This window comes from Scyliorhinus canicula, chromosome 18 (genome assembly GCF_902713615.1).
Source record: "Scyliorhinus canicula chromosome 18, sScyCan1.1, whole genome shotgun sequence".
Classification (NCBI taxonomy): Eukaryota; Metazoa; Chordata; class Chondrichthyes; order Carcharhiniformes; family Scyliorhinidae; genus Scyliorhinus; species Scyliorhinus canicula.
In genome coordinates, this window is record NC_052163.1 from 91,253,124 (window position 1) to 92,406,556 (window position 1,153,433).

General features: G+C 47.5%; 1 protein-coding gene across 3 annotated transcripts; it reads right to left on the minus strand.

Annotated features, from left to right (window-relative positions):
- Positions 1 to 94,357: 94,357 nt before the first annotated feature.
- sema6bb (sema domain, transmembrane domain (TM), and cytoplasmic domain, (semaphorin) 6Bb) lies at positions 94,358 to 802,703 on the minus strand. Of its 3 annotated transcripts, XM_038777178.1 has the most exons (18): positions 802,189 to 802,703; positions 619,895 to 619,984; positions 446,779 to 446,913; positions 435,642 to 435,759; positions 398,688 to 398,748; positions 322,827 to 322,889; positions 303,106 to 303,207; positions 239,473 to 239,563; positions 236,873 to 236,992; positions 235,085 to 235,173; positions 231,502 to 231,719; positions 175,494 to 175,625; positions 171,660 to 171,809; positions 140,707 to 140,886; positions 132,860 to 133,000; positions 117,467 to 117,544; positions 112,687 to 112,745; positions 94,358 to 98,908 (listed from the first exon to the last, which is right to left on the minus strand). In XM_038777178.1, exons 3-18 carry the CDS (start codon positions 446,876 to 446,878, stop codon positions 97,899 to 97,901), a joined length of 2,712 nt encoding a protein of 903 aa, XP_038633106.1. In that variant the 5' UTR covers positions 446,879 to 446,913; positions 619,895 to 619,984; positions 802,189 to 802,703; the 3' UTR covers positions 94,358 to 97,898. The 3 variants fall into 3 exon arrangements, with proteins under 3 accessions (XP_038633106.1, XP_038633108.1, XP_038633107.1); XM_038777180.1 differs by lacking the exons at positions 619,895 to 619,984; positions 802,189 to 802,703 and adding an exon at positions 530,884 to 531,312; XM_038777179.1 differs by lacking the exons at positions 619,895 to 619,984; positions 802,189 to 802,703 and adding an exon at positions 474,189 to 474,284.
- Between the last annotated feature and the right edge of the window lie 350,730 nt (positions 802,704 to 1,153,433).

Consider the following 1,153,433-nt stretch of genomic DNA (forward strand, 5'->3'; position numbering starts at 1 on the left):
CCAAGTCGGTCGCTGCTGTGCCGCGCAGCGACCGGGGATCTCCTCCTCCGGGCCTTTCTGGGCCCTTCCAGCGCACCGCGTCAATCTCCTCCCCCTGCCCCCGGGCCCCTGCAGCCCGGCCTGCGCGCCTCTCTGCCCCCGCTCTCAGCCGCTCCGATCGGCCCGCCGGCACTGCTAACCCCGCCCCCAGCAACCACGAGAGCCCTGTGGGCTCCGCCATCTTGGGCCCCGGACGCCACATGCGGGTCCTGGGCGCCGCCATCTTGGGGCCCCGACTCCACGTGCGGGTCCTGGGCGCCGCCATCTTGGGGCCCCGACTCCACGTGCGGGTCCTGGGCGCTGCCATCTTGGGGCCCCGACTCCACGTGCGGGTCCTGGGCGCCGCCATCCTGGACTGGCACACAGGGTCCTGCCAGCACCCACTCGGCCGACGACGACGACTATGGATCTTCTCCATGGCTCGCGGCCATTCAGCTCGACCAGTCACATCCACGCACGCTCGCCAAGACGACGATGCAAATCCACCTCAACAGGCAAGAGACGGACTGCCTGCTGGACTCCGGGAGCACGGAAAGCTTCGTACACCCTGACACGGTAAGACGCTGCGCACTCCCTGTCCACCCTGTAAAACACAAAATCGGGTTAGCTTCCGGTTCGCACTCCGTCCACATCACCGGGTGCTGCATCGCGGACCTCACGGTCCAGGGGAAGGTTTATAAAAATTATAAACTCCTTGTCCTTCCTGACCTTTGGGCACCGGCACTCCTAGGACTGGACTTTCTGTGCAACCTGCAAAGCTTGACCTTCCAATTCGGCGGCCCTATTCCCCCCCTTACTGTCTGCAGCCTCGCGTCCCTCAAAGTGGACCCCCCTCCTTGTTTGCTAATCTCACCCCCGATTGCAAACCTGTCGCGACCCGGAGCAGACGGTACAGCACCCAGGACCGGACCTTCTTCAGGTCCGCGGTCCATAGGTTGCTGAAGGAAGGGGTCATCGAGGCCAGCAACAGTCCCTGGTGAGCCCAAGTGCTGGTGGTCCGGACGGGGGAGAAAAACCGGATGGTCATCGACTACAGCCAGACCATCAACCGGTTTATGCAACTGGACGCGTATCCTCTCCCCCGTATTTCCGCCATGGTAAACGAGATTGCGAAATACAAAGTCTTCTCCACTGTGAACATTAAGTCCGCTTACCATCAGCTTCCCATCCGCGCGAGTGACCGCAAATACACCGCGTTTGAGGCAGATGGGCGCCTCTACCACTTCCTCAGGGTTCCATTCGGTGTCACAAATGGGGTCTCGGTCTTCCAACGGGAGATGGACCGAATGGTCGACAAGTACGGATTACGGGCTACCTTCCCGTATCTCAATAATGTCACCATCTGCGGCCACGACCAGCAGGACCGTGACACTAACCTCCGAAAATTCCGCCAAACCGCAAAACTCCTTAACCTAACTTACAATAAGGATAAGTGCGTGTTTAGCACCGACCGTCTAGCCATCCTCGGCTACGTAGTGCGTAACGGAGTGATAGGCCCCGACCCCGAACGCATGCGCCCCCTGATGGAACTCCCTCTCCCCAATACCCTCAAATCCCTTAAACGCTGCCTGGGTTTCTTCGCTTACTACGCCCAATGGGTTCCCAAGTACGCTGACAAGGCCCGTCCCCTCATTCAGTCCACGGCCTTCCCGCCATCGACAGAGGCCTGCCAGGCCCTTAGCCGCATCAAAGCGGACATCACAAAGGCCTCGATGCGCGCCATCGACGAGTCCCTCCCCTTCCAGGTCGAGAATTGTGGCGCTAACAATTATACTCAAAGCCGAGAGACTAGTACAATAGAGGCTTTATTGCTGTACGATGTTGTCCCTCCATCTGCAACAGTAGACTAAGGGTCTGAGCAGCTCTCATACATTTTACATAAGCTCCCTGTGGGCGGAGCTAGCCGGCAGGGGCTGACCGGAGGAACCTGTATTACAGGTACAGGCATACATCCCCCTACTGCAGTACACATAACTACAGTGGTTATCTCACCACATTCACCCCCTGTAAAAAATGAGTCCGGCGGGGGTGACATGTAACTCTAATACAAAGGATGCTATTTACAAGAGGGTCCAACAAGGAAAATCAAGAGTCCATCCCGTTAGCAGGTTACAGGTTGAGCCGAATCGGTGGTCGAACGTTCCGCTGTGATTGGCGTAGCTGTGGTGGTGATGTCGGCACAGGCGGTGATGGCAACGATGGTGCAGGTGTTGGCGGTGTTGGTGCTGGCTGCTGGCGGGATGACTCCGAGAGAAAGCCGAAATCTTCCGTGTCCTCCAGGGTGGGCAGGGGGATGAGGGATGGACCTGATGGGGACGAATAGGGGGGCGCTGGGGTTGGCGCAGGAAGGGGTGTGGGCATGGGATCGGCACCTGAGGGAGCCAGGTCCCGGAGCGAGACTGTGTCCTGGCGGCCGTCGGGGAACTCCACGTAGGCATACTGAGGATTGGCGTGGAGAAGGCGTACTTTGTCCACCAGGGGTTCCGCCTTGTGGTGCCGTACATGCCTACGGAGAAGGACTGGGCCCGGAGTCGTGAGCCAAGTCGGGAGCGACACTCTGGATGTGGACTTCCTAGGGAAGGCAAAAACACGTTCATGGGGTGTACTGTTAGTTGCGGTGCACAGTAGCGACCGAATGGAATGAAGCGCGTCAGGGAGGACCTGCTGCCAGCGAGCGGCTGGGAGGTTCCTGGACCGTAGGGCCAGCTGGACGGCCCTCCATACCGTCCCGTTCTCCCTCTCTACCTGCCCGTTTCCCCGGGGGTTGTAGCTGGTCGTCCTGCTGGAGGCGATACCCCTGCTGAGCAGGAATTGACGCAGCTCATCGCTCATGAATGAGGATCCCCTGTCACTGTGGATATAGTCGGGGAAACCGAACAGGGCGAAAATGGAATCCAGGGCCTTGATGACGGTGGCAGACGTCATATCCGGGCATGGGATGGCAAAGGGGAACCTAGAAAATTCATCGACCACTCTAAGGATGTAGGTGTTGCGGTCGGTGGAGGGAAAGGGCCCTTTGAAATCCACGCTGAGGCGTTCAAAGGGGCGGGATGCTTTCACCAGGCACGCGCGATCTGGCCGGTAGATGTGCGGCTTGCACTCCGCACAGATCTGGCAGTCTCTGGTGACTGTCCGTACTTCCTCGACGGAGTAGGGCGGATTGCAGGCTTTGATCAAATGGTACAAGCGAGTGACCCCCGGATGGCAAAGGCTGTCGTGCAAGGCACGGAGCTGGTTCACTTGTGCACTGACACATGTACCTCCGGAGAGGGCGTCTGGGGGCTCGTTGAGCTTGCCGGGGCGATACACGATCTCGTAGTTAAAGGTGGAGAGCTCGATTCTCCACCGCAAGATTTTGTCATTCTTGATCTTGCCCCGCTGCGTGTTGTTGAACATGAAGGCTACCGACCGTTGGTCAGTGAGGAGAGTGAATCTCCTGCCGGCCAGGTAATGCCTCCAGTGCCGCACCGCTTCAACGATTGCCTGGGCCTCCTTTTCGACAGAGGAATGCCGAATTTCGGAGGCGTGGAGGGTGCGTGAAAAGAATGCCACGGGTCTGCCGGCCTGATTCAGCGTGGCGGCAAGGGCGACATCTGAAGCGTCGCTCTCTACTTGGAAAGGCAGAGTCTCGTCTACGTCGTGCATCCCCACCCTGGCTATGTCAGATCGAATGCGGGCAAAGGCCTGTTGTGCCTCGGCCGAGAGGGGAAAATGTGTGGACTGGATAAGTGGCCGGGCCTTGTCTGCATATTGCGGGACCCACTGGGCGTAATAAGAGAAAAACCCAAGGCAGCGTTTGAGGGCCTTGGGGCAGTGGGGGATTGGGAGCTCCATGAGGGGGCGCATGCGGTCGGGATCGGGCCCCAGTAGTCCGTTTTGGACTACGTAACCAAGGATGGCTAAGCGGTCTGTGTGGAACACGCATTTCTCCTTGTTGTACGTGAGATTAAGGAGAGATGCGGTGTGGAGGAATTTATAAAGGTTGGCATCATGGTCCTGCTGGTCATGGCCTCAGATGGTGACATTGTCGAGGTACGGGAAGGTGGCCTGCAATCCGTACCGGTCAACCATTCGGTCCATTTCTCGCTGAAAGACCGAGACCCCATTCGTGACGCCGAAGGGAACCCTCAGAAATTGGTACAGACGACCGTCTTCCTCGAAGGCAGTGTAGGGACGGTCCGATTTACGGATGGGGAGCTGGTGGTAGGCGGATTTCAGGTCAATAGTAGAGAAGACCCGGTACTGTGCAATCTGATTGACCATCTCAGAAATGCGGGGGAGGGGGTACGCGTCGAGCTGCGTGTACCGGTTGATGGTCTGGCTGTAGTCCACGACCATCCTGTGCTTCTCCCCGGTCTTAACCACTACCACCTGGGCTCTCCAAGGGGTTTGCTGGCCTCGATGATACCCTCCCGAAGCAGCCGCTGGACCATGGACCTGATGAAGGCCTTGTCCTGGGTGCTGTACCGTCTGCTCCTGGTGGCGACGGGCTTGCAATCCACAGTCAGATTGGCAAAGAGGGAGGGAGGTTCGACCTTGAGGGTCGCGAGGCCGCAAACGGTGAGGGGAGGTAGGGGTCCACCGAATTTGAGGGTGAGGCTCTGGAGATTGCACTGGAAATCCAGGCCTAGTAAGAGTGAAGTGCAGAGGTCGGGGAGAATGTACAGACGGAAACGGTCGAATTCCACGCCCTGTACAGTGAGTTTAACCAGGCAGAAACCCCGGATCGGGACAGAGTGGGAACCGGAGGCAAGTGAGATCTGCCGGTCGGCGGGATGGACCGCAAGGGAATAGCGCCTTACCGTGTCCGGGTGGACGAAGCTCTCGGTGCTCCCGGAGTCGATGAGGCAGGAGGTCACATGGCCGTTGACCAGCACCGATGTGGAAGAGGGTGCCAGGTTTCGAGGACGGGACTGGTCGAGCGTAACGGAGGCGAGCAGTGGTTGGTCGGCGGTTGAGTCAGATGAGTCCGACGAGGAGCGGTAGCGACCCGTGTCCCGTGATGGCGGCCCCTGGAGACGAGATGGCGGCATCCGCAGTACCTGTGGGTAAAATGGCGGCGTCCATGGAGCGCACGTTATGGGGTCGGAACAAAATGACGGCGCCCATGGAACGCACATGGCTGTGGTGGATGAAGATGGCGGCGCCCATGGGGCGCACGTGGCGGGGGCGGCAAAAGATGGCGGCGCCCACTGATCGCACGTGGGGTCGGGGGAAGCGGACGGCGGGGCCCATTGAGGGAGCGGCTGAGGCGTGGGGACCGGCGGCGCGATAGCGGCGACCGTCCGGGACTGACACACCGCTGCAAAGTGGCCTTTCTTGCCACAAGCTTTGCAGGTCGCTGTGCGGGCCGGGCAGCGTTGGCGAGGGTGCTTCTGTTGGCCGCAGAAGTAACAGTGGGGACCCCCAGGGGGTGCGGTGCGGCGGGCAGCGCAGGCATAGTGCGCGGGGGCGGCTGCTGGGGGGGCCGTTTGCGGGGTCCACGAGGGGTAGGACGGATGGGCCTGGGGAGCCGTTTGCGGGGTCCACGAGGGGTAGGACGGGTGGGCCGAGTGGCTAGCGGAGTAAGTTTGCGCACTACGGGAGGCGGCCGTCATGGAGAGCGCCAGGGCCTTTGCGGCCACGAGGTCGGGGGCGACCCCTTCCAGCAGTCGTTGCCGGATGGGGTCCGAAGTAATGCCTGTAACGAAGGCATCGCGCATGAGTAAATCAGAATGTTCCGTGGCTGTGAGGGCCCGGCAGTCACAGTCTCGTACCAGAGGTATAAGGGCCCTCCAGAAGTCCTCAATCGACTCACTCGGCTGCTGGACGAGAGTAGAAAGTTGATGCCTCGCAAACAGGGTGTTCGCCGATGGTGCATAGTTCTCCTTGAGCAGTTCCATAGCTGCGGTGTAGTCGGTCGCATCTCGGATGAGCGGAAAGACGCTGGAGCTAAGTCTGGAGTACAGGAGTTGCTTTTTCTGAGCCTCCGTCGGGGGAGGGTCCGCTAAAGAGATGTAGGCCTCGAAGACTGCCAGCCAGTGATCAAAGTCTTTTCTGGCGTGAGGCGAATGCGGATCCAGCTGCAGACGGTCAGGCTTGATTCTGATGTCCATGGTGACTGGGAAATCGTACAGCAATAAATTGTGGCGCTAACAATTATACTCAAAGCCGAGAGACTAGTACAATAGAGGCTTTATTGCTGTACGATGTTGTCCCTCCATCTGCAACAGTAGACTAAGGGTCTGAGCAGCTCTCATACATTTATACATAAGCTCCCTGTGGGCGGAGCTAGCCGGCAGGGGCTGACCGGAGGAACCTGTATTACAGGTACAGGCATACATCCCCCTACTGCAGTACACATAACTACAGTGGTTATCTCACCACAAGAGTGACGCATCAGAAGTAGCTCTGGCGGCCACCCTGAACCAAGCGGGCAGACCCGTGGCCTTCTTCTCCAGAACCCTCCAGGCTTCTGAACTCCGCCACGCCTCAGTGGAAAAGGAGGCACAGGCCATAGTCGAAGCGGTGCGACATTGGAGGCACTATTTGGCCGGCAGGAAGTTTACCCTCCTCACAGTCCAACGGTCAGTAACCTTCATGTTTGATAATGCACAGAGGGGCAAGATCAAGAACGACAAGATCTTGCGGTGGCGGATCGAGTTGTCCACGTACAACTACGATATCTTGTATCGTCCTGGGAAACTCAATGAGCCTCCTGATGCCCTGTCCCACGGTACGTGCGCCAGCGCGCAGATAGACCGCCTCCGCTCCCTCCACGCGGACCTCTGCCATCCAGGGGTGACCAGTTTCTATCATTTCATAAAGACCCGCAACCTTCCCTACTCCATCGAGGAAGTCAGGACAGTAACCCATGACTGCCACATCTGCGCAGAGTGCAAACCGCACTTCTACCGCCCCGAGCACGCGCATCTGATCAAAGCATCCCACCCCTTCGAACGTCTCAGCATAGACTTCAAGGGGCCCCTTCCCTCTAGCAGCCGCAACATTTACTTCCTGACGGTGATCGATGAATACTCCCGCTTCCCCTTCGCCATTCCCTGCCCCGACATGACTACATCGACCGTCATTAAGGCCCTCCTCTCCATCTTCTCCCTGTTCGGCTACCCCGCGTACATACACAGCGATCGGGGGTCCTCTTTTATGAGCGACGAGCTGCATCAATTCCTGCTCAGCAGGGGCATTGCCTCTAGCAGGACGACCAGCTATAACCCCCGGGGTAACGGACGGGTCGAGCGGGAGAATGGTACCATCTGGAAGACCATACTACTGGCCCTCCGGTCCAGAGATCTCCCTATTTCCCGATGGCAAAAGGTTATCCCCGATGCCCTACATTCTATCCGCTCCCTCCTCTGTCCCACAACTAATCAGACACCTCATGAACGTCTTCTTGTTTTCCCCAGGAAGTCATCCTCCGGATCCCCTCTCCAGACGTGGCTGGCTGCCCCCGGACCCATCTTGCTCCGGAAGCATGTGCGGGTGCACAAGTCCGACCCATTGGTGGAACAAGTCCAGTTACTCTACGTTAACCCACAGTATGCGTACGTGGAGTACCCCGACGGTCGACAGGACACGGTCTCCCTCCGGGACCTGGCACCCGCCGGCGTGCGGCCCTCCCCCCCTGTCCCTTTTCCCCCAGTGCCCCACCCAGGCCACCCCTCCCCCATCCATGGTGTCTCCCCCACCAGCCCGGGGTACGGAGACAGTTCAAGGACCATCGCTCCCGGAGTCCAGGACATTAGCTGAACAACCACCATCGGCTGAACCAACGTCACCAACTCCACTGCGGCGGTCTGCCAGGACGTCACGGGCAACAAAAAGGCTAATCGAGTCCATTTAACTTCAACACCACCATGGACCTTGTATGGACACTATGTACTGTTGCTAAATGTCTGGGCCAGTGGGAAGCCAAGGATACATTTTTTTTCCTTCATGCTCCCCAAGGGGTGAATGTGGTGGTATGATTAGCATAGCTGCCTGCTATTGGTGCAGAACACTGGCTTATCATTGGCCCTGGTCGGTCATGTGCCTCTCGACCGGTTGGTTGAGACCAGTCATGTGAAGACTCCCCGATTGGTCGAGAGGCTGAGTTAACCCCGCCTCCAAGGCGTTGTATAAATACCCAGTACTCCCGGCGTCCTTCTGGCTCTCCTTCTATTGTAATCGACCGCAGGGCTAACGTCTAGTAGATTAAAGCCATACTTTTGTTCAGCAACTCGTCTCGCGTTCAATTGATGGTACATCAGTGCCACCCAAACATTTTGGCACTGCCAGCCTTGGCGTGACACATGGGCACCCTTGAATTGGCAGGGTGGCAACTAGGTGGCACTTCCAGGGTGACAAGCTGGCAGTGCCACAGTGCCCAGATGGAACCACCCTGCCTAGAGCCCGAGCATCAGGGGGCTCCCCATCTCATGGAAGACCCCCAAATGCTGTTACGGCTGGTCCCTATTTGTGGAAACCAGTGCATAATGATGCTACGACAGGGTCTCTGCTGTTCGATCCTGCACCTTTGGTATCTCCGGCGCAGACATATTCAAGTGAGCTTAACTGCTCACATGAATATGCAAATCTGGATCATGCTCGTTAAGGGGCGGAACAAGCACCGTAAATCTTGCGAAAAGCCTCCCACAAAATTTACCGGCCTCTTTGCATCCAGAGTCAGATGAAACGAGGCCAGCAGATTGCGCCCACAATATTTTGGCCTCAACTACTTCTACAAGTTTACCACTCAGTGGTTCTGTGGAAGCTCCCACGTTCGATTCCCTGTTTGTGGCAAGTCAGCTGATTTTGTGTTGGGTTGTGGCGGACATGGCACAATTGGCCACAGAACCTTTTGGGGTGAGATGAGAAAGGCCTGTCTCAGTTTCCGCTCCTCTTTACCATTTTGAGACTTTTGCCTTAAACTGAAGGTTGGGCAGGACTGCGTTGCTGTCCATAAAATTCTGCCCACATTTGCCATTTGTATTTCACGGCTGGAGAATGGGGATCAATATTTCCCCTACTGTGGACTTCAGGAGAGCCAGAAGGCCATTGTCAGGAGTCCCAGTCTATTTTGAGGGCTGGGCTTAATTAGCATTCGGTCCACATTCTGTAATGGGTCACATCCCTGAGTCTCTGGATTAGTAGTCCAGTGACAAAACCGCTACACCACCATCTCCCCATGGGTGGCCTCAAAATCGCCTGCATGTTTGGCGCGGTGCCGGTAGCGGGCCGCTGTACGTGGCGGGGTCACCGATTCTTTGGCCTGGATGGGCCGAGCGGCTGCACGGAAAAAGCAGAGATCCGCCGGCGCTGTCCACACCTGGTCGCTGCCAACGGGAACTCTGCGCGAAGGGCCGGGGGCGGCAAGTGGGGGGGGGGGGGGGGGGGGGGGGGGGGAGGGGTGCATCGTTCCCGGGGGTGGGGGGGGGGGCTCCGATGGGGTCTGGCCCGCTATCGGGGCCTTCCGATCGGCGGGCCAGCCTCTCCCCCCACTATGCCTACTTTGTTGTGCGTCCGGCCCCAGAACCCCCACGCCATGTTGCGTTTGTGCTGGAGCGTTCAGTAAGGCCAACGCGCATGCGTTGGTAGGTGCGTCGCCACTGCGCATCCGCCGGTTGGCGCCGCCCCCAGTGCACGCCAGGAGGTAAGGCTGGAGCGGTGTGAACCTCTCCAGCGCCGTGCTGGCCCCCTGTGGGGCCAGAATCCCTACTGCCGGTCCCCATTTTGCGCCGTCGTGAAACACAACGGCGTTCAGGACGGCGCAGACACTCTGTCCCGCGATCGGAGAATCGCGCCCCTTATCTTCGCTCTTTTGTGTGAGATGTCAGATGACGGCCAAAGATGTAAGACAAGACAGCATACCCAGGACATGAATGTTTGCAGGTGGAACGAAGAATCTGCAGTCAGACATTGGGTGAGACATTAGCTGAATTAAACATAAGGTCCTGAGGGGACTTGACAGGGTGGATGAAGAAATGCTGGGGAGTCTCGAACTATGGGAGTATGGTGGGGATTAGCCTCTCTCAGGACAGGGTCATAGGTGGGAACGTTGTAGCTGTAAGTGAAATTTATGATTGCTGAACAGAACCCTTCTCCAAGACAATTCAATAAAGTGATTGCAAGTTATCAGGGGAAATGTTTCCCTTTGGTCACTCTGTTCGAGCCACACATTTAAAATTCTGGTGTCATGAACTTGAGTGTAGAGGATCTCGGAGTGTGGAAGAGTATTTCCCTGCAGTGCCATAGGCATTTTGCTCCATTGGAAAGAGACGATTGGTTATATAGCTTGATGGGCATTTCTCCGCATCAAGCAGTGGCAGTGAGGAGGCGGGTCCCATGTTTTACCTCAGAGAGAGTGGGAATGAACCTGCTCTGTTGGTGTCATTCTGAACCTCACACTAGCCATTGAGACAACTGTGGTGAAGGGACCAGACATCAAGTGATACTTCTGCAAGCTGAGAGCAAGAAGGGACGTCAGGGAGAACCATTCATTCAAAGGGCCATGGGGTTACCAAATGATTGATTGATTGATATTTATTGTCACATGTACCAAAGTACAGTGAAAAGTATTTTTCTGTGGCCAAGGGAACGTACACAGTACGTATAAAATAGACAAAAGAATAATCAACAGAGTACATTGACAGTGGTGCATCGACAAATAGTGATTGTTACAGTGCGGAACAAGGGCCAAACAAAAGCAGCGCAGGGCCCATGAATAGTGTTCTTACAGGGAACAGATCAGCCCCGATGCCGGCGCACGATTCTCCGAGGTGTTGAGGAGTCTAGTAACTGTGGGGAAGAAGCTGTTCCTATGTCTGGATGTGCAAGTCTTCAGACTTCTGTATCTTCTGCCTGATGGAAGGGTCTGGAAGAAGGCAAAGTCTGGGTAGGAGGGGTCTCTGATAATGCTGTCTGCCTTCCTGAGGCAGCGGGAGATGTATACAGAATCAATGGGAGGATGGCAAGCTTGTGTGATGTGTTGGGTTGAGTTCACCACGCTCTGTAGTTTCTTGCAATCTTGGGCCGAGCAGTTGCCATACCAGGCTGTGATGCAGCCGGATAGGATGTGGCACATTGTGAGAGTCGATGCAGACATGCCAAATTTCTTTAGCTTCCGTAGGAAGCAGAGATGTTGTTGGAATAGTCAGTTGGACGGTGTAAATGGATTTTGGAAATAATTGTGTTGTGAGAGAAGAAGGCACAAAACAAAGAGGCTAGATCCAGAAGCTGAGAGTAAGTTTCTGCAGCAGTTTTTGCCACTTGCAGATAACAGTGGTGTACTGTGTCATCTATATTGAGATGAGCAGCTTTTGCTGGTGTGTATCATCCATGTTGAAGACTGTGCCAGTGAAACTTGGGTTGACTGTGTGCTGCTGCCAACTGGGGATCAGACTACCTCATAGAAGGAGAGGAGTTGAAATGCCTTGTGAGGAAGACATTGTTTGAAGGACTTTGTGACTCACTGTGATTTTTTAAATCTTATTGGATTGCTGATCCAATTTGTAAGATCTGTTTTAGTTGGAGCTGCCCTTTAATGTGCAATTTATAATTTCAATTTGGCCCCAATTTCTCTGTTAATTCATGTTAAACACATGTTAATGTTATATGCTAGAGTATAAGATAGATGGCATTTAGGGCGTGATTCTCCGAGCCCAGAGCCGAGTCAGAGAATCGCTGCAACTGCGCCATGCCGCCCCGATGCCGGCGCGCGATTCTCCGAGGTGCAGAGAATCGGCGCCATTTGCGCCAGTGCATTTGGCACGGTGCCGGTCGCAGGCTGCTATCCGCGGCCGGGCTGCCGATTCTCTGGCCCGGATGGGCCAAGCGGCCGCGCGGAAATGGCAGAGTCCCGCCGGCGCCGTTCACCCCTGGTCGCTGCCGGCGGGAACTCTGTGCGAAGGGTCGGGGAGCGGCCTGTGGGGCAGGGAAAAGCGCTCCTTCACTGAGGGGGGCCTCCGATGGGGTCTGGCCCGCGATCGGGGCACACCGCTCGGCGGGCCGTCCTCTCCCCCGGGCCTTCTTTGTTCCACTTCCGGCCCCAGAACCCCCGCTCATGCTGCGTCGGGGCCGGTGCGTTCCGCGAGTGTACCGCGCATGGGTCGGTTGGCGCTTCGCCACTGTGCATGCGCGGGTTGGCGCCGCCCCCAGTCCGCGCCAGGATGTAAGGCTGGAGCAGTGTGAACCACTCCAGCGCCATGCTGGCCCCCTGTGGAGGCCAGAATCGGTTGTCCCCGTGCCCGTTTCGCGCCGTTGTGAAACGCGACGGCGTTCACAACGCACAAACGCTTTGTCTCCATTTTGGAGAATCGCGCCCTTAGTCTTCACATTGTTGACTCTTGTATAATAAAAGTTCTTCTTCTATTTTAAACTGTGGATAATTGTGGCTTTATTATTTTAGCAAATAACTGGGATTTTGAGTTTTGTCTACTTTAAAACACTTTTCGGTCTCTACTGAGGTCGTAACCATCTGCAGAAAGATGGGATGGAAGGAAATGTTGAATAGTAGCAAGTTAAAGTAAAATAACCTTTTTGGGAGAATGGTCTTTTCCCATTCTTTAACTTCCCTCGAGTAATTGGCCAGTGGTATTACTAGTGAACAGGCAAATTACGATATAGAAAATGCACTTAAAAAGCTATGAACTGCAAATACTGAACTGACCCTGTAGCTATGGATTTGGTATTGCAGGTTAAAGCCTACAAGTTGTGCACACCGTCCAGTACTTAAAGTTACTTATTGTGCTTCTCAAAAGGTGTATTTAAGCAGGAGCTAGGCCAGTAATTTACAGGAGAAAGGATTAGACACAAAGGAGGCTCGTATGAAGCATACCACAGCAGGACTGACGGCCTGTTTCTGTGCTGTAACCTATGTGCAATAAATGACTGGCTGAAAAAGGCTGATCATCCTCGAGCTGTGAGGTGCACACTTTAAACGTCTGATGTTATTAATTTTCCTCAGACTAACTAAAGCACAACTAACAAAATTTGGAAATGTTCTGAAAGTGTTGTTAGATGCTCCGTGGAGAATGGTGCGACAGACGGTCAGACATAGGCAAACTCCTACAGCATTAGGTTTCCCTGGTACTGTCGGGGCTGGATAAACAGATGGTGACGCATAACATAAAGTTTCACAGGCGCAGTGTCAGCAAGCACATTTTTTGCAGATGTTACTGTTTAATATGTGTTGACACATTCCCGCTTAATGGATTCCTCATGTTGCTATTGGTTTTTCTAACTTGCCAGGACTCATTAAAGCAATGACTGTAATCAAATTTTAGTCAATTAAACATGAGATATTCTTTGGGTGCCAGTGGAGGGATTTTGGCAGTCATTCAAATGGGAACTTGGAAAACCCGGACTTAAAGGAATAATACCTACAAGTGCCCATTTTCAGATTGAATATCTTGAAGCATAAAAGAGATATGCTCAACAACAACAATATGCATTTATATAGCACCTGCAATGTAATAAATAATGTTCCAAAGTGCTGGGCAGGAGCAATGGTGGACAAAATGTACCCAATCTTGTGCACCTAGTGGGGAGCCACAGTTGAAGGGAGAGCAGAATGAGAATCAGGGTTACGGCTTGATGCACCATCGATTGCACGCGAGGCGAGTGATTTACCAATGTCAGGCTTTAATTAACTAGAACACAGCCTGGCGATCGTCTACAGTGGAAAGGAACGATCGTCAGGCTTCTGAGCATTTATACCTCGTTGATAGAGGCGTGGTTAACTCAGCCTCTCGGCCAATCGGTCGAGAGGCACATGACCGACCAGGGCCAATGGTAAGCCGACGTTCTGGCCCAATGGCAGACGAGTATGCAGATCATATCATCACACGGCTCTTTATCCTTACTCAGCTTCATGTTTTCTCTGAACGTGGCTCCTTATTGGGAGCACAAAACTGTGGATTTGTCATGTCTTCACAACATCGTACACTTATTGCAGACCTGTTTTTAAAACCACGCTTCCGTTATTTCACTTTGAAGCAATTCATCGTAAGAGATCTGGAAACAGTGAGATGAGTTGCTTGCATAAATATACATCTTTCCTTCATCGTCCTGTCATACTTTGCAGCCCATCCACCTTTTCCTGCCTTTCCTTCCAGTGGTTAGCAGTGCTGCCTCGGGGGCCGCACGGTGGCGCAATGGATAGCACTGCTGCCTCACGGCGCCGAGGCCCCAGGTTCGATCCTGGCTCTGGGTCACTGTCTGTGTGGAGTTTGCACATTATTCCCTGTGTTTGCGTGGGTTTCACCCCCACAATCAAAATATGTGCACGGTAGATGGATTGGCCATGCTAAATTGCCCCTTAATTGGAAACAATGAAGTGGGTACTCTAAATTTAAAAAAAAAAGCACTGCTGCCTCACAACGCCAGGGACCGGGTTCAGTTCTGGCCCTAGGATCACTGTCTGTGTGCTGTTTGTACGTCCTCCCAGTGTCTGCATGGATTTCCTCCAGGTGCTCCGGTATCCTCCCAAAGTTCAAAGATAGAACATAGAACATAGAACATAGAACAGTACAGCACAGAACAGGCCCTTCGGCCCTCGATGTTGTGCCGAGCAATGATCACCCTACTCAATCCCACGTATCCACCCTATACCCATAACCCAACCCCCCTCTTAACCTTACTTTTTTTTTAGGACACTACGGGCAATTTAGCATGGCCAATCCACCTAACCCGCACATCTTTGGACTGTGGGAGGAAACCGGAGCACCCGGAGGAAACCCACGCACACACGGGGAGGGTGTGCAGACTCCGCACAGACAGTGACCCAGCCGGGAATCGAACCTGGGACCCTGTAGCTGTGAAGCATTTATGCTAACCACCATGCTACCGAGCTGCCCATGTGCAGGTTCAGTGGATTAGCCATGCTAAATTGCCCCTTAGTGTCCAGGGATGTGCAGGTTAGGTTAGAGTGGGGTGGATGGGGGAAGTGGACATGGGTAGAGTGCTCTTTTGAAGGGTCGATGCAGACTCAATGGGTCAAATGGCCTCCTTCTGCACTGTAGGGAGTCTATGATTCCTGTTGTCCTCTGAGTGGGATCCAGCCCTGTGGTCACTGATAGCCCTTCAATAAGATGCAGAAGGAGCCCTTTGTGAATGATTTAGCCGAGATAGTGAGCATCAGCAGGTCATTCGATTGTGGGGCATCACCACCTTACTTGAATCTCAGGGCAACAGAAGTCCAGAATTCTCTCTCTCAAGACACTGTTGAGGCAGGGTGCCAACTGAAAGTTTCAAAACTGAGATTGATTGTTTTTTGTCAGGCAAGGATGTTAAGGGTCACAGAACTAAGGCAGGTAGATGAAGTTACGATACAGGCCAGCCATGATCTAATTGAATGGGGAGCAGACTGAATGGGTTGAATGGCCTAAATACACTCTTAACTGGATAATGTTAAGAAATGGGAGCCCAGGAGTAAAGAACAGGCCGGAAACCAAACAAACTAACCAAGGATGGCTCAGTACCATATCAGATGGTACACATCCTGTGCTTTATACCTCGGTGATATTATTACATAAGAACATAAGAACTAGGAGCAGGAGTAGGCCTTCTGGCCCCTCAAGCCTGCTCCGCCATTCAATGAGATCATGGCTGATCTTTTGTGGACTCAGTTCCACTTTCCAGCCCGAACACCATAACCCTTAATCCCTTTATTCTTCAAAAAACTATCTATCTTTATCTTAAAAACATTTAATGAAGGAGCCTCAACTGCTTCACTGGGCAAGGAATTCCATAGATTCACAACCCTTTGGGTGAAGAAGTTCCTCCTAAACTCAGTCCTAAATCTACTTCCCCTTATTTTGAGGCGATGCCCCCTAGTTCTGCTTTCACTCACCAGTGGAAACAACCTGCCCGCATCTATCCTATCTATTCCCTTCATAATTTTATATCTTTTTATAAGATCCCCCCTCATCCTTCTAAATTCCAACGAGTACAGTCCCAGTCTACTCAACCTCTCCTCATAACCCAACCCCTTCAGCTCTGGGATTAACCTAGTGAATCTCCTCTGCACACCCTCCAATGCCAGTACGTCCTTTCTCAAGTAAGGAGACCAAAACTGAACACAATACTCCAGGTGTGGCCTCACTAACGCCTTATACAATTGCAGCATAGCCTCCCTAGTCTTAAACTCCATCCCTCTAGCAATGAAGGACAAAATTCCATTTGCCTTCTTAATCACCTGTTGCTCCTGGAAACCAACTCTTTGCGACTCATGCACTAGAAAACACAGGTCTCTCTGCACAGTGGCATGCTTTAATATTTTATCATTTAAATAATAATCCTGTTTGCTGTTATTCCTACCAAAATGGATAACCTCCAATTTGTCAACATTGTATTCCATCTGCCAGACCCTAGGCCATTCACTTAACCTATCCAAATCCCTCTGCAGACTTCCGGTATCCTCTGCACTTCTTACTTTACCACTCATCTTAGTGTCGTCTGCAAACTTGGACACATTGCCCTTGGTCCCCAACTCCAAATCATCTATGTAAATTGTGAACAATTGTGGGCCCAACACGGATCCCTGAGGGACACCACTAGCTACTGATTGCCAACCAGATAAACTCCCATTAATCCCCACTGTTTGCTTTCTATTAATTAACAAATCCTCTATCCATGCTACTACTTTACCCTTAATGTCATGCATCTTTATCTTATGCAGCAACCTTTTGTGCGGCACCTTGTCAAAGGCTTTCTGGAAATCCAGATATACCACATCCATTGACAATTTCCATCCAGATGCCTCATTATGTTTTCCTTGATGATAGATTCCAGCATCTTCCCTACTACCGAAGTTAAGCTCACTGGCCTATAATTACTTGCTTTCTGCCTACCTCCTTTTTTAAACAGTGGTGTCACGTTTGCTAATTTCCAATACGCCAGGACCACCCCAGAGTCTAGTGACTTTTGGTAAATTGTCACTAGTGCATTTGCAATTTCCCTAGCCATCTCTATTATCACTCAGGGAAGCATTCCATCAGGGCCAGGAGACTTGTCTACCTTTAGCCCATGAGCTTGCCCATCACTACCTCCTTAGTGATAACAGTCATCTCAAGGTCCCCACCTGTCATAGCCTCATTTCTATCAGTCACTGGCATGTTATTTGTGTCTTCCACTGTGAAGACCGACCCAAAAAATCTGTTCAGTTCCTCAGCCATTTCCTCATCTCCCATTATGAAATTTCCCTTCTCATCCTCTAAAGGACCAATACTTACCTTAGCCACACTTTTTTGTTTTATATATTTGTGGAAACTTTTACTATCTGTGTTTATATTCTGAGCAAGTTTACTCTCATAATCTATCTTACTCTTCTTTGTAGCTTTATTAGTAGCTTTCTGTTACCCCCTAAAGATTTCTCAGTCCTCTAGTCTCCCACTAATCTTTGCCACTTTGTTTGCTTTTTCCTTCAATTTGATACTCTCTCTTATTTCTTTAGATATCCACGGTTGATTTTCCCTCTTTCTACCGTCCTTCCTTTTTGTTGATATAAACCTTTGCTGAGCACTGTGAAAAATAGCTTGGAAGGTTCTCCACTGTTCCTCAACTGTTTGACCGTAAAGTCTTTGCTCCCAGTCTACCTTAGCTAGTTCTTCTCTCATCCCATTGTAATCTCCTTTGTTTAAACACAAAACACTAGTGTTTGATTTTACCTTCTCACCCTCCATTTGTATTTTAAATTCCACCATATTGTGATCACTCCTTCCAAGAGGATCCCTAACTATGAGATCATTAATCAATCCTGTCTCATTACACAGGACAAGATCTAGGACCGCTTGTTCCCTCGTAGGTTCCATTACATACTGTTCTAGGAAACTATCGCGGATACATTCTATAAACTCCTCCTCAAGGTTGCCTTGACCGACCTGGTTAAACAAATCGACATGTAGATTAAAATCCCCCATGATAACTGCTGTACCATTTCTACATGCATCAGTTATTTCTTTGTTTATTGCCTGCCCCACCATAATGTTACTATTTGGTGGCCTATAGACTACTCCTATCAGTGACTTTTCGCCTTACTATTCCTGATTTCCACCCAAATGGATTCAACCTTATCCTGCAAAGCACCGATGTCATCCCTTACTATTGCCTGGATGTCATCCTTAAATAACAGAGCTACACCACCTCCCTTACCATCCACTCTGTCCTTCTGAATAGTTTGATACCCTCAGATATTTAACTCCCAGTCTTGACCATCCTTTAACCATGTTTCAGTAATGGCCACTAAATCATAGTCATTCACGATGATTTGCGCCATCAACTCATTTACCTTATTCCGAATACTACGAGCATTCAGGTAAAGTACATTTATGTTGGCTTTTATACCTCTGTTTTGAATCTTAACACCTTGATCAGTAATCTTTCCTATGTTATTTTTCCTCTTACCTTTTCTCCTCATTTTCTTTGTCGTTGAACCCATATCTTCATGTACCAACCTGCCGCGTCGCTTTCCATTTATGTTTTTACTTCCTGTTTTATTCCTTTTAGTATTACTGGGCCTATTCACTGAGCTCCCCTCAGTCACTGTACCTTGTACTGTCCCCCTTTTTGATTTTTGTTTCTGTCCCTGTTTTACTACCTTCTGACTTCCTGCATCGGTTCCCATCCCCCGCCACATTAGTTTATTAGTTATTGAAACATATAAGATCCTGAGGGACTTGATAGGGTGGATGCTGAGAAGGATGGTTGTCGGGAGTCTAGAACTAGGGGACACAATTTAAAAATTAGGGGACACCAATTTAAAACTAAGATGAGGAGAAATCAGGGCCGGGATTCTCCCCTACCTGGCGGGGTGGGGGGTCCCGGCATAGCGGAGTGGCACCAACCACTCCGGCATCGGGCCTCCCCCAAGGTGCGGAATTCTCCGCACCTTTAGGGGCTAAGCCCGTGCCGGCGTGGTTCCCGCTCCATCGATGGCCCCAAAACTGGCGCCAACGGCCTTTGGCACCCGCCGCCCGGCGTCAGGGCTTGACGAAAGGCCTTCGCCGGTCCGTGCATGCGCCGGTGGTGACGTCAGCTGCCGCTGACGTCACCACCGGCGGATGCGCGGTAGGGGGGTCTCTTCAACCTCTGCCATGGTGGAGGCTGTGGCGGCGGCAGAAGAAAAAGAGTGCCCCCACGGCACTGGCCCGCCCGCCCATCGGTGGGCCCTGATCGCGGGCCAGGCCACCGTGGGGGCACCCTCCGGGGTCCGATTGCCCCGCGCCCCCCCCCAGGGGCCCGCTCGCGCCGTCAATCCCGCCGGCACCAGAGGTGGTTTAAACCACGTCGGCAGGATTGGCCTGTCAGCGTCAGGACTTTGGCCCATCGCGGGCCGGAGAATCGCCCCAGGGGGCACGCCGATCGGCGGGGCGTGATTCCCGCTCCGGACGATTCCCGGGTGGCGGAGAATTCCGGCCGCGGTGGGGGCGGGATTTACGCCGGCCCCGGGCGATTCCCCGACCCTGCGGGGGGGTCGGAGAATTCCGCCCCAGTTCTCTCAGAGAGTCGTTAGTCTGTGGAATTCTCTTTCCCAGCGGATGGTGGAGGCTGGGTCATTGAATTTATATTAGGCTGAATTAGGTGGATTTATGATTGACAAGGGGATTTCAGGATTATAGCAGGCACCATCAGTTGAGGCCATAATCAGATCAGCCAAAACTTCTCGAATGGTGGATCACGCTAGAGGGGCCGAATGGCCCACTCCTAATTCTTATGGTCCTGCCTGTTAATGAAGGCATGTGAGGTGCTCAGTGTTCTCATGTTCTGTGTACGGTTGAATGCTGATTATTTTCTCTGTACTCCATGCCCGGGTGGCACATGGGTGAAGTATTTTGAATGTAAAGTAATTTCCCACGCCGCGTTTGAGTTTGGGAGACAAACATGATTGATCCCTGCTCAAGCAATGACGAGGACTTGGGAATAATGCGTGGCAGATTCCAGAGGAAGGCATTGTCTCTGATGAGCTCTTTGCTCCGAATATACCAACTTCCATACATTCTTTATGCACTCTCTCTTCTCTCCGTATAAAAATCAGGACTCAGTGGGCAGGATTTTCCTGTGGGCTTTGGAACCCCAAATTTAAGGATCAAATGGGTGTCCTCACCCCGCACTTAATGGGAGCCAGACCGGGTGATCTATTCTGGAAGGTGCCTGCTAATTGGCTGCATCCATACTCATCATTCTACTAAGGACAACAGGTGTGCTCCCGATGGGCTGCCACCTCTCGAACCTCGGCAGCCGCTCAGAGAGGTGGGCAGCCAGGAGAAAGTGAGAGTGTTTCAAAATGGAGGTAGCCACAGACGTACAAGTTTGAAGTGAAAATATGAAGGCTCAAGCAGGTAGCATCCTTGGAGTGGAGGGGAAACTCCTCCATCATCTGCACTTGGGCTGTGGTTGCAGCCTTTGCTAGTGGTGATTTCACTTTGGAATTGGAGCCCGAGGCCCCCATGACCTCCGACCTGGCACAGGGAGGCCACCTCCATGAAGATGCCGACCTCCACACACTGTGGTAAAATGCCAGTGAGCCCTCTGAATCCCCTCTTTCGGGCCCTCAAGTTGGTAAATTGGTTGCCAGTGTACCCTGGAAAAGCTCCTCTGTAGCTGGAAGGCCAAGGGAAGCCACCTCCATGTGGCTCCCTCCTATTTTCCCCAACTACTTCGCCCCGCCCCATTAAGCTGGGGTCAGGGAAATTCTGATCATCTTGTCATCCCTACTCCAACTCTCCCACAGAACTGTGGATCTCCCCTGCTCACTTGGTCTTCCCTCTCTTAGACAATCTGCTGGAGGAAGCTTAGAATGACTGAACCAATATTTGCTCATTTACTTGCTGGCGTTTTGCACAGTGTGCCTCGGCCCTTTACCAAGGGCCTGGGAGCATAATCTGATTTGGTGCCATGGTATAAAACATGCGATAATGAATTGGCAGTCCATTTTGCAAGTCTTCCAATTTGTATTTCCATCGACTTCAGTTGTGTAAAGTCAAAATTACCCTGCCACTGACCGCCCCCCCCCCCTCATCCTCCACCCCAATATAATGTCTTTATTAATCATCACAAATAAAGTGGGCAGTTTTGTGCACGATATGAACAGTGTGCTACCAGAGGAAATTAAAATCCCATTGGAGGTACATCTGCCCAAAGGTGGAGGTGGTATTTTGTTTTGAAAGCTGTTCACCCTGTTATGTTTAAGACGAGTAGAATTGAAAATACTGCAATGCACAAAATGTATTTGGGAAGTACAGCTTTCTTCTGTTTATAATCATAAGACAGTTTCAAGTAGCTTTGTGTGTGACATTTACCTTGGTAAGATTCGAATATATATAGGGAGGTGAACAATTAGCAGATTAACATTTACAGTAATGAGAACTGGGACCACAGATGCAGCAGAGAATACTTGAAAACAGAGCAGATCCTTGTGTAAATCAATAGGACAAATCTGAGCTTTCAAATTAACCAAATGGTTATGCTTGAGCCAAACGCAGAATAAAATACATACAGCATGTTCAACACAAGACTGCTGATTTTGTTTCAATCATCGAACTTTTTTTTTTTTTATAAATGTTTTTATTCAGTTTTCATATTTTATATTGAACAAATTACAAATTGTTAGGAGAAAAAAAACAACAAACAAACACGCAAAAATTAACATACATATTTACAGGTAAGCATCTTCGTAGTAGTAACTGCGCCCGCCCCCCCCCCCCCCCCCCCCAACATGTTTATTTAGTTTGGTTTTGGGCCTTAGCTAGCCATCGAACCCCCGTACCGAACCTGTAGCCCCTCCCGCTACCTTCCCCCGACTATTCTTCCTCTTGTACATTGGCCACAAATAGGTCCCGGAACAGTTGCATGAATGGCTCCCACGTTCTGTGGAAGCCGTCGTCCGACCCTCGGATGGCAAATTTGATTTTCTCCATTTGGAGAGATTCCGAGAGGTCGGACAGCCAATCCGCAGCTCTGGGCGGTGCTGCTGACCGCCAGCCAAACAGGATTCTACGGCGGGCGATCAGGGAGGCAAAGGCAAGGGCGTCCGCCCTCCTCCCCAGGAATAGATCTGGCTGTTCTGAAACCCCGAAGACCGCCACTATCGGGCATGGCTCCACCCTCACTCCCACCACTTTGGACATAACCTCGAAGAAGGCTGTCCAGTACTCCACGAGTCTGGGGCAAGACCAGAACATGTGGGCGTGGTTGGCCGGGCCTCTTTGGCACCGTTCACATCTGTCTTCCACCTCCGGGAAGAACCTACTCATACGGGTTCTTGTTAAGTGGGCTCTATGTACCACTTTTAGTTGCGTCAGGCTGAGCCTTGCGCACGTGGAGGTGGAGTTGACCCTATGCAGTGCTTCGCTCCAGAGTCCCCACCCTATCTCCATCCCCAGGTCGTCCTCCCATTTCCTTCTTGTTGCGTCCAGTACGGTGTCGTCCCTATCTACCAGTCGGTCATACATGTCACTACAGTTCCCTTTCTCTAGGATACTTGCGTCCAGTAGGTCTTCCAGTAGTGTCTGTCGTGGCGGTTGTGGGTACGTCCTTGTCTCCTTTCGTAGGAAGTTTTTGAGCTGCAGGTACCGTAGCTCGTTCCCCCCAGCTAGCTGAAACTTCTCTGTCAGTTCGTCCAGTGTTGCGATCCTGTCGTCCGTGTATAGGTCCCTGACTGTCAGTGTCCCCCCGTCCTGCCTCCACCTTTTGAAGGTGGCGTCAGTCAGTGCTGGTGTGAACCTATGGTTGTTGCAGATGGGAGCCCTGTTCGACATTTTGGTCAGGCCAAGTTGCTGCCGCAGTTGGTTCCAGGATTGGAGGGTGGCTGTCACCACTGGGCTGCTGGAGTGTTTTTTGGGTGGGGATGGGAGTGCTGCCGTGGCGAGGGCCCGGAGGGAGGTTCCCATGCAGGAGGCCTCCTCCGCACGCACCCACTCAGCCTCTGGCTCCTGGATCCATCCCCTTACTCGCTCGGCTGTTGCTGCCCAGTGGTAGAATTGTAGATTCGGGAGGGCTAGCCCTCCCCTGGTTTTTGTTTTTTGTAAGACCTTCTTTGGGATCCTAGCATTTTTACCCCCCCATACGAACGCCATGATGAGTTTGTCCAGCGCTTTGAAAAAGGCCTTGGGGATGTAGATCGGAATGGATCTAAACAGGAAGAGGAACCTGGGCAGTACGTTCATTTTGATCGTCTGAACTCTCCCCGCGAGGGAGAGCGGGAGTGTGTTCCATCTTTGCAGGTCCTTTTTAACTTCCTCCGTCAGGCTGGTGAGGTTCCATTTGTGGATCCCTTTCCAGTCATGGGCTATTTGGATCCCCAGGTAGCGGAATTTATGTCGGGCTTGATTGAACGGCAGCCCCTTTAGTGCTGCCCCCCCCCCCCCCTTGCGGGTGTACTGGGAAGATCTCACTTTTGCTCATGTTGAGTTTGTAGCCCGAGAAGGCTCCAAACTCTTTCAGGAGCGCGATGATTCCGTCCATGCTGCTTTGTGGGTCCGAGATATAGAGGAGCAGATCATCCGCATAGAGTGAGACTCTGTGCTCTCTACCTCCCCTTCGGATCCCCCTCCAATTTTTTGCTGCCCTGAGCGCGATTGCTAGCGGTTCAATTGCTAGTGCGAACAGCAGCGGGGACAGTGGGCATCCTTGTCTGGTGCCCCTGTGCAGCTGGAAGTATTGGGAGTTGGTATTGTTGGTCTGTACACTCGCCATGGGTGCGTTGTACAGGAGCTTTACCCAAGCGGTGAACCCTGTTCCAAGCCCGAACCGCTCCAGTACCTCTATGAGGTATTTCCACTCGACTCTGTCGAAGGCCTTTTCTGCGTCCAGGGAGACGATCACCTCTTGTGTTCTCTCCCCGGAGGGGGTCATTATCACGTTCAGCAGGCGCCTGATGTTCGCGGTAAGCTGTCTACCTTTGACAAAGCCCGTCTGGTCCTCTGTGACCACCTCAGGTACACAGTCTTCTAGCCTCTTGGCTAGGATTTTGGCCAGTATTTTGGCGTCTGCATTCAGCAGAGATATGGGTCTGTATGACCCACATTCCGTTGGGTCTTTGCCTTTCTTAGGTATCAGCGAGATTGAGGCCTGTGCTAACGTGGGTGGCAATGTGCCCCTAGCTAGCGAGTCTGTGAACATCTCCCGCAGGTGCGGGGCCAGCGCTGTCGCAAATTTTTTGTAGAAGTCCGCCGGGAATCCGTCCGGTCCCGGCGCCTTCCCCGCCTGCATGGAGCTAATGCTGTCCATGATCTCTCCCAGTGCTAGTGGTGCTTCCAGATCCCGTTTTCTGCCCTCTCCCACAACTGGTATGTCCAGTCCGTCAAGAAACCGGTTCATCCCAGCCTTCCCCGTTGGGGGCTCTGAGGTGTACAGCTCTTGGTAGAAGGCCTTGAAGGTTTTGTTAATCCTCTCTGGTTCTGTTTCCAACGTGCCTCTGGTATCTCTGATTTGCGCAATTTCTCTGCTGGCTGCCTGCTTTCTCAGCTGGTGGGCCAACAGGCGGCTGGCTTTGTCTCCGTGTTCGTATAGGGCCCCGCGTGCCTGGCGGAGTTGGTGTACTGCTTTCCTGGTGGAGAGCAGGTCAAAGTTCCTTTGTAATTCTTTCCTCTCCGCCAGGAGTTCTACGGTCGGGGCCTCGGAGTATTTATGGTCTACCTCCAGTATGGAGTCGACCAGCTTCTGCCTAGCCACCCTTTCCTCCCTATCTCTTTGCGCTTTGTAGGCTATGATTTCCCCTCTTAGTACGGCCTTAAGCGCTTCCCAGAACGTGGAGGGTGAGACCTCCCCGTTTTGGTTGATCTCAGTGTACTCCGCTATGGCCCGCGCTATCCTTTCGCTGAAGGCCTTGTCAGCTAGTAAGGCACCGTCCAACCTCCATTTGGGGCGCTGGGCCCTTCCCGTCTCTAGCCGCACATCCATGTAGTGTGGGGCGTGGTCTGATATCACAATTGCGGAGTATTCCACCTTGTCTATCTCTGGAAGCACCGTTTTCCCCACCACAAAGAAGTCAATTCTGGTGTACACGTTGTGTACTGGGGAGAAGAAAGAGAATTCTTTCTCCCCCGGGTGGGCGAATCTCCAGGGGTCTACTGCTCCCATCTGCTCCATATAGTGACTGAGTTCCCTTGCCATGTTTGAGGTTTTCCCCGTTCTGGGGTTTGATCTGTCCGTCGTTGGGTCCTGTACACAGTTGAAGTCCCCCCCCATGATTAGTCGGTGCGTCGCTATGTCCGGGATTTCTGCCATGGTCTTTTGGATGAAGCTCGTGTCGTCCCAGTTGGGCGCATACACGTTAACTAGGACTACCGGCGCCCCATCCAGGGCCCCGCTGACCATGACATACCGTCCCCCTGGGTCCGTAACCGTCTTTGTCGCCCTAAACATTGTCCTCTTGCCAATCAGGATCGCCACCCCCCTGGCCCTTGCCCCATAACAGGAATGATAGGTTTGTCCCACCCAGCCCTTTCTTACCCGCAGTTGGTCCTGCTCCCTCAAGTGCGTCTCTTGGAGGAAGACTATGTCGGCCCTCATGTTTCTAAGGTGGGTGAGGACTCTAGATCTCTTCACTGGGCCATTAAGTCCCCTTACGTTCCAGGTGACTATTCTGGTGGGGGGCTTCTGCCCCCTTGCTCCTGTGGGGTTAACCATATTTGTCCGGTGGACGCGCCCCTGCCCTCTGGGGTTTCCCTTTGTTAGGGGGCCGTCCAGGATGTCCACTATCACTGCTCTCCCCATGCGGTCGGGTCCCTGCGCTCCGGGGTTCCCCCTTGTCCCGGGGACACCCGCCATGGCCGTCCACTGTGTGTCCGCCACGCGGGTAGCCCCCTGCACTCCGGGGGGCCCCTTCACCCACAGACCGTACTGGGTGGGTGTTTGCAGCAGTTCCCTGTTTCGAGCCCTTGTCTGTGGCACTTTGTGGCCCTATTCCCTTTCTGGCCTCTTTTGTCCCTTCGTCCCTGCATTTCCCCTCCCTGGTCTCTCGCCCCCCGAGTGCCCCCCCCCCCCCGCTCTATCCCTTTCGGGGATACCCCTGTGTACCCCTCCATTGCCCCTCTCTCCCCCATTCCTGTCCCCATTTGCTCTCCCACCTTTGATGGGTGATCCCCCCCCTCCCCTGCCTGGCGCCTTCCCCCCTGTTGGGGGTGCGCTGCGGCCCTGCTCTGTTGCGCGCCCCCTTCGCTAGCTTTCCTGCTAGCACGGTGGCTCCCCGCTCGGAGGTTGCTGTCCCCCTTCCCCTCTCCCCTCTCCAGTACTCCCGTTCCCTCGTGCCGGGGCCTGGCCTCCCACCTGGAGCGGGCCCTTGGGCATTGGGTTGTTTTTCCTGGGTGCTCCTGCCAGGGGGGAGGGGGCTGGCTTTGCCTCGCCCCTCCCCACCCCCCCGTCGGCATGACGTATCTCCTTGCCATGGGCCCCTCGTCCCTACTTCCCATGGCGTTTTTCCAGCCCGTGCTCCTCAACGAATCTATTCGCCTCGGCAGGGGCTGTAAAGAAATATTCCTTGTGTTGGTATGTGACCCAGAGTTTTGCTGGGTACAGCATACCAAAACGTACTTTGTTCTTATAGAGAGCTGCTTTCGCTCTGTTGAACTCCGCCCGTCTCTTAGCTATGTCCGCTCCAAAATCCTCGTAGATTCTGATGGCGTGCCCGTCCCAATTGCAGGCTCTATTCTCCTTGGCCCAGCGCAGGATTGTCTCCCTATCCCGGTACCGGTGCAGTCTGGCTATAACTGCTCTCGGTTTTTCCCCTTCCTTGGGCTTCGGGCGCAGTGACCGATGAGCTCTGTCCATTTCCGGTGGGGTGGGAAAAGTTTCCCGCCCCACCAAGGAGCCCAGCATCGCAGCCACGAATGTTGTGGGATTTCTACCCTCTATCCCCTCTGGCAGGCCCACTATCTTAATGTTTTGCCTTCTCGAGTTGATCTCCTGGTCGTCTACCCTGCCCTTCAGGCTCCCCTGTGTTGCACTCAGTTTCGCCATTTCCCTCTCCAGGGACATGACCCGGTCGCACACGTCAGTCGCTGCCTTCTCCAGCTCTTTAATGGTTGCCCCGTGGGCTTCCAGTATCTTCCCTTGGGCATCCACTTTCTCCTCCATTCTGGTCAGAGCCTGCTGCACCCCTGACATGGCCCTGGTCATTGCTGCCTGTGCTGCGGCCTCTGTGTCTGCTTTTAACTCTGCCTTGATTGCCTGCAGCTGCTCCCTCACCACCTCTGCAATGGCTTCCTTCCAATTCACGCCCCCCTCTAACCCCAGGGGAGAGGTTGCCCGCCCGTCCAGCCCTTTTGGATGCGGCGATACATTCTTCCCGCTGCTTCGCGTGTTGACTCGTTCGCCCAAGCTGGTTTGCCCTTTGCCCCGTCCACCTCCGGTGCCCCCTTTCTCTTGGGTCCCTTCTGGCATTTTTTTCTCCCCCTTCCCCTTCATCGTTTCTTCTCTCCTTGTTCTTCTTTTCCCCCTTTTCCGCACCCTATTTTAATTTTATTTATATATATATAAAAATATATGTATATATTTTTTTTTTAAATGAAAAATTTATTTCCCCCCTTCTTTCCTTTACCCCTTTATTTCACCCCTTTTCTCTTTACCAGTTTTCTTTTGGGTTTTTATTTTAAAAAAAAGAACAGAAATATAAGTCTCTTTTTTCTTTTGTTTTCTCTCTCCACTCGCCCAGGAGAGAGAGAGAGAGTCCCCCTTTGTCCTTGCCACGTGGTGGTCACTGCAGTTGGGGGGAGGGGGAGGGGCGAGTGGGGCTGCTGGTTGGGGGGTTGGGGGGGGGGGGTTTGTGTCCCCGCTGCTGGTTGGGGGGGGGGGGGGGGGGTTGGTGTCCTCGCTGCTGGTTGGGGGGGGGGGGGGGGGGTTGGTGTCCTCGCTGCTGGTTGGGGGGGGGGGGGAGTTGGTGTCCCCGCTGCTGATTGGGGGGGGAAGGTGGTGTCCCGCTGCTGGTTTGGGGGGGGGAAGAGGGCCCGCCGCTACCGCACCGTTCCCGGCCCGCGTGGGGGGGGGGGGGGGGAGAGAGGGGTTGGACCTGCCGCTGCTGGGCCTCCCTGTCGCCGTCGCTCCTCGCCTCCGCCTTCCGCCGCCGCCCGCTCCTCCTCAGCTGCCGCCCGCTCCTCCTCCGCTTCTCCTCCGCTTCTCCTCCGCTGCCGCCCGCCGCTGCCGCCCGCCGCTGCCGCCCGCCGCTCCTCCGTTGTCGCCCGCTCCTCCGCCGTTGCCGCCCGCTCCTCCTCCGCCGTTGCCGCCCGCTCCTCCTCCGCCGTCCGGCCTGTCGGGGGGGTTCCTTCCTGGCGCTTGCGGGAGCCCCTCTCCCTGCGACCTCCTCGCTCGCCGCCCGGAAGTCGCTCCAATCATCGAACTTACACAAAAATATTAGTCTTCCAGTTATTTGCTGGATAGCTGTCATGTCCATCGGCGAAAGGTGGAATTGGAATAAATAAAGGTGGCACAGGTGGCACAGTGCTTAGCACTGCTGCCTCACAACGCCATGGACCCGGGTGCAATTCTGGCCTTGGGTGACTGTCTGTGTAGAGTTTGCACATTCTCTCTGCATCTGCGTGGGTTTCTTCTGGATGCTCCAGTTTCTATCTACAGTCCAAAAATGTGCTGGTTAGCTGCATTAGCCGTTCTAAAATTGTCTCTTCATGTCCAAGATGTGCAGGTTAACTGAGGTTATGGGGAAAAAGCAGGGGAGTGGGCCTAGGTGGGGTGTTCCTTCAGAGGGTTGGTTCCAACCCGATGGGCCAAACGGCCTCCTCCTGCACTGAAGGGGTTCTATGGCACATTTTCGAGTGCCACATGTTAAGTATTCATTCTGCTGAAGTAAAATGTCCCAAGCATTGGCTGCCTGACTGTACCTCACCCAGGTACCCACCTTCATGAATGGGTTAAGGTAGTGCGTCATCTGTAGACTATCTGACTTGGAGCATCTTTAAAGGCTACCTTGGCTCTATGTTACAAAGGAGACTACACTTGTGGTATGTCATTGCTTGTAAAGGACTTCGGGATTCACAGAAGTTGTGAGAGGCGCTTAATTATGCAAATCTTCCATGTTTCTCAGTTTTCCCGTTGCCCAATATGCAGGTCCAATCATTTTCGAGTAGGGGATACCGGACAGTGATCAGGAGTAGGAACTCGGGTTGAATTTCCAGGACCCTAATTATCCCAATTGTTGCCTGGCAGAAATGAACTAACTCTGCACAGGGAGAAGATTGATAGTGGAACCTTTTGTCCCAGTACACAGTGTATCTACCCATTGAGTTACCAAGGAAACCATGACCCATGTCAGTTTAGTTAGTTGGTAAAGCTTTGCCTTGGGAGTGAGAAAGTGGACAGCTCTTCTGAACTGAGGAAATGCTTCATTTTTGGAAGTTCTGCCCTTTGGGTGAAATCAGAGCTCATTGTGTGTTCCAATAGGTTAAGTGCACAGGAACATAGGAACAAGAGTCAACCATTGAGCCCCATAAACCTATTCCACTATTCAGTGAAATCATGGCTAGTCTGTGACTCAACTTTGCCACCTTTGCCATATATCCCTTAATAAAGATCTATCAATCTCAGATTCAAAATTAGCTATTGATCTCGCATTAATTACCATTTACGGAAGAGAATTCTACCACCCATGCATAGAACTCCACTCGCGAAGATCTGCCTCACAGTTTTAGACTGTATCCCATAAACGTACCATCCCCAACTGTGGAATTGCTTCTCTTTATCTGCTCTAGCCCCTTAATATCTTGAAATCTGTGATCAAATCGTCTCTTAACTTTCTAAATAAAATCCTAGATGGTGGAATTTCTCCTTGTAATTTAAACCTCAGAGTCCAGGTTAATGACCCATTTGAAGAAGAGCAGAACATCTCCCCGTGCCTTAATCAAAAACACTTTACCTGGTTATATATCCAGCTATTCTTTGTGAGACCGTCCTGTATATAAGTTGCCAAGGTTGGCCACATAACAACTGAGACTTGACGCTAAATTCATTGTATTCGGTGTGCTTTGGAGTACTTTTCAGAAACAATTGGTCAAGTTTTCTTACCTTCTTTCTTTCGTTCTTTCATTCCTTCTCTCTTGTAATGGGGCACCCAAAAGTCCACGCTGTACTTTGTGATAAAACCAGTGTCTTGATTAATAAGGGGCTTTTTTGATTAATAAGGGAATCAGGGGTTATGGGGCAAAGGTAGGAGAATGGGGCTGAGGATCATATCAGCCATGATCGAATGGCAGAGCAGAATCGATGGGCCGAATGACCTAACTCTGCTCCTATATCTTATAGTCTTACGGTCTTGAACAAAATTACAATAATTTTATTGTTCTACTCTATATGCTTCATTTTATACAATCCCGAATGCCCCTGGCCTTTCATACGGCTTTATCTATCTGGATTTATATTCCAAATAAGTAATTGAACCCCAACGTCCTTTTGAACCTCCAAACGCTGCAGCATCTTTCCGTAAAATGGAAATTAATGATCCTTGTTTTTGCTTCCAGATTGTGTCGACTCACACTTACACACTTGCCCACAATAAATTGCAACTATGTTCTGTTGACTTTGACAAAGAGTCATTTAGCTTTGGAATTTTAGCTCCCTTTTCTCTGCACAGATGCTGTCAGACTGAGCATGTCCAGTGTTTGCTGTTTTTGTTTCAGATTCCAGCAACCATAGTAATTTGCTTTTATCTTCTGTTGCCTCAGTCCGCTTACTTTTTTGCGTACTCCTGAGGACCTTTATAACCCTCCTCACGTTTACCATGCACCCTAGGTCTGGGGTAGAACCGGGTCCAAGAGGGCAGCATGGTGGCGCAGTGGTTACCACTGCTGTCTCACAGCGCCGAGGTCCCGGGTTCGATCCTGGCTCTGGGTCACTGTTTGTGTGGAGTTTGCACATTCCCGTCGTGTTTGCGTGTGTTTTGCCCCCACAGCCCAAATATGTGCAGGGTAGGTGGATTGGTTATGCTGAATTGCCCCTTAATTGGAAAAAAAATGAATTTGTACTCTAAATTTACAAAAAGAAAACTTCAGAACTGGGTCCAAGACTATCTTTGGACTCATGCTCGACACTATGGAGATAATGCGCTTGAGTAATTAGGTTGGAAAATGGAGAGGACTTGGTCCAGGGGCCTTAGCTAAGTAATTGGGGTCAGCTGCTTTCACTGGTCACACTACCACACGGAGCACACCTGAGTAGAAAGAAGAATTTTGTGGGGTCCGCCTGACGGTCAGCAGCTCTTTTGTAAGATTAGGTGGGGAAGAAGAGGAAGGGGATGGTTGTGATGCCTGTCGAGTTGGAGATGCATCCTTTTGGCTCCATAGGAAGGGTTTCAGGAAGGCATTCTTCTGTTGCCCATTGCTGAGAGTGATGAAGAATCCTGACAACAGGCCCAGTCATTGGAAACTCATTTTGAAAGGGTGTCCTTCAAGCGGTGCTAAGAGGTATTGGTGCTCACTAAGTATTCTTTGCCGCTGAGCCAAAAGTTCCCGATTGAAATCCTACTCCAGGGACTTATTCACCATGAAAAGAGTGGTCGTGTTGCGGCTCAACAGGTTGATAATCTTTCCAATTCTTCCCCAGAGGGGGTAAAAATTTTTGTGTGATGATATGAAGCAAATAAACTGGCATTAGGTCCCTTATTAACATGTTCAAGGAGTTCAGTGCTTGCTTTAAGGCATCCATCTGAAAATTCCCATTTTGACTGATTAGTCGGCTAGTTTTATTTTGCTTCCTTGAATGATGTGTTCAAGTAAGTGTGCCATCTTTAGACTTTCCAACAGAAAGTTGGTTGTGCAGGTGTAGAGCATCTGAAGGTAGAAGCATGGAGTTGCTCGCCCTGGAGTTGGAGTTGAACCCAAACGTTTTGCATCCAGAGGCACAAGCACCACATATGGAGCCCACAAGACCTCCAGCTGAAGGACCCCTTTTCGAAATGAGCACCTGAAGGTCACTAATGGCAATATAACTTGGGTGTGCTGAACCCTTATTACTGTGAGTAGTCAGTGCTTTCAGTGACCTGTTGTGTATCTGTACTCTTCAAAGCTTCAATTTCCACAAAACCTCTGACGTTACGGCCTGATGTAAGTGGTGTTTCGACTATTCCAACAGGTGTGATTATGAATTAGAAAAGAAAGTCAGTTTAGTGACATTGTCGTCTTGTTCGAATTGATCTGCTTGAGCAGCTGTATCAGATTTCTTTTACTGAAATGTGACATTTAGAAATCAATTAAGCTAGGAAAATTAATGATCTTACTTTGATAAAGGAACAACTGCACCATCCTTCACATCTCTTCTTGATGCACATTCTACGATTAATGATCCAAAGGCAACAAATCTCACATGGGCTGTGTTCACATTGCCGGTGTATTGCCCCTTGATACAACAGTGCTTCACATTCACTTGTTGAGGGCTGTAAAAATACTACAATCCAATGAAAATGTTTCCGTCTATATAGAGAATTTTTGCAAATTCTATTTAAGTCTGAGTTGAGCTCCTGCTCCCATATACCCATCCATCACCAAGAATGCCTACTTCCACCTGTATAAAATTGCTCAACCCATTTGCTACTCAAACCCTCATTTATGCCTCCTTCATGTCAGCAAAACTAAGAGCTGGTCATTGACTTCAGGAAGCAAACTACTGTACACACCCCTGTCTGCATCAACGGGACTTAGGTGGAGATGATTGACAGCTTCAAATTCCTAGGTGTGCACATCACCAACAATCTCTCCTGGTCCAGCCATGTCGACGCTATGACCAAGAAAGTGCAACAGCGCCTATACTTCCTCAGGAAACTAAGGGAATTCGGCATGTCCGCATTGACTCTTACCAATTTTTACAGATGCACCATAGAAAGCATCCTATCTGGCTGAATCACAGCCTATGACAACTCCTCAGCCCAAGACCGTAAGAAACTACAGAGTCTGAACACAGCCCAGTCCATCACACAAACCCGCCTCCCATCCATTGAATTTGTCTGCACCTCCTGCTGCCTTGGGAAAGTGGGCAGCATAATCATAGACCCCTACCACCCGGGTTATTCACTCTTACAACTTCTTCCATCGGGCAGGAGATACAAATGTCTGAGAACATATACTAACAGGTTCAAAAACAGCTTCTTTCCTGTTGTTACCAGACTTCTGAATGACTCTTTTATGGACTGATTTGATCTGTTCACATATCTTCTCTACTGAGTAGTACTGCACTCCTGTATGCTTCATCCAATGCCTGTGTCTATGTATTTACATTGTGTATTTATGTATGTCTTATGTTTTTTATGTACAGAATGATCTGTCTGGACTTTACGGAGAGCAATACTTTTCACTGTACCTCGGTACATGTGACAATAAAACATATTCAATCCAAATCCAAGTATTCTTCTATACTCAACTAGTCTAAAGCTCTCCTTACTGGCTTTCCTTCACCCTCTGTAAACTTGAGGTCATCCAATGATCTGCTGCACATCAAGCTCTGTTCACCTATTACCCTTGTGTTTGTCAACGCACATTGGCTCCAGGTGTGGCAATGCCTCAATTTAAAAACGCTCAACCTTGTGTTTGAATCGTTCCATGGCCTTGCTTGTCCTTATTTCTGTGACCCCCCCTCAGGCCCCACAGCTCTACGGGATCTCTGTGCGCATCCAATTCAGACTTGAAATGGATCCCTGATGTTCATCCCTCCACCATCCGTTGCCGTGCCTCCTAAGCTGTGGAAATCCCACCCTAAACCTTTGCAGATTTCTCTCCAATAAGTTGCTCCTTTAAACTTTACTCTTTAATACATCCTGTCCTAATACCTCCTAACATGGCTTATTATCTGATAAGGTGGTAATGAGGAGGTGACATTGGATGAATTGTTCTTGCAGAGAGCCAGCACAGACATGATGAACTAAATGATCCCCTCTTGTGCTGGGTAACCATTCTGTGATTCGACGTCCCTTGGGAAATATTGCTATGTTGAAGGTGCTATAAAATGCAAGTTGTTTTTGATACATTTGCACAATGGTGTAGATGATGACATTCCACAACTGCTATTATGTGGACGCATGTGTCACAATTCTGTGCTGTCAACATCCTATCATGAGTGACAATTGGAAAGAATGGGGTATCGGAGGCAGATACCTTTCACATTAGCTTTGGAAATCTCTTCATTTCCCACTCAGCCCATCTACTCCTGCTTGGGCCTACCCTTTTAGTTGCTGCAGTGTCAAGTTCATGATTTCAGTTTGATCCAAATATGAGGACTGGAATTCCCCAGCCATTCCCTGGCAGCGGGATTCTCAATGGGAATTCCCAATTACAGCAGCAGTACCAGAGAATCCTGCTGCCAGCGAATGGCACGCTGCCTCCCGCTGCCGGGAAACGAATGGCTGGGAGCTTGGAGAATCCAGCCCGAGGTTTATGAGATTGTTATGTTTTGTGACTGTGCCTTTAATTTAGGGTAAAATGAAGGGGGTCATGTGACCTCTTCTGAAGTCTGGGTGATATGGCTGTTACAGATTAAAGGGAAGCCTGTCTTGTTTTACTCATAAAAATGTTTAAGGTGTTCTTACTTGCTGACAATGGCAGTAGCATCTGTGTTTACTGCTAGTTTCCAAAGCCCCAGGAAGCCAATAAGAATGTAAGGTTATAAAAAGCTCTGCTTTAAATTGTTCATTTACTTGATAAAAGAGAGTCCTGGGGCGCGATTTTCCGCTCCCCACGCCGGGTGGGAGAATTGTGGGAGGGCCCCCCGACTAATTTCATGACCCCCTGGCGCCCCCCACGATTCTCCCACCCCCCGCTCGGAAGAATCGCCGCTCACCGTTTTTCACGGCGACCGGCGATTCTCCGACCCGGATGGGCCGAGCGGCCTGCCATTCGCGACCGTTTCACGACGGCGGCAACCACACCTGGTCGCTGCCGTCGTGAAATCGCCGTGAGATGCCCGTTTTGGGGCTGGTAGGGGGCCTGGTGGGGAATGAGCACCACGACTGTGCTCGGGAGGGGACAGGCCCGCGATCGGTGCCCACCGATTGTCGGGCCGGCGTCTCAATCGGACGCATTATTTACCCTCCGCTGCCCCGCAAGATCAAGCCGCCACGTCTTGCGGGGCGGCTGAGGGGAAAGACAGCCACCGCGCATGCGCGGGTTCGAGCTGTCAGCCGTCGTGACGTCAGCCGCGCATACGCGGGTTGGAGCCGGCCAACCTGCGCATGCGCGGCTGACGTCACATAGGCGTCGCCGTCGCGTCACTCTCGGCGCGCCGCCTGGCGGCCGAGAGTTACGGAGCGCCGCTCCTAGCCCTGCCAGGAGGGGAGAATAGGGGGTGAGGAGCAGCCTCCGAGGCCGTCATGAAACTCGGCCGAGTTCACGACGGCCCTCCCAATTTTTCCCGGGAGCGGAGAATTTCACCCCTGGTCTCAGGTAGCTAATCGGCATTACTACATAGATACAAAGCCCATGTGATTCAGGGAGATGGCTGTGAGAGGGAAAGGGTTTCTAAGACCTCCATGAAACTCATAGACACAGGCAGTCTGCCAAGGTCGGGGAGATAGAAAGCAGCTAGCTGCACGCTAAAATACCTATTGTTCATCATGCAGGAATGGAGGTGAGAGTTTGCATTTGGTTTAGAAAGACAGATTTATGGGGATTTGAAATGAGGCTGGAAGATTCACTTTGTTTCATGAGAGGAAGAAATGGCAGGAAAAACCATCTGTGAAAGACAGGCCTGGGTTAAAAGATACCAGGATTGGAAAGGAAAGGAATGAAAGTAAACACTTATGAGCGAAGAATCATTTTGGGCAGAGTCCAGGAAATTAAACGACTACTTAAGCGACAGTGTAAAGTATACTTGTGAAGTGGGTTTCTCAGTTGTGTCAGAAATAAAAGGGGCAAGTTCTGTTCTGTTGTTTGAAGAATGCATTGCCTACAAAAGTAGTGTTTAGTGAACATTGTTCTTGGTCTATTTGTTACAGCAAAAATCTTAAAACTGAAAACTTGTCCTCTCATGTTTTCAGCTATGAACTGGAAATTCAAAGTTATTTTCTTAACGAGATTGGTTTCTACTGGGTTCAAACAAGTTGTACAGGAGAGCAAGGCAGGTCTAAAGAGAATGAGATGAATTAACATTTGTATAGTGTCTTTCACTTCCTCAGCATATACCACATTGCTTCACACCCAATTATTTTTTGCAGTGCAGATAAGTGAGGCCCTTATTCAATCAGAAGTTGTTTATGTGTATCCAGGGTTCAAATGTGAGGAAAGAAAGGAAAGATTGGGCTACAGTACTACATACGTAATATAAAACATATTCCTAAAACTGAGGATTCCCATTGTTAAACAATTGAGCTTTAAGTTGTTTTCTTTTAGCTCAACATTACATCTGTAAATGAAGCTATAATTGCTGAGGTGAACAAATGTTGCACCTACTGTGCAGTGACATTCAGCAAGACTATCTGGTTAGTGAGGCCTGAAGGAAGTAGCTGTTAAATTTGCTATAGTCATCTGTTTTGGCTGAGAAGATGAGGCGAGATCTAGTCAATGTGTCCTCATTCAGCACTAATGTCACTTGCTGTAGTCATCTGTTTTGGCTGAGAAGATGAGGCGAGATCTAGTCAATGTGTCCTCATTCAGCACTAATGTCACTCAGTGATCCTATAGCAGCAGGCATGCTCATTGCTGTCCAAGATGATATATATGAATGGAACACTCTCTATGTAATACCTCTGTCAAGAACTGATAAAATTTATTGGGCTGGATTCTCCGATTTTGAGGCTAAGTACTGACGCCAGCGTGGGAACTGTGGCATTTTACGACTCCAAAATCGACGCCGAAACCTCACTGATCCTGGGACTGGTGGGTAAAACTCCTGTCTCGCATGACAAAATCGGTTGGAGAATGGCCGAAACTGTGGCCGTGCATGTGCACGGCGACAACCTGCAGCGGACGCGCCCTAAAACATGGCACCGGCTGTGCGCAGACCCGAACTGCCAAATAGTGCCCACCTGGCCACCCCCTTGTTACGCCCAACCAGACCCACTAGCCCTGTGGGTGCCCCCCCCTCAGCCAGCAGCATGGCCCCCGGCTGACTGTGGTGGCACTGGACACAATCCACAGTCGCCACACCTGGTTCCCGACTGCTCAGACCAGACGCCAACTGCACGGTCGGGAACTCGGCCTATTGGGGGCGGAGCATCAGGAGAGGGCCTTCAGGTGACAAGCCAGTGACGTTCCAATGGCGTGCGGCGCGGGCGCAGTGATGGCATTTCGGAGGGGATGGCGAATATAAAACCAGCGTCAAATTGGCACTGCCCCCGATTTGGAGGTCAGAAGGGATTCTCCACCTGATTGCCGATTACAATGTCAGCACAGGGCAACGGAGAATGTTGCCCATTGTTCTCTGTGTCTCTCTACTTTTCCTCTTTCAAGATGTTTGCTAATATCTTCAATATTGGGTCATCCGTCCCATCATCTCGGTGCGTGGCTTGGTTTAATTTTGTTTGGAAAGTGTTTTGATGTGTGGTAGGGGTTCAGACAGGATTTTTGCCGATTGTCTAGGCTTGCAAAAGCATGCTGCTTTGAGTCCATAATAACTTCATAGAATCATAGAATCCCTACAGTGTAGAATGAGACCATTCACTCCATTGAGTCTGCACCGACCCTCTGAAAGAACACCCCACCTCGGCCCAATCCCCTGCCCAATCCCCATAACCCCACCGAACCTTTGGATACTAAGGGGAAATTTAGCACTGCAAATCCACCTAACCTGTACATCTTAGGACTGTGGGAAGAATCCATTGCACCTGGAGGAAACCCCACAGACACGAGGAGAATGCAAGCTCCACACAGACATTCACCCAAGGCTGGAATCGAACCTGGGTTCCTGGCGCGGTGTGGCAGCAGTGCTAACCACTGTGCCACCATGCCGCTTAAAGAGAGTATTTACAAATCTGGGCCTCCACAAAGGGTTAGAGTTTCTCTCTCTTCCAGATCTCTCTTATGGCTCAGTGACACGACCTGACCTGATCATTACATTAACATAATGGATGCTTGTGATGTTAACCCTTTACTCGATGTTCCCCTCCCCCCCCAAAACATTATTGTTAGCTTATTTACACCTACGGGATGGATTCTCTACCGCAGGTAGCGGGGTTCCTGATCCGGCGGAGAATCCCACCTTGGGCTAAAATCGGGATCAGGTTTCCTAAATTTCTAAAAAAAAAATAATGTCTCAGCGAAACACTCCAGTTACAACTATTAGAAGTTTATTGGGTCCTTTTGTATGTCTTCTAGATGTTGCCATGAGGTACTCTCAATTACGACGCGATAGCGAGGTCAGTAATCAAAGGCTTTAATATACAGAGAACAGGACTGCATTCGAGAGAAGTGTGCTCGCAATATGGAGCCTTATCCTATATACTGTTTCCTGGGGGCGTAGCCAGAGGCGGAGTCCCCCAGGGTTCCAAGCCTCTTAAAGGGGCAAGGTATTAAAGGTAAATCGATCATCACATGCCAATTACAGGATTTGCAAGTCTTCCTAAACTACCCACAGTGTAGGAGAGCCAGTTGGCTGCCATAGTGATTCTTGACTTTGTAATTTCCTCAATTCTTGCAAGCAAATTTTTTTAAAGGAACAAAGAAAATAGGAGCAGGAGTTGTTCGTTTGGCCCTTTGAATCTGCTCCGCTATTTCATAGTTGATTGTCCATCTCAAGACCATACTCCAGCACTCTCCCCATGCTCCTTGACACTTTCAGAGTCTAGAAATCTATCTATTTCCTTCTTAAATATATTCAGGGCCTTGGCCTTGACAGCCTTCTGTGGTAGAGAATTGGACAGGTTCACCATCCTCTGAGTGAAGAGGTTTCTCCTCATCTCAGTCCTAAATGTCCTCGACCGTGTCTTGAGAGAAAGACATGTCAGGAGGATATGATTTTCTTGACCATTGATCAAGTGGGTTTTATTTGTAGTACAATGGAGTATGTTTGACTAAGGGCCACATTCTCTGGTGCCCCAGCCATGTGTTTCTCGGCGGCATGTTGTTTGCTGGCCACGGGATTCTCTCTTCCTGCCGGTAGTCAGTGGGATTTCCTCTGGAAGCCACTCCACGCCCCCGGGAAACCCGCGGGTGGGGTGTGCTGCCGGCGGGAACAGACAATCCTAACAGCCGGAGAATTCTGGCCTAAATCTTATATAGGGTTAACTGTAATAATCTGTGATGACATTGAAGCGAATGACTATACTCATGGGATCAAAGTCTCTGGGACAGTCTAAAGTGAAAGTAAAAGGAAAGCAAAAATGGTCAGAAGCTTGTTGGAGATTGTTCACTGTGAACTGTGAATACGTCACGTTTACAGCTAGTGGTCTTCGGGAATCAGTAATAATAATAATAATCGCTTATTGTCACGAGTAGGCTTCAATGAAGTTACTGTGAACAGCCCCTAGTCGCCACATTCCGGCACTTGTTCGGGGAAGCTGGAACGGGAATTGAACCTGCGCTGCTGGTCTTGTTCTGCATTACAAGCCAGCTGTCTTAGCCCACTGTGCTAAACCAGTAAAACTACTGCAACCCAACAACATAATAGTAGTACTGGCTTTTGATAGGACTCCTGTGTTAGTGACCTTGTCCTACCATATGATGCACAGTACAGACTGCAGATCATATTTATCATATTATTTCATGTGATGTCAATATGGAGAATGAGAAAAGAGCTGCTGCCACTACTCTACTAGCTGACCTCGATCATTTATTTATTACCAAACTTTTTCCCTTCTTTCAGCAACAATGTATGTTTCTAAAGGGTTTATAACAAACTGCAGCAGTCTCAGAGTAGACAGCGAGCTGGCAGGGCAATAAAAAGGGTCAGGGGAGGGCATAAGGTGATCCAAAGGTTGAGTCTTGGAAGGTATTTGTAAAGCAGGGAGACAAGTCTGAAGGCAGAAGTACTGATGGACAGGATGAGGCATGGGAGACGGCTGAAGAGAGAGGCTGCCCATGATGGAGCACAGGGAACATGGATGAGATGTAGACTGGGTATTGGAGGAAGCAAGGGTACTGTCAGGATAGAGGAGACAACAGAGGCTAAGAAAGAGTGAGGTTATGGAAGGATTTGAAGGTAAGGACAAGAATCCTAACATTGATTCTTTGGGGCAGCAGAAGTGACAATAAACAGGCAGTAGTAATACAGGAGCTAGCTGCCCTTTAGTTGGTACTTTGCTCAATTGTGCTAGATTCTCCATCGGCAGGATTCACCACTTTGCTGGCAGTGCATTTAACCCCACGGATTTCCTGACAACTTGGGGGTGCCCACAATGGGAAAGCCCATTGGCTGGCTGCTGGGATGGAGGATCCCACTGCTGGCAGAGGCACGCCGCACCAGAAAATGGGTGTGGCAGGGCGGAGAATTCCGTCCCATAGTGAAAGTATGCTCATGCAGAGGTCAAAATGGCCGACTTGGGGGTAATGCCTCCCATTGAATAACCTGCTGATGCTCAGGTATCTGAGCTTGCGCATCAAAGAGGTACCAGATAACTGTTGGCGTCAATGTAACTGTGCGCAGCAAGACTCTGAGCCTTTCGAAGAAGAAAGGACAATTGGCAATTTAAGCTGCACCTACACTTTTTCTGATAACCTGCGGTTCTTTCCAGATTTGTTGATGATACTCGGAGGTAGCAATCTTCCACCCTGACTCTGCAGGTTCCAGTCTCACTCCAGAGAGTTGGAGCATTTCAAGGGTGAGCCTATTTAAAAGTGGACTCTGAACCTGTCCTTACCTGATGTCCACACACACACAGCCTTAAACAAGGATCATTGAGTTTGCGAATCATGATTTTAATTTTATCTCCCCAAAACCAGATGCCAGTTGGGATGTTTCAGCTACTCATCTGGCTGAGGTCAGCCAAGACAAGATGGATCTCAGACCAAACATATTATTGATGCTGGAACTAGGTTCAAAATTAACCTGAGGAGCAGCAATTAAATTCTATAAGATTGCCTGCTCTATTGCTGCTCTCATTTCAGCTAAACATGTTGATATTTACTGATCACTTTGATTGCAATTGGCATCTTACCCAATAAGTGGCTGCATTGCCTCTCTGAACAGTTTCAACTGCTGAATAAATGCACAATTAGATAATGTAATTGGCGACAGAACAAATATCCCACCATTAGGGAGGAGAGGAAATTGGCCAGCCTTCCGAGCTATGATGGTCCCTTAAATGACCATGCTGGAAAGTATGCTCATGCAGAGGTCAAAATAGCCAACTTGGGGGTAATGCCTCCCATTGAATAACCTGCTGATGCTCAGTTTTCTGAGCTTGCGCATCAAAGAGACACCAGACAGCTGTTGGCGTCAATGGAACTGTGCGCAGCAAGACTCTGAGCCTTTCGAAGAAGAAGGGACAATTGGCACTTTTTCTGATAACCTGCGGTTCTTTTCAGATTTGTTGATGATACTCGGAGGTAGCAATCTTCCACCCTGACCCTGCAGGTTCCAGTCTCACTCCAGAGAGTCGGAGCAGTAAATCTAGGCCGACACCTCAGTGCCGAACTGTTGCAGTATGTGATCACACCCTCGGAGGTTGATGTAAAATACCTCCAGCACTATTTGAAGAGGAGCCAGGTAAGGTCCCTGGTGCCCTGACCAATAATTATCTCATATCCAAACCTGCAACGGATGATAAATATTCATGACCTATTTTATCATTTGAATAGACTAGAGATGATGAAGTATCTTTTATCTGGGTTAATGAATCACAGACAGGGTTTTGCCAATTATATGGAATGATTATAGAATGACCTGGTCGTAACTTTGTTGCTGTTTGTGGGAAATTTCTCTGCAAAATGTTTCTAACATTAAAACAGTGATTACACTTCAAAAGTACTTAATTAGTTTTTTATTTGCCTATTTCCATAATTTAGCAAAGAAAAGATGCCTGTAAAATTGCTGGCCGATTTGTGTCATAGTAATATATAAATGCTGTGCTGTTGCTATCTTGTCCTTAATCTCCATATAATTTTAATGGAGTTATATTTGCATGTTTATTTCCCATTAAACTTGCCACAGAATGTTAAATTAACAGCATAAGTACCTTTTTCGTGTGGTCATAATTGTTCATTGTTGTGTTACCAATTTTGCCCAGAAGGTGAACAATTAAAAGTGTGAAATCTAATTTCTACATGTAGTGAATTGTTGGAGTTTTTTTAAATTCCAAATTTGAATTTGTTTCTTCCTGCTCATTTCTTTCCCTTAAATCTTTCTTTCCCTCTTTATTTCTTTCCCTATGCCTGATTTGAATGGGATCATATTCCCTCTCATTAAATTCTCTCTCAATTTATCTTGCTACAGGGAAAAAGAGCCTGGCTCTCCGCGCCTCTTATTTTAGAAAACACTGGGGCAGTTAGCAATGTTTCATTATTACGGAGAATTATCAGAATGGGCCTTCTATGAACATGATTGAAAATAGCAGAGAAAACAAGAATGCCTCTTTTAAATCATTTATGAATTGCTGGCAAGACCAGCATTCATTGCCCATCTCTAATTGGTCCGGAAGAGATGCTGGCAATCTAGGTTCTTGAACCATTGGAGTCCATATGGTGTAGGTACTCCTACACTGCTGTTAGGTAGGCAGATCCAGAATTTTGTTCTAGTGGAACAAGGAACGGTGCGATATTTCCAAATCAGGATGAGGTGTGATTCGGAAAGGTTAGTGTTCCCATGCACCTGCTGAACTTGTCATTCTAGGTGATAGGAGTTTAAAAAAATATTTTTTGGGATGTAGGTGTCACTGGCTAGGCCAGCATTTTTTGCCCACCCCTATTTGCCCTTGAACTGAGTGGCTTCCTAGGCCATTTCAGAGAGGGCAATTAAAAGTCAACTGCATCGCTGTGTGGGCCTAGAGTGACATGTAGGCCAGACCAGGCAAGGATGGCAGATTTCCTTCCCGGAAGAATGTGAGTGATTCAGGTGAGGTTTTTATGACAATTGGCAATGGTTTCATGGTCATCATTAGACTTTTAATTCCAGAATTTTATTGAATTCAAATTTTACCAACTGCCATGGTGGAGTTCAAACCCGGGACCCCAGAGCATCACCCTGAGTCTCTGGATTACTAGTCCAGTGACAATAACACTGTGCCAATGCCTCCCCTTGCGTGTTTGGGAGATGTTATCAAAGAAGCCTTAGTTAGTTGCAGCAGTGGATCTTATAGTTGGTGCATGCTGTAGCCACACTATGCCAATGGTGGAAGGAGTGTAATGTTTAAGATAGTGGAATGGGTGTCAATCAAATGATCTGTTTTGATCTGGATTGGGTTGAGCTTATTGGGTGTTTCCTCTTGTGGACAAACAGACAGTATACCTTCATTATTCTGAATTGTGCCTTGTGGAGAGGTGGCCAATTAAAATTGGGACAATTGCACAGGAAGGCTTACTCTTAAAGGGCAGTAGCTGCTGTTTTGCAGGTAGCCAAGGTACGGGCAGAAAAGCGGCAAAAATAGCAAAATGAATTACCAGATAATCTTTTCTTTGTGCTGTTATTTGAAGGGATTCACTGGAATACCAGGAGAGTTCCCATAGTATCGTCAGATCTGTAAAATGTTGTTGAGCAAGCAGATGGCCTTGTTTTAGCAACTCATCCAAAAGGCCTGCAATGCAGGACTCCCTTGGTACTGTGTTAAAATGTCAGCCTAGATTAAAGTTTTCAGCTTCAGACAAACACAGGAAATGGCGCACTCTCTTCAAAGCACGCAAACCACCTGTTCATGGAATTCGACATGCCTGATCATATGTCAGCACCTGTCACAGAACTTCCGAACACCAATCGTCTCTTGTGTTTCAACATTTAACCACTTTCCTGAAAAAGCAATTTCAATGAAAACTGCCCTTGAGACCGACTTTGGTGAAGTTACAGAATTTATTCAATTGACATCTCAATCCACTCTAACTTGGCTCTCCCAGGTCTTCTTAATAATACAACTTTGAAAACACTTAACGCCATTTTGCAGCCTCGAGTTCGCCGTGAGTGCAAACAGCTTTGTGGGCGCAAAACCTTGTGAGATTAAGAACACGAGAATCTCGTCGGCAAGATCATGTTTTCTGAGCCTCCCCACCTTCACCGGTGATGTAACGAGGTTCCTGCCCAGAAAGGTCGGCAACCTCATTTCAATGCATTTTAATGTAAATAGCCGGCTTCCCTGCCAGGGAGACATTAGAATATTAATTTTTCGGACTGCACGTAAGTGATGTGCACTAACGAGATTGATTCCTTCCATATTTAACGGTGAGATGGCGCTGCATTGTCCTTTTGGGAGAACATTTATCAATGCCAGGCTATGCGTGAGACCTGGTGGTGGCAACGAAAGCCATAATGAATTGAATGGTGTAAGATGGTGCGTGGCCAGCCCCACAGCGGAAATTACCCTCATTTCCAGTCCCACCACTGAACTTCAGCTCCAGAATGGAACATTCTGGCCATTGAATGACAGGGGGGGGGGGGGGGGGGGAGATGGCAAGCCATAGAAAATAAAAAAAACTGCAATCTATAAAATCGAAATGAAGACCGAAAACATGTATACCAAGTAAATAAAAAGATAAGCTATAAAATTAAAATTTAATTTTGGAAGGTAATGGAGATATCAAACTCAAGGCACATTTGATAGAATAAATATTAGATAGAATAGTTCAATCCTCACAATAGCTTTTGGCAGAGTGCTTGACAGTACTCATATCCATGATTTTGATAATACCAAATTTTAACACTTTTATACAATATCAGAGTTATAGAACTGTGCTGACCATCTCCAAGACCAGTGATTCATATTCACCCAAATCAATTGCACTAATTTTCTTCTTCAAATTCCTTCCCCTGGAAATATTTATGCTGACATATGGATTTATTTTGCCAGCTCTTCAGTACATTTCTCATGTGAGCAAACTTCAAACAATACAGTTGTCATGGACAGAATGTTATTGCTCTCCCAACTGTCCATGTTCAGCAGGTTTTGTTTGGAAAGAAGTGTGCCTTTTCTTACTCCACTTGATTCCGGATCCCAATTCAATAATTCAGCAGCAGACTTTTGTGAGTTTAAACATTCAGATGGTTATTTATTCTTGCACTTACCCCAAATCAACACAACATCAGGCACACTTGGTTTCACATACACAAAGATCAGACACAGATAATAGTCTCTGGTTTATGCTCTCCAGCATCCAATGTGGCAGGCCTGTCATTTCTTGGATGTTTTTGATACTTTAAAGCTGAAAGGAAGGTCTTGTAAAGCAAAACGTTCACAGCAGTTCTGAAGTTTCTAGTAGGTGGATCTCTGGCAAGTTGGTTCTCAGGTGAACTTTAACTGGAACAGGTAAAGTAAGCTGGCTGCCTGATGCCTGACAGATTTATTCACTACTGGCTGAACTGATGGTTTGATGGCTTTGGTGAAATTCACTGCAAACTGTTCTTAGCTGATTTTTAAAAGCAGCAAAAATGTGGCTACCTTACCATGTAACGTTTCATAAGTTTATATCCATTTACAAATAACGGATGTTGTTTATGTTGACTCCACATCCAGTGTTGTGCATTAATACATTTGAGAGTTTAGACAGTCATCACAATACAATGAAATGTCAAGAGGGACCATTTACTTCCATAAGCCACCAACTGAGTTTCATTCTTCCCTTTTGTTCAGTGTAAAACATGGAGACAGATAGTCTGAAAATGTCACCATCTTTTTGTATTGGTCTACCCTTAAACAAAAAGATGTGTGAATTCTCTGGATGGCTTTCATTGTCTATATTTAATTAAGTATTTGATGGAGACTTGACAGTGACTATAGCCCAAATACAAAACATCACATTGGTTTTCATTGTTTGGATTGTATTGTTTTGGGCCAGCATTTATTGCTCATCCCTAATTGCCCTTGGACTGAGTGGCTTACTCGGACATTTCAGAGCCAACCACATTGCTGCGGATCTAAAGTCACATGTCAGCCAGATCAGTAACGGTGCCAGATTTCCTTCCCTAAAGGACAATAGTAAACCAGATGGGCTTTTATGACAATTGGCAATGTGGTCATCATGAGGCCTTTAATTCCAGATTTTCTTAGTGAATTCAAATTTCACCATTTGCTGTGGGTGGGATTTGAACCCAGGTCCCCAGAGCATTACCCTTGGTCTCTGGATTACTAGTCCAGTGACAATACCTCTTTGCCACTGCCTCCCCATAATCATAGAATTTACAGTGCAAAAGGAAGGAGGCCAATCAGCCATCGAGTCTACTCTGGCCCTTGGAAAGAGCAACCTACTGAAGCCTCCACCCTATCCCTGTAATCCAGCCTAACCTTTTTTTTTTGGACACTAAGGGCAATTTAGCATGGCCAAACCACCAAACCTGCACATCTTTGAACTGTGGGAGGAAACTGGAGCACCCGGAGGAAACTCACACAGACACGGCGAGAATGTGCAGACTCCACACAGACAATGACCCAAGCCGGGAATTGAACCTGCGACTCTGGAGCTGTGAAGCAACTCTGCTAACCACTGTGCTGCCCTACACTTGAAATTGCAAGAACAAAAATATCTCTAAAAAGTGGCATCTAGAAATGAAAATGTCAGTATTTCAGCCATTTGGCCAGAACTGCAAAACTACAGAGGTCTCCTTGTGGGGGTAAAGTAGAACGCAGCAGAGAGAGGGATCAACCTAGGTATTTGGATGAAGGATATCCTGAGTGATTGCTGATGAGCTAGAGGATATGTGAGGATGGCATAAGACAGATCAATGTGACATACCACTCTGACAACTAGTGGACCTGACACTAAATCTCACTCCAATTGTACTTTATAAAATGGAACTGGGATATAATCTCAACATATTCCCTTCACAAATACCTTGGCTTTATTAAACTCTGGAGGGAGAACAAAATCCTTCTCCAGCAAGAGAACTTGCATAGCACCTGTATCCCTTAAACTAGTCACGGGTTTGGCTACCCAGATCTCCTGGTAGGAGTAGCTACAAGCAGCAATAGCTGCAAATGGTTCATAATGTACAGGGCATACACAGTGTTAGAAGTTTTTCCCAGTAGAGTTAACTGGAGCTCAGACAAGGGCAGATTCTCTGACCCCCCCCCCCTCGGCGATTCTCCGGGCCTCGATGGGCCGAGCGGCCGTCCATTTTTGGCCAGTCCCACCGGCGTGAATCACTCCACTCAGGCATCGGCAGGACCTGGCAGGTGAGTATGCGTGTGCGGTCCTCGAGAGGGCGCGGGCAGGCTTGATCCGTGGGGGCACGTCTTTCTTCCATGCCAGGCCCCTTTAGGACTCCGCCATATTTCCCAGGGGGCCGGCGCGGAGAAGAGAACCCCCCGCGCATGCGCGAAAATATGGCAATATGGCAGCCGTTCTGCGCATGCGCGAACTCGCGGTGGCCCTTCAGCGCCAGCTGCAGTGGTGCCAACCCCTCCAGCGTCCACCTAGCACTTTCGGCGGCTGTTGACGCCGGAGTGATTGGCGCCGGTTTTCCTGCCGGCATGGGGACTTAGTCCGCAGAAGGGAGAATCCCGGCCTTAGACTTTCCAGCAAAAGTTCATGTCACTCCAGAGATTGAGCACAAAAGATTGAATATCCAACGGAGTACCGAAGGAGTGCTGCACTGTTAGAGGTGCTGACTTTCAGAAGGGAAAGCTAATCTGAGGCCCCGATGTAAAAAGTCCTGAGGTGCATTCAAAGAAGAACAGGAGAGTTCTCCCTGGTGCCCTTCCACCAAGATTATTAAAACAGAAAATCTGGTCGTTATCACAATGTACTTTATGGGACCTGGCTGCATGCAAATTGGCTGTCACATTTCCTGAGTATGAACAAGCATTCATCCATTATGGGTCAACTGAAAACTCCGTATCCAGTTCTTTAGGTGTTCCTGAGGATGAAGAGCGAGGAGGAGTGAAGCCATTTTAAAAATTAATTTACAGGATGTGGGCTACATTTGCCAGGCCAGCATTTATTACCCATACCTAATTACCCTTCAGAAGGTGGTGTTGAACTGCCTTCTTGAACTACTGAAATCCATAAGAGTTCCAGAATATTGATCCAGCGAAAGTGAAGGAACGGCGATATATTTCCAAGTCGGGACGGTGGGTGACTTGGAGGAAAACCTCCAGTTAGTTGGGTTCCCATGAATCTGCTGCCTTTGTTCTTCTAAATGGTAGTGGTTGTGGGCTTTGAAGGTGCTGTCTAAAGAACCTTGGTATATTCCTGCAAAGCATGTTGTATTTTTTTTTGACCAAGCTATTTAGGGAAGGAGAATTAAATAACTTCATCAGTTTTTTCTTCACTGGTACATGCATTACTTCAGCAATTATATTTCAACACTAATTCATTGGCTGGAAAATGCTTTAGGATGGTCTAAAAGATGCCCTGTAAATGCATTCTTTGTTCTATGAGATTTTGATTTCAGAAGGTCAAGACATGGGAACATTTCCCCCTCTATAGTCCAGGAGCACTGAGATCAAGTGTAGTTGTTGATACTCAATTAGGTGAGGTATTAAAGGCTATCACACAATACCAGCCCAAACGGAGAATTAAAATCCATTTCCACTGATGCAATCGACTGAGTTAGATAATGTGTATGTGGTGAGAGTCAATCACTCCCAGTCCTACTGGATATCTAACAATGGTGTAATCATTGGTCTACAATACACAGCTTTACTGCATAAACCAGACAACTTTCAAAATCATTGCAGAATTTCTGATGTGTTCCGTTGTGGAAATATTGGACTGCACGATGCCACAGTAATTATCATTGGCATCAATTGGAACCACAGCTGCACAGTGGTTAACATAGCTGCCTCACAGCACCAGGGATGGGCCGGGATTCTCCCCTACCCGGCGGGGCGGGGGGTCCCGGCGTACCGGAGTGGCGAGAACCACTCCGGCGTCGAGCCTCCCCAAAGGTACGGAATTTGGTCCCTCCAGCATCTGTTCCATGATCCTGTGAAAGATTTCAGAGGCTGAAACAATACCAAATGGCATGCGGTTGTAACAGTACCTTCCGGAAGGTGTGTTAAACGTGCAGAGCTTCCTGCTGGACTCGTCCAGTTGTATCTGCCAGAAGCCACGCGATGCATCTAGCTTCGTGAAGAATTTGGCGTGTGCCATCTCACTAGTTAGCTCCTTCGGGATCGGGTAGTGTTCCCACATTATGTTTCGGTTAAGATCCTTGGGATCTAGATATATGCGCAACTCTCCTGAGGGCTTCTTCACAGAGACCATCGAGCTGACCCAGTCAGTCGGTTCCGTCACTTTAGAGATTATACCCTGGTCTTGGAGCTCCTGCAGCTGCGCCTTTAAATGGTCCTTCAGAGGAGCCTGACAGCGGCGGGACTTCGGCCCATCGCGGGCAGGAGAATCGCCGCGGGGGGGCCCGCCGACCGGCGCGGGGGGCCCGCTGATCGGCGGGGCGCGATTCCCGGGTGGCGGAGAATTCTGGCCATGGTGGGGTGGGATTTACGAAGGCCCCGGGCGATTCCCCGACCCTGCGGGGGGTCGAAGAATTCCGCCCCAGGGTTCAATTCTGGCCTTGGGTGACTCTGTGGGGAGTTCGCACTTTTTCCCTGTGTTTGCGTGGGTTACCTCCTGGTGCTCCGGTTTCCTCCCACTGTGCAATGATGTGCAGGTTAGGTGGATTGGCCATGTTAAATTGCCTTTAGTGTCCAAGAATGTACAGGTTAGGTTACGGGGATAGGGCGGGGGTGTGGGCCTAGGTAGGGTGCCCTTTCAGAGGGTTGGTGCAGACTCGATGGGCTGATTGGCCTCCTTCTGCCCTGTAGGAATTCTATCTGAGGCGCTGCTGTCACTTTAAGAGCCAGACGTAGAACAGTTGTTGTGACAGATGTTGAATCCAAATGCTGCGCGTCAGCTATATTCTACCTGTTCAGCCAAAACTTATGGCTTTGTTCTCAAATGAAGCAAGGAAATAATTAATTGGCCTTCTCCAAATCACTCCTCTCAGCCTTCTGTGTTGCACCTGACTTTTTAGGTATCCTGAGCAATGGTTGCAAGCACCTGAATGATGTGCAAAGTAGTTTTAATAAAGCTGAATTGAATGTTCTTATATGGCTAATTAAGGGGCTGGTTTAGCTCACTCGGCTAAATCGCTGGCTTTTAAAGCAGACCAAGCAGGCCAGCAGCACGGTTCGATTCCCGTACCAGCCTCCCCGGATAGGTGCCGGAATGTGGCGACTAGGGGCTTTTCACAGTAACTTCATTGAAGCCTACTCGTGACAATAAGCGATTTTCATTTCAAGTGAGCTCTGGATTACGTCTGTTGAATAAAGGGAACAATAAATTGAACTTAGCCTTCAAAAAGATTCACCCTTTAGTTTTACAAATAATAGTCATATGGATAATTAACATATCTGATAAGTTTGTTAAGCCATTGGGTAAACATTGGGTTCCCCTTTCCTCTGATCACTTTGACTTCTTGATGGAGGACAATTCATTGGACAATATGTGCCCTTTGATCCCTCACTGAAATAATCATAATTCCTGCTTGAGCGTTAATAGTGCACATTGGTTGGGTATTTAAGCACAGTAAATATCTCACCAAGCTCAAACTCAATGTTCGTACATAACGGCCAAAAGAGAGTATAAATCAAAATTAAGTATCTGCAGGTGGGGAGAATTCTCTATACAATTACTTGTGTACACATAAAGAGACACTCATTCCATGACCAGTGGGCAATGTGGGGGCAGGCTGCATTATCATCATCCCCGAAATTACATTTTGGTTTAGTTAGTTACATTTCCTTTGACAATGGGAGTGATCTTCCGGCCTCATGACGCTCTCGCTCAACTGAAACGAGGCCGGTGAATAGCAGGAGAGGCCAAAAACGAGAACCGTGCCAGGCGCCAAGTAGTTTGCGATGCAACTGGCCCACTCTCATAGGCAAAATTGAGATCTTGCCGTAGCGTGGCGAGAAACCAATTATCACCACTTAAGCCCAATTTCCACACAATTAACGGGAGCCAATCCATATCCAACGGCCTCCGGTCGTTCAGCAGCTTCCCCAGCAAGTGTTCATGCTGGCGCCGATTGGTGCTCCTTTTGAAAAACGTAAACCTGGCGGAAGGGCTACTGTGGGGAGGTGAGGAGGTGAATAGCATCTTTGCTCATGGGCAAAAATCCCTGGGGTGCTGACCTTGCTTCCCAAGTGCTCAGCAGGGGTGGGGGACTCTTGGCTGGGGGTGGGGGACTCGGCTGGGGGTGGGGGAACCTCTGCAGGGGTGGCCGCCATAGGAGGGTGGGGGGGAAGTGCTGGGGGGAAACCGGAAGGAAACAGCTCACAGCACCACCATGTCAACCCTTGGATTGTTTACCTGTTCCGGGAGCAACCCTTGTCCCTGCCTGTCTGCCCTACTGACTACCCATAAACCCAACCGACTGCCGAGGCCTCTGGTCATGCGGCTGAAGGTTTTTGCTAATAGGGGATTGGTAATTGTGGTTAAGTGAGCACTTCACACATCCCAATTGGATTCCTGTGGGTGGGCGGGATATTTAGCACGTGGGATTCATTGCCCAGCACCCCATCATAACTTGATGCCTGGACACTGTGCTTGAACACTGCGGGACGTAACACCACACACGCAGCAGCCAACATCCGGACACCCAGGGAATGGGACACAGCCCAGGGGACATGTCCACAGCTGGAGGGTGGGTGAGTGCCACAAGAGGGGGAGATATCTAGAGAGATGGTCCAAGGGTTCGGAGGTCAGCCCGCACATTGCGGAAGAAAGTGACAGAGGCGTCATAATGGTTGTTCACAAATGTGTTCAATGTGTTTTACAAACCCCCTCTCTGCCGATGGTCCCACCCCTCCACCTCCTCCCCCGTGCCCTCTGTGATCCTCAACATGCTTGGCCCTCCTAGGTGTTTCCAGGTGTCCCCGCAGGATGCACATCTGAGGTGGAGGCAGCCAGCTGCTTACATCGTCCCGTGGCCTTCGATGACCCTGACGGGCATCCTTTGGGGCTCTAAGGCCAGAGGGTCCTGGCACTTGTCACCGGCACATGCAAAGCCGTGCTGCCCTGTCCCATGTGCTGACTTAAAGACGCGGCCTCATTAGAGGAGTGGACTTTGAGGAGCTGGTGGCTGTCGTGTTATTCACCCTGGGGTAACACGGACTGCAACAGGATGCAGATGCACTGTAAAGCATACACCAAACGTAGGCGTTGGTTCAATACGATTTATTGAACTTCTGTAACAATGCACACCGCTGGCTGTTCGTTGACACTCTACTACTCTAAGTGTACTAACTCTAACTTACTGGACCAGGCTTGCTCTGATCCACGTGTAGAAGGTGCTGACTGATATATACACCCTGACTGTCACTACAGTTTTCACCAGTGGAAAGAGGCGGAGTGCTGATGCCTCGTGTGCTTTATAGTTGGAAGCCCCCCTCTGGTGTTCTGTCTAGTGATTGGTTGTGTTCTGTCCTGTATGTTGATTGACTAACCTGGGTGTCTGTCACTGCCTGCTTTCACCTCTTGATGTGCATGGGTGCATATTATGACATCCTCCCTTTTAAAAAAATAAATAAAAAATTGTCGGTTGCTTAGAGCGTATATGACATATTTACAGATATAACTATTTACAGCAAATGGCGAGTGAATGATTATGTACCTGTAAGATGTCTAGCGTGCAGATACAGCACAATATGTACAAAGGAAACATTTATAAGTCCAATCTCTGGGGCTGGCGTCGCGGATCCTTGTCGACCGCCTGAGAGGTGGAGGTGGGGACGACGGCATCTTGCCAGGCGGGATTGCAGCCAGATTGGTGGCCTCGTAGAGTGAGGTGTCCGGAAAAGGCAAAACGACAGCTGGGAACGTGAGATCTGGTGGTGGGCAGGCAAGTTTGCATAGTGCCCTTCTGTTGCGCCTGACAATGGACCCATCAGCCATGTGAACTACGAATGACCTGGGAGCAACCTGTCAAATAACAATAGCTGCAGCTGACCAACCTCCACCAGGCAACCTGATGTGAACAGCATCTTCTGGAGAGATCACAGGCAAATCATAAGCATCGTATGTCAGCTTTTGCCGGTTTCTGAGTTGCTGCAACTTTTGCAGCACTGGGAGGTGATCCAGGTCAGGTAAATTAATGGCCAGAACAGTCGTCTGCAGGTCTCTATTCATTAGGAGTTGTGCCGGAGACATACCGGTGGACAGAGGGGTTGCCCTGTACACCAACAGCGCAAGGTTAAAGTCAGAAGCTCAGTCGCAGCCTTGTAGAGCAGTTGCTTCATGATATGGACCCCTTTTACGACCTTCCCGTTAGATTGTGGGTAATGCGGGCTCAAGGTAATGTGCTTGAACTGGTATAGCTTTGCGAAGTTGGACCATTCTTGGCTGTAGAAGCAGGGGCCATTGTCACTCCTGACCGTGTGCAGAATAACATGCCTGGCAAATGTCTCCTTCCAGGCCTTGATGACAGTCCTTGATGTGAGGTCAGACAGTTTCATCACTTCAGGGTAACTTGAGAAGTAGTCAATTATAAGCATGTAGTCACGCCCATTGGTGTGAAAAAGGTCGATTCCCACCTTGGACCACGGAGAGGTCACGATCTCGTGTTGCTGGAGTGTTCCCTTGGGCTGGAAACGCTGGCAAGTCGCACAATTGAGGACCATGTTGGATATGTCCTTGTTGATGCCAGGCCAATAGACAGCTTGCCGGGCCCTGCGCCTGCATTCCTCGATACCGAGGTGTCCCTTGTGGATCTGCTTGACCACTAGGCTCTGGAGGCTGCGAGGAATAACGATACGATCCAGCCTGAGGAAGATCCTCTCGACAACAGTTAGGTCATCCTTGACATTAAAGAACTGGGGGCATTGCCCTTTCTTCCAACCATTTGCAAGGTGATGTATGACCCGCTGCAGATGAGGGTCCTTGGCAGTCTCTTCTCGAATGTTGACGACTCGTTCGTCTGAGGCCGGGAGGTTGCTGGCACACAGTCGCACCTGTGCCTCAATTTGGTGGATGAAGTCGACCTGTTCACAGGGCGAGGTGATGACACGAGTCAGGGCATCCGCAATGATTAGCTCCTTGCCCGGTGTGTAAACCAATTCAAAATCAAAAACAGTGCGGTCAGCCCTGCTTGCACCTGCGCAGTGTGGTCTTTGGCCGCTTCGTTCTCCCGTCTGTGGTGCGCATGCGTGGGACCCGGGAAAAGCGCGCAAAATGACCGCCTTCATTAATGCTAAGGCACCGCATTCGGGCGATGCCCTGTACACTCTCTGCCTCGTGGGAGCAAGTTGGTCCTGTTGTGCCGATTGAAGGCGGGAGTAGCAACTTTGCGCCTGTTCATGCACTTACACGTCTCGTTGGCTACTGGAAGGGTCATGTTTTTATTTTTAGGAGCTGCTCCCGCAGGGCGTCGGAGTGGACCCCAAACACGATCTGATCCCTGATGAGGGAATCAGCGGTGTCACCGTAGTTGCAGGATTGCGCTAGAATGCGCAGATGAATTAGAAAGGATTGGAAAGGCTCATCCTTACCCTGAAGGCGGTGCTGGAAGACATAGCGCTCAAAGCTCCCGTTCGTTTCGACTTCACAGTGACTGTCGAATTTGGCTAACACGGTCTGGAACTTGGTCTTGTCCTCGCCATCGGCAAAAGTGAGCGAATTGAAGATTTGGATGGCCTGGCCCCCCCGCAGTCGATAGGAGCAGCACAATTTTTCTGCCATCGGACGCATCCTTGAAGCCCGAGGCCTCAATGTATAGACTGAATTTGTGCTTGAAGACCCGCCAGTTGGCACCGAGATTTCCGGAGATCAGGAGCTGTGTAGGGGCCTGGATCTTCTCCATGCTGCTGGAAGGCACTTGCTGGCCGTCACTGAATTATTCAAGGTAAATTACTTAGATGAAGTACACACCTGGTATCATGTTGTGTTATTCACTCTGGGGTAACACGGACTGCAACACGATGCAGATGAACTGTAAAGCGTACACAAACGTAGGCGTTGGTTCAATACGATTTATTGAACTTCTGTCACAATTCACACAGCTGCCTGTGGGTTGACACTCTACCAGTCTAAGTAAACTAACTCTAGCTATCTAGACCAGGCTAGCTCTGATCCACGTGTAGAAGGTGCTAACTGATATATACACCCTGACTGTCACTACAATTGTCACCAGTGGAAAGAGGCAGAGTGCTGATACCTCATGTGCTTTATAGTTGGAAGCCCCCCTCTGGTATCTGTCTAGTGATTGGTTGTGTTCTGTCCTGTATGTTGATTGGCTCACTTGGGTGTCTGTCACTGCCTGTTTTTACCTCTTGATGTGCATGGGTGCATATTATGACAGTGGCCACCGTTTGGACAGGTCCGGGTTGGAACCCAGCGCCCCCTCCTCTCGGTCGGTCCCATAGGGCCCTGCGGTTCACCTTGGGATGGAGGGGCAGCTGCCCCTGCATCATTTGGCACAGCCAGCTCTGACAGTTCCCCATGGTCTGCACCATCGTGTTGACGCCCTCGGCGATGCTCCTCAGTGACTGGGCCATGCTCTGCAGTGCCTTGTCAATGCCCACCTGCGACTGGGACAAGCTCCACAGCACCTTGACCATTCCCATTAGAGAGCGGGAAATTTCCCGCAGAACCTCATCAAGATCAACCTGGTACTGAGTTACATCCCCTAACGAGTCGAACATTCTGCTAAGGCCTTCAGCCATGGCCGTCATCGGGCAGCACGGTAGCACAAGTGGATGGGCTGCACGGTAGCACAAGAGGATAGCACTGTGGCTTCACAGCGCCAGGGTCCCAGTTCCGATTCCTCGCTGGGTCACTATCTGTGCGGATTCTGCATGTTCTCTCCGTGTGTGTGTGAATTGACTCCGGGTGCTCCGGTTTCCTCCCACAGTTCAAAGACGTGCAGGTTAGGTGGATTGGCCATGATAAATTTCCTTTAGTGACCAAAAGGGTTAGAAGGGGTTATTGGGTTACGGGGATAGGGTGGAAGTGAGGGCTTAAGTGGGATGGTGCAGACTCGATGGGCCGAATGGTCTTCTTCTGCACTCTATATTCTATGTTCCATGTTCTATGACTGCGCGGCACCTTGGATACCTTCACTAATGATGCTGACGCGTGCACCAGGCCCACGCATTGCCAGCGCCATATCCTGCACCCGAAGCCCCAAGGACATCTTCAAGTGGCTATGGATTTGCTGGATTGATGCTGACATCTCCCTCTGAATGTCCCGGCTGCCCCCTATCATCTCTATCAGCTCCGGGTAACTCTGTACCACAGGCTCAGCATCAGGCTGGGACCCAGCTGTGCCCTGGGATACTGCAGCCCTCTGACTGCTGTCTCATCTGGGGGTTCCTGCCTCCACCAGATGTGCATCAGCAGCTGTGTGGTGCTCACCAGATTGTGCCCCAAATGCCTGTCCACTAACATTTCCCACCGAGGTGTGTGTATCTGCGCTGCTGGAGGGTGGGGATGACACCTGTGCCACGACTATAACGGTTGCATCCTCGGCGCTCTCCTCCACCAAGATGTTCTCCTGGGAATCAGGAGAGGGGGCTGCCATGATATGCAGACACACACATAATGATATACAGACAAGCAGCTAATGGACACAGAGAACAGGACATGACCAATAAGCAGGCAGGACACTCAGGGGTGGGATCTGACTATAAAAGACACGAGGCACTCACAATCCGTCTCTTTCCACTGATGAACATCTAGAGAGTCAGTCAAGGGTGTTGTTACAATCTCACATCTCCACCACATGGCTAAGAGCTAGTCTGGTTCAGTCAGACAGAGCAACCACACTTAAGTTAGCAGAGGGTCGAACTCAGAGAACTGTGCTATTAGTTCAATAAACCTGATTGAACTAACTTTAAGGTCTGGAGTATATTTCTGATCTAAGCTGCATCCAGTTGCAGCCAGTGTTAGACCAGTGTGTACCTAACACAACAGGGGCTGCCCGGGGTGGGCTGGCACCGTCGATTGGAGGTCCTGCAAAAGAATGGAGATGTGGTCAGTGGGAGGGATGGGTCAGTCAGGAAGGCAATAGCAACTCACGTTTGACAGATCCTCTGTGTGGAGCTCAGTGGCTCCGCACCTCTGCAGCATCCGCCAGCCTCCACGTTGGTGACCGTTTGTGACCGCTCTGTCCTCGGACACACCAGTCACCTCAAAAGCTCGCAACTCGAAGGAGGTGAGGATTCTTACCTCCGGCATCCTTCCGCCAGCCTGGGCCCTCTCCCGGCGATTATGGGAGAGCTTTTCCTGAGAAGACACTGAGGGAACATCGTTAGCCTCAGCCGTGGTTCACTGTGGTGGGAGGGGGAGTGTGAAGGGAGCGTTGGGGGGAGGGTTTGAAGGGGGTGGGGGTGGAGGGAGGGTTGGGTTTGGATGGGGAGTGGGGGAGTGGATGTTCCCTTGGGTGGGGGGGGGGGGCATTGTTGTCTACTCACTCGGGCTGCCTGGTGTAGGTTGTTGACCTTTATCCGGCACTGGAGGCCAGTCCTCCTGGTCACACTCCCTGAGCTCACAGCTGCTGCCACCTCATCCCAGACAGCACCGCTGGCTGAGGTTGGCTGAACAAGTACTGTTTAAGTGCTGCTCGACCTTGTTAGCTGGTGAGCGGGGTCCTGACGAATCAGCTGGCAAGCCTTTATTTGTGGCTCGAAGCCCGTGAGGCCTATTAAGCAGACCAATTAACGTAAAATTGCATTGTTGGTCTCGCTGCCCCTCTACAGATCTTTGTATAATCTGCAAACTTAACAACAGTGCCTCTGTTCCTTCTTCCAGATCATTAATGTATATTATGAAACATTGTGGTCCCAGCACAGACCCCTGAGTAGTCTCCCAGGCCATCGGAGCCCCCAGGTGGTTGGGCTCTGGGCAGGGTGGACCTCTGGCACTCCTTTTATTTTTTAGAACGTTTTTTATTACAACAATGTATCATAGAATTTACAGTGCAGAAGGAGGCCACTCGGCATATCGAGTCTGCACCAGCTCTTGGAAAGAGCACCCTACCCGAGATCAACACCTCCACCCTATCCCCATAACCCAGTAACCCCACCCAGCACTAAGGGCAATTTTGGACACTAAGGGCAATTTATCATGGCCAATCCACCTAACCTGCACATCTTTGGACTGTGGGAGGAAACCGGAGCACCCGGAGGAAACCCACGCACACACGGGGAGGATGTGCAGACTCCGCACAGACAGTGACCCAAGCCGGAATCGAACCTGGGACCCTGCAGCTGTGAAGCGATTGTGCTATCCACAATGCCACCGTGCTGCCCCAAAAGCTGTATCAAAGCAGGTTACAGCAAATAAACACCTGAGGAAACATACTTCCCAACAATCATCCATACAGTCTGTACATATTTGTTGCCCCCCCCCTCCCTCCAATACCCGTCCACCCCTCCTCTGACGAATAGCTCCTCAAAAACGGTCACAAACATCCCCCACCTTTTCTCAAACCCCCCTGCTGAGCCCCTTAACTCATACTTTATCTTCTCCAATCGCAGGAAGTCGTACAGGTCACCCAATCATGCCGCTACCCCCCGGTGGCGATGCCGACCGCCACTCCAGCAAAATTTGCCGCCGTGCAATCAGAGAGGCGAAGGCCACAACATCGGCCTTCCTCCTCTCCATGAGCTCCGGCTTCTCTGAAACCCCAAATATAGCCACCAAAGGGTCTGGGTACACCTCCTCCGCCACTGTCCTGGCTAAGACCATGAACACTCCCGCCCAGAATCTCTCCAATTTTTCTCAACCCCAAAACAAGCGCGCATGATTTGCTGGCCACCGCCCACACCTCTCACACTCTCTGCTACCCCCTGAAAGAACCCACTCATTCTTGCCTGAGTCATATTCACCCTGTGCACCACCTTAAACTGTATCAGGCTCACCCTTGCACAAGAGGAGGTCCCGTTTACCCTTCACAGTGCCTCACTCCATACTCCCCAATTGATCTCCATTCCCAACTCCGCTTCGCATTTCTCCTTGATCTTCACCACCCGCTCACCTCCCTGCTCTCACAGCTACTTATATACATCCACAATCTTTCCCTCCCCTTCCACATCTGGAAGCAGCAGTCGCTCCAGTAGGGTGTATCCCGACAACCTAGGGAACCTCCTCCAGACCTTTTGTGCAAAGTCCCTAACCTGCAGATACTTGAACTCACTACCCTCGGCAGCTCTACCCTCTCCCTTAACTCCTCCAGTCTAGCAAACCCCTCCTCCAAATACAAATCCCTCACCTTGACCAGCCCCACTTTCCTCCACCTCCTATATACACTATCCATCACCCCCCCCCCCCCCCCCCCCCCCCCCCCCCCGGCTCAAACTCATGATTCTCGCACAGCGGCGTTAGCACCGACATCCATTCCACCCTAAAATGCCGCCTCAGCTGATTCCATATCTCACCTTGGACTGCACCACTGGGCTCCCTGAATACCTACTCAGAGTCATTGGTAATGCTGCCATGACCATAGCCCTCAAACTAGACCCCTTACAAGTTCCTCCTCCATCCTAACTCACTCTACCCTTTCTCCTTTGCAACCCGCCACACCTTGTCCACATTCGCTGACCAATAATAATGAAGCAGGTTTGGCCACGCCAACCCCCCCGCTGCCTCTGCCTCTGTAGCAGGGCCCTCCCCACCCTCGGCACATTCCCTGCCTATACAAAGTCCGAGAGGATCGTGTCCACTTTCCGAAAAAATGCCTTTGGTATTAAGATCGGGAGAGCCTGAAAGATAAACAAGAACCTCGGCAGAATATTCATTTTCACCACTTGGACCCTCCTCGCCAATGTTAAGTGCAGTATATTCCACCTCCTAAGATCCTCCCTGGCTCCTCCACCAGCTTTGTTAAGTTCCACTTATGGAGTCCCATCCATTCCCTCGCTACCTGAATCCCCAAATACCTAAACCTATCCCTCGCTACCATAAATGGCATGCCCCTAAATTAGCCTGCTGTGCCAACTCATTAACCGGGAATACCTTGCTTTTCCCTATATTCAGCTTGTACCTGAGAACCCTCCAATCCTCGTTAACAGGCCCATAATCCTTCCCATACTCTCCAACAATCCAAAACATACAGCAAGAGGACATTGGCATAGAGCGACACCCGATGCTCCCTCTGCCCTCGGGCAGCACGGTAGCATGGTGGTTAGCATAAATGCTTCACAGCTCCAGGGTCCCAGGTTCGGTTCCCGGCTGGGTCACTGTCTGTGCGGAGTCTGCACGTCCTCCCCGTGTGTGCGTGGGTTTCCTCCGGGTGCTCCGGTTTCCTCCCACAGTGCAAAGATGTGCGGGTTAGGTGGATTGGCCATGCTAAATTGCCCGTAGTGTCCTAATAGTGAGGCTAAGGGGGGGTGGGGGTTGTTGGGTTACGGGTATAGGGTGGATACGTGGATTTGAGTAGGGAGATCATTGCTCGGCACAACATCGAGGGCCGAAGGGCCTGTTCTGTGCTGTACTGTTCTATATGTTCTATATATTATGCCCCACCACTCTGCCGACCCCCTGAGAGCCATAGCCAATGCCTCTATGGCCAGCGCAAATGCAGCAGTGTGGTAGTCACCACTGATGTACATATTGTATATAGAGGATGTTGTTATAGGTGCTTTATGGTACGACAGGTACGGGGGTAGATCCCTGCCTGCTGGCTCCATACAGTAGGCAGAGTATAAATATATACTTTGGGCAGCATGGTAGCATGGTGGTTAGCATCAATGCTTCACAGTTCCAGGGTCCTAGGTTCGATTCCCGGCTTGGTCACTGTCCGTGTGGAGTCTGCACGTCCTCCCCGTGTGTGCGTGGGTTTCCTCCGGGTGCTCCGGTTTCCTCCCACAGTCCAAAGATGTGCGGGTTAGGTGGATTGGCCATGCTAAATTGCCCATAGTGTCCTAATAGTGAGGTTAAGGGGGGGGAGTTGTTGGGTTACGGGTAAAGGGTGGATACGTGGATTTGAGTAGGGTGATCATTGCTCGGCACAACATTGAGGGCCGAAGGGGCTGTTCTGTGCTGTACTGTTCTATATGTGCTCCCCGTACAGCAGCCATTTCGTCAGCTGCTGCAGGAGGCCACACATCTCAGTGTAATAAAGCCTCGATTACATCCTACTCTCGTCTTTGCGTAATTGATAGTGCATCAAGCGGCGACAGCGGGCACCCCTGCCTCATAACCCTGTGTAAGTCAAAGCTTTGTGAGCTCATATCATTTGTCCTCACCCTCTCTCTTGGCGCCGCATACTAAAACCGCACCCATGCCACAAATCTCAGCCCAAACCCAAACCTTCCCAAAACTTCAAACAAGTACCGCCACGGAACTCTGGCACTCCTGCTGACACCAGGCACCAATGCACTGCCTGCCTACCGGGGCACTATGAAGGTGCCAGTCTGGCAGTGCCAAGGTGCCCGGGTGCCAGGCTGCAGACGCCAAGATACACCTCACTATACGCGCCAAAAATGGGACTTTGTTTTTTGGGCATTATGTTGCACCCGATGTCCTAATTTGATAAATTTCCATTGAAGGTTATTATTTTAGTCGGGAATCCATTTAAGGAGTTGCTCATTAACCTAGTCGTTTATTTGATTTGTGATACTCATGTAGTTATACCTGGGAAATTATGAAAAGGATGGAAACTTTCCTTTTAAAAGTGGACGAACAACGGCCAGAATCTCATGCTGCCGCACTGATGTAATTTTTAGCCGGGATGGGGGGAACATGAAATTGAAGGAACAGGGTTCCCTCTGGGTTCCTGCCCTCCCCAACAATGCAGTGACTCTGCGCTGGGGCAGCCCTGGCCTTGGACTTGATGCACGATCGATTGCACAAAACACTTAGATTGGTACAACTGTGGCTTTATTACAGTCAGATGCGTGGCCTCCTACTGCAGCTGACGAAATGGCTGATCAGAAGGATGACACGCATATTTATAGGGCTCCTTGTGGGCGGAGCTAGCCGGCAGGGGCTACCAGCGAGCCTGTAGTGCAGGTCCTACCTTACATTCCCTAATACAGGTGCACACAGTGGTTCACCACAGGATTGGTCCATTGGCCATTTAAAGGCCATTTCCTAGGCTGGCTGGAGGATTTCCCTCACATGGAAGGGTGGGGGTTGGGCTGTGGGGGGGGGGGGGGGGGGGTGTTGCAGTGGGGTGAGTTTGTGGGAGGGTTGTTTTGGTGGGTGTGGTAAACACCACTAGTAACACATTGCATGTTTTATGGTACTGCCCATGTATTACAGGTACCATGGTAAATCCCAGCCTGCTGGTTCATCCCAGCAGGCGCCGTATAAAAGTGTATGCTCTCCTGCGCTGCCCCCATTCTGGTTCCAGCTACAGGAGACACATCTTGTGCAATAAAGCCTCGATTGTTTCACCATTCTCGTCTTGTGGCAATTGATGGTATTTCAGTGGGGGGAAGAGCACTTCCATCAAAAGCCTCATTCTCACTCAAGCATGTGGCTCGGCGCTCTTTTTGCCCCCGCAGTAGTAGTTTCCACATAATAGCCGGGAAGGATCCAGACAGGCAGCGAGGTGCCAGACATCAGAGTCTTCACCCCCGATGAGGAACAGGCCCTGGAGATCACGGGGTCACTGACAACGAGGTTGGCCTCCACCCCAGTGGTGAGGATCCACTGCCCCTACACCCAGATGACCTGTCTCAAGTGAGTTCTTCATGCCAGACAAAATTATTCTTCCCTCTCACTGACCACATATCCATTCTCTCGCAGGATCTCCATTTGATGTGGCTGGGCCATCCGGGGTTGACCCCCCCCCCCCCCCCCCCCCCTCCCTGTTCCCCCGTTGCCTTCAAGTGAACACCTCAGAGGAGAACTCCAAGGCTGCCACCATCTAGGCGTCACAGCTGTCATCCCCACCCTCTGCCAGTGCAGGACACATACCTCAACGGACGACATTAGTGGACAGGCTTCTGGGGAATAAAATGGTGAGCACCACACAGTTGCTGATGCATGTCAGATGGAGGCAGGAACATCTGACAGAGTTAGCAGGTCTGCTCGATCCCAGGACTCAGCTGGATCCCGGTCAGATGCCGAGTCACTGGAGAAGGTTACCCCGGAATGGATGCAGACGCCAGGACACAGCTTCAGGAGGGGATGGCAGCAACATGCCGATGAGTACACAGCTGATTGGAGGAGTTCCAGAGGCTATGGCACAGGAGATGGCGCTGGCAACGCGTGGCACCAAAGCCAACACTGCTAGGGTGGTGGCTGAGTCAGTGATGGCCATGGCCTCGGCAGCATGTCCCAATCGCTGGGGGATATGTCCCAGATGATGGTGGACATTGTCAGGGCACTGCAGAGTGTGGCCCAGTCACTGAGGAGCATCGCTGAGGGATGCCGGCGGGCGTGAAGAGGGGGAAAGACCGACAATCAGTTCAGGCTTCCACCCCGGGACCCGCAAATCCCCCAAGTCTCCCCCACCCTCATATCCCACCTTCTTTCAGGCTGCCATCCGGTGAGCCTCTTGTGCTGGAGTACCCCGCCTGACACACACACCCCCAGCCACAGCAAGGGCCCAGAGACAGGACAGGAGACCCCTGCTGGGAGCATTAGGGGAACCTTGCTCAGGTACCCTCCCCTGATTCACACACTTATCCTGTGGTGGCGGGTATATCGCCAGTGCTGAAACCCAGCTCTGGAGTGTTTCATTGTCGGCTGCTGCCTCTGTGGATGCCCAAATGGTTCAGGCAACGTGTCCAGGCCTTGATTGAAATGCTTGGCAATGAAGCTCGTTTGAGACATGGCACTTGTACCAACGAGAATGAAAGCTGTGAAGTACTCACATAAATAACAACGCTAATTTAAAAAAAAATTTAGAGTACCCAATTCATTTTTCCCGATTAAGGAGCAGTTTAGCGTGGCAAATCCGCTTAGCTTACATATTTTTGCGTTGTGGGGGCGAAACCCACGCAAACATGGGGAGAATGTTCAAACTCCACACGGACAGTGACCCAGAGTCGGGATCGAACCTGGGACCTCAGCGCTGTGAGGCCGCAGTGCTAACCCACTGCGCCACCATGCTGCCCTCATAACAATGCTAATTCCCTATTAGCATTCGCCTTCAGCTGTGCGGCCAGAGGCTGCTCACAGTCAGAGGGAGTTAAAGTGACCATCACCATATTATTATGAACAGGGCTCTGTCCTGGAGGTGTTTGGTGGGACAAACAGGCAGCAGCTGCAGTTGCCCCTGTTATGGGTACACATAATCTGGAGAGGTGGCCAGTAAGACCGACAGGCGCTGAACTCCTCACTCACCCCCCACCCCAGCCCAGGGGCGACTCCCGGCCAATGGTGTCCAGCCCCCTGACTAGGCTCATACCTTCCCCTCCTCCCAGCACTGGGAAGCAGCTCCGGTGTCCCTGGGCTGTATGCCTCATTTTGAAAATGGCTACTCACCACCTCTTCCGATCCCCACAGCAGCCATTGCACTAGCTTCCCGGTTTTAAATAGGTGTGTTAAGGGGCACCCGCGTTAATGAGATGGAGATTGCCCTCAATCGGTGATAATTAGTCCCTCGCCACATCCAGGCAGGATCCCAAACCCGCTAATGGTAGCGGGCCAGTTAGATCGCAAGCCGATTGGCGTCTGGAACGGATCCTGATTTTGGTCTCCCGCGATCAAACTGGTGCACACGGACCCGTGTCGGGCATAACGCGGCTGTTAAATCGCGCCCAGTCTTCCAGCAAGTGGGCAACTGAAAACAACCTGGACGCACCCAAGATCCAAACAGTGGCATATGATTGCAAGGTCGTTCATTCTACCCACTGCTTTAGAGGTGCGGAACGATGGTCTTACCATTGGCTTGTCAGGAATATTGTGTCTTTGAAAATAAAATCTAAGGCACTTAAGCACAGAGTCAAGCCACAAAGTAAGGACAATGTAACCGTATTTAAAGACATGGACAGGACACAGGAACTGGAACAGAAAGTAGCAATCGGAATCACTGACATCCTGGAGACTAATATTGGCATTGAAGATTCTGGAAAAAGTTAAAGGATGTGACTTACATCACAGCACCTGTGGGGCTGGGGTTCACTGACTGGAAACAACAAGACTGGTTTGACAATAATGGCCAAGGCAGAGGCAAGATTCTAGACAAAGGGCACAATGCCCATTGATCTTGTAAATCTGATGAAATCGCCAGCAGGGAATGCTAGCACAAACCAAATGCTGCAGGCCAAACTAAGAGATGAAAACCGATGATGGGAAAAAAGCAGCTTTGATAAAAATGACCTGAAGACTCTATATGGAGGTTTGAGATGAGTCTATGGCCCTTGAACCAAGGGCGTGACACTCATCCGCTCAGCAACTGGCAAACAAATATGCGTGAGATTTTCTCTCATTGGGCAGAGCCCTTCAGTGATCTCCTAAACCGACAATCCATTGTGTGCAATGATACCCACTGACTTACTTCCACAGCACCGCATTCGAGAAGAGCTTGCTCTCGATCCTTCTCAAGCGAAAGTCACAAAGGCCAGAAAGCGGCTTTCGATGAGTATGTTTCCAGGAACCGATGGCATCCCACTCGTCGTATTCAAGTATGAAGGACTCACATGGTTAGGAAACGCACTAGTCTTTTATGCTTAATCTAGAACCAGGACATTGGGCCTCTAGAATAACTTAGATGACTCCAACATGCAGCCCTGTGAATCTTTTTGTTTGTTTTTATTTACGCAATGTTATGAGGCCGAGATGGCTGGCGTCCAACAATCTCAATCACCTTCCTTTGTGCTCGGTATGACTCCAGGCTGAGGAAAGTTTTTTTTTTCCCCCAATCGTAATTGATTTCAATTTTGCTGGGGCTCCTTTGCGCCACTCTAATTCAAATGCTGCCTTCATGTCACTTCCACATCACCTCTCAAATTAATTTCTTCATGTTTGGACCAAGCCGGTAAAGATATCTTGAGTCAAATAATTTTGATAGAACCCAAACTGAGAATTTGTGAACAAATGATATTGGAGTTGGTGCCACTTCACAGCACTGCAGACAAAATCTTCCATCGCTTCATTAATCAGTTGAATGATTGGTCAATTGGATTTGTCCCACTTTTTGTGGCCAAGGAAAACCTGGGAAACTTTACATGTTGTCGGGAGTATGGTAGCATTGTGGCTGTACTGGAATTGTGGCCAGTTCTGGAGTACTGGTTTCAAACATCACAGCTGGCATGTTGGTGTCCTCAGCATTCATTTCATCCACTGTGCTTGGCCAATATTTGATATCACATGGAGTGAATTGAATTGGCATCTGTAATGGTGGGGAGTTAGGTGGGGTGTGTTGGCATGATGACCAAGGTGCGTTATCCACTCGGCACATCATCTAGCTGAAGATGCTTGCAAACCTTTGGGTTTTAGTCTTGCCTTTGCACTCACTTGTTGGATTGCACCATTATTGAGGGTGGGGGTGCTTAAGGAGACCCCACTTCCTGACAATTGGTTAACTGTTCACCAGTGGCAGGACTACACAGCTTTTATATCATCCATTGGTTGTGGGATTGACGTGGTGTTTCGCGTTGGATAAAATGGCGAGATAGTGACCTGTATTCACCCGCATTTAGTGAAAATAAACCAGCCCCCACATGAACCTCGCCATGCCTAACTCGCTCTCTGATTCGCCCAACTTGTGCCTCAGCTGCTCGCCGCTAACAAGGGGGAGTTGCTTTGAAAGGCTCCCTCAGCACTCACTCCCAGTCAAGACACGAGGATGGCAGTGCGGAGATCTGCTCCTCGTTTTGGGGATGCTGATCTGACCAGGTTTCTCGATGCCATGGATGATAGGCGGAAACGCACTGTTCCCCTGAAGGAGTCAGAGGACCTGCAGCAGGGTCATCAGTGCCACCTGGGAGGCAGTGGCAGCTGCAGTGAGTGTGGGCAGCATGACCAGGAGGATCGACGTCCAATGTAGGAAGAAGATGAACAACCTTCTGTGAGCTGCAAGGTTAAATATCCACCTCTTGGCCGGCATCAGTCCTGCCTGCCACCCTTCAACTTTGCAAACCGCAGCCTACCCTCCCCCCAGTCCACTGACGGAAACTTTTCACCCTCCCAACATCTTACCTCCAAGCTTGTTTCTCAGAAGCCCCTGTCACTCACCATCAAATCCCTTTCATGTCTAGGCGCGATGCCTACCTGACCCATCAAGAATGTGGCTCTCGCCACCCAAGAGAACACTTTGGAGGAGAGCTCTGAGGAGAAAACCAGCAATGTGTCACAGATATGCCACAGATGTGTCACCTTCCACCAGCGCAGGGACACACATCTTGGTGGGCAATATTAGTGGACATGCAACGGTTCCCACGCCGGTGACGACACTCAGTCTCAAAATCAGAGAATCCAGACCCATGTTCTCCCGCTGGAGCTAAATTACACCAGATTTATGATTCTCTTCTGGTCATAAAGTGGGATTCAATTCAGTTGTTCCCCGCCGTGCACATTTATGTGTGGCATGAAATACGAGCGATTCTGGGAATCCCGCTATCAGGCTGCCATCTTTAGCTGCTGCATAGTGAGGTCCCGCGGCCGACACTCTTTCCCCCCCCACCCACACTGCAAATTGACCCAGCCCCCTGCTGCAAATTGGCAACAACCCATCCCCCCCCCCCCCCCACATGACAACCCGCAGTCACTCCATGCCATTTCCTACCTCCTCTATTGAGCCACACATTTAGACCATTATTGGGCTGCCAGAGCATCTCGATTTGGCGTCAAACTGGCGCCTACCGCGATTTTGGTGTCAGAAGCTATTCTCCGAACTGCGATTCGTGATTTCGCCATCGGCAAGTGGAGAATCCTGTCCATAGTCTCCCAAATGGAGAATCCACCTCATGGTCTGCTCGGCAGATTACGGCAGAAATCCTTCAGAGAAACAGACTTCGAGGAGACTTAGACTCCTGCATTACAGGCTGTTGTTCACCCTGGAGTCCTGCATTTATGTTTGCAGGTTGAAGTTTAAACAGCACACTGAGTTACAGTCGAGAAATGTAACATTTAGACTTTCCAAAGGCCAGCAGCTTAGGTCATGTGATGTGCCTATTAGTGAGTAAGTTTCAGACTTAACCATGCCTTAGGTTAAAATCCATTGTTCACCCTAGGAGACAGGCGCTGGAATGTGGCGACTAGGGGCTTTTCACAGTAACTCCACTGAAGCCTACTTGTGACAATAAGCGATTATTATTATTATTAGATTGTGGCTATTTGTGCCTCTTCACGTATATTGTGTTTTGATGGCTCTCCCTTCGTTGTAAGACCAGGCTGGGGAGACAAATCACATTCTGGTCCCTGGTTTCATTGATTGTAATCTGTCTTCACCATGAGAGCTGTGAGATTCCACAAGAATGAGGTTTGAGCTTTTGACCTGCTAATACTTTTGGAAACTGGAGCCAACTTGTGAATCATATGACCTGTATCAGCCATCATTTTGTTCAGCAAAGACCACTTTCTACATCAGAAAACGGGTTTGATTTAAACAGTTTATGATCTCTTTAGGGATCTTTAGGGATATGGTATTTTGGAGAAATTATTGGCATAATCCCCGCAGAGTTCAATGAACAGACTCTCAACAGGGGAAACAATACTTTGGATAAAAGAGAACTTCTCATGGTGCACCGATACTGGCTCCAGTCTAACTCAAGAAGACTTAGACCGAGGAGAGCATTTAAAAGTTATTGATGCTAGCTTTGGTTTAATTTTGGCTTGCTTACAAAGCCTCAAGAAAGCAGAATAAACCACTACTTATAACCCTCACCTGGGAGAAATTGAATAGCTTCCTGATATCTTGGCCAACTCAAGGAGGCAGAGCATAAAGAGCGGAGTAGACTGATTAGCAAGCAGATAAAATTGTTGCCACTTCCTGCCACGGAAATCAGCTTCAATTGTCCATTTATTGACCCGGGACCATTGAACTGTTCTGAGGAGGCTGCCAATATCAGCATGCATCCCACTGCTTCCCCCATCTGTTTGTCCGATCCAGGACTAGTAAACTGCTCTCAGCTGTTACAGGTCATATATCTTCTCTTATTTATTTAGCTTGTGTGTTCTTAAAAACCGACCTCAAAATCACTTTACAAAGTTTTCACTGCCTATTTTGGGTAAACTATGTTTCCCAGACTGTAAATCTTCCTGGAGCATGGTAGATGTCAGTCAGCAGGACATCTTACAGCTTGTGTTTGATCTGCTGCCATGATACCTCATAGGGTCCGGAGTCCTTGTTCAAGACTCACAGGACCACTTTCTTCAAAGAATGCACCATTGGATATGTTTGCATCGTGGTTACTTTATTTTTCTAGTCATTCTGAAGCCTGGACTAATATAATGGAATTCAGAAGTGGCAAGTTTGAGAATTTGAATTCAATTAACTTGATTAATTCTGGAAGAAAATGCTGGAGTCAGTAATGGTGATGATGAAGTTATGACTTTTTTTCAAAAGCTAAATTAGCACTCATGTTTTTTAGGGAAGCAAAGGTAATGGCCCCGGGTCAGAGAATCGCCCGGGGCCGGCGTCAATCCCGCCCCCGCCATGTCTCAAATTCTCCGCCACCCGGGATTCGGCGGGGCGGGAATCGCACCGCACCGGTCGGTGGGCCCCCCGCGGTGATTCTCTGGCCCGTGATAGGCCGAAGTCCTGCCGCTGACAAGCCTCTCCCGCCGGCATGGATTAAACCACCTATCTGACCAGCGGGATGGGCGGGCGGCGGGGTCCTGGTTGGGGGGGGGGGGGGCGCGGGGCAATCTGACCCCGGGGGGTCCCCCCACAGTGGCCTGGCCCGCGATCGGGGCCAATGATCGGCGGGCGGGCCTGTGCTGTGGGGGCACTCTTTTTCTTCAATCTTTGCCATGGCCTTCACCATGGCGGAGGCGGAAGTGACCTCCTTGCCGGCGCATGCGCATGCGCCGGTATGACGTCAGCAGCTGCTGATGCTCCGGCGCATGCGCGGACTTACGCCGGCCAGCGAAGTCCTTTCGGCATGGCGCCAAAGGCCGTTCACGCCAGCCGGCAGAGCGGGAACCACTCCGGCGTGGGCCTAACCCCTCAATGTGAGGGCTTGTCCCCTAAACGTGCGGAGACTTCCACACCTTTGGGGTGGCCCGACGCTGGAGTGGTTCACGCCATTCCAACACGCCGGGACCTTCCGCCCCGCCAGGTAGGGGAGAATCCCGGCTGTGATTCCAGACCCAAAGCAGAGTGTTTGTCTCTTAATTGCTTTCTGAAATAGCCAGTGTCACGACACCCTGGGCGAGCGCACGGTCAATTCCAGCCCCACTTGACCTGGAGTCGCAATGCAGGTGAAATTAGATTTTCATTCAAATACAGGAGGTCCTTGGTTGAGCCTAATAAACTAGTCACCAGGTTTGTAACTTTAAAACATAAGCAACCTTTAATTATGTACAGTATTATAATTAAATGGACAGAAAATGTACCTGACTGACTTCCGGTGGCGGCCATGGAGTAAACGGTCGCGCATTCAGCAGCTCTCGCCCTTAGTGTTTTTTTTAATGGTGTTTAAGCCAAATTTTTCAGAAAGTTTCTCAACAAAAGTTGATCGAAGGGAGAGGAAAATGAGGTGATCCTCAATTTATGGAATCGTGTCCAAATAAGAGTCAAAAAAGGAGAAACCAAAAGATGAGGTCATTGAGCTCAATGGGAACGAGACAAAGCTCGTCCACGCCAGCTCACTGGTTGATAGAGCAATGAGTTGAGTGTGTTGTTCCTCGTATCTTAATAAAGCTCGTAGTCTCAAGTGTGGAGAAGATGCTTTATTGTGAGTTCGTTCAGTTTCCAGAGCTCGACCTAGAACTACCTTCCAGTGCTAACTACCAGCTTTGCTTGCTGTGTCCTGCTTACCAGCCCGCCTGCTGTGAAGAGTGCCTCCTCACTTCCTGTCCTGATGTATTTATATGGCTCTCCCGTGCTCCCTCTAGTGGTCGCTCAGTTGTGTTGCATCTGGTTAACTTGTGATCACCACATCCCCCTTTTTCTCTTAACATATTTTCTGAACATCGTTAAAGAAAATTGTATATCCTGTCCCAGTGTATTTATAGCTCTCCCGCTCGTGTTTGCTCTGTTGTTTTTGTATCTGGTCAATCTACGATCACCACATCCCCCTCTTTCTCATTACACAGTTTCTGTACATCATTAAGGAAAATTATACAAAACAGTAACTTATGATATGCGTATCTATACAAGTGATGATGCTATTGCCTTAGTTAACAAAGCCAATGTATTTATATGTCCAAACTTAATAAACACATTTATGAGTCCAAACTTGATGAATTTGTTCAGAGCTTTTTTTTTTCTTTTTGTTGTTGATGACGTGGTGATATTGATATTGCAAGTCCGCTGTGAATGTTGTTGGTGTTCCTTGTTATCTTAAGTACCCAATGCGTCATCCCGAGGTGTTTGCATGGTCACATCACTGATGTTGACTGGCATGGACTTTTTTTTGTGCTTGTGGTGTTGATTTATTGTCTCATCCGCCTTGGATGCTGGTGTGCTTGCTTGTTCTGGAGCAGACGTGAGTTTGTGCGATTCGTTGTCATCCCATGACATGTTTGTAGTCTTGTTATCGTTTTGCAGTGTGCTGTGGCATCGTCCATCATGTGCCAAGTAGTGCCATTGTGTACAAGTCGTTGTTTCATTGCTGTTGTTTCTGTCGTTCCTGTTTTTGTTGTTTCCGTTGCCGTACTTGTCGCTGTTTTTGTCGTTTCCGTCTTTGTTGTTGTCGCTATCTTTGCTCCTGACTTTGTTGTGTTTGTTGCCATTCTTGTTGTTTCTGCCTCTGTCGTTGTCGCTATCTTTGTGCCTGACGTTGTTGTTTGTCTTGTTGCGCGTCATGTTGCTTTTATTCTTGCTGTTGTCGTTCTCGTTTCTGCTGTGCTTCTTGCTATTGTTGTTTGTCTTGTCGCGCTTCATGTTGCTTTTCTTCTTGCTGTGTTTCTTTTGACTTTTGTTTTTCTTGTTATACTCTATGAGTGTCCCGAGTGGATAATTTGAGTAATTGAGCATTCCGTCTCGCGAGTGGTGCGAATGATCTGATGTTGCATCGGTGCAGGTGACATCAATCAGTTGTGGAGAATTGGATTCCGCATCTTTGCTTTCTTGGTGCTCGTCTTCTCGCGAGTGGTGCGAATGATCTGATGTTGCATCGGTGCAGGTGACATCAATCAGTTGTGGAGAATTGGATTCCGCATCTTTGCTTTCTTGGTGCTCGTCTTCCGGAGTCAAAGTCTTCTTGATTACATTTGACGCGGTGTCTGTGGACTCTCGGCGCTCCTCTTCTGGAGTCCAAATCTGCATGATTTCAGTTGACGTGGTTTCTCTAGACTCTTGGTGCTCCGCTTCTGGAGTTAAAATCTTCATGATTTCTGTTGATGTTATCTCACTGGACTCCAGGTGCTCCTCTTCTGGAGTCAAAATCTGCACGGTTTCTTTTTGTTTGATGTCTCTGGACTCCAGTTGCTCCTCTTCTGGAGTCAAAATCTGCATGTTTTCTTTTGGCGTTGTCTCTCTGGACTGTTGGGTGCCCCGACTCTGTGCTTCTGTACAGACAAGCTGAGAACTGTCAGTCTCACTGTGATCCTGTACGTCAAGTGCGAGCACCTTGTCACTGTTTTCGCTCTGTGCTTCGGTACAGACAAGCTGAGAACTGTCAGTCTCACTGTGATCCTGTACGTCGAGTGCGAGCACCTTGTCACTGTCTTCGCATGCAGTGGGCAGAGGTGCATTGTCTTCTTCTTGTTCCTGTGAGCGTGTTGGACTTTCATAGTCCGCTCTTTCTTCTTGGTCCTGGTGAGCGTGTTGGACTTTCATAGTCTGCTCTTTCTTCTTGTTCCTGTGAGCGTGTTGGACTTTCATAGTCTGCTTTTTCTTCTTGTTCCTGTGAGCGTGTTGGACTTTCATAGTCCGCTCTTTCTTCTTGTTCCTGTGAGCTTGGTAGACTTTCATAGTCTGCTTGCGGTTGCTCAGGTACAGCGGGTTTACCTTCATGGTCTTGTTCATGCTTGGTGTCCGCCCGGGAGTGTTTGCTTGCATCCCTGTTGGCGTCTTTCATCACCCGCACTGTGGAGCCTGTCATCGCTCGCTCCGTGGAGTCTTCCTGTGCTCTCTGTGTGGCGTCGTCTTCGTCTTGGGTATTGCTGTCATCCAATGTATCGACGAGCTGCCATGGCACCATGGTGTTGGATTCATCCACCATGAGTAGAGTCGTGTTGAGCTTTGCAACGGTGTCGCTGATGCTGTGATCAGCATGTCCAAATAACTCCTCCATGTCTGAGTAGTATTCTTTGAAACCCATTTCATCTTCGTTGGCTTCTTCTACCACGAGTTGATTCGTGTTGAACTTTGCGACCGTGTCGCTGATGCTGTGATAAGCATATCCGACTGACTCAGCTGTGTCTGAGTAGTATTCTCCGAAAACCAAATCATCCTGGTTGGATTCTTCTACCACGAGTTGATTCGTGTTGAACTTTGCGACCGTGTCGCTGATGCTGTGATAAGCATATCCGACTGACTCAGCCATGTCTGAGTAGTATTCTTTGAAAACCAAATCATCTTGGTTGGATTCATCTACCACGAGTTGGTTCGTGTTGTGCTTTGCGACCGTGTCGCTGATGCTGTGATAAGCATATCCGACTGACCCAGTCAGGTCTGAGAGGTAATCGTCGAAAAACAAATCATCTTTTGTTGTTTCGGAATTCTTTTTGTTCGCTTCACTGTGTGTGGTGAAGGCAGCTTTTTCCAAGGTTTTGTGCAAGTTGTTTTTCACTGTTGGTTTAAGTTCAGGCGTTTTTCTGTGTTCTGAGGCAAGAAAATTTGGTTTTACCACTTTAAGTGTCTTGTTTTCAATTTTCGGGCATTTCCCTTTTAAGTGGGCGTGGTCAGGATTCTCAGACGTCATGACGTCACGCGTAGGAACGACTTGCACATGCGCAAATCGGCTTTCTTTCCTTGTGCGGTTCGGTGTCCATTGCGCATGCGCGGCTTGCGCATGCGCATGACGGTCCGCGACAAAGACTTTTTTTAACTGCGCATGCGCGGCTTGCGCATGCGCATAACGATCGGCGCCGCGATCTTTTGTAAACTGCGCATGCGCGACTTCCGGTTCCGGCGCATGCGCAGACGCGATTTGTAGTTCTTTGTTTACCATAGACTGCAAAATGTGCCCCGACGCCATTTTATCGCGGATTTCAGCGTTTTTTCTTTCTAAAAGTTGTAAGTTACCTTTTCTTTCCGATCTGGACTGGATTTCAGCGTTTTGGCTTTGTGAAAAATTCCTGTTATTTCTTCTTTTTGATCTGTACTGTGCATTCGCGATTTCCTGATCTTTTTGTGATTTTTTAAGTTTTGCATCACTCAGTCTCTGTGCAGTTTGGACTCTGAGTATGTCTTGCTGTTCAAATTTCTCACAGTACTCTTCAAATTTGTTTAGTACCGTTTGTAAGCTGTTTCTGTCTTCACCTTTTGAGTATTTAAATCCATTATAAACTTTCATAGCTTCATTTCCTTCGATGAGAATTGCTATTTTAATTTCGTCTGAAGCTGCTGCTGCATCATATGCTATGATACCGAAATCGAACATTTGTTTAAACCTTTCCCAGACACTTCTTACTTTTCCAGTCGTGTCCAGGTGAAGTGGGTATCCAAGGCACATCCTCTCATCAGCAATGTCTTCCCAAGTCGAATGTCCAGTAGGAGATTTCCATGCCATTCTTGGTTGAGATTTCCATGCCATGTTTTTTTGTTTTCTGTATCTGCAGCTGAGTTGTCCTGTCATAAGCGTCTGAAATCACTCCTGGGTACCATGTGTTGTTCCTCGTATCTTAATAAAGCTCGTAGTCTCAAGTGTGGAGAAGATGCTTTATTGTGAGTTCGTTCAGTTTCCAGAGCTCGACCTAGAACTACCTTCCAGTGCTAACTACCAGCTTTGCTTGCTGTGTCCTGCTTACCAGCCCGCCTGCTGTGAAGAGTGTCTCCTCACTTCCTGTCCTGATGTATTTATATGGCTCTCCCGTGCTCCCTCTAGTGGTCGCTCAGTTGTGTTGCATCTGGTTAACTTGTGATCACCACATTGAGTATCTGGATGAGAAGTTCGCCTAGAAGTGCAAGGAGTGTACAGAAGATGTAACCCAGCTGATAGCCACGATTAAGGAGGTGGTTGACCGGGTGGAGGAGAAAATGACGACCCAGGGACAGGAGAAAGTTGCAGGAGCTGGCGACTAAACGAGAGGAGGAGTCCACGGCAAAGGCTTTGGAAATTAACTTAGTACAAGACAGCCAGAAATGACTGCTAGATAAAGTGGAAGACTTGGAGAACCGGTCTCGCAGGCAAAATATCAGAATCATCGGGCTGTCAGAGGGGAAGGAGGGATCATATGCGGGAGCGTATGTGGGGAAGATGTTGCAGGAGATGGTCGGGGCCGATGTGTTTGACAAGCCGCTGGAGGTGGACCGGGCATAGGGTGCTCGTATGTAAGCCCCAGGATCGTGAGCCCCCGAAGGCCATGGTCGTGAGGCTACATCGATTCCTCGACAAGGAGCGTATCATGAAGTGGGCCAGGCAGACAAAACGGTACATGTGGGAATAATCGGAGATCCGGGTGTACCAAGACTGGGGACCAGAACTCACAAAGAGGAGAGCAAGTTTCAAAAAAATTAAGTTTTTTGACTTTGTTTGTTAAGAATGTTTGCGAAAGACATTAAATTCAGCCTGTTATACTCAATGCCTCTTTGGGTGACCTATGAGAACCGGGAGCTGCATTTTAATTCTCCGGAAGAGGTGGCTACTTTCATGAAAGACAATAATCTGGCTTAAGGACTCTTAAATTCTAACTGTGGTGGGCTGAGTTTGAGGGAAGGGATGGAGTGGCAAGGAGGAGAGAAAAATGGTTCTGTGTTCTGCTTTGTCTTGTTTAAAATTTCAGTCTTTTAATTCTGTGAGTTAAGTTGCGATTTTCGGGAAGCAAAGGGTTTGGGTGTTTTATTTTTTTTTTTAAATGTTTTTCTCTCTTTTCTTTTCTCTCATCTTGTGCAATTTGATTTTGATTTATTCTCTGTAACAAAGATGGTTGATTCTTGCATGCATAATTTTGATTAAGCTGCTGAAAGCTTCTTCTATTCTGTTTGATTCTCTTTGAAGGTGATGGCATTGATTTTTAAAAAATAAATTTAGAATACCCAATTAATTTTTTCCAATTAAGGGGCAATTTAGCATGTTCAATCCACCTAACTTGCACATCTTTGGGTTGTGGGGGTGAAACCCATGCAAACATGGGGAGAATGTGCAAACTCCACACGGACAGTGACCCAGAGCCAGGATCGAACCTGGGACCTCGGCGCCATGAGGCTGCAGGGCTAACCCACTGCGCCACCGTGCTGCCCTTGATGTCACTGATAAGAATCGGTCAAAGGGGGAAGGGTAGAACCTGGAAATCTGGTGTAAGGACTTTTAAACTCAAACTGTGGTGGTCTGAGTTTGGGGGAAGGGACAGGATGGTGGGGAGGTGAGAAACATGGTTCTATGTTTTGCTATATCTTGTTTAAAATTTTGGTCTTTTAATTCTGTGAGTTAAGTTGCGATGTTCGGGAAGAAAAGGGTTTTGGTGTTTTATATATGTTTTTCTTTCCTCTCTTGTGTAATTTGATTTTGATTTATTGCTTTATGTACTGGATCACAGAGGAAAGAACTTTTAAAATGCGATGGGGTGTTTTAGTTTCTGCAAGAAGGATGGTTGATTCTTGCATGCATAATTTCACTTAAGCTGCTTGAAGCTTCTTCTTTTGTGTTGGATGCTGTTTAAAGGTGATGGGACTGATCAGAATTGGTTAAAGGGGGAGGGGTTTGCCTCATTGTCTGTGCGTTGGGGGATGGTATATATGCTTTTTGGGATTGTTGTTACTGTGTTGAGTACTTGTGTTATTGCTAGGTGTGATAGAATCTGGCAGTCAGCAGGCTTTTTGACCCCAGAGTGTGGAAGATACTGAGCTAGCTGGATAGCTGGTTCATGGGAGCAAAGTGGGGGGAGAACTGAGGAAAGACGAAGTGGGGGGGGGGGGGAGAGAGGGGTGCAGGAGGGGGGTACTGCTGATGGGTAAGGGACAGTTAGAAGACTGGAGATGGAGATCAGATGGCGGTCAACACCGAGGGACGGATCTAGCGAGGTGCGAAACACGGGCTAGGAGCTGGCCTAGGAAAGGTCATGGTTGTCCGGCAGGGGTGGGGGGCAAAAGCCTACCCCCCCCCGACCAGACTGGTAACATGGAATGTTCGTGGACTGAACGGGCCGGTTAAGAGAGCTTGTGTGTTTGCACACCTGAGACAGTTAAAAACAGACATGGCTATGTTACAGGGGACACACTTGAAGCTGGGAGAAAATTAGATTAAAGAAGGGATGGGTCTGGCAAGTGTTTCATTCAGGACTGGACTTTAAAACAAGGGGAGTGGCTATCCTGATGAATAAAAGGGTGACATTCGAGGTGGGGAGGATAGAGGTAGACCCGGGAGGCAGATTTATTATGGTTAGCAGGAAGCTAGAGGGAATGGCAGTGGTGCTGGTGAATATATATGCCCCAAACTGGGATGATGTCACGTTTATCAGGCAGGTGCTGGGGAAGATCCCAGACCTTGACTCGCACTGGCTGATCATGGGGGGTGACTTTAATACGGTCCTGGACCCGAGGTTGGACCGGTCGAGTGCTAGGTCGGGGAAGCTATCAGCAATGGCAAAGGAACTGCGGGGGTTCATGGAGCTCATGGGAGGGGTGGATCCGTGGAGATTTGAGAGACCAAGGAGCAGGGAATATTCATTCTACTCCCATGTACATAAGGCGTATTCCAAGATAGATTTTTTGAGCTAGATAAAACAGTTAGCAGGGGTTGAGGACACTGAGTACTCAGCACTTGTGGTTTCAGATCATGCACCACATTGGATAGACCTACGGGAAGACACTGGAATGTCCCAGCGCCCACAGTGGAGACTAGATACAGGGCTGTTAGCGGATGAGGAGATCTGTGAGCGAGTGAGAGAGGCCATTCGGGGGTACATAAAGATCAATGACACAGGAGAGACTGCAGCAAGGGTGGTCTGGGAGGCACTGAAAGCGGTCATTAGAGGGGAATCTTTTTCGATTCGAGCCCACAGGGATAAAACTGAACGGTCGGAGCTGGACAGGTTGGTAGGAGAAATCTTACAGGTGGACAGGAGATATTCGGAGTCTCCAAATGAGGAGTTCCTGAAGGAGCATCAGATACTTCAAATGGAGTTTGGGCTCCTTTCCACAGAAAAGGCAGAGGGTCAGCTGAGGAGGGTAAGAGGGGCAATATATGAACATAGGTAGAAAGCTGGCAGGATGCTGGCACATCAACTGAGGAAACAGGAGGCAGTGAGAGAAATAGGGAAAATAAAGGATTTGAGGGGGAAGACGGTGACGGACCCGGGGGTGGTGAATGAAGTGTTCTGGGAATTTCATAGCCAGCTATATGAGTTGGAACTCCTGGTTGGGAAGGCTAGAGTTCCTGAAGGTAAATGAGGAGCTGGTGGAGGCCCTGGGGGGCCCGATTGGGCTTGGGGAGGTGATACAGGGACTGGGGGTGATGCAATCGGGTAAAGCCCCGGAACTTGATGGGTTCCCAGTGGAATTTTATAAGAAGTTCTCTGGGTTACTGGGGCCGCTCCTGGTTAAGGCTTTCAACAAGTCCAAGGAGCTGGGAGTACTCCCCCCAACGTTATCACAGGCATCAATCCCTCTCATCCTGAAGCGTGACACGGATCTGGAGAGCTGTGGATCGTACAGGCCAATCTCCCTCTTGAATGTAGCTGCTAAATTATTGGCAAAGATCCTGGCCACTCGAATAGAGGATTGTGTCCCGGAGATTAATTGGAGAGGATCAGACGGGATTTGTAAAGGGCAGGCACCTGACATCCAACATTAGACGGCTTCTTAATATAATTATGATGCCAGCGGAGGGGCGCGAGGCTGAGGTGGTAGTTGCCATGGACGGGAGAAGACTTTCGACTGCGTGGAGTGGAATTATATATGGGATATTTTAGGCAGGGATTTGTGAAGTGGGTCCGGCTACTGTACCAGGCCCCGGTGGCAAATGTAAGAACTAACCGAGTTCGGTCAGAATACTTTAGTCTTTGTCGGGGGACAAGGCAGGGATGCCCGCTCTTCCCATTACCGTTTGCCATAGCCATAGAACGCTTAGCAATGGCTCTGAGAGCAGCGAATACCTGGAGGGGTATAGTGTGTGTGGGGGGGTTGAAAATGAAAATCGCTTATTGTCACGAGTAGGCTTCAATGAAGTTACTGTGAAAAGCCCCTAGTCACCACATTCAGATGCCTGTTCGGGGATGCTGGTATGGGAATTAGACAGCACCTTCCAAACGCACAACCAGTGCCATCTAGAAGGGCAAGAGTAGCAGACACCTGGGAACCCCACCACCTGGAAGTTTCTCTCCAAGTCACTCAGCACCCTGACTTGGAAACATATTGTCGTTCTTCACTATTGCTGGTTCAAAATCCTAGAACTCCCTCCCTAACAGGACAGTGGGTGTATCGACACCTGACGAAACTGCAGCGTTTCAAGAAGGCAACTCATCACCACCTTCTGAAGGGCAACTAGGGATGGGTATTAAATGCTGGCCTAACCAGTGATGCCCACATCCCATAAATGATTTTCTTAAATCACACAGTAGTAGCCGTATGTACCATCTACAAGCTGCACGCAGTTACTCGCCAAGGTTCCATAGACAGCACAATGGCATAGTGGTTAGCACTATGGCTTTACAGCATCAGGGTCCCAGGTTCGTTTTCTGCTTGGGTCACTGTGCGGAGTCTGCATGTTCTCCCCGTGTGTGCGTGGGTTTCCTCCGGGTGCTCCGGTTTCCTCCCACAGTCCAAAGATGTGCAGGTTAGGTGGATTGGCCATGCTAAACTGCCCTTAGAGTCCAAAATTGCCCTTAGTGTTGGGTGGGGTTACTGGGTTATGGGGTTATGGGGATAGGGTGGAGTTGTTGATCTTGCGTAGGGTGCTCTTTCCAAGAGCCGGTGCAGACTCGATGGGCTGAATGGCCTCCTTCTGCACTGTAAATTCTATGATTCTATGAACCGAGCACAGGGTCTCTCTCTATGCAGACGATTTGTTGCTTTATATCACGGACCAATGGGAGGGGCTGTCCAAAATCATGAGGAAAATTTGGGCAATTTTCAGGCTACAAGTTAAATAGGTGAAAAAGCGAGATGTTCGTGATTCAGGCACGGGGGCAAGAAAGGAGGCTGAAGGAGCTAACTTTTAAAGTGGTTGGGAAGAGTTTTAGGTATCTGGGGATTCAAGTGGCCATGGATTGGTGGCAGCTTCACAAGTTAAATTTGGGTAAAGCAGTGGATCAAATGAGAAGGGATTTCCGCAGATGGGACATGCTCCCACTGATGCTGGTGGGGAGGGTTCAGATGGTGAAGATGATTGTCCTTCCGAGACTGCTTTTCTTTTTTCAGTGTCTCCCGATTTTTGTCCCGAAAGCTTTTTTTTCTGAAGTATGAATGTGGCGATATCGAGGTTGATATGGGCGGGTAAAACACTGAGAGTAAAGAGGACACTCCTGGAATGGGCCCGTGGGGAAGGGGGATTGACCCTCCTGAGCTTTATTAACTAGTACTGGGCTGCCAACATATCAATGGTCAGGAAGTGGGTAGTAGGGGAGGGGTGGGTCTGGGTGTGGATGGAGGCAGCATCCTGCAAAGGTACGAGTCTGGAGGCTTTACTGACAGCGCCCCTGCCATTCTCGCCGGCTCGGTACTCCACAAGCCCTGTGGTGGTGGCAGCCCTGAGGGTCTGGGGGCAATGCAGACAACATGTGAGACTGGAGGGGGCGTCAGTGTGGTCACCGATCTGTGACAATCACTGGTTTGTACCGGAGGGGGCTCGATGGGGGCTTTAAGGTATGGCAGCGGGCAGGGATTGAGAGGTTTGGGGATCTATTCATCCAGGAGGGCTTTCCGTCCTTGGAGACATTAGAGGAGGAGTTTGATTTGCCGGGTGGGAACTTGTTTCTGTATTTTCAAGTGCGGGACTTTGTATGGAGGCAGGTTCTAAGCTTTCCTCGCCTCCCCCTGAGGGGACTACAGGATAAAGTGCTTTAAAAACAGGGGTTGGAGGTGGGAAGGTTTTGGACATATACAGGGAATTGTTAGAGTGGGAAGGGGCCCCTATCAGAGAGGTGAAGAGGAAGTGGGAAAAGGAGCTAGGTGGGAAGCTGGAAATTGAACTGTGGGAAAAAGCCTTGAAAAGGGTAAATGCATCCTTGTCCTGTGCTAGATTTAGCCTGATTCAGTTCAAGGTAGTCCACAGGGCCCACATGACGGTAGCTCGGATGAGTAGGTTCTTCGAGGAGGTGGAAGACAGATGTGGGCGGTGTGGGGGTAGCCCAGCCAACCATGTTCAGACGTTTTGGGCATGTCCGAAACTGAGGGAATTCGGGCAGGGATTTGCAGATGTTGTGTCGGAAGTCCTGGAAGGTAGGGTAACTCAGAGTCCAGAATGAGCAATATTTGGGATGTCGGAAGATCCGGGGGCAAAGGGGGGGGGGAGGGAGGCCGATATTCTGGCCTTCTCCTCCCTGGTGGCCCGGAGGCGGTTCTTGCTGAGATGGAGGGACTCAGAGCCCCCGAAATCAGGAGTGTGGGTCAGTGATATGGTAGAGTTTCTCAGTCTGGAAAAAAATCAAGTTCGCTCGAAGAGGGTCAGTACAGGGATTTTCCCGGAGTTGGCGGCCGTTCACCGATTTTTTTTTAACAGAAACTGAGCGTCAGCAGTAAGGGGGGAAAGGAAAAAAGGGCGGGGGGGGGGGGGGGGGGGGGGGGGGGAGGAAAATAGGAGGCATGGTAATGTTAAATAAGGACAGGGAATTTTTTTTCTTGTGATTTGTTAGAGCAGAATGACTTGCTGGGCCATTTCCAGGGGCTGTTATGAACCACATTACTGTGGGTCCGGAGTCACATTTATAGAGTTGCGAGAGCAGGAGAGACTGAATGATGGGCGCAAATCTCCCAGTCCCGTGCCGGGCCAGAGAATCGCCGCAACCGCGCCATGCCGCCCCGACGCCGGCATGCGATTCTCCGAGGTGCGGAAAACCGATGCCGGCGCATTTGGCGCGACGCCGGTTGCGGGCCGTGGTAGCGGCGGGGCCGCTGATTCTCCGGCCCAGGTGGGTCGTGAACAGTGGTCGGGTAGTCAGGATTTAGGTAATTGAGTGGGGGCATAGCTTGGGCGGCATGGTGGCACAATGGTTAGCACTGCTGCCTGTGGCACCGAGGACCCAGGTTCGATCCTGGGTCACTCTCCGTGTGGAGTTTGGACATTTTCCCCGTGTCTGTTTGGGTTTCACCCCACAACCCTAAGATGTGTAGGGTAGGTGGATTGGCCACGCTACATTGGCCCTTAATTAGAAAAAAATAATTGGGTACTCGAAATTTCTAAAAAACAATAAAAAAAATTTCAAGTTGGGGGGAGTTATGTCAAGGATAGTTGAGTGTTTAAGGAGTAGTCAGGTTGGAAGGAGTCAGGTCATGGTTGAGTGATCTTCAGTCCGAGGGGGTGCGGTTATGGGACCAGTGGGTCGGTACCGTACTCTGGTCGGAAGGAGTAGTTAGATTGGGAAGTAGCTAGATAGTCGGGTTGGGGGGTAGTCGGATCTGTTTATTTGTTTGAGGGTAGTCATGTGGTCCGATCATGGGGGGGGGGGGGGGGTAGTCGGGTGAACGGGGGTGTTCAGGTTTGCGGGGGAGGGGGGTAGTCAGGTCTGGTCAGGAGAGTAGTCCGGGGAGTCAGCGGTTGTGTTTTGAGTGCTGATTTGTAGGTGCCCAGGTGTTAAACTAATCTTACTAAATAACCTGGTAACTACTCACGTATGTACTGTGGAACTGTGCCAAGTCTCCGACTCTAGCTCAGGGTCGGAGAAATTTGGGGAGCCTCCCTGGAAGCAGCGGAAGTGTCTTTGCAATTTCCAGGCAATTCCCACTTAGTGTGTGACAGGACTGCCACTGGGTCTTCAGTCATATGCCCTGTCTCCAATGATCTGGAAACCGGAAGATTTGGCCCATTATGTGTAATCAATTAACAAAACTCATTTTTTGCAGCAACGTTCAGGCCTCAAAGATCTGTCCATTCCATCTGCCACTTCCAACAAGAGAGCAAAATCCACAGAAGCCCCACAGTGCAGAATGAGGCCACTCGTCCCATTGAGTCTACACTGACCCTCTGAAAGAGCATCCTACCTAGGACCACTCCCCCTGCCCTATCCCCATAGCCTCACGCATTGATCATGGTAAATCCATCTAACCTGCACATCTTTGGACTGTGGGAGGAAATCGGAGGAAACCCACGCAGACATGGGGAGAACATGCAAGCTCAACACAGCCGACCAAGGTTGGAATTGAACCCGGGTCCCTGGTGGTGTGAGGCAAAGGTGCCAACACCATTGTGCTGCCTGTGCAAGGATTTAAAGGGGGCTCATAGCTTTTACTGCATTCAGTCTGAGCTCTCGCCTGCCATTGCTGCCAGGGCCGGCTCAAGGCACCGGCAACTCGGGCAGTCGCCCGGGGCGCCATGTGCTAGGGGGCGCCAGAGACTCGGGTCCCGCGCATGCGCAGTTGGGCCGGTGCCAACCAGCGCATGCGCGGTGGCCCCCGCTCGGTCCGCTCCCCCCCCCCCCCCCCCCCCCCCCCTCAGTGCCCCCCGCACCCCCATGGGTCCGCCCCCCCCCGGGTCCGCCCCCCCTCGGGTCCGACCCCCCCGCTCCCCCCTTGGTCCCCCCCGCCCCCCCCCCCCCCCCCCCCCCCCGCCCCCCCCCCTCCCCCTCCCTCCCCCGCCCCCCCCTCCCTCGCCCCCCCCCCCTCCCTCGCCCCCCCTCCCTCCCTCGCACCCCCCCCCCCTCGCCCCCCCCCCCCCCCCCAAGGGCGCCGAAGTTCAGCTTGCCCGGGGCGCCAGCAACCCTAGGGCCGGCGCTGATTGCTGCATCAGAGTTCGCAATTTAAAAATCTCTTCATGAGAGCCTACCCATGGCGGTGGCGGGGGGGGGGGGGGGGGGGGGGGGCAGGGCAGTGGGGGTGTGGTTGTCATCACAGTTTGGGAATCCCTCCCCCACAGGATGGTAACTGGTGGGAGTATGCAATCACAGATTGGCAAGTTTATTAAGGATGTTACCATTATAATTGTTGTCACGGGAATTTATAAAGGAAAGGTGAGAGAGGTCTGTGTTCACATAGATACTTAAACCTATGTCAAAAATATGAATTAATCGCAGCACAGTGGTGCAGTTGTTAGCACTGCTGCCTCACGGCACCGGGAACCTGGTTTGAACCCGGCCCTGGGTCACAGTCCATATGGAGTTTGCACATTCTCCCCGTGTCTGCGTGGGTCTCGCCCACACAACCCAAAGACGTGCAGGGTAGGTGGATTGGCCATGCTACATTGCCCCTTAATTGGAAAAATAAATTAAAAATATATATATTAATTATATATGCTGCATATAAATATATCAAAAATGATGGGGAATACAATCTGGGGATTTGGATAACTTAAAATATATTAATGAATATATTAATTAGCCAATTATTCTAATTTTAACTTCAATGAATTAAAAAGAAAACTTTGACTTCACTGTCCATAGATCATTCCCTAAGTACAGAAGGAGGCCATTTGGCCCATCAAGTCTTCACCAGCCCTACGAAAGAGCATCCTATCTAGGCCCACACCCCCGCCCTATTCCTGTAACCTCACCTAACCTGCACATCTTTGGACACTAAGGGCAATTTAGCATGGCCAATCCTCCTAACCTGCATATCTTCGTACTGTGAGAGGAAACTGGAGCACCCGGTGGAAACCCACGCAGACACTGGGAGAATGTGCGAACTCCACAGTCACCCAAGGCTGGATTCAAACCCTGGCCTCTGGTGCTGTGAGTCAGCAGTGCTAACCACTGTGCTAACAGATCACAGACATTCACGATTCCAGCATCGTGCTAGATGCAAAGCAGATTAATTTCCATCTCTAATAAAGGTCATAGGTCTATGAACTGCATATGTATCTGACAGAAAGTGCACTTTAACCTTATGTCCTTCACTTTTGGGCCTGATTGCAAGGATGAAATCCAGTTGGATGAAAATGTGTATAAAAGTGAAAACCTGTAGACGCAAAGCTAAAGCAAGAATATACGTGTAAAATATATAAACGTATAAGCAGCTATCACATCATTGTTTACAAGAGTGAAACTGTTGAGTTAAAAAATGACAACTGAATAGTAATGACTAATTCTTAAAGGAAGTAAGTGTGACACAGAAAGTAGGAACTTTCTTATAGATTTATTTTAACATTAATTGATGTACCATGTGTTGTACAATGTCCAAGAATACAGACTCTTAAAATGCCTCAGGTGCTTTGGTGTTGCTGTATCTCTAAAGTCTCTCTTCTCTTTCATTTCTGTGCCTTCCCTTTCTTCTCTCAGCTTCTTCATTCCCCTTTATTAAGTCTTTTTGCTTTTTTCCCTGTCCACAATCATCCCTCGGGGTCCCATCTCCAAGTACTTAGCTTCAGGCTGCTGACAGTAAGGCGAGGAGCCAGATTAACAGGCTGTGTAAATCGATGAGGTACCTGCATGGACGCACATCCAGTTTGCACATAAAACGGTAATGAGAGCGTGTGGCCCAGTTTTTGAGTCAGGACTTGCAAGTTGGGGTAAGGGCTGTATGATGCGGTGCAAAAATCTCAGTCAAGAAAAGTTGCCAGACTTACAGCTCCAAGTCCAAGGCTTCCGGGAGAAGCTGTAAAAACTTCAATGGATATGTTAAATAACACAAAAAGCAATTTAATGGAAAAAGCCCAACAGCGCTATTGTGAGATCAGTCAGTATCTTAAAAATAATTTTGTTTAAAATTTTATTTTGAATATTTGAAATCTGTTACTGAGGAAAACAATTACAGTGGAATATTATTTTCCAACAAGCAGTCCGAGCCCAGTGAGCACATTTTGAAATCTTGGGTGCTGTAAAATTAGGGTTACCAACTGTTGTGTTTCAGACATGGAAACATACATCAAAAGTAGCAGCAGGAGGAGGCCATTCAGCCCTTCGAAGCTGCTCCGCCATTCATTACGAACATAGTTCAATACCCTGATTCCGCCTTCCCCCCCATGCCCCTTGATCGCTTTAGCCCCAAGAGCTATATCTAATTTCTTTTTGAAATTACACAGCGTTTTGACCTCAACTACTTTCTGCGGCAGTCAATTCCACAGATTCGCCAGTCTCTGAGTGAAGATTTTTCTCCTCACCTCAGTCCAAAAACATTCACCTCTTGTCCTCAAACCCGTAGTTCTGGATTAACCCACCATCGGAAATATTCTTTCATCACATCTCCTGCCCCCACGCTCCAGTCATTGGGTGCGGCCTGGTGACACAGTGGTTAGCAAGCCTGCCTCACGGCTCCAGAGACCCGGGTTTAATTCGACCTTGGGTGACTGTCTGTGTGGGGTTTGTGTGTTCTCCCCGTGTCTGCGTGAGTTTCCTCCAGGTGCTCAGGTTTCCTCCCACAGTCCAAAGATGTGCAGGTTAGGTGGATTGGCCATGCTAAATTGCCCCTCAGTGTGGAAAGGATAAGTGGGGTTACTGGGTGACCGGGATAGTGTCGGGGTGTGGGCCTAGGTACGGTGCTCTTTCAGATGGGCCAAATGGCCTCTTTCTGCACTGCAGGGATTCTAGGATTCTATTGGTCAGCCATGCTTATGTAGTTATATTGTATATCTTGTGTTGCCCTATTATATATTCTCATGTATTTTCTTGAATTTTGTTTAATTCCCTTTTGTTCCATGTACTGATCTGTTGAGCTGCTTGCAGAAAAATACTTTTCACTGTACCTCGGTACATGTGACAATAAACAAATCCAATCCAATCCTTGTGAAGCATTGCCTTGCTGCACCAATTGAAAAGCAAAAGGGCTCATTCGCAAATTGAGCGATGCTTGGCTGTCAACAGTTCTGCATCCAGTAAAGAGATATGTTCAAAGAAATCTCTTTTCAAACCTATTTTTTATTGGCCCAATGATTTCTCTCCAGGTTTGCATGTGGAGATTGAGCTTCAATTCCAAGAGATTCAGGTTAATCCTGGAGAGCTGGAAATCCTACATAAAATAGTAGCTTTGATATATCACATAGTGTGAAACTTCTAATGCTGAAAAATCCTAACATGGTGCAGGCATTTATCATGAATTTTCAATGGAATTTGTGCCCACCAACCAAATTGTAAAATATATATTTTATAGATAGAAAGGATTTTTGGGGGAGTTTTTAAAAACTTTAAAAAAATCATTATGCGATGGGATAAGTTATCTACACCAGGCTTTTCAGCTATGACTCAGCATCAAATATCAAGAAGACGTACCTGTGTGATATTTTTCTACTTAATTCCCATGACACCCATCCGAGATTGTCAATTTACTGCCAGTTTTATGATTCAAAATTAAAACAAACTGCAATGTGATTAACTATTGCATTTCGTAGAGTGACTTTCAGACAGAGGAAACTTTCATCACATGGGACTTGGAAGGATTTGACTTCGCGTCAGAGTGCTGGACCCATTCAGTCTTCCCCTGCTCTGTTTTTGCACATAACCTCAATCAGGAAAATAGAATCCTGCACCCATGATCTCACGCATCTTTTGCTATACATTCAGAAAGAATCTGAAGTACAACAGGTCAGTGGTCATTTTATAGGGTGGATAAAGTAACAAACATCCTGCATATATACTACACATCCTATATGTATTTATCAAAATAACAGGCTTCGATGGAGTCAAGTGTTCGTCTTTACTTATACAAAGCCTGAAACAAACTGGGAATTACATTGTTTTCTGTATTCCACCCCAGAGCATCATTGAGGGCAGTACCTAGGTGTTCTAACATCGCCTTGTTACCCTATATGCCCGTATTATCTTGAAACGTAGAATGGTGCACAAAATAACTGAAAGCTACAACATCAGATTTTTAAAATTATTATTATGTAGGACCTTTATAAGCATTTTAAATTCACATTTCAGAAAGAGAACACAATATTTAGAAAAAGCCAGTGCATATCTGTTTCCAGACTTCAAAAGAGACTGGGACAGCTTTGTTTCAAATAAATGGGATGTAACACATAGGTGGGCACGTTACATTAATTTGCAGATGAGTCACAGCCTAGTACCTATAATCCTGAACCATAGAGGTGTGCAGACAAATCTTCATGCATGCAAAGATCCATGTGCAGAGTATATAAAAGGGCAACTGGACACATGTGGTGTGTGCCACATTTGCCTGGTACATTTGTGTTGCCGTTTCCCTCAATATTCTAACCACGTGCCTTTTCAAAATTAATTAAACTCAAATAAAACACATAAAAAGAACGCCGTTAACCTGGTCATAACAGAGGGCTGTGCATTCCATTCTTGAAAGTATGCTTAAGAGATGCCTAGCACCATTGCAACTGAGGATGTCAGTTACTAGGAGTGTTGGCTACCAACTCGATGACTTTAATTACAGGGATTTACCTGATCTAATGGTTCATGGCAGTGAGAATTCCTGCTCATGACTTTGATCAATCCAGTAGGGTTGATTGTTCATAGATTATTCTGTCAGTGTGTGGTGATGATAATTGCGCTGCATTTAGCTGACTCAAACAATTAGGTATTTTTCCTTTAATGGCCTGAAATATCCATTCCAGTTTTAAACACATCAGCCCTTTCAGCACTGAAGTGCTTTAAGAGTAGTCGCAGTTTCTACCAAAGGCATTCAACAGAAATTGCAGCTGAGAACCAGGACGGAATTCAACTCAAGTTTGTTCATTTTGCACCTGAATAAAAGGCAGCCGGGAATTGAAAAGCAGAAGACTTCTCATTCGCCGTGTAATCCTGAGGCCTGCCTGATGCCATGTTCAGATAGACCTGTAAATCAGCCTACCTGCCTAAAAGAGAAGCCTAAGGACCTCAGGTCCATTTTGGACGCAAATTGAATTTTTATCTCATTTTTGGTCACTGATCACCTTAAGACACTGAATCATGCCGAGGTTTGCTTCCGCAGGCACAGATATTCCTTGAAATCTCACCCAAGAAGCCAGGGGGTCATATATAAGCACCTGCACAATGTGTTGTCAGGATATCCCACCATTGGAGCTGAACCTGATTACACTTTCCACGCATGCAGGTTCACTGCTGAGCCGTGAACAAAGAACAGGGACACGAGACAATGTTTTTTTTCCATTTCCTTGACAAGTGCACTGAGACCTACTCTGGCCTTCCAGCCACTGCTCAGGTGAAGATCAGTGAACTCGGCATAGCTAAGGGATCAGACCTTGGGACTTGGGTCAGTGTGACTCAGTCCCACATCAAATTGTGTGTTTACCCCCTACAAAGGGGAATATTTCTTAATTGACACTTTTCTCTGACTTTTTTCAGATTGGAGGTCTGTATCTTTGAATTTTTTTGATGAAAGACCATTACCATTATTTTTAAAGGGTTTAAATTCAGGCAAGAAAGGACTTTCTCGGCAATGTACATAATTCTGAAAATGCCATTCAAAAGATTTTTTTAAAATGTTCTTTCTCACCTGGAATTTGATTAGATTTCTTTATTCCTAAAAATATTCAAGTGCATTATTCTTTTCAGAATCTGGACAATTTAGAAGAATTTACATTATTAAGATTTGATGAATACTGATCTCATGAGGTAAGGGATGATTAATGTTGGGGTACAGTACACTTTCCAATTCTCTGCTACGTCTAAAAGTACTTGTTGGTCAAGTACAGCACAGTCAGATGCAGAGGCAACATTCTATAATAGCCGAACAACTTGCTTTTGTTTCAACCCCAGAAGCTGCATTCATTAAGCAAAGATGTGCGGGTTAGGTGGATTGGCCATGTTAAATTGCCCGTAGTGTCCTAAAAAGTAAGGTTGGGGGGGGGGGGGGGGGGGGGGGGGGTTGTTGGGTTACAGGTATAGGGTGGATATGTGGGTTAGAGTAGGGTGATCATTGCTCAGCACAACATGGAGGGCTGAAGGGCCTGTTCTGTGCTGTACTGTTCTATGTTCTATGATGTGACATTTTTCTGTTTCTTGCCCCTGCTGTCTTTTTTTTTTATTCGTTCAGGGTATGTGGGTGTCGGCAGCATTTATTGTCCGTCCCTAACTGCCCATGAACTGAGTGGTTTGCTAGGCCATTTCAGAGGACATTTAAGAGCCAATCACAATGCTGTGGATCTGGAGTCTCATGTAAGCCAGACCAGGTAAGGATGGCAGATTTCCTTCCCTAAAGGACATTAGGGTGTTTATGGCAATCGGCAAAGGTTTCATGGTCATGATTAGACTTCTAATTCCAGACTTTTATCAAACTCAAATTTCACCATCTGTTGTGGTGGGATTTGAACCTGAGATGCTGAGCATTACCTTGGATCTCTGAATTACAAGTCCAGTGACAATACCAGCCTGCTACCACCGTCTCTGAGTGAGATATGGAGATGGCAGCACAGGAAGAGGTCATCCCATTCATTGCGCCTTCATTCTGCAATGGAGGGATCTATTCAAATCCTATTTCCTCGCTTTTTCCACATTCTTTTGCAAGATTCTTCTTCAATTACTTATCTTATTTTCTTTTAAACATTGTGATCGATTTGGCTTCAGTAGACACTTGTAATGTGCTCCCTACTATTGGATTGCCAATTTAGTGTCAATTAGTTCTCAATTAGGAGGTGGCTTTGTGTTCTGGGTACCTGTCAACTAGAAACTAGGCTGACACTGTAGAATCCTGACAGTTAACAAAGAAGACATTTTTATTAGGCTGATCTTTCTGTGTTCTGCCTTGTGGTACATTTCGCCCAGATGCATTGCGATCTGTGTTTTCCAAAGTGGTACAAATTTGATCAACAACAGAAAATAAGAACATCAAATATCCAAATAATGTGCAATAATGATACTATCAGTGACTCACATGCAAGGGCTCTAATTCCTTAACTACACGTATCAGCATTTTCATATATATCATTTAGATTTTGTTTCTCAGTTTGTACATTGCACACAACGCAACCTTTTTATAGTTACCTCTTGTACACAATATAAGACGTGAATATACCAGGAGTAGAGACTCAGATACAAAGGAGGTACAGAGACTTTTTCATCATTAAGGAGTTTTTTTAGGGTTTTACTACAAGAGCAAAAAGTTAATTATATTGTGTTGTTCCAGTCCCTTTATAAAAAGAGGAAACAAACTGACACACAAACGTACTCACACAAACGCGCACACACAGAGCTTCCCATTAGAACTGGGAGTTTTTTTCTTCCTCCAAAGATTTCAATACCATCCATCTTCCACCAGTTGGAATATTCTGAGCTGAGGGCTTTTCGAAAACCACCAAGATTAACACTCCATGGTCAGAGGCAAGGAGGGGCATTTCAAAGGAAGTAGGCATTCTTCTTCCCCAAATTGCATCACCTTGCCTCTGAGTGACATTCCATCTAGTGGCTAGAGTAAGACACTCCCTCAACAAAAAACAAGTACTGTATCAGATTGCCCTCGGATTCACCTGTGACCTATGGCTACTAATGTCCCGCAAAAGCCCCAATATTTTTTGTGGGGGAGTATGTTTGTTATTTGTCTTGTTAGCCCACAAAATGTTCCAATTATGGGCTTTCCTTTCAAGCTAGCAGCATTTCCCATCTTTTGAAAGCTAAACTAGTTACCAATATTGGTGCCTTTCAGATTTTATTGGGTTTATTGGACATCAGACTGGATTCTCTCTCAACAGGTCTGATGTATAGCATGTGCAGACCAACCAACATGAAAAGTTGTACACTAGATCTAGGGTCCAATATGGTCTGTAACAGTTGCAATGTCCATCCGACTGGTGCCCAGGAAAACGGGTTTGGCAGCCTTAAGGCAAATTTTATTTATTCCCCTTTGCACATCATGCACTAACAATTGTAATTAAGCAAATGTGTTGAAGCAAGCTATGGTCAATGACAGAACTGAACTCCCAGTTATTTATTTGGAACCACCATGAATCTGTCTCAGATTGTTAATCTTTGTCAAGTGCGATGGAGATAAATGATGCACTATGTACAAGAAAAGGCTGGCCCCCAAAGTCTTGCATCTAGACTTAGAATCTAAACCCAGCACAGAAGCAGCAGCCACAATGTCCTGCTTGGCAGGCTTGGGCAGATTGTTCACTTTGGGTTGGGTATGTTTACATTCTATGCCCAAAGCTGAGCCCATGTCAAAAGATTTTTGCATAGACCCACACAAGGCATGCGCATCATGCAATGCAAGGAATGGGTAAACTGGCTAGGAAGCAACACACACTTTTGTACGATGGTTAATAACCAACTGCATCTGGGACCGGGCCTTGACATGGTTTAAGCATTCTTCAGTAGGCCCATCATAGTTCAAAACTAACTTCTTGGGAACTCAACAGTCAAATTAAATTTTGACCTAAGAAATAGTTACAAATAGATCTGATTATTTATTTGAGTTATGGTAAGGTGGGGAACTTATTCATGTTGCCGTAGAGTAAGTTCAAATAATTATTTTAAAGAATAATCAATATGGTTGCAGCTAGCTTTAATTCCCAAGCCTCAGTTGTTAGGCTCCAGGACATGTTTTTAGACCGAGATTAAGGCAGAAACACTGAGTCTGATGCAGACTTTTGCTACCAATGCAGGAAATTGTTGATTGAAATGGATGGGAAATAAATAAGCATCGATCAGGAAGAATGACATATCCTTCATAGAAATGCCTGCTGGCAATATACATATACATATATATGTTACCATTCTGATGATGGTACACCATTGCTTCTCATCCATTAGTGAGGATTTTACCCACGCACTAAATCAGCACCACTAACATAATGTCCTCTTTGTTCTAAGGCCGTTGGGTTGAAACACATTATAAACTGGACACTTATTCGTCAGCCATTTTGTGGGTATAATTGTTCTAGTTTCCCAGTAGAGAATTACCGCATTGCATGTTGCAGAAGTAACATTGGCCTCAAAATAAATAGCCTGAACCCCCTCGAGGCAGCAGGGCAGTGTTGTCACTGGAGGGATTGTTATTAATGTGCGAGAGGAAAAACTGCACTTTAGAGAATATACTTTAATATTGTGCCAATATGCATCTTGTGTGATTCTGTTAATTTGTCAGCTTGAACTGCTTCTGTCACTGCCTCTACCAGTGACTGACCTGTAACCACCAGCGCGTCACTCCAGTGGTGTACAGCTCAAAATGTTCCCTCCAGATACAACCCAAGTGCAAAAGGACAATTTTTATGGCTGGGTTTTTCACAGTTCGAGTGGGCGGAATCTGAACATTTCATGCGCCCATTGTTATGCTTTGCTGAATTTCAAGTGCCAACACTGAGGAGGAAATTAGTCGTAACTGTCCTTCCGTTGTTAGCGCTCTAACATTCCGAGATGCACCCGAACTAAAGCAATAGTTTATGTGCAGTCCATAAATACATGAATACTGAGAAACTCTTTCACAATCATTGCAAAATTCAACCGTCACACCATCATCAAAATTATCAGTGCCTCTAAAATTGTATCTTTTATCTAAAATTTTATAAAATGATATTTATCCATGAAAATTTGTGCTTGCAATCTTCTACAGTAATTATAACAGGACTCTTACTGCTGCTTTCCAGGAACCGTTGCTAATTAGGAATGGGTGGATATTGGATGGAATTAAAGGTCGCAAAACATTCTCTTCCCACATCCATCACTGAGTAGTTAACATTCCCTTTGATTTTTTTTTAAAAACATAATTTTTGGGCAAATTTCAACTAAACAAATTAATCTTGACAAGCAAAGCTTTCAATTTCTCCATTTCCTTTGATCTTAAGGGGCTGCAGCCACTAGGCTCAAACGTTAAACTTTGGAAGTTGAGCAAAGTTAGCTCCTATCAAATTTAGACAGTTTAGTTCATCAGACTCTTCTCTTGTTCAACGGCATTAGTCAGGGGAGGCAGTGGCGTGGGGGTATTGTCAGGAGACTAGTAATCCAGAGACCCTGGGTAATGCTCTGGGGACATGGGTTCGAATCTGACCAGGGCAGATGGTGACATTTGAAATCAATACAAATCTTGAATTAAAAGTTTAAAGATGACCATGAAACGATTGGCGGCACAGTGGTTAGCCCAGGGTCCCGGGTTCAATTCTGACCTCGGGTGACTGTGTGGAGTTTTCACTTTCGCCCCATGTCTGTGTGGGTTTTCTCTGGGTGCTCCAGTTTCCTCCCACATTCCAAAGATGTGTAGATTAGGTGGATTGGCCATGCTAAATTGCCCCTTAGTGTCCAAAGGTTAGGTCGGGTTACTAGGTTACGGGGATAGGATGGAGGCATGGGTTTAAATAGGGTGCTCTTTCCAAGAGCCAGTGCGGACCCGATGGGCTGAATGGCCTCCTTCTGCATGGTATATTCTATGATTCTATGAAGTAAATAATACTAAATATTCGGGATTGAACCTTGAAGTAGGAAGTCTTCATTTGAGGTGGGGAATAAGAACTGGCTAGGTTTAGTCACTAAAAGTGAAAGGAAGGATTGTCCAAAATACTTATCTGTTATCTGTCAAAAAAACATATAAAATATAAATATAGGGCTTGATTTTGTTTTTCTAAGTGTTGGATTTCTGTCTGAAAGTCATACAAAGTCAACAACACAGCACAGCAGCTGAGAGGCAAGTAAACTGGGCTTGTATCTGTGTTGTAAATTCTCTGTAATGTGAAATCAATATGAGTCAACTGTGCTGAGATTTAAAAAGTCAGCTTTCTAATTTTGTAACCTGTGATTTGATGACGAACAAAAACAAATTTGCTTGGAGCTTTTGTTTCTGCATTTAAAGATAGATGGGATTTGTTAATGAAACTTGGTCCGAATCATGAAATAAGGAGCATGTTTGACATCCGATAATGGAATTATCATCAGAATTGCAGCATAATAAATGGTTCCTCTGGTGCTTCTTTACATTCTGCTTAAGTCAATGTTTAATATTTGTGTTTAGTCATCCCTCGACTCAACACCTTTCACACTTTAGTGGATATGTGTTATTCTCATTAGGCTACATGAAAATACAATTTAGATTTGTGCGCCATTAGGTGGTATTATCCAAACTAAATTAACATTGTGGATAACATTTGTGATGTTATGTGATAGGGTATGAGCAAACCTCATACTCATTCTGATTACTTATTTTATAAAGAGTTTGATTCTCAGTCTGTTGTGCAGTAACTGCCCCAATTGCAGGGCTAGTAGTGTGCACTGTAGCTGGCTTCAGCACTTCAGGTGAAGATCTGTTAGTAATGGCTCCTGCTCACCAGTCACTGTTGCTAGCTAGTGTCTGTTTCTGGTTCAGAAAAAACCATGAGCTCATCTGTGGTGCTTCCATATCTTTTAATGGTCAAACTGCTTGGATTCAATTACCAATGCGGGAGGATTGCTCAAACCCATGACACTAAACTACCCTCAACAGAAAAGGAATTATGGATGAAATGCCTCCAATTGACATCTGGAGGAAAATCTCAGGGTGGCGGTCACCTTCCCAAGTCTCCCCTTTGGACAATTGAAATGGCCGGCTGAAAATCAGAGAGATTTGGGTTATTCATCAATCCTTTCTATTTATTGTTGACAAGGTACTATTATGATAGAAGGGGCAGAATTAAGAAGAAATATGAAACTGGGTGACACGGTGCCACAGTGGTTAGCACTGCTGCCTTCTCTGAGTGCAGTTTGCACGTTCTCCCCGTGTCTGCGTGGGTTTCTTGCAGGTGCTCTGGTTGACAGTCCAAAGATGTACAGTTAGGTAGATTGGCTATGCTAACTTGTCCTCTGTCCAAGGAGGTGCAGGTTACATTACAGGGTTACGGGGAGAGGATGGGGTGGGCGGGGGGTTGGACCCAGGTAGAGTGCTCTATCAAAGAGACGGTGCATGCTCAATGGGCCGAATGGTCTCCTGTACCATAGGGATACTGTCATTCTATGTTACCCTATTCGTATAATTTTAAAAGGCGTGCAGGGTTAGACAGCCCAGAGATGGGGGTGTATATCTGCACAATCCTTAAAGGTGGCAAGTCAGGTTGAGGAGGCTGATTAGTCAGGTTTCATGGCATTAGAAACGGAGACAGGGGTTTTTACACACCTGACCTGCTGGGAGGAGATCAGTCAGAAGGATGATGGGAACACACAAGTAGGGAATCCCCCAACAGTGAGGAGTTAAAATCCAAAAGTGTGTGTGTGATGCCACCAATCGGTTCCCCTCCAGGAACCCAGCATGATCAATAAGCTTGGCTCCCAGTCAGATGAGGAGCCATTTTGTGAAGACTAAAGGATCAACGGGGTCAACACACTAGTGGGTGATGGGGCCATTCTTGAGGTGGGGTGGGCAGAGGTCTTTGGTGTTAGGTGGGAGGTTTTGTGGAACCTGGGCTCATGGATGCGGTGTAGATGATCTGAGGCTCAGGGAAGGGAGAGGTAAAATCGGACGAGCTAAGAATGCAATCTGAGGCCTTGGAGAGTAGAGGGACATCGAAGCGACCCCTGAGGTGGAGGCTGAAGACCTGTGGGATGAATCGGAAACCCCAAATTAGTTCCTGCTCACCTTCCCACCTCAATTAGAGCCAGACGTGGGCAGGTTGGAGGTTGGTTTTGATTGGAAATCTGATTTTTAAAGTCTTTATTGCTCCCCCCCACCCCCACTGACCAATACTCACCTATTATTTTAGGTAGAATTCCTCCCACAGAATTAAAAAAGCAAGGACAATCTGCTAAATATGAACAAACATCGCAAAGTCCCATCTGTGGTATTATGGCCATTTCTGGGCACTACACTAAAAAAAGGTTGTGAAATCCTCGGAGAGGATGAAGAACAGATTTACTGGAATGGCATTGGCAAGGCGGAACTTCAAGGCTATAAAAAATCTTGAGAAACTAGGATTGTTCTGAGAGTTGAGAGGTTTAAAAGGAGATATGATCAAGGTGTCCAAAATCATGACGAGTTAACACAAGCAGAAACTATTCCCAGTGGATTGGTAACCAGAGGACACATTTAAGGTAAAAGTGTTTTTTTTTCAAATGCAGTGAGTGATGTTGAACTGGACTGCACTCCCTGAAAATGTGGCGGGAAGCAGATTCAACAGAAACTTCATAAGGGAATTAGATCTACACGTGAAAAGCAAAACATTGGGGGAAAAAAGGGGATGTGGAATTAACTGTAAAGTTCTTTCAAAGAGCTTGTATAGACATGATGGTCCGAATGTTCTCCTATTCTCATCATTCTATGACGTTGAACCCCTTGGGAAGCATATGTGCATGAAGGAATATGTTACCATTAACCTAATCTGCATAAATCTGAAATTAAGCCCAGTGTAGCTTGTCCAAACAATAGATCATGCTGAATTAATTTCAGCAGTGGTAAACGATAACAGTAAATTAACTTTATAAACTCGTATTATATATCTAATGATTTTCTGAAGTGCACAGTCAGTACATTGTGCTGTTGCAGTTTGTTTTATTAGATCACCAGTAATAAAAATCTTACTGTGAAAAATTGCAAGAAAAATTGCTAATTAAAATTCCTGGATAATTTTTCCCATCGTTATCACGGCTCCTGAAAAGTTAGCAGTAGAGAGAAATCCAGCAAGATTCCTCAGTCATTTTTCTCCCCTAAACTACTCTGTCCTTCTGAAGCTCATGTTTTGTTTTTGCAAAGGAAATGCATCCTTAATTTTGAGGACAGACCTTTGTTATTTAAGGAGTGCTGTTGTCTCCATGTTCAGTTTCCTTCAGTATTTAACTCTTGTTTTTAAATATTTGTCCCACATTCACAAAGGTTAATGAAGAGATAGGAAAGCACAAGGTGTCTCATTTTGCTAAAGGTGTCCTTTCAACACCTGACTTTTTTGGTGGTTTAAAGCCTGTGAGGTCAGGTTGCCCGGTGACTGATTGGACTGGTTGATGGAGGTGTACATGGTGTACAGGCACTGGGTCCTTTCTCTGCATTGCTGCCGAGCTTTCCCCTCTGCTGAAAGTCTGATTCCTCACATGTTGTGAGGGTATGGACGCATTTGCCTTCTCGTAATTCCACTGTGTGGAACATGTGGAGTCATCCCCCATATAGTCCTGTGGCATGATGGGCGTTGATGCACCCCTTCTTCTTTTGGGGCTGCTATGAGGAGATACTGAATATTCCACAAAAGCGTGGTTGCCTCCAGTGCCGCCCAGGGATGACCTATAGTGAGAACCCGGGTTCTCAAGTTGTTCTCTCATACTATGTGAAAGATAGTTGTCCACAATGTCTTTGCTATCGCTCATCAGCTCCTGATCCCGATGAAAGGAATGGCGGGAAGTTGGAATGACCCGCACGTTGCCAAGGTGATGGGACATTGCCTGGTGCGAGGAGTCAACAAGGATCATCGGTGATCCTGCGCATGGTTGATCTCTTAGACTTGCGTTTATCAGGTTCTGCTCCCACTCACAGCTTCTGATGCCTGCACTGCGCTTCTGCTGCAGTGGGGTCTGTTCCGGCGTTGGTAAAACAGTCGAGTCAAGATGGTGCTGGCTGGTTTTGATCAGGTTTTTCGACCAACCGTTCTGCATCAGTGGAGCAAGTAGGGTTTCCGGCTGCCCTCTGGACCGGCGCTCTACCATGCCACCCAGTTTGGTTACACTGACGACCGACTCGCTGTGAGAAAGGATGGTTTCCTTGTCTTTTCTTCGGGCTGTGTCCTTTTTGTCCCGATGGCCAATGAACCAACAGACGCTGAATCCGGAGATAACCGCTCCTATCACAAAGGCAGCGATGGCTGATATCACAAGGAGGTTGACGGAAACCAGACCATTGGGCTCTTCAACAAAACTTTCATGTATCAGGCCTATAATGGGAACAAAGTTATACAAATTGAGAAGCAGTAAACATTACACTTAATGGCCCACAAAGTTGGGCCGCAGTAACCATAATGCATTTTTGTCCTTCATTTATATTCAATTCTACAGTTTTCTGCTTCATCCCATAGTGCCAAGGCTAAATGCATCACAGATGTAACTAGCTCATTTTTCTTCAGCTATATCATGCTTACAACCCTGCTCTCACAAAGACACCTTCTCTATTACTGTGATTATTCCATTCCAGTTACAACACACCACTGTACGAATTTGCCCTCTGCACCATTCTATTGAAATCATCACCCACTTTATCCCAATCCATCCTCTCAGGGGATCTCAAAACTGTGGAACTTTCCACCTCCCCAATTTTCTCCTCCTTCATTAATCTGTCGGGTTTTTGAAATGCAATATTGGTGACTTTAAACTCTTATACAGGCACACTATAAAAATATGCCTTTCCGAATGTACCTGTTTCAATTTAAACTTTACCAGGTTCTTCTGGGACTGAAATTCTTCTCTGGGTCAGTACCAGCCTGTTTTGCTCAGTGCACTTAACTGCCTCAACACAGGGACAACTTTGCCTGGCTTTTTGCTTGTTTCAATGAAATTGGCGCACTCTTCAGTGTGATTTGGGAGTACAGAGGTTGGGGTGATCAGGGCAGAAGCAGAGGTTTCCTGAAGTCTCAACTTTCTTGTTGATAGCAAAGTTTGAAATGAAGCATCTGACATTGAGCTCTGCAGTAAAAATAATATCAGAAGAGATGTAAAATCATCTGCCTCTTTACAACGCTTGAGCAAGTCATGATCTACCTGACTGGCTTTAATTCTGAATTTCTGGGCAGGATTTTCCAGCCTCTCCCATTGGCAGGATCTTCCAGTCTCACCGATGTCAACCCTCGTAGTGGCTTCCTCAGTGTGGAGTGCGTGAGCCACGCAAAAGCCCATAGACCTCGGCGGGACTGGAAAATCCCACAGGCGACCAATGGCTCTCCTTCCTGGAGGTGTGGAGACAGCACAGCCATCTGCAGCTTCTAATGCTTGGATAGTATCCATTCCTGACAGATGAAGCAAGAGAGTTAGTATTGGCAGGTTCTCCCACTATAACGGATGTCACAGATGAGTACTCTGCCAGTGATGATATTCTCTGCCAGTGTTCAGGTCCATACACGTCCCAACAAGAGTGAGAACTCTGATTGATGGTTCACCTCCTTCGCCCTGTGATATGGACTGAAAAACCCGGAAGTGTAACTGACCAGTTTCAACTGTATATTATGACGATTGTTTAGCTGTGAGAATTATATATTAAGTCAAACTGGCCAGTGGTGAGTTTTCTAGCATGATCTTTGTGCCCCCCCCCCCCCCGATTGGCAGCATGTTTCACCACCCCTCCCTCCTCAAACATAGATTGCAAACATGGGTTCCGCACCCCTCCCCCCAACACATAGATCACCGATGTGATCCACCTCCTCCTGAATGTAGACCACAAGCATTGGGGCCCCTCCCAATGGGTTGCTCTATGTGCACCCCCTGGCAGTACTAACCAGGCTGTGCTAAACAAGGTACCTGGAGCAGTGGCCGGGAACAGCCCTGCCATGTTATAATGGTCTCTGAGTCACCCGGTGTTGTATCATGTTTGGTCTCCATTTGTGGAGACCAGTAACGACCCCTACCGGCGCCAGGTTACACCGGTGGGTGGGAAAGTAGCATGTTCCCTGAGGAATCTGCCGTAAGCTGATTGAATATTAAAATATATTTAAGTGAATGGTAATCAGGTTCATGCCCTCGCTGGGACGCGGAAATATTACAAACAGTTTTGCATCCGGCACAAATCCTTTTTCAGGCCTCTTTCGGAATTTTACTGACATACCGGGATTGACGCTGGGCGCAACACAGCTTGAAAATCTCCCCCCTTAGCTGCACCTACCCTTTCTATCCCTTTAAGTATTTTGTAGGTTTTAATGAGATTACCTCTCATTCTTCGAAACTCTAGTGAATACAGGTTCATTTTCTCCAATCTCTCTTCATAAGACAGTCCCACCATCGTGGGGACAAGTCGAGTGAACCTTTGTTGCATTCTCTCTATGACAATAATATTCTTCACAAGGTCAGAGGACCAAAACTGAACACAATGCTCCAGCTATGATCTAACCAATTACATCTGAAGCAAGTCTTCACTACTCCTGCACGCAAACCCTCTTGCAATAAAGGTTCAGATACCTCTAACCTTCTTCATTGCCTGCTGCACCAGCATATTAGCCTTCAGTGACTTATTGAGATCCAGATCCTTTTGGACACCTACACTTTCTAATAGAATCAGTACAGTGCAGAAGGAGGCTATTCGGCCATCGGGTCTGCACCGACTTTCTGAAAGAGCACCCTATCCAGGCCCACATCCCCATCCTATCCCGTAACACAAGAACCCCACCTAAACTTTTGGACACTATGGGGGGATTTAGCATGGCCAATCCACCTAACCTGCACATCTTTGGACTGTGGGAGGAAACCGGAGCACCCGGAGGAAACCCACACAGACACGGGGAGAAAGTACCATTTGCACACAGACAGTGACCCAAGGCTGGAATTGAACCCGGGTCCCTGGCACTGTGAGGCAGCAGTGCTAACCACTGCTAGTCTGATCCCTTACTACTTAATACATACTTTGTGCCCCTGCCCCACCAACCAAAATGGACATTTTTCCACATTTTATTTCATCTGCCATGTTCTTTCCCCACTCACTGGGCGGAATTCTCCGCCAGGCCCGACGCGTTGAGAAACCCGGAGAGGTTCACGACGGCGTTGGAGGCCGCTCCTGGCCCCCCCATTCTCCCCCCGTCGGGGGGCTAGGAGGGCAGTACCATGAATCTCGGCCGCCGGGCCTTGTCTCTGGCGTCAAGGCCTGGCGCGCCGAGAATGACGCGGCTGACGCGCCTTATGACATCACCCGCGCATGCGCGGTTGCCGTCTTCCCCCCGCTGCCCCGCAAGACGTGGCGGCTTGATCTTGTGGGGCGGCGGAGGGGAAAGAGTGCGTTCCTTTGAGACGCCGGCCCGACGATCGGTGGGCACCGATCGCGGGCCAGTCCCCACCCAAGCACAGTCGTGGTGCTCATTCTCCTCTCTGCCCCCCACAAGCCACAAAACAGCTGTCGGCGCCATGTTCACGCCGACAGCGAACAGGTGTGGTTGCCGCCGGCGTGAACCGGTCGGGAACAGCAGGCTACACGGCCCATCCGGGTCGGGGAATCGCGGGCCACCATGATTTGGGGTGGGTGGGAGAATTGTGGGGGGTGCCAGAGCGGCCCTCCCGCGATTCGCCCACCAGGCGTAGGGGCGGAGAAACGCGCCCACTAAGTCTGCCCAAATCCATTTGAAGCCGCTTTACACCTTTCTCACATCACGTATTCCCACCGAGCTATGTGTCATTCCCAAACTTGGAAATATTACATTTGGTCCCCACATCTAAATCATTGATATTTGTGTGAACAACTGGGACCTGAGTATAGATTCCTGCAGTAACCCATGAGTCACAGCCTGCCATTGTGACCCCTTTATACTTGTTCTCTGCCTGTTAACTAATCCTTAATCCATGCAAGTATATTACCTTCTATCCCATGTGCTTTAATTTTACTAACCAAACTGAAAATCCCAGTACGCTGCACACTCCGATTTTCCTTTATCAATTTTGTTAGCAACATCCTCAAAAAGTCCATCAGGTTCGCCAAACGTAATTCCCCATTTCTTAAATCCATGTTGACTGTCCTAAATCAGATCATCATTGCCCAAGTATCAATTAATCACATCCTTTATAATAGATTCCAGCATTTCCCCTACTACTTATTTAAGGTTATCAGGTCCGTGTTTCCTTGTTTCACTCTCCCTCCATTCTTAAATAGTGGAATGATATTTGCTATCTTCCAATCTACAGGAACCATTCTCGAATCTATAGAAACAATTCACAGGGACTCTTCATGATGGGTGATGATCACTCACAGAGCTGACAATGCAGTGAGTAACCAAACCCCAATAGTAAATGTAAAGGTAAAGTCGCCATAGTCCCAGATGACCATAGGCTGATTTCCCCTTTAAGAGAGAGAGCTGACTGGTGGTGATTTAACCTGAGGATCACCACACCTCAGGCAAGGGGCAAGGCTGAGAAGGCAGGGCCTTCATGAACCAATCAACCCAATAACAAACTCACGTATAGAGGGTATAAGAAAGGTGTAGTTTTCTTTGTTCTCCACAGTGTAGCTGGACATTGATCAACACATCAGGAGTTATATCTTTGCCTTACATGTCTGATCAGCGCTCAAGGTGTGAACAGAGACTAGAAGGGACTAGCTGGGCTGAGTGAGAGGAAAGCTTCCGAGTGTCATTCGAGGAACATTTTATTCTTCTGGACGGGTTAAAGCAGAGAGCTGGAGGGAAAGTGCTAGTTATGTTAAAGACAGAATTACTGGGTAATAGAGACCAGTTTTTCTGTAGGTTAAAGTAAAGAAATTGAAAGGAAAGGCTGGGGATTGTACGGACAATTAAGCTTGCGGATACAGATAACTGGATGTGAAAACTTGGGCTGGATTCTCCATTATTGGCACTAAGTCCCTGCCGATGACATTAAAACGGTAGAGTTTAATGCTAGAAAAACTGGCACAAAAGGACACGAATTCCCAGCTTTGCAGGGGGGCTAGCAGATCTTGCAGCTTTTGCTGCAGATACGGGTCCCCGCACTTCCAGGTCGGAGGCCGCGCATGCGCACAGGGTGCGGAGAATCCAGCCCCTTGTATCTCATAGTTTAGAGAAAGACAGGGAGCTGGATGAAAGAGACCAGTTGTCCTGTAGTTTAAAAAGTAAAACATGAACTGGATTGGGAGAATTCAGCTTCTGTGGGGATGCAGGAAATAAGTTTGTAATTTTTATTTTTCATTGATAAGATCTGCATGATGCTATTCACTATTCATGAGCTATCAGTGTGCTACTCATATCCTTGTGATTTTGAACCACATCTCAATAAAATTGGTACAATTTTCCAGCCCCATTATTTATTCAATTAAAGTCCTTTCATAATTCTTGTTACTACTTCAAATGTTACAGGCCAGAGGCAATGAGGCCAATTGTCGTAGGTCAGTTGATGCCTATCTGAATAAGCTGATTTAAGATTGACTGGGAATCAAACCTGGGCACATTTAAGCTTTACTAATTTGTACAAATGGCACTTTCGCCCACTGGGCCACAATCCATAATAACAATAATAATCTTTATTGTCACAATTAGGCTTACATTAACACTGCAAGATGTTACTGTGAAAGACCCCTAGTTGCCACATTCCAGTGCCTGTTCAGGTACAGAGAGGGAGAACTCAGAATATCCAATTCACCTAACAGCACGTCTTTCGGGATTTGTGAGAGGAAACCAGAACACCCGGAGGAAACCGACAGGGAAAATGTGCAGACTCCATACAGATGGTGACCCAACCTGGGGAATTTATCCCGGGACCCTGGAGCTGTGAAGCAACAGGGCTACCCACTGTGCTAACGTGCCACCCATTCAGGAGTTATTGAATTTTACTTTGAACTTCTTCTTCATCTGAGCAGGAGGACCACGGGACAGGGGTGATGGATGAGTGGAGTGAAACTAACAGTCGGGGTGTTTGACCCCCCGGGGGCTAGGAGTGGCGGCGCGTGAATTTTGCGCGCCGGGCCTTGACACTTGCGTCAAAGCAGCGCGGGCGGAATGACGTGGCCGGCGGCACCTAAGTGACGTCACCCGCACATCCGCAGGTTGGTCGGTGCCAACCCGCGCATGCTCGGTTGCCGTCTTCCCCTCCGCTGCCCCGCAAGACATGGCGGCTTGATCTTGCGGGGTGGTGGAGGGAAAAGAGTGCGTCTTAGAGAGACGCCGGCCCGACGATCGGTGGGCACCGATCGCAGGCCAGATACCTCCTGAGCACGCCCCTGGTGCTCGATCCTCCCTCTGCCCCCCCACAGGCCCCACATGCAGCTGTCGCGCGATATTCACGCCGGCAGCGACCAGGTGTGGTTGGCGCTAGTGTGAACTGGTCGGGTTCGGCAGGCCGCTCGGCCCATCCGGGCCGGAGAATCGCCGGTCGCCGTTAGAAACGGCGAGCGGCGATTCTCCGAGCGGCCTGTCGTGATTCACCCGGCCCTCCCGCGATTCTTCCACCTGGCTTGGGGGTCGGAGAATCGCACCCAAGGGTTTCACTGACCAGATTTTCCTGAATTTAAGAATTTTAATTTAGTGTATTTTTTCATGTGTGCCTCACTGTCAAGGCCAGCATATTTTACCCATGCCTCAGAATATTTCAGAGGGCAGTGAAAAGTCAACCACATTGCTGTGGGTCTGGAGACACGGCTATTTAAGGATGGCAGATTTCCTTTCCTAAAGGGCATTAGTGAACCAGATGGGCTTTTATGACAATTGATAATAGTCTCATTAATGGTGATGATGAAACTACTCTCCACTCTGGATTGTTGCTCTGTAGTTATTTAATAGCTGAGTGGCCCTGAATTCACTTGAGGTGGGCCTTCCGCTCCCTGACAACAGGATGTCCTGATCAGAGAGCTGTTGAATAAAGGGTTCACTCTAATAATAGTTACTGAGCATGTGCATAAGGGGCTACGCCACAGTGATGTCACCCACTGAGAGAAGATGACTAAGATACATCTCAGGCGATAGCTCCAACCATGTCTTGACCTTGTTTAACCTTTGTAAGTAGAATGTAAATAAATAAATGTATTTTGAACAAATGAGCATTGCTTCCAGCAAGGGGCACGATCTACAGGCCCCTTGCTGCGCCCAAAAGGCAGCGCGCTGCAGCGCAACGTAGCCGGTAATTTATGGGGGAACCGATGATTTCAGCAGCAGATGAGGTGAAGGAGGAATGGAATCAGTGGATGTTATGAAGTTGAAAATAGGCGGTCTTTGTTGTGGACTTGTCGCTGAAAGCTCCTCTTGGGATCCAATAAGACATCAAGGTTGCTAAAAGTCTGGTTCAGCCTCAATTTCCAGGAACAGGGAGTATGTTGTTGCCTCTGAAATGGAGTTGTGGCAGCAATTACAGCCTCGTTCTTCCCAGTATTTAGTTCAAGAAAATTTCTACTCATCCAGGACTGGATAGCAGATCAGCAGGGTGTTGTCAGTGTGCACGTCAAAACCGACACTGTCCTTTCAGATGACATCACTGAGAGGCAGGATGTAGGTGAGAAATAGGAAGGAGGTTCAAGGATAGATCCTGAGGGGATACTACAGTTAATGATGTGCGATGCAGGAAGTAAACTCTTGCAGTTGATTCACTGGCTACAATTTGATAGATAAGAATGGAACTAGCTGAGGTTTGTCCTATGCAACTGGGTATTGGCTAAAGAGGCAAGAGGCATCAGAGGAGGATGCTATGGTCACCATGTCAAAGGCTGGAAATAGATTGAGAAGGACAACGAGCAATTTTTTTACAAGTAACATTTGCCTTTATCTTAAAGGCCATTAGTTCCTTCTTCTATTCTCATAAGTCTATGTACCTCTTCTATAAATTACTTCATGGAATTATAGTGTTGTTCTATGAGGTGGATATTACTTAACAGGCTACTTGCATTGAAATTCTTCAGCCCTTCCATTAATCTGGCAAAAATATTGATCCTTTTTATTTTTGAAATTTCTAGAGTTATATTGATTTCATTTTTAAGCTAAGAACTGTTTAAGCCTAACTTTACATTAACTGGAGTTTAATTAGCTCTTTCCTCCTGGGTATAGGTGATTTATTTTAAAATTACTTTACTTCAAATAAAGTAGCAGGTACATGAACTAATGAGAAATGGAACCGGTTTATTTCCTATTCAATCTTGGATTACCGACTCATATTATAATAGGATCACTGGGTACAGCATTAGGCCATTCATCCCTTTGAATCTGTAGCATCAATCAGTTAGATCATCTTAACAGCATCTGCTGCTTTCATTCCAATTGTTTTAGAAGTTGGTAGGTCCTCCAGTGCTCACTTCTTATGTCCCATCCAGCCTCGTGGCCAGTCTTACCCTCTATGTCACCTCCTTAACTATTCACCATTGCCAACGTCAGGCACCATGTGGAATTCAACAACAAACTTCGAACAATCTAAAACAGCTCATATACACCTGATAATAACTGATTCATAAAATCCATTGAAAGCTTTTCACTTCTCTCAAATCATTAATTTCTTTTAAAATCGTACAAACTTCTATTCAGATCCCACATCAAACACAGTTAATCCGGTAATAGCTCTTTAAATTGTCAGTCAAACTGTGAACTCAGAACTCCCTGATGAGATAATCACAGATTTTGAAACTCAGCCAAGTATTCACAATGACATAATAAAATTGGAGAAATGTCAACAAACAACTCTATTGAAATTGCATGATCAGATGTGACGATTCTTTCTAACCTATAGCTATTAATGAAAGCAGTCCAGCACAGATTTTTTTTAAACGCCCACTGTTAGCTGCAGCCCGTTTCTTTAAAGTTTAAAGAGCGGGGCATTTAAAAAATAACTTCAGATCATGGCCGTCATTCCCATCTTATCTGCCCTTTGAGAGCATTAATCACCTACTCCATCAAGTCTTGAATCTCATACTGTGGTTTAAGGCGATTTGCAACAATGAAAATGGGGACTGTTTGAACTCAGCAGTGGGATCAAATGGCCCTTTTTAATATGGGTTTTCCACCTGTGTGCATCATTCCTTGCCACCTTTTCCCTACTGACAAAAATTCTGTCTGTCAGAAATGGGAGCATCCGGGCTCCGTTCCCCATTTTTAGAGATCTTTGGAGTTGGGAAGACTCCAATCTGGCTCTCGGTTCTAATGCAATGTTGTTGACGGGAAGTGCTATTTCTATTTCCCTCTGCACAGCTCCTGCCTGAATTCTGAATGGTTCCAGCATTTCCCCTTTTGTGTATATACATATATACCTGCTTCAAAATGAGGGATGAACATTGGAAATGGTTTTATTTCAAGGAAAGTTATTTAAATAAATTGAAAGCCAAGGATCAAAAGCAAGTCCCAATATTTATCACCAGTGACAGAATAGGATGACAAACACAAAGAAATCCAATTATTTTTAGCTACTATTTAAATTTTGTTTTGTATATATGTAACTTCTAAATGAATTGTCTTTGAATTGCACAACGCAGAAATCCATAAAAGTATATCAATATTCATTAAACTCTCCTTCGGCTTAATCCCCTGGGTTGGCATTAGTATTACACATACCTGTCATGCATCACTTATATTGCAGCAAGGTTTCTTCTAGTTTATACAAAAATTAGTCTGCTTCCATGGGAACATTCAATTCCAATGCTCAAAAAAGTTGTTTCATTCACATTGGATTCATTTAGCAGAAATTCATGAAAAAATATGTTTTCAGTGTATTATCTACGGTGTAATACATTTTTTTCTACAAAAGCATTTTATTTGGGTGAATTTTGTATTTGGCTGGAATGGCTTCGCCAGTGAGTGGAGCACTTGCTCCTGTCAGACAGCAGGGGCGAAATTCTCCGACCCCCAGCAGGGTCGGAGAATCGCCTGGGGCCGCCGAAAATCCCGCCCCCGCCGTGGCAGAGATTCTCCGCCACCCGGGAATTTGCGGGAGCGGGAATCATGCCCCGCCGATTGGCGTGACGTCCGCGCTGATCGGCGAGGCCCCTGCGCCGATTCTCTGGCCCGCGATGGGCCGAAGTCCCACCGCTGGGAGGCCTCTCCCGCAGCCGAGGTTTGAACCACCTCTGGTGGCGGCGGGTTCGGCGGCGCGACTGGGCCCCCGGGGTCCTGGGGGGCGATCGGACCCCGGGGGGTGCCCCCACGGTGGCCAGGCCCGCGATTGGGGCCCCCCGATCGGGGGGCGGGCCAGTGCCGTGGGGGCACTCTTTCTCCTCCGCCGCCGCCATGGCCACCGCCATGGCGGAAGCGGAAGAGAATCCCCCAGCGCGCAAGCGCCGTTGGTGCCGTCAGCGGCAGCTGCTGCTGATGTCACCACCGGCGCATGCGCGAACTGGCGAAGGCCTTTCGGCCAGCCCCGGCGCCGGGCGTCGGGCCTGAAAGGCCGCTGGTGCCGGTTTTACCGCCAGTCGGCGTGGTGCCAACCGCTCCGGAGCTGGCCTAGCCCCCAAAGGTGCGGAGAATTCTGCACCTTTGGGCAGGCCCGACACCGGAGTGGTTGGCGCCACTCCCCTATGCTGGGACCCCCGTCCCGCCGGGTAGGGGAGAATGCCGCCCCGGGCCCTGAACTTCAACAGGTCTATCCTGCCAATGCAAGAGCAATGGAGCGCCTTCCTCTACAACCCCCCACCTCCCCCCACGCCCCCCTCCCCAACTAACCAAGGCCCAGGTCAGAGAACCCCCCAAAAAACCTCTGGTTGGAGGCATTTGCATAGCTATGGCAAATGTATCTGCTTTTATGGGCACGTCAGAGAGTCATAGTGGTTTACAGCACAGAGAAGATCCTTCGACCCATCGCATCTGTGCCAGTCAAAAACAAGCACATAACTATTCTAATCCCATTTTCCAGCGCTTCACCCATAGCCTTCTGTGCCTTGGCATCAGAAATGCACATCTAAATACTTCTTAAATGTTATGAGGGTCTCTGCCTCCACCACCCTTTCAAGCAGTGAGTTCCAGACTCCCACCACCCTCTGTGTGAAAATGTTTTTCTTCTCATCCCCTCAAAACCTTCTGGCCCTTACTTTAAATCTATGCCCCTGGTCATTGATCCCTCCACCAAGTGGAAATGTTTCTTCCTGTCTACACCATCTGTGCCCCTCATTATTTTATCCATCTCAGTCATGTCTGTCCTCAGTCACCTCTGATCCAAGGAAAACAACCCCAGCCTATCCAATCTCTCTTCATAGCTAAAACCTTCCAGCCCAGGGAACATAATGGGAATTCTCCTCTACACACTTTCCAGTGCCATCACATCCCTCCGATAATGTGGATTCCAGAACTCCACACAATACTAGTTAGCTTTGGCCTAACTAGCATTTTATACAATTTCAGCATAACCATGCCTGAGTCACGGCTAATTAAAGGCAAGGGCACCATATGCCCTCTTAACCACTGTATCCACCTGCTCTGCCACCTTAAGGGACCAATGTATATGCACACCAAGGTCACTCTGATCCTCGGTGCTTCCCAGGGTCCTGCGTTTATCATGTATTCCCTTGACTTTTTTGTCTTGCCTACGTGCATCACATCTTATCTGGATTGAATTCCATTTGCACTGATCAACCCATCTGACAAACCCCTCTATATCCTCCTGTAATTCCAAATGGGGAAATGTTTATGAAATCAAAAGCACAAAGGGACTTAGGAGTCCTTGTTCACGATTCTCTGAAGGTTAATGTGCAGGTTCAGTCGGCAGTTAAAAAGGCAAATGCAATGTTAGCATTCATGTCAAGAGGGCTAGAGTACAAGACCAGGAATATACTTCTGAGGATGTATAAGGCTCTGGTCAGTATTGTAAGCAGTTCGGGCCCCGTATCTAAGGAAGGATGTGCTGGCCTTGGAATGGGTCCAGAGGAGGTTCACAAGAATGATCCCTGGAATGAAGAACTTGTCATTTAAGAAACGGTTGAGGACACTGGGTCTGTACTTGTTGCAGTTTAGAAGGATGAGGGGGGATCTTATTGAAACTTACAGGATACTGTGAGGCCTGGATAGAGCGGACGTGGAAAGGATGTTTCCACTTGTCGGAAAAACTAGAACCAGAGGACACCTCTCAGACTAAAGGGACGATCCTATAAAACAGAGATGAGGAGGAATTTCTTCAGCCAGAGGATGGTGAATCTGTGGAACTCTTTGCCGCAGAAGGCTGTGGAGGCCAAATCACTGAGTGTCTTTAAGACAGAGATAGATAGGTTCTTGTTTACTAAGGGGATCAGGGGTTATGGGAAGAAGGCAGGAGAATGGGGATGAGAAAATATCAGCCACGATTGAATGGTGGAGCAGACTCGATGGGCCAAGTGGCCTAATTCTGCTCCTATGTATTATGGTCTTAGGGTAATCTAAGGCTACCCTCCTCACTATTTACCACCCGACCAATTTTTGTATCACTCGCAAACTTACTGATCATTTATGTCTAAATTATCTACACAAATCACAAACAGCAAGGTCCCCAACACTGATCACTGCGGGACCCCACTGGACACAGGCTTCCAGTCAGAAAAACACCCCTCGACCATCACCCTCTGCTGCCTGCCACTCAGACAATTGTGGATCAAATTAGCCAAATGTCCTTGGATACCATGAGCTATTACCGTCGCTACCAGTCTCCCATGTGACACCTTATCAAAAGTCTTGCTGAAGTCCAAGTAGACTACGGGTGCAATCCAACGGCCATGCTGCACTGGAAAAGCAGCTCACCGCGGCACAGCGTGGCTGTAGAAAGCCGAGAGATCACGCTCCTGGGATCTACCCGGCTCCCAACGCCTCACGAGATTCAACACAATCTTGTGAGACGCTGCGATGTGAATCCTGCCTACAATGGGCGGGATCACCTTTTAGCAAATCTGCATATTAGAGCAAGATAGTAAGCCTCACTCTAATGTACAGATTTCCGAGGTACCTGAGGTTTTGGGATTCAACCCCTTAGCCTCAAAGACCTCGGGTGACAACCATTCTGCAATGGTTCCCACAAAAAGGACCACATGGAACGGCAGTCATGGGGGTCTCCCAGGAGATCGGAGGCCCCCAGCTGCATGCCTCTTGGGCAATGTGGTGCCCTGGCATTGCTGGTGCCACTTGGATACCCTGGAAATGCCAGCCTGGCAGTAAATGGTTGAGTTGGATTTGTCCTGGGCAATTTTCCACATTGCTGGGTGGATGCCAGTGTTATAGCTGTACTGGAATAGCCTGGTTAGGGGTGCAGCAAGATATGGAGCACAAGTCTTCAGTACTATTGCCGGAATAGTGTCATGGTCCATAGCCATAGTGTCTAGTATTTCCTCCCTTGCCTCACTCAAAGCCTGGGATATATTTCATCTGGCCCTAGAGATTTGTTTACTTTTAAGACTGCCAGACCACTTAGAACCTTCTTTCCGAATATGTTAAACTCTTTAATTTTATCACAGTCCTCCTTCCTGATTTCTATACCCACACCGTCCTTCCCATGAGTGAACACTGACACAAAGTATTCGTTTAGATCAGTAGGCCTCACCTTGAATATCCGATGAGATGACAGGGTGGCATTTTCTAGCGGTTGAGGTTAGCAAAATCCCTTGCTCGGGATTCCTCCCAGCTGGCGGCACGGTGGCACAGTGGTTAGCACTGCGGTGTCATAGCGGCAGGGACCTGGGTTCAATTCCGGCCTCCTGTGACTGTCTGTGTGGAGTTTGCACTTTCTCCCTGTGTCTGCGCGGGTTTCCTCCGGATGCTCCGGTTTCCTCCCACAGTCCAAAGGTGTGCAGGTTAGGTGGATTGGCCAGGATAAATTGCCCCACTGGATGGAGTTTCAGGAATTGATTGGGGGATTGGGCCCTAGGGTGGTCTTTTGAAGGGTCAGTGCAGACTCGATCGGCTGAATGGCCTCCTTCTGCATTGTAGGGATTCTATGATTCTATGAAGGCACCTGGGCCATTTTTAGCAATGCTTATGATTTCCCACTTTATTAGCTAACATAGTTCAGACTCGAGGGACTGCACCTGCTTGATGATGGTCCATGTGGCTCACTACCCACTGTAATTTCAGCGGTAATGCAATTAATTTCAAAGGTACGCCAATGTCCAGCACACACTCACCTTCACAGTCACCCAGGTGTGTTGTGTTTCCATGTTCGACATCCTGTTCAAATGGAATACTGCAGGGACAGCAAAGAAGAACATTTAACACATCAAACAGTTTATGCCCCTTTGTGTGACAATAATCCAATGCCTTCTCTACTGACATTTAAAAAGTTACTTCCAATTTAGGTTGAAAAAGATGAAGGGAAGCAACATGAAAGATTGCAATAATCCAGATGATAGTAAAATTTCTATAATATATTTTATTTTTGTGCTGCCAGCTCCTGAATTCGACTTAGTTCCCGGAACATCTTCTGGTACCTAGTCATGAGCCTGAGAGCTTGGTCAATTGTGGAGGAGGAATCAGAGCCAGCCTGATCCTGTCCTGATTCAATGGGCTGGATTCAACGGTTGCTGATGCCGAAATCACGTTCGGCGACAAGCTGGAGAATCCAAATTCCCGACAGAATCGGGGGCAGCGCTGCTTCCGCGATGCTCCACCCCCTTTAAAGCGGCGTACTTGCAGAGTATGCCGTGCCACGTATCCACAGCCTCAGGCCTTTGCCTGAGGCCTGCCCCCGCTGTTCCGCCCCTGACCAGCCGAGTTCCCGACGGCGTGGGACTGCGAACTCAGTCCAGCGCCACCAGGGTGGATGGGGTGGTATGAGTGGTCATTAAGTTGTGAAGCATCTCCAAGAGGCCATAGTGTGGGTAGGGAACATGAATGGGCATAATAACATAAGAACTAGGAGCAGAAAGCAGTTCAGCTGCTCGAGCCTGCTCCTCCATTCAATATGATCATGGCTGATCTCATCTCGGCCTCAACTCCACTTGCCCGCCAGTTCTCCATAACCCTTAAACCCATCACCAATTTAAAATCTGTCTATCTCTTCCTTAAATTCATAAAATGTCCTGGCATCCACCATACTCTAGGGTTGTGAATTCCACAGATTTACGACCTTTGAGAGAAGTAATTTCTTCTCTCGGTTTTAAATCTGCTATCTCTTATCCTAAAGTTATGACATCTCATTCTAGATTGCCTCACAAAGGAAGCATCGGCTCTATGTTTACTTTGTCAATACTTTTTATCATCTTATGTACCTCAATTAGATCTCCTCTAATTCTTCTAAACTCGAGAGAGTATAGGCCTAAATTGCTCAATCCCTCTTCATAAGACAGAACCCTCATCTCTGGAATCAACCTAGTGAACCTCCTCTGAACTGCCTGTAATGCAATGACATCCCTCCTCAAATAAGGGGACCAAAACTGTACACAGTGCTCCAGGTGTGGTCTCACCAATGCCTTGTACAGTTGCAGCAACACTTCCCTGCTTTTATACTCTATCCCTTTAGCTGGAACGGCTAAAATTCCATTTGCCTTCCTTATTACCTGCTGTACCTGCATGCTAGCTTTTGGCAATTCATGCGCCAGGACACCCAGATCCCTCTACACCGAAGCTTCATTGCAGAGGAAGGCATTTCCTAGCCTCCTGCAATTTTCATGGAATTGGGCCAGCTTCTCAAGGATAACTCCAAAAGGTCTTACTCATGCCACCCATGCCCCCTTCATGCCCACGATATTCCCAACCCACCCAGTGGATTGGACAAATGCTCATGTAACGCCTTTATTAAAAAAGGAAGGGAAGCAGAAATTAGGAAACTATAGACCAGTTAGTTTAAAATCTGTCATTGGGAAATTGTTAAAAATGATAAAGGAAGTGATAACGGGTCATTTGGAAAACCAAAACACACTGCATCAGGGTCAGCATGGTTTTATGAAGGGTAAATCATGTTTGACTAATTTGCTAGAGTTCATCGAAGATGTAACAAGCCAAGTGGATAATGGGGATCCTGTAGATGTAGCATATCTGGACTTCCGGAAGGCATTTGATAAGTTGCCACTGTAAAGGTTAAAACAAAGTTAGATCATATGGGGTTAGGGGTAATGTATTAGCTTGGATAGAAGACTGGCTGACGGACAGAAGGCAGAGAGTTGGGATAAATGGATCTTTTTCTGGTTGGCAAGATGTAACTAGTGGGTGCCACAAGCCAGTCCTCAGGTGCCCACTATTTACAATATATATATTTTAAAAAAAAATTTTTTTAATTGAAAAATGTTGAATTTATACAACAACAACGAACCATAATAAAATACCAAAAATAACAATAATATTAGCAATCATAAACATTCGCCCCACCTCCATGAACAACACAGCATTTTAACAACAACGCAAATTAACACAATATTAAGTTACATAATACTACAATAAGGAATACCGCCCCCCCCCCCCCCCCCCCCCCCCCCCCCTCCCCTGGTTGCTGCTGCTATTGACCAAGATACCTATCTTTGAGCCATTTACAATATATATCAATGACTTGGGTGCAGGGATAAAAGATACTGTAGCCAGATTTGCAGATGACACTAAAATAGGTGGGATAATAAGTTGCAATTAGGAAATAAGAAATTTACAAATGGATATAGGTAGGTGAGGTGAGTTGGCCAAAATCTGGCAGGTGGAGTCTAACGTTAATAAGTGTGAGGTTATCCATTTTGGTCGGAAAAATGGAAAGACAACTTACTATCGAAATGGAAAGAAGTGCTTTGTTTAACTTTTGGCAGAGAGAAAGTAAACCCTGATATCAAATAGGGTAAATTACCCAAGAGTAATCTAGAAGTGAGTATCAGTCCATTATAATCTCAGGCTAGAATTAATCACCAACTGCCAGCCAAGTTTGTACTCTGTACTCACAGGTCCTCAAGACTTTCTGGTAACAATTTAATGTGACAGAAACAGAAAATCCTGAACATTCTCAGCACGTCTGTGGAGAGAGAATGGAGCTAACGGTCCAAGTCTGAATCACTCCTTGTCAAAGCTTGAGAGAACTGGAAATAGGACGAGAGTGAAACTGTTGTCGGGGGAGGTGGGGGGGGGGGGGGCAGCGCAATGTGCAGTGGGGTTGGATAGAGGGCCAGTGAAAGGTGGAGATTGACAAGGATGTTGTGAACAAAAAGACAAAGGGAATGTAAATGATGGCGTTCATGGCTAAGAAGGATGCTGATAGTGACACGTTAGGCATCAGAATGTGTTAATGGCAGAACAAAGGTGAGCACTGTGGCAAAGGACAACTAGGAACAGGGAACAGTGGCCAAAGTAGGCTGGAGTGGGGGAGGGGTGCAATGGTGACAGAAAAATGGATCAATGGAAGTAATAAAATAAATTGATGGAAATAAAAATAGAGTGAAGGTGGAGGAGGGTATTGGCAGTCTGACGTTGTTCAACTCAATGTTAAGTCCGGAAAGCTGTACTGTGTCTAATTAGAATATGGGGTGCTGTTCCTCCAGTTTGTGTTGGGCTTCTCTGGAATATTGCAGCAGGCCAAGGACGGACATGTGGGCATGAGAGCTGGGCGGTGAGTTGAAATGGCAGCAACAGGAAGGTCTGGGTCCTGATTGGCTTGTAGACAGACAGAAGGTAGTTTGAAAAGCGGTCACCCAGTCTGCGTTTAGTCTCTCCATTGAAGAGTAGACCACATTGGGAGCAGTAAATGCAATTGACCAGATTGAAGGAGGTGCACATGAAACACTACCTCACTCGATAAGAATGTTTAGGTCCTTGAACGGTGAGCAGGGAGGAGGTCAAGGGGCAGGTGTTGCACCTTTTGCGATTGCTTGGGACGGTGCTGTGGGAAGAGGATGGGGTGTTGGGGGTGATGGAGGAGTGGACCAGGGTATCCCAGAGGGAATGGCCCCTGCAGAATGCTGATAGGGGATTAAGGGATAGATGTGTTTGGTGGTTGCAATTTTATGTAATTTGGAAGTGAGTTTGCAGTAAATGCATTCCTTTTCTGAGACATGTTATGCTTAAACTTTTCCTTTAAGAAGTGGATAAATTCCCGTTTTCAGCAGTCACAGAAACATATGAATTAGGTGCAGGAATAGACCATTCTGCTCCTTGAGCCTGCCTCCCTGTTCAATAAGATCATGGCTGACATGACTGTGGCCAAGAACTACTTTCCTACTTGGCCCCTATATACACTTTGACCCAGCCCCCTCCTTTGTTGATCATGAAGCTGCCTACCTCTGCCTTAAAAATATTCAATGACCTTGCGTCCACAGCTCTCTGGGAAAGAGTTTCAAAGACCCATGACCCTCTGAGAGAAAAAAAATCTCATGTTGGTTTTATCTGTGTACCTTCTTCACAGTAGAGGATATAATTGACAAACTCTCACTCCTGGGAGGTTATACCACTGGTGAGAAGCAGATTTTCAGGTGCCAGGCAAAAATTAGTCAGAAGCATTTTTAAATATTTAAACAATTAGAATTTAAATGGGGCTAGGGGGTGTGGTGGGTGAGGAGGAATTGTGATTTAAAGTTTAGCGTGTGCTTACTGATTGAAAAACATTTGTAACTTTAAATACATTATCACAACATAAAGCAGATGGCAAAATAACTGGCTTCCAGTTTGAAAGTCAGACTTCTAATACCCAGTTTTTGTTTTTGAAGTTTCCAATGAAGCCACTCAAAAGCTTGCTTTTCCAACCCAGAATTGGAAGGGTGAAAGCTCTACTTAAAATTAAGACTAAGATGGCACACGGGTGGGTTATGCATTCTGGGAAGATTTGTAAGTACGTCTTTTGTCTCCAGCAACATCATAATGTAAAATACCTTGTTGAGCAAAGTGATCAATAAATATTATCATAACAGTCCTGATTGATTAATTTGGAATGTGTATCTTCCAACAGCAAATTCTTCCCATTTTGAAATTGAGCTTAGCCCATAGGAATTAACTTGATTCTACCTGGTTCCTGGTTCCAAATACACACAGGCTCCGTCTCCAATCCAGCCACAATACGGATCACGAGTACCAATGCAGTTCCTTCAGAAACAATTTGAAAAATGCTATTGTTAGACAAAAGCAAAACACTTACATTTATATTGTACCTTGTATGACCTCTAGGCATCCTAAAGCTCTTTGCAGCTTGTGAAGTGTATTTTGTGGGTCAGTCACTATGGTAATCTCCTTTCTGTTTTCTTTGCTCGTGTGGTGATTAGCCCTTTAAGGGTAACACAGCTGAGTAAAGATGGCCTGGCCTGGGTGACCAACTGGACTCCGAGTGGGGAATCGCCCGAAAGAGAGGATTTCTCCTCGGCAGAGGTATGTGACAGCTGGCTGCGAATCTAACAGGATTAGACAGGATAGATTCAGAAAGAATGTTCCCCACGGCGGGCAAGTCCAGGACTAGGGGTCATAGTTTGAGGAGAAGGGGTAAAACCTTTCAGACTGAGGTGAGGAGAAATTCCTTCACCCAGAGAGTGGTGAATCTATAGAATTCACTACCACAAAAGATAGTTGAGGCCAAAACGTTGTGTGGTTTCAAGAAGGAATTAGAAATAGCTCCTGGGCTAAAAGGGGTCAAGGGATATGAGGGGAAGGAGGGATCATGGTATTGAACTTGATGATAAGCCATGATAATAATGAATGGCGGAGCAGGCTCGAAGGGATGAATGCCTTCCCCTTGCTTCTATTTTCTATGTATGCTGTTGTTCTCGAAGACCATTAACTAAATTCCCCTTTTGTTCACTAATGAAGTCCCTGAAAATGTATCATTACAGTTCGACAAAGTTTGTTTTCTCAGATATCACACCCCGCCCCCCCACCCCCTCGAAGGTGGTAAATTCTGCTGGGATATGATTGACTCAAGTAGCAGTCTTTATAGGTAATTTTTTAGGTATATTTATCTTTATTGGTATCTTCAAGGGTATCTTCACAGGAGACTAATTTCAAATCTTGGGCTGGATTCTCCAGCCTCCCAGCTGCGTTTTTCCCAGCGTGCCATTTGTTGGCGGCGGGATTCTCTGCTCCCACTGCTGTCAATGGGAATTTCCATTGAAGCCACCCCACCCCACCAGGAAACCTATTTGGGGGGGGGGGGGTGTGAGGGAGGGGGGGGGGGGGGTGAGGGAGGGGTGGGGGGAGCGGCTGGGTGCGCTGCCGGCGGGACCACAGAAGTCCAGCCCTCATTATTGTATCTTTTTTCCTATATCTGCATTTTAATCTTTGTATCTGTATTTAAGTTAATAGCCTTAGTTTGTCGCTGTAGTTTTGGAACAAACAAACCTTCTTGTTTGAGAATAAAGCTTGACGGCTAGGTTATTTTAAAATTGAATCACTCGCAAATTAACAAGTGGCTGCACACACAGACACACTTGCACAGGCTCAGACATAAACAGAAATATACACACTCAGACACTCACACATGCACAGACACAGACATGAACAGGCATACACACACTCATGCACAGATCATCAAAAATTCTTAGCACAGGACCACTTTGAGGAAATGCCTTTTATGTAGTTGTGACGAGTTCCATGCTGCACAGTACACAGTCAACGGGGAGCTAAGAAAGACCTCTAGACAAAGCACCGGAGATAATTAACCCCACCATTAGCTGCTAAAAGCTGGTTGGTTTTTGACAGTCATAGACCGAGACAATTTCGTTGCCAGTATTTATAATTGAAAAGGAGGATAACTTGCCGTAAGTCCTGAAAAAATTAATAGAAGATAGAGGACAGGGACGTAATACAATTAACGTAAGTACAGCATCAGGAACCAGTAAATGAATGGAACTAAAGAGTGACGCATCCCCAGAGCATGGTGGTTTCCATCCGAGGATGTTGAGGGAAGTATGGGAGAACATTGTAGATGCCCTAACTATAATCTTTCAGAGTTCTCCAGATCCAGGAGAGAATTTGTTTTTCAACCAATTGAAAAATTGCACAGGTCACTCCACTTTTTAAGAAGGATGAAAGGGGGAAACCAGGGAAATTGCTGGAGTCTATAGTTAGGATAGCATAACTGAATACCTTGAAATATTTTGGTTGATCAGTGAATGCCAGCATGGATTCATGAAGGTTATGCCTGACAAGAGGTGACTAAGGTAGTGGACAGGAGAATGTCTATCTAAGGATGTTATTTATATGGACTTCCAGAAGGTATTTGATAAAGTCCAACATAAGATGATGTTATCTAAGAGGGACACCCACGGAGATGAGGCCAAATTATTGACATGGTTAGGAAATTGTTTGAGTGGCAGGTGACAGATAATGGGTAAATACTCTAATTAGTAGGCTGTGACTGGTGGTGTACAACAGGGATCTGTGTTGGGTCCGCAATTATTCACATTCTTCTTTAATGACTTGGATGATGGCATAGAAAGTCATATATCCAAATTTACGGATGATACAATGTTAGACGGCACTGTAGACAGTCTAGATGATAGCATGAAATTGCAAGGAGATATTTGCAGACTAGCTGAATGGGCAACATTGTGGCAAATCATCAGGTCGGCATGGTGGCACAGTAGTTAGCACTGTTGCTTCACAGCTCCTGTGACCTTGGTTCAATTCCGGCCTCGGGTGTCTGTGTGGAGTCTGCACGTCCTCCTCCTGTCTGCATGGGTTTCCTCCTGGTGCTCCGGTTTCCTCCCACAGTCCAAAGATGTGCAGGTTAGGTGGATTGGTCATGCTAAATTGCCCCTTAGTATCCAAAAGGTTGGGTTACGGGAATAGGATGGAGGCATGGGTTTAGGTAGGGTGCTCTTTCCAAGGGCCAGTGCAGACTCAATGGGCCAAATAGCCTCCTTCTACACTGTAAATTCTATGATTCTATGATGGAATTCAATGTAAACAAGTGTGAGGTTATCAATTTTGGACCAAAAAAGGATAGAACAGTACTTTCTAAATGGTAAGAGGTTAAGTACAGTGGATGTCCAAAGAGACTTGGGGGTTCAGGTGCATAGATCTTCCAAATGCCATAAACAAGTGCAGAAAATAATCAACAAAGTTAATGGAATGCTAGCCTTTATAACTAGAGCATTGGAGGAAAAGGCACTGAAGTTATGCGACATCTATATAAAAATCCTCGCTAGACCCCACTTGAAGAACTGTGAGCAGTTCTGGGCACACCTTAGGAAGGATATATTGGCCTTGGAGGGAGGGCAACGTACTTTTACAAAAATGATACCTGGACTAGAGGGGTTAAGTTATGATGAGAGATTACACACATTAGGCCTGTTTTTGCTAGAATTTAGGAAGTTAAGGGGTGATCTAATTGAAGTATTCAAGATATTCACAGGGAGAGATCGGGTAGATAACAATAAACTATTCCCACTGGTTGGAGATTCTAAAACTAGGGGGCATAGTCTAAAATTTAGGGTCAGACCGTTCAGGAGAGATGTTAGGAAGCACTTCCCTCAGAGGTGGTAAGGGTTTAAAACTGTCTCCCACAAACAGCAGTTGAAGCTAGCACAGTTGTTCAGTTTAAATCTGAGATCGATAGATTTTTGATATCAAAGATATTAAGGAATATGGACCAAAGGCAGGTATATAGAGTTGCGCCACAGATCAGCCATAATCTCATTGAATGCTGGGACAGGTTCGAGGGGCTGAATGGTCTACCTCTATTCCTATGTTCCTATGATGATCAAATAATACCTCAGTGTAATGCTTCTGCTCCTTTTGTGGATTGTGTGTATGATATACGAAGCTCAGCAGGCTTTGATTGGGTTGTGGAGCAGTGAAGACAGTGGGACGTTACATGATGTTGCCTTAAGGATCAGGAAGCATTTATGTTGAACTATGTCACAGGAGTGAAAATGAGTAGGATAGAGTTCATTATTGAGTTGGCTTGTCGATCAACTGTGACAGAAAATTTAAGGCCGGCACAGAGTCATGGATAGATTGTACTGAGTCTGAGTAAGGAGATCAAATGGTGGGGTTGAGTCCATAACAGGGTAGATGTACAAGCTGCGGAAGCATTGGGTTCGACGGACCATGTAATTGTTTCTTGTTCTGTGTGTTCTGTGATCTTTCACGCCAATGATTACACGCCAATGATTACACGCCAATGATTATATATTTCACCCAGGTTCGTGGACGCTTATATGATATTGATTTATTCATTCCTTTGAATCAATCTTTACTTCTGGTTCTGAAAATTATAGTTCCACTCCACGATGTGCTCCTATGGCTGAGGCAATGGGGAACAGGCAAATGTTACCCCTGCTTCATTACGTGATTGAGAAGTCTGAGGCCTGAAGAAATTCCTGACTAATTCACTTACTGCTTTCGCAGCTTGACACATTGGCTAATGCTATAAAATAGTTTGTGGTTAATTGCTCAGCCAGTGCTCAAGCAGGCTGCCTACACTGAGCCGATATAGAGAAATTGACAGCTCCAGCCCAGCAATTTGCGGCTCAAGTCACAGCTACAGTTCCTGACGCTATTACTGTTTTCTTTTTGCTCAGTTTATAGGATACATACCATCTTGTGCCACCATAAAACAGTTCCCGGCAACCAATTTCGTAATGTCTCCCACAGGACTCGTCCTTAATTATGGATTCCAATATTAGGATTCCATTCGGTCCTCATACTGAAGAGGAGATCAGTTAAAAAAACTTGCAAAAAAACTCCAAGCCTCAGGTTGTCCAAAAGCTCTTTCAGCTTAAGTACTTTTGAAGTGTAGTCACCATTGTAATGTAGGAATTACAGCGACTAATGGGAACGCATGGGCAAGGTCCGACAAACTGCAGTGTGGTAAAGGCCAGCGCGTCAGCTTCAGGGATGTTGGTTGATGGGTAAATATTACCGAGGACACCAAAGAGCATTCCCCTGTTTTCCTTCAAAATAATGCCAAGTGGCGGCACAGTGGCCCAGCGGTCAGCACTGCTGCCTCACAGCGCCAGGGACCCGGGCTCGACTCCAGCCTTGGTTCACTGTCTGTGTGCAGTTTGCACTTTCTCCCCATGTCTGGTTGGGTTTCCACTGGGTGCTCCGGTTTCCTCCCACAGTCCAAAGATGTACAGGTTAGGTGCGGTTACGGGGATGGGTCAGGGGAGTGGGTCTAGGTAAGGTGCTCTGTTTGCCTTGTCCAATTTTTAAAACCAGTTGTAAACCCCACCACTGTGATGTTACGCCAGTTGGGGGAGGGGCATTCCTACGTGGGGCGATGTCATTGCGGAAAGGCCTGTCATCGCATTAAAATGTATTTAAATGGTGTTCCCATGATTGCATGGCAGGAACCTTGTTTCGTCACTGGTGAGGGGCAGGGACAATTGAGCGGGGAAATCCCACTCACATAATAGCCGTTTGTGTACTCCCCCCCCCCCCCCTCAATTCTCAGCTTTCTCTGCCATTCCTGCCTGTCGAAAATGGGGTGGCAAATCCCTGCCAATGGGTCACCCATTTATAATGCAGACAAGGTGAAATGTAGTTCACTCGGAGGGTTGAGTCTTTGAAATTTTCTTCCTGAAAAGGTGGTGGAAGCAGAGTCTTTAAATATTTTTAAGGCAGAGCTGGATTGATTCTTGGTGAGATACGGGGTGATAGTTTGTTGGGAGGGTAGGCGGGATGCAAATTTGAGGTTACCATCAGATCAACCACGATCTTATGAACTGGCAGAGTAGGCTCGAGGGGCTGAGTGGCCTACTCCTGCTCTTTGTTGTAAGTCAGGTTTTACTTTTCTAATGAGCTTTATTCTCAGTGCTGTCAGAATATGATTTAGACTCTGAACTTGGAGACGAAAGGCCAATGTTAGCAGCTTGTTCTAATACTTGGAAACTCCAACTCTTTCAAAAGTTTGGCATGTGGGCTGGATAAAGCACACTATTTCACAGTGGATGAAATTTAATTGCTATACTTTTAATTTCCACAGAACTGAAGAATTATTTCAGCAGTCTGGCAGGGAACCAACTTTGGGGACGATTTAAGGAGCAAAAAACAGAGTCCCGTTTTGAGCACGTATAGCGGTGCCTTTCTCGGCGCTGCAGCACCAAGAACGAACCCGCTATCAAAGAGGACTATGTTGTTTTTTTTTCTGGCCTCGGTCGGGAACGCCCTGCTGAGGCGGCACGTAAGCTCATCAGTGCAGGAAGAGATTGGGTGCCATTTTTAAATGCCGCCTAGATTTCTCTACCTCCTTCGGACACCCCACCACAGCCTCTGGACCCCACCCACACCCAATGTACTTCTTCGGGGGTCCTTGATCCCCTCCTCACCCCATTTCTTAAAGGCAGGACACTCCTGGGCCTGATCCCTGGCATGGGCAAACTGGCAGCTGGGCACTTTGGCGCTACCAGTCTAGCAGCCTGGCAGTGTCCCTACCAGCTGCGCAGTGCCAAGGTAACACCCTGATCAGAGCCGAAGTACCCAGGGCCTCTGATGGCTTGGGAGACAACCCCCCAAGTGCCATTGGGCCTGGTCCACGTTCACCCAGGCATTAGTTCCCGGGCTCGGGAGAATCGGGTGGAGACATATTTAAATGAGCCATATGTTAATCTGCATCTTGCCAAGGTGCAACTTTTCGCTAGATGTAGTTCGAAGCGTCTCAAATCTTACCCTCGTCCGGCGTGACTAGGCCATTCGATCGCGCCCTATGTTAAAGCTTCTACTTTTCAAATTATAATTCAATATTTATTAAATCTCTAGTAAACTGATCTCAAAGCTAAAGTACCTTTTCAGTTACTTGCATGGAGTCATGGAGGCCTACAGCACAGAAGGGGCCCTTAGGTCAATCATGTCTGTGTCGGTAAAAAACAACCACCTAATTATTCTAATCCCATTTTCCAGTACTTGGCCTGTAGCCTTGTATGCCTTGGTATTGCAAGTGCAAAATTCATTTCACTTCAAGTATCCTCCAAAACCTCCTCGAGGCAGTTTCAGTTTCAAACCAATTTTGATTTCAGCCAATTTTGCCTTCCCATTTCTTCCCTCCCAGTCTAAGTCTCACAGTGAAAAAGAGGCATGAGGAAAGTGTCAAGCTTTAATCGGCAGAGTAACAAAGCAGTGAATTCTAATATGGACCTGCTGTTCAGTACAGGCCCTTTCTCTCTGGTTTGAACAATGTGTTTGCTGCTATTATAATAATAATCTTTATCAGTGTCACAAGTGGGCTTGCAGTAACACTGCAATGAGGTTACTGTGAAAATCCTCTAGTCCCACACTACGGTGCCTATTTGGGTACACTGAAGGAGAATTCAGATTGTCCAAATTAGTTAATAAGCATGACTTTCAGGGCTTGTGGGAGGAAACGGTAGCACCCGGAGGAATCCCATGCAGGCACAGGGAGAACGTGCAGACTCCACACAGAGTTATGCAAGCCGGGAATTGAACCCGGATCCCTTGGGCTGTGAAGCAGTAGTGCTAACCACTGTGCTACGGTGCCATACAGTCTGGATTTGTGTTGGATTGTGCTGTGAAAGGAGGCAAAAATATTTTTTTGATGGCCTTGGAAATCATGAAAGTTCATTCAAAATTCCAATTCCAGCCTCATAATTATGGATTAGAACGATCTTTGCAACCACAGAATTCATCATGCAATGCACAGATTTAATTGGACTTGCTGGTCATCTTAGGTGATAGTTTAAGTTCCATTTTTTGGGATTCCTAAAAATAAGGCTCCCCGTCCCCAAGCAAATACACTCAGGTTTACTCATAGGAACATACGAATTAGGAGCAGGAGTAGGCCATTTGGCCATCGAGCCTGTTCTGCCATCCAATAAGATCATGATTGGTGTGATTGCGGCCTAAACTCCCCAGGCGGGATTTTCAGCTGCCCCAGCCACGGGATTCTCAGCTGCGCGCCATTCACTGGTAGTGGGAATCTCTACTCCCACCGCTTGTTAATGGGATTTCCTTTGCAGCACTCCCTATTTAGCTAGAACATCTTTCCTCAGATAAGGACACCAAAACCGCACACAATACTCCAGGTATAGCTTCACCAAAATCCTATACCATTGAAGCAACCCCAAACCGCTAGGAAACCCAGGGGAGGGGTTACGTTGCCGGCGGCAAAACTGAATCCCAACGACTGGAGATCTCCGGCCCACATTTCACCCACCCCACCATATCCCTTGTTAGTCAAGTGTCTATCGACTTCTGCCTTAAAAATAATCATTGACCCACCCTGCCTTCTCTGCTCTCTGGGGAAAGAGAATTCCAAAGATTCATGACCTTCTGAGAGAAAGCATTCCTCTCAACTCTATCTTTAAGCAAGATTCCGCTCAAAATTTCCACCTTTCTTTCCGGATCCTTATTTCACTCTGTTGTTTGGAAAGCACCAATATTTTGCTGGGATATGACTTCGATGCTACTAGGCTCCTTCCAGTCCACTATCCACTTACCCATTTTTTATCAGTGAACATAAGTTTGTGAATGCTACTAAGTTATCTGATTGAGGGGGTAATCACAGTCGAGTCTGATCCTGCCTTTTCCCAGGATCAGCGCAGATCTGAGCTTTTTCAACAAAGGATGAATTTGGAGCAGCATATACACAATGGTCCATCACAACATCACTGAGCTAAGGTTAAGCTTTTCAATGAAAGAGCTCTAAGTGGTTGCCCAATCTATACCCACTTCTCTCACGGCATTACAGATCTATAAAAAGGGCTGAATGGGCAGCAAGGTGGCACAGTGGGTTAGCCCTGCAGCCTCACGGCGCCAAGGTCCCAGGTTCGATCCCAGTTCTGGGTCACTGTCCATGTGGAGTTTGCACATTCTCTCTGTGTCTGCATGGGTTTCGCTCCCACAACACAAAGTTGTGCCGGCTAGGTGGATTGGCCACGCTAAATTGCCCCTTAATTGGAAAAAATGAATTGGGAACTCTACATTTATAAATAAAAAAGGGCTGAATAATATCTAACACCCCGTCACCGACCTGGAAATCACTTCGATGTGGAGCCAGCCGACTCCACCCATGAACATTAATGAGAACAGAATGGGTCTTTCGCCTCTCATTGTGGTAGAATTCCTGCCTTCTCCATCGATCCCTGCAGGGCCAGGAGGGCACCTGTGGCAGCTACTGGGGCTGCAGCTTAGAGAAGGGTTTACATAGAAACATACATAGAAAATAGAAGCAGGAGGAGGCCATTCGGCCCTACGAGCCTGCTCCACTACTCATTATGATCATGGCTGAGCATCAAATTCAATACGCTGATCCCTAAATCCCTTTACCCCAATAGCTATATCGAATTCCTTCTGGAAATCACAGAACGCTTTGGCCTCAACTACTTTTTGTGGCAGTGAATTCCACAGATTCCCCACTCTCTGGGTGAAGAAATGTCTCCTCATCTCAGTCCTATAAGCTTTACCCCTTATCCTCAAATTATGACCCCTGGTTCTGGACTTTCCCACCATCAGGAACATTCTTTCTGAATCTACCATGTCTAATCCTATTAGAATTTTATAATTTTCTATGAGATTCCCTCTCACTTTTCTAAGCTCCAATGAATTTAATCATAACCAGCTTAATCTCTCCTCAAAAGACAGTCTTGCCTTCCCAGGAAATAGCCTGGGAAACCTTCGCTGCACTCCCTCCATAGCAAGAACATCCTTCCTCAGATAAGGACATCAAAACTGCACACAATACTCCAGGTGTGGCCTCACCAATATCCTATACAATTGCAGTAAAACATCCCTCTTCCTATAATCAAATCCTCTTGCTATGAAGGCCAACATACTATTTGCCTTCTTTACTACCTGCTGTACCTGCACACTTACTTTCAGTGACTGATGCATGAGGACTCCAAGGTCTTGCTGAGTGTTCACACCTCTCAATTTGCACTCATTCATATAATAATCTGCCTTCCTATTTTTGCTACTGGAGCGGATAACCTCACATTAATCCACATTTTGCTGCACCTGCCATGCCTACTCACTCAGCCTGTCCAAATCATGCTGAAGCATCTCTGCATCTGCCTCACAGCTCACCCTCCCGCCAGGCAAATTTGGAGATAATGCGTTTTGTTCCCTCGTCCAAATCATTAATATATAATGTGAACAGTTTGGGTTCTAGAACAGATGCTTGTGGTACCCCACTAGTCACTGTCTGCCAATCGGAAAAAGACCCGTTTATTTGGGAGCATTATGGACAGCGGCGGAGGGGGGAGGGGTTGGTTTAAGGGAGAGAGCAGGTAGGAAGGAAGTTGGGGTTCAGTCGAGGGTGCGCTGCTACGCGAGCAGCAAAGGACAACTTCCCCTTCCTTCCCACTCATTAACAATTTGAGGTTAAAACTTGGACTTCCAGCTGCCCAAACATTATGGTGTGGGCAGCATATTATTAGGGTCAATTGGCTTGATAGCAAGTCTAACTGAGCCTGAGGGGGTTATTTTAATATGGTGGGTGGGCTGTTCATTTCAGCGTTCACCTTCCCGTATTAAGGGAGTGGGCAGGAAGGTGTTTGGATGGACTCCCACACCATTGTACCTGCCCCCACCTACCTCATTGGAAACACACCACCTGCGGCACCTAAAATTCAGCCAAGGATGGCAACCCCACTGTTGCATCCAATCATAATGAAACAGGAGAACAAAGAGGGAATAAACATAGAACATAGAACATTACAGCGCAGTACAGGCCCTTCGGCCCACGATGTTGCACCGTCCTGTGATACCCTTCTAAAGTAAGGGATTTAGGAGAAAATCATGGTGGGGAAACTGTATAATGTCAGGCAGTACCCAAGGCTCAGGATATTGCCAATGTTGATGATCCTGGTCCAAACTTCGATGTTAATTGGTGCCATCATTATGCTGCTATCTGAGATCCTTGGTCATCAAATTAAATGACCAAGCCAATAGATCAGGGAAAGCTTCATTAATCAGTGAGAGGTAATAATTAGTGAAGGATCACTGAATATATTTCACCCTCTAGGTGGGGAGTCCTGTGAGAAAATTAAGGGCGCGATCTGCCGTCCCAGTTACATCTGAAAAGCAGTGCAATGTGGCCAATAGATGCCGCGAGAACCCTCTTCAAGGATCTACCCAGCTAAGGATCTAAAGTAATCTCGCGAGACATCGCAAAGTGAATCCTGCGCATTGTGGGCGGGATCACTTTTTAGAAAATTTGCATATTGGAGTGAGACAGCTAGTCTCAATCTAGTAATCTCTTTCATGATCTACTGAGGCATAGGATCTAACCCCCTTACCACAGAAATCTCGAACAAGCGCTGTTCAATGCTGGTCTCCATAAGCGGGGATCAGACGGAACAGCACTCGTGAGGGTCTCTCAGGGGATAGGAGGCCCCCAGGCTTATGCCCTCAGGGCAGGGTGGCACTCTGGCACTGCTAGTGCCACCTGAGTACCTTGGCACTGCCAGCCTGTCACCCTGGCAGTGCCAAGCTGACATTTTTATCGTGATAGGGATCGGGTCCCGGGGTGCCCGACATTGGTGCACAGGGAGATCTGAGGACATCTTTATAGGTGTGTTAAGGCTTAGGGGAAGTCCAGGGGTCACGCCGGGGAGTTGAGAGATTGAGGCCCTATTTAGAAACGGCGTCCTGATCTGATCCTGCAGTGAGCGGTTCCCCGATGAGGCCCCCAATCTACACAATAGCTCCTAGCACCAGGAAATCCTCGGCTAATCACGCGTGCTATGGGTCTCTGTTCCCATTCGGGGAAATTGCACCCTATACATTTGAATTCCACTTTGTATGATAACTAAACCTTGGGGCGACACGGTGGCGCAGTGGTTAGCAATGCTGCCTCATGGTGCTGAGGACTTGGGTTCAATCCCGGCCCCGGGTCACTGTCTGTGTGGAGTTTGCACATTCTCCTCATGTATGTGTAGGCCTCACTCCCACAACCCAAAGATGTGCAGGGTAGGTGGATTGGCCACACCAAATTGCCCCGAAGACAAAAATGAATTGGACAATTTAAATTGATGAAAAAAAACAATTTAAAAAGAAGTAAGACAATTAAACTTTGCTATGAAATTCAGCAGCAATAACCTATTGCTAAAACAAGTTCAAACACCCCATTTTCAGTGGGCGGGAATGGTAGAAGGAGCAGAGAATCGAAGGGGGAGTCCCAGAACATTTTATTACCCTTGCTCGATTGTCCCCGCTCCCCACCAGTGATGTAACAGGTTCATTTGAATTAATTTACATATAATTAATGGACTCTGGTGCAAAGTCCCTCCACTACGAAGGTTTCCCCACCCCTGGCAGCGTGATGCATGTCACCTGGTTTCTTGACCTATTTTTGCAAACCGGGAACTGGTGAAGAGAACCTGCTGGGGGTGCACAGGTAATTACAGCCCTCAGGGGCAAGAGGGTCATGCTGGGCAGAGTCTTGGCAATGTTAGGGTGACTACTGTTGGGGAGGTTTGGCGTGGGGAGCGTTTGGGGGAGTGGTTTCGATGTCCCTTGGGGGAGGGCAGAATCTTATTTTAAAAATGGTTTCAGATCGGACACCCTTTTTTTCTGTCAGGAGCCCGTGTGACTTCATGGCACCCACCTGCAGTAATTTCTTTTGACAATATGTCACAAAATATGGTCGGAAAAGCCGGCAGTGCAGCTGGAGGGCGCCATCCTGCTATTCCTGCCTGAGCATTGTCAAAAAAAAGAGAAAATTGTGCCTTACAAAGTGGACTCCAAGTGGACCTTCATAACCTGGGCTTGCAGGTTTTTGGAATTGTGTCGGACCTGGTGATCAGAATCCTAAAAAGTGCTGAGGTGTCTTGATGAGTGAGATCTTTATTCTTAACAAATAGAAGCTAACACCAGATACCAAAGCCAGTTTAATACCAACTGAAATGAAAATTGCTTATTGTCACAAGTAGGCTTCAAATGAAGTTACTGTGAAAAGCCCCTAGTTGCCACATTCCGGCGCCTGTTCGGGGAGGCTGGTACATGAACTATGGGCGTGATCCAACCAAATTGGAAACGAGTCCGGTGATGAGCGAGTTTAGTCGGGTGTTTCCCTGTGCTAAAAGTGCCGAGAAAAACCATGCTATCTATCGTGTCTCTGATTCAATTCAGGGCCTCAGCGGGAAACGCCCTGCCGAGGCTGCACTTAGTCCTGTTTCCTGCGGTGAAGAACTCCGCTCTCCAGAACTCCTCAGTGCAGGAGGAGATCGGGAAACCATTTTTAAATGGCATCACAACTCTCTGATGTGACTCCCAAACCCACAACTCACCTATCAGGGGGTCCTCACCCCCCCTCCCCACCCCCACCCCACAACCCCTGCATTCCACCTCACATCTGCAGGCACCCCAGGGCCCAATTCCCAGCATGGAAAAAATACCAGGCAGGCAATCCCTGGCAGTGCCCCTTCCAGCTGGCAGTGTCATTTAGGCATGTTGGCAGTGCCAGATTGGCATGCAGGTGGCAGTGCCAGCTGGCAGTGGTGACATAAGCAATGCCAAGATGCCACACTGCCCATAGGGCAAGCACCTGGGGTCCTCAATTCCCTGAGACACCCCCACAAGTTCCGTTCAGTCTGTTCCCCGTCTGTGGGAACCAGCACTGAACAGCATTCGCCCGAGATCTCCTAGGCAAAGGGGTTAGGTCCCACGCCTCGGGTAGAACAAGGATGCGCATATTTAAGTGAGGCTAACTGTCTCACTCTAATATGCAGATTTACAAAATAGTGATAGGTGGGATTCAGATCGCGACATTTTGTGAGAGTGCATTAGATCCCACAAGGCATGACCCGGAAGAGGGGTCTCCTGGGGTCTACTGGCCATACTACGTCACCTTCGGACGCAATATGGCTAGTAGATCATGTCCTACATGTTCTGGTCACTGCTCATACGGTTTGTAAAGGAGGGGATTAATTCGTTGTCTTGGGTTTAGGAAAGGAGGTCAAAGCCACATTCTTTACAGCAGGAAGAAAACAGATCCAAAAAGAAGGACTACCTCTCCCTACGATCTGAGAAGTACAAGAAGCATTAACAGGGGATGAAAGTCTGAAGAGGCTAAGCAGTCAAAGTATCGATAAGATAAATCCGGTCCGAGTTTTTGCATTAGAACATAGAACATAGAACAGTACAGCACAGAACAGGCCCTTCGGCCCTCAATGTTGTGCCGAGCCATGATCACCCTACTCAACCCACGTATCCACCCTATACCCGTAACCCAACAACCCCCCCCCCCCCCCTTAACCTTACTTTTATTAGGACACTACGGGCAATTTAGCATGGCCAATCCACCTAACCCGCACATCTTTGGACTGTGGGAGGAAACCGGAGCACCCGGAGGAAACCCACGCACACACGGGGAGGATGTGCAGACTCCACACAGACAGTGACCCAGCCGGGAATCGAACCTGGGACCCTGGAGCTGTGAAGCACTTATGCTAACCACCATGCTACCCTGCATTCTTTGTTGTCCATAGCTGGATGAGGGACGTACGGCTGTGTTAATTACTGCCTACTGACAAAGTCATATTTTATCCAAAAATAAATCTTTCCACTTTGCCATAATTTCAGTCTTGCTGTCGACATATTTATTATGCCTGAAATTCCTTATACAGGTCTGTGGGAAAGGTTTCCTGGGATTTAGCTTGTGACCACTATCCGGTGACTTCTGTTGGGAAAGTGAGGATGTTTGAAAGGGGTAGGATCAGGCTTGTAGTCAAACTTGTCACTGTAAATAGCCCGATGAAAACACAATACCAATACTCATGAATGCTGTCTGAGAGGGGATCTACATCTCAGCTGTGTTTGCTGAAGCAGACAGCAAGATCACGCATTGATATCATGTTTTTTCACACTTTGGATGTCTCAAAATGCCTTCTGAAAAAATGAAATGAAATGAAAATCGCTTATTGTCACAAGTAGGCTTCAAATGAAGTTACTGTGAAAAGCCTCGAGTCGCCACATTCCGGTGCCGGTTCGGGGAGGTTGGTACGGGAATTGAACCGTGCTGCTGGCCTGCCTTGGTCTGCTTTCAAAGCCAGCGATTTAGCCCTGTGCTAAACCAGCACCTTTATGGTAAATTTGGTTTTTGGAAGTGCAGCCATTGTTGTTATGAAGGCATATACAGCAGCTAAATACTTCCATCAGTGCATTAAAAAAAAGCAAATAAGATGAACTAACAAGTCTTCAATTTTTTTACAGTATTGGTTGAGAGAGGAGTGTTGACTAGGACAAAAAAAAACAACTCTCTATTTCTCTTCAAGTAACACCGTGGGATCTTTTATCGTCACCGCAACAGGCACCTGGACCCACAGTTTAACATCTCATCCGATAGGTGTCGCCACTAACAGTGCAGCACTCCCTCAGCACTGCAAGGTATTGTCTAGGTTGCATATTCAAGTCTTCAATCGGGTTTGGAAGCAACTGAGGAAAAACATTGCAAATGTCATCCATAATTTTAATTCCAGCGCTTTGCACAGATGGATGGGTTGGACTCACTTCATGCAGGCAGCATGCTGCTGACAGTGGGCAAATGCCACACGTACGACACAAGAGGAAAATGCGACTAATAGCGTTCCGCTGATCTTATCAAGCTCCATTCCCACAATCCGCCTGTTCTCCTGTCCCTCGCTGTCGCAACTGGAATAAAGAGTAGGTTACCTGTTACTTTGAGTGATTCGGAAACTGCATTTTGTGACGGCATAATTAAAAAGAAGTAAATTGCACTTAAGCAATGCTGCACACATCTATCAGGACTTCAAAGTGGGTCACGCACAATATATTGCTTTTGATGTACAGGCAGGATGGCTACACAGAAGGTGGCACCAGTACACAACAAGGCCCTACAAAAGCAAATGGATGAGCAAGCATTTGATATATTTTTTGTTAATAATTATGGTAATTAATCTGTCAATAGTTACTAATATAACATAATCAGTTTGGTCTCTTTCTGACAATACTAATTCTTGTGGAATGTCACTTTAAAAGTGAGTCCAACACTTAACAACATGAGACTGCAGTTTAATCTGCATATTGACTATCTCCTGAAATACATTGCCCTTAATTTCCTCGTTTAAACCTTTATTTCAAAGCTTGCTGCACATCCAGACCGAAGAAGAGTAATTTGTGTTCCATCAATTCCTATCAACATCAATTTTAAATACCTGTATCGTTGGTCTTTTCTAATCTGCTGTACTCTAAGCAGAAAGACCTAGAATATTCTTACCTTCCTTCACAGTTCTTGGAAGAGAGCCCAGAACTTTTAGTTGCTCATTTTACACTTTTTCCCCAGATCATTGATAGTCTTAATTACAGAGACCAAAACTAGGCACAATATCCTCTGTACAGTGTGTGTGTCAGGCAGCTAATATTATGCGTGATTTCTTGACTATGATTTCAAGAATGTTATTCACCTCTTTAAATTACTGCTCACTGGTGCTGGAGTTTCATTTTTCTTCACAATTTGTCTCCACTTCTGAAGTGGAGATGCCAGCGTTGGACTGGGGTGAGCACAGTAAGAAGTGTTACAACACCCGGTTAAAGTCCAACAGATTTGTTTTGAATAACTAGCTTGCGGAGCACCGCTCCTTCCTCAGGTGAATGAAGAGGTGGGTTCCAGAAAAATATATATAGACAAAGTCAATGATGCAAAACAATACTTAGAATGCGAGCCTTTGTAGGTAATTAAGTCTTTACAGGTCCAGACAGAGCAACTGGAAAGAGGGATCATCACAGGTTAAAGAGGTGTGAATTGTCTCAAGCCAAGACATATGGTAGGATTTCGCAAGCTCAAGCCAGATGCTGGGTGGTGAATATAATGCGACATGAATCCAAGGTTCCGGTTGAGGCCGTACTCATGTGTGCCGAACTTGGGTAAGTTTCTGCTCCGCGATTCTGCGTTGTCGCGCGTCCTGAAGACCGCCTTGGAGAACACTTACCCGAAAATCAGAGGCTGAATGCCCTTGACTGCTCAAGTGTTCACCGACTGGAAAGGTACATTCCTGCCTGGCGATTGTCGTGCGATGTCCGTTCATCTGTTGTCGCAGCGTCTGTATGGTCTCGCCAATGTACCACGCCTTGGGACATCCTTTCCTGCAGAGTATGAGGTAGACAACGTTGGCCGAGTCACACGAGTATGTACCACGTACTGGTGGGTGGTGTTCTGGCGTGTAATGGTGGTACCCATGCCGATGATCTGGCACGTCTTGCAGAGATTGCCATGGCAGGGTTGTGTGGTGTCGTGATCGCTGTTCTGAAGACTGGATAGTTTGCTGCAAACAATGGTCTGTTTGAGGTTGCGCGGTTGTTAGAAGGCAAGTAGTGGGGGTGTGGTGATGACCTTGGCAAGATGCTCAACTTCATCAATGATGTGTTGAAGGCTACGAAGAAGATGTCGTAGTTTCTCCGCTCCGGGGAAGTACTGGACGACGAAGGGTACTCTGTCGGTTGTGTCCCGTGTTTGTCTTCTGAGGAGGTCGATGCGGTTTTTTGCTATGGCACATTGGAGCTGTCGAGCGCCATATCCTGTTCTTACGAGGGCATCTTTCGACGTCTGTAGATGTCTGTTATGCTCCTCCTCGTCTATCCTGTGTATACAGAGGGCTTGTCCATCGGGGATGGCTTCTTTACTGTGTTTAGGGTGGAAGCTGGAGAAGTGGAGCATCGTGAGCTTATCCGTGGGCTTGCGGTAAAGCGAAGTGCTGAGGTGACCGTCCTTGATGGAGATGAGTGTGTCCAAGAATGCAACCGATTCTGGAAAGAAGTCCATTGTGAGTCTGATGGTGGGATGGAACTTATTGATGTCATCGTGTAGTCGTTTCAATGATTCTTCGCCGTGGGTCCACTTCTGAAGGCACTGGGAAGGGGTTGAATTTGGGGGGGGGGGGGGCAGAGATGGAAAACAGGTAGTACTGCCTCCGTCACCTGTTGCATGTTCAGCTCGATGGATTTAAATGGAACTCAATGACGGGCGTGCTGAATGATGGTCAGCAAATGTGATTCCATTTGATGTGTGACTCCTTCCCTGTCTAGTTTCCATTGCCCGCTGACTCTTGTCAGGGTAGGGTTCAGGAATGTTGGACGTTATTTGGTATTTTGCAGAAGTGAAAATGTTTTTTGGCGTGAGCCTGTATATAGGGTGCTGGCAGGATATTTGACTGCGGAAAAGATTACTGTCTAAACTTACTCTCACGCAAACTTTTCTGCAGGGCCAAGGGTAGCCACCAGAAGCCAAATCCTTTTCCTGTTGCTAGCCCCAGGCACACTCAGGTTAATTTTTGCAGTCATAGCCTGCCTCAGATTAACAAACAACATAGAGCAGGGAGCAGAATTGATATCGCCCTGATTTTGTTATCAAACTGAGATGTATAATACTCGTTCAACCATTTAGAATGGAGCCGAAAGTAATTTCCCATGTGCTTGCAATCACTCATCGTTTGCAAACTCATGCAGTGCATTACAATGTGCAAGTGTGTAATCGTCCCAGTTTTTCCTGCGTGGTAACTGGTGATATTTCACATAATTTTGTATCATCTGCAAATTTAGCCGGCCTATTAATAAATACCTCTCAACTAGATCATCCATGAAGATTAGCTGGGATTTAGGATTGCTCCCAGAGGCATTCTGCAACTTAACTCTCTCCAACCAGAAGACGGTAAGTCCAATGTTTTTCTGTCCCACTTTCTAACTACTTTTCTATTCAATGTCCTATTTCACCTTTGGTTCCATAAGACCATAAGATGTAGGAGCAGAACTAGGACACTCGGCCCATTGAGTCAGCTTCCCCCATTTATTGAGATCATGGCTGATGTAATCCTCAACTCACTTTCCAACCTTATCCCCCCATAACCCTTGATTCCCTTGATGAAAAATCTGTCTACCTCAGGCTTGAACATACTTAATGGCCCAACCTATACAGCTGTCTGTGGTAAAGAATTCCATAGATTCAGTACCCTCTGAGGGATGAAATTCCTCCTCATCTCTGTCTGAAATTGGCAACCCGTTACTCTGAGATTGTACCCTCTGGTCCTAGACTCTCCCATAAGGGGAAACATCAGCATCTAACCTGTCAGGCCCCTGAGAATCCTTGCTGTCTAAACAAGGTCACCTTTTATTCTTCTAAACTCCAACCAATACAGGCGCAACCTGCTCAATCTTTCCTCATAAGAAAATCCCACCATACCCAGGATCAATGTCGTGAACCTTCTCTGGACTGCTTCCAATGTCAGTATACATACCTTTCCTTAGATAAGAAGACCAAAACTGTTCACAGTATTTCAGGTGGGAGCTAACTAGTGTCTTGTATCGTTTCAGCAGAACTTCCCTATTTTACACTCCATTCACTTTAAAATAAAGGCCAACATTCCATTTGCCTTCCCAATTGCCTGCTGAACTTGCATACTAGCTTTTGTGATTTATGCACGAGGATATCTCTGTGTGTTGTAGTTTTCTGCAGTCTTTCTCCATTTAAATAATACTCAGCTCCTTTATTTTTCCTACCAATGTGCATAACTTCACATTTTCCTACATTACGTTTCATTTGCCAAGTTTTTTCCCACTCACCTAATGTTTGTTTTAGAAAATATTTTATTGGCGCATTTATAATTTTCACAATTTAACATATTATCATTTCTAAAACAACCACAGGGGTCGATGCACAAAATATCCCCTAAAATAACAACAAACAATAGACCACGTACCCTACTTCTCCCACCCTATCCCCAATTACCCGTATACTAAATTCCCTGTCCATATTTAACATTTCCATGCCTCCTATTTTCCTCCCTCCCCCCTTTTTCCCTTTCTCCCCCTTCCTGCTGACATTCAGTTTTTGTTAAAGAAATCGGTGAACGGCCGCCAACTCCAGGCAAATCCCTGTATTGATCCTCTTCGAGCGAACTTGATTTTTTCCAGACTGAGAAACTCTACCATATCGCTGACCCACACCCCACGTACCTAACCTGCCAATATCCCTCTGTGGACTCTTATGTCATCCTCACTGCTTGCCTTCCCACCATACATTTTAGCTTTTAAGCAGCAATACTGTTGAACCATAGAACCATAGAAAGATGACAGTGCAGAAAGAGGCCAATCAGTTCATCATAGAATCATAGAATTTACAGTGCAGAAGGAAGTCATTTGGTCCATCGAATATGCACCGGCCCTTGGTAGGGCACCCCACTTAAGCCCGTGCCTCCACCCTATTCCTGTAACCCCGCCCAATCTTTTTGGACACTAAGGGCAATTTATCATGGCCAATCCACCTGACCCTTCACATCTTTGGACTGTGGGAGGAAACCGGAGCACCCGGAGGAAACCCATGCAGACACGGTGAGAGCGTGCAGACTCCGCACAGACAGTGAACCAAGCTGGGAATTGAACCTGGGACCCTGGAGCTATGAAGCAATTGTCCTAACCACTGTGCTACTGTGCTGCTCACTGTCTGCACTCGCCAAAAAAAGAAACTAGCCGCTCATTTTAATTCCGTTATCCAGTACCTGGTCTGTAGCCTTGCAGGTTATAGCATTTTAGGCGCAGATCCAGCTGCCTTGTAAATTAGTTGAACAATTCAGCCTCAACTAACAATTTAGGTAGTGAACCCCAGATATCGCCACCCCCAGGGTGCATAAGATTTTCCTCATGTTCCCTATAATCCTTCCACCAATCTTCTTAAATTACGATTTAAGCCCGAGGGATTGCCCCTTGGCTCAGAGAAAGAAGTCTTTCCTGTCTACCCCTCATAATTTTGCACTCCTCGATTAGGTCACCCCTCAGCCTCCTCCGTTCTAAATGAAACAACCCAAGCCCATCCAATCTCTCCTCATTGCTGCAATTTTCTCTGGACTGTTGCCACCTCTAATATTTTTGAGGAGTCCGATAAACAAAGGTTTTGATTTCCCATCACCAAGCGGCTTCAAACCATTTTTTGAAAAATGCCGACTTATATTTATACAGCGGGACGGTGTCAGCTTTGCCAACCCAGAAAGGAGTAGCGATGTGGAGGCGGGTCCTGCATGGGGAACATGTCTTGGGTGTAGGATAGAAGAAGGATCTGTGAGGAGTTCCTGCTATGATACAAAATGTAGATGATAGAGCTGCTGCATGTCCGGGACAGAGATGTTGATCAGTGGAGTCAGGTAAATACTAGCTAATATTTGTCCAACTGGTTGCTGGCTCCGGAAGAGATGGCCCAACGTGGGCTTTCGGCAAAAAAATGTTGAGATTACTGCTGCCTGTTCACGCTGCAATGAAGAAGCATGCTCGACTGCATCAAGGCTGAAAAAACATCACAGGATGCTACCATCAGCATCAGTTGCTCATGACACTCCATCAATCAGATTATCATAATGCTTCAGGGGATGACTGATCGCACATGCAGAACCTTTTTACTTCCAACTATCCTCTCTCCATCTTTCTCATAGAGTGCGATCATGCAATGGAACCTTTGCCATGATCCTCACAACCACACACTGTCACGGTAGACCACTGTGACTTTGAGTGAGCAACAGGGTAGCTTGTCCCCAAGGGGTAGCACAGTAGTTAACACTGTTGCTTCACAGCTCCAGGCTCCCAGGTTCGATTCCTGCCTTGGGTCACTGTCTGTGCGGAGTCTTCACATTCTCCCAGTATCTGTGTGGGTTTTCCCCGGGTGCTCCAGTTTCCTCCCGCAGTCCAAAGATGTGGAGATGCCGGCATTGGACTCGGTTGAGCACAGTAAGGAGTCTTGAAACACCAGGTTAAAGTCCAACAGGTTTGTTTCAAACACGAGCTTTCGGAGCGCAGCTCCTGCGCTCCGAAAGCTCGTGTTTGAAACAAACCTGTTGGACTTTAACCTGGTGTTGTAAGACTTCTTACTGAGCCCAAAGATGTGCAGGTTAGGTGGATTGGCCATGCTAAATTGCCCTTAGTGTCAAAAAAAAGGTTAGGTGGGGTTACTGGGATAGGGTGGAGGTGTGGGCTTAAGTAGGGTGCTCTTTCCAACGCCCGGTGCAGGCCTGATGGGCTGAATGGCCTCCTTCTGCAGTGTAAATTCTATGATAATTCGAAGAGCACACCATGCCAGCTGAGCGACAGGGCTAGATGCCAGCCACCCTACATTAGTGCAGCCCTTCCTCCCCCTCTCCAAGCCCCCAACTTCAGTGCATTGCTGAGCTAGAGAACATAGTTCATGCTTGTAAACAGACGTATGTTACATGTGAGACCAATCGAAGATGGCAGGTCCATGTTTTATTTTAAATCAGAATATCACAGAGGAGGTCAAGTGGAGATGTAGTGGGAGGAGCAGTGCCTGCTTCAGTGACCTGGACCTGTAGATCCTGGCTGGCCAGATCCAGAGACAGTGGAAAACATACCCAAGTGGCAGGAGGAACCCACCCATTGTGACCAAGCAGGCAAAGCCTCCACTGTGATTAGGGCAGGGGATCATGCAAGATCTTGAATACAATATAGGAGGATGTCCCATGGCCTGCTGTGCTCCGATAACGGAGAGTTGTTCGGCGGGAGAACACTGAGGTCCCTGTGATGGTTGCCACCTGAATCCTGCACCTATGGTGAGCGACCTGGCATATTCCTCCTATAACATGGAGGCTGGCATGTCCAAGGCGCTCTTATGGGAGCACACAGTATTGGATACTGTGATGCACTGACACATTCAAGCGCTACATCCCTGGTGGCACTATATATTAGGCAAACCTTAGTCTTCTGTGTTCTATTTGTTAACTCCAGGGAAATGGCCTCGACAAGTCTGGGAGGCCATAGGTGATTCAAAATGTTGGAGGAGGCAGCCAGGGATGTAGTGATGGGACCCATTCATCTTGTGGTCGGACATGGAGAAACACCTGTAGCAGGCACTAAAGGCGGTGGTAGAAGCACATGGGCCTGTTAGTTCACTGAGCAGAAGGGGGTTGATCAAGAAAAAAGACAAGGTAATTCTATGAACTGAAGTTGGATAATACCCTGTAAGTTGCAGGAAGCAAGGAAGGTAAGACGTGGCACCGTTTTGAGGTCTTGGGAAGGAGTGTGTTGGAATAGGAGACTGTGGAATGAATTAAATGCAATAAAGAATGGGGGACGGTGAAAGACAAAGGTGGTTTGTTTGTATCCAAGTGGAATGAGGGAGGAAGTTTCATTAGAATAATAATTGTTATACTATTGATCTATTACATGCATATAACACATAGTGATAAAAGAGAAGCTGCATTGAAGAGATAGAGAATAGAAGCTAAAATGCTGTCTCAACTTTCTGAATTGGGTTACAGATTTCTCCTTCCCTCTGATATTTACTCATCTCTTTGTGATTAATGACTGACATCTTCCTGAGTGTAGGAATTGAATAAAGTAATACTTACTTCTCTGGACTGTAGGCATCAAAATGTTCCAGAAATAGGCTCCGATTGACAAGGTTGGTACTTGCAGTTGGTCGAATAAGGAATTTGAGAATAATTCCAGTTTCGGAGCCGAGGAATACCACTGTGTAATTCTTAAAGGGACCAGCCTCTGTATCCACCACAACCTTGTTCAGTCGATCCCTAGGTAATGAAGAAAAACATCAGTTGAAATGTAGAGATGAAAAGTAAAAGATTTCCAGGAATGCCCAATAAAACAGACACCCTACTCATAGCTTAATTCTACCTGTAAAACACACAGATATTGTTCATAAAGTTACAGCATCAAATGTTGGCCATCGCCAGATGACGTAACATTCTCATCAACACTGCGTGGTATTTTACAGCATTTTCAACCAAATCTATTTTCTGCGAGAAATATCTTTCATCGTAATTTGCAAGCTTGCGTATTTATGTGTGTGTGTGTGTGTCTCTGTGTGCATGTGTGTGAATGAATGTATCTGTGTGTGTATGTATCTGTGTGTGTATGTGTATGAGTATTTGTGTGTGTTTGTATGTATCTGCGCATGTGTGTATATATATTTGTGGTTGTACCTGTATGTGTCCGTGTACTTGTGTATGTATATATGCGTGTATGTGTATCCATGTATTTATGTATCTGCATGTCAGTGTATGTAACTATATGTGCATATATATATCTGTGTATCTGTGTGTGTGTATGTGTGCTCGCAATTGTGTGTATATATACACACCTGTGTGTGCATCTGGATGTGTGTGCATCTGTGTATGTATGCTTGTGACTGTGTGTATGTGTCTGTGTGTGTATATATATATATATATATATATATATATATATGTGCGTGTGTGTGTGCTTGTGACTGTGTGTGTATATATACATCTGTGTGTATCTATATATGGAGGTCTGTGTGCTTGTGTATGTATGTGTATACATATCTGTGGGTGCATCAGTATGTGTGTCTGTGTATGTACGTGTACGAATGTGTTTGTGTGCCTGTGTATGTGTGTTTCTATTAATGTGTCAATATATCTGTGTGTGTGTGTGTATGTCTGTGTGTATGCACGATTTAAACAGACTTAGAAATTATTCAGTGCACTCAACACAGTGCCTTACCTTTGAATCCAAAGTTGCCTAACAACTAACTACTTACACCAGTTTTCTAGGAACATTTCATCCTTAATTAAGATGAGAACATAGAACAGTACAGCACAGGACAGGCCCTTCGGTCCTCGATGCTGTGCCGAACCTTGTCCGAAACCAAGATCAAGCTATCCCACTCCCTGTCATTCTGGTATGCTCCATGTGCCTATCCAATAACCGCTTGAAAGTTCCTAAAGTGTCCGACTCCACTATCACAGCAGGCAGTCAATTCCACATCCTAACCACTCTCTGAGTAAAGGAACTACCTTGGACATCCCTCCTATATCTCCCACCTTGAACCTTATCGTTAAGCCCCCTTGTAACAGCTTCATCCACCCAAGGAAATAGTCTCTGAACGTCCACTCTATCTATCCTCCTCATCATCTTATAAACCTTTATTAAGTCACCTCTCATCCTCCTCCGCTCCAAAGAGAAAAGTCCGAGCTCCCTCAACCTTTCCTCATAAGACCTATCCTCCAAACCAGGCAGCATCCTGGTAAATCTCCTTTACACCCTTTCCAATGCTTCCACATCCTTCCTATAGTGAGGTGACCAGAACTGCACACGATACTCCAAATGTGGTCTCACCAGGGTCACGTACAGTTGCAGCACAACCCCATGGCTCTTAAACTCAAGCCCCCTGTTGATAAACGCTAACACACTATAGGCCTTCTTCACGGCTCTATCCACTTGAGTGGCAACCTTCAGAGATCTGTGGACATGAACCCCAAGATCTCTCTGTTCCTCCACATTCCTCAGAACCCCGCCGTTGACCCTGTAATTCGCAATCAAATTTTTCCTACCAAAATGAATCACCTCGCACTTATCAAAGTTAAACTCCATCTGCCATTTTGTGGCCCAGCTCTGCATCCTATCAATGTCTCTTTGCAGCCTACAACATCCCTCCACCTCATCCACTACTCCACCAATCTTGGTGTCATCAGCAAAGTTACTGACCCATCCTTCAGCCCTCTCCTCCAAGTCATTGATAAAAATCACAAATAGCAGAGGACCCAGCACTGTTCCCTGTGGTACACTGCTGGTAACTGGTCTCCAGTCTGAAAACTTTCCATCCACCACCACCCTCTGTCTTCTATGTGATAGCCAGTTACTTATCCAATTGGCCAAATTTCTCTCTATCCAACATCTCCTTACTTTCTTCATGAGCTGACCATAGGGAACCTTATCAAACGCCTTACTGCAATCCGTGTATGCGACATCAACTGCTCTACCTTCATCTACACATTTAGTTACCTCCTCAAAGAATTCAATCAAATTTGTGAGGCAAGTCTTACCCTTCACAAATCCGTGTTGACTATCCCGGATTAAGCTGCATCTTTCCAAACGGTCATAAATCCTATCCTTCAGGACCTTTTCCATGAACTTACCGACCACCGAAGTAAGACTAACCAGCCTATAATTACCAGGGTCATTCCTATTCCCTTTCTTGAACAGAGGAAAACATTCACCACTCTCCAGTCCTCTGGCACTATCCCCGTGGACAGTGAGGACCCAATGATCAAAGCCAAAGGCTCTGAAATCTCATCCCTTGCCTCCCAAAGAATCCTAGGACATATCCCATCTGGCCCAGGGGACTTGTCGACCCTAAGGTTTTTCAAAATTGCTAATACATCCTTCCTCAGAACATCTACCTCCTCCAGCCTACCTGCCTGTATCACACTCTCATCCTCAGAAACATGGCCCCTCTCCTTGGTGAACACTGAAGAAAAGTATTCATTCAATGCCTCTCCTATCTCTTCTGACTCCATGCACAAGTTCACACTACTGTCTTTGACCAAACCTAACCTCACCCTTCTTTTATTTCTCACATAAGAGTAAAAAGCCTTAGGGTTTTCCTTGATCCGACCCACCAAGGACTTTTCATGCCCCCTCCTAGCTCTTCTAAGCACTTCTTTCAGCTCATTCCTTGCTACCTTGTAACCCTCAAGCGACCCAACGGACCTTGTTTTCTCATTCTTACATACGCTTCGTTTTTCCTCTTGACAAGACATTCAACCTCTTTTGTGAACCATGGTTCCCTCACACGCCAATTTCCTCCCTGCTTGACAGGGACATACCTATCAAGGACACACAGTATTTGTTCCTTGAACAAGCTGCACTTTTCATTTGTGCCTTTCCCTGACAGTTTCTGTTCCCATCTTATGCTCCTAATTCTTGCCTAATCGCATCATAATTACCTGTCCCCCAATTATAAACCTTGCCCTGCCGTATGGCCCTATCCCTCTCCATTGCAATAGTGAAAGACACCGAATTGGGGTCACTATCTCCAAAGTGCTCTCCCAGAAACAAATCTAAGACTTGGCATGGTTCATTATCCAGTACCAAATCCAATGTGGCCCCACCTCTTGTCGGCCTATCCACCTATTGTGTAAGGAAACCCTCCTGCACACACTGTACAAAAACTGCCCCATCCGAACTGTTCGACCTATAGAGGTTCCAATCAATATTTGGAAAGTTAAAGTCACCCATGACAACTACTCTGAGACCTCCACACCTATCCATAATCTGTTTTGCAATTTCTTCCTCCACATCTCTATTATTATTTGGGGGCCTATAGAAAACTCCGAACAACGTGACCGCTCCTTTCCTATTTCTAACTTCAGCCCATATTTCCTCAGTAGACAGATCCCCCTCGAACTGCCTTTCTGCAGCTGTTAAACTATCTTTGATTAACAACGCTACTCCTCCACCTCTTTTACCACCTTCCCTACTCTTGCAGAAACATCTATACCCCAGAACTTCCAACAACCATTCCTGTCCCTGTTCTACCCATGTCTCCGTAATGCCCACAACATCGTAGTCCCAAGTACCAATCCACGCTCCAAGTTCACCTAAATTATTCCAGATGCTCCTTGCATTGAAGTAGACACATTTCAACCCACCTTCCTGTCTGCCGGTACACTCCTGCGACCTTGATACCCTCCTCAGTACCTCACTACTCTCAACACTGACTTCTGGACTACTGCTCATTTTCCCATCCCCCTGACAAATTAGTTTAAACCCAACCCGAAGAGCCGTAGCAAATTTCCCTCCCATTATTGGTGCCCCTCTGGTTCAGGTGCAAACCATCCTGTCTGTACAGGCCCCACCTTCACCAGAATGTGCTCCAATTATCCATGTAACTGATACCCTCCCTCCTACACCATCCCTGCAGCCACGTGTTTATCTGCACTCTCTCCCTGTTCCTCAACTCGCTAACACGTGGCACCAGCAACAAACCAGCGATGGCAACATGGTTTGTCCTGGCTCTCAGCTTCCACCCTAGCTCCCTAAATTCCTGTTTTAAATCCCCGTCCCTTCTCTTACCTATGTCGTTGGTACCGATGTGTACCACGACTTGTGATTGTTCCCCCTCCCCTTTACTGATTCTGAAAACACGGTCCCAGACGTCACGGGACCCTGGCACCCGGGAGGCAACATACCATCCGTGAGTCTCTTTCGTTGCCACAGAACTGTCTATCTGTCCCGCTAACTATCGAGTTCCCAATAACTATTGCTCTCCTGCTCTTTCCCCTTCCCTTCTGAGCCACAGGGACGGACTCAGTGCTGAAGGTCCGTTCACCGTGACTTACTCCTGGTAGGTCGTCCCCCTCAACAGTATCCAAAGCGGTATACTTGTTACTGAGGAGAATGACCACAGAGGATCCCTGCACTGACTGCTTCCTCCTAGCCCCTCTCAGCGTCACCCATCTATCTTGATTCTTCGGAGTAACTACAACCCTGAAGCTACTATCTATGATCCGAAGTTCATCCAGCTCCAGCTCCAGTTCTCTAATGCGGTTTCTGAGGAGGTGGAGATGGGTGCACTTCCCACAAGTGAAATTAGCAGGGACACTGACGCCGTCCCTCACCTCAAACATTCTGCAGGAGCAACATTGCACTGCCTTCCCTGCCATCCCCCCTAGATAACTTGCGGATAAAAACAAGAAAAAGAAAGAAAGAAAGAGCTTTCCTGATATTCACTCAACCCCTTAGGTTAAAGGAGGTGGAAGGGTGGGGGACACTACAAGGATTACTCAGGTTTAGGAACCACCCAACTTAAATACAGGTAAAAATAAAACACTTAACCAGCAACTACTGCGCCCCACACGAGAACAGCAATCAGCTGTTATGGGCCTGTGCAAACAATTTAAATCTTTACTACTTACCCAGCAGTCACTCTGCCCTCACTCTGACTGGATTCAGCTAGAAACCCCAACAGTAAGTTTAAAAAAAAAATTTACTTCCCTTCTCAGCAAGCACTCACTCAGCAACCACTGCGCTCCGCAGAGGAACATTGTTTGGAAGTTACTTAGCTGCTTTATTTTCTCTTGGGCTAATTGTATTATTATAATGATGTAATCAGCAATCGCTCATAAGGGATTAGATAAACATGTTGTGGGTTCATTTATTAAGAGCAGGCACATGAAAAAAGTTATACATAGGCATAAACCTTGAAGACATCAGAGCTGTGTTCACTGTGCTGTGCTGCACTCTGTTCAAAGCAAAAGTGAAATTAAGACTGGATCATGTGACATTTCCCTTCAAGTGATGTCATTCTGATATCCCTTAAAGACACATAATACTAATTGCCTCTGGTCCCAACCCAGGAATATACCACTGGATCTGAATTCTGAGTACTCCAGCAGAAACCTGCACAAGGATCCACAGAACTTTCCAGGAGCACGTAGAGTTTTGAGCCCTTTCATGTCTTTATAAAATTGTCCGATCTGAGAAGATGGGAGGATCATTTCTGGCAAATGCAAATCTTCAGGTCAGCTTGATGTTACAAAACATTGTGCCTTGCAGTGCCTCTTGCACTGTGTGTGTTGCACTGCTTAGATGGGAAATGCTCCATTCAACATTATTACTGAGGACAAATGATGAATGGCCAAGACCCATCGGGCCAAGTGCAGGGTAGAAAGCAGTGGCAGGATCAGTCAGAGTCAGCATGGATTTATGAAGGGAAAATCATGCTTGACAAATCTGTTGGAATTCTTTGAAGAGGTAACCAGTACAGTCGACAAGGGGGAGCCAGTCGATGTGGTATATTTGGACTTTCAGAAGGTGTTTGACAAAATCCCACGTAAGAGATTATTGTGCAAAATTGAAGCGCATGGGATTGGGGGAAATGTATTGAGGTGGATAGAAAACTGGTTGGCAGTGAGGAAACAGAGAATAGGGATTAATAGGTCCTTTTCAAATTGACAGGCAGTAACTAGTGGGGTACCACATAGATCAGTGCTGGGACCCCAGCTATTCACAATATATATTAATGATTTGGATGAGGGAACAAAATGTAATATCTCAAAGTTTGCAGATTATATCAAATTAGTGGGAGGGTGAATTGTGACGAGGATGTAGGGATCCTACAGCAAGATATGGACAGATTGGGTGAGTGGGCAAACCAATGGCAGATGCAATATAATTTGGATAAGTGTGAGGTTATTCATTTTGGAAGCAAAAACAGGAAGGCAGATTACTACCTGAATGGTTGTAAATTGGGAGAGGGGAGTGTGCAGCAGGACCCGGTGTCCTTGTGCACCATTCGCTGAAGGTAAGCATGCAGGTGCAGCAGGCGGTAAAGAAGGCTAATGGTATGTTGGCCTTCATTGCAAGTGGTTTCGAGTATAGAAGCAGGGATGTGTTGCTGCAGTACAGTGCCTTAGTGAGGCCACACTTGGAGTATTGTGTGCAGTTTTCGTCTCCTTCTCTGAGAAAGGATGTTCTTGCTCTCGAGGGAGTGCAGCGAGAGCAGACTGATTCCAGGGATGGCGGGACTGTCGTATGAAGAGAGATTGACTAGGTTGGGATTGTTTTCACTGGAGTTCAGAAGAATGAGGGGGGTCTCACAGAGACTTATAAAATTCTAACAGGACGAGACACGGTAGATGCAGGGAAGATGCTACCAACGATAGGTGTGTCCAGAACCAGTGGTCACAGCCTGAGGATTCAGGGTAAACTATTTCGGAGAGAGATAAGGAGACGCTTCTTCACACAAAGAGTGGTGAGCCTGTGGAATTCATTACCACAGGAAGTAATTGATGCTAAAACTTTGAACATATTCAAGAGGTGGCTGGATATGGCACTTGGGGAGAATGCGATCAAAGGCTATGGGGAGAAAGCAGGATTAGGCTATTAAGTTGGATGATCAGCCACGATCGTGATGAATGGCAGAGCAGGCTCAAAGGGCCAAAAGGCCTCCACCTGCTCCTATCTTCTATGTATCTATGTATCAGCATGGTTAGAAAATGTAGCCGGAAAGTAATAATAATCTTTATTATTGTCACATTAACATTGCAATGAGTTACTGTGAAAATCCCCAGTCGCCACACTCCAGCGCCAGTTCAGGTACACAGGGGGAGAATTCAGAGTGCCCAATTCACCTAACAAGCGTGTCTTTCAGGACTTGCATGGAATTTACAGTGCAGAAGGAGGCCATTCGGCCCATCGAGTCTGCACCGGCTCCTGGAAAGAGCACCCTACCCAAGGTTAACACCTCCACCCTATCCCCATAACCCAGTAACCCCACCCTACACCAAGGGTAATTTCGGACACAAAGGGCAATTTTATCATGGCCAATCCACCTCACCTGCACATCTTTGGACTGTGGGAGGAAACCGGAGCACCCGGAGGAAACCCACGCACACACGGGGAGGATGTGCAGACTCCGCACAGACAGTGACCGAAACCAGAATCGGACCTGGGACCCTGGAGCTGTGAAGCGATTGTGCTATCCACAATGCTACCGTGCTGTGACTTGTGGGAGGAAACCGGAGTTCTGAGTTCCTGTGAAAAATGAGTTAGGTAGGAGGCGTTGGAATAAGTCTTGATCTCAAAACATGGAAGGAGGACGAATGTATAGGATTGTGTATCAGAGAACAAGAGAAATTTGAAGAAAAGTGTCTTTGTTTACCAATTTGGCAGAGCATTTGAGCAGAGCAGTGAATGAATCTCCCCGAAAATAGTCTAAAGATAGCAAATCTGAGATTGGGACAACATGACAAAATGGACATGCGTCTCTGAAGCACAAGTATGGATTTGTTTTAAATAAGGTGTCAGAAAGTAAAACTTTATTACTTTCCAGGAACTGTAATCAATTGGAAAGGCACGTGTTAGATATTTAATCCATTCTCCGGCATTTGTGCTTGAAGGTGCTGTTACCTGAAATGACACTAGGGGTCAGTATTACAATCCTATGATAGCTTATTCTTCTCTGACTTCGTGAATGTTACACCTAAAAAAAAGACAATGCTTTGCTTACCTGCCAAGTCCTCTTATTGGCCTGCTTAAGATTAGACAATTCACTGATATTGCTGTATTGATTACTGAGTGCGGTGTCTCTCAAGAACGCACTGTAACTGAGAATTACTTCACAACTTTGACTCTTGTGGAGTGTCACCCTGTTCCTGAAGGTCACCCACACCCTGCAAACCCAGGGCATAACACGCAACAACACCAACTTTCATTTTATGCCTGAAATATACAACCCCAATGTGCTTCAGAGATAGGCGTGCAGGAAGATGGAGCAGTTAGATGGTGGGACCTAATGTTTGGTTGGGGGTATGGCTTCTGAGGAGGGGAATATGGGCCTTTTAGTAAGACACAGAAGTGGAGGGGGGGGGTAACGTGAAGCAACGGAAGGAGTTAAAGATAAGGACGAGGATTTGAAACAATAACAGGCGATCTGAGGAACTACTGTCGGTCAGCAAGGGTTGGGTTGGTGGATGAACGTGATAGAGTGCAGCATAGGATACTACCAATTGACAGCGGATAAATTGGAGCTTATGGAGGGTTGAAGATTGGAAATCTGTAAGGAGAGCATCAGAGTAGCCATGCAGTGTTGAAGGCATGTGTAAATGTTTCCGCAGTGGAGTGGTGGAATGGATGTGGAACTGGTCTTTCTGATGGAACGATATGGAGTCTGTAGCTCAGTCCAGGATTGGACAGATTGCTGCAGTCACAAACAATGTGGTGCCGCCAGAGAGAGCGCCCAGGGAAAGAGGTGGAATCAACGCTGGCTTCAATATTACCAAAAGTTGAATTGGAGGAAGTTAAGACGCATTTAACGCTGGATGCCAGATAACAACTGTATAGAGGGGTTGGGTGATGTGATCAAGATGAAGAACTGGATATCATTGATGTTAATGTTGGCTCAATGTTGGCAGACATGTCAGTGAGGAAAAGGATGGGGAGCTAAGACTGGATTAAGTTTCAGGAGCGGGAGGAGAAGGTTTCACTGGAAAAGTTTTGCTACATTTGGTTAAATAGGAGAAGAACAAGGCAAAGGGCATCTCTGATAGGACTAGTTGTTCCACCTCAGGGATGTCGAGGAAAATGAGGATGGGTAAAACACATTAGTCCGAATCAATGGTGGGCACTGTTCATGGCTTTATTTCAGACAATTTTGCTGCTGTAAGAAGGATGGAGGCTTAACTGGATGGATTCTAGCAGGGAGTTAAGGAAAAGTTGGGAGTTGGGAGGAATTTCACGTGGTGGATAGGGTGAGTCCAGGTAATTTCTGACTCAGCCTGCCCGCCTCAGAGGTAAGTGTCCAAGGTTGGGAATCTTCATTATTGGGGTTGGGCACATAGTGCAGGTCTGGAAAAAGGTTTGAAGGCAGCCACAGGGGCTGGCGAATGTGGGCTGTTTAAATGGCCCACTTTGGTGCTGTGGGACTTTGTCCCAGTTAAAATATAAACAGAAAGGCCCTCACTCCCTTCTCCCCCCCCCCCCCCCCACCCCCCCTACACATGCTCCTCATGCCCCAGCAATGCCAAACTATGCTCTGTCCACCCATGGGCTGGTTTAGCACAGTGGGCTAAACAACTGGCTTGTAATGCAGAACAATGGCAGAAGAGCGGGTTCAATTCCCGTACCAGCCTCCCTGAACAGGCGCCGGAATGTGGCGACTAGGGGCTTTTCACAGTAACTTTGTTGACGCATACTTGTGACAATAAGCGATTATTATTATTATGACACCTCATATCCCCAATGCCAAGTTATGCCGTTCCTGATGACCCTCATGCCCTCACACCAAGCTATACCCCTCCACTCCCCCATGGCCACTCATGCTCTCTAAGTCAAGCTGTGGTACTTCTATGTCCGCTGACCCACTGCATACACTATAAAACTAATAAAACTTAAGGTGGACTTAAACTTAAACTCCAGAAAGCCTTTGACAAGGTGCCACACAAAAGGTTGCTGCATAAGATAAAGATGCATGGCATTAAGGGTAAAGTAGTAGCATGGATAGAGGATTGGTTAATTAATAGAAAGCAAAGAGTTGGGATAAATGGGTGTTTCTCTGGTTGGCAATCAGTAGCTAGTGGTGTCCCTCAGGGATCCGTGTTGGGCCCACAATTGTTCACAATTTACATTGATGATTTGGAGTTGGGGACCAAGGGCAATGTGTCCAAGTTTGCAGATGACACTAAGATGAGCGGTAAAGCGAAAAGTGCAGAGGATACTGGAAGTCTGCAGAGGGATTTGGATAGGTTAAGTGAATGGGCTCGGGTCTGGCAGATGGAATACAATGTTGACAAATGTGAGGTTATCCATTTTGGTAGGAATAACAGCAAACGGGATTATTATTTAAACGATAAAATATTAAAGCATGCCGCTGTTCAGAGAGACTTGGGTGTGCTAGTGCATGAGTCACAGAAGGTTGGTTTACAAGTGCAACAGGTGATTAAGAAGGCAAATGGAATTTTGTCCTTCATTGCTAGAGGGATGGAGTTTAAGACTAGGGAGGTTATGTTGCAATTGTATAAGGTGTTAGTGCGGCCACACCTGGAGTATTGTGTTCAGTTTTGGTCTCCTTACTTGAGAAAGGACGTACTGGCGCTGGAGGGTGTGCAGAGGAGATTCACTAGGTTAATCCCAGAGCTGAAGGGGTTGGATTATGAGGAGAGGTTGAGTAGACTGGGACTGTACTCGTTGGAATTTAGAAGGATGAGGGGGGATCTTATAGAAACATTTAAAATTATGAAGGGAATAGATAGGATAGATGCGGGCAGGTTGTTTCCACTGGCGGGTGACAGCAGAACTAGGGGGCATAGCCTCAAAATAAGGGGAAGTAGATTTAGGACTGAGTTTAGGAGGAACTTCTTCACCCAAAGGGTTGTGAATCTATGGAATTCCTTGCCCAGTGAAGCAGTTGAGGCTCCTTCATTACATGTTTTTAAGGTAAAGATAGATAGTTTTTTGAAGAATAAAGGGATTAAGGGTTATGGTGTTCGGGCCGGAAAGTGGAGCTGAGTCCACAAAAGATCAGCCATGATCTAATTGAATGGTGGAGCAGGCTCGAGGGGCCAGATGGCCTACTCCTGCTCCTAGTTCTTATGTTCTTATGTTCTTATGTGACAATAGGATGTGTAAAAAAATAATAAAAATCATTCATTCATAGCTTTCCACTTTGTTTCAAAAATGTTATTTCACGACAGGGCAATAAATGTGTCAATCATCCAAACCTTTCAAAGTTACAACGCCCATCACTTGATGGTCAGCATTTTGATGCATTCACGAGCAGTGAAATATAAGAAGAGGAGTGCACTGTACTGTGTGCAGTTTCGGTCTCCACATTTAAGGAGCGATATACTTACATCGGTACAGCAACGGTTCAAAAGGTCTGTCCCTCGGTTGAGGAGGTTGTCTATGAAGAGAGGCTGAGTAAATTAGGCCTCCATTCTCTGGGATTCAGAAGAATGAGAGGTGACCTCATTGAAACATACAAGATCCTGAAGCGGCTCAATTGGGTGGATGCCGAGAGCTTATTTTCACTGGTTGGGGAATCTTAAACGTGGGAGAGCAGTCTCTGATTAAGGAGACAATCGTTTAAGACTGCGATGAGGAGAAATTACTTCACTGAAAGGGTTGTGAATCTTTGTGATTCTCTACCCCAGAGGGTTATAGAATATCTACAGTGCAGAAGGAGGGCATTCGGCCCATCGAGTCTGCACCGACACTCCTGAAAAGAACCGCACTCAGGCCCACTCCCCCACCCTATCCCCGTAACCCCACCTAACCTTTGGACACTAAGGGGAACTTTAGCATGGCCAATTCATCTAACCTGCATATCATTGGAGTGTGGGAGAAACCAGGAGCACCCGAAGGAAACTGACGCCAATGCAGGGAGAATGTGCAAACTTCGCATAGACCAGTTGTTGATGTCCATCGTTGAATTAATTTAAAGCTGAGATAGATGTACTTTTGGCCTCTAAGGGAATTAAAGAATATGGAGAGTGGGAGGGAAAATGCAGAAGAAGCCCAAGATCAACCATGATTGTACTGAATGGCAGAGCAGCCTCGACAGTCTAATCCTGCTTCCATTTATTGTGTTCTTGCAAGTGGAAGTTGTGAAGAATACTAGACTCGATCCAGCAGAGGGCAGCAGAGCAGAGCTTCTGATTGGCTGTTCCAGGGACATTTGCATACGTGCAGTGCGGTCAGCGTAAGTTGAAGGTGCACCTGCATCAGTGACCCGAGGAGTTCGACGGAAGTCAAGCATCCAGCAGAGGGCAGCAGAGCAGAGCTTCTGATTGGCTGTTCCGGGGACATTTGCATACGTGCAGTGCGGTCAGCGTAAGTTGAAGGTGCACCAGCATCAGTGACCCGAGGAGTTCGACGGAAGTCAAGCATCCAGCAGAGGGCAGCAAAGCAGAGCTTCTGATTGGCTGTTCCGGGGACATTTGCATACGTGCAGTGCGGTCAGCGTAAGTTGAAGGTGCACCTGCATCAGTGACCCGAGGAGTTCGACGGAAGTCAAGCATCCAGCAGAGGGCAGCAGAGCAGAGCTTCCGATTGGCTGTTCCGGGGACATTTGCATACGTGCAGTGCGGTCAGCGTAAGTTGAAAGTGGTTTGTGAAGGGGCTGTTCTCGAGTGACAGCGCTGGGTGAGTATAAAAACTCACTTTAACCCGGGGATCGAGGTCCAGTTTCGGGAGCCGTTCAGAGGAGGAGGAGCAGTCTCTGGGTGAGTATAAAAACTCACTTTAACCCGGGGATCGAGGCCTAGTTTCGGGAGCCGTTCAGAGGAGGAGGAGCAATCTCTGGGTGAGTATAAAAACTCACTTTAACCCGGGGATCGAGGCCTAGTTTCGGGAGCCGTTCAGAGGAGGAGGAGCAGTCTCTGGGTGAGTATAAAAACTCACTTTAACCCGGGGATCGAGGCCTAGTTTCGGGAGCCGTTCAGAGGAGGAGGAGCAGTCTCTGGGTGAGTATAAAAACTCATTTTAACCCGGGGATCGAGGCCTAGTTTCGGGAGCCGTTCAGAGGAGGAGGAGCAGTCTCTGGGTGAGTATACAGACCTAACGGTAACTTCCTGTTTTCCACTTTTTTTTCAAAAGTGACATCAGAGGGAAGCTATGATCTGATTGGTTGATAACCAATCTGCCCCAAATTTAAAACTCGTAAACTTAAATTAAACAAATTAATTAATTAGAGATGGCTGGTCAGGTGATGTGCTTAAGCTGCTTGATGTGGGAGCTGGCAGATCCCATTGCGAGCTGCAGCGACCACATCTGCAGTAAGTGTTGGCTGCTCGAAGAACTCCGGCTCAGAGTTGATGAGCTGGAGTCTGAGCTTCACACACTGAGGCACATCCGGGAGGGGGAGGCTTACCTGAACACTTTGTTTCAGGAGGCAGTCACACCTGTCAGAGTAAATAGTTTAAATCCTGCCAGTGGCCAGGGACAGCAGGGTGTGACTGCAAGTCAGGCAGGTAAAGGGAACCAGCAGTCAGGAACTCAGGAGCCTCAGCCCTTGACCCTGTCCAACAGGTACGAGGCACTTGCTCCCTGTGTGGATGGCGAACAGGGCTGCAGGAAGGATGAGTCAGCTGACCAAGGCACCATGGTTCAGCAGGCCATTCAAGGGGAGGAAGTAAATAGGCAAGTTGTAGTTGTAGGGGATTCTATTATCAGAGGGATAGATAGTATCCTTTGTGAGCAGGATAGAGGGTCCCGCATGGTATGTTGCCTGCCCGGTGCTAGGGTGCGGGACATCTCTGACCGGCTTGAAAGGATATTGGAGAGGGAAAAAGAAGATCCAGTTGTTGTGGTCCATGTCGGTACCAACAACTTAGGCAAGTCTAGGAAAGAGGACCTGTTTAGAGATTATAAAGAGTTAGGATTCAAATTAAAAAACAGGTCCTCAAGGGTCATAATCTCCGGATTACTGCCCGAGCCACGTGCAAATTGGCATAGGGAGGCAAGAATAAGGGAAGTTAACACGTGGCTGAAAGAGTGGTGTAGGAAAGAGGGGTTCCTTTTCATGGGATACTGGCATCAGTTTTGGGACACGGGGGACCTATACCGTTGGGATGGTCTCCACCTGAACCGAGCTGGGACCAGTGTTCTGGCGAAAAGAGTAAATAGGGTGGACAATAGGACTTTAAACTAGAGATTGGGGGGGAAGGGAAAGTCAGGGAACCAAGAGGTGAAGGAATCAGTGGGAAGCGTAGCTGCTTAGGATTACAAAAAATCACGAAAAGACAGAGCTCAGGAGAGGTTACGATAGTCCCCATCTCACAAAATATGACAGTGTATGGAAAGGCTCAGTAAACCAAGGTCCACCACACTAAGAAAACAAAAAGGGACAGTCAATAGGGAATTAAAGGTGCTATATTTAAATGCCCGCAGTGTACGGAACAAGGTAGATGAGCTTGTGGCCCAGATTGTGACTGGCAGGTATGATGTGGTAGGCATCACAGAGACGTGGTTGCAGGGGGTTCAGGACTGGCAGTTAAACATCCAGGGATTTACAACCTATCGAAAAGACAGAGAGGTGGGTAGAGGGGGCGGGGTTGCCTTGTTAATTAGAAATGAAATTAAATCAATAGCACTAAACGACATAGGGTCAGACGATGTGGAGTCTGTGTGGGTAGAGTTGAGGAACCACAAAGGCAAAAAAAACCATAATGGGAGTTATGTACAGGCCTCCTGACAGTGGTCAGGACCAGGGGCACAAAATGCACCACGAAATAGAAAGGGCATGTCAGAAAGGCAAGGTCACAGTGATCATGGGGGACTTCAATATGCAGGTGGACTGGGTAAATAATGTTGCCAGTGGACCCAAAGAAAGGGAATTCATTGAATGTTTACAGGATGGCTTTTTGGAACAGCTTGTGATGGAGCCCACGAGGGAACAGGCTATTCTGGACTTAGTGTTATGTAATGAGCCAGAATTGATAAAAGATCTTAAAGTAAGGGAACACTTAGGAAGCAGTGATCATAATATGGTAGAATTCAGTCTGCAATTTGAAAGAAAGAAGGTAGAATCAGATGTAAAGGTTTTACAGTTAAATAAAGGTAATTACAGGCGCATGAGGGAGGAACTGACGAAAATCGACTGGAAGCAGAGCCTAGTGGGAAAGACAGTAGAACAGCAATGGCAGGAGTTTCTGGGAGTAATTGAGGACACAGTGCAGAGGTTCATCCCAAAGAAAAGAAAGGTTATCAGAGGGAGGATTAGGCAGCCATGGCTGACAAAGGAAGTCAGGGAATGCATCAAGGCAAAAGAGAGAGCCTATAATGTGGCAAAGAGTAGTGGGAAGTCAGAAGATTGGGAAGGCTACAAAAACAAACAGAGGATAACAAAGAGAGAAATAAGGAAGGAGAGGATCAAATATGAAGGTAGGCTAGCCAGTAACATTAGGAATGTTAGTAAAAGTTTCTTTAAATACATTAAAAACAAACGAGAGGCAAAAGTAGACATTGGGCCACTCCAAAATGACGCTGGTAATCTAATGATGGGAGACAAGGAAATAGCTGAGGAACTTAATAAGTACTTTGCGTCAGTCTTCACAGTAGAAGACATGAGTAATATCCCAACAATTCAGGAAAGTCAGGGGGCAGAGTTGAATATGGTTGCCATCACAAAGGAGAAGGTGCTAGAGAAACTAAAAGGTCTGAAAATTGATAAATCTCCGGGCCCAGATGGGCTACATCCTAGAGTTCTAAAGGAGATAGCTGAAGAAATAGTGGAGGCGTTAGTTATGATCTTTCAAAAGTCACTGGAATCAGGGAAAGTCCCAGAGGATTGGAAAATCGCTGTTGTAACCCCCCTGTTCAAGAAGGGAACAAGAAAAAAGATGGAAAATTATAGGCTAATTAGCCTAACCTCGGTTGTTGGCAAAATTCTAGAATCCATCGTTAATGATGAGATTTCTAAATTCTTGGAAGTGCAGGGTCGGATTAGGACAAGTCAGCATGGATTTAGTAAGGGGAGGTCGTGCCTGACAAACCTGTTAGAGTTCTTTGAAGAGATAACAAATAGGTTAGACCAAGGAGAGCCAATGGATGTTATCTATCTTGACTTCCAAAAGGCCTTTGACAAGGTGCCTCACGGGAGACTCCTGAGTAAAATAAGGGCCCATGGTATTCGAGGCAAGGTACTAACATGGATTGACGATTGGCTGTCAGACAGAAGGCAGAGAGTTGGGATAAAAGGTTCTTTTTCGGAATGGCAACCGGTGACGAGTGGTGTCCCGCAGGGTTCAGTGTTGGGGCCACAGCTGTTCTCTTTATATATTAACGATCTAGATGACGGGACTGGGGGCATTCTGGCCAAGTTTGCCGATGATACAAAGATAGGTGGAGGGGCAGGTAGTATTGAGGAGGTGGGGAGGCTGCAGAAAGATTTAGACAGTTTAGGAGAATGGTCCAAGAAGTGGCTGATGAAATTCAACGTGGGCAAGTGCGAGGTCTTGAACTTTGGAAAAAAGAATAGAGGCATGGACTATTTTCTAAAAGGTGACAAAATTCATAATGCTAAAGTGCAAAGGGACTTGGGAGTCCTAGTCCAGGATTCTCTAAAGGTAAACTTGCAGGTTGAGTCCGTAATTAAGAAAGCAAATGTAATGTTGTCATTTATCTCAAGAGGCTTGGAATATAAAAGCAGGGATGTACTTCTGAGGCTTTATAAAGCACTAGTTAGGCCCCATTTAGAATACTGTGAGCAATTTTGGGCCCCATACCTCAGGAAGGACATACTGGCACTGGAGCGGGTCCAGCGGAGATTCACACGGATGATCCCAGGAATGGTAGGCCTAACATACGATGAACGTCTGAGGATCGTGGGATTATATTCATTGGAGTTTAGGAGGTTGAGGGGAGATCTAATAGAAACGTACAAGATAATGAATGGCTTGGATAGGATGGACGTAGGGAAGTTGTTTCCATTAGCAGGGGAGACTAGGACGCGGGGGCACAGCCTTAGAATAAAAGGGAGTCACTTTAGAACAGAGATGAGGAGAAATTTCTTCAGCCAGAGAGTGGTAGGTCTGTGGAATTCATTGCCACAGAGGGCGGTGGAGGCCGGGACATTGAGTGTCTTTAAGACAGAAATTGATAAATTCTTGATTTCACGAGGAATTAAGGGCTATGGTGAGAGAGCGGGTAAATGGAGTCGAAATCAACCATGATTGAATGGTGGAGTGGACTCGATGGGCCGAATGGCCTTACTTCCACTCCTATGTCTTATGGTCTTATAGCACCACCTGTGACAGCCGTACAATGACGGGATCAACTTAATTCTTGTTCATTCTCGATATGTAGGCGTCGTTGGCATTTGTTGCCCTGCACAATTCAGTAGCTTTCTCAGAGGGCACATTAACGTGATCACGTAAGCATATGTATTTCGCTGAAGGACATTAGTGAGTCAGCTTTGCCAGTACAAGCATTCTATTTCCATATTTAAACTGAATTTAAAGTGCCGTGGTAGAATTTGAGCTTCCGTCCTCTGAATTATTAGTTCAGGTCTCCGGACTACAAGTCCAGTCCCATACTCCCTACATTATTGTACTTGTGTATATTAGGCAGACTGCAGAAAGAAACGTGAATGTCTCTTTTCCCTGTATTCAGTATATTTAAAGACATGAATGCTGCAGTGACTGGAAGCTACCTTACTATGGTGGTAGCACCGTACACAACATTAACACCAGTAAGATGGTGCCAAAACCTCTGTTGGATGAGATAGACACTCTTACAGGCCTATTTCCTCTCCTGCTGTGGGCAAACGTAAACCAGCTTCTATTTTTCAGTCTGCAGTCAGCTGGTCCTCCATGGCGACGAATACTTTTGCTTTGATAGCCTGCCTGGTAACTTGGAGCCATGACCGCATCTCAGAAACAACTGTGTTTCCCCGCTGCACTGTTTACAGGACAGATTATGGAGCACCAGCAGCTCAATACACTGAGGGACTCCTTCAATATAAAGGTTTCTGCAATATAAACATGGCATAAAACAAATAGGCTGGATGAGGGAGTTTACCAGGCCACATTCCTTATGATATTACAGAGATTTGGCAATGTGCTCAATTCTCCATAGTGCAATAAATGTTACGAGTACTTGAGCTACATTTTCACGTTTCTGCCAGGTGGACAAAAGCACCATCTCAATGCTCCCTATCAATCCACAACATCCATATGAAATACGAGCAGCGAGACTTTCAAGCATCACCCGTTGAACTATCTCCACACCGTGCTGATGTCTCAAATACAAATATGAATGTTAAAAAAACGGGGAGTGACTTACTGAACCACTAACGCACTCAGTGGAAGAAAGCTAATTCCTTTTGGGCTGTGCGGGCATTTCCACCTGGGCTTTACTTGGTTTCAGAAATCACTGGGGTCAATCTGGAGCGTGGCCTCTCACCAGCCCTCCACGTTGCTAACACGTGAATGTGCTAAAATTAACAGGAATGCAACCTCCACCACCACAGTAAGAGTAGGTATGGGGTCAAGATTCAACTGATATTGAAATCAAAGGAAAGTGGAATCATACAGGATCTGCAATGGGTGGCTGCTATGCTACAACAGCAACTTGAATTTATATAGCTCCTTTAACATCGTAACATATCCCAAGATGCTCCACAGGGGGGAATGGGACAGTTCAGCGCCGACGTTTCAGCGCCGCCGTTTCAGCGCCGCCGTTTCAGCGCCGCCGTTTCAGCGCCAGGACGTTTCAGCGCCAAATATTTCAGCGCCAAATATTTCAGCGCCAGGACGTTTCAGCGCTCATTCATTCAGAAATCATTCTTGAGTATGGTCACAGGTATGACACAGGTATACCAGCTTTTACACTTAGTTATTTGGTCGTTTCATCGTTCTAACTGTCTTTAGATTTTGTTGGAGTTTTATTATGATTACTGTTTAGATAAAGTTAGAGTTTTGTTAACAAGTTTTTATACTTACTTAGTTATTTGGTAAATTTCTTTTGGTAAATTTGGTAAGTTCCATATCTTTAAACCCATGGCTGAATCAGTGAAAAGCAAGCGAGGCAGAGAGAAGTTCTGTCATGAAGGTTTTATATATCGTTTTGACAAAGAAAGCAAGAAACAAAAGCAAGTTAAGTTTTGGCGATGCCATGAGGATGGTAGGTGCAAGGCCCGCATTCACACGTTAGAAAGAGAGGTGATCGAAAAGATCAACGAACATACTCATCCCCCATCTGCAGTTGCTATCGAAGTGGAAAAGGTCATAACTGATGCGAGAGACCGGGCTGAAAAGACTTGTGAGCCTCCAAGTACGATTATCAACAAGTGCATTGAAAAAATGTCCGTGGCAGGTATGGCACAGTTACCAAACAGGCAGGCAATGCGAAAAATTATTCGTAGAAAACGAGACGAAGTTAATCAGGTCCCCGATAATCCAAGATCGATTCAAGAGCTTCAGTTATCTCATCAATACATGATCTATAAACCCACCCCAGAAACCGAGGAAAATTTCTGTTTAAAGGATAGTGGTACGAACAACGAACGGATTATTATATTTGGGAGAGAGAGTTGGTTAGAACATATGGCAACTTCCACGACTTGGTATGCTGACGGAACATTTGCGGTAGCACCACACCTATTTTATCAAGTTTATATCATCATGGTTAGGAAAAATAACGGAGTTCACCCTGTATTGTACGCGCTTTTACAAAACAAACAGTATGCGACCTATATGATGTTGTTTGCGACGGTAAAAGAGATGATTACAAATGCAGGACCTGCCATTATCAATTGTGATTTTGAACGCGCTGCTTTTACTGCCATGAAAGACTCCTTCCCCAACATAGAAGTAAGAGGCTGCCTTTTTCATCTGTCTCAAAATATACTGAGGCAGATAACTGGTTTTGGTCTCATGCGTTTATATAAGAGCAATCCCGATTTTGCATTACATTCGAAAATGATAACTGCCCTATGTTTTGTGCCAGTTGCCGACCTTGACAGTCACGTGGATTCTTTAGCAGGTAATTTACCGGAGGAGTTAATTCCGGTTTTAAACTATTTCGAAGACAATTATATCGGCCGTCCTAATCGCCGAGGAGCAGGCAGACAAAGTCCTTTATTTCCTACCGAGATGTGGAATATGTATCAAAGAACATTAGATGGGGATGACAGAACAAATAACTATGCTGAGGCGGCCAACAGGAGATTGAAAACTGAACTGTTAATGTCACACCCAACTATCTGGAAGTTCATTGATGTCCTTAACCATGTTCAAAAGGGAAGAGGCGAGCACTTCGAGAAACTTTTAGCTGGCAATGAACCTCAATTAAAATTACTTAAATATAGAAAAGCTGATGAGAGGATATTGAAAATTGTTTCCGAATATGGCAGCTGGAATGAAATTGACTACATTCGTTCAATAGGGCACAATATAACAAACTAAATGCGTTTTTTCCAATGAATATCCAATGAATGTCCAATGAACTTTCCTTTTAATGATTGATTTTATGAACTTACAGATTTGTAAATTGTTTTAATGTACTGTTTCTGGATCTTTATAAGTGGATCTTTTACAATAAAAACATTTAGTTAACACTTGAGTTTTATTTCATTTTATGAACTTACAGATTTGTAAATTGCTTTGTGCCAAAGAAATTCTGCCATAACTATATGACAACATTGGAGAATTTTTTTTTTCTGGCGCTGAAAAGTCCTGGCGCTGAAACGGCGGCGCTGAAACGGCAGCGCTGAAACGGCTGTGCTGAAACGGCTGCGCTGAAACGGCGGCGCTGAAACGTACCGCACCCTCCACAGGGCATTATCAAACAACATTTGACACTGAGCCACATAAGGGTTCCTGTCCAGAAGCATGTTCAATCAAAGAGGCAGTTTTTAAGGAGAGGGAAGTCAAGAGGCAAAGAAGCTCAGGAAGGGACTTCCAGTGATAGAGCAACTGAAATCTCCCTAGTTCGTATTCCTGGAATAGGAACATTGGATCCCACTGCAAGGAAAAAGGACAGATTCCGACCAGATGGCTTCACAGTTAAACAAAATCCAACGCCAGCAGATAAGACCAATTAAAACGTGGATTCCAGTCATGTTCGAACGGCCAAAGATCCCAACTCTACATCACCCAGTGCCGTGAAGCATGGAAATAGTGTGAATCTGCAGCCAGCAAGATTCAAATGTAAATGCTGTGGGTCTTAAAACCCAGGTGTTGAAATAACTGCAGCTGTCGCTCACAATTTCTTTTTTACATTTGTTGTAGAAATGTAGAAAAAGGAAAAGATGTATTTATGGTAGCCAGTGTGAGACTTGACACTGATGACTAAGACGACTAAGATGTACATATTAGGGGGGTAAAGGGGAGAGCAGATGCAGGGAGTAATGGCACAAGCGATGGTCGGTATTGAATCTCAAGCTGAAACACCGATTTAGTCAGCAGTTAATGCACGCTTGGAAAGGAGTTTTAGTATGCTGTTTGGCTAATTGTCTTTGTGCACTATGTATTGCTATTAGCTTGCAACAGTCATTGGACCTCCAATAGCATCCTTTACTGATAAAGGCTCAAGATGGGAGCCATTTTACTTGGAACGTGCTGACAGGAGTGTTTAGCCAAAACCGAATGGATTTTGGTAACTTGCATGAGCCTGCTGCTGTAAGAAACAGCAGAGAATAAATAAAACTCCAGCCTGCAACTTTATACAGGAGACTGGCTGCTACGTGAATGGGAATGTCTTTGAATGTTCCAATACTGGCTCCTATGGAGATGAAGGGAGATTTGAACATCAATTGGAAATGCCTCTAGTTATAATGGCAGAACTATGAAATTGCCACACGGTTAAAAACACAAAACCAGAACAAATAAGAGTAGCAAATCTGTTATGAGTGCTGGGGAAAGAGCACTCCCAGCTGTATGGCACCTAGGTCTCATGGAGGAGCACAACTGCAAGTCTTGTGAAATATTGGAGGGTTGAAGACTGACTTTGAACCCTCTACTCATGTCACTTATGAATGCTATGTGTTCAATATCAGAGATCAGGAGGACGGAGAATATGGATCACTATGTCACATCCATGAAATTAAATGAATGAAATGAAATGAAAATCGCTTATTGTCACGAGTAGATTTCAATGAAGTTACTGTGAAAAGCCCCTAGTCGCCACATTCCGGCGCCTGTTCGGGGAGGCTGTTACAGGAATCGAACCGTGCTGCTGGCCTGCTTGGTCTGCTTTCAAAGCTAGCGATTTAGCCCAGTGTGCTAAACAGCCCCTGAATCCAGCTGAATCTTGAGAGTTCGGACAACTGAAGGTTGATCTTTTCGGAGATAAGATTAATTTATGCAAAAGAGATCCTGCCAGTGGAGACGCCTGCTGAGAGAAGAGAAACCTGCTCTTAAGGAAGCTATTGACATGTGCATAATCTCTGAAGTGGTTAATCATCAGCTGAAGGTTATTGATGGGAGAATTGCCGTCTGTTGAGAAGTTGTTCAGACAATAGAGAAAAGGAATAATTATTTCCAGAGAGGGCCAGCAGAGAGATCAAGGCCCGAAGTATTGGATGTAAATATTGTGGAAGACACCACACACGGGGAAGGCAGTGTTCGAACTGCAAGAAGCTAAATCACTCTCTATACAAGTATTTTGATGAAAATAACAAAAGCGAGCTGGTTGCTGGAGAGATTTTAGACGATGACTCTGAAGAATCACTATGCTGGCAATGATTCTGACAAATCACTCTACACCCTGGAGCAGGCCGGCACCCTCAAGTGCCAAGTAAAATAAATATGATTTGTGACTTTTGGAAATAATGGCTACAGAAGCAGTGCATCAAGTTAATGTGAAGTGTCAGGGTAGACATTGGTGCAACATGAAAACATCACGGGCTTCACACGCCCTGTGTGAAGTTGCTCAAGGTGGTGACCCGAAAATGGTAAAGTCAAGGCTAAACGATGGAACAATGCACACTCCAAGAGGACAGACTAAGCTGAGAGCCCAATGCGCGATGGAGAGAAAGAAAATTTTCAGTTCCAGATAATGAACACTTCAAAAAAAAAAACTCCCATCTCAGCTAAAACAAGTCAAAAGCTTGGACTGGCAACCCGTCCATGCACCAGAAGAGGTTTGCAGCATTTCACATGGCACAAAGCTATTGACTGCTGAACAAATCCAAAAAACGTACAAAGATATTTCCATGGGTGTTGGACAGCTACCTGATTGAACATCATCATGAAGTCGATGAGACTGTGAGATTAATTCCACATCTTCCAGGGGGGAGTTCCAACTGATCTCAAGTCCAGCCGGAACTTGAAAAGATGGGAGTAATCAAGGAAGGGACAACTCCTGCCACCTCTGTTAGCAGCATGGTTGCAGGGAAATAGAAAACTGCTGAGCCAAGAGTAGGCATAGATCCAAAGGACCTCATTAAAGCTTTGAAAAGTTCTCACTACTACATGCCTATCATTGAAGACATTTTGCCACCACTTTTCACAGCAATGCCTTCTTATACCACATGAGATGTGAAGGATGGATATTGGCAAGTGAAGCTGGATGAAAGTTTTCTGACTACGTTCTGGATGCCTTTTGGGAGATATAGATGGTTGCGCATGCCGTTGGGCATTTCTGCCACTCCGGATGAGTATCACCACAGGGTGCATGAGATAGTCAGTGACCTTCCAGGAATGGATGTAATCACCGGTGATCGGCTAATCTGTGATGTGGCGATATGATGGAAGAAACCATCGCAGACCATGATCAGTATTTAGTGTGACTGCCAGACAGCTCGCCAGGTGAATCTGAAGCTTATTAAGAAGATACTGCAACTGAAAATAACTGAAGTCGAATATATGGGTCATGAATTGTGGGGAAATGACTCACTCCTGATAAGCAGAGATGCAGCAACCAATGGATGTGAAGGCAATGTACCAATTTGTTGGATTTGTGAACTACCTAACAAAGTTCTTGCCCAATTTGTCATCAGTGTGCGAACCTCTATGCATGCTCACCACAAATACAATGGTATTAGGCACAGAACAAGAAGCATCTTTCTCGCACATCAAACAACTAGTAATGGCAATGCCAGTGCCGAGGTCCTGTGTAGTTAATGATGAAGCCAGCCTGCAGTGTGATGCCAGCCAAAGAGGACTAGCAGCAACCGTAATGCAGCAAGGACAACCATAACGTTAAGGCAAACTGAATGGGCAGGACCCCCCACTTCCCCACAAACTGTTTTACGCCGGTGGAAGCAGCCCACCATTGAGCAGCGGCAGGATCTTCCAGTCCCGCTGCTGTCAACAGGGTTTTCCATCGTTTGCACACTCTCCTGCCGGTGAATCCGGATCAGGGGTTACTGTTGATGGGACCAGAAGATCCCGTTGGCTGGAGCTGCCGGACAATCCCACTCAACGCCTCTACACACAGATTGAGAAAGACTGTCCGGCTATTGTCGTTTCTTGTGAGCATTTCAATCAGTACCTGTTTGGGAGAGACAAAGGGATGGTAGAGTCTGACCACAAGCCCCTTCAAACCTTCTTTTTCAAACCCCTTCTATCTGCTCTAAAGTGTCTGCAAAGGTAGTTATTTTGTTTGCAGAGATATCATTGGGAAGTGGAATACCAGCAAGGGAAGCAGATGAGAATTACCGACAAGCTATCGAGGGCTGCACACCCTTTGCCGATGTTTGTACAGAGTGTGCATTCTTCCAGATTCAACAAGAAGCAACGGCACGCCGTACTCTGGAAGTCATCAACCCAACAGAGACATTAAATCTGACTAAAAACATCTCACTCAGATCAAACAAACCACGTGACAAGATGCAACTTTCCAAGTGCTGCAGGAAGTACTGATGAAAGGATGGGCGGAAACCGCCAAGGGCACACCTATGTGCAATAATATAGTATTGGGCACACAGAGATGAAACTGTTGCCCATTATGGCATCTTGTACAAATGAGCTCGAGTCATTATCCCAATGGTGATTATTAAAGAGATGCTGAAGTACATCCATGCAAGCCATCAAGGAATTGAGTCTAGCCTGAGGAAGGCAAGAGACATTCTTTACTGGCCAAACATTAGCAATTAGGACAAGGGCTACATCATCCAGTGCAGTGATTGTAATTAATATCAAGCTAAGTAAGCTAAGGAGCGACTCATGACAGCCCAGACTGGAGTAGATCTCTTCAGTCTCTTTGGAACTGACGATCTGACTATAACACTATCACTGTTGACTAATATTTGGACTATTGGGAGTTAGACAAGCTGATGTAAATGACCAGCAGTGAGATTGTAGACTGCTTGAAAGAACACTTCAGTCATTATGACATTCCTGACATGTGACAAGTGACAATGGCTCTAAGATCACGTGTGAAGATTTCAGAAGTTTCATAAATGATTGGGGAATTAAACACTACACATCATCTCCACACTATCTCCAGTAAAATGGAAAGGCTGAGGCAGCAGGGAAAATTTCCAAACGGATCATCAAAAACTCAAGGTGATCCAGCATATTGATACAAAGCAATCTTAGAGTGGAGAAACACAGTTAACTAGAGGCACGGAAAGTTGTCCAGTTCAGTGACTAATGTCACAAAGCACCCAAACTATTCTTCCAATCGCTAAAAAACTACAGAAGCCAGACATAGTGACGGGAGTGAGTAACACAACAGAAAATTTGAATTTGATAAAGATGCCAAATCATTGCCAGATCTGAGGGTTGGAAAGTCGTTCAGAATGAAAACATTCAATGTTTTAACAAAAGGCAGCCCACTTGGCAGCATGCAACTTATGCAGAGGTGGTGTAACCTTGATTGTCCATGGTGGAAGAGAACGGTCAGGTCTATCGTCTAACCGCGGACATATACGTACATCATAACTGGTGAAGCTGCTCCTTCACAGCAGACAGCAGATGAGGAAGATGTCAATTCATCAACCAGACAATGGAATGAACATCAGCCTCAGAAGGTCAACAGTTCCCCAACAAAGGTCACAGATGAGCAGCAAAAATGATCATGGCAGCAACACTCTTCACAACATTCCCCGGAGAGAGAACTTCTCCTGAGGGATGAGCGGATACCAGACAAGAAAACAATAACAACCCGCATGTGTATCATTGGAAGACCTGAAATTGTGTGTGTTGTTTGTGTGGGTTTCGCCCTTACAACCCAAAGATGTGCAGGGTAGGTGGATTGGCCACGCTAAATTGCCCCTTAATTGGAAAAAATGAATTGGGTACTCTAAATTTATTTTTTAAAAATTGTGTGTGCAATGTGTGCGCAGGGACAGTTGAAAGTGGTACAGACTAGAAGGAACAAACTGTTTTCTATACATGAGTGATGGTTTTCATTGTAGGCCATGTATGTGCCTGACATACAACTGCAAATGTTGGTGTATGCAGATTGCTTTGTCTTTTTATGAAAAGGGGGATGTTGGGAAAAGTGCCTTTGTGCACTGTGGCTTGCCATGGGTTTCTATAGTCGTGAGACCTCTGATGTCGTCCTTTATGTGTAATTTCATCCACCACTTGGAACACTTGGAAGTAGGAATAGGCCCAGGAGGTTGTTAAGCAACTGATTGCCTCTCATATGACACACCTTCCACAAACATTAACTCCCTCCACTACTAACAAACAGTGGCAGTAATGTGTACCATCTACAAGATGCACTGCAGGAACTCACCAAGTAGCACCTTCCAAAGCCATGATCATTGCCATCTGGAAGCACAAGAGTGGCAGTCACATGGGAACACCACCATCTGGAAGATCCCCTTCAAGTCACTCACCATCCTGACTTGGAACTTTATCACTGTTCCTTCATAAGAACATAAGAACTAGGAGCAGGAGTAGGCCATCTGGCCCCTCGAGCCTGCTCCGCCATTCAATTAGATCATGGCTGATCTTTTGTGGACTCAGGTCCACTTTCCGGCCCGAACACCATAACCCTTAATCCCTTTATTCTTCAAAAAACTATCTATCTTTACCTTAAAAACATTTAATGAAGGAGCCTCAACTGCTTCACTGGGCAAGGAATTCCATAGGTTCACAACCCTTTGGGTGAAGAAGTTCCTCCTAAACTCAGTCCTAAATCTACTTCCCCTTATTTTGAGGCTATGTCCCCTAGTTCTGCTTTCACCCGCCAGTGGAAACAACCTGCCCGCATCTATCCTATCTATTCCTTTCATAATTTTAAATGTTTCTATAAGATCCCCCCTCATCCTTCTAAATTCCAATGAGTACAGTCCCAGTCTACTCAACCTCTCCTCATAATCCAACCCCTTCAGCTCTGGGATTAACCTAGTGAATCTCCTCTGCACACCCTCCAGCGCCAGTACGTCCTTTCTCAAGTAAGGAGACCAAAACTGAACACAATACTCCAGGTGTGGCCTCACTAACACCTTATACAATTGCAACATAACCTCCCTAGTCTTAAACTCCATCCCTCTAGCAATAAAGGACAAGATTCCATTTGCCTTCTTAATCACCTGTTGCACTTGTAAACCAACCTTCTGTGACTCATGCACTAGCACACCCAAGTCTCTCTGAACAGCGGCATGCTTTAATATTTTATCGTTTAAATAATAATCCCGTTTGCTGTTATTCCTACCAAAATGGATAACCTCACATTTGTCAACATTGCCGCTGTGTCAAAATCCTGGAACCCCCTCCCTATCAGCACTGTGGGTGCACCGACATCACACGGCTTCCAGCGGTTCAAGAAGGCAGCTCACCCCCACCTTGTCAAGGGCAATTAGGGATGGGCAACAAATGCTGACCTAGCCAGCATCACGTAAATGAATAACATAAATATTTGCTGCTAATGCTTATTAAAGAGGTTGCATGACACTTTGATGCTTAGCACTTGACCAGACACCCTCTTCTTAGAGTGAACAGCTGATTGGCAGCAAACTAGACTTAGGAGAGGATTTTCAGCGTTACTTAAAGGCATATCAGTTTTTAATGTTCACTTGCTTCTGGAGGTTTGAAAACTATCATTAAAACATATCAGGAGACTTTCTGGAACACTTTAAGATATCACCAACACCCCATCAACATATATTCTGGAATTTCCCTGAGGACTTTGCTTAAATAGAATGAGCACTGTGCTGCTCCTTATTGACACCTTACAGGAGTCACCAGGACAAAGGGAGTAATTGGTCATGGGCATTTCACAGAAGGAATGGCAGGAGGGGATGAGGCCAGACAGAGCAGTACCAGCTGCTGGATGAGGGAGTGTAAGGAGCAGGAGGAGGACTCATTCCCCTCTGCAGTTGCAGGACATTCCTTCTCCTCTATCCCTCTTCCACCAGGACCTCCATCGGAGAACCTGTGCTCCCTCTCATTTGAGCCTTGGGCCATCCTGAAACTTGCTGTCGTGTGTCAGCAAGCCCACTCCAGGCCTACATTTTTCCACTTTGTTTTTTTTTGATCCAGTCATTAGCATCATTTGCGGGATACAAATCCAATGGTTGGAATGTTGGGCCTCCCCGGAGAAAGGTATTAAGAGCCCGTTCCAGGCCTATCGACCAATTAGGAAGGGTGGTTGGGATGGCGTGGCCCTTTGTCAGAGGCACGGTTCCGAATTAAAGGGAACACATTGTGCTTCAGGAATTGGGTTTTTCAGGCAGCAGGAACAGCAGGAATGGGACAGCTGTTCCCTGGATCTCCCAGTATAGATTCACCTGAGGAAGCTGAGGGTCTGCACTGGAGTGAGCTCTCATAATGACAGAAGGCTGATGACATTTTCTTCAACCAAGAAGGCATGATTGGAAGTGGCTGGGGGGTCCCACGTCCTTCCAACTGCATCTGGGTGCCCATTCCTTCTTCCCTGCGGAGGGGCATATGGCTGCAGAGAAGGCAGCTGGTGCTACAGCTGCAGCATGTTGCAGTGGGAAGCCTCCTGCTCCTCACCCTCAGCTGAGGGGGCCAGTGGAATTGCATAAGTTGCTCTCTTTATGCTCTGAAAGATGACTGCAGGAGAGTGCAGATGAATGTGCGTTTACCGCCTCCCAGGCAGTGTGGACTCACCAGTGAAGCATTAATAACACTTTCTGGCGGAATCAATGCTTTGCAAGGCAGACTCTTATCCAGTCCATTTCTGTAGCTATTCAATGCAACTGATCAAAGACTGCAGCTTGTCAATTTCATTGAATCAGTCCCTCCCGCTGTGCTCTCACCTTCCCATTCACTGCCAAGTCCGATGGTGCCAGGAAGGAAGGATTTCACTGTGAAATGGCTTCCCATTGGCTGGGGAGAGCTGGAGGAGGTGGAATCATTTCGGAATATCTGTCCTGTGGCACTTTTGTCCTAATTTTCCTACCCTTCTCCCCCCCCCCACCTCTAAACTTGCCTCCACAAATTCACCCCGCCACCCCCTCCACCCCATCAGATTATCCATGGAATGATAATGGAGCGCACATACACAGCTCTGTAAGAATTGTGTCCTAGTAACACTTCAGTGTTAAACCTACAAGTGTTTGCATCTTAGTACCTGCAGGAAAGTTTAAATAATGGTAATCAATAATTAGGACTAAAATTGCATGCAAAAACCAGACTTTCAAACATTCGTTGCTACAGTACACATTTAGTAAGTGTTTGCAGCCTTCCACCATGCATTCTGCTGTGTATTCACGTTCAAAAGGTTCATTATGAAGTACTAAAACATGCTAAGATGACCTAAGCATTCATCAGATGCAGTTTTAAATCTGTGGCTGACATGAAGCAGTGTGAGGTGACCTCTGGGGAAGACTCTCACGTTGCTAATAATTCAGGAGTTAGATTGAGACCTGATAATGGGGTTGTGTGGCCACTTTGCCCATCCAAAACCAATACACATTGATGTAAAATTGCCCAAATTATCCTCCTTGACACTTCCGGATTTTTAGAGTCAGTGTTTTTACAGAACAGAAAGAGGCCCTTTGGCCCATCGTGTCTACGCTGGCCAAGCACCTATCAAGCACGGTGGCACAGTGGTTAGCACAGTTGCTGCCTCATAGCGCCAGAGACCCTGGTTCAATCCTGGCATCGGGTGACTGTCTGTACGGAGTCTGCACCTTCCCCTCGTGGTTGCGTGGGTTTCCTCCTGGTGCTCCGGTTTCCTCCCCCAGTCCAAAGATGTGCAGGTTAGGTGGATTGGCTATGCTAAATTTCCCCTTAGTGTCCAAATGATGTGCAGGTTGGATGGGGTTGTGGGGATGGGGCGGGGGAGTTGGCCTCAGTAGGGTGCTCTTTCCGAGGCTTGGTGCAGACTTGATGGGCCGAATGGCACTGTATGGATTCTATCTAATCTAATCCCATTTTCCAGAACTTGGCCAGAAGCCTGGCATGCTGTGGCATTTCAAGTGCTCACCTAAATACCTCTTAAAGTATTTAATTTAGTATTTAATTACTAAAATAAGTAATGAAAATAATTTCATTCCTGCATAAATCAGAAAGGGCGGAAGAGGAAAGGAGCACAGAGCGCGATCACAGCCTGAATTCAATACTCTTCTTGCCAGCGATTACAATGGATTGAAAATCTCTGATTATACAATGAAGGTAGAGGCATAGGGCTTCTCTTTTTAAATCATTCTGCTGCCTGTGTCTCTAAATTTCACCTGATGGTTGTCTTTATAATCCAAGGTCCGTGGTTCAGCGAGGGAACCGTGTCATCCATCAGTGGGTGAGTCTTCACAAAGTTCAGCATCTCGTCTGGAAACCCGTTGGAGGAGTTGTATTTTGTTCTGAGTCCCGCACAGCAGCCGGGTCTGTACATGTGAGAAACAAGAATTCAGTGAAAAGTGACATTGTCGGCAAATTCAGTCCATTGCACAAAATAAGCTATGTTGTTGGCCCACAGGTGTGTTGCCCATCTGTCAGGAAGATAACGTTTAACCATCCTGTGCCACAGTTAGGTTTGAGGCATCCAGGCGATCTCGTTCTGGGAGAACGGATGAATTTGACGACGAAAAAGAGCATCACAGACATGTGGCAACGTCCTAACCACCTAGAAAATACATTCATGTTGCTGCACACATTGGAACAGGGGACATCGCAAATCAACAGTGATCTGAAGATGCGCATCATAGTCATAGAGTCATCGGGTTTTACAGTGCCGAAAGAGACCCTTCGGCCCATCGTGTCTGCACCGGCATGGGAATAACATTGGAGGTCATATTTGTCTGGTTTGCTATTCATTTGCTATTCATTTGCTTTCTCCTGTTGGTTTTGTTAGTGGATAGGGTTAAAGGAATGCAGTGCAGAAATAAAGGGGGAGGAAGTTGATGTTTGAGCATTAAGGCAGGGAAAGCTCCAAGCAATTCCCGGTTGTCCTCCATCCAACATCTACATGAAAACCGGCAGGAGGTGAGTGGGAAATCCCCACCTCAGCGTCTGAAGTGCCGAACTGTTCCACTGCTTAACGCACATGCTAAAAAAAATGTTTCAATCACACCCTCACTGCCAAATTTCCTTTATTTTAATTGGCAGAACGAATTTCCTCCAATTTATTTCATCTTCTGGTCGTGCCAACTTTGCTTTTTGCCATCTGTCAGCAAAATCTCGACATGAAACAACATTTTATCCCAATTGCACTTTGGTATTTTTACTTATAATCCCATTAACCCATGGAGCACATCTTGCCTTTGATGTACAAATATGTCAGTTTTCACCGCTGTTAAGAAATTTGCAGCATTAATCCCTTCTTTTGGTTCAAATCTCTCTGCCTTCTGAAGCACTCGCCCTAACATCACCTTACCTCATCAGCAACACTTTTTTCCTTCAAAAGCCTCCCACAAAATCTTGGACCATGCCTCCTTTCTTCTCCACACATTATGCCAGTTGACACCTTGGCCCGGATTTTCATCCTGATCTGGGTATTGGGAGTCAGGTAATTCCCTGGTATCATGATCTTGCCTCCTGCCTGGCATTTGCTGCCCATACTGTTTTCATGGTGGTGTGGCAGGCCAGCATGGAAGCTGGCCCAAAGCAGGAATGGAGGTTGTTGGATGCTGAGGCAGGCAGGTTAGAAGGCTTACTCCATTATTCCTTTATTTTGGGTGGGCAGCATGGTAGCATTGTGGATAGCACAATCGCTTCACAGCTCCAGGGTCCCAGGTTCGATTCCGGCTTGGGTCACTGTCTGTGCGGAGTCTGCACATCCTCCCCGTGTGTGCGTGGGTTTCCTCCGGGTGCTCCGGTTTCCTCCCACAGTCCAAAGATGTGCAGGTTAGGTGGATTGGCCGCGATAAATTGCCCTTAGTGTCCAAAATTGCCCTTAGTGTTGGGTGGGGTTACTGGGTTATGGGGAAAAGGTGGAGGTGTTAACCTTGGGTAGGGTGCTCTTTCCAGGAGCCGGTGCAGACTCGATGGGCTGAATGGCCTCCTTCTGCACTGTAAATTCTATGTAAAAATTATCTGGGGTATTGGCACAGTTTTATAGTTGAGTGTTAGCTGGTCTTGCCGCTAATTCTCACTTCCCCTCCCCTGCCACCCCTCCCCAACAACTCCTCATGTCCCTCCACACCCTTTATGGCTCCTCATTTCCCCCATGTCTTCTCCAGTGCTCGCATGCCACCTTCATACTCCCATTCCTACTTATTTGGTATCCACTATGGAGAGTACACATGAGCCCTATAATAACAAGGAGTGTCTTTAAGATGTTCATAAAACAGTTAAGATAAACAAACAGCCATTCAAAAACTACTTTAACAAACTTTAATCTTCTTAGGTGCTCATAAAACCGGCAATTAAATACACAGCCATTGAAACTGCACTTGAAAAAAAATCCTCTTAAGTGCTCATAAAGCTGTCAAAATAAACAAATCACAATTCAAAAATCTCTTTAACAAACAAATCCATAGAAGCATAGATCCACTACACTGCAGAAGGAGGCCATTCAACCCATTGACCCTCTCAAGTGTACCCTACTTTGGCCCTCTCCCCGCCTTATCCCTGTAACCCCATAACCTCACCTAACCTACACACCTTTGGGCACTAAGGAGCAACTTAGCATGGCCAATCCATCTACTATGTACATCTTTGGACTGTGGAAGGAACTGGAACACCCGGAGGAAACCCACACGGACACAGGGTGGAAGTGCAAACCCCACACAGTCACCCAAGGCTGGAATTGAACCCTGGTCCCTGGTGCTGTGAGATGGCAGTGCTAACCACTGTGCCACTGTGCTGCCCTATTAACTGTCCACAAAACAGTCAATCAAAATTCCCCTTGACAGCTATATCGATAACTATTGCTGAGCTAACCAATTCATGGTGCTTGGAACTCAAGCAAGCATTCATAATCAGATTCTAAAGCAGTGTCAACAAAGCCTCTAGAGCTGAATACATCAAAGCTTTTAAAAGCTGCGGAACAATAGTTATCTGCTCCACTGATTCAAAAAGCTAAACTAATTGCAGGACTGCCAATCAAAGAAAAGTTTAAATCACAGGGGGAAACTGACACCTTGAAATCTTAATCTCAAAATTGTTGAATGCAGAAGAACACGAAGACCTTGGGCGTGATTCTCCGATACCGCGCGGCATCGGGAAAGCCGTCGTGAACGCGGCTGAGTTTCACGACGGCGTCGGAGGCCGCTCCTCTCCCCCTATTCTCCCCCCCCCCCGGGGGGCTAGAAGCAGCGTTTTGTGAATCTCAGCCGCCGGGCATGACGCTTGCATCAAAGTGGCGCGCTGAAAATGACGCGCCAACGGCACCTAAGTGACGTCAGCCGCGCATGCGCAGGTTGGCCGGCTCCAACCCGCGCATGCGCGGTTGCCGTCTTCCCCTCCCGTGCCCCGCAAGATGTGGCGGCTTGATCTTGCGGGGCGGCGGAGGGGAAAGAGTGGGCACCGATCGCAGTCCAGTCCCCTCCCGAGCACGGCCGTGGTGCTCGATCCCCTCTCCGCCCACCACAGGCCCCAAACTTACCTTTCGCGCTATGTTCATGCGACCAGGTGTGGTTGCCGCCGGCGTGAACAGGTCGGGAACGGCAGGCCGCTCGGCCCATCCGGGCCGGAGAATCGGCGGTCGGCAATTCCGCGACACGCCATTTTGTGAGGGGGGGGGGGGGGTGGGAGAATCACGGGGGGTGCCAGGGCGGCGTGTCGTGATTCGCCCGGCCCTCCCGCGATTCTCCCATCCGGCGTGGGGAGCGGAGAATCACTGCCAATTGTCATAAAAGCTCATCTGGTCTTTTAGGAAAGGAAAATCTACTGTCCTTCCCTGGTCTGGCCTACACATGACTTCAGACCCACAGCAATGTGGTTGACCCTCAAACGCCCACTGAAATTGTCCAGCAAGTCACTCAATTGTATCAATCTAATTGTGTTGAATTTTACTTTTGACAGCTCAACGCTCACGATAAATAGAAAGCATTTTATTTGCAGCAGTTTCATCTCACCTTCAGGTGGACTCATTTCATTTTTTAATGCATTGTGTGTTCTTGCCTTACCTTGGCTTTGGAACCAATTCCTCAGGAACTGGCGTCCATATAGACTCTGGAGATTTCTGCTCCTTGAAACGTCCGTCAAAAATGCTGGAAATCTGCTCCATGTCGAAGGCACAGATGGCAGATCCCGGAATGCTTCAATAAACAGGAAAAGAAAATGCCAAGTCAGTATCCTTGCTTAAAACCTTCTTCAATTATGTATCCAGAGGCTAAATTAGGAGGAGTTGTCCTAAAATAAACTCTAGCCCCTTTTCTTGGCCCTTTGAAAATTGAGTTGGGGTGACTAAAAATTATGAAGGGATTGTCTTATCCCTCACCCCTTAATTCCTGACAAGAAACTGAGTAAACACATGAGGGAGATAAGAATAGAACTTGATACTAATTTGGTTAAATGCAGATGGTTGGAGGGGGAGGCTTATGAAGAATAAACAATATCACAAACCAACTGGGCCAAATGGCTGATACTGAGCTTAATAACATAAGAAATAGGAGCAGGAGTAGACCATATGGCCCCTCGAACCTGCTCTGCCAACTGCCTGTTCCCCATACCCCTTTATTCCCCGAAAAATGAAAAACCTATCTATCTCAACCTTGAATATACTCAACAACGGAGCATCAAGAGGCTTCTGATTGAATCTCCTTGTCTCACTCCTAAATGATCTGCCCCTTATTCTGAGGTTGCGTTAGAGATTCCCAGTGTGTATCTAGTCTAGTCTCTTCACAACCTTGTGCACTTCGCTCACTCTTTTCATACTCCAGAAAGTTTAGAGGCTCAATTTCCTCCATTTCTCACGACAAATCGCCCCTTTTATCCCAGGAATCTATCTGGTGAACATTCGCTGTATGGTCTCGAAAGCAAGTATAGCTTTCCTTGGATATTGAGACTAAAATTGCACAAAGTACTCCAGGGGTTGTGTCACCAAAGACCTATACAATTGTCGCAAGGCTTCCTTATTCCTGTAACCCCCTTGCAATAAACGGCAACATGTTAGTTAGCTTCTAATTGCTTGCTGGATCTGAGCGCTAACATTCTGTGTTCCTTGCACAAGTACACCCAAGTCTCTTTGACCATCAACATTTAAAAGTTTTGCGCCTTTTCAAAAAAATTCTCCTTTTCCACTCTCACTGCCCAGATGAATAATTCACATATCCCCACATTAAACAACATCTGCCATCTTGTTGCCCACTCACATAACCTATATTCCTCCACATCCTCTTCATGTCCTCCTCACAGCTTACATGAAATTGAATAGATTTTACAGGTGGGGATTAGACCCTATGTAAAAGCCTGAAAAAACCTATTTGCTTTGCTCTATTTATATTTATTTCCGCTGCATTCAATTGAGCTGCTTCCTGATGCGAAAAGTTGAAAGTGTGGTTATCGTCTGATTCCCTTGATATCCTGGAAAGTGGAAGTTTATAACGAAGAATTCAAACTTCTATAAATCAAGAGACCAATGCGGTGGGTTGGGGTGGGGGAGAGAATAACATTCAAAAGCATTTATTTAGCTCGGATATTAAATATTTAACTTAGATCAAATCCAAATTAAGCCTTATTATGTAAACAGTGCTGTGGGAGCAGGCTGCGTATTGTGTTATATTGAGAGAAGTCCAATTTATAAAGATGGGAAACTCTTGGCACATCAGCGAAGCAACCTGACTCTCTTTAGAGCAGTTATAACGAAATCACAGCCTGTGTTGTGGACTCAAGCCAACAGCTAACTAGTGTAGCTCTGCCAGAAATGCCTTCACGTAGGGTTCTCAGCAGCCAACAAGGGAGGAATATTTATCTCATTCCCGTTGGCTGATTCTGAAACGTTAGAGATGTCGGATACTTTTATTTGGCTTTGTTCATGGATGTGCAAACACTGCGAATGCACCAGCTTTCCTATTAAATGCAAAAACCCAAGTTACCGTTCCACGCGCCTGGTTGGGGTCCACCATATGCTGGAGGGGGGTCAGCCATTCCCCTCCATGAAACCTGGCTGTGTATGGTTGTGGGCAGAGGCGGTGGGGGCGGTGGGGAGGGGGGTTGCGGCAGAGAACAGATGCATTGGGTTCATTATTATTTTGCAATTGCCCTCTCTCTCTTTGCTACAAGTTCACCAACATGTATTAAACTCTTCTCTGCACTTAAACCAACGTAAGGTGGCAATAAATGACGCAAAGCCACTGACAAGAGTTCCAGAAGTTCATTCTGAATGTACGTCCTTCAGATCAGCAACGTCTCGAATATTGAAATTGAGTAGCATCCGCTCACCTATAACCTGTCCATAGAAATTTGTTTCTAGAACATAGAACATAGAACATAGAACAGTACAGCACAGAACAGGCCCTTCAGCCCTCGATGTTGTGCCGAGCAATGATCACCCCACTCAAACCCACATATCCACCCTATACCCGTAACCCAACAATCCCCCCCTTAACCTTACATTTTAGGACACTACGGGCAATTTAGCATGGCCAATCCACCTACCAGAATCACGTGGCCCCTAAATTCATCGCAGCTTTGATCCAGACATAGATATCAAACTTAAATGCCAGAGGAAGGGTGCGAGTAGCTGTTCTTCATAGCAAGGCAGTATTTTGTTGATTCCAACATCAGTGACTTGTAAGCTAACTGCAGTTAATGAGAGTCAACAGAGAAACCCTCCAATGCCAACAATCATACCTGCTCCAGGAACACACTCGTTGTGGTAGGAGACCAAGCAGTGCAGGACGTTGATTTTGTTTTCCACATGTAGCCAAGGTGGCAAGGTCAAATATATTGCCTATCTTTTTAAAAAATAAATTTAGAGTACCCAATTCATTTTTTCCACTTAAGGGTCAATTTAGTGTGGCCAATCCACCTACCCTGCACATCTTTGGGTTGTGGGGGCAAAACCCACGCAAACACGGGGAGAACGTGCAAACTCCACACAGACAGTGATACGGGGCTGGGATCGAACCTGGGACCTCGGCGCCGTGAGGCAGCAATGCTGACCACTGTGCCACCATGCTGCCCCTTGTATTGCCTATTTTTTTTAAATATAAATTTAGATTACCCAATTATTTTTTCTATTAAGGGGCAATTTAGCGTGGCCAATCCACCTACTCTGCACATTTCTGGGTTGTGGGGGTGAAACCCACGCAGACACGGGGAGAATGTGCAAACTCCACACGGACAGTGACCCAGAGCCGGGATCGAACCTGGGACCTCAGCGCCGTGAGGCGGTTGTGCTAACCACTAGGCCACCGTGCTGCCCTGTATTGCCTATTTTAAGCTGACATGTGATTCCTGCTTTAAACAAAGTGGTTCTTGGATCAGTTCAGAAGGCATTAAGAATCACTTACTTGAATATTGCTGAAAGGAGAGACATGTTGCCAAAGTTATTCATCTTACAGTCATCAGGACAAACACAAGAATGCCAAATTTCAAACAATCGCAACAATTTGCACTGGGGGAGAAAAGGGTGCTGATTGGGTGATATGATGACTCAGATTAAATGAGGGTTGCCATGGAGAAGGCAACCAGCAGCTATAAGGTCCTCGAGCTCTCGGGTAATTTTTTGAAAAAGCTCGAGGTTTGCCTTTTGTTTACAGAGAATGGGTCCCTGCATATGAAAGTATGTCACCTTCCAGTAAGTGTACATGAGCTTCATTGGTAATCTTAAATTGATTGTCAGCATAAATATTAGTACACTCTGGATTATTTGAAAAGTGCTGTCCAATTGCTGAATCACATCGAACGGTAGACATTTTCATAGAATTTCATAGAGTTCACAGTGCAGAAGGAGGCCATTCAGCCCATTGAGTCTGCACTGGCCGTTGGAAAGAGTACCCAAGCCCACACCAGCACTCTATCCCCGTAACCCAGTAACCCCACCAATCTTTTTGGACACTAAGGGCAATTTAGCATGGCCAATCCACCTAACCTGCACATCTTTGGACTGTGGGAGGAAACCGGAGCACCTGGAGGAAACCCACGCAGACTAAGGGAGAAAGTTCAGACTCCGCACAGTGACCCAAGCCGGAATCGAACCTGGGACCCTGGAGCTGTAAAGCAACTGTGCTAACCACTATGCTACCATGCTACCCAATTTGGAGCTGCCCGTTTTGTGTTGGTTTCTGCAAGTGCGGTGTGGTCGAATACGGTCTGCCCTCGCTACCTGTTACAAATAACCAAAGGAACATTCTGGGTGGGATTCTCTGATCCTGAGGCTAACTGTTGACGCTGTCGTAAACGCTGTCGCATTTCTCAAAGGCATTAACATGGCCTCAGGAACAGCAATTCTGACCCCGACAGGGGGCCAGCAGGGCACTGGAGTGACCCACGCTGCTCCAGCTGCTGATCCCAGCATCAGATGGGTGGTGCGGGGTCCGTGCATGCGCGGTGGGACTGGCGCTAATGCGAGCATGCGCAGTGAGACCGGCGCAATTGCCACGCATGCGCAGTGGCTCCCTCTCTGCACCGGCTCTGACGCAACATGATGTAGGGCTATAGGGGCCGGCGCGGAACAAAAGAGGCCCCCAGCCCGAGAGGCCGGCCCGCCGATTGTTAGGCCTCGATCGCGGGCCAGGCCACAGTGGAGGCCCCCCCGGGGTCGGAACCCCCCCCCCCCCCACCCCCTACCAGGCCACCCGCAGATTCATCCACGCCGAAAGTCTCGCCGGTTAAGAGCAGTGTGGACGGCGCCGGCGGGACTCGACTTTTGTAGCGTGGCCACTTGTCCCATCCTGGACCGAGAATCGCTGGGGTGGCCCCGCAGAGCTGCCCCTGACCGGCAGTGCGCCGACCGCGCCAGAACCAATTCTCTTCTCTCTGGAGAATCGGCGGTTCGGCGTCGCGGCGGTGAGGCGCAATTCACACCAGTCGTGGCGATTCTACGGCCCCGCCCTCTGTTTTATGCGATCAGTCAATCATAGGGACATATGGGGCGAAATTCTCCCAAAGGGAGACAAAGTGCCGACGCCGGAGTGAAACCTGGAGTGTTTCACTCCGGTGTCGGAGGCCGCTCCTCGTCCCCTACTCTCCCACCCCTAGGGGGCTAGGATCGGCGCCGCGTCAATCTCAGGCTTAACCCCAGTTAGTCTGATGCTTGTGTCAAAGCGGCGTCGCCTGAATGACGCGGCCGGCGGCGCCTGAATGACGTCACCCACGCATGCGCAGGTTGGCCGGCGCCAACCCGCGCATGCACACTTGCCGTCTTCCCTTCCGCTGCCCCGCAAGACGTGAAGGATTGATCTTGCGGGGCAGCGGAGGGAAAAGAGTGCGTCTTTCAGAGATGCTGGCCTGACAATCGGTGGGCACCACCTGAGCACCCCCCTGGTGCTCGATTCACCCTCCGCCCCTCACAGGCCCCACACAAAGCGGTCGCGCGCTGTTCACGCCGGCAGCGACCAGGTGTGGTTGGCACCAGTGTGCACCGGTCAGGTTCGGCAGGCTACTCGGCCCATCCGGGCCGGAGAATCGTCGCTTGACCGGAGCAGCGATTTTCCGAGCAGCCTGTCGCAAAATGCGACACACCGTTTTTGGGGGGGTGGCAGAATCGCGTGCGGATGCCAGGGCGGCGTGCGTGAATCACCTGGCAATCCTGCGATTCTCCCACCCGGCGTGGGGTCGGAGAATCGCGCCCATGGCCTATGTACCTGACATTGCACTCGCACTGAAATTCACACATGATGTTACTCAATTGTGTAGCAGGCACAATGTCTTCCTGGAATTATGACTTCAACCTGTTAGTGGAAAATACCATTTGTATAGCCACTGCATGGTGATCAAACCTGTTGATCAAATTTTTGAACTACTTTGCTTTTTCCAGGGTCATTTGAGGGAGACCGGAGGTCTGAAATTGGCGGGCTTTGGCCCATTTGTGATTTGTGCGATGCACAGCAAACAGTGACTAGATCAGGACTGCATCGTTCGGGCAGCATGGTAGCATAGTGGTTAGCACTATGGCTTCACAGCGCCAGGGTCTCAGGTTCAATTCCCGGCTTGGGTCACTGTCTCTGCGGAGTCTGCACCTTCTCCCTGTGTCTGCGTGGGTTTCCTCTGGGTGCTCCGGTTCCCTCCCACAGGTCCTGAAAGACGTGCGTGTCAGGTGAATTGGACTTTCTAAATTCTCCGTCTGTGTACCCGAACAGGCACCGGAATGTGGTGACTCGGGACTTTTCACAGTAACTTCATTGCAGTGTTAATGTAAGCCTACTTGTGACAATAAAGATTATTATTATTGTCCTGCAGAATAGTTTTGGTGCAGCCAATATCGGTGTCATACTCTTGCACCTTTATTGTATTACCCAGGAGACTGAGAGTCTCCAGTTTCACTGTTGCTTTCTCCAAGGCAATGCCTCAGCCAATCAGAGTTGAGTTGTCAACATGACGTAGCTCCTTTTTCTCTTGTGGTATAAATTGTCGCGATCGTATGAAATTTGGCATTCTTCCATTTGTCCCGATGTGTGCAAGATGAAAAGTTGCAGTGACCTGTTTCTCTTTTCAGCAATATTTAAATTCTGCGCTACCAAATGACAGTCAAACACTTTGTGTTGGACTAAAGTCACCTGTGGGGTTGCAGATCCTCCCTCCTGAAGGACATTAAGTGGAGAAGTTAAGTTTTCCAAATAATTAATTTATTTTTGGAGCCATGACAAAAATAAATTGGTTTCTTGAAATCAACTTCAGAACTTGCCATATTAGATTTGAAGTTATTACCTCTAGGGTGCTCAACGTGGTGATGCAGGAACAGGAAAGGCTATTCAGACATTCCAAGTATGTCATTTATTTAGATCTTGGCTGAGCTGTATCTTAAGGTCTTTGCTCCGCATCCCTCATTGCCTCTAACTAATAAAATCTGCCGATTTCAGATTTGAAATTTTTAATGGACCCAGTGTCCATAGCCATAACTACTGCAAAACCATTGTCATCACATTGTCATTCCTTTGGGCAGTACCCCAGGCTGAACCATCTTCAATTGCTTTGTGCGTGGACCTCCCCGTATCATGAGGCACTTTCTGATATGTCATTTTTCCAAGATGGAGGAGCCACAGCTTACCCAGCCTTTCCTCACAACGCACCCCTCGAACACCAGAAGATCCACCATCGCCATTTCAGACTAATTGGGGTTAAGCAACGAATGCAAGCTTGCCAGCATCAAGTAAATGGTCATCAGAATAATATAGAGAGAGAGTCTGGCAGTTGCAATATATAGAACGCTTGGAGTTCCGCAGAGGAAAACATGGAGACAAATTGCTAGTGTTCAAGGGATGAGAAATGAGCAAAGACTTGATAAACTGTCATTCTTTAGTCTTGGAAAGCATTATCAGACAGGACTTATTGAAGTATGTAAAACAAAAAAACTTAAAGGATAAAGGAATAAATGGAGATCAATATGTTCATATGTAGGACCATAAGACGTAGGAGCAGAAGTAGGCCATTTGGCCCATCGAGCCTGCTCTGTTGCCCTGCTCTATGAGATCATGACTGATCTGATATATCTGAAATATGCCAAAGCCACAGGGCAAAGAGGGGTGTGAAGGGCAGACTTTATTCGGACAGATAATGGGAAAGAGTTATTTACATTGCAAGAAAAGTTGAAACCAACACATTGCATTCATTTTAGAAACAGTTAGATTCTGTAATGGAAAAATGGTAGAATTGATGTTCTGGATGGTAGTGTTTCATAGAATTTACAGTGCAGAAGGAGGCCATTCGGCTCATCGAGTCTGCACCGGCCCTTGGAAAGAGCACCCTACCCAAGGTCAACACTTCCACCCTATTCCCATAACCCAGTAACCCCACCCAACACTAAGGGCAATTTTGGACACTACGGGCAATTTATCATGGCCAATGCACCTAACTTGCACATCTTTGAACTGTGGGAGGAAACCGGAGGACCCGGAGGAAACCCACGCACACACGGGGAGGATGTGCAGACTCCACACAGACAGTGACCCAAGCCGGAATTGAACCTGGGACCCTGGAGCTGTGAAGCAATTGTACTATCCACAATGCTACCGTGCTGCCCCAATGTGTTAAGAGTAAACCAGGGCTAGCTACTGAGTGAAGGGCGAGTAAGTGATGCTCATTGAAGCCTGTATTTAAGAGGTGAGTCTTTCCCCATTAGGGGGTTGCTTCTGGACAGGAGAGAGTGGAGATGAATATTTTCCAGTCCTGCCTGCCGTGGGTATTGTTGTGGGTGGGGTGGAAAATTTGACGGACCATTTAAAAGTCTATTCGGGCTGGAATTTCCGGTCTTGAGTGAGTGCAACTGGAAAACCCCGTCCATAGTATCACAATAAAACAGTTGTGAATCATCAGAATGTCTTCTGCTGCCTAATTCGGTAATTGGATATTTTAATGGTCACAGAGGAGTCAGGTACGAGGGTATAATGAAAACAATTTGTTGAAGCAAACTATTGACAGGCCACAATCCAGATCCCGGCCCGGATCTCTCTACCTGGGCTCCTATCAGTGTCGGCTTTTATGTCCGTAATCAATTACCTCAGGGAGGGAACTCGTATTCTACAAGGCGTACGGGAAGGCTAATTGGTCCCTCTCGTTGGTCCCAAGAGGGTTCTAACATCACTTTCCGCCAAAGTCTGAAGACCCACCTGAGGAAGGTGTAGAAGGAGGGTGACTGCTCCTTGTCCGCTGCTGCGATTCCAGCGCCTGTGGAGTCGGAACAGGCAGACGTGTATTGTGCTAGGGAATACCACTTTCTTGCTGACTGCCTGGGGTGTATCACTAATGGAGGATGATTTCTGGCCTGCTCAATGTAGGAATGTAGGAAACCTCCAATGCCTGGGTCTCCAAATCTGAGTCAATGACCTCTCGCATCTCGCCTCCTTCAGAGGGGGCGACGTCCTGAAGCTTGCTTGGGTGCGGCTGATGTGTTTAGAAGCTGTTTCCTCCAGAGGGGTGTAGGGCAATGCTGTTTTCCTGCCCCTGAGATGGTCAAAATATTCCTTCATTGTTCGTTCTTGCGTCCACACCTGGTAAGAGACTGGCACTGTCCGCCACACCACCGACCCAGGAACCCACTTGGTGCCGCTGAAGTTCCAAACACGAACCGCATCACCTGGTCTGAACTGCCTGGTCTGTGCTCGCCTGTTTGGGCTATGCCCCGCTGTTCCTGATTCCGCCAATATCGGAAACATGAGGCTGAGGCAGGTCCTGAGATGTTGACACATTAAAAGTTCTGCTGGTGTTACGCCAGTTACGGCATGCGGTGTGGTGAGAGGGCAAAATAGAAATCCAGCCAGCCATATGCCCAGGGACTCCAAAGACTGTTTCTTCAGGCCCCTTGTAAAACTTTGCACTGTCCTTTCAGCCAGCCCATTGGAGGATGGGTGGTATGGGGCCGTGTGGATGTGTTGTACTCCACTGGCCTTCATGAAATCCCCGAACTCTTCGCTGGTAAAGGGGATACTGTTATCCATGACCAGCATCTCCGCAGTGCCATGAGTGCTAAAAGAGAGCCGGAGCTTCTCAATCGTCGCTCTCGATGTAGTGAAGGACATCTTGTGGACCTCCAGCCACTTGGAATGTGTATCTACTGAAGCAGGAACATGGGTTCCTGGAAAGTTCCGTCAAAATCGGGGTGAAGACAAACCCAAGGCTGGACCGACTATTCCCATGGACGTATTGACGTGGCAGGTGGGAGTTTCAGCTGCTCTTGGCACATAACGCCTGTTGAGCTACCTGTTCTAGTTTTCCATCCAGGCCTGGCCACCACACGTAGCTACATAGAACATAGAACAGTACAGCACAGTACAGGCCCTTCAGCCCACGATGTTGTGCGACCATTTATCCTAATCTAAGATCAACCTAACCTACAACCCTTCAATTTACTGCTGTCCATGTGCCTGTCTATGAGTCGCTTAAATGTCCCCAATGACTCTGACTCCACTACCTCTGCTGGCAGTGCATTCAACACACCCACCACTCTCTGTGTAAAGAACCTACCTCTGACATCTCACCTATACCTTCCTCCAATCACCTTAAAATTATGTCCCCTCGTGACAGCCATTTCCATCCTGGGGAAAAATCTCTGGCTATCCACTGTATCCATGCCTCTCATCACCTTGTACACCTCTATCAAGTCACCTCTCTGCCTTCTTCGCTCCAGTGAGAAAAGCCCTAGCTTCCTCACCCTTTCTCCATAAGGCATGCCCTCCAGTCCAGGCAGCATCCTGGTAAATCTTCTCTGTACCCTCTCCAAAGCATCCACGTCCTTCCTACAATGAGGTGTCCAGAACTGGATACAATATTCCAAGTGTGATCTAACTAGAGATTTATAAAGCTGTAGCAAAACCTTGCGGCTCTTAAACTCAATCCCCCTGTTAATGAAAGCCAACACACCATACGCCTTCTTAACAACCCTATCAGCCTGGGTGGCAACTTTGAGGGCTCTATGTACGTGGACCCCAAGATCCCTCTGTTCCTCCACACTTCCAAGAATCCTTGCTTTAACCCTGTGTTCAGCATTCAAATTTGTCCTTCCAAAATGAATCACTTCACATTTATTAAGGTTGAACTCCATGTGCCACTTCTCAACCCAGCTCTGCATCCTGTCAATGTCCTGTTATAACCTGCAACTACCCTCAACACTATCTACAACTCCACCAACCTTTGTGTCATCGGCCAACTTACTAACCCACCCTTCCACTTCCTCATCCAAGTCATTTATAAAAACCAAAGAGCAGAGGTCCCAGAACAGATCCTTGCGGGACACCGCTGGTCAATTGCCTCCAGGCAGAACACTTTCCATCCACTACCACTCGCTGTCTTCTTTCGACCAGCCAATTCTGTATCCAGCAGCCAAATTTCCCTGTATCTCATGCCCCCTAACTTTCTGAATGAGCCTACCATGGGGAACCTTATCAAATGTCTTACTGAAATCCATATGCACCACATCCACTGCCCAACCTTCATCAATGGTACTACTCCAGTGGAGAGTATGAACGCAAAGATCATTGCTAACGGTGCAGCAATCTTTTCCCTCGGTGCTCATAGTAACCCTGGCTATATCCCATCAGGCCCAGGGGACTTATCTATCCTGATGCGTTTTAAAATTTCCAGCACATCCTCCTTCTTAATATCAACCTGTTCAAGTCTATTAACCTGGTTCACACTGTTCTCATGGGCAACAAGGTCCCTCTCTCGAGTGAATACTGAAGCAAAGTATTCATTTCGGGCCTCCACCATCTCTTCAGGCACTAGGCACAAGTTCCCTCCACTGTCCCTGATCGGCCCTACTTTCACTCTGATCATCCTCTTATTTCTCACATAAGTGTAGAACGCCTTGGGGTTTTCCCTAATCCTTCCCACCAAGGTTTTTTCATGCCCCTTTCTCGCTCTCCTCAGTCCATTTTTGAGTTCCTTCCTGGCTACGTTGTAACCCTCGAGAGCCGAGTCAGATACTTACTTCCTCAACCTTACGTAAGCTTCCTTCTTTCTCTTGACTAGAAGCTCCACTCCTCTTGTCATCCAAGGCTCCTTCACCTTACCATTCCTTCCTCATCTCAGTGGGACAAAACAATGCAGCACTCACTGCAAGTGCTCCTGAAACAATCCCCTCATTACTGTTGTGCATTTCCCCAAGAACAATTGTTCCCACTTTATGCTCCTCAGCTCCTGTCTAATAGCAGTATAATTTCCCCTCCCCCAATTAAATACCTTCCCATACTGTGTGTTCCTATCCCTCTCCATGACTATGGTAAAGATCAAGGAATTGTGGTCATTGTCACCAAAATGCTCTCTCACCGAGACATCTGACAGCTGGCCTGGTTTGTTGCCGAGCACCAAGCCCAATATGGCCTCCCCCTAGTCGGCCTATCTACATATTGAGTCATGAATCCTTCCTGTACACACCTGACAAAATCTGCTCCGTCCAAACCATTTGCACTAAGGAGGTTCCAGTCAATATTAGGGAAGTTGAAGTCACCCATGACACCAACTCTGTTACTTCTGCACTTTTCCAAGATTTGCCGCCCAATCTGTTCCTCTATCTCTCTACTGCTATTGGGGGGGTCTATAGAAAACTCCCAATAAAGTGACTGCTCCTTTCTTGTTTCTGACTTCCATCCATACTGACTCAGTAGACAAACCCTCCTCAACTACCTCCTTTCTGCAGCTGTGGTGCACTCCCTAATTAACAGTACCACTCCCCCTCCCCTTTTATCTCCCCCCCCTATTCTTCTGAAAACATCGAAACCCCGGAACATCTAACAACTATTTCTGCCCCTGTGAAATCCATGTCTCCGTAATGGCCACAACATCATAGTTCCAAGTACTGATCCATGCTCTAAGTTCATCTCCCTTATTCCTGAAACTCTTTGCATTGAAACAGACACACTTTAACCCATTCCACTGAGTGCAACTTTGCGCTATCAACTGTCTATCCTTCCTCACAGACTTGCTGCATACTATTTCTGCCTGTTCAACAGCTACCCTATCCTCTGATCCATAGCTCTGGTTCCCACCCCTCTGCCAAACTAGTTTAAACCCTCCAGAAGAGCTCCAGCAAACCTCCCACCCAGGATATTGGTGCCCCTCCAGTTTAGGTGCAATCCGTCCTTCATGTACAGGTCCCACCTTCCCCGAAGATATCTCAATGATCCACACATCTGAAGCCTTCCCTCCTGCACCAATCCTGTAGCCACGTGTTCAGCTGCACTCACTCTCTGTTCCTTGCCTCACTTGCACGTGGCACCAGTAGCAATCCCGAGATCACTGCTCTGCCTGTCCTGCTCTTTAGCTTCCAACTTAACACCCTAATATCACTTTTTAGATCCTCATCCCTTTTCTTAGCTATGTCGTTGGTGCCTATGTGCACCACGACTTCTGGTTGCTCCCCCTCCCCCTTAAGATTCCTGTAAACTTGATCCGAGACATCCCTGGCCCTGGCACCCGGGAGGCAACATACCTTCTGGGTGTCTCGCACACGACCACAGAATCTCCTATCTATTCCCCTAACCATTGAGTCTCCTATCACTATTGCTTTTCTGTTCTCCCCCCCTTCCCTTCTGAGCCACAGAGCCAGACTCAGTGCCAGAGACCTGGTCGCTAGAGCCTTCCCTCGGTAGGTCATCCCCCCCCCCCCCCCCAACAGCATCCAAAACGGTATACTTGCTTTGAAGGGGAATGGCCATGAGGGATCCCTGCACTGTCTGCCCATTTGTTGTCTTTCCCCTGACTGTAACTCAGTTATTCTTGTCCTGTACCTTGGGTGTGGCTACCTCCCTGTAACTCTTCTCTATTACCCCCTCTGCCTCCCGGATGATCTGAAGTTCATCCAGCTCCAGCTCCAGTTCCCTAACACGGTCTCTGAGGAGCTGGAGTTGAGTGCACTTCCCGCAGGTATAGTCAGAGGGGACACTGGTGGCATCCCTCACCTCCCACATCTAACAGGAGGAGCATGCAACTGCCCTAGCCTCCATCCCCTCTTACCTTTCAGAATATAGCTGCCCTGTGGACCAACTGGAAATCCGCCCTCCGACTCTGCTCCCAGTCAGCTGCACTCTCTGTAAACTCCCGGCTCCCTTCACCATCTTTGAGGAAATGTAGGAAATGAAATGAAAGGAACCCCTTACTCCCTCCTCACCTAACTGCCTGAGTCACCAAACTCTCGCTATAGCACTTAAATGCACCCAAATTCAGCACTCCCTCAGTCACCAAACTCTCATTATAGCACTCAACTGCATCCAAATTCAGCACTCCCTCAGTCACCAAATTCTCACTATAGCACTCAAATGCATCCAAATTCAGCACTCCCTCAGTCACTAAACCCCCACTATAGCACTCAAATGCATCCAAATTCAGCACTCAGTGCAAACAAAGTCTGCACTGCAGCTGGCTCACCTTTATACTGTGATGCTAGCCTCTGAAAACGGGCCTAATCGAATTAACTAATTAAGAAACTCCAGCTGCAAGTAGCTACAAGTAGAACCTTTGTTTAAAGCTGATTGAAAATTCACCTTCTTCTCAACCAAACAGCAATTTTTAAGTTAATTAACTAACTAAAAGAAAGACTAGACTTTAGATAAACGTAAGAACATAAAAACATAAGAACATAAGAACTAGGAGCAGGAGTAGGCCATCTGGCCCCTCAAGCCTGCTCCGCCATTCAATTAGATAATGGCTGATCTTTTGTGGACTCAGCTCCACTTTCCGGCCCGAACACCATAACCCTTAATCGCTTTATTCTTCAAAAAACTATCTATCTTTACCTTAAAAACATGTAATGAAGGAGCCTCAACTGCTTCACTGGGCAAGGAATTCCATAGATTCACAACCCATTGGGTGAAGAAGTTCCTCCTAAACTCAGTCCTAAATCTACTTCCCCTTATTTTGAGGCTATGCCCCCTAGTTCTGCTGTCACCCGCCAGTGGAAACAACCTGCCCGCATCTGTCCTATCTATTCCCTTCATAATTTTAAATGTTTCTATAAGATCCCCCCTCATCCTTCTAAATTCCAACGAGTACAGTCCCAGTCTACTCAACCTCTCCTCATAATCCAACCCCTTCAGCTCTGGGATTAACCTAGTGAATCTCCTCTGCACACCCTCCAGCGCCAGTACGTCCTTTCTCAAGTAAGGAGACCAAAACTGAACACAATACTCCAGGTGTGGCCGTACTAACACCTTATACAATTGCAACATAACCTCCCTAGTCTTAAACTCCATCCCTCTAGCAATGAAGGACAAAATTCCATTTTCCTTCTTAATCACCTGTTGCACTTGTAAACCAACCTTCTGTGACTCATGCACTAGCACACCCAAGTCTCGCTGAACAGCGGCATGCTTTAATATTTTATCGTTTAAATAATAATCCCGTTTGCTGTTATTCCTACCAAAATGGATAACCTCACATTTGTCAACATTGTATTCCATCTGCCAGACTCTAGCCCATTCACTTAACCTATCCAAATCCCTCTGCAGACTTCCAGTATCCTCTGCACTTTTCGCTTTACCACTCATCTTAGTGTCATCTGCAAACTTAGACCCATTGCCCTTGGTCCCCAACTCCAAATCATCTATGTAAATTGTGAACAATTGTGGGCCCAACACGGATCCCTGAGGGACACCACTAGCTACTGATTGCCAACCAGAGAAACACCCATTTATCCTAACTCTTTGCTTTCTATTAATTAACCAATCCTCTATCCATGCTACTACTTTACCCTGAATGCCATGCATCTTTATCTTATGCAGCAACCTTTTGTGTGGCACCTTGTCAAAGGCTTTCTGGAAATCCAGATATACTACATGCATCGGCTCCCCGTTATCTACTGCACTGGTAATGTCCTCAAAAAATTCCACTAAATTAGTTAGGCATGACCTGCCCTTTACGATCCCATGCTGCGTCTGCCCAATGGGACAATTTCTATCCAGATGCCTCGCAATTTCTTCCTTGATGATAGATTCCAGCATCTTCCCTACTACCGAAGTTAAGCTCACTGGCCTATAATTTCCTGCTTTCTGCCTACCTCCTTTTTTAAACAGTGGCGTCACGTTTGCTAATTTCCAATCCACCGGGACCACCCCAGAGTCTAGTGAATTTCGGTAAATTATCACTAGTGCATCTGCAATTTCCCTAGCCATCTCTTTTAGCACTCTGGGATGCATTCCATCAGGGCCAGGAAACTTGTCTACCTTTAGCCCCATTAGCTTGCCCATCACTCCCTCCTTAGTGATAACAATCCTCTCAAGGTCCTCACCTGTCATAGCCTCATTTCTATCAGTCGCTGGCATGTTATTTGTGTCTTCCACTGTGAAGACCGACCCAAAAAACCTGTTCAGTTCCTCAGCCATTTCCTCATTTCCCATTATTAAAACTCCCTTCTCATCCTCTAAAGGACCAATATTTACCTTAGCCACTCTTTTTTGTCTTATATATTTGTAAAAACTTTTACTGTCTGTTTTTATATTCTGAGCAAGTTTACTCTCATACTCTATCTTACTCTTCTTTATAGCTTTTTTAGTAGCTTTATGTTGCCCCCTAAAGATTTCCCAGTCCTCTAATCTCCCAGCAATCTTTGCCACTTTATATGCTTTTTCCTTCAATTTGATACTCTCCCTTATTTCCTTAGATATCCACGGTCAATTTTCCCTCTTTCTTCCGTCCTTCCTTTTTGTTGGTATAAACCTTTGCTGAGCACTGTGAAAAATTGCTTGGAAGGTTCTCCACTGTTCCTCAACTGTTCCACCATAAAGTGTTAGCTCCCAGTCTACCGTAGCTAGTTCTTCTCTCATCCCCTTGTAATCTCCTTTGTTTAAACACAAAACACTAGTATTTGATTTTACTTTCTCACCCTCCATCTGTATTTTAAATTCCACCATATTGTGATCGCTCCTTCCGAGAGGATCCCTAACTATAAGATCATGAATCAATCCTGTCTCATTACACAGGACAAGATCTAGGACCGCTTGTTCCCTCGTAGGTTCCATTACATACTGTTCTAGGAAACTATCGCGGATACATTCTATAAACTCCTCCTCAAGGTTGCCTTGACTGACCTGGTTAAACCAATCGACATGTAGATTAAAATGAACCCTTAATATCCCTCAGTCACCAAACTCTCACTATAGCACTCAAATGCACCCAAATTCAGCACTCAGTGCAAACAAAGTCTGCACTGTAGCTGGATCCCTTTTATACTGTGACTCTAGCCTCTGAAAACTGGCCAGCATTTTATTTTATTTTTTGAGACATCCGGATGTCCGTTGTGTAGATTCCGTAGTATAGGGTCAGGCCCTAATGTGAGAACACACGAGGAACTTCTACAGAAGAATGTCTTCCTCAACACTGAGCCCCAACATCTTGGCTGCAAGTCAGTGGGCTGCTTTCACTGCTGATCTCCCAACAATACCACATGGCAGGCTTTTGACAATGAGGCATCCTATCACTGATTTGGGTAATGGTGACCAGCAACGAATGCATGAAAATCAGCGTGGTGAATATCAGTTCTGGGAGGAGATGGGGGATGTGTTGGCAGTGGGAGCCTGCATCCCTGGACAATTCTCGAACGTATATTTGTACACTACTAATAATAGGGCTCATCTTTGGTTCATGGTGGATGCTATCAGTGGAATTGCCTTGTATTCCTTAAAGAGTTCCAGTAACGGCTTGTGATCCATCACGACAGTGAAGTGACGTATGTATGCGTTCCGGTGGAACTTTTTCACATCGAACACTCCCGCCAAACCACCCTTTTCAATCTGAGTATAATTGTGCTCTGCTGCAACCAGTGTCCTGGATGCAAATGTGATTGGCCACTCTCAACCATCGTCCACACGGTGTGACAACACAGCACGAATGCAATATTGTGAGGCATTGCACCTGGCCAACAACAGTTTTGCGGGGTTGTAATGGCATCAACTGTCGTTTTAGTCGGGGGGCAAAAGCTTTCTCCTGAGGTGCACTCCGTGCCCACTCCTAGTACTTTTTCAGCAAAGCATTTGGGTGGGCGGGGGGAGGGGGGGGGGGGGGCGTGGGAGTGGCACCAGGGGAAGAATAAACTTCCAGTTATAATTTACGAGTCCTAAAAGGAGCACAGTTCAGTTGCATTTTCCGGATTGTGAGCTCGTCGAATCGCTCACACCTTCGCTTCTACGGGATGCAATCCATTCTGGTCCATCTAGTATCCCAATAGATAACTTCCTTGGCTTGGAAAACACACTCGTCCCTTGTGAGGCGTATGCCCATTTCAAAAAATTGGCAGAGGACCTCGACTAAGTTACTCAGATGCTCTTGTGGCTCTGGTGATCAAAATGGCGTCCAAATAGACCGCCACACGTGGCAGCCCTCACAGGGTATTCTCCATGACACGTTGAAAAGTGGCACAAGCTGATGACACTCCAAATGGCAGCCTTGTAGACCCATAAAGGCCCCCGTGTGTGTTAATAGTCACAATGTCTGGACTCTGGGTCCATCTCCAGCTACAGATGTGTGTGGCTCATGTTGAGCTTAGTAAACGAATGACCCCCAGCTAATTTTGCAAACAAATCTTCAATTTTGGCTTTGGGCACCTGTCCAAACAGAAGGCCTTATTCATGGTTAATTTATAGTTGCCGCACAGTCGAACAGTTTTGTCTGGCTTAAGTACGGAGACTGCTGGCACTGCCCAATCATAAAACCGTACCGGCCATATAATCCCGAGGCCCTCTAGTTGGCCGAATCCAGTCTTGTCTTTTGCCAGCAGTGCGTATGGGAGCAGCTGGGCCCGGAGGTATTTAAGTTGTGCTTCAGGGTCTACTTGTATTTTGCCCATGGCTCCTTTGATCTTATCAAGTCATTGAAAAACCTTTCAAGTCTGCTTTCCCAGCACCTCCAGTGCCCACCCAGAAGATTTGTTGCAGCCAATCACGACCCAGTAGGCTCAATCCGGGCCCTTCACTATAATCGATGGCAGCCGAATGGATTGCTCTCCAGAGAACATCGGGGTCATCGTTGTCCCTGCTGTGACGAGGGATTCCCCTGGATATGTCGCAAGTCTCACTGCTGTGTCCTGCAGACTCAACGTTTGCACCCTGGTCTTTATTTTCTCAAACGTTTGCCCCATGAAGACCGAAACTGTGGCTCCTATGTCCAAGTCCATCTCCAGGGGGTTCCCGTACACTTGAACGGTGATCTGAATGGACCCAACTCTTGGCGCTGCGATGCAGTTCACTTGCATGCAGTTTTCATCCTCATATTGGTCCATGTGGCAAGTCCAGGCTCTGGGCTGGCGTCTGCCTTGGGTAGGGTGGCGTGTCGGCTGGCTGCCCTGGGTTATTTTTCCCCTGTGGCTGCTCTGGCATGCAAGTGCCACAAGAGTCGCCCTCTACCGATTCGGGGAAGGGCTCCGGTTTTCAAGGCCCTGGACCCATGGACCTGGCCTCGACAGTGCTCGGGCCAGGGTGGAGTCCCACGAGGTGCCGTGCACCGGGATGGTGCGCATGCCATGCTGTTTACCTCCATCCTCGATGTCCCCTGGAGTTCCGGGGTTCCTTGTCCGCACTTTCCCATGAAAGCGAGATCTCCACGGCTTTTTTAAGGTCCACCAATGGCTGAGTCGTCAGTTGTTCACTCCACATACTAGTCGGTCCCGCAGCATCTCAGGAAGTGCTGGACCACAGTTGTAGAATTCAGCTAATGTTCATAAGTGTATGAAGAACTCAGAAATAGACTCCCCTGGGATCCTGTCAAACATATTTAAATGCTACTGCTCTACTATAACCTATGGCTTGGGGTCATAGTGGTTCAGCATCAATGTTACCAGGTCTTCAAATGTTGGGAGTCGGAGCTGTGGGGTACGTCAGACTTTTTTTAACCACAGATGGTCAGAAAGATCACCATCTGTCGCTCATCTCCGACTATAGCATTAGCCTTCAGAAATAGCACAGACACCCTGCATATTGCATCCAGTCATCCAGTCCTCCACGCTCACGTCGAACACATCGAATCTTCCAAAGAGTGTCACAATTCACGACACACAAACTATACACACACATACATGCACACATACTGTACACACGACACAATACACTACACAGACTAAACACACACATTGCACACACCAGCCACTACACACATACTACACAGACACACATGGCATACACCCTACAATACAAACACACTATACACCACACAGACTACACACACATACTCACTGCACAATCGACACAGGCAGATGCACACAACACACGCGCATACCAAACACACATGCTATACACACACAAACATGCAGGCTACATAGACTACACATGCAAATGCACTGCACACAGCATGCACAACACACACACACACACACACACGAACTACACACGCCCATACTACAAACAAACCACACACAGGCATGGATATACACACACATAAAATACAAACACTGTACCACACACAAACTACACATGCAGACTACACACAAAAAACATCACATACTACATACACACATGCACACATCTTGAATATATATTTCTGCTAACTTAATGTTGTGCTTTGCTTGAAAAAATAATGAATTAGCAAGCAGTGCAATTAAGGAATTTTAATGTTAAGGGGAAGATTTTTTTTGCAAGGCTTCAATTTAAATTCAGAGATAATTTGATTAAATAACTTTGAATAAAGATGAGTGCACAGTGCATATTAAACGAGCTTTGAGATGCGCCTGTCACAATTCAGATGTCTTATTTTGTCACCATATGTAAATTATTGTGTCACAGTAATAAAGAAAAGAAGAGGAGAGCCAGTCATTGCTACTTGTTTGTTCAGCAACAGAAAATATCCTTTAACTGACCTCACGATATACCTACTCCCAGCAATAAGACCTTGCAGACTCAAAATGGATGGGTCAGGTTACATACTGATCCTCTTTAGCAACAGAATGATATATGGTGTGTTAAATGGTATAATGCTCCTCTTCTTATAAAATAGCTTATCATCTGACTTACCATGAGAAACACCATGGATGATTTGCTAGTATAATGTGACACTTATATAATGCAGTCACATCAGTCATAGTCTGGCCACAGGACTCCGCAGAAAGCCAAAGAAAGAATGCACCTGCATGGTAGAAATGCTGACCTGCTCCACAGAACAACGATAATCGCATTTGTGAGCAACAGATTTGTTCAACTTAATTGTGTAGAGTTAATTATGATCACACGCACTATGAGTAATTACGCTGTGTAGTGTGTTACTGGCAAAAGATAGCTGGAAGTTCACAAATGTGACTCCCAGTAATGGGAAACATTAGCACGGTTCCTATTCCAAATACTATCCAGTGATCCCTGTTTGAAGTAGGGTTTTCAATCCCCTGGATTTTTCTGGAAACTCCAGAAAGGAGCAGGGTTTTAAGATTGGGAAAAAAGTATCCCTTTGACCAGCTGGATTGATTGGAGGTATGAGGTTGTGTGATGAAACCGTGAGGGATATATCCAGCCAGAGTAGGAAGGTGCGTGTAAGATGATCCTTGGTTGTGATGTCTTACATGGATTCAATGCCTTGGTTCACAAGTGAATAATAGCTTCTTGGACATGGTACTGGAAGTTGGTACTGGAAGCTGGTCAACCCATTTGGAATTGAATCCCAGCAGGAACTGGCACGTACAGGATATATAATTGGGGATGGTGGGCAAATACAATGAAACAATATGTTCTGAGCTGTCAGCTGTGATTCAGTGGGTAACACTTTTGCCCCTGAGTCAAACAGATTGGGGGTTCAAGTCCCGCTTCAATCCAGAGCTCGAACACATAAAATCCAGATTGACACCCCTGTGCATCCCTGAGGGAGTGCACTGTTGGAGCTGCACCCTTTTGGCTGAGATATTAAACCGAGACCCTTATCTTGCTGTTCGGCTGGGTGTAAAAGAGCCCATGGCACAGTTTCGAAGTAGAAAGGGGAAGTTAGCCCGAGGCCCTGGCCAATATTTATCCCTCATTCTACATGTTCTCCCTATGTCTGCGCGGGTTTCCTCCGGATGCTCCCGTTTCCTCCCACAAGTCCCGAAAGACGTGGACATTCTGAATTCTCCGTCTGTGTACCCGAATAGGCGCTGGAATGTAGCGACTAGGGGATTTTCACAGTAACTTCATTGCGGTCCTAATGTAAGCCTACTCGTGACAATAATAAAGATTAACAAATTAAAATTAAATCCAAACTCACACCAAAACAAATGATCTGGTCTTTCTCACATTGCTGTTTGCGGGAGCTTCCCATGTGCACGTTAGTTGCCGTGTTTCCTACATTGCAACAGTAAGTATGCTTCAAAAATAATTCATTGCCGGTAAAGCACTTTGAAACATCTGGTGGTCATGAAAGGCACTAGATAAATGTAAGTCTTATTTTCGTCTTGAAAATTGCAAATACACCTCCCTTTTTCTTGCTTTGTGATAGCCTCATTAAAGTCACAACAACTAAGCTGCCTGCTCGCCTGAAGTTCAAGAAAAAAAGAAGTTTGGCTGTGAGACTTTGTATTTTCTTTTAAAAATAATTTTAATGACTTTGTCTCTGCCTTAATCATAATGTAGTCTTGCAGAAAATAGTTGTTACAGCCGGGTGCTCATTACTTCTGGCTGATTCTGTACAGCCGGGCTGAAAGATGTAGCAGACAAGGTATAAAAAGAATCGCCTTGACAGTTAAGGGCATGCAGAGACTTAAATGAAACTTGGTGTCAAGGCTGATTAATTTCCCCCGTTGGTACACATCTTTCCTGTATCAAATCTGTTTCCCACTGTCGCACTAATTGAAATCCGTTAATTTTAATGACTTTGTCTCTCTCCACACCTTGCTGCCAATAAAACAAGTTTGACAGGTATATGTACTTGAACATATTACTATTGTAATAAAGAAAGATCAATTGAAGCCTCTATTACCTTGTTCAACAGCTAATAAGGTAGGAACACTGGGAGCTGCAGCAATTTGAAATGCTGTCATTGTGTTGATTGCAAGTTGGGGGTTCAGATGTAAAAACACTTAATTAATGCTCACATGAATAGACTGTATTCACAAGGTACAACTCCTCGCTGCAAAATATTTTGACCTGTTTGCCTTCTTTATATGCTGGCTAAAAATGCACCTAATTAGCATTTTATCATTTATTTTCTACACCTAATTTTCACCTATCAGGCTCATACTGAATTACAGGCCCATGGACATCACTTGACCTCCACCCTTCATGCAGGAAGCTCCCAGCTTGCTCACCAATCTTTGCTCAATTAGTGTAGCTGGAGCAGGACTGCTAAAATTGGCTACAGGCTGTGAATAACCTGCTAATAATGCTCACTATAAGAAGGAAGAAAGCAAGAAGGAACAAATGCAAGAAAGGGAGAAATAAGGGGCTGGATTCTCCCCTACCCGGCGTGACGGAGGGTCCCGGAGTAGGGGAGTGGCGCCACCCACTCAGGGGTCGGGCCTCCCCAAAGGTGGGGAATTCTCCCCACCTTTGGGGGCCAGCCCCGCGCCGGAGCGGTTGCCACCAGAAGACCGGCGCAAAAAACCGACGCCCCCGGCAGCAGGGCTGGCCGAAAGGCTTTCGCCGGTCCGCGCATGCTCCGGCAGTGACGTCAGCGGCAGCTGGCCGCTGACGTCACTGCCGGCGCATGCGCGATGTGGATTTCTCTTCCGCGGAAGAAACTAGTGCAGCCAGGGCACTGGCCCGGAGTCTGAGCGGGAGGCCCCGATCGCGGGCCAGGCCACTGTGGGGGCACCCCCTGGGATTCGATTGCCCCCTGCCCCCTCCCAGGACACCGGAGGCCTGCTCGCGCCACTGAGCCCGCCGTTCCAGAGGTGGTTTAAACCTCGGCGGCGGGAGAGGCCTCCCAGCGGCGGGACTTCGGCCCATCCGGGCCGGAGAATCGCCGCAGGGGCCTCGCCGATCGGAGTGGCGAGATTCCTGCCCCCGCCACTTCCCAGGTGGCGGAGAATCTCTGCCACGGCGGGGGCGGGATTTTAGGCGCCCCCAGGCGATTCTCCGACCCTGCTGGGGGTCGGAGAATTTCGCCCTTGGAAAGAATACATTTGCAGGAGGCCTCAGAGCTCTGCAGATCCAATCACTTACCACTGCAGTCATTGTTGTTATACGGACAAAAGCAGTGGTCAATTTGTGCCCAGCAAGTTCTCACAAACAGCAGCCAGCTGGCTGCAGAAGGCGACCAAGCTGTTGCAGTATGTCTGTTGTGTTATGCTGCTTCGGATAACACAGGCTGCGACTTGATGCAGTCTTAACTAAAGGATGCTCCAGACGCTGAAATGAGTACAACGTGTCTATTGAACTATTAACACAGTTCTCAAATGACTTTGACTCTCTGCTAATCTAACTGTAGTAACTCAGTCTAACTGTACCAGCTTGCTCTGAGCCACGTGCTGGGGTGTGATGCTGCTGATCAACCCTGTCTAACTCTCTAGATGTCTGTCTTTGGAAAGAGACAGGATGTAAGTGTCTCATCCCTATTATCGTGTTTATGTCATGCCCCCTTGTGATGATGGCACCTCTGAGTATCCTGACTGCCCATTGGTTGTGTTCTATTCTGAGTGTTCATTGGTTGCATGTTTGCATATAATGACATCTCCCCCTTTTTTTAGATATGATAAACATATGAATGTGTGTGTCGAATGTGACTGACTGAGGAATACAGAACAGAACAAACAAAACAAATGCTCATAAGTCCAGTCTCTGAGGCTTGCGGCTGATCCTCCTCGACCGCCGGAGCAGTGATGGAGGGGCTGACGGTGTCTTTTTAAAAAATAAATTTAGAGTACCCAATTATTTTTTTCCAATAAGGGGCAATTTAGCATGGCCAATTCACCTACCCTGCACACATTTTGTGTTGTGGGGGTGAAGCCCATGCAGACACGGGGAGAATGTGCAAACTCCTCACGGACAGTGACCCAGAGCCGGGATTTGAACCCGGGTCCTCAGCGCAGTAGGCAGCAATGCTAACCACTGTGCCACCGTGCTGCCCGGCTGACAGTGTCTTGACAGGTGAGTGGGAGGCACGACTGGTGGCCTCGTGGTTCGAGGTGTCTGGAGGTGGCAATTCGACATGTGGAAATGGAGGGGAAAGTGGTTGTGGGCAAGCAACTTTTCACAGTGCCCTTCAATTCCTTCGCACAATGGAGCCATCAGCCATAAGTATGACATAGGATCTGGGCGCAGCCTGTCGAACACGACAGCCGGAGCAGACCACCCACCATCCGGTATCTTGATCCTGACCGTGTCTGCCGGGGATAGCATGTCTAGATCAGTGGCATGTGCGTCACAGCCCTGCTTCTGGCTGTCGCAAAGCTGCTGCATCTTCTGCAGCACCAGGAGGTGATCAAGGTTGGGCAGGTGTATGGCTGGAATCATCGTCCGCAGGTCCCTGTTCATCAGCAGTTGAGCTGGCGACATGTCAGTGGACAAGGGAGTCACCCGGTACACAAGTAGTGCAAGATGTATGTCTGAAGTGGAGTCCGAGGCCTTGCGGATGAGCTGCTTAACGATGTGCACCCCTTTTTCAACTTTCCCATTGGACTGCGGATAGTGCGGACGGGAGATGACATGCCTGAAATTGTAGCTCTTGGCAAACATGGACCATTCTCGCCTGTGGAAGCACGGGCCATTGTCGCTCATGATGGTTTTCGGGCTGCCATGCCATGAGAATGTCTCTTTACACGCTTTGATGACAGTCCGTGAGGTGAGGTCTGGCAGCTTCAGCACCTCAGGATAGTTCGAAAAGTAATCGATGATTAAGATATAGTCGCGAACATTCGCGTGGAATAGGTCAATGCCAATCTTGAACCACAGAGAGGTCTCTAGGTCATGTGGTTGGAGCGTCTCCTTGCTCTGTGCTGTTTGGAACCTCTGACAGGTTTCGCAGTTCAGGACCATGTCTGTGACGTCCTGGTTGATGCCGGGCCAGTAGACAGCCTGCCGGGCCCTGTGTCTGCACTTTTCTATGTCCAGGTGTCCCTCAATAATCTGCCGCAGCACCATGCTCTGAGACGTAGCGGGATGACTATCCTGTTCAGCTTGAGCAGGATGCCATCGATCAGCATCAGGTTGTCCTTGACGTTGTAGAATTGAGAGCATTGCCCTTTCTGCCAGCCATTGCTGAGGTTGTGGATGACTCGCTGCAACAGGGGGTCTTTGGCCGTCTCTTCTTGGATGAGAACAATCTTCTCATCTGTTGCCGGGAGAGTGCTTGCACACAGTTGTATCTGCAATTCAATGTGCTGGATGATCTCCAGTGGTTCACTGAGTGAGTTGATGGAGTGGGACAATGCATCGACAATGATGAGCTCCTTGCCAGGTGTGTACATCAAATTGAAATCATACCTCTGCAAACGAGGCTTCATGCCGTTCAGGTCCTTTTGGATGATGTGGACCAGAGGCCTATGATCCGTCTCAACAGTAAATGTTGGCAAGCGTAGACATAATCATGAAATTTGAGGATGCCGGTGAGAAGACCCAAACACTCCTTCTCAATCTGTGCATATCTGGTCTCAGTGGGTGTCATTGCCCGTGACGCATATGCTACTGGTACCCAGGATGACGTGTCGTCTCTTTGAAGCAACACCGCCCCAATGCCATCCTGACTCACATCTGTGGATATCTTGTTCTCTCAGTCTGGGTCAAAGAATGCAAGGTCGGGTGCAGTGGTGAGCTTGGCTTTCAGCTCCAGCCATTCTGTTCGGTGCTCCGCCTTCTACCCAAAGGCGGTTGATTTATTTACCAGGTTGTGTAGGGCCGTGGTGTGTGTGGCCAAATTCGGGATGAACTTGCCAAGGAAATTGACCATTCCCAGGAAGCGCAGTACAGTAGTCCCCCTTTATAACGTGGGTGTTGGGGTCCAAGACAGCCACCCGCGTTGCATCCGAGCCGCGGATATCCACGATGGGGGTTTTAAATTTATTTTAAAATCTATGCATGCGCTTCCCATTGTGAGTCTACGGGGGGCCGGGGGAGAGGTCAGACCCCCGTAGACTCACAATGGGAAGTGCATGCATAGATTTTAAAATAAATTTAAAACCCCCATCGTGGATCTAATTAAAACAAGCACTGCTGCATTTTTAACAACTTAAAAGTTGGATTGGAGGGAGAGAGCAGCCGGCAGTGTCAATTTCAGCGGCTGGCTGATTGTTTCAGTGAGAGAGCAGCTTCCCTCTCCGGATCAAAGTGAGCCGGCCGCTGAAATTGACACTGCCGGCTGTTTGGAGGGAGAGAGCAGCCGGCAGTGTCAATTTCAGCGGCCGGCTCACTTTGATCCGGAGAGGGAAGCTGACAGTTGGGGTCCATAAGCCCCCCCGCCGTATATCGCGAACCGCGGTATTGCGGAGCGCGGTATAACGGGGGACTACTGTACTGCCTTCTTGTCCTCGGGGACTTTCATTGCCTCGATGGCTTTAATTCTGTCTGTGTCCGGGTGCACACTGTGTTGCGAAATCTGATCGCCCAGGAACTTCAGCGTGGATACCCCAAAACAGCACTTGGACCTGTTTAGCTTGAGGCCATATTCATGTATGCGTCGGAATACTTTCTTGAGTTGCGACACATGTTCCTCTGGGGTTGTGGACCAGATTATGATATCATTAACGTAGACAAGAACCCCTTCTATTCCTTCCATCATCTGTTTCAAGGTGCGATGGAAAATCTCTTGATGCCGAGATGATGCCAAATGGCATTCGGTTGTAGCAGAATCTGCCAAAAGGCATGTTGAAGGTGCAGAAACTTCTCCTGGATTCTTCAAGTTGGATTTGTCAAAATCCTTGGGATGCGTCCAATTTTGTGAAGAAACGTGCGTGTGCCATCTCACTCGTGATTTCTTCCCTCTTTGGGATGGGGTAATGTTCCCGCATAATGTATTTGTTTAAATCCTTGGGGTCAATGCAGATGCGTAGGTCACCCCGAAGGCTTCTTTATGCACACCCAGTCGAGCTGACCCAGTCGGTTGGTTCAGTGACCTTGGATATGATGCCTTTTTGTTGTAGACTCGTGAGCTCTGCCTTCAGGCGCTCTCTCAGTGGAGCAGGGACACGTCGTGGTGCGTGGACCACTGGCTTGGCATCAGGCCGCAGTAGAATCTTGTACTCATGTGGCAGCATGCCCATCCCGCTAAATGCATCTGGGTACTGGGTTAGGATGTCGTCGATGTCAGCCTGAAGATCCGAATGGGACGCCATCGTGGTGTAGACCCTTTGAATGAGGTTCAGTTATACGCACCTAGCAGGGACCCCCTGTCTGGTTTAACAATCTCGTGTTTCAGCTGGACACCTGCAGATGGCAGGACCCCAGTGCCTTGATTGCGTTTCTATTGTAGTCCAGGAGTTTGCAGGCAGCTGGAAGGATTGTAGGGGCTTCTTGATTCTCTTGAAGTCCAACTGCAAAGTCAGGTTGGCGGAGGCACCTGTGTCCAGTTTGAACTGGATGGGGCAGTGGTTGACCTTCATCACTGTATGCCATTCGTCCTCGGAATCCATGGCCAGGATTGATTGAATTTGCAATGTGTCCGGTGTGGCGTATTCGCACTTCATAATAATGCTCACTCGGTAAGAGTTGTCCGGGTATTCATCATCTGGATCCGTCGCACTGTCTGGATCAGAATCATGCATTCGGTGTTGCACACTTCTGATGCTCCGCTGTCGGAATTGGGAGCGCTGGTTCCAGTCTGGTGGTGCAGATCTGCACAGGGCTGCATAGTGGTTTGGTTTCCCACAGTTTAAACAGCGTTTGTCTCTTGCAGGGCAGCTTTTTAAGAAAATGGGCGGTGCCGCAGTTCGCACACGTCATGACGTCGGTGTCATGACGCTCAGTGCGTCGTTGCACATGCGCAGTGCGGTTCTTGGACGTCTGCACCTGCGCAGTGTGGTTTTCGGCCGCTTCGTGTTCCAGATTGCATTGCGCATGCGTCGGACCCCGGGAAGAGCGCACAAAATGGCCGCTTTCGTCAATGTGGAGGCGCTGCATCCAGGAGATGGCCTGAACACTCTCCACCTCATGGGAGGCTTGTTTTTCACTTTTTGCCGTTTTGTACAGTGAATGGCGATTTTTAGAGTGCTCATGCACAGTACACATTTCAATCGCGACTGGCAGGGTCATGTGCTTGATTTTAAACAATTGCTCTCGTAGAGGATCAAGCGGAGTCCAAAAATGATTTGGTCTCTGATCATGGAGTCAGTGATATCACCGAAGTTGGAGGATTGCGCTAGCAGTCTAAAGTTAGTTAGATAGGAGTTGAAGGATTTGTCTTTACCTTGCATCCTCTGCTTGAAGATTTTGCTGGTGTCCACCTCGCAGTGGCTGTCGAATTTGTCCAGGATTGTTTGGTACTTCGTTTTGTCCTGCCCTTTGGAAAAGTGAAAGGAGTTGAAGATCTGTATCGCATGGTCACCTGTAGTGGTGAGTAGAAGAGCTATGTTCCGAGCATCGGTCGCACCATTGAGGTTGGATGCTTCCACGTATAGTTGAAATTTCTGCTTGAATGATCGCCAGTTGGCACTGAGGAAGGAGCAGTGCTCCGAAAGCTAGTGTTTGAAACAAACATGTTGGACTTTAACCTGGTGTTGTAAGACTTTTACTGTGCTCACCCCAGTCCAACGCCGGCATCTCCACATCATCAGATAACACAGGCTGCTACTTGATGCAGTCTTAACTAAAGGATGCTCCTGAAATGAGTTCAATGTGTTTATTGAACTATTAACACGGTTCTCAAATGAGTTCGACTCTCTGCTAATCTAACTGCAGTAACTCAGTCTAACTGTACCAGCTTGCTCTGAGCCACGTGCTGGGGTGTGATGCAGCTGATCAACCCTGTCTAACTCTCTAGATGTCTGTCTGTGGAAAGAGGCAGGGTGTGAGTGCCTCATCCCTTTTATAGTGTTTATGTCATGCCCCATTGTGGTGATACCACCTCTGAGTGTCCTGACTGCCCACTGGTTGTGTCCTATTCTGAGTATTCATTGGTTGCATGTTTGCATATCATGACAATGTGTTCTTTAGATGTCTCAATTATGAGATCTTGAGTTTGTATGTTTAAACATGAACCATTTGATGTTAGTCTTTGATAGATTATTGATTTATTGATTCATGTTAGTCTTTGATAGATTATTGAATTATTGATTCATTGATCTATTCATGGTTTTAGGTGCTAATTGAATGCATAGCTAAAGAGTGAAATTAAAAATGCCTTGACTATGAGAATACAGTCATTGTTTTAGATAATCAATCAACTCTAGTCCAGTCTTGTCTGGAAATTTAGACATTGTTTCAGTGAATATTTCATATAATCATAGAATTTACAGTGCAGAAGGAGGCCGTTTGGCCCATTGAGTCTGCACCGGCTCTTGGAAAGAGCACCCCACTCGAGCCCACACCTCCAACCTATCACCGTAACCCCACTTAACCTTTTTGGACTCTAAGGGTAATTTAGCATGGCCAATCCACTTGACCTGCACATCTTTGGATTGTGAGAGGAAACCGGGGCACCCGGAGGAAGCCCACGCAGACACGGGGAGAACGTGCAGACTCCACACAGACAGTGACCCAAGCCGGGAATCGAACCTGGGACCCTGGAGCTGTGAAGCAACTGTGCTAACCACTATGCGGCCGTGCTGCCCACGAATTGACTGTTGTATTTCAGGGCATTTAGCAATACGAATGTATCAACCAATTAGTTACAGCAAGGTCTATGGCCAGTGGTGGCGTGAGAAACCTATTTTCATGAGACTGCGCACGTAGACACTGAACTACCTTTAATGGACACCAGTCAATCTTAAGTAATGGCCAATGTTTGATTAATAAATCATCCTCCAAGTAACAGACATCCATTTGAACCGTCCAAAATTGACCTGTGGGGCTTGTAGATAGAGCTAGATCTTGTTGCGTACAAGAATTTTGTCTTTACAGCTGTATTATGGGGAGGCAGTGGCATAGTGGCATTGTCACTGGACGAGGAATCCAGAGACCCAGAGTAATGCTCTCGGGCTCGGGTTCGAATCCCACCATGGCAGATGGTGAAATTTGAATTCAATAAAAATCTGAAATTACAAGCCTAAGGATGACCATGCTATCATTGCCAATTGTCGTAAAAGCCCATCTGGTTCACTAATACCCTTCAGTGCAGCATGGTAGCACAGTGGTTATCACAGATGCTTCACAACGCCAGGGTCCCAGGTTCGATTCCTGGCTTGGGTCACTGTCTGGGCGGAGTCTGCATGTCCTCCCTGTGTCTGCGTGGGTTTCCTCCGGGTGCTCTGGTTTCCTCCCACAGTTCAAAGATGTGCAGGTTAGGTGGATTGACCATGCTAAATTGCCCTTAGTGTCCAAAAAAGGTTAAGTTGGGTTACTGGGTTACGGGGATAGGGAGTAGGGTGCTCTTTCCGAGGGCCGGTGCAGACTAAGTGGGCCGGAATGGCCTCCTTCTGCACCGTAAATTCTATGATTCTATGAAATCTGCCACCCTTACCGGGTCTGCTCCAGGCCCACACAGCGATGTGGTTGACACTTAAATGCCCCCAACTGAAATGGTTTAGCAAGCGAGGGATGGGCCCCAAATGCTGGCCCAGCCAACGACACCCACATCCCAAGAGCGAATGAAACAAAAATCCATGGGACCCAGGACTCGCAAAAAACACTTGAATCCACATTCATATTGATTTGCATATATTGAATGATGACAATATGAACGTAGCTTGGATTCATCCATCAATGAACTCTATGAAATGCAAAATATTCAAATGGATGGAGTCAAAGATATAAGCACAAATAGAATTAAGTGGCCTCTTCTTTGTACTCTGAAATGCCAATGCTCACAAGTCACCAATGGTCCGCTTAATATATAGACTGAGGTTGTCAAATCCTTTCTGGGGCCTAATGGCAGGATGCTCCACGCACCCCCGCAGCGCGGTTTATGGTGAAGGAGGCGGTTCACCATTGGCTGGTTGTGGGACTGGGTTTCCCGCTGTTTGCACCCTCGCCTCTGGGGAACCCATATTGGGGCGGGGGAGGGACACCATTGGTGGAGCCGGATTATCCCCGGACAGAAGCTCTCACCCAATGAGTGGCTATGGCTGTGGTTGGGTTGCGGAGGGCCCAGTTGGCCAGGGGATAGCAGGCAGCGGCACTGACCATGGAGATGTTAGGATGGATAAATATGCTGAAATGTAGTTTGCTCAGCATTGGGGCTTAAGAAAGAGGAATTAAGAACTCTTCTCAGGTGAAAAATTGATTGCCACAATGATGGAGACCATGTGCGTTGAAAAAGAGAAGAATGAGGTGAATCAGGAAATAATTGCTTGGTAACTGCAAACTTGGGTTTTAAAGCTGGAGAGAAGTGAAGAAATAAAAGCACTCCTACCAGATACAAGAATATTAAATGATTCATATTAAATTAGTTGCAATATGGATGCGTTTAAAGGAAATATAGATGAACGCATGGGAAAAAAAGAAATAGCTGAGTACGGCGATAGGTTGAGATGAAGAGGGGGTTAGAGGGAGCTGTTTTAGGGCTTAAAAGCGAACATAGACCAGTTGAGCTGAATTTCTATTTCTGTGCTGCACAGAGATTCAATGTAACATATAAAGCTGTGATGTAGGAACGAGAATGGCAAAAGCCATTGACCTCACTTCCTCGTAACCTCCCTAACCTCAGTTGCTGTGCATAACTTAGGAGGTCAGCATATAATTGACAGAGAATAGACTTTAAAGGCCTATTTCCAGCAAGAAGTGCAGTGTCTGCAGATGAATGTATTCAGGGTCAGAGTGCCGTTACTTACCCAGCACAGAAATTGCTTACGGAGAGAAGACACAATTCAAATGACCTGCCAACATACTGGCCCTGTTAGCTCAAATGCTTCATCAACATGCGTGCCATCTAAAGTCCGTTGTGTATTAAATGGAAATATATTGGAAGCACCTGTAGTAATAGTTCTAGGGTCACCTCACATTCTTAGATATTACATGCAGGTTTTCTGAACTTCCAACAAATCTTTTATGTGGGGTCGGCAGGAATGTGGAGTTAAGGACAGAATTAGATGAGCCATGATCTTACTGAGTGGTGAAACAGGCTCCCGAAGGTCTCATTCTTCTCTTTTTCAATATATTCCTTACATTCCTTTGCTACCTTTAACCTCACTTTACTGGTTTCTCCAAAATGAGTAAAGGTTATGCTTTAGGAATCAAAATTGAAGAACTGTTGTACGATGAAAACACCCATTGCAGAGGCTGGTGCACTGAGTTACTGGGGGCCTTAGAAGAAGGTGCAGCAATGCTAGCTGTGGGACTCTGGACGGCCAATGACCTTGCAGCTCTGCCATGCCAACTGTGTGTGTGTGGATGCGGGTGGTGAAGATCAAGGAGAAATGGGAAGTGGAGTTGGGAAGGGAGATCAATTGGGGAGTATGGAGTGAGGCACTGCGTAGGGAAAACAATGGCCGGGATTCTCTGATCCCGTGCCGTGTCGTAGAATCGGCGGGGGGAGGGGGGCATGAGAATCGCGGCACGCCACTCCGATGCCAGGCCGCTGATTCTCCGGCGACTGGGGAATCGGCACCAATCGTGCCCGCGGGGTCACCACAGCGCCGGTTGGGGGCTGTTGAAAGTGCACCCACCCCGGCGATTCTCCGCGCTCGATGGGTTGAGTGCCCACCGAGTTCCACTGAGTCTCGCCAATGTGGGTTACGTATGGTCCTACTTGGTGGGACCTCGGAGTTCTGGCTGTGGGGGCCGTCCTGGTGGGGGGCCAGGGTCGGGGGAGAGATCCGACTCCGGGGCGGGGGGAGGGCCTCCACGGTGGCCAGGCCCGCGATCGGGGCCTACTGATCGGTGGGTGGGCTAATTCCGGGGGAGGCCTATGTTCCTCCCGCCGGGCCACTGTAGGGCTCTCGCCGGTTTTGACGCCAGAAGTATCTCTTCTTGTGCAAGGATAAGCCTGATACCCTTTAAGGTGGTGCACAGGTTGCATATGACTCGGGTGAGAATGAGTGGGTTCTTTCAGTGGGGTAGCAGGGGCTGGTTTAGCACACTGGGCTAAATAGCTGGCTTTTAAAGCAGACGAAGGCAGGCCAGCAGCATGGTTAAATTCCCGTACCAGCCTCCCCGAACAGGCGCCGGAATGTGGCGACTTGGGGCTTTTCACAGTAACTTCATTTGAAGCCTAGTTGTGACAATAAGCGATTTTCAGTTCATGCCATTTTGAAATGAAAATCGCTTATTGTCACGAGTAGGTTTCAAATGAAGTTACTGTGAAAAGCCCCTAGTCGCCACATTCCGGCGCCTGTTCGGGGAGGCTGTTACGGGAATCGAACCGTGCTGCTGGCTTGCCTTGGTCTGCTTTCAAAGCCAGCGATTAGCCCTGTGAGCTAAACAGCCCCATTTTCAGATGAGTGTGAGAGGTGCGGGCGGGGTCCAGCGAATCATGCGCACATGCTTTGAGGTTGAGAAAAGTTGGGAAGATTCTGGGCGGGAGTGTTCGCGGTCTTAGCCAGGATAGTGGAAGAGGAGGTGGACCCGGACCCTTTGGTGCCGATATTTGGGGTTTCAGAGAATCCGGAGCTCATGGAGAGGAAGAAGGCCGATGTTGTGGCCTTCGCTCTCTGATTGCATGGCAGAAAATATTACTGGACCGGGGGTAGCGACTTGGGTGGGTGACCTGTACGACTTCCTGCGGGTGGAGAAGATAAAGTATGAGTTAAGGGGCTCAGCAGGGGAGTTTGAGAAAAGGTGGGAGATGCTTGTGACCGTGTTTAAGGAGCTGTTCATCGCGGGGGTGGGGTGTGAAAAAGGGAAAAAATCTGTACAGACTGTATAGTTGATTGCTGGGAAGTATGTTTCCCGGGGTGTTTATTTGCTGTAACCTGTTTTGATAAGTTTGTAATAAAATGCATTTAAAAAAAAGAACATCAGCTACATTGCTTTTTTAAAATTTTGGTTTGACTCTAAGAGCCTGAAGGGAGGTCGTGACGGCTATGCTGCGGTTCTTGCTGGACTATCTTGAATTGTATTCCCTCTGGTTCCCATTAAGGTTTCTTTCCTTCTTGCCTGAGGACATTAACCATCGCCACCTGGCTATTTTACCTGACTGCCTGTTCTTCATACGTGAACAGTGATGTCCTTGTGGAATGCATTAAACTTGTGATATCACTCAACAACTATTGAATCACACTCTTCAGCAGGAATCAATGGACAGTGATTAAATACAGGACACTGGACTGATTTTTCTTTGTCTAACCCAGCGACATTGAGGCTATTTATCATATCTTTCCCAAGTAATGTCATTGCTGAGGGTGACATATTCAGCAATAACAGCTTGCATATATACAGCATCTATAATGTAGGCAACCACCCAAAAGTCCATCATAAGAGCACAGAAATTGACATCAAGCCAAAGAAGGAGCAATTTGGGGAGGTGAATAAAGGTTTAGTCAATGATTCTGGTCTTAAGGAGGGTTTTAACAGGAGAATTGAACACAGATTCAGGATCACATCAGGAATCATCTCCCACTTTCTGGCTTAAGAGATTCTGGTCTTAAGGAGGGTTTTAACAGGAGAATTGAACACAGATTCAGGATCACATCAGGAATCATCTCCCCCTTTCTGGCTTAAGAGGCAGATTATTGAAACTGTGTTCCAAACAAGAACTTTAATAGTGAGGTTTTCACATGACCTCATTATTCTTTGCATAGTAGTTTAACTCTCGTTGCCATATACAAGGCCAGCTGGTATTTAACTGATGGGCATAGGGGTCAGAATTAATTAATTGTTTCAGAATTAACGTTGACCTGAAATGTCAAATTTGTCTCTTTCTCTCTCTCCACAGTTGTTGACATTACATCTGAGTGTTTCTGGCATTCTTTTAGTTTGGCCACTCAGTTGCTTTTCCTTGGACCAAAAGGAATTTGCAGATAGAACATAGAAAAATACAGCACAGAACAGGCCCTTCGGCCCACGATGTTGTGCCGAACTTTTGTCCTAGATTAAGAACAAATTAATCTACACCCCATCATTCTACCGTAATCCATGTACCTATCCAATAGCCGCTTGAAGGTCCCTAATGTTTCCAACTCAACTACTTCCACAGGCAGTGCATTCCATGCCCCCACTACTCTCTGGGTAAAGAACCTACCTCTGACATCTCCCCTATATCTTCCACCATTCAACTTAAATTTATGTCCCCTTGTAATGGTTTGTTCCACCCGGGGAAAAAGTCTCTGACTGTCCACTCTATCTATTCCCCTGATCATCTTATAAACCTCTATCAAGTCACCCCTCACCCTTCTCCGTTCCAATCTGAAAAGGCCTAGCACCCTCAACCTTTCCTCGTACGACCTACTCTCCATTCCAGGCAACATCCTGGTAAATCTCCTTTGCACCTTTTCCAAAGCTTCCACATCCTTCGTAAAATGAGGCGACCAGAACTCCATACAGTACTTCAAATGTGGCCTTACCAAGCTTTTGTACGGCTGCATCCTCACCTCACGACTCTTAAATTCAATCCCTCTGCTAATGAATGATGAATTTCTGTAACTAATATTCATTTTATTGTTGTTATAGAATGAACAACAAGGTTGATTTGATCAGGAAGCTTGAATTAGTCTGTTCGTCAGGTATTTCACAAAACGTAGGGAGATTGAATGGCATCGCCGTGACCGATGTGGTGATGCAACGAGGCCGTTAAATCTTGTGAGATTTATGACGCTCAGAACACCTCGTGAGATCTCGCGATCTGGATCTCGCTTTTGCTCGCTCACTTGAATTTGACGGAGTCCTATTCTCCCGTGAACAAACACCCGTGCCTCGGAGACCTTGCCATGGTGCCGTTTAGAACCATAAGACATAGAAGCAGAAATAGGCCACTTGGCCCATTGATATTTTCTCATTCCCATTCTCCTGCCTTCACCCCATAACCCCTAATTAATCAAGAACCTATTTTTCTCTGTCTTAAAGACACTCAGTGATTTGGCCTCCATGCCCTTCTGTGGCAAAGGGTTCCACAGATTCACCACCCTCTGCCTGAAGAAATTCCTCCTCATCTCTGTTTTAATGGTCCCATTAGTCTGAGATTGTGTCCTCTGGTTCTAGATTTTCCTACAAGTGGAAACATTCTCTCCACGTCCACTCTATCCAGGCCTCGCAGTATCTTGTAAGTTTCAATAAGGTCCCCTCTCATCCGTCGAAACTCCAATGAATGCAGACCCAGAGTCTTCAAACGTTCCACATACAACAAGTTCTTCATTCCAGGGATCATCCTTGTGAATCTCCTCTGGACCCTTTCCAAGGCCAGCTCATCCTTCCTTAAATACGGGGCCCAAAACTGCTCACAATACTCCAAATGGGGTCTGACCAGAGCCTTATACAGCCTCAGAAGTACATCCCTGGTCTTGTATTCTAACCGGTCCACCTAAACGTGGACCAGGCATCTTGGGGTAACTCCCAGGCCATCGGAAGCCCCTTGTTGGTCGGGATCTGAGCAGGGTTGTACCCTGCACTTCCATTGGCACCATGGCACTGCCAGTGGGGCACCATGGCAGTGCCACCCAAGCACCCTGACAGTACCAACCTGGCATTGCCACTGCAATGATGAGCTGAGATCGAGTGTTCCCAACCAAGGCCAAAAAAATTGTCCCCGAGCCGAGGCAGACCCTGCTCTACACTCCCAAAACGGGACTCTTTTTTGGGCATTAATTCACACATGTAGTTTCTTTCTGGACCACACAATAGTGATTGGAAGTGTTAATTTATCACATGGGTGCATTATTTACAATACAAATAGCATTATTACAGTAGTATGAAAATTCACCCCATTATCTCACAAACTTTACATTGTATGGGCAAACGGTTTAAGAACATAGGACACAGAAAGAAAGGGCGGCCACTCAGCACCTCAAGGCTACCGACTCTCCCTCCAATTCCCATATCACTTGATTCGCTTAGTGTCCAAAAATCTATCAATAGCCATCTCGAATGTACTCAACAACTGAGCAAATACAGCCCTCTGGGAGTAGAGAATTCCAAAGATTCACAACCATATGAGTGAAGAAATGACTCCTCATCCCATTCCTAAATGGTCTATAGAATACCTACGGTGCAGAAGGAGGTCCTTAACCCTTCACATCCGCACTCAACCATCCTCAGCCAGGCCCACTCCCCCACCCTTTTCCCCGTGACCCCCTAACCTGCACCTCTTATCTGAAGACTTTGACGCCTAATTCACGGGAAGCCAACTCTCACATTTATCCAGTCAAACCCTCAAAGAGGTTTACCTGCTGAAGATGTTATTTTATTCAAGCAGCCTGCTGTACGCCCCTTAATTGGTTAAACAAACCGAGGGACAAACTATCAAGCTGGATAGAGACTTGTTTGGCAGACGGTGCTGAGACCAACAGCAAAATTGAGCAGGCTCGCACTTAGCTGGAGCCCTCTGTAAATTGACAGTTTGACACAAAGAGACTTAATCTGACAAATCCATCCGCTTCACAGTGCAGGAATGGAAACAGGCAGTCAATAATAACGAGGGACGATCAAACTCAGCAGTGGGCAAGGTTTTCTGATTTTGAAGTCCTGCAGCAGCGTGATGAACAAAGCCAGGCTGGCTTGAGGTCAAAGGAAACAGATACAAGGTGAGAGAGGATGATGATGATGATTTTGGTATCCTGTGCAGGCTGGTTTAGCATAGTGGCTAAACAGCTGGCTTGTAATGCATAACAATGCCAGCAGCACGGGTTTAATTCCCATACCGGCCTCCCCGAATAGTGCTGGAATGTGGCAACTAGGGGCTTTTCACAGTAACTTCATTGAAGCCTACTTTGGGCAGCACGGTAGCATGGTGGTTAGCATAAATGCTTCACAGCTCCAGGGTCCCAGGTTCGATTCCCGGCTGGGTCACTGTCTGTGCGGAGTCTGCACGTCCTCCCCGTGTGTGCGTGGGTTTCCTCCGGGTGCTCCGGTTTCCTCCCACAGTCCAAAGATGTGCGGGTTAGGTGGATTGGCTATGCTAAATTGCCCTTAGTGTCCTAAAAAAGAAGGTTAATTGGGGAGGGGTGGGGGGTTGTTGGGTTACTGGTATAGGGTGGATACGTTGACTTGAGTAGGGTGATCATTGCTCGGCACAACATCGAGGGCCGAAGGGCCTGTTCTGTGCTGTACTGTTCTATGTTCTATGTACTTGTGACAATAAGTGATTATTATCATCAACTGGGCAGTGGGTGATGTGTCCTCCTGGTTCGCCAAGCCAATAGCATCAGCTTGGGGCCAGATCTGTTTCCCTGCAAGTCGGACTGATGAGCTGTCCATACTGATGACTAAATTGGGTGGCTTCCCCATGAAATTGAAGCAGAAATTTATCACTGAAGGGATGGCTGGTGGGGGTCGGGAAAGTAATCTGGCAGTGGTGTCAGACATGGAGAATCAGGCCATTGATGAGAGATTTCTATCGCACCTGAAACAGTATTCATGCTCATCCTATTTCAACAACACTGGTTAAAAGCTTCTTGTAATTTCTCTTTTTCGCATTCTGTATTCCTTTAAGGGCCACTAGTTTAGTTGCTTTGTGTGCACTGGTACAGCAGCTACACTTGGATTAAGGTCCCAATCACATCATGAGACCATGATTCGAATATGTTTATGAGGTTCCCACCTGTTTCATGCGGCCCTAGACTGAAGCACAAAATTGCACTGAGTGAGCCTCAGGTGGCAAGTGTGGAGTGCTTTTCTTTTTGCCTTTTTGTCTTCGCCATTTGTGCTAAAAAATAAGTCCAGTAGTGAGATGAGAATTGCTCCTTACATTCGGGAGGTCAATGGGCTGGATTTTCCGTTACAGCGGCAAAGTGCCGGCGCCAGCAGACCATGTGTGATCTTTTACGACCAAAACAATTGGTGTGCAACCTTCACCGATTCCGGCACTGGTGAGGGGCTAGCACCAGCGCCGACTGAAATTCACGCCTCGAAAACAGCTGGAGAATAGCTGGGTCCCGTGACACGCATGCGCATGGCTGATGACCTGCAGCGGTCGCGCCGTACAACATGGCACCGGTTGTGCACAGACCCAACCCGCCATCCACGACCCCACAGCCCACCCCCTGGCCAACACCACCCGCCCTTCCAGCACTCTCAGAAGCCCCTCCGGCCAGCGACATGGATCCCGGCTGAGTGTGGCGGCGCTTGACACAGTCCGCAGCCGGCATGCCGGGTTAAGGAATGCTTGGACAACACCGCGCTGTCGGGAATTCGGCCCATCGGAGACAGAGCATCGCGGGTAGGCTGGTCAATGTAGGGCGTCATGATGATTGCCATTTCAGAGGGAGCGGAGCATGGTGGACCGGTGTCAAACCGGCGCCGGCCCGATTTCGGCGTCGGAGTCCATACTCCGCCCGATCGACGAACACGTTTCGGGGTTGGGCTACGGAGAATCCCGCCCGATGAGTCTTTGTTAAGTGAGAGAAGCAGTGTGAAGGGAAAATGAATTACACTATGTGAAACTGTGAACGTTTTGTTCATCTAACACCTCAGCCAGAATTTTACATTGCTTGGGCAAGCGAAATCACGGGAGAAAATGCTGGGCGTGTGTCCCGACCACACCGTACATTCGTGCAATATTTTGGTTGGCGGGCACACATGAGACGCAGCGCCCACTAACAATCAAGCAGAAAATTGAGCCCATTAAGGGACCTAACGAGTGCAATTTTATGTGCCCATCTACTTTTACATTTGGCGGGCAGGCTGACTGGCCAGGCGGCCTCTACGTTAGTGCTGCAACCTCGATCCAGGGCAGGATGAACCGTCCGGACTGATATAAAATTAAAACAGGGTCAGCAGACTGACCTTTGTGCTCACTGCTTGAATGAGCTGCTTGTAGAAACTCTTTGCATAGTTTGTCCATCGTAATTTTTTTTTTACAGTTCTGCAGCATCCTGATACAGCTCCGAAGCAGCTGTTCCCCTCAACGGGGCACAGTAGAAACACCACCCCGCCGTACCCTCTCTTTTCTCAGCCCTCTTCCCACCCTCCCTGGCAGCGCTGAGCCCTTTCCCAGCGTGCGTTTCACACCAGCTGCCCGTCAGTCGTCCAGTCAGGGTGAAATCATATTCCGGGGCCTGATCACACCGGAAGCGTGTTTCGTGCCGGCTTCAAGCCCCACCGCGTGCCCGATGGATGAAAATTTAGGCCATTACACATAGAACCATTTGTTGGTCCAAAGTCTGGATGTGGTCAGTGTGTTTATGTTGTCTTTTGCTGTAATGGGGATAGATCATACGGTGGCACATGAGTGATGACAGCAGCTGATGTACAGAGTAAGGACTCTTGGTTGATATTCCTGGGCTTTGCGATTGCTGTCGATGCTGGAAAGATCTCCATCTTGAGGGACACGAGGTCCACTTCGGGAAGGGACTCGTGTTGGCGAATCTCAAAACATAGCTAGCACTGTAAAACAACAAACTGTTACAACTCCTTCATATAGTTGCCTTCAATCACACCACTGTAAAGTAATTAAGAACCACCTTGGAAAAGACACTGACTGCACATTCAGAAGTAGCAGCAATAAAAACCGCAGACATAAATAACTACTGCTGGCCCACTTTTTGTTCTGAATGCAGTCAGGCAGGGCAAGGACGCAGTTCTCCACCTGCCAATATGAAAAGTCCATGGTCAGACTGAGAAATGTAGTGGGTTACTAGAGAGCAACTTGGGCTCTCCATGTTGACAGGGCTGTTATAATACTGAATAATGGCTGCATACTTTGGAAAGGAATAGTTGCGAGCTAAACTCAACCGCAAGTTGCAATATGGAGTATTAAAAATAACATGGATCTCTGGCAGATTTAGACATCAAGGTCTGTGTTGACATGCATATCTTTTTCTAGTATTACTGTACAAGCTGCGTAACTGAGATCTTCTTTCTTCCAGCCTTATAAATAATTTGCACGCTCAGTGATCTGCACACTGGGATTATTACCACAGCTGGGAGAATTACAACATATGTTGGCACTTCACAGTTTCAGGGCGAAGGAGCTCAAGGTAAATTCGAGAGCACAACCTGTAAATGGAGGAAAAAAGAATATGCGAATATGCGTTTTCTAGCGTAAAACTTCCCTGGTGCTTTCTGTGATTCCTTTCTTGTTTTTATTATTGCCAAACATGACAGTCACTTAAAACAAGGATCTGTGAAATGCAAATCAGCTGGATTAATGGATTACTTAATGATGATATTAGTCGAGGGAGGGATAAAAAGAAAACAGAATTGCCTTTATGTAGTGCTTTTTGGGACCACCGGTCCACCCAAAGTATTTTACAGCTAATTAATTAGTTTTTGAAAAGTGTAGTGACAATTTTATTTCTGGAAGCACCGCAGTCAACCCACATCCAGCAAGATTCCACTAACAGCAATGCAATAATGACCAGGTAATTTGTTTTTATTTTGTGTGATGTGGATTGAGGGATAAATACTGGCCACGGCACTGGGGAGAACCCCCTGCTCTTTTTCAGAACATTGTTCAAGGATCTCTTATATCCACCTGAGTAGGAAGTTGGGGCCCTTAGTTCAAGGTCTTATCTGAACGACAGCAGGCAGAATTCTGCCAAGCCCATGCTGGCAGGTTCGATGGTGGGAGAATATGGGAGAAATCGGTTTGACGCTGATGTGAGTTTACATCGGGAGCTTCCGCTGGTGGGCCACCGTGGCGGGTTGGAAAACCCACCAAAGGTCGGCGTGAACCTCATTTGCATCCTATTAATAGAATGCACGTGGAGGCCTGACCACCCGCTCCCATACCAGATTGTCTGCGATGCCAGTGTGAAACACATCCAGAACAATGTGGCGTGCAGATGTCTGTGTTCACCTGAACAAGGTCTGGGGCCTTCTCCAGAGTTCAGGATGGAGGCCACCCGCAACCCTGGACCCTGGAATGGTGGATGGGGGGAGCGTCAACAGGTGAACCTTTCAGTTTAGACGTCCTGGAGTCCATTTTCCAGTCTTCGAATGTCCCTGGAGATCCACTTTCATTCTCAGGAGATCCATCTCCTTGCCTTAGAGTGTTCTTGGAGATCCATCTTAATTTTCAGGAGGTCCACCTTCTTTCTTAAATAGGTCAGTGATGTTGGGCACCTTTTCAATATGGCACCTGGACATGAAGACAGACTACCTGCCAACCTGCCATCCAGGCCTGCCCTGCCATTGAACCCAGCATAAATCCCCCAGGTGCATAATTGATGAAGTCAGGCCTGGATGATTTGCCATGTTTTCCTGCTGGCCACAACAGTGGGAAACATTCCATGCTCCTGCCCTCACCATGGCACATAGTCCTCAGCATCTCCAAACTTCCAGAGTGTTAGTTAGCCTTACTATTTATGCTCAAACCCTGGAGTGGGATTAAAATTCAGAACCTTGTGACTCAAGAGGCACGAGTGCTATCGACTGAGCCACAGATGAAAGCTAGAAAGAGCCCCCTGACCTTCTTGCGACAGGATGGGAGATTATGTAAATGTTTTACACTGAGGGCTATAAAGCTGCGGATTGATAATAATCAAAGCAAAGAGCAAGTCTGATGGTATTTGAAGGAATAAAGGTAGGTGAGAACAGATTGGAGATAGGGGATCAAGATCACTTTTTTTTTTGCAGAGAATAAACAGCGTTGGGACGAATGACCTGTTTTCCTAGTGCAATTTCTATATAATTCTAAATAAATTCCATGCATATAAATAATAAATAATATATAGGGGCGGCACAGTGGCACATCGGTTTGCAGCTTAGGCAGCACCTGTGTAGAGAGAGAAACATAGATCTGGAATTTTGTCCCTGGGTCAGGTTTGCAGAGTTAGGAGATTTCAAGGCTCTGCGAGCCTGACTTTTAAAGATGGCCGCCCAGTGGTCGGATTTTCAGTCCAGGGGTGAGGTTGGGATGGGGGGGGGGGGGGGGAGAGGGAGGAAGAGAGTGGTGGGCTAAAATGGGGGTCAAGCCAACCAACCCCTGAACGAGTGCAGAGGCTGCCAGGTGTGGAGGTGGGCTGGATGGAAGGCCTACTTCTGTGCTCTGGCGCTCTTTAAATTTACAAAAATAATAATAAAACAAACAATAACCTTCCAGCTCACACCCATCAAACCTCCACGTATGCCCTCTGTCTCATACATGCCAACCTATGCCAACCCATTCCCCCCACTCACCTCCATGGTTCCCCACATTCCCTACGGCGACCCATGTACTTTTACCCACACCTCATTGTCCCATAAGGCATCTTGGTGCCCTTCTATCCATGCAGGAAAACCTCCCACTGGCTTTCCAGCGTCAAAAGCCTACCTGGCAACCTCAATGTAACATTTCCAAGTTTGCCGACGACACAAAACTTGGTGGGAATGTGAGTGGTGAGGAGGATGTTAAGTGGCTTCAAGGTGATTTAGACATGTTGAGTGAGCGGGCAAATACATGGCAGATGCAGTCCAATGTTGGTAAGAGTGAAGTTGTCCACTTTGGTAGAAAAAAAATAGAACGGCAGAATGTTATTTAAATGGCGACAGATTTGGAAATGTTAATGTACAAATGGATCTGGGGGGTCCATGAAAGCAAGCATGAAGGTGCAGCAAGCAGTTAAAAAGACAAATGGTATGTTGTCCTTCGTACAACAATTTGAGTACAGGAGCAAGAATGTTTTATTGCAGCTGTACAATGCCTTGGTGCGACCGCACCTGGAACATTGGTTTCCTTATCTAAGACAAGACGAAATGAAATGAAATGAAAATCGCTTATTGTCACAAGTAGACTTCAAATGAAGTTACTGTGAAAAGCCCCTAGTCGCCACATTCCGGCGCCTATTCGGGGAGGCTGTTACGGGAATCGAACTGTGCTGCTGGCCTCCTTGGTCTACTTTCAAAGCCAGCGATTTAGCCCTGTGCTAAACAGCCTTGGAGCGAGTGCAGTGAAGGGTCACCAGACTGATTCCAGGGATGGCAGGATTGTCATAAGAGTAGAGATTGGGTCGACTGGGCCCATATTCACTGGAGCTTAGCAGAATGAGAGGGGATCTCACTGAAACGTATAAACCTCTGACAGGGCTGTACAGACTGGATGCAGGGATGTTGTTTCCTCTGGCTGGGAGGGGTGGGTGGGATCTAGAACAAGGGGTCACAGTTTTAGGATCCGTGTTCGGTAGTTTAGGGCTAGGATGTGGAGAAACTTTGTCACTCAGAGGCGAGTGAACCTGTGACATTTCCTACCACAGAAGGCCGTGGAGCCCAAGTCACTGAATATACAAAAGAAGGGGACAGATAGATTTCTAGGCTTTAAAGGCATCAAATGATATGGAGCGAGCACGGGGGTATGGAGTTGAGATAGAGGATCAGCCATGATCATATTGAATGGCAGAGCAGGTTCAAAGGATCGAAGTCATACTCCTGATTTTGTTTTCTATGTTTCGATGTTAGCTGGATGGCTGGTCATTAATTGACTAATTCAGGGAAAATCATTGCAATTAATGGATTGCTACACATTGTGGGGTCACGACCTCCACTTCGAGTTCCCACCCCAAAATCCTGCCCATGGAGTAACAAATCTTTCATTGGTCAAAGGTGAAAAGTACACTTCAAGTGGATAGTGAACCATAATCTAATGGAGGGGGAGACCAATAAATAACTTTTTTTTTTAAAATCAATACTTGAAATCATAAAGTGGAAGTTACAAGGTATCATTAAAATCTTTTAACAATATATTCTTCTTCCTTCTGCTAAGAACACATTCAAAAGTGGAACGTAGATATTTGTGTATAGTTTGACAGACATGATGGGCCGAAGGGCCTCCTTTTGTGCTTTAAAGTTCAATGACTCTATAATGGAAGACATGTCAGGAATAGCGTCAGTTTTCAGTTGGTACAGGGAAATGGGGTCAAACACATTTTTGTCGATAGGATCTCAAAGTGTGTGCGCGATTTGGGTGGTACAATGGGATAGGAAAAGGTCATTATGCCCAACAGTAAATTCTTTATTTCAATCCCACTAATCTGCCCGTTAATAAAACACTACAAACCCTTCACTCTGTTAAACTTCACACAACCATCTCAGAGATGTATTTGAAAGCCACGTGGTCTCATCATGTAGGTAAGTCATTCAGGGGCAAAAAGGCATTCTCTCCCTTTATTAATAGAAGAATTCCCTGAGTTGCCTTCTGTATAGTTTTATGCTGTTGCTTTATTAACAATGCCTGGTAACATATTCCAAATCTCTCTTGTCAACCTTATTCCCTTTATTACTCCCAACTTCTAATATTAAGTCATGATATTTGAAACTTGAACAATTTGCTGGATTAACTTTGCCAAACATGAAAACTTAGTGCGAAAGGGGGGAACTTACTCCCAGTGTTTATACCAAAGGCCCTTTTGAGGTTTCAAAGATCCGTTCCATATAGCAGGCTGGAAATCAATATCATTCTGTTTTAATGAAATTCTACCTTGCTCTGAGTTAAGACATTTCATTGCAAGCCAAATTAATTTTATACTCCATGTGGTCAAAATCTCTGAAAGTCAGTACTCATCAAGCATGCACTGGCTGTAGAATTGCCATAGTCATTAGAATAAAATTGCCACAGTCATTAGAGAAACATTCTCAGAAGCCAGGACTATGTCTTTCTGCTGTCTCTCACCTGTGTATCAAGAAGACATTGAATCTTGCTGCAGATATTGTTTCCTCAGGCAACTACTACCAACAGTGGTAAAGTAAAGTCGCCATAGTCCCAGATGACCATAGGCTGCTTTCCCCTTTGAGGGGGAGAGCTAACAGGCGGTGATTTAACCTGAGGATCACCACACCCCAGGCGAGGGGCAAGTTTGAGAAAGTGGGGCCTTGATGAATAACCTCAGCCAGTACGGGAATTGAACCCGCTCTGTTGGCCTTGCTCTGCATCAAGAATCAGGGGCAGGATTCTCCTTTGGCCAATGCCGAAATCGGGAAAGGCGATTGGGCGGAAAATAGGTTCCGACGGCAATATTGCGGCAGGCTCCGATTTGACGCCAAATTGCAATTCTCCTCGACGGCGGCATCAATGCGTTCCGGTACGCACGTACAGTAAACACAGTTTGCATGTCATTAGCGGGCCCGACCCGTTATTCTCTGGGGCCTCCGCGATTCTCCGCCTCCGATGGGCTGAGTTCCCAACGGTGTGGTTCACTTGTGCCTTTAAAAAGTGTGAAACCGGCATCGTGGCTGCTGAAGGAGAGAGAGGGGGCACGGAAAGCGTCCAACATCGGCATAGTTTGCTGATAGTTGTGCTGCTGGTGGGAGGGGGGTGGGGAGGGGGGGGGGAGGGGTGCGGTTTCTGTCTTGGCCGCGGGGTACCTTGAAGAGGATCAACCAAGTACCTGCACCAACTGACCCAAAAAATCAACTTTGGAGGATTGCCCAGGGAACTAACAGATTTAATGTCTGGTCATGCCTGGAGTCCGGGGGGGGGGGGGGGGGGGGGTGGGGAGATGGAGTGGCAGAGAAGAAAGGATGAGAAAAAGGCAATTATTTTTCTCCGCTTTCGTAGGATTTGACAGAGTCTATTAAAATGGGCGGGGCTCTCCCTGGGCCTCAGGCAGCATATTCCAGCCAGTGAGGACAGTTTGGGAGAAGGCGGAACCAAAAAGGTTCCATCGGCAAAGGTGTTAGTCTCCTTGAAAAATGACAAGCAATATTTAAACAAATCATTTTTTTAGACAGAGATTGTAAGACCACTTTCAAAAAAATATATTCCCCTTAGACGCCCCTATCACTTGAAGGTATATAGCCAGATCATGTTAATTAAAACTGAACACCATTGTAAGTGGAGCTTGTTGAGCCTTATCACAATGTTAATTGTTTTCAATAAATGCATGACCATGGACAATTTTCATCAAGGATTTAATTTGCCCTTTGGGCTATTTTTCTAGAAGCAACAAATTAAATGTTTGCCGGACAATTGGCAAGCGTGAACCTTTAAAATAACACATCATTTTCCACTCATAAATGTAAAAATACTAATAGTTCCCAGGTTATGGAAGTTTAATCGCGGAGTCCCAATGGAACACATAATATGAGATCACTACATAGTGAAGGAGCTTTAGCCTTCACCCAACATGGAGTTGGAATGTCAATTTAATAATTCATCCATAGGATAGTATTTCCAAAAATGCATCACCAAGAATCAAAATTTTGGTGTGTTTTGGTCCATGATTCTAACCTTCTAAGAGTTACCAACCAAGGGAACATGCGACGTGGCTAGTTTTGGTGCTGGCTGGTTGCAGGTTGCCAATCAAAATGGCAGCCAAAAGAACTTTTCTCCTTGCACGCACATAAACAGGGACGTTTCGTGAAACATTTCCCATGCAAAAGGGTATGATTATATAGAATATATTACATATGGCTCCTGAAGTCAGTTAAACCAAAATATCTGAGAGGGGGTTAGATAAAAAGCTGAAGGAAACAAATATACTTAAAGCAGCAGATAAGTTGACCTCGTGTAGAAAATTCTGAAGTAGAGTTAGCAGTGAGACAATAATAATAATAGCTTATTGTCACAAGTGGGCTTCGATAGGACAGTGACCGAGAAGAATTCTTTCCACGCTTCTACAAATCTTCTTTCCCATATCTTAGCGGCTAACAAGGTACTACCTAGGCAAATACACGCTCAAATAGCTATGTGCGAGTTGTTCATTGGCCGTCTTTAACTAGTCATAGAAGAAGTCATAGATTCTCTACAGCGCAGAAAGAGGCCATTCAGCCCATTGAGTCTGCACTGAGCTGCTGAAACTGTACCCTATCTTGGTCCACTTCCCCACTCTATCCTCGTAACCTCATCGAACCTGCGCATCCCTGGACATTAAGTGGCAATTTGAGCACGGCCAATCCACCTAACCTACACATCTTTGAACCATGGGAGGAAACCGGAGCACCCGGAGTTCTTGTTTTTCTAAAGTTTGCTAACTTCTCGGGGCACATTTCAGAATAGCAGCAAGACTGCGTGTGGAGGACAAACAGGACAAAACCATTGTTGTTGTCTACCAGTCTTGCACCCATATTTACTAATATTTACTTTACAATCCTGAAAGGTAAATATAACCAAAAAGAAACACATGGCTATTCAACGTGACTCATGTTGTGTAAGGGGCCTGAAAAGGGAACATGCAGATGAGGCAGCACACAGCTGGGCAGCATGGTAGCATTGTGGATAGCACAATCGCTTCACAGCTCCAGGGTCCCAGGTTCGATTCCGGCTTGGGTCACTGTCTGTGTGGAGTCTGCACATCCTCCCCGTGTGTGTGTGGGTTTCCTCCGGGTGCTCCGGTTTCCTCCCACAGTCCAAAGATGTGCAGGTTAGGTGGATTGGCCAGGATAAATTGCCCTTAGTGTCCAAAATTGCCCTTAGTGTTGGGTGGGGTTACTGGGTTATGGGGATAGGGTGGAGGTGTTGACCTTGGGTAGGGTGCTCTTTCCAAGAGCCGGTGCAGACTCGATGGGCTGAATGGCCTCCTTCTGCGCTGTAAATTCTATGTAAAGTAAATAGCCCCGTTTTTGACAGTGGGGAGCTCCACTCGCTGGAACTCTCCAGTGTAATGAGGCCCACTCTCCGAGGGCCCGACCTCTCCTCTAGCCCAGTAGGGCCCCCTAGCCCGGGAGGGTCCCAGCACCCCCCGCCCCTCCCTCCCCGGCATCTATCTCGACATGCATGCAGGGCACCCCCCGCCCTGATGAAGCACAGAAAATGCTTGCTTGGCACCTTGGCAGTGCCAACTTGGCACCCTGGCATTGTCCCTGCCAGTTGGCATTACTGACACAGAATTGTGTAAAATGTACAGAAACTGACCATTTTGCCTAACTAGTCTGTGCTGGTGTTTATGCTTCACATGGGCCCATTCCATTTACCTCTTCTCAGCCAATCAGTATATCTTACCACGTCTTTTTCCCGTATGCACTCATCTATTTCTTTCTGAAAGCTGTTAAGCTATCTGTCTCCACCACTCCGTATGGCAGTGAGGTCCACGTTCTAACCACTCATGAGCAAAGAGATTTCTCCAATGGACTTATTAGGAATTGTCTTTTGTTTATGACCCTTTGTTCTGAATTCTCCTACAAGTGGAATTTAAAAAATCTATCCGCTGCTGAAATGACGGGACCTGTAGTGGTCAGAAATATGCTGATCTCTTCAGGGAAATTTGCTGCAGCCCTTTAACTAAGCCACGGCATTAACTCCTGTTTCCGAGTCACCCAACCAATCAAGGACGGTGGGTGGTGTTCATGGTGTGTTAATGACATTGTTAAGATGCATAGATGTAGGGCATTGTTTAATTAAGTACTTAGAGCACTTATAAAGTGAGACTCCATGATCAGTCAGCACCCGTGGGCTGGACTGCTTTCTCACCCAACAAAATGATGTGCTGTTTAATTTGGTAATGGTTCCTTTAATTATTTTTCTTCATTATAGTGCTTCTCACTTGGTTTATTGCCTAAATGGGCTTTTAAAAAAAAATTAGCTATTTGATTAATTGATCAACTCAAAGAGTATATAGTGAGCTGCCAGGGGCTGCCATCCTGCTTTAATTTGTTTATTTTTTTATGATGGTTTGTTTTTTTCAAAAGTATATAAAGTGAGATTTGGCCCCCAAAATGACATTTTAATTTAATAAGATTCCTTCAAATGTTTTTTTCCGTTAGTTTCAGTGCCCCTCAGGGGCTGTCGTTTGGTTGATTGGCTTTTTCTCAATGGGTTGATGTGTTAATTTGTTACATTTGTGTTACTCGTACTCAAATAAAGAGAGACTTTTGTGACTGGTGCGCATCGCAGGGGCTGGAATGTTACATCAGTTCTCACAATGTCATTTTTGATAGGTTTTCTTTGAATGTTTATCTTTCGTTACACTGTCCCTTCAAGAAACATCAATTTGTTTGATTACTTCATGTGTTAATTATTGGTATGCTCAAAAAGAGAGTCTGCGTCCCTTTAAAGAGCTATCACTTTAATGTAATTTATTAATTAGCTTTTCCTCTAGTTAATTAGTTTCAACCAAAGCAGTATAAAATGAGCCTTTGCGTTCCATGCTCCCACAAATTGTACCTGGATGAGGCCCCTTTTTGGATTTTTTGAAGGGGCTGTCCCTCTAGCTTTAGCCCAAGATCAGGAGCCTCGGCCTGAAATACAGCCAGTGTGGAGGGGAGCAGGCAGGGGGAAGGACCTCCTTGTCAACCTGGGTCTGGCCAAGGTGGCCATTAACAGGTTCAGGCAATGGGCGGTCGAGGGGGTTGTCCAGCCTGACTGTCTTCCTTGCTTCCGTGACAACGTTCAAGGCTGGGTGCCCCTAGAAAGTGAGCACACTGTGTCCGCTGCTTCGTATAAGGCCTTCCATGACTGGTGGGCACCACAGGGGATGTAGTACATCATTACCCCCCCTCCCAAAATGATATTTTGATTTGGTTCAAGTTTCCTGTAAACTCTTTAGTACCCATTTAAAGGGCTGTCACACGCATTTAATTGCTTAATTTGTTAATTAGCCTTCTTTATTTTCTTCAATCAAAAGAACATTATGTGAGAGAGTGGGCACGATTCGGCCAAAAGGGAACAAAGTCCCATAGCGAGCGTGTTTAGCCACGTGTTTCCTGGCGCTCACAGTGCCGAGAAATACTTGGCTACTCAACGTGACTTGCATTATATGAGGAGCCTGAACGGGGAACATGCAGCCAAGGCCACACATAGTTCTGTTTTATACAGTGGAGAGCTCTGCTCTCCAAACTCTCCTGTGTAGAGAGGGATTGGGTCATCATTTTTAAATGTGTCCCGGTCTCTGAGGCCCCCAAAGTGATCCCGGCAACCCCCCCCCCCCCCCCCCCCCCAAGTGATTCCGGCACCCCCCCCCCCCCCCCCCCCCCCAGACCTTGGTCCCAGCAGCCTCGCACAGTTCCCCCAGCCCAATCACACACACACACACACATGTACATATGCCAGCTGACAGTGCGAGGCTGGCACTGCCAGGGTTCCCAGTTGGCACAAGCAGTGCCAGGGCACCATCCTGCCCAAAGGGCATGCAGCTGAGGAGCTACGATCCCCAAGGAGACCCCCACAAGTGCCGTTCCACCTGGAATTGTGGAAACAAGTGCTGAATGGCACTTACCCAAGGTCTCTGAGGCAATGGGGATGCATCCCAAAGGATCAGGTACCTCGGGAATCTGAGACTAGCTGTCTCGCTCTAATGTAAAGATTTGCCAAAAAGCTATCTCACGAGACGTTACGAGCTGGGTAGATCCCGGGATCGGGGTCTCCCACCTTTTATCGGCCATGCTGCGCAGTGGTGAGCTGCTTTTCCAGCGCAGCATGGCCATTTGATCGCGCCCTCTGTGTTTCATGCTTACACAGGGTGCACACGTTTGCAGCCCACTTCTATTTTTTTTGAAGGTGCTGCACGGCAGCTCCAAGTTCTTGAATTTTGGCTACCTGTATGGAGGAGGGCTGGCAGGAAGGAGGACCTCTGTGTATATTGCTCTTGGGCTTGGTTAAGGCAGTGGCCGGTCAAATGACTTTTCCGGCCCAACTGATCTTCCGTGGCTACATTGGCGGCTGATTGCCAAGAGAGGGGGCACGAATGTCTACTGGTAAGCTTGAGGTCCATGACCAATGGGCACCGTGGCAGATAGGTGCATTATTAGCCCCCAAACTTACATTTTCGTTTGATTCAGAAGATTCCTTTATGATTCTGATTTTGCTACAATGCTCTTTAAGGGGCCATCAATCTGCTTAATTTGTTAATTAATTTATTTTTATCAGTATACACAAAAAAATATAAATAGATACAAAAGCCCTTTAAGGGGCAATCAATTTTTAAAATTGGTCTATTTGTTAATTTATCTATTTAAGTTCATGGGTGTGTTCAAGACTGTGGTGAGAGGTCAGCACTCGCCACTCTGAGATTCAGCTCTAATATATTCACCGGCCTCGTCCGCTCTTGCTCAAGCGCAATGAGGCCAGAGAATCGCGCCCATTGTTCTCATTTCCCCACCCAAGGTGCATTGCCTCACATTTATTTTTAAATGGAGTCCAGAAGCCTCGTTTGCACATTTCTAATGCCTTTTCATTGCATTTTACAATCTGCAGCTTTTACATGTCCCAACTGCATTTCCCCCCCCCCGCTCCCGCTTGGCATTGTCTGCCAGTTTTGATTCGGAGTTACTTGTTCCCAAGTCCAAATCATTCATATAAAAAGGAGCTGGTTTAGCTCACTGAGCTAAATCGCTGGCTTTTAAAAGCAGACCAAGCAGGCCAGCAGCACGGTTCGATTCCCGTACCAGCCTCCCCGGACAGGCGCCGGAATGTGGCGACTAGGCGCTTTTCACAGTAACTTCATTGAAGCCTACTCGTGACAATAAGCGATTTTCATTTCATTTTCATTTCATTTTAAACAATGAATAATGCTGAATCATGAACAATACTACTCCCAAAGACGATCCTTGCTGAATACCATTTTTTTCGCTACAAAGCTCCACTTTTCCTATTATCCGCACTTTGAGAAGAAACTGGATCACACAAAGCTGTCAACAAAATCAAAGATACTGACCCTGCATTCACTGCGGATTTAAACATGCAATTTATTCCCATTTTCAAATCGATTTTCAAAATGGACTGTTACAGAAATAAAAGACTTATTTTGACATATGAATGACTGGGGAACAATGTGCAGACCATGGTAGTCATTTTGCAGTCATTATTTCTTTGATTCAGTTCATTTAGTTTCATCTGTCGAGCATATTCATCGTTGACAGTCATTGATTTGACCTAGAGATGTTATATTTTTGCACAAACCCATTTTGAAAATTCCTTGTTTACAGGAATGAACATCTGATTTTAAACACGTAGCTTAATCTCGTTCATTTGTCGTTGACTGGCTCAGTAGGCAATACAACAGAGAATCAAAAAAAAACCAGTCCAAAATAACACCCAAACTACTTTAGTGAGATTAGCTGCCAGAACTGTGTTCTACCATGTACCATTCTCCAGCCATACCCAATTTCAGATGTTGTGTTGTTTTCTGGTTCCTTTTGTTAAAAGCAATAGGAAGGAAGAACTGGGTTGCATATCGAGTTGAACATAATCTTTCAGCTCGATGATCCGAGTTCAATTCCAGACTACACTTTTTTTTCTTCTTTCATGAGATGTAGGCATTGCTGGCAAGGCCATCATTCATTGCCCATCCTTAATTTCTCTCAAGAAGGTGGTCCTGAGACACTTCCTTGAACAGATGCAACAGATGTTCTTCATGTGGAAGTTCCAGGATTTTGATCCAGCGATGATGAAGGAATGGCGCTATATTTCCAAGTCAAGATGGTGTGTGGCTTGAAGGGAACTTTCGGATTGTGATGTTATTATGTGTCTGCTGCCCTTGTCCTTCTGGGTGGTAGAGGTCGCCAGACTGGACGGCGTTGTTGAAGAAACCTTGGTGAATTCCTGCAGTGATACACACTGCTGCCACTGTGAGCATCAGTGGTGGATAGGGTGTCAATCAAGTTGACTGCTTTGTCCTGGATAGTGCTGAGCTTCTTGAGTGATGTTGGAGCTGACCCAGGCAAGTGGAGGGTATTCCATCACATTCCTGACTTGTGCCTTGGAAATGGTGGGCAAGCTTTGGGGATTTAAGAGATGAGTCACTTGCTGCAGAATATCCAACCTTTAAATTTGGTTGAAATTTTCCAACCCCTTCCCACCGGTGGGATCTTTCGGTCCCGCCGATGGTGACCCTCCTCCTCCTATGGCACGCTCCCCAGCAGGGGAGAGTACGGAGCACACAAAGCCCCAGAGACATTGGCGGGACAGGAAGATCCCATTGCCAGCCACTGGCAGGCTGCCTCCATGGCTGGAAAATATGCTGCAGCGGATGTTGGAAGGAACCTCACCCCTTCTCTTTCAGCTGAAGGTTTTATGTGGCTGATCATTGAGGGGAGTGGGGTGGTTCCCCAGGATAGGGAAGTCAATGATGGAACGTCTTTGAATTGTTTGGGGAGGTGGTTACTCACTTACTCACTCTCTTATTGGAGATGGTCATTGCCTGGCACTTGTATCAAATACAATTGTTACTTTCCATTGATCAACCAAGTCTGAATGTTGTCCAGTCTGCCTGTGGGCAGGGATTAATGCAAGGAGCCTCTATCTGCTATCCGTGCAAATTAGGTTTGATGTTTCAATCCAGTTTTTAGTGGGGCAGACTTATAGAACAAAGCTGCTTTCATACTTGTCCAAGAAGGTCAGCAGTCACATGGAATGGCTGCATGTGGGAGACATCACACTAAGAGATAGAGGATGAGTCACCTATTAGAGTTTAATGGCTTTACATTGTATCTAACCTCTATCTGACCTGAGAGTGCTCAATATTGACAATGAAGTGGTGATTTAAACCTCAATTGTCCAGTGAAAGTAGCAGACTGACTTAACCACCCCATGTCCTACATCAATTCCACCCTCTATTCCAAGCAGCGGGCATTCATATCCTCCAAAAGTGATGGGGCCTGTCTTTAAATATGCAGATTGGGATTGGATTAGGTCACCAGGCTTCCCCTCAATTTTAACCATGGCCTTGTTAGTTTTCCTGCACAGGAAGCAGATCCGGGACTAGACAAACGTACTCTTCTGGGCTCCTTAAAGAAAAACTTATGCATGTGTTCAGTATCCCCTGTGTCCTCAAGTGAGACCCTCCCCAAATGGTGAAGGTGGTGGTTTAGTGGTAACATCACTGGACGTAATCCACAGGCCTAAGGCCCAGGGAACACAATTTCAAATCCCATCATGAGCAGCTGGCGGAATTTAAATTCAATTAATTTTTAAAAATGGAGTATAAAGCTAGTCTCAGTAATGTGACCATGAAATTATCATCACTGGTTGTAAAAACCCACCTGGTTCTCTAATGCCCTTTTAGGGAAAGAATTTTGACATCTATATCTTCTCTGGATTCATGTGATTATAGACCCACAGTGGTGTGGTTAATTCTTAACTGCCCATAGGATGATCTTTACCTCACAAACCTCTGGTTTATCAGCACATCACTTAATCCCCTCTCAAAGCACAGACACATATATTTCCCTTTAGATCCATTTTTACTGCTTCCTTCAATAGTCTCCCAGAGTAACCCGAATCTCTGAATCTATTACATTTCTGTCCCCCCCTCCTTATTTCACACCTACTAACTTGTACCAGGTGTCCTGTGCTATTTGAATCCGTTACACCACAGTGAACCATTTGCTTCAATCGCTTTTTACCTGCTTCGTTCGTAACCTTTAAAAAGTCTGATCGGTCACTCCAAAGTATCATGTTCAAAGAAAACAGACCCCTTAACCTTGCTCTTACAGCAATTCCTTATTCTCTCAATCACTTTATTTGTTCTTCTCTGTACCCCTTCAAGGGCAGTAATATATCTTCACAAAATTGTAACCACACTTTGAATTCCAGGTGAAGTCTGGTCAATGTTTTGTCTGTATAAATGGACGAGTTTTATTTAGGCAGAGTCAATGCTGCTTTTTCACCAGAGCTATTATCACTTATATAAATTATTTCGTAGTTTACTCGCAAAATCTGAAAGGGTGAAATGTGCATTTTGGTATGAGAAAATTCATTTACCTATTGGATGGGGTGGAGAAGATGGCCAGCACAATCGTGTGCCCGTTGATCCGAATGATGTCTGTAACCGCCTGAAGGACGTTGAAGTAGAAGTGGGAGTCACCTGGCACTGAGCAGTTCAAGCGTGCTTTCAGGAAGGATGTCCACTGCTTCTCAAGCACCCGCTGAGAACCACCCATGTCATTCTTACAGACGCGAGCAACCCTGGAGAGAACGACCTGCAAGTAGGAAAGAGAAACAATGGTGGACTTTTCATCTGCCAGTCAGATGTGCTCTTGAGGCGGTCACCTTCCAATTTTCCTCCTTCCTCTCCTGAAGGCTATGTTGGGTTACGGCCCCAAGAGGACCAGCCACCCCCCCTCCCCCACTCGCTCCCCCCTCAGCTAGTTTGTCAAAGTGGCAGTTTCTCAAGTGAGCCAAAATGGTGAGTGCCAGTGGTTATTTCACTGTGGAGGGCATCGCAGGTAACCCTGGCCTTGTCTTGATTTATGAAATATGAAATATGTTCAGGTGCATGAACTCCAGTTGATTTTCCATATATCTTTCCCTCCACCCCAGCATCTGGAATGCTGTGAACAGTTTTGGTCCACTTATTGAAGGAAATATATACTGGCTTTGGAGGCAGTCCAGCGAAGGTTCACTTGGTTGACCCTGGGTATGGAGAGATTTTCTGTTGAGGAGAGGTTGAGTAGGTTGGGCCCTGTACTCATTGGAGTTTAGAAGAATGAGAGGTGACCTGATTGAGACATATAGGATTTTCAGGGGGCTTGACAGGGTAGATGCTGAGAGGATGTTTCCTCTTGTGGGAGAGTCTAGGACCAGAGGTCACAATCTCAGAATTAAGAATTGCCAATTTAAGATAGCGATGAGGAGGAATTTCTTCTCTCAGAGGGTAGTGAATCTGTGGAATTCTTTACCGCAGAGGCTGGATCGTAAGTTTGTTCAAGGCTGAGATAAATGTTCAATCAGTAAAGGAATCAAGGGTTATGGGGATAAGGTGGGAAAGTGGAGGATTATATCAGACCAGCCATGATCTCATTGAATGGCGAAGCAGACAGGATGGGCTGGCTGCCCTACTTCTGCCCCAAGTCTTATGGTCACTACTGAGGCCAAATAGTACCCCAGCATTTTGGCTGAGAGCAGGTAATTCACCATGGACTGGGATCACCTTGTTTCCTGCACTGCATGCTGCATTTACCATCTGTGCAAGGCCATTTCCACACTTAATACAAGGTATGGTCAGTCCTTCTTCATATTCAACACTCGTGTCAACATCACTGAAAAGTGCAACAAACACAGAATATGTATATGTAGAGTACATAATGAATCTTGTGTCTGCAGTAAAAAAAATACATTTTTCAACAAATCACATGCTGAATAGAATTGAATTATACTTGGCAGTTGTGTGGATTAGAATCAGAATTCGGATCTAATGACAACCAACAAGAGCAACTGAAGTTGAAACGATTAATTTATTTAAACAACATCAGATCGAATATACGGTTGGGCCTGAGACAAGGAAATAAAGGGATATATATCATGTATAGATATATTTTATATAATTAAATAATTAAGTAGAATCATAGAATCCCTACAGTACAGAAGGAGGCCATTTGGCCCATTGTTTCTACACCACCCTTCGAAATAGCACCCTACCTATGCCCAATCCCCCACCTTGTCCCTGTCACCCCCCCCCCCCCCCCACCCTTTGGTCACTAAGGGGCAATTTAGCACAGCCAATCCGCCTAACCTACCCATCTTTGGACTGTGGGAGGAAACCGGGGCACCTAGAGAAAACCCACGCAGAAACTGGGAGAACGTGCAGACTCGCACAAGTAGTCACCGGAGGTTGGAATTGAAACCAGGTCCCATAGGATATGATGGCGTTTTTGCAACTGAGGGAGAGGAGATTAGATCTTTGCAGAAAACAAGCAATGTATGAATAGTGAAGATGCCATCAGATTAGATTAGCAGATTGATTGAATTTCAATTGTTTAAAAATTGCTACTTTCCCTGAAAGATACCTTGTCGAGGGTGTTGGCGCTCCCTTGTCATATGCATAAGTATGGACAGCAAGATAATGAGGATCACAGTTGAGTCTGACAACATGGTGAGAATCACAGTTGAATCCAACCTTATTGTCACTCAATGTCCAACATCTGTATTTCCAGGAGAAGGTTGCTGGATCGTGATCATGAGCAGGAACCCTGGAGGATATTCATCTCTCAAGCTGAGGGCTACAGAACCAGTGTGGTTCTCTCCTTCTTGCAGTTTTGCCGTAGATCACCAAAGTCAGTTTGCAGAATTCAATTGGAGCCGTTGCTGATCGGTTTGCTCAGCTACTCATCAGCTAAGGAGGGAACAGTAATTCTCCATGGATCATTCAGTGAAACAGTTGGAAGACCGGGGTTTTAAATGCCAACTGTCCTTTCTCAGCATGTTAAGCCACATCTTTCATGGTGTATTGACCAGCTGCTGCATGCTGTATTATGAACAAGATCTGCTCAATTCCTGCTGCAATGGCAGGACCATTTTCAGATTTGGAACCCAGCCCCTTGATGTGCTTTGAACAGCTGTCCCTTCAGCTGGCCATGGCTGCAACTCTTCAGTCTACCTGATCAAAGCCTTTGCAGCTCATCAGTTTCATTGAAGAAGATCTTCCCTCAGTACAATCACCCTGGTGACCTTGGCGAGTTGCTGATGGGTAAATAAGCAGCCTCCATTTTGGAAAATCCAGAGCTAGGTGCTAAATGACCACTAGAACAACCCCAACAACATCCACATTATTCACTCATCAGACCCATGGGGGTTTCCACTCTCCTTCAATTTTACTGCAGGGAAAGCCGGCAGAGAGAGGGATCACACTGGAATCCCGACCAAAGTTTTTAGAATTATCCCACCCCCACAAGCTCCAAATCCCACCTCCACCAGCCTGGTAAAATGGCGCCACCCCACCCTTCCCTTCAATGCTTCTGAGATCAACTAAACTCAATTAACTGAAGAGAGAGAGAGAGAGGATGATATAGAAAGTGAATTGGCAAATGCACACATGCAGCTGTGATTGAAAGATGCAAACTTCGTATAAGGCCAGAGATTCATGAACATTTCCCTGCACAGTCTTTCAGCAACATTTGTTGGCGATAAGCCAATGATCTGGATGATTGGAAATTTTAGTTGGAAGTGAAATGAGGGATACAAAGACCGATTTAGCGATAAATAATTATGGAGCATGGTGTCATAATTACTCCGGACATGGCAATATTAGTGGGAGGAAGTTCACAGTTTCAGCTTCTTGCCTTGGGAGAATCTAACAATGTTGACTGTACCTTGCAGAAATGGCTAAAGAAATTACAGTTAAAATGGTCTTTTCCTGTTTCGCAATTTCTTGTGTGCTTCACTTCACAATGGGCTGCGCTCAATCCTTGAATGGCAGGCAAAGGAGGAGAGGGGCAAAAGACCAGGGGGACCACTTAATTTCCCAGGGACAAAGCACTGTTGCCGATTTGATTTTTAAAAAAACTTTTACACAATTTTCACTTGGCATACTACTCTGCCAACACACCTACCCAAAGTTCCCAGTTACCTTTTCCAGGTAGTTAAATTCCATAGCGATTTCTCGGAAAAAGAAGAAAACATGCCGGCCATATTCTACAGCATGGATAAAGTATGGTTCTGGAAGAAAAGTAGATAGGTTTTAGTTACGCTTTCTCCCTTATCGCTGACATCAAGTACAACATTGTGCGAATTACTTATCAACCCATTACAGGAAAAAAATGTAATTGTAAATTGGTTGAACACCTTTCAATGTAATGAAAATTTTACAGCAATTGTATTGACTCAGTTTTCATTATAATTCACTTTAATCATCACAAATTGCACAAACATAATTAGGTGCAGTGAAGAGAAGCTACATTAATATACAACTTTGCATTAATTATTATGATGCAACATTGTTTTTTTTTAATATGCATTTTATATTAGTCTTCAAAGGAAAATGTAGATGTTGAAAAAAAAAGCCCTGAGGATCAGCAAAAAGGAAAGGATTTTTTCAAAGCAAAGTATAACGATCTTGATGAAATTACCACGGGAACCATTAACAGGTCAAAAGTTATCACATTTATTATCCAGTCACAGTTATTCAGAAAAGCTGCAGAGGAATTGGAACAAACCTGTGCACAAAATTTGTAAGTGATGAATGGAATTAGTGCAGGTCATCTACTTCCGAAATCAATTAATACGCAAGAGACATGAGTGGTTTGCATGATGCTTCTCCGGTATAAATGAGTATTTTCTCTTGTGAGAAAGTGAACCGTTGTAACAGCAAGCTTTGTAGCTATAGTGGTGACTGAAGCATACACATTTTTTTCCCCAGTACAGGGTCATCGGATGTGATTAGGTGTGCGGAAAGTTGATCCATTGAATAGATTTTGCTTCCCCAGCCCAGTCACGCTAAGCCCCACTCTAACACCTTGACTGATGATCTGACCTAATTCAGTGCAGTCTAGGGATTAAACCAAGGACCTTCCTCATCTGTATGGCTCAGTGTAACTTGTTATCTCTTCGGCCACTGGAGCAGTTCAGATTACCCCCAACACTGCAATATAAGTAGTGCATAATGTGCTAAGACATTAGGTTGATGGGAATTGCAATAAATATTTATTAAAAATTTATAATGATCCATTCCAATTCAGGAAAGTGATTCTACTGCAGGACCTATGCACAGTATTAATTGTATTTTTGGTCAAATACCATTATCAGTGATTATATACTGTTCCATATTCCCTGTGTCAGGGATAAAACAATCAACTCCATTGATCTCTTCAGCTCTCCTGGGCAATTTTATATTTGGGTTTATGTGTCCCACAGTTCTTCCTGACAATTTTTGCTAATTTCCTTTTTCACTGCCTTTGTTAATCTGTCCAGGACTGTTGATATCTGTGACGTTCATTAACTCCATTAATCTCATTCCGCTTTGGATTCAGGTTTAAATCTTGCATAGTAAATTTGAAGATGCACAGATAGTTGGAAACAATTACAAGGTGGGGATATAATTGAGAGCTCCTGAAAATGTTGTAAATACTTCAGTGCATCATATCTAAAATACGAGCTCTAATTATGGCCTTCCAGTCAATTATTTCATTTTCATCTCTCCCCCTTCTCTCCTGAAACCTCGGAGTCAGAGCGAGGACTATTTCTGCAGAGCAATCAGTCTCTATTATGTCATCTTAATGCTTTAATTTTTACAAATATCTGTTTTTTATTTAAATGTTGGCTGTAAGAGCCTATAATGAATCAAAGAGTTGCAATGTTACAAAATGATCTACATATTTTTCTTCTCTGTGCTACGCACTCTTGTGGGTAGATGACCTACCTTTGAACCATTTGGAGTCATGTTTCACTGTTCGGAGGGTTGGACTCTCACCCAAGCTCCGATAGATGACAGCGTCAATCGCTAGGAAATCAGTTACTGTCCCAGTAAAAAGCTTATTATCTGCAGCGTGAGAAAATCAATAACACTTTAGCTTTTTGATCAAAAAGCACCTTCGAGTTTGAACAAGAACATTTAGTGATCAATGATGCTGGATCAGACTAAAATGGGGTAATTTTCAACTTTGCCACGAGCAAAGAGGGCAGTGGATATCCTGCACATTGTAAACCTCGCCTAATTTCCATCCCATTGCCATGCATGTGTAGTGCCTGCACAGCGAAGGCATAGGCAATTATCAACCACTTATCAACCACAGCCATCAGCATTATCAACCACTTTTCTGCTTCCCTCATCATTTGTACCATCTTAAGTTTGAAGTCTTTTCCTAATTCAAATCTTTATTACCTTTATTGTGAACAATTTACTTGGAAACATGCCATCAATTCCCTTCATGTTCATAGAAACACATTTAGAGTGCCCCAGACTTTCTAACCTTTCCTGAAAGTTTGGATTCCTGATATGCAAAAAACATCTTTGCCCTTCCTAAATGGGAGGAATAAAGAGGGGGACAGACCAAAGAATAATTATACAGATTTGCCATGTTACCTCCAGATTTCATTATTCTAATGATCTTCTAGTTGTCTTCCCTCCTTCCATAAAATGCAGCTCATATGAAACTGTTCAGCCGATATCATGTCCTTCTGACATGTCTACAAGGGAAACTGCTCCTCTATCTATCTTTGACAATCGAAAATTCTCTTCCACGTGTTTTAAACACCTTTGTTGCATCACCCCTCCATAAATTTGTGAACCCTTCAGTCTGGTAACAGTTCCAGGTCTTTCCACCGCTCTAAGTTTGGCCTGATGAATATTCCACTCGCTTCAGTTCACCATTGGTAGTCATGCCTTCAGTCACCTCAATTTCCCAAACGCTTACTCTACATCTCCCTCACTTCCTGTAAGATCACCCTTAAAGTCACTTCTTTGGCCAAGCCTTTAGTCACTCCATGTAATATCTTCTTTGGCTCAGGTCTTAATTTTGATTTACCTGTGGGAAGCACCTTAGGATATTTCTCTATGTCAATCCCCTTTCAGCCATTACGCCCATGTATGTTGACCTACATCAACTCTCAGACCATCAATGCCTCAAATCATGTTTAAATTTTTCTCTCCCCATCTTACCCTTCCTTATCTCAGGAGCCTTTCCTGCCCTACAACTCTCTGAAAACTCTGCATTCTCCAATCCTGATCTCTTATACATCCCGAGTTCCTTTTGTCCCATCATTGTCGGCTTCATCTTCAACAACACAGTCTGGAATTCCCACCCTGAACCTCTCAGCACTTTATCTCTTGCTCTTTTTTAAAAACCTTCCTGAAAATCTATAATTGAATTAAGCATTAAGACTTCTGTCCCAACACCTCCTTATTGTAGCTCGATTTCAATTCTTGTCTGATTAGGCTGCTATGAAGCATAGGATCCATAAAATCTCTACAGTGCAGAAGGAAGCCATTCAGCCCATCAAGTCTGCACCGACCCACTGAAAGAGCACTCTGCCGAAGCCCTCACCCCATCTCCCTAACCCAGCGTATCGATAATGGCAATCCACCCGCCCTGCGCATCATTAGACTGGGGGAGGAAACCGGAGCACCCAGAGGAAACCCACACAGACACTAGGAGAATGTGCAAACACCACACAGACACTGAAGGCTGGAATCTAACACGGGTCCTTGGTGCTGTGAAGCAGCAGTGCTAACAAATGTGCTACCATGCAGGACAACAGGTTACACAATCTGTTATCATAGCTCCATCTGGTCTGTCAATTTATGCACACACTTTCTAGCTGAACACCAACCAAAAAAGTGCAACCAGCTTGGGTTTTGCCACTCCCTGGGTTCTGAGACCAAGGTTGGAAAAATGTCTTCCTGGATGCAGATCAGTAAAGGCTGCAGTTTAAACCTGGGACCTTGGACCTTAGGGGCAGCACGGTAGTGCAGTTGCTTCACAGCTCCAGACCCCAGGTTCAATTCCCTGCTTGGGTCACTGTCTGTGCGGAGTCTGCACGTTCTCCCTTAGTCTGTGTGGGTTTTCCCCGGGTGCTCTGGTTTCCTCCCACTGTCCAAAGATGTGCAGGTTAGTTGGATTGGCCGTGTTAAATTGCCCTTAGTGTCCTAAAAGGTTGGTGGGGTTACTGGGATAGGGTGGAGGCGTGGGCTTAAGTAGGGTGCTCTTTCCAAGGGCCGGTGCAGACTCGATAGGCCAAATGGCCTCCTGCACTGTAAATTCTAGGATTCTATGATTCTTTCTGGTCTCTTTGGTTCTGCTCTTCTTGGCAGTACATTTTCCAATTGATGTGTTTGGATGATCAGCCATTAACCAGCCACCAAAAGCCGAAGTAAAACTGAAATATAACTTTATATTCTACGTAATCTAGTCAAATTACAGTGCTTTTTTGAATTTTGAGTGGTTCAGATTTGAGTGGTTCAGAAATTAATTTGACATAATTGCAGATTTAGCTAATAGATGTTAATGTTTCAAGTCTTACCAGCAAAGAGTGCAACATTAGCTTGTTTAGGATCATAGGGACATCTCGCCATACCACTGATACTAGATCCGAGAGACTCAAGCGTATCCATCTGAAATAAATAAGGGCTATCAGCTTGTAAGCGAATGAGAAATGGATCACATTAGTGCTCAGCAAACTGGTCAGAGTTGAGCGCAATGACCATATTTCATTTGAAATTGAAAAGAAAGTCAATTACAGTGAAACTTTCTTATAATCAACTCATACTGCCTTTATAATGTGTTCATGCAATAAAGAAATCAATTCTAAGGTGGAAAATAAACAGCCGTAAATAAGTTATTGGTCTACCAGCCACTGCTGCATTATCAACAGATATAGGTTTGCAAGATTGTAGATGTAAGGACAGTGCACTGTTTGAAACATTCACTATAATTTAAGACTCAATCTCAATCTCCAATACTTTGATCATGAAACGATGTTCTTTTTGTAATGTCTTTTAGTTCAATTCAGTATTACTGTGAGGAGACTAAGATATAACATGGCATATTTTTGTTATAAAACCTGCAAAGCTGTCCTCATGGCTCATTCTAAAGTTTTAAAAACTGGACAAACAACTTTTAAAAATGGTTGAAGTTATGTCTGCCTGTGATCCTAGTGCAAAATGAATTACCAGGCAAGTACCAGGGAAACTCACACAATGGTAACTCGTTATTTCTGAAGAGACATCAACAATACATTGTGGGATGCCCAGACCAAATTCAAAGAGAGCGATACAAAGGTCATCTGCATTTCATAACCCAGGCTGGCCACCTGGAATTGCTCATCTTCTAGGACAAAGGGCATCACACCTTCTTTTAAATTCTTAATGGCTGAGACATTTAACCATCTTGAGGACCCAAGCGAGGGGTACAAATCCTTTGTCAAAGACAGTGTGGAGAGGTGGGAGTCATGTGACACAGATCTCTTGTGTAACCAGCTGCATTGCTCTGCTGTACTGAAAACTCAGTTTGCATTTTACAGAAAAAGGGTTCTGGCCAGATGAATACCTAGCCCCATCTGCACTATTTCTACTGGAACTTTTGTACCCTTGCATTCAAGACTGATTCATCTCCGCGCACCTTTCTCACTGTGTGAAGTCAACACCGTCAGAAAAGTGAAGTATACAGCATTGGTTTTCAACCTGCCAACCTCCTGAAGGAATGCCTCATTGGACTTTGCTTCTGGGCTCAGGACCCATTTTAGACAACATTTATTTTCTCTGTGATCTCTGCACCACAAATTGTTCTGTTCTCGATCCCTCTTTTACTGTATAAATACAAAGTTTTACTGTATAAATACAAAGTGAGCAATATTTTGATCTTTCTCCTGCATTTGCCTGTGTGCAACCAAACTAATCCTCTGAGTTCATCCTATATAAAGTTTGCTGTGGGGCTATTGCTAGAAATTGGATCACACCAAAATTGAGGGGTTGGAAAATGCGCTACGGCTTTTTAGGGGGCAGCAAATCAAAACACCTTTCTGTTTATGGACATATGGTGAGAGGATAAATTAATGCAGTTTAAATTAGCCCCCTCCATCCATAACAATTACATTAGTTATGTTAGTAAATATATGTGTATGTGCTAAAATTCTTGTATGTAGTGCGACCTTCTTTCAATATGTCATACTTTCCCCATATTCTCTAATATGTCCCAATTGTTACAAAATAGTAGATTCACTGTGAGAATCCATGGAATCCCGAGAGTGCAGAAGGAAGTCATTTGGCTAAACAAGTCTGTGCCAACCCTCTGAAAGAGTATTCTACCTAGCCGGCCCTATCCCTGTAACCGAGCACATGGATCAATGGCCTAACCTACACATCTTTGGACTGAAAGAGGAAATCAGAGCACCCGGAGGAAACCCACGCAGACACAGGGAGAACGTACAAACTCCACTCAGACACTCGAGGCCGGAATCGAATCCGGATCCCTGGAACTGTGAGGCAGCAGTGCTAACTGTTGTGTCACAGAAATGTAATGAAAAATCTGCTAGTCTGACAGAGGACTCTTGTCCGCTGGTTGGTTTGTGCCAATAGTTTGTGTTCGAACGTTGTTCTTTTCTAAAGTACTATCTTCTCTCTTTCTCTCATGAGAGTGCTGACCATTTCTGGGATATGGTTCAATGAATTTCGGCCATACTCCATGACAATGCACAAGTGGCCATACCTAATGCTCGCGCATACAGAGGAAGCATTGGGTTTAGTGATCCCCAAAATTCAGGAGGCAATGAGTAACATCTGCATTGCAGACTACTATGATCAACTGATCAAATTTTACAAACAGAAAGCGACTCACTTTCTGATTAAATTATTTGTGACCAACAGTAAACAATCCTCCATGCCAATGCCAAATTGGTTTGGATTGGTGCCACGTGCCATTGAGGCGAGAAATAGGAAGATTGAGCAGTTAAACATGTGGCTAAACAGTTGGTGTAGGAGTGAGGGTTTCCGTTATCCGGACCACTGGGAGCTCTTCCGGGGCAGGTGTGACCTGTATAAAAAGGACGGGTTGCATCTAAACTGGAGAGGCATAAATATCCCGGCCGCGAGGTTTGCTCGTGCCACATGGGAGGGTTTAAACTAGTATGGCAGGGGGGTGGGCACCGGAGCAATAGGTCAGAAGGTGAAAGCATTGAGGGAGAACTAGGGAATAGGGCCAGTTTGGCTCTGTGGCAGAGCAGACAGGGAGATGTTGCTGAACATAGCGGGTCTGGTGACCTGAAGTGCATATGTTTTAATGCAAGAAGTATTACGGGTAAGGCAGATGAACTTAGAGCTTGGATTAGTACTTGGAACTATGATGTTGTTGCCATTACAGAGACCTGGTTGAGGGAAGGACAGGATTGGCAGATAAACGTTCCAGGATTTGGATGTTTCAGGCAGGATAGAGGGGGATGTAAAAGGGGTGGCGGAGTTGCGCTACTGGTTCGGGAGAATATCACAGCTGTACTACGGGAGGACACCTCAGAGGGCAGCGAGGCTATATGGGTAGACGTCGGGAATAAGAAGGGTGCAGTCACAATGTTGGGGGTTTACTACAGGCCTCCCAACAGCCAGCGGGAGGTAGGGGGGCAGATAGGTAGACAGATTTTGGAAAAGAGTAAAAACAACAGGGTTGTTGTGATGGGAGACTTCAACTTCCCCAATATTGACTGGGACTCATTTAGTGCTAGGGGCTTAGACGGGGCAGAGTTTGTAAGGAGCATCCAGGAGGGCTTCTTAAAACAATATGTAGACAGTCCAACTAGGGAAGGGGCTGTACTGGACCTTGTATTGGGGAATGAGCCCGGCCAGGTGGTAGAAGTTTCAGTAGGGAAGCATTTCGGGAACAATGACCACAATTCAGTAAGTTTTAAAGTGCTGGTGGACAAGGATAAGAGTGGTCCTAGGGTGAATGTGCGAAATTGGGGGAAGGCTAATTATAACAATATTAGGCGGGAAATGAAGAACCTAGATTGGGGGCGGATGTTTGAGGGTAAATCAACATCTGACATGTGGGAGGCTTTCAAGTGTCAGGTGAAAGGAATTCAGGACCGGCATGTTCGTGTGTGGAAGAAGGATAACTACGGCAAATTTCAGGAACCTTGGATAACGAGAGATATTGTAGGCCCAGTCAAAAAGAAAAAGGAGGCATTTTTCAGGGCCAGAAAGCTGGGAACAGACAAAGCCTGTGTGGAATATAAGGAAAGTAGGAAAGAACTTAATCAAGGAGTCAGGGGGGCTAGAAAGGGTCACAAAAGTCATTGGCAAATAGGGTTAAGGCAGAGAGTAGCAATGGAAGGGTGCTTTTCTAATTGGAGGGCTGTGACTAGTGGTGTTCCGCAGGGATCAGTGCTGGGGCCTTTGCTGTTCGTAGTATTTATAAATGATTTGGAGGAAAATGTAACTGGTCTGATTAGTAAGTTTGCAGACAACACAAAGGTTGGTGGAATTGCGGATAGCGATGAGGACTGTCAGAGGATACGGCAGGATTTAGATCGTTTGGAGACTTGGGCGGAAAGATGGCAGATGGAGTTTAATCCGGAGAAATGTGAGGTAATGCATTTTGGAAGGTCTAATGCAGGTAGGGAATATACAGTGAATGGTAGAACACTCAAGAGTATTGAAAGTCAGAGAGATCTAGGTGTACAGGTCCACAGGTCACTAAAAGGGGCAACACAGGTGAAGAAGGTAGTCAAGAACGCATACGACATGCTTGCCTTCATTGGTCGGGGCATTGAGTATAAGAATTGGCAAGTCATGTTGCAGCTGTATAGAACCTTAGTTAGGCCACACTTGGAGTATAGTGTTCAATTCTGGTCGCCACACTGCCAGAAGGATGTGGAGGCTTTAGAGAGGGTACAGAAGAGATTTACCAGGATGTTGCCTGGTATGGAGGGCATTAGCTATGAGGAGCGGTTGAATAAACTCAGTTTGTTCTCACTAGAACGACGGAGGTTGAGGGGCGACATGATAGAGGTCTACAAAATTATGAGGGGCATAGACAGAGTGGATAGTCAGAGGCTTTTCCCCAGGGTAGGGGTCAATTACTACGGGGCATAGGTTTAAGGTGCGAGGGGCAATGTTTAGAATAGATGTACGAGGCACATTTTTTACACAGAGGGTAGTGGGTGCCTGGAACTCGCTGCCGGAGGAGGTGGTGGAAGCAGGTACGATAGTGACATTTAAGGGGCATCTTGACAAATACATGAATAGGATGGGAATAGAGGCATACGGACCCAGGAAGTGTGGAAGATTGTAGTGTAGTCGGACAGCATGGTCGGCACGAGCTTGGAGGCCAAAGGGCCTGTTCCTGTGCTGTACTTTTCTTTGTTCTTTGTTGAAATATGTCCATCTTAAAGCAGTCCAGCTTCCAAGCTCGAGCCGTGAAACACCACGCTACTCAACGGTGTTATGGGCCCGGGTTTAGAGAACTCCAAAGTGTATCATGGAGATCACCTGACCCACGACTTTTAATAGATTGTGGTATGGGGGTCACACGGCCCACTCTACAGGTGTGGTGCTGCAGAAATCTAAAAGTATTTTTTAAAGCAAAGCAATGTTTATCCTATGAACTCAGTTAACCTTTTTCAAACATACAGTGAACATCTTAGCAACCATCAATTCAAATACAACCCCCAAAGAATATAACACTCTGAGTAATCCTTAAACTTTCCTTTTAACATCAATAAGACAAAATTCCTTTTGACAGAAGCACATCAGGTTTAAATTCTCTACTGAGAGCAGTTATCACTCTGAATTCACAAAATGATCTAGAGATAGTCTTTAGATGGCAGAGTGATCAAAATTACACCTTCTTTGGCTGGCTGCAGCTCCAACACTAAAACAAAACTAAAGAACACAGACACACCCAAGCTTTTCCTCAAAGCGAAACTAAAAAACAGAGCCAGAGCTCAGCTCCACCCACATTCTGACATCACTGCAGCCACTTGAGCAGACAAGCATTCCTTAAAGTGACATTTCCATGACAATGGCACTTTGCTGTTTTCTTTCGGCCTCGGGGAGCTTCTATCTGTCAATGCCGCACTTGAGTTATTTCCTGCTGCCGAGCACAGCAGGAAAGGCTCCTCGCAGATTGGGGCGCCATTTTGTCTGGCTGCCCTGATCTCCCCCCACCCTACACCCCAAGCAACACCCTCTCCGTTTTTGAATCCCCCCTCTCCCGCCAACCTCGGGGAGGCCCACGGGAAAACTCCCTCACCACACTCTCTACCTGGTAAAGCCCCCCAGGGCCTGATCCCTAATCGTGCCAACCTGCCACCCGGGCACCCTGGCACTGCTAGCTTGGCATGCTGGCAGTGCCTCTGTCAGCCTAGAAGTGTCATCCTGACAGTGCCATGGTGCCAGGTTGGCAGCGCCAAGATGACCGGGTGTCAGAGGGAGCGCCAGGTTGCCATCCTGCCCTGTCCCTGACCAACTGGGGTCTCTAATGGGCTGGAAGAGAGCCAAGGTGCCATTATGATTGGCCCACGTTTGTGGAAACCAATACTAAAGGGTGCTCTGGCAAGTTCTCCCAGGCATGGCTTTAGATCCTGGGCACCAGGACAATCTTGCTTTGGGGCTCATTTCAATATGCTGATCTAGATCATGCCCAGTGAGGGCAGGATTCAGATCATGGCATCTCAAGAGATATTGTTAAATCTCACAAGGCGCTTTGAGCATCCTACATTTTGTGAGAGTCCTACCATGAGATTCAACAGCTTCGTTCTAACATTAAGTCGGGCAAGAAGAGGCTGCTCAATTATGCTCAGAGTCTTTGTTTCCATGGGTCACAACCTCCCCTTGAGGTTCCACCTCATCGGCAGAGCATCAGTACAAACAGGGAAGTCTGCCAGTGTCCAGCAAATCCTGAAAGTAATCTCAGAGACATTTGGATAGGCAATTGTTCGAAGAGCCACAAATGAATGGGAGATGGCCTGAAAACTGTCCACAGGTCATCATATAACCAATAGCTCTGACAGAGATGAACAAGAAAACAATCATCTGAAGGGTTCACTCAATAAATAGGGGCATTTTCAAATTTTCTTAATAAAGCGTTTGGTCAAAAAATTGCTATTTTATCCTTCAAAGGACATTTACAGGAGGTGCCAGCTACATGAATATCAATAATAGTCTGTATGAATAAAATATATTCTCGGCACACTATTTCTGTAACAGGCTGTCAAAATTCTGGTAACACTGAACATAGATTGCACACCAGAAAGAATCTATTTCCTTTGATCTCTTCACGCTTTCAACTATCAAAATGGAGCAGAGGCTTCTTATAACGATAGACTTTATTGAGAGATTAAAACTGGGCATAGTGAAGAATTACAGCAATTTTTGAAATTCCTGTCAGGAGGCCTGCTACTTGTTACAGCTGTATGCTTGCTGACCTGGGTGAAAAATTGAATTGACTTTTTAACAGCTACATTAATTTTTCCTGAAAACGTGAGGCCCAATATATACAGCACGGACAATGTGCATTCCACGAAGAAGCTTTGGATTATATTCAACCAAATGAGAATTCCTGCAACTCTCCGTTTCAGCAGAGAGAAGGGGCAGGTCGATAACTCCGTTGACAAAGCTGTACCATGGTGTTTTTAGATTATTGGCTTATTCCTCTTCTGTAAGTGCAGCTGATCTTTATCAGCAACAAATAACTCAGCAGTGTAGGTTGGACATAAATTTCATGTTGTCGCCTTCCCTCGACCCACCACCACACATTCCGAGGAAAAATGTACTCATTCTACCTTCCTGGGCTCCAGGAATTTGGGGGCTTTAGTGTTGGACAGCACCATGACTGAGTAGACGAGAAGGAGGGGCGAGTAATTCGGAGAAATAAAATCTTGAACAAGGTGGGTTGACTGGCGGCACGGTGATACAGTGGTTAGCACTGCTGCCTAACAATGCCAGGGACCTCGGTTCGATTGCAGCCTTGGTCTGTGTGGAGTTTGCACGTTCTCCCCGTGTGTGTGTGGGTTTCCTCCGGGTGCTCCGGCTTCCTCCCACAGTCCAAAGATGGGCAGGTTAGGTGAATTGGCAATGCTAAATTGTCCCTGAATGTCCAAAGATGTGCAGGTTAGGTTACGGGGATAGGGTGGTGTGGGCGGGGGAGTGGACCAGGGTAAAGTGCTCTTTCAGAGGGTCGGTGCAGACTCGATGGGCCAAATGGCCTCCTTCTGCACTGTAGGGATTCTATGAAGACTAGACTACAGGGTAAAAATTTTATTCAGCCGTAAATATCATGCTGCTTTTCAGAACCAGTTCATTTTTTTGTTAGGCCACCTTTGTTCACATATTCTTGGCAAACTCCCAACACTGTTGCCATTCTTTATCGACTGCCTGAGGGAAGGAAGTTGCAGTCCTGTTACAGTAGTCCAAAGACACAAGGCAACAATTGGGGCTGTAACATTGTATCTGACTGCAGTGCTGGTGCTTCTTCAGGATAATAAGCCCATAAAGACTCTTCTTCTATCTTGAACCCAGTAAAGACCACTCAGATCTTTGGGGCTTCAGCAAAGGAGGCCCGTGAAGGACCTAAATCCAGGTTTATGGAACAAGGTGGTCTTAGCAGTGAATGTGCTCCCTCAGCAATGCTTGCATGACTACCCAGTCCGAGAGGAAGTCCATAGGCTGTTACAGGGTGACCGATCAAGTGTCTCTTGTCACCACAATGTGTTTACTCGGTGCAGCTCTCACCACATTGATCACTACCTGCCACCTACCCCCTATGCACAAGAGATGGTACAATACCCTTCACACCCCTTCCCTTGTGTAAGTCATTCGTTATTCACAGCTACACATGTAGTGAAGCAGTCGAAGACTTACATAGAACATAGAACGATACAGCGAAGTGCAGGCCCTTCGGCCCACGATGTTGCACCGACATGGGAAGTCAAAAACTAAAGGCCATCTAACCTACACTATGCCATTATCATCCATATGCTTATCCAATAAACTTTTAAATGCCCTCAATGTTGGCGAGTTCACTACTGTTGCAGGTAGGGCATTCCACGGCCTCACCACTCTTTGCGTAAAAAACCTACCTCTGACATCTGTCCTATATCTATTACCCCTCAATTTATGGCTATGTCCCCTCGTGCTAGCCACCTCCATCCGCGGGAGAAGGCTCTCACTGACCACCCTATCTAACCCTCTGATCATTTTGTATGCCTCTATTAAGTCACCTCTTAACCTTCTTCTCTCTAACGAAAACAACCTCAAGTCCATCAGCCTTTCCTCATAAGATTTTCCCTCCATACCAGGCAACATCCTGGTAAATCTTCTCTGCACCCGTTCCAAAGCTTCCATGTCCTTCCTATAATGAGGCGACCAGAAATGTATGCAATACTCCAAATGCGGCCGTACCAGAGTTTTGTACAGCTGCAACATGACCTCATGGCTCCGGAACTCAATCCCTCTACCAATAAAGGCCAACACACCATAGGCCTTCTTCACAACCCTATCAACCTGGGTGGCAACTTTCAGGGATCTATGTACATGGACACCGAGATCCCTCTGCTCATCCACACTGCTAAGAATTTTACCATTAGCCAAATATTCCGCATTCCTGTTATTCTTTCCAAAGTGAATCACCTCACACTTCTCTACATTAAACTCCATTTGCCACCTCTCAGCCCAGCTCTGCAGCTTATCTATGTCCCTCTGTAACCTGCAACATCCTTCCACACTGTCTACAACTCCACCGACTTTAGTGTCGTCTGCAAATTTACTCTCCCAACCTTCTGTGCCCTCCTCTAGGTCATTTATAAAAATGACAAACAGCAACGGCCCCAGAACAGATCCTTGTGGTACGCCACTCGTAACTGAACTCCATTCTGAACATTTGCCATCAACCACCACCCTCTGTCTTCTTTCAGCTAGCCAATTTCTGATCCACATCTCTAAATCACCCTCAATCCCCAGCCTCCGTATTTTCTGCAATAGACGACCGTGGGGAACCTTATCAAACGCTTTACTGAAATCCATATACACCACATCAACTGCTCTACCCTCGTCTACCTGTTCAGTCACCTTCTCAAAGAACTCGATAAGGTTTGTGAGGCATGACCTACCCTTCACAAAACCATGCTGACTATCCCTAATCATATTATTCCTATCTAGATGATTATAAATCGTATCTCTTATAATCCTCTCCAAGACTTTACCCACAACAGACGTGAGGCTCACCGGCCTATAGTTACCGGGGTTATCTCTACTCCCCTTCTTGAACAAAGGGACCACATTTGCTATCCTCCAGTCCTCTGGCACTATTCCTGTAGCCAATGATGACATAAAAATCAAAGCCAAAGGCTCAGCAATCTCTTCCCTGGCTTCCCAGAGAATCCTAGGATAAATACCATCAGGCCCCGGGGACTTATCTATTTTCACCTTGTCCAGAATTGCTAACACTTCTTCCCTACGCACCTCAATGCCATCTATTCTAATAGCCTGGGTCTCAGCATTCTCCACCACAACATTGGGCGCGATTCTCCCAAAACGGGAGAAATCGTAAAGCTGCCGTAAAACCCGGGCGGGTTTTACGGCAGCGCGCCCCTTCCCGACCGGGGACCGATTCTGGTCCCCGGTCGGGGCTAGCAGCCCGACGCCGTAGGCTCCGGCAAGACGGGCTTAACGAAAATCGTTAAGCCCGCTTGCCGGAGTTAGCGCCGGCTGACGCGTCATATGACGTCAGCCGCGCATGCGCAGTTTGGAAGACTCCAACCCGCGCATGCGCGGGTGACGTCATCGCGTTTTTGCGCGAAACCCGCGCATGCGCGGGCCAGGTTGCCCCTCAGCCGCCCCGCGAATGGATACTGCGGGGCGGCGGAAGGACCAGTAGTGCGCGGGCATCGGGCCCGCTGCCCGCGATTGGTGCCCACCGATCGCGGGCCCATGGCACCCTTGGCACGGCCGTGGTACGGCCGTGCCAATCGGTGCCATGGTTATTAATAGCGGGTTTGTGACGCCGTTTTTACGAACGGCAAGACCAGGTGTGTTTGCCGTTCGTAAAAACGGCGGAAAGGGCTGGGACTTCGGCCCATCTAACAGCTGAGAATCGCTGCCGGCCGTAAAAAAACAGCGGCAGCGATTCGGGTCGGGACTTCGGCGGGGGGGGGGGGGGGGGGAGAGAATAGCAGGAGGGCGGCAAAAATGTCGGGAAGGCCCTCCCGCTATTCTCCCACCCGTCGTGGGGGGCGGAGAATTTCGCCCATTATCTTTTTCCTGAGTGAATACTGACGAAAAGTATTCATTTAGTATCCTCAGCCTCCACACACAACTTCCCACCACTGTCCTTGACTGGCGCTACTCTTACCCTAGTCATTCTTTTATTCCTGACATACCTATAGAAAGCTTTTGGGTTTTCCTTGACCCTACCTGCCAAAGACTTCTCATGTCCCCTCCTTGCTCGTCTTAGCTCTCTCTTTAGATCCTTCCTCGCTTCCCTGTAACTATCAAGCGCCCCAACTGAAACTTCACGCCTCATCTTCACATAGGCCTCCTTCTTCCTCTTAACAAGAGATTCCACTTCTTTGGTAAACCACGGTTCCCTCGCTCGACCTCTTCCTCCCTGCCTGACTGGTATGTACTTATCAAGAACATGCAATAGCTGTTCCTTGAACAAGCTCCACATATCCAGTGTGCCCAACCCTTGCAGCCTACTTCTCCAACCTACACATCCTAAGTCATGTCTAATGGCATCATAACTGCCCTTCCCCCAGCTATAACTCTTGCTCTGCGGGGTATACTTATCCCTTTCCATCACTAACGTAAAGGTCACCGAATTGTGGTCACTGTTTCCAAAGTGCTCACCTACCTCCAGATCTAACACCAGGCCTGGTTCATTACCCAAAACCAAATCCAATGTGGCCTCGTCTCTTGTTGGCCTGTCAACATATTGTGTCAGGAAACCCTCCTGCACACATTGTACAAAGAACGACCCATCTAATGTACTCGAACTATATCTTTTCCAGTCAATATTTGGAAAGTTAAAGTCTCCCATAACAACTACCCTGTTACTTTCGCTCTTTTCCAGAATCATCTTCGCCATTCTTTCCTCTACATCCCTAGAACTATTAGGTGGCCTATAGAAAACTCCCAACAGGGTGACCTCTCCTTTCCTGTTTCTAACCTCAGCCCATACTACCTTGGAAGAAGAGTCCCCATCTAGCATCCTTTCTGCCACCGTAATACTGTCCTTGACTAGCAGCGCCGCACCTCCCCCTCTTTTGCCCCCTTCTCTGAGCTTACTAAAACACCTAAACCCCGGAACCTGCAACAACCATTCCTGTCCCTGCTCTATCCATGTCTCTGAAATGGCCACAACATCGAAGTCCCAGGTACCAACCCATGCTGCCAGTTCCCCTACCTTATTTCGTATGCTCCTGGCATTGAAGCAGACACACTTCAATCCACCTACCTGAACACTGGCGCCCACCTGCAAAGTCAAATCTGTGCTCCTGACCTCTATACTCTCAATCTCCCATACCCCAAAACTACAATCCAGGTTCCCATGCCCCTGCTGAATTAGTTTAAACCCCCCCAAAGAGCACTAACAAATCTCCCCCCCAGGATATTGGTGCCCCTCAGGTTCAGATGTAGACCATCCTGTCTATAGAGGTCCCACCTTCCCCAGAAAGAGCCCCAGTTATCCAGAAATCTGAATCCCTCCCGCCTGCACCATCCCTGTAGCCACGTGTTTAATTGCTCTCTCTCTCCCTATTCCTCATCTCACTATCACGTGGCACGGGCAACAACCCAGAGATAACAACTCTGTTTGTTCTCGCTCTGAGCTTCCATCCTCGGTCCCTAAAGGCCTGCCTGACATCCTTGTCCCCTTTCCTACCTATGTCGTTAGTGCCAATGTGGACTACAACTTGGGGCTGCTCCCCCTCCCCCTTAAGGACCCGGAAAACACGATCTGAGACAACACGTACCCTTGCACCTGGGAGGCAACATACCAAACGTGAGTTTCTCGCGCTCCCACAAAATCTCCTATCTGTGCCCCTGACTATTGAGTCCACAATTACTAATGTTCTACTCCTTTCCCCCCTTCCCTTCTGTGCAACAGGGACAGACTCCGTGCCACTTACATGATAGGATTTTCATTCTCCAAGAACCTGTTCTCATCCTATGTTCTCTGTGTGGGCTGCCTTTCATAGAATGACACGCAGGGTGCCTTCATTCAGTCTCTCGACCTCAGCTAGTTGTAGAAATGAGCACCACGAAAAACTAAGGACTAACACTACAATCCCCCAGGGAGCCTGCTGCAGATCACTAGCCAGGTACCTCGTAATGTCAAGGAAGGGGACGTGAAGGGTATTGTGTACCTGCCACCCATAGGAAGCTAGGACTGAGATGTGACATACGGTAGGTGAGCCACTGTGGTCTTAAATAGAAACAAGGTTGCTCAATTCCATGTCAGTGAGATGTTTTGGTGACTAATGGCACTGGTATGGAATGATATGCGGTGAGGTGGGCGAGGGCTGTGAGAAAGCAGAATAAGTTGCAAAGAAACGTAGCGTGTCAGCAAGTGACTGATTTGATTTGCCAAAGGAAAACTATGTGGGAGACACTTTTGACCATTGGTTCTTAGATAGCTGAGGCCTCCATTATTGATTCTATCCCCTGCGATTTGGTAGCACCTAACTACCCTGGAGGAAAGTTTTGTTTTCTGACGCATCTGCCAAGGGTTGCGTGAAGTTGTCCCCGAGATCTTCAGACAGGGAAGTGTAAGTATTACCATGATAGAAGTCAAAGAAATATTAAGGGCAAGTGTCACAGCTATCACAGCTAAGTCCAATCCTCATTAAGTTATTGATACCACTTCTCCAGGGGTTTTCCAATCTTCTGCTGTAATGTCAGCAGACGATTGAGAGGAACTCTTGGGTTTCTGCTGACGTTCTGTCAAAATTACAGCAGCAGATCAGGAGAAGCCTATAAACATTTGTAGTATAGGTTTGTAGCATAGTATAGGCCTGGTATATACAGAGTTTATGTGGGACTGAGTACTGTACTGCCCACATTGATGTAAGAAGTCACATGGCCCAGAGTCAGGGTCAGTCGGTGGTTGACCGGACACATGTTAAGATCTCGACATGACGATAGCTCCTTGCTTGTATCTTTTATCCTACATATGTATACAGTTACAAATAGTTATTAAAGATTTACTGTTAACAAGTGGAAGACCGCCTTACAAAGCACCACAACAGAATTCTCCACCCTTGTATTACAAGAATGGATCAATATAGAAGGGGGAATGAAACATAGCTGATCTTTTCTGTCCTTAGCACAATCTGAATGAAGCCAGTTAGAGTGGTTCAACTTCCATACTGATCCCAATGCTTTGTAGAGCCAATGCCATGTTCCTTAGCTGTCCTGTTTGTTAGCAGTTTGCTGCATTTTAGCAGCACATTTTATTTGTTTTGTCACGCCTCCCTGGCTAAATATTTTGCTGAGAATCACAAAGTCCTTGGTCAAAGGCAGGGTGAGTGATTAGTGATTCTGGAATCAAACACAAACAGGTGGAAGGGGAAAGGCGCAGAAAAACCGTGCACGTATATTTTTGGCTGTGTTAATAGTATGTTATTGTGTGACTTTGCACAAACATTGATGGATAAAACTGATTGCGTACACTGTTGTGATGTTGCTAGAATATAATTCCATTATGTTTTCACTATACATGTTGATGTTTTGCTGGACGGTATACAACTGCTTTGCTTCTTCTTTTGCCAAAGTCTTCACATACCAAAAGAAAAGATTGATTTTTTTTTGCCTATCTCCAAAAAACATATGCTTGTCATGATTAAGAGTGTAATAATATATAATAAAAGTGAAATGAAATGAAAGGCAGCCATGAATAAGTGGCACAGTTAATACCAATGCATTCGGTGCTGTCACCTTCATGATTTCTTTTGTTAATAGACTGCCATCATATTTAATATGCTACTGGAATTTCTCAGCGATAAAGATATGAAAAACATATAACACCTACTTCAAACAAAATATTATTTTTAAAACGTTCTAATTTCCAGCTACCGACATTAACTTGTTTCAGGCTGATTCATAATATCTCACGCTAGAGGGGCTGGTTTAGCACAGTGGGCTAAACAGCTGGCTTGTAATGCAGAACAGGGTCAGCAGCGTGGGTTCAATTCCCATACCGGCCACCCCCAACAGGTGCCGGAATGTGGCGACTAGGGGCTTTTCACAGTAACTTAATTGAAGCCTACTTGTGACAACAAGCTATTATTATTATTATGAACTAATCTTCGGGCTTCTGTGCTGTGCTTCATAGTTATTCGAAATAACCCACTTTTGGTTAATTATTCTTTAAGAGCAAAACTGTTGGCTATTCTTTATGCACACGGGGTGGGGGCGATTGATGGCAGGATCAGGATTGGAGATCATTAGTACTCCATCCACTACACTCCCTCCAGCATGAGGGGAATGAGGACCTTCAGTCCCATGTTGTCTATTCTAGCTGTTGCTGTATGCATGTCTACTGATCAAATTGAACTGTGTATATGGCTTGTCGTTCCTAAACTCTCAACACACTATCCTGAAGGTTCTTTTTCTTCTTATCCTCACTGATGAAATCAGGGCGCATTACATTGCCTCGTATTCAAGCTCATTCATTCTGCTGATCTCAGTATAATGGACCACCTTATCTCTTTCCTTCCCCCTGTAATCTTAAAAGCATTTAAAACCTATGTTTGGCATCATCCAAGGAGGATTTCTTGATTTTGCTCATCTGCTCTCCTATTCTTTTCTGCAAAGCAGGACGATTTCTTCACTTCTGATTCAAAATAATTGCAAAATCTAACTGCTGAAAACATTTCCCGAGCGACATTCCAAATCAAAATTTTCCTGCATGAGGTGGGTGTTGTGTTTTGGGGTTAATTTATTGAGACAAGGCACGTGAGAATATTTGCACAGAGGCATAAATTTTGAAGCCCCCAGCACCAGAGCTGTGTGTGTTTTGCTGAAGCAAAAGTGAAACTAAAATGGATTGCATAACACACTTTCTTCCTAGTGATGTCATGTCCCTATCCTTTAAATGTATACCACAACAGTAGGTTGCCAATTAAAAAGCGCTATAGGTTAATTGAGAAACAAATTCTCCTCACCTCCCTTTAATCCTTTCCTCAATAAATTTAAATTTATGCCCCTTGATTACTGACTTCTCCACGAAGGGAAAATAATATTGATTTCAGTCGAAGTGGTAGGACACTCTTCCCTCGATCTTCCTCCTCTGGTCCATTTTCCATCTGAAGAAGCCCAATGAGCACTGCCCCCTCCCCTGCAACTCAATCCAACATATACCCCTTTTTCTGGGTACCGGCAGCTTACTCAGTGTCAGTCATCCAGCTACCTAGTCTGACCAATGGATACAAGACAGGTAATCCAAATGTCAGTGTGGTTACCACTTGCTTGTTCATCACCCTGCACAAGGTCAGCTTTTCTGTTTTATCTTTTCTTGGTCTTATCCATTTGAAGAAATAATTTCTCACTCAATCTAATAAACCCTTTAATCATCTTAAGCTCCTCAATGTGCAGCCTCACAGATCAGAGATGTTCATTGAAACATCACCATCAATTTGCATTTGTAGAACATTTTTAACATTGTAAAATATCATAGGATTAATATCAAACACCTCTTTTTTTTTTAAATAGTAGGGTTACATTAGCTACCCTCCAATCTGTAGGAACTGTTCCAGTGTTTATAGAATCTTGTAAGATAACCACCAATGCATCCATTATTTCTCGGGCCACTTCCTTCAGTACTCTGGGATGTAGTTTATCAGGCCCTGGGGATTTATCGGCCTTCAATCCCATCAATTTCCCCAACACCATTTCTCCAGCAATACTGATTTCCTTCAGTTCCTCCCTCTCACTAAACCCAGCGTTTCTGATATGGTTGGATGTCAGAACACTGTCAAATGGACTTTAACCCTGAAAAGTGTGAGGTGATGTATTTTGGGAGGACTAACAAGGCAAGGGAATATACAATAAATGGTAGGATCCTAGGAAGTACGGAAGGACCTTGGTGTGCATGTCCATAGATCCCCGAGGACACCAGCACAGTTAGATAAGGTGGTTAAGAAGGTGTATGGGAACTTGCCTTTATTGGCAGAGGCATAGAATACAAGAGCAGGGAAGTTACAAAAGAACTGTATAAAATGTTGGTTAGGCCACAGCTGGAGTACTGTGTGCAGTTCAGGTCACTGCTCTTTAGGATAGAAGTGATTGCACTGGAGAGTTTCACCGAGATGTTGCCTGAGCTGGGGTGTTTCAGCCATCAAGAATTGAGGAATTTGAGGAAAAACCATTTCACACAGAGGGTGGTTGGAATCTGAAACTCACTGCCTGAGAAGGTGGCAGAGGTGGGAACCCTCAAAACATTTAAGAAGTATTTCGATGAGCACTTGAAGCGCCATAGCAGACAAGGCTATGGGCCAAGTGCTGGAAAATCGGATTAGAATAGGTAGGTGCTTGACGGCCAGCATAGACATGATGGGCAGAAGGGCCTCTTTCCCTGCTGTAAAACCTCTTATGACTCTATGGTTCCCCAGAATTTAGTGCCTAGACAGCTGAAAGCCAATGGTGAAACATTTTGAACAGGGGATGTACAAGAGACTAGAACTGAAGGAACAGTGAATTCTCGGTGGGTTTTAGGACAAGAAGGTCACATAGATAGGTGGGGACAAGCGCATGCAGGGTTCTTAAAATATGATGAGAATTTTAAAATGGAGGCACTGTTTAAGGTGTAGATGAGGGGTGATGGGTGAACAGGATTTGTTACCAGTTAGGACATGGATAGCAGAATTTTGTATGAACTTGAGTTGATGGAGGGTGGAGGATAGGAAGCCGGCAGGAGTGTGTTGGGTAAATTAGGCTTAGATGGAAAAAAAGGCAGGCAATGTTAGGGAGGTAGAGACCTGTGGTCTTGGTGATGGAGCAGATATGTGATCAGAAGCTCCTTGAGGTCAAATATGACACTAAGTTTGCAAGTTATGTGGTTCAGCTTCAGACAGTCACGAGAGAGGCAGAAGGGATGAGTAACTAGGCAACAGAGTTTGTAGCACAGATTGCATACTATGGTTTCAGTCCTCCCAATATCTAATTGGAGGAATTTCTGCTTAGGCAGTGGTGGATGTGGACAAGCAGCATGTCCATTTGGAGACAGTGGAGTGATCCAGAGAAAGGTGGTAAGTGGAGCTAGGTTGAGGACATGTTTTCAGATGGTAGGTAGATAGGAGAAATATAGGAGAGTACCCAAGGATAGCTCCTTGGGGAATACCAGAGGTAACAGTTTATGAGTGAGGTTCAAAGTCTTTGCAGGTGATTTTCTAACAAGAGTTGTATTGCCCTTGATAATGCTATTCTGTTCAATGCTGCATTTCTACCTTCATGTAACCATTATAAGTGGTTGCCTTAAATGTTGTTTGACTGAGAGGCCTTCATTGGCCGGGGCATTGAGTATAAGAATTGGCAAGTCATGTTGCAGCTGCATAGAATCTTAGTTAGGCCACACTTGGAGTATAGTGTTCAATTCTGGTCGTCACACTACCAGAAGGATGTGGAAGCTTTAGTGAGGGTGCAGAAGAGATTTACCAGGATGCTGCCTGGTATGGAGGGCATTAGCTATGAGGAGCGGTTGAATAAACTTGGTTTGTTCTCACTGGAATGACGGAGGTTGAGGGGCCACCTGATAGAGGTCTACAAAATTATGAGGGGCATAGACAGACTGGATAGTCAGAGGCTTTTCCCCAGGGCAGAGGGGTCAATTACTAGGAGGCATAGGTTTAAGGTGCGAGGGGCAAGGTTTAGAGTAGATGTACGAGGCAAGTTTTTTTACACAGAGGGTAGTGGGTGCCTGGAACTCGCTGCCAGAGGAGGTGGTGGAAGCAGGAACGATAGTGACATTTAAGGGGCATCTTGACAAATACATGAATAGGATGGGAATAGAGGGATACGGACCCAGGAAGTGCAAAAGATTGTAATTTAGTCGGGCAGCATGGTCGGCACGGGCTTGGAGGGCCGAAGGGCCTGTTCCTGTGCTGTATTTTTTTTTGTTCTTTGTTTAATTTGCTCATTTGCCTTGAATTGGTACTCAAACAAGCTCCTATCATGCTAAATAAATGTTAATGTTGGGTATACATGTTGGTATGTGTTAAACTGGCTTTGACCAGCAGAAAGTTTGGAAGCTTGGTCAAAAATGTATGATCGCTTTGCTACTGCTAACACACCGGGGCTTTAAAATGACCCTGTGGGATGTGAATGCACAAATATTTAACATGCTTGATTGAATTTCCTCTTCCACTATTTTACTGCTGTTAGCGCATTTATTTGAAATGGGTTAATATAGCAGAGAGAAGAATTTTAGTCAAACACATTAACGGTCTATAAGTTGGTATCTCGCGATGTGATCCCAGGGCTCATATTACTGAACTGTAAATGTCCTTTAGTGTCTGTTAGATTTAATACACCGAGTATCTGTAGTCTCTTCGAGTTAGAAAAGAAGTGAAATGGTGAAAATTGAAGCTGATGGAGCGTGATCTCCTGAAGTCAAAGTTTCCATGCATGTTATGTGGATAGAACCACTAAGGACTTTAAAAAGAACCAAATGTGGTGCAGACCAAGGCACCTGCCAAAACTCTGGTAATAGAGATTGATAGCAATGCAATCGTCTCTATAATCTCAGAGAGGATATGAAAAAAAGATCTCCAGAGTTAGAGACACAGTCTGTTAAATGTGTACTTAAAATATGTACCTGTGGAACATTAGAGCTGATGGGGAAATCTCAGCGAATTGAAGGTCAATTCTTTTGCTTGGAATTGCTAACAGTAAAAGAGTAATGAACTTTCACTGTCTGAAAGAAACTGTCTGGAAAAGATTCAGTTATATCCCTGTTATATTGCATTCTTAATATTGCTGCGGTGTCTTTTCAGCATCAGTTTTAGATGTGAGCTAACGCTGCCAAGTTGCAAGAAGCCAGCTTGTATCTCAAGCATTTGAACATCTGAACATTGGTGCAAAGGAAACTTAGCTTGGTCCTGATGCCCATCATGATAGAACAGATGACTAATGTTATTAAGGCTTGGGTGTAAATGTTTGGAACATGACCAGTACCTGTGGAACTATAGATTGGCAATAAGTCAGGAGCAGAAGAGGGCATGGGAGAACGCTGGGGAAGGTGATAAAGAGCTGCCTGAAAAGCAAATGGGAATAATTATATGTTTTATTCAACACCTTGGGCGTGATGAAATGGCTTCATCGCGCCTGACTCGGTGGAACACCTCGCGAGATCGCGCAATCTGGATTTCGCCTTTGCTGGGCAAGATCCTAATTAACATATTTAAATGAACCATTATGCTAATTTAAATATGTCTGCGTCAGATTCTCCCGAGGCCCGGGATCGAAAACCCACGCCTGGGAGACTTTGTCGTGACATCGTTTGGTGAGAACGGCCGACCCACCACCACCGCCACCCCCCCTCCCACCATCTCAACACCTCAAAACCTGTACCTTCCCTTTCTTCTGCATTTCACCTGTTTTCAAAGTTCAGATGGAGTGACACCTAATGAATATTGTTAATGGTTGGTTGATTATGTTGCCAAAGGTACACCAGTGATGGGAATTATTTGATTAAGGACTGAGAGCACATATAAAGTAGTCAGCTGGGACACTGGGTTACTAATTAGGAGGCCAGAATCTGTAATGCTGCATCTTGTGAATAAATCTACTCCCAAGTACTCTCCTCTTCATTGGGAAGGCCAAATTCTGACTGGGTGATTGCTTCGCGGAACACCTTTGCTCAGTTTGCAAGCTTGACTCTGACCTTTCAGTTCCAATGACAACCTCATGCTCACATTTCTGTCCTCGGCCTGCTGCCATACTCCAGTGAAGCCCAACGCAATCTGGAGGAACAGCACCTCATCATCCGATGAGGCACTGTACAGCCTTCTTCACTGCACACCGAACTCAACAACTTCAGACCATGAACTCAGTCCTCCATTTTATTTTATTATCCCCCAAGTGCGAGTCTGTATCTTGCTCACATGTTTTTTGCTTTCAGGCAGAACTGACCTTTATTCTGTTGTTCACACTTTCTCTGGATCAATGATTTGTTCCACTGCTAGTACCATTACCAGTCCTTTTCCCTTTAGTCCCCTGACATCTTGGTCATTTATTCTCCCTTGTTCTCTAGCCTATCCCTGCCCTTTCCTTTTGCTCCACCTGATCCTCCATCCCCCCCTCCTTTTTCATAAAGTTTATCACATTTTACCTCTCTACGGTTCTGAAGAAGTGTTGTATTGGACTCGGAACATGAATTCTGTTTCTCTCTCCACGCATGTTGCCAGACCTGCTGAGCCTTTTGAGCACTTACTGTTTTTATATTATGTAAAATCCTATTTCATGCAAACGCTTGACAGACTTAGCATTAATTATTTTAAGGCGGGTGTAAAGTCCCATTCCTGTTGCATCACTGCACTCTATAAGCAGGTTGCATCTCGCTCAATGTACTTGTCACAATGTCATCTGGTGGAAAAATTGCAATCTAACCAGCTGGATTTCTTGGTGATACAACTCAAGTTCGGAGTAAGCTAATGAAATTCATTAGTTTTCTTCCAACAGCACTGAGCTTTCCTTTGAAATCATTGCGCTGACTGGCAGATTGGGAACAAGAACAGGGATGTGTCGAATTTCATGACAAGAAGAATTTGTTCCTACAAATCACAATTACTTTTAAATGAGTTGCAGATAGAAAAATGCATACCTGGCTATGATTACAAGGCTGTAATCTAATCAAAGGGTTCAGATGTAGTAATAAACTAGGAGATCAAAGATCAAGTGATTTACAATCGCCATCTCAATTTTGCAGCAAACACAGCTTTATTCCCTGGCACCTGCGATTATTTATAATGTGCATTGTTTCAATTTTATATGAGGATCTTTTTTTTTAATCATCGGGTTTTGAGCAGCCAGAGGTCGTCAGTGCAGGCAGGAGCAGTTGCTGTGCTTCATGCATGTGAGATAGGAGGTTTAAATTTGTCAGAAGAGGTCTCACCACCAGGACCTAGAGTGAGACTTGATCCCATGCCAGCGGGCAGTGGGATCTGGAGAGTGCACTTTGTCAGTGAATGGGCCAATTAACAGGTTGCTGTTGGGACTACTGGCCAATTGAGGATAGCGGTCTGCCACTCTGAGCTGCCAGTCCAATCAGAGGGGCAGACAGTTTTGGCAGCACCACTGCTAGCGATGGACACTGCTGAGACTGCAAAATGAGGGAGATGGCTCTTCCATGGTGAGGTGCCCTCAAAGACCAGTTAAGTTTCTTTTGGTAAGTCGGGGCCACACAGGCAGGCTGAATGATTGGGGCCATAGTCCAGTGGCGTACTTAGCCACGGAGTGGCCATTGCCACCAGAAGCCTCTTCCATAGTCCATAGAATGGCCATTAGGAGATGACCCTATTCCTGGAAACCCACTGGGATGATGCCAGGGTCTCCCCATGTCATAATAGGCCCTCCCAACACAGGGTAATTACTGGGGAGCCCATGAAATGGCCCTCAATTGGGCATTTATGTTGCTCAATTAGCCACCTACCAGGTGACTGTATCATTGAGGTTCCTCTCACTCGTAATATGACATGGAGGTGGGAAGACAGCAGGCTCCCCCTTCAATATTATCAACCCTCTCTGTCCTTCACCATCGCTCTCTCTTCAGGTAGCAAGAGGACTTTTGTGACCATGGAGTTCCATCGGATCGATCCATGATTATCCTTGTCAAAGTACTGCAGTGATTTTCTGTTGCTTTTTGCAGTATGACTGACCAGGAATCTCTCCCACTCTTGCCACCTGCCATCAGGCATAATAGGAGGATTTACAGGCTGCTAATCAATCTGTCAGGCCACTTTGTGAACACACCTTCCATGGTCATCCAGTCTTGAAGTCATGTAAAGGTCTGAAAAGTAAAGAACACCACCACAAGAAGAGAAATCTATCAAAAACTGCAGAGGTCACTGAAAAGTTCTAAGAACAAGAACCCGGATAGTTTCTATTCACCCTGCAGACCATTAGACCAAGGCCTAATATTTGCATAGTCCTCTCTCAGCTGAAATTGGCCACTCTGAACAGACTGTGCACTGAACCATGGGAACACTGGTTCAGTTCTATTGCAGGTGGTACAGTCAACAATGGTGTTAACAGAGCTGAAATTGGAATCCATTTTATTTTTGAAGATAGTGAAACATGATGACACAAATGATTCATGTATCTACTGGAACAATGTGGAGAGGACATTTCAAATGGTTGCAACTATTATCTTGCAACTTCATTTTAATGATCATTTAGTTTTTAAGGGTTAATGAGTTCTCATCGATGGCTTCTCCAATTTTTGCTGGCATTGAAGTTACAGCCAGCTATTAATACTATAACCTGACCTTGATGAATTACCTGACTCAACAATAAGTCGAAGAAACGTCTTTCACGGGTTTCATTTGTATAGAGTCAAATCTGTGGGGAATATTTTTTTTACCATGAGTATACTTTTGCTTTTCCACATTTTCCCTTCACCTTTTCCCTCTTCCACTCCGAAAGGTTCTTGCTGGGATTTGGTTCAATGGCCTGAGTTTTGCGCCTGTTGGGCGCGTGCACTCGGTGGGACCGATGTGAAATACGGTTGTGATCTAGCCACCAATTAATAGCTAATCAGAGTGAAATGCCCGCTCTGAAAGGTGAGCGCTGCCAGTAAGGCAGGGAGAGGGTGGGCTGACAGCTGTCTCCAGGAACTGCAGTATTGGTCCAATGACATTTGCACCTAAAACATGCTGCAAACCTCTCTGTATCATGCAGACCCATGCAGAGGGTGGCACGGTGGCAGTTGTTCGCACTGTTGCCTCACAGCGGCAGGGACCCGCGTTCAATTCCAGCCTGGAGTGACTGTGTGGAGTTTGCACTTTCTCCCCGTGTCTGCGTGGATTTCCTCTGGGTGCTCCAGTTTCCTCCCACAGTCCAAAGATGTGCACATTAGGTGCATTAGCAATGCTAAATTACCCATTATTGTCAAAGGATTAGGTTACAGGAATAGGGCAGGGGATTGGGCCTAGGTGCTCTTTCGGAGGTTGGTATAGATTCAATGGGCTGAATGGCCCCCTTCTGCACTGAAGGGATTCTATGAATCAAGCAAATGGCAGCATAACACATAATAACTCAACCCTTAAGCACGTTCTTTTATTTTATTTCAGCCCGGACATTTTATCCTGCCCTAGAATGGAGGAAAAATGTGAACGGCAGCTGGCCGCTTGGCCCAGGCGCCGGGCGTAAAAGCACACGGACCACGTAAAATTAGGGCCAATTGCATGCTTAATGGGCTTAATTGCCCTTTCAATTGTCAGCGGGTGCACTTCTAACTCATGCAGACCCACTGAATGAAATAACATGCGAGGGCGCCATGACACAAACCCGATGTCTTCTCGCACGAGTATGGGTCGGGTGCGCACCCACTCAAGCTCCATAAAATTCCAGCCAATGGGTTTTATGTGCCAAATGGAACATAAACAAATATCTGCTTGTCAGAATAGAGTGTATGTGATTGCAGCACGGTGGTGCAGCGGTTATCACTGGGACTGCGACGTTGAGGACCCGGGTTCGAATCCCGGTCCTGGGTCACTGTCCGTGTGGAGATTGCACGTTCTCCCAGTGTCTGCTTGGGTTTCACCCCCACAACCCAAAGATGCGCAGGGTAGGTGGATTGGCTAAATTGCCCCTTAATTGGAAAAAAATAATTGGGTACTCTAATTTATATTAAAAAAAAGAATAGTGTGTATGTGCATGGATGTCCCATCTGGCGAGTTAGGTTAAAATTACTGCCTAGGTGGCAACATGTTAGTCAGCATGAAGCATATTACAGACAACCCGATCGTTTACTTTCTCAGCACTCAAACGTGTGCATTTTCCAAAGGTTATCCAAGTTATAAATAAATAAATAACCTTTCTTGTCACAAGTAGGCTTACATTAACACTGCAATGAAGTTACTGTGAAAAGCCCCGAGTCACCACATTCTGGTGCCTGTTCGGGTACACAGAGGGAGAATTCAGAATTCTCAGCTGGTACAGGAATTGAACCAGCGCTGCTGGCCATTATCTGCATCACAAACCAGCTGTCTAGCCCACTGAGCTAAACCAGCCCATTGCACTAATAGAATATGTTGGTTCAAGACTTTCAAAAGCTAGTGGAGCTGCTTCTTTCAAACAACTCAAAGTTAGCAGCAGACAGGGAAGCAGACACATGTCTAGTACACTGTCTTCTTTCTGCTGATTAAGAATCACCTGTTTGTCACAATTACCAGCAGGGGACACTACATAGCCACCAGGAGCAAGGAGCATGGTTGAATTTATTCCTGTAAGAGAGATATAGTGGCTCATAATAGCATCCAATCTACTGCTCTAGTTCAAAAATTTCCCTGCCCAAGTGACTTGGTATCATGCCCATATGATGTATACATGCACTGAATCACCCAAAGACCTCATCTTGTGGCCTGAAGGGTAATTTTTAAATTAACTCTTTTAACGATCTGAAAATAAATGGCGCAAAATAATGTTTTCCAGAAAAATAAGTGTTTCTTCTTGTTTGAAACCAACGCTAGTATAAGCACAATACAGGTGCAGGCATTCACAAATCATCAATAAGACACTCAATGTTTGTTTGTGCTCCGAGCCATGGGCATTGCTGGCAAAGCTAGGAGTTGCTGTCCATCCCCAATTGTTCTGTGAGCGCAGTTAAGATTCAACCACATTGCTGTGGATCTGGAGTCACATGTCGACCAGACCAGGTAAGGATGACAAATTTATTTCCTTCAATGGGCCTTGGGGAACCAGATGGGTAATTTATGAGAATCGATGATAGTTTCATGGTTTTCAAGGTTCACATTACTCAGGTTAGCTTTCAAATATTTGCTTCAAATGAACGCCTGATCGTAGCCAAATTCTCTGATTGGACAATGTTCTATCAGCTGTTAGGCATTTATCCCAATACTGTGCAATTGCACATATGGAAATGCAATGTTGAATTATTAGTGAGTACTGACACTGATTAATGAAGCATATTATCATTCCTGTGAATTTCATTAATGGAGAACATGTTTGTGGGTTATAAGGCGCATCAGAATTTGTAATCCCTGGATTCGAACCACCTGTAGTAATTTGCTTGTGTGCTGGGTGATAATGACCGTGCAAATTAAATTGCGGTATAGTCGATTACTGACCTGGTGAGTTGACTGACCAGGATGATAGAGAGGGCTTTAAATTAATGAAGCGGACGGGTGGGGGTGGCGTGGGGGGGGGGGGGGGGGGGGGGGGGGTGGGGCGTAATACATGAAAGGGTAAATCCAAAAGCAGGAAGAGAAAAGTCAATGCTGGAGAGCAGGGCAGAGATTTGAGTGAAAATATGCAGAGTGGGTCAGGAAAGGACGGAAAGTGGAAAAAAGAGAATTTGTGAATAAGGTGACATTAGGGAAAAAGAGAAAATCGTTAAGCGTAAATGCACCATACCTATCTGCATGAAGTATTTGCAAGAAAATAGGTGAATTAAAAACACAAATTAGAAAGTTGGACAGAATTAATTGATCCAAGAGCAATTAATTGCATGGTTGCAGAATGATCAAAGTTTTCAACTGAATTTTCAGGGTACTTCATTTTTGGAAGATAGAGGCAAAATGGAAAAGGTGGAAGAATAGCCAGACCTCACGATAAAGAATGGAATAAGAAATGGAAGAGAAAAAGGATCCTGGCTCTACTATCATGTTGAATTATTCAGTTTGAGTGGAGCAAAGAAATAAAAAGGCGCAGAAAACACTAGTAGGAGTAAATTACAGCCCCTCTAACAATAGTCGCAATGTCAGACAGAGTAAAAATCAAGAATTTAGAGTGCTGTGTAATAAAGTCAATACTGTAACCATGGGGGACTTTAATCTTCAAACAAACTGTGCAGGCCACATTTGCTGTAATAGTTTGGAAGGCAAGTTCATGGACTGCTTTCAGGATACCTCTCTAGATCAATGTATGAAGGCAAGAGGCTTTTCTATATCTATTACTGTGCAATAAACCATAGAATTATTCATAGAATCCATAGAAGGGCTAATTCATAGAATTATTACAGTGCAGAAGTAGGTTATTCGGCCCATCGAGCCTGTACCTACCCTCCGAAGGAGCACTCTACCCAGGTCCACTCCCCTGCCAACTCCACTGTATCCCCATTACCTGCACATCCCACGACACTAAGGGAAATTTTGCATGGCCAATCCACCTAACCTGCACATCTTTGGACGATGGGAGGAAACCAGAGCACAGGGAGAACGTGCAAACTCTACAAAGGTCGTTGCCCATTGCCGGAATCAAAGCCAACAGTGTTAACCATTGTGCCACTGCGCCACAGGGAAGCAATATCATTTGCATGATAATTCTGTTATAGAGAGTTTGAGAATGATTTAGTTGAGTCAGGAGACTATTTGTGGAATTTTACGGCCCCTCCTGTCGGTGGGATTTTCCAATCCTGCCAATGTTAATGGATGTTTGATCGGCTGGCTGCATTTTCCACTCTGCCTCTGCCATGCCAGCATTGTATAATTCTGCCCGAGCCTTAGATAAACAAGGCAAACTATTTTGGTATGAAGACTGAGCTAGTTAAGGTAGTTTGGGAAATTAGATGTAAAAAAGGACAGTAGATGGGTAATAGCAAAAATTTGCAAATATAGAGTCCCTTAAGGAACACGCAAAAATGTGAAAATGGCCAAGTGTGGCCCATGGGCAATTAAACATAGTATTAGATTAAAAGATGAGGTGTATAATGTTGCACAAAAGGCCTGATGATTGGGAGGATTTTAAAATTCAGGAAAGGATAAACAAGAAAATGATGAAGATAATATGAGAGCAAAGCATCAAGAAAATAAAAACAGATTTCAAAAACTTCAGTAGGCCTGTTAAAAGGAAGACACTTACAGAGAAGGGAGCAATTAGAGTGGGGAATAAGGAAATGACAGAATTTAAAAAAAACATTCATAGAATGTGGGATGCACTGACAATGTCAGCATTTATTGTGCATCCCGAATTGCCCTTGAGAAGGTGCTGGTGTATTCCCTTCTTGAACTGCTGCCGTCAGTGTGATGTGGTGCTGTTGGGGAGGAAGCTCCAGGATTTTGACCCAGCAACAGTAAATGATACAGTTCCAATACAGGATGGTGTTTGACTTTAGAGGGGAACTTGGAGGTGGTAGTGTCCCTGTGCTTCTGGTGCCCTGTCCTAGGTGGTAAAGGTAACGGGATTGGAAGGTAATGTTGAAGGGGACTTAGCGAATTGTTGTGGTGCACACTGGTGTGCACTGGTGGTGGAGGAAGTGACTGTTTATGTGGAGGTTGAAATGACAATGAAGTAGGTTTCTTTGTCCTGGATGGTGATGGGCTTCTTGTGCTGTTGGAGCTGCACTAATTCAGGCCATTGGGGAATATTCCAGCACAGCACAGTCCTGATTTCAGCCTTGTAGATAATGGACAAGCTTTGGGGGTCAGGCGGCGAGTTATCCGGCACAGAACTCCCAGCCTCTGACCTGCTCTTGTAGCCACACTGTTTATACAGCTGGTCTAATGGTAACCTCCTCGATGCCGGTGGTGCATGGAGTGATGGATAGATCATCTCTTGTTGGCAATGGTAATTGCCCGGCACATGTATGGTGTGGATACTACTTACCACTTATCAAGCCAAGCGTGAATATCATTCAGATATTGCTGCAAGTACCTGAGGAGTTACAAATGGGGCTGAACACAGCAAAATCATCTGTGGAGATTCCCACCTCTGTCTTTATGATGGAGGGATGGTCATTGATGTAGCAGTTGAAGATGGCTGAGCGGAGGATATTTCCCTGAGGAACTCCTGCTGCCTGTCCTTAGGCTGAGATGATTGGTCTCTAACAACCAGAAACATCTTCCTTTGTGCTCGGTATGACTCTAATCATTGGTGAGTTTCCTTCTTGATACTTATTGACTCCTTGATGCCAGACTCAGACAAATATTGCCTTGATGTCCAGGGCAATTGCTCCCACCTCACTCTGGAATTCTGCTTTTTTATCCATGTTTGAATGACAGCTCCAATAAAGTCTGCAGCCAGGTAGCCCTGGATAATTGCAAAGTGAGCATTGATGAACAAGTTGTAGTTGAGGAAGTGCTGGCACTGTTGATGTCATGTTACTGATAGAACATAGAACTGCACAGCACACTACAGGCCCTTCGGCCCACAATGTTATGCCTAACTAATCTGAAACTAAGATTAAATCAACCAAAGGCTAGTTAGCTTGATATTACTATGAGGACATTCTTAAGGGACTTTACAGGGTAAATACTGAGAAAATATTTCTCCTGCTGGGGAATCTAGAACACGGGGTCACATTCTCAGAATAAGGGGTCAAACAAAATACATGTGGATAGGACAGGAAGGTCGAGCCAAGGTAAAAGAAAGCCATGATCTTACTGAAAGATAGTGGAACTGGTTTGTTCCCTGTTCCTATTTAGTATATTTTTATGTGGCATCGCTGACAAAATCAAGAGTTTTCAAAATGTAAATGAACCAGGTTCATATGACTCAGTTGGTTAAGGTACTTCTTGGTGTTGTGTTTAATAATTGTGATCAGGGTGGTTGGTGCTAGATTCTCCCTGCTATTGGCTATGGAACCCTTGGCCATTGCGTTTAGATGCTCACGGTTGTGGAAGGGCATATTGAGGAGAGGATGGAGCATAGAGTATCCTTGTCTGAAGATGACTTAGTGTTATATATTTCAGAGCCGAGCTCTTCAGTGGGGGACATAATGGGCTTGCGTCAGAAATTGAATTTGGGGAAAAGTCAGTACTTTATGGTCTCCTCTCTGGGGGTGGGAGCGGGAGCGCTGACATTTTGCTTGGCAGCGACCCACTTTAGGTATCTGGGGGTGCAGGTGACCCGGGGCTGGGCAGGTCTCCAGAAGTTTAATTTCACTAGCTTGGTGGGGAGAGTGAAGGCCGACCTGTTGAGGTGGGACAATCATCCTGCGTCATTGGCATGACAGGTACAGGCAGTAACGATGAATATTTTACCGCGATTTTTATTTTCATTCAGTGCCTGCCAGTCTTTTTGCCCAAGGCATTTTTCAGGGGGGGGTGGACAGGCTGATTTTCTCGTTTGTCTGGGCAGGGAAGGTAGCAAGGATAAAGCAGTTATTACTGCAGAGGGCACGGCAGGCAGGGAGGCTAGGTCTACCAAATTTGATATATTACTATTGGGTGGCGAATGTAGCAAAGGCTTAGGGATAGAATAGGGAAGTGGGGGTTTCGTGGGTGAGGATGAAGCCGGGCAATGGCACCACTTCCAATGGCCCCAGGGAAGTACTCAGTGGGTCAGGTGGTGGTGGCCACGCTGAAGATCTGGAGGCAGTTTCGACAGCATTTTGTGTTGGGGTGGCGTGGGGGAATGATGATTAGGGGAAACATGGGTTTGAGCCGGGCAAGATGGATGCGAGGTTCTGGGGATGGAAGGAGAAGGGGATTAAAGAGATTGAGGATCTGTTTCTAATGGGGAAGTTTGCAAGCTTGGAGGAGCTGAGTGACAGGTTGGGATGGTGTGGAGCAAAGGTTTCAGGTATATGCAGATGCGGGACTTTGCGAGGAAGGTCTTCTCAACCTTCCCAATTTCCCTATAGCACCTGCCTCCTCGTGTTGGAGATAGTGCTGTGGGGGGGAGGGGGGGGGGGGGGGGATCGTCTCAGTGATTTACAGGGGGATTTTGGAGGAGGATGGGGTGTCTGTGAGGGGGTTAAGGCGAGGTAGGAGGAAGAGCTGGCGTGGTGCATGGAAGAGGGTCTGTGGTCTGAAGTGCTGTGGAGGATAAAAGCCTCGACTTTGTGTGCGAAGCTGGGGCTGTAAGTAGTGTACAGGGCGCACCTTACGAAGTCTAGGATGAGCCGGCTGTTTGAAGGGGTGGAGGATATCTTTGAGCGATGTCGGAGGGGCCTTGCAAATCATCCAAAGAAGGGTTTTGGAAGATGGTTTTCAGCACCATTTTGGGGTCCTGCATGCGGGCAGTACGGTAGCATTGTGGATAGCACAATTGCTTCACAGCTCCAGGGTCCCAGGTTCGATTCCGGCTTGGGTCACTGTCTGTGTGAGCGTAGGTTTCCTCTGGGTGCTCCGGTTTCCTCTCACAGTCCAAAGATGTGCAGGTTAGGTGGACTGGCCATGCTAAATTGCCCTTAGTGTCCAAAATTGCCCTTAGTGTTGGGTGGGGTTACTGGGTTATCGGGATAGGGTAGAGGTGTTGACCTTGGGTAAGGCGCTCTTTCCAGGAGCCGGTGCAGACTCGATGGGCCGAATGGCTTCCTTCTACACTGTAAATTCTATGATAATCTATGATGGAGCCCGGTCCCCTAGAAGCCATATTTGGGGTTTCAGTCTGCTGCAGAATGGTGCGGGGGCAGATGTGTTTGGGTTAGCCTTTTCCTTGCTAATTGCTTGCCGGCGGGTCTTTTGGGGTGGAGGTCAGCTTCTCCACCCTGTGCCTCAGCATCGTGGGGGATGTGTTGGAGTTTCTCAGCCCTGGAGAAAGCAAAATTTGATCTGTTGATGGGAAGGGGGGGGGGGGGGGGGGGGGGGGGTTGGGTTCTACAATTGTTGGGTTTTGTTCATTTTGGATTTTGGAGTTTGTTACTGTTGACTGCTAATGGTGGGGCATGGGGGGTGGTTCAATGTATTGCGGAGAGGGTTTGTGTTTGTTGTACATTGTAAAAATGTTGAAAATTTGGAACAAAAATACTTTTCAATAAAAGATTCTCCTTGCTGAGATATCAGCAATGCTGGAGAGCAGAGAACAAATAGGAGTTCAGCTCTTGATGGTTATCTGGTAATGGTTACTGGAAAACTGCAAGTATAGATGCCAGATAAGGTCAGGGCTCGGTTCATGCAATGCCAAAGATCACCAATTGATTATTGTCATGGTTCCCAGCACTTGTGTAGTGTCTGCTGTGGTTCAATTGGTAGCACACTGGCCTCTAAATGGCAGGTTCTGCATTCAGGGCTTGAGTACAGATATCAAGGCTAACAATTTAGTATGGAACAGAGGGAGCACTGTATTGTTGGAGGTGTCATCTTTCAGATGGAAGGTCCCTTCTGCCTGTTTGGGTGGATTCAAAATATCCCATGGTATTATTTCGAAGAAGAGTAGAGGAGTTACCGTGTCCCAGCTGGCCCCTCGATCACCATCATAAGAAATAGATTGGGTGGGATTTTCCAGTCCTCCCCATAGTTGGGGCTTTCAGTCCCGCCACCAGAAATTGATGGATATTTGGCTGTCTCTCTATATTTTCTGTTCCTGCTTGCGAATATTCCCACCGTGGGCAAGACTGGGAAATCCCAGTCCCATTGCGGTTTCATTCCTAAATGTTGGCAGAATCCAGATGGTAGTCTTTGATGCTGATACAAAATAAACTGCAGCTTAGCAGCTATTAATTGCAATCGGGACAAAATGCGCTAACTTTACAAATGTTCGAAAAATAGATTGGCTGTTATCAATTTAGTTCCTCGTGGTCCACAACTCAAAATGGTTGATATTTTGACTCTAACTTGACAATTTCTCTCAGGGAATCAGGAAAATATTACATTTGTGCAACAGCAAACTATCTTCTGAGGTGAAGTTTGAGGCACGTTGCTGGAACAAAGGAAAGCAAGCTTTGATTTTTTTGAGGAGACCTGGAAGTGAATCAGAGAATCGCTACAGTACAGAATGAGACCATTGGGCCCATCTAGTCTGCACCTACCCTCTGAAAGAGCACTCCACCCAAGACCACTCCCCTGCCCCATCCCAATAACCTCTTAACACAACCTACACATCTTTGGACACTAAGGGCTAATCCACCTAACCGGCGCATCTTTGGACTCAATGTTGATGCCAGATTCTGAAATGAGGAAGTGTTGCAATCCCTTGCACTATTGCTTTATTGGAGCTTTTCACTGTTCACACAATGCCGCAAGATCTGCAGCATGGTTTTTCCATGAGTATAGACAGTAGTTAGAAAAAGGTATAAGATTAGCATTCCAACTATTTTGATCAACATAAAATGCCTTCTGAGAATGCTGCAAATGGGGATAAATACCGCTCCACGTGTTTACATAACTATTATTTGCACCACCCCCGCACGCATGCATACATACACACTCTTGTCCTCATAAATAGTTTATGATAACGAGTCCATTGTCAAGCAATGGACTTTGGGTCTCACCATCTATATGCCATCTTGATAAAATAGAGCTATCCATGCCCATTCTCTGGATTTAAAGTTTGGTTTCGAAAGTCTGCGGCAGGACCGAGGATCGGTTGGAGAAGTGTCACCATTAACCCGAGGAATGGTCATTTGCATTGTAATGATTTCATCGAGTCTTGTCCAGTCATGACGTCTAGCTCAGGGTTCTTGCAGTAGCAAGTGTACTGGCAGGAAAGAAAACGGCACCCGACGTCTCAACACTATTTTGCCCTCCAGGAAAGTGTCCATTTTGGGTTTAGACTTCAAAAGTTCATATTGCTGGAGTGTGACACAATGCCATAGTATCTATTATGTCCACCTGAATGGGATCCCAGCATCTCATTTGAAAGACAGCATCTTCAACAATTCAGTAGTCCCGCAGCACTGTACTGAAATGTCAACCTAGTCAAGATGTGGAGATGCCGGCGTTGGACTGGGGTGAGCACAGTAAGAAGTCTTACAACACCAGGTTAAAGTCCAACAGGTTTGTTTCAAACACGAGCTTTCGGAGCACGGCTCCTTCTTCAGGTGACCTGAAGAAGGAGCCGTGCTCCGAAAGCTCGTGTTTGAAACAAACCTGTTGGACTTTAACCTGGTGTTGTAAGACTTCTTACTGAACCTAGTCAAGGTGTGGGATTTGAACCCACGATTATTTTACCAGAGATAATAGTGCCACCACTGAGCTAAGCTGATACAAAGGCCTGAAGAAATGTTAAGTGTAATATTATAACTGCAATCTGGACAAAATGCGCTAAATGTACAAATGTTCGAGAAATAGGTTGGCTGTTGTCAATTTAGTTTCTCATGGTCCACAACTCAAAATTGTTGATATTTTGATTCTAACTTGACAATTTCTCTTAGTGAATCAGGAAAATATTACATTGTGCAATAGCATTTTTGTTGAGACCTGAAGAAATGTTAAGTGTAATAGTATTGATAAGGTGGCTGAAGTGTTTTGGGGGTTGTTACATTACCAGAAGAGGTATCTAGTACCAACAGCTAATTCTCCATACATCAGGCTGAATTTTCTTTGGAGTGGCAATCACCACGCCACACTCCCTCTTTTCTTACAGCCCTAGCTACCGTCTCCCAGCAAATTTAAACATCCTTTTGTTTATATGCCACTTTGACAAGTTAGAGACAGAAGGTAAATGGGTGAGACTATGAGTGAGTTGGGGGAGGGATGGGGTTGAGTTAGGGTGGGAGGCGATCGGAGGTGGGGGGGGGGGGGGTGTACTTTGGCGTTGGGAAGATAGTTGGAATGTCAGGAGGGTAGTCAGGATGTCATGGTGGTGTAAGGGATGGGAGGTAGGGAGATAGTCAATCTTGGGGAGGGTAATCAGGGGTGGTAAATGATAGTTGAAGTGGAAGTTTCGGGAAGTATTCATGGGGTTAGGGTGGGGTCAGCAGGATAGCCGGTGGTTACATAGGTAGTCAGGGGCTAGTCTGAAAGATGGTTTTAGTCGTTGGTTGCATGGGTAGTCAGGGACTAGTCTGAAGGATGGTTTTAGTCGGTGGTTGTGTGGGTAGTCAGAGGCTAGTCTGAAGGATGGTTTTGGGGGCATTCAGTGGGTCAATAAGGTATTTGGGTGGTGGGGGTTTAGTTGGGGGTGGGGGGTAGTTGGAGGTGTGAGTAGTCACGAGTGGGAAGTGGGTGGGAATGGTGGGGTGTGGAGTGTTATTCAGGGACTTGGGAGGGTTATCAGTAGGTCAGGTGAAATTGGGGAGGTCAGGGTTGGGGTGTTAATGTGGAATGGTGGGTAGTCGCAGGGTGCGGAATGGGGTAGCAGTCAGGGGGCCAGGGATTCGGGGCGGGGGGGGGCTAGTTGAGGTTTGATAGGTTAGTTGGTGTTGGGGTGTAGTCAGGAGGGTAGTTGGGGATGGGGGTAGCTAAGTCAGGGAACGGTGGGGGGTGTCAGGGTAGTTGAAGTTGTGTGTGGGGGAAGGGGGGGAATGGATAGCAATGAATCCAATGGGGAGTCGGGATGTCACTAGTATAGTTGCTCAGGAGTTAGAACTGGTTTTAACCTTTCTAACGTTTTTGGGATAACTATTCTGCTAAGTGAGTCAGATAACCATCTGAAGCTTTTGATTTAAATCAGAGATTTGGAGGATTTCAGGTGCAGGGTAATGGCCCAATGGAAGTGGAAATTTGCCAGGCTATTCCCATGCATTCAGTGCCTGGGTTCTTCCAAGAGGCTTCCCACAGCATCTTCCACGGAACGGCGGGGATATGACCATCTGGAGGCTGGAAGATCTTGGCTGTCAGGAGTGCAGGTAGTTGGGAGTGATGGGATGTAGTCGTGGGGTGGGGAGTGGCAAGGTAGTCAGAGTGTCAGAGGAATCAGGGAAGTCAGGGTGTAGTCGGGAGTTTGGTGGAGTAGTCAAGTCTGGGGGATAGTCGGGATGAGGGTTAATTGGGAATGGGTGGGTAGTTGCGAGGCCAGGAAGTGGGGCGGCAGTCAGGAGTCAGGACGGTAGTAAAGGGGTGGGGGTTAGTTAGTCAGGTTGGGGGGATGGGGGATGTTGGGGGGTTTGGTCAGGGGGATTCAGCACCAACCTCAAAATCAATGTTCTGTAGACTTGTCGGAGTGAATGCTGTCGTTGACGTTTGGCATGAGGTGGATTAAGTCAAACTAAATCTTGGTGCTAACTATTTCTGTGAAGGAAACCACACTTCAAAATGTGTAATCTAGCATAGGAAATATCATCATTTATAACTGCCCTCCTTTCAAAAGCTGCACATTTAAACATCAAGAAGGAACAAATGAATATGAGGCAAGTGTCTATTAACAGATTTAATCTTGACGTTAGCAATGATGCTGAATGTTGAGATTGTTCCACTTCCACAAAAGGTCACAAACCAATTTTTTGAATATTTGATTGTGATAATTTTTCAACCAGTTTCCCTTGGACTTAAGTTAATAATATTTATCTTAATTGTGTAATTTTCTTTTGTTGCAGGGAAAGCTGAGGTTTTGCAGTTATGCCACATTGAAATGATCGGGTCCCACTGGCCTCCATTCGGGAGTCAACACAACAACATTTGAATTGGTGAAGCTAGACCAGGTCAGAACTCAGACAATCTCCAAGTGTAACTCGGTTCAAGTACACCGAAAACCAGAAAGAAAATGAAGCATTGTTGACCTTTGCTACTTGCTTCGAACAAGGATCATTTGCTTACATTAGAGAGGATTTTGAATTCAAAGCAAACTATCCTGTGTAGAAAGGCACAATTCCTTGTTTTCTTTTTCTCTGTTCTCGGTTAATGGTGCTGGAGTACAGTTCCACTTCAGCAATTTCCTGATCCCTCACAAAAATAATTATTGTTATAACGTGCGTGTATGGAATGAATGTGCACAGATTATAGGACCGTGCAGAGTTCACTAAAGAGCTCTGACCTGTAACCATCTCGCTGTGCACTCAGGAATCACAAGATGGTAATCAGTAGATGTCTTGGTTAACCCAGCCCCACCCTCACTAGTCTAGGGATATTAAACGTCCTGTTCTCCACGGTTCTGGGTATCTACAAATCATAGGCACAGAATCACTTGCAATGTCTTCGCTTCCTACTCCCACACCATTACCTCTGGTGTTCCCCCCTTGGCCTCCTCCTACATGTTGCCCCTCGGCAACATCACCCAAATGTGCAATTTTAGTTTCCACATGTACACGAACAACACCTAGCTTTACCTCATCACTACCCCTCACAACTCCTCCAGTGTTAGTTACCAGACTGCTTTTCCGACATTCAGTGCTGATGCACAGAGATTTCTTCCAATTAAATATTAGGGCGTACAAAGTGTTTTTGCACTTCACGTCAAATTCTGTTCCCCAGGGACAGACTCCATCCCTCACCCTGGCAGCAGTCTGAAATTGAGCCAATCTGTTCGCAACCTTGGTGTCCTTTGATCCCAAGATGTGTTTCTGACAAGTTCCTGCCATCACTAAGCACATCTATTCCTAGCATGGTAACGGGGCAGCACGGTAGCATTGTGGATAGCACAATTGCTTCACAGCTCTAGGGTCCCAGGTTCGATTCCGGCTTGGGTCACTGTCTGTGCGGAGTCTGCACATCCTCCCCCTGTGTGCGTGGGTTTCCTCCGGGTGCTCCAGTTTCCTCCCACAGTCCAAAGATGTGCAGGTTAGATGGATTGGCCATGCTAAATTGCCTTTAGTGTCCAAAATTGCCCTTAGTGTTGGGTGGGGTTACTGGGTTATGGGGAAAGGGTGGAGGTGTTGACCTTGGGTAGGGTGCTCTTTCCAAGAGCTGGTGCAGATTCGATGGGCTGAATGGCCTCCTTCTGCACTGTAAATTCTATGATGATAAACGTCATACCATCTGATACTGAAGCCCTCTTTTGTGCCTTTACTACCTCGAGATTTGATCATTCTCATACAATCCTGGTGGGTCTCCCATATTTCACCCCTGGTAAATTTGGGACTATCCAAAACTGAGGTGCCCGTCACCCGTTGTCCTTGTGCTTGCTGATAAACATTGCATTCCAATCTCACTGCATCTTCATTTGAAACTTCTTATTCACCTTTTCAAATCCGTCACTCTTCTCTATTTCTGTAACCTCCTCCAGTCCCTCAGCCACCTGAGGGGCGGGATTCTCCGGCCCCCGCCTCGCCGGGCTGGAGAATCGGTGGGGGGGGGGGCGGTGAATCCCACCCCGCCGCCCTGACGCCGGCTGCCGAATTCTCCGCCGCCTGTTTTTTGGCGGAGCTGGGAATCGTGTCGTATCAGTCGGGGGCCGTTGGCTGTGCCCCCCCCCCCCCCCCCCGGCGATTCTCTGCCCCGCGATGGGCCGAGCGGCCGCCCGTTTGCGGCCTGTCCCGCTGGCGTAAATTACACAAGGTGCTTACCGGCAGGACCTGGCTCTGTGGGTGGCCTGCAGAGTCCTGGGGTGGGGGGGGGATCTGGCCCTGGGGGTAGCTCCCCACGGTGGCCTGGCCCGCGATCGGGGCCCACCAATCTGCAGCCAGGCTTGTGCTGTGGGGGCACTCTTTCCCTCCGCGCCGGCCGCTGTAAAGCTCCGCCATGGCCGGCGCAGAGAAGAAACCCACTGCTCATGCGCAGGAATCACGGCAGCGGTTCTGGGAACATGCTGCCGCTCCTGCGCATGCGCCAACTCGCACCGGCCGGCAGAGGCCCTTCGGCGCCGTTGGCGCGGTGCCAATCACTCCAGTGCCAGCCTAGCCCCCGAAGGTGTGGAGGATTCCGCACCTTCCGGGCGGCCTGATGCTGGAGTGGTTCACGCCACTCTTTGGCGCCGGCACAGCCCGCCTGCCGGATACCAGAGAATCCCGCCTGAGATGTCTGCACTTCTCTAATTCTGGCCTCTTGTGTATCCCTGATTTTGATTGCCCACCACTGGTGACCATGACTTCAGTTGCCTTGGCCCAAAGCTCTTCTTACATCACTCTGCTTCTCTCCCTTGCTTTCTGCCTTGTAGACACGCCTTAAAACCTACCTCTTTCACCAAGCCTTTGTTCATCTGACCTAATGTCTTTTATGTACCTCAGTGTCGTACCAGGTTCTATAATGTTCCAGTGAAGCACCTTGGATTGCCAGAATCAGGATGGGACCTGGCCGGTAAATCCCGCAAGAGGCCTCTTACGGGATTCCTGATGGCCTTTAAACCCCGACCTCACGAGATCTCGCGAAATGTCATGTTCGGATCCCACCCACAATGGGCAGGAGCCAGACTTACATAGTGAGCTTAACTGTTTACTTAACTATGCCAATGCCAGATCGAACCTGGGATCTACTCGTCATCGCTGAGGAGACCCCAGCCAGGCAGCGCCGGCCCTAGGGTTGCTGGCGCCCCGGGCAAGCTGAACTTCAGCGCCCTTCGTGGGGGGGGCGGAGCCGGGGGGGGGGGGCGAGTGGGGGGTGCGGGGGGGGGGGGGGGGGGCGAGGGGGGGGGGTGCGGGGGGGGGCGAGGGGGGGGGTGCGGGGGCGGGGGCGAGGCCGAGGGTCGGGGGGGGTGGGTCGGGCCGAGGCGGCGGGGGGGAAGGGGCGGGTCGGGCCGAGGCGGGTGGGGGGGGCGGGTCGGGCCGAGGCGGCGGCGGGGGGGGGGCGGGTCGGGCCGAGGCGGCGGGCGGGGCCGAGGGGCGGGCGGACGGAGGGGGGGCCGCCCTGGGGGAGGGCGGCCACCGCGCATGCGCTGGTTGGCACCGGCCCAACTGCGCATGCGCGGGACCCGAGTCTTTGGCGCCCCCTAGCACATGGCGCCCCGGGCGACTGCCCGAGTTGCCGGTACCTTGGGCCGGCCCTGCAGCCAGGCGCTGCTGAGCACTGGTTCCCACAAATGGGGACCAGGCGCTTGGTGGAGTCGTCCAGACAATTGGCGGTTCCGATGGTTGGCCTCTGGGGAGCGTGATACCCTGGCAGTGCTGATACCCTGGCCATGCCACCTGGGTTCTGACCTGAAACTTCCAGGGTGCTCAGGTGCTCAAGTTGCCCAGCTGGCATTTTACCATGCTTGGCATTGGGCTCGGGGGTGCCCTGCCCCTATGGGGAAGGGGGCTAAGGGGCTGGAGGCGCTCCAGCTGGGAGGTTCGCATTCCTGGGGGGGGTGGGGAGGGGAGGGGGGGATGGGTTGAGATGGCATCATCTCTCCCTGCGCTGACGATCAGAGCTCCTCAGTACGGGCAATGAGACCAAGTGCGGCCTCGGTGGAGTGTTCTCTACTGAGGCCCAAAAAAATAACAGTCCTGTTCGACAGCACCGGGAACAACCTGCTAAACTTGCCCAAAGCGGAACTCTTTTTGTTAAATCACTTTCTATATAAATACAAATAGGCAGATTATATAAATACAGTTCTGGGTGCCACACTATAGGAAGGATGTGAATGCTCTGGAGGGAGTGCAGAAGAAGTTTACAAGAATGGTTCCAGCAATGATAAACCGAAACAAATGTGCGGTGAGAATTTTTCTTTCCACACTGCAGGAATTTCGGGTCTGGAATGCACCGGGTGGAGGCAGTTCAATTGAGGCGTTCAAGAGGGCATTAAATAATTATTTAAAGAGAAACAATGTACAGGGCTAAGGGAATAGCACTAAGTCATGATGCTCATTTGGAGAGCTGGTACAGACACAATGGACCAAATGGTCTCCATCTGTGCAGTAACAATTCTGTGCTCTGTGACTCTGTGAAGCTGTTCGAGTGTAAATAGGTAATGGGGCATCACATGAGTCAGAAAATAACTGTTCCTAAAAACGTGAATGTGAAATCTTAATCCAAGACGCCCAAATTGTAAACCCCTTTCATAACCATACTTTTATTTTGACTGGGGTAGATTATATAAACACCTAACATGACAAGGCTCAGGGAATATAGACCTGCAATGAATCTCAGTGAAGCAAAAGACAGTTACTGAGGGGAAACTGTTCATCCACTATCAAGGCATAACAAAATGAACACTTCAAGGAATGGGAACTCATCCATAGAAAGTAAACTTCAGTGCTTAGATAAATTGATTCTGGAGGGAAAAGACCTTATAAAGCATAGGCCACTGACTTGCTCACACAAAGCACAAATTCATAAGAAACGGCACAGTTTAGAATCACAGGTTACTGTGGAGAAACAGCCAATTTGGTCTTTCAAGTGCACACTGGTGTTTTTCTCCACATGACCAATCTAGTCTAACACTGCTCTTCAGACCCTTTTAATATTCCCCATTTTCAGACAACTGGTGAGTTTATATTTGAAAAAAATTCTCGACTGCTGCAACAGCAGACGCACGAGGAACTGTTTTGCACAAATAAACTTAGCAAGCTTGAGGGCATAGAAAAAGAAACAAACTGGACAAAATTGGTCTGTTTATAATGTAATTTCTGTACAGATACCACAATCTATCAACTTAATTGAGTCATTGGATAGTCCAAAGACAACTGGAAAAGTGCCCAACAGCAGTTAACTAGTATCTAGCTCCACTCTAAAACTTGCACACAAAATGGATGGAGTACTGTGGTGTGATTACAAGGTTGTAATATAAATCAGGCATTTCTTTGAAGGCAAGAATTTAAATGGCCATAAAACAGTAGCACCTGTACTGTAATTCAATTGCCTGTTGTCAACTCCGCCATTATTCCTTCAGTTTCAAATCTCAAGGTAAACTTCTTGATCTAGGGCAGCATGGTAGCACAAATAGATAGCACTGTGGCTTCACAGCGCCAGGGTCCCAGGTTCAATTCCCCACTGGGTCACTGTCTGTGCGGAGTCTGCACATTCTGCCCTTGTCTGCGTGGGTTTCCTCCGGGTGCTCCGGTTTCCTCCCACAGTCCAAAGACGTGCAGGTTAGGTAGATTGGCCATGATAAATTGCCCTTAGTGACCAAAAAGGTTGGGAGGGGTTATTGGGTTGCAGTGATAGGGTGGACGCGAGGGCTTAAGTGGGTCGGTGCAGACTCGATGGGCCAAATGGCCTCCTTCTGCACTGTATGTTCTACGTTCTATATGTATGTCAGTCTAAACCAGCTGTTGCAGAGAACAATAACTGCAACTTGTATTTTTTGCACCCACTTTTTATGTAATAAAACATCCCATTGTGAACAGGAGTGTTATGAAACAAAATGTGTCACCGAGTCACACAAGGGGCAGAATTTAATTTTGGTGACCAACGATTGCCTGGCAGTTGAAGGATCTAGCAGGCACTTAACTGGTCAACATGGGGCCATCCCTGGGATTAGAACCCTAGAAGCAGAAAACCTGATGCCCCACCACCCTCCAACTAACTGCTGGTCAACTGCATGCCAGTCGCTCCACATTGCCTGTCAGCACCATGAGGAGCAGTGATAATTCACCTACCAGAACCCTAAGATTGCCAAAGGACCCAGGTCACAGCTGAGTGAGGGTGGGATGGACGTCATTAGCGAGGGTGAGGGGGGAATGGTGTTCGAAAGAACTGTCAGGGGAGAGGCACTCAGAAGCTCCTCTTTTCCTAATGCTGGGTCCTTTGATCAGGCACTTGGTGCCTTTGAACAAGGGACCCTACCATCCCCACTGCAAGGTCTCAAGCAAAACCAACATTAATTGCCCACTCAAGGGCTTCAATTAGCATCTGGGGAGGAAGGCCATCCATGAAACATCCTGCCCTGGGAATCGACCAGAGGTGGGTGGTGATGGGTTTCCCACCCCTCAGTTTCCTGACTAAATTCCCATCCTACCTCCAAAGCCATTAGACTCTCCCCAAGGAAATATTAGGGCAGATGGTCAAAAGCTTGGTCAAAGTGGTAAACTTCAAGGAGTGCCTTCAAGGAGACAAGAAAGGTAGACAGGCAGAACAATTTACAGAGTGCGATGATCCAGCATATGTGAATTGCTGCGCAAACCCTATCCCAAAGGGAAACTTGGCCCATGTATCACAAACCTTTGTTTGTACTCTTGACAGAAGAAATATCAATTGAAGTCAGAAGCTACAAATTCCAATAACACTTCTGGAGTTGAGGTTTTAAACATTAAATCAAAACATTTATTAACAAAAGAAAAAAAAAAACTTAAGCACACAAGATTAGTGTTTTGTTTTACAGAACATTCCTCAAAGTAACCTCACTTGATTAGACACACATGTAAACATCCTTTCGGTAACACTCCATAAGAGATGCTCAATTACAAATTTCCAGCAATAATATCAGAGGGCAAACCCACTGTAGGAAAGGTTTCTCATAGGACTTACCAAATACATTTCCACTCTGCTGTGGAAATTCAAGAAACTTCAAAAACAAATCCCTGCTTTGTGAAAAGCAGACATTTTTTTCTGACGTGGCTGGAATGGCTTCTCCAAATCTGTGCCTTCACAGCTCTTTTCCCAAGACAGAGCTGACCCCAGAAGGTCTCATGTAGCCACCACTCAACACTGCTCAGTGTCTCTCCATAAATATCCTTTCTCCCTTTAATTTTCAATTCCATTGCTTTTAGCACTTCTTTCAACTGAACTTCCCCAAAATATAAAAATATTTTATGATCTCCCCATTTCCCCTACTTTCTGGTCAAATTAAAATTAATAACCTCACCTTGTTTATGTTCCAATTTGTATAAGCTTTTACTTTCCTTTGAAATTCAACAACCAATCCAATCCAACTGGAAACTCAAAGTCTCAACCTATCTCCTAATGCAATTTTTTACCCAAAGATTATTCTCTTCCAGAAATCCACTTGATCATACCTTTTTCCAAAATGCACGCATTTCGAACCTACACTCTGCCTTCAGTTCAATTAAATTAGTGACTGCGAATCAATAACTCCTGTCAGAAAGTCCATAAATGAGGATAAAATTGAATTTGGCTATGGTTGAATTGCAGATGAATGATTACTGCCCAAAGTCACACAGGAAGAATATCCATTTCGGCGAAGTTCAGGAGGACTACAGATGCCTGTGAGGTTGTGCCCAAGGAAGAGTGGACACTTTCCAGAAAGGAGAGGAGAATTAAAACCCTACCATTGAAACAAACGTACCTGTAGAGCAATATAAAATAAACTTTGACTGCTGGATGGGATTTTAAGCAAGATTCCAAACTTGAGCAATCCAGTCTCTCATCTAGGCAGAATGCCAAAGGCCACAAATCACTGTTGAAACTATAGCCCACAAGAGCCAAAGAGCAATATAAGTGCGGTATAACTGAATAGACATCTTTCAAATCATTCTCACAAAGCCTTCTTGGGAGATCTCCTGTCTTCTCTGCTTCCTTCCACTTTTAATTAATGTGAACCTATTTCTGGTCTTTTAATCCATTGGCCTCCCACCCCTTCCAACATTCTGCTTTTAATCTAACATTAATTTCCTGAAGTTTACAGGATGTGTTATATTTCCCTATAAAAATCCTTGAGTACACCTGCACAAATGTTCCTACTTTAGTTTTCAACTGTCGCTTTTAATTCCAAAATGGAGTTGAGTGGCTGCCCAGCAAACAGATGCTATCGTACTGTTTTCCTCAGGTTTCAAAGGAGGAATTCCTCCAAACCTCACTCTAATCACCTTATTCCACCAACCCCCCCCCCCCCCCCCCCCTCTCAAAAGGCATCCTTCAGCGCCGATTGAAAATTATACTGTCAGATTGATTCTTTTTAAAGTAAATGTAATTACCTAAAGGGAAACAAAAAGTCGGGCCGGCATAGGAAGAGGTGTTGTTGGGGTGAATGGGCGTTAATAATTCTGTAGGAAGCAATATTTCTGGACAGTACAATCCTGTACATACAGCGCTGGAACTGGACCTGGTGCAATGTCAAGACTATTGACTTAATTGCATCCTCGACAAGTGTAAGAGAACAAGCCAAAATTCAAACATTTCACAAATGCAATGGCAGGGATAATTGGCATACTGATCTTTCACCTGATTCAATGAAGATCTCGGAAGCTGTAGGAAATTATTTCTCATTACGCACATTTATCAATCCTGCGGCTAATGACCTCAGCCTTGAATGATGGCTTGAACCGTGAAATAAGCTTCACTTTTTTCATCAGGAGAATCTCTCAATTATGTTCATCCTGTAGTCACACTTTCAGATGCTGTTGAGGGTGAGAGAGTTAACTGTGCGGACAGTTTACTAACTGTATGCACTAACAGTGCTTCAGCATCTATCAATTATCCAATGATTCAATTCAATTGGTAGTTTGGACACTGAACTGAAGAATTGTTGGCAATTTTTAAAGCATCTGGGAATTGAATTCTTTACTCAGATTTGATTCTTCTCCCTCCATAACAACAATCCTGTCAGAGTCTCAGAACTTGCTATCATCAGAGACCAGAGTGACACTTGGGAACAGTAGCATAGTGGTTGTTTAGAAGACCGGTAATCTGAAGGCCTGCACAAATTCTCTGGAGACAAGTTCAAATCCCACCACTAAAGTTGGGGGATTTAAATTTAGTGAAGCAAATACATCTGCAAAAAATAATATCAACAATGATGACCGTGCGCTATCATTTAGTGAAGGAAATCTGCGATCCTGCCCTGGTCTGGTGACTCCAAGTCCAAAAGTGGTTGACTCTTAAATAGAACATAGAACAGTACAACACAGAACAGGCCCTTCGGCCCTCGATGTTGTGCCGAGCAATGATCACCCTACTCAAACCCACATATCCGCCCTATAACCGTAACCCAACAACCCCCCCTTAACCTTACTTTATTAGGACACTACGGGCAATTTAGCATGGCCAATCCACCTAACCCGCACATCTTTGAACTGTGGGAGGAAACCGGAGCACCCGGAGGAAACCCACGCACACACGGGGAGGACGTGCAGACTCCACACAGACAGTGACCCAGCCGGGAATCGAACCTGGGACCCTGGAGCTGTGAAGCATTTGTGCTAACCACCATGCTACCGTGCTGCCCCAAATGACCTCTGATGTTGTCCATCAAGCCTGACAGTTGTCAAGGAGGAGGTTCACAACCATCTTCTAAAGCGCAACTAGGAATTGACAATAAGTTCTGCCTTTGCGAGTGACGCACAGATCCCGTGAATGAACAAAAAAAAAATAGGGACCTGTACACGGGTGAATGCCAAATTAAAATAAATAAAACAACCAACTGCGTAGACTGCAAATGGATATAAACTTACTGACACAATCCCATGGTTATAGAACTCTGAGGTTGCATTTGCTTAATGTAGGAGAATCCTGGTTATCAATTGGAAGGAGAGAAAGTCTGGCATACAGTAATTGGAGGGTTAGTTGATGTGCAGTAGCAGTAGGTGGAATTTTTCACTCTCCCCCCCCACCTCCCCCCACACCATGGCGTGTTATACACCAGTGCAGACAGCCCACCATTGGCTGGTGGTGTGGTCTGGTCCCACCGCTGTCAGTGGGGTTTCCATTGTTCGCACCCTCCGCCGCCAGGAGAACCAATTGGCAGGACAGGAAGTTCCTGCCAGCGGGAATAGCCTGAAAATCCAGCCCGTTGTGTTATAATGAGCTTTCCTTATGAAGTACTGGGGCCCAGAGAGTAGGACGTGGTCATGGTTGAAAAGAGTAGGAGAAAGAGTCATAATTTGTTCATATCAAGCTTGGACTTCACAAACCTGTAAATTGTAGCTTGAGTCAGACAGGGATTTGCATTTAGTCGTAAAACAATAAAAACACCAAAATAAAGAGACACTTGGTCCTGTTCTGAAGAATGGCTGATTAGGCGAGGATTCACTGTGACAATATGTATATTGTATAGTAACTGAAGGGTTAACAACTTGATGTGAATGCTTCAAACCACTAGATGGTGAGCAAGAGCACACACATGAATCACGTAGTACCTTGATTCAGGGAGTAGCTGATTAGGCGGGATAGAGAGTCGTCATGTTTTCACAAGCTCTGTAGATAGACTAATAGTCTTAGTATATTTTGGTATATTTGTATCTTAGTAAGTTGGTTTGAATCTAGTCTAGTTGTTAATAAATAAGCTTTGTTTGAAACATAGCTTCATGTTCTTTGTAAGACATTAAACTTCAAAGCCATCATCATCCACAAAGCAGAGGACATCACATTCCCCAGTTGCGTTTATACCGAAATGTGACAAGTATTTCCCTAATCAGGAAGAAAATATAACAGCAAATGACAACTTGAATCTGAGATCGGCAGGAAACCAGGATGGAACAATGACAGAAAAGAACAGCTGTAGGAAGTGGTAGGAGGTGGTGGGGGGGGGGGGGGGGGGGGGGTTGAGAATGGGAATGGTCTGTGGTATCAATTGACTAGTTACGCTGACTAATTTATTTTCCGTCTCTTCCATTTTTTATGCACAGCCAGCAACTACCAACACTCTTCTTTACCTCACCCCCTTTCCAGTTTCATGCTACACTGGATGATAGACATGGCCTTTGTGTTTTCTAAAAGTCGAAAGGAAATGCGATCCTCAGACCTGCCAGCATCAGATACCTGATTAGGTAAATACTTGTCACATTCCAGTATAAACACAATTGGTGAATCCTATCCCAATCAGCCATTCTTCAGAAATCTTACGAATGGGAACAAGGGTCTCTTTATTCTGGTGTGTTTTTTTTATCTTTTAGAAATGTAAACCTAGCTCGAAAGAGACGGAAGGAATCCTACAGTTATAATTAACTGTGTTTATAAAAATTTTAACTCCCGGAAATTTTCACGCTGCGGAGGTTGTTTGAGTTATGGCCAATTAAACAAATTAAAGTAACAGAATCCCTTACTTTAGGGCCACTGAAACTGCACTTAATCATTGCCACGACTTGTGCCACATCTTTTTTGCTGACCTCAATTTTCACACAAACATGTACACTGAAACTGTATCGCACAAATTCACTAAGATAGAAAATTAACATTAACCCTTGCAGGGTCAAACCTCTCAGGGGTTGTATGATCATCAAGCAATTCAGGTAATGATTCAAATTATTTGAGGGAAGCTTTAAGAATACATCATTGGGTGTATGTGAGTGAATTTAGTATGCCAACCTTTCACTAGACTCACTTTGTTACAACCAGGTGAGAAGAGATGAACTAGCTCCCTCTATCTACTCAACCCCCTTGGTTAGTCATAACAAAGGATTTACGCTTCTTTATCATGAGGATATACCTTTTTCAAATCAGAATGTATATAACTAATAAGGAGCCAATCAAACCAGGTTTTTCTTGAAACAGCAGTAAACATGGGAGGAAAAAAATAAAAACACGGCATCAAGCAGTCGGTCATTAGGGCCTACACACAATCGGATATCGGAAACCAGGTAAATTAGGGTTCAATATAAAAAGTAAAAAGTAAAAATGCCCTTCCATTGCCCTTGAGTCAGTTTTTAAATGTTGTGGCTGATTTAGGTTGGCTAGTTTCTTGGATGCGATCAGATGAAGGAGATGTTACAATTCTTACTAGATCGTGGCTGGTTGCTAGGTTTCCAACAGTTGCCTTCTCAAATCGGGGGACGTTTACTTTTTCTAAAAATGAGGGGAAGAGTGCACAGCTTTTCAACCTGTTTCCTTTGTTGAAATGTATCTTGACACTCCCTGTGCCACATGCAATCTCTCTGCAGTGTCTGCAAGCAGCCCTGTGATACTGCACCCATTGTGTATTTCCAAGACGTTTTGGGTGGGTCTACCTGTGGCAGTAATGTTTCAATATCCAGTACTTTGCATTTTAAATGTCTCCTCGTTAGATAGCGAAGAGTTTTTAATTTAAATTTAGAGTACCCAATTATTTTTTTTTTCCAATTAAGGGGCAATTTAGCGTGGCCAATCCACCTAACCTGCACATCTTTGGGTTGTGGGGGTGAAACCCACATCGACATGGGGAGAATGTGCAAACTCCACACAGACAGTGATCCACGGCCGGGATTCGAACCCGGGTCCTCAGCGCCGCAGTTCCAGTGCTATCCACTGTGTCATATGCCGCCGATAGCGAAGAGTTTGATGGGTCTTTGAATTAGCGGAAATGTCTCTCTCTTCACACTTCCCTGAGGGTGGGTTCTCTGATCTCCCGCCTTCGCCTTGGAAGATGGACTTGCAGTAGTTTGTTCAGTCTCATTTCAAATTACAAAATATCCAGTGTGGAAAGTTGAAAAATTACAGTTCCAAAACTAAAGGGGCACAGCCTCGTGGCACATCTGCATCATAATAATTGAAGTCAGATTCATGGTCATTTCAATACAAGGTATAAAAATGACAAGCCAAAACAAAATACATTCACTTTCTTACTCGAATTGCAACCATTCTGCTGTGCTGTCACCATGATGTCCAGGTGATCGCAAACTCTGTTAGGCCTTGTATTTAATCTATTTTACGTTGTCTTTTTTTCCTTTTCAGGTGGTTCATTACAAACAAAACACAACCTGCATTTACAAAAATTAAGCTGGCATCAGAGTTCTGAAGTTGGTGGTAGGCAGGACAAATAATTTTGTCAGTAGCCCTGTGCCTGTTCCTTGCTGTAACTCCGCATTAAGTATCGTCTAAGGGTTTTGGTTGCTTTATCTCCCAGATTACTCATGGTTTCCCCTCGTAGGGGTAGTCTGTGCTTCTCACTGGCCCTGCCTTCATGCTGTTCAGCACAGAAGTTTTTAACATGCACATTTTCCAGATTGCTACTCTGGTCTGCTTGGATCGGTTTTAACACCTGGCTGTCTACCTCAGTAATGTCTGGTCGGGGACATGGAAGGGCAGTGCCATAACACTTTCCTGGAAACCTGGCAAGTTGGCACTCATACAAATCTGGTTTCTAAGTTGTTAATGGGCAGTAATTTTATTTTTGCCTCCTGTACAAATTCAGGTTTTGCGTCCAGTACTTCACCTTGAGTGAATTTTAACACTTGGATTTGTTTTGTCTTCCTTATCATTGGTTAACCCCACATGTGTTTCGTGGCTAATCCCCTTGTGGTCTCCACAAGTATTGATAGGATCAGCTTTCTTGCTCTTTTGTTTTGGGAATGGATCTGTTCCACGTTCCCTGGAATACTATTGTCAAGTGGATCTTCACTCCCTGCTATACTTCCTTGTGGCTGTTCAACTGAGTGGAGCATCATCTTCACTCCTTTTTGGTCTATTGTGGAACCTCCAATTTAATTTCAATTTAAATTGGAACCTCCAATTTAAATTTGCCCATCCCAGGGCAGCACGGTGGCGCAGTGGGTTAGCCCTGCAGCCTCATGGCGCCGAGGTCCCAGGTTCGATCCAGGCTCTGGGTCACTGTCCGTGTGGAGTTTGTACATTCTCCCCGTGTTTTCGTGGGTTTCGCCCCCACAACCCAAAGATGTGCAGGGTAGGTGGATTGGCCACGTTAAATTGTCCCGTAATTGGAAAAAATGAATTGAGTACACTAAAATTTTTTTTTTTAAATTTGCCCATCCGCAACTCCTATGGATTCAATCCTGACCTATTTTACTTCCAGTGGCCAAGCCTTGACCTTTTTTAACTCCGAGTAGTTCTTCCCCTACTACTTCTACTTTCACGGGTTCTACACACTCTTACAGATTCCTGCTGACATAATCTGAATCATGTCCTCATTGGAGATCAGGCGTGATGACCTCGCCCAAGGAGCTCAGAGGATGTTGGAGTACCCATGTGGTCAGGGACATAGAAGGGCAGTGCAATAGCACATTCCTGGTAATTTGGCACTGCTAAGAGGGCAGGGCCTGAAAGAGTAAGGCTTGAAGGGAGGAGGCCTTAAACGACCCCATTGCAGGGTGTTGACCACCTGGGTGGTGGGGGGGGGGGGTCGTCAACAATACCAGTGATTGGGGAGGTCTACTGCCAGTGAGAAAGGATGGGTTTGGGGGGGAGGGGCGACGGGGGAGAAGAGCTATGCGGGGGAGAAGACTTCCGAATGGAGATCCTTGCCGGGGAGGGGGGGGGGGGGGGGGGGGGGGGGAGAATGTTAGATGCTGGTGAGAATATCCGGGGTGGGCACTGAAACTCTGATGCTAGAGATTTTGCGGGGGTTGGGGCGGGGAGAACTGTCGCTTTTAGATCAGGGTGCCATAGATCTCTGTGATCTCTTAGACAGCTAAATGCGGGAAGATCGCAATGATTTTCTCTTCCAAAATGACACTTAAGGCTGGTTTCTCCTGCCACGCCCGCTGCAAGAACGCCACGGGAGAACTCCATTGACCTCTGGCGGGATTCTCCGGTCGCCGGGTGGATGCAGCCAGAGAATCCCGCCCAGCGTCATCTTTGGGGAGAACTCCCTATGCCAACTTTTCCAAAAGATAGTGAGGGAGAGAGTGCAGCATTTCGGCCTGTTTCCTCGAATGGAAACTTTCTTGGTTATCCCTGTACCACTTGCAAACTCTTCGCAGTGACTACAGCCAGGCTCGTTATACTTCACCTATTGCGTACTTCCAAAATATTTTGGGTGGGTCTGCCTGTGGCAGCTATTGGGTGTGATTTAACTAAATGGGAACAAATTCCCATAGCGGGTGTATTTAGCCGCATGTTTCCTGGTGCCTTGCAGTGTCGAGAAACACAAGGCTATAAAACACGGCTTGCGTTGGATAAACGGGGGACGCACATAGCCTAATTTTGTACACTGAGGAGATCCGATCGGCGGAACTCCTCAGTGTAGCAGTGTTGAGCTGCTTTTCAGGTGCAGTGTGGCCTCTAAATCGCGCCATTGTTTCAATATCCAGCACTTTAATGTCTCTTCCTTAGACAGTGACGAGTTTCGATGGGTTTCTGGTTTCTTTTTCAATATTCATCTTGGAACATGGCCTTGCATTTTTAAGTAGCTTGTTCTCATTTCAAATGCAACATTTCCAGTCAGTTGAATGTTTGAAAATATTTCTTTCAAAATTAAAGTGGCACATCTCGTGACAAATGGAATGTATTGGAATCATATTGGAAGTGATATTTATGTATTGCCTTGCACTTTGGTCAGCCCAAATCGATAGTTTGAAGGATGATGATGTGCAGAAAGTGCAACGGTTGGATAAAGCAACCCTAAAGATCTAAACTGGTAATGTGCTGGTGGAAACTGTAGTTAAAACTTTGGAGTTAGAAGAACCTTTTAGCACAAAGGATGATAAACTTGTGGAATAAGATGTAAAGGAGACCAAGGGAATGCATAATTTTCAAGAAGGTAATTCGAAATGGTTCTGGAGAATGAGAATTGGATTGGGTTCAGCGCAATAAATTTCAAAGTCAAATATCCTGCACATGTTCACTGGTGAAGATTGTTCACTGAAGACTGTTCACTTGAATGAGGTAATGAGGGGTGGCAGTACGTGTGGAATTATACCCAGTGCAAGTCAATACCCTCAGAAGGTACCAAAAGTAATTGAAAAGGCTATAGATTATCGGATTCATGGGCAAAAGCTATGCTGCATCTGTATAGAGCTCTGGTGCGATCACACCCAGAGGACTGTATTCAATTAGTCAGTTCTGGGCACAGGGTCTCAAGGCTCTATTGGCCTTTGTGTGTGGGGGGGGGGGGGGGGGGGGTTGTTGGGGGAGCTGCAGTGCAGATTCACAAGAATGATACCAGGGCTCAATGGAACAGGTTGTATAGACTAGGCTTCTCCCCCACATTCCTGCATCCCGCTCCTAATACAGAACATTAAAGATGTTGAAGTTGATAAAGGGATTTGATAGTGTAATAGCCCCCATGAGTCCTACAGGGGTAGCCTGATTGATCGCCCTGTGGAATATGAGCTTTCCCACTAGTGGGCAGAGGTCTGCTTAGCTGGGGCTTGAAATATCACAGTATAAAGGCTGGCCCGGACAAGAACTGGTTGTCCCAAAGGGACTTACTCTATATGTATATTTATTGCGATAGGCAGATTTCCTATGACCGTGAATAAACCAGTGTTCACCCTACTGCTTAGCTTCCTGGATCTTTATAGATAGATTAAACTGGTAAGAGAGTCCAGCACAAGAGGCACAACCTTAAACTTAAGAGTTAGGCCATTCAGACGCAATGTCAGTACTTCGCACAAAGGATAGTGGAAATCATGGAATGATACAGCACAGGTGGAGACCATTCAGCCCATTGTGTCTGTGTTGGATCTTTGAAAGGCTGATCCAATTAGTTCCCCACCACTGCTCTTCTGTCATAGCCCCGTTAAGTTATTTTCTTTTCAAGGACTTAAATCCGTTTCCTTTTGGAAATTACCAATGAATCTGCTTCCACCACTGTTTCAGGTAATATGTTCCAGACCACAACATGCTGCAGAAACAAAGTCTGGTTGTTTTATCTATCACCTTAAATCTGTATTCTCAAACTAACCTGCAAGCAGAAACAGTGGGGAGGATTCACCGGTCCCCCAGCCGCGTGATTCTCGGCGGCGTGCCATTCGCTGGCGGTGGATGCTATCTTTCCGCCGCTTGTTGATGGGATTTCCCATTGGAGCCATCCCATGCCGCCGGGAAACCCGGTGCTGCTGGCGTGAAAAATTCTGTCCGATCTCTCCTTATTTACTTTATCAAAAGACAATTCATGATTTTGAATGTCTCTGTCAAATCTGGAACTCCTGTCGCAGCTGAGATGAGATCAATTGAACATTTCAAAACTGCAATTGGTAGATTTTTGTTAGGCAATGGGACTAAGCCAAGGGAACCAAGGCGGATGGATGGAGTTAAGATCCTGATCATTCCTATTCTTGATCTAACCCACACTCAGGGGGCTGAATATAAAACCACAACAACTTATATTCACACAGCGCCTTTAACGTAATGAAATGATGCAAGGCACTTTACAGGGGCATTGCAAAGCAAAATACCACACCGAGCCATATAAGGAGATGTTAGGTCAGATAACCAAAAGCTTGGGCAAAGAGGAAGGTTTTAAGAAGCATCTTAAAGGATGCAAGTGGGTTAGGGAGGCGGGGAGGTGTAGGGAGGGAATTACAGTGCTTCAGGTCGAGACACTGAAGACACAGGTGAAAGAGAAAATGCTGGAAAATGCTAGACACTGAAGACACAGGCATCAATGGGGGAGGATTTTTAATTGAGAATACACAAGAGAGCAGAATTAGAGGTGCTCCGATATCTCAGAGTGTTGTGGGGTTGGAGGCGATCATAGTGATAGAGAACAATGAGGCCATGGAGGAATTTGAAAGCAAGGATGAGAATTTGAAAATCAAAATGTTGCTTGACCAGGAAGCAACGTCGGTCAGCGAGCTGAAGGTGATGGGGGAGCAGGGCTTACCGTGAGTTAAGACGATGGCATAGTGGTAATTTCATAGGTCTAGCACTCTAGCACTCTAGACCTGGGCCCTGGCTAATCACCTAGGAGTGTGGGTTCAAATCCCACCATGGCAGCTGGTGGAACTTAAATTCAATTCAGAAAATCTGGAGTTAAAAGCTGGTCTCAACGGTGATCAAGTATTGAAAAAACCATCTGGTTCAGGAAATCTGTCATCCCTACCTGGTCTGACCCACATGCGAGTCTAGGCTTGCATCACTGTGGTTCTCTTTACTGCCCTCTGAAATGGCCTAGCAAGACACTTGGTTCAAGGGCAATTAGAGATGGGAAACAAATGCGGGCCTTGCCAGTGATTGCCCCTTCCCATGAAAGAATACATTTTAAAAAAAAGGGGCAAAATTCTCCGACCCCAACGACGGGTTGGAGAATAGCGGGAGGGCCTTCCCGACATTTTTCCCGCCCTCCCGCTATTCTCCCCCCACCCAACTCCCGACACGAATCGCTGCCGCCGTTTTTTTTACGGCCGGCAGCGATTCACAGCTGTTCGATGGGCCGAAGCCCCAGCCCTTTACGCTGTTTTTACGAACGGCAAACAGACCTGGTCTGGCCGTTCGTAAAAACGGCGGGAACAACTCGCTTTTTATAACCATGGCACCGATTGGCACGGCAGTACCACGGCTGTGCCAAGGGTGCCATGGGCCCGCGATCGGTGGGCACCGATCGCGGGCAGCGGGCCCGATGCCCACGCACTATTTGTCCTTCTGCCGCCCCGCAGTATCCATTCGCGGGGCGGCTGAGGGGCATCCCGGCCCGCGCATGCGCGGGTTTCGCGCAAATACGCGATGACGTCATCCGCGCATGCGCGGGTTGGAGTCTTCCAATCCGCGCATGCGCGGCTGACATCATATGACGCGTCAGCCGGCGCTAACTCCGGCAAGCGGGCTTAACGAAATTCGTTAAGCCCGTGATGCCGGAGCTTGCGGCGTCGGGCTGCTAGCCCCGACCGGGGACCAGAATCGGTTCCCGGTCGGGAAGGGGCGCGCTGGCGTCAAACCCACCCGGGTTTGACGCCAGCCTTACGATTTCTCCCGTTTTGGGAGAATCGCGCCCAAGATGTTTTGGTTGATCTGTACTTCACGGAGCGTAGAACATGGGAGACCAGCCAGGAGTACTTTGGAATAGTTTAACCTACTCCCTGTTTCTATCTTCCCAGAAGATACCGGTTGAAAAATAGAATAACACATGGAGAAATACAAGGATGATTTTATGAGTCCCTGGACAGGATTTTCCAGCACAAACCCCCCCGCAGCGCATTTGCCAGCAGCCGTCATTGGCTTCCGACAGGAACTTCCTGTCCCGCAAATGTCTCCAGGGTTTTGCATGCCCCGCATCCACCGCTGCCGAAGAAAACACCATGGGGTGTTCGTCATTCGGCGGGACGCGGCTGGTGTGAACGGCTGGAAAATCTCGGCCCCTGTTTTTGGCGCCCACCCTCACCCACTGGCCTTGACTTGGAAAATTCAGGTGCATGAGACCCCTAATCACATGACTATAATGGCTGTAAATCAATATTTGCCCAAAAATAAATTGTGCCGTGTTAGCAGTCAATACTTCCTGTTGTTGAGGATGGCTTCTAAAATTACTTCAGGCCCATCACCTTAAACTCCTTTACGGCTTAAATTTTTTTTTTCCTTTTAACAAGGTTCTGGGCTCCGTTGGGACAGGAGATGGTGAAGGGACAATGAGAATATGCAGAATTAAGGAGTAATCAGAATTTAATCCCACTGTATCCAGTATCACTGAGTAACCGCAACACCTACATTGTATCAGCGGGCACACAAATGCACAATAGCAAAGTGAAATTTGAAGCAAAGTCTCAAACCCCTGTGGTTCCAAAACCGTGCCTGTGGGTAGGTGTTCAAATAAATTGGTGTGGTTGCACGGGTTATAGATTTTCTTTTCGCGGCACAAAGAAAAAGGATGTGTTGGAAAGGTTACAGGGACAGATCAATTCTGTTCTTGTCATACGGAAAGGTCTGTTCATCACACCATACAAATGTCAGAAAGATTCATTTAAGAGGAATACAGAATTAAAATGGAAGGAAACGGGGACCCACTTTAAAGTGGGTCAGGAAAGATAAAATCCAGAAAGAAAATACGAATTCAACTCAACAGCAAGTGTTTCTTGCATCAATAATTCATTCTCTGTGCGCAGAGTAAAATATCAGGGCAAAAAAAGAATGGAGTTGTAGTTAAGATGACCGCATAATCTGATGTCTCTACACATTCTGACTGGTTAGTTTCTGCCGTTAATACGTCAACTGTCAGAAGTCCAGCTCACAAAACGGGTGATTGGTTAAATATAACAGAACCGGGAATGTATCGTGTTTAATTCCATCAGTTCTACAATTTTAACAGGGTTCCTTGGAATGGAGGATAACTCTGCTTCCTAATTGGCTTGCAATTTCTTTGCTGGAAAGCATGGAAACTAGAGGAAACGGCAGTGGATTTGAGCTGGGTCAACATTTCCAAGCTAGCTCGCCCTGTCAGCAGAGGTTAGATGTAGCTGTTGTAGGAAATTGGATGTAGCAAATGGAATAAAAATGTGATACTGTCAGTTGCATGGATTCTCTTTTGAGGCTGGGCTTGAACTGATCAATGTGGGAGTGTTCAAAATTCTGAAACATTTTGGGAAGCAATGAAAGATCATTTTCTCTGGCCAGTTTTGACAAGAAACAAGGATTTGAGGTCCAGGGTCAGATCAACTTTACAGATTTCATTAGGTACCGTACAGGAGTGTTAAAACAGGCTGTAAAATTAAACATTCACCCATGGGAGACTAATTGGGAGCCAGGACCATCATCAATCCACGTTGTTCCTAATACTAGTTCAACTAACAAAGGGCTTCATTACACATTTATGCTCACCTCCTGTCTGCTAAGCCCCAATGGTAACTATATAATAAGAACCGGGAAGCGAGTCTCCAAGTTTATTGTGTTCAGTAATCACTTCAACAACAAAACTGTGCCACCTGTATCACCTTTATATACTGGTGCAGTCTATTAAACAATAAGTGCAATCTAATAAGCAATTAAAACCCCAGTTCCAACTTAAGTACTAGGAAACATTGGGCACGATTCTCCGCTCCCCACGCCGAGTGGGAGAATCGCGGGAGGGCCGGGTGAATCACGACATGCCACTCTGGCACCCGCTGCGATTCTCTCCCCCCCCCTCTGAGAATCGCCGCTCGCTGTTTTTCACGGCGACCGGCGATTCTCTGGCCCGGATGGGCTGAGTAGCCTGACGTTCCTGACCTGTTCATGCTGGCGGCAACCACACCTGGTCGCTGCCGGCATGAATATGGCGCCAAAGGCTTGTTTGTGGCTTGTGGGGGGCGGAGAGGGGAGTGAGCACCACGGCCGTCGTCTCCAAGGGACGCACTCTTTCCCCTCCGCCGTCCCGCAAGGTCAAGCCGCCACGTCTTGCGGGGCAACGGAGGGGAAGACGGCAACCGCGCATGTGCGGGTTGGAGCCGGCCAACCTGCGCATGCGCGGCTGACGTCATTAGGTGCGCCGGCCGCGTCATTCCCGGCGGCCGAGATTTACAGCACGCCGCTCCTAGCCCCCTTGGGGGGGGGGGGGGTGAATAGGGTGCGAGGAGCGGCCTCTGGCGCCGTTGTGAAACTCGGCCGAGTTCACGACGGCCTTCCCGATGCCTCGCGGGAGCGGAGAATCGCGCCCATTAACTCTTTCCTCAAAGAAAAAAAGTATTCTTTAAATTTGAGGTAAATTATAATATACCATGATACAAATGTGTATATATAATTTTTCTTCTGCAATAAATGCACCCGATTCTCCCTTTTTTTCTCAGTCATATATGTCTTCCTTATAGGAAAAGACACCCCTCCTTAATAATTTCTAATAACTTCTTCGAACTAGTCCCCTTTTTCATCAGTCAGATAATTGGTAATTGCTATCAACCCACTTAATCTTGTGAACCTCCCTGTTCTCTAGCATCGTTTTAGGCTCGCTATGTCGCTAGTCTCTTTACATTGACGCATTTTGCAGTGGATAATCTCCCAAAAGTATTTATTGAGCTAGATTCTACCCAGCCCCGCGCCAAAATTGCGTTCAATGCTGGGGCGGAGAATCGATGTTCCCGACCGCTGGAGGCCGCCGCCGTGCGCATGCGCGGACTCAGAACCAGAAGTGCGGGGGGCCCGTATCCACAGCCAAAGCTGCGCGAGGCTCCCTGAGACTCTGCTAGCCCCCAGAAGGTAGTTGAATCGACCTTTACTTTTTGCAGGAAACTGGGAAATGAAACCCCAGCATTTTTAGGCCGGCATGGAGACATAGCCCCATTTTGGGAGAATCCAGCCCATTGTCTGTGTGATACTCTATAGCAGGGGTGGGCAAACTTTTCCGTGCAAGGGCCACATTCAGAAATTCACAATTCACAAAGGGCCGCATAGTATATTAAGTAAAATAATTACTTCACCCGGTTATGATTCTGGGCGCCTCATATAGAACATAGAACAGTACAGCACAGAACAGGCCCTTCGGCCCTCGATGTTGTGCCGAGCAATGATCACCCTACTCAAGTCAACGTATCCACCCTATACCAGTAAGTAACCCAACAGCCCCCCCCCCCCCCCCCCCCCCCACTAACCTTAAAAAAAAATTTTTTAAAAAAAAAATTTTTTTTTTAATGACTTGGTGGGCCGCAGAAATACCTTTGGCGGGCCGCATGCGGCCCGCGGGCCGTAGTTTGCCCACCCCTGCTCTATAGGTACTGTTGCGAGTGCCCTGTTCCATTTAAAATTTCAGTCAGGATCCTGGATGTAAAAAGTGAATCATGAAGATGCCTGAACATTTCCCTCCATAGTGACAATAAAACATTGTAGGGTGTGCCTTCAACTGAAGACAGCCCAACTTTAACCAAACTGAGAAATACCAAATTCTGGCAGCGCTATTCAACCTGTATACACATTTATTTAACTTCCAGAGTACCCTTTCTGTGTTCGTGAGTCTCTCAGAGGACAAAGAAAACTTTCTCTTTCGAGGTTAAGTAGGGTGCTCAGTACAAGTGCCGGTGCAGACTCGATGAACCAAATGGCCTCCTGATGCACCATCAATTGCACGCGAGGCGAGTGATTTACCAATGTCAGGCTTTAATTAACTAGAACACAGCCTGGCGATCGTCTACAGTGGAAAAGGCCGATCGTCAGGCTTCTGAGCATTTATACCTCGTTGATAGAGGCGTGGTTAACTCAGCCTCTCGGCCAATCGGTCGAGAGGCACATGACCGACCAGGGCCAATGGTAAGCCGACGTTCTGGCCCAATGGCAGACGAGTATGCAGATCATATCATCACACCTCCTTCTGCACTTTGGGGATTCCATGATTCTAAGCTGATGTCTCTGTAAGAAAGCAGCTTTAATATGTATCAACTTGCATTCTCAAGCATTTGTGGGTAACAGAAACGAAAAGATCTTCATAATAAATTTTCCTGCTGTCGGTGAACCTTTTCAATGCATATCCATCTGAGAGATAAAACGCATTGTCCCCTATCTGGGCACTCGGTGTACACCTCAGATTCTTTCCAACTTTGTTGTTCTTGCTGCTTTGCATCTGTTATTAATTTATCATCTAATTTGTTGGGAGCCAATGATACCTCCCGATCATATGGTCTTCTGCTCCTTGTAGCATTCCTAGTCTGTACCATATTTCTTGACCTTCTTAAGCTATATACTCTAAACGGTCGCCATCTACAATCGAACCCCTCAATAGACCCTCTTACAGTGTATTTGACCTTCGAGGTGCAAAAACTCGATCAAATCACCCATCAACGCCGAAGCCTTCGGCGGCGCAACCAGCCCCAACCCAACAAATTTGCCTTTGTGCTACCAATGAAGCGAAGGCCAGGACATCCATCCCTGCCCCGTCCACAATTCCGGCACATCGGAGACCCCAACAATTCACTGCCAGTGTGTAGGGTTCCACCCTCACACTCAGGATCGCCGAAATGGTGTCAAAGCTCCAGCCTGTGGCATGACCAGAACTTGTGCGTATGGTTGGTGGGCCCCCTCAATAGCATCGCACCTATCCTCCACCCCTTCAAAATAGTGGCTCATCCTTGCTTTAGTAGAGTGCACTTGAAAAGCCATCTTCAACTGAATGTCCCTCTTCAGATACCCTACAAATTCCCGTGATCTGATCCTCATAATTTTGTAATACGTCTCTGAGATGTACGGGGTTCCTCAGCACATTCAATAACCCCTTTTGAATCTGCAAACTTGTAATCCTACTAATCTTTACACGTGTGACCTCACAGTCTGGTTTCCATGCTGCAAAATTATTGTCTTACCAACTGTACACAAAAGCTTTCGTGGACCTTTCCAGATGTCAAATCCATCTCTTTTATAGTATCTCATGCCCCCTTATTTGAAAACATTTTCAGATGACCATGCATTGTGCCTCAAAGCACTCCAAATTCTTTTTCTGTTTTAAGGAATGCTCTTCTGCCTGCGTGCAGTGCATTCAAATGCAAAGAAAAGATTAAGCTAATTGTAGTCTGTTCCCAAGCTGGAGGATGATCATTCATGACAGAAGGAATTTTGGAAACTCCCAAAAAATCAACTGATACGGGCTGTAGCCCCCAACCATCTGTAGTGAATTTTTGGCATGGATAGCCCATGCTAAAGCCAAAGGAATTTACAATTTGGCTTATCTGTCAACATTTTACGAAGCATTTAATCTATCATAGCATGATTTGCCTCACACACCCCGTAACTACATGGGGTTTCTGCAGCTCTATTCGTAACTATTATATTCATGCTCTCACACGTACCCCATTCATCATCAGCACAACCTCCCCCCTCCCCTCCCCCATTATCAGTGAGGAACTTTACCTGTGGCCCTAGTCTGGTCTCTATCCATTTTTCCATTGTTTGTTCCACAATATTTCTTTCCGATGTATAACTGTTAACTGTCTAAGACTCGTTGCCAAGTCTACAAAGTGTAAAATAAAAATGTTCTTTTCTTTACCCTACACCTTAAGATCCATAGCCATAACATCATTAAAATCTCTTGCTAATGGCATACCCACTATGGTTCGCAATGGTGTTCTTCTATATTTCTTACGTATAACACATCTATCGGAATCTGTTCTATAAGTTTGATGTATTCTTTATCTCTTCATCCATCAGCAAAATTTTCAATCTTTGGGAAGATGGACGGACAAATTGCTAATGCAACTTTAACACAATCAACTTTTTGTCTTCCAGACTCTGTTTTCCAATGCTAACAGTGCTTCCCTAATTTCTTTGCAAGGACTCATTAACAGGATACAATTTAAGCCCACAGTTTTTTCAAGTATGATGGCCTTGTCACTTTCCATGTCAATTTTCATAAGTGCTTTCTGCATCGATAGTCGGCTCAATAATAAATGTATTTCGCTGGATACAACATCTGTGCATATAAAATGTTTCCTTCCGGTGATTTTACAAGGAATCATTACTATTTTTTGAGATTTAAGTGTATTTTCAACCCAAAACCTAAAATTCATGGAACTTCCAAATTCCCTAATCTTGTTCTTATCTTGTCCCTTAATCCAGGTAATTTTTCAACCAGCCCATTCAACATACTGTAGATGTACATCTGCTGTCTAATACGGCAAAATTGAAGGACTCTGCAACCAGCACATTCATCACCGGACTTAAACTTCGCATAACTAAGACAATGCCTTCCCTTTGATCACAGTCTTTGTCTCATGTTTGGTTTCAAACAATATTATTTCGCTTCGGACAGTTTATTGTATAATGGAACTTTGGATCACACCTAAAACACAAGCTGATCACATTAATATCAAAGAAATAGCTTAACAATTAACAGTTAAACAGTTCTTAAATAAAAGGACAAAAACTTTAACTTACCCTTCACTATAAATATTCCAGTCAAGCAACAAAAATACAGATCAAATGTCACTTATAATTAAAGTTAACACAACAGGTTTACTAGGGTCTTTTGTGCAGAGACTTTTGAAGAGAGACACTTTCAAGAGTAGGTCCAATTCAGACCCTTCTGCTCAATCTACCAGCATTTGACAAAACTGCAAACTACAGACTGACATGGCTCCTCTCATTAATTACATCATTGATATCCCGTTAGAATGTCCCATGGCCTGCTTAGTTAGGGCTAAATACAATGCCTCAAACTATCTATACCCTAGAGAATCGACCACAATTAAAACAATGTCCCATTCGCCATATTTGTAAAATTCGTTCACTTTTTGTGACGCCTGTATTACAGCTTTAGTAGACACCTTTGAATGGATTTTAAACCAGGAGTGTTAATAACATTGCTGCCACAAACATGAAACATAATATATAACAATTTCTACATTCATCGCAGTCATGAAGGCTGCTAGGGAGGAATATTTGCCCAGTACCTTTCTTAGTGCTTCTGACATTTGTTCTAGCAGTTTGTGTCTTGCTGAAAACTAACAAAACCAGAAGCCTATCCATATTTGCAATTTTAGCACAGTCCAATAACTTGAACACCAGCAATGACTGAGGAATTTCTAGGTGGAATTTTTGAAGCCTTATATACAATCTGTTAAATTCCATTATGTACTATTCTATGGGGCTATCTTCCAACTTTCTATATTTGTCAAAATCTGACCAAGCCACATAACACAAAAAGGATAAGTCATCCTTTTGATAAATATTATCCGTGAAAGTTAATAATGTACCCAAACCTTCATCTAAGTCCAAATCTAGATCTCCAATTCTGAAAATACCTCACCTTACTTTGCTTTTGCTTTCGTACAGTAATGAAAGTGCCAAGGCCATTCCTTCTTTATCTTGGCCAAGGACGTAACCTGTGTCCACATGGTATCTTCATTCTTCCATTGGTTATAGAGTTGATGCTCAGAATACAATGGTGGGTAGTCATACCTCAACACTCTATCCTAGGATTCAACCATTTGTTTTCAAAATTACTCTGAATAACCCTCCTAGTTAGAATTCAGAATAGTCTTTCATCAGAAGAAATATTAGTTTGCAATTCTTCTTTCTTACAGGCAGAAACCATCCTTTGTTACCATTGTTTAGCTCCAATGGTAACTATATAATAAGAACTGGGAAGCAAGCCTTGACTCTTCAACACCAATTTACAATGCTCTGTATTCTCTTCCCCAATAACAAAACAGTGCCACCTGTATCCCCTTTATATGTTGGCACAGTCTATTAAACAATAAGTGCAATCTATTAAACAATTAAAATTCCAGTTCTAACTTAGATACTAGGGGACATTAATATTACGGGGGAATAGGGAGAGGGGTGAAGGAGGGGGGATAGATCATAGAATTTACAGTGCAGAAGGAAGGTAGTGAGGAGAGAGGAGGAAGGGGGGAGGAGGGAAAGGGGGAGGGGGAGAGGGAAAGAGGGGTAGGGGTATACCCTCAAGCAGCAGTGCAGTATCTGCAGAGGTAGCCATTGCCATCCATGGGACCCCTCTGTGGGCCATGCAACAGCAGTGAAGGAGGAATCCATTTGATAACCTGCAGGGATGTTACCAAGGTTTGAGGTAAAGTGCCAGCTGGGGAAGAAGATGGCATTTAATTGAACACTTAATTGGCTCAATTGGCCACCGATGACCGCTGACGTGTTTATGTCCCTCCTATGATAATATGCTTAGAAGACATTGGTCTCCTCTTCCCATCGGAACACCTTTCATTGCCATGTTACCAGCTCTCCCAACTCTCAGACTGTCCCCACAGGTCCTTTGCTTCGCCGATATCAAGTGACTGGTTTTGGAGCAAACCTGTGTGGAGCAAAGGCCCAAATTCAGATCTCTAGCCAGTACTGCTGAATCCTGTAAACTGTACCTTGCACAACTGCATTTATCCCTCCGGTATTAGTCAATGTGCAATGAGCCAAATGGCCTCCTTCTATCCTGAAATTTCTAAGATTCTTTTTGTCTAGATTATAGACATCTAGATATAAAACACTACAATGGAATTCTTTCTGTTCCACTCCTTTAGGCTTATACTGCCAAAATGTTACAAGTCTCACAAAACCTTCAATCCTTGTATAGGCTGCCAGGGTCAATAGCCCTCAGTTGACAACCCTGGCTCATTAAGTAGCTGGCGTCTTGTGTTATGCAGGCTGTAAAGGAGACGAGCATGGCAAACACATACAGGAATGTTACAGGAGGCAATGGTCACTCACTGTGTAATTTGCACACACTGGATTATAAGCATTGGTCCCGCATATGAAGAGCGTGCTGCCATTCCTCTTCAAAAGTACTTTGATAAAATTCCGACATTCAGCCTGGAAATAGAGAGAGAAAAAAAACAAATCATTATAACTCCTTCCGAAAAATCTACTCTCCTACTAATTTGCTTCCTTTTTAAAATATGCATCTTCTTTCTCTGATTTGGTGATTTCAATGATTTGTATTTACACATATTAACCCTTCACACTGGCAGGAGATTCAGGCCAACTGTTTCTCTTCTGTTTGCTTTGAGGGGAATGTGCCCAGACCCTGAAACAATCACAAATCTTACAGCAACAAATCAATTCAGAATTCAGAAATTTTCCACTTTGGAGACTGCAGTAAATTTAGAAAAGAAGATTTTCATTGGCTGCGAAAAATTGGAATATTGAGGACCATGAATACAACTTGGCCAAATTTTGATTGGACTTCACATATCAACACCTTGAACATCGCGATAGCAAATGGACGACATGTATACAACGGTGACAGCCGCAAATGCAAATTGCATCTATTTAACTCAATAAAACATCCCAAAGTGTTTCACAGAAGTGCAATCAGACAGCAGCTGACAAAGATGACCCAAAGGCTTGGTTAAAGAGGTAGGAATTAACGAGTGACTTAAATAGGGGAAGGAGAGGTAGAGAGGCAGAGGTGCAACACTGGTGTAAGAAGAACAATGAATGATAGCAAATTAATGATATGTTTAATATTTCCCGCAATTTTTATTTCCATTTAAGTCAATAGAAAAACAGTCAGGAACAATGTGAGATGAGGCACTGATTCGTTATTAGCCAATTTACTTTATAATATCACAAAAAGTTAGAATTGCCTCCCTTCAGCCCTGTATGTTAAATTGTACCCATAGCCAACAACAACTTGTATTGGAGTGTGTCTACACAGAATTTGATGCCAAAACAGTAGGACAGATGACCAAGGAGTTCCTCAGGTCCAGCCATCTTCAGTTTCTTCATCAATGACCTCCCTTCCATTATAAGGTCAGAAATGGAGTTGTTCGCAGATGACTGCACAATGTTCAGCACCATTTGCAGCTCCTCAGATAATTAAGCAGACCATGTCCAAATGCAGGAAGACCTGGACAATATCCAGGCTTGTGCTGACAAGTGGCAAGTTACATTTGTGCCATACAAGTGCCAGGCAATGGCAATCTCCTACAAGTGAGGATCTAACCATCGACCCTTGACATTCAATGGCATTGCCATCGCTGAATCCCCCACAATCAACTTCCTGGGGGTTACCATTGATTAGACACTGAACTGGACTAGCCATATTAATACTGTGGCTACTGGGGCAGGTCAAAGGCTAGGAATTCTATGGTGAATGACACACCTCCTGACCACACAAAGCCTGTCCACCATCTATAAGGTACAAGTCAGGAGTGTAATGGAATACTCTCCACTTGCCTGGATGATTGCAGCTCAAACAACACTCAAGAAGCTTGACACCATCCAGGAAAAATCAGCCAACTTGATTGCCCCCCTTTCCACAAACATTCAAACTCTCCACCACTGATGGACAGTGGCAGCTGTGTGTACCATCTACAGGATGCATTACAATAACGCACACCTTCCAAACCCACGACTGCCACCATCTCGAAGGACAAGGGCAGCAGATACCTGGGAACACCATCACCTGGAGGTTGACCTCCAAGTCACTCACCATCCTGATTTGGAACTATATCGCCGTTTGTAGTAAACCACTGTTGCAACTATATTAGGTGATTTATGGTAGGACCTGTACTACAGGTACATCGGTAGTCTCTGCCTGCTGGCTCTGGAGTATAAATGTGTGTGTCCTCCATGCTGCAGCCATTTTGTCAGCTGCTGTGGGAGGCCACACATCTTAGAGCAATAAAGCCTCAGTTGTATCCAACTCAAGTCTGTGCAATTGATGGTGCATCACCGTTCCTTCACTGTCACTGGGTCAAAATCCTGGAACTCCCTCCCTTACAGCACTGTGGGTGTGCCTATACCTTAGGGACTGCAGGGATTCAAGAAAGCAACTCACCACCACCTTCTGAAGGGCAAATAGCGATAGGCAATAAATGCTGGCCTAACCAGCGACACCCACATCCTGTAAATGAGTTTTTAAAAATTTAAACCTTAGACAAAGGGATGGATTTTAAGTATGTCATAAAAGATGAAAGGGAGGCGCAGAGAGGTTTAGGAAAGGAGTTCCAGAGTTTGGGGCTCCATTGGCAGCTGAAGGCATGGCGACCAATGGTGGAGGACTTAAATTGGGGATGCTCAAGAAGCCAGAAACATAGGTACATGTACGATTTACAGGCGAGAGGCCATTTGGCCCATTGTGTTTATGCCAGTCAAAAAGGAGCTATCCAGCCTAAAAAGACTCTTGCAGCTCTTGGTCCATAGACTTGTATGTTACAGCACAGCAAGTGCATAGCAAAGTGTTCTTTGAAAGATATGAGGGTTTCTGTCTCTACCATCCTTTCAGAGTGAGTTCCAGACTCCCAAATATGAAAGCATTTCTCCTCAATTCCCCTCCAATCTTTCTGGCAATTGCTTTATATCTATACATGTAATTACAGTTGTCCCCTCTATTAAGGGAAATATCCACTACATCTACAGGTTCCTTGTAATTTCATACATCCCAATGGAATTCCCTTCAACCACCTCTATTTCAAAGAAAACAACTCCAGCCTACCCAATCTTTCCTCATAGTAATATTTCTCAATTTTTGGCAGTGTCCTCTTAAATCTCCTCCACCCCCTCTCTACTGTGATCACCTCCTCCTGAAATGTGGTAACCAAAACTGTAAACATGACTCAAGCTGTGGTCTAACAAGTGTTTTATAATAATTTTTATTAGTGTCACAAGTAGGCTTCCATTAACACTGCAATGACGTTAATGTGAAAAATCCCCTAGTCGCCACACTCCGGCGCCTGTTCGGGTATACTGAGGGAGAATTCAGAATGTCCAATTCACCAAACAAGCACGTCTTTCGGGACTTGTGGGAGGAAACTGGAGCACCCGGAGGAAACCCGGGAAGAACGTGCAGATTCCACACAGACAGTGGCCCACACCGGGAATCGAACCTGGGGCCCTGGTGCTATGAAGCAACAGTGCTAACCACTGTGCTACCGTGCATAACCTACCTACTCTTACTTCGGCTAATCAAAATATCCCAAATGCCTCCTTAAACCTCTTAAATAATAATAATAAACAAATAATTTCAAACCAGGGTGTTGTGAAGAGAATGATCCATTGGAATGCTGAAAGGCGAGGGAAGGGGAGGTAGTGATTTCTGGTGGCATCATGTTGGAGGTGTGGAAAATGCCAGAGCACGCTCTGTTGAACATGGAGGCTGAAAATGAGAAGAGGGAAATACTATCATGGTTCCGGATGGGACGGGACGAGAGTAGAAGTGTGTGAAATGGAATGTACACAGTCGCGGGTCCTGTCAAGCACAATGGGCATGATGTGGAGTTGCCGGCGTTGGACTGGGGTGCGCACAGTAAGAAGTCTTACAACACCAGGTTAAAGTCCAACAGGTTTGTTTTGAATCACTAGCTTTCGGAGCACTGCTCCTTCCTCAGGTGAATGAAGAGGTGGGTTCTATTAACACATATATATACAAAGCCAATGATGCAATATGATACTTTGAATGCGAGTCTTTGCAGGTAATTAGGTCTTTACAGGTCCAGAGGGTGTGATTGGAGAGAGGGATATCACAGGTTAAAGAGGTGTGAATTGTCTCAAACTAGGACAGTTGGTAGGATTTTGCAAGCCCAGGCCAGATGTTGAGGGGGTGAATGTAATTCGACATGATCCAAGGTCCTAGTTGAGGCCGTACTCATGTGTGCGGAATTTGGCTATCAGTTTATGCCCGGCGATTATGCATTGTCGGACAGCCTGAAGGCTGCCTTGGAGAACGCTTCCCGAAGATCAGAGGCTGAATGCCCTTGACTGCTGAAGTATTCCCCGACTGGAAGGGAACATTCCTGCCTGGCGACTGTCATGCGACAACGCAGAATTGCCGAGCAGAAACTGATAGCCAAGTTCCGCACACATGAGTACGGCCTCAACCGGGACCTTGGATTCATGTCGCATTACGTTCACCTCCCACCGTCTGACCTGGGCTTGCGAAATCCTACCAACTGTCCTGCTTGAGACAATTCACACCTCTTTGACCTGTGATTATCCCTATCTCCAGTTGCTCCATCTGGACTGTAAAGACTTAATTACCTACAAAGACTCGCATTCAAAGTATCATCTTGCATCATTGGCTTTGTCTATATATGTGTTTGTGGAACCCACCTCGTCATTCACCTGAGGAAGGAGCTGTACTCTGAAAGCTAGTGATTCAAAACAAACCTGTTGGACTTTAACCTGGAATCACAAAGGGGGTGGAGATCGCTGACTGAGTTGAGTTGAGTACAAAAGAAGACATCTCGGAAACACAAAATTGCGTCGTTAGAACAAATGTGACGGAGAAACTGGGTGAATGGAAGAGAGTTCTGACACGAAGCAGAAAGTGAAGACGTGCAGTCAAGGTAGCCATAGTGGAACCTTTTAAATGGAGGATGTGAGTGGAGTTGATGAAGATGTTGTCCAATGTGAGAACAGGTTCAGACAGGCGGAGGAGGGTGGTGGTAGATGCAGACTTGTTTGGTCTGATGGAATCATTGAACTTACAGTATAGAAGGAAGAAGGAGGAGGAGGCCATTCAGCCCATTGAGTCTGCACCGGCCCTTGGAAAGAGCACCCTGCTTAGGCCCACACCTCCACCCCATCACCCAGTAACGCCACCTAACCTTTGGACACTAAGGGGCAATTTAGCATCACAAATCCACCAAATCTGCACACCTTTGGACTGTGGGAGGAAACCGGAGCACCCGGAGGAAACCCATACAGACACGGGAAGAAAGTGCAAATTCCACACAGACAGTCACCTGAGGCCAGAATTGAACCTGGGACTATGGAGCTGTGACGCAGCAGTGCTAACCACTGTGCCATCATACCTCCTTTCACGGTAGAAGGGGAGAGCTCATGCTACCTTTGTCAGGGATGGAGGTTTAAAGGGATTGTTAGTCCTTGGTGAAAAGAAGATGGAAAATGTTAAAGTAACAGAGAAAATTGATAAAGTCATCAATGTATATGCGTATCCTGCAAGATGACTTCAAGATCATGTTTATATGTCGTTGGAACAATACGCATGATATCCCCAAGTACTCACGCGGCACGCGAGCTCACACAAATAACAAGAGAAGAGGTGTATTCTGATGTGAGGTCTGGTAACTGACAGGAATGATTACTCCACCTGTCACTGTGAAATAAGAATCAATAGAAAAAGAGACCCATTCCAATAGGAAGATAGATTTTAATGTTACTATAAATTCAAAAGCTGCTCTGATTGTGTCTTACAGGTTGTCTTTCAAACACCCAGAAATATGGGAAAAGGCTGGTGACTGTGCCTCCCAGAGGTGAGATTTAGTTGAAGTCTGACAGATGGACACACCGGGGGGGGGGGGGGGGGGGGGGGGGGAGAGTAGAGAGAAAACAAATAAACAAATAACTTGCTTCTGTATATCTATGTCTTATCACAGCTTTCAAGATGTTCCATTTCACATAAAACGAATTGCTTTGAAATGCAGCCACTCTTCTGCCAATAAACACAATATTTTGCTCATAGCTAAACAGAATAGCAATGAGAGGAGTCACCCGTTGATCTGTTTTTCATGGATGAGGGATGAATGTTGGCCACAAAACTGCACAAACCCCCTGCCCTTCTTGCATCAGTGGCTCGGGAATCTTCAGCTTTTAATGGCCTTTCATCAACGAGTTCGACTGTGACTAAGCTGCATGATTATCAGCTGCTGCTTTGAACCTCACGCATTGCAACTGCGGCTCTGCTGGTAGCTTGCCTGAGTCACAGGGTTACGAGATCGTGCTCCACTTGAGTGAAAACTCCAGGCTGACACTGTGAAACAAACCCTCCCTCTCTTGGATGGGACATTAAACTGAGGCCCCTCAGATGAGCATAAAAGATTCCTATTTGAAGAAGAGCCGGGGAGGTAGCCCAGGTGTCCTGTCAAATATTTCTCCCTCAATCAATGTCACTAAAACAGATAATCCAGTTATTATCTTGTTACTTGTTTTAGGGGGCAGTACGGTGGCGCAGTGGGTTAGCCCTGCTGCCTCATGGCGCCGAGGTCCCAGGTTCAATCCTGGCTCTGGGTCACTGTCCGTGTGGGGTTTGCACATTCTCCCCGTGTTTGCGTGGGTTTCGCCCCCACAACAGGGTAGGTGGATTGGCCATGCTAAATTGGCCCTTAATTGGGGAAAAAAAGAATCGGGTACACTAAATTTATGAAAAACAAATGTTACTGGTTTTAGGAGTTGGCTGTGCATAGATTGGCTGCCTGCATTACAACAGTGGTTACCCTCGAAAGGAACTTCATTAACTGTAAAGCACTTCTGGAGGTCCCGAGATGGTGAAAGTTGCTATACAAATGCAAGATTTTTTTTCTCTTTTTCACTGTACCATAGCAAAAAATTGATGAAGCCCCATCCTCAGTCCCCACTCAACATCTCAACCAAAGATTGACACCTTTAGCCATGCAGCACTCCCTCCATTGCACTGGATTTGTGTGCTCAGGTATTGAAGTTGAAACACCTTGTTGTTCCCACTTGAACCAAATCTGATACACATTGATGAAAACGTTCAACATCTTCCCATGGTTTTCAATAAAATCGAATCAGTATTTTCCTGAGAAGATCATTGACTTGGCATCAAATGAGGATGTTATAACCCCCACGAGGCCCATGGGACAACCTGATTAATCTCCCGTGAGCCTTGTGGAGGACGAGCTTCCCCGCTGAGGGGCCTCTTAACTCAGGACATTAAAAGTCGGGCCGGGTAGGAGCCGACCTGCTAAGTAGGCTGAGACTGGGACTGTTACTTGTATCTACTTTATTTTGGTAATAACCATTTGTTTTAACTCTCCTTCCCAGACTCCTCTGTGACTATTAAAGAGGGATACTGTAAAATTAAGAATAAAGTTAGACACAAAAATATCCAAAACTGCATTTAGAATCTCTCATTGTAATAATAGGTAGCAGAAGTAGCATCGCTGGTCTACTGGTGGCTGGTTTAGCACAGTGGGCTAAACAGCTGGCTTGTAATGCCAGAACAAGGCCAGCAGCGCGGGTTCAATTCCTGTACCGGCCAATCTGAACAGAAGACAGGAATGTGGCGACTAGGGGCTTTTCACAGTAACTTCATTGAAGCCGACTTGTGACAATAAGCAATTATTATTAGTCTTTGCTTTAGGCACAATGGGCTAGCATGCTCTTTCTGTGCTGTACAATTCTCGTGTGGTCATTGGGTTAAAACTCTAAAGCAAGGCCCCCATGAGCACTGCCATGCAACCAGTCCTATCAGCTCACTCAGCCTCACTGGCCAGTTCAATCTCCCTGGTCAAGCCAATTCTCAACCGGTTGCTCTGTCTGAATTAACCTTTCATTTGCCCAGATTTTCTGGCCAGCTGAGCCCAACCGCCACCTCATCCAACCCTCACCAGCGTCTCCATGTGATCAATCCTCTTGTAGTCTCAGTGGGTCACCTGACTCAGCTCTTTAATTAACCCATTTGTGTTGAATGTGGGATATTGTTATGTTCATTGAATTCTAAATCTGTCACAGTAATGTTATTAAAATAATTTAGGTTAAGTTATCCAGATAATGGGCAGGTTTCTCCACCCCCCCCCCCCCCCCCCCCCCCACAGGTCGGTGATGGCCGGGGGGGCGGCGTGAATCCCGCCCCCGCCGGCTGCCGAATTGTCCGGCGTCGGAGATTTGGCGGGGGCGGGAATCACGCCAGTCGGCGGCAGCCCGCAGCGCCCCCCCCCCCCCCCCCCCCCCGGCGATTCTCCGGCCCGCGATGGGCCAAAGTCCCGCCCGTTCTATGCAGGTCCCGCCGGCGTAGATTGGAGTAGGTCCCTTACCGGCGGGACCTGGCGGGCTCTGGGGTCCTGGGGGGGGGGGGGGGGGCGTGGGGCGATCTGGCCCTGGGGGTGCCCCCATGGTGGCCTGGCCCGCAATCGGGGCCCACTGATCCGTGGGCAGGCCTGTGCCGTGGGGGCACTCTTTCCCTCCGTGCCAGCCGTGTAAGCCTCCGCGATGGCCGACACAAAGGTATCAGCAGCTGCTGATGCTCGCGTGCATGCGCGGACCCACGCCGGCCGGCAGAGTCCCTTCGGCCCCGGCTGGCGTGGCGCCAAAGGCCTTCCACGCCTGCCGGCGGGGCGCAAACCACTCCGGTGCTGGCCTAGCCCCTGAAGGTGCAGAGGATTCCGCACCTTTGGGGCGGCCCGATGCCGGAGAGGTTCCCGCCATTCCACTGCGCCGTTTCTGCCCGCCCCGCCGATTCCCGGAGAATCCCGTCCTATATGTCTGCTAAACCTGTGATTAAGGCATTAATAGCTAGGCAGGCTGTGATGTCACTCACAGGAAGGGCTGGGTCTGTTTTTTAGTTTTGTTTTCAGCCCTGCCCTGTGTCTGTTTTTAGTTTAATTTGGAGTTCTTCTCTGGGTTCTGAGGAGAGGAGGCATGCTTCTCTCCAAGGACTTTGTGAATACATCTGTAAGCCACTCAGTGTTAACATTTTAATAAACGACATTGAACATTATGTGGATTTTGCTTAATTGAAATTTTAGAAGGAGATGGGAAAATTAACTCAAAGACCTTTATTTTTTTAAGAACTGTTTAACAGTTAATTGAAAAGCTGCATTTTTCTTGGATATTAATGGGGTTAATAATAAAGTTTGTCAGTGGAATCACATCTGGGGGTGAAGTAATCTTTCCTCACAGTTTACAAATTGAAAGATTGTTCAGGTTTCCCGTCAGGTTTCCTAAAATAATTTGGGGATCAGGTCAGGTACCGTAACACAATCCATGGCCGGGATCTCCCCTACCCGCACGGTAGCATGGTGGTTAGCACGGTAGCAGGGCAGCACGGTAGCATGGTGGTTAGCATAAATGCTTCACAGCTCCAGGGTCCCAGGTTCGATTCCTGGCTGGGTCACTGTCTGTGTGGAGTCTGCACGTCCTCCCCGTGTGTGCGTGGGTTTCCTCCAGGTGCTCCGGTTTCCTCCCACAGTCCAAAGATGTGCGGGTTAGGTGGATTGGCCATGCTAAATTGCCCGTAGTGTCCTAAAAAGTAAGGTTAAGGGGGGGGGGGGGGGTTGTTGGGTTACGGTTATAGGGTGGATACGTGGGTTTGAGTAGGGTGATCAAGGCTCGGCACAACATCGAGGGCCGAAGGGCCTGTTCTGTGCTGTACTGTTCTATGCTCTATGTTCTATGTACCCGACGGGATTGAGTGGCGTGAACCATTCCGGCGTTGGGCTGCCCCAAAGGTGCCGAAGTCTCCGCACCTTTAGGGGCCAAGCCCTAACATTGAAGGGCTAGGCCCGCGCCGGAGTGGTTGGCGCTCCGCTGGCTGCCGGGAACGGCCTTTGGGGCCACGCCAGCCGGGGCCAAAGGGACTTCGCCGGCCGGCGGAGGTCCGCGCATGCTCCGGAGCATCAGCGGCTGCTGACGTCATCCCCGTAGGGGAGGGGGTCACTTCCGCCTCCGCCATCGTGAAGACTATGGCGAAGGCGGAAGGAAAAGAGTGCCCCCACGGCATAGGCCCGCCGGCCAATCGGTGGGCCCCGATCGTGGGCCAGGCCACCGTGGGGGCACCCCCAGGGCCAGATCGCCCCGCGCCACCCCCAGGACCCCGGAGCCTGCCTGTGCCGCCTGGTCCTGCTGGTAACGTAGGTGGTTTGATTCACGCCGGCGGGACTGGTGTGACAGCGGCCGCACTTTGGCCCATCGCGGGCCGGACAATTGCCGGGGGGGCCCGCCGACAGGCGCGGCACGATTCCCACCCCGCCGAATCTCTGGTGCCGGAGATTTCGGGAGACGGCGCGATTCGGGAGACGGTGGGGGGTCGGAGAATCCCGCCCCATATCTCTGCCCCCTCTGTTCCTGAACACAGAAATACCCCCAAATCTGACAAAGGATAAATAAAGAAGGCCTGCATTTATGTATCACCTTTCATAACCTCAAAGTGCTTTACAGCCAATTAGGTGCTTTTGAAGTATAGTCAGTTGATGATGAAGGGAAGGTGACAGCCAATTCCCCCACAGAAAGCTCCCACAATAAGGAATGTGATACTGAGCAGATAATCATTTTCGTCATGGTGGTGATTGAGGGATAAATATTGGCCAGGACAGCAGGGAGAACCCCCTCCACTCCACCCACCTCCTCCTTCTTTCAAGTGGTGCCATGGGAATCCTTTACGCCATTCTGAGAGAGCAGATGGGGCCTTGCTTTAGCGCCATCTGAAAGATGACACCTCCAACCGTGGGATCTCATGCTCAACCCTGCACTGGGAGTGTCAGCCTGGATTAGGAAATTAGTAAACAGAGAGGAACTACAGTCTTGATTGTAGGAGTTGCTTTTTATAAACTTGTGGATAGTAGCTACACTGCATTTTTTTTATTTCCACTGCTATCCTCAGTTAAGTGAGATTACTGTGCAGATCGGAACAGGGTGGATAGAGGGGAGTTATGGATCAGCACAGGCACGGAGAATGAGTTAGTTTGTGTTGGAAAGATATATTGGCAAGTCACGCTTGTCAAGATTCTCTTGGTCTTTATGGGTCATCTGCTCAGCAATTGAATTTACTGAGGCAATGGGGGACTAACAAATCTTTAAGTGGTTCTGTGGATTTACTCAGTGGTGTACAGAGAGGAAAGTCCCAGGTTTAATCCATGATTGGGGTTGGGTTTGCTGATCTCAGAAAATACAAGAGTTGGGCTGTTATGATTGACTTTAACATGTCTTGGTTCAGAAGAGGAAATAGGGGGTGGGATTTTCCGACCCCGTGCCGGGTCGGAGAATTGCCGGGGGGCCGCGAGAATCGCGCCACGCCGCCTTGATGCCGGGATGCGATTCTCCGCAGAGCAGAGAATCGGCGCCATTGGGGCTGGCGTGGTCGGCGCGCCGCCAGTTGGTGGCCGCTCGACGTGGCACCCCCGCGATTCTCCGGCCCGAATGGGCCGAGCGGCCGTAAAAAAAAACCCGAGTCCCGCCGACGCCGTGCTAACATACTCCGAGCCGGCGGGACCTCGCCGAGGGCGGCCGGGGGGTGGGGGGGTGGGGGGGTCCCGCCCTGGGGGAGGCCTCCGATGTGGCCTGGCCCACGATCGGGACCCACCGATCGGCGGGCTGGCCTCTCTGTCTCCTGGCCTTCTTTCTACCGCGCCGATGCCTGTACTCCTGCGCCATGTTGGGTTGGGCCTGCCGCGGACAAGGGAATCACTGCGCATGCATGGAAATCATGCCGGTGGGACAGCGCATGCGGGGGTTTGCGGCGGACCCACTGCGCTTGCGCGCATTCCCCGGTGCCCATTGCACGGCTGGAAAAGCATCTGGAGCGGCGTGAACCGCTCCAGTGCCCTGTTGGCCCCCTGTAGGGGCCAGAATTGCTGATCCTGGGGCTGTGTTGATGCCGTTGAGAAATGCGACAGCGTTTCTGACGGCGTCAACACTTAGCCTCAGGATCAGAGAATCCCGCCCAGGATTTATTGTGCCGATGAGCGCCTCAAAATCAAAGAATTGTATAATCCCGACAGTGCAGAAGGTGGCCATTCGGCCCATTGAGTCTGCACTGACGCTCTGAAAGAACACCATACCTAGGCTCACAACCCCACAACCCAACCTATCCTTTTGGACACCATGGGGCAATTTATCATGGCCAATCCACCTAACTGGCATAAGTGAACAGTGGAAGGAAACCGGAGCACCCGGAGGAAACCCACACAGACATTGGGAGAATGTACAAACTCCACACAGACAGTCACCCAAGGCTAGAATTGAACCCTGGTCCCTGCACTGTGTGGCAGCAGCACCTAACAAACCTGCTGGAAAATGTGGCTGTGGATGTCAGTGAGAGCAGGGTGAGGCTCGCCTGTGACGCCTTCTACATTTGAAAAGCCCACTTTATTCACTTTAGATGGAGAACTTTAATGTGAGTGTGATTCCTGAGGGCTCCTGGTGACTCTGGAACTGTCCTCCAGCACATTAGAATAGTGGAGGGAAGCCTTACTGAAAAAGTAAATCTACGACCTGAAGAATGCTGGATCGTTTTGTTCTGAGCAGCTCACCACAGTCAGTATTTTCTTGTCTTTTGTTAAGTTGTCCTGATGTGGACCAACAGTGTTGAAGATTTGGAGCCATGTACCTGGCTAGCCTGTACAGAAATAAAAACGCCTGTACCTACTCGGAAATATTATTTCACCATCTCCGATACAACAAGTGCATTAATCCTCTGCTGTTACGTTTCAATTACATTTCCCATTTATTTTTATCGCAGTCATTCTGAATGTCTATGAGGAAATCACTCTTCATCGTTTGCAGAATTAAACCGCTAGTTTCTAAACTAGACAGAAGGGAGGGAAAATATCATGTAGAACCTTTATCTGGGCAGAAATACAGCAGGAAGAAACAAGTTTCATGGATGCCCTAAAGGTCTCTGACATTCAGTGCTATCTATAATTCAAAGATTTTAAAAGTCATTTATGGCTTTCAGGATTTATACATCCTACCATGGCAGCACTTTTAGATATGATTTCTGGTGAATTTTTAATACTGAACGTTATTGCTCATTTATGTTTCACTTATGATAGCTGAGAGCAATACAATGGAAAGCAATGTGGTTAGCAACAGTGATTGTTTTTGTTTTTAATCAGAGACCCAAACAATGGACACACATACAAGGATGAACGGCAGAGAAAGGAGGAAAGAGAGGTTAAAATTATGCCCTTCAGTTAGGTAGTCAATAAAGCAATGAAATAGGTCCACATTTTACGGTTACAAACAAAAAGTAATAACTGGGTAATTGTCCTACAACTTTTAAGAACTTCCAGCAACTCCTCTTTATAATCCATGAGGTGTGCACTCTTCCAGCCTGTTAAACATACAATGCTACAGTCTAATCAATCCATGGTAGCACAGCAGTCAAATGTACAAGCAGGTGTTATCGGGCATGATCTACCCACCACTCTGCGCCCGAAAAGCAGCGTACGGTGGCGCAACACAGGAGGTAAATGATGGGAGATCTTACTCCCGGGATCGACACAGCTCGTGATCTCACGCGATGTCGCGATGTGAAGCCTGCCCATTGTGGAAGGGATCATTTTTTTGTCAAATCCGCATATTAGTGCGAGACAGCTAGTTGCACTCTAATAAGTAGTTCCCTGAAGTAACCAAGGCGTTGGGATCTATTCCCTTCACTTTGGAGACCTCGAGCATGCGCCGTTCAGTACTTGTCTCCACAAACGGGGACCGGATGGAATGGCACTTGTGGGGGTCCCCCAGGGGATTGGAGGTCCCCAGGTGCATGCTCTCTGGGCAGGGTGGCACGTTTGCACTGCTGGTGCCACCTGGGCACCTTGACAGTGCCAGCCTGGCACCCTGGCAGTGCCACTAGCATTCCCCCTGACTCCCCGTATCCAACCGTAGTCACGGTCGATAGCATTCTGTATCTCTATTTGGGGGATATAGCTCCCATTTGGTTAAATCATGCCCAAGTTATGATCATTTTCAACAGATCCTCTTATGAGCACTTTTCGTCACAATAATCTGATAAGGGTGATTCCAGTACTTAGGGCTGAGAAGACAGATGCTAAATTTACTTCACTGAAGAACGAAGGATTGAAGGGAGACACAATGCAATAGTTTAAAATGCTGGAAGACTTAGACAATACTGAAATAAAGAAGGCATGTGGAATATTGCCTATATTAGCCATGGCATAGAGTATAAGAACAGGAAGGTTTGATGGAGCTGTGTAAAACGTTTGTTAGGCCCCAGCTGGAGTATTGTATGCAGTTCTGGTCACAACACTATGGGAAGAATGTAATTACACTGGAAAGGGTGTGGAGGATATTCACCAGGAGGAGATTCACCGGGGTGTTGCCTGAGCAGGAGTGTTTCCGTTATGAACAGACGCTAGATAGGCTGTGGTTGTGTTCCTTGCAGCAGGGAAGGATGAGGAGGGACCTGATTGAGTTGTACAAAATTATGAGAAATACAGATAGGGGCGGGATTCTCCAATAATGGGGCTATGTCCCTACACGAGAATCACTCTGAACTTTCCTGAAGTAAGTCCTGAGTGATTCTCCTATCTGCAGGGGGCTAGCAGGGCTCCAAGTGCTTCTCGCAGCTCTGGCTGTGGATATGATGTCCCGCACTTCCATCAGGAATCCGCGCATGTGCACGGTGGCGGACTGCAGCGGCCGTCCCGTGGGACATGGCGGACTCAGCCCGAAGAGTGGTGCCAGAATTGTAGGCTCCCCCCACCCCGAGATCGCACGCACCTGCAGGTCCGTGATGCCCGATCGCTCCCCTGGTCGTCCATGAGCTCCCCCCCCCAATGATCGTACCTCCACCCTCCACCAGGGCGGCCGCGGACTAAGTCCACAGTCGCCACCGGCCGTTTCTGATGGCCGATAGGTGGTTAGAACCACATTGTTGGGACCCCGGTCGGTTTCGCTCAGAGAATTACGGGGGGAGGGCCTCTGTCAATGACCCCCTACCCTCGTTGCGTAGTTTGCGTGCGATTCGCAAGTGATTAGGCGAAACACCCATTATCCGCACCCGCGCCAATCACGATTCCGGCGCGGAAGCTCAGAGAATCCAGCCAAGGGGGTGGGATTTCCGGTGCAGTGTGTCCCTGCCGGCAGCGGAATCCTTTGTCCCGGCTGCCAGCCAATGGGGTTTCCCATTGTGGGCACCCTTACGCCATCAGGAAATCTATGGGTGTGAGCGCGCCGCAGGTGAAATGGAGGATCCCGCCAATGGAAAATCCAGCCCAGGGTAGCTAAGAATAAAAATATTTCCCTTTAGTAGAGAGGTCAGTAACCAGGGTGCATACATTTAAGGTAAGGGGCTGGATATTTAGAGGGCTTTGCTGGTGGGAATCTGGAACTCACTGCCTGAAAGGGTGGTAGAGGCAGGAACCCTCACAACATTTAAGAAGCATTTAGATTGGCACTTGAAATGCCACAGCACATAAAACTATGGACCAAGTGCTGGTAAATGGGATTAGAATAGATAGGTGCTCGACGACCACCACGGACACGATTGGCCTAAAGGTCGCTTTCTGAGCTGTAAGATTCTGTGACTATGACAAACAGAACAAAAACAGTGGGGATCCTGGAAATTTAAAACAAATCAGAACATGCTGGAAACACATTTTCTGCAAATTTAAGCAGGTTATTTGCTTTCAATCAATGGACCCAGAACGAGATGACGTAGAGGTAGAAGATATAGGTTGAACCAAACATCACTGATGCGAGATTAGGGAAGAATGTTCTCGCCGCAGAATTGAGATGTGGTTCAGGTTCATCAAAAGCTCTGGCATTTCTGATTAATACTTGCAAAACGGAGTTGTTTGCACACAGGTTAAATGTCCAAATTCTGCCACTCTGAGCTGAGACCGTGCCAGATTTAGGATTTTCCTGGATTTTGGAAACCCGGAGCAGATGGGGCTGAGAGTTATTTGGGTCAACTCGGAATGTGTGAACTAGACCCAGCACGGTAGCACAGTGGTTAGCACTGTTGCATCACAGCTCCAAGGTCCCAGATTCGGTTCCCGGTTTGGGTCACTGTCTGTGCAGAGTCTGCACGCTCCCCCCGTGTCTGCGTCGGTTTACTCCGGGTGCTCCGGTTTCCTCCCACAAGTCCCAAAAGACATGGGGCGCAATTCTTCGGACTTACGAAAAATCGGAGAATAGCGGGCGGCGTAAATTTTTACGGACACGCTGGTCCGACGCCCTCCCGCTATTCTCCCCAAACCACGGCCGCCCCCCGACACGAATCGCTGCTCGCTGTTTTTTTACGGCGAGCAGCGATTCTCCCCTGGCCGATGGGCCGATTTCCAAGGCCTTTACGGCCGTTTTCATGAACGCAAAACACACCTGGTCTGACCGTTCGTAAAAACGGCCGTAAAGTCCCGATCTGGGGAACCATGGCACCGATGGTGCCATGGGCCCGCGATCGGTGCCCACCGATCGCGGGCAGCGGGTACTTACCCCGCGCACTCTTTCTCCCTCCGCCGCCCCGCTGGATCCATTCGCGGGGCGGCTGAGGGGCATACCGGCCCGCGCATGCGCGGATTTCACGCATATGCGTGATGACGTCATCCGCGCATACGCGGGTTGGAGTTGTCCAATCCGCGCATGCGCGGCTGACGTCATCGGACGCGTCAGCCGTCGCTAACTTTGGCTAGCGGGCTTAACAAAATTCGTTAAGCCGCAATGCCGGAATTCACGGCCGCGCGATGCTAGCCCCGACCGGGGAGCAGAATCGGTTCCCGGTCGGGGGGGGGGGGGGGGGGGGGGGGGGCAGAGGCTGGCGTCAAACGCGCCCGTTTTTGACGCCAGCTTCCCGATTTTTCATAACGCGGGAGAATCCCGCCCATGCTGTTAGGCAATTTGGACATTTTGAATTCTCCCTCAGTATACGCGAACAGGCGCTGTAGTGTGGCAACTAGGGGCTTTACACTGTAACTTCATTGTAGTGCCAATGTAAGCCTACATGTGACAATAAAGATTATTATTATTGCATGCCACAACACGGCAAAGTTAAATAGTAGTCCTGCACGCCACAAAGAACTAGCACCGAGCTGAAATGTCCTTGTGTTTGGACAATAAGTCTGAATTGTATTTAACTGATTATCAAATGGAATATTTTTTTAAATGTCCCTGGTTTTCAGGCAATTCCAGTTTTCCAACAGCTGGACTTTGGACGCCCAACCTGGTGAAAATGTTTGGAAAGTGAATTAAATGTTCCCAGGTTCAATACAGATGGAAGTGACCAAATAGTTCAAGGGAACTGATAAAGTACTGTACTGCTGGGATTGTGCTGGATGGAGGTGCTTTAACTAGCATGCCCTTGTTATCTGTGGACAACATCTGGTTGTAAAGTAGAAATGTGAAAATGGCTTAATATTGTTAATTGCTGCTTGAATAATTTGGGGGAAGATTGGGCAGTAATAATGCAGATCTTTCCCAAAGATTAAATGGGTGGCTATGGTCAATGATTGAATGTGGTCTGTGGAAAACGCAGGCTTTACAGGTTAAATGGCCTGATCTAAATTCTTTCTTTAAATTTTAAATTAAATTAAAATTCCTTCAAGACACTGTCGACACAGAGCGTCAGCTCGGCTAATTTGTACAAATCATGCCTCAAAGTAAATGGTAGTGAATCCCTCTGGGCTTCGAGTTCACAAAGCCAAGCTAAGTCTCCAGTGTTGCATGGGTACATTGTGAAAGGTATTGTCCTTTACACATGACATGTGCCATTCCTATGATAGTTCTAAGTGGAAGTAAAAGATGTATTATTAGAGGCAGAGCAGGGAGTCGGTCCTACTTAATATTTCTTCCTCTTATCATTGTAAAACAGATTAATTGGTTATTCATTCCATTGCTCCTTCTGGGACATTGCTGGTGAAAAACGATTATTTTGTTTGACAAACTAACAATTAATTATGTAAAACCTCATCAAGGCACTTCATTGTGAAATGCGTCCTATAAATATAAGTATTATTATGGTTCGCAGTTTAAATCTTAGCCTTCCCCGAGAGGAATAATGATCAAAATACCCAGTGTGGTACTGAGCCAATCTCAAATGCCCAAGGGTCAATCCATTTCTTGCACAAAGTCAGCTGATTTCAGGTGTGGAATGGGCTTCACGCTCCCTTGGATCGAATGAGGGGAAAAAAAAAAGCCAAGTTTCAAATTCCCGACTCTTATCCAATAACCTTGCTGGGAACATGGATATCGGATGAGAAAAGGCCCAGTTGCGATGCCATCACGGTCAAATAATCCGCTGGCACTCTTCGTGAAGGCTCCTATAAGGAGAATCGTCAGTTGGGATTTGCAGCAATGAATGGACAAATGTGCTCTTAAGTTAGCACTGAGAAAGAAACTTGAGACCAAACATCTTACTTTCCCAGTATTTCTTACTGTTGCAGATGTTTTATTTAAACTCTTTCAGGTAATTTCCTGAAGTGGTATTCCATCTACAATCTAGGCAACTGAGCCTGTGCTCCATTGTCAGACACACCAAGCTTTGTATAATTAATTGCACGCTGAAAAACTACTCACTCACTTGTTAGAAACAGAGGACTCCATTTGAAGCAGCATCAAGGCTACTTTATTCCCTCTTGAGCTAAGCCAGAAGACTACAGATCTGACTTTGCTTTCCTCTCTGCACTGCAGTGGATGTAGCTCCCAGCAACAGTCCCTCAACTGTAATTTTTCAAGCAGCTAGGATGGGGAGGGTGGAGCCAAATCTAGGTTGCATTAAATTACAAGCACATAATAGTAATCTTTATTGTCACAAGTAGGCTTACATTAACACTGCAATGAAGTTACTGTGAAAAGCTCCGAGTCGCCACACTACGGCGCCAGTTCGGGTACACAGAGGGAGATTTCAGAATGTCCAAATTACCTAACAGCATGTCCTTTTGGGATTTGTGGGAAGAAACCCACGTAGATGCGGGGAAACGTGCAGACAGGGGATCACAGATAGTGATCCAAGCCGGGAATCAAACCTGGGAACCTGGCGCAGGGAAGCAACAGTGCTAACCACTGTGCTAACGTGCTGCATCGAAGCTTTGTTTGAAGGATACACAACATGTTTTGGAGGGGAATAAACACTGGGACTTGAAATATGTGTTTCCAGATAAACTGTTCATCTGTAAAATCTTCTGATTCTTCCAAAGGGCCTTGAAACCTGAAACTTTGACATTCCCTACCTTTATCTTTCCATGGATGCTGCTTGTCTCTGGGCAGCTGCAGCATTTCCTGATTCTTTACATTTTTGATTTCTCACATTTGCAATATTTTGTTTTTGGCAATTTTTCATGATTAGACGTTTCCAGAGTATGCACGAGTGTTTGTAATCGATGTAGTCTTGCACATTGTTGGAAAGAGGCATATATTGTCGAAGCGTTTTGTCTTGCATTCATCAGGATGAATGCAAGAATGCCAAATTTCAAATAATTACAATAATTAAATTGTTGCGATTGTTTGAAATTTGGCGCTCTAATGTTCGCCCTGATTAGTGCAGGATGAAAACCTTCGACAGCATGTGTCTCTTTTCAGTAGTCTGCGAGTTCTGTACTGCCAAGCGGCTGTTTCTTTCCAGTCTTGTTAGTCAGCAGAGACAACAGCTAGTTAGAGGGTTAATTAAGAGTTGTTGTACATGTGATAATCTGACCCAAATCAGTATCCCATTGGTCTCGGACTTTATTTGAACTCAGCGTCTTGTGTGGCAACAGAGCGAGGCAAATTGATATGCAGGCCACTCTCCAGCAGCCACCCAGTGTGAGGTCAGTCGGACATGGAAATATGTGCAATAGAATTAGAAGATTGAATTTCCCTGAATTTTGAGATGCCCCTGTTTTGATCAGTGAACTAGAAATAATTAATTGCAAAACCAATTACGCGGACAGCTAATAAATCATGTTTGACAATATAATTCAGCGATAATAAAAATGGAAGACACTGCCCCTCAGGCACAGAGTGACACAGTTGCTGAACTTAAAATAATGCCAATTTGTTTGCAGATGTACCTCGTTTTTGCCTTTCATTCTGCAGATGTCAATGTCATGTTGATTCGATCGCCATGTCAGTTTCTGTGGAAGAAGAAAGTCGGTGGTTAAAAACAGGCAAAATGAAAAAGGGTTTCTTTAAATGCAAAAAAAAAGAAAATGGCCATGCTTCACATAGACTGATTTTCCACACTGTGTCCTGGCAAACTAGTATTATGTTACTAAAGAGTTGACAATGAAAAATAGGTTACGTAGATCTCAAGGGAAATATAAGATCAACTGAAAAATGTCAGTTGGCCAGGTTTTGTTGAACCTATGTAGATTTTATGTTTTGAAGTATTTTATGAATCTCGCACAACCTTCCTTTTCTCACAAGATCGGGCAAGCTGGGTAAACGGAGGTGGGTAGATGAGTTGGCAGTTGAGTTGTGGGCAGATGGTTTGCAAAGAGTTGCAAATGTACCACGGAACAAATAGACTTGGTGCAAAAAATGGCTTTTTTTTAGTTTAATATGATGTCCTTGAGATTTGATGCACTCACCACGTAATCAATAGGAGTTCTGACAAGGGTGACAAATGCCAGCACCATCTTGTCCTGAGTCAACTATGGCATGGGTAGCAAACCTTTCTGAAAATCTACTTCGTCATCTGCAATTTATATCTCAGTGACAGTGGGCAGCCAGGAGAGTGAACCATCAAATTGCTTTGTTAACGAGAGCCATGCATGAAATAATTTATTGATTTATTTTATCTTCTCTTTTTAGTTAACATTTTGTACTCAATAAAACGGAGCAAACCAGTCACTCGGGATCATAATATTTTTCTACTCCTGGGAATCTGTGGTATCAGAATCAAATGTTCCTATGTCAGGTACAAGATGCTCTGTCAGAGCTTGTAGATATTCCCAAAGAGACAGGTTCTGCCAACTTTTGGCTGACTCTCCAGCTGTTTCATAAAATTCATAGAATTCCCTTGGTGCAGAGGGAGGCCATTCAGCCCATCATGTCTGCACCAACCCTCTCAAAGAGCATCCTACCTAGGCCCATGACCCACCCTATTCCCGCAACCCAATAACCCCACCTAACCTTTTCTGACACTAAAGGACAATTTAGCTAGTCAATCCACCTAACCAGCACATTTTTGGACAATGGGAGGAAACCGGAGCATCTGGAGGAAACCCACGCAAACATGGGGAGAACATACAAATTCCACAGCTACCCGAGGCTGGAATCAAACCTGGGTCTCTGGTGCTATGAGGCAGCAGAGCTAACCATTGGGCCACCATGCCGTCTTGTTAACAAAGCAAATCTGCAGTGTAAGCTGGCAAACTGTATTGTGCTTCTTAATGTGTAAAGTTTCTACCTTGGCATTTTCTTGGTTCCCAACAGAGCGAGAGGCCTTGTGTTTTACATGACATTCAATATCACCACACAGCCCCATAATCTTAAACTCATTTCTCATTAAATACTCATCAACTCTTTTTTTCAAAGGGTGCTAACAGACACCATTTTATTAGCGGAAGAACCCCTGAACTTAGTTGCAAGATTGGATTGAAAAGATTTACACTGAGAGCTTTTTATTGAGAGCCTAGTAATTAATGCCATAAATTCAATCTCCAGGTTGTGTGGCTCTTGGGAAGAAAGGAGACCAGTGTCGTATCAAACTGTAACTGTCACATATTGATGAGTCACTCCTTCTCCAGGTGTCACACAGATTCCGCCATTAATGAAACCAATATAAAATAGGAAATAAACCATCCAAAAATGTAACTTGAAAGACCCCAGGATACATTTTTTTTCCAACCTGAGCACAAAATGGCATGGGCTGAAGGAAGAGTTCTTAAACATAGAGGAAACAGAGGTCAAATATGAGCATCAGTACACCACCATCTGTTCTCTCTCCTCTTTCTGCTAATTCGCTGACCACTCCTGAGGATGATATCCTGATGTACAGATCAAAAGCCATAGGAGCAAGTCACACTCCGGTGTGACATGCTGGTGGCTAGTCCTCATGTCTAAATTGAGACAGCATAAGCAAACATGGAAGGCATCGCAGCCCAGTTTAATTCTATCTTTACCCAACAGAAAAAATGCATACATTGCAGAAGTCATCACTGGATAGTGACTGGGAACAGGGACCGGGATTCTCCCCTACCCGGCGGGGCGGGGAGTCCCGGTGTATTGGAGTGGCGTGAACCACTCCGGCGTCGGGCCGCCCCAAAGGTGCAGGTCTCCACACCTTTAGGGGCCAAGCCCTCACATTGAGGGGCTAGGCCCGCTCCGGAGTGGTCCCCGCTCCGCCAGCTGGCGTGAACGGTCTTTGGCGCCACGCCAGCCGGGGCCGAAAGGACTTCGCCAGTCCGGAGCATCAGCGGCTGCTGACGTTATCCCGGCGCATGCGCAGGGGAAGGGGGCTCTTCCGCCTCTGCCATGGTGAAGACTATGGCGAAGGCAGAAGAAAAAGAGTGCCCCCATGGCACAGGCCCGCTGGCCGATCGGTGGGCCCCGATCACGGGCCAGGCCACCGTGGGGGCACCCCCCGGAGTCAGATCGCCCCGCGCCCTCCCCAGGACCCCGGCGCCCACCTGCGCTGCCAATCCCGCCGATCAGGTAGGTGGTTTAATCCACGCCGAAGGGAGAGGCTTGTCAGCGGCGGGACCTCGGCACATCACGGGCCGGAGTATCGCCGCGGGGGGCCCCCCGCCAAATCTTGGGTGGCGGAGAATTAGGGACACGGCAGGGGCGGGATTGACGCCAGCCCCGGGCGATTCTCCGACCCGGCGGGAGGTTGGAGAATCCCGCCCAGGATCTCCAAATGTTTCTCTCCTTCGAAGTTGGTTACCAAATCCAGTTGAGTCTCCCAGATTTAACACCAAGCTCTCCAATGTCGGGGAAAGCAAAGTTTTGTGAATCTAGAGGTGAGACCATTTGCAGGATGAATGGAACACCAATGATTTAGGTGTAGCGTGTTTAGATACTGACTGAAACTTCCTATGCTTCGCCCCCATCGAGGAGACCCAAGTCTCCCTACTTCCCTCCCACCTCAGGATCCCAAGTGTATGAATTGCACCAATAATTTTCAGTACTTTTCTTCCTTTCTTTCAGTGTCCCATATGGCAACAGGCTAAAAAAATAATGGAGCTGGGTCAGAAAGGTATGAGCACATGGCATCCAAGCAAGTTGATCAAACATTGGCTCAGGAAGCAAATAGATGTCAACAGGTGTTATGGTGACTGGAAGGCTGTTTTGATATAAACTTCAATATAAGGACATGATTAAGAGACTTGAAAATTATACTGATTGTGCAGTTAATGGCGAGAAAGAAAAATCTAGACCACAGGAAGATATGAATGGACTGGTCAGCTGAGCAGGTAAGTGGTAAATGGAATTCAATCCAGAGACATGTGGGGCAGGATTCTCCAGCCTGTCAGCCGCATGTTTCATAGCAGCAGGAGGCGGTGCACTGTTCGCTTGTGGTGGGGTTCTCTGCTCCCGCCGCTGTCTATAGAAATTCTCATTGAAGCCACCCCACACCACCAGGAAACCCCATGCCGCGGGCGGGGTTGCCATGCCGACGGGACCAGAGAATCCCGCTGCCAGAGAATGGATGGCGGATTTCAGCCATGTTGTGCCATGTTTAGGGTAGTGAAACAAGGTAAAGGAATGCATAATAAATGATAGGATGCTGAGCAGTGTAGTGGAGCAAAGGAACTTGGAGCACATGTTCAGCATTTCCTGAATGTAGCCGGATAGGTGGATAACGTGGTTTAGAAAACGAGATACTTTCCTTTCTTAACCGAGGTACTGAATATAAGAGCATAGAGGCTATGCTAGACTTACCTGAAACACCAGTTGGACCACAACTAAAGTATTGCATACGACTCTGGTCCCTTTATTACAGGAGGACGTGACTGCAGAGGAAATTCATGCAGTCATTTCCAGGCATGGAGAACGTTAGCGATGAGGAGAGATTGGGATTTTCTTTTCATTTGAATGGGAGGCTGAGAGGAAATTTTATTGAAGTGCCTAAAACTATGAGGGGCCTAGGCAGAATGGGTAGGAAGGATGGATTTCCCTGAGCACAGAGGTCAATCATCAGGGGGCACAGATTTAAAGCATTTGGCAGAACGTTTGACAGGATTTGAGGAGAACGTGGAGGGTGGTGGGAGTCTGCTCAGAGCCTGGCCGTATGGTAGAAACAGCAAACCACATCGCATTTAAAAAATTAAAAAATGCCCTTGGAACGCTATAAACCACAGGGTTACTGACTAAGCTGCAAAGTAGGATAGGGTTTGACACACCTTTTCAGCCAGATCAGAGAAGATGGGCAGAATGGTCGCCTGCTGCATTGACAGTTTCCTAATTATCACGGTAGCACAAGTGATTAGCACTGTGGCTTCACAGCGCCAGGGTCCCAGGTTCAATTCCCTGCTAGGTCACTGTCTGTGCGGAGTCTGCACATTCTACCTGTGTCTGCGTGGGCTTCCTCCGGGTGCTCCAGTTTCCTCCCACAGTCCAAAGACGTGCAGGTTAGGTGGATTGGCCGTGATAAATTGCCCTTAGTGTCCAAAAAGGTTGGGAGGGGTTATTGGGTGACGGAGATAGGGTGGAAGTGAGGGATTAAGTGGGTCGGGGCAGGCTTGATAGGCTGAATGGCCTTCTTCTGCACTGTATGTTCTATGTTCTATGCATGCTGGGTGAGAAGGGATAGAGTTAAATCCTCTGCGGCTTGATCATCTGCTAATGCTCCCAATATAGACCCATATTGGGACACATAGAACTAAACCCCCCTCCAGCAACACAGGGAATAGGAGAGAAGAATATTGGAGGAGGAAGAGAAATGTAGGATTCACTTCTACACCTTATTAATTTGAGCCGAAACGTCTTATTTTCTGTATCAGATATATCTAGCATTGCAACCGAGTGAACAAACTGCACAAAGGAACGGGTGACAGTTAATAATTACAGACACTGGATATACCACAGTTGAAATGATAAATGACAGGCTTTACGGTGTTGCAGAGTCTAACAGCAGAATGTGCAAACTAAACATTTTCTGTTTCTCAAGGTTAGTCATGAGGATTTGATATGCAGAATACACTGTAAATTATTTCGCACAATTATAAAACACAAAGGGACTCAGCAGGATACGGATTCAGAGGTTTTCAGCTTATATTTGAGGTATTCCTCAGAACATGTTCCCTTGCTCTTCAGCCAGAAGTACAGCAGCTTGTCAGTTATAATGAAGAACTGGACTTCTGAAATTGAAACAGTAAATGCAAAGCCGGTCAAAGGGATATGCAAGAGAAGAGGGAGGTTAACATATCAGATGTTTCAGGAGCAGTGCTGCAATACCACAATACCTGTTCCGATCTAGGGTCACATCCAAAACATTAATTTGTTTTCTCTCCACCTCCCCCCACCCCTACCCCACTACACCACCCACCCCTGCGCCCGCTGGCGATGTTGTGATTTAAAAAAATATTTTCTAATACAGGTCATTGGACAGACAGTCCTTGACTTTACAACAGGCAAGTTATGATGAACGTCTCTTGAACGATAAACTTTAAAAGCTAACACCAGCTTTTGGCTTTGCAATATTGGTTTCGACTTTACGTCGCTATGCCAGTGAACCTTGGGTCTTTTACCTTTATGTTCCTTTACGCTCCGTCTTTCACAACCTCAGGAAGGGCAAATTGCTTCTCAGATACCGAAGATCCCACAAACTTTGGGTGGCAAAGGTCCCAGTTTAAAACTAACTGACTCAGCGGAAACTGGTGAGTCAGATGCCTGTTGTGTCTACTTAACACTCGTAAACCGTTTTTCTCTCTCCAAAACTCTAAAACATTGAATGAAGGGTGATTCTGTGCCTCTGTTTATGGTGTCACATCCACAAGTTGATGGAAAAGGAACATAATTTTCCAGTGAAAATAGGAACCAATCCCCCATTTATGACATTGCTCCAATGGGAAAATCTGTTCCGACTAACGACATTTCAACTTATGATGGGGTTTTCAAGAACCAAATGTATTTTAAGTTCTGAGGACTGGCTGTACACAGTTTTTGCTTCACATGTATGCACAATGGATGTGCAGATTACGTTCTGGTAATAGGCTATGGTGTCAGTTTGTGAACAGAGCCCCATATATTTATTTCACCTTCACACTGGTGCATTTTCAACAGATTTAGCTTGACAGGACAGTCTGCTGTGTATGCCCCATCTCCTGCACCACTCTCCTCACCCCCTCCACTCCCTCCCAGAACCATGATAGGGTTCCCCTTGTCCTCACTTATCACCCCACCAGCCTCTGTATTTAAAGGATTATCCTCCGTCATTTCATCCAATTCAAACCACCATAACACATCTTTCTCTTACCCCACCATCCCCGCTGCCGCCCCCCTCCCCCATTCCGTGGGGCCTGTTCGCTCCATGACACCCTGGTTCCCTCCTCTATCACTCCCAATTCCTCATCCCCTTCCCCTGGCACCTGCCCTTGCAATCGCAGAAAGTGCAACACCAGCCCCTTTACCTCCTCCTTCCTCGCTATCAAGGCCCCAAACACTCCTTTCAGCTATAGCAGCGTTTCACCTGCATCTCCTTCAATTTGGTTTGTTGTATTTACTGCTGGCAATGTGGTTTCCTCTCCATTGGGGAGACAGAACAAAGGTTGGGTGAACAGCAAGCATGACCCCAACCTTCTGGTCACTTATCTTTTCCACTCAGCATCTTGCACACATACCCACATGTCTGTCCTTGGCCTGTTGCAATGAGCCAGCGAAGCCCAACACAAACTGGAGGAGCAGCATCTCAACTTCTGTTTAAGCACTTTTACTGCCTTCTGGGCTCAACATTGAGTTCAACAACTTCAGATCATGAACTCTCTCCTCCACCTTGATGCCTTTTTTGTAATCCAAACATTTTTTTGTCTCAATGCTAATGCCACTTCCCCACAGAGCCCCCTGTCACTTGTTCTTCCATCTTGCTTTCTCTGAGCACTGCTATTAACACATTCTACTATCTTACCTTCATGCCATTATCGGCACATTCTTTCGTCCCCAAAACTACCATTAACACTTCCTCTGTCTTGTACGCTAAACATCTATTATCAATCTCTCCGAGTTCACATCATCTACTTTGCTCCACCTACTTCACCCCCCTCTTAAACAGTAAAAAAAATCCATCGCATTTCTCCCTCTCTTTAACTCTGAAGAAGAGTCACGGACTCAAAACGTTAACTCTGTTTTTCACTTTCCCTTCACTTCACTTCAGTTTCCGGAATGCAGAAAGCAGGTCTCCATTGTGCCTTCTTCTTGGCTGGAATGGGAATGTGTGGGGAGTGAAGTGCTTATCACCAGCTCCAGCTTTGTCAGGCTCTCCAGCACCAATTCCGGTTCCATCGAATCAGACGTCAGCGGGAATGGGAATTGTTTTCAATTCATGTGGGCACAGTGCTGGCTGAATCGTTGAATGAATAGCGGCCCCAATGGAAACGCGCATCGCACGCTAGTGAGTTCCTATGGGATCACAAACTGACCCTACTGGAGAATCCAATCCACTGTTTACGATGCAATTGTCCATTCTCATTGTGCATCTTTGCACAAAAGCTTTTGCGGAGGCTACATTGTATGTAGAAATAATTTTATGTTAAACGCAGGTATTACCAAGAAATGAGGCCAATTCTTTCATGTTAGACAAGTCAAAAATGCATGAATGGTTGTCATGTATCGGCTTTTCTCCAGCCCCTGTCACTCAGTGCTCTAGAAAGTCAATCTTAGCTACCACAAATGTGCATTTGTCCTTGCTGAGCATCCAACTTTGTTGTGTGACTCAAGTAAGCACCACTGATCATCACTGATCATGTTCTACTTCCACGGACAAGGTTTCTTTGTATCTCACTGACAGGTCTGGAGGCTTGTGTTATTGAACATAAACTGTTTATTTTTAACATATAACTTTCGGGGGGGCGGGATCAGGGTATTGAACTTGATGCTCAGCCATGATCATAATGAATGGCGGAGCAGGCTCAAAGGGCCGAATGGCCTCATCCTGCTTCTATTTTCTATGTATGTTTCTCCCCACAGATGCTGCCAGACCTGCTGAATTTTTAACACTTACTGTTTTTATTTCGGATTTCTAGCATCTGCAGTATTTTGCTTTTAGTATAAAGGTTTAGCTTGATGTTGGCAGACAACTGGCTGCCTTGACTTCCCGAATATTAACAATTCCAGTTGAACACCTCAGTTTTGTTTGACATAAGAGCGGCAAGTGTCCAGCACAATAGCTTCTACTTAGAATTTTTAAAAAGTAAAATGGCTGCGACAAGCATTGCGACTCCTGACATCTTCAGCTTCAGCCTCTATAAATCTGAACAACAATGCAATAGATAGAATATTGGCTTTACTTTGTGAGCAATACATTCTTCTGTCCTCCTTTACATCGTTAAAGGGTGCACTACAAATAGCTTCCCTTCCCAGTATCTGAAAAACTAAGCAAACTTGTCTTCCCACCCCCACAGACAGGCAGTGCGAGTAATAGAAGTCAATTTAAGTCTCTAATTGAAGGTTTCTTTACAAATTCATCACAGCCTGGAACAGGTTGCTGGTGGCATGTTACTCTCCTGAGTCAAACGCTGATAAGTATTGTTATCTTGTTAACAGAAAGGTACAGCAGCCCTCTCTACTTCAGAACAACGCCTTCGGTTGCAGCAACGTGACTGTTCCCCTTGCCCACAGCAGTCACCTAGCAGTCTGTCGGAGTGAGATTGCCAATTTTGTGCAAATTATACAGAATGTTCAGATCAGAAACAGGTCCTTCGGCCCAGCAGGTCTTATGCTGGTATTTATGCTTCACGTGACACTCCACCATCACTTTTCTTCCAACGCTTAACAAGAGACAGAGAAAATTGCAATTATAATAGAGCTTTTCATGAGCAGTGGATATCTCACTCATGAAGTATTTCTGAAGTGTAGTCGTCATTGTAACGTAGGAAACATGGGAGCCAATTAGGATGCAGCAAGCTCCCAAAACCAGCAATGTGATAATGGCCAGATATTCTGTTTGTTGTGCCGGAATTCTCCGCTCATTATGATTTCCTTTCCCCACCGTCAGCGCACCCCCGCCCGTGGGTCTCGGAGCAAGGTGGGGTGGTTACAATGGGAAATCCCATTGACAAACGGCGCCAGCGAATGGCTCGCGACCAAGAAATACGCGGCTGGGGGACCGGAGAATCCTATCTATTGTTTGAGGGATAAATACTGGCCAGGACACTGTGGATATGACTCCACTGGCTCTTCAGTGAAATAGTACCTTGAGATCTTTTATATCCATCCAAGCAGGTGGATGGGACCTTGGTTTAATGCCTCATGTGAAAGATGGCACCTTTAATGGTGAAGCATTGCCCACGTGCTCCACTGCAGTGTCAGCCTTGAGTGGGACTTTATCCAAGATCCTTGTGATTCAGAGGTGACAGTGTTACCAACTGGGCCACAACTAACAGCATAATCTTTCATTCTTTCCTCCATCTTGAATTTATCTAGCTTCCCCATCAATGCATGTCGGTTATTTTTCTCAACTACTCTTTGTGGTAGGGATTCCATATTCAAACCACTCTATTGGGTAAAGTTTCTCCTGAATTCCCGATTCGACTTATCAGTGACATTCTTATAGTTATGTCCTTTTGTTTTGGTGGCCTAATAAGTGGAAATCTCTTCTCTATGTCTATCCTATCAAGTCCTTTCATAATCTTAAATCCTCTATTGGGTCTTCTCGGTCTTCTTTCTCTGACTGAATAAAGGTCCAGCCTGCTCAACATTTGCTGATATGTACAATCTACTGATTAGAAACTTTGCACAGGCCTCTTACAGCGAGCAGACATTCTGGGTTTGAAGCTGTCTTCAGAAGTTAAATGTTAGGGCGCGATCAAACAGCCACGCTGCACCGAAAAGCAGCACGCCATGGTGTAACGTGGCCGATAGAAGCTGGGAGACCATGCTCCTAGGATCTACCCAGCTCGCAATGTGTCACGAGATGGAATGGCACTTGTACGGGTCTTCCAGGGGATCGGAAGCCCCCATGTGCATGCCCTTTGGACAGTGTGGTACCCTGGCACTGTTGGTGCCACCTGGGCACCCTGACACTGCCGTCCTGGCACCCTGAGAGTGCCACCTGGGTGCCAGCCTGGCATGGCCAAGGTGCCCATGTGTCACTGCCAGGGTGCCAGGCTGACACTGACATTTTTCACATGGTGGTGATCTGGCCAAGGGTGCCCTGTGTGGGTATTGCGGGGCTGCAGGAGGTCCTGGGGAACCCTCATAGTGAGTTGGGGCTTGGGTGGGGGTTGGTGGGGGGTCATGTCAGGGGCCCAGACTCTGGGATGGCATTTAAAAATTGTGCCTCGACCTCTCATTAGATCATAGATCATAGATCATAGAATTTACAGTGCAGAAGGAGGCCATTCGGCCCATCGAGTCAGCACCGGCTCTTGGAAAGAGCACCCTACCCAAGATCAACACCCCCACCCCATCCCCATAACCCAGTAACCCCACCCAACACTAAGGGCAATTTTGGACACTAAGGGCAATTTATCATGGCCAATCCACCTAACCTGCACATCTTTGTGATTGTGGGAGGAAACCGGAGCACCCGGAGGAAACCCACGCATACACGGGGAGGATGTGCAGACTCCGCACAGACAGTGACCCAAGCCGGAATCGAACCTGGGACCCTGGAGCTGTGAAGCGATTGTGCTATCCACAATGCTACCGTGCTGCCCACTGAGGACTTCTCGGTGCAGAAAGCACGGCTATGTGAGGCCTCGGCTGCGTGTTGCCCACTGAGGCCCCCTGTCTAACTCGTGTTAAATAGCGGGTTGCTTCTTGGCGCTGCGTGCGCCAGGAAACACACAGCGAAACGCGCTCACTATGGGACTTTGTTCTCGTTTAGTTAAATCACGTCCTTAGTGTCTAAACTATGGCATTCACAGCGGAGAGAAGCAAAAACCTGAGGGGTGGACTGTGAATAGAATATCACATTGCTGCGAAACGCAGATGGATCCTGCCTCTCCCCCTCTGTAAGTACGACTGAGATCACAGCACCAGGGTCCTGGGTTCGATTCCAGCCTTGGGTGACTGTGCGGAGTTTGCACTTTCTCCCTGCGCCTGCATGGGTTTCCTCCGGATGATCTGGTTTCCTCCCATAGTCCAAAGATGTGCAGCAGGTTAGGTAGATTGGCCATACTAAATTGCCCCTTAGTGTCCAAAGATGTCCAGGTTAGGCCTGGTTATGCGGACAGGGCAGGGGAGTGGGCCTAGGTAGGGACTTCTTTCAGAGGGTCGGTCAGTCTCGATGGGCCGAATGGACTCCTTCTGCACTGTAACGACTCTATGATTTTACGCTGATCCTGCTCGGCATAATTATCACAAAAATAACTTGCTTGAAGGATGAAATTTGCAAGGTGACTGAGACCAACGATGGGCTTTCACATTTAAAATGAAAAACCTGCAGAAAAAGGAGAGTTCCAGAAACGTTTCCAATAACATCCATGTCCCTTATAAAGCTTACGAGAAATCCATTAGTTGCTGGGTGAGTTTTGCTATGGCTCCACTGTCGAGAGACACATTGTAAGCGGAGTCTCATTTGAATCAGGGTGACTAACCTTGTAAAGTGTATAATTTGTCATAAATATTTCTTCTGTAAAACTACTGTTAAATAATGAGAAAAAGTGTTTAAAAGTATATTACTCTATATATACGACATTCAAATCTGCATGCTTATTTGACACACTGCAACCTTTGCGTTATTTTCCATAAACCGCATAGCACTCCAGACTGTCAAAGTTCTGGGCTAACCATCCCAATCTGCATATTATCCTTGGTGTGATACAACACAGACAGTGTTATCCTGTGTGTAACATCACTAAGACTGTGTTATCCTGCACATAACATTGCACAAACTGAGTTATCCTGCATGAAACACAGTCCAGACTGTGTTATTTTTTTTTTGAAAATAATTTTTATTGGAATTTTTTACAGAAAATATAAAACATAACAAACAATGAAATGCAACAAAATAACCCATAAAAACTGTAACACCCCCCAAACCGTAACAACGCATGCATCCCCTCCCTCCCACCCCCTCAGCCCCAATGAACAACAAGAGAACTTAAAAATAAATTAAAATTAAATAAACAAACATAGTCATCGTCCCCCCCCCCCACCTTTTCCCCCCCTTTTCCCTCCCCCTTCCCCCCCCCTCCCCCCTGGGTTGCTGCTGCTATTGTCCCAGTACCCTATCGTTGAGCCAGAAAGTCGAGGAAAGGTTGCCACCGCCTAAAGAACCCTTGTGTCGATCCTCTCAGGGCGAATTTGACCTTCTCCAGCTTAATAAAACCCGCCATGTCATTGATGACTGCATTATTTTGGATGAAACACAGCCCAGCCTGCATTATCCTGTGTGAAACATGGCCCAGATGGCATTTTCCTGTGCGAAACACAGCCCAGACTGCATTGTCCTGCACAAAACACAGCCCAGACTGTGTTACCCTGTATATGCTGTTCCAGACTGAGTTATTGGGTGTAAAACATAGCCCAGCCTGCACTATCCTGCATGAAACAAAGCCCAGTTTGCATTATTCTGCACATACTAGTCCAGACTCAGTTATCCTGCACATAACACTGCCCAGATTGTGTTATCCTGCACATCCTGGTCCAGACCGAGTCATCCTACACATAACACTACTGGGCTGCGTTATCCTGCACATAACACGGCAATACATTATTCTGAATGCTTTATCCTTCAAAATATCTTTGCATCTAAGAATTAGGGTGAGATCCAACGGCCGCACTCCGCCCGTAAAGCAACTTACCGCGTTGCAGCGTGTCTTCACTCCCGAGATCTACCCGGCTCACAACGCCTCGTGAGAGTCAACGTGATCCCGCGAAATGCTGCGATGTGAATCCCGCCCACATTGAGTGGGACCACGTTTTGGCATATCTGCATATTAGAGCGAGGCAGTAAGCCTCACTCTAATGTGCAGATTCCTGAGGTACCTGAGGCTTTGGGATTCAACCCCTTCATCTCAGGAACCTTGGGCAAGCGCGGTTTGGTACCCACAAACGGGGATGGAATGGTAGTCGTGGGGGTCTCTAAGGGGATTGGAGGCCCCCAGCTCCATGCCCTTTTGGCAGGGTGGTGCACTGGCACTGCTGGTGCACCTGGGCACCCTGGTAGTGCCAGCCTTGCACCCTGGCAGTGCCAGGCTGACACTGCCAAGGTGGCAAGCTGGCATTTTGTGTGTGTGTGATCGGGCCAGGGTTGTTCGATGTGGGTGTTGGCGGGGTGCCGGGGACCCTCCAGACTGTGTTGGGGCTGTGGGGAAGGTCGGGAATCGTTTTGGGGACCTAGGAGATCATTTTTAACTTTGTACCGATCTCTCACTACAATGAGGAGTTCCGAGGAGAGGAGCTCCCCCACTGTACAAAGGGGGCTATGTGCGATGTGCGTCCTCGGCTTTGCGTTCCCCGTTCAGGCCCTTATTCAACTCGGGTCACGTTGAATAGCCATGTGTTTCCCGGCACTGTGAGCTAAATGTGCTCGCTGTGATACTTTGTTCCCTTTTGGGAGAACCATGCCCTAAGTGTGCAGTCAGGAAATTAGCACATGTTGTCTTGGGTGCATGAGCTACCAGCTTTAGGGGCGTATGCCCAGCGCTCAATTTGCCAAAGTAAGGTAACGTTGGAATGCCGATATTTAGCTGCCTGGGAGGCCATCTGAAGCAGGTGTTGAATATCTGTTTTATGATCCTGATCTCAAAACTAATTTTTTAAAAAGGCAGAACTAGCTCTGCATAAGCTTAAATTCATTTGTCCTGTGCTCCAGTGGCCTAAAGGGAGCAGTAGAAGCTGCTTCTCCATGAGGAAACCTTTTTCTTCCCGTACTCACAGTGGAACCAAGCTACAGAGGAGCTCTTCTCCGGGCTCTACCAGTGGGTTTCTGCCACTCAATGTTTGCTCTCCTCCCCACCAAACCCACCTACCATTGACCTAATCTTCCTCACAGTACCTACCTGGCCTCGCCTGCCATCCAGTTATCAACCCACCCCTGCCTCCCATTCTCTTCCTCCCCTAACAGTCTTTCTAAAGGTCAGTGCAATGCCTGAATGAGTCAATCTCTCTCTTTTCCTGACCGACTTCATGGCAATAAGGCCTGCGCACCAGTACTGGGAAAAGGTTAGGTCACCCTCTTCAGAAGTGTTTGGTCCAAAAATACACTTCGTTCATAACATTTATTAGAAGTATATTATATGACTGTTGAAACTTGGCATTACATTTGACACAGACCAACTCAGTTTCCTCCAATATTGTACATTATTCATTACATTTACAACTACAGTTAATATTTACAAGATTCATTACGTCAAGCAAACAACCCGAGCGACTTTACCCAGTTTACAGCCACTCGTTACTTTTTGGATGTAAGGCCTCAGACAGCGAGCTTTCCCCATTGTGCCTTTGCTGTGACTGTCCTCAAGCTTTATTGCATCTGTTAGCACATAGTCCTGGACCTTTGAATGTGCCAGTCTGCAACACTCGGTCATGCACGACTCTTTGCACTGGAAGGCCAGTAGGTTTTGGCAGGTCAAAGAGTGTCAATCATCAACTTGATGGCCCTCCAGCCACAATTAATGTTTATTTTGGTGCACATCCCTGGGAACAATCCATAGAACACTGAGCCGTGCACCACGGAGCTGCTCGAGATGACCCTCAACAAAAATAAGCACATCTCTTTCTCGACCTACTTTGTAAAGACACATTCCTGAAGGACAGTCTCTTTCCCACTGCAGTCCCTCAAGGGCAACATGTGGAGGGGATGAGATTGCAAGGGTGTAGGAAAGATCTGATGGGGAGGGCCTTTGACAGAATAAGCCAAGCTACGTATTGGTGTATGTCTGAAAGTTCTGGCGAAGAGGTGTTCTGCCTGTAGCAATCTGCTCAGGGAATCTCATTTGACAGAATCCACCCTCTCCTTTTCCCGTGGGGCCTTAAGGAAGTTACATGAAGATAACTGTTTGATGGACTTGTGGCCAAATGCAATTTTCTGCACAGACGCATGTTGCAGTCTTGCCGCTCAATATGCAGCCACTGTCAGGCACCAAGCTTCCCCCACCCCCAGTACCTATAAAACCTTCCTCGCAGTACTGAGACCTTGAGCTCTCTCGCTGTAGAAAAAACTATGCTGTCGCTTCTACTTTGTTACTTTCACCTGAACTACAAAATTTGGAAGTTTGAAGTGAGATGGTCAGTCAGGTGGAAACTTTTCATCCAAATTGGAATTCACTTGTGTAACACAGCGGAACATTTATGGTCAGTATAAGTGAAATCAGCAATTAGATGCATTTCTGCAGCGAGAAGGGAATGAAAGACATAGTGAGAATACAATTTTTGTGACCTGCAATCCATCAAAAAAGGACAGCATTGTCGAGCTTAATGGCTTTTTTCGAAGGTTGCACGGAAGTGCAGCACATTCAGTTGAGGGGAAAAAAAAGGTAAAAACATCCATGTCACAGCAATTGTTTACATTGAGAGACTCGGGTATGAAGCAAACACCAACATGAAGGACATTACCGAGATAGAAAGCAGTCCGAGAGATGACAAGATAAATGAGTAGATAGGCATTAATGACACTGTGGGACGGATTTTCCGTCCCTTCTCACCGGTGGGATCTTCCAGTCCTGTCGAAGCACCCCCCCCCCCCCCCCCACCCGCCGCGGCAGGATGGATGAGTCAACGTAGGCATCAGTGGAAGTGGAGGATCCCACGGGCGGCCAATGGTGAGCCTCCTCCACTGCTGGAAAACACGGCGTGGGGTCCAGAAGATCCTGCCAGTCGTGTTTGGATTTAAGGTGAGTGGGGGTCTCTTCGAAGTAAATATTTACCAGGTACAGGTTTCCCGAATGTTCCCAGATATTGACTCCAGGATGTTTTAATTTTTTTTGCTGCAGGTTCCTTGGCCAACAACCAGGCCGATTTATAGATTACCCACTTGTCTGGCATGAAAGCCATGAGTACAATGTCTTATTCGAAGGGTAGTGAGCAGGTTGGGAAGCAGGGAGAGATTATGGTTAACTCATGAGGGATTAATAATTGGGAAGGGTGGGGTGGGTAAGAAAACTCAGTAATTGTGGAGCTGGAAACGGCTAAACTCATTGGGCCAGGGGCATGCCTTCTGCTTCTCCTGGCCCACAAGCAGTGCTGTAAAGACAATTATCTCATGAGTACAACCCTTCTCTCCTCCTTTTAACTCCTGGGCTTCTAAGGCTCTGGAATCCTGGCTGAAAAGGCTTAAAAATAAAATAGCTGTAAAATGGAGGCTTGCAGTAGCTTGGACAGCTAATCCTGTCTGCCTTTGTTAAAACTGAAAATGGGAGGATTTGAAATGGGTTGAGGTCAGGTTTTAAATTTGAAAAATCTATCCGAAGCCCATCTTGACTTCAAGGTGATTTAGATGCACAGATGAAAATTGGAAAGCTATTGAGAATATTCAGCTGTACCAAGGAAGCGCTGGTGTAATTAATGTAACAAATATTATCGGGTGTTGGGATGGGGAGAATAACATAATATATATTCAGTAAGATAACTGATGCAGTTGTTCCATGAGTTCAAAGATAACCTTGAATATCTGCATTCTTATCATACGTGCCCTTGTTAATCCATAAGCAATCTAGTCCTGCACAACCAAAATTATTTTAAATTGATCTTTCATAGAATCTGGCTCCTTGATCCAGTGAGCTAAGTAGTTGTTATCTGGATACCCATCATAAGTATTTAGAATTTACCATCCACGCAGCTGTTATTTAGCTTCAGGTCTGATCAGCCAGTGTCAAGTCTTTGAGTTTGGGTTTAGCGAGAGTTCAACTGCTGGCAATTTGTATCAAAAAAATAACTTATTTTAAAATTGGAAAATGGGGGCACCTAGCTGCACAACATGATTAAGTAATGTAAATTGTTCAATTTGAAGCTCAATGCGTCATCCTGTTAACTATGGAGCTCTGTCAATTATCCGACAATTTCCATTATCTGCCAGGGTGAGTCTCTTTCTATTGTTGTAGTTAATTGGAGTCTCACTGTCATCTTTACAGCAAACATCTCATATAATTCACACGTTCACGCTTTCCTGAGTGTTCTGGCAATCATTGTTTTTGTAAGGCTTCTTTCCGCGTTGAGCTCAGGAATTATGCCAAATCACATGCAAATACGGAAACAGACCATTCGGCCCCAACTGGTTTATGCTCCACACAAACTTTCTCTCCATCCTTCTCATTTCACCCCATCATCATTGTCTTCTAGTCCTTCCTTCCCTATCAACACACATCAGGTAGACATGGGTCCCTTTGCAGAAGCCTCTCTTCAACTAACCAAACTGAAGTGCAGAGGGGTGCGCTCAACACTGTTACAAAACCCAGTTTAGATCTTTGATCTAATCCACTATGAAACCGGAACTGCAGTCGGGAATTCTGACCACTTGGATTCTGTGGGATGGGATCAAACATGTCCTGTATAGTGATATCCATTTGTCACAGGACAAACACAATTGCACCAGCAAGCAAAATTATGATACCAATATATACAGGAGTTTCGAGAACTGAAAAAGTCAGTCAATCCAAACCCAATGATTGTACTCAATGTACTATCACCCTGCAAAACATAGACTGACCTCAAAAAAACCCACAAAGATGTAAAATGATTTGTGTGAGACATGATTGGTTCTCAACTTTGAAGGTTAGCTTTCCATGAACACTGCAGAAAGTTGACTCCACGCAGTGAGTTAACAGAAGGTTGGAATTTATTGTCCATTGCAAGTGAGAGTTGAAGTCCTGATTCCCAAACAGTTCATATTGTGTACCGGGTTGGCTGAGGGGAAGGCCCTGAACTCATCCCCATGGGAAGAAAAAGGAAAGTGCCAATGCAAACATCCTGGTAACCAGCGGATAAGGGAGAAATGGAAAGGGGCTGCTGCCGTGGCCGTGTTCTCACACGTTGGTAAGTGGGGAATTATTTACCCCCTTCCTTTTCCGCTCCCCCAATCTAATAGTGATGATTGGTATGTGGATGCAGACTCACAGTTATTACTTGCTCTCCAATACTGTATCAAACTTACCTGTGCTTAAACAGGCTACTTAATGATATAGATAATGAACTGACAATCCTGATTGTTTCATTACTAAATATATACACATGTTCACAGTCTGGTGGGAATCACCAGGCAGTGATCATGAATGCGAATCTTAATTGATGAACCTCTCATTAATCCAGGGGACCTGAAGAGAATTGTCATTCCCAAACTGTTGCCACAGTTGAAATCAGACAAAGAAAGACTTGCATTTCTACAGTGTCTTTCACAACCTCAGAATATCCCAAAGGGTTTCACATCAATGAAGCACTTCTGAAGTAGCATCACTGTTGTACTGCAGGAAATGTGGCAGCTAATGTGCGTACAACAAGGGCTCATAGACAACAATAAGAAAGCAACAAGATAACCTTTCCTAAATGACGGTTTCTGGGAGCACTCCCTTGCCTTTAATGATGTAGTGCCATGGATTATTTGACATCCACCTTACAAGGCTTACCTTCTTATCTGAGAGACAGTGCCATTTTCATTTTGTTTTGCCCAGTGAAGGAATGCCTTTTTCCATAATTTTAAGCATGTGCAGCGCTGAGTATATAATTTTCCGGAGCTGTCTTTTATTTTTCAAAAGACACTAACAAGGAAACTGCTGAAGGTCAAGTGATTTTTGCAGTTCCTGCCTCAAGTCTTCGGAATTTTTCTGATTGAATGGCCAAGGGTGGGGACCTCAACATTGAATGGATGTACCCGGATGGAACCCATCTGTGGAATTTATAATTGCTATTGTTTGCGGTTTATCAAAAACTCTAAATAAAGTCACTTCTAGATACGTCTAAGTTTGAGCCTTTACAAAAAAAACCTAAAGAAGCCAGTTTATAACAAGTGACTGTGAGCCGATCCCCAATTATTTCTCCATTATATAGCAATGACTTCTAGCTTTATTCTGGGGAGACAGCGACAGTTGATCAGGTGATTGAAACTGTCTTTAACTCACAAACTATTTTATCCCAAGAACAAGAGATAAATGGGTCAGTCGACACAGAATACTCGCTGCAGAAACAGCAGCTTCAGAAAAGGCAGCAAAAGCTGTGGGCGGCTAACAAACAACTGTGTAACATGGCTGGTAGATGCCAGGGGATCCGTCTTCCGGAATCTACCTAGCTCGCCAAGCATCGTGAGATCTAATGCAATCTCATGAGATGTTGCAATCTGAATCTGGCCCGTTGTGGACTGGATCACTACCTGGCAAACTTTCATATTAGATCGAGACAGCTGTAATATGCGCTCACCTGATCTACTGAGGCCCTGCGATATACCTCCTTTGCCTTGGTTACCTCTGGCGAGCGCCATTCAGTGCTTGTCCCCACAAATAGGAACAATATGAAACAGCACTTGCAGGGGGGGAGGGGTCTACCCGGGGATTGGAGGCCCCATGTAGTTGTCCTCTGGGAAGTGTAGCACCCTGGCACTGATGCCACCAGAGCACCTTGGCACTGGCACCCTGTCAGTGTAACCTGGGTGCCAGCCTGTCACTGCCAAGATTTTCAGATAGCACTGCCAGCTGACAGGAGCACTGCCATGGTGAAGGGATGACAGTGCTCTGGAGCCAGGCTGGCATTTTGCCTATGCCGGGGATCGGGCCCAGGGGTGCTCTCCCTGTGTGAGGTGGGGTGCGGGGGTGCGGTGGGGGGGAGGGAGGTTGGGGGGAGAGCCGATGACCCACTTATAGGTGAGCTGGGGCTCTGGAGGTGTAGCATCGGGGGCCGAGAGATCAGCATGTCATGTCCCAATGTGTTCCTGCACTGAGGAGGACCAGCAAGCAGAGTTCCTGCGGCCTAGGTGGGGCATTCCTGCTGAGGGCATGGATTGCAATAAAGTCCCGATAGATAGCATGGTGTTTCTCAGGGCTGTGAGCGCCGGGAAGGAAATCCACCATCCATACCTCGTCTGGCTTACATGTGACACCAGACCCCAAGCAATGCTGGCCTTGCCAATGATATCCAAGTCCCAGAAAGAATAAAGAAAAAAAAATAACTCCAGCTATTGAAACCACCTGCGCTACCCTTTTGAAGTGAAATGCCTTCTTCAAGACACCCCAAACGCCGGTGTGGGAATGGTGGCATTTTGTGCCAGGAAAACTGGCGCAAAACGGCCACCGATTTGTCATTTTGCTGGGGACTAGCAGGGGGGAAGTGTTGAGCACCCAGCTCTAGCTGCCGATATGGCCTGGGGAACGGCCGGGTCTGAGGCCGCGCATGGCATCTGCCTCTCGCGGACCCGGCCCGCGAAATAGCCCCCCACCTTCGGCCAGCTCGTGAGCCCCGGACCGTCCCACCAGTGCCCACAGACATGAATAATGTCCCCCCCGACCGTGGATCGGCCCTCCCCCGACTGATGCCGTTGGACCAAGTCTACAGCTGCCATGCTGCGCTCCCAACGGGTGAGACCACACGAGTCCCATGCCATCGAAAACTCTGCCTGTCGGGGGCAGAGCATCACGGGCGGGCCTCAGCCAACGTACGGAGGCCATGGATATGGCATGCAACGTATTCTGCAATTTTGGCATCGGGGATCGGAGAATCCAGCCCCATAACTATTCTTTTGTTACAACATGCAAAATGCACTATCCTCTTGAAAGGTATTTTTCTTGAACGTGTGTGCAAAAGTGAGTGATGCAGCATTTAGCCTTTCAAAGTGAATGCATGAATAAATAATCCTTTGTCACCCACAAAAACCTACTGCGACTATTTAAAAATTGACCACTAACTCAGAGGTTGAGGAAAATATCCTTTCCAAAAAGACATTTATTACGGACAGTAAGGTAAAGGAGACAAGGGTTTCAGTTCTCTCCTGTCCTGAACAGCTCAGTTGCAGCCCTGAGGTGTCATTCTGGATTATGTGGTCAGGTTCCATGGCGGAACTTTGAAACGACGATCTTGTGGCTCAGAGACAAGGCTGCCACCAGCTGAAGCATGGCTGACACAGACTTAATTCAGCATAAACCCAGAATGTACAAGAGATCTTCCAGTTCAGATTGGTTCAATGCACGTTAGGGCAGAACATTCATTCAATAAGCCGTCAGAGAACTGGAGTTGAGAACAGATTTGAAGCAAGTGTAAAAACGATCAAAAAGTTTCCAGCCTTTGAGTTCATCAAAAGAAAAACGAATGATGGAAATCTGGAAATTTATTCATTTTGGTGGGTCATTTAGCAGATTGTTTTTGCAGATTGCAGGATATGAATTTTGAGTTTAAATGAATTTCAGTCCTCACATGAAAGCATTCAACACCGCCTCGAGGATGGAGCTTTAACCAAACTACTTAGAATTGGAACCATTAAAAAATGAGTATCACAAGGTCATTAATTTTAAAAAAGCAACAAAAGGAAATATGCAGCAAGCACTCGCACCTTCTGGAGAATAAGGGAGAAAGGTAAGTAGATTGGGGGATATAAATAAATTAATACCATTAAATTAAAGTAACCTTCTCAAGGGAAAAATGGTTGATGTGAAATACTGTCGCTGATTTAAATGGGTACGGTATGAATCACTCAAGTGTAATTTTAGTGTAACGAAGTATCTAATAGCATAATGGCAAAGTTCATGTCTTATTATTTTCATTTGCCAATCGTATTTTCTTTTTATTAATCATCCTTTTAATAATGCACACTTCAGTATGCCATATGGAATGGTTAATTTACCCTAATGTATTAGCGTGAGATGTCACAATTTTCCAATGGCTCACATAATGCAACAAATAATGTAGACAGATTGAACACCAGAGTCCTTTGTAAATATAAATAAATTCAGTGTTTGTGCGATAAACAGACTGAGCTCCATACCTTCAAACTGTTTTACCTGATGTGGAGATGCCGGCGTTGGACTGGGGTGAGCACAGTAAGAAGTCTTACAACACCAGGTTAAAGTCCAACAGGTTTGTTTCAAACACGAGCTTTCGGACCTCCTCAGAAGACAAACACGGGACACCACTGACAGAGTACCCTTTGTCATCCAGTACTTTCCAGGGGCGGAGAAACTACGACATCTTCTTCGCAGCCTTCAACACATCATCAATGAAGATGAACATCTTGCCAAGGTCATCCCCACACCTCCACTACTGGCCTTCAAACAGCCGCGCAACCTCAAACAAACCATTGTTTGCAGCAAATTACCCAGCCTTCAGAACAGCGACCACGACACCACACAACCCTGCCAGGGCAATCTCTGCAAGACATGCCAGATCATTGACTTGGATACTACCATTACACGTGGTAACACCACCCACCAGGTACGCGGCTCATATTTGTGCGACTCGACCAATGTAGTCTACCTCTTACGCTGCAGGAAAGGATGTCCCGAAGCGTGGTACATTGGCGAGACCATGCAGACACTGTGACAACGAATGAACGGGCATCGTGCGACAATCACCAGGCAGGAATGTTCCCTTCCAGTCGGGGAACACTTCAGCAGTCAAGGGCATTCAGCCTCTGATCTCCGGGTAAGCGATCTCCAAGGCGGTCTTCAGGACACGCGAAAATCAGAATTGCCGAGCAAAAACGTATAGCTAAGTTCCGCACGCATGAGTGCGGCCTCAACCGGGATCTTAGATTCATGTCGCATTACATCCACCCCCCACCATCTGGCCTGGGCTTGCAAAATCCTACCAACTGTTCTGGCTTGAGACAATTCACACCTCTTTAACCTGTGATTATCCCTCTCCCTGGATCTGTAATGATTTGATTACCTGCAAATGCTCGCATTCCAAGCATTGTCCAGCATCTCTGACTTTGTCTATATAAATGTTTCTGGAACATACCTCTCCATTCACCTGAGGAAGGAGATGCGCTCCGAAAGCTCGTGTTTCAAACAAACCTGTTGGACTTTAACCTGGTGTTGTAAGACTTCTTACTGTTTTACCTGACTCAGCCCTATGCTTGAGTTATGCTCTTGCTTGGAAATTAGGCAATTTTATGACCATTTAAGGGCAGCACGGTGGCCTAGTGGTTAGCACAGCTGCCTCACGGCGCTGAGGTCCCAGGTTCGATCCCGGCTCTGGGTCACTGTCCGTGTGGAGTTTGCACATTCTCCCCGTGTCTGCGTGGGTTTCGCCCCCACAACCCAAAAATGTGCAGAGTAGGTGGATTGGCCACGCTAAATTGCCCCTCAATTGGAAAAAATTATTGGGTACTCTAAATTTATAAAAAGAAAATTAAAAAAAATTTTATGACCATTTTAAATTGTGTTCCCGTATCCTGCATAGCCACCCTTCCATAATTGCCCTAAACCCCTCTCCAGCCCCGCTTGTGTTAATTCACCATCGCTGCTTAACTCCCTTGCATATATCACTTAGTCCGACCACATTTATACTCCCCTCCCCCCAGTATTCTTCCTCAGCTGCTCCCCATGTGTTTTTCTCCTCACCCACTGGTTCAAATATCGCCAGCCAATTTCCTCTGTTTTCTGGCCATGACCATAATCCAACATCAACCTCAATCTCTCAGTGCAGTTTTAATCCTATTAGAACTGCCTGGGCCATTCGTGTTTAGAACTGCTGTCTCACAGCGCTGGGAGCTTGGGTTGGATTCTGGCCTTGGGTGACTGGAGTTTGCACATTCTCCCCATGTTAGTGTGGGCTTCCTTTGGATACTCTGGTTTCCTTGAACAGTCGAAAGATGTGCAGGTTAGGTGGATTGGCCATGCTAACGTGCCCCCTTCGCGTGGGGTTGCAGGAATGGGGCAGGAGATTGGGACTAGGTAGGGTGGTCTTTCGAAGGGTCGGTGCAGACATGATGGGCCAAATGGCCTCCTTCTGCATGGTAGGGATTCTATGATAATCTTGTTAGCGACAGTAATACTCTAACTAACATTATTCAAATATCAGACATTACCTTATTACAGAAATTGCTAAATTAAACAAGTACAGTACAATATTAATTCAATCTAAAATTCTAAATGTTTTTATTCGGCTTTCACTTCCTTCTTCTTTCTCATTCTTTCTCGGCCCTAATTTAATTTTAACTGGAATGTTAAACTTTGTTGTGCACAAACAATTCAAATATGGAGCAGTCACTCCTCAGTAGTTCGACTAATCTAGTTCCCACTGTAACACTGAGCAAAAACATGCCTGGAGCAGCCCTAGATCTGTTTCTAGATTGAAATGAGAAGATGAGCGATCAGCCCATATTTCTGGTGCATTTCACAGCTCGCCTGATTTTACACACTGCATGAATGAATGGAGTTCAAAATCGTGCGTGGTACAAAACAGGCAGCTCACCTTGACCTGTCCATTTCTTGCTGACCAGATTCATTTAAAATTATCCCAAAAGATCCAGAGCTGCAGAAATCCTCATTTGGATTCTTTGTGAGCTGGAACAGTCAGCATTTTGTTAAGATCAATACTTGTACAGAACAACTCAGATTTCCCTGGGCAGAGAACGTGCACTGGCATTATACCTTAGGTCTACCAGACCAATGTCACTCATGGCAGGTACTGGCCTCTGTTCTGTCCTGTAACAATACTAGAAAAGAGTTAGGACCCAATTCAGTCCTGCTTTCGGTGTGTTTGGCGGAATGTTTCTTGATGTCTGCAGTGCCAAGAAAAACCCCGCTATTCAATGGCATTCTGCCATTTTTTTAGGCCTTAGCAGGGAACGACCCATCAAGGCCGCACTTACATTATTTCCTGCACTGACAAGCTCAGCTCACCTGTGCAGGATGGTAACTTACGGATCGGGGCTCCATTTTTAAAGGCCACCCCGATCATTCAACCCACCTCAGAGATCTCAGCGCTCCCTCCGGACCCCTTCGTTGCACTCAACTTATCTCTTCCAAGGTCTATGAGCTCCACCCCTGCCCACCACCTCTTATGGGCAAGGCTCCTGGGCCCGACCCTTGACACGGGCAACCTGGCACCTGGACACGTTGGTACTGTCAGTCTGATAGTGCCCCTGTTAACCTGAAAATGCCACCTTGGCACCCTGGCACTGTCGTTGTGGCATTGTCAGGGTGCCCAGGCGTCAGTGCCAAGGTTTCAGTGCCAGATTGCCTCCTTGACCAGTGCCCGTCCACCCGTGGGCCGCCAGGAGACCCCTCCCTCCCTCCACCCCCAAGGAGTCGTTACGGCAGGTCCACTTTTGTGTGGACCAGTCCTAAACAGCGCCCTGGCGAGGTTTCGCTTGCACAGCCATTAGGTCCCGGTCACCAGGAGAATCTGGCACAGACATATTTAAATGAGCCTTATGGCTCATTTAAATATGTGAAATTGATCACGCCCAGTGAGGGCAAGTTCCAGATCGCGACGACTCGCAAACTTTTGTCGAGTCTCGCAAGGCGTTTCGAGCGTCGCGAATCTCGCGAGAGGCCTCTCTCAAAATTCAATACCCTCGTCGTGTCACTAAGTCGGGCGCGGAAAGGCCGGTAAATCGCGCCCTTAATGTGAAGGGACTTTTTGGGGGGACCTACAGTCCTGGTGAGGCCTGCGAGATTAGGTCGGTAGACTTTTGAAGTTTTCCAGAAAGCGCTTACCACAAATTAATGAGCGTTCTTCGGCATTAACTGAAAACTCAGTTAACATCAGCATAAAATTTACATCAGCATAAAAAATAATAAAAGTATAAGTCTTGCAAGCATGCCAGAAAGTTTTCAGAAAATGCATTTCACATTCTTAATCTGTGCAGCTGCTTCTCATTATCCAGATGTGACAATATGTGTATTGTGATAATAATGAAGGGTTGACAATTTACTGTAACAACTTCCAAACAGTATATGGCAATCAAGAGCATACACGTGGATCACGCTATACTCTTGATTCGGGGAGTAGGTTGTGAGGCGAGATAGTGAACAGTCGTGTTATTAGGAGCTCTGTAGTTAGTACCATAGTTTTAGTCAATTTGTGATCCTTTATATCTGAGCAAGCAAGACATATATCTATTTAGTGTGTAGTATAAATAAATTAGCCTTGTTTAAAACATAGCTTGATGTTCATTGTGAGACACTACACTTTGAAGCCATCCTCATTAAGAAATTAAAGAACATCACGCTACCAGGAGTGGACATCATAAGTTGCTGAAGGTAAGTAGAAACGTACAGAAAGAAAAGAAAAGTTTGCAAGAATTTTCCGTGAAAACAAACTTGGAACAATTTCTAACCAGATTCTGACTTCAACGACGGTGCCAGAGCAAATCCCAGTCAAAGCGAGATGGAAAGTCTGCAAACTCCACGGCAATTTCGTACTTCAGGTAAAGTAGACGCTAATTGGTACAATTTCAAGCAGCAGTTTCAATTGTATCTCTCTGCCCTAGACTTAGAAGCGGCTAAATAGCACTGTTTTTAACAATTGCTGAATCGCAAGCCACTGAAAGCTTTAACTCGTTCCAGCTTGAGAATGAGGCAGGTAAAAAAAAACGACAAAATTACGGAGAAGTTTGTCAAGCACTGCAAATTGCAATGAAATTAAATGTTTGAATGGTATGTGTTCAGGCAAAGGTTGCAAAAGCAGGTGAAATGCTCGACTGCTTCATAACGGATTTGAGACTAAAAGCGCAGACATATAGGGTGGGATTCTCCAATAATGGGGCGATGTCCCCACGTCGGCGTGAAAAGCGGCACCAACCACTCCGGCGTCAACGGTCCCCAATAATGGGGAATGCTCGCCTTCCTAGGGGGCTAGGTTGGCACTGGAGTTGTCCCCGCAGCTCCAGCTGGCACGGAATGGACGGCGTGATTCTAAGCATCCGCGCTACGGCCGGCATGATTCCGCGCATGCGCAGGAGTTCCCTTCTCTGCGCCGGACCCCGGGCAATATGGCAGAGCCCTACAGGGGCCCGGCGTGGTGGAACATAGGCCTCCACGGAACCAGGCCGTCAGCAGATCGGTAGGCCCCGATCGCGGGCCAGACCACTGTGAGGGCCCTCCCCCCCACCCCCCTCCCCCCCCACCCCCCTCCCCCCCACCCCCCCTCCCCCGTGGTCAGATCTCCCTGCCCCTCCTCCAGGATGGCCCACCCCAGACACACCAGACAAGTCCCGCCGGGTGGGACCTGAGCAATCTATGCAGGCGGGACTCGTCCGAACTCGGCGGCTACTCGGCCTGTCGGGGCCCGGAGAATCGCTGGGGGAGGTGGGGGGTGGCACTTTCAATGGCTCCGGATTGATGGGAATCCCGTGGGCACCCGAGAATCGGCGGGAGAGAATCGGGATGCTGACGTCGGGGCGGCCAGGGATTCTCCGACCCCTCCCATCCATAATTTTTGGATTCTCCTGGACTCACTTTTGTGAGATCAGATAGTCGACGGAGTAAAATGTGACAAACTGCGAGAAAGGTTATTACGAGAGTCTGATTTGACTTGAGAATTGATGGAGCTAGCGAACTTACATTCAATATAGAACATAGAACGTACAGCGCAGAAGGAGGCTAATCAGCCCATCGAGTCTACACCTACCCGCTGGTATAAAAGGTGAAATCACACGGGATCAGGGGTGAGCTGGCACGTTGTATACAGAACTGGCTAGGTCATAGAAGGCAGAGAGTAGCAATGGAAGGGTGCTTTTCTAATTGGAAGGCTGTGACGAGTGGTGTTCCACAGGGATCAGTGCTGGGACCTTTGCTGTTCGTAATATATATAAATGATTTGGAGGAAACTGTAACTGGTCTGATTAGTAAGTTTGCAAACGACACAAAGGTTGGTGAAATTGCAGATAGTGATGAGGACTGCCAGAGGAGACAGTAGGATTTAGATCATTTGGAGACTTGGGGGGAGAGATGGCAGATGGAGTTTAATCCGGACAAATGTGAGGTAATGCATTTTGGAAGGTCTAATGCAGGTAGGGAATATACAGTGAATGGTAGAAATATTGACAGTCAAAGAGATCTGGGTATACAGGTCCACAGGTCACTGAAAGGGGCAACACAGGTGGAGAAGGTAGTCAAGAATGCATACGGCATTCCTGCCTTCATTGGCCGGGGCATTGAGTATAAGAATTGGCAAGTCATGTTGCAGCTGTATAGAACCTTAGTTAGGCCACACTTGGAGTATTGTGTTCAATTCTGGTCCCCACACTACCAGAAGGATGTGGAGGCTTTAGAGAGGGTACAGAAGAGATTTACCAGGATGTTGCCTGGTATGGAGGGCATTAGCTATGAGGAGAGGTTGAATAAACTTGGTTTGTTCTCACTGGAATGACAGAGGTTGAGGGGCAACCTGATAGAGGTCTACAAAATCATGAGGTGCATAGACAGAGTGGATAGTCAGAGGCTTTTTCCCAGGGCAGAGGGGTCAATTACTAGGGGGCATAGGTTAAGGTGCGAGGGGCAAGGTTTAGAGGAGATGTTCGAGGCATGTTTTTTACACCGAGGGTAGTGGGTATCTGGAACCCGTTGCCGGAGGTGGTGGTGGAAGCAGGGACGATAGTGACATTTAAGGGACATCTTGACAAATACATGAATAGGATGGGAATAGAGGGATACGGACCCAGGAAGTGTAGAAGATTTTAGTTTAGACGGGCAGCATGGTCGGTGCAGGCTTGGAGGGCCGAAGGGCCTGTTTCTGTGCTGTACTTTTCTTTGTTCTTTAAGCCCTCACTTCCACCCTATCCCCGTAACCCAATAACCCCTCCTAACCTTTTTGGTCACTCAGAGCAATTTATCATGTCCAATCCACCTAACCTGCACGTCTTTGGACTTTGGGAGGAAACCGGAGCAGCCAGAGGAAACTCACGCAGTCACGGGGAGAACGTGCAGACTCTGTGCAGACAGTGACCCAGCAGGGAATCAAACCTGGGACCCTGGGACTTGCAAGAAATCAATTTTCAGAGACGATTGTCGCAGAAAGTGGTGTGAAAACTGACAACGTGGCCGACGCCATTAATGCAGTGGTGTACCTAAAAACGAACATGCTCCAAATGACAGTCATTTTAAGAATTATGGCAGACATTTTACGAATGAATTTGCGAACAACATTACGTGTAAAATGTGCGGCAAGACGCATCAGATTAAAAAATGCCCTGCATATGGAAAAACATGGCTAAATGTCACAAGCTAAACCATTATGCATCTCAATGTTGATCGGGAACAAATTTGCAGCAGTTTAAAAAGCTTAGGACAGTGAACAAAGGAAGAGCTGTGCAAGAAGTAGCATTGAAGAAATTTCAAATCAAGCAAGCAATGCTGATTCAGAAGTAGATGAATTTGACTTAGAGGATTCCTTCTTTGTTGAAATAGAGGAAAGAATAGAAAAAGCACACCAAAAAATTATCAATTCGGAAACTTGAAATCAAATATCCATCGTTCAGAATACAGATGAATGGACGATTCCTTTTATGATAAATGGCACCAACATCAATGTAAAATTAGATACCGGAGCAAGAACCAACCTTATCAATCAAGCAGATATAGCCAGATTAAGGATAAAACCAGTGATTGACGAGACTGATTGTCATCTGAGAGATTATGGGTGGCATGGTAGCTCAGTGGTTAGCAATGTTGCTTCACAGCTCTAGGTTTGATTCCCAGCTTGGGTCATTGTCTGTGCGGAGTCTGCATTTTCTTCCAGTGTCTGCGTGGGTTTCCTCCGGGTCCTCCAGTTTCCTCCCACAGTCCAAAGATGTGCAGGTTAGGTGGATTGGCCATGCTAAATTGCCCTTAGTGTCCAAAAAAGTTTAGGTGGGCTTAGTGGGTTAGAGAGATAAGGCAGAGGCATGGACTTAGGTGGGGTGCTCTTTCCAAGGGCTGGTACAGACTCGATGGGCCGAATGATTCTATGATTATAATGGGAACTTGATAACCACAATGGGTACTTGCTATTTAAATGTCGACGTTAAAGAAGAATAAATTCCAATTAAATTCGAGATTGTTGAACCAAATAGATCATTATTACTTGGCATTCAGGCATGAGAGATTCTGCAGCTCATGTAACGCATTTACAGCTTGGACAGGACGTTACAGGAGACGTAAACAGTTTTGGCCTCCAAATTTGAGGAGGCTGATCATGAGGACCAAGCAGGAGGGTGCCAGTGTTCAGGTAGGTGGTTTGAAGTGTGTCTACTTCAATGCCAGGAGTATACGAAATAAGGTAGGGGAACTGGCAGCATGGGTTGGTACCTGGGACTTCGATGTTGTGGCCATTTCAGAGACATGGATAGAGCAGGGACAGGAATGGTTGTTGCAGGTTCCGGGGTTTAGGTGTTTTAGTAAGCTCAGAGAAGGGGGCAAAAGAGGGGGAGGTGTGGCGCTGCTAGTCAAGGACAGTATTACGGTGGCGGAAAGGATGCTAGATGGGGACTCTTCTTCCGAGGTAATATGGGTTGAGGTTAGAAACAGGAAAGGAGAGTTCATCCTGTTGGGAGTTTTCTATAGGCCACCTAATAGTTCGAGGGATGTAGAGGAAAGGATGGCGAAGATGATTCTGGAAAAGAGCGAAAGTAACAGGGTAATTGTTATGGGAGACTTTAACTTTCCAAATATTGACTGGAAAATATATAGTTTGAGTACATTAGATGGGTCGTTCTTTGTACAATGTGTGCAGGAGGGTTTCCTGACACAATATGTTGACAGGCCAACAAGAGGCGAGGCCACATTGGATTTGGTTTTGGGTAATGAACCAGGCCAGGTGTTAGATCTGGAGGTAGGTGAGCACTTTGGAGACAGTGACCACAATTCGGTGACCTTTACGTTAGTGATGGAAAGAGATAAGTATACCCCGCAGGGCAAGAGTTATAGCTGGGGGAAGGGCAATTATGATGCCATTAGACATGACTTAGGATGTGTAGGTTGGAGAAGTAGGCTGCAAGGGTTGGGCACACTGGATATGTGGAGCTTGTTCAAGGAACAGCTATTGCGTGTTCTTGATAAGTAAGTACCAGTCAGGCAGGGAGGAAGGGGTCCAGCGAGGGAACCGTGGTTTACCAAAGAAGTGGAATCTCTTGTTAAGAGGAAGAAGGAGGCCTATGTGAAGATGAGGCGTGAAGTTTCAGTTGGGGCTCTTGATAGTTACAAGGAAGCGAGGAAGGATCTAAAGAGAGAGCTAAGACGAGCAAGGAGGGGACATGAGAAGTCTTTGGCAGGTAGGATCAAGGAAAACCCAAAAGCTTTCTATAGGTATGTCAGGAATAAAAGAATGACTACGGTAAGAGTAGGGCCAGTCAAGGACAGTGGTGGGAAGTTGTGTGTGGAGGCTGAGGAGATAAGCGAGATACTAAATGAATACTTTTCATCAGTATTCACTCAGGAAAAAGATAATATTGTGGAGGAGAATGCTGAGACCCTGGCTATTAGAATAGATGGCATTGAGGTGCGTAGGGAAGAAGTGTTGGCAATTCTGGACAAGGTGAAAATAGATAAGTCCCCGGGGCCTGATGGGATTTATCCTAGGATTCTCTGGGAAGCCAGGGAAGAGATTGCTGAGCCTTTGGCTTTGATTTTTATGTCATCATTGGCTACAGGAATAGTGCCAGAGGACTGGAGGATAGCAAATGTGGTCCCTTTGTTCAAGAAGGGGAGTAGAGATAACCCCGGTAACTATAGGCCGGTGAGCCTCACGTCTGTTGTGGGTAAAGTCTTGGAGAGGATTATAAGAGATACGATTAATAATCATCTAGATAGGAATAATATGATTAGGGATAGTCAGCATGGTTTTGTGAAGGGTAGGTCATGCCTCACAAACCTTATCGAGTTCTTTGAGAAGGTGACTGAACAGGTAGACGAGTGTAGAGCAGTTGATGTGGTGTATATGGATTTCAGTAAAGTGTTTGATAAGGTTCCCCATGGTCGGCTATTGCAGAAAATACGGAGGCTGGGGATTGAGGGTGATTTAGAGATGTGGATCAGAAATTGGCTAGTTGAAAGAAGACAGAGGGTGGTGGTTGATGGGAAATGTTCAGAATTGAGTTCAGTTACGAGTGGCGTACCACAAGGATCTGTTCTGGGGCCGTTGCTGTTTGTCAGTTTTATAAATGACCTAGAGGAGGACGCAGAAGGTTGGGTGAGTAAATTTGCAGACGACACTAAAGTCGGTGGAGTTGTAGACAGTGCGGAAGGATGTTGCAGGTTACAGAGGGACATAGATAAGCTGCAGAGCTGGGCTGAGAGGTGGCAAATGGAGTTTAATGTAGAGAAGTGTGAGGTGATTCACTTTGGAAAGAATAACAGGAATGCGGAATATTTGGCTAATGGTAAAATTCTTGGTAGTGTGGATGAGCAGAGGGATCTCGGTGTCCATGTACATAGATCCCTGAATGTTGTCATCCAGGTTGATAGGGTTGTGAAGAAGGCCTATGGTGTGTTGGCCTTTATTGGTAGAGGGATTGAGTTCCGGAGCCATGAGGTCATGTTGCAGCTGTACAGAACTCTGGTACGGCCGCATTTGGAGTATTGCGTACAGTTCTGGTCGCCTCATTATAGGAAGGACGTGGAAGCTTTGGAACGGGTGCAGAGGAGATTTACCAGGATGTTGCCTGGTATGGAGGGAAAATCTTACGAGGAAAGGCTGATGGACTTGAGGTTGTTTTCGTTAGAGAGAAGAAGGTTAAAAGGTGACTTAATAGAGGCACACAAAATGATCAGAGGGTTAGATAGGGTGGACAGTGAGAGCCTTCTACTGCGGATGGAGGTGGCTAGCACAAGGGGACATAGCCTTAAATTGAGGGGTGATAGATATAGGACAGAGGTCAGAGGTAGGTTTTTTACGCAAAGAGTGGTGAGGCCGTGGAATGCCCTACCTACAACAGTAGTGAACTCGCCAACATTGAGGGCATTTAAAAGTTTATTGGCTAAGCATATGGATGATAATGGCATAGTGTAGGTTAGATGGCCTTTAGTTTTTGACTTCCCATGTCGGTGCAACATCGTGGACCGAAGGGCCTGTATGCGCTGTATCGTTCTATGTTCATTACAGACAGCCCGAGAATCAACTCAGACTGGGCCATGTGATTTAAAAGTCAAGTATGATGCAGAATCTACTGCCAAAGTGGATGAAGTTGAAGTTACCAGTACAGATCCGGAAAAGCTAATCAGAGCGCAGTGGTGATTCAAAGAGAGACAGAGAGCTTAGGTGAGCAACATTTCTCAGCTAACAAATCCCTGAAGCTGACCACCCAGATCCTGAAAGCTCCTGGTGGGGAGCAAGCTATCGAAATGTTAACACGATCAAGTCAGGAAGTTGAACTGGCAACCCAAAATCGTTGAGGATGTACAGAGGTTACAGCCAAACCTACCAAACTCCGTGAAACCTCAGCAAGTCAGGTCTCACAACTGGACAAGTTCACACTTCAGAACAATATAGATCAAGGTGCCTAAAGATAACAAGCCTGTCTAGAGTGACAATACATAAAGGAACAAGAGTTCTTCATGCTTCAGCAACAGATCTTTCAAGAAGCAAGACGTCAATGGTTCTTTAAACATAGAGCAAAGAAAACAAGAAGTCAACACACATTTCAATACAACAAGCCCAGGAAAAAGACCACTTCAGGCAACAAAGGCGGTTCAGCAGCGGAATCAGTCGGAAGCCTGATTGATTGAACTGATGGACAGGAAGAAACGTACCACGTTACCGAGTCTTACAACAACAAAACCTGAAAGCGAAGATGCAAAAAATCAAACAAAACAATAGGAAACAAAGAAAGTAATGTGATAGAACAGCCAAAAAATCTATCACCGCTAGAACAAGATGATACTGTCAGAGTACCAATTCGATGGTCAAGCATGGCACATGTCATATGCCAGGCAGCTCCACATTGCTATTAGAAATAACGGGAGAGGGTTCGATCTTGAGGAGAAACCGCAGAGCACTTCTTAAGGTAAAGATGACTCAACCCACATTTCCAAACATCACAATAGATAGAGAGCGACCCAAATCAACTCCAACAGTATGTCAGCGAGACATCGGGTGGGATTCTCTCAGCCCAGGGCCGGGCCAGAGAATCCCCGCGACCGGCGCAAAACATGCCACGCAGCTCCAACGGCGACATGTGATTTTCCACAGAGTGGAGAATCGGCGCCATTGGTGCAGGCGTGGTTGGCGTTGCGTCAGTCGGGCGCCGCTGTACGCAGCCGGCCTGCTGATTCTTGGCCCGGGATGGGCCGAACGGCTGTTGTAAAAACGGCGAGTCCCACTGCCGCCGTCCACACCTGCTCTCAGCTGGCGGGAGCGCGGCGTGGAAGGGTTGGGGGATCCGACCCGGGGGGGGGGGGGGGGGGGGGGGGCTTCCGATCGGCGGGCTGGCCTCTCTGGCTGGTGGCCTCCTTTCTTCCGCGCCGGCCTCTGTAGTCCTGCGTCATGTTGCATCGGGGCCAGCGTGTTGAAGGAAGCCACTGCGCATGTGCAGGTTGGCGCCAGTGCCACTGCACATGCGCAGATCCCACGTTGACCAGTTCGCGCCGGGATCAGCAGCTGGAGTGGCATGAACCGCTCCAGTGCCGTGCTGGCCCCCTGTAGGGGACAGAATTGCTGATCCTGAGGCCCTGTTGACGTCGTCGACAAACGCGACAGCGTTTCTGTCGGCGTCAACACTTAGCCTCAGGATCACAGAATCCTGCCCATCATCCCAGCAACAAACAAAGCAACAGCAGCATGAAGAAGTAATGGAGAATAACTAAACACAACTGAAAGACAAGGGCCGGGATTCTCCGAGCCTCCGTGCCGAAATGGTGCTCGGAGCGGGGGCAGAGAATTGGGCCTCAGACCCGCGATTGGGTCCGATGCCGGGACACGATTCTCTGGCGACCGGAGAATCGGCGCCAGCCATGCATGCGGTCGACGCGGCGCCAGTTGGGGTTCGTTGAAAGAGCCACCCGCAACAATTCTCCGCGGTCAACCGGCTAGGTTCCCGCGAGCGTGATCACGTATGGTACCACTCGCCGGGAGCTCGGCGTCGCGGCTGCAGTGGCCGTCCTGGTTGGGGGGGGCCTCCATGACGCCTTGTCCCGCGATCGGGGGCCACCGATCGGCGGGCACATGCGATCTGGGGTGCCTACCTTCTTCCGCGCCGGCCCGCTGTGTATCTCCACCATCTGCGGTGCCAGCGTGGAAGCGGCCGCCACGCGCATACGCGGACCTGCAGCCGGTCGCCGCGCAGACCCGCGGTGAGCAGTGCAGGACCGCGTACAGCAGCTGGAGCAGCACTGAGCACTTTGGCACTATGCTGGCCCCCTGTGGGTTACAGAATCGCTGGACCAAGAGGCGTGAAGCACTCCGGTGTCAACATTTGGCCGCGTTTTTAGAGAATCCCGGTGATGTACCATCAATTGAACGCGAGACGAGTTGCTGAACAAAAGTATGGCTTTAATCTACTAGATGTTAGCCTTGCGGTCGATTACAGTAGAAGGACGACCGCCGGGTGTACTGGGTATTTATACCCCACCCTGGAGGCGGGGTTAACTCAGCCTCTCGACCAATCGGGGAGCCGTCACATGACTGGTCTCAACCAACCGGTCGAGAGGCACATGACCGACCAGGGCCAATGGTAAGCCGGTGTTCTGCACCAATGGCAGGCAGCTATGCTAATCATGCCACCACACCCGGCCAAGATCTACATGTCTCAGGACAAAACCAGACAGACTTAATTTGTAAATAAAAAGGAAAAATAAATTGTTAACTGATGGACAATAATATTGTGAAACCATGTATAGACTCAACAAGCATCATGTACTGTAAATATGTTTGAATGCATATCCAAACAACTTCAAAGGAAGGAGGATGTGACAATGTGTGTGTTGTAAGAATAATGAAAGCTTAACAATTTTCTGTAACTACATCCAGCCACTAGTTGGCGATCAAGCGCATACACATGGACCATGTGATACTCTTGATTCGGGGAGTAGGTTGTTAGGCGAGATAGTGAATAGTCGTGTTATCAGGAGCTCAATAGTTAGTATCATAGCTTTAGTAAATCTGTAGTCCTTTATATCTTAGCAAGCAAGATGAATATATTTAGTTTGTCGTGTAAATAAATTACATTTGTTCAAAATGTCGCTTGATGTTCTTTGTGAGACACTATACTTCAAAGCTATCCTCATTAAGAAATCAAAGAACATCACACCAGACTGAAATATAAAAAGATGGTGCTGATAAATAGAACATTTCCTATCTTAATCTCAGTAACTACATAAAACATCACCTATCCTTTAGACTCTTTTCCCCTGCTTTCCTGAACACTTTAACTAGAGAGACAACAATGGTTCCATTGGTACTTGCTGCCTTCAAGTATCCTTTCTTCTACAAAAACTAGTCAAGCAGGTTAATCACAAATCATTCAATAGTGGTGGTGGAGGCGGAGGGGGGGGGGGGGGTCACAATCATTTCAATTCTATTGGTTCGCATTCCTGATGCACATTGTTCCCCTACAATCTTTTAACACTCTCGTACTAATACCCACTGTGCATTTATTTTTAATGCTCACATGGAGTTCTTACACCTGGAAAATATAGCACAACTCCCATGTAAATGCATGTTGCATGGGATCACTGGTGAATCTGTAGTGGGAACGCCAATGCATTTTGTTCCCTGATTTGGGGGGCACAGGAGTTAATTAAGGAGCCCCCTACTATGCCTGTGAATGAGAGAGGAAAAGAAAAAAAAATTGGCAGGAAAATCTAATTTACAGAAATTAATTAAATGCAATATGTTGAAAATGAGCGTTTATTCAATTCGTCACATGCTTGTTAATGCGTCCATGATTTGTTACCATACCTATCTGATTGACCCTGATGTCATGTGCTAACACAGGCACCGCAGTGGGGGGATATCATAAAAACAACAGTGGCCATTTTAATTGTGGTTTCCATGACTACAAAAGAAAAATGACTAAATGGTGGCCTAGTGCAATGATGCGGTATTACACCACCGATCAATAATCACTGGTTTTAGGTTTTGCAGAATATGCAAATAGCGATATAACTGGACATGGTTCCCCACAATTGGTGAGTCAATTCTTGATGTGCTTTCCGTCATTTAAAAAAATTAATTTGCAGCTACGAATCGAAAATTTTTAACACGTAGCACTCTCCAGAATCCCTGGATCAGAATCTATTCATGTGATCTCGATTCATCCTGGTATGCGATTAGTCCATTACTTGGGATGTTGGGCATCAGCACTGAATAATTTGCCTACCACACCTGCTAAAGCAAACCACAACTACTGACCCTATTCACCCAGTTCTTGTTTGAACAATACAGAATCCGTCGTACCACATTTTTCAATTCACTCCGAAACAATGTTAGAAGGAAATCACTTCTCCCTGCAAAATGTAAGAGTGAAATGAAAAAAGGTAAAAATTGATATCTTGAGCTTTCAAGGCCGTTCCTGTCAACTGATAAATTGCACTATTTATAATAAATACATCCAAAGCCTGTCTGAAATAAATTCTAAAACAGAATAGTTCTTGAGAGAGATGGCAAAATTGTCAAATTAGCTTCAAATTAACGTCACATTTGGAGTTATTTACTGCTGTAAGTATTCATCCTCTACAAGCAAACTGAAATTGTTTGAACCCTTCTTATCCATATTGTCACAAAGGAAAAGGTCCCTCGCTTTTCCGCTTTTGAACAAGGCAAGGAGGTTATCAACTACAAATGCACTGGTCAGTTTGGAACTAAGGCACGGTGGTTTCTGCTGTAATGGTGTTGGTTACAGTGCATGTCTATTACAGGAGGCCTTCGTTGCCTTCTGTACGTTAACAGCATGTCTTTATTGTTTATTTGTAACTATAAATATATAGAGTAAAGGGTACAGGCAAGGAGCTAAAATCCATATCTAGATCTTAACATGTCTCTGCTCAACACATTGACCCCAGCTCTGGGTCATGTCTCCTTCTTACATCACTGTGCGGGCGGTACTGTACTCAGTCCCATATTAACCCTATATATACCAGGCCCTTATACTACAAGTCCCATGTACAACCTTGGGTGTGTGCTGAGTTAGATGATTCTAGCTGGGGAGCAGTTGAAGTTCTGCACTTGTCTTCAGTATCTCTGGAGGGAGAATTCCCGCATCTGACCGTGTCATTCAGCGATTCCTGCTGGGAAATCATTCTGTGAGGACATTGGGTGTTCTGTGAAGTGGCCAGGCAAGCGACACAGTTGTACAAAGCCACCACAAATAGCACCTTTCCAGGAAAATGAAGGATGCGCAATATATACCTGCCTCATCAATGACATCCAAGAATGATGTAGTCGAGATTTTAGTCGAGGTATTTTTGATAATATTCAGGGACCAATTTTCCTCAACTTGCCCTTTGGAGAATATATTTTTGTTCGTTATTGTCTTTATATTGCTCCTGGATTTCCCGAGCTGTTCCTTGGGTGAAGCAGGGTTTATGCCTGCAATAGGTGAAGGACCAATAATATCATGGACAAGAAGGAGAGGCATCCCCAGCAGCTCACGCTTTGATTCTCCTTTTGTCACTTGGGTGGTCCTGTTATGAGAGTGCGAGCAAGTCAGCATGAGAGTCTGGTTCCATCAGTTCGGGGTGTGTGATGGTGGGCGCTAAAAAGAAAGATGGTGGCCAAAATCTTTCAGTCCTTCATGCCGGTGAGATCTTGCGGCCTCACCGATGTGAAGGGAAATTTCAATGGCTTGCCTGCCCCACCGTGTGCTCGGCTGGAAGGTTCCATGAGAGCTGGTCCAGTGCCCCTGCAGTGGGAGAGGGGAGGAACATTGGGCCCTCGTTATCCAGACTGAATGAAGAATAGCTACTTGTGTGAGGTAGCACGCGGATGTGGAACTGTACTCTAACAAGAGTCAGAAGTACTTTCAGAAGAGGAGCCGAGACAAGGGAACGCATTGCCGGCGGAGTTGGTAGAGGCGGGCACGATAGCGCCATTTAAGATGTATCTAGACAGATACATGAATGGGCAGGGAGCAGAGGGATACCGATCCTTAGAAAATAGGCGACAGCTTTAGATAGAGGATCTGGATCGGCGCAGGCTTGGATGGCTGCAGGGCCTGTGCTGTAATTTTTCTTTGTTCTTTGGAAGGAAACTCTGCCGTTACATAGCATTTTTGTCACAAGCTCAGAATGTCCCCAAACCCTTTGCAGCCAATGAACTATTTTTGAACTGTTGTTAAGCAACAACTGAAGAAAAAATTGCTTATTGTCACAAGTAGGCTTCAAATGAAGTTACTGTGAAAAGCCCCTAGTCGCCACATTCCGGCACCTGTTCGGGGAGGCTGGTATGGGAATTGAACCGTGCTGCTGGCCTGCCTTGGTCTGCTCTGAAAGCCAGCGATTTAGCCCTGTGCTAAACAGCCCCTAAAATGAAAATTGCTTATGTCACAAGTAGGCTTCAAATGAAGTTACTGTGAAAAGCCCCTAGTCGCCACATTCCGGTGCCTGTTCGGGGAGGCTGTTACGGGAATTGAACCGTGCTGCTGGCCTGCCTTGGTCTGCTTTCAAAGCCAGCGATTTAGCCCGGTGCTAAACCAGCTTATTGTCACGACTAGGCTTCAGTGAAGTTACTGTGAAAAGCCCCTAGTCGCCACATTCCGGCGCCTGTTCAGGGAGCCTGGTACGGGAATTGAACCCGCACTGCTGGCATTGTTCTGCATTACAAGCCAGCTATTTAGCCCACTGTGCTAAATCAGCCCATGTGTGCTAAATCAGCCCATGGTTGTGCACATCAAGCTCCCAACACACAGTAAGGTGTTAGTGACCAGCAGACATATGTTAACAATACCGATGGGGGGTAAATATTGGTCAGGACACCAGTGATAACTCTCCTGTTCTGGTGTCTTGGCATCATTTATATCCATTTCAGAAAGGTCTTCACATACCATCTGAAAGGTTGCACCTCCAACAGTGCAGCACTTCATTTGTTCTGCACTAGAGTATCAATTTAGCAGAATTCCTGCTACATGAATATGCCAGCTATTCATTCTGTGAGGAGTTACAGCTGAACTCCCATCCCATGCATTGTCCTGCTGCTGGTCCATTTCCCATAGGATTAAGCAGTTGATCAAGTTATTAGTTATGTTACCATCCCTCTTTGCATACTTTGATGTGCAAGCGTGATGCATGGTGTGGAACTGAAGTAGGGAGGTGATGATGGTATAGTGATAATGCCACAGGACCGGCCATTCAGAGAGCCCAGGCTAATGCTCTGGGGATGGGTGTTCAAATCTCGCCATGGCAGCTGGTTGAATTTTAATTTAATTAATTAATCTGGAATAGTAAAGCTTGTCTCAGCAATGGGAACTATGATGCTATCATCGATTGTTGTATAACCCCATCTGGTTCAATGATGTCCTTTAGGGCAGGAAATCTGCCATCTTTACCTGGTCTGGCCTACATGTGAGTCAAGACCCAGAGCAATGTGGTTGACTCCTAGCTGCCCTCTGAAATAGCCTAGCACGCCACTTGGTTCAAAGTAAATCAGGGATAGGTGACAAAGAATAAAAACGTAGCCAATCTGAGAAAGGATTAGTCCTTAAGAATGGGAGTAGAAAAGTTTGCTAACATTCACATTCCTGATCATGTCATGATACCTGCGGATATCATGAACAAGATGGAGGAGGGGAAATGAAAACTCACAGAACCATACCCACACCGATACACACACCAGTAGCATTTTCAGAAGGGGGGGAGGGGAATAAATGGGGAGAGAAGGAAGGAACTGGATAGAATAGGAAAAGAAAAAGTTACATTCTGAACCCAGTTGCTGCAAACAAGATCTTGGATGAGATTCAGCGGCCTCGCTGCGCCTAACTTGGTTGGGACGAGGTTATTGAATCGCATCCCAAGTGTATAGTGTGAGGAAACATTCAAAGGGTTTATTTTCATCCTGTGGTATGGTATCCAACATTTAAGATGCATTTCTTTCATTAAGTGCCACATCAAGCGAAAAATACTCTTTAACTCATGTATTTTAAGGCTGTGTCAATTCGTCACGATTATATTTAATACTCAACATAAATCACTGACATGTAATTTGTTAAACAATATCTATTTGATTAATGTAATTGACTCAAAAGCAGTTCATTATTCACATTAAATCATTTTCTATTTATCAACAGGAAAAATCTCACTTAATTATATGGTGTAATTCTGCCAACACAAATCCACGGAGTCTACCGGCTTTCAACCTCTCCCCCCTCAATTTATAATCTGCCTCCTTTTTAACATCGTTCCTAAAAAAACATCGATCTGGAGATCGAGACATGTTTTTAGGCACTGTGTGGCCTCCTAAACTGGCAACAGTTCTGACTCACAGAGTGTTTGCTGGGGAAATTGGGCACCGGGGTGTCCTACTCTTATGAGGTGGAGTATGAGGGACCTTGAGGACCCCCCGCCCCCCCCCCCCCCCCCCCCCCCCCCCCCCCCCCCCCCCCCCGCCACAACAGGTAGGTTCGGGGGTTGGGAAGATCCGGGGCTCGAGAAATTGGAACTCCATTTTCTCTTCCTGCACTGAGGAGCGAATGTGACCTCGGTGGGGCGTTTCTCTCTGAGGTCAGAAAAAAAAAAGTGTCTTTAGAGACCCGGGTCATTCCCGGCAATTTTAATTCCGCCCAGGACAGACTTTTTTTTCGTTAGATTGCACCCAATATACCATATCCCTATTTATTTGCGTAATCACTCCTGGAGCAAGGTACACTTTCCTCACAGTATTACAAAATTTAAATAAAATATTGGGATTTCTGTTCAGTATCCTAGCCACTGTTGGGGTCTGGTCCGGGATCGTAATAATTCTTGGCTTATTTTATTTTTGTCCCCTATTCAAGGGATGCTGAAACTCAAGGATGGATGCTATGTATCTCTGCCGGGTGGGTTTTCCTCGGTGGGCACTGGGGAGGTGGGCTGAGGTGAGGAGGGGGCATGTAAAATAGGTCAGGTGGCCAGATTCCCACCCCCCCTGAACTCATTAGCATAGTATGTTAGGTAGGTGGGCATCAAAATCAGCCATATGAAAATGAATAATTTAGACATGTTACCACGTCCAGGAACCTGAATAATACTAGGCTGTCTAAGGCATAATATGATTGCTGTGATTAGCTGACTGGAAATGGGCCACCGTCCGTCTGTGCCCATCTGTCGAACCTTCACCCACCCATTACCCCCACCCTGCTCCCCCCGGCGCATGCATGCACACACACACACATACACACACACACATTTCCTGCAGCATCGGGAGCTCCTGAGTGCAGCACTACCTCCTGAGTAAGGGGTGGAATTCTCATGGTTCGCCCTTCAACTCCCTGGGGGACAGGTTAGCAGGAGTGAGTGGGCTTCTGATCAACTTACTCTGGGCGGGTAGGGTGGAAGGTGAGTGGGGGGAAGGGGGTGGCCAGGGACAGTGGTGTGGGGTGAACAGTCTGCTCCCAGTAAAATGCAACCTCTAAAGTGTTCCCCTCCCATCTTCCCTGACTTAGGTGGGACAGCACAGTAATGGCCCGCGAATGAACTCTCCACTCTGATTGGTCACTGACTGAGCTAATGTGAAAACTCGGTCAATAAAAATATGAGTGTGTTTGAAATTCGCGCTGCAATTTTTAAAACCATTAAACAGGGTATGCAGAATTCTTCGAAAAGCCATCATTACAATGTCAAATTATTAACTTCTACAATTCACTCCATTAAAAGCATTCTTTGTGTAGAAATTGAGGAATAGAGTTAAATTGATTCACTGACTGCAGAATCCATTCCAACTTCCTCAGTTATAATGAAAAGTGTTGAGATGAGGATATTTGAGAGGTGTAAAGACTTCTGCGTTAATTGACAGCCCAGTGAGCGTACATTGATACAATTATAATGTGGCGACGGTGAGCTGTGAAATAAGGACCCACAAAAATTATTTAATTTTATTCAGGTCAGTCATGGATTTTAGAAGAGCCTTGTCATTTAACAAGGTTCGTTCCGAATTTGTTTTGATTTTTTTTTCCAAGTCACCTCTCTCCTTTCGGTTTTGTGAAATCAGCTGTCTTTTGGTTCATTAAAAAGAAAAGTGTAAAATTGGCAGAGAGTATGGGAACTTTCTCTTGAAGATGCTGCATCTACCATCCTGAACTTGCATTTTAATGTGTGGGAGGTTTCTTTCAGCTATTCGATGGTCTTTTAAAATAAGCAGGTTTCTTTTTCCTACCTCCATATTTATTTTTGCCTTATTCCCCCTCATCCCATATAGATATCAGTCATGTGGACTTGCCCTGTAGTTACTGTACTGTACCTTAAAAAACAACAGCCACCTTGCTGCTATTTCTCCTGCATTAGGTTGGCACAAACCTTGATGGTGAGGCACAGTAAACTATTCTAAGACTGCAAGAAGGGTGGCTACAAAGCTCAACACAATCCTGTTCTTGCTTGGCATCACCTGCAGGTAGGGGTGCTAGGGCGACCAATCTGGTGTGGGGACGCTGCCTGCTTTTTTCCCTAGTCAATCCTGCACAGACTAAGGGTAGAAACAGTCACATACTGGGATATTCATTGCTCTCTGAGTTGGCATTGAGACAGCTCCAATCCAATTAAGGATGACAGGCAAGCTCCGGAAGCTGGAAGACCAGTCAGAGACCTTCAAGCTTGAGAGGAGCAGCAGGCTGCGATGGCAGGTATGTACAGATGACCAGCTTTGACAAAATAATTGGACTTGAAATGTTAGCTCTTTCCTCTCACTACAGATGCTGCCAGACCTGCTGAGATTTTCCAGCATTTTCTCTTTGGCTTCAGATTCCAGCATCCGCAGTAATTTGCTTGTATCTTATGTTCATCATCTAGGCTGTTCATGTTTTGGTGGTTGTTGAGGCTGATCTGCGCCTGTTTTGGTGATGTTCCTGACTCAGGACTTCCTCTCCTAGTGCTTGCTCTCTGCCCCTGAAATGTGCCTGCTTTCGAAGACGGCCACAACGCTTTTCATTTGGTTGGTTCAGGTGCAGGGATCCCAGCCTCCACTATCTGAGTGAGGGTCGTGGAGAGAGGAGCTGTTTCAAGAGGAAGTTGCTGGGGGGTTTCTAAGATGGAGGGGGGGGGGGGGGGGGGGTAGTTTTCTGACGGTGACTGGGGGTTGTTCTCTGTCCCAGCGTTGGGTGGAGCTGGGTGCCATCTTGAGTGGGTTCCGGTTTCAGGAGTTTGGTGGGGGGAGGGGATAATCCCTCGTAGTGGAAATGGCTGACTTGATGGGGGGGAGGGAGGTGGTGAGGAACCCCCAATTTGTTTGGTTAAATGGAATGTGCAGGGTTGGGGGGCCCAGTCAAAAGTGCAAGAGATTTCCTTCACTTGAAGAGTTTGACGGCCAACGTGGTGTTGTTGCAGGAGACCCACCTGCGGTGAAGGACCAGGTCAAGCTCTGTAAGGGTTGGGTGAGTCAAGTGTTCCATTCTAGGGCAGCACGGTGGCACTGTGGTTAGCATGGCTGCCTACGGTGCTGAGGAACTGGGTTCGAATCCCGACCCTGGGTCACTGTCCGTGTGGAGTTTGCACATTGTCCCGTGTCTGTATGGGTTTCAGCCCCACAACCCAGAGATGTGCAGGGCAGGCGGATTGGCCACACTAAAAAATACCCCTTAATTGGAAAAAATAATTGGGTACTCTAAATTTATAAATAAAAACAAAAACGTGTTCCATTCTGTAAGAGGAGAGATAATCTTGCATAAAGCGCAGCTAGGTAGGCAAGGGAGGAATGGCAAGGGTTGGTGGATGAGGTTTTGGAGGTAGTTGGCAAATATTCGGAGGATCCCACTCCAGAGCTCCTAGCCAGCAGGAAGAAACTGCAAACGCAGTTTGACTTGTCCACTGATAAGGTAGTGCGCCAGTTGCAGCACTCGAAGGGGGTTATACAGTGAGAAGGCCAGTTGTCCTTTGGCTGGCCAGCTGAGGCGACTGGCAGCCTCCCGAGAGATCATCCAGGTTCGGGATATGGAGGGTGGCGTAGTGTCTGGACCAGACAAAGTGAATGGCGCGTTCGAGGCATTTTTCGAAAAGTTGTATCGGCCGGGGCCACCTGGGGATGAGTTGGATATGGCAGAGTTTCTGAAGCGGTTGGAATGTCCCGCAGTGCAGAGGGAGGATCTGAAGGGCTGGAGGAGCCACTGAGGGTTGAGTAGGTTTGGACGGCTATAGGAAAATGTGTTGGGGTCAAATGGGTTTCCGGTGGTATTTTATAAACCGTTTGCCGACGGGTTGGTACCATTGTTGGTGGAGATGTTTGAGGATTCAGGAGCGCTGGGGTCTCTTCTGGAGATGATGATGTAGGAATCCATTTTGCTTCTATTAAGGAAAGGTCAGGACCCGGTGGAGTGGGGGTCATACCGACTGATCTCCTTACTGATTGTGGTCGCTATGACCTTGGCTAAGGGATTGGTGCTTAGGTTGGAGGAGTGTCTCCCTTAGGTTGTTGGGAAAGATCAGACAGTGTTTGTAAAAGGTAGGCATTTGGGTGTTTGTCCTTCAATGTGGAACGGTTGTTGAATGCGGTATTATCATAGAATCATAGAAACTCTACAGTGCAGAAGGAGGGCATTTGGCCCATTGAGTCTGCACCGGCCCCTCTGAAAGAGCACCCTACCGAGGCCCAGCTCCCCACTCTATCCCCGTAACCTCACTTAACTTTTGGACACTAAGGAGCAATTTAGCATGGCCAATCCACCAAACCTGCAGATCATTGGACTATGGGAGGAAACTGGAACACCCAGAGGAACCCCACACAGAGACAGGAAGAATGTGCAAACTCCACACAAGCAGTCAACCAAAGTCAGAATCAAACTCAGGGCCTGGGCGATGTGAGCAGCAGTGCAAACCGCAGGTGCCACCGTGCCGCCCCATCTCTCCCTGTCGAAACGGGGAGAACATGAAGTTATTGTGGCTTTGGATGCAGAGAAGGCTTTTGATAAGGATAGAGTGGGATGATTTGTTTGTGGTGTTGGAACAGGTTGGAATAGGGCCCAAATGTGTGGCATTGGTTCGGCTATTGTGAGTGCAAGATATTTTCAGCTTGTCATGTGAGAGCACCTTTAAGAAATGGGTGTTTAAGAAATATACCTTTAAGAAATGGAGCTGCTCATTTTACTGGAGTGATGTCAGAGTGTGGGTGGAGCTGAGCTCTACATCTGCTTTTTAGTTTCAGTTTGAGAAAAAAGCTTGGGTGTGTCTTGGGTCTGTTTTTCAGTGAGCTGCATCTGAAGTTTAAACAAAGAGATGTAATATTGATCTCTGCCATCCAAAGACTATCTATGGATCATTTGATGAAGCCAGAATTGTAAAAGGTCTCATTATTGAATGTAAACTTAATGTGCTCCTGTTTGAAGGTTTGTTCAGTCTTTTGGATGTTAAAAGGACAGCTTACAGGGTTACTTAGTGTAGAAGCCTTTGGGGTTGTATTTAAATTAATGGTTGCTTAGATGTTCACGGTTTGTTTTAAAACAGGTTAATGTGCGTTCATAGAATAAACATTGTTTTGCTTTAAAAAATAACTTTTCTATTTCTGAAGGACCACACTTGTAGAGTGGGCCGTGTGCTCCCCATACCACAATCTATTATTAGTTGTGGGTCAGGTGAACTCCATGATACACTTTGGGGTTCTTTAAACCCTGACCCATAACAAGCTACACAGGGTAACGAGGCAGGGGTGCCATATATTCCCACTCCTTTTTGCATTGGCGATTGAGCTTTTGGCCATCGCTCTGACGAATTTGGGTCAATGGAGAGGGAGAGTTGAGGGGGTGGGTGTAGAGCATAGGGTGTCCCTGTCCGTTCATGATCTTCTTTTGTATGTCACAGACCCGGTCCCCACAATGGGGGACATTATGGTTTTGTTGAAGTGGTCTGGTGCGTTTTCAGTATATAAATTGAATTTGGAGAAAAGTGAATATTTTTCAGTTACTCCGCTGGGTAAGGGAGCCAATCTGGGGGTGTTGCCCTTCTGCTTAACGTGCACTCATTTCAGGTACTTAGGGGTGTCTGTAGCTCGGGACTGGGCCCTGCTTTGTAAGTTAAACTTTATGAGCCTGGTGATGAGGTTTAAGGCCGATTTACCGGATAGTTTCTCTCTGTCTTTGGTGGGCAGTGTCCTATGGGTGAAGCTGAATATTCTACCGAGGTTTCTGTCCCTGTTTCAGTGTTTGCTATTTTTTCTACTGAAAGCATTCTTTGTGGGTGTGGAGAGATTGACTTCATCCTTCATTTGAGCGGACAAGGTAGCAAGGATTCAGAAAACAGTTCTCCAGAGGGACTGGCAGTCAGGTGGTTTGGAGTTGCCGAATTTGATATATTATTATTGGGTGGTGAATGCGGAGACGGTGTTGGGCTGGTGTGGGGATCAGGAGGCAGTTTGGGTGCAGATGGAGTCAGGGTCATGTCGTGGGTTGGGACCCCAGGGAAGTATTTGGGTAACCCGGTGATGGTTTCCACATTGAGAATATGGAGACAATTTGGCTGCACTTTAAATTAGGAGCTCAGCCACCTCATGATTTTGAACATCTCTATCAAATCTCCTCTTAGCCTTCTCCTCTCCAAAGAGAACAGTCCCAACCTCTCCAATCTATCCTCATAATTGAAGTTTCTCATAACTGGAACCATTCCTGTAAACATTTTCTGCATTCTCTCCAATACGTTCACATCCTTCCTATAAAGTAGCACCCAGAATTGTACACATTACTCCAGCTAAGATCTAACTAAGTGTCTTATATAAGTTCAACTTCCTTGCTCTTGTACTCTATGCCCCTATTAATAAAGCCCAGAATACTATATGCTTTATTAACTACTCTCTACACCTGTCCTGCCACTTTCAATGGTCTATGCACATATATACCCAGGTCCCTCTGCTCCTATGCCCCTTAAGAATTTTACTCCGTATTTTATATTGTCTCTCCATGTTCTTCCTATTAAAATGCATCATCTCACACTTCTCCGCATTGAACTTCATCTGCCATCCATCACCCGACTCCACCAACATTTCCCTGCCTTTTTGAAGTCTACACTGCCCTCTTCACAGTTTACAATACCCCCAAGTGTTGTATCATCCACAAGCTCTGAAACTGTCCCCTGCACACCGAGATCTAGATCATTCATACAAATCAGGCAAAGGAAGAGTCTCAATACTGACCCCTGGGCAACACCACTATAAACCTTGCTCTAGCCTGAAAAATATCCAATGAGTGTTACTCTCGTCTTCCTATTATTCAGCCAATTTTATGTCCACATTGCTACTGTCCCTTTTATTCCATGAGCTATAACGTCTCTCACTAGTTTGTTATGTCTAGCCCGAGTGAATTCAATCACTTATAAAGATCAGAACTCATGGGAATGGGGGTAATTTATTAACATGAATGGGGGATTGATTAATGGACAGAAGAGAGAGTAATAATAAACGGGTTATTTTCAGCATGGCGGGGTGTAACTAATAGAAGTGCCACAAGGGTCAGTGCTTGAGTCTCACCTATTTATAATCGACAACAATGGTTTAAATGAGGAGACCGAGTGTAATACATCTAAATTTGCTGATACAAAGCTAAGCTGTGTGGAACAAGGCTGCAAAGGGATATAGACCAGTTAAGTGATTGGGTAAGAAGGTGGCAGAAGGATTAGAATTTGTGAAAATATGAAATTATCCACCTGGACAGTTAGAACGAAAAAGCAGAACATTTCTTAAAAGGTGAGAGATTTGGAAATATTGGTATTAACAGCATACAATTAGGAAGGCAAATGGTGCATTAGCCTTGCATGCAAAGGAGTTTGGAGGCGATAAGACGATAAGGAATAGGAAGAGTAGGCCAGCTGCCCCCTCGAGCCTGCTCTGCCATTCAATAGGATCATGATCGATCCGACATTCCTCAGGTCCACTTGCCTGCCCTTTCCCCATAGCCCTTGATTCCCTTACTGCTCAAGAATCTATCTAGCACAGCCTTAAATATACACAAGGACTCTGTCTCCACAACTCTCTAGTTGCAAGGAGTTCTGAAGACTCACAACCCTCCGAGTGAAGAGATTCCTCCACATCTCAGTCTTAAATGGGCACCCCTTTATTCTGAGACTATGCCCTCTGGTTCTAAACTCTCCCATGAGGGGAAGCATCGCCTCAGCATTTACCCTGCCAACCCCCTTAAGAATCCAATATGTTTCTTTGAGGTCCCATCTCATTCTTCTAAATTCCAATGAGTAGAGTCCCAACCTGTTTAACCTTTGCTTATAAGAGAATCCCTTAAACCAGGGATCATTCTTGTGAACCTTCTCTGAACTGCCTCCAATGAAATAACGGGCGTGATCTAACCAAATGTGAACTATGTACCATAGCGAGTGCATTTAACCGTGTGTTTCCTGGTGCTTGCAGTTAGATATGTGGCATCAGCAGGCAATGTGGTCAAGCCTGCACTTAGTCCCGTTTCCTGCACTGAGGAGTCCCGCTCGCTGAAACTCCTTAGTGCAGGGAGGGATCGGGATGCCACTGCCGTCGAGACACCCCCTCCGTGTCGCCGTCGAGACACCCCCTCCGTGTCACCCCCCCCCCCCCCCACACCCCCCCCCCACCCCACCCTGGGGGCTAGGGGACTCTCCCATAGTGCGTTGGAGCTTGAGGGGGAGGGAGTCACTTTGGGGGCTCCAGAGATTGGGACGGAATTTAAAAAAGGTGTCCCGATCTCTCGCTACACTGAGGAGGTCCGGCGAGCAGAGCTCCTCAGTGCACAAAATGGGCTATGTGGGGCCTTGGCCAAGTATTCCCCGCTGAGGCACCCATTCTAACGCAAGTGCCTTTTTATGGCATTGCATTTCACGGCACTGCGAGAGCCGGGAAACATGCAGCTAAACGCGCTCACTATGGGACTTTGTTCCCATTTAGTTAAAGCCCGTCCTATGACTGGATGTGTAGAGACTAATTCCTTCATTTAGTAATTTGACATCGCAGGTTTTTAAGAAGTCCATTCATAAGTTTTCAGCTTTTCCTTTCTGTCTCTTGTTTTTCCTCTCTCAATCCAATCTTTATTTTACTTTCTGTATCTGATTTGACATTAAAAAAAGATCTTAATTTATAGAGCATTTTTCCCAAACATTGGATGCCTCCAAGCACTTTTCAGCTAGTGAGGCACTTTTGAAATGTCATCACTATTTTAAAACTTGCAACCAATCTGTGCACAGCAATCTCCCAAAAACAACAATGTGATAAGGACCAGATAATCTGTTATTTCATAGAATTTACAGTACAGAAGGAGGCCATTTGGCCCATCAAGTCTGCACCGGCTCCTGGAAAGAGCACCCTACCCAAGGTTAACACCTCCACCCTATCCCCATAACCCAGTAACCCCAACCAACACTAAGGGCAATTTTGGACACTAAGGGCAATTTATCATGGCCAACCCACCTAACCTGCACATCTTTGGACTGTGGGAGGAAACCGGAGCACCCGGAAGAAACCCACGCACACACGTGGATGTGCAGACTCCACACAGACAGTGACCCAAGCCGGAATCGAACCTGGGACCCTGGAGCTGTGAAGCGATTGTGCTATCCACAATGCTACCGTGCTGCCCAACGTTATGTGGGATGTTGGTTGAGCATTAAATATTTGCCAGGATATCAGGGATAAAATCCCCTGCTCTTTTTCAAAATCATGTCATGGGGTCTTATGCATTCAACCGACCAGCCAGATGGGGCCTTGGTTTAAAATCTCACCCAGAAGACTGCATATCTGACAGTGCAGAGCTCCCTCAGTACTGCGTTGGTGCATCAGCCTTGATTCTCATGTTTAAGCCTGGTGTTGGACTTAAATCCAGCGCCTTATGATTCAGAGAAAAGACTTCTGCTGCCTGAGCCACAGCTAGCAATCCGATATTGTCCAAAAATGTGCAGGTTAGGTGCATTGACCATGCTAAATTGCCTCATAAGTGTCCATAAGGTGAGGTGGGGTTACTGGGTTATGGGGATAGGGTGGGTGTGCGGGCCGAGGTAGTGTGCTCTTTCCAAGGGTTGGTGCAGACCCGATGGGCCGGATGGCCTACTTGTGTAGTGCTGGGATTCTATGATTCTATGACCTTGCCCACGCAAATTCACACTCCCTCACAGTCCTTCCTGTGTTTATTTCTCAATCCTTCAATTCAGTCAGTTGAGGAGAAAGTCTATTTGCCCCATTCATACAGGTTCCAGATGTCCTGTTTCCTTCTTATCAAGTCGCACTTTGAGCAAAAAGCATTTTGAGCTGGAATATACAGGGGCAGGTCGAATTAATGGCAGATGCTTTGAAGTGCCCTAATTTGATGACTCATTGTTACAGTCCAAGGTAGGTTACCCTTGACATTGGTGTATATGTTAGGCTAGGTAGAATAGAACATAGAACATAGAACGATACAGCGCAGTACAGGCCCTTCGGCCCACGATGTTGCACCGACATGGGAAGTCAAAAACTAAAGGCCATCTAACCTACACTATGCCATTATCATCCATATGCTTATCCAATAAACTTTTAAATGCCCTCAATGTTGGCGAGTTCACTACTGTTGCAGGTAGGGCATTCCACGGCCTCACCACTCTTTGCGTAAAAAACCTACCTCTGACGTCTGTCCTATATCTATTACCCCTCAATTTAAGGCTATGTCCCCTCGTGCTAGCCACCTCCATCCGCGGGAGAAGGCTCTCACTGTCCACCCTATCTAACCCTCTGATCATTTTGTATGCCTCTATTAAGTCACCTCTTAACCTTCTTCTCTCTAACGAAAACAACCTCAAGTCCATCAGCCTTTCCTCATAAGATTTTCCCTCCATACCAGGCAACATCCTGGTAAATCTCCTCTGCACCCGTTCCAAAGCTTCCACGTCCTTCCTATAATGAGGCGACCAGAACTGTACGCAATACTCCAAATGCGGCCGTGCCAGAGTTTTGTACAGCTGCAACATGACCTCATGGCTCCGGAACTCAATCCCTCTACCAATAAAGGCCAACACACCATAGGCCTTCTTCACAACCCTATCAACCTGGGTGGCAAATTTCAGGGATCTATGTACATGGACACCGAGATCCCTCTGCTCATCCACACTGCTAAGAATGATACCATTAGCCAAATATTCCGCATTCCTGTTATTCTTTCCAAAGTGAATCACCTCACACTTCTCTACATTAAACTCCATTTGCCATCTCTCAGCCCAGCTCTGCAGCTTATCTATGTCCCTCTGTAACCTGCAACATCCTTCCACACTGTCTACAACTCCACCGACTTTAGTGTCGTCTGCAAATTTACTCACCCAACCTTCTGTGCCCTCCTCTAGGTCATTTATAAAAATGACAAACAGCAACGGCCCCAGAACAGATCCTTGTGGTACGCCACTCGTAACTGAACTCCATTCTGAACATTTGCCATCAACCACCACCCTCTGTCTTCTTTCAACTAGCCAATTTCTGATCCACATCTCTAAATCACCCTCAATCCCCAGCCTCCGTATTTTCTGCAATAGCCGACCATGGGGAACCTTATCAAACGCTTTACTGAAATCCATATACACCACATCAACTGCTCTACCCTTGTCTACCTGTTCAGTCACCTTCTCAAAGAACTCGATAAGGTTTGTGAGGCATGACCTACCCTTCACAAAACCATGCTAACTATCCCTAATCATATTATTCCTATCTAGATGATTATAAATCGTATCTCTTATAATCCTCTCCAAGACATTACCCACAACAGACGTGAGGCTCACCGGCCTATAGTTACCGGGGTTATCTCTACTCCCCTTCTTGAACAAAGGGACCATATTTGCTATCCTCCAGTCCTCTGGCACTATTCCTGTCGCCAATGATGACATAAAAATCAAAGCCAAAGGCTCAGCAATCTCTTCCCTGGCTTCCCAGAGAATCCTAGGATAAATCCCATCAGGCCCCGGGGACTTATCTATTTTCACCTTGTCCAGAATTGCCAACACTTCTTCCCTACGCACCTCAATGCCATCTATTCTAATGACCGGGGTCTCAGCATTCTCCTCCACAACATTATCTTTTTCCTGAGTGAATACTGACGAAAAGTATTCATTTAGTATCTCGCTTATCTCCTCAGCCTCCACACACAACTTCCCACCACTGCCCTTGACTGGCCCTACTCTTACCCTAGTCATTCTTTTATTCCTGACATACCTATAGAAAGCTTTTGGGTTAAAAGAATGGACTTTTCTATTCTGTATCCAGTTCATTTTGTATTTGCCCTGGTAGTATTTAATGGTACCCTGCATAAAGTGTGGTTTAATCCTCATGTGAATACCTTTAACATAGTGAGGAGAAAAATGGAGCAAAAAAGATTGGCATATATGTGTCTAACTGCCACAATTTCTAAAACCTCGTACCTGATAAGCCATTCTACTGGTCTCTTTTTGTATGTACGAGTTCTACCATTGATGCCACTTTGTTAATGGTACCTTTTGTGTCAACTCCCTTTGCCTGTCATGGTTCCATTTACACCATAACACGACAGCGTCAGTGAATACACTTCAGAACTCATGTTAACGCGAGTGCCCATTCGCACGGCAGTGGAGCTGCAAGCAGCGAGGCTGGGCAAAGTTGTCAATGACAGGCCGTTGCTATGGTAAGTCTCACTGAAATAAAACAGTTGCTATGCGAAGTCTTCCTTGTATAAAGCTTATCTCTGCATCCGCACATTTCTTTTCAAGAATAACAGGTTTGATTCGGTGGTGAACTCAGGCCACCCATGATAATTAAAGACAATGCTGTTGTGAGGCTGGCTACTGGGCTTCTCCCCACAATTACATTGTTGCCATGTTACAATGTCTTAGTGACATCAACCAGTCATTTACACCATTTATCTTCAATTTTCAATCTTTAAATCTTAACAAAATCTCATTTCTGAAGCCTAAAATCACTGGGAGGCTATTGGATTTCTCTCTGTGAGATATATTTCCATTTTTCATTCACCAGGCTGTAACGTTGTTGTGAAAATGTATTTTCAACTCATCCTGAAAATTAAAATCGTATTTGAAAAGCAGGTATTGGGTATCCTCAATTTCTACCCTGCAAAGTACACCATGGGGTACCACAGATTAAACTTGACAATAGCATCCGCACAGTTTGTCTTGCAAATTTGAACAAATAGGAAGCTAATTAAATGTCGCCATTACAGGATGGCAGTAGATTAGGAATTTTGCATCTCCAGACCACAAAGGAGTTCTCTGTAAACTCGGAACAATCAATTTAGCACTAATCCATCCCCGGTGTCCCTTTCTGTGGCTCCCAAATAAAACTAATCCCATGATAATATGTTTTTTTGCTTTTTACAACTGATTTAAACCTGCTGGGAAATACATTAACTTATAATTTTCGTATTGCTTTCACAGTTACTGCAGAGGAAGCTACATTTCCGAGAGATTTGGGGCTGGATTCTCCAGTCCCCCAGCCGCATTTTTCCCAGTGGCACGCTGTTCGTTGGCGGCGGGATTCACTACTCTGCCGCTTGTCAACGGGATTTCCCATTGATCACCCAGCAGTGCCAGGAAACCCGCGGTGGGGCGGGTGGGTGCGATGCCGGCAGGAACAGAGACTCCTCACGACCGGAGAATTGCGGCCTTGGTGGCAAAGCATGACAAAATTGAACAGACCGTTTATTTTTTTTAAAGTCTTCTGAGATTGCGTTTCCTTCCTTTAATTTGCTCCCCCGATTCCCTGCTTCGATCAGCTCAGATAATTTCGATAGCATCTTCCTCATGAAGGTTTTGCTCCCATCCTTACAATCAGGCCATTTTTTGATTGGCAGTTGTGAATCTACATTTTCCACTTGTTGATCTTAAATTCAAAATACGTTGACCTACACACTTACCTTCTCCCTGCATCCTCAATTGAGCTGAAATTAAGACTCATTGTACAGTTAGTTAGTCTCCTACTCATTTTGTATGCCTGAGAGGACTTCAAAAATTGTTACCCTCATCAGTTCCTCTTCCCCCATAATCTCCAAGCTTTTAAAGCTTAATATTCATGGCAAATCACGGCGGCGCATTGGTTAGCACTGCTGCCTCGCAGCACACGGGTCCTGGGTTCGATTTTGACCTTGGGTGACTGTCTGGCGTTTACACATTCTCCTCATGTCTGCTTGGGTTTCTTTCGGGTGCTCCGGTTTCCTCCCACATTCCAAAGGTGTGCGGGTTAGATGGATTGGCCTTGCTAAATTGCCCCTTAGTATCCAAAGGTTTGGTGGGATTAAGGGGATAGGATGGGGGTAGTGAGCCTAGGTAGGGTGCTCTTTCAGAGGGTCGGTACAGACTCGATGGGCCGAATGCCCTTGTTCTGCACTGCAGGAAATCTATCATTCTACTTTCTGACATGTGTCATCCTCCTCTTGTAACTGTGATGCTATCTTATATGGTTGAGTTCAATCCTTCATCAAGCCATCCCAATTATATAAAAGGAGGCTTCTTCAACTGGCCGGACATTTACTCCTCCAGAACCAACCCCAACTCTGGTGAATAAATTAAGAGACAGAGAGGAAATGTTGCTCCATTTGGGTGAGACAAGCAATGCATTTCACATTATCATCACTACTAGTTAACAGGACAAACTGTGTTAAGGTTCATTGAGGGAAGCTGGGCTTAATCGAAGCACAACCATTGTGTCCACCACATTGTGATACGAGTGCACCAACTTCAATTCTTTTCAATCAAATTATGGTCATTTTCTTGGATGGCAGTCGTTGATATTTGGATAAAATCTATCAGGTGATTCTCGGAATTGTACTCCCAGGCTGGGAGTGCAGGAACCGGACATTTCCAAGCTCCACACAGGCCAGGAAAGAGAGGCCCAAAAGATCAGGATATTATTCTGGGATGTAGCCTGCATTAGAGGTTGGGCCCACTGACCCCAGAAGAAGTACGGAGGTTTGCAGTGTGCAGAGGCAGACTGGGCAGGAGGCCTGCTTTGATACGCCGGCACTTTGTTGAAGGTATTAAACATGAATAAACCAAAAAACAGTCCCGCCCACGCCTCGCACACCACATTCCCTGTGCCCCATCCATGCTAACCTATTCCACCCTATGTCCCTCCACCATCCCCACGGATGCCCATGCCTAATTGCCCTTTAGAATCTGGTGGTGAGCCACTTTCTTGAACCACTGCACTCCATGTGGTGTAAATACACCCACAGTGACTTAAGCCAACCCATGTTCCACTATCACTACATCCTTTGCACCTACCCACTCCATGCCAACTCACCTAGTATCCACCAGTGGCAAACCTCACATGCCATACTGACAAAATAAAGTTATGAGTCTTTTTATGACATCATCAGTTTAGAAACATGTTGAAAAAAAACATTTTGTACAGTGAAATTCCTTCAACTAAACTGTTTTGAAAACAAATATTTCACTTAATTCCATAATCTCTTATGAAAACAAATATGCCCACTATAAAACCATTTGGAGTTGTCTATCAAACAGGTCACTTAAGTAGCACTATGATAATGTTAGGTTGTAACACCATTCAAACAACATAAACTCTACAGTGGTATCCCTCGGGCTTATGGCACACACAAGAGTGAAATAGCAGGCACTAACATCTTTAAAATTGTACTCATCATTTAAAATTTAAAGCCCAGCAGCATTAAATACCTCAACAGCTCTGGTGGCTCCAATAAAGCAGTCCACGCGCAAATGCAGCAAGGCCTGAACAATATCCAAGTAGCAAGTAACATTCATGCCACACAAGTGCCAGGCAATGACCATCTCTAATAAGAGAGAATCAAACCATCGCCCCTTGACATTAAATGGCATTATCATTACCGAATCCCCAGCATCAACATCCTGGGGATTACCATTGAGCACAAACTGAATTGGAATAGCCATATAACTACTGTGGCTACAAGAGCAGGTCAGAGGCTAGCAACTCACGTCCATAAGACCATAAGGCATTGCAGCAGAATTAGGTCACTCGGCCCATCAAATCTGCTCCGCCATTCAATAATGGCTGACATTCTTCTCATCCCCAAAATTCCCCAAAGCCTGTCCACTACCTACAAGGCACAACTCAAGAGTGTGATGAAATACTCTCCACTTGCCTGGATGAGTGAAGCTCAAACAACCCTCAAGAAGCTTGACACCATCCAGGACAAAGCAACCCGCTTGATTGGCACCCTTTCCACAAATATTCACTTCTTCCAACACTGATGTACAGTAGAACAGTGTATACCATCTATAAGATGCACTTCAGGAACTCACCAAGGCTCCTTAGGCAGCACCTTCCAAACGCATGACCACTACCACCTTGAAGGACCAGGGCACAGGCACATGGGAACACCACCGGTTGGAGGTTCCCCTCCAAGTCACTCACCATCCTAACTTGGAAATATATTACCGTTCCTTCACTGTCGCTGGGGTAAAATCCTGGAACTCCCTCCCTCACAGCACAGTGGGTGTACCTGTACCACACATGGACTGCAGCAGTTCAAGAAGGTAGCACACCACCACCTTCTCAAGGGCAATTAGGGTTGCACAACAAAGTTTGCCTTGCCAGCTATTGTGAAGGCCACGAAGAATCCAGCACGAATTGAAGGATAGACATTTATTTTTAATATCATGTACGGTATATACAACAGCAGCATCAATTTCCCTTGCTGCTCACCCTCCTCTAGCCGGTTCCAAACTTGCCAGCTTTATTTATGCAGAGAATCTGCTAATAATTTCTCCGTCCCCCTCATTGGGGAAGCTCATACTCCCAAAGGATTGTGGGATTGCCATTAGTCCCCAGCCAGTGGTAAGCTGGCAGGTTAGAACATTCCTCCCCCCCCCAAAGTCCAAGGAATCCACCGAAGACTCTGGCGAAGGAGGGCGTCGGACTCGTTTTGCCGCAGGCCGGACCCCATTTGCATGAGACGCTGGATCGGGTGGCGTGTAACGAGATGGAGACCGGCGCTTCCGTGATGAACGGTGTAACGGTTGTACATCCACAGCCTGTGGGCCCGAGGATTCCCCCTCTGAGGTGTCCTGTGTCTCCATCTCGGAGTCGGAGTCCGCTGTCTCCGTCATCTCGGCGTCTCTATCTCCACGCGGTTCTGCAACGACTTGCGCAGGTTTTGAGTGCGGCACCAGAGGAAGATTGTGAGGAATACTTTCCACTGTGTCTGGTCTCTCTGGCTGTAGAAATGAGCTCCGGGGGCGGGGAATATTTGGAAGGGATAGTCTTCTGGACCGAACGTGGTCCACATGCTTGCACTGGAGACAACCCTGCGCTTGCACCTGGTAAGAGATAGGGCCCATTTGGCGAAAGATTATGCCAGAGACCCAATGGGCACCACCAGCAAAATTCTGAATGAACTCTGGGTCACCGAGCACCAACTGCCGAATCGGCCGATGCCGAGAAAAACCATGTCCCTGCCATTCTTGTGTGCGGCGTACTTTTGCGCCAATGTCCGGGAAAATCATGCTAAGGCGGGTGCGAAGTCTCTGGCCCATTAGGAGTTCTGCGGGAGCTACCCCAGTCACCGCATGGGGGGTGGTCCTATATGAAAACAAAAAACTGTCCATCGACCCAGAAGACTGCTTCATCAGGCCTCGTTTGAATGTCTGCACTGCGAGCTCCGCCAACTCATTTGAAGCCAGGTGGCATGGGGCAGTGCAGATATGGCGTATGTCATTCATCTTCATGAACCTCGCAAACTCCTCACTTGTGAACAGAGTGCCATTGTCCGTGACCAGCACCTTGGGGAGACCATGCGTACTGAAAGCCAAACACATCTTCTCGATTGTTGCGCAGGACTTTGTGCCTACCATCTTATGCACCTCTAGCCATTTAGACTGGGCATTGATTAATAGAAGGAACATGGATCCTTGAAAAGGGCCGGTAAAATCCACATGCATGCATGCCCAAGGCTGCCCTGGCCATTCCTAGTGATGTCGGGCTGGTGGAAGCTTCTGATGCTCCTGGCAAATGGAGCAGTTTTGGGCCACCTTCTCAATGCTGGTGTCGAGGCCTGGCCATCAGACATAACTCCGGGCCAACATTTTCATTTTGGTCACACCTGGATGCCCATTGTGCAAGCCTCTCAGTATCAGCTCCTGTCCTTTTTCCGGGACAATCACACGCGTCCCCCAGAAGACGATGCCGTCTTTCACGCTAAATTCTGACAGCTTGGAGGAAAATATGCTGCCCACCATACAGGACTATGTGCCGAACCTTTGACAGGACTGGCTCCATCTGGGTCCACTCACGGATCTGTAATGCCGTGACAGGCAAGGTGTCTATAAAATTTAGGGTTGCCACCACCTCACTGGTCGTGGAGGTCGACATGGGGCCGGTTGATAAAGGCAATCGGCTCAGTGCGGCGGCATTTGCTATCTGGGTTCCTGGTTTGTGCTCCAGAGAATACTCGTAGGCAGCAAGCAACAAAGCCCAGTGCTGGATCCGTGCGGAAGCAATGGGCGGTATTGGCTTATCCTCTCGGAAAAATCCCAGGAGAGGCTTATGATCAGTTACTATAGTGAAGTGGCGGCCAAATACGTACTGGTGGAAATGTTTCACCGCAAAGACCACTGCCAGGCCCTCCTCCTCGATCTGCGCATACTTTTTTCCGCTGCAGTCAATGTGCGGGAGGCGAAAGCTATCGACCGCTTGGCCCCATTCTCCATCTTGTGGGACAGGACGGCCCCAATACCATATGGGGATGCATCACATGTGATGAGCAAAGGCTTTCCAGGATCATAGTGGGTTAGTAACCCAGACGACGACAATTGTTGTTTTACCCGCCGGAAAGCGGTTTCTTGCGGCTGACCCCAAACCCAGGTGTGATTCTTCTTTAGCGGAAGGTTCAACAGGGCCAGCATAGTTGCCAGATTGGGGAGGAACTTCCATTAATAGTTTACGAGGCCGAGAAAAGAACAAAGATGCGAAGTGTCGGTCGGGGCGGTAGCCCGTTGAATTGCGCGTGCCTTCTCTGCGACGGGGTGAAAACCTTCGCGGTCCACACAATAACCCAGGTAGACTACTTCCTTCGCCTGAAAGATGCACGTAAACGGACTCCAGCCTCTGAAAAGCATCTAAGGACAGCCTCCAAATTTTCCAAATGTTCCTGCTCCGACGTCCCTGTAATCAAAACGTCATCTAAGTAGACAGCGACACGTGGTAAATCTCTCAAAATGCCCTCCATGATGCATTGAAAAATAGCGCAGGCAGAGGATACTCCAAAGGGCAACCATGTATATTCATACAGGCCCTGTTGTGTATTAATCATTACATATGGCCGGGAGGCAGGGTCCAGCTCCAACTGTAGGTAGACCTGACTCATATTTAATTTTGTGAACGAGAGTCCGCCTGCAAGCTTCACGTAGAGATCCTCTATGCGAGGCATTGGGTATCGGTCGAGGCGGGAAGCCGTATTCACTGTAAGTTTATAGTCGCCGCACAAGCGAACTGTGGCATCTGGCTTCATTACAGGTACAATTGGTGCTGCCCAGTCAGCGAAATGGACAGGCCTGAGAATACCCAAAGTCTCCAAACGAGTGAGCTCCCCTTCTACCTTCTCGAGCAAGGCGTAAGGCACCGGGCGCGCCCGGAAATAGCGCGGCGTGGCTCCTGGTTCGACTTGGATACGGGCTACGGCCCCTTTTATTTTCCCCAAACCGGGCTGGAATACATCTGGGTATCATCCTAGCACCTCAGTCAACCCTCCAGAGGGAGGATGTGCTGCCACTGCAGCCGCAAATGGCGCAACCAGTCCCGACCCAACAGGCTGGGCCTGTGGCCGCGCACCACAATAAGTGGGAAACGCCACTCCTGGCTTCCATAAACAACAAGGGTCATCGTAGTTCCTGCAATGTCCAATGGTTCCCCCGTGTAGGTGGCCAACCTGGCTTGTGTGTCGGTTAATGTAAGGGTCTGTATAACCTGCTTGATGCGGTCGAATGTCCTCTGGGCAATCACGGAGACCGCTGAGCCAGTGGCCAACTCTATCTCAAGCGGGTGACCATTGACTTATACTGTCACCTTACTGGGGGCCACACGGGGAGCTGCCACACAATGCAGCTGCAGGCAATCGTCCTCCATCTCCACGTCCTCGGGAGTAGTTGCCGCAGGTTCATCCAATTGGAAGGTACGGCCCCTGGGCTGGCCCCAATTTCTGTTGGAATGACGGCGCCTCTGGTGCCCCCAGGACCGGCGCCCACAAGTCTGACACGGACATGGCTCCTCATCCATTGGTTCTGGAGAAGGCTCACTTCGGGGAGGAATGTCCGACAGCCACTGGCGCCAATCCGGACGTCGCGTCGTCCAAAGTACCACGGGTGCAGGGGATGCTTTCGGACGGAAGGGGTTGCGCCCCAAGGCATGCACCTCCATTCCCTGTCGCTCCTCTACTCCCCGTTCTGCGCTCTCTCTGGACAATACTATTTGAATGGCCTGTTGAAAAGTCAATGTTGGCTGAGCTAACAACTTTCTCTGGGTGGCCGCATTGTTAATACTGCAAACCAAACGGTTGCATAACATTTCTGACAAGGTCTCACCATAGTCACAGTACTCCGCAATCCTGCATAGCCTGAATAGAAACTCGGCAAGGGATTCTCCTGGGGTCCTCTCAGTGGTATTAAACCGATAACGTTGGGCTATCATGGATGGGGTTGGGTTAAAATGTTGCCCCACTAAGTTCACAAGTTCATCAAACGTTTTGGTGTCCGGCGCAGTTGGGTACGTAAGGCTCCTAATCACCCCAAACATATGCGGGCTGCAGGCGGTGGGCAATATGACCACCTGGCGCTCGTTTTCGGTGATGTTGTTTGCCTGGAAATAGTAACGCATCCGTTGTGTGTACTGGTTCCAGCTTTCCAGCGCTGCGTCAAAAACATCCAAACATCCATACAGAGGCATGGTGTAATAGAAAACAACTTCCAACCTGTATCCAACAAAAATCCAGGGAGGTGGCTTCAGCAGCGTAGACAGCTATTCACTTTAACATTTATTTAGAATAACATATATATATATATATATATACAACAGCAGCAGCAACTTCCCTTGCTGCCCACTCTCCTCTAGCCGGTTCCAAACTGGCCAGCTTTATTTCGGCAGAGAGTCTGCTAATGATTTCTCCACCCCCCTCATTGGGGAAGCTCATATTACCAAAGGATTGTGGGATTGCCATTAGTCCCCAGCAGGTGGTTATCAGGCACGTTATAACACCAGCGAAGGCCACATCCTGTAAAAATGAACATTTAAAAATGAGTTTTCGCTGTTCTTTGACCATTCTGACAGTTCTTTAACAGCTTGATAGTTCCAATGAGCATATGTACTTGTTACGCACAATTATGTCTGCTTTTAACAATATCTGACAATTGGCCAAAGTTTCCCTCTTTTTGCTCTGCAAAAAGAATACACTCACAAAGAAAGCAAAATGAAGTATTCTGGAAAAAATTCTGCCTGTACTGCGGAGGGATGGAATTAGGAAACGCAATAAGCCAGGACAGCTTTGAAACAGCAGAGTACATCTAGAACAGAATTTGGAAGTAGCAGCTATAGCTGTTTTGATCACATAACCAGGTTAAATATCGACAGGCTATCAAAGTCAGTCTTTTATATTCAAGCAGTGGTGGTGGTTGAGGGGGCAGGCACATGGCACAGTGGTTAGCACTATTCCTCACGGTGCTGAGGACCCAGGTTCGAATGCCGGCCCTGGATCACCGTTCGTGTGGAGTTTGCACATTCTCCCCGTGTCTGCGTGGGTTTCACCCCCACAACCCAAAAATGTGCAGGTTAGGTGGATTGGCCACGCTAAATTGTCCCTTAATTGGAAAATAAATAATTGGGCACTCTAAATTTCTAATAAAAAAAAATGCCAGCCTACCTGACCCTCCCTATTCTGCCCACCCTCTCTCTCTCTCTCTCTCTCTCCCCCCCCCCCCCCCCCCCCCCCCCCCCCGGCAGTGTTCAGCCTTTCACAGAGCAAGTTTCATGTTGGATGGCCGTTAATTGGCCAGCCAGCGTTAAACTGTGCTCCAGGGTTGACCGCTGCTGGGAATGTATTTCACGCCCACTTCTGGGCTCACCAAGTGCACATACAGGATGTGAGAGAAATTCAGGCCCTGCTGTCCTCATAATGCATGACCCATCAGAGAAAATGTATCCAGTTGGAGGTAGGTTGTTCATTTCTAGAGGGAAAACACATTGCAAGTACGATGCATTTGTCAAATATTAAAGTAATGTCGCAATAGTCCCCAATGACCACAGGTTGCTCTCCCCTTTGAGGGGGAGAGCTGACTGTTGGTGTTCAATCTGAGGATTACCACACCTCAGGCGAGGGGCAAGGTCGAGAAGGTGGGGCCTCCATGAATAACCTCAGCCAATACGGGAATTGAACATCGCTCTACATCACAAACCAACCGTCCAGCAAACTGAGCTAAACTGGCCCCCTGCCAAATATTACCCGAAAAAGGTAACACATATGTTGGTCCAACCCCTTATAGTCATTTTATTTTCAGTGTTATTGATGTAATTATAACCAACACATGGTTCAGACTTTAAACAGCGTGACAATACTGACAAGTCTGAAATTAACAAAAGATGCCAAGACTGTTGTCAATATAAAAAAGTTTGAAAAGGTCTTGATAAAGTTGATTTCGGTGAGCTGGACATCTCTTAAGTCTCTAAAGCTAACTGCATCCCAATCTAATATAGATCTTCTCAGCGCTTCATTGCGCTTGTAGACAGGATATATATTTTTAAAAGAGCTTTCTTGGTGTTGGCAAAGCTTGTTTAACCTCCAACTTTTATCTTTCTCTGTTGCAACCTTTTTTGTTCTTCAAGTTGTTTATACTTCTGTGGTCACTGGTCTTTCAACTCCACCCCCCGTGTCCTTTCTAAGATTCATCACGTCAACCCTTCCAAGTCATTCATTCCCAGGGCCTCAAGAGTACTGAACTATTTACCTCCCTCAGTGTTTCCTTCCTTCGACAAACGACTTTAAACCTAAGCTTTTGCTCTTTGAATTCAAATAGCTTAGCCCACCTGAAATGGACCCACCCTCATTTTATGGGCATGCCCCCCCTTGCCCCTCTGACCCTTTACAGTGCCACCCTGGCACTCAAGAACCCTTGGACTGCCACCCTCCCACCCAGGCAGTGCTCCTGCTGGCTTGGCAGTGCCATCTCGGCATCTTGGCAGTGCTAGGATGGCAGTGCCAAAGTGCCAGCTGGACAGTGCCAAAGCGCCCATGTTCCAGGGGGAGGGTCAGGGAGCCACCTTGCATTTACCCTGACCACCCTGGGGTCTCCAGTGGCTCGGGAGAGCCCCCGGATGCCGTTCCGTCTGGTCCATGTTTGTGTGGATCACCACTGATCGGCACCCGGCTCCAGCTTCCCTGAGGAGGCTGAAGAATCGCGGGAGGCTGCTGCATCCTGCGCAGGTCGGGCGTAAGTAGATTTATGACCTTTTACGTGAGCGTCATTCGGTCCTGCCCATTTGGGGCTGGGTTACGACTCTGACGTCTCGTGCGACGCCGGAGAATCCCAGGCGGTGCGGAGTCTGTCGGGAGGCTCGCTGCCTCTCCCGGCATTCTCTGGCCGGGTTACGCTCAAGCGGGAGCCCAACCCAGCCAGAGAATTGCACCCTACAGTACATTGATGTAATAGTTTATAGAAATTATAGCACAGAAGAAGGCTATTCATCTCACTATGTCCATGCTGTCTCTTTGCTGCAGCCACACATACAGTTGGAATCACTATATAAATTCTTCCTCAAACATGACAAAGTTATTGTGAGCAACGGGATCAAACTAATCAACTGTCAAAGGTTACATTGCCCATCCCACAAGCTCTATGGCGCTTTAATATGGCCACAGTCAGAAATGCAGCGGACAGAGCTGTGTGAAAAATTGATGTAGTGAAACAATTTTTGTCCTTTCATTGTGCACTCCATGCTGTGGGTGTGAGAAATAAAATTACAAAGCTAACCAGCGCACTACCAAGCCAGGCAGAGATTCCATTTACTCAGCAAGAGGCAGATTGGGAGAACAAGCAGCTCTTCATAGCTACACCCCCCCCCCCCACCACCACCACCCCCCCCCCCCCCCCCCCCCCCCACCACACGCCAGGGCTTCATTCATTTACAATATTATTACTTCAAATTTGTGTTATTTTGACAGCTGACACCAGCGGATGGGGATGTGTTTAATGGAGATGTTTTTTCAACAGCAAGGATTGAGTCTGACTTTATTTAAATCTGTGCTGCTGGGCTTCCCTTAATGAGGACAGTATGCAAATCATACAACCTGATTTTCACCAGGGTGTGCTATTTACCATTTCAAGCGCATTTGGAATGAGCAATGTTTGCCTGTGATAAATTGCTGACTGAGTGGCTCAGGTGAGGAGTGCACTGCCGTGTGTGGTAACAGCTACACAATCTGCGAAGCACCTGAATTTAATTCTTGGTGTGTGTAGAGTTGGTTGATTTTAGGAGATTAGTGTCAGGGGCTACGATTGATCTCAGTTCCTTTGGGTCAGGGAAAGGAAAAGGAAACCATGGGGCTGGATTCTCCGTTTCTGAGGCGGTGTTGACGCCAACGCAGAATCCGTGGACTATTACAACACAAAAACCAGCGCCACACCTTGACCGATTCTGCTACCGCTGAGGGGCTAGCACCGGTGCTGCGTGGAACACAATTGATTCCAATGAAAAGCGGTGCGGGATTTGCCGGGTTTGTGATTGACACTCGAGAGGCTGAAAAGCTGCAGCTGAACATACACATTACAATCCCCACATACACATCCCAGCCAACAAGATGGCGCTGGTTGCGCTGGAGCGTGCCTATAAGCTGATGGATCAGCTGGGGCCAGGGGACACTTATATGACCCGAGACACCAGCTTCAAAGTGGACTGTTAGTGGTGTGTGCAACTTAGCAGCACGGTAGCACAGTGGTTGGCACAGTTACTTCACAGCTCTAGAGTCCCATGTTCGATTCCCGGCTTGGGTCACTGTCCGTGCGGAGTTTGCACATTCCTCCCGTGTCTGCGTGGGTTTCCTCCAGGTGCTCCAGTTTCCTCCCACAGTCCAAAGATGTGAAGGTTAGGTGGATTGGCCATTGTAAATTGCCCTTAGTATTCAAAAGGGGCGGGTGGTGTGACTGGATTACGGGGATAAAGGGGATGGGGTGGAGGTGTGGGGCTGAGGTGGGGGTGCTCTTTCCAAGGGCCGGTGCAGACTCGATGGGCCGATGGCCCCCTTCTGCACTGTAAATTCTATAATAACTTCATAGCTGCCTTGCCGGCTGCGGCAATGGTGTTCCGTGCCCGTCCACCCCGACCCCACAGCCCACCTCCTGGCCACCCCTTACGACTCCCCGTGGCCTTGGTAGAAGCCCCCGTGCCAGCAGCACAGCCATCAGTAACCTATGGTGACGGTGGACACCTTCTGTACCTCTTCTCTCTCCCTCAGCAACGACCACGCTGGTTTCACGACTGTTAAAAGCACAAATGAACCACGCCGTTGGGAACTCGGCCCATTGGAGGCAGAGAATGATGGAGGACACGGAGTATACCGGGTCGGGCCCGCTAATGATATGCAAACATTGTCTACTGTACGTGCTGATGCACTATCAATTACAGCGAGACGAGAGTAGAATGTAATCGAGGCTTTATTACACAGAGATGCGTGGCTTCCTACAGCAGCTGACGAAATGGCTGCTGTACAGAGAGCACACAAATTAATACTCCGCCTACTGGGCGGAGCCAGCAGGCAGGGATCTACCCCAGTACCTGTAGTACAGGGGCCTTAGCGTAAAACCCATATATACAGTATAATACATCAGTGGTGACTACAACACGTGTGTTCCGGAACACATTGAATCCGCTGTCGAGGTGCTGGAGCATTGAAATTTTGCCGTCAAATCGGCGCCTGCCGCGATTTCGGCATTGGAACCAATTCTCCGCCTAATCACCTTTCCCGATTTTGGCGTCGGCCAACGGAGAATCTCGCTGATATCTATAAAGCATTTCTGTAAAGGAATCTGTTGTTTGATGCAATTGTATGCATCCCAAGTAGTTCCTTAACAGCTGAACCCCGACAGTCCCTCCTTTTGTCTTCTGTGCTTATCAAGGTGAGGTATTTTTTTTCCCCAACTTTTATAAATTCCATCGGTGGAATTCTCCGATCCTCCGCGGGGGTTGTGCTCTGGGCTGGCCAAAGGGGAGGACACTATTTCGCGGGCCAGGTCTGCGAGCGGCAGCCGCCATGTAGCACAGCGCGGTCGCTGCAGATCGCCACCGTGCACATGCGCGGCGACGGACCCACCAATTCTCCGGGCCATATTGGCAGCTAGAGCTGGGTGCTCTATGCTGCCTTGATGCTAGCCCCCAGCCAAATGGAGGATTGGTGGCCGTTTTACGCCATTTTCTTTGTCATAAAACGTAACTGTTCCCACGCCGTCCTGAGGACATAGCCTCAGAACCAGAGAATCTAGCTCCATATGTCCGTTTAAATTACATAAGGTGAAACCAAATCATTTTCTTGCTTAGATGGGCTTTTTGGTTGGCATGGACCAGTTTGGGTTGAAGGGCCGTGCTGTAGATTCTATGATTCTATGGATGCCAGAAAAGCATCGAGCCGTGGCACTGCGTGGCCAGTGAAAGCCGGGAGACCCCATTCCCAGGACCTACCTGGCTTGCAACGCCTCGCGAGATTCAAGGCAATCTCGCGAGACGTTGCAGGGGGAATCCCGCTCACAATGGGTGGGATCACTTTTTAGCAAATCTGCATATTAGAGTGAGGCAGTCAGCCTTACTCTAATGTGCAGATTGCCAAGGTACCTGAGGCTTTGGGATTCAATCCCTTTTCGTCAGGGACCTTGGGTGAGTGCAGTTTAGCATTAGTCACAAGCAGAAGGGGGAAAGGGAAGAAATTCAAAATTGGCGACCCATTTCACTGTTAAATGTGGATTACAAAATCTTAGCCAAAGTCATCGCCAATAGGGTCAAGTCTGCTCTGGAGTCGGTGATCCACCCCGGCCAAACCTGTGCTGTACCCGGCAGGAAGATCTCTGACAGCCTTGCGCTACTCAGGGATACGATCGCCTATGTGCAGGACAGGAGGGTGGACACCTGCCTCATTAGCCTTGATCTGGAGAAGGCCTTTGACAGAATATCGCACACCTACATGATGGATGTGCTCTCCAAAATGGGGTTTGGGGAGGGAATTCGCAATTGGATCAAACTGCTCTACACAAACATCTTTAGCGCAGTCTCAATCAATGGGTGGGAATCAGAAAAGTTCCAGATCAAATCTGGAGTCAGGCAGGGCTGCCCTCTCTCCTCGGCCCTGTTTCTGTGCTGCATAGAACCTTTTGCCGAGTCCATCAGGAAGGATCCGGGTATGAGAGGAGTGACGATCCCAGGCAGCGGAGGCACGCAAGTCAAGACCTCCCTGTACATGGACGACATCGCCGTCTTCTGCTCGGATCCCGCGTCTGTACGCAGGCTCTTGGACACCTGCGACCAGTTTGAACTGGCCTCAGGTGCCAAGGTAAACCGTGGCAAGAGCGAGGCCATGTTCTTTGGGAACTGGGCCGACCGATCCTTTGTCCCCTTCACGGTCAGGTCAGATTACCTGAAAGTGCTGGGGATATGGTTCGGAGCGGCTGGGGCGTGCACCAAAAACTGGGAGGAACGCATTGCTGAAGCAAAACAGAAACTGGGCTGGTGGGAGCAATGCTCCCTCTCCATTGCGGGCAAAACACTGGTCATCAGGTGTGAGGTACTCTTGGTGTTACTGAACGTGGCGCAGGTCTGGCCCATCACTCGGACCTACGCCGCAGCAGTCACCCGGGCCATCTTCAAATTCATTTGGAGATCCAAGATGGACCGGGTCCGAAGAGACATAATGTACAAGCCCCTAGACAAAGGAGGGAGGAACGTACCCAACGCCGCCCTCATCCTGATGGCCACCTTTGTGTGCAACTGCATCAAGCTGTGCGTAGACCCCGGGTATGCAAACACCAAGTGTCACTGCACACTGAGGTTCTACCTGTCCCCGGTGTTACGAAGGATGGGCCTGGCCTCATTGCCGCGGAACGCTCCAAGCAGTTGGACCGTGCCGTACCACCTGTCCTTCGTGGAAAAATGTTTGAAGGAAAACACCTTTGACCACAAGGCAATGAAGCAGTGGTCAGCACGTAATGTCCTCGAGGCCCTCAGGGAAAAGGAGACTGTGGAAGACGTTGGATGGTTCCCTGAGCAGACTGTCAGAGTCATCTGGCAGAATGCCTCATCACCAGAACTTTCAAACAAGCACCAAGACCTAGCTTGGCTGGTGGTGAGAAGGGCCCTCCCGGTCAGATCCTTCATGCACACCCGAAGGCTCAGCATCAATGCACGCTGCCCTCGGAGTGGTTGTGGGGCAAATGAGACAGTCACACACCTCCTTGTGAAATGTGCCTTTGCAAAGCAGGTCTGGAGTGAGATGCAGTGGTATAGAACATAGAACATAGAACAGTACAGCACAGAACAGGCCCTTCGACCCTCAATGTTGTGCCGAGCAATGATCACCCCACTCAAACCCACGTATCCACCCTATACCCGTAACCAAACAACCCCCCCTTAACCTTACTTTTTAGGACACTACGGGCAATTTAGCATGGCCAATCCACCTAACCCGCACATCTTTGGACTGTGGGAGGAAATCGGAGCACCCGGAGGAAACCCACGCACACACGGGGAGGACGTGCAGACTCCGCACAGACAGTGACCCAGCCGGGAATCGAACCTGGGACCCTGGAGCTGTGAAGCATTTATGCTAACCACCATGCTACCGTGCTGCCCATTATCTGTCAAGGTTCATCCCGAGCAGCTCAGTAACACAGGACTCTGTGCTCTACGGACTGTTTCCAGGGACACACACTGAGACAAATATCAACTGCTGCTGGAAGGTCATCAACTCGGTGAAAGACGCTCTTTGGTCTGCCCGAAACTTGCTGATCTTCCAGTGCAAAGAATTGTCCTCGACCGAGAGTTGCAGACTGGCACATTCCAAGGTCCAGGACTACGTGCTGATGGACGCACTCAAGCTTGGGGCAGCTGCCGCCAAGGCGCAATGGGGGAAGACCACTGTGTAAGGTCTTACCACCAAATATACACCGAGGGGTGGGTAACAGTGTCAAACCCCTCGGTCCGGGTCTTCAATACCACAATGTATGAAAGAAACAAAGCAATGTAAACATTTAAGAAAGAACTGTAACTTAAAGTAGGATACGTGTGTAACGGTATCCCAATTGAATTGAAGACAAATGAATGTAACTCAGATGGAAATGTACAGTCAAGACAATTTGAAATGTTCTGTAAAGTTTATGATAAATTTTATGAATAAAGTATATTTTTTGAAAAAAGAAAATTAGTCACCACCCCACACCCCCCAAGTGAGGACACCCCACTCTGGGGTTCTTGGGCATCCCTCTTCTTCAGGCCCCCACCAAACACAGACTAGATGAAATGTGGGGGTCTCCAATGGGATTGCAAGCCCCCCATCTAAATACTCTTTAGACAGGGTGGTGCCCTGGTACTGCTGGTGCCACCTGGGTACCCTTACTTGCCAACCCTGGCATTGCCAAGGTACAAAGGTGACATTTTTTGCGTACATGTGATTAGGCTAGGGTTGCCCACCATGGGTGTTTGGGGGGGGGGGGGGGGGGGGGGGCTGGGGGACCCTCCCATGTTGTGTTCAGGCTGGGGATTTTTTTGTGGGCCTCAGAGATCGGGATGGCATTTTAAAATGGTGTACCGATTTCTCGCTGCAACGGGAGTACCGGCGAGCAGAGCTCCTCTTTGTAAAACACGGCGCTACATGCAGCCTTGGACGCATGTTCTCCATTTAGGCCCCTTATTCAAAGTGAGTCGCGTTGAATAGCCACTTGTTTTTCTCGGCACTGCAAGTGCCAGGACACACATGGCTAAACGCATTCATTCTGGGACATTGTTCACTCTTGGGAAGACAACGCCCTCTCAGTGTGGGCTAAACCAGTGAGAAACCAGGTTCGATTCCTGCCTTGGGTCACTGTCTGTGCGGAGTTTGCACGTTCTCCCCGTGTCTACATGGGTTTCCTCCGGGTGCTCCGGTTTCCTCCCACAAGCCCCAAAAGACGTGCTTGTTAGGTAATTTGGACATTCTGAATTCTCCTTCAGTGTACCCGAACAGGAGTCGGAGTGTGGCGACTAGGGAGTAACTTCATGCAGTGTTAATTTAAGCCTACTTGTGACAGTAATAAAATTATTATGGCAGCACGGTGCCGCAGTGGATTAGCCCTGCTGCCTCACGGCGCTGAGGTCCCAGGTTCGATCCCGGCTCCGGTCCACTGTCCGTGTGGAGTTTGCACATTCTCCCTGTGTTTGCATGGGTCTCGCCCCCACAACCCAAAGATGTGCAGGGTAGGTGGATTGGCCACACTAAATTGCCCTTAATTGGAAAAAATGAATTGGGTGCTCTAAATTTATTAAAAAAATTAAACATTATTATTATTAAAAAAGGCTTAAAATGCCATATCATAGACTTGGTTTATAAAAGGGTCAGTGGCAGCTGGCCCCGGGGGGTGCCCTCACAGTGACCTGGCCTGCGATCGGGGCCCACCGATCGATGGGCGGGCCTGTGCTGTGGGGGCACTCTTTTCCTTCCGCCTTCGCCATGATCTTCACCCGCATGCGCGGGGATGACGTCAGCAGCCGCTGACGCTCCGGCGCATGCGCAGATTTACGCCGGCCGGCGAAGTCCCTTCGGCCCCGGCTGGCGTGGCGCCAAAGGCCATCCACACCAGCCGGCGGAGCGCCAACTACTCCGGCCTAGCCCCTCAAGGTGAGGGCTTGGCCCCTAAAGGTGCGGAGACTTGGGGTGGCCCGACGCCGGAGTGGTTCACGCCACTCCATCACGCCAGGACCCCCCGCCCCGCCGGGTAGGGGAGAATTCCGGCCAGGGAGTGGGAGATAGTAGTAAATAATTATTTTTCAGAATGGAGGGATGAAAGCAGCGTTGTCACTGAGGGGCCGGATACATTAATATATTATATATTAATTACCTAAACGTGGGTATTATAGGCATAATTTCAAAATTTGCACATGATGCAACATAGAAATGTAGTAAAGAATGAGGCGGACTTATAAATGCCAGGTAATTTTCAACTCTAACAAGAAAGAATCTCACCGTCGCCTCCTGAAATTCAATGGCATTACCGTCTCTGAATTCCCCACTATCAACATCCTGGGGATTACTGACCAGAAACTGAACTGAACGAGCCACAAAAATAGCACAGCTCCAGGGACCCAGGTTCGATTCGCAGCTTGGGTCACTGTCTGTGAGGAGTTCAATTCTGGCCTCGGGTGACTATCTCTGTGGAGTTTGCACTTCCTCCCCGTGCCTCTGTGGGTTTCCTCCGTGTGCTCCGGTTCTTCCCACGGTCCAAAGATGTGCCAGTTAAGTGGATTGGCCATGCTAAATTTCCCCTTAGAGCTCAAATGGTTAGAACATAGAATATAGAACATACAGTGCAGAAGGAGGCCATTCGGCCCATCGACCCACTTAAGCCCTAACTTCCACCCTATCCCCATAACCCAATAGCTCCTCCTAACCTTTTTTGGTCACTAAGGGCAATTTATCATGGCAAATCCACCTAACCTGCACGTCTTTGGACTGTGGGAGGAAACCGGAGCACCCAGAGGAAACCTATGCAGACACGGTGAGAACGTGCAGACTCTGCACAGACAGTGACCCAGCAGGGAATTGAACCTGGGACCCTGGCGCTGTGAAACCACAGTGCTAACCACTTGTGCTGCCGTGCTGCCCAAAGGTTAGGTGGGGTTACTGTGTTACAGAGGTAGAGTGGAGGCATGGGCCTAAGTAGGGTGCTCTTTCCAAGGGCCTGTGCAGATGCGATGGGCCAAATGGCCTCCTTCTGCACTGTGGGTACTTAATGGATTCTCAAGGCCAATTAGGGATGGGCAATAAATTCTGCATAGCCAGCAGCACCCACATCCCGTGAATTAATTTTTAAAAAGAAATAATGCGACATATTCAGCCTGTTGAAAACAGAAGACACACGACAGATGACGTTTAATGCAGAGAAACACAATGCATTTCGAAAGGAAGAATAAGGGGAGTGATATTAGCGAAATAATACAATTTTAAAAGGGGTACAGAAAAGAGAGACTTTTATTTTGCTATACATAAACACAGATTTGAAAGTCACTGAATAAGTTGCTAAACACGTGGGATGTTGGGCTTTACAAATAGGGATATATAAAATCAAATAAATCCGATAGAATCCCTACAGTGCTGATGGAGACCATTTGGCCCATCGAGTATGCACCAACCCTCTGAAAGAGCGCCCTACCTAGACCCACTCCCCTGCCCTATCCCTGTAATCTTACCTAACCTGCAAATCCCTGGACACCAAGGGGCAATTTAACATGGCCAATTCAACAAACCTGCACATCTTTGGACTGTGGGAGTAAACGGGAGCACTTGGAGGAAACCCACGTGGGGACTGGGGTGGGGGACGTGCAAACTCCACGCAGACAGTCACCCGAGGTCGGAATCGAACTGGTCCGAAGAGCAGTGAGACAGCAGTGTTAATCACTTACCGCCGTACATCCCCTTATACTAAACCTTTATAAATCACTGGCGGTTAAGCCTCAACTGGAGTATTACATCCAATTCTGGACACCACATTTTAATGTGAAGGCCATGGAGAGCGTGCAGGGGAGATGCCAGAGAAAATAATGCGGAAAGACAGAAGAAGCTGAGATTATTCTCGGTAGAGCAGTGAAGGTTACAGAGAGATTCAATAAAGGTGTTATAAATTATGAAAGCTTCTGATTGACGAGTAACAGAACCAGATTTGAGATAATCAGTCAAAAAAACAAGGGAGAGAGTTGAGAATTATGTTTGTGCAAGGGGTCATCATAGTGTGGAATGCACTGCCTGGAAGCAGATTCAACAGCACCTTACAAAGGTAATTAGAAAATGAAAGAAATTACAGCAGTATAGGGAAAGAGAGGACTCGCCTGACAGCTCTATCAAAGAGTCTGCTTGGATACAATGGGCCAAATGGCCTCTTGTCGTGCTGTAAGATTATTTTGAATTATCATTTGTGAAAGATACGCATGGACGGGATTCTCTGGTCCGCTAGCCGTGTTTTCCAGCACGGCGCCCCCTCGCCGCCATCGAGATCCTACGTTCCAGCAGCCAGCCAATAGGATGTTCCTTTATGGCCACCTCACGCTGTCGGGAAACCCGCGGACATGAGTGCGCTACCGGGGAGCCGAGGATCCCACCGACGGATAATTCCGCCTCTGGAATCATGGGCGGTATTCTCCGCTCCCGGGACTAAGTGCCCGCGCCGTCGTGAACGCCCTCATGGGGGGCCAGCACAGTGCTGGAGTAGTTCACACCACTCCAGCATCCTTACGCAGCACCAAATGGGCACCGCGCCAACCTGCGCATGCACAGTTGGGGCAGCTCATTCCTGTGTATGCGCAGTTGGGCCGCGCATGTGCGGGGAACGTCATACGCATGCCGGCCCCTCACCAACATGGCGTCGGGGTTCTGGGGCCGGCCACGGAAGGAGGTAGGCCCGGGGGGGGGGGGGGGGGGAGGCCGGCCTGCTGATCGGTGGGCCCTGATCACTGGCCAGACACCATCGGAGCCCCACCCCCTGGTGAAGGAACCCCGCCCCTCCCCCCCAACAGGCCATCCCCCCCCCCCCCAGCGTTCCCGCAGAGTTCCCGCCGGCAGCGACGAGGGGTGAACGGCGCCGGCAGGACTGTCATTTTTTCCGCCGTCGGAGAATCTCCACTCGCCGTTTGCGGCGATTCTCCAAGCGGCCTGGCGTGATTCTCGCGGCGCTGGTTTCGGGGGGGGGGGGGGGAGAGAATGGCGTGTGGGTGTTGGGGCGGCGTGGCGCGACTCGCGCGGTGCCCCGGCGATTCTCCCACCCGGCGTGGGGCGGGGAGAATACTGCCCCATATTCCAGCGTGAGTCAGCACCTAATGAAAATTACATCTGAAGATACGAACAAAGTGTAGGAGGCTCCCATTTGGCTCCTCGGGCCTGCTTCACCATTTAATTAAATCATGGCTGATCTGATTGTCACCTCAAATCCGCATCCTGCCTAACCCCCGATAACCCCCTTGATTACCAAGAATCTATCCACCTCTGCTTTAAAAATTCAAAAACTCTGCTTCCAGCACCTTTACAGGAAAAGAGTTGCAAAAACCCATGGCCCACTGAGAGAAAAACAAATTCACCTCATCTCCATTTTAAATTGCCGATCCCTTCTGCGGGATTCTCCGTTGATGAGATCCTCTGCTTTGCCGGCAGCGCACTCACATTGGCTAGCTGTGCGAACGGAGAATCCCGCTACTGGCGGGGGCGCCCTGGCCGGACAATGGGGCTGGCGGGACGGAGAATCCCGCCCCTTATTTTTAATCAGTGACTCCCCGGTTCTAGATTCTCCCACAAAAGGAAACATCCTCTCGACATCCACCCTGTCAAAATCCATGAGCAGAACGCTATCAATCCCACTAAAGTTTCATAATTTGTTCACCAAAAATGGAAGAACATAGTCATGGAAGTTTTGTAGCTTTGATGTTCTCATCAGAGGCCTCGGTGACATGGGATTAAAAACTGCAGGAAGTGGAGATGTGTGGAAACAATGCTGTCAGTAATCCAATAGCACCAAAGGGAAGGGGTAGTTTTAATTCATGCACAATAACCATTTCAACATCCAGTTAGAGACCACAAAGGATGATGGGATAAAGAAAAGAACCAATGCTCGAGATTATCATCATATTATTACTCCACATTGCCAATTTTGTGCTTTTTGGAGCTTATCTTTTATCCATCATTGGAAAGCTGTTGATTATGTTGATTCTGTACTTACCTTATTATAAAACATCTCATCTGCAGCCGGTGCATCTAAATCCACACTATACAGGTGATCCCTGCAAATGAAACAAGAGCCTCATTAGCTTGTGGAAGAACTAATACAATATTTACATCTGATTACTAACACTGCATTAGACAGACTTTGGAAGCATTATAATATGCAGTGCTCTATAGCTCTAACGTGATGGTTAGAATGTCCTAATTTGTCAGCTAACATTTGCTTCTGCATCTGTGGACCAGTTGATGGATTTAGGTCAGAGTCGAGTGAGAAGTTGTAAATTGTCCTTTCCTTCCCCTTTCTCATACATTTTCACACAGCTCCATAAATAAGGGGAGCCCTCTTGGCATCTTAGATTGGCCGGAAGTCTCTGTTTGTTGCGGTTCAATTTTCCCGCCGGCAGTGCAGCCCCGCCAAGGGGTTGCCGGCGACTTAAGGTGGTTATAATGGGAAAACTCGTTGACAATTGGTGGGAAGGTAGAATCCCACTGCCAGCGAATGTCACGCCGCCAAGAAACACCCGGCTGGGGAACTGCAGAAACCAGCAGTTCCTTATATTCAAATGTGACCATGAACTGGGAGTGGAGTGGCTGTATTCAAATAAAGGGGGCATCCGACAGCCTCATCTTGTCCTCACCTGGTATTCAGCCTTGTCCACTTTTCAAAGAATATTGGAAGGTGCACAGGAAGAGGAACTTTGGTTGATTTTGATGGTTCCTAATTCCAATGGTGTTGAAGCTCATGGTAAGTTCCCAACTGCTGCTTCGTTGAATTCAGTTTATTCAGCACAGATCTGAGACTGAAACTGATATTTTCCTGGGCTGGTAGGCCCAGTAGCCCTCTAGGTAGAGGATCACATCACTGTGCCCCTGGGAGCACTCAGGGGTAATTTAACCTGGCCAATGTGCATCTTTGGTCTGTGGGAAGGAGCCAGAGGACCCGAATGAAATCCATTCAGGCGCAGGGAAAATGTGTAAACTCCACACAGACAGTCACCCAAGGCTGGAATTGAACCTGGGTCCCTGGCCCTGTGAGGCAGAGGTGCTAACCACTGTGCCATCATGCTGCCCATGGGAAGATGGCTCACCCTCATCCACTCCTCCTCCTCTGTGCAAGGTGCATCAGGAAGCAAAGAGAGAGTTGCTGTGTGTTACCACATCTTCCCTCGTCACCATATTGAGTTTCTCGTGGTACTGACCTGCAGTCTTGGTGATGACAGGGTAGGTATTTAGTAAAGATGCCAATTGCCTGCACATGCCCTCGTCCAGCAATCTCTCTCTCTCTCTCCCCTTCAATAAATCTCTTCAGGGTGATGTAGTTTGACTGAAATTGTGCTTTCCTCCTTCATTCCGCTTTGCCCATTTTAGCTGCTAATGTTCCAGTTGAAATTGTTCTTGAGAAGATGGCACAAACTCAGGTGTGCCATCCAGCGCAGATATCTGACAGCAAGCCAAACACTTTCCTACTTATGCTGGAAACTCCAGATAAATGGGCCTTTTGAAAGGCTGCACTCCAATTTCCAAGCACTTAGCACATCCCTGTTTTACACCACACTTGCACAATCGTTATTTAACTGAGTCGACAGAGCAGATTCTGGCAGATTCTGCTGTCCAAAGTATTAACAAGCGCAACTCCACATTCTGGCTCGAATCCAGTGCAACTTGCATGTGGAATCTCATCCCCATATACATGTTAACTGATCAAGTTACATTTGGCCTGGTTTTCAATTCAGGCCCTGCCAGAAATCAATCTGCATCTTCAATTAATTCAGTGCAAAGTGTTTCCCAGAAATAACTTTCAAGTAGGAGTCACTTGCCCATGCTGCTGACCCTGACATATAAAAGTGGTATGTTGATGTCAGTTTTGGCTTGGTTTGCAGCACTCTCACCTTGAAGTTCGAAGCTTGTGGGTCAACTCCTTTGCCAGCCAGGACTTGTGTACCTAATCCAGACTGACACTTCAATGCAGCACTGAGGGATGACGGCACAGTTGGCGTCAACAGCTTTTGGATAAGACTGTGAAACTAAGCTTCTATCTGTCCTCTCAGATGGACTAAAAAGATCCCAAGGCTTTAGTGAAATAAAAGCAAGTATTTCTACCCAGTGTCCTGGCCAACAATCGCTCAACCAACTCGACCAGACACTGTTAAACAGGCCATTCACCTCACTGCTGGGACGTTTCTGTATACAAATTGGCCAATGCATTTGACTGTAAAATAACTTGGCTGTGAAGTGCTTTAGAGGACTCAGAAGCAATGTTCCATCCAATTTCTCTTTGCTGTGCATGGCCTGTTTGTTGTGAATTTGCGCATCTTAAAGGGAATGTTGGGCGTAATTTAACAAATTGGAAAAAAGTGCCATAGAGAGCATTTGGCCACGTGTTTCCCGGCGCTGCAACGCCAGGAAACACACAGCTATTTAATGCGTCCTTGTCAGCGGGGAACGCGTGGCCGAGGCCGAGCCCTGTTTTCTGCATTAAGGAACTCCACGCACCGTAACCCCCTCGGTGTAGCAAGAGGTTGGGAAACCATTTAAAAATGGCGTCATGATCTCTGAAGCCCCTGAACCCCCCCAAAGCCACAACTCACTATGGGGCGGTGTCCAGGCTCCCTTGCACACCCTCCCCACACCTGCACAAGGCACCCCTAGGCCGACCACCGACGTGCAGAAAATGCCAGCTTGGCACCTGGGAACCTTGCAGTGCCAGACTGATACCCAGGTGGCAGTGCCAGGGTACATCGGCTGGCAGTGCCAAGGTACATTGACTGGCAGTGCCAGGGTACACTGGCTGGCAGTGCCAAGGTGCTGAATGGCACCAGCAGTGCTATAGTGCCACCCTGCCCAGAGAGCATGCACCTGGGGCCGCTGATCCATTGGGAGACCCCCACGAGTGCCTTTCCATCCTGTTTGTGGAGAGCAGTACTGAATGGCCATGGCCCAAGGTCTCCAAGGCGAAGCAATAAGATCACAACTCCTCGGGTGCCTCAGGAAACTGAATAGCAGAGTGAGACTAGCTGTCTCGCTCTAATACGCAGATTTGCAAAAAGTGATCCCAAAATGGGTGGGACTTACATTGCAATGTCTTGCAAGATTGCGTTAGATCTCGCGAGGTATTGTGAGCCGGGTTGATCCTGGGAGCAGTGTAACCCGGCTTCTGTTGCCCACGTTGCTCTGCGGTGCGCTGCCTTTCAGGTACAATGTGGCCGTTTGATCGCGCCCGTTGGTTGTGTGCAACCTATTTATTTCCCCTGCAAAATATTCCAGATTACGGAGTGTCCACGCACTCGCACAGCTCAGAGGGAACAGTGCCCTTATGGCATGACATAAATGCAAGCCCTTTCTTTAATCTGGTCTGTTTTCTGTAAGATCCCCTCACCGAAGAGATGCTTTCTTCAACCACCTCTACATTGTTTGTTTGTCTGTTTTGCATTGTATAGTTGCCCCAAACACTGACAAATCAGGACCCTCATCCCACTCCCCACTATAGCTGCCCACTCATACTGCAGCATGGTTCTGCAAGCACTGGAGACCTCCAGTAAAAAATCCACCTTGCTGATGTTGACATATGGGTCTTGATAGTGGGTGGCTGCATGATGTATTACCAGCAAGCCAAATCTTGGTGATCACTTGATTAACCGTCACTGCTGGCGCACCAGCTACAATTACAGTCCAGGAACAGAGCCTGTGACCTTCTTGGATGGCTAATTCCTGCCTCGGATAATCCATTTATCAACGGGCTCATCAGTGCCGCTCCAGGCAGAATGACACTTCAAACTCCAGAAGACTAAGGCGCCCTGACGTCAGGCTGGGACGTAACTTCACTTTGATTTGGGCTCAGCAAATAATCTTTTGTACTTGCTTTGACTGAAAGACAAAGACTTTATAGTTAGAGAATATGTGGTCCGCCTTGGGCTACAAGGTCTTTTTTCTCTGCTGTGCTTAAACTGACGGCTCAGCATTAAAAAGAGAGCTTCCTTGTCCATTGTGTTGGCAGGACTGCACCCGAGTCCCTGCTGGAGTTAATGATTTAGGGCTTTCGCTGTGAACTTTCTGCCTGATTGCACAAGTGAAAGTGTGTCACCCCTGAAAGCGCTATTGTACAACCTATTTCATGTGCCTGCATCAAAAGGATTGTGCAAATTGACTTGCAGATTTGAGGTTGATCACTATCTCATGGGTAGCAATAGAAAGTGTCTCAGAAATTCGAAGGTCATAACTTGGCCTTTGGTGCAATACACAGCCTCAGCAAAAAATAAATCATTTGAAGTTTGTGAGCATATAAATAAATCAAGTTCAGTGTTTGCTTCGAGTTTCATGTAGGAGAAACAATGGGTGATAACACAAGTGCTTGTCAGGCACGGGATAAATGTATCCCATTTAACAAGGGCACTGTTTTATTGAATGGTGGCTGCAAGCAAACAGAACCACTCTGACAGCCTTTGACATATTTTGTGATGCTTTGGCGCGAATGTGGCTTTTTACCAATTCCTAACCGAGTTTCCATTTCCCCAGTTTCGGATCTCACACTTTTGGTGCTTGAGTGAAGGTTCTGGGTATATTTTAATTTAAACTGGATACCCCTTCAAGTTTGAAGATATAAATTTTCGGGCAGCATGGTGACGCAATGGTTAGCACTGCTGTCTCACGGCACCAAGGTCCCAGGTTTGATTCCGGCTCTCGGATACTGTCCGGGTGGAGTTTGCACATTCTCCCCATGTTTGCGTGGGTCTCACCCCACAACCCAAAGATGTGCAGAGTAGGTGGATTGGCCATGCTAAATTGCCCTTTAATTGAAAAAATTAATTAGGTATTCTAAATTTATTTTAAAAAAGATACAAATTTTCAACAAGAGCAAAGCAAACTCTGGGATCGAACTAGGTTTCAGGATGTGTCTCTTTGATATCTCCTTACGACATATATGGTGGTGGGAGTACACAAAACCAATCAGCTTCTTCTCACTGCTGATCGTACAGAAATGCTGTCTATCTGTGATATTCACTGATTCGTAGGGAGTCCAGTAACCTGATCTCAAAAATGGTTTCTTCTGCTCCCTTCCCCAGGACAATATGAAATAGGGGCAAGATGTCATATTATTCCAGCTTCTCCCTTGCGCCTTACAAGCATAACTTCTGCGATTTCAGTGACTGCCGTGTCGGTGAGCGGATTGTGGGAAAGTTCCAGGTCTAATCAAAAATGATGTTGCTGCATTTACTGGATGGAAACCTGTCAGAAATCGATCCTAACTGAGAATCCATCAGTGAAATCACTTTAATAGTATACCGTAAGAACCAATATTTCTAGAAAGGTGCTCAGTTGGAATAAAATTGGAATGTTGACCAACAAGGAATAGAAGATAACATAGACAAGGAATGAATTGAAGAAAACCAAGAAGCTGAAGGAACAAAGTAAGATTCAGAGAACCATAGAAACATTACAGTGCAGAAAAAGACCATTCTGCACAGCTGTGCCAGCCAAAAGAAGTAACGAGCTGCTCATTTTAATCCCGCTTTCCAATACCTGGTCCGAAGAAGAGCTAGTTTCTAGAAGGCCTGGGGAAGAATATGGGTTGGGAAAGAGAATGGTAGGCAATCCACTGAGACAGTGCTTGACATGGCCTTCCACAATGATTGGTAAATGGTATGAAGTGGCTCCTTCGGCAACACTTTTAGAAACGAACAGTGAGAGTCAGTCTCATATCCAGTAAACTGGAGCCCTCTCAGCTCTACTGCTAGACATGGACCACAAATAGTTGGAGTTAGGAGGGCACCTAGATATGGATTCTGCATTCCTGACAGGAGCCTGGCTTCGACCAATTCCTGACACACAAATAATTTGCACGTAGTTTGGCAATATATGAACAATAATTACCAAGCTGAGTGAAAATTCTATTACGAAAATAAAATGCCTCAAGTTAATGAAGCATCTTTATGGATTATTTTCAAAATGCAATATGACCTTTATTCCCAGCCTGATTAGGCCCATACGTTCCTACTTAAGTTAAGTATTGATTTCAATTCTGCTATTTAAAAGGCCTCAGAATAACGGCGCTGTAACGTTGTATATCAATTAAGTTATCAGGTCTAATTTGGGACACAGTTGACAATTACATTTTGCTGTTACAAAAAATTATTTCCAGACACTGCACAGAGATATTACCAGAGGAGGAAAAAAAGGATGTCAAGCCAAAGGTGGTAGTACTTGGGGGAGAGAAAAGAAACCCACCAGACATGCAAAGTGTGGGTTTGAATCCCAGCGCGACCATAATTTCAGGTGGTTCATTTTTGAGTCACTTTGAATGATCTCTGCTGTTTATTCAGCGGCAGCTTAAAGTTAATGCAGCATTTTAATAGGAAGATCGAGGAAAGGTGCTGCAAATATAAATTGCTGGAGGGAGATTTCTGCCCCAGTAGCTCAACTCCCCAGTGTACAAATACGGGTTGAATTGTAATGCTAACAAAGAGTAAATGAGACAATCAGTCCTTTGCAAAGTCATCAAAAAGGTTACAAATTAGCACGCCTGACTGATTTTAAAAATCGGTTTTCCAGCTCTGGGACCACTTGTCATCAGCTAAATCTGCTAATTTGGCACGAACTCTTCAATTTCATTTTGCTGTGTTTGTCATTCTTGGGAGGTGCAGGCCTGAAATGCTACAAGTCAGCCCTCACTGGGGTTGGTCTCACACTCTTTCCTCAATCAGGAAGTGTGTTAGTTCAGTAACTTTACACCCAGTTTTATTACACATCTCTCACGTCGGTGATTCTGCCATCGCTCCAGTAAACGGTGAAAAGTGCTAAAGTGGTGTCATACTTTGTTCCTCGTTGTGCAGCAATATAGCAATAAAAATGCTAATCTCCATCTGCAGTAATTGAGAAACGAAAGAACGGGCTTTGTGCCTTGGAGTTGCTTCAATGCCCATTCTGGAATCAATTGATACAGCAGTGGTTTCAAATTGTTCATCCTACCTCTTGCAATCTCCTGTTTCCCTTTTGCTGACCCGCGCTGGGTTGAATTCCACAGTTAATTCTCCCCCACCTTTCATGAATGGCTATTTCTTATCTCAGGACTTGTGTGGTATGGCCCAGATTTCCCACTTAACCCCTGCTGATTTTTCACGTGATCTGGGCTGGGCTGTGTGTGTGGAAAATTTCTCATGGGCAGGCTTCGTGGCGGGCCAACCCCCAGCGGTGTCAAATCCCCGGTCTGTGGGCCCGGACCTGTTCAGTATGCTGACCCAACAGGCATATTCAAACAGTATATCAGCGAGGGAAATATCTTCTCCAGGGTACTATTTAGGACACTTAAATGTGGGCACAAGGGAGCTCAACTCCCTTGTGATGGGGCGAAATCGCAATGCTAACAGAGTCAATGGGATAGTTACAACACGTCCAAAAAGGTTCAAAATTAGCAAGCCCGACTGAAAAAGAAAATAAAAATTTCCAGCTCTGGGACTCATTAAGTTTGTTCCTAATTTGTCACTTGGCTCTCCAAGGTTGACAGAGGGAATCCACGATTGGATTCACTATTGGAAATAGCCACAGAATGTTGTTTTGCACAGGCTGAAGAAAGAACCTCAAAACCTAAAGAAAAATCCTTTCAATATTGCAGGCATCATGGAGGCTACTAATTAGGTCACCCAGGCGCTAGCACAGCAACATTTTGCTGCCCGTCCGTCACTCAATGTAATGGCCCCAAGGTTGAAAGGCCACCTGGGGCCAGGAACATAGTCCTGTGGCCGTCCCTTCCCACGTCAAGATGCACCGCAATCAAAACAGGGCAAAGTCTCCGCTCCAAGAGTTGGTTGAAACTGAGGAAGCATCGCAGCCAGTCCAATGCAGCCCTCACTCGAGATCCTCAAACAAAATACTTTCTAGCACAGTCCAATGGATTGCATTGACATGTGGGACCCGTCGCCGACTTTGTAATCCCAACTCTAGCCGATGGATTTGAGCCCAAGTGTAGCATCCTTAGCACTGAGCACACTGCTGACTATAATGGAGATATGCATTTCTGGTAACTGATTCTCGGGTTGTGGGTTTTACAGGGAAGACCGGCATTTATTGTCTATCCTTGAGAGAGTGATTCGCAATCACTCTCAGGGTGGGTTGCCGCTTTCATCCTGTAACCTAGAGAGTTCCAGCATTTGGATCCCACGACAGTGAAAGATCAATGTCCAAGGTAGGATAACATGTTACCTGGAGGGGATTTTGGAGGTAATGGCATTCCCAGGTGCCAGCTGCTGCCCTTGCCCTTCTAGATGCTGAAGACTGGGTGTTTGGGGGCTCGACTATCAGAGCTTGATGCTGATACAAAATTGCTGGTGAAATAGGAAGCTGTTGTATTCCTGGCATTAATGTCCTTCAATTTGATGAACACACAATCCACTGGGAAAGAAGGAAACCTTGGCTTCTCCTGCATACAGAGCACACTGCAGTCACAGTGACGGAGGTGCGTGTTTACATATCACAAAATCAACCATAATTACAGGGGAAACGGAGAATGTTTCACTCCTACAAGATGATGAACAAGCCTGAGATTAAGTCTGAGGAGACTGCTCTGCATCTAACCTGACCCAGCAGCGCTTGATGTTGATGCAAAACACCATTGAAAAATGTTACATTCTCAGCACTAACCTCCCTTTATTTGACAAGCACAAAATTCACAGGAAAAAAATATATAAAAATCAATAACTGAAATGATCCCTGATCTGTGTTTCCTTTGAGAACCAGTGACCTGATTACATTACTCAGGCGAGAGAGCAGAAGACACAAATGCAGCATTGCACACAAATCAGATGGAATGATGTGAAAGCAACAAATGCAGGTTGTAACATAAAACGGAGACAAATGTAGATGTGGAGCTTGTTGGGAGCGATTTGAAACCAATTCCTGAAGTAAGGAGCACTGGAGGACATTTTCCATACTTTTTCCCAAACTGTGCTTTGTTTCCTCAACTGTTTTTGAGACAGCTCTAAGAATGTCACACCCTGAATCAAAATGAACAGGATGCCTGAGTTTGTTATGATTAGGAAAGCAAACATTTCAGACCTGACCTCCACACCTCAGCCAAACAAAATACCAATTAATCTTTGCACAGAGTTGTTTCTCTATTATTTATTGGTGTTAGTTTGGGTTGAGGGGGAGAGTACCTTCGTCTGTGAGTCAGGAGGTCATAATTGAAGCTCCACTCCAGAGACTTGAGCACATAATTCAGGTGGACTGTCACCGAGCGAGCAAGGCATTGTCTGACATGTTACCAAGACACCCCCCCCCACCCATCTGTCTGCTCATGCTGGATGCATGGGAGCTGACCTGACATCATTTAGCCCTCAACCAACATCACAAAATTAGATTATTTGCTCATATTTCATGACTGTAATGTGTGAAACCGACTATTATGTTTCTCGAAATTACATACAATTGCATGGATTTTGCAGTCGACGAACAAACCATGTGGCACAACTGGTCTATGCCAGTATTTATGGTGCACATCCGATTCCTCACACTCCTCTTTATCTACCCCTATTAGTAGAACCTTCCGTTTCTTTGTTCCGAGCCTGTGTTCATTCAGTCTTCCCAGGAATACATCAGTGTTATTTGCCTCAATTACCCGCTGTGAGAGCGACCTGCACAGCTCTATGTGAAGAGGTTTCTCCTGAATTCTTTACTGGATTCATTTGTGACCATCTTATTAATAATAATAATAATTGCTTATTGTCACAAGTAGGCTTCAATATCTCCTATTTATGGTCTTTCTTATAAGTGAAAACATCTTCTCTCTGTATAAATCACCTCACATTTTCATAAACTTAAAAGATCTGAACCTGAAACATTCAAAGACATGTGGAGATTGGTCTCAATGGGCCCTTGAATTGGCTTACTTGGCTCCCAAACAAAAATAGCCTGTAAGGGGAAATTGTTACCGGGATTCTCTGCCCCGGTGCCAGGTCAGAGAATCCCCGGGAGGGACGCGTGAATCGCACCTCTCCGCCCCGACACTGGCTCCTCCGTTCTCCAGCGCCGATTCTCGGGCACTCGCAGGATTCCCACCGCACTGGTCGACAGCGCCCCCCACCCCGACAATTCTCCGGGCCCCAATGGGCCGAGTGGCCGACGAGCTTGGCCGAGTCCCACCAGCGTGGGTTACTCAGGTCCCACACGGCGGGACCTGGAACGTGAGTCTGCGGGGGCCGTCCTGGAGGGGGGGATGTCGGGGACACCGGGGAGGCCCCCACGGTGGCCTGGCCCACGATCGGCGCCTACCAATCAGCGGGCGGGCTAGTTTCGTGGGGGCCTATTTTACTCCGCGCCGGCCCCTGTAGGGCTCCACCATATTGCCCGGGGCCCGATGTGGGGGAGGGAACCTCCGTGCATGCATGGAAATACACCGGCCGTAACATACATGCGCGGATATACGCCGGCTATTCTACGCATGTGCAAACTTGTGCGGGCCGTTACATGCTTGCTGGAACTGCGGGGACCACTCCAGTGCCAACCTAGCCCCCTAGGAAGGGGAGCATTCCCCATTATCGGGGACGATTGACACCAGAGTGTTTGGCGCCGCCTTTCACTGCGGTGAGGGGATATAGCCCCATTATTGGAGAATCCCGCCCCATAGGTACGTCTGACTCCAGTTCCACGTCCAAAGCTGTTTAAAATTTCAGCCCAATAGTTACTTTCCCTGATGAATCACTTGATGAAGGAGCTGTGCTCTGAAAGCTAGTGAGTCCAAACTTTAACCTGGCGTTGGACTTTAACCTGGTTTTGTAAGATTTATTACTGTGCCCACCCCAGTCCAACACTGGCATCTCCGTATTATTATTTTCCCTTGGCTGGGGAATGTAGAACACTAAGCGCACAGTCATAGCATAAACGGTTGCTCACTTAGGACCGAGATAAAGAGAAAATCCTTTGGTTGGAGGCTTTGACATGTTTTTATTCTCTACCCAACAGAGTTGTGATACTCCAGTGTTGAATATATTTAAGGCAAAATCAGACAAATGGCTGGTGCCCTACAAATCGAGAGATATGGTGAATGGGCTGGAAAGTGAAGTTGAGGTAGTGGTCAGCCCAGAGTTGACTGCTTGTTGGGAGCAAGTTTGAGGGGTCGAATAATTAACACCTACTCCTTTTTCTTATGTTATGTTCAACTAAACGGAACAGTCATTTCCATGTTCATTCCCCAGGGCAATGCCTGAACAATCGGAGTCGATCTGCCTGGTTTGAATTTGAAAACAACTGGGCAGTTAACTGTTCCATGTTGCATTCTCCATGGCAAATGCCTCCAACAATTGGAATTCACCTGTGGACCAATTAGCACTCTCTTCACATGTAGTGTAAATTGTTGCTCTCCTGTTATGGTTGGAAATTCTTGCAAGCTATCCTGGTGAGTGCAAAATGAAAAGTTTTGATCGCATATCTCTTTTATTCAGCGGTTCTTAGAATTAATTCAGCTTTGGGCACTGAACGCTGTTCCTGTGGCATTTGCACATCCCCCCCCGTGTCTGCGTGGGTCTCACCCTCACAACCCACAAAGATGTGCAGGGTAGGTGAATTAGCTAAATTTCCCCTTAATTGGGAAAAAAAAAGATTTGGGTACTCTAACTTTATATAAGAAAAAGCTTTAGGAACTGAAATTCAGCTTTGGGCATTGAGATGATGGAAAGTGCCAAATAAATGAGAACACTTGCTTTTCTTTCATCTGAGATCTGCACAAACACAGTTGATTAAGTAACTGCCGTCCAAAATAAATCATGATTTAGAGCAGCTGCCCAGTTCTACAAATTGTCAGTGAGTATCTGCACCATTCCTCCACTGCAGCATTCAATTTCACAGGCCAGGGATAGCTTGTTTCCTGAGATCTGCTAGTGAGATGAAATTGGCTAGTAGGGTACCTCTGATCCTGAGGTCAGAGGAACAGCTAGAGATCCACCCAAGACCATTTTAGTTCACACAGCCCACACTCAATATTCCCTTCAAATTTTCTTTGTACCGCGGTGGCAGACAATAAACTCCGGACAGCACTACTTTCTTTTCCATGGGCTGTTAGCCTTTTAAAAGTCTGACTTAAATTAGGTTTGCAATTTCTCTCAATGAACTGAGAAGTTCTGCTCATTATCTGCAGGTTTGGGACTTTGCAAGGAAGGTTTTTTCTGATAGTGTCGCCAGTGGAAAGGGTTTAGTTGCTCGTGAGACTGTTGCGGGGACAGAGGAGGGGAGTACTTCGGGAATTTACAGGAGGATCTTGGTGGTGGAAACTGCAGCCCTGGAGGAGATTAAGGCCAAGTGGAAGGAGGAGCTGGTGGCGGAATTGGAGGAGCGGGTGCTGTGTGATGTGCTACGAAAGGTGAATGCCACATCACTGTGCGTGAAACTTGGGCTTATACAGTTAAAGGTGGCACACCAGGCTCATTTAACAAGGTTTAGGATGAGCCGGTTGTTTGAGGGGTTGGAGGATAAGTGTGAGCATTGTGGGAGACGCCTGACAAACAATATGCACATGATCTGGGCATGTTCTGAGCTGGTGAGATTCTGAGCCTCCCTCTTCAGCACCACGTCAGCAATTCTACAAATTGAATTGGAGCCTAGTCCCCTCTGGGTGTCAGAGCGGCCGGAGCTGCAGATGGGTGCAGCGGTAGAATTCTTAGCCTTCCCTCACTGATCGCTCACAGGCTGGTTCTGTTAGACTGGAGGTCAACTTCTCCACCCAATGCCTCAGAGTGGTTGGGGGATCTTTTGGAGTTTCTACACCTTGCGAAAATTAAGTACACCATAACAGGTGCAATTAATGGGTTCTATGAAAGATGGCAGCTGTTTATTCTGTTCTTTAATGAGCTAATCATTGTCAGCTGCTGGGAGCTATCCGGGGATTGGAGGTGGGGTGGGGGCTTCTGTTATTTTTGGCTTGTCTTCTTTCGGTATTGTCTTGTTCTCATCAAAAAATATTTAATAAAAATGTTCTAAAAATAAATAATGCATAACAATAAAATAAAACACAATGGGCCGGGACCGGGATCGAAACTGGGTCCTCAGCGCCGTGGGGCAGCTGTGCTAACCATTGTGCCGCTGTGTCGTCCCGCCCACCAACCCAGGTATTTAAAACCATTACTGCACCAGATACATACAATACAATATATCTACTAACTTCTTACATTCATCACAAAAGGTCCCTCTTTCCCGATCCCTCCGACGCTGTTTTATTGACTCAATAACAGGAGTGCTGGAGGTGCAACTTTGTAACATTACCCAAAGGTACATTTTGAAATGAGCTCTTCTGAGATTTGGCCTATGTCATAGCGTGTGTCAGAGCAACGCATGGAACTGATTTGCATTTGACTTCGTCGGCTGAACTCTCACACTAGGTCCCCAAACACTCACTCTAACAGCCTTTGCCGTCACTGTAGTGCACAACAGCTCTGCTACCTTGCTGAGTGGGGCCGCGTAAATAAAGTTAGTTCAATAATGGTTGGCTGCAGTTGAGCGAGGGTTAATCTGACTATGCAAGTCACAAAATTCACGACAAAAAAAGGGAGAGCAGCCTGGGTCACACTTGCCCTTGTTTGTAATCTAGCTGGAGAATGCCCATTGCGTATTACCTTGTGGTGACACATCCTGAGATAAAGAATTAGATTCAACAATGACTAAAACAGAAATCAAAGCAGCAAAGACATCTGAAACGAAGAACTTTCCATTATTTTATCCTTTTCCTTCAAGTGGCCGTTACATATTTAGCTGCACTCTGTGCTCATTATATTGCAGCAGTTGGCAATCTCATTTTATTCTTCATAAGTCCTATTTTTTATTCATGCACATATTTAATCATATTATTCCTGCATTTGATTATCACATATTTAATTAACTGTCCCATACCTGTTTGATCATTCTATATTTAATCATTTTTATTTATGCGCATGTTTAATTATACTTAACCAACTGCAAACACATTTAAATGTATTTGGTCAACAAATGTATCACAGAGGTCTATGATCCACTGAATATTCAACCAATGACCAAGCATAGAGAAATTGGTTTGCACTCAAATAATTGTTACTGTTGCTAGGTCTACTTATTAACCAGCAGCTACCACTGCTCAACTTTGATCACTGAACCTTCAGCCTTTCATCTCTGGAGATTCTTGCCTTCATTTATTTCTCTCATCTCATTTGGCATTCCCACCACATTTGCCAAAGCTCCCCTCATGAAACGTGATTTATTTTTTGTTCGTGTCTGACATTTCTTTGTTCCTCAATGAACAATTCACCACTAAAGGACAAATTTGGTGAGGTTGTGTTCCCGGAGTGGACTCTTGCTGAGCTGGAGCCGGGTGAGGGTAATAGAGTCATAATCTTCAAATCCTCCTCCAGTTTATTGAAACTCTGTTCCGGGTTTGCACTGTTGTTTGAGTATTTCTTGAAGGCCCAAGTTCATCCAGGTATGGAATGTTACCCCCATATCAGAGGATGCTCTTCCAGAACTTCCCTTGCCCTTTATAATGGGATTCAAGAATGTTTTTGACACCTGCAATCACATGCAAATTTTGGGATTTGTGATGCAGAATGGAAAATGAGCAGAAGTTTCCATAAACAAGTCCAGGCAGCAGGCGACCGAGGGGGTTGTCCAACCCGACCGCCTGCCCCTCTTCCTTGGCTATATTCGCAGCCGGGTGTCCCTGGGGAGCGAGCATGCAGTGTCCACTGGCACTATTACCGTCTTCCGTGCCTGGTGGGAACCGCAGGGTCTGGAGTGCTCATTGACCCTTTTAGTCACATTTTGGATGACGTTTTAAGCTTCATTTACTCTTTGTTATTGTTTAAGGCAGAATCCCTTTAAGGGGCTGTCCGTTTTAATTTGGCCCTCAGTTTGTTTAATTTATTTCATTTGGTTCAATCGAACAGTTGAAAAATGAGCAAAGCTATTGCTTGACTCCTGTTTGCGAGTTTCAGTCTATGGTTTTGGTGGATTTCTGAAAACTGAATGTGCTGACAGGCCATTCACTTTCCAATAATGGGTCTGCTAGAATTGAAACAGAGCTGTATACAATTAGAACTGCCTCTTCCCACATTTGGGTTAGGTACTTGGCATCTTTGCTGGAACCTCCTGGAATGCCACACCTCCAATGTTGAGAAATGTCTTTGCGCCAGAATAAAAATTAAAGAAATAAAGCCGTACATGCACAATCAATGAACGAATTGCACTGTGACATATATAATATCTGCTTAAAATTTAATTGTGACTGAACTCTCTCACTACCAGTCTGAACGTAAGGGTGAGTGAGATTGTCAGTCAGTCTGCATCATTAGTAGGTGAGTAATCGCTCGTCCTCGCATTATTGTCTGCCCGTTTTGCTAAAATTATTCTGCGTTATAAAGGGCTGACTTTTAAAAGTGGTCTTGCTTATTTGCTCAGCTGCGTCACAATTGAACATGAGGCTGAAACATCAGTGCAGCGAAAGAAACAGAAATGCCACTCCACTGCTGGAAGATAGAGAGAGCATGGGCTGGATTCTCTGTTTTGGGGGCTATGTTCCCATGCCAGCGTCAAAACTATGGAAAAGTGGCGGGCGATTCTCCGAGCCCCACGGCGGGCTGGAGAATCGGCGCAATGGCGCCATGACGCTCCGACGCTGCCGCGTGATTCTCCGAGGTGCGGAGAATCGGTGCCATTTGCGCCAGTGCGTTTGATGCAGCGCCGGCCACAGGCCGCTGGAATCGGCGGGGCCGCCGATTCTCCGGCCCGGATGGGCCGAGCGGCCGCGTGGATTCGAAAGAGTCCCGCCGGCGCCGTTCATCCCTGGTTGCTGCCGGCGGGAACTCTGCGCGAAGGGTCGGGGGGGCGGCCTATAAGGGGGTGGGGGAAGCAATCCTTCACCGGCGGGGGCCTCCGATGGGGTCTGGCCCGCGATCGGGGCCCACCAATCGGAGGGCCAGCCTCTCCCCCCGGGCCTAATTTCTGGTGCGGCCGGCGACTGAACACCGACGCCATGTTGAGTCAGGGCTGGCGCGCTGAAGAAGTCCCCCGTGCATGCAGGATGGCGCGGCCCAACTGCGCATGCACGGGTTGGCGCAGCACCCATTTGATGCCGGGAAAGGAGGCTGGAACGACGTGAACCGCTCCATCGCCGTGCTGGCCTCCTGTGGGGGCCAGAGTCGGTCATCCCCGTGCCCGTTTCACAACGACGCGAACACTTGGCCTCCATTTGGGAGTATTGCCCCCGTGGTGTGAAAGGGACATATATTCTTAGCACTGCAGGGGGCTAGCAGGGATCCGATGTAAACCTAGCAGCTTTGCTGGAGATACGGGCCATCACACTTCCGTGTCGGAGGCTGCGCATGCGCACAGCCACGGCCTCCAGCAGCCGAGCCGTGCTCTATGGCGGACTTAGACCGCAGAGCAGGACCCTAAAAATAGACATCCCCGATTGGCCACGTGCCCAACCCTGATCGCCCGCCCGAACATTGCCCAGCCACGCATTAGCCCTCCCGCCCTCCGATCGGCCCGGCCCCGACCAGGGCGGCCGCGGACTGAGTCCGCCGCCACACTAGTTTCCCAACCGGCAGGACCATATTAGATCCATGCCGTTGGCACTTTGGCCGTTCGGGGGAGGAGCGGGCCTCCAGCAATGGCCCCGCATAGGTGCTCGGCGGCGAGTACGCCACTTCTCGGGGCCCGCAGAATCTGGGAATCGGCACTGGATTCTGAAGCCCACAGGGGGGCAGCATGGTGCCGAAGTGCTTCACACCGCTCCGGTGCCAATACACGCACTGTACTGCCGGCCACGGGTTCGTGCCTGCGCTCAGTGGCCGCTTCCGTGCCGGGCACATGCAACATGGCAGAGCCACACAGCGCGGAAGAAGGTAGGCCTGCCCGCCGACCGGTAGCCCCCGATCGCGGGCCTGGCCATCGTGGAGGCCCCCCTCAGAGTCTGATCCCCCCCCATCAGGACGGCCATCGCAGCCGAGTTCCCACCGGATGGAATCATGTTAGAGCCATGCCGGCGGGAATTCGGCCGGTCGACTGCGGAGAATCGCTGCGGGGGTCTCTTTAAACGGTCCCCGACTGGCGCTGCATCGACTGCGCGTGCGCAGCGATTCTCCGGTCGACAGAGAATCCCGTCCCGGCGTCAGACCCAATCGCGGGTCTGAGGCCCCATTCGCCGCCCCCACGCTGAGCGCAATTTCGCCGCAGAGGGGCTCAGAGAATCCCGGTCCATATTCTTCAGCTGCCCATGCCAGCTTATGCCTCCGATCAGGTGATAGAGTTATCAGTCGGCAACTAACAACTGTTAGGATAAAAGCAAATTACTGCGGATGCTGGAAGCTGAAACGAAAGAGAAAATGCTGGAAAATCTCAGCAAGTTTGGCAGCATCTGGAGGGAGAGAAAAGAGCTAACGTTTCGAGTCCGATGACTCTTTGTCAAAACTGTTAGGATTCTGACCCCTGTTCCGCAGGGAAAAACATTGCATGGTGCCATATCTCTGAGAGATCAATTACCTTGGGCTGGCACAGGTTAGAGAGTCTCCAACAGCCTCAGTGGAACTCACAGCAGCTCTCAGCTGGGCAGACTCACACGCTAATCCTCAATACCAGGGCCCCATAAGGCTGCGCACTTAGTCCAAAAATATACTCCCTGTACACACATGACTGTTTGGCAAAATGTGGTTCCAACTCCATCTACAAGTTTGCTGATGATACGACCGTAGTAGATTGGATCTCAAACTATGATGAATTAGAGTACAGGAGGGAGATAGAGAATCTAGTGGCGTGGTGTAATGACAACCACCTCTCCCTCAACGTCAGCAAAACTAAAGAGCTGGTCATTGACTTCAGGAAGCAAAGTATCCTACACACCCGTCTGCATCCGAGGTGGAGATGGTTGACAGCTTCAAATTCCTAATTGTGCACATCACCAACAATCTACCCTGGTCCACCCACTTCGACATTACGAACAAGAAAGCACAACAGTGCCTATAATTCCTCAGGAAACGAAGGAAATTCGGCATGTCCACATTGACTCTTACCAATTTTTACAAATGCATCATTGAAAGCATCTTATCTGCTGGCATGGCAACTGTTCGGCCCAAGACAATAAGAAACTACAGAGAGTCGTGAACGCAGCCCAGTCCATCACACGAACCTACCTCCCATCCATTGACTCTGTCAACACCTCGTGCTGCCTTGGAAAAGCGCGAGGCATAATCAAAAACCCTTTCCACCCACGTTATTCTCTCTTCCAACTGTCGTGTTATTCACCCTGGGGTAGCACGGACTGCAACTGGAAGCAGTTGTACTTGAAAGTTGACTCCAAACTTTGATGTTAGTTCAATACGCTTTACTGAACTTGTTAAGCAGTGCACACAGTTCGCTGTGGGGTTGACACTCTACTAATCTAAGCGTGCTTACTATAACTAACTACACCAGACTAGCTCTGAGCCACGTGTGGAAGGTGCTAACTGATATATGCACCCTGACTGTCACTACAGTTGTCACCAGTGGAAAGGGGCAGAGTGTTGATGCCTTGTGCGTTTTATAGTGGGAGACCACCCTCCAGTGTTCTGCCTGGTGATTAGTTGTGTTCTATCCTGTGTGTTGATTGGCTGTACTAGGTGTCTGTCACTGCCTGTCTGTATCTCATTATGTGCATGAGTGCATATCGTGACACCAACTTCTTCCATTGGGCAGGAGATACAAAAGTCTGACAACACAAACTTAACAGCTTCCAAAACAGCTCCTTTTCTGCTGTTACCAGACTCCTGAATGACCCTCTTATGAACTGAACAGATCTCTTCACATATCTTCTCTACTGAGTAGTACCGCACTCCCAATGTCTATGTCTATATATTTACATTGTATATTTGTGCACGTCCAATGTTCTTTGTATTTGGAATGATCTGTCTGGACTGTACACAGAACAATACTTTTCACTGTACCTCGGTACACGTGACAAATCAAATTCAATTCAATTCAGTCCCGCACGTGCATGCATATGATAATGTTAGAAGTGTAGGTTCCTTTAAGAGTAAAACAGGTCTTGCTTCAGAGGGAATTGAGAACAGCTGATGCTCACTGAAGCCTGTGCATCACAACTTGGTTTTCCTCAGTAGAAGACAGGGAGAAGATCACGAAGAGAATGGTGGAAACTACAGTATTTGTACTGAAGTCTCGTACCACAATAAAACAGTTGTGAATCATAAGTATGCCTTCTGCTGCCTAACTTGGTAAATGGATGGTCACCTATAAAACACGCACCTGAACACATTACTGAATGTGGTGTTTTACTCAGTTAATACCGAAAATCCTGAAGGAATTGGATCCCACCCTAAATTCCAGCACTTTTGACTGGCAGTGCAACCACTTGTTCCCCCCTCTGTCTCTCAAAATGTTCAGGTCAAGGACCTCGGCATCATCGGAGATGTCATCCTTTCTGATGAAGTGGTTAATCAAAGGATTTTTTTGGTGGATGTCAAAGATCCTATAATTATCCAGGAGACTCGATAAAGAAGGTTTGCTTCAGTTTATTGTAAACGTAACGATTAAGGCGGCAAACAACAATAGGGTTCCAGCGAGAGTGCCGGTCCGGGTTCAGGCTGGTATTTATCAGTGTATCCCCATGGGTCTGATGAAGGTTATCATACCCCTCCCTCTCCCCCCCCCAATGTCTGAACCCTCAATATCCTGCTGATGGAGTCCTCTTCACCACTTGGCATGTGGCCACATGTCTGACAGTGGCAGAGCAAAGCCTAGAGCCGTAAAGCAAGTCAGGGATCATCTCTTCCACGCTGAATGTTGAAGGGCCACTGCTGAGGGCTCACCTTCGACCGTGACATCCTGGGACATCTCCTGGGAGTTGTTTTCTCTGTGTCCACTGTGACATCTCCTGGGAGCTGTTTTCTCTGTGTCCGTATTGGACGCCAGGCCTTCATTATCCTGTTGGCTCAGACGTTGGTCCCTAGCAGATCGTGCCTCTGGGTATAGGATGGCACGAAGGATGGTGAGGGTACCAATTCACCTGGCATAGTGTCCTCTAAGGCCTTGTGCCTGAGGTGTTCCATGTGTTACATATGTTTTTATCTGGGTGTTGACATTGTATGAAATTGGCCCCGTTTTCTTCACCACGACCCCTGGGATCCATTGAGAACTGTCCCCAAAATTACGGACACATATGATGTCTCCTGGTCTAAAAGCTCTGCCTTGCCTCCAGTGGTCATTATTTTTTTTGTACGTCTTGTTTAGCCTCCATTTACCCACAGATATTCAGGAACGTTAAGCTCCGGCAGGTCCTGGGACATTGGCTCATGTGTAATTCCGCCGGCGTCACCCCGGTTGTTACTTGTGGTATAGTCCTGTAGAGTTGAACAAGAATCATGCCTGCTTCTTATTGAGGGAGCCTACGTTGTGCTCCTTCATGCCACATTTTAAAGTCTGGATTGCCCACTCGGCTAAACTGTTCGAGGACAGATGGTATGGGGCTATGTGGATGTGTTTTACCCATTAGTACACATGAATGCCTGGAACTCCTCGCTGGTAAATGGGGTTCCATTGTCCATGGGTGCTGACCGACTGGCATAGATTTTCCACGATGACTCTTGAGGTAGCGGGGGATCATCTGGTGCACATCCAACCATTTTGAATGGCCGTTAATGAGGATCAGGAACATCTACGCCGTGAATCACAGAATCAGAGAATTTACAGTACATAAGGAGGCCATTCGGCCCATCGAGTATGCACCAGCCCTTGGAACGAGCACCCCACTTAAGCCCAGACTTCCAACCTATCCCCGTAACCCCACCTGACCTTTTTGGACACAAAGGGCAATTTAGCACAGCCAAACACCTAACCTGCATATCTTTGGACTATGGGAGGAAACCGGAGCACCTGGAGGAAACCCACGCAGACACGGGGAGAACATGCAGACTCCGCACAGACAGTAACCCAAGCTGGAATTGAACCTGGGAGCTGTGAAGCAACTGTGCTAACCACTGTGCTATCGTGCTGCCCCATATGGTCCAGCAGAATCAACATGCACCTGCACCCAGGGACACATTGGCCATTCCCAGGAGTGGAGCGAGGCCGACAGCAGGAGCTTTTGGCTCTCAGGGCAATTCGAGCCCTGTTTCACCATGTGCTTGATGTCCCGTCGAATCCGGGCCACCATACAGAGCTCCTAGCGAGTATATTCATATTGAGATGCCGGGATGTCCGTTATATAGTTCTTGCAGTATCGTGGATTGACCCTGTCGTGGGATGACCACTCATGCTCCCCATAGAATTATATCATCTTCCATGTCAAGCTTTTGTTGCTTCACGAGGAAAGGCTGTAAGGTTTCCATGAGGGCTTCCTGTAACACATTGCTGTGTTAAAAGGATGATGTGGTGTAACTTCGCCAGCGCAGAGTGCATTTGAGTCCATGTGCAGATCTGCTTGGCTGCCACGGGTAGGATATCCATAAAGTTTAAAAGTTTAAGGTCACCACAAGGTTTGGGCGGCGAGTGTTCGAGGGCAGCGGTAGTCGACTTATGGCATCTGCATTCACTATCTGTTCTCCTGTGCAACGCTGGAATGTGCATTCATAGGTGGCTAATAGTAGTGCTCAATGTTGGACCTGGGCCATGGCTAATTGCCCAGTCCTCCTTGAAGATACCCAGTACGGGGGTTTATGATCCGCGATAATGATGAAGCAGTGTCCATAGCATCCTCACTGCATATAGCATGGCCATTCCCTCCTTCTTGATCTGTGTGTATCTGCACTCCGTGTCAGCCAGGGTCCTGGATGCATATATTATCGGTCATTCAGTGCTATCATCCCACCGATGGGATAATACTGCTCCAATTCCATAAGGCGAGGAGTCGGAAGTGAGGGTGAGCAGTCTTGACAGTTCATAGCACGCCATTATTTTAGATGACAGCAATTGCCTTTTTACCCTGGTGAACATTTTGTCCTGTGACGTTCGCCAAGGCCACTTTTGCTCCTTCTTTAATAGTGCGTTTAAGGGTGATAGTAGGGTAGCTAGAATTTCCAGTAGTAAGTTATGAGTCCCAGGAATGACCTTAGTTCTGTTGTGTTTTCCAGCATTATGGCTCCTTTTACGGCCTGTACTTTTTCTTCCACTGAGTACAGGCCACCCCTATCAAGGTGGTGTCTGAGGTATGTGATTCCCTTTGCCTGGAACACGGACTTGCCAAGCGGATGCCTGCGTAAAGAAGTTGCCAGTATAATGAACCAGGAGACCCAAGAAAGAAGGTTCACTTGAGTTTATTGTAAAATTCAAGGTTAAGGCCACTACCATGGCATACAACAAAAGGGTCCCAGTCAGGGATTAATGAGAGGGCCGATCCCGCTTCGGGCCGGAGCTAAGTAACGAGCCCCAGCTGGGCAGACCTTCGTCCACTAACAGAGAAGCTCGTATTCTAGGAGTCCCACAGGAAGATCCCGGAGGGCCTCCTGAGATCCCTCATCACAGTTCCCTGGAGCCTTGGCTACCATTTCTCCCCCAAATTACACCACTACAACACATAGTTTGAATGTTTATGGGTGTTGCTGGTGCAGGATGGCCGCCATGTTTTCCCACATACCAGGCTGGTAGTGTAGTTACGACACTGGACAAGCAATGGGAGATTGATCGCTCACAATCCCACCAAAGCTTGTTGCAAAATTATATTCTATAAATTCGGTAATATTGGAAATACTGTTCATAAAAGCTGCTGAATTGCTGGGAAAAACTCATCTGATTTCACAATGTCTGCCGACTCAGTCTGACCAGTGCAAGAATCTAGTGCACACTACTTTGTGGCCTAGCACAACACTTGCTGTACGCATAATTACTAATCAAGGAATCAGGGTGGCCTTGCCAGTGTTGACCATATCCTGAGAACAAATTTAAAAAGCCACTGAACTCCAGGGTAATTTACGCTTTGAAATATCTTGATGACAGAAGGCAATATATAAATGATGGATTATTGGTTACTACTCAGATGCTCTTAAAAGCAGCTCTGAACCGTAAATTAAGTATTGAATGCTTTTTTTGCACTGCACGCCTCCAAAACAGATATCCTGTTCAATTGGCATTCTGAAGAAATAACCATTTCAGCTGTTAATCGATTGTACCATTAATTGGAACTGACTGCATGTGCTTTGACTATTATGAGAAAAAAACATGAGAAAAAACTGCGTACTAACGGTAGCAAAGAAGTGCTTGAGGTTCAATCTCAGGGCTTTATAATTCAATCCTTCAACTTTCCTTAAACCTTTCTTTTCACCTGTTGCCTCCAAGAACTGACATTCATTTGAAAACTGAAGTTCCCTCATTAAGGATTGCTTGAGAAACCTTGGGACAAATGGAGGTAATGTCCCAGGGCTGACCTTTACTGAGTTTTTCTATGCTATCTTCCCTTTCTTTTATGAAGTTACTGCCTCATGCTGGTGGATGATACTTTTGGTATAAGTTCAAGTCGAACAATATCTCAAACCATAGGTGACCGTCAGAAGGAGAATAGGTTGTGAGACGCCCTACCTAAGCCAAAGCTTGTGTCATCTTTTTGCCCAAATGGGGGTCAAAGGATTATAGTACAAAACATGAGGTTAATGATGATGTGAGAACGATATCAGAGTCAGAAGACCAAGAGGCTCCAAAAGAGCAAAACACAGAAAGGTCTGAATCCACAGAATCACGTACTTTCTATGTTTGTTTTGCATGGGCTGGATATTCTGGTCGCCCAGCCGCCTATTTCTTGGCAGCGCACCGTTTGCTGGCGCTGGGTATCTCTACTTCCGCCACTCGTAAGTGGGATGTCCCATTGAAACCATCCCACACTGCCGGGAGACCCAGGGTTGGGATGCACTGCCGGCCGGAGCAGAGAATCCCAACGGCCGGAGGATTCCGGCCCATTTCCATCTTTTTTCGTTTTGGGTGATAGTGGAGGTAGTGGTGGAAGGATTTCCGAGTTGATTGTCAGACTGCTAAACTGCATTATGAACCATGGCCAACAGGTCCTAGCGTTGGACTTAAAACTGCGCTTCTGGTCCAGAGGTAGGGATGTTACCAATGTGTCACATGACCCTAGACTTTTGATGAAGTCTTGGAAAGCATATAAATAAGTAGTTTCTACATAATCTATATCCCAACTATCTCAGAATACTTTTCGAATAAGGGAAACCTAATCGAAACAAAGATAACGATCAGGAGCAGGAAGCTTGGCTGGTTCCCTCTCCGACCCTATTATACTCGAGCTGAGGCCAATTATTGCAACTCCTTTGACGTCAACAGTACCTCAGTATAAATGTAGTGGGGGCGGGCTTTCCTAAGAGGAAAGAAAATTGGTAAAACAAAACATAAATAAAGTTGCAGTAATTACCTCTCGAATGCAGAAAGAAGTGAATTACAGTAATCATGGGACAGAGCTGGGTTTTTTGAGTGCTGGACAATGCATTGAAACCATAAAAGCCTCCATGCAATGCAATGGAAATAAATAAGCAAATCAGTCATGAAGGAAAGCAAAAGAAACCAATGACTTCCATTTTCATCATGATTTCCTTGGGATTTATTTGGATACGTTATTTTCTTCCTGTAGTTTGTCAATAAAGCTATTCTTAGCTAATAACAATACAATGGTCAGTTGTCAAGTGGGTATTTATTGATTGAGTGATTGCATTTTAATATCATTTTCTGGATGTTTCAGCAATTCTATTGTATATTGACCAATATTTTCATTAGGTGTAGTTCATATCAAACATTATTGGCACTCGATTCTTCGATCTGTTATTGTGCACTGCACACAAAAGCAAATGGCTTCTCTTGTTAATGGATTCATACTTGTGACAATAAAGATTATGAATTATTATTAACTCTCCGAGAGGCTCTCTTGGCGAATGCAATGCTTGATGTGAGTCACGCAGATATTTTTCAGCAAAAAAAACACTGGACATGAGAAAATTTTTCAAAACAAGTCTGATCCGAAAGAGGGCAATCCCATGAGGAAAGACTAGAGAAGCTTAACCTCTGTAGTGTGGGAAAGGGCCAACTGAGGGGGAATTGGTAGAATTATTGGGGAAATAAGATGGTTTGAGTCAACTGAAGTCTGACTAGAGCCAAAACAATTTACAGTAAGAAGTCTTACAACATCAGGTTAATGTCCAACTGGAGACCCACCTGATGAAGGAGCTACGGTACAAAAGCCAGTGATTTCAAATAAACCAGTTGGACTTTAACCTTGTGTTGTAAGACTTCTTACTGTGCTCACCCAAGTCCAACGCTGCATCTCCACATCAAAGAAACGTACAGCACCGAAAGAGAACATTCAGCCTCTCATCTCCATGATAACTCGTTGCTGAGCAATCCAAAACCTATTCCCCTACTTGGCTTTCATCTCATCACCGGGACCTTCCTCTGTTTAAGCATTTATCCAAATTTCTCTTAAAAGATACAATATTGTCTGCCTCAGTCATTCTCTGTGGAAACATTTTCCAGCATGTTCCATCAGCCCTTTTATGAACAAAGATCTCATAACTTCACTACTCTCTGAGTGGCAACTTCAATTGATGACTCCACATCACTGACCCCTGGTGTACTGACATTGGACATGTTTGTCCGACCACCTGATGCCGTATTTTCCGTCGCTTGGGTTTTGCGTGTTGCGTTCCCACCACTGCCAGGGATTGCACGGCGGGAGGGGTCGCCATCAGCGGGACCGGAAGATCCCACCAGTGGGAAGGCATGGAAAATTTTAGCCACTGTAAACTTGCTAATGGCCTCCAAGTATTGCGATCTCAGACCAGATCCCAACAGTGGCTAGGATACTGGACCAAAACTGTAATATTTTAGTTTATTCGTAAGACTGTGTGAAAAGAATGATTCGCTGCAGGCGCGCAAATCGCGCGACGCCGCCCTGGTGCCGGTCCACCAATTCTCTGCCTGGAATGGGCTGAGCGATTGCAGAAAAAATCAAAGTCTCGCCGGCGCCGCCCATGTGTTGTCTTAACTGGCGGGACCTCGGCGTGCACGTGGCCGGGGCGGCCTCCGCTGTGGCCCGGCCCGCGATTGGGGCCTACCGATCGGCGAGCCGGCCTCTCGGGCTGGCGGCCTCTTTTGCTCCTCGCCGGCCCCTGTAGCCCTATGCCATGTTGCGTTGGGGCCGGCGCGGAGAAGGGAGCCACTGTGCACACACGCACTGGCGCTGGTCCCACTGCGTATGTGCACATTGATGCCAGTCCTACTGCACATGTACACGCGTGCAGCGCCCATCTGACGCCGGCATCGGCATCGGCAGCTGGAGCGGCGTGGGTCGCTCCAGTGCTGTACTGGCCCTCTGTAGGGGTCAGAATCGCTGCTCCTGAGGGCATGTTGACGCCGTCGTGAAATGCTACGGCGTTTAGGACGACGTCAACACTTAGCCTTAGGATCAGAGAATCTCGCCCTAGGCTTTTTGATATTTCAAAAACAAAACTTTATTATGAATACAATATTAAACTTTTCAAATTCACACCTGAAAAAAACAGCTTACAATTACCCCTCCACATTACTACTTAATTTTCCATTAAACAACAAGAAACAAATAGTACAGCTCCCAATCTACCTTAAAATTAGCATGGCATAGGGTAATACTTGCTTTATAAAACAGATTTGGCTCATGTTAGAACCCGTTCAGACTCTGGCTTAATGTTTTCAAAAAACTTCACCTGGTGTGTTTCAGCTTGTTCCTTGTCCCCAGTCAAGACTGCTCTGCTTTCCAGATTATTACTCATGTATAACTATCCTACTGTGAGAGAATTGTGGACTTGGTTTCAGGCAGATCAGAATTCACCTTTTCTCTCTCCCAAAGCTTCTCCAAACCAACCTCCTCTCTGCATTCCTGGGCTCCACCCAGCAATAGCCTCATCTCCCCAAGCTGAAAAAACAAATGATCTCTGCAGACACATTAACTCCCCAGGGACTTCCCCCCGTCAAACCACATTCCTCTGGACAATTTCACCTGTTGTTTCCTGGAATCCTTTCTAAAAACATGACCACGGCAGTCAAACACACTTTAGCCCCAGGCCTTTAACCCTTAAATTGTCCCAATATTTAGAAATCAATATTCCTAAAATCCTCAATTCCTCAGAGATGTCACCCATATCATGATGTGCCCACAACTGCACATGGTACTCTAAATTTGCTGCAGTCCATTATCTCAGGTCTAACCCTGGGTTTTCTCTCAAAGCTGCTAACAACGGTGGTGCTGTTGTTGTCTGACGTACTGACTTCTACCATGTGGAGGCTGAGTGCCAATTCTCGGACACCTCTCCCTACTCCCAATGGCCCATGACCTACCTCTGAACATCAAGCCATTATTTCCAGCACCATCACTGACTTCATCTCCTTCTTCCACAGCATCCCACGTCACTGTTCCCCAATTCCAGATTGTTCCTACCTGCTTCCCAAAATCCATCAACCCAGAGCTGACCTGGTGGACACATCATTACCCTGTCCTCCCCATTGAACTTATTTCTTCCTATCTTGGCACTATTTTGTCTCCCCCCTGCCCAGTCTCTTCTCACCTACACTTGTGATTCTTGTGACGCCCTACATCATTTGAACAATTCCCCGTTGTCTGGCCCTAACTGCCTCGTATTCACCATGGATGTCCAATCCCTCTTCCCCTCTGTTCCCCAGAAGGACAGTTTGAGCGCTCTTTGCTTCTTCCATGAACTGAGGCCCAAACGGTCACCATCCATCAGCCTCCTCTGCCTATCCGAACTTGTTGTCTCATTGAACAATCTCTCCTTTAACTGGTCTCACTTCCTCCAAATAAAAGGTGAGGCTATGGGCCCTAGTTATGCCCGTCTCTTTGTACAGTATGTGGCACATGCTTTCATCCAAATTGGGAAAATTAATCAATTTAGCTTCTAATTTCCACCCTTCTCTCACCTTCACATAATCTATCCACAACTCTTCCCTTCCCTTCTTTGACTATCTGAGGATAGACTGTCCACTAATATTCATCACAATCTCACCAACAGTCATATTAGACTCTAAATGTTAACTGTGTTTGCCTCAGACAAAGTTGCTGGACCTGGGCCGGGATTCTCCCCTACCCGGCGGGGCGGGGGGGTCCCGGCGTTTCAGAGTGGCTTGAACCACTCCGGCGACGGGCCGCCCCAAAGGTGCTGAATTCTCCGCACCTTTTGGGGCCAAGCACTCACACTGAGGGGCTAGGCTCGCGCCGAAGTGGTTCCCACGCTGCCGGCTGGCGTGAACGGCCTTTGGCGCCAAGCCAGCCGGGGCCGAAAGGATTTTGCCGGCCGGCGTAAGTCCGCGCATGCGCCGGTGCGTCAGCGGCTGCTGACGTCAGCCCGGCACATGCGCAGGGGAGGGAGTCTCTTCCGCCTCCGCCATGGTGAAGACCATGGCGAAGGCGGAAAAAAAAGTGCCCCCACGGCACAGGCCCGCCCGCCGATTGGTGGGCCCAAATCATGGGCCAGGCCACCGTGGGGGCACCCCCCGGGATCAGATCGCCCCGCGCACCCCCCCCCCCCCCAGGACCCCGGAGCCCGCCCACGCCGCCAATGCTGCCGGTCAGGTAGGTGGTTTAATCCACGCAGACGGGAGAAGCCTGTCAGCGGCGGGACTTCGGCCCATCGTGGGCCAGAAAATCGCCGTGGGGGGCCTGCCCCCACCAAATCTCGGGGGGCGGAGAATTCGGGACATGGCGGGGGCGGGATTGACCCCCCCGTGGGGTCGGAGAATTCCGCCCCTGCTGGGCTTTTCCTGTGTTTTCCATTTTCATTTCAAATTTCCAGCATCCGATGCATTTTTCTCGTGTGTCAATTAGGGCTGGACGTGGCTTCGTGGTAATGCTCCTGCCTCCAATTCCGTAGGTTCAAGACCCCCTCTAAGGCATGAATAAAATAATCGATGCTGATATTTGACTGTAGTAGTGAGGAAGTGCTGCACTGACAGAAGTTCTGTTTTCCAGATGAGAGATTAAACCAATGCCCTCTCAGATGAACATAAAAGATCCCATGGAATTATTCGATGAGCAGGGTTTTCCCTGACACCACTGCTAAAACTGATAATCTGATCATTCGCTCATTGGTGTTTCCGGCATCTTACTGTTTACAAATTTGCTGCCACATTTCCTACGTTATGACTTTAATAGTCCTTCAAATGTACTTAATTGGCGGTAAAGTCTTTTTGGATTTCCTGAGGTTCTGAAAGGCGCTGCTTAAATCAACGTTCTTTTGATGGTAGGTACTATTAGGTGCCATGATGGGAGAGTTATTGCACCAGAAGGATGAGCTTCAAAGGACTGAAGACTCATCCCTCAATATCCCAATCCTGATTAGGGGAATAGAATCAACATCAGTATTCCCAGGAGAAGACAAGGGCCGGGATTCTTCCCTACCCGGCGGGGTGGGGAGTCCCGGCGTAGCGGAGTGGCGCCAACCACACCAGCGTCGGGCCTCTCCAAAGGTGCGGTATTCTCCGCACCTTTGGGAGCTAGGCCCCCGCCGGAGTGGTTGGCGCCACGCCAACTGGCAGCGTCGGGGCTGGCCGAAAGGCCTTCGCCGGTTCGCGCATGCGCCGGTGCTTCAGCTGCCGCTGACGTCACCACCGGCGCTTGCGCGGTAGGATGGTTCTCTTCCGCCTCCGCCATGGTGGAGGCTGTGGCGCCGGCGGAAGAAAAAGAGTGCCCCCACGGCACTGGCCCGCCTGCCGATCGGTGGGCCCAAATCGCGGGCCAGGCCACCGTAGGGGCACCCTCCGGGGTCCGAACGCCTTCTCCCCCCCCCCAGGACACCGGGGGCCCGCTCGCGCCACCAATCCCGCCGCCACCAGAGGTGGTTGAAACCACAGCGGCGGGAGAGGCCTCTCAGTGGCGGGACTTCGGCCCATCGTGGGCTGGAGAATCGCCGCAGTGGGCACGCCGATCGGCGCGGGATTTTCACCGGTCCCGGGTGATTTTCCGACCCTGCGGGGGGGTCGGAGAATTTCACCCAAGGTCTGAAACCAGCCAGGGTTCCTGCTCTTGACTGAGGTTCGATGTTCCCAGCTGGATATGTGTTGAGAGCTGAAGAGAAGCTGACGTGTCAGCTGTAGATAGTTGGTGGCACTCTCAGCAGAGTCAGCAGGTTTGTAGGTTCAAATACCACTCTTGAGACTTGAGCAGAAGATCTACACTGGAACTTCATGGCAGTACTGAGGGAGTACTGCACTGTTGGGGCAGTTAGTTTGATTGAGATGTTAAACTGAGACCTTGGCCAGGATTCTCCATTTGGGAGACTATGGGAGGGAATCTCTAATCCTGAGGCTGAGTGTTGACGCCGTCGAAAACGCCGTTACGTTTTTCAATGGCGTCAACATGGCCTCAGGAGCAGAATTTCTGCCCCTACAGGGGGCCAGCATGTCATAGTGTGACTGGTGCCAATGCGCGCATGCGCAGTGGGATGACCGGTGCCAATGCACGCATGCGCAGTGGCTCCCTTCTCCGCACCGGCCCCGACGGGCTTCAGGAGCCGGCGTGGAGCAAAAGAGGCCCCCAGCCGAAGAGGCCGGCCCACCGATCGGTAGGCCCCGATCGCGGGTCAGGCCTCAGTGAAGGCCCTTCTCGTGGGGTCAGACCCCCCACCTCCCTACCAGGCTGCCACCGGATGCATGTACGCCGAAGCCCCAGCCAGGTAAGAGCAGGTGTGAACGGTGCCGGCGGGACTCTGCTTTATTTGCGTGGCCGCTTGGCCCACCCCGGGTGGTGCGCTGACCACGTGATGCCAATGGCGCCGATTCTCCGCTCTGCAGAGAATCAGCAGAACGGCGTCTGGGAGGCGTGGCGCGATTTGCGCCCGTCCCAGCGATTCTCCGATATAGGGCGGGATTCTCCATTGCCCGATGCTGAAATCATATATGCCGATTGGGCGGAGAATACCATTTTGTGACCGAATCGGGGCAACACCGTTTTTGGATGCTCCGCCCCTTCAAAGTTGCCATCATCTCGGACCATGCTGCACGACGTTGCGATGATGTCAGCATGTTGCTTTGAAGCCCTCCTCCAATGCTCCGCCCCTGATGGGCTGAGTTCATGGCCGCGCATGTCGCGTGTGGTCTGAGTTTTTGTGAATCCGGCGTGGCGGCTGCAGACTATGTCCAGCGCCGCCACGTGAGGGGGAGCCAGGCATCTGGCAGGGGGGCTTCGGAGTAGGTGGTGGAGACTGGTGGAGGGTGGTCTGGGGATGGTGAGGGGGGTTCAGTGTTCACCATTTGGCAGGCTGGGTCTGTGCGCGGCCGGTGCCATGTTGTACGGCGCGACCGCTGCAGGTCATCACAGTGCGCATGTGTGGCCATGGACCCGGCAATTCTCCAGCCGTTTATGTCAGGAATGGTGGGAGGTTTAGCCGGTGCCGCTGCTGGCCCACCGGGCGGAGCATCAATGCGGGGGGCCGTGCAAATTTTTAATTGTAAAACTAGATACCTCCTCCGGACATAGCCTTGAAATTGGAGAATCCAGCCCTATGTTCTCCCACAGGTGATGAATTATCCTGATTTGCGCTTGTGTTGGGAGCGTTAATCAGAAATGATTCATGATCCTTTCCCATGTAAATTTATGCATGGCGGAGATTGCGAGGGATTCCATCGCAAATCCTACTATCAGGCAGCCACTTTGGCAGTTAAGTGCTTTCTTCAGAGGAAAAAGAGGAAGTGAGAGCACTTAACTGGCTTTGATGTGGTCCAAGAGCTGTCAATCATAGCTAAATCTTTAAAAACATTGCAGTTAGTTTCATAGCTTGCTACTTGAGCTACTTCACTCAAGCGCGAAGGGAAATGAAATAAAACAATCCAGACAGCTGGCTGTGTGTGCAAGCTGTCGATAACAGCCTAGTAAAATCAATTTCACATTGATATGAATGAAAGCCTGACAGATTAAAGATCTGAAGTGGTTTAAACCCAGCTGATGTGGTTTTCTCTTTCTAGGAATGTTTAGATGCTGCTTTCTCTGCCACAGGTGAGTTTTAAAGCAGTAATTTGTTTTCACTCTGCCTGGACTGCTCACTAGCTTCCAGGCAGGTGTCTCTGTAATGGGGAGGGGCTTACAGGCAAGGGTCTCTCTTATAGGGGAGTCGCTGGTAGTGGTCTCTGTTATGGGGGTTTCTGGTGGGGTCTCTCTTATGGAGGGGTCTCTGGTGGGGATCACTCTTGTGGGGGGGGGGGTATCTGTAGTGGGGTCTCTCTTATGGGAGGCGTTCTCTGGTGGGAATCACTCTCACGTGGGGTCTGTGGTGGGGGTCTCCCTTCTGGTAGGTCCCTGGTGGGAGGTTCTCTTATGGGAGGGGGGGGAGGGAGTCCAGTGGGAGACTCTCTTATGAAAGGTTTCTTGTGGGGAGTTGGTGGAGGAGTTGGGTCACCCTCGTAGTGTGCAGGGAAAGGGGGGGGGGGGGGTGGTGACCCAGGAAATCCCATGGTGGGAGAGGGAGTGTAGTTGTATTGTGGGGGTGGGTGTTCCACTGTTTTCACAATCGGGCGGCCCATTCAAAATGGCAGCCCAATAGCAGGATTCACAACGGAATAAATTTTCATGGCAAGCGATAGTAAATGGCCTCTGATTTGCTCTCCCAGTGCACAGTCTCCCAAACAGTGAATTCTGGCTATTGTCCAGAAAGTCCTTTGAAACATCTGGTCACTGAAAAAGTTGCTACATAGATGCAGGCCTTTTTTTCTACTTTCTGTGATGCCCTCTGTGTTGATTAGCCAACTGACACTGGCTCTGAGGCTCTCCAGTGTCAATGCCGCAGTGAATGAGTGCGGAACTGTAAGCCAATTTGCGCTGGCGTTTCAAGAAAAGTGCAGCGGAGAAACGAATTAGAGAAAATGTACTCATGAAGGGAGGCGAAATGGCTCTGAGGGATCCTTCAGTTAATTACCTTATTCATTAGATTATGAGACAGATGCACGATTGATTGCCAGCAGGTAAAAGCCATTGATTATTTATGAAGCTTCGCCTCAAGTAGATATAGCTTTTTATGTGTCACTTGTATTTCATACACCTCTGTCAAAGCTTTCTTACAAATAATATACTATTTCTTGCTGATCTGCTGGCAGAGGTTAAGGACAAGGCTGTAAAATCATTCATTTGTGTCAAACCAGTCATGTAATACTTTAATAAACCTTGCGCAGAGCTTGCCCAACAAAAGAAGGAAAAGGAAAAAAAATGGAAATAAGAAGGAACTTAAAGGGGAAACGATTGTAGATGGACTTCTTTTTGTTCAAAGGACGTCCTTAGTGGGTTTTGCGACGGGAGTGAAGCATCATTTCCACACATTACCATCTGATTATTAGGCCTCCATGCCTGAGTCATCCTCCCCCTCCCCCCAACGTGAGAAAATCCATTTACGCCAACGTGAGGCAGACCAGCGTGAAACCTGACAGGTCTCCCAAGGCAGGAACTTGCCGAGCACAAATCCCAGTAGGACTCAGGGGATGCATCGCTCGGGGGCGGGGCTGGGGGGGGGGTCATGCCTTGACAGTGCCGGGGCCAGTGCTGTGAGGGTTCTGTGGCGTGGAGTGCATGCGTGTTCCAAGTGAACCTGTGTGTACTGGGGTGGGCTTTAAAAATGGCACCCTGAAGGCTGAGCTGGTTCTTTGGGGGAGAGGACAGGTGTTACAGATGTTCGTGGAGCCCGGCAAACCACACCCACATGTTTTGGGTGTACCCTGCGCTGGAGGGCTTTTGGAGGGGCGTCGTGGAGACGTTGTCAAGGGTGGTTGGCTCCAGGGTCAAGCCGGGTTGGGGGCTCGCAATTTGTGGGGTGGCAGCGGAGCCGGGAGTGCAGGAAGCGAAAGAGGCCGGTATTCTGGCCTTTGCGTCCCTGGTAGCCTGGCGCAGGATTCTTTTGCAGTGGAAGGATGCAAGGCCCCCGAGCATGGAATCCTGGATCAAAGATATGGCTGGGTTTATCAAACTGGAGAGGGTCAAGTTTGCCCTAAGTGGGTCGGTGCAAGGGTTCTTCCGGCGGTGGCAGACGTTTCTAGACTTCCTGGCGGAGCATTAGGGGGTGGTCAATTTCAGCAGCAACCGGCGGGGGGGGGGGGGGGGGGGGGGGGCGGATGGGCGCCGGGGTTCTTTAATGGGTATGTGTATTTGTTTCCATATTATTTAATTTAATTATTATTTTGGTCAATTTATTGCTTCTGTATTTGGGGGGGGGTTACTGTTTTTTCTCTTTTTTTCCCTGTTGTCGGTTAAAATTTGTTGAAAATTTGTTTTAAATTTTTTTTTTTTAAAATGGCACCCTGATCTTCATAAAGCTAAATTGCTGCGTGACATTGTGAGACATGCCCCTTGCCATTTTGTTCTCTATATCCCGAACAATTCAGCAGTGAAAGCCCCTGTTGCTTCTGGTGGCTTCCATGGCGCCTTTCCTGCCCATTATTCCCCAACTGGGGGCTTCCTTTCTCAGAGGCTGCTCCATTGATATCAAGCAGAGGAAACATTCGCAAATAATGGTGTAGCGGTAGTGGTGAAGGAATGGAATGAGTTTAACCTGAGCTGAAAGTCGCTCAGGGGCAAACATGGAGGACAGCTCTTCAGCAGAGTTGCACGGACCCAAAATGTTAACTCTTTTTCTCTCCCCACAGATGCCACAAGACCGGTTGAATTTTTCCAGCATTTTCTTTTTTTCTTACAGAGGCTGTGAAATTTGCTTTTCGAACCTTTAACATACTTTCCTGGAGAAGCTGGTTTGAAGACATAGTTCTCACAGTTGACACTAGAATGACTAACATTGGAAGAGAGCACCTGAAGGTCTCCATGTTGGTAACAAAACCAACATAATGTTAATGGTATTTATACTTCTTGTTGGCGAATCTAGAACTCGAGGGTCACTGTTCAGAATAAGGGATTGAAGAGAGAGATGAGGACGATTTCCTTCTCTCAGAAGGTTGTGAGTCTCTGGAACTCTCTTTCTCAAAAGGCAATGTAAGAAGTCTTACAACACCAGGTTAAAGTCCAACAGGTTTGTTTCAAACACGAGCTTTCCTCACCTGAGGAAGGAGCAGTGCTCCGAAAGCTCGTGTTTGAAACAAACCTTTTGGACTTTAACCTGATGTTGTAAGACTTCTTACTGTGCTCACCCCAGTCCAACGCCGGCACCTCCCCATCAAAAGGCAATGGAAGCAGAGTTTTGGGTGAAAACCTATTTCCTTAAATCACGTCTAAATCTCCTGCCCCTTACCTTAAATCTGTGCCCCCCTGGTTTTTGACCCCTTTACTGAGGGGAAAAGTTGCTTCCTATCTATTCTGTCTATGTCCATCATAATTTTGTACACCTTGATCAGGTCCACCCTCAGCCCTCTCTGCTCCAAGGAAAACAACCCCAGCCTTTCCAACCTCTCTTCAACCAGCCAAGGAAACATCCTGGTGAATCACCTCTGCACCCTCTCTAATGGAGTCACATCCTTCCTATAATATGGTGACCAGAACTGCACACAGGATAACATGTTATGCTGTGGCATAATAGGCATTTTATACAGTTCCAACTCAATATCCCCTTCACTGGCTCAATGTCAATTTTTGTCTGAATATGTTTCTGTGAAGTATCTTGGGAAGCTACCCTAGGTCAAAGGCACCAGAGTTGTCGCTGTAGAATTTTATCCTTTAAATGAAATTGTAAAACATTTGATCAGTGTTTTTGTCAAATGCCACTTAATTGATTCCCTAATCGGAGTTAAATGAATATGTAGTTTGCTGGAGAGCAACTTAAATTTAAAATGGATAATATTTTATTGGGTAAGGTTAACTTTTTTCAGGAGATGAGATGGGTGGCAAGAGTCAGACTGGGAAATTCTGGCCCTTCCCACTGGCGGGATCTTCCCGTCCCACCGAAGGTGCTATCCCGCCAAAGGTGACCCCCCTCCCCCTCATCCCCACAGCACGACCAGCGAGCAACGCAAATGGCCATTGACTTTGCAGCACCAGAAGATCCCGGCTATTGTGGAAAGAATGGGCTTGATGTCCTGTACATCGCTCCGATCCTGTTATTTTGTGTACCAGGATTTTGTGTACATTATCAACATGCTGGGAGAGGGGGAAGAGGAGGTTTATCTCAAGTTAAATTTTTAAATCCAAAAATCTTCAGCTTCTGGTACATTTGAAACCATGAAGAACTACTATTTCAATTGAGATTGCTAACAACTTGCTATAACAACCTAATAAAGCACCCCTGACTGAATCAATGAGGCATTTCCATTTCCTTAACATGCCTTTCTGTAGCCTGCCTGAATGATATTGTTAATCTTGCTCTTTGAGCAAATTTCAGCTTTCGATTTATGCCAACTAAGACACTGCCTCATAAGGGCACCATGCAGCTCCGTCACAGCAGAAAGAGTGTTGCCTGGAACATGCTTACTGTAATTTTAACCTAACCAGCACTGCCTTTGACCTGTTGCAGAGAAATGAGATGGCAACATTAGATTGTAGGTTGGAACAACCTATACACTGTCTCCACCTTTACCATATTTAAAATCTCAGCGCCGGCAAGTTAGTTGGAGACCCAATGAATATGCGCACACTGACCCCAATTTAGAGTCACAGGTTGGTGATTAGGGGCAGTAAGTGTGGCTGATCTGTCTCTTTCCCAGCTCAGGGGTATAGAGGAATTCCGGCTAAGATCAGCTCAGTCTGGACCATTGGCGTTTGGACCCTCCTGAACTCCACGCTAATGCACTGACTCACCAAACTAATGAGGAAGTTTAAAAACAATAAACTTTTAATCAGGAGAGTCGCTGCCAATGCTAATTGAGGCCAAAGCTCTTTGAAACTTTTATGTTAATGCGTTAACATTTCAATTGATAAACAAAAATACCCTGGAGAGATTGCTGAACATGACAGTCTCATTAACAAAGGAAACTGAAAATTATTGAAAAGAATATCTGAACACAGAACCATATAATAACGTTGACAAGACTCTGAATGACAGTTACTCTTCAGCATATTTACCTGCCACCAATGAAGAGGGTCCTGTTCACTTTCAGTATCCGCTGAATATCCAACCTTCCTGTGAGACCAGGGTCTCCTCCGGGGCCACTTCCTACAAAGGCGACACTCCGCCTCACATCTGTGGAGAAAGAAGTGACGTGCTTTGATTCTAATTTTATTCTTGCCTTCTGATTCACGCGGATGGGATTTTGTGTTTGCTAGCCCACCTTTGCATGCTCCCTTACCCAATACAATGTTCCCCCTGTGTGAGCCGACAGGGTTACTGGCCACAAATGGCACCAGAGCTCAGCTCAGTTGTGTATTCACTTGGCAGTCTCCTTCCAGCAAAGGTCAGTGGTAAGAAACCCAGCGCTACTGAAGCCTGCTTTGGCTGAGATCAACTCAATTAGCACTGATCAGAACTTAACAGAGACGTTCTGTTCAGCACATTAGGTATTGTTGTGATGGACGTTGGAGACATAAAACCCGAGTGCTCGAAGCAGAAATGCCAGATGCAAACAGGGAGGACTCTTTCAAGATTAGGGCCATTGTAATTTTTCAGGATAGACTGGATGGAGAATCTAACTTGCATCTCAATTTGCGCGGGAGAGCGTGGTAGAGTGAGGTGAGATGGAGAGAGAGGGACTCACTGACCCACCTGGAACTATACACATTAAAATTATACTACTTGTTCTTTTAAAAACAAATGTACTTTTTTTTGATGGTGGCTTTTCATTTTAAATGTTTGCGTTGTTGAGTCAATATCTTCTTAAAAAATAGTCAAAATTTGGGGGGTGATGGTTGGCATGAGGTTGTGGAATTGTTGTCACTTCATTTAAAGCCAGGTGGTGGGTACCCTTGACATTGTGGCCGTCTGGCCCAGGATGTCACACAATGTGGCTGGGAGGTCAAGTACAGACTGGGCTCGGTACAGAACAGAGCGGCAGCTGCAATGATCCATCATTCCCGCCATGGTCACACCGATTACAATGGTAAAATTCTTCACCTTGTGAACTCCTGCTGTAACTCTGGTGAGACTAAAGAGGAAAAGCCAGCTTATAGGCCAGGAGCCTGGCCTGTGCTGGTAGTTTTTTACAAGAGCACTCCTCACCTCAACAAGTGCAAACACCATTCAGACAGATATTGACGTTACAGGTTCAGGCTCAATTCAAAACTGCCTGTGTGGAGGAGAGATAAATGCTCACCAGGTTTCAGGGTGACCTGACCACATAAAACATTGATAAGTCAAATGTAGTTTACAGACCGTTCATTTAATAATGAGTTTCACAAATTATAAGCACAAAACGTATCTTTGATTATTAAAATGTATTGCAAGGTGATTCGACATCTTGAGCTCCAACCTGCTACCGAATTAATAGAGCCTGTTAATTATTAGTCTGGTAAAAAAAGATATTAAAACACAATGTAACAGTAAAAAGGGACTCAGCCATAAGTCTCCAATTACAAATGTAAACAACTAAACATGTTAGTTATTCCAATTTTGAGCCTCAACTATAATTGACAGGTTTTATTTGTCTATATTCCAACATCTGATGTCATTAATTCATGCTGGACTCCAGTTCCATGGAGGTTCGCTGCTCAATTACCCTTGATGTGGAGATGCTGGCACTGGACTGGGGTGGACACAGTAAGAAGTTTTACAACAGGTTAAAGTCCAACAGGTTTGTTTGGAATCACTAGCCTTCACCTGATGAACACCTGGACTTTAACCTGGTGTTGTAAGTCTTCTTACTGTACAATTACCCTCAACCATAGGATGTCGACATCACTGACAGGGCCAGCATTTCTTGCCTATCCCTCATTGCCCTTGAACTGAGTGGCATGTTGGGTTATTTTAGCAGGCATTTTAAGAGTCAATCGCATTACATTGCTGGAGATGTAGGTCAGACCAGGTAAGGATGGTAGATTTCCTTCCCTGAAGGATGTAAGATGGGTTTTTAACAACCAATTAACATTGGGTTTCATGGTCATCACTAGGTTTCCAGAATTTTATTGAATTCAAATTTCACCATCTGCTCTAATGGGGTTTGAAACCAGATCCCCAGAGCATGACTCTGGGACTCTGGATCATTAGCCCAGTGACAATACCACTGTGCCACCACCTCCCCCAGTGGCGGATGTGCACTGTGATTGCCCCTACTGCCAAAGGGGGTAGGTCAGGAATACATTAACTGAGGCTTTTGCTCCTGAACCCTATGATTGGAAAACCGCACATATGTGGGACAAGTGAGCTCACACGTGAAGACTGGTGACTTGGACCATGTACCAGAAGGGCAACTTAAACGCTACTCAAGCAAAAGTCTGTTTAGATGGAGCTTTACTGCACATCTGACCACTGACATGTCTGGCCTGGGAGTGTTATTGTTGGCCACACAAAGCAGGGAGTAGACTGTTTTGGTAGAATTTGTCTTTAAGCTAGTATCAGAAGTGGAAAAGCAGGAGCTGTAATGTAAATCAAATTGGTGCGTGTGTTCCAGATAGGAATGCGGGAATTTCTCAGATTAAATGATCAGTTGGTGTATTCTGGGGAATTGCGGCAACTTGTTGATCACCATTCACCTGGTAGGGTAATTAGGTTGCAAGTCAGTCAGTGAGACTAGAATGGGGAAACATTAAAATCTTTTGGGGGCGAGGTGAAATGTTTTAACCTTAATAATAATGGAGGCACATATGGTAAAAACGAATAAGAAGCAACCTTTTTTAATTGCAATCATTAAACCAATGACGGGTAATCCTAAAATAACACTGACCTTTTCACCATTCCTGAAGTTATGGTACAATTACTATTATGCATTACTCATTGTCAGGCTCTCAGACATAACATCCTCTCAGTGTTAAATCTCATAATTTAAGGCTCTTAAGTATGAGAGGGAGGGGGACACCAAATCCAAGCTTGAACCTGTTGTCACCTAACATAATGGATGCATACACACCAACAGGAGCAATTGCACATTGGTAAACAGCATGATCAAGAATACCTATTATCTGGGTGTCAAGGTGGCACAGTGGTTGGTACTGCTGCCTTACAATGCCATGGGCCAAGGTTTGATTCCAACCTTGGTGACTGTGTAGAGGTTGCATGTTTTCCTCTTGCCTGCATGGATTTCCTTGGGTGCTCCAGTTTCCTCCCACAGTCCAAAGAGGTACAGGTTAGGTGGATTGGCAATGGTAAAATTATCCTTAGCGTCCAAAGATGTGTAGGTTAGATGGGGTTACGAGGATAGGGTGGGGAAGGGGGCCTGGGTAGATTACTCGTCTGGTGAGCCGGTGCAGGATCGATGGGCTGAATGGCCTCCTTCTGCATTGTATGAATTCTATAATTCTATGATAGTTGCCAGTTGTAACTTTCCAATATCCCACCCTCGTTTTTAAGGCTTATCTTTGCAATGCTATGAAAAAATTTCCTTTGTGTAGCAATGAAATCATTGCCTGACTTATAAAGAATGAGAATGTGCCTACCCCCACACGGGCTGGAGTGGTTGAAGAAGGCAGCTCATTACCACCTCCTCATGGGCAATTAGTAATAGGCAATAAATGCTGGCCTAGCCAGCGATGCACACATCCCATCAATGAGTGAAAAACAAGTATACATTTTGTCAGGCATGGTGCACATAGGACCTGTTCCGCAACCCCCCTCTCCTGCCAAAGATGTCAGTTCCTTAACCCCTATTCCCCACACTGATAGACTCAGTTTAACATCTTTTGGAAGAATGTAAGAATCTGAGCAAAAGGGTCAAAATTTACCCTTTTTTTGTATTAACCCCATCTTTCTTTCTCACCATATCCCTCAACAACTCCTCCCTTTTAAAACCACTTCAATGGCCTTCCCTGGTGTACATCCCACATGTGTATTCCCTTTGGGTGAAGGGCGCCTGACTTCCCTTCTTACTCCTAGCTTTGGAATCATAACCTTTGGAATTTGAGCCCTTTCACATAATGATCATGGAACATGATCAATGTTGGTTTTGAAGTTTTTAATTGACACCTGCCTCAGTAGTTTTCTGGGGGTAGGCCGTGGGATGGGGGAGGGGAGCGGAGGAGGGCTAGTGGGGAGGAGTTCCAGATATCCACTATCCAATGAAGTGAGTAGAAAGTCTTGCAGGAAGATATAGTTGAGAGGGAAGGACTAAATGTGCTTGGAGTGCGATGCACCAATGCCAAATGGCTTGGGGAATTGTGCACCATTGATGAATATACTGCTGAGACTCACTTGATGAAGAATGTCCATTTGGTACTGATAAACTGACATGGCGAGAGAGGTAGATCACAGTATGAGACTGAACATTCAGAGGAGGAAGCGAGAACATTGAAGGGGAAAATAAATTCCAGTCAACTAATTTATTGACACTAAATTAATTGATTCACAGCTTGGTATTAATTGCCTCAGACTGGGCAAGTTTGCATCAAGGGAGGAGTGGTTAGATCAACATTATACACAGTTTCTCTGGAGCCTGCTCATTAAGATAGCACATCTGTTCACCATGCTATCATAATGCATTGCTGACACACACACACACCCAGTTCAACGATGGCGTTTAAAAAACATAATACGTGAAATCAGAATCGGCTTTAGAGTCCCATTCGACTGGTATTTACATAACCCAAAAACAAACACACAAAGACAACCAGCGAGAAGGTTGTTAAGAGATTTAATTTCACCCTTGTGTGTGTTTTATTGGGTGAATTCACAAGGTCACTGCCCAACAATGCTGCTCCGAATCAGTTCCAATAGTCAACAACCCGAGGTGTTATTAGGAATTATATGTCAGTTCACGTTCTAATTGGGCCATACAGCACTCTATTATAACAAGAGAATTAGCTGATGAGGGTCATTTATATTCATTGCAATGCAGTCAAACTTTACTCATGTTTAACAGAATTGGAAAGGTTCTTATGCCTGAAATATCCTGATTCATTGTTGAACGTGTCACAAAGCACAATGGGGCAATTCCCTGAAAATATATTTAATTATCAGTGTTGACTGCAGTAATTCATAAGAAAACATCTGTGTAGTCAAATAAATGTTTGACTTAAATCTATTTGAGGATGCATATTCCAAAGGTGATATCTTCTATCTCAATGCAGCTTTACAAGAGCAATTGGGTTTTTTCTCTCTCCCCATCTGCGTTAGATGTGAAGGGAAGTTATTACTTTGACTCCAGTCTCACACTGGAGACAATGAGCAGCAACCTCTGCCACAGGCCCCAATCCATCGCAAATTCTTTCACTCCAACGCACTTGGTGTCCACTCTTGGAGATCTTCAGAAAGGCACTTTGCCAGCTCTTCTCTGGTCAACCCTGTCTTCTTCCAACAGTCCATTCTACCATCACACAGGGCATATGTTTGTGAGGTGAGAAATGTGTCCTGTCAGCCTCAGTCGTCTCTCCATCATGATGTCCTGCAGACCAGTCCTCCATAGCATTTCATCATTGGTGATGCTGCCTCTCCAAGTGATACTCAGAATCGTATGAAGGCAGTGCTGGTGAAAGATGTCCGTCTTAACTTTGGTAACTTCCAAGTCTCGCTGGCATAGGCTATGGTTGGTGTTACTACGGGCATGTAGGGTCACAGCTTCACGGCCATGTTGGATACTTACACCAATGCTGCTTTGCTTATTCTTCCCAGTCGGAATAGCGAGTTGATCAGAGAATCAGCATTACAGTTTCGTAGCCCTAACTTTAACCTGCAACTCCTGATTTTAGTAGCTCTGCTGTGGGCACAGGATTGGTGAATGTACCTTGTGATATGGTCCTTTCTGGCAGCAGCCATTGGATAGTAACCAGGTATTCTGATCAATTTCTATTCACTTTATTGCACCCAGGGACATTGTGGTCAATTGTAACATCATAACCACAGCTCGACTGAGGATGAAACCTGACACAAGGCAATGCATTCACCAACTGAGCAGTTGAAAAAATGGGAAAATTTCAATTATCTTTTCCAGATTGGATATAAAGGACATTATTTTCTTGGCCCGCGGCTCCCTTTAAAGGGTCGAGATAAATTGGATGCTGTTGAACCATTCAGAGCTGGAAAGCTACAAATTTCACACAGCTCAGTGCGAGTGAGTTAATCTGTTAGGAATGTAAAACGTTGACCTCACGAGTCCTGAGCTCTGGAGGAGGAAAACAAGCTGGGTTTCATACTCCTGACTATTACCAGTGGGTGGGCGGGGGGGGTCGATTTAAATTCTGAAAAATGAGATACCTAACTTGAACCCACTGTGAATGTGCTCACTTCTCACCTAACCTGGGCAGGTTGGAAGTTGGTTGAGTAACCCACCCTCAAGAGTTGGGTCAGTATTCATAATATGCTAATTATAAATACGCTTTAGATTGTAAATCCATCTGGATTTAATGGCCACAGGTCAGCTTCTCAGGGCTGGGAACACAGGAGCTGAAGGGCAGCAAAAGAACTGCTGGATCTGAACTCTATTACAATCTCTTACCTAGAGCTCTCCTTCCATCCCCTCCAGCCCTTTCTACTCCTACAGTAGGGGGAGGCAGTGGCACAGTGGTATTTTCACTGGACTAGAAATCCAGAGACCCCAAGTAATGATGTTTGAATGTTCAAATCCCACCACGGCAGATGTTGAAATTTGAATTCAATAAAACATCTGCAAAGTCTAATGGTGACCATAAAACCATTGTTGGCGGTCAAAAACCCATCTGGTTCACTAATGCCCTTGAGGGAAGGAAATTTACCATCCTTACCCTGCCTCCATACCCACAGCAATATGGTTGATTCCTAAATGCCCTCAGGGATGGGCAATGAATGCTGGCCTATCCAGTGACATTCACACCCCATGAATGAATAAAACAAAAAGTTTGTATTTCCGACCAACCATCGGCCAGCTCTCGCTCTGGCTGGTAGTCGGCTGTGAATTAGAGGGTGAGAGAAACATCAAATGAGCTCCTGTTGTTAAATTTGTAAGGAACTCTGTCTTCCCCATATTTTCCCATTTCCCTATCACATGAAGTAATTCCCACCTTGTTTTAAGGACTGGGGCTATCATCCTTTAGGCTCACAGATCTTTAAAGTAGCCTGCCAGCCTGGAGTCCTTTGCACTACAGCTTGAGTAATCTCTTTCAGGAGAGGATGGGAGAAAGAAAAGAACCTAAAATAATGAACAATAATGAGCGAGTACTTTATTATTAGTGCATCCCAGTGCTGTTCATTAACCACCGCTTGCGAGAAACATTGGACTGTACATATGCACAGATTTCCTCCCCTGCTGTTTAGGGAAGCACTTAGCACCACTTGGCCTGACTGTACAGCAGCAATCAGAAACACAATGTCTCAGGAATTGTACTAAAACCTATGTTATGACAATCCGCAGCATGATGTATTGGCACACTTCTGCCACCAGTACTGTCACAAAGATTTCACCACTGGTTTCACCAATGCTGTACAGCATGAACTGTGAGCAGGTCTGAGAAAAATACTTCGAGATTGTCTATGGAAAGAGTATCAAATCAAATAAGGACTCATGTTTAGCGGTATATCTGCGATTATGCTAGTAATAGTAGGAACAATTTGAGAGGATACATTAAGATTATCATACAGTCGGTATAATATACAATATTAGATTTCATTGGTCAAGTGCAATTCTTTTGAATAATGTCCTGATACTAATATACTAAAAAGCTCAGACTACCATGTAGTTGATGTTTCAAGAACATTTTTGATGTTCAGCTCTTTGTAATCCTATTATATCCCGACAAGCAGTTCTGACCCAGGTCAACAGAGAACGAGAAGGTCAAGGGAAACCACACAGCCTATTGTGGGTTTCAAAATGGTTCCCACCCTTTAAATCTACCCATAACTCAAGCATGTAGTTAAATCAGTCCTGTATCATTTTCAGCGAGTCCCCATGCCACCATTTATCGCATTCTTGCTGATGTCTGGCATATACTTTCATTAGTTCACATGAATTTCATCTGACAATCTTCTCAGCCCCTTAATTGAACAATGACGCATTGCCCAAACCTTTCAATAAAAACAAAGCCTCAATTCACAGTGGAATGTCACTCCCTGGAGGTCAGGACTTGTTGCTGTTGAGTGAGCACCTTCCCACAATGCATAGTGTAAATACAACTCTCAGTGAATGAATGAACGAGAAGCTCGATGTGACAGCGGCGAAAACATTTTAAAGGTATGAATTCAAAATGTCATTTATCTGAAGTCATGACAGGGTGGTCCTTTCGAGGACAGTGAAGGGCCAATTTTGACAATAAGGTGAGGTCAAGCACTCTCCTTGAGGATTAAACCTCGGCCCAACCCTGATAAACTAAGTGAGATGAAAGGAAGAAGTGGCTGCCTGTCACTTCTCCAATGAGTGATTAATTATCCTTCTCAGGAATTATTTCTGGAGTGATGGATGCTTTCATATTGGGCGGATGAGAAATATTTGGGGGGGATTTTTCCGGTCCTGTTTTCGGTGGCAGGTTTGGCGTCGGAGACGGGAAATCCCATGGAAGGCACAAAATGTGTTTTTTATGCAGACAGGATTTCCCGGTGCAATTGTCACGGCCCCCTGAAAGTCAACATCGGGATCCCATTTGAAAATATTTAAATATAATTATCAGGCCTTTACGCCTGATAGTTCTCCCCACAGTAACGTAATCCATTCATGTCCCTTGAGGGCACGCTGACGTGAATCACAGCAGGTCCCCCATGATATGCACCTGGTGAGCAGAAACGGCTGGAGGAGAACAAGTGAGTACATCCCCAGGGCGAGAGGGTCATGCCCGGGCAGTATCCTGGCACCGTCCCCAGCACTGTGCTGGGGGGTATTGACCGGGGCAGCATTGAGGGGTGGAGGGGGGAGGTGTTCCATTGCAGGGGGAGTTCTTTGGTGAGGGGATTCCGTGGTGAGTGGATTCCATGGGGCAATTCCATGGTGTGGGCTTTTGTGCTGAGGGGTCATATGTAGTTTGGGGAGGGGGGGGGGGCGGAGAGAGAGATTCCGTGGCCAGGGAGTTCCATAGCGGGATGTTCCGTGGTTGAGGATCTTCCATGGTGGGGGAGCTCTGTGATGGGGGAGTTCCATAGGAGGGAGGTTTCATGATGGGGGTGATCCTTGGAGAGTTCTGTGATGGGGAGCTTCCAGAAGGGGGTAGGAGAGAGGTCTCATGGAGGTGGGGCAAGTGCAGATTCCATTTTTAATTCTTTGTGTTGGGGCGCCCTTTACATATACCTCCCCAGTCTTTCAAAACATAAGTAGCTGGCGGGATGGGCTCCGCCAATGTGACATCATGGGAGCCGCCCCTTAACCTTTTTTTAATGTTCCTAAAAGTATGACGTAGGAAGCTGCCTTTGGGATCTACCTCTTGCATACCATTTTTCCACCTGCTGCACCACTCTGCCAAAAAATGAGAAAATCCAGCCCCTTTCTCGGTGTTTGGATGTCTAGCGGTTGGAAGGTACTTGAGAGGATGCAGAGGAGATTTATCAGAATGATTCCAGGAATTAGGGATTTTTGGAGTAATGTGGAGGCTTCCGCAATCAAAGGACCATCGTCGGCCAATTCCACCACCTCCAGCATAATGCCATCAGCAAACACATCCTCTGCTCCCTTGACACCATTTTTCATGACTCCTTGGTCCACTCCTCTATCACATCCTACTCCTCATTCCTTCCCAGGGCACCTTTGGGGAGACTGAATTGAGGTGTGAAAATTGTTGCCAGGACCTGATTGCAGGATTCATGAGCTCATTCCCAGGATTTCAAATTTTCACAAGTGTTATAAATCCGAACATGCACCTTGAACCTTGACCTGACTGGCTCCAATATGGGGATAGACATATCCTACTCCATTGCACTTTACGTGGAATCGGGTCAGCTTTTAAAGGACTAGTGGTTCATGGCACCTTAGAGGTACACTGATTCATAGACTAGATGAGGAAACTATTTGAAAGCTAAGTTCAAATGTTTTATCCATGCCACGTTATGCCCCTCCACCCACCCCCATAGCCTCTCACGCCTTTTATGCTCAGCTATGGCACTTTCATGACAATTCATCCATTATATACTATGTCTAGAACCAATGAACCATATAATGATAATAGAAAGTATAAGAAAAGCTTTAAAAATGTAATTCATTCAAAAAGAATGCATTTACTTTAGCCCAGTAAAAGTGCCAATCATCCAAACCCTTTAGAGTATCCATAGAAGAAACTGCAAGCACTTCAACCCTCTTTATCTTGTATAAATAAATATTGTAAAATTGGCAGAATATTTATCAGGGCAAGAGCTGTCAATCAAGCAATATTTCCCCTGAAGTGCAGTTGTTTCACCCGCCCCCCCCCCTCCCCCCCCAATAGATGTCGGAACTCTCAGTTCAGAATATAAATTGAGGCTTGACTGACAGCCCAGATATCCATTAGAGTGTTGAAACAGCTGCGCTCTAGGGAAAACATTGCTTGGTTGGCAGCTCTGACTCTATGATCTATTCTGTCAATTTCAAGGGCTTGCAGTTTCAGCTATTACTGCTTTAAATTATTTGGATGATTAATAATGCAGGGCAAGACATTTTTCTGAATGAATTATTTCTTAAAGATTTTTTAACTCATTCTATTGTCACTATAGGGTTCATTTGGCCCAATGCAGTGCGTATAGTGGGTGGATGAGCATGAATGTTCCATAGGATGGCGTGGAGGGTATGAGGAGCCGTGGTAGTGGTTGGAGGGCATGAGGCAGCAGGAATGGGGCATGGGGGGATTGGAGGGGGTTGATGAGCCTTTCTGTTTTTATTATAACATATTATAAGTCTCATAGGACAGATCTTTTAAACAGCTCACCTCTGCACCCGGAAGCCGCTGTAGTTGCCTCCGACCACTTTCCAGGGGCGGGGGCCCTGGCTCCTGTTAGCACCCATCCACCCACAGTAAAATATCCTGTCTTTGCAGGCAATTTCTCCGAAGGCTGAAAATTTCCCAACTACCGCTACCCACCTCAAAGATGGAAATCCAACCCAACATCTTCGGTAGAAAATGAGAAAAGGATAGACCCCCATCCCAAAAAACATATTAAATGTCTCCCAGGCAGGTCAATGCTAAGGTAACCCTTACCAAATGAACTGCCCCTGAAAATGTACTGTTCTTTCAAGCTATTAATATGCTCCTATATACTTACAGTCTGCAGTGCCAGCGCTGAGGGGCCCACTATCATCTGGGAATGTGGCTGCAGCCAGTCCAGACAGTGCTGTGAGGAACAGGAAGGTCAACGGCTTCATGGTGAGAGAGGAAATATGGCCTTCTTTAGAGATGTCTGGCGGCAAAGACACAAAAACACAGCGGTTAGCAGAGGAGCTCTGTGTTAATTTAAAGTTAGTGAACCTAGCCATTTCCTGGAACAGTTTTGCTTAATGAAAAGGCTGCATTTGCGAAAGACCCTCTAGCAAAGTAAGATTTCTGTGAGAACATAAGCCTTAATGTCATACAGGATGCAGAGGGAATTGACCTCCAGGAGCCAGCTTTGATTGTGGCTTCAAATGGAACGGTAGATTTCTGATATATAAAATATCGGATGGCTCCCTTTGTAATACAGAGACTGTATTGAACATAAACACTCTGCCGACACTAAAGTTGGTGGCACAGGCTTAATGCGTGGTCTGTGTTGAGGCAGCTAATTTAACCGGGGCAACAGTTTTAATGCAACAATTGACGGTAGTGCTTCGGGATTGGGGAGTTGTGGAAGGGGTTGGAGTGGAAATCAGCCAGGGATCTTATTCTCGATCACTACCCAGTGACCACAGCTGTAAAACCTACATCTGCAGACATCGATTGAGGACAGGATCAAACATTGCCCTGAGACATAGCCCACAATCGAATGCCAGCTGACGGTCACTTCTGGACAATATGTGAAGAATGGCGATTTGCAAAAGATTCCTGAGGCTGCTCGGTAATTGTGGAACCCTAACCCCAGTTGGAGTCAGGGTCTTCAAGGTTGGAAGGGATAGAATTGGGAGGTGTGGGGATGCTGGATTGAGGAAGAGAATGTTTATGAAGAGAATGTTTATGGAATGGGGCAATAAGCAGGCATTCCAAGTATTAGTTAATGATCATAGAATCCCTACAACGCAGAAGGAGGGCATTTGGCACATCAGGTCTGCACCTACCCAAGATAACAGCACCCTACATAGGCCACTCCCCCCACTCTATCCCTGTAATTGCATAACCCCACCTAATCTAACATTTGGACACTAAGGGAAAATTTAGCACGGCCAATCCACTGAACCTGCACATCTTTACACAATGGGAAGAAACCGGAACACCCGGAGGAAACGGGACGAATGTGCAAATTCCACATGGACAGTCACCCAAGGTCAAAATTGAACTCAGGTCCCTGGTGCTGTGAGGCAGCAGTGCTAACCACCGAGCCACCGTGCCGTCCTAATTTTTCACTTCCAGATTTATTCATTAAGCTTAAACTCAACCAGATGCTGTGTGGTGGGATTTGAACCCAGATCCCAAGAGCAGTTGCCTGGGTCTCTGAATTATTAACCCAGTGATATTAGCAGTACACCATCACCTTTCCCTAATGAGTCAGGTAATTATTATTCAAACACTCCTTGATACAAATACCTGAGAGAGATTGTGTTAGGTTCGAGGAAACAGAAAAGCAACACGGTAACACAATGGTTATCACTGCTGCCCAGTGCCGGCCCTAGGGTTGCTGGCGCCCCGGGCAAGCTGAACTTCGGCGCCCTTGGGGGGGGGGGGGGGGGGGGGGGGGGTGAGGGGGGGGGGGGGCGAGGGGGGGGGGCCGAGGGGGGGTGGGCGGGGCCGGGGCGGGGGGGGCGGACCCAGGGGGCGGACCCGAGGGGCGGGGGGGCGGACCCGAGGGGCGGGGGGGGCGGACACGAGGGGCGGGGGCGGCGGACCCAGGGGGGGGCGGACCCGAGGGGGGGGGCGGACCCGAGGGGGGGGCGGACCCGAGGGGGGGGGGGGGGGCGGGGGGCGGGGGGGGGGACCGGGGCGGACCGAGCGGGGGGGGAGGACTGAGGGGGGAGCGGATCGAGCGGGGGGGCCGCCCTGGGGGAGGGCGGCCACCGCGCATGCGCTGGTTGGCACGGCCCAACTGCGCATGCGCGGGACCCGAGTCTCTGGCGCCCCCTAGCACATGGCACCCCGGGCGACTGCCCGAGTTGCCGGTGCCTTGAGCCGGCCCTGCTGCTGCCTCACAACGCCAGGGACCCGGGAGTCATTCCGGCCTTGGGTGACTGTGTGGATTTTGCAAATTCTCCCTGTGTCTGCGTGGGTTTCCCCCAGGTGCTCCAGTTTCCTCCCACAATCCAAAGATGTGCAGGTTAGGTGGGGTTGTAGACATACGGCGGGGGCGGAGGAGTGGGCCTAGGTAGAGTGCCCTTTTGAATGGTTGGTACAGACCCGATGGGCCGAATGGCTGCCTTCTGCACTGTAGGGGTTCTATGGTTATAACTATTTGCTCTGGTTATTATCCAGGCTGGCTTAAATAAAATTGCAGGAAAGAATGCATGCAAAGCTCCATAATGAAACAAGCTAAATTTCCTCAGATGCTCATTTGTCATTTGAATTGTTTTTAAAATTGCTTGGGTTTATCTCATTACTACACCTGTTATGACCTCAGATTCCGTCCATTTCAATAGAAATCATAGAATCCTGCAGTGCAGAAGGAGGCCATTTGCCCCATCGAATCTGCACCGACCTTCTGAAAGAGCACCCTACGTAGGCCCACGTCCCCAGCCTATCCCCATAACCCTGTAACCCCATCTAACCTTCTGGACACTAAGGGGCAATTTATCATGGCCAATTCACCTAACCTGCACATCTTTGGACTGTGGGAGGAAACCGGAGCAGCCGGAGGAGACCCACGCAGACATGTGGAGAACGTGGAAACTCCACACAGACTGTCACCCAAGGCTGGAATCGAACTCGAGTCCATGGTGCTGTGAGGCAGCAGTGCTAACCACTGTGTCGTCCCATTTCAGGGTCTTAAAGAGAATAGCTGAAAACATTGTCGATGCCGCAACTACAGTTTTCCAGAGTACTCTCGATTTGGAAACTGTTCCTTTAAATTGTAAAATTGTGCATGTCATGCCATCATTTAAGGTGAGAGAAGGGAACGAGGGAATTATAGATCAGTTAGTTTAACATCTGCTGTGGAGTAATTACTAGAGTCTTTAATTAAGAATAGCATAACTGAACCACCTTGGAAATGTTTAGCCAATCACATGGGTGTGTCGTGCCTGACAGGCTTGACTGAATTTCTGGAAGAGGTAGCTAAGTGGTGGTTAGGGGTTGCCTACGATGTTATGAATGTGGATCTCCATAAGACATTTAACAAAGTGCCTCATACGATAGGTTAGCTAAATTTGGAGCTGGAATTCAGTGAATTGACCTGGTTAGGAAACTGGATGAGTGGCAGAAACAGAGAATAGGGATTATTGACTCTAATTAGAAGGATGTGACTTGTGGTGCCCTGCAAGAATCCGTGTTGGGGTCTCAACTATTCACTGTATTTATTAACAACTTAAATGAGGCATTAGCCACATTTATGACACAATGATAGGTGGCATTGTAGCGAGAAGCATTGCATTATGAAGAGATGTTGATAGACATATTGAGTAAATGGGGAGAACTGTGGTAAATGGATTCCGATATGAGCAAAGATCTGCTGCGGGATTCTCTGCTGGTGGGATCCTCCGCTTTGCCAGCAGCACATCCACACCCGGGGCTTCCCGACAGCGTAGAGGTGGCCACAATGGGAAACTCCATTGGCCGGCTGCGGGAACGGAGACTTCTGCTGCCGGCGGGGGAGTGCCGTGCCGAAAAAAGGGGCTGGCGGGACAGAGAATCCAGCACATGGTCATTCATTATAGACCTAAAAATAATTGATCCAAGTACTTTCCAAATGGTAAACAAAACATAGAAACAGTGGGGGAATAAACAGCCTTGAGTACATCAATCATTAAAATGCACAGAAAATATTCAAAATGGAACGCTAGCCTTCATATCTAGAGTTCTTGACTACAAAGTGGTAGGGAGTGTGCTATACCTATACAAATCCCTTGTTAGACCACATTTGGGGAACGGTGACCATTGCTGGGCACCACACTTCAGGCAGGACACTCAGGCCTTGGAGGCAGAGCTGATGAAGAATCACCAATCTACTTAACCCTGCTTAACTCTCCGCACAATGCTGCCTGGCCTGCTGAGTTTTCTGTTCTCATTTCCGATTTCCAGCACCTGCTATATGTTGCCAGCTGTACAAAGGTAGGGGTATGGAGTTAGGTCACAGATCAGCGAGGGCTAAATGGCCAACAACAGTTCCTACGCTGCAGTGTGTTGGAAAAGTAAAATGTACACATGTTTACTACTTACCTGCTGTATTATTTACCTCTATGGTTCTCTACAGTCACTGGGAGAAAATCAATAGATGGTACTCCATGCATATACAGCAGTGTAGCCTTGGCTATCCAAATTGCAGTTGTGAATTTCCATGAATATTAATTGGATTCAAGCTGTCAAAATTTTTTTAAATTTTAAGTTTTCTGTGTAACTCAGGTGTGCAACCACCCAAGTTGAATTCCATTAGCTGCCCCGATACCTGTCCTCATAATTCTTGGCTTCAGCCACATTTTCTTTTAATTATTAGAAGAGTTAGCTGTCCGGCCATCTCTTCATCAGTGCTAAAATTTCACTGATATTCAGGTATCAATACATTAATCTCTTCACACACACACAAAGCACCCTTTTCCTTGATCAGAGAATGGCAGCGATTTGCCACCCTGAGTTATTCAACCTCTGGTCGTACAATAATAATATATTTTGTGACTATTCCTGTCTCAATCTGAAGTGATTTATTTGATTAGTAGATTGTTTTTACAACAGCCAAGTGTATCATTATTCATCCAGAATGCAATGGGCTACATCCACCAGCAGTCGGCTGACCTTTGCAATCAGCGTATCAGCCCTGTTAAATGAGCTTGCAACAATGATTTGCCATCAAGGCTAAAATCAAAATTCCATTTACATTGAATTGGTACATGCTTATTATTGACCACTAAAAGAATTTGTGACTGAAAAGTTTTCCAGGCTTTTGCGGCCTGCTGGAACAAAATGGTTTAATTCCCTTTGCCTTGTACTTGCTCGTAGTATTATGTACTATTGTACTATTTTGTCATTTTTGGTCAGCAATGTGTCATGAGCACGTTTTCCCCTTCCTGTCTCGAGCCCAACTTGGTGTTAAGACATGTAAGTGCTAAAATCGTGACTTAATCCCATTATGTTCCTGCATGGGACCAGGCCATCTCTGTCAACCTGTTGCTGAACGGACAGTTAAAGCAGGTCCATATTAACTTTTAAAAGGGGTGAGATACCCTCAATCATTTTTTTTTTTTGTTTTTATAAATTTAGATTACCCAATTATTTTTTCCAATTAAGGGGCAATTTAGCGTGGCCAATCCACCTACTCTGCACATTTTTGGGTTGTGGGGGCAAAACCCACGCAGACACGGGGAGAATGTGCAAACTCCACACAGACAGTGACCCAGAGCCGGGATCGAACCTGGGACCTCAGCGCCGTGAGGCGGTTGTGCTAACCACTAGGCCACCGTGCTGCCCGAGATACCCTCAATCATGACACAGGAGAGAAGATAGATGATTCAAAGGCTTTAATCATCTGAGAACTGTACAGCAGCCGAGAAGTGTGCTCATCACATGTTGCCTGCGTGAGCCTTATCTTATATACCGTTTCATGGGGGCGGAGCCAGAGGCGGAGTCCCCCAGGGTTCCAAGCCCGGTCTTAAAGGGCCAGTGCATTAAAGGTAAGGTACCATTATATCATTACTGATAACATTCATCACATTCACTCCTGTTTAAAAAAAAACACATAGTCCGTCAGGGGTGAAGTGGAGTTACAAGTTCAGTCTTGCGGGTGGTTTGACCGTCCGTGCTGACCTTCTCTGCTCCGGTGGTGGTGCCGTGGATACGGTCGGTATTGATGGTGGTATATCCGGGAGCACGGTTGACTGAGCCTTTGCCCGCCTTGGAGCGGGGAGGGTATCTGGAATGACTAGGGTGATCGATGCTGGCGACGGCTGGGGGGCAGGGGGCGCTATGGGGGGGGGGCTGTCGGGGTCGGCGGTCGGTATGGGGAGGGGAGCGTCAGTAGGAGGGGGACGGACGGTGGGGATAGCGTCGGGGTCGGTGGGCGAGCTAGCGGGGTCGGTGGGAGAGCCAGCCAGGTCTCACAGGGAGATGGCGTCCTGCCTGCCGTCGGGGTGCTCGACGTAGGCGTATGGGGTTTGCGTGTAGCAGTTGGACCCTCTCGACTACGGGATCGGATTTATGGCTCCTCACGTGCCTCCGGAGTAGAACTGGTCCCGGAGGCGTCAGCCAACGTGGAAGCGAGACCCTAGAGGTGGACTTCCTGAGGAAAACAAACAAACGATTGTGAGGGGTCTCGTTCGTGTCCGTACAGAGGAGCGACCTAATGGAATGTAGGGCATCGGGTAGACCTCCTGCCAGCGGGCAATTGGGAGATTCCTTGACCGTAGGGCTAGGAGGACGGCCTTCCAAACTGTTGCATTCTCCCTCTCCACTTGCCCGTTTCCCTGCGGGTTATAGCTCGTTATTCTACTCGAGGCGATTCTCTTGCTGAGCAGATATCGACGCAGCTCATCGCTCATGAACGATGTACCCCAGTCGTTGTGGATATAAGCGGCGAAACCAAACAGTGTGAAGATGCTGCGCAGTGCCTTGATCACGGAGGCCGAGGTCATATCGGGACAGGGGACAGCAAAAGGGACGCGGGAGAACTAATCGATCACGGTGAGGGAATAGATGTTGCAGTTGGTGGACGGGCGGGGCCCATTGAAGTCCACACTTAGTCGCTCAAAAGGCCCAGAGGCCTTTATCAGGCGGGGCCCTGTCTGGTCGATAGAATTGCGGTTTGCATTCCGCACAGATCTGGCATGCCTTAGTCATGGCCTTGACCTCCTCTGTGGAGTAGGGTAGGTTGCGGGACTTGATGAAGTGGGCAAGCCGGGTGACCCCCGGGTGGCAGAGGTCATTGTGGATGGCTCTCAGGCGGTCATTGTGCGCGTTGGCGCACGTGCCGCGGGACAGGGCATCTGAGGGCTCGTTGAGCTTCCCTGGGCGATATTTAATATCTATCCTCCACCTCAGAATTTTGTCGTTCTTTATTTTGCCTCGTTGTGCGTTATCGAACATAAAGGCGACCGACCGTTGGTCGGTGACGAGGGTTAACCTCCTACCGGCTAGGTAGTGCCTCCAGTGCCGCACGGCCTCCACTATGGCTTGTGCCTCCTTCTCGACTGCAGAGTGCCGAATTTCCGAGGCGGTGAGGGTTCGGGAGAAGAACGCTACTGGTCTGCCCGCCTGGTTGAGGGTAGCAGCCAGGGCGACGTCTGATGCGTCGCTTTCTACTTGGAAGGGAATGGCTTCGTCCACCGCGTGCATGGCGGCCTTGATGATGCTGGCCTTGATACGGTTGAAAGTCGACTGGGCCTCAACCGTCAGGGGAAAAACCGTAGTCTTAATGAGTGGCCGGGCTTTGTCCGCATATCTGCGGACCAACTGGGCGTAATAGGAGAAAAGCCCCAAGCACCGTTTGAGTGCCTTGAGGCTACGGGGAAGCGGGAGTTCCTTAAGGGGATGCATGCGGTCGGGGTCTGGGCCTAGGACCCCGTTTCCAAGACGTAGCCGAGGATGGCTAGCCGGGTTGTGTGGAACACGCATTTCTCTTTGTTGTACGTAAGGTTGAGGGACCGGGCAGTCTGGAGGAACTTCTTCAGGTTTGCGTCGTGGTCCTGCTGGTCATGGCCGCAGATGGTGACGTTGTCCAAGTACGGGAAGGTAGCCCGTAAGACATACTGGTCCACCATTTGATCCATCGCCCTCGGGAAAACAGAGACTCCGTTTGTAACACCAAAGGGGACCCTGAGGAAGCGAAACAGCCGACCGGCTGCTTCAAACGCCATGTTGGGGCGGTCCTCTGAGCGGATAGGGAGTTGATGATAGGCCGATTTTAGGTCGACCGTGGAGAATACCCGTTACTGGGTGATGTGAGTCACCATTTCAGCTATGCGGGGAAGTGGGTAAGCATCGAGTTGCGTAAAGCAGTTTATGGTCTGGCTATAATCCACTACCATTTGTTGCTTTTCCCCGGAGTGGACTACCAATACTTGAGCCCTCCAAGGGCTGTTGCTGGCCTCTATGACCCCCTCTTTTAGTAGCCGCTGAACCTCTGACTTGATAAAAGTCATGTCTTGGGTACTGTACCGGCGACTCCTGGTGGCGACGGGCTTACAGTCGGGAGTGATGTTCGCGAAGAGGGGGGGTGGCGCAACTTTGAGTGTCGCCAGGCTGCATACCGTGAGTGGGGGCAGGGGTCCGTTGAACTTCAGTATCAGGCTCCGGTGGCTGCACTGAAAGTCCAGACCGAGCAGCAGGGAGGGCGCAGAGTTGAGGAAAGATGTAAAGTTTAAAACGGGTGTATTCAGCGCCTTGAATTGCGAGGTCAGCAACGCAATACTCCGTGATTTGGACCGAATGGGACCCAGAGGCGGGGGCGATAGTTTGGGAGGCGGGGTGGGTGCGCAGGGAGCAGCGTCTTAGCGTGTCTGGATGGATAAAGCTTTCCGTGCTCCCGGAGTCGAATAGGCAGGGAGTGTCGTGGCCGTTGATTCGCACTCGCATCATCGAGTTACGCAGGTGTTTCGGCCGCGATTGATCGAGCGTGATCGCTAGTTGCGGGTAGTCAGAGTCCTCGGTTAAGTCGTACTCACAAAATGGCCGCTTGGAGTCACAAAATGGCCACCGCAGTCGGTCGCACGTGTCGGGGTTCGAAGCTGGCCACGGCCAAGATGGCCGCTCCCATGACTCGCACGAGGTTGATGATGCGTCGGAAGTGGAAATGTCCGGCCGCCTTGCGGCCGCGTTGCGGGGCCTGTGAAACCGGGAGCTTGATTTCTGGGCCTGGTGAGGATTTTGTTTGTGGCCTTTGGGACCAGCCAGGCAGACTTTAGTGAAGTGCCCTTTCTTCCCGCAGTCGTTGCAGATTGTGGAGCGGGCCGGGCAGCGTTGCCGTGGGTTCTGACCTTGCCCACAGAAATAGCATGGGGAACCCCCGGAGTGAACGGATCGCCGCGCGGCGCAGGCCTGTAGCGTGGCCGAGTCTGGAGGGGATCGAGAGGGGCTCGCAAGGTCCGTGGAGTACGTACGGAGGTTACGGTGGGCCGTTTCTCGGGAAGAGACAAGCGTTACCGTGCCTTGCAGATCCTTCGCCCCGTCTTCTAGGAGCTGCTGCCGGATGTACGAGGACCTGATACCGGACACAAAGGCATCGCAAATATGCAAGTTCATGTGGGTTTCTGCCATCATTGCTTTATGGTTGCAGTTCCTCGCGAGCACAGTGAGCCTCTCCATGTACTCGTCCAGAGTTTCCCCGGAACGCTGGCTGCAGGTTGAGACCAAATGTCTGGCGTGTACCTCATTAATCGGCTTCACGAAGCGTTTCGTCAGTATCTCGACCGCAGCTTCGTAATTTGCAGCGTTCTCGATCACGGAGGAGAGTCGGTGGCCTACCCGGGCATGTAGTAAATGCAGCTTGCGAGCGCCGTCGACCTCAGTCGCTGAGGAGTCAATATAGTCCTCAAAACACCGCAGCCAATATTTTAACATTTCCGGGGCTTCCGGCGACCGAGCGTCCAGGTTGAGTTTCTCCGGCTTTAGAGCGCTGTCCATCTTGATGTGTCAGATGATTAAATTGAGATACCCTCAATCATGACACAGGAGAGAAGATAGATGATTCAAGGGCTTTAATCATGTGAGAACTGTACAGCAGCCGAGAAGTGTGCTCATCACATGTTGCCTGAGTGAGCCTTATCTTTTATACCGTTTCCTGGGGGCGGAGCCAGAGGCGGAGTCCCCCAGGGTTCCAAGCCCGATCTTAAAGGGCCAATGCATTAAAGGTAAGGTACCATTATATCAGCTACTGATAACATTCATCACAAGGGGCTTGGATTGTTACTTATAAAACGGGGGGCAAAAAACAAGGGCGCAATGGGAGAGTGGGACTGTAAAGTATGAGCCTTGAACTACAGCATGGGCTAGCTGTAAAAATAAGTAAAATGGCCATAGTCTTAGATGACCACAGGCTGTGCCTCTTTCGTGATAGCGGAGAATGTGAGCTAGAGATTCATGCAAACGCAAATTGAAAATACAAAGCACCTCCTCCAGCGTCAAGTGAATCCAACACAGACACCTTTCCTGTGTGTGGCGGGGAGGGGTGGGAAGTTAGGTGGGTGGTGGTGGGGGAGTGAGGGTGGAAGGGGTGGGCATGCTGGGTGGGGAGAGGTTGCTGTGCCTGAGAAACTGCCAACTTGTGACTTCTGATGGTCGCATTCAAGCTGTGGAGCAGACTGCACCCTCCAATTCACAGAGGATTCTCACAGTTGGCAGAAAAATAAGCTTTCAATACATCAGTGCAATCAAAGCAAGGCCCAGTGAGGAAAAGCACATTGTAGCGATCCAGTCTCCCGAAATATGATTCCCATTTCAACAAGTGAAGACAGATGAATAATTCACGAGGCACATAATTGGTCTCTTTGACTGGAAGCAAACATGGCTCCTGGATATGAGACATCACTCCATTTGTTGCCAAGTTACAAAAGACTAGAAAGCATCCAGTTCCACTTCTGATTTGGCCTGGACAAGTCTCAACCAGGCACGTTTTTGATGATGCTGCAATTAGTTTCAGTGGACGAGACCTCTCGGCAGCGTTACGCCCGAAAGGCAAACAGCCAGTAGGTGATCCATCTTCCGGAATCTATCCGGCTCGCCGTGCCTCGCGAGATCCAATGTGATCTTGCAAGATATTGCAATGTGAATCCCGCCTATTGTGACAAGCACTCCCATGATCTACCCAAGGCCTTGGGGATCTCGGGTAAGCGCTGTTCAGTGCTGGTCACCACAAACGGGAACCAGATGGAACGGCATTCGTGCGGATCTCCCTGGGGATCGGAGGCTCCCAGGTACTTGCCTTCTGGCAGGGTAGTATCCTGGCCGTGCTGGTGCCACCTGGGCACTTTGGCACTGCCTGCCTGGTACCTTGGTAATGCCAGCCAGTGCCACCCGCGTGCCAGCCTTGCCACTCCAAGGTGCCTCAGTGACACTGTCAGCTGGCAGTGGCACTGCCAAGGTGCCCGGCAGGCAGTGCTAGGCTGACAGTGCTAAGTTTGCAGTGGCAAGGTGGCAGGCTGGCATGAGAATCGGGCCAGGGTACCCTAAGCAGGTGCAGTGGGTGCCCTGCGTGAGTGCAGGGGGTGCGGGAGGGCCCGAGGACCCCTTACAGGTCAGTTGGAGCTGGGGGCGGGGTTCAGTATTCATGTCCGGAGGGTTGAGAAATCGGGACGCCATTTAAAAATGGTGTCCCAATCTCACCCTCACTGAGGAGTTCCGGCGATCGGGTTCCCTGCTGAGGCCCCCAATCTACCCGAATGTTCGATAGCGTGGTGTCTCTCAGTGCTCTGAATGCCGGGAAGCACTCGGCTAATTGCGCTATGGGACTGTGTACCCATCTGGGTAAATCACGCCCAGTGGCTTGGCAATAAGGAAGTGGATAAAAAACTCCACCAGATTTTCTGCCCCTGATGGCTGGTCAGTCCCTCCTGCTGGAAAAACGCACTTGTGAGGAGAGTATAAGGCTGTGAAGCATCTCACAGTTGAATTGCCTGCCCATACCCCGAGTGCAGGATTCCTGCCACTTAAGAAATTGTACCATCGTGCAATTTAAAGCCCCTCATGTGGAAGGGAAGGGATGTGTTGAGTACCACTTGCTGTCCTATTCCAATTGCAAGAAAATTTGTTCATCTATGTAAGGGATTGAACTGCAAAAACTGTGGAAGTGAGAAAGCAATTTGTGCAGGCGCCAGCCCCCACAGAGCCTTGAACTGGCAGCACAATTTCTGAAGTGTTTGGATTGCTGTCTTTCAGTTGGCATGGGTTGTACTGTATGCATGATAGGCAGGAAAGATGTCAGAGGCTGACCCTCAAGCAATAGTATCAAGTTTCTGTTGAATGTTTGGATAATTCTATGGCTCATGTCCCTTCAATGTGCAGACCTATTTTTAAACTCCATCTTTAACAGCAGCTTCATTCTGAGCTCCTTGCATGCTTTGGTTGGGATATAATCATCCTTCTATACCTTTGGGTCCCCCTAGCTCTGGTCCGGAAGGATGTTGCCTCAGTTTAATACGGTGCATGGAGAGAAGCAGGCCCATAGTACACAGCCTTCATCACCATCTATGAGCCAGCTTCAAACTCGAGGCACTCCCTCCCTAACAGCACAGTGGCAGAAACTGCAGTCAACGGACTGGCAGCAGCTCAAGAAAGTGGCTCACCGTCACCTTCTCAAGGGGTATCAGGGAAGGGCAACAAATTCTGGCATTATGCCCATATTCCCAGATTGAATTAAAAAACAGGCAATTAAGTTGCCGGCTATTTGACCATGGAGGCATCACAGATACTTGCACCTGCCAGCAATGGGCCCCTGAATTGTGGTCAGAAGGAGAAATCATGACTGATTTATTTTCTCCTCCTCACCTCAAGTGACGGCAGTGGAAGCGACAAATCAAAGAGCAGAGGTCAAACATGGTGACTTTCCCACACTATGTGGCTCAGCACCTCGCTAAGCAGTGTCCCTTGAAAGGACTAAGGGTAGGTGGTGGCATAGATAAATGGTCACTGGACTAATAATCCAACGATCCAGGGTCATGCATGCTCTGGAGGACCTGGATTCAAATTCCACCATGGTAGATGGCAAAATCTGAATTGAATAAATATCTGGAATTAAAGGCTGACTGAAAAGCATGAAACCATTGTTGTGTAAAAAAACAAACATCTGGTTCACCCATGTCCTTTAGGGAAGGAAATCTGCCAGCTTTACCTGGTCTGGCCTCCATGTGGCCCAGATCCACAGCAATATGGTTGACTCTGAAATGGCCATTCAGTTCGAGGGTAACCAGGGATGGGCAATAAATGCAGGCGCAGCCAGCGATGCCCACATCCCATGATTGAATTTTTAAAAACTTAAAACCAGATAGCTAATTAACCTTTGCGCGACAGAAAATATTTGTTTCTGGTAAATGCTAAGCCAACCTTTGAAAATGCACAGACCACTCAGTCCTCGGGTGTGATTAAGTTGTGAAATGCACGGCTGTGTACATAACTGAGTAATTCAGACAAGGGAGGGCTCTACGCTTGATCACTTGTCTGTGCTGTATTAGGTGAGCAAAGTAAGAGGTGAGGCCAATGGCTGCACTCCCACAGGCTGAGGCTGAGGGGGAGATGAACATAGCTAGGGGGGTGATTTTTATGTGTGGGTGACTGGGCTGGGCTGAGCTGTCAGAATGCCTGCCTGATGTCGCCTGATTCAATTTGATGGTTGGCCTCATCGGCATGGAACTGGCGAATTGTTTCAGAGTTGGGAATACTGATCGGTGGGAAATTCACCGACCCCCAGTAGGGTCGGAGAATCACCTGGGGCCGCCGAAAATCCCACCCCCGCCGTAGCAGAGATTCTCCGCCACCCGGGAATTGGCGGGGGCGGGAATCACACCTCACCGATCGGTGTGACGTCCACGGCGATCGGCGAGGCCCCTGCGGCGATTCTCCGGCCCGCGATGGGCCGAAGTCCCGCCGCTGGGAGGCCTCTCCCGCCGCCGAGGTCTGAACCACCTCTGGTGGTGGCAGGATCGGCGGCGCGACCGGGCCTCCGGGGTCCTGGAGAGGGTGCGGGGCGATCGGACCCCGGGGGGTGCCCCCACGGTGGCCAGGCCCGCGATCAGTGCACCCCGAACGGAGGGCGGGCCACTGCCTTGGGGGCACTCTTTCTCCTCCGCCGCCGCCACGGCCTCCGCCATGGCGGAAGCAGAAGAGAATCCCCCAGCGCGCATGAGCGAACCGGCGAAGGCCTTTCGGCCAGCCCCGGCACCGGGTCTGACAGGCCGCTGATGCCGGTTTTGGTGCCAGTCGGCGTGGTGCCAACCGCTCCGGAGCGGGCCTAGCCCCCAAAGGTGCGCAGAATTCCGCACCTTCGGGGAGGCCCGACGCCGGAGTGGTTGGCGCCACTCCCCTACGCCGGGACCCCCCTTCCCGCCGGGTAGGGGAGAATGCCACCCCAGAGCGCAGGGACAGAAAATCCAGTGTCCAGACTTCCCAAAAGCGTTTCAGAATCTTAGAATCATAGAATTTACAGTGCCGAAGGAGGACATTCGGCCCATCATGTCTGCACCGGCCCTTGGAAAGAGCACCTTACTTAGGCCCATGCCTCCACCCTATCCCCGTAACCCAGTAACATCACCTAACCTTTCTTGGACACGAAGGGCAATTTATCATGGCCAATCCACCTAACGGCACGTCTTTCGGGACTTATGGGATGAAACCAGAGCACCCGGAGGAAACCCACGCACTAACGGGGAGAACCTGCAGACTCCGCACAGACAGTGACCCAAGCCAGGAATCAAACCTGGGACCCTGGAGCTGTGAAGCAACTGTGCTAACCACTGTGCTGCTATGCTGCCATTTACAAGAGGGGAGGCCAAAAAGGAGGTCAACCAGCAAGTGGTCCGCAGTAAACGTGTTCATCTTGCCTCAAACATACCTCCGCCAACCTGAATTTTGGGCTTCCCTAAGGGGCCCAACAAAAGTCCTTTCAAGGGACACTGCGTTGGGAACTTCACACCTCTGCCAGTGGGCAAGGTTTCTGAAGCTTGGATACTGCAATCTTTCAGTTAAAAATTCCATCAAAGTCCAAGACATATTACAGGAATCCTTTGTGCATCTAGTTACACACCTCTGGCCCATTTCCATTCAGAGCCTTGGGTGCCTATTTAATAGCCAGAACAAAATTGCGGTGGACACTTAAATATGGTAAGGTTTTCTGTGCTATTTTGGTCTCTCTACCACTCACTCCTGTTGCAAAATCGGTTGGAAACCCCATTGATTTTGACTTCTCTATCGTGACCTGTGCCAGAAATTCTGTAATGAATGGAAAACTGAATCACCTTTAGCCATGTCAAAGAACAAAGAAAAGTACAGCACAGGAACAGGCCCTTCGGCCCTCCAAGCCTGTGCCGACCATGCTGCCCATCTAAACTAAAATCTTCTGCACTTCCTGCGTCCGTATCCCTCTATTCTCATCCCATTCATGTATTTGTCAAGATGCCCCTTAACTGTCACTATTGTCCCTGCTTCCACCACCTCCTCCGTCAGCGAGTTCCAGGCACCCACTACCCTCTGTGTAAAAAACTTCCTCGTACATCTCCTCTATGCCTTGCCCCTCACACCTTAAACCTATGCCCCCTAGTAATTGACCCCTCTACTCTGGGAAAAAACCTCTGACTATCCACTCTGTCTATTGTCACTTCCAAACACTCACAACCTATTCCGAACGATTGCTCATGTGAGGACTTGAAGGCCAGCCTATCTCCGCTGATTATTTTCCAGCATAGTCAGCCCTTCAGAAGAGTGGATAGGCAAAATGAAAAAGAAAATTGTCAGAACTCAGGGAATGCCTGTGAGAATTTGAGTCCGTCACGATGCAATATCCCCGTTATACTTGATGAGGTTTATAGGCAACTGTTACAGACAGAAACCAGTCTGCCTGAAACAAAGTCCAGGTTTTGTTCTGCACAGGAGATGAGGAGAATTACTTTAGGAAGGATTTCCATCCAGATTAATTAGAGCACTGAGAGGTTCTAGGTGCACACAGTGTGAAGTGGTCACAGCATCCTGAACTAATGAGGTGAGGAAAGCAGCCAGGGTTCTTGTGCCTGGACTGCATCCAGTAACACTTGTCTAATAACAAGAGGCGTGTGCTCATTGAGTGAGGGAGCTTTCGACTTGGCTATGATGGCCCTAATCAAATAGTCCACCAGTTTCCACACATGACAAATGACACTTTGGAGAGTTACCAAGAGGGTGGACAGCATTCTTCTCTTATACTGTATCGCAGCACAGTTTGGTGCCTTCGGAATCGACAGGGGAAAAAACACAGCAACAATAACGGAGGGAAAAGAACGCACGTTGGATCACTCACGACTTACATTCAAACTCAAAGTCATTGTTGCAAATAAAACACAGCATAACACATTCACACTGACTTTCTTTGGCTTCTCATTTCTTGAGAGGCTTATTAATATTCAATAAGCCGCTGAGATGTTTCCAACCAGGAACTAACAACATCAGCATGTTTTTGATGCAAATAATTTTGCACCCGACCAAGCCCCCAGGATAGATAGCTCTTTCGATCACAAGAAGGAATGAGACATGAAAGGTATATCGATGCAGGATTAGTCATTCGGGTTATCTCTTGATCTGCCGTTTCCTTTTGTTCTAACTGTCGCCTCATCTCCCTTGAAGCTCCTGACACATGCTGAGGGAGGGTGCCATAGGTTCCTACAACCCACTCAGCGATGTTATAACTTGTCAATAACAATCAATATCAGCGAAGGAAAGAGGACAAGAGTGTATACTTGTCTAGCCAGCGCCTAGAAAGGGTGCTTTCCAGCGAGAACACAGGGACCTTGGATGAAACTTTACCTCCCTTAGTAACGGTGCTGGGTTTAATTGCTGCACTGTTAATGCCACTCCAGTTGAGGCCAGCCAACCCAGACTAAGAATCAGACCACAAACATTTCAGTGTCTGACTAATTGTATTGTGTCTCTTAGTCCTGGAACAGACTTGACTTGCATGACAGATAGAAACTTCCTTTTGTGGAGGCAGTTTCAGCTTAGTGTACGGTGAGACTGAAACAAGCACCGATATTACAGTAAACCGACTCAAATGTCACCATCAGACTTCTCACTGTAATAGTTAGCGTACAATGAATGAGTTCACTTGGCCAGGTTGTTCCTCTGTTGGCGGCTGTGAAGCTTGCCTGTCCATTCTTGTCTCATACAGAAAAGTGAGTCCATTTTGGTCACGTTTGTACATGCGGCAAATGTGAATTTTGAGTTCTCTCACAGCAGTGGCTTTTGGAGGCTGACTTCTAACCAATCAAATCACATCTTTGTTCAAAGTTTCTTTCAATGCCAAAGAGAAGCACTTTTATTCACCAACACCTCATCATATTTCTGACGACATCCCTTTCTGGAGTGCAGTCACCAATGCTATGTGGACACCGTAGCAGTTATTTCACGCACAGCAAAATCCCACAAACACCAAATGAGATAAAGAACCAATCCATCTTGTTTTTGGTGATTGACCTGAGGGAGGAATGTTGACCAGGGCAGAAACTTCACGTTCTCTTTTCAGTATGGGGCCTGCTGTATCGACAGAACAGGCAGACAGGCCTTGGTTTGATAAGGACAGCAGCTTATACAGTATAGCACTCCGTATCGCATTGAAGTGCCAGTCAAAGCTTGATGCTTAACTCCTGCACGGGGCTTGAACCTACAACCCATGCTGACTCTGTTGTGAAAGGGCCACCAAGTGAATCAAGCTGGGCCTCAAAAAGATTGCTGAAGGCAAGGAGGCAAAGGAATAAGTCAAAGACTATAAGCTGAAAAAAAGATTAAAATCGATGGTACAGCGAAGTGGAGAAGACATGAAAATAACGTTGAGAATCAGTAACGCAGAGGACAAGAACGTGAGATAAAACTGAGGTAAAAGGAACTCGCATCACAGTATGCAAAGCTTCATAATGAAGCTTTTCAGTTCTTTGGCATGTTAATAATAAGCTTAAAAAAAAATGTGGATTGTTTCTCCATTTAGTATTCGTAAAGAAATAAAGAATAATTATTTTGTTTGATGGAATTTTGTTTTAATAGAATTTAATAAAATTGTTTAATAGAATTTTGTTTAATAGGACGGCACGGTAGCACAGTGGTTAGTACTGCTGCCTCGCACCGCTAGGGTTTGATTCTGACTAGTGTGGCTTTTGCACTTTCTCCCCTGTCTGCTTGGGTTTACTCCGAGTGCTCTGGTTTCCTCACACAGTCCAAAGATGTGCAGGTTAGGTGGGATGGCTATGCTAAATTGTCCCTTAGGGTGGGGTTGCAGGAATAGGCGGCTGGATTCTCCAAGCCTCTGTGGCGATATCACAATCAGGGCGAGGGCGGACAATGGGCATCGAGGCCGAAATCCAGTTCGAAGCCGCTCCCGCATCGAGAATTGCACGCACACGAACTACGCAGCGCGGGTAGGGGGCCATTGACAGAGGACCTCCACCCGCGATTCTCCAAGGAAAATTGGCCGAGTTCCCAACGGCGTGGTTTAACCACCTATTGGCCGTCGGCGGCTGCGGACTCAGTCCGCAGCTGCCCTGGTTGGGGGGGGGGGGGGGTGGGCGGGGGTATCGATCACCGGGGGGCCTCATAGACGGCCAGGGGGGGCGAGGGGGTGTCACGGACCCGCGGGCACTTGCGATCTGGCGGGGGGGGGGGGGGGGGGGGGGGGGGGGCTACATTTCTGGTGCCGCTCCGCGGTCTGAGTCCGCCATGTCCCACGGCTGCAGGCCGTTGCCGTGCGCATGCGCAGACTCCCAACCAGAAGTGCGCAGTCCTGTATCTGCAGCCAGAGCTGCGAGAAGCACTCCGGGGCCCTGACAGCCCCCTGCAGGTAGGAGAATCACTCAGGCCTTTCTTAAGGAAAGTCCAGAGTGATTCGCCAGTGGGGCCATAGCCCCATTATTGGAGTATCCTGCCCAGGGTGCGGAATTAGACGTAGTTAGGGTGGTGTTTCGAAATGTCGGTGCAGGCTCAATGGGCCAAATGGCCTCCTTCTGTACTGTAGGGATCCTTTGAGAAGAAAATAAAGAGAGGAAATAGCTTTTAAGTGAAAGCTCCGGTGGACCAGATACTGGAAGGGTTCTTGTTAATACCCTGGCCTATATGAACTGTGCAGGAGGGAGCTGTATAAGCTTGCAGGTCTGTGGAAAAGGGCACTCTGATCAGAGCTCTGACCTCTATGTACTGCTTTCACCATTTACTCTATCTGGATCCACCACTGATGCCTGGAAATTCCCATCGGACAAAGACTCAGCTCTATGTTTTCACATTTAAGCGGAGGCACAGCAGTTGGAGAGTCCCATGAGGTTGCGGAGCTCGTTATTCGGTCTCCGCATTATGAAGTGGCATCAGCTACAACAGTTCTGCGTATTACGCAGTGAGAGAGTCAGAAAACGTCGTCGCAGGTGGACTGTTTAAGTTCAATTAGACAAAGCCACATGTTGCCACCCATGGAACATGGCCCAGACCAGAACATAAACAAATCAAAATTTTGAAACAGCTCTCACCGTTCTCAACAAAACTGGAAGCACTAACCTTGTCACAGTCAGCAACACAAGCAGGAAACCAAGGAACTCCTGAAGGACACATAATGTCCCAGTGGAAAGAAGACCTGTCGACACTGAGCCTTCCCTGTCATTAATATATGTAGTGCATCTCAAACAGGGTTTTAGGTTTGCTCTGTACACTAGGTAGCAGGCCACGATGAATAAAATATAACTTTAAAAAAGAATACAGCTCTGTGTGTATTGTGACTAGGAAAGGGGGGTGGGTGTTCCACATCATCCTTGTTTATCCAGCTGTCACTTGATACAACTTCAATCAAAAATGAGTTTGGTTTGCAGTGTATAAAGCTCTGTTACAATGTGCAATTTGGCAATAATATCATTAACCCTCTTCATCTGGCAACTCGACTAAAAATAACTTGCATCACCATGCCTGCTGAAATAGTCTCATCCAAAGTTAAGTCAACTTGTTCAATTCAAATTTTGAGTTGAATTGAAACATGATCCGGAGCCCATAGCTCGCCAAGTCTGTGACATGAATTAAGCTCACTAGGTTTTAACTCAAGAGCAATCTTGGTGTGTCAGTTTCTTCAATTCATTGATGAAGATGCAACAGCACCATTACACGGGAGACGCATTGTGCTGCTGTTAATAATTTATGATGGTGTATTAGAATACAGTGGTGAATTAGCATAATTAGAAATTACTGGAGGCTGGCTCTATGAGGCCTGAAGTGAGATCTGAAACCAGGTCACAAAATCTTAACTTTTATACCTTCTGCTTTAGTGGCACTGAAATTAAAACATGCAGGCAATTCCTTATTCAATAAGTGGAGAAAACAGTTGAACCCTTGATAATAAATTAATGAACGGAGCTCTATTTGACTGACATTTTGCCTTTCTGTCTGGTTTAGCAATTCTATTGTTCGCTTCAAAACACAGAGGACTGGAATTGGATTAAAGGGACTGTCGGCAGAGACAGTTCTCTCAGCCTGGAGTGTAAAGATGTGCAACGTGCCTCATTGCCTCCCCTGTGCCACTGTAAACACGCAGGAAGGACACTGGCGCCATACCGTCAGCTGGAATGGCCAGTTAGAGCTGGAAGGCTGCTAAAATGGTTGGGGCCTCCCCAGCCTCTCAAAGCCCATTTCCAACTGAGCCCATGCCCTGAACTGGATTTCACAAATTGCACTACATCACCCCACATGCCAACAGGCCTCTTGTGCAGCTTTTGACAAATAACCTACAGATTCACTGCCAAAGGCTGTAGGTGGAAATTGGGCAAGGAGCCGGCATCTTATTGGATAACAACATGATAGGGAATATGAAAGAGCAGGAGGCTGTCACAGGACGCCAGGTTGTTGGAAGGGATAATTGTGAAGATTTAAACCACACAAGCTGTATTCAATGGAACAACTAAACTTATCGGGAATGAGGTTCATTGATAGCTTGTCAGACAATTGATAGTCAATGTTAGGAAAACACAGGTAGTTTGTAAGGGTAAACATTAGAAATAAGGTATAGTTTTAGGTGAGTTTAATTTAATGTATGTGTGTCTGGAAGGGACCTATGTTTAGATTCATGCTGGACAAAGATATTTGTAGGCTTGAGGTTTCGTTAAGTTCCACCTGTGATAGAGAGAGCTAAGGCATGATGAATAAATATAATTGCTCAGCAACTGAAGGCCCTTGTTAAAAAAAAAGCTTTGCTTTATTCTTCAGTTACAGCAGTTGGCGACAGGCAGCTAGAGAAGGAACATCTCTCTCAGCTTTTCTGGAAAAAAAGCCATACAATGGAGTAATGGTTAAGAAAGTCAGTGCCAGAAATCTAAAGGATAGTTAATTAAGGAAACGAGAGAACTGAAGAGGAGTTTCCAGGGTGCCTGAAGTTAAAGGAACAAAAAGGAACTGGGAGCAGAACAGGGTACTACTCATTTCAATTGACATAACTGTAAAGGAGCTAGCTAGTGAGAAGTCAGAAAGATATCTGAAATGGTTCTAAAGCTTGTGATATCTTAATGCAGTTTGTGAGATGTTAATTTTTAAGTAATTGATAAGACATTATTGGCTGGATATCAGAGTTTGTGTTAACGGTGGAAATCTGTCAAGATAAAGAAATCCTAAAGGGGTTGGTCTAAAGCCTGGAGTGGGTTCACTGCTACAGGTTAAGCAGAAGCCCTGTTCAAAAGAGTTATTTGGAAAAGACGGAGTGGATTTCGAAATGCAACCTGCTGATGGAAAGTCTGATTACAAGAGAAGGTTTTAAAGCGTGTTTTTGGGACTGGAGTTTCAAACTCTCATATGACAATCACCTCGGGAGTTTCGGAGGAGAAATCCCAGACACTAACGCGGGTTTAGAGTGCAGTGCATGTTTAAAGGACTTTGGGTGTGAATGAGACCATTGTATTTTCAAATGTACATTGCCATCCGTGTTAATCTTATAACATGTATGTATTTGTTAAGTTAAGGGAGAGTATGATATTAAATCCATTTTTTCCATATTTAATAAATATTTTTCTTGTTATTAAAACTAATTAGTGGTCCTGTCACTCTATTCCTCCACATTTGAGTAAAAAACAGGTAAATGTTACAGGGCGGAATTCTCCACTCCTCCAGCTGCATTTTCTTGTGCGGCACACCCTCGCCGGCAGTGTGATCCTCCATTCCGGCCAATGGGATTTCCAATTGTGATCACCCCACACCGTCGGGAAACCCGTGGGCGTGGGTGCGCTGATATGGAGTGGAGGATCCCGCCGACGGAGAATTGCACTGACAATCTTTTGAATCTGGGATCTTCCCATCCTCCATAACATCAACTGGGATCGTAACATTAGGCCAAGGGTGGAATTCTCTGGCTCCTCCCACTGGTGGGATTTTCCGGTCACATCCAAGTCAATGGGGTTTTGAACAGCTGACCATATTTTAAGACCCCACTCCTCACCCCCATGCCACAAAGAGGGGGTAACATTCTGCCTAAAACCTCCCAAGTCCCAATGCTGGCGGATGGGCTTATGGCCTATTACAGTCAACGCATTAGGCAGGTCTTGGGCGTCAATCGCATGACTGAGGTGCCCCTTTCCTGATATCAATTATTCAACTATGAAGTGCATAGTTGTGGGAAGTATTGAGGCATCCAACAGTCAGTTCATATCACACAGGCATTGTGTTAAATCCACGAGCCCCTCCTCACTGAACACAATGACTGGAACTTGGAAGCTGGTCAGTAAGCCTCGGCATTCATTTATTTCCTCTCTTATGGACAAGCTGATGGATCTTGACTTGGATTCCTGACTGCTTATTAACCGGAACAACATTAATTAGAAAATCAAAATTAAAACTTCCAAGTAATTTATTATTATTTTTTAATTAAGAAGGTTCATTCTTAATGTAATGCAATCAAGGGAATGACACCATAATTATTATACGACACACAGTGAAGCACTGATAAGCTTCTGCTTACACAAGGGAGATAAGGGAATATAGGAAGAAAGAAAACTGGATGTTCCACAATTGATTTGACCACAAAGCACTAAAAACGGGTTTTGTGGCCATAGTCTCAGAGTGAAATTTCTACTTCTGCTTGTTTTCAGTGTGTTTCTTGTTGACTATGGGGAATATTATAAGAGACTATTTAACAACATCCACTTTGTACTACTGCCCATTGTTTCTAGCCAAACCTCCATAACTGCAAAGCAAGAATTTGCAAAACAAAAGAAATATTCAACACTATACACAAAAAAGCTGGAATAGCAATTTTAAAAAATGCGAATAGTTTATAAAGATAAAGGGTGGGATACTCTGACCCGCCGCTGGGCCGGAGAATCGCCGGGGGGGTGGCGTGAATCCCGCCCCGCCGCCGGCTGCCGGATTCTCCGGCGCCAGTTTTTAAGCGGGGGTGGGAATCGCACCGTGCCGGTCAGGGGCGTTGGTAGTGCACACCCCCCACCCCCGGCAATTCTCCGGCCCACGATGGGCCGAGTGGCCACCCGTTTCCGGCGGGTCCCACCGGCGCACATTACACCAGGTCCGTACCGGCGGGACCTGGCTCTGCGGGTGGCCTGCGGAGTCCTCTGAATAGGCGCGGGGATCTAGCTCCGGGGGGTCCCCCACAGTGGCCTAGCCCGCGATCGGTGTCCACCGATCCGCGGGCAGGTCTGTGCCATGGGGCACTCTTTCCCTCCTCGCTGGCCGGTGTAACGGTCCGCCATGGCCGGTGCGGAGAAGAACGTCCTACGCATGTGCTGGGATGACGGCAGCACACGCTGGCGCTCCCGCGCATGTGCCAAATCGCTCTGGCCGGCGGAGTACCTTCGCTGCCGGTTGGCGTGGCGCCAAGCCCTTCGCCGCCGGTTGGCGCGGCGCCAAGCACTTTGCCGCCAGCTGGCGCGGTGCCAACCCCGCCGGCATCAGCCTAGCCCCTGAAGGTGCGAGGAATTCTGCACCTTCCGGGCGGCCCAATGCCGGAGGGTTCACATCACTTCCCGGCGCCAGTGCGGCCCACCCCGCCGGTTAGGGGAGAATCCCGCCCAAATAGTTAAAAAATATATCAACATCACAGAGGAAAATAAAGTTCCAAATGCTGTGGTTAGCACTGCTGCCTCACAGAGCCAAGGACCTGGGTTAAATTCCAGCCTTGGGTGACTAAGTTTACATTTGCTACCAGTGTGGAGATTGCACTTTCTCCCTGTTTCTGCGTGGGTTTCCTCTGAGTGCTTAGGTTTTCTCCCATAGTCCAAAGATGTGCGGGTTAAGTGGATTGGCCATGCTAAATTGCCCCTTAATGTCCAAAAGGTGGGGTTACAGGGATAGGGTGGGGGTGTGGGCCTAGGTAGGATGCTCTTTCGAAGGGTTGCAGCAGACTCGATGGGCTGAATGGGCTCCTTCTGCACTGTCGGGATTCAATGATTCTATGCACTTTGGGAGCTTAGCTCTGTGCTACAACTTGCCCCAGTATCCCTGTGCTTCAGGAGGGTAAACCTGGTTGTGGTTCCCACTCTGGCATGCCATCCAGTGACCTCTGCAGGAAAGTTCCTGCTAACATATGAATTTGAAGCAGGAGTAGGCATGTGGAGATCACAGGGTAGAATATCTGTGACTGTGCTACTGAATGGCCATGGTAGGTTCAGGAGATGGCTGGCAGAAATGTTGCAGGGGTGGCAGAAGATACCCAGGTTTCCGGCTGTTCAGCTGAATTCATGCCAGGAGACCGAGACAATCCCCATGAGAATTCTAGCCCTATTGGCACAGGACTAGTTCAGCTGCCTTCCTAATTACTGCTTCGGCTTACCGGAAAATATGGTCGCTTGTTCATTGTCTCTTGCCCTGTGAATGAAGTACCAAAGCCCTAATAATTATTATTAATACCAATGAAACAGTGGGCTTTATATTAAAGAGGGTGTTTCAGCTCTAATATTCTCCTTTAGGGAATAAGCTGTGATGAGTCTCAAAGCCAACAAGATTGCACATAATGGGTGTCAAATGCTTCCGAACCCTCTCTCCATGCAAAGAAATATGTTCCGCACCACATCTGGACTTTGTGACTAAGCTCTACTGTCAATTGGCACTCTTGGCAATCGATCTGCCCTATTCAATTTAATTTCCTCTGAAGCAATTTGGAGGTGACCACAGGGCTCGAAACTGCTGAGGTGGGCTGTTTAAAAGATTCATGGGACTTTGTCCAGTGGTCTAGTTACATTTTAGGCCCTGTAGCTCTCAGCCCTCAAACCTGTCATTGCCCCCCCCCCCCCTGACTCCCCATGCCACCTCCATGCCCTCATTGCCCACCAACCCAATGCTAACTTACACCCCCACCCACCTCCAATGGGCATTTACTACCATGGCTATGCACCCAGAATGTACTTTGTTCAGAAGCACTGTACCCTGCAGTAACAATGGAATGTGCTTAGAAATATTTCTTTGAAAATAATATGGTGTTTCTACAACCCTACAAAAAGGTTAAACAAACAGACCATTATGGTAACAATAACAGGATCTTTAAGTACTTCACGCCTCTTAATCCTGTGCAAATAAACATTGACACATTAACAAAAGAGCTCATCGAAAAATAGCTTATAACCACATTAAGATGTCAATCAACAAAATCAACAGGCCTCTCTAACTGTGCAAACAGCCTCCCACTCAATAATTATGTTATGGGTCCGTGTTCATTGTATACTGACTGAATGGGCACAGAAGGGCCAGGAGTTGGCCTGGAGAATATGAGGGGCCATTGGAGGTGGGTGGTGGTTGTTACAATCCCAGTTGATGTTATAACTAAATAGGAATATCCCTGAATAGTACTCTAACGCAAAAGACCTTTGCTTAAAAAAAAAATTCAAATGGGGAGGAACAGATTCACGGGGCTGCTAACTAGATTTCACAACAAGAAAAATACATATATAAAATATGTGAGAAAATGGCTCATAATACAATATTCCTTTTACTCCTCACTTAGTTTAACAATTACAAGCAGATTTTAAGATTAACATGAATTACAAAGTATCCTTTTATCTACAATAGTCTCATGAATACACAAATACTCTGTGTACAAAATGCCTGTGGTCCAATACATACTACAATCTGAAACCCAAGTGAATGTTTGTGGATGCCTCCTCAGAATTCCCCCAGATGATTATCATGTCAGGATTTCCAAACCCTACTCCCCAAAACATGCTTTAAAATCTTGACTCATAATTATGCTTCCCATTAGTGGTATGCATTCTAAAATCCAGTCCATGTTTTTCAAGAGACTCTTGTGAGCAAAACTTCCACTCCACTTTTACCAGCGATTCAACTCCAAGATTTTGCATCAACCCTTCAGTATTTCTTTCTCTCCACTGACTGACCCTGATATCCAGCCAATACTGTCTTCCCATTTACTTTAACATTTGTTTTGCAGACAGTCGTAAGACATTCCAAACTTTAGAAACCTTTAAAATTATTTCAGAACCCTATCTTCTAGCCAGCTGATTCCCCCCCACTTTTGACTAGGATGCCCATGAATAATATCCTGTTCTATTTTCAGGTATCTATAACCAACCATCCTTTAGTTCCTCGGGAGCTTACTTTTTTGCATAGTATTCTATCATACAACTTTTTCTCCTTTGAGCGGAGGTATGAAGGCTGCCTTCTCACTTTCTCCCTGTCTCCAACTGCTGTGGCTTTCAGTTAAAACTAAGAACAAAGCAGCACGGTGTCGCAGTGGTTAGCATTGCTGCCTCACGGCACCGCGGCCCCAGGTTCGATCCCGGCTCTGGGGTCACTGTCCGTGTGGAGTTTGCACATTCTCCCCTTGTTAGCATGGGTTTCGTCCCCACAACCCAAAATATGTGCAGGGTAGGTGAATTGGCAATGCTAAATTGCCCCTTAATTGGAAAAAAATAATTGGGTACTCTAAATTTATATTTAAAGTTTTTTAAAATCTAAGAACAAAAGAAATATTTCTTTTCACTGGGAAGTGGCCTCCTGTTGTTAAACAATGCCTGTTGGTTTATTTATTTTTCACACTGTAGCCCTCTCTAAACACAATAAAATTCCAGCTAAATTGAAACCAACCTCCACAGCGCACAAACATGTTTGTCCAGCATGAATCTGGCTATAGGTCCCTTCCAGGCACAAAAACATAAATTAAACACATCTAAAACTATACCTTATTTCTAATGTTTATTCATATAAATATATATCCCTGAAAACAACCTTTATTTTCCTAACAGGGTGCACGAGTTGCCATTGAGTTAGCATGGAGGCTATGAGAGACCATGGGCTGAGTAGGTGCCATGAGTTGGCACTGAGCTGGCATGTGGTATGTAAGTGCAAGGGAGGCGTATGTGTGTGGGGGTGGAGGGGGGTTAGAGGTTAGCATTGAGTTGGCAGCGAGGGGCAATGGAAGGCAGGAATAAAACCTTTTGAACTTACATTTGTAAAGTTTCCCAATCTAGACTTTTGTTCATATCTCCTCTGACATCCATGAATTACGAGTCCTGGAAAAGATGGCTGAATGCCATGAATGTTCTTGGCTACTGGGAGATGCCGACCTCACAATGGAGCCAGCCAGATTTGTAGTCTAGGCTTGCTACCCTCACACTTATCCTGTGCCAGCCAAAATTATGGGCACTAGTTTGTGGGAAGGAATGCTGGAATCAGATCCTACCTGCCATTCTCAAATGGCACTGGAGTTGTTCCATGTCTGCGAAAATTAGAGCTAATGTTATTACAATTAGGCAGCTCTTTGAAGCTTTTTCCTACCTCCTCCATCGCAGCAATCCACAACATTCAAAAACAATGAAGAACATGTTGCCTTGCGAGAAGTGACATCCTTTCACATGGAAGGACAAATTCTCTGCAAATAAAAGGAGCATGTTCAAGCCTTGCCCATTTTTTGAATTAACAGGGAACATGTGGAGCCAATCAGAGTGGACTTGCCAACCAATTAGCGTACTTGTTGCCTGTAGTATAAATTGGTATGATCATCTCCCAATGTTAACGCATTCTTAAAAAAATTCCAGGATCTGGACTTGGATCTTGATTCACTTCTTTGCCAAAAACTGATTGATTTTTTCTTGGGCCAAACCTTTATCCCAAATTCTGTTGGAATTTCGTAGAATCGTAGAATCTCTACAGTTCAGAAGCAGGCCATTTGGCCCATTGGGTCTGCACTGACCCTCCAAAAGAGACTGCGCCCACATCCCCGCCCTAGCCTCGTAACCCCAGCTAACCTTTTCGATACTAAGGGGCAATTTAGCATGGTCAATCCACCTAACCTGCACATCTTTGGACTGTGGGAGGAAACTGGAGCACCTGGAGGAACCCCACACAATCATCCAAAGCTGGAATCGAACCTGGTCCTGGCGCTAAGAGGCAGCAGTGCGAACCACCGTGCCACCGTGCAGCAGTTTATTTTTTGATATATACTGTTTACAGACAAACAGACTAACAAGCAGGGACAATACCAGTACCTCGGCCGGTGAAATTAAGTCTACTTGGCAGCAAAGGATTGTTTGAACCACAGCCTCTGACAGCAAGACACCATGAATAGTCAATAACAATGCCCAGCAACGACAGCCCTGAATATTGTGTGCTTCCATTTCATTCAGATCCAATCTGCCATACAGGACAGAATTTTGTTTTTATGCACAGTTTGGTCTCAGTTTGGCCCTTTCCTTGACATCAGTGATGATCTCTGAGCGGAATCGTGACTGCAAAGTAATTGTGCGCGGATGATTTTGCGTGCGTGTAGCATCAGTGTTACAGCAGCTGCCCAAAACCCTGCCCTGCAACTTAAACCGTCAATTAGCCGTGAAAGCAATTTCAAAATGTCCTCAAGGCCTTAGTGGCCAGCACTGGTCGCTGAATGAAAGTCGGTGCACGGTTTCCAAAGACATGAAGCTGCAGGTCTCGCCCCCTCCCCTTTCCTCATTCTTCTTTTCCTCCCACAGCATACCAGCTTTTGAAATCAAAGATTGAGTTTGTCGGATCACTCCTGCCTGATTAGTTTGATCTTCAAATCCCCACTCTTCAATATGGCTTTGTTCCGTGTGACTCAGACCTTCATCTCTTTCAGATCAGATGTTAAACCGATGCCCCTCTGCCCTCTCAGGTGGATATAAAAGATCCCGTGGTACTATTTCGAAAGAAGAGCCGGGGAGCTCTCCCCAGGGTCCTGACCAATAATTATCTTAAACTGCACTGTTGTTTGTGGGAGCTGTACCAGATCCAAATTCACTGCTGTGTCTCCTGCACAGCAACATTGACCACACTTTTAAAAGTATTTAATTGACCTCAGTTGTTCTGGGATTTTCTAAGGTTGTGAAAGCTATGGTTAAATCCAAGTTTTACGTTTATTGTGTGGGGTCTGGCATTCACCGTCTCAAGTTGCACACGATTTGGCGGGTTACCTCACATCCTTGAAAAAGTACCTGGATGAGCACATGGCATGTCATAACATTCAAGGCTATGGGCCAAGTCATGCTGGGCTCATCTTTTCAGTGATCCGGAGCGATCATTCAGAAGTTTGCTTCTCTCAGCAGGCAGCTGGCAAATGGAATTAGGTAGACAGGTCAGATGTTTTTCATGTGTCGGTGCAGACTCGATGGGCCGAAGGGCCTCTTCTGCGCAGTCTTATTCTGTGATTCTGTGAACGCAGACTTGTTCTATAATGGACAATAATGAACTGCCTGCTGAGAGAAGCAAACTTCTGAATAATCGCTCAGGATCACTGAAAAGATGAGCTCAGCATGACCCCCGATGGGGCTTTTGTGGGCTGCTCCTCCCTGGGCGTCAAAAACATGAATTTTATGAGTCCCTCAGGTGCACACTGAATTATGAAGACCTTTGTGCAGACAAACATTGTAAGGAGAGTGTTAATGCACATTAATAGCGGTATGATCCTATTTATTATGTATGAGCAAACTTACAGGTCAGGATTAAAAACGTCTCAGAAATGGGCATTGTGCAGAAGAGCACTAAGTGATAATTCACTCAAGTAGATGATTATTTTTGACCCCGGAGATTTATGACCTGTCTGTGCCATGGACATAATAAACCGCAGATTCTGGGACAAATCAATCTTTCAGATTTCTATTTCTTTCAAAACGTCCAGCTCGCAATTTATCATCAAGGTGAATAGTGGTGCACGCCAGATTCATCTACTTCTCAAAGCGGCCAGCGTCCTCACTAACGATGGGTATAATACACAGGCATACTCCACAAAATCAATCCCTAAACCCTTTCGGTCGCTAAGATCCAGTTGTTTACTGTTTATGTGGGCTAGTCCACACAATGGCTGAGGAAGGCTCTTCCGTCAAGTTTAGAGTTTAGAATGGCTGAATCTTTCTGGGTCGCAGTACATGTGTCTTTTGGTAAAATGTTACTCTTTTCCCCATGTCCCTCCAATTATCTCCCCTTCTCTTTTGTACAGTTACACAGCTACCAGCTGGCCACTGCTGTCTCCCCTAGCTGAGCACTTCTTGTAATTTTCACAAGAATACCGAAGCTAAAGGAGGCAACATTTTATGCTGCATAGGAAAGGGTGCTGATTGGCTGGCAAAAGGACTCTGAATGATAAAGACATTGTGATGGAGAATGCATCAGAATTTTAGGGTTGGGTGATGCTAGGTATGTAGGTTGCACGTCCCTATGACTGGTGAATCATATCAAGCAGCATGTACCCATGGCTATTCACAATGGGCAAGGTACTCACCACACTCATCCAGCGCACACTCACAAAACTCAGAACATGGTGTCCAACATTCGGTGTGATTCCGTGATTGGACATTCATAGAATCCCCACAGTGCAGAAGGAGGCCATTTGGCCCATCGAGCCTGCACTGACCCTCTGAAAGAGCGCCCTAACTAGGTCCAATCCACCGCCCTACCCCTATCCCTATAACCTAACCTACACATGGGACACTGAAGGGAAATTTAGCATGGCCAATCCATGTAACCTGCACATCTTTGGACTGTGGGAGGAAACAGGAGCACCTGGAGGAAACCCACACAGTCACGTGGAGAATGTGTAAACTCCACACAAACAGTCACCCAAGGTTGGAATTGAACCCAGGTCCCTGATGTTGTGAGGCAGCAGTGCTAACCACTGTGCTAACGTGCCACAGGAGTTGGCCAACTGAGCCTGCTCCGTCATTCAATTTGATCTTGGTTGATCGTATATACCAGTGCCACTTTCCCGCACTCTCTCCATATCCCTTGATGTTATTGACCTTGAGAAATCTATTGATTTCTGTATTGAACATGTTCAGTGATTGAGCTTTCACAGTCCTCTGGGTTCAGAAGAATTGCAATGACTCACAACCCTCTGAGTGAAGAAATTCCTCCTCATCTCAGTCTTAAATGGTCTGGTTCTTATTGTGGACAACACTTGCAATACATTCTTAATTGTAGTCAGAATTTCACTGACAATCAATTTAAGATTATCAGTCAGGTTCACAGTGTAGCTCATTTATGTGTGCTAGAAGCCACATATATTCACACATGTGGTCCTGTCCTTTGCAGACTGAAGAAGCATGTCCATACATTGCACCTTTTTCAACTGAACACAAACTTACGGGGCAGCAATTCCTTGGTTCATTGCCCATGGCAATGCTTTGACCAATCAAAGTCAACCTGCCTAATTTGAATTTAACAAAAGCTTGGCCATTAACTGTTCCCTAGGTGTATTCTCCATGGCAACGCCCCTACCAAAGTCCTCACGTCAACCAATCAGCACCCTCTTCTCATGCAGTATAAAATGTTGTCCCTTTCTTGTGAATCTGTCCTGATCAGTGCAAGATGAAAAGCTTCGACAGCATTTCTCTTTTTTTCACCAATAATCAAGTTTTTTTTTGACCAAGTTTCCACTTTTAATTTGTCTGCCATTCTTGAGCCTATTTCCTCTAATGAAGATGCTATTTTCGTACAAAATCTTATTGTTGGTGTAGCGAGCCAACTACAGGAAAAGTGAATATCATTGACAAGCATCATTCTTTTTTCAAACACCATCTAAAGTATTTAAATAAAATTAATTAAATAAGTCGAGAATAAAAAGCTTATTTCAGTAATGGTAAGCACGAAACTACTGGATTTCCATTAGAAAGCCCACTCTGCTTCACTATCATGTCCATTAGGGAAGGAAATCATCCACCATTACTGGTCTGTCATACATTTAATTCCAAACTCACAATAATGTGATGTGGAGATGCCAGTGTTGGACTGGGGTGGGCACAAAAAGAAGTCTTACAACACCAGGTTAAAGTCCAACAGGTTTGTTTCGAATCACTAGCTTTCGGAGCACTGCTCCTTCCTCAGGTGAATGAAGAGATATGTTCCAGAAACATATATTTAGACAAATTCAAAGATGCCAGACAATGCTTTGAATGTGAGCATTTGCAGGTAATTAAGTCTTTACAGACCCAGAGCTAGGGGTAACCCCAGGTTAAAGAGGTGTGAATTGTCTCAAGCCAGGACAGTTGGTAGCATTTTACCCCTAGCACTGAATCTGTAAAGACTTAATTACCTGCAAATGCTCACATTCAAAGCATTGTCTTGCATTTTTGATTTTGTCGATATATATGTTTCTGGAACCTACCTCTTCATTCACCTGAAGAAGGAGCAGTGCTCCGAAAGCTAGTGTTTTGAAACAAACCTGTTGGACTTTAACCTGGTGTTGTAAGACTTCATACTGTGCACACAATAATGTGGCTTACTCTCAGCTCTATTCTGAAATGGCCAAGTAAACTGCTCGGCTGTAGCAAATGAGGACAGGGAAACTGGATAGACCACTTAGCGTAACTTCCGACCTGACAGCACTGTGGGTGTACCTACACCAAATGATCTAGATTAGCTCACCACCACCTTCTTCGAGCAATTAGGGATGGGCAACAAATGCTGGCCTTGCCAGCCCGCCCACCTCACACAAGTGAATAACAACTAAAAAAAAGTCTGCACATGCAGACATTCCAACAGCAGTCAAAGCCTTTTGGAGGGAAAAAAAAATGAGAAAGCAGCCACACTGATCAGGATTTTTCAGTCCCGCCCGTGACAGGAACTGTCACAGGCAGGATAGGAAAATTTGAAGAGGCAGGCAAAAGTCCATTGACTTTTTGGCGGGACTGGAAAGCCCAGGCCGTGGGCGGGAGTGGAAAGTTCTGCCCATTCTTAGACAAAATATCACTGAAATTATCCTCAGAAAATTAAGTGAGTTGGTACAGTCCATGATAGAACAGATTGTACATGTCTGTGCAAATAGATTAATGGGTGGGTACTGTCCATATTAGGATAGATTGTGCACCGGCTGTAGAATTGATGGGGTGTATATGTGATGGAGTTGTTTGCCCAGTGGATGTGGAAGGGTGGACATAATGAACAGATGGTGTTTTCTTGTTGCAGGTTCTTATACAAAGTTGATGTCAAATCTGCTAATCAGGTTCTTAAGCCATCTGAACCAACTTGAGTCGATAGTTACTTTGGCATTCTGAGAGAGATTGATCTACCCTTATTCACTACAACAAATGCCTGTTTATCGCAGCACTTCAGTTTCGCTTTCTTTTAAATTACTCTATAATCACTTCTGTTTTGCCAAGGTCAAATAACTTTTTTCGATCAATCTGCCCTCTTTTACCTGCTGCTTTTTGGTTCCTCACATTTAACGAACACTAAGCTTGCCAAATAAATATTCACAAAGGATATGGCTTCATAGGTATGAAAATATGAAATTCTATCTCGGAGGAAAGGTTGTGTGCAATTATTTGGGATCAGAAAGTGAATTGCAGTGTATTTTATTATTGGCTTCAACCTCAATTTCTTACTTCCTCTTCATGTGACACGGATTTCAAGCACATCGGTCTGCACGGATGTTATAAAACAGAGATCGGATGTTGATAAATATTAATGCCAAAGCTTAACTGAGATGAATCAACTATTTACAATGAATGGATATTCTCCAGATCCATCAGGAGTTGAACTAATGGGGCGGGATTCTCCACTTCTGAGATTAAGTGTTGCCGCCAACGCAGAATCCATCGACTTTTATAACAGAAAAACTGGCGCCGCACCTGGAGCGGTTCCACTGCCGTTGAGGGGCTAGCATCGATGCCGCGTGGAACGCAATCAATTCCAATTAAAAAACAGTGTGGGATTCGCCGGGACGTGATCGACACTCGGGAGTCTGACATGCTGCAGCCACACATACACATTATACTCCCAACACACATTTATCAATGCCAAAAAGGTGGCACTGGTTTGTGCTGGAGCGCGCCCATACAGCTGATGGGTTGGCTGGGGCCAGGGGGATGCCCTTGAGGGACACCTATATGACCCATGGCACTAAGTTAATTGGGGCCATGAACTGCACACACCGTATGTGTGTGCAGCTGCATGACTGCCTTGCCGGCTGCGGCAATGGTGCTCAGTGCCCGTCCACCCCGACCTCACAGCCCACCTCCTGGCCACCCTTCACTACTCCCTCGGCCCTGGCAGAAGTCCCTGGCCAGCGGCACAACTATCAGTGAACTATGGCAATGTTGGACGCCTTCCGTACCCTCTCTCACTCCCTCAGCAACCGCCACGCCAGTTTCACGATTTTTAAAAGCACAAGTGAACCACGGCGTTGGAAACTCGGCCCATCAGAGGTGGAGAATCGTGGAGGCCCCGGAGTATACCGGGTCGGGCCCGCTAATGATATCATAGAATTTACAGTGCAGAAGGAGGCCATTCGGCCAATCGAGTCTGCACCGGCTCTTGGAAAGAGCACCCTACCCAAGGTGCACACCCTATCCCCATAACCCAGTCACCCCACCCAACACTGAGGGCAATTTTGGACACTAAGGACAATTTTAGCATGGCCAATCCACCTAGCCTGCACATCTTAGGACTATGGGAGGAAACCGGAGCACCCAGAGGAAACCCACGCACACACAGGGAGAACGTGCAGACTCCACACAGACAGTGACCCAAGCCGGGAATCGAACCTGGGACTCTGGAGCTGTGAAGTAATTGTGCTCACCACAATGCTACTGTGCTGCCCTATGCAGAGGGAGTAGTGAAGGGTGGCGAGGAGGTGGGCTGTGAGGTCGGGGTGGACGGGCACTGAGCACCATTGCCGCAGCCGGCAAGGCAGCCATGCAGCTGTACACACATACGGTGTGTGCAGCTCATGGCCCCTATGAACTTAGTGCCATGGGTCATATAGGTGTCCCTCAAGGTCATCCCCCTGGCCCCAGCCGATCCTGTATGGGCACGCTCCAGCACAAACCAGTGCCACCCTTTTGGCATTGATAAATGTGTGTTGGGAGTGTAATGTGTATGTGCGGCTGCAGCATGTCAGCCTCCCGAGTGTCGATCACGTCCTGGCGAATCTCACACTGTTTTTTAATTGGAATTGATTGCGTTCCACGCGGCATCAGTGCTAGCCCCTCAACAGCAGTGGAACCGCTCCAGGTGCAGCGCCAGTTTTTCTATTGTAAAAGACGATGGATTCTGCAAATGTGTCAACTGTACATGCATTCCGGAACACATTGACATTGCTGTTGAGGTGCTGCAGCATTGCAATTTGGCATCAAATAGGTACCTGCCGCGATTTTAGCATTGGAAGCGATTCTCCGCCCAATTGCCTTTACTGATTTTGGCATCGGCAAAAGGAGAATCCCATCCCTGATCTTTAACCAGCTAGGTAGCAGAATTCAGTTGCTGTAGCTCCCTCCTACTAACTTCCCATGACCAGGTGAACCAGATTCCCTCATCTTCCAAACACAAAGGAGATCTTCCTCTTCACATAGTCTCTCAAACTCAGGGGTGGTGTCTAGATGGTCTGCATATTTCTTCTGCAGCTGTGCATCTGCTCCGTTGTGTCTTCCCGGCGCTCCAGCCTTATGAGATGCTTTGGTCTGCTCTACCCGTGGCTGGGCTCCTCAATGCTGTGACCCACCCAGCCTGGACTTTTGATCCTGCTCCTTGCTGCTGCCCTGCTCTCCCCTCTCTCACTCAGGCATCCGACTTCCCCAGATTTTCCAGATTCTGAACTCCAGACTTCACTCCCGCTGCTTCACCCACGCTTTGGGCTTTAGGATCGTCCCCCACATAAGCCTGTCGAAGGCATCTCTTCTCGTCGACAGGGCGGATTGAGGACCCTGCCCAGTACCCTCCCGGCCTGACGACCTCTACTTCGGTGTCCCAGTTCCCTGCAGGGAATGTCCCGCAATGGCAGGGTCCGGCATCTGATCCCACTCCAAAGTCAGAAGTTGAATCATCTCGGTCTTGCTCACCTCCCTCCGTCACATTCATAATCCATTCCATGGAACTCACACGATCATTTAATTTCTCCCTCACTCCACATCACTCCTTCATCTCCCCCCCCCCCCCTCCTAATGTTGTTCCTATTCATCCCTTCACTCCTTAAGGCACTCAGTATTCGGGATATGGTTCTTCATGAGTAAGGTGACCTTCAGTGTCCTGCTTCTCTGGGGCAACCCTTATCGGTGAGCATTGACAGTGAGTACTGACCGAATATCCAACACTGGAATTGGGGAGTGCACAATGGATCCTGGAGGAGTGGCGGGGGAAAGATACACGTCGAGGCACGCTCTCATGGGAATAACTCGATGGCAATCAAGAGCTGATTTTTTATTTTCTCCTGCCATAGTCAAAGCACATTGAAGCAAATCATGGGAACCTAAATGCTGCACTTGTTGAAATTAACTAACTCAGCATTGACCCAGGATTGAACCTGGCAACTCTCTGCTCGGTATATCTCAGTACCACACCAGGTAGCCTATGTACACGTTGAGCCATTCAGCCATCATTCCCTCAAACATTCTGCATTCAGATTTCTTGATTCTGGGTTTTTCACACAACCCGCCCACCTTTCTCCAACATAGATGAACTGTTCAGTATTCACTGATTCCAAGGATAATTCAAATCCCCCCTTGTATATTCACTTTGCTTCAGTAGATTTCCAAAAGACAAACACAATACACCAGAGCATTCTATAGAGAAAAAAAAACAGGTTGCAGTTTGAATATAGTTCAAACAGCGAAATAATACATTCTGTAAGGATCACTGATAGGGCAAAGGATTCAATGAGCTGTAACTTTCGATCATAAGTATTGTAAATTTCTACAATTAAGGTGTGTGATGTGATTTCTTGCCAATGTGCGAATTTCGACAAAAGGTGTTGGAGGCAGTGAGGAAATCAAATTACTACCAAATTACTTGCTCCACTATTATATCTTGCTTCACAGTCCCTGTTTGAGTCACAGTGATTGTAACAGTTGAGGTTATATCAGCGATACCCTGCTCACTGCACACTCAGGTCGCACCATCTATTTTTTGACTGCTATGCACGCCAAGGGAACTTGGGAATACGATTCTAAAAATACCTGAACAGGCGGGAGGAGGCAGGATGGTGGTCTTTGTGCTTCACCCTAATGACATCTGGCTTCAGTTCCACAGCTAGCATCCCAGCAAGATGGCCATCCGTCAAGAAACACCTTGAAGCCATTAATATTGCACCTGCTCACATCAACCAGAGCTCCCCAGGGAGTTTGTACATTCAAATCTAATTCCACAGGAGTGAGAAAGATCACATGCTAATATACTCAGTTCTTGTTTTGCTGAGCACAGAAGGTTAGGGATCACCTCTTGTCATTTCCAAAGGAGAATGCAATGTTGAGCCAAATCAGATGGTCCTGTCGAAGCTTGCTGTTGATCTATTGGACAAGGATGATATCCATATTTTTTTAAAGGTTGGCAAAGAATCATAGAATCCCTGCAGTGCAGATGGAGGCCATTTGGTCCATTGAATCTGCACTGGCTCTCTGAAAAAGCACCTTATCTAGGCTCAAGCACCCCCTCCATCCTATCCCCATAACCCCACCTCAACATTTTGGACACTAAGAGGCAATTTAGCATGGCCAATCCACTTAACCTGCACATCTTTGGACTGTGGGAGGAAGTCAGAGCATCCAGAGGAAACCCACGTAGACACAGGGAGAATGTACAAACTCCACACTGTTACCGAAGGTCGGAATAGAATCCGGATCCCTGGTGCTGTGAGGTAGCAGTGTTAACAACAGTGCCACCGTGCGGCATGGATTCACTTTTAAGTTCTTTGGCAAAGTACTTAGTAGTGAGTGTAACTTTTATGAGAGGAAGGGGCAAAGGAGAAAGTCTTCCAGAATAACAGGAGAGACTGAAGTGCTCACCAGGCCTGGCAGCATCTGTGCAGATCGAAACAGAGCTTCCGCACTAATGCATGATCAATTGCACAAAGACTTGAGTTGGATACAACTGAGGCTTTATTGCTCTAAGATGTGTGGCCTCCCACAGCAGCTGGCGAAATGGCTGCAGCATGGAGGACACACACATTTATACTCCGCCTACTGGGTGGAGCCAACAGGCAGGGACTACCAACGTACCTGTAGTACAGGTCCTACCATACATCACCTAATAGAGGTGCAACAGTGGTTTACCACATTCACCCTCTGTTAAAATGGAGTCCGGCGGGGGTGGTGGAGAACTATATACAACAAATGGTTATTGTTTTTTTATATTTACATTTTTTTTGGCAGAGAGAAAAAAAAATGTCTTTTGAAGTCCAGTGGACCAGTTAGAGGTTTAACCGGTCCGGGGCCTTGATGTGCCGCTGGGAGCAACGTAGTGGTGGCGATTATGCCAATGCTGGTATGATGTCCGGTGCCTCCGGAAGCGTGCCAACATCCTCTTCATCCTCGGGTGTGGGCAGGGGGAGGACGGATGTTCCCGGGGGTGGTTGCTGCTGGGAGCGCCGAGGGAGAGGAGGGTGGTGCCAGGCCAGGGCGGTGTGTGTGTGGAACCTGCTGGATGCCAGGTCTCTGAGGGAGACAGTATCCTGGCAGCAGTCGGGGTACGCCACGTAGGCATACTGGGGGTTTGCATGGAGCAATTGCACCCTCGCCACCAATGGGTCCGTCTTGTGGAGTTGGACATGCCTATGGAGCAGGATGGGTCCTGGAGCTGCGAGCCAAGTCGGGAGCGACACCCCGGATATGGACTTCCTGGAGAAGGCAAAAAGACGTTCATGGGGTGTGTTGTTAGTGGCGGTGCACAGTAGTGACCGAATGGAGTGTAGCGCATCAGGGAGGACCTCCTACCAGCGGGAGGCCGGGAGGTTCCTGGACCATAGGGCCAGTTGGACAGCCCTCCATACCGTCCCGTTCTCCCTCTCTACCTGTCCGTTTCCCCGGGGGTTGTAGCTTGTTGTTCTGCTGGAGGCAATACCCCTGCTGAGCAGGAACTGACGTAGCTCATCACTCGTGAATGAGGATCCCCTGTCACTGTGGATGTAGGCGAGGAAAGCGAACAGAGCGAAGTTCATGTTGAGGGCTTTGATGACGGTGGCAGACGTTATATCGGGGCATGGGATGGCGAAGGGTTATCTGGAGTACTCATCGACCACACTGAGAAAATATGTGTTATGGTCGGTGGAGGGGAGGGGCCCTTTGAAGTCCACGCTGAGGCGTTCAAAGGGGCGGGAGGTCTTCACCAGGCAGGCACGGTCCGGCCGGTAGAAGTGCGGTTTGCACTCCGCACAGACTTGGCAGTCCCTGGTGATTGTCCGTACGTCCTCGATGGAGTAGGGCAAATTGCGGGCCTTTATGAAATGGTACAACTGTGTGACTCCTGGGTGACAAAGGCTGTTGTGCAGGGTCCGGAGTCGGTCTACTTGTGCACTAGCACATGTACCTCGGGATAGGGTGTCTGGGGGCTCGTTGAGCTTACCGGGGCGATACAAAATCTCGTAATTGTACGTGGAGAGCTCGATCTTCCACCTCAAGATCTTATCATTCTTGACCTTGCCCCGCTGTGTGTTATTGAAAATGAAGGCTACCGACCGTTGATCAGTGAGGAGAGTGAATCTCCTGCCGGCCAGGTAATACCTCCAATGCCGCACAGCTTCAACAATGGCTTGGGCCTCTTTTTCGACGGATGAGTGCCAAATGTCTGAGGCATGAAGGGTGCGGGAAAAGAATGCCAAGGGTGTGCCTGCCTGATTGAGGGTGGCGGCTAGGGCGACGTTTGATGCGTCGCTCTTTACTTGAAAGGGCAGTGTCTCGTCTACTGCGTGCATCCCGGCCTTGGCGATATCGGCTCTGATACAGGCGAACGCCTGTTGTGCTTCTGCCGTCAGGGGAAAATGGGTTGACTGTATGAGTGGGCGGGCCTTGTCCGCATAGTTTGGGACCGACTAAACGTAATACAAAAAGAACCCCAGGCAGCGTTTGAGGGCCTTGGGGCAGTGGGGGAGGGGGAACTCCATGAAGGGGTGCATGGGGTCGGGATCGGGCCCCAGAACTCCGTTCTGGACCACATAGCCGAGGGTGGCTAAGTGGGTTGTGCTGAATATGCACTTCTCCTTGTTGTAGCTGAGGTTTAGGAGAGTGGCGGTGCGGAGAAATTTGGCAAGGTTGGCATCGTGGTCCTGCTGATCGTGGCCGCAGATGGTGACGTTGTCTAGGTATGGAAAGGTGGCCTGCAAACTGTACTGGTTGACCATTCGGTCCATCTCCCTTTGAAAGACCGAGATCCTGTTGGTCACGCCGAAGGGAACCCTGAGGAAGTGATAGAGGCGACCGTCTGCCTCGAAGGCAGTGTATGGATGGTCCGATTTATGAATGGGGAGCTGGTGGTAGGCGGATTTGAGGTCTACCATTGAGAAGATCCGGTACTGTGCAATCTGATTGACCATATCAGATATGCGTGGGAGGCAGTACGCGTCGAGCTGCGTGTACCGATTGATAGTCTGGCTGTAGTTCACGACCATTCTGTGTTTCTCCCCAGTTTTAACTACTATCACTTGGGTTCTCCAGGGGCTGTTGCTGGCCTCGATGATGCCTTCCCGAAGCAGCCGCTGGACCTCAGACCTGATGAAGGTCCTGTCCTGGGTGCTGTACCGTCTGCTCCTGGTGGCGACGGGTTTGCAATCTGAGGTAAGATTTACGATGAGGGAGGGCAGCACGGTGGCGCAGTGGTTAGCATTGGTGCCTCACGGCACCAAGATCCCAGGTTCGATCCCGGCTCTGGGTCACTGTCTGTGTGGAGTTTGCACATTCTCCCCGTGTTTGCGTGGGTTTCGCCCCCAGAATCCAAAGATGTGCAGGGTAGGTGAATTGGCCACGTTAAATTGCCCCTTAATTGGAAAAAATGAATTGGGTACTCTAAAATTATTTTTTAAAAGATTTGCGATGAGGGAAGGCGGATCGACCTTTAGGGTCGCGAGGCCGCACACAGTGAGGGGTCGTAGGGGCCCGCCGAATTTCAGGGTTAGGCTCTGGAGGTTGCTCTGGACGTCCAGGTCGAGTAGTAGGGCAGCACAGAGGTTAGGGAGGACGTAGAGGCGGGAGCCGCTGAGTACCCCCGGATCACCACAGAATGGGATCCAGAGGCCAGGGAGATTTTTTGGTTGGCGGGGTGTACCGTGAGGGAGCAGCGCCTTACCGTATCCAGGTGGATGAAGCTTTCGGTGCTCCCGGAGTCCAGCAGGCAAGAGGTCACGTGTCCGCGATTTTAACGCTGGTTGATGCGGTGGCCAGGTTGTGTGGACGAGACTGGTCGGTGGTCATGAGGCGAGTTGTGGTCGGTCGTCGCTGGTGTCGGACGATGGAGAGCTCGGGGGGCACAGGTCCTGGAACGCTGGCGGTGCCCATGTGCCGTGGGGGGAGACAAGATGGTGGCGCCTGAAGATCTTGAGGACAAAATGGCGGTGCCTATGGGCCGCACGTGGCAGGGGTTGAACAAGATGGCGGCGTCCATGGGCCGCACGTGTTGCTCGGAGGGGAAGATGGCAGCGCCCGCTGGTCCGGGGAGGTGAAGATGGTGGCGCCCATTGTCCATAAACGAAGGGGGTGGGGGCGATAGCGGCTACTGCGTGGGTCTGGCACACCGTGGCAAAGTGCCCCTTCATGCTGCAAGCCTTACAAAGGGCAGCGCGGGCCGGGCAGCATTGGCGGGGGTGTTTCTGCTGGCCGCAAAAGTAACATCGGGGACCCCCCGGGTTCGCTGGCTGGCACGTGATGCAGGCGTATTGGCTGGGTAAGGCCCCCGCTGGGCGGCCGTCTGTGGGGTCCACGATGCGTAGGAGGGGTGGGCCGCGCGACTAGGGATGTAGGCCTGAACATTGCACGAGGCGACCGTCATAGAGAGCGCTAGTTTCTTTGTCTTTGCTAGGTCGACCGTGGCCCCTTCTAACAGCCTGACAGTCACAGTCACGGACGAGAGGGATTAAGGCCCGCCAGAAGTCTTCTCTGGACTCACCAGGGAGTTGAGAGCGAGTGGCGAGCACGTGCCTGGCGAAGAGCGTGTTCATCTTCTGAGCGTAATTCTCTTTGAGAAGCGTCATGGCTTCGGCGTAGTTCGGTGCGTCCTGGATTAGCAGAAAGACGCTGGAGCTCAACCTTGAGTACAGGATCTGTATCTTCTGAGCCTCCGAGACAGGGCTGGGCGCCGAGTTGATGTACGCCTCGAAACAAGCTAGCCAGTGTTGAAAGTCCTTTTTGGCGTCGCTTGAATGCGGATCCAGCTGCAGGCGATCCAGTTTGATACGGAGGTCCATCTTTTGAAAATCTTAGAGCAATAAATTGATTCACGATCAATTGCACAAAGACTTGAGTTGGATACAACGGAGGCTTTATTGCTCTAAGATGTGTGGCCTCCCACAGCAGCTGGCGAAATGGCTGCAGCATAGGGGGGACACACATATTTATACTCCACCTACTGGGAGGAGCCAGCAGGCAGGGACTACCAACGTACCTGTAGTACAGGTCCTACCATACATCACCTAATAGAGGTGCAACAGTGGTTTACCACACGCACACTTGCCATTTAAATTCTCCACCTTCACTCCCACTCTGACCACCCTATCCGATATTTACATCCTGTCGTAGCTGGAAAAAGTTAGAGATGTAACAAGTTTCAAGCAAGTTCAAAGGCAGGGAAATGTGTCGAAAGAGCAAACAGGAAGGTCTGTGAGAGATTAAATGAGAAAAGGGTAATGGTGCAAGGCAAATGGACATGGTAAGTAAAATAAGCTAAAGATGGTCTCGGAGAGGTTTAAATAGGAAAGCAGAATCACCATTAGCACCAGTTAATATCCGACAAAGTAACGGCCCAGCGGTTACAATCTGAAATTATTGAATCCAGAAGTGCCGAATTAAAAGATGAGAGGCTGGAATTCTCCAGTCCCCCAGCCGCGTGTTTCCTGGTTGTGCGCCGTTCACTGGCAGCGGCATTCACTGCTCCCGTCACTTGTCAATGGGATTTCCCATTGAAGCCGCCCCACGCCACTGGTAAACCCACAGGTGGGGGTACTCTGCTGACAGGAACAGGGAATCCCAATGGCCGGAGCTGTTGTTATACTGGGCTTCATTGGAAGAGTATAGGAGGTGAATATTGGAGGCAAAGGACAGATTATTCCGAGTGGGAGCAGGCAGAGAATTAAAATGGCAGGTCATTGGAAGTTCCGGGCGATGGTTTCCAACTTCCAGCACCTTACACCGAAAGTCACGAAGATTGAGGGTGAAAACATCAAATAAGGGGTCAAACATGACACATTGCCAGCTGATGTTGGGACTTTTGAAATGGGAAAAAATCATTCACTTAGAAGAACATAAAAAAGTGGCCTATCTAAAACAAAGGTAAAAGACACTTAGGCAACGAGGATAATGGGCCAATGAGTTATGGAGGGTGGTTTTATGTGTTAGCATTTACTCTTTTATTGTTACAACTATATTCAAATCCCATTCTAACTGACATTGACCCTTCCATTTCATATATTTTTAAAAAGTGCTTGTGAAACATGACACAATAGATATGGAGCAAAAAAAGTGGAAAAAAATCTCAATTCCCAAATCAATTCAGCACTTCACTGTGAACAAAACCACAAGTGACCTGCCAGATAACTCATTGCTAACAAGCTGCCTGTGGCTTTCAATGGTTGGATTACAAATTGAATTACTCTGCATTCATCACCCTGATGCCATATATGTTCTCATAATATATCCCAAAGAACATTTTTGTGATCGACTGCAAATGGGTCCCTGCTAATAAAGGACATCTTAGAGAGATCGAAACCTTTTACTGAGACCACAGCTCTGAGATAATGCAGCTCTCCTGGCAGCAAGGAAATTGCAAGCTTGTATCTGCATTTAGTGTGAACCTTTTGGTGAAGGATGTTTTGAGCAGTCCTTGGTCAGACCACATTAGATACAGAGGTGGGTCCACTCTTTGCTTTGCATAGCGTTGCCAACCCTCCAGGGTTGTCCTGGTGTCTCGAAGCATCAATGGGAATCTTCTGGGCATTAAAAACATCTGTTTTCTCTTTTAGCTGTTTTCCCCCCAATTAACACGCAATTTAGCATGGCCCTGGAAGGGGCTTTTGAGATCCCTTTTGGGGACAAAACCTACCGCATCTACTGGTCTGCGGTTGGTGGGCAGTGCCACACCTGCAAGAAGGTGGGGCATATTAGAAAAAACTGCCCCACCTCTAACACTGCCACTGGTGGTGCAGCCGCCCATCTACTTCCACTGGCGTGGAGGTGAGGGGACAGCCACATGGGCGGAAGGCTGAGAAGAAGCCAACAGGGCGATTCGCCAGCAGTCAGGTTTGGATCCTTCTGACCCTCTGACCCTGACTGACCCAGTTCCTTTGGCTACTGACTCGGGTGCAGCCGTTACACCTCACCCCACCATCACCCAGCAACACCTTCAGCCTGGTGACATTTCGCCATCGGATGCCGGGCTCGGTGACACTTCTGCGCAGGACCCTGTGGGTGGCGGTAGTGAGGTGCACGACCTCGACAGGGCGATTCGCCAGCAGTCAGGTTTGGATCCTTCTGACCCTCTGACCCTGACTGACCCAGTTCCTTTGGCTACTGACTCGGGTGCAGCCGTTACACCTCACCCCACCATTACCCAGCAACACCTTCAGCCCGGTGACATTTCGCCATCGGATGCCGGGCTCGGTGACACTTCTGCGCAGGACCCTGTGGGTGGCGGTAGTGAGGTGCACGACCTCGAACCAGAGGGTGCTCTGTCCTAGCCACAAATTCTGGAGAGAAGCATGGAGGGGCAAGGAGTCAGCCCGGAGGGGCCTCCTGAGATACTGAGATAGAGGTCTCCCTGGCATGTGACCCTCTCCCCCCGCAAACGGCGTCACTCCAGGTTCTTTACCATAGATGTCATGCCCAGTCCCCGAAAGAAAGGAGGCGGGAGGATAGTGAGGAAATCCCAGCAGCTGCTGCTGTCCCCCGAGCAGGGTGCTTCGGTGTCGGACGGTACCCGAGAGGGCAAGTTCCACCCAGTACAATTCAGCACCCAGGACTTGTTCAATTTCTCGGGGGAAGGGGTCAGCGATAACCCCCTGCTTCTTAGGTTCTTCGCGGTTTATAGTTTGGAAGACCCTCTGTCCCAGCCGCTGTGTTCGGGCACCTCAGCCATCATCCCGGACCTGTTTCCGGAGTTATTTCCAGTGATCAGGCGGCGGGGGCGGAATGGGCAGCTGCAACATTGCCTCCTACTGGCATGGGACCCAGTGAGGAGCCTGAGGAGATCCCGCCTGTCGATGATCCCAGTGGCGGGATCAAGGAGGCCCCGAGTTGATTGTGGACCCGTGTCTCCCGCTGCACTCAGTGTGGTGGAGGATTCGGGCCTGGAGGGCAACTGTCCGAAGGCTGTCAGCCACCCAGTGTTGGGAGCGGAGGATGCACGAGACTCTCTGTAGCGGGATGCAGGGCTCACTCGTGCTCAACACTGTGTCGCCCCTCACCCCCTCTGGGGTCTCCCGGAATCTGGTACATCATAATTGAAGGTTCTTTTGTTTTTCTGCCTCCATAGATAGTTCAGACAGTGCCCTATTGGGCCCCCCCCCTCCACCAACACCCCGACTCCCTCCCTCCCCACCACTCTCTTTTCCTCTCCCCCCCCCCACTTCCTTTCCCTTCTGTTGGTACAGAGGCGAGGGTATTTGGTCTCTCCAGCGCAAAGTTTAGTGCTTGTACAGTTTGTTTTTTGTACAATTGTGTTGTGAACTGTTTTAATAATCAGAGTATCCGCCCCCACCTCCCCATACGTTGGTCCTGAGGGGAGGGTACCCTGTTTCTCCAACACAAAATTAGTGTTTGTACCGCTTGGCCTTGTATATATTTTTTACTATTTTAATAAAACAATATGGCCAATCCACCTATCCTGCACATATTAGGGTTTAGAAGTGAGACCCACGCAGGCATGGGGAGAATGTGAAAACTTCACACGGACAGTGACCTGGGACCAGGATCGAACCCGGTCCTTGGCGCCGTGAGGCAGCAGTGCTTAAGGAAATGGACGCGCTGGCAGCATACAACACAATAAGTCCCGGTCTGGACTCACACAAGTGCCCGCCCCAGTCGGGCCAGCTTTTAAATTGCAAAGTAATAAGCCCCAGCTGGGTGGGCCTCTGTCCCCTAGCAGGGAAACTCATATTCCATGAGCCCGATGGGAAACTGGATTAGTATATCCCCATGGGCTCATAGGGATTATTACAATGTTCAACCTAATAAACACTCATTACTGCAGCAGTACAGCATTTCTCCATTCTCCACGCCAGTGGGCCCTTGGTCTCTGAATTTTGGGGATTCAGGAATATCTATGCAGAACTCTACCCCAGGAAATTAAACAAACGAAGTGAATTATTTATGGAGGGAGTGGTTCTGCCCCTAGACCATGTATAATCTACCCAAGGTTTGATCTCAGTACTGAGTTAGCTGATCACAGCTGGTGTGGCACCGCTATTGGTATCCAAGGACAAGCGAGGGGAGAAGTCAGCTCGGGTGCTTGTCCCAATTGTTTTAGTTCAACGATGCCTGCTGAAGATGTGTCTAAGTTCTCTGAATACTGTCTCCAGCTTCACTGAACGTGCTGTCTTCACTAAAGCTCGCGCTGCACAGAAACTCCCTAATCGCACCAAAGGAACAAGCCTTAAACTCACCATGAGTGTCTATCGGCCAGAATCTTCTGTTGTGGAGTCTAAGTTCAGTGGTGGGACAGAAGTGAGTGTGATTTCCACTGCGGGGCTGAGGACCCATGATCTTGCACTGTTCAGCTCATTATCTATTCACCAGCTCTCGCGGCACGGGTGGGCAGGAAATCGCTGACCCCGCAGTTACGTCAGGGGTTAAAGATCCAGGTGCCATATTTAAAGGGCAACCAGGCAGCCTGCACTTTCTTGGCCCCACTACTGCTCAACCAATTCCCGCTAACTCTTCCTCACTCCTCTGGTAATCTTCCACACAATGTGCACTATCACCACCTAGTCTCAGACATGGACTAGCATTTACCATTGCTCCCCATAGTGGACAATGCAGTGGCAACTCACGACTAATGATGGCAGAAGTCTACCTTGCCAGGTGGTCACCACAAATGCTCAGTCATGAATTTGAACGTATCAATTTCTCGCTGGCAGGGAAGTTAATTCCCTTAGTTCTGGCAAGGTAGCCTTTTAAGGAGCATGCTTGACAAATGAAGACCCACTGCCTGCCAAGCCTCCCACTGCTACCAGGCCCAGAGGATTTGACCTGAGTCTGAGGTATCAGTCCCAGGGTACTTTCCAGAAGAAGAAAGAGACTACTGTCGTGAGAAGGTGTTGTGTGCAATGTGGAATGTTAATCAATTGTTTCATCAACTGGTCATTCACAAAAAGGAAAAGAAACAGCTAGAACTGCAAATACTCTTTTGTGTTTCAAAATGGCTACAGAAGTCACCTGACCAACAAGTTGGCCAAGTGGCTAGAAACATCTAAACATGGATTACGAGCGTGCTTTATGGCTACAGACAGTTCCCAGATGGACTTCAAACTTTCCGTTGTCAAAACACTCCATAAAATATTGGAACAATAGGGCACTAGAATTCATGACCTCAGAAACTGGGAGAAACAAAAAAGGACTAACAATACTCATGCAAAGAGGGTGGCTGAGGACCCTATTTGTTTCCATGGCATCTTAATAGCATTGAGAAATTCCTTAATGTGCATTATCTTCCATTATGTCGAAATAGCCAGCTGTCACATGGTCAAAACCCCACGTGTGAAAAGCTATGATTATATGTCTTTTTGTTGGTTGCAGCAAAAAAAAGGAGTGTGCAGAACAGACCAGTAATGCCATCTGTCTCTCCCTGCTTTCTCAAGTTTGGGACCCAATCTCTGTTACATTTTAGAATACATCACAGAGACAGAGAATTTTAATGATAGGAACATCAAATGTCAGCACCCGTTTTTGAGAAAAGATGGATTGCAGTTTAAAAGAGATCGTGTCCTGAGAGTGTGCCCTAAGAGAAAAAGCAGCTTACATTGGCCGCAACACCTAGATTTCCCCCACCTGTCATGAGGAAGATGTTGGGAGTCCATTATAAAGGATGTAATAGCAGACCATTGGAAGAACAGAGCTATAATAGACAAGAGATCTGGGATAAAGGGAGAGTTTTCAGGATGGCAAATTGTAAATAAAGAAGTTTCTCAATTATGGATGGCAAGGTGGCACAGTGGTTAGCACTGCTGCCTTGCAGCGCCAGGGTCCCGGGTTAAACAAGACCTTGGATAACTGTTTGTGTGGAGTTTGCACATTCTCCCCTTGTCCACCTGTGTTTCCTCCGGGTGCTCTGGTTTCCTTCCACAGTCCGAAGATGTGCAGGTTAGGTGCATTTGCCATGCTAAATTGCCTCTCAGTATCCAAAAGGTTAGATGAGGCTACTGGGTTATAGAGATAGGGTGGGGGCATGGGCCTAGGTAGGGTGCTCTTTCAGAGGGGCAGTGCAGAGCCAATGGACCGAATGGCCTCCTTCTGCACTGTAGTGATTCTATGATTTCTATGATTCATTTAGAAATGCATAATGTAATCAAGCAGAGGCTTCACAAAGGAAAAATATGCCTGATTCATTTGTTAGAAATCTTTGAGATGGTAACAAGCAGGATAGGTAAAGGGAAACCAATAGATATAATATAATTTGATTTCCAAAAAGCATTCAATAAGGTACCGCACAAAAGATTACTCAATAAGGTAATATTCCGTGGTGTTGGGGATAGTATATTGGTATGGCTTGAGGATTGGCTTATGAAAAGAAGAGAGATTTGGGAATAAGAGGAGCATTCTCAAGATGACAAACTGTAAATGGAGAACTGCTGCCACACTGCAGCCCCACACCGGGCCGGAGAATCGCCGTAACTGCGCCACGCCGCCCCGACGCCGGTGCGCGATTCTCCGAGGTGCGGAGAATCGGCACCATTTGCGTCAGCACGTTTGGCGTGGCGCCGGTTGCGGGCCGCTGTCCGCGGCTGGGCTGCTGATTCTCCGGCCCGAATGGGCCGAGCGGCTGAGCGGAAACGGCAGAGTCCTGCCGGCGCTGTTCACCCCTGGTCGCTGCCGGTGGTAACTGTGCGTGAAGGGTCGGGGGGCGGCCTGTGGGGTGGGGGAAAGCGCTCCTTCACCGGGGGGGGGGGGGGGGGGGGCTCCAATGGAGTCTGGCCCGCGAGTGGGGCTCACCGATCGGCGGGCCGGCCTCTCCACACCCCGGGGCCTACTTTATTGGATTTCCGGTCTCAGAACCCCTGCGCCATGTTGCGCCGGGGCTGGAGCGTTCTGTGAGTCTACCACGCATTCATCGGTTGGCGCTTCACCACTGCGCATGCGTAGGTTCGCACGCCGCCAGTCTGCGCCAGGATGTAATGCTGTGGGGGCCAGAATCGCTACTGCCTACGCATTGTTGCGCCTTCGTGAAACGCAACGGCGTTCACGACGGTGCGGACTCTTAAGGGGGTGATTCTCCCAAATGGAGACCAAGTGTTCGCGCCGTCGTGAACGTTGTCGTGTTTCTGCGAAATGGGCACGGGGACGACCGATTCTGGCCCCCACAGGGGGCCAGCACAGCGCTGGAGCGGTTCACGCACTCCAGCCTCCCTTCCTGGCGGCAAATGGGTGGCGCGCATGCGCAGTTGGGCTGCGCCAACCTGCACATGCGCGGGGCACTTCCATTGCGCGCCGGCCCCGACTCAACATGGTGTCGGTGTTCAGAGGCCGGCCGCGCAGGAAAGTAGGTCCGGGGGGGGGGGTGGGGTGGGGGAGAGGCCAGCCCACCGATCAGTGGGCCCTGATCGCGGGCCAGACCCCATTGGAGGCTCTCCCCCGGGACGGAGCCCTCCCTCCCCCCCCCACAGGCCACCCCCCGACCCTTCGTGCAGAGTCCCCGCCGGCAGCGACCAAGGGTAAGCGGCGCCGCCGGGACTCTCGTATCCACGCGCCCGCTGATTCTCCTGCGGCCCGTGGCCAGCGCCGCGCCAACCTCGCCGCCGCATCTCAGAAAATCGTGTGCCGGTGTCGGGGTCTCGTGGCGTGGTTGTGCCGATTCTCCGGCCCGGCACGGGGCTAGTCCCGCGATAGATGAATCGCGCCCATGGGCTGGATTCTCCATTTTGGATTCTTGATATTCAGGCTGTGACCAGAGGATCCGTGGCGTTTTACGCCAAAAAAAATCGGTGACACTCCAGCCCCGAACATCCGACTAGTGAGGGGCTAGCAGCCGCGCCATGTAAAACAGCCGGCCTCCACAACAACAAAAATGTCTGAGAATTACCGGGTCCGTGGCCGCGCATGCACACGGCGACGACCTGCAGTGACCACGCCGTACCCAATAGTGTTGCCGTGTGCGGGCCCGGCCTGGCAGATAATGCCCCTCTGGACACCCCCTGGCCACCCCCCCAGCAGTGCCCCCACCCCTTAATGGAGTCCCCCCAGCCAGCAGCATTGCTCCCGCCCGACTGTGGCGGCGCTGGACACAGTCCGCAGGAATGTCAGAGCTCATTTTCTTTTATTATGGACTTTGATACTCTTATTTTCACATCCTAAACCCTGTAACTTGACCTATTGTGTGTGTGTTGCAGGAGCCAGGACATGAATTTTACGTCTTATGCTTCTCCCTGAGTGAGTTTATAACAATAAAATTAATTCCTTACTCATTGGGCACGATCTTCCCAAAAGAGAACAAAGACTCTAAGCGAGCGCGTTTAGTCACCTGTTTCCCGGCACTCATAGAGCAGTCGAGGCCGCATATAGCTCCGTTTTCTACAATGAGAAGCTCCGCTTGTCGGAACTCCCCGTTGTTGCGAGAGATTGGGACACCGTTTTTAAATGGTGCCCTGGTCTCCAAGGCCCATAGAAAAAATCCATGATCTCCCAGCTCAAACGCAACATGCCAGTGTGTCAGGTTGGCACAAAGACAGCTGCCAGTGCTACCTGGACACCTTGGCAGTGCCTCGCTGGTACCCAGGTGGCACTGCCAGGGTGCCAGGCTGGCATCAGCAGTGCCAGGGCACCACTCTGCCTGAAGGGCATGAAACTGGGGGCTTCTGATCCCTTTGGAGACCCCCATGAGTGCTGTTCCATCTGGTCTGGTCACCGTTTGTGGGGACCAGTACCAAACGCCGCTCGCCTGAGGTCCCCGAGGTAAAGGGATTGAATCCCAAAGCCTCAGGTACCTTGGCAATCTGCCCAATACAGTGAGGCTTACTGCCTCGCTCTAATATGCAGATTTGCTAAGAAGTGATCCCGCCCATTTTGGGCAGGATTCATTTCACCTTGCAACGTCTCGCGAGATCTCGGTGAACCTTGCATGGCATTTTGAGCCGGGTAGATCCCGGGAACGAGGTCTCCTGGCTTTCACCGGCCACCCTGCGCCATGGCAAGCAGCTTTTCAGGCGGAACATGGCTGGAAGATTGCACCGTTGACTCAAGAGATCTGGCTGACTTATTTCTTCATAAATAAGCTCTACATGCGGTCAAATAAATATTGAATTGAAAAAAAAATCACAATTTTCTAAAATTTCAAACTCCGTTATATCTGACCTCAGGAGTGGAAGAGGAATTTATTCCCCCCTCCAGACTTGGTTGCAACACCAACAAAAATAAAAGGTTAGACGTTATTGCTGTTTGCTTTCTTATCTCCCTTCATATTCACATGTCTCTCTGCCAACCTCCAACCCGAGGCTATGTGAAACCTTGGTCCTTTTTGCCTATAATCTAGCTTGAAAACCACTGTATTCATCACCAAAGCTACTTACTTACATTTTCAAAAGATTGTCTGCTTGAACTCTCGATGAACCCTTTTGTTTCTGTCATCATCAAGTCTGGACTTGTTTTGTCTAATTTGACCTTGTTGGCCCCCTGACCTCTACAAATTCCGAATGATCTAAAATTTGCCACTGGCATTCTGACCTGCAATAAGCCCATTAACCTTATCCTCAATGCCCTGTATTGCCTCCCTGTTCCCCATTGCAACAATATTAAAATCCTCACCTTCAAATTCTTCACGGTTTCACCCACTCTGTCTCTAGACCCTCCACGTTTGGCCTCTTGTGCTGTCTTCGCCTTAGTCTCCACCATTCGTGGCAGAAGCTTCAGCCATGTTAAAACTCCATCTGCTAAATCACTCCAGCTCACGATCGGTTTCTCTGCCTTTAGAAGTCCACTTATCAAGAGTTATCTCTTTCAAACAATATTTTAGTCCATTCCCCTGCCTTTCTCTGAGAGGATTTTGTATTTCATTCTTCTTCGCTCTATGAAGCACGTTGGAATTTTTTCTATACTAATGGAATTATGTAACATGTAAGTTATTGTTGGGTGGAGGTCAGGTGAAGACAACAACAATGTGTATTTATATGGTATTGTTAATGTAGATAATGCCTCAAGGCTCTTCACAAAGCTATAATGAAAGAGATGGATGCCAGTGAAAGGAGACAACATGAGGAGTCGGGTTACCAGAATGGAATGCCTCCGGTAACTGAACAGCTACCCTTCAGTGTCTGGGCTCCTACTTAAGCAATGCAACCAGAGACCTGTTTGTATTGAGCAGAAATCAAGGGAACAAATTCTGATTCCACCCTTCACCAGTGGCACTGAAGCCAACAAAAGCGCCAAAGCACCACCAGAGGTCAAATACTAGATCAATGAGGACAAAACTGCAATAGATTGCATGCACAGTTTCAAAATCGAAAATTTGATTGAATTATCATAGAATTTACAGTGCAGAAGGAGGCCATTTGGCCCATCGAGTCTGCACCGGCCCTTGGAAAAAGCACCCTACCCAAGCCCACACCTTCACCCTATCCCGTAACCCCACCTAACCTTTTTTGGACACTAGAGGCAATTTAGCACAGCCAATCCACCTAATCTGCACATCTTTGGACTGTGGAAGGAAAGCGGAGCACCTGGAGGAAATCCTTATACATATGGGGCATTACCTACATTAACAATACCATATAAATACACATTGTTGTTGTCTTCACCTGACCTTCACCCAACAATAACTTGCATTTACATAATTCCATTAGTGTAGAAAAAATTCCAACGCGCTTCATATTGCAGACTCGGAGAGAACGTACAGACTCAGCACAGACAGTGACCCAAGCCGGGAATCAAACCTGGGACCCTGGAGCTGTGAAGCAACTGTGCTAACCAGTGTGCTACGCGCTGCCCTTCACTTCCTTCACTTATCCTGCATATATTAATTAAGAAAAACATAGTTTTTCCTGATTGAGTGTTTGTACCAGCCAGCATTTTCACTATCTCCTGAAATCGAGAGCTGAATCACAATTGTTCTAGAATTTTCCGAACACTAGTGGTGGATATGCCTGCAGGTAAGATGTGCCTTCCACGGGCTGGCTCATTATTTTTTTCTGGCAGAAAATGTTTCATGACTGTCACCAGGGCTGGAGATGGCTGCCACCGAACACATTATTTGTTAATGCAACTGTCAATTTCAGCTACTTGATATTAAAATCCTTGTGAAGCCATGGATATTCCAAGAAATAAAATACCCAGGGACCCAGTAGTAACTGTGCACATAATGAAAAAATACAGTTTAATATAAATGTCTTTTTGTCCCAGTAATAAAGACTTCAGCTATTAATTCCTTACTCCAGAAACAACATTCTTTATAATTTATTAAAGGGGTAAATTTTTCCTTTGAAAGTAAGTGTGAGGAAGGGTTTGGGAGAGGGGGCTGCAAGCAGTGCCAATCACTGGGGCCCAGGCTCACTGGCCAACTAGCATGTCACTCAGGATACTCAGTATCCAAAGGAGCCAATTAGGTGTGGAGACCATCCCGATTGACAGGCTACTTAGCCAATGATTTCGTGGGTTCTGAAGAGGTCGGGAGGGGTAAGGGCCTAGGGACACAGACAGAAACCATTACATTCAGACCCTGTGAAAATAAAGGAATGCCTGGAGTAGGTTTGAAGCTGTACAGGACAGGCTCCTGATTAGAGTCCAAACCCAAGGCCGTGACTAGCTACTGGGCAACAATCCTGGGACAATGTACACCAATTCTCCATCACTTGTCCACTGCCTTTGTCTTCTGATCCCAATGAGGAGGACGGGGAACACAGTGAAGGATGTAGCCACGCTAAATTGCCCCTTAATAACCCTTATGGCACCTATGGCAAGACACAATTGATCTCCCTGTAGTACTTGTGGAATATGAGTTCCCTGCAAATGGGCGGAGACCTATCAGCTGGGGCTCGTAAAATCGCCTCATAAAAGATGGCATGGACTAGGATTGGTGTGATCGGTAGGCTCTGCTGGGACCTTTGGTCTGCAAGCTCCGTTGCTGCCTTTGCTTTTTGTTCTTAAATTGAATTTTTTCAAACTTAATCTTCTTGGGCCTCTTGAGCTTTTATACTGTGTAATGGATAGATTCTGTATCCCCAGCAGCTCTTCTAGCAGGCAGCTGGGTATGGCCCCACCTCCCTGGCTTCCTGCCTCTCTCTCTGAGCAATGTGACCCAAAGCCATTAGCCACACGATGGGGGTGGCAGGCAGAGGTGAAGCAGTGAGGACTAGACTCATTGGCTACACCTGTCTGGGGATGGAGGAGGGATTTGCAGGCCGCAGCAAGCGATTGGGATCAATCCCCCCTCCTGCCCCCCACCCACTTACTCTTCGACAGCTCTCCAACAATGAAACAATGTGAGCTGCAGCATAGAGCCGGTTTTCTTGTTTTATTTAGAACAGGTAGTCAAAATATAAAACAATATCTGATGGTTTCCTTGCAATCAGAGCTGCAAGTATTGAAGTATTGAAGTGAGGGTTTAAGTGAGTTGGTGCAAACTCGATGGGCTGAATGGCCTCCTTCTGCACTGTATATTCTATTGAATTATTCTCCTAAAGATGAATTTACTGTTCTGATGATAGGTCACCAAATCAATCGTAACTGTTTCTCTCTCCACAGATGCTGCCAGGCCTGCTGAGTTTTCCAGCATCTTTTATGAATTTACTATCACTGTGTACACTAATGTACAGAACACGTTAATGAGGCAGGCACTGAAATTGATGCTATCTTGCGCACAATGTTATAAATAGTTAATGGGATGGTTTCCTTATATTCAACAGGGTAGGTAGTGGTGGTGGTGGTCTAGTGATTTTGTGTACTCTGGACTAGTAATCCAGAGGCCCAGGGTAATGCTCTGGGGTCCTGGGTTCGAATCCCACCAGCTGGTGACATTTCAATGCAATAAAAATCTGGAACTAAAAGTACAATGATGACCATGAAACTATTGCCGATTGTCGTAAAAATCCATCTGGTTCACTAATGTCCCTTAGGGAAGAGATCTGTTGTCCTTACCTGGTCTTGGCCGACATGTGACTCTCGATCCACAGCAGTGTGGTTGACTGAAATGGCCTAGCAAGCCATTCAGTTCAAGGATAATTAGGGATCAATAATAAATGCTGGTCCTGCCAGTGATGCCCACATCCCATCATGAATAATAAAAAAAGCAATGTTGCAAGATGGTGTTAAGATAACTTTTGCACTCTCTAGTTTGTTTTACAGTCACGGTAGGATCATCTGTAGGTGGCACACAAACTAACATTACGTGATATTGTTGTTACTCCTAATTAATGCTCTACTGCATATATGCTGGACGTTATTTGTAACCAGATGTCAATAGTGGGCATTGTCATTTTACTCGGCCCCTTTTGTGATTGGTTGGCGAATTGATTGGCGAACCGTGAAAGGGGGAAGAAATGACATGCATAATGGGGGAGAGGGTTTCAGGGGAGTGGGTGGGGGAAAATGGCATAGGAACAGAATCACCAGGGCCCATATGATTTCCCTCTGCTGGCCCTGCTTGCAGGGGAGGGGGGGTAGCTGGGTGTTGGGGGAAAACAGCCAGTGGGAGGGGGAGGGGGCTATTGCTGGCAAATATTAGAACAATCAAAGTAAACATACTGCCCATGGTGAGAAACTGAATGATACAGATAACAACACTCCCAGCTTTGATCTGTTTTGTGCTCTTTCCCACTAAGGCAGTAGTCAGCATGCTGTAATTATGCTTTGTGCTTCTTGGGCAGCTGGCAGCAGCGGTACCAACCAGGGTTTTTGCTCTGATCGTCATTCAGTGACTCCTGTTGGGTAGTAGCAGGGTCACATTGCTGGTTGGCTGTCATTCAACCTCTTGCTGCGACTCTTATGAATAGTAAGCAGTTGGGAGAAATACTTTTGCTGCTCAATGCTCATATAATTAAACTTCTACCCATGTGCATAGAACGTAGAATTCCTACAGTGCAGGAAGAGGCCATTCTGTCCATTGAGCCTGCACCGACCCACTGAAAGAGCAACCTACCTAGACTCACTCCCTCTCCCGACCCTCATAACTCCACCTAACCTGTACATCTTTGGACACTAAGGGGCAATTTTAACATGGCCAATCTGCCTAACCTGTACATCTTTGGATGTGGGAGGAAACTCGGAGCACCCGGAGGAATCCCACGCAGACATGGGGGGAATGAGCAAACTCAACACAGTCACCCAAGGCCGGAATCAAAATTGGGTCTCTGGCACTGTGAGGCAGCAGTGCCACTCCTCATGTTCCCTTAATTCCCGAGGAGATCAAAAATCCATCTACCTCAATGTTAGATGTATTCAGAGATGGAGCAGCCACAACCCCCTGGGGCAGAGAATTGCAGAGATTCACAACCCTTTGAGTGAAGTTATTTATCCTCATCTCAGTTCTAACTGATTTGGCCCTCTATCCAGAGATTGTGCTCCCCATCTCCCCCCCCCCCCCCCCCCCCCCCCCTCGTCCACCCATCACATTTTAGATTCTTTAACTAGTGGAAACATCTCTCAACATTCATCCTATCAAACTCTTCAGAATCTTGTATCTTTCAATGAAATTGCCTCTCATTCTTGAAACTCCAGAGAACATAGGCCCAATTTACTCAGCACATGGACTCAATTTACTGAGCAGTGGGCCCAATTTACATTGCACATTGGCTCAATTTACTGAGCCTCATACAGTGCTTGGCTTATTTTCAAAATGTGTGCTTTGGCTCACCTCCCTCCCCATAACAGGAAATTACAGGTTTTCTTCCACCAATGTTACCTCTGAGCTCCCCTAAATGGGCAATGTGGCCACAGGGAACGAACCGGCCATGCACAAGTGTGGTCACAAAGCAATCTTAAAATGACCAAACAACAACACAAATGCCTCGTGCACAACAAAATGAAATTGGAGGGAAGAATGATTGGACTCAAATTGGAGGTGCAACTCACTCCCAAGACAGCCGCTCATCCTTCACAGCAACTCATCCTATCAATACACCAAACTGTAGGTGAATCAAATATGATGTTTAGATGTGTATGCTTTCCAATGATCAGCCAGCAAACCCTTTTATGCCTTCCTTCCCCCAAAACCATTGGGGCAAATTGTTACAGAGGCATGTAGACCCTGTGGGCCATTAGAAATGGTGAGTGGGACTTAGAGTCCGAAATCCCATCCCCATTTCCAAAAGATCCCATTTTTACGGTGGGGGAAAGACGGTGGGGCATGAGGGAAATCAAAACTGAACAAGAACATTTTAACTCCATGCTGAGTTCAAACAGACCCCATTTTTAATGTAGCAAAGGTCAACTCGCAGTGTGTAAGTCATAACATGTTATATTAGACCTCAGTTAAAGTAACTTTTCAAAGTTACTTTAATCCTCAGCCCTTTAAATTAAAAAAACACCCTGCTTGTATCAGAGAAAGGTTAAAACAAACTCAAGCTGTGAAGTTATTTAAATCCCCAACTTTTGAAATTTAAAAAATAGGCTGTTTGTGTTGGTGAGAGATAAAAAGGAAATATGTTCTCGCAGTTAAAACAGCTGTTTGTTTACATTACTCAAAAAAAATCATCTCATCATCATTGTTGCCTCACTGATTTCCACAATCTACAATTATCAGAAAATCCAAATATCACAATTTGATTGACAGCTCAAAGGGATTAAAGGATTAGCTGTCTTTGATCTGGGATTATGAAAACAAGTCTGATGCTTGTATAATAGATTAAGTGCTTGATAGGATTTAAAAATATTGATTAAGTTTCCTTGAGTGGGAGTGTGCTATTTACGAACGAACTGAAGGCTGTAATAGAGATTTAGGCCATTATTTTATTTCATCTTGACATGGCTCCTGAGGTCTGCTTATGGTAGATACTCTGTGAGATAGCATGGTGTAAGAATAAAGGCGGGTTTACATGATTTAGGATTAGGTTAGCATGGGGGTTATAAGGGGTCATGGGTTTACATGATTTGGCATTAAGTTGGCACTGGGACTATAAGGGGTCATTGGGCAAATAGAAGAGAGGCATGGGTTTGCATGGGTTAGCATGAGGGCATGGTGGTGGCATGGGGTGTGTGGAAACACCTGGGACAAAACCCGAGAGAACTGAGGCGGCCTTTTAAACAATCTGCCTTTGCATGTAGCAGCACCTCTGGCCACCTTGGATCTGTGTCAGGAGGCAGTGAGTGTATCTGCACCCCAGAGAAAAAATGGGCTCTGATGGAACACTTTCCGCCAAGGCTGGTACAGCGAGCTGGGATCAGTGCGGGGACCTTTGCTGTTCGTAGTATTTATAAATGATTTGGAGGAAAATGTAACTGGTCTGATTAGTAAGTTTGCAGACGACACAAAGGTTGGTGGAATTGCAGATAGCGATGAGGACTGTCAGAGGATACAGCAGGATTTAGATCATTTGGAGACTTGGGCGGAGAGATGGCAGATAGAGTTTAATCTGGACAAATGTGAGATCATGCATTTTGGAAGGTCTAATGCGGGTAGTGAATATACAGTGAATGGTAGCCCTCAAGAGTATTGGCAGTCAGAGACAGGTCACTGAAAGGGGCAACACAGGTGGAGAAGGTAGTCAGAAGGCATACGGCATGCTTGCCTTCATTGGCCGGGGCATTGAGTATAAAAAATTGGCAAGTCATTTTGCAGCTGTATAGAACCTTAGTTAGGCCACACTTGGAGTACAGTTTTCAATTCTGGTCGCCACACTACCAGAAGGATGTGGAAGCTTTAGAGAGGGTGCAGAAGAGATTTACCAGGATGTTGCCTGGTATGGAGGGCATTAGCTATGAGGAGAGGTTGAATAAACTCGGTTTGTTCTCATTGGAATGACTGAGGTTGAGGGGCGACCTGATAGAGGTCTACAAAATTATGAGGGGCATAGACAGAGTGGATAGTCAGAGGCTCTTTCCCAGTGTAGAGGGATCAATAACTGGGGAATATAGGTTTAAGGTGCGAGGGGCAAGGTTTAGAGGAGATGTATGAGGCAAGTTTTTTTACACAGAGGGTAGTTGGTGCCTGGAACTCGCTGCCGGAGGAGGTAGTGGAAGCAGGGACGATAGTGACATTTAAGGGGCATCTTGACAAATACATGAATAGGATGGGAATAGAGGGATATGGACCCAGGAAGTGTAGAGGATTTTAGTTTAGACGGGCAGCATGGTCGGCACAGGTTTGGAGGGTCGAAGGGCCTGTTCCTGTGCTGTACTTTTCTTTGTTCTTTTGTTCCTGACTCACATTACCTGCCTCAAGAGCAAAAATCTGGCCCATTCTGTTGCATGCTCAATTGCCACCCTAACGGAGAGCAACTATCAATGCGACACAAAGAATATGGATTTCCCCACTGAAGCATCAAGATAGGGTGGCACGGTAGCACAGTGGTTAGCACAGTTGCTTCACAGCGCCAGGGTCCCAAATTGATTCCTGCTTGGGTCACCGACTGTGCGGAGTCTGCACATTCTTCCCGTGTCTGCGTGGGTTTCCTCAGGGTGCTCTGGTTTCCTCCCACAAGTTCCAAAAGACGTGGGGTGGGATTCTCCCTGCCCTGGGCCAGGCTGGAGAGTCCCAGCAACCTGGCTACGCTGCCCTGACGCAGGCATGTGATTCTCCTGAGAGCGGAGAATCAGCACCATTGGCGCTGGCGTGGTTGGCGCAGCACCGGTCGCGGGCCGCTCTACATGGTCTCCCTGCGATTCTTCGGCCTGGATGGGCCGAGCGGCCGTAAGAAAAAAACGAGTCCTGCCGGCGCCGTTCTAACCTGCTCTGAGGGACCTCAGCGTTGAAAGGTCGGATGGTGGCCTGTGGGGAGGGGGAGGGGGGGGGGGGGGGGGGGGCGGTGAGGGGTGGCCCGACCCTGGGGGGGCCTCCGATGTGGCCTGGCTGGGGGCCTCCTTTCCTACGGGCCGGCCCCTGTAGCCCTGCGCCATGTTGCATCGTGGCCGGCGCGTTGAAGGAGGCCAGTGCGCATGTGCGCGTCAGCGCCGGTGTCACTACACATCCGCGGATCCCGCGGCGCACAGTTCGCGCCAGGATCATTCGTGCTGGCACCCTGTAGGGGCAAGAATTAGTCCTGGCAGCGGCTCGTTCATGCCGTCATAAAATGCGACGGCGTGGACACTCTGCTGCAGGATTAGAGAATCCCGCCCGTGCTGTTTCGTGAACTGGACATTCTGAATTCTCCCTCAGTGTGCCCAAACAGGCGTGGGAGTGTGGCGACTAGGGGCTTTTCACAGTAACTTCATTGCACTGTTCTTGTAAGCCTACTTGTGACAATAATAAATATTATTATTATATTTTAAGTTAAAGAATAAAAGATTAATGTTGCAGATTGCTATAAACTCCAAAGTGTCGAATAGATATCCACCTCGACTCAATGCTATCTGATCCCACCTTACATGCGCCTTTTACCTTCTATGAACTAAAAAATACTTTGATTAGGAACAGGAATTAGCCACTCAGTTCTGTTTCCTCAATTTGATCATACCTACTTTGCACTAGCTGCCATACCATTTTCTCATCTTGGCCTATGTCCCTCGATTCCCTCACCTCATTGTCCAAAATCTGGTTCCAAGACAGTGTTACCTGGGGTATGTAACAGCAAGATCCCTGAATGTATGTACCAGACGTTATAATCTTAAATGTGCTGCATTTCATCTAATTGTGGACGTACAAACATTCTAGTGAGATGAAGCCTATTGTGAACAATAAACCGATTCATCTTACGTTAAGTATATAAATGAACAAAATGCAGGTTTCATTAAGATTCAATCAATTCCCTACTTGCTTCTTAATAGCAGAAAAAGTAGCAAAATATACAGGTCTACCTCTCCTAATAGGCTTAATTCATTCTCCAAGTCGGCAAACCCTGAAGCGACTGGAACTAATCTTATCCTAAAGTTTCATATTTTCATGCTTTGCTCAAAGCTTTATAGATCTCCCACGAACTGGTGAGAAAACGAGATGTCACTGACTCTTCCTCCCTTATTGTTCCAGATTGAAGCTGCTGGCTGCTTTTTTCCCAGAGATGGCAAAGCAAATACTGATCTCTGATCTTCGTGTTAAGGGCTGGCTCATTGAACTGCCAATCAAATTTACCACCTTGAATGAGAAGTCACCTCCCCTGGCGTGGGCACCGTGTTAACTGCACTGACCCATTGCTGACTCTCCTGAACAATAAAGCTGTGAATATTCCCAGGAAATATTGGTTGACCTCCATTATGTGGCTGGCAATCCAAATCCCTTCCAGGCTGCATTGGTAAAAATCATAAAATGTTACAGCAATAAATACAGATAAATGTTCCCTGATCTGTGTTGGTGGAGGGTCAAGTTCCCAGTTCAAAAATTACCCGCATGGGTTCACCTAATACTCTAAAGACCCTGCCCTTAATACAAACCACATCCCTCCCCCACCCTCCGAGACCTGCCTGACTGGCTCCGCTGACCCCGATCCCCCTTTAGGTAGTTGCAAGGGTGACATCCATCATGCCTCCTCTCTGCAGACATGCATTTGCTCTTGTAGTAATCCAGCAGACACGAAGATAAAGGCTAAATCAAATTTATTTTAACGCTAAAGTAAAGTCATACATGCGACATACAACACCAGTGTCCTAGCCCAGCCCGGGTCTCGGAGACGGTATTTGAAAGGCTCAATAACGAGTCCCAACTGGACAGGCGTCCGCCCGTTACCATGGGAACTCGTGTTCTACCAGTCCCACGGGGGGAATCGATGAGTGATCCCACGTGGTCCGCATGAGGATTATCACAGCTCCGCAAGTGGTTCAACCAGTAAAGGTAGTGAGATGCTGCCAACAGTCAGGAAGTTCGCAGTTTGGATCTCTGATCATCAGTTTGGTCGCAGTCAAGCGACAGGATCAGGTCGGCGGGCAATGCCTCCTATAGTTGAATACCTTGCCACCATTCAGCGCCCTGTCTCCATTTGAAGAATGGCCACTTGCGGCGAGGGATTGCTTGGGCTCACCTACAACTGTGGAGCTGTGTCCCATCAAGGAGTCAGTACCTTCAAGACAGAAGGAAATGGAATTGGTGGAAAAGGGAGTGGAAGAAAAATCTGCAAAAAGACAGGATCCAAACTCAAAAACTGAACACTTAGAACTGAACCAAGCTTTTTGGCTGAACCATTAATGATGCAGAATAGCCTCCAGATCGAAGTTTGATGAATTAGGATCATAGAACATACAGTGCAGAAGGAGGCCATTCGGCCCATCGAGTCTGCACTGACCCACTTAAGACCTCACTTCCACCCTATCCCCGTAACCCAATTACCCCTCCCAACCTTTTTGGTCACTAAGGGCAATTTATCATGGCCAATCCACTTAACCTGCACATCTTTAGACTGTGAGAGGAAGCCGGAGCACTTGGAGGAAACCCATGCAGATACGGGGAGAACGTGCAGACTCCGCACAGACAGTGACCCAGCAGGGAATCGAACCTGGGACCCTGGCGTTGTGAAGCCACAGTCCTATCCACTTGTGCTACCGTGATGCCCAATCAGTTTGGGATCAACTGGCCTTAAAATCTAAGGTAAAACTAATCTACTCAATCCTAATTGCTGGAATCCTGTGCTTTGTGGACCAGTTTTCTTCGCTTCTCCCTAATTCTGCAGAGGTTCCTTTATTAAGAAGTACATTTCCACAGACATTGGCCAGCCTTGTCTTAGTATCAATCTTTCCAGGTAAAGGTGGTTCAGAGAGCTGGGGGCAAACCCAAATCAGGCATTTTGGGCGGCCCTGACAGAATTTTATGCTCACTGGGCAGCAAAAGGGCAACCAATCGGAGGGCCGGCTGTTCTCCAATCCTGACATGGCTACCAATAGAGAGAGGCATCGCGGACACTGCCCTGGCAACAATGTGAGTGGAGCGGAGCCAGTGAGGCAGGCCCTCGTAGGTGGGGGTGTGTGGTAAGGGCAGGAGAAGGCATTGCTGCTGGGACAGCCACTGTAGTTGGGAGGCCTCCATGTGTCCACGTAGTGTCATGAAGGAAAAGAAAATCTCCAATCTATGCTTATTACTGATCTCAATCGGTGTTTGTTGTATTGTTGACAATGACAGCAGCAGCCCAAGCTAAGAATCAGTGATATTCCCAATCATTCTCCAGTTTAATGCTGTTGCAACAGTCAATGCGCCTCCAAAATAATTCCATACACAACAGGCGCGATTCTCCGCTGCCCACGACGGGTCGGAGAATAGCGGGAGGGCGTTCCCGACATTTTTCACGCCCTCCCGCTATTCTCCCCCCCCCCCACGGCCGCCCCACGACACGAATCACTGCTCGCCGTTTTTTACGGCGAACAGCGATTCTCCCCAGGTCGATGGGCCGAGTTCCCAGGCCTTTACGGCCGTTTTTACGGCAGCAAACACACCTGCTTGCTGCCGTCGTAAAAACGGCTGCAACATGCCCGTTCTGGGCATCCAGGGCCCCGATTGGCACGGCAGTACCACGGCCGTGCCAAGGGGGGCATGGGCCCGTGATCGGTGCCCACCAATCGCGGGCAGTGCGTCTGTAACGGACGCACTCTTACTCCCTCCGCCGCCCCGCAGGATCAGTCCGCGGGGCGGCCGAGGGAGATGACGGCCCCGCGCATGCGCGGGTTGGACTGCTCCAACCCGCGCATGCGCGGCTGACGTCATTGTGCGCGTCAGCCGGCGTGACGCTTGGCGCGCGGACTTAGCGACGGTCGCTAAGGCCGCGATGCCGTGCTTCACGGGGCCCCACTGCTAGCCCCGCCTGGGGGGGAGAATCGGGTCCCGGGAGGGGGCGCGGAGGCTGCCGTGAAACACGGCCAGTTTCACGGCAGCCTTTACGATTCACCGCATTTGCGGAGAATTGCGCCCAACATTTTTTAAGCCACACTGATCTGATCAATGGTTATATAAATTAATTATATATATATTTTAATTATTTCCTGTGGTGTGGGTGTCACTGGCAGGGCCAGCATTTGTTGCCCATCCCTAATTACCTTTGCATTTAAGTGACTTCTTATTTCAGATGGATTTTTACGATAATCACTGATCATTGCTGTGGTCACCATTACTGGGACTAGTCTTTCGATTCTGGAATTATTAATTCATTGAATTTAAATTCCACCAGCTGCCATGCCCCCAGGACACCAGGCTAGGGATTATCAATCCAGTGACATTATCACTACACTACCAATACCCCGTATTATAATCCAGTACTCCTACGGCAAAGTGCAACAAACGGTTGATATCAAGTGAGGAAAAAATTCTGTCTGGCAATGATTATTGCCCCTTCCTAGACACTGATAGGTGAACTGGACTTGGGTGGGGATACAGGCAGTCATTGACCCAGTTAATCCAGATACTTAGTCACTTTAACTTAAGTAGGCTGAATATGAGCCTGTTGTGGCCAATCCACCTACACTGCACATCTTTGGGTTGTGGTAGTGAGACTCATGCAGGCACAGGGAGAATGTGCAAACTCCACACCAGGGCCGGGATCGAACCCGGGTCCTCAGTGCTGGTGGCAGCAGTGCTAACCACTGCACCACCGTGATGCCCCCAGCGAATATTCAATTTGACTCCTGACATTCATGAAGAGGGACCATGGACACAGAATCCTCCCATTTCACTGCCATTGGGCTCAATGGCGGGGGGGGGGGGGGGAAGGGGGGGGGGTGAGGGGGGGGGGGAGAGATACTCACGGCTGCCACTGTTCGTCGTTTTTTGAGGGATTGAATGCTTGTGGAAGGGGGCGCAATCAAATGATCTGCTTTGACCTGGATGGTGTTGAGCTTCTTGAGTGTAGTTGGAGCCACACTCATCCAGGCACGTGGAGAGTATTCCATTACACTCCTGACTTGTGCCTTGAAGATGGTCGACAGCCTTTGTGGGGTCAGGAGATGAGTTACTCACTGTAGGATTCCTAGCTTTTGACCTGCTCTGGTAGCCACTGTATTAATGCTAGTCCAATTCAGTTTCTGATCAATGCAAATCCCCTGGATGTTGATTGTGGAGGATTCAGCAATGGTAATGCCATTGAATGTCAAAGGGCGATGGTTAGATCCTCTCTTGCAGGGGATGGTCATTTCCTGGCATTTGTGTGACGCAAATGTTACTTGCCAGTTGTCAGCCCAACCTGGATAGTGTCCAGGTTTTGCTGGATTTGAACATGAACTGCTTCATTATCTGAGGAATCGTGAATGGTGCTGAACATTGTGCAGTTATCTGCAAGCATCCCCACTTCTGACCTTATGATAGTGGTGTCCTGGAGCTGAGATGATTGACCTCCAACCACTACAATCATCCTCCTTTGTGGAGATATGTCTCCAACCAATGGAGAGTTTTCCCCTTGACTCCCTCTATGTATTACTTGCTGCTTAGGCTGTCTGACACGCAATTACCCACAGGATCCTCCACTGGTGCCGCCTTGGCTGATAGAGACACCCGCTGATGGCTGGTATGAAGCTGATTTGTATCCCTCTAATGGGATGCAGAGGAAGGTCTGACAGATTCCTCCTCCCCCCCCCCCCCCCCCCCCAACTCCATGCTCAATTCTCGGCAGCCAGTGGGAAAACACGTCGGCCCAACACAACATGCCTTGCAAAAATTGGGCCTCATCTGCATAATGTCTGAGGCTGTGTCCAGAGTTCGGGTTGGAGGCCACCAGCGAGACTGTACCCTGGAACACCACAGCAGTGAGTGGGAGAATCACCTATCAGGTGGATCTTCCAGCTTCAGTGTCATCGAGGATGTTCATCTTCCAGCCTCAGAGTTTTACTGGATGTCCATCTTCTTTCTTCAACAGTGGATCAATGATGTTGGGCACCTTTTAAATATGGCACCCAGAAATGCCGGCAGGACGCTTCATTTCAAACCTGTCCCGCCATAGCATATGGCGCAAAATCCTGTAATGCATAATTAATTAAGGCTGGGCCGGAAGATATAGCGCCCAATCTAACAAAACGGGGACAGAGTCCCATAGCGAGTGCGTTTAGCCGTGTGTTTCCCGGTATTCACAGCACTGAGAAACACCCCTCTATCTAATGCCCATCCAGTTAGATATGGGGCCTCAGCAGGAAACGCGTGCTCAGACCACACTGTTTTCTGCACTGAGGAGTTCCATTCGCCAGAACTCCTTAGTGCAGCGAGGGATCGGGACGCAATTTTAATCCTGACGCGACCCCATAACCTCGCCAAGACCCAACTCACTATAAGATGGTTCCCTGGGCCATCCTGAACCTGCACAGTGCAATCCCCCGGCCCAATGATCGCTGCATGAAAAATGCCAGCTTGGCACCCTGCTAGCTGGCAGTGCCACCTGGGCAACTTGGCAGTGACTGGCTGGCACCCAAGTGGCACTGCCAGTACTTCACATCGCAATGTCTCACAAAATTGTATTAGATCTCATGAGGCATAGCGAGCCGGGTAGATCTTGGGAGCAGGGTCACTCACAGTACCGGCCAGGTTGCATTGTAACACCGTGCTTTTTGGGCACAGCTTGGCCGGTAGATCACACCCATGGTGTGGTTCCCTCTGGTTTCACAGCGGGAAACACTCCCTGTCTCCACCCCCGCCACAGGGCTTAGTTCCAGATGGGAAAACGTTTCCGTTGTGCGAGAAACATTTTTAGCGCAAACTATCAGATTCTGAAGCAAACTGGCCAGAAAATACAGACTTCCTAAATAGCATAAACAGAAAAGATTGCCAATCAATCACTCGAATGACAGAAATTAGTCACAGACAAATCTCTGGTTGTTGCTGGCTTCTGCACCTTGTGTCTTCCCCAGCAAAGACTTCTTTTCTGGAGGCTAATTTTCACAGTCTCAGGAACAGTTGGCAGCCTAATAAGACTAGTAAATGCCATGCAAGTGGATGTTAATCATCCCACCATTATGCTTCCGTATGTAGCCACCTATTACAAATGCATTTTGACTGTGTTCTCAAGTTTCGACCTGTACTATGAAAAGTTGCAACACCTGTATTGTGTCAGTCTGCTCACATCTCCCAGTAAGAAGTCTTACAGCACCAGGTTAAAGTCGAACAGGTTTGTTTCAAACACTAGCTTTCGGAGCACTGCTCCTTCCTCAGGTAAGACTTCTTACTGTGCTCACCCCAGTCCAACGCCGGCATCTCCACATCATGGCTAACATCTCCCAGGAGCAAGGGTAAGGAGAAATGAAAAAGAGAGAGGCTTGGAAGAGGAAATAAAATAAACACATTCTTAAATTGACTGAAAAGGAGAAAAACATTTGCTGTGTACTTGAGAAATGATGTGTAAATTTGCAGAAATCCACCTCGACGAGCTCAATTTTTGTTATGACAGATTTATTGGAGTGAAAGCCTGGGGAAATGCTGCTCTACCCTTTTCCTCATATTTATTACAGTTAATAGCTGTATTATTCACCACTGACTAGCTGCAGATACTCTTAAAACGTTCACTAAAACAGATTTCAACAGTACATCAGTGACATGTGACATCGGCTGAACGCAATCTTACTACTTTCTAAAGGATTCAAGAAGCAACCTTCTATTTTGTTGTTTTGTAGATTATGCACACATTGAGGTGAGGGATGTTAGCATTGAGGACCTGAATGCTTTGCAACTCAGGCGTGCAGTGTTCGCATCAAGCACTTTCTGGGCAGACAAAGCACAATCGGCTGTAACATAAAACATCTTCCCTGTCGCAAGAATGTATTTCACCTCAAAATGCACTCACCCTCTCCCCCCACCCCGCCACACCCAACAACCCCCCACCCCCACCACCCTGCGCACTCTCCAAATTTGGTTGCCAACTGCATGTCAATTGATTCAAAGTTAGGGGCAGTTTATTCCGAGCAGGCTCATGTCATTAGCAACTAAGATTGTTGCCGATAAACGCAGAAGAGGCTAGACAATAATAGTAATAATAATCTTTATTAGTGTCACAAGTAGTTTTACATTAAATTTGCAATGAAGTTACTGTGAAAATCCCTAGTCATCACATTCTGGCGCCTGTTCGGGTACACAGAGGGAGAATTCAGAATGTCCAATTAACCTAACAGCGCGTCTTTCGGGACTTGTGGGAGGAAACCGGAGCACCCGGAGGAAACCCACGCAGACACAGGGAGACTCCGCACAGACAGTGACCCAAGCCAAAAATTGAACCTGGGACCCTGGCGGTATGTAGGATTCATATCAGGATCAGAAAGATACAGGTCCACTTGATCCAACCACTGCAGCACTCAGTCCTCTAACACATGTTTAAACAGATTACAAAATCAAATATTTGCGATCTTCACTTAAGTGAACGTTTGGACAGAATGACTTAAAATATTTCACTCAGCATAGTTGCCTTGTGGCTGAAAGGATAAATGCATATCCAATACTGAACCGCAAGGTCCTGGAAGATCTAAGGCTTGATCCATCACCTGTGATGTGCTAAATGATTTTAATCAAAACAGTATTTGAGGTACATTGTGTGGCCTCAGTGCTGTTGTGTTTCTGAGGAGAAGAATCCAACATTAATGTGATGCGAGAAAAAGAAAGTGTGGTGGAGGCAGGTTCAATTGAGGAATTCAAGAGGGCATTAGATGGTTATTTAAATTGGAACATTGCACAGAGGTATGGGGAAAAGGCAGAGGAATAGCAGTAAGCCATGATGCTCGCTTGGGGAGCTGGTGCAGATACGATGGGCCAAATGGCCTGCTTTTGCACCTTAACAATTCAGTGATTAAATTGAATCCCTGTCTGTCCTCCTGGGTGGATGTGAAGACACATGGCGCTACCTCAAAGATACGCAGAGGAGTTTGCCCTGTTGTCGAAGCCAATATCTATCCTTTAACCAACATTGCTAAAATAGATTAGCTGGCCATTATCACATTGCTGTTTCTGGGAGCTTGCTGTGCAAATATTGGCTGCCGCATTTCCTATAATACTGAGTACAATTTAAAAAATAATTATCTGGCTGTACAGTACTGTGTGAAAGGCTACATAAATGCAAATCTTTTTTCCCACCAGAGATCCTGGGTGAGTAAAGCATTTGCATGCTCACAGACTTACATCAACTCCCTTGGGCCACAGGCTGCTGGCTAGAGCTACTTTGGCACAAAGCTCTGGAAATGGCCTCGTTATACCTCTGCACCTCTCTCCCCCTCTCTGACACCTCCATTCAGATGCTGCGTAAAACCCAGCTCTTTGGCCGAGCTTTGGGTCATCTGTCCTATCATCGAATCATAGAATCCTAAAGTGCAGAAGGAAACCAATCAGCCCGTCGAGTCTGCACTGACCCTCCAAAGGAGCACCTTAGTTCACTCCCCCGCCATATCTCCATAACCCTGCAATCTAACCTGCAGCTCCCTGGACACGAAGGGACAGCATAGCGTGGCCAATCCACCTAACCGGCACATTTCTGCGTGTTGCCGAGTGTCAAATTCCATTTGATGAAATTCCTATGAGACGCCTTGGAATGCTTCACCACATTAAAGATGCTATATAAATGCAAATCGTAGTGATGTTCTCTCTCCCCGTCCTTCCATAAATAGGGCTGACACGCATAATTTTACAAAGACTGGCCACGCTTGAAATGTGACCCTCGTACCCTTGGAACTGTAGCTTTCACACCCTCAGGAGAGAAAGGGAAGAAGAACAAAAACAAAATCAAGCTTCTGAGAGGCTTCCACTCAATTCCATGAGACTGACATTTGAATTGATTTTTAAAAAATTGTTTTGAGTTCATTTTTGTTTACAATGACAGCATACAATCCTTGCAATTTTAACTTCAGACGTGCTGATTAAGTTTCAATGGGATCAATGGCTTGAGAATGTGCTACGGTTGTGTACTTCAAGACTTATTGAAGCTGTATTCTTTGTCGTAGAAAATGAAATTTGGAAATATTTGAATCAAGTATTTGATACACCAGACACACACACACTTAAATTTGAAGTGAACAGCGACTTTAAACAGCTGCAGCAGCAAAGAACTTACCGATCACATTATCTGCGTAATTGTCTAATCAACTGAAAGGGAACACTGAGTGACTGACTGAGTTAGTCACTGAGATCTTTCACCTTTGTGGCATAGGATCAAATCCTGAGCAGGCTGACAGGATGAAAGTTTCCTCCTGCCAGCTAGGAGTTCAATCCATTTCTACATGTCCTGTAAGCCGTTTCGGACATTAACCTTTGATTCGATTGTAAACTAGCCACTGGAATGAATGCAGAAATTGTTACATATTACATTTTATATTTGTGGCAGCAATATAATTAACCTCTGTTAAGGTATCCAGAATGTGTGCCTGCTAAAGCTGTAATTAAAAAATCATAAAAGATGAGATCATGATTGATTCTAACCATTTTCTTGTTTACATATAGCGGGTTAATGGGATATTATTATGATTGCTGGAGATTTTCTGGCGATTACCGTACATAATTTATGCAGAGTTGTATTTAGTCCCAGCTAAACAGGTCATGTGACATCTTAGTGGGATACAGACGATTTGACTCATGGGAGGAGCCAGGTCTGTCTGTCGTTTGATATAGGCTTTGGGTCTGGCAAGACAGAAGGATTTTTACGGTGAACAGCAGTTTTTCCAAATGCTGCTAGTTTGAGCAGAAATGTGTTAGTTCTGCTCCTGAAAGGATAACTCTCTCCAAAAATCTCGAAACAACTGAGCAAGTAATCTGTTTGTTAACTTCATTTATAAGTGGCATTTGAACTATATTGGGTTGCTTTGTTTAATATAAATTTAGAGTACCAAATTCTTTTTTTTCTGATTAAGGGGCAATTTAGCGTGGCCAATCCACCTACCCTGCACAACTTTGGGATGTGGGTGTGAGACCCACGCAAACATGGGGAAAATGTGCAAACTCCACACAGACATGACCCCGGGCCAGGATCAAACCCGGGTCCTTAGCACCGTGAGGCAGCAGTGCTAACCACTGCGCCTCCGTGCCACCCGGTGTATTGGGTTGCTTAATTGGAGTTAGTAGCAGATATATATAGTAAGTTTTTCCTTTTGTTTAAACACGGTGGCAGTCTTAAAGTAGGTAGCTCTGTTGCAGGGTCCCGGATTCTGTTCTGGCCTCGGGAGACTGTATGTGTGGAGTCTGCACTTTCCCCCTGTGTCTGCGTTGGTTTTGTCCGGGTGCTCCGGTTTTCTCCCACAGTCCAAAGATGTGCAGATTAGGTGGATTGGCCTAAATTGCCCGTTAGTGTCCAAAGGTTAGGTGGGGTTACTGGGCTACGGGGATAGGGTAGAGGAGTGGGCTTAAATGGGGTGCTCTTTCCAAGGGCCTGTGCAGACTCGATGGCCCAAATGGCCTCCTTCTGCACTGTAAACTCTATGATTCTAACTATTTAACTGATAATTGTAAAGCTGCTTTATTTGATGTTAACGCAGTTAATTAAAGTTTGTTTGAACATAAAAGATACCTATACGTCAGAGACATCACTCCTGGAGTCAAATATCCGTTCTTCAGTTTTCAAATTAAACAAAGATTCTTTGGGGTAATAGCTTAACAAATGCTGGAGGTGTGGTCTGGTACTTTAACATCAGGGATGGCAATAAATCGGAAAACTGTCCAATGAGTGCCACTGAGAATAAACAGAATAAATGAGAAGGAAAAGAAACAGTGAAACGGGGAAATAAGAGTATTGCTCTGAACTGATCTTGTATACTTTAACTTGGAACACCAATAAAATGGGAAAATAAGAATATTGGTTCGAACTGTTTTTTCCTTCCACATCCAACCTGACGATTCTTGAATTTGACACCAGGAGCATGAATTAGAACTGCCTTATTCTCCAGCATCCCTGACTGGCAACTTTAGGACGAGGAAAATGTTTAACTGTGATTGGAATGTAGATGTGTGAGCATTCAACGATTTTCCTCATTCATGTTTAGCTTGCGAAATCTGACCTCATTCTGCCTCGCCTGCTCAAGAGCTAATCGACGGTAAGATGAGAATTTTTCCACCAAATCTCCCAACCTGAATCGCTCCATTAGCACAATTTTCATTCTGCATTTTATGTTACAAATTAAAACTACAGTTGCAGTATAACCGAGGTTTATGATGGTAATGGTGACACTAAAAGGTTTAGAAAAAGGTCACAAGAATGGAGTAAGTGATCTGCTGCAGTTATTTCCAATGGAAAAAGGCTGCAATTTGTCCATCAGCATTACTTGTTAAGCACTGTGGAGCCTGCTAACTGGAATTCCAAGTAAAGACATGAGTTCAGGTTCAATTTACTAAGAATTGAGCCTTTTCTGAAGCAATGCTTCCAGGTTCAAATGAAATGGGACTTTGAAGAGGAAACGACATGACTGAGAGAAGACTTTAGTCAGAAATACCAAGATCTTGGTACTGACAGTAGAAATTCACAACCTCCATTTCAGAACACTAAAAAGCAGCTTTACTCCATCTCTCTGCCTCTCTCTTAAGTAATGGAGGGGAGAATCCCCAAGGAAATCCCACTGTTTGTTTCAGTTTAGCATGGTTGATGCAAAATCTGCAGTGTAATAATTCCCTCCAAAGGGTAGGCATCACCCCAATTTGGTTTCACATTAAGAAGTCTTACAACACCAGGTTAAAGTTCAACAGGTGTGTTTCAAACACTAGCTTTCGGAGCACTGCTCCTTCCTCAGGTGAGCCTGATGAAGGAGCAGTGCTCCGATAGCTAGTGTTTGAAACAAACCTGTTGGACTTTAACCTGGTGCTGTAAGACTTCTTACTGTGCTCACCCCAGTCCAACACCGGCATCTCCACATCATGGTTTCACATTGTCTGCAGCATAACTCCGACTGGGGTGAGGCAAAGTTTCAAGCACTTTCATGGACTAGTTATTTTTCCGAAGAAAGGTTGGAAGGGCTTTCTGCAGCATTTTTAGTGAACTCAAAGGCCTGCATTTGCAGAGTCGGGACATTTCCAACCTCCGTAAACCCAACCCAGGAAAAGGTGCGCCGAAAGTTTCGATATTCTGCTGGGGGTGCCGGGTTAGTGAAAATGAGAGTTATCATGGTAACTCAGGAAAGTGTTTGAAGGCTGCAGGTGTGGAGGCGGGCAGAGCGCAGGATAACCTCGGTGTTCCAGCACTTTGTTCAAGTATGAACAAATGAATAAAACTAAAGACAGCCCTCCAGCCCACACTCCTCAAAGCTCCCACACATGCTCCATCCGTGCTGACCCTTGTGCCACCCTATGGCCCCCTTCCATGGACCCTTATACCCTCCAGGTAAATCTATGCCACTCTCCCCACCACGTGACCCTTCATAGCCCCTATCCCAACTTAGTGCCAACTCATGCCAACCTAAGCCCACCATGCTTAACCACAGTCTGTGATAATGGTAGGCTGTGAAATCAGCCATGCAGCACTAATCCTATAATGCTAACCCTCAGTCTTATGTCAACAGATGGAGTAAAATAGCAAGTACTGATGTATTTTTAATACTGCAGACACGTTTCTTCCAAAGAGCAGGAAATGTAATTCCTTTGACAGCGTGACAGTTCCCTTTGATGGTATAATTTAACAGTTCGAATGAACTTGACAGTTCTCATGAGCTTGATAATTCCAGTGAGTTTATGCCCTTTTTATGCATATTCATGTCTACTTCTAATAATCTCAAAAGATACCTTCTCTCTCTCAAAGTGCACTTTACCTCTCCTAAAGGTGTCCCAGGACCATATCCAAAAGGGTACCATACCTCTCCAACTAATGCAGCTAACTTTAGACTTTCTTCCACCTAGTCTAAAGTGCACAAGTCATGGTTTGGATATCCCAGCTACACTTTAACATGTGCAATTGTCTCTGTCAGTGACACATATGCTATTTAAAACCTATCCCAATTCCCCCTTCCTCCTGTGAAAATGTTAGGGATTGACTGATAGGTTTAGTCAGCACACGAGGCAATCTCCCTTACTTTTCTTTGAATTGTGTGTCATGAGATCCTTTATGTCCACGTCAGAAAGTAGTTGGGGCCTTGATTTAACATCTCATCCAAAGAATGGTATCTCCGACAATGCAGCACCCCTCAATATTGTACTGCCGTATCAGCCTAGATTATGGCCAGGATTTTCCCCTCCCACGCAAGATGGAAATTGTCACGGGCAAAGAGGAAATTTTGACGGACCAGCCAAAGGCCCTTTGACATGAAACGGGAATTTGCGGTCTCACAACAGCCGATATATTCGGGTCTCTGGAGTTTAAACATCTGGGGCGGGATTATGCCGCAATCAGCGGAGCAGGCAACTCCGGCGGAAGGAGTAGCATGAATCACTCCGCGTCGGGCCGCCCCAAAGGTGTGGAACCCTCCGCACGTTCAGGGGCTAGGCCGGCCCTGGAGTGGTTTGCGCCGCGCCGGCCGGCGGGGAAGGGGCTTGGCGCCATGCCAACCGGCGCCGAAGGGCCTCCGCTGGCCGGCGTGAGTTGGCGCAAGCGCGGGAGCACCAGCATGTGCTGGCATCATCCCAGCGCATGCACAGAGGGCTTCGTCTCCACATCGGCAATGGCGGACCGCTACAGCCGTCGGTGTGTAGGAATAGAGTGTCCCCGCGGCACAGGCCGGCCCGCGGATCGGTGAACCGCGATCGCGGGACAGGCCACCGTGGGGGCACGTCCCAGGGTCAGATCCCCCCGAAACCCCCGAGAACCCCGGAGGCCGCCCGCGCCGCCAGGTCCCGCCGGTAAGGACCTACTCTAATTTACGCCGGCGGGACTGGCTGAAAATGGGCGGCCACTCGGCCCATCGCAGGGCGGAGAATCGCCGGGGGGGGGGGGCCACTGCCAGCGGCCGCCGACAGGCGCGGCACAATTCCCAGCCCCGCCAAATCCCCGGTGCCGGAGAATTCGGCAGCCGGCGAGGGCGGGATTCACGCAGCCCCCCAGCGATTCTCTGACCCGGCAGGGGATCGGAGAATCCCAGCCCTGGTCACTTAATGATACCTTTCTGTTCATTTTAAAACTTGATTACCAGGATTGAATGCTGATAGGTGAAGTTCTGAAATCACGGGCTCAATTTATCAGCCATATCCCACTGGAATCGAGACGGGCTTTGGCCAGTAGATCCTGGGAAAGGTCTCTCCCGGGATTTCCGTTGTTATGCCTCGTGAGATCTAACCAGAACTCGCAAGATGTGGCGATCTGGATTCCGCCCATAATGGGTTAAATGAACTTAAAAGCCCAGTTAACCATGTCTACACCGGATCGAACCGCCACCCACATCTACCGACCTTGCTGAGGAGACCCCAACTGGGGGTTGTTGTGGTCCCCACAAATGGGAACCAGGCGGAATGACACTTAGGGGGGATCTCCCAGGCGTTTGGAGACCCATGGGCAGTTGGCTTCTGGGAAGGGTGGCAGCCTGGCATTGCCAGGGCACCCAGCTGGTCCTGCCAGGGCTGGCAGGAGAACTACCAGGTTGACAGTGCCAAGGTGCCAAGCTGGCATTTTGCTCAGGCTGAGGATTGGGCCTGGAGGTATCCTTCCTGTGTGAGGTGGAGTGCGGGATCCAAGGACCCGCTTATGAATGAGTTGGAGAGTTGAGAGTTCAGGACGATCTCTTCCTCCACAAAGATGCTCCGCCCATTGGAGCTTCTCAGTACAGGAAATTACACTAAGTGCGGCATTGGTGGAGGGTGAGTGGGGGGGGGGGGGGGGGGGGGGGGGGGCTTTCCTGTCAGTGCCTGAATAGCAACAAAGTGCCGTTAGGTAGCGGTGTTGCTCCTGGCACTACAATCGCCAGGAATGACCCCGCTAATCCTGCCCAGAATGGTCTCTGATTTTCTTTTGCTTAAATCGCGGCCATATGTCCACAGTTTTCCCTCAAGCCTGCCAGCCCAAAAGTAGCTACATCGTCCTGCATTATTAGAAACAGAAAGGTTGAAAGGTTGACAAATGATGTGACGGAATACACAGAGGCTGATACAATGCCTAAATGCAGATATCAACAGTGTGGGATGCCAACATCTAGAATGGAGAAGACATGTTCACAGCTGTAAACATGGAACCATGCAAGCTACCTTACTGTTGCACCAGAGACATTAGATTTAACACTGCTGAAACTGGCATTTCTTAAAATTCATTTTCAGGATGAAGGCATCGCTGACAATAATTATCCATCGTGGTTATCGGATGGATTATGCTGTTGTGGTAGCATTAGTCTAAACCTCTGAATTACTAGTCCAGTAATATGACTGAAGTGAAGGACCAGTGTCCACAGGTTGATTTAGTTCAGCCCACACTTATGTCCTAAGTTATTTGGGGATAAATGGAGCAGCATTGTTCTCAGAAAAAGTATTACAAAATGGAAATGTTCTGCTACGACCTACCTTTTTGGCACTTAACAGAGTACCAATCAAAGAAGGTCACGCTACTGCTGTGTCATGAATTGGTCACACCCTATCAGTGAGTTGAGGAGAATTCTGGTCAACTTAGACTGGGAAGCATATTATTTCCATTGAGAGAGGACGAAGGGGGGAAATCGATGATGATTCTAGATATCAGGAATAATCTGGCATTAGAAGTGTTTTCGCTGACAGAAAAACTTGAGAAATGTGGGCTAGTTCTTGAAAATAAGTTTTTAAGATAATCAAACTGAAGGTTTTCTGTTTGGAAGATAACGCTGGTGATTAATGAAGTTAATTACTAGTTGCGGTGTGGGGCCAAATGCAAGGGGATGCAAATAAAACAGTGCAAATAAGAAGTAAAGTCAGGCAAAGCTATTTGCCTGCAAGGAGTGGCAGATTTGTAGAACAAATTACCAGGGATAGACGCTGGAGTAAATTGAGAAAATAGGTTCAAGGGACAGTTTGATGTGTTTCTGGAAAGAGAAGGGATCGAGGGAGGGTGAGCATGTGGATGGATGGGGTTGAGATAAATGAAAGAGAAACTGCCTTGTTAGACCTAATTACCTTTTCCTAAAAACGCTTTTGCTACTGGCAGGCAGGGGTGTTCCTTCAGAGAGAGAGAGAGGTGGAGTTTCGGGCTTCATTATAATGAATAATGCAACAAAATGGTGTAACTTTATGCAACTTTACAACCTAATCTGTGATAATGTGAACATTAAATGAATACCATCTGTTACATCCCATTTCATGCATTTTGATGTCAATGCACACGTGAAAGCATGTCTTTTTTTAAGTGGAAGTTTTTTTTCTGTGAAGTGTTTTATGGGCGCACAGCAGATCCCATTTCCTTTTGCAAACATTCTTGGCTGGAGGCCATTGAGGATGGTTGGAAGTAGGAAACCTATTATCCACTGGGAATTTTAACTCCAAGCTGCTGATCAATTAATGGAAAGGGCCAGGTCTAGCTGGCTTCAAACGCACCCAGGGACACTCTGTGAGAGCTTGGGTTTAATGAATAAGTTTTTTGTATTAAATGGAACTTTGAATAGTGCGTTTTGTCCTTTTGCAAACATCTTGTGATTAATGAGGTATTCAAATGCTCTTTTCTTAAAAAAAAGAACGAGCAGTCCATTGTGGGCCGTAGGAATTTATTGAGTCTGGTGACTATGGGCTGGATTTTAACATTTCGACATGCTCGCAATAGGGGAGGCCGGTAGCCGGTTGGGAACTATTTCAGCGGCATGTTTATTCAATGTTTTTATTTAAACAAAGCTCAGCACTTGCATCTGACTTTTAGATTTCCAGACCGATTTGAGTGTGCGGGTGTGATGACAACCCCCAGCATTCTGCGTCAGCTCCACTATTTCAAAGGGACTCTCTGAGGGTCAGAAGGGAAGCATTCTAGACGTGCCAGAACTGAGTCAGAAACTGGACCAATGGACGATCAATGTGCAAAGGCTGCACCGCAAGCTGTCAAATGCATTCTTGGATAGCTTGTTGTTGGCTGCAAGCACCAGCACAAAGGTTTTTACTTCCCCCCCCCCCCCCCCCCCACCCGCAACAGGGCGAAGACAGGAGCCACATGATGACCACCACAGCAAGAGGCAGAGATACAGCAGGAATGCAACCTCAATCCTGGATACGGTACCGAATACAGCTCAGCAAGGTGAGTGCAACTCCACATTCAAGTGCAAACCCCCTCACACTGTCTTCCCCGATCGCCTCCTGCGCGCCATCCCCCTGATCAGCGCACCTTGCAGGCGAGGCAATCCCTCACCAGCCTTATTGCAATGTCACACCTATCCTTCAGTGACCATCCACAGATATTGTCCTTCCATCCACCCAGAACCTTCCACAGCTCACATTCATAATCCCCTTCTTGAAGGCGAGAGCACAGAGTATAAGGGAGGGGTAGCGAGCCAGGAAGTGGTCCTGCCAGCAGTGGAGCAGGTGACACCAGAAATAAGCTGGGTCTGCACATGTCTGGCCACTGGGAGAGAGATTGGGGTTTCCCAGCTACCTGGTGACAGAAAAATTCACTCAATTGTTGTCACCAGTCACTGACATCCGATTATCTACGCAAAGAAGACTTTCAAAACCTCTCACTTTGCCAGCTTCAATTCATGCCTTTTATCTGTCACAGGTCCCACAAGCACATTGCTGCCAGGAAAGGAAGACAAGGGGCTGGATTCTCCACTCCCCCAGCCGTGTGTTTTCACAGGGGGTGAGATTGTATATTCTCATCATTTGTCAATGAGATTTGCCATTGTAGCCACCCTAAGCTGTAGAGCTGCGCTGCCGCAGGAAAATTCAACCGGAGAATTCCAGCCATGGTCGCTTGGAGGAGGAGGAACTGCCTCAGGAACTATTTGGACACTCCAGCAGCTCAGATACATTCACCTGGGTAGAGCTACCAAGATAGATTATCACTGAAAATAAGAGACACGCCAAATCTTTTAACCTTGCATTCATCAGGACATTTCCTGGAATGCCACATGTAAAGGGAACAACAATTTATACTTCTTGAGATGAGAGTACTGATTGCTTCACAAGTGGAATCTGATTGGTGGAAGTGTTGCCATGCGAGATGTACCAGTTAACGGATGACTATCAGTTAATTGCCGAATTTTTCTTAAATTCAAACCTGGGGACTTCCGGTGGCAGCCATGGAGTAAGTGGTGGCACATTTGGCAGCTCCCGCTCAGGGCAGCTTTTTTGGTACTTTTCCCCATTTTGCTGGGCGGATGTTTTGGTGGAAAAAGGTGTGGAGCTGGTTGAGGAACGTTAAACTTCGCTGGTGGTGCTGATGGATGGATCCACGGACTAGAAGTGGGTCGTAAAGAAGGGAGCTTTTGGAGCAAGAAATAATTTTTGCGCCACAGGTGAAGATGAATAGTGGAAAGCTTCCACTTGGCCATGCAGCAAAATGCTCTCCAGCCTGGGCCAGCAGGGAAGTGCGGGTGTGCCATGTGAAGGAAGAAGCACAAAGAGTACATGATGTTGTAATGTGCCTTTAAGGGATAGCAGCATGCTGTCCCTTTCAGGGAAGTGTTTGTATATCATTCCAACATACGCAACATATGGAAATGTGGGCTCTTCCCAAAGTGCTTCCAACTCCTGATCCCTTGCACTGTCATCTACCGGCAAACGCACTCCCATCCACACACACTCAGTTAGATCCCCCACAAGCTTTCTCGTACCCCAATGGTCGTGTCTGCCCATTGGGCGCGGTCGCAGGTGTGGCGGTCTTTGGTCGGCCCTCGTGCAATCCAAATCCTGGAGGACATCAGCCAAGAATATCTGGGTGAGCAGAAGGGGGAAATGGGCATCCCTGAAAGTTGCCACCCAGGTTGAGAGGGTTGTTAAGAAGGCGTACGGTGTGTTAACTTTTATTGGTAGAGGGATTGAGTTTCGGAGCCATGAGGTCATGTTGCAGCTGTACAAAACTCTGGTGCGGCTGCATTTGGAGTATTGCGTGCAATTCTGGTCGCCGCATTATAGGAAGGATGTGGAAGCATTGGAAAGAGTGCAGAGGAGATTTACTGGAATGTTACCTGGTATGGAGGGACGATCTTATGAGGGAAGGCTGAGGGACTTGAGGCTGTTTTCGTTAGAGAGAAGGTTAAGAGGTGACTTAATTGAGGCATACAAGATGATCAGAGGATTAGACAGGGTGGACAGTGAGAGCCTTTTTCCTTGGATGGTGATGTCTGGCACGAGGGGACGTAGCTTTAAATTGAGGGGAGACAGATATAGGACAGATGTCAGAGGTAGGTTCTTTACTCAGAGAGTAGTAAGGGCGTGGAATGTCCTGCCTGCAACAGTAGTGGATTCGCCAACACTAAGGGCATTCAAATTGTCATTGGATAGACATATGGACGATAAGGGAATAATGTAGATGGGCTTTAGAGTGGTTTCACAGGTTGGCGCAACGTCGAGGGCCGAAGGGCCTGTACTGCGCTGTAATGTTCTATCTTCTATGCTCCAGCTCTGCAGAAGCCATGGAAGTCCCACAAAGTAGGAATGATAGGGAAAGAAAAGGGATGTTTAGGTGTACGATGGTATTCACTTGGGTGGCAGCTCCTTGGGCATCTTTCACAGACATGCATGGTGATTGTTATGCGGCTGCATACCAGCCAAACATGGAGGGATTGTAATCACATCCTGTTGATAAAATTGCTGGGGGATCTGAGGGCTCCTTGGTGCTACATTGGTGTAATTTGTGACTCCCTGCACCTGTGTGAGTACAGTCAGTGCAGCAAATCCCAGTTCTCATAATTTGCAAAGTGCAGACAAACTACGGCATCCGTCACCTAGGAGAGGCACTGTGGGCAGCAGACTGTGAGGCTCTACAACTGTCTCATGCTGAGCCTTGGAAAGAACTTGAGGAAAATACATTAAATGCTGTGGTGGCTTTCACTGTTCCCTGGCAACATGTATTCACCTGGTGTACTTGGCAGGAAGCTGCTAATGTAGGAATGTTGGAGCTTTCAGAGGCACACCCGGTGCCCACTCATGTCCTGAAAGCAAAGCCTCTGCATTTTTGGGGAGCAATGACCTTCACTTATTTTTTGTAGCGCAGCCAATTCTTTAAGGGGGTGGGCCTTTACATTTTCACAATGGTAAGGGGAAGAATTGTGCAAACTTTTGCTGTGCTGTACAACTGAACAGCTTCCAGGGAAAATTGTTTAGGGGCATCGCCCCTTCTAAGCTAGAGCTCTGCGCTCATCTCTTCTCTCCTGTGGAACTGGAGATGGTTGAGTACAAGTTTGCTGGTGCACCATCAGAACTCCAAGATAAGAGTCATGTAAGTGGCTCCCATTGTGCTGCGAAAGCTGACAGCCGGGAAGTGCAAATCTAAAGACAAAAATCTCCAACGTATTAGAAATCACCTCCAAAACAGTGAAAGGAGACACTTAGAGCCAGTCCAGCAAGCAAAAGCCTTACACCTTTGTAAGGAAGCAGCTGCCGCATTTGAAAGATCGCTTGCCTATTAATCGCTCAGCCCTGTCGATCCTGATGTCCTCTCGCTTGTTCAACCTGGTGATTCCCAGGAAGCCCAGCAAGCTATTGTGCTCAGAGCTGAAGATGGATTCGAGGGATAAAATTCCACTCAATTGTCTTTTAACATATGCCACTGTGAGACCAGCCTATCGCACGGGAATCTTTGATGCACACTCATTAACGTGTTCGAGTTACACAATATACCGGCAGTTTAACCCACATACCCTCGCAGCTTAAAATTAATCCTTTTATCCAGAGACATTGAACTTCCGTTGATATTCTTCTGAAAGGTTAGAGAGGTGTAAATATTGCATCTCCTCTTGGCTTATAATTATTTGTTCAGTGACTATCAGTTGCTGAGAAAAGGCCCTAGAATCATTGAATGATTGAACACGGAAGAGGCTATTGGACCAGTCAAGCCCATGCTCGCTGTCCGCAAAAGCAATTTAGCTCCAAATGACCACATTACACCAGATGTTTTACACAACCACTGCACACGGTGAGGGGCGAGTGACAGCTATTCAAAAGTATCCAGGTAAGTTTTACAATTCATATGAACGTACTAACAATACATTTAACTGTTGTTTAAAAAGCTGACATGAATTACATGACTGTTACTGAAAGGGTAATAAATGTTTTTAATAATCTTCCTGACTAATGAAATGGGAACAAGACAATGGATGCCATTTTCCCAAAATTGCACCGGATGTTGGATTGGGCTAGAATAGCAGTGTGAAACTCACTGGCTTCACAGGTGCCTTTTCCTGATTAAACAGCACTCTGTGCAAGTTCAGAGTGCTGGCGAGGACCACACAGCCAACTGCAGGGGTGAGGACTAAACATGCTGGAAACGCTAGGATTCTGAGATCGGGGCGCCTTTTTAAAAGGGTTCCTCGGTCTCAAAGTTAAATTTAAGGCCCCCCAACTCCCCGCCCCCTCCACCCCGCAATGGAGATTGGGAACCACCACATGGAGATCAGGAACCTCCCTCCCCAAGGCACTAGGAAATCTCATTCCCCTTATAGACATTTGGGCTTACCCCTCTCCCAGACCACACATAATGGGACCCCCCCACCCAATGTAGGATGGTAACCCCCCCATGCCAGAGCCCCATTGGCACTGCCTGTTTATGTACCCCTTGGCACGACTCCCTTCATGTTCCCTCTTAGCACTGCCAGGATGTCAGAAGGAATGCCCAGCCTTGTCCCTCAACCGTCAGGGCCTACAGTCAACTCTCCAATCCAGCGGCGTCATCACGACTGGTTTTCGCTTTTGAAAACTGATGTGACCATCAATTCACAGGACACGTGGTTGGAAGTGAACAGTGGTTTTAATAGTCTTACAACTGAGCCTGCCTGCGACGAGATGAACTGGCAGCAGGCTCACAACTACAGATCTTTATACTTCCAGTTAGTGGGAGGAGCCATGGACGGAGCCAAGGGTGGAGCCCAGTACAAACTCCTGATCTCCCCCTATGGGCAGAGACACGCAACTGCTCGTATACCGAGCTTACAGAGACACAACACGTACAATATAACACAGTGTGAGTTACTCGGATTGTGATTCAATACAAAAACGAGAAGTGATTCAAGCCGGCGTGACTGTACGCCATTGGGGGGCGGAGGGGGAAGAGGGATACGTTATTGGGGGGACGTTACATACTCGCCTTTACATTTATTTATCACTTTATTTATTTTTTTTACTTCTTAAAATTTAGAGTACCCAATTCATTTGTTCCAATTAAGGGCAATTTAGCGTGGCCAATCCACCTAGCCTGCATGTCTTTGGGTTGTGGGGGCGAAACCCATGCAAACACGGGGAGAATGTGCAAACTCCACATGGAAAGTGAACCAGAGCCGGGATCGAACCTGGGACCTCGGCGCTGTGAGGCAGCAGGGCTAACCCACTGCGCCACCATGCTGTCCTACCTTTACATTTATTAACCTATATGATCATGTCACTGGCGGGGGACGGACAGGGAAGATCTCAAACTGAAATCTCGCCTGCACAAATCCCGTTTCTTGCGGCTTGCGCGGATTAGAGGCCATTACCGGATTTGCACCCGTGGCTAACGGGGCTGCCAATGAGTTTAAAACGTAGTTGGATGAAATGTTAAATAACATAGCAGAGAGTTAAGTTTCAATAGACCAACAACTTTCTTATATTTCTCCCGTCTTCTACCTTGGGTTAGAGGTGAAGGTGAAATTCGCTAACTGATTATGTGAAACCTTGACCACATTTTCTTGAATTTTTGAAACTCAAAAAGGTGCTGCGCTCAAAAAATAACAACTATAGCCCTGACAAGAGGGTTCACCCTGACTGGAACATCATGCTTGGGGGACAAGCATTTTGTATTTCAGAGAAAATAAAAATCACTCAAGGTTCCCAGCTGATTGGCGCTTTGGTTTCCTCCTCCACAAGATAAGGAAGCGAATAAAAGGCACGGGAAAAGGCACTGTGAATATCACTCCAAAACAAATGGATGGTCGCCTACCTTCAAACAAAATGGAGCTTGCATCGGTCTCAAGGCTGGCAGCTGTAAAAGGGGTCACTGTGCCAGCTCTGTAACCTCTTTAAGCAGTTGAACAGTAGATAGATGCGCTGTCGGTTTGGACGGTGAAGCTCGCTGAAGACACTGGGCATTGACACTCTCGAACAGCACTACATGTGTGATGTCTGAACAACCGATTCTGAGTGACCTGCACAAACTTCGAGGCACGGCTTTATTCGACAGACCTCGCTCGTGACAGGTTAATTAAATAGAACAATGGCATCAGAGAGTTAGATCATGCTGCTAAAATGTCAGAGTGAAGCAGCCTTGGTTCATGGAGGGTTTTCCCCAGTGTTTCTCAATGCCTGTTGGGATGCCAGAGAAATTTCACAATCTTTTGGAATATTGTTTTAGCTTCCTCCTATTTAAATGTCCAGTCTTCCTTGTTCCAAACAATACCTTTTTAAATGGGACATGCTCAACTGAGCACTATTAACACAGCACTGACTGTGTATTGATAAAAGAACAATGGAAGCAGACGCCATAGCACAAGCCTTGAACAGCCGCAGTGTGACTTCCCCATAGAAGCTCCAAATTTATTAGCCTAAACAAACTATATTGAAAATAGATTGTTCTTAGAGACTAAAGACCTGTCTAGAATTCAAATAGATATCAGATTTGGCAGAATTTACATGTAGATCTGATATCTGCGTGATCGATTTCAAAACAAACTCTTTGAAAATGACAGGTTCTGTTTGCAGCACATGGAAGATTGAGCGATGGGGGTGGGGTGGGGGGAGGGGTGGGAATACGGGGGTAGCTTCTGATTGCTTCTGTTATCCCGTAGCAGATTTTTCACCTTATATGGTGCTATTAGTTATTTAATTTTGCCACAAGATTTTGTCTCTTGTTGCAGTTTAATCTCACAGACACAAATGTCCTCTTATCGCCTCTAAAAAGTGGCCATTTTGTGTACGTGTGGGAGCTTAGATAGCAAATGCCCACAGCCTATTTGACTATGGAGAACATTGCAGCTTGACTGTATGTGACTTCCCAAAATACGCTATTTCCAATAGAAGTCACTGGACTCAAATCAGGAGCAGGGACCTATAGGCAGAATGGTTTACTCTTTACCTGGGAGCATAGGTAATAACCATAGCCTGCTTGGCATCCAACTGCTGTATCACCTAAAAGCAACTATAAAAGCAGAATAAACTGAAAGTTTGAGCTGGGAACCTTCCTGCTTGATATACATCATGGGGAGTATTTTCCCATTGCGTCCTTGTGGAAGCTGTGCACAGTGACTTTCTCCAACTAACCTTGCATACTTTTTATGGAAACTAGCGGATTACAATCCTAAACATCAATAGCGTCTGTATTTTTACAATCACCATGTGCCTTCATAGGCACATGTAATGTAATTTTTATCATCAGTATATCAATGGGGTGACTTACTCTAGTTTATTTAGATTACACCACTGTTCTTCAAACTATTTTTCCAGGGACCCATTTTTACCAACCGGCCAACCTTCGGGACCCAACTCGGCCGTCCTTCACGACACATGCCGGCCGACCTTCATGACCCACGCCGGCCGACCTGAGCGACCCACCATTTTCTCTTACCTTGTTTGCTGCTGACAAAAAATTGAGAAAATGGTTTTGGGTCCGTTTGGCCCTCGTGCACGCTCCTCCAATGGAACCTGTTGGATGAAGGTGAAGCCTTAGCGTGTCGGAAAGTATGTAGACTCCATCTGCCCAAAGTTCTGAATTTTTTTCTTGTAAAATTTTATCAAATAAACCCCTCCCGGAATTTGTAACAAAAACTAAAAAAATAAAATGAGTAAAATAAATGAAAAAAATGAATAAAACCCCCCCGAACTTGTAAAAAAATGAATAAAATAAATGACAAAAATAAAAATTAAATGAATAAAATAAATGAATAAATGAATAAAACCACTACAGAACTTGTAAAACAAAAAGCTGCAACCTTTTAAAACAATAGCGGCCGCACTGCGCACGATCATCGTGCGCGCATGCGCAATGCGGCCGAATTTTCTGCGCATGCACGCCGATCATCGTGCGTGCATGCGCAATGCGGCCGAATTTTTTTTTAGCATGTTCGCGGCCGCTTGCAGCTGGCCTTATGAAAAGCCGACTGCTGCACGGGGATTTGTGCGATCGGGAACGCCGCGGGCAACGGCTCCGCGACCCTCCCGACACCCGCCCGCGACCCACCCGCGGGTCGTGCCCCCGATTTTGAAGAACACTGGATTACACTATATACTCCTCAAGATCCGATCCTTCTCTTAATAATAATAATAATAATCTTTCTTGTCACAAGTAGGCTTATATTAACACTGCAATGGAGTTACTGTGAAAATCCCCTAATTGCCACATTCCGGCGCCTGTTCGTGAAAAAAGAGGGAGAATTCAGAACGTCCACATTACCTAATAGCATGTCTTCCGGGACTTGTGGGAGGAAACCGGAGCACCTGGAAGAAACCCACACAGACACGGGGAGAACATGCAGACTCCGTCCACACAGACAGTCACCCGAGTCGGGAATTGAACCTGGGACCCTGGCACTGTGAAGCCACAGTGTTATGCTACCATGCTGCCCCTTGAGTCTTGAGTTCAAAGCAATCATTTGATAACATGCCCAGGTAAATTAACTGATAATTTGGTGTTGGTGTATATTGTGGCCGCGATTTAACTAAAAGGGAACAAAGTCCCGTGGTGAGCGCGTTTATCTGCGTGTTTCCCGGCACTCGCATCGGCAAGAAACACAACACGATCAAAAATCACTTGGGTTAGATAGGAGGCCTCAGTAGGGAACGCGCATCTGAAGCCGCACTTTTCTGCACTGAGGAGCCCCGCTCGGTGGAACTCCTCAGTGTAATAAGAGATCCCCTGAGCCCTCCCCAAGCTCCAACTCACTATGAGGGGGTCCCCGGGACCCCACACACCTGCACAGGGCACCCCCAGCCCGATAACCACCTTGCAACAAAAATGCCAGCTTGGCACCCTGGCAGTGCTAACCTGGTATCCTGGCAGTACCCATGCCAGCTAGCAGTGGGTGTCCAGGTAGCACCAGCAGTGCCAGGGTACCACCTTGCCAGAAGAACATGCACATTGGGGCCTTCGATCCCCCGAGATACTGTTCCGTCTGTTCACCGCTTGTGGAGACCAGTATTGAATTGCACCCACCCCAGGTCTCCGAGGTGAAGGGGATAGATCTTAATGCCTCAAGTGCCAAAATGTGAACCTGACCACAATGGGCGAGATTTACATCAAAACATCTTGCGAGATCGCGTTAGATCTCATGAGGTGTTGCGAGCTAGGTAGATCCCGGGAGTGGAATCTCCTGGCTTTTATCGGCCACGGTGCGCTGCAGCAAGCTGCTCTTTGGGTGCAGCATGGCCGTTCGATCACGCCCACATTATCTTGGTAAGATCTTAACTCAAGCACCACATTTTGACAAACCTTGAATAAAGTTTACAATTTAAAAAAGGAAGTAAGCACATCACACAAAACCAAATTAATAATTAAATTGTGATATAATCATTACATATTTACTTTGGAACATATTTTATCCAACTCCTTGAGTAGCCAAAATAATAAATAGAACTCTCAGAATCAATTACTAGGTCAATTTAAAATATCTTCTTGCTTTGCTGTCCCTTCAGGAAAATCAAACGTGAAAATCACTTTAAACTGTTTCTGGCTGCATTTCCGAGATTTCTCTCAAGAGATTATCCAACTGCCTCTCTCTGTGACATTTTCCAACTGATATCTCTCAAACAACTTCCTACAGTTTCCTGGACTTTGGGATTTGAACATCTGATCCTCAAGTTGGAAAAGGAGCAGTCAATCAAATGCAAAGTGTCTGAGTCACAAAACCTGGAATATTTGAAAAACATGCGACACACTCACACAAGCCTCAAAATAAATTCACAACATTACATCAGAACAAGAGACTTTTTAAAGATTTCTAATGATAGTAACATGCTCATCAAGTCAAAACCTGGTCAAAAAGACTATGGGTGCGATCTACCGTCCGCGTCCCACCGGAATCAGGGCGCGATGCAGCTGGTACATCTGGGAAGTCTTCTTCCAGGATTTACCCACTCACCACGCCTTGTGGGATCCAATGGGATCTCGCAAGATGCTGCAATCTGGATCCAACACACAATGGGCGGGTCCCAGATCTGTCAAATTTGCATCTTAAAGTGTTGCAGTCAGGCACACTTAAAAAAAAAATTTTTTACATTTCAGAGCACCCAATTCATTTTTTCCAATTAAGGGGCAATTTAGCGTGGCCAATCCACCTAGCCTGCTCATTATTGGGTTTTGGGGGTGAAACCCATGCAAATACGTGGACAATGTGCAAACTCCACACGAACAGTGGCCCAGAGCCGGGATCGAACCTGGAATCTCGGTGCCGTGAGGCAGCAGAGGCAGCATTGCGCCACCGTGCTGCCCCTGCAGTTAGGCACACTTTAATATGCACTCGCCGGAGTTACCCAAGGCGCAGGATCTAACCCCTTGGCCTTGGAGACCCTGAGCGAATATAGGTTAGTATTGGTCTTCACAAATAGAGGACCAGGTGTACTGCCACTTGCAGGGGTGGGATCTGGATCTGGGGCCCCTGTGTGGCTGGGCTCGGGGAAGGGTGGTACCCTGGCACCCCGATGCCATGCTGGCACTGGCACCCTGGCAGTGCCCAGGATGACCATCTTTATAGGTGAGTTGGGGCACTGGGGGGGCCCAAGGGTCATGTTGGGGGTTCTAAAATCAGGGTGCCATTTAAAAATGATATCCCCATCTCTTCCTGCACTGGTGAGCAGAGCTGATTCGTGCAAGAAATGAGAATAAATGTAGCCCTGGAGGGGCATTCCCTGCTGAGGCTCTGAAAAAAAAAGAGTCCTGTTAGATATTGGGGTCTTTCTTGGCCCTGTGAGCACCGGGAAACACCCGGCTGAATGCATTTGACGGTTTAATTTCCGTTCGATCGCGCCCTTCATTTTTGACACATACACAAAAGTGCTTTTTTTTTAAACTGGAAGAGCTATAAATTTCTGAAGGGTATTGCAAACAGTGAAGGTGCAAGATTTATTCCACAGTCCTGCATCCCCAGGGACATTTTGATTTATGACACTTACATGTTGGAATCTAGTGTAATTCTGACTTTGAAGCCAAAAATAAATTTTCTTAGAAAATAAAATTACTGTAAGTTACCACTGACACTTGATTTTTATTCCATCGAGAGGCATACACAACGAAAGAGCTTTGCAGATTAAATGGACGGTGGATAGCTGATAAGGTTAGAGTTGTGCTTAGGATTGATCATTTGCATACCCCCATGTCAAATACAGTACTGTTGCTCGCTATCAAGGTTCACACATAAATAACATGCACTTGGGCCAGGTATCATCTCTTTGCTAACAATGCCTACAGAATTGTATCTAGACAATTGAATAGCTCATAGAACTGTCTCCTAGCAGGGAGCTGATGTTTTTAGGTGAGCAAGGGGGCGGGGGGGGAACGGCTGAGAGGAAAAAAAGATCTGTATGCTGTTCAATGACATAAACAAATTGAAAACAGATGCATAGCTTGTCGGATATGTTTGCGACTGTAGCAACCAGTAAAACTGATGATAATGATATGTATTTAATTCCAGCAAAATTAACTAAACAGTACTTAATTGTACAACTTTCATAAGGAGGATTTTGTGTTGAGCAATGAAATCAGATGCAGCTCCTTCATTCCTCTATCTGGGCTGTACTGCAGATTAGCTAGGCTGTCTGCTGAGTTCAGTAATGAGCTCGTGGTCTGATCGTAGACTGATTGGTTAAAGACTGTTTTTGAATCTAACCACAATTTCATTGATTGAATATGTATCTTGAAAGAGAGCTTTTGAAAACTCGTTCAGCGCAAAGTTGGGGCGGGGATTTATGCATTATCTATTGCTCTCCAGATGTTGATGGTTTGTCTAAATCTGCAGCAAACCTTTTCAGTCTTGCTGGGTCATGTTGCCTTCTCTGAAGCATCTTTGTAAACTGACTGTAAATGCAGCATCTGGATAAATGCTGCCACTGGTGTATTTCAAGGAATGGGGCTAACTCACCCACAGCTTGCAGATGCTTTGATCACAGGTAGGTGCGGGCGAGGTCCTTGGCTGTGTGGTTGTAAATGCACAGAAAGAGGCTTCTGGGAAAATACTGCGACAGTGCCGTGGCACTGCAGGCAAAGGTCAGCAAATATTGACTGTCAGCGTGAGGCACTGATGGTTGGCATGAATGCATGACTGACCAATAGCCAAGCTGTCCAAGTGCATCTACAACAGTGGCATTTCCCAACAAAGTGGAAAATTGCCCAGGTTTGTCCGTTTTTTTAAAAGTTGGACAAATCCGTCAATTACTATCCCATCAATCAATCCTCGACCATCAGCAAAGTGATGGAAGGCGCCATCAATTGGCACTTACTCACCAGCAATCTGCACACCAAATTGTGGGTTTGGGTTCTAGCAGGACCATCCCATTGTCGGCCTGGACTAAACATTGATAAAAGAGCTGAATTCCAGGGATAAGGTGAGAGTGACTGCCTTTGACGTCAAAGTAGTATTTGACCTACTGACTAGGTGTCAAGAAATCCCAGTAAAATATCCTGGGGTCACCATTGACCAGAAACCTAACTGGACCAACCACACAAATAATATGATGAAGAGGAGGTCTGAGGCTGGGAATTCGGCAGTGAATAACACATCCCATGACTCACTAAAGCCATTCCCCGATCTACAAGATACGAGTCAGGAGTAAAATATTCTCCACTTTGCCTGGATGAGTTCAGCCCCAATAACCCTCAAGAAGTTCAACGCCATTCAGGACACGCACTCCACTTTGTTAGCACTCCATTCCCATCTTAAACATTCACTCCCTCATCAATGGCACTATGTGGCAGCAATGTGTACCATCCCCAAATACACTGCAGCAACTCACCAAAGTGCTTTCAACTGTACCTTAAACAGTTGCAACCTCCACCACCTCAGAGGACAAGGGCTCGTGAATGCAAAAGAACGACGAACAATTAAAATAATTATATTCCTCCTGATCTTTGTTAGAAAAAATCAAACCACTTTTAAGTCTCCTCAACCAACTTTCAGTGACAGTAAAATAGTTTGATCAATTTTCCTGAAGTACATTTTTCATGTTCAAATTGGCCTGTCATCAATTTGTTGAGCTGGTCCACTACCCCAGTTAAATATCCCTTGCATTGGAGCTTTGTGCCAGAAGGCAAAGGTGGAAAGAATGGTGCATCGGAAAGCCTGAGACTCCTCCAGTTGCGATCCTGGTCTCAAGTTCTTCTGGCTGCTGCCAGACTGGGAAACAGTGGGCAGGCCTACACTTCATGTTGTAGTTCAGTATGTTGAAGCATCCCCGAGCACACCTGATGTGCAAAACTGCTGGTTCAAATTGTGACCCTGAACGACAGGTTGCCAAGAAAACAACGTGATTCTCATCAAGGTGTTAATAAATGGCAGGGCTCCCAAAACATTGACCAAACCTTTGAATCTCTTCCAACTTCAGGACAACACATTGGTATGACTTATCCATATAAACTTTACTTCAATGCATTCATTCCATCACTGACTACCTAAAGTTGTATGCTTGACACCTCACGTTGTGAAACCAAAACCTAACCAGATGGTAACTTTTCAATCATAAATTTAATACTGATATAAATAGATGAGAATTAAAATTGAAACCTTTCTAAAAACATCTCTAAGATAGTGTCAAAGACACATTCTTGTTCCAAATTCCAAATCGAGTTGAGGCTGTTCCCATCTTTTTGATTAATTATGTCAGGGAAATGGGTGCTTCAGAAGTTTTTCAGCTGAGGCGTTCGCTATACTGAGCTCAGAATTAATCAGGCTTACTTTGCGTTATTTTGGCACATTCCGTTTTGTCTTGCCTGTTCATCCGAGGCTGATTCACTCCTTTCACCTTTGCATGCATTTCTCATTCTGAAAAATCACTGCTTTAATAAAAAAACACACTTCAGAAACAGCTAGAATATAAGGCCTTGTGCCCTCAGGGTTTAGAAGGAGAATCTTCCGCTTGCGAGCGAGTAATCCTGAATGAGACACAGGCTTTAATGACTGGCTGAATTTTTCAAAAAACAACACGTTTTTAATTTATCAGCATGGTCAATGTGTCTACAGGTTGGGATTATGCATAAAATGTTGGGATTTAATGAGTGGCTTCACAAGCTGCCAGCTTTCAAGGACCTGCTGTTTTGTTTTTCTTTAAGAAGTCACTGGAGAAATCTCGGCTAGTCCTTCATTAAATTGGGTGCAGACTATTATCTCGGATTTTGGTCCCAAATCTGATTAAAACGGCAGGTACTGGAAGTAAGTATCTCTCACAGAATTTATTGTTAATAAACAGGCTGGTGTGCGGTAATGTGATTACATGTTCGGAGGCTATAAATTAAAACCCACTGCCACCCAATTGAAGTTTACTTTTCCCGAGAACAAAGCCTTTTTTTTTACATCGACTGACATTTTCTCCAACTGTCTGAAGATGCATGGGTTAGGTGTATTGCCACAGTAAATTGCTCCTTAAAGTCCAAAAGGTTAGGTGGGGTTGCTGGGTTACAGGGATAGGGTGGAGGTGTGGGCTTGAGTAGGGTGCTCTTTCAGGGGCCGGTGTCGACCTGATGTGCCGAATGGCCTCCTTCTGCACTGTACATTCTTTAAAAAAATTGTTTAGCCCCCGAAAACAGGGGGAGTGAGGTGGATTGTGATGCTTGATTAACCCGTGCTCATTGAGCAGAATGGAGGCCCCGTGCCAACAGCAGTGCTACCACATTGTTCATTGCCCATGTCCATCGGGAAGAGGCACCCCAATAGCATTAGTAACATAAAAGCAAATTACTGCGGATGCTGTAATCTGAAACAAAAACAGAAAATACTGGACAATCTCAATAGGCCTGACAGCATGCATGGAGAGAGACGGGAGCTAAGGTTTTGAGTCTGGATGGCTCTTTGTCAAAACTATGACAAAGAGTTACCCAGACTTGAAATGTTAACTCCCTTTTCTCTCTACAGACGTGATCTAGTAGAGATTATCTAGTATTATCTGATTTTGTTGCAGCATTAATCAAATAATAATCTAATAATCTTTCTTATTGTCACAAGTAGGCTTACATTAACACCGCAATGAAGTTACTGTTAAAATCTCCTTGGTAACAACTGAACTACTGCCTTCACCTCTTCAAGGAGAGGTGCATTGTGGTGGTAGCAGGTGCTAAGAGTTGTTCTACAACTGAAGGTTACCTGGGAAAGTAAGATCAATGATTAGCCAATGGCATAGAGCAGTACTGGCATCAAATCAGCATTTCACACTGACTAACAATTGGGGTGATTTTGAGTCTGCATCAGCCGTGAGACTAAATGGCAATGCAGGCCCAAAATACTGCGAGAGGCACAAAACGAGATTCTTGTCAGCGAGACGTCATTTTCCCATTTCCCCCGCGCCGGTGATGGAACGAGGTTGAGGGATCAGACCATTAGGAATCAGACCAGATTGAGAGTAATGAACAGTGCCAACCTGGCAATGCCATGGGCAGTCCATCCGGGGAGCGTGTCATGTGAGAGTACCTTTAAGAAATGAGTGTTTCGAAATGGGTTTGTATATAAGTATCTGTAGTGAGGTACCTTTAAGAAATGAGTGTTTATTACTGCAGTGATGTCAGAGAGTGGGTGGAGCTGGGCTGTCTGTCAGCTTTTTACTTTCCCTTTAGGCGTTTTGCTGCAGGGTGGGTTTGGTTTCATTTTAGATTTGGAGAAGCTGAAATCACAGCAGGATGTGTACGAATCTCTGCTAGCTTATGAATGTTCATTTGGGATTTTCAAAGTAGTAACTGCTCTCAATAGTGAATTTAAACCTGATCTTTGTGTGAAAAGGGTCTTTTGTCTTCTGAATGTTGTTTGGGAATTTATTAAGGATTACTTAGTGTTGTATTCTTTGGGGGTTGCATTTGAATGAATAAGTTGCTAAGATGTTCACTGTATGTTTTAAAAAGGTTAACTTGAGTTCATAGAATAAACATTGTTTTACTTTAAAAAAAATACTTTTCCATTTCTGCTGTACCACACCTGTAGAGTGGGCCATGTGCTCCCCATACTACAATCTATTAAAAGCTGTGGGTCAGGTTAACTCCATGATACACTTTGGGGTTCTCTGAACCCTAGCCCATAACAAGTCCCATGGTGAGGGGTGGGAGTTCACCTTATGTGTGTGTGTGAGGGGGGGGGGCTTGCCCCAGTGCTTGTTAGGGGGGGGGGGGGGTAGTTGCCCCATTGCTTGTAGGGGGAGGGGGGAATGCCATGTCTGTGAGAGGGGTAGTATTCTTCCATATTGGAGATCTTTAAAAACAGCGGCGGATCTCTGTGGAATCGGCCTTGTAGGCTTTATTGGGCCCCACCCCACCAACATGGCAGCGGAAACCGTGCACCCAGATTTTCTGTGCACAGAATGCTGGAGAAACTGGAGAGTAAACACAGCTGTGCAGCTAGAGAGTTGCACGCTGGTTTTAATTCCACCGACTATATTTTGCCTGCTCTATATATTTCTGGCGAGCATTAGGAATATGTGTGCAATAATTTTTACAATATAATGTTGGGAGCCCTCTGTCTTAGACGTATGTGTACAGTACGTGGATGCCATTTTGAATCTTCAGAGGCATCACAGCATCCATACAATGGAGGTTACCCAGCTTAACATCACACCAGCTGACTACATTGCTCATTCTAGGAGTTTGTTCTACTTTCCCTCACAACGTTTTTCAGGGTGTTGACTCAAGCGAGAGCAAGATTCTACATTTCCAACTGCAATTCGTCTTTCCTAAGTGGTTGTTTGTCATGTGATCTCAGACAATTATTGGGTTATTCAGCTATGAAAGCATCGCAACGGATTCTGTCAGTTGATTCTATCCTCACTCGAACCACACACACAGACACAACCTTACACACAAACACACCAAACAGCTGCAATAGATACAGGGCAGGTATGGAAGCCCGGAGGTTATCACATTTGGCTGCCAACAATTGCCGGATGAGTTCAAATATTGGCCGTAATTCTCTGCTGTCGGGATTCTCTGCTCCCACCGGCAGCACAGCCCCATCCACGGGTTTCCAGGTGGCATGGAGTGTACAATGGGAAATCCCATTGACAAGCAGCGGGAACAGAGAATGCCGCCACGAACGAATGGCACACCACCAAGAAATACGCAGATGGGGGACCAGAGAATCCAGCCCCTTATCTTGGGAAATTGAGATTAATCAAGCTGGTTATTAGTGGATTCACAGCAGAAGAGAACTTTGAGAATTACAGGCTCTTGTAACAACACTAGAGTTACAGAAAACCTGCACCCTCCGTTATGGTATGGCCCACATATGACTCAGAGACTATGAATGTACTCAGAGCTACTATGGGTGTGCAATACATTGCCTTGCCGGTGTTAGCTGTATTCTGAGAACAAACAGGCACAGTCTAAGAGCAGATGTACTCTCACAGAGCTGCCTAGCTTAGATATGCTCACAAAACACAGCGCAGGGCAATTGGGGCAGGAACTCTAAACTGAGTTTTAAATTCTGATATAACGGTAGTGGGGTTCTCGATGCCCTGGTGCCGATCCCGTGCCGATGCTCGGGTCCCCCAGGGGTGGTAGTAGCAAGCTACATGTCTGGGCTGGTGGGAAGATGCCTATGGGTCATTTGAACCTATTTGTATCTGATTAACGGGCTGGAAGCCAGGTTCTCCATTCTGCCATGATGCTCCGACCCTCTCGGCCGGGATTCACACAGGTAAGGATTGGTGCAATTATTTTAAAACGTGGCCCTGACACGGTGGACCTCGCGGTGGGTCATCGGGATAAGTACATAAGGTAGGCACTGCCAATGTCCATTGGAGGACCCCCTCTCCCCACAATGCAAATCCTGCCCACCCCACATCCTAGCTCCCCCTTCAGACCCCAGTATCAGACTTGCATATCATACCTGCCCAGTCGGACCCCCGCATTAGACCTCCCATCAGACCCCCATGTTAGACCCCGATATCAGTGATCCTCTTCGAACACCCCCATCAGGCACCCATATCATCTAACTATGATTGACAGGTCCTCACCACATCAAAAGCAGTTAAGTGCGTTCTGCTGAGTAAAAGAGGAAGTGAAAGCACATATCTTTTAGATGCTTATAAACATTCATGCCCTTCAAGAGCATGAAGGGAGATTAAAATAAACAATCCTGACACCAGGCACCAGCCTGGTGTCAGCATCTATTATCTTATCAATTACAGCCTACTAAAATTGATTTCTCTTTGAAAGTGAATAGAAGCCTCACAAATCAAAGGATCTGAGGGGGTTTAAAGCTGCCCCTTTCTACACCTATGTCTGAGTCAGCAGGTGTAAGGGACAGGTGAGTGAAAAAGGAGTGATATTTCACTATTTCTGCCTGGGCTGCTCTTTAGCTTCTGGGCAGGGGTGCCTGATGGGGTGGAGGGGGGGGGGGGGTGGTCTCGGATATGGGGAAGTCTCTGAGATGGGGGGCCTATGGGCTAGGGGGGTGTATGATGAGGGCGTCTGATGGAAGGTTGTGGGGGGTCGGGTCACCCTCATGCATGCGTGCTGTGGGGTGGTGACCTGTAATTCGCATGTTGGTAGGTGGGAAGATGCCCCTACCTGTCAGGGGGTGGGGTTGGAGCAGGATTTGTATTGTGGGGGGCTAGCAGCCAGAGCTCGGTTATGGCGGTCACTCGCTCAAAATAACGGCCCGATATTGGGATTCTGTGGGCCCCCTGCTGTGCATAAATTACCATGGCAAAGGAGAGTGAATTGCCTCTGGATGCCTCTCCTAGCACCAGCATAGATCAGGAACGATTCTACTCCGGCAGAAGAACAATTGTCGCCCAAACGGAGAATCCAGTCCAACATTTTTCAAAATATATTGGAGCAATCTGCGCAGCTGATATGGCAGTAGCTCGTCTTACAGGCAGTCTGAAAAGTCTCCGTCTAACCAGTAAAATTCCTTCTAAAATCTATAAACATGTAAACATTTCATTAGGAGAATTGGTAATGTTTTAGTTCAAACTCATAGATAACGGCAGAATTACAAAGTCATTAATGCATAATTACACTCTTAGTCATCAAACTGCAGGAACAACAAAGACACTGCTCTTGTTCCAATTGCAGTATAATCAATACTTTATTAAGTTATCAGCAGCACAGCATGGTAAACATCATAGTAAAGCATTTTGTTTCCTTGTAAACCTGCTCATGTGAGTGAGCAACATTGTTAGCTCTCAAATGAACGAATTCCAGTGAGATATTGGGCAGAATTCTCCGCTTCCCACCGCCGGCAGTGAGAATTGTGATCGAGGGGGGGAGAATCGTGCGCAATGGAAAAATTGGTGATTTGCGCCCGGCAGCCCATTCCGACTCCACGCTCTGGTCCCCCTCTACCGGCGTTAGTAACGTTTGTCCCCCTCGCTGGTGGGTCCATGCAGAACTGTTATTTCTATGGATTTAAATCTCATTTCCGGGTTGGGTGCTTCATGCTCCACCCCTCCGTGATGCTCCACCCGGCACAAATTGGTGCAAGTATTCACAAGTGGGGCCTGGGCACCATGGCTTTTGAGGGGGAGCGAGAAGGTAAGAAAACTCTCAGAATCTCTCAAAAAATATTGGGCTTGCTGGGGGTGGCTGCCTGGGCCAGGGGGAGTAGCGGTGAACGACTTGCTGCCAAGCCCGTGGACTCGGGGTGTCCCCCTCGGGATTGGAATGGCCTGGCTCAGACCACCATTGCTGCAGTATTTGATTTAAATGCACCCATTTGGTGCTACTTGCAGGCTCCTGACTGTTCACCCTGCTGACTGCTCACTGTGCCCTGTAAATGCTCTGAGCGCCTCTGGTCATGTGGGAACCCACCCAGGCTGCCCCTCTGGAAACCCTCAGACCCCAGCTGCATCGTTAATGGGATGGGCGTGGCCAAGCTCAATCAGCGGATTACCAGGTGTTGTCACTCCTCAGTGCTCTCATCGGAAATGCAGTCCCAATGCCGGGGGTGCAGGGGAATAGCAGAATTCACGCCAAACAATGGACACATGTACCGTGCCTTTGCTATCCTCCATGGCACATTGCCCCTCTCAGAGTGTAAGCCCCACCAGTAATGTTATGAGCTAGCCCACCCCTTAGGACTACAAGCTGTCTGTCAGCCCTGCCTGTACACAGCGCCCTGCACCCATCCATCCTGCCCCGTCCAGGAAACCTGACCACCTCTCTGTCACAACTTGTGTGTTACACCCAGGCTCCATGGCACACAGCAGCTCAGGTCCCACAGACGCATACATCCCTCACTTACCCCCATCTGTAGGACCTGCCCACACACAAACCTCTTAAGCATGGAGGCGATTAGTGGCATACCATGACCCCCTCCACCACACAACCAGGTGCCACCCTGCTGGCGGGATAACACACGACCCACCCAGCAAGAACACCCACAGTAGACCCCACTGGGGAGAAACAGGACAGGGATCACAGAGTCTATCGCTGACGCGGGTTGTAGCAGCCATCTGTACCCCTGTTGACAAGGACAGGTGATGAGGATAGAGCATCTCCATATCACAGGCCCGGTCCGCTCATTTATGGAGCATGGGTGCAATGAGGCGACCACATATTGAGGGGAGAAAAACAGAAAATACTGGACAATCTCAGCAGGTCTGACAGCATTTGTGGTCAGAAAACGGAGCTAAAGTTTCGAGTCTGGATGACTCTTTGTCAAAGTTAGAGAGAATTGGAAATGGAGTCAGATATTGAGGGGGTCATGCTGCAGTATAACTCAGGGTCACCATGTAGCCTGAAGGGTTTGGATGGTCAAGGGAATACTCATCTTACGAGAATGTCTTCTCTTTTCTGACCCTGCAGAGAATGAATTTCGGAGTCCAGCCAACTATGCTCACTATCTACTGGTCCACAGCTGCCTTATGGATGCAAAGAGGCTGAAGGAGCTTGGCCAGCTCAGGGAGTACTCTACACAGCAGAAGCCCGCCCCAGAAGGGAAGAGGCCAGCTCGAGAGCCGGCTGTCCAACAGGGCTAGGAGGAGGCGAGAAGGAGGCGCCACATCAGGGCACACAAATACTGTTGTCACCTATCCTTGGGGGAGCAGTGGGACCTTCTGTGCCCCGCCGACTTCAGCTCATCAGGGAGACCGTGGGCCACCTGTGCTAAATGGTGGCGCACCTGTCAGCGCAGGGATTTGGAGAGGAAACCCGCTCCCGGAGGCCGTCAAGGTGACAGTCGCCCTGAACGTTCAAGCCTCTGGATCATTCAAGGACTTGAGCGGAGACCTGTGTGGGATTTCACAAATGTCAGCACACAGGTGCATTCACGCTGCAACAGATGTCCTATACACCTGGGCATCGGATTATATCAACGTTAACCTTGACCAGGCCCACCAGGCTGTCCCGCTATTAGGATTTGCCATCATCGCTGGCAACCCCCAGGTCCAGGGGGTGATCGATGGAACACATTTCTCTCCCCCCCAGAAAAACGATTCATCTTGGGGTACCCTTCATCAATAGAATGGGCTTCTACGCTCTGAATGTGCAGTTTGTGTGCGACCGCCAGCACGTGATGCCTGTCTGCTCCTGATACCCAGGCCGCGTGTACAACACTTGCATTCTGCCGCACTCTGAGGTTCCCGGCACCTTCGAGGCACTCCCTCGGGTGAGGGGTTGGCTCTTGGGCGACAAGGATCACCCGCTGCGGTCATGGATAATTACACCTGTGCTGAGGCCCGATCCAGCAGAGACCCGATAGAACAATTCCAATTTAGCAACCAGGACTTTTATTGAGCAGTGCATCAGCATTCTCAAAATGGCCTTCCGATGCTTGGACTGCTCTGGTGGGGTTCTCTAATATAGTCGCAGGAAGGTCTAAAACATTGCTCTGGCCTGCTGCATCCTGCGCATCATCATGCAGCAGAAGGGCGGCATGACGAAGGAGGAGGAAGAACTGCCGGCCTCATCTGATGAAGAAGATGAGGAATGTGTCCAGGAAAATTCAGGCATGGAGCCTGAGCCGTTAGGGCAGGCTGCCCAATGTGTGATCCAGGACCATGACACACGGGACAACCTCATCACCTCCCGATTTTCCAACCTAGAGGCCTGGCTATGATTGACATCTTATGGCCACAACAAAAGCGTTCTTCTGAGAAAAAGAAGTGAAACCAACTAATTCTATGATGTTTATAAACATTGTAGTTACTTGCACAGTAGGGTACTTGAGATCCATTCAAGCTTGAAGAGGAATTAAATTAAATACTCCAGACATCTGGCTGTCTGGAAGCTGTCAAGTGCAGCCGAAGAAAAGAATTTTCTTTGAAGTGAATCAAAGCCTTGCAGATCAAAGGATCTGAGGGGGTTTAAATGCTACTGATGTGCGTTTTGCTTTCAAAGTTACAGGTGTTGTTTTCTCTGCCTGAGGCAGAAGCTGCAAGGGACAGGTGAGTTTTAAAGCAGTGGGGTTTTGGACTGCTCTTTAGCTTCCAAGCATGGATGATTGATGGGGGTCTCTGTTATGGGGGAACTCTGATATGGGGGGGGGGGGTCACTGATATAGGGGTCCCCGTTATGGGTGTTGTGTTTCCTGTTATGTGGGGTCTCTGGTGGGGGGTCTCCGATGAGGGTCTCTGGTGTGATAGTCTTTGGTGGTCTCTGGAATGGAACTCTGCGGCCATCTCTGATGGACATCTCTGGTGAAGGCTCTGGTGGGGGTGGTCTGGTGGGAGGGCTATAACATGGTATGGGCAGGATTTCTGATTAACTATAACGTAAAGCGTTATGGGGATAATGGCCGGGATTCTTCGTTTTGTAGACAATGGTCTTCCGCTGGAGCTGAATCGCACCTGATTTGCGCTAACACTAGTAGTCCATACCAAGAAGCGGTCCCAATCCTTTGCCATGCAAATATATGCTTCACGAGGATTGCGAGAAATCATTAGGGAATCCCGCCATCAGGCTGTTACTTTGAGCAGGCGATCCGAGAGTGAAGTGCAGCAGGTGGGCTCCCCTCCCCCTGCAACTTAAGTCAGTGCCCCCCCCCCCCATCAACGCAATTCTGAATTTTCAGCACAGGTCAGCCCTCCCCCCTATCCCAGGATTTTCTGGGTCAACGCCTTTGAAGCAGTCAGCTATGAAACTAACGGCAATGTTTATGAACATCAAAGTATGATTGACAGCTCCTGGACCATATCAAAGAGAGCTCTCTGTTAGTTTCACAGCTGACTACTTCAAAGCCACTCAAGCATGAAGGGAGTTAAATGAAACAATTCAGACAGCTGAGTCTGCATAGAAACTGCCAATCACAGCCTGAATGAATGCCTTGCAGATCAAATATCTGAAGGGGTTTAAACCAGCTAACTGGGCGGCATAGTGGTGCTGTGGTTAGCACTGCTGTCTCATGGCACTGAGGACCAAGGTCCGATCCTGGCCCTGGGTCACTGTCCATGTGGAGTTTGCACATTCTCCCCGTGTTTGCGTGGGTCTCACCCCCACAACACAAAGATGTGCAGAGTAGGTGGATTGGCCAGGCTAAATTGCCCCTTAATTGTAAATAAAATAATTTATTAAATTAATTTTTAAAAACCCAGCTGACTAATTTTCTCCTTCCAGGAATTGACAGGTGAAACTTCCTGTGCCTGAGCCAGGAGGTGTATTGCACAGGTGAGTTTTAAAGCAGCAGTTTTTTTCACTGCCTCTGTCTGGACTGCTCTCTTGCTTCCAGGCAGGGGTCTCTCTACTGGGGGGCTTCCAGACAGGAGTGTCCCTATTGAGCGTATCCAGGCAGGCGTCTCTCTTTTGGGTGGTCTTTGGTGGGAGTCTCTTTAATTCGGGGTCCCTGGTTGGAGGGTGGTGGGTGGGGTCTGGTGGGAGTAGGGTGGGTAGTCTTGCATTGTTGGTGGGAAGGTAGCCTTCCGAGGAATTCAGGGGCAACTCCCTGAAAGAGTTACCTCCGTGGACGACCGTAAGGTCCACTACGTCGGGCATACGCTTGTCATGACCTGCACCAATTCTCACCCATGTGATTCCCAGCCCAGAGAATATGGTGCCCGGCCTGTTAATAGCCCATTTTCATCCTTTATTGGGGCGGGGTGCGAACCTCAATCTTTTTTATAACAATCTTTAATGTCACAAGTTGGCTTACATTAACACGGCAATGATGTTACTGTGAAAAGCCCCAAGTCGCCACATTCCGGCGCCTGTTCGGGTACATGGAGGGAGAATTCAGAATGTCCAAATTACCGAACAACACATCTTTCGGGACTTGTGGGAGGAAACCGGAGAACCCGGAGGAAACCCACGCAGACCTGGGGGGAACATGCAGACTCCGCACAGACAGTGACACAAGCCGTGAATCGAACCTGGGACCCTGGCGCTGTGAAGCAACAGTGCTAACCACTGCGCTACCGTGCTGCCCATCCCAATGCCAGTGGGGTATCAGAGCATCACCAATCCCATAGCGGAGCTCCCATTACGACAGACAATCCAGCCCAGTGTGTGTAAAATGCATTGCGGTGTCTGATCCGATATGATCGTACTGAATGGTAGAACAGGCTCGACGCGCTGAATGACCTACTTCTGTTTCTATGTTCCAGAGAGGGATAAACGACAAAAGCTCAGCGGTGGGATATGGCTATCATGGAGAATTCTGTCCATTGATTTTGGACTGACTACAATGTAGAATAATGGAAATGAAAAAGGACAGAGATAAAGTTGGAGTAAAAAGTTTGAACTGAGGGGAAGGCAAATTTTGCAGAAATGAGAAGGGTCTTGGCTGAGGTGGACTGGCCAACACTGCAAGAGGATAAATCAGTGGAAAACAGCAGGAAACACTAAAATGTGAGATCCTAAGTGTACAAAGTAGACATGTCCCTTCCAAAAATAAGAGTGGTACTGCCAAATCTAGATCCCCTGGATGTCTCGATGGTTGCAGGCGAAGATCAAACAGAACAAGAAAGTGTACGATAGGCACAAAGAACTCAGCACTACAGAAAGTCTAGGCAGTGCAGGGATGAGGTAAAAAAAGAAATAAGGAAATCAAAGAGAGACATAAAAAAGATCAGCAAGTAAAGTTGAAGAAAACTCAAAAGATGTTTTACCAATATATTAATGGCAAATATTAATTCAGGAAAAAGTGGGATCTATCAGAGACGAAGAAGGGAATTTGTGTGTGGATGTAGAGGCTGTGGGAAGGATTTTAAATTAAATATTTTGTCTCCGTGTTTACAAAGAAAATGGATGATGCAGATACAGTAGTCCAGGAGGACCATTGTTAGATATTGGACAGGACAATCATAAAGAGAAAAGAAGAACTCGAAGGGTTGGAATCCTTGAAAGTTGATAAGTCGTCAAGGCCAGGGGGATTGTTTCCGAGGCCACTGAAGGAGGTCAGGGAAGAGAACAGATGCTCTGAGGATGATTTTCCAATCCTCACTAGATACAGGGGAGGTACCGGAGGATTGAAGAAATGCAAATGTGGTTCCATAGTTTAATAAAGGATTGGAAGAATGCCAAACACTTATGAGCCAGTTAGTCTTACATGACTGTAGGGCAAATTAGCAGAAGCAACCCTGGAAGATAAGATTAACTATCACATAGTTAGTGTGACTAGTTATGCATTAGTCATGGATTTGTGAAAGGAAGGTCTTACCTCACAAATGTGATTAAATTCTTTGAGGAAGTGACACGAAGGTTTGATGAAGGTAGTGTAGTGGATGTTGTGTACATGAATTTTAGTAAGGCATTTTACAAGGTTCCACATGGCAGGTTGGTCAAAAACGTAAAAGCCCATGGTATGCAGGGCAATGTGGCAAACTGGATAAAACATTGGCTTAGTAACAGGAAACAAAGGGGTCAATGGCTGCCCTTGCAAATGGAAAGTTGTTTTAAGTGGTGTTCCACAGGGCTTGGTGTTGGGACCCTTCCTGTTTGTGTTATATACTAACGCTTTGGACATGAATGTGGGGGGCACAATTGGGAAATTTGCAGATGACACAAAGGTTGGGCGAGTGGTGGACAGTGTATAGGATAGCTATAGGGTGGGATCTTTATCGATCACCCCGCTGCATGTTTTTCAGTGGGGTATGCGGCCTACCAGCGGGATCTATCGGCCCCGCTACTGTCAACAGGATTTCCCATTGACAGCATCCCTCGCTGCCAGGAAACCGCAGTGCTGCCGTTGGACCGGAAATTCCCATCGGCGTGAACAAGCTTGCCACCCGCACATTAATTCTGTCTACACCTCCCGCTGCCTCAGGAAGGCAGACAGCATTATCAGAGACCCCTCCCACGCAGGGATTGCCTTCTTCCAGACCCTTCCATCAGGCAGAAGATACAGAAGTCTGAAGACCTGCACATCCAGACATAGGAACAGCTTCTTCCGCACAGCTACTGGACTCCTCAATAACCCTCCCATGGACTGATCTGTTCCCTGTAAGAACAATATTCATGATGCCCTATGTTGCTCTTGCTCATGTATTTGCTTTGTTTGGCCCCTTGTTCCGCACTGTAACCAATCACTGTTTGTCGATGTACCATCTGTCGATTATTCTTTTTTTCTGTACTATGTACGCACTGTGTACGTTCTCTTGGCCGCAGACATCAAATCAAATCAAATCAAATCAACAGCCGGTAAATCCTGCCCATAATCTCCAAAACGATATCAATGGATAGGTGGAGTGGGCAATAAAGTGGCAGATGGAATTTAACACATAGAAGTATGAGGTCATGCATTTAGAGAGGTCAAACAGTTAAAGAGAGTACACAGTAAATAGGAATATATAAGGTGGGGGTAGATGAAGTGAGAGATCTTGGCGTACAAGCACACAGATCCCTAAAGGCAGCAGTTTAAGTAGCCAAGGTTGTAAAGAAAGCACATGGAATGCTCTCCTTCAATGGCAGAGGTATATCATGTTAAAGTAAGAATATATTGTTGGAATCATATAAAACACTGTGGAGGCCACAACTGGAATATTGTGCACGATTGAATAAATGGGAACAAAGTCCCATAGTGAGCATGTTTAGCTGCCTGTTTCCCGCCACTCACACCACCGAGAAACTCCCTGCTATTTAATGCATCCTCGGTTTGATCGGGGGCCTCAGCGGGGAATACTCGGGCGAGGCCGCACAAACCCCGTTTTCTGCACTGAGCAACTCTGTTTGCCAGACCTCCTTGATGTAGCAAGAGATCAAGACGCCATATTGAAATGGTGTCCCGATATCAGGAGTCCCCGGCACAACCCCCAATTCCCCCCAAGTCCCAACTCACTTTGAAGGGGTGCCCAGACCCACCCCCCTGCCACCCTGCCCAATAACTGCACAGGGTAATCCTGGCCCGATCGCTGCTGCACAAAAAAATGCCAGCATGGTACCTTGGCAGTGCCAGGCTGGCACCCCAGTGGCACTACCAACGTACCAGGCTGACACTGCCAGGCTGGCAGTTCCTGGGTGCCCAGGTGGCACTCAGTGCCAGGGTGCCATCCTGTCCGGAGGGAAAGCACCTGGAGGCCTCCAATCCCCTGGGAGAGCCCCACGAGTGCCATTCCGTCTGGTCCCCATTTGTGGAGACCAGTACTGAATGGTGCTCGCCCGAGGTCTCCAAGGCAAAGGGGATAGATCACAATGCCTCGGGTGCCTCAGGAAACTGAATATTTTTAAAAAAAATAATTTTTATTGGAATTTTTTACAGAAAATATAAAAATATAACAACAAGTATAGCAACAAGCAGTAATATGCAACTAACAGCCCCATAACATCAACAATTCCCCCCATACCGTAACATCACACGTATCACACTCCCCCCACCCCCCCCCCAACAAGAGAAATTAACCATAAATGAAAATTAAATAAATCAAATTTAAATAAAATAAGCAAACATAATCAACGTCCCTCAGCTGTCTAATGCCCGCTCTATACCATCCCTGAAATCCCCCATCCATGGTCCCCGGGACGAGCCTATGGTTCCCCCTTAACGGAGCCTCCATCGGGCCCCCCACTTTTCCCCTATGTCGCCTCCACTGCCCCCAAATCTTGAGGGTAGCCACCACCACCGGACTCGTGGTATACCTCGTGGGAGGGAGCGGCCACGGCGCCGTTACCAGTGCCCCCAGGCTTGTATCCCCACAGGACGCTCTCTCCATCCGTTTCCATGCTGCCCCCTCCCCCTCCATCACCCACTTACGCACCATCGACATGTTGGCTGCCCAGTAGTACCCCGAGAGGTTGGGCAACGCCAGCCCCAGCTTCTTCCGCACAGCTACTGGACTCCTCAATAACCCTCCCTTGGACTGATCTGTTCCCTGTAAGAACAACCATCTCTACTCCGCTCCAAGAAGATCCTCTTCACCCTCGGGGTGCCATGCGCCCAAACAAATCCCATGATGCTGCTGGTAGGAAACTGAATATTAACGTGAGACTAGCTGTCTCGCTCTGATATGCAGATTTTCCAAAAAAGTGATCCCATCCACAATGTGCAGGATTCACATCTCAACGACATGCGAGATTGCGGAAGATCTTACGAGGTGTTGCGAGCCAGGTAGATCCTGGATGCGGGGTCTGGTCTCCTGGCTTTTATCAGCTACATTACGTCGCGGCACACTGCCTTTCAGGCGAAACGTGGCCATTCGACCGTGCCCATTGTGTGTAATTCTGGTCACCACATTACAGGAAGGATGTAATTGCTCTGGAGACAGTGCAGAAGATGTTTACAAGAATGTTGCCAGGGCTAGAAAAGTGCAGCTAAGAGGAGAGAATGGATAGGTTGGGGTTATTTTCCTTGGAACAAAGAAGGCTGAGGAATGACTTAACAGGCATCCAAAATTATGAGGGAAAACGATATAGTGGTCAGGTTAAAATTGTTTCCCTTGGTGGAGAATTTGAGAACTGGGACACAGATTCATGATGAGTAGTAGAAGGTGTAGAGGGGTCATGAGGAAGAACCTTTTTACGCAGAGAGTAATGGGAGTCTGGAATTCGCTGTTCGAGTTGGTGGTGGAGGCAGAGACCCTCAACTCTCGGGCTGGCATGAACAAGATAGGCCAAATGGCCTTCTTCTGCACAGTAAAGTTTCTATGGTTCTATTTCAACTGGACTCAAAGGATAAATTATGAGAAATAACACATGAAGCTGGATGACTTTCTCTGGAACTTAGAAAGTTAAGAGGTGATTTGATCAAAGGTTTCTTACATATTATGGGGAACAGAGAGGGTGGATAAACAATTTCCCCTGGTTGAGGATTTGAGAATTAGGGGATCCTAAATATAAAAATTAGAGCCAGATATTTCATGGGTGAAATTAGGAAATAATTCTATTCACATAAAATGGCAGAAGTCTTCCAAGAATGGCAACTAATGTTAGATCAATTCTTAATTTTAAATCTGGGATTGATAGATTTGTGTTAGCCAAAGATATGGAGGGAAATGAGGCAAAGGCAGGAATATGTAGTTAGGTTGCAGAACAGTCAATGAAGTGTGGAACAAGCTCAAAGTGTTAAATGGCCTAATCGTGTTTCCCGGTTTTGGATGAATGATTAGATTGCAGTCTGCTTGGGTGACCACAAAGAAATCTAGTCCAAGTTTTCGAAGATGATCAGAGATTTTCCCGAAATATTCCGATTGGCATTCCTTCCCCTGCTGACAACACCAGAAGCAATATAACCTGATATTAAATGCATTTGCTGTCTGCGAGCAAACTGGCTGCTGGATCAATCCTGTAAAAATGTGACTACACTTTAAAAAAAAAGTGTTATGCAGGAAACATGCTGAGGATGTGATGAGCTGTGATGATGAGCTGTGATTGAAATGTAAGGTATTTGTTCTTTGAAATTTCAATAGTTAATGAAGCCCTGCTGCTCCCTTCAAGATGTCAACAAAAAAAGTCTTTGGGCACGCCACCACTTCTATGGATGCCAGAATCGACCGTATCCCTATCCCAACAGCAATAAGTGTTCCAGTTACTGTCCTGTGTGGATCTATTCCAACTTTCAGGGAATCTCTGACAAACATGACTAATGATCATGAACTGCAACTATTGCCTCTAGGTTAGCTTTCATAGTTTGTAGCCACTGTGGGATAAAGAGTTAGCGGAATAGATATGCGAATTTATGGGTCACATGATGAGGCAGCATTGACATCAGGCGAGATACTGTAGCCAGCAGACGGGCAGTCCTGGGGGTGGGGGGGGGGGGGGGGGGGGGTGATGGGCTTTCCTGATAACTCACTATGTACATATGGTAAATATTGTGACAAAACTAGCTTTCAAATAGATACCCCAGTACTCCTGCAGCTTCTCCTTGCTGAAATCTTGGCCTTGCACCTTCGACGCCAGCTACAGTGCTGTGGATATGCCCTGCAACATAAGCCAACTGGATTCCATACCACTGACAGTCATGAAATGCACTATTGAATTGCTTCTTCAAGGGATTTGTAATGTAATCAGATCCGATTCCATGATCCAATGTTGATGTAGTCAGGGTATTAGATATGATTGCATGATCCCAGGCTGATATAAGAGCATTAGATAGGAGAGTGGTGAGTCCATGACAGAAGGCGCTCACTGCCAACAGGGCAGGGAGAGCTTCTCAGGAAATGGAAAGGGTTCAACCCTCCTTTACCTTTATTCATTCAAGTGACGTGGGTGGCACTGGCTCGGCCAGCATTCACTGCCCATCTCTAATTGCCCTTGAGAAGGTGGTCGTGAGCTGCCTTCTTGAACCACTACAGTCAATGTGTTGTAGGGAGATCCACGGTGCTGTTATGAGGGAGTCCCAGGATTTTGACCCAATGGAACGGTGATATATTTCCAAGTCAGGATGGTACGTGATGTACATTTTCTGCCCTTTTCCTCCTAGGTGGTAGAGTTGCTGGTTTGGAATTTGCTGTTGAAGGACCCTTGCTGAGTTATTACAGTGCATCTTGCAAATAGTACGAATTGCTGCTACTGTCAGTGTTGGAAGGAGTGAATGTTGAAGGTGGTGGATGGGGTGCCAATCAAGCGGGCTGCTTTTTGCAAATGGTGTTGAGCTTGTTGAATGTTGTTAAACTGCACTCATCCAGGCAAGTTGAGAATATTCCATCACACTCTTGATTATGCCATTTGGCACTCAATCAGTCCTGTGTTGTAGCTTCACCACGTTGACACCTCATTTTTAGGTATGCCTGGTGTTGCTCCTGGAATGCTCGCCTCCACCCTTCACAGAACCAGGGTTGCTCCACTGGCTTGGTCGTAATGGTAGAGTGCGGGATATGCTGGACCATGAGGTTGCAGATTGTAGTCAAATACAATTCTGCTGTTGCTGATGGCCTACAGCGCCTCATGGATGCCCGGTCTTGAGTTGCTAGATCTGTTCAAAATCTATCCCATTTAGTATTGTGGTAGTGCCGCTCAACACGATGAAGGGTTTCCTCAATGTGAAGTCGGGACTTTGTCTCCACAAGGACTGTGCGGTGGTCACTCCTACCAATACTGTCACGGACAGATGCATCTGCGACAGTTAGGTTGGTGAGGTGAAGGTAAAGTAGGTTTTCCCCTCTTGTTGGTTCCCTCACCACTTGTCGAAGACCCAGTCTAGCAGCTTTATCCATTTTGGACTTGGCCAGTACGGACAGTACTGATACATCTTGGACATGGACATTGAAGTCCTCCACTCAGAAGTACATATTGTGCTGCCACTCTCAGTGGTTCATCAAAGTGGTGTTCAATATCGAGGAGTATTTATTCATCAGCTGAGGGCCAAATGGCAGGAGGTTTCCTTGTCCATGTTTGAGTTCATGGAAACCACAGTTGATGTAGACTCACAAGGCAACTCCCTCATGACTTTATACCATTGCGCCACCACCTCTGGTTGTTCTGTCCTGTCAGTGGGACAGGATACTCTCTGGGATAACGATGATGGTATCTGGGATCTTGTCTGTAAGCTATGAATCTGTGAATATGACCATGCCTGGCTGTTGCGGGTCAGTTCTCCTAATTTTGGCACAAGTCCCCAGATGTTACCGAGGAGGATTCAGCAAGTTCAACAGTACTGGATGTGCTATTGTCATTTCCGCTGCCTAGGTCGATGCTGGGTGGTCCATTTGGTTTCATTCCTTTCGGGATTCGCAGCGGTTTGACACAACCGAGTGATTGAAGAGTCAACCACATTGCTGTGGGTCTGGGGTCACATGTAGGCCAACAAATTTCTTTTCCTAAAGACCATTAGTGAACCAGATGGGCTTTGACAACAATCGACAATGGTTTTGTGGTCACCATTCGACCAGCATTTATTCCAGGATTTATTAGTTGAATTTAAATTCCACCAGCTGCTGTGGTGGGATTTGAACTCGGGTCTGCAGAGCCGATGTCATTGTCTCTCCCAATTCCGATGACCTGTTTAACCCCCTTAAGCGCAGCTTTTCTTCTTAGAATTCCAAATAAAAGAAAATATCAGCTGTTAAGTTCATTGTTTGTAGTTCACTGAAGGAAAGAACCTTCACTCCAGCACACTGTCGAGGCACCTGCTGCTGCAGAGACCAAAGTAACTAAGCATCTTCCATATTACAGCCCACAGATTGTTTACAGCCCAGACAGAAGTGGGCCTGAGCTGGCTTGGATCCTAACCAAATATTCAACGACAGCTGTTAATGTTGTAATAGAAACTTGCACCCGCATAAGCCCAGGCAAGCAAAGTTAGTGTTACACTACACCTGAGCCGACTACAGTCACGTGGCTTGAATAAAGCGAGACCACGTTCTACTCCATTTCCTTCACAGGTAGCTGTACCACCTGGTATGTGGTTCAAATCAAACTGACCACGAGCTTCTAGGTTTTGACTGTGCTGAGTTAAGTGACCTAGACTAAGGTAGAAGGGGGGGGGGGGGGGGGGGCTGTTCAGACTCATCGCCCCTCTCAGTCAAGAGGCGAAAAAGCAACCTTAATTTCTGTCACTGATTACTATCCAGCGATCCCCGCTAAAGAGTTGCATGTCCCAACACTGGGTGAGATTAGGACCAGATTTGGCTATGATGCTCTCTATGGTAAATACCCTGCTGAAACCAAATGTTTAGTGGCACTGTAAATACAGCAGGAAAAGTTCCTGCATTTGTTAAACGGAGCCTAAAGGCAAATTTAAAAAGTGCATTTAACATGTCATTGCAAATATTAACAGCAGGAGGTCTTCCTGGTTTATTTATGATGTCAAAAAAACTGTGGTCTGAATTTTCACAACCATGGAAAGCCTCCCTAGCATTGCAAAAACGGCCGAAGAGGCCAAAATATTGTGTCCCGCTCTCGAACATGACACCAATAATTTTTGCAGATTCAACTGCTCATGTAAAACAGCAGTTGTCTCCAATCAAATCTAACTTCTATTAGTCAGGAATGGGAATGACAATGTGTGAAGATTAGACCAAGTAGGAGCAGGACTAAACTTTGCAGAACTCTTTGGAGAGATGGGGTACCCTTTTGGCCTGGTAGGTATCCCTTTGCATATCGCACAGGACACCTTTGGGATTGTTAAAAGTGGACATGAATGTGTGTGATAAGTGCATAATCTCATTGGAACTGCCAAGAGAACAGGCAAGAGGAATTTTCACATGGAACTGTCAAAAGTGTCTAAAGCACTGTCAAGTTGGAAAAATAATTTAAAACACCCGCCCTTTAAATTGCTGAAAAAACTAAAATGGTAAAAATAATCTTTACTACTTCACTCTGTTGATATAAGCCTGAGGACTATTATTACTGGACTGTGCTGCATGACCGATTTTACAATCTTCTGTTAACACAGCAAAGTGCCTTCCATTTCACAGATGGGTTGTTATCTCAAAGTCGTGACAGACCCTTTGAGATAGGACTACAATTTCCTATGCTTGTCTTCATAAGAGATGATTTATCTGAAGGAATGTAAATGTAGTTTTTATGAATCAGTGGGTTTTAAAAACTCTGAACTTTAGGTTATTTGATCTCAGTGTGGTTCCTGAGGCCTGCCCATGGTTGGCGCAGGATGAGTTTTCATAGTAGGTACAGGGAAAAAGAATGGGTCGGGGAATGGATTGGCATTAAGCTGGAAAAGGGGCTATAAAGAACCATGGTGAATGGAGGAGTACAGATTGACATAGAGGGTAAGAGGGGTTATGGGGTGACTGAAAGGGCACAGGTTAATATGCAGGGTATGGGTCTTGGAGAGGGGCAAAGGTTGGCATTGTTATGGGTCAGGGTTTAGAGAATCCCAAAATGTATCATGGAGTTCACCTGACCCACAACTTTTAATAGATTGTGGTATGGGGAGCACACGGCTCACTCTACAGGTACAGTATAGCAGAACATGGACCAGTGGTTTTTAAAACAAAACAATGTTTATTCTATGAACTCAAGTTAACCTTTTTAAAATGAACAGTGAATATCTTAGCAACCAGTAAATCAAATACATCCCCCAAAGAATACAACACTAAGTAATTTGTATGCTGTTCTTTTAACATCCAAAAGACTGAACAAACCTCCAAACAGGAACGCATTAGGGTTACATTTAAAACTGAGACCATTTTACAATTCTGAGTTCGCCAAATGATCCATAGATAGTCTTTGGATGGCAGAGATCACAACAGTGCAGCTCACTTTTAACTTCAGATTCAGCTCACTGAAAAACACAGACACACTCAAGCTCTTTCTCAAACTGAAACTAAAAAGCAGAAGTGGAGCTCAGCTCCACCTATACTCTGACATCACTCCAGTAACATGAGCAGCTGCATTTCTTAAAGGTACATTTCTTAAACACCCATTTCTTAAAGGGTACTCTCACATAACAGGCATGAAGGGTGAGGTGTTATCAGAGTGGGTGGAGGGGTATAGATTGGCATGGGCAATATGGAATCATAGGGTTGAACAGATAGGTCATAAATTGGCATGGAAGGTATGTGGGGTTATGGCAGGTGGTTACAGGTTAGGTGGCATATGTTTGCATGGATTGAGCATGAGGAATGTGTGGGGCTATTATGGGATGTGGAGGGTGAGGGAAGAGGGCTGTTTTTTGTTTTAATGCTTTTTAAAAATCTTTCACAAAATACTTGTGCACAGAGGCACACCTTCCACCCTGCGCATCATATCCGGTAACCTCCGCACTTATTCTGGGGGCTGACCAGCTCAACCTCCAGAGAACCCTATCACCCTGGAACTAAAATCCCAATTTCAGGGGCACCTTCTCCCAGATCAAGTGTGCGGAACTGGGAAATGTCCCGACTCCCAAGCCAGGAGCAAAACTTCTGGTCTTAGCAACCAGGAAACGCTCATCCCATCGAACAGGTTCAGTTGTTAAAACAGGTTGAGGTATTGGAGTGGCCCACAGAATAGTCCCCACCAGAAGAGGAGATAAGCACACCGGGAGGGAGGAATTCAGGGATCCCTTCCCAAAAGCTGAGTTTTATTTTTGAGCCTTCCTTTTGTTGGAGTGTATAAATTCCTCTCTTGTTAATCTAACCAAGTTGGATGCGGATGCGTGTTGGGAATTTTTCAAAAGTCAAAATACCTGTTTTTAAACCTGCAAATCACGATCTCTGAAGTAAGAGAAAATGCTGGAGATACTGCAACACATCAGTGTGCACCTACACAGACGAAAGACAGTTTAGTATTTTACAGCTAACCTTTCATTTCTGATTCTCCAATTAAAAATCTACTGTGCAGAAACTGTCATTAAACCACATTCTGTGTTGCAAAACAGGTATGATTCGACATTGGGCACAATTTTCCCAAAAGGGAACAAAATCCCTGAGCGAGCAGGTTTAGCCGAAGCTGCACATCGCCCCGTTTTTTACAACAGGGAGCTCCGCTCACCGAAACTCCCCATTGTAGTGAGAGATCATGATGCCATTTTTAAATGCCGTTCTAATCTCCGGGACCACGAGAAGAATCCCCAAACCCCCCCCGCAAGCTCAAACACAACCACCAGAGTGCAAAGCTGGCACTGCCAGGGTACCCAGTGCAGCATGGCCGGAGGATCACGCCCATAGTAATTTACCAAAAATTAACATGATAACCAACGCAGTTAAAATAATTTACAGAATCAATAAGCTAAACTCACCTACATGATCTTGAGAAGAATACACTTCATAACAATCAAATGACTTTTGATTTGTGGTCACCTATGCTAAACCGGGCAGCTAATTTACATACGTGATCCAGCGGACAGCAAATGCTAAATTGATCTGTTTTAGTGGTGTTTCCTGAGGGTTGAATGTTGGTCAGTAAATTGAGAGAATTCTTTGCTCTTCAAAGAACTGCCATGAGGGGCTTGGTTTTACCCCAAGTCAGGAAGGCTTGGGAACCATTTAAAAATGGCATGGAGATCCCAATTATGGAATTCCTGACCCTGTTCCCGGAGTTACCAATTTTAAGGAGTGCCTTTTAAGGGTCCGGGGTGAGTTGTGAGCTCGCGCCCTGCACTCCCGAACTGGAATACTCCATTGCAGGGACAAGTGTGTTCTAGTCATCCCAACTTACATGGAGCAGGGCCAGCTTTACAAACAGCCGTGTTCAGAGCACCCCAGGTGATGAAGGCTCCTTTAAAAGGTAAGTTCCAAAGGTCCTCCTCATAACCCCCCCCGCCCTGTGCAAAGGTATGCCTCTCCCCCCCCCCCCCCCCACTCTTCCTCCTGTGTCTCCTCCTGCTCCATGCCATGGCATGCCCCAAACAACCCAAGCTATTCTCCCCCAAACAATCCATATGACTCCTTATGCTTCCCATGCCAAGGTATGATGTCTTAATCTGATGGTAGCACCTCGAATTTTTAAAATTATTCTTTGAAAGGGTGTGTGGGATCACTGGTTGACCAGCTCATGTTGTCTGTCACTAATTGCCCTTCAACTGACCATCTTACTAGGCAATTTCAGAGAGGAGTTAAGAGAAAACAACATTGCTGTGGATCTTGAGTCACTAGTAGGCCAGATCAGGTAAGGATGGCAGATTTTGTCCCCTAAAAATCATTAGTGAACTCTGTGCGTTTTTAGAACTATCAATGATACTTTCATGGTCCACTTTACTGAGATTTGCTCACAAATCCGAATTTTATTAATTGAATGTTCAACAGATGCCCATGGTGAGATTTGAACCTGTGTCCCCAGGGCATTAGCCTGGGCTCCTGGATTACACTTCCATTAACGTTACCACTATGGACATGACCCAATGGCCGTGCCGCGCCCAAAAAGCAGCAACGCAGCGTGGCTGATGAAAGACGTGAAACATCGCTCCCGGGATCTACCTGGCTCGCCACACCCTGCGAGATCCAATGGATTTCGCTAGACGTTGCGATGTGAATTCCATCCACCATGGGCGGGATCATCTTTTGGCAAATCTACATAACAGAGCAAGGAAGTTAACCTCACTCTAATGTGCAGATTCGCGAGGTACCTGAGGCACTTTATAGAATCATAGAATTCATACAGTGCAGAAGGAGATCGTTCGGCCCATCGAGTCTGCACCGATCCACCGAAAGAGCACCCTACCCAGTCCCACTCCCCCGCCCTATCCCGTAACCCCACCCAACCCGCACATCTATGAACTCTAAGGAGCAATTTAGCACAGCCAATCCACCTAACCAGCACATATTTGTGGGAGGAAACCGGACCACCCGGAGGAAACCCACGCAGACACAAGAAGAGAGTGCAAAATCTACACAGATAGTTACCCAAAGCCGAATTGAACTCAGGTACCTGGCGCTGCGAGGCAACAGTGCTAATCACTGTGCCACCATGTCGCCCATTCCCCATTTAGGCCCCTTATTCAACGTGAGTCGCGTTGAATAGCTGCCTGTTTCTCGGCATTGCGAGTGCCGGGAAACATGCAGCTAAATGAGCTCGCTTGGAGACTTTCCCTATTGGGAGAACCATGCCTGAAGTTACCTCTCATATGAACGGAAAAGATGGCACGGCACCATTTCAAAGAAGAGCAGTGGAGTTATCCGAGAATGGACAGACTTTTGTTCTCTCGGGGAATTAAGGGATATGTGGAGCGATTGGAAATGTGGGGCGGGATTCTCCGACCCCCGCCGGGGTTTTGGCGGGGGCGGGAATCGCGCTGCGCCGGTCAGCGGCCGCTAGTAGCGCCCCCCCCCCCGGCTATACTCCGGCCCACGATGAGCCGAGTGGCCGCCTGTTTTCGGCGGGTCCCGCCGGCGTAAGTCACAACAGGTCCTTACCGGTGGGACCTGGCTCCATAGGCGGCCTGCAGAGTCCTCGGGGGGGGGGGGGGGGATCTGGCCCCAGGGGGTGTCCCCATGGTGGCCTGGCCCACGATCGGGGCCCACTGATCCGCGGGCAGGCCTGTGCCATGGGGGCACTCCTTCCCACCGCACCGGTCGGTGTCAACCTCTGCCATAATCGGTGCAGAGAAGAACCCCCCTGCGCATGTGCTGGGATGACGCCAGCACAGGCTGGCGCTCCCGTGCATGTGCCAACTCACGCTGGCCGACGGAGGCCCTTCAGCGCCAGTTGGAGTGGCGCCAATCCCTTCCGCGCTGGCTGGCACAGCGCCCAACACTCCGGCGCCGGCCTAGCCCCTGAAGGTGTGGAGGATTCCGCACCTTCGGGGCGGCCTGACGCCGGAGTGGTTCACAATACTCCTCGGCGCTGGTTTGGCCCGCCCCTCCGGTTCGCGAAGAATCACGTCCATGGAGTTGAAGCCCGAGATCAATCAGGAACAGCCTGGATGGGCAGTGTGGTCTACTCCTACTCCTATTACTTGCTTTCTTGTTCTCGATATCCTGGCCAATGCTAATCCCGCAATCAACACCACAAAACAGATGATCTGGTCATTCTCACTCTGCTGTTGTGGGATCTTGCCGTGTGAAATTTGTCTGCCACATTTGCTATATTCCAACGGCAAATACACTTCAAAAGGTACTCAATTGACTGTTGGGGATCCTGGTGTTCATGAAAAGTGCAGTAGAAATTGCAAGTCTTTTCTATCTTACCTTCTGGACATTAAGTTAGTACTAAACAAAAGGGGAGTTGCCCAATTGAAAAGTTAGTACATTTGCTTCAATACAATGAAGTCACAACACAAGTTACAACAACAGACGAAACAATGTGCACACTGTTCCAAACCATTACATGCTGAGAACAGAATGACTGTACCTGAATGTGGTTTTGATTACTGGCAGCAAGTTATCAGGAATGGTATCTGCTGGTTCATCTTCCCCCCACCTTACTTTCTATTGCCATGGAACTGCTTTCAAACTATGCAGCTCTCCTGGGGAAATACGCCTTGTCTGTTTTTGGTTTATAGTTGTGCAGAAAAACCTATTACAGCAGCACCGCTGCCCTCGGAATATAAAAACTCTGGCGAAGTTTTATTTATTTTCTTTGCAAAATGAGATACATCGCAATGCAATGCGGCATTTCTGTGACATTTCCTTGATGAAACTGAAACAGCAATACACTTAACTAATCCTGTTCTGCTTTAAATCCATGTCCTTTTTCTACAATAAATCCACTCGATACTGAAAGCCACCTTTCGGACAAGCTGTCTGTCTCGGGTAAAAAAGCTTCAGAAAGGTTACTCGAGACAGCGACCATCACAGTCAGTTAAATGTGAAAAACGCATTTCATTTATAACCTACAGCAAGTTACATATTAACCCAAATGCACATTGATGTGAGTTTGTCCACAGCTCTTTTGCTACACTCATAAGTACGTTCCTCTTTTTATTACTGAAAGGTACTCTCTTGATGAAAGGCAACGACACTCCTCTTATAACATCCCTGTGAGACCATTCTTTGTCAGGCAAGACAGTGGAGTGCCATCGGACTATTCACCATGATGGGCATCACAGCCCCACACTTTCCAGCAGCGGTCACTACCTAGCGGCCATAAGCAGCAACCCTGGCTGATTTTCCTCTCCTGCTACCCCAACCCTCCAAGCCCAGGAACATTGAGACCAAATAGACCACCTACGAGTCTTACCGTGACAAGTCACCACCAACCAGTGATTGTTGGAACCTTTGAGGGACGCCTGGCTTAATTCCACACTGGACGACAAAGCAACTGTACAATCCAAGAGGGTGATCTCCCATCAAGACGCAAAGGAAAATTGCAGCAGTATCAGACTTACTTGGGTAGACGTGCGTATGTCCAGTAACGCAATGGTACCCTGCAATTCCAGTGTCGAAGATTACTGAATGGAACTGAACAGTGACGTGGAAGGTGACATTAGCACTGCTTGACTAGAAAAAAAAAGGACTCAGAAAATGCTCTAATGCAGAGCGAGTGCAGACTGCCATGGCTGGTGTGTGAACATCGTGTGGTCTAACAGCTGCACTAAAGAAAGGATTGGCTATGAATTTCCATTAAACACATCATACACTTATTAATCTCCCGACCTGATCAACATTTTCTCCTTATTTATCGCCTGACTTTATCAGCTGTTCCTCTTTAATACTGCTGGACTGATATTCTGAGACAGTTTCTCTTTGTCTGCCCCAGCAGCTCTAGCCCCACACTCAGTAGAGTCAACTCCTCAATTGCTGGCGTCTAATCTCCTCCTCCCATCAGCTGTCTCCAAAGACAATTTCACTCTTGTTGCTGGAGACGTCGTCGGGTGACGCAAACATTGCAGCAACTTCAGACAGTTGTCTTGACTCGAACAACTGAAATGAGAAAACTGTTCACACCACAGCAAGCTCCTAACAGCTGAAAACAGCTGTAGGACTTTTAGCAGAACAACGGTGGTCTGAACAGAATAAACCAGAGAATGCAAACAAATTGCTCAGAGAGCCTTTTACACTACACTCCGCTCTTTTTCCAGATGGCGGAAACTCCTGGCGAGTAAAGTGTTCCCTATATCCTGATATTAGCCTGCTGGAGAATGCAGTAGGAACATTTACGAAATGGAAAATTTTAATACAATGGGTTTCAGCTTCCCCTCAGTGGGTAGATGTATTGTCTGATTTGGTAATGAGCTAAACAGAACAGGATAGAGCCAGGTTTGATTCCCAGTCTATTCTGGGGTATATGATCTCAACCCGAGAAGAGAAGCTGATCCTACATTTGGCCTCAATATCCCTGGCCTAAATTTTCTGCCGCAGGAATCGTTGCGGGTGGGACGGTAAATTTGACAGACCAGCGAAAAGGTCCATCGGTTGGGAATTTCTGATTCCCCGGTGGGCGGGACTGGAACATCCCGCCCTCTGAGTTTGGTGGTGGGAGGGGTAAGAATCTGCTAGCTGTATCATTTTTTAAATTAAATATTTTTTAAGAGTGCGCAATTTCTTTTCCAATTAAGGGGCAATTTAGTGTGACCAATTCACCTACTCTGTCCATCTTTGGGTTGTGGGGGTGAGACCTATGCAGACACGGGGGGCGGGATTCTCCGCCGGCGTGATTCTCTGTTTTGCCGGCGCCCGGGGGGTTTTCCACCGGTGTGGGGCTGCCTCTCCTTGGCAACGTGAAGCAGCAGTGTTAACCACTGTGCCACCTGCCATTCCTGCTAGCTGAATCCTAACTTGCACCTAGCCCTGCTCATTCATTAGACCTGTTCTTAGCCGCATGGCTTTCAACTTTTGATTCCCCAAAGCTTGAAATTTAAAATTCACATCCTCATATTAGAATCTTGCCCCTCTACATGGCAGGATCTTCCTGGGGCTCTATCATTCATTTATCACCCCCCCCCCATTGAATTTTATCCTCTCTCTGTTAACCCTATCATTGGCAGCCACACCTTCAGCTGTTCAGCTCCCAGTCTCTGTTCCTCCCTCATGCCTACCTCACACTGTCTTCCTTTAAGACTCTCCTGAAGGCAGGCCTCTTTGACTGTGCTTTTACCCATCATCCGAGTATCTCTTTTTCTTGATTATGCCTATGGATGTTTTTCTACATTGAGGCACTAGATAAACACAAGTTGCAGCCAGCACATCAGAATCTGATACCATGGGGGCCAGCACTTTCAGGAAAGGAGAGTTTCAAAGGGAAGGACAAGAATCACAGATTCACAATGAGGTATGCACTGAATTTATTGCCACTATTGCTCCCATTTCTCTCCCTGTTTTTTGATGTTAAGAAAACAAAATGCAAGATAGCCCAGGTCTGTTTTGCATGGTGCTTTGACTCGTAACTGGACCATTCTGTACAGAGCAAGATGGAGCTTGTGTTTTTTTTTCCCAAAGTCTAATTTTCACCCCAGCTGAGCAATTCCAATTTGTTAAAAGGGTGTGAATTGATGGGAGACAAACGTTCTGTAGAGGAAATGGTGCCAAGGCTTTGCTGCGGCTGAAAATTAAGAATCCCTACTTTGGGAGATTGGATCTGTAATGTGGTGGACTTTAGGGACCTTTCGGGCATAAACGTGTGCAAGGTCGGTGTTCAAGAGTTCTCAGCTGCAAGAGCTGTATTTGATCCCAGCTTCAATTTGTCCTCAATCTGAACTATTCCGAGTTGAGGCTCCGAATCTGGTGGCTGGGTATAAAAGATATTGGCAGCCTGCCCTCTGGACTCCAGATGGCAAAGAATGGGGGATGGAAACACAAGCGTTGGTAAAGGAGGAAATTCATCAGAATACCCCATAATAGAATCATAGAATTTACTGTGCAGAAGGAGGCCATTTGGCCCATTGAGTCTGCACCGGCCCTTGGAAAGAGCACCCTACCTAAGCCCATACCTCCATCCAATCCCCACACCTCCACCCTATCCCCATTACTCTACCTAACCTTTCTTTGGACACGAAGGGCAATTTGGCACAGGCAATCCACCTACCCTGCACATCTTTGGACTGTGGGAGGAAACCGGAGCACCTGGGGGAAACCCACGCAGACACGGGGAGAACGTGCAGACTCCGTACAGACAGTGACCCAAGCCGGGACTCGAACCTGGACCCTGGAGCTGTGAAGCAACTGTGCTAACCACTAAGTTACTGTGCTGCCCTTATAAAATATACAGTGAATAGAAGCTGCCAGACAGATAATGAGTACAAGCTCAGAAACCTGCAGTGAGCAGCAATAAGAAGACACTCATACCCTAAGGCAAAATAACACTGCCAGACAGGATTACACAAGTAATAAAAACAGCAGAAAAAGCTGGAAATGCTCAGTAGATCTGGCAGCATCCGTGGACCGAGAAGCAGAGTTAACATTTCATGTCAATGAGAAACCTGATGTAAGGTCAATTACTCCATAGACTTCCTAGAGTGCAGAAGGAGGCCTTCCGGCCCTTTGAGTCTGTACCGAACCTCTAAAAGAGCACCCTACTCATTGCCACTCCCCTGCCCTAACCTCGCAACCTCACCTTACCTGCATATCTTTGGACATTAAGGGGAATTTTTTTTTAGCATGGCCAATCCATCTTAACTCTGTTCCTCTCTTCATAGATGCTGCCAGACCTACTGGGTATTCCCAGAGTTCGCTGATTTTTTTAACCAATTTCCAGTCTCCTTAATAGTCTGCTTATTTAATAAGGACATGGGGAGTCCACACCAAATAAAAATAAGAACAAAGTTTTATTTACAAATGGTATATATATATATATGCACTTCCTGGTAGACCCCTACCAGGTTCTTGCTTGGTGATGCCTTACTGGCCGACCTTATATACATTGGGCAATTGAGATACCCTGCCCCTACGGGGAGCTCATACTCCACAAAGAGCGCGGGAAAGGCAAGCATTCCTACCCTGTAGGTCCCGTGCGGGATATTACAATTTAAGTATTACATGAAGATTAGCTATGTTCAAGGGCAATGATGTTATATACAGAATAAGACCAAGTGAGCTTCACATTGGGGTACAATGGAAATAGATGGCCATGATATTTGTGTAACTCAAGTACTCAGGGTATAAGAATACGATATTTATGGAACCAGGCCCATTTGAGGTCAAGGTAAAAATTAAAATTAAATTAGGTCACAGTGCATTTGTCCATCACAGTGTGTGTGGCTGAATCCAAACCAGCAACAATCTCACGTCTCTCTCAGAACTGGACCCCGAAATGTTGGGTCTGGCTCTGTAATTTCTATAACAAGGCAAGAGACGTTTTGAGTGCAGCTGTTGTAATTTTTTTTTTTGCAATGGCCAAAAGTTGCAGAACTGCTGGAGCAGATTGGAATGAGAGCCAAACTTGTCCGAAAACTTCTCAAGATAGTTCCAGCTGCCCTTTCAAATCAAGCCACTGCCTAAACAGTGAGCAAGAATCTCCCCTGACTTCTGAAAAACTCTGTGGACTTGTTGCACCAGTGATTAATGATCATTCCAGGTCACGGTCTATATCAGGATAGAAGGAAATGGTAATTCTGATTCAAGCTCAGTGCTGCCTCTTAGCAGAAATGCATGACTGGCTGGAGCAATTCATGGGCTAAGAAGTCCTTGAAACCCTTGTGGATTAGTTGATAGTTTTAGACATCAGCCGCCTTTGCAGTACTGAGACAGAGGTGTTTAAGTGGAATATTCTAGGATATTTTCAAATGTTAATAGACTGAGTTCTCTCAATGGATAAATGAACTACAAGGTACAGCACTGAGCTACATGGACAAGGGAAGGCATCACTTTATAAATTTTTGTTCTTGTACGAGATGATTTTTCCAAAAAAATACTTTTCTTCATGTAATTATCTCCTTCTGTTATTGACCCAGATCCAATGGCCACTTGTGGTAAAGAATCCATTTACAAATAACATTTTGGCCAGACTTTTGCCAAATGTGGGTGGTATCATGACCCAAAAGTGCAACTCAGCCCCATGCAGGCAATGGCAGGACCCCAGTGGCCAACTGCTGATGCTAATTTCCCGCTGCGTTGGGAATACGTTAGGCTCCCTTGCCAATGCCTTCTGCCCCCATTTTACCAGCCAGCCCATCTTCAGAAGGCTGGTACGGCATCGGCCCTTTATGGGAGATATAAAAAAGAATTTCTCTTCTTGGCTTCTACTTCCAATCTTACGGTTATGTTCAGTTACCACAATTGGCCTCGAGAGCTTTGGGCCGGAGAGGAGCTGAGGTATTCTGCTGCTAATTATTAGCTGGTAGCTCCTGCCAGCAAATATGAGGTAATCGGGTGAGGGAAGGATCAGATGCATCAGTGATTCTGTCAATGGTAACTGTGACTCACTGTCTAAGATCATACCTAAGGAATAGCCACTTGCTTGGGGTGCTGGCGTCTAGCCAATATTCATGGCACTGTGCCCAGAAAGATTAAGTGCCTTTAAGAGAGAGGGGAGGAAATAAGTGGTAGGTGAAACTTTTAATTGGGTAATAAATATGGTAAATAAGACCACCTGCACAGATTTCTTGGGAATCCTGTTATTTTATATTCTGTTCCTCCCTTTAACTGCTGTGAATAATTTCTGAGGAAACTATGCCTTGCGTATCTAGCCCATTTATTTTCAAATCTCCATATTCTGTTCCACCGAAGTGACTCCACAAAGCTTAAGCCTGGGCCCAAGTCAGTGAAGAAAAACAAACCAACTTTTTACCATCCCCCAAAATGGATGATCTACTGCTTTTCCTATTGTTTGTCTATCTTCTCTTGATGTCTACATGTGGGACTCTCTGGCCCAGCAAAGCTAACATTAAGATTTACTAAAGAGTTTACGTAACCTCCCTCACCAGCAATAAGCAAGGTTCTGCTGGGAACTTTGAAAGTTAACTTACGAGATGTGTTACAGCAATGGAGTGCAACTGTGGGCCAAAGAGCCACATGCGGCTCATCTGGGTTCTGAGTGTGGCCCACAAGACATTTCTTTGAGCACTGCCCATGTGCAGGGTTCCACATTCCGCTGATTTCCATCTGCAGTTTTTTCCCAAACGGTATGACTGAAGCGGTTTGTACGTAAAGCAAGGGTGAGTGAAGTGAGGTGCGTGCTGATTGCTCACAACATTGACTGTGAGAACCGTGCACTCCCTCTGCGTTCAAAGTGCAACTTAATTTTGTTTTTACCATTTGAAGTTGATGACAGTTCTATTAATACATAAATGATTAAGCATTTCCTGTAACTCGTTGTGAAATATTCGGTGTGTATTAAATGGTATTCAAGGGGTAATGGTTAGTGAAACAAGCCTGATTTCATAATTGTGGCCACTGCGATGAGGGGCAACTCATGAGACACACTCACTTGCCTAAGTTGTCCATTAGGATGCAGTGAGGAAGATCCACTGATCTGAGTGAACCTGCCCAGTTATACACAATGAGAGTTGATAGGATTGGGGGTAATTTTTAAAAAATTTATTCAAGGGGTGTGGGCATCGCTGGCAAGACCAGCATTTAATGCCCATCCCTAATTGCCCCCGAGGAGGTGGTGGTGAGCTGCCTTCTTGAATCGCTGCAGCCCATATATATTAGTGTGGATTGACAATTGGTTAGCGGACAGAAAGCAGAAATCAAGATTTTCCCGCAGGAAACATCGTGGGAGGAACTGGGAAATTAAACAGACCAGCGAGAGGTCAGTTGACTCTGGGTGGGAATTCCTGGATGGTAAATCCTGCCCGGACAGTGGAAATGAACAGGTCATTTTCGGGATGTGTGTGTAAAGGAGTGGATTGTCACAGGGATCAATGCTTGGCCCTCATTAATTTACAATCAATATCAGGCAGTTAGATTGGAAAATTGTGAGTGAATTGTTCGAAACATATCTCCTGCAAAATTCAAGAATGCCTCTTTTCTTACTTTCCTTCCTTTATTTGCCTGCAATGATATACAAAGGTTACATTTCACGGCTAAAGGATTCAAAAGCATCAGATGGTTAAACTGCCTAAGCGCCTCGTAAATAATCATTGGCCCTGCATGTCATAGACTGAATTAAAACGTTTCAGTCACACTGGGCGAAATTCTCCGCCCCCCACGACGGGTGGGAGAATAGCGGGAGGGCCTTCCCGACATTTTTGCCGCCCTCCCGCTATTCTCCCCCCCCCCCCCCCCCCCGCCGAAGTCCCGACCCGAATCGCTGCCGCCGTTTTTTTACAGCCGGCAGCGATTCTCAGCTGTTAGATGGGCCGAAGTCCCAGCCCTTTCCGCCGTTTTTACGAACGGCAAACACACCTGGTCTTGCCGTTCGTAAAAACGGCGTCACAAACTCGCTATTAATAACCATGGCACCGATTGGCACGGCCGTACCACGGCCGTGCCAAGGGTGCCATGGGCCCGCGATCGGTGGGCACCGATCGCGGGCAGCGGGCCCGATGCCCGCGCACTACTTGTCCTTCCGCCGCCCCGCAGTATCCATTCGCGGGGCGGCTGAGGGGCAACCCGGCCCGCGCATGCGCGGGTTTCGCGCAAAAACGCGATGACGTCGCCCGCGTATGCGCGGGTTTGAGTCTTCCAAACTGCGCATGCGCGGCTGACGTCATATGACGCGTCAGCCGGCGCTAACTCCGGCAAGCGGGCTTAACGATTTTCGTTAAGCCCGTCTTGCCGGAGCCTACGGCGTCGGGCTGCTAGCCCCGACCGGGGACCAGAATCGGTCCCCCGTCGGGAAGGGGCGCACTGCCGTAAAACCCGCCCGGGTTTTACGCCAGCTTTACGATTTCTCCCGTTTTGGGAGAATCTCGCCCACTATTTCCAATTCAACGGGGCCAACATGAGAGTGAACTGATACCTCTGATGCAAGGATGCGCCAAGATTAACCTGGGAAAGGGCAGTTTGAGATAATCAAGGCGGCTGACATATTGAGTCCTGCTGCAGTCAGCTCTTGGCCTCCTTGTCCACACGTGCCTTCATAAATCGCGTGCCTTCTAGAAATTAAAATCAGCGTAGCTGGCAAAATCCGCCTGGCACTCATTTGCCAAATGCTTTTGGGGGTGTTTTTTTTTGCAAGAGAAATCTTGTTAATGAAATGAGTGGGAATGTCCTGCCAGCGTGCAGCATTGCACAGATCATGATGAAATGATCACACAAATGCTCGATTGGGACGAACAGGTTGCCGCCTGCAGTAGATAAGATATGTACATTTCAGGATTATAGCAGAATCAAGAGCTGCCATTTACGATTCAGTATTTTTACGGCAGGATATTAAGGGAAAGGCTGGCTGATCTTTCCAATATAATGCCTTCCAAATGGTACCTCTGCTCTGTGATTGATCGATAAATGGAGGAATCCACATCACCAGGTTGACTGACATTACTGTGATTGACGCCTTTGGCATTCAACTTAGAATTGTGGGTGTATGCTCCACAATAGCGATCCTCTGATCCACGCTAGGGCAAACTATTCAAAATTAAACATGTCAAAGAACAAGGGATTAAATTGGATTGCCCCTGAAAGTGGGTGCAGGGAACAAGATGCGTGATTAACCTGTTCAGTGTAAGGCATGCAGCACCTCAACTTTGTGCTGTTTATTCATTATAATGATCACGGTGCAAGCCAGCACCAATTTTGATTGGCTTCATGTAGCAGCAAGAGCCCAATATGGTTAAACCCCAGCACTATTTAAAACAAGCCTACACTACTTAAAGTTGGCATATACCTCTTAAAAGTGGAGGTACAAGCAGACGTGCAAGGCACCGGGGCCGGATGGGCTCCTCGGGGAGTTTTATAAGAAGTTCAAGGATAGGTTGGCGCCATTGATAGTGCAAATCTTTGAGGACGTGATGGTAAAAGGTGGGTAGCTGGAGACAATGAAACAGGTATCCATTTCATTGTTACCTAACAAAGAGAAGGATCTGGTGGACCTACTGTTCTTTGTGTTGCTTATTTCAGGATGGTTGACGTAGTGTTCACAAAGCCCACAAAATAGCTTGAACTTAAACAAAGCTATAAATTTAGTAACACTACTAATTTGGTTCTATACATACTCCTAAAGAATACACAGTTGATTATTATCATTGAAACTACACTCATCTACAGCTAATCATAAACTATAATCTGCTCTCACTCACACTATTTGTACTTCTGACTCTCTCTAGCTAAAGCCTGCACACACTCTCCCACAAGGCTTAGCATGACTGCCTTATATACTTGTAACTGTAGCTCCGTCTAGTGGCTACTATAGACACTTCATTAACCCTTGCAGTTCTTACAGTTATTAACCCTTGTAGTTCTCACAGTTATGATAATACCACCGTGGAGTGTGGTATTTCTCTACTGAATGTGGATGCTACGATACTGGCAAAGGTGCTGGCGGTGAGGCTGGAGGAGTGCCTTCCGAAGGTGGTGGGGGGGGGACCAGATGGGGTTCGCCAAGGGCAGGCAGCTGTCGTCGAACGTGCGGTAGCTGCTGAATGTGGTGCTTTCTTCAGCAGAGGGAAGCGATTTAGAGGTTATAGTGGCATTAAATGCGGAGAATACGTTTGACAGAGTGGAGTGGAGTTATTTGTTTGCGATGCAGGAAGAGTTTGGGATTGGGCCTAAGTTTGTGGCATGGGTGAAATTGTGGCAGAAGGACCCGACAGCATGTGTGCGGACGAATTATACGAATACTGGGTACTTCCCACGATGGCAGTGAATGATGCAAGGATGTGCCATGTCCCCCTTCTGTTGACATGGCAATTCAGCCCTTGGCTATTGCACTGAGGGTTCGGACCTCTGGAAAGGGATAGTGAGGGGAGGTGAAGCATAGGGTGTCTCTGTACACGGATGATCTGCTGCTGTACATCTCAGACATGGGCTCATCGGTGAGGGGCTTAATGGGGTTGCTGAGGAATTCGGGGCATTTTCGAGGTATAAAATAAATTTTGGGAAAAATTAATATTTTGTGCTGTCTTCTCCAGGTGCAGGGGTAGGAGTGGGGGGGGGGGGGGTTGTCATTTTGGGTAGCGACAACTCACTTCAGGTATTTGGGGGTGCAAGTGGCACGACTTTGTAAGCTAGATTTCATGAGCTTAGTGGGGAGGGTGAAGGAGGACTTGATGAGATAGGACAGTCTCCCTTTGGCAGGTCGGGTGCAAGCAGTAAAAATGAATATTTTGCCACGTTTTTTGTTTCTGTTCCAGTGTCTGCTGGTCTTTTTGCCAAAGTAATTCTTTCGGAGACAGGCTGGTCTCGCTTGTGTGAGGAGGAAAGGTAGCTAGGATAAGGAAGGCTGAGCTCCAAAAGGGCTGGCAGTCGGGGGGCTTGGCGCTTCCGAACCTGTTGCACTATTATTGGGTGGAGAATGGAGAAAAGATGCGGGGCTGGAGTAAGGAGACGGAGGCTTTGTGGGTGCGGATGATGTCAGATACGGCTCCAGAAGTCTGGAGGAGGCGGAAAGGAGGAGAGTCATAGAATCATCATGTTTTTACAGTACGGAGAGAGGCCCTTCAGTCCATCGCATCCGTGCTGGCCATCAAGCTCCTATCTATTCTAATCACATTTTCCAGCACTTGGCCCATAGCCTTGTACGCTATGGCATTTCAAGTGCTCATCTAAATATATTTTAAAAGTTGTAAAGGTTCCCATCTCAACCACACTTTCAGTCAGTGAGTTCCAGATTCCCCCCACCTTTAGGTGAAAACGTTTTTCCTCACATCCCCTCTAAACCCCTTCCTCACATCCCCTCTAAACCCCTTACCCTTAACTTAAATCTATGCTCCTGGTTATTGACACCTCCATTAAGGGCAAACGTACCTTCCTATCCATCCAATCTATGTCCCTCATAATTTTATATAGCTCAATTAGGTCCCTGAACCTTCTCTGCTCCAGGGAAAACAGCCCTGTCCAGGCTCTCTTGATAGCTGAAACGCTTCAGCCTAGGCAACATCCTGGTGAATCTCTTCTGCACCCTCTCCAGTGTTATATATTCCTTCCTATAGTTTTACAACACCAGGTTAAAGTCCAACAGGTTTGTTTCAAATCCTGGTGTTGTAAGACTTCTTACTGTGCTCACTCCAGTCCAACGCCTGCATCTCCACATATTTCCTATAGTTTGTTGACCAGAACTGCACACAATACTTCAGCTGGGGCCTAACCAGTGTTTTATACAGTAGTGTTTTTCAAACCTTTTTTCCTGGAACCCAACTGGTCAACCTTGGGGACTTTCGCGACCCACGCCGGTCGATCTTCACGACCCGCGCCGACCAACCTTCATGGCCCATGCCGACCAACTTTCGCAACGCACCATTATTGCTTACCTTTAATGCAACACGTGAGTCTGCTTGGTCCTCATGAACTCACTTGCTTTGTCACTCAATGTTACATTTCTGCCAAGGACTTTAGCTGATGATTCAAGTTCACGCTGCATCCTTTGAAAAAAATCAAGAGGTTTGTCTTCGAACTTGCCGTGCGTAGTCTTCAAATGTCTTTGAAGTTTTGATGGCTTTATGCTTTCGTTTGCCAGCACTTCCCTGCATATAACACACAGGGGCTTTGCATCCTGATTTACATCGGCAAAAATTACAATGCCATACCTCAAGTAATTATCTTTATGCTGCTTTGTCCTGCATTTCAGTTTCTTCTTAATGAGTTGTTCCGCGGATTCCCTGGAGCTCTGGATACAGCTCACACCAGAACTGCTTTGTCCTGCTGTGGATTCCCCTGTGAAGCTCTCTCCAGCAGATTCAATTGTGAGATTCTGGCCTGTTTGTGTCTCTAGTCCTTTCTTCCTTTATTACAAAATGATCCATCTTCAGTTCTTCACACAGTCCTGTTGCTTGCTGGCAGCTACAAAATGGAGGAATCTCTCCTCTGTCATTTTGCACCCAGAGCACATGACCTGCTCTCTGCCGCTCCATCTGGCGGGAAGATTCCATCGATTAAAGAAAATCTGGTCCTGGGACAGCACACTGACAGCAGGAGAAGACGGTCTGCCCCACTGGGCTCTGGGCCTGTGCACTGCTAGATCTGGCTGAGGGGGCACATATGCATGGGACGGCCGGCATTCTTGAAAGCCGCTGGCGGCCAACATTTTTAAAAGCTGGTTGTGGCCGTTGGCACTTCTTTCCGTGATCGGGAACGCTGCGATCGATCACTGCGTGACCCATCCGTGGGTCACAGTTCTTGAGTTTGAAAATGACTGTTATACAGCTCCAACATAACCTTCCTGCTCTTATATTCAATACCTCGGTTAATAAAGGCACGAATCCCATAAGCCCTCTTAACCACCTTATCTAACTGGCTTGCTGTCTTCTGAGATCTGTGGACATGCACACTCAGGTCCTTTTGATCCTCTGTACTTCCTGGGGTCTGACCGTTCATTGTATATTCCCTTATCTTGTTAGTCCTCCCAAAATGCCACAATGGTTAAACCACAATGGTTACATTTCATTTGCTGCTCGACTGCCCATCTATCCAGCCCATCTTCATTGTCCCGTAATCTTGTTCCTCACTATTTACTACACCACCCAATTTTTGTGCCATCTTCAAACTTACTTATCATGTCTTCTACATTCACATCCAGATCATTAATATATACTAGAAACAAGAAGGGACTCAGCACCGATCCCTGCGAAACACCACTGGACACAGATTTCCAGTCACAAAAACAACTTTAAACCATCACCCTTTGCCTCCTACCACAAAGCCAGTTTTGGATCAAATCTGCCCAATTGCCCTGGATCCCATGGGTTCTTACCCGCTTCATCAGTTTCCTTTGTGGGACCTTATGAAAAGCCTGACTAAAGTCCATGTAGACTGTATCAACCACCACACTGCCCTTACCTACACATCTCGTCACCTCCTCAAAAGATTCACTCAATTTTGTAAGACAGGATCTCCCTTTGGCAAAACCATGCTGACTAATCTTGATTAATCCTTGCTTCCCCAAGTAGAGTTTAATTCTGTCTCTCAGAAGGAGGCCATTTGGCCCATCGAGTCTGCACCGACTCTTGGAAAGAGCACCCTACCCAAGGTCAACACCTCCACCCTAACCCCATAACCCAGTAACCCCACCCAACACTAAGGACAATTTTGGACACTAAGGGCAATTTAGCATGGCCAATTCACCTAACCTGCACATCATTGGACTGTGGGAGGAAACCGGAGCAACCGGAGGAAACCCACGCACACACGGGGAGGATGTGCAGACTCCGCACAGACAGTGACCCAAGCCGGAATCGAACCTGGGACCCTGGAGCTGTGAAGCAATTGTGCTATCCACAATGCTACCGTGCTGCCCTTAATTGTTTCCAATAGGTTCCTAACACTCACTGGCCTGGAATTTCCTGGTTTTTCCCTACTCCGTTTCTATAATAATGGTACCACACTGGCTGTTCTGCAGTCCTTTGACACCTCTCCTGCGGCCAGAGATTTTTGAAAATCTTTGTCAGAGCCTCTGCAATCTCCTCCCTTGCCTCCCACAGCAGCACGGGATGCATCCAATCTGGCCCTGGAGAATTATCGACTTTTAGGTCCGTTAAAACAATTCATTCCTCCTCCCTCTCAATGGTAATTAATTCAAGCAAATCACAATGCGCCTCCCTGATTTCTATAACCAAATTATCCAACTCCGCAGTGAACACAGATACAACATACTCATTTAAACCCTCACCTATATCTTCCGGTTCCACACACAAATTGCCACGTTGGTCCCGAATGAGCCCGAATCTTACCCTGGTCAACCTCCTGCCTTCATAGATTTCTGAAACACCTTTGGAGTTTCCTTTATTTTACCCACCAATATGTTTTTGTGCCCCTCTTGGCTTTCCTAATTTCTTTCCCAAGTAACACCCTGCACTTTCTATACGACTCTCGGGATTCGGCTGTTTAGAGCCCTAGGTATCTGCCATAAGCCTCCCTTTTCTCCCTTATCCAAAGCTGGATATCCCTTGACATCCAGGGTTCTCTGGACTTATTGTGCTCACCCTATACTATCACGGGGACATGCTGGAGCTCTACTCTCTCTTTTTCCTTTTTGAATGAATCCTACTGCCCTGATGTAGATTTGCCTACAAGTACCTGCTTCCAGTTAACTTTGAACAGATCCTGGGCGGGATTCTCTGACCCCTCGCCGGGTCGGAGAATCACTGGGGGTCGGCGTGAATCCCGCCCCCGCCGTCCTCCAAATTCTCCCGCTCCCCCAAAAATCGGCCCGGCATGAGTCGCGCCGCCCACCTCAGAGAATGGCGGGGACCGGAACGACTCAGTGGTCCCCGGGGCTCCCCAAATTCTCAGGCCCGCGATGGGCCGAAGTCCCACCCGTTCTTTGCCAGTCCCAAGGGCGTAAATTGGAGTAGGTCCTTACCGGCGGGACCTGGCAGCGCGGGTGGCCTCCGGGGTTCTTGGGGGGGGGGGGCACGGGGGGATCTGGCCCTGGGAGGTGCCCCCACGGTGGCCTGACCCGCGATCGGGGTCCTCCGATCCGCGGGCGGGCCTGTGCCATAGGGGCACTCTATCCTTCCGCACTGGAGGCTGTACTGGTCCGCCATTCCCGGTGCGGAAGCGAATCCCTCTGTGCATGCGCGGGGATGACGTCAGCACACGCTGGCGCTCCCGCGCATGCGCCGGCCGGCGGAGGCCCTTCGGCTCCGGTTGGCGTGGCACCAAGCCCCTTTCTTGCCGGCCGGTGGGGCGGAAACCACTCCGGGGCGGGCCTAGCCCATAAGGTGTGGAAGATTCCACACCTTTGGGGCGGCCCGATGTCGGAGTAGTTCACGCCACTCCATCCCGCCGGGACCCCCCATCCCGCCGGTTAAGGGAGAGTCCCGTCCCCCGTCTTATTTTATTTAAACTGGCCCTCCCCCAATTTAGAACCTTAATTTCTGGTCTATCTTTGTCCCTTTCCATATCTACTTTAAATTCTACTGAGTTATGGTCACTGTTTCCAAAGTGCTCCCCAACTGAAACTTCAGCTACTTGCTGGCGTCATTACCTAAAATTAGATCAAACACCACCCCCTCTCTTGTCGGACATTCTACAGACTGTAGCTCTCCTGAATGCATTTTAAGAGTTCTGTCACCTCTCAGCCTTTCACACTTTGACTATCCCAGTTAGCATTTGGGAAGTTGAAATCCCCTGCTATTATTATCTGATTTTTCTTACAATTCTCAGAGATTTGCCGACATATTTGCATATTCTATCGCTCCCTGACTGTTTGGGGCCCTATGGCACACTCAGGGATGTCCTGCAAAGACACCAGTGGGAAAAGGTAGCTGGAGAGGTCAATGCCAGGTTGGAGGTAGTGCCGCAAGAAGTTTAATTAGCCCACATAAGTGGTCAAGATCAGTGAAGGCATCTTTAAATGCCACATTTTACCAAGTGCATCACTAGCCTCAGGACTGCTCAATCCATTACACCCCCATCATTCACCTGCCATCAATCAGGACTCATGCTTAACATTCATTTGTTTCACCTCACCCTCACTCACTTAAACACTGTTGAAGTCTCACATCCACATCCTGCACACATGGCAGCTATTCAACTGTGAAAGGCACATCAAAAAAATGAATTACATGGCACTGTGGCCACACCTCCCTCCCTTTATAAGAGGAGATGGCACACAACTGGAGGCCGAAAGAAATAATTGGAAAAAAAACAAAGCTATTCCTCCCCCGCATGGAAGGGACCGTCATTGTGGGAAGGCTTCATTTGAGACCCTGGCGAATGAATGGAGAGGAAACATTCGAAAATAAGATATGTTCACAACTAATGCTCCTTATTTCACTTCACTCTTTCAATGTTCCCTCTTAGTTGCACAGCAGAAACCTGCAAGCTCATGCGCAGATTACACCCAAAATGGCCTCTTTAAGGTATCATATGTGTGCAACTGTGCAAAAGAATCTAAAGGGCCTATGCAGTTGAACAAACATCTGGGCACTACAAAAGATAATTAGCCGATTCTTTGTCCTCATCCCATAATCCCTTGTGCCTTACAAACTGCGGATGGTTTAAGAATGCATCTCTTGCCCTTTCCAATAATCATGATCTGCAACCTGGTCAGGCAGTGGAGGAAAGGTAATTTGATGAAGACGTGCACCACTCAACTTCACACTTGCAGCTAAGGTGCTGTGTGTAGTGCAAGGGTTATCAAAGAGGCGTGAGCGTGGTCTGTACATGGTGAGCCACTGGACATGAACTAATTAATGTATTGCTGACAGTGTGGCGACAGTGGCAAAGGTGCCAGTTTTCCAGGGGGTAGGTCACACACAAGGTCTGCTCCAGAGGACTCAAACAAGGCCTCTAATTGTCCAGGCTACAAAACAATGCTTGGCGCATTGGAAAACCTGTCAGAAAGCCTACAGTCACTGTCAAAGTTCCTTTCTTCGAAGCCCAATTTCGCTCCTGCGATTTTCACAAAATAATTTTCTCCAATTTTCTTTGCTCTTCTGCTGAGGACACAAGGGCATGTGTAGTAATCCACGGGAGGCAGGAGTTCTGTCACCACACCAATATTTATTTACAATAACAATATTACAGGAGCAGCTACAAACAGTGCTGCTAGCAGTCCAGTCAACTTAAGACTGGCTCACAAAGCTTACACAGGTGCTTATATGGGCCCCCTCAATGAACTATCATTGAGGGAGCTCATACTCCAATTGGCCAACCAATAAAGCCAATTGGAGTTCATTACAGCATGTATCTGTAAATTTTAACAGTCCTGCAGTATCTTACCAAATTGGCCATTCTTCATGCGTGAGCCTGGGTGGACAGCAAGCATTGTCAGGTTTCTTAATTGGTGCCAGTCATCACAGTGGAGCCCAATCATGTTCTCACCAATACCCTTTCACATGCACCATCCAACGAGGGTCACAAGGCAACAGGATCCCTTGTTGTTTCCTTCCTCGCTAGTCTGGGGCACTGAGGCCAACTGAATCACGTCAACTGCATCAGAAATTAGCTACCTTGCTATAAGCAGGCGGAAAATCCTGGGAGCTTCTTTGTTTCCATGGCTGTAAATAAAGGCGGTGGTGCATTTGCGAATCACCCAATCAAGAATGATCATGCCATAATTATCTATGAGGCAGATCGACCAATCAGATTGCTGGTGTAAACACGTCGTCAACCCCTTTCACTCCTCCCAAACTGTCGAACTACAGCCTAACACACATTCTGAGAAATAGTGAGTCAGGAGAGAGGTGATCTGAGGGGAGGCATTATCTTCAGGGATGCAAACTACAGGTGAATAATAACCTACATACCTTCTGTATAGCTACCCATCTATATATTGGTGAATTAATCTGTTGATCAGCCATTAATTGGACGGATTTACAAGCTGTCCAGTTGTGCCTTGTAAAGCCATTCTGTTTTATAGCAAACAATACACAAATTTGAAATGAATCCAGCCGTTACCTCATTTGCCTACCTGCAGTGAGGAAGCAACCATCATGCAAATACCATGTTGATTATGCAAAGAACTCTTAACTCTTTAAACACTGAAATGTTCTCAGTTTTTCTTTACTTTGCCTTGAAGGAGCCAATGCAATACTTCTATATATGGCAGCGGCTCAGAAGTTCGCTTGAGTTTTTTTAAATTTAGAGTACCCAATTCTTTTTCCAATTAAGGGGCAATTTAGGGTGGCCAATTCACCTACCCTGCACATCTTTTTTATTTGGGTTGCGGCGGTGAGAACCCACGCAGGCACGGGGAGAACGTGCAAACCCCACACTGACAGTGACACAGGGCCGGGATCGAACCTGGGTCCTCAGCACCGTGAGGCAGCAGTGCTAACCACTGCGCCACCGTGCTGCCCTCTGTTTGATTTAGTCAATGAATATCGCAAACTATTCAATCCCAAATTGGGATTTACACTTTGTCCCCTAACCCTGTTCTCACCTGATGTCTACATACATTCCAGGATCATTGAATGCCATAGAACATAGAACATAGAACAGTACAGCACAGAACAGGCCCCTCGGCCCTCGATGTTGTGCCGAGCAATGATCACCCTACTCAAGCCCACGTATCCACCCTATACCTGTAACCCAACAACAACCCCCCCCCCCCCCCCCCCCAACCCTTACTTTTTAGGACACTACGGGCAATTTAGCATGGCCAATCCACCTAACCCGCACATCTTTGGACTGTGGGAGGAATGATATAGGTGAGGTCTCGGCCGCCACACTGTAGGAGGTGCTCAAGGTAGCGGTTAGAGGGGAGTTCAAATTGATCCGTGCACTTAGGGAGAAGGAGGAGCAAGCAGAGACGACAAAACTGGTGGACAACATTCTGCGGGTGGGCAGGAAGTATTCGGAGGCCCAGAGGAAGGGTTCTTGAAGGAGAGACAGAGGCTGCAGGTGGAGTTTGGGCTGGTGTCCATGGGGAAGGCTTTAGGGCAGTTGTTGAGGGCCAGAGGGGCAGGAAGAAGGCTAGTAGGATGCTGGCCGTCCAGGAAGCAAGAGGCGGTGAGGGAGATTGGAAGGGTGAGGGATGGGAGGGCAACAGTGGTACTGGACCCAGTGGTGGTGAATGGGGATTCAAGGAGTTTTACAGGAGGCTTTATGAATTGGGGGGTTTATGGCCAGGGGGAGGCAATGCGGTGGATCCTGGATGGGTTGGAGTTCCCCAAGGTAGAGGAGGAACTGGTGAAGGGGCCAGGGGCTCCCATTGGACTGGTGGAGGTGATGTAAGGTATGGGGGCAATGCAGGCAGGGAAGGCCCCAATCCTGGATGGGTTCCCTGTAGAATTTTATAAGACGTTTGGGAGGACCTGGGGCTTCTGCTGGTGAGGGCATATAATGAGGCAAGGGAAAAGAGCAAGATTTCCCCCCCACATTATCGAAGTCGTCCATATCCCTAAAACTGAAGCAGGATAAAGATCCGGAGCAGTGTGGGTCCTATCGCCCAATATCACTATTAAATGTGGACGGTCAGTTGCTGGCAAAGATCCTGGTTTTGTATTTCGAGGACTGTGTGCCGGGGGTGATAGGGGAAGGTCAGACGGGGTTTGTAAAGGGGAGGCAATTGTTGGCGAATGTAAGGAGATCACTAAACATGGTAATGACGCCCCCAGAGGTAGAGATGGCAGTGCCAATGGACGCAAAGCAGCGTTAGGGTTTCGATCGGATGGAATGGGAGTACTTGTCTGAAGTATTAAGACAGTTCAGGTCGGGGCTTGAGAACTGGGTCCGATTGTTGTATAGGGTGCCAATAGCAAGCGTGCGGATGAATCGGTGAGCTCGGGATATTTTGGGGTATATCGTGGGTCAAGGCAGGGGTGCCCACTCTTCTGTGTGCTTTATGCCTTGGCAATAGAGCCACTGGCAATGGCACTTTGATCGTCGAGGAGTTGGAGAGGGATTGTGCGGGGGGAGGGGGGGGGGGTGCATTTGAGCACAGGCTCTCGTTGTACGCGGACAGCCTGTTGCTCTGTATGTCAGACCCATTGGGGGGTATTAAGAGAATCATGAGTATCCTGGAGGAGTTTGGCCGGCTTTCCGGATATAAGCTAAACATGAGGAAGAGTGAGGTGTTCCCGATCGAGGCCAGGGGGCAGGAGAGGTGGTAGGGGAGAGATACTTGGGCATCCAGGTGGGACGGGGATGGGCGCAGCTGCATAAGCTGAATCTGGCTAGGCTTCATCTGAATCTGGAGCAGCTGGAGAACCTCTCGATCTTCGTTCCCAAATTGTTCTTTAAGGAAGTCAATATTTTGATCTCGGGGTTTGCGTGGGTGGGGAAAACCCCACGGGTTCAAAAAGTGCTGTTGGAGCGGTGGCGTGGGTGGGTTGGCCTTGCCAAACATAATGAAGTATTATTGGGCAGCACACATTGCTATTGTGAGAAAGTGGGCATGGGGGTGGATGGAGGTGGCCTCTTACAGGGGTACGGGTTTAGGGGAATTGTTGACTGCGCCTCTGCCATTCTCGCCGGCCAAGTACTCCACAAGCCAAGTGGTGGTGGTGGCCCTGCGGGTGTGGGGGCAGGTGGTGGCAGTCTCGGAGGTTGGAAGGTGCCTCTGTATGGGCACTGATTTGCGACAACCACAGATTAGAAAACGAGGTTTTGGGGGTGGCAACACTCAGGGATCAAACGGTTTGGGGACCTGGGTATCTTTGCGAGTTTAGGGGACTTGGAAGAGGAATATGAGCTGCCTGGTGGGAATAGGTTCAGATACTTACAGGTTCGAGACTTTGTGAGGAAACAGGTGCTGTCTTTTCCCGGTTTTCCGCCCTCAGGATTGCAGCATCAGGTGCTATCCAGGAAAGGAGTGGGTGAGGGTAGGTGTCTGAAATTTATAAGGTGCTAATGGACTGGGAGGGATCCCCGATAGGGGTGGTCAAACGGAAATGGGAGGAGGACATTCAGCCCATCGAGTCTGGACCGACCCTCTGAAAGAGCACCCACTCCCCACCCTATCCCTGTAACCCCATAACCCACCTACCTACACATCTTTGGACTGTGCGAGGAAACCGGAGCACCCGGAGGAAACCCACGGAGACACGGGGAGAAAGTGCAAATTCTGCAGAGTCACCTGAGGTTGGAATGGAACCTGGGTCCCTGGCGCTGTGAGGCAGAAGTGCTAATCACTGTGCCATCGTGCCACCCCAGATTTTCACCATTCACCATCTCAAATTGTTCCCAGCGCTCTCTTTAACTGGCAGACATAAGTAACCACCAGTACCTCTCAGCAGAATACACGTGATGTAAGATCATCAACCTGAAGTATTAGTTCCGTTTCTCGGTCTCCACAGATGCTGCCTGACCCGCTGAGTGTTTCCAACATTTTCTGTTGTTTTATTACTCGGCACAACAGAAGTTTGGAAAGGCGATACCTAGACTTGTGCTGAAAGTGTTTTCTTTTCCCCAGTAAACACAGTACGAAAAACCTTCCACTGCAAGTGAAATATTTTGCTGAAACAGTCTTATTTATTATATGCATATTGCCATTTCAAAGTGTCGGGAAAATAATCTGTGTTCCATACGGTCGGGTGGAAATCGAGCAAGCTTCCAACTTGTTGACAGCAGAGGATTTATTGACAATGAGTATTTCAATAAAACCTTCGCCACAAACATTTGATTGAATTTGATTCAAACGCACTCAGGCATCAGCCTGGCAAAGTTGGGGATCTATTTTTATGCCTTTGAGCTGTTCAGATCTTGGTTCCGGAAGTGACTACTTTTGAATATTTGATCTGTAATTTGTAATCAAATACTCTAATCATGCTTTTGAACGCACCTTCAGATGAACCTTAAAAATGAGTCACCAAAATGGATTAAGTCGGATTATTTTCCTGTGAATACAATCCAAATAGGAAAGCTCTCCCACAACATAACCCTGTTCATATTGATAATCCAAATCCTACTTAATCTAAATTTCCCTGTGTTTAGTAATAAATGTATTATTAAAGTTGTCAAAATCAGACTAATCCTCAAAGTGGAATTTTCTGTTGTAATGTGTACAGAGTGAGTATTTGTGAAAAGTGAGTACGTGCATCATCAAGTGACAATATTGTTTACCCCCTCTTTCCTGTGATTCTTTCCATATGTGGCACTTTTTGTCTTTCTAGTTTATTCCTCCTCTCCTTCTGTTCACAATTTGCGAATATTTTTTTCTTGTTTGAGAATAAAATCAGGAGACGGGGCCTGAACAGAGGCTTCCCTCCAGAGTTGGGAAGCAGGAGGTTGGAATGGCTTCCAGGTCCCGAACCTGCATCCCAGGAGAAACATAGGGGGCTGGATTCTCCGAAGTCCCGTGCCGAAATTGCGTTTGGCGCCGGGGGCGGAGAATCCACTTTTACGACAGGATCGGGTCCTGCGCCGCTTCCTGCGGGTAAATTGGGAGAGCCTCTGGAAATGGCCCCCAGCTTGCGGGCGCGCGGCTGGGGGGGTCATTACCAGAGGCCCTCCCAGAGATGCTCCGGTCCCGACCGGCCAAATTCCCTACGGCATGGTCCTATCCACGTCTGGCCCGTTGGGACTCAGTCTGTGGCCGCCCTGGTGGGGGGTGGGGGGGGAATCAAGTACCGGGGGTGGGGGGGGGGGGGGGGGGGGTCATTGTGGGCAGCCAGGGTGGCGATTGGGCGTGTGAGATGTAGCGGCGCGGGGCCGATCATTGGGACCTTCTTTCCTCGTCTAGGTCCGCTGGCTGAGTCCGCCATAGCGTTCAGCGGGGCCACTTGAGTACTCGTAACCAGAACTGCGGGGGCCCGTATCCGCAGCTGAAGCTACGAGAAGCTCTCCGGGGTCCTGCCAGCCCCCTGCAGGTAAGTGAATAGCTGCTAATATTTTTAAGGATCTCGAGAGTAAAACTCCAGCGTTTTTACGCTGGCGTGGGGACCTAGCCCCATTTTTGGAGAATCCAGCCTGTGATTTTCCCCAGGACTATCAATTGAGGTCCTGGAGAAAGGGCCTGGTAATGGGCCTGGAGAATGGGCCTGAAGGGCGGTCCTGGAAAACGGGCCTGGAGGACGGTCCTGGAGATAGGTTCAATAGGTTCTCAAACCTGGAGGACAAATCAAAGGCCTTCAGATTTGCTAGGAAAAGAGCAGCTGGGACTCTTGAGGCGTAGATCAGGGAGAGAAAGCTTTACATTGGAGGTCCCTTCCCCAACTTTTTAAAATATATTAATGAAAAAGATTCTGCAGCTCAGCCACCACTGTAGTGGCTGGGAGGAGGTTGAAGGGACGGGTGTCCTGTGGTGGGGCCTGTTGTGAGGTGTGGACACCTGGTGTGGAACACCTTTACATGGTCACCTGTTGCTGCTCTTGTGGCAGGCAGGCAGTGAGGGCCTTATCTGGAATTCTGAAGGATGTCTAAAAACCAGATCCTGCATGCAGGATCCTGCAGGATGATAAGAAAATTCCAATTGGTCTCCTTTAATTGGCCTTAAAAGACCGATAATGATCCAGTTTGGCTACCCGCAAGTGGGAGTACGGGGATTGGGGTTGCAGACTGTTCTGTCACCTCCCGAGTCCATGTCTGCAAAAATGACTGAGAGGCAGGGTGGAACTAAAGAACCGACACTCCACCTGCTGGAGCCTATTTTCACTCTTGTCCATCTTCACTCTCGTTCCTGGTGGAGTCCATCCAGCACCCAGGATTCTAATGTTTTCCCTGGGGCTCAGGTGTTTCAACAGGCTAATGGATTTCTGGGCTGTCAGCCAAGCTTCACTATGCATTCTTGGTTGAGAGCCCAGGCATCCATTAAAGTATTAAAACACCCAAGCCCCTGGAAACATTGCTTATTTAACTGCTCTTGCTCTCTTATCGACACTGTCAATTTCACAATGTTCATTTACACAAGATGAAGAGGTTTCAAGTGATTGGAGATTCAGCTATTGGCACTTTAAGGGCCCTGGATGATGGACATTTTTATTTGATTGCAGTAAAATGACATTTTTTGACAGAAGTGAAAGGTTATCAACGAATGACTATTTTTGAAAAACATGTTTTATATTTCCTATTGTCACTAAAAGCTTCATTAGTTCGAACAGTGCATACTAGGTGAATGTTCATGGAAGTGTCATAACTTGCATGAGGGATCAGAGGGTTTGTTTGAAGGTCAAACTGTGGCATGGAGGCACAAGGGCCTTGGGGATGTGTTGGGGGGCATAACTTGGCACGATGGGGCCATGGGAACAACATTTTTAACTCACCTTTCAAGAGGTTCTTTCATGCAGACTACAGATCACAACACCTGAGATTCCGTGAACCATGCACTCCCCAAAATTGGAAACCTCATGAATGTGGTCAGCAATCCCGGAATTGAGGACAGGCTGCCATTTTTAAAGGTTTCTCGCATCATCAGGGTTGGCACGATGGCACAGTGGTTAGCACTGCTGCCTCGCAGTGCCTGGGATCCGGGTTCAATTCTGACCTCAGCTGGCTGTGTGGAGTTTGCACGTTCTCTCCGTGTCTGCATGGATTTCCTTCTGGGACTCCGGTTTCCTCCCACAGTCCAAGGATGTGCAGGTTAGGTGGACTGATCATGCTAAATTTCCCCTTAGTGTCTAAGGATGTGTAGGTTAGGTTAAGGGGTTATTCGGATAGGGCAGGGAAGTGGACTTGAATGGGGTGCTCTTTCAGGGGGTCCGTGCAGATATAATGGGCCGAATGGGCTCCTTCTGCACTGTAAGGATTCTAAGAGCGTGGTTCTCCCAATAGGGAACAAAGTCCCCGAGCGCATTTAGCCACGTGTTTCCTGGAACTCGCAGTGCCGAGAAACACATGGCTATTCAACACGGCTCGCATTGAACAAGGGGCATGAACCCGGAGCCTGTGACCGAGGCTGCACATAGCCCCGTTTTGTACAGTGCAGAACTCCAATTGCTGGAACTCCCCATTGTAGCGAGAGATCGGGTTGTCATTTAAAAATGGTGTCCCAATCTCCAAGGCCCCCAAACAAGGTGATGCCTTGGTGCCACCTGAGTGCCAGCCTGGCACTGCCAAGCTTGGCACCTTGGCAGTGCCAGGCTGGCACTCAGGTGGCACCAAGGCATCACCTTGCCCAAAGGGCATGCAGGTGGAGGCCTCCAATGCCCTGGGAGACCCCCATGAGTGCTGTACCTTCTGCTCCCTGTAATGTGCAGATTCCCATGGTGCAATCTGCTCCCTGTTTAAGGGGACCAGTGCTGAACAGTACTCACCCAAGGTCTCTGAGTCAAAGGGGTTGAATCCCAAAGCCTCAGGTACCTTGGGATCTGCACATTAGAGTAAGGCTGACTGCCTCATTTCAATATGCAGATTTCCGAAAAGGTGACCCCGCCCATTGTGGGTGGGATTCGCATCTGAATGTCTCGCGAGATTGTGTTAAATCTCGCGCGACGTTGTGAGTCAGGTAAATCCCACTCACGCTGCGCCGCGGCAAACTGCTTTTCCGGTGCAGCGTAGCCGTTGGATCGCGCCCTCGGATCTATGATCCTGATTGATCGGAAATCTAGCCCAAAAGAACAAACAGGATGGTTCATATATGGCCTGACCAGAGTACTGTGTAACACCCAACTTATACTGGAGTGGCAATATAAATAATTCAGCATTTGCTTTGTTTTTTGACACTTTGCACTGATTTGAGCTGTTCTGTCTGAATGCATTACCAATACCAGATTCGTTTCTGCTATAGATTTAGCTCTTTTTACACCAAGCAGTGTTCTCCTGACATCCAATTTTCTTTCTATACTGCAACACCTTATGCTTACTTATTGATATTGAATTTCATTTCCACTGATTTCACCAATCGCAATTGCTTTTATCTAACTGGCCTCGTGGGTACCCGAGTGCTTCATCTGTCTTGACAGTTCTGTCCTCCCCAGCATAGTATCATGGTCAATCCTGATCCATTTGCATTGGGTTTCTGAATGTGAATTATTGATGCAGATTAAGAACAGGAGATGCCTCAGAGTGCTGACACCACTGTGCTAACAAGTAGCTGCTGCTTTTTCCCCTTCCGCCAACTTGTCCCAACACACCAGGAGTTCAGAAGCATTCCGTGTTTAATTATTTTTGAGAGGTATTTTGATGGTAAATTTGCAGATTCCAGCCGTGATTCAGCGGCCTCGTCGCGCCCGACTTGGTGTTGGGATAAGGCCATTGAATCATGTGAGTGGCCTCCCACGAGGTTCGAGATGCTCGAAATGTCTCGCGAGGTTCCGTTGAATCCCGCGAGCGTCACGATCTTTATCGCGCTCTCATTGGTCGAGGTCCAGATCTGCAATTTTTGGCTTGTTTATATACGTGTTCCCGGATTCACCCTGGGCCTGGGATTCACCGGTCGTGTCTGGAAGACCTCGCCAGTGTACCGGTTTAGTACTGGTCCACATAAACATAGACCAGTCGTAACGGCACCTGTGGGCGTCTCTCAGGCCATTGAAGACCCCAGGTGGTTGGGGACAGGGCTGGGTGGCACCCTGGTACTACCTCTGGCACACGGGCACCATGGCACTGCCATCCTAGAATCGTACACGGAATCTGCAAATTTACCATCAAAATAAATAAACACGGGAATGCTTCTGAAGTCTTGGTGTGGGGGACACGTTCGCGGAAAGGGAAAACGCAGCAGCTACTTGTTCACACAGTGGTGTCAGGGTGCAGCTTACACTGCCAGGGGACGGGCCCAGGGGTTAGGGGGGGAGGGGGGCCTTGCCCATAAGAGGTGAGGTGGGGGGTTTGCTCAGGAACCCCGGAAGAGATAAGTTGGTGAATTGTGGGGGTGGGGGCCCTGAAGCCTTGGTGGGGACTCTTCTAGCAAGTGCAGGAAACAACTTAAAGTGCGGCCTCAAGGGAGAGCTCATTACCTCGGACAAAAAAATGGTAAAATACCGTTGAATAGTGGGGCCTTTCACAGAGCTGCAAGCCGCTAAATGCGCCGTTCGGCAGACTTTCACTTTGAATCCGCTGAATCGCACCCTTCATTTATCTTTGGTAGCCCATTACCAGGGCTGCTTATCACAACCCACTTCTGTCCTCGCACCTCTCACCCCTGCCATCTGGCCTCCGAACACATTCCTGAAGCCAGCAATATTTGCAGTTCGTCCCTGGCTGTATCCCTGTCTACATCCCCTGGCACCTTGGCTCATTGCTCACTTGTACCCTCCATGATGATGTGTTTCTGCTGGATTATGGCTTTGTCCAAACAGTTAAACTTCCCGCCCCACCCAACAGCCCTGATAATGCCACTGTGCTTTGTTGCTGGTTTGGGATTCATGGCTTTGCTGCCCTTTTCTCACACACTCCCCGTTCTGCTGTCATTGCTGGTGCCCTGTCACCCACTCCCCCACAAGTTCATTAAGTCAGTAGATGGTCACGTTCAAACAAAGATGCCACATCTTTCTCTGCATTATTGAGCCACCTGTAAATATTCTGCAAATCAGTTAGTTCCTATATATCCTGACCAGTCAGAGATTTCCCCAAGGGCTCATTTAATAGGTAGCCACAGACTCCGTGTTCACGACGGACAATATTCTGAATAAAGGATTGAATCACTGTTAAAAGTACTGCCAATTTTGTGATTTAGTTGGCCTGCTAAGTTTATTTCTCGAAGTAAGTATATTTTAATAATATATATATAGATTTTTCATTAACATTTTGCTAGCCTGTCATAGTAGTCCATCAGAGCCAATTTTGATTTCCTGCATCGCTGGCCTCTGCCATTGGTAACATTTTTATTAACTTGCTGCTCATGCTTGATGCTCACTGTCCCATTTCTCCTTGCTACGTGTAGTTTGACTCTCAATGTCCTATTCCTCCTAATCTCCTCACTGCTAGTCTCTGAGGTTCGGCCACTCTCTACTCCCCTTTATTTTCACAACCAGCCCCCCCCCTGCCCCAACCCCAGCGACCCCCGAAATGTTATTTGAGAAGTGGCCGCTCACACCCAGCATTCCAGTGGTCCAGAGGTATTTTAGATTGGAGTCCCCACACACTGTCACCTCACTAATTTGGAGGTTCACAGCATTCCTATATATATATACAATATATATACTCACGAGGGCAAACCTCTGAAAGAGCAGCCATCAATTTTCATTTCAAGGAGCACCAATGACATATTTCACCACAGATGTTGGCTTTGAGTCTCTGCAAATGCACTCCAAAAGGTCACAGTTAGCATGTAAATGCATTACATGTAAGTAACTGCCAGTGCTGCAACATCAAACACTTCAAAGAAAATAACAGTCCTGACTCCTTCGTTCAATGCCTCAGGAGACTGACTAGTACTTTGGAACCATAGCATTCCTACATTGCAGAAGGAGGCCATTTGGCCCAGCGAATCTGCACCAACCCACTGAAAGAGCACCCTACCTAGACCCACTCCTCCACTCTCCCCGTAACCCCACCTAACCTGCACATCTTTGGACACTAAGGGGTAATTTATCATGGCCAATCCACCTAACCTGCAAATCTTTGGACTGCGGGAGGAAACCGGAGCACCGGGAGGAAACCCACGCAGACATGAGGAGACTGTGTGGACTCCACACTGACAGTGATCTAAGGTCAGAATTGAACCCGTTCCCTGGCACCTGTGAGGCAGCAGTGCTAGCCACTTTTTATTAAACCCCTGGTGGACTGTGGGATTCCACTTTCACCTTTGGTAAATACGTTTCTATCGAGCCCTGATAACTGGCTGTAGAGTTGCTATCGAAATGGAATTGGGGCTGTAACATGTGGGCATTGGCTTACGGCTTAAAATTACCATCTTACACACCTATCTAGCCATCCGAGGATGCTTCTGTGTTCACGATTTCAGCCAATTCCCAACCACTTACCTGGTTGCTTACTTTCTCCCTGGCCTGTCAAGTTCACTGGGCCCTTTGAACCAACTTGCTTTACGGAAGACTGGTTAAAAAAAAGGTGGGCGTGCCCTCCCTGAGTGCACCGGAGCTGGACTGCACTGGGACCTGGGGGCCATCACCTTCTGACTTGAGCTGAAAGGTATGGCCCACGCATGGTTTTTAAACAGCATTGGAGTCTGTCCAGCACTGGGTGCAGTGGGAAAGGAAATCGGCCTAACATGAACATGATTGAAAACACGCAAACAGATCAAGGAACCTGATCAAGCTTGTAAAGTCTCAATGAAACATGATCAATATCTGTATTCACTCAAGCAGTTTATACCCATGACTCAGACCATCAGTAAACTAACTATGTGCGTCAGTCAAAGGCTGGCAACGATACTGTAATTCTTGACAGTCCTAGCTTTAATTGGGAGCATCCTGATTTATAGCTTTATAACACACTATCTTAAGCACTCCTGTGTTTAAAATTCTAAAATAACAATCCATTGCCCGATCGTACTCTCAAGGCCTTGAGTTAACTGCACAAATCACAAGGGTTGAGCTGTACTTGCGCAGAGACAAAGAACTGAAATTCTTTTAACTCTATTAACAATGGTATATCGCATTTCCTGAATCTGATCTGCCAATGTTTGTGCTCAGCATTGCCCACTCTATCCCTAATCCTCTTCAAGCAGCAGTTGCTAATCGAGTTTCCAGACGGACATTAGCTTTTATCCTCAGGACAGAACTTAACCAGGGATCTGAACAGGCTGTTTATCAAACACATTAGTCCCAGTTACACCACAAATGTTAATTAGAACAAACTGATGACATGCAAGAAGCGCGTACAGTTAGATATTTTGACAATAATGTAATATATTCCGAGGAACAACCCCTAACCAAGGATCACAGCTCATCTGTTCTACGTAGGCAGAGAAATTAAAGTTGGTTTTACATAGGCTGGTGCAATGGTCCCCATCTCCTGCCAACGTGTGTTTGGGCCAGGGAATTCAATGCAACATGTTGGACCCCCAGATACTTGAGCTGAACCTAGAAGCTTCTCCGATAGCCTTGCGCATCTGTTGTGGGACTGAGGCACAGATGAAAAAAATGAAATGAAATGAAAAGAAAATCGCTTATTGTCACAAGTAGGCTTCAAATGAAGTTACTGTGAAAAACCCCTAGTTGTCACATTCTGGCGCCTATTCGGGGAGGCTGGTAGGGGAATTTAACCACGCTGCTGGCCTGCCTTGGTCTGCTTTAAAAGCCAGCGATTTCTCCCTGTGCTAAACCAGCCCCGTGTGCTAAACCAACCCCTAAACCAGACAGATCCCCTGTCTGCGCTGTATTGGCAATGGATTAACTACAATTGATTTCAGCCATGAAGAGGAAAATGTCAACTGGATTATATTGCTCTTTTTTTTAATAAATTTAGATTACCCAATTATTTTTTCCAATTAAGGGGCAATTTAGCGTGGCCAATCCACCTACTCTGCACATCTTTGGGTTGTGGGGGCGAAACCCACGCAGACACGGGGAGAATGTGCAAACTCCACACGGACAGTGACCCAGAGCCGGGATCGAACCTGGGACCTCAGCGCCGTGAGGCAGCTGTGCTAACCACTAGGCCACCGTGCTGCCCCTGGATTATATTGCTCTTGATTACCTTTCCCAGAAAGAGCGTATCTGTCGATGATGAGAACAGGATTCACCACAATGCCTTCACAGCCAAACAGCTTGTTGATGTACATTGCCTAAGCTCACATGCCATGAACAACTGGCTGGATGAGTACAGAAGAACTGATGCCACCTATGGAATTGTATTCTAGAGCAAGCGACAGTAGTTGAAGTAGTGGGAGAAAATTGGCATTTAGGAAGAACATTGGATCAGGTCTGTGTCATAATATACATCCAGATACATGATGGTGCACAGACAGGCAGTGATTGGCACACAGGATGACCAGTGAACACACAGAACACAGCAGCCAATCACTAGACAGGACACGGCCACTATAAAGCCAGAGGGCACTAGTTTTCCCGCTCTCTCGGGATCCAGCCTCTGAGACAGTCAGAGTTCGTGAGCAGCAACTAGAATAAACACCATGTGGTAGTAAGCTAGTCTGGTCAGGTTAGCCTCAGGTCTCCAGTCAATTCAGCATAGTGTCAACCCACAGTTAAAACATGTATGATAGTTAAGTGTTCAATAAAATAGAGTTGCATTTCTTCAAGTGTTGGAAGCCTGTCTCTCTCACTGCTGCAGTAAACACAGTCCTCGCAGACCCAGCTTACCCAACACATCAGTCTGAAAACAGTCACAGGAAAGGAGGATTGGAGCTTCAATGTCCCGGGGGAGAGGACTCCACAACTCTGAAGGGACCTTCAGAGTGAGACACCCCACCCCCACCTCCCCTCAACCCATCCCGCCGAGAAGGAGAAAAGTGTAAATGTCACTTTCACACTCCCACTGCACCCACTCCTGCCATCCTATGAAGTGAGGCTAGGCAGGATAAAGCCCTTAAATGGCCATTAAGTGGCGACGTAAGGCACTTAATAGATGAATGGGTGAGTTTCCCGCACGAGGCCGAGCCCGCCCAAGCATTAAATTGCACCTGGGCTTGGGCAGGTGGGCTTCTGGGGGGAATCCCGTTCATTAAATTTCATGCTCCTCACCGCCTCAGAGCGGGGGTGAGATAAAAATTCTGTCGATATTGTTACCAAATTGATTTCTATACTGAACAGCTAACAGCTAGCTTAAAAATAAATTCCCAGCGCAGCACCATCTGCTTCAAAGACTGAGCAATCTTCGTGCCTGTGTAAGTGTATACAGCAGAGTGAAGATTGGTTCAATGCCTTAGCCAGAGCATTTCCTACTTTGGGAACACAGCCTCTCACTTCCATTGACTGAAAGCGCGAAATAACACATTCCTCTAACACATAACCGCATAGGTTAAAAAAAAAATCTTAAAAGCGCAGAAAGGAACAAGTTATTTTGACGTGAAGCTACTGCTGTTCTGTGGGCAAGCATGATTATCTATTTGTGTGCAAGGTCCAAGAAACAGCAAAGAAATGCTTACTCATCCCTGCACTGGAATGGTCAGCGCTAAACCTGGGCTCATACCTTAAACCTGCAATTGAAAGCGAACAATTTTAAACATCGCTTCATTCCACAAATAGCTGGAAATAAACAGCATCTGGAAGAAAAAGATAGGTTAATGCTTTTGAGTGGAGATTTTCGTCACAACTTTTTCCTTTCTCAGATGCTGAATGAGCTGTGGATTTTGGGGATCATCGGCTTTTATTCCAAACTTCTATTCATCTTACCGCTAGCAACTAATGTTGCCCTCACCTAATCAACATCTGTGACTTGCCCTTATACGTCAGTTTTTATCCCTGTGCCATCCATGGGCCTTGTCACTTTAGATAGGCTTCTCAAAACACACCCTGTTCCATGAAGGAATTCTGAACTGTGAGCAGATTTTCACACATTATGGTTGCCGTGGTTTCTAAAAGCTTTGATTTCCTCAGTGTTAACCTTGATGAAAAAAAAGCTGCCTCAAGAAAAAAAAATCATTTTCAAGATCTTGCCTGATGATAGCTGACACATATTGGCTAGAGAGAAGAGACATTTCTGCTGAAGTGACTGCACTTGAATTTTATTTACAGAGAAGCACTATCTTGAGCGGAACAGCTGATTGTGCTTGAACCAGACAAAACCATCCCCTGACTCGTAAGATGCAAACCGAGTTTGATTAGTAATACACAAGGGCCTTACAGGAATTCTAGCAAATTCAAATCAAGAGTTGCTGATAAGCGAGAAAACTTGCAAGAATAGTTATATGTCCGCCCGTTAATAGATTAAATTAGAAAATGAAGAATGACATTCTCTTCTCTCATGGAATCCCTGCTTCCCTAAGCTCAGAGGACATGCGCACTGACTACTGAAGCTGCTGCAGATAGAGCAGGAAGACTTGCACTTTGATCTTTGCAATGGGGACACTGCTACAGTTGGCCTTAACTAGGCTTGTACCTGACTAAAACAGCTAGCCATTGATTATTAAGATAGATAGTTAAGAAGGTTAGTTAAGATTAGACAGACAGATAGGTAATCGGTTTACCTTGGTTGATTGCAAAATCATCCTGGCACATGTGCCAAATTGTGATGACAATACAAATAATAAAGTAATTATAATTCCTAGTTATAGACAATCATTAAAATAGTATTATGGCCACAGGAGTCCCAAGAAGGATTTAAACTCAGAGGTTTATTAAGTAAATAAATGCGCGGCCGCAAAGCGGCGGACTGTATCCAATCCCAGCCTGGACCATCGGAAGATGCCAGCTCCCATCCTGGCCGGCTTTTATCGGTCTGTTTTAATGAGCCACGTGCGCCCTCACCCCTCAGCTGGGGAGCTTGTATTTGGGTTATCTCCGTTGGTCCCGTGGGGGTTATTATAAATAGAAACAGGACGGGATTCTCCGACCTCCTGCCGGGTCGGAGAATCTCCGGGTGGCGGCGCGAATCCTGCCCCGTCGGCTACCGAATTCTCCGGCGCTGGTTTTCGGGCGGGGACGGGGATCACGTCGCACCGGTCGGGGGCCGTTGGCAGCTGCCCCCCCCCCCCGGCAATTCCCCGGGCCCCGATGGGCTGAGCGGCCGCACGTTTCTGGCCAGTCCCGCCGACATGTTCCATCCCGGCGGGACCTGGCTTGTCGGCCATCTAGCGGGGTTCTCGGGGGGGGCGTGGAGGGATCTGGCGCCTGGGGGGGGGGGGGGGGGGGACGGGGGGGGCACGGTGGCCTGGCTTGTGATCGGGACCCACCAATCTGAGTGCTTCCACGATGGCCTGTGTAAGGCTGCTCGATGGCCGGCATGGAGAAGAACCCCCTGGTCATGCGCAGGAAACATGCCGGCGGTTCTGCACATGCACCAGAACACACCGGCAGTTCTGCGCATGTGCCAACTCGCGCCGGCCCACGGCGGCCCCTCGGCACCGATTGGTGCGGCACCAACCCCTCCGCTGCTGGCCTAGCCCCTGGAAGTGCGGAGGATTCCACAACTTCCGGGCGGCCCGAAGTCGGAGTTGCTTACGCCGCTCTTGGCGCCGGGACGGGCCGCCCCGCCAATTCCGGAAGAATCCGCCCACAATATTTTGCAAGGGGAAACAAAGGGAATCCACACTGAGCTGCCGAGCAAAACAAAACCCATTTTATTTAACATGTTGCCTACATATACAGCTCCAGTGGTTCCCTACTGGATTTTCTTTAGTCAGTGACCGACCCTATTTATACAAAGACACATGAACTTTAGCGGGGCGCTCATATTCTTCAACCTCCAGGGGATAGTGGATCATTCCTACCCTGTAACACAAAGTATAAATAATACAAGGATTGCACAGTTCAGAACATGTTAGTATACAAGTCATAACGATACATTGCAAGATGCAGGTCTTCTTAATTTACAGACTGAAAATGAAATGTCTGCCACACTCTCCATTTGCATTAAGGCCCATAGATCACATATGTTGTCAGGTTGAGTTCATTAAATTCTCAATCATTTGCATGCTATTTATAAAGTAGATGATTGGGCTATCTTGCCGTCCATTCCCTTTGTATCTTATTTGCAGAATGGTTAGTGCAGTGACTTGTAAGTGGGGATTCAGGACAGGATCAGCTTGGCTCCAAGTCCCCCATTGAGAGCAATGGGCATACGTGTCCAGCAGGGGAAGAGCAAGGCAGCTAACATTATTTTGGCTCATGAGTTCGGCTTTTTTCATTGAGGAAGAAATGTTCGCTAATTGGCACTAGGAATTGGGTGTGAGGCAGGAGCCTGCCAGCTCTTACAGAATTGCAGTGAGAATGAGTAGGGAGAATAGAAAGACTGGGGGAGAATAGTGACAGAAATTAATCTTAAGTTATTCAATATAAATTTCAACTTTTGCCGAAGGCATCAACTATATATCTACAGACACAATCACAGCCTATTATCTGAATTTAAAAGATCAAATAGTCTGGAGGAAGACTGCTCGGAATGTGTTTCCTGATTATAAAAATTGTGACATTGTCCTGTTAATTGCTCTTTGAGTTGAATTAGATCTTCAATCTGATGAGTTCCCATTAACCACAAAACTGACTCCTGAGGATTCTTTGTCCAATTCAAGTCATCCCTGAGTTGGTTCACCGGGCTAAACTGCTTTGAAGGAGTTTTACTGAAGCTCTTTGGATGGATGCCTATCCCCAACACTCCAAAATTAAACAAATGTTTCACCGGGTGTAACATTCAATATTGCTCACTGCAAATTGTTCATCAGGAGATAAAAATCAAAGCTGTTTGACTGACTGCATTTCAATGAGGAAATGGGAGCCACAAGAGTGGTACTGGACATATTTGATTCTGGCTTGGGACAATAATACAATTAAGTGGCAGGAATGTTCATATCTACTGGCTGAGGGGGGAAACCGGAGTGCAGCTCACAGGATGTAGAGCCTGACTTTCTTTCCAGATAATCGAACCTGCTGTGTGGAAAAAATCTGGAGCGTGGCCCACTCTGCCACACTGGCTGTGGGGGGGCCAGTCAAAGCCGAGATCAGTGCACAAGTTTTAAGAGGTGCCCCGATCTCCGATATGTAAAACAGGAGGGGCAGGCTGCAGTGCCAGGGAACTGCCCGGGCACGTTCCTCACACCCCGGGGGCTATACTTACCTGTGCTCCCTTGGCAAGTTTCCATCGTTTTTGAAAAGCGGTTGTAAACCTCGCCGATGTGACAGGGAATTCCAAATGTCGGTGGGGGTGGCACATTGACGGGGAAACCTACTAATTATATTAACATTCATTGAAATGAGGTCCCAACATTTGGCAGAACTTGTCAGTGACAACAGGCAGGGAAATCAGAATACGATGGGTTTGATCTACCAGCCATGTTGCACCTGAATGGGGGTGGGCTGGTCGGTCCCTTTTCGAGGATCTACCTGGCTTGCCACACCTCATGAGATCTAATGGGATTTTGCGAGATGTTGCAATCTGAATCCTGCCCATTGTGGGTGGGATCAGTATTTGGCAAATCTGCATATTAGGGTGGGAAAGCTGGTCTCACTCTAAAATGCAGCTCACCTGATCTACTGAGGACCTAGGATCTAACCCTTTTTTTGCCCTTTGACTCCCAGCCAGGGGGTTTGGAGGACCTAGGACCCTAGGTGGTTGCCCTCTGGGCAGGGTGGCTCCCTGACACTGCTGGTGCCACCTTGGCATTGCCAGCCTGGCACCCTGGTATTGCCACCTTTGTATGGCTGGCAGTACTAGGCTGGCATTATTCCTGTGCTGGGGATTGGGTCTGGAGTGCCCTGGCCAGATGAGCTGGAGTGCCAGGTACACCCTTATAGGTGAGATGGGGGGTTTCCGGGGGGCTGAGTGATTGTGACGCTTTTTAAAGATGGCATTCCAATCCCCTCCTGCTCTGTCCGACGAGTGGAGCTCCTCAGTGCAGCATTCCCCGCTGAGGCCACGGATAGCAACAAAGTCCTATTAGAAAGCATGGTCTTTCTCGTCGCTGCAAGCGCTGGGAAAAACCTGGCTAAATGTGCTCAACACAGGGCTCTATTGCAATTTGGTTACATTGTGGCCGAGATCTGGTTGGTGAGATTCTCGTTTTCTGAGTAACGCGAGATTTTATGTCCGGTTTGCCGTCTGCCATTGCGGTGAACAAGGACGTAAAATCGCAGTGAGGAGCTTAAATGTTTTTTGTACCTCATTGAAGTCTAAAGAAGGTTGGAGGCTGTACAAAGAAGAGCAAGGAGACTGATCTCTAATGCAAGGGGATAGAATTGTGTGGAGAACCTCAAGAAATCTGGGCTCTTCAGCCTTGAGGGGAGATCTCAGAGGAATATGAGTTTTAATAGCAGAGAGGAGGTAAATCAGGAGCACTAGGTTAAGTTAAATAGAGACAGCAGAAAAGGTTCAAACAGCAGAAAGGCAAAAGTTAGGAATGATGTCAGGAGGTTCCTCTTCAAATATAGAGGTTGAATTTAAAGCCCTTTCCCTTAGTGACTGTAATGGCAGGTGGCAATTAATCTGGCGGGATGGTGCTTTTCCTGACATTTTTCCACCCCTGTTCCATTTAATCCAGGGTGAGAAGGCCTATATGCAGCCTTATCCTACCCCATCACGAATTGAGGCCCTTCCGTGGGCAATTAAAGGGCCTCATCCTGCCACCACACAAATGACCCCATGGGAAGTGCCATGCGGGGAGCATGACAAGCAAAATGGTTGCTTGCGGGCATCTGGAGAAATCTCTTGTTGACAAGCAGTCAGTGCTTGATCATAAGATCTCGCATTGGGAAGGGCAGTGGAACTACCCCCCCCCCCCCCACCCCTCTCCCATGGTGCTGACCCACTCCTACCTCCCACAACACCCATCTCACCATCACCCACTTGAGGCCTCGGATCCATTGATGACATTAGGCCGCAGGTGTATGTAGTACCAGCAGGTGCACTGTGATTCATAGAGCTGCTGGTCTCTGATTGGCTTACAACTCTGAGAGTAGGACTTCCACTCATGGGCTCCTTAATCTTGCTGCTCTCCAGTTAAGTGACTGAGTGGCAATTATTTTGAGAGATGACACGGGGCTCTTGCCAGCTCTCCAGCTAGAGCGGTGAGACCCCTATCATCTAGGTTGCACTCAAAGGTGGAATTTTCCTCACAAAATGGCAAAGTAGCATTTTTGGAGAGAAAACCAGGGCGATTACCAGCAGCCCTTGCGGCGTGATTTGGATCTCAGTCTCTACCCACTGAAATTTTTATTTTCCTCACATGAAGTGCCTGAGGTGCAACCCCCCATCCCAGAGGCCCCCGACCGCCCTGCCCCCCCCCCCCCCCTCACATCCCGAGCCCTCCTCCTACAACCCTCCCCAGAGCTGGGCAGCGGGGTCTGTCCCCTTGGACTCCTGGGAGAGCAGTGGTCACCTCCTTCCTTCCTATCGGAGGTTATGGCGCCTGGGAGCAATTCGTGCTCATGTAATATCACGCCTGGCGGGTGGGCAGATTCATTGAGATCTGAAGATACAACTTTAGTCTCGCAGAGTACATTTTATTCATTCAAATTGATGCAAACCAAGTTAAGGCCCTTCCTCGGTGTAAACCTGATTGCGCCATCGGCAAAATCGCGATCGGAAATCTCCGTGGCTCAAATCCTGTTTTTGACCTCTCGCGATATTTTGCAGCCATGACATGATTTGCACCCATGGCTAATGGGCTCTGGCTTTACTGGTCAGCCATTGTACCTTTGCCAAGAGGCTGTCAAATGGTGTTACCACCTCTAATTGATTGTATATCTGGAAGTTTTAGCATCTAATCCATACCAACTGCCCCATCTCCACAGTCCTACCTCTTGTAAACTAGCATGCCCACACTCACAGTACATTACTTTCTCGGTCAACTCGAAAACAAAGACAATTACACAATTGCATGATTTTTTGCCTGTTAGTCAATAGCCACATTGCTAACATTTTTATAACTAATAAACAGAGATTCTTGAACATGAGAAAATATTTATTTTTAAATGTCTCTGTAATTTTTCTCCAGGTTTGCTTGCAGCAGTTCCCTGGCAGTTAAACTTTAACTCACGGAGAGACCGGATTAGCCCTGTAATCCTGGCAACCCTATTGTGGAATCCGCAGGGAAATGACATAAACAGCCATTTTCATTGACATCTCCCGGCGGGGGATTTTTGCCAGCCAGTAGGGCTGACATCGACCTGAAATATTACGGTAACTCTGCCTCTCTCCACACAGATGCTGCCTGACCTGCTGAGGATTTCAACCATTTCCTTTTTGGATCTTTTCACTGTAGTGTTTATGGAATGGTTAAATAGATTTTCACCCAGCTCTCTCTCTCATATTATTGTATTGTTTGATTGAACATAAAAATGGAAGCCATCTGCTGGCTGACTATGGAGCTGTACCCTGCTGGTCAGGTTTGTTTGGGGGCTGAATGGAGTCACACCGCGGCGGACAACTGCTGTATCATAACCATGTCATGGAGCAACTAAGTAGTCAGCATGTAAAATGGTGACAACGTGCAAGGCTGCTGCATTGACAGCTAATACTGTTGGTAACAAAAATATATAACATATATAGATGTATTAAATAATTGGCAGTCTACAGTAAAGTGGACAAATAATTGAAAAGGCAGGCAGTAGAATAGCACAGTGGTTAGCAATGCTGCCTCATTGGACCCGGGTTCGATGCTCGGGCTTGGGTGACCATCTGTGTGAAGTTTGCATGTTCTCCCCATGTCTGCGTGGGTTTCCTCCAGGTTCTCCGATTTCCCTCCATAGTCCAAAAGATGTGCAGATTAAGTGGATTGGCCATGCTAAATTGCCTTTTAGTGTGCAAAGGTTGGGCGGGGATCCGGGATCAGGGTGGGGGAGTGGGCCTAGGTAAGTGTGCTCTTTCAGAGGGTCAGTGCAGATTCGATGGGCCAAATGGCCTTCTTCTGCACTGCATCATTTTATGATTGTATGATTTTATGTGCGCCCTCACACCATATTTCTTTCAATAGAAACTAGAGGTTGCTTTATCACCGGTAATGGTGCTCACACTTTTCTTTCCTGTTTAAAAGCATGAGTAGAAATGCATTAATTCTCACAAGGCCACTTAGAGATACCTAGAATTGGAAGCTAAAAGCGAACATTACTTGGTACTTCAAATTCATGCCATTCAATTACAGAGCGGACCAACCTGCGACAGTTACACTCCATTGTGAATGGCATACCAATGGCACCAATTCTGTTAACCGCGCACGCATGGCTGCTTAAAAATACACTTATGTGCATTTTGTATCATGCCTTCACAGCCTAGCACTTGGAATGCTTGATAAATGGTCTGTTCTTAGCTACTGAGTCAGCTATTACACATTGCAAAAGTTTAGTTTGCCCTTGAGGTTGAGGAGGAACTGTAAATGAGTACTTGTGAAAACTAGAAAGTGGAAAACTGAAAGGAGAAGAGGATTAAAGAGTGTTGGTGGTGTTTGGAGATGGACACCCAATGCTTGATCACCATGCAATCCATGATCCCTGCTGTTGACCAAATGCATTTGGATCCTGATTTGGTGTCACTCCTGATTGATTACCCTCCAAGTGGTCACTGTAAAAGCGCACATTCTTTTTCTGGCAATGCAAATCAGCTTGGCTCAGTTGGTAATCACAAAGGTTCATGGCACATTGCAGGATTTTGTACCTGTGGGTGGAATTTAATGCCTCCGCCCTCGGCAGGTTTGGAGGTGGGGAGAGGAACATTTAATCGGGTGGGTGGGTGCCAGATCAGGACTCGTCGCCTTCTCGCCCCTGTCTCGATTAGGTCTGGGGTGGAAGGGCTTATGGATGGTCATACCACCCCACTGCCAATTGAGGCACTTATGCCAAGAAGATCCAATCCCACTGCTGCTGGTATTCAACCAACAGCAGGCAGGACAGTTGCAACATGGGGAGCCCCAAACTGCGCGAGTCCCTTGTTATCAGGCACTCAATGCCTGGTTGAGCAATCTGGCATTGGGAAAGGAGGGGCCTGTTGACAGCCATCCCTCATGTGTTTGCCTTTGATGTCCCCCCCCCCCCCCCCCACCCATTCTACGCTTCCACCCTGAGAACCCGATTCTGTGCTCACTCACCTGTGGCCTGGGCCCCTCGCGGATTCTAGGCCTTTGGTTGGTGCAGTGCTGGCAGCTACCATCACCACCACCACCCTGATGGCACTGCCTGTAATAACAGCAGCCAGCCTCTGATAGGCCAGCAGCTCTCGGAAGAGGGTGATGTGCAGGATTTCCATCTCCTGGAGTCCTTGGGTTCGAGGGTGGTCTGCCACCAACCACTTAAGTGCCTGACTGATGATTAATAACTCAGGAACTTTCCCTAAAGCGATCGACATGAGGAGACTGAAGGTAACAATGAAAAAAATGAAATGACCGTGGAAAAGAAGCCGTTAATCTGCAAAAAGGGCAGCGTGAAGAGGAGGAAGTTGAGGAAGGAGAGTTACTTCATCTACATCTGCAAAGTGATGAAACAGGTTTGCCCTGGCATCTCACCACGGCCATGAGAATCCTGAACTCATTTTCGAGCGCATCGTGGGCGAGGCTTCCCACCTGGCCCATTTCAATAAATGGCATACCATTAGCTCCTGGGAGATCAAGACCGCCGTGCGCCTGCTGCTGTCCACGGAACTAACCAAGCATGCCGTGTCGGAGGGGGCATAGATGGTGACCAAGTACACCAGCTCCAAGTATAACTACGTCATTTACATAAGAACATAAGAACATTTAACTGGCTAGGTCATAGAAAGCAGAGAGTAGCAATGGAAGGGTGCTTTTCTGATTGAAGGGTTGTGACTAGTGGTGTTCCGCAGGGATCAGTGCTGAGACCTTTGCTGTCCGTAGTATATATAAATGATGTGGAGGAAAATGTAACTGGTCTGATTAGTAAGTTTGCGGACAACTCAAAGGTTGGTGAAATTGCGGACAGCGATGAGGACTGTCAGATGAGGAGAGGTTGAATAAACTTGGTTTGTTCTCACTGGAACAAAGGAGGTTGAGGGACGACCTGATAGAAGTCTACACAATTATGAGGGGCATAGACAGAGTGGATAGTCAGAGACTTTTTCTCAGGGTAGAGGGGTCAATTACTAGGGGGCATAGGTTTAAGGTGCAAGGGGCAAGGTTTAGAGGAGATGTACGAGGTAAGTTTTTACACAGAGGGTAGTGGGTGCCTGGAACTCGCTGCCGGAGGAGGTGGTGGAAGTAGGCACGATAGTGATGTTTAAGGGGCATCTTGACAAATACATGAATAGGATGGAATAGAGGGATATGGACCCCGGAAGGGTAGAAGATTGTAGTTTAGATGGGCAGCATGGTCGGTGCAGGCTTGGAGGGCCGAAGGGTCTGTTCCTGTGCTGTACTTTTCTTTGTTCTTTGTATGTACTGAAAAACGCACTCTGGCCAATGAGCAGGACTCCCAACACCTGGGGATTAATATTTCAGGGTCAAAGAAAATGTAGATCAAGGAATGGTGATTCAGGTCAACACTGAAGATTCCATGATACTACTTGAAGATTAATAGAGATTTAACCAGCAAACTTGACCATAGAGTAGCATGGTGGCATGGGACTAGCACTGCTGCCTCACAGCACCTGGGACCAGGGTTCGATTCAGACCTTGGGTGACTATCGATGCGGAGTTTGCACGTTCTGTATGAGTTTCGTCCGGATGCTCCGGTTCACTCCCATAGTCCAAAGGATGTGCAGGTTAGGTGGATTGGCCATCATAATTGCCCCTCCGAGTCCAATGATGTGCTGGTTACATGGGATTACAGGGATAGGGCGGGGAAGTGGGCCTAGGTAGGGTGCTCTTTTGAAGAGTCGATGCAGACTTCATGGGCCGAATGACCTCCTTCTGCACGGGAGGGATTCACTGATTCTATGTAATGTTTCGCCTATAACCAGCTGTACATCTGACTCCTGACTGTGAGACCTTGCTGTCTGCAAAATGGCCACTGTGTTTACCCCTGTAAGAACGGTAACTGCACAAAGTAACTTCCCTGTGACTGCACTGCTGACACTGCAGCATTTTTCTCTTTTCACAAGGGGCTACTGATATTTTTGAAAGGGTTTCTCGGCGCCAGTTAGATTCTTCCAGGGAGGAGGGGAGAAAATTGAGAAATGAAAAAAAAGGACTAAAAGTTCTCTGGTAAGGAAGGCTGAACTTAATTCTGAACGTGACTTGGCATATAATGGCTCAGGCTTTCTCTGCGTTTTGTACCAATGTAAATGAGGGGAAGCTACATTGCAAAGTCTACAGAATTCGCCAGGTCGGTAACTGTTCAGTGGACAATGATGCTAAACCTTTCAGCAAAGCAAGCCGTCAGGTAAGTTGCCCTCCAATTTATTCTTTTTAGTGGCTTCAGTTATGTTTAATAGTATTTTCTTTCTGTATGGCAACCATTCCCAGTAACCAGATCTTTCAATTCAACTCCCTTCAATTGTCTGTTGTCAGGAGAGCCGAAAGAAGTGTATAATAGGTTGATTCATGGTATTGGAGCCAGGCTTTTGTATGGGTTAAAACCCCCAGTGGCAAAAAAGAAACTCGTTAAGAGTTGCAATGAGATCTGTTGAACATTTAGGTTAATAGATGATTGGTTTAAATAAGTGTAAATTGGTGCAAGGATAAAAAGAGAATTAAAGGAAGAATTAAGTTTCCGAAACAGTCCTTAAAGAGCATGCTGTCACCATCTGCAGTCTTCTTTGCAAATCCAATTGGTTGTTTCCCCAATGACTCAATTAGTAAATGAACATTTCAGTGATTTATTGAGCCACATAGACCAGGGAGATCACACGTTCAGCTCTTGAATTGTTCTGCCTTAACAGGCCACATTGGGATGGCAGGTTGGGGTGTCTCTAAAGGTGTGGGCTGCCCTTGAATTAAGGAAGGTAAATACAGTCGAGATTGGTGCTTTTGGTCACAATAAAGTGCCGATGGAAAAATTACGACAATTGCAAAGTAATTCTGCATAATTGGTACAAATTCCTCACAATATGTAAAAGGTTGTGTGAATGAAAAGCCTTTATGGCACAGATTTGCCTTTCTGTAAAACAATGCTCCACGTTCCTGTACCATTTTGTGCTGTCCTTTTAACGTATTTAAGCATGTCATTGATTAAACATTTGGTGCCATTTCTCAGAAAAAGAGATCATTTTGAGTGCGAGGCAGCTAAATAAAAACTCAGTTCTCCATGATGTCCATGTAAAAAAAACAATTTATCAGGAATTAATTGCGCGTGGACCATTTCTGGGAAACAGGATGTGGCGTTACATAAATTGCTGGCTTACTCTTTCATTCCACCTCTTCAGGGATGTGGTGTGAAATTCCATTTCCAAATTTCCCCTGGACATTCTAGTTTGAACCGGGAATCTTCCTGGTTCCGATACCTCATGCCACACCAATTAGTGTGCTTAACCCTTTAGAAATAGACTTGCTTTAGCAAGATGCACACAACTTGGAGTTAATGGGTTAACAACTCTGTTAAAGTGCAGTGGTGAATTTGATGTAATTGAATTAAGCATCTAAAAAGTAATATTTTCTTTTTTTTTAAAAAATCGGTCTTGAAAGCTCTTATTATGTATGTGAGACGTACACCTTCCCACTTAATATTAGAGTTTTCATTGTTAATTTTCAAATCGAGGCAACTTTCCACTTTTCATTCCTCCTCTGGAAGGAATGGGTTTTGCTAGGCTCCAGCTTCATGGTTTTGGAAGCCCATTGGTGTCCAAAATGGCTCCTTTTCCTCTGTGAGGCTGGCAGTTTGTTTTACTGTTTGAAGGCTATTAGTACATCTGGATGAAGCCGCTCTCGATGAGTTGAAATCAGTTGATCTACACAGGAATTGTGCTCTTTGGTGAAGCGATTGAGAAATAATTAGAGTCTTGCATTGGCAGAGACACTGTAATGGACCAATTATCCAAAGGATAATTACCAATGTCACAGATGAGTGAAAACTACATTTAAATGAATCGAGTCACAATTTTCTGGCCCTAAACTCAACATCAGCCCCTGTTCAAACACGGCCCCAGAATCCTTGTCCCAGAGAAATCCACCCTCAAGACCCCACACCCTTGGAATGCAGACGAATATTTGACATGTCCAGCCCTTTTGGGCGGGATTGCTATGTGGCGGTGGGATTCTCTCTTCCCGCTGCTTGTCAATGGGATTTCCCATTGAAGCCAGCACACACTGCCGGGAAACCCATGGGTGGGGATGCGCTGCTAGCCGGAATAGAGAATCCCGTTCTTTGGGAGTGAGGATGACAGAGTTGTCTCTTTATAATGCCTGGCAGCACCTGCCCTGATGTGCGCGCGCACCCCCCCCCCCCCCCCCCCCCCCCACCCCCCCCCCCACCACCACCCGACCATCCTGAACAGGCCACTGTAATAAGTCAAATGCTGATCTAAACTAGGTTTATAAATCAATCCAGCCAATCACAAGTTGGCCTTCAAAATGGCTGAATCCTTTTGGGAGTTTTTGCTCAGCCAATCAAATGGCATTTGGTTTCAAATTTGAATCCACCTGCAAATTGGACAGTGGCAGCATGGAAAATGAATACAGGAGCAAACAGAAGATTTTTAATTAATGTAATTTTCCATATTCTGTTCTGTATGTATTGAAAACAAAATAAGACAATTGGCTGGGAAGGCTGTGTTTGCCCGAACCTGTTCGTAACCTAGAACCGGGACCCAACCTTATTCATGCTCGCCAGAAAAACCTGATGGAGATGGGAACTTACAGTCTGGGACACGGCAGCACAATCCCATGCCCTACTATTCTGTGCCACAGCATGGTCCTGTGAGACATTGATGATCTGTATTGTAAAATTCTCATTCAGTAGAGGTCTGTATTGTGCAGCAGCCTTTCATCTCTATAATAGCAGGTTCAAACCAAAATTTAAAAAACAGAATATACAGGATAAACCCACCAGGTCTGGCAGCAACCGTGGTAGGAGAAACAGAGGTAACGTTTTGAGTCCATACGACCCTTTTACAGGACATATCGGACTCGAAACTTTATCTCTGTTTCTCTCTCCACAAATGCTGCCAGACCTGCTGAGTTTATCCAGCATTTTCTGATTCATATTTCCAGCATTGCAGTATTTTGCTCAGATCAAAATAAGACTTCTTTTTCTAACAGGTACCCGAAGGCTTCAGTGTGAAAGTAATTTGGCCAGCTGTTAAAAGCAGATGGCAAAAATACAGCAGAATGACAACCAAAGATGTTCAGAAGACCCACTGAAGATTCACCTGAAGTGGCGCGACATGGTCATTGACCCTAGAGAAATTCTGGTCGCTGATGGACAGAAGTGGTGGGCTGCAGGGAATGAAGGTGATACACTCTCAATTACCACAAAGACGAGAGTAGTGGAATAATCGAGGCTTTATTGAGCAAAGATGTTGTGCTTCCTGTAGCTGCTACCAGAATGGTTGCAGCACCGGCGAGCACACCCTAGGAACATGGTTACGTGTGTCGACGGTGCCTTTCATGTAGTCGCCTGCATTGTTGTCAAGGCAACCTGACACAAACTTGTTCGCTGTTGGCCTGGTCATCCTTGACTGCAAAGGATGTACCAGAACTCAGAAACAAAATGCTGGAAAAACTCAGCAGGACTGACAGTATCTGTGGAGAGAGAAAATAGAGTTAACATTTCGGGTTCGTTTGACTCTTCTTCAGTACTCTTGTTGATTCAACTCCTACTGGATTTAGCACAAAACTGACACTAGCGCCTGCTCAGAGAGGTCACAGAATGACTGGTGCTGGGAATGGAAAACTCTCTCCTGGTATAGCAGGATGGTGCAGTGCTGAGGTTAAGCTGAAGCACAAGGTTGGGAGAGTAGAGGGAGTTTTGCACCTAATTGTGTCCGAAGACACCTGGGAGTGCTTTATACTGACTCAGAGTAACTCCAGCTCCAAGTATTCCATTCTCCAGTATTCCCACTTCTCACTTTGATGAGCGCAAAATTCACACAAAGAAAGATAAGTTGTGCCCCCTAAGTCATTGTGAGCAATCTACGTCTTGTGAGCAAACTGAACTGTTTGAGAAATGCTCGGATCCAGTGTCGCCCCTTCCAAATAAATCACACTCATTCATAAACATGGAACAATCTTGCTGCAGCCCCTGTGACACCATCTTTCCTCGGGCAACACAGATCTGAAGGACTCATTTTCCAGAGATTAATACTTAACAAGCAGAAAGTGCTGAAGTTTCATTAAATTGAGGATTCAAAATTCAGGATATATAATAAATGGAAGTTTTCAAGATTAGCGGAATTGGCGGAATTCTCTCAGGTAGGAATGTACTCTGGCGAAGGGTTCAAACTTCAGTGGACTCGAGTGAAAGATTTGAAAGCGAAGTGCCACAAGGGGAATGATGATGAAACTTTTTTTATATATATACAAAGGAAAATAAAAATGCGGTCTGAAGGATAAGCCATTGAAGCGGGTAACATCAATGCACTGAACAGATTGATGAGAGAGTGAAGTGATTACGGGATACAAAGAGAAAGTAGCTTGGTAGCATTCATGTGTCAAAACAAGACAGGCATGTAGACATCAGTTGCATTTCCTGTACTTTTATTTTAGTTACATTAAAACAAATTCTAATTTGCACTCTACTTGACGTTCTCATTAGCCCTCCAAAATTGATTAATATTTCTGACTTAAGCAGTAGATTGAAGCCAAGTCAAGAGAAATGTCACAGTCTCTCGTGTTTTTTTTTATAAATTTAGAGTATCCAATTATTTTTTAACAATTAAGGGGCAATTTAGCGTGGCCAATCCACCTACCCTGCACATCGTTTGGGTTGTGGGGGGAAACCCACGCAAACACGGAGAGAATGTGCAAACTCCACATGGACAGTGACCTAGAGCCGGGATCGAACCTGGGACCTCGGCGCTGTGAGGCAGCCAAGCCCACATTCTCTGGTTTGCCTGGTTTTTGAAAAAGAATTTCAGCCGATGTACTTTCAAATTGCGGCCGAATAAAATAAAATTCCTGGCATTTTCTCATATTGATGAGTATGAATCAGATTAAAGAAGAACATTTTCTTTTTGTACCTTTTAATGGGGGCTTATTCTTCGTGAAAACCCATTTGACTGTCTGGAGAGGTAGCTGAGTTGCCACATTGGGCAGAATTTTCCATTCTGGAGTCTAAGGCCGGGATTCTCTGTTGCGCGTTCGCCTCACTATCGCTGCTGGCGATGACAGGGAATATGGTGCTCAGCATCTCCCATTCACTGCAGCGGGACAGGAGAATCCCGTGCTACCAAAGACGGACAGGGAATCTAGTCCAAATCTGGTGGCGGGGGGGGGGGGGGGGGGGGGGGGGCACGTCGGTGTGACTCCCAGTGGATGATGGGGAGGGTGAACTACGGATGACCTTCCTCTCTTCAGCCAATTAATTATGCATCAATGAGGAGCTCGTGCGGGAGCGGACTAGAAGTTTCCGCCTCCCCCCTCACTCGACCGTTAACTCGTAGGATGAAAGGGTACGCTGACAGACATTCACTCATTGCAGGCCAGGAGCTCCACACTACTCATCCAGAGTCAGCACGGGCAGCACAGTGGCTAGCATTGTGGCTTCACAGCGCCAGGGTCCCAGGTTTAATTCCCTGCTGGGTCACTGTCTGTGCAGAGTCTGCACGTGCTCCCCGTGTCTGCGTGCATTTCCTCTGGCTGCTCCGATTTCCACCCACAGTCCAAAGACGTGTAGGTTAGGTGGATTGGCCATGATAAATTGCCCTTAGTGTCCAAAAAGGTTAGGAGAGGTTATTGGGTTCGGAGGATAGGGTGGAAGTGAGGGCTTAAGTGGGTCGGTGCAGACTCGATGGGCCGAATGCAGTGTATGTTCTGCAGTGTATGTTCTAAGCTATGCTATGAACTACAGAATTCCATTCATTGCTAGTCCTTGTGTAAGAGTCCTTCCTGTTTATTTCATTTGTTCCCATTTCTTTTATTCTATTAGTTTTGGTTCATGGACCCATAATCGGGATGTACCTTTAAGCAGAAGACTGAAAGCATATAACCGGCTTGCCAGGACACTGTGTTCCCAGGTTTTGTATTTTAGAAAGGAGAAGCCACACTCTTTCGCACTGAGTGGATCTTAGGAACCAGCATTGGATGGACCTAGTTTTCATTGATTAACTGGCAATTGGTGGGTTGGCCAGGGACAGTGCTCTGCCTGACAAAGGTCAGTAATTGGTTTCCTGCGTGATGCTTTCTGGGATAACGTAGCAGAAGTGTTTGGACCTTGGAAGTGAAATGAACAGACTCTCTCCTGCTTACTGAAGTGGAAGAACTGCTCTATTGTTCTGAAAGCAGCGAGTGCCTGACACAGCCTTTGCTGTGAACTTAAAATGATGCTGTATCTGCAGAGAAAGTAGACAACCTTTCCAGAGAAAACCATCTCAGGCCGAGAAGGAAAAAGTACCAAAATGCAAGTCTGAACTTCAGAATGACATTTCCTGGAAGTAACCCCAATGCATCTAGATTCTCATCCTTTCATTTTTGTAAATATTGGGCGGGATTCTCTGACCATGCGCTGGGCCAGAGAATCGCCGGGGGTGGTGTGAATCCCGCCCGCTGCCCCGACAAATCCGGAAGGCGTTTTTCGGCAGCCACGCTGGTCCGGGGGGCCGTTGGAAGCGCCCCCCCCCCCCCCGGCTGAGTGGCCACCCATTTCTGGCGGGTTCTGCTGGCGTAAAATACACGAGGTCTGTACCGGCGGGTACCTGGCTCTGTGGGTGTCCTGCGGGGTCCTCGTGGGGATCTGGCCCCGGGGGGAGGGGGGGGGGGGGGTGGGGGGCTGGGGGCACCCTCGGTGGCCTGGCCCACGATTGGGGCCCACCAATCCGCTGGCAGGCCTGTGCCATAGGGGCAATCGTTCCCTCCCCGCCGGCCGCTGTAACGGTCCGCCATGGCCAGCGCAGAGAAGAACCACGTGTGCATGCACCGGGATGACGCCAGCACACGCTGGCGCTCCAGCGCATGCGCCAACTCGCGCTGGCCGGCAGAGGCACTTCTGCGCCGGTTGGCGCGGCGCCAAGCCCTTTGACGCGGCTGCTACGGCACAAACCCTGCCAGCGCCGTCCTAGCCCCTCCTCCGCACCTTCCGGGTGGCCCGACGCTGGAGTGGTTCACGCCACTCCTTGCCGCCGGTACAGCCCGCCCCGCTGGGTAGGGGAGAATCCCGTCCATTTTCTTTCCCTTTCCACCTCCCTTTACCCTCTGTGTTGCTTGTCTGTGTGTGTGTGGAGAGATTGGCACGAGTGAGAAAGGGTGGTTTTGGAAAGGGGTAGTAAATAGTCAGTGGCATTTTCTGCCTGTTTAATTATAATACTGTACAAAATAAAAGGTAACGTGTTTTAAAGTTACAAACCTGTGACTGTAGTTTATTGGGCTCAACCATGGACCTTGGGTATTTTCAATAAATCTAATTTTACCTATGTAGAAACTCCAGGTCAAGTGGGGCTGAATTGACTGTGTAGTAGCCCAGGATGTCATGCCAACTTGCAGCCAGCCGGAGCTCATACTGGAGAGGCTGGCAGATGTGAGCAACCATATCCCGGGAAATACGGGGCTATCTCTGGCATTGCTTTTTGCTCAATTCTAGGTTTGAGCACTTCCAGTGCCACCTCCCATGGTCATGCCAATGCTCATCATTGCACAGGTCCATGTTCACCGGAACTTAATTTTCTAGAGGCTCCGTTGCCTCTTGCTGCTCAGGACCTTGCTCTTCATGGCCTAGCGACAGCTTGTGATGGGCCCTCCTTCCCCTCATCTGGATGAGAGCCATTACCAAAGCAGGGTCTCCCGTAGCCTGCATCATCAATGCTTTAGTGGATGTGTGAATGGATTGAAGAGATACATTTAGTGAACATGTCCTTTACAGATTTCCCTCAATTTTAAAGAAAGTGCTCAGCCCTGCACCTGGCCTCCATGTAGAAACGACATCCCGGAAGATTAGAGATGGTTTTTCCTCACATTTTGAAGTGAATGTATATGGAGACATTGAGCGGGATTCTCCCCTACCTGGCGGGACGGGCACCAAGGAATGGCATGAACCACTCCGCACCTTCAGGGGCTAGGCCGGCTCCGGAGTGTTTGGCGGAAGAGGCTGGCGCCGCACCAACCGGCGCCGAAGGGCCTCTGGAGGCCGGCGCGAGTTTGCGCATGCGCGAGAGCGCCAGCATGTGCTGGCGTCATCCCAGCGCGTGCGCAGGGGGGTTAGTCTCCGCACCGGCCATGGCGGAGGTCCACAGCAGCCGGTGCGGAAGGAAAGAATGCCCCCATGGCACAGGCCCGCCAATGGATCGGTGGCCCCCGATCGCTGGCCAGGCCACATTGGGTGCACCCCCCGGACATATCTCCCCAGACATGTCTACCCCCCCCCCCCCCCCCCCCCCCCCCCGGCCGAGGACCCTGGAGGCTGCCCGCAGAGCCAGGTCCCGCCGGTAAGTACCAGGTCTAATTTACGTCGGCGGGACCGGCCTAAAATGGGTGGCTGCTCGGCCCATCGCGGACCGGAGAATCACGGGGTGGGGGGGGGGGGGGGGGGCGCTGCCAGTGGCCTCCAACCGGCACGGCGCAATTCCCGCCCCCGCCAAAAACCCCGGCGCCGAAGAATCTGAGAGCCGGCGGGGCCGCCCCCCACCGATTCTCCAGCTCGGCAGGGGGTCGGAGAATCCCGCCCATTATTCTTTGACCAGGGTGAGCAGTCATCTTTCCAGTTGTGTCCACTGCCCTCAAAACCCTATCGTGACCATTGCTTGGCACCATAGAAACACTCTTGTTCGTCATGACCATTCATAGAATTTCATAGAATTTACAGTGCAGAAGGAGGCCATTCGGCCCATCGGGTCTCCACCGGCCCTTGGAAAGAGCACCCTAACCCAAGGTCCACACCTCCACCCTATCCCCATAACCCAGTATCCCCACCAATATTAAGGGCAATTTTGGACACTAAGGGCAATTTAGCATGGTCAATCCACCTAACCTGCACATCTTTGGACTGTGGGAGGAAACCGGAGCACCCGGAGGAAACCAACGCACACTCGGGGAGAATGTGCAAACTCCGCGTAGACAGTGACCCAAGCCGGGAATCGAACCTGGGACCTTGGAGCTGTGAAGCAATTGTACTATCCACAATGCTACCGTGCTGCCCAGGAGGATGGAGGTTTGGAGTCATGGCTTGGCTTCGCTCCACCAGCCCTGACCCTTGCAGCCATTCCACCTTCCTCCTTCTTTTCATCCCTGCTTCAAACTGCAGCCAATAACAAATGGTACAGAATGAACTGCAGCTCCACTCCTTGCTGGGATCTCGATGTTATGAGATGCAGGAATCTGGAACATACCTACTCCAATTCACTCTTCACCATAGAGTGGAGGGTACAAGTGAGCATCCTTGATATCCACTTGCTTCGTAATTTTTAGGGCTATTCACATTAGTCAGCCACTGATGCTGATCTTGAACCCCACCCACCCAAAAAGACTCTCCCTCCATCCCAAGGGATGTCACTGACTGATAACTGTGTGGTCGAGATCAATTAGGAAAAATGTTGTACATCACCTATCGAACCTTCTACCCTCCCAGTCACAGAAAAACCCATCCCTTGATCCACCCAATATCACCATTCCTCTCCCCTTGGTCATCATTGGACTTCCCCGCTTTACCCTGGATCCCTTCACCTCCACCTCCAAATGCTTTTTGCACCCCCCAGAGCAGAACCCATTTCTGCCCCAACCCACCCTGATTCTGCCCCCTCCCATTATCCGGGCCATCAGTCTTATCTCCCGCTGTGACACACCTAATGATAAATTCACCTCCCAGACTCTCACTCTGGACTTGCCACTTCATTGCATCCTATTCCCCTCTCTGACTCAAACTGTTCCCTCTTATCACCAGTACCCCGAGTTCACTTCCCAGCAACCCACTGTCAGCATCGCTGACCCTGTGTTCCAAGACACATCTCTCCTTCCCCAGACATTCTCTCACCCCTACCTTCCCTGGGCATTCTCCCCACCCTTCTCCCAGAAGCCTATCTCCCCTGCCCAGCGTTCGTTCCACCTTTAAACCCTACGCTCCCCACCTTCCAGACTTTGTCCTCCTTCCTTGTCCAGCCTTTGTACAATGTTTGCTATTAGCCCTCGAGTGATGTTAGGTGAGGTCCTTAAGAAGGCGAAAGCAACATCCATTGACCTCAAAGTCGTGGTGAAGTGAAGCGTACCAAATGCATGCCACTGAAGGCAGCTGTGAAACTGAACAATCTAAATGCTCGCTGACAGGGAACTTAATTTGGAGGGTGAACTTAATTCTGGTGAGACGCCTTTTAATGAGCACGCATTAGGTGCGAATGCAGGGAAATGACAATCCCGACATTGTTCATCTGGGAGTCTCAATCTGCCTTTAACCTGCTTGAAAGTCGGGAGAACAGGCACGATGCCGAGGTCCCAGGTTCGATCCCGGCTCTGGGTCACTGTCCGTGTGGAGTTTGCACATTCTCCCCGTGTTTGCCTGGATTTCGTCCCCAAAACCCAAAAAGATGTGCAGGGTAGGTGGATTGGCCACACTAAATTGCCCCTTAATTGGAAAAAATTTATTGGGTACTCTAAATTTATAAAAAAGAGAAAAAAACAGAAAGTCAGGAGAACAAATTTTCAACAGTTTATCCCACTGTTGGGATACTGTTTTTTGCCTCCTGTTCGCACCCGCTATGATTCCCACATTATGTCACAAAGGAATTGTGCTCAAATGACACAAAAACACGTTTGAGAAAATCTTCAGATACCATTGTCAATCTCCAGAAGGAAGAAAAACCAATAATGCTTTTCTTCAAAATGAAGACGATGGGCGCGATGCAACCAAATCGGAACAGAGTCCTGGGACCAGCACATTTATCAGCTCACAGCGCTGTGAAATACCACACTATCTATTGGGACTCTGGCTCGATTTAGGGCCTCAGGAGGAATCCAACAAGGCCGCATTTAGTCCCGTTTTCTGGACTGAGGAACTCCTCTCGTCGAGAGATCTCTCGGCTCTCTGACACAACCCTGAACCCCACCCAAATCCCCAACTCGCCCATAAGGGGTCCTCGGGGGCCCCCACACCCCATCCACGCAGGGCACCCCCAGGCCCAATCCCCGGCATGGGAAAAATGCCAACTTGGAACCCTGGCAGTGCCCCAGCCAGCATCACCTTGGCACCCTGGCAGTGCCACCTGGGTGCCAGTCAGGAACTGCCAAAGTGCCCAGGTGACATCAGCAGTGCCAGGGTGCCACCCTGTCCGAGGGCAAGCACATGGGGGCCTCTGATTCCCTGGCAGACCCCCTCAAGTGCCGTTCTGCCTGGTACCAATTTGTGGAGACCAGCACTGGACAGCACACACCTGAGGTCTCCAAGATCAAGGGGTTAGATCCCAACGCCTTGGGTACCTCAGGGAACTGCACATCAGAGTGAGACTACCTGTCTCTGGACGCCTTGTGGGATCGCGTTAGATTTTGCGAGGCATGACGATCCGGGTCGATCCTGGAAGAATGAACTCATGGCATCTACAGGCCGTACCGCGCTGCCTTTTGGACGCAATGCTCCCAGTGGATTGTTCTCAATGTTGCATATTTTCTAAATGTGCACTTGTGGTGGGAAGTGCATATCAGAAAACCAGGAACAGGTTATGCATCAAAATAGATTCATAAAATTAGATTCATATACATTAAAATTTGATGCTGCCCTTTCTTTGTGTTTCAGGACTAATGAAACAGGGTGATCATCTGCATGCATTAAAGGCAGAAAAGAAATGAGCTCAGTTAAACAGCAACAATAAAAACTTATATTTATCCATCTAGTAAAATGTATCTGGGGCAGACTATGAAACAGCATGAACAAATAGTAGGATTGATGAGCAAATGCCTGGTCAAAGCTGTAGGTTTTAAGGGTGGTCTTAAAAGAAATAAAGAAAGGTGAAGCTCAAGGTGTGGTCAGCTAATGCCGCCGTAAGTAAAATGAAGACTGCGACGCCGATATCTTGGTGGGCTGTCCAGAAATAACGGGGAGGAGGGAGGCCATGGAGGGATGTGAAAATTAGGATGAGAATTTCAAAAACAAGGCTCTGAGAAAGATCAGCGAGCTCAGGAGTGATGGGACTTGTGCGAGATGGATTACAGACACCAGAGTTTGGAATGAGCTCAAGTTTATGAGGGGGGGGGGGGAGGGAAGAGAGTGTGTGGTTTGTGGGGGTTGGAAGATGGGGACCTGGCTAAGTGATCACTGGAATGATCATATTGAAAGGCCACAATGGCATGGACAGGAGGGTTCATCAGCAGATCCAATGAGGTAGGAACAAAGATGGACGATGTTACAGGGATTGAAAGCTAACAGTGTTGATGATGGCTGCGTGATTGGAATCCCTCCGAGGGGGTCAAATATGACACCAGGGTTTTGAATGGCCTGGCTCAGCCTTAGATAGCGGCCCAGAAGAGGGACAGGGTCAATGGCTAGGAAATTGAGTTTGTGCCAGGGACCGAAGGCAATGGCCTTGGCCTGTCCAATATTAAGTTAGAAAACATTTCTATTCATCCAATACCCAAGACTGGATATCAACAAGGAGCATGACAAATTAAAGATCATGGAGGGGTCGAGAACATCACTTCAAAGTAGATCAGGCAAGTAGGAGGGAGGAAATGAATTATAGAGTAATCTTAAAATAGATATTAAAAAGAAATTCTTCACTTAAGAAGTAATAAATGTTTGAAATAATTGGCCAGCAGTGTTATAGAGGAAAAAAAAGAGGGGTATTTAATATATTGGGATGTTGGTCGCTAGGTAAGATCTGCTTCAATAAGTGAATAACCTTTTCTTGTTCTCAGCATTTTGTCTGCTCTTTCCCTGCACCATGTATGAAACCTACCAGAAGAATTAGACAAGGGGATTTGAATTTTATTGATCTTTCTTCAAACACAAAATTCAGCGATAATACAAGAAGATAAAGTGTCACATTGGATTTCCATGAAGTGACATACAGAACAGTTAGAGGTAATAATAGCTGGAATTTAAAAATGTCAGCTCCTAATCACTTGTACCTGATTTACCTAAGCTCCCTTCTCTTTACATTGCTGGTGCTGCACAATGCTGTGAAGCTTGGTCATCCATCTAGGTTGCTCAGACAATAATTACACTAATTTGAAGTGTGAGCCCATTTACAGCAAAGGCTTGCACTTCGATGGGAATTGAGCACAGCTTCATTTTTAAGTTCAAAAATCATGATGCAAAATCAAGCGAAGAAATAACAGCACAAAATTTGTATGACATCCCTGATTCACCAGACAAGTGATGATGTTTACTGCTGGTAAAACCTGAGTAGTTAGTCTCCCTGTGGATAAAACTGTGACGGTGTCTTACCTAATCCCGAGAAATGAGAAAAAGGTTGACGAAGCTCATTACACTGGAGCAACCTGAAGAGTGGAGGGTCAGACACAGTTGGACATCAACCTATGACAAAGAAACAAAAAGGTGTCCTGTGAGTTAATCACTATTCCATTTAAGCTTATACGCTGCCACCATGTTTGACAAGAGCTGCAAATATAATCATAAGATCAGTTTGTAGCATACAAGTTAATTAACAACAGTCAAAAATGCCTTGCTCAGCAGAAAGTTCAGTGGTCAAACGCATTGTACGGTGTGTAGAGTTACCAATGCTGATCTAATATATTTCTGAAGGTTTCACCACATGATCTTCAATTGCCTTTCTGCCCTCTCCCCTCCACCCATCCCCCATGCACCCAAGATCCGACCCTTGGTTATCCAACACACGCATCCACATGGTGCCAATTGAAAAGTGGCAAGACTCTACTTCATTCAATTGAATTTGGGCAGAACTGGCTGGGCTGGCATTCATTGTCCTTGAACTGAGCTGCTTGCTAGGCCATTTCAAAGGGCATTGCTGTGGACCTGGTCATCATTAAACTTTTAATTCCAGATGTTTTATCGAATTTAAATTCCACGGTCTGCCGTGGTGGGATTCGATCCCAGATCCCCAGCGTATTACCCTGGGTCACTGGATTACTTGTCCAGCGACAATACCACGTCGCCACCGCTTCCCCTTCATGTGCCTACAGTTGGGATTTTTTTCTTCAGCTTCTTTTCCAATAATCAAAATGGCAGCCTGATCTTGAACTGTTAAAATAGCACAAGTGGGCACCTAAACCTCAGTAACAAGAGAAAGTAATGATTGAGCAAAGTATTGATGTCCTGAGTAAAAATGTGTTACAGTAACAGATGGTGCAATGAGTTTTGATCTCAAAGTGAGATCCCAAGGAGGAACACGCAAGAAAATCATAGAATCCCTACACTGCAGAAGGAGGCCTGTGGTTCACCGAGTTTGCACCTACCCTTTGAAAGACCACCCTAACCTCAGCCCACTCCCCCACCCTATCCCATAACACCACCTAACCTTTGGACACTGTCCACCTAATCTGTACATTTTTGGACTGTAGGAGGAAACTGGAGCACCCACAAAAAACCAACACAGATACGGGGAGAATGTGCAGACTCAACAGAGACAGTCACCCAAGGCCGGAATCGATCCAGGTTCCCTGGCGCTCTGAGGCAGAAGTGCCTCTGTGAGGTCCGAGGCAGCAATAGCATCATTGATAAAATGAAGAGAACTTCCTGCCAGTAGCCCCCCTTTTTTCACTGAAATTGTGTATTGGTAATGACGAAATGCGGTTAAAAAAGAGATAGCATTCAGTTTATGAAACCAACTCAGCATGAGTTAAGTCCTGTGGCAGAGAAAGGGAGAACACAGCAAAAAAAACCCATTTAAACCTGAGATAAAGGCAATGAAGTGACAGAACTCTATCAATTCTACAGGGAGCCTGGTAGTCAGTACTTATTTTGTCTGATGTTTCACTGCTGGTAGGAGCTCATTCACTGACTGAGAATTGGAGTTGTTGGACTGGCACCAGCTGACAGAGTGAACTGATGAGACTACTCCTTGGGAATCGCAGCTGCAGTATAGACATCAGTCATGCTGCACAGGCAAACTGCGTTGTTGCCTGGTGTGATAGAGAGGACATCTGCCATATACCTCCGAGCTCTTAAAATGCCCTGACCTCACAATTCCCTTTATTTCAATTTGAAGTATTTTCTCAGACTGCCTCGTGTTTGTCTTTGGAACTGTCGATCAGCCATCCCTGGGGCTGACAAGGATGCTGGGAACTAGTTTGGCAGTAGCCTGTGGGCTCGGCCACACCCACAAGGAGCTCTCAGGATAAACAAATACGCAAACTGTTCATTAAGAAGTATCTCTCCAAGAGTGTCGGACATGGCTGATTGGCAGCATTCTCGCTCTGAATCAGAACGTTTGTGGATTCAAGTCCCTCGCTAGAGAATTGAGTATAAAATCAAGGCTGACATTCTACTGTCACGCCAGCATTGCACTTTCAAATAAGCTATAAAACTGAGGTCCCATCTGTACCTTCGGGTGGGTGTAAACGATTCCCTGGCACTATTTTGAAAAAGGGCAAGAGAGTTATCTCCAGGTTCCTGGCTAATATTTAATCCTCAATTGACATCGCAAAAAAAGAAATGATCTGGTTATTATCATATGGCTGTTTGTGGGACCTCGCTGCGCACCAATTGTGTACCGTGTTTCCTCCAACAATGGCCACAATTCAGAAGTCCTTCACAAGCTATCGAGGTGCTTTGAGATACGCTGTGATCATGAAAAATACCGCATAAAAGCAAGTTCTTCTGATGGAAGGAAGCTTGCAACTCCCTCAGTCCTTGAGTGGATGAATGTGTTTTTTCCCAACTGAGACAGCTATCGTGTCTGGAAATTGGATTGTACTGCACTGTTTTATAGGCCTTAGATTCAATTTGATGGGTGGTGTGCGAGTACTCATTGCAGGCAGTAAAGGTTGCACCATATCATGTAGGCTGCACAACTGAAAACCCGTCAGACTCCTTGCCAATGCAAAGATTAGATTGTACTTGTACGGAGCAGGCACGCCTTGTTGTGCTTAGTTTCTTCAGGCACTTGACAGTCAATCAGGGCACTGCAGAAGGCTGTCATGGTAAAGGTAAGGGGAAGCGGGTGTTTTCCTGGGATGGGGTGGGTGCGGTGAGATGAACGGCAGGAGCAAGAAATCCCGCGGAAGTCCCAAAACACGGTTTACGTCGGCAGGATTTCCCGTACCGATCCACGCTGCCTTCAACCCGTGACACAACGGAAATTGTGCTGTTCAACATCAGGATCCCCATTTGATTACATTTAAATAGAATTATTAGGCCTTTATGCCTGATTGTCGACCCCCCACCCCCCCCCCCCCACCCCCCCCCCACCCATTAAGGTCGCCCACAACATGCACCTGGAGAGCAGAACCTGCTTGAGATATACAAGTGAGTACAGCCCCCAGGGGGAGAGGGTCATGGCCGGGCAGTACCCTGGCACTGTCCCCTGGCGATATGTTATCAACATTTTGTAAAACAAGCCTTGCTCTAGCACATACATTCAATTACTTGCCTCTTCCACTCTGTTGTCTGAAATCTGAGTACGTCAATCTTTGTGGATCCCGAGACTGATGAACAGTCTCTTGGGCTCCGATTGGTGTCTGCAGCTCACTTAAAATGAAGTGTGCAGCCCAATTTCTCGTGGTCCTGCCACCAGCTTCATTTGGTTCATGCCCCATCCAATGCCCTGGGAATCATGCTCCAATTCACGTGTGATCCAATTCATAGGCCCTGATCTCAACTGAGCAACAGGGGATGCTCTGCTATTGGTCACAGTGGACTTGGGAAGGTGGAACGTGGGCAGGATTCCTGCTCCTGAACCCTATGAAGGGGCTTCTGCTGGGGTGAGGGAGGGTCAGAAAGATGGGGAACAAGGCAGCTGAATTCAACTTTCCCAGCATATACACACACAGGTGGGTCCCCGGCTGGTTCTTGCTCACTCCCCACCCAGGAACACCAGGTCCAAAGAACAATTATTATCTCCATCCTCACTGGCATCAGTTAAAGTGACACAGGCTGGGGACCAGGCCTGGAACTTTCCTGATCTGCATGACTTATTTCTTCACTGAGCACTGCACTTATTGAGTAGGAAGCTTAGGTCTTAACGGGACTGGAGGCAATAAATAATTAACTCAAGTTTTTCTTGATTTCTGATGGACCGGAATGTAATTACGTTTGGAATGTGCTGGAATATGCAATGATAATAGCAGCTAACAAGACAACAGTGTTTTTGTAACGCATCACTAAACATGACAAGGATCGGAATTTACAGATTAATGCAGTTTTGATGCTTTTCATTCTCTAATAAAGGACGGATAGTCGCTACATCAATCAAAGACATGCTCACCCAGCATAAAGGTGGTGCCCATTAAAAACTGATTCCTTACACTGAACAGGACACACTGGAGTCCATTAGGCTCAGCTCGCATTAGAGAGCTCATAGATTATCCTTTGAAAGAAGCAGAGCAGCCGATCTTTTTTCGGTCCAGCAACTCTGAACCAGTTCCTGAGCTGGCCCAGGATCAAGGGTGCTAGTGATTGGAAAGACATTGCTCTGTGTTGAGCGTGGCTGCTCCTTGCCAGCACCAGCGAGGGAGGGCTGGCGGGGCAGAACATTAAACAGCTTCAAAACAAATCAACAGTTTCAGAAAAATCTAACTGAGTTCATGTAAATCATAGCTTTCGTGTTAGAACTATTTAGGAGGGATGCTATCCTCTGAGCAAAGGGTGTTCCCGCAATGCTCCCTCTCTCCTTGAATTGTTGCAGACAGTTATTTATCCTTCAGTGTTCTTCTCTTGAAAATGACGTCGCTTTTGGATTGTGATTCAGAAGCAACAGTTCCCTCCGGCATCTAGCTGATCCCTCTTCCTGAATCACTCGAGGCAGCAAGTGCTAACTAGTTGTTCACTGGGGTCAGCATCATCACTGTGTTTCATCCCATCCTCGGCCAACATATAGAGGTCTTGTACTTTCCAAAAGGCGATCGTGATTAGGGAACAATTGCATTAAGTTTTTTGATTTTAACACCTCCCTAACCTCAGAACGCAGGGCCCAAATGTGAGATTGTTCTTGCTTGTCTATCTGCACGATTATCTCAGCATAGATCAGGGATTAAACTAGGGCCTTTTTGATCTGCAAACCTCAGTTCCATGACAGACAGGCAACTTGGCCGCACTTTAAATGGATTCATCCCTTTCCCGTGTACATTTGCTCTGCTTCAACCCAATCCTGTTGTTACTTTGACAGTGCAAAAGCATAACAAATTCTTTGACTGCCCACAGAGAGCTTATCTCTCTGCGCCTCATTATTAATAAAGAGTAAAACACTCTCACTGTTCCATGGGTTTTTAACCCACGGTTCAGTACTCCAGCCGAAGACAGTTTGATGTCTGTCTCTTTTGTGAATAAATCTTCCTTCCTGAATGCTGCGCTCATCAAATTGAAATATGTTAGTGCTGGGCACATGAAACAAATACCCTTTGGCAACCCGTGGCAGTATAAGGCACATCCAGATCAGGTCATAAAACTCCCCCTGCACCATTCCAACAACATATTTCAGCACCAACCTCAGAACAGCAGCCTCTAATGCATCACTACAACATTCGTCTCATTTTATACATCAGTCATGCTGCTGCCACGGACTAAGATCAGGCGTCATTTTATGCTTTTACCTCTGACCACAAGGTAACGTGTTGGCACCTTTTCACAGTGAAATCTCAACATGATTTTGGTGATCAGGCCAACAGGCAGTTACCAGCATGGTCCATCCTTCAATCCAACCTGGACTCCAAAATTATTCTGTCACTCATATAACAACCTTTGTAGCACAAGCAATTTGATGACTTTCTGCATGTAACTCTTGAATAATGTAGTTCTTATTAAGGAAAGCCAAGGCCCAGCTGGAGGTGCATCCCGCCTGTAGCCATCTTGGATGGCCACTTTCAGTATACAAAATGGAGGCTCACAGAGACTCTCGGGAAATGTGGACAATACTAAGCAACAAGCAGGCACAGAGCCTGAATGTATATTTGGAAGGCAGTTTGCAGACGGAATCGAAACTCTGGGTCGATTTACATATTGATGGCCCATCTCCGGGGAACAAAGGACTAATACTCAGGTAGCTGATACTGTCGCAGACATCCCGGCGCCTGTACGCCAACTGAAAGACACAAACAAAGCAAGGCCAACGGCCACCCAGGACATGCCCAGCCATCAGGGCACCCGCCCCTTTATTGGTTTAGATCGATGACAATGATCAAGAAGCTGCCCAATTAATTGGGACCAAGTTTAAATCGCGCCTAAAAGCGCGCGAAGCCCCTCCAAGTATAAGAAGGAACCCCTGACAAAGATTCAGCCTCTTGGATTCGGCCCTCAAGCGGAGAGACCCATCCATCAGCAGCAAGTACGTTCAAGATCAACACTCGCTACCAGATGGACAACCTTAGCTGTTCTCCTGTTACCTCTTCAAACCCAACAGCCTCAGATCTGAACAACGGCCATTGTTCCTCTGACTAAGTGGGCACCCAAAATTAAGTATAGGCGTTAGCGATAGAGATAGTTTAGTTTGTAGTATTATTGTGCATGAGTAGATCTTACTGTGTGTAAATAAATAGTATTGACTTTTTGAACTAACTAACTGGTTTATTGGCTCTTTGATCGGTATTCGGGTTGAACCTTGTGGCGGTATCGAGAGATACCTGGAGACTCTGAAAGTATACACATAATTAGGGTTAAGAAAGGCGACCATATTGACTGCTATATTTATAGCAAGTAAACAGAGCAACATTACTGGCGACATCTGACGGGACTCGACCTAGAAGTGGCCTAGTCACTCCGAGAGAACCCAAATTTGAATTAGAATCCAATTGGAAAAAGAAAAAAGCACAAGCGTAAGACCAATATCAATCAAACCACCAAGATTCGGAAGTGTGTTATTTGCACGCGTACTAACAAGGGATATAAGGTAACCTCGAAAGATTTTGTTGCGTAAAGCTGTCAGGAGTTTTGTAGACCGGAAAATAGTGTGAGCCGTACCCGTGTTTACATCACCACTTTATTCCCCCCATTCCAAATTCAGTAGAAACCCAGAGATAACAGAAGAATTGGAACGCCTTAGGAACCCCCAGGAATTCGAGGTCGCAGCGACCAGTAGAGTAGGGCAGTGTCCCGTATGGGAAGAGGAAATTAGAAAATATCTCAAAGGGAAAGGATGGCCCCTTCGGAGCGCATTTTGTGCAAACGACGAAAGAGGTCTCGGAAGTATAGGGCATACTTGGTGGGAGAACCTGACCGAGATTCATAAGAAAAGTTTAGGAAAAGCTCGTAAGCCGATGGCAATCTTGCCCTGCTTGGCACAATTGCGAGGCACAGAGGAGGTTGTGAGGACGCTCCGCAGAGAGATTGAGGAGAGAGATAAGAATAGTGAGGGAGACGCTAGTGAGTACGAGAAAGTTAACAGGGAACTTAGAGATCAGTTAGCGGCAAAGGACAAGGAGATGGCTGATGTCAAACGGGCACACCAATCTTGTCTCGCCCACTTCAGCAGCTTTCAGTCACAATACGATAAGGCCTACCAAGATATGCAGCGCGCGGTGTTGATACGAGAAGAGACAGAACACCAGGTCGAGCAATTAAAGAAACAATGTAATGATTTAAAAGCAGCCCGACGAGCACTCCACAGTTCCACGACAGGACAAAGGCAGAGCTCGGGAGACCACGCCAAATGCCGAAAGCAAATTGCAGACCTGCAATCCCTGCTTTCTGTGCAAAATGATTTCCAGAATACATTTGGACCCCACTTAGATCAGGAAAATGGCCCCAACTGACAGGTGTTAAATGAGACTGCCCATAGATATGTACATGGCACATGTACTCAGGACAAACCTCAGAAAAGAAAACCCTCGACTGCACAGGTAGAGCACAATCCTATGAACCCTGTTACCACACGGAGCAGGGCCACAACAGATGGGGACCCCGGTTTTCTGTACACCACCACATTAACCGTCACTCAATTAATGGACGCGTGTGATAAGATAACACCGTTCCAACCCACATCGGACCCACACCATTATTTCGCAAGAGTAAAACAACAGGTGACCATGTACGGCCTGGATGAAAGAGAGCACGTGTAGCTCACAGTTTTGAGCCTCGACCCCTCAGTCGTGGCAGCCCTTCCCGACACACAAAATGTAGGAGGAGGCACCCTCCAAGAAATGCATGCAGCGATCCTAGATGTGATCGGCTACAATAAGGGAGACCCCGTAGAAGGCCTCAATAAATGTAGGCAGAAAAAGACCGAGTACTCAACAGCGTTTGCTGGGTGCCTTTGGATTCATTTCACAGCGGTATTCAGAGAGCCCGCACCCATTTGATCCCAGACAATATGGCCAAATGGACTTGAATTCTAGTCTCTCACGCGACCGAAGCAGGACAGAGAGCTTGCGCCAATTATGACCCCTCAGGCGAGACCCACAATGAGAAATGGGTACAAAAGAGATTATCCCGAGCTTGGGAACAGTCCATTCAGGGAAAATCAGATTACAGTAAAGCAGAGGAAGAGCAGGCAGATGCTAACACGCATCCAGTTAGGACACATCAGAACCCCGCTTGGGTAAACGAGGGAAGAAATAGCCCACAGCAGCCTTAGTCCCACGAGTGTTACAATTGTGGACAGTTAGGACGTTACGCCCAAGAGGGCAATGCCCCCCAGAAACAGCAGCGAAACCAGCAGGCAAATAGCCTGAATAAGAATAGGACCAAGCCAATTCATAGTGTTAGCGCCCGTTCTGAGAACGCAGACATGAACGGCACCGATTGACGGTGTTCAGATTCCCCAACTTGCGTCTGCGACTCCCTTTGGGACAAGTCCGGGAGACCGGTCGTAGCAGGCACAGTCCGGGGTCACCCCGCAGAATTTCTTTGGGACACAGGAGGGTCCCGCACCACGCTCAATTCCTCCACAATGTTTCAACGAGACACATGACCCACCACAGACACCATTACCCCCAGCAGTTTCACAGGGCACTTGCAGCAGGGACACATCACCACCCTGTAGCAATTCAGATAGGGAATATTAAAACTAAACATCCCATAGTTCCAGTAGATTTACCCCAGACAGCCAAACACATTTTAGGGATAGACTTTATGAGCTCCCACAATCTATCGTTCGACCCCGTAAACAGATCACTGGTCCCCGCCCTGCCTGAGGACCCTCATCTGGTCAGCTACGCTTGGGTAGTGAGACACTTACGGCACTGGTCACTGTCCTACCCGGGGATTCCACCCATGCTTGCCCCATCGCGGCCCATACGCATCCCATTCGGAACTTTTGGTTCAAAACTCATTTGTTTGTTTCCGGCGATCCTTAGGTTTGCTCTCCCATATGCTATTTACATCCTTAAACACTTGGATGGAACACTTCAGTGCTGGGTGGAGAGATAGTCCGCCCACTCACCGCATCGATCACACAGGCTGCGAGACTGCTCGCGCTGTGACAGCATTTTCTTTTCGCATGTCTGGTCCCAAAATATTTGGTTTTAAAAAAATGAGGGAGTCACATATGGTGACAATTCTAATGGGCAATTGATAATAAAGGACAGACAGACATACGAGATCTTAAACAAGATAATAACAGATATTATGCTTGTGTCCACAGGAAATCCAGAACCGAAGGCAAAGGAAGACCAAGAAGGAAAAAGAGAACATGAAGACAGACATCATGATCTACATCTGGATCTTCATGGGATCACTACAGTTGCGTGTGGACCCCCCTGACCCCTACCCCACAGGCTGTGAATGTTTCCCATCCCTGCCATACACCACACCCAGAGACAGCCACTGATTTATCACATGTATTCCCTGTCCTACATCGTGGAAGCACTGTTAGTCACATCAACAATCTATAGTGTCATCCAGACACTGAGATTTTGGTGATGGCGAAGGAAAGCCTCCCGCACTAATTTCTTTCTTCTAATAAAGATGTGAAATTCTGTACTTGACTGCCAAGATACAGAGACATGTAAGGCTGCTATTATATAGTTTGTACTGTTGTAAATTCTTTTAATTGACTAAGGATAGTTAAGAGAAGGATAGTTAGAGGTTCCCGTATTTTAATTGTAATGCATGCCTAAATGTCATAGCGCCCCTTAGAATTTTATAATAATGTGATGTATATAAAACAATTTAGATAAAAGTTCCAATCCATAGGACAGAGTAGAGTAGAACCTGTCCTTGATTGTGGGTGCTTGACTTCGGCAGATAACAAAGAAGATTCAGTAGTATGAACCTTCACGCTTCGCGTTGAGGATCACAAGGAGGGAGTGTAGCCATCTGCGATGGCTACTTTCGGTATACAAAATGGACGCTCACAGTGACTCTAGGGAAATGTGGACAATACTAAGCAACAAGCAGGCACAGAGCCTGAATGTATATTTGGAAGGTAGTTTGCAGACGGAATCGAAACTCTGGGTCGATTTACATATTGATGGCCCATCTCCAGGGAACAGGTAGCCGATACTGTCGCAGACATCCCAGCGCCAGTACGCCAACTGAAAGACACAAATAAAGCAAGGCCAACGGCCACCCAGGACATGCCCAGCCATCAGGGCACCCGCCCCTTTATTGGTTTAGATCGATGACAATGATCAAGAAGCTGCTCAATTAATTGGGACCAAGTTTAAGGCCCGCCTAAAAGCGCACAAAGCCCCTCCAAGTATAAGAAGGAACCCCCGACAAAGATTCAGCCTCTTGGATTCGGCTCTCAAGTGGAGAGACCCTTCCGCCAGCACCACCAGAAGCAAGTATGTTCAAGGTCAACGCTCGCTACCAGACAGATGACCTGAGCTGTAGTCCTGTTACCTCTTCGAACCCAAGAGCCTCAGATCTGAATAACGGCCATTGTTCCTCTGACTAAGTGGGCACCCAAAGTTAAGTATAGGCGTTAGCGATAGAGATAGTTTAGTTTGTAGTATTATTAGACCATAAGACCATAAGACATAGGAGTGGAAGTAAGGCCATTCGGCCCATCGAGTCCACTCCGCCATTCAATCATGGCTGATGGGCATTTCAACTCCACCTACCAGCATTCTCCCCGTAGCCCTTAATTCCTCGCGACATCAAGAATTTATCTATCTCTGTCTTGAAGCCATTTAGCGTCCCGGCCTCCACTGCACTCCGCGGCAATGAATTCCACAGGCCCACCACTCTCTGGCTGAAGAAATGTCTCCGCATTTCTGTTCTGAATTTACCCCCTTTAATTCTAAGGCTGTGACCACGGGTCCTCGTCTCCTCGCCTAACGGAAACAGTTTCTTTGCGTCCACCCTTTCTAAGCCATGTATTATCTTGTAAGTTTCTATTAGATCTCCCCTTAACCTTCTAAACTCCAATGAATACAATCCCAGGATCCTCAGCCGTTCATCATATGTTAGACCCGCCATTCCAGGGATCATCCGTGTGAATCTCCGCTGGACACTCTCCAGTGCCAGTATGTCCTTCCTGAGATGTGGGGCCCAAAACTGGACACAGTACTCCAAATGGGGCCTAACCAGAGCCTTATAAAGGCTCAGTAGCACATCGCTGCTTTTATATTCCAACCTTCTTGAGATAAATGACAACATTGCATTCGCTTTCTTAATCACAGATTCAACCTGCATGTTTACCTTTAGGGAATCCTCGACTAGCACTCCCAGATCCCTTTGTACTTTGGCATTATGAATTTTCTCACCGTTTAGAAAGTAGTCTATGCTTGGATTCTTTTTTCCAAAGTGCAAGACCTCACATTTTCTCACGTTGAATTGCATCAGCCATTTCCTGCACCACTCTCCCAAACTGTCTAGATCCTTCTGCAGCCTCCCCACTTCCTCAGCACTACCTGCCTGACCACCTAACTTCGTATCATCGGCAAACTTCGCCAGAATGCCCCCAGTCCCTTCATCCAGATCATTAATATATATGGTGAACAGCTGTGGCCCCAACACTGAACCCTGTGGGACACCGCTGGTCACCGGCTGCCATTCCGAAAAAGAACCTTTTATCCCAACTCTCTGCCTTCTGTCAGACAGCCAACCCTCAACCCATGCCAGTAGCTCACCTCGAACACCATGGGCCCTCACCTTACTCAGCAGCCTCCTGTGTGGCACCTTATCAAAGGCCTTTTGGAAATCCAGATAGACCACATCCACTGGGTTTCCCTGGTCTAACCTACTTGTCACCTCCTCAAAGAATTCTAACAGGTTCGTCAGGCACGACCTCCCCTTACTAAATCCATGTTGACTTGTTCTAATCCGACCCTGCTCTTCCAAGAATTTAGAAATCTCATCCTTAACGATCGATTCTAGAATTTTACCAACAACCGAGGTTAGGCTAATTGGCCTATAATTTTCCATCTTTTGTCTTGATCCTTTCTTGAACAAGGGGGTTACAACAGCGATCTTCCAATCGTCCGGGACTTTCCCTGACTCCAGTGATTTTTGAAAGATCTCAACCAACGCTTCCGCTATTTCTTCAGCCACCTCTCTCAGAACTCTAGGGTGTAGCCCATCGGGGCCGGGAGATTTGTCAATTTTAAGACCTTTTAGCTTTTTTAGCACCATCTCTTTTGTAATGGCAACCATACTCAACTCAGCCCCCTGACCCTCTATAATTTTTGGGATATTACTCATGTCTTCCACTGTGAAGGCAGACGCAAAGTACTTATTAAGTTCTCCAGCCATTTCCTCGTCTTCCATCACTAGCCTTCCGGAATCAGTTTGAATTGGCCCAATGTCTACTTTGGCCTGTCGTTTGTTTCTTATGTATTGAAAGAAACTTTTACTATCATTTCTTATATTACTGGCTAGCCTGCCTTCATATTTGATCCTCTCCTTCCTTATTTGTCTCTTTGTTAACCTCTGTTTGTTTTTGTAGCCTTCCCAATCTTCTGATTTCCCAGTGCTTTTGGCCACTTTATAGGATCTCTCTTTTTCTTTGATACATTTCCTGACCTCCTTTGTCAGCCATGGCTGTCTAATCCCTCCCCGGATAATCTTTCTTTTCTTGGGGATGAACCTCTGTACAGTGTCCTCAATTATGCATACAAACTCCTGCCATTTTTGCTCTGCTGTCTTCCCCACTAGGGTCTGCTTCCAGTCGATTTTCGCCAGTTCCTCTCTCATGCCCTTGTAATTACCTTTATTTAACTGTAACACCATTACATCCGATTTTGCCTTCTCTCTTTCAAACTGCAGACTGAACTCAACCATATTATGATCGCTGCTTCCTAAGTGTTCCCTTACTTTAAGATCTTTTATAAAGTCTGGTTCATTACATAGCACTAGGTCCAGAATAGCCTGCTCCCTTGTGGGCTCCATGACAAACTGTTCCAAAAAGCCATCTTGTAAGCATTCCATGAATTCCTTTTCTTTGGATCCACTGGCTACGTTATTTACCCAATCCACCTGCATATTGAAGTCCCCCATGATCACCGTGACCTTGCCTTTCTGACATGCCTTTTCTATTTCCCGGTACATGTTGCGCCCCTGGTCCTGACCACTGTTAGGAGGTCTGTACATAACTCCCATTATGGTTTTTTTTGCCTTTGTGGTTCCTCAATTCTACCCACACAGACTCCACATCATCCGACCCTATGTCGTTTAGTGCCATAGATTTAATTTTGTTCTTAACTAACAAGGCAACCCCACCCCCTCGGCCCACCTCCCTGTCTTTTCGATAGGTTGTATATCCTTGGATGTTTAACTGCCAGTCCTGAACCCCCTGCAGCCATGTCTCTGTGATGCCTACCACATCATAATCATTCACGATGATCTGTGCCATTAGTTCGTCTACTTTGTTACAAATGCTACGAGCATTCAGGTAAAGTACCTTAATGCTAACTTTCTTATCATTACAGATATTGGAAGTCCTAAGATGTCCAAAGTTATCCTTCCTTTTTGTTGAATTCCTAGTCTGCCTCAAGCTTAAATCCACCTGCCTACATGTTATCCTCCTGCGTATCTTGCCATTTAACTCCATGCTCCCTGTCGCTTTCACTTTCCCTTCCCCCCAACTCAGAAGTTTAAAGTCCTACTGATTATTGTGCATGAGTAGATCTTACTGTGTGTAAATAAATAGTATTGACTTTGAACTAACTAACTGGTGTATTGGCTCTTTAATTGGTATTCGGGTTGAACCTTGTGGCGGTATCGAGAGATACCTGCCGACTCTGAAAGTATACACATAATTAAGATTAAGAAAGGCGACCATATTGACTGCTATATTTATAGCAAGTAAACAGAGCAACACGCCTCTTATTTGTGTTTGGAAATGCAATTTCTGCCAGCGTTTCAATGGATTGGGAGAATCTGCACAGGATCATAAAGAGGAAAGAAATTAGGTTCTTAAAAGTAAAGGCTCATTGCGATGCACACACTGAGCAGCATGAAACGCAGCCTTACGTAGAACAACCAAATACAGTAGTCGGAAGTAAATCTCTCAATCGGACTGAAGTTAAAGACTTTTGCTGGCTACGCTGCAGGAATGTGAATTAATACCAGTTTTTTGGTGCACTCAATATCAACTTGACTGAATGACACTAAATTTAAAATAATACAGAGCAAGCCACTGACCATGGCCAGAACAAAGTTCGGGTACATGCCTGACATGGCAGCACATGAAATCACAAGAGAAGACTTTGGGTGAAGTCCTGATCACACCGCACACTTGAGCGATATTTCCGTTGGCAGGCATGCGTGAGAGTGGGAAGCGCGCCTGCTGACATTCAAGAAGCCAATTTAAATTAATCAAACACCAATTGACCGTAGTTTTACATTACCCATCTGCCTTTGCAGTTGGTGGGTGGGCTGATTGGCCAGGCAGCCTTTACGTTTAAGCTGCAACCTCAATCCAGGGTTAGGATGAAAGGTCAGGGCTCAAATAAAATTAACAACTGTGTCTGGGGACTGAGGTTTGTGTGTGATTGCTCAGCCAAGACACTTGTGGCATAGGTTTTCTGTCGATATTTATTATTCATGGGTCAGCAACTCCTTGCTGTCCCACTGAGGGGGCACATTAGAAACACCAGGCTGCTGCAACCCCCCTTGTCCCATCGCCAATTCTCTTGCCACCTTCCGTGGCAGCGCTGAGACTTTCCCACCAAGTGTTTCAATCTGGCTGGCTGTTAACTGGCTAGCTAACTTGAAATTGCACTCCGGGGCCGAATAAGGCCAGGAGCACATTTCATGCCTACTTCCCAGGAAAAACTTTCAAGTTCTTTTGGTGATGGTGCTTCAATACCACACCGAGCAGCCCATTTACAAAATTAGGTCTTTATTTGAAATACATTTTCATTTGAAATGAAATTTATTTGAGAGTTGCTGTAAAGGCGGCAACAAAAAGGAAAACGTGAATAGTAACAGAACAGCAGATGTTCTCTGAACAGAACCATTCCCGAAAATGTGAGAACGATAATAAGCTCTCACACAGCAGGGCTACATCAAATTCAAGGATTATAAAGAATCTCTGCTACACAGAGAGTTTGGCACATTATCTTCTGGTTGCCGTATTTTATTAAGTTTCCAGTAATTTTAGATCCAGACCCAACGCCTCAACCCCTTCTGGACCTAGAAACAAAGCGTCAAGTTGGTCGCTGTGTCCATCCTTCTGCCGGAGCATGGGCCCAGAGTCTGAAAATTGAATTAATTAAAAATCCTCAATTACATTTTAGCGGGTTCAGGTAAAATTAAATCCCGATTCTGACAATAAGTTCCTGCGGATGATGGAATCCACCTGCAATTTCTTTTGCCAAGCATCAACTGCAGATGGGCTTCATCAAATGAGAAATGCACTGTCCCATTATTGGATTTGGCAGCGAAAGAGTTGCTTGTACACAGGGTACACTTTGTATAAAGAGAGCTCAGTGGCTTTTGTGCCTCTTATCTCTGATGCAGGCTATCTATTTCGCCCATAAATGCGGTCAAATTCAAAACATGCCTGCTTCGAGAAACAAAGAGAATCTGATACCAGTCTAATGAGGAGGAGGGTTTATTTTCTCTCCAGGGGACATTTCAGCCCCAACAAATAAAAAATTGAATCTCTCTCAAACAAAAGCGACGCTGGAAAGGGCAGGTCAAGAGCTTTTGTGTGTTTGCAACATGACCTCAGGCTCGGGCCTACCATCTACAGCTTCTGGAAACTCAATCCTGGCACCACTGAATGATTACTTCTGGATTTGCTTTATCTTCTCCCTGCTCTTTTTCACCCAGGGTGATGCACCACTCTGTGAGCCTCAGCTCTTCAATTAAGGAAAAGCTAAAAAATCTTGTCAAAAAATCTATTAACAAAACAAACTGTGAGCTTCACCGCTTTCAAGATGAAAATAAAAAAAACGTCAAATGATTTAAATAGACTGGAAAAGAAGTTCACCTCACAAAATGTTGTTTTTAATTAATTATCAAAATAAAATATATTCAGCAGGCGTCACATTCAAGTAGTGATTTGAGGATGTGACTGTTGTTCATGATTCTGTTGGGATATCTTCATTCCCTCCTGCCCACGTACGAGTTTCCTGATAAGGTTGCTTCTAATTCCCAGAATATATGGTGAGGTCAGTGCTTTGTGTCTCCACCAGTATCAAGTTAAGGAACCTTCTTGCATTCCAGCCATTAACAGGATATCTGCTTTCTTTCTTCATTAAGGGCATAAAGCTGAAGGTCCTCTGATGGCTGACAGGGTAAAGGCAACACCCGATATATGACTAACCCATAGAGACCAGCAAGGCCCACTTTCAATTCTTGCCTGCAAAGTAAACGTCTATGCATAACGAGAATTGTTCCAGGCACAATGAACTTCAGTGATAGAACATAGAACATCCAGTGCAGAAGGAGGCCATTCGGCCCATTGAGTCTGCACTGACCCACTTAAGCCCTCACTTCCACCCATATCCCTGTAACCCAATAACCCATCCTACCCTTTTTGGTCACTTAAAGGGCAATTTATCATGGCCAATCCACCTAATCTGCACATCTTTGGACTGTGGGAGGAAACTGGAGCACCCGGAGGAAACCCACGCATACACGGGGAGAACGTGCAGACTCCGCACAGACAGTGACCCAGCGGGGAATCAAACCTGGGACCTTGGCGCTGTGAAGCCACAGTGCTATCCACTTGTGCTATTATGTGGGGAAGCTGGAGTTAATCTTCTTAAAGAAGGTTGTGAGATGGGATTTTGATAGAAGTCTTCAAAACCATGGGGATATAGACAGATTTGGCAGGACAGTTTGGAACCAGAGGACACAAGTTTCTCCTGACTGGCAAAAAATAACAGCTACACAGGGAAAAATACATTTTACACAGTGAGTGGTTAAGATTTGGAATACACTACCTGGAACTGAAGAAGGGGAAGCAAAGATTCATGCAATACTTGATTTATGAGGAAAACTCTTTCCAAAAATTTAACTTCCATGTTCCGACATTCCTATTTTTAATTCCATTTTAAAAAATTTAAAGTACCTAATTATTTTGATTTCCCAATTAAGGGGCAATTTAGTGTGGCCGATCCACCGACCTTGTACATCTTTGGGTTTATGGGGGTGAGACCCACGAAGAAAATGTGGGGAGAATGTGCAAACTCCACACGGACAGTGACTTGAGGCCGGGATCAAACTCGGGTCCTCAGTGCCGTGTGGCAGTAGTGCTAACCACTATGCCACCGTCCCGCCAGTGCTGTATTATTCTATACCTGACGGTTAATGGAATAACATCTGGATGAATTGTGAATTGGGAGATAGATGTTCCTCTCGTGTGGAGTATTCTGGAGCGAGGGGATACAGGGGCTGAGATAAAGAGAATTAATTTTAACTCCGAGGATCATTACCCTGTGGAACTCACTTCCCCAGAAAGAATTGGAGGCTGGGACATTGAATACGCTTGCATGTTGTGCCATGTGCAAGACAGGCTGTTCTGTTTGGTAGGTGCTGGCCACTGCAGTTGGTGCAGGGTGCTCCCTGTACTGCAAATACCTCACTTTTCCACCTAAAATTACTACCTTGTTTGTCAGATTGTTAGTTTAATGTGCTGATATTGATGGCTGCTTGTAATATTTAGTCTCTCTCACAGCAGCTGCTCGTGAACTAAATCACAATATATTCCACAGACAAACCCTGATTAAACCTTCAGCGAGAGTTCTGAATGCCAATATTTTTAGGGTTGCCATGTAGGATTGTGCTGACTCATCTGCTTTCTGGTTCGTGGTATTGAGCACATGTCTATGTTCTCAAATTATTTCAGGATTATCTTTCTGTTTTTTTTAAATTTAGAGTACCCAGTTAATTGAGGGGCAATTTAGCGTGGCCAATCCACCTACCATGCACATCTTTGGATTTGTGGGGGCGAAACCCACTCAACCACGGGGAGAATGTTCAAACTCCACAAGTGACCCAGAGCCGGGATCGAACCTGGGACCTTGGCATCGTGAGGCAGCACTGCTAACCACTGCGCCACCGTGCTGCCCATTTCAGGATTATCTTGGGGTGTTCCTCTTCCTCCTCTATCTGGAAGTAGTGGACTCTCCAACATTAAGGGCATTTAAATGGTCATTGAATAAACATATGGATGATAAGGGAATAGTGTAGATGGGCTTTAGAGTGGTTTCACAGGTTGGCGCAACACTGAAGGCCGAGGGGCCCGTACTGCGCTGTAATGTTCTATGTTCCATGTTAAATGACTAACAACCCAGGTTTTTTTGATGACCTTGGGGCCCGCGTGGTTTAATAAGGTAAACTCTTCGGTTTGTCCGTGAGTGCGGCACCGGAATAAATGCGTCACTCCTTGTGGAACTTTTCAAAACTGTCCACAATATTTCCGTTGAAGACAAGTGGGTCAATGCGGCGAGATCCATGTGCCATGCTGCCAGCTCCTGGCATTATGCAGAATGTTGTGGGTTCCTTAAACCAGCGATATCAAGGACTTTCAACAAAGGTAATTGATTTCTAAACTCACAGTTACAAACAGTACTTCTGCTCTGCCCAAGACCCTGGGGTAGCTTTCCCGTGCTCCTCGCCATGTGACCGCTTATGTAGCCGTGTCATCACATTCCCACGTGATCTACAAGCATTATTGTGGTTGGCAAAGGCCCAGACTGCCATGTAGGCACCCGAGCCTCTGATTTACTTTCTTCTTTGTGTATCCATGGGTGCCCAGCTGGAAGGGCATCTGAGCAAAAACTGGACAAGGACCTTTTGCCAGTCTGTAGGAGTTCAGGGAATAGTCTGATGAATAAAAAACCAAAGGTCTTTGAAATGTTTCTGGCGCTCTTCCACCCAAGGCAATCTTCAGCAGCCAGAAGACGGCAGTGCCAGCAGCTAAATATAGAGTTGCAAGCCTCTCAGTCTTGTGTTCACTCCTATTGGCAACCCAGTCCCAGGACTAAGACTTGCCAAATGTATATTCAGATGAGTAAAATTTTCTTGCAGTTACAATACACCTACATGCTGCACCTCTTTGACATCAAACAGGGTCTGCAGAGGAAAACTGGTCCTAAAACAGCCAACAGCAATACGGTCTCACCTTGAGACTGACCTGCAAGTTAGAATCTGCATTTTGAAACATCTAAAAATAATTATTTCCATCACACTTACTGATGTTAAGGCTATATCTAAAAACTCTCATTCAGACGGATGCTTCATTCTACATTGGAGCTCGATGGTACGGGCAATTGGGGAGGCACAGTAGCACAGTGGTTAGCACTGCTTTCTTGCAGAGACAGGGTCCCGGGTTTGATTCTGACCTCGGGCGACTGGCTGTGTGGAGTTTGCACATTCTCCCCGTGTCTGCGTGGGTTTCCTCCAGGTGCTCCGGTTTCCTCCCACAGTCCAAAGATGTGTAGGGTAGGTGGATTGGCCATGCTAAATTGTCCCTTAGGGTTGGGTTGCAGGAATAGGGTGGGGAATCAGGCTTAGATAGGATGGCCTTTCGAATGGTCAGTGAAGACTCGATTAGGCGAATGGCCTCCTTCTGCACCACAGAGATTCTATGATTCTATGAAGTATATGTCAGCAGACAAAAGCTTTTCAACTTCAGGACAAACTTGCCAAGAGGAAAATGAACATACGGTAGAATGCTGGGGTGTAGATTTATTTGTTCTTAATCTAGGACAAAAGTTCGGCACAACATCGTGGGCCGAAGGGCCTGTTCTGTGCTGTATTTTTCTATGTTCTATGTCCTATCTGAAGCAGCGACCAGCCCAACAGTGATAATTACCTGTCAATTTGAGGCCAGATTGGGGACTCTGCTGGTAAGACCCCTATGCTACAAACAGATTATTGCAGATGGCTTCCTGCAGACTGGATTATGGGTAAGCAAGGCCTTCTTCATTTATAAACCCCCTGCACCTCTCCAGCTGCAGAGTCACTGCTGTGGCCACAGGCTATCCTCCACAATAAATAGCTGGCAGCTGTGAACACAGTTCTTTTATAATACCTGCGTATAAGCTTCAAAGGGCACCTCCACCTCCAGTCGGCCTGCCAGCAGGACATCCCTGTGGACACGTCTGTTGGCTCATCTGGGTGCATGTCCTGTTAGATCGTGCAGACGGGAGGTCAGGCACCACCAGTGGGATCTGGACCTGCTTTCGGTTCTGATCTCAGAAAATCCTCAGAGGCGGTCAGAGTCCAACTTACATTTCAGACTTTTACAGGATTTTCTGCATATCTCAATCACTATGAGGCAGAGCAAATTGACGTGGGGTCTGCTCGTCCTGGGAAACTAGATTTCTAAGGTTCTCATTATTAATCCATCTTCGTATTTTGTATTCAGCAGCTCTTTTGAAAGTCTGGTGGTTTTCTTTCGCTCAGTTTGTCTGGTAACTCTGGTGCAGGTGAACACAGGAAAGTCTCAGGTTTAGTTTTGTGGCCTACGCTAAGTCAGTTCAGGGCAAGCCAGGACATTGGTTTGGGTGCAACAATTAGCCGCCGCGTCCTGTGCTGGAAGGGGGAGAAAAAACCCACCACTACCCCACCCCCCTCTTGCTCACGGAAAAATAATCCGCTCCCAAGTATGAGGAACAGCAGTTTTGCAGGAAATCCCGGAGGGCAGCAGTGAGCAAACTGCGGCCTGGGGGCTACATGTGGCCCATCTGGGTTCTGAGTGCGGCCCACGAGATATTTTGTTGACCGTTGCCCACGAGCAGAGTTGCCACATTCCGCTGATTTGCATCCACGTCATTTTTTTTACCACTGGTTTGATTGAAGTGATACACAGGTAAAGCATGGGCGAGTGAAGTGAGGTGCGTGTTGATTGCTCATTACATTGACTGTGAGAGCCGTGCACGCCCTCTGCGTCCAAAGCGTAAATGGTCCTTCTGCCTTTACCATTTGAACTTGACAGTTCTGTAAATATAATCTTTCAGCATTTTCGATAACTCATTAAATATTTGGTGTGTATTAAATCTATTTAATCTTATTCATGGGGCCATGGTTAGTGATCGAGCCTGATTCCAATCTTGTGGCTCACTGAGGTGAAGGAGGATCACTCATTCGGCCTACTCACTCACCTAGGTCGTCCAACGCTGCTTCAGGGCATGTCAGCACCTGTAGCTGAGGAGGCAGTGCCAGGAAAAATAATTTACCAAACTCATTTGAAGTCCATTACTTAGCATGCTATGATTAAAGCCTTTTTAATGATGATACAGGTTTGTGATGCATCTTCCAAGGAGCTTTATGATTTTGTTTGCTAATTTAAGGGAAGCATTTGAAAATGGTACATCTGAAGATGTTTTATTATGCCAATAATTAAAGGTCTCAATTGGACGAGAACATTCATAATTTTAGTGTAATTGCACTTTTCCAATTAAGCAACATCCTTAATTAAATAACACAAGCAAGTAAATGGACTTATTAATATTCTGCTTGTGAAATATGCATAACATGTGAATAAAGGCAGGTTTTAAAACTACTACAAAGCTAAAATATGGATTTTGTGAATTAATGTCATATTTTCCTTCCGATGATTCAGAGAATGACGTGTTCTTCCTTTCATGGGGATTTACTGTTCTGTAATTTGACTCTGTTACTCTGACCCTCTGTGCTGTTTTCCAGTCACATGATCTCCAGGAGGGGTTAACCTTCGCCTCCCCCCCCTCCAGGCTGTCAAAAACAGCTGCCCAATATAAGTATCACAAAAGGAAAAAGGCAGCCAATAGAGTTAAACTTTGACTAAGCCAGATTGACAGGATAATATATACTTAGCTTCATAAGAAACTAAGCAACCCATACTGTTGTTTCTCCTTCAGCTATTTAGCCTTTTTTATGACCGTCGGCTAAATCACACGGAGTTCCATACCCTTTGTATCGAAGACCCGTGAAAATTCACACAATGACCCATCAAGTGCCCCCAGGGCAGGTAAAACATCAATCGATCCGAGGAGTACAGTTCCCTCTACTTTGCATCAAAGTGATGCCTCAACCCCCAGCCTCAGGAAAGCACTCTCCATGACTCCAATGCGATATTTTTCAGATTCTGGATGAACTGCCATACGTTTTGTTCTAAAGCAATAAAACTGGTCAAATTCAATGCACGTGGATAGAAACATTCAGAACTAATGGATCATTGCGTGAAACAGTTTCCCAAGAACGCGCCTTGAAACTTTTCATCTTGCATTCTACGCCGACCCAAAAATATCAAATTTGAACTCCCGTAGGGGGTTCCAATAATACGACGATTTTTAATTTCACCACCCACGTTTCGCAAACGATAACCTGTCAATCAAGAATCCTGCAGTTCGAGCTTTGTTCCTCAAAGCCTAGGCTGTACCTTTCCCTTTCACATCCATTTCACATGGGTGAGCTCAGCGTGTGTGAAAGAAATTTCCATATGTTATATTAAAATGAAGCCTTCAAGGAGAATCCGCAGCCCTGAAGGTGAGCTGGAAAATGATGATGAACAGTTTATCAAGGAATCCAGCGACAGGTATCTTCCATCTGGTTTACAGCACCTCTTTTGTGAGTTCTACACTAGTGCCAATGGCCCCGGTGGCCAGAAAATGTAACATAACTCCAGACTCCATGAAGCCTCATAACGTCAAGTCAAACATGGGCAAGGAAACCTCCTGTTGATTACCACCTATCGGAATCCCCCCTACTCTCCCCTCGAGCTAATGAATCAGTACTCCTTCATGTTGAACACCAATTGGAAGAACCACTTGAATATGGCAAGGGCATAGAATGTACTCTGAGTGGAGGACTTCAATGTCCATCACCAAGCGTGACTCAATAGCCTCATTAATGACAGCTGACCAAGTTCTAACAGGCATAGCCTTAGATGGGTCTGTGACAGGTGGTGAGAGAACCAACAAGAGGGAAAAAACTACTTTAACTTGTCATCGCTAATCTAGGTGACACAGATGCATCTGTCTATGACAGTATTGGTATGAGAGACCAACGCACAGTCTTTATTGAGGCCAAGCCCCATCATCACACTGAGGATACCTTCCATCATACTGCATGACTCTACCACTGTGCTAAATGGAATAGATTTCAAACACATCTAACAACTCAAAACTGGCATCCATGAGATGCTGTGGACCATCTACAGCAGCAGAATTATGTTGAACCACATTCACAAGACCTTTCCTCCATGTTTGCTGATAATTGCATAATATACTGCACCATTTGTGACTCTGTAATCTGCAGTCTCTGTCCCTTTGTACCAAGGCCTGGACAGCTTCGGCTGATAAGTGGCGAATTACATTTGTACGACAAAATGACAGTCAATGACCATCTCCAACAGGAGCGAGAATCTAACCATTTCCATTTAATGGCATTGCTATCACTGGGTGCTATCATTGCACCCACTGTCAACATCCTGGGAGTTACCATCTGAAATGAAAATCGCTTATTGTCACGAGTAGACTTCAAAGTAGTTACTGTGAAAAGCCTGTCTGGGGAGGCTGGTACGGGAATCGAACCATGCTGCTGGCCTGCTTGGTCTGCTTTAAAAGCCAGTGATTTAGCCCAGTGAGCTAAACCAGCCAAACCAGTGAGCTAGCCATACAAAATCTGTGGCTACAAGAGGTGGTCAGAAACTTGGAACTCTGTGGCAAGTAACACATCTCCGGACTCCCCGAAGCCTGTCCGCCATCTACAAGGCACAAATCAGGGGCGGGATTCTCCCCTGCCCGGCGGGGCGGGGGGGTCCGGCATAGCGGAGTGGCGCCAACCACTCCGGCGTTGGGCCTCCCCAAAGGTGCGGAATTCTCCACACCTTTAGGGGCGAAGCCCTCACATTGAGGGGCTAGGCCCGCACCAGAGTGGTTGGCGCCACGCCGACTGGCACCAAAACCGGCGCCAACGGCCTTTGACGCCCGTCGGCCGGTGTCGGGGCTGGCTGAAAGGCCTTCGCCGGTTTGCACATGTGCCGGAGCGTCAGCTGCCGCTGACGTCACCAGCGGCGCATGCGCGCTGGGGGATTCTCTTCCGCCCCCGCCCGCCGATCAGTAGGACCCGATCGCGGGCCTGACCACCGTGGGGGCACCCCCCGGGGTCCAATCACCCCAAGCCCCCCCCCCCCAGGACCCCGGGGGCCCGCTCGCGCCGCCAATCCCGCCGCCACCAGAGGTGGTTGAAATCACGGTGGCGGGTGAGGCCTCTCAGTGGCGGGACTTCGGCCCATCGCGGGCCGGGGAATTACCGCGGAGGGCACGCCGATTGGCGCGGGCCGATTCCCGCCCCCGGCAATTCCCGGGTGGCGGAGAATTCCGGCCACTGCGGGGGCAGGATTTTCGCCGGCCCCAGGCGATTCTCCGTCCCTGCGGGGGGGGGGGGGGGGGGGGGGGGGGGTTGGAGAATTCCGTCCCAGGAATGTGGTGGAATACTCACCACGAGCCTGAATGAGTGCAGTTTCAATAGCATTCAAGAAGCTCAACATCATCCAGGACAAAGCAACCCTTTTGATTGGTGCCCCATCGGCCACTTTAAACATTCACTCCCTCCAGCACCAATGAACAGGAGCAACAATGCAAACATCTACAAGATGTTGTGCAGCAACTCACCAAGGCCCCCTTGACAGCACCTTCCACAGACCTTTACCACCTAGAAGGATACGGGCAACAGAAGCATGGGAATGCTCACCTGCATGGTCCCATCATAATTTAGAGATAAATCGCTGTTGCATCACTGTCGCCGGGTCAAAATCGTGGAACTCTCTTTCTAACAGCACCGTGGGTGAACTGAAATGATTCAAGAAGGCAGCTCACTATCACCTTCTCAAGGGAAATTAGGGAAGGGCAATAAAGTCTGTCCTAGCCAGCAATGGTAGCCACATCCCATAAATGAATCCTGTAAATCTATAAAAATCAGATATCTAGCAGGAAATTTGGTAGAATCTATTCGATTTCTTCGATTAAACAAGGTGCACAAGAGTTTACATTTAGGACAGAAATGGTCGGAAAATAATTAATTTTGAATTTCTTGCCTTTCCATCTTTGCAGAATGTTTACTGCCTCATATTGATAGTTGCTAAAATGGAATCTCTCATTAAAATATGCAGAGTGATGATGCCAATGAAATTAAATGTGTTTTGACATCTCAATGAAACATAAAATACCTCAATTCTAAGTATGGTTTGCACAGTTTGAACCATGTTCACATAACTTGTACTTTACTGGGGAATGTGTACAAAAGCACAAGCTCATTTTGGGTGGCCTCTGAACTTCTGTCTCCCAGATAAGCGTAAACAATTGCAATTTGAAGCTGAAGATAATGGGGCTTCTATTGTCTGTGGCCCCCGATGGGTCAGATGGTAAGTACACTGTTGTTGATGTCATCCTGGAAGTCCCTGGGATCCTCTGTCTTGCCGCACCGGTTTCCTGGTGCGGCGCTCTCCCATCGGCAGCGGGATTCTCCGTCCTGGCAGCTGGTCAATGGGGTTTCCCACTGTAGGCACCCCCACGCTATTGGGAAATCTGCGGACGTGAATACACCACCAGCGAAATAGAGTTTTACAGGACGGAAAGAGGCTCTTCGGCCCATCATGTCTGCGCTGGTCACCAAGCACTCAATCTACTCTAATCCTATTTTCCAGCACTTGGTCTGTAGCCTTTTATGCTATGGTGTTTCAAGTGCTCATCTAATATCCCAGGGTTAGCCAGGAACCCAATCCCGATGACTACCTGGTAGGCGCTGATGGAGGGTGGTCACAGATCAGCTGACACTCACACCTTGAACTTCCATGAGGTTCCTCCCCATTGACTGCTGTGAAATCAGCAGAATGGGAGTTAGAAATCCAGTTTATCCATGTTCCTCCGGTTTTCGCTGTAGTTATGCCAGCTATGGGTGACATGGTATCACATGGGTGGCACGGTAGCACAGTGGTTAGCACTGTTACTTCACAGCACCTGGGTCCCAGGTTCGATTCTCGGCTTAGGTCACTGTCTGTATGGAGTCTGCACGTTCTCCCCGTGTCTGCATGGGTTTCCTCCGGGTGCTTCAGTTTCCTCCCACAAGTTCTGAAAGACTTGCTTGTGAGGTGAATTGGACATTCTGAATTCTCCCTCTGTGTACCCGAACAGGTGCTGTAGTGTGGCGACTCGGGGATTTTCACATAAGCTTCACTGCGGCGTTAATGTAAGCTTACTTGTGACAATAAGCGATTTTTATTTCATAATAAAGGTTATAATTGAGAGGAACCCTGAGGAAATACCTGGAGTTATTTTCTAGGTACATTAATGGAGAATAGTAGCTTGATACAGAACATTACCTGCAGGGCAGAACACTGAAACAGGAAAAAGAGTAGTATCGCTATATCTCAAGAAAAGAAATGACAGCAAAATAAAACCTAATGCAAAATTAACAATGTGCAGTGGTAACAATTAACGTAACCCTCAGATGCAATCTAATCTCACAGTAGTTTATTCTGTTTCTCAATATTTTCCTTTCCTCTGTTGAAAAGTGTGCAGTGCGGTTCCGCAGGCAACATCTGTGCAAAGTGATCAAACTTCATCATTGACAGCGAGTGTTAGTAGGCTACGCTAATGAAGAGAGCATTACAATGGATCCTCACATTGTCACATCTGCATGTGTACTTTCCAACAAGGATCACTGGACAATGATTCACAACAAGGGATCCTTCCACTGTCTTTGCCAGGATATCGCTCAATGTATAGCATGTAACAAGCTGTTAATCATCCTGATTTGTGTGGCTCAACCATTCGAAAAGTTTAGATAGGCTTTGTGTCTCGCACAATCGGTGTACCTTCACTGAAATATTCACTGGCCTCCGTCCTTTCCAAGATGTTGGGCTGGATTCTCCGATTACCGACACCGAAATCGCATTGGGCGATTGGCCGGAGAATCCATTTTTATGCTGGAATCGGTGGGGGGGGCACCGTTTTTCGGATGCTCCGATCCCTCATAACGGAGACTACGCCGCACGCTGTTGGGAAAGGATCAGGACGTCACCTGAGGCCCTCCCCGATGCTCCGCCCCAAATGGGCCGACTCACCGACAGTGTCAATAGCATGTCCTCTCAGTTTTCAGAGACCTTGCGTGGTGACTGCGGACTGTGTCGAGCGCCGCCACAGTCTGGGGGGGAGCCGTTCCACTGGCCGGCCGGGGGGGGCTTCAGCCGGGGGGGGGAGGTATGGTGAAGGGTTGGTGGAGGAAGGGGGGGGGGGTTACAGAGTGGCACTATCTGGTAGGCCGGGTCCGTGCGCGGCGGTACCATGTCATATGCGCGACAGCTGCAGGTCATCGCCGTGCACATCATGCATAGCCACCGACCCGGAAATTTTCCATCTGTTTGTCGGGAACGCTGGGAGTTTTACGTGGTGTAGCTGCTAGCCCACCACAGGGCCGACATTTTCATTGTAGAACTAGACACTTCCTCCGGACACAGCCTCAAAATCGAAGAATCTAGCCCGCTGTGTCTGGTGTTTGAGAGGTTATTCTGCAGTCGGACGCTTTTGGCATTCATGGCACTGCCAAGGAATGTTGGCCAGAATATTGCGTGCTTGGAGTTCCTGAATTTCTATCCATTGATTTAAATGCCTGGAAAATAAGCACTGCTAATCCATGATTTCCTGGTCGGCACTCCCTGCGATGTCTGTTAGCTTTGGGGCTAAATCCAACCCATGGCCTCCCCGGTGTTGGTTGGAAGTACCCAGAGTAAAAGGCACTTGAGCAGTGTGACGAGCTGGTTATGACAAGGCATGACCCCAGTTCAAAACTGTGCCTAGCATTAAACTGCCAATCTCCCTCAGAGGCTGCAGGATGGCTGAAATGGGCTATGGAAAACGGATGGAGTGTGAAACCCTGTTCTAAGATTTGGAGAAGATTAGCCAGCACCTTGTTCTCATGGTAAATTGTCCTATTGCATGCATCTGACTCCGAGCTTCACTCGCAAAGAGCAGATATCATGGAAATGCAGTTTGAAGGGGCACCAAGCGTCGGGTAAGGCAAGAAGGCAGGATTTCAATGAACTGCCACAGATAGTGAGGATTGAACCTGTGCTGTGGGCGTCACTCTGCATCACAGTCTATGCATCATTGCTGTGGGAATATTTAATGGTAGCACTGGGTACCTCGAATGGAATTATTCCATTTCCCTAACACTTGCAACACCCCCATTAACAGACAACAAACGGGCATTCTTAAAGACTGCCCAAACTCGTGCGCAAAGCTACAGGAGACTTCAATCCGTAAGTCTAAGTTATATTTGAATCCAGCTCCTAATACTGAAAGGCCAGCATCTAATAAAAAGCAGCAGCCATGCTCCCCAGGATACTCATTTCATGGCTGTTGAGCTTGTTTTGGGTAATATTCACACAAGTGTTTGAAGGTTATTACATACATACTGTGTAACCAAAACTGATCACTTATCACCACTGGGTCAACATAACATATGTTTCCTTTTTAACACATTTCTACGAAACATGAGAACCTGGGAACTGACAAACTATCCAACGCTCAAATCCTCTGATACAAAAAGCACAGATGTGTAACCGATCTGCCAGTAAATCAATATGGATTCCTATGACAGTGTGTCAGCTATCAAACATCAGCTGCCATCTTTATGTCAAGCCTTCAAGCAATGCCTGTCTTCTGCAGCTTCTGATCTGTTTGCACAGTTGACCACAAGAACCATCTCCGAATATCCTTTTGTAAAGCTGAGTGCAGTCCACTCTCTGTCCGAGTGTTAATTTGCCTGAGCATAACTTTCCATTGACAAGAGCTAGAAGAGCCATTGTGTCACTGTCAGTTGGAGCAAAACTATGCAATGATTAATCTCCATTCCAGACCCGGACAATTCAGCAGGTTTAAAGATGCCAAGGGTCTGGGATAAAGAGAGGTGACAAAACGCCCAAACCGTAAAAAGGCAACTTATCCATTCTCGGCGGACTGTTTCCCACATTCTCCATTATTATTTCAAGTTCTTATTCTGTTCTTTTGACAACACAACATTGCGACCAGAGGAACAATAGACTCAAATTTCTGCTCTGTAACAGAAAGAAAACTGCCACGCCTGCAGAGTTATGGAGCCCCACCGTGAGAAATTGTTGCTCCGTGTAATGCCAGAGGCATCGCATTTCTTCCGCACACGATAACGGGAAGTCTCGCAATCTTGGGGGCTGCCATTTTGTTTTTGTTAAGGCTGGGCCTGTCTGTACAGACTGGTGTTGTAATGTTCACATTGTTGAGTCCATGCAACACAGAGTGTAGCCTTTTAAAAACCTAATCGAAAATGTGCACTGACCCAAGAACAAACGTATTTAGAATCCTGCTGTTTTTTCATAATGGCATTGATCAGGAATGTGACATAAAGCTGTATTTACTTCTGAAAAGAATGGAGCTCTTTAATAATGAAAAAATGAAGATCGCTTATTGTCACAAATGGCTTCAAATGAAGTTACTGTGAAAAGCCCCTAGTCACCACATTCCGGCGCCTGTTCGGGGAGGTTGTTACGAGAATTGAACCGTGCTTCTGGCCTGCTAGATCTGCTTTCAAAGCCAGCGATTTAGTCCTGTGCTAAACAGCCCCTCAATAAAGCATATTTGTTAAATATACTCTAGTAGTTGAAAATGTTCACAGTCAGAAACTTCAAACATTGTCGGTACGAGATCATGTAAGCACCACTGCCACGATTTTGTGCTCGCCCTTGCCACGAGCGCAAAGAGCGACATGGGTGCAAAATATCACAAGGCTCAGAAAACAAACATTTCGCTGGCGCAATCTCATTTTCTGAATTTTCCATCCCTCGCCAGTAACAGAACTACGTGCCGGTTTTCTCACCTCAGCCAGCACTCTGTGCAAATAACGGAATATTCTCACCCATGTCTTAAAATCCCAACTGCAATACTTGTTCATGACTTAGTGAGTCCACAGATAGATCTCTTACTGCTCACGAGTTTGTGGATTTGAACTCCACTCCAGGACCGCAGCATGCGATGTGGGCTAATATTTCAGTGCGGTGTCGAAGAAAGTGCGGGAATATTAGGGCGCGTTGTCTCACATGAAACATTAAACTGATGCTGAGGAGCCAGGTTTTTTACTTGGGGTTCAATGGCAAGGCAAGGGGCGTGGCGATTAAGTGGTTAGTAAGAGGTTTCGTTTACAGGCCAGGACAGTGGTGGCGGATCAGGATGGTTGTTAGGCAATGGCTACAGGTATACTGGAAGCAAAGGTAGTACTGTTAGTGGATATGTACATCCCAAATTGGGATGATGTTAAGTTTCATGGTCTTTTTAAGTTTTGGTCTTTTTAAGTTTTGGTCTTTTTAATGAGGGGCTTTATAAAGTCGGTGCTACTGGAGGGTGAGTAGGGGATGTTAAAGTTTTAGCAGGGTTGGAGTTTCCCCAGCTAAAGGAGGAATTGTGGGAGGATTTGGAGGCGCCATTGGAGTTGGAGGAGGTGCGTACGGCTTTGGTGAAGACGCAGGCTGGGAAAGCGCTGGGGCCAGATGGGTTCCCGGTAGAATTCTACAATACGTTTGTGGATCAGTTGGCCCCATTGGTGTTGGGGATGTTTACTGATTCATTGGCATGGGGCTCCCTTCCAGAGACGTTGAGGCAGGCTTCCAAGGTCCTTCCTTCTAGGGCCTAGATTTGTGTCGTGGGTGCAGCTGTTGTATGAGGCAATGATGGCTCATGTGCAAACTAACGCCATGTGTTGGATAGAGGGACAAGGCAAGGTTGTCAAGGTGGTCCCCTATTTGTAGGAATTATTTTGAGCTGGTTTAGCATACGGGGCTAAATCGCAGGCTTTTAAAGCAGACCGAGGCAAGCCAGCAGCACGGTTCAATTCCCATACCAGCCTCCCCGAACAGGCGCCGGAATGTGGCGACTAGCGGCTTTTCACTTTTCACAGTAGCTTCATTGAAGCCTATTCGTGTAGGTGACAATAAGTGATTTTCATTTTTTCATTTCATTTTTCTCAACTGGGGAAACTTGATGCCACTTTCGAGGAGTGAACGGTAAGAGTCTGGAGTGGGTAAAGGACCTATTTCTGAACGATTGGTTTGTTGACTGAGAGGAGCTAAGGGAGAAAGCAGGGCTTGGTGGGGTGGATATGTTGAGGTGCTTTCAGATGCGTGACTGAATCCAGCGAGATTTTTCCACTTTTCCAGGCATGACAACATCCATCTTGCTGGAATGGATTCTCTCTTGTGCGGGGTCAGAGATCAGAGAAGTGCGTCCAGTTTGTATGGGCGGATCATGTGCAGAAGAGCAGGTTTCGGCGGAGGAGGTGAAGGCCATATCAGAGGAGGAGCTGGGTCCCATTTTGGAGGAGTAGGTGTGGAGTGAGTGTCTCCGCAGGGTGAATGCTACGTCATTCTGCGTGAGGTTGAGTTTGATACAGCTCAAGGTGGTGTTCAGGGCACATTTCACCAAGGCCAGAATGAGTCTATTTTTTGAAGGGGTTGAGGATAGGTGTGAGCGGGGCTTGAGAGCGCCTGTGAAACATGTTCTGGTTCTGCCCCAAATCGGTGGACTTCTGGGGGTCTTTTTTCAACACCATGTCGGCAATTTTAAATGTGGAATTGGAGCCCTGCCTGTTAGTAGCTATATTTGGAGTGTCAGACCAGTCGGAATTGAGGGCGGGGCTGATGGTGGATGCTTTGGCCTTTGCTTCATTGTTGGCTCGATGGTGGATTCTGCTGAGTTGGATGCAGGCAATGCCTCCCAGTGCCGCAGCGTGGCTGGGGGATTTGGAGTTCTTGCACCTGGAGGAAGTCAAGTTCACTGTGTGAGGAGCGATTGACAGATTCCATCGTAGATGGTGACCGTTGATATTGTATTTCAAGGACCTGGTTACTGTTAGCTGTTGGGAGAGGGGTGGTATATTGGGGGTGGGCTGTAATTATTGCCAGGGGTTTGTTTAAATATGTTTGTTGAGGTGGTTGATACATGTGTAACTGCTTGATTGTGGTTTATCTATAAAATGTTACGAATTTAAATCAAAATATTTTCCGTGAACTGATGCTCAATTTACCCATAAAATATCCCATGACCCCATTCAAAAAGCCCTATTCTCTTAGCATCTTGCTAATACTCTTCAATTCCATCATGACACAAATATTAAACTATTTATTCCTTTCAGTTCATGTTTCTGAGGCCTGGCTGTGCACAATTTCACTGCTGTATTTATCTAGATGACAATAATGGGCTGCACCAGAGTATTATGTCCTATTATGAACACAGAGGTAAAGGAGATGAGACACAAAACTCACTGCTTCCGAAGTTCCAAATTATGAGGAAACATTGGAGAGATATTGGCAGAAATATTCCAGCCAGTCCTGCCGACGGCGCACCTCCACCTTGGGTTGCCGGTAGCAGGGGCTGCGTACAACGGGAAGCTCCATTGACAAGCAGAAAATCTCGCCGCCAGCCAATGGCAGGCTGCCTCCAATGCCACAATACACGCTACAGGGAGGTGCGGAAATTCCTGCTCATTGACTTCCTAGCCTTCAAAGAATGTGCCTGATAGCTGCTCGGAGAGGCATACATGATAAATCAAAGGAATACGTAAAACCAGAACAAGAAACGGAGACACAGGCCGGGAGTGCCGAAACCGGTGGGGTGGAAAACTTGGAGAGGAAGCCAAACGATCATTCACTTTGGATGGGAATTTTCAGACCCGCCACGGGCGGGATCAGGAAGTCCCAGCCACAGGTTCAAGTCATTGGGTGGGATTTTCTGCGCCATTATGGCTTGTATCGTGACAACGGAGGCCGTCCGCCATTGGTTGGCAGCGGGATCTTCCGGTCCTGCCGTTGTCAACAGAGTTTCCCTTTGTCTGCACCCCCTAACCCCACCACTGGCAAACCAACGGCGGGGGTTCACCATCCCTGGGGCCAGAAGATCCCGCTGGTGGGAACGGCTGGAAAATGGAGGCATGTAAGAGGCAAATTTGATAGGGACAAAATTCTCAATCCTCATTTGTGCCTGGGATTTTCCGATGCCGCTGGAGCTGAATGGAGCTTTGGCTGGAATGCCAAATTCTCCGTTTTCAACCTGCCCTGCCACGGACGAGATGGGAGAATCCAGGAAGTTTTCATACAATGAGTGAGCAACACTTGAAATAGATTCCCAGATAAAGCAGTGAAGATTAAATTCCTGCAACTACTTAAACAATTAAATACTGTAATAGGACGAATGCAGGATTACTCTGGGTGGAAGGCCAAATGATCCTCTTTGTCCATATTTTCTTGTCATTGTGACTGCCTTTTAGAAGCTATTTTGGTGGAAGCAATTGTACAATATAAACACGTTAGCTTGTTTATTTTATTCATGGGATGTGGGCGTCAGTGGCTCGGCCGGCATTTACTGCCCATCCCTAATTGCCCTTGAGAAGGCAATGGTGAGCCGCCAACTTGAACTGCTGCAGTCCATGTGGTAGAGAGGGCGTTCCAGTATTTCGCCCAGCGACAGTGAAGGAGTGGCAATATATTTCCAAGTCAGGATGGTGGGTGACTTAAAGGGGAACTTCCAGGTGATGGGTTCCCAGGCATTTGGAAAGGTGCGACCTGAGGAACCTTGGTGAGTTCTTGCAGTGCATCTTCTAGATGCATTGGTGGTGGAGGGAGTGAATGTTTGTGCACGGGGTGTCAGTCAAGTGGATTGCTTTGCCTGGATGGTGTTGAACTTCTTCAGTGCTGTTGGAGCTACACTCTCAGGAAATTTGTTCCACACACCAACCACCCTCTGAATAAAAAGATATTTTCCTCATATCACTTTTATTGCTTCTGCCAATTATTCTGAATCTGTGCCCTCAGGTTCTTAATGTTCTCTTGAGTGAGAACAGTTTCTCACTAGTTACCCTGTCCATACACCTCAGGATCTTGAATACCTCTATCAAGTCTCCTCGCAGCCGTCTTTTCTCCAAAAAAAATAGATCGACCCTCCCCGATCTATCCTTATCGGTACAGTTCTTCATCACTGGAATCACAAAATGTCGGACAAGGCTCCCATCTGCAACAACCATAGGTTCAAACCAGCACTGACCGACGCCACCTTCAAAAGGTGGAGGCAGGACGGGGGGACACTGACAGTCAGGGACCTATACACGGACGACAGGATCGCAACACTGGACGAACTGACAGAGAAATTTCAGCTAGCTGGGGGGAACGAGCTACGGTACCTGCAGCTCAAAAACTTCCTACGAAAGGAGACAAGGACGTACCCACAACCGCCACGACAGACACTATTGGAAGACCTACTGGACGCAAGTATCCTAGAGAAAGGGAACTGTAGTGACATGTATGACCGACTGGTAGACAGGGACGACACCGTACTGGACGCAACAAGAAGGAAATGGGAGGACGACCTGGGGATGGAGATAGGGTGGGGACTCTGGAGCGAAGCACTGCATAGGGTCAACTCCACCTCCACGTGCACAAGGCTCAGCCTGACGCAACTAAAAGTGGTACATAGAGCCCACTTAACGAGAAACCGTATGAGTAGGTTCTTCCCGGAGGTGGAGGACAAATGTGAGCGGTGCCAGAGAGGCCCGGCCAACCACGCCCACATGTTCTGGTCTTGCCCCAGACTTGTGGAGTACTGGACAGCCTTCTTCGAGGCTATGTCCAAAGTGGTGGGGGTGAGGGTGGAGCCATGGCCGATAGTGGCGGTCTTCGGGGTTTCAGACCAGCCAGATCTATTCCTGGGGAGGAGGGCGGACGCCCTTGCCTTTGCCTCCCTGATTGCCCGCCGTAGAATCCTGTTTGGCTGGCGGTCAGCAGCACCACCCAGAGCTGCAGACTGGCTGTCCGACCTCTCGGAATCTCTCCAAATGGAGAAAATCAAATTCGCCATCCGAGGGTCGGATGACGGCTTCCACAGAACGTGGGAGCCATTCATGCAACTGTTCCGGGACCTGTTTGTGGCCAACGTACATGAGGAAGAATAGTCGGGTGGCCAAGAATCAGGGGAAAATGGGCGGGAATCGGGGGAAGGTAGCCGGGGGGAGGGGGGGGGGGCTACGGGCTCGGTATGGGGGTTTGATGGCAAGCCAAGGCCCAAAACCAAACTATAAATAAATGCCTATAAACATGTGCCTCGGCCATATTGGGGAATGTAAAATATGTATGCTGGCTAAAGGGGGCGGCCACAATTATTGTTATGAAGATGCTTACCTGTAAATATTCATGTTAAATTTTTGTGTTTTCCTTTTTTTTTTCTCTCTCTCTAATAACTTGTAATTTGTCATAGATAAAATATGAAAACTCAATAAAAAAACATTTATAAAAAAAAATCACTGGAATCATTCTTGTGAATCTCCTCTGTACTCTCTCCAATCCCTTCACATCCTTCCTCCAGCATTGTGCCCAGAACTGGACTCAGTACTCCAGATGAGGCTAACTATAGTTCAACATGATCTCCTCACTCTTTGCTCAATGTCCCTATTAATAATGCAAGAGAATTTTTTTTTTTTTAAATAAATTTAGAATACCCAATTCATTTTCTCCAATTAAGGGGCAATTTAATGTGGCCAATTGACCTACCCTGCACATCTTTGGGTTGTGGGGGCGAAACCCACGCAGACACGGGGAGAATGTGCAAACTCCACACGGACAGTGACCCAGAGCCGGGATCGAACCTGGGACCTCGGCGCCTGGGGCAGGGCTAACCCACTGCGCCGCCGTGCTGCCCATGCATAAGAAATTAACAACACTTTTAACTGCTCTCGCAACCTATCCTGCCATCTTCAGTGATATATGTACATAAAAACCAATGTCTCTCCGTTCCTGCACTTCCTTTAGAGTTCCTCCCTTTATTTTATACAGCCTCTCCCAATTCTTCCTGCCAACATAAATCACCTCATTGCAGCCTGATAGTTTTCATAAGAATACTGGCAAAGTGAAGATACTAGCAAAACAGTGAAGAAAAGGATGTGCAATCAAGGGGCTGGTTTCTCTGATTTTGAGGCTATGGCCCCACGCTGTCATGGGAACGGTGGCGTTTTAAGACAGAAAAAATGATGTAAAATGGCCACTGATTCTCCATTGGCTGGGCATAGCAGCAAGGCAGCATAGAGCACCCGGCTCTAGCTGCCGAGACAGCCCATAGAATTGCCTGGTCCGAGGCCACACATGCACACGACGGCTGCCTGCAGTGGCCGGGCCATGCAACATGGCGTCAGCCACTCGCAGACCAGGCCTGCAAAATAATGCCCCTTCTTTGGCCGGCTCGCACACCCCGGACCACACCCCCAGTGTCCCAAGCTTCTGACAGTCTCCCCTGTCCACGGATCAAGCATGCGATCTATATAAAAAGAAGAGACAAAGAGACTTCTGAAGTGATAATCTGCAGGAACACCCATTGTAAGGAGCCGTGCTCTGTGTCCAGGACTCAGAGAAGGCAACGGGATCCACTAAGAAGGAATCTGATCACCTTGCCTCTTAATAGGGGGTTATGCAAGCGTCAAGGCCCGGCGGCCGAGATTTACGGAACGCCGCTCCGAGCCCCCCGGGGGGGGGGGGGGGGGGGGGGTGCGAGGAGCGGTCTCCGAGGCCGTCGAGAAACTAGGCCGAGTTCACGACGGCCTTCCCGATGCCGCACGGGAGCGGAGAATTCCGCCCGTTGTGTCTGTCAATCAACTGAAGTGAGGGACCCGGTCAACATCACATTTATCTATATCGAGTTTCATCTGCCACTTGTCTGTCCAATCTACTAAAATATATATGTCCTTTTGAAGTTCAAGATGATCCTCATCAAAGTTGACAACATTTCCAATCTTCGTATCATCTTCAATTTTTGAAATCAGACTCTGAATACCACAGTCTAGTCTTGGATCTGTGGATATTTTCAACAGGGTTTTTAGAAAGCACTATATTCTATGATGCACAGGATCAATTGTATGCTTTGAACAAAAGGCAGAAAAATGTTCTCTTGCTCAAGTCACCACGTGGGATGTAGAATCTTAATTTTAGCACTTATCACTAATGTGGCAAAAGAATGGAACTCTTTAATAATGCACCATGGTCAGATTTAATCTGTGACCCTTTTCTGATTGACCTAAGCAATTCAAATGGGATAGTGGCTTTTTAACCATCTGTCAAAAATGTGTACAGCAATGAGTCATATGTGGAGGGGGATAATTAATGGCCGCTTGCTAATGTTAATTACTAGAGTGTAACTTGATCAGGCAGGTTGAAAGACAGCATAAACCATGGGAGTGAAGCTGGAGCGGTTTAAGAACCTCAGTCGCTGCTAAGATGCCTTTCTTGCGTTACCTTCACTGCTTGCTGTTCGTTATTAAAATAACTTACTATTATTCTGCATGGTTAAATATTTCCTCCAATTTTCTCCACTTCGCGACATGTTGCTACACATGATGATAGCCTTTCTACCTCAAACAAATGCCCACTATTCATTTGCAAGCATTGACATCAAGCGACCACAAGCTATTTGGTAATTTGCATAAACCAGACCCTCCACTTACCCGACTTCAACCACCCAGGAATTTTCTCGCAGAACGCACTAATATCGAAGAGAAGTTAGTTTCCTTGTTGCCTAGATAGCTCACCATGCGCATATGCTAACCTACTGCTATGTGTTCTTGTTGTCCTTTGCTTACCAGAAGCTGATAATAATCACACTTTCAGCTTGGGAAGATCAGAGCTCTTTAGCCTGAACTTTGTTATCAATCAGATTGTCCGGCAGCAATCCAGCCCCTCCAGGTACAGTGCTGGTGAGTATCTTGTTTCCCGACTCTCGAGGAAATTTGAGCCTGCCTCGCCATTTAGGCTCACAGCTCAAAATTACGCCCAATACAACAAGATATAATATCCCTCTTTCTTTACAGGCTGTCCCTGTGGTTGCAGGAGTTATATTTGCCACTCCTAATGTTGTGCCATTTTCTGGTGATGTTGTTAATGTCTCCCTGAATATTAATGTTTCCAGTGTTGGTCGTGGTCTTTTCCATTCTTCCAGCTCTGGTGTACGTTCATAGAATCCCTACAGTGCAGAAGGAGGCAATTCAGCCCATCAGATCTGCACCGACCCACTGAAAGAGAACCTTACCCCACTCCAGCACCCTATCCCCGTAACATCGCCTAATCTGCACATCCCTGGACTCCAAGGGTCAATTTAGCACTGCCAGTCCACCTAACATTTGGGCTGTGGGAGGAAACCGGAGGAAACCCATGCAGACGTGGGGAGAAAGTGCAAACTCCACACAGGCAGTCAGTCACCCAAGGCCGGAATTGAACCCGGGTCCCTGGCACTGTGAGGCAGCATGCTAGCCACTGTGCCCCAATGTCGTCGTCACCCTCCCCCCCCCCAAATAGGGATTCTGTTTCTCCTCATTTGCTGAAGAGTTTGGGTCTCAATGATGTATGACCTTGGTGTGCCAGCTTAAGCAACAACCTTTGCTGGGCTCCACGTTTTCGTGTTTGGATCCAGTACATGTACACTTTGTCCTTTCAACATCTCAGGGAGAGATTTAACATGTTTGTGTGTTGAAGTGCTGGCCTTCCCTTGTGTTTCAATAAGTTGTCTCACTTCCGGCTGGACATTTGGAGGATGTACTTTGCTTTGCAGAGCAGTTTTATATTTTCTTCCATTCAGCAACTCTGCACAGGATTTCTTGTCAGCCTAGAGTGGCGTGGATCAGAGTGACAATAAGGCAAGGTTTGGGTTTTCGTTTGTCTCTCAGCATTTCGCAAGGGTTCTTTTGACCATCTGGAGATGTCTTTCCATAAGCCCATGTCCTCGAGAGTAGTGTGGTGATGAGGTAATAACGTTGAACCCCTTTCGTTTAGCAAATCCCCTAACTTCCGTGGATGTGAACTGGGTACCATTATTAGATATTAATCTTTCAGGAATTCCTTGCTTGCAAATAGAACTGAGATGAACAAGGGCCGGTTTAGCTCAGTGGGCTGGGCAGCTGGTTTGTAATGCAGAACAAGGCCAGCAGTGCGGGTTCAATTCCTGTACCGGCTTTCCCGAACAGATGCCGGAATGTGGCGACAAGGGGTTTTTCACAGCAACTTCATACTTGTGACAATAAAAGATTATTATTATTATTGTGGCTCTCAAGTTTTTCATTAAAGGGAAACTTCGAGTAGTAATCTGTGACTATGAGATGCCATTCTTAATTGTGTGGGAGTAAATCGAATCCCACATCATTTCTTTGTTTGGGTGGTATTTCAATAGCTATCACCTCCTCTTTCTGCTGTGTGTTTCTGTACTTTTGGCATACATTACATGCAGGACGATTGGGCTGGATTCTCTGTTTTTGGGACTGGCCCACGCCGTTGTAAAAACTGTGGCATTTCACTCCAGAAAAACTGTTGTGAAAGGGCCACATATTCAGAGCCCTGCTCGGGGCTAGCAGTGAATCATCGTAAAACTAGCAGCTTTTGCTGCAGATATGGGCCCCCGCACTTTCAGAGACCGAGCATGCGCAGGGCGGCGGCCTCCAGCGGCCGCGCCATGCTCCATGGCGGACTCAGATCGCGGAGCTGGACCTTAAACATAGTGCCCCCAATCGGCCATGCGCCCGACCCTGACCGCCCGCCCAAAAATACCCCGGGCCCATTTGAGCCCCCCCCCGCCCTCTGATCGGCCGCCCCCGACCATGGCGGCTGCGGACGCTAGTATCCCAACCAGTAAGACCATGAGTGGGACCTCGGCCGGGGTGGGCCTCCAGCAATAGCCGCAATAGGTAATATATGGCGCAGCGTACTCTTAGAGTACGTCACTTTTTGGGGCCCGGAGTATCGGAGAACCAGCACTGGTTCCAATTCCATGCGGGGAAATGGATTCTCCGCCCCGGCACTGGTCGCGTGTTCAGCGTCGATGTGCAGAGAATCCTGCCCCATGTTCTTGCTTTCAGACAGCATTGATTCTATTTCTGCTATTAATGGACTCTGCTATTTTGCCTTTGGACCATGGTGACCTTTATTCTGCTATTAATGCCTACTCTGGACTGAGGCTTTAGTTATTCATACTATCATTGCCACTCTCATTGTCTTATGTTCCATGACATATTCATCGTTTAATCTCTCCTGCTCTCTAACCTATCCATGATCTTCTATTTTGCTTCATCATCTTCTCTGCCCTTTTTGGACAGCATAAAAGCCATCACATTTCTACCTCCCTCCCGTTCTGAAGAACAGTCACATTGGACCCAAAATATTGGGTTGGATTCTTCCGCCCCGCCCGCTGCAAGAACGCCATGGGCAAGATGCCGAAAATGGAAAACTCCATTGACCTTGGGTGGGATTTTCCAGTTGCCAGGCAAACATGGTCGGAAAATCCCACCCATTGACTCTGTTTTTAGCTTCACCAATGCTTCCAGAATTACTGAGTTTTCCAGCATTTTCTGTTTTTACTTTGGATTTCCGGCATCTGCAGTATTTTTGCTTTTATGCTAAAGTCAATTAAAATGTTTGTGGTGAATGTGTAACCACTATAAATTCACACTGTACATTACTGTGTCCCTGTGGGCTCCATCTGTGAGCCATTGCGCAGCTCTGCCCACAGGGGAAGATGAGGAGCATGTACAGGGCTCCGGCCTTGGCTCCGCCCCTAGTCCGCCCTCAGTTCAGTATAGTCGCAGGCAGGCTCAGTTGTAAGCCGATTAAAGCCACAGTTTACTTCAACTCGTGTCTCTGAATGAATTGATGGTCGCATCAATGTTTTAGATGCACAGACACTTGCTGCAGCCAGGCTATGTGTGCTTGTTGGTAATACGCACACTTTGGGCGCGATTCTCCCAAAACGGGAGAAATCATAAGGCTGGCGTCAAACCCAGGCGGGTTTGACGCCAGCGTGCCCCTTCCCGACCGGGAACCGATTCTGGTCCCCGGTCGGGGCTAGCAGCCCGACGCCGCAAGCTCCGGCATCACGGGCTCAACGAATTTTGTTAAGCCCGCTTGCCGGAGTTAGCGCCGGCTGACGCGTCATATGACGTCAGCCGCGCATGCGCGGATTGGAAGACTCCAACCCGCGCATGCGCGGATGATGTCATCGCGTATTTGCGCGAAACCTGCGCATGTGCGGGCCGGGATGCCCCTCAGCCGCCCCGCGAATGGATACTGCGGGGCTGCGGAAGGACAAATAGTACGCGGGCATCGGGCCCGCTGCCCGCGATCGGTGCCCACCGATCGCGGGCCCATGGCACCCTTGGCACGGCCGTGGTACTGCCGTGCCAATCGGTGCCATGGTTATAAAAAGCGAGTTGTTCCCGCCGTTTTTACGAACGGCCAGACCAGGTCTGTTTGCCGTTCGTAAAAACAGCATAAAGGGCTGGGACTTCGGCCCATCGAACAGCTGTGAATCGCTGCCGGCCGTAAAAAAACGGCGGCAGCGATTCGTGTCGGGAGTTGGGCGGGGGGGGGGGGGAAATAGCGGGAGGGCGGGAAAAATGTCGGGAAGGCCCTCCCGCTATTCTCCGACCCATCGTGGGGGTCGGAGAATTTCACCCTTTATGCTTGGAAAGATCATCAATCTTTATGGTGAACTTGCCTTGCATACAAGAAGGACTGGTTTGAACTGGTGCTGTGCACATCACACCAGTCACTCGTGCCGTCACGAAATATGGCCTCCTGGAAAACTTATACATAACCATGAGTTCCTAGCTAATTAGTTCCTAGCTCTTTCCAGAAATTTAGATAATACAACAATATTGTCCAATGGCTCCTGCCATTAATACAAACAGTCAATTGGTGGAATGTGAATTCCGATGAGTGCGCCAAACCACGATCAGGATCCCTTTGTAATTTCAGGGCCTCATTAACTAGGATTCCATATGGAAAATGGCCCTGAGAGATGTGGCAGAGAGCTGGCAGCATCTGTGGAACTGCAGCCCAGCGTTAGCAAATTAAGAGGCAAGGAGTTGAAAATGGCACAAATAAATGCGTTGGAGGGGAACTTAAGAGTCATACAAACAAGGTCAAAAGCAACAGGAGTATTAAGGCCACAAGATTTGAAATTACTTCACCAGTGCACCAGAGAGGGAAGCTTTACAATGGAAGCTTTCAATTAGTACCTGGGAGAGATATTTCATTTTCTATGTAGAAAATGTCAACTGCCCAATCCTAAAGGTATTAGAAGGAAGAAAAAAGCATGACAAAATGGCTCCGAGTTAATCACTGAAAATAATCAACAAATTGTAAGTCGGTAATTGCTTCCATTTACGAACAGTTTGCACCTTGTACAGTGGGAAAGATGAAGTAATTGTGAAAGCCAGTGCATAGAATTAGACACAAAGGTTTTATAAATTTTGGAAGAACAAAAAGGAACTAATGGAAAATCACATTATATTGTACCAAGCTCATGTAAAGACTATTAAGGAAACCGAGCTCTCAGTGTGATTTTTTTTTCGATTCGATGATTACAACAGAATATGTTAAAGTCTGTGGGGAGCATTGCTGCAGATTGTGGGAGGACAAAAGCAAGTAGCTCTACAGCCAGGAATTCACAGCCTTCAGAGGTTCACTGCCCTTGAAAGAGTGAGCAAGCTCGGTGGATTGCAATTTTAGCATTCCTCTAATCGCATTTAAGAAGGGGATGCTGTTAAAAATGAACCAAATTTGTTTTTCTTTGATGCATGTTCATCTAACACGCCAGGAATCTTATGAACCGCGGGCTTTTCGAAAGGTGAACTAAAAAATGATTTGTCATCCAGCATTCGTACGATCAGCATGATCACCTCTTTGAATTAACACACAGTCAAGCTACACGGTTTGTTGGTGTAGTAATTATCTGGCTTTCTCTTCTCCCGCTCCCCTCTCCTCCCCCACCAAGTTGTCCATTTGCTTCCATGCTACCTTTCTTGTTAACTGCAGTTCCCTGTTCCTGTTCTGGGCTAGGTTAAGCTGATCTCAGCCAAGGCAATAGTTTCAGTCCAACTTCATTTTAATGACCTTAGCAAACTTGGTTTGTCAAGAAGCCTGCGAGACCCTCAGCAACATGTTTTTCAGTCTAGCTTGCTTTTCTAAGACCAAAAGATGCAGGCACAACCAACAGTGCTGACAGCAAGGGAAGAGATTAGGGAAAGACAAGGGTAGAAAGCATGATGCCACCACCAAACATATCTTCCCTTCACTCCTTCTTTCACATTCCACAAGAGACCGTTCCCTCTGAGATAATCCAGTCCACTCCTCCACCATACCCAGTACCTCTCCCATCACCCATGGCACCTTCCCATGCAATCACAGAAGGTGTAACACCTGCTCCTTTAACTCTTCCATGCTTAACATCCCAGGCCCAAAACACTCATTCCAGGTTAAGTAGCATTTCGCTTGCACTTCTTCCAATCTGGTCTATTGCATTCGCTGCTCCCAATGTGGTCTCCTCTATATCGGAGAGACCAAACGCATACTGGGTGATCGCTTTGCTGAGCACCTTCGGTCTGTGTGCAGTCAGGATCCGAATCTTCCCGTTGCTTGCCATTTTAACACAAGACCCTGCTCCCATGTCCTTGGCCTGCTGCAATGTTCCAGTGAAGCTGAACGCACACTGGAGGAACAACATCTCATCTTCCGTTTAGGCACGCTACAGCCTTCCGGTCGCAACATCAAATTCAACAACTTCAGATGATTAGCTCAACCTGACCTAGACCCATTTGTTTTCATTCCATTTAATTTCAACTGTCTCTTACCATTTCTTTCTTTCTCGTCTTTCTTAATATATATTTAACCCCCGCCCCATCTTATCCATTTTTCCTTACCCCTTCTCCCCTTTGCGTCCCCCTTCCCCTCCCCCCACATCTCCATCTGTCGCAGTTTAGCCTCTGATGTTAGTTTCTCTGCTGTTTGGCCTCTCACACCTTTTGTTCTCTCTGGGGACTGCCATTAACACTCTTTCCCCTTGGTTTCTGTGGCTGTTCGCGCCCCGTTTCCCTGGGTTTCTGAGGCTATGACTCATCTTTCATTCTCACTCCACAGTATAAATATTCCCCACATTCTCTGACTGTTAGCTTTGACAAAGAGTCATTGGACTCAAAACGTTAGCTCTTTTCTCTCCCTACAGATGCTGCCAGACCAGCTGAGATTTTCCAGCATTTTCTCTTTCGTTTCAGATTCCAGCATCCGCAGTAATTTGCTTTTATCAAGCGCTCACTCTGCCTGGGTGAATGCCTGTAACTTGTTTAATGTAAAGTTTGAACCAGACAATGTTCAAGTGTAAATTATGTCTTTGCCGACATGACCTACAATCTATAAATATTACTTCATTTCTCAGTCAGGTAGAATCAGTTCCGGAGACCTTTCTCAGAAGCTGTGGTCTCCCAACATGTTGGCTAATAAACAAATGTTCTGTACCTCAGTTTCCTCAGATTATTTTGGATGATTGCTGATTACAGCAGCCTCCTTCTTGAATGGCTGCAGTGAATACAGTCATGAGTTCCAGTGACAATTAAGGATCACCGGTACCCAACAAAGTTGTGATGGTTTGTGGCTTGTCGGAGAATTTGGAGGTGATGTTGTTCCTATAAGCTTGCTGCCCTCGTTCTCTACATGGCACAGGCATGTGTTTGGGAGGAGGTGCAGCTGATGAAGCCTTGGTCATTTGCTGCAATGCATTCTGTGGGTAGCACACACTGAAGACTCAGCGTGCGGGTGATAGAGGGAGTGGATGGTAAAGCTAGTGGAAGGAATGACAATCAAAAGGACTGCTTTGTACTGAATGATGTAGAGCTTCTCGAGTGTTGTAGCTGCAGGGATTATCTGAAATCAATTTGTCCATCAAGTGTTCTTATCTGTTTAAGCCTTTTTTTTAACCATGCCATTACACCGATTACATAGCTTTGGAGAAATTATAATTCATTCAATGCAGCATATATTCTATAACCTCAGAGCAGTTGTTTCATCGGTGCTTCCTGCCATTACGCTTTTCCTCTATTTGGACACCTCGGCCGTGTCCTCCACCTGAGGACGTGATTTAAAAAGTGCCACAAAATCTCGCAAGAGAGCCACCTGCCAATCAACAAACGCTTGCAAAACATTCACCATAGAACATAGAACAGTACAGCACAGAACAGGCCCTTCGGCCCTCGATGTTGTGCCGAGCAATGATCATCCTACAAGCCAACGTATCCATCCTACACCAGTAACCCAACAACCCCCCCACCTTATTTTTTAGGACACTAAGGGCAATTTACCATGGCCAATCCACCTAACCCGCACATCTTTGGACTGTGGGAGGAAACCGGAGCACCCGGAGGAAACCCACGCACACACGGGGAGGACATGCAGACTCCGCACAGACAGTGACCCAGCTGGGAATCGAACCTGGGACCCTGGAGCTGTGAAGCATTTATGCTAACCACCATGCTACCGTGGCAGCACCATTCCCCTGCTGCTTTTAAATCCACTGGCCATTTAAAGGCTTGCACCGGAAATTTCCAAAAGCCGTCCTCATGGTGCAGTCCTTCTGTGTTAAACAGGAGCCGGGCTCCCTCAGTGCCTGTGGTTATGCAATTAAGCTGACCTGTAATATATGATCAAGTCAGGGCTGGGGTGACTAGGAAGTGCCATCATTCGAATGCGACATCAGACCCAGTGGTTCCGGGGAATTTTGGGGGGGCACTATTGCCAGCTCTTGTGTTTCTGGCGGAACTCTTGCAGTAATGCTGAAATGCAGCTAAATGGGAGCAGCATGACTTCTTGAGCTCTACTTGGGTCCCTGCCACTTTGAATGCTGTACCTTAACTCCCTTTGACAACAGCATGTGTTGGCAGTGCTGAAAACTGAAACGACTGTTGCTCGCCATTTGCTTCAGAGTGATAGGGAACATTAAGTAACGGTGAGAGGGTTGAATCCAATGTAATATTTTCCCTCTGAGAGACTGCCGAGGTGAAGCAGTTTGCAAGAAAATCCACTGTGAAATGATTCATCCCCCTCTTCTTTGCAGTGCCTGCTGCTGCAGTTTGCTGGAGATTTTGATTACATGCCTCATTTAGAAGGAGTCGCAAACACTTGCATCTGATGGGCGAGACAAGAAAATGATGGAGAGGAGGTTTTGTGTAAAGCAAGACTAGACATATTTAAAACAAAAAGGGAGGGGGGAGGGGGTGCACTGAATGCATCAGGCTTCTCTGATGAATTCATTGGCAAATTCTTTGTCCAATGTGGACCCCCATCATACAGGAGAAGATTGGCCAAATGTTTGATTCCTGCTCGGAGTTAGCTTATTGCGATGGCTGAAAGGATGCAATTAGCTTCAGTTGTCCTCGGTTAAAAATCAAAAGCGGTCACCATCCCTGGGAACATATACTACCTAATGACTGAGACTGGAAAGTGTGTGAGTGTGTGTGGTGCCAGTATGTGCAGCTTTTATGAGTTAGTGCTGCTGGGAAGAGTGTCACCAACCAGTCACAGATTGTGGCGAACCCTGGGTGCACTGTAAATGATTTTCATCCCAATGGACTGAAACCTGTGGGCAGCCATGGGTCAGCACAGTGGCACATGGTTAGCACTGCTGACTCACAGCACCAGGGACCCAGGTTCAATTCCAGCCTTAGAAGGCTGTCTCTGTGGAGTTTGCATGTTCTCCTCGTGTCTGCGCGGGTTTCCTCTGGGTGCACTGGTTTCCTCCCATGGTCCAAAGATGTTCAGGTTAGGTGGGTTGGCCATGATCAATGTGCAGGGTTACAGGGATAAGGTAGGGGAGTTGGCCGAGGTAGGGTGCGCTTTCGAAGGGTCGGTGCAGATTTGATGGGCCGAATGGCCTCCTTCTGCACTGGGGGGATTCCATGATTATCCAGTGATAGGCAAGGCTCTCCACTATTGCTGTGACTTCAAGTGATCAGCACTTGTAGCTAAAAATTAGCAATGGTGCTGACCCATTTATTTTAAAGAGGCTGAAGCCACCATTAAAATACTGATTGTCATACGTTGCATGAACATAGTTGGAGTCACTGCGGAGTTTGGGAGAGGGAGGATCTCCCAAAGTGGAGCTGCAATAACCCTCACTTCTAGCTTTGAAACGCCTAGCACAGTGGATTAAACAGCTGGCTTGTAATGCAGAACAAGGCCAGCAGCGCGGATTTAATTCCCGTCCCGGCCTCCCCGAACAGGCGCCGGAATGTGGCAACTAGGGGCTTTTCACAGTAACTTCATTGAAGCCTACTTGTGACAATAAGCGATTATTATTATTATTATTATTTTTTTAAAATATAATTTTTATTCGAATTTTTTACAGAAAATATAAAACATAACGACAAACAATGAAATGCAACAAAATAACCCATAATAACTGTAACACCCCCCAGACCGTATCGACGCATGTATCACATCCCCCACCCCCCCAACCCCAATGAACAACAAAAGAACTTAAAAATAAATTTAAATTAAATAAACAAACATAATCATCGTCCGCCCCCCCCCACCTTTTCCCTCCCCCACATTTTCCCTCCCCCACCTTTTACCTTTTCCCTCCCCCACCTTTTCCCTCCCCCACCTTTTCCCTCCCCCTTCCCCCCCTCCCCCTCGGGTTGCTGCTGCTACTGTCCCCGTACCCTATCGTTGAGCCAGAAAGTCGAGAAAAGGTTGCCACCGCCTAAAGAACCCTTGTACCGACCCTCTCAGGGCGAATTTGACCTTCTCTAGCTTAATGAAACCCGCCATGTCATTGATCCAGGTCTCCACGCTTGGGGGCCTCGCATCCTTCCATTGTAGCAAGATCCTTTGCCGGGCTACTAGGGACGCAAAGGCCAGCACACCGGCCTCTTTCGCCTCCTGCACTCCCGGCTTCACCCCAACCCCAGAAATCGCGAGTCCCCATCCTGGCTTGACCCTGGATCCCACCACCCTCGACACCGTCCTCGCCACCCCCTTCTAGAACTCCTCCAGTGCCGGGCATGCCCAGAACATATGGGCATGGTTCGCTGGACTCCCTGAGCACCTGACACACCTGTCTTCACCCCCAAAGAACCTACTCATCCTCGTCCCAGTCATGTGGGCCCGGTGCAGCACCTTGAATTGGATGAGGCTAAGCCGCGCACACGAGGAGGAAGAATTAACCCTCTCCAGGGCATCAGCCCATGTCCCGTCTTCGATCTGTTCCCCCAGTTCCCCCTCCCACTTAGCTTTCAGCTCCTCTACTGACGCCTCCTGCATAACCTTGTAGATATCAGATATCTTCCCCTCTCCGACCCAGACCCCCAAAAGCACCCTGTCGCTCACCCCCCTCGCGGGAAGTGAAGGGAATCCCTCCACCTGCCGCCTAGCAAATGCCTTTACCTGCAGATACCTGAACATGTTTCCCGGGGGAGCCCAAATTTCTCCTCCAACTCCCCCAGGCTCGCAAACCTCCCATCAATAAACAGGTCCCTCAGCTGTCTGATGCCCGCTCTGTGCCAACCCTGAAATCCCCCATCAATGTTCCCCGGGACGAACCTATGGTTCCCCCTTAACGGAGCCTCCATCGATATTATTATTATTATTAATGAGGAATGGCCAATTGGCTAATTTATTGGAGGACTGCTGGCACCCTGTGTGGTCATATCGTAAAAGTCAGTCAGGGAATCGGGGTCTTCGGGGGTGGGCGGAGGGGGTGGGGGTGGGCAAACTAAGGAAAAGGGGGCATCACCATTAACACTTTCATGGTCACTGCTGAATCATCAACAATTCAATACCTGACCAAATCCAAGTTTTACTTCAAGTATAAAAATTACCTCCAATTTGGCATTGATTTCCCCAGGTGACTATAATGTTTCCATTACGGGAAGCGTTTGTTAGCATTTTGTGCTGTGAATATACTTTGCACACACCATAAACTTTACTCTGCGCACAGGCACATTGAGCCCTATACTTTCATGTTCAACCTTCTAAGTTTTGAATTTACAAACCAAAAAGAGCTTTGAAATATACTGTATCAAAAATAAATGAAGTTAATATAGCAAAAAAAAATCTAACCTCAGTGACTGACACATCCCTCATTCCCTGATCATCAAGTCACAACATAGAGGGTAGATGGGAACTCCGAGGCTCACACCGGCATATCTTAGGATGTGGTACCAAGTTAGTGAAGCAAATATACCTGATGTTTCTCTGGCATTGAAGCTCAGGCCTACATGTCTGAATGAAGGTTCTGATGAGGATAAGCACCAAAAAAAATAAGTTTGTGGACAAAGATCAGAGTTCCAACAATCAATGAATTAGTGAAAGGCACTTTATTTCATGTCAGCAGACTCAGTATTTATCTCTGTCCATTTTACAGAGGAGTCCTTGATACACATCAATGACCACAGAAACGAGGTTGTAGTCCGAACTGAAGGCTTTAATATGCTAGATGTTTCCCCCAGCAGCTCAGGTACAGAAAGGAAGCTGCGGGGGATACATGGGTTCTTATACCCCGCCTTTATTGGGCAGAGCTACCTTAAGCCTTAACCAATAGATGATAAGTATTACATACCAATGGACCAATAAGCAGCAAGCCTTATCCAGCAATTGTGTCTCGACATTGTTAGGTACCGTAATGCCTCTAGTCATACTACCACATTCACCCCCTGTTGAAAAAAAGAGTCTGGCGGGGGTGGCGGCTTGGTCGCACAACCCATAACTGGTAGTACGAACGGGTCGAATAGCACAACTGGTAGTATGAATGGTTATGGAGGTACTGCATTACCCTCGTACTGCGTTTGCCTACTTGTCACAATTATTTACAACAATATAGTGCAGTCTTGCAAAATTACAATTGGCTATGTACATTTCACGTTATTTGTCTATGTACAGTTCACAGTGACGCAATCAGACGGTCAGGGGCCTTGGTCGTCCTCTGCGATCGACGGAGCTTTGGTGGTGACGCCAGTGGAGGTTCAGGCGTCTGTAACTCCGGGAGCGTGGTCTCGGTCTCGGTGGCGGCTTCAACACCCCTAGATGGCGCTGGTGGGGCTGACTGACCTGGGAAGGGGCCGTCCAGACCTTTAGATAGCGCTGGTGGGGAGGTTGACTGACCTGGGAAGGGAGCATCTGTAGAGTGCGTCGGTGTGCGGGGAGGCCCAGGCAGGGCCGGCGGAAAAAATGATTCTCCAGGGAAGGGGGCGACAGTGAGGTGCGCCGGTGGGGGGGGGGGGGGGGGGGGGGGGGAGGGGGCTGGTGGCAAGGGCGAGGGAGGGGATCCGGCGGGCACCGGGTCTCGTAGGGAGACTGTGTCTTGTGTCTTGCCATCGGGGTACTCCACGTAGGCGTACTGGGGGTTAGCGTGGAGAAGATGGACCCTCTCGACTAATGGGTCCGACTTGTGTGCCCGCACGTTTTTTCAGAGCAGGATGGGCCCGGGAGCTGCCAGCCAGGTCGGGAGTGAGGTCCCCGAGGAGGACTTCCTAGGGAAAACAAGGAGACGTTCGTGAGGTGTTTGATTAGTTGCGGTGCAGTGCAGTGACCGGATGGAGTGGAGGGCATCCAGGAGGACCTCTTGTCAGTGGGAGACCGGGAGATTTCTAGACCGTAGAGCCAGTAGGACGGTCTTCCAGACCGTTCCGTTCTCCCTCTCTAACTTGTCCGTTACCCCGGGGGTTGTAACTGGTCGTCCTGCTCGAGGCAATGCCCCTGCTGAGCAGCAATTGACGCAGTTCGTCGCTCATAAAAGAGGACCCTATTACTGTGTATGTAGACGGGGAATCCGAACAGAGTAAAAATGTTGTGGAGGACTTTGATGATGGTGGTTGTGGTCATGTCGGTGCAGTGGACGGAGAACGGGAAACGGGAGTACTCGTCAATCACGTTGAGAAAGTACGTGTTGCGGTTGGTAGAGGGTAGGGGACCTTTGAAGTCCATGCTGAGGCATTCAAAGGGACGGGAAGCCTTTATTAGGTGCGCTTTCTCTGGTCGGTAGAAGTGCGGCTTGCACTCCGCTTAGATTTGGCAATTCCCAGTGGCTGTCCTGACCTCCTCGATGGAGTAGGGTAGGTTGCGGGTCTTTACGAAATGGAAGAAACAAGTGACCCCCCGGGTGGCAGAGGTCCTCGTGGAGGGCTCGGAGGCGGTCCACTTGTGTGTTGGCACATGTGCCATGGGACAGGGCATCAGGAGGCTCGTTTAGCTTCCCGGGACGATACAGGATCTCGTAGTTATAGGTGGATAATTCGATCCTCCACCGCAAGATCTTATTGTTTTTTATCTTGCCCTGCTGTGCATTATCGAACATGAAGGTGACCGACTGTTGGTCCGTGAGGAGGTGAACCTCCTGCCGGCCAGGTAATGCCTCCGATGTCGCACAGCTTCTACTATAGCCTGTGCTTCCTTTTCGACCGAGGAATGGCGGATTTCGGAATCATGGAGGGTACACGAGAAGAAGGCCATGGGTCTGCCCGCTTGGTCGAGGGTGGCCGCCAGAGCTACGCAGACGCGTCGCTCTCGACCGAGAGGAGAGGGACACGTCGATGGCGTGCATCGTGGCCTTTGCGATATCTGCTTTGATGCAGCTGAAGGCCTCGCGGGCCTCTGTCAACAGTGGAAAAATTGTGGTTTGGATCAGGGGACGGGCTTTGTCTGCGTAGTTGGGGACCCACTGGGCGTAGTAAGAGAAAAATCCTCGGCAGCGCTTCAGGGCCTTGCAGCAGTGACGGAGGGGGAACTCCATAAGGGGGCGCATGCGTTCAGGGTTGGGACCTATCACTCCATTTCGCACGACGTAGCCAAGGATGGCTAGGCGGTCGGTGCTAAACACACATTTCTCCTCGTTGTATGTAAGGTTAATGATCTTTGCGGTCTGGAGGAATTTATGGAGGTTGGTGTCGTGGTCCTGCTGATCGTGGCCGCAGGTGGTGACACTTTCAAGATACGGGAATGTTGCCCGTAAACCGTATCGGTCAACCATTCGGTCCATCTCTCGCTGAAAGACCGAGACCCTGTTCGTGACACCGAAGGGAACCCTTAAGAAGTGGGAGAGTCGCCCATCCGCACAAAAGCAGTGTACTTGCGATCACTCGCGCGGATGGGGAGCTGGTGGACTTGAGGTCCACCGTGAAGAACACCTTGTATTGTGCGATCCTGTTGACCAGGTTGGATATGCGGGGGAGAGGGTATGTGTCCAGTTGCGTAAACCTGTTGATGGTCTGACTGTAGTCGATGACCATCCTATTCTTTTCCCCAGTCTTTACCACCCCGACTTGAGCTCTCCAGGGGCTGTTGCTAGCTTCAATGACCCCTTCCCTCAGAAGCCGTTGGACCTCAGACCTGATAAAGGTCTGGTCCTGGGTACTGTACCGTCTGCTCCTGGTGGCGACAGGTTTGCAATCCGGGGTGAGGTTCGCAAACAGGGAAGATGGATCGGCCTTGAGGGTCACGAGGCTGCAGACAGTAAGAGGGCCGCCAAATTTGAAAGTTAGACTTTGGAGGTTGCACTGGAAGTCTAATCCTAGGAGTGTGGCCACGCAGAGGTGGGGAAGGACGTAGAGTCTGTAATCTTTGAACTCCCTTCCCTGGACCGTGAGGTTTGCTACACAGAACCCCTCTATCTCTACCGAGTGGGAACCGGAGGCTAGAGAGATTTTTTGATTAACGGAGTGTATGGGGAGAGAACAGCGCCTTACCGTGTCGGGGTGTATAAAGCTCTCCATGCTCCCAGAGTCAGTCAGACAAGACGCCTCGTGCCCGTTGATTAATACCGTCGTCGTAGTGGTTGAAAGTGTTCGAGGTCGAGACTGGTCCAGGGTCACCGAGGCTAACCATGACAGAAGTTGGGATTCATCGTGGTCACCTGTGCGTAGGTCCTTGGAGTCCGTCCAAGATGGCGGCGCCCACTGGTCACACATGGCTGAGGGTGGACAAAATGGCGGCACCCATCCCCGCACGTGGCATCGGCGGAACAAAATGGCAGCGCCATCCACCGCACGTGGCGTCGGCGGAACAAAATAGCGGCACCCGGAGGCCACACGTGGGGCTAGGGGAGGAAGACGGCGATGTCCGCTGGCCGCACGGGGCCCGTGGAGAGAGTTGTAGCGGCGATCCGCACTCACTGCCGGGAACCGCAGCGACCGCCCGGGCCTGACAGACCGCCATGAAGTGGCCCTTTTTGCCGCACCCTTTACAGGTCGACAAACGGGCAGGGGGGCAGCGCTGTCTGGGGTGTTTTGCCTGCCCGCAGAAATAACAACGGGGCCCTCCGGGGTTGCCGGACCGTCTTGCAGCGCAAGCTAGATGTTTCCCCCAGCAGCTCAGGTACAGAAAAGAAGCTGCGGGGGATACACGGGCTCTTATACCCCGCCTTTACTGGGTGGAGCTACCTTACAGCCTTAACCAATAGATGACAAGTATTACATACCAATGGACCAATAAGCAGCGAGCCTTATCCACCAATGGTGTCTCAGCATTGTTAGGTACCGTAATACCTCTAGTCATACTACCACAGTCCTCACAAACGAGCAAAGCGGAAAGATAACCAGAGTGTTGGCTTTGTGGGTTTGGTTCAGTCACATGGGACATGGTTTGTATTTGCCTGTGGGAATTTTTGGCATTGTCACAATTTAAAAGACTTGTAGGAAGGGACACTCATCCAACATCCAGTTGTTCTGTGGAATTAAGTAGCTAGCAGGAGGAGATGATCCGTGAACAGCTCCGTGGCGGAGCTCCACACGGCTGAAATGTTGGCAAGTATCTTTAACCAGAAGTGCCAGGTGCGTGATTCTACTTGCTTTGCTCCAGTGATGCTCACCATGATAGGTATAAGTTTCCCACCAGCCAGCTTAATTCAGTCAACCTGACATAAAGAAGTAACTGACTACACTTGAAACAGCAAGGGCTGTGAACCCTGATAAAATCCCAGCTGCACACCAGAGCTTATTGCGCCGTACAGCTAAAACACTGGTACCAACCTTATAGTAGTAATCTGTATTATTGTCACAAGTAGGCTTACATTAACACTGCAATGAAGTTACTGTGAAAATCCCGAAGTCACCTGTTCGGGTACACAGAGCTGGTCTAAAGAGCAAAACTAAAGAGCTGGTCATTGACCTCAGGAAGCAAAGTACTGTGCACACCCCTATCAGCATCAACAGGGCCGAGGTGAAGATGGTGAGCATTTTCAAAATCCTAGGGGTGCACATCTCCAAAAATCTGTCCTGGTTCACCCACGTCACGCTACCACCAAGAAAGCGCAACAGCGCCTATTCTTCCTCAGGAAACTGAGGAAATTCGGCATGTCCACATTAACTCTTAACAACCTTTACAGATGCACCATAGAAAGCATCCTATCTGGCTGTGTCACAGCCGAGTATGGCAACTGCTCGGCCAAAGGCCACAAGAAACTTCAGAGAGTCATGAACATAGTCCATCACACAAACCTGCCTCCCATCCATTGACTTTATCTACACCTCCTGCTGCCTGGGGAAAGCGGGCAGCATAATCAAAGGGGCAGCACGGTAGCATTGTGGGGCAGCACGGTAGCATTGTGGATAGCACAATTGCTTCACAGCTCCAGGGTCCCAGGTTCGATTCCGGCTTGGGTCACTGTCTGTCCGGAGTCTGCACATCCTCCCCGTGTGTGCGTGGGTTTCCTCCGGGTGCTCCGGTTTCCTCCCACAGTCCAAAGATATGCAGGTTAGGTGGATTGGCCATGATAAATTGCCCTTAGTATCCAAAATTGCCCTTAGTGTTGGATGGGGTTACTGGGTTATGGGGATAGGGTGGAGGTGTTGACCTTGGGTAGGGTACTCTTTCCAAGAGCTGGTGCAGACTCGATGGGCCGAATGGCCTCCTTCTGCACTGTAAATTCTATGATCTAATCCTCCCACCCAGCAAACTCACTCTTCCAACTTCTTCTATCAAGCAGGAGATACAAAAGTCTGAAAACACGCACGAACAGACTCAAAAACAGCTCTTCCCCGCTGTTACCAGACTCCTAAACAGGCCTCTTATGGACTGACCTCATTAACACTACACCCTTTGTTTGCTTCACCCGATTCCGGTGTTATATATTTACACTGTGCACCTTGTGTTGCCCTATTATGTATTTTATTTATTTCATTTTCTTTTCATGTACTTAATGATCTGTTGAGCTGCTCACAGAAAAGTACTTTTCACTGTACCTCGGTACATGTGACAATAAACAAATCCAATCCAATCCAATCCAACAGAGGGAAAATTCAGAATGTCCAATTCACCTAACAGCAAGTCTTTTGGGACTTGTGGGAGGAAACCAGAGCACCCGGGGGACATGTGTTGTCATGGACAGTATGAGTTGGATCTGGGAGTGACTGAAGGCATGAGTTGTCTTGGGGAGTATTCGGGACCGCAAAGATGTATGGGGGGTATGAGCTGGCACTTAGTGGAATAGAGGGGGCATGCTCACCATGCCTCCTCCCTTCCAACTAAATGCCAACCCTATCTTTTAAAAGGTTCCCGAATACAGATCATGGTTTGTGACTTCTCTGAGGGACCATGAGCCATGGTTCACAGAGAAGCTGGTTCGATTCCACGAACATTGTAGACCTGGGAGTGCTAGGAGATGCCTGCAACCACAATGGACATTTTCATTCATGCCCAGAACGGGAGTGCAGGGTATGGGATTGCTACTCACACCTTTATCCAGCGCCATGAAAATTGGAAATGCCAGGAGTGAGACAAGAATCCTGGAGTTGGCCATTTAAAAAATGGTTCTGGTGTTATTCCAACTCCTGACCGCAATGGTTGAATAACGTGGCGTTAATTGCTGTTTTCCCAGTACTCTGATACATTCAACTTAACTCTGTACACAATGGAGCAAAAATGCTTGTGCATGCTTGTGCAGCATGGTAGCCCAGTGGTTAGCATAGTTGCTTCACAGCACCAGGGTCCCAGGTTCGATTCCCAGCTTGGGTCACTGTCTGTACGGAGTCTGCATGTTCTCCGTGTGTCTGCATGGGTTTTCTCCGGGTGCTCCGGATTCCTCCTGCAGTCCAAAGATGTGCAGGTTAAGTGGATTGGTCATGCTAAATTGCTCTTAGTGTCCAAAAAGCTTAGGTGGGGATAGGGTGGAGATGTGGGGCTTAAGTGGGGTGCTCTTTCCAAGGGCTGGTTCAGATTTGATGGGCTGAATGGCCTCCTTCTGCACTGTAAATTCTGTGTTCTATGAATGCTTGGTTGTTTAAAAATTACAATGCTTGCTTTTAGTTTCTACCTGTTAACTGCCTTCACTTGCTGGTGAATATCCACACAGGCCTTTGAATGAAAAATAGCTAAAAATAAATGGTGTCCAGCAGTATTATTGGTAAGTGTTTTCACTTGGTATCAGTGAGTGGCACTGTGGCCTCTTTAGGAGACTTTGAAGAATAGCTTGAGGAGGTACTCTGTACGCCAGAGGAACTTGTGCCACTTTCCTGTTACACAAACATCTGGTGCTACTGTTGTAATCTTTTATATTTAAGACATAGTACTTTGATACGATTCACATTGATGCATATTCTATTAAATGTAAAATTTAGGTCATCCTTATGGTATCTGCAGCAAGCTCACAGATTAAAAGCATTCTACTGAAACCATTACTTGCAACATGATCTACATTACAACCAAGGGTCTTTTGTATTGCTCCAACACATTTTTTTGCCAAGTTTTTCAGGGTTCTGGTGCAGAAAGTAAATCTTTGTCTAATTCTATAGACTGCACCTCAATCTGTGCCAGAGCAAAGAGAAAACATTTTCTGCATAGATCTCGCTCTCTGGTGCCAATTCCAAATGCAGCCACTTCACATCAAACACTTAATTTCCTCCAAAAATGTGTCTCCCGAGACATTAGCACCGTCAATATATGGTCAACTCCATTCAATCCAACCATCAGGAAGGAGAGTCCAATTTACCCTTGCAGCACCCGGTATTAACTCATTATAAACCAACTTTCATCAAAATGCCAATTAAAGAAATAGCTTGTGTGAGGTCACATGCCAGAATGCTTAATGATACTGTTCCTTTGAATGATAAAGTAAATTCCTGTACCTATGATTCCTTATGTAGGCGGAAGACTTACATTAGTTCCTATGGGCTCAATTTACTGGTCTCCCCTGCCCAGGACCACCCTATGTGTCTTGAAATTGTAAACATTTTCTTTTTGGATCTGCCTCATGTAATATAAATGGTTAACAGATATAATATCCTAATGTATAACATGAATGATGTCTGTGAAAGGTGGTGACGGAACCAACAAGAGGGAAAAATATACTGGACCTCATCACCACCAAACTGTCCATGACAGTATCGGTAGGAGTGACCACAGCACAGTCCTTGTGGAGACAAAGTCCCGTCTTCTTATTGAGGATACGTCCATCATGTTGTGTGGCACGACCATCATGCTAAATGGGATAGATTCAGAACATATCTAGTAACTCCAGGCTGGGCATGCTCACAGCATATCCCCCACTCTACCATTACCACCAAACCAGGGGATCAACCCTGGTTCAATGAAGAATGCAGGACAGCATGCCAGGTGCAACACGAGGCACACCAAATAATGAGGGGCGCGATTCTCCCGAGTTACGAAAACTCGGGAAGCTGGCGTCAAAAACGGGCGCGTTTGACGCCAGCCTCCGCCCCCCCCCGACCGGGAACCGATTCACCTCCCCGGTCGGGGCTAGCATCGCGCGGCCGTGAACACCGGCATCGCGGGCTTAACGAATTTCGTTAAGCCCGCTAGCCAGAGTTAGCGACGGCTGACGCGTCAGATGACGTCAGCCGCGCATGCGCGGATTGGACGACTCCAACCCGCGTATGCGCGGATGACGTCATCGCGCTTGTGCGTGAAACCCACGCATGCGCGGGCCGTTATGCCCCGCAGATGGATCCATCGGGGCGGCGGAGGGAGAAAGAGTGCGCGGGGTAAGTACCCGCTGCCCGCGATCGGTGCCCACCGATCGCGGGCCCATGGCACACGTGGTACGGCCGTGCCAATCGGTGCCATGGTTCCCGAGAACGGGACTTTACGGCCGTTTTTACGAACGGTCAGAGCAGGTGTGTTTCACGCTTGTAAAAACGGCCGTAAAGGCCTTGGAAATCGGCCCATCGGCCAGGAGAGAATCGCTGCTCGCCGTAAAAAAACGGCGGGCAGCGATTCGTGTCGGGAGGCGGGCGTGGGGGGGGGGGGGGGGAGAATAGCGGGAGGGCGTCGGACCAGCGTGTCCGTAAAAATTTACGCTGCCCGCTATTCTCCGAATTTTCGTGAGAGCGGAGAATTGCGCCCGAGGTGTCAACCTGGTGAATGTATAACACAGGGCTACTTGTGTGCCAAACAGCATAAGCAGCAAGTAATAGACAGAACTAAGCGATCACACAATCCACAGATCAGATCCAAGCTCTGCAGTCCTGACACATCCAGTTTTGAATGGTGGTGGATAATTAAACAACTCACTGGAGGAGGAGGTTCCACAACCATCCCCATCCTGAATGATGGAGGAGCCCAGCACATCTGAGCAAAGAACAAGACTGAAGCATTCACCATAATCTTCATCCAGAAGTGCAGAGTGGATGAACCATCTCGGTCTCCTCTAGAGGTCCCCACCATCACAGATACCAGTCTTCAGCCAATTGAATACACCCCACATGATATCAGGGAATGGATGAAGGCACTGGATACAGCAAAGGCTAATGGCCCTGACAAAATTCCGGCCATAGTACTGACGACTTGTGCTCCAGAACATGTCGTGACCCAATTCAAGCCGTTTCAATAGAGTTACAACACTAGCATCTTGCCAGCAATGTGAAAAATTGCCCAGGTATGTCCTGCATATAAGGACAAATCAAACCCACCCTATCAGTCTACTCTCAATCATCAGTAAAGTGATGGAAGGGATCATCAACAGTACCATCAAGTGGCACTTACTTAGCAATAACCTACTCTCTTACACTAAGTTTGGGTAGCACGGTGGTTAGCACAATTGCTTTACAGCTCCAGGGTCCCAAGTTCGATTCCCGGCTTGGTTCATTGTCTGTGCCGAGTCTGCACATTCTCCCTGTGTGTGCGTGGGTTTCCTCCGGGTGCTCCGGTTTCCTCCCACAGTCCAAAGATGTTCAGCTTAGGTAGATTGGCTATGCTAAGTTGCCCTTAGTGTTCAAAATTGCCCTTAGTGTTGGGTGGGGTTACTGGGTTATGGGGATAGGGTGGAGATGTGGGCTTTGGTAGGGTGCTCTTTCAAAGAGCCGGTGCAGACTCGATGGGCCGAATGGCCTCCTTCTGCACTGTAAATTCTATGATTCTATCAAAAATTCTATGAATCATCAGTAAAGTGATGGAAGGGGGTCATCAACAGTGCCATCAAGTGGCACTTACTTAGCAATCACCTACTCACTGACACTAATTCTGGGTTCTGTCAGGGTCATTTAGCTCCTGACCTCATTATAGCCTTGGTTCAAACATGGACAAAAGAGCTCAACTTCAGAGATGAGGTGTGAATGACTGCCCTTGACATCAAGGCAGCATTTGATCAAATATTAAGGAGCCCCAGGAAAATGGGAATCAGGGGAAAACTCTCCACCTAGCAAAAAGAAAGATGGTTGTGGTGGTTTGAGGTCAGTCATATCCATCCTGGGATATCACTACAGGACTTCCTCAGGGTAGTGTCCTCGGCCCAGCCATCTTCAATTGCTTCCAACACAAGGTCAGATGTGGAGATGTTCGCTGACGATTGCACAATGTTCAGCACCATTCCCAACTTCTTAGACTCCTAAGCAGTCCACGTGCAAATGCAGCAAGACCTGGACAATATCAAGGCTTGGACTGACAAGTGACAAGTAACATTCACGCCACATAAGTACCAGGCAATGACCATCTCTAATGAGAGAGAATCAAACCATCGCCTTTTGACATTCAATGGCATTACAATTACTGAATCCCCCGCTATCAACATCCTAGGGGTTACCATTGACCAGAAACTGAACTGCACTAGCCATATAAATACTGTGGCTACAAGAGCAGGTCAGAGACTAGGAATCTTGCAGTGAGTAACTCACGTCCTGACTCCCAAAAGCCTGTCCACCACCTACAAGTCAGGAGTGTAATGTAACACTCTCCACTTGCCTGGATGAGTGCAACTCCTACAACACTCAAGAAGCTCGACACCATCCAGGCCAAAGCAGCCTGCTTGATTGGCACCCCTCCCACAAGCATTCACTTGCTGCACCACCAATACACAGTAACAGCAGTGTGTACCATCTACACGATGCACTGCAGGAATTCCGCAAGGCTCCTTAGGCAGCACTTTTCAAACCCACAACCACTACCTTCTGGAAAGACCAGGATAGCGGATACAAGGGAACACCATCACCTGGAGGTTCCCCTCCAAGTCACTCACCACCTCGACTTGGAAATATATCCCACTGTCATCGAGTCAAAATCCTGGAATAGCACAGTGGGTGTACCTACTTAACATAATGTGGAGATGCAGGTGTTGGACTGGGGTGGGCACAGTCAGAAGTCTTACAACCCCAGATTAAAGTCCAAGAGGTTTGTTTTGAATCATTAGCTTTCGGAGCACAGCTCCTTCCTCAGGTGAATGAAGAGGTGGGTTCCAGAAACACATTTCTAGATAAAGTCAGTGATGCAAGACGAAACTTTGAATGCGAGTCTTTGCAGATAATTAAGTCTTTACAGGTCCAGACTGAGCGACTGGAGAGAGGGATAACCACAGGTTAAAGAGGTGTGAATTGTCTCAAACCAGGACAGTTGGTAGGATTTCGCAAGCACAGGCCAGATGGGGGGGTGAATGTAATGCGACATGAATCCAAGGTCCCGGTTGAGGCTGTTTTCATGTGTGCGGAACTTGGCTATCAGTTTCTGCTCGGCAATTCTGTGTTGTTGCGTGTCCTGAAGCCCGTCTTGGAGAATGTTTACCCGATGATCAGAGGCTGAATGCCCTTGACTGCTAAAGTGTTCCCCGGCTAGAAGGGAACATTCCTGCCTGGCGATTGTCGCGCGATGTCCGTTCAATCGTTGTTGCAGCGTCTTCATGATTTCGCCATGCTTCGGGACATCCTTTCCTGCAGCGTATGAGGTAGACAATGTTGGCCGAGTTGCACGAGTGTGTACCACGTACCTGGTGGGTGGTGTTCTCACATATAAATGGTAATACCTACGTCGGTGATTTGGCACGTCTTGCAGAGGTTGCCATGGCAGGGTTATGTGGTGTTGTGGTCATTGTTCTGCTGAAGGCTGGGTAGTTTGCTGCAAACAATGGTCTGTTTGAGGTTGCGCTGTTGTTTGAAGGCAAGTACTGGGGGTGTGGAGATGGTCTTGGCAAGATGTTAGTCTTCATCGATGACGTGTCGAAGGCTACGATGAAGATGTCATAGTTTCTCTGCTCTAGAGAAGTACTGGACGATGAAGGGTACTCTGTCTGTTATATCCTGTGTTTGTCTTCTGAGGAGCTTGGTGAGATTTTTTGCTTTGGCGCGTTGGAACTGTCGATCGATGAGTCGAGCTCCACATCCCGATCTTACGAGGGCATCTTTCAGCGTCTCTAGATGTCTGTTTAGGTTCCTCCTCGTCTGAGCAGATCCTGTGTATACGGAGGGCTTGCCCATTGGGGATGACTTCTTTAATGTGTCTAGGGTGGCAGTTGGAGAAGTGGAGCATCATGAGGTTATCTGTGGGCTTGCGGTAAAGCAAAGTGCCAAGGTGACCGTCCTTGATGGAGGTGAGTGTGTCCAAGAATACACAATGACATCAATACGTTCCACCCACCATCAGACTCACCATGGACTACTCTCCAGAATTGGGTGCATTCTTGGACACAACCGCACAATTCCCGTACCAGCCTCCCCGGACAGGCGCCGGAATGTGGCGACTAGGGGCTTTTCACAGTAACTTCATTGAAGCCTACTCGTGACAATAAGCGATTTTCATTTCAATCTCAAAATGACCATTGTTTGCAGCAAACTACCCAGCTTTCAGGGGAACAGTGACCACGACACCACACAACCCTGCCATGGCAACCGTTGCAAGACATGCCAGATCAGCGACATGGGTACCACTATTACACGTGAGAACACCACCCACTAGGTACACGGCACATACTCATGTGACTCAGCCAATGTTGTCTACCTCATACGCTGCAGGAAAGGATGTCACGAGGCACGGTACATTGGCGAGATCGTGTAGACGTTGCGACAACGGATGAATGGATATCGCACGACAAGCGTAAGGCAGGAATGTTCACTTCCAGTCGGGGAACACTTCAGCAGTCAAGGGCATTCAGCCTCTGATCTTCGGGTAAGCGTTCTCCAAGGTGGCCTTCAAGACGCACGACAACGCAGAAATACCAAGCAGAAACTGACAGACAAGTTCCGCACACGAGTACGGCCTGAACCAGGACCTTGGATTCATGTTATATTACATTCACTTCCCACCATCTGGCCTGGGCTTTTGAAATCCTACCAACTGACTTGCTTGAGACAATTCACACCTCTTTAATCTTTGATTATCTCTCTCTCCAGTTGCCTCGTCTGGACTTGTAAAGACTTAATTACCTGCAAAGACTCGCATTCAAAGTATGGTCTTGCAACATTGACTTTGTCCATATATATGTGTTTCTGGAACCCACCTCTTCATTCACCCGAGGAAGGAGCTGCGCTCCGAAATCTAGTGATTCGAAACAAACCTGTTGGACTTTAACCTGGTGTTGTAACCTATGTGATTTTCTACTTCACACAGACTGCAGAGGTTCAAGAAGGCAGCTCACCACCACCTTCTCGAGGGCAATTAAGGATGGGCAACAAATGCTGGCATAGCCAGTGACGCCCACATCCTGTAAAAATGAACTTTTAAAATAATTGGACAATCTCACTCAGAGAGGACGCAAAGAGGTGATGTGAGAAATGGAGATTCTACTGCTGTGCAGAACCGGTGACTGAGACTTGTGTTGAGGTATGTTTCTGAAATACACCAGAAGGTGCTCTGAAATCTATTTGAGTAATATTGTAAGTAATCAGGGAAGGACTTGATAGTCTCACTGGAAGAGAAAAAAGCGGTCCAAATTTATTTGAATTCCAGAAACGCTGCCATGCTGACAAAAATGATAAAATCATACAAAAAATATTTGGTGTGGAAGAGTAATTTGGGATAATTGTTTATACAAGTGTTCAGTAGATAAGTGTCCAAGGTTTTCTAAATTTGTTTTCTAATCATAATTTGAAGAAACATCATTAATTTAAAATATTTTATCATCAAAAAGAAAAATGAGACATGTCGCTTGTACCACAGCCATAATGACACTACAGCTTCAATGAACTACGCAACAACTGGGCACATACAAGATTGGGACACATATTATTGCCCAAAAGGAATCCTTTTACCATTATGATCACAGGCCTTAGTTGTTGTGTATGGATTACTGATCTTCAGGAGAGAGCTGGGACATTTTATCAGATCTGAGGTTCAATTCCTCCTCCCCCTCTTTGGGAGCAGCATGGTTGACAAACAAAATCGATTCACAGCAGAAGGGTGTTATTAAAAGCTACTCCTATGGTCAGTACTTGATAACTGTGTGAAATTAAGACTGCTCTTGTAACTTATGTGTAACAACATCCTGAGTCATTGGTTTGCAACGTTTTGTGGTTAAAGGATGCCTTGAAATGAAAATCGCTTACTGTCACAAGTAGGCTTCAATGAAGTTACTGTGAAAGCCCCTAGTCGCCACATTCCGGCGCCTGTTCGAGGAGGCTGGTACTCAAATGGATTAGTGACCTCTGATCAACCCTACACCTTGCACCCCATCTCAATTATATTAGAGGCGCAAATTGTATAATCATGGTGGGATGGGTTTAAATGTCATAAAGTATCTCATTATGTGAATGAGCAATGTATGGGTGAATGTTTATGTGTGTAAGTGGTTCGGACGAGAGGTAAATGGATAAATTGAACAAGGCAAGTTGGTAAGTGGATGGGATCTGATACTTTGAGAATTGGGTTCAGACTGCCTGAGCTTTGGATCCTTAACAGCCCATCAGAGAGAGACAACTTTCATTTCAAACTTCAAACTGAAGTCCCAGTTGAATAAAGGACATTATTGCTTTCATTTCATGCCACATACCAAGCTCTAGTGCTGGAGCACAAAAAGAAAATCAAAGTTGACACTCCAGTGCAGTATTGAAGGAGTGCCACACTGTTGGAGGACAAGACATTAAACTGAGCTCCCATCCATATGCTTGATTTTTGCTTGATAGGGGCTGGTTTAGCACAGTGGGCTCAACAACTGGCTTGAAATGCAAAAAAAAAACAAGGCCAGCAGCGCGGGTTCAATCCCTGGACCGGCCTCCCTGAACAGGCGCCGGAATGTGGTGACGAGGGGCTTTTCACAATAACATCATTGAAGCCTACCTGCGACAATAAGCAATTATTATTATTATTTATTGATAGGATGTAAAATATCCCATGTTATCATTTATTTAATGGAAGAGGACAGAGATAGTAAGAGTGAAGCAGAGAAAGAGGTCGACAGTTCACAGAGCGACCCTCCTGTGGTACGACTAGTAAATACGGTAATACTAGAACAGTTAGAGACTGAGTTTGCTCACGTTTGGCCAAATTGATGACTAAATCAGCCAACAGCAGTTGTATAAGTAACTCCTCTAACTGTCCTACATGCTCCTTCCATGTGTCACTGGTTCTCCGCGTGTCTGCGTGGGTTTCCTCCGAGCGCTGTGGTTTCCTCCCACAAGTCCATGTTAGATGTTAGGTGAATTGGACACTCTGAATTCTCCCTCAGTGTACCTGAACAGGCGCTGGACTGTGGGGACTAGGGGAGTTTCACAGTAACCTCGTTGTAGTGTTAATGTGAGCCTACTTGTGACACTAATGAAGATTATTATTATTATAGACCACGCAGTTAGGTATCTGGACCACTGCTTGATGGATGAGTTGGCGAAATCTAACTGGTGCATTTTTAAATCCAAAGAGCATCTCTTTACTCTGGTTAAAAAGCCTCTCAACCACCCTTCTCCCTCTCAAAGTTGTTTGCATGTGTGCGTATGTATAGAGAGAGTCATAGTTAGAAAGGCGGGGGATTGGGAAAAGGGTCCTAGATAGTCAGTTACATTTCTGTCAGTTTAATTATAATACTGTATATAATAAAGGTTTCTTGTGCTAAAGTTACAAACCTGGTGACTGCAGTTTATTTGGCTCAGTCGAGGACCTCGGGTATTTTAAATAACATCTAATTTCACTTCTATTGTGACTCTGGGTAAAGTGGGGATGGAATTGACTCCGCACTAGCCCAGGGGGTTGTGACAGTCCATTTGGCTCTTTTCAGAGCACTGAAGAAGATTCATACGGATGCAAAATATGAACACTGTTTGTCTCTCCGCAGATGTTGCCAGACCCGCTGTGTTTGTCCAGCATTTTCTGTTTCTGATTCAGATTTCCAGCATCCGCAGTGTTCTGCTTTTGTTTTAAATTTTCTGAAGCATGATTTCTTATTACCTGCCCAAGAAATCCCAACCATCTCTTCCTGATCTTGGTTGGCAGAGTTTGTCTGGTCTCAAATGTTATTAGCATCTCTTCATTGGTAGTGTGACTTTTTGAAATGCATCTTTGACCATTCTAACCCTACATCTTATTTCTTGTTGGCACGCTCGATGTTAACATATTTCCCAAGTAAGACAATTTGTTTACCCGTTTGAACTTTTCATTCTTTACCATGATCTTCCATTCTGATATAAATCTTACTTTTGGACACTATGAGGCATTTTGTTTTTTTATAATTGTGCTCAGGCCTTTCTTCTCATTTTCACTCAATCAACATCACACAGATAATCATCTTGTCATTATCACATTGCTGCCTGTGGAAGTTTACACTGCACGCATTGACCGCTGTATTTCTTACATTATGCTCGTCACTGCTGTATATCTGTGGCTGGAAAGTGACATGAGATCTTCAGTTGTCCTGACAAGCACCATGTAAATGCAAGTCGCACTTTCCTATCGCAAAGCCTCATCTCTAGTCTCCAATAATTTTTATGGATAGTGATGAGATTTCAGTCTCAACGAATGTTACACATGGCAAGTTGAATGGTGGGATGCTTCAGGACAGACTTCTAACACCACATAACAGGCAGAAGCCCAGTCTTTCGCTCCTGGGTCAGGTGTGTACAGATTGGACGATTCCTGGCACCGTGAACCTGACCTTCAAAAAGGCCCCACCCATTTGGGATTTTCGATTTGGGGGTGGGGTCGGATATGGGCTGTGTTGGAAATTGAGCCACCCAGCCCCTGGAACAGGTGTGGAGACTACTGGATGTATAGACAGGCTGTGCAGGAGACATACCACTGTCCTTCGGAATGTTGTTTCAAGTTTTTAAATAATGATTAAAATGAAAAATAGATTCCACCTCTCACCCTTCAACCTCCTTATCACCCTACACACTTCCTGTGCCCCTCCATGCCACCTCATGACCCCACCTACATCCCCATGGCCCTTTATAACCCCATACCAAATTAATGCCAACCCATCCCCCCCCTCCCCCCCACAAACCAGCCTTTGCCCTTCATGCCAATTCACCTAGCATTCTCTGACAGCTTGACAGTTCTTGCAGTTCTTTGACAGTTGCTAGGCAGCTCCTTGAAGGTTATTTGTCAGTTCCTTGACAGCTTCATCAGTTCCAATGAGTTGATGCACTTTGACACTCAATCATGCTTACTTTTAAAAATCGTACCTCCCCAATGTTCTATCCTGGCTGTCCCAAATGAAACCAAAAAGTTCAGATTTCCTTTTGCTGGTCTAATCTGCATCTTGCGTTTCACACACCTGGCCTTCCAAAGTTCCATTTCAGTGGAGGTGGCTGGTGATTTAAATGCCAGCTGCCTCCATAAACACTACATGCATGAACCCAAGCCTGACTCCAGTCCCACCTCGTGAAAATAGGAAGTGACGTGTTCGAGTTGCCAGAACTTTTTGCCACAAAGGAGAGCCTCTCCATGATAACAAAAATCTGGGCCAGAATGTGTTATCCGCAGTGCACGTGTAGCTGCGTTTAATCTGGACTATCCGTTCAATAGCACAACATCTACAAACTACAAATAGGAGATTTACCACGACTGGCGGGGGTTGTTTTGCAGATTGCCAGCTATTTGTCCCCCAGCTGCATGTTTCTCAGCGGCGCTCCATTCACTGTCAACAAGATTCTCTACTCCCGCCGCTTGCCAATGGGATTTTCCATTGAAGCCATCCCATGCTGCTGGGAAACCCATAGGTGGGAGTGCGCTGGCAGCAGGAAAAGAGAATTCCAATGGCCGAAAAATTCTGCCCTGACGTATAACAGACTCAAATTTTTTACTTCTTGATAACTTCCAAAAGTGTTACAAATAGTAAATCAGATATGGTCACTCTCTGACACATCTCAAAATAGCTAATGCTTTTGTATTTCTAAATCTATTTGTCACCTCAGCTTCTACCTCTCTTTCTCGCTCATTCTCCTTGATTTGCTCTCTGTCCTCTTCCTGTTTTCCCTTTTCCATTAGTTGGGAGACAGTACAGCTAGATATGGCAAGGACAGAACCTACCAATGGTTAAAGGCTTCATTAAGAGTTGGGCATGTGTAAAAATATGGCTCTCCTCCCAGTCTTTCACCTCCACTCCCCTGCCCCTGCTCCCATGCCTTTGCTTCAATTATAATCCCCTCACCCATCACCTTCCTACTATTAATTGTCTTGGCTATCACTCCCTCACTTCCATCACTCACCCTACCTCTTTGAATAACCCACTCACCCTTGTATTCTCATCTTCACCCTTCACTGATTGTATCTAACTCATCTGCCCAGAGAGTTTGGGTCAGAAATTGGCCTTGTCTTCCTTAGTTTCCCTCCAATTACAATTTTTCCCTTCTTACCTTTTCCTCTTTACGTCTTCCTTAAAAGCGTCTTTGCTTGCTTTCAAAATCCAACACAAATTGAAAATAAGTTCTCATGAAAATGAGGACAATCTGGAATTTTTGCCTTCTGAACTGTGCCTTTTCCCGTCACCTCATAGGTTTGCATCTTCTGGGTGTTGTGATTAATCTCAGCCTCTGCTGTCAACAGCTTTCAAAATTCAACTGGGACTTATCTTTTAAAAGTGAAATAACATTAAGTGAAAAAAGCATGCCTTGTTTCCAATTTTCCAGAGTTGAATGCAGTGATTTTAAGTTCTGAACACACACACGTTACCATATTTTTGCAATTCCTTTTCTCTCGTGTCTCCTCTCCCTTTAAAAAAAAACATGCATTATATGAATTTCACCTTTCAAACTCCTTCAAAAGTTACTGAGCAGAAATTGCTCAGTGACAACAGAAAATAATTTGGCGTCTCAATGCCTGACTGAATAATGATGCGTTCTGGGAAATGAGATGTACGGCACATGCTCAGACTGCCTAATCCCAATTCAATTCACAGAGTCACACACATCATTCCCATCTCCAATCGGCAGGCATCATTTTGGGTCACTGTACCATTCTTTCCTAGTTTGCTTAATCTGAACTTTTTAAAAAGCTGATACGGTCCCACACCTCTTGCCCTGGGGCGGGATTCTCCGACGGCCGACAGCGAAATCGGAAAACGTGATTGGGCGGAGAATTGGTTCCGATGCGGAAATCGGGTGTCGATTTGACGGCAAATTACAATTCTCCGTCGCATTGACACCGGCGCCAATGCGCTCCGGAACGCACAGACAGTAAACACCATTTGCATATCATTAGCGGGCCTGACGTGGTATTCCCCATCTCAGAGGTGCCGAACTCCCGACAGCGTGGTTCACTTGTGCTTCTAAAAATTGTGAAACCGTTGCCTTGGCTGGTGATGGAGCGAGAGGGCTACGGAAAGTGACCAGCATCGCCAAAGTTTGCTGACAGTTGTGCCGCTGGCTGGGGGTGGCCAGCAGGGGCACTCTGGGGTCAGGGTGAACGGGCACAGAACACCATTGCCGTAGCCTGCAAGGCAGTCATGCAGCTGTGTACGTTGCTGACTGCCCACTGTGAACTTCGGGCCACAGATCGTACGGATGTTCCCCCCAGGGCACCCACCCTAGCGGCCCTGACCCCAGCTGAACCATCAGCAGGATGGGTGCGTGCCAGCGTAACCAGTGCCATCTTGTTGGCTGGGATGGTGTGTGTAGGGAGTTTAGTGTGTAATGCGGCAGCAGCTTGTCATCCTCATGAGTGTCAATCGTTAAATCTGGCACCATTACTCATTGGAATCGATTGTGTTCCACGTGGGGCCGGAGAGAGCTCCTCAACTGCCGTTCCAGGTGCAGTGCCAATTTTGCTGTCATAGAGGTCCACGAGTCCTGCGCCAGAGTCAATACTTAGTCTCAAAAATGGAGAACCTAGCCTCTGGTCTTTCATCAAGGCTTCTCAATTCAACAAAGGGGAATCAAAATACTTCTGTGTGCATGAATGAGGTCTAAAGGGCCACAGACAAGCCTTGGGAATGATGACTGGTATTAGATGGAATTTAATCGCTTGGTTAATGTTAAGGGAGTCAACCAGAACTAGAGGAACAAATCGAGGCGGCATCAGAGTCAGACCGGCTATGGACATGAGGGACTCCCGAGGCTCCTTGTCATGACAAATGATCACCTAGAGGAGGTACAAAAGGTTGGGAGGCACTTGTGGAGCCGTAAACCAGTAGAAGAAGGAAAACTATATGAGTTTCTCATCTGAGTTGACACTTTGCACTGGAGCAGGCAATGCATTAGTAATTGACCATGACGTTAAATAATACATCTTAATTGAAACTTGACTGAGAAATTACCTGTTTCTCCCCTCCGACCATGATTCAGTGAATTTTAATTTAATGGTACCACTTTTTAAAAAAGTCTCGAGAGTACTTCATTAATGTAGACTTAACTGGTAAAGGAGAGATTCTTTAGAACGTAAATAAATGCTTGCTGAATTAAGATGTCAATCTTAATGTGCTATGTTAGGCGGAGTGCACTACAATTCTAAAGCAAGTTGCTTCTTTTCCACATTTATAATTGCTTATCTGGAGCACATATTGTACATACAGAATCCACTGCTGCTATTCCTTAAACTCAATGCCCGACTCCTGACTTTCTGTCAGACCCAGTTTTGTCCATGGCTTGAACAGTGCTTCCATATCTATTGAGACTCTTACATCCCCTTCATTTACGGGGGAGAGAAAAAGCAAATCATCTGGTGAGTGCTCAATCTCTCCACTCCAACCTCCCTCTATCTCTCTCTTGCTTTTGTCTAATTTGCTTGCTCAGCAGCAGTGGATTAAATATGCACAATATGTGCTCCAGATAAGTAATTGCCAATGTGGAAAAGAGGCAACTTGCTTTAGAAAATATGGCACGCTCCTCCTACCGTAGTGCAGTTTGTTTTATTAATTCTCCATGAGAATCCCTGCTCAAATGTTTTGTTATCCATTTCCTCTGAAGGACCTATTATGTTGGTGTTCACTCATCACAAACTAGCTGTCCAGAGCTCTGGGATATTCTTTATGTGACAGAATGTTCTGTGCATTCATTCAGTTGACCATACAAACCAGTTTAAAAATCCTCCTCTTCATTCCAAATGTTTCCATCGCTTCACTTCGCCCTATCTCAGCAAAACTCTCCACTAATCCTTCCCCACCGGCATTCATTTACTCAGAAGGTTCTGGATTAAAACTCAATTGCTGAGTCTACCAGAGACCTACCTTTGAGCCAATTATTCTCTGAAACTCTTTCACAAAAACAGGTTGATAGGCTACCACCTTCCCGACGTTCCAGAAAAAGAAAACCAAATTATTTGAAATATTATTTTTGATTGCATCTTTAAATCAACACATACCAACATATGAAACAGGAGTAGGCCATTCAGCGCCTCGACATTGCTCTGCCATTCAGTAAGATCATGGTTTCTGTTTTGAGCTCCACATTCCCATCTACCCCCTTTGATTCTTCCCTAATAAAAACCTATCCATCTTTGCCTTAAAAATATTCAGTGACTCCCGCCTTCTGTGGCAGTGTTCCGAAGCAGTCCACTTTATTGGCACTCCATCCCATCACCTTCAACATTCACTCTCTCTACTACTAATGCACCATGGCTGCAGAGTGTACCATCTGCTGAAGTAACTCGCTAAAGCTTTTTGACAGCACCTCACAAGTCCACTGTGATCATGGCAGATGACCCACCTCAGTAACCTGTTCCCACTCACCCCCATATCCTTTGATCCCTTTCATCTCGAGAGCTAATCCTAACAACTGTCCTGGCTTGAGACAATTCACACCTCTCTCACCTGTGATTAGTCCTCTCTCCAGTCGCACCATCTGGACCTGTAAAGACTTAATTACGTGCAAAGACTTGCATTGAAAGTATCATCATGCATCACTGAATTTGTCTATCTATATGTTTGTGAAACCCACCGCTTCATTCACCAGATGAAGGTGCTGTGTTCCAAAAGCTAGTGATTCGAAACAAACCTGTTGCACTTTAACCTGCTGTTCTAAGACTTTATATTGTCATTTATAATATAATAATCTTTATTCACAAGTAGGCTTACATTAGCACTGCAATGAAGTTACTGTGAAAAGCCCCTAGTCGCCACATTCCGTCGCATGTTCGGGTACACGGAGGGAGAATTCAGAATGTCCATTTCACCTAACAGCACTTTCGGGACTTGTGGGAGGAACCGGAGCACCAGGAGGAAACCCACGCAGACACAGAGAGAATGTGCAGACTCTGCACAGGCAGCGCCCAAGCTGGGAATCGAACCTGGGTGCCTGGCGCTATGAAGCAACAGTGCTAACCACTATCATGCCACTATTACTGCTCTGATTAGCACGTGGCACAAATAGTCATCCTGAGATCACGACCTTTGAGCTCCTACTTGTCAGAGCTGCTCCACCTCTGAAGATCGAGCTTCCAGGGCTGCAGCTGAAGACACTTCCCGCTGACATGCTGGCCCCGGATACTGGAAATGTTCCAAACTTCCCACATAGAGCAGGAGGAGCACACCACAGCTTTGAACTTTCCTATCATGACATACCTCTTTAAATTAAGCCTTTTGAAGATATTTAAACTCAAATAATATTAATTTGTCTCCGGTTCTTCTTTCCTTCCCTCGTCCTCGCAAACTCTAACTATTACTCTATGAATAATATAACCTTATAAACAATAAACCACAAAAATAGACCTTACAAATGATAAGCAGTAAAAGAGGAAATACCTACTCGACTGTACTCACCCAATCAGCTGTTTCCAATTTTTCTGCGTTACTTTTGAATCCTGACATCAACTCAGGTGCTCCAAACTCTAAACTAGCACTCCGATTTCTCCTTGAATTCTCACGCTGTTTTCAAACTCCTCTCGCACACTCCTGTAGGTCCTGACTTGAAACTATGGTTGGAATTTTACCCAAATTTGTCCGAGTGTCATGTTCTGCCTGAAAACCGGCATGTTTCCTCCCAGACGTGCAGCAGAGTTTTCAAACCAGATATTCTGACACTACAAGGACTGAAAATCTGAGGGCGTGGATAGCACCTTCATCCTGCCGGGGCAGGACCTGATGAAGCTGACAAGGTCGTGTCCACAGAGATTGGGTGACATCTTTAAAGGGCGCCACCATCAGCACTGATAATAAACCTCCCCCCTTCCCTCCTACCATGCAAGTTGTACTCCCCCCAACCACCACACAGGTATTGGGGGCACTGTCTGGGGGAAGTGCCATCTTGTGCCAGGGAGCTATACGTACTTTGGCGCTCCATTTAGGTTTCCCTCGACTGGTTCCCGTTTTTATATAGCTGTTGTGAACCTTGCTAATATGACGTCACGTCGGTGAGGTATGAATATTCAAGAAGAGAAAACATGTGGTTGGGAAGCCCTTTAATGATATGTAAAAGTAGTAAAATATATGGATATGTAATTCCCACCCAGTTGTTATATCACTGGGGACGGGTGTGGAAATTGGGGAAAACAAGATCTCGCTGGCAAGAATCTTGTTTCCCGAATCTCGCGAGATTTTTGACCCGCATCACCATTTACGCTGATGGCGAACACGGAATCGGAATCGCCCCCTATATCACTGTTCCTTCATCATTGTTGGATCACAATCCTGGAACTCATTCCCTAACTGTAATGACATAGACAGCAGAATTGAATCGCACACCACTACCTTCACACAGGTAATTAGAGTTTAGTAAGAAATGTTTGGCTGAATTCTCCGATTGGGAGACTAAGCCCCCACGCCAGCGTGAAAACAGTGGTCTTTTATGCCAGGAAAACTGGCGCAAAATGGCCACCGATTCCGTGTTTTGCTGGGGGCTAGCAGGGAGACAGCATAGAGCTCACAACTCTACATGATGATACACTGTGTGCATTTCCGGTTCCGTGGCCACACATGTGGATGGCGGCGGCGGCGACGTGCTTTATGGCGGACTCAGCCCACGAACCCAGACCACAAAAGTGTGCCGCACTTCGGTTGCTCATGCACCTCGGACCGCCCGTCCACAGTGCGCCTATCCCCGAATGAATTCCACCTGCCCGTGGATCGGCCATCTCCTGACTGTGGCGGTGCCGACTGAGTCCGTAGCCGCCACGCAAGGTTCCCGACCGGGAGTACACATAACCCACGCTGTCAGGAACACAGCCGGTCGTGGATGGAGCATCGCGGGATGGGCCTCAGGCAATGGTCTGAGGCCGTGGATAATTGGCGGGGCGTACTCTCTTTTCAGGGGGTGGAGAATCCAAGAAATGGCGCCGCTCCCGATTTCGGTGTCAAAATGGGTTTTCCACCCCGTCGTCGAACGTGATTTTGGCTTCGGGCAGCGGAGAATCCAGCCAATTGTCCTTGCCAGATATACATGAACAAATAATAAAATATATAGTTTATCCCCAAATCCCCACTACTTTGCCATCCAGGTTAACTGTCAGATCTTAAGATATCAATCAGTGTTTCAAATGAAATAAATCAACCTTTTTAATAAGGATTTCAGATAATCAAAATGAATCACTTGGATCACATGGCATATAGAACCGAAAGCCAGGAGAATTAGATATTATTATCTCTAATTGCTGGCCACATGCAAATCTGAGGCAGAATAATTGTAAGATCTACATGTTTAGCAATCATCTCCACAAGAGTTTGAGCAAAATAATGCAACTTTTAAAAAACTTGTTTTCATTTCTCCAAGGGACACACTCAGCTGCTGTCTTTTGTGATGATTTATTTTCTTCAAAACCTTTGCAGCTGTTTTATTTTTTGAGGTAAAGAGGATATGAATGGTGTGAACCAGCACGCTGGTTTCGTTTAAGCATCCCTGTCAATGAACTGATAGAATCAACATGATTTGGGAATAGCTACATGGAAGTGTTTGCAGACGTGTGCAAGTGTGAGCTACATCGTCTGGTTATGCTCAGCAACCTCAAAAGCTATTTCCCATTTGTTCATGTGTAAGTTGTGGAGATCCATTTGTTGCTAAGAGAGAATCATAGAATCCCCACAGTGCGGAAAGAGACCAATTCGGCCGACTAAGTCTGCACTGACCCTCCAAAAGAGCACCCTACTTGGGCTACTGCCCCACCCTATCCCCATAACCCCACCTAACCTGCACGTCTTTGCACACTAAGGGACAATTTAGCATGGCCAATCCACCTTTCATATTTAGTGTGCAGGATGATGTGAGGCAGAGTGAATGCGTCCAGTCCTTGGTTTGCAGCCAGGCCAATCTAGGGCCATAAACTTTAGTTGCCTAGGACTGTTCCTGCAGAACTGTTCCTGTTTTTGTGCACGTCAATCTTTGAACAATGGCAACATGTAATGGTTCGTATTTCCAATACAAGAAAATAAAGATTATTGATGTTTGCAAAGAGCAACAAAGGCTTAATGCTCAACAGGTTTATTTGACATTATTTCAGTCGGCATTAACACATTTAATCTTCACCCATAAAGTTGGATTGAAGTCCATGCCATGTTTATGGCCGCACTTAAAATATCTGTGATCACTACATAAAAATAAATACTTTTTACCCGAGAACCAGAATTGCAAAATACCAGAAAATGCACCAAATAAACGGCCATGAATTGAAACAGTCAGTGAGAAGGAAACATGGTTCTATATCCCCATCTGTTTTTATCGCTTACTTTTCCCCACAGCGATTTCTAAATTTCCCTGCGTATAGCTTGTAACCTGATGTAAAAGTGAATGATTGAGGGAACTGCAACTTAGGTGATGAAAAGTCTGTGTCTGCCGTACTCTCAGTCTAACTCCTGGTCTTCGTACATCATAGGGCAACGTGCTGGGCTGGTTTTGTGTTATCTGCTTCTGGGAGGTAATGTGGCAGCTTCTGTGAGGGTCAGTGTTTAGTAGCTTTTTAAAAAATTGTCTGCCAGCTTCCACCTCACCATTTTGAGTGCTCCTCAACATTCTTTTGAACAAAAAGAAATATCAAACGTAGGTTTAATCCGATATTTAATAATTGGTCGTCTCTGATCTGTAGCCGTTAAGTTGACCTTTGAAGCTTTGAAGAATCTTTCCAAAAACAGGCGTCCACTTATGCGCTCAGCATTAGATGTGAGCTGGTGTTCATGGATGTGGTCACCATTGTGAAATGTGGGAATAAAAATGTAACTCAAGCTGAATCAATATCACATTATATTTAATTACATAATTCTACAAGGATAGTTTGAACCATTACAGTAACGTTTTAAAAACCCAAAGCGTTCATCAAATTCCTCCTGAGTCAATTTGGCTATGGTTATGGATCCTACTCTGGATCAGATGTGCCACTTTTAGTTTCATAATTACCCGCGCACAACAAACGATCTTGCTCTCCATCCATTGAATTAGGTGTTCGGCATTTATTTAGACCAACTGCTTGACAGTATTGGGCGGAATGATGGCACAATGGTTCACACTGCTGCCTCACAATGCCAGGGACCCGGGTTCAATTCCAACCTTGGGTAACTATGTGAAGTTTGCACATTCACCCCATGTCCACGTAGATTTCCTCCGGGTGCTTTGGTTTCCTCCTTTACAGTCCAAAGATGTGCTGGTTCATTGGATTAGCCATTCTAAATTGTCCCTTATTGTCCAAAGATGTGCAGGTTAGGTGGGGTTATGGGGATAGGGCAGGGAAGTGGCCCTATGTAGGGTGCTTTTTCGGAGGATCGGTGCAGAGTTAATGGTTTGTATTGGCTTATTTCTGCACTGTAGGGATTCTATGATTCTTTGAAACCACACAAGACATCAACATGGGCATTGTGCATATTTCCACTCTTTTAGTGAAGGTTTTTTTTCCAGTAACCATCCATCTATTCCATTTGGCACAAACATGATCCTTGGATGGTTTGTTCAGGCACACATCTACAGGTTAAACTATGAATGTTAGACACCACCCCCCCCCCCCCCCCCCCCCCCCCAACCCTCCTACCTCCATGCACCATATTCTGTGGCAGGACAGGCCTGATGGCGCATATTCCGCCATTGTACCTGGGCACCATATCAAAAAGGTGCCCTACATTATTGACCTGCTGTTGAAGAAAGAATGTGGACCCCGTGAAAATAATGGATCACCAGGAGCACTCTGAGACCAGTTGGATGATGGACCTCCTCGAGGACACCAATTCTGGAATGCCCACCTGTAGATTTTCCCCCACCCACTTCTGTGGCGTGTCAGGATCTAGGGTTGCTGGCGGCCTCCATTTCATACCCTGGAGGCAGCCCCAGGCAGGTGAATCCTGACACCTGCACACCACATTGCTCCATTCGTGATTTGCACCGACGCATTTTCCCACATTCGGTGTGCAGAGAAAATTCCGGTGAGGTCTTCATCTGCACCTTTTAATGGGATGCAAATCAGTTTCCAGCGGGTTTCCTGATCTGCTGTGGTGAGCACCAGTGGAAGATTCCGTGAGAAATTCACGTTGCTGTGAAACTGATGCTTGGGGTCTCGGCGAAATCGCCCGCACTGCCTGCCATTGGATCTGCCCGTGAGGGCTCTCACCGAAATCCCCCCCAATGCCTGCCATTGGACCTGCCCGCGACGGCTCTCATCGAAATCCCCCCCATTGCCTGCCATTGGACCTGCCCGCGAAGGCTTGGGAGACTTTCCCTCCCACGTTTCTCAAGATCAGGCGGCATTAGGTCTTAAGTATCTCCTTCAGAGCAGGTTCCTTCTTCCATTTTACACCAGTTTTTCATGAATGCTGAACTTCCTTGCTGCAGCATGGTTATTCGACGAGTAAGCAAATGTTCTAACTTTTAGCTTGCAACTAGCATCTCTCTTCATTTGTTTTAGCAGATTTATGTTCATCGGTCGCCATATGTGGTCTACTCTATGTGGGCGAGTCTTAAACTTCCATGCATCTCCTGGCAAAATGACCACTATCGCCTGCTTGGTCCCACATATTGGCTTATTAAGCTGAAAAGTGGAGGCCGACTCCAGTACAAGTATAGCCTTAAATACGCATTTATTTGCTGTAAAATGGAAACTGACTTTTATGCTGAGAATAGGCCTGTTGGTACCTGGTGTTGTCTTATACCTAGGGTTTATTTTATTAGGAAAACAAAGGTAGTTTTAAGGGATTCATATGTTTAATGGTAAACATTAGAAATAAGGTATAGTTATAACTGTGTTTACTTAAATGTTTCTGTGCCTGGAAGGGTCAAAGCTACAGTTAGATCCATGTTGAACAAAGGTGTTTGTATGTGTGAGTCTTTGTTAAGTTCCAACTATGTTTCTGTTGTGCTTAGAGAAAACTAAGGTGGGAAGATTAAATAAACCAGCAGTGGTTGCTTAGCAACTGGGGCCGTGTAAGATAGAGAAGCGTTTGAGTTTTCGTTTTAGCTGAATTTGTGGACCGTTGGAGACTGGACATGGGGAATGAACAGCTCTCAACTCTGACAGGATAAAGATGAAAACTTCCTGAGGAACAAGATGCAGTCAGGATAACCAGGTGTCACGTGAGAGTACCCTTTAAGAAATGAGTGTTTAAGAAATGTACCTTGAAGAAATAGTGCTGCTCGTGTTACTGGAGTGATGTCAGAGTGTGGGTGGAGCTGAGCTCCAATTCTGCTTTTTAGTTTCAGTTTGAGAAAGCATGGGTGTGTCAGTTTTTCAGTGAGCTGAATCTGAAGTTAAAAGTAAGCTGCACTGCTGTGATCTCTGCCATCAACAGACTATCTATGGATCATTTGGGTGAACTCAGAATTGTAAAAAGGTCTCAGTATTGAATATAAATCTAATGTGCTCATGTTTGAAGGTTTGTTAAGTCTTTTGGATGTTAAAAGGCCAGCATACAGATCACTTAATGTTGTATTCTTTGGGGGGTGTATTTGATTTACTGGCTGCTAAGATATTCACTTTTTGTTTTAAAAAGGTTAACTTGAGTTCATAGAATAAACATTGTTTTGTTTTAAAAAACCACTGGTCCATGTCTGCTGTACCATACCTGTAGAGTAAGCCGCGTGCTCCCCATACCACAATCTTTAAAAGTTGGGGGTCAGGTGAACTCCATGATACACCTTAGGATTCTCTAAACCCTGACCCATAACACAGGGAGTTGGGACAGAAAGAATGTTTAAGACACCTAAAGTTAAGTGAATGGAGACAAAGTTATTGTTCAGAAGAATTCAAGGAAGAGTAAACAAAGTGAGTTGAAGAGACAATTGCAGTAACTAGATTTAAAGTGGGAAAGCAGACTTCAGAGGTAGATGAAATATTTGATGTAATTTTAATACAATCGGAGAGTCGAGAGTTAAAGCAATTTCGTACAGCAGTCAAGACAAAGATATCCTAAAGGGGTTGTGTGAAATCCTGGACTAGATTCGCTGATAAATTTGGAGTGGAAGCTTTGTTTAAACAAGTAATTTAGAAAACCTGGTCTGGATTTCAGAATACAAACCACAAATGGAAAGCATACTTATGAGAGAAGATTTTTAAGTGTGTTCTTGGGAGCGGAGTTTGGAAACTCTCATGCAACAGTCATATGGGGGAAATTTTGGGGGGAAATCCACACTTGGATTCAGAGCAGAGTGTGTATTTGACCACAGTCATCTTGTGTGCTTAAAGAGGACTTGCATAAAATGTACTTTGCAATCCATGTTAATCGTTAAATCTGTGTGTATTTGTTAAGCTAAGGTGGGGGGGGGGGGGGGGCAAAGGAGTCTTGTATAATTATCTAACTTTTCAAGTTTAATAAATGTTTTTTTTTCCTTGTTGTTAAAACTAATCGGTGGCCCTGTGACTCTGTCCCTTCATGTTTTTAAAGTCTTTTCAGCCAGGATTCCATGCTGGGATTTTCCCGTCAAGTATTTTTTTCACAAGAACTCTTAACAGTCGACTTCCCAAATGTTTCCTTTCTCCTACTACCATCAGGCTCTTTAAACTCAAGTTTAACTATTGAATTACTTCTTAATTTCCTTTTGACTATTCTCTTCAACATTGGTAGATCATCATTCAGGTATCTCACAAAACAGAGCCCAAATTGAATCGCATGAGTTTATTGTCAAAAGGTTTGAAATGGATTTTCAGTTTTAGTATTTTTAATAAAGGGAAGATGTGCAGGTTGGAACAGCAGTGGCATATTAATTCTACATAAGTTTAGAACTAAAAAAACTTCAGTTGCGCATGAATTCCAAAAACGACCAATGGAGTCGCAACCTTCCATCTTGTAAGACGATGGTTTGCACAGTGGTGGTCAATGCCGAGACATCACCTGGTATGGCCCCAATCTGACTTGGCAGTCTTGGAAACATTTACTGCAAAGGAAATGAGTGGACTGAGAAAGTGTTCAATTCACTGGCCTCTGTTTTCTCTGGGCCCTCTTCATAGCCAGCTGTGCTTTTCAGTTCTGCTCACCTCTTCCAATGCCCTTCCAGATCGTTCGCCTCAAGCAATCATGGCCGTCCGTGTCTGCTTCCCAGTTATCAAAACCAATGTCCATCAAATTCATATCTCACTTGATAGTGTCCTTCTAGTGAAGGTAGCGATATCCAGAAGGTTGTGCCTCAGTGGTCAGTTCACAGTACAGAAGATTTCTGGGCTTACAGCCATCAAGCATCTGATGAATATGATCAAGCCAGTGCAGATGGTGTTGGCATAGCAATGAGTATATGTTGATGGGTGTTTGTGCACTCCAGGACCTCTGAGTTGGCAAACGACCAATTCCATAGGAGCCTGACACTGCAATCAGCAGAATCCCTTTGTCGGAACATCTATAACTGCAGGTGGATTTCAACACAAGAATGGACGTGGGCCATGAGGCATGGCCCTCTTGCCTCAGGAATCACAGCCAGGAAAGGTGAACGAGGACAGTCAGAGACCACGTGAGCCTTTGTGCTGCAATGAGCTTTGTGGAACTAACATGTTGTTTCAGAACTGTGGTGAATGTATTACTGCTACCATTCACCATTGCATTGTATTGTATTATGTTGATGCCCTTTTGGGCTCCGCCTATGGCTCCGCCCCCTCAGGGGAGGTATATAGATCTGCAGCCGGCACTCAGTACAGAGCAGTCGCAGGCAGGCACAGTTCTAGCTGATTAAAACCACTGTTCACTCCAACTCTTTGTCTCGTGTGAATTGATGGTCGCATCAATTTAATCAGCTACAATATCGCTATGGAAGCAGCCCTCAAACCTGATCGACTGGAACTCGACCCACAGGCAGGAACTCGACCCACAGGCAGCTGAAGCCAAATGAATCTTTTCACACTGGCTCCGCTGTTTTGAGGCCTACCTCGCCACCTCCTCCTCGCCCGCCATCACCGAGGAACAGAAACTGATCTCCTCCACACCCAGGTGAGCCACAGAATCTCCGTGCTGATCGAGGAAGCGACCACGTATGCAGACGCGGTCGCGATCCTGAAAAGACATTATGTGAGGCCGGTGAATGAAGTGTTCGCGCGACATCTCCTCACCACTCATCGTCAATGTCCCTGGGGATCACTGGAGGAATACCTATGCGACCTGAGGGTACTCACTCCAAACGGCAATTACAAGGACGTCACGGCCTCACAGCATATGGAACTCGCCATCCGGGACACCTATGTGGCTGGAGTCCAGTCCAACTATGTCAGACAGCGCTTGCTTGAAAAGGGTGCCCTCGACCTAGAAGAGGCAGTAAAACTATCCACCTCCTTAGAAGTAGCTTTCCAGACCCTCAATGCCTTCCTCTCCGACCACGCGGTTCCCTCGCGGACATCCGCACAACCCGACTGGTCATCCTCGGCTATGTCGTGGAAAACGGAGTCCTCGGGCCCGACCCCGACCGTATGCACCCCCTCCTGCAACTCCCCCTCCCCCACTACCCCAAGGCCCTGAAAAGATGCCTCGGGTTCTTTTCATACTATTCCCAGTGGGTCCCCAACTATGCAGACAAAGCCCGCCCACTTATCAAAGCCACCATCTTCCCCCTGATGACTAAGGCCCGCCTGGCTTTCAGCCGCATCAAGGCAGACATCACCAAGATGCACGCCAAGAGTCCATCCCCTTCCAGTGGTGAGAGACACGTCAGATGTGGCCCTGGCTGCTACCCTTAACCAGGCAGGCAGGCCCATGGCCTTTTTTTACCGTACCCTCAATGCCTCCGAGATTTGACACTCTTCTGTCGAAAAGGAAGCTCAAGCTATCGTGGAAGCTGTGCGGCATTGGAAGCACTACCTGGCTGGTAGGAGGTTCACCCTCGTCACCGACCAGATGTCGGTAGCCTTCATGTTCAACAATACACATCGGGGCAAGATCAAGAATGATAAAATCTTGAGGTGGAGAATCAAACTCTCCACCTATAACTACGATATTGTATGTCGTCCGGGGAAGCTCAACGAGCCGCCAGGTGCCCTGTCCCCCAGCACATGCGCCAGCATGCAAGATGACTGACTCCGGGCCATCCACAATGACCTCTCTCACCCGGGGGTCACCCGTCTTCTCCACTTCATCAAGGCCCGCAACCTGCCCTACTCCACCGAGGAGGTCAGGGCCATGACCAGGGACTGCCAAGTCTGCGCGGAGTGTAAGCCACACTTGTATCGACCAGACAAGGCCCACTTGGTGAAGGTATCTCAGCCCTTTGAGAGCCTCAGCATCAATTTCAAAGGACCCCTCCCCTCCACTGACCGCAACGCGTATTTTCTTAATGTTGTTGACGAGTATTCCCATTTCCCCTTTGCCATACCATGCCCCGACATGACCGCGGCCACTGTCATTAAGGCCCTGCACAGCATCTTCACCTTGTTCGGTTTCCCCACTTATTTCCACAGTGACCGGGGCTCCTCGTTCATGAGCGACGAGCTGCGTCAGTACCTGCTCGGTAAGGGCATTGCTTCGAGCAGATCTACCAGCTACAACCCCCAGGGAAACGGACAGGTGGAGAGGGAGAATGCGACGGTATGGAAGGTCGTCCTTCTGGCCCTACGGTCTAGGAGTCTCCCAGTTTCCCGCTGGCAGGAGGTCCTCCCCGACGCGCTCCACTCCATTAGGTCACTCCTTTGCATAGCCACGAACGAGACCCGTCATGACCGCCTATTTGTCTTCCCCAGGAAATCCACCTTCGGGGTCTCTCTTCCGTCTGATGGACGACAACGGGGCCTGTCCTCCTCTGAAAGCACGTGAGGAGCCATAAGTTCGACCCCCTGGTCGAGAGGGTCCTCAGTACAGAGCAGTCGCAGGCAGGCACAGTTCTAGCTGATTAAAACCACTGTTCACTTCATCTCTTCGTCTCGTGTGAATTGATGGTTGCATCAAGAACAAATCAGGCAAGAATGGAAACATTCAAGATCAGTGCATTGACACCAGCTGGATCTGATGATCACTAGAGGTGACTCTGAACAAACAGCACTCTGAACACACGCACACACATCTACCACAGCTCTGATCACTCCTTGGCATTCACCAGAGTTAGGATACAATCCTCAGAGACTTTTCATTCAACACAGAAATGCTGCCCTTGTTTCAACACAGCCATGCTGGCTACCCAGAGGATAATCAACAGTGTCTCAACCCGATTGAACAGGTGCTCTCTGGCATTCCCACACAGAGTGCAGAAATAAAATAGAACATACTCCGAAACACCATCTATAACATCAACTCTCAACATATGAATCAATAACAAAAAACTTCTGACTGTCACTGAAGCCAAGCGCTCCAGGGAGATCGGAGAGCGAAGACGCTGAATGCACGAAGAATCGCTCCAAAGTAAAGTCCAACAGCCTGCTGGGTGTTGTGGCAGCGGCTACAACTTTGCCAGAATATCCAGATGTCCTTTGACCTAGGGAATGCCAAGACATGTATGAAAGGACCAAAAAGTCAACAGGCCGATCAGCAAAGAAAATGGTTCCATTGAAAACAAAGGCTGAGGCGGTAATCTCCAACTGCAATGAACAGAATCACAGAATCACAGGATAACACAGTGCCGAGAAAGCCCTTTGGTCCATCGAGTCTGCACCCTAGCATGAAAAACAACTGAGCTGCCGACCTAATCCTGTTTACCAGCTCTTGGGCCATAGACTTGAATGTTATGATGTGCCGAGTGCTCATCTAGGTTCGTTTTAAAGGATGTGAGGCAACCGGCCTCTGCCACCCTCCTGTTCAGTGCATTCCAGACTGTCACCACCACCCTCTGGGTAAAAGCTTTTTTCCTCAAACCCCCTCCCCAAAACTCCTGCCCCTGACCTTGAACCTGTGTCCCCTCGTAACTGACTCTTTAACTAAGGGAAACAGCTGCTCCCTATTCACCCTGTCCATGCTCCTCATAATCTTGTACACCTCGATCAGGTCGCCCCTCAATCTTCTCTGCTCCAGCGATAACAACCAAAGCTTATCCAACCTCTCTTCAAAACTTAAATGTTCCATTTCAGGCAACATCCTGGTGAATCAGCTCTGCACCCGCTCACGTGCAATCACATCCTTCCTGTAATGTAACGACTAGAATTGCACACGGTACTCCAGCTGTGGGCTCACCACAGAATTAGGAGGAGACCTGCAAGGTAATGGTGAATGCCAAGCCAAATGTAAACTCAAAGCAAGAAATGTTGGAAATACTCAACAGGTAAGTCCCAACAGGTTAAGAACAGACAGGCTAAAGTTTGGATTTGGCCTAACATGAGCCCCTTTATAGAACAAAGTGAGGGTGAGGGGGTGGAACAACAGATGGATTAATTTACATCATATCCATATTCTTGACTGTTAATTGTTGTTCTTTGCAATTTGTTCCAGTCAGTTTTATAAAGAATGTCTTCCATCTGACCACGCCAGTTTTTGAGATGGTTTCCAGCAAAGCATTGACCTGACTCTTGGGCCTTTTCTATTGACCGTTTAAAAAGTATTTGAGGAGCCAGGTGCCCATGAGTTAAGGTTCAAACCATTTAACCCGTTCGACATAAACCACCAAAGAATTCCAGATCCTCGATTCATAGAATCATAGAATCATACAGCACAGAAAAGGCCCTTGTAAACACAATTAATTGTTATTCATAATAGTAACTATGAGTAATTCGGCAGAAAATAGTGTCTGCACTAGTCAAAAACACCCACTTAAGTATTCCAACCCCATTTCCCAGCACTTGTCCCATAGCCTTGTATGCCTTGGGATCGCAAGTGCACATCTATATAATTCTTAAACGTTTTTTTAAATTTAGAGTACCCAATTCATTTTTTCCAATTAAGGGGCAATTTAGCGTGGCCAATCCACCTACCTTGCACATCTTTGGGTTGTGGGGGCGAAACCCACACAAACAAGGGGAGGATGTGCAAACTCCTCACGGACAGTGACCCAGAGCCGGGATCGAACCTTGGACCTCGGCGCCGTGAGACTGCAGTGCTCCCACTGCGCCACCGTGCTGCCCAGAGGGTCTCTGCCTCCACCACATTTCCAGGCAGCGAATTCCAAACTCCCACCACCCTCTGGGTGAAAGGTTTTTCCTCATATCCCCTCCAAACCTCCTTCCTCTTACCTTAAATATATGCCCCCGGTCATTGACCCTCCACAAAGGAGAAAGTATCATTCCTGTCTACTCTACCTACCCTTCTTAATTTTACACATCTCAATCATGTGCCCCATCAGTCTCCTCTGCTCCGAGGAAAACAATCCAAGTCTACCCAATCTCTCTTCGTAATGAACACTCTCCAGCCCAGGCAATATCCTGGTAAATCTCCTCTGCACCCTTTCCAGTGCTATTACATCCCTCCTGTTGTGTGGATTCCAGACTGCACACAATACTCTAGCTGTGGCCTAATCAACGTTTTATATAGTTCCAGCACAACTTCTCTGCTCTTAAACGCAATGCCTCGGCTAATAAAGGCAAGTATACCATATGTCTTCTTAACCAGCGCCGGCCCTAGGGTTGCTGGCGCCCCGGGCAAGCTGAACTTCGGCGCCCTTCGGGGGGTGGGGGGGGGGGGGGAGGGCGGGGCCGGGGGGGGGGGGGGGGCTGGGGGGGGGCGGAGGGGGGGAGGGGGGAAGGCGGAGGGGGGGGCGGGGGGGGGGGGGTGGAGGGGGCCCGAGGGGGGGGGGGGGTGGAGGGGGCCCGAGGGGGGGGGGGGGCGGAGTGACCACCGGCGCGCCTGGATCCATCCGCCATGTTTGTGCGGGGCGGCCTGAGGGAGGGCGGCCACCGCGCATGCGCTGGTTGGCACCGGCCCAACTGTGCATGCGCGGGACCCGGTCACGCACTCCTTGATGGCGCCCCCTAGCACATGGCGCCCCGGGCGACTGCCCGAGTTGCCGGTACCTTGAGCCGGCCCTGTTCTTAACTACTGTGTCCACCTGCTCTGCTACCTTAAGGGACCGGTGTACACGCACACCAAATCCCTCTGATTTAGAACATAAAACATAGAACATACAGTGCAGAAGGAATCCATTCGGCCCATCAAGTCTGCACCGACCCACTTAAGCCCTCACTTCCACCCTATCCCTGTAACCCAGTCACCCCTCCTAACCTTTTTGGTCACTAAGGGCAATTTATCATGGCCAATCCACTGAACCTGCACGTCTTGGGACTGTGGGAGGAAACTGGAGCACCCGGAGGAAACACACGTAGACAGGGGGCGAACGTGCAAATTCCACACAGACAGTGACCCAGCGGGGAATCAAACATGGGACCCTGGTGCTGTGAAGCCACAGTGCGAGCCACTTGTGCTACTGTGCTGCCCATCAACATAATCAACATAAACTCCAGGGTTGGTTTACAAGCTCCAATAATCTGAATTATAAGAAGTTAATTCGACATTTTTCCTTTCAGCTGTTAATCAACTTGTTCTATCACTCTGAGGGGCCTCCTATGTGTCACCAGGGTCATGGGATCTCTAAAAATTCCACGAACAGCCTGGTGGACCTGGCTGCAGGTGTATGCGTGGAGCATTCCAATTTCTGGGAGTGGTAGAGATGGAGATGGTTAAAATCACCAGGAAGTCCCCAGTCACATCATCAAGTTGATATTTAATTTGGAAGAGGATTCCATTAAAGGTCCTGTATATGGCAAATGACAGGCTGAGGGCTGAATGTTAAACAGAAAAGAAAAATAAGAGAAAAATGAAACAGTAACCAAAAATATTGGTCACCAAACAGGATTTTTACTGGATGGGTTATGCGTTTAAACATTTTTGGACTGTGAAACTATCTTAAGCTCAATTTGCAGTAAAAAGGGCAATTATACATTGTTACGATTCTAGTTAATGTTATAACTAAATGGGAAAATCCCAGAATCGAACCCTGGCTCAAAAGACTGCACCCTTTACTATATTTTATAAAATGTGCAGGAACAGAGTCACAGGATTGCTAATTAGTTTTAACAACAAGAAAAAAAAATTAAACATGAAAAGTTAGATTATTATACATTACTCCTTACTCCCCACTTAGCTTAACAAAAATGCACATTTTAAGATTCGCACAGATTACGAAGTACATCTTAAGCAACAATGGTCTCATTCACACACAAAGTCCCTTTTAAGCACACAAGATGACTGTGGCGAGACACACTCCTTTCTGAGCCCAAGTGAATGTCTGTGCGTTTCTCCTTAAAATTCCCCCAGATGATTGTTATACTGTGAACCACCTTGGCTCACTGAACAGTGGCGTCCACCTGAGTGATTTTCTGCTTTCAAAAGGCCTGCTTTCAAATCTTCTTTTAAATTATGACTTCCCTCTGCTGCTTCCATTGAGATATTGCTTTCAGGTTTTCCACTTCGCCCTTCGGATTTCCTTTGTCTTAAAGGCTTTTACACAATGATTTCAATAAATGTGTCCCAAACTGTGGTAATTTCTCAGAAACCTTAGCCCTACTGCAGATATATTTCTGGCCACTCACTCTCTCTATGACACTGCAGAAGAGTAATCTGGTGTGGTTCCTAGTTTCTTCAGTTCCAGACTTCTTGGAAACCTCTCATTTCTCTAGTTTCATCAATTAGCTGGACTTTATATTTCTGCATCTGTTCTCTTAACCATTACTCCACTGTATGGCTTTTCTTCTAAGAAGGTTGAGAGAGATGTTCCCTCTTTAGCCTTCTAAAACCAATTATATCCAGCAGAGCTGCGAGAGCTGTCTTCTTTCTAGTTACCTATTTTCAACTGTAATCAAATAAACTAAATTAAAACTTAAAATCTTCTCTACCTCACAAGGTCCCAGTTGCTTTAAATAGCACATTAACCTTCTTCTTATAATTTACATTCTTGGAGTTTGGTGTTTTTAAACCAGCCCTGGTGTTTATGCTGAATAAATCCAGGATCTAAAATGTTTTGGTGGTTTATTTACCCCCACACATACAAACATCTTTGTCCAGCTTGAACCTAACTCTAGGTTTTACCTTTCCAGGCACATAAAAATTAAATTAAACAAACTTAAAACTATTCCTTATTTCTAAGGTTTGCCGATACAAATTTAAATTTCTTAAAACTACCTTGGCTTTCCTAACAATATGATTCAATTTGCTTTGGGCTTTTGTTATACAAAGCGATCAACCTTGTCAAGAGAAAAATAATAACTGGATTTTCTATTATTTATTGAAACGTTGCTTTCATTAACTGAGTTTAAGGGACAATCCCTTAAACTGTTTTACAATTATATGAGCCACAAAAATGGGATACGCCAGCTATTTTGGCAGAAAGGTACCAGTAAAAAAAACTAATGCCTCATACGCCAGCAACAACCTTGACTTCAACAGTATTGTTGCACATATGGTGCTGCTGCTCAGGAAGATGTTCTTTTGTTTTGCCCATTGCTTACATATAGGGCGCAATTTTATTAAATAGGAACAACGTCCCATAGTGAAAACGTTTAGCCATGTGTTTCCCGGTGCTCGCATTTTGCGAACTGCTTTTCTGGTAGCGTGGCCTTGAAATCACACCCATTGTGAGCCACTTGCTGCAGTACTTTAAATGCTGCTGCTAGCCCCAGAAGCCATTGTTATTGTAGTCACGCACAAGAACACAAGAATTAGAGGCAGGAGTAGGCCACCAGGCCCTTCAAGCTTCCCCCACATTTCAATACGATCATGGCTGATCTATGCCAGTCTCAACTCCTTTTCTCTGCCAGTTCCCCATAGCCCTCTGTTCCTTGATCTAGCAAATATTTATCCACCTCCACTTTAAACACTTTTAATGATCCAGCCTCCACCACCCTCCAGGACAGGGAATTCCAGAGATTCACCACCCTCTGCGAGAAGAAATATCTACGCACCTCAGTTTTATCTTGTAGCTGTATCCCCTTGTTCAAGACTCTCCCACTAGTGAAAATATCTCACCATCTCCCCTGTCAAACCCCTTCAGGATCTTCTATGTTTGAATAAGGTCAGCCCTCATTCTTCTAATCTCCAAGGAATACAGACGCAGACTCTTTAGTCTCTCTTGGCAGGAAAACCCTCTCGTCCCAGGAATTAGCCTGGTGAATCTCTTTGGGACTGCCTCCAATGTTACTATATCCACTTGCCAAATCAAGCCAGCATTACGCACCGTTCCATGCCGTGCTCAAGGCTTACCTATTTTGGTGAAGGTTCGCAGGATCAGCAAATAAAATCACACCAAGATTCACAAGGGACAGGGGAGTCAAGCAGAATTAAAGCATTCGCAATACTTTAAAGTTGTGCTTCAGGTGTTTATTTTACTAGATTAATTATGCTGTGACTGATAGGGACATATATTACTTTAATATTAAGGGCGGCACGGTGGCACAGTGGTTAGCACTGCTACCTCACACCTCCAGGCATCCGGGTTCAATTCCGGATGACTTGGGTGACTGTTTGTGTGTAGTTTTCACTTTCTCCCCATGCCTGCATGGATTTTTCCTGGGTTGTCCATGTTTCCTCCCACAGTCCAAACATGTGAAGGTTAGGTTAATTGACCATGCTAAATTATCCCATAGTTTCCAAAGATATGTACATTGGGTGGGATTGCGAGGATAGGTCCTGGTTAGGGTGGGCCTCTTTTGGAGGGTCAATGCAGACTCAATGGGCCGAATGGCCCCCTTCTGCAGTGTAGGGAATATTAATTGCAGTTTAAGTTCATGATGCGTGAGCTCTAGAGGCCCAGAGAGAAGAAAATCTAAAGTTAAACTCAAGAGTAAAACTAGAGGGCATTGTTTAAAATTAGGAGTCGCACTTATAGGGCAGAGATGAGGAGATTCTTTTTCTCTCAGATGGATGTGCGACTTTGGTACTCTCTGCCTCAGAAGGTGGTGGAAGCAGGGAGTTGGCAATGTGGAACTGAACATAAACAGATCAGCCATGATGTTACTGATTGGCAGAACAGGCTTGAGGGGCTGAAAGGCCTACTTCTGTTCCAATTTTGGATGTTTGTACACTTAGGAATTTTGACAAGCCCAAACCTCAATGTAAACAGTAGCGGTGATACCATTGGATGTCTCATTACCAATGGAGCTGGCGAAGTATCACCCTCTGGAAATCAGAGGACATTCAAAAACTCGACTGCCTCTTCCTGAGCTTCCACTAAGTCCTGTTCAACTACCACCACTGTGCTCGCCAGCCCAAATTGGCTCCCGGCCAAGCAATGCCATAATTTTAAAATTCTCATCCTCAACTTCAAATCACTCTCTGGCCTTGCCCAACGTTTTGTGTAAGTTGCATGGCCGTACAGCAACCAGCAGTTCCCACACAGACCCAACACAAGTTGGCTCGTTTATCTTACTGTGCTTGGGTGCCCATGCAAAAAAAATTAAAGGGGCCCACACAGTTAATCAAAAAGTTTACATACAACCAAAAAATGAGAGAGAACATTGGCTTTTCTCTTTCCTACCTCTGCAATCTCCTCCAGGTACAACCCCTATGAGGCATGAATTTGCTATGATGGATTGAGGAACTTAGTTTAAAGGCATGATGGTGGATAGAAAATGGCTATTTAAGGAATGAATGTATGCATTTAAACAGTTAAACATTCCTTTCTGGCGCAAATAAAATCAAAGAAGCAGCCCAACCATGGTTCATGAAATAAATTAAGGATAGTATAAGAACCAAAGAGGAAACCTATAAAGTTGATAGAAAAAGTAGCAAGCCTGAGGATTTGGGAGAAGATCAACATTCAGCAAAAGAGGACAAAGAGATTGATTAAGAGGGAGTAAATAGAGTTAAGTGAGTAAACTTACAAACAATAAAAAAGCAGACTGTAAAAGCTTCTACAAGTATATAAAAAGAAAAAAGATTAGTGAAGACAAATGTAGATCCCTTAAAGCCCGAGAACAAGAGAATTAATAATGGAGAACAAGGAAATGGCAGAGCAATTAAAAACTACTTTAGTTCTGTCTTCATGGAGGAAGACACAAATAACTTCCCAGAAATGCTGAGGAATCAAGGGCAGGATTCACCGCAAATCAGTGCATTGGTCCGACGCCGGCCCTAATTTCTGGAGTTCCCTCCTTAAACCTCTCTGCCCTTTCCTCCTTGAAGATGCTCCTTCAAACCTACCCTCTTGATCAAGTTTTTGGTCACTTGCCCCAAATCTCCTCCTGTTACTCAATGTGTCTCTTGGTTGAGACATTGAACCGCATTTAGTCCACATTGCTTAAAAATTTGGGATCTACTCTATGAGAAGGGGTTTTTAAAAAATAATAATATTAATAATATAGTGTCATTCAATACAAAATAATAGTTAAAATAAAAATTAAGGTTATTCCATCTGCTTGCTCAAGAGGAAGTAAAAGATTCCATTGCTCAGATTTGAAAAAGAGTAAGGGAGTTTATCCCCAATGGCCTGGCTAATATTTATCCCTCAGTCAATAACTTAGAAACAGATTATCTGATCGTTATCCCATTGCTATTTGTGGAAGCTTGCTGTGCACAAATTGGCTGCCTCATTTCCTACATTAAGCAGCATCTACATTTCCAAAGGACATAAATGGCATCCGCTAGTCATGAGAGGTACTATATAAATGCAGTTTCCTCATTTTTGCACAAAATGTTGTGCTCATATGAACTGCCTTGGGCCATTTTATGATGTTTAAGGTGCTTTATAAATGCAAGTTGCTGTTTCTATGGGGTAAACTATAGAACAGAGTCAATGGAATAATAACTGGAGGCCTTCAGAAAAGTTGCATCCTTCCATACTGCTACTTCACAGATTTAAACGTCATAGGCAAGGCCGGATCTACTATGAAACTAATGAAGCTCAAACTGCAGGGCCCCTAATCCTGGACGGCCCCCAGAGGCGACTTTAGTCCACATTGCTTAAAAATTTTGGATCTACTCTATGAGAAGGGGTTTTTTAAAAATAATAATATTAATAATATAGTGTCATTCAATACAAAATAATAGTTAAAATAAAAATTAAGGTTATTGAAGTATCATGTAGGCTAGCCGTAAACGAAAAAATGTTCAAATTAAGGATGTTTCATTCTAAATATATTTAATATAAAATAATTATAAATAATTTAAAACACTATTAACATTTATGACAGAAATACAAACAGTAGATGACGTGTCGTAGCAAAAAAGGGGAGCTGTTGAAAAGACAATCACAATGCTAACGTGAATTTTCAACGTGATAGCATTCGTGATGGCGATCTAGACAAGAATTTTTTTCAATAAAGTGTTCATAAGGATACAATATTTTAATTACCCCTACTCAAAAATAAATGTTATATTTGGAAAAGTAAGGTAAGTAATAAAGGTGAAGTAGTAGGCAGCAGGGTAGCATGGTGGTTAGCATAAATGCTTCCCAGCTCAAGGGTCCCAGGTTCGATTCCTGGCTGGGTCACTGTCTGTGTGGAGTCTGCACGTCCTCCCCCTGTGTGCGTGGGTTTCCTCCGGGTGCTCCGGTTTCCTCCCACAGTCCAAAGATGTGTGGGTTAGGTGGATTGGCCATGCTAAATTGCCCGTAGTGTCCTACAAAAAGTAAGGTTAAGGGGGGGGTTGTTGGGTTACGGGTATAGGGTGGATACGTGGGTTTGAGTAGGGTGATCATGGCTCGTCACAACATTGAGGGCCGAAGGGCCTGTTCTGTGCTGTACTGTTCTATGTTCTATGTTCTAGTGTTAGATTAGCCTAAGCCTATTGTTTTTATGAAGAGGTGAACGGAAGGTAGGCTAGGCTAATACCATATTACAAGTATTTATGAAAAAGTAATAAAAGGGTGAATTTGTGTTAAATTACAGGTGTTTATTATGAAAAGTGTTCAAATAATGGTAAAATAGTTTTACATTACCTGAGCCTATGAGTTTTGGTGGCCTAGCCTTGTCTAACTTAGTCTAGCCTAGTGTAGGCTAGCTCGAACATAGCCTAGTTTAGCCTATTTAGATTATTTATTATAAGTCTTAAAAAATGGCGCTTTACTTTCTGAGAAGGGGTTTATAAAAAACCCTTTCTCAGAAAGTAGACCTAAAATAGGTCTACTTTAGATACTGTTATAATGGAAAACCCTGTGAGAGATTTTAAAAATTTTTACCGATAGAAAACCATTCATCCACAATCTTGTTCAACAAAATACAACAAGTCCTGGGTGAACATAAGCTTTCACTTGAAAATATCCATGGTCAGTCCTACGATAATGCATCTAACATGAAGGGCTCGGAGAAAGGGCCGCAAGCACTCTTTTAAAAACATTAACAGGTACGCAGACTATGTACCATGTGCAGCCCATTCACTTAACCTTGTTGGAGAAAAGGCAGTGTCTACTCTACCTGAGGTTGCTGACTATTTTGGCATTTTGCAGGAGCTGTATGTTTTCTTTTCTGGATCTCCACGAAGATGGGGGATTTTAAACACACAGGGCAATCTACATTTTTCTCTAAAGAGCTTAAGTGTAACTCGATGGTCTGCACACTATGAAGCAGTCCGGGCAATTTAAAATGGATATAATACAAACTCTCAAACATATTTTTGAAGAGAAGCCTGAATGTAAAGAGATGCAAAGAATTTATACCACTAGTTGGTAAAGCTGGAATATGCTATTTTACCAGTTGTTTGGGAAGACGTGCTGGAGCGTTTCAACAAAACAAGTAAGAAACGCCAAACCCCTGGTTTTGATATATTTGAAGGTTATCTTCTGCTATCATCTTTACTTTCGTTTGTTAAAGAACTCAGAAAAAATTCAGCCGATAGGATTGCACACTACGAATCAGAAGCAAAAGGTTTGTGTGAAGATATCGCCTCAAGTTATTTTGATGCTTCCAAACGCATTGTTACAAGAAAATTGTCAGATGGAATAAGTGGTATTGCTTGTTTGAGAGGAGCTGACAAATTTAGGATAGAAGTTCTATATCAACTCTATGACTGCTTGATGATCCAGTTACGCAAGAGGATTGACCCATATGAGCAGATTGCAAAATGGTTCAAGTTCCTCTCAGAATTGGTGAACAATTCTGAAATTGATGAGGACAGTATTAAACTTATAATATCGTATTACAAAGATGACATTGACCACAAATTAGTAAACGAGTGCTATCAGTTCAAAGAATATTTGCACCTTAGGAAATCCCAGAACACAGAAGAAAACGCGCCATCTAAAATGCAATGCGCAGAAGTTCTTCAGCTTATTTGTGAGCAACACCGAATTGAAGTGTTCCCCAATATTACTACTGCGCTTGAGCTGTACTTGACAATTCCTATCATGAGTTGTGAAGCAGAACGGAATTTTTCAAAGCTATCCTTTATAAAGAACAAATTTCTGTCTATCATGGCTGAAGAGCGCTTAAATTCTTTATGCATATTGTCTCTAGAAAATGACATTGCAAGGAAGCTCTCATATGACAAAACTGCACGTGAATATGTTGCCAAAAAAAACAGAAAAAAAGAGTATTTTGTAAAATGTGCTTCATGTAGTATGTATTCTCTTAGGTGTCTAAAATAAAAGATTATATTGACTGTGGTCTTTTCTATGTTTTATTTCATCATTCTATGTTGCATCATGCATGTATATAGCATTTCCCACATTTTCATCCCCCCATAACACAAAAACTATAAAGCATAGGAAATGTTTATTCATACCAGTGACTTTGACATGTGAGATAATCCAGTACAGCAATTTTAATCAAAATCTGAGATGTAGTGGTTACATTTTTAAAACATTTGTGGTGATCTGTCGTGGAACAACCCCATTGAAGAAGATAACAGTGGTTACCCAGACCTCATTGCTGGTTGCAAAGGGGCCCCCATAACAGTTCAAGCTTCAGGGCCCCAAAAATGTAGGTCCGCCACTGGTCATAGGTCACCTGCATGGGAGTAAAGTAAAATCGCCATAATCCCAGATGACCGCAGGCTGATTTCTCATTTGAGTGGTAGTGATTTAACCTGAGGGTCACCACACCTCAGGCGAGGGGCAAGGTTGAGAAGGTGGGGTGAATAATCTCAACCGGTATAGGAATTGAACGGCGCTGCTGGCCTTGCTCTGCATCATGAATCAGCTGTGCAGCCAACTGAGTCAAGGGAGCCAATGTCTGGCAATTAATGGTCAGAGTTCGAGTCTTAACACTTGAACCTACTTACCCTTACTTCACAGTTCTCAATTCTTCACTTCTAACGGTGCAGATGGAGGCTGCGGCAGTGCTTTATGATCACACCCAACTTTACATGTCACCCTGCACAATGAACGTGTGCAGCCGATTCAACAGTGGAAGCTCTACAGCCAAGCCCTGACTTATTTTCTTTCAATGGCCGCACATGTGCACTCCACACGGCAGAATTTGGGAGGAGAAATCCTGGCAGAGTCTCTTTCTCCTCATTACCCAAGGAGTCACTGAGCGGAGCTGCAGCTAGCTAATTGCTACCCCAGGTGATCGAGTTCTTTCAGCACATCGCCAATGCACAGTCCACGTGGTTCAATTCCACCAGTATATTCACACAGACTGGCCATGTGAGCATCTGACAGATTGAGCGGGCAGATGGTAAGAATTAATTTTGAAATGTTCACCGTAGTAGAGAAAAGATCAACTTTCCAGCATATTATGGAACCCAGTCAGCAGTTCAGACAAGACTATTAAGTGAGAATTCACTGTTCTCTTTAATCATTTATAATTTGACTGCACACAGGGATATTGCAGTGGTAGCCTGAGTAATTGGCTTTATATTATGTGTGTGCAAGACTTAAAATTCAGGTATGAAGAGTCGAGTTCATTCAGCACAAGCCAAGCCAATGCTTTCCTCGCTGTGAAATAAAAGCAGTTATACATCACCACTAATTTTATACCTCCACCAAATTTGCTTCTCGTCTCTTCCAGAGATGCTTGTTGATGCTAACATGGAATTCCATTCCTGCCAACAGCCCTTCACTACCTTGGTCAAGTGCCCATTTGTCCTGAATTCAGTAAAGTCTATTTATCCAAGGAAAGCATCAAAGCCATACCTATTTCTGTCCTCTCTCAAATGCCACACTCCCTCGCCTTCCATCAGGCATCACTGCAGAGTGTTCTGCATAATGTTCTGGAGCCATAAACCTGGTTCAACGTTTCTCCTCCTTGCCCAGGGGCACTGAAATCAAATGCAAGATTCCAATCCTGAGATCATTTAAATGGGACTGTTTCATTCCTTTTTTTTTTTAAATTTAGAGTACCCAATTATTTTTTCCAATTAAGGGGCAATTTAGAGTGGCCAATCTACCTATCCTGCACATCTTTTGGGTTGTGGGGATGAAACCCACGCAGACACGGGGAGAATGTGCAAACTCCACACAGACAGTGACCCAGGGCCGGGATTCGAACCCGGGTCCTCAGTGCCGTAGGCAGCAATGCTAACCACTATGCCATCGTGCTGCCCGGGACTGTTTAGACCTGGCGAAACCCATCTCTAAATATATTTGTGTTAAGCAAATTGGACATTTTTACAAAACCCATGGAACAGCGCCTCAGTGTTAAAGTACACTCCCCTGTACAGAGGCAAGCCAGACTATGATGGTCCAGATCTCACTTTGGGTTCCTGCCCGAGGCAAGATTAAAATACCAAAGTACAAAAACATTTTAATCATAAATTTAATTAAAAATTTAAACATTTTTTTCTGTGATTACACTTCTGTCCTTATTTCTGTCCTTTCTTTTTTATTTCTAATCTTTTGATTTCAGCATTTTTCTACTATCCTTTTCTGAGTAATTTCTTACTGTCGCCCATTTTGGAACTGGGGACATATTCTTAAAAATTACTGACTAAAAACAGTTCCGAAAAGTTCTCTGTCTCAGACAGTCGGCGAACAGAAGGGTGTCATGTTGACATGATACCTACCAGGTTTATATAGCAAGGGGGTGACTGAACAACTGAAGGGTTGTTGATTCGCAAAGATGTGGAGATGCTAGTGTTGGACTGGGGTGGGCACAGTAAGAAGTCTTACAATACCAGGTTAAAGTCCAACAGGTTTATTTGGAATGATGAGCTTTCCGAGTATGGCTCCTTAAACAAGCGATTCGCAAAGAGCTCACCTGAAGAATTAGCCCACTTATGGGAGCCCTGGACCCAAGTCCTTTGACAACTGAACTGGAAACACATCCCAACTAAGTCCATTTGACAGCTATAGTTGAGACCTGCATTCCATCTGATGAAGTGAGATTTATGTCGGGATCCTCGTTGTAATCATAATAGTGATCTCACTTCCTTGCACTCAGCTTTTCTTACATAAAAGCTCTTTAGTGTTACCAAGGTTGCTGATTGCCTCTAATTACGCTCAGATTAATAGATATTTCAAAGTATGGTCCTTTGCTTTCCCTACGTTAAACCGGCTTGTATTGATTTAGTGGCAGAATGTGCTAATACTGGAATTTCTAATTTCTCATGCATTACACAGATGCTAATGCAATAAATTATTTGTTGTTGCCAACTTTATTTAATTATAGTACACAGAGATCAGCAAAAAATTCACACAAGTCATTCTTAACACTAACACCAGACCTTGTACTGGGCAAAAAGAGATTGCTGCTTATAATCACCTTGTAAATATTATCCATTTGTAAAAACTGTTGAAGTAGGGTTTATTTATAGACTGACAGAATTGAAAAAGAGAAAAATTATGCCAAGATCAAACCTTGGCTAGACCACACTTTGAGCACAGTACTGTGAACAGCTCTGGTTGCCATAGTATTAAAAGGATGGAGAGGCCCTGGAAAACGTGCAAAAAGGATTTACACGCATGATACAAGGAACTGTGAGGTTATTCTTATCAGGAAAGCAAGAACAGACTACGCCCCATCTCCGTCAAAGAATAGCTGAGGGACTGATCTAATAGAGACCTTTAAATTGTGAAGGATTCTGACAGAGTCAACAGAGCATTAACACTTGTGGGAAACATCAATATGAACAGCCATCAACATAACATGGTGACCAAGGAATCAAATAGGGAATCCAGAACGGGCTTCGTTACCTAGTGATGAAAATAACCTACCGACTGCAAATAATTGATGAGGTGGAGAATATAGATGGACTTAATGTAAAGCTAAAAAAGCAAATGAGGAAGAAGGAAATAGAGGGCTATGTTGGACTTAGATGAGAGGAGGGAGTGGAACAGAAATGCCAGCATGATGGTCAGACTGAATGGCCTTGTGCTGTATGTTCTATTTAAACCCATGTAACCTTTCCAGCCAATGGAGTTTATTGTTGTCTAGCTCCCCTTCCCTTGTGGAGGATAATTTTAACTTACAAATGGGTGATATTGATTGACTGCTGTTAGATGTCATGCTCGACTTTCTTTCTATGGATTCCGATGGTTGGGTAACTCGATATTGCCTATTTCACACTATCGGCAGAAGTTAAAATTATCCCTGCAGTGTTCTTCAAACCTGCTGCTTTCTTAGTCTCCAGGCAACTATTTATGGCCTGCCTGGCTGCACGTGGCATATTCGTGTACCTTTTCTTTAGTGCTGTCGTCAATAATTCTTGCCTCAATTCCCAGCAAAGGAATGCGATCAAGAGGCAAAATCGTCCTGTCATCCAAGTTCAAGCGCCTATTTAAATTTGAGATTTTTAATTTTGCTGTGCTCTTCTAATTTTGTGGCTGCTTTCTCTTTTCATGGCAATTCTCTAACTTCCAGTTTGTACCTGTTGTCAGCCACCACGTTTGAAATCATGGGCTGAATATTTAGAGGTTTTGAGGTTGTGGTGGAGGATGGTTGGGGGGGGGGGGGGGGGGGGGAAGTGAGGCAGCATGGGCAGATCATTCCCCCTCCTCCACAAAACAAAGCTCTGCAGTCGTACCAGGCTGCGGGCAAGTTAAACAAAGATTGTGAAGAACTTTTGCCCCTCAGGGGTGAGGCTGCCTTCACAGGGCTGGGAGTTCATAAGCTAATCTTTTGGCCACCAGGTTTAGCATGAGTCACGGCTTCGGCCCCCATCTGGGAGGATGTTCCACCTCCCACAGCTGCCTACCAATCAGGCAGCTGCCAGTTCTCCAGTTCCAGCTGCGCCACCAGGTGTGGTAGCCAGTGATGGGACTGTAGCCAGCCCACCACAAGGAGCAGAATGGGAGCCGGGTTCAAATCACGGTTGCTTTGCCAGAGCCAGGCAAGAAGGCCCCAGCAAAGAGGGGGTGGGAGCATGATCACAAGGGCCATAGAAAGGTTTTTTGGGGGGGGGCAACAAGCATGGGGTGTCAATCATCACTGGAGGGTCCTCCATTGGCTATCAGGGTTTACCTGGAAGACTTGCAAATTGTCTGGGAAAATACCAATATGGTATTGGCTACTTAAGGGCCTCAATTGGCCCAAAAGTGGCCAAAGCACCCGATGTTTATTTACCCTGTGACTGATACTGTATCATCAAAGAAAGGTCGGCCAAGAAGTAGATGACGTGCATTGTATCCCCCACCATGCCACTTGTTCTCTTGCCACCCACCCAATAGTTTGCCACTGAGAGTCCACTCATTCATGGTGGAAGAATGTAAAATAAGGTATTGGTCAAATTCCACACGGACTGCATATGGAGTACATACGGAGTAGGTGCAAGATATGGACATCCACATCATCACAACAATATTTTTTATCCTCTAAAAAGCAAAAAGAGTAACAGCCAAGGGCAGCATGGTAGCACAATGGTCAGCACTGTTGCTTCACAGTGCCAGTGACCTGGTTTCGAATCCTGGCTTGGGTCAATGTCTGTGCGGAGTCTGCACGTTCTTCCCATGTCTGCGTGAGTTTCCTACGGGTGCTCCAGTTTCCACCCACAGTCCAAAGATGTGCAGGTTAGGTGGATTGGCCATGCTAAATTGCCCTTGTGTCCAAAACGGTTCGGTGGGGTTACTGGGTTAGGGGAATGGGGTGGAGGTGTGGGCTTCAGTAGGGTGTTCTTTCCGAGGGCCAGTGCAGATTTGATGGGCTGAATGGCGTCCTTCTGCACTGTAAATTCTGTGATTCCAAGAATGAAGAATTTAAGCTATGAGGAAGGATTAACATAAGTACATAACATAAGAACAAGGAACAGGAATAAGCAATTCAGCCCCTCGAGCCTGCTCCACCATTCAATATGGTCATGGCTGAACTCCTCTTGGCCTCAACTCCACTTTTCTGTCCGTTCTCCGTAACCACGGAAACCTGCAGCAGGGGTTTGCCACTGGTGGGATGGGAAGATCCTGCTTGCAAGAATGGCCACAAAATCCACCCCCCCCCCATTCTCCCCCACCAAGAGCACAACGTGGCCAGGGATTCGCGCCCATGGAGACAATCATGAGAGGTGGTGGTGAGATGTGTAGAGCTGAATGCCTTTGGCTCACATTGGAAACGGACACTGTGCTTTCACATGATGCTGAGGGTAAGCATGTAGGTGAGAAATTGGAGGAAAATAGAGAAATCTTTGTGTTTTCGTTGTTTTACATTAAAATGCATGGGAAAATAGATCTCAGCGTGTAAAACTGTGCAGTGAGAGAATTCCTTCTCTCAGAGAGAGTTAGTGAATCTATGGAATTCTTTACCGCAGAGAGCTATAGAGGTTTGGTCGTTAAGTATGTTCCAGGCTGAGAGAGACTGATTTTTAATCGCTAAGGGAATCAAGGGTCATGGGAAGAAGGCGGGAAAGTGGAACCATGGAATCATAGGATCATAGAATCACTACAGTGCAGAAGGAGGCTATTCGACATATCATGTCTGCACTGACCCTCTTAAATAGCACCCAACCCAGGCCCACTCTCCCGCCCTATTCCCCTAACCCCTTAACCTTACCTACACATCTTTGAACACTGAGGGACAATTTATCATGGCCAATCCACCTAACCTGCACATTTTTGCACTGTGGGAGGAAACCAGAGCACCCAGAAGAGGAAACCCCCGCAGACAAGGGAAGATCATGTAAACTCCACACAGAGTTGAGAATTATCACTTCAGATCAGTCATGGTCCGGAATTCTCCCTCCATTTGCTGGCAGCTGGATTCTCTGATCCGGCCGGCAGCACATACCCACCCGCGGGTCCCCCGGCATTGTTGGGTGGCTTCAATGGGGGGGGGGGGGGGGGGGGGGGCTGCCAGCAGCAAAAGAGAATCCCAACCGCCAGAGAATTCCAGCCACCCATTTCCTCCCATGATAACACCATCTGGATAACTGCTGTTGCTTTTAAAAACTTGTTAGCATTTAAAAGGGGCCGCACAGGAGTGACATATGAAAATTGTTGCTCCGTGACCCTTCTGACACCCGTAACCCACGTGCAGGTGGTGACATGCACTTTGAAAAACCCTGGTCTAGTCCATTTATTTCAATTATGCAAACAAAACCAAATATTGGTTCAAGCTTGTCTCTTGATTCAGAAGGAGAATTTATCCAGTCTGTCATCTATAGAGGAAAGAGAATTCGCGTGATGCATTTCTCAATCCAATGGACAATCTAAGAGTCTTCTTTCAGAATCCATGGTTCACGCTATCATTTATGTAGCTATCCTGCATAAAATAAAACTGCATCCTGAAGTGTGAGTAAGCAATCTGAGTTCTATGTATTGGAGGTAACAGTGATATTGAAACTAAATGTAAATCACAAGCTTCTGGGGCGAAATTCTCCAACCCCATGCAGGGTCGGAGAATCGCCCGGGGGCGCCGATAATCCCGCTCCCGCCATGTTCAAAATTCTCCCACCCGCCATAAAACGGCGTTCTTCAAATCCCGCCGCCCGCCTCTGAGAACGGCTGGCGCCGGCGGGATGCCATTGTTTTTTGAGGCTTAATTATTCTCCAGCCCAGATGGGCCGAAGTCCCGCCGACGTGGCCACGGGTCACATCGGCGAAAATCAAAGTTGGTTTATAACGGCGTCAACCATTGATGATGGTTGACGCCGTACAGCTTGGAGGTGGGTGACAGGCCGGGGGGGGGGGGGGGGGGGCTGTCGTGAAGAGAGAGAGTGAAATCACTTGCATCGAGTGCCGGGGGTGGGGGGGGGGGGGGGTTGGTTGGGGTGGGGTGGGTGGGGGGGTGGGGGTTTGGGTGGGGGGGTGGGGGTTGGGGTGGGGGGGTTGTTGAGGGTGGGGGGGTGTTGGGAAGAGAGAGAGATAAATCACTTACTTTGAGTGCCGGTGGGCTGGTGGGTTTGTGAAGAGAGAGAGTGAAATCACTTACATCGAGTGCCGGGGGGTAGGGGGGGGTGGGGGTTGGGGTGGGGGGTTGGGGTGGGGGGTGGCGGGGGCGCTATTTATATCATGTTTCGCCGGGCGGCGTTGATGATGTCGCCCGACGTCAACCGACGCGCCACTTCCGCAGCGGGTGAAACTGACGCGTACAGCGTCACTCCGCTGCTGGCCCTTTCGGGACGGGAGATTTCAGGCTGATAAGCGGGCCCCGACGCCTGAGTCACCAGCGCCGTTTTTGCCCGCCGGTCAAGGGCGTCACGATGGACTTCGGTGAATTTCGCCCCTGATCTGGAGGGTGGATTGCTACCAACTAATCCAGCTCGACCTGACAGAGCTGAAGTGATTAAAATCTTCAAGATTACGAGATGATCCAACATGGCTAATTGATGTAAGTGGTTCACTGTGGGTAAGCATTCAAATACAAGCAAAAAGAAAACTCCAAAGTTAAGAGTAAGAAGAAAATCTGGTGGCAACATTTCACAAGGGGGGGGGGGGGGGGTGTCACAGAATTGTGGATACTGAGGAAGACTGTTGAGATCGATAGCATTCCTTGGAGCATACCCAATTATTTTTTTCCAATTAAGGGGCAATTTAGCGTGGCCAATCCACCTAACCTGCACATCTTTGGGTTGTGGGGGCGAAGCCCATGCAAACACGGGGAGAATGTGCAAACTCCACACGGACAGTGATCTAGGGCCAGGATCGAACCTGGGACCTCAGCGCCGTGAAGCAGCAGTGCTAACCCACTGCGTCACTGTGCTGCCCCTTGGAGCAACATTTGATGTATTTTGGGGGGAGAGGTAAGTGGTTGAGAGATATTGAAAAAAACAATTGTGGGATCTTAAGACTAATCCAAAATGGAAAGACTTCAAGTAACTATACAGATTTCAAGTACATTTATCTTGATTGTGTGGCTCGATACAGGAAGAAAAAGGTTGTAAAAATGTTGTCCAATTGAAAGCGCTGTCGAGCAACAAGTTTGGCTACAGCCTATTTGCCACATGGCCTAATTTTAATCTTATATACACTGCCACAATACAGATCAATGTACTTCACGTCTACATTTACTTAAACATCTACCACAATTCAGTAAGCAAGAAAATTATGCACCAAGTGATCAAAAATGATTATTGAAATCACATAACAAAGGTATTTATTATTCACTTATTGGCCGGGGTTCTCCTATCCCCAGTCACTTGTTCCTCGGTGGCACACCATTCGCTGGTGGCGGAATTCCCTAATCCCGCTGCTTGTCCATGGGATTTCCCAGTGAAGTCATCCCACACTGCCGGGACATGTGCGGACGGATGTGCGCCGATGGCAGGAACAGGGTATCCCAGTCACCAGAGAATTCCGACCATTAGTTCCTGTTCAGAAATGCAATAAGGTCCACTTCGACAGCTCTTTCTCAAAACTTTCACTGGTTTTCCTCCTTACTTGTAATGTGAATATTTAAAATAAACTTTTAGTTGAATACTTTCCCCACGATGGATTTCTCTCGATCATATTTGAACTTTATAGTGATACTGTTGGGTAATGATCAATGTTTGAAACAAAGAAACTATTTTGGCCACTAAAAGCAAAGAATTTTTTTTTTATTTACAAGTAAGAGTTAAAAAGACATTGGGTGCTTGGCACCTCTTGACCACTAATGCATTACATTATGTTGCGAGAACTTTTAAACCAGTGCTGTCCAATGCATTGGTCACATTGACGAATTGGGAATCCAATCGAATGTAATAACATTTCCAATTTTTTGTAACAGTTTTGTGAATTTGGTAAATAGTTGCTCGGTATCAAACGGCAGCTGAGAGCTGAAAAAAATGACAACTTGTTGTCAAAGAGCGAGAGAATGAATAGTTCTTTAATTCCTTCGCCAATCAAATCCAAAACTATTCCTGCTGATTAATCTTAACCAACATTTGCACAGAAGCAGGAGAAACATGGGAGAAAATAAAAGGGAGAGTGGGGTTATCTTCAAATCATCAGATACAGTTCCATTAACACACTAAATGCACTTAGATCGTTCAGCCAGGGAGTGATGTTGTCATAAGTACTTAGTCATCAAAGATAAATTATCGTGGAAGATCAGTGGGTCAGATGCATGACTGCACCAGACAGTCCCAGGTAGTTCAGGTTTAATTCCCGGTCGGCCCCAATCTCATCTGAGATGGAAACTGGGACAATCAGCCTCAAACCTCTGGCTAGCTGATTAATAATTAATCTTAACAAGGACATGAAAAACAAATCAGTGAAGTCAAAGGACCATCGGTACATCAAAGCCAATTCCTCGAGTACGTAAACTCCCTTATGATAGTGCCCATCTGAATTTCTGTAGTGTTTTTGCTTCTGTTACTCTGCCTGGCAGCTGGCAGGGTATATGTGACCTGCCCAGAGTAGGCAGCCAGTGTACCTTGGAACATCACGGGAGCACAGCAAGATTTAGTCGCTGGGAACACCACTCGCAATCATGAGCACTGCAGGTCACAGAACAATTTCCTCTACTTCAAAAGATTTCCATCTTTTAAGTAAAGGTTTTCTGTGGTAATGTTGCACAGTGGTTACCACCATTGATTCACAGCACCAAAAACCTGGGTTCGATTCCCGCTTGGGTCACTGTCTGGGTGCAGTCTGCACGTTCTCCCCACTGCATGGGTTTCCTCCAGGTGCTCCGGTTTCCTCCCACAAATCCCGAATGACGTGCTTGTTAAGTGAATTGGACATTCTGAATTCTCCCTCCATGCACCCAAACAGGCGCTGGAGTGTGGCGACAAGGGCATTTCCACAGTAATTTAATTGCAGTGTTAATGTAAGCCTATTTGTGACAATAATGAAAATTATTATTATTACACTTATTTTCCAGGCCCATATCCAATAGCAGTGTCCTCTAACAAACAAGATGCACTTGAGTTCTGGCAGGTGCATTTAAGGGAAGCTAGATAAGTACATTTTTAAAATGAAAAAATGAAATGAAAATCGCTTATTGTCACGAGTAGGCTTCAATGAAGTTACTGTGAAAAGCCCCTAGTCGCCACATTCCGGCGCCTGTCCGGCGAGGCTGGTACGGGAATCGAACCGTTCTGCTGGCCTGCCTTGGTCTGCTTTAAAAGCCAGCGATTTAGCTCAGTGAGCTAAATATTCTCTCATGGGATGTGGGCATTGCTGGCCAGCACTTTTATTGCCCATCTCTAATTGCCCTTGAGAAGGTGGTGGCGAGTGTCCTTCTTGAACTGCTACAGCCCATGGGGTGTAGATACGCCCACACTGCTGTTGGGGGGGGGGGGGGGGGGGGCACGTTCTCCCCATTGAACATTGAAGGCACGGCAATATCGTTCCAAGTCACTATAGTCTGTGGCTTGGAGGGAGACTGGCAAATGGTGAAGTTCACATGCTGCTGCTGCCATTGTCCTTCTAGGTGGTAGAGGTTGTGGGTTTGAATGGTGCTGCTGAGGAGGTAGAAAGGTACACGAGTTTGAAAGGAATAGAACAATGTGCTGATGGGAATGTGGGAGAAGGCTCATGTGGAGCATAAACAGCAACATAAAACAGTTAGGCCAAATGGTGTGTTGTAAAGTTTTGTACATCCACCTTACCGCACAGTCGGAATCATAGCACCTGTAATATCGAGAGTATTGGGCTGAAGCCAGTATTTGATTCTAGCAGGTTAGCAGAGCGACTTTAACACTAATGGCCTGTACGGGTCAAGAGGAGTTTACAGATTGTCCCCTGGCACAAGACATGTGAAATGATCATCACTTTGACCGTTTACAACTCATACCTGCTGGGTTGCCCAGCAACCTAAATTCTGTTCCTCAAGGGAACCAAGACAAATTCAGACCAACAACAGGCTTCTCACTGCAGGAGAATTGCAAGGGGAAAAGAAAAATCACTGACATGCAAACCTGCCATTGTGTATCAGTTATTATTTTTGGTTCACACAACTTAATAGGTGACAGATGGATTTCGTTAGCAATCTGCAAGGCCTACTTTATCCAGGATACAAGTCAGGCGTGAACGACGGCCTCGTCGCACCTGACTTAGTGACACCACAAGGCCGTTAAATCTCACGAGACGCCTCTCACAAGATTTACATGTTCAGGACGCCTCACGAGATCTAACGAGAATTTACGAGATGTCGCGATCTGGATTTCGCCCTCACTGGGCAAAATCCAGATTAACATATTTAAGTGAGCCTTGAAGGCTCATTTGAATATGTTGGCACCCAATTCTCCCGGGGCTCGGGAATGAACGCCCGCGTCAGGGTGAGCTCACCATGGCCCATTTAGCACTGGACCCACACAAACCGGGCCCGGGCGTAACTGCACCTGAGGGGGTCTTTCACATGCCATTGGAGGTCTGGGGTTGTCGGGCTCTGGACAGGGTGCTACCCTGGCACTCCCGCTGCCTGGGCACTTTTGCACTGCCAGCCACCTTGTAACTGCCACTGGGCACACTGAGAGTGCCACCTAGGCACCATGACAGTGCCACCTTGATTCTGCCAGGGTGCCTGGGTAACACTAACAGGCTGTCATGAGCACTGCCAGGGTTCCAGCCTGGCTGTACCAAGGTGATCAGGTACCAGTTTGCCCATGCCAGGGATCACACCCAGAGGGACCCCACTCTTAAGAGGTCGGGTGAGTAGGGCTCGAGGTCCCCCTTGGAGGTAAGTTGGGGCCTTGGAGTGGTCAGAAAGCCACAGTGGGGAGTCCAAGGGGGCTGAGCATTTGGGGCAGCATTTAAAAATTGCACCCCAATCTCTACCTGCACTGACGAGCTCACCCCACCTCTTAAGAGCGAGGTACCTACAGGTCTCACGGTAGCATGGGGGCCTCACGGTAGCATGGTGGTTAGCATCAATGCTTCACAGCTCCAGGGTCCCAGGTTCGATTCCCGGCTGGGTCACTGTCTGTGTGGAGTCTGCACGTCCTCCCCGTGTGTGCGTGGGTTTCCTCCGGGTGCTCCGGTTTCCTCCCACAGTCCAAAGATGTGCAGGTTAGGTGGATTGGCCATGCTAAATTGCCCGTAGTGTAAGGTTAATGGGGAGATTGTTGGGTTACGGGTATACGGGTTACGTGGGTTTAAGTAGGGTGATCATTGCTCGGCACAACATCGAGGGCCGAAGGGCCTGTTCTGTGCTGTACTGTTCTATGTTCTATGTTCTAGGTGCGATCCCTGGCATGGGCAGCCTGGTACCCGGGCACCTTGGTACTGCTAGGCTGGAACCCTGGCAGTGCTCCTGACAGCCTGTTAGTGTCACCCAGGCACCCTGGCAGAATCAAAGTGGCACTGTCCTGGTGCCTGGGTGGCATTCTCAGGGTGCCCAGTGACAGGAAGCGAGGCAAGTGCAGCCTCGGTGGGGCATTCCCAACGGAGGCCAAAAAAAAGTAGAGAGTCCCATTCGATAGCTGGATCTTTCTCGATGATGCAGGTACCGAGAAACACCCTGCTATACGCACCCAAAACGGGACTCTGTTTTTTGGGTGATAAATCATGTTCGGATCTTGTTTGCACCTTCCCCAAATGCAATAAAAGTTCTCAGTATTTACAAAAATGAAGTACTCCACAGCATGTTTATTCAAGAATCCCCTATACTTAATTTGACAGTGTGGTATTTGCTTCTTACTGATTTATTTACATTATTTAATCACATTCCCAGCATCTGCAGACATGACCCAAGGTTTTTCATAATTATATACACATATGTTATATATAATTAAGTGCTGACAGCCCAATTCTTGCTGGTTTTCTGGACCGAAGGCATTGACCCTGCTAGCGTTCAAATTTGAAACTAATTTCAGCGCTGTGTATAGGTTATCATCCTGCTGGATCAGACATTATGGAGAGGAGTCAAAATATCAGATTTTTGCAAAGCTTGGGTTCAACTCCCACAAAAAAATGCTTTTAAATTAAACTTGCTGCAAATAGTATGTGACCAAAGATAACCTAAGTTCAGCAGGAAGAACTCTTGTATGGTGTCACAGTAACTCACGGGTGAGTGACAATGGTGCTGACTACTTGGCAAATGAGGTCAAAAGAGACCACTCTGGGCCCTGGAACCAAAAAGGAAATGAGTCTAATTTTCCCACTTGCCTTTAACAGTAACCTTGTGCTGTTTGTTCAGAAAAACGCATCAAAAGGATCTTACCAGCCTTTAACCTTTCAATTGGGACTGTGTCCAGGGAAATCACAACCTGATACCTAAGGCTGTCCATAATTGAGAAGTACTCAGTACATCCATTGTGATTGGAAAACCAGTAATAAAGCTTTTCAAACAGCAGAAGGTACACTTATTGCTGGAACATTAACCCTCAACTACCAAAATAAACTCATAAAACGGAACTTTGAGTAACAACTTGTTTCAATTGTTTTAAGGGGTGATTTTTATTGCATTGATTTTTCCCTTCCCTCCACTCCTTTGTCTTCACTCTTACTTTTTTTTAACCTCGTTGAGTGCTTCCATGTTTTTATTTACACAGGATTTAAGTAAAACTGACAAGGCCAGAAATTTACCCATCACTCATTACCCTTGAGCTAAGTGGCTTACTGGGCCATTTTAGACGGCAGTTAACAATCCACCATATTGTTGTGGGGCTGGAATCACATGTAGGCCAGGCCAGGTAAGGATGGCAGATTTCCTTCACAAAGGGCATTAGTGAAGCAGATGGTTTTTTTTACAACAATCAAGGATAGTTTCATGGTCACCCTTACTGGAACTAGCTTTCAATTCCCAATTTTATTCATTGAATTTTAAATACCACCAGCTACCACGGTTGGATTTGAACACGTTCAAATTATTAACTTGCTCCTCTGGATGGCCACCATCATTCCTTCTGTTTGAAAGTGAATAGGTTTGGGCAGCTGGGACAAGTTCAATAGTTACTCTCCATAAAGCCAAGTAGCCTACAAGTACTCACTATTTGTGTTTCTATATGAGGAACAGTTACTTGCACGAGGTACCCCTGCATATAGAACCCTACTTCAGAGTCAGCGCCATCAAGCAAAGAGGACCAAGCCTTGAAGGAACAACTTCAAGTGATGATGGGGTCTTCCAACATTATCAATTGATATGTAAATTGAGCACGATTACCACATTGCCTTTGACATATGCAAATACTTCTGCAGTTCTTTCCCCTCTTCCTGCAGATGGTTTTTCTACATTAATTGCTCAAGTGTCGAGTTTTATCAGAGATGGAAAACAAATTCTGCAACTAATCTTTGTGCCAAATCACACTTTATAATAATATATTCCAGCAATCAAAAATTCTGCTCCCAATTAATCAGCCGAGATGAACTGACTGAAGGAAGATTCGACAGGAATAAAATTTTGTTTCTCTGCAATGCCAGTGAATTTTATACCCTGAACATTTAGCCTCTGAATTTTTCAGTATCCATCTCTAAACTTCCACAGCAACAAGAAGTATTTAAGAAAATGTACTATTTCTATAGGCCCAAATGCCTAGCATGTTGAGTGTTGATTTTGAGATAAAGAGAATTCAGGTGAGGAACACCCTGGAGGGTAATGGCCTCTCTAGAATTAGAGAGATGAGGGACTAAATATTGCAGAATGGGGCAGGTAGCTCACAGCCCCGAGAGCAAATTCGGCATGGAGCCAGTCTGTTCATGCTTACTCGCCATGCAACCACAACGTGCTGCATGTGGGCTTAACAAGGGCCGAATGGGACATCCGGCTCTCACTGGTGAGAAAGTCCCAGACTCTGGAACTGCTGGCAATATCGGCACCAAAAGCAACCTTCATGGGCGCTGCAGGGAGTGCAAGAGGCTCATGGATCTCCCTAGACAGGTAGGTCTGGGGTCTTCGGCGGGAAGTAGTGGGACAGTCAGGAAAGAGGTTGGGATGAGTGGCAGTTTAAGGCTGCAAGCAGGTACGAAGAAGGAGGATTTTCCACCTTTGGGGTCTGTCCTCTGATCTGCAAAGAGAAATCCTTGAAAATAGAACCTTGCCCACTTCCTTCCCACCCTTTAAAGAAAGAATGTAAACAAAAATACTGGGCTGCCCGAATCGACCAACCTCCTCACGCCAAACATTTTATAGCGCTGGCAGAGTATTATCTCGGTCCAATGGTTTGTTAACAAGTCTCATTAACCCTTGATTCCCTATTTACATATGGAGGGGTGCCTGGCCAACAACTCCCCCCATGTATTATGGGAGTGAGTGAAAAGGTGGAGGAGTTGGTACCCACCCTATTTTTTGTGCCCACGTCCCACTGAAAACATGCAAATGCAGCCCTCAGTTGCAATGCAGAGGAAGATTGAAAAGACTGAGGGAATAGAAGGATATCTGTCCTCCTACATAGCAAGCTTTATCTTTAATCCTGTCCATCTATTGACCAAAAAGGAATGTCAGATTTGGAGTGGGGGGAACTGAACAATTTCTTTCCCCGAAAGTTAATAAAATCAGAGAAACTGTAGTGCGCTTCAATTAAAAATGTAATTAAAACAGAATTACTTCATTATTATAGGGATGAGGTTCCGCAATTTCAACAATCTTAATTCAATTTGTCCAATTCAAACTATACCAGTGCAGAAATGAAAGCAGAGTGGTGGAAAAGCACAGCAGGTCTGGCAGCATCTGTGGACAGACAAACGGAGTTACTTTTGAAATGAAAATCGCTTATTGTCACAAGTAGGCTTCAATGAAGTTACTGTGAAAAGCCCCTAGTCGCCACATTCCGGTGCCTTTTCAGGGAGGCTGGTACAGGAATTGAACCGTGCTGCTGGCCTGCCTTGGTCTGCTTTAAAAGCCAGCGACTTAGCTCAGTGTGCTAAACTAGACCCAGTCTTTTGATTCCGTCTGGCTCTTCTTTGGCACTGAAGCCAGTTAACTCGAAACGATAACACTTGATTCTTTATTCATGGATGCTGTCCGACCTGCTGGAGTTTTTCCCCCAGAACTTTCTGTTTTTATTTGGGATTTCCATCACGTGCAGTATTTTGGCTTTTATACCAGACCAGGACTTGATTGAACTTAAAACTAAAAGTCTCAATAAAATCCTCTCTGCTTCTGTGTCTCAATATTTGTATGAGGCATGCTTTTCAACTGTTAAGCTGATCGTCCGCAACTCATTTCTGATGTCTCCTTGTCCTTTTGGTGAACTGACCTGGTTGCCTTCACGTGGTCTATCTCAATCTCCCAGAGGTTCACACCATAATTTTGCTGTCGCCTCCAAAAGGAAAGTAAGGCACTTTACAAAACAGGCCATTCGCTACCCAGCCATGTAATTTTCTTACACAGTGCAGCCTCTCATAAATGATTTGGGTTTTAGCTTATTTGACCAACAGCTGAACACATTCAGTAGCACAATTTGAGAAAAACGGCAGCATATTGCGGGTGAATGAGAGGTACAAGCATTGAGTGCCATCTGTTGTTAACAGCTCAACAACGTTTTCTGCCTCAGGAAATTGTTTGTCCATTTTTAAGCAATTTTTGTCCTCTCCCAGTTCCCCAATTTGAAGGCAGTGATTTATGCTGGTTTCTATGGTTATCATTTTACAATACTTCATGCAAAAAGGTTTGCTTCATGTGTGCTTCCAGACAGAAGTGCAGGGTGGAGGGCAGGGGGTTGGAGAAAGGAAGACATGGTAGGGAAGATTGGTGAGAGGAAATTGGATGTGCTGGACTGGTGTGGAGTTGGAGGGGGGGGGGGGGGGGGGGTGAGCTAACCTAATACTGGCGGCATCTGCGGTCCACACAGAGACTGTAATAGCAGAGCATTTAAAAATACACAAAGTAATCAAGCAATTACAAGCATGGTTTCATGAAGATGAAATCATGCCTGGCAAATTTATTAGAACTCTTTGAGCTGGTAACGAGCAGCATCGATAAAGGGGAACCAGTAAATGTAATATACTTGGAATTCTAAAAGCATTTGATAAGGTACCGCAAAAAACTCAATAAGATCAGAGCCCATGGTGTTGGGTACAATATATCGACATGGATAGAGGATTGGCTAACTAATAGAAAACTGAGGGTGAGATTCTCTGATCTCACGGTGTGTTTCTCAGCGGCAGGAGGCAGCCCGCTGTTGGCAGGCAACGGGATCTTCTGGTTCCACCATTGTCCATGGAATTTCCGGCTGACTGTGCATGCCCGCTGCGGGTTTCCCAACACTGCTGGGAAACCCGCGGGGGCATGCACAGTCAGCCGGATTGTCAGATCCCACTGGAGTTAACAGCGGGAAAATCTCACCCAGAGAGTTGGAATCAGAAGGATACTTTCAGGGTGGCAACCTGACACTAATGGATTACCACAGGGAATCACTGCTGGGGCTACAATTATTAGCAATATATATTAAAGACTTGGACGAGGGGAGTGAATGTACAATTACTATGTTTGCGGATTACACAAAATAGGTGGGGAGGCAAGTGGTGAGGTTAACACAAAGTCTACAGAGGAATATAGACAGGTCAGGTGAGTGGGGAAAAACTTGGGAAATGAAATATCATGTAGGAAAATGTGATGTTATGCACTTTGGGATGCAAAGTAAAAGAACTGAATATTATTTAAATGGCGAAAGACTGCAGAAAGCTGCAGCAGAGAAGGATTTGGGGGTTCTTGTGTATAAATCACAAAAGGCTAGCATGCAACTTCAGCAGGTAAATAGGAAGGTAGATGCAATGTTGGCCATTATTTCAAAGGGAATGGAGTATAAAAATAGGGAAGTCTTTCTAAAACTATACAAGGTGCTAGTTAGACCCCCACCTGGGATTCTGTGATCAGTTTTAGCCCCCTTACCCGAGGAATGATCTACTGCCATTGGAGGCAGTCCAGAGAAGTTTCACTCGGTTGATCCCAGGTATGGAGGGAATTTCTAATGAGGGGTGGTTGAGTGAGTTGGGCATGTACTCATTGGAGTTTCGAAGAATAATAAGCAAACTTTTTGAAGTATATAGAATTCTCTGGGGGCTTGACATCTTTGGGTTGTGGGGGTGAGAGCTACACAGACTCGGGGAGAATGTGCAAACTCCACAAGGACAGTGACCCGGGGCCAGGATCGAACCCGGGTCCCCGGCGCCATGAGACAGCAGTGCTAACCACTGCGCCACCCTTAAGTCACTCACCATCCCAAATTGGAAACATGTTGCCGTTCCTTCACTGCTGCTGGGTCAAAATCCTGGAACTCCCTCCCTAACAGTAGTATAGGTGTACCTATAACAATCAAGAAAGCAGCTCAGCACCACCTTGTCAAGAGCAATTAGGGTTGGGCGAGTGGAACTCCTCGGTATAAAAAACGGGGCTGCGTGCTGATGTGTTGGGCAGGCTGGGTCGATGTGGACTGCACTTGATGCAGTGTAGCGAGAGACAGACCTCCAACACTTGGTAAGATGCACCACGATTTTATTTAATATCTTAACTACTATACATGTTTAACTGTGGGTTTACACTAGCTGACTTGACTGGAGACCTAGTACTAGCCTGACCAGACTTACTAGCTACCGCATGGTGTTTTCACTGGCTAGCTCACGAACTCTGACTGTCTCAGAGGCTTGGTCCCGAGAGAGCAGGAAACCTGGTGCCCTCTGGCTTTATAGTGGTCGTGTCCTGTCTGGTGATTGGCTGCTGTGTTCTGTGTGCTCACTGGTCATCCTGTGTGTCAATCACTGCCTGTCTGCACTCCATTATACACATAATTGTATATTCTGACACGTGCAACCTCAGCTGCACATTTCCCACTGAGGGTCTTTATTTAACGCGAGTAATGTTGCATAGCCATGTGTTTCCTGATGTTGAGCGCGCCGGGAAACACGCGGCTAAACGTGCTCGCTCTGGGACTTGGTTCCCATTTAGTTTAATCGTGTCCGTAATGTTGGTGCTGTTATCCTGGTCAACATCAGCTATCTCAGTACAGATTGGGAATGGAATCCAGGTCTACTCCAAGGTGCAGCACGTAGGCACAGTGGTTACCACAGTTGCTTCATAGCTCCAGGGTCTTATGTTCAATTCCCGGCTTGGGTCATTGTCTGTGCGGAGTCTGCACGTTCTCCCCATGTCCGCGTGGGTTTCCTCTGGGCACTCCCACAGTGGGAAGATGTGCAGGTTAAGTGGATTGGCCATGCTAAATTGCCCTTGGTGTCCAAAAAGGGTTGGGGGGCAGGGGGGGGTTACTGGGTTACGGGGATAGGGTGGAGGTGTGGGCTTGGGTAGGGTGCTCTTTCTGAGGGCCAATGCAGACTCAATGGGCTGAATGGCCTCCTTCTACACTGTAAATTCTATGAATCTGTATCACTCAGTTCCATAATCGAGAGTCTATGGGCGAGATTCTTTGGAAACCGGTGGGGCGGGCAACTTCGGCGCGAAGGAGTGGCGTGAATCACTCCGGCCTCGGGCCGCCCCGAAGGTGCGGAATCCTCCTTACCTTCAGAGGCTGGGCCGGCGCCGGAGTGGTTTGCGCCGCGCCGGTTGGCGCGGAAGGGGCTTGGTGCCACGCCAATCGATGCCGAATGGCCTCCGCTGGCTGGCGCATGCGCAGGAGCGCCAGCGTCTGCTGGCATCATCCCAGTGCATGCGCAGGGAGTTTTCATCTCCGCGCCGGCCATCGCGGACCGTTACATCGGCCGGCGCGGAGGAATAGAGTGCCCCCACGGCACAGGCCTGCCACGGATCGGTGGGCTCCGATCACGGGCCAGGCCACCATCGGGGCACCCCCTGGGGCCATCTCCGAGGACACCGAAAGGCGCCCGCGGAGCCAGGTCCCGTCGGTAAGTACCTGTCGTAACATATGCCAGTGGGACCCGCCGAAAACGGGCGGCTACTCACGGGCCAAAGAATCGCCGGGGGGGGGCCGCTGCCAACGGCCCCCGACCAGCACGGCACGATTCCTGCCTCCACTAAATCCCCAGAGCAGAGGGGGCAGGATGTCGGAGAATCCCGCCCTATGTGCCTAATGAGTCTTGCAGGAAGGCAGTGTAGTAATTTTCATTTAACTAGATTGGCATTTGCACAATCACTGCAGTTATACAGAAATTCAACAAAATTAATTTTAAAATTAATTATCGCATTCAGTTGTATCTGCAAACCCAATAAGTACAATTAACACGCGGCCCTAAAATTAAATAAAAAAAGAAAATAAATACTTGCATTTATACCGACTCTGTCATAAAACACACCTCAATACATTTTGCAGCCAAGGAGGTTCCCTTGAAGCCATTGTTGTAAAGTTGTAAACACGGCCGCCAATTTGTACCCAGCAAGCCCCCAAAAACAGAAATTTGAAAATGACCAAATGATCTGTTTTTGTGATATTGATTGAGGGATAAATGTTGACCAGGTCAGCAGAAATAATTCCCATGCTCCTCTTTGAAACAGTGCCAGGGGAGCTTTTACATCCACCTAAGTCGAGAATTTCATTGGGGAGTGGCTCTGACAGTTCAACACTACCTCATTATTGCATGCGAGTGTCAGCCTGTTGCAATTGTTGCAATTGAGACTTAAACCCACAACTGCCCGACTCAAAGTCCAACTGAGAGTCCAACCAACTGTGCCATCGCTGACAAATAAACAGTTTGCCTTTCCAGTAGAAACAGTTTCCAGTATTTAGGTTGCACTTAAAATATTATGCACAAATTTGGTCACCCAATTATAAGTATAGATTCACTAGGATGGTGCACGTTGCAGGATGGGTTGAGTCCAATATGAAGATGCAACTGAGAGTTTGGAATTTATCACTGGAGGTGGGAAGGTTTAAGTGTGATGGCTAGAACGCTTAAAGGTATGTTAGATGGTACCATGAGAACACAAATTTCATTGAAAGGAATTGAACACGAGATTCAGGAAAATTCTCCTCAATGTATTAGTCGGTGGAGTTTCTGCAACAGAACAGCAGTGAAGCAGAATCGTTAAATTATTTAAAAAGGAAATTGGGTGGCTGCTTGAAAAAGTGGAATATTAAAAGATGTGGATTATCCGATTTTGATACTAAAATGTCCGGGGGAAGTGTCCAGTTCTATGACAAAAAAAATCGGCGTGGACCCAGGCCCTCATGAAATAAATGGCCAGAGAATTACCGGGTCCGTGGCAGTGCATGCACACAATGACGTCCTTCAGCGGTCGCACTATACAACATGGCGCTGGCCAAACATGGACCCGAACTGCCAGATAGTGCCCCTTCGGTGTTCAATCTGGAGAAAAACATCAATACAGAATTTATGGCCCGAATTATGGGAGGCGGTCTGTTCAGATTCCAGTTCTCTTCCAGCACCGAGTGGTCTGTTTCCATAGCTAGTTATTCCTGAAACAAGTCGGCAGTTTTTTCTCCTGAGGGGTATACAGCTTGAGGTGCTCCATTCTGGATAAATTATGGCTGACCAGGAGTTTCCCCCACTCTTACCGTCAGCCATTGGCATATTTTGAAGGATTTTGCAGGTGAACCTGTTTGACCGCATTGCGGAGACACATTCCTTGGCCAACAGATCCTGTGGTGGGATTCGAACCCAGAGCTCCTGGCTCAGAGGCAGGGACACAACTCAGTGTGCCACAAGTTGACCTGTTCAGAGGCTGCATCCAATAGCTAATTAAGGATGGTGAACAGGTTTTGGAGGTGAGAGTGTGATACAGATTGTGAGGCTGCAAGGCCGATAAGCCGGCAGCCTTCAGAGTGAGTGCAGTGAGATTGCTGGCGGCAGACACACACAGGATGCGAGAAAGGGCTTGACAAAATGGAGGACCGGACAAGCTGCAGGCAATGGCTGCCACTTCCTTACAACCAGCACAATTCCTTACTGCAGCCTCCAGTCACTGCCTGCGGAGGGCCTCAAGCTTTATAATTTACATCCTAAAGCTATAGATTTGATTTATTTGTCGTGGCACTCTGGCCACCAACACTGCATGGGTTTCCTTTTACCTGTCAAGACCTAGCGGAGGTTCTGCATGAGGGTGGGGGGGGGGGGGGGGGGGGGAGATGTGGCTATCATCATTGCACTGGAACCACCATTGGCTGGCAATGGGATCTTCTAGTCCTGCTGCTGCTAAGGGGGCTTCCCGTTGTTTGTACCCTCCACCACTGGGAAACCCATGGCGAGGAGTGGGGTCACCTCTGGTGGGACCGGAAGATTCCGCCGTTGGGAACGGCTGGAAAATCCCACCCATTATCATGCATACTCTGTAAATGGCTTATCCAATAACCAGTTATTGTTCAGGCGTATCAATGCGTGGGATTCTCCGACCCCCCCGGGGGGTGACACGAACCCCACCCCGCCTCCCCGACGCTTGCAGTCGTATTCTCTGGTGCTGTTTTTTGGGCGGGGCGGGGTAAGTCGGCGAGGGAGGTCCTCGGGGAGGGGGGGGGCACCAACCCTGGGGGGGGCCACAGTTGCCTGGCCCGCAATCGGGGCCCGCCGATCTGTGGGCTGGCCTGTTCCATGGGGGCACTTCTTCCTTCCGCGATGGCCCCTGTAGGTCTCCGCCATGATCGGTGCAAGAGAAGAGAAGCCCCGCGCATTCGCCCAAATATGCAGGCCGATCTGCGCATGCGTGGAACCACGCCGGCAGTTCCGCGCATGCGCGAGATCACGCTGGCCCTTCGCCGCCGGTTGGAGCAGCGCCAACCCCTCCGGTGTCCACCTAGCCCCCGAGACAGGTAAGAATTCCTCACCTTGGGGGCCCCTTGACGCCGGAGTCATTGGCGTCGGTTTTACCACCGGCGTGGGGACTTAGTCCCCTGATGGGAGAATCCCGGTCATGGGTGGGATTCTCCAGTCCCGTGGCTATATCTTTCTTGGCAGCATGCCCTGCGCTGGTGGCAGGATTTCCAATTGAAGCCACCCAACATTGCCAGGAACCCTGCAGGCATGGGTGCGCTGTTGGTAGGAAAAGAGAATCCCAGCAGCCAGAGTATTCCGGCTCATTTCTCAGCCAGTCACAACAAACATACAACCAGACCGAAGGGAACCACTGGAGTCTGTGCCAAATAATATGGGTAGTCCAGTACATGTAAAAAAGAAAAATGCAATTGAAAGCTCCAGAAATCCGTATGTTGTGTTTTCAAAGTGTACAAACTGTTTCCCACAAAACTTTACACACTGATTAGGAACGTGTATTGGCAGAGTATCAAAGACCTATGTCATCATGTTGGGGAACATTCCAGTCATACTCCAGTCTAAGAATAAACAGTGATTCCCTGAGCCACAGAAACACTCGGTGAGCTCTGGGAAATAATTAGCACTGTCATCGCTTCAAAGGTTCATCTTTCCAGAACGTCACAGGTATAAAATTAAGCCAAAATTGAATCCCAGTCATAGTACATTGAATTAGCAACATCACCATAAGAAGAGTCAAGATGAGGGAAAGCCACTTCGCTCACTGACATCCATCCTTCCAATATTTGATTCTCCCTCTGTATCATTCAGCTACATTTTGACTGTCTATGCTATTTCTCCACGAGACAAATTACTTACCAGCCTCTATAAAGACATTCTTCTCAACATCTGTTGATAATTAACTTTGCACAAAATGGAATTTACATCTTTTGATTTTATATTCCTGGCTTAATATGAAGGAATATTTGAATTTGCTTTCTTTAAAAATATTTAAGACGAGAAGCTTGAACTCCCTCAGTTTCCTCTCTTGTTCCCTCAGACTCACCTCCAAAACAATTAGCATCAGTCATCTTGCTCTGCTTAATCTCCCTGATGCTTGCGATTTTTCTTTGTGGTCAGCACAACTGGGCAGATGTGGTCACCCAAGGATACGATGACCATTTTTACTGTATTACTGAAGACTTCAGGAAGCATTGCCATAATGGTGAGTCTGAAGAAAGTGCATATGGCTGGATGTAGTGTTCAACCTGCCAGACGTGTGACATTAAATAATGGGCTCTGTCTTCAGGAACTTTTGGTTATCATTCGAGCAAGTGCCATGTTTGGTAGTGGAGGGCAGCACGGTGGCACAGTGGTTAGCATTGCTGCCTACGGCGCTGAGGACCCGGGTTCGAATCCTGGCCCTGGGTCACTGTCCGTGTGGAGTTTGCACATTCTCCCCGTGTTTGCGTGGGTTTCACCCCCACAACCCAAAGATGTGCAGGGTAGGTAGATTGGCCACTTTAAATTGCCCCTTAATTGGAAAACATAATTGGGTATTCTAAATTTATAAAAATAAAAAATAAAATGTTTGGTAGTGGAAATCATAAGTGATGATTTTCTGATCTTTTTCCCAGGGAATGGGGCAAAAACCATGAAAAGAGACTTAAGGAAGAGAGCTGTAATCCTCACTCTTCTCTCTTTCTTACAGTTCCCCAGAACATCCAGGATCTCCCTGGCCACGCAGTGTCAAGCTATTGTCTGCACAATGCATGGGCCTAGCAATACCGTGCACATAAAGGGCGCAATCTAACCAAATTGCAACAGAGTCCTGTGTCGGGCGTATTTAGCCGGCTGCTTTCCAGCACTCGCTGTGACAAGAAACACCACGCCATCGAACATGGCTTTGTTGCAATCCGGCACCTCAACAGGAATACCCCACTGAGGCCGCACTTAGTCCTGTTTCCTGCACTGAGGAGCTCTGCGACCCCTGAATCTCCCCAATGCCTCAACTCACCTACAAGGGTATCCTGGCCCCCTTCCTCCAACATCTCAGCTCACATGGGCAAGGCACCCACAGGCGTGATCCGGGGCATGGGAAAAATGCTAGCCTAGCACCTTGGCACTGCCAGTGCCCCGTGAGCTTGGAAGCGCCACCTGGGCACCTTGGCAGTACCAGGCTTGCACCCAGACTGGCAATGCTGACATAGCACCAGCAGTGCTAGGGTGCCACTCTGCCCAGAGGGCACCCACCTGGCAGACTCCAATCCCCTTTGAGACTCCCCAAGTACCATTCCATCTGATCCTGTTTTGTTGGGACCACTACAGAACGGCGTTCGCCTAAGATTTGTGAGGCTAGGGATTAGATCCCCGAGCCTCGGTAGATCAGGGGCTGGATTCTACGCTGGCGGGATGCTCCGTTTTGCTGGCAGCCTGGGGTTTACCAGACGGTGTGGGGCTGCTCCACAATGGGAAACCCCATTGACAGGCCGGTGTAATGGAGCACCTCGCCGGCGGGTGAACCGAAATGTGGCACGGCAGGGCGGAGAATCCAGCCCTTGGTGAGCACATATTAGAGTGAGACTTACTGCCTCACTCTAATATGCAGATTTGCCAAATACTGATCCCGCTTATGATGGGTGGGATTCAGATCGCGACATCTCATGAGATCCCGTGAGATCTCGTAAAGCGTGGTGAGCCAGGTAGATCCCGGATGAGGGTTCTCCCAGCTCTTCCAGCCGCGGCCCCGTTCACCTCAATGGGGGCATGGCACAGCTGGTAGATTGTGCTCAAAGTGTTGGTTGTTGAGGAAGGGGGAATGTTAGAGAAGCACGGTAGTGCAGTGGTTAGCATTGTTGCTTCACAGCGCCAGGGACGCTGGTTCAATTCCCGACTGGGGTCACTGTCTGTGCTGAGTCTGCAAGTTCTCCATGTCTGCGTGGGTTTCCTCTGGGAGCTACGATTTCCTCACACAAAAACCCAAAAAACGTGCTTGTTAGGTGAATTGGACATTCTGAATTCTCCCTCTGTGTACCCGAACAGGTGCCGCAATGTGGCGACTAGGGTATTTTCACAGTAACTTTATTGCAATCTTAATGTAAGCCTATTTGTGACACTAATATAGATTATTATTATCATTGGATAACTTCCTCTTTTTCCTCAATTTGCTGTCATCAAGCTAGTAAACCAAATGACCAAACGTTGGCATTTGGCTTATAGTTCTCGCGTCTAATTTTAAGAAAAAAACCTGCTTTTAATTTACAGCATTCATGTTCAAGAGGCTTCTTAGGGAAGATGTATTGGATGTGGTATGGATGAACGGAACCCATTTGCATGATATCCTTTTACTAATTTAGCAGAGTCATTAATACATATAAAATATTCAATCTGACACCCTTGTTAAAATAGCTGTCAAAGGAATGTCGTACGAATGGGTGAAGTATTTGCCCACTAATAATCACCAAAAAGTAATTTCTAGCCTTATATCTTGAATATATCAGAGGATAGCAGATTTTTAGGAGCATGTTACAAGGGTGTAGCACATTAAGTCGAACAGATGATATCATAAACCATACAGCTGGAGAGGTTTATGACCATCACTGGCAACCTTAAACCACACAGATGAAGAACCTTGCCAAGAAGGTGACAGATGGTCGCTGTTAATTTCTTTTTTGCAGTTTAAAAAATATGGACTTGTCAAGGTGAGGGATGTTAATGATGGGGAATAGAACGCTTCCATTTCAGGAACTCAAGTGGCAGCATCAAATATTCCCAGTTCAGGTGTCTGGAACTGCCTGATGCGTGATAAAGCCCTCTACACTGTACTCAAAGCCAACCTAAATATATCTCATATTGCATTTTATTGTCATTTCCCACGCCGGCCATCTTGTGTCCTCTCTAAGTCGAATTTACAATTAGCGTAAATTCGGGACAGATTTGAAGGTCCACACCCATTAGGAACTGAACTGAAGCAACAGAAGCTCAATTGGCATGTCTCTCTCACAGCACAAGGAGATGATGCAACTCATTAATAGGGACTGCATTTGAAGCCAATACTGGAAGGGAATGCAGGGTGGTACTTAATGCACTGCACCCTTCAGTTCCCTGAGAAGATGTCCTTCCAATCGAAGTTTAAAAAGAAATGCTGCTGAGATTATTGCGGTCAGGAATTTGGTATTGAAAGGCGATTATGTGTGGAAGATGATTGAAGGGAAAGAGAGATTGCCAAAGAAAATGTTCACAGTCGGAAAGTGGATTGGTCGTCACAGATGAAATGACACTTCCAGCTGAAGAGTAAAGAAGTGATGTGACTCAGACCAGAATGCGAACAGTTTGGGACATAGAAACTTAGAACTAAGGAGCAGAAGTAGGCCATTCAGTCTTTTGTGGCTTGACAAACTTTCCGCCATTGTCCACATATTTTAGTTTGCTCTACTCATTAAACACAGATTACCCAAACTAATTCAGTCATCAGCAGTTGTGACACAATGACACATGTTGCATCACTTGATAAAGGGAATTTGTAAGGTAGATACAGAGAACCTGGGCTGAATTCTCCATCGGCGGAATCCTCCGTTTTGCCAGCAGCGCATTCACGCCCGCGGAAAATGGGGGCGGGATTTTCTCAGAGCCCACGCCGGGTCATAGAATCGGCGGGCCGGGCGCAATTTGCGCACAGAAAATGGGGGCGGGATTCTCTCAGGCCACACTGGGTTGTAGAATCGGCGGGCTGGGCGCGGCGCCGCCCCGCGCCGGCGCGGACGGTGCAGCGCCGATCAGGGGCTGCCCATAAAAAACAGAGTCCTGACAGCGCCGTTCACATCTGGTCTTACCCGGCGGGACCTCGGTATCCATCCCGTCTGGGGAGGCCTGGTTGAGAGGGGGGGGGGGGGGGGGGGGGACCCGGGGGGGGGGGGGGGGGGGGGGGCGACCCGGGGGGGGGGGGTGGGGGGGGGGGGCTCCACCATGGCCTGGCCCACGACGGGGGCCTACCGATCGGTGGGCCAGCCTCTTTTGCTCCACGCCGGCCCCTGTAGCCCTACACCATGTTGCGTTGGGTCCGGCACAGAGAAGCAGGCTACCTCGCATGCCGCATTCGCGCCGGTCGCAGCGTGCATGCGCAGACCCACGGCGCCCATTTGGTGCCAGTATCGGCAGCTGGAGTGGCGTGGGTTGCTCCAGTGCCGTGCCGGCCCCTAATGTATTAGCCAGGATGGGTCGACGTGGACTGCACTTGATGCAGTGTAGCGGTCCTATGACACCATCATTAAACTCTCCAGTTTTTACGACGGCGTCTACACTCTGCCGTCAGATAGGAGAATCCAGCCCTGGGTGTAGCGGGACGGAGAATCCCGCCCCCTATTTTAAAAAATTATTTCAAAGGGATGTGGGGTCGCTGGCTGGGGCACCATTAATTGTACATCCCTAATTGCCCTGAACTGAGTGCCTTGCTCGACCACGTCAGATCGTATTGAAGAAGCAACCACATTGCTGGATCTTGAGTCACATGTAGGCCAGGCCAATAAGGATATCAGGTTTCATTCCCTAAAAGGACAATTATGAATCTGATGAGTTTTTATGACAATTGGCAATGGTTTCATGGTCATAATTTTTTGATTGAATTTTTTATTGAATTCAAATTTCACCATCTGCCATGGTGAGATTTGAACCTAGGTCCCTGGATTACTGGTCCAGTGACAATACCATTACCCACCGCCTCCCCATTTATGCTTTGATGGGCAATTTTTAACCATTCCGTATTAGGAATGGAAATATAGTGCTTATGCTCCTGGACTGGCAGTCCAGAGGTCTGAATGAAAGACACGGGCCGATATTCACTGAAATCCCAGCCAAGTCTTGACGCCAGCGTCAAAACTGGCGTGAGCGACGCTGGTGTCAACGGGCCTCTCCTCGTTATTCTCCTCGTCCTCGGGGGCTAGTACGGCACCGGAGTGCTGTGCGCTGCTCCGCTCGCGCTGAAAGCCGGCCAGCCACGGCCGGTGTGGGGCTGCGGGCAACATGGCGGAACCCTAAAGGGTCCAGCGCGAAGGAACATAGGCCGACCCCCCCGGAATTAGCGCGCCTGCCGATCGGTTGCTCCCGATCGCGGGCCTGGCCACCGTGGAAGACCCCCCCTGAAGTTGGCTCCCCCCCCCACCAGGATGGCCCCCGCAGCCAGAATGCCGAGGTCCCGCTGGGTAGGACCATACGCAAACGACGGCGGCGGGATACGGTGGGCACTCGGCCTGTCAAGTGTGGAGAATCGCCGCGGGGGCCCTGTCAACAGCCCCTGATCGCCACCGCGATGACCTCGCCGGCTCGATTGGCACCGATTCTCCGGTCACCGGAGAATAGGTGGCCTGGCATCAGAGCGGCATGGCGGGATTTGCGCGCCCCCCCAGTGATTCTCCGACCCGGCGCGGGCTCGGATAATCCCGGCCATGGGTGCAAGTTCAAACCCACCAAAGCAGGTGGAGAATTTAAATTCTGTTAATTTAATACATCTTGAACAAAAATCTAGTCTTGATAATGGTAACCAAAACACTGCTTGATTGGTGTAATGCAATCTGTTTCATTAATGCCCTTTAGGAAGGAAACCTGCCACCCTTACCCAGTCTGGCCTATATGTGACTCCAGAACTGTCTAAAATGGCCCAGGAAACATCACGGTTTCAATCCCATAGAATCCCTGCAATGCAGAAGGAGGGCATTTGGCTCATCGAATCTGCACTGACGCTACAAAAAAGCACTCTACCTCGGCTCACTTCCTGCCTAACCTGCACATCTTTGGACTGTGGGAGAAAATCGGAGCTCCAGGGGGAATCCCACGCAGACACAGGGAGAAAGTGAAAACTCCACAGAGACAGTTACTCAAGGTTGGAATTCAACCCGGGTCCTGGCGCTGTGAGGCAGCATTTGAAGTGTTGGGTAGTGTAGACTTGAGAGATGAACAGACACTTCCAACACCGATGAAGGTTCAACTCAATTTTATTAACTACTTCCAACTAACTAACACATGATGACTGTGGGTCTAAATGATGCTAACTTAAACTAGAGTCCTAAGCCTTGTCCGAACCAGTTGATTCTCTCAGCACGTGGTATAAGTCTGTGCTGGGCTGGATGAGTTCTTGTTACACTCAGAGGCAGCACCCAGAATGAGCGGGAACCGTGGTGCCCTCTGCCTTCATAGTGTGTTTATTCTAACTGGTGATTGGCTGCAGTGTTTGTACACGTTGATTGGTCCGCGTGTGTGTCCATCAGTGTGTGTCTGCACCAAGATATACTGGTGTATATTATGACAGCATTGTTAACCACTGTGCCACCGTGCTGCCATGGCAGGTAGTAAAATTTGAATTCAACAAAAAATGAAATTAAAAGTCCAATGATGACCATGAAAATCATTGTTGATTGTTGTAAAAACCCATCTGGTTCACTAATGTCCTTTAGGGAAGGAAATCTGCCATCCTTACCTGGTCTGGCCTACATTTGACTCCAGAACCACCGCAATGTGGTTGACTTTTAACTGCCACCTTAGGGACAATTAGGGATGGGCAATAAATGCTGGTGACGTCCAAGTACCATAAAATATGTATATTTTTAAATTACAAATTGTGTAATTAGAGTTTGATCGTTCAGAAGAGAAAAAAGGAAGTATTTTTCACACAAAGGGTAGCGGAAATTAATATCCGCGCCCTGATCCTCCTCCACAAAATGCTGTGGATGTTGGGACAAACAAAATTTCAGATTTGGGGGGGGAGGGGGGGGGGATTTGAGGAAAAACATTTTGACGCAGAGGGTGGTGACATTCTAGAATGCACTGCATGGGAGCAATGATGAAAATCCTCAAGGGTAAAGTCAAGTTGCTTCAGATCTATGCAGAGTTCCTCCACAGATGCTGCCAGACCTATTGAGCTTTCCAGCATTTTCTGTTGTCAGATTTTCAGCATCTACAGTTTTTGCTTTAGGTCTATGTTCACTGTATAAACCCTCAGCGATCTGTTGTCTTTCTCCAGGTTGGGATATGGACGGGTGGAGAAGTTAATCTTACTCAATGGTGTTTATAAAGACTATAAACTGAACTGTCACATAACCCAAAGCAAACCTGTAAAATTGTGATTGTCTCTCACTTATCTCTTGTCTCAGGGATTAATGCTTGATTACAAGTGGCTGGAGGAACATTAATGGATCAATGCACAACCTGGTGTGCATCGCGGTCATACAGATCAGGAAATCCCAATCCCCAGGGTATTCTGAGCTTGCTGATGTCAGAAAGGAAGGGTAAAATTGGATATTGTTCACCTTTTTGATTTCTGGAATGTACATGTATGCATTTGGCAGACGCAACCATGATACACAGTGGAATCCCTGACCAAAGCTTACTGTACAACCCCTAATACAAAGGATTATTGCTTTGGAGGGTGACCATGGCCTGGTAAATCACACTGTGGTGTGAGTCACTGCCTTGGAAAGGGAGGAGAGGAGAAAAAGGACACAAAATATACTGGGCTAGATTCTCCGGTCCCTGAGCTGTGTGTTTTTTGGTGACGTCCCCTTCAGTCCCATTGAAGCCAACCCACGCCACCCACGGGTACTGCTGGCAGGAACGAGAATCCCAACGGCTGGAGAATTCTGCCCACTATCCCAAATATGACATCATAAATTTCATTTCCAGTGCGGAATGGAACGTTTGGGGTGTGTTTAAGTGCTGAGTCCTCAGTCATTACAATTCAAAGTATCAAAAGAGAAGGAGGTAATAAAAAGCCACCCTCTTTATGTTGGTTACTGACCAGGTATCAGAAATTTACAAACACCTGTCAATTTGCAGACTTCATCAAAAGCAATTAGCCTTTTAGCGACCCTTTCTAAACAGCAATTACAGCATTGGGCCTTGTAAGGAGATTCCATATCGAACGGATCCTCAAGTTAGCAACAGGATAATAACTCTGCAGCATGTGACACAACACTCCGACCATTAAAGAAAATGGCTTTATCACCTGGCTGTCCCTGAGCAGCACCACAGAGGATGCGCTCATACCCATACCCCTGCAAGAAAAAGAAATTGATCATTCAAAGCAGCGGCATCTTTGTGAAAGAGTCCGACAAACGTTTTTAATTAGCCTGTAGGCACATTCCAACAGTACAGATCACAGTAAAAGCGATCTCATGTCGCTCGTGTGTGACATCATCGAGATGAAATTGACATGGCTTTCCCAACTGTGTCCTGGCCAAGATAAAATAAAAGGGGTAGGGATTTTGTTTTCAAGGAGATGGTTCTCATTTAAATAGGGGTTATTTTAAATACCTTCATAAATCACGACAGCCCCCTCCCCCAGCCAGATGTGGGCTGCTCATGTGCCAAATTGAAGTTTTCCCCGTGGAATACTTTGCAATTTGTACTGATCTAACAGCAGCAAAATATATTTTCGGCCACTCGTTTTCACAAGGACAGCAAAATATTTCTCCAGTCAATTAAAAACGACATACCATTAAGTCTTTACAATTCACTCACACAGCCATACCGATTCTCTGATCCTGAGCATTTTCATCATAAATCTGTTATCCGTGATGTGGACTGGGGCTATTTGCTGCCAGTCACCTCTTCACCTGTGGCCTTTGGCAGAGTGCCTCAGCTTGCTCAGCTAGGAGATGTTTACGAAGCTCAAATTCAGAGCTTGTTCAGCAGGAAAAGAAGTCACGGGCGAGGCTAACAGGAGACCAATTTACATTCAAACAAGTTAAAGACAGCCTAATTAACATACAATACAAAATACATTTTTAGCCACATTCGTGTTTTTTTAAAAACTAATCCGGGGGTAAGAGCCTGGTTTCCACTTAACAACTGCCCAGAATGAGAGAAGCTCATTCAGGAGCTCAGTGTAAAAAAAAATCACAGATACGGAACGTTCATTTTCATAGTGCAAGATATTACCACACTCCTGAGAGTGCTCTCCTGAATCTGGCTCTGATTGTTATCGCTGACAAAAAAATTTAGTCAGCAGCCATGAAAAGGAAGGCTTGCTTTTATGTAAGATGTGGAGATGCCGGCGTTGGACTGGGGTGAGCACAGTAAGAAGTCTTACAGCGTCAGGTTAAAGTCCAACACGTTTGTTTTGAATCACTAGCTTTCGGAGCACTGCTCCTTTCTCAGGCTCCTTCCTCAGATTCACCTGAGGAAGGAGCAGTGCTCCGAAAGCTAGTGATTTGAAACAAACCTGTTGGACTTTCACCTGGTGTTGTAAGACATCTTACTGTGCTTTTTTACAGCACTTTCACAACCACTGGACGTCACAAAGTATATTACAGCAATGAAGCGCTTCTCAATGTGAGAAACACAGCTGCCAATTTGCACTCAGCAAATTCCCTCAAACAGCACTGTGATAATAATCAGATAACTTTTGCACTAGAGTGCTGAGCTTGTGGCATTTGAGTGCTACAGTGAGAGTTTGGTGACTGAGGGAGTATAAGGGTTCATTTTTATTTAAAGTCTAGTATTTCTTTTATTTAGTTAATTAACTTAAAAGTTGCTGTTTGGTCTATAAGAAGGTGAATTTTGAATCAGCTTTAAACAAGGTTCTACTTGGACTTACTTGCAGCTGGAGCTTGTTAATTAGTTAATTGCATTAGGCCAGTTTTCAGAAGCTAGAGTCACAGTATAAATAGGAGCTAGTTACAGTGCAGACTTTGTTTGCACTGGAGTGCTGAGCTTGTGGCATTTGAGTGCTACAGTGAGAGTTTGGTGACTGAGGGAGTGCTGAGCTTGTGGCATTTGAGTGCTACAGTGAGAGTTTGGTGACTGAGGGAGTGCTGAGCTTGTGGCATTTGAGTGCTACAGTGAGAGTTTGGTGACTGAGGGAGTGCTGAGCTTGTGGCATTTGAGTGCTACAGTGAGAGTTTGGTGACTGAGGGAGTGCTGAGCTTGTGGCATTTGAGTGCTACAGTGAGAGTTTGGTGACTGAGGGAGTTAGGTGAGGAAGGGGGTAAGGTGCTCCTGACATTTCATTTCCTATATTTATCAAAGAGCGTGAAGGGAGCCAGGAGTTTAGAGTACAGCTGACTGGAAGTAGAGTCGGAGGGCGGAGGTCCAGTTGGTCCAAGGGGCAGCTAATTCTGTAAAGTAAGAGGGGATGGAGGCTAGGGCAGTTGCATGCTCCTCCTGTAGGATGTGGGTGGTGAGGGATACCACTGGTGTCCCCGCTGACTATACCTGCGGGAAGTGCACCCAACTCCAGCTCCTCAGAGACCGTGTTAAGGTACTGGAGCTGGAGCTGGATGAACTTCGGATCATCCGGGAGGCAGAGGGGGTCATAGAGAAGAGTTACAGGGAGGTAGCCACACCAAAGGTACTGGACAAGAGTAGCTGGGTTACAGTCAGGGGAAAGAAAACTAACAGGCAGACAGTGCAGGGATCCCTCGTGGCCGTTCCCCTTCAAAACAAGTATACCGTTTTGGATGCTGTTGGGGGGGATGACCTACCGGGGGAAGGCCCCAGCGGCCAGGTCTCTGGCACTGAGTCTGGCTCTGGGGATCAGAAGGGAAGGGGGGAGCATAGAAAAGCAATAGTAATAGGAGATTCAATGGTTAGGGGAATAGATAGGAGATTCTGTGGTCGCGAGCGAGACTCCCGAAAGGTATGTTGCCTCCCGGGTGCCAGGGCCAGGGATGTCTCTGATCGTGTCTTCAGGATCCTGAAGGGGGAGGGTGAGCAGCCAGAAGTCGTGGTGCACATTGGTACCAACGATGTAGGTAGGAAAAAGGGTGTGGAGGTAACAAACAAGTTTAGGGAGTTAAGCTGGAAGTTAAAGGCCAGGACAGACAGAGTTGTCATCTCTGGTTTGTTGCCGGTGCCATGTGATAGCGAGGCTAGGAATAGGGAGAGAGTGCAGTTGAACACGTGGCTGCAGGAATGGTGTAGGAGGGGGGGCTTCAGGTATTTGGATAATTGGAGCGCATTCTGGGGAAGGTGGGACCTGTACAAGCAGGGCGGGTTGCATCTGAACCACAGGGGCACCAATATCCTGGGAGGGAGGTTTTCTAGTACTCTTCGGGAGGGTTTAAACTAATTTGGCAGGGGAATGGGAACTGGATCTGTAGTCCAGCAACTAAGGTAGACGATAGTCAGGACGCCAAAGCACGTAGTGATGCAGTGTGGAAGGTAACAATGACAAAGGAGAGTACTTGCAGGCAAGGAGATGGGTTGAAGTGTGTATACTTTAATGCAAGAAGCATCAGGAATAAGGTGGGTGAACTTAAGGCATGGATCTGTACTTGGGACTACGATGTGGTGGCCATCACGGAAACTTGGATAGAAGAGGGGCAGAAATGGTTGTTGGAGGTCCCTGGTTATAGATGTTTCAACAAGATGAGGGAGGATGGTAAAAGAGGGGGGGGGGGGGTGGCATTGTTAATTAGAGATAGTATAACAGCTGCAGAAAGGCAGTTCGAGGGGGATCTGCCTACTGAGGTAATATGGGTTGAAGTTAGAAATAGGAAAGGAGCAGTCACCTTGTTGGGAGTTTTCTATAGGCCCCCCAATAGCAGCAGAGATATGGAGGAACAGATTGGGAAACAGATTTTGGAAAGGTGCAGAAGTCACAGGGTAGTAGTCATGGGCGACTTCAACTTCCCAAACATTGAGTGGAAACTCTTTAGATCAAACAGTTTGGATGGGGTAGTGTTTGTGCAGTGTGTCCAGGAAGCTTTTCTAACACAGTATGTAGATTGTCCGACCAGAGGGGAGGCCATATTGGATTTAGTACTTGGTAATGAACCAGGGCAGGTGATAGATTTGTTAGTGGGGGAGCATTTTGGAGGTAGTGACCACAATTCTGTGACTTTCACTTTAGTAATGGAGAGGGATAGGTGCGAGCAACAGGGCAAGGTTTATAATTGGGGAAGGGTAAATACAATGCTGTCAGACAAGAATTGAAGTGCAGAAGTTGGGAACATAGGCTGTCAGGGAAGGACACAAGTGAAATGTGGAACTTGTTCAAGGAACAGGTACTGCGTGTCTTTGATATGTATGTCCCTGTCAGGCAGGGAAGAGATGGTCGAGTGAGGGAACCATGGTTGACAAGAGAGGTTGAATGTCTTGTTAAGAGGAAGAAGGAGACTTATGTAAGGCTGAAGAAACAAGGTTCAGACAGGGCGCTGGAGGGATACAAGATAGCCAGGAGGGAACTGAAGAAAGGGATTAGGAGAGCTAAGAGAGGGCATGAAAAATCTTTGGCGGGTAGGATCAAGGAAAACCCCAAGGCCTTTTACACATATGTGAGAAATATGAGAATGACTAGAGCGAGGGTAGGTCCGATTAAGGACAGTAGCGGGAGATTGTGTATTGAGTCTGAAGAGATAGGAGAGGTCTTGAACAAGTATTTTTCTTCAGTATTTACAAACGAGAGGGGCCATATTGTTGGAGAGGACAGCGTGAAGCAGACTGATAAGCTTGAGGAGATACTTGTCAGGAAGGAAGATGTGTTGCGTGTTTTGAAAAACTTGAGGATAGACAAGTCCCCCGGGCCTGACGGGATATATCCAAGGATTCTATGGGAAGTAAGAAATGAAATTGCAGAGCCGTTGGCAATGATCTTTTCGTCCTCGCTGTCAACAGGGGTGGTACCAGAGGATTGGAGAGTGGCGAATGTCGTGCCCCTGTTCAAAAAAGGGAATAGGGATAACCCTGGGAATTACAGGCCAGCTAGTCTTACTTCGGTGGTAGGCAAAGTAATGGAAAGGGTACTGAGGGATAGGATTTCTGAGCATCTGGAAAGGCATTGCTTGATTAGGGATAGTCAGCACGGATTTGTGAGGGGTAGGTCTTGCCTTACAAGTCTTATTGAATTCTTTGAGGAGGTGACCAAGCATGTGGATGAAGGTAAAGCAGTGGATGTAGTGTACATGGATTTTAGTAAGGCATTTGATAAGGTTCCCCATGGTAGGCTTATGCAGAAAGTAAGGAGGCATGGGATAGTGGGAAATTTGGCCAGTTGGATAACAAACTGGCTAACCGATAGAAAACAGAGAGTGGTGGTGGATGGCAAATATTCAGCCTGGAGCCCAGTTATCAGTGGCGTACCGCAGGGATCAGTTCTGGGTCCTCTGCTGTTTGTGATTTTCATAAACGACTTGGATGAGGGAGTTGAAGGGTGGGTCAGTAAATTTGCAGATGATACGAAGATTGGTGGAGTTGTGGATAGTGAGGAGGGCTGTTGTCGGCTTCAAAGAGACATAGATAGAATGCAGAGCTGGGCTGAGAAGTGGCAGATGGAGTTTAACCCTGACAAGTGTGAGGTTGTCCATTTTGGAAGGACAAATATGAATGCGGAATACAGGGTTAATGGTAGGGTTCTTGGCAATGTGGAGGAGCAGAGAGATCTTGGGGTCTGTGTTCATAGTTCTTTGAAAGTTGCCACTCAAGTGGATAGAGCTGTAAAGAAGGCCTATGGTGTGCTAGCGTTCATTAGCAGAGGGATTGAATTTAAGAGCCGTGAGGTGATGATGCAGCTGTACAAAACCTTGGTCAGGCCACATTTGGAGTACTGTGTGCAGTTCTGGTCACCTCATTTTAGGAAGGATGTGGAAGCTCTGGAAAAGGTGCAAAGGAGATTTACCAGGATGTTGCCTGGAATGGAGAGTAGGTCATACGAGGAAAGGTTGAGGGTGCTAGGCCTTTTCTCATTAGAACGGAGAAGGATGAGGGGCGACTTGATAGAGGTTTATAAGATGATCAGGGGAATAGATAGAGTAGACAGTCAGAGACTTTTTCCCCGGGTGGAACACACCATTACAAGGGGACATAAATTTAAGATAAATGGTGGAAGATATAGAGGGGATGTCAGAGGTAGGTTCTTTACCCAGAGAGTAGTGGGGGCATGGAATGCACTGCCTGTGGTAGTAGTTGAGTCGGAAAAGTTAGGGACCTTCAAGCGGCTATTGGATAGGTACTTGGATTAGGGTAGAATAATGGAGTGTAGGTTAACTTCTTAAGGGCAGCACGGTAGCATTGTGGATAGCACAATTGCTTCACAGCTCCAGGGTCCCAAGTTCGATTTCGACTTGGGTCACTGTCTGTGTGGAGTCTGCACATCCTCCCCGTGACTGCGTGGGTTTCCTCCGGGTACTCCGGTTTCCTCCCACAGTCCAAAGATGTGCAGGTTGGGTGGATTGGCCATGAAAAATTGTCCAAAATTCTATGATTAACCTAGGACAAAAGTTTGGCGCAACATCGTGGGCCGAAGGGCCTGTTCTGTGCTGTATTTCTCTATAACTACAGGCAGTTATCTCCTTCCTCCACCTTTACCTCATTTTTATTTCTATCAATTTATTTTCATTTCTTCCATTGATCTGTTTTTCCTCACCATTGCCCCCTCTCACCCATCCCATTGGGTCATCTGTTCCCTGCCCCTAGTTGCTCTTTGACACACTGCTCATCATTGTTTAGCCATTAACACATTCTAATCTCTTTATGTGCCATTATGCGCCCATCTTAACCTTAATCACAACCCCCCGCCCCTATTTACATTCCCTTTGTCTTTCAGTGCACAACATCTTTGTCAATCTCCACCCATCGGTGGTCCTCTGTCCAGCCCCACCACTCCACGCCCCCCACAACAGTACTAATCTGACCCTATTTTAAGTTGTCGTCAGCTTTGACAAAGTGTCAGAGACTTGAAAAGTTAGCTCCCTTCTCTCTCCACAGATGATGTCAGACCTGCTGAGATTGTCCAATATCTTCTTTTTTTTCCCAGATTCCAGCGTCCACAGCCATTTGCTTTTAATAGCCCAATAACCTGTTTTATTTTTGTGATTGAGATAAGTATAATTTATCGCTTCTTCAAAATACTGCCAAAGGATCCTTTACATCTATCCACAAGAGTGCAGATGGAACCTCAGTTTAGTGTCTCTAACACTGATCATGATCATGGAGCATTCCCTGTGTCAGCCCTGGATGGTGATTTGAACCCATTTTCCTCTGTTTTTTTAATTCTGCTGTGCCAACATTTATTGCCTAAACCGAATTACCCTAGAGCTGAGTGGCCTGTTAAACCATTTCAGAGGGTATCTAAGAGTCAGGTACATTGCTGTTAATCTGGATTCACACGTAGACCAGACAAGGTCTGGATGGCAGATTTCCTTCCCAAAAGTATATTTGGTTTCATGGTCATCATCAGATTTTTACTGAATACAAATTTCAACATCTGCTGTGGTGGGATTCGAACCTGGGTCTCCACAGCATTACCCTAGGTCTCTGGATTCAGTCTCTGGGTCCAGTGACAATAACACAATGCTACCGCCTCCTGATTCAGAGGCAAGTGCATCACCAACTAAGCCAGGGTGAAACCCGTTGCAAGGCTGACTGTTAAACATCAAATTTACGAAGGAACTTATGTTGGGTGCGTGGAGAGAGCCACACCACAATGGCTTTTTTCTTGCATCTGTCCAAATGTGGACATTGCCAAACCGTTACTCGACACTTCGAATCAATATGTACCATCAAGTATGAACCATAGAATTAAACTATTTATAACACATTGACAGAACTGTGCGGTGTTTTCCAGTTTATAAATGGTACAGTCTTTCAAAGAACACTGTGGCAAAAATCAATTTAGTGAGTATCTTTTATGTAATTAAACACGGACAATCTTCAAGTCAACACAGTGGACAATGAGCAACACCAATACGTCAATCCCTTATTTACAGTTAGACTGAAATACTCTAGTATGTCATACTGTGCCAAATACAGCTGTCAACAGGGCTGATGGTGCAGCAAAATTTCAGCTCAAACTTTCCATTAAAAACTCTCCAAAATGGTGCCAAAGATTATTTAAGATGCAGTGGTTTCTCTACAAGGGATCAGCAATAACTTTCAAATGGTCTTCTCTTTCTATTGCAGTTATAGAGGAGACATGGTGACTGTGTGGCTATAGCAATTAGAGATCGGGGCGCAAATTCCACCAAGGTAATGGTGCAATTGATCTTAATAAATCTCAATTTGGGAGTTGGTATCATGGATTGTTGCAAAACCCAGTTGGTTCATTGGGGTCTTTTGGGGAGGATCTACCTACAAGTCTCTAAGGTGGAAAGGGAGTGGATTGAGAAACCCAGAAATATGAGTAACATTTTGAACTCTTGTTCTCCATTTCCCCATTAGCAGTAGTCCATGTCAGACATTACGTACTCTCCCTTAATTGGTAGACAGTAAAATGACTGAGAGATTATGTCCCCAATATCAATGCAAAGTTGAATGAGTGAAGTGAGAGAGATTGGACACAGGAAATAGAAAATGTAAGATGGGTGGCGCTGAAACCTTTTTGAAATTTTTCCTAAAGGGGGCAATTTAGAATGGCCTGCTCGTCTTTGGGTGGTTAAAATCCAAAAGGAAAGTCAATTGGCCAAATGTTTTGATTTTGATTTCATCTAATCATTGTCTTTAAGCTCCTGGGTTTGGGTGGGTAACGTGAGCATCTTGATCTGAAGTCTACTGTTTATAGGCCGATGCAGAAATGTACTTTTGAGGAACATAGATGAATTTACGAAGAGCAAGGTGAGCAACCCGAGTCAATGACCTTTCCATCGATTCGCTCGCATCATGTGGTGCAAATATCACCCCCACCCCATACCCACCCACAGTGTGCCTTCCATCACATCAGTCCTCACACCTACTTACATTTTACCCAGGTGGCCCAGTGGTTCGCACTACTGCCTCATGGCACTGAGGACCAGGGTTCGATTCCGGCCTCGGGTCACTGTCCGTGTGGAGTTTACACAATTCTCCCAGTGGGTCTCACCCGAATAAACAAAAGATAAGCAGGCCATACGAAATTGCCCCCTTTTGGAAAACTTTCAAAAAGGTTTCAGCACCACCCATCTTGCATTTTCTTTGCACTTGCTCATTTCGTGTATATAGCCATTGTTCCCACTCTCGCATTCCTTATGCAATGTGATGCATCTGTCTGATAGTTACCTTCATCAAATGATGCATTTGTCTGATAGTTACCTTCATCAAATGCATTGGTCCAGTAGGTGAATGCTTTTTAAAATTAATTGATGGGATGAGGGCATCGCTTGCTCTGCCAGCATCTAATCTGCATCCCTAGTTGCCCTTGAGAAGGTGGCGGTGAGCTGCTGTTTTGAAAGGCCACAGTCCCTGTGGTGTAGGTACACCCACAGTGCTGTTAGGGAGTGAATTCCAGGCTTTGGCCCAGCAACAGTGAAGGAACGGAGATATATTTCAAAGTTAGGGTGGTAAATGACTTGGAGGGTAACCTCCAAGTAGTAGGATTCCCAGATATCTGCCCGCGTCCTTCTAGATGGTAGCAGTCATGGGTATGGAAGTTGCTGCCTCAGGAATCTTGGTGAGTCCCTGCAATGCATCTTGTAGATCAGGGTTTTTCAAACGGAAATTGCAACCTGCGGGTGGCGGGGGGGGTTTGAGGAGCAATCGGTCAAGACCTTCCCGATTGTGGGAGAGGGCCCAACGGCCACGACCGAATTTTAAGAATCCCAGCCGTGACCAAATTTTAGGTTGAGAATGCCAGCCACAACTGGCCTTTAAATGCGAATGCTGAAGTTTTCCCGCCAGAAGCGATGGCAGAGAGCAGGTCACACACCCGACATGTACATTGGCTCCCTGTTACGTCCATGCTATGGGTGTGAAATCACAGAGGAGAGATTCCTCCATTTTGTAGCTGCCAATAGGCAAGCAACAGGACTGTGAAGAGCTGAAGGTGGGTCATTTTGTAATAAGGAAGAGTGGGCCAGAGACACAAAGAAGCCAGAATCTCACAACTGAATCTGCTGGAGAGAGCTGGCCAGGAGAGTCCATGGCAGGACAAAGCAGTGTTGGTGCAACCGGTACATAGAGCTCCATGACCTCTGGTGAACAACACATTAAGAAGAAACTGAAATCGAGACCAAAGCAGTACAAAGATGATTTCTTGAACTATGGCTTTGTGGATTATGCTAATACTAATCAGGATGCAAAGCCCATGTGTGTTATATGCAGATAAGTTCTGGCAATTGGGCTTTGCACGCTAACTATATCCTAGCTTACAGACATATTTTCAATTCTAAACAAACTGAATCTCAAATTGCAAAGGAAGGATGATGATTGCTTTCGTTATTGTGAAAAAAATAGATGCTTTCCAAAAGTCATTGAAAGTTTGGCAAGTGCAAGTACAAAGTCAAAACTACTACATGTTCCCATCACTGCTACAACACATCGGAAAAAACAATGTCAGGAAGGGAACTGTCGGTAGACTGGTAAGCCTTATTCAATCGCATCTGGCTGCGCTGATCGAGAGGAGAAGTTCAGATTTTGAAAGAGAAGAGGTGGTTGATAGATCCTTTTGAGGTTGAGACCCCAGAGTGAATTATTACCTTACCGCTGACTCTAAATGAAGAGACTGAACTTCTGCGCCTCACCTGTGACAGCACATTTAAAACACGCCACAGGTCCTTGTGGCTGTCAGCATTCTGGAGTAGTGTCTCTGAGGTCTCCAGTGTCTCCAGTGCTGAGTAAAACAAGCATTTCTTTGCTATTATTCTTCACAACGACCTACATGTACGAAGTTGGAATTTCTGGCTTCACAAAGTAACCAGCTGTCATCTGCACCTGATATGCGCATTTCCCTCTCCTCACGTGAACCTGATTGGAGTGAGATCCTGAGGAGGCTCACCTGCTGCATTAAAGGTAAGAGAAAATGGTATGTTGCAAAGGCCAGCTGGCGAGGGTCACAAAGGTCGGCTGGCGTGGGTCACGAAGGTTGACCGATTGGTAAAAGTGGGTCCCGGGAAAAAGAATTTGAAAAATACTGTTGTAGATGCTACACACTGCTGCCACTATTCGACCGTTGATGAGAGAGTGACTGTTTGTGGAAAGGGTCCTAATCAGGCAGGCTGCTTTGCCCTGGGTGATGTCGAGCTTCCTAAGTGTTGTTGGAGCTGCACTCATCCAGACAAGTGGAGAGTATTTCATCACACTCCTGACTTGTGCCTTGTAAATCATGGAACAGGCTTTGGCGAGTCAGGAGGTGAGTTACTCGCCACAGAATTTCCAGCACCTAACCTGCTTTTGTAGGCACAGTATTTATATGGCTTGGTGCTCACTCACTCTGATGACTCTTGTAGGTGAAGGAAGTATAAAATGCAAGGGAAAAGGAGTAATATGGTACTGATCTTGGAGAGTGCTGATGGAAAAAGGTACATGGATGTATGACCCTCATTCAAAGTGTTTCTCGCCCATTGCTCGCCCTGCCCCTCCTCCTAAGCCATTACCCAATATATTGCTTCATCTCCCAAAGGCCAGGCCTCCACTTAGATACAGCTGACAGAATCTTTGGCAGGGCTTTCAGGAGGTCCAAAACCCAGGTACCATCAGCCAAGAGCATCTCAGCAGTGGAGCAAGGATCTGAGCAACCTGTGTCTACCTCTACTGAAGTGACATGGATGGATCACACCAAAGTTATAAGAAATTGATAGAATTCATCAAGGGTTATGACAAAATGCTAAGCGTCCTTTGTTTTTACTAGTGTCACAAATAGGCTTACATTAACACTGCAATGACGTTACTGTGAAAATCCCCTAGTCGCCACACTACGGTGCCTGTTTGCGTATAAAGACGAGAATTCAGAATGTCCAATTCACCTAACAAGCACATCTTTCAGGACTTGTGGGAGGAAACCGGAGCGCCTGGAGGAAACCCACGCAGACACGGGGAGAATGTGCAGACTCCACACAGACAGTGACCCAAGCCGGGAATCGGTGCCGTGTCCCTGACGCTGTAAGGCAACAGTGCTAAGCACTGTGCTATCGATAATGCCCATAAAATGTATTGTTTACCAAAATGTTCCCCATTATTCTACCTCCTTTTCTCAGTGAGTTTCCCAAGGCCTGGAAAATCTCTGCTGGGGGCCTTACATTCAAAAGACTTTGCACTAATTCCAGATTCCCTCATTTCTCTGTATTTATAATGTTCAATATTGTGTCAATATCCGGCCGTCTGTACTACGTAGGTCATTCACATAGAGCACAATGTACCCATGTATAACCCAGAATGGGCGAGTCAATTTTCTCCAGCTTTTACTTTCTAACTCAACTCTAATCTGTCTGTTCTCCAGCTGTAAACTACAACCCTTTCTGCTTCTGTCACCCCCTCCCCCTCCACCCCACATCCCTCACACCTATTGCAGGATTGAAATTTGCTGCTTCTGGACCAGGCAGGTACAATGACCTCTTATGAGTTCAGAGTGCTTGCCAGTTCCATCCTCCTTGAACTAAGACTGGGGCTTTCATTGGTGGCAGGACTGTTAAGGTACACGTTGACAGAGCCACCAACTCTCTTTCACTGTGCCTCTTGGTCAATAAAGACAGCTTTGATTTGACCAGTCAGTGGGGACGTGTATTCAACATTTCTTACTTAGAGAATGATGTATGTTGATTGTCTATTTTATGTCTTCGGCTGCAATTCAAATGGAAATTCAGTTCTGCTCGTACAGCATGAAGAGATTAGGAAATTGCCATTTCTCATCTTTTCTATTTGCCCATTATCAAGGCTGTTGTTTCAATGACAGAGGAGCAAGTGGCAGTGTTCTATGTGCTGGTATGATCCAAATATCTCAGAAGGCACTGTTTCTTATGCAGCTTCATTTATTGCTTCTCGTGCTTTCATCGCTAGAACTCTCCATTCTCCCTGGGGATTTAATTTAGTCGTTAATATTAATGGAGGTTCAGAGGCTAAAAGCACTCCCGACAATGCACTGGACTTCAAAAGAGCATGAAGGGGGCTGGTTTAATCCTTGTGTCAGCTAATTTCAATCAGTGGATTTGAGTTGATAATCAGTTAGGCTGAGTATTGCCAGTAGAGGCAAGGGGAGGAGAGGGTGCAGGGAGGGGAGGGGTGTGAAAGCTGGAGAACCCGGGGAAGAATAAAATAGAATAGGGCAGCTAAAAATGTCAGTGACATGTGAAGTAGTGACAGTGTGTTCCACCTCAAAAGAGCTGAGAGGACCCATCTAGTTTTCTATATACAGAAGCTTACCTTATGACATATAATACAATTGAACTGTTCCATACATAGGAGGTTTGGATCGTATTTCACATTAGGGACATGGATTTGAACCCAGACCAGACCAAGATGAAAGTCTCCTTTTGTCTCTGGCACCAACTTGGTTCTCTCTGTCACATTCACAAGGACAATTGGTGCAGTGAATGCAAAATATCACACTTACGCAATCGGAAGGCTTATCTGAGGCTACAGCTCGATTGCATTTGGGTGGGGGGGGGGGGGGGGGGGGGGGGGGGGGGGGTTTGGGGGAGATTTACTCTGTATTTTTCGGTGCCGGCCCTGACCTTGATCTGGTTGAAGTGCTTAACTGGAAGGAAAGTAGAAAAATATCCCAATCTCTAGCATAACATTTCTGATTCAGTGATTTGCAAAGGAATGTCACTCAAATACCGTTCGGCTGTTGGCCAATTAGGTGAAACCTCCCTACCAATCATCAGCCCATTACTTACACAGTGCTAACTCATAATCGAAGAAGTAACAATCGATGATGTCCTTAAACCAATTCTGATCTGCCTGACAGAGAGCTCCATTATCATATATTCAATATTAGATACAAAAATTTCACTTGAGGCTTGACTGCTCTGCATCCTTCTGCTGTGCTCCAAGGGGCCGGTATCAACTTGAAGCATGTTTTTGGAAACAATTTCTACTTCCTCATGTTTAAATAATTTTATTGTAGTTTTTTAGTTGAACTTTCTGGGTCCTTTTTTAAAAAAAGATTTTTCTCTTCTCCTTTTCTGATTCACTTTGAAATGTTGCTACAATAATCCATGGAACTGTACCCTAACGTGATCAGTATGTTCAGGAGAAGGGCTAAATAGGAATTATAAAATAGGAATCTGCAAAACAAACATTACTTGAATTATGAAATGGTCAGAACTCGCAGAGTGAATTGGAGTAACTGCCTTGTAACATTGCTAGCTTTCAGTTATCCAACTTTTGAGACGATGACATACTATGAGAGACAAGTTAAATAGAGCCCTTCAGACAAAGGTTTTGTATGTTCAGTGTTGGTATCCCATTATTTAATCCTGCATTTTCTGGCTGAATTGAAATGTTAAAAACATCTTTCATAGGTTTATTTTATCTTTTTGTTGTTTAACAGTCAAACCCATCATAGCCAAGATAACAAAAGAGAGAAACTATAATTGACTCGGTGATTATAGTATTGTGCAAGTGTGGGCACAGTGGCTAGCACTACTGCATCACAGCATCAGGGACCCGGATTCAATTCAGGCCTTGGGTGACTGTCTGTGTGGTGTTTGGTCCATCGAGGCTGCACAGACTCTCTGAAAGAGCACCCGACCTAGGCCCACTCCCTGGCCTATCCTCATAACCCCATCTAACCTACGGGGGCGGGATTCTCCTCCACCCGGCGGAGCTGGCCGTACCGGCACCAAGGAGTGGCGTGAACCACTCCAGCGTTGGGCCGCCCAGAAGGTGCAGAATCCTCCGCTCCATCAGGGGCTAGGCCGGCGGGGCTGGTGGGGTTGGCGCCACGACAGCTGGCGCAGAAGGGCTTGGCGCCGCGCCAACTGGTGCCGAAGGGCCTCCGCCAGCTGGCCGAGTTTGCGCATGCACGGGAGCACCAGCGTGTGCTGCCGTCATCCCAGCGCATGCGCAGGGGGTTCTTCTCCGCGCCAGCCATGGCGGAGGTTGACAGCAGCCGGCGTGGAGGGAAAGAGTTCCCCCACGGCACAGGCCCGCCTGCGAATCTGTGGGACCCGTTCGCTGGCCAGGCCACGGTGGGGCACCCCCCAGGGCCAGATTCCCCCCCCCCACCCGCCGCGTCCAAGGACTCTGCAGGCCGCCCGCAGATCCAGGTCCCGTCGGTACGGACCTGGTTTGATTTACGCAGGCAGAACCAGCCGGAAACGGGCGGCCGCTCGGCCCATCGCAAGGCGGAAAATCACTGGGGGGTGGGGGGGGGGGGGGGGGTCAGAGAATCCCACCCCACATCTTTGGCCACTAAGGGCCAATTTACCATGGGCAATCCAACTAACCTGCACTTCGTTGGACTGTGGGAGGAAACTGGAGCACCTGGGATGGGAACATCGCTCCAGCAGGAAGGGTGGGAAAGTCCTGCTCATAGAGTCTGTGTCCAGCAAGTCCAGCTGCCCCAGTTCTCTGTCATGGTGTGAAAACTGGCCCTTGAGCTTTTATGGGTTCAACCTGGACCTCTGACCCCATGGCAACCAAATCACATGGACCTGTCTCGGGGCTGAGTTCAGGATGATTACCACCCCCCTCTTTTGGGCAACACTCTTTACTTCAAATCAAAGGAAACATATTGAAACGTGACCATCCTATAATGTAACAACGTTTACAACATTACAACAGTAACAACACTTCAAACATTCTTTTATAAAGTATCTTGGAACATCCAGTGGTAGTAGGAGATACTACCTGAATGCACCTTTTCTTCCTTTTTCAAAGTTGGAGACTGGGAAAGTGGGGACGGTGAGAGTGGGGGGGGGGGGGGGGGGGAAGAGTGTAATGCAATTAACTAATTTGGCGTCATGTTCTGCAGTATTTTGTCAGTATTATTATATCAATGGCCCTAATTGCTATACCTACAACTGGGAGGGCACGAGCAAGGCAAAAACAATAGGCGGAGGCTAAAGCTGTGCGACTAACCTCTGTCTAACGGGGAATCAGGTTGCGAGCTGAATAGAGTCTTAACAATAGCTGGAATGTGGATGAGATCAGCAAGTCATTCCCTTGTCTCCAAACCACCACCAACAACTTTATGCTGTCAACAAATATCGGACAGTGAAATAATCAATAGAATCAAAACACAAATGGGTGAGGAGGGTAGAAAAAGCCTTGAAGGTTGTCTCTCATTATAAATCGTTACACCGCATTGCCAAGCAACCAGGACTGGTGTGTTATAATATGAGATGTTGGAAAACGGCTGATATCCTTGGCTGCAGCTTACGGTCTCAAAAACTATATATGCCACCCAATCCCTCAGCATTTATCTGACAGCATTAAAAAAAAACATTTGACACTGCCTGGTGAAATGCACTTTGAGCCTCGCAGTGTGAACAAAAGTCCCACCATCTACGGCAGCCTCAAATGTGGAAAATTAACTCTCGCTCGAAGTGTTCAAGATCTTTCAACTGTGCGCTCGGGGAGGAGACAATTATTGTGACAGGAGGAATGTGCTGCTCGCCCATGTGTTACCCCCCAGGTTCTGCAGCTTGAGATGGAGTTCTGCAAAACGCACAGTAAATCCCTCTTGCAGATGAGTGAATGGCTGGTTCAAAATCAACAGAAAGACACGCGTCGCTGGAGGAACATTTCCAACCTATTATTAGTGGATTACAAACATCAGTATCATGTGTAAAGGGTAAAGTCAGTGTTAAATCCTACACCACAACTCATTAGAATGGAGATGGAAAGCATTGTCTAACAATACCTGCAGATTTTCCTCTCATCTAAAACATCATAAGCCTGTCTACAAAATACCACCTGGACAATGGAGCCAACTGCGATTGTTTCTCTCCCCCGCCCATGTATTGACTGAAATGATTTTCAATTCATTTGGCTCCCTTCTCTGAAAGGTGTTGTTACATCCTGGGGTCCAAGCGCTCCAGTGTTTCACACAAGCATTCACTCTTACGCAAGAGACAACATGCTAAGTGCCAGCAAGCTATTAAACCAATCCTAACCTCATCCTGTGGAAACTAGACCCTATTATACTACATTCTCAAGGCCAGTATCCTTTGTCACTTTCTTAAAACTTATATTAGATATGCAGTATCTGTAGCAAAGGGTGGATGGGTTTGCCTCCTCATCTACTCCTCCTGGTGCTTGGATGTGCGACCCTGGCGGCCTACTGCTCCCTGGACCTGGACCTGTAACCGATTGTGAAGTGCCATCCAAACTATCATCCACGTGAGTTCACTTCAACCATTATCACAGCGGTCTACATACCACCCCGGGCAGAAGTGAGGAAGGCGTTGGACGAACTGTACACAGTTATAAACAACTATGAAACAGAACACCCGGAGGCTTTGTTCAACGTGGGCGGAGACTTCAATAAGGCCAACCTCAAGAGTGAACTGCCAAAATTCCATCAGCACATCTCCTGTCCCACCAGGGGCGACAACACTCTTGACCACTGCTACTCAGAAATCAAGGGCGCCTACCGTTCCATCCCCCAACCGCACTTTGGGAAATCAGACCATAAGATGGTGCTCCTTCTCCCAGCATACAAGCAGGTACTCAAGCGGGAGAATCCAGCTAAGAAGGTCGTGCAGTGCTGGACCGAGGAAACAGAAGAGCTCTTACGTGACTGCTTAGTGGACTGGTCCATATTTAAGAACTCAGCGATCAACTTAAATGAGTATACCACCACCGTAACAGACTTCATCAGCAAATGTGTGGACGACTGCGTGCCAAAGAAAGCAGTATGTACGTACCCCAACCGGAAACCATGGCTCAATCACGAGATTGACTCCCTACTGAAAGACAGGTCTGAGGCGTTCATTTCAGACGACCCTTGTCGTGTTGTTCACCCTGGGGTATCACGGACTGCACATGATACAATTAACTGATGAAGTATACACCAAACGCAGGCGTTGGTTCAATATGAGATTTATTGAACTCTAGTAACGAAACACACAGCTGCCTGTCGGTTGACTCTCTACTACCCTAAGTAAGTTAAATTTAATTATCAAGACCAGGCTAGCTCTGATCCACGTGTAGAAGGTGTTGAATGATTTGTACACCCTGACTATCACTATAGCTATCACCAGTGGAAAGAGGCAGAGTGCTGATGCCTCGTGTGTTTTATAGGTGGAAGCCCCCCTCTGCTGTCCTGTCTTGTGATTGGTCGTGTTCTGTTCTGTATGTTGATTGGCTCACCTGGGTGTCTGTCACTGCCTGCTTTTACCTCATGATGTGCATGGGTGCATATTATGACAACCCTGACCTATACAAGAAATCCAGGTACGACCTCCGCAAAGCCATCCGAGATGCCAAGAGAGAATATCAAACCAAGCGAGAGTCACAGACAGACTCTCGGCGGTTGTGGGAAGGACTAAACAACATAACGCAGTATCTCCGGTAGCAGCGCGCCCCTCCCCAATGAACTCAATGCATTCTATGCTCGGTTCGAGCAGGAAACCAACAATCCACTGTCGAGTGCCCCAGCGGCCCATAACTCACCCATACCCACAATCACAGCTTCCGAAATCAGATCGGCCTTCATGAAAGTGAACCCTCGGAAGGCGACGGGCCTGGACGGGATCTCTGGTCGTGCACTCAGAGCCTGCACGGACCAACTGGCAGAGGTGTTAGTGGACATCTTTAACCTGTCCCTACTCCACTCCGAGGTCCCCACCTGCTTCAAGAAGACCACCAAAGAAGAACCAGGCAACGTGCCTCAATGACTACCGTCCGATGGCCCTGTCCTCAGTCGTAATGAAGTGCTTGGAGAGTTGGTCATGAAGTGCATCACCCCCATACTCCCAGAATGCCTTGATCCACTGCAATTCGCATACTGCTGCAACCGGTCCACAGCAGGCGCCATTTCCCTGTCCCTACACTCATCCCTAGAGCATCTCGACAACAAGGACTCCTACATCAGACTCCTATTTATTGACTACAGCTCCGCCTTCAACACCATAATCCCAGCCAAGCTCATATCAAAGCTCCAAAACCTCAGACTTAGCTCCCCACTCTGCAACTGGATCCTCGACTTTCTGACCCACAGACCACAATCAGTAAGAATGAACAACAACACCTCCTCCACAAAGTCCTCAATACTAGGGCCCCGCAAGGCTGCGTACTTAGCCCCCTACTCTACTCCCTGTACACACACAACAGCATGGCAAAATTTGGTTCCAACTCCACCAACAAGTTGAAAATGAAATGAAATGAAAATCGCTTATTGTCACGAGTAGGCTTCAATGAAGTTACTGTGAAAAGCCCCTAGTCGCCACATTCCGGCGCCTGTCTGGGGAGGCTGGTACGGGAATCGAACCGTGCTGCTGGCCTGCTTGGTCTGCTTTAAAAGCCAGCGATTTAGCTGAGTGAGCTAAACCAGCCCCTCGAAATGAAAATCGCTTATTGTCACGAGTAGGCTTCAATGAAGTTACTGTGAAAAGCCCCTAGTCGCCACATTCTGCCGCCTGTTCGGGGAGGCTGTTACGGGAATCGAACTTGCTGCTGGCCTGCCTTGGTCTGCTTTCAAAGCCAGCGATTTAGCCCAGTGTGCTAAACAGCCCAGTGTGCTAAACAGTTTGCTGACAATACGACAATACTGAGCCAAATCTCGAATAAAAATGAGTCAGAATACAGGAGGTAGATAGAGAACCTAGTGGAGTGGTACAGCGACAACAATCTCCCCTTCAATGCCAGCAAAATTAAAGAGCTGGTCATTGATTTCAGGAAGCAAAGTACTGTTCACACCCCTGTCAGCATCAACGTGGCCGAGGTAGAGATGGTTAGCAGTTTCAAATTCCTAGGGGTGCACATCTCCAAAAATCTGTCCTGGTCCACCACCTCGATACGACCACCAAAAAAGCATAACAACGCCTATACTTCCTCAGAAACTAAGGAAATTTGGCATGTCCACATTAACTCTATCAACTTTTACAGATGCACCATAGAAAGCATCCTATCTGGCTGTATCACAGCCTGGTATGGCAATTGCTCGACCCAGGACCTCAAGAAACTTTAGAGAGTCGTGAACACAGCCCAGTCCATCACACAAACCTGCCTTCCATTCATTGACTCCATCTACACCTCCCGCTGCCTGGGGAAAGCGGGCAGCATAATCGAAGACCCCTCCCATCCAGCTTATTCACTCTTCCAACGTCTTCCATCGGGCAGGAGATACAGAAGTCTGAGAACACACACGAACAGACTCAAAAACAGCTTCTTCCCTGCTGTTTCCAGACTCCTAAAGCAGTCCTCTTATGGACTGATCTGATTAAAACTACACCTCTGCATACTTCATCCAATGCCGGTGCTTATGTCGTGACATTGTATACCTTGTGTTGCCCTATTATGTATTTTCTTTTATTCCCTTTCCTTCCCATGTACTTAATGATCTGTTGAGCTGCTCGCAGAAAAATACTTTTTCACTGTACCTCGGTACACGTGACAGTAAAGAAATCCAATCCAATCCAATCCAGTTCACCATGCCATCTTAAACTTGTGAGAATTATTTTGCTGTTTTATTTATTTAAATGTTTGTGAAGCCATATTTGAAACTAAAAACAGAAAACGCTGGATAAATTCAGCAGGTCTGGCAGCATCTAGGAGAGAGAAACATGGTTACCATTTCGAGTCCATTGGCCCTGCCTCCAAACTGAAAAGGGATAGAAATGTGATGAATTATATACTTGGGGAGAAGGGGGTGGCACAGAATGGGAAGTCAGTGATAGTTTGGAACTGAGGCGAAATTGGCAAAGATGTCATGGACATGTGACAAAGGAGGTGTTAATGGTGCCCTGTAGAGTGTTAATAGTGGCAAAGGTAGGATGGCGGAATGTGTTAATAGGATAATAGAGTTCAGTGGGAGCGTAACTGAACAAGGGACAGTGGCCATGTGGGGGAGGGGTGGTTAGTGTTGGGAAAAGCCAGGGAATTATTTGAAACTAGCTGGCTTCATTTAAAACATGAACACTGTTGACTTGCAACTGCTTCCCTGCACCCACATTAGTCATATATGTACAGTACACAAAATAGGCAAGAAATTCTGAAAACTGTACCCAAGATGTCTTAAGAGTTGGCTGCTTCAAATTCGCAAATTACCTGGCTATATTGGTGGCAAGGTAACTGCTAATGGACAAACCATTTTGAGGAACTAGAATTAGCAGGGCACACAATTTAAACTGAAAGGGCTTGTATGCTGACTAGCTAGGCTGAGGTATGTACATATGTGCGTCTCTGTAATGAATGAATGGCTATTGATAGAACACAGCAGATGGAATATAATGTGGAAAATGTGAGCTTATCCACTTTAGTAGGAGGAACAGATGCGCAGAGTATTTCTTAACTGATAAGAGATTTGAAAGTGTAGATGTACAAAAGGACCTGGGTGTCCTCTTCAACAAGTCACTGAAGGCTAACATGCACCAGGCATTTCAGAAGGCTAATGGTATGGGTGGCCTTTATCACAAGAGGGGTTGAGCACAGGAATAGCAAAGTCTTGCTTCAAATAAATGGACCTTGATTGTACCTGGAGTAGTGTTTGTAGTTTTGGTCCCCTTACCTGAGGAAGGATGTTATTGTCATCGAGGAAGTGCATCAAGATTCAGCAGACTTGTTCCGAGGGTGATGGAACTGTCTTAATAACAATGATAACCTTTTATTGTCACAAGTATGAAGTTACTGTGAAAAGCCCCTACTCACCACATTCCAGCGCCTGTTCAGGTAAGCTGGTACGAGAATTGAACCCACGTTGGTGACCTTGTTCTGCATCACAAACCAGCTGTCTAGCTCACTGAGCTAAACCAGCCCATAATGAGGAGAGTTTGGGGAAACTGGGCCTCTCTTCATCAGAGTTTCAAAGAACCTCATTGAAGGTGATCTCATTGAAATGTACACTATATTTACAGGGATAAATAGAGTAGATGTATCCCCTGGTTGGGAGGCTAGAATCAGGGGAAACAATTTCATAAAATGGGGGAAAGCCACTTAGGACTGAGATGAGGACAAATGTTTTGACTCAGAGGGTTGTGAATCTTTGGAATTCTCAACCTAGAGGGCTGGGGAAACTCAGTCATTGAGTATAGTTAAAGTAGAGAGGAACAGATTTCTAAATGCCAATGATGTAAAGGGATAGGGAGATAATGTGGGAACAAAAAATATTGAAGTGGACGATCAGCCATGATCACATTGAAAGGCAGGGCATATTCAAAGGGCTGAATGGCATACTCCTGTTCCTATGTCTAAGCTCATTTTCTGCTAAAACTCTCATTCGTCCCTCGTTACCTCTAGACTTGACTCTTCCAATGCACGCCTCATCGGTCTCCCATACTCTATCCTCTGTAAACTTGAGGTCATCTAAAGCTCTATCATAACCCACACCAAATTCCATTCACCTACAACCCAACAAGTAACATTTTGATCTTTAAGTTCCCACCCTTGTTTGCAAAACCCTCTGATGTGTTGGATACTCTGGATCTGTGGAGACTGCGTTTACCTTAGCAGTAACATATACAGGCTACCAACATTTGAAATAGTACAACACTTTTATTAATCTAGGAACTGTTGAACATAGCGTCGACCCACACTGAAAGTATGTTAGATTAAACGGAAGACCTATGCCTATCCTGACCGTCTAAACTGTCAGCACATGGTGACGATCTGTGCTACAAGCTGTGAACTCTGTCCTTCTCAGAGGCTGCATCCCGAATGAGCGGGAAAACTAGTGCCCTCTGGCTTTATAGTGAGCCTGCCCTAACTGGTGATTGGCTGCTGTGTTGTGTGTGTTGATTGGTCTTGCAGTGTGTCAGTCAGTGTGTGTCTGCACCATTATATACAGATGTGCATATTATGACATCCCCTCTTTTATAAAAAAAAATGTGTGGTTGTGGTAATAAATAATGCATGGTGAGAATGTTCCTAACTACGTGTGGTATGTAAAGGCATATTTACAAGACTATGTACATAAACACTAATCTATTTACATTGGAAGGTGTCTAGTGCAGATGGACAGTATGCAACAAAAGAGTAACTAGAGCAACATTATATACAAACCAGTGAGTCGATTAAACAAAGCAACAAAACAATTCAGAGAGTCCATGAATTCAAAAAGTTCATAAATTTACCCTCTGAGGTGGGCGACGAATTCTGGTTGACCGCCTCAGGGTGGGTCAAGAGTCGCTGGTTCTGGAACGGGCTGGACTGTGTCAGAGTCAGAAGGTGGCAGAGTGACAGGGAGCTCTGCAAAGTCCATGGCGAGGTCGTCATGATGGCGAGGCAGGACCTGAAGATCACGTGGCGAGCACGGGATGAGTTGCAGCGCACGCCGATTGCATCGCAGAAGAGAGCCATCCGGTAGACGAACCAGGAACGAACGGGGGGCCACTTGTCGGAGCACGACAGCGGTGGCGGACCAGCCACCATCTGGAAGATGGACGCGGATGTTGACAGCGGGAGCCAGAACAGGGAGATCATTTGCACGGGAGTCGTAGGCTGCTTTGTGCTGGGCATGAGTCAGCTGCATCTGGCTAAGGACCGGAACGTGGCCGAGGTCCGGTACATGGATGGACGGCACCATCATCCGCAGCATGCGATTCATGAGTAATTGAGCCGGTGACAGGCCAGTTGACAAGGGGGCGGAACGGTAGGCAAGCAAGGCAAGGTAAAAATCAGAAATAGCACGGCCGCCTTGCACAGGAGCCGTTTGATGATATGTACTCCCTTCTCTGCTTTGCCATTGGATTGGGGGTACAGGGGACTGGACGTGACATGTGCAAAGTTGTACCGTCTGGCAAAGTTGGACCACTCCTGACTGGCGAAGCAGGGGCCATTGTCGGACATGACCGTGAGCGGGATGCTGTGTCGAGCGAAGGCTTCCTTACACACACAAATGACTGCAGCTGAGGTGAGGTCGTGCAACCTTACCACCTCCGGGTAGTCCACAATGTGGACATCATCTCAGCCAAGCGCATGGAACAGGTCGATGCCCACCTTGGTCCAGGGCGACGTGACCAACTCATGGGGTTGCAAGGTTTTCACGTGGTTGCCCAGGCTGGAATCGCTGACATGTTGGGCAGTTGGGCACGGTGTTAGCTATGTCCTCGTTAATCCCAGGCCAGTACACTGCCTCACGGGCCCCTCGGTGGCATTTCTCCACTCCCAGATGGCCCTCATGGAGCTGTTCGAGGACAAGCTGGCGCAAGCTGTGCGGGATGACAATGCGGTCCAGTTCGAGAAGAACCCCATCTACTACCGCCAGATCATCTCTGACATTATAGAATTGAGGGCATTGGCCCTTGAGCCACCCGTCCGTTAGGTGGCGCATGACACGCTGGAGCAAGGGGTCGGCAGCCGTTTCGCGACGAATTTGGACGAGGCATTCATCCGTGGCAGGCAGCTTATAGGCATTGAATGCCACATGGGCATTAACCTGGCAAACAAATCCTGCTGGGTCACATGGTGTGGTGACAGACCGGGAGAGGGCGTCAGCGACAATGAGCTCCTTGCCCGGGGTGTATACAAGCTGGAAGCCGTAGCGCCCAAGTTTGAGAAGAATGCGCTGCAGGCGAGGCGTCATGTCGTTAAGGTCTTTTTGAATGATATTAACCAGCGGTCTATGGTCTGTTTCGACTATGAACTGAGGGAGTCCATAGACATAGTCATGGAATTTAACGACTCCGGTAAAAAGGCCCAGCACTCATTTTCAATTTGCGCATAGCGCTGTTCGGTGGGGTTATCGCACGCGACGCGTATGCAACGGGGGCTCATGATGAGGCCTCATCACGTTGAAGGAGCACTGCTCCAATGCCGGATTGACTGGCATCTGTAGAAATTTTGGTCTCTTTGGCCGGGTCAAAAAATGCCAAGACCGGGGCCCTGGTCAGCTTCGCCCAGCGTTCCCGCCATTCGTGTTCGTGGGCAGGGAGCCATTGGAACTCCGTCATCGTCTTGACCAGGTTCCTGAGAGCCGTGGTGTGAGAGGCGAGGTTAGGGATGAATTTCCCTAAAAAGATGGCCATGCCCAGGAAGCGGAGGACCGCCTTCTTGTGCTCCGGTGTCTTCATGGCCTTAATGGCAGCTACCTTGTCCGCATCAGGCTGCACGCACAACTGTGAGATGTGCTCTCCGAGGAACTTAATTTCTGACTGACCAAAGGAGCATTTGGCCCTGTTGAGGCGGAGGCCATGCTCATGTATCCATCTGAAGACGCGCTGGAGGCGATCAACGTGCTCCTGCGGGTTGGTGGACCAGATGATTATGTCGTCCACATAGACGTGAACCCCTTCAATACCTTCCATCATCTGTTCCATAATCCTATGGAACACTTCTGATGGAGAGATGATCCCAAACAGCATCCTGTTGTAGCAATACCTGCCATAGGGGGTATTGAAAGTGCAGAGTTTCCTGCTGGATTCATCGAGCTGGATCTGCCAGAACCCCTTTGAGGCATCTAGCTTGGTAAAGAACTTAGCGCGAGCCATCTCACAGGTGAGTTCTTTGCGCTTTGGAATGGGATAATGCTCTCTCATAATATTGCGGTTGAGGTCTTTGGGATCAATGCATATTCTCAAGTCGCCGGAAGGTTTTTTCACGCATACCATGGAGCTGACCCAGTCAGTCGGTTCCGTAACTTTGGAAATCACTCCTTGGTCCTCGAGGTCCTGTAGCTGCTGCTTGAGGTGGTCCTTGAGGGGTGCTGGGACCCTGTGAGGTGCGTGCACCACAGGCGTGGCATTCGGTTTCAACGAGATCTTGTAGGTGTACGGGAGTGTGCCCATGCCCTCGAAAACACCGTGGCATTCGGTTAATAATGGCGTCCAGCTGCGCCCTAAAACCAGTGTCCTAAGAGGCAGACGCGTCAGCAGGTGACAGGGAGTGAACCCTTTGGACAAGGTTCAACAGTTTGCATACTTGCGCACCAAGCAGGGAGGATTTGGAGGATCCCACTATTTCAAATGGAAGGATGGCTTTAAGTGACCTGTGCACCACTTTAAGTTGGCATGAACCACTGGCAGCAATGGCATTACCATTATAGTCTAACAGCTGGCAGGCTGATGGCAGGATGGTTGGCTTGACACAGAGGCTTTTGAGGTCAGACCGCGCAATGAGATTGGCTGAAGCGCCGGTGTCCAGGCGGAATCGGATTCGGGATCGGTTGGCCGTGAAGGTGGCACACCACTCATCGTCCGGATCAATGCTGTATACTGGGAGAGGATGGACTTTTTGCTTCGGGGGCACCCTGTGTTTGGTAATGATACCGACTCGATAAGGTGCTTTCGGGTCCTCGGTGTCAAGGTCAGGCAGCAGGTCAGAATCGGATTCGGTGACCGTGGGTTGGACGGCACGGACATCTCTGCGTAGCTGGTTGGAGCGGCGAGAGTTGGCAAGCTGAGCAGAACTGCATAAAGCAGCATAGTGGCCAAGTTTGCCACATTGTAGGCAGCGTCGGGATTTTGCAGGACATTGCCGCTTTAAGTGAGCGGAGCCACAGTTGCCGCACATTGTTACGTCAGGACGCTCGTTGCGCCACTGCGCATGCGCGGTGCGGTTGTACATGGTGCGCGCCTGCGCAGTGCGATCTTCGGCATCGCCGTCCCCTTGTTCAGTGCGCGCATGCACGGGAGGCCGTGAAAAGTGCGCAAAATGGCCGCCCTCATCCAGGCTGAGGCCCTGGAGTTGCTTGATTGCTTGATTTCGGTGTTCAGTCAAACCCCTTACGCCAGCAGCTCCTCAAGGTTAAACAGCTCACCCTTGCGATTGCCATCGAGACCTGCGTTCTGCATGAACATGCCACTAACCGATATTCACACATCCAAGTGGCTGAAACGGTGATGCGGAGCGGCGGTGGGGGGCGGACACTGTGCATTTTGCAGGATGGCTGATTGCTGGTCGAAGGCAGATCACTTGAAGGTAGGTCTAATAAATTCTAACATCACGTACTGGTACCATGATGTGTTGGGTACTCTGGATCTGTGGAGACTGCGTTTACCTTAGCAGTAACATATACAGGCTACCAACATTTGAAATAGTACAACACTGTTTTATTAAGCTAGGAACTGTTGAACATACTTTGACTGTGGGTCAACACTATGTTAGAGTAAACTGAAGACCTATGCCTCCTGACCAGTCTATGCACTCAGCACATGGTGAAGATCCATGCTGCAAGCTGTGAGCTCTATCCTTCTCAGAGGCTGCATCCCGAATGAGTGGGAAAACTGATGCCCTCTGGCTTTATAGTGTGCGTGCTCTAACTGGTGATTGGCTGCTGTGTTGGGTGTGTTGATTGGTCTTGCAGTGGCTCAGTCAGTGTGTGTCTGCACCATTATATACTGATGTGGATATTATGACACCCTCTGTGTCCCCTTTTCAACTTGCCAATTCTCTCCAACTTCACAATCCTCAGATATAATATTCATCTAATTCTGGTCTCTCAAGGACTCCAATTTTAGTTGAAAATGAAAAATGAAATGAAAATCGCTTATTGTCACAAGTAGGCTTCAAATGAAGTTACTGTGAAAATCCCCAAGTCGCCACATTCCGGCGCCTGTTCGGGGAGGCTGGTACAGGAATGTGGCGACTAGGGGCTTTTCACAGTAACTTCATTTGAAGCCTACTTGTGACAATGAGCGATTTCCATTTCTTTACCATTGGGAACTATGCCTTCAGTTGGCAAGGTCTTAAGTCCTGGACCCCACTCCTCAAATATCTCTGCCTCTCTACCTTGTGTACCTCCTTAGCACTCCTTAAAAACAAAGTCTTTGACCAGGCTTTTTGATATCTGATCCAAAGACCAGAATTTTCCAGTAGTTCGCACCAGCAGGATCTCAAATTGAAAGTCTGATGATGACCATAAAACCATCATCAATTGTCATAAAAAAAAACATCCAGTTCACCAATGCCCTTTAGGGAAGGAAATCTGCCATCCTTACCTGGTCTGGCCTACATGTGACTCCAGATCCACAACAATGTGATTGACTCTTAAATTCCCTCTGAAATGGCCTAGCAAGCCACTCAGTTCATGAGCAATTAGGGATGGGCAACAAATGCTGACCCCCTGCCAGCGATGCCCACATTCGAAGAAAGCATTTAAAGAAAGAGATGGATAGATCCACCATGATCTAATAGAGTGGCCAAGCATGTTCGAGGGGCTGAATGGCCTACTCCTGCTCCTATTTCCTAGGCCGGAATTCTCCCCCAGTTTGCTGGTGGTGGTATTCTCTGGTCCTGCCGACAGCGCACCTCTACCTGGCGGAGCAAGGTGATTTCCATGGGAACTCTCATTGACAGCAGTGGGAGCAGAAAATCCCGGCACCAGCAAACGACACGCCGCCTCCCGCTGCCGTGAAACACGCGACTGGGAGGCAGCAGAATCCTGCCCCTAGTTTCCGATGCCTCGTCAAGGTTGAGCTCAGTTGTTGTTAACCTCTGTAGTTGCATGGTATTCCCTGCCCAGATTCAGGCCTGAATAATGGCTACCAGACTGAAAAATAGAAGGATGCAAAGTTTTGTCGAATGGTATCCCAGTAGCACGTGGTTCACTAATCAGAGGACACAGCTTGAAGATAATTGGCAAAAGAGCCAGAGCGGGAGATGAGGAGAATGTGTTTTTTCAGCAGTTGTTTTGATCTATAATGTACTGACTGAGTATGTGGTGGAAGCTGGCTCAATTATAACTTTGCAACAGAATTGGATGTATACTTGAAAAGTAAACATTTTCATGGCTATGGGAAGAGAACAGGGGAGTGTAACTAATTGGATAGCTTTCTCAAAAAGCTGGCTCAGACATGAAGGGCCGCCTTCTGTGCTGTAAGATTCTGTGAGTCAGTAAGGAATCAATGCTTTCTCCCAAGGAATGCAGAAAAGACAGATTGGCAAGAAAAGGGGCCCATATTCACCCTCATGAATTTGATACAATTTGAAAATGAAGAAGAAATTCAGGCATGGATACAAGAGGGATTTTAAGTGTTGATACAATGCCATTGATAACCGGATCTGTCAACACTGGTCAAAATACTAGATATGTGATTTTCATAATTTAAACATATACCACAGCAACTGCCTCGCAAAAACACCAGAAGTGTGTTAAATTGACAAGCTAATGGAACGATCCTCATGATTAAATGTTACTGCTGGTGTCTAAGCACAGTGTATGCTCAGACCAGATAATAATGCAGGAAGATGGAAGATCGCAATCTTGCCCACGACTCTCCTGCTGAATGTAAGGGAAACGGTAAGATGGTTAAATACTGGACTGAGATATCTCCGGATGATCGGAGTCTTATATTCATGCATTGTGTTCATATGATGTTACTTCTATCAGACTGAAGAATAAAATAGTTGCACGTTCTAAATACACTGACACATCGTATTCAGTAAAAGGAAGGGATGTGGCAACTCTATCTCGTGCTTATACTGATTATTGTCAGTGACAATAAAGGTCTTTATGTTACTGCATACACATGAAATGATGTTACAGCAAAACGTTAAGCGAAAAGCAATTTAATTCAAGGTTGGAAGCCTTTCTAATTTCTTTTCTTGCTGTCCTACACAGCAAACTAGGTGGTTAGCAGTGACTGATCATTTCCTTGAAATTATTGTTGGCTGCCTGCTACAGACTGGCCAGGTGTCAGCCGTGGCTCAATGGGAGCGCTCTCGTTTTTCATTCAGAATAGTGCAGGTTCAAGTCCATTTCCAGTAACTTGAGTGCAAAATCCAGGCTTGTTCTTCATTGCAATACTGAAAGAGGGCCCATTTCAAAGAAGAGTGGGAGAGTTCTCCTTGGATTCCTGGTCAATATCTATCACAAAAAAAATTTGCCTGGTCATTGTCACATTGCGTGCTTTTGCTACCATGTTGTTTGTAAGTTGGTTGCTGCAATTCACTACAAAAGCTGTTGGGCTTTGGGACATTCTGAAGTGATGAACTACGCAGACCTTTACCAGATACAGGAGAATATCCGCAATCCTTCCAAGTTTTGCAGTCCCATACTGTCCTTACACGATAATACAATTGGCATCGCCTCAGAGAGTTTGAGGTCAAGAATGGGGTTATTAAGATCCAGGGAGCTGAGGGGTAAGGTGAACATTGTTTTATTACCATCACAGAAAGCCTGCCTATGGCAGCGAATATATTTACAGAGTGCAGTCCCTTTGGGACAAACAACCTGCCGATCCCCATTCAGGCCGGCCTTAATACTGAGCTCTTATGAGCCCCAGCTGGGTGGGCCTCCACCCAGTAATGTGGAAACTCTTATTCCACGAGTCCCATTGGGAGATCAATTAGGGCATTCCAGTGGGCCTCATGGGGGTTATTAAAGGAGTGAAACAGGACATTGCCCTAGCCCCTTCTCTGTCTTGTATATTTTACTCTGTTCAGCTGTCTTATGCTTTCCCTGCTGAGGTGGGAGAAGACAGTTGGGAAACTCCTCAATCTATCAAGACTAAAAACCAAGACAAAAGTGCGACATAGTCCTGATCAAAGATCTTCTGTATGTTGATGGTGTTGCACTGGTTGACCAGACAGATGACTGCTTCCAAAGGTTTGAGCATCGTCTGTCACGCCAACGTCATGTTCCCTCTCAACATGAATGTGAAGAAAACTGGAACAGGGTGTTGTGTATTCTCCGCCTGTGATCAGATCAGTTCAAGCAACACGTCACTGAAAGCAGTCAAAAAAAGTCTGTGACCTTGGCGCTATGGTGACAGATAACCCAGGCATGAATCCCCATCCCGTTGCACCTGTTTTCTATTGCGGGGCGCCCCTGCCAGCAGCAGGCCAATGGGGTTTCCTATTGTGGGCACCCCACGTTGTCAGAAATTCCCGGGCGTAGGTGTGCTGCCGGTGGAGAATCCAGCTCACATTGTTTCCTGACAAAGGCCTCAATGGCAAGACAGCCACCATCTGTGGTCGAGCTTGGAAAAATGACAGACTGACTCACAAGGCCACGATGTTATTCTATAAGCGCAATCTTACACACCAGCGCCTATTAAGAAAAAACACTTCATAATTTCCATCTTCAGTGTCCACAATACATCGTCAGGGTTTTAAATTGGCTGTGCCAGCATTTGTGATCCGAACTGCCCTTTAACTGAGTGACTTGCTATGCCATTTCAGAGGGCATTTAACAGTCAATCATATTGCTGTGGATCTGGAACCACATGTAGGCAAGACCAGATGAGGGCATTAGATTTCCTTCCCAAAAGAACATCAGTGAACCAGATGTTTGTTTCTAAGAAAAGCATAAAAATAGGCAGCACGGTGGCACAGTGGGTAGCACTGCTGCCTCATGGCGCCGAGGTCCCAGATTCGATCCCGGCTCTGGGTCACTGTCTGTGTGGAGTTTGCACATTCTCCCCGTGTTTGTGTGGGTTTCACCCCCTCAACCCAAAGATGTACAGGGTAGGTGGGTTGGTAATGCTAAATTGCCCCTTAAATGGAAAAAAATGAATTGGGTACTCTAAATTTATGAGACAAAAGAAGAGCATAAGAACATAAGAACTAGCAGCAGGAGTAGGCAATTCTGTCCCTCGAGCCTGCTCCACCATTCAATATGATCGTGGCTGATCTCATCTTAGCCTCAACTCAATTTTCCTGCCCGTTCTCCCTTACCACGGTAGCACAATGGTGAGCACTGTTGCTTCACAGCACGACGATCCCAGGTTCGATTCCCGGCTTAGGTTACTGTCTGTGTGGAGTTTGCACATTCTCCTTGTGTCTGCGTGGGTTTCCTCCGGGTGCTACGCTTTCCCCCCAACAAGTCCCAAAAGACATGCTGTTAGGTAATTAGGTAATTTGGACATTCGGAATTCTCCCTCTGTGTACACAAACAGGCACCGGAATGTAGCGACTAAGGGCTTTTCATAGTAACCTCATTGCAGTGCTAAAGTAAGCCTACTTGTGACAATAAAGATTATTATTATTACCTTTCAACCCATTACCAATTAAAAAGCTGTCTGTATACTCCTTAAATTCACTCAATGACCCGGTATCGACCGCACTCTGGGGTAGTGAATTCCATAAATTTCCATGAAAATCAACATGGTTTCATGGTCATTCAATCATTAACCAATGCCGAGATACCAGACAGGTGTCCAAAGTTCCCATTTAAAGGATGCTGTCAAAAGAGGCAGCATCAATTACGTCAAGTAGGAAACAAGATGATGTCTGATGCAAATGGCGTTAACAACTGTGGGCACATATTCACCACTAGACATGTCTTTTCAGAAGCTCGAAAGCAGATGTCAGGCATCCAAATGAAGCAGTGATCACCTCACACCACCAGCAAGGGACAATTTCATGCCTGGCCCTTGTTGCAGGCTCTGCATCGCCAGAATCAACTTTTTCAGCTGTCCAAAGGAGTGCAATGGATGATCTTCTCTGACCTCACCAAAGTTCTGAGGCTTCATTCCCAACATCCCTCACAGGTGGAAGCATGCCAATCATTGTCGCCATCCTGAGTTTGCAGAGGCTGTTATATTTATCGTAGTCTTTCTTTCTCGCTGGAATTCCAATGCGCTCTATTTTATGTCTCTCCACTGTTCATCCTCTCAAGCTGCTGTTCCAGGCATCAGAACCTAATCTAATTCTGTCTGAATCTAATCGGCCAGTGGACAATCAAGAAGGGAAGGAATCCCATTTGATTCTTTTTCTGTCCTTGTCCATGAATGCTGAAGGCGTTTTGGATCAAGTACTTTCTTAATTCAGGTGATCAGTCTGGATCCTAAACTGGGACTTTCCCTGGTCTCTACAGTCCAGTGTTCCACACACAAGAGTTTTACTAATCGAACTGGTCTACTCCAGACTCAGAACACCTTTTGGATGACTGTTCGTACAATTGCTGTGAATTCCTTTTTAAATTTTTTATTGGCACCTAAAAGATGGCAAACAAAACCCCTCTATACGGATATGTCCTTTTGCTCTGAAACACATTCTGTATGAACTACTGTACGGATGAAATTTTCTCCAGTCACTGACAATGAGGCTGACGTGCTCACTGAGGGCGGTGGGGTGGAGGGAAGATCTTCAGTTTACTGGGCTAATGTGAAAATGCAAGGATTCCATGTGTTACCAAGCCCTGGGGTAATATCATCAACAAAACATTTATTGAAATTTATTGAATGAGCCCCAAATGATGAAATTACCAACAAGATTTCACTTTTTCAAACTTTTACTTCAACACAGATCAGAACCAACGCAAATTACCCAAGAATGAATAGGCAAATGATTCTTCAACTAAAAGAGTAATTTTCATTTGAATAAGTTTGTGCAATAAATACGTGCCCACAAGTATTTGTATCAATCCCTGCATAAATGTGGCCCTATGTAGCTACACAGGGTAGTTGTAGAATCCACCAAGGTAGCACACATAGAGTGCGATCCAGCGGCCGCGATGCACTGGAAAAATAGCTTGCCGCGGCGCAGCGAGACCGTTGAAAGCCGGGAGACCAGCTCCTGGGATTTACCCGGCTCACAAAGCCTCGTGAGATTCAACGCAATCTTGCGAGACATTGCGTTGTGAATCCCGCCCACAATGGACGGGTCACTCTTTGGTAAATCTGCATATTAGAGCGAGACAGCTAGCCTCACTCTAATGTGCAGATTCCCAGGTACCCGAGGCTTTGGGATTCAACCCCTTTGCCTCAGGAGACTTCGTGTGAGCACAGTTTGGTACTGGTCCCCACAAACGGGGACCAGACGGTACAGCACTTATGGAGGTCTCCAAGAGGATCGGAAGAGGCCAGCTGCATGCCCTTTGGACAGGGTGATGGCCTGGCACTGCTGGTGTTACATGGGTGCCAGCCTGGCACTACCAAGGTGCCCAGGTGGCACTGCCAGCTGGCAAGCTGCCATTTTCTGCTTGAGCATGATCGCCCGGAGTTGCCCTGGCTGTTGGGGGCGGGGGACTCTCCCATAGTGTGTTCGGCCTGGGGGAGGTCGGGGATGGCTTTGGGGGCTGCAATGATCGGGTCGCCATTTTTAAATGATTAGTGCTGGTATCAATTTTAGCTTTGTCACTCCTAGGCTAAGCAAAATTATTAAATCAGCCAGAATTTTCATTCTATCGAGTGCTATCGAGTGACGGTTGTTGGAAGTGTGGGTGTGTAGATCAGGGCTCACTCAGAGGTAACGGATATTTGTCATGTAAAAATAGACAATTGCGGCTCATTTTCCTGACTAATGAATGAAATAGGGTCATTTGGATAAGGTACTGGAAAATGGCCAGTTTCTGTGGGACTAATCCTAGCACCAGCCAATATCTTCAACTATTTTGTTAAACAAACATGAGTTCTGTCTTTCTCAGTTCTATTCACCTATTCAAACTAAAAGCTTCAAAATGAAGGTGCTTTAAAGATGGAAGAATTTGAATGAACGGAGAGACCGGTAGCTGTCTTTTAGCTCTAGTTTTCTCGGGGAACGCCGGACAACTCATAATTTCTGAGCAATATTTGGTCAAGAACCAAATGTGTGGCAATTCCCTGAAGGAAGGGACTGCGAAAGGAAAACGCTCATAATTTCACAGGGATTACTCCAAAGGAGGAATGCCTCATCTCCCATAGATGGACCTGTCTTGGGAGAGATTAAGGAGCAAGGTGAGCATTCGGTCAAGTCTGGGTTGACAGCTGTCCAAAAAGAGTGAGCCAAATGGCCTTTCCTTGTCCTTGGAAATACTTCAACACAGTTTGTATGTGAATTAAACTGAGACCCCGTCTGTGTTTAGATGGTGTGTAAACCTATAGAATAATAATAAAAAGAGGGAGTAGATTTTATGAAAACCATTTGGAATTAGTTTGGTGCTTTGGAATCTCAGTCTGTTTAGGCTAAAAACATGATAATATATGAGCGTTCTTTCTCCATCGCCAGTTTTTAGGCTGCAGTGATTGAATTTTTTAATTCCCTTCATGTGGAAAATCGTCTTTTCTCTCTTCTTGTTAACATAAGGAGCTTCAGTCAACCACAGATAAAGTGTGTGAAAACACTCTACTTCTAGATGCTGCGCAACAGAAACTGGGATTGTTTTTCACAAAAAAAAGCATGTGGACAACAATCTAACAGGCTTAGTAGCTCTTACATAAAAGTAATGGATGAATTTGCATTTATATAGAGACTTATCATTTCTTCAGGAAATCATAAACGTGCTTCACGACCAATGGATATTGTTTGCGATGCTGTCTCTGTTGTTAGACAAAAGCACCAGCCACTCTGTGCATTTAAATTCCAAGGGCAAGATTCTCCTTTCCAGGGACTAAGTCCCCACGTCGGTGGGAAAACCGGCGCGAACCACTCTGCCATCAACAGCCCCCGAAAGTGCGGAGTTCTCCGCACTTTCGGGGGCCAGGAGGACGGCAAAGGCGTTGACGCTGCTCCAACCGCGCTGAAGGGACTGCGCGAGTTCGCGCATGCGCCGAAGGGCCGGTGTGATTATGCGCATGCGCGGAACTGCTGCCGTGGATCCGCGCATATGCGGACCGGCTGCCGTATTCTGGCGCATGCGCAGGGGGTTGTCTCCTCCTCGCCGGCCATGGCGGAGCCCTACAGGGGCTGGCGCGGAAGGAAGGAGTGCCCCCACGGCACAGACCCGCCCGCAGATCGGTAGGCCCTGATCGTGGACCAGGCAACCGTGGGGTCCGGTCCCCCCTATGACCGCCCCGGGGACTTACCTGCCAGGTCCCGCCGTGTGGGACCATGCCTAATCCATGATGGCGGAACTGGCCAAAGACGGATGACCGCTCAGCCCATCATGGCCTGGAGAATTGCCTGGGGGACCGCTGCCAACGGCCCCCGACTGGAATGGCGTGAATCCTACCCCCGCCCGAAAATTGGAGCCAGAGCATATGACATCCGGCGTCGGGGCGGGATTCACGTCGCCTCCCCCAGGGATTCTCCAACCTGGCGGGGGGGGGGGGGGGGGGGGGGGGGGGGGGTCGGAGAATCCCGCTGCATAAATAGCAAATGAGTGAAAGACCAAATAATTTGTTTTTAATGATCATGGGTTGCACGGTAGCACTGTTGATTCACAGCGCCAGGGTCCCAGGTTCGATTCCTGCTTGGGCCACTGTCTGTGTGGAGGCTGCATGTTCTCCCCGTGTCTGCGTGGGTTTCCTCCCACAGTCGAAAGACGTAATTGTTAGGAGAATTTGACATTCTGAATTCTCCCTCTGTGTACCCAAACATGTGCCAGAGTGTGGCGAATAGGGAATTTTCACAGTGATTTCATTGCAATATTAAAGTAAGCCGACTTGTGACATGAATAAAGATTATTATTATTAGAAATGCTGGCCCCAGAAATGGGAGAATTCTCCGCTCTCTTTCCGGTAATGGGATCTTTTGCACTATCTAAACAGGCAAACGGGGTCTCAGTTTAACGTCACACCCAAACTGCATTGAAGTATTCGCAGGGTCAAGTAAAGGCCACTTGGCCCAATCCTTTTTGGACAGCTGTCAAACAGGCGCAGCTGAATTCTCACCTTGCTCCTTAAGTCTCTCCAGGGGTAGGTCCAATTGCAAAGTGAATCAATTTATAATGTCTACATTAATGACCTTCTGGTGCGATGGCAGAAGTCAGTTGTTGAGTTTTATTCGATTTGAAACATGACAGTTTCTCAGAGTGTTTACACCCCAGGCGTGGCAAGCAAATAACCCTTGGACTACCAGCAGATCCAGGGAAACTCTCATCTCTAAGGGCAAATTGGTTTTGCTTGTGTTAGCTTTTGCACCATGAAGCTGAAAGAAACATTCATTTTGCAGAAATTAACTTCCATGCATTTCCGATGAAAGGTATTTTAATAATACCAAACCACGAGAATGAAGGTTGGTAATGCAATTTTAAATTGATAACAATTTAAATACCCTACTTGTCCTTACCCAGTCATTCAGTATTTATATTAATCTTTATTTTGCCTCCCTGCTCCCAGCTCCGTCCATTTGAGAGAGGGAATAACTTTAAAAATTAGGAGCGTAAGAGAAGGGAAGTGTGATCAATGATTATTCATCCCATCTACTCATGCCTCTTGTATGCCATCTATCACACCTTAGCAGCATTTTCAGTGTTTCCAATCCTTTTGTTTCCATTGCATAGCCTGGCAAACTATTCCAAACATTGGCTTAGCCACCATAGAAGGTTACCGGTGCCAACCAGTCAAAAGACAACGATCTGAAGATTGAGGAGGTTGGTATTTTGGCACATTTTTACAAATCAACACAATGAACTTGCGTCCCAGTTGAAAAGAGCATCATGTCATTTAAGAAAAGTTGGATGTAGTTTGTTTTTTTCATAATTGAGAAGCGTTAGTGAGTGTATAGTGCTTCCGCACAACATCACCAAGGCTGCAAATAGTGGAAGACAAGTCGAATCACAAATTTGGCGACGGCAAGTTTCAGTTATGAAAGTCTACAGATTGGAAGAGGAAGGAATGACTCCGTGAGGTTAGGGGTTCAACAGTTTACATATCCTTGGGTAGGATAAATTAGGAGATGGTGTAAAGACGCTGACTGAAACAAAGTGCAGAAGCTGAGAGGAGAACGAGTAGATAATTGGTACATCTGGAAGAACAAAAGTGGCGAGAAGCACAGATGTTTCAATAAAAGAAAAGAATAGAAAGGGCTGTGACGGAGCGAAAGTTGCCAGTTCAAGAATTATTCGACGCATGGATTGCGCACTGGTTCCACTGATTAACTATGAACATTTCCCACATTGCAGTCTGTTCTGAATTATGGCATCATCGTGACAAAATAAAAAGAAAAACCTGGTATTCATTTATTTTGCAACATCTAAGTACACACTTTGAAGAGATTTCTTTTAAGTTTCTGTGGTGTAAATATTTTCCGAATTGAGCGAGGGACTTGAGGGAAATAAACCTACAGGTTTTCAGGGATAGAGTGGGAGAAAGGGACCAACGGCATTGCTCTATAGACGGCCAGCATGGACTCAATGGGTTGAATGACCTCCTTCTGTGTAGTAATGACTTTAAGATTATCGGAATTTAAGTTTACATAAAGGGCAGGATTTTCCAATTCCATTTTAGCCCCATTAGGACTTCATTTAAACGATCAGTCTTTTTACAAGGAGACAGTAAGTACTGCAGAGAAAAGGGGTGGGGTAGCTTTGACAGTTTGTTGAATGCTTGCCCATGTTCACTGTTATAGCTGATAATGGTGACATGGTTCTGTTCAGCATGGATTATGGACAACCCTTACAATTCTGTACCTTGGCTATGCTCTCGATGGTCCTGGTGAACATTAATAATCCCAAGACACAATCAAAAACAGATTAAACTGATTATACATCTTGTTGTCCTTTGCGCAGAATTATTGGCAACTAGTTGTGATGCTTTTCTACCTATCAATATTCACTGTGTTTCTAGAAAGAATCCCCTCTGTGAATGAAGCACCTCGAGACATTTTGACCTGATAGAGCATTAGTATTTTGAATATATTATGGACGAGATTCTCTAGATTCCCTACGGTGTGTTTCCCGGCAGTGGGAGGCAGCCTGCTGTTGGCCAGCGGTGGGATCTCTGGTCCCGCCTCTGTCAATGGGATTTTCCATTGAATCCATCTCACACCACCGGGAAACCTACGGCGTGTGTGCACCATCAGTGGCACCGGAAGATATCAACGTCGTGAACAGCAGAAGATCTCATTCTTTCGAGATTATTGTTCCAGAAATGCCTACATTCATAGCTCAATATCTTACGATTGCTTTAAACTGCTGTTTTGGGTAGAGCTGGAAGAGTAAAAGAAAGGGAAACACAACACTGAATAGATTGCTCTCACTGACCTACATTGCCTCTTGGTCAAGCAACATCTTAATTTAAAAAATTTCAGCCTTCTTTTCAAATTCCTCCCTGACCTCATCCCTCTCTAGCTTTGTAAATCCCTGCAGTCCCACAGCCCGCCCAGATATCTGCACCACTCCACATCCGATCGCTTGAACATCTCTGATTTTAGTTGTTCCACCATTGATGGCCATGCCGTCAGCTGCCCAGGCCCCAAGCTCTGGAATTCCCTCACTGCTCCCTCTCTGCCTCTTTACCACACTTTGATCCTTTGAGGCCCTGCTTATAGCCCACCTCTTTGTCTAAGCTTTTCATCAACTGACTGAATATGCCCATGTGTAGCTGAGTATTATATTTTGTTGCAGCATGCTCCTGTGAAGCGCCTTGGGACATCCTGTTGTGTTAAAAGGTGCCATACAAGTTGTTGTTGTAGATTGGTCAAAACTGAAACTGGGGCAGCTTGAGCAGATTGCTGGAACAAACACTGAGACGCAGATAAACTGCTGCTGCAATGAGTGACAGACACTTTCAAGCAATCAGGGACTGGCCATGTCAAGGCACTCACAAAGCGGTAGATTCAATCCAGAAAAAACACTTTCAGATACCGCCCAACCCAGCAAATCATAGGGTGGGAGTCTCGCCTCCCGGGGCCGGAGAATCCTCGCGACTGGCGCGAGTCATGCCACGCCGCCCCGGCACGCGAATCTCCGCAGAGCGTAGAATTGGCCATTGGCGCCGGCGAGGTTGGCGCGGCAACAGTCGGGGGCTGCTCTATGCTGATTCTTGGCCTGGGATGGGCCGATGGCTGTCGTAAAAAAGCCGAGTCCTGCCGGCGCCGTATACACCTGCTCTCAGCCGGTGGGAACTCGGCGTGGAAGGGTCGGGGGCAGCCAGTGTGGTGGGGGGGAGTCCGACCCTCAGGGGGGGCCTTCAATGTGGCCTGGCCCGCGATTGGGGCCCACCAATTGGCGGACTGGCCTCTCTGGCTGGGGGCCTCCTTTCTTCCGCGCCGGCCCCTGTAGTCCTGCGCCATGTTGCGCCGGGGCCGGCGTGTTGAAGGGAGCCACTGCGCATGGGCGCCGATGGCACTCCGTATGCACACATTGTCGCTGGTGGCTCTACGTGCATGCGGGGATCCCGTGACGCCCAGCCGGGATCAGCAGCTGGAGCGGCGTGAACTGCTCCAGTACAGTGCTGGCCCCCTGTAAGTGCCAGAATTGCTGAACCTGAGGCCGTGTTGACGCCGTTGAGAAATGCAGTGGCATTTCTGACGGCATCAACACTTAGCCTCAGGATCACTGAATCCCGCCCACAGAATCCCTAGAGTGCAGAAGGAGGCCATTCTGCCCATTGAGTCTGCATCGACCCTCCAAAAGAGCATCCCACCTGGTTCCACTCCCCCAACCTATCTCCGTATCTCCACATAACCTTTGGCCACTAAGGGACAATTTAGCATGGCCAATCCACCTAACCTGCACATCTTTGGATTGTGGGAGGAAACCGGAGCACCCAGAGGAAACCCACTCAGAATGTGGAAACTCCACACAGTCACCCGAGGTGGGAATCGAATCCGGATCCCTGGCGCTGTGAGTCAACAGTGCTAACCACTGTGCCACCCCATTACAAAAAAAGTACTCAGAGGAATATAGGCATGACCAATTTTGGGAATACCCTGGTAAAATCCTTTTTTATTCCTAAGGCAGGCCAGTTCCTGATTGCCACCTGGTGATCTCTCTTGGAAAGTGTGCGCTTCAGGATTGTGGGGAAGTGAGTGAAGAGATGGTGCCAGGCTTGGCTGTGTTGCCCTGTACAGTCAAACAGCTTAATGACGCCTAAAGGAATGCCCACTTGAATGAGGAATTGATGGTCAGTTGACGCCAGTTAAATTGCAACCCAGCCATGCGCCAGCAGTTTTGGCAGAGCAGAGATCAAGTCATTGACCAACAGCAAATGTATCCTTCACCTTGCTGAAAGAGGGAGCCCAATTATCTTGAGAGAGATACAATTGAGAATTTGTAACTTGCTGAATTGCTAATTTTGCGGGTGTGGAAGGTTCACATCTTACGTTACAGAGATGCCTCCGTGGACTTTAAGCAGTTATTGAACAACACACACAAAAATAAAGAAGCTATTTCCTTCACACATGTCTCACTGATATGGGATTTGTTTTGCTGCCTGATGAAAGATGAGAGCAGCTCAGGCCGAAAAATGGTCATATGCTGTTGAACAGGCATTTTGTTTGAATCTATATATAGGTTTGATTTCTAATCTCTGAAAGGTTGCACAGCATGTTCTGTTTCTTGTCAATTAACCCTTTATTTTTGTTTTAAACTTAAAGTACCCAATTCTTTATTTTCCAATTCAAGGGAAATTTAGCGTGGCCAATCCGCCTACCATGCACATCTTTGGGTTGTGGGGGTGAGACCCACGCAGACACAGGGAGAATGTGCAAACTCCGCACGGACAGTGACCCGGGGCCGGGATCGAACTTGGGACCTTGGCGCCTTGAGGACACTGCACCACCATGCTGCCCATCAATTAACCCTTTATGATCTGACAGCCTTTAGGGATTTTCCCATTACAGTGGGCTCCCCACAACACCGGAACAGAAGAGTGAGCCTGCTTTTCTCCCACCTCCCCCCCTGAAGGTGCTGACCCACAAAGGTTCAAACTCTACAGAGGGTGCCGTCTGGCACCAACTGTTGTCAATACTGGAGAGATATAATCTGGGAAATGTTATCAAATGACAGCCCTCTCCTTCCTGCCCCAAGAGGAGGCGATTGGTCATCCAATATGCCTGACCGACAGGACTCTCCTCTACCCAATTAGATAAAGTCTAACTTTTAATGAAACAGCTTCTCCATCCCCCTTCTCTTGTAACGAATGATCAAAAAAGTTGAAAAAAATTGTTTTTCTTAATTGTCCTCTGTGATTTTTCAGATTAACCTTTAACTCCTAGAGGCTCCAGGAGAAACTGAAGTGTTGGCAGCCCCTTATTTCCACTTTCGAATCATAGAAGAATCTCAGAAAGTCTACTGTTCAGAAGGAGGCCATTTGGCCCATCGATTCTGCACCAACCTTCTGAAAGAGCATTCTACATCGGCCCAATCCCCCACCTTATCCCCGTGACCCATCTAGGGGCAATTTAGCATAGCCAATTCATCTAACCTGCACATCTTTTGACTGTGGGAGAAAACCGGAGCACTTGGAAGAAACCCATACCGACAAGGGCAGAACGTGCAAGCTTCACACAGTGACCTGAAGTCGGAATCGAACCCAGGCCTCTAGCACTGTGAGGCAGCAGTGCTAACCACTGTGCCACCGTGCCGCCCCTCTAACAAAGTTTTTCCTGTGCGAATCAAAGTAATGAGTATTGAGAAGGTATTTGGCATGGAGTGGATCAAAGCTCTCGCGTCTGGTTTAAAAGGGAAATGTTGCCTTCTTCCACGGCTATGTCTGTGCTGCTCTTTAATTGCTGGCTGCAGTCTGCAATCTGATGTTCCTCGGAGTGAATCATGCAACATTTACCTTACACACAACATGCCCTAATTCAGTGACGGTGCTGAGAGATAAATGAGCAGCCAAGAGGAGCATCTCAAGCTTGTTTTGCACACCAGCAGAGGTAACAGAATCGGAGTGGCGAATGGCTGCCACTAGTTAACCCCTGCCACCATTTCATGTCTGCTCTCAGTCCAGCAGCACATCAGGCCGACAATGCAGTTTCCTGCCTGCTGGCCTCTGAGGTCTTCCCCACCCATTGAGTAAGCTCCAGTTGCAAAATATTAAAATTACAATTGTGATTTCCAAATAACGTAGGCTTCTCTTGACTGCTTAAACAGCAATGGAACATGCTGTCACATGTGCAGAACAGTTCTGATAATGCGTTAACGACCTGAAGTGTTAGCCATTTCTCTTTCCACTAATGCTGCCGGATCTACGACCGGTTTCCAACATCTTCTGTTTACAGAAAAATATTGGAACTGTTCAAATGAATTAATCGGACCAGTGAAAGTCTGTTTGTTTTCCAGTTGGCATGGGAAGTGGTGTTGGTGTGGTCAGGGGGGGATAATTGGAGTGGGAGGTCATTTGATAAATTCCCTTGATTGTATCCAAAGTAGCCCCCAGAATAACTTGAAATCCAAACAATTGCATAACATGTGCGGAACATCACTATTCCTTCTCAAGGAAACTAGATGGCCTCTTTCTGCTACTGTCCCACTGCAAATGTTAATAGACCAGTGACAAGTTACACAGTGGAACAAGTGCCAAACCTGAGCTGAGGAAATAAACGCTACATCTAGCATTGAGAAATTCTAGCACCAGATTTCACTTTAAAGTACGGCTTGATTTCATTATTCCACTTTTGTGAATGATCTATCACCCTTTTCTGTACTTTCCGGTTTCTCGTGTCATTTCCAAATGCTGGAGGGGGGGGGATTAAAAGGATGGCTTTCCCTGTTGTCAGATTTACTTCTCATTTGAATAAAACTCTCAGTGCCCTCTTCAGGATCCTCTGCAACAGTCAGCATGCAAACCCAACCAGACTCACCTTTCAATTCAATCCTCCACTGCAGCATTTTTGGAGAGTGCTGTTTTAATGAATTTCCCACCCTGTCCACAAAAGATATCTCTTCCACAAATATTGACAATTGCCCCATCTGCTTGGACAAAGGAAATTATCATTGGAGAATAATGCCACTCAAAATGTTGACATTTCAGTGATATTTGCTTAAATGCCAAAATCGATTTAATAGAGCACAAATTTGGAGAGGAGGCACCCGACTCTCAACCAGCTTGCAAAGTCAGGGAGACATCATACAAAGAAGGTACTAAACATCCGGGGATGGTAGATGTTCGCCACTACATTTCAATTGGATAACAGTAGCTCCTCAAGAATGCAATGGAAAATGAGCCCTTTCCCCTTGATTTTCATGGAAATGGATTCATCCCCATTTGAGATTATCAAAAATGAATCCTGTTTCATTAGACTGACATGGAAATGGCATCGGGCGGAATTCTCCGCTCCCCACGTGGCGTGGGAGAATCGTGGGAGGGCCTCACAACATTTTTTACGCACCCTGGCACCCCCAGCAATTCTCCCCCCCCCCCCCCCCCCAGGCTCGGAAAAATCGGCGTTCGCTGTTTTTCACGGCGAACGGCGATTCTCCAAGCCCGATGAGCCGAGCGGCCAGCCCTTCACGCCCGTTTCACCATGGCAGCAACCACACCCGGTCGCTGCATTCGTGAAACGGGCGCCAGGTGCCCGTTTGGGGCATCTAGGGGCCCGATTGGCACAGGAGCACCACGACTGTGCTCGGCAGGGGACAGGCCCGTGATCGGTGCCCACCGATCGTCGGGCCAGCGTCCAAAACAGACGCACTCTTTCCCCTCCGCCGCCCGGCAAGATCAAACCGCCACGTCTTGCCGGGCGGCTGAGGAGAAAGACGGCCACCGCGCATGCGCGGGTTCGTGCCGTCTGCGCGATGAAATCATCCGCGCATGCGCGAGTTGGAACCGGCAACCCGAGCATGCGCGGATTACTTTGCATTCTCGGCGTGACAAGGTCGCTGCCGAGAAAGACGGAGGCCCGCTTCTAGCCCCCCGGGTGGGGGTGAATTAGGTGCGGGGAGCGGGCTCTGAGGCCGTTGTGAACCTCGGCCGAGTTCACGACGGCCTTCACGAATTCGGCCCCCTGCGGAGAATTCCGCCCATAGTCTATAACACTCTCTCCTTGCACACAAGTACTGGCTTAAAAATATTTCATTGCAATGAGCATGCCACTACTACTAATAATAATCTTTATTAGTGTCATAAGTGGGCTTACATTAACACTGCAATGAGGTTACTGTGAAAATCCCCTAGTTGCCTGTTCGGGTAGACTGAGGGAGAATTCAGAAAGTCCAATTCACCTAACAAGCCTGTCTTTCAGAATTTGTGGGAGGAAACTGGAACACCCGGAGGAAATCCACACAGACACGGGGAGAACGTGCAGACTCTGCACAGACAGTGACCCAAGCCGAGAATCGAACCTGGCGCTGTGAAGCAACCACTGTTGCTACTGCACCGCCCGTGCTCCCACATTTGAAAGGGAAGGTTTTGGCATAGTGGTATTTTCACCAGTAATCTAGAGACCCAGGATAATGTTCAGGGATCCCAGATTTATCTCCCACTACAAAAGATGGTGGAATTTGAATTCAATAAATATCTGGAATTAAAACTCTAATGATGGCCCAAAACTATTATCAATTAGATCATAGAAGATCATAGATCATAGAATTTACAGTGCAGAAGGAGGCCATTCGGCCCATCGAGTCTGCACCGGCTCTTCGAAAGAGCACCCTACCCAAGGACAACACCTCCACCCTATCCCAATAACCCAGCAACCCCACCCAACACTAAGGGCAATTTTGGACACTAAGGGCAATTTATCATGGCCAATCCACCTAACCTGCACATCTTTGGACTGTGGGAGGAAACCGGAGCACCCGGAGGAAACCCACGCACACACGGGGAGGATGTGCAGACTCCGCAAAGACAGTGACCCAAGCCGGAATCGAACCTGGGACCCTGGAGCTGTGAAGCCATTGTGCTATCCACAATGCAAACAAAATCTGATAATGTCCTTGAGGGAAGGAAATCTGCCATCCTTAGCTGGTCTGGTCTACATGTGAGTCCAGATCCACAGCAATGTGGTTGGCTCTTAAATGCCTTCTGAAATGGCCTAGCAATAGCAAGCTGCCCAGTTGTATTAAACCGCTACGAAACCAATTCATGGATTGCAGAGGTTCAAGAAGGCAGCTCTACACCACCTTCTCAATGGCAATTATGGGTGGGCAATAAATGCTGGCCCTAACCAGTGGCACCCACCTCCCATGAATGAATAAATAAAATATGTAATTCTCTCCTTCAAAAGGCTGTTGCGCTGAGGCAATGAAGCTTTTGAGAATGAGGTGGGGAGACATTTATTAGACGATGCATCAAGGGGTTAAATGGATTGATGTTAACAGTGGCCACAATCTATTTGAGTGGTGGACTAGATTCGACAGGCTGAATGGCCTACTCCTTTTACTATGTCCCACTGGGATTCATCCTAAGCTATTGTCTCAGGGTGTAATGCTTCCAAACCTATCTGTTCGGAGACTCAGTTGCACTCGACTGCAGCGAGTGCACAGCCTCTGGCAAATAGGCATCTGGTTGGAATTTGATGGCAGTTTTGTTTAAGTATTGTCAGTTCCACCTGTTGTCGCTGTGCAAGAAAATAAAAGGAATTCTTTGTGCTCACGTACACCTCTTCTCTCCTCTGTCAGATCCATTCAGAAGCAGGTGTCACAGCTCTCTTTAAGTTGGCAAAGTAGGGGAAAACATGAATTCAAATCGGCACACAGTGACCCAACAAAGAGGCAGCTTGATTTTAGGACAACGGCCAACATTTCTCAATGCACATCAGCAGAGTACAATCCATCAAGTTGATAACCACCAGTTTCTTTGTCAATTTTAAGGGAACAAATCATTAAATTCACTTGATTCAGTTTGTAAGTGGACTGTCTTTGTAAGGCTGACCCATGCCAATCCAAGAAGGTCCCTGCTTTATTCTAAGATAGTTAAATTCAGCTGGGGTAGAAATTGGGAAAATTGCAATTGGCCTCAGTGCCTGTGGATGAGGAAGCAGGAGCTCAGTGCGACACCGATCGCCGGATTACTATCCAAGGATTCCAAGTTCACATCCATGGAGTAAAAAAAGAAAATGCTGGAAATACGCAGCAAGTCAGGCAGCACCTGTGGAGAGAGAAACAGAGCTAACGCTTCAGGTCGAAGGCCTTCCATCAGAACTGGAAAAAGCTCACTGACCGGAAATATTAACTCTGGCCACGATTCCTGACCCCGTTGCACCCGGTGCCGATCCGGGCGCAACAGGTGAATCACTCACGAATCCCAAATTGGGTTTCGTGCCAGGTGCCGAATGGATCGTCTGTCATCTGACTCACTCTACCCACCGCCATCTGGATCTCGCCCTCGCTGGGTGAGATCCAGATCTGAATATTTAAATGAGCTTAACAACGCGTTTAAGCAGCACGGTGGCCTAGTGGTTAGCATAACCGCCTCACGGCGCTGAGGTCCCAGGTTCGATCCCGGCTCTGGGTCACTGTCCGTGTGGAGTTTGCACGTTCTCCCCGTGTCTGCGTGGGTTTCGCCCCCACAACCCAAAAATGTGCAGAGTAGGTGGATTGGCCGCGCTAAATTGCCCCTTAATTGGAAAAAATAATTGGCTAATCTAAATTTATAATAAAAAAAAAAACAACGCGTTTAAATATCCGGACGCTGGATTCATCAGGATTACACCGGGAGACCTCATCAGGGCGATGTTTAGCACACCCAAACGTGGACCAGGCGTAACTGCAACTGGGGGGGGTCTCTCTCAAGCCATCGGAGATCCCCGGGTGATCAGGGACAGAACAAGGTGGCACCTTGGCAGTGCTTCCCTGACAGTGCCACCCGAGCATCCTGGCAGTATCACCCTGGAATGAGGACAAAAGGCCAGGGGTACTGGCAGGGTGCCAGGCTGACAGTGCCTGGGTGCTGAGATTGCCACTGCCAGGGGATAGGCCTGGAGAGGCCTTGTCTAATAGAAGGCAGGCGAGTACGGGTTCCTGGGGGCCTCCCCATTTGTGGGGGGTGTGGGGGTGGGGGGGGGAGGGCAGGGGGGGGAGGGCGCGGGGGGGTGAGGGTTGGTCAAAATAGTGTGTAATGGGGGGACGCCTGAAATGGTAGCGGTGGAGGGGGGGTGGGGGGAGATCAGGGCTGCTGGACAAATGGTGTCCCGACCCGCGAGGAAGCTCGCCAGCAGGAATTCCATCTAAGTGCAGCCTCAGCGGAGAGAATCTCCCCAAGGCCAACAAAACAACTAAGGATCAACAGACAGCGGCACTGCGGCCGAGAAACATCCCGCTAATCGTGCCGTTCAGCGGAATTTAACTTCAGTCCGCTGAATCGCGCCCTCTGTTTTTCTCTCCGCAGATGCTGATTTAGTCAGTCGTTCCAGCATTTTCTGTCCTCATTTTAGATTTCCAGCATCCGCAGTATTTTCTTTTCACATCCGTGGCGACTGTCTGAGGAATGGACAAAGCTCAGCTGTGATGTCCTCACGGAGTAAAGGCCCGCTGATGGTGACTGCCTCGGCTCAACAGGCAGATTGTGTACAGGAATAGGGGGCTGTGAGTGCCATGGGCACTTTAGATAAGGGTAAGCAACTTCAAACAGGGAAGCAAACAAAAGGGAGGTTACAAAACACAGGCCTGGGGTTGCTTCTAAATAAAGTATGCTCTCAGTTCAAATTTATTAGTGTGAAATTACTTATTTGCAGGAGCTTTATGTCAATTGACTCAATTAGGCTATGTTGGAGGAGATCTCTCTCCTGACCCTTCCTTAATTCACAGAGGAATCAGTAAACTGAACTGCCGTGATTACAGTCTTTCAAACAGCGAAAGAACAGTTTCTCAGAAAATTGCAGAAACGCAAGGGGACAGCATAATATTAAGCACCCTGACATATTTTAAAATATAGCAGCACCTTGCCCAACATGGTTAGCAATGTTGACATCATCCCAGTCCAAATCGATTGCTGCAAAGTACTGTTATTTTTCAAGAACTGAGAATGACTGAAATCTCTGGACCAATACAGTACAGTAATGACCTTTAACCCATCCAGAGACACACTCATCAGCAGAGCCTCTTTCAGATTTTGGCAGGTAGAAATGCATCAGGAATTCACCTTCGATGGTGAAGTCAAGGTGCAAAGATAAGCACGTAGGGGGTTAAGTAAATTAATCTAAGCTTTCCTGTTGTCTGGTGCAGTCTGAGAATATGCAAGGCTCGGGTATTTTGTTCTGGTGAACAGGATTTGCTTGGATCGGTTTGGATCGGCGTTTCGGGGGTCAGTTTTAACACTAAAAACCGAAACAAAACTGATTCTAGTAGGGCTACACAAAGAAGTGGACTATTCTTAGTGCGTGGGATGTCTTGTAAACCTGGTGATGCAGAACAATCAATTGAATGCACTCACTCCCACATGTTGAGTGTACACCAAGTCTTTCGCGTACACACTTAGAATTATATATTTAAAAAGTTACAAAGCAACAAAAAAAAGGCTAGCAACAACCTGAAGTGACTCCCACACACTGGTGCAACAACCTAGTAAAAGAAGTTTGAAAGATTGACACTCAGTGACATCTCACGGCAGTATGAAAAATTCTAGATGGGACCGACTGCACAATAAAATGGATGATGTTTGTTCCAAATGTTCAGCTGCATTGAATTAACCTTGTTACCCTTGAGATTTTCAGGAAGTCCAATTATTTTCCAGTGGGAATTGGATGGTCAGTTCTGGCTGAATACGTGGGAACGGAATCAAATGCCTTGTAATTGGGTCCCTTTGGTGATGTTTGCTAAATGGAATTCCCATCTTCAGATGCCAATTTAAAATGGGATCCGAAACAAATAGATTTGATTCAGGATGAGGGTAAGAAGTCAGTGTTCCTCTTGGTTCAACACAATGCACAGCGCAAGCTAACCTGATACCAGTCATACCTGCACAGGGACAAAAGCAAGAAGGGATTGCTGGAGGGCTGGAATTCAGCAATGCTGTCATTGTAAACATACCAGTACACCTGTACTACCAAAACCCAGCAAAAACGTAGCATTGAACTTAGACTACCAAACCTAGATATTAGCAACATCAAAGGTGTGCTACCAAACGCAGATAAACCATGTCAGGAAATCTGCAATGCCGAGCCGCGTCCAAACTCATCAATGAACAGATGGTGCCAAACCCAGTTAAAGGACCAAATCAGCCATGATCTTACTAAATGGCGGAGCAGGTTCGAAGGGCTGAATGGTCTGCTCCTTCTCCAAAGTCCTATGTTCCTAGTCCTATGTTCCAAACGCTCAACTCAGGTTCTAGTTGTCCTGTTTCCCTCCCTGCAATATATTTAGCTCACGCTTTCAGCAACTTGTCACACAAAAGTTTAAAAACCTAAATGCCTGTGGACAAGATGAGCTAATAGCAAAGGCTATTAGATGCCCGGCCAAAGCAAATTCTGTTCCATTAGATTTCTGAAAGAGGCAGTAGGTCATCAGCTTTAGTTCTTGGCTGGGAGACAAGTTGAAAATCTAGCCTGCAGACACTCGCACTCTGAGTTTGCAGTAGTCTGCAAATTAGGCTTCATATATGAGGGAGGTAAAGGAGCTATTTAACTGCAGAAGGCTTCACATTGGGTGGGGACAGGACCGTGCTCGATCACCACACATTCTCGGTATACCTGTCAGTCACTAGACAGAGATCAAGAGTGAGACTTATCCCTGTTTCCACTGAAACATTCAGAGGTTCTGAGGCCAATTGTACTATCCTAATTGTTGACCCAACTGAGGTCAGCTTACTCAACACAACGCTGATAACTCAACCAGCCTGCATTTGTAAAGCCCAAAACAAAATGTCTGCTGTTAGATGTGATTCTGCGATTGACTGTCACAAGGTGAATAATCTTGACTGTGCTAATAACTACACTAACAACCTATTTAAGATAATCAGTCAAACCCATAATGTAGCTCATTTACATTTGCTAGAAGCAAAATACATTCACACACAGGCAACCATTCTCTGCAAACAAAAGGAATATTTTCAAGTCTTGCAGCTTTATGGTATTATCCATGAATTTGGTGAATCTATAGTTTCCCTTTGCATTCTCCATGGAAACACCTCAGCCAATCAGAATAAATTTGCCAATCAAATTAGCAGCCTTTTTCTCCTGTAGTATAAATTGTTGTGATCATTTAAAATTTGGTATTCTTGCATTTGCCCTGATGAGCAGAGGCGGACTTTCAATGAAACTCACAGCAATGCAAGGTGGGCTCCCGGACAATAGGGCCCTGCCTTGATCCATATAGAGAGGTGACTTTTATGGTGGGAACACCATGGGAGCAGCATTCAGAGACTTGGTAGCTCAAAATTTGCTGGTAGGCTCATTCTTGAGCCTATCAACAGGCAATATAAAACAACATCAGGCTCTGATTGGTGGATTCCACTTTAGAGCAGGGCAGCACCATTGGATAACACAGTTGCTTCACAGCGCCAGAGTCCCAGGTTCGATTCCACGCTGGGTCACTGTCTGTGCGGAGTCTGCACCTTCTCCCCGTGTCTGAGTGGGTTTCCTCTGGGTGCTCCGGTTTCCTCCCACAGTCCAAAGACGTGCAGGTTAGGTGGATTGGAGATGATAAATTGCCCTAGTGTCCAAAAATGTTATCAGGGGTTATTGGGTTATGGCCAGATGTTGGAAGGTGGTGGAGCCTTAGAACAGTTCAGACATGGATCTCCTGAATTGGCATGAAGTGTCCGAACTTACATTGAGTGAAGCTGCAAAGCAACAGCCAGGTTGCTAGCATTCGGTCTGGCGGGCAGCCCGAGTCAAAAGTGAGGTGGTTGGACTAACATCAGGGTACAAGCCTGCAAAGCCTTTAGCGAGGAGCCGCTGGCCAATGGCTGGAGTAAGAGCAGGGAGCAGGTGTTACGAAGTAGTTGGACCATGCCGTATCACCTGTCCCTCGTGGAAAAATTTATTCAGAAAAACACCTTTGACCACAAGGCAATGAAGCAGTGGTCTACATGTAATGTCCTCAAGGCTCTTATGGAAAAGGAGACTGGAGGATGTTGGATGGTTCCCTGAGCAGACTGTCAGAGTCATCTGGCATCTGGCCTCATCACCAGAACCGTCAAACAAGCACCAAGACCTAACTTGGCTGGTGGTGAGAAGGGCCCTCCCCGTCAGATCCTTCATGCACATCTGAAGTCTCAGCGCCGTCGCACGCTGCTCTCTGAGTGGCTGCGGGGGAGATGAGATGGTCGCCCACCTCCTTGTGGAATGTGCCTTTGCAAAGAAGGTCTGGAGAGAGATGCAGTGGTATTTGTCAAGGTTCATCCCGAGAAGCTCTGTGACACAGGATGCTAAAAATGAAAAAAATGAAAATCGCTTATTGTCACAAGTAGGCTTCAAATGAAGTTACTGTGAAAAGCCCCTAGTCTCCACATTCCAGCGCCTGTTCAGGAAGGCTGGTACGGGAATTGAACCATGCTGCTGGCCTGCCTAGGTCTGCTTTCAAAGCCAGCGATTTAGCTGTGTGCTAAACCAGTCCTGACAGGGACTCTGTGCTCTATGGACTGTTTCCAGGGACACACACTGAGACAAACATCAACTGCTGCTGGAGGGTCATCAACTCGGTGAAAGTCGCTCTTTGGTCTACCCAAAACTTGCTGATCTTCCAGTGCAAAGTATTGTCCTCGACCGAGTGTTGCAGACTGGCACATTCCAAGATCCAGGACTACGTGCTGAGGGACGCACTCAAGCTTGGGGTAGCTGCCGCCAAGGCGCAATGGGGAAAGGCCACTGTGGGAGGTCTTCCAGCAAATGTACACCCCGAGGGGCTGGTAACCGTGTAAAACCGCTCGGTCTGGGTTATTAACACTCCAATGTATAAAAGTATTGAAAGAAACATGACGATGTAAATATTTAAGAAAGAATTGTAACTTAAACAGGGAAGTGTGTGGAATGTCATCCCAAATGAATGCAAGAAAGTCAAGTGAACATGTAACTTTGGGGGAAATGTACAGTCATAACAATTCGAAATGTTCTGTAACGTTTATTAGAGATTTTATGAATAAAGTATATTTTTTGAAGAAAAAAGATCAGGGAGTGGGAGAACCAGAGGGCAGCAGAGCTGAGAGTGAAGGGCTGTACTTGGCAGCAACCGGATGGGGTGATGAGGATGAGAGAGCTGAGGCCAGATCAGAAACCAGCAACAGCCAGCCAGGAGCACACGGAGTCAACGAAGCTCGAGTCCCGGCCATTGGTGGCTGGGTCCGGCTTCATTGGGGTGGAGCTTGATATCATTGGGGGCAGAGCTTGAAGTAATTGGGACTGGGGCTCAACACATTGGGGGTGGGCTGCCACGCCACCAGGGGGTGGGCATGATGTGGGGCCCCCGCAAAGTGGGAGAGCGCAGGGCTCCCAAAAGTGTAAGTCTGCATCTGCTGATGAGTAGAAGGTGAAAAACTTTGACAGCATGTCTCTCATTTTAGAAATATTCACATTCTGTATTGCCAACCAACTGTTTGAACATCAATTACTAGAAAGATGATGGAAAGCGTCCAATGACCACCTTCACATGGGAGAGAAAATATTTCACAAAGGTATTCAAGGGTTAACCACAGCAGACTGCCTGAAAAAAGATAAATCCATAAAAAACGGAATGTTACAATTAATTGAATGCAATTAGAGGCCTGTGCAGGGCCCAGAATGTTTTCTTCATGAGCAGAATTTACTTCAATAAAATAGAAATGCAAATTTAATTCATTTTTTATTAATAGGTGCTTTATTAAAATTACACAATTTGATTGGTTGATGAACAGACTCCAATTCCCTTGTTGGATTTCTGCATTCTGAGAACTTCATTTAAATTTCTAAACTGGCTTTGCTCATGTTCTAAAGGGATCAACTGCCAATCTTCCTTCTAATGGTTAGAGGAAAGCCTCATTTGTAATTGATGTCATTTAATGATCAAGTTGATGGCCCTGTTGTCTCTATGACAGAAGATTGTGGATTCAAGCCCCACTCAAGGACCTGAGCGCATAGTCTCGGCTGACACCCTGGTGCAGTATTGAGGGAGTGCCGCACTGTCAGAGGCGCCAGTCATCCTATACGTATGACGTTAATGGATGTTAAGAATTTTTCAAGGCACATTAGTATGGTATCCTGGCAAGCAGTCCTTCCTTGTCCAATATCCCTGTCTGTGATAGCTTTCTGAATGCTAAATAAGAACCATTATTTATCTTTATAACTGTCATAGCACGTTAAAATAATTCAGAGAACCCCCATAGAGTTTTGTGCCAATTTTGCGAAAGAGGACAAGCTGCGATCAAAATGCAGACTTGTCTTTCTTTTTGGATCTTCATTTGCCTGCTTTATTCCTACTCATTACAACTTTGGTGGTATCTAGCACGACGAGCCATGTGTGCTCATTGTGGTCCCTCAACAGGAAAACCCTAACCAAGGAAGTAATTTTAATCTCATATACCTAGAGGCAAACCCGTGGGGACTGAATCAAATTGATTTGCGCCATGCTCGATTTTACCCTCCAAAGACTGAAGCGATTCATCCTCCTCCCAATTTGAGGCAGGGTCGCCTTCTTCCGCCAACCCCAAAACAAGCCAGCAAATGAGGTATGGCAGAGCTGGGGCTAGGATCGTGGTTTGAGTTTTGATTTCTGCTTAGTTGATGAGGAACCGTCAATGAAACCCTGAATATTTACAACCTCTATAGACTGGTGCAGAACCAGAAAGGCGGGGGGGGAGGAAAAATACATTTTAAAAACATTAGGCTTTTATGACTTTTATGTTTCAGGCTTTTATGGTTATTTTAATTTTAGAAGTTTCTGGAATACAGCACACACAAAATCAAATGGATTCTACATTCCTAAACTTGACCACTTGCAACGGGCAAGGCTGGAATCAATTAAATCACTTGGCTAGCACCTTGTTTACTTTATCAGCCTGCTCTTCATTTCCAATCCTGATTCTGGATATATTGATTCACTGGAATCACAGTGCAACTAAAGCTGATCTGCCGTATGTTTTTTTTTGCTCCCATGGTTTACAATTCATGAAGAATGAGAGGCACATTCATAGCCATCTAAAAACCAGGGAGGTAGTCATTCGACGCAGGCAGCATCTGTCTCCCAATGGGTCTCTATAGGCTACCCTGCAATCTGCCAATGCAATATCATTGAAGGCACTAATCCGAAGTGAATAGATTTTGTATGAAATTTTTACCACAAAATGCATTTTTTTAAAAAAAAGCAAAACCCTGGTAGGGATTAACACCTAGAGGAACACACTAGGCGGAGGGGTATTTCCATTTAGGTAAAGCAACTGCAAAAACCAGATTGTCTTACTGGCAGTAAAGAACATTCTGGGAATTGTGGAAGATGCCAGTGCAGAAATCTAAACAGAGATAGACAGATGAGGAAGACATCCTTGCAATATTTAATTGACGCATACAGCCAGCAACAAGACAAAGGATAGCTATTATGAAGGAAACGTCTCTGGGTGGGCTCAGAGGGCAAGGAACACTAACAATTGCCTGCAGGAGTTGCTTAGTTTTTTTTGTTAACAAAAGAGAGATCGGTCATCCTAAACTTTGTCACTTTTCCTTTGTGTTGACAGCTAATAATTTTCCATTGAAGGGAAAGCAGGTGAAACCTGCTCGAGATTGCCTAAAGGGCAATGTCCCCCTGTGTCCCCCCCCCCCCCCCCCCCCCCACATCCCACATTGCCACACCTGCCACAAGGGTTCACCATGGAAAGTCACAGGTCCGGAACATAAGCTGAATGGATCACCCAGTCTCCCTATTCCTGATGCTGCTGCCTGGAAAGTGTGTGTGTAGAAATTCCGGGTGCGGACAGCATTCAGCCTGACTGTTAGCAACCCTCGCTCGTGTGGGTCTGCCGTTCCTCACAGTCCAAAGCCTCCAGGTATTTGCAGATCACTTCCTAAAAGCCTAGTTTTGGCTCTGAAAACAAGGCTAAAAGAAAGCAAGAAGTGTACCTTCTTTTCATTCAGATTAACCAGGGCAACGGGGGCAACGGGGGCGGGGGGCACAAAGGACTCTAACAGTCCACCAGCTGAAGCAGCGAATGAACGGTGAAGGCAAGTCACTATTGAGACGGTAGACTCCCATTCGGAAAGCAAACCCTACACCTGTAGAGAGAGAGGCATCTTAAAAAAAACCCACTACCAGTCAAATAAAAGAGGGGCAGTTCCCCAGCCATTCTCCTCCTTTAGAAAGTACGCTACTTAATTTTAACTGCTTAATAGGTGGCAGAGACACTTACCCAATTAAAAAAAATGCAATTTTCCCCCCATTAGGCGCTGCCAGTGGTTAGTTCAAACAGACCATTCAAATAACATGACTTAAAACAATTGCTACTGTGCCGCTCAAAGGCAGGAGCGAGTCGATTGAGAAAACCTTGTTCAAAACCAAATATTTACAAGTTCCTCTAACCGTTTATGCGCTGTGGGTGATTCAAGACATATACAAATATTCACATTTATTTTAAATCCCAGATTGTTTTTTTTTGCCAAGTCACAGCTAGACGCTTTATGAGAAACAACCTTTTTTAAAGGCATCTTGAAGCGAAATATAATCCAGTTGGATTTCAAAATCCACATAAAGTCACAGTAGACATTGAAATTGACGCTTTTCCAGCACAGTAGCAATTTGCCCATAAATTTGTGATAATTAACGCTGCAACGAATCACATCAAACAATTATTAATAAGTCAGAATGCAATCTTAAACGGTTTTTTGTTTTTGTTTGTTGTTACCTTGCTTGCAGAGTCAATCGGCTCCTGCATGTACCCGGGATGCACACTCCACTGTATTGCCTTGTGGGCTGAGGTTTTGACATCCGGAGGGGTTCGCGAAGGAACTAGGACTTCACTGACCGCCCATCTGTCTCTTCTCAGCTCATGCTCTCAACTAGTTGCCTCCGCACCTGTCCCAAATGCAGAACGAGCGGCGAAAGGAGGGTCAGGGGGAAACAGTCCTGGGAGCCTGCTGGCAGCCACGGCAGCTGGATGCAGTTGGAAGCCACCTGGCTCTTGTGTGCCTTCTCCAATCTGTAGATCCAAAGTGAGTGGGGTGAGGGGAAGAGGATGATAGCCGTGAAAGTGATTCGTCCCCGTGCTGTGTGTGGATATGCAGTCTCTCTCTCTCTCTCTGCTTCCTCTCTCCCTCCAGTGTCTGTGAGCCGCCCTGCACGGGATTAGGGCTGAGCTCCCACCTCATACCTCTGTGTGATACCAGGAGCGCATGCAGTGCCCTCATCTCACTGCTACTCGGAGCACCAGCCTCCAGCATGTAGCAAAATCTGAACTGGAGCTTGCATCGAAACGGAACTGGCTTCTGCTGCTTACCATTACTCCAGGCAGCTGTATTTCTTTATTTTTCACTTGCTTTTCCTCCTTGCAATAAACAAAACCAAAGCTTCCCCCGACACATTCACATTAAATGAGAATTTCTAACCCCCCGCTCGCCCAAAATCTGGATATATTTGACAGAATTTCCCACCAAAACAAATCAGTTCAGTTTCGACATCTATCAATTGATGTTTCCTGAGATTTTTTTTTCAATTTTTTTTAAATGACCAGAACTCTCGCAAGGTTTTAAGTTACACAAATTAAATGGCTTTAAAAAAAACCTGAGAATTAGCAGCCGCGAATGAAATTTGAAGAGATTATAATAATTATCTTTATTATTGTCACATGTAGTCTTACATTAACACGGCAATGAAGTTACTGTGAAAAGCCCCTAGTCGCCACATTGCGGCGCCTGTTTGGGTACACTGAGGGAGAATTCAGAATGTCCAATTCACCGACGCAACGCACTATTTTCGCTTACCTTTAATGTGACTGGTGAGTCTGCTTGGTCCTCATGATCTCACTTGCTTTGTCACTCAATGTTACATTTCTGCCTCGGACTTCAGCTGACGATTTAAGTTTTCACAGCATCCTTTGAAAACAATCTAGAGGTTTGTCCTAGAACTTGTCATTCTTTGTCTTCAAATGCCTTTGAAGTTTTGAGGGTTTTGAACTTTAATTTGCCTGTACTTCCCTGCATATAACACACATGAGCTTTGGATCCTCATTTGCATTGGCAAAATTAACAATGCTATACCTTAAGAAATCATCTTGAGACGGTTTTGTTCTCGATTTGAGTTTTTTCTTAATGAGTTGTTCAACAGAGCCTCACACCAGCAAAGCTTTGTCCTGCCGTGGACTCTCCTGTGAAGTTGCCTCCAGCAGATCTGATTGTGAGATCCTGGCCTGTTTGTGTCTCTGGCTCTCTTTTCCTTATTACAAAATAATCCATCTTCAGTTCTTCAGTCCTGTTGCTTGCTTGTTGGGAAATATAAAATGGAGGAATCTCTCTTCCTTGATTTTGCACCCAAAGAATGGACCACAAGAGCGCATGATGTCAGTGTACATGCCGGGCTCATGACCTGCTCTCTGCCGTTGCTTTTGGTGGGATTTAAAGGCTGGCTACGACCTGCATTCTCAACTTAAAAGCCGGTTGCGGCCGGCATTCTGAAAAACCAGTTGCAGCCGTTGGGCCCTTCTCCCGCAATCAGGAACGCTTCTCGACCCTCCCAATACCAGCCTGTGAAAAATCCTACTCTAGGTGATTGCATTTGATGGTTAGAGTAATGACCACGAGTGGGATCCTGTCTTACCTTTTGTTCTCTGTTGCACAGGGACACTTTGAAGCAAATTCCTATAACCACAGGGGTACGGCTTAATTAACACAACGTGAATGTGGATCAGAACACAATCGACAAAATTCATTTGTCACAAAGGTATTTGTTTATCAACATTAACATTCCTAGGAGCAGGAATCACAGTCTATTTTGTCCTTGCTCACTGACAAACACTAGATTCAAATACATCATCTCAAGTGGGGATCTTGCATGCAGTGGGTAGCCCCCTGCCTCGGAACCAGAAGCTGAGGGTTCAAATCCCACCCCAGGACTTGATGGCCAAGGAAGGTGCGTTTGTAATGTGGCTAAACGGGATGATTATCAATGTGCAAAGTTATTCCAACATAATCCTGCCAATGGAAGGCGGTAAGTGTGGGAGACATTTTTGGGCAGCAATGCTTGATGTGGAGTGCCTCCCCTCAAGCTATAAGCATATGGCGATAGGCTAGTGACCTATTCCAGGAAAAACACCTCATTATGGGAACAGATGAAAGTCTGCCCGGTGCAGCACTAGATGCGGAAAGAACAACAACTTATCAAGTAAGTTGAGTGGACTTTCGTGACCTCTAACGTACACTTTGCCACACTGCTCTGTACTACATTTATTGACTTCCTAAGCTTGGGATCTGAGAAAGCATATTTACTTAGGGTTTCTTCATTCTAAATCTGTGCCCCTGGTAGTGATGGATGCTGGATCGTTGACCGACTCTTGGGTGCTAATTGGTGCTGGGGTGTCATTGTCCTGCCAATGGACTGAGTCACCAGTTTTCAAATTGCCAGTCTGTGCAAGCTGACAGCCAGAACCCAAAGCCACTAATGGAACTTCCAAACAGCAGTGTCTGCATAAATAATGCTCTGTTGCTGTCACTGGGCTATGAAAATACTGAGCTGTATAAAAGAGGCAAATCTTGGACCATCCACTGATCCACCAGTGGCGGAAGTCCCACATCATAAATAGCTTGTCAGAGATGGAGCCGCAGGCAATATGTATTCAACAAGAGATATTGCCGTCACAGTGAGACACAGTGTATTGAACTGAACCAAATCCCTAGGGGTATCATTAATGTGCTCCATCAGAATGTCCCAATTTCAGCAACTGCATTTATTCTCATCGTTAATAATGTCAATACTTTGTATGATTAAATCCCAGCAAGACTTTAACCTATTTCATTGAAAGTCCTGAGCATCCTAAAACTAATTTTTATGACTCTGCCCTTCCGCAATTGTTTTTATTTGGTGCCAGATTAATTAATTAATTGAAGGAATTAAGAAGTGCGTTCAATTAACTGTTTACATGGATGGAGCCGGTGATGAGGAGGGACTTGGTGGGGGGAGGACAGTTCATGGTAGGAGTTTATGATATCTGTTGCCTGGGCTTTGTGCAGCCTCCCCTGGGCCTACTCTTCCCCATCTCCAAAATTCCAAATGAACCAAATCATATCCTATCCATTCCCATCTCTCTCATTTAGTCACAGTAATCAAATGTGAATTCCCAACATCAAATATCAAACAATCCCCCTCTTCTCCTAATTCCCCGCTGAGCCATGAATTAGGATCATTCATGTTGACCTAGCAAGTCTGCCTTGCACCTTTTGCTCATCAACATATGTGGTACACCACTGGTTGCAATACACTGTGGCTTCATGATATAAACCCCCACTCATGACCCTGACCTTCAATCTGCCTTGTCTGCAGCTGGGCTGAAGTTTACTTCCTGTCCTTTACCTTTTGAAGGGTGAGCGCAGAGCATCGGTTGCATTAAAATAAATACACAAGTGCAAGGTTGCGCATGAGCAACTACATTGGAATCATTAAACTGTGGCATTCTTAGGAGTCAACAGAATTGCATATATCCAGTAATGTATGTCATGACATGCAGACATGCAGATAATGAGATACAGACAGGCAGCTAATGAACACAGAGAACAGGACATAACCAATCAGCAGGCAGAAGACGTGGGGGTGGTTTCCCACTATAAAAGGCACGAGGCACTCACACTCTGCCTCTTTCCACTGGGGACATCTACAGAGTGAGTCAGGTGTATATATCACACAACACCTACAGCACGTGGCTCAGAGCTAGTCTGGTTCAGTCAGGCAGAGTAATCGCACTTAGGTTGGCAGAGAGTCGAACTCACAGAGAACTGAGCTAACTGTGTGACAGGTTCAATAAATCAAATTGAACTAACTTCAAGGTCTGGAGTATATTTCAGTTATAGCTGCATCCAGTTGCAGCCCGTGTTATCTCAGTGTGCTAAACACAACATGGTACCAGAAGACTGCTATCCCTATGTGGTTTACCTCAATCCGTAAGGGGCCTCACGGTAGCATGGTGGTTAGCATCAATGCTTCACAGCTCCAGGGTCCCAGGTTCGATTCCCGGCTGGGTCACTGTCTGTGTGGAGTCTGCACGTCCTCCCTGTGTGTGCGTGGGTTTCCTCCGGGTGCTCCGGTTTCCTCCCACAGTCCAAAGATGTGCGGGTTAGGTGGATTGGCCATGCTAAATTGCCCGTAGTGTAAGGTTAATGGGGGGATTGCTAAATTGCCCGTAGTATCCTAAAAAGTAAGGTTAAGGGGGAGTTGTTGGGTTACGAGTATAGGGTGGATACGTGAGTTTGAGTGGGGTGATCATTGCTCGGCACAACATTGAGGGTCGAAGGGCCTGTTCTGTGCTGTACTGTTCTAAATCTAAATCTGTTCTGTGATGACCAGCAAATGTATCCCGGAACCATGGAGAAGATCCAGGCTCCTCAACAGCTGCGTACCTCCGGCAACCTCAGTGCCAACTGGCGGACTTTCAAGCAAAGGTTTCTGCTGTACATCGAAGCCTCAGACCTCGAGGGTGCGTCTGATACAAGAAAGATCGCGTTTCTCCTCTCAACTGCGGGGAATCAAGCCATCCAACTCTTCAACTCGTTTAACTTCACCGGAGGCTAGGACATGACAAAGTTTCAGACCATCCTGGACAAGTTTGATAGTCATTGTGAAGTGGATACCAATGAAACCTTCAAGCGCTATATGTTCAAACAACGGCCACAAGGTAAAGATGAATCTTTCAACTCCTTCTTAACTAATCTCCGTTTACTAGCGCTGTCCTGCAAATTTGGTGATATTGCTGACATTCCATGATCAGAGACCAAATCGTTTTTGGAGTTCACTCTGATCATCTGAGAGAGCAGCTTTTAAAAATCAAGCATATGACCCCGTGAGCCGCAATTGAAACATGTACAGTGCATGAGCACGCCAAAAATCGGTATTCCCAATACAAATCGGCTAAAAATGAGAAACTTGCCTCCCACGAGGCAGAGAGTGTGCAGGCCATCGCCCAAATGCAGCACCTCAGCATTGATGAAAGCACGCTCTTCCTGGAACCCCACGCATGCGCGATGCGACTGGGATAACGAAACGGCCGATCATCACACTGCGCGGGTGCGAATGTCTGACGACCGCACTGTGCATGTGTGATGACGCACAGAGCGTACCGACGTTATGACGTGCCCGAACTGCGGCACCGCCCACTTAAAGAAACACTGCCCTGCAAGAGACAGGCAATGTTTAAATTGCGGAAAACCTGGACACTATGCAGCCTTGAGCAGGTCTACACCTCCAGCCAAGGGCCAGCGCTCCCAATTCCAATGCAGGCGCGTTCGGAGTGTCCAACAAGGTTTACAGGATTCTGATCCTGGCAGCACAATGGATCCAGAGGATGCTTGCCTGGAGTCCCCCTACCATGTGGGCATCATTACCACACGTGAACATGTCTCACCGACATCATCACGGAGCCTGCCCATCCTCACTGTGGATTCTGTGGATGAATGACGTGCGGTGATGCAAGTAAATCAATGCTCGATATAGTTCAAGCTGGACACAGGTTCTTCTGCCAATCTCCTTTCACAGGCAGATTTCAACCACATCAAGAACCTACCCAAGCTCCTTCCAGAAGCCTGCCAGCTCCTGGACTATAACGACAATGCCATCACAGCACTGGGATCCTGCCATCTGCTTGTCTCCAACAGGAGCATTCACGCAAGGCTAAGGTTTGAAATCGGCAAGCTAGACAGGCCCTCCCTGCTCGGCGCACAGGCATGCAATCAGCTAAGCCTTGTTCAGCGGGTCTACACAATGACTTCCCCCAATGTGGATCTTCAAGCCGGCATTGACGACATCCTCGCTCAGTATCTGGATGTGATTGACGGGATGGGCACTCTGCCCTATCGGTACAAGATCCTGCTACAGCCTGATGCCACGCCTGTGGTCCACGCACCACGCCGGGTCCCGGCTCCACTGAAGGAGCGCCTGAAGGAGCAGCTAAATGATCTTCAGGACCAGGACATCATCTCCAAAGTTACAGAACTGACTGACTGGGTCAGCTCAATGGTATGTCTAAAAAAGCCTTCGGGGGAGCTGCGCATCTGCATTGATCCCAAGGATCTCAACCAGAATATAATGCGGGAACACTACCCCATCCTGATGTGTGAGGAACTCACAAGTGAGATGGCACACGCCCGGTTTTTCACAAAGTTAGATGCGTCACAGGGATTCTGGCAAATCAAGCTGGATGAGTCCAGCAAAAGGCTCTGTACCTTTCACAGACCGTTTGGCAGGTACTACTATAATCGTATGCCTTTCGGCATTGTCTCAGCCTCGGAGATCTTCCCTGGAATCATGGAGCAGGTGATGGAGGGCATTGAAGGGGTTCGTGTGTATGTGGACGACGTTATCATCTGCTCCACAATCCCCGAAGAGCACATCTCTCGTCTCCAGCTGGTCTTCCGCCGTGTCCATGCCAATGGCCTCAAGCTGAACAGGGCCAAGTGTTGCTTTGGCATGTCAACACTTAAGTTCTTAGGTGACCAGATATCTCAGCAGGATGTGCGCCCAGACACAGACAAGGTCAAGGTCATCAAAGCCATGACATAATGGAGTGTAGGTTAACTTCTTAAGGGCAGCACGGTAGCATTGTGGATAGCACAATTGCTTCACAGCTCCAGGGTCCCAAGTTCGATTTCGACTTGGGTCACTGTCTGTGTGGAGTCTGCACATCCTCCCCGTGACTGCGTGGGTTTCCTCCGGGTACTCCGGTTTCCTCCCACAGTCCAAAGATGTGCAGGTTGGGTGGATTGGCCATGAAACATTGTCCAAAACTCTATGATTAACCTAGGACAAAAGTTCGGCGCAACATCGTGGACTGAAGGGCCTGTTCTGTGCTGTATTTCTCTATCTATTCTCTATCTAACCGCTGAAGACAAGAAGGCAGTGCTGCGCTTCGTAGGCAGTGTAAATTTTTGGGGCAAGTTTATCCCATACCTGGCCTCTCACACCACGGCCCTCAGACACCTGCTGAAAAAGTCTACTGCCTCTGAGTGGCAGGCAGCTCATCAAGCAGAGTGGTTGAAGCTGAAAGCAAAGCTCACCACTGCACCTGTATTGGCATTTTCTGACCTTGACAGGGAATCCAAAATCCCGACAGATGCGAGTCAGGATGGCATCGGTGCGACGTTGCTCCAGCGCGATGACTCCTCATCCTGGGCGCCGGTTGCTACGCATCACGGGCGATGACACCCACCGAGCAGCGGTACGCCCAAATTGAAAAGCAATGCCTGGGCCTACTCACTGGAATTCTCAAGTTCCACGATTATGTCTACGGCCTGCCGACATTCACCGGGCCTCTGGTCCACATTATCCACAAGGACCTGAACGACATGATGTTCCGGGTGCAGCGCATCCTCCTCAGACTCAGAAGGTACGACTTTGACCTTGTATACACGCCTGGCAAGGAGGTCATTATTGCGGATGCCTTGTCCCGCTCCATAACTTGCCTCCTGACCCGCCGGCATTCATCCAACAGACCGACTCACAGATGCAGCTGTGGTCCAGCAACCTCCCGGCGTCGGATGAAAAGGCGATTCGCATTTGCGACGAGACAGCCAAAGACCCTCTTCTGCAGCGTGTCATGCACCATCTCACCAATGGCTGGCAAAAAGGGCAGTGCCTTCAATTCTTCAATGTGAAGGATGACCTGACAGTTGTTGATGGCATCCTCCTCAAGCTGGACCGCACTGTCATTCCACTCAGTCTCCAGAGCTTGGTGCTCCGGCAAATCCACAAGGGACATCTGGGTGTCGAGAAGTGCAGACGCAGAGCCACGCAAGCTGTCTACTGGCCTGGGATTAGTCAGGACATCTCAAATATGGTCCTCCACTGTCTGACCTGTCAGCGCTTCCAGCCAACACAGATCAAGGAGACGCTTCAGCAGTACAAAATCGTGACCTCACCATGGTCCAAGGTGGGCATCGACCTCGTTCACGCCAATGGTCATGATTATGTGATAATCATTGATTATTTTTTCAACTACCCAGAAGTCGTGAAGCTCTCAGACCTCACATCCAACAACATCATCAAAGCCTGTAAGGAGACGTTCTCCAGGCACGGTATTCCACTCACTGTCATGAGTGACAACGGTCCTTGCTTCAGCAGCCAAGAGTCGGCAAGATTTGTCCAGTTATATCAGTTTCATCATGTCACTTCCAGCCCATGTTACCCGCAATCCAACGGGATGGTTGAAAAACGGGTGCACATAGTGAAGCAGCTCATCTGCAAGGCCGCAGATTCTGCTTCTGATGTCAACCTTGCGCTGCTTGCGTACAGGGCAACCCCTCTGTCTACCGGCATGTCACCGGCCCAACTCCTGATGAACAGGGATCTGTTGACGACTCTTCCAGCCGTACACTTGCCTGACCTGGATCACCCCCCGGTGCTGCAGAAGGTGGAGAAACTCAGGGACCGGCAAAAGCAGGGCTATGATGCTCATACCACCGATTTGCCTGTGCTATCCCCGGCGGATGCTGTTCGGATCAAGCTACCTGATGGAGGCTGGTCAGCTCCAGGTGTTGATGTTCGACAGGCTGCTCCTCGATGTATGTTGTGCGTATGGCTGATGGCTCTGTTGTGCGGCGAAACAGACAGGCACTACGCACAGCTGCCCGCCCGCAACCACATTCTTCGTTGTTTCCATCTGTTATTGTGCCACCTCCTATACCTCAAACCACGAGGCCACCAGTCCGGTTTCAATCCCGCCTATCAAGGCGCCGTCGTCCCCACCACCACCTCTCCGGTGGTCGACCAGGTTCAGATGCAAGTCCCAGAGACTGGACTTATGAACATTTGTTTTGTTTGCTATGTCTGTTTTCGCACATTAGACACCTGTTTTCACATGTACACATGTTCCCATCGGCCATTGTATGTAAATAAGTTAGTTTTACGACCTACAAATGTAAATACTTTCACATATGCTACAGAAAAGCATTTCAAAAGGGGAGATGTCATGATATGCAGACATGCACATAATGAGATACAGACAGGCAGCTCATTAACACAGAGAATAGGATATAACCAATCAGCAGATAGAAGACTTGGGGGTGGTTTCCCACTATAAAAGGCACGAGGCACTCACACTCCGCCTCTTTCCACTGGGGACATCTACAGAGTGAGTCAGGTGTATATATCACACAACACCTGGGTGTGCTAGAGTCACAGAAAGTTGGTTTACAGGTGCAACAGGTGATTAAGAAGGCTAATGGAATTTTGTCCTTCATTGCTAGAGGGATGGAGTTTAAGACTAGGGAGGTTATGTTGCAATTGTATAAGGTGTTAGTGAGGCCACACCTGGAGTATTGTGTTCAGTTTTGGTCTCCTTACTTGAGAAAGGACATATTGGCACTGGAGGGTGTGCAGAGGAGATTCACTAGGTTAATCCCAGAGCTGAAGGGGTTGGATTATGAGGAGAGGTTGAGTAGACTGGGACTGTACTCGTTGGAATTTAGAAGGATGAGGGGGGATCTTATAGAAACATTTAAAATTCTGAAGGGAATAGATAGGATAGATGCGGGCAGGTTGTTTCCACTGGCGGGTGAAAGCAGAACTAGGGGACATAGCCTCAAAATAAGGGGAAGTAGATTTAGGACTGAGTTTAGGAGGAACTTCTTCACCCAAAGGGTTGTGAATCTATGGAATTCCTTGCCCAGTGAAGCAGTTGAGGCTCCTTCATTAAATGTTTTTAAGGTAAAGATAGATAGTTTTTTGAAGAATAAAGGGATTAAAGGTTATGGTGTTCAGGCCGGAAAGTGGAGCTGAGTTCACAAAAGATCAACCATGATCTCATTGAATGGCGGAGCAAGCTTGAGGGGCCAGAAGGCCTACTCCTGCTCCTAGTTCTTATGTTCTTATGTTCTAACACCTACAGCACGTGGCTGAGAGCTGGTCTGGTTCAGTCAGACAGAGTGATCACACTTAGGTTAGCAGAGAGTCGAACTCACAGAGAACTGAGCTAACTGTATGACAGGTTCAATAAATCAAATTGAACTAACTTCAAGGTCTGGAGTATATTTCAGCTGCATCCAGTTGTAGCCCGTGTTATCTCAGTGTGGTTAACACGACAATGTAGAAACAGCAAACTCCACGCACGCGAAAAAGTGTCAGCCACAGAATGGCAGCCATTGCATTGGTTGCAGATATAGAGAGAGAGCAGGTGAAGCAGCCGTTATCCCAGGTTGAGCCACAGTTCTGATGGACACTCACTGATCGGAACCATTAGACCCTAACTCCCTGACTTCCCAGTGTCAGATCTGGGGAATACCCCAATGAAGTGCCGGGGAATCCTCTTGGATTTTGCAGGTAAGGATTGACCTGGCAATTCTCCCGATGCGCTAATTTCCCCGGACAATTGTCCTGTGCTGGGAACGGTTTCACAAAGCGATTTAAATTGCTAAGTTCAGATGGTTCTGCCAGCTGTAACACCAATAATGGGTCAGAGGAATAAAAGCACTTCTAATTCAGCGTAATTATTTTACCCACCTAGACTGAGCCCTGCAAGGGATACCCCCCACTCTCCAGACCTCCCACCCCTCTGACTAGTCAACCACACAGGGTATTCCCAACCCTCCCCCATACTCCTCCCCCTCACTAATCTTGAGACACACGGGACACTCTCCCTCCAAATGCAGGGCCTGACTCTAAGTCCCTCTCCTGACCTGAATCGCCCCTCCCGGCCTAACCAGATACCCCAACTCAGCCAAGCCACCCTTCTGTCCCTTGGACAGGACCCAATCCCCATCCCTTCCCTGGACTGGACCCAAACCCACCCCAACAGCCAACTCCCATACAATTGTCTGGTCACTTACCTTGTCCCTGGCCTATCAATTTCACTGCGCCCTGTAAACTTCCCTGCTTTCTGGCAGCCAGCGTAGTTAAAAGGTGTGGCCTCGCTGAATTTGCCAGTGTCGCATGGCGCTGGTGCCTGCGGAGTCTCTTTCAATGTTAGCTCCAATCAGTTCATGCCAGCATTGGTTTCAATAAAGTTTTTCAGAACAGTTAAATGCGCTTGAAACTTGTAATTCCAGCGGGCCGGGACTTTACGCCGTTGGGCGGAAGTTATATCTATTCTGTTTTCTCTCTCCACAGATGCTGCCTGACTTGCTGAGCGCTTCTGGCATTTTCTGATTTATATATCCGATGGCCTACCTTTTGTTGATGTTGAAGGATTTGCCTCTGCGTCATTCAGGGACACATCAGACGTGTTGCTGGAACGTGCAGTTAGGGGCCTCACTCCACAGTTTTAAACTAAATCAATCAAATCAAACAGCCTCCGAGAAGCTGCCCCACTTGTCAGCATGGCTCCCTGGAGCATGGTAAATCTGTAAGTTCTGGCAATTCCCTTACCAAGCATTCAGACAGTGTGCGTCCCTGGCTTGCTTCCCCAGTTCTTGTGTATGCAGCATAATGCCTCATTCCCAGACTGCCTCTAAAAGGCATGACTGGAGATTGTAAATAGGACATTAAATTCAGCCAGAGCATACGTGGGGAAATAAGCAGAGTACAAATTTTGCGCACAGAAATTAGAATCTAAGAACGTAATGTTTTGCACTTGTATATTTGTCAGAATTCAGCTGCATTTAATAGACTCTTGAGGTTTGCAACAGGATAACTGACAGCTGTCACTGGTTACATGATAGCAAATTAGCCAAACTCTGAGGGCATAGGAAATTGCAAAATAAATTTACTTTGGTCCCAAAGTAAACCTTTGATTTTCCACACCTCCCCCGCAGCCACCGCCACAGTCCTTTCCCAATTCCCTGAAGGTGCTGGCTCTTGCACAAATGTTTCCGTGCATTCGGGAAGTTCCCCAGTCCCCCACACCCGCCCCCACTATCCATGTGCCCATTCTTAACGTGTGAATCGATTCATCCACTGGGGCACCATCGTGAGCAAGCTGGTGCCCCTCCCTGATATCCACACACATGTTCAGCAGGAATGATATCCAATACACGCGATAACGTTTGGTAGTGGAAAACTTGGTCAATTCTCATTCTTCATAGCCCTGGGGTCACTTTGTTGTCCAAGTCAGTTAAAAGTCACATGGTGAAAATTGTCACAGCATCACCGTAGCTGCAACCTATGCTTTAACACAGGAGAGCAGGAAGGAGTCGACACCGTGAAATTGTACATGTCAGCAAATCCCAGGGAAATGATGGGATCGTGCCAGTACTGCAAAGGGACTAACATGTTTCATTGTGCACCATTTTTCCATTTAGTTACCTTGTGCAACTCTATAAATGTAGTGATATCTAATATACATGATCAATATATGTAATGCTCATACAGGCAATTGAACACTAGAGGTCTCACTATCAGGACCTATATTAATAGTTTTCCCGCTCTTTCTGTTGAGAGTGTGTATCAGGAGTGCAGAGAGAAGAGACACAGTAAAGCTAGAGAGAGAAGTTATTAGTTATCAAAGCATTGGATTGTATAATTTAATAGTCATCTCCACAATTGTTTCTTTATTTTACTAGTTGAGTGTTAAATAAAAGAACTCACAATATTTATTTATATTACTCAATAAATTAGGTTATCTTTACAAGAAGACTACTGCTCATTCCAACAACTCGGCTGGTTCAAAAGAGTAATATATGTATTACCTAAGGTAATAGAACAATAAATAAATGTTGTTTCTTTCCTCAAAATAATCTATTCTGCACATTCTAAACATTTCTCCATGTTACTTTGTGTCTTCAGACTTACGTATTTGAGAAGATTTATCTCAATCCTCAAAAGCTACAGAAGAAGCTTGTTGCTTGAGTGGGATCTTTGCCTTTACCCCCATCTTCTCTTTCTCCTTTCCCCATTTCATTGAAATATTTAATCATCACTCCTCTTTTGATCCTCCAGAGGTGCCTTCTTCCACCCTGATTAAAACTGTCTGCCACTTTTACTGATTTTTTCCGGAAGTTTTAAAACTTTGGAGCCCCTTATGCAGATCGGTGCGGCACGGTGGCACCGTGGTTAGCACTGTTGCTTCACAGCGCCAGTGTCCCGGGTTCAATTCCCGCCTGGTTCACTGCCTGTGCGGAGTCTGCACGTTCTCCCTGTGTCTGCGTGGGTTTCCTCCGGGCGCTCTGGTTTCCTCCCACAGGTCCCGAAAGACGGGCTTGTTAGGTGAAGTGGACATTCTGAATTCTCATAACTTCTTTGCAGTGTTAATGTAAGCCTACTTATGACAATAATAAATCTTAAATTTTTTATTAATTACATTGTAACAGTTTAATGGCAATCACATTGTTAAAGAGGTGAATGGTAGTTGAGGCCTTGGTATCAGGGAGTGTTTTGGGCCTGTGTTTTTTTTTGTTCCTGTGAATTTCTGGTTTTCTGATATTTCTATGTATATATGCAAAATGCCTTTAATAAAAATATTTTTTAAAAAGAGGTGACAGGTATTTGCACACCTATAAATAAGGATAGCTGGGACACTGGGGTGGTTAGAGGAGTGTTGGCTGTGAACTGAGTCGGTAAATCTTCCAGCCAAGAATGTCTTAGTTTTAACTTCACCAACCGGCGCGGATCCAGTTAACACCTTACCTCCCTCAGCCTTCCCTCTGTGACAATCGAGGAGACACAAGGGTGAAGGTTTATTCTAAACTCAAATGTAAAGCCATAACCACGGCGCACAACTCAAGTTTCCCAGCCTGGAACTATCAGAACACCTGGTCTGGGTCTGGGACAGCATTTAAAGGGCTTGGTAACGCTGGGATCCTCCACCCGTTACCATAGGAACTCATATTCCATGAATCTCACGGGGAGATGGATGAGTAATTGCCCATGAGGCTCGTGAGAGTTATTACACCCTCTTTGTTACTACCTGCAGGCTTTTAAAGATTCTGCCTAGCATCACCAAAATTACGACTTGCCTTCCGATCTACTCCTTACTACCTTGTCGGGCTCCCGCACGATCAGCCTTACCCCTCGGTTCAAGTTCTCGAGAAAGAGTGCATTCCACTGACAAATTGGCCATTTGGACAGAGATGATGTTTCAGACTCGCAGCCAACAAACATTCTCCAGATATCGGATTTCTCTTTAACTCTTCACAAGCATTTCTCAATATTAAATAGAAGTGTTTCATGCAAAATAGCTTTGTTGAGATCATTAGTAAATAGGATCAATCCCCAGATGGTTTCCTGTCTTCGCAATTCCCCAATTAGAACTGTTTCTATTGATAACCGGTTTGTTTTTTTTCTATTTTCCAGCCAATTAGTAATCACATTTGCTTGTGCATCTTGCATCTTGTGAGCTTTCACTGCAGATACATATGAACCTCATTAAATAGCACAGTGCAGCCACCTTTCATCTTACATTGAGCAACACAGATCAGGCAAGCCTTGACCCCACAGCGTGGCTGGCTCACAGAAAACTCAGATGAAATTGATGGTAGGTAGCATGAGGAAAGATATGAAAGACAGGTCAGCTCTCGGCTTCTGAGATGAGGGGGCTACCACTTAGGACCGACACAAGAAATTTCTTTACACAAAGGGTTGTGAATCTTTGGAATTCTCCATCTCCAGAGGGCTGTGGAAGCTCAGACAGCACTGCACTAAGCTTTATTGCGACGGGGGTCTCTGTTATCAAACTGGTGACGGACACTCATTCCCGAGGTTTATGCATGCCAAATGGCCGACTGAGCCTCTGGAAAACTGTTGGCCCGGTGAATCTCAACCCTGCCATGAGTCAGCAATTTCCGGAGAGGTCAGGGAATCGGAGGGAAAGTTATCATTAGAGGACTGGCTGAAATAGATTCAAAACTAGTAATCATTTATTTTTGTGATCAAAAATAAAACCACTTGAGTGAATCATCCAGATTTTCTAAGCGTTTCCCTTCTCTTTGAGGCTGTTTGATAGCCTATTCTGCGCAATATAAAAACAGGCACTTTGCAAACAACTAAAGAAATTTGCATTGATTTTTCCCGTCATAGAATTCATTATGCTTTCCAACAAAAAGTCAAAATGGATGTCAATTTTATCTGAAACATATTTTTGTATGACTTATTGGATTTATTCCATGAGGGAGCTGATAAATTTACGACTCGTAGAATTGACATTTTATGCATGTTAAACAATACGTGACAATTCACACTTGTGAAATAATGCCTGATAGTCAGTAAAGGCATAGCCAGTGGCCTGTGGATCATATGAGGATCAGTCGAGGACTCTGGGTCTTTATTCATTAGAGTTTAGAAGGATGAGGGGGGGATCTAATTGAAACTTACAGGACACTGAGAGCTGTAGATAGAGTGGACGTGGAGATGATGTTTCCACGAGTAGGAAAGAATAGAACACAAGGGCACAGCCTCAGCCTGAATGGATGATCCTTTACAACTGAGATGAGGAGGAACCTTTTTCAGCCAGAGGGTGGTGAATCTGTGGAACTCACTGCCGCAGAAGGCTGTGGAGGCCAAGTTACTGTGCACCTTTAAGACAGAGATAGATCTAGATAGATTGTTGTTCAATTAGGGGATCAGGAGCTATGGGGAGAAGACAGGAGAATGAGGATGAGAAACATACCAGCCATGATTGAATGGTGGAGCAGACTCAATGGGCCGAATGGCCTAATTCTGCTCATATATCTTATGGTAAGTGGGCTCATCTGCCTTCCCAACCAACCCCAACCTTGCCCTTGCCTACAAGCTGATTTTGAGCCATATGGGAATTCCTGATAATGTAACCACTGCAGCGCTGAGGAAAGTTCTACACATGGACCATAAATGGGCAAGACCTCAGCCACAGTTGTCCAGTCATCCCTGTTAGACATTTTCTGTGTTTGGATGTCAGCTAATGACACATTAATTGGTCATTTGATCCCACTGTTGTTTACCTCAAGTCTGTGAGTTAGGTGCCGGATGCAGCCACTCGGCCTCTCGAGCCTGCTCTGCCATTCAGTAAGATCATGGCTGATCAGCTAGTGATCTCAACTCCACATTCCCACCTACCCTCGATGACCTTTCACCCCCCTCCTTTATCAAGAATCTATCCAGTTCTGCCTTAAAAATTTCAACGACTCTGCTTCCATCGTCTTTTTAGAAAGAGAGTTCCAAAGACTCACGACCCTCGGAGAGAAAAAAGGTCTCCTCATCTCCACCTTAAATGGGAGACCCCTTGGGCTAGATTCTCTGCAGCCCTGTGCCAAAATTGTATTCGGAGGAGAATGGCCGTTTACGAGGAAATCGGAACTACCGCCTCTGAATCGCTCGGGAATTGCTCGCGTGCGATCTACGTGGCATGGCCTGGGGGCCATTGACAGAGGCCCCCTCCCCGTGATTCTCCAAGCAAAATTGGCTGAGTTCCTGACGGCATGGTTCTAACCACGTATCGGCCGTCGGGACCCTGGTGGTGGGGGGCGGGGGATCGATCACCAGGGGGGGGCCTCACGGACGGCCAAGAGAGCGATCAGGCAGCACGGATCAGCGGACGCTCGCGCAATCACAGGGGGGGCTACATTTTGGATGACGGTCTGTGGTCCGCGTCGTGATCGTGCACGGTATGGCAGCTGCGGGCCGCCGCTGTCTGCATGCGTGGACTGCCGACCCGAAGTGCGGGGCTCCGTACCCGCAGCCAGAGCTGCTAGAAGTCGTCTGGGGCCCTATTGCCAGCCCCCTCAGGTAAGAGAATCGCTCAGGATATTCTTAAGGAAAGTCAAGAGTGAAGCGCCAGCGTTTTAACTCTGACGTGGGGACATAGCCCCATTTGTGAAGAATCCAGGCCCTTATTTTATAACAGTGACCCCTAGTTCTAGATGCTTCTCACATGAGGAAACATCCTCTCCACATCCACCCTGTCAATACCCCTCAGGATCTATGGCCGGGATTTTCCTACTCCCCACCGGGTCGGAGAATCCCCGGGGAGGGGGGGGGGGGTGAATCCCGCCCCGATGCTGACTGCCGTATTGTTCGGCGCCAGTTTTCGGGCGGGGCGGGGTTCACATCACGCCGGTCAGGGGCCGTTGGCAGCAGCCACCCCGGAAATTCTCCGGGTCCCGATGGGCTGAGCGGCCATCCATTTTTGGCCGATCCCGCTGGTGTGGATTGGACATGGTCCCACACAGCGGGACCTGGCTGGTAGGCTACTGGTGCGGTCCTTGGGGAGAGCGCGGGGGGAATCGGCCGCAGGGTGGCCACCACGGTGGCCTGGCCCGTAATCGGGGCCCACCGATCTGTGGGCGGGCCTATAGGGCACCGCCATGGCTGGCGCGCAGAAGAGAACCCTCTGCGCATGCGTCAAAATATGCCGGTCGGTCTGCGCATGCGCAGAATCACGCCGGCGGTTCCGCGCATGCGTGAGATCACACCATCCTTCGGCGCATGCGCGAACCCGCGCAGTCCTTTCAGCGCCGGCTGGAGCGGCGCCAACTCCTCCGGCGTCCATGTAACCCCCGGAAGTGTGGAGAATTCCTCACTTTCGAGGGCTGTTGATGCCGGAGTGGTTGGTGCCGGTTCTCCCGCCGGCGTGGGGACCTAGTCCCCAGAAGGGAGAATCCCGCTGTATATGTTTCAATCAAGTCACCGCTTACTCTTCCAAAACTCCAGTGGATACAAGCCAAGCTTGTAAAACCATCCTTATTAAACAACCCTCCCATTCCAGGTATTTGTCAAGTAAACCTTCTCTGATGGGATGTTAATATGCACAAAATGGCTGCTATGCTTGTCTACACAGAAATAGTCATTGCACTTTATAACGTGTTAGTAAGAGCTAAAAGAAAACATAATATAAATGCAAGTATTTAATCCTCGGGGTAAAAAGTCCCGAAAGACATGCTGTTCGGTAAATTGGACATTCTGAATTCTCCCTCTGTGTACCCGAAGAGGGGCCAGAGTGTGGCGACTCGGGGATTTTCACAGTTACTTCATTGCAGTGTTAATGTAAGCCTACTTGTGACAATAAGAAATATTATTATAAAATTCTACAGCCTGATCTTAGTTTGTATCTTCTCTAACTCCAGAAATGCAGAGCTTAATTGGAATATCTTACTGCCCTGGCTGAGATCAGCTATCTTGGCGTTGATCATGGACGGATTGTGGGATCTTTCTGCTCGATACAGCTCCGTCCACCCCTGCACATCCAGTTGCCAATTGAGCTGCCTGGGCATTTACACTGGTCAATTATGTGAGAGATTTGTTTCCAGGGTGTTGGAGCAAAGTCTGTAGAACAATGGAATTTTTATTGAACCTGACACACAAATAATTCACTCTCTAATTTGTACTGGCTGTTTTAGTAGTGAGACGTTGATAATGGGAACACGGCAGACAGGAGATGCAGGACAGAGCTTGTCTGTTCGTAATTTGTGCTGTTAACGAGAAAGTGCAACATGAAGAAAACAAACCTCTATTTAACAAGATTTCACAGCTGAAAGCAATCAGTTTAAAGCGAGAAACACAAGAGGTATGTATTATATCACTTTGGCTGCTTACATTTGTTTTCATTTTGAGTTATTGGCAAATTTTCCTGACGATATAAATACTTGGACCAAAAGAAAATTACATATTTAAGAACTGCTGCAAGGGGACTGGACAGAGCATCATGTTCCTACAATGACTTTTCACCTCTGGGCCTGTACTTGTATGCAGCCCAAATTGATGTGATGATAATCTCTCTTTATGAATCCCATGAGAAATTATTTTGGGGCAGCCTCAATCCAGTTGTTTTGTGGTTCTGAACTAACAGCAGAAAACTGTCACTAATTGGCAGCTCACTTCGAGAGGACGAGAGGGGGTTATGTGAGAAATGATAATATTTCTCATGCCACAAAGGATGTGGAGATCAGAGATCGTAGCTGATGCATGTTGTTGAGGAAGAGTAGAGGAAGAGTGGAAGTAGGTTAACTCTGTAACAAACCTGTACTATTCTTAACCTGGAAATGCTCCATGTTGCCGCCAGTTACTTTTGGCAAGCAGAAGAGGTAGGTGGCATCATTGGTGGCGTTATTCTATGGCCATTGTGCCACCAAGAACAGGCGCCAGAATGTGACGACTAGGGGCTTTTCACAGTAACTTAATTGAAGCCTACTTGTGACAATACGTGATTATTATTATTACTATGCTTGTGGCCATGATCAGAGCACATTCTACATCAAGTGCTCAGGGAAGCTCTGCACCTTTTTAAAAAAAACGTTGATTATCAATGAGCTCAGTACATAAACGGTCGAAGTTTGCTGTTTTATTACTTTATCATGAAGTCTTTTGTTTGAGTACATCTCACAGCTCAATGTTTTCCTCCAAGCTTTTCCCCTTGTCTTCAGGCTTCGTCACATGCGCGGGCATGGTTAAATGGGAACAGTAAACAGCACGTCTCTTACAGCTCACTCGAGAAGCCATTTCTCTTGCAAGCGCAGACAGTCGCCATTGCCAGGATTTTGTCTTGGGGAGGTCATCAAAACCAAACTTAATCCTGGCACCTGTGAATGTGCACTTTCCTGTGGAAGCTATGGGATGCCAATCAGGAGAAGAAAGAGTGACATTTTTCATCTCCGTTGTCCAAGATCACTGAGTTCACTGGTAGTACCTCTCCTCCTTCCAACCTTCCAAATATAAATACTTCACATCTACACTGAACAGTCTTGTCAGGGGAGCTCAGCATATATTATTTAACAATTCTGAAATGAAAAAATATAATATCTGCCAAAGAGCTGGTGCACAAACCACTCGCCTATCATTTCTCTTTAAGGCTGCTGATGCGCCTGCATTGTGTTTCCAGAGTTTTCTTTTGTTTATAGTTTATATTGTATTGCTTTATGGTGAAATAAAATGCTAGATCTTAATATGAGGCTGAATTAATTAAATCTTGGCAGCCGTCCCAATTATTGTTTATCACGAAGAAATAAATGAATTCATCTGACTTCATTTGCAATGTTAAGGTCAAGGCCAGGTCACATTCTAACAGCCAAATGCAGACTATATTGTTCTTCTTTTGATTTTCTGCTGAGAATCTTTGCTCCCATGATTGATACATGAAAGTACAATTTGATTGGCTGTGTCAAACTTCAATTCTCAAGCCTGAAGAAATCTTTCTGCCATATTCTGCCGAATATCCAGCTTTGTAAGAGAAATTATTTTTGGCGTGGGGTTTATCCGTATTTATTGCCAACTCTAGCTGTTTGGGAAGGTGCAGATGGATTTTCTTCCTGAACAGTAGCAGCAATTATTTTGACCATGATGTGATCCCCCAGCGCTGCCCCCACAGCAGTCACACAAATTTATCAAGATATAATAGGATGGGATCTGCCCAATAACAGATAGAAATCTGCCTCACGACAGCAGTGACCAATATTGAAATGGTCAGATGAGATGCGTCTCTCCCAGTAACAAGATTAGCAGGCATCTGGATAGAATCAGGTGTGAATCGCATATTAGTAGAAACAGCTTACCTAGACGATTGGGAAATCAATTACGTATACACATGTTAACTTCTAGTGTGATGGAACTTGATAGAGGCAGGCAGTCAAATACACAGAATCAAAGGGGAGAAATGGTATAATTGCCAGCACTCTCAGAAGCAGAGAGGTCAGTTTACATCTAGCAGCTCTGAGTAACTCTGAAGTCCTATAACCACAATGTTTACAAACATTAACCACTTCAAAGTGAGTTAAGTGTATTCCAATCACCCCCTTTCATACTTCAGTTATTGTGATGTGCTGAGCTGGAAATTGACAGCACTTAATCCTCTTTGGTCTTGGGGCGGGGGGGGGGGGGGGCGTTTTAGCTAGGGGGTCCCTGTGGGCTCATTTCTTTATTTAAGGGGTCTCAGGAATCACTTTAATTCGGGGATCTCTGGGGGGCTGTGGGGGTGGGCAAGTCTTGCATTGTGGCGGGGGGGGGGGGGAGGGTGGTCCTCAGGTGGACTTTGGCGGCAACATCCTTAAGGGGTTACCTCCTTGGCCCAAGACGAGGTTTATCACGTCAAGGTCAAGCTGGTAAATTCCAGTAGTGACCTCACCCATTCGATTCCCAGCCCAGAGGACCAGAGAATTGTAAGTGCTCGGGGAATCTGGTGCCTGACCTGGCAAATAAATGGAAATGGATCTTTCATATTCACATCCATTTGCCTTGTCCAGCTGGCACGCGGGCATGAACACCAATTCTGCCACCAGTGGAGCAGGGGTATTCCTGCTTTTACCCTGGACGCCTGATTGTCTGCTGCATTGGGAACCTCGCTATCGGTGGCCGGCATGGAGAATCCTGGCCTACATCTTGCAGCATAGAGGCCAGTTTTAGAGCTAATAGCCTATAAGTATTGGATCCAAAGTAATGCAGAAAAGGCACTAGAACAGAAAAGGCAGTTTAAATATCCCCGTCGGACCAGGGCAAGACAGTTCCCACACTTGATTGGCCCTGTATTATGTGGTAGCTATAAGCTGGTTTTGACTTCACAGAATTTACAGTGCAGAAGGAGGCTATTCGGCCCATTGAGTCTGCACTGGCCCTTGGAAAGAGCACCCAACTCAAGCCCACACCTCTACCCCATCCCCACAACCCCATCTAACCGAAGGGGCAATGTCGCATGGCCTATCCACCTAACCTGCACATCTTTGGACTGTGGGAGGAAACTGGAGCACCCGGAGGAAACCCATGCAGACACGGGGAGAAAGTGCAAACTCCACAGTCACCGAAGGCCGGAATTAAACTCGGGACACTGGAGCTGCGAGGTTGCAGTGCTAACCACTGTGCCACCAAGCCACCCTTATAGATCTATTTAATTTGGATCTTGTTTGGAGGAAAGGGGAAGTCTTAATGAGTTTGGGGATTGTACGTATATTTTGGGTCAAGGGGTATGTGTGTGTTAATAATGCATATACTTAATTGTCTTAATACATTCACAGGAGAACATCAATGTTACAATGAAGGATGTTCAACCATTTGCATTACTGACTCCACAGCCTAATATTTTTAGTTTGCTTTTTATGTTACAGTTTAGTTACATAAATGAACATTACTAAGTCCACACCTGGGCTATTGTGTCCAGGTTTTGTCTCCTTACCAATGCAAATTCACACTTTCCTTAGAGGCACTGCAATGGAGATTCACTGGATTGATTTCTGCTTTGAGGGGACTATCCCATGAGGAGAGTTGAGTTGGCAAGCGGCTGGATTCTCCATTATTGGGACTATGTCCCCACACCAGTATCAGAACTGTGGACTTTCACTCCAGAAAAACTGGCATGAAAGGATCACATATTCCCAGCCCTACAGGGGGCCAGCAGGGACCCGGTGTGTTTCTAGCAGCTTTTGCTGCATTGATAGGCCGCCACACTTCAGGGTGGAAGGCCGCACATGCGCATGGCGACAGCCTCCAGTGGCCGCGCTGTGCTCCATGGCAGACTGGACCGCGGAGCTGGACCATGAAAATAAACCCCTTGATCGGCTGCGTGCCCGAGCCTCAACGCCCGCACAAACATCTCCTGGCGCGTATAAGGGCTCCCCCGCCCTCTGATCGGCCCACCCATGACCAGGGCGTCCTCGGACTGAGTCCGCAGCAGCCATGCGAGTATCTCAAGCGGCTGGATCATATTAGATCCACGCCGTCGGGACTTCATCTGGTCGGGACGGAGAATGGTGGAGCAGGCCCCCATCAATGGCCCCAAGTAGGTGCTAGGCGGCTCAGAGAGTACGCTGCTTTTCGGCACCCGCAGAATCAGGGAACCGGCTCCGGTCCCGATTCTGTATGGGAAAATGGATTCTCCGCCCCCATGCTGGCTGCGATTTCAGCGTCGGGGTGCTGAGAATCCAGCCCTAGGTCTATATTCTCGAAGTTTAGAAGAATGATAGGCGATGTAAATTAAATTCTTAAGGGGCTTGACAAGGCAGATACTGAGGATGGAATTCTCCAGATGTTGGGATTCTCTTTTCCCGCTGGCAGTGCTCCCCTGCCGTGTGTTTCCCAGTGGCGTGGGGTGGCTTCAATGGGAAGTCCGATTGACAAGTGGTGGGAAGCAAGAACCCCACCGCCAGCGAACGGCGCGTTGCCGAGAAGCACGCCACTGGAGGATCCCACCCTGAGAAAATGTTTTCCCAGGCTGAGAAATCTAGAACATGGGGTCACAGTCGTAGAATAAGGTGTCTGCCATTGTGAGATCAGGAGAAATGTTTTCATTTGAATAGTTTAAAATCTACCCCAAAGAGCTTGGACGCTTAGTCGTTCAATATATCCAAGACTAATGCTCATAGCTGATTAGGTACTCAAGGAATTAAGGGAAATGGGGATCAGGTGGGAAGCTGGACCTGAGGTAAAAGATCAGCTATGTTCTTGTTAACTGGCAGAGCAGGTTTTGAGATCCAAGTGGTCTAATCCAGCACCCATTTCTTTTATGCTCCACGTACCAGTGACTCCTTCTGGTAAGTGTCTGTCGGTTGAAACTGGATAAGGACCAAGTGACCAGGCTCAGATCTGTTGCCTCCACTCCTCCCACCTCTCTTACCCAGAGCTGAGCAGCCTGCAGTGCTGCACAATTGGCCGTGTGGGTGAAAGAAGTGTGGCCCATGTTTGTACTTCAGTCCTTTGGCATTATAGATAGAGAAATGCAGCACAGAACCGGCCCTTCGCCCACGATGTTGTGCCGAACTTTTGTCCTAGGTTAATCATAGAATTTTGAACACTAAGGGCAATTTATCATGGCCAATCCACCCAACCTGCACATCTTTGGACTGTGGGAGGAAATCGGAGTACCCGGAGGAAACCCACGCACACACGGGGAGGATGTGCAGACTCCACACAGACAGTGACCCAAGTCGAAATCGAACTTGGGACCCTGGAGCTGTGAAGCAATTGTGCTATCCACAATGCTACCATGCTGCCCTTACGAAGAAGTTAATCTACACTCCATTATTCTACCCTAATCCATGTACCTATCCAATAGCCGCTTGAAGGTCCCTAACGTTTCCGACTCAACTACTTCCACAGGCAGTGCATTCCATGCCCCCACTACTCTCTGGGTAAAGAACCTACCTCTGACATCCCCTCTATATCTTCCACCATTTATCTTAAATTTATGTCCCCTTGTAATGGTGTGTTCCACCCGGGGAAAAAGTCTCTGACTGTCTACTCTATCTATTCCCCTGATCATCTTATAAACCTCTATCAAGTCGCCCCTTATCCTTCTCCGTTCTAATGAGAAAAGGCCTAGCACCCTCAACCTTTCCTCATATGACCTACTCTCCATTCCAGGCAACATCCTGGTAAATCTCCTTTGCACCTTTTCCAAAGCTTCCACATCCTTCCTAAAATGAGGCGACCAGAACTGCACACAGTACTCAAAATGTGGCCTGACCAAGGTTTTGTACAGCTGCATCATCACCTCAGGGCTCTTAAATTCAATCCCTCTGCTAATGAACGCTAGCACACCATAGGCCTTCTTCACAGCTCTATCCACTTGAGTGGCAACTATCAAAGATCTATGAACATAGACCCCAAGATCTCTCTGCTCCTCCACATTGCCAAGAACCCTACCGTTAACCCTGTATTCCGCATTCATATTTGTGCTTCCAAAATGGACAACCTCACACTTGTCAGGATTAAACTCCATCTGCCACTTCTCAGCCCAGCTCTGCATCCTATTAATGTCTCTTTGAAGCCGATAACAGCCCTCCTCACTATCCACAACTCCACCAATCTTCATATCATCTGCAAATTTACTGACCCACCCTTCAACTCCCTCATCCAAGTCGTTAATGAAAATCACAAACAGCAGAAGACCCAGAACTGATCCCTGCGGTACGCCACTGGTAACTGGGCTCCAGGCTGAATATTTGCCATCCACCACCACTCTCTGTCTTCTATCGGTTAGCCAGTTTGTTATCCAACTGGCCAAATTTCCCACTATCCCATGCCTCCTTACTTTCTGCACAAGCCTACAATGGGGAACCTTATCAAATGCCTTACTAAAATCCATGTACACTACATCCACTGCTTTACCTTCATCCACATACTTGGTCACCTCCTCAAAAAAGTCAATAAGACTTGTAAGGCAAGACCTACCCCTCACAAATCCGTGCTGACTATCCCTAATCAAGCAGTGTCTTTCCAGATGCTCAGAAATCCTATCCCTCAGTACTCTTTCCATTACTTTGCCTACCACCAAAGTAAGACTAACTGGCCTGTAATTCCCAGAGTTATCCCTATTCCCTTTTTTGAACAGGGGCATGACATTCGCCACTCTCCAATCCTCTGGTACCACCCCTATTGACAGCGAGGACAAAAAGATCATTGCCAATGGCTCTGCAATTTCATTTCTTGCTTCCCATAGAATCCTTGGATATATCCCGTCAGGCCCGGGGGACTTGTCTATCCTCAAGTTTTTCAAAACGCCCAACACATCTTCCTTTCTAACAAGAATCTCCTCAAGCTTATCAGTCTGTTTCACACTGTCCTCTCCAATCTCCCGCTACCGTCCTTGATCGGACCTACCCTCGCTCTAGTCATTCTCATATTTCTCACATATGTGTAAAAGGCCTTGGGGTTGTCCTTGATCCTACCCGCCAAAGATTTTTCATGCCCTCTCTTAGCTCTCCTAATCCCTTTCTTCAGTTCCCTCCTGGCTATCTTGTATCCCTCCAGCGCCCTGTCTGAACCTTGTTTCTTCATTAGTCAGTGCATTCAGGAGAGTGTAATTATACTACTTGTTCTTGCTTTGAGTTCAAGTGGACACAGCATCTATTAGGTTATTTACATAGCCAATGCTCATTTGACATGCCGACTTGACTCTGTTCTAAAATATTGTAACAAGATCTTAGGGAGTGCTGTTGCCAAAATGATTTGATAAACACTTAACACAGAGATGCCTGACCTCTTAGTACCAGGGGTTGGATACCCGTGTACAAACTGGAGGGGGATGGCTGGCATGATCAGGCATAAGTGTGACCCCATTACACCGACAATTGAAGGATCCCCGGCATTAAAATGGGAAGCTCTCATGGATGGGAAAATGAGGCTGCCTATATACCAAAAGGTGGCACCACGCACACACAAACCTCAAGACCTCCCTTGCAGAAAAAAAGCTTGAGTACCTCAATATCAATAAGTGAGATGCCCTGAGCCATTCTCCCTATCCCCCCCCCCCCCATCTTCTCTATCCTTCCGTCATCTGTGCTTCATCCATCTTGCCCCCATCCTCTTTCCAAACCCTCCCCCTTCCCCAAACATTGGGCACAGGAGAGCTTCAGCTTCGACTCTTTGGTGGAAAGACAGTGCTCTCTGGCCTGAATCCACCAGGAAGAGGGCGATCTCCAGGCAGGTAGTTTAAAGGGCTGCGGCTGATCTCTCTATCTAGCCGCAACTGCTCTCCATTTTAAGCAGGGAGTGCTGAATCCAACTGAGGATGGGATCAACTCCCAGCGAAATTAACTGTAGTTGTAATTAGCTTTGTGCGCGTGAAGATGTGTGAGCATATGCTGGATGCTCCTGACTTAATGTGTCCACATAACCTTCCATGACTTAGGTGTTAACCCGTTTATGTGAAATTAGTTAATTCTCTTGCTAAAATCAGGGTGAGAAGAATGTCACGCAAGAGCATTAATCATTTGCCCGCCAGTACCAGCTGCAGTGATTCCCAAACGATGATATGTGGGAAAGAATTGAGTCAAGTCTTCTTGAATTATCAAATACTTTTTTTATTGTGCCTGAGACAAGACAGGAGAAAATTGAAACAGGGGAGGGAGAAGTGTTTGCGAAATGCAAACATTTTGCCTGTGGTGGCTCATTTTAAGTTCCCAGAATATTAGTTTCCTTTTCGCTTTTCCCTTTGTGGCCTTTTGTGATGCTGATGTCATAAAGCCCTCAGCACGCTATTTAATAAATCGTAATTTACCTTCTCTCCTTCAGCAGGGCATTGAATATATTCCCAGCGTGATTTTGGCAAAATCAAATTGTGATGCTTTCAACTTGTATCCGAGCAAGGAGAATTTGTTCCACCTTATGAATCTGCTGTGTTAAGAAATATTATGTAGGGCAGAGCAAGTGAAAGCTGACAATTCATTAACATCAGCACTGTAGCGTTCAAATATGGCCCAACAACAGCAAATTGCATTTACATAGCAGCTTTAGCCATAATTAGATGTGCCGATGTGCTTCACAGGAGGGTGATCAAACAAAATTTGATACCCAACCATAAGGAGGAGATGCTGGAACTGATGACAAAAAGAAAGGTGGTGGGTAATGGAAATAGTGTGATTATCTTTGAAGTCAAGGATAAATTGCAGGCACTGTTTATGAGATAAGTCTATATTGGCTGTATACCTGTGGTTCTTGAGAAAGAAATTGACTTCAGCTAGCTTACAGCGGCCTTTCCAATGCGATTCAACAAAAATTGCCCAAATCCTTTCCAAAGATCGAGGCGTTTCAAGCACAAATTACATCAAATGCCTCATGCGACATCAGACATGGGAATTACCAAACTGGAGTAAGCCAAATCAAGAGCTGACAAGTAGCAAGTAATATTCCTTTGACAATACGTACCAGGCAATGATCAGCTCTAACGATGGCACAGTGGTCAGCAATGCTGCCTCACAGCACCAGGGACCCGGGTTCAATTCCAGCCTTGGGTGACTGTCTGTGTGGAGTTTGCTCGTTCTCCCTGTGCCTGCGTGAGTTTCCTTCGGGTGCTCCGGTTTCCTCCCACACCCCTAAGGTACGCAGGTTAGGTAGATTGGCCATGCTAAGTTGCCCCTTAGTTCCAAAGATGCCCAGAATTTACAGTGCAGATGGAAGCCATTCAGCCCATCGAGTCTGCACCGGCTCTTGGAAAGAGCACCCTACCCAAGCCCACACTTCCACCCTATCCCCATAACCCAGTAATCCCACCCAACACTGAGGGCAATTTTGGACACTAAGGGCAATTTAGCATGGACAATCCACCTAACCTGCACATCTTTGGACGATGGGAGGAAACCGGAGCAACCGGAGGAAACCCATGCACACATGGGGAGAACATGCAGACACCGCACAGATAGTGACCCAAGCCGGGAATTGAACCTGGGACCTGTGAAGCAATTGTGCCAACCACTATGCTACCGTGCTGCCCGTTACGGGGGTTACGGGGGTAAGGCGGGAGAGTGGGCCTGGGTAGGGTGCTCTTTGTCAGTGCATACTCAATGGGCCCAAAGGCCTCCTTCTGCATTGTAGGGATTCTATGAAGGCAGAATGTAACCATTGCCCCTTGACTTTCAATGGAATTATCATTGCTGAATCTCCACTGTCAATGTTCTGGGAGTTACCATTAACCAGAACCTGAACAGGGTGCTGATGAGGCCACACCTGGAGTACTGTGTACAGTTTTGGTCTCTTTACTTGACAAAGGGTGTACTGGCACTGGTGGATGTGCAGAGGAGATTCACTAGGTTGATTCTGGAGTTGAGAGAATTAGCTTATGAGGCGAGACTAAATGAACTGGGACTATACTCATTGGAATTTAGAAGAATCATAGAATCATAGAATTTACAGTTCAGAAGGAGGCCATTCAGTCCATCGAGTCTGCACTGGCTCTTAAAAAAAGCACTCTACCCAAGGTCAACAAATCCACCCTATCCCCATAACCCAGTAACCCCACCCAACACTAAGGGCAATTTTGGACACTAAGGGCAATTTATCATGGCCAATCCACCTAACCTGCACATCTTTGGACTGTGGGAGGAAACCGGAGCACCCGGAGGAAACCCATGCACAGACGGGGAGAACGTGCAGACTCCGCACAGACAGTGACCCAAGCCGGAATCGCACCTGGGACCCTGGAGCTGTGAAGTGATTGTGTTATCCACAATGCTACCGTGCTGCCCTGAATGAGGGGGAATCTTATGGAAACATATAAAATTACGAAGGGAATAGACTGGATAGAAGCAGGGAGGTTGTTTCCACTGGTGGATGAAACTAGAACTAGGGGGCATAGCCTCAAAATCAGAGGGAGCAGATTTAGGACTGAGTTGAGGAGGAACTTCTTCACCCAAAGGGTTCTGAATCTGTGGAATTCCTTGTCCAGTGACGCAGTTGAGGCTACCTTGTTAAATGTTTTTAAGGCAAAAGTAAATAGATTTTTGAACGGTAAAGGAATAAAAGGTTACAATGAGCGGGTGGGTAAGTGGAGCTGAGTCCATAAAAAGATCAGCCATGATCTTATTGAATGGCGGGGTAAGCTTGAGGGGCCAGATGGCCTACTCCTGTTCCTAGTTCTTCTGTTCTTATGAACTGGAATGAATAATCTGATTATGTCCATGAAATCATTGTCGATTGTCATAAAAATCAGCTGGTTCATTAATGTCCTTTAGGGACATCCTTACCTAGTCTGGTCTACATGTGAAGCCACACCCATAGCAGTGTAGTTGGCTCTTAAATGCCCTCTGAAATGGAGGACCATTAGAGATGGGCAATAAATGCTGGCCCAGTCAGAGATGCCACATCCAATGAATTAATTAAAAAAGAAATCCATATAAACACTGCTGCAAGAGCAGGTTAGAGCCTCGGAACCCTGTTGCTGGTAAGTCATCTCATGATTCCAACATATGCCCAGCTTCTATAAAGCACAAGTCAGCAATGTCATAGAATAATCTACACTTGCCTGGGTGAATGCAGCTCCAACAACACTCAAGAAGCTTGACACCACCCAGGACATTTGACTGGTAGATCCACAAACATTCACTCCCTCCACCAGTGGCATACAGTAGCAGCAGTATGCATCATCTACAAGACGCACTCCAAGAAGTCAGCAAGGCTCCTGAGACAGCACCTTCCAGACCTACGATTTTGCGTTAATTTAAAGTGCATCACACTGCAAATTAGCCCCTCCCACAAAACTAGTCGAACCCTCGATTGAATTATCGCCATGGCAAGGTTCTGTTAACTGCATCTGCTAGTGGATCTTCAAGGAAGGTCTTCAAACTAAACTGTTTATGAAAAGGTGAAAGACATCTTTTAAAAGCTTTTAAATATTAAAAGAAATGTAACTTGCGGAGAACCTGACTGTTGTCTACCATCGAGACTAGTCATTGGTTCTGTATAGATCTTTTGTGCCTTTTTTAGTTATTTAAAATTGGGTACTCAAAAGTGGTGGACTGGACACTTATTAAAATGATCATTTTTCATGATGATCTCATTTTCCATGTATTCATAGAAATCATGGAATCCCTCCAGTGCAGAATGAGGCAATTCGGCCTGTCAAGTCGGCACCGGCCCTCTGAAAGAGCACCCGACCTAGGCCTACTTGCTGCCATAATCCCACCTAACCTACACATCCCTGGACACTAAGAGGCAATTTAGCATGGCCAATCCACCTGACTTGCACATATTTGGCTTATTTTTAAAATGTTATTATTAAAATATTATTAAAAGTATTATTAAAATGGCACCCAGGGACCATTCCAAGGAACATTTTTAATGCAATTCTTTTTTAAAAGAATAAAAATTAAGTCTTAAATCTTAATTGTGTTGGGTCATGGACGGTTATATGTTTGTGATTATGCAAATGATTTTGAGCAGAAACACGAGACGTAAAATCAATTCAGACGAGCGCAAATTTGAGCACAATTCATGACCGGATTGTCGATTATACCCAAAGCAGAAACATTATGCCAGAGTGTTTGTGCTGTAAATTGAGCAAGGTTTATGCCCTCCAGAGTAATGTTTCAGCAAATAAATTGCATACACACTCCTTTTATACCGCAGAACCATTTAAAGCTGCCAAGGTTAATGGGCCCTTGTTATAACCGGCACGGGTCGTACGAGGTAGGGATGCCCTACTATCCCGTTGAGCTTGTAGAATATGAGCTCCCGCGATAAAGGGGCAGGGGACCCTTAACACAGTTCATGTGCCTTCGTATAAATAGAGTCTGCCAGTCAGGCACCGACTAGCGAAGACCCAGTAGGGTCTTGAGCTGTATGTAATAGTTAAAGTGTTAAATAAATATGTGTTTTTCTCTACAACTCAATACAGACTCCTCACGTTGCCCCTTACAAAACTCCTGGACTGGGGTTCCAGTTGCTCTGGAATCTGCACTGTTTAAACTGTGGGATACATTTCCGACATTTTTGTCAATGGAGTTAGCCAATGTATAGAGCAAGTCTACACATGTGCTGTTATTAGAGTTCCCAGTACCGATAGATATTTTCTATCAAAGTCAGGGAATGCCCATCCAGTTGAGCTCAGCTAGTTGCTTGTCTGAACCAGAAAAATGCAGGCCAGGTTTGCAAACAGCAATACTTCAGCCTCTGAGGGAAGCCTTCCTCAAGTGCTGCTCCTGCTTCTCTATTGCATTGAAGATGAGACCATGTTCAACAATGAAGAGACTAAACGGCACTCATTTACCACACACTGGAGTCACCGTTGCTTGTAGGCCAAGGATTGCACACAGGGAGGCCCAATAAACAATCATAAAACAATGTCACAGAGTTTTTCAGCACACAAAGAGGCCTTTTGGCCCATCACATCTGCGCCGGCCATCAATTCTAATCCCATTTTCCAGCACTTGGTTTGTAGCCTTGTATGCCATAGCATTTCAAGTGCTCATCTAAATACTTCTTGAAAGGTGTGAGGGTTCCTGCCTCTACCACCCTTTCAGGCAGTGAATTCCAGATTCCCATCCCCTCTGGGTGAAAAAGTTTTTCCTCACATCCCCTCTAAACCTCCTGCCTATTACCTTAAAGGTTATTGATCCCTCCATTAAGGGAAAAAGTACCTTCCTATCCACCCTTTCTATGTCCCTCATAATTTTATACACCTCAATCAGGTTCTCCGACAGCCTCCTCTGCTCCAGGGAAAACAACCCCAGCCTGTCTAGTCTTCCTTGATAGCTGAAACATTCCAGCCCAGGCAACATCCTGGTGAATCTCCTCTGTACCCTCTCCAGTGGAACCACTTCCTTCCAGTAGTGCGGTGACCAGAACAGCATGCAGTACACCAGATGGGGCGTAACCAGCGTTTTATACAGCTGCAACATAACCTTTCCACTCTTATGTTCAATGCCTCAGTTAATAAAGGCAATAATCCCATAAACCTTTAAGCAGTTTATCTACCTGTCCTGCTGTATTCAGAGATCTGTGGACAGACACACCAAGGTCCCTTTGATCTTCTGTACTTCCTAGAGCCCAATCATTCATTTTATAGTCCATTGCCTTGTTAGTTCTCCTAAAATGCATTACCTCATACTTTTCATGGTTAAATTCCATTTGCCACTCTTTTGCCCATCTAACTAGCCCGTCTATATTGTCTTCTAATCTAAGGCCTTGCTCCTCACTATTTACTCCACCACCAATTTTTGTGTCATCTACAAACTTGGCACACCTCTTACACTTACATCCAGATCATCAATGTATACGACAAGGGACCAAACATCGCTCCCTGTGGGACACGACTGGACACAGGCCTCCAGTCACAAAAACAAACTTCAACCATTACTCTTTGCCTCCTATTGCTGGGCCTGTTTTGGACCCAGTTTGCCAAATTGCCCTGGATCCCATGGGCTCTTAGCTTCTTCTTTGCCCTCCATGTGGGACCTTGTCAAAAGCCTCACTAAAGTCCATGTACACTTCATCAACCACACTATCCTCATCTATACACCAAGTCACCCCCTCAAAAAATTAAATCAAATTTGTAAGACATCTCCCTTTGACAAAACCATGCTGAATAACCTTGATTAATCCTTGCCTCCCAAGTGGAGATTGGTTGTTTCCCTCAGAAAATCTTTTCCAGTGCCTTTGGCCTATTAAAACTGTTAATACTTCCTAATTCTCAATGTTAAGTCATTCAAGTGAATCACAATGAGCCTCGCTGATGTCTATACTTACATCATCCTTCTCTGTACTGAACACTCAGCCTCCTTAGTAAACATTCTGACTGCTTGTAAAGAGGGAAATGCTGGCCAGGTTTCAGACTGAACTCCCTTCTATAATGTGAAGACTAGCTCCCGGGGAAGCTTTCAATATGCAGATCGGAGGAAGGATGTTCTTGCTACGGGGTGGGTGCAGCAAAGATTTACCTGGGATGGCGGGGCTGTCATATCAGGAACTACTAAATTGGGTTTATATTCATTGGAGATTAGAAGAGTGAGAGTGGATTTCATAGAAACTTTAAAAACTCGAACAGGATTAGATAGGGTAGATTCAGAAAGATGGTGGGGGAGTCCAGAACTAGGGTCATAGTTTGAGGATAAGGGGTAAATCTTTGAGGACTGAGGTGAGGAGAGGTTTCTTCACCCAGAGAATCTGTGGAATTCGCTGCCGCAAAATGTAGTTGAGGCCAAAATGTTGTGCAAGTTCAGAAAGGAATTAGATATAACTCTTGGGGCTAAAGGGATTTAGGGATATGGGGGAAGGCGGAATCAGGGTATTCAACTTGATGATCAGCCATGATCATAATGAATAGTGGAGCAGGCTTGAAGGGCCAAATGGCCTCCTCCTACTTCTCTTTTCTATGTATGTTTCAATGTATGTATACTCTCTGTTAACATCCTAATGAAAGCCATCACTGAGGTGGTACAAATCTGTAGAGAAGAGCTGAATGTAAGGATGTCAGATCTTTGGGGGTAGATCTACCCCACCCCCACCCCTGCTGTCATTGAACAGCATTAGGGTAGTTGATCAGTGGACTGTTTTGATGGGATGACTGGTCCACTGTGAGTGTGGGATCTCATTGACGTATTTTTGGGGAATTGTGGGTGGAAAATGTGAGTTCCTGGGAAGCCTGCTGACTCCGACACACTGCAGTTATAGTGACCTGTCAGCTTTTGGGGCTGTAGAAAGGTGGACCCTGTTGGCCCACTCATGGGAAGAGGGTTCACCTGGTGCAACAGAATGCTTTGCGGAGTTGGAAGAACCTCCCTTTACTCCTGCCAGCCCCAGAAATCGAAATAGAAATTTACCTGCTGGCCCCAGAATGACTAGTAGAAACTGTGGAGTGGGGACAAGGCCCTCCAAATGTGGGATATGACTGTGGTTTCCACCAGGCAGGGACTTACAAAATCTTTCCCATAGTATATGAACAGAGATGTTTATTGTTGGAACAAGGGTTAGTTTGGCAATTAGAGCAGCAGGAATTATCTGGGCGTTTTAATGAGCTCCAAGCCTCTTATCCTGGAGACTCTCGCTTAAGTACTTGCACCATAAGCAGATAATTATATTCGCTTGCACACGTTATCGATGGGAATTCAAACTAAGTTCCAAGAACATGAATCTCCACTAGGATTTATAGGGTTTCATAACACAATCAGATTCAAATAAAGACTAATTAACTAATTACTTTCCTGATCCTTTAATAATTCAACTATGTGAATGGAAACATTGCCCACAAAGGAAGTACAATTAAAAGTCAAAAATCTCGATTGGCTTATTTAATAAAGAAAATGTATAATTCAGCCACACTAACCTGGTCCCAGGTTCGGTCTCTGGATCTCAGTCAGAGAAATGGTTGGTTTGAGACCTGTTGATCCTTTAGGGATATAAACTGTGGTAAAATATATCCCTAGAGGATTTATATAGGCTTACATAAGATAAACAAAACAGAACCGTGCCATTTGTGCCAATGACTCCATGTTGGTGTTTATGCTCCACCCAAGCCTCCTCCCATCATTTCTCATCTAAATCTATCATTGTAACCATTTATTCACTTCTCCTGTATAGGCTTCCCATTAAATGCATCAATATCCTTTGCTGCAATCACTCCCTGTGGTAGTATTCCCATATTCTCACTTCATTCTGCAATATTACATTTGTGCCACTATCAGCACCATCTTTAGTCGTTAATACTGTCATTAACACTTCCTTTGTCTTTTGCTTAAGCACCTTTGTGCAACCTCTCCTAGCTCATACCTCTCCCTGGGCTACTTTCATTCACCTGCTCCAAATCCATCCCTAACAGTATATAATCCTTCACATTCCCCCCTCTCTTTAACTCTGAAGAAGAGTCACACAAACTGGAAGTGTGAACTCTATCTCTATCACTCCACAGATGCAATGATGTGGAGATGTTGGCGTTGGACTGGAGTGGACACAGTAAGAAGTCTTACAACACCATGTTAAGTCCAACAGGTTTGTTTCGAATTACTAGCTTTTCGGAGCTCAGCTCCTTCATCAGGTGAATGAAGAAGTGGGTTCCACAAACACATATATAGACAAAGTCAATGATCAAGACGATACTTTGAATGCGAGTCTTTGCAGATAATTACGTCTTTACAGGTCCAGACAGTGTGACTGGAGAGAGGGATAATCACAGGTTAAAGAGGAGTGAATTGTCTCAAGCCAGGACAGTTGGTAGGATTTTGCAAGCCCAGGCCAGAACTTGGCTATCAGTTTCTGCTTGGCGATTCTGCATTGTTGTGCATCCTGAAGGCTGCCTTGGAGAACGCTTACCCGAAGATCAGAGGCTGAATGCCCTTGACCGCTGAAGTATTTCCCGACTGGAAGGGAACATTCCTGCCTGGCGATTGTCTTGCGATGTCCGTTCATCCGTTGTTGCACCGTCTGTATGGTCTCGCCAATGTACCACTCCTCAGGACATCCTTTCCTGCAGCGTATAAAGTAGACAATGTTGGCCGAGTCGCACGAGTATGCACCACATACCTGGTGGGTGGTGTTGTCACATGTAATAGTGGTACTCATATCGATGATCTGGCATGTCTCTCAAAGGTTGCCATGGCAGGGTCGTGTGATGTTGTGGTCGCTGTTCTCCTGAAGGCTGGGTAGTTTGCTGCAAACAATGGTCTGGTTGAGGTTGCGCGATTGTTTGAAGGCAAGTAGTAGGGGTATGGGGATGTCCTTGGCAAGATATTCGTCTTCATCGATTACGTGTTGAAGGCTGCGAAGCAGATATTCTAGTTTCTCCGCTCCAAGGAAGTACTGACAACAAAGGGTATGTTTCATCTTCTGAGGAAGTACGTGTGGGGCGCAATTCTCCACCCCCCACGTCGGGTGGGAGAATAGCGGGAGGGCTTACCGACATTTTTCACGCCCTCCCGCTATTCTCCCCCCCCCCCCCCACGCCCGACCCACGCCACGAATCGCCGCTCGCCATTTTTTACGGCGAGTGCCGATTCTCCGAGGCCGATGGGCCGAGCGGCCGGCCCTTCACGCCCATTTCACTACGGCAACAAACACACCTGCTCGCTACCGTCGTGAAACGGGCGCCAGATGCCCGTTTGGGGCATCTAGAGGCCCGCTTGGCACGGGAGCACCACGACTGTGCTCGGGAGGGGACAGGCCCGCGTTCGGTGCCCACTGATCGTCGGGCCAGCGTCCAAAACAGAGGCACTCTTTCTCCTCCGCCGCCCGGCAAGATCAAGCCGCCATGTCTTGTCGGGCGGCTGAGGAGAAAGACGCCAACTGCGCATGAGCGGCTGACGTCATCGGACGACCGTCGTCAAGGCCGCGCCGCCGTGACGCATGTGGCCGCGCTCCTAGCCCCGCCTGGGGGGGAGAATCGGCCCCGGAAGTGGCCGTGAAGGCTGCTGTGGGTCACGGTCTGTCCCATGGCAGCCTTTATGATTCTCCGCATTTGCGGAGAATCTCCCCCGTGTTTTTTTGCTGTGGCGCGTTGGAACTGTCGATCGATGAGTCGAGCGCCATATCACATTCTTATGAGATCGTCTTTCAGCGTCCGTAGATATCATTACAAGAGACTATTTCCTCGGGTGGATATAGCTGTTACAAGGGGGCATAACTAAAAGGTTCAGGGTGGGAGATATAGGAGGGATGTGTGAGGTAGATGGTTAGGGTGTGGAATGGACTGCCTGCTGTGATATTTGAGTCCGACACTTTAGGAACTTTCAAGCGGTTATTGGATAGGCACATGGCGCACATCAGAATGACAATGAGTGGGATAGCTTGATCTTGGTTTCGGACAAAGCTCGGCACAACATTGAGGGCCGAAGGGCCTGTTCTGTGCTGTACCGTTCTGTGTTCTATGTTCTATTCCTCCTTGTCTGATCAGATTCTGTGTTATATGGAGGGCTTGTCCATAGGGGATGGCTTCTTTAATGTGTTTAGTGTGGAAGCTGGAGATGCTGCCAGACCTGTTGAGTTTTTCCAAAATTTTCTGTTTTTCGTCCAGATTCCCAGCATCCGCAGTACTTTGCTTCCATATTATTACTACTTTGTTGCACGATTTCCAGCCTCCAATCACGCAGCTAAGTCAAACAGCCTTTTTTCAGCGTCTCTAATAGTTTTAAAGCCAATAAACAAAACTGTTCAAAGAAATTGAAACAAACCCATTAAAAAAAAATGACCCATGATTTTTCTCCCGGCAGATCAGTCTGCAGATTAACCTTCATTTTTTGGAGACTGTACTTCTTGGCAATCCTGGAGGGTTGGCAGGCATTGTGGGGCCCTGAGCTAGGGAGATGGAAATGGGTCCAAATTCCCAGTCCTGACTTTCATCCAGAGACACATACTGGAAAAGAGAGTGTGCAAGGATATCAGGTGAGCTCAGAGGCTGGTCCACTTGTGAATCTTGCACTGCCCTGTAGATATCTGGCCCTCATTGTCTGTGCCAAGGTACTGCTGGGAGCTATTTACTTATGGCGCTGCACCAGTTGTACCTCCAGGAGTGGAGGCAAGGTAAAAACACAAATAATTAATTGGAGACTATTTAACTGTAAACAATGAGTTAGAGCAGATGTCTTATAACTGAGAGTTCCAAATGGGAGGGAACTGCAGGGTTTCTTAACATGACTGGGTGCTTGCCAGAAGAATCTGAAGTTTGCCGTTACTGGAAATGGCAGTAATTTCTTCAAAATGACTTTGGTATTTCATTGCTGCGCACCATTATGGAAGGTTACACTCATTTCAAGGGTTTTGAAGTTGGTATGTGATCCCGGTGATGTTGCTTAGATTATGCCTGCTGCTTCTCTCAAAGTTTGCAGAATTGGTGTAAGGTCAGCTACCTAGCCTGGCATCAATGTACAATCACCATCTCCCAAACATGTGGTGCCCATGCGGCTGAAATTCCCATGCCTGTATCCTGCCCATCATGGTGTGTGTGGGGCGGTGATGCTCAGTCCCCAATCCCCCTTCACCCCTTATGTAACAGTGGGGAAGCAGTGGCTTATTGGTATTGTCACTGGACTAGTAAACCAGAAACCCAGAGTAATGTTCTGGGGATCTAGGTTCAAATCCCACCACTGCAGATAGTGAAATATGAAGTCAATTTAAAAAAAAAAAATCTGGAATTAAAAGTCTAATGATGACGATGTAACCATTGTTGATTGACGTAAAAACCCATCTGGTTCATTAATGTCCTTTAAGAAAGGAAATATGTCATCCTTACCTGGTCTAGTCTACATGTAACTCCAGATCTACAGACCTGTGGTCGACTCTTATCTGCCCTCTCAAGGGATAGGCAATAAATGCTGGCACAGCATGCAATGCCCATGTCCCATGAACAAATTTTTAAAAAAGGACCTTTCTGAAAACAGTTTTAAGGAATGGTTCCTTTCTTAGGGAGTCCATGCTGCTTCCCCTGGCTTGGACTCCCAACAACTGGGTTTTCCACTCATCCATCTGGAAGCTGCTACTCCTTCGCTCACCTGGCTGACTGCCCTCTGTGGGCATGCATCTGGTCCTGATGGAGCAAAGTCTGCAGGAATTCCCAGTGAAGGCAATCAATCCTGACAGTCTAGTCAGACGATGTACCATCTATATCACGGACTCCACTCTGTCCACCTAATCGCTGTTCAAATGCCGTGAATGCTCTCCCTGACACTCACCTGTTACGAAGGAAAGTTCTGTACAAATAACTTTGTGAAATCCAAAAGTTTTTAACCAAAATCTTTACCCATCCTCATAACTCCACTATTCGACCTGGCTCTGCAGTTTTCCATTAGCTTTTGAAATACAGAAGTTATTGCATCTTGCAGAGCATCTGAACATCTGTTTGTATGTCTTGATCGATATATATTCAGCCTATGTGGGTCAGTTAGCTCAGTTGGCTGGACAGCTGGTTGTGGCGTGGAGTCGACGGCAATAACGTGGGTTCAATTCCTGTACTGGCTGCAGTTATCCATGAAGACCCCACCTTCTCTATATTGCCCCTCACCTGAGTTATTGTGACCCTCAGGTTAAATCACCAGTCAGCTCTCTCTCAAAGAGGGGAGAGCAGACTATAGTCCTCTGGGACTATGGCAAGCTTCTTTCATTCAGCATGAATAATGTGAGCTCACAATGAGACTCTATGCATGAAGTTGTTAAAGGCCTTTAATTGTTAACTATAGAGGCCCTGTGGTCCGCCGTGTAATTTGTACTTGTCCGCCTCACTTACAGGTATTGACTAGTTTATTGACTAGTGTTTAGCTCCCATTTCCTGAGTAGGAGAAGGGATGAAGTTGAACAGCATCCCTCTACATTATGCGCCAATTAGATGGTTATTTACAAGTTTACTTAGTTCAAAGCTCGAACAGAGAAAAAAAGCTGGCCCGAGACATTTGTTGAGCTAATGTCTCATTATAGTAAAACCTGAGGAAACATTTAATATGTTGCTTGGAGGCCAGATTATAACCCGCTGTCTTTCTGGATGGATGCATAATTGTGCACCAGGAGCTAACCATTTGGAAGATAATCACTTTCCTTCATTTGAATTCTGGGCGGAATAACCCGGTTACAACCATTTTTGCAGTCTTAAACCAAAAGCGTAATAAAAAAAAACATTTGGGTTCACTGAAAATCAGAGACATAATTGAAAAGGAGGAAAATCAATGGTAATTAGACTGCAGAAACTCACAAACAGAGGGAGTGGACAAATACTGTCTGGTGTGAAAATGAACCATGGCAACCAAGATGAACCCAAATTTGGCTTCTGGACGAAAGTGAATTGGTCAATTCAAGGGCAGCACGGTAGCATGGTGGTTAGCATAAATGCTTCACAGCTCCAGGGTCCCAGGTTCGATTCCCGGCTGGGTCACTGTCTGTGCGGAGTCTGCACGTCCTCCCCGTGTGTGCGTGGGTTTCCTCCGGGTGCTCCGGTTTCCTCCCACAGTCCAAAGATGTGCGGGTTAGGTGGATTGGCCATGCTAAATTGCCCGTAGTGTCCTAAAAAGTAAGGTTAAGGGGGGGGGGGGTTGTTGGGTTATGGGTATAGGGTGGATACGTGGGTTTGAGTAGGGTGATCATGGCTCGGCACAACATCGAGGGCCGAAGGGCCTGTGCTGTACTGTTCTATGTTCTATGTTCTAAGGTGATATTGAGCATATTACAGGCAACCTGAGGCAACTAGGGAAGACTCAGATCTCTGTTCCTAATGTCCTATGATTTTGAGGTGTTGTTGGACGAGGGCAGCTTCACATTCAGCTGTACTGACCTCCCAGTATTCAAATAGCCCACTGGCGTTCCATGCCCAGATATGGAAAATGATATCTGTGACAAGATCCCAGAGAACTGTCAGCATTCATGGAACTTTCATGGCACAGTCCGAAGCTCGCCTTCACACCTGCTTATCATTTACAAGTGCAATCAAGACCTTTGACTCTTGCCAACGTAAACAATTTCCTTGGACTGGTTGCTGATTACAGACACAAGTTGGGCTCAAATCCAGACCTGGTCAATGGAATGCAAATTTCTGCTCTCTGCCAGATGTCAGGATTTTATGTGGAAACAGATTCAGCGAAATAAGAACATAAGAAACCATGGAATGACAAAGGTCATTCAGTTGCTCCCTTGCTTGTCATGTAGAAATCTTGGATTTAAAACTCAGCCCCCCACCCCCACAACATTTCCTGAAAACCAAATTGAATCAAGTAAAATATCAAGCTTTTTAAACCCAGTTCTTCCCAGGCATGGCTTCAACGAAATTAGATTGCTCATAATTCATTGAAAATTGTCTTGACATTTAGCCTGCGTGCTCGGACATCGAATAGAATAGATGGTGCGGGGAAAACACTTTCATGAGGCTGGGGTGAACAGAAATCAACCTAACGTTTGACACGGGAGGCTGGAAGTGTATTATTTCCTATCCCAAAGCTGCCTTACCTCAAATAAACACAAAGCATCCCGAGTGTTAAAGCACTCCACACAACGTAATGTTGGAAGAGAAGTTGAGTGTCCCTTTTGTTATTTATCCCCCGCCTCACCCCACCCCACCCTGCCTCTTTCAATAAAACATTTCTGAAATACTTAGATGAAACCAACACTCATTTAGAATAAACAAAATTCTTGATGAATTTTCAATGACCTCCCCTTTGAGGAAATCTCAACCAGGGAAGGTTTTAATCAGCCAACCTGTCTAAAATTACACAATTCTTATCCCAAGGAAACCCAAACTTTATCCAATTTGGAAAGTTTAGTATCAACATTGAGTTTGTGCTTATTTTTATAAGATGCATGTTGCCTATTACATATTACACGTATAATAAAGAGATGACAGCACACAGTTGGTTGCCAAGGTAAATACTTTGCTTTCTCCCACCCTCCTCCACAAACCACCCTCCTTGCCGCCGCCGCCGCTGCCACCTCTGTACAGAATTCAATTGCATTAAATAACATTAGTTTATTCCTTAACTCATCCCCTGCTGAACTGACTATAAATTCATCCAGCTTCCATATACTCAATGTTATTCAAGGCCTAGCTGATGGCCACCTACCTATACAGCTGCAGCTAGTTTGCATTCACTCTACGAACCTTTTCAGTAACTGACTTCAGCCAAAATTCACAGCAACGCAGTCTCCCCAGGGTGATTATAAATACAAAAATAAGAAGAAATGATTTCGCTTTTATTATTAGTCAGCCAAGTTATCCTCAGATCGGATTTGTACAGATTAACTCCAGTGGAAGGCAATGGCTGCAATGAGCCACCAAATCCAATTTCCTAATCAAGAAGGTGGCCAGTTTATTTTTCGTTGAACAATCCTGGCATCAAGGCCCATAGACCAGGACACCAGCTATGCTGCAAAGAAGATGAGATAAACCAAGATGCTAAATTTGGATTTTAATCGTCTACGTATTGGTGGGGTGTTCCAGAGTTTTGAAGGGGGCTCTCAGAAGGAGTTGGTGTAACAGGCCTTGATTTTTGATTAGGAGTAGTGTTCCTGAAGAAAGAGGAAGTAAAGACAAAAGAACGTGAGATTGTGATTAGCCAATAAAGGGAGATATTTTTGGGAAAGAATAGCCTTTACCTACTCTTAAAATTTCCTGCGTTTTTAATCTTAATATTTAAAATGAAGCAGCCTGGCGTATATTTTCTTGATATAAAAATAGAAAGTTCTGGAAAAACTTAGCATGTCTGGCAGCAGCTGTGGAAACAGAAAGATTTTGGGTGGAATCTTCCCGAAAATGCACAGAGTGCTTGCTAGCTGAGGCAGAACAACCGGTGTGTAGCTTACAGGTTTCACCGCCAGCTTCTTTTACCGGATGAAACAGCACTCGGTACATTTTAAAAAGGGGAAGCGAGATTTAGTCTGTCAGCTGGAGGAGCAGGGCCCAAGGAAGCCAACCAGATCAAGAATCCCAAGATAGGGGTGCCGATTTTAAAGGGCACCCCGATCTCCGACTTAAACCTCCCACCCACCCCAGAACATTGGGAGCCACCCAAAGAATCAAGGCACCCATCCACCATAGCATCAACATTGCTCTCCCCCCTCACAGCCAACAGGACTCTCTCCTCTCTCCTCTCTCCAGCCCAGCACACATAAGGGGAGCCCCCCCCCCCCCCCACCACCAGCGGTGCCCTTATGCCCCTTGTGCTACCAGGTTGGCATTGCCAGGGGAAGTGTCAAGGCACTGTCTGGCTCACCAGCTGCACCCTTGACATGGTCATCGTGGCTGGTTTTCATTTTAGAAGATCAGTAATGATTCACACAGGCATGATGTCACGCCACATAGTGGAAGGATAAGGCATGGGCGGACGTTACGGTGTCAAGGCCAGTAAGTACACTTTAGAAGGAGGCCATTCGGCCCAATGAGTCTGCGCCGGCCCTTGGAATGAGCACTCTACTCAAGCCCACACCTCCACTCTATCCCCGTAACCCAGCAACCCCAGCTAACCTTTTTGGACACCAAGGGCAATTTAGCATGGGCAATCCACCTAACCCGCACATCTGTGGACTGTGGGAGGAAACCGGATTACCTGGAGGAAACCCACGCAGACACAGGGAGAACGTGCAGACTCCGCACAGACAGTGACCCAAGCCGGGAATCGAACCTGGGACTCTGGAGCTGTGAAGCAACTGTGCTAACCACTGTGCTACCGTGCTGCCCTTTATTAAAATTATAGAAAACGCGGGTGAAGGATGGGGAAGTCCTTAAACCGAGATCTCACTGATGCAAATCGTTTTTTGGCCCTCTCGCCAGATTTAACAACCATGACAGGATTTGTGCCTATGGCTAGCATGGCTGCTCGATTCGAATTTGAATCTTCTTTGGAACAGAATATTTCATCGCTGTATATTTTGATAAGCTGTGTTTCACGTATAACGTCAGCAGAGCTTCATTAGTGTCATGTCTCAGTAGAGTCTTTATTGGACTGATCTTCAGATGCCTACTTCCAGATGCAACCACAAGGCATAGTCACATGTCTACGGAAAGAGAAATGTGTCAATCAGACTAGGCTTTTTAAAAAAACGTATTTTATTACAAAGATGCATCAAAACAGGTTATAGTAAATAAACACCCGGGAAACATTCTTCCCAACAATCAGCAATACAGTCTGTACAGATTTTCCCCCTTTTTCACCCCCCCAATCCCACGTCGAACAGCTCCTCAAACACGGTCACAAACATCCCCATCTTTTCTCAAACCCCCCTTCTGAGCCCCTTAACTCACACTTTATCTTCTCCAACCGCAGGAAGTCGTACAGGTCACGCAACCAAGCCGCTACCCACGGTGGCAATGCCAACCACCACTCCAGTAAAATCCTCCACCATGCAATCATAAAGGCAAAGGCCACAACATCGGCCTTCCTTCTCTCCATGAGCTCCGGTTTCTCTGAAAGCCCAAATATCGCCACCAAAGGGTCCGGCTCCACCTCCTCCTCCACTATCCTGGCTAAGACCGCAAACACTCCCGCCCAGAATCTTCCCAATTTTTCACACCATGAAAACATGTGTGCGTGATTTTCTGCCCCATCCCCCCATACCTCTCACACTCATCTGCTACCCCCTGAAAGAACCCATTCATTCTCGCCCGAGTCATGTGCACCCTGTGCACCACCTTAAACTGTATCAGGCTCATCCTTGCATAAGAGGAGTTTACCCTACGCAGTGCCTCACTCTATACTCCCCAATTGATCTCCCCTCCCAACTCCGCTTCCCATTTCTCCTTGATCTTCACCATCCGCTTGCCTCCCCGCTCCCCCAGCCACTTGTATGTGTCCCAAATTCTTCCCTCCCCTTCCACATCCGGAAGCCGCTGTTGCTCCAGCAGGTGTATCCCGGCAACCGAGGGAACCCCCTCCAGACCTTTCGCGCAAAGTCCCTAACCTGCAGATATCTGAACTCACTCCCCCTCGGCAGCTCTACCCTCTCCCTCAGCTCCTCCAGACTGCCGGACCCTTCCTCCAAATACAGATTCCTCACCTTGACCAGCCCCACTTCCCTCTACCTCCTAAATACACTAGCCCCCCCCCCCCCGCCCGGCTCAAACTCATGATTCTCGCACAGCGGCGTTAGCACCGAAATCCCTTCCACCCTAAAATGCCTCCTCAACTGATTCCATATCTTCACCGGGCTAATCAGACTGGTTATCTTTCAAAATGTAAATATCCTTAGTTTATATTGAACAATCTCCTTTTTCCCAGTGAACAAAAGGCACCTTTGTATGCATGATCCAGTGTGACTGAGTTACCCAAGCTACTCACTATACATATGTTCTTCTACATTAACAACTATTGCTTTACTAGCCAGTCACTGCATATGCATTACACACATAGGGCGAGATTCTCTGGCCTCCCCAACCCATTTTTCATGGCGACGGGAGGTGTCCCGCAGTTGGCGGGATCTTCTGGTCACGCCGCTGTCAATGAGATTTCCCATTTTCATGAATCCATCTCATGCCACTAGGAAACCTGTGGCGGGGCACACCGTCATCAGGGCAGGAATATCCCACTTGCGTGAACAGTCGGGAGATCTTGCAGGCAAGGAGATGAGTTGAAGTGTGTATACTTTAATGCAAGAAGCATCAGGAATAAGGTGGGTGAACTTAAGGCATGGATCTGTACTTGGGACTACGATGTGGTGGCCATCACAGAAACTTGGATAGAAGAGGGGCAGAAATGGTTGTTGGAGGTCCCTGGTTATAGATGTTTCAACAAGATTAGGGAGGATGGTAAAAGAGGTGGGGGGGGGGGGGGGGTGGCATTGTTAATTAGAAATAGTATAACAGCTGCAGAAAGGCAGTTCGAGGGGGATCTGCCTACTGAGGTAATATGGGTTGAAGTTAGAAATAGGAAAGGAGCAGTCACCTTGTTGGGAGTTTTCTATAGGCCCCCCAATAGCAGCAGAGATGTGGAGGAACAGATTGGGAAACAGATTTTGGAAAGGTGCAGAAGTCACAGGGTAGTAGTCATGGGCGACTTCAACTTCCCAAACATTGAGTGGAAACTCTTTAGATCAAATAGTTTGGATGGGGTAGTGTTTGTGCAGTGTGTCCAGGAAGCTTTTCTAACACAGTATGTAGATTGTCCGACCAGAGGGGGAGGCCATATTGGATTTAGTACTTGGTAATGAACCAGGGCAGGTGATAGATTTGTTAGTGGGGGAGCATTTTGGAGGTAGCGACCACAATTCTGTGACTTTCACTTTAGTAATGGAGAGGGATAGGTGCGAGCAACAGGGCAAGGTTTATAATTGGGGGAAGGGTAAATACAATGCTGACAAGAATTGAAGTGCAGAAGTTGGGAACATAGGCTGTCAGGGAAGGACACAAGTGAAATGTGGAACTTGTTCAAGGAACAGGTACTGCGTGTCTTTGATATGTATGCCCCTGTCAGGCAGGGAAGAGATGGTCGAGTGAGGGAACCATGGTTGACAAGAGAGGTTGAATGTCTTGTTAAGAGGAAGAAGGAGACTTATGTAAGGCTGAAGAAACAAGGTTCAGACAGGGCGCTGGAGGGATACAAGATAGCCAGGAGGGAACTGAAGAAAGGGATTAGGAGAGCTAAGAGAGGGCATGAAAAATCTTTGGCGGGTAGGATCAAGGAAAACCCCAAGGCCTTTTACACATATGTGAGAAATATGAGAATGACTAGAGCGAGGGTGGGTCCGATTAAGGACAGTAGCGGGAGATTGTGCATTGAGTCTGAAGAGATAGGAGAGGTCTTGAACAAGTATTTTTCTTCAGTATTTACAAACGAGAGGGGCCATATTGTTGGAGAGGACAGCGTGAAGCAGACTGATAAGCTTGAGGAGATTCTTGTCAGGAAGGAAGATGTGTTGCGCGTTTTGAAAAACTTGAGGATAGACAAGTCCCCCGGGCCTGACGGGATATATCCAAGGATTCTATGGGAAGCAAGAAATGAAATTGCAGAGCCGTTGGCAATGATCTTTTCGTCCTCGCTGTCAACAGGGGTGGTACCAGAGGATTGGAGAGTGGCGAATGTCGTGCCCCTGTTCAAAAAAGGGAATAGGGATAACCCTGGGAATTACAGGCCAGTTAGTCTTACTTCGGTGGTAGGCAAAGTAATGGAAAGGGTACTGAGGGATAGGATTTCTGAGCATCTGGAAAGGCATTGCTTGATTAGGGATAGTCAGCACGGATTTGTGAGGGGTAGGTCTTGCCTTACAAGTCTTATTGAATTCTTTGAGGAGGTGACCAAGCATGTGGATGAAGGTAAAGCAGTGGATGTAGTGTACATGGATTTTAGTAAGGCATTTGATAAGGTTCCCCATGGTAGGCTTATGCAGAAAGTAAGGAGGCATGGGATAGTGGGAAATTTGGCCAGTTGGATAACAAACTGGCTAACCGTTAGAAGACAGAGAGTGGTAATGGATGGCAAATATTCAGCCTGGAGCCCAGTTATCAGTGGCGTACCGCAGGGATCAGTTCTGGGTCCTCTGCTGTTTGTGATTTTCATTAACGACTTGGATGAGGGAGTTGAAGGGTGGGTCAGTAAATTTGCAGATGATACGAAGATTGGTGGAGTTGTGGATAGTGAGGAGGGCTGTTGTCAGCTTCAAAGAGACATAGATAGAATGCAGAGCTGGGCTGAGAAGTGGCAGATGGAGTTTAACCCTGACAAGTGTGAGGTTGTCCATTTTGGAAGGACAAATCTGAATGCGGAATACAGGGTTAATGGTAGGGTTCTTGGCAATGTGGAGGAGCAGAGAGATCTTGGGGTCTATGTTCATAGTTCTTTGAAAGTTGCCACTCAAGTGGATAGAGCTGTGAAGAAGGCCTATGGTGTGCTAGCGTTCATTAGCAGAGGGATTGAATTTAAGAGCCGTGAGGTGATGATGCAGCTGTACAAAACCTTGGTCAGGCCACATTTGGAGTACTGTGTGCAGTTCTGGTCACCTCATTTTAGGAAGGATGTGGAAGCTTTGGAAAAGGTGCAAAGGAGATTTACCAGGATGTTGCCTGGAATGGAGAGTAGGTCATACGAGGAAAGGTTGAGGGTGCTAGGCCTTTTCTCATTAGAACGGAGAAGGATGAGGGGCGACTTGATAGAGGTTTATAAGATGATCAGGGGAATAGATAGAGTAGGCAGTCAGAGACTTTTTCCCTGGGTGGAACACACCATTACAAGGGGACATAAATTTAAGATAAACGGTGGAAGATTATAGAGGGGATGTCAGAGGTAGGTTCTTTACCCAGAGAGTAGTGGGGGCATGGAATGCACTGCCTGTGGTAGTAGTTGAGTCGGAAAATTTATGGATCTTCAAGCGGCTATTGGATAGGTACTTGGATTAGGGTAGAATAATGGAGTGTAGGTTAACTTCTTAAGGGCAGCACGGTAGCATTGTGGATAGCACAATTGCTTCACAGCTCCAGGGTCCCAAGTTCGATTTCGACTTGGGTCACTGTCTGTGTGGAGTCTGCACATCCTCCCCGTGACTGCGTGGGTTTCCTCCGGGTACTCCGGTTTCCTCCCACATTCCAAAGATGTGCAGGTTGGGTGGATTGGCCATGAAAAATTGTCCAAAATTCTATGATTAACCTAGGACAAAAGTTCGGCGCAACATCGTGGGCCGAAGGGCCTGTTCTGTGCTGTACTTCTCTATCTCTTTCTGAGTTTAAATCATGCAGGTTTCTTAATGATCCATCTGCCCGTTGGCATTGGGTCATGTTCTTTGTCCAAAGAGTGTCGTTCCTGTGGCATCTGTTGCCTTGGGAACAGTTGGTGTCCCATTGCCGGTGTTGGGAACCCGTGAACCCGTGAGATTGATGGTACTTCTGTATTCAGTACTTGTGGTGAGATCCCTTCTTTATAACGCACTGGTTCCTGTGAAGCAACAACTTTGCTAGTTGTTCCGATATGCCTACCATAGCGCTGGTTTATTTGGTCTTCCACTTCCATTGCGAGGTGAAAACTTCTCCACACACATCCCAAGTTTGCATATGGGCTGACTCCTGTTGAGAACAGTCAGTACCCTGACTGGCTCCTTGTGTTTTTTTGTGGTTACATATTGATTCTTCAAGGAGTCTTTCAAGATTACAATTACTTTTTGAGTCTTTTCTGCCTGACCTTTGCCTGGCTGTTCACCTGGTTAAGGTTTTTCAACTTCCTCTTTGAGATGCCAACTGTGGGCATGAGGATCATTCTTTCCTCTTGGTACCTTGGTGTTGTGTCTCAAATGAGTTTGTTCAGATCTTGCAGAGTTTGGTTCATTAAAGACTTCAGCTTATCGTGCGCTTTCACTGGTATAAGTTTAGGTCGAATCTTGCTCTTCAAATCTTCCATTCAGTTCTGATGTGAATATTTTACTGTAGAACTAAATCAATTACCTTTGGCTTTTGCCTTTCATTGCACTGATGTCGTCAGCAGCGAGCTTGTGGTTTTCATGAATATTACTCCCAAACTCTGGAATCTTTTGTTTTCCTTTCTCTGTCGGCACGTGTAGGGTTATCAGTCCAAACTTGAGACGTGCTTCAACTGCGATAAGGGTCCATTGCGTCGCAGCTATGTTCTGGAATTCCAGATCTTCCTTTCTGCCATTGCATTGGGTTGTCAGACTGATTTGTCCTCTTGGTATGAATATTGTGCCGTCACATAGCCACAGTGTTACTTTCAAAGACTTCATTTTCGGATCACCATTTTGAAACACTTCACACAGATCTGTGAAGTTTATTATGTTGCATGATGCACCTATATCTATCCAATACTTCTTGCTCACTTGCAATGCCCTCTCTGTGGTCAACATTGTAATAGTTAGAGACCATTTATCTCCTATAGGCCTGATTGAACCAATCTGTTATATTGCGTATAATTCTTCAACCGACTCCTCTGCTGATATCTCTCCCATGGCCATTTGTAGCGGTTTGTAATCTGCACATATTTGGACACTAAAGGGCAATTTTTAGTATGGCCAATCCACTGAAACTGCACATATTTGGACTGTGGGAGGAACCCAAGCACCTGGAGAAAAGACATGCAGATACAGTGAGAACATGCAAACACCACACGGAAAGTCACCAAGGAATTGAACCCTGGCGCTCTGAGGCAGCAGTGCAAACCACTGTGCCACCATGCCACGTTTATAGCTGCCCACAGATCTGAACTTTTCTATATACCTTTCTTATCTGTATCTTCTCTGTGGCCAGTATTTTACTTGTAGCTTGCCTTTTTGTCCTTTTTTCAGCAGCTTGTTTTGCAGATTTGACCCTTTCTGTGTCCCTGGGGGTGCTCGCCCAAGATCTCCCAGGTGAGGGGTTAGATCTCATGCCTTGGGTAGATCTCGGGAATGCATATTGGAGTGAGTCTGGCTGTCTCACTCCAATATGCAGATTTTCTAGAAAGTGATCCTGCCCACAATGGACGGGATTCACATCACAATGTCTTACGAGATTGCGTGGTGAGCCGGGTAGATCCTGGAATAGTGATCTCCTGGCATCTGCTCGCCGCGCTGTGCTGTTTTTGGGTGCAAAGCGGGCGATAGAGCTCGCCCACTATGCTTTATGTATAAGAACAGCAGGGTTTCATAATGCCTTGCCTCAGTGAGCGTCTTTATTGAACTGGTCTTAAGATGTCTGCCTTCTGAGGCAGCCTCGTGGCATGGCCACATGACAACAGAAAGTCAGATGTGTCAAGCAGACTGGTTACATTTCAAAACCCAAGCAGACTGAGTCAATGGGGAAGTTGGGTATATTAGATGCAGTGCAGAAAGTATTTCCAATTGGAAAAGAAAACTTGAACATGCATTATTTCTGAAGGGGGTGATGTAGTGTTAGCCTGTTCCTTTGAGAGCTCATTATATAACCACATTGTTTTAGCTTTACTGACCTCCATGAACTTGACAATGCATTCTGATGTGAATAAATTGGTGCCACCATTTCTGACCATATGTTTAAGTTGTTTTATGTGCATTTTCTTGAACTGATATATAGAGCTCCTGGATGGTTTGGTGGGTGTTGAAGCAGGCAGCTCAAGGAAGTCATAGGTTTGATCCCCAGTCTGCACTGACTTGGCCCATTTCCATTTTGATGACATTAAGACTGTTACAATTGGTCTCAACTGTAAGAGTCTCTGCTCTTGTTAGTTAGCCAGTGACAGTACCCTCTCTGATCTCCAAGTGAAAAATTATGATCTATGGGCATTGAGGTTGGACAACACCTTTCCAATGTTATATAGATACTCAATGTATAAGCCCTTGATTGAAAAAAGGAATAATTTGAGTGAGGCATCAGAAGGGAATAAAGACATTGATTCCCCTACACTCAATAACTTGGAAAAAATTCCAGTTTGGCAAACATATGTCTTGGGAATTGTCTCCATAATGGTGCATGACTAACACTTTAAAAATATTGGGAAATGGCCAAAAAGGCCAAAATGTTTCCATCCAGCAACAGTGGGAAATGGTGTAAAACTAAAGGCTTTTGCATGCTAATCTGTCATGTTATGTCCATTTGCATTGCTTGTCACATCTAACAATGCTCATGCCTCACTAAAGCGTGGGAACAGTCTGCTGTACTATTACTGTCCTGTGGTAAATTTAACAGCCAATTAGTGAGGGACAGAAATGATTCCTGACTCTTAAATCTGGAATTGGTGCAATTTTTCACTCAGCATCTCGTATTCATAAAAAAGGTGTGTACCATGTAGGAAGGCTACATTCCCAATTCCTATTACCCCATATCACAAAGGCAGAATTGTTACAGTGCAGAAGGAGGCAATTTGAACCATCATGTCTTCACCGGTGTTCCGAATGAACAATTTACTTTTTGCCTGTCTTCTCCCTGTAACCTTGAACATTCTTCCTTTTCAGATAATAGGCTAATTTCCTTCTGAGTGCTTCCTGCCTCCACCACATTTCAGGCAGAGCATTCCAGATCTTAATCGCTTGCTGCGTGAAAACGTTTTCTTTTTGTATCGCTTTTGCTTCTTTTTCTAAGTATTTTAAATCTGTGACCTCTGATTCTTAGAATCATAGAATCCCTACCGTGCAAAGGAGGCCATTCAGTCCATCGAGCCTGCATGGATCGTCCGAATGATTGCCCTACCTAGGCCCAATCCCCTGCCTTATCCCCTTAATCACACCGATCCTTTGGATACTAAGGGGCTATTTAGGATGACCAATCCACCTAACCTGCACATCTTTGGACTGTGGGAGGAAGCAGTGTACCCAGACAAAACCCATGCACACATGGGGAAAAAGTGCAAACTCCACACAGTCACCCGAGGTCAGAATTGAACCCGGGTCCCTGGAGAGCTGCAAAGCAGCCGTGTTAACTGTGCCAATGTGCCCGCACAACATCAACGTGGAGAATGTGGCATTTTTGATCTGTTCATGAGTGGGTGCAGCTTCTCCTGATCAACTCTCTCCAGAACCCACATGATTTTGAATGCCTTCACCAAATATCCTGTCAGCCTTCTTTTCTACAAGGAAAAGTTTGAACTTCTCCAATCTGTCTCCATAACCTAAGTTCCTCATCCCAGGAATCATTCTTGTGAATCTTTTGTACACTCTCTCCAATCCACATCCTTCTTAAAGTACGGTGTCCAGAACTGGACACAATACTACAGTTAAGGCTGAACTAATGTCATATAATATTTTGAGATAACCGCCTTGCTCTTGTATTCTATGCCCCTATTAATAAAGCCATAGATACTGTTTGCTTTCTTAACTACTCTCACAACCTGTCCTACCACTTTCAATGACTTATGCGCACATAGACCCAGGTCTCTCAGCTCTTTTACAATTGTACCTTTATTTTATTTATCATTTCATATTCTTACCACCAAAATGAATCACGTCACGTTTCTTCTCACTGAACTCCACCTTTCCACCCATTCTTTCAACTTGTCCATGTCCTTTTGAAGTTATGCACTATCCTCCTCACAATTCACAATGCTTCCAAGTTTCGTATCATCTGCAAACTTTGAAATTGTGCCCCATACACAAGGTCTAGGTCATTAATACATATCAGGAAAAGCAAAGGTCCTTGGGGAACTCCACTGCTCACCTTCAACTGGTCTGAAAAGCATTGATTAACACTACTTTTTGTTTCCTGTTCGTCAGTCAGATTTGTATCTGTGTTGCTACTGTCCCCTTTATTCCATGAGCCCAGTAGTCTCTTAAAGCTGATCAGAAGCAGGTTTTTATATGCATAATAATTGCTACTAAATAGCAGCTGGCCAATTAACAACAGTGTGCATGAGTTTTGTTTGCAGCTAACATGCTGAGGCTCTAAAGGACTTATTTTCTGAGTATTCATGACTCCGGCAGGATATTAAATACATGGCCAGGTTATAGAATGGTCTTGTGAAATTGATGTGTTTCAAGGCACTAAATCACTGCTGGAGGTGAGCTGCTTACTGACTGCTACATAATAAGAATGATAATCTTTATTGTCACAAGTAGGCTTACATTAACACTGCAATGCAGTTAGCGTGGAAAGCCCTAATCGCCACATTCCAGTACCTGTTCGTGTACAACAGAGGGAGAATTCAGAATGTCCAAATTACCTAACAGCACGTCTTTCGGGACGTGTGGGAGCAAACTGGACCACCCGGAGGAAACCCACGCAGACACGGGGAGAACGTGCTGACTCCGCACAGACAGTGACACAAGCTGGGAATCGAACCTGGGACCCTGGCGCTGTGAAGCAACAGTGCTAACCACTGTGCTACCGTGCTGCCCTCACCAATTTGAGGGAGCATATATAATAATTTTTGACAGGCTATTTCTGCATGGGATGCAGCACAAGTACGTGTTCACCCAACACTCAGAATCCTGCATTTTCTAGCAGGAGACGATAGATGGCAATTAGGAGAATGAGCCATGGCTGCTCTTCTCAGCCTTGGGCACTTAGTCTGATTGTAACACCTTCAAGTTACCCACGGTGAGGTCAAGTAACTCATTACAGATTTTGAATTGAATCAGTGGGACTATCCTAGTCTGTTTAGGTGAACATCACACTGCAATGCATTTGCAACAGAAAAGCCCCAAAGCTACTATTTCATGGAAAGGTTTTGACTATAACACAGAAAGAATTTGAAAATACCAAGAGTAGTCTTCCTGTTGTGACTTCACAGATAAATGCATTGCCTATTGTGCAACAGAGTTGTAGTCTGGATATTTTCCAGGTCTTGCTGTGTTTGGACATGGATGGCTTCAGTATCTGAGGAATCGCAAATGGTGTCGAACATTGTGTAGTCACCTACAAACATCCCCACTTCTGACTTTATGATAGAAGTGAGGTCATTGATGAAGCAGCTGAAGATGATTGGGCCTAGGACCCTGAGGAACTCCTGCAATGATGCCCTGGAGCTGAGATCATTGCCCTCCAACCATTCCAGCCATCGTCCTTTGTGCCAGGTATGACTCAAACCAGCAGAGGACTTTACCCCTGATTCCCATTGCCTCCTTGATGCCACACTCGGTCAAATGCTACCATGATGTCAAGGGCAGTTACTCTCACCTCATCTCTGCCATTTTTGTCTTGTTTGAGCCAAAGCTGTGTCATGTGAGAGTACCTTTAAGAAATGGGTGATTATAAATGGGTGTGTATATAAATATCTGTAGTGAGAGTACCTTTAAGAAATGAATGTTTATAAATTGGTGTGTATATAAATATCTGTAGTGAGAGTACCTTTAAGAAAAGGGTGTTTACTACTGCAGTGATGTCAGAGAGTGGGTGGAGCTGGGCTGTCTGTCAGCTTTTTACTTTTGTTTTAGGCTGTTTGCTGCAGGGTGTGTTTTAGTTTCGTTTTCAGTGTTGTAGCTGAAGGCAGACCAAGCAGGTGTACTGCTATTCTCTCTGCCATCAAAAGACTATCTCTTGATCATTTGGTGAATTCAGAATTATAAATGTTCTCAGTGGTGAATGTAAACCTAATGTGCTTCTGGTAAAAGGTTTTTTAAGTCATCTGGATGTTAAAAGGAAAGCTTAAAGGATTACTTAGTGTTGTATTCTTTGGGGGTTGTATTTGGATTAATGATTGCGAAGATGTTCACTGTATGTTTTAAAAAGGTGAACTTGAATTCATAGAATAAACATTGTTTGGCTTTAAAAAATGCTTTTCCATTTCTGCTGTATCACACCTGTAGAGTGGGCTATGTGCTCTCCATATACCAATCTATTAAAAGTTGTGGGTCAGGTGAACTCCATGCTACACTTTGGGGTTCTCTAAACTCTGACCCATAACAGCTGTAATAAGGTCAGGAGCTGAGTGACCTGGAAGAATCCAAACTGAGCATCATTGAGCAGATTATTGCTGAGTAAGTGCCGCTTGATAGCGCTGTTGATGATCCCTTCCATCAGTTTACTGATGATCGAGTGTCGACTCATAAGGCGTGATTGGTCAGGTTGGATTTGTCCAGTTTCTTGTGTACAGGACACACCTCGGCAAGTTTCCACATTGCTGGCTAGATTCCAATAGTATCCAGGACCTACAGCCATTTCTTGATTGGTGGAGTGAATTGAATTGACTGAAAACTGGCATCTCTGATGCTGGAGACCTCCAGAGGAGGTTAAGATGGATCACCCACTCGACACTTCCTACTGAAGATTGTTCTGAATGATTCAGCCTTACTTTTTACACTAATGTGCTGGGCTCCTCCATCATTCAGCATGGGGATATTTGTGGAGCCTCCTCCTCCAATGAGTTGTTTAATATTTCCACCACCATTCATGGTTGGATGTGGCAGGTCTACAGAATTTTGATCTGATCTGCTGATTGTGGGATTGCTTAACTCTGTCTACTACTTGCTACTTCGGCTGTTTGACATCAAATAGGCCTGTGTTGTAGTTTCACCAGGTTGACACCTTATTTTTAGGTATTGCTGGTGTTGCTCGTGGCATGCCTGCCTGCACTCTTCTTTGAACCAGGGTTGATTCCCTGGCTTGGTGGTAATGGTGGAGTGGGGGATATGCCGGGCCATGAGGTTATAGATTATGGTTGAGTACAATTCTGCTGCTGCTGATGGCTCACAGCGCCTCATGGATGCAAAGTCTTGAGTGGTTCAATCTGTTTGAAATCTATTCCATTTAGCACGGTGATAGTGCCACACAATGCAATGGAGGTTATCCTCAATATGTAGATGGGACTTGTCTCTACAAGGACTTTATGGTGGTCAATCCTACCGATACAGTCATGGACAGATGTATCTGCGGCAGGCAGGTTGTTGAGGATGAGTCAGGTATGTTTTCCTTCGTGCTGGTTCCCTCACCACCTGAGTACATTGTGTGCCCTTTCCACCCTCAGTGCTTCCTCCAAGTAGTATTCAACATGGAGGGGTAATGATTCATCAGTTGAGGGTGGATTGTATGTGGCATTCAGCAGGAGGTTTCCTTGTCCATGTTTGACCTGAGACTTAATGAGGTCCAGGTCTGATGTTGAGAACTCCCTGGGCAACTCCCTCCTGACTGTATACCACTGTGCCGCCACCTCTGCTTAGTTCATCCTGCTAGTGGAACAGGATATCCCCAGGAATAGTGATGGCATAATCTGGGACATTATTTGTAAGTTATGATTCCGTGAGGCTATTGGTTGACTGGTCTGTGAGACAGCTCTCCCAACTTTGGCACAAGCCACCAGATGTTAGTAAGAAGGAATTTTGCTGGATCGATGAGTTTGCCATTGTTGTTACTGGTGCCTTAGTCGATGTCGGGTGATCCGTCTGGCTTCATTCCTTTTTGTTCCATTTGTAGCCATTGAATACAACTGAGGGGCTTTCTAGGCCGTTTCAAGAGTCAACCAAATGGGTCCAGAGTCACATGTAGGCCAGACTAGGTAAAGATGGCAAATTCCCTAAAGGATATTCATGAAGCAGATGGATTTTTACGACAATGAGCAATGATTTCATTATTAGACTTTTAATTGCAGATGTTTGAGTTTTTAAAAATTCCATCATCTACCATGATAGGATTTGAACATGGGTCCCCAGATCCTGGGCCTCTGGATTATTCGTCAAGAGACAAAACCACTACACCACTGTCTCTCCCAGTTGACTCTTAACTGCACTCTGAAATAGCCTAGCGAGCCACTCAGTTGTGGCAATTAGGAGTGGGCAGCAAATGCTGACTTTGCCAGTGACACCCACATCCCATTAAAGAACACATTTTTACTGTTTTCAGAAACACAGAAAATAGGAGAAGGAGTAGAGGCCATTCGATCCATCGAGCCTGTTCCACCATTCAATATGAGCATGGCTGATCCTCTATCTCAACCCCATACTTCCGCACTCTCCTCATGCTCCTTGGTGCCTTTGGTGGCTAGAAATCTATGTATTTATTTCTTAAATACATTCAGTGCCTTGGCCTTCACAGCCTTCTGTGGTAGAGAATTCCACAGGTTCACCAGCCTCAGAGTGAAGAAAGTTTTGCTCACCTCAATCCTAAATGTCCCACCTGTATCCTGAGACCGTTGTTAGCAACCCCCCAGCCCCCCCCCCCCCCCCCCACCCCCTCCCCACAGCCAGGGGAAACGCCTCCCCTGCATCCAATCTGTCCAACCCTTTCAGAATTTCATGCGCTTCAATGAGATCCCGGCTCGTTATTCTAAACTCCAGTGCACACAGACCTGGTACATGGCTGGTAGGTGAACAGTAGTCTCTCGGGAAAGTTATTGGGGAACTCCTTTTGAACCACATCCTGGGACAAGTTAGCATCGCAGGGGAAGAAAACATTGAACAGATGGTGGGATGCACAGGAAGTCAAAATGCAGATTTTGTTTCATAAAGGCAAGGGATTAATACAGAACAAATATTCTGATGCGAAGTGTGCTGCAATGTCTAATTAGGCTTAACTACTGTAAACAGGTATATTTTAAGAATCGACACATATAAGACCGGTGATTCTTTCTCAGCAGTCTGACGGCAGCAGGAAATGAATAACTAGTTGCATTTTAGCCTTTTCAGAAGATTGTTTTTACATGTGTAATAAATATATGTGGCAATTTAAGTTGTGACGTTTGACGTGTGACAGATCCAATGTAATTGCATATGTGCTATAGATATATAACTTACACTGTAACAGAGGCTAACTTCAGATCGAGCTTAATTAACTCTAAAGCATCTGGGACTGCCTGAGATTGTGAACGGTGCTATATAAATGCAAACCTTTCCTTCTTTGTGAATCAAACAGACAGCAAGACAGGCAGATGCCAGGTGGGCAGGGAATTAGAAAGCTAGATGAGATAGACAGACAGGTTGTCAGCATCAAAATATTTAGCTTCAACATTGCAGGAATGGAGGTAAAAGAGACAGGAAAGTGCAAGATTTGTGGAAAGTGGGTCCTGTGGTTTATGGTGCATGATTGCATCGGACAGCTTCTGTTACTTTCCAGCTGCTTTAAGATGGATTATGATGCAAAAGAAAACATGGAGTAGGGCATGAATTATTACTTCGCTGCTTTATGATCAAGCACTTGTGTAGTTAATGAACTCATTTATGTTTTGCCATAAACAATGCTGCACACATTAATTCAGGGCTAAATGTGCCAGAAAGAATATCCCCCCAGAGGCTGGAATAACCCTAGTTGTGTCCTCAGAATGCTAGAAAGCTTGGAGAGGGACTTCAAACATTGGGAGGAAAGACAGCAGCTAGGAGAGAAATCAATCTGAAATAACTAACAATGCCTCATCCGTGTCCCTGTGCACCAACAAATCCTTTGAGAAATAAAGCACTGCGGATTTCAGATGTTCTCCAGTTTAGAATTAGTGAAGCATAAACAATGGAATAGATTTGAGGCATTTGTAGGGAAGGTGAAAAATGTGGGATTCAGATACGTTCATGAATTCATAAGATTTTGGACACAATCTTCCCAAAAGGGAACAAAGTTCCCTAGCGAGCGCGTTTAGCCACGTGTTCCCGGCACTTGCAGTGACGAGAAACACGTGGCTATTCAACTCGTGTTGAGGGGTCTGAACGGGGAAGGCGTGGCCGAGGCCGCACAGAGCCCCATATTTTACAATGGGGAGCTTTGCTCGCCAGAACTGCCCATTGTAGCGTCGCGTCCCGAACTCTGACCTCCCAGACCTCCCCCAGCCTGAACACAATATGGGAAGATTCCCAAGCCCCTTCCCACACACCCTCTAACACCCACGATGGGCAACACCAGCCCAATCACACGCATGCAGAAAATGCCAACTTGGCACCTTGGCAGTGCCAACCTGGCACTGCCCATGCCAGCTGGCAGTGCCACCTGGAGACATTGGCAGTGTCAGGATGGCACTCGGGTGGCACTGCCAGGGTGGAAGGGTGCCAGTGCACCAGGCTGGCATTGCCAGCATATCCAGGTGGCACCAGAAGTACCAGGGCATCACCCTGCCCAAAGAGCATGCAGCTCGGGACCTCTGATCCCCTTGGAAACCCCCACGAGTGCTGTTCCATCTGGTTTGTGGGGACAAGTACGAAATGGCGCTGCTCCAAGGTCTCCAAGGTGAAGGGATTGAATCCTCAGGTGCCTTGGAAATCTGCACATCAGAGTAAGGTTTACTGCCTCGCTTTAATATGCAGATTTCCCAAAAGATGATCCCACCCATTTTGATTGCGTTGAATCTTGCGAGGAGTGGGGTCACCCGGCTTTCACTGGTCACGCTCCGCCGCAATGAACTGCTTTTCTGGCGCAGCGTGGCCGGAAGATTGCACCCATAGGATCAGAATTAGGCCATTAGGCTCATCGAGCCTGTCCACCATTCGATCATGACTGATCTCATCCTGGCCTCAACTCCAACATCCTGCCCCTTCTCCATAACCCTTCAACCCATTACCAATTAAAAATCTATCTTACTCCGCCTTAAATTTACTCAGTATCCCAGCATCCATCACACCATGGGATAGTGAATTCCACAGATTCACAACCCTTTGAGAGAAGTAGTTTCTCCTCAACTGTGTTTTAAATTTGCTACCACTTATCCTAAGACAATGACCGCTCCTTCTAGAATGTGGAAGGAAACCAGGGCACCCAGAGGAAACCCACACAAACACGGGGAGAATGTGCAAACCCCACACACACACAGTCACCCGAGGGCGGAATTGAACCTGGGACCCTGGAGCTGTGAGGCATCAGTACTAACCACTGTGCCACCGTGCCATTCCACTCCGGCACTTGGCAGGCCAGTGACAGGCCTTTTCCGGGATCAAATCTCCTGGGGCAGCGGTCCCACCCATTAACAGCTACCGGCCAATCTGAGGCAGGCATCAGGATGGAAGTGATGTTGCTGGTATGGCACCCTCCTGAGATCTAGAGTCTAAGCCAGGGGTGATTAATGGCAGGGAGAAGAGAGATTGTGGTCTGATGGTCATGGGGGAGGAGAGTGAGGAGCAGGGGTGAGGAGCGGAGGAGGGGAAGAGAAAGGGGATGAAGAGGAGAAGGAGAGTGGAGGGGCAAAGGGAGGGGAGGGAAGAGGGGAAAGGGACAGGGAGAAATGGAGGGGGAAGAAGGGAAGGGGAGGAGTGGCAGGGGAGGGGAGTGGAAGGAAGGGGGTTGGGAGGAGGAGCAAGGGAGGGAGGAAGAGGGAAGGGAGGGAGAGGAAGGGGAGGGAGGAAGGGAAGGCGAGGGAGGTGGGGAAGGGGAAGAGATGAAAGGAGAGAGGGAGGAGAGGCCAGATGTCAGCAGCAAAGGGGGGCGGGGGGATGGCCCCCAGCATGATCCCCATCTTCCTGATGCTGGTGCCCACAATCATGCACTGGCTGCCTGAATGACGGACCATGGTGGAAGCTTGCAGGCAACCCCACGTGGTGAACACCTGCCTGCCTCTGTGTTCATACCAGCAGCAGTGAGATGAGGCCCTTAAGTGGGCATTAGTTAGATACTTAAGGATCTCCAATGACAGCGGGGCAGGAGGTCCACCCACCAGCCTACCCCCACAGATTAAATCAGGGTGGAGACAGGAAGGTGGAGGGGTTTTTAACCCCTAACCCCCTCCCACCTGATTAAATGTGCCCCACCCCCACCAGCAAGCACCACTTTAAAGTCAGGGGTGAGGAAACGTTCATTTAATCAATTGAAAATTGTGGTATTTAATTGTCTTTTGGATAACACTCAAAAATGTTCCTGTTATTAACTTGCGACACATTTCTCAATTTCACGTCTGATTATTCCACAGGAAGGAAAGGGAAAGGAGTTGCTTCCAATGTTGATGGGGGGGGGGGGGGGGGGGGGGGAATGCAGATTACCTGAAATTAGGGAAGGCATCAAAGGTGGCCAAAATGCCAACTGCATGTAGCTTTTCAAGTGACCAAAAGATAAGTAATTTGTTCGCTTCTCTGACTATCAAGAGACACATTTCACCATGATGCTGGGAACGCTTTGATGTTTGACAGGCTTTGTGACCCAGCGGGAGAGATTTAAAAAATCGGAACACAGACACCAAACGAAGCAGCTCGTGTTTCTTGAACAGAGGATGCTGCAAATTGGCAGACAGGCAGCAAAAGGTTGTGAAGAGAGAAGATTTTCCCCCGAGCTGTTGGAAAGAAGGCAGAGCAGTTATCCTTTCTCTCTGAAGTCAAGATATCTTTGCATGTCATTTATTTTGTATCATTGCACACATGTAAACTGTATCTATAAAACTCCTGGAATACCCATTGCTCTTGTGTGACTCCGCGAACCGTGGGATAAAACAGCTTATGATTTGAACCAAATCTTATCTCATCAAATGTGAGCTTTGCCCGACTTTGAAACGATTGAAGAAACATTCAAATTATCCGTGTGTCCAGTCCTGTTTTTCTAAGGAGGTTACCAAATGCTTCTGGGTTAAGCAAGAAGCAAATGGATACAGAGTAATTGTGAGTGACTGCCATGGGAGTACAATACTCAAACTGAAGAATGCAAACGATGTCACTGAGCCCTAGAATTCTTCACAGCGGACACAAATTCGTACCACCTTACTTGGTGTGTCCTTACAATTCCCATGAGCCTCAAAACTCTGAGGCCTCTAAGTTCGTTTAGCTTGTTTTTATTCTGAAAATCTGCAGCCTTTTGCCACTCAAACCTGTTCTCCTCTCATCACTACAATTATCTCCTATTCACTCCCATTCCTTTCTAAACTCCTTCAATACCAGACTTTGACCCAGGAGACTTGATAAAAAAAACACTGCCTCCTGCCAGCACAATATGGCTGCCGATATACGCACTGTTCCACGCAGGCGCAGAAATCCTTCTCTGTCACTGCTGCAGACTTCTACAATAGGCTAACACTCACTGCACTTTTGTCACTGACATTGTGAGACAGAGAGAGGAATTCTCCATCCTTGAGAACAAGTGTGGTGGTGCGTGGCCAGAATGGCAGGATCCCACTCCAGGGACGGGATTCTCCCAGCCCTGGGCCGGGCTGGAGAATCCCCATGAATGTGCCATGCTGCCCCGTCGCCGCAGAGCGGAGAATCAACGCCATTGGCGCGGCCCGGCGATTCTCCGGCCCTCATGGGCCGAGCGGCCGTAAGAAAAGAACCAAGTCCTGCCGGCGCCGTTCTAACCTGCTCTGGGCTGGCGGGACCTCGGCGTTGAAGGGTCGGGTGGCGGCCTGTGGGAGGAGGGGGGGTTCCGACCCTAGGGGCAGCCTCCAATGTGGCCTGGCCCGCGATCGGGTCTCACCGATCGGCGGGCCAGCCTCTGTGGCGGGGGGCTTCCTTTCCCATGCGCCGGCCCCTGTAGTCCTGCGTCATGTTGCGTCGGGGTCGGCATGTTGAAGGAGGCCAATGCACATGCTTGTATCCCCTTGCGCACAGTTCGCACCAGGATTGGCAGCTGGTGCGGCGCAAACCACTCCAGCTGGCCCCCTGTAGGGGACAGAATTAGTCCTGGAAGCGGCCCTTTCACGTTGTTGTAAAATGCGACGGCGTTTGCGATGGCGTGGACACTCTGCCGTGGGATGGGAGATTCCCGCTCCAGGTTCCGCACTTGTGAGGCCCCCATGTTCCATGTAGACCTCTACACACTCTGTCTGGAGACTGCATGCATATCCTTCCACGGCCCCCCCTTGCACAGTCCGCCTGTCACATTGTCCCCTGTCCTTTCATCAACTCCCCGTCCCCCCCACCTAACATCCCACCCCTGGTCGAACTTCAGACCATTGGAGTGGTGGGTACACGTATCCCGCAGCACAGTGTTTTCCATAAAGACCAGCTCAACATGGAGCTGGAGGGCATGAACTGGTCTGTCCCAGCAGAGTGGCGTTCAGTGCAACAGGAACAGGGCAGAGCTAAGGCAGATCAGCTATGCATGTTGCACTGACCTCGAAGTCCCAAAGGAACTGAGGTCTGCCTTAGGCTTTTCTTTTCCAATCTTTTTTCGATTGGGTCTGACTCCAAAGTGATTTCCCGTTGGTGCGACGTGAGATTGGAAGTTCTGATGAGATTCTGGTGAGCAGCCATTTTAATGAGCATTCATGAGGTGCAAGTGAATACAAATGGTATTCATGCCACCAGGCAGCGGGTCAAACAACCAGCCATTAACCAGCCAGAGGGAGAATTTCAAACTGTTTATATGCTGGTGGGATTCCGACTATTCGGCTCCCCCTGGATGCTCCGTCACCAGCCGTCGCAGGAAGGATGGGAGAACTCTGTGTCTTGTTAGGTACACTGGTATAACACTGGCTGCCACTGGATGCAGCTTAGATCAGAAAGATACTCCAGATCTTGAAGTTAGTTCAATCAGGTTTATTGAACTAATAGCACAGTTAGCACAATTCTCTGCGAGTTCGACTCTCTGCTAACATAAGTGTGTTTACTCTGTCTGACTGAACCAGACTAGCTCTTAGCCACGTGCTGGAGGTGTGAGGTTGTAACAACACCCTTGACTGACTCTCTAGATGTTCATCAGTGGAAAGAGGCGGAGTGTGAGTGCCTTGTGTCTTTTATAGTCAGATCCCACCCCTGAGTGTCCTGCCTGCTTATTGGCCATGTCCTGTTCTCTGTGTCCATTAGCTGCTTGTCTGTGTCTGCCTGTATATCATTATGTGTGCGTCTGCATATCATGACACTCTGCCCAGAGTTTAAAAACACTGACCAACCGGACTGCAGTAAAATATCCTGCAAGGAAATCATTTTACTGTCGCATCTGCAAATTCTTCCCTACTAACCCCTTATAAAAGGAGTTTCCAAGATCCATCACTTGTCAGTCCATGATAGACATTTGCAACATTCTCTCCTCCTGCTGCCAGGGACAGTAATATCTCTGAATGAACCCTGTTGCACATTGCCCCCTATCAAGATGGTGGCTGCATTGTGCGACTGCTGCACACTGCCCCAATAAAGATGGCGGCCAGTAACTGTACAATCCAACGAAGAAACACACAGGAACGCACGGTAGGATGTAAAATGAACATAGGTTTATTTGATGCACACAACTAACTCTCCTTGCCCTGAAGCGTATAGAGTATAAGAAGGATGGGTTGCATCTAAACTGGAGATGCATAAATATCCTGGCTGCAGGGTTTGCTCGTGTCACACAGGAGGGTTTAAACTGGTATGGCAGGGGGGTGGGTACCGGGGCAATAGGTCAGAAGGTGAAAATATTGAGGGAGAACTAGGGGATAGGGCCAGTATGGCTCTGAGGAAGAGCCGACAGGGAGATGTTGCTGAAAACAGCGGCACTGGTGGCCTGAAGTGCATATGTTTTAATGCAAGAAGTATAACAGGTAAGGCAGATGAACTTAGAGCTTGGATTATTACTTGGAACTATGATGTTGTTGCCATTACAGAGACCTGGTTGAGGGAAGGACAGGATTGGCAGATAAACGTTCCAGGACTTAGATGTTTCAGGCGGGATAGAGGGGGATGTAGCATGGTGGTTAGCATAAATGCTTCACAGCTCCAGGGTCCCAGGTTCGATTCCTGGCTGGGTCACTGTCTGTGCGGAGTCTGCACGTCCTCCCTGTGTGTGCGTGGGTTTCCTCCGGGTGCTCCGGTTTCCTCCCACAGTCCAAAGATGTGCGGGTTAGGTGGATTGGCCATGCTAAATTGCCCGTAGTGTCCTAAAAAGTAAGGTTAAGGGGGGGGTTGTTGGGTTATGGGTATAGGGTGGATACGTGGGTTTGAGTAGGGTGATCATTGCTCGGCACAACATCGAGGGCCGAAGGGCCTGTTCTGTGCTGTACTGTTCTATGTTCTATGTTCTATGGTTAGGGAGAATATCACAGCTGTACTGCGGGAGGACACCTCTGAGGGCAGTGAGGCTATATGGGTAGAGATCAGGAATAAGAAGGGTGCAGTCACAATGTTGGGGGTTTACTACAGGCCTCCCAACAGCCAGCGGGAGATAGAGGGGCAGATGGGTAGACAGATTTTGGAAAAGAGTAAAAGTAACAGGGTTGTTGTGATGGGAGACTTCAACTTCCCCAATATTGACTGGGACTCACTTAGTGCTAGGGGCTTGGAGGGGCAGAGTTTGTAAGGAGCATCCAGGAGGGCATCTTAAAACAATATGTAGATAGTCCAACTAGGGAAGGTGCTGTACTGGACCTGGTATTGGGGAATGAGCCCGGCCAGGTGGTAGAAGTTTCAGTAGGAGAACATTTCAGAAACAGTGACCACAATTCAGTAAGTTTTAAAATCCTGGTGGACAAGGATAAGAGTGGTCCTAGGGTGAATGTGCGAAATTGGGGCAAGGCTAATTATAACAACTTTAGGCAGGAACTGAAGAACATAGATTGGGGGCGGATGTTCGAGGGTAAATCAACATCTGGCATGTGGGAGGCTTTCAAATGTCAGTTGAAAGGAATTCAGGATCGGCATGTTCCTGTGCGGAAGAAGGATAAATATGGGTAATTTCGGGAACTTTGGATAACGAGAGATATTGTAGGCCTCGTCAAAAAGAAAAAGGAGGCATTTGTTAGAAGGCTGGGAATAGACGGAGCCTGTGTGGAATATAAGGAAAGTAGGAAGGAACTTGAGCAAGGAGTCAGGAGGGCTAAAAGGGGTCACGAAAAGTCATTGACAAATAGGGTTAAGGAAATTCCCAAGGCTTTTCACATGTACATAAAAAGCAAGCGGGTAGCCAGGGAAAGGGTTGGTCCACTGAAGGACAGGCAAGGGAATCTATTTGTGGAGCCAGATGAAATTGGCGAGGTACTAAATGAATACTTTGCATCAGTAGTCACCAAAGAGAAGGAATTGGTGGATGTTGAGTCTGGAGAAGGGTGTGTAGATAGCCTGCATCACATTGAGATCCAAAAAGACAAGGTGTTGGGCATCATGAAAAATATTAAGGTAGATAAGTCCCCTGGGCCTGATGGGATCTACCCCAGAATAGTGAAGGAGGCTAGAGAGGAAATTGATGTGGCCTTGACAGAAATCTTTGGATCCTCACTGTCTTCAGGTGATGTCCCGGAGGACTGGAGAATAGCGAATGTTGTTCCTTTGTTTAAGAAGGGTAGCAAGGATAATCCAGAGAACTACAGACCGGTGAGCCTTACGTCAGTGGTAGAGAAATTACTGGAGACAATTCTTCGAAACAGAATCCACTCCCATTTGGACGCAAATGGACGTATTACGAGAGGCAGCACGGTTTTGTGAAGGGGAGGTCGTGTCTCACTAACTTGATAGAGTTTTTTGAGGAGGTCACAAAGGTGATTGATGCAGGTAGGGCAGTGGATGTTGTCTATATGGACTTCAGTAAAGCCTTTGGCAAGGTCCCTCATGGCAGACTGGTACAAAAGGTGAAGTCACACGGGATCAGGGGTGAGCTGGCAAGATGGATACAGAACTGGCTAGGTCATAGAAGGCAGAGAGTAGCAATGGAAGGGTGCTTTTCCGATTGGAGGGCTGTGACTAGTTGTGTTCCGTAGGGATCAGTGCTGGGACCTTTGCTGTTTGTAGTATGTGTAAATGATTTGGAGGAAATTGTAACTGGTTTGATTAGTAAGCTTGCAGACGACACAAAGGTTGGCGGAATTGTGGATAGCGATGAGGACTGTCAGAGGATACAGCAGGATTTAGATTGTTTGGAGACTTGGGCGGAGAGATGGCAGATGGAGTCTAATCCGGACAAATGTGAGGTAATGCATTTTGGAAGGTCTAGTGCAGGTAGGGAATACACAGTGAATGGTAGAACCCTCAAGAGTATTGACAGTCAAAAAAAAAAAAAAAAACAAAAAAATAAAAAAAAAAAAAAAAAACAAGAGTATTGACAGTCAGAGAGATCTATGTAGCCATCTGGGATGGCCACTTACAAAGGATCCCGGGAAATATGGCCACCTGCAAAGGACCATGGGAAATATGGTCAGCCTTGGACTCAGACGCTCAGAGCTTATGTATATTGGCAACTCAGATAACTAGACGCTATCGAAACCCCCAGCTACTTTGCATTCTAATGGCCCATTTCCCTAGAACAAAAGACCAGGTAATAGATACAGAAACAGACTCATCTTTGCTCAGGGAGCCCAAAATGCCAAGGTCAATGACCGCTCAGGACACGTCCCGCCATCAAGGCACCCACCCCTTTATTGGCCAAAATCGAAGGCAGTAATCGAAGCCTGGCGAATTATTGGGTCCAAAGCTAAAGACCGCCCAAAAGAGTGTGAAACCCCAGAAGGATAAAGAGAGAAAATGCCATGTGTTCGGTCTCTCTTGGCCTCAGCGCTCGGTCTCTCTTGGCCCCAACCTGCGCCATAACCAAGTGTAGCATCACGACCAGAAGACAAGTTCAAGATGAACGATCGCTACCAGACGGATGAGCCCAGCAGAACCAAAGTTACTTCTCCAGACCCAGCCACGCAAGATCCGAACAAAGGCCTTGTTCCTCTGCATGAAGCCAGGTGCCTGAAGTTAAGTACAGGTTGTTGTAGTGTTAGGTGTAAGTTAGCTTGTAGTGTTTTATGTTGCATGTCGAAGTAATTCTTGTGTGTAAATAAACTATCATTGAACTTGAACTAACTAGCTGGTTGTTTGGTCTTTGATCAATATCCGGTAAAACCTTCAGATGGTATCATTTGATACCTGGCGACTCTGAAAAGCAATATCATCATTAATAACTGTCATATCAGTATCCAGTTAAAAAGAGCAACATTATTGGCGACATCTGACGGGACTCGACCTAGAAGTGATTTTGTCATTCCGAGAGAACCCACAAAACTTTGCATTAGAAACCCAATTGAGAAAAGTGGAAGAAACCACAAGTGTAAGGCCCGTATCGATCAAATCTCTGAGATTCGGAAGTGTGTATTAACTTGCATGCGTACTAACAGGGATATAAGATAAACTCATTAGATTTTGTTGCGTAAAGCTATCGGGAGTATTGTGAACCGGAAAATAGCCGATGCCATACCCGCCATTCGAATCGCTGCCTTATTCCCCCATCCCAAATTAACGGTAGGAAAAGAGATAATAGAAGCAATGGCAGAAAAGGCAATGGAATGCCTAATGAACCTGCAGGAACCCGAGGTTGCAGTGACCAGTCGAGCAGAGCAGTACCCATATGCGAAGAGGAATTAAGAAATTATTTGAAGGGGAAAGGATGGCCCCTTTGGTCCGAGTTTTGTTCAGATGAAGAGTCAGGTCCAGGAAGCATAGGACAAACCTGGTTGGACAACCCAACTGAGGTACATAAAAAGAATGCAGTGAAAGTTCGTAAACCGATGGCAATCGTGCCCTGTTTGGCACAATTGCGAGGCACAGAGGAGGTTGTAAGGACGCTCTGCAGACAGCTAGTTGAGAAAGAGGAGAAGAATGAGGGAAACTTTAGTGAATGTGAGAAATGTAATGAGCAACTCCGGGAACAATTGGCAGCTAAAGATAAAGAGATGGCTGATGTCACACGGGTACTCCAATGTTGTATAGTTCACCTTAGCAGCTTTCAGACCAAGTACGATAAGGCCAACCAAGATACACAGCGTGCAATTTTGGTATGAGAAGAAACGGAACAGCAGTCAGAACAGCAAAAGAAACAATGCGCAGATTTGAAAGCAGCTTTATGAGCGCTCCATAGTTCACAACGGAACAAAGGCAGAGTACAGTAGGTCACGCCAAATGTAGGCAACAAATAGCAAAGTTACAGTCACTGCTTTCAGTGCAAAACAGCTTCGGAGATACTTTTGAACCAAATTTAGATCAGGAGAATGGCCCCAGTTGGCAAGAACTAAATGAAACCGCCCATAGATATGTGGAGGATACAGAAAATCAGAATAGAGCCCCCCAGGCCCCAAAAAGGAAAGCACCCGCACCACCGACTGCACAGGCAGCACACACCCCCATGAATCTAGTCACCACACAGCGCAAGTCATCGGATCGCGAGGAGCCCGATTTTGTTTACACCACCCCACTAACTATCACCCAATTGAGAGATGCCTGCGCCAAAATTGAACCATTTGAACCCACAGCAGACCCGCATAATTTATTTGAGAGAGTACGACAGCAAACAGTTATGTACGGTCTGGACGAACCGGAGGAAATTAAGCTTATAATCATGAGCCTTGACCCGTCCTTTAGCTCAGCTTTACCAGCACCCCAGAATGTAGGAGGAGGAAGCCTCCAAGAGATGAAGGCAGCTATTTTAGACGCAACTGGATACAACAGAGGAGATCCCGTAGAAGGTTTGAACCAATGTAGACAAAAGAAGGGAGAGTTTCCGACTGCATATGCAGGTCGCCTTTGGATCTAATTTAAAGCAGTATTTGGGGAATTGAACCGCACAAACCTAGATAACAACACAACTAAATGAGCTCGTACTTTAGTCTCCCACGCCACAGAAGCAGGTCAAAAAGCCTGTGTAAATTACGACCCTGTAGATTCCACACAGAATGGAGTTTTGGTTTTAAGAGACTCTCCAGTGCTTGGGAACAATCCCTATATAGAAAGGCAGATCATGAGAAAACAGAAGTGAATATGAACCCAGTCAGGATTACCCTGCATGGGTAAATGAGGGCAGACACGAAGGTCAGCACCCCAGAGCACAGGCACCACGAGGTTGCTATAATTGTGGACAAAAGGGACGTTATACCCGCGAATGCAACGCCCTCCGAACCAGCAACGGAACCAGCAATCGAACGCCCCACCTAGGAACAATAGTAGGCCCATACATATAATTTGTGCCCGATCAGATAATGCAGTGATTAATAGCACAGATTGACGGTGTTCGGACTCCCCAACTTGGGTGTGCGACACACTCTGGGACAAATCAGGCAGACCATTAGTCACAGGCACAGTCCAGGGACACCCAGTAGAGTTCCTTTAGGACACAGGAGGGTCCCGCACCACTTTAAACTCTTCCACAATGTTTCAGCGCGACAAATGGCCCACCAGAGACACCATCACTCTTAGTGGATTTACAGGACATGTACAGCAGGGATACATTACGGCCCCCGTAGATATACAAATCGACAACATAAACACCAAGCACCCCGTTGTTTTAGTGGACTTGCCCCAAACAGCAGTGCACATTTTAGGGATCGACTTCATGAGCTCACACAAACCTTTCCTTTGACCCCGTGAATAAGTGTGCATGGAAAATGGCCAGAACAGCAAGAGCCCCCCCCCCCCCAACGCTCACAGTAGGAGACTACGAACATAGAATCTGCTCAGTAGGCGACTATTGGTTTGATCCACAAGCCATTAGTACAGATTAGTGAGGTCCTAAGAAAACATAAAGCATCCTTCGCCCAGCACAAGCACAATTGTGGAAAAGTTCCGGGAACAGTCACAATTACAGGTCCCGATCCCAAGCCCCAGAAGCAATACGGTTTCCCACAGCAAGCCGAGGGTGAGATTACAAAAGTTATCACTAGCTCACTAGATCAAGGAGCAATTCAGCCCGTAGCCTCAACAAACAATGCCCCAATTTGGCCTGTAAAGAAATCCGACGGTTCATGGAGATTGACCATTGACTACCGAGACCTCAACAAGGTCACCCCATTAGCAGCCCCCACCGTTGCCCCGAGTCCCGAAACCATGCTGAAGCAGGGAGTACATGCTAAGTACTTTACTGTGCTGGACATTAGCAATGGCTTTTGGTCCATTCCCTTTGATAAGGCCTATCAATATAAGTTTGTGTTCACATTTCAAAGACAGCAGTATACGTGGACATGCCTCCCGCAAGGTTTCCACAACTCCCCCTCCATCTTTCACCGACAATTGTCCAATGGACTTTCCAAATTTTCCTGACCCCCCCGAATGCCTTATTCAGTATGTGGACAACTTACCCCTGCAGAGGGACACAAAGAGCATGTTAAGCTTCTTTCCGAATTGCTAGGTCTCTTACAATCAATTGGATGGAAAGTCAACCCTAAAAAAGCCCAGATCCTGAAAGAGAAGGTCCTTTACTTAGGTACCATTATCACACATGGGAAAAGAGAGATCGAACAGAAATGGATTGAATCAATAGTTAAATTGCCCCTGCCCCACAATGTCACTGCACTGCGATCATTCTTAGGATTAATTGGGTATTGTAGGAACCACATAGATGGTTTTGCCATAAAAGCAGCCCACTTTCAGAACTCCTTAAAAAGAACGCCCCATGGGAATGGCTTTCTCAGCACACGGACGCTATCGATGAATTAAAACGCGCCCGAGGCACAGCCCCCGCTTTGCAGGTACCAGACCCACACTCTCCCAACGCCATAGAAGTAGTGACCACTGAGTTTTGGATCCCGTGGAGCAAGGATTTTCAGCCTGCAAATTTTTAGCGGCCAACCTGCAGTGCCAGATCATTGCAGCCAAACACCACACAGGACCCTTTATTCCGAAATCACTCCTCACACGAGCAGGCATCAGAACACAGAATCACGGATAACTCTTTAAAAATTTATGTAGATTGTTCCTCCACAATTGACAATGGAAAAAGAATAACAGTATGTGGTATTTATGTGGAATACGCACAGGGACACCCATTAGAGGAAATATCTTTAAAATTGCCAGGCTACTTAGGATCACAAGCAGCCAAATTAGCAGCAATAGCATATGTGGTGCAGCACCCAGATTCTTTCCCAACCCCGCAGATATATTTTCGGACAGTTTATATGTCTGCAATAGTTTGACAGAATTCCTGCCCCTGTGGGAATCTAGAGGATTCATATCCACTGATGGTACAACCCTACCCTCAGCCCCATTATTGAAGCATATTCTTGAGATAGTAAAAGACTGCACATGTGACATAATCAAAGTCAGAAGCTATCATCGTTCCTCCCCACCCAGTAACGTGAAGGCAGAAGCCTTAGCCAAGTCAGGATCACGACATGGTCACTTTTGGCAACCCCCCCGAGAGTGAACTGATACACGCAGTCCGGGTTTCACAGACCAATATCGAAGATTTAGCCCAGGCCCAAAAGGCAGACGACACTCTTAAACAAGTTTTAGACGGAAACTCCCAGCCCCCTACGACAAATTCAAGGACTCACTGAAGGTACAGGACAATATAATTTTAAAGAATGGAATTTATGTGGTCTCCACCCAGGACAGAAACCAGATAATTTGCCAGTTTCATGACGGACACGGACATCAGAGGATAGAAACCACCATTGCCCACTTAAGACCTTCGTGTGAGTGGCCCGATTTAAAAGCAGACGTCACGCATTATGTTGAGAATTGTTTAATCTGCGCACAGAATAACCCTGAAAGGTACTCCAGGAAAGGACAGTTAAGATACGCCCGACCTGTTAATGGCCCATGGATGAATTTACAGCTCAATTACATTGGTCTCCTCCCCCCCTCCAGAAATGGTTTTAAATATGTGTTGGTGGTGATCGACACCTCCACAAAATGGGTGGAAGCATTTCCCTCCAGGACAAACACGGCTAAGGCAACAGCCAAGATTTTAACACAGCAAATATTTACACGCTGGGGATTACCCCATAGCATTGAATCAGACTAAGGTTCCCATTTCACTGACAGAGTAATGCAGAATGTCCTAACGATTTTTGGAATAAAACAAAAATTCCACATTGTTTATCACCCCCAATCCAGCAGTATTGGGGAACGTATGAATCAGACCCTGAAAGTGATAATTAGGAAAATGGTGCAACAGCACAACACTACATGGGACTCAGTTCTCCCATTCGCCCTTATGTTTATTAGGAACACAATATCAAGTTCCACAGGATTCACTCCCCACACCCTCATGACCGGAAGACCCATGAAAGGAACTGAATATTTATTAGAACTTGATTTGGCCAGCCCCACAGTCACCACCCTCACCCACAAAAAAGCAGCCCAACAACTCATAGAAAATATTAAAGCAGCCCAGCTCGCTGCAGCTGTCCAGCTATATGCTAGGAAAAAGCAGAGTAAGGCCTGCTTTGATAAAACAGTCCACCCAGTAGAGTATACAGTCAGTCAGCAAGTGATGGTTTCCTTGTATAATCCCAGTTCGTTCCTCACCCCTAAATTTGCAGGACCATACTCCATTTTTCGGATAAAGTGAGCCCCTCTGTGTACAAAATAACGCACCCCAATGGAAAAACAGGCTGGTTCCACATCAACCAGCTTAAAGTTTATGGAACCCAATGTAGCCACTCCTACCACATCTCCCTACCAATGCCAGACGATTCTGCCCTGCCCATCGACAACTTAGACCAGCCCCCCCCCCCAGCCAGGACAGCACATCCACGCCCACTGACCTGACCTTGTCTCACCCACAGGTACGCCTTTCCACCTTGAGCTTGATTCGGACGACAGCGACAGCCCCTGCAACCACGACCAGGACATGTTTGGCCCCCTGTAACCCCTTTCACTGCCACAGCCAGAGCCACCGACAATGGAAATTTGCTCTTTGCAGCTACCGCCCCTCATGACAAACGAACACCCCATTGGCACTGCGACAACTCTTGTCGATTAGTAAGGAATGACGATTCAGATCCCACGACGGCCCACGCGGCCACGGCACAGAAACGACAGACACGAGTTTGGCAACCGGGAGATGGTGATGACTCAGAGTCTGACTCCTGTTACGGTAACTCTTTTGCAACGGTTTTTGATATGGAACCCTGAGGTGTCCAGATGGTGAGAAAAAGGAACCGCATGTGAATTACGGTGTCCTATTTCCTCATGGAACCTGCTTTCTGTCTTTCTTTCTTATTGCTACATGGTTTTAATTAATGTCGGCTCGACACAAAATTTCTTGATACAGTTTATTCTTCCGATCTCACATGGTTTTAATTGATATCGGCCGGTTACAAAATTTCTTGCTACAGTCATGGTTACTCTTCTTATGCCATTTACTGCCCAATGACCGTTAAAGGAACAAATTGTTGGATTCCATATGTTACAAATTCTTTCCGCTCACTCGGTCACCCAGGTAGGGAGTAACGGCACTAATCCCTGCCCTGCATGAGGACCCCCAATCTTTGTTTCCCCTCATGTGCTCTTTGTGTGGTTTAAAGAATGCCTTTTGCCACAGCCTGTACACTCAACTCTTTACCTTCGTGACTCTTTGGTCGCTACCCCAACTGCTATTTACAGGTTTGACACACTTGGTTGTTACACATTTGCTGCCATACGTGAACTACCTCTGGACCCTGGACAGAGAAATTGTCTGCCACAAGCTGAGGGATTCCTTGCACTTAAACCAAATTTTTTTTCGGATGTCTCGTCTCTAAGATGGTTATTTCAAAAAATAAATGAGGGAGTTACATGTGGTGACGTTTCTAATGGGTAATTGAAGTTGAAGAGAGAAAGGCAAACAAAACGAGATGTTAACCAACGATAATAACAGATATGCTTGCACCCTCAGGAACATACGAAGAACGAAGAACAAAAAGCCAAGATGAAGACAGGACTGATGACCTCCATTGTGATCATCGCTGGACTCCTACAACTGCGCGCGTTGACAGCCTCTGTACCCCACACCACACCGGCACCGGACATGACCATACAATATGAGACCCCTAGCCCGGACACCACACCTCACATGAAAAGAAACACTGATACCCCCACATAGTGTGAAAACATTATAAAATGATATTCCCTTTCCGATACAGTAGAAGCCCTTTTGGTAGTAGCAATACTCTGCTGTGTCGTTCAGACTCAGCAAATGGCAAAGGAGAGCCTCCCGCTCCCCGATATACGCACACCGAGCCCCTTTCCTTGGAATCCAACAAACCCCACAAACCTTTTAAACCTTTTTCACTGACAAAATAAAAAGATTGTACTTCTTCTATGACTGTAATAGATTAAGTAGAGATGTGATGCTGCTGTTCATTTCTTAAAATTTTTGGGATTGTACATATAAGTTCCTTTTTGATATTTGACAGCAGCATGAGAGTAGCTTAGGTAATGATAGTTAGAGGTTCCCTTGCGTAAATAAGTTAAATGTGTAATGATTAAATGTTTTATAGTGGCCCCTTAGAGTTTATGAATTTATGATGTGTTGATAAAATTAGGTAAATGCTCCAAAAACATAGGACAGAGTAGTGTAGAACCTGCCCTTGACCAAGGGTACCCGGCACACTAAGGACGGATGAGGAACAACAGTGTGATCCACCACGCTTCGCGTTCAGGATCAAAAGGACAGGATGTAGCCATCTGGGATGGCCAATTACAAAGGATCCCAGAAAATATGGCCACCTGCAAAGTACCATGGGAAATATGGTCAACCCAGGAGTCAGACGCTCTGAGCTTATGTAGATTGGCAACTCAGATAACTAGATGCTATCAAAACCTCCAGCTATTTTACATTCTAATTTCCCCAGAACAAAAGACCTGTAATCAGGTAACAGATACAGAAACAGACTCATCAGCGTCACTCCCTTTGCTCAGGCAGCTTAAAAAGCCAAGGTCAATGACCGCTCAGGACACGCCCCGCCATCAAGGCACCCGCCCCTTTATTGGCCAAAATCGAAGGCAGTAATCGAAGCCTGCCGAATAATTGGGTCCAAAGCTAAGGACCGCCCAAAAGAGTGCGAAGCCCCAGAAGGATAAAGAGAGTCACTTCCATGTGTTCGGTCTCTCTTGGCCCCAGTGCTCGGTTTCTCTTGGCCTAAAACCAAGTGTAGCATCACAACCAGAAGACAAGTTCAAGACGAACGATCGCTACCAGACGGATGAGCCCAGCAGAAACAAAGTCACTTCTCCAGACCCAGCCACGCAAGATCCGACCCTGGGGCAGCAGGGTAGCATGGTGGTTAGCATAAATGCTTCACAGTTCCAGGGTCCCAGGTTCGATTCCCGGCTGGGTCACTGTCTGTGTGGAGTCTGCACGTCCTCCCCCTGTGTGCGTGGGTTTCCTCCGGGTGCTCCGGTTTCCTCCCACAGTCCAAAGATGTGCGGGTTAGGTGGATTGGCCATGCTAAATTGCCTGTAATGTCCTAATAAAAAAAAAAAGTAAGGTTAAGGGGGGGGTTGTTGGGTTATGGGTATAGGGTGGATACGTGGGTTTGAGTAGGGTGATCATGGCTCGGCACAACATTGAGGGCCGAAGGGCCTGTTCTGTGCTGTACTGTTCTATGTTCTATGTTCTAAAGGCTTTGTTCCTCTGCATGAAGCCAGGTGCCTGAAGTTAAGTACAGGTTGTTGTAGTGTTAGGTGTAAGTTAACTTGTAGTGTTTTATGTTGCATGTCGAAGTAATTCTTGTGTGTAAATAAACTATCATTGAACTTGAACTAACTAGCTGGTTGTTTGGTCTTTGATCAATATCCGGTAAAACCTTCAGACGGTATCATTTGATACCTGGCGACTCTGAAAAACAATGTCATCATTAATAACTGTCATATCAGTATCCAGTTAAAAAGAGCAACATTTAGGTGTACAGGTCCACAGGTCACTGAAAGGGGCAACACAGGTGGAGAAGGTAGTCAAGAAGGCATACGGCATGCTTGCCTTCATTGGCCGGGACATTGAGTATAAAAATTGGCAAGTCATGTTGCAGCTGTATAGAACCTTAGTTAGGTCGCACTTGGAGTATAGTGTCCAATCTGGTCACCACACTACCAGAAGGATGTGGAGGCTTTAGAGAGGGTGTAGAAGAGATTTACCAGGATGTTGCCTGGTATGGAGGGCATTAGCTATGAGGAGAGGTTGAATAAACTCGGTTTATTCTCTCTGGAACAACGGAGGTTGAGGGGCGACCTGATAGAGGTCTACAAAATTATGAGGGACATAGACAGAGTGAATAGTCAGAGGTTCTTTCCCAAGGTAGAAGGGTCAATTACTAGGGGGCATAGGTTTAAAGTGCGAGGGGCAAGATTTAGAGGAGATGTATGAGGCAAGTTTTTTACACAGAGGGTAGTGGATTCTGGGAACTCGCTGCCAGAGGAGGTGGTGGAAGCAGGGACGATAGTGATGTTTAAGGGGCATCTTGACAAATACATGAATAGGATGGGAATAGAGGGATACGGACCCCGGAAGTGCAGAAGATTTTAGTTTAGATGGGTAGCATGGTCGGCACAGGCTTGGAGGGCCGAAGGGCCTGTTCCTGTGCTGTACTTTTCGTTGTTCTTTGTTCTTTGAAGGTTCACACTCCCCGACCTGCACCCAAGTTGGAGTTTTTATACAATGAGGTTCCCCTTGTTAAGGGGAAGCCTAGCCCCATTTTACCGGGATCACGGGGAAATGGATGGCGCATAGTCCGTGACCTCCGAGGGAGTCATAACACCCCTTGTCAGGAGAGATGTCCATGCCCATTCGCTGTGGAGGAGATCCCTTCATCCAATTGTAGAGGGAGCAGCATTCTAGGGTGTATTCATACATAGCTAATAGCAAAAGCCACCACTGGACCCTGGCCAATGCAATCAGGGAATTACTTCCTTAAGTAACCTGAGCAAGGTCTTGTGATTGATGTAGACCATAAACGCATGGCTGTAGATGTACTGGTGGATTTGCGAATCCAAGACAGCCAGGCCCTCCTTCTCAATTAGAGTATCATTGCACTCTGCATTGTGTAGAGTGCAGGATGCGAATGTGATAGGCCGTTCCGATCCGTCAGCACTTGACGTGAGAGGACGGCCCCCACTCCGTACGAAGAAGCATCCCATTTGAGTAGAAGCAGCTTGGTGGGGTCGAAATGGTTGAACAATCTCACGGAGTACTATGTCCGAAGCTTATGGGATTCTGGTTTCTCAGTGGACAATCTCTGTTTCACCTCCGTGAACCCACAGGTGCCCCTACTTCAACAGCAGGTGCACCAGGCCGAGCAGCGTTGCCACATTAGGGATAAACTTCCCATAGTAATTGACTAGCCCTAAGAAAGAGCGTGATTATTATTTTGGTTCCGTTTGACCTGTTGGGATAGGTACCTGCCTGATTGCCCCACATTATCCTCCACCAGGTAAATGCTGTGTTGGTCCACCCAATACCCCCAAATAGGTGATCTCAGGGGCGTAAAAAACGCACATATCGTTCCAGAGGTGGACGCCGGCCTGTTCATACCTTCTGAGGACTTCAGTCAAATTGTCCATGTCCGAGGCTCCAGTGATGAGGACGTCATCTAACTCCACGGCCACCCTGGACAGACCCAGCAGGATGTTCTCCATTACCTCCTAAAATATTACACAGGCCGAGGAAACTCCAAACGGCAACCAAATGTAGTCAAATACCCCTGTGGGTGTTGATGGTGACAAGACGCCTGGAACCAGGATCCAGGACCAACTGCAGGTATGCGTGGTTCAACTCAAGTTTGGTAAATGTCTTGCCGCCGCTGAACGTGGAGTAAAGATCCTCGATGCATGGGACCGGGTAATAGTCGAGTCGGGAGACCCGGTTCACCGTCATTTTATAGTTCCCGCACAACCGCACAGATCCATTGGGCTTCAGAACATGTACTACTGGCGCAGCCCAGTCAGCAAAGTGGACGGGGCTGATGATTTCCAAATACTCCAGGCGATCCAGCTCGGAGTCGACCTTGGGACGTAGTGCACATGGTACTGGTTGGACACGGAAGTAGTGGGGCTGAGTGTGGTCGGGAAAATGTCGGGAAGGCCCTCCCGCTATTCTCTGACCCGTTGTGGGCTGCGGAGAATCGCGCCCTTAGTGTTTCATGACTGGACTAATGTCATCTATAATAAGAAATTACTCCTCAGTCAACACACTTTAATATTGTGTGATACACTTTGGTGTGGTAATCTTCTGTCAGCTTAAGTTATTCCCAAAACTTGCTCCACAGGTGACAGATGAATCCACAAGAGCTGACATGCATATCGTAATTCTCAATTAATCTGCATGGAAAAGGAGATTACCTAAACTTAATGAATGGTGGAAACAGGGAGGTGAGCCAGGATTGCATTGGAGAAATCAATCGTTGAGGAGATGGATTTGCATTTTGGCAGAGGTGGGGAATCATAGAATCATAGAATTTCTGCAGTGTAGAAGGAGGCCATTCGTCCCATCACATCTGCACCAAGCCTCTGAAAGAGCACCCTACCTGGGCCCATGCCCCGTCCTATCCCCGTAACCCCATAACCCACCCTAAACAGCACATCTTTGGGCACTCATGGTGGGATTCTCCCGCCCCGTCTGCTGTAAGAACAACACAGTTAAGCCACGTAGAATAGAAAATTTCATTGACCCCGGGTGGGATTCTCCGGTCGCCAGGTGAACAAGGCCAGAAGATCCCGCTCTAAGGGACAGTTTATCATGGCCAATCCACCTAACCTGCACATCTTTGGTAGGAGGAATCCGGAGAACAAGGCGGAAACCCACCCAGACATGGGGATGAAGTGCAAACTCCACGCAGACAATCACCCACGGCCAGAAATGATCCCGGGTCCCTGGTACTCTGAGGCAGCAGTGCCAACCACTGTGTCACCCAAGCAGAAGGTCACATCAAACAAGGCTCTCAAGATGAAAGCGCATAGTCCCAATGACAAAGAAGTGGAGTAAAATGCTCAGTTTTGGACTAAACAGGGCACCAGGCTTACAGATCGAAAGATCCAGCTGTGGGACGTGCTGGATTCAGGGCTTGAAGCAGGTAGGTTTGTGTCAGAAACCAGAAAGGATTTTTTCTTGAAAGTGCAGGCATGGGAAATAAACTATTTTGGAGAATATAAGGTGTAATTTACTGTTTTTTCTTCAAAGTGCTGAACAAGGCAAGAAAAGAAGCGTGCAGCTTGCCTGCTGCACAGCTAACATTTCTCGCCAGCGCTTAATATAAGTCATGCTGGAAGCGTGGCCACACCATCACGCTGGCAAGCCCTTAAAGAGCCGGCTGTGTCAGCTTTCCAGGGATTGGGACACTGTTTTTAAAGGATATACAATAACCCCCCCCCCCCCACATGCACACGGGAACTCACTCTCCACTTACAATGGGCTCCCTCTTCCCCATGGAGCTCCCTAAAGCGACTCCCATCCCCCGGCACTGCCTCTTGGCCCTGCCCCCTGGTAGATGCCCCTGACACTGTCCTCTGGAGAGGGAAGCAGCAGGGTGTCAGGGGGCACTGCCAGGGTACTGTCCACTCCTGCCCCTCTCCGCCTCAGGGCTGTACTTACCTGTGCAACCCAGGTGGATTCCCTTAACCCTGCTCCCATTTTTACAAACCTATTATAAACCTCGGCGACATGACGTCACGTTGGCGAGGGGTAAATCCCAATGTGATGATCATACAGCGAGTATTCCTTCCTGGACAGAACCTCATGACATCAATGGTGAGGGCAGGATCAATCACGTCTCAAGGTCTCGCTGGTGAGATTCTCTCACGAGATTCTATGCACGTGTCAGCATATTTACCCGCGTTCTCTATGGGTGCAAAGACCCGGCCATAGTTTCTGGCTCGGAATTTATAGCCCCTCTCGCCTGAGGGATATTATGGTCCCGCCAAAGTGAATTGCCCCTCCACTGGGCTGCCACAGTGTAGAGAGATCTTAAAATCCTGGCCTCTCCTTTGGAGCTGATTGGAATGGAGCCACATGAGGATGGTGCTTCAAGGATTAATGTGGAGGAGAGCAGATGCAGGATGGAACGGTTTTAACAGCGTTAAGGCGACTTCTTGTGGTGCGATGTGAGGGGAAGACGTCCACAAGGTGGCTCCCACTGGAAACCTAACCTTTCTACCTTTTTTCCTGGCACCATAGATCTTTAACTTACCTTAAGACTCTGAAGTTATGAGTACAGAGTTCAAAATCGACCCCATAGGCCACTCCCTGACCATCCCCCAGCCACCCCCCACTGGTCCCCCCCAACCCGCACAGGAGCCTCCCCCGCGACCAGCGGCACGGATCCCAGCTGAGTGTAGCGACGCTGGACACAGTCTGCAACTGCCACGCCGGGTTCCCGACCGCTCAGACTACACGTCAACCGCACGGTTGGGAATTCGGCCCATCAGGGGTGTAGAATCGTGGGAGGGTCTTCCGATAACTCGCCAACGCTGTTTCAATGGCGCACTGCGCACGACGCATTGATGCCAGTTTGGAGGGGTGGAGACTCGAAAACAGCCTTCAAACCGGTGCCGCCCCCGATTTGGGCAGCGGAAGGGATTCGCCATCCGATCGCCAATTACGATATTGGCGTCGGACCACGGAGAATCCCTCCCTCTGAGTGTGGCCTAAACTGGTGAGAAACTCCCCAAAAAAGTAACTAAGTGTCATTGAGTAGAGGTGGGGGGCTCGCTGGCAGAGCCGGCGGGAATCTCCCTGAAAAATCTGCCACAAATGAACTTAGAAATTGTTGGGGAGAATCAGGCCCATTGAATGGGAAATTGCATAGTTGTCTTAAGGGGTAATTGTAAGCTGTTCTTTTATAGTGTGAAATTCAAAGTTTAATATTGTATTTATGATAAAGTTTTATTTTTGAAATACCAAAGCCCTATTTTCGCATGCAATCACTCCTGGGGTGAATTTTTATTTCCACACAGTCCTAAAATAAACAAAAATATTGGGCTTTCGGTATTCTCGCCACTGCTTGGGTCTGATCTGGGATCTTAATAGACTCAAAATTGGATCGATCAATTAATACTCAAATCTTTTGTCCCATTGGTGGTGGCGAGGGCTTTGTTTTCCTTCATAGTTCGGATGGCAGGGGTAGATCGCTGGTGTTTTTTGCATCTGATTTATACGGATTTCTCTTTTTTCTCTCATGTTCACCATGTGTCCTGTCACATTGATTTGTCCATTTTGGATAGGGCTCTCCTCCCATTGGTGGTGCCGGCTGAGTACTCAGCAATTGTAATCTCTGACCATGCCCCACACTTTGTGGACCGTTGTTGGCATCCGGCCGCACCCAATGTCTGCCCTGGAAGTTGGATACTACTTTGTTGTTTTAAAAAAAATTTAGAGTACCCAATTCATTTTTTTCAATTAAGGGACAATTGTAGCGTGCCCAATCCACCTAGCTTGCACATTTTTGGGTTGTGGGGGCGAAACCCACGCAAACACGGGGAGAATCTGTAAACTCCACACAGACAGTGACCCAGAGCCGGGATCGAACCTGGGATCTCGGCGCCGTGAAGCCACAGCGCTAACCCACTGCGCCACCGTGCTGCCCCGGATCCTACTTTGTTGACCACTAAATTTTTTTATGAACGTTTGTCCACCTCTATTGATAACTACATTAAATTTACTAAGTTGGACTCCATCTCCTCTTCCATGTTGTGTTGAGGCTCTTCAGGCTGTCCTTATGGGAGAAATTATTTCTCATAACACTTATGTGCTAAAGATGAAGAAATTAGAACGGCAGAGGTTGGTGGACTTCATTTTAGAGGGAGGTCACCAGTGCTCACTCGATCCCACACCGGAATTATATGAAATCAGACAAAAGATGCAAACCCAGTTTGAACTACTGTCCACCAATAAGCTGTGCACTGCTTCAACACGCAAGGGGTACTCTCTACGAGTATGGGGAGAAGGACAGTTGTCTTTTAACACACCAATTGAAATGCAATCAGCTTCAGGTGAAATCCCCAGATACTCAACCTGGGCGGCAACCACCTTTCTTCCCCTCTCCAGCTCAATGTGGCTTTTATATCCTGCTGTGACCTGTATAAATCTGAGCCTCCTGCAGACAAGGTGATCATGGCTGAACTTTTGGACAACCTATCCATCCCTTCTGTTGAAACAGTCAAGAGTAGTGAGTTAGACTCCCCATTATTCCCCAACAAGATTTTGAAATGTATTAGTCCTATGCAGGCTGTTAAGGTCTCTGGTCCAGGTAGCTTTCCAATTGTGTTTTAGAAGAAATTCTCTGAACAAGTTACATCTTTGTTGTTACATATATTGAATGACTCCTTATCCCATGGTTCTTTGCCTCCAACCCCTACTCAAGCCTCTATTACCTTGATCCTTAAGAGGGACAAGGACCCAAACGAAAGCTATCCAAACCGACCCATCTTGCTCTTAAATGCCAGTTTACTAAGGTCTTGACGTTCCAGTTGCCTTCCAAGCATAATTTCAGAGAACCAAACAGGCTTTGTAAAGGGCCTTCAGTTATCTGCTAATATATGTCACCTTTTGAACGTCATATTTTCTCCCTCTCCTGCACGCAAGCCAAAGGTGATGGTATCCTTAAACACGGAGAAAGCATTTGACAGGGTTGAATGGGACTATTTGTTCGGTATTCTTTTTTTTAATAAAATATTCTTATTATCCCCCTTTTTCACATTTTCATCCAAATTTACACCCACCAACAAACAATCAATGGTAACAAATACAATGTGAATCCCCTGGCAAATAATTCCTTCCTCCCACCAAGGGCAGCACAGTAGCATTGTGGATAGCACAATCGCTTCACAGCTCCAAGGTCCCAGGTTCAATTCCGGCTTGGGTCACTGTCTGTGCGGAGTCTGCACATCCTCCCCGTGTTTGCGTGGGTTTCCTCCGGGTGCACCGGTTTCCTCCCACAATCCAAAGATGTGCAGGTTCGATGGATTGGCCATGATAAATTGCCCTTAGTGTCCAAAATTGCCCTTAGTGTTGGGTGGGGTTACTGGGTTATGGGGATGGGGTGGAGGTGTTGACCTTGGGTAGGGTGCTGTTTCCAAGAGCCGGTGCAGACTCGATGGGCCGAATGGCCTCCTTCTGCACTGTAAATTCTGTGATCTATGAATCTCCAAACAACCCCAACATTTTAAATACAAACATCAAAGAAAAGGAATCAGGAATCCACATGCCACCCAGACATAGTCACCAACATTGTTTGATATTCTTGTAAGATTCAGATTATAACACCTATGAGACCCATGGGGTGGACCCGATCAATCTCTCCGTGAGCTTTGTGGAGTATGAGCTCCCCCGCTGAGGGACGGAGGCCCATCTGCAGGCTAGTTAAAAGCTGTCCCAGGTAGGAGCCGTGCTGGAGAGTAGTCCTGATTGGGACTGGGTCTGTCACTTGTAAATATTTTTACTTTTGTTAATAAACCATTCTTTTGACTCTCCTTTCTGGACTCCTCCTTAATTACTAAAATTTGGATTCAGCTAAATTTTGTTTAATGCGACCTTTTGCTATATAATACATTACTGCCAGCGTTCACACAAATACGTTATATTCTATTTCCTTTTAAATGCACTAGGCAAGGCTGCCCACTCTCTCCACTTTTATTCGCCCTGGCAATAGAGCTCCTCTCTATAGCCTTGGGAGGTTCCAATCAATGGAGGGTATTGATCAGAAGAGGTAGAACATTGCGTATCTCTTTATGCAGATGACCTACTTTTATATATTGCAGACCCAACTCCCTCCACCAGTGGCATAATGAAGAAACTTAATCTCTGGCTATAAATTAAATCTAGGTAAAAATGAATGTTTCCCGGTCAACCCCCCCTGGGAGGCGAGCCCAGTTGGGTATATTACCCTTTCGCCTCTCCAGTAAAGGTTTTCTATACTTGGGGATCAGAGTGACCCACAATTGGGTCCCACTCCACAAATTTGTATTATTCCAACCTGATCGACAATATTGGAACTTACCTACAGAGATGGAACAACCTTCCTTTATCTTTGGCTGGGAGGATTTAAACAAGAAAAATTAACATACTCCCTGAATTTTCCTTTTTCTTTCAAGGTTAATAAATTGATACCCGCTTTTATCTGGGCAGGCAAGAGTCCCAGAATCCGCAGTGTTCTACTTCAATGGGAAAGACAGACAGGGGCTTGGCCCTCCTAAACTTATTATTCCATGATCCAAAAAATCTTACTGTGGATCAATAATCTCAATTCAATCGCGGGCCAAATGGAGGCTCGTTCTTGCATTACATCCACTCTCCTTGCCATGTTACCGCACCATTTCCCCTTTCTCCCAGTAGATGCCCCTTGAACCCAATGGTGATCTCCTCTCTTTGAATCTGGAAACAGTTCCGACAACATTTTACACTCCTGCCCTGAAATGGGAGATTGAACTGGGTCCTAAACTCGCTACCGAGGTTTGGAGAGAGGTCCAACTCCACATCCACCACTATCACCTAACAATGGTGAGAACAAATATGACCATTGTTCATGCGACCTCACAGATCACAAGCATATGTTCTGGTCCTGCCCCAGACTCACTATCCCCTGGGCTTTCATTTTAAGACTATGTCTAGTATCCTCCGATTAGATTTACACCCATGCCCGTTGGTGACCATATTTGGGGTTTTGGATTCTCCGGCAATTCATGTGGAGAGCAGAGGTCGACGTTAATGCCTTTTCCTCATTGATAGTCTGGAGGCAGATACTGTTCGGTTGGACGTCTCCCGCTCCGCCGAGCTGCTGACTGGTTGGGGGAATTGTTGCTTCACAACGCAATGGACCCGGGTTTGATTCCCGGCTTGGGTCACTGTTTGCGTGGAGTGTGCATGTTCTCCTAGTGTATATGTGGGTTTCCTCCGGGTGCTCTTGTTTCCTCCCACAAGTCCCGAAAGATGTGCTTATTAGGTGAATTGGACATTCTGAATTCTCCCTCAGTGTTCCCAAACAGGAGCGGGAGTGTGGCGATTCGAGGATTTTCACAGCAACTTCATTGCAGTGTGAATGTAAGTCTACTTGTGACACTAATAAAGATGATTATTATTATTATGTCCTTTCTACATCTGGAGAAAATTAAATTTACTATCAGGGGTTCAGTTGAGAGATTCTACCTGAGGTGGCAACCGTTTATTTCCTTTTTAAAGATCTGGGCGGGATTCTCCCCACCCGGCGGGGTGGGCCGTCTGGCGCCGAGGAGTGGTGTGAACCACCCCGGCGCCGTACCGCCCAGAAGGTGCAGAATCCTCTGCACCTTCAGGGGCTAGGCCGGCGCCGAAGGGCTTGGCGCCGCGCCAACTGGATCCGAAGGGCCTCCGCCGGCTGAGGCGAGTTGCGAGTTGGCGCATGTGTGGGAGAACCAGCGTGTGCTGGCGCCATCCCAGCGCATGTGCAGGGGGTTTCTTCTCTGTGCCGGCCATGGTGGACCGTTACACCTGCCGGTGCAGAGGGAAAGAGTGTCCCCACGGCACAGGCCCGCCTGCGGATCGGTGGGCCCCGATCGCATCCCCTCCGGGGGCCAGACCCCCCTGCGCCCCCCCCCCCCCCTCCCCGAGGACTCCACAGGCTGCCCGCTGAGCCAGGTCCCGCCGGTATGGACCTGGTGTAATATACGCTGTCGGGACCCGCCGTAAACGGGCGGCCATTCAGCCCATCGCGGGCCGGAGAATCGCCGGGGAGGGGGGGGGGGGGGGGGGGCGTGGCACGATTCCCGCCCCTGCCAAAAACCGGCACCGGAGAATCCGGCAGCTGGCGTCAGGGCGGTGGGGCAGGATTCACACCGATTGCCCGGTGATTCTCCTGCCTGGCGGTGGCTGGTCACTGTCAGATTTTCAGGTTGTTAGGCCGAGAGTTTAAGTTATTTGCTTTTTCTATGTTTTGTTTATATTATTGGGAAAGTTTAATTTTGTTCTTATATTTGCAATAATTCTGTAATGTACCTGTTTTGTATTGGAAATGTGTTTGTTGTGTTATTTGTAAAAAAGCTAATAAAAAAATATTTAAAATAAAACAGTGTTAAAGGCGCAAGAACATTCAGAATCTCAGAGAAGGGCAAAATGCACTCCATAGACATAACATCAGCTTGGACAGACAAAACATATGTATCATTGTATATCAGCATCTAGTGTTACTCAGTGATGGGGGTTTCCCCTCTCGCCATCTGAAGAGATGGTCAGGAACATACCCCTGCCGACTCTGACTGTTCCGCAGCCAATTTGGGCAAGGGGCAGGTTTTGCTTTTTCCGAGGCCTTGGCTGCCCCAACGCAACATCACTGTGAGATCGGGATAAGTGGGAATATGGAGGGAATATTGTTCCTTCAATTTCATGCTCCCCCTGTCATAACATACACCAGTATATCATGGTGCAGACTGATGGACATACACTGGGACCAATCAACATGCACAAACACCGCAGCCAATCACCAGTTAGAATACACACACTATAAAGGCAGAGGGCACCACGGTTCCTACTCATTCTGGGTGCTGCCTCTGAGTGTAACAAGAACTCATCCAGTCCAGCACAGAAAGGCAGCAGGGTAGCATGGTGGTTAGCATAAATGCTTCACAGCTCCAGGGTCCCAGGTTCAATTCCCGGCTGGGTCACTGTCTGTGTGGAGTCTGCACGTCCTCCCCCTGTGTGCGTGGGTTTCCTCCGGGTGCTCCGGTTTCCTCCCACAGTCCAAAGATGTGCGGGTTAGGTGGATTGGCCATGCTAAATTGCCCGTAGTGTCCTAATAAAAGTAAGGTTAAGGGGGGGGTTGTTGGGTTACGGGTATAGGGTGGATACGTGGGTTTGAGTAGGGTGATCATGGCTCAGCACAACATTGAGGGCCGAAGGGCCTGTTTTGTGCTGTACTGTTCTATGTTCTATAACACGTGCTGAGAGAATCAACTGGTTCGGACAAGGCTTAGGTCTCTAGTTTAAGTTAGCATCATTTAGACCCACAGTCATCGTGTGTTAGTTAGTTAGAAATAGTTAATAAAATTGAGTTGAACCATCATCAGTGTTGGAAGTGTCTGTTCATCTCTCAAGTTTATACTAGCCAACACTTCACCCCCCTCTTTAAAACCCGCCAATGGAGAATGTAAAATTCAGGCTACGGTGAACATGTTACATATCCCCCCCTACACCTAACAAGCATTTCAGAGACAATACTGTGATCCATGTCTTTGTGAGGGGGATTAGAATTAATTAACAGCAAAGATCGGTAAGTGGCATGATAATCCTAAACAGCATTCGTTTAACAGTGGTTATAACCCATTTATACAAATGGACTAACAGCAGCATTGAAGTAATATCGATTGGATAATCTTTGCTCGTTCCTTCTTTTAATGGCTTTGCTTCAAATAATAATGGGTCAGATTCTCTGTTCGGAAGACTAAGTCCTCCCTCCAGTGCTTTCTAAAGCACTTAATTGCTTTTAATGTGGTCAAGAGCTGTCAACAATAGCTAGATGTTTTTAAATATTGTCTTTAGATTCACAGCAGGGTACTTGAAATTCATTCAAGCGTAAAGGAAATTATATTAAACAAACCTGACATTTGATTGTCTGAAAGCTGTCAATCACCACAGCTGAGTAAAAACAATTTTTTAATGATGTGAATAAAAGTCGGGCAGATCAAAGGATCTGAGGGGTTTGAACCCTAGAGGTGTGGTTCTCGATCTCTAGGAATTTACAGCTGCTGCTTTCTCATGTTGCTCGTTTTACTGGAGTGTATTAACACGCCTCCGTTTAAAGGCCGTGTGCTTAACACTACTATGGCTCTGTGTATGTAATTATGCTCAGGAGTCGCCAGGTGCCGTATTTAGACACCTCACAAGTATATCAAGGTCAGGTTCAAAGTAATAAATCTGTACACCGATTAGTAAGTCCAAACGATTGATATTTATTATGACAAATATAATAAATACACATGCATACGCTAAAGAGACTAACTTACTTCTAATACTAAACAACTAAAATACTTATCTAGACAGGAACAGGCAAGGTCAGGGAGCAAGGCCTTCGTCCCGTTCTTGGTCTGCAACTCTCAGGTACTTAAAGTTGTCAGGATCGAGCAAGGTCTGGATCACGTAGCGATCGTGGTATTGGCACTTACAGTTCGATGGCTGATGGCTCAACGGCTGGTGATGGAACTGGAGTCAGGATGCGATGTAGCAGCAAAGCAGAGCCGGAGCGACAAAACAGACCGAACCATGTGCGGGGTCTACTTTTATAGTCCCTAGAAGTCCGTGCCCCTTTGGGGTGGGCCTTTTACCTGACATGTATCGGTTGGGCCTTTCCCAATCGATATCTTCCAAACCCCCCCAATCTGAGGGTCGTTTCTCGATGGGTGGGCTGTCCCTATGGTTCTTTGTGTTGGATACAGTGGTGCCGTTCTGTCTGGGCGTCTACTGAAAAGTATCCATTCATACTTAAATGTTTCTATTGTGTGGGGTCTGGATCTGGATCACCTCATTACTATGTAGATCTTGTTGCCATTTACACCTTTGGCTGAGACTCTGCACCTGGCCACAAACTGGTTTCTGTATGTGCAGAATGCTAATTAGTCTCCTGCAAACTGCTTGTCCTTGCTAAGACTGTTTTTTTCCCTGCAGCCTTAGCAGTTCTCCATTTTGTAGCCCAGTATCCATCTTAGGTGGCTACACTCACTCTGAGGCAGCAGTGTCGGAGACAGGTGAGTTTTAAAGCAGAGATTTGTTTTCACAGTTTCTGTCAGGACTGCCCTCTGGCTTCCAGGCAGGCGTCTCTGTTAAGTGGGGTCTCAGGTTTGGGGGCTCTATGTATGGGCTGGATCTGGTGGGGGTCTATGTTATGTGGGTCTCTGTTCTGGTCGTCTCTATTGGGTTCTCTGTAATGGGGTCTGTGGTGGGGGGGCTCTGATGGGGGGTTCTGGTGGGGGGGATCTGGTGGGGTCTGGTGGGGGAGTGGCAGAATTTGCATTGTGGGTGGGCTGGGGACCCCCTTGTCCCATCACCTGGTCCACAGAGCTAAGGCTATGCTGACAAATACCTGCACCAATCCACAACCACGTGAATCCTGGCCCAGGGGCCCGGAGAATCATGGACGTGTGGAGAATCCGGTGTCCAGCTGTTAATAGGATGCAATCGCTCAATTTGACCTATTTTTTATCCTCCTGCTGGCGCAGTGCGTGAACCTCAATACCACTGCCAGTGATGCACCAGAGCATCAGAAACAGCGCCACTGTTTTTGATGCCACTGGATTCTGCGCCCGATCGCGATACTCGCTGCCAACATGTGGCAGTGGAGAATCCAGTCCAATGTTTTTCCCCGTAACATAGTGACAAATATATTTTAAAAAGCTTGAACTTGCTGGAACAGTACATCGATTTAAGAAGCTACCCAAGCACTTACCCGTGAATGGTTGGTAGGGACTGTGGGTGCGTGCTCACTGGGTGAAACCTAAACAAAAAGTAATTTTTGTTACAATTTATGCAATCAGCAAGAGCTAACATGGCGTGAGAAAAATATCCAGGAATAATTTTGACCTTGTGTAATATTTGAGTGATATTGTAAGTTTGCCGGTACTGTTACCCAACCCTCCCATTTTTTACTTTCATTGGAGCCAATGGACATTCAGGTCAGGAAAGACATGAACACCAGTTTTCTTCACCCATTATATACTTCCTCATAAAGTAATATCTCCTGTATTTGATATCAGAGAGGAAAAGCTGTTATAACACAATGAAAGGCAGCCAGGAAAAAGTTAGGTGAGATTGTTAATAGACGTGGTGGAGTGAGTTTTTGCGATGTTTTGTTCTCAGTGGGACGTACAGTTGAACCAAGATGAGATTTGATTAGACCGGTTGACTTGCTGTCTGTAAATTAAAGTATTTTAATGATTAGTACGTGGATCAATTTACGACATATTTTAGTTTACCTTTGGAAAGATTAGGGTTCAGTTCAAATCTCAAGGTGCCCATTTTCATACCAATGTATAATGAGATAACTGGCAGTATGGTCATGCTCCTAACTGGAACCAGCAGGAATAAACTATACATCATGCTCAAGGGAATATCTAAGGTGGACCTTAAATTTATGAGAGAGGCCCATTCAGCAGAATTCTCCCACCTGGGACCATGTCCTGTGGCAGGGGCGGGGATGATGAGTGTTTCCTGCTGCGAAGGCCTAGGCCTCCTGCAGGTAAGTCATGACCTCTACACACCATGTTGGTCCAGGTGTGATTTGGACCAGTGTATTTTCCCACCGGCGTAAAAGAAAATAGAGCGTGATTGCGGTTGGGTCCTCATTTGCATTTCATTAATTAGCGGAATGCAAATAGGTTTCACGCCGGCCTCCAGCGGGATTCTGTTACTGGGGGTATGGACAAATTCGGCCATTGTCTGTTCCAGCTCTTTGACATTAAATGTGGAACAAGTAGTTTTAAGGGAAATAACCAGAAGAGACGTAAGGAAGCTATTGCTTTACCCAGTGAGTTGGATTTTCCAGCTCTTCCCATCAATGGGATCTTCCGATCCTGCTGAAAGTCACCCATCGCAGGTGGTTCCCCAGCCACAGGATGGGCGAGCCATGCAAAATGCCGTAGGCATCAGTAGAAATGGAAGGTCCTGCCAGCAGCTAATGAGCCTCCTCCATCGCTGGAAAACATACTGTGGGGGGGGGGGGCGGGGGGGGGGGAATGGAATCCCACCTTGCGCGTTGTTGTGGTTTATGTTCTTTATTCGTCCTTGGGATGTAGAAGCCACCTTTAAGATCCCGAGGGGTATTGACAGGGTGGATGTGGAGAGGATGCTTCCTTTTCTGGGAGAATCTAGAACTAGGATGTCACTATTTAATGATAAAGGGGGGTCACTCACAGGGCGGCACGGTAGCACAGTGTTTAGCACTGTTGCTTCACAGCGCCAGCATCTCAGGTTCAATTCCAGGCTTGGGTCACTGTCTGTGCAGAGTCTGCACCCTCTCCCCGTGTCTGCGTGGGTTTCCTCCGGGTGCTCCAGTTTCCTCCCACAAGTCCTGAAAGACGTGCTTTTGAGGTGAATTGGACATTCTGAATTCTGCTTCAATGTACCCGAACAGGCGCTGGAATGTGGTAACTAGGGGATTTTCACAGTAACTTCACTGCAGTGTTAATGTAAGCCTACTTGTGACACTAATAAAGGTTATTATTATTTCAGAGGAGATGGCTTTTATCTCAAAGGGTTGTGAGTCTCTGGAATTCTCGTCCTCAAAAGTCAATGGAAACAGAGGGCGCGATTCACCGCTCCCTACGCCGGGGGGGGGGGGGGGGGGGGGGGGGAATCGCGGGAGGGACGGACAAATCACGACATGCTGCCCTGGCACTCCCCGCGATTCTCCCACCCCCCCAAATGGCGTGTCGTGTTTTGCGGCGACTGGCAATTCTCCGGTCCGGATGGGCCAAGTGGCCTGACAAACCCAATCGGTTCATGCCGGCGTCAACCACACCTGGCGGCTACCGGCATGAACATCGCACGACTGGTAAGTGTGGGGCCTGTGGGGGGCGGAGGGAGGAACGAGCACCACGGGCGCGCTCATGCTCTGGCCTGCGATCGGTGCCCACTGATTGTCAGGCCGACGTCTCTAAGAGACGCACTCTTTTCCCTCCGCTGCCCTGCAAGATCAAGCCGCCATGTCTTGCGGGGCAGTGGAGGGGAAGACGCCAACCGCGCATGGCGAGGGCCGGCCTCCGACGCCGGAGTGAAACACTCCGGGTTTCACTCCGGCGTCGGCTGTTTCTCTCCGTTTCGAAGAATCGCGCCCAGTCTTTTAATATTTTGAAGGCCAAGATAGATAGATTCTTGGCTAACACAAGGGTGAAGGGTTATCGGATTTTATAATTCCAGATTTATTAATTTAGTTTCAATTCCACCAGCTGACCATGGTGGGATTTGAACCCTTGCCACAGAATATAACTGGGGCCTCTGCATTACTAGCGAGTACCTGACATTATTGCTGCGCCACCATCACTTCGAACCTGGGAGAAGATGGAAAGAACTGCCTGAAAGGGTGATGGAAGCAGATTCACAGCGCCAGGGTCTCAGGTTCGAATCCCCGCAGGGTCACTGTCTGTGCGGAGTTTGCACGTTCTCCCCGTGCCTGTGTAGGTTTCCTCCGGGTGCTCCGGTTTCCTCCCACAGTCCAAAGACACACAGCTTAGGTGGTTTAGCCATGATAAATTGCCCTTAGTGACCAAAAAGGTTAGGAGGGGTTATTGGGTTATGGGGATAGGGTGGAAGTGAGGGCTTAAGTGGGTTGGTGCAGACCCGATGGGCCGAATGGTCTCCTTCTGCACTGTATGTTCTATGTAACGGGGGCAGCACGGTAGCATTGTGGATAGCACAATTGCTTCACAGCTCCAGGGTCCTAGGTTTGATTCCCGGCTTGGGTCACTGTCTGTGCGGAGTCTGCACATCCTCCCCGTGTGTGCGTGGGTTTCCTCCGGGTGCTCCGGTTTACTCCCACAGTCCAAAGATGTGCAGGTTAGGTGGACTGGCCATGCTAAATTGCCCTTAGTCTCCAAAATTGCCCTTAGTGTTGGGTGGGGTTACTGGGTTATGGGGATAGGGTGGAGGTGTAGGCTTGGTAGGATGCTCTTTCCAAGAGCTGGTGCAGACTCGGTGGGCCAAATGGCCTCCTTCTCCACTGTAAATTCTATGATTCTATGATTTAAAAGTAAACTGGGTAACTATCACAAGAGAAAGCGATTAGAGGCCATGGGGAAAGAGTAGGGGAGTAGAACCAATTGGATTGCTTGAACAAACACAATGGGCTGAATAGCCTCCTTCTCTTCGGCACCATGCTATCATTCTGCGATTCTGTGATATGGATTCTGGCTACCTTAAAAGTAACCACTAAAATGAAACCAAATATAATTAAAAAAAGATTTGCAAATGGTTTTTGCCTTGACACATTTCTGCCGACACCCAGATCAACTCATTACAACCACATAGTCCAAAAATAACACATGACATTTTTGGGGCTGTGGTTCAGCTGGTTTGAATTTTGGTCGACTGATAATCTTTGTGCAAAAAAGGAGATTCCTATTCCATTTAGAATATCCAGTGTTAGCTCTACTGGTCTCTCAACGTGCTTCGATGAAGGGGCGGGATGGTGGCACAGCAGTTAGCATTGCTGCCTCACAGCTTCAGGGACCTGGGTTCAAATCCGACCGTGGGTGACTGTCTGTGTGGAGCTTGCATGTTCTCCCAGTGTCTGTAAGTGTTTCCTCCAGGTGCTCCGGTTTCTTCACATAGTCCATGTTAGGTGGATTGGCCATGGTAAATTTCCCATTAACGTCCAAAGATGTGCAGGTTGTTTTTTATTCATTTACATGATCTGGGCATCATTAGTTAGGCCAGCATTTATTGCCCATCCCTAGTTGCCCTTCAGAAGGTGGTGCTGAGTTGCCTTCTTGAACTGCTGCGGTCCATGAGTCATAGGTACACCCACTGTGCTGTTAGAAAGGGAGTTTCAGGCTATTGCCCCAGTGACAGTGAAGGAACAACGATATGTTTCCAAGTCAAGGTGGTGAGTGACTTGGAGGGGAACCTCCAGGTGGTGGGGTTTCCAGGTATCTGTTGCTCTTGTCCTTCTAGATGGCAGTGTTCATGGAATTGGAAGGTGCTGTCTAAGGAACATTGGTGAGTTATTCCAGAGCATCTTACAGATGGTACACACGGCTGCCACTGTTCGTCGGAGGGTTTGAGTGTTTGTGGAAGGGGGAGCAATCAAGTGGCCTGCTTTGGTCTTGATGGTGTTGAGCTTCTTTGTTTTTCTTTTGTTTTTTTTTCTCCTTTTTAAAATAAATTTAGAGTACCCATTTAAGGGACGATTTAGCGTGGCCAATCCACCTACCCTGCACATCTTTTGGGTTGTCGGGGAAAAACCTACGCAGACATGGGGAGAAGGTGCAAACTCCACATGGACAGTGACCCAGAGCCGGGATCAAACCTGGGACCTTGGGGCTATGAGATAGCAGTGCTAACCACTGTGCCACCATGCTGCCGGGGGTGTCAAGCTTCTTGAGTATTGTTGGAGCTGCTCTCATTCAGGCAAGTGGAGAGTATTCCATTACACTCCTGACTTGTGCCTTGTTGATGTGGACAGGCTTTGCGGGCTTCAGGAGGTGAGTTACTTGCCGTAGGATCCCTAGCCTTTGACCTGCCCTGGTAGCCACAGTATTAATCTGGTTCATCCTGTTCAGTTTCAGGATGTTGATTGTGGGGGATTCAGCGATGGTAATGTCATTGAATATCAAGGGGTGGTGATTAAATTCTCTCTTGTAGGAGATGGTCGTTACCTGGCATGTGTATAATTTGTCACTTGTCAGCCCAAGCCTGAATATTGTCCAAGTCTTGATGCATTTGGACATGGACTGCTTCACTATCTGAGGAATCGTGAATGGTGCTGAACATTTTGCAGTCATCTGCAAACATCCCAACGTCTGACATTATAATGGAAGGGAGGTCATTGATGAAGCAGCTGAAGATGGTTGGGCCTAAGACACTACCTGAGGAACTATTGCAGTGATGTCCTGGAGCTGAGATGATTGATCTCCAACCACAACAGCCATCTTCCTTTGTGCCAGGTATGGCCCCAGCCAGCAGAGAGCTCCCCGCCTGATTCCCATTGACTCCAGTTTTGCTCAGGTTCCTTCATGCTGCCTTTATGTCATGGGCAATCACTCTCACCTCATTTCTGGCATTCAGCTCTTTTGTTCATGTTTGAACTGAGGCTGCAATGAGGCTACGTGACCCTGGTGGAACCCAAGCTGAGCATCCGTGAGCAGGTCATTGTTCAGTAAGTGCCGCTTGTTAGCACTGTTGATGACTCCTTCCATCACTTTGTTGATGATGGAGAGTAGAGTGGTCGGGTGGGAATTGGCTGTGTTGGATTTGTCCTTTTTCTTGTGTACAGGACACACCAGGGCAATTTTCCACATCGCCGGGTAGATTCTAGTGTTGCAGCTGTACTGGAACAGCTTGGCTAGGGGTGCGGCAAGTTTTGGAGCACAAGTCTTCAATACTATTGCCGGAATATTATGTGGGTTAGGTGGATTGGCCGTGCTAAAATTGCCCCTGGTGCTCAAAGATATGTGGGTTAGGTGGATTGTCCATGATCAATGCGTAAGGGTAAGGTAGTGGGCCTAGGTAGAGTACTCTTTTGGAAAGTTAGGCAGACTCGATGGGCCAAATGGCCTCCTTTCATTCTGGGGGGATTCAATGGATTCTAAATGCAATTCTCCCTCTCCACTGTTGTAACAATACACTCTACTCGGAATCATACAAGAGCATCAGACTGACCATTTTCCATTACCATCCATTCTTTAGCCTCTCTGAATGAGATTGTCAACTGGTGCCAAGTCAGGTGCAATGTTAAGACATGGACCTCTTCTCACCAGAGACAAAACCACAAGTATACCAGCTCAAAGTTACCAGCATCCTGGCAAGCTTGTCGCAATAGCTCATTGCTGGCCGTATAACTGACAACATGCAGTTGAGTTATCACTGCATGTTAACAATTATATCAATGGAAACTTCCTTTTCCAGTGATTATGGCAGCGACTTTACTGATCTGAGCCTGAGGCTTGGGATGTAAAGCCTCCCATTTTTTGGTTTTCCTGGCAAGGCTGCTAATGGAAATTAGTTTGAACACACTTAACTCAGCTCTGGGGAAGTGGTTTCCACAACACAGGATCATCATTAATTTACTGCTAATTGACTCAGAATGAACAATCTCACTTAGGCACACCCTCAAAGATATGGAAAAAATATGGCAGGGGGTGCTGTTCTGAAGCCTTGTTGCAAACATGGGCCCAGCATTTGGGCATGGAGAGGAAACACAACTTTGAAATCGGCTGTCCTTTACCGGAACTGAATGTAATTGATACTGCATTCCTCAGAATTTACATCTCACACCTTGAATGAGCATGAACCCCCCCCACTCTCCAGAAAATGCCCTGACTTGAGCTTTATTCTGCTAGGATTACAACTTCAGAAAGATTGAGCGCTCCCACTGGCTTAGTTGGACAATTCACCAGCTGAGGTATCAGTACAATTCAGCCTACATATGTGTCTCTGAACCAGAATATTGTGGATTGAACACCAATTTGAGAATTTGTTCACATAATCTCCAATGGCCCTTATACGCAGAACTGAAGGTGTCCTACCCTGTCAAAGGCAAGTCTTCTAGATGAAGCATTATAACCAAGACTGTCCTCTGGCCCTTTGTGGATAGTGAACTGACCCATGGCGCTATTTGAAGAACAGCAGATGAGGTCTGCTGGTGCTGTAGACAATAATCACTCCTCAAACCACAGCACGAGAAACCAGATTCGGCAACATTTGATTTTGTTGCTATTTGTGGAAATTTGCCTACATTACAATAGCATCTACATTTGAATAACACTCTGTCGACTGGGAATATCAACATCCTGGGTGTTACCGCTAACCAGAAATTGAACTGGACTAACCATATCAATACTATAGCTACAAGGACAGATCAGAGGTGAGGGGTCCTGCAGCGAGAAACTCACCTCCTGACTCCCAAAGGCTGTCCACCATTTACGCAGTCAGGAGTATGATTGAATACTCTCCAGTTGCCTGGATGAATGCAGCTTCAACTACACTCAAGAGGCTCGAATGGTACAAAGCAGTCTCGTTTCATTGGCACCCCATCCATAAACATTCAAATCCCTTCATCACCAATGAGCTTTGGCAGTAGTGTGTGCCATCTACAAAATGCACTGCAGGAACTCACCCAGGCAGCACCTTCTAACCCATGACCGTTGCCATCTAAAAGGAACACATTGAGTTTCCTTAGGCAGCACCTTCCAAACCCACGACCACTGCCAGAAAGGGGGACAGAAACATAAGAACGCTACCACTTGGAGATTTCCCTCACTATCCTCACTTGGAAATATATTGCCATCCCTTCATTGTCACTGGGTCAAAATCCTTGAACTCACTCCCTAACAGCACTGTGGATGTACCTACATCACAAGGGCGTCAGTTGTTCAAGAAGCCAGCTCACCACCACCTTCTCAAGGACAATTAGGGATGGGAAATAAATGCCGACCTATCCAGCGAAGCCCACATCCTGCAATTGAATAAAACAAAATATTCTGAGAATGTAAAAGGTGCTATAGAATGCCAGTTATTCCTTTACTGGATCCACATACCCAGAAAAGGCAGCGGCCACTCTTCCCTCACATGTCCAGAGGTTCAGTGAGGATATGATTCTGCTTGTCCGCCACGTACTCATTGCTTGAAAATCCTTGCCACTCACATCATAAATGGCCGTTCGGATTGGGATGTAGCTCATGACTACGGAACTATAATCCATCACCTCGGAATAGCTGCGGCCTTCAGGTCAGAGATTAGGACAAGGGAGAGAAAATTGGAAAAAGATAAAGCACATGCAATATAAATGCTTTCTAGAACTGCCTCCCAAACAATGATCTGGCCTGTGAAGAGAAACTGATTATATCTCTCATCATTAATTGCCAGTGGCCAGAAACAGCTTGCATTTATAGAACCTTGATCAGTGGATTGATTGTATCTGTTGTCAGAGGTGATCTGGTTTGGAATGTAGCGAATACCTGGCAAATGGAAATGTGCAACCTCTGATGCAATGTTGAAACTGGCCAAAGGCTTCACAGCAAAATGTGATTAAGCTGAGATTCTAATAGAAAGGTCTCCAAAATAATGCTGAATGCTGCTTTTCTTTATACAGATATTTCAGAACTGTTATTGAAGATTCTGGGACTGAAGTGCAACCTTGGTGGTAGCACAGACTTCATGGAGTCACATTAGCATTATACACCCTGCTTTGCCTGACATTTAGGACCAGGGGCGGGATTCTCCAACCCCCCCGGCGGGTCGGAGAATCGCAGGTAGGCGGCGTAAATCCCTCCCGGCCGCCACACGATATTCCCCGGCCCCCAAAAAATCCCGTCGACGTGAATCGCGCCGCGCGCCTCGGAGAATGTCGAGGACCGGCGCAACGCAACGGGCCCGGGGACCGCCCCAATTCTCCGGGCCAGATAGGCCTAAATCAAACCACCTATTTAATGGCGGCAGCCAATCGTGTTAGTGGACGCCGGCCTGCGCGGAGATAGGGGTCGGCGTGGGGCGGCCGCCGGAGAAGTGAAGGCACGGCCGCAGGTGGTGGAGGGGGTCGCAGGAGCCTTTGGAGTGGGTGTGCTGGGGGGAGGGGCTGGGGGGAGGGGCTGGGGGAGGGAGGTGTGAAAGGGGCCTGGGGGAGGGGGGAGGGAGGAAGGACTGGGGGAGGGGTTGGGGATGGGGGGATGTGGGGGGACGGGCTAGTGGGGAGGGGCAGGCGAGGGGGGAGGCTGGAGGGGAGGGGTTTGGGGGAGGGGAGGAGGGTTGGAGAGGGTGCATGATGGAGAGGGTGCATGATGGAGAGGGTGCGTGATGGAGAGGGTGCATTTTGGAGAGGGTGCGTGATGGAGAGGGTGCGTGATGGAGAGGGTGCGTGATGGAGAGGGTGGGTGCCGGGGAGGGCGAGTGATGGAGAGGGTGCGTGATGGAGAGGGTGCATGATGGAGAGGGTGCATAATGAAGAGGGTGTGTGATGGAGAGGGTGCATTTTGGAGAGGGTGCGTGATGGAGAGGGTGCGTGATGGAGAGGGTGGGTGCTGGGTAGGGCGAGTGATGGAGAGGGTGCGTGATGGAGAGGGTGGGTGATGGAGAGGGTGGGTGATGGAGAGGGTGCGTGATGGAGAGGGTGCGTGATGGAGAGGGTGGGTGATGGAGAGGGTGGGTGCCGGGGAGGGGGAGTGATGGAGAGGGTGGGTGATGGAGAGGGTGGGTGCCGGGGAGGGGGAGTGATGGAGAGGGTGGGTGATGGAGAGGGTGGGTGCCGGGGAGGGGGAGTGATGGAGAGGGTGCGTGCCGGGGAGGAGAAGGGGGGCGGGGGTTTGGGCAGGGTGTGTGCCGGGGAGGAGAAGGGGGGGTGGGCGGTTTGGGCAGGGTGTGTGCTGGGGAGGAGAGGGGGGGAGGGTTGGGGTGTCAGCCTGGCCATGTGCCAGCTGGCAACAGTCGCAACCATGCATCCCATGGCACTTGGCTGCGTGGGAGGGGTGTGGGCAATGGTGACATGTCGTCTATCCCCCCACCCCCTGCAGGATGTTATGTTTGGTCATCACCCAGCGATGTTGGCCGCCGTGGCTGGAGCCGCACTTCTACATGTTGCCCTGGCAGAGCTGGAGCAGGAGTGTGCTAGGGAGGCGGCTGAGGCTGCCGCAGAGGAGCGTGCCGCAGGGAGGCAGGTGGCAGCCGCCCAGGCTGGAGGGCCGCCTGCACGACAGGACGAGGAGGATGAGGAGGTGGTGGTGGTGCCACGGCGATGGAGATGCCCGATGAGGCCCCATGTGTTCCGGCGCCGCTCGTCGTACCAGGACCTCACGGACCAGGCATGCAGGAGGAGACTCCGGATGAGTTGGGAAACCATGGCACATATCTGCCACCTGATGGCACACCTGGCACCATGTGGCACTGGGGGAGGACACCCTCTCCCTGTGGCCGTCAAGGTTATGGTGGCCCTGAACGTTTATGCCACGGGGTCATTCCAGTCGCCGAGTGGGGATCTGTCCGGCATCCCACGGGCATCGGTGCACCGGTGCATCCGGGCAGTGACAGACGCCCTATATGCCATTTCAGACCACTACATCCAGTTTCCTGTACACCGGGCCAGCTAGGATGGCGGGCAGTGGGCTTCACTGCCATGACCAGGATGCCCATGGTCCACGGGGCGATCGATGGGATGCACGTCGCCGTTCGGCCACCTGCGGATAACAGGGCCGTGTTCACAAATCGGAAGGGGACCTATTCCATGAATGTGCAGGTGGCCTGCACATCTACGCCCGGTACCTGGGCAGTGTACATGACTCATTCGTATTGGCGCAATCTTTCATCCCCACCATGTTCGAGGGATGCAACTCCACGGCTGAGGGGCTGGTTGCTGGGCGACAGGGGTTACCCGTTGCGTCGTGGCTGATGATGCCTATACGGAGGCCACAAACTGACATGGAGAACTGTTACAATGAAGCCCATGCAGCGCCCAGAGTTGTGATGGAGAGGTGCTTTGGGCTGCTGAAGATGCGCTTCAGGTGCCTGGACATCCCTGGGGGGGCCCTCCAGTACCCGTCAGATAGGGTCGGCCACATCGTTGTGGTCTGCTGCATCCTGCACAACATAGCCCAGCAGAGGGACGATGTGCTGCAGGCAGAGGAGGGGGAAGGGGAGGAGCAGCAAGACGAGGCGCAGACCTCCCCAGGTGAGGAGGATGGGGGCAATGGTCAGGACAGACGGGGTGAACATGGATGGGAGCCTGCCCATCGTTACAGGCTGGGCCAGCGGGCACGGGACAGGTTGTTAGCCGCCAGGTTCACGGACTGGGGGGGCTTGCGAATCGCAGAGTATGGGCACAGACTGCACACCAGGGCACCAACCTACCACCCTCATCCCATCCACCCAACACCAACTACCCTCACCCCTCCCACCCAACACCAATCTCCCACACCCCACCCGCATGTACATCACCCCTCCATTGCACATCCACCTGTGGCACAATGGGCCAGCTCACAAGGTCGCCGGTGGAAGAGTGTCTACTTCAGGCCATGGAGAATGATGAAAACCCGCCCTGCCATGAGCTCTGGGCTCTACATCGTTGGACAATGTCTGACCCATGGCCACAGTACCACCTTCCATCTGGACTGTCCCTGCATGCGGCCGTGACACTGCAGCGCACGGTCCCATCGTCTGCCCGGTGGGATGGTGAGGGTGACTCTGGGGGAGGAGGGGCACACTCACCTGAGGCCGACTTTCTATCACCCCTCACACACCCACTGGCGCTCACCTCACACCACACCCCCGCATGCATCGGACAGAGCACAAAGGCAGCTTCTGTAGGTGTGAAAGTGATTTGAATAACAAACAGTTCATACACATGCACTAGCCCCTACAACTAATCTGTGCCCTGCACCCATGCCAACTTACTCAGTGTCTAATTTTTTTGGCCGTATGGGCCCTATGTCTACACCCAGTTGGTTCCCCAGACGGTACAGCAGAACTGGAGGTGGACTCCTGTGATTCCTGCCGTGTGACTAGGGACCCCTTTGGCGGCCGTTTCCTGGGACGACCCGGTCTAGATGGGCCAGGCTGCGGCTTGGGCAACTGGGACGGCGAGCTGCCAGCCTGTCCTGCCCGTTGCCCACCAGATGCACCTGGGATGGAAGGGGGGAGTCCAAGATGTCATGGTGTTCCGGGACCTCCCCTACAGGGGAACCCGGAACGGGCCCCAGCACTCCTCCTCCCTCGAGGTGCCGATGTCCCCCGGGCCTCTACATGGGTCGGGGATGCGAACAGACCGAGCACCCAACGCCTCCCCCGACACCTGGCACTGCCAGTCCTGGAGCCCCGCCCTGGTGCCAACAAGGGTCTGCATGTTTGCAGCCATGGAGCCCAGGGAGTTGGCCATCCCTGTCTGTGTCTGGGTGACGCCAGCCAGCACCTGGGCAATGGCGCCGATGCCCTCAGTGATGGCCTGCAGAGACTGGGCCATTGCCTGCTGAGACTAGGCCACGGTGTTGAGCGCCTCTGCGATCTGCTGCTGGCTCTGGCTCATGGCTGCCTGTGAGAGGGCAGCCATGTCCTGGGCCACAGAGAACCCCACACCTTGCATACTGCGTCCCATGTCTGACACCGTCGCACCCATTGCCTCTACCACGAACACCACCCGTCCGATGTCAGCCTGGGTGGCACGCATGACCGGCACCACTACCTGCTCCTGCACGCGGGTGGACTCCTGCACCTTCGTCTGCAGCTGCCACATGCCGGCCGTCACCCCCTTCGGTCGTCCCATGGTCTGTGACTGCATCGGGTCTATGGATGGGTGTGGTAACTCCAGGAAGCCGGGACCCGTCTAGGCAGCAGATGGTTGCCTGCACCAGGCTGCCCTCCGACCGCCCGGCCCCTCAGCTGTTCCTGCCTCCACCTGCTGTACTGGGACGGCTGTGTTGTGCGCACCAGTTAGTGTCCCAGATGCCAATTCGCTAAAGTGTCCAACCGAGGTGAGTGTCTCTGCGATGGTGGAGGGTGTAGGAGATAGCAGTGGCATAGTGTCGAGCTCCTCATCCGATCCAAAGTCCAGGGTCCCCTGGAATGGTGATTCCTGTCCATCCTTCCCCTGTGTGTGGGTGTTGTGTGTGTCAGTGTCCTGGGCGTCGGTGTCTTGTGCATCAGTGTTCTGGGCGTCAGTGTCCTGTGTGTTAGGGCCCTGTGCGTCAGTGTCCTGTGCGTCAGTGTCCTGTGTGTTAGGGCCCTGTGCGTCAGTGTCCTGTACGTCGGTGTCCTGTGTGTTAGGGCCCTGTGCGTCAGTGTCCTGTGTGTTAGGGCCCTGTGCGTCAGTGTCCTGTACGTCGGTGTCCTGTGTGTTAGGGCCCTGTGCGTCAGTGTCCTGTGTGTTAGGGCCCTGTGCGTCAGTGTCCTGTGCATCAGTGTCCTGTGTGTTAGGGCCCTGTGCGTCAGTGTCCTGTGTGTTAGGGCCCTGTGCGTCAGTGTCCTGTGTGTTAGGGCCCTGTGCGTCAGTGTCCTGTGCGTCAGTGTCCTGTGCATCAGTGTCCTGTGTGTTAGGGCCCTGTGCGTCAGTGTCCTGTGCGTCGGTGTCCTGTGTGTTAGGGCCCTGTGCGTCAGTGTCCTGTGCATCAGTGTCCTGTGTGTTAGGGCCCTGTGCGTCAGTGTCCTGTGCATCAGTGTCCTGTGTGTTAGGGTCCTGTGCATCAGTGTCCTGGGCATCAGTGTCCTGTGCGTCAGTGTCCTGTGCGTCAGTGTCCTGGGCGTCGGTGTCCTGTGCGTCAGTGTCCTGGGCGTCAGTGTCCTGTGTGTTAGGGCCCTGTGCGTCCGTGTCCTGGGCGCCGGTGTCCTGTGTGTTAGGGCCCTGTGCGTCCGTGTCCTGGGAGTCAGTGTCCTGGGAGTCAGTGTCCTGGGAGTCAGTGTCCTGGGCGTTGGTGTCCTGTGTGTTAGGGCCCTGTGCGTCAGTGTCCTGTACGTCGGTGTCCTGTGTGTTAGGACCCTGTGCGTCAGTGTCCTGTGTGTTAGGGCCCTGTGCGTCAGTGTCCTGTACGTCGGTGTCCTGTGTGTTAGGGCCCTGTGCGTCAGTGTCCTGTGTGTTAGGGCCCTGTGCGTCAGTGTCCTGTGTGTTAGGGCCCTGTGCGTCAGTGTCCTGTGCATCAGTGTCCTGTGTGTTAGGGCCCTGTGCGTCAGTGTCCTGTGTGTTAGGGCCCTGTGCGTCAGTGTCCTGTGTGTTAGGGCCCTGTGCGTCAGTGTCCTGTGCGTCAGTGTCCTGTGCATCAGTGTCCTGTGTGTTAGGGCCCTGTGCGTCAGTGTCCTGTGCGTCGGTGTCCTGTGTGTTAGGGCCCTGTGCGTCAGTGTCCTGTGCATCAGTGTCCTGTGTGTTAGGGCCCTGTGCGTCAGTGTCCTGTGCATCAGTGTCCTGTGTGTTAGGGCCCTGTGCATCAGTGTCCTGGGCATCAGTGTCCTGTGCGTCAGTGTCCTGTGCGTCAGTGTCCTGGGCGTCGGTGTCCTGTGTGTCAGTGTCCTGTGCGTCAGTGTCCTGTGCGTCAGTGTCCTGTGCGTCGGTGTCCTGTTTGTTAGGGCCCTGTGCGTCAGTGTCCTGTGCATCAGTGTCCTGTGTGTTAGGGCCCTGTGCGTCAGTGTCCTGTGCATCAGTGTCCTGTGTGTTAGGGCCCTGTGCGTCAGTGTCCTGTGCATCAGTGTCCTGGGCATCAGTGTCCTGTGCGTCAGTGTCCTGTGCGTCAGTGTCCTGGGCGTCGGTGTCCTGTGCGTCAGTGTCCTGGACGTCAGTGTCCTGTGTGTTAGGGCCCTGTGCGTCCGTGTCCTGGGCGCCGGTGTCCTGTGTGTTAGGGCCCTGTGCGTCCGTGTCCTGGGAGTCAGTGTCCTGGGAGTCAGTGTCCTGGGAGTCGGTGTCCTGTGCGTCAGTGTCCTGTGCGTCAGTGTCCTGGGCGTCGGTGTCCTGTGCGTCAGTGTCCTGGGCGTCAGTGTCCTGTGTGTTAGGGCCCTGTGCGTCCGTGTCCTGGGCGCCGGTGTCCTGTGTGTTAGGGCACTGTGCGTACGTGTCCTGGGAGTCAGTGTCCTGGGAGTCAGTGTCCTGGGAGTCAGTGTCCTGGGCGTTGGTGTTCTGTGTGTTAGGGCCCTGTGCGTCAGTGTCCTGTACGTCGGTGTCCTGTGTGTTAGGGCCCTGTGCGTCAGTGTCCTGTACGTCGGTGTCCTGTGTGTTAGGGCCCTGTGCGTCAGTGTCCTGTGTGTTAGGGCCCTGTGCGTCAGTGTCCTGTGTGTTAGGGCCCTGTGCGTCAGTGTCCTGTGCATCAGTGTCCTGTGTGTTAGGGCCCTGTGCGTCAGTGTCCTGTGTGTTAGGGCCCTGTGCGTCAGTGTCCTGTGCGTCAGTGTCCTGTGCATCAGTGTCCTGTGTGTTAGGGCCCTGTGCGTCAGTGTCCTGTGCGTCGGTGTCCTGTGTGTTAGGGCCCTGTGCGTCAGTGTCCTGTGCATCAGTGTCCTGTGTGTTAGGGCCCTGTGCGTCAGTGTCCTGTGCATCAGTGTCCTGTGTGTTAGGGCCCTGTGCGTCAGTGTCCTGTGCATCAGTGTCCTGTGTGTTAGGGCCCTGTGCATCAGTGTCCTGGGCATCAGTGTCCTGTGCGTCAGTGTCCTGGGCGTCGGTGTCCTGTGCGTCAGTGTCCTGGGCGTTGGTGTCCTGTGTGTTAGGGCCCTGTGCGTCAGTGTCCTGGGAGTCAGTGTCCTGTGCGTCAGTGTCCTGGGAGTCAGTGTCCTGGGCGTCAGTGTCCTGGGAGTCAGTGTCCTGGGCGTCCGTGTCCTGGGAGTCAGTTCCTGTGTGTTAGGGCCCTGTGCGTCAGTGTCCTGGGAGTCAGTGTCCTGTGTGTCAGTGTCCTGGGAGTCAGTGTCCTGGGAGTCAGTGTCCTGGGCGTCAGTGTCCTGGGAGTCAGTGTCCTGGGAGTCAGTGTCCTGTGCGTCAGTGTCCTGGGCGTCGGTGTCCTGTGCGTCAGTGTCCTGGGCGTTGGTGTCCTGTGTGTTAGGGCCCTGGGAGTCAGTGTCCTGTGCGTCAGTGTCCTGGGAGTCAGTGTCCTGGGCGTCCGTGTCCTGTGTGTCAGTGTCCTGGGAGTCAGTGTCCTGGGAGTCAGTGTCCTGTGTGTCAGTGTCCTGTGTGTCAGTGTCCTGTGTGTTAGGGTCCTGTGTGTCAGTGTCCTGTGTGTTAGGGCCCTGTGTGTCAGTGTCCTGTGCGTCGGTGTCCTGGGAGTCAGTGTCCTGTGTGTCAGTGTCCTGTGTGTCAGTGTCCTGTGTGTTAGGGCCCTGTGTGTCAGTGTCCTGGGAGTCAGTGTCCTGTGTGTCAGTGTCCTGTGTGTCAGTGTCCTGTGTGTTAGGGCCCTGTGCGTCAGTGTCCTGTGTGTCAGTGTCCTGTGTGTTAGGGCCCTGTGTGTCAGTGTCCTGGGAGTCAGTGTCCTGTGTGTCAGTGTCCTGTGCGTCAGTGTCCTGTGCGTCAGTGTCCTGTGTGTCAGTGTCCTGGGCGTCAGTGTCCTGGGAGTCAGTGTCCTGTGTGTCAGTGTCCTGTGTGTTAGGGCCCTGTGCGTCAGTGTCCTGGGCGTCAGTGTCCTGTGCGTCAGTGTCCTGGGAGTCAGTGTCCTGTGTGTCAGTGTCCTGGGCGTCAGTATCCTGTGTGTCAGTGTCCTGGGAGTCAGTGTCCTGTGTGTCAGTGTCCTGGGCGTCAGTATCCTGTGTGTCAGTATCCTGTGCGTCAGTGTCCTGGGCGTCAGTGTCCTGTGCGTCAGTGTCCTGGGCGTCAGTGTCCTGGGCGTCAGTGTCCTGTGCGTCAGTGTCCTGGGAGTCAGTGTCCTGTGTGTCAGTGTCCTGTGTGTCAGTGTCCTGGGCGTCAGTATCCTGTGTGTCAGTGTCCTGGGAGTCATTGTCCTGTGTGTCAGTGTCCTGGGCGTCAGTGTCCTGTGTGTCAGTGTCCTGGGAGTCAGTGTCCTGGGTGTCAGTGTCCTGTGTGTCAGTGTCCTGTGTGTCAGTGTCCCAGGAGTCAGTGTTCCAGGAGTCAGTGTCCTGGGAGTCAGTGTCCTGTGCGTCAGTATCCAGTGTGTCAGTGTCCTGGGAGTCAGTGTCCTGGGAGTCAGTGTCCTGGGAGTCAGTGTCCTGGGCGTCAGTGTCCTGTGTGTCAGTGTCCTGTGTGTTAGGGCCCTGTGTGTCAGTGTCCTGTGTGTTAGGGCCCTGTGTGTCAGTGTCCTGTGTGTTAGGGCCCTGTGCGTCAGTGTCCTGTGTGTCAGTGTCCTGTGTGTTAGGGCCCTGTGCGTCAGTGTCCTGTGTGTCAGTGTCCTGTGTGCCAGTGTCCTGGGCGTCAGTGTCCTGTGCGTCAGTGTCCTGTGTGTTAGGGCCCTGTGCGTCAGTGTCCTGTGCGTCGGTGTCCTGTGTGTTAGGGCCCTGTGCGTCAGTGTCCTGTGTGTTAGGGCCCTGTGCGTCAGTGTCCTGTGTGTTAGGGCCCTGTGCGTCAGTGTCCTGTGCATCAGTGTCCTGTGTGTTAGGGCCCTGTGCGTCAGTGTCCTGTGTGTTAGGGCCCTGTGCGTCAGTGTCCTGTGTGTTAGGGCCCTGTGCGTCAGTGTCCTGTGCGTCAGTGTCCTGTGCATCAGTGTCCTGTGTGTTAGGGCCCTGTGCGTCAGTGTCCTGTGCGTCGGTGTCCTGTGTGTTAGGGCCCTGTGCGTCAGTGTCCTGTGCATCAGTGTCCTGTGTGTTAGGGCCCTGTGCGTCAGTGTCCTGTGCATCAGTGTCCTGTGTGTTAGGGCCCTGTGCATCAGTGTCCTGGGCATCAGTGTCCTGTGCGTCAGTGTCCTGTGCGTCAGTGTCCTGGGCGTCGGTGTCCTGTGTGTCAGTGTCCTGTGCGTCAGTGTCCTGTGCGTCAGTGTCCTGTGCCTCGGTGTCCTGTTTGTTAGGGCCCTGTGCGTCAGTGTCCTGTGCATCAGTGTCCTGTGTGTTAGGGCCCTGTGCGTCAGTGTCCTGTGCATCAGTGTCCTGTGTGTTAGGGCCCTGTGCGTCAGTGTCCTGTGCATCAGTGTCCTGGGCATCAGTGTCCTGTGCGTCAGTGTCCTGTGCGTCAGTGTCCTGGGCGTCGGTGTCCTGTGCGTCAGTGTCCTGGGCGTCAGTGTCCTGTGTGTTAGGGCCCTGTGCGTCCGTGTCCTGGGCGCCGGTGTCCTGTGTGTTAGGGCCCTGTGCGTCCGTGTCCTGGGAGTCAGTGTCCTGGGAGTCAGTGTCCTGGGAGTCGGTGTCCTGTGCGTCAGTGTCCTGTGCGTCAGTGTCCTGGGCGTCGGTGTCCTGTGCGTCAGTGTCCTGGGCGTCAGTGTCCTGTGTGTTAGGGCCCTGTGCGTCCGTGTCCTGGGCGCCGGTGTCCTGTGTGTTAGGGCACTGTGCGTACGTGTCCTGGGAGTCAGTGTCCTGGGAGTCAGTGTCCTGGGAGTCAGTGTCCTGGGCGTTGGTGTTCTGTGTGTTAGGGCCCTGTGCGTCAGTGTCCTGTACGTCGGTGTCCTGTGTGTTAGGGCCCTGTGCGTCAGTGTCCTGTACGTCGGTGTCCTGTGTGTTAGGGCCCTGTGCGTCAGTGTCCTGTGTGTTAGGGCCCTGTGCGTCAGTGTCCTGTGCATCAGTGTCCTGTGTGTTAGGGCCCTGTGCGTCAGTGTCCTGTGTGTTAGGGCCCTGTGCGTCAGTGTCCTGTGCGTCAGTGTCCTGTGCATCAGTGTCCTGTGTGTTAGGGCCCTGTGCGTCAGTGTCCTGTGCGTCAGTGTCCTGTGTGTTAGGGCCCTGTGCGTCAGTGTCCTGTGCATCAGTGTCCTGTGTGTTAGGGCCCTGTGCGTCAGTGTCCTGTGCATCAGTGTCCTGTGTGTTAGGGCCCTGTGCGTCAGTGTCCTGTGCATCAGTGTCCTGTGTGTTAGGGCCCTGTGCATCAGTGTCCTGGGCATCAGTGTCCTGTGCGTCAGTGTCCTGGGCGTCGGTGTCCTGTGCGTCAGTGTCCTGGGCGTTGGTGTCCTGTGTGTTAGGGCCCTGTGCGTCAGTGTCCTGGGAGTCAGTGTCCTGTGCGTCAGTGTCCTGGGAGTCAGTGTCCTGGGCGTCAGTGTCCTGGGAGTCAGTGTCCTGGGCGTCCGTGTCCTGGGAGTCAGTTCCTGTGTGTTAGGGCCCTGTGCGTCAGTGTCCTGGGAGTCAGTGTCCTGTGTGTCAGTGTCCTGGGAGTCAGTGTCCTGGGAGTCAGTGTCCTGGGCGTCAGTGTCCTGGGAGTCAGTGTCCTGTGTGTTAGGGTCCTGTGTGTCAGTGTCCTGTGTGTTAGGGCCCTGTGCGTCAGTGTCCTGGGCGTTGGTGTCCTGTGTGTTAGGGCCCTGGGAGTCAGTGTCCTGTGCGTCAGTGTCCTGGGAGTCAGTGTCCTGGGCGTCCGTGTCCTGTGTGTCAGTGTCCTGGGAGTCAGTGTCCTGGGAGTCAGTGTCCTGTGTGTCAGTGTCCTGTGTGTCAGTGTCCTGTGTGTTAGGGTCCTGTGTGTCAGTGTCCTGTGTGTTAGGGCCCTGTGTGTCAGTGTCCTGTGTGTCAGTGTCCTGTGCGTCGGTGTCCTGGGAGTCAGTGTCCTGTGTGTCAGTGTCCTGTGTGTCAGTGTCCTGTGTGTTAGGGCCCTGTGTGTCAGTGTCCTGGGAGTCAGTGTCCTGTGTGTCAGTGTCCTGTGTGTCAGTGTCCTGTGTGTTAGGGCCCTGTGCGTCAGTGTCCTGTGTGTCAGTGTCCTGTGTGTTAGGGCCCTGTGTGTCAGTGTCCTGGGAGTCAGTGTCCTGTGTGTCAGTGTCCTGTGCGTCAGTGTCCTGTGCGTCAGTGTCCTGTGTGTCAGTGTCCTGGGCGTCAGTGTCCTGGGAGTCAGTGTCCTGTGTGTCAGTGTCCTGTGTGTTAGGGCCCTGTGCGTCAGTGTCCTGGGCGTCAGTGTCCTGTGCGTCAGTGTCCTGGGAGTCAGTGTCCTGTGTGTCAGTGTCCTGGGCGTCAGTATCCTGTGTGTCAGTGTCCTGGGAGTCAGTGTCCTGTGTGTTAGGGCCCTGTGTGTCAGTGTCCTGGGAGTCAGTGTCCTGTGTGTCAGTGTCCTGTGCGTCAGTGTCCTGTGCGTCAGTGTCCTGTGTGTCAGTGTCCTGGGCGTCAGTGTCCTGGGAGTCAGTGTCCTGTGTGTCAGTGTCCTGTGTGTTAGGGCCCTGTGCGTCAGTGTCCTGGGCGTCAGTGTCCTGTGCGTCAGTGTCCTGGGAGTCAGTGTCCTGTGTGTCAGTGTCCTGGGCGTCAGTATCCTGTGTGTCAGTATCCTGTGCGTCAGTGTCCTGGGCGTCAGTGTCCTGTGCGTCAGTGTCCTGGGCGTCAGTGTCCTGGGCGTCAGTGTCCTGTGCGTCAGTGTCCTGGGAGTCAGTGTCCTGTGTGTCAGTGTCCTGGGCGTCAGTATCCTGTGTGTCAGTGTCCTGTGTGTCAGTGTCCTGGGCGTCAGTGTCCTGGGCGTCAGTGTCCTGTGCGTCAGTGTCCTGGGAGTCAGTGTCCTGGGCGTCAGTGTCCTGTGTGTCAGTGTCCTGGGAGTCAGTGTCCTGGGTGTCAGTGTCCTGTGTGTCAGTGTCCTGTGTGTCAGTGTCCCAGGAGTCAGTGTTCCAGGAGTCAGTGTCCTGGGAGTCAGTGTCCTGTGCGTCAGTATCCAGTGTGTCAGTGTCCTGGGAGTCAGTGTCCTGGGAGTCAGTGTCCTGGGAGTCAGTGTCCTGGGCGTCAGTGTCCTGTGTGTCAGTGTCCTGTGTGTTAGGGCCCTGTGTGTCAGTGTCCTGTGTGTTAGGGCCCTGTGTGTCAGTGTCCTGTGTGTTAGGGCCCTGTGCGTCAGTGTCCTGTGTGTCAGTGTCCTGTGTGTTAGGGCCCTGTGCGTCAGTGTCCTGTGTGTCAGTGTCCTGTGTGCCAGTGTCCTGGGCGTCAGTGTCCTGTGCGTCAGTGTCCTGTGTGTTAGGGCCCTGTGCGTCAGTGTCCTGTACGTCGGTGTCCTGTGTGTTAGGGCCCTGTGCGTCAGTGTCCTGTGTGTTAGGGCCCTGTGCGTCAGTGTCCTGTGTGTTAGGGCCCTGTGCGTCAGTGTCCTGTGCATCAGTGTCCTGTGTGTTAGGGCCCTGTGCGTCAGTGTCCTGTGTGTTAGGGCCCTGTGCGTCAGTGTCCTGTGTGTTAGGGCCCTGTGCGTCAGTGTCCTGTGCGTCAGTGTCCTGTGCATCAGTGTCCTGTGTGTTAGGGCCCTGTGCGTCAGTGAACTGTGTGTTACGGCCCTGTGCGTCAGTGTCCTGTGTGTTAGGGCCTTGTGCGTCAGTGTCCTGTGCGTCAGTGTCCTGTGCGTCGGTGTCCTGTGTGTTAGGGCCCTGTGCGTCAGTGTCCTGTGCATCAGTGTCCTGTGTGTTAGGGCCCTGTGCGTCAGTGTCCTGTGCATCAGTGTCCTGTGTGTTAGGGCCCTGTGCATCAGTGTCCTGGGCGTCAGTATCCTGTGTGTCAGTGTCCTGGGAGTCAGTGTCCTGTGTGTCAGTGTCCTGGGCGTCAGTATCCTGTGTGTCAGTATCCTGTGTGTCAGTGTCCTGTGCGTCAGTGTCCTGGGCGTCAGTGTCCTGTGCGTCAGTGTCCAGTGTGTCAGTGTCCTGGGCGTCAGTATCCTGTGTGTCAGTGTCCTGTGTGTCAGTGTCCTGTGTGTCAGTGTCCTGGGAGTCAGTGTCCTGGGTGTCAGTGTCCTGTGTGTCAGTGTCCTGTGTGTCAGTGTCCTGGGAGTCAGTGTCCTGGGTGTCAGTATCCTGTGTGTCAGTGTCCCAGGAGTCAGTGTTCCAGGAGTCAGTGTCCTGGGAGTCAGTGTCCTGTGCGTCAGTATCCAGTGTGTCAGTGTCCTGGGAGTAAGTGTCCTGGGAGTCAGTGTCCTGGGAGTCAGTGTCCTGGGCGTCAGTGTCCTGTGTGTTAGGGCCCTGTGAGTCAGTGTCCTGTGTGTCAGTGTCCTGGGAGTCAGTGTCCTGGGAGTCAGTGTCCTGTGTGTTAGGGCCCTGTGTGTCGGTATCCTGTCTGTCAGTGTCCTGGGAGTCAGTGTCCTGGGTGGGTGTGTCCTGTGTGTCAGTGTCCTGTGTGTTAGGGCCCTGTGTGTCGGTATCCTGTCTGTCAGTGTCCTGGGCGTCAGTATCCTGTGCGTCAGTGTCCTGTGTGTCAGTATCCTCGGCGTCAGTGTCCTGTGTGTCAGTGTCCTGGGAGTCAGTGTCCTGTGTGTCAGTGTCCTGGGAGTCAGTGTCCTGGGAGTCAGTGTCCTGTGTGTCAGTGTCCTGTGTGTCGGTATCCTGTCTGTCAGTGTCCTGGGAGTCAGTGTCCTGTGTGTCAGTGTCCTGTGTGTTAGGGCCCTGTGTGTCGGTATCCTGTCTGTCAGTGTCCTGGGAGTCAGTGTCCTGGGTGGGTGTGTCCTGTGTGTCAGTGTCCTGTGTGTCAGTGTCCTGTACGTCAGTGTCCTGGGAGTCAGTGTCCTGGGTCGGCTGCGATGGGGCCTGTTGCTTGGCTGCCCTCCTCGTCGCTGGGTGTGGCCCGCCGGCATCGCCGCACTCGCACTAGATGTGGGCGGCGTCCGCCTGGTGTTCTGGCTCTGTCCCTGGCTCGTGGCCGCCCTGGAACATCCTGGGGGCGTCGTATGCCTGATGGGCAGGGTCTGTACCGGCTTCCCCCATATCCCCCCTTCCCCCATATCTATGGGGGAAGGGTGATTATGGGGGAGGGGGATTTGGGGGATGATATGGGGAAAGGGGGGATATGGGGTAAGGGGGATACGGGGAAGGGGATATGGGGGAAGGGGATATGGGGGAAGAGGGGATATGGGGAAGGGAGATATGGCAAAGGGGGATATGGGGGAAGGGAGATATGGGGAAGGGGGATATGTGGGAAAGGGATATGGGGAAGGAGGATGTGGGGGAAGGGGAGTTGGGGGAAGGGGGAAAGGGGGGCAGGCAGGGGGGGTTTCACTTGGCGCTGCGCAGCGGGCGGCCATTTGCCGGGTCTCGGGGGGGTGGCGTCTTTTGTGCAGTGATGGCGTGATGCCGTCGCGAATGGCTTCACGCTGCTACTAGCCCATTCCCGGCCGGGGAATGCGCGACGTTTCGGGGGACCCCACACCGGAGTGTTTTGCGCTATTTTTGGCGTCGGGTTCGGGCCATCGCGCTGATTCACGGAGAATCCCGCCCCAGATTTTTTGCCACACAGAGAGGCTCTCATGGTGGAGAGGCTCCGTGTTGTGGTGCAATTCCAAAAATGGCCAAATTTTCTAAATCACGCCCACAACCCCGGAATGTCCTATCTTGGAGGCAGCTGACCCTTTTAATCACTCGCTGCTTCCACTTCCTCACTGCTTGTATCCCCTCAGAGTGCACAGAGCAAGCCAGCTAAGAGGAAATCTGAACTTGGTAGATTCTTTGGATAGCCCAGGTACCCCTTTGCAAAGTCCTGGACCATCTTTGGTAGAGGTAAGGCACATTTGGGAATGTTAGAATTAAATGTGATTGTGCACATTTTGCGTACAAACCAATTGGAACTACCCAGCTATCAATACTGTCAAGGAACTGTCCAGCTATCCATGAAGTGTCAAAGTTGTCCAGGAAGTGTCAACGCTGTCCAGGCAATGTTCAAGGAGACTAGGTAGTTGGCATGGGAGGGAGATTAAGGGTGGTCCGTAGGGTATAGGTTGGTATGAATTGGCACTAATTTGGCATAGGGCATATAAGGGTTCATGGGGGTGAGTAGAGTGGCATGGGTTGGTATAGAGGGTATGAGGGATCATTGGGTTGTTGGATGTAGGCATGGGTGGGGAATAGGAAGTGTGTGGTGGTTGACGGAAGGCGTGCGGGCTGGAGGGGTGCTTTTAGCTTCATTGGATGGAATTTTCCATTCTGTGCACAGAATGAAATGAAATGAAAATCACTTATTGTCACAAGTAGGCTTCAAATGAAGTTACTGTGAAAAGCCCCTAGTCACCACATTCCGGCGCCTGTTCGGGGAGGCAGGTACGGGAATTGAACTGTGCTGATGGCCTGCCTTGGCCTGCTTTCAAAGCCAGCGATTTAGCCCTGTGGTAAACCAGCCCTAAACCAGAATGCTGACTGAGCCAATAAAAACCTGCATGCAGCTGTACAGCCAAGTTTTCTCTCAAGATAATCCGGCACTCTGGGCAGATAAAATCTGGATACAAGGCCCTTGCCATCATGGTGACGCGGCGGGGCCTGATAGAGCTGGCAACTGCACTGAAACAAACACCTCCCCCCCCCCCCCCCTCCCCCATAACGGATACCCTCCTGCTGCACCATAACGATTGTGTGTTATGATCTCAGTTGATGTTAGAACTGGATGGGAAGATTCAAAAGACCACGGGTGGGATTCTCCGACCCCCCGCCGAGTCGGAGAATCGCCGGGGTGGAGGGGGTGTGGGGGGGAGGGGGTCGGTGTGAATCCCACCCCCGCCGGCTGCCGAATTCTCTGGCGCCGGGATTTTGGTGGGGCGGGAATCGTGCCACGCCAGTCGGGGGCGGCGGCCCCCCCCTGAGATTCTCCGGCCCGCGATGGACCGAGTGGCCGTCCGTTTTTCGGCCGGTCCCGCTGCCGTAAATCACAACAGGTCCTTACTGGCGGCACCTGGCTCCACGGGCGGCCTGAAGTGTCCTTGGGGGGGGGCGCGGGGGAATCTGGCCTCGGGGAGTGCCTCCACGTTGGCCTGGCCCGCGATCGGGGCCCAGCAAGCCGCAGGCGGGCCTGTGCCATGGGGGCACTCTTTCCCTCCGCAACGGCCACTGTCAACCTCCGCCACTGCCGGTGCGGAGACGGACCCCCCCTGCACATGCGCTAGGATGACGCCAGCACACGTTGGCGCTCCCGCGCATGCGCCAACTCACGCCAGCCGGCAGAAGCCCTTCAGCACCAGTTGGCATGGCGCCAAGCCCTTTCGCGCCGGCAGACGCGGCGCTAAACACTCCGGCGCCAGCTTAGCCCCTGAAGGTGCGGAGGATTCCGCACCTTTGGGGCGGCCCGACGCCGGAATGGTTCATGCCACTCCTCGGCGCCGGAGTGGCCCGCCCCGTCGGTTCGCAGAGACTCCCGCCCCACAACCTTTACTTAATCAAACTCCACATACAAATACATTTGTCCACCATGAATCTGACTGTAGGTTTTATCCTTCCAGGCACACAAACATTAAATTAAACCCACTTAAAACTAGACCTTATTTCTAATGTTTATCAATACAAATATAATTCTCTTAAAACTACTTTTATTTTCCTAACATCTGTGTGAGACTGTCTCTAGAACGGAGCTTGGATTAGAAAATCAGATTGAGTAATGTGGCCCTATCTCTGACTCACACATTCCCGTCTATGATGCTGTGCTCTGGCTGCACAGTCCTGTTGTTTTTACTCCAAAAACCTTGGAGTAGTTGTAGTTTCCCAGGGATACGACACAGGCCCTGTGTACTCGGGGTTGTTGATGAAATGTGTGGGTTAAAGCTGCAAGAAAGCAACAGGAAAGGAACAAGGAACATAGAGACAAGGAGAAGCACCGAGCCGTTTATAGAGTATTTTATCACATCCCAGAAATATTTTTGCCTGTAATTAATTTTTTTTATTCGTTCGCGGGACATGGGCGTCACAGACTGGGCCAGCATTTATTGCTCAAACCTAATTGCCCTTGAGGGGGTAGTTAAGAGTCAACCATGTTGCTGTGCATTAAATAGTAATTATTGTCATGCAGGCTTATGGAGAAATTATTTTGTTCATAGGAAAGGTCCACAAACGAGGAATAATCAGTTAAACAACTTTTGATGCTCTCTACCACGGCACTTGAAAAAATAGCTACTCTTTTACAAATAATGTCACGGGACCTTTAACATTTTTCCCCTCAGACATTGCTGCAATCCCTCAACTCTGCGTTGGAGTGGCAGGCTGGACTTATACACTGAGAAATTCTGCAGTGAGTCTTCAAACTCGAAATTTTTAACACAATGGGCGCAACGGGTGAATCCTGGGAGAGTCTCAGATTGGGGTCTGCGCCGGGCCAATCGCGAACTACCCCCACTCGCTACGCCTGCCGCGATCTAGATCACGTCCTCGCTGAGCGTGATCCAGACAAAGTATTTCACTGAGCCATTAGACTCATTTAAATATCCCGAGGCCGCATTCACCCGGCATCTGAGAGTCACCGGCAGCACTGGTAAGGCCTCAAACAAGGCGCTGTTGAGTACTGGTTTCCACAAGCAAGGAGCAGGCATGATGGTAGCTTGTTTGGGGGGGTGCTTGTAAGGCCCCTGGAGCCACATTAATGGTCGAGGACATGGCAGGGTAGTACCCCGGCACTGCTCTGGCACCCAATAACAATGGCAGTGCTGACCAGGCACCCTGGCACTGCCAGGGTGCCAGGCACTTCCTGGGTGCTTAGCTGGAAGTGCCAGGGTGCCCGGGTGCCAGGTTGGTACTGCCAAGGGTTGGGACCTGTTGGGGACCATGTCCATGAATGGAGAGGTGGGTGAGGGGGATATGAAGGGCAGAGTATGAAAGGGCCTGATAAAGTTTGAGGTGGTGAAGGAGGGTCTTGAAAAGGGGGACCAGAAATGTGGAATGGGTGATCCTGAAAAGGTGGGGCCCTCAGCAACCCCATAGCGGGGTGTCCTCACTTGGGGGGAAGGTGATACCTATGTCTGTGGAGCTTGGTATTGCCCATGGGTGGGGTTGTGGGGGACCCTCAAGACCACTTAGAAATCGGGGCACACTTTCAAAATGGCGGTCCAATCTCTGAGGAGCTGGCCTCACCAGCATGTTCAGCTCCTCACTGCTGAAAACATTTCTAAGTGTGGACTTGACCGAGGAGACACTCCCCAAGGCCCCAAATATGACTCAGAGTGGGCAAATACCGGTGTAGATCTACCCAAAAAGCCGACGGGGAACATCTCACCAAACTCGCCCAAAATGACATTTGGGTGAATTACGTCCAACAGGTGCGATTGCTACCTACTGAGCCAGACAAGGGGCATAAAGTGACAGAGGAACAACAAAAAGTGGAACAATAGGAATAACGTAGAGAGAAGAGAAGGGTAGATGTGCAGGAAACAACATTGAAGGAGTGGGAAAAATGAACAGAGCAGCAGAACGGAAATACAGAGAAAGAAAGTAGAATGACAGAAAGAGAAGCAGCAGGTTAAAAATGTTTTATCACAAGATTAGATCGAAATGTTCCCGTAAATATGTAAGTGAGAAATTGTCAAGAAAAAAATGCCTCAAAATTATCTTCAGAAGTAGCAAATAAAGCTCAGAGGAGAACAGAATGTTTGACAAAGATTTGGTTGAGGAGAGTGGTGGTTTTTGGAAGAAATATAGGTTGAGGTGATCAATGTAGACCAAGTGGTCATATGAGAACGTGGTGATGTGGCCGTAAAAGTGGTCACGTGGGGGGAGTGCGGGAATTATTCCCAGGAGTGCAGGCAGAGCACAAATGTTCTATCTAGCTGTTGAGCTCAGGAATAAATTACCTTTGTTGGAAGTCTTCGGCGCCGGTGATTTAGGAAATCCACAACATTCCACAGACCAGTAATTCAGATGAAATATGGAGAAGGCAGGCAGGCGAGGCATGTGTAGTTACAAATTCAGAATTGTATAATAATAATCTTTATTACTGTCACAAGTAGGCTTACATTAACACTGCAATGAAGTTACTGTGAAAATTCCCTAATCGCCACACTCCGGTGCCTGTTCGGGTGCACTGAGAATTCAGAATGCCTAATTTATCTAACAAACACGTCTTTTGGGACTTGTGGGAGGAAACCGGAGCACCCGGAGGAAACCCACGCAGACACGGGGAGAACGTGCAGACTCCGCACAGTCACCCAAACCAGGAATCGAACCCTGGTCCCTGGTGCTTTGAAGCAACAGTGCTAACCACTGTGCTACTGCGCATGATACCAATCTACCATTTTTACACAGTAGGTTATGTGGTGTGTCTGTCCCACTCTTGAGACATGAGAAAATTCTTTATATCCACACCAAGCTCCTGCAGTGCATTTAGGAGGCTGACTTCACTTTAACATTGGTTGGCCATGTTTCCCAGGGCTCAGAGAAGCTGACTGCAAAAGGCAGTCAGGGACAGCCAGTTTCAGGAGACATATTATTTTCAGAGGGCTCAGTAGGCCACGTGGAGAAGGAGGGGTCCGCTGGTCATTCTAAACAAACCTTCTGCCATGTCTGACTGACATCCACATCTCCAAACCCCCGAGCATGACCGTTCTGCTCCATGTTCTCGCCTAGATCCCCTTCCCATTGCCCATTTGCTGCCACCCTTCTGCCCTACGATCTCTCCTGCCATGCCCCCCTGCCTCTGATCGAGTCTGAACTATAGAACCACACTCAAAAACAAAGCAATGGGAATGGTCCCCAGTGACCAATGCATAAAAGCAACATGTTTTGTGGAACTGAATTATACCAATCGGAGATAACGTAGAGCCACGATTAAAACTGCCTGACATGGGATAAAAGCTCCTGTTGATTTGATACTGATTTTGGTCTTAAACGTCAGAGAAATTTGGCATTAAAATCCTCAGCGCCATTTGCACTGCTTGTAGGGTGTCAGTGGGGGTTGGGGATGGCGGTTGGGGGCAGAGGTGTGGGGTGTGGTACGGGGGCAGGGGTGTGGAAGAGGGTGTTGATGGAAGCTAGCTGCCGACTGAAATTAACATTTCACGATGGACCAACACATCTCTCATGTAACATTGGAGTAAAGTGCTGGTGGAGGGAGGGTTGGACAGGAAACTTGCTGCTGCTATGTTGAAAAGCAGCAGAAGCTTTGCGGCATGCAGTCAGCTAGCTGGGGCATGTACTTTGGGCTAGGGGTTATGAGAAAAATGATTGCTTCATAAGCCTGCATCACAACAATCACTATTCAATTAATTGCAGGTTAAAATGTTTCTGAAATGTGATAATATGCTATCTAAATGGGTTTGTTTTTTCTCTTGCCTCTATGTTCCTTGTTGATCTTTCACAACCTCAATCCACGCCTTTCATCCTACGCGCCAGCTATTGTCAGAATAAACAAGGGATTGTTTTGGCCTCCCCAAGGATAGAGTTAGGTTGAACTTCACAAGGTGAATGTGGACCCCAACATTGAGGTAAAAGCTGGGCCCCAAAGGTGAACCTGCCAGCAAAGGGATCCGCCGGGCAGCTTCCTAATTAGGATTGGTGGACAGGCTCTCCATTCTGCAGGCCCAGTCACAGGGCTGGTGGCTCTGAGCCCTCAGCAGCACAGAAAGGGAGAGGTCGTCGCTGCTGAGGAATTGCAGGAGACCTCAGCAGCTCGGAATGCGATGAGAAGAAGAAAATTTCATGGGGTAGAGTGCCGGTGGGGGATCCCGCACTGGGTGGGGGGGGGGGGGGGGGGGAGGCTGGAGTATCATTGGGATGCTCCTTTCCCACTCCTTGGCCCCTCCATTTATCTGGCAGCCCCAAGCCACATGAAGCAGGGGTCACCACACTGTCAGCAGAATACCAACAGAAATGTAAAATGGCTCCTGTCCACTTCCGGTTCCACTATTGGTAAAACTCTCTGATGGCGGGATCGTCTTGGGGGTCCAATCCTACCCGGCTTCCTGTGATTTGATCAGCCGCCCCCATGCCTCCCAACCTGCCTCTGAAATGGGTCGGCATAATTCTGCCCATTGATTTTTAATGTTGGAAGAGGAACCCTAGAACCAGTGTCCATTACTTGGCATTGCCATGGTTCAGTGGTTGCACTCTGACCTCTCAGTCAGAAGGTTGTGGTTTCCAGCCCCAGTTCAGAGACATTGATATTCCAGTGCAGTACTGTGGGAATACTGGACTTTTGGAGGTGCTATTCTTCAGATGGGATATTAAACTGAAGCCATATCTGCTCCCCTCGGTGGAACGCAAATGACCTGTGGCACTCAGAGCAGGGAGATTTTTCTGGCTGATATTTATCCATCATTCATTATATCACAGTGGAGTTGAGTTTCTGCTTTGGGCACAATTCCAGAGTGAACATTGCCAATTTTGAAAAGTGTTGTTTTTTTCAGTTTCTGCTCAAACATATTTGCACATCACCGTGCAAAATCTGTCGTGCATCAATGTAATCAGGCTGCATGTTAGAATATAATTTTTTGTTGAAAAATATTTGCTTAAAAAATATCCATTGATAGATTTAAGGGCGGAATTCTCCCATTTTAAGACAAAGTGGCGGCTCCGACGGCGTCGGTTTCACTGACCAGTATAGCGGGATCCCGCACCAGATTCTGTGCTTGGATCTTCATAATTATCCACAGGTGAGATCCTCTCCCTCTCTCCTGGCATGCCGGCAGTTGGCCCGCCCTCAGCTCGAAGGTGCCGAAGCCACACCAGGCCAGCACACTCGTATCAGTCTTTCCAGACCACCTGTCTTCACCAGACCGTGCAGGATGTCACAGCACAGAGAGAAAAAAGACTGGCAACCTCAAGAGGAGGTTTGTTACCTGATTCAACCACCCTTGCCCTGAGCCCATCACCTGTGAGGTGCCCACGCCCCATTTGAACCTCTACCCACTGCACCTGGAGTCAAAGGGGCTGGTTTAGCACAGGGCTAAATCGCTGGCTTTTAAAGCAGACCAAGGTGGGCCAGCAGCACAGTTCAATTCCTGTACCAGCCTCCCCGAACAGGCGCCAGAATGTGGCAACTAGGGGCTTTTCACAGTAACTTCATTTGAAGCCTACTTGTGACAATCAGCGATTTTCATTTCAGTAAACAATGTGGTATCCCTTTGACCTTCTTATTTGAGAGCATTTCATGCAGCCTTGTTGGGGTTCAGCTTCCCTCCCCTCAGTCTTCCCTCTGCCTTCCATTGTTTGTCTTCTTCGTCAATCTTCAAGTCCCGCCGACGTCACACCCCCGCTGCGTGTTTCCAAGTGGCGAGAGGTGCTTTCAACAGGAAGCCCCGTTGACAACAGCAGGATAGGAGGATCCCGCCGCTGGGCAATGGTGGGCAGCCTCTGCTGCCGCCAAACATGAGGTGGAGTTGTGTGGAAAATCCCGCCCTGTGGGTCCCACCAGATTCACCACGCCAGCCCGTCACCAAACATGCCATGGGCTGGATGGGATATTTCCACCCCAAGCGTAGTAACTGTGACTTTCGTTATAGAATCATAGAATTTACAGTGCAGAAGGAAGCCATTCAGCCCATCGAGTCTGCACCGGCTCTTGGAAAGAGCACCCTACCCAGCCCCACGCCACCCCATCCCCATAACCCCACTCAACCAACACTAAGGGCAACTTTGGACACTGAGGGCAATTTAGCTTAGCCAATCCATCTAACCTGCACATCTTTGGACTGTGGGAGGAAACTGGAGTTAATACTGCTGGAAATTAGTTTATTACAAAAATAAGGATCTGACCTCTTTTCCCATCCGGCAAGATACTATGGGCCCACCAATGTAAACGGCAATTTATAAGGCCCACATCACCCCCTGGAAGGAGACAAACTGGGGGGGCTGTAACATTCTGGCCAAGGATTTTAAATCGCAGCATCAGCCCACTAACTATGAGTAACTTGTTTTTAAATTACTGATAATGAGTGGTAAATTATTTAGCAAACTACTTTTCAAATACTGGGGTACAGTAGTCAGTTCCTTTCTAAGTTAAAAAAAACCACACAAAACCTTTGAAAACAAACCTGTTAATATCCTTGTCTCCAAAAATTTGAGCTTAATGTTTGGAACGTCTCAAAAACTTGCAAGCAAATGCAATTAGTGCAAACTCCAAGTGCCAATTAATTCATCCTGGGAGCATGGTCAGATTTCTGGGTGTGGCCTGCTTCCAGTCATATGTTTTTTTGGAGCAGTGCAGAAGATTGCAGAGACTCTAGTTGTGCTGAACGTAACTAGTGTTTAAAATTCCGTGGTCATTTGCTGCTATTGGGGGTGATGTACTATCAATTGAACGCGAGATGAGTTGCTGAACAAAAGTATGGCTTTAATATACTAGATGTTAAGCCCTGCGGTCGATTACAGTAGAAGGACACCTGCCGGGAGTACTGGGTATTTATACCCCGCCCTGGAGGCGGGGTTAACTCAGCCTCTCGACCAATCGGGGGGCCGTCACGTGACTGTTCTCAACCAACCGGTCGAGAGGCACATGACCGACCAGGGCCAATGGTAAGCCGGTGTTCTGCACCAATGGCAGACAGCTATGCTAATCATACTACCACATTCACTCCTTGCGGAGAAAGAAGCTGGGGGGGGGGTGTCAACGAGAGCTGGGGGGGTGGGGTGGGAGAGCTGGTGGTATGAGTGGCTTCCCACTGGCCCAGACATTTAGCAACAGTACATAGTGTCCATACAAGGTCCATGGTGGTGTTGAAGTTAAATGGACTCGATCAGCCTTTTCGTTGCCCGTGACGTCCTGGCAGACCGCTGCAGGGGAGTTGGTGACATTGGTTCAGCCGATGGTGGTGATTCAGCTGATGTCCTGGACTCCGGGAGCAGTGGTCCTTGAACTGTCTCCGTACCCCGGGCTGGTGGTGGAGACGCCATGGATGGGGAAGGGGTGGCCTGGGTGGGGCACTGGGGGAAAAGTGGCGGGGTGGGGGGGGGTCTGTGGTCAAGGGGGGGAAGGCCGCACGCCGGCGGGTGCCAGGTCCCGGAGGGAGACCGTGTCCTGCCGACCGTCGGGATACTCCATGTACGCATACTGCGGGTTAGTGTGGAGTAACTGGACTTGTTCCACCAACGGGTCGGACTTGTGGACCCGCACATGCTTCCGGAGCAAGATGGTTCCGGGGGCGGCCAGCCACGTCGGGAGAGGGGATCTGGAGGACGACTTCCTGGGGAAAACAAGAAGACGTTCATGAGGTGTTTGATTAGTTGTTGTACAGAGGGAGCGGATGGAATGTAGGGCATCGGGGATAACCTCTTGCCATCGGGAAATAGGGAGATCTCTGGACCGGAGGGCCAGTAGCATGGTCTTCCAGATGGTACCATTCTCCCGCTCGACCTGTCCGTTACCCCGGGGGTTATAGCTGGTCATCCTGCTAGAGGCAATGCCCCTGTTGAGCAGGAATTGACGCAGCTCGTCGCTCATAAAGGAGGACCCCCAATCGCTATGTATGTACGCGGGGTAGCCGAACAGGGAGAAGATGGAGAGTAGGGCCTTAATGACGGTCGATGTGGTCGTGTCGGGGCAGGGAATGACGAAGGGGAAGCGGGAGTATTCATCGATCACCGTCAGGAAGTAAATGTCGCGGTTGCTGGAGGGAAGGGGCGGGATGCTTTGATCAGATGCGCGCGCTCGGGGCGGTAGAAGTGCGGTTTGCACTCTGCGCAGATGTGGCAGGCACGGGTTACTGTCCTGACTTCCTTGATGGATAGGGCAGGTTGCGGGTCTTTATGAAATGATAGAAACGGGTCACCCCTGGATGGCAGAGGTCCGCGCGGAGGGAGCAGAGGCGGTCTATCTGCGCTCTGGCACAGGTACCGTGGGACAGGGCATCAGGAGGCTCATTGAGCTTCCCAGGACGATACAAGATATCGTAGTTGTACGTGGACAACTCGATCCACCAACGCAAGATCTTGTCATTCTTAATCTTGCCCCTCTGTGCATTATTGAACATAAAGGCTACTGACCGTTGGTCTGTGAGGAGGGTAAACTTCCTGCCGTCCAAATAGTGCCTCCAATGTCGCACAGCTTCGACTATGGCCTGGGCTTCCTTTTCCACTGAGAAGTGGAGGAGTTCGGAAGCCTAGAGGGTTCTGGAGAAGAAGGCCACGGGTCTGCCCGCTTGGTTCAGGGTGGCCGTCAGAGCTGGAAGGGGAGGGATTCGTCGATGGCGCGCATCGTGGCCTTTGCGATGTCCGCTTTGATGCAGCTAAAGGCCTGGCAGGCCTCTGTCGATGGCGGGAAGTTTGTGGACTGAATGAGGGGACGGGCCTTGTCGGTGTAATTGAGAACCCATTGGGCATAGTAAGCGAAGAAACCCAGGCAGCGTTTGAGGGATTTGAGGGTATTGGGGAGAGGGAGTTCCATCAGGGAGCGCATGCATTCGGGGTCGGGGCCTATCACTCTGTTACGCACTACGTAGCCGAGGATGGCTAGACGGTCGGTGCTCAACACGCACTTATCCTTATTGTAAGTTAGGTTAAGGAGTTTTGCGGTTTGGAGGAATTTTCGGAGGTTGATGTCACGGTCCTGCTGGTCGTGGCCGCAGATGGTGACGTTATTGAGATACGGGAAGGTAGCCCGTAATCTGTACTTGTCGGCCATTCGGTCCATCTCCCGTTGGAAGACCGAGACCCCATTTGTGACACCGAATAGAACACTGAGGAAGTGGTAGAGGCGCCCATCTGCCTCGAACGCGGTGTACTTGCGGTCACTCGCGCAGATGGGAAGCTGGTGATAAGCGGACTTGAGGTCCACCGTGGAGAAGACTTTGTATTTCGCAATCTCGTTTACCATGGCGGAAATACGGGGGAGAGGATACGCATTCATAGAACATAGAACATAGAACAGTACAGCACAGAACAGGCCCTTCGGCCCTCAATGTTGTGCCGAGCCATGATCACCCTACTCAAACCCACGTATCCACCCTATACCCGTAACCCTACTTTTATTAACCTCCCCCTTAACCCTACTTTTATTAGGACACTACGGGCAATTTAGCATGGCCAATCCACCTAACCCGCACATCTTTGGACTGTGGGAGGAAACCGGAGCACCCGGAGGAAACCCACGCACACAGGGGGAGGACGTGCAGACTCCACACAGACAGTGACCCAGCCGGGAATCGAACCTGGGACCCTGGAGCTGTGAAGCATTTATGCTAACCACCATGCTACCCTGCTGCCCAGTTGCGTAAACCGGTTGATTGTCTGACTGTAGTCGATGACCATCCGGTTTTTCTCCCCAGTCCGGACCACCAGCACTTGGGCTCGCCAGGGACTATTGCTGGCTTCGATGACCCCTTCCTTCAGCAACCTCTGGATCTAGGGGGGGGGGAGATTGATGCCGTGCGCTGGAAGGGCCCGGAAGGGCCCGGAGGAGGAGATCCCCGGTTGCTGCACCGCACAGCAGCGCCGATTTGGACTGGCAGACCATCGAAAAATGGCCCTTCTTCCCGCAGCTCTTACAAAGAGCGGAGCAGGCCGGGCAGCGCAGGCGGGGGTGTTTGGCAAGTCCACAGAAATAGCAGCGGGGCCCCGCGGACTTGTCGGGGCTTCCCGTGGCGCAGGCTGGGGACATAGGCGCGGGCGTTTAAGTCGGCGACCTCCAGGGAGGTGGAGAGAGTCCATGCCTCAGTTAGGCTGAGGTCGTCTTTTCCCAGCATCTGCTGGTGGATAGCGGCGGACTGCATCCCAGCCACGTAAGCATCTCTGATTAAAAGTTCCATGTGCTCAGTGGCTGAAACTTGGAGGCAGGCGCAATTCCTCCCCAGGACAGCGAGGGCCCGGTAAAAATCATCTAAGGACTCACCGGGGAACTGTTGTCTGGTAGCCAGCAGATGTCGGGTGTGCATTTGGTTTACTGGCTTAAGAAATTGTCCTTTTAGCGTATCCATGGCCACGTCATATTCCTTTTCTTCCATCGCGTAGGCCGCCATGCCCACGCTGGAATGGAGAATATGAAGTTTCTGTGCCATGGTGGGGGGGCTGCTTACGGTCGCCAGATAGCTATCGAAACACGCCAGCCAATGCTTGAAGATTGCCGATACGTTCGGAGTTTGCGGGCTGATGCGGAGGCAGTCGGGCTTGATCCGGAGCTCCATCTTCAAATTTCTAGTATATTAAATTGATGTACCATCAATGGAACGCGAGACGAGTTGCTGAACAAACGTATGGCTTTAATATACTAGGTGTTAAGCCCTGCGGTCGATTACAGTAGGACGACCGCCGGGAGTACTGGGTATTTATATCCCGCCCTGGAGGTGGAGTTAACTCAGTCTCTTGACCAATCGGGGAGCCGTCACATGACTGGTCTCAACCAACCGGTCGCGACGCTCATGACCGACCAGGGCCAATGGTAAGCCGGTGTTCTGCACCAATAGCAGGCAGCTATGCTAATCATACCACCACAGGGGATTATAGGGAAAAGTCCAGTGGCAAGCAAATGGAATCGCAAGGTCATAATCAGATTACAGAGATTTTGGGTCTGTAACAAGAACTGGGCAATTGGTGTGAAATAAGAATATTTTACACCACATGAAGATAACACAAATGGAGATCTCGACACCCGCAGACATGCACTAAAGGTCGATGATAAGGCCCTCCCAAGCCTAACCCCACTGAAACACTGCCCCCTCCCAATCCCCTGCCCTATCAGCCCCAATTTACCTCAACATCTGGCTGCAATGATGATCACATTGGGCGCAGGCTGCAGTCCTGGCAGTGGCCATTGCGACCTGTGGCACTGCTGAGAGTGAACAACTGCCAGTCATTTGATTAGTCAACACCTTTCAGAGGAGGGACTTCCTCCCAAATGGGAGCTGGCTGCGGGGCAATCTGCTGGAACTGGCTTACCACTGACATGTAGGGTATCGGGGCGGGGGGAGGGGGGGGGGGGGGGCAGGTATCCAACCTTACGTTTGTGTGATCTTTATAGCATGTAACTTTTTCTTGCTTCACACCAATTGCCTGGTCATTGTTGCAGCACCTGATGCTCTCGTACGTTTGCTTTAGTGATGGGAGGGAGAGCCAAGGATGGTGAAGCTGAGGAGGATGGACACAAGCCAGCAAAGACAGAGGCTGGATTCTCCACCGGCAGGATGCTCCATTTTGCTGGCAGCCCGGGGGTTTCCCGATGGCGTGGGGCTGCCCCACAATGGGAAACCCCATTGACTGGCCGGCATAACGGAGCATCCCGCTGGTGGGGTGAACCTGAAATGTGGCGCGGCGGGATGGTGAATCCAGCCCCGAATGTATTTGTGCTACGTCTTTCTGCTTTTACAAAAATATGAATTTGAAAAGGATTTTTGGCTTTTTTTTTGTTTGCCATCCTCCAGTATTCCCTGTATGAATTGCTAGTTATTTATTTTAAAAAAATTTTTTTTTCGAGTACCCAATTCACTTTTTCCAATTAAGGGGCAATTTAGCGTGGCCAATCCACCTACCTTGTACATTTTTGGGTTGTGGGGGTGAAACTCACGCAAACACGGGGAGAACGTGCAAACTCCACACGGACAGTGACCCAGAGCCGGGATCGAACCTGGAACCTCAGCGCCGTGAGGCAACAGGGCTAACTCACTGCACCACCGTGCTGCCCGTTAATTGCTAGTTAGACAGTTCCAGAGATGATCATGCTAGATGGAGCTCCGCCAAGTCTTAAACTGAACATGAATTAGCAGCAGGAGTAGGCCACTCGGCCCTTCAAGTCTGTTCTGCCATAAGCTCATGGCCGATGTTTGGAACTTTCTGTCTATCCCTGAAAACCTTTCAGCCCTTGTTTATCAAGAATCTATCCATCTCTGTCTGAAAAAAATATATTAAAATAACTGTTTCACTGCCTTATGAAGAAGAGAGTTCCAAAGACTAGCCATCCACAGAAAGAGAAAAAATCTCCTCATTGATCTGAGACCCTGGGTCAGTGCGTTGCCAATTCCAGCCCCAACTTAACCCAGAGTCGCAACATGGTGGAAATTAACTTTATTTTTAAACACCCGAGGTCTTTGACTGCCCAATAACTACTGTCGCCAGGTTTGTAAATTTAAACACAATGAACTTTTTATTAGCAATAGTAACTATAATTAAATAGACAATAAATATAATGGTTAACTGCTATCTAGACTCCACCTTTTAACTTGCTCCACCCTGTACACACAGACAGACAAACAAACAGAGGGGAAAGCAGGGTGTAAAATAATGTTAAAAGTAAAAGTCTTTGTTTCAGATGGATGTCTTCCAGATAGTTTATTCTTCAGTCTACGCTTTCAGATGGATATTATCTTTTCTTTCAGCTTGTAATGGTTTTCACTGTAGACTCATAGAAATAGGAGACAGCCAGCGTTCGAGAGAGAAAGAGAAGTGCTTCTTCTTTCAGGGTTCGAAGTTTCTGCCTTCAGTCAGTAGGCAGCAGAGCAGAGAGGGAGAGATTTATACCTTGAGGGTCCAGTAGCTTCCCCTGGGTTCTCTCCGAAAAACCCCACCTGTCAGGAACCAATTGCTGTCAGTTGCTAGGCAGAATACTTTCCAATCCATGGGCCAGCAGCCAACCAATCAAAGCAAACCCCTCCAATCTCTTGGGTGCCATAAAGTCTGGTTCTTCTGTCCGAAATACAAAACTTTATAACACAGTGTACTATTTTGACACTTTGAGCTCCTTACTTCCTCTGCTCAACTTATAGGTGTGTCTCCATTGATGATCTATGGACCAAAAAGGATAAAGACAAAATAAAATAAATAGGAGCTAATGGAACCAACAGGAAGGACTCTTACATAAGAAATAGGAGCAGGAGTAGGCCATCTGGCCCCTCGAGCCTGCTCCGCCATTCAATGAGATCATGGCTGATCTTTTGTGGACTCAGCTCCACTTTCCGGCCCGAACACCATAACCCTTAATCCCTTTATTCTTCAAAAAACTATCTATCTTTACCTTAAAAACATGTAATGAAGGAGCCTCAACTGCTTCACTGGGCAAGGAATTCCATAGATTCACAACCCTTTGGGTGAAGAAGTTCCTCCTAAACTCAGTTCTAAATCTACTTCCCCTTATTTTGAGGCTATGCCCCCTAGTTCTGCTGTCACCCGCCAGTGGAAACAACCTGCCCGCATCTATCCTATCTATTCCCTTCATAATTTTAAATGTTTCTATAAGATCCCCCCTCATCCTTCTAAATTCCAACGAGTACAGTCCCAGTCTTACATCACCTGTCTTGAATGAGTGACCCCTTATTGCTAAACAGTGACCCCTAGTTCTAGATTCTCCCACCACAGGAAATATCCTCTCCACATCCACCCTGTCAATACCCCTCAGGTTTCAATCAAGTTGCCTCTTCTAAACTCCAGTAGTTATAAGTCTAACCTGTGCAACCTTTACTCATAAGACAACTTGCACATTCCTGGTATTAGTTTAGTAAGCCTTCTCTGAACGGCTTCTTGCAGAGGGAGAAAGTGGTGTTGTGGTATTGTCACTGGACTAGTAATTCAGAGACCCAGGGTGATGCTCTGGGGATCTGGGTTCAAATCCAAGATGGGGAAATTTGAATTCAATAAAAATCTGGAATTAAAAGCCTGATGTCTGATGACCAACCATTGTTGTAAACATCCATCTGATTCACTGATATCCTTTAGGGAGGTAAATCTGCCATCCCTACCTAATTTGGCCTCCGTGTGACTCCAGACCCACAACAATATGATTGAATCATAAATACCCTCTGTAATGGCTGTGCAAGCCACTCAGTTCAAGGGTAGTTAGGGATGGTCAATAAATGCCAGCCCACATCCCACGAATGAATTAAAAAAAACTCACATCTTTTCTTCAATGAAGAGACCAATACACAGTGCTCAAAACATCGCCTCATACTTTGAAATTCAATTTTCTCTCAATAAGAATTTGCATTGGTCAACAACTAGCAAAAAATTCCCAAATCCCATGGTAAAACATGAGACCTGTTTCAGGTCGGCAGGCTCCTCATCCACCCACAGACCCATCTAGGTACGGCATGAAAGGCTCGTAACTACTTTCCACCCTACTAGAAGGGCTCTATTCCATTCTCCCATTACCTCTCTCTCTGCATCACAACTCTTTTGATGACACCACTTTGCACACCAATGCTTTCAATATGTCTTCTTCGTTCCTCAGAGAGGTAGACAGAACCCTTGATTGTATCTGTCTCATCTCCTGAACTTCTGGCTTCACCTCTTCCCCTGTTTCCAAGGGCTACGAGAGGGTTCTCCTTTGCATATATGGCATGAGGCAGGCCTTTGTTGGGAGAGGTAACTTTCCCCTGACGTTCGACTCCTGGTCGCCTGTCTTTCAAGAGTGTAAAAAGAAAATGACTGCGAGTTTAATGACACTGTTAGAATTTAATTAGTAACCCGCATGAGACCTATGGCGGCGAAGTCCCCCGATGACAGATAGGCACATTTCAATAGAGTAAGCAACTCTAACCTAAAAGCTGGTCGTGGTGAATTATAAACCTAGTAATTCACACTGTGTTGTATTATATGTATTGTGTCCTTGTGGGCTCTGTATACGAGCCGTTGCGCGGCTCTGCCCATAGGGGGAGATGAGGAGTTTGTACTGGGCTCCACCCTTGGCTCCTCCCATGGCTCCTCCCACTAACCGGAAGTATAAAGCTCTGCAGTCGTGAGCCTGCTGCCAGTTCATCTCGTCGCAGGCAGGCTCAGTTGTAAGACTATTAAAACCACTGTTCACTTCCAATCACGTGTCTTGTGAATTGATGGTCTCATCAATTTAATAGTCTTAGGAAACTTGAAGAAAACTACTATGGAATCAGCCCTCAAACCTGACCGACTAGAACTCGACCCGCAGGCTGCAGAGGCGAAATAAATCTTTCTACACTGGCTCAGATGTTTCAAGACCTACCTGGCTGAATCAAGCACGTCAGAAACTACGGAGGAGCAGAAACTCAGCCTATTGCACGCAAGGGTGAGCCATCGTATCTCTACTCAACTTAACAGTACTACCTCGTATACGGAGGCCCTGGCCATGCTCGATCGAATGTACGTGAGGCCCATCGACAAGGTCTACGTGCGCCACATTTTTACGACCAGCCGCCAGCGCCCCGCGGAGTCGCTGGACGAATTCCTGCGCGATATAAAAGCTTTAGCTCAGGACTGCAATTATCAAGCTGTATCAGCCGCCCAACATATGGAGCTCACTGTCCGAGATGTATACATGGCAGGGCTTGGGTCCAACAATGTGCGCCAGCGGTTGCTTGAGAAAGGGGCCCAGAACTTGGAGGACACTGTAGAGTTAGCTACAACCATGGAGGTCTCGTTCCGCAGCCTCACCTCGTTCCCCGCGGACCAAGCGGCCCCATCATGGGCCCCCGACCAGCGACTGCCCCAGGCCTGCGCTGTGCGGCCACCCATCCACTACGCAGCTCCAGTGTGCCAATTGTGTGGGCAGCCCCAGCACCCACGGCAGCACTGCCCGGCCCGCAACGCGACCTGCAGCAGCTGCGGTCGCAAAGGACACTATGCCCGGGTCTGCCTGGCGAAGAAAACTCCTACTCTAAACTCTCCCGCAGCCCAGAGCACTCGCTTCCCAAACTCGCAGGCCCGCAGGCCCCAAAGTGCTGCAGCCTGTATGCCGACTCTGCCCCCACCTGACACGTGCGACTCATGGGGGCCGCCATCTTGGCAACCCTCCTCCACGCGGCCGGCCACGTGCGTCTCATGGGGGCCACCATCTTGGATGCCATCTTCCTCGCCGCCCGCCACGTGCGATCCACGGGGGCGGCCATCTTGGGATCCATCCTCTTCAACCTCTGAAACTCACCTCGAAGACTATGACCTCAGTGGACAGTGATCACGGGGCCACTCCAGCACAGCTGATCGAGCCGCCGACTACCCGCAACTAAGTGCGGTCACGTTAGTCAATCGCGTCCGAAATACCTCCACAACTCTATGATGACCGTTAAAATCAACGGGTACAGTGCACCGTGCCTCTTCGATTCCGGGAGCTTCGTACACCCTGATCTGGTAAGACGCTGCTCGCTCCCTATTTTCCCTGCACGGCAAACTATTTCCCTCACTTCGGGCTCACACTCTGTTCACCTCCAAGGGCGCACCGTTGCGACCCTAACGATTCAGGGCACCAGCTACTCGAACTTCCCGCTGTACGTACTCCCCAAACTCTGCGCCCCACTCTTACTGGGACTCAACTTCCAGTGCAACCTCAAAAGCCTCGCACTCAGCTTCGGCGGGCCCCTACCTCCACTCACTATCTGCAGTCTAGCGACGCTAAAAATCAACCCCCCTCCACTCTTTGCTAACCTCACTCCGGACTGCAAATCCGTAGCCACTCATAGCAGGCGGTACAGCCTACAGGACAGGGTGTTTATCAGAACCGAGGTCCATAGGCTCCCACGTGAGGGGATCATAGAGGCCAGTAACAGCCCCTGGAGAGCTCAGGTGGTGGTTGTCAAGACCGGGGAAAAATTCCAAATGGTAGTGGACTACAGCCAAACTATTAATCGGTTCACGCTCCTCGATGCATACCCCCTTCCTAGGATTGCAGACATGGTGAATCAGATCGCCCAGTACCACATTTTCTCCATGGTGGATCTGAAGTCTGCATACCACCAGCTCCCAATTCACCCAGAGGACCGCCACTACACGGCATTCGAGGCAGATGGCCGCCTCTTCCATTTCCTCCGTGTTCTCTTTGGCGTCAAGGACAGGGTCTCAGTGTTCCAACGAGCAATGGACCGAATGGTGGATGAAGCCGTCCCCTTCCAGGTGGAGAGCGACGCCTCAGAGGTAGCTCTTGCAGCCACTCTAAATCAGGCAAGGAGACCAGTCGCCCTTTTCTCCCAAACCATCTCCGCTTCGGAACTTCGACACTCCTCAGTCGAAAAGGAAGCACAAGCCATCGTGGAAGCCGTACGACACTGGAGGCACTATCTTGCAGATAGGAAGTTCACCCTCATCACCAACCAAAGATCGGTTGCCTTCATGTTTGACAAGTCACAAAGGGGCAAAATTAAAAATGATAAAATCCTGCGGTGGAGGATCGAACTCTCCACCTACAAGTACGATATTATCTATCGACCGGGGAAGCTCAACGAGCCCCCAGATACCCAGTCCCGCAGCACGTGCGCCAGCGCGCAAGACGATCGCCTGAAAGCTATAATGACCTCTGCCACCCGGGGGTCACCCGGCTCGCCCACTACGTCAAAGCCTGAAATCTGCCTTTCTCCACCGAGGAGGTAAAAGCCATCACCAGGGATTTCCCGATCTGCGCGGAGTGCAAACCGCACTTCTATAGACCAGACAGGGCCCACCTGGTAAAGGCATCCCGGCCCTTTGAACGTCTGAGCATCCACTCCCCTCGACCAATCGGAATGTGTACTTCTGGAACGTCATCGACGAGTTCCCCCGCTTCCCCTTTGCTATCCCGTGCCCCGATATGACCTCCCACACAGTCATCAGAGCTCTGCACAGTATCTTCACTCTGTTCGGGTTCCCCAGCTACGTACACAGCGACAGGGGTTCGTCTTTTATGAGTGACGAGCTGCATCAGTACCTGCTCGACAAGGGCATCACCTCGAGCAGGACTACCAGCTACAACCCCAGGGGGAACGGGCAGGTGGAGAGGGAGAACGCAACGGTCTGGAAGACCGTCCTACTGACCCTCCGGTCCAGGAATCTCCCGACCTCCCATTGGCAGGAGGTCCTCCCCGATGCGCTCCATGCTATTAGGTCCCTCCTATGCACAGCCACCAACCAGACCCCTCACAAACGGCTATTTGTTTTTTCTAGGGGCACTACCACGGGGGTTTTGTTCCTAGCATGGTTGAAGACACCGGGCCCGGTTCTCCTCCGGAAGCACGTCCGGGCACACAAAACTGACCCACTCGTAGAAAGAGTGCTCCTACTCCACTCGAACCCCCAATACGCTTTCATCGAATACCTTGATGGCCGTCAGGACACTGTTTCCCTCCGGGACCTGGTGCCTGCAGGATCCAACTCCACCACCTCTACCGCCGAGGTACCCCTCACACTACACCCCACACAACCCTCCGCACCCTGCACCCCTGCACCTACAGGTTCACTGCCCGTGCTCCGCGCCCCCGCGCCTATATGTTTCCGGCGCTCCCCGTCGCCCGAGTCGGGTACGAAGCTCGGACCGAATCACCCCCGGAGTCCACTATCGTACCCTCACCGACCGTCACCACCCAGCCACCCAAAGAGGCTGCAACCCCGGTGCTTCGCCGATCCCAAAGGACGACTCGGCCGCCGGACCGGCTCAATTTGTAGACCCATCACCCCCGCCGGACTTGATGTTTTTACAGCGGGTGAATGTGGTGAATTATAAACCTAGTAATTCACACTGTGTTGTATTATATGTATTGTTTCCTTGTGGGCTCTGTATACGAGCCATTGCACGGCTCTGCCTATAGGGGGAGATGAGGAGTTTGTACTGGGCTCCACCCTTGGCTCAGCCCATGGCTCCTCCCACTAACCGGAAGTATAAAGCTCTGCAGTCGTGAGCCTGCTGCCAGTTCATCTCGTCGCAGGCAGGCTCAGTTGTAAGACTATTAAAACCACTGTTCACTTCCAATCACGTGTTTTGTGAATTGATGGCCTCATCACTGGTCCAGGTAGCAGCGGAGCTACAAATAGCCCAGCTTTATGTTCACGAGCCGGACTCCTCTGTGACCATCAAACAAAGTAATTAGCATTTGAAAAAAATTGAAATTCAGCCCTCTTCATGTGGGCCACACCCATTAGGAACTGAATTGAGGCTGTGACTAATACATCAGCAGTTCGGTACATTCATCCTATTAGTTACAGGTAGTATAAAACCCAGATCCAAGAGCTGAAAAGCCTTTACCTAACCCATTACCACACTCAATCTCTTGACTTGCTGGCCTGCAGCATACACATCAGCCTGCGTTTGTCTGTGTGGTTTACCTTACCACAATTACTACATTCATTCTGAATCTGTTAGGAAACTGGTGTTGAAGGAGGTGGAACCTGTGCTAGTGAACATTATACAGATTGACAATATTTATTCCTTGTTGTAATGGTTCTAAATGAAAGGCTTCAATGTTGGCTTTGAAAGCATGCCCATATAGAATAGATTAATCTGCCTGACCTGTGCCAACAGAAATAGAATTAAAAATTACGGCTAGCTTCAATCTCTGGTTGTCTGTGAATTAACTAGGAAAACAACATAAAATTGTGCAAATTCTCCAACAGGGAGTAAAACCAATTTTCTACTTTCGCACATCTGTTCACTTCCATTTTTAGAATACAGAGACATTTCTCAGTAGACATTTTCTAATGTTTTATGATATTTTAATTAACCATCATGTGCAGGCCAGGAACCACATTTCTCCTTTAAAGAATACAGGACCTTTCAACATTCCTGCTGCAATCTCCCAAATAGAGGGGGTGACAACTATTCGGCTCAGATGGTGACTCTAAAATAAGAACTAGGAAGCACGTCTTGACTTCTTTGACTCCAGTTCAGTAATCACTTTAGCACAAAATAGTGTCACCTGCATCTCCTTTATATATTGGTGCAATCTATTAAACAATTAAAGCCCCAGTTCTAACTTAAGTATGAGGGAAAATTAACTATTTCTTAACAACAACCTGATTACGTCATCAGCCACCAACACATCCTATGTCTTGATCATTCTGTAGCTCTTTGGCCATTACAATGACTTTAATAATGCCAGGACTTAACTCTACCTTTCACTTTCTATGTCCTGAGCATTCTGTAACTCTTTGGCCGTAACAATGACTTTAATAATGTCAGGACTTAACTCTACCCTTCACTTTCTTACAGCAGTGGTTTCTGTTGATGTGGAATGAGCCTGCTTGAATCTGTGGGAAGGAATGTGGGTTTAAGCATGGTGGCATGGTGGTTAGCACTGCTGCCTCGCAGCGCCAGGGACCCAAGTCCGAATTCAGCCTTGGGTGGCTGTTAGTGCGGAGTTTGCACATTCTCCCCGTGTCTGCGTGGGTTTCCTCCAGCTGCTCCGGTTTCCTTCCACAGTCCGAAGACATGCAGGTTAGGTGGATTGACCATGCCAAATTGCCCCTTAGTGTTCAAAGATCTGCAGGTTTGATGGGGTTACGGGGATAGGGTGGGGGAGTGGGGCTAGGTACGGTGCTCTATCAGAGAGTCAGTGCAGACTGGATGGGCCAAGTGGCCTCCTTCTTCACTGTAGGGATTCTATGGTTCTGTATGGATTGATACTTTGTCAGAACTTTGTCTGAGCGTTGTCAGTGTTGGTGGGGTCAAAGAGGGTCCATACTTTTGGTATTTTCATGTTTATGTCCCTTTTTAGGACTGATAGAACTGATTTTGTTAGCGAATTCTATTTTAACTTCAGACTAGATTTATTCAGATCACCTTCACATCCAGTTTTTGGACCATTATTCTATAAGCAATAGGCATTGTCTTAACTTTGCTTTTTCTAACATATCTATTTCTTTAATGTTTATTTTGCCTGTTATAAGACCACCTCAGCTATTTAACAGTCTCCAATTTGCTTTTTGAGCAGCTTATTGTTTATTCCATCGATACCTCTTCACTTGTGCTTTCTTGCCTCTTCACTCCTTCCTTTCATTCTACTTTAACTCAGACTCATTCATCTTTCATTGGCCGGGATGTTCCTGATTAAACTGACCCCCGCCAGTTGCATGCCTCGTACACCCCCAACCCATGTCTGTACCAGCCCCCAGAGGGCACACAAATCAAACCCAGGAAACTTTACTCTAAACTTTATTCATCCAGAAGTATTCAGCACTGACTTTGCCCACCCAAATGGGAAGCTGCCCAGGCCCATCATGCAGGGCTGAATATCGGCTCTGGGAGTGGGAAATAGCTGTCGAGGCTGCAGCTCCGGATCCCAAACTCAGATCCATAAGACCATAAGACATAAGAAATAGGAACAAGAGTAGGCCATTCAGCCCTTCGAGCCTGCTCCGGCAATTAATAGGATAATTTACGGGCAGCACAGTAGCACAGTAGTTAGCACTGTTGCTTTACAGCTCCAGGGTCACAGGTTCAATTTTCGGCTTGGGTCACTGTCTGTGCAGAGTCTGCACGTTCTCCCCGTGTCTGCGTGGGTTTCCTCCGGGTGCTCCGGTTTCCTCCGACAGTCCAAAGGTGTCCAGGAAAGATGGATTGGTTACGTTAAATTGCCCTTAGTATCCAAAGGTTAGGTGGGATTACTGGGTTACAGGGATAGGTTGCAAGTTTGGGTTTAAGTGGGGTGCTCTTTCTGAGGGCCGGTGCAGACTCAATGGGCCGAATGGCCTCCTGCATTGTAAATTCTATGATCATGGCTGATCTAACATTCACAAAGATAACTTCCCTGCCTTATCTCTGCAACCCTTAATTTCCCTGCTGATTAAAAACCTGTCGATCTCAGGCTTGGAAATGTTCAAGGTCTTGTCCTCCACAGCTTCCTGGGGTAAAGAATTCCAATGATTCACTACTATTTGAGAGAATAAATTCTTCCTCAAATCCATCTTAAATGAGCAACTGCTCATTCTGTGACTTTGTCCTCTGGTCCTATACTCCCCCTTGAGTGGAAACATCCTCCCAACATTTACCATGTCTAACGCCCGAAGTATCTTATATGAATCAATCATATCACCTCCCATTCTTCTGAACTCCAAGGAGTATTAACCATCCTGTTTAATCTTTCCTCATTTTGCACTCCTTTCATAACCGGGATCATTGCAGTAAACCCCCTCTGTACTGCCTCCAAGGATGATGGGCTTGATCTATTGGAAAGGTTTTCTGTCATTTGTGATGAGTTTTGCTGGGAGTATCTCACCGGCTCTGTCAGCGAGTTCCCCACCGCTATCTAACTACACTTCGAGCGTGATCGAATGGAAAGGTTTCTGGGTGCGATCTAACCAAATTAGTTGTGGGTGTTTTAGCGAGCAACAATTTCCGGGTATTTCCTGATGGCTGACCCGGCGAGGCCATCACCGGTATCTAAGATTCGGCCAATTAACGATGTCCCATGGGATTTCAGCTGAAATTGACTGTCCCACCAGCTGATTTGCCGGGACAGTGCCGGCAGCACCCCCCCTAATGGGGGGGCGGGCAGCGCTTGAACCGGCCCCGCAGAGCAAACCCCAGATAACATGCAGCCACCGTGTAGCCCAACGCCACGATTCGGGGACGTTGACCTGGTCAGGCTCATAGACATGGTCGGGTCCAGCATGGATAGCCTGTTTCCTTGAGGGGGGGATAGTCAGCCACAGGGCAGCCAGTGCTGCTTGGGAGGTGGTGGCAGCAGTCGTCAGCTTGGGGAGTGTCACCAGGAGGACTGCCACCCAGTGACGGAAGACGTTCAATGGCCGTCACGGGGCTGCATGGGTGAGTTGGCATTGGACACGGCACCGGCCCCTCCTGCCATCCCTGCATCTCTTTAGGGAGACTCAGCACCTTGCACCCCCACCCCCCATTGTGTTTGGGCGTGTGCCTGGCACCACACACCTGAGCACATTGCACCAGCAGACCATGGCACCAACCAGCACACCCCACCCTTCCCCGACAGTGCTACCCACACTGGTCCCCTGCCATGCACCCCCCCCCCCCTCCCTTTCTGGCTAAACCACGGAAAATGCAGCTTTCAGTTCACGATGCCCCTTCTGTGCTCCCGCAGGAACAATTGGTGCACAATTGGTGCGAAAGGGCCCAGATGGGTGGTGCATTGGCGGACCTCAGGATCCTCATCTCCTACGAGGACAGATCAGTCACCGATGCCAAGATCGGCCTGCACTGCAGAGGTGAGTAAAATCGGCTCCACCCGGATCACCTGTCATACGTGAGTTATTCATGTCAGCATGTTGACCCTTCTCTCTCATTGACCACATGTCTTTTCTGCAACAGGACCTCCATCGGAAGGTGCCGACCCTATACGGGTGCATCCCTCCCCCCAATGCCTTCCAAGAGAACACCTCGGAGGAGATCTCCGAGGATGCCACGTCCAGGCATCACAGCTGTTCATCCTCATGTTGCACCAGCGCAGAGACACACACCTCGATGGGTGAAACTAGTGGGCAAGCTTCTGGGGCACATTCTGGTGAGCACCTCACAGTTGCTGATGCACATCAAGTGGAGGCAGGAATGTCCAGGGGATGCAGCAGTCGAAGGTCCCAGGTGGCACTGCCAGCTGGCAGAGGCACTGGCAGTGCCGCCAGTGGCATTCCCGCCTTACACAGAACGGGCCCGAGGGTACCCTGCACAGGTGTGGGGGCTTGCGGTAGAGACCCGTGGACCCCCTTATAGATGCGTGGAGGCTTGGGGAAGAGTTCAGGGGTCACATCGGGGGGTTGAGAGAAGATCCGATGTGTGGAGCTCCTTAGTGCAGGAAACGGCACTAAGAGTGACCTCGGCCGTGCGTTCCTCGCTGAGGCCCCCAACCCATCCAAATGCCTATTCGATAGCATGGTGTTTCTCAGCGCTCTGAGCGCCGGTAACAACCGGCAAATCGCACGCATTACGGGACTCTGTTCCCTTTCGGGTAGATCGCGCCCAAAGAATTATTTTCATCACTAGGGAGTTGAACACTCTGGCCAGACCGGCTCCTCAGAGATCGGGCCACCATTTTGAAAAGGTAGCCTGATCTCTAAGAGAGCTTGTGGCTCACCCGGACCCATACCACTCTCCACCCTCCTTTTATGGGCCTAGCTCCCCCAGGCCCCGGCCATTAACTGTGCCACCCTGGTACCATGGCATGGCCCCTGCCAGCAGTGCCAGGATGGTAGTGCTAAGATGCCCGGTTCCAAGAGGAGGGATAGGGGCCAGTTTGCCTTATCCTTGACCACCCAGTGGCCTCCGATGGCCTGAGAGACCGCCCCGAGTACTGTTTAGCCTTATCCACGTTTTTGTGGACCAGTACTGAACGGCGCCTGGCTGGGAGCTCCCTGTTGAGGCTGTTAGATGCTGGGAGCCCAGTAGATCCTGGGTGAACATGCCTGACTGGCTTTTAAACCAATTTAGGCGTGTGAGGCTTTGTGACACTTATTATGCCCGCGGGAGGCTTCTCCGGGCATCTACCAGCTGCTTTGCGCTCCTGTTGCGGCGCGACGCGGCCGGTAAATCGGGTCAAAAATATCTTCCCTTAAATGAGAGGACCAAAACTATACACAGTATTCTAAATGTGGCCACTTTACTTTCGTACTCCAGCCCCTTTGAAACAAAAGCCAGAATTCCATTTGCCTTCCCTATTACCTGCTGCACCTATATGCTAGCTCGCTGGATTTCAGGAACACCAACCCCAAGTTTCTTTGTGCGACAGCTTTCTGCTTTCTCTCTCTATTTAAATAATAATCTACCTTTTTATTCTTTCTCACAAAATGAACAATCTCCCATTTTCCCACAGTGAATTTCATTTGCCAATTTTCTGTCCACTCACTTAATCTTTGTTTATCTTCTGTAAACTGTATATATCGTCCTGACAACCTGCCTTCCCACTGTCTTTGCATCATCCATAAATTTAGCTACAGTAGTACTCTCTGTTTTTTCCTCTAAATCATTAATATATATTGTGATGAACTGCCATCCCAGCACTGATCCCTGAGGCACTCCACTTGTTATTGCCCTCAACCCGAGGAAGGTACCTTTATTGCTACTTATTGCCTCCTGTTAGTTAGTCAATCCTTTATCCGTGCCAGAATATTACCTCCAACACCATGAGCTCCTATCGTATGTGTGTGGTACCTTATCAAATACCTTTGAAAATCTAAATATACAATATCGATTGGTTCTCCTCTATCTATTTGGCTGATACCTCCTCAAAGAAGTCCAATAAATTTGTCAGACATGATTTCCCCTTATTGAAACCATGCTAACTCTGCTTGATCAGATTATGGGCGGGATTCTCTGATCGGCGACGCCGAATTCGCGTTCAGCGATCGGCAATAGAATCCACGTTTACCCTGGAATCGGGGGCGCCCCCATTTTTGCGATGCTCCGCCCACTCAAAAACAGCATACTCAGTGAGTACGCCGCACGCCACATGGACGGCCTCAGGACGTCACCTGAGGTCCTCCCCCGATGCTCCACCCTGATAGGCCACGTCCCTGACGGCGTCGCTCGCATGCGCTCATACCTCGCGTGGCGGCTGTGGACTGTGTCCAGTGCCACCACAGTCGGGGGGGGGGGGGGGGTGGGGGGGCGTTCCGGGGCGCGCTTTGTCAGGTGTTGGGGGGACTGGTGGGGGCATTCGCATGCGCGGCCATTCTGCGGCCGTATCCGCAGGTAAAGCCGGGTGCTTCACGTAGCGCGGCTGCTAGCCCTCCACCGAGCGGCGTATCGGTGCGGGGGCAGCGCAGACTTTCTGGTCATAGGACCAGACAGATCCTGCGGTCATAGCCACAGGATCGGAGAATCCATCTCCATGACTTTCCAAACGCATTGCTATTCTCTCCTTAAAAATCGATTCTAATATTTTTCCAATAACCAAAGTTAGACTAACTGGCCTGTAGTTTCTTGCATTTTGCCTCCTTCCTTTTTTGAACAAGGATATCACATTGGAGGTTTTCCAATCCTTTGCACAGCTCCAGAATCGAGGCATTTTTGGAAAATGACTACCAATACATCCACAATCTCTGTAGCTACCTCTTCTAAGATTTTCGGGTTCAATCCCTCCGGTCCAAGGGATTTCTTAGCCTGTAATCCAATTAGTTTGCCTAAAACTAATTCTCTGGTGATGGTGACTGTGTTTAATTCCTCCCCCATATTATTTGCTACTTCTGGGACACCTATCCTCTGCAACACAGACCGATGCAAAATATCTACTTAACTCCTCTGCCATTATTTCCCTATAATTCCCCATAATTACTTCCCCAGTTCCTTTCTCTAAGGGCCGATGCTTTCTTTCATTTCTCCCTTCCTTTCAATGTATTTAAAAAAACATTAAGATACAGAACTTTTAATTTTGTTTTTCTATCACTTTTCCTCACACTAAATCCATCACTAGGGACAGTGGAGATACTATTTATTTTTTACCTTTTATTCCCATGGCGTCTTCTTTTGCTTTCATATTTTCTGCCTTTTATTTCTCAGCCGGTTTCCATCTCCTCTAACTCCCTGCTCAGGTACCCATCCCCCTGCCAGACTACTTTAAAACCTTCTCAGCAGCAGTAGCTAATACCCCTGCAAGGAGATTGATTCTGGTCTTGTTGAGTGAAGTTGCTTCTCCTCAAATCAGTCCAATATGACAGGCCCCTTATTCTGAGACAGTACTTTAGATTCCCCGACCAGCGGAAACAATATCTCCGTGTCCACCCTATGAAACCCCTTCCGGATCTTGTGGGTTTCCTCTGTGGAAGAACCTCTAATACGTCTGAACTCCAGAGATTATAAAGCCGAATGCATTCAGTCTCTCTTCAGAGGGCAAACACCTTATCCCAGGGACCAATTTAAGTGAACCATCGCTGAACCCCCTCCAGTGCAAGTCTATTCTTTCTTAAATGTGGAGACCAAAACCGCACATAGTATTCCAGATGTGGTCCCATCAAAACCCAGTGCAGCTGTCTCTGTGCGATATGTGCACCACATTAAACATGAGGTGATTCCCAGGACACTGTAAGTTCCAGGATATTAAAGATGCATTTCCATTTGAACTGATTCTGTAATATAGTGGGAGTGTGAGGGTGGGCTGGTGGGTGGGGGGGGGGGGGGGGGGGGGGGGGGGGAGACACATTTGCATGAGCTTTATGTAATTGTATAATTGCACTTTCTTCATACTCAGCGAGGAACTAAGGACACCTCTGGGAAGTATTACGTCTCTGACATTGGAGCTAATTTTTAATTGAATGTTTAACTCGAGTGTGGTCGAAGCTGGAGAATGGAGTTATAATTAAATACTCCTGCATCAAATACTGCTCAGAATACATGGAGAGTAAATGTTTCTCTGTGTTGCCGTCACAATTTGTCTTAACCCTAAAGTAGTAGGACAATCCCTGACACACCGGACTGATATTTCCAATACCTGTCATACTGGGGACCACATTGCGCCGATACATTGAGCAGCAAAATATTAGTGTTGAATCCTGACAGAGTGACCACAAAGATGTAGGCAAAACAAAAATGTTTAATTTGATACGCAATATACAACTCTACTCCTCGAAGGGTTCTCCCGTCCCAACCCACATCCGGGTCGGGCATTTTATATCCGCCAGGCTTCTCTTTTTAAGAGGAAGCCGCGCCTCCTGATCAATGAAGTTCATATTCTGCCAAGGTCACAGGGAGACTAGCCGTCCACACCCATGACCCTCGCGCCCCCCCAATCCTCAACGACATCCACTTCACCTTGGTCTGGTGCTCGGACGTCGTCTGCACAGGGTCCAGAAGCGTGTCATGCACAGGGGAACCGTCTCTTTCAAATGGAGAGGCGAAGCGGCACCACCAAAGATGTCCCCGCATCTGGAACTGGGTCATCACCAACCCCAGGTGTTTGAGTCTCCAGAGTTGGACTCCGAGATCGCTGCATCCATCATCTCAGTGTCCTGGGGGTCCAGAAGCTGTGGAGGTGGCACCAGCAGCAACAGTGAATTCCCAGTCCTGTGCCCACACCCCGTAAGACATCAGTCCCGTCTGATTTAGTACAACTCCCGGGATCCACGTGGCTCTGTCACCGGAATTCCTGACATGTACTGTGTCACCGGGCAAAAAAAGCCGAAGGGGTGCCCATCTGCCCAGGTCAACCTCGGAGCGCTCCTGACCGCTGCAAACTTTCCCGCCAATGTCTGTCAAAACAAGGTTCAGGCACCTGTGAAAGTACCACCCCATTGACTCTCATTGTGGTATGATAACAAAAAAGAAAATGGGCGAGACACATCGTGAAAGACCCCATGGTCTGCTTACACATTCTTTTCTTGAAGGTCTGGACCACCCGCTTGACCAACCCATTCGCGCCGGATGGTATGGAGGTGGCGGATTCCATTCATCTGCAAAAAGGCACCAAATTCCGCACTGGTGAACGATGGGCCGTTGTCCGAAATGAGACCATCTGGTATGCTGTGTTTTCTGAACGTGTGGCAGAGCCATTCGATTGTGGCCTTGGAGGTCGCTGATGGCATGCGATGAACATCCATCCACTTTGAGTGGGCATCGACCAATGTCAAGAATATTGACCCTTGGAATGGCCTGGCAAAATCAACCTGAAGCCGTGACCAGGGTCACCCTGGCCACTCCCAAGGGTGGCGGGGGTGCCAACGGCAGAGGCCACTAGCGCTCCTAACACTAGTTGCACTGCTGGGCGAACTTCTCAATGTTGGCATCGATGCCAGGCCCCCACATGTAGCTGCGGGCCAGCATTTTCATTTTTGACACCTCTGGATGGTTGTTTTGGAGATCCTTCAAAATGGGGCTGCCACCTTTCGCCGGGCCCACAACATGCATCCCCCAGAGGGAATCTCCATCCTCCATGCTGAGCTCTGCTCTCATTGTCGAGAAGGCCCTAAGGTGGCCTGGCCAAGCGCAGTTCTAAGCCCTGTATAAGATGATGCGCTGGACACGGGCTCACTGGGGAAGTGTTTGAGTCCAGGTCTGGATCTAGGACGCCATGACGGGCAACATATCCATAAAATGCAAAGTTCACTGGCTTGAGTGGGCATTGGCGGTCTGGTCGGGAGGGGAAGGTGACTAAATGCATCCACATGAGGGATCTTCATACCCGGTGGTGTTATAATACGTCCTCATAGGCTGCCAATAGCAAGGCCCATCGCTGAATCTGCACGGATGTGACGAGGGAAACTATTCTGTCCTCGCTGAACAATCCCAGCAAGGGTTTGTGATCTGTCAGCATGGTAACAGCCTTGTCATAGATGTACTGATGGAATTTCTTCATTGTGAATACTACGGCCAAACCCTCCTTTCCAATCTGACCTAATTTTGCTCGGCTACAGCGAGAGTCCGAGAAGAGAATGTGACGGGCCGTTCCATGCTGTCGTTCATTCGGTGGGCCAAAACCACCCCCGCGCCCTGAGGTGAAGTGTCGCAGGTGAGTATCAGTGCTTGGTGGGGTCAAAGTGGGTAAGCAGCCGCGAGGAGGAGAGTTACCTTTTTACCTCGGCAAAGACCTCCCGTTGCGGTTGACCCCATGTCCATGCTTGGCCCTTTTTTAGCAACCGGTGCAAGGGGGCCAGCAGGGTCACGGGGTTCGGCATAAACTTCCCATACTAGTTGACCAGCCCGAGAAAAGAACGGAGCTCCTTTGGTCCATCCGGAACGGGGGTCTGCTGGATTGCCTGTGCGTTGTCCTTGACCAGGTGAAGGCCATTGTGGCCCACATGGTAACCAAGGTACTTAACTTCCCGGGTTGGAATACACACATCTCCCTGTGAAATCCAACACCAAAGACCACCTCGTTGTGGTTTCTTAAATGCTCCTGGTCTGACGTCCCGGTAATCAGCACATTGTCAAGGTAAACCATGACGTGTGGTAAACTCCACATTATGTTCTCCACGTCACGCTGAAATATAGGGCAAGCCGTGATACCCCAAAAGGCAGCCGCATATATTCATATAACCACTGTTCGCATTCGCCATCACAAATTTCTGGGATCCTGGGTCCACAATTAGCTGAAGATACGCATGGCTCATGTCAAGCTTCGTGAAGCTATGACCTCTGCCTGAATAAAGATCCTCTCTCCAAGGTACAGGGTAGTGGTCCAAATGGGAAATGTGACTGACCATCATTTTGTAGACCCCGCAAATGTGTACAGTGCCATCAGGTTTCAAAATAGCTACGACTAGCAGCGCCCCATCCGCAAATTGCACGGGGCCCAAATTCTCCAAACAATCGAGCTCAGCATCTACCTTTGGCCGCAGGGTATATGGGACTAGCCGGCCACAGAAATAATGTGGATCTGCCAAGGTGTCGGGCAGGTCTTAGCTGTGGCTTCCTGGATAGTGGCCATACCTTTCTGGAAGACCTCTGGGAATTTTACGAGCATGGTGTCTGACTTGTCAAAGCACATTTGGCAAACCCGGTGCCAGTCAAGTCGGAGGCGCCTGAACCAGTCTCGCCCCAGCAAACTGGGACCACCTCCATGCACCGCAACCAATGTAAACAAGCGGATTGCTGCACGCATTCACCGAGGTACTGCCAATTGCTAATGGCTCTCCCGTATCTGAGGTCAATCGAGTGTAAGGGCAGCACGGTGGAGCAGAGAGTTAGCCCTGCTGCCTCACAGCGCCGAGGTCTCAGGTTCGATCCCGGCTCTGGGTCACTGTCGGTGTGGAGTTTCCACATTCTCCCCGGGTTTGCGTGGGTTTCGCCCCCACAACCCAAAGATGTGCAGGTTAGGTGTATTGGCCACACTAAATTGCCCATTAACACATTAATTGGAAAAAATGAATTGGGTACTTGAAATTTAAAAAAAAAGAAATCAAGAGTCCATGTTCTGTAACCCCAAAGCTTGGATCCCGGAATTAATTCAGTCGAAAGTGCGTCGGCTGATGACAGAGACAGCAGCCCTGGTATCTAATTCCATCAGGAATGGGTGTTCATTTATGCGGCGTGTGGTGTTTTTTGGTGTTTCCTTTGGAGTAGCGATGTAATTTAGTTGCTGGTAGTCGTCAACATCTTTGCCCAAAAGGTACCTCGGCTCCCAGGGGGGCAGTCATCCCTGGCTGGATGGCGGGCCCTCTCTTGGGGTTTGTTCAGCCCGGTCACGGTGGCCTTATGCATACCGTTCCCTGTGATCCGGAGCTGGGGGAAAATGCCCGTTGGGCCTCCTGACCCCGCCGACGTCAGTCCAGCTCTCAGCCGTAGCACCCCCAGGGTCGGGGACTGGAGTCATGGGGTCTAGAAGACAATATGTGGTGGGTGGCCTGGCGCCCCAGGCTGAGGAACTCCATGCTTTGTCGCTCCTGCATCCCTTGTTCTGCAGTCTCGCAGGATATGGCTATTTCCACGGCCCTCTGTAGGTCCAAACGTGGTTTGGCCAGAAGTTTTCCCTGCGTCGCCACATCATGGACACCGCAAACAAGCCTGTCTCTTAATACTTTTTCCTAGAACTCTGTGGGCTTCCTCAGGTGGGCCAAAAATTTGTTCACGGAGTCCTCTGGGCTTGGGTGATGGTACGGAAATGGAAATGCCTAACTATGGTGGGCGGCCTGGGGTTGAAACACTCAACCAGCAACACAATTAAGTCGGCGAAGGACCAGGTATCAGGTGCCTTTGGGTATGTGAGGCTCTTGATTACACTGTTTGTGGTGCCCTGCAAGCCGTGAGGAGAATGACCATTTGGCGCTCATCCCCGATAATAGCCTTAGTATGAAAAAAATACTGTATTCATTTCACGGATTGGAACCAGTCATCCGTATGTGGATCAAAGATTTCAAGCTTCCCTATGTTTTGCATATCTGCCATCGGTAAAGTGGCCACGAATGCCTGTTTCACATAAGGTCTGAGTTTACTTAACACCCGTTAGAATTAGAATTAGAACAGTACAGCACAGAACAGGCCCTTCGTCCCTCGATGTTGTGCCGAGCAATGATCACCCTACTCAAGCCCACGTATACCTATACCAGTAATCCAACAACCCCCTTATTTTTTTAGGACACTAAGGGCAATTTAGCCTGGCCAATCCACCTAACCCGCACATCTTTGGACTGTGGGAGGAAACCGGAGCACCCGGAGGAAACCCACGCACACACGGGGAGGATGTGCAGACTCCACACAGACAGTGACCCAGCCGGGAATCGAACCTGGGACCCTGGAGCTGTGAAGCATTTATGCTAACCACCATGCTACCGTGCTGCCCGTTGTAAACTGTGTTTTTCTCCAAAACTACAAAACATCAAACAAAGGGTGATTCTGTACCTCTGTTCATGGTGTCACAGTTAATGGAAAGGGAACATTACTTTTCAGTAAAATCAAACCTGGGACCCTGGTGCTGTGAATCAACACAGTGCTACCGTATAACTGCAACCACTGAAATGTTTTCCACTTGACTTCCATTATGCCCCGGCTCCTTATTGCCACACTGATCGAGAGTTGTTACTTTCAGTTTTACTTTGCCGTCCAGCTCTTGCACCCATGATTGGAGTGGTCTGATCATTCTGGTCGAACACAAACTGATGAGTAAGTGCTGTTTGATAGCATCGTCAATGTCTCCCTCCTTCACTTTGCTGATGATTGGGGTGGATGAGGACTGAATCTGCCTCAGTGAGGATGCGTTGATTTGATTTGCCTTTGCCCTTGGAGTCAGGACATACCTGAGCAATTTGTGATGGTGAGTACCTCAAGAGGAAGCCACTTACTTCTAGTGCCTTGTACTGATGGGGAATTGCCAATGTAGAGGCAAGGCCATAGCGACCATTTTGAAGCACCATTTGACAACCCGACACCTCTTGCTTAGTCAGATGTGATGAGTTCAACAACACCTGCCCCCCCTCCCCCCTTGAGGCTGTGTATACAGATCTGGTATATTGGAGTCCCAGCCTTGCTTCCAGCTCACCCAGCACATTCCCACCTCAATTGTGCCAGAGATATAGTGAAATGTTCATAGATTTTCAGAGTTACCTTTTGTCTTTCGTCTGCTGGGAGACCAAGAAAAAAGTGTCTTAATTTTGCATTGTACTGTATTAATTACCGAGGCTTTAATGAATGTTGGAAAATATACTTAATTTGAAAACTGTGCGAGAATTGTTGCACCCAGAGGATTAATAAAAGGACAGGGACTTTTGTTTAACTTTCAAATTACATTGACATGAAATCTTCAGATAGTACTGAAAAATGGTAATTTGTCAATATTGGAATGTAAGAGTTCAGCTTATTACTTTTGATTGGCCGCTTCTTGTTTCCATGGTGAAAAGACATCACATACCAAATGCTCTCTCGCTACAGTAAATTGTGATTTTTGACATTCACAACAGAGAAAATCCTCGACTGTTTAAAAATCATCACACTAATTATCAAATTATCACTAGGGAAATTAAGATATTTAAAAGATGCAATATACTGCTCCAGAAAAAAATGGATTTAACAATTAGAAGGTCACACTTGAACATAACGGTTCTGATGAGGATTTTGTTGCAAAACCCAGGTGAAACCCAGAGCTCTCAGCGCTGCACAGCTCTGGGGTTTAAGATTTGGCTGTGGCGATTTTTTTTTTGCCTGAATTGATACATTGCCAAAGATTTTCTCAGAAGGGGGAAAGTCCTAGTGTGTGTCTGAGCCCACAGTGGGACCACAGCAGCCATCTTCCTTGGTCACTGATGGGCTGACTCTCCACCTGGCCCCGATCAGGGGGCAAGTAACTCTGCAGCCTTGGCAGTATCAGTGAGACAGCTGGTTGCTGCTGAGGCTCCAGGAGGAATGAGAGCAAGGGGGGCTTCCTCTTGGTAGTTTCTCACAGGAGAGTCAGAATGTTTGTTCTCTTTGCCAGATCCAGGCAGACGGGCCCCAGTGATCAGTGAGATTACCCCTCCAGTGGTAGTGTGGAGCTACAGGGGTAGCCTTCGCTGCCAGGATACAACTCAATGTTCCAAAAGCCTCCAGCTTTGATGACCCCCTCCCTCCACACCTTGGGAAGCCACAAAAGGGTCACTCCCATGTAGCTGATGGCCTCCCCACATCATAGGAGGTGGGGAGATGGGTTGTCACTCTGGATTCAGTATGTCACCCGATTCCTTCCAGCTCCTTGGGTTCAGATCCTATCTTGAGGACTGTGTCTGACTCTGAGTTACGCCTGTTAATCCTGCCGCAGATCTCACGGCCGTACTGTCCCTTACTTGGTTAACCTCCCCTTCAGCCATGCTTTGAAGCCGAGTGGCGCCTTTTTCGGCACAAACCAGCTGGTCACGCAATAGGCTACTGATTGTTGTCCCAAACTCACAGTGCTTGGCAAGTAGGTGAAGGCTGGCTATGAAAGCTGAAACAGACTCTTCATGGTCCCTCATTGCAGAGTTAATTTTATAACATTGGAGGATAATCGAGGGCCTTGGGTTGTAATATTCTTTAACCAGTTCCACTATCACGTCAAAGGTCTTCGAGTCCGGTACCTCCAAGGACATGAGGTCCTCAATCAAATTATTGGTTTGGGGCCCGCAAACTGTCAGAAGTATCACCTTCTACTTGTCCTCACCTTTGACCTCATTTGTGGCAATGAAGAAATGGAGCCGTTCAATGTACTGACTCCATGACTCAAGCCCTTGGTCAGATGGGTCTAGTTTCCCGATGATAGTCATTTCGACTCACGGGTTAAATAATTCCAACTCTTATTGGAGCTCCTCTGTTTTCTCCAACATTCCTTCCCCCCTCAGTTCACGATGAATGTCGGCTACGATCGAAAATCTTTACCTCATCGCCAATGTGGTGGCTCAAGACAAACACTGAGTAGTAACAAACGAGTTTATTGATGAAAGGTGAAGACAGTTCGATAACAAGCTCAGACGACTGCCAACAAATCTTTACTCTTCAACTCTCTGGTCCACATTGCCCGGGGTCCTGGTCTCAGGGCTCTGCGCAAACCCCCTATTGATTGGGGATGGGGGCTCCCGCACAATTGGCCCCAAGCAAGTCATGTGGTGATTGGAGCACACCCCCTTAAAGGGCCCACGCTACCACAATCAGGATCAGCATAAGCCAGCAAAGACAAGGAGGTTGAGTGAACAGGACTTGGTGCCTGATAAGACTTGGGCAACAGAGTTTTGGGTGACCTTGTGTTTATTGAGTTTAAATGTGGGAGACTAGTCTGTTAAAATAGTCAAGCCTACATGTAAGGAAGCCATGAATGAAGATTCCAGTGGCACATGAGATGAGCTGAGACAGCGCGGAAGTCAGGGGATGATACTGAAATGGAAATAGCCCTTTTCGTGATCATGCAAATATATGAGGTTGGAATTCAATTAAGGGTCAAATGTGACACTATTGTGTCGGCAGCAAAATAAGGGATGGAGTCAGTATCTAGGGAATGGGGTTTAGTGAAAGGATTGAAAAAGGTAGCTTCAGTTTTCCCAATAGTTAATTGGAGGAAAGTACCCTCCCACCCTGCCACCAGCGGCGTAGGCAACTCACCATTGTCTGCCGGCGGAATTTCCCGGTCCCACCAATGTCAATGGCGTTTTGCATGGTTCCCCCATTCCGCTGACAGGTCCAACTGCCTCAACTGAGAATGTCGCCACTTGCCCAATATGAGAGTTAAACTGCTCCACTCTTCTAGGCCTAGGGATTGGGGTAAAAGTTGGCGAGATGAGTCCTGTGAGGTTAAAAGAAAGAGGAAGAATGATTTATTTGCAATTTAAGAGGAAGAAATGAAAATGAAAATCGCTTATTGTCACGAGTAGGCTTCAAATGAAGTTACTGTGAAAAGCCCCTAGTCGCCACATTCTGGTGCCTGTTCGGGGAGGCTGGTACAGGAATTGATCTGTGCTGCTGGCCTGCATTGGTCTGCTTTAAAAGCCAGTGATTTAGCCCAGTGTGCTAAACCAGCCCCTTAGACTCCAGGTGCAATGTGTAGAAGGAGAAATCACTGTTGTAAAAGTAAAAAGAGAAAGGTTAAAACCCGTTTTAGTCACGAATGTTGACTTGAAATCTTCGTATTCCGCAATTATTCCACAATGTGTTTGTGGCTTCATTAGCTTTCTTACATCCAATTCTTCTCCAGTTTTCTCCTGAAGCACAAATTTATGCTGAGGTCTTTCCACAACCATTGTAGCTTCACTGAACATCCATCACCCACCCTCGTTGGAATTGTGAGTTGTGAGGAAGATGCAAGGAGGCTTCAAGTTTATTTAGACAAATGGGCAGACACATGGCAGATGCAGTACAACATGGCTAAATGTGAAGTAATGCACTCTGGTGTGAAAAACAGAAAGTATTATTTAAATGGTGATATATTGGGAAGTATGGATGTACAAAGGGATCTGATTGTCCTTATAAACCAGCCAATAAAAGTGGAGAAGCAAGTGCAGCAAGTACTAAGGAAGAGAAAGGGATTTGTGTTCAGAAGTAAGTATGCCTTACTGCAGTTATACAGGGCCCTTGGTGAGACCACACCTGGGGTATAGTGTGCAGTTTTGGTCCCCCTACCTTAGAAAAGATATACTTGCCATAAAGGGAGTGCAGCAGAGATTCACTAGACTGATACCAGGGTTGACGGGATTAACCTATGGGGAGAGAATGGGCTTGTATTCAGTGGAATTTAGAAGGATGTGTAAAATTCTAATAGGGCTGGACAGACTAGATGCAGGGAGGATGTTTTGATGGAACTGGAGGTATGGGGTAGACTATTTAGGACTGAGATGAGGAAACATTTCTTCACTCAAAGGGCAGTGAACCTATAGAACTCTCTACCACAGAAGGCAATGGAAGCCAAGTCACTGAATGTATTCAAGAAAGAGATAGATTTAAAAAAAAATTGTAATGGCATCAAGGGGTCTGGGGAGAAAGCATGAATATGGCATTGAGATTGTGGATCAGCGGTGATCATATTGAATGGCGGAGCACGCTTGAAGGGCCAAATGGCTTACTCCTGGTCCTCTGCAGCTACTTTTAGTGTAGTCAGAGCAGAAGATGTCGCCAATTGTAGGGGCAACAGAGCCAACCTTGAAACTGTGCCGGATCAAAACACCGATGAATCTTCAAGCTGGAATGACTGGACAGTACTCACAAGCAGCAATCCTGGTCGCTTTCTTTGCCTCTGTAGCACAAGGTTTTGCTCTGCTTGGAATACTCCAACTGTTTTATCCTTATTGAAAACAGTTAATTCATCACATTCCAGGGATCAAACGTTGGACCTTGTGGGCCCATACCACTTAGTTCTATGCTAACCAACAGACTTACAAACTGAGCCTTTAGTTTATATTTTCCACCTACTTAATTTGACCCAGGTCTGCATCCACTTTATTGATTCGTTTCATTATTTTAAAATCTCAGATATAGCTGTCCACCTAATCTTTGTTTCCCTTCGTGACTACGTTTAGCTTTCTTAACTTCCTCCTGGCCGAATTATTTAAACCTCCAAATCATCCCCATTTCTCGAGTCTAAATCCATCCTAATGCTTCTATTTTTCTCTGGCAGGATGAGTAGATCCGACACAATTTCCCATGTGAAAAACGCATTGTTTTATAGAACATCAGATGAAGAAGATAAGACTGTGAAGCTCTTGAGCCCCTCGCTTTGCGATTTTGATTGATTGCCAGATATTTTCAGTGAATTAATTTTTAAAACATGGCAACTTTATAACCACGGGGCAAAGGAAGATCTCCTGCTGTATTTTCCCGCAGCAATTCCTGCTAAGCAACTATAATGATTTGTTTCTTTTCCTCCAAGTTCCAAGTTTCAGCTCAGACTTGCCAATGTTTGCTTGTTTTGTTTTGTACACCCTAGATTTTTATGCAAATATCAGTTTCACACCAACAAAACTGTCAAACAGGAACAGAACGAAGCAATCCTGGAAATGAGGTGTGAAACTCATTATTCATTCCTTGGCTGTACCTAGAATGAGGTCTGAATCTCTGCTGGGGATCAGCGATTGATACCTTGTCAAATTCACAGCCAATTTGAATCTTTGGAACTGCTATTTATTTACAGGTTAGGTTAGAAACCTGCAACTGATGACTGTTCTGTGGACTTCAGACACTTACAAAATGCAGTTGATGCGTGGGTTTTCCATCAGTGACTGGACTTTTAACTACAATTCTTCCAACCTGCGGAGATAAGAGAGCATATTCAGAGAGCCAAGGATTTTAGCACCTCTCATTGCAGCAGGCTAATTATGCCAAGCCGGTCCCATGTGCCTGCATGCCTTTAGCAGCTGGCATTACATACTTCACACTGGTGCTTGGGAGGCTGGCAGCCAAAGAGAAATGTTCATGAGCAGCACTCCTGTGAGATAGAATCATAGAATCCCTATGGTGCAGAAGGAGTACATTTGGTCCATCGAGTCTGAACCAGCCCTCCAAAGGGTCTACTCCTCTGCCCTATCCCTGTTACCCCACCTAACATTTGGACTTTAAGGGGTAATTTAGCATGGCCAATCCACATGACCTGCATATCTTTGGACTGTGGGAGGAAACTGGAGCACCCGGAGGAAACCAATGCAGACACGGGGAGAACATGCAAAATCTAGACAGTCAGCCAACGTCGGATCTGAACCCGGGCCCTGGTGCTGTGAGTTAATAGTGCTAACCATTGCACTACACTGCTCAGGGAAAAATAAAGTATTTTAATAAAAGTTTCAGTATAGTTGAGAATTTATCGACACAGCAGCAAGGTTGTTCTTTCTAGTGGGGAGATGGCTACAGACTGAGGTTTGAAATTGCATCTACCCTAGATTTCTAGATCATCGCTCTGACTTTTTGAAGTCTAGCTAAAACACTCATCATTATTATAATATGCTGCCTCTGGGTGTCGCACAGAATTGCTCAGTGCCCTTGTCCCTCCTGAAAACTGGTTTCAAATACATCGCAGAGAGCTGGGATATATTTCCCTGTCTGGTAAAAATTCAATGTGTAATAAGTTGGGCAGCGTCAATACAGTTTCGTTGTTGATGTCAAGTGTAAAAGTTCCTTTCCCAAATATATCCTTCATCCACCTGAGGAGAGGCAGTGGCCTCGTGTTAATTTTGCTGGGCTAGTAACCCAGAGAACAAGTGCAATGCTTTGGGTTGAAACCCACCGAGGCAAATGGTGAAATTTGAATTCCATAAATAAATCTGTCCAGAAATGTAGAAGGATGACTTCGATCCAAATGCTAACTGTTTCCTCCACAGATAGATAGAACATAGAACAGTACAGCACAGAACAGGCCCTTCATGTTGTGCCGAGCCATGATCACCCTACTCAAACCCACGTATCCACCCTATACCCGTAACCCAACAACCCCCCCCCCTTAACCTTACTTTTATTAGGACACTACGGGCAATTTAGCATGGCCAATCCACCTAACCCGCACATCTTTGGACTGTAGGAGGAAACCGGAGCATCCGGAGGAAACCCACACACACAGGGGGAGGACGTGCAGACTCCACACAGACAGTGACCCAGCCGGGAATCGAACCTGGGACCCTGGAGCTGTGAAGCATTTATGCTAACCACCATGCTACCCTGCTGCCCAAATCACTTTTTAATTTCAGATATTTTATTGAGTTTAAATTCCATCACCTGTGGTGGTGGGGTTCGAACCCAGGTCCACAGATCATTGTCCTGGGTCCCTGGATTACTAGTCCAGTGCCAATACCACTATGCCACCACCTCCCCTGTTGGCAGACTTGCTGAGTTTATCCAGCATTTTCTATTTTTATTGCAAATGGTTCACTAATGACCTATCGAGTAGGAAATCTGCCATCCTTGCCTGGTCTGTACTACACATTGGTTCCAGATCCAGAGGAATGTGGTTGACTCTTAAATGTCTTCTGGACTGGCCTAGCAAGACTAGTTCAGGGGAAATTAGGGATGGGCTATACCTGCTGGCCCCGTATGAATGAATCAAAAAGCCCCCACCTGAATGGCCTCTTTCTGCACTGTAGGAATTCTATGAAACGCCACCAATCTTAAATATCCTGCCCTGTGAAAAAGGCCATGCATTTGTATAGCATCTTCATATCTCTGAAACCTCATTTAGATTACTCCTGGTTTACATCATATGCTGAAGAGTGGGTGAAGTTTAATTCTAGAACTTTCTGCCTCAGAGGCAAGAGTATGAGGCCAACTGGGGGGCGGGCGGCATGTGGCGCAGTGATTAGTACTGGGACTGCGGCGCTGAGGACCCGGGTTCAAATCCCGGCCTTGGGTCACTGTCCATGTGGAGTTTGCACATGTCTGCGTGGGTTTCACCCCCAGAGCCCAAACATGTGCAGGTTTGGTGGACTGGCCATGCTAAATTGCCCCTTAATTGGAAAAAAAATAATTGTGTACTCCAAATTTAAAATAAAATGAGTATGAGACCAACTCCTACAGTGTAGAAAGAGCATTCATGAATTACATGTTGATATATATTAATAATCCACTAAAAACGTGATTCCTTTTCAATGGCTAATTGGGAACCAGACCATTTTGCCTCTTCATATAGATGCAGTTATTGTACATTAATGATACAGCATTTAGAATAGCATAAACAAATACAATGGCCCCAGTATTGAAGGGAAGGCAGGGATGAGCACGATGAGAGAAAGAATTTTAATAGCAGGACACATTTACACTTTTATACCCTATTTCTCCACTGACTGCCAACAGCTTTACAGACTAACTAATTGGTGGAAAGGATCTAGAAGTTTGACCTTCTTCTCCCTGATATACAAGAATCAGAGAGAGAGATGTTAAATAACAATCCACAGAACTGCAGTGTGATAAGTTTCAGGAAGTGTTTTTTGGTTGGCGATAGACATGGGAAAGGGAGCGGACATTGTATAGGTGTCGGCAAATTGGGCCACTGTTCTTATGGCGGTTAAAGTAGTTGGTAGCCTGGTCCCGACATTCCTTTTGCATCCGCCCATCGTATCCTTTTGGATTGATGCTTAGTAGAGTTGGCGAGGTGGGACTTATTTTTTAACAAAATAAAAAATAATCTTCATTGTCACAAGTAGGCTTACATTAACACTGTAATGAAGCTACTGTGACAAGCCCCTAGTCACCACATTCCAGCACCTGTTTGGGTACACAGAGGGAGAATTCAGATTTTTCAGCTGGTGCAGGAATTGAACCCATACTGCTGGCATTATTCTGCATCACAAACCAGCTGTCCAGCCCACTGAGCTAAACCAGTAATCAGTAAACAATAAGCAATAAACAGGACTGAAGTTCAATGATTGCTAGATTATGGACGCAGATGGGAATGTTGTTGAGCCAAAATAAGATCAGGTGGCATCCCTGCCTCTGAGCCAGAGGCTCCAGGTTCAAGTCCCACCCCAGGACTTGATTGGACAATGAATATGCATTCATAACCCGGCCGTACAGGCTGAGTTTGTCAACCTGCAGATCCTTCCAACACACCAATGGCTGGTGGCAAGAGCGGGAGAGACTCCTAATCAGCCATTTTTGATGTGGAGTGGTGTCCCTCAAGCCTCTGGTGATGGGCTAACAACCTATTCCAGGAATAACTAACTATGAAAACAGACGGAAGTCTGCCTTTGTGGTCCACAAGGTACGGGAAAAGAATTGGAATAGGTAGTAAGAATTTGGGGAGACAGAAAGAGTAGACATGTTTCACAATCTTCAGGTCCTGGGGACTGATGAGGTAGCTTTAATTGCAATACAGCAGATGTGTCAACAAGTAAATGTACATAGGACAGTAAATGAAATAAATACCTTCTTGGCTTGAAAGAAGAAACCCAACTCTTTGAAGACAGCTTTAGCAATGGAGTTTATGCGCAAATTCCATTTGTGCCCATAGGAATATAATCATATGATAGCTCAATGAGATCATTTTTCATGTTGACCACAAAAACCCAATTTGCAATCCTTAAAATATTGCAGTTTGAGTCAGGAATCTCCATCTCCCTATGGCAACGCGACTACTCGTGAAGCATTATTGGTGCCAGAAAGCTGTGGTCCCTTAAATTTGCCAGTAAAACTCATTAACAAGAACGCATACAGTTATCAATTATGTGATCAATATGTGCCACATAATTTGAACTCATCGGTTGAAGATTGTATAATTAATTGCTTGGAGACATAATTAATGATATGTTTCATCATATGAATGATTCAACAAAGCAAACAAAGGATTTATCAGCTTCAGAGGTTATTAATTTGAAACATTTTTAATCAATTTGTAATGAGATAATTGCCATTTCCTTCTTTCATTTAAGTACTTAAAAGGAAGGAAATGAAGCAGAGGCATTTTTTCAGACATACTTTGATGTAAAGGTTTTCTGGTCTATGGAGGAAGGGATTAGAAGCTGTACAAGTGTAATTGTATTGGAAATAAAACTCCATCAACCGCAGTCTTATTTGAGAAGAGTTTTGTACAATTTCTCTCCTGAACACCATGCTCCAGCAGAAAAATCTAATTTCCTGCTCGCTAACATGATTCCTCCTATTATTCATCTGCTTTCGGGGACTGTTTCTTGGTGGGATTTGGTTCCACAGCTACCTGCTGATCCCTCATTACTCAGGTGATTATTCTTCACGTGCACCTAGAAAGTGACCTGGCCCTCATTCGACATTTTCCTAGGTCTGCCTAATAGACGGGAACAAAGTATATAAAAATCAGTGGGTGGCATTCTCTGCTTCCGCCAGCGATGCTGGGTGGAGACACTAAATTTGAAGTGATGGGTAAAGTCAGTTTGATGCCGGCAAGATGATAGTTTGAAGGTGCAGCACGGTAGCACAGTGGTTAGCACTGTTGCTTCACAGCGCCAGGATCCCAGGTTCGATTCCCGGCTTGGGTCACTGTCTGTGCGGAGTCTGCATGTTCTCCCCGTGCCTGTGTGAGTTCCTCCGGATGCTCCGGTTTCCTCTGTCAAGTCCCGAAAGATGTTCTGCTGGGTAATTTGAACATTCTGCATTCTCCCTCTGTGTACCCGAAGATGTGGCGACGAGGGACTTTTCACAGTAACTTCATTGCACTGTTAATGTTAGCCTACTTGTGATACTGATAAAGATTAAGAAGTTAGTTTGGAATTTTGTTCTCCTGACTTTGATAGCAGGTTAAAGGCGGCTCGAGTTTCCCACTGATTGATGGCGGGAATCACATTTGCATCTCACGCATACTCATTTAGACGTCGATTCATCGGAATTATGTTCTCCCTTTAAATGAAGTGCTCCACCAACAGATTAATTGGCATGGTCTGTTTCTCGACTATCCGTTGGGCAACTGGCAAGTTTCACTTCATCGGTGCCTTTGAAGTATGTTGGCACAGCTTTCACCTACCTTTCAGAGCATCACCATGAAATTTTGGTTGCTTGTGGCACAAGCTATGTCCAGGCTGGACAGGGGAAATAGGGCTCCACGAAAAGGGTGGGGGGGGGGGGGGGTTGTCGAGGAAGGTGGGGGTGGTGGGGAGGTGTCCTGGGAAGTTGTGCTGTGGTGGGTGGAGGTGTCCAGGGAAGGTGAGAGAGTGCCTTAGAGGGCAGGGTCACTGGTGTTGACAGTGGGGTCCTGGGGAAGAACTCAGGGTACAGTAGTAGGAGGAAACTGTCACAGTCAGAGGAGGAAGTGGTATGCAGTAGAGTGGCAAGTTCAGAGTGAGAGATTGGCAGATGAAGGTATTACATAAGGTGACAAGACAGGTGGCTCAGATAATGGCAGGGGCCAGGATCAAAGTGGGCTTGGGGACAGTAATGGATGTGGGCTCTGAAGGATAGAAAGGCATATGGATTGTTATAGGATCCAAGGCAACAGGGGGAGAGTCAAGAGTGACAGAGGGGAGAGGAATGGCGATATTGGGTGGGTATATGGTAATGGGGGGAAGTTGGTAGATGATGGTAAAAGATGGTGGAGCATGTCTGGAAAATTCTGTGATCGCTGTCGCTCTGTACATGTGAATACTTGAAGTGGGAGGAGAGAGTCTTTTCGGGTGGGTGGGGTTAAAGGTCAGCACAAATGGCCGATTAAAGGGAGACCCTCATAACAATGAGGCAACCAGATGTCAAAGATACTTCCCTATGTTCCCCACTCTATGCTAAAGCTCATATTGCAAATGGTTTGTTCCTGAATCATGAGTCTCATAACATTGAGATCCCAGTAAGGCTGCTGTCAAAGGCAGGGGTGAAGGGAGGGAAGGAGGTGAATGTCTTTAAGGGGCATGGCTGGTGGATGGTAACCTCCATTCTCCAGGATTAATGGTCATGGCTGATAAGGGACCATGTGCTTGGTCTTTTATACTGCCAAATACAATGGTTTCTCCATTGAGTTTTGAGGGTGGTGCAGACGGGTGGAAGAGTGTCCACGTGAGGCTTCTTGCACATGGCTCTCATCAGCCTGACCAGAGAGCAATGTTTCCATATGCATCTAAGTGTGAACGGGAGGAATACCCATCCAGGGCGCCCTTTACCTATAAAGGAGGTAAGGTCAAGTGTTTAGCTACCAGTTTTGAGATGAAGGGAAACATTATCATAGAATTTACAGTGCAGAAGGAGGCCATTCAGCCCATCGAGTTTGCACCGGCTCTTGGAAAGAGCACCCTACCCAAGGTCAACAATTCCACCCTATCCCCATAACCCAGTAACCCCACCCAACACTAAGGGCAATTTTGGACACTAAGGGCAATTTATCATGGCCAATGCACTTAACCTGCACATCTTTGGACTGTGGGAGGAAACCGGAGCTCCCGGAGGAAACCCACGCACACACGGGGAGGATGCGCAGACTCCACACAGACAGTGACCCAAGCCGGAATCGAACCTGGGACCCTGGAGCTGTGAAGCGATTATGCTATCCACAATGCTACCATGCTGCCCATAACCTGTTAGGACATGCATTCTAAATTTTTCGCTTCAATTCATTCACACATCCACTGAGGTAGCCATGATGCAGGCTGCAGGAGAACCTGCCTCGGTAATGGCTCTCATCCAGATGAGGAGAAGGAGGGCCTATCGCTGGTTGGCACAGGACCACCAGGAGCAAGACCCTGAGCAGCAAGAGGCAATGGGGTGTCTGTATGGTCAAGAGGATGGCAAATATGGGGCACTGAAGCGGTGATCATTGGCCCGACTATTGGTGTACTGCCAACGGTACTCTTATCTAGAGATGAGCGAAAGTCAATGCCAGAGGTGCCCTTGTCTGCCCTGGAATGTTGTTGCTCACATTTGTGAACTTTGGGCTGCAGCAGGGAGGACTCTGGAGGAGTCATGTGGAGTTTGTGGCCTGCAATTAGAGAATGTCTGTCTAGGTGCTCTTTAAATATGACACCAGGACCTTGGGCCCATGAGGTAATGGTGGGACGGGTGACTTCCTGCCTGTCCTGTCCTCTCCTGTCCTCCATTGCATTCTCCAGAACGGAAGATTCTGCCTAATATCTGTGCACTTTGTCAGTGCTGCAAATATGAGGCCGTGATCATTTAAAATGAAATTATCTTAAAATGACCACATCACTAATGTATGACAGAGTCCAAAAGGACTGTGTTGAACTCATGACACGAAGAGAGAAATAGGAGGGGCGGTTAACCTTTCACATGTAAACGCAGATCCACATTTTTAAACAAAAAGCCATTCATTTATGTTGATTAACAAAAGTAGACAAAATAGTGGAGAGGAGAGACAGATTAAGATGCCAATCTCTATTACAGCCATCATTTGAGAGGAATCACGTAACAAGCTTAATTTGTTGATTAAGAACCCTTTGCTCTTCTGAAAATATAACGTTTTTGGTATTGAATTGGAAAACTTACATTTTGTGAAGTTACTTTAGAGTCAGAAGAGAATTTTGATTTTGATTATTCTCTTTAATACTCTCGCCTATTCTTCAGAAAGAATTGCTGATTGATGGGGTGGGGTAATCTTTCTAAGGCAGGAGGAGGCGGTTGTGTGTGCAGACAGAGACTTAAACCCCCTGATCTGGTCAATCCTGCCGGGTGGGTTTACAGCGGTGTGGGATCCCTGTATCAGTAGGACCTCCAAGAATGAGAGATCTGGAGAGCAAACATCCCAGGTCTCCTCGACATTCCTCTGGTTACTGCTGCCTCAAATGTTCATGTGGATAATGTCGAATAAACAGGAAAAAAATCTTTATTTTTAGTCTTCTGAGTGGAGGCACTATGTTATTGTGCATTCCAGGTGCTAATTCGGGGCCTTCTTTAATCGTTCATGGTGTCGCTGGCCAGGTCAGCATTTGTTGTCCATTCGTGAGGGCATTTCAGAGTCATAGAATCATAGAATCATGGAATTTACAGTGCAGAAGAAGGCCATTCAGCTCATCGGGTCTGCACCAGAGCTTGGAAAGAGCACCCTATTTTGGCCACGTTTCCACCCCATCCTGGTAACCCCACCTAACCTTTTGGACACTAAGGGGCAATTTCGGCAATCCACCTAACCTGCACATAATTGGACTGTGGGAGGAAACGGAAGCACCCGCAGACACTGGGAGAAAGTGCAAACTCCACACAGATAGTCGCGCGAGGGACCCTGGAGCTGTGAGGCAGCGGTGCTAACTGCTGTGCCACCGCGCCAGCCACATTGCTGTGGATCTGGAGTCAGATGTAGACCAAGAATGAAAACAGATTTCCTTCCCTAAAGGACATTAGTGAACCAGATGGGACTTTACAACAATCGACAATGGTTTCCTGATTGTCATTAGATTTTTAATTCCAGGTTTTTATTGATTTAAAATTCTACCATCTCCCCTGGCGGGATTTGAACTCATGTCCCCAGAGCATCACCCTGGGTCTCTGGATTACGAGTGCAATGACAATACTGCTATGCCACTGCCACCCTTAAACTGTAAACTCAGAAATCCAATTACATGTTCTGATGAGTATTATTCAGGTATGTTTAATTGCTCCGATTTTTAACAAATTTTGTGCATAATCTGAACATGTTTCTGTGAACTGGTACTGACTGGATTGAGGGATGCCAGCATTGGAGAATTAAACACCATTTCAAATAATCAGGACATAACTTTAAACTCCTGGGAAAAGATGGATATAAATCCCACCAAAAAAATCACTTCAGGACATTAATGAGCCATTGTCATCCATTCTGGCATTCCTTTAATTTGTAACCCTTCCTTTAACAGACCTGGTGTGTGATTCATTCCACCTCACCTGGGGGCAGCAAGTTCAAAGTGAATGCTATGTCTCAGTTTAAACATAAACTATACAGTGCAGAAGGAGGCCATTCGACCCATCGAGTCTGCACCGACACACTTAAGCCCTCACTTCCATACTAACCCCCGAACCCAATAACCCCTCCTAACCTTTTGGACACTAAGGGCAATTGAGCACGGCCAATTCACCTAACCTACACGTCTTCGGATTGAGGGAGGAAACCCATGCAGACACGGGGAGAACGTGCACTCCGCACAGACAGTGACCCAGCAGGGAATCGAACCTGGGACCCTGGTGCTGTGAAGCCACAGTGCTAACCACTATGTTACCATGCTGCCCAGTTAAGTAGCTGTCATCAAGCTGCTCCACATTCCAATAGATTTCCAAACTCCTGATGGTCCCGTTTCTTTGACGGTATCAAACTGTGCACAGACCCTCGGTATGCAAACAACAAGAGATGAATTCCGGCTGTACACCCCCGCCCATGGGTTTCCTGGCGGCCTGGGGTGCCTATAATGGAAAAACCCATTGGCTATCGGCAGGAACGGAGAATCCGGCAGCCAGCGACGGTGCGCCTCTGTGGATCATGCGGCTGGGAGGCGGAGAATTCACCCCCAAGTGTTACTATGTGCTGAAGTTCAACTTGCCCCCAGTGTTGTGAAGGATGGGCCTATCCCCGCTATCGGAGAACACTCCAAGGAGTTAGGCCATGCCCTCGTCAAAAATGTATGCAGAGAAACACCTTTGACCACAAATCCATCAGGCAGTGGTCTGCAAGTAACTAGAGGCCCTTTGGGAACAGGAGATGGTGGATGGTCGTCTTGGATGTCGGATGGTTCCCTGAACAGAATGCCTCGGGGGGCAGGATTCCCCTTTTCAGGGACTAAGTTTCCACGCTGGCAGGAAAACTCGTGCGAACCACTCCGGCATTCAACAGCCCCCGAAAGTGCGGAATTCTCTGCACTAGGTGGATGCTGGAAGGGTTAGCGCGGGGCCAGCCTGTGCAGAAGGGACCGCGTGAGGTAGCGCATGCGCTGAAGGGCCGGCGTGATCTCGTGCATACCTGGAACCGCCGGCGTGGTTCCGCACATGCGCAGACCAGCCGACATATTCTGGCGCATGTGCAGGGGTTGTCTTCTCCGCGCTGGCCATGGCGGAGCCCTCCAGAGGCCAGCACGGCAGGAAGGAGTGCCCCCATGGCACAGGCCCGTCCGCAGATCGGTGGGCCCTGATCGCGGGTCAGGCCACCGTGAGGGCCTCCCCCCGAGGGTCGGATCCCCCCATACTCCCCCGAGGACCGCCCCAGCTGACCTACCTGCCAGGTCCCGCTGTGTGGGACCATGTCCAACCCACGCCGGCAGGACTGGCCAGACACTGCCAGCCGCTCAGCCCATCGGGGCCCGGAGAATTGCCATGGGGCATGGGGGGGGGGGGCGCTGCAAATAGCCACTGACCGGCATGACCCCGCCCCATTCTAAAAACCGGTGCCGGAGAATATGGCAGCCGGCATCGGGGTGGGATTCGCGCCGCCCCCTGAGGATTCTCTGACCCGGTGGGGTCGGAGAATCCCGCTGTGACTTTCAAACAGGCACCAAGACCTCGCTTGGCTGTGGTAAGAATGGCCCTTCTCGTCAGATCCTTCCAACACACCCGGAATCTCACCCCATCCGCACATTGCCCTTGAGGTAACTACAGTGTGGGGGAGACACTGTTCTCCACCTCCTTGTGGGATGGGCCTTTGCCAAGAAAATCTGAAGAGAGATGAAGTAGTTTTTGTCAAGGTTCATCCCAGCTGAGGTTATTCATGAAGGCCCACCTTCTCAACCTTGCCCCTCGCCTGATGTGTGATGATCCTCATATTAAACCACCACCAGACAGCAATCCCCCTCAAAGGGGAAAGCAGACAATAGTGACTTTATCTTTTTATAATGCAGTGACCAGAACTGAACACAGTACTCCAGCTGTGGCCTAAGCAGAGTCCTGAACAGCTCCAACATAACCTCCTTGCCCTTACAATCTATGCCACGATTGATAAAGGCATGTATTCCTTATGCCTTCTTAACTATCCTATTAACCTGTCCTGCTGCCCGCAAGGATCTGTAGATAAGCACTCCAAGATCCCTCTGTTCCTCTGAGCTTCATAGTGTTCTGACATTCATTGAGTACTTCCTTAATCGTGTTACTCCTTCCAAAGTGCATCACGTTACATTTATCAGTGTTAAATTCCATCTACCACTGATCTGCCCATCTGACCAATCTGTCTGTATCCACCTGTAACCTCAGAGCTTCTTCTTCACTGTCCATCACCTGGCGAACCGTCATGTCATCTGCAAACTGTTTATCACCCTGACACATTTTCTTCATTTTTATTTATATATATATGCACAAGCAATAAGGTACCCAGCACTGATCCCTGTGATATATCATTGGACACCGGCTTCCAGTCACTCAAACAGCCCTTTACCACCACCCATTGGGCGGTTCTACTGGCCATAACGTGCCCCATTCAGGTGAATGGGAGTGGCCTCTTCCGTGATCTACCCTGCTCGCCACGCCTTGCGAGATCTAATGGGATCTCACAAGACATTCGTGATCTGGCATTTGCCAAATCTGAGTATAGAGTGAGTAGCTAGTCTCACTCTAATATGCAGCTCGCCTGATCTAATCCCTTCACCCCATAGACCTTAGGCGAGTGTCGATGAGTACTGGTCCCCACAAACAGGGGGTCTCCCAGGGGATCGGAGGCTCCTGGGTAGTTGGCCTCCTGGCAGGGTGGCACTCTGGCACTGATCGTACCACCTGGGCACCTTAGCCCTGTCAGCCTGTCACCCTGGCATTGCCACCTGGGTGCCAGCCTGGAACTGCCAAGATGTCCAGGTGGCACTGTCAGGCTGGCATTGTGCCCATCTGTGGGGATTTGGCCCAGGGGTGCCTTGCCCATGTGAGGTGTGTTATGGACCTGAGGACCCATTATGGGTGAGTTGGGACTTTGGGGGGGGGGTCACGTCGGGGATGTTCAGAGATCGGAGCACAATCTCCTGCACTGAGGAGTTCTGGCGAGTGAGTTCCTCAGTGCAGGAAATGGGACTAAGTATGGCCTCGCAAGGGCATTTCCCCTAAGGCCCTGGATTGAAAAATGTGCTTGATACTGTACTCTGTTGCAATTCGGTTAGATAGTGCCCTCTGACTCCTATCACAAAGCCAATTTTGAATCCAAACTTGCCACCTTACTCTGGATTCCATAGGCTTTAGCTTCTTTATCAGTCTCCCATGTGGGACCTTGTCAAAGGCTTTGCTGAAATCCATATAAACTACATCAACAGAACTGCCATCATCGACACACCCGATCACCTCTTCGAAAAATTCAATCAAATTTGTGAGGCCTGACCTCCCTCTGATAAAGCCAGATTGTATTGAAGCAATGAGCGTGCAACATGATCTATGTAGAAAACCTGAATATTATTGCACTTTCTGTGGTGGCCATTTTGGAATGTTTGCAATGTTCTTTCAAATATTTTACGAATAACGCATAGTTTTTGCCAAAAAAAAAGACAGGGACCATGTGTTGCAATTTCCGCCCCTTATAGTTGCATTCTTTATAACCCACCCTTCATGTTTGGGCCAATGAGCCGGGACAAAAGTGATCACCTAACATGAGCTTGTGTGCAAGTTTTTCAGCACACATCACGAGCTTGCAATCAGAAGTGGCGTACAACTTGCTCCAACCAAAGATTCTAAGGCAAATTATTAAGTTCCAGTCTCTGATTAACCGACTCAGCATGGATCAGCAATTCAATTAGAAATCTTCCTGTAATAAATGGCTTATCAGTTAGTGCATTTACCCAGAAAAACACCGGGGGAACTCCATTTTCAGACCATTAACAGCAGAAGTTCACTTCCTTTCACAGAGGTCAGAGGCTAATGTTTACCTTTAATATTTTTTCTTGTTCTTTCCGAAATCCATATTAACTGATCAAAAACTAGATTATCTTTAATCTTGTGAGCAGAAGGTCGACGTTGTTATTGTGCATTCCAGGAACTAATTAGAGGACTATTTAATCAGAAATCCAATTACATGTTCTGATGAATATTAGTCAGGTATATTTTAATTGTTTCAATTTTTAAAAAAACTCACATGCATAATCTGAACATGTTCGGTATTGACTGAATTAAGGGCTGCCGACATTTTGGAGAATGGCACATCTTTCAGTTCAAACACTTGGTGGACAATTTCCGACTTTGTTGTCTGGGAAAAGCTTTGGGCAGCAAGGTTGCATTGTGGATAGCACAAATGCTTCACAGCTCCAGGGTCCCAGGTTCGAATCCCGGCTTGGGTCACTGTCTGTGTGGAGTCTGCACGTTCTCCCCATGTGTGCGTGGGTTTCCTCCGGGTGCTCCGGTTACCTCCCACAGTCCAAAGATGTGCAGGTTAGGTGGATTGGCCATGATAAATTGCCCTTAGGGTCCAAATTGCCCTTAGTGTTAGGTGGGGTTACTGGGTTATGGGGATAGGGTGGAGGTATGGGCCTAGGTAGGGTGCTCTTTCCAAGAGCCGGTGCAGACTCGATGGGCCGAATGGCCTCCTTCTGCACTGTAAATTCTATGAATCTATGAAAATTCCATGTTGCGGAACCCACTGAGTTTAATGCAAGGAAAATTGGACAGGCTCTACATGGATGGGCAAAATGTCTCTCCAAAGCTACTGCCCAGGCCTCAAACGTGACAATGGCCACCCTACTGCCAGAAGCAAGCAATTACAGTCAGACTGTCTGTGCCGAGTCTGCACGTTTTCCCCGTGTGTGCGTGGGTTTCCTCCGGGTGCTCCGGTTTCCTCCCACAGTCCAAAGATGTGCAGGTTAGGTGGACTGGCCATGCTAAATTGCCCTTCGTGTCCAAAATTGCCCTTAGTGTTAGGTGGTGTTACTGGGTTATGGGGATAGGGTGGAGGTGTGGACCTTGGGTAGTGTGCTCTTTCCAAGAGCCGGTGCAGACTCAATGGGCCGAATGGCCTCCTTCTGCACTGTAAATTCTATGATTCGATGATTCTATGACACAACAGCAAAATACAGTGGCTAGGGTGACAATAGGGTGGCTAAGGTAAATATTGGTCCTTTAGAGGATGAGAAGGGAGTTTTAATAATGGGAAATGAGGAAATGGCTGAGGAACTGAACAGGTTTTTTGGGTCGGTCTTCACAGTGGAAGACACAAATAACATGCCAGCGACTGATAGAAATGAGGCTATGACAGGTGAGGACCTTGAGAGGATTGTTATCACTAAGGAGGGAGTGATGGGCAAGCTAATGGGGCTAAAGGTAGACAAGTCTCCTGGCCCTGATGGAATGCATCCCAGAGTGCTAAAAGAGATGGCTAGGGAAATTGCAGATGCACTAGTGATAATTTACCGAAATTCACTAGACTCTGGGGTGGTCCCGGTGGATCGGAAATTAGCAAATGTGACGCCACTGTTTAAAAAAGGAGGTAGGCAGAAAGCAGGAAATTATAGGCCAGTGAGTTTAACTTCGGTAATAGGGAAGATGCTGGAATCTATCATCAAGGAAGAAATTGCGAGGCATCTGGATAGAAATTGTCCCATTGGGCAGACGCAGCATGGGTTCGTTAAAGGCAGGTCATGCCTAACTAATTTAGTGGAATTTTTTGAGGACATTACCAGTGCAGTAGATAACGGGGAGCCGATGGATGTGGTATATCTGGATTTCCAGAAAGCCTTTGACAAGGTGCCACACAAAAGGTTGCTGCATAAGATAAAGATGCATGGCATTAAGGGTAAAGTAGTAGCATGGATAGAGGATTGGTTAAGTAATAGAAAGCAAAGAGTTGGGATAAATGGGTGTTTCTCTGGTTGGCAATCAGTAGCTAGTGGTGTCCCTCAGGGATCCGTGTTGGGCCCACAATTGTTCACAATTTACATAGATGATTTGGAGTTGGGGACCAAGGGCAATGTGTCCAAGTTTGCAGATGACACTAAGATGAGTGGTAAAGCGAAAAGTGCAGAGGATACCGGAAGTCTGCAGAGGGATTTGGATAGGTTAAGTGAATGGGCTCGGGTCTGGCAGATGGAATACAATGTTGACAAATGTGAGGTTATCCATTTTGGTAGGAATAACAGCAAACGGGATTATTATTTAAACGATAAAATATTAAAGCATGCCGCTGTTCAGAGAGACCTGGGTGTGCTAGTGCATGAGTCACAGAAGGTTGGTTTACAAGTGCAACAGGTGATTAAGAAGGCAAATGGAATTTTGTCCTTCATTGCTAGAGGGATGGAGTTTAAGACTAGGGAGGTTATGTTGCAATTGTATAAGGTGTTAGTGCGGCCACACCTGGAGTATTGTGTTCAGTTTTGGTCTCCTTACTTGAGAAAGGACGTACTGGCGCTGGAGGGTGTGCAGAGGAGATTCACTAGGTTAATCCCAGAGCTGAAGGGGTTGGATTATGAGGAGAGGTTGAGTAGACTGGGACTGTACTCGTTGGAATTTAGAAGGATGAGGGGGGATCTTATAGAAACATTTAAAATTATGAAGGGAATAGATAGGATAGATGCGGGCAGGTTGTTTCCACTGGTGGGTGACTGCAGAACTAGGGGGCATAGCCTCAAAATAAGGGGAAGTAGATTTAAGACTGAGTTTAGGAGGAACTTCTTCACCCAAAGGGTTGTGAATCTATGGAATTCCTTGCCCAGTGAAGCAGTTGAGGCTCCTTCATTACATGTTTTTAAGGTAAAGATAGATAGTTTTTTGAAGAATAAAGGGATTAAGGGTTATGGTGTTCGGGCCGGAAAGTGGAGCTGAGTCCACAAAAGATCAGCCATGATCTAATTGAATGGCGGAGCAGGCTCGAGGGGCCAGATGGCCTACTCCTGCTCCTAGTTCTTATGTTCTTATGTTCTTAATACAAAGCACTTTGGATAAGATACATTAACGGCCACATTTTGTATGCAGCGTCAGGCATTATGCACTGTGTCATGTTAAAGAGCCATGCTAAGAATGCAATTTCTGATTTTGCCTTGGGTTTTGATTTCCTTTGGGGAGTGTAGAATAACTCCCCATTATTCCTTTACCCTGAATTAGACCTGGGTTTTTAAAGATCTGTCTTCATGCCTCTACCAAGTATTACATGGCTGTTGTTTGGATGGGGAACATTAGGGAGTGTGATGCTTCATGGAACATTGTTCAATGGACCAGACTGTTCACTCCGGTGGCACAGTTGTTAGCACTGATGTCTCACAGCGCCAGGCACTCGGATTCAATTCCGGCCTTGGGTGACGGTCTGTGAGGTGTTTGGACATTCTCCCCATGTCTGCGTGGGTTTCCTCAGGGAGCTCCAGTTTCCTTCCACAGTCCAAAGATTTCCAAAGGTTAGGTGGATTGGCCATGTAAATTGCCCCTTAGTGTCCAAAGATGTGCAGGTTGGATGGGGTTACGGGGATAGGGCAGGACAGTGGGCCTGGGTAGGGTACTCTTTCGGAGGGTTGGTGTGGACTTGATGGGCTGAATGGCCTCCTTCTTCACTGTAGGGGTTCGATGACCAGCTGAACATTTTCAGTCTATATTATTTGTATGTTTAAAAAGAAAATTCAAAGTTAGGTACTTACAACGTGCAAAGATACAACTCGAAGAAAAGACTGGCTGTTCAAAGTTTCCCTAAACAATGATGGTCAGGCCATCAGGACTTAAACAGTTTCACCTCCCCACATTGGGCACTCCAGTTTAGGGGAGGCACATTGGCACATGGGTTAGCGCTGCTGCCTCACAGCGCCAGGGACCCGGGTTCAATTCCAGTCTTGGGCAACTGTCTGTGTGGAGTTTGTACATTCTCCCTATGTCTGCGTGGGTTTCCTCCGGGTGCTCTGGTTTCCTCTCACAGTTCAAAGATAATAATAAGAATCTTCATTAGTGTCACAAGTAGGCTTACATTAACAGTGTGAAAAGCCCCAAGTCGTCATACTATGGCGCCTGTTCGGGTACACTGAGGGAGAATTCACAATGTCCAATTCACCTAACAAGCATGTCTTTTGGGACTTGTGGGAGGAAACCAGAGCACCCGGAGGAAACAGACACGCGCAGACTCCGCACAGCCAGTGATCCAAGCCGGGAATCAAATCTGAGTCCCTCGCGCTGTGAAGAAACAGTGGTAACAGTTTAGGTGGATTGGCCATGTTAAATTGTCCCTTAGTGCCAAATGTTGAGGTGGGGTTACTGGGTTACGGGAAAGGGTGGGGCATGGGCCAAGGTACAGTGCTCTTTAAGAGGGTTGGTGCAGACTTGATGAGCTGAATGGCCCCCTTCTACATTGTAGGGTTTCTATGATTCTATGACCTCCTGCCCATCCTTTCCTCAACAGAAATTTTCCCTGGAGAAGCAAAAAAGGACAGAAAGAAAACCCTGCAGGCCAATAAGAGAACAAATACTGCAGAAAATTCCTCTGTGACCCCTCAGGCTATCAAAACCAGCCCAGGAAATTCCTTGGACTAAACGTTCTCCATAAAGACACATGCCTTCTGTGTGAGGTAATCACTGTCCCCACAGGTCTAGCTCCTTCTTGAATGCGATTCAGCAACTATCAAAACGTTGAGAATGCAGGGGGTAAACACTTGGCAATCTTAGATGATTAGAGGCAATTTAGTGGAATGGACGGGCAGGTGCAGATGCAAATTAAAGTGCAGAAAAGCATGACATTAAAAAACGAGAGTTCACCTATGGAGCAGCTGGAGAAGATGAATGCCTACTTGAATAGTTCACAAGGGCAGGTGTTAAGAATATAAAGATGAGTTTGTCTTTAGGGTGGAGTAACTTTATGCTTTGGATTAAATCTCGTAAGGACATAGGCCAGTGTGTGGGTGCATTGTTCAGTAATTCTAAAAGAAGCCTAGTGTGCTTCTAATAATAGAATGACAAGTTATCTTTCCAAGACCAGTGAATGAACAATGACAATTTAGAAGGCAGGTCAGTACTGAAGTAGCACTTTGGAATGGAATATATGCTTCTCTAATAAAAGTATAATACTGCAGATGCTGGAAACCTGAAATAAAAACAGGAAATGCTGGATGAACTCAGCAGGTCTGATAGCATCTGCGGCGAGAGAAACAGAGTTAATGGATGCGATTTCATGGGACAGGAACAGAGTTCCGTTTTGGGCAAGTTTAGTGGCTGTTTCTCCACCTGCATCGCAGAGAAAGACACCGCTATTTTGCGGTTTTAATTGGCCTCAATGAGTAATTCCTCACCGAGTTACATAATTTCCAGGAAGTGTATTTGCAGATTGGGGCCCCTGGAAGAATCCTCTCCCCTCAGGTGCTGTTATGCCTGGTCCACGTTTGTGTAAACCAGTTCCAAACGACGTCCAGGTGAGGCCTCCCAGGCACCTGTTAGTTCCTGGTTGTCGGGAGAGTCCAGCACAAACACATTTAAATGAGCCTAATTTCTCACTTAAAGATATTAATCTGGATTTCACCCAGCAAGGGCGAGATCCAGATCGAGACATCTCGTGGGATTCCGTTAAATCACGCGAGGCTTCTTGCGAGATTCAATAGCCTCGTTGTGCTACTGAGTCGGAGAATCCCGGCCTTTGTTTCTCTCTCCACAGATTTTGCCAGAGCTGCTGATTTTTTCCGGCTTTTCACAGTAACTTTATTGAAGCCTACTTGTGACAATAAGCAATTATTATTATTATTATTAATAAACGTATGAGGATCGCTGCCTCCACCACCCTTTCAAGCAGTGAGTTTCAGACTCCCATCATCTTCTGGGTGAAAAGGTCTTTCTTCACATCCCCTCACCTTAAATCTATGCTCCCTGGTCATTGATTCCTCCAGCAAGGGAAAAATTTCTTCCTGTTCATCAATGTCCCTCATAATTTAATACATCTCAATCATTTCCCCTTCTTAGTCTCCTCTGGTCCAAGGAAAATAACCCCAATCCATCCAATCTCTCTTCATAACTAAAACCCTCCAACCCAGGTAACATCCTGGTAAATCTCGTTTCTTCTGAACATACAACGCAAAAACAAAGTGTAAATCGCAGTGTTAATAGCATTAGGCTTAAGCACAAGGAGAAGTATCCGATAATGGCCAAGTTTCATTTTTTGTGTGTGTGTGTTTAGTTTAATTGTGAAGAAGGAATGACAGTGATGGCATACTAAAATGCTCCAGAGCTGACCTGCAAAACAATAGAACTCTCACCATTCAACCCACTGGCCGGGATTTTCCTGGATGTTGGTAAAGGCCGATGTCGGGGGGGGGGGGGGGGGGGGGGGAGTGGCGTTCAAGCTGACGGCAATGGCGGCTTTCTCCGCCATACAGTCTGGGACTTTAGAAAAAAAAAATTTCAAGTGATGGGTCCCACGGGGTACCACTGGTAGGGTGACATCTGATTTGTCCATTCAGCCAGCAACCTAGCAACTTGAGGATCCGGAGCGCCAGTTTCAAAGGTTGCCCCAGTGCATAGCGAGCAAACCAGTTCACTCAGATGCATCCCCTGGCACCTGCCCTGGCAGCCCTTGGCACTGCCCAGGCACCCCCAGGGTAGTGCTCATGCAGTGCCAGGGTACAATGCGGGCAATATAGGGCATGAGTCTCTCCACCCCTGAGCACTCCACTCACCTGAGCTCCCCTGGGATGTCCACTCTTCAGGCGCACGTCTTCGGAGCGCAGTTGGGCTCCACGCCATTCTACCATTTCGCAAATGGATTTTGTGATGGGGGGGATGATTCTGGCATACGGGCCTGGTAATAACATTTAAATGTATTTAAATGAGGTTCCCAATGTTGAATGCAGGGAGGGGACAATCACATCATGCATTCACTCCAATGTAAAACCGGGACTTTAGTGATATTTTCCGCTCCCATCACCTAACCTCCCCGCACAAAGTGACCAGGAATGTAATATCCTAGCCACTTTGTCTCTGCCAGGTTTTTCATTGCCGAATTCTGATGCTAACCTCACTGTGTTGCTTTCTCCCTGTACCTCAATTGTACCTCAATTGCTATGTGCACCCTGGAACCTCTTGGCCATCTCTGCCGCAGTGGACATCATCCTTATAAGACTGACAAGCAGAACAGTGCTGTGTGATGTCCGCAACCCCCAGCCTGCTCTTCAAGGCAAGCTGTCTGCTTTTACATGCACGGCAGCTAGAAACAGCCTTAATACTGATACTCTCCCAGTGACACACTAAATATAGATTTTGAACCGAAGCTCACGAAAACTGTAATGGATTCTTGATCATTAAATGAAAGTCTGTTATTCTGTTATTAAAAGAAACACAGCTCCCAGTATTGAGGTGCTTTGTAGCTTATCGCAAAACCATTGTTATACATCTGACCTGCATTCTGTTGATAGTTAAGCTTCAGTTTCCTTTTGCTGTGAACTCTAATATTTAACCTGATAAACAATTCTATGCAGTTTTAATTAATTAGGTTTGTGGTAGAAATGTGGCTCTGGGTCCACTTTGGTCTTGCTTTCTCAGATAAGCAAGAGTGACAGTGCTTTTTACTCAGCTGCAATGATAGCATCGGACTGTATTCCAATAAATTTGATATGCTTGCGATATTACGCGGGATTCATCCAACAGTCATTATACAGATCGTACACCACTTCTAACTGCCTGAACCCATTCAAACCCTACAGACAGCATGCAGAGGACACCTTCGTCTCTTTCATTTGGGTGGGATTCTAACTAATATTCCTTATAACGCTCATTTTTGAATGCTGTTGAAACAAACACCAGGGCTGATTTTAATGCATCAGGCACTGACGGAATGAGAGGGGGAAATTCTATTTTAATATCTTGTTCCACTTGTCACCATTTTTAACTGCCCACGGGAAACAGCAGGAGAGTCATGATTTAATGCAAATTGAAGTTGAATTACATCAATGGAGCCTTAGTTACATTTTAATGTATGGCTGAGTGGTAAAGGGGCACCAAGCTTCCATCATGTGAAGCCAGCTGTCAGAAACAATGAACAGGCCCTACAGGGTGAGTTAAGATTTTTAGTTTTAAATGCGCTGGGCCCCATCAGGTGATATGAGGCCTGGGCTTCCCCTGCCTCTGATTCTTCATTCTTTCCATTCCGATGCAACTTTCTCAAAACTGCTCCCCATAACTTACCTCCTAGCTAGTGAACCTTCCTTAGAGAGTGGCCAACACCCTCCGGTAGCAGGAACTTTGGCTCCTACCTGCTGACCAGTTCCACTTTCAGCCCATCTTGGGTGGACAACTGACCATGCTAAATTGCCCCGTAGTGTCCAAAAGATTGGGTGGGGTTGCTGACTTGTGGGAACGGTTGGAGGTCTGGGCTTAGGTAGGGTGCTATTTCAGGGGCTGGTGCAGACTTGATGGGCTAAATGGCCTCCTTCTATACTGTAAATTCTGTGATTCTATGTGACATACAGATAAGGCACAGAAGTTAACCGTCTGCAGACCTTGGGTGGGATTCTCCCAGCCTGGGGTTGGGCCGGAGAATCCCCACAACTGGGCCACGCCTCCCCGACGCCGGCATGCAATTCTCCGCGGAGCAGAGAATCGGCGCCATTGGTGCCGCCGCGTTTGGCGTGGCACCGGTCGCGGGCCGCTATATGCGGCCGGGCCGCCGATTCTCGGCCCTGGAAGGGCCGAGCGGCTGCTCTGAACAGGCAGAGTCCCGCCGGCGCTGTCCACGCCTGGTCGCAGCTGGTGGGACTCTGCACGCAGGGTCAGGGGGCGGCCTGCGGGGGGCTCTGACCCCGGGGTTGGGGGCCTCCGATTGGGCCTGGCCCACGATCGGGGCCCACCAATCGGCGGGCCGGCCTCTCTCTCCCCAGGCCTATTGTCTTCCGCACCGGCCCCTGAACTCCCACGCCATATTGCGTCAGGGCCGGCGCATTGAGGGAGGCCACCGTGCATGCGTGGGTTGGCACCGGTGCCACTGTGCATGCCCGGATCCTGTGGCACACAATTCACGTCGGGATGGGAGGCTGGAGTAGCGTGAATCGCTCCAGCGCCATGCTGGCCCCCTGTAGGGGCCAGGATCGGTACTCTCAGCAGCCCGGTCATGCCGTTGTGAAACGCGACGGTGTTTCCGATGGCGTGGACACTCTGCCGCCAAATGGGAGAATCCCGCCCCCCAAGTTTAGGCCTGAAAATATATTTTGAACTCCATTTGCCAGCCTGAAATCTATTGAGGGTTAAATTAAACCCATGGGCGGAATTCTCCGCCGCGTGATTCTCCGTTTTGCCAGTGCCCGGGGGTTTCCCGACGGCGTGGGGCTGCCCCACAATGGGAAACCCCATTGACCAGCTGGTGTAACGGAGAATCCCGCCGGCGAGTCGAGGCAGAAATGTTGTGCGGCGGGGCGGAGAATCCAGTCCCCTATACATGTTATGCCTACCTGTTGGCTTAGGTAAGCCATTACTTGGGGTATGCATGGCAGGGCCTCGGCAGTTGTTCAAATTATGACCCTGGGTTTTCAACTCTAAATTAATAATGGAACTTTCAGCTAAAGTTGGATTAAACATTTAGATTCACTTCACGTTGTGGGCACAAGAGCAGTTCTCATAACATTTGAAGTTGCCATAGTTACTTGATTGGCTCATGTGCCATTCAGGTTCAATTAATGGTTTAACCAATTGAAGAGCTTTCCTGCCTTTTATAAGTGTCAACTGGGAAGTTCCAGTTCTAAATAATGTTATTTGAAGTGAAGGGTCAGTAGTATAGGGCAAATTCTACAAGCTGCTGGTGTTGTGTTCTGCTGCTTCGGATAACACAGGCTGCTACTTGATGTGGTCTTAACTAAAGGATGCTCCAGACTCTGAAATGAGTTCAACATGTTTATTGAACTATTAACACAGTTCTCAAATAAGTTCAACTCTCTGCGAATCTAACTGTCGCAACTCAATCTAACGGTACCAGCTTGCTCTAAGCCACGTGTTGGGGTGTGATGCTGCTGATCAACCCTGTCTAACTCTCTAGATTCTGTCTGTGGAAAGAGACAGGATATGAGTGCCTCATCCCTTTTATAGTGTTTATGTCATGCCCCCTTGTGGTTATGCCACCTCTGAGTGTCCTGACTGCCCATTGGTTGTGTCCTATTCTGAGTGTTCATTGGTTGCATGTTTGCATATCATGACAGCCAGGACACATGGGACCTGGATAGGTTCCTTATACTTCCTGTAAATGGAAGAATCAATGCTTGTTCTCTTAAAGGGAGTTGCAAGAAGGAGCAATATCAACTAATGAGCTTTTCATTTGGGAGTAGAGCACGGTTCAGGGCTGGGAGATGTTGAAACAAGAAACAATCTGTGTGTAGCAGCCCATCACCAAGTGAATGAAGTTACAGAACAGGGGGCCGATGCGTTAAAAGGAAAATGTGATTGGAAAGCAGAAGTGAAAGGCATCAAGAGTAATGTGGTGAGCCAGAAGCAGATTAAAAAGAAATCATGTGGGTTTCGCTGGCTCGGTCAGCATTTATTGCCCATCCCTAATTGCCCTTGAAAAGGTGGTGGTGAGCTGCCCTGCCTTCTTGAAGCGCTGTAGTCCCTGTGGTATAGATACATCCACTGTTCTATTAGCGAGTGAGTTCCAGGGTTTTGACCCAGCGACAGTGAAGGAACAGCGATATATTTCCAAGTCAGGATGGTGAGTGACTTGGAGTGGAACCTGCAGGTGATGATGTACCCGTGTATCTGTTTCCCTTGTCCTTCTGGTTGATATTGATCATGGGTTTGGAAGGTGCTGCCGAAGGAGCATTGGTGATTTCTTGCAGTGCAGTAGATGGAACAATTTGCTACTACTGTACGCCGATGTTGGAGGCAGTGAATGTTTGGGTTGGGGGGGGGGGGGGGGGGTTGCGGTGCTAATCAAGTGGGCTGCTTTGTCTGAGATGGTGTCAAGCTTCTTGAGTGTTGTTGGAGCTGCAATCACCCAGGCTAGGGGAGGGTATTCCCTCACACTCCTGACTTGTGCCTTGAAGGTGGTAGACAGGTTTTTGGCAGTCAAGAGGTAAGTTACTTACCGTAAGATTCCCAGCCTTTGACCTAGTCCTGTAGCCAGTTTTTATATGGCTAGTCCAGTTGAGTTTTTGGTCAATAGTAACCCCAAGGATGCTGATAGTGGGGATTCAGTGATGGTAATTCCATTGAATATCAATTGTCATTATCAAAGTTTAACTGGAAGAAATAAAAGAACTTGCATCTATGTAGCAACTTTTGTGACCTTGATGTGCCCCAAAGCACTTCACAGTCAATAGTTACCGACAAGGGTGGAAAGATGAATTGAAACACCCCCCTGGATTTCCTTCCCTATTGTCAATAATCAGTGTGGTTTCATTTTGAAAAGTGGATGTTTGTGTTTCTAAAATCTCATTAATCTGTGGCCATTTCAAAGGAGCAGCAGCAGGCTTTCATTTATTTAAACAAAGAAGATTATTTATTCACATACTCATGCCGAAAGTTCTAACCTATGTCAACCACACACCACACCCTCAAGAAAGACACCATTTAACAAGGTAGTGCACTCCTGCAAGTAGAAAACAAAAAAATAGTTAACAGTTCAGGTGCCTTTGCAATTCAAATGAAGAAGGAAGATTTTTCCACTCCTGAATAGTACTTCAGGTAAGTTTATATCACTAGGGGGCCAGATATTAGCATTAATTTGAAGAGAAGGATATTCAGTAGATTATGAAGTCAGGTATGCATGTCTGTTGTATCAGGGGATCCAACGTCTTTACAGATGAGCTTGGAGCTTTGTAATCAGGTTGGGAGGCCTTTGGTAAAGGAGACATAACACATCTCATCTCTTAAGAGGCAAAGGTAGCACAGCCTTTCTCTGCAGCTGTTGTCTTGTTGGTGTTAGTCTGCAGACGGCCCAAGATCTTTTCTGAGAATTTTCAGTATCAGCAGCACAATGGTTAGCACTGTGGCTTCACAGCTCCAGGGTCCCAGGTTCGATTCCCGGCTGGGTAACTGTGCGGAGTCTGCACGCTCTCCCTGTGTCTGCTTGGGTTTCCTTCGGGCGCTCCAGTTTCCACCCACAGATCCCGAAAGACGTGCTGTTAGGTAATTTGGGCATTCTGAATTCTCCCTCTGTGTACCCGAACAGGCGCCGGAATGTGGCGATGAGGGGCTTGTCACAGTAACCTCTTTGCAATGTAAGCCTACTTGTGACAATGAAGATTATTATTACAATTATTATTATCAGAGATCTACTTTCAGTCATCTGATCAATGGTAATTGATATAAAATAGAAGGTAGCTGGTGATCTTTCTTGTGGATAACTGACCCCATCAGCTTTCCTTTCTTAAGTTTCAAATCTGGAATCATAGAGTTGAGGAGTCCATTGACTCTGTGTTTTGGAGTAAGCAATGAAGAATGATTGGCATTAATTCCCCAAAGGAATGTTATCAAGGTATGTCCATTCAAGCGGGAACCCACAAATGTGGTTGCATTCAGAACATTCTAGAAGTTTGATAGTCTGTATTGATTTTGTAACGATCATCTGATTCCCCCTGTCCCACAGAACCATCCCCTCCTCCCCCAACCTCCCGGCATCCATCGAAGCAGTTCATCAACATTCCTTTTTTTAATGTAAAGGCAATTCTGAAGGAAAGATTTCAACTCATGGGTTGTTTCATTTTAACCGGCTTGACTTTGTCCAACAGTCAACTTTTATTTTTGATGAGGTGTTTGATCTAGATCTAATTATTGGGTGCGAAATTTAGCTATGCCCTTGCTGGCATGGTGGAGGAATGCCACACGCTTTATTCTGTCCCTCATTCATATCTTCAGACTCTTTAGGGACCAGAATAGAAACTTCTTGCAAGAATCAGGAAAGGAATATGTGCTGCTTTCTTTCTCTCCAAGTTTCTGTACTTGATACGGAGATTGTCAAAAAAATAGCACTCTGAGGAGAGGATGTTATTAAAGATGTCCGATTGTCATTAGAATGGCCATGTACAAGGCAAGTAATTCCCCGATTAACTGGATAATTTAGAATGTTGAAGAGCCTTGCTAGAGGAAGCTTTAGTTAGATTGAGCAAGCCAGAAGGAATTTGTCTTGATAAAAGTAATGCTGGATCTTAGATTTCCCACATGGCAGTTGACAACATCAGAACAGAGGCAAATAGAGAGGTCAACAAGTCTGAGAAATAGCTAATGCAGAGGAACAGATTTGCATCAGAATAATTTCCTCGTGTTATGTTCTTAAAATGTCATTACCAAGGGACGTTTCATACAGATATTCTCCTCTCCTTCCTATATATGATTCCAGTGCATGGAAATCTCAGTGCAAGGCCAGAGCTGAGCATCATTTTCTTTTCCAAGAGGAACTGTAACTCATCATCAGATTGAAATGGAGACTAGATATTAGAATAAAATACACCCAACCAGACTAACAGCTGAGAGCTCTTAAAATTGACAAGCCAGAACAAGAATGGATGAATATTTAGAATAGAATAAAATCCCGATTTGACTAAGTTGTTGATGCCTTACAGACTATTTTATAACGATAAGATACACCTGAAAGCTAGCAACTGCAGGTTGATACACTGAGGGACATAAACATTCATTTTGTTTTTAAGTTGAAAGCCTCATAGATGTTGATTATGGGTGAAACAGAAAGTAAAGACGCTAAAATTATTGGATAGTGCAGTGGATTGAATGCTTGTTAAATCTGGGGGATGTAGCTTCAGCTTCAGACTGGGAATGATGGGATAAAGGTCTCCATTTTGTATAAAGACCACTTTGGGCTGTGACAATCCAGTTCCTATGGGTGTGGGAGACACTGAAAATTCTCAAAGTTTGAATACATGGGGCTAGATTCTCCGAATCTGGGGCTATTTCCAGATGCCAGCGTGGGAACGGTGGCGTTTTATGGCGGGAAAACTGCCGCAAAACGGCCACCAATTCCCCATTCTGGTGGGGGCTAGCAGGACGGTAGCGTAGAGCACCCGGCTCTAGCTGCCAATATGCCCCAGAGAATTGCCAGGTCAGTGACTGCGATTCCTGATTTCCACCCAAATGGATTCAGCCTTATCCTCCATAGCACCGATGTCATCCCTCACTATTGCCCGGATGTCATCCTTAAATAACAGAGCTACACCACCTCCCTTACCATCCACTCTGTTATTCCAAATAGTTTGATACCCTTGGATATTTAACTCCCAGTCGTGACTATCCTTTAACCATGTTTCAGTAATGGCCACTAAATCATAGTCATTCACGATGATTTGCACCATCAACTCATTTACTTTATTCCGAATACTACAAGCATTCAGGTAAAATACACTTATGTTGGTTTTTTAACCTCTGTTTTGAATCTTAACATCTCCAGTTTTATTCCTTTTAGTGTTACTGGGCCTATTCACTGAGCTCCCCTCAGTCACTGTACCTTGTACTGTCGCCCTTTTTGATTTTTGACTTTGGATTCTCTGCCTTACACTTTCCCCCTTACTTCCTTTTGCTTCTGTCCCTGTTTTACTACCTTCCAACTTCCTGCATCAGTTCCCATCCCCCTGCCACATTAATTTAAACCCTCTCCAACAACTCTAGCAAACACCCCCCCCCCCAGGACATCTGTTCCAGTCCTGCCCAGGTGCAGAACGTCCGGCTTGTACTGGTCCCACCTCCCCCAGAACCGGTTCCAATGCCCCAGGAATTTGAATCCCTCCCTCTTGCACCATCTCTCAAGCCACGCATTCATCCTATCTATCCTGACATTCCTATTCTGACTAGCTAGTGGCACTGGTAGCAACCCTGAGATTACTACCGTTGAGGTTCTACTTTTTAGTTTAACTCCTAACTCCCTGAATTCAGCTTGTAGGACCTCATCCCGTTTTTTACCTATATCGTTGATGCCTATGTGCACCACGACAGCTGGCTGTTCACCCTCCCCCCCCAGAATGTCCTGCAACCGTTCCGAGACATCCTTGACCCTTGCACCAGGGAGGCAACACACCATCCTGGAGTCTCGATTGAGTCCGCAGAACCGCCTGTCTACTCCCCTTACGATTGAGTCCCCTATCACTATAGCCATGCCATTTTTCTTCCTGCCCTGCTGCGCAGCACAGCCAGCCACGGTGCCATGAACCTTGCTGCTGCTGCCTTCCCCTGGTGAGCAATCTCCCTCAACAGTATCCAAAATGGTATATCTGTTTTGCAGGGAGATGACCACAGGGGACACCTGCATGGCTTCCTACTCTTGCTCTATCTTTTGGTCACCCATTTTCTATCTCCCTCAGTTACTTTCACCTGCGGTGTGACCAACTCACTAAACGTGCTATCCACGACCTCCTCAGCATCGCGGATGCTCCAAAGTGAGTCCATCCGCAGCGCCAGAGCCGTCAAGTGGTTTAACAGGAGCTGCAACTGAACACACTTCTTGCACGTGAAGGAGCCAGGGACAGTGGACGTGTCCCTGAGCTCCCACTTCGCACAAGAGGAGCATGACATGGGTCTGGGATCTCCTGCCATGTCTTAAACCTTCGGTAAACTTATACAACTACAATTTCAAAAAAACGGAAGAAAAAGAAATAAATTAGACAATGAAAAGAAAAACTACTTACCAGTCACTTACCAGGGTTAAAAAGCTCCTCCTCCCCCCCCCACCCAGCTTCGAATTCCCAAACTCACTCTTGGTTGTGCCTCACGCTGGCTGTCTTCTCTGGCTCACTGGGAGAACTCACCCAGGGTCTCAGATGCTCCCTGGTTCTCTCCCTTTCCTGATTACCTCACTGCACCAAATTACCAAAATAATGTTCCCCCTGTTCGCGGATCGACTGTCCCCCGACTGTGGCGGCACTGGACTGAGTCCGCAGCCGCCACGCTGAGTTCCTACGGTTGACACCACACGCCATCAGGATCTTGACCGGTCGGGGGCGGAGTATTGGGGGCAGGCCTCAGGCAATTTCCGGGAGGGGGTGGAACATCGCAAAAGCGGCACCGCCCCCGATTTGGTCGGAAGGTTGGATTCTCCGGCCGTTCGCTGAACCCGATTTTGGCGTCGGCGACCGGAGAATCTAGCCCGTGATTTTAATTTCACAAAATTCACATTGAAAATCTAAAATGCAGCAATTTGCAAGATCCCTGCATTTGTTTTAATTTCTCATGAACAGATTGCGAGCAATTCCTTAAATTGGGAAACCCACAAGCGAAAATGTTGACAATGTAACATTGGTCTTATTTGTCACAAATTGACATTAAATTGGTAATCTTCTCTGAAGAAGTCACAGCATGGTAAGCGCGAAATGAAACAATTGATGGGATAGTCTACTGAAGATACAACTGAGCAAAGTTGTTGCCTAGAGTACAAAAGACTTTGCTCTGTATCTAACCACCACCAAACACATCTTCCCTTCACTCACTTTGTCAACATTCCGCAGAGACCGTTCCTTCCGAGATAATCCAGTCCACTCCTCCACCATATCCAGTACCTTTTCCATCACCCATGGCACCTTCCCATGCAATCGCAGAAGGTGTAAGATCTGCTCCTTTACCTCTTCCATGCTTAACATCCCAGGCCCAAAACACTCAATCCACGTTAAGCAGCGTTTCACTTGCATCTCGTCCAATTTGCTCTACTGCATTCGCTGCTCCCAATGTGGTCTCTATATCGGAGAGACCAAACGCAGACTGGGTGATCACATTGCTGAGCATCTTCGTTCTGTGCGCATTCAGGACCCTGATCTTCCCGTTGCTTGCCATTTTAACAAAATACCCTGCTCCCATGCCTGTTCTTAACCTGCTGCAATGTTCCAGTGAAGCTCAACGCAAACTGGAGGAACAACATCTCATCTTCCAGTTAGGGACACTATAGCCTCCAGGTCTCAACATCGAATTCAACGACTTCAGATGATTAGCTCTCCCCCACTTCGACCCATTTGTTTTCATCCCATTTCATTTTAACTGTCTTTTGTCATTTCTTTCTTTCTTGTCTTTCTTAATATATATTTAACCCCTCCCCCAATCTTATCCACCTTTCCTGAACCTTTCTCCTCTTTGCTTCCACCTCCCCTCCCCCCACATGTACAGTTCACCCTCTGATGTTAGTTTCTCTGCTGTTTGCCCTGCTGAGATTTTCCAGCATTTTCTCTTTCATTTCAGATTCCAGGATCCACAGTAATTTGCTTTTATTTTGCTCTGTATCTATCTGCTTTCTGTGATCTGGAAGTGCTTGCACCTAACACTGTGGGCTTAATGGTAAATTTTCAGGTCCCAACACTGCGCCACATCACTTATACAGTGCAATCTTGAAATATGAATGTTCTAATTGGGTTGGAGGCCAGCTTGGTGCCCAGTTAGTCGTGCTGAGAGTTACCAGGTGATGGGAGCTGCCTGAAGATCAGGAGTGGGTAAGACACATGGCAGCCATATTGGGGCACGATGCTGCCTTGTCGAGGAGATTAAAATATTTTAGTGGCCCCGCAGCCATATGAACTGCACAACGCAGCATGAGATCCTACAGGCCCCACCATTTCTCAGCTTAAAAAAAAGATCTTTAACATCTGCCCACATTGAACCTGACAGCTGTGCAGTAATGTAGACCAGGCTGGGATTAGCAATTTACAAATTGAAAATTGTCTTCTCACCCTCAATAAGCTCCTCAAGCAGCTTAATTGGAGACAAATGGTTTATCCGTTCCCCTCTCTCTCTCACTATTCCCAACCTCCTGCTCTCTCTTTATAAATTGCAACATGTTCCAGAGTTGATAGGATGCAGTTCCGCCCTCCAGTAAAATGCTTTTCAAATTGCGAATGCGCCATTTTTGACCCCAACTACAATTGAAATTTAAGCCCAGGAGTCCTTAGTGCCTGAAATGGAGGATGTTCCAATACACCATTGATGTGACCATCAATTCACAAGACACGTGGTTGGAAGTGAACAGTGGTTTTAATAGTCTTACAACAGAGCGTGCCTGTGACGAGATGAACTGGCAGCAGGCTCACAACCGCAGGTCATTATACTTCCAGTTAGTGGGAGAAGCCATGGGCGGAGCCAAGGGTGGAGCCCAGTACAAACTCCTCATCTCCCCCTATGGGCAGAACCGCGCAACTGCTCGGATACCGAGCTTACATAGGCACAACACATACCATATAACAATAGTGTGAATTACGAGGAATGTGATTCACCACAACCACACTGAATATATTCCAATATGATGAATATAAAAATGTGCACAATATGTGACAACATCATAAAACACAGATAAGAAAGTTATCAGAGGAGCTAGATGTGCTTGTTCACTTCCCCAGTGACTTGACTAGTGCATGCATCATTGATATGATACTAGGTTTTCAGATCAAATGAAATGCCCCAAAGACACTTCTTGGGCTTGAATAAAATCTGCAGGGGTCCAAACATTAGCCAAAAAGGTGCTAGAGCCCGTTTACAGAGGTCTCCCCCTGCTCCCCAAACCAGGCACCCCACTATTTTCACTGAAATAGGTGGGAGGATTGGGATAGGTAGCAGTTATTTGGAAAGTTAATGTACACTAATGGAGAATTAACGAGCACAATTTAATGGCCTTGTTGCGTCCAGCTTGGTCAAAATGCCTCATGAGATTTAACGGAATCTCACGAGACGTCGCGATCTGGATCTCGCCCTCATTGGCTAAGATTCAGGGCAGCATATTCAAATGAGCCATTTGACTAATTTAAATGTGTACTTGCATATGCATTTATGTCAACTCCTGGCACCCGTGACCTATCAACCATGCCTTGGAGACCTCGCAAGGGCACCATTTAGTACTGGTTTCCACAAACGTGGACTAGTCATAATGGCACCTGGGGCATCTCCCACCCCATTAGAGATCTCTGGGTGGTCGGCGACAGGGCAGTGTGGCACCTTGGCATTCCCTCTGACACGGGGACGCCTCAGCACTGCCAGGGTGCTTGGATGGCATTCCCAAGCTGGCTGGGGGATCACAAGGGTGGTAGTGCCAAAATTCCTAGATGCCATGTTGGCACTGCATTGGATCAGACCCGGGTGGCCCGACCAGATGGAGGGGGGGTGAGTGGGTGTTCCCGGGGCCTCTCCAAGTTTGAGGCGGAAGGGGGGTTGAAAATGGGTGGGGGGGGGGGGGGGGGGTGTCGGGTGAAAGAGGGTTTGCGGGAGGGAGATTGGGGCAGCAAGACAATTTGTAACCTGGAAGTGTAACAATCCATCCCTTTTAAAATACCACAGCACAGTCAAACATGCACACACACAAAAACAGGAAAAACAAAGGACAATCAAATAGAATCTCTGCAGGGACTGTTGGTTCAAGAAAAACTTTATGAAAAGGATAAAGTTCGCAGGATTTCACGCTGTCAATCTGGCACTGCCTTGAGTGAAGACGGTTCACTAGCCTCAGTAGCTGTCTGGAGGTAATTTGATGCAGAGAAGTAATGAGCTGGTCAATCCTTCCCTCTCACCTCAGTCTCTCAGATTTCCAAATACACACAAAACCCATTGATATGAGGATTTCTAGCTGCATTCTGAGAACCATGCTGTACTTCAGGTCAGGCAAGATGAATACGTGTTGCGCTGCTTTCTCCTTCTCAGTTTATTCCCAACTGAATTCAAAGCATAAAACACATCTTCGTTAGGTGATTTTCAGTAATCCACAAAGGCCTTTGCCTTTTTCCCCCAACCATCAAAATACTTATAGTTCAAACAAGCAAAAAGCTTTTCTCCTCCAGAGCCAGTTGTCATTTACCTGAAGTCCTGTGATTTCTTGCAAAGGCCCACAGTTCATGGCAAATTTATGCCATTTTAAAAAAATAATCTAGATCAGTTCTGAAGTGTCCAAATAATGCAATGTCCTCCTAGATTTCAAACGAAAATCATAGGGCAGGATCAAGCCCTGTAATCCTAACAGTGGCTCTCAGGCATTTGATGAAGCTGGGGCGAGTGGAGGTATGACTGGGAAGGGACGGAAAGGAAGTGGTGACCAAGAGAAGGTAATGGTGGTGATGGGGGATGGAACTCAGGCTAACAGCATACCTGCTCCTCCCAGCTTCACAATCGATTAAGTGTATTTCAAGACATTGTCCTGTTGTTTGTGACAGTCCCTTTAAGGTCACATGTAGATCTGTGAAAATTTCCATGTGGTAAACGAATCTTAAATGAAGAATTCAAACAGGTGTTGTACTTGCAAAGGGCCCAACAGCTGTTTCAGGCATAGGCAGTGCATGCCAATGTTTTGACTTTAGCCAATATGGCTGTAGGTACTCTTCTGATTCATAATAACTGTGAGTGTCTCATTCCCAATTTACTTGAGGTTTAAAAGGTTGATATGGCCACATTTATGGACTAGACACGGACAAAAAAGAATAAGAGACGCAGCAAAGAGAACAAATAAAAGACAACGGGGGAAATTCTCCACCAGCCGCCGCCAGTAGCAGGATTCCCGAAGCGGCGGAGAATTGGTGCGTCCGAGATAAAAACGGGATCGGCGTTTGCGATTCTTCTGCCCCCTGCTGGCGGCGGGATTAGGGTCGTGCCCATGTGGCAGCGGCAGGATGAAAATGGGTCTTAATGAACAATTTGCACTCACTTAGTGGACCGGGTACCATATTCCCCAGATCCGTGTTACTCTCCAGTCCTCTGGGTCAGGAATTATGTGGGTCGGATTTACTGTTGGTATTCCTGGGCATGGCCCAGACGTGATGGACCTCGCGATGGGCCAAGGTAGTAACCCCTTCAGGGAGTTGTCCCCAAAGTCCACCAAGTGCAAAACTCAGCTCCCACAATGCCAGACCTGCCCACTCCCCCCAGAGACCCCTTAAATAAAGAGACCCCAGAGCCCCCTAAATAAGGCCCCCCAGAGACCCCTAAATAGGGAGATCCCCCAGAAAAGAGATGCCTGTCTGGAAGCTAGATAGCTATCTAGCCAGCTATCTCTAGTCAGAGACAGTGAAAAAAAGTTACTATTCTATCACTTACCTGGGCATACACCTGCTGGCTCTGACAGAGGAAGCAACATGTGTCAATTCCTGGAAAGGGAACACAGTGACCTGTGTCTAAATCCCTCAGATCTTTGAGCTGCAAGCCATTTATTAATTTCCCTTAGTGCGCTGTGATTAACAGCTTCCACACACACACAGCTGTCAGTCTTGTTTCATTCATCTTCCCTCATGGTTCAGTAACGCTGAACTTCTCTGACCACAATGTTTCCAAATATCAAGCACTTCAAAGAGAACTATGTGCTGCCAATTTCCAGCTGAGCACTTCAAAATTACTCGAGCGTGAATGGGAGTGATTGGAATGCACTTAACTCTCTTTGAAGTCCTCGACATTTGTAAACATTGTAGTCAGAGTACTGTAGAGTTACTTGGGGGGGGGGACCCAGAAAATCTGGGGATGGGGGGGCTAATGTGTGATGCAGGAGGGTGGGGTGGGGGCTGATTTGCGATGTGGGGAGCGTTGGCTAGCTGCGGGGCCTCGCCACCAGGCCAAAATGGTGGCTTGAAAGTGGGATACCGTCGGGAATCCCTCGTAATCCTTGCCTTGCATGAATTTGCGAGCGCAAATCAGGTGCAATCCACTTCCATCAAGAGAGTCTCCCAAACGGGGAATTTCGCCCAATACCGGTGAGAAAGGCGAGAGGAAAGCAAAGCGAAGAAATACAGAGCTGGAAGAAAGCTTTCTACTGACACGAATGCTGACGTGATTTGAAATGCTTTATGGTGATTTATGACTTGATGACAATTTTGATATGATTTAAAATGCAAATTCAACTTTAATGTCAGTGTTCCATCCAAGTGTAATATTTAATTAGTATTTTACAAATATGTTTTAATAAACTATTATTTTCCAGCATGTAGGCTGAGGATATTGTAGTTACTGGAAGATATGCTTTAATTGAAGTCATGATGGGTGGTGAGTTAAATTGAATTCACCCAGTAATTGTAATTAAAGTTAGTCAGTGGCAAAGTAAGCTTTGCACATTTTTACAACTTCAGATTGAAAATAAGATTTGCAATGAAGGCAGACATTCTGATTATTTTTAACTGCAGCAGTCATTCAACAAATCCATATGTGTTTTAATAGTGGGTTTAATCCTGGAGTAAGTGCTTTCTTCTGAAAGAAAAACCCCAGCGGACCACCAAGAGTGAAAAGAGTGGAAGATTATATTCTCGTCTTGTCACACAGCTTATTTATATTGTCGATTATTTCAGGGCCAACCCATTTATTTTTAATGGTTTAATATTGGTATTAAAATAATGCCAATCATAAAATTTAGACAAAGGCGCCATTCCAGGAAGACAACATTGGAGGCCCTTTATGCATCTCCCTCCTTTCAGATGCCGTTACTGTCTAAACTCTGTATTCTGGAATTCCTTTTCTAACTCTTGCATCTCTGCAGCTCCCTCCCCTAGTCTAAAGCCCTCCTTTAAATCCAGCACTTTGAACAAGTTTTTGGCTATCCCTCCAAACATCTCTTTCTGTGCCTCACCTCGACATGATTATGCTTCTGTGAAGCACCTTGGTGTATTTTTCGAAGTGAAAGACGCGAGGACATTTTGATAAAAGTTTTAAGAGGAGTGGATGTACAAGCAGCGGCACTTTATCTAATCAGGAACTCTCCTGTTTGAAACCAAGATGTTTTAAATCAGACCGCATTAAACCAGCCATAAATTAGCCAATGCATATTGGCAATTCTCATTGATGACCCAATGTGACCATCTTTGAGCCTTTGTGATTGCAGCATGTGAATGGGTTGTAGTACAATGAAATGCCGTTTCAAGACTGTTGGGTGGCACAGTGGTAGGCACTGTTGCTTCACAGTGCCAGGTACCCGGGTTCGATTCCTGGCTTGGGTCACTGTCTGTGCGGAGTCTGCACATTTTCCCACTGTCTGCGTGGGTTTACAGGTCCCTCATGGCAGTCTGATACAAAAGGTGAAATCACACAGGATCAGAGGTGAGCTGGCAAGATGGATACAGAACTGCGAGGTCATAGAAGGCAGAAAGTGGCAATGGAAGGGTGCTTTTCTGATTGGAGGGTTGTGACTAGTGGTGTTCTGCAAGGATCAGTGCTGGGACCTTTGCTCTTTATAGTATATAAATAATTTGGAGGAAAATGTAACTGGTCTGGTTAGTAAGTTTGTGGACGACACAAAGGTTGGTGGAATTGCGGATAGCGATGAGGACTGTCAGAGGATACAGCAGGATTCAGATCACTTGGAGACATGGGCGGAGAGATGGCAGATGGAGTTTAATACCGACAAATGTGAGGTAATGCGTTTTGGAAGATCTAATACAGATAGAGAATATACAGTGAATGGGTGACCTCTCAAGAGTATTGACAGTCAGATAGATCTAGGTGTACAGGTCCACAGGTCACTGAAAGGGGCAACACAGGTGAAGAAGGTAGTCAAGAAGGCATATGTCATGCTTGCCTCATTGGCCCGGGCATTGAGTATAAAAATTGGCAAGTCATGTTGCAACTGTATAGAACCTAAGTTAGGCCACACATGGAGTAGTGTTCAATTCTGGTCGCCACACTACCAGAAGGATGTGGAGGCTTTAGAGAGGATGCAGAAGAGATTTACCAGGATGTTGCCTGATATGGGGGGGGGCATTAGCTTTGAGGAGAGGTTGAATGAACTCGGTTTGTTCTCACTGGAATGAGGGAGGTTGAGAGGCGACCTGATAGAGATCTACAAAATTATAAGGGGCACAGACAGAATGGATAGTCAGAGACTTTTTCCCAGGGTAGAGGGATCAATTACTAGGGGGCATAGGTTTAAGGTGCAGGGGGCCAGGTTTAGAGGATATGTACGAAGCAAGTTTTTTACACAGAGGGTAGTGGGTGCCTGGAACTCGCTGCCAGAGGAGGTGGTGGCAGCAGGGACGATAGTGACATTTAAGGGGCATCTTGACAAATACATGAATAGGATGGGAATAGAGGGATACGAACCCCGGAAGTGTAGATGATTTTAGTTTAAACGAGCAGCATGGTCGGCGTAGGCTTAGAGGGCCGAGGGGCCTGTTCCTGTGCTGTACTTTTCTTTGTTCTTTTTTTGTACAGAGGGTGCTCCGGTTTCGTCCCACAAGTCCCAAAAGACGTGCTACTGGGTGAATTGAACATTCTGAATTCTCCCTCCATGTACCCGAACAGAGCCGGAGTGTGGCGATTAGGGGATTTTCATGGTAACTTCATTGCAGTGTTAATGTAAGCTGACTTGAGATTATTATTATTACCTTTGTCTCACAGACTCACTGTCAAATGCAGAAATTGCCTTTCAAAAGGCTTTTGAGTAAAAATGATCCACAAATTTCAGATGATACCCCGCGGGAAGCACGTGCCCACATGATCTCTGCGAAAGCAGCATTTTGTGCTTGCTGAGGAACAAGGTGTAACTTATTTTTGTTGGAACTGATGTGACTGTTCTTCCTATTTTGTAACTTAGCTCCAGCCAGTTGTATTTGGTACTAATTTGAATCGACTGCTTACTTCTGTAAATAATTTGTTTCATGAATAAATCTTGTTACAAAAAAGTGACTGACGGGGTTATTATCTGATGGGAGCTTAAGTGCAATTCCGACAAACTATCCGGTAACAATAAAAAGGGTTCAGTTTTCGAGCTTGGCAAGTTATATACTTGATATTTGGAATGGAAGGTCAGGTTTCTGCTAATGAAAAGCAGCACCAGATGTACATCAACGTGAAAGAAGCAGTGTGCCATCAGAGTGAGGTCCCTGAAGTCAAGAGATGTGGGATTACAAACAGAAGGTTAGCATCAGTGCCAGGGCTGTATCCTGACAGAAAACTGTGTTTACAACGTTCCTGAGCAATCCATCGGGTGCCTGGAAAGTTGTCAAACTCAGAGGGTGGATTTCCACTGAGCGGCCTTGCCTCTTTGGCATTCATGTGGATTTTACCACTGAAGGCATGGCCGCCATTGAGGGAAGCCCCTTCAATTAAAATGCTGCTCTTTTTAAAGCTTGGATTGACTTTTCTCACAAAGTGAAATTTAACTGACTGATGTGCAGAGCGCAATGCATGTTCCCTTTCATGCATGTCCAGAGGTCCTGTCACTGAAATAGATTAAGCCATACTTTTTATATTTTTTTCAGTTATGTTATCAAAACCTGGGTTAGGATGCATCACAACTGTTAAAGCTGTGAGTAAGGTGTCATAAAAGTTAGGTAATCATTGATTTGCAAGTGAAGTGTTCTGCTAACAGATCTTAAAAATCATTTACTTGTTTACAGATAGCTAGCTCATGGAATATTTTTTTAAAAAATTTTAGAGTACCCAATTATTTTTTCCAATTAAGGGGCAATTTAGCACGGTCAATCTATCTACCCTGCACATCTTTGGGTTGTGGGGGTGAAACCCACGCAGACACGGGGAGAATGTGCAAACTCCACACGGACAGTGACCCAGGGCCGGGATTCGAACCCGGGTCCTCAGCGGCGTAGGCAGCAATGCACTGTGCCACCGTGCTGCCCGGCTAATAGAATATTGTTTAAATTTGAAGGGGTATTGTGCTCGGGTCCTGGCTAAGAATGCTAAGAGACAAACATGCTTTAGGTACAGATGATGGAGTTAATGGGAGGAGTGAGGTCTGTCTGAAAAGGTCAGTTGGTCCGTGAACTCTAATCTGAACGGAGGTGTTTCAGTTTGGCCCTGAAGGTTTTCTCTCGAAAGATTCTGCACATAGACAAATAGGTAAACAGGTTGTTAACTTTATTCATGAGTGATATTTGAAATATATTGGTTTGCTTAATTGGAATATAGTGGAAGCTTTATGAAGTAAGTTAAGGGGCGGAATTCTTCCGTTCCCCAGCCACGTGTTTCCTGGTGGCATGCCGTTGGCTGGTGGTGGGATTCTATACTCCCACCACTTGTCAATGAGATACCGTACAGGCAAGTGTGCGTGCCGGCAGCGAATGTGAATGTAAATGGTCGGAGATTCCGTGGAAGGTTTTCTCTTTTACTTAAGAACTGTTGTAACTGTTAACTGTAAAGCGATTTGTTTTTTACTAATGTGGTTAATTCTGTGTTTAAATTAAGGTTTGTTTTAACATAAAATATACCTAATGGTCAGTATTATCACTCCTGTGGTGCAGTAACATTTTCTCACAGTTTTTCAATTTACAAATAGTTGGGTTCTCATCTGGGATCCTAACAACCATATTATAAAAAGCATATAGAGGCATTGGAGGGTGCAGAAAAAATGATCGCAGAAATGTATGGGGATGCATAGGGAAGGATTGGCAGGCAGGGAGTTATGCGCATGAGAAAAAGAAGGCTGAGACATGACTTGACAGAGGTCTTCAAAATTATGAAAGGTCTTTATATAGAACGGATACAGAGAGAATGTTTCGTCTTGTTAAGAGGAGATTTGATAGAAATGTTCAAAATCATGAGGGGGCTGGGCAGAGTAGATAGGGGGAAACTATCCCCACTCGTAAAAGAATGAAGGGGGGCACAGATTTAACATGATTTGCAAAAGAAGCAAATATGATGTGAGGAAAAAACCTTTTCACACAGCCTGTGGTTTGGGTCTGGAATGCGTTGCCTGGAAGTGTGGTGGAGGCAGGTTACATCAAGGCATTCAAGATGATTATTTGAATAGAAGCACTGTGCAGGGGGTACGGGGAAAGACAGGGGAATGGCGCTAAGTCACAATGCTCATTTGGCGAGCTGGTGCAGACATGATGGCCGAATAGCCTCCTTCCGTGCAGTAACAATTCAGTGATTCTGATTCAGTGTTTGGTCTACGATGATCTACACTGACATTCCATGCATTAAGGCATTGACAAATATTGAGTTTTAAACAAGAGTAATAATTTAATAAGGTTTCAATTAGTTCTGTCCAACAGCTAAATAAACATCAGAACTCAACCCATGATTCCATTGCTTTCCTGTTTTGTTTTGATTTAAACTTGGTAAAACTTAGATAATAAGATGGAGAGTAATATACGGTAGGAGGCATTGTGAACAGTGTAAACAACAAGGTAACATTACAGAGCTGTTGATAGATTCAGTGAATGGGCAAAACTGTGTGATTTAATGTAGGCAAACATGAGGCCATCCTCTTTGGAGCTCAAAAAGATTGAGTGAGAAAGGTCCTAAAGGGTGAAAACAGTGGAGGCCCAAAGAGACTTGTGGGCCCAGATATGCAGGTTATGAACAGGAATATAAAATATTTTAAAAGGCTAATTAGCCTTTCATGTAAAGGAGGAGGATATGACGAGATGGATGCCATGCTTCGGCTATGCAATCCCTGGTTGTAAACCAGACATGGAGTATTTGAAGAGTTCCTGGACACCACATCTTAGGGAGGATATAATGGCCTTGGAGGGAGCTTGTTTCAAATTCATTTATGGGATGTGAACGTCACTGGTTAGGCCAGCATTTATTGTCCATCCCTAGTTTCACTTCAGAAGGTGGTGGTGAGTTGCCTTCTTGAACCGCTGCAGTCCTTGAGGTGTAGGTACATCCACTATGCTGTTAGGAAGGGAGTTCCTGGATTTGACCCAGCGACAGTGAAGGAACAGTGATATATTTCCAGGTCAAGGTGGTGAGTGACTTGTAGGGGAACCTCCAGCTGGTGAGGATCCCAGGTATCTGCTAGTCTTGTCCTTCTAGGTGGTCTTGGGTTTGGAAGGTGCTGTCTAAGAAACCTCAGCAAGTTACTGCAGTGCATCTTGTAGATGGTACACACGGCTGCCATTGTTCATCAGTTGTGGAGGGTTTGAATGTTTGTGGAAGGGGGAGCAATCAAGTGGGCTGCTTTGTCCTGGATGGTGTAAAGCTTCTTGAGTGTTGTTGGAGCCGCACTCATCCAGACAAGTGGGGAGTATTCCATCACACTCCTAACTTGTGCCTTGAAGATGGTGAACAGGCTTTGTTTGGTCAGGAGGTGAGTTACTCGCCGTAGGATTCCTAGCCTTTGACTTGCCCTGATGCCACAGTATTAATTTGGCCAGTCCAGTTCAGTTTCTGATTAATGGTAACTCCCAGGATGTTGGTTGTGGGGATTGAGTGATGGTAATGCCATTAAATGTCAAGCGGCGATGGTTAGATCTTCTTTCGTCGGAGATGGTCATTGCCTGGCACTTGTGTGACGCGAATGTAGCTTTCCACTTGTCCGCCCAAACCTGGATATTGTCCAGATCTTGCTGCATTTCGATATGGACATCTTTATTATCTGGTGTGTCGCGATTGGTGCTTAACATTGTGCAGTCATCCGTAAACATCCCCACTTCTGACCCTATGATGGAAGGGAGGTCATTGATGAAGCAGTTGAAGATCCCTGAGGAACTCCTGCAGTGATGACCTGGAGCTGAGATGATTGACCTCCAACCACCACAACATTCTTCCTTTGTGTCAGGTATGACTCCAACCAGTGGAGAGTTTCCCCCCTGATTCCCATTGGCTCCAGTTTAGCTAGGGCTTCTTGATGCCATATTCGGTCAAATGCTGCCTTGATGTCAAGGGCTCACTCTCACCTCACCTCTGGCATTCAGCGCTTTTGTAATTGTTTGAACCAAGGCTGCAATAGGTCAGGAGCTGAGTTTCGCTGGCGGAACCCAAACTGAGCGTCCATGAGCAGGTTATTGCAAAGTAAGTGCCGTTTGATGGCACAGTTGACAACACAGTGTACTGTAGATTCACCAGAATGATCCGAGGACTCCATGGTTGCGATTTTGCCAGGTGGAAATGACCCTGATGGTGGGCATTTAAGCTGCAGCCAACCCTGCCTTTGCTTTTTCAGGGATCCCTGATCATCGTGCAGCTAATGATTTGCCTGTGGGGGCTCCTGTCCCTTTAAAGAATGAGACTCTGCGCCTAAGAATGGCCAATCAGAGGGCTGGAAGCTCTTCAACCCTAGTAGCAATACCGGAAACAGTCACCACTGCTGGGATGGCACCCAGTCCAACAAAGCAACATGGATGCCTCCGTTAGAATGAGGTAAATGGGATCAAGAGTGGCCAGGGCCAATCCAGAAGGTGCTATTTGAGTAGGCAGTTGTGGGTAAGAGCAGCAATTTCCACCCTGCCACTGACCTGAGTTCCTGAATTAGAAGGGCTGCCAACCTATGAGCCCACAGAATGCTCCCAGCATTCCCCGTGTCAGAGACGTCACCCCTACTGGTAAAATGTCAGTGACCATGTGAAGAGGCCCTTAAATGGCCACCTAGGTGGCTCAATTGGCCTCTGAGTGAAGGGGACACCTGACTCCATCCCAGCACATGTGCCATATTGGCAGGAAGGTGAAGGGCACACTAGCTCTGCCCTCTCTTCTGATTTTTCATTCCCCCCCCCCCCCCCCCCCCCCCCCCCACCCGCCCCCCCCATCACTTCCTATCCTGCTCCTGCAGGTCCTCAAAAGTCACAGCTTATAAATGAAATTATGAGCTAAGATTAAACAAACCAGTGTTCGCAACCGATAGCATTTAAAAGGTTAAGGGGTGATTTGATCAAAGTTTTCCAGTTATTAAGGGCAACAGATAGGGTAGATAGAGAGAAACTATAGGCGGGATTCTCCCACAATTGGCCGGATGGCCCGACGCTGGCGCCAAGCCACTGTGGCCCCGCCCCCGCCCGAAAACCAGTGCTGGAGAATACGGCAGCCAGCGTCGGAGTGGCGGGGCGGGGCGGGATTCACATCGCCCCCTGGGTATTCTCCGACCCGGCCCCATGTCTGCTGATTGGCAAGTACAAGACCAGGAGCTATGTCCTAAGAATTAGAACCAGAAGCAAAGTGTGTTAAAAAATGGAAATCTCATCTGCAAAAATATCAAGGCTAGATCATTTGTTAAATATGAAACTGAGATTGATAGGTGATGCACTATCAATTACGACGAGACGAGAGTAGAGAGTAATCGAGGCTTTATTACGTAGAGATGTGTAGCCTCCCGCAGCTGCTGCCAAAATGGCTGCAGCTCGGTGAGCCCACACATTTATACTCCGCCCACTGGGTGGAGCCATCAGGCAGGGATCTACCCCCCTACCTGTAGTACAGGAGCCTTACCGTAATACACCTCATATGTGATATATATACAACAGTGGTGACTACCACATTCACCCTCTGTTAAAAAAGAGTCCAGCGGGGGTGGTGGAAGACTATTTACATGCATAGGTTAACTTTTTAGGAAAGGTTTACGATCGGCCGCCTTGATCCTCCGTTGTGAGCGCCGCAGTCCCGGTGGCGATGCAGGCGTCAGCTTGGTCACCGGTGAGTCCAGGAGCATGTCAACCTCATCTTCATTCCCGGGTGGGACCAAGGGGAGGACGGATTGTCCTGGAGTGGGGGCTGTGGTGAGGTTCGCTGGGGGGAGAAAGGGTGGTGGTGGGGCAGGGGTGGGGGGGGGGGGGGGGGGGGGGAGGGGGGGTGTGGGGACCCAGCTGGCATCAGATCCCTGAGGGAGACTGTCTTGGCGGCCGTCAGGGGTATGCCACGTATTGTGGGTTCGCATGGAGTAGCTGTATCTTCTCAGCCAATGGGTCCACCTTGTGGAGCCGAATGTGCTTGTGGAGGAGAAAAGGTCCTGGAGCTGCCAGCCACGTTGGGAGCGAAACCCCAGAGGTGGACTTCCTAGGGAAGGCAAAGAGACGTTCATGGGGGGTTTCATTAGTCACAGTGCCAAGGAGCGACTGAATGGAGTGAAGGGGGTTGGGGAGGACCTCTTGCCAGCGGGAGGCCGGGAGATTCTTGGACCGTAGGGCCAGCTGGACAGCCTTCCAGACCGTCCCATTCTCCTGCTCCACCTGCCCGTTTCCCCGGGGGTTGTAGCTGGTCGTCCTGCTCGAGGCGATGTCCTTGCTGAGCAGGTACTGGCGCAGCTCATCGCTCATAAATGAGGATTCCCGGTCGCTGTGGACGTAGGCGGGGAAACCGAACAGAGCAAAGATGGTGTTGAGGGCTTTGATGACAGTGGCAGATGTCATATCGGGGCATGGGGCGACGAAGGGGAATCTGGAGTATTCGCCGACCACGTTAAGAAAGTACGTGTTTTGGTCTGTGGAGGGGAGGGGCCCTTTGAAAACCACACTGAGGCGTTCAAAGGGGCAGGAGGCCGTCATTAGGTGCGCTCGGTCTGGCCGGTAGAAGTGCGGTTTGCACTCCGCGCAGACCTGGCAGTCTCTAGTGATAACCCTGATCTCCTCAATGGAGTAGGGCATTTGAAGGCCTTTATGAAGTGAAAAAAAAGGGTCACTGTCGTGTAGGGTCCGGAGTCGGTCCACTTGTGTGCTAGCACATGTACTTCAGGATAGGGCTTTGGGGGGCTAGTTGAACTTACCGGGGCAATACAAAGTCTTGTAATTGTAGGTGGAGAGCTCAATCCTCCACCTCAAGATTTTTATCATTTTTGATCTTGCCCCGCTGTGTGTTTTTGAACATGAAGGCAACGGACCGTTGGGCAGTGAGGAGAGTGAACCTCCTGCCGGCCAGGTAATGCCTCCAATGTCGCACAGCTTCTACGATGGCTTGGGCCTCCTTCTCGACGGAGGAGTGCCGAATTTCGGAGGCATGGAGGGTGCGTGAAAAGAATGCCACGGGCCTGCCTGCCTAGTTGAGGGTGGCGGCCAGAGCAATGTCTGATGCATCGCTCTCGACTTGGAAGGGGAGCGTCTCGTCGACCGCGTGTATCGCGGCATTGGCGACGTCGGCCTTGCGGCCTTGATGCGATTGAAGGTCTGGTGAGCCTCGGCCGTTAGTGGGAAAACGGTGGAGTGAATGAGTGGGTGGGCCTTGTCCTCATAATTAGGGACCCACTAGGCGTAGTACGAGAAGAACCCCAGGCATTGTTTGAGGGCCTTGGGGCAGTGGGGAAGGGGGTGTTCCATGAGGGGGCACATGCGATTGGGGTCGGACCCTAGAACTCCATTTTGAACCACATAGCTGAGGATGGCTAAGTGGTTAGTGCTGAACATGCACTTCTCCTCGTTATACGTTAGGTTGAGGGGTTTGGCGGTGTGGAGGAATTTGGAAAGGTTAGCATCGTGGTCCTGCTGGTCGTGGCTGCAAAAGGTGACGTTATCCAGGTACGGGAAGGTGGCCTGCAGTCCGTACCGGTCAACCATTCGGTCCATCTCCCGTTGGATGACCGAGACCCTGTTAGTGACGCCGAAGGGAACTCTAAGGAAGTGGTAAAGGCGGCCGTCCGCTTCAAACACGGTGTACGGGCGGTCCGCCTTGCGAATTGAGAGCTGGTGGTCGGCAGATTTCAGGTCCACTGTCGAGAAGACCCGGTACTGTGCAATCTGATTGACCATATCAGATATGCGTGGGAGGGGGTACACATCGAGCTGCATGTACTGATTGATGGTCTGACTGTAGTCAACAAACATCCTGTTTTTCTCCCCAGTTTTAACAACTACCACTTGGGCTCTCCAGGGGCTGTTGCTGGCCTCGATGATGCCTTCCCGTAGCAGACGCTGGACCTCAGACCTGATGAAGGTCCTGTCCTGGGCACTGTACCGTCTGCTCCTGGTGGTGACGGGTTTGCAATCCGGGGTGAGGTTTGAAAACAGAGAAGGCGGGTCGACCTGAAGGGTCGTGAGACCGCAGACAGTAAGGGGTGGTAGGGGCCCGCCGAATTTCAGGGTTAGACTCTGGAGGTTGCACTGGAAGTCCAGGCCGAGTAGCAAGGCAGCGCAGAGGTTGGGGAGGACGTAGAGCCGGAAGCCGCTGAACTCTACGCCCTGGATGGTGAGGGTGGTGGTGCAGTACCCCCGGATCGCCACGGAGTGGTATCCGGAGGCCAGGGATTTTTCTGGTTAATGGGGTGTACCGCGAGGGAGCAGCGCCTTACCGTATTGCGGTGTATGATGCTCTCAGTGCTCCCAGAGTACAGAAGGCATGATGTCTGTGCCCATTGACCTTCACTGTCATCGACACAGTCACGTGTATGTGCGGTCGGGACTGGTGGATTGTGATGGAGGCGAGACGCGGCTGGTGTCGGAAGGCCCCTGGCTGATCGGCGGCGGTTGCAGGTGATGCGCGGCCCGATGAGGTGCCCGACGAGCAGGGGTCCTGAGGTGGGGAAGATGGCGGCGCACACGGGGCGCACGTGGTGGGCGGCGTTAAAGATGATGGCGCCCATGGGCTGCATGAGGACTGATGGGGGGGGGAAGATGGCGGCGCCCACGGGCCGCACGTGTCCTGAGGCAAGCAAGGTGGCGCCGCCCATGGGCCGCACATGTTCTGAATCGAGCAAGGTGGTGGCACCCACGGGCCGCACGTGTTCTGAGGCAAGGAAGATGCGGCGCCCACGGGTCGCACGTGGGGGGGTGCAGGGCCAATGGGCCTGGTTACAGCAGCGATCAGATCGAGTGGGCCTGGCACACAGCAGCGAAATGTCCTTTCTTCCTGCAGGTCTTGCAGAGCGCGCTCCGTGCCGGGCTCCGCGCCGGGGGTGCTTTGTCTGTCCGCAGAAGTAGTACTTGGTTCCCCCGGAGTTGGTTGGCTGCCGCGCGGCGCAGGCTTGGGGTTGGCTGGGGGCCGTCACTGGTGGGGTCCATGATGGGGTGTTCGCTGGCTTGGTCCATGATGTCCAGGAGGGGGACGACGTGCGGTCGGGGCATATGCCTGTACATTGCGGGAGGCGACTGTTAGTGAGATTGTGAGTTTCTTGGTTGCCGCGAGGTCGAGGGTAGCCCCTTCTAAGAGACGCTGGCGGATGTACACCGACCCTATGCCCGTAACGAAAGCCTCCCTAATTCGGAGTTCAGAATGTTCAATGGCCGAAACTGCCTGGCAATCGCAGTCCCTTGCCAGGGCGTGCGTGCAGGGTACGCCACAAATCGTCCACAGACTCACCGGGGAGTTGATGCCGCGTGGACAGGAGGTGCCTGGCGTAGAGCTTTTTGGTCTGCAGAGTGTAGTTCTCCTTCAGTCGCGCCATGGCCTCAGCGTAGGTAGGTACATCCCGGATGAGGGGCAAGATATCGGAGCTCAGCCGCGTATACAGGATCTGGAGCTTCTGTACCTCGGAGGATGGTTCTGTTGCAAATCCGATGTATGCCTCGAAGCAAGCTAGCCAATGTGCGAAGGCCGACATGGCGTTGTCTGCTTGAGGGTACAGCTGCAGGCGATCCGGCTTGATGCGGAGATCCATCGTTGTAAAATCTCTGCGTAATAAATTGATGCACTATCAATTACGACGAGACAAGAGTAGAATGTAATCGAGGCTTTATTACGCAGAGATGTGTAGCCTCCCGCAGCTGCTGCCGAAATGGCTACAGCACGGAGAGCCCACATATTTATGCTCCACCTACTGGGCGGAGCCAGCAGGCAGGGATCTACCCCCCACTTACCTGTAGTACAGGGGCCTTACCGTAATACACCTCATATGTGATATATATATACAACAGTGGTGACTACTACAATAGGTATTTGTTGATCAGAAGTATAAGGGATTATGGGGCAGAGGTACGATCTATAATTAGCCCTGATCTCGTTGAAACAGGCTCAATTAGCCAAATCCTGATCTCACAGTCCTGTTTGCAAAGGAACATAGAACATAGAACATAGAACAGTACAGCACAGAACAGGCCCTTCGGCCCTCAATGTTGTGCCGAGCCATGATCACCCTACTCAAACCCACGTATCCACCCTATACCCATAACCCAACAACCCCCCCCCTTAACCTTACTTTTATTAGGACGCTACGGGCAATTTAGCATGGCCAATCCACCTAACCCGCACATCTTTGGACTGTGGGAGGAAACCGGAGCACCCGGAGGAAACCCACGCACACAGGGGGAGGACGTGCAGACTCCACACAGACAGTGACCCAGCCGGGAATCGAACCTGGGACCCTGGAGCTGTGAAGCATTTATGCTAACCACCATGCTACCCTGCTGCCCAGTGCTACCCTGCTGCCCAGGAACATGGACAATTCTAATAATTGAGAGCGTCCCTAAACATGTCCACAGTGATGGAGCGATTGTGCAAGAATATTTTAAAGTGACCAAAGTATGAATGCTCGAGGGATCCTGGCTTGCTTTGCGCCCGCATTTTGGTCAAAAATCAGTTGAGCCGGCTCTCAGTCTGTGGGCAAACACCAGAGTGTGGAAACTCAGAGACAGAGAATGCTGAAATTGCAGAATGTGATAGATATACAAGCCAGAAACTGGCTCCTACCTAGATAAGGGACCGGTTGCTAGGAGACTCATATAACTAACGTGCGAGTCCATAATTCCACTCATATTTTAATACATGTAAAGAGCCAGGGACTTACAGATAAGAAGAGAGAGCAATAACAATAGCCCAGTTTGTAAGATGGAGTCGGAGAAGTGATTATGACATGGTGATAACAGCTCAGCAAGGCCTCAGCCTGGCAGGATACTGTTATAGGCACATGAAGCCGAAGGTGGCTGAATATTTATAAGATTAGAATCCGCTCCCTCAGAGGTAAGAGCCCTTGTGGTCAGCCAGACGTCCTTTTGCCCTAATGCAAGGCCCTGAAAGTCTGCTCAGCCTGGAAGTTGTGGAGAAAACAGTTATACTAAATACTTGTCCTTTAATGTACTACTGCAGAACTATTGTACAGGAGCAATACTGTTCTTGGCAAATGCATATTAAAGCCTCTTGTTTGAAATCGCTTGGGCTGAACCATGTGTATTGTTGCATGACTAACAAACCTTTATTGTGACTGTACACTAATGATAACCACTTTGTACTGATTATTATCTCTTGTTTTTAAAAAAATCTTGCAGCACTCTCTTGCTTCCCACTCTGTGCTAAGTGAACTGATTGCAGCATTCCGTCTTGTGGGGGTGGGGAGAAAGAGCCAAGCTCCCTGTTTCTGCATGATCAATATCAAGTAACCCTTGCTGGAAAGTGCACGAGGAGTCATTGTGTGATAACCGGGCATGATTTTGATTCCCCTTATAGCTGAATAACCAGGTGTATACCAGATGCCTCATGCTTGAATTGGCAACTAAAATAATATGTAGGCCTTCGTAGCGGGAGGATTCGAGTACAGGAACAGGGATGTCTTGTTGCAATTATACAGAGCCTTGGTGATGCCAAACCTGGAATGCTGTGTGTAGTTTTGGTCTCCTTATCTGAGGAAAGATGTTCTAGCTATAGAGGGAGTGCAGCAAAGGTTTACCAGACTGATTCCTGGGTTGGTGGGACTGACGTAGGAGGAGAGATTAAATTGGTTAGGATTGTATTCGCTGGAGTTCAGAAGAATGAGGGAGGGATCTCATACAGACCTATAAAATTCTAACAGGACTAGACAGGGTAGAGGCAAGAAGGATGTTCCCAATGGTGGGTGTGTCCAGAACCAGGGGTCAGAGCCTGAGGATACGGGGTAGACCACTTAGGACAAAGATGAGGGGAAATTTCTTCACCCAGAGAGTGGTGAACCTGTGGAATTCATTACAACAGGAAGGAGTTGAGGCCAAACCATTGTGGGCAGGATTCCCCAGTCCACCTGCTGCATGTTGCTCGGCGGCACGTCTCGCTGGCAGCGGGATTCGCCGTTCCCGTCACCTGCCAATGGCTTTCCCATTGTGACCACGCCCCCAGGAAACCCGCTGACGAAAAAGCCCGTTCTGTATGTTTTCAAGAAGTAGTTAGATGTAGCACAGACGGCAAAGGGGATCAAAAGATTTGGAGGAAATGCGGGATTAGGTTATTGAGTCGGATGATCAGCCATGATCATAATGAAAGACGGAGTAGGCTCAAAGGGCTGAATGGCCTCCTCCTCCTTGGTGAGGTATCTAACTGCACTCAGCATGCATTCAGGAAAGGAGAAGAGAAAGCTAAATGTGGAGATAAAATAAAATGATTTCTAGTCCAAAGCTTCTGCCTGGTACATCAATATTGTACCACAGAGATTGAAGCCAAAAAGTCAGGCACTGGTGAACCCACAGGAACGATGTGAACAATTTCAATCTTTCTTCATAACATTGATGATAAGTTTATATCCTGTCTCCAAAAAGTAGCGGCTAAAACATAATCATAAGGATTGATAAATTATCATCCCAGCAAGCTTTTATTCATTCAGCAGTAATGAAATTCTGACCAAGTAACATTTGTTAGGATAGAATATGAAATTGGATTAAATCTGTGGAAGAAACATCTCGCAGTACGTGCACAAACACAGTGCAGCCACTTCTAAAAGGATTGTCGATTTGTTTGTACTTAGACATAGACAGGGATTCACCGTTTGGGAGAACATGGGCGGGATTTTCCGACCAGCCCAGCAATGCCGGAATTGCGATCGGGAGGAGAATCGTGGGTCAGCCGAAAATCGAGGTCGGCGGTAGGTATCCAATGGAATATCATGATCCGGCACCCCGCTGGCGGCGTGAATTGGTTCCATGCCCCCCGCCGGCGTGGGCATGCAAATTGTACAGCAACGGTCATTAGCATATCATTAACGGGCTGCATTTGGCTTCCACTCCTCCTTTCCTGAACGCATGCTGATTTCCGGTGCTGGCTTTCTCTGGCACTGCCAGCGGGATGCTGTGGGCAATGCCTCCAGATCTGTTCTGCACAGTGTGTTGGGTTATCTGGTGAGAAAGGCCTGTGAGCTGCATGTTGGTTTTTTTGTCTCAGCCAGCACTCGGTGCAGAGAATGGAAAATTCCTCCCAAGTCTCATATTCCATGTCGCCCGGTGTTTTGTGCATGTTGGTGTAAATGGGGGGCGGCTGGGGGCAGTGGTAGCCTTGGGGTAGAGAATAATATCTAATATCCCAAAGAATTAGCGCAGGTCCAATGAATTAACCTTGTTGTATGATTCTGTTCTGGGAATACAGCACAGATCAGATGCAAAGTAGAGCTTTGTCTACCCGACAGGTAAAGTGCCAGCTGTACCTGTGTGGTGTTTGCCATGGAAGCCATTTTGTTTCAGTTATATTCTGTGCTCTCTGGACAATAGAATGTGACGTTCAAGCACGTGGGGTTGAATGTAAATAACAAAGCAGGTGTTATGACCCGCACAGGTTATATGGGGTGGGGAAGATTCACTACCCCGTGGAGCTTGTAGAGTATGAGCTCGCCCGATAAGGGGGCGGGGGACCCTAAACAGTGTTTGCTTTATATAAATAGAGTCAGCCAGTCAGGCACCCACTCGAGAAGACCCAGTAGGGAACGACTGGAGCTGTACATTATAGTTAAGTGTAAAGTAAATTTTGTTTCTCAACCAACTCGGTGTGGTCTTTTCATCACCCTTACAAAGACAGGTTTATTGAACAGCTGTTAACTGGTTAGGTGGATTGACCATGCTAAATTGCCCCTTAGTGTACAAAGTTGTGCAGGTTAGGTAGGGTTACAGGGATAGGATGGGGGAGTGAGCCTAGGTAGGGTGCTCTTTCAGAGGGTCGGTGCAGATTCAATTGACCAAATGGCTTCCTTCTGACCTGTAGGGATTGTCTTCAAAGGCTTGATCAAGACTGAGGCAAAGCTTGTGAAGCAGCCAATGATGTTGCGAACTATCACATGACTAGGCTCTTGAAAGCGATCGTGCAACAGCCCCAAATATATAACAGTTTCCCCACTGACAGAGGTAACCTATTCATTCTCAATTTCTGCTCTGGGCCCTTACCTGCCCAGGAATTGGTTCTGCATTTCCTAATTTCAATGTTTCAGCCCACAGTCAGAAAGGATTGTCATCCCATCAGTTAGATATGAAGGAACCGACATGCAACCCACATTCGATTTTGCGATATGTTAGATTTCTACTTATCTCTTTTAAATCATCATCCGCAAACTCTTGAAAAATATCTCTCCTTCACGGAAAACGCCATGAGTTGTCACCAATTCATTTAGTTAGAAAGGCCTTGGGCTGCATTTGAGGCGTGGAGCAGCAACTTGAACGAGGTGAAATGCATTCTAAAATAGAATAAAATAGATTTTTTTTCTGGTACAGTTGAGAAGGCAGCCAGCAGAAGAGATGAAAGGGATTAAATCTAGCAAGCAAGCTAAGAAATCATAAATAATGGAAGATTGGAAATGAAGCAAAACAGACAGAGGCTTCTTGCATTATTTTAGATCCTTTGCACATCACTTCGTAAAGAGGGAAAAAAAGGCAATCCCAATCCTATTCTTTTACCTCCTGGCATCACAATGTCTGCTTTTGCCACACCAAAAAACATTCAGTGGAGAGGAGTGGGACACGGTGGTGTGGGATGGTAGTCTGCGTTTCAGTCCCTGCAGCAACTTATTGAAAACTAGTACCTCAACATCGCAAACACAGATGTTAACGGAAACACTCATTCTGATTTGGCAGGAGAGGGTCCATCCAATTCCAGACAAAGACTAAAATATTAAGAGGAACTTTCCCCAGGAACTGGTAGGCAGGTTTGCTTCCAGTTCGGGAATTAAATTCCCAGAAATTGAGGCTGGGTGAGGATTCTGACAACATGTAGCCCATCTTTTAACTTTCGACAGGGCAGATTGAAGTCAAACGGGAAAGTTTAACCCCTCCCCCTAATCTGTCAACCAAGTAACTAAGGTAATTAAAGAGCCATTTAAGAACTTTTGAACCTTCGATTCCGCGTTTTCAAGCCAACACATTGGGCTGGATTCTTCAATTCTGAGGCTATGTTCCCAAGATGAAAACTGCTGCAAAACGGCCATCGATTCCCCATTTTGCTGGGGGCTAGCAGGATGTCAGCATAGAGCACCCGGCTCTAGCTGCCGATGCGGCCCGAAGTACTGGGTCCGTGGCCGCGCATATGCATGGCAGCGGCCTATAGCAGCCGCGCCATGCTTCATGGCGGAAGCCTCTCGCGGACCTGGCCCGTGAAATAGTCCCCCACTTCGGCCGGCTCGCGTGCCCCGGACCACCCCCTCCGCGGTGCCCTCAGCCCCTTTTAAAGTCCCCCCCCCCCCCCGCTCGCGGACTGAGTCCACAGATGCCACACCGAGTTCCCGACGGATGAGACCACGAGAGACCCACGCCGTCGGGAATTCGGCCAGTCCGGGGGGGGGGGGGGGGGGGGGGGGGGCATCAGGGGCGGGACTCAGGCAATATCCTGAGGCCGTCGATATGTCGCTATGTGGCTTTGGAGGGGACGGAGCATCGTGAAAAAGGCGCCACCCCTGATTTTATCAGGAATTTGGATTCTCTAGCCATCCGCCGAAAGCGATTTTGCCGTCTTTGGCCAGGGAACCCAGCCCATTGCTTCCCAAACTGTCAACAATTTGCCAGGGTCACCTTGGTGAGTCGCAAAGAGCTTCTTCAATGAAAGTGACAGGATGGGAAGCTTTTGATCATTGAAACTGAAGAGCATCAGCCATGACCATCTAAGAGGCTGCTGCTGAAAGTTTTCCAGCTGAAAGCTGAGTGCTCTCACTGGTCAATAGGTGAATGCCAACTTATCATAAGGCAGTGCACCTCTCAAGAACTTCATTCACTTTCAGGTGCACTTTTCTGCTGTCTATCTTGACCACAACATGGGAGCAGCTTATGCAGCCCCGCCTTGCATCCCTGATGAGGGCCAAGCACAGAACCAACACCTTTACCAACAGCTCCAGCAGCAACAAGAGCAACACCAGCAGCTCTGCACGTTGCCTCCTCCTCAGCCACACATCCCTCCATGGTGCAGAGGGAATGGACATCAGGATTGTGCTGGAAGAAAGTGAGACACTCAACATAGGATTCTGCAGGCAGAGGATCAGCTCTCTCAACATATCTGAGTGCCAGTGCCTCTGGACACTCAGGCTCTCATGGCAGGGCCCTGCCAACATCTGTGGCAACCTTCAAACTGTGGACCAGAAAAACGTTGCCTATGGCTGATAAGTTGCCTGTCATTAGAAGGCCAACCATGCACCACCACCATTCACCCCCTCCACCACTGCCACTCCTCAGTCCTGTCCAGGTCTCTATCTCTCAGGAATGTTATGTTAATTCTTCTTCTGGAAGGAGACAAAGCAAAGAGATGTGAATGTCCCTAACAGCTTATATGGTGAGGAGAGGACAGTATTTGTGAAGAGAATAAGTGAGGGATGAGTCCAAAGGACAATAGGGCTGAGGGTGTGAGTGTTGGCTTTGCGGACCGTGGATATGAGTTGCCTGGAGAGATAAATGATTGGAGTTGCAAGGTGTGTTGTTCTGAATGGTGCTGTGCAAGGGAATGCTGGGAAATCAGAGTTTAGGGTTTGGCATCTGAAATTGCTATGTCGCTCAACGTTCCTGTCTTCCCGAGGTCCTGTCCCCTCTTGGTGCACAATCTGCAGGTTTAAGGAACCACGCTCCTGCTGCTAATTTCTTCAGCCCCTTGCATCCATGTGTGGCTGGTTGGAGTAGTTCTCCTCTTCCTCCCATCCTTGGGAGAGCTCAACTCACCTCAGGTTTTGCAGCGGACTCCCCAGGTAGGAGTGTAAGGGATCAGGCCAGGAGGGAGGGCAGGGAGGAGACATTTCAGGTCTCCTGCCCACTGCAATCTAAAAATCAAGCCACTCGTGAGCCCTTGCAACATATGCCATGGTGCCTTTAGAAATACATCCTTTGACAGAATGGATGCACCAACTGGCCTGCCCTCCCCTATTTGGTCGGGGAGCCTGGCGGAGGGATGCCAATGTTGTGGCTCTGGAAAAGAGCCTCAGCAAAGTCTGCTCCTTTACCATTCGCCCAGCTCACAAATGGTCCCGTCATTCTGGCAGGGACTAAGTGCAGAAAATTCTACCCTTTGACTGGGATTTTCATCCCCCACACCCTCCAGGGCGGGTTTTCCGGTAACAGAGCGGCTTGCCGTTGGCCGCTGGTGGGATTCTCCAGTGTTGCTCGCCAGTGGGGAACCCACTGTAACATTATCATAAATGTAAAGAACGGCAAGGGTTAATGTAATGTCAAAATCAACCACAAGAGGGAGCTAGATTGACAACTATATAAGACCCACCACAAGAAGTCACCTTCAGAGGGACGGAAAAATCCCACCAGCGAAAAGGGCTGGAAAATCCCTCCCATTGTGTCCAGAGGCTGGGTTGACTTTCAACTGTGTTCTTGTGTCCAGAAATACAGGCGGCATCTTCCCCTCAGTGCATAGAGTTCTGGCTGAGGTGAGAAAACCAGCTGTAGAGGCGTCTTTCCTCTGCAGAATTTGGTGCCCTCTGTGCAGAAGAAACCTGGGGGCCTGGTTTTTGCCGTCACTCTGGTGAGGCAGGGTCTGATAGAGCTGGAAACACCGGCTCCACAGAGATCGAGCCGGCATCTTTAAAGGGCTCCCCAGTCTGCGAGAAAAGTAAACTCATTCCCACCTCCTCACAGGCACGCTGTTCCCCCACCCCCCTAACAATCATCAGGGAGACACCCCCACCACACATGTATTCGGCGCCTCCCCTCCCCCCAAACAAGCACCACCCCCCCCCCCCCCCCAAACATTGCACAGACATTGGGCTAGTGGGTGGCATGGTAGCACAGTGGTTAGCATTGTTGCTTCACAGCACCAGGGACCTAGGTTTGATTCCCGGCTTGGGTCACTGTTTGTGTGGAGTCTGCACATTCTCCCCGTGTCTGCGTGGGTTTCTTCCAGGTGCTCTGGTTTCCTCCCACGAATCCTGAAAGACGTGCTTGTTAGGTGAATTGGACATTCTGAATTCTCCCTCAGTATACCCAAACAGGCGCCACAGTGTGGCAACTGGGGGATTTTCACAGTAACTTCACTGCAGTGTTAATGTAAGCTACTTGTGACAATAATAAAGATTATTATTACACAAGCATCGCTATATGTCCTCTCCACTCCACAAGCATCCATGTTGGCCTCCTCTCTTCCACATCATTGGGGTGCACCACTCATAAGAAGAATCCCCACCCCACCATCCCCCATGGGGATCCCCAGAGGGCCCATGCCTGGCACTACCACTCTGGCAGTGCCAACCTTCCTTTTCTGGGTGGGAACCTCATTACGTCACGGGTATGGAAAATCGGGAAACGAGACCTCGATGAGATTCTTGTTTCCCGACTCTTGTGAGAATTTGGGCCTGCGCCACCATTTACGGTAACAGCTAATGCGGGACCAAAATCGTCCTCCATGGTCAACTGTTTCAGCTCAGTGGGTGAATTCCATGATTCACTGAGGGGTGTGCCCTCCAGTAATCGAAGATCTGAGAGCCCGCTCTGAATACTGAGAAAGGATGATTTCTACATTCAAAATTTATTTTTTGAGATCTTGGTTTACAGCTTAAACATAATAATAATAATCTTTGGCACCTGTTCGGATACACTGAGGGAGAACTCAGACTGTCCAATTCACCTAACAAGCACGTCTTTCCAGGTGTGGTCCAAACCTGGACTGGTGGGAATACTAATCCCGAAGGTTCATCAGTATTTCCCTTTCCAGCTTCCCCTCTCCCACAACCCCCACCGACCTCTGTCCTCCTGAAGGTATTGACCAGTTTTGGGGTAAAGCTCCATGCACATCAGCAGGGACTGCTGTCCAGGTGGCCACTGTTGCTGTGTGCGTGCCATTAGTACATTTAATGAAACTTTAAGCATCGCAGAAAATCTTCCCCTCAATCCTTCACACACTTTTAAGTCACTCAGTCGTAAGCAATGGATACAAATCAGGCGGTGTTGTCTCCTGCCTGCCAGCTGAAAGCCCTAACTGCTGTTCAACTCGCACTAAACACATACCAGGAATTGAACACCTCAACTACTCTGTGTTTATATTACATATTTTCCAAAACACAGAAATATGTCACACAAGCTGGAAGTGGCTATTTGACAACCATTAGATTTATTTACATTGATATGTTAATAAAATCTCTTTCCTCATCCATTATTGAAGTGGCAGGCCAGCTGTTTGGCATCACTTGTAAGCTGTCAAATCCATCTGGCAAAGTTTACCTCTTGGAGTTTACCATTCTTTCACTTTCATTTTCAGACCGATAACAAATGAATGCACGCTGTTGATTTAATATTCTAACCGAATAAAAGTTTCCAACATAATGGAAGTTTCCATTTCGCTCTGGACACTTGTCCAATCTGGCACTAGTGGAGGGATTGGCCAGTGAATTGTGTGAGACATCGGTGTATCACCTTTGTGATGTGGGTCGAAATCCAGCCCAAGTATTTGGGGTAAAAATCTCCTTTGTCCGATGTATTTAACTGTGATGTGTGAAGTGAGGTATTGTAGACTTAATCCACTTCTAAATAGGAGTTATCTCACAACAGATAGCGGGAATCCCATTGAAAGGATCCACAGGATGATTAATGTCAGAAATGGAAAATGCTACACTGCTGCAGTGGTGCGTGCTCTTCTGAGGCTAGGATTGAGGCCTCCAGAGAAAAATTAAAGCATCCTTATTCCAGGTTTAAATATGTTGTGAGCATGCTGGAGAAGGTGATGGGGTAGGGGGCCTTTGACCCAGCCTTGAGTTGGACTGAGCGCTCAAGGCACTGAAGAGGAGGCAACAGGTGGTGGAGCCGCCGAGGGTGATCGTGGTGCAGCTGCATCGATGTTTTAGACACAGAAGAGATCTTGAAATGGGCAAGGCTGACCAGGCAAAGCACCTGGGAATGGTTGAACTGAGGGTATAACAAGACCTGTGAGTGGAGCTGGCGAAGAGGATTAAAGCGGATAAAGGCTGCCCTCTTTAAGAAGGGGGTGAGATTTGGGGTCTTGTTCTCTGCCCGCTTGTGGGTGTCACATCAGAAACAGATTTATTTTGACTTGCCAGAGGAGGTGATGGGCTTTATGAGGGACCATGGACTGTGAGGACAGTGAACTTTGGAGAGGAGCTGTGTGTTCATTGTAAAGGGTACAGGATGGGGAGTTTGGGGTGGGTTTCAACGGGTGAGGGGCGATGAGTGTGCCTTTTGTTTCTCTTTGTTTGTGGGCGATTGGGAGTGATGGGGGGGAGGGATGGATTGGAGGGGTGAGGGGAAGTCAGAGGTCTTGGGCCGGTGCCTCCATGCTAGCTGGGCGGGCTAGTAAACGGCAGTGAGGTAAGGGTTTTTCAGGAGGAAGGCGTGGGGGGTTGGGGGGGGGGGGGGGGGGGGGGGTGGTGGGGGGGGGGGGGGGGGGGAGGGGGGATTGGGTTGAGTTGTTTTGTTTAAGGCTGGGGAGAGTGCTGCTGACATGAGTTTTGGTGGTGTGGCACAGTTGACAAGGGAGAGATGGTGGCAGATATCTGAGGTTGGGCCTGGAGGGTGCGTGACCTGAGCTAGGGGCTGACTCAAAAAGGGATATGGCTGATTGGCTGGGGAGGGGACGTGCGAGGGGTGAATGGGCCGGTTAAACAATTGCGTGTGTTCACGTATCTGAGGAGTCTGAAGACTGATGTATTGATTTTACAGGAGACACACCTGAAGTTGGGGGACCAGACAAGGCTGGGGTGAGGAAAGGATGGGTGGGGCAGGTGTTGATTAATAAGACGGTAGCGTTTGAAGTGAGGAGCGTTGTGGCCGATCTGGGCAGTAGGTATTTGATCATAGAATCATCGAATTTACAGTGCAGAAGGAAGCCATTCAGCCCATCAAGTCTGCACCAGCCCTTGGAAAGAGCACCCCACTTAAGCACCCTATCTCCTTTACCCAGTAACCCGATCTAGCCTTTGTGGACACTAAGGGCAAATTAGCATGACCAATCCACCAAACCTGCACATCTTTGGACTGTGGAAGGAAACCGGAGCACCTGGAGGAAACCCACGCAGACACGGGGAGAATGTGCAGACTCCACACAGTCTGTGACCCATGCCGGGAATTGAACCCCAAGTCCCTGGTGCTACGAAGCAACAATGCTAACCACTGTTGTATCATGCTGGTGAGTGGAAAAGCTGGAGGGGATGTCGGTGTCGTGGTAAACATTTCTGCCCCGGGTTGGGACAACCTGGATTTCATGAGGCGGGTGTTGGGGATGATTCCGGACCTGGACACGCATCAGTTGATTGTGGGGGAGGGGGGTGGGTGGGGGATGATTCCGGACCTGGACACACATCAGTTGATTGTGGGGGGGGGGGTGATTTCAATATGGATCTGGACCTGGGTCTGGACCGGTTGAGTCTTAAGTTGTCAAGTGTGTCAGCAGTGGCTCGAGAGCCGAAGGGGTTCATGGAGTATATGGGTGGTTGGGGGGGGGGGGGGGGGGGGGGGGGGGACCGGTGAGGTTTGGGAGGCCGAGGGTGAAGGAGTTTTCATACTTCTCCCATTTGTACCAGCTGTATTCCCGGATTGATATCTTTGTGATGGACAAGAACTGCCAGGAAAATTTCAAACTGTAGATCTTATCATCTTTGATCTCGAAGTAAAAAATAATGTACATAAGGCATAGGCTAAATTGGAGTGCTGATTTCACAAATAGGATAATTATTTTGTGCAACTTAATGGTACTTACCCAAATAAGTAGCTCAAGTGAAAAAATACAATTTAAATCCATTTTGGATTTGATATATTAAAATGCAGCCTTTGGAGTATTAAATTTAACCTAATTTTTTTTCATACTTTGCTGTCTACAGTGCATCAACCATCACAACAGTAGATTGCATTTCAGAGTGAATCATATTGTAGATCTGGAGTCAAATGTAGGCCAGGCCAGGTAAGGGTTGGGAAATGAGGTGGGTTTTTACGACAATCAACAATGGTTTAATGGCTTTTTATTTGCAGATTATTTTTGATTTACATTTTACCATCTGCCATAGGGGAACTCGAACCTGGGTCTCCAGACCCTGGGGGCGCGATTCTCCGCACCCGCGGAAAATCGTAAAACCGTCGTAAATATCGGGAGCGTTTTATGACGGTCGCGAAGGCTTCATTTCCCGACGGATTCGCTTCCGGGAAATGGGCTAGTAGCGCGACCGCGTCAATTACGTGCGTGATGACGACGGAACGCGGCGACGACACGATCACGCCCACGTGACGCCGCCTGACGCCGTAAAAAGGCGCGGGCGACCACAGAATCTGTCGGGCAGGATGACGGAGCCGAGGAGAGCTGCTCCTCGCTTTGTTGATGCGGACGTCGAGGCGCTGCTCGATGCCGTGGAGCAGAGGAGGGGCATCATCCGCCCGCGGAGAGGGCATCGCCAACCTGCCAGCGCGGTACGCCAGGCCTGGCGTGATGTGGCTGCTGCCGTCAGTGCTGTGGGGCAGACCCCTCGCTCAGCTGAGCAATGTCGGAAGAAGCTATACGACCTCACCAGGTCTGCCAGGGTAAGTGCCATGAGGGTGCCCCCTAGTCACAACCATCCCTCCCCCTTAACGTAAGCACCCCCCCCCCCCCCCCCCCCCCCCGGCACGGGAGGGGGGGGGGGGAGAGGGATTGGGGCAGAGTTATTTGAGGATGGTTCACAAAGTTGTCACAGACCCAGCGCTCTGGCCCCGAGGAGAGATGCAATCGTCTTATGACAACTTGACCCCCCCAAACTGTGCCAGTATCTGAACGGACTGCTGATACCTTCCGTTTTGTAATGATCTACCTATGTTCCCTCCCCCAACAGGCCAAGTCCGCTCACAACCACCGTGAGCGGCACAAGACTGGAGGGGGTTCGCCCAACCTGCACCCCCTCAGCACCTTTGAACAGAGGGCCCTGGACCTTGTGGGGGGTTCTGCAACCCGCGATATCACGCTATGCGAGGTTGGCGGAACTGCAGCAAGTGAGACAACCCTCCCTGACAAACACTCACCCATCCCCCATCCTCTGTCCCTTCACACACCCTGCCCACTGGGACACCTCCCCCATCCTCTGTCCCTTCACACACCCTGCCCACTGGGACACCTCCCCCATCCTCTGTCCCTTCACACACCGTGCCCACTGGGACACCTCCCCCATCCTCTGTCCCTTCACACACCCTGCCCACTGGGACCGTCCAGCGGCCTGCCGAGCAAATCTAAATAACCCGTCTCATTCTCTTCCCTAGGACGTGATGCCGAGTGACCAGGGCCGTCTGCCTCCAGACGGAGACAGGAATCTGCCACCACCTCACCCGGGGCCTCACAACAGAGGGTGCCCGATCAGCGGGCAGCCCCATCCGCCCCAACCCAATCTGCGAACCAGGATGCACAGAGGGTTCGAAGTCCACAACCACCAGAAATGGCCAGGGACAACCCTCCTGACGCTGAGCAGCCCCACACCCTGGAGGAGGCCCTAAACATTGAGAGCGTCGGGCTTGCGGCACTGCTTTCTCCCACCACATCCATCAACCCAGAGACACACACCCCGGCGGGCCTATTTAGTGCTGAGTCTCCTGGGGCACAGTCTGGTTGGCACATCACAGCTGAGCAGATACAGCAGGTGGAGGTCGGAGCAACAGAGGGCAGGGACTCGCGGAGGCCAGACCAGGCCCAGGATGCAGCTGGCTCCCAGACGTTTTCTGAGTTCCTGGAGTTTATCAACCCACCCGCACAGCCGATGCCTCAGGAAACCCAGGGAAACAATGACGGGAGGAGGGCTGCCTTCCTGGCTCTGCAGACGCTGTTAGAGGAGTCAAACCGCTTCCAAGAGCAGGGAGTGGTGCCGCTCATGGCAGAGACCCAGTCCGACACCGTACGGGTGGCATCCGCGGTGGAGGCAATGGGTCAGGTTATGCAAGACGTTGGGGTTAATGTGCACGCGTCATCCTCGGCCCTGGACAGGGTTGCCCTCTCACAGGCAGCAATGTGCCAGTGCCAAAACGACATTGCCGGCGCCCTGCGGGCCATGGCCGAGTCTCAGCAGGTCATGGCCCAGTCGCAGCACGCCATGGCACAGTCCCAGCAGTCGGTCGCGGAGACCATCAACCGCCTGACACACGTGCTGGATGGCGTCGTGCACACACAGGTTGAGGTCGCACAGTCCCTGGTGGGAATGTCTAACTCCCTGGACTCCACTCTGCAAACCTTCGGATCCTGGTGGATACCGTTGCAGGCCTCCAGGACTGGCAGCGCCAGGTGTCGGTGGTGCGACAGGGCACCTCCCCGCTCGCACCTCTGTCCCAAAGTGAGGCCCGGGGGCCACCAGGCTCCCTGAGGGAGGAGGAGGTTTCGGGGTCCGTCCCATTAAGGCCATCACGGGACTTCCCGGAATTCTCGGCCTCCCCCGTCCCATCCCTGGTGCATCGGGTGGGCAGCAGGCAGAGCAGGGTGGCACAATGTCACCCGAGACGCCCGCAGAGCAGCCTGGCCCATCAAGGCCGGGTCGCCCCAGGAAACGCTTAGCCAAGGAGAAACGAGTCGAGGGGGGCGATTCACAGCAATCCTCCTCCACTCCTGCTGTATCATCTGGGGAGTCACTTAGACGTAGTGGTAGGGCCCGTAAGGCAACTAAGATAGACACTGAGTAAGTTGGCACGGGTGAAGGGCACAGTTTAGTTGTAGGGGCTAGGGCACCTGTAAATAATTGTTAACATTAAACGCACTGTTCCACCTTACTAGTAATACCGTGTGATTGTTCCACAGCCACAGGAATCGTGATGGTGACCGAGTGTCGCTGGGGTTGACGGGTGGTGAAACCTCGGTGCCGGGTGTGCAGTCCCTGCCCCTACCCCCTCCCACAGCTAGCCCACGCGGGCACGTGATGGAGTGTCAGTGACGAACTCAGCGGCCACCAAGGTGGATGGTTCAGCTATTGCCATGGGTCAGACTCTCTCTAACGATTCTTAGCTCTTTGCAGAGCGGGCTGTCATCATTCCACATGGCACTGATCACACCCGCTGACACAGCCATCAATGTTGTGCCATACCGTCTGGACCCAGTGATAAGCGTGATGTCGAAGTGGAGCAGTGTACACTGAGGGGGGGGGGGGGGGGGGGGGGGGGGTTGTGGTGGTGGCAGTTGTGTGGTGACCCTCTGCATGACTAGCGATGCAGGTGGTGGTTTGGTGTTCATCGGGGACGTCACATGCGATGCGTGAACCGTGCTGCCACCAGGGCGTCGCGTGCCCGCCGTCCTTGCCGGGTCCGTCGTGCCGCCTCCTGGACATCACCAGCACCTGGGTCGTGTCTGCGTTCTACGCCCGCCACTCCGCCAGCCTCCTCCTCCTCCTCCCTCGCCTCCTCCTCCTCCTCCTCCTCCTCCTCCTCCTCTGTGCTGGCACCACTGCCACTAGCTTCTCCCTCCGCCTCCTGCAGCAGGTTATCTCCCCTCTGCATCGCGATGTTGTGCAGCGCACAGCAGACCACAACAATGCGAGCGACCCTTTCGGCCTGGTACTGCAGGGCCCCTCCGGAGCGGTCCAGGCACCTGAATCTCATCTTCAGGAGGCCAAGGCAGCGCTCCACCACACCCCTGGTTGCTACATGGGCCTCGTTGTATCGTGTTTCCGCATTGGTCTGAGGCCTCTGTATAGGCGTCATCAGCCAAGACCTCAACGGATAACCCCTATCGCCTAGCAACCAGCCCCTCAGCCGGGGGGGACGTCCCTCAAACATCGTAGGGATGAACGACTGCGCCAGTATGTAGGAGTCATGCACACTCCCTGGGAACCTTGCACAGACGTTCATGATCCTCATGTGGGGGTCGCATACCACCTGGACATTAATGGAGTATGTCCCCCTTCTGTTTGTGAACACTTCCTTGTCCCCTGCAGGCGGGCGCATGGGGACGTGAACACAGTCGATTGACCCCTGAACCCTCGGTATCCCGGCCACACTGGCAAATCCACGAGCTCATGAGTCTTGACTTGCTTGGTCCTCGGGAAAGGTGATGTAGCGGTCCGCGATGGCATAGAGGGCGTCGGTCACATCCCGGATGCACCTGTGCACCGATGACTGGGAGATCCCAGAGACGTCCCCGCTCGGAGACTGGAAGGAGCCGGTAGCATAGAAGTTCAGAGCGACCGTCACCTTGATGGCAACCGGGATCGCGTGTCCTCCCCCGTTCCACGTGGGGCGAGGTGCGACAGGAGTTGGCAGATATGTATTACCGTCTGCCTACTCAGCCGGAGTCTCCTCCTGCAGGTGATGTCCGTCATTGTTAGGAAAGAGACCTGGACACGGTACACCCTCGGCTTTGGTCGTCGCCTCTGGCGCCGTGGCTGCACCCTCACTCTCTCCTCTTCCTCTTCCTCCTCCTCCTCCCCCCCATGCTGCTCGACGACTGGCAACTCCTCGGCCCTTCCCTCTGCTGCTGCAGCTGGCCCTGCATCCACTGCGGGTTGTGGGTGTGGATGCTGCTGCATCTCCAAATCCAGTTGAGCGGCCTCAACCACTGCGCAGAACATAGGCGTTCTGTTCGCAGACATTGTGCTAACCTACAGAAGGGTGGTGGGGGGCAGAGAAACGGGACATGTTAGACGGAGGTTAGTCGACAACTCGGCAGCCGCCTGCCATGGGATACCAGTGTGTCCCGGTGGCCTGGTCGCGCTGCTGACACGCGGTCAGCCTAACCCCTGGTCACTTTCTGCATCCAACGGCCAGTAAGCTATGGCCTCCTCACGGGTGCGTCAGTGGCCTGTGTCCGGAAGCCACAGGGCAACCAGCGGCCGTGTCCTCGTGACCGGCACGCCATGGCACGCTGGCAGACATTTTGTAACGGGGTTGGACGGCTCACTCTCTACCTAACCCCCCCATCCGTCGCCCCCACTGCCCCCTCCGTCTCCCCCACTGCCCCCTCCGTCTCCCCCACTGCCTCCCCCGTCGCCCCCCACTGCCTCCCCCGTCTCCCCCACTGCCTCCCCCGTCGCCCCCCACTGCCTCCCCCGTCGCCCCCACTGCCTCCCCCGTCGCCCCCATTCCCCCCGCTCTGGACCCCCTCCCGTTCTCAGGGATGCCTTCCCCGTTGTGGCCAGACTCGAGCGGTGCACTGAGCGGTGCGCTGAGCGGTGCGCTGAGCGGTGCGCAGAGTGGTGCCCTGACCTCCTCCAAGCTGTCGTCAGCCAGGCCGACTGGTTGACGAATTTAGAAAGCAGGTGTGTTTCACGACGTGCAAACAGGGCGCCATGACGTCGGGACTTCGGCCCATCCGGGCCGGTGAATAGCGGGGGGGGCTATCAGTGGCGATTCTGGTCGTGTCAGGGGCGGGAAGGAGGCGTTTGTCGGGAATGGCGACTCCGACATTTTGCGGGGTTCGGAGAATAGCGGGAGGGCGTCGGAACAGCGTCGCCGTAAAAATTTCCGACGCCCGCTATTCTCCGAACCGTCGTGAGTCCGGAGAATCGCGCCCTGGATCTCTGAATTACTAATCCGGTGACAGTGACAGTATGGCACTACCTAACCTTATGCATGCTCTCTGTTGAAATCAAGATTTGCCCCACTGACTCCGATCCCAGGACCTCCGAACTATGGACTACCTCACATCACTTACTCTTGCCTTCTCAAGACATTCTTACAATCATGCCTCCCCAAGCTTGGCATCAATTTACCGGCTGGGATTCCCTGTTTGGGAGGATAAGAGCTGGGTTCTCCGATTCTGAGGCTATGTCCGGAGCATGTGTCCAGGGTCACGGCAGAAAAGTCGGCGTCGCCACCGCACTGATGCTCCCCCCGGTGGGGGGCTAGCAGCCGAGTCACGTAGAACCCCTGGAGTTCCCTGCAGATACGGCTGGAGAATTGGTGGGTCCGTGGCCGCGCATGCGCACGGCGGTGACCTGCAGCGGTCGCGCCGTACAACCTGCCTCTGGCCACGTGCGGACCCGGCCTACCACATAGTTCCCCCCTGTAACCCCACTCACCACCCCCGGACCACCCCCCCACCAGTAGCCCCTGCCTCCACCAAAGCCCTCCGACCAGTGGAATGGTTTCCCTCCTGACTGTGGCGCCGCTGGATACAGTCCGCAGCCACCAAGCGAGGTTGACAAAAGCTCAGACCACAGGTGATCCACGCCATCGGGAAGTCGGCCCATCGGAGGCGGAGCGTCCAGGGGGGGGGGGGGCCTTCAGGTGATACTCACCGGTGATGCCTTTTTGGAGGGGGCGGAGCATCCGGAAACATGCGCTACTCCCGATTTTGATATGAAACGGGATTCTCCGCCCAATTGCCGAATGCGATTTCGGCGTCGGCAATCGGAGAATTCCGCCTTATGTTCTCCCACTGGAGATGAATCGCCTCTGATTTGCACTCCCAGCATGAGGACAAATCCAGACGCGATTCACTCCTTTTGCCATACAATACTATGTATGGTGGAGATTGCGAGGGATTCCACTTGAATCCCGTTATCGGGCCGCCATTTTGAGCAGATGGCCCAATAGTGAGGTCTGGCTGCTGGCTCCCCTCGCAATGCAAGTCTGCGCACCCCACCACAAGATTTTCTAGGTCACAACCCCCTTCCCACAGTATGCCAATAACCCAGCTCCCCCACTGACCTCTCACCTGAGACCCCATTACAGACACCCCCAGCAGAGACCCCACGAGAGACACCCATAAGAGAGATAACTAGACGAGATCCCCATAAGAGAGACCCCCACCAGAGAACCCCTATAAGAAAGACCCAACCAGGAAGTCCACCACGAGGGAGATTCCCCCCCCCCCCCCCCCCCCAAACACCCTCCCCCAACTGATTAGTTTACCCTTGAGGAGGGTGAAACCTCACCTTAGCCAACCTAAGTAGTTTTTTTTTTAAATTAAGGACAATTTAGCGTGGCCAGTCTACCTACCCTGCGCATTTTTGGGTTGTGGAGGTGAGACCCACACAGATACGGGGAGAATGTGCAAACTCCAGACGGACAGTGACCTGGGGCCGGGATCAAACCTTGACACTGTGAGGCAGCAGTGCTAACCATTGCATCACTGTGCAGCCCAAGCCAACCTAATTAGTTAACCATTATTTTATTGTTGCCCATTGCTGTATTATAGCACTTGGAGAGAATGGGATCAAAGGATTTGGGGAGAAAGCAGGATTAGGCTATTGAGTTGGATGATCAGCCATAGAACATAGAACATAGAACAGTACAACACAGAACAGGCCCTTCGGCCCTCAATGTTGTGCCGAGCAATGATCACCCTACTCAAATCCACGTATCCACCCTATATCCGTAACCCAACAACTCCCCCCCTTAACCTTACTATTAGAATACTACGGGCAATTTAGCATGGCCAATCCACCTAACCCGCACATCTTTGGACTGTGGGAGGAAACCGGAGCACCCGGAGGAAACCCACGCACACACGGGGAGGACGTGCAGACTCCACACAGACAGTGACCCAGCCGGGAATCGAACCTGGGACCCTGGAGCTGTGAAGCATTGATGCTAACCACCATGCTACCATGCTGCCCCTGTTCATGATCGTGATGAATGGCGGAGCAGACTCAAAGGGCGAAAAGGCCTCCTCCTGCTCCTATCTTCTATGTATCTATGTAACCTTACATTTCCCTCATGCATGCCATTTTTGTTTATTAAGCAGGACACCCTTTAGCTCACATATTTAACATAACATAGATCAAGGGCAGCAAGGTGGCGCAGTGATTAGCATTGCTGCCTCACGGCGCCGAGGTCCCAGGTTCGATCCCGGCTCTGGGTCACTGTCCGTATGGAGTTTGCACATTCTCCCCGTGTTTGCGTGGGGTTCGCCCCCACAACCCAAAGATGTGCAGGGTAGGTGGATTGGTCACGCTAAATTGCCCCTTAAATGGAAAAAAATGAATTGGGTACTCTAAATTTATTTAAACAAACATAACAGAGATCTTTACCTTTATTAATGGCTTGTTATAGAATTTAGCAGAGGAAAATGCTTATCCAAGCTTCCAATCGGCCAAGGTCGGAATACTTTGCTACGCTTTTCTCACAGATTGATGTTTCTTCCCACCGCCTCCACAAATCAGAATCTTACATTGACTAAATTATTTTAAAATTGTGCCTCGCTCCTTGACATTTTACAAATTCATACTTTTTAAAAATAATCTTTAATGTCACAAGTAGGCTTACATTAACACTGCAATGGAGTTACTGTGAAAAGCCCCTCTTCCATGCTAACACTGAAATTTAGAAGAATGAGAGGAGATCGAATTGAAATGTATAGAATTCCGACAGGGCTGGATAGAACATAGAAGATAGAACATACAGTGCAGAAGGAGGCCATTCAGCCCATCGAGTCTGCACTGACCCACTTAAGCCCTCACTTCCATCCTATCCCTGTAACCCAATAACCACTCCTAACTTGTTTTTGGTCAATAAGGGCAATTTATCATGGCCAATCCACAACCTGCACGTCTTTGGACTGTGGGAGGAAACCAGAGGACCCGGAGGAAACCCACGCAGACACAGGGGGAACATGCAGACTCCGCACAGACAGTGACCCAGCGGGGAATTGAACCTGGGACCCTAGATTTGATGCAGGGATGTAGTTTCCATTGGCTAGGGTGAGGTGTCGAGAACAAAGAGTCACTGTCTCAGGATACTGGCTTTCCAGCCTCCACATATGTTTCTACATTTCAAATCTACACAGGAGGCAAAGGAGGGCCCTATCAGAGTGTCCAGTATCTTGAAAATCTACCTTCTTATAAACGAGTCGCATTGGACCATAAAACATAGAAACAGAAGCAGGCCACTTGGCCCATCGAGTTTTCTCCATTCAATAAGATCATAGCTGATTTGATATGATCGTCAACTCCACTTTCCCACCTTATTCCAATAACCCTTATTTTCCTTACTGATTAAATTTCTGTCTGGCTCAGCCATGAACACACTTAGCTACCCAACTTCCACAGCTATCTGCGGCGAAGAATTCAACAGATTCACTACCTTCTGGGGAAAAAAATTCCCACTCATCTCTGACTAAAATGGGTGACCCCTTACTCTGAGATTTTGCATTCTGGCCCGAGACTCACCCACAAGGGAAAATGACCTCTCAGCATCTACCCTGTCAATCCCCCCTGAGAATTATATATGTCTCAATAAGGTCACCTCTCATTTTTTAAAACTCCAATGAGTACAGGCCCAGCCTACTCACCCTTTCCTCATAAGAAGATCCCTCCATACCTGAGATCAACATAATTAGCCTTCTCTGGACTGCCTCCAATGCCAATATATCTTTCCTTAGATGAGGGAAGCAAAACTGGTCACAGTATTTCAGGTATGGTCGAACGAGTGCCTTGTATAGTTAGAAGGACTTTCCTGTTGTTATACTCCATTCACTTTGAAATAAAGGCCATCATTCCATTTGCCTTCCCAATTACCTGCTGAACTTGCATGATAGCATTTTGTGATTCATGCCCGAGGACCCCAAAATTTCTCTGTGCTGCAGTCTTTCTCAATATAAATAATATTCAGCTCCTTTATTCTTCCTACTAAAGTGCATAACTTTTCCTACTTTATATTCCATCTACCAAGTTTTTCCCCACTCACCGAACCTGTCTATATCCCTTTGTAGACTCTTTATGCCACCCTCACCACTTGCCTGCCCACCTACTTTTGTGAAGACGTTAACATTTTTGAAGCTGGCACAACACTCACTCCCACAAGTAGCTTGCCAGCACTGGAACTTCCTCTGCTCGCGACACAAATTGCATCTTTAAACAATATTCTGATTGGTTGACTTTGCACTACCTCTAGCTACTCCAGTGAGGAATAGCATAAGGAACATAATAGCATCGACACTCCGTCAGACTGAAATCCAGAATTTTGAATTTATTTTTGTCTCCCAGTCTCTCTTGAAGATGTTAACTCTTGCTAGTATACAGTCCCCTGGGTGCTGGGTACTCTTTGTGTAGCTATCCTTTCCATATGAACTAAGACAGTGAATGTTGACACTTTATCTGACACCTTTTTTTGGACATTACAGTCATGTTAGCTCCTATTATCACCTTTCAAACAGAATTTATTGGATACAGAACAACTAGGACAGAGGCTGAATCTTCCGCCATCATAAGGCCAGAGTTTCAATCAATCGGGGTAATATTCACCATCACCGTCTGGGTTATAATTTAGCAGAATTGCTTGTATGAAGATTGGAGGCATCTACAACTTGTTGATAATTCATCGTACCAGATCACTGAAGGGAAGAATTACCCCCATGTTTGAAACACCAATCACACATATGCTAATCCTTGTGGAACTCCAGTGGGGTGGCAATATATCATTCCCACTGAGTGGAAGCTGAAGGATGATTCTTTCTACAATCTCAAATAGTTAGGACCCAAGAGATGTTTCATTCTCTCGTTATATACATATATTATGCGGTTGAATTTATTCTGTGGTGGTGTCCCATCCCCCCCCCCCACCCGCCCAGCATGTAAAAGTTGGGGGTGAGGTTGCTTCAGCCTGGCTGACTCGCCCTTCAGCGATGGGCTGATAATTTACTTCAGGTGAGACTTCCATACCCATTGGGGAGGAAGCCCTGCCTCTGAGACCTGTCGGCTGATCAGAGGCAGCTCTTTTTCCCTGTAGCGCAACCTGGAGAAGTGGCCACTGCTGAGACTGCAAGCAGTCCCGCAGGGGAAACTTGTAGATAAGTCCAGGGTCTCACTGGGACCGAGCTGGTAGGGTTCTAGTGAGGCGCGGTGGGTAGCTGGGAGGAGGGGAGGGGAGAACCTTGGTTAGGGGAGCGAATTACCTTGACGGAGGCCTTGGATTGACACAAGGACCTGAAAAGGGGGCACTTCCCAACACCACGCATTCTCCCTACTCCCTCCCATGGCCTGGCCGGTCGTCTGCTATGTTTCATCTAGTGGGCAGGACATTTGGCGGTGAGATCCCTTGCCAGTGGCGAAATCCCAGTGGTGGCAGGAGGAAGCCCTTAGGTTAATTCGTTGGCCAATCAAAGGCTTCAACTGGCCCATGGGTGAGTGGCTGCCCAAAGCTTTCCCCACTGATGGTAAACCCACAGTTGGGTAGGAGTTAATGTGTCGTCCAGTGTAGTACGGAGCCGCCCAGAGCAGGAAGGCCTCAGGTTTGCTCCATCACTGGTTTGTGCTCATTCAATGATCTCAGCCCTGGTGATGGTGGGGCTGTTACCATTGACCTCAATGCTTTTGCTGCTTCAAGGATGTGAAAATAAGCCAGATTTCCCAATTCCGATCACTTATAAGTAATGGGCTGATAAATCTCATCTGCATTTATGTGGATATAGACATTGGGTGAGGACAGAAACAGAATCAGCTTGCTACTGTGAGGAAGCTGAATTATTATAAACAGATGAAATTACAAGATCATTGATCCTGAGGTTAATGACTATCACGCTTGGTAATTTTTTTGCAAATTGGTTATTCTATTTATGAGCACTCACTATTCAAGTACATAATTACACCATTTTCAAATGAATGGGAATGTATACAAAAGTAAAGAGTATTGAATTTGATCATAATCTTTGCAAATGCTTGTCAAAGGTTCACCCATAGTGGTCAAGAAGAGTTATGAAAGAGCTTAACAAGTTCAATATGGGTCTGTTGGGTGTTGAGGTTACACTTTGGCAGGGGCACTGGATGTGTTCACCCCTGTTAAGGTGAAGGTTCAACTCTTCAGTCCTCCGCACGCTCCGACCATTGTTTGTTCTCAGTGGTTGATTTCTATTGTGACAGACAGCATTGTGCCTAGTTTTCAGGATCAGAGTTTCTTTGCATTGCAGGCTATCTCAGCAAATTTGATTTCTTAAAGGTTATCCGTGGGTAACATCTGTGCTCAGGTTGAAGGGTCTTAACACTGGATGACGGGGCCCTTCATATTTCAAACTCACGGTGTCGAAACCTAGCCACTGTATATTTTATTGCAGTGTCCCAAAAATCTATCCCAGGAGAGGATATTGATTTCATTTCCACCTATCCTGTGGAAGTTTGGGATTGAGATTATAAATTTAGTGCCACTCTGTCATAAATTGGGAATGGTTTTCTTTTGTCAACCCATGCCCACTTTAAGGGCCCTTCCCGTTGATTCCCTTATTTCCCATTTCTTTTACTTTGTCGTCATCGTTTTGATCCATGGAGATTTAATGGACATATACCTTTAAGTTGAGCAGAGGGAGTGAGGAACTCAAAATTTGCAAAGTAGTAATTAAGTACCCTGTGCTTTTGGAGATGGAGATTTTTGAACAGGAGCATTCTTGGCACCCAAGAATTGGTTGGTTGGTGGTTAATGAATTGTCAAAAGTCCATATTCCTCCCAGCGACAGGTAGTGATTGGGTCCGACCTGAGTAGGATGGTTTTCAGAGGATGCAGGAAGTGAGAGTCGGATCCTGGATGCTGAGAGGAGCATCTGTGCATGCCCATCTCTCTCTCCCTCTTCCTCTAGAAATGCTGTGCAGCTGTTGTGTTCTGAACCCGCAGTGATGTCTTTGAGACCTGGATAAATCGAAAGTGAAAATATGAAAACAATAATCTCCAAATGAAGACCTAAATTGAAGAAAGGTGGAAGATGTCCATATGAAACAAAGACTCTTATCGTTTTACTTTCCTTCCCATTTTTACAGCTTTTCAGCCCTCTGTGTTTGTCTGTCTCGTGTATGAGTAGAGGGTGGGGTAAATTAAAGAGGAATTAGATAACAATTAACCAGTTGTACTTGCTGTATTATAGTTACTGCTATTAATAAAGATTAAATGTGTTCAAATTTACAAACCTGGTGGATGTAGTTATTGGGCAGCCAAGGGCCAAAGACTTTGGGCATTTTTAAAGAATTATTTGTTAATTTCATTTGTGTTGTGATTCCTGGTCAAGTGCGGCAGGAATTGACCACGCACTTGCCCAGGGGCCGGAACACCACTAGAAATTGCGTTGAGCTGCCCAAACACATTTTATATAGAACAGCTAGAGGAGACTTCTATCTCATGGATCTGGTTTGTATTTGAGCTCAAGTCATATATTTGCACAGAAAAGGCCTTCGAAGGCAAAATGCATCAGAACAAATTTGAGTTTGTTTTGAGATTTTGCTGTATTACATGAACCTGTACATTGAATTACTTAGAAATATACAGCAGAGAAACAGGCCATCCAGCCCTGCCAGTTCATGCTTGCATTTATGGTCTGTTCAATTCTATCTCCCTCCTCATCTAATTCTATCAACATAATCCTCTATTCCCTTCTACCTCATAAGCTTATCTAAGTTGTCTTCACATATGTTTATACCTACTCACCTCAACTACTCACTGTGGTAGCAAGTTCCATATTCTCACCACCCATTGAGTAATGAAAATTCTTTCAAATTCCCGATTTGATTTCTTATATTGATGGCCTCTAGTTTTACTCTACCCACACTGGTGTAAACTGACCCCCTCAGCGTTACTTTTACTGACCTGATCACAGGAAGAGAGGGCCATCCAGAAAGTGAGCCATTAGGTTCATTTAAATATGTCTGTGTGGGATTGTCCCAAGGCCCAAGAGCTAACGACCGAGCCTGGGAGAACTCACCATGGCGTCGTTTCGAACTGGTCCACACAAACATGGAACTGGCGTAATGACACCTGATGGGTTCTCTCAGGCTATTGGAGGCCCCCTTGTGGTCAGGCTGTGTGCAGGGTGATTCTCTGGAACTTGCATTGGCACCCTGGAACATTGGCAGTGACCTGTCCTTAAGAGCTGGGGTGAGATGGGGGCTTGACGGTTCACTAAGAGGTAAGTTGGAGCAGTGGCGGGGTCTGGAGGCCGCGGTGAGGATGCTGAGGGAGTCGAAAGATTGGGCGGCATTTAAAAATGGAGGCCTGGAATTTTTCTGCACTGACAAGCTGAGCTCGGTGCAGGAAGTGAGGTAAGTGTGGCCTCGGCAAGCTTTTCCAACCGGTAAAAAATGGTAGAGTCCCTTTAGATAACGGGATAGCTCCCGGTTTCAAAATGGGACTCTTTTTTGAGCGGTATCCAGGCGGTCTGCTCGAGCAGTAATCCAATGAAGTTGTCCTGATCTGCTGGCTCTCCAAACAGTTTATGGGATCTTGTGCGTGAATTGCTTCCCACTTTAGTAGAGGAATAGGTTAATAGTTAAAAAATGAGGTAATGATGTGTATATATATCCTGATGTAGCTGTGGGATTAGCAATCACGAGCAAGAGACTGATGGAATAGTTTGCACAAGAGAGAGATGTACTTATCCAAAAGTTTAGATTGTACTTTGGTGTAGAGAAAGGAGTAATTGAAGAAACCTAATGGACTTCGACCTTGGTCACTCATGTGCAGTGAAGACCTTCCCAATCCAGAACAGGCTGCAAGTTATCTGAAGTGAGATCCAGTTCCATGGTAGTAGTAGTGGTGACAGTAATCTGACAACAACTTGGTACCCACCAGTAGCACAGCCACAGGGAGATATCTGAAGATAAAAGCAAATTATTGCGGATGCTGGAATCTGAAACAAAAGCCTTAAATATTGGACAATCTCAGTAGTTCTGATAGCATCTGTTGAGTGAGAATATTTTCAGTCTGGATAACTCTTTGTGAAAGCTGGAGGAAACTTCTCTGTAGCTTTGACAAAGAGTCATCCAGACTTGAAACGTTAGCTCACTTCTCTCTCCACAGACGCTGTCAGACCTGTTGAGATATTGGAAGATTTCAAAGGAAGAACCAGAAGACTTACCTTGGTGAGAAGCACACTGAGATCCTGTAGCAACGTCAGCATCAGCAGGGCAGTTATTGCTCCTTCCACAACTGTTTGAATACACGAAGGTTCATGCAGAATGTCATAACATACACCAGTATATCATGGTGCAGACACACACTGATGGACACACACAGGGACCAATCAACATGCACAAACACCGCAGCCAACCACCAGTTAGAATACACACACTATAAAGGCAGAGGGCACCACGGTTCCCGTTCATTGTGGGTGCTGCCTCTCAGTGTAACAAGAACTCATCCAGCCCAGCACAGACTTACACCACGTGCTGAGAGAATCAACTGGTTCGGACAAAGACTTAGGTCTCTAGTTTAAATTAGCATCATTTAAACCCACAGTCATCGTGTGTTAGTTAGTTAGAAGTAGTTAATAAAATTGAGTTGAACCTTCATCAGTGTTGGAAGTGTCTGTTCATCTCTCAAGTCTACACTAGCCAACACTTCACAGAAACCAGCATTGAGAGTTGTGGGAAAAGCACTTCCTGAGGCATCGAGAACTGTCGGGTTTGTGTGCCAAGGAGCAGAAGCACCAGGTTAGTTTATTTCTGCATGCAGTGGGACCCATTGCTGATAATGTTCTCCAGACATGTAGGTAGAAGAGACTTCTGTGGGTTTTGAAACCGTCTTGAAAACATTTCGATGTGGACTTCAGCCCATAATCGAACCTCACGATTGATTGAGCAAAAGCAATTAAATCAGAGATCCCAAAGATTGGGAAAATCCATTTAATTGATACTTACAGATCTGTATTCAGCTAGCCAGTATTGCAGATGTTGAAAGGCCAAACATATTTGCGACTGCCCTGTTTCTGAGTCTGCGATGAAAAGCTGTCCGATGTTTTCCGACAAAAGGCTGTCACAGTCCAAAGATGTGCAGGTTAAGTGGATTGGCCATTGAAAATTGTCCCTAGTGTCCAAAAAGGTTAGATAGGGTATCTGGGTTACGGGGATGGGTGGGCTTAAGTGGGGTGCTCTTTTCAAGGGCCGGTGTAGAGTCGATGGGCCAAATGGCCTCCTTCTGCACTGTAAATTCTATGATTCTATAAATGGCAACCAAACACTTGAACATGCGGCTCGATACGTTGGATGGACTAAGCTGAGAGAGCAGAATCAGGCTGTTGTGCATGGATATAACGATGCTTCGGATGAGTCAGTTATTTGGGTGGAACCAAATGTGGCAGCCATGCCCACTGAAAAACCTGCTAAAATAGGGGAAAGATTGGGAAACCCTGCAGCAGCCAACTTAAAGTGTCCAAGCTGAGGAGCTGAAAAGCAACACAGATGGCAAGATTTCCCAGCAGGGTGTGCAGAATGTTTCCAATGTGGAAAGACAGGACGCTTCAAGCAGTTCTGTAAATCTAAATATGCACTGAAAGGCAGAAAGCAAGAGAATGTCTACAAAAAGCACACAATCCAGGAAATTGAGAATAAAAAAAGAAATGAGAATACAGCTCTACTAGGAGAAGTGAAAGGTCAAAAATAAAGGGCGGGATTCTCCATCGACACCAAAATTGCGGCACGGGAGGCCGCACGATGACTGCGCCAGGTGAAACGAGCACACGATACTCTGATCACCTCCAGGTTCACCAACTTGGGTGGGGGTGGGGGGATCTGGCCAGGGTCATGGACACTGCATTCCACCCCCACCCGCTCCCCCCTAGCCACACCCCTGCCAGCAACCTCATTCTGTTTAACACAGGGCTAAATTGGTGGCTTTGAAAGCAGACCAAGGCAGGCCAGCAGCACGGTTCAATTCCTGTACCAGCCTCCCCGAACAGGAGCCGGAATGTGGCAACTAGGGGCTTTTCACAGTAACTTCATTTGAAGCCTACTTGTGACAATAAGCGATTTTCATTTTCACCTCCTCCGTAATACATACCTGCCGCATGACAGGTTGCGGGCCCTGGGTTGGCAGTAACACCGGGTCTGGTTCATGGGATGGAGGTCAATGACAATCTGCTCTGTGATGAGCTCTGGTTTTCTGTATTGTATGACAACGTCTGACTCCTGACCATGGTAGAACTTTCCATCGTCCACCTGGGTGATTTCTGCATGCGAGCTGGCAATTCCATCACCCTTGCCATCAGATCCCTGGAGTGGGGGCAGTTCGGGGGGGGGGGGGGGAGAGGGTGGGTGCCCAGGCCACCCACAATATCCGCCCATTCCCCTCCCCCCAACCCCACCCCCCCTTCTCTGGCCAGCCCAGCCCAGACCTGCCTACCCAGCCCACCCATCTATCAGAGCACCAAGGCACCAAGGCAGGTTGCAACACTGTTAACAGTTGTTTAATATGAACAGATATATACATATACGCGCCCTAGCCCCTATCGCTAAACTGTGCCCTACACCCGTGCCATCTTGACTAGTGCCTAATGCTACACCTAGATGGTGCCCAGACGGTACAGCAGGAGTGGAGGCGGCCTGCTGCAAATCCCACCCTCTGACCTGGGTCCCCGTTGGCGGCCGTCTTTTGGTGCAACCGGCCTTGTTGCTCAGGTGTCCCAGGTGGTGTTGTGTCACCCTGTTCTGCCTGCTGCCCACCAGATGCACCAGGAACAGGAGTGGGGGGAGTCTGAGGTGCTGCGGTGTTCCATGTGGGAATTACCGGCACGGGCACCATCACCTCCTCCATTCTCGGGGTGCCCGATGGTCCCTGGGCTACTCCATGGGATGGGGGTGTGAGCGGAGCTATCCCCTGAGGTTCACCCACCATTTGGTGCTGCCAGTCCTGGAGGCCCACTCTGGACTCGACCAGGGTCTGCATGCCCGCGGCCACGGAGCACAGGGAGTGGACCATCGCAGTCTTGGACTGTGCCGCCACCTTCCAGTTCTATGTCACATCAGCCAGTGACTGTGCCATCTCTCTCTAGGACTGCTCCACCTCCCTTTGTGTCTGTGCCATGTTGGCCAGTGCCTGGGCAATGCCACTGGCGATGTCAGCCATGACCGCTGTGACTGGGCCACGGTCAGGAGCGCTGCTGCGGTTTCCAGGTGGCTCTGGCACTTGGCTGCCTGTGAGTCGGCAACCCTGCCCAGGGCCTCGGCCAGCGCCTCAACAGAATGCCTCAAGCCTTGGTCATGCTGATCCACAGCCAAAGCCCTCACCCCTAAATGACTCAACCATGGACGCCACCCGTGGGGTGTTGGCGTGGTTGGTAGGCATGGTCGACCCCATCTCCTGCTCCTGCATACTGTTGGACTCATCCAATTGCCCCTGCAGGTACTGGATGCTCGCCGACAACCCCTCATGTTGTCCCTGGCTCTGCATTTCCACTATAGATGGGACTGTTCATTCCAGAACCGCAAAACCCATCTGGATGGCAGATAATCCCTGGGGTCTGCCCGCCCTCTGACCGTCTGCCCCCTCACGTGTTCCTATCTCCACCTGATGTGGCGGAGTAGTTGTGTGGTTCACACCAGACAGTGTCCCAGCAGCCTCTTCACTAAAATGCCCAACCGAGGTGAGTGTCCCTGAGACGGTGGAGGGTGTGGGAGACAGCTGTGACGGAAAATCCGTGTCGTCCCCGGAACCGAGCTCTAGGGTGTCATGGTTCTCATGTCGCGGGCTCCCGTCTGTGCTGCTGTCCTCATCACTGCTCAGCTCATAGGGGTGCTGCGGCTCTGGCACTGGCTGGGGGCGGGTGTCACTAGATAGACCCACTCAGCACCAGCAGGTCCTGCAAGACACAAGACAAGATGCATGATTAGATTGCGGGCCGGGGGGGAGTGGGGGTAGTGATGGTGAGGGTGGTGTGGGGGGAAGGGTGAGGGTGGTGGTGAGGTGGTGGTGAGGGTGGGAGTGAAGATGAAGGTGAGGGTGGTGCAGGTGGAGTTTCACGGGGAACCGCAACACAGCAGGGACCACTTCTTTGCCTTCAGCTGACCTCCACCACGGCAAATTGCCTTTCCTCAGGCCCATTGACCACGTCCAGGATGCTCTGCTCAGCCACAGTGAGGGGCCGCAGTACGGCGGTCCCCCTTCTGTCTTTGCCTGTTCCTGCCGGTTATAGACGGCTTTCTCCTCTCGGGGGTGGAGGTAGGGGGGGGGGGGGGGGGGGAGGAACAGAAAACGCACAGTGTCGGGCAGTCCGACGCATGCAGCCCAGGGGGTGGGTAGCTGGTGAACTCAGTGGCCAGTGGTATGAGTTCCGGCATTTTTTGTTTATTCGTTCATGGGATGTGGGCGTCACTGGCTGGGCCAGCATTTATTGCCCATCCCTGAAATCATTTAAGAGTCAACCACATTGTTCTGGGTCTGGAGTCACATGTCGGCCAGACCAGGCAAGGACAACAGATTTCCTTCCCTGAAGGACATTAGTGAACCAGATGGGTTTTTCCGACAATCGATAATGGTTTCTAATTCCAGATTTTCATTGAATTCACTATCTGCTTTGGCGGGGCCAGGGATGCGATGCAGAGTGTAGGGCAGAGTGCCAGGGGTAATGGCTGGGGTAGTTGTGGGGATGGGGGAGGAGGGATGGGGGGAGGAAGACATGCAGTGGCAGGGGCTGCAGTGCAGGCTGGGGCCACCTTGCAGCCCATTGGAGCTGTTTAGGACAGGGGTCCGCACCATGCTAACATGTCTGCCTTTCACCCTCTGCAGACAATGGATTTCGGAATCCAACCAGTAATGGTTGCCATCTGTTTGCTGCCGCAGCCCTGGGGAATGCACTGAGGCTACACGAGCAGGAGCTGCTCAGGGAGGGCTCTGCAGCAGCGGACTTTGGCCCAGAGGAACAAGAGCCAGCCGGTGAGGATGGAGAGCCCAACAAGCAGAGGAGGTGGTGTGAAGGAGGCTCCACGTTAGGCCTTGTGTGTTCCGGCAGTGCCTGTCGTTCAAGGACCTGCTGGACCGGGCATGCCATCGAAGACCCGGCTGAGCAAGGGGGCCGTGCTCCATTTCTACCAGATCATGGCGTACTGAAACCGTGGGGGTGTGGGGGAAGATATCTTGTCTTGCTGGTCATCAAGGTGATGGTTGCCCTGAAACTTTATGCCATGGGGCCCTCCCAGGCACCGAGTAGGCACCTGTCTGAAAACAGTGCAACCACGCTGTAACGGAGGCCCTGTATCCCCATTCGGCACGATAGAACATAGAACATAGAACAGTACAGCACAGAACAGGCCCTTCGGCCCTCGATGTTGTGCCGAGCAATGATCACCCTACTTAAACCCACGTAACCCGTATACCCGTAACCCAACAATATATCAGCTTTGTGGTCCGAGCCCACCAGGATGCCCAGGCAGTGGGGTTCGCCGACATCGGTCGTATGATCAACGGGTTGCATATACCCCTATGAGCACCGGTGCATAAGGGGTTGGCCTTCACGATCTGAAAGGGGTTTTACTCATTGAAAGTGCAGTTGGTGTGTGACCATGAGCTGTGCATCATGCATCCCCGCGCCTAATACCCAGGCAGTGTGCCCGACGCCTCATCCTAGCATACTCAATGGTTTGTGACATCTTTGAAGCGCACCCCTGGGTGAGGGTTTGGTTCCTGGGTAACAGAGCTTATCCTCTGCAGACGTGGCTGATGATGCCTATCCGGAGGTCATAGACCCTCTATAATGACACCCATACCGCAACCAGGGCCGTGGTCGAGAGATGCATCGGCATCCTGAAGATGCAGTTCAGATGCCTGGACCGCTCTGTTGGGGTCCTCCAGTATAGCACTAAGAGAGTCTCCCACATTGCGGTGGCCTGCTGCATCCTCCACAACATCCCGCATCAGAGGGACGACTTGCTGGAGGAGGGAAATGAACGCCTGGCCTTTTCCGCCAAGGAGAATGCAGGGGAGGGCCAGGATGGACAAGACATGTGGCACTGGCAGCCAAAGGAGGCTGTACAACGTGTGCGCTTGAGCCGCCATGCCTGGGATGCTCTAATTGCCTCCAGGTTCACCGATAGGCGGGCCTGGCCAACGGCGGCACGAACATCTTGTCCCACCCCACATCCCTCTCTCCCAAACCGACCACTCCCTCCCGTCCCCGGCCACCTTCCCTGCACCAATCCATCCCACAACACCTGAAACCCCCTCTGTGATTCCTACCTGCCTCACTACGGGGTGCAGGCCGTGGGTTGGGAGTAACAGCGGGTCTGACCCATGGTTTGGAGGATGACGACGGTCCGCTCTGAGATGAGCTCTGGTGCTCTGCATCATTTGACAACGTCTGACTCCTGCCCATGGTACCATTTTCCACTATTTACCTCATTGATCCCTGCATTCGAGCTGGCCATTATATCACAGGTCCCACCGAATCCTTGGGGTGGCGGAGATGGAGATGGGGTGCAGTGGGGGACGGGGGAGGAATTGAGTGGAGAGAAATGGGGGTGGAGCTGGGTACCAGGGTGGTGAGTGGAGCTGTGCCCACCTTGAATGGTCTGCTCCTATCTCGGCAGGGTCTCAATGCTCGTGGCCATGGAGCACAATGACTGGGCCACCTCCCTTTGAGACTGGCTCAGGTCAACCAGTGGCTGGGCAATGCCATCATGCCCACCTATTGTGACTGGACCAAGATCTGGAGCGCCTCTGCAATGTTCAGCTGTCCCTCAATACATAGCTGCCTGTGACAGCACAACCCTGTCCTGTGCCACGGTCACCATGTGTACAGCATGCCCAGGCCTAACCCATAGCCGATAACTTCACCCCCAAGGCTGCCACAGCAGACATTACCTGCGCGGTGTTGGCCTGGGTGGCATGCATGCTCCTCCAACTGCACCTGCACTGGATGATTGTTTACACTCCCTCATGTGGACCCCAGCTCTGTGTTCCAGCTTCGCTGGGGTTGCCCTTTCCAGAATCTTGAGCTGTGTGGGACGGGAGTTGGTGCCATGGGGCATGGTGCTGACTACTCACCCAGGCCGCACTTAGGAGGTCGTGCAATTTTTTAAGGCACTGCTGGCCGGTCCTGATGGTGTTGCCATGGCGCTCACTGCATCTGCCACCTATGTCCAGGCATGGTGAACGGCAATGGCTGGCAGCCTCCTTCCCACCCCGAGGTACAGGGTCGCCCACCTCTCCTCCATGGAGTCTAGCAGGGTCTCCAGTTGATCGTCCGTGAAACGGAGTGCCTCTCTCCTTGCTGCCAACTTGGCTGGGATGGTGTGTGGGGGAGTGCAGTGTGTATATGCATCTGCAGCTTGTCAACCTCCCGAGTGTCAATCCCGCACCCGGCGAGTCTGGCACCGTTTCTCATTGGAATCAATCATGTTCCACGATGCGCTGGTACTAGCCTCTTAACAATCAGTGAATTTGTCCAGGTGCGCCACCAGTTTTGTTGTCATAGAGGCCCACTAATCCTGCCCTGGCATCAATACTTAGTCTCTGGAATGGAGAATCCAGCCCCGTATCTTTACTCCTTAATTTATCTGCCTCCTGTTTCTACCTGTGCCTTTGTCATCTTGTTACCACACAATCTGGAAATTCCCCAGGATGCGCACCTTGCAATAACTCAGTTGTTTGACTTTACACTGGCTTTTCAAACAGAGTATGTGAAACTCCTATCTGTGATTGAGTGTTATCATTACGCAGGATAAACTGATTCTCCGTCCCGCAGCACCCATTTTCTGGTCCGGCGCGCTCCCGCCGGCAGCGGAAGTCTCCTTCCCGGTTTCTCATTGTGGGCACCCCCACGCCGTTAGGAAATCCACGGGTGTGAGTGCGCTGCGTCCGATATGGAGGATCCCACCAGCGGAGAATCCAGTCCAATTTCTCTCCTACACCTACCACCACCTCACCACTTTTTACTGGACTCTCTAACCTTAGCTTAAATAATGGAGTACTATTCACTTCATCATTAATTCCACCGTTTCTGTCAACACTCCTTCTGAACCACATATCTCCTTATCGATCACCATTAAAGATTGAAGTGCACCTGTATCCCTTAAGATTTTAACTGCCTACCTACTTCACCTTGTACACACGAGTAAACCTTACCCTCATAAAAGTTCTGACAACTGCTTATTAACCAACTTCTGAACAGGCTGTACACACTTTTGTACCTCTTCAGCTGCAACCATGGTTTATTTTCCCACTTTAATAAACCCCATTGGCTTACCCTGTTTTAAAGAGTCGATCTTCTCAGTCCTTTTCTTGAGTCATCAACACTGCGTCTTTGTGTGTCCAACTTTACTACAATAAAAATATCTGAGCATTATCACTTTCATAAGTTTCCTTTTTGACCCGAGGAAAATTATTTGTAATATCTCCAACTATATCTCCTTTTCCTTGACCACCTGTGGATTTTTCATTCCCCCAGTTTTTATTCAACACAGACTCAAAGTGATGTTGAAAACCAAATTTAGATTTCCAAATCGTCTTCCATTTCCGCTGCCTGTCTCGCAGTCTTAATCCTTTGCTCTTCCACATGGATTCTCACTACTGCAATAAGTGAGTCTTTAAATTCCTCTAGAATAATCTTTCCCTCAAAGGTTCAAATAATTGGTCCACTTTAACGCTCTTATCAACCTATCAAAATGATTTTGTTTGATTCTTTCAAATTCTATATATACCTGACCTGGTTCTTTCCTTATATTTCTAAACTTCAGTCTATAGGCTGCCGGCACTAGTTCAGATGCACTTAATATGGCTTTTCTCACCTCATTGTTATCTCTAGATAACTCCTCCAACAATGACGCAAACACTTCACTAGCCCTACTTACAAGTTCTAATTGAACCAACAATACCTACATGATTTTTGGCCAATTGTTTAGCTTTTTTCTCAAAAGCAATAAAAATGCTTCCACATCTTTCTCATCAAACCTTGGCAGTGCTTGAGCATATTTAATCATATTCCCACTATGATTTGGACTGGGAACAGTTGCTCCTCAGTCTTGCCTTTCCTCAACTTCTGCCTTTAACTCCAACCTTTTAAAGTTGATATTCTCTCTCTCTCTCTTCTTTTAGCTTTCTTCTCTTGCAAATCATTCCATTTCTACATCAAGTTTCCTAATTTCAATCTCCTTTTGAAAAGTTTTTTCTCTTTCTTTTTGTTGCATTTCTAATTGGTTCATTAGTAATTGAATTACTAATTGAATTTGAGCTAATTCCACTGATTCTTGCCACGACCCAGGTTCCGTTTCTGGCATCTCTTCCAAATTTAAATGCTGAGCAATCGCTTCAATTATCTCTACTTTCCTCGCCCCTGCAGATAACTTCAACTGCCAATTCCAAAAGTTTTGTTTTAACCACTTTTTTGAACTCACTCCTGGTTATTTTTTCCACACCTAGGAAACTCTTAGCCTCTGAAAGAGCCATTTTACAAGTCAAACCCTCTTAAACTGACAGAGGTGTATCAATGCCTGAAAGCAACAGTTTCCCACACTCGTCTCTTTTTCTACAGCAAGGCGACCAAAACTGAACATAGTACTCCAGGTTTGGCCTCACCAACGTCCTGTACAACTGTAACTTAACTTCCCAAGTCATACCATTCACCGTGAAAGTCCTACCTTGATTTGACTTTCCAAAATGCAACACTTCACACTTATCTGTATTGAACACCATTTGCCATTTTTCGGCCCACTTCCCCATCTGATCAAGATCCTGCTGCAATTTTTGATAACATTCTTCACTATCTACAATACCACCTATTTTAGTATCATCTGCAAACTTACTGATCATGCCTTGTACATTCTCATCCAAATCGTTGATATAGATAACAGACAGCAATGGGCCCAGCACTGACCCCTGAGGCACACTACGAGTCACAGGTCTCCAGTTCGACAAGCATCCTTCCACCATTATCCTCTGCTTCCTACCATCAAGCCAATTGTATATCTAATTTGCCAGCTCTCCCTGTATCTTATGTAATCTAACCTTCCAAAGACGCCTACCATGGGGAACTTTATCAAAGGCCTTACTGAAGTCCATAGAGACTATGTCTACTGCCCTGCCCTCAGCAACCCCATCTAACCTAAGGACAATTTAGCATGGCCAATCCACCTAACCTGCACATTATTGGACTGTGGGAGGAAACCTGAGCACCCGGAGGAAACCCACGCAGATATGAGGAGAATGTGCAGACTCTGCATAGACAGTGGTCCAAGCGGGAATCGAACGCTGGGACCCTGGCGCTGTGAAGCCTTAGTGTTAACCACTATGCTACCGTGCTGCCACTCATCAACCTTCTTGGTCACTTCATCAAAGAATCCTAACAAATTTGTAAGGAATGATATTCCATGCACAAAGCCGAGCTGACTACTCCTAATCAAACCCGGGGCTGGATTCTCCCAAAATGGGACTATGTCCCCACGTCGATGTGAAAACGGTGGGGTTTTACTCCAGAAATTCAGAGAAACAAGTTGACCTAATCCAATGCCGTGCAGGTGGCTAGCAGGGACCTGGACTAAATTTTACAGCTTTAGCTGCGGATTCGGACCCCCGCACTTCCGGTTTGTAGTCTGCGCCGAATTCCATGGTGGACTCGGACCATGGAGCCACACACAGAAAGGAGACGCCCCCGATCGGCCACGTGCCTGAGCATCAAACTGCGCGAATCTAACCCCCGGCCGCCTATAAGGCCCATCCCCAGTGTCCGATACCCTCGCCCCCGACCAATCCGCAGCCGCCACGCCAGTATCCCGACCGGCAATAGGTGGGTAGTTGCACGCCGTCGGGAACTTGGCCGGTCGGGAGCGGAGGATAGCTGGGCGGGCCTCTGTCAATGGGTTTTCGGGTCCCGGAGAATCGCCGAACTGGCGCCGGGTCCGATTACGGCGTGGGGTTGCAGAGAATCCAGCCCCTTGTCTTACCTCAGAATCCTCTCTTACCCACCACAGATGTTAGGCTGACTGGTCTATAATTTCCAGGTTTTTCTTTGCGGTCTTTCTTAAATAAGGGCACAACATTTGCCACCCTCCAGTCTTCTGGCACCTCACCCGTGGCTAATGATGATGCAAATATCTCAGCCAGGACTCCCGCAATTTTGCCTCTAGCCTCACGCAGTTCTCTTGAAGATTTATGGGCAGCACGGTAGCACTGTTGCTTCACAGTGCCAGTGTCGTGATGCTCCCCATAAACACAAATGCAATTCCTCCTCCTTTCTTTCTTCCACCTCTGTCCCGCCTAAAGCACCTGTACCCTGGAACCATAAGCTGCCAGTCCTGTCCCTCCCTAAGTCATGTTTCAGTTATGGCTATAATATCCCAGTTCCACGTACCCATCCATGCCCTGAGTTCATCAGCCTTACCTGTTAGCCTTCTTGCATTGAAATAGATGCAATTTAATCCAACAGGTTTTCCCCACTCCCTTCCATGCTCCTGCCTATTCAGCTTGCCGTTGCTGAATACTGCATCTCCTTTCAACCCCTCATTTGCTTCTCTGCTGCTGAGGATCCTACCACCCTGCCAATCTAGTTTAAACCCTCCCTTGAGGCACTCGCAAATCAGCCCCCCCCCCCCCAGGATATTGGTCCCCCTCCAGTTCAGATGCAACCCACCGTCTGAATCGTCCTCTATCTTTTATCTAGATTCGCCTCATTATTGATGATGGTGGAGTTTTACTTTCTTGTGATGATACCATCAGCCCATTGCCTGCAGCGGAGCAGCATCATGCCGAAGCGAGTGTGACTACATTATCACTACCTATGGAAAGTGAAAGTAGCACTGTAAATGTAGTGGGGGAACTTTATTTTCTTCATATCCTGCTATGTTTCCATTTGATCATTCTTTTCATTTTCCAGATTTATTCAAATCTCAATTGCGGAATACCTTTCCCATTGTCCTCTATGCGGCGGTGAATGATGCAACTGTGCGATTCTTCGTTGAAGTTGAAGATACTTCCTCTCCTCAGGCTTTTCCCCGGTGTGCAAAGAGGGGGCAAAGGATTTCAGCGAGGGTGCTGGTTTATCATAGATTATCATAGAATTTACAGTGCAGAAAGAGGCCATTCGGCCCATCGAGTCTGCACCGGCTCCTGGAAAGAGCACCCTACCCAAGGTCAACACCTCCACCCTATCCCCATAACCCAGTAACCCCACCCAACACTAAGGACAATTTTGGACACTAAGGGCAATTTATCATGGACAATCCACCTAACCTGCACATCTCTGGACTGTGGGTGGAAACCAGAGCACCCGGAGGAAACCCACGCACACACGGGGAGGATGTGCAGACTGTGCACAGACAGTGACCCAAGCCGGAATCAAACCTGGGACCCTGGAGCTGTGAAGCAATTGTGCTATCCACAATGCTACCGTGCTGCCCACTTTGGTTTGTCCTCTTCATGTTGAAGAGTGTGATTGCCCACGTCCTACAGCCTTCTCTCCTGTGGAGTTTGCACTTTCTCCCCGTGTCTGCGTGGGTTTCTTCCGGGTGCTCCGGTTTCCTCACACAGTCCAAAGATGAACAGGTTAGGTGGATTGGCCATGCTAAATTACCCTTTAGTGTCCAAATGGTTAGGTGGGGTTATTGGGTTACGGGGGTTACTGGGTTACGAGGATAGGGTGGAGGCGTGGGCTTCAGTAGGGAGCTCTTTCCAAGGGCTGGTGCAGATGCGATGGGTCAAATGGTCTCCTTCTGCACTGTAAATTCTATGATTCCATGACTCTATGATTCAGGGAAAGAAAATTCACGACTCTCACAGGTCAGTCACCTTAGACATCACAGCTCAGTTACCAGCAGCCATGGAAAGCTGCTCTGCCAATGATTTTGACTTCCAGGGAACAGACGAGCGACAGTAAATCTCCACAATGTCCTGCCAGAGAATGGAGAACATTAGAATAGAATTGAACGGTACAGCACAGAACAGGCCCTTCGGCCCTCAATGTTGTGCCGAGCAATGATCACCCTACTCAAACCCACAAATCCACCCTATACCCGTAACCCACCAACCCCCCACCATAACCTTACTTTTTAGGACACTACGGGCAATTTAGCATGGCCAATCCACCTAACCCGCACATCTTTGGACTGTGGGAGGAAACCGGAGCACCCGGAGGAAACCCACGCACACACGGGGAGGATGTGCAGACTCCGCACAGACAGTGACCCAGCCGGGAATCGAACCTGGGACCCTGGAGCTGTGAAGCATTTATGCTAACCACCATGCTACCGTGCTTCCCATTGTGGGAGATTGAAGAGTGAGACTAATTTGGAGGGGGAGGAACAGGTAGGAGTTGGATCGAATCTGTAACAGCACAGAAGGCTTACAAGAGGTTTGAAAATGTAATGCAGACAGTTTAAAATTGTTATTGAAAACAAAATGGAGATTATTTTTGCGGGGAGATGTCGCCAAGGATTCTCTAGCCCCCATGGTGGTGGGTTTTCCGTCCGGAGAAGTGGGTTGCCATTGGATGCCGAAAGGATCTTCCAGTCCCGTTGAAGTCAATAGCAATTTGCATTGACCATCGGCTGCGCTGCCATGGGTAGCACCTTCTGGTGGGAAAGATCCTGCTGGTGGAAAATGCCGGAAAATCCTGGGCACAGAGTAATGGGTTAATATTAATGGTAATGAGCTAGCGATGTGCATCATGATGTAACAGTGACATCAGCAGTCATGTGCAAGAGTCCGATGGAGTTGCCTGTACAAGAAAGAGATGTACTTATATCAGAGCTAAGAATGTATTACAGTATCAATATAGGAACTGCTGAAGAAACCCACTAGAGTTGGACCTGAGTCAATCATAAATGGTGGGAAACCTTCCCAATCCAGATCAGGCCACAAGTTACCCGAAGAGAGATCCAAACACCATTCAAAGTGGAAACCAAACCAACTTTGTTTTTTAACATTTTGGCACACACCATAAATAGCTCAAGTGAAAAAATGATAATTTAAACCTATTAAGGAATTTGATCTGTTGAAATGCAGCATTTGCAGTATAGGATGTCAAGTAATCTTTATGTTTTCATGTTTATTGACAATACAGTGCATCAGCTATGACCTGTTTAGATGCTCAAGTGGCCAGAGATAATTAGTTCTCAGTTCCAAATATCTCTTCCCACTTGTTCTACTTGCATCATCCCCATGTTAAAATGTGTTCTTTTATTTATTGAAGGATATTCCCCTGGAAAGGTGAGCATTTAATTTCCTTCTGTAATTGTCCTTGGAAAGGTGATGATAGCTGCCTTGAACCTCTTCAGTCTGAAGTGAGGGCAATCCCAGATTGTTGTCAGGTAGTAAGTTCTGGGATTTTCATCCGACAATGATATAATTCCAACAAACAGCATAAACGAGATGATCTATCTGTGGGACTTGGATCTGTGCAAATTGGGGCCGGAATTCTCCAGCCGTTGGGATTCCCTGTTCCTGCCCGCAGCTCACCCCCATCCATGGGTTTCCTGGTGGCATGGGGTATCCTCAATGGGAATTCCCATTAACAAGCAGCGGAAGTATAGAATCCCGCTGCCAGCGAACAGCGCGCCGCCGAGAAACATGCAGCTGGGTGACCAGAGAATCCTGCCCTGGATGCCATATTTTCCATCATACAACAATGGCGCCATTTAAAACATACTTCATTGGCTGTAAAGGGCAGCGTGAAGTCAAAAAAAGATGCTGCTGAAACCCAAGTCTATCGTGCTTTCTCCTCTAAATATGTGGTTCACTATAGCCATTTTTAGTCTAAACTGAAGGATGCCCAGCCTAGAACATAGTAAGCACATACTCAGCAACACAGGAGAGTTAAAGAATAATCCACTCCACCATTCCGAGCTATTTCAGTGATAATTCCAATTTCACACACAGGAAGTGTTTATTAGCAAAAAAGCTGCAGAATCGCTTATCACGCCCGAACATATTCTGCAATACCTCAGATTTCCATTACTGCATTTAAAACTGATTACATGAACATTTTCCCACCTCATTGTGATGTACAAAAGGACCGCATTTTACATTGCTGAAACTGTCCTTTCCTATTAGGTAGGGATACTTGGTCATATTAACAACTGAATGCAGACACAGACCTGCTCGATACTGAGGAAATTAATGATATTAATGCACCTAAAATATGAACTAAATGAAAAAGAATGGCTGTACTTCACTATTTCGCAAAGAGGCAATTACACAGTAAAAGTTTCACAGATTATTTTTAAAGCCACGAGATGATTTTGGAGTGTGCTGGATTCTAAAAGCACCTTAAATTCTCACTCCTAGATTTATCACCCATCCATGATAGTTAATGGGCAGAAAATCTGATGTCAGTAATTTCTGTATTATGGGGATAATTTCCATGAGTTAGTATTCTTGGCACATGGTTTTCTGAGCACTGCAATAGGAGCCTATATTGGGTATTTGAGTAAAGGGGTCGGCTTCCTCAATTTTCTGCCATCGCTTTCCAACCCAAATTGGTGCCCCATTCTCAGTTGAAATAGAATTCCGGTCCCAGAGATGAAAGAGCAATGTCTGAGCTCCCCATTCCCCGCAGATTTGGGCAGTGGAAGAAGTGGAAAAGAGGTACTGGTGCCAAATACGTCGGCCAAATGGAACAATCAATAAATACCGAGGACAAAGCAAGCACATTAAATGGTAGGCTTAATGCAGTCTGTTGCCTTTTTACAAAAGTACGTTGTGTCCACAATGTTTTCATTCTTTGCAGTGGAATGTGATAGAACTGGCAACATTTTATTTCAAAATGCCATGAACGTTTTTGAAGACACAAGATACACAACATTTTTTCTTTATTGGTGTTAATACCCACAACTTATACTGTGGCTGAGTATTGAGTGTGTAATATCCTACATGGAACTATGGGGTGGGAATGTTTGTGTTCCCCATATTCCTTGTGAAGTAGGAGCTCCCACGCCAGGGGCAGGGTATCACAATTGATGTATAGAAGGTCAGCCAGTAAGCCCAAAGGCAGGTATGATCCACAGTGCCATGACTTCCAGTGGATAGTAAGAAGTCTTACAACACCAACTTAAAAAACAACAGGTTTGTTTCAAATCGCTAGCTTTCAGAGCGCAGCGCTTTCTTCAGGTGATTCACCTGAGGAAGGAGCTGCGCACTGAAGGCTAGTGAGTTGAAACAAACCTGTTGGACTTTAACCTGGTGTTGTAAGACTTCTTACTGTGCGCACCCCAGTCCAAATCCGGCATCTCCACATCATGGCTTCCAGTGGATAGGACAAAGAGGCAGGTCCCCAATCCTCCCCAGCTACATCTGGGATTGAACCTCTTGCTCCTAGAATTAATTTTATCCCCATGGGCTTTCCAGCCAACTGAACCAACCAGGACCGCGAAGGAGTTTGCGTTGCAGTGGCACTTTCACATGCTAAGGGTAATGATGATAGAGGCTCAAATTTCCTTCCATCATGCGGCTGACCAGGAATCTCTTCTGCTTTTACACCCTCCCATTGGTGTATGTTGGCAGGATTTTCAAGTTGATCCGCTTGTTTCTCGGCGGCGTGCCTTTTTTGTGAGGTGGCAGTCCTACCACTTGTCAATGGGATTTCCCATTGAAGCCAGCCCATGCCCCCAGAAACCCGGGGTGTACTACCGGTGGAAACAGAGAATCCCAACGGCCGGAGAATTCAGGCTTTAATCTCCCAAATGGAGAATTCAGCCCTACATCTCCATCACTCAACCCTGGTAAGCTACCCTCCACAGACATCATTCATCTTAGTCTAAGAAACACAGGAATCATTGTGGCCTTTCACTTATGAGTAAGGCGCTACTAATTAGCTCAGTCTGTGCTTATCCCTGTAACCTGTAATCTCACACCCAGATATTTATCTGCTTAAGGCAGTCTATTTTCTCAGATAACAGGGTCTGAGGAATTCAATGCATGCTGGAAGGTTACAGCATTTTGATTTATTTTCTTTGGAAAAAGGAGACTTGGTGGAAACCTAATTGAAGGTTTGTGACAAATACAAGCCTTTCAGTGTAACACTGCCAAACATCGATATTCAGGCCAAGGACATATCACAAATGGGTCCTTCAATAGCTGTTTTAAGCATGCTTTTTAATTGGGAGCACTCATTTGTTTTCCATCTTAAATCTTTAATACTGTAATTGCTCTTTAGATCGATGCTTGAAGCTCACACAGGAAGTACGCCATGGATACACGTTAAGAAGTCTTACAACACCAGGTTAAAGTCCAACATGTTTGTTTCAAACACTAGCTTTCGGAGCACTGCTCCTTCCTCAGGTGAGGTTACCCCAGTCCAACGCCGGCATCTCCACATCATGGATATACGTGTTTGCTCTATCCCTATGCATTGTTAATGAGAAAATCAATCACTTTTACAGTTAAATAATTAATAAGCAAAAGCATAATTATTCTAAATTGGAAATAGAAATAAATTAATTATTTTACAACAGGGTGCTCGCTATAATAATATTTCATTGAATTTAGAACTGAGGCTTTAAATTCTTTGAACTCCATTTCATAAAAATAACCGATCCCAGCTATGAGCTCTTCAGCCAAGCATCCTTCAACAGCACCTTCCAAACCCATGGCCGCTACCATCTGGAAGGACAAGGGAAGCAGACACATTGGAACACCACCACCTAGATGTTCTCCTCCAAGTCTGAGATGGGCAACAAAATGCTGACCCAGCCAGTGAAGCCGGCATCCCGTAAAAATTGATTTAAAAAACACCTGGTTTCAAAGGGGGCAACTGTGCTCAGACAAAAGCCAAGAGTTGAGGCAAACTGTTCTGGCCTCTTCAGTATGAAATCTAGGAGATATTACCATTGAACTTCAGCTGTGTGGGTATTCGGCAACTTCGCGCCTGAAACTGATGGTAAGCCAGGTCGATAGTTTGAAGTCAATGGGGACAGGGGACTGGCTGTGTGTGTGCGCCCTATGTAGGACAGCAGGAGTGCCCGGTGATGCCATACACTCTGAGAGCTTAAATGGTAGCCATTCGACTCACCATGCCTGTTATAACCACCTTGGGTCTTACGGGGTAGGGATGGTCCACTCTCAAAGGGAGTTTGCAGAACATGAGCTCCCCTGATAAGGGGGCGGTGGACCCTTAACAAAGTTCATGCGTCTTTATATTAATTGAGTCGACCACTCAGGCACTGACTAGAGGAGACCCAGCTGGGAACTACTCGAACTATCACTGTATGTGATAGTTAACGTGTTAAATAAAATAAGTTTTGTTTTTCTCTACAACTCGGTGTGGACTCCTTTTGTTGCCCCTTACAGAAGTGCCTAAGCTAGCTCTTGGAAACGTTCCCACAACCTAGCCTTTTAATCCTTCAATTTATTTATCTTCAAATATATTTTCGCATCGACTTCACTTTTGAATGTCTCTGTAGAATTTGATTAAAAATGCTCTTCTGAGGATGCCTTTTCATAGCATTACAAAACGAATTACTCCTCATTTCCCCAATTTGCCCAATTATTTTCAATCCAGGACTGGAGCTTGACGGCTGATGTGAATTTTGTCTGAATTTAACGTTAATCAAAAGAAGGGATGTTTTAATAATGGAGCTAAATAGTTCAAACTGAGATATGGTTCTACAGACCTGGTAGATTCCCCGTGACATCCTACGTACATCTGTTCGGTGATTTAAGCAGGGTGAAAGCACAGCTTTTATCAAAAATACTTTCTTCTAATAACACCGTCAAAAAATATCTCGCCTTTGCCGCTCTTGCCCAGAAGCAGATAATTCACACGCTGGGTATTGGCTTCACCACACCACCCCCACCACCAAAGTGGCCATTTTGGGAGTCTTTGCTAAGCTCGATCCTGTCCACATCCAACATCCACACATGGTCACCTTCAGGAACAAAAACTCGTTCAACGTCATGGGCAGAAAGACCTGGTGCATTTGCCCTTCCACTGAACCAAGCAGGCTAATGCGAATAGAATTCATAGAATTTACAGTGCAGAAGGAGGCCATTCAGCCCATCGAGTCTGCACCGGCTCTTGGAAAGAGCACCCTACCCAAGGTTAACACCTCCACCCTATCCCCATAACCCAGTAACCCCACCCAACACTAAGGACAATTTTGGACACTAAGGGCAATTTATCATGGACAATCCACCTAACCTGCACATCTTTGGACTGTGGGAGAAAACCGGAGCACCCGGAGGAAACCCACGCACACACGGGGAGGATGTACAGACTCCGCACAGACAGTGACCCAAGCCGGAATCGAACCTGGGACCCTAGAGCTGTGAAGCATTTGTGCTATCCACGATGCTACCGTGCTACCCCTGAATGACAGCAGCCTGACTCCTAATCACAGAATCCCATAGAATCCCTACAGTGTAGAAGGAGGCCATTTGGCCCATCAAGTCTGCATCAACCCTTTGAAAGAACACCCTACCTGGGCCCACTCACCCTCCCTATTCCTGTAACCCCATAAGGTCACTTAACTTTTGGACACTAAGGGACAATTTTGCATGGTCAATCCGCATAACCTGCATATTTTGGGACTCTGGGCGGAAACCGGAGCACCCAGAGGAAACCCATGCAAACACAGGGAGAATGTGCAAACTCCACACAATCACCCAAAGTTCCCCTTGGTATCTGTGGCCATTCACACCCGGTTTCCCTGGGTTTCTGTGGCTATGACTCATCTTTCATTCTCACTCTACAGTATAAATATTTCCCACTTTGTCTGTTAGCTTTGACAAAGAGTCATCGGACTCGAAACATTAGCTCTTTTCTCTCTCTACAGATGCTGCCAGACCTGCTGAGATTTTCCAGCATTTTCCCTTTCGTTTCAGATTCCAGCATCCGCAGTAATTTACTTTTCTCTTTTACCCAAAGTCAGAAGTGAACCCGGGTCCCTGGCTTTGTGAGGCAGCAGTGCTAACCACAGTGCCACCAGGCCACCCGACAGTAAAATCAAACCTTTGTCTTTTTGGTCTGTTTAGTACCTGCTTAAAGACTCCTTTACACCCCACAACATGGAGAGCAAGGTGGGCTGGGGTGCAGTGGTGGGGGAGGGGGGCAAAGTAAAATAAAGCACAGTCCTTTTAAAGTCTGTGATCTAAAACAACGGGATTGATTACGTTTCAGAAATGTTTGCCTATTGGATAATTATGAATTTTGCACACATATTCATAAATCATTTGAGACTCTTCTCCTTGAACGGTTCAATCTCGTGAAACAGCATCACTTTAGAAACAGCATCAATTTCTTATATGAAAAAATACTATTAAAGAAAATGGTTTCCAAAAAAAATTGACCATGCCAAGTAATCAAAGTAGAATTTTTTTTCTGGAAAGCAATCCTGCTTTATATTAAATATGTATATTTCATTTCTTTGCAAACGCCATATCATTGCCCTGAAAGGTCGATCATTAAAAAAGGCAATTTTCACCAGCAGATGTTCTTTTAACCTATAAAAGTCTCCATACGTTTGTCATCCTTCGTTTCAAAGAGACTTGTTAATTTTCAGACAGACTTGGGTCTGTTCTGGGAGAGGATTTTATCTAGAAAAAAAAATTATTATTCTCCAAAGACACTAATTCTGCGGTTAAAACATAAATCACCATCTTTGATTTCCCCACCTTTCGGTAAAGAATAGCACAGTGAAAGCTTCAGGAATAAACAGGTGGATCTGAACGACAGCAACCAAGGAGATGCCAGGTTTGAGCTCTATTGTTGGTCAATTCAACTTGGATACATGAGGGGCCTGGATTTACGAACAAACTTGCAACAGACCTGTGCTTCTGCCAGTCGGTGTAACTCCATCGAAAACCAGCCAAATTTATTTCGGTGCAATTTCACGATATTTTTAGAGTAGACTATCAGGAATCTCTCTCAGCCTGTTTCTCTAAGCGGGAGTATCTCCAGTGACGACAGCAGTTAGAAAGGGCAAGGCAATCATTTTGATCTAAAACAAATGCTTCAGTGCAATGTTTGAGGCAAATGTTTCTTCAGGACAATACTTCAGTGGTTGTAAAATACTTTGGGGTGGCCAGTGATCATATTTTTGCTAGAATTTAGAAGGTTAAGGGGTGATCTGATTGAAGTATTCAAGATAGTAACAGGAAAAGACAGGGTAGAAAAAGTAAAACTATTTCTACTGGTTGGAGATTCTAAAACTGAGGGGGTACAGTCTAAGAATTAGGGCAAAACCATTCAGGAGAGATGTCTGGAAACACTGAAATGGTGGTAGAGGTTTGCAACCCTGTCCCACAAACAGCAGTTGAAGCTAGATCAGTTGTTAATTTTAAATCTGAGATAGATTTTTGTTCAGCAAAGATTTTAAGGGATATGAGACAAAGGCAGGCATACGGAGTTAGATCACAGATCAGCCATGATCTTATTGAATGGCGGGATAGGCTAAGGGGCTGAATGGGCTACACCTGTTCCTATGAAAGGAGTCATATAAATCCAAATTTTCTTTCTTTTCATTCTCAATTATGGATATTAGGTATGTTCTTGCTGGGAAAAAAATTGTTTGGGATATGATACCTTTGTTGCTTTGAGGATTCTAAAGGGACTTCGCAATACAGACCAACAGATATCACTCCACCTTGTCTCGAGCAGTAAAACCTTGTTTGAAGGAGGGTAACTTCAGAACGAATCTACGGAACAGACTCCAGGGAGACAAAGGAAGCAAATGGTATTGCTTGGCTCAAATTCAAAGGTAAATTAGATCAATTCCTTTCAGAATATATAATTTTGAGATACAGTACAGTTCTGGGTTAACAATTGGCCGGAATGCCCCTGGGCTGTGAAGTCATCACTGACTTCGGCGCGTGTCTGACGAGATTGGGTAAAAACCTTCTTTCAACTTGCATGGCTGTGAATCAGATATTGTTTGATGTCGCGGTTAATAAGCTATTTAGTGGTTTCAGTTGAAGCATCATGAATAATTGTAATGTCACCTGGAATAGATCAATCAGGGCGGAAGTTCAGTTAATGGGTGATTTGAAACAGGTTATGTGTAAACGTAGCAATACTTGGGAAGAAAGAGGGCACTTTGGACCAATGATTCCCAAGGTTCTCCGTCACTGGGGCAGCATGGTGGCACTGTGGTTAGCACTGCTGTCTCACAGCACCAGGGGTTCAGGTTCAATTCCGGGTTTGGTGATTGTTTGTGTGGGGTTTGCACGTTCTCCCCGTGGCTGCATGGGTTTCTTCCTGCATGCTCCAGTTTCCTTCCACAGTCCAAAGATGTACGGGTTAGGTGGATTGGCCATGCTAAATTGCCCTTAGTGTCCAAAGGTTATGTGGGGTTATGGGGATAGGGCCGGGGCGTGGGCCTAGGTAGGGTGCTCTTTCCACAGGTTTGTGCAGACTTGATGGGCCGAATAGCTTCCCTCTGCACTGTAGTGGTTCCATCATTCTATGACTGGGGCCTTTCTTCTCACATATAAGCTTGTCATAGGTTCATTGATAAAATTGTTTGATGTGATTAGCCAACAATTCCATTATCAATGTAGCGTGTGACTCAATAAAAAGCAAACTAGTTGGATCGTGACCATATTTCTGGAACTCATGTCTTCACCCAATACTTGCACCAGGCCTAACAAGGACAAACTGACCAAAATTTCAAGGTTTGTTGTCTTCCCTATTTGAGTATTGCTGAAAAAAGAAGACTTGTTAGCCGTGATCTATTGGAAATGAAAAGAGTCCTGCATCGAGCGCGTTTAGCCCGAGTGCTTCCCGATGCTCGCAGCATCGAGTAAGACCCCACCACGTAACTGGACTCGGTTTTATTTCAGGGCCTCGGCGGGGAACATCCTGCCGAAGCTGCACTTAGTCTAAGTGCTGTTCTGCCCAGTACCTGCTTGTGGAGACCCAGTGGCAAATGACACTCACCGGGGGTCTCAGAGGAATATGGATTAGATCCCAACACCTTGGGTGGATCCAGGAAGTGCATTATAAAGTAAGACTAGCTGCTTACTTTAATATGCAAATCTCGTCAAGCATAGCGAGCAGGGCAACCCTCGTTGGAAGCCTTCACAAGATCTACCGGGTGCGGCCGTTAGATCATGCCCACTGTTTTTCATTCTGCACTCATCAGAACCAGGTCACAAGATTATCAACAGTGAAGGAAGAAACAATTTACACTGCATGAGAAGAGAGTGCTGTTTGGTTGGCAGGTGGACTCTGATTGGTAGAGGTGTTGCTATGGGGAATGCAGCAGGGAACAGTTAACTGCTGAGCTTTTGTTTAAATTCAAACCAATCAACTCTGATTGTTCAAGGCATTGCTATGGGAAATGAACCAAGGAATGGCTGCCTCCCAAGCTTTGTTTAGTTGCAAAGGTGCAATGCATATACATGCTCTTCTGTCTGCAAAATACAGGATACGTTTTGTGAATATATATGGCTTCTAGCATGCGTAAGAGAAGAGGAGTCCGACAGGGAGTCCGACTGATAATCTTAAATTGTCTTTCAGTGTCATTTAGCAAGTGCTGTCCAGTGACAGAATCACAGCTGTTGCTCAGCACAATGGTTTGAATTTTGAAAGCACAGTATTACCTATTTCAACATTAATACAAACAAAGCTGAATGTTAGACAGCTGGGTGAACACAGAGCTTTAACGGAGGTTTGTTGTTGCTTCCGCTTACAAATGCTGTTTAAGGGAAAGGAATCATGTGATATTACACCGCTTCTTGCAGTGAGAGACATCTGGAGCTGGATCCTCCGCTCCCCGACGCTGAAATCGTGTTTGGCAACGGGGCGGAGAATCCGTTTTGGCGCCGAAATCGGGAGTGGCGCCGTTTAAAAAATTCTCCGGCCTCTTAAAATCGGCATCTTCGTGGAGTACGCTGCGTCAAGTATCCACCGCCTCAGGCCACTGCCTGAGGCCCGCCCCGCGATGCTCCGTTGCCGATCGGCCGAATTCCCGACGGCATGGTTTACATGTGCTCACATTGTCCAGGAACCTCACGTGGCGGCGGCGAACTCAGCCTGGGGCCGCCACAGTCAGGAGAGGGCCGATTGGCAAATAGGAGGGACTTCATTTGAGGCTGAGGGCAATATGGGCGGGCGGTCCACGGCGCGTGAGTGGCAGATGAGGGGGGGGGCACTACTTTGGCGGTCGAGATCCGCGAGCTGAGTCCACCATGGAGCACGGTGTGGCCGCTGCAAGCCGCCGCCATGCACATGCGCGGCCTCTGAACCGAAAGTGCTGGGAGCCGTATCAGCAGCTCGAGCTGCGGGCTCTACGTCGGCTCCCTGCTTGCCCCCAGCAAAACAGGGAATCGGTGGCCCTTTGACACCAGTTTTCCTGGCGTAAAAGACCACAGTTTTCACAATGGTGTGGTGACTTAGTCTTCAAAATAGAGAATCCAGCCCCTGAGCCTGAAATTATATTTAAATGATTATATGTAACAAACACACAATCAGAACAGGAAAGCCTGAGAATGTCAGAAATACTTTCCTCGTAGTTGGTGAGAAGGATAATTCTGATGGGAGATTGCCCAACGCAGACTCAAGCCACTGGCCACCCATCCCTGACCCTCCAGCCCAAATCAGAATTTCAGATGCGATGCAACTGAGGCAGAAACCACACAGACAGATCCGGGTTCAGCCCCGCATATTTCGGCTCATGCAGCAGGAGCTGCAGTCGCAGTTGCACTCTCCCCGCTCCATAGAATTTCAGACCATGTTGGCTTTTCTTCCGCAAAGTCCTTTTAAGGAACGAATGTGCCAGTTCCGTGTAATCCAGTCCAGATTTTCTCCCCAGCAGATGACCCATTCATTCAGCTTCACAGCTAGAGTTTGTTTCACATGAGACAAAGCTACCACAAGGGTGCTTGTGGAGTAGAACAACGGATCACACTGCTGGTCGCTTTGTAGTGAATGATTGATACCCACTCTATAAAGACATGCTCCTCCTCATTAGTGATAATTGGCCTTTGGAGTGGTGGTCTGCTGGAATTTCTCTCTCCCACTCTCGCTGCTCTTTTGTCGATCATTTGCATAAAAAAAGCACGGAAACGCATTGAATCCTTAGCTGAATCATTAGCCAAAAACAAACTGAAATTCATAAAAAAGAATTCAGATAATTGCCTACTTATTCCGATTTCCTAAGTTTACTCTGCTAGGTTCTCACTTTTAATCATTGCCACCAGCTTGATGTTGAAGAAAAAGATAAACCTGTTCTGTCAGGGAGCTGCAGTTACTGGGTGACTTATGGATAGCTTCAGTGTGTTATTGAAAGCCGACTGTTGACTACAAAGCTCTACCTTTGAAATGTGACTCAGTGTGAAATGATAGACTCAACTGCAGTTTAACATTCCAAACAAAGGCTTCTGGAAATTAATTTTGACTGGTAATTGGCTGGCAAACTCAACTGAGTGCCAAGACTGAAAAGCAGCACTTATCAACTCGGCTTTCATTTTTAGTTGCTCTTCCAAGGTATCAGCTAGTAATCGCATTAATGAAACTGAGACAGTTTTAAACAGACCAGTTACAGTTCATGGTTCGATCAGTGACCTTGAGTCAAGCTGATTGATCTCAGCGGGAGGGTGGGTGGTTAGTTGTTACAATTGGTTTGAGTGTCCCCGGGCTATAAAGTCACCACTGACTTCAGCATCTGTCTTAGGGCACTGGCTCAAAACTTGATGTTTGTTTTCATTCGCATGCCTGTGGAAGCAGTTATCGCTTGATGGTCAAGATTAACAATCGTAGGGCAGCACGGTGGCATAGTGGTTAGCATTGCTGTCTACGGTGCTCATGCATGATCAATTGTACAAAGACTAAGGTTGGATACAACTGTGGCTTTATTGCAGTAAGACGTGTGGCCTCCCACAGCAGCTGGCGAAATGGCTGTTGAATAGAGGACACGCATATTTATACTCCTCCTACTGGGCGGAGCCAGCAGGCAGGGGCTACCGGCGAACCTGTAGTACAGGTCCTACCTTACATCACCTAATACAGGTGTAACAGTAGGGTGCTTCTGCTGGCCTCATAAGTACCATTGGGGAGCCCCCGGGGTGCGCGGGTTGATGTGTGGCGCAGGCATACTGGCTGGGTAAAGCCCCGGCTGGGGCGGCCGTCTGTGGGGTCCACGAGGGATAGGAGGGGTGGGCCGTGCGGCCGGAGGGGTAGGCCTGAGCATTACGTGAGGTGACCGCCATGGAGAGTGCTAGCTTTTTAGTCTCAGCTAGGTCGAGCGTGGCCCCTCTAGCAGTCTTTGGCGTATGAGGTCCGACCCAATCCCCGTTACAAACGCATCACGCATAAGAAGGTTGGAATGTTCAGTGGCCATAACGGCCTGACAGTCACAGTCCCAGAAAAGTGGGATTAGGGCCCACCAGAAGTCTTCTATGGACTCACCAGGAAATTGAGAGCGAGTGGCGAGTACGTGCCTGGTGAAGAGTGTGTTCGGTTTCTGTGCGTAGTTTTTTTTGAGGAGCGCCATGACGTCTGCGTAGTTCGGGGTGTCCTGGATCAGCGGAAACACGTTGGAGCTCAACCTTGAGTACAGGACCTGTATTTCCTGAGCAACCGGCGGAGGGATGGTCGCTGAGTTGATATAGGCCTCGAAGCAAGCTAGCCAGTGATTAAAGTCCTTTTTGGCATGGCTTGTTTGCGGATCCAGCTGCAGGTGATGTGGTTTGATTCGGAAGTCCATCTTTTAGAAAATCTTACTGCAATAAATTGCTGCACGATCAATTGTACAAAGACTAAGGTTGGATACAACTGTGGCTTTATTGCAGTAAGATGTGTAGCCTCCCACAGCAGCTGGCGAAATGGCTGCTGAATAGAGGACACGCGTATTTATACTCCTCCTACTGGGCGGAGCCAGCAGGCAGGGGCTACCAGCGAACCTGTAGTACAGGTCCTATCTTACATCACCTAATACAGGTGTAACAGTGGTTTACCATAAGCGCTGAGGACCCAGGTTCGAATCTCGGCCCTGGGTCACTATCTGTGTGGAGTTTGCATGTTCTCCACGTGTCTGCGTGGGTTTCACCCCCACAACCCAAAGATGTGCAAGTTAGGTGGATTGGCCACGCTAAATTGCCACTTAAATGGAAAAAATAATTGGGTACTCTAAATTTATTTTTAAAAAGATTAACAATCGATTCAGCGGCTTCGGCTGAGGCAGTGTGAATGGTTGTGATGCTACCAGGAATGGATCTCTCAGGGCAGAGGTTCAGTGGTCTGACCTGGAGGATCAGAGTCACAATTCGAACCATTCCTCATGTTCCACTTGCGGAGCTAGTGGCCATGTGTTCCCTGGGCCGTCCTCAAGCGGTTGAGATTTGTCCAGATTTTCCTTAGAAGGTTGAAAGCTGGAACTTCACCACTCAGGGTTTTTACCAAGTTGCTCCAAAGGGGACTCGAGGATTTGTGGTTTCTTTTTTTGTGTCCCTGTCTCACAGGAGTGCTTTGCTAGCTGTCGGCACAGTAAGAGGTCTTGCAACACCAAGTTAAAGACCAACAGGTTTGTTTGGAATCGCTTGCTTTCGGAGTGTAACCCCTTCCTCAGGTGAATGAAGAGGTGGGTTCCACAAACACATACATAGACAAATTCAATAATGCAAGATGATATTTTGAAAGTGAGTCTTTGCAGGTAATTAAGTCTTTACAGGTCCACACGGTGCGACTGTAGAGAGGGTTAATCACAGGTTAAAGAGGTGTGAATTGTCACAAGCCAGGACAGTTGGTAGGATTTTGCAAGCCCAGGCCAGATGGTGGGGGGTGAATGTAAGCTAGGGATTCGAAACAAACCTGTTGGACTTTAACCTTCTTACTGTGCCCACCCCAGTCCAATCCCAGCATCTCCACACGATGTCAACGGTGGTGTTCTTTGAGGAGGACGTTTTGCTTGTGGACATCTGGATGTTCAATGCGTGCCAGCACAGAAAGCCAAAAATTGTTCTCATCAATTCCCAGAGGTGGATGTCTGCCATGTTGGTCAGCTCACTTTTAAGCCAGTTTGAGGAGCAGCACTCTGCTGTTGGGTGGACAAGGGTGAGTGAAGCAGTGTGACTGTGTTTGCTAGCACACAGTCCAATAATGACACTTAGTGAGGTGTCAGAGGGTACCTGATGGCTCTGGGACCACAGTCATTGTAAAAGTTCGAAGGTCATCAGTGTCAGTTTTATTCAATGTTTGTGATTCAGTTGCACAATTCAGAGCAATGGATCCACACATACGTTTCTCAACTTATGGAAGGTTGGATAGATGAAGGCTGTCTCTCATTCCCCATGTCACAAGATAGTATGTGTATACTACATAGCACAACTGCGGACCAGATTGGTCCCACCTTTAATTCCTGCTCTGTACTGTATCAAGTGGGACAGTGCAGCAGCGACACAATGATTGGCTGTTTGCTATTTACCGCAACAAATTATTGACCAAATATAGTTATTGCTCATTGGGATGACTAGTGAATCATTAACCTTTAGACTTCAATTAAGATTTTTTTTAAAATTATATATTTTTAAAATTGAGCAGTTCACTTGTGTTTGCAGAGTCATCCTCTTTCTCTTCCATTTTTCTTCTTTGCTCGAAGATTTAATTTTTAAAAATCTCTTATTCAATACGTTTGGGCTGACCATGTGAGGCAGTGTGCCCAATGGCAGGAAAACATGGCACTAGAATTTGTTTTGGGCATGAAAAACAAGGCTGTTGTAAGGAGGGGTTTAATTACTGCTCCATGACATAAATGTGGAAGATGAGTTCATGAAGGGAAAACACTTGCAAGTGTAATCATCAGTATCCCAGTTTACAGGCACTGCGCATGTTTCTGGACATATTAAGGATGACCTAATTTTGTTGTTCCTCCTTCACAAGAGAGTTGAAGCATCTTCTGCACATTGGTCTTCAGCAACAAATGGTTCCCCTCTGTGGAGACATGCCTATAAACAACATTGTATATAGTTGGTAATGTGACCTCCAACCAGCAGGTGGCAGTACAGATCCACCATCTGGTCTAAACAATATTGTATATAGTTGATGGTGCGACCTCCAACCAGCAGGTGGCGGTGAAGATCCACCATGAGGTCTCGAGACAGTGGTCATGTGACAAGGCACTCAGATATAAGCCAGGACAGATCCGGTGATCTAGAGAAGGTTGTAAGATGTACATGAGGACAGTCGTGCATAGGGGTAGTTCTAGGGGAGTATAAAGAAACTCCATGATAACTTGCTCTGCATCTGATTGTTACCTTACCACATGTATATTAATAAAGATTCTGGTTTGGACAAGTCACAAGCAGTTCTGTGGATTCCTTGCTAGACAATGAACACTGAACGCAACACTCTTCATATCAACCTCATGTGATGTGTGACCCACAGGGGGAGCACAGGAATTCCCAACTTCGGCTTGTTCCAAGCTTGGTGGGCCCCATGATAAATATGTGAAAACGCGAGGACCATACTTAACTTTGCCTGCCACTTAATTTCAGCAAAATTGTTCCTCATTTACAACCCCTGTACGCGTGACCTGGCTGACTGCTGTAACTTGACTGGTGTTGGATGCGTCGTACTTTATTGAAGAGAACCCCACACAGGACCTCCTTATCTGGAACACCTCCAGCAGCAGAACCTGCAATGGGATCTCCAGCTCATCACTAACAAAGGAAGCAAAGTGCAATTGTGATTTTACACTCACCAGGCAGTGTGTCACCTTAGCTCACTGGGCAAGATTGTCAGCTGCCACTTTTCAAATTAAGGGGAGGGATTTGTATCGCAAAATTTGGTATGTCCTTGAGTCACTGAAGTGAGTGAGCCTGTGGTGCACGTCAGTTTAATCTAAATTTTACCATTCTTGCAAAATCAGGGTTATATTTTCTATTCAATCATTTATATTAAAATTGCACTTCAACTTCATCTTCACTCTTTGATTTCTCTTCTTGTCTTAACCTGTGACTTTGCGACCTTGTTACTACATAATCCGGAAAAATCCCAGGATATTTTGTTCTGCTAGGACTGTTCTTTCTTTTCCTCTTTCTTCTCTCGCCTTTTCTTTTTCCTCTCTTTCTCTTTCTTTTTCTGCTCTCTCTTTCATATTCGAGCTGCTTTAATTCTTTCTCATGTTCCATTTGTTTAATTTGCAACAGAATTTTTGCAATTTCCAATGAGTCAAACTGTATCTCAGGCAACTTTAAATGCTTAGCCACGGCCATAATTACCTCATCTTTTGCATTTTGTCAGGTAATGTTAACTGCAATGTTTTTGCCAAATCTAACAGTCTGTTTTTAGTCTCTGTCCTTAAGGTACTGCGTGTGACCGTCTCCACCCCCAAAAACCTCTGAGCCTCTGAAAGAGCCATTGTCCACAACACACTCCCTACTTAAACTAAAATACCACACCTGAAAAGCAATCACAATATGCTCACCCCTCACTGTCTTTAAGTTCACAAAGCCAATCCAAAAGATAGACTTTTATCCCGGACGAGCCCCCAATTTGTTATCGGCCAGAGTTTAGAGAACCCTAAAGTATATCATGGAGTTCACCTGACCCACGACCTTCAATAGATTGTGGTGTGGGGAGCACATGGCCCACTCTACAGGTGTGTAGAGCAGAAATGGGAAAGTATTTTTTAAAAGAAAAACAATGTTCATTCTATGAACTCAAGTTAACCTTTTTAAAATGTACAGTGAACATCTTAGCAACCATTAATTCACATGCACCCCCAAATACTACACACTAAGTAAACCTTTAAGCTTTCCTTTTAACATCCATACAACTTAAAAACACCTTTCAACAGAAGCACATTAGGTTTACATTCATTACTGAGAATATGTTTAATTCTGAATTCACCAAATGATCAAGGGATAGTCTTTTGATAGCAGAGAGAACAGCAGTACATCTTCTTGGTCTGGCTTCAGCTCCAACACTGAATACGAAACTAAAACACACTCTGCAGCCTCTCAAAAACGAAAGTAAAAAGCTGACAGACAGCCCAGCTCCACCCACACTCTGACATCACTGATAATACTCATTTCTGAAAGGTATATTTCTTAAACACCCATTTATTAAAGGTACTCTCACTACAGATATGTATATACACACCCATTTATAAACACCCATTTCTTAAAGGAACTCTCACGTGACAAAAAGAACAAAGAACAAAGCAAAGTACAGCAGAGGAACAGGTCCTTCGGCCCGCCAAGCCTGTGCTGATTATGATGCCCTAACTAAAAAACAAACCTTCTACCCTTACTCAGTCTGTATCCTTCTATTTCTTCCCTATTCATGTACCCATCCAGATGCCTCTTAAATGTTGCTAATATACCTGCTTCTGCCACATCCTCTGGCAGCGCATTCCAGGCACCCACCACTCTCTCCGTGAAAAACCTACCAGCACATCTCCCTCAACCTTTCCCCCTCTCACCTTGAATCTGTGCCCCCTTGAAATTGACACTTCCACCCTTGGAAACAGTCTCTGACTATCCATCCTGTCTATGCCTCTCATGATTTTGTAGACCTCTACAAGGTCTCCCCTCAGCCTCCGTTATTCCAGTGAAAACAATCCTAGTTTATTCATCCTCTCCTCATAGCCAACATCCTTGAGGCCCGGCAACATCCTGGTGAACCTTCTTTGCGCTCTCTCTAAAACGTCCACATCCTTCTGATAATGTGATGACCAGAGCTGCACACAATACTCCAAACGCGGCCTAACCAAGGTTTTATATAGCTGCAACATGATTTCCAAATTCCTGTAATCAATGCCCCGGCTGATGAAGGCAAACATGGCATATGCCTTTTTAAAACAAAATTTGAAGTACACAATTAAATTTTGGGATTTGGATTTTTGTACCGAGGTACAGTGAAAAGTATTTTTCTGTGAACAACTCAACAGATCATTAAGTATATGAAAATAAAAGAAAAGAAAATGCATAATAGGGCAACATTAATTTTCCTAATTAAGGGCAATTTAGCTTGGCCAATCCACCTGCCCTGCACATCCTTGGGTTGCAGGGGTGAAACCCATGCAGGCACGGGGAGAATGTACAAACCCCACATGGCCAATGACCCGGGGACGGGATCAACCCCAGCCTATCCAATCTCTCCTCATGGCTGCAATTTTCAAGTCCTAGAAACATTCTTGTTAATCTCTTCTGCACTCCCTCTAGAGAACTATGCTCTTCCTGTAACGTGGTGACCAGAATTGTACATAAAACTCCAGCTTTTGTCTAATGTTGCTTGTTTTCGATCCCAACAGTGTCGCCAATACTGTTGCTAAAATTAATGATAATGTTGGTGAACCACAAGCCTTCCCTTACATCTATCAAATGACCACACAACCAGTTAGTTAGTTCAAAAGAAGGTTTATTTACATACACAAGAGTTACCTCGACATGAAAACACAATATCTACTACAGGTTAAACTACACCTATCAGCTACAATAACCTATACTTAACTTCAGGGTGACCGGCACTGTGCAAATGGATAAGGCCTTTATCTGGATTTCACTTGGCTGGTTTGAAGAAAGCAGTTCTGTCTCTGCCGGACTCATCAGTCAGGTAGCGATTTTTGGTCTTGAACTTGGCTGGCTGTTCCTGCTACATTTGGGCTGGCACAGGCCGGATCCAAAAGAGGCAGATCACATGGCTGTGCTCTCTTTTATCCCTCTGGGATTTTGCGCTCTTTGGGGCGGTCCTTAACCTTGGACCCAATAGTTCGACAGGGCTCTGATCACTGTCTTCGATTTTGGCCAATAAAGGGGCAGGTGCCTTGGTAGCTGGGCGGGTCCTTAGCGGTCATTGACCTTGGCAGTTGGGCTTTCTGAGTAAAGGGAGTGGCGCCGATCAGTCTGTGGCTGTACCGGTTTATTGATTGGAGTTCTATTGTCCTGGGAAAATGGACCATTAAAATGCAAACGAGCGGGGTCTTTCAATCAGGTCTAGTTACCTGTGTTTCAAATACACTTAGGGCGGAATTCTCTGCTCCCCATGTGGCGTGGGAGAATCATGGGAGGGCCTCCCGACATTTTTTACGTCCCCCTGGCGCCCCCAGCGATTCTCCCACCCCCGCTCGGAAAAATCTCTGCTCGCTGTTTTTCACGGCGAACGGCGATTCTCCGAGCCCGATGGGCCAAGCGGCCGGCCCTTCATGCCCGTTTCACCACGGCAGCAAACACACCTGGTCACTGCATTCGTGAAACGGGCGCCAGATGCCCGTTTGGGGCATTTAGGGGTCCGATTTGAACGGGAGCACTGTGACTGTGCTCGGGAGGGGACAGGACCGCGATCGGTGCCCACCGATCGTCGGGCCAGCGTCCAAAACGGATGCACTCTTTCCCCTCCGCCGCCCGGCAAGATCAACCCATGAGCTGAGACCCAAGCCAAGTCTTGCCGGGCGGCGGAGAAGAAAGACGGTACCGCGCATGCGCGGGTTCGTGCCGTCTGCGTGCTGTTGTCATCCCCGCATGCGCGGGTTGGAACCGGCAAACTGCGCATGCGCGGTTGACATCAGAAAAGCGCCGTTTCCGTGTCATTTCCGGCGCGACGAGGTCGCGGCCGGGAACGACGGGGGCCCGTTCCTAGCCCACCAGGTGGGGGTGAAATAGATGCGGGGAGCGGGCCCCGAGGCCGTCGTGAAGCTCGGCCGATTTCACGACGGCCATCCCGATTTTTATCGGGAGCGGAGAATACCGCCCATAGGTTCTGTATCTGTCTGAGTCCTGGGCTGGCCATAATTCACATGGTCCTTTGCAGGTGGCCTTCTTAGATGGCTACACTAACCAGCATTTTTTACAGTTTCACCATTATATCCCTGATTTCGCATTCAATACCTCACCCAATAAAGGACAGCATTCCATGTGCTTCTTGTCCACCTGTCCTGCCACCTACAGGAACCATAGATCACAGAATTTACAATGCAGAAGGAGGCCATTTGGCCCATCAAGTCTGCACTGACCCATGGAAAGAGCACCCCACTTAAGCCCACCCCATCCCTGTAACCCAGTAACCCCACCTAACCTTTTGGACACTAAGGACCTAACGTGCACATCTTTGGACTGTGGGAGGAAACCGGAGCACCCAGAGGAAACCCATGCAGACACGGAGAGAACGTGCAGACTCTGCACAGACAGTGACCCAAGCCAGGAATCGAACCTGGGACCCTGGAGCTGAGAAGCAACTGTGCTAGCCATTGTGCTACCGTGCTACCTCTGGACACAAGCGCCAATGTTTCTCACTTCCTCAATCCTGCTCTATATCCTCCCATTTATTGAGTATTCTCTTACTTTGTTTGCCCTCCCCAAATGCAGTTCTTCACACTTATCTGGATTGATTTCCATTTGCTACATCTTTTCCCACTCAACCAAGCCATTGATATTATTCTGGAGTCCACAGCTATCCTCTTCACAATCAACTGCACTGCCAATTTTTATGCCATCTGCAAATTTCCCAATTATGCCACCCACATTTATGTCTAAATCATTAATAGATACAACAAACAGCAAGGGCCCCAACTTGAGCCCTATGGAACACCACTCGAAACTGTTTTCCATTCGCAAAAAAATCCATCTAACATTACCTTTGTTATCAGTCACTGAGCTACAGTGTTGTTTAGTTGCAATCTCTTTATATGTGCAATAATTCCAGGAGGTGCAGGCTAAAAGGCAAAGCAGATTTATTCTCCAACACAAATAAAGCTGAAGTCGCATCATACAAAGCAAATGTCCCAGCCCAGGCCTATTGGGAACTTCCGGTCTGGATCTGGCGGACAATATTTAATGCCTCGCTGGTGAGCCTATATTGGGCAGACCTCCGCCCATACGACACAGGAATTCATATTCTGTGAAGCCCATGGGGAGATTAATCAGTGAGCCCCCATAGTCTTCCTGAGGGTTATAAAATCTCTTCCCCCCCCAAGCCCGTTTCATCCTCTTCACTCCCGCAGCAGTGGGGCCTCTTCCACCTTTTGGCACTCGGCCTCGAGTCTGAGGCAGGTGGAGCTGGATTGGGGGAAAGCAAGTGGACTGGGGCCCACTGCTTTTTCGATGAGTGCCTGAGGGTTATGGATGGGTGCTCGAACTCGGTGCTGGCCTCTGTAGGCAAACCAATCTCCTCAGCCTCCATCTCGGATCCTGAGTCCTCACTGTTGAGGGGAACAACCCTAGGGTCTCCCATGAGCTGAGACCCTGTGCTGGAGGTGGCCATGACTGGCGTTGGGACGAAGTTTCTACAGGAGTGGGCTCCCTATTCCTCAAGTGGCCCAGGTGCTTCTTCACAGCCTTTCCTTGCACCTTGACTTTATGGGAGACAAGTCCTGTCTTCTCAAATTCGACTCCAGGGATCCAACTGGGGTCATTACTGAAGTTCTGCACAAATTCGGCATTTCCTGTTTTAAATGTTCTCTCTCTCGGGCCTCCTGACGTCATAATTCCTCATTTGTCTCTCCTGCTTGGACTCCACCTTCCCTGAGAAATTGGGAAATAGCACGCTCAGCCTGGTGTGAAGCCATCGTTCATCAATAATATCACCGGGAAGACTCCCATTGCAATGTGTGGCGTGGTTCGCTAGTCAAACAGAAATGATAGATTTCATAGAATTTACAGTGCAGAAGGAGGCCATTCGGCCCATTGAGTCTACACCGGCCCCTGAAAGAGCACCCTACCTAAGTGCACACCTCCACTCTATTCCCGTAACCCAACAACTCCACCTAACCTTTTGGAAACGACAGAGCAATTTAGCATTACCAATTCACCTAAAAAGGACATGGGTACAAAACTTTTCTGGAGTTTTTCTATTGTTGTGTCAAAAATTGTGGATGCACTTCCAACTGTTTCGAATGGGAATATTGACTCTACGAATGGACCAAAGAAGTCCACATGCACCTGTACCCACAATCTTCCTGGACATTCCCAAGGGTGTAAGGAGGCCGAAGATGGGAGCCTCTGATTTCCCTGGCACAAGGACATTGGTTCACCAAGTCCTCGATATCTGCATCGGGCACTGGGACACCAAACGTAGCTCCTCGCGAGCATCTTCATCTTGGATACCCCAGGGTGTCTGTTGGGTAACTCTATCAGAATTGGGCACCATCTTTGGGAACACTTGTGGTCTGTTATGATTATAAAATGTTGGGCACAGACATACTGGTGGAAATATTTCACACCAAAAATAAAAGTCAACCCTTCCTTTTCAATCTGTGAAGAATGGCGCTCAGCATCTGCCAAGGTCCTGGACACATAGGCAATGAGCTTCTCCAAGCCATCGTCCAATCAATGTGAGAGGTCTGCACCAACTCCATAGGAGAGGCATTATACGCCAGTATTAGTTCTGGAGTCATAATGGGTCAGTATCCTTTAATATACAGTTGCTGTTTAACGTTTACAAAGGTTTCCTTCTTTAGTGCTTGCCATGATCACCTTTAATGTTTTTTTCAGTTTCAGTGCAGGGATGACAACAAAGTGGCCAAACTTGTGATGAATTTCCCAATTCTGTTGTATTTTGTAGGGTCAGCTCCTCCTTGGTGGCCTTGTCTTTATCCTCCATGGTGTGTAGGCCTTTCTTATCTACCCAGTACCCTAAGTAGAATGCTTTTCCTGCCTGGAATACATGTTTCTCTCTCTTGAGATGAATGGCTGCATAAGAAAATAGCCTCAAGACTTCCTCCAAGTTCATTAGGTGTTCCTGTTCAGTAGCCCTTGTGATTATAAAGAATAAATAACAAGTAACAATACAGCACAGGAGCAGGCCCTTCGGCCTTCCAAGCCTGTACCGGTCATGATACCAATCTTTGCCAAAACCCTCAGCACTTCCTTGTGCCATATCCCTCTATACCTATCCTACCCATTAATACGTCATTGAGATATACTGCCACCCTAGGCAACCTTTCGAGAATATTTTCCATGTCACACTGAAAAATGGCACATGCCGACAAGAGCTCAAAGGGCAGGTGTGTATATTCATACAGGTCCTTATGGCTGTTAATTGTGATGTAATTTCTGGATACTTATCATAGAATTTACCGTGAAGAAGGAGGCCATTCGGCCCATCGAGTCTGCACCGGCTCCTGGAAAGAGCACCCTACCCAAGGTCAACACCTCCACCCTATCCCCATAACCCAGTAACCCCACCCAACACTAAGGGCAATTTTGGACACTAAGAGCAATTTATCATGGCCAATCCACCTAATCTGCACATCTTTGGACTGTGGGAGGAAACCTGAGCACCCGGAGGAAACCCACGCACACATGGGGAGGATGTGCAGACTCCGCACAGACAATGACCCAAGCCAGAATCGAACCTGGGACCCTGGAGCTGTGAAGCAATTGTGCTATCCGCAATGCTACCATGCTGCCCTAATTCATCTAGTTCGAGCTGGAGATTGGCATAGCTCATATCCAGTTTTGTGAAGGTTTGATATCTGTCAATTTAGCATACCTCTCGATACATGGCATGGGGTACAAATCCAGTTGTGAGGTTTTGTTGATTGTAAGCTTGTAATCGCCGCAAAAGCAGACTGACTTGACGGGCTTGAGAATGGGGACCACTGCTGCAGCCCACTTCATGAACTGTACTGGCCGTATTGTTATGGGCCAGGGTTTAGAGAACCCGAAAGTGTATCATGGAGTTCACCTGACCCACAACTTTTAACAGGTTGTGGTTACGGGGAGCACACTGGCTTACTCTGCATGTGTGATGCAACAGAAATCAGAAATCTACAGTACTTTTAAACTACAACAATGTTTATTTATGAAACCAGTTAACACTTTATAAACCCACAGTAAACATCTTTACAACTATCAACACCAATAAATCCCCAAAGAATACAGTACTCGACAGATAGCCCTTAATAAATTCCCAAACAACACCTGGAAGACAAAAGACCCTTTTTAATACAAAGATCAGGTTTAAATTCACGATTGACTTCACTTTCAAATCACCCAATTGATTTGGAGACAGTCCTTAGTTTGCAGAGAGAGATCCTTATGCAGCTCCTTGCTTTGCCTGCAGCTATCCAGCTCTCAAAACAAAACTAACCACACCCTGTAGCAAACGGCCTAAAACTAAAGTAAAGCAGACAGACAGCCCCGCTCCACCCACTCTCTGGCATCACTGCAGCTCTCCAATAAACACCCATTTCTTAAAGGTACATCCAATACAGCTATTTTATAAACCCCCGTTTCTTAAACACCAATTTCTTAAGGTACTCTCTCTCACATGACAGTATTATCCTGAACCTTCCAACCACTCGGTTTCTGGCTCTACCTTCAGAAGCAATAATTATGGGACTGGCGGAGCCCTAAAATTATTTGGTGGGGTGTCGGGATCCACATAGATCTTGGCCCTTACTCCATTTACATTACCCAGGCCCTCTTCAGGGTATTTATTAATAACCCCAGATAATCCTGTAGAGGGGCCTCACGGTAGCATGGTGGTTAGCATCAATGCTTCACAGCTCCAAAGTCCCAGGTTCGATTCCCGGCTGGGTCACTGTCTGTGTGGAGTCTGCACGTCCTCCCCGTGTGTGCGTGGGTTTCCTCCGGGTGCTCCGGTTTCCTCCCACAGTCCAAAGATGTGCGGGTCAGGTGGATTGGCCATGATAAATTGCCCGTAGTGTAAGGTTAATGGGGGGATTGTTGGGTTACGGGTATACGGGTTACGTGGGTTTAAGTAGGGTGATCATTGCTCGGCACAACATCGAGGGCCGAAGGGCCTGTTCTGCGCTGTACTGTTCTATTCTATGATTCTAATCCACTGATCCTTTATTTAAAAATTTCCAGCTAGTCCAGTCAGATCTTCTGGAGTCAATCCATGCCCAAGAAACTAGGTCCTGATCCTGGCATGACTATGAATGGGAGTCATGCCAACTGCTGACCATAAGTTACCGGGATTGTGGTGGTCCCCATAATCTTCAAACGTTCTCCCATGTATGTGGCTAGTCTGACACTAGTGTCCCTGAGGCTTAAGGACAGAATACCTATTCGTAGATGCTGAAATGTTTGTTCCAAATGATGGTGACGGCAGCTTGCGTATCCACCTCCATTTCGAAGAAATGACCGTTGACAAACAGCCTTATCCTATCGGGGTGACATTGGTAGTGGCGATGCAGTTTAACAGCATCATTTCATCCTCTCAGGGCTTGTATACTTGCAAGGCCCGGGCCTGAGATGGCTTTGGCTTCTGGCCTGGGTGGCATGCGTGATTCTGGCAGCTTGCCTGGGTCGTGCCCTTTGACCTACAGCAGCCCTGCGTCTGACACTTGTGATCCTCCAGGGAAATTTTGCATACTTCTGATGTTGTCCGGCCATTTTTGAAAATACAAAGATGCCCTTTCAAAATGTTGGTTGATGGTGGGCAAGGCATGTGGGTGACTTTACCGGATATTCTGCTCCTCTATGTGAGGACCCTTCCCCAATATGAGCACGCTACTATCTGTCATCCTATGAAGTTCTTGCGCCCTTTCTCAGCATTCTCCAGGGACAAAGCTACTTCTCCAGCCTTTTTGAGGTCTAGGTTGGATTTTACCAGTAACCTATTCCGGTGGTAATGTTGTTAATCCCACACACTAGCATATTGCATCGCACCTCAGTTAGAGACGGGCCAAATTGCAGTACTCTGTCAACTTCTACAATCTAGGGGAATTCACAATAATTCCGTAATACCTTCCCCCAGACCTCCCAGCTGTGTTAAAATGGTAGAATTGAAGGATGATGGACGGCTTTGGGCTGTAATGGTTTCGTACCAGGTTCACGATCTTGTTGAATGTTTTAGTGTCAGAGGCCACTGGATAGGTTAAACCTTTGATAATACCAAACTTCGGGGCCCTGCGTGATGTGAGGAGGATTACCTTCTGTCTTTCATCCCCTTAAATGCCATTAGCGCAAGGAAAACAGTGCATGCACTTGACAAACAGGGCCCAGTCCTCCACATTTGCATAATTGGGCTAAAGTCTTCCAAAGAAAGGCATTTCTTGGTATGGTTATTTTTTCTTACCAGAGTTGTCTTCTGAAGTTTTTGAAAAAGCTGATCAGGATCCCGTGCTTAATCCTCTTCGTCAATGTAACAATAGGCTTAAAGACAAAGCAGGTTCATTCTCCAACACAAGAAAAGCCACATTTGTGGCGTACAAGACCAGTGTCCCAACCCGGGAGTTTTGGGAACTGCCGGTCCAGGTTTGCGGGTCGATATTTAAGGCTCCGTTGGTGAGCCCTATTAGGTGGGCCTTCTCCAGCTCAACACAGGAACTTATATTCTACGAAGCCCACAGGGAGATCAATTAGCGATCCCCCGGGGTTCACGTGGGGGTTTTGACAATGTAGAAAACCTGTGACCCTCACAATTCAATATGGATGACAATATGAAGGACACTAAAATGCTTTCAATCATTTTTAATGACACTGCAGACCAATCTTGAGAGATTTCAGGAATTCAGACTGTTTTGTACCCAACCAGCAGCAAATTCATCGCTGTTCAATTTGCCCGACGTTACATGACAATTTTTGCAAAAAAAACATTTGTTTGCACACATTAAAGTTTTGTACGAATGTTCCATTATAGTAGAGGGACACTTGGAACACATACTGGAACTACGCAGCCATGCACAGTACAATTTAATGAATGTTGCCTCAGATTAAAACATTAGTCTTCCTAAAGCTATCTGCAAACAACAAGGACTTTCAGCACAGCTTCATATTGTTGAGGTACTGGTAAACACAGGGAAACAATAGACAAACAGATGTATCATTGCAACCACCATAAACAAATGTCCCATTACAACAGCTCAGTTAAAGAGGGCATTGATCAATTGTCCTTAAGCCAGTAGTTCCTTACCAGGAGACAGATGCTCTGACTTATTCTACTTTGGCACTGACTAAAAATAGGTGACTGCCCTTTCCTTTTCAGTGCTAACATTGGGCAGTGAATTGCCTATACTTGGGCTATTTTTTCAGTGGATGCAGTCCTCAAGAGTGATGCAGGCATCTAAAGTACTGTTAGAGAATGGCCAAATAAGACTCGTACTGTTGCCATGGGTCTTGATTTTGATTTGTTGGCTTGTAAAGAACTTTGGAATGTCCTGGCGTTATGAAAGGCAGGTCATAACTGCAAATCTTTCCTCAAAAAGGGTCATGAAATGTGGTTATAATTGTGAACCAGTCAATATGGTTCTTCATCCGAGGCCTTCTCTCTCCTCAGAAGACATTGGATTGACACATTGGACCTGATTTAATGTCCCTGACCTGAGTCCTACCAACTGGTTAGAGAAGTGTAGGGAAACCTGCTTTGCTTCTGTGGGGAAGGTCCAACCAAATTAAATGCCTCTTAAGCACTTAACTGGCTGGCATCCAGCCTTCCCTGGAATTTAGGATTTCGGAATTTAGAAATCCCAACCACCAAGAGTTGCTGGCCAATCAGAGGCTTGAAGCTCTCCGTTACTAAGAGAGCCACCAGCAATTGTGGTTGCCAGTGGTAATGCATTGAGATCTTCACCAGAGGCCATTGTAGTGATCGCTATATGTGCATGTACACAAGGGGTTAATGTGTAATCAGTAGCACCATATGATCACTAGAGGGCCGGACCAACAGGGGTATAAATCACAGCCACATTGGGTCTCTCTCTCTCTCTTGGGTGCACTGTGACCAAAGCAATAGCAGACTAGTTCAGATGGCTCGTGGAGTTACGTATAGTTACCGTAGTTAGATCTTGTTAACCTTATCACTGGTATCAAAGTTAAAGTAAAGAACTCATGCAATTATTGTTATAGTTACTCATTAACCTTTTGTTACTACTGGACGAGTTTGAATCTTCCTCATCGAGATTCAGAATAGATCATCACTAACCAAGGATTGAGTAGCATGTTACCTACCACACAGGTAACAAAACAGTCATCATGGGATCCCCAGGGAGAGGTGAGTGGGACAGGTTGGGGTTCCGAGGCGAAGATCGAGATAAGATGATCTCAGGGAACTGGCTGTCTGTGGTCACTCCCCTTCCCTTTGTCAGGTACCTCAATCAGACATTCAAATGCCTTTGAAATAATGACTATCCCTGGGAGGCCACTGTCAAACCTGACAGGATTTGCTGGGTGGCCTTCAGCTGGCTCAGGCAAACCATGGGAGTTCGGGCGAATCCCTGAGCCAACACTGAATCCCGGTGGGTTCAGGGATAATGATCTTTATGTGCCTTGTTCATGAGTGTTGTGAGCCATCGAATGGATTCCCTGCATCAGCCCATTCCCATCAGTTTTCCCGATGGCGAGAACGGGATGCCTGATCCTGCCTGCGATTATTCAGGCCTGCCTGCCACCTCTGCTACTCCAGCGGACTGCACTAAATCCAGTCCATGATGTGTGAGTCATGGCTGTTCGGATGGAGGTTGCCGTTACATACATGGTCATCAATTGGGTGTGACAACCCTTTCTAATTTAACTAAGTTATGGCTTTGCTGAATGGTCCCTGGAGAGCAATGTTGATGCAGCCAATTGTACTTTGAATCCGAGGGACTTGTGAGTTAGAGGATGTCCTCTGTCTTTTGAGATTACGGGCACTGCTTCATGATGAATTGATGTACTTTTGAGCACGGTCAAACAATGCATCAGCCACCTGTTTGAGAGCTCAGTTCAGTGATTAGCATCTTATTCTGTGGTGCCCCCGGTTGGAACTTGGAAATTTTCAGTGTTATGAAAACTGCTGTTAACTTTGGCACAGGAAGGACAGAACTAACTGAATGCTCTCTTTACTGCTTATTCTTCACCAGGTAGGAGAGAGGGGAACTATCATTCTGTATAGTCTCAGAATATGGGACCTAAGCCTCCTTTCAGTAGGTGTCAACTTCACTGGGCAGTTTAGGCTTGGTCTGTCTGGAATTCCTGGGAGCACCCCTTAAGACGTGCCTCCAATGCTGCGTAACAATGGTGGATAACAAGGATGAATCAAACACACTCCTCCCCTCCTTACTTCCTGTTCCTCTGCTTGAGGAATATGCCAGGTGGGACACTCTGGTGGATCTCAGTTTTTCCGCCAAATTTTGCCTAAATCCCCAATCGTAATCACGCTGGCAGATCAGCCACCCTGCCATGGCTTAGTTGGTAGCACAATCTCAGTCATAAGGTTGTGGGTTCAATCCCACTCCAGAACTGAGGACAAACAAATGAGGCTGATGCTCCTGTGCAGTACGGAGGCAGTTATCCACTGTTTGAGGTTTGGTCTCCTGGATGAAACTGGGGCCCTGTCAGGGGTAGGTGATCAATCCTATGGCACTACTTTCATAAAGAACAGGTAACCTATCCCGGTGTCCTTGTTAACATTTATTCTGTGGTCAACATTAGAAAAAAAATATGCTCTGGTCATAATAAGGCTGTTGTTTTGGGAGCTTGCTGTGCTCAACTTGATTGCCATGTTTCTTACATTACAACTGGGCTTCAAAAATACTTCATTGGCTGTAATATGTTTTGGAGTCTCCTGAGGTTGTGAAAGGCCCTGGGGGGATTCTCTTTCGGCCGACACTGGAATTGGGAAATAGGATTGGGTGGATAATTGTACGTCAGATGAAAATCGTGGTGGGCGGTAGATGCAAATCGGAATGTCATGCTCCTCCCCTTCGACAGCGGCGTGAATGCGTCCTACGGCACATGTCGACGTGGCCATGAAAATGGTACAGTAAATGCCATTGGCATATTATAAAAGGGCTCAGCCCGGTATTGTCCTGGCCCCCAACGATGCTCCGCCTCCGCCAGGAGGAATTACCAACGGCGAGATTCACTTGTGGGATATAAAATCATTAAGCAGAAGGAGAGGGAGGAGGTAGGACATGTTCTCAAAGGCGCAACCGTGGGCTGCCAGTGCTACCACTGGGTGGCGGTGCGGCTGCCAGGGCCAGGGGGAGTAGTGAGGGTGACCAGGGATGGGCGATGGGGTCAGGGTGACCACCCCCTTGGGACTGGGAATCCAGGCACAGGCCTCCATTGCCTCAACCTGCAAGACAGCCATCTTGCTGTGCACCCCACTGACTGCCCACCGTGGCCTGTGGTTGTGCAGAGCGACACCAGCTGCAAGGATGCCCCTGCAGGAGTGACCGATACTGGCCCCAACGCCGCCACCACCATTGGGGTGCCAGATAGCCCACAAGCTACATCCGGGGACAGGGATGTGGTGGAGTGGAGCTCCCCAGCAAACCAGCGTGCCAGTTCTGGAGGCCCGCTCTTGTCTCGACCAGGATCGCAATGTTTGCGGCATAGTGCACAGGGACTGTGCCACTTCCTTCTGGGACTGTGCCACGTCACTCAGTGATCATGTCAAGTCTCTCTGTGACTGGCTCAGGTCAACTAATGTGATGCCAATGCTGTTGATGCCCGCTGTTTTGTTACCTTTGCGGTAGGTAACATGTGCTACTCAATCCTTGGCTAATGAAGAGGTCTTCTGAATCTCGATGAAGAAGACTCAAACTCATCAAGTAGTAACAAAAGGTTTATTTTTAAAAATAAATTTAGAGTACCCAATTCATTTTTTCCAATTAAGGGGCAATTTAGCGCGGCCAATCCACCTCACATGCACATCTTTGGGTTGTCGGAGTGAAACTCATGCAACCACAGGGAGAATGTGCAAACTCCACACGGACAATGACCCAGAGCCGGGATCGAACCTGGGACCTCGGCGCCGTGAGGCAGCAGGGCTAACCCACTGTGCCACCGTGCTGCCCGTAACAAAAGGTTTATTGAGTATCTATAACAATAATTGCATGAGTTCTTTACTTTAACTTTGATACTAGTGGTAAGGTTATCAAGATCTAACTACAGTAACTGTACGTAACTCCACTGGCCATCTGAACTATGCTGCTATTGCCCTGGTCACAGTGCACCCCCGAGAGAGCCAGAGATCCAATGTGGTTGCCTTTTTTACCCCTGTTGGTCTGGCCCTCTAGTGATCATGTGGTGCTACTGATTACACATTAACCCCTTGTATACATGCACATATAGAGATAACTACATCCCCCTTTCTTTCATGTTACATATTTTTTGTATGTTGTAAAGAAAATTGAACAAACATAATGGATGCAGTTTGCAAATGCATTACATAAAATCAATGAGTTAGTCTGTCAAATGTGAATACATTTAGTCTCTAAGGTTATTTTCGCTTGCGTGAAATAGGTAGACAAATGATGTTATGTACAAGTTGTGATGATCTTGATGATTATACAAAGCCAATTAATATTTATGAGTCCAATCTTTAAAAACAAATTGGTGAGTCCAAACTTTATGAATTTGTTCGGTTGAGTTACTTTCGTCTTCTGTTGTTGAAGGGGTGATGGTGATGTTGTTATTTCTTTGTGAACGTCATCAGTGTTCTTGTGTTTAAGTGATCATCAAGTCATCATGAGATGTTCGAATGGTCGAATCACTTTGTTGTCTGATTTAGACTTTCTTTTTTTTTATACTTGTGGTAGCGATTCAGTGTTACACCATTGTCTGACCTGGACTTTGCTTGTTCTGGAGCAGATGTGAATTTGTGCGATTCTTTGTCATGCCTTGGCATGTTTATAGTCTTGTCATTGTTTTACAGTGTGCTGTGCCATTGTCCTTCATGTGCAGAATTGTACCATGTTGTACAGGACGTTGTTTCATTGTTGTTGTTTCTGTCATTTCTGTGTTTGTTGTTTTCGTTGTCGTTCTTGTTGTTGTCGTTCTTGCTGTTGTTTTTATCGTGCTTGTTGTTTCTGTTTTTGTTGTTTTCGCTGTTCTTGTTGTTTTTCTTGTCATGCTGGCTGTTTCTGTTTCTGTTGTTTTCGTCGCTGTTCTGGTCGTTTTTGTCGTGCTTGTTGTTTCTGTTATGCTTCTTGTTGTCTTTGTCGTTCTTGTTGCGCTCTTGTTGTTCTTGTTGTTGTTCTTGTTTCTGCTGTGCGTCTTGCGGTGTTTGCTGTCCTTGTTGCGCTCAATCAATGTTCTGTGTGGATGATTTGAGTCATTATCACAGTTATTGGTGTCAGTGTCCGTTGTGGTATCTGTTACATTGAGTGTTTCTATTTGAGAATTGTGAGAATGATCTGATGTTGCATTGATGTTGGTGACATCAATGATTTGTGGTGGATTTGATTCCTCTTCTTTGCTTCCTTGGTACTCCTCTTCTAGAGTCATTTCTGGTTCACTTGAATCATTATTGATTTCTTTGTGCTCCTCTTCTGGAGTTATTTCTGGTTCATTTGAATCACCTTTGGTTTCTTGGTGCTTCTCTTCTGGAGTCAAAATCTTCACGCAGTGTTCTCACTGTAGAGTCGGTCTGTGCTCTCTCAACGGAGTCGATCTGTGCTCTCTGTGTGATGTTGTCTTCTTCTTGGGTATTTGACAGGTTGCTGTCATCCAATGTATCGACGATCTGCTATGGCATTATGGTATTGGAATCATCTACCATGAGTAGAGTCTTGTTGAGCTTTGCAACCGTGTTGCTGATGCTGTGATCAGCATATCCAAATAACTCAGCCATGACTGAGTAGTAGTGTGTGTATTGTTCGGTTGACAAATCATCTCTTTTTGTTTCGGAGTTGTTATCGTTCTCTTCATGTTCAATGAACAAATCATCTTCTTGGGTTTCAGATTTGTCATTGTGCTCTTCACTTTGGGTGGTGCAAGCTGGTTGTGCCAGGGTGCTGCGAAAGTTATTTTCAACTGCTGGTGTAAGTTCATGCATTGTTCTGTCTTCTAACCTAAGAAAATTGGGTTCATGATGTCATGCGTAGGAATCGATTGCGCATGTGCAATTCGAGTTTCCTTTACTGGGCGCTCTTTTCGCAACTGCACATGCGTGGCTTCTTGCGCATGCGCAGAATACTGTTGCACCGGTTTGCGTCTTTTAGGGTAGTGCGCATGTGCAAACTGACCGGAACGCTCTCGCTCAAGATGGCTGCCAATCAAAAAGCGCTGTTGCATCGAGTGAGATCCTGCCTCTGTCTCGTGAAAGTGTTTGGGCCATTTTTTACTGATTTTATTTTCTAGATACTGATTCTGTGTTTGTAAAGACTCACAGTATTGATTTTGTTTTTGTTCATAAGCAAGGCATTTTTGTACAGCAGTTTCTCTTGTTTAGATATCTATCTTGTGAAAGTTCTTCCTTCAAATTGTTGTCAGATAGTCCATAAATTAATTGATCCATTATCATAGTGTCTCTGAAATCAGCATAATCAAAGCATTGTGGTATTAACTTGAGATTTGTGATAAAATCAGTGATGGGCCCTCCGTTTCTCTGGCACTTATGACAATAGTTAAATCTTTCCAGCATCTCTCCAGACTGACTCTTAAAGTGTTCATCAAATTTTTTGAGTCTTACTTCTAATTTGGTGTTGTCTTCACCTTCTAAGTAATTAAAGCAATTATAGATTTATCTAGCTTCATGCCCTCCTATTGAGAGTAGCAGTGCTATTTTTTTTGCTTCAGAGATTGTGCTTAAATAATTAGCTGCGATAAATATTTGGAATATCTGTTCAAATCTTTTCCAGTCATAACTTAAATTACCCATTGTTTCCAACTGCCCGAGAGGTCCAATGAGTCCCATAGTTAGTGGTCGACGATCCATTTGCTGCGAAGTCTTCCACAGTCGAATATCCAATCTGAATTTTCTTCTTTTTGTCCAACCTAACCTAGCTAGTTCTGTTAAAGCCAACGCGCCTGGTACCAACCAAGGTGAGTGTCTCTGGGATGGTGGAGGGTTGGTGACAACTGTGACGCGGAGTTGGTGTTGTCCCGGATGTGTCCTCTAGGGTGTCACAGGACGACAGCTGGGGCTCGCGATGCCAGCATGTGCCATGGAGACATTGCAATCCATCAGGGACTCACTTGCTTCCCTGGTGCTGACCTGTGCCTCGGCACTGCCCGCTCTCCGGCACCATCGACCAGCTCCAACACCGTCCGCTCAGTGGCGTTGAGGGGCCACAGGTTTGGCGGGCCCCTCCAGTCTGCTGTCTCTCTCTGGGGTTGTGGGCTGCCTCATCTTGGGCACAGATAAGGCACAGTGTGAGACAGAGGGGCTGGTGTCCTGTGTGCGCGGGCAGTATGGTTGTTGGCACCTGGTGGGGTGTGGGCGGTCTGCCAGTGGGTGGAGTTTGAGCACCCTCTGGGGGAGGGGGTGTGGCTACCTGTGTGTGGGACGTTAGTTGGTGCCAGGAGCACAGTGGCGGTGGTGGCCCACCCACTCCCAGCGCTGTCTAGCAGTCCGCCTGGAAGGGGCTGCATGGAGTGGGGGGGGGTTATGTTTGTGGGGTGTGTGGGATGGGGCTGCTGCCAGGCGCGCAAGGTTGGTTACTCACCCTAGCTGCAGTTTCTTGTGACACAGCTGGCCGGTCCTGGCGGTGGGGCCCACGGTGCTTGCAGCCTTGTGCCACCTGCTCCCAGGCCCGGTTGACGTTCGTGGGTGGAAGCCGCCTTCAACCCTGGGGAACAAGGTGCCCCGTCTCTCCTCCATGGCGTCCAGCAGGGTCACAAGCTCTGCATCGGACAACGGAGTGCCACTCTTCGGGGTGCCATCTTGTTGGCTGGAAGGAGTGTGTGCGGGGAGTGGAATGCTAAAATGCGACTGCAGCTTGCCAAACTCTCGAGTGCCAGTCCCTACCCCGGCAAATCAGCCATCGTCATGCATTGGGATTGCACTAGTTCCACGTGCCCGCCGGTGCTGAGACCAAGGCAGGCCAGCAGCACGGTTCAATTCCCCAAACAGGCGCTGGAATGTGGCGACTCGGGGCTTTTCACAGTAACTTCATTTGAAGCCTACTTGTGACAATAAGCACATTTTCATTTTTTCATAATGAGTCCTGAATTACTCTGGGACCGGCACCACTTTTGCCAACATAGTACATTTGTTATTCAGTCCCGGTGTAAGCACTTAGTCTCTCAAACAGAGCATTCGTCCCCCTCTATCAATACAAGTCTATTTTACTTCCCCCCACTCTCTCCCACAGGCTGGACCTTTTAGTCTATTCAGTCTAACTTTGTTCGGGAGCAATGAGCACAAGTTGGGGATATATTACACTTCAACATAACAGCATCATTCAGCATTAGGATCCCTTGACAAGCACTTAACTAATATTCATAAGCTTGGCTGATGTGCTAATAAGTCAATTTTTACGGGCAACTGTGCTGAAGCTACTAAACAATCTTGCTAGAGCTTTTATCATCTTTTAATGCCAATTTCTGTGCGTGCCAGAGTGGAAAACAGACGTGCTGGGCTGCATGGCGTTGTCAAATATTTTGAGACTTTGAAACAGAATTTGAAAAAAGAAAGCTGATAACTGTCAGTCTGCTCCAGAATTCAGTCCAACTGTTTATTGCGAATACAGTAAATGATGCAAGCAGCTTTCGATCTCATCTTCATCAAATTACAATGAACAATTGCCCTTGAAATAATCTTTTCATTCGGGTTTTGCAGAATCTCACTTATCAATCTCAAGATCCCAATGCTACGAGAAGTACGCAGACACTCTTGTCCCCTCCTCGAGGCACAGAAAGCTGCTGAGTAATACAGACATAAGCCTCAATACTGACAGAGATAGGTTTTGTAAGCAGGAAGTGGGAATGGAGACAATTTGTTCGATAAAACAGAGGGTCTGCGAATCCCCGCAATTTTAACTTCATACCACAGTACTATTTCACCCCAGGCATCTCGCCCGCAGACAGCAGCGTGAATGAGTGGCTTGGCACCATGTTGGGTGGAAACCCATCGGGATGAGGCGGCTGGTAATGTACCTGCTATCGGTTGGTGCAAGTGTTGGTGGCAGGAGAGAATTTGATCACCAATTACATTGGGGCTTGGCAGCAGTGTTGGTCTTATTCTTGAGGGCTGGGTGGGGTTCAATCCAGAGGGATGATTTCCAAACCCGGGTGGTGCTCTGCAACCTGGGCTGAAGATCCAATCCCAGTAAGGGACTGATTCCGAGAGGCAGTGGCGATTCCTGAATCCTGGGGAGGTGGCAGGTTACTAGGTTGAGGGTCCATGGCCAGTGAGGGTTCAATTCCAAGATATTCAACCTACAGTCCCAAGTGGGGTATTCACTGCCCCCTTCACCCTCCCCCCCCCCCTACAATCTGATCAACCCCAGTGCTGTGGGCAGTTCAACCTCTGGTGGGTCTTTTGATACGTGGTGCAGGGAGGGTGGGTGTGGATAGGTGAGGTATGGGGGTTCAATGCACAGGAGGGATACGTCATGAAATGAAGTAAGCTTCTGGGGGTGGTGATGGAAGGGTAGTTGCACTATTCAACCTGACACATAAGCTGTCCTATGAAGAAAATTACTTACTCACAAGGACCACGAGGATACCCTAATCGATCTCCTCATGGATCTCTTCATGGGACACGTGGAATACGAGCTTCCCCGCCAGTGGGCGGAGTCCCGCCCAGCTGGAGGCCATTAAAAGCCGGCCTAGACAGGGACCGGCATTCTGGTAGTCCCAGTGGGGACTGACTGTGTGTAAGAGCCACCGTGGAGGATGTTTACTTTGTCTGTCATAAACCATGTTTATTTACCTACAAGGGTCTCCTGGGTCTTCATAGTTATATTTCACTTCACCTCAACCACTCTTTTTTGGGGGTTATAATTATCCATGTAATTTCTCAGGTAAATTAAATAAAAAAATTGTCCCCTTTGAGTGGTGTCCAAAATTAGCCAAACAGTCAAAGATTGTAACAGAAAAGATTGCTTTTAGAAGATCAAAAGAGGGTGAGTCTATGTGATATCTGGATGTGTTGTACGGCAACCTGTAAATTGAACATCTTCTTTGGAGTCGGGTTTTGATGTGTCATTGCTAATGAGCACTCATGTGAACCTCAGCCAGACTGAGCCAGAGCCAGCTCCTTACAAAATAGCATCAGTGAAAAATCATTAAACATGACAGTATTTTAAATTTAATGAAACCATTCTTCCAATTCCTCCCTTTTTTCCCCCTCTGTTCTGATATTGTTGACTCTTGCAGGATTGCATCTTCACAGTTATCGTGGGTCAATGGGGCTTCAGCCAAATGGTCTTTTTTTTGTCAGTATAGACAGGGAATATTGGGAGATTATACCCCTCTTGTAAACCAAGAAACCTAAGCTCTGTTCGGCCATGGTTACGTTCAAATGAATACCCACTTAAAGCATCTGAACAGTTGCCTGACTTCTTGGGCTCTGCAGTCCTTTTTGTTTAATTCTATTATGGGATCTGGGCATTGGTGGCAAGGCCGACATTTGTTGCTCATCCTTGTAGCCACCGAAGTTGGCCATTCCCTCAATACAAAATGGAGGAATGCAAAGCTTGCAGGGTAAAATGGACAAAGTTTGCAGCACAAGCAGGCTGCAACAAGCCACTGTGTATTCTGTCTGCTAAGAGAGCAGACAGCACCGAAACAAACATTCCGCATACTAATGAGGCAATCTCCGGGACAGTTAGCATAGCAATGGAACGATCCCAGGGACAAAGGACACAAATAGGGGAGTGATTGCAACATTGTATGGGAAGCCAGACACCCCAGCACCAGCGGGGTTCGAAGACAAATCACCTGAAGGCCCGCCCAGTAGCCGAGGGACAGCCTCAGTATTGGGGGGATTCAAACAAATCGATTGGGAAGAGACCCAATCGATCCCCAGCAGATAGAGGATCTGCCCAAAAGGGCGCGAAGCCCTGGGACCTATAAAAGACAGGTCCCAAACTCAGTTTGTTCTTCTTGACCAGCCCTCCTCTCTTGACCAGCCCTCTCGACCAGCCTTTACCGAAGAAGACCTTGACCGAGAGAGAGGAGAGGTTCAGACAGCAGCCGCCAGCAAGTAAGTGTCTCACAATGATCGCTACCAGAGATAGACACTCCTGACCCCTTTTAACCTGTACCAACCTGAAGTCTGCGGACCCAGTGCAGAGCAAGAGGCTATTGTCCCCTGATCCGGCAGTTCCTTATTCAGATAAGTATTGGTCTATTTAGTGGTAGGAATAGTTTAGTCATCTTAGCGTGTGCATGAGTAGTTTATAATTGTATTATAATAAACTCATTTGTTTGAACTTACTAATTGGTGTATGGTTTTATTGCTTTGAACTTGACCTTGAAACTTGTGGCGGTATCTTAACGATACCTTCCGACTCCAAAGCTAAGTAACGAAACAGAGCCAAATTGAGTGTTAAGCACACTCACCCAGAACGAGCAACATCCTCGACATGAGAGGCTTTCAGAGGGCAGTTAAGAATCAGCCACATTGCTGTTGGTCTGAAGTTACATGTAGGCCAGACTGGGTAAGGGTGACAGATATCCTTCACAGAAAGGCATGAGTGAACCATATGGATGTTTTCTACAACAATCCCATTCCTGGGACTAAACTTTTATATTCCACATTTTATTCATAGAATTCAAATTCCACATAGTGGATTAGTATGTCGTGTTGCCAGCTCTGGGACCGATGGTTGATTCAGAATTATTCAGAAGGTAGTGGGTGCGATTCAGCGGACAACAGTTACAGTCCGCTTTTGGGCGTGTTTGTCGAGGACAACCCCGTCAATGCTGGAGATGCAGACGCAGGGCCGGGGGCCACATAAGGAGGTGTCAGCAACCATCCAGTGCTTGCCGGTGCAGTTGGAGGAATCCAATTGCCTGCAGAAGTAGGAGGAGATACTGATAATGCGTGCCATGGAAGCCAACACCGCACGAGTGGCATCCGCGATGGAGGCCTTGGGCCGAAGGTATCGGCCATGGGTCCAAATGTCCAAGGCCTGGAACACTTTGTGTGGGTGGTGACTGAGGCACAAGACAGGGCGGCCATGTCACAGGCAACCATGTACAAGAGCAACATAGACATTGCAGCGGCACTCTAGAGCTTGGCCCAGTCACAACGGGGCATGGCTGCGGACGTCAAGGGCAATGGCCTGGTGCTGGCTGACCTGAGCCAGTCACAGAGGGACCTGGCCTGGTCATTGAGTGATGTGGCACAGTGTCAGAGGACATGGCACAGTCCCAGCAGATGTGGCAAGTCCCAGGGGACATAGCACAGTTCCAGTGGGAGGTGGCCCTGTCCCCGTGCTCCATGGCTGCGAACATTGAGATTCTGGTTGAGACGAAGGTGGGCCTCCGGGACTGGAAGGGCCAGCTGATGACAAAGCCCCTAGAGCTCCAGACGACAGCCGCCAAAGGGGACCCTGGTCGTAGGGTGAGATACGCAGCAGACTGCCTCTGCTTTTTATGTACCGCTTGGGGGACACACTAGAAAGAGAGTTAGGGCACGTAAGGTTAGAAGCTAGACACCAGTTAAGTTGGCCTAGGTGAAACACACAGGTTAACAATAGGGACTAGGGTACAATACTTGATTATTTCACAATAAACATTTGTTCACTGACATCCAGAACTACCTCAGTCCTCTGTCTGAAGGGTGCGAGGAATGGACTGAGCTGAGGGAACAGGGTGTGCCGGGTGGGGCGGGGCACTGGTGAGAGGTCAGAGGTGTGTGGCGCGGCTGTTGGTGACATGGGCCAGGAACCCTTGGCAGCCGGAGGCCACCCTCCGGGGTCTGCCTTGGAGGTGGCGGGAGACGGGGCCAGATATGTGGGGGTGCCATGTGGTTGGGCCTACCCTGTGAGTGAGCCACAACTGCACACCGCCCCGGTACCCATCTATGCACTCCTTGGATGCTGTTCCCCATCCCTAACCCCGTCCCCACCCCCACCACTCCAGAGGTTTGATGGGACCGTGAGATGGAATGGCCAGCTCGCATGCAGGGATCACCCCGGCGGATGGTGGGAAGGAGCAACTGAGGGTAGGAGTCAGACCTCGTCAAATGAGGCAGAACACCAGAGTTCATCTGGAGCAGGCCATCATCATTCTCCATCGTATGGACTAGACCTGCTGATACTGCCAACCCAGGGCCAGCACCCTCTAGTGAGGCAGGTGGGAAGCACGGAGGGGTTGCAGGTGCAGGGGGTTGGGTGGGGCGGGGGGGGGTGGGTGAATGGGAGATGGGTGTGGGAGACATGCAGGGGGTGGGACGGGATGGGTTGGGACAGGACGGGACGGGATATGCGAGCTGCCGTTTACCAGGCCCCTTAATCGATGAACCCGGAAATGATCAAATGTCCATCAGCTGCGGCCCTGGCACACAAATTGTGCAGCATCCTGTCCTGTCCACATGTCCTGCCCATCCAGGCCCCCTTCACATCCTCATCATCGGATGATATCTGGCGCTCATCCTCCTCCGCCAGCACTACAGAGAGTCGCAAACACAGCCCAGTCCATTACGCGAATCCGCCTCCTATCCATTGACTCTGTCTATATCTATTGCTGCCATGGAAAGCGGACAGCATAATCAAAGACCCCTCCCATTTGGGTTACTCTCTCTTCCAACATCTTCCATCAGGCCAAAGGTACAATAGTCTGAGAACACAGACTAGCAGACTCACAAACAGCTTCTTCACTGCTGCTACATAATTCCTGAATAATTCTCGTGTGGGCTGAACTGATCTCTCCTGCATCTTCTCCACTAAGTAGCACTATACTCCGTATGCTTCACCTGATATCTATGTCTATGTATTTACTTTGTGTATTTATTGTATGTTCTACGTTTTTTAAGTATCGTACAATCTAACTGGACTGTAAGCAGAACAATACTTTTCACTGTACCTCGGTACATGTGACAATACATCTAAATGTTGTCCCTCTGCTGCACGATGTTGTGGAGGACATAGCAAGCCACCACGATGTGGGAGACTCTCCTGGGGTGTACTAGAGGGCCCCACCAGGGTGGTTCAGGCACCTGAACCACATCGTCAGCATGCTGATGGACAGCTCAATCACGCACCTGGTCGCTGCACGGGTATCGTTATAGCGGTTCTCTATGTTAGTTTGTGGCCCCCGGATAGGTGTCATCAGCCATGACTGCAGTGGATAACCCCTGTCACCCAGGAGCCAATGCCTCACCCGGGGGAGCGCCTCGAATGCGTTGAGTGTGCCAGGATGAAGGCCTCATGCATCCTGCCCGGCTACCGGCCACAGACGTGATGATGTTCAGTGTGTGGTCACACACCAACTAAACGTTCAGTGAGTGGAACCCCTTTCGGTTTGTGAAGACCACCTTCTCATGCACCTGTGCTTGTAGACCATGCATCCCGTCAATCACCTCCTGGACCTTGGGCACCCCAGCAATGGTGACGAATCCAGCTGCCCGTGTAACTTGTTGGGCTTGGTCCATATCCAGGTGGATGTATTGCATCGTCCGAGCACAGATAAGCTCCATAACGGTACGCATGCACCTGTGCATGGAGGTCTGGCAGACCCCAGGCAGGTGTCCACTCAGCGCCTGAAAGGACCCTGTTGCAAAAAAAGTTCAAGGCGATCATTACCTTGACGGAATCCTGGAGCAGGAGTCCTCCCCCATACCACTGTGGCTCCAGATTTACCATGACCCAGCAGAGATGTCTCACGATCTCCCGAGTCAGCCGCAGTCTCATCGGATGTATACGCGATCCAGCAGGTACTCGTACGACAGGTGCTGTCGATACACACGAGTCCTGTTTCACAGGGTCCACCCCAACAGGTCCTTCTCATACAGCCTCAGTGCAACTGTTAGGGCTCAGCAGCTAGGTAGATGCCAACGCTCGTGATTCGATACCAAAGTCCATTCTTTGCAGGGGTTAAATGGCAGACATGTTAGTATGGTGAATACTCCCATGGCCAACCAGGTCCTCTACCTCTCCGCCGCCCAATTCCCAACCCCACCTGTTCCCCCTGGCACTTTGCCCTCCACACCACACCCCTGGCCCCATCGGTGCCTGGCACTGGGGGTCTCTAATTCCACCACCCATCCCTGCCAGCAGGAGTGCCAGTGGCTGGCGCTACACATGCCTGCGGTACGCTCTGCAGCCCCTATGGGGTCTACTGTGAGGTCAACCATGGTTTGGCCATGTGATACCCCGTCAGCAGGTTGCCATCCAGTAGATGTGTCAGCTGGAGTATGCACATCTGCGGGCCACAGTGGGCAGTCAGTGGGATGCGTAGCCAAATGGCTGCCTTGCAGGCCGCGCCAATATGGTACGTACCCGGACATTCCGGTCCCAGGGGAACACCCCAACACCACGGCTCATCTCCTGGTCACCCCCTGCCACTCACCCCGGCCCTGGCAGACGAACCCTGGCCAGCAGCACAACCAGCAGCCCACCGTTGCGTCTGTGGTCACTTGGCTTACCTCCTCTCCCTCTCTTATTGGCCACAGTGCCAGTTTCCCGATTTTAAATACCACAAGTGAACCGTGCCGTCATCACATCCGCCTGGCAGAGGCGTAGCATCGCGGGAGGCCAGAGAATACTGGGTCTGGCCCCTTAATGATATTCTAAAGGCTGTTACGGTACAATTTGCATGCCCATGCCGGCTCGCAGCATTCACACCAGTATCGAAGCACTGGAGCATGGTGTTCCGTTGGGTGTCTCCTGCTGACCTGGACTATCAGCTAACGTGTGATTCTCTGCCCGATTGCGATTCCAGCATCACTGGATGGAGAATCCCACCACTGTGTTAGGCACCCACTAGAGTATGTGAGGACTGTCTATTTGGCGGCTGACAAACTGATGGGTGCATGAAGTGAGTGTGAGAAGAGCTGTCTTATTTGGCACCCTTACCAGTGGACAGCTGTTGGGAACTGGCACTCGGATATTAACAGTCTGCAAACTAATTGAGTGCCATTCACAACCTGTCTCCTGCTTAATGCATCATTTCCACCTCAGAACAAATATTTAATCGATGTCCAGGATGTAAGAAACAGAATTGGAATGAGAATTAATGCCTAAAACAGAGAATCATGGCATTGAAACAAGACCTGAAAAGTGGATGAAACTGCGTGAGGATTGAGAAATATTTTTGAATACAAATATTTCAAGAACTAAGGAAATTTCCAGATGGATAGTGGTATTCAGAAGGGACTATTCTATAGCACTAGATCATAAGAATTTACACAGAGAAGTGGTCCAAACAGGATTCCTGTGGATTGAATCTATATTATCGGAGATTCTAAAGTATGTGCATTAACCTGGGCAATCAATAAAGGTTTCTAATAGGCAGGCAGACTGTGATTGACCAATATTATAGAATTCTTTCAAAAATAGCGGCGGATACACAATGGAAGTCAAATGCCTGCAACGCATGCAGTACATCCCATTTGTAAAATATGCTGGCTGAGGTACCACACAAGAGATTTATGACAAAGATAATGGTCAATGATACAGATGGTAAAAGTGCAGAAAGCAGAAGGAAGGGGTAAACGGAAGCTTCTTAGGATGGAATGATGTGTTATGTGGTACAGAGGGGCTCCTCCTATTTACTTACCATATACGATGAGGGCTTCAGAATTGAACTAACTGTACTGAAATATGAATGATTGCAATGAGTATGACAAATTGTGACAATAATTGTTAAAGATATCTGGAGAACATCGATCGACCAGCCAGATAGACAACACTGCAAATGAATGGATGTATCAGAAGGATGTAACATAGAATTTACAGTGCAGAAGGAGGCCATTCGGCCCATCGAGTCTGCACCGGCTCTTGGAAAGAGCACCCCACCCCATACCCAAGGTCAACACCTCCACCCTATCCCCATAACTCAGTAACCCCACCCAACACTAAGGGCAATTTTGGACACTAAGGGCAATTTATCATGGCCAATCCACCTAACCCGCACATCTTTGGACTGTGGGAGGAAACCGGAGCACCCGGAGGAAACCCACGCACACACGGGGAGGATGTGCAGACTCCGCACAGACAGTGACCCAAGCCGGAATCGAACATGGGACCCTGGAGCTGTGAAGCGATTGTGCTATCCACAATGCTACCGTGCTGCCCATTTTAAAAAGATTTTACATAGAATTTACAGTGCAGAAGGAGGCCATTCGGCCCATCGAGTCTGCACCGGCTCTTGGAAAGAGCACCCCACCCCCTACCCAAGGTCAACACCTCCACCCTATCCCCATAACTCAGTAACCCCACCCAACACTAAGGGCAATTTTGGACACTAAGGGCAATTTATCATGGCCAATCCACCTAACCCGCACACCTTTGGACTCAAGAAGCTTGACGCCATCCAGGACACTGCAGCCCCGCTTGATTCTTACCCCTTCCACAAACATTCACTCCCTCCAGCACCGACGAACAGTAACAGCCGTGTGTACCATCTACAAAATGCACTGCAGGAACTCGCCAAGGCTCCTTGGGCAGCACTTTCCAAACCCATAGCCGCTGGTCCCTGGAAGAACTAGGACAGCAGATACCTGGGAACACCACCACATGGAGGTTCCCCTTCAAGTCACTCACCATCCTGGTTTGGAAATGTATCGTCGTTCCTTCACTGTCGCTGGGTCAAAATCCTGGAATTCCCTCCCTAAATGCACCTCAGGGACTGCAGTGTTTCAAGAAGGCAGCTTTACCGTTGCCTTCCCAAGGGGAATTAGGGATGGACAATAGCGGCTGGACTTGCCAGCAACGCCCACATCCTGTAAATTAGCTAGAGTTCTTCATTTTAAAAAGTGCATCCAGTTGGACAAAATACAGAAGTAAGGAAGTATTATTAAAATAAAACCAGAAAATGCTGGAGGTAAGACTAAGACCAAAATTTCATTCCCATGTAGTTTTAGAGCTGAACTTAAACTCTCAAACATGGTAAGATTTAAGGTGCAATTTAACGGAAACATTTCTAAGTGTCACCTTGGGCGCATTTGGCGTGATGTTTCTCGTCGGCCACGTTGACGAGATCGCGGCCCATATTTAATGGCACTTAATGCTGGAAATGAGCTTCTCGCCATTGCTGGCTGCCTCACCATCTGATTTGCTGGACTCGCGCCTCAGCGTCTCACTGCTAACAAGAGGGAGCTGCTTTTAAACGTTCCCTCACCACTCACTCCCAGTCAACACGCGAGCTTGGCAGCACACAGACCTGCTCCTCTCTTTGGCAATGCTGCCCTGTACAGACTTCTGAACACTGTCGATGTGAGATGGGACATCCTGTTCCCCTGAGTGGGTGGAGGACCAGCAGCAGGGTCACCAATACCACCATGGAAACAGAGTCAGCGGCTGTCAGTGCGGGCAGCATGACAAGGAGGACCGCCGTCCAATGTCGGAAGAAGACCAACGCTGGAATTTCACTGATATACTCCACAAGTTCCCGCTCGAGCCTTGGAATGATCAGGTTGCGAGGTTCATGTCATAATATACACCAGTATATCATGGTGCAGACACACACACTGGTGGACATACAGTTGGACCAATCAACATGCATAACACCGCAGCCAATCACCAGTTAGAGCACACTCACTATAAAGACAGAGGGCATCAGTTTCCCTGCTCATTCAGGATGCAGCCTTTCAGAAGTACAGAGCTTATAGTTTACAGCACAGACCCTCACCATGTGCTGAGTGATTAGACTGGTTAGGATAGGCACAGGTCTTTGGTTAATCTAATATCGTGTTAACTCACAGTAAGAGTATATTCAATAGTTTATAGTTTAATAAAATAGTGTTGTACTATTTTAAGTGTTGGTGGCCTGTATTTGTTCCACGGATCCAGAGCACCCAACACATCAGTTCAGAGATGCAATGACCTTCATGGCCACCGGAAGGGGTTGTCCTCCTCCTCTTGCACAAGGTGGCAAGCACGAGGATGTGGCACATGTGAGAAGCAATCTCCTGCGGCACATGCTGTCCATCATCTCATCGAAAGACCAATGAAGCCTGTTCACCTTGGGCTGTCACTGAGGTCCTCCTTTGGGATCTCCTCGACCTGACTGGTAGCCGAGTCTTCAGCACCCTGCACATGGGATGCCGCCTCCAGCCTACGCCAATGCTGCTGCCTTTCGGCCCTGAGGTTTCCTGACATGTGATACTGGTGACCGAGTCTGTCTACTGATATTGTCAATTGGCCCGAATGTTAAAACTGGTCGATGGTTGTGACTGTTCTCATTAACCCCAGTGCACAGCAGAATTATAATTATTCACCATATTGAGAAAAAACACTGTGGCTATCACTGCTGTTCAAGCATAATTCCACATAGATACATCAATCTTTATAACCGGCCTTGGTGCTCCTTCATTAGTCAGTGTAAAGTCTGCCAGGGTTTATACTGCTCGCCACCATTCAGTCACACTTTGTGGACAAAGCTTAAAATGAATTCAAGTGTTTAGCTGTTTCAAACTCTCAGAGTAGTATTGCTGAAAAGAGAGGCATGTCAGTGGAGCTTATCATCTTATACTTAGCAGGACAAACACAAGAATACCAAATTTCAAACAATCACAACAATTTATACGACAGGAAGAAAGGATGCTGATTGGTTGGCAAGTGAACTCTGATTGGCCAAGGTGTTACCATGGATGCAATAACAGGGAGATCGAGGCTCCCATGTCCTCTGTAATTAAAAAAATGGTGCAAGGCTTGAAAATATTTCTTTTGTTTACAGATAATGGGTCCCCAGCCAATATTTTACAGCATCTCCCACCCAATGGGATATTATCATCCCGCTGAGGTGAATGGTAAGTTAAATGGCGTACTACATCCGCCGAGGGGTACACAGTGTTATGGTACCAGACTAGACCCCAATTTATACTGGGAAACCGGATAAGAAACCCCAACACTTTTTCAATTTGTAAACTGCGAGGATACTTCAACCCCAAAAGTGATTCTACTGACAAACATGGAGTTTTTTATGTTAAACAAACTTAATTATTAACACAGGATTAACTCAATTAACATCCAATGAAAAAGTAGCTTTTCAATTAACAGTTAAACTGCTCTTCTAAACAAGAGGGGCGGGATTCTCCGACCTGCCGCGGGGTGGGTGAATCGGCGGGGGGGGGGGGAGTCAATCGCTCGCCGCTGCTCCAACGCCGGCTGCCGAATTCTCCTGCGCCGTTTTTTTTGGCAGGGGCGGGGATGTTGGCAGTGGCTCCCCCGGCAATTCACCGGTCCCTAATGGGCCAAGCGGCCGCCCGTTTTCAGCCAGTCCTGCCGGTGTGAATTATATATAGGTCTGTACCGGCGGGACCTGTCTCTGAGTGCGGCCTGCGGATTCCTCGGGGGAGGGGAGGGGAGGCACGGGGGAGGGGTCCGGCCCCGGGGGGGGAGAACCCCACGGTGGCCTGGCCCGCGATCGGGGCCTACCGATCTGCGGGCGGGCCTGTGTCGTGGGGGCACTTTTTCCTCCGCGACAGCCTGTGTAAAGCTTCGCCATGGCCAGCACGGAGAAGAAACCCCCTGCGCAGGCACAGGAATCACGCCAGCGGTTCTGGGAATGCGCCAACTCGCACCGGCCGGCGGAGGCCCTTCGGCACCGGTTGGCGCGGCACCAACCACTTCAGCGTGGCTTAGCCCTCAAAGGTGTGGAGGATTCCGGGCGGCCCAACGGCGCAGTGGTTCACGCCACTCTTTGGCACCGGTACGGATCACCCGCCGGATACCGGAGAATCCCGGCCAAGGTCTTTGAGCTTACTTTCCAAACATCTTCTAAAATTTCAATTATATATCATAGAATTAAAGAATTTACAGTGCAGAAGGAGGCCATTTCGCTCATCGAGTCTGCACCGGCCCTTAGGAAAGAGCACCCCACGTAAGCCCACACATCCACCCTATCTCCGTAACCCAACAATCCCACCTAACTTTTTCGGAAACTAAGGGCAATTTATCATCGTTAATCAACCTAACCTGCACATCTTTGAACTGTGGGAGGAACCTGGAGCACCCAGAGGAAACCCACGCACACACGGCAAGAACGTGCAGACTCCACACAGACAGTGACCCAAGCCAGGAATCGAACCTGGGACACCAGAGCTGTGAAGCAATTATGCTAACCACTATGCTACCATGCTGCGGCATCCCCGGGGGGGGGGGGGGGGGGGGGGGGCGCGGGGGGATCCGGCCCCGGCGGATATATAATCCTCATACAGGTCAAATGCCACTTATTAATGAAGTTAACACTTAGTGGCTTACAGATGTACTCATAAAGTCCTTGGAGAGAAGCTTTCGGAAGTCAGTCTGAGAAACACGCTTCCTCTCCTCAGAACCCAGATCAGAAGTCCAAAATGAAACTAAAACAGACACAGAGCAGGGCTGAAAAGACAACTACAAAACAGACTCAGCCTCTCCCATGAGTAACATCACAGCCTCCACAGCTTTAGCAGACATATCATCTGGATACCCTGACCTAAGTTTTTAAAATAATATTACTGCAACAGGCATATATATATATATATATGTAACACATTATGTGTTAAAATTTCTTGCATTCATCAAAACACACTGTGGCAGGGCTTTAGAATCCTGGTCCTTGTGTGTGAATGTATGTTCCTTCTAGCAAGTGTCAGTGAGCCACAATAATAATAATAATAATAATACAAGCTCAACTGATTATTCTTGTTGAAAGGCACTCGGTGCCTGACCAAGGCACACAGTTCTGAGAAGGGGAGACTTCTGAGAGCTATCCCTGCCCTTGCTGCTGGTCCCCAACCACATAATCCCTCCGATATCACTCACCTGGGTCCCTCGTGACCTTGACCCTCAGGTGCGTGCATTAATGGCAGCAGCCACTGTGCCCACCCTTCCCCCACCCCTACTGGTGGCACTGCTGACCATTGAGGAGCTTCCAGCCTCAGATTATTAAGGCTTCTCTTTGGGGCTGCCCCAAGGCCCGTAATCCAGGGGAGATTTCCCCCCCCTACTTAATCCAGAAGAACCACCCCTCTTCCTGCCCCTCCCCCCCCATGCCCAGTTAAGTGCCCGATTTCCAGTTGGTAGGCAAGGCTACAGTTGTGCATCAAGTATGTTCGACAGCTGCCCTTTACTAAGGATATCCTCAATGAAATCTGCCACCTGCTGTGGCCTCAACTGCTGCCTTACGGTGATGGTGGCATTGCTGGTGACCATGACGGTGTCCTTGGGCATGAACATTTAAGTATTGGGCTTCTTGCAGGCTTGGTAAGGCGACTATTGCGATATCTCTGACTTTTCCATTCACTTTTTGAAAAGAGCTGCACACACTTGTCAGAAAGAGACAGGCAGAATGAGCTCATCCCTTCATGAGGATCAGAAGCTTCCCCAGGGTGAAGAGTGCCATTCACTGCATGCGTTTTGGGAAACGACATGACAACTGTGAAATTTGCTAGAGCCTCTTCATCAGTGTCTACCTGGGGTGAAATTTGCAGATTTTACAGTCAATGCCCAGTATCTTGGCATCAGTAGTTATGCCTTCCTTCTGTAACAATCTGCTTTTTGAGTTTTACTTCAGGAATCTAAAGGGTGGCTGCTTGGTGACAGAGATATCCATTAATTACGCCAAACCACAAACTTGTGGGCAGCATGCCTTGAAACAAAGGTATTTCTGCCACATAAAATTTGATGGCGCAGTTCCCTGGCATGCTAAAACAATGCATGTGCTGCTTTGACTCCTCTGGAGGAGCCCTGCAGTACTCCACAAAACGCACATCAAAAACCGTGTTACATGCTGCACAACTGCACCATTGTGAGGGCAAAGCTCTTGCCACCAATGATACAAAAAGCACTTAAGGGACAGGAGGTGCAGGAAGATGAGGAGGAAGAGAGAAGGCAACCAAACAGCCATCCTTTGACTAGAATGTCTTGAATTGACTTCCGAGACTGTGATACCAGTAAACACAGCCTCAATTCTCCATTCACCAACAGTCTCCCATTTACCTTCATTCAGTCACTAACTATTGTTATGATGATGGATGAAAAACGCACGGAAATATTGGACATTAAAAAAGACCTGAGCTTTGTATTTTGTATTTTAAAAATGAGCCCTGAAGATGGCGAAAAACGAGTATGTACCGGGCCGCGACTCAGCTAACGTTGTCTACCTCATACGCTGCAGGAAAGGATGTCCCGAAGCGTGGTACATTGGCGAGACCATGCAGACACTGCAACAATGGATGAACGGACATCGCGCGACAATCGGCAGGCAGGAATATTCCCTTACAGTCGGGGAACACTTCAGCAGTCAAGGGCATTCAGCCTCTGATCTCTGGGTAAGCGTTCTCCAAGGCGGCCTTCAGGACGCGCGACTACGCAGAATCGACGTACAGAAACGTATAGCCAAGTTCCGCACACATGAGTACAGCCTCAACCGGGACCTTGGATTCATGTTGCATTACATTCACCCCCCACCATCTGGCCTGGGCTTGCAAAATCCTACCAACTTTCCTGGCATGAAACAATTCAAACCTCTTTAACCTGGGATTACCCCTCTCTCTGGATCTGTAAAGACTTAATTATCTGCAAATGCTGATCTTGCAAGTATCGTCTTGCATCTTTGACGTTGTCTGTATATATGTTTCTGGAACCTACCTCTTCATTCACCTAAGGAAGGAGCAGTGCTCCGAAAGCTAGTGATTTAAAACAAACCTGTTGGACTTTAACCTGTTGGTGTTGTAAGCCATCTTACTGTTCTCACCCAAGTCCACCGCCGGCATCTCCACATCATTGCAGATGGAGGACAGGCTTTTGGGGATCAGGAGGTGAGTTATCATTGCAAGGTTCCTGGCTTCTCATTGTGGAGAGTGCAAACATTCTTGATTATCAGATATTGCAGAGAAGAAGATTGTGAGTTCACACGCCTGTCTGAAGAAAGAAGTAATTTAACTGTCCTATTATCGCATTAAATATCACTATCGTGCTAAATTTGTTGATTATGCATTGCTTTTCACACAATTCCGTTCACATTTAAGGATGGTTTATCTAGAATTCAGAGTGAAATATTACACAGTTCTTATTAAAGTTACCTGTGTTATTTGTAAATGGAAGCGACTTAACAAATGTAAATAGCTTCGCACTTTTATTTCTCCGTTATTTGGTTTCTGATTGTGATATCAGAAATCAAATTAAGAATGCAAAAAAAAAAGTATAGTTCAAATTAGGTGGAAATTTGAGCAATGAGGATAAAGTATTAGTCATCCTATTATTAATATTAACATTATATTAATATTATCAATATTAGATAACATATTAATAATACAACATTTATTACTATAACATATATAACATTATACATTTGCTTTGCACTGAAAAATTATGTAAAAATTCTAAGGGCCCATGAGCACCTGGATGTAGGAGGAAACGCTGGAGCATATCCCGGGATCTTACACCCAGAAGATCATGGAAGTGACCATGCCTTCTGATTCCTTTCTTCCTAATACAGGAGTTTCTCAGGAGCAGTGATCAGAACAGAGTGAAGCAACTACATCAGTGATAGCAGAATCTCGGCTGGAATGGCCGGCAAGGCATCTCAGGCAACAGGAGGTGGGAGACATCCTGGAAGGGATCTGCCATTAATCAGGGAACCCTATACTTGAACCACTTATCCCCCTCTGAGCAAAGGAATGTGGCCCCGAACTTAAGTTTCTCCCATTGCAAGTCGTCATCACCCTCCTGCATTGACAGGCTAAGCATGGACAAGGGCTCCCCTGATGAGAAGTTTTTGTTGCTGACTTCCTTGGATGCGGAGGGGGTCATGAAGGTCTTGGGGGATTGGTGGAGGTTGTAGAGCTGGCAGATAACATGATGGTGTTATGTGAACTGGGACGTGATGAGGGCAACCCTGGTCCTCGTGCTCCTGTGAACATTTGTTGCCACCACCCCCCCAAACCTCCATCCTCCAACTTCTCTTCTGACCCTCCCTCCACTCTCTCCTGGACTTCCTCCTCATCAGAGGAGACGTTCTGCTCCTCCTGGTCTTCTTCATTGAGGACATCGTCCCCCTTTTGCACTAAGTTAAGGAGGGCATAGGTTGTCACAAAGATGTGGGAGACCCATTGTGGACTGTATTGGTGGGCCCCACCAGACCTGTCAAGGCAGCAGAATCGCATCTTCAGCAGCTCGATGCAAGGCTCCACACAGACCCGGTGTCACTGTGAGCCCATTGTACTAGGAGTCTGCCTTGGTTTCAGGCCTTCACAGGTTCTCAGCAGATATCTCTCATCCCCAATGAGTTATCCCTGCAGTCTGGGGTGACCCTTAAAATCCCAAATGTTTAAGACTACCCAAAGGACAAAACTGCCAGACACGCCCCCTGCTCTTCATCTCATCGAATCATGGAATCTCTACAGTACAGAAGGAGGCCATTCAGCCCATCAAGTGTGCTGACCCTCCAAATGAGCACCCAATCCAGGCCCACCTCTATAACCCCACCTAACCTGCACAAGGGGCAAGTTAGTATGACTAATCAACCTAACCTGCACATCTATGGACTGGGTGGGGGTGGGTGGGGGGGGGGGGGGGGGGGAACCACAGCATCCGTTGGAAACCCACGCAGACATGGGGAGAAAATGCAAAATCCTCACAGTCGGCCAAGGCCTGAATTGAACCCAGGTCTGTGGCGCTGTGAGTCAGCAGTGCTAACCACTGTGCTACCTTGCGGCCCTGGTCACTGTGGTCACACGCAAGCTGCACATTAAAGGCACGGAACCCCTTTCTGTTCATACACGGGACTACCTGATCCCGCGGGACACGTAATGCCACATGTGTGCCATCGATGGCCCCCTGCACTTGTGGTATACCAAGGATGGCAACGAATCTCAAAGCCCTCTCATTCTGATGGGTCTGGTTCAGATCAAAGCTAATGTAGTCTGAAGCTCTGATATAGAGCGCATTCGTAACGTCATGGATGCCTGTCAGCTGCCACAAAGGTTACCTGTTGAGCCCTGGGATGATCCCATGGCTTAAAAGTTGAGCATTGCCGTGTCCTTCACAGCTGCAGGAAAGGGGTGCCCTCCTCCTGTGCGAGAGGCAGGTTTGAAAAATGGTTGCACATGTGCCGCACTGTCTCCATTGTGATTCGGAGTCTCCGGCACATGTTGTCCAACAACTCCATGAAGGACACTTGGGTCCTAGAAACTGAACAATTATTCTCATTCTCATAAAGCTCCTCATAAAGTCCAAGTCAGTTCTGTAAATAATTCCAATATCTGAAATGGGAGAGGGGATGGTTCCAGCACCTCTCGTATACTCCTTGATATGGCACAAAGTCAGCTGTCCGATTGTCAACCTTTCACCCCAAACCTTATCTTTCTCAATTGCATTCTTCCTTACGCTCCATTTTATCAACATTACTGCACTCATTGCTTCCCTGAATTTTTCTTTAACCCGTTCGGAATGGCGCGCTAAGCACAGTGGTTAGCACTGTTTCTTCACAGCGCCAGGGACCCAGATTCGATTCCCGACTTGGGTCACCGTTTGTGCGGAGTCTGCACATTCTCCCCATGTCTGCGTGGGTTTCCTCCGGGTGCTCCGCTTTCTGCCCACAAGTCCCGAAAAGATGTGCTTGTTGGACATTCTGTATTCTCCCTCTGTGTAGCCGAACAGGTACCGGAGTGTGGCGCACTGGGGGATTTTCACAGTAACTTCATTACCGTGTTAATGTTAGCCTACTTGTGACACAATGAATATTATTAATGTTGCCTTACTTAATATTTACATCACAGGGGATTCTGCTCGGTATCAATGGTCGTCTGTAGAATCCAAACGGGAGAAACAACAGAACCGCGCCGTAGGATAGAAATGAGCAACAGGTTTATTATGGTATCCACAAAATAACAAAACTATAACTCCTTTCTCCAAAGGGCCACCTTCACTGACCTGCACCCAAGTCAGGGTATATATACTGAGGACTTTCCCCTTGTTAAGAGGAAACCCGGCCCCCAATTTCTGTGGGAGTTCATACTCAGCGGTGTAAGGAGGGGATTGTATGAAGCACAATCCTTGGCCCCAAAAGGGGTCACAACATCGCCCTCATATACAGGGTCAGCTGGATACCATTGAAGGCTATAGCTTCCTCTATGGCTGTTATGCTCATACATCGTCTCTCGATCCCCTGCACCGACAGTATAAACCTTGGCAAATGTGTTTGCACTCCTCCACTTGGTTTCGAGAATGTGGGCTGCTGACATTGTTAAGGCTGAACTCATGATGGCCAATTAGTTTGACCAGCATGAGTCTCTGGAATGTTAGAGGGCACAATTACTCTATGTAGCTCAGATCGGCAACACTAATAGGCACTGGTTATAATCGGGCTGTGTCATATCGAGATCTCTTTGCACTGAAGACTCCTGGGCAGCCACTGTATCATCTCTGAGTGCTTCCCAATCAGCCCAGCCAGGCACCCAGCGCTCCTTCCAGGGCATGAATCGGATTGCATCATCAGGGAGGGCCCAGAAACAACGCGATCGGAAATCTGCCGGCACAAATCCACCTTATGGCCTCTTGTGAGAGTTTGCAGCCATTGCATTATTTGAGCCTGTGGCTAACAGACCCACAGAATTGTGTCCCAGATGAGGGAAGTGTCCAGCTCAATTAGGAAGTGGTCCTCTGCTCCCCTTTCCAGATCAAAAAAAGTCAATTCATTAGGCAGAGCTTTGAACTTTGATTGGGGTGTAAAATGATACGGAAGGCATTGGAAATGCAGATTGGGTGGATGTTTAACACACAGGCTGCCGATTCAGGACCACTTATTTTACATCCGTGCTGATATTGTCAATTCCATCCATTGTCTCGATTGGCACATGAAGAATGGGAAAGTAAATCACTGCAGGGTGGCCAGCAAGGAGGAAACATTCAAATCAAAGGAATTTACAGTTTAAATTGGTTCTGGAAGTTTGGAGTAAAATAGATAATGGAAGTCGTTTGAAGTTTTCATTTACATCTAAAGGGTATACGTTTTAATTCAACTTTTCACACAAAGACAATGTATTTAAATATTTTAATGAATTCCAGGTTCTCAGTGCATGATGTACTACTGCGTGTGTCAGTGAAACCAGAGCCTAGAACATTGATATCTTCTCTTCCAGCAATTAATGCAGTAAATAAGAAGGAGGGGGCTAAACTGGATAGCTTTTGGAATCAGGCATGCAGCCATTATCTTCTGCCTGTTTAAGGTAATGTAGACAATGTGGCATCTTCAATCTCCTGCTCATTCAGCTAATTTCTGCATGGAGCCAGCACCACACACACACTGCTGATTGGCTGGCTGCATGTACTCGAGAGGAGTACAGAATCAATACTGGCAAGCACCTTAAAGCTGACATGCACTGATTAATACTAGCCTGCACCTACGAAAGGGAAGGTGCTTCCTGGTAGAACAAATGCTGGGAGTCCTGTGTGATCCAATTTAGAGCTGGGAAAGACAGGAGGCCAACATGAGAGAGCTTCCTGGCTTTCCAAGTGCAGTTTGTGATGGAGGAGACTGAAGTACTGCGAGATGTCCTGTATTTGCACTCAGACCGAAGGCCTACCAAACACATGGTAAAATGTCAGTGTGAGCAGATAGCAATGGACAGAATTGCCAGGAGTGTAGCACCAATGAGCTAGATCCAGTGCCGCAAGAGGTTAAATGACCTCACAAGGATGGGCAAGGTTAATTACTCATCTTCAAATGCCACATATTGGCAAGAGCTCCAATAGCATTAGTCACTGTTCAAATCACCCTTATCGCTCACCTACAAGCAATCTCTGTCAATCAGAACTCCTGCCACATTTATAGGCTTCTCCTCCCTGTTGTACACTTAACACTGTTATAAAGCTTACATCACATCTCACAGCTTGCACACACTGCCAGCTGTTTAGTCATGACGAGTCACAACACACAAGCACATTGCAGGACACTCACTGACTCACTTTTCTCTCTCTCGCTAAAGAAGGTGATGCAGGACTGAGGCAGCAGAATACCTGCAGGGGGAACAGGCCTGTCACTCTATTCACCATGGTGGAGTTGGTGCCAGCTACTATTGGAAGTGCAATTGCGGAGGTCACTGAAACTATTGATATTGATGGCATCTTCATATCTAATCCTATTTTTCACATCTGACCCCCTCCCTTATTCTTTAATCAGTTTTGACTTACCTGCTGCAGTTGGTGTAAGTATAAGCTTTTTATTCCACACTTTACCCCTTCCTACATCACTACATTGCTCCTTGTCTTTCTCCTTTCAAACAGCTGAGATTTGAAACCTGATCATGCAAGAGAACCAGCATGAATATTGCAGATTGGGGAAAGGGGAACAAGAAGACGCCCCCCCCCCCCCCCCCCCCCACTTCACCCACAAGGTAAGTCTGGGATTTTGAGCAGGATAGGTTTGGTCAGTTTATGGAGGAGGGACAGAAGGCCATGGGGATAGTGTTGGAGCAAGTGGGCAGGAGAAAGGCGGGGATGGGTCTATCTTAGGGAGTCTGCCTCCCAATCCGCAAAGGGCAGGCCCTAAATCAGTGCTCGCCCTTACCAACTGCCTATGCCAACTATACTATGGTTTGGGCAATGTATTATTGGGGTCAATGGGCTTGTTAACAAGCCAATTGGCCCTTGACTATTAATTAAAATATGCTGGGCAGGCTGCTGAATTTTGTGCCCATTCACTTCCCTATATTATGGATGAGCTCGGCAGTGGGTGGGAAAGTTGTAAAATTGTTGACTGAGACCTTGTTCGATTGGCTTAGACAGACATAAAAAAACACACACTGTCCACTGTAACTCCATTTTAATTGAGTCTTACAATCTTCAAAATCCATCACACAGAATATGATTCAGCTGAGCTCTAGTTGTTACCTGTACTAGTGAAGGGGGCTGGCCAGGCTAAAATCACTTGATGTGGCTATCTTCTTCTCTGAGCTCAGAGTTCCTCCTCTGTAATGGCTGCTCCCGGGGGTTCCCGGGTTGTCACTGGTGATGTGTTCCAATGTTCCTTCTTTTCTCCAGATTCTGCTCGTGCTGAATCATGATTCACATGCACACCTAGCCTGAGTTCTATTGTCTCATCAAGTCGTAAACTCAAACAGGATATTCCTGTTTAACCAGGTTTAACCAAGATCCATTATCCTCCAATACAGTCTTTTCTGATAAGCTATTAGCCAATTATGGAGTCTCGTGGCCTCTTTGTTTCTCGTTTTTCCTGTTGCAAAGTTGATCTCTACTGTCTTGAAGTTAGTAACATATTTATAGCATGATCTCTTTGTCCTTTTGTGTTAACGTGATAAATACTGTAATTGGGTGATCATAAAGTTCCGTTTAGCGATAATGAGTTTTTTTGTGCTGACTTGGGTGGTCTGGCATACAGCCAATATTGATTTCAGCCAGGGCCTTATTTGGTAGTTCCTGTTTGCAGCCTATATGTCTTTTTCTCTCTGTCAGCTTGGCTCCAGTACCGCAGAGTGAGTGCCCACCCTATTTTAAATGCCCACCCCTACTGAAAACACACTCAACAGGAGCATATAAATGCAGACATGGGTCAGCCAGAGGAGTAGTTAGGGCTGTGTTTGGAGCACTGGGACAGGTAAAGTTACAGGAAATGCAGGCACTAAGAGAATGCTAAGTGTACATTATGGTTGGTTTACATTTGTAAGTAAAATGATTTCATTGGTAAATCTGGTTTGGAATGTTTGTTTTGTGTTAGTTTATATTTTTGCTTTGTTGCCAAAAGGACAATGTGATGGTCAGAGGAAAGGGACTGAGTGCGGACTCTTGCTGAATGGTGAATTCAGGCAGCTGTGACTGGTTTGCCACTCAAACTAGTACTTCACAGACTGCCAGTGCAGAAAGGACTCTCTGGTTCACCACCTCCCTGCTCGTCCTCCTCATCATCCTCTCTTCATCCTCGAACTGATTCATTTTCACTTCCTCATTTACCCTGTCATAATATGCACTCATGCACATCATGAGGTAAAAGCAGGCAGTGACGGACACCCAGGTGAGCCAATCAACATACAGAACAGAACACGACCAATCACAAGACAGAACACCAGAGGGGGTCTTCCAACTATAAAACACACGAGGACTCAGCACTCTGCCTCTTTCCACGGTGACAACTGTAGTGACAGTCAGGATGTACAAACCATTCAACACCTTTGACACGTGGATCAGAGCTAGCCTGGTCTAGATAGTTAGAGTTAGTTTACTTTGAGTAGTAGAGAGTCAACCCACAGGCAGCTGTGTGCTTCATTACTGAAGTTCAATAAATCTTATATTGAACCAACGCCCACATTTGGTGTATACTTGATCAGTTATCTGTATTGTGTGCAATCTGTGTTACCCCAGGGTGAACAACACAACATACCTCTTCCTCCTCTTCCATGTCCTCTCCTATTTATCCTCCTCGTGCTCTTGCACTTCTGCACGGAATGTTCACGTGCTGCCTCCATTTTGGATGGTTAGGTTCCAGTTGACGGCCCAGGGTGTGTTGTAAACACATTTCTCGGCCATTTTGTTAGGATGGAGTGAACCTCTAATCTCTGTTTGCCGTCATACCACTCAAAACTGAGGGAAAGTATGATTTGAGAAATTCATTAATAATCCATCGCAAATCCTATACATGAGGTGAAAAAATATTTTTTCAGTAAAGCGCGTAGATACAAAATACGTTTTGTAAGTTAAATCCGGACTTGACCCCATCATTGCATTTTGATGGTGCTGTTCATTGCACACATGCCAAGATGGGAGCCTAAACATAAGACACACCTTATTTCAAAGGGATTCGATTTCAGCGATGTGCAACTGGTGTGTAATGCCCAAAATGTCATTGCACATGTTTATGCCAATTAGCTAGGCTCTCTGGCTCACTCCTCATTCTGCTTCACTCATCCGTAACCTGATTACGTGAGGAAGATGTTGCAGACTGCAGGGTTGCCTGCTGGGCAACCAAGGATAAGCATTGAATGCAAGGCTCATTACTCCCGTAATTATTTCCTCTGGTTCTTTCAGGCATCGATATCATTAAACATATAAAACCCATCCGTGCAGTTAAGGAACGCGAATGGCATGCTCAAAGGTATGCTTCCAACCTTGCAAGTTTTCAAACTAAAATTTAGCAACTTTAGGAGCGAAAATCTTGTCTCCCTAGAATCCACAGAATCCCAACAGTGCAGAAGGAGACCATTCAGTGAGTCTGCACCGACCCTCTGAAAGGGGCTGGTTTAGCACACTAGAGGCTAAATCACTGGCTTTTGCAGCAGACCAAGGCAGACCAGCAGCACGGTTCAATTCCCGTACCAGCCTCCCCGAACAGGCGCCGGAATGTGGCGACTAGGGGCTTTTCACAGTAACTTCATTTGAAGCCTACTTTTGACAATAAGCAATTTTCATTTTTCATTTTCAAGAGCATTCTACTTAGGCACACTCCCCCACCCTATTCACATCACCCTGTAGTACAGAACATAAGCATAGGTGAAATGTGGAGATGATGAGCTAGTGGTTAGGCTACAAACTTTGATTTTAAAGTCTTTAGATTGCTGCAGGAGGATAAGGCACAGAGGGTTCTGGGCCTAGAACAGATTGGCTTAGAGCCATCATTTCAGCTTCGTGTGAATACTGGTTACTGATGAAGTACTGGAGCTTTGAACCAAAGGGAGAGGTTGGGGCACGCTCTTCTCATAGTCCCTTGATAGGATTTGCAAACTATTTGTTACAGCCATGCATTATAACATAGAACATAGAACAATACAGCACAGAACAGGCCCTTCGGCCCTCAATGTTGTGCCGAGCCATGATCACCCTACTCAAACCCACGTATCCAACCTATACCCTTAACCCAACACCCCTCCCACTTAACCTTACTTTTTTAGGACACTACGGGCAATTTAGCATGGCCAATCCACCTAACCCGCACATCTTTGGACTGTGGGAGGAAACCGGAGCACCCGGAGGAAACCCACGCACACACGGGGAGGACGTGCATACTCCACACAGACAGTGACCCAGCCGGGAATCGAACCTGGGACCCTGGAGTATAGTATGACTATAGATCTTTCAGAACAGAATTTGTACACTTGAGTGATATGTCAACAGTTATCTTTGTTGCCAAGTAAATGAGAGACAACCTAATCCAATCATACATTTATTAACATTGACGGAACAAAGCGGTCTGGGGCCTCAAGGGTATTTTTGGGGGGGAAAATGTTCACATTCACCACTGACATTAATCTTTTCCATATTCTTGACAACAACGCTGTAAAACTTCAGATAATTACACTTGCAGTATAAAAATATTTTCCCAGGTATAGCAAAACACATTTTTCACAGACTCCTTTCACTTAAGCAATACTTAGGTGTTTTTTTTTTAACATCAGCATTAAAATAAAAATGTAAGTTAGATTTAGTGAAGAATGTGTTTACTAGGCAAGGACTCAAAATGATTCATTGCCATATCGTGCTCCGTATGCTAATGTTAACAAAAAGGTGGATGGGAGTGCAAAATAGTGCAGTGTCATTCTCGATGAGAGTTCCTACGCTCTCAGAAGCTGTTCATCTAATCGGATCGAAAAGTGAAAAAAAAAAGCCAATTTATGTTTGCTTCAACCATGCGATGGTGGAGAATTATGCAAGCACAGAATGCTTCGCTTTCAAATGAACTGGAGTAATCAGATTACGGAAGTCTGAGGAAACCAGACTCATCAAGGAGCCTATTACTAAGATGTGCCATTTGACCCATAAGCGTTTCCAGTGGACAACCAGTCACCTGCCATGGAATACCAATAACAGCAAAAACCATTACAGGCCTCCGCGCTTATGCTGATGTAACATCCAAGAGTTGGCCACTTTGGCTTTCAGATATCTGAATATTGTTGTCGTCTCGTGCCACACATGTTACTTAAATCTCCTCATGATGGCTACGGCTATATGTGAAGTTAAAATGATGGCGGGCGCGATTCTCCCAGCCCTGCACTGGGCCAGAGAATCGCCGCACCGCGCCACGTCCCCCCGACGCCAGCGCGCGATTCTCCGAGGTGCGGAGAATCGGTGCCATTTGCGCCAGTGCCTTTTGGCATGGCGCTGGTCGCGGGCAACTGTACGCAACGGGGCCGCCAATTCTCCGGCCGGAATGGGCCGAGCAGCCGTGTGCAAAAAGCAGAGTCCCGCCGGCGCCGTCCACACCTGGTCGCTGCCAGCGGGAACTCTGCGCGAAGGGTCGGGTGTGGCCTGTGGGGGTGAGGGGAGGGGCCTCCGATGGGGCCGGACTCTTCCCCCCCCCCCTCTGGGCCTACTTTATTGCGTTGGGGCTGGAGCGTTTAGTAAGGCCACCTCGCATGCGCGGGTTAGCACGTCGCCACTGCGCATGCACGGGTTGGCACCGCCCCCAGTGCGCGCCAGGAAATGAGGATGGAGCAGTGTGAACCACTCCAGCACCGTGCTGGTCCCTGTGGGGGCCAAAATCACTACTGCCCGCACCCGTTTCACACCATTGCGAAACACGACGGCATTCACGTCGGCGCGGACACTCTGTCCCGCGATCGGAGAATCGCGCCTGGGATTTTAATATTTCAGATTGTCTGAAACAATTCTCCAGACAAGTTGAAGCCATGAGTGCAAATTAGGATTTGAATCCCAAAGTCTGTACAGCAAAAGTGGAATCATTCATGAGAAATGTTCCTCTTGGACCGATTGGTTGCACACTTTACACTTCCAATCCTCAAATCAACCATAGACGACAGTTCAGACAAATGTTACTTTATGATATCACTCAAGGGATAAATGTCAGCACACAGCAGAGACTGTGGGCGCGATTCTCCGACATCACGCGGTTTGGAGATTAGCGGGCCGTGCGCCGGTACGACGCGCTCCCCCTATTCTCCCAAACGTGCAAATTTTTCACATCGGCTTTCCCGGAGTGAGACATCCCCACCAGGGACTGTGCCACCTCAACCTGTGAGTGCGCGACTCCATCCAGCACTTGTGTCAGGCAGTGATGCTCTCCGCGACTGACTGCTGCGACTGGGCCATGACCTGCTGAGACTCGGCCAAGGCCCGCAGCGCGCCGGCAATGTCGTTTTGGCTCTGGCGCATTGCTGCCTGTGAGAGGGCAACCCTGTCCAGGGCCGAGGATGACAGGTGCACATTAAGCCCAACGCCTTGCATAACCTGACCCATGGCCGAAACCGTTTCACCCATTGCCTCGACCGCGGATGCCACCCGTGTGGTGTCGGCCTGGGTGGCTGCCATGAGCGGCACCACTCCCTGCTCCTGGACACGGTTCGACTCCTCTAACTGCGTCTGCAGCTGCTGGAAGACGGCCCTCATCCCGTCATTGTGCCCTTGGGTTTTGAAATGCATCGGCTGTGCGGGTGGGTCAAGTAAATCCAGGAACCCGGGAAACGTCTGGGAGCTAGCTGGATGCTGGGCCTGGCCTGCCCTCCAACAGTCCGGGCCCTCGGCTGCTCCGACCTCCACCTGCTGTACCTGCTCAGCTGTGTTGTGCAAACCAGACCGTGACCCAGTAGCCTCATCACTGAATTGGCCAACCGAGGTGAGTGTCTCTGGGATGGTGGATGGTGTGGGAGACAGCAGTGCCGCAAGCTCTAGTTCCTCGTCTGTACAAATGTCCTCGAGGTCATCGGCCCAATGATGAGCGGCCGCAGGGCGTTGGCGGCCCATGTCTCCCTCTCTCTCTGTCACCGTCCTCTGCGCCTCCTGCTCCACAGATTCGGTTTGGGAGGATGGCACTCCTGACTGTCCTCCTGGCACCCTCTGCCGTGCGGCCCTGGGTGCGGTGGTGATGATGGCAGATGCTCGTCGCTGGTCGCTCGGCAGCACGTCCTAGGGAAGAGAATGAAACGGCGTTATTTAGAAACGCTCGGCCGGGCATAGGATGGTCAAGTGGGCAGAGTGTGAGGGGACAGAGGATGGGAGGGGGGGGGGGGCTTTGTCATGCAGGGTTGTCACACTTGGTTCAGCACCTCCAACCTCGCATTGCGTGACCTCCCGGGTGGCAGATCTCCCAGCAAGGTCCAGTGCCCTCTGCTTGAACGTGGTCAGGGGGTGGAAAATGGGCGAACCCCCTCCGGTCCTGTTGCGCTCCCGGTTATTGTGAGCAGTCTTGTCCTGATTGGGGGGGGGTGGCATAGATAGATCATCAATTCAGCAGGTATCATCAGGGCGTTCACAAATTGGCAAAGGTTGGGGGGTAAAGTTGGAACTAAACCATTGCATCTCTCCAGGGGGTCGCAGCCCTCATGTGGGTCTGTGACTACTTGGTTAACCACCCTCCACTCACTCTGCCCTCCTCCCCCTCCCCCTCGTGCCAGTGGGGGGAGGTGGGTGATTAAGTACATGGGGGGGATTGTTGTGGCCCGGGGGCACCCTCTTGGCACTTACCCGAGCAGCCCTGATGAGGTCGTGCAGCTTTTTGCGGCACTGCTCCCCAGACCGAGGGGTCTGCCTCACAGCACTCACTGCAGTGCCCACCTCACACCAGGCTCGTCACACAACGCTCGCAGGGTAACGATGTCCTCTTCTAGGGCAGATGATGCTCCTCCTCTGCTGAACCTCATCTAGGAGGGTCTCGAGGTCTGGCTCTCCGAACCTCGGGGCGGTCCTCCGTGGCTCACTCATCCTCGCCTCTTCTTCTGTTGTTCTGGCCGCTCGCGCCTTTTTACGACGCGGAGCGGCGTCATTCTGCCGTCATTCGGGCGTCGCAGGCTTGTGGCGTCATTTTGCATGTGATTCCCGCGAGCCCGCTCCTAGCCCATTTCCGGGGCGTGAACAGCTCGTGAGCGGGGCCGTATCGGGCCATCGTGAAAGTCGGCCAATTTCACGACGGCCTTCGCGATTTTCCGCGGGAGCAGAGAATCGCGCCCACTATTCCTCAGAACATCTTCAAATATTGTGCAAGAAGGCATCAATACCAATGTGAAACCTTGCAGCACTTTACTGGTGATCGAGAGTAGACTGATGGAAGCAATTATTGGCCAGTTTGGATTTATCCTGCCTTTTGTGTGAAGGGCATACCTGGGCAATTTTCCACATTGCCAAGTAGATGCCAGTGTTGCTGTTATACTGGGCTCGAAAATTGCTGGAGCACATGTCCTCAGTATTGTTGCTGGAGTATTGTCAGGGCTGTTAGCCTTTGCAGTGTCCAATGCTTTCAGCTGCTTCTTGATATCATGTGGAGTGAATTGAATTGGCGGAAGGCTGACATCTGTGATGTTGGGGACCTCCGGCGGAGACTGAGATGAATCACCCGCCCTGCACTTCGGGCTGAAGATTGCTGCAAATGTTTCAGGTCTGTCTTTTGCACAGATATTCTGGCTTCCCCCAGCATAGAGGATGGGGATCTTTGTGGATCCTCCTCATCCACTGAGTTATTTAATTGTCCACCACCATTCACAGTTGACCTGCAGAGGTTAGATCTGATCTATTGGTTGTGAGCTCACTTAGCTCTGTCTATCGCATATTGCTTCTGCTGTTTGTCGTGCAAGTCGTCCTGTGATGTATCTCCAACAGGTTGACACCTAATTTTTAAGTGTGCCTGGTGCTTCTCCTGGCACTTTCCTGCACTCTTCAATGAATATGTTTCACTGTGCCTTCTCTGTCATTATCTAGCCCGACCCGTCAAAGATAGCTTCTCACTAGACTTTTTGTCAAGCTCATCTCCTCCGTGTGGATCATGAAGATCAGACAGCAACTGTGATCTCAACCTTCTGAAATTACAACTGTGGCTCCCCACAACCTTAATTAATGGAAACTCATTCTTGCACACCCCCTTGCCAATACAGGTTATGCCTGTGAGTTATTCTACCAATATCAGTTGCTGGGACTGGCAACTCGTCTATATGTGAAAAGAATAATACATCTTCCTTGTTGGGCTGTACCTCTTAGGGAGATGGTAATCTAGACATTGGTTGAAGGGTCATGGAGAACTGGCAGGATGGTGGAGTTGAGGCCAGGACGGGATCAACCCCGATCACATTGAGGGTGTTTAGGCTCGGGTGGCTAAATTGTCTCCTCCCGTTCCTAGGTCATGTGTTCTAGGGAGGAGATGCTCTGGCTGATTTCGCCATCCAGCTCTTGGTCTGTAACATTGAGGAACATATCAGCCATGATAAAATGGCGGAGCAGACGCGATGGGCCGAATGGCCTAATTCTGCTCCTATATCTTCGGAACTTATAAAACAGTTTGACCAGCACTACATCTTAAATGTCCAGTCCCTCCAGCACTAGTGGACAGTGGCAGCAGCGTGCATCACCTACAACTGCACTGCTGCAACTCATCAAGGATCCTTTTAGAACATAGCACATGCAAACACAAAAACAGACAATTCAGCCCTTTGAGCCTGCTCCGCCATTCAATACAATTATGGCTAATCTCCTCTCGGCCTCAACTCCACTTTCCTGCCCGTTCTCCATAACCCTTCAACCCATTACTAATGAACAATCTGTCTATCTGCCCAATGTCCTAGCATCTACCGTACTCAGGGGTAATGAATTCCACAGATTCTTGACCCTTTTAGAGAAGTAATTTCTCCTCATCTCTGTTTTAAATCGGCTACCCCTTATCCTAAAACCACGGACGCCTCGCGCAATATCCAGGCCTACACCCCCGGCCGCACAGCCCACCCCTCCTACGCATTGTGGACCCTGCAGACGGCCGCCCCATCGGAGACCCCACTCAGTCAACCCTACGCCTGTGCCACGCGCCAACCAGCCAGCCCCGGGGGCCCCAGATGTTACATCTGTGGGCAGCCAAAACGCATCGGCCAACGCTGCCCGGCCCGGAGCACCCTTTGCAAGGCCTGCGGCAAAAAGGGGCACTTTGCTGTGGTGTGCCAAACTCGCTCAGTCGCCGCTATCGCTTCGACCCCCCCTAGGTACGGACAGTAGGCGTCGCCATCTTCCCATCCCCAGGCCACGTGCGGCCTATGGGCGCCGCCATCTTGTTCAACCCCTGCCATGTGCGGCCCATAGGCGCCACCATCTTGTCCTCCTCAGGATCGTCAGGTGCCGCCATCTTGTCTCCCCCACAGCACGTGGGCGCCACCATCATTCCAGGACCCATGCTCCACGGGCATCCCATTGTCTGAAAACAGCGACGACCGCACAATCTAGCAACCATCTCCACAAGCGTGAAGATCGATGGGCACGAGATCTCCTGTCTGCTTGATTCCGGGAGCAGCGAGAGCTTCATACATCCCGATACAGTAAGGCGCTGCTCCCTCGCGGTACACCCCGCCAATCAGAGAATCTCCGGGGGTACTGCATAGCCACGCTCACTATCAAGGGCGTAGAGTTCAGCAGTTTCTGCCTCTACGTCCTCCCCAACCTCTGCGCTGCCCTGCTACTCGGCCTGGACTTCCAGTGTAACCTCCAGAGCCTAACATTGAAATTCGGCGGGCCCCTACCACCCCTTACTGTGTGCGACCGCGCGACCCTAAAGGTCGACCCACCTTCCCTATTCGCAAACCTAACCCCGGATTGCAAACCGGTCGCCACCAGGAGCAGACGGTACAGCACCCAGGACAGGGCCTTCATCAGGTCCGAGGTCCAGCGGCTGCTTCAGGAAGGCATCAACGAGGCCAGCAACAGCCCCTGGAGAGCCCAAGTGGTAGTGGTGAAAACGGAGGAGAAACACAGAATGGTTGTGGACTACAGCCAGACCATCAATCGGTACACGCAGCTCGACGCATACCCCCTCCCACGCATATCTGATATGGTCAATCAGATTGCACAGTACCGTGACTTCTCAACTGTAGACCTAAAATACGCCTACCACCATCTCCCCATTCGTAAGGCGGACCGCCCATACACTGCCTTCGAGGCAGATGGCCACCTCTACCATTTTCTTAGGGTTCCCTCCGGCGTCACCAATGGGGTCTCGGTCTTCCAAAGGGAGATGGACCGAATAGTCGACCGGTACGGGCTGCGGGCCACTTTCCCGTACCTAGACAACGTCACCATCTGCGGCCATGATCAGCAGGACAACAATGCCAACCTTGCTAAATTTCTCCACACAGCCACTCTCCTAAACCTCACGTATAATAAGGAGAAGTGTGTATTCAGCACGACCCGCTTAGCCATCCTCGGCTATGTGGTCCAGAACGGAGTTCTGGGGCCCGATCCCGACCGCATGCGCCCCCTTATGGAACACCCCCTTCACCATTGCCCCATGGCCCTCAAACGCTGCCTGGGGTTCTTTTCTCACTACGCCCAGTGGGTTCCAAATCATGCGGACAAGCCCTGCCCACTCATCCAGTCCACCCTTTTCCCCCTGATGGCCGAGGCTCAACAGGCCTTCAACCGTATTAGGGCCGACATCGTCAAGGCCGCGATGCACGCAGTCGACGAGACGTTACACTTTCAACTGGAGAGCGACACATCAGACGTCGCTCTAGCCGCCACCCTCGACCGTGGCATTCTTTTCACGAACCCTTCATGCCTCCGAAATTCGGCACTCCGCCGTCGGAAAAGAGGCCCAGGCCATCGTTGAAGCTGTGCGGCATAGAAGGCATTACCTGGCCGGCAGGAGATTCACTCTCCTCACTGACCAACGGTCGGTAGCCTTCATGTTTAACAGCACATAGCAGGGCAAGATCAAAAATGATAAAATTTTGAGGTGGAGGATCGAGCTCTCCACCTACAACTACGAGATTTTATATTGCCCCGGTAAGCTCAACGACCCCCCCGATGCCCTATCCCGAGGTACATGTGCCAGTGCACAGGTGGACCGACTCCGGACTCTGCACAACAACCTTTGTCACCTGGGAGTCACACGGTTGTACCACTTCATTGAGGCCCGCAATCTGCCCTACTCCGTCGAGGAAGTCAGGGCTATCACCAGAGACTGTCAGGTCTATGCGGAGTGCAAACCGCACTTGTACCAGCCGGACCGTGCGTGCCTGGTGAAGGCCTCCCGCCCCATTGAACGCCTCAGCGTGGACTTCAAAGGGCCCCTCCCGTCCACCGATCGGAACACATATTTCCTCAGTGTGGTCGATGAGTACTCCAGATTCCCCTTCGCCATCTCATGCCCCGACATGACGTCTGCCACCGTCATCAAAGCCCTCAACACCATCTTAGCTCTGTTCGGCTTCCCTGCCACATCCACAGCGACAGGGGATCCTCATTCATGAGCGATGAGCTGCGTCAGTTCCTGCTCCTCAAGGGTATCGCCTCAAGAAGGAGGACCAGCTATAACACCCGGGGAAACGGACAGGTGGAGAGGGAGAATGGGACGGTCTGGAGGGCCGTTCAGCTGGCCCTATGGTTCAGAAATCTCCTGGCCTCCCGCTGGCAGGAAGTCCTCCCCAATGCACTGCACACTATTCGGTCGCTCCTATGCACTGCGACTAACGACACACCCCAGGAACGTCTCTTTGCCTTCCCCAGGTTGTCCACCTCCGGGGTGTCGCTCCCGACTTGGCTCGCAGCTCCAGGACCCGTACTCCTCCGTAAGCAAGTATGACTCCACAAGGTGGACCCATTGTTGGAAAGGGTGCAGTTACTCCACGCCAAACCCCAGTATGCCTACGTAGCGTACCCCGACGGCCGCCAAGATACTGTCTCTCTTAGGGACCTGGCACCAGCAGGTTCCACACACACACACACACCCCCAGCCCGGTGCCACCCTCCCATCCCCTGGGCACCCAGCAGCAAACCCCCCAGGACCATCCGTCCTCCACCTGCCCACGCCCGGAGTCACCAAGGACTCAACCGACACCAGAATCGCCGCCACCACTGCGTCGCTCCCAACGTCAGATCAAGGCTCCAGACCGGCTAAACCTGTAATTGGTTCTGGACTCAAAAATTTTTTTTCTGCATATTAAACTTGTGCTGTATATAGTTCTCCACCACCTCCACCGGACTCAATTTTAAGAGGAGGTGAATGTGGTAGTAACCACTGCTGTATATATTAGGGTACGTATGGTAAGGCCCTGTACTACAGGTACGGGGTTAGTCCCTGCCTGCTGCTCCGCCCAGTAGGCGGAGTATAAGTATGCGTGCTCCCCATACAGCAGACATTTCGCCAGCTGCTGTCGGAGGTCACACATCTTAGTGTAATAAAGCCTCAGTTGTATTCAACTCTCGTCTTTGTGCAATTGATTGTGCATCAGTACCGGCCATGCGCGGACCTAACCTATCAGAGAGTACCACCCAGTCACCCCTGGCCACCCCACCAGTCCCCCCAGTCCTCGCGGAAGCCCCCTCAGCCAGCAGTACGGCTCCCGCCTGACACACGTCAACTGCATGGTAGGGAACGCAGCCCATCAGGGGAGGGCCTTCAGGTGATGCGCTAAGGTCATCCCAACAACGTGTGGGACACGACGGGTGGCGCGATGACGCCATAGAACATAGAACATAGAACAGTACAGCACAGAACAGGCCCTTCGGCCCTCGATGTTGTGCCGAGCAATGATCACCCTACTCAAACCCACGTATCCACCCCATACCCGTAGCCCAACAACACCCCTTAACCATACTTTTTAGGACACTACGGGAAATTTACCATGGCCAATCCACCTAACCCGCACATCTTTGGACTGTGGGAGGAAACCGGAGCACCCGGAGGAAACCCACGCACACACGGGGAGGATGTGCAGACTCCGCACAGACAGTGACCCAGGCAGGAACCGAACCTGGGACCCTGGAGCTGTGAAGCATTTATGCTAACCACCATGCTACCGTGCTGCCCCATTTCGGAGAAGTGGAGCATACAAAACCTGTGTTAAATAGGCATCGCCCCCGATTGTGGCGTCAAAAGGGATTCTCAGCCCAATAGCCGATTATGAAATCGCCACCGGGGAAAAACGAATCCCGCCTCTTATTTCCCATCAAACTGGGCTTTCAGTTCAAGGTTTGCGTTCAGGCCTCTACTTTTCCGGAGAAACACTTTATTTCACATCCAACTTTGCTTTCAGCTCATGGTTTGGCTTCTGCAGTCTCAAGAGAGCAGCGCCCAGAGACTTGCTGGAGAGAGAGTCAGCCCATCACCGTGGCCTTCTGGAGGAGATTAGCTGGATCTTTTTTGGAAAGTGTTAGTTGGATCTCTTCACTGGGTTACCAGAATCAAAACTGAAACCAAATTTCAAGGCCAATTCTTTTGCCGTCAGCCAATCAATCAAACCAAGTCCTCACTGATACTGGCACAGTCTTCCGGATTCTTCTGTTTGAATTAAATGTACAGGCATCTTAAGGGCTACTTGCCTTAAATGAAATATGTCCATTAATCATCCATAGATCAAAATGCAACAGCAAAATAAAAGGGGGAATAAACAGGAAGCACTCTTACACTTCCTTATTGCCTGCTGTACCTGTATTATAGCTTTTGACAGCACCTTTCCACCCATAAGAACAAGGTGACAGATGCATGGGAACACCTGAACAGCTGAAGTTCCCCTCCAAGCCACGCGTCACGCCGATGTTGGAACTATATCAGCACTCCTTCATTGTCGCTGGGTCAAACTCTTGGAGCTCCCTGCCCAAGATCACAGTGGGTGCACCTCACCAAATGGACTGCAGTGGTTCAGAAAGCTGGCTCGACCCCCACCTTCTCGAGGGCAATTAGGGGTGGGTCACAAATGCTGGTCTTGCCAGTGACGTCCGCATCCCATGAATGAAGAAAAAAAGACAGCCTCTGGGTTGGCATGTCTCAATGTGGATCAGCATCTTAGCATTTCCTTCATGATGAAATCTGTCTTTGTTACAGTGAGCTTTGAGTTTTCCTGTTCTTTTTCACAATGATTTTTTCATCCAGGTGACAACCCCAGTGATCTCTTGTCCCTTTCATTTACAGGGAACATGGGTGATTTCTGCAAACATGTTTTTTACTTTCTCCTCCAGGTTTTTCTCTCTTCGCCTGAAGTTTCAAACCATCTACAAGCCTAAATAGTGGGTATTCGTAAAGTATTTAATCTCGGTATGTGGGAGGGCAGGTAGTCTGGGGTTGGGGGGGGGGAGATGATGGGTGATTGTGTGTCTCACAATTGAACATAATGCTCATACTCACTGTCTAGTAGGAGTCAGCACTGAATATTCCTATCTGATTTTTCTGTTCGAGCCCAGGGGCTCTGAATTCAATCTTAGACTTTATACCACTGCTTGCAGATGGAGTGGTGACCTTGTTGGGTCCGAATGGTTTGTTGTAACCCAGAGGAACGCATTGAAAAAATATTGCCACTGGGCAAGCTGATGAGCTATTTTTGATATCAGTCAAAACACTATTTTCTCTATCTGCTCTGACTGTTGATAGTATTGCATGATGTGATTCAGAGATGCCGGGTGCGATTCAGCAGGCTTCAAACTAGGTCCGCTGTCGGGCGCGTTTTTGCGGAGTGTTTCTCAGTGGCTGCAGCACAGAGAAACACCCTGCTGTTCAACGGCACTTTGTCATTTCCTACTACCCCCAGCCGATATTGCACTTAGAAGTGATTTCCTGCTGAGCTGAAGCAGGATAAGCAGTCTGCTGATCGGGGCACCACTTTGACTGGCAGCCCTGATCTAGCCCCCTGCTTTCGGGCATGCCCCCTTACCCGGCTTTATTAACCCCGCTCCTCACCCCACCAACCTTGGGGAGGCCCCTGGGAGCCCCCCTCACCATCCTCCAAGTAGCAAGGCCCACACCTGGGCCTGAACCCTGGCAGTGCCAACCTGTCACCTGGACAGCCTGGCACTGCCAGCCTAGCACATTGGCAGTGCTTGGGTGGCACTATCAAGGTGCCAGGCTGGGAATCCCATGGCGCCCAAGTGCCAGGGGGAGTGCCAGGGTTCCATTCTGCCCTCTCACTCACCACCCAGGGGTCTCTAATGGCCTGAAAAACCACCTGGTCCATGTTTGTGTGGATGAGTACTAAACAGCACCCTGGTGAGGTCTCCCAGGCACAGCCGTTGACTCCTGGGTGCCAGATGAATCATGTGTCCGGTCATTTAAGAGAACCATTAAACTCATTTAAATATTCAGATCTGGAACTCGGCCAGCGAGGGCAAGAGCCAGATCATGCCTTGCTTAGAGAGTCGGGTGACTCATGATTGGCTCGGTGCCTGGCACTGAGACTAATTTGGGTCTCTCGCAATATTCAGCTGTTGCGCCCGGTTCTGTGCCAGGCACAACAGAGTTATTGAATCATGCCTACCATGTGCAATTTTGCACCTCCTTAACTAGCTCAGTTAAAGTCTCTAAGAACAAGGGGCGTGACCTAACGGCCGTATCGTGCCCAACACGGGGCGCAACATGGCTGGAATATCTCGCAACAGGAGTCTTGTGAGATTTACCCAGCTCGTCATGCCTTATGAGATCTTATGGGATGCTGTAAGCATCATTTTAATATGCAGTCGCCGGAGTTACCCAAGGCGGGGAATCTAACCCATGCCTTGGAGACTGTATGCGAGCACGGATTTGTACTGGTCTCCACAAATGGGGATCTGGTCCCCCACCCCCAATGCCACTGTGGTACTGTCAGCCTGGCACCCTGGCAGTGCCACCTGGCAGTTTGTCTGTACTGGGTTTTGGGCCCAGGGATGCCCTGGCCTTATGAGAAGGGTGTTGGGGGTTTCAAGAACCCCCTTATAGGTGAGCTAGGGCTTGGGCGGGATCTAGAGATTGGAGCGCCATTTTTAAATGGTGTCCCGATCTCTTCCTGCACCAGCGAACGGAGCTCATTAGTGCAGGAAATGGGACTGAGTGTGACGTCAGCAGGGTGTTCCTCGCCACGACCCCAAAATTAAGCAGAATCCCATGAGATAGCGTGGTCCTTCTCGGCACTGTGAGTGCCGGGTACACTCGGCTAAACGTGTTTGATACGGGACTCTGTTACATTTCTGTTCAATTGTGCCCAAGATATTCTACCCTGGTTGGCCTTAAAATTTGTTAAAGTTTATAGTATTCAATTATCTATTTTTACAATTGGCTGGAAATAATTGCTGGATCATACCTATTTCCTCATGAGCTTTATTTGCAGAAGATTAAGCTGATGTGCACCACTCATTATTTGGGGTGTCATGGATCTGTTCCGGAAACTTCAAATACAGGTTGACAAAATTGAGATTTATTTTTAAACTAAGTAAAGGACAAATTAAATTAATGCTGCTCCAGCTACTTGACTTGCTCTCCAACTTCCCAATGTGTGCCATCCTCTATGTTGTTCCATTTCCCTGCATTGACACTGTGTTTGCTGACCCATGTTGATTCTTTGAGCAATGGTTCAACTTTAAAATTTTCATCCTTGTTTCTAAATCCCTTGGTGGACTTGCCCTTCTCTACCTCTTGTAGTGATCTCCATATCTGTATATACACAAGGGGTTAATGTATAGTCATAACAGCTAAGTGATCACTAGATGGCAGCACTAACATGTGGTATAAAAGACAGACTCAATCTGAGTACCCCTTCTTTGTGTGTATTGTGACTAATGACCAGAGGTAGAGAGAGTTAGCTCAGAGTGCAAGTGTAGTTAATCATAGTTTATTCTTATTCAATCTTGTTTATTTAATTGGAGATGGAACAAACTCACAGTTTATTTGTTTTAAGTTACTCAATGAAGTATTTGCTTTCCTTGGACAACTACGAGTGTTAATCAACATTGAGTTTAAGAGCATCTTGGTAAGAAGCAAGTGAGTACCATATATTACAGTAAGTAATGTAACACCTCCAACCTCCTGCAGCCCCACAACCCTCTGAGATATCTGCTCTCTTCTATTTCTGGCCTCTTGTGTCTCTCCAATTTTAATTGCTCCATCATCGGTGACCACGTCTCCAACTACTATCGTCCTAAGCTCTGGAATTCCTGCTTAATCTTCCTTGACTTCTTTCCTTAAAGTAAGAAGTCTTACAACACCAGGTTAAAGTCCAACAGGTTTGTTTCTAATCAATAGCTTTCGGAGCAAAGCTCCTTCCTCAGGGGAATCATTCACCTGAGTAAGGAGCTGCGCTCCGAAAGCCAGTGTTCGAAACAAACCTGTTGGATTTTAACCTGGTGTTGTAAGACTTCTTACTGTGCCCACCCCAGTTCAACACCGGCATCTCCACATCGTGGCTACCATCTTTCCTTAAAGGCACACCTAAGGGCAGCATGGTGACACAGTGGTGAGCATTGCTCCCTCACAATGCCAGGACCCGGATTCAATTCCAGCCTTGGGACACCGACTGTGTAGAGTTTGTACTTTCTCCCTGTGTCTGAATTGGTTTCCTCCAGGTCCTCTGGTTTCCTGCCACAGTCCAAAGATGTGCAGGTTGTTGTGTTAAGCACAGTAAGAAAATACGGGCTGCAACTGGATGCAGCTTTACCTGAGAGATACGCCACACCTTGAAGTTAGTTCAATATGATATATTGAACCTGTTACAGAGTTAGCTCAATCCTCCGTGAGTTCGACTCTCTGCTAACCTAGTGTGATTAATCTGTCTGACTGAACCAGACTAGCTCTTCACCTCGTGCTCTAGGAGTTATATGATATGTACACCCTGACTCACACTGTAGATGTCACCAGTGGAAAGAGGCGGAGTATGAGTGCCTCGTGCCGTTTATAGTGGGAAACCACCCCCAAGTGTTCTGCCTGCTGATTGGTATTGCCCTGTTCTCTGTATTCATTGGCTGCCTGTTTGTATCTCATTATGTGCATGTCTGCATATCATGACACAGGTTAGGTGGTTTAGCCAAGCTAAATTTCCCCTTAGGTTGGGTGGGGTTACGGGGATAGGGCAAGGGTGTGGGCCATGGTAGGGTGCTCTTTAGGAGGGTTGGTGCAGACTCGATAGGCTTCTTTTGCTCTGTAAGGATTCTATGGTTCTATTAGCACCTTGAGTGGCTCGATGTCAATCTTTACTAAATAATGCTCCTGTGAAGCAGCCTGGGATATTTTAGTATGTTACAGGCACTATATACACACACGTTGTTGTTGTCTCCTAATCTTGCCATCTCCTTTATCTCAAAAAAAGGTTTGAAAGACCTACTAGCCCAATATACTTTCCAACCATGGTATTGTAGTGCACTATGTATCAAAGCTGTCAACAATTTAGGAAATGCTGGGCTGAGATTTGGCATCAAGTGAATGAGACAGATTGCAAACCTGTTTAAATATATGCTGCAGCTTTTTCAGAGGAGTAAATAGGTCACATTTTAAAATCAGAAATGAGAAAGTATCATTCTAAATGAGCAAGACCCGGCATGCTTAAATGGGACCTTCACTAAGATTTTTCAGTTCCACATATTTTAATGTACATTATTTTCTTGGTGTTGGTGATAATTTCGCAAGTCCAGGAACATGATAATTAACTGCAGTGAAAATTAAGTTAATTAACACTCAATGTGCAATGTGTTTCAGAACAAATGTAAAAGTAAACCGCAGAATCACAGAGGCTTCTCAATAAACAACCACAATTCTCTGACATATAAGAATCACACGATTGATAATGGCACAGCAGAACAGTCATAGAAATTAAGCTGAGTTTGGGTGGGTGTCTGTCCATACGGTTGAATTAAATTGGAGTTCCACTGGGGATGTACTGGGTTCACCGATGTTAGGTAATTTACAAGCAATTTTTAAGGAGTGAATTGCTTTTTCAGAAGCTTTTAATTTTTTTTGAACAATCTTTATTGTCACAAGCAGGCTTACATCAACACTGCAATGAAGTTACCGTGAACAGCCCCTAGTTGCCACATTCAGGCGCCTGTTCAGATACACAGAGGGAGAATTCAGAATGTCCAAATTACCTAACAGCACGTTTTTTGGGACTTGTGGGAGGAAACCGGAGCATCCGGAGGAAACCCATGCAGACACGGGGGGAATGTGCAGACTCCACACAGACAGTGACCCAAGCCGGGAATCGAACCTGACACCCTGGCACTGTGAAGCAACAGTGCTAAACACTGTGCTACCGTGCCACCCATATAAATGCGTATAAAGTAGTGACTGGAATTTTATCTATAAAGAGTAATTGCCTTCTATCCTCATGCCACTAGCACATGTCGCGATACTGTTCCACAACTGCAGTCAGCCCTCTATTAGCCCATCCAGAGCCTGGAGGCTGACAGGAGAACTCAAACTGTTGTCCTAACCGCAATAATGAAATTCAGAATAGTTCAGAGACCAAACCTGAAGTATTTCGGTGGACCTTTACATGACGCTCTCTCCTGCCCCTAACCCCCTCCTGCCACAGCCTTCCCAGTTCACTCAACACAGAACACCTCCAAATCCTATCAGGACATATTCACCTTCCCATTGGTACCAGATCAAAGCTACTTATTCCATTCCCTTAGCTTCCTTTGCAGAGCTACCAGGTCACAATTCCAAACCCCAGTGACTCTAAGTTCACCTCCTCCAAATTCTACCAATGGCCTCAAAACTCTTGAATGCTCCTAGGCCTGAGATCCTGTACAGTTCAATGCTGGGACATCCCACTGTGAGTGGTAATACGCAATGCGTTTCCTCTGATAATGTTCTGGTGACATGTACTGAGCAATAACCATCCCTCCAGGGAGGACCAGCACTAAAGTCGCCTAGACAGCTATCTCTGGTAAAATACCCAATTTAAAACTCATGTCTAATTCATTAATGTGAAGTGGAAGCAGACACGTTTGAGAAGCCATTGAACACTTATTTTGTTGCAATATTCCCCAAACAGAGTGAGAGGAGTGTTTCATACCTGTCAGAGTTTGAAAAATGAAATACATTACAGTATCACAGTCGGGTATTACTGGCACCAGGCAATTCTAGCAGGTCCACAGCATGTTGTTAGTAATGTGAAATTGCAAATCACAGAAGAATTCTGAACAAATGCAAATGCAATCGTCTATAATTGAAATTCTATGATAGATTTGAACGTGAACACTCTGCATAATTGGTAAGACCAAACATTATTTTCTGCATAACTGTTAATTTATTGAGAAACTTTCTTTATTTGGTTGAATTGCTGTTTAGTGACACACAGCTATCTTTGGGGACATGGGACCATCACGGTAGGAACAATGCACAAATGCAATGTTTGATTCTGTGTAGTACATGTCTTCGTTCTTTAATCCTTTCATGGGATGTAGGCACTACTGGTAAGGCCAGCATAGTTGCCCATCGCTAATTGCTCTTGAACTGAATGACTTGCAAGGCCATTTCAAGAGGGCAGTTAAAAGTCAACCAGTGGGTCTGGAGTTGCATGTAAGCTAGGTATCGCACATTTCCCTCTCTAAAGGTATAGGTGAACCAGATGGACTTTACAACAATCAATGACAGTTGTCATGGTCTGAAACTAGATTTCAATCCCAGATATATGAATTGAATTTAAATTCTAGATGCCATGGTGGGATTTGAACCCATGCAACCTCCCTTCTCCCCCGCCCAGACCTAGAGCCTGGGCTTCTGGATTATTAGCACAGTGACTACTATACTATATACAATATTACTACTATACCACCCTCTCTACCTAACTGCTAACCATCTGCTAACTTGTTCTCAGTCATGTAGTGATGTTTCAACAAAATCCTATGGTCCATTGCTTGATTGCCCCTGTCCCCATCAGGGAAGAAGAAAAACAACCAGCATTCTGGCAGCTCATCATTATCTAGTGCCCCATGTTGGAAAGCATGAACTGGTATTCTAGGCTGGCAAGTGTAAGTACAAACAGTAGTAAGAAGCAATGGTAAAGATCTGGAAGTATATTGATTGATCTTTTACATGCTACTAAGCTACATTTATTCACACACAGTGTCCTGTGCTTTGCAAATAGAAAGAACATGACCAAAGAATGCATGTTGTTCAACTGAACAAAAATCTGGAGGACAGCGATTGCCTGTTTCATTGCTCATGGCAGTGCCTTGACCAGAGTTGACCTGCCTGGTTTGAATTTAAACAAAAGCTTGACAGTTAACTGTTCCCTGGTGCATTCTTCATCACAATGCCGCGACTAATCAGAATCCACCTGTCAACTATCAGCACCCACTTATCATGTAGTATAAATTGTTGTGCCCTTTTAAGATTTGGTATTCTTCTGAATCTGTCCCAATGAGTGCAAGGCAAAAAACTTCAAGAGTATGAAGAGATATGGGGCAAAGGTAGTATGGGGAGTTATGTTGCAAATCAGCTATTTTCACAGTGAATGGCGCAAAACAGGCTTGAGGGGCTAAATAGTAGCATGTGGTTCCTATGTTCATTGCCAGGACAGCTGGAACTTGCCTTGCCTTAATCCTCAGTATGTCTGACATCTCTGATTTTATTTTTTAGGGAGGCTATCCAAGTGAATGGATGGCTTGTCAGTGTCAAGGCTTCCCCTTGCATACTTGGACAATGACCCATCTGTTGCAAAAATAGCAATTGAGGGATGCCTCCAGGCAAAGATTATTTGTATTTGTGTGACAATTCGCATATCTTTGGGATGACTCAAAGTGTTCCACAACCTATTAACTTTTCAATCATAATTACTGTTGTAATGTATGGATCTTGACAAATAATCTGCATGCAACAAGGTTCCAGAAACAGCAATGGGAAGAATTATATTTATGTTGGTTTAGGGATAATGATTGGGCTGGACATGAGGGGAACTCCTCTACTCTTGATCGCACAGCATCATGGATCTTATTTTTTAGTCCATCTGGGGGGGATGGGGGAGGAGATAGGACTTTAGTTTAATGCCTCGCCTGAAAGGCGGCACCTCCACCAGAGAAACATGTGTTCAGTACTCCTTCGATGTATCAACCTGATTTCAGAGGTACAACCGATTTTTTTCATTTGTGAATTTGTCAAATTGCCCTCAGTACAAGAGGAAATTGCATAAACCAAGTTTCAAAAGCTTGGTGGCTACAATCACTGTTCTTAACCACCCAATGATGTAGAGAAAATGTTATTTTATCAGAGTACATTCCTGCTGGTTTAGCACCATGTGATGTCTAATCACGTCAGTTTTGGGCTTTGGGCCGATTGTATGAGCAACAAGAAACTTCTCAATGTGTTTTTCAGGAATCTAGAGTGTGGGCACCTCCATACCTTTTCTCTTTTTGGCAACAAATACAACAGAAGGGAAAACTGGCGATGAGGATTGAGGAAGGAAAATTGCTGAAAAAGAAGAATTTGTTGACTAATGGTGGGACGGCATTGGGAGCAATGGAAGACTCTCGGGGCCAGACTCATACACGCACAGAAATCATGCAATGTGTTTCCGCAGATATAGAAGGTTTATAAAGGTTTTGTTTGCAACTGTGAGTAAGAAGACTGTCAGTTGGAAGATTTGCTTGCATTGAAATAAGTGGAGTCTAGGCTACAAGGACTGCACATATGGTGAAGCTAAACGGGTTGGGGCAATGAGTATTCCGGCATTTGCCAACTCCGCACTACACAGGGGAAAAGGTCAAACTATCGTCAGGCAAAATGGAAAAGAATTCCTTGTTGCTTATAAAGGGGATTGTTTGCCTATACTTTCTATTCAAAATTGAAAGGGAGTACGTGTAGACCCTGGGAGCCAGGATCCAGAAATGGCGGGAAGAACAAGTGTCATGAATGTGTTTGATGAGGATTATGAGATTTGGAATTCACATGAGGAAAGATTCAAATTATTTACCAGAGCAAGCAAGGTTGCAACATTTCTCAGCTCACTATGGCGTAAAGCATTTATGCTGCTCCAGAATTTAGTTTACTCAACAAAAAAAGGAGATAAGTCATTGATAAAAATCTTAGAGGGACATTTCTCTGCTAGGCCGCATTTGATTGCAGAGATGTTTCGGTTCCACCACCATAGTCCGGAAGAGGATGAAAGCATTTTACAGTTGGTAGCAACTTTAAGAAGGTGAGCTAAATATTATGAATTTGATACAACGCTTGATGATACTCTTCGTGACAGGCTGGTTTGTGGACTCTGCAGGAAAGCTATTGAGAGGAAGCTGCTTTTTGTAAGTGATTTAACTCTAAAACTGCTGTGGAAGTTGCCACATCGATGGAGCTTCACAGAGAGGGGCTGGAGCGAAGATCCACAAAATGGTTATCTCAAGGAACAAGGCTGCAATGGTGCAACCATATCACTGTGCAGACAGGTTGGACACTCAGCAGGGGAATGCTGGAGTAAATTGAATACATGCAAGACTGTGGCAAGAAAAGCTACATTGCCAAGGCATGTTGGGCTCAAAAAGATTTCTCCTACACCAAGAAGGTGCAAGAAAAAAAACACATTAAACAATCCATTCATGTCTACCAATTAGTGGATGAAGCTCAAGATCACTCTAAAGACAAATTACCAAACCATTGCAGGAGCTAAAGCTAGGCATCCTGTCAATGCAGGGTGATCAACAATGTTTCGGGCAGATACAAAACTTGAAGGTCATGAAATTAAAATGGAAGTGGATGCAGGGTGCAGCAGTATCGTTAAGACCTGAAACAGTTTATCATTAAAAGCTGAAGTATTTGCCTTTAAAGCCATTAAATGTGATCCTAAGGATGTACACTAAAGAGGTCATACTATTAAAAGGATGCATTATGGTGAAAGTAGAAGCAAATGAACAGACGGCGAAGTTGCCTCTTCAAGGTATCTGTGGAAATGTTCCTGCTCTATTAGCAAGTGCATGCTTGGCTAAGATTAGGCTTAACTGGGAAACAATCATTCAATTAGTGGATTCAAAGAGCAACTTACAACAAGATCTGAAGAAGTATGAGAAGGTGTTTGAAGATTTACTCGGCTCTATGACTGGAGTTAAGGTACACCTAAAAATCAACCAGACAGCACACCCAAATGTCTCAAGAATAGAACCATACCATACACCATCAGGCCTGTATGAACAGGAGTCATTGAAAATGTTTCTACAAGTAATTGGGCAACACCAACATTTCCTCTATTAAAATATGATGGCTCAGTGAGAATTTGTGGAGATTTAAAAACAACTATTAACCCAGTATTATGTGAAAATCAATATCCACTACAGCTGATTGAATACTTGTTTGCTGGACTTTCTGAAGGGTAGAAATTCAGTAAAATGGATCTTTCACAGGCATATCTGCAGATTAATGTGGCTGCCAAATCCCAGCCACTACTCATCATCGTAATGCACAAAGGTCTGTTTTGTTACAGAACACTTTCTTTTGGCATCTGTGACTACTTTTTCAAAAGTCCATGGATCAAATTCTAAGTGGGTTGGATGGAATGAAATGTTATTTTGATTACATATTCATCACCAGTTCAAGTGAAAAGGAACACTGGTAATTTGGAAGCTACCCTGAAGCATTTGCTGGAGAGCCACAACTGGAGAGTTAAAAAGGAAAAGTGGGACTTTTTCAAGTCATCCATAAATACACCCACAGTGCTGTTAGGGAGGGAGTTCCGGGATTTCAACCCAGCGACAGTGAAGGAATGGTGATTATATATCCAAGTTGAGGTGGTGAATAAATTGGAGGGGGTCCTCCAAGTGATAATGTTCCCAGGTATCTGCTGTTCTTGTCCTTCTAGATGGTGATAGTTGTGGTTTGGATAGCTGCTACAGAAGGAACCTTGGCGAGTTACTGCAGTGCACCTTGTAAATGGTACACATGGTTGCCACTGTTTGTTGGTGGTGGAGGGTTTGAATGTATCTGGAAGGCGGAGCAATCAACTGGGGTGCTTTGTCCTGCAATGATGTCGCACCTTATGAGGTAATCTTGCACATTATGCCTCCAGGAGCGAAACAAACAATAGCATTTGCTTCATGCACTCTTACTAGCACAGAAATAAATTACACTCAGCTAGAAAAAGAAGCTTTGAGCATCATTTCTGGTGTAAGAAGATTCCACCATTACCTTTATGGGCATCATTTTGCGCTGTTGGATCATGGATCCATGGCTACAATTTTTGGGCCATATAAAGTTATACCTTCTTTAGCAACTTGAAGATTGCAAAGGTGCTCATTGATATTGTTGGCACACACTTACCACATCCAGTATCGCAAGTCAGAGCAGCATTCGAATACTGATGCTTTGTCACGATTGCTGTCACAAGCATAAACCTGAAGACGTGCATGTTAGGTGAATTGGACATTCTGAATTCTCCCTCAGTGTACTCGAACACGCGCCGCAGTTTGACGACAAGGAGATTTCTACAGTAACTTCATTGCAGTGTTAATGTAAGCCTACTTGTGACAATAATAAAGATTATTGATTAAGAACATTTTGTCAATATTTTGTATTTCTCGTTCATGAATAGTGCACCTATGACTTCATTTCAAGTTCGAAAATATACAAGAACCGATCCAGTGATGCGGAAGGTGATGGACGTGATCCAAAAAGGAACATTCAGACATTCATAGGAAAATTCCAGACCTCAAGCCCTACATCAGATGAAGGCTTGAGTTGATGGTGCAGAATGTAATCCTATTACGGGGAATCCATGTGATTATTCCTTCATATTTGCGTATTTGAGTCCGTGACCAACTGCATGAGGTCCATCCTGGTGTGGTAAGGACGAAGGAATAGTTATTTTTGGTGGCAAAAGAAAGTTGGGCAATGTCACTGCTGTGCGAAACTAATGAACACTCCATCATTACAACCATTACATCTGTGGGAATGGCCAACACAGCCATGACAGAGAATATACATTGATTATGTTATTCCATCCAGAGTCACATGTTCTTAGTGATTGTGGACACGCACTCAAAATGATCAGAAGTCAATGACAACTGAACAGACCATTGAGAAACTAGACAAAATATTCACAAGATTTGGAACAACAGAGCAGATGGTCAGTGATAATGGAACACAGTTTACTTTGAAAGAATTGAGGACTATTTGAAGGGAAACTACATATCATATCAAGTCAGCTCCATATCATCTAAAAATGAATGAATTGTCCAAGTGTTTTGTGCAATTATTAAAACAGTGTATCAAAGCGTGGAAGGACCAGGGGATATTGACAAGAACAGTAAAAAAATCCCTAATAACTTACAGGAACACTGAACATGCTACCATGCAGCATTCACTGGCAATGCTGTTGTCCAAGAGGAAACTATGAACGCAGTTTGATTTGTTAACTCTACTTGATATTTCAGAGATTGTCAAAAAACAACAACAAGCACAAATTGCCAGGAGGGAGAAAAACTCTAAATCAGGGTGAGAGAGTTTTAGCTCGGAGCTACACAATTGATGAGAAATGGGTACTTGCTATGATCTGAGCAAAGGCTGGTCCACTATCATACTGTACAGACAGATGATGAAAGAGTTTGGTGACGTCATGCTGATCAGTTACTTGCTGCACAAAGTGAGCTCACAGAAACTTCTCAAGAGGTTCTACCCTTGGAAAATCCAGAGAGTAACATTTCGGAACAAAGACCGGAAGACAGTGACGAGTTCAGATTCTGTTTCTGTGGACTTTTCAATATCTATAAGGAGAGATACTGAAATAACTGCTCATGAAGTACCATCTACAGAAAGGAATGAGGACACTTCCAAGGTCTCACATAGCCAAGGTCAAGAACATCAAATTCTGCCAAAAGGAAATACACGTCCACCACAAAGACTGTATTGTTGAATTGTATGTATGTATAGAAATAATGCATAAGTGAATCTGTCGTATAAATGTTAATCGTTGTCATTACACTAATGAAGGAAAGGGGTGTTAAGTATCTGGACACCTCCACCACCAGGAACATCCTTCCTGCTTACACCTATTTCTGTTGTATTATTGCATGTTGTGTTCACATTGCAACATTGGCACTGACACACGATGGCAAAAAGCACAAAACAGAACATCCTGATAAGTTAGTTCAGAAACATTATGCTGACAGAAGGAATTATAGTCATCAATGAAACATCAGCCGTGACCATCTGTAGTTAATTGGGAATGCATGTTGTACAATTATTACTCATTCCGTGTTTGGAGACTGAGGGTATATCTCAGTCTAATTAAGAAAAAGTAATTAGCAAGGTTCCTTCCCTCAGTGTATATTGAAGGCCTGAAACACTGTAATAAAACAGTAACGAAGAGAAAGGTTAGGGTGCTGTGGAATAAGGGATTCTAGACCTGCTGGAACATTAATAGCTCTTTAATAACTCTTTGCTCTTGAAAATTACTGTTGCTGTGCTGATAGAGTGCCACAATATTTTGCAGGGGTGATGACACGGATTCCAATTCTGCATTCTGGCACTACCCCGATAAAGCTCAGGCAGCAGCAGCAGGGTTACATGTAAAGGGGACAACATGCTTGCCTCTTGTTACCTCCAGAACTGCAAAGGTAGCAGTTAGAATCTGTAAAGTCTCAGGCAAGCGACAACTTGGAAGCAATGTCTGTCGCAAAAAATGTGGTTTCATTCAGGTTACTGTACACTCCTGCTACTCCCTGGAGGGTGTCCCACACCTGGCCCTCAATGGGATATTTATATCCCAGCAGTCCTTTGACCAGAGGGGTTAGCCTCGCCCCCTCATCTGGGTAGATCATATTCAGGTGAGGCGACAAGGTCTCTGTGCTGCAGATATCTGGGCCTCCTGTAGGGTTATAGCACCCGTTCACACCCTCCACCACACCCCACCCAATCCCATTCCGAAACGCCATCCGTGTGGAAGGGGGGAAATCCTTTGCCCTCTTCACTGTAGGTGGTACAGCTTTCCAGTGGTTTGCACTGTTGCTTCACAGCGCCAGGGTCCCGGGTTCATTCCCCGGCTTGGGTCACTGTCTGTGCGGAGTCTGCACGTTCTCCCCGTGTCTGCGTGGGTTTCATCCAGGTGCTCCAGTTTCCTCCCACAAGACCCGAAAGACATGCTTGTTAGGTGAATTGGACATTCTGAATTATCCTTCAGTGTACCCGAACAGGCGCCGGAATATGGCGACAAGGGGCTTTACACGGTAACGTCATTGAAGTATTAATGTAAGCCTACTTGTGACACGAATAAAGATTATTATTCTTATTGCTAAAAGCTGATTATCTGGCACCCATCGCTCTGAATCCGGAGGGGTATAACGGACTGGGGAGTGATGCTTCCTGGTTGACCACCTTGGAGGTTCTGTTGCCTGTTGTGCAGCGGTTACCCCTGGACCTGCGTTGCTGTTCTTTTGCAAAAAGCTCTTTGTCCGACTCATGGTCGGAATGGTCGACCTCTCGTATTTCCGAGTCATTGGACCCAGCTGCCTCACTGGGTACCACTGACAACTGCTCCGAAGGGAGGGACACCACCGGTCTTGGAATCTGTGGTTGGTCCTCGGGTACCTGTTCCAACCGGCTACGGAGATGGTTAAAGAACAAAGTCCATATAAACTAAAATCTTCTACACTTCCAGGGTCTGTATCCCTCTATTCCCATCCAAGTCATGTATTTGTCAAGATGCCCCTTAAATGTCACTAACGTCCCTGCTTCCACCACCTCCTCCGGCAGCGAGTTCCAGATACCCACTACCCTCTGTGTAAAAAAACTTATATCGTACATCTCCTCTAAACCTTGCCCCTCGCACCTTAAACCTAAGCCCCCAAATAATTGACCCCTCTACCGTGGGAAAAAAATCTCTGACTATCCACCCTGTCTATGCCCCTCATAATTTTAAGGACCTCTATCAGGTCACCCCCTCCCAACCTCCGTCGTTCCAGTGAGAACAAACAGAGATTATTGAACCGCTCCTCATAGCTAGTGCCCTCCATAACAGGCAACATCCTAGTAAATCTCTTCTGCACCCGCTCTAAAGCCTCCACATCTGTCTGGTAGTGTGGCGACCAGAATTGAACACTATACTCCAAGTGTGGCCTAACTAAGGTTCTATACAGCTGCAACATGACTTGCCACTTTTATACTCAATGCCCCAGCCAATGAAGGCAAACATGCCGTATGCCTTCTTGACTACCTTCTCCATCTGTGTTGCCCCTTTCAGTGACCTGTGGACCTGTACACCTAGATCTCTCTGACTGTCAATACACTTGAGGGTTCTACCATTCACTGTATATTCCGTACCTGCATTAGACCTTCCAAAATGCATTACCTCACATTTGTCCGGATTAAACTCCATCTGCCATCTCTCTGCCCAAGTCTCCAAACTATCTAAATCCTGCTGTATCCTCTGACAGTACTCATCGTTATCCGCAATTCCATCAACCTTTGTGTCATCTGCAAACTTACTGAGAAGACCAGTTACATTTTCCTCCAAATCATTTATATATACTACAAACAGCAAAGGTCCCAGCACTGATCCCTGCGGAACACCACTAATTGCAGCCCTCCAATCAGAAAAGCACCCTTCCATTGCCATTCTCTGCCTTCTATGACCTAGCCAGTTCTGTATCCACCTTGCCAGCTCACCTCTGATCCCGTGTGACTTCACCTTTTGTACCAGTCTGCCATGAGGGACCTTGTCAAAGACCTTACTGAAGTCTATATGGACAACATCCACTGCCCTACCCGCATCAATCATCTTTGTGACCTCCTCGAAAAACTCCATCAAGTTAGTGATACACGACCTCCCCTTCACAAAATCGTGCTGCCTCTCACTAATACGTCCATTTGCTTTCAAATGGGAGTAGATCCTGTCTCGAAGAATTCACTCCAGTAATTTCCCTCCCACTGACATAAGGCTCACCGGCCTGTAGTTCCCTGGATTATCCTTGCTACCCTTCTTAAACAAAGGAACAACATTAGCTATTCTCCAGTCCTCCGGGAAATCACCTGAAGTCAGTGAGGATCCAAAGATTTCTGTCAAGGCCTCAGCAATTTCCTCTCTTGCCTCCTTCAGTATTTTGGGGTAGATCCCATCAGGTCCTGGGGACTTATCTACCTTAATATTTTTCAAGGTGCCAAACACCTCATATTTTTGGATCTCAATGTGACCCAGGCTATCTACACACCCACGTGTCAATTTGAGTTCTTCTTTTGCACCCGCACCAGATATGAGACCGCCTGTTTCCGGAATCCATAATGGCTTATCAGTAAAATTCTGGATGTGAATAGAGGCTCCAGTGACGAGTTCTCTCACGGGCCTAACTCGCTGCACTCCAGCCCGTTCCTGCTGGTCATGGACTTTATCCCCAATGACTGGCGAAATGAGGCTCAGCCGCATGCGCAAGAGATGACCCATCAAGAGCTCCATTGGCGTCACCCCAATGGTAGCGTGCGGCGTGGTCCTATAGTGGAATGAAAAGCAGGTGATGCGGGTTTCTGGTGAGCCTGCGGTCTGTTTCCTCATCCCCACTTCGAAAATCAGTACGGCACGTTCTGCCAACCCATTCGAGGACAGTGGAATCGGACGTGGTGCGGACATGACAAACTCGATTTAGTTTTATAAAATCCGCAAACTCCAAACTCGTGAAGGTGGTGTCATTTTCCGACATGAGGACAACTGGGAGTTTGTGAATGCTAAAGGTCTACTGGACTCAACTGACGTGAATGTGATCGTTGTCATTCTGTGTATATCCAACCATTGAGAGTATGTATCCACTATCAGTAGGTACATTGCCCCCTGTAGGGGGCCTACAAAATCCACATGAAGGTGGGACCATGATCGGGTCGGCCATTGCCATGGGTGAAGTGGTGCTGCGGTGGGAGCTTCTGGTGCTTCTGGCATCGAGTACACTCTTTCGCCAAGTTCTCGATAGCTGTCTCAATGCCAGGCCACCATACGTAGCTCCGGGCCGCTGAGGAGGCCTTGCAAAATGGTCCCCTGGCCCTATTTGTGGATGACAAGCTGGGAACCCCAAAGTGCTGCGTCCCTCCATCTTTGTGATAAAAGCCCGCAGGTTCTCCGGGGGAGCACAGTGCTGGGGCCCGTTCAGCACATTGTGGTGGGCCCTGGTCAGCAGCAGGGCTCTCTTTGTCCAAGCCTTTATTTGGGCCGCCATTACCGGCAGCAAGTCCATAAAATGCAAAGTTGTGACTACCTCGCTGACTAGCGTTGGCGTGGGCAGGTGACTGAGGGCATTCGCATGGGGAATCTCCGTCCCTGCGCGATTCTCCAAAGTATACTCATACGCAGCCAGAAGGAGAGTCCAAGGCTGAATGCAGGCGGACGCCACCATAGGAATTGCCTTGTCCTCTTTGAATGACCCCAAAAATGGTTTATGTTCGGTATAAGCCATGAACGCTTGGCCATGGCCGTATTGATGGAATCGCCAAATGACGAACACCAATATCAACCCTTCCTTTTCCATTTGGGTATAAGTTCGCTCTGCCACCGCCAACGTGCAAACACAATGGGCCGCCTGGTACCATCATCCATCCTGTGTGCCAAAATGGCCCTGATCCCGTAGGGTAACGCATCACACGCAAGCAACAACGGCTCTGCCAGGTCGTCAAAGTGCGTCAGTAAGTGGGAGGACGACATTCACCGATTTATCTCGGCAAACACCCCCTGCTGAGGCATGGCCCAAATTCACCACTGGCCCTTCTTCAACAGCAGGCGCAGTGGGGCCACAACTGTCACCAAATTCGGGATGAACTTCCCGTAATAATTGCCAGGCCCAAATATGAACGGAGCTCCGTGGGATCTCTTGGTGCGGGCGCCTGTCAGATGGCCTGAATTTTATCATCGAACGGGTGTAGCCCATACCTGTCAACTCTATAGCCAAAATAGACCACCACGGTTGCATGGAGCAAGCAATTTTTGAGCTGCAGGTGGACCCAGGCCACCTCGAATTGGCATGCAGCAGGTCCTCCCGATTATTTAGGTGTTCTTGGTCTGACGAATCAGTGATTAGCTCATTGTCCAGGTAAACTGCCACTTGCAGCAACCATCGGAGGATATGTTCCATCACCCTCTGAAATATGGCACATGCCAACGAGACCCCAAACTGGTATATTCGTACAACCTCCTTTGCATGTTGATGGTCATGTACTTTTGGGAGGCTGGGTCCAATACTAATTGGAGATAGGCATGGCTCATGTAGAGCTTGGTAAATGTCTGCTGGCCGCTGAGCCACGCATTTAAGTCTTCAATCTTCGGCATGGGTAGCGATTCAGATGGGATGCCCAGTTGACCGTCAGTTTGCAATCCCCACAAAGGTGGACGGACCCATTGGGCTTCATATCTGACACGACTGGCGGGGCCCAATCTGCAAATTACACTGGGCGGATGATTACCAGATTTTCCAAGCGGTCCAGTTCGGCATCCGCCTTCTGCCTCAAAGTGTAAGGAACAGGTCAGGCCTGAAAATAGCATGTTGGGCCTACATGTCCACTGAGTTTCTGGCAGAGGGTCCGAATGGTGCCGAGGTCCTCCCGAAAAACCGCCATGAAACGTGCCAACACCGCGTCTGGTCCATAAGGTATATTCTGCATACTTGCTGCTAGTCCAGATGGAGGCATTTCAGCCAGTTGCTCCCCAGCAAATGTGGGCCAGATACTTTCACCGCCACTAGTGGTAGATTTGCAGACTGGGATCCGTATTCCACGGGGATTCCGAGGTGCCCACAATCTCCAACAGTTTCCTTCTATAGGCTATTGGTATCGTGCACTGCTAAGGTGCGTGCCCCGGAGTGAATTTGTCTTACGTGCAGCAGCTGATCATAGAGACCACATCTCCGGCTTCAAGCTCCATCGTTGATCTGGACCTGGATAAGTGCCATCCGTGGTGCCGAAGTGCAGTAAAGGCGATGGGCGACCTCCGGTTCATCTATGAAATGTGTGCGCATTCTGGGGTGGTCGTTGGTGCAGCGATGGTGGGTGAGTGAGGGTGGGTGGGTGAAGTATCCTGTTGGCATCTGTCCCACCATCTCCCTCTGGCACCAGTGCGCTCATTCTACACGTCAGGAAACTCCGGTGTATGGGGTGCACAACGTCCATCGGCGGCAAATTGGTACCGTCAGTTCTGGTCCCCTGGAGTGCACCTCCAACGGCAGGAGTCTGAAAGTTACCCCTGAGGGGTGCACCCCGCACCTTGCCGGGCATCCGAGGTTTAGGATTGCCATCCCTCAGAGCTCCTGGAAACCACCCTGTGCATGATCTCGGTTGCTTTTTCAGCCTCAGTCAATAGACGTTCTCGGGTCGCCCCCATCTTTGATTCTGCAAACCAATCGGTCTCACAGCGCCTCTGATAATGCCGGCCTGAACTCGCAAAGCTCGCCGAGTTTACACAAGCAGCCTAGGAATTCTGCGATAGGTTTGTCCTGGCTTTGAGAAGCTGTGTGGAAGCAGAAACGTCGAACGAATGTGGGCGAAAAAGGCATCGAAGTGGATGATCAACCGTGATCATATTGAATGGTGGAGCAGTCATGATGGACTGAATGGCCTACTCTTCCTCCTATGTTCCTATTATTATCCTCAGATATCGGGATCGGTAAGGAACCAGCAATCCAAGTGGGAATTGCAAGTTTGTGATGTACATATTGCAGGTTTGAGTGCATAGGTCTGATTATCCTATCATCCCACTGTTCTAATGTAAGTCTCACGTCTCACAATGCAACTGGTAGGAGGAATAAAATAGGGAAATCTGCACACTACAGGGAGCTCCAACATACCAGATTTTTACTAGAGGCAATGCTGTAATATTGAAGAAGTACAAATTACTATTAATTATTTATCCAAATACAAAACCACTTGCAGTTACATTCCACCTAAATGGTTGAACGCGTTGGTGAAGGAAGTGACATACTTGTTGCCCCAGGCTGTTGGGAGATTAACTGTTTGTTCAAATTAATTAAATTAATCATTTATGGGCAATTTTCTCTGTACAACTTAATTCCTGGAAATGTACCATGATGTAACAGCACAATAACAATGGATTATGGTGCAGGTAGTAGTCACTTTAGATTATTGTGCAAATTGGAGCCACTTTACATCGACTAAAGTAATGGTTCTTAGAAATTGAGGTGTGCAGTGGGGAAACAAATCAGGCTGATCAACTGTCTCGGATTTCCTGACACTGTCCCATAATTAGGCCTTTTATCCTGCTTCTCAGGTCATACCTTCCTGTCCCAGAATTCACCCTGCTTTGGCCATCTTTTATCTGCACACGCCTTGGCCAATTACACAGCCTCAGCCTCGGAAGTGCCGCAATCTGTGCTCTGGAGTTAAGAGCGCGTTTCCGGTGGGAATGTTAACGGTGCTCGGCAGCATTATCCACTCTACACGAACCCCACACCCGCCCCTTCATCCCCAACCTGCTTCAGATTTTTCAGCATGTCACCTCCTCCCGGCCACCCCTGCTCTTCCGCTTTTACAGGCTTGCTGCCATGTCAACGTGCCCCTTACGTTTTGCACTGTGGGTTTGTCACCCTGTAGCACTTTGACTTTTCGCCTCTACGACCAGCCCAGGCTGATGGGTGTGAAAATCCTCTTTTCATGCTGGTTGCAAAGGGTCAATATGAAACATGCTGGATTAGTCTCAAACCAGTTCCCAGTGGCCTCCGCACTAGAACAGAAGATTACCCTTAATTTGATATTCTGTTGTCTGCAACTCTCTCCCTAATTTTTTTTTGGGGAATGTGCTGGTGATTTGTTGAAGTGTGCGGCCCCTTTAAACCTTTTTTGCATGGTCATTTAAAGGGGCAGGCTTGTGAGCAGCCTGTGCAGAGACTTTCTGGTTGCTGGGGGCCGACGAGTCTGTGACGTTTAGAGGGAACATTAGTTGTCATTATCATTAATAGAATTGTTGGTGTGTTTTTGAGACGTATTGCTATGGGGGGAGGGGAGGGGTGGGGTAAAGTGTCACCAACCCTCAGCATTTTAAATGTGGGGCTCGATTCTTTGCTCCCCGATGCCAAAATCGTGCTCTGTGACAGGGCGGAGAATCCGTTTTGGCGCCGAAATTGGGTTTTAAATTCTCCGCCCCACGAAAATAGGCATACTCGTGGAGTATGCCGCGCCAAGTATCCACTGCCTCAGGCCATTGCCTGAGGCCCGGCCCGTGATGCTCCGTTGCCGATTGGCCGAATTCCCGATGACGTGGGACTCGTGTGGTCTCACCATCTGGGATCCTCGCGTGGCGGCTGAGGACTCAGTCCCGGGCCTCCACAATAGGAGGTGGGCCAATCGGAGGGCAGGGGGAGCTTCATTCGGGGCTGAGGGCAATGTGGGTGGGCGGTCCGGGGTGCGCGAGTGGCTGATGCAGGGCATTATTTTGCCGGTCCAGGTCCTTTGGCTGAGTCCGCCATGGAGCACGTGCAGCCGCTGCAGGCTGCCACGATGCACATGCACGGCCTCTGACTTGGAGGTGCTGGGGGCCATATCGGCAGCTAAAGCTGTGAGCTCTCCGACGGCTGCCTGCTAACCCCCAGCAAAACAGAGATTCTGATCCCTTTGACGCCAGTTTTCCTGGTGTTAAACACCATTGTTTTCACGATGGCATGGAGACATAGTCCCAAAAATGGCGAATCCAGCCCATGGTATTTTCTCTTTTTTCTTTTTTGGCTTTAAATATATCATCCTGCACATTGTTCTTCCTCCCTGTGTTGAATCACATGGACAGTTGCAAAGCTTCTTTACTCTTCTTCAACCAGCTTTTAAAGCCTAATTTTGACCATCAATATCATCACTTCTTATCTTGGCTACGATTTTCCTCCCCGGCTTCTTCTGCCTCGAGGACAACTTGAGTCTTAATTGGATCTGGCTCCATGAGTTGCATTAATTTTCCAGTACTTTACCCTATTTCTATGAGTCCTTAGTGAAAACAATTAAAAGCTAAACGAAAAGCTAACATCCATCTGAAAGCCCAGACTGAAGAAGAAACTAACTAGAAGATATCCATCTGAAACAAAGACTTTTATCCTTTTACTTTCATCACCCCTTGTACCCCTCTGTGTTTGTTTTTGTGTGTGTGTAGGTGAGTTAAAAATGGGGGTGGGATGGAATTAGAGATTAGGTAGTAGTTAACCAGTTGTATTTGTTGCCTATTTAATTATAGTTACTGTTAATAATAAAAATGTTATTATGTTTAAGTTTACAAACCTGGTGACTGTAGTTATTGGGCAGCTGAAGACCTCGGGTATTCAAAAATAAAAGTTAATTTCAACCTTGTTGTGACTCTGGGTCAAATAGGGCTAATATTGACCATGCACTGAACCAGAGTGTGGTAACACCAAGGAGATTGATGGGAATTCCTGTGCTATCGTGTGACCTTGGCTTAATTGATTACACAGTGGGGGTTTTCCTGGCATGTTGCGTGGCAAGGCAGGCTGGATGACGCATGCCGTGCCATCATATCTGGGCAGCATATTTAAATGGAATTCGGACATCACCCTTACTAACAAGGCCCTTCGAGATAAAAGAAGGCCCTTTATAAAAAGAAAGGGACCTCCTGCTCTGAAGTTCAGTGACTCATCCCTAGATGTCCTCCGCGGTTAGATGGAGGTCAGAAAGAATGTCCTGTACCTGGCTGATTGGTGAACAAAGTTTTTTTCTTTTTTTTTTAGAAATTTAGAGTACCCAATTCATTTTTCCAATGAAGGGGCAATTTAGCATGGCCAATGCACCCACCCTGCACATCTTTGGGTTGTGGGGACGAAACCCACGTAAACACGGGGAGAATGTGCAAACTCCACACGGACAGTGGCCCAGAGCCGGGATCGAACCTGGGACCTCGGCGCCGTGAGACTACAGTGCTATCCACTGGTTGGTGAACAAAGTTGAACAGGGAGACCCTGAGCGCAGGTCTCCAATCTGTCAGTGCCCAGGTTACCCAGTGCAGGTCAGTCATACAATGCCAGAACAGAATGAATAACCTCAACCACTCCGCCAGGGTAAGTAAGCCTCAGCTACTCACAGTTACCATAATGAATGTGCCAGAGACAAAGCCCTCAGTGGCTCCATTATAACGGATGCCTCATAGCCCCAGTGCAGCCCATCAGTTGATTGACCACTGTGCCTCCTTCACCCTTCCACACTAAGCGTCGCAATGCTGTCTGGAAAGGGTGGGTGGGATGCAGGGTGGGGGGCGTGGGGGGGACGATAATGGGTGGCGGTGATAAGAGGTGGGCAGAAGAGGAAAGGGTTGGCAGAGAGCACCAGCAAACTCTGTAAAGGATGGGCTCACAGGTCTGTAGGGTATTGGCCCAGAATCCTCTTGGATAACATTCAGTGCGTTAATGAAATGCCACACAATCCAGTGAGTTATCTCTCAGACTGGGAATATAGAAAAAAACATGAAATTGCTATGTATAAATGGATGCTAAATACAAGTAATCAGCCTCTATCCTCTGTTTGAACAGGACAAGTTAATCCATAACTGGAGAGATAGAGAGAGAGAGAGAGAAGATGGGAGGTGGTTGGCTACACCTCAAGGAATCAACTGAGTTTAAGGAGAGGACTCCCATGCTGGCAAGGGTGGGATGGGACACAGTCATTGGAGATGACGATTTGGGCTTCGAACCAGAAAGGATCCATGAATTTAATAGAAACTTCAGGTCCAGGGTGCCACCATGTTGGAGGTAGCTCATGCTGTCATTCCTTCTCTCCTCTTTCAATTACAGGTCCCACCAGGAAGGGGGCAAGCCCAAGTCAGGAAAGGAAGGACATAACACAAGCGCCATGTGCAACTGTGGGGCTGTCACAGCAGATACCTGCACCCTTCACCAGCCCAGAGACATTCGCCTTGGTGGGTATTAGCTCTCGAGTAGAAACTGCCTCACACTCTGATGGTTTCTGCATTGGCACATGGCCATAGCAGGAGGAAGCAGGGTCAGCCAAACTTACTGGCACTCAGAGGAGTGCTGGGGAAGGGGCATCTATGGGGTCTGAGTACAATGATGGGTCTCTGGAATCGACTTCCAATTGATGCTGGAGAATCAGCAAGAGGCAGGGGAACAGCAGAGAAGTGTCAGAGGACGTCAACCCAGGGGAGCTGAGGCCTGGTGGGCCCAAGCATACTTTGGATGTCCAGCTGTCTCTCTGCAGCAGCAGAGGATGAGGTTCGAGGGATCACATGCAAGGGGGGTTCGGAGGGGCCTGACAGACTCCTGAAAAATTCCAGGGGTATCTAGCGGCCACCCCTCCTACCTATGGGTGCTCGAAGACCTCTGCCTGATTTCTTGAGGGGAAGAGGCACACGAAGAGAGTTGGAGAAATCCATCTGCCTGCTGGCTAATGAAGTGATTGCGACATGTGCGTGCATAGAGGTCTCCATGAGAAGCATGGCAGACTCCATGGAGATCCTAGTCCAGTGGTTTCTGCCAAAGATGGACCTGTGATCCACTGCAATAGCCATGGGGAGCTTCTGAATGACTGCACAGTAAGGGGAGGACACCTCAGCCTCTCTCCAGCTTTCCCCACAAGGAGTAAACTGGTTAGCAGGCTGCCTCCACCTCTGCTGAGGGTGTCGGGGGGGAGTTAGAAGCAGCAGGGAGAGGAAAATTAAGAAGTATTGACACACAACTGGCCGCATGGATATAAAATTGAATTTTGCAATCAGAGAATTTTGAAAATATAATCACTTTCACTTTAATGTGTACCATCATCTTTCAGCTGCAGTGCTTAATTTAGCCTTTCCACCTCTGCCCCCTTCATATTCCTGTGGACATCCCATTTTCCAGAATGAGGCATTTTCAGGGAGGCAAAGGTATTTTCCAGGGCCCTTTGTGAGCCATTTGAAAGCACTCTTCTTCAAACTGTTGTGTGTCCCGGTGACCGAGCATTGCAAATATTGCAAGCTGGGATTCCTTTTCAGTTGTCCTGTTGAGGTGACCTCAGGGCGTAAAGGAGCTCCAGGTTATGGAGGTTAATGTCGTTTGACGCCACTCCCCTCACTGCCTTTCTCCAATTAATGAAATGAAATGAAAATTGCTTATTGTCACGAGTAGGCTTTAATGAAGTTACTGTGAAAAGCCCCTAGTTGCCACATTCCGGCGCCTGTCCGGGGAGGCTGGTACGGGAATCGAACCGTGCTGCTGGCCTGCTTGGTCTGCTTTAAAAGCCAGCGATTTAGCCCAGTGAGCTAAACCAGCCTCAATTAGATCAGACTGCTGTGCCCAGCAGTCCTGAAGTCTCAAGGACGAAGGCCACGGTGCATGCCCTCTCCAGATTAGGTAGGGGCCGACTCCATCCCCTATGGGAAGTGTGGACAAGTCAGCGAAGCTGCCGGCTGTGTGAGGGACAGCGCCCAGACTGCTCGGGATGAGGTAGCCCATTTGCTAGTGAGGGGTTTGCTGCCTTCATAAAGGCAAATGGAATATGCCACATTCACATTGCACATCATCCGGTGTCGAATAGATTGGCGGAACGTGCCGCAAAGACCGTGAGGCGGTGTCTGAAGAAACAATTCACAGGTTTGATGGATACCAGGTGGGCCCACTTCCTCTTCACATATCGAATGCCTCCTTTGGCAGAATTCGCCGTCCCTGGGATGCCCAGGATGCACTCCCTGATGGGATGGAGAATCAGGTGTTGGAGTAAAATCGGGTTTGGTGCTGGGCGTCGACCCAAACGCCATGCTCCGACCCCTCGCTGGCGACGTGAACTAGTTCCACACTGCATATTAGTGGGAACATGGAAATACATACAAATGGGTCGTAATGACCATTTGCATCAACTCAGTGGTCCCGGCGCCCTATGCTCTGTCCTCCCATGATTCTCCTGCCCCCACGGCCAGGAATCACCATGGATAAGGTTCACTTGTGGCCCCCACAGCTGTGTACCTGACGTGGTGGACTAGGCCCACCGCGAGGTCCACTACATTAGCGTCACGATCGCAGAGACAATCCGAGCTCATCAGCTCCCCCTGCCACACTGCAAATCAGCCCCAAACCCCCCCCACCCCCCCCCCCCCCCCCCCCCCCCCCCCCCCCCCCCCCCCCCCCCTCCACAACCCCACCAATCCCCTGCACCATACAGGTGTCCCCACACCCGAATTGCAAGGGTGGGTCCCCACTCCCAAGTACAGGGGTGACTCGACCAGCTCCCCTCAGGGACCCCCCTGTAATAGGAAGACCCCCCCTACAGGGACCCCTATGATATGCCAGCAATGCCAACAATGGTAGTAGTGACCTTTTATCTGTACTCCAACACCTTTTCCCCTCACCTAGTTACCTACACCTAACCGCCGTAACCGTTGACCAGCCCCCCCACCCCCAATTGGTGTTACTTTTGACCTCCCTATCATTACCCTTCAACCCTCTCCCATCAACTTCAGCAATGTCCCTTCGTCTGCGAGAATTCCACCTCCGCTACCATTGATTGTTTGCCCTCATTCTACCCATGCCCTGTATCTGTGTGTATTTCCACATCCCCACAAACAGCCCTCGGTGCCCCTTCATTTGACATCGTCCTAACCTTACACTCCCCTACCAGCTCCCTCTGTAATCTTCACCATTCCCTCCTACCACAGCTCACCTCAGTTTTCACCCAGGAGTCCAGTATAGACTCTGCCAACCCCTCCACATCTAAATGCACCTTCCCCATGGTCCTTAACACCTGCAGAAGACACCCCAGCCTGCATCCACCAAAGCCCTTCCAACCCTTCCTGCTCCATTCTTTATGGTGGCCTTGAAAGACCACCCGGATACCTTAATTCCCCATCATCTCCAACTGCCCATGCCCTCACCTAGCCCTGACCCCCCCGGCCCCCCCAGCTCACTCTTCATTTCACTCCCACCCTTCTTTAATGTCCCCCCTGCCTAACAGACTCTTGACACCCAACAGTGTCTCCAGCCCTATTTCATCTACAGCTGGAGGATCCAATTCCTAGGATGAAGATTGAAATCCTTGATGAAGTCCGTGGATGAAGGTGTGATCCTGAGATGAAATTACCCTGCGGAGAATCCCTACCTTCTGGATTATGCTCCACAGTCCCAATGCTGCACATGATGCTCCAGGATCCGATTGCTTGAGGCCTCCATCTTACCTTCGGATCTCTGAGAGCTTCCCAATGCGATCTGTAAGTCCCAACTTTTACGTGCCATGTTGGCCCTGTCGCGTTGTGGACTGACGGATTTCCCCTGCTGTCGTGTCTGATCCGGCATGTTGGGGTTGGAGGTGCAGGGGGTGCAAATCCAGTTGGACAGTCAACCGTAGGGCAGCACGGTAGCATGGTGGTTAGCATAAATGCTTTACAGCTCCAGGGTCCCAGGTTCGATTCCTGGCTGGGTCACTGTCTGTGCGGAGTCTGCACGTCCTCCCCGTGTGTTCGTGGGTTTCCTCCGGGTGCTCCAGTTTCCTCCCACAGTCCAAAGATGTGCGGGTTAGGTGGATTGGCCATGCTAAATTGCCCGTAGTGTCCTAAAAAGTAAGGTTAAGGGGGGTTTGTTGGGTTACGGGTATAGGGTGGATATGTGGGTTTGGGTAGGGTGATCATTGTTCGGCACAACATCGAGGGCCGAAGGGCCTGTTCTGTGCTGTACTGTTCTATGTTCTATGTTCTATGTATTTAACTCGTGTGATGCAAATTCTTTTCAGACCAACCTCTGCCAGGAATTGCAATCCACAAGTAGAGGAAGATCATTCTCAGCCTCCCCATCGACATCGCTGGCAACAGGACTCTCCGTTCCTGCTGCCGGCCAATGGGATTTCCCATTGTGGCCAGCCCACTCTGCAAGGAAACCCATGGACAGGGGTGTTGGCGGAATGGAGAATCCCACCAGCAGAGAATTCCCCCCTCCCCTTCCCATCTTCATTTCACACCACTGTGAAATATATTTTTGCACCTCCCACGGCAACCCTCTACCCCCACCACCCCAACAGCCATTAAACCCATTGGTGGGGGCTTGGGAGAATCCCGCCCACGGATTTTCCATACACATCATTGCTGTACATTTAAGCATAGGATTTGTAGCTGAATCTTCGCCAGGAACACCAAGGTTTCTTTAACCAGGCAGCTGCGAAAAGCACTCACTATAGAACATGTAGCAAACCTTCTGGTCTGTTTAATTTAAATTAAATTGTGACTTGCTCATGTCTTCAATCCTGTATTTGCCCCTCGGCTCTTTACCTAAGGTTCTCAACGTTAATAAAAAGGAATATAAGATGGCACAATGTCAACACTACAAGAGATATTCATACAGCAGTTCTTGGAAAGTCTTATTTTGAATGGCACACGCGAAATAACTGAAAATCCACCTTGCCATTCTGGTTAACATTGCTCACAATTTTGCTCTAAATTTTTATATCCATCCTTCAATTAAAGAACAGATTAGAATAAAATAACTCCTTTTCTTGGGGATGTATTACGATGTGCATAACCTTTATGAATATTAATTAGGTCAAGGAATTTGGGTTGAACCAGAAAACATCACCTGACAGTCAAATAGAGATATTGTTCTTCATTCTACTGTTGTATTTGTTGCTCCATTCGCGATGATGTCAAATCCTGGTTAGATCATTGGAACGATAGCACGTGGACCATCTGAGTTTCTTATTTTCATAGATGTACAACAAAATGCGAACTGAACAAATAACACCAAAGCTTAACTCCAGGCTAAGCATCTTTCACTGCTGAATAATACATTCAGAAATGCACTCCTTTGTTGCTTGCCCTAACTAAAGTTACAGCCCAAAGATCGGAAGATGTCCTCTAATATTGAGGGCTCCTTCTATTGAGGAAACCAAATGAAAGGCGAAAGCATGATACCACTGCCATGACATACAGACAGGCAGCTAATGAACACAGAGAACAGGATATGACCAATGAGCAGGCAGGACACTCAGGGTGGTATCTCACTATAAAAGGCACGAGGTGCTCACACTCCGCCTCTTTCCACTGATGAACATCTACAGAGTGAGTCAGGGTGTATGTACAGTATCACACCTCCAGCACGTGGCTAAGAGCTAGTCTGGTTCAGTCAGACAGAGTAACCACACTTAAGTTAGCAGAGAGTCGAACTCATAGAGAACTGTGCTAACTGTGCGACTGGTTCAATAAATCAGATTGAACTAACTTCAAGGTCTGGAGTATCTTTTGGTTAAAGCTGCATCCAGTTGCAGCCTGTGTTATCCCAGAGTACATAACACATCAACCACAAAGGCTCAAAACAGCAGGAGTAAAGACAAAGGAAGATAAGTCAAAGAGCAGCGCATATGTGACATAAAGCTTGGGTCTTAAAAGGATGTCATCCCAGGAAGAAGGGAAAAAGCAGGAATATTCAGAGTCCCACGGTTTCAAGTCTTATGGAAGAATGAGTTCGACAACGTGATGCATCATGATTCCTGTTTAGGAGCTTCTCCCGTGACATATTTGAACAATAATAACAAACTTCAATAGTGTTACAAGTAGGCTTACATTAACACTGCAATGAAGTTACTGTGAAAATCTCCTATTTGCCACAATATGGTGCCTGTTCGGGTACACAAAGGGAGAATTCAGAATGTCCAATTCACCTAACAAGTAGGTCTTTCAGGGCTTCTGGGAGGATATCGGAGCACCCGGAGGAAACCCACGCAGACATGGGGAGAACGTGCAGACTCCGCCCAGACAGTAACCCAAGCCAGGAATCGAACCTGGGTCATTGGCGCTGTGACGCAGCAGTGCTAACCACTGTGTTACTGTGCCGCCCCAAACGGGTGAAAGAAAAATTCAGGGAAGCAATGAGTGCAGTAATGTTGATAAAATGGAGAGTAAGGAAGAATGCAATTGAGAAAGATAAGGTTTGGGGTGAAAGGTTGACGATCGGACAGCTGACTTTGTGTCATATCAAGGAGTATACGAGAGGTGCTGGAACCATCCCCTCTCCCATTTCAGATATTGGAAGTATTTACAGAATGGACTTGGACATTATGAGGAGCTGAGTTGTTGAGAATAATTGTTCCGATTCCTTTGACAGCTTGAATTGCCAAGAGAAGAGTTGCCACAAGAAGGATTTGCCATAAGGTGGTAAAATGGACAGTTTGGTTGGGATTATAGCCCTGTAGCCAGCATCTGTAGCAGTATCAGCCTCTGATTCAGTCACGAAGTTACCCAATGGAATACTGACCTGGAGCATGGAGCATAGAACATGGAAAATGGAACATCTGAGATCAGGGGTTTCAATCCTCCTGAGGTTTGGTTTGGCCAGAAAGCTGAGTGATGAGAATGTAGAACCCTGTAAAAGGGAGGATGAGTGAGAGCCAGGTTCCACAATGAACTAGATGGGCCAGAAAATGGCAATGTATTTGTTATGGCCCTGGGATAATAATCCGGACATAATAAGTTCAAATCCCACCAATGCAAGCTGTTAAATTGAACTTGCGGGCCTCGTACACAAAAAACAGGCCATGCAATTTAGTGGCTTGCGATAGATTTGATCTGACCTAATTTGCTAGTGTCTATCAGGGAAGGAACTTCTAGAAAGGTCTACATGGGATCACCATCCCACACTAATTAACTTGTAAATCCTGCTTTTATAGCCAGGTGAACGTAACCACTTGGGGCAAATAAAGGCCTCATGTGTTGTCTAAAACATGCCTGCTAAAATGGCGTAGGGTGTGTGCGCATCATGGCTCCCAGACAGCTGCCTCGCTGATAGCTTCACCCAACCGAGTGGTCCTTCCTACCAAGTGGAGGGGTGGGCGTGGGGTAAATTCGAGTCTTTGATATCATCAATGTAATCAGGGTTCAGAATTAAACATAACTTTCCCAGCCCTGCCCAAGCCTCCCAAGCAAGTGGACGTCCTTCAATTGAGACTGAAATTAGCTAAATATACAGAATGATGCTGACACAAACTACTGGAGACAAACGGCAAAATATTATGAGGGAGTCGGCACGCAGTAAAAAGCAGTTCCCAAGCCTTCACTTGCCAGCAGCGAGACCGGCTTGGTCAATTAAGGATGATAGGCAGGGTCCTGATGTTACCAGCCCAATCAGAGAACTGGCAGCTCCCAGGCTGTATCAGCACAACTGGGAGAGGTGGGCACTGTTGGAGAATTCAAGAGTCCTGTGGCTGGATTCTCCGCACCCCGCCACCGAAATCGCGTTTGGCGACGGGGCGGAGAATCCGTTTTTCCCCACGAAAGCCGGACCGGCGCAAATTCCACTATTCTTCACCTCCCAACGTGACGAGTATCCACCATCTCAGGCCATTGCTTGAGGCCCGCCCCGCTACTCCCTGTCCCCAACCGGCCGAATTCCCGACAGCATGGTTCTAATCTGGTCCTGCCATTCGGAAATCTCGCGTGTCGGCTGCGGACTCCGTCCGGGGCCGCCACCGTCGGGGGAGGGCTGATCGGAGGGCGGGGGGGGGCTTCATTTGGGACTGGAGGCTGTGCGTGTGGGCCGTCCGGGTCGGGCGAGCGGCCAATGCGGGGCACTATTTTGGCGGTCCAGGTCCGCAGGCTGAATCTGCCATGGAGCACGGCTGCTGGAGGCTGCAGTCGAGCACATGTGCAGTCTCTGACGGGAAGCACGGGGTAAAACACACAGCTTTCATGACGATGTGGGTACTTTGACCCAAAAATGGAGAATTTAGCCCCTCGTGCTGCCTTTACTGACTGCGGCTCCCCATTCATTCCAGTAACACTCCACCCCCTTACCATTGGAAAATCATCTCCATTGAGCTTGCAGTGTCCCAGTGGGGCAGGGCCAGGGGTAAAGCGGCTACCCCGCCATCAGCAAAATGCTGACATAAAATGGCTAATTGCACCTTTAATTGAAGATATTAGCTGCCCTAAATACCGGTCCCTGAGTTGGTGAAGCATCCTGACAGCTGGACCACTTTGAGGAACTGTTGTGACTCTGACTCATGTAATTTTACTGGGTCCCCAGCCTCCCTATTCACCCCCCAGTGGCTGGCAACATCCTGCCCAAAGAAATACACTGAATGGAGAAGAATGGTGGTGACAGAAGTTGAGCAGAAATTACTTGGCATCAAAATAGTTTCAGTGGACACAGGGCGCCATCTCACACTTAATAAATTGTCCTTATTTTGCAATCAAAACATTCTCCGTGAATCTTTAATATAATGGATAAGGCAGCAGTCTGCAACGCTGCATCAAATTTCTGTTATTCATTAGGCTCAATATGTTTGTTCCTTTGTGACAAATCTTAACTTGCCTTCTCAGCATATCCTTCAGTTCCTTCTCTCAATAAAATTGCTTTCCTGTGGTATCATTTTTCACAACTCTATTACTCTTTGTGGAAAGAATAATTCACCAGAGTTGCCTTCTTAATATTTACTTCCCATTTTTTGAAATGAAATGAAATGAAAGTTGCTTATTGTCACGAGTAGGCTTCAATGAAGTTACTGTGAAAAGCCCCTAGTCGCCACATTCTGGCGCCTGTTCGAGGAGGCTGGTACGGGAATCGAACCGTGCTGCTGGCCTGCTTGGTCTGCTTTAAAAGCCAGCGATTTAGCCGAGTGAGTGTGTCTCCAGGTATATGAAAGCTTTGCTGTGAACCATTTGTCAGGTTTGTTTTGAGAATCTTTTTCATAACCTCAAAATCAAATATGCCCGCTTAAGGTTCCCCAGTGGCTGAATTTATCCTACACCACCCCCTCTACCCCCCACGCCCCTAACTCGCCACCTCACCACAGGGCCTGGATGTAGTCAGGGATCTGACAGGGGAAGCTGGTGAACCCATTCAGGTTGCGAAGAAGGCATTTAGTATGCTAGGTTTTATTGGTCAGAATATTGAATACAGGAGTTGGGACATCTTGTTGAAGTTGTACAAGACATTGGTAAAACCACACAGCGAATACTGTGTTGAGTTCTGCGCACCCGATTATAGGAAAGATATTATTAAACTAGAAAGAGTGCAGAAGAGATTTACGAGGATGCGACCAGGACTTGATGGTCTGAGTTATAAGAAGAGGCTGGATAGGCTGGGACTTTTTTCCCTGCAGCATAGGAGGCTTAGAGGTGATCTTATAGAGGTCTTTAAAATAATGAGGAGCATAGACAAGGTAGATAGTCAACATCTTTTCCCAAAGGTAGAGGAGTCTCGAACTAGAGGGCATAGGTTTAAGGTGAGAGATATAAAATAGATCAGAGGGGAAATTTCTTCACCCAGAGGGTGGTGAGCATCTGGAATGGGCTGCCAGAGGCAGTGCTGGAGGTGGGTACGATTTTGTATTTTAAAATGCAGTTAGACAGTTACATGGGCAGGGTGGGTATAGGCAGATTTGGGTCAAATGCAGGCAGGTGGTACTAGCTTAGTGATAGAAACTGGGCGGCATGGACAAGCTGGGCCGAAGGGCCTGTTTCCCTGTTGTAAACATCTATGACTCTATGTGGCAGCATGCTCACGAATGCGGATGACATGGGGCTTACCACTAGATCATGCACCAGTGACAGCCATGACTTCAGGAAGCCTGTGCAATGATATGCATAATCAATTCTGTATGTTAATATGTCAGACCTCCAATCAGCAAGTGGTAATAGAACTACACCACGTGACATTGTAACCTCCGAGTCTGAGTGATGAGTCGCCATGGTTAGTTGTGTTTAGTATTAGCTCTTCTATGCTAGCTGTTAACAGTTTACAATTTGTTAGTAGTTGTTTTCTACTCACGTTATTGAACGAGACGTTCTTTGCTGCACTGACTCAATCATTGCAACGCACTAGAACGTAACAGCCTGCAACATATTTAGAGGTCAGCGAGAATCTTCCTGCAGGGTTCTCTGAGGGATCTCTGAGCTTGGAAAGTCTTTGGCATTTGATTTGCTGTTGCTCCGGGAAACACCATCCAAGGTCCTCCCCGTCATTCAAGCTCGTCTGTGACACCTCAGAATTCCAGGTTCAAATTGAGATCTGAGATGTCACAGTCCAGCTAATACATTGCACTATGGTTTATCTGACTGAAACGTATGAAACTTGAACAGAGCTGGACAGGTTTGATTCAGGGAGGATGTTTTCCCTGATTGGGGAATCTAGAAACAGGGGACATAGACTCAAGACATGGGGTAGACCATTTAGGACTGAGATGAGCAAATCTCATGGGGCTCTGGCCCCATGGGGGGGGGGGGGGGGTGCCCCACGGTGGCCTGGCCCGCGATCGGGGACCACTGATCTGCGAGTGGGCCTGTGCCGTGAGGGCGCTCTTTCCCTCCGCACCGGCTGCTGTGGACCTCCGCCATGGCCGGTGCAGAGACGAACCCCCCTGCGCATGCGCTGGGATGACGGCAGCATACGTTGACACTCCCGCGCATGTGCCAACTCCTGCCGGCCGACGGAGGCCTTTCGGCGCGCTTGGTGTGGCACCAAGCACTTTGATGCCAGCTGGCGCAGTGCCAACCCCGACGGCGTCAAAGGTCTAGCCCTTGACGGTGCGGAAGATTCCGCACCTTCCGGGCGGCCCGATGCCGGAGTGGTTCACGCCACACCTCGGTGCCAGGACCGCTCGCCCTGCCGGGTAGGGGAGAATCCCGCCCATGGTGTTCAATTGGAGGATCAGCCATGATCATATTGAATGGCAGAGCAGGTTCAAAGGACCGAATGGGCTACCCCTCCTCCTATTTTCTATGTTTCTAAGTTTCCATGACCTCCTCCGGGACGGTTGAAAATGCAGAGAAATACTCACAATCGCAAAAGCCTCTCTTGAATAAGCAAGGCGGCCTAGGGTAGGGGGTGGGGTGAGGTAGGAGGCGGAAGAGGGTGGCATTGGCGCAGATTATCACATGAGTGAGTGGTCGTGGGATGTATCCAAGAGACTGGGTCTAATTCGGAAAGAGGATGAATGGCCTTCTCTTTAAGGGTGAGTCAGAGTGACAGACTCGCTAAAAATTGATGCAAGGTGGGTGAAGGCAGAAGGGTCACACGGTTATTTTCAGCTAGGACAAGCCTTTACATGCAGAGTGTTCCCTCAACAGTTTCCATAGTTTCAATGGCTGCATGTGTCACCGGAATCTGCATCTTCCTCAATGCCTCAGGTACATTTCCTGAGAGGGTGAGTATTGACAGACAGCTGGCCGTCCTTAGACCTCACGACACCACGGGATAGTTTGGTGTTAAGGGGATCTGCTCAACATCACTGGATATCTCACTTTCTCTCCCCTAATGTCTGCAGGCAAAATGGGCCATAACGTCAGGGAGAGGGCGAATACTAGGGTTTGAGTTCCAGCGATATGAACGCTGAGCTCAGTGGAGCTGGAAGCGTTGGATGTGTCAAGTGGATTGTTCATACCGGATGCTACGTTTGGACAGGTGGGTGTGCAGCTTGGAGGAGTTGCATTTATCTATTACCTCTTGCTATGGTGACAACCTGCTCGACCCTTAATTCTTCAGTCAATTGTGTTTGTGCCTAATTTGCAGGGTTGACTGCTGCAGAGTTGAGAATAGCCAGCCCATTTTCCACTTCACACCTCCTCTGAAGTCAGACCCGACTTCTCTGAGGGCACAGAGGCACATCATTCCACTACACCCAGCACCTTAGCGGGGAGTCAACTGTGTTCTGACCTGCGATCGCAATCTGATGAGCATCACAGTGTCACGCAGATGTGGGAGGTAATGGAAAGGCCAGGGCACTGACAGTCCAAAGGCTGTTAGAGGGCAGGTCCTGTGCTGTGAGGGGTTACCAGTGCCCCTGGCCACCCTTCCATGTTCATCTCAATCAGGGGCGACAGGGATGCAACATCTTGTACCAAAAAGTGGGAAACAGCGGCCTGGCATACTCGAGGCTTCTTCTCAAGGCTCCGTAAGTGTTGTCAGGAGCTGCCCAATCCCTCTGCCAGTGACCCAAACTCCTTCTCTGGCAGTGGCCACAGAGGAGGCTCCTGAACTGGTGCAAAAGAGCCTTCTGTACCCTGGCACCTCCAGGCCTGGGGCTACCAGAGGACCCCTGCCACGATCAAATCTTATCACGTGAGACATGTGCGATCATGCAGCAGTTTTACAGTTGTAAAATCCGGCATCAGCAGCCAAAGCAGCAGATATAGTTGAGTTATGTAGAAGCCTCCTCAATAAACAGGGAAACCACAACTTTCCTGCCTCACTCCTTTGGCATTAACCTTATTATCAAGAGCACAAAGGTGGCTTGGATGTTTACTCAAATTTAAATTTCACATGCCAATATTTCATTTTATATTGTTTTCAATTTAGGCAAGTGTGCATCATCATTTTTTGTTGAGAGCAGCTTAGCCAAGGAGCCAAATGTACTGGCATGCTTCATGGTTGGCACACATTGATCATGACAGGGGAGTTAAGGGCATTTCTTTAGTGTGGTGGAAACAATGTGGTGTTTTGGCATTCACTGCTCAGTAAATTCTCTTGTTAGTGTCCAGTGTTCTCTTAGCTACTCTAGGGGACATGGTTGAACTTTCAAATTAGGGTGGTTCTCTCTTTCACACATTGTAAGGAACATTGTCCGAGATTGCTCCCAGTGGGGAATCATTGAAATGTTGTCGGTGAACTCAAAGCTGTAGGGAGTCTGCCAGCAGTATAGTGAGCTGGACCCACACGTGGGCAGCACTGACACCACTCTTTAGGCCCCTCATTTTCCTAACTTGACAGATTATTCCCATTCCCAGGATGGCAGGTCCTCTTCTACTCTTCTGTATGCCCAGCCCCACTCCACAGCAACCCCTGCTACCTCGCCATGACTTGCACTTTCCAGGCTGAGCTGGCATACAGACTCCCATTCTCCTGTTCCCCTCCCACTGTGCAACAGAGGTCAACAAGTAATATTGCTGACCTCAGGAACAGCTGCACAAAGCTGACTGTTGCCTTTAAATGACCGTGACACCGGTGCCATGAGAAAGATCGCTGACTTTATCTTGAAGGTAAGATGTAGTTTTAAGAAGTTTTACACGAATGCATATTCATGGAATGCAAATGTATTATAAATATGAACTGCCACAGGCTGGCCAACACGTCACACAGACAGAGCTGATATAGTCTTTGTCGGGAAATATTTCAGCTCCTCTCTAATTCAGCACCATGTTTACCACTTTTGCAGGTTCCATTAAGTCTGCCCCAATTTCCCCCCGTCAGCCAGTGAAGCACCAGACAAGAGCAGTATGGTATTATCAGAACTATTAGAATTACAAGGGTTAATGTAATACCATGAATAGCCACCAGAGGGAGCTGCAGATACTACTATATAAAGCAGTGATGCTGGACCTTAGGGGAGGAGATCACAGAATGTACAGTGCAGAAGGAGGCCATTCGGCCCATCGAGTCTGCACCGGCTCTTGGAAAGAGCACCCCACTTAAACCCACACCTCCACCCTATCCCTATAACCCAGTAACCCCACCTAACCTAAGGGCAAATTAGGATGGCCAATCCACCTAATCCTGCACATTTTTGGACTGTGGCAGGAAACCAGAGCGCCCAGAGGAAACCCACGCAGACATGGGGAAAACGTGCAGACTCCACACAGAGAGTGACCCAAGCCGGGAATCGAACCTTGGACCCTGGAGTTGTGAAGCAACTGTGCTAACCACTATACTACCGTGCTGCAGGAGACAGCTAGTGAAGGTCACAAGAGCAGTTAGTGTGAGAAGGTTAGATTATAGTTTATACCAGGAGTGAGATTAACAGTAGATGAGCGTAGTTAAATATTATTGAACAATTCTGTATTCTAAAAGGACTAAGTGTCAGTAGATGAGCGTAGTTAAATATTATTGAACAATTCTGTATTCTAAAAGGATTAAGTGTCGAAACCCAGTTTCGTAGAGTAATAAAATCATAACTTTGTTTAAGTAAAAGCTGTTGGGCAGGATTCTCTGCCGGCGGGGTTCTCCGTTTTGCCGGTGCCCGGGGGTTTCCCGATGGAGTGGGGCTGCCCCACAATGGGAAACCCCATTGACCGACCGACGTAACGGAGAATCCCGCCGGCGGGCCGAAGCAGAATTGTGGCACGGCGGGGCGGAAAATCCAGCCCGTGGTCTTTGTGGAACGCTACGCCAATCATCTTAAATAAGCAACACAAAGAACACCACAAGCAGCCCATAGCCAAGGCAGGGGGCAAGGATACAGAGGTGTTACCTTGCCGGACGGTGGGGTTGCACAAAGACTCCAGGGCAGAGGACTCAGAAGTGTACTTTGTTTGGTTAGGTTATGAAGGAAGATTGATGGATATGCACAACAAAATGTTTGGTGGGTTGGGAAGCCAGCCACGGAGCTGGTGTTCAGTGTCAAGAAGTGTGTGGAGGAATCTAGCAGTAACCTGGCATAGAGCCTTTTATAGAGCTTGGAAGCCACCATTTCAAACATGGGAATGATAGCTAATTCCATTAACACCTTCGTGGAGCCAACCATGATGCAATGTCTGATGGCCAATATCCCAGCTTCCAATGCAGCCACCTGATGTCTGAATGCTGCATTGGAAGTCTCGCCTTCTGTGAAGCAAGGTCTACTTGGAAGCTTCACCTGCTGCCATGTGAATTACAGTGTGCAAAGGAGCTTGAACGCAGTCAAAACACAGCCATCCAGCAATCTGTGCTTTAAACGTTTACCCAGATTGCTGAGGTGCTGCACCAGGAGAGGAGAGGTAGCTCCATGAAACACGAGCCTCTTTTAGGAAGGCAGATTCATCATTCTGCCACTGCCGCTCTGCCACTGCCCTTGTTGTTGCCTGTCAGCTAGCTAGCATAGACGCGCTGCCACCCATGCCAAAATGATGCACTGTAGAGCTGGGCCTCACGGTCAAAAACCCCTTGAGGTCATCCAAGGTCATCTGCAGGCCACTTAACTGAAATTCAGCAGCCTTCCACCAGACACATTGTTGCCCCCACGCCAGGCTAGGTAAGGGCACCCAGAAGTCAGTTAATAGGGGGATTCAATAAGATGGTTAGTTTATCTGTATATGCATTCTGACATGATCTCATTTATAATTCTGCCTTGTAATGTTTATTCTGCATTGGCTTTATTTTTGCTTTGTAGCAAAGAAGGTGCAGCGATGGTCAGTGACAGATGGAAGGGAAGGTGTAGGATTGTTGGTGAATGGGAAACAGGAATTGCACTCTCTGTTATGTCGTCTTTGAATGCATCATTGATAGGTAGTCCAGGTAGAAATGTTTTTTGTTTTCGGTTGCATTTCGCACCAGAGCCATCAAGCCATGTCATCAGCAGATATGCTTGTAACCCATTAGCCACCCTTCAGTTTTGTGTCTGCTCTGTTGCCTTTCCCAAAAATTGGGTAGCATAGTGGTTAGCACTGTGGCTTCACAACGCCAGGGTCTCTGGTTCGATTCCCGGCTTGGGTCACTGTCTGTGCGGAGTCTGCACTTTCTCCCCGTGTCTGTGTGGGTTTCCTCCTCCAAGTCCCCAAAAGATGTGCTGTTAGGTAATTTGGACATTCTGAAATTTCCCTCTGTGCACCCGAACAGATGCCGGAATGTGGCAATTAGGGGCTCTTCACAGTAACTTAATTGCAGTGTTAATGTAAGCCTACTTGTGACAATAAAAATTATTAAATTTAAATTAAATTACACTTGACGGCAGTGTTAAACCACCTTGCTGAATACAACTGATTGGCATAGACAGGCCATTTCAGAGGGCAGGTAAGAGTCAAGCACATTGTTGTGGGACAGGAGCCATATGAAGGCCTGAAGCCACACGTAGGCCAGCCTGGATAAGGACAGCTATTTCCTTCCCTCAAGGACATTAGTGAATCATGTAATCCATTGAAACTCTACAGTGTAGAAGGAGGCCATTCAGCTCATTAATTTTGCACCAACCCTCCAAATGAGCACCCTGCCTATGCCCAACACCCTGCTCTATCTCCATAACCCCACCCAACCTGCACATCGTTGGACATTAAGAGGCAATTTAGCATGGCCAATCCACCTAACTTGCACACCTTTGGACTGTAGGAGGAAACAGGAGCACCCAGAGGAAACCCACACAGACACAGAGAGAATG

Bases quoted from the DNA above. Each gene is read 5' to 3' on its own strand.
- sema6bb (XM_038777178.1), bottom strand. From the start codon at position 446,878: ATGAAGCCGTTGACCTTCCTGTTCCTCACAGCACTGTCTGGACTGGCT. The intron at 175,626-231,501 runs GTAAATGAATTT...TGTTTATTGAAG, and splicing joins TTCTCCACCCCATCCAATAG to CATTCCGGGATCTGCCATCT. The intron at 117,545-132,859 runs GTGAGTCCAACC...TTGTTTCTGAAG, and splicing joins CAGCATGCTGCCTGCATGAA to GAACTGCATTGGTACTCGTG.